This window comes from Leguminivora glycinivorella, chromosome 17 (assembly GCF_023078275.1).
Source record: "Leguminivora glycinivorella isolate SPB_JAAS2020 chromosome 17, LegGlyc_1.1, whole genome shotgun sequence".
NCBI lineage: Eukaryota > Metazoa > Arthropoda > Insecta > Lepidoptera > Tortricidae > Leguminivora > Leguminivora glycinivorella.
In genome coordinates, this window is record NC_062987.1 from 6,461,769 (window position 1) to 7,615,201 (window position 1,153,433).

A 1,153,433-nucleotide genomic window follows, 5' to 3' on the forward strand; every position below is an offset into this window, starting at 1 on the left:
GAACATTTATGAATTTTATGATTCAAAATCATCATTTTGAGGTCAATCAAATTCTACCAGCCAGCTTCGGACATATGAAATTACTTTGCACTCTTGTGAATAAAATGCAACTTTCTTATCTGTTTTGGAAGAATAAAGAGCGCCTTTAACAGGGTGTGGTGAAAAATATCCTGCCCTTTCCCACTGATTTTATTGCTGATTTGACTGTAACTCTATAATTTATTATGGGGATTCTGTAACTTAACCTGGCAACACCTAAAAAGCAGTGTCACTTTAAATTGACGTTGACATCATTACGTCAGTATATTACGTTCCGTTTCCTTATATCTATATAATCACATGAAGTGAATAAAAGTGTATATTATATTAATATATAAAAATAGATTAACTAAACGTTTATTAAAGCAAACTTACTTCGATATCATTTTTATAACTATAAATTTAAAATATTATAATAATTGTATTTGTCGTGCTTGACTTGTACTTGACATGTAAAGTCTAGTGAACGGAACGTTTTCTTAATCAAATTCAAAATAATGTATCCTCGCCTGACTACGAAAGCCAACATTTGGAATAAATAACTTTATCAATTCAAGGTCAGAACATTTTGTATTTTAATCAGTCAGTAGGCCCCCAACAGCCGCTCCGGTTATAGATAGTGTGGTCGTCATAATCTTAAAAATATAATTCACATAATGATGGCCTCTGCTATGCTGAAGCTGTTGAAATCAGAAGTAAGTTTTGTTTATCATATAGGCAGGTGTTTTCTTCATGTTTTAGCGAAAGGCTTTTTCTAGAGTCTAATCTACTGCATATCTGTTTAAAAAGTACTCATTCATTAAGGACCTTGACTTTGAACTTTACTGTTTTGCCTTGAAAACGCTGTAAAAATAACTCCTACCACGTCTTTAAGTCTTTATGTATATTTCATTAACTAGAAAACATGTTGTTTTGGTACATCTTCGCCCATATGTTTATTCTTTGTATCTTCTCTTAAATCAAATGAAGATAAAGGAAACCATGTGGTTGGTGCTTTCTGCAATACTATTTGGTTTCTCTTATTTATTTCAGCTTATTGGCATGGTTTTTATCACTTAAATGGTATTTTATACAATTTTTTACTTGATAAATTGCCATTAGGTACCTATCAAGATTTTTCATATTGAAAAGATCCCCGGGAGACCTGTTTTCAAAGTATTATACTCTCTGAAATTCCAAAAACCATTACTCTGACAAATTATGTAATAAGTACATAAAACTGAGAATGATTTATGACTCTTAAGAATATTCTTTATATATTTTCTTCCCACTTCCATCACTTGAGAGTAGCATGGTTGTGGAAAAACAAAGAGTTCTTAATACATCATTCACGCGATTTGGTATTTAAACTCGCTACATAATTCATAGTGGACGCCAGTGTTGTTTGTTGCTCATTTCAGTATTTGTCTCAAGAGTTTCATCATAGTCTGATTCTATATTCAATTTTATACAGAGGTGGCTTGGTGCTGTGATATAAATAATTTATCTACAGTTTAAAAAACAGCATAAGTTCCATTTTGAATTGTTCAATGTTTATTTCTGTTAGTGTGAAATTGATTTTCTTTGCAATATACTTTTACACATTTTGATGGGTATATTTAAAATGGAATACATGGTAAATACTTATACATACCTATATCCATTACACACACAATATTGGCCTGTCAGTTAACCCTTTATAGGGCACTGGTCTCAAAAAAGACCACCCTGTATGACTATCTTTTTGTATTTTACTTTATGGCTATTAGACTACAGGATGGCGATGAGGTTTGAACTCACTATTTTTTTGAGTCTTGCCCGTTAAAGGGTTAAATTAAAGGCAAAAGTGACAGTGCCTAATAACTAACAGGCTTTATAACATTTGGCAACCTGGTAATGTGTAGGCCCCTTATGAATATATTTAATCCAAAATAATTAGATTTTATATATTAATTTTGCACAAATCAACAAACATCTTGTTGTTTGGTGCAAAAATGAGGTAGCACTTGACTTACCTTTACCACCCTAGCTCCTCTACGAAATCTAGAGCTAAATGTTGTATGAATAATTATTATGGATGAAAAACAATAATTTATCTTAGGACACTTTATTTTTATAGGACTTATCTATGAAGATAACTCAAAGATGATAAATTATGTTGAGTCACCTGCCAAGTATTCAATATGAAGTGAAGATACAGGATATATCATATTATAATGTAAGGATAAAAAGTATATCAGTTCTTATATCCTGTATACCATATATTCAAAGTTAGAAGTCACTGCGGTAGTAAAAGTCACTGTATTGATTAGTGTACTAATTATCTATTTACATGCTAATTAAAACTAAACCCTTGCATACAATTTTCATTTGCATGTTAATGAATAAGTTTGGGTAGAAAAAACTTAGCTACATTAATAGTTACTATTATCATTATTTATATATGGAACTTTTACTTAGGATTAATGTATAATTATTAGCCAAATAAATATAATATTCTACATCCCTATTTATCATTAAATTTTGCTAAAAGTTCTACTAATATTGAAAACAATTTGATTATATGCGTCTTTCCACACAGAAAAGTCCTTATGCTTGAGGTGCAATAAGGTTATTTTCACCTAATAGTCTCCTTCTTCTTTAAATTCTGTTACCCTCTGCTGGGGTGTAGCCTACACCCCAACCCTAACACCACTCTCTGCTCTACAGACCGACACCAGGTTGATACTCAATATACCAACAAAAATCCTTATTATAATAAATAATAAAAATAAAAAAGCCTTTTATTTCTAGTTAGACAGTGAAATATTACAGAAATTGGAAAAATATATATCTTAACTATTAAAATAATGTCACACCAGAACCCTTTATGAGGTAAAGGCCACTTCCAGTTGCATCCATTTATTGCGGTCTTGAGCCACCCAGGTCCAGTTGACCCCGGCTATTTTGATGACGTCATCTCTCCATCGTCCCAGTGGGTGTCTTCTTTTTCTTTTTCCTACTGGTCCTCTCCAGTTTGTTACTCTAGAGGTCCATCTTTCGTCCGTGAGCCTAGCAATATGTCCAGCCCATCTCCACTTTTGTTTTCGGGCTTGGGTTAGAGCGTCTATGACATTTGTCCTTTCTCTTATTATTGAGCTCCTAATCTTTTGCATCTTACTGATCTTTAACATACTTCGCTCCATACCCCTTTGGCATGTTACTAGCATTCTTTTTGCTTTGGAAGAAAATTTCCAAGTTTGGCAAGCATATATTAAAGTTGGAAGTAAGCATGTGTCCATAACTCTCTTCTTGAGCCGGATAGGTAGGTTACTTTTTAATGTTTCCTTTAAACTCCAGAACTTGTTCCAAGCGTTTTTTACCTTTCTTTCCATCTCTAGCTCGTTTGCTTTCGCATTGAAATTTATTTGTTTCCCTAGGTAAACATAGTGATCTACGTATTCTATTTGTTCATCTTCTATGAATATTGGGGTTTCAAAACTATTTGTCATTATTTTTGTCTTTGTGAAATTCATTTCTAGCCCTACGTTTTTGCTCTCCACGTATAGTGTGTTGCACAAACAAAAATCCTTATTACACATATATTAAAAACTTTCCATATACTTTCAGTCTCAAGTTCTGCTTCGGAGAAACTATAGCAGCTCTGCTCCCACAACTAAGCTGTTCATTGATGGACAGTATGTGGACTCCAAGACCACCAACTGGATTGAGCTGACTAACCCGGCCACAAATGAAGTTATTGGAAGGTAATATATGCTTATTGATCATGAAACAGGAGGTTCCAGGACTAAAACCTAAAAACCATATCACCCACTCACACCCCATATGAGTGGGGCTATGTGTGGGGGCTCATATAACCTGGCAACCTTCAAATCAAGAGTGAACAGGCATCTTCTGGGCGAACTCACTTCATCCTAGGCCACGTCTTTGCCTTTGGTTAGTCTGTGGCCAAGAGTAAGCTCATTTGTAATAATAATAAAAAAAACCTGGTATTTGCTTGTGAAATTGAGTATAATGAGATGACTATTTATCACATACTGTTACACACTTATGTATCTAGGTTATCATTATCACAAAGTTTACTAAAGATATAATTTAATCACGGGTTTTCAAAGGGTTGGGCGGGCACAGTAAATTAATCTCTGTCATTTAATTAACCTTATCAGCATTTTGGCAAATCTGTTCAACAATATCGCTCAGTTTCATATCTTATAACTATGTGGATTGTTATCTGACATTTGCATAACAGTTTTATCATTTAGTAGGAAACTTAACAACATGTTTATTTTAGACTTTGGTTGTTTAATACCGTAGTTTCTAGATACTTGTTAATTTGCTTGTCAGAACTGTGTACATTATTAAAGTTCATACCGTGGCCGTGGTGGCAAATACGCCTAATAGCTCATATGAAGGCAAATAGTTACCAGAGCGTAACTAAATTAAGTACATTTATAATTTTATTAAATTCGCCTTTAAGATGAGTGTACGCAAACTAAGCACATATATATATATCGTCATTACTTTAAAAAAATCTCGTATCTCACGCTGTTCCTCAAAGTTAAAACGCAGTAAGTCTATATGCATTCCATACATACTTACTACAATTTTCTTTTCATTGACAGACGAAGATACAAGTTTTTTTAAAAGTAGTGAGGTACATGAGGGAACCGAAAGATTTGAATTACGCATTTCTGAGGGAAAATAAAGATAAAATGTTATATGACGTAAGCAAAATTCGCCAAAAAACATTTTTTTGTGTATTTTTTTCTTTTTTTTTTGATGTATTTTCACATAAAAAGTAAATGTTACTCGTAAAACTAGCAAATAAAAAAAAAGTTACATATTTTCTCTAAAAAAATACTTTTTTGCAATGAGTTAGTTATTTCTTTAATTACTTATTATTTCTCAGAACAAAATAGCGTTTTGTTCTGAGAAATAATAAGTGATTGTTATTTTTTTAAATGCTTATAACTCTGAAAGTAGGCGAAAACTTTATATAACATTTTTCTAATATGATGAGTTAATGGGGAATACGTTGTTAAAATTATTCGGTTTCCACATGTAACACCGTGTATAAGACATGTAGTATGAGATATTGATGCTACGAAAGATACGGCTCTATAAATTATGCAGCAGGTCTACTCGTAGTAAACTTAAGGATGCACATATTTCTTACATTTGACTCGTATGTATAACAATCAATGAATATCTTGTATAGAAGACCAATTCACAATGAGGAGGCACACTCAAAGGTTATGACAGATGGCGCCACCCTATTAGTCCATTGTCAGATGAAGAATTTCATACGTAAGATCGAGAATATCGGATCGGATAATGTGAAAACGCACTTAGGGACCATCCACACTCATGAGACCACAGATTTAGATATTCAGTAGATGAAGTAAATAGCACCATTTGTATGGGAACCAAGCGTGCCGACTTTTTAGCTGTCACTGAGACGTCACGGTCGGCATTTAGTGATGGGAAAACCTAAACGATTCAAAGACACCAATGCCCCCTCCGCCCCGCAACAATGCAGCCGTCTCTCTCCTACACATAGATTTTATATCTGTGGGCTCGCTCGCTCACTCCCCGCTCCCCTGCAAACTATCCCAAAAATCGAGTAGTATGACAAAAAGATTCAAAGAGGGAGGTCACGCTCACGTCACGCTATTAAGCAGTTTCATTCTGTCCACGCTTTTGGATACCTTCGCGTAATATTAATATCAAGTAAGTATTTTAAATATATTTGTTGACATTTTATAGAAACAAGAAAGATTGTTACCATTGAAACGCATAGTAAGAGACATAATCAATTCAGATAACCTAAAAATCGCAAATCGATTAACATGAATGGTATCGATTTTCTGACAGACGAATGATTTTCAACGGAGTGATTGAATAATTTTTGAATTAAATTTCAGAAATACATTTATTTAGTCGAAAAGCGGTTTTATCTTATACTTTTCCTATATGTTTACAGTATAGGTTAGGTACCTATACAGTATCAGTTTTAACTTTGTAAGCAAGCAGAATCATATTTAACTTTTTGTAGGCTATGGAAACAGCAAAGTCTCAAAAGAAAACCAGGGAAGACATTTTTGAAGCCAAAAGAAAAGCTAGCCGAATACGTCATGAAAAACCAGTTTTTCCTTCCCGTGGCTGCAATCCATTTTTCTTTTACGACCGGATCATGTGGGAAACTATAAGAAAGAGTGTTTTTAAACGTTATACTTATGTTGTAATATTTTCACCACACCAACTGATAAAAACTCTTGATTATTTGTAAACGGATAGCAAAAATTTCATTTTATCCACAAGAGTGCAAAGTATTTAAAAAAAAATGTAACTTGATGTCATAAGCTAGCTGGTAGAATTTACTAATATGTAAATGATAATTTTGAATCATACATATTGAATAAATTGATGGATTTTATTTAAGTAATTTGATATTTCATAGTGAGTAACAGTGAGTAATTCGATTCAATTCGTGTTGGTGTAGTGAAAAATAATTGTGTTTTACTCGGTGGCAAAGTTTGTTCAACCTTCGTGCCTTGAAACCCTCACAACGCTCAAGATTCCACTTCTCGAACCACCACTTCGCGGTTTAATATTGGAATGTTTCGCTTGCTCGAGTATCAATATTGGCACGTGCGGTTAAAAAACAACTTTGCTCCTTGTAAAACAAATACCTACGTAACTATTTTATTAAAATTAGAACACGAGTATATTTTTATTAATAACTACTAAATTGTGTTTTGTAATAGACAATATTGTTTATCATTCGTCTGTTCGATTATCGATTACAAACGATTATTGATATTTATTGTAGAACGAACAACACTAGTCGCTAAATTTGACGGACGAATGAGAAATGGGCTGTACTACGAAGTCGAAGCGATACGCGAGAGTATCGCTAGTCTCATATTCATCATCTCTTTAACACACATGGTCGATCAAACGCTTAAAGCAAACGCAGCAATGCAATGTAAACGCCGGTTTGTAACGTAATTCTATAGTTACTTAGGTACATCCTTGGACGCATAAATAAAAATACGGAAAAAATGATTAAAAATGAATTCACGCACAATATTATTTAAAAATTACTTACGTGTGATGGGAAATATGTTTTTGTTTTTGTGCGCTGGAAATATTTGGGCTGGTGCAGTTAATTTCGCACCTTTAGAATTGTACTGACCTAATGTTCATACAAGTTGTATGAACATTAGGTCGGTACAATTCTAAAGGTGCGTTATCATGCAATGAGGCATTTTGTATTTTTTTTCTTACGTGCGACTGCAACAGCTGACGTATGTGGACTGTCATTAGAAATGGCCATCTCAGTGGCTGCCACTGAGTTCGGACACGCGAAGTAGATACATTTGCTTCTTCTAGTGTATATTCATTTCTGTGCATGAGACGCATGTCTTGCGCGCCGCCCGAATGTTCCCATATGTCAAATTACAGTGTAGGCACAGTATAATAAAGAGTACTATCGTACAGTATGGCCACTCCTGCTCCCCGCTGAAAGTGCCGCCCACCCCCTCTCAGTTACCTCACAGTGACCGCCTGTCAAAAACACGAACAGTCGACCTGTCATATTTCACTCATACAAGCATAGTACGCGTTCACCTACACGGGCTAAGACTGTGTGCTAGGATTGCGCCTCTTTCAATATATTTGATCGCTAGTGTCCGAGGTGTGGTGTAGGTAGAAATCTCTATTTAGCTATATATTTATCTACTTTTATTGTTAATTTCAGAGTCCCAGAGACAACAAAGGAGGAATTAAACTCTGCATTGGAAGCAGCGAAGAACGCCTACAAATCATGGAGCCAAAGCACTATTATGACTCGCCAACAGCTTATGTTCAAGTATGTTTTATTCTCAAAATCAACCTTGAATTTTAAACTGTTAGGTGCAAAATTATACACAACCCTATATTATTTGCCAAGTTAAATTCTAAAATATATTTCTGAGAATTTCAGACAAACTAGGACGTCTGAATAGCTTACGGTGTTCCTAAATCAGGTCGATCTTATCAAATGCTATTTTGAATGAATTTATTATGGAGATTGTTTGGAATATTTTTTGTGAAATTGCTTTGCGAGGAAAAGGCAAACGTTGGGAAATATGAGTGATGTTTGAGCTTGAGAAATTCTCATATGAATCAGTTTTATGCCTAAGCAGTTGTAATTACTGCTTTACTAATTTTTATTTCTCACAAAAAACCAAATACAAAATGTAGTGCTGCCTAGTGCTTACTGAAGTACCTACTTCTGGAAACTGATGCATGGCTGTATAATAATAATCGCAGTGTCAGTTAAATAGGGAAAGTTAAATATTCACAGTGGCTATGTGACCGGTCTAATTTATGAGACTCGTAACGTACCCAAACTACGTGACACGTTTAGGGGCGGGACGGGCCGGTCGTCAAATACTACGCTTGGTCACAGAGGGGAGGGGGGGGGTCTAACTTCTTGTCACGTAACCTGTGGAAGATTGGCCGAGCCGTGGTTAGCAGAGGAACGTTTATATAAGCTGGTGATGATGAAGGTGATGGGATGAAAATCATTGTTTAAAGGCCGGAAAAAAAAGATAATAAACACACGTCATTAAACAAATATGTATTAAATTTGATATAGGCACACGAATAATATCTATTAACAACTTTCTGCAAAAATTGATCTAAAACTTCATTTATAAATACTACGTGAAAACTACAGGGGGTGGGGGGGGGGGTGTCTTGGCATATACTACGCTTGGTCACGCAGGGGGGAAGGGGGGCAAAAAACGGCACAAATATGGTCACGTAGTTTGGGTACGTTCCCTAATATCCTTTCCGATACAACTTCGCCCTACTTTAACCTTGTCACAGTTGTCACCTACAGCACAGATTAAGTATTAATAAGTTACTAACGTAACAGATCCTTCACTTACCCGTTAAACGACAAATACCTACGCTTTATTTAACTAATACTAATAAGTTACTACGTGAAATTCAGAAAAATATTAGGTACGTGCCACGCGACTACACAGGCGGGCGCGTGGCGCACCTCGGCCACTTGTTCATTCGAATGAACGGCTAGCGTGTAGTACTTAACGCGCGACCGCGAGCGAGTGACGTAGGCCTGCTTACAGGATATAAACTACATATTATTTATCGTTTAATTAATGTGACTGTGAACAGATTCGCTCGTCTCCTCCGCGAGAACCAGAGCAAATTGGCGGCGAAGATCACGGAGGAACAAGGCAAGACCACGGCTGACGCTGAGGGAGACGTGCTTCGCGGCATTCGTAAGTTCCATCTCATTTTCATCCCCTGATAGCATCTATTACCAGGGGCGGCGCACTCCGCGCTTCTATCGCCATGCTACAAGTACATGTCGGCGGCCGCGAGTTCGCGGCCCATTCAGTGGTGACGACCTTCGCGCGGCGAATGTCTGCTGCACGCGTGCGGTCCGTTTGTTAATGTAGGTTACAACTTCGACCACGGTATGCTGAACTTTTTTGCGAGGTATGAGTAGGTAAGAATTTAGAATGGCGGCATTTTGTGAACATCAAAGGAGTGAGCCTTCTGTACTTGTACAATTATATATTCTGTGCTATTACTACTTCTTTTTCTATAGCCTATAATGTATCCCACTGCTGGGCAAAGGCCTCCCCTGTTTTCCGGCACTCGTCACGGCTCTGTGCATACTCTCGCCAACCGCCATAAAATGAGTGTAGCCAGTGTAGGTCTTTCCGCCATCTGATTTTTGGTCTACCCCGGCCTCTGGTAATTTGTGGTTTCGGTCGCTATTTTGGCCCATCTCTCCGGATGCATCCGACAGACGTGTCCCGCCCAATCACACTATTACTAATATCCTGATTAATTCTAGTAAAACTCAGAACTGGATAAATCTGTCGATCGTATAGATAGAGTATAGACACCTATGATCCTGAGCATTAAAAAAAATGTGAGCGTGCACGGGAAAACGTCCCACTTTGTCGATCGCTATAAAGCCGCTTTGTCAGTTTGTTTATATAAAGATACATCTCGCCTTAATGGTAACCGACAAAGTGGGACGTTTTACTAAACACACTCACAAATAAAAATAATAAAAATCATTTATTGCAGACAAAAGTCTATCGGAGTTAGTCCTTATTACTAAAAACCGTAAAGCTAGGGTTAATAACTAATAACACTAAACTAACACTAAATAAAACCTAAAATTTAAAATAGCCTATGGCCCGCCACGTAAATTCTACAATATATGTTGTGAGAACTAACACGTGATTTACATTAAGTACCGAGCGACCTTGTATGGCTAGCGCAAGAGGCTAGGCGCATATAACTATGCAAACGATAGCACCTGAATAAGTGGAATGTTTGTTTTCAGAGTTGGTAGAGCACTGCTGCAGCATCACTAGCCTGCAGCTCGGCGACTGCATCCAGAACATCGCTAAGGACATGGACACGCACAGCTACAAGGTTCCACTTGGCGTCGTCGCTGGTAAGGCTTTTTTTCGGACCAATACTTTATTTATTTATAAATTCCTTAAAATTAACACTAACAGACAGGCTATATAAGCCCATCATACACCCATCTTAAAGGCCGGCAACGCACCTCCAACACCTCTGGTGTTTCGGGTGTCCATGGGCGGCGGTGATCGCTTACCATCAGGCGACCTGACTGCTCGTTTGCCTCCTATCCCATAAAAAAAACATGTTAATAGGAGGGTAGTTTTAGAGATTCATACAATAGGGTACACACTTATGGTCTTATGATTGATTAATAATCAGTAGCTAATGAAACTTGGAGTCGTATTAGCTTCCAGATATAGACTACTAATCGAAAGGAATTGCGATTCCGTGAGATGAATTACAATACAATAAAATACTTTTATTTCGGAGAAAAACCATAGTGTTCCAAACCAACCAAATTATTTTATTAAATATTTTTTGATTTGTTTTCTTAAGTAGTAACACTACTATTTATAAATTATAAACTGAAATAGATACCATACACTAAAGAAAAAGCGATCAAGCCCACTGGTGGCGAAGGCGGGAGCTGGAGACCCGGGTTCGATTCCCAGCTTCGATCTATAATAAATTATACACTTGGCCTCTGGATGCCATATGTACACTATCCCAGTGCCTCCAGAAAGCACAAACAGGAGATTCCAACACTAGAGACTATTGGAACTGTCTCGCACGCGACGCATCAGGGCGGCAGAATAGGCTAGTTTCCTATACTTAAAATATTTTATAAAGTGCATGAAATAAAGCACCACATAATTAGAAGAAAAATATGGACAGTAGTTATGTTTAAACATAATTTTTTACTTGTATTTAATAAGTCTAATCAAAAGATATATAAAAATTTTACCTTCCAATAAAATTATTATTATTTTGCCTGGTATATCCGAGGTCTTTATAGAGAGAGTACGTCGTAGACGTCGCATCGGACCGATAGATGGCGCCATCGTTCGTTGTAAGTCGCTCCGGCGTCACACCGCCGCGATGTTGGTAGTCCCGTTTTCCCCACCTGCAACATAAGGCTCCTCGCGCCCCGACCCGCCACCAGCCACCCTCATTGTTGAGGAGAAGTGCCGACGGTATATTAAGCCTACCAGGAAGGCATCACTCAGACCTCGGATATACCAGGCAAAATAATAATAATTTTATTGGAAGGTAAAATTTTTATATTATTTGTGCCGTTTGTATATCCGAGGTCTTTATAGAGACCTGTTTATTATCTCCTGGTGGCGAGTCAGCTGGCGCGCAAGCCTTTGGTAGCCCTATTGGCATAGCATAGAAGAATCAGTGAATCAGTTGTTGAACCGATTTGACAGATGTATCAGTCGAAATCGCCTTCGATCTGCGAATATCTCGGTGCCAGAAACGCCTAGAGAGATTTTCGTGATGATAGTCAGCGAATAGTTAGAGAAATGACATTATTATACATCGCAGATGTAGGCGAGGTTGACTTGAACAAGATACAAAAACTTTAGATACACTATTATTATTAACAGAGACGTTATTTTATCAGGTTATAAACCCAATTTCAGACACAAAGTGTGGAAATTAACTGTAAAAGTAGTGTAACTATCTGTACTGTAGCAGGGTAACGTAATTGATACTGCTTTTGTCAACCCTTCGTAAAAATTATCAAAATCAATATTAGCTTTGATATGACTATTTAAAGTCCAACGTCTTACGTCCATATCAAACACAGAAAAAGGTCATCACTCACGCGCCCAAGGGCTATTTGTTACAATACTGGTATTTTCGATCAGACTATTTCGCGTCAAGCGAGCGCGGTTGCAAGCGAGACTCCTGAACTCTGAACTCTTTTTAGTGAGGGCATTTGAGGATACTGATCGCTCGGTAAAACTAGCCTAGAAGATGAAAAGTACGAGCGCTGTCGATTGCTACTACACTGGACGGAGGTATCAGTCGATTTCTTCAAGTCAGTCATTGACTCTTAGGGTAATCCATTACCTAATCCAAAACCCGATGCGACGGATTTCTACTTCGTGCAATGAAGGTCGACAGCGTAGACTGAGAGGTGACGTCCGTGTCGCATCGCTGGTGGTTGCTGAACACGTCGTGGTAGCAGGTCAAGGGATGAATTAAAACACCGCCACACATGCGCGCTTTGAGAGCGTAGGCGGAGCGCAATAATGGCGGTGCACCGCACAAACGCTGGCGTTGCGCCCAGTGGGCGCTAGCGGGAACTAACGAGCGCGGATTGCGAGCGCAACGCGCGCGGGACGCGAGCGGAATGCGCGCGCATTCAGCGCGCTGATAGCGTAGCGTTAGCGAAGCGGAATGCGCTTTATGTGTGGCGGAGGCTTAATACGTACCGTTGTACGGCGTAATGCAGGGCTCTCGCAGACGAAGAGGTACGATGACGGCGAAGCAGAAGAAGGCGAGGTCACCGAAGGTCACTTGGCTCCCAGGGGGTGCATACTGACCTCGTACGACAGTCTGTTGGAGTCAGCAGTTACTGTCGTAGTTACTCGTAACAGAAGAGATGTAGTCCTGTCATCGTACAGCATAACATAACATACAACCGAACTGTGCATAGCATATAGTGCTATGCGAACCTTAATCCGGCTGTATGTCACTTCAGTCGCCAGCGCCACCGCCTGTTGAAGATTATTTTCCATCGGAAGAGCTTTACTTCGTACAATGTTACGATTATTGAAGGTCTTATCGGGCTGCAGATGCAAGCAAAACAGGAGCGATTGGCCTACAGCTATCGGCAGCTGTACGAGGTAATGCTGGAAACTGCAGCGGTGCAACCTTCCTCTGTAGACTACGAAAGTTGTGAAATTGATGAAATCAGGTTCTACGATCGAATCAAGCACTATTAATTCAGTATAGTCGAGCCAGATGATAACTACTGAAGTCCTCCTGAGTTCCTGGCCCCTTTCGCTTTGAGCTCGAATCTCAAGTTCACTAAGGCGAAGCGGGTTTATTTTTCCCAATTTGTTTATTAGAGGCTCGGCGAACAAGTTCATCTCTCGAATGGACAGGGGGCGCCACAAGCCTCCGGGAAATCTTCGTGTACTTGGAACCCCCGCGGCCAGATTACCGATCGGTTTTGGTGTCCGCCCGGTAAACAGACGCACGCTCAGGATGCAAGACGCTGGCTCGAATTCAGATCTGGACATTCTGAAAGAGATTTTTTTTTTTTTAAATTCCGCAAACCTTTACGATGTCTGACCTACACAATGAGCGATGTACAGGAACCACAGGGTCGTCTCGCGAGGCGCCTCTCCGATTAGATAGCTCGCGAACATCGTCAGGACACCCTCGCAGCAGTGCAGCTCCTCGTCCGGTTATTGACGTCTTACCTCGTTCAACTATGGGTGGCCAAGCCACGTTAGGACGTAGCATCTTTAGAATTTATCAAAATAGAGTGTAAATACTGTCAAAGTACTTCACGGGAAATGGAAAGAGAAGAGTGGATACCATAGTGTACGGGATGTCAGCTGATAGCGGCGCCCGGCGTCACATTGGAGGGTAGTATCAGCCTGGTCAGCAACAGAGTCTGCAACGATACCGTAGCAGACGGAACCTGGATAGTCGTGGTCGTGGCACCATTGTAGCGGAAGACAGTGTTCGCGGTGAGCGTGACATCAGGCGCGACGGCAGCCGCCGACGTCGGCGTGGCGGCCAGCGACACCAAGGGAGCACATCAGCAATCTTACCAGCTTGTCACTGCAGCAGACGGTGTTATGTTCGGCGGTGAGATTGAGGCGGCCGTCGTCAGCTCGAAAGGCGTCTTCGATGCCCCTGTCGCGTCACGCAGTATCGTGGTCGGTGGCCCTCTCGAGGTCGCCGCCGTCAGCGCGGGAGGCACCGGCGCCAGCGTGGCAGTCAGCTACATCGGTGAACAGCATCGACAGAGTTCGCGGCGTCTTCACGGCAAACGCGGCAGGAAAATTAGCGACGCCTTCGCGGCAGCCGCAGTATTGCGCTCGGTGGCGCGATGAAGGTCGCCGCGTCTGCAATCTTACCTCGTGCGATCGAGGCGACATCAAGGCGCCAGCATCAGCGTGGCGGCCGACGACACCGGTGGAAAACTTCAACTAGCTTGCGGCGTTGTCACGGCAGACGCAGCAGAAGGATTGCGACGCCTGTGCAGCGGTTAACAGTATTACGCTCCGCATCACCACTGAGGCGCCAGCATAAGCGTGGCGGCCAGCAATACTGGTGGACAGCTTCGGCAGGCTCGCGGCGTTGTCACGGCAGATGAACGCTCTACATCACCATCGAGGCGCCAGCATAAGCGTGGCGGCCAGCGATACTGGTGGACAGCTTCAGCAGGATCGCGGCGTTGTCACGGCAGATGAACGCTCTACATCACCATCGAGGCGCCAGCATAAGCGTGGCGGCCAGCGATACTGGTGGACAGCTTCAGCAGGATCGCGGCGTTGTCACGGCAGATGAGCGCGCTGCATCACCATCGAGGCGCCAGCATAAGCGTGGCGGCCAGCGATACTGGTGGCCAGCGATACTGGTGGTCAGCTTCAGCAGGATCGCGGCGTTGTCACGGCAGATGAGCTCGCTGCATCACCATCGAGGCGCCAGCATAAGCGTGGCGGCCAGCGATACTGGTGGACAGCTTCAGCGGGATCGCGGCGTTGTCACGGCAGACGAACGCTCTGCATCACCATCGAGGCGCCAGCATAAGCGTGGCGGCCAGCGATATTGGTGGACAGCTTCAGCAGGCTCGCGGCGTTGTCAAGGCAGACGCACGCTCTGCATCACCATGGAGGCGCCAGCATAAGCGTGGCGGCCAGCGATACTGGTGGACAGCTTCAGCAGGATCGCGGCGTTGTCACGGCAGACGAACGTCTGCATCACCATCGAGGCGTCAGCATAAGCGTGGCGGCCAGCGATATTGGTGGACAGCTTCAGCAGGCTCGCGGCGTTGTCATCTGCATCACATGGAGGCGCCAGCATAAGCGTGGCGGCCAGCGATACTGGTGGACAGCTTCAGCAGGATCGCGGCGTTGTCACGGCAGACGAACGCTCTGCATCACCATCGAGGCGCCAGCATAAGCGTGGCGGCCAGCGATATTGGTGGACAGCTTCAGCAGGCTCGCGGCGTAGGTGGCCGCGCTGGTAGCCTGCGTATTGACGACTGATCAGTGATCACTAACAGCGCGGCGCTCGCGTCGGGGCAGCAGCAGACATACTTACAGCGTCGTACGCGACGCCTATGCGGCGGCCACAACGTTGTTCGGCGGCACCGCAGAGGTCGTTAACGAGGAAGCAACTTCTACGCAACTTCGGCGGCGCCGATGTGGCGGACAACACTGCCGCGGTCAGTGGCGCTATCGCAGCGCTACCAGTAAGTTTCGGCGCCGACACGTGTCCGCCATCCTCCGCACCGAATCGGAAACTGTTCTTTCTAAAATAATATGAAGCTGCTCACCCATTCGTCGGAGAAATTCAAACCTCCTTGGAGCGCGGTATTCCTTCACCGCGCCCCCTGCCACCGCCACCGCCGCCGCCGCAGCCCGCAGGTCGCGCAGCCCGCGGTCGCGAAGCACGTGGTCCCCGGAGCACGTGGTCCCCGGCGGAGCAACTTACCTACGTTACCGCTTATATTCTCGCGCGAAACTTTTAATACGCGGATAACACTTCCTACTTTAGTCTCGGAAATGCGAATAGTTTAAAAAAGAAACTGATTAACGGTAACGATTTTTGCAGCATGGAACTTTCTTACAAAAAAGTGGGTAGAATCATAAAGCACCGCTCGTTCATTTCTATCGTGAGAACCCCGAAAGACGAATAATGATCGCTAGCGAGGCATAATATATCTCATTATTCAAGACGAACGAGCGTAAATTAAAAGGGAAGAAAGAATTGACGGATGAAATTGAAAATTTCATAATTCCGAAATGTTATTAAGCCACTTTTTAAATAAAAACACGAATAACTCTGGTTTGACCAGAAGTAACAAGGAAATAGAAACTAAAAGATTAATTTCGAGACAACATGCTGTAAAAATGTTCGAACGGAATACGCGACAACCGGTCACTTCGGCGTTCGACGAAACAATGTGGGTGGCTGGTGGCGGGTCGGGGCGCGAGGAGCCTTATGTTGCAGGTGGGGAAAACGGGACTACCAACATCGCGGCGGTGTGACGCCGGAGCGACTTACAACGAACGATGGCGCCATCTATCGGTCCGATGCGACGTCTACGACGTACTCTCTCTATAAAGACCTCGGATATACAAACGGCACAAATAATAAAGTAAACGAATGTGAATGTCTGTGAACGTGAAGTCACTCCTCAGTATTTCATAGTAATTCCATATTAGCATATCGTTTTGACAGTTCTTAAAAAGAAACCGATTTGACTAGTAGAAAACTAGCCTATCACTCAGAAACAATAATTGAGAATTATCATAACGGAAAATACAAAGTCACCATATTTGATTATTTTGGGTGAATTATATGCCCATTGTATTAATAATATCGTAATGTGTTGTCAGGTGTCGCCGCCTTCAACTTCCCCGTAATGATTCCACTGTGGATGTTCCCGGCCGCGCTGGTGACCGGCAACACCTGCCTCGTCAAGCCTTCGGAGCAGGACCCCGGGGCCACGCTCGCTATGATGGAGCTGCTGACCGAAGCTGGTGCACCGCCTGGTGTTGTCAATGTATGTTAATAATGCTACTTACCTATAGTCTGGCAGTTGGCCCTTTCAAATAATACATCAAAGATATAATTGAGATTTGATATTATAGTTGCCACTACGGAATTTGATTTAGATAGAAGAAACAAGTTCATCTATTTGTATGGCGGCCGAGCGTGTCCGATTTTGTATTGAAGTTGTTTCTTGCCTGTGATTTTAATTTTTTTTTGCGATTAAAGACGGACAACTCGGTGGATTTTACTGAGTTCATTTGACACGCTAAGTAGATACGCTTACTTGATCTATGCCTCTATGGTATATATATGACATGTGTGTTGGCCACTTATTATTTTTCGCTTCTGCTTCTTTTTTTGCATTTCTACTCTTTTTTGCTAGGCTGTAAATTAAATAATTCGAAGGTAGGAGCCACATGTCCATACCACATACCGTACGATTGCAAAAGATAATCGAAGTGAAATTTGTATCACATTTACTGCCATGTGTAAATGCAGTCACTTATATGTTTGTCTTCCTCAGGTTGTTCACGGCACGCATGACACAGTGAACTTCTTCTGCGACCACCCCGACATCAAGGCTGTCTCATTCGTGGGCGGAGATGGCGCCGGCAAGCACATCTACACCAGGGCTTCAGCCGCTGGTATGTAATATTATTGTATTCGGCTTGTCTATGACTCGCACTACACTGTAAACTTCTGCCACCCTGGGGCCCATTTCTCGAAGCTACAAGTTACAATTTACAACTGGTTGTCAATGTCTAATATGACAAGTTGGAAAGAGACTTCCGTTTGTAACTTAACTTACAGTTTTGAGAAATGGGCCCCTAGTATCAAGGCTGTCTCATTCGTGGATGGAGATGGTGCCAGCATCAAGGGCTTCAGCGGCTGGTATAATAGATAGATACAAATTTTTATTCAAATTCAGTCAAAGATCAGATCAATCTGAAGTTAAATTAATTATTTCTTCAGCAAATAGATCACATACAACTCTTCACGTCTACATAGTATTTACGTACAAGCAAAGAAAACAATTAAGTCTTCACGGCCCGTAGTAAAGGTTTTGTCTAAAAATAGCGAATGGATCCTCAAACTTTTAGTTGGTAACGCTATTTGCCGATTGCGCTATACGTTTCTATTATGAAAATATACTCTAGGTTTTGCCCAAAAATAGCGATTGGATCCTCAAACTTTTAGTTGGTAACGCTATTTGCCGATTGCGCTATACGTTTCTATTATGAAAATATACTCTAGGTTTTGCCCAAAAATAGCGATTGGATCCTCAAACTTTTAGTTGGTAGTGCTATTTGCCGATAGCGCTATACGTTTCTATTATGGAAATATACTCTGTCAAACAAGTATGTCACTCTAGCACCCTAAAGAAAAGGATGCGTATAGTTTTCTTTGTTCTTATTTACTGACAGACTTGTTTGACAGAGTATATAAGAGGATAATTGTTTGTGTACACTTGTACAGGCAAACGCGTGCAGAGCAACATGGGCGCCAAGAACCACGGCGTGATAATGCCGGACGCCAACAAAGAGCACACGCTCAACCAGCTCGCGGGCGCGGCCTTCGGCGCCGCCGGCCAGCGCTGCATGGCGCTCAGCACTGCCGTGTTCGTGGGTGAGTCACCTGTGTGGTTTTAGAAAAACTACTCGAATGTATGGTAACGGCGGCCGATAGCTCCCGTTTGCAGTGAGACGGCCTTACACAGCAATATCATCTGTCCATCACCATGCTGGGATATAACTCACTCGAGGTAAGACGCAGTTCGGCACTTCTCACTGCAATTTGTACCATCCTACGCGGTGACTCTGACTGTGTCGAGTTGACACCACAAGTAGTACGGCTGCTTGTCCCGATACCGTCTAAATTTGAGTTTCGGCCTCGAAACCGCTGTCTTCTGTCAGTGCCAAGTTCCCGAACAGTGTCGAGAAGGAACTCTCCTTTTGTTCGAGCATTACACAGCTTGAATTCACTCCTCGCATCAGCGCCTGAATGTGATGTGTTTGCTAGTAGATGGATGGTTGTACGTGATGAATGTCTGAGGTTCAGCGAGATGATGGATGTTCGTCCTTCTTCTGTGCCATATTAGTATTTATTGTATGTTAACTTTTTCCCGTTATGTATATATAGGGATAATATATGTATTTTCACAGTGCTTTGGTTTATCTGTAATGCTGTGTTAATTATTATGAATAAAAATAAAAATAAAATAAAATAAAAATAAAATCATTTGCAGTAGGTAGACATAGTAGCGGAGTGGAACGGGGAAGAGGTCTAAGTAAGGTGCGAGGCCAGTTGCAATGGGCCGACATTTTATACCATATTTTAGACAAAATAAACATAATTATTTGATATTTAGTATTGCGAAATGAATGCAAGATTGGAAAAATACTGCGATTTCAGCACCATTTTAATATAAAACATTTTTCAAAATTAATATACCTACGTAGTCATTCACATTATTAGACTAATATTGACCGACCGGGATATATACCGTGATTACCTTTTTGATTTTTGTAGTGCTCTCGATATCAATCACGGTTTAAATACGTCTAATGAAAACAACCGTGACTCATTCAAAACTCTCATTCACAATAAAAGCATCGTAATAAGCGTAATATACCTATGATGGATGCAAAAAGAAATAACTGGGAATATACTTCAACTAGCTCAGCAACTTGAATAGTCCGAGACTAGTGCACATTGATCAAAGACATATGTAACTCCGTATAGACGGATAAAGTTACCTACCTCAAAGCCATAGAGAAAAAGGTACGGTGGCCTAGATGGCGTTACACCTTTGGGGAACGCTCGACTAGATGGCGCTAATATATTTGACATTGTAACATATATCAAGCTAACAATATGGGCCAAATTGTCAAAACTGAGGTTTAAAAATTTTAAGCCTGTGTCGAGAGATGGCACACTGTGATTACACATTTTACTTTGACAGTAACTCTCTATAATACTCGATCCTCTTTGATATTGATTTAACACTGCCTTGTTTCAGGTGAGGCGAAGGAATGGATCCCCGACCTCGTGACGCGCGCGAAGGCGCTGAAAGTGAACGCTGGTCATGTCCCCGGCACCGACGTGGGGCCCGTGATCTCGCCGCGTGCTAAGGACAGGATCCACAGGCTGGTCGAGTCTGGTAAGTTTTCATTTGAGTCATCATCATCATAAGGCCTCTTACATCTTGACAGATGATTTAAGCAGTTTCTGAATGCGAGAGACAACGCCTCGCGTGACTATATAGACCTATTCGGGAGCGACATGCGCGTCCGCATTTCGTACACGTAAATTGAGGCCCCACCGCTGAGGAGAGAGTAACGCGACTGTGTCTTTTTGAACGCTTTACGGCTAAGTCTTGAAACCCTTCATTTGAGTAAACACTATTTAATAACCTAACCACAAAATGAAAATTATGAAAAACCCCCGACCGCTACATAGTAGACCGATTTTCATGAGACATGACTAAGAACACTCCCGACTTACTCAGCTTTCAGACAAAAAAACTAAATCCAAATCGGTTCATCCGTTCGGGAGCTACGATACCACAGACAGACACACACACAGACAGACAAACAGACAGACACGTCAAACTTATAACACCCAGTCGTTTTTGCGTCGGGGGTTAAAAAGAGCGCAGTGACTCAAAGCTAATACATTCTAATATTTTATCATTTTTTATTATACGTTTGTAAGCGCTGGTGGCCTAGCGGTAAGAGCGTGCTACTTTCAATCCGAAGTTCGCGGGCTCGAACCCTGGCTCGTACCAATGAGTTTTTCAGAACTTAGGTACATATGTACCAAATGTCATTTGATGTTTGCCAGTCGCTTTTGGTGAAAGAAAACATCGTGAGGAAACCGGACTAATCCCAATCCCTTCGGGTTGGAAGGTCAGATGGCAATCGCTTTCGTAAAACTAGTGGATACGCCAAATCTTGGATATACTTGTCAAAGCGTACCCCAGGCTCACATGAACCGTGGCGATCTACTCCCTTCAGTTGAAATCGGCTCCGTTCAGCTCAGCATTGCTAACGAGCAATAAGGCTGGAGGCTGACATAACTAGACGTCTCTTTTCGTGCGATAAGACTGATAAGATAATTGATCTTTGACAACCTTAAATTGTATTGCCATGCATTAAAAAGCGACAATTAACAAGGGAATTAATTAAGGCACAAGGAGGATTATTAATGTTAACTATTTTGCTAACAGGAGTGAAGGCCGGCGCCAAGCTCGTGCTCGATGGGCGCAACGTCAAGGTCCCCGGTTTCGAGAAGGGCAACTTCGTCGGCCCCACCATCCTCACCGACGTCACCCCAGCCATGGAGTGCTACAAGGAGGAAATCTTCGGCCCCGTCCTAGTCTGCCTATTCGTCGACACCCTCGACGAAGCCATCCAAATGATCAACAACAACCCCTACGGAAACGGAACGGCTGTCTTCACCACCAACGGAGCGACCGCCCGCAAGTTCTCCTCAGAAATTGATGTTGGCCAAGTCGGAGTCAATGTCCCCATCCCTGTCCCACTATCTATGTTCTCTTTCTCCGGCACTCGCGGCAGCTTCCTGGGAACCAACCACTTCTGCGGCAAACAGGGACTCGACTTCTACACCGAACTGAAGACAGTCGTTTCATACTGGAGACAGAGCGATGTGTCGCACACGAAAGCTGCCGTATCTATGCCTACTCAGCAGTAAATAAGTCTAAATTACTCACGTTTTTGAAGTATTTTGTTTCGGGGTTATTGCCTATTTAGTTTTTGTAATAAATTAGATGTAAGAAATCGTGCATTTACTGTTATCATTGTCTTCCATACTAGAATGAGTATGTATTTTATTAGCAAGGGTTCAGTAAGCAAATGGATTTGTATATATATGGTTTTTAAAGGTTATTATTTATAAGAGTACAAACAGTATAAGTAATAAATGTACCTTTTATATCAGTCATATTAGGACCACAGTCCGCCCTTTGTTGAACTCTTGTGTTGTTTTCACTTGTTATATTGGCACCTATTTTTTGCTCATTTATAAATATATATTTTTAATATTATCCTGTTTATTTTTTCTAGACCTGTATACTTGTCAGTGGAGAAAAACTACATTTCTGATTGATGGCAATCTTATTTTATAAATTGCACATTCAAATACATAAGTATCTAGTATGACAACAAATGTTTATCATGAATAAGGTAAGGTTCACCTTCACAACAATACCTACGTATCTTCGCGGCCTGATTCCATTTGAGTCATGGAACTAAAAAAGGAATCAAGTTCATGCGATCCTAATCAGCATTTCTATTTGGTAGGGTTAGTGTGTTAGTTTCCGTCCAGCGCTATTTTGCAAGGGATATAAAAAATGTAATTGTAAACCCTACTTTGCCGCTCATATCTTTAATGTATAAATCTAAACTGATACATGTACTATTACAGAAAAAATATATTTCACAATCATAATATTAATACTTACTTTTATAAATTACCTAGTACAGTGACACTAATAGTTCATTTATCAGTTTCATCACCCTTTTATAGAAACAAAGGACGATAGGCGCAAAATCTTAGCTTCGATAGCTTGGTACTATTGGCGCAAAATACTGATTAGGCTATGAAATAATCTTTATTCATTTGCGTTTATAGATCAGCCGAAAAATGTTCTTTACATTTAATCTTACGCTAACGTGCTACCCAAAAAAGGGATATTATGTAATCAAATTTTCCTGGTTCTTACTGTGGAGTGTGTTTGTCCACATTTTCACGTTATTTACAATTTTGCATTGATATATTATTTTTACTCAACATTTTTTATTGTGTCACCAAAATCCCCAATTTAGTTATTTATTTTTCAACTGGTCACCCCGTATACCCATGCGTATGCGTCACTTCGCGACACAAAGAAAACAACAACAACCGAAATTGATATTTTGAATTCAAATTGTTGAACCATCGGAAAGGAAATGCCGTGTTTATAGATTGTTGTGTAAATAAATGCATTGTTTAATAAAACTAATTGCAACAAGTCGTTCGAACTGTAAATCATGACACACCGGTTGTAAAAACATCCTCTTGCCACTTAGAGCTAGGTTTTCAAGGGACAAACACTCATCGCGATGTATCGCTTGTGTTTTATCGTGGGTCTTTTATTTGTGACCGATTGTGACGGATCGGCTCAACAATGTAGAAATGATAGAGGTGAACCAGTTGACTGGTAAGTATTTATATTATATGAAATCTATTCAACCTATCAGTAGTTTGATATATTCAAAGGTATAGGGCCTTTTAAATATTCCTACTAAATTTAAAATTAGATGTCTTTGTTTCACTTTAAAGACAGATAAAAAAATAATTATATCAAACTCTTACAATATTGTGCTCTGTATTAAATTTATAGAATGCAAGAGAATGTAGGTATATTAAGCATTTATGAATCAATTATTAGGTCCTAAATCCAAAGACACCTGATTTATAGTCTTGGACATTCAATTCTAATTTTGTGTAATGTTATTTTTGGTCAATACCTAAGAACTGAAAAAGCTCATATGTTAATGACTAGCATTAGATATTAATATAGATATTTATATTGTGTATTTCAATAATCAACGACTTGTATTTCTTTAGGTTTTACATCTACAAGCTACCGAAGGAGAAGAATCATTTAAATCCCCTGGTTCGGAAAGGGGTAGCGTACATGTACCTGACTCCTTCAAAACTGCGTCAAGGATGGATCATGTCTGACTTATCCATAGCTAATCCCAACTCCATGTTGGGCAGAACACTGCAACCCATGTACCAGGTTAGTCATCCTTACTTCCTATTAAAAAAAAACGCCTTACCTTACCAATGCCATTAGGAATTTAATAAGTAATTATTGCAAAAATAATACACCTAACTCGTAATTCCTATTGAATTCCAATATTGTGTAGATTTTTGACCTTGATTGCCAATATTACATATATTCCATTCCTTCGGTGTACTGTAACTAGTTAGGCAGGCAAGCATGGTTGAGCGATAAACGATAAAACATCAGGCCGTCCCTATTGCACTTGCAAATACTGTGAAAGGGATGACCTGATGTTATATCATTTATCGCACGACCATGCTATCGGTTCAGTTGTATGATCTTATTTATCAATGTAGGACATTCACTTATTGCATGCAATATCTAAGTTGTTGCAACTTGCAATATCAATCCATTCATTTATCCATACTAATATTATAAATGGGAAAGTGTGTGTGTCTGTTTGTTTGTCCGTCTTTCACGGCAAAACGGATCGACGAATTGACGTGATTTTTCAAGAGGAGATGTTTGAAGGGATGGAAAGTGACATAGGCTACTTTTTGTCTCTTTCTAACACGAGCTAAGCCGCGGGCAAAAGCTAGTAAGAAAGAAACAAAATAGATAGATAGAATACTCTTTATTGGCACACCTCGTCAGCAGAAAGATACAAAACAAGGTACTTGACTAACTTTAGAGATCTATAACAGGCAGTCTTATAGCTAAAAAGCTATCTCTACTTTCATACGCATATTTACAATAATGTATATTATGTGTCATCTACAATAACATTGTGGCTACTGCAGGCAAGGAATGGCAAAGCATGGCAAAAGATAAAATAAAATGGAAACGGCTGGAGGAGGCTTTTACCCAGAAGGGGTCTACAGAATACAATCAATAATAAAAACTAAATTAAAAGAAAAGAAAATCTTTCTGTAGAATAATAAAGCTTAAATAAATAAATAATAATAAATAACAATAACAGATTTATCAAAAGTGAACGACAGTATGGGGTTCTTCAAAAAAGGAGTGTACAAGTTTGTAACGGGTCGGCAACGCGCATGCACACCCCTTGAGTTGCAGACGTCCATAGGTTACGGGTGACCGCTTTCCATCAGGCGGACCGTATACCTGTTTGCCACCGACGTGGTATAAAAAAAAAGTAAAATGTCTTAATTTTTGTTACAGGCAAAGAATACAATGACCGTCTTGTACAACGACCAGCCACCAACTAATGATAATGCACCAGATATTCTGCAAAATGTAGCTGAAATGTATTCAAGACGTAAAAAAGGTAAATTATGAATTGGTATAAAAGGCTTTTATGCCCTAAACTACCTATTAAACATGTAAAATCGGGTAACTCACGTAAAATTGTCGAAGGTCGCTCGACATGTTTCGCTCCGTAACGAGGAGCATTTTCATTGAGCACGCGCGATGCCAATTCGACAATTATACGTGAGTTACCCGATTTTACATGTTTAATATGTCAGTGTCTTATGGTAGTTTTATTATTAAAATCCCTAAACTACCTGTTTAAAAATAACTTGTTTTTACGCCTGACCAAATAACATGTAAAATCCACATAAACAGGATATTTTATTTAAATACAAGTGTTTTATGAATCTATAAATATATAAATCTATAAATTGAATGGAATAAGGTCTGATTCCATTAACAAACCATCCTGCTGGTCGTTATATAACTTAATACCTACTGTTTTGATATATTTAATAACCTAACCACAAAATTTGATAAAACTCCCACTTAGTGGAGCGATTTCCATCCAACATTGCTAAGAACACTCCCGACTTATTCAGCTTTCAAACAAAAAATCTAAATCTGTTCACCAGCTACGATGCTACAGACAGGCACGTCGAACTTCTAACACTCCGTAGTTTTTGCGTCGCGGCTTAAAAAGGATATTGGACTCAAATTTTGTGTTATGTGCTGGCACTTCTATACGGGCCATATTTCACTATGGCTCCGTTTAGAAAGCTGACAACTATTAGTGTCCATCTCTTACTCACATGTTAGGCTACATATTGCAGTGAAAATATGGCCAATATAGAAGCCCCATTATTATTACAGCGTTTTCACATTATCCGATCCAATATCGGATGTAGGAAGGATGTCAAAGGCAAAAATCAAAGATGGCGGTTTTTAGTATAGTATATCGTTCCTACATTCGATATCGGATCAGATAATGTGAAAAGGCACTTACTGTCTTTAATCATAATAACTAAACCATAGGTCAAATGAAGTTCATGGAGCCTTCAGTAAAGAAGTACAAGAAGTTTAAGCTAGGCGACAAGTATTACGATGACTACGACTTGGCAGAGATGTGTAAGATGCACACAAAATTCCTGAAGAATAGGGTCGAGAAGGGCCATACGAAGGGCGTGATTATGGGGGACAAGTTTACCTCGCTGTGGCTGGTGCATTCTGTGCCGAGGTTCCCACCGATACCTGATGGTAAGTATCTTCTTCTTTACATCCTGGTGCCGTATAACTGCGCATAATTTAAGATTTAGTACTTTAATAAATTAAAAAAAAAAAAAGATATCTACGAGCGTTTCGTTTCGTGAACGTTTGTGTCACTTGGTTACGTACCCTGTTACCCTCTGCTGGGGTTTAGCGAATTATATTTCTCCATTTACTCCGGTGACCGGTCTTGGGCAGTTTGGGTAACCTCCCACCCCATCCCTAACACCCTGAGCTTTTGCTGATGTGAGTACCTATGCTGTCAATTTATTTAAAACAAAATGTAGGTTGTAAAAATATGACTCTAAGTTTCACAACTGAAGTTAATGGTACTACAGCGTCACGTGAGTCAAAACACTCAAAACTCAACATTTTGAGAATTGAGAACCAGACCAGAGTACTGCGCAATCCACATCTTTACATAAAAATATGTCCCCAAATCAGTTGATGTTATTGAAACAGTACTAAATTATAGTTCATAGAAAAGAATTCGCAACTGTGAGACCGTTGATTAATTTGATAGGTAGGTAGATACTTATCAAATGAGTTGAACATTGGTACCCACTGGACCCAGAGAGAGTTATCGAACATTTTCCCCCACAATCATATACATTTTGCGAAAAACGATGGATAATGTTGCCTATTTCATGTATTCGCTTCAGGTCGCGGCATGAACTTAACCAGCTACAGCTACCCACAAACCGGCATGAAATACGGACAGTCAATGCTCTGCATGTCCGTACAAACGGCCACAGTCAACCAGATCGCAACACAGCTGAAATACAACGAGCCGCTAGTCCTGTACAGTCAAATACCTACGGAATACGAGAATGAGCTGCCGACGTTGGTCGAAGTGGTGCATAATAAGACTGTTGATGCTTCTCCTTGGTAAGTTACCCAGATTTTCGTATTTTCTTGTACACACCAGTATTTGTAGAATGGGACACAAACAGAGAAAGGAATACATTACAGCTGAGTCATATAGCAACATCATAAAAATCATAAATGGCCTCTAACATCAATAATATGATGGGTTAAGCAGCGTCCACTAGCTTGCGGTACTTCCGCCAATAATCACTTTAGATTGGTTTGTCTTAAGGCATTAATTCCGACATTTTTAAAATGTAATATCTTGCGATGTTATGCTTGACGACCGGTCTGGCTCAGTCGGTAGTGACCCTGCCTGCTATTAGCCGCGGTCCTGGGTTCGAATCGCAACACAGTTGAAATATATAAAACGAGCCGCTAATGATACATGTACAGTTAAACCAAGTCAAAACTACGGAATACGGGAATGAGCTGCCAACGTTGGTCGAGGGGGTGCATAAGAAGAGGTGCATAACAAAGCAACACAGCTGAATTGCAACTAGCCGCTAGTGCTATACAGTCAAATACCCACGGAATAGGTACAAGAATGAACTGCTGACGTTGACGTTGGTCTATCACAATCTATATTTTGTTTTACGTGATGCATAATAAGACTGTCGATGATTCTCCTTGGTAAGTTGCCCAGATTTTCCAACCATACAGTATAATACAACAATATATCTGAAGTACAGCTTACCTGCAGCTTGTAAGTTTGTTTCGGATGCATGTATATTTTATATACTTAATACTTTCTGTTCATTATGGGTGTCTACATGCCACGTCGCGTTTCATATGAAAAGACGCTTTTATTAAACAATGGAAATTAAATTTAAAAGTTTAATAAGTTTTTTTGCAAAAAAATCATTTTTGGAATAAGCTTTTATCGCCGACTGTACCTTTCTTTTAACAGTCATCTGCTGCGTTCCGAAGCGTTTCTAAAAACCCCTTACTCAATGGGGATACGACGTTTCATAATAGAGTTCCTATGACCACCTTTCTGCTCCATCATAAGAGAAACTTGTAGAAGGCCGATTAAGGTGGTCATGTGATCCGGCGACCACCAAAACACATGACTAAAGAAGTCATGGAGTTAGCTAATGCACCTCGTGGATCGTGGATCAGGTAGACCTCCAACAACCTGGATGGCAGTTGTCAGAAAACATATGAAGAATGGAAACTTAAGACCAGAGACGACCCAGGACCGACCGGCCTGGCGACGCATGATTAGAAGGGCCGACCCCAAGTAAATGGGAAGGAGCCAGGCAGAAGAAGAGAGCGCGTATACCATACAGTCTATACAAAATATAGATTTTGTATTTGCTAGTGCTACTTTAATATGATCTCAAAACAGAAATTGTACCTACTCGTAATAGGTAACCTGATTTCATTTTCCTTGTTGAGTCATAGACGTCAAGGAGTAAACAACTAGAGGTATTTTATTTGTCAGTGCTCTATTTCAATGCTCGTGTCATTTGGAATGTTTGATATTTGTTGTTACGTTTGTTTTATGTCCTCGTATTGTTTGTTGGTTGGCACGTGTATTGAATAATATTTTTAAACGTTGATGAATTTTATTGTAAGTTCATACAACAAACAATAAAATGTCATTGTGCTAGTTACCGCTAGCGATATTATTTACCTAATGGTATACCGACACTGCACTATTTTTTTTATCTGGGAATATTTATGAATGCCAATAGAAGAAAACGGTCTTAGATATTTTATACATTTAGCTCCTTCCATTCGATTATTGAGGTTTCGATAAACTTGTTTCATGCCTTTGTTATGTATAGCCTAAGTCACCAAATGTTGGATCACAGTTCTTGTTCGTACCCGGACCGCCTACCTATTGCAGACCCCGTTTCAGTTTGCTATCGTCCGAAAAGGATGGCGATAGTTCGTCGTCAATATTTTAAAACCCCTGAAAAAACCAAATGATCCCTATAATAAATAGCCTAACTTACCTAAGTTGTGAGCAAACTTTTTTAATTGGGGACCAAAATAGGAAGGAATTTTTAGAGGTGGGCCAGATTTACACCAAAAATGCATTTTTACTACATTGCTAGCATAATCATACACTATTTTGAAGGACCGGTATGGCGGGCCGGATACAATCCTTTTGCGGGCCGGACATGCCCTGCGGGGCCCGTACGTACTTTGCCCACCACTTTTTTTTTGTTGAGGAGGGGGAAAATACATACATACAATCACGCCTGTATCCCATAAAGGGGTAGGCAGAGCACATGAACTACTAAGTTTCAGTGCCACTCTTGGCAAAAAGGGGTTGAAAGAAATCCAAATTGTGACATTGCAGTGACAGGTTGCCAGCCTCTCGCCTACGCCACAATTTAACCCATATCCCACAGTCGACATTTACGACACCCACGGGAAGAAAGGGGGTGGTGAAATTCTTAACCCGTCACCACACGGGGGAAAATGCATTACGCATACTACTCGGGTGCGGGGAAGGCCCCGAGTGGTTATGTGGGACTCCTTGTTAAGGGCTAATGAGACCCCAAGTCTACCCACTAAACAACCCCCTCATCTGCCGCCATTGTGCTGTAACAGTGGGCTGCAGGTACGCTCGCGCTTTACATCTACAGCACCACCAGCAGGGTTAGCACATGATTGCCGCGAGAGTATGTCGCCGCGAGATAGACTACCCGTCCTTATATCATTAATACTGTTAGAAGAAGACGTGCCATCTATCTCGCGGCGACATACTCCCGCGGCAATCATGTGTTAGGCCTACAGCACTAGTCCGCGTTGCAGAACACCACCTCTGGAGGCCCTTGATAGCGTCATGCACTAGTGGACCGTATCCAGTACCACAGTAATAATAAAGAGTACTATCGTACAGTATGGCCACTCCCGCTCCCCGTTAATAGTGCCGCCCATCCCCTCTCGGTTACCTCACAGTTACCGCCTGTCAAAAACGCGAACAGTCGACCTGACATATTTCACCCATACAAGCATAGTCCGCGTTCACCAACAGGAGCTTAGACTGCGTGCTAGGAACGCGCCTTTTTCATATATTTGATCGCCAGTGTCCGAGGTGAGCCAGTACGGTCAATCTATTAGGCCTGATTTAGACGGCGTGCGAACTCGCATGCGATTTTAGTTACATTGCGGGCTGTGGAGGTTAAATACATTCAGCACAGCCGTCAAATACCGCAATGTAGTAAAACTCGTATGCGAGTTCTCGTACCGTCTAAATGGGCCCTTAGGGGCCGCGTGTGCAATGGATGGCAGGCGTCCCCGTGCCTGTCATCCTGCGACCAACCTACGGAGGCAGGCGGCGGTCGTGTGCGACCCGTCTGCGTCGAGCACGCTTGTGGCGCCGTTGGTCGGCCATAGGGGCGATCTCCCTATCGCGTTCCGCCACTTCCTTCTACTGTATGCCCTCTTCGCAGAAGATTTGTATCTCACTTTGCTCACCACTGGCCTAACCTAATTAATTATTTCCTGCAGGTACCACATAGAGAGCTTCGAGACCCTAGCCGGACGCAAGTTCCTCTCGTTCGCGAAGAGCGCCATGTTCAACGACGACTTGTACAGTGGCTTGGTAGCTGAAGTGCTGCAGTCAGACCTGCTGGTGGAGTCCTGGACCAATGGCCCTGGCACCTTAGACTCGGAGTGTAATAGGAATTTCCAGTAAGTTTCAATCAAGTTACATAGTACTGAATTAGTAGTGAAATATTTTGAATTCCAGTTGTAATAACCTAACCACAAAATTGAAATTTTGGAAAAAAAACCCCGACATAGGATCGATTACCATGAAACATGGCTAAGAACACTCCCGAATTTAGCTTTCAACCAAAAAAAACTAAATCGGTTCATCCGTTCGGGAGCTACGATGCCCCAAACAGACACATACACAGACAGACACGTCAAAATTATAACACCCCGTCGTTTTTGCGTCGGGGATTAAAAACAACAAAAAGCAGAAATCTAAGATATTGTAAATCTCGCATTCACTAGGGGCGCACACTTGTGCGAGAACATCTTAATGTTCAGTTAAAAGTTCGCGAGTTAGAGTGCAAGGTGATACATTCTTCAACGCACTCTTATAGAAATAGAAAGGGTATGTACAAAAAAAGCGGTGGCAGCCTAGCGGTAAGAGCGTGCGACTTTCGATCCGGAGGTCGCGGGTTCGAACCCCGGCTCGTACCAATGAGTTTTTCGGAACTTATGTGCGAAATGTCATTTGATATTTGCCAGTCGCTTTTCGGTGCAGGAAAACATCCTGAGGAAACGGGACTGATTCCAATAAGGCTTAGTTACCCTTCGGGTTGGATGGTCAGATGGCAGTCGCTTTCGTAATAAAACTAGTGCCTACTCCAAATGTTGGGATTAGTTGCCAAAAGCGGACCCCAGGCTCCCATGAGCCGTGGCAAATGCCGGGACAACGTAAGGAGGATGATGATGTACAAATCAAATAATGAAAAGATAATTTATCTCATTTCAGAGTACGGAACATCGAGCGCCTAAAATTCCCACTAGCTCGTATGTCCTTCACGTCTCACCACGACCACTCCAAATGGACGGTCGCCGTCGCGCACAAAATGCACAACAGCCAAGACACCAAGGTGGCTGACTACTGGGTCTGTGTTGGAGACATCAACAGAGCGGTAAGTTAATTGCTAACTTGGAAACACTGCCTGTTGCCATACGTCAATGTTCACATATCACCATGAAAATTGAAGGATAGTCGCTGTTAATCAATCTAGTCGGCGGATGTCAGCCCTTTCTAAAGATTCGGCCACACATAAGGCGTTTTGATAGCGTAGCGTTAGCGGAGCGGAATGAGCGCTGAATTCGAGCGCATTCAGAGCGAACTTGTCTGAATACGGATTAACCATTTAGCTAATTGTTTTATTCCAAAATGTTGTTTTATTTCTTACGTGTCCATTCAATACTTATTAGAAGTTTACAGTTGCAAAATATAGGCTTAGAAATTACCATGTGCAGAATGCGCGCGGAATACGCTCGCAATCTGCTCCTTCCGGCGCCCCGCCATCATTGCGCTCCGCTAAGTGCGTTTTCACATTATCCGATCCGATATCGGATGTCGAACCGATATCTCATACATTACAGGCGCCATCTTTGATTTTTGCCTTTGAAATCCTCCCGACATCTGATATCGGATCGGATAATGTGAAAATGGACTAACGTTGCGCTCTCAAAACGCGCATGTGTGGCCGAGCTTTAAAAGTCGTGCACGTTTTTCGAACCACCCGCATTTGGTCATACTTAACCAGTCATTGTGAAAGTTTCAATCAGTGTAATTCAATATTTTAATTTGTAATTTTGCTCTTTTTCAGTTACCACAAGAATCTCGAGGCGGCGGGACCGTGTGTACATCGGGACCCATTTTATGGGGGAACTTCGCACATTTGATTGAGTCAGTCCAATCATGTTAATGTTAATGTAGGTAATTAGATTAATTAGTGAAATTATTTTCTCTTTGTCACGCAAAGATTAAGTCTCTAAGTGAAATGCATGCCTTTAAAGTTATCATTTATCATGTGTTGATGTCACAACATAGAGTACAAAAAATGTAAATTGTGAAATAATGTCCTTACTACACGAACTCGATTAAAATTGTCAATTTTCGTTTTCCAACTAAAGAATGACTAGATGAAGAGTCACTAGATGGGTTCATCTTAGCAAGGACGATATATACCGGGGCTGACATACTCGTAGTAATACAAAAAAGTGTACCCCTGAAATGGCCCGCAATTCATGGATAAAACTAGAAGGCGCAGTTTCGCAGCCTGGTAGTGGCAAAAATCATATTTTCATCAATATTTTTGCGGGTTTTTAATTAATTTTAAGAACAAGCGACATATTTATTTTAATACTAGATTTTGCCCGCGGCTTCGCTCGCATTAGAAAGAAACAAAAAGTAGCCTATGTCACTCCATCCCTTCAACTATCTCCACTTAAAAAATCACGTCAATTCGCCGCTCCGTTTTGCCGTGAAAGACGGACAAACAAACAGACACACACACTTTCCCATTTATAATATTAGTATGGATCATGATATCACTTCAATACACATTTTGAAAAAAATAAATTAGCAGGCCTCATCAATGTTGTATAGTAGTGGCGATGGCGCTAACAAATGGAGGTATGATTTTTAGTATGAAGATTGTCAATCCTTTATAAATCGTCCTTGATTTTAGTTAAATATAAATGGGACACTCGGCACTGAATGTTTTCAGGTTGTGATATATAACAGTGCACTAAATAGATATACAAAATAAAGTGATCCTCTATTGAAAGTCAGTTTCCGTACGAGATATAATACGTATACAAGGTGCTCGCGAGGAACCCATATAACTTTAACGGCATATTCTTGGTCACATTTTAAGACTAAAATGTCATATAAACTTTTCTAGATTTCGTCTAGTTTCAGAGTTATTGCCAATTAAAAAAAAAAAAACATTTCCGTATTGTTACTCAGAAAAGGTCTTCTTAACGGCGCTGATGCGCAGTTGTGGAGCATAGTCTCACAGTAGTCATTGATAGATGTCAAAATGAAACAAGAAAAACTTCCAAAAAATTTGGTTTTTAGAAAAATAAATTAAGGAACTCATTTTAATTGCTAACTTCATGGATAAAAATTACTTTATATGTGAAAATACGTCCAAAAAAGTATAAAAAAAAAAACAAAAAAATTTTTTTTGCGAAAATTTTTAAAATTCATATAACATTTTTTCTTTCTTTTGGCCTCAGAAACGCGTGGTTCAAGTTATGCGGGTTCCTCGCGAGCACCTTGTATATGTATAAATTGAGGATTCCTGTAGCAGTCTTTACAGCTAGAATGGGCTATTATTCTTTAGACATTACAATATTACATCGATTAGATAACCTACATACCGCGAAGGTAGCTTTTTGCGGAAGCCATGCTTTGCCATTCGAGTAGTTCGTTTCGATATTTATGTATACCTAAGTCAAGTATAGTTTTTCTTTTGTGTAATTATGTAAATAATAAGTAGTTCAAGTACTAGTACTCTTTTAACAAATCATTGTGTACGCATTCATACGCAATGATTTGTTGTCCATTTTATGATTAAAATCTCAAATAGGCTTTTTTAAGCTGTTTAGAGCATCTGTGATCAACGTTGTGACTTAGTAGGTATTAGTAAAGCCAAAGTTGAGAGAATTCAAACGTATTAGTTATTTTCTTTTCTGTCCTTCGGCCGGAAAGCGTCAAATTCTTGAGCGCTAAGCGAAGTTACCGCTTTCCGGCTCCGTTGAACGTAAAAATAATATACACACCTTGGCCAGTAAATGAGAAAGTCTCAGATCATATGTTTATTGACCTCTTCGGTTTACAATTAAGTGCACATGTGATCTAGGACTTTACTGATTTTTAATACACTGATTTAAACTTTCACGATTTTTACACATATTTAAAATTGCAAATCGGAGTAGACCATGGGGACAATGCCGTCCTTGAAACGTCGGAGGTTAGTGTTTAAAACATAGTAATACGCGATTAAGTCCCGTTTGACTATGTTTTAAACACTAACCAGTTTTAAAACAATTTGAAATAGGTTTGTACCTAATCTTATTTATTATTCATTTTCTTTGATGTACTTCAGTAGGTAAGGCCAATACGAATAAGTGTGTCATTAGAGGAAGTGTAACTGGCCTTCACATTGGACCTTTTTACTCATTGTTGCAGGTGTTTTTGCTAGTTCATACATTTGCTACTTGCTACCAGAGTAAAGTCTAAGAAAAAAACGTACCTCAAAGCCATAGAGAAAAAGGTACGGTGGCCTAGATAGCGTTACACCTTTGGGGAACGCTCGGCTAGATGGCGCTAATATTAATATTTGACATTTTAACACATATCAAGCTAACAATATGGGCCAAATTGTCAAAACTGAGGTTCAAAAGTTTTAAGCTTGTGCCTAAAGATGGCAGTCTTTGCACTGTGATTACTGATTACACGTTTTACTTTGACAGTAACTCTCTATAATACTCGATCCTCTTTGTTGCTACTCACTATTAGTGGTAAACGTGTGAACTCTCAATAAACACTGATTATTGGTTGAAACAGGCTAAATATAAAGGCCAGACCAAAGAGGATTGAGTATTATAGAGAGTTAACTGTCGAAGTAAAATGTGTAATCACAGTGCATAGACTGCCATCTCTTGACACAGGCTGAAAACTTTTGAACCTCAGTTTTGACAATTTGGCCCATATTCTTAGCTTGATATGTGTCAAAATGTCAAATATTAATATTAGCGCCATCTAGCTGAGCGTACCCCAAAGGTGTAATGCCATCTAGGCCACCGTACCTTTTTCTGTATGGTACTGAGGTACGTTTTTTTCTTAGACTTTATCTGTCTATACGGAGTTATATATGTCTTTGGCCAGACACATTTCCCCTTACGACATACTTACCCGTATTGATCTTATAGAAAACTGAAAAAAATGCTCAATGTGATTATTGTGAATCCCTTACGAGTCTTACGCAGTAGGTACTTAACAAACTGTTAATTATTAACCTTTTACACTTACACAGTACCTAAAGTCTATTGACGAATCGTTTACAACTTATGTATTTATAAATTAGTTGATAAGACTAACAGTTATTTTAAGGATAATAAAATGTTGTACAAGATATTAGGTTTTTATTTATTTATTTAAACTTTATTGCACAAATTATCAATAAAAAGTACAAATGGCGGACTTAACGCCTTAAGGCATTCTCTACCAGTCAACCATTGGGCAAAACAGAGATAGTTAGTTTGGTGCACAAGATTATAAAGCCAGTATGAGATTATAACGATTAAATACAAGTCGATACCTACTATTATAAAATAAATATACACAAATACAATAAGTAAACCTACATATATATTAGTATAATACATATATATGAATAAAATACACATATACATAAATAAATAAATGTACCTAGTGCGAGACATCAAGTAGACTTTAATCTCGAATGTTTGCAAATAAGTGCTTACGCAACTTGCTTTTAATATAAAAATATTTACCTTACAACTTGAATCCAAATAAACATTAAAAGTCTTACTAATAATTAAAAAAAAAGAACCGCCGCCTTTGGGGTTCTGGTGAAAACTACTTGCGAATGTTGGATTATGTAGAAATGTGTAGGTATTTTTAGGGTTCCGTAGCCAAAATGGCAAAAACGGAACCCTTATAGTTTCGTCATGTCCGTCTGTCCGTCTGTCCGTCTGTCCGTCTGTCCGTCTGTCACAGCCGATTTACTCGGAAACTATAAGTACTACAGTGATGAAATTTGATGGGAATATGTGTTGTATGAACCGCTACAAAATTATGACACTAAATAGTAAAAAAAAAGAATTGGGGGTGGGGCCCCCATACATGTAACTGAGGGATGAAAATTTTTTTTTTCGATGTACATACCCGTGTGGGGTATCAATGGAAAGGTCTTTTAAAATGATATAAAGTTTTCTAAAAAACATTTTTCTTAAAGTGAACGGTTTTTGAGATATCAGCTCTCAAAGTCGTAAAAAGTATGTCCCCCACCCTCTATTTTTATAACTACGGGGTATAAAATTCTAAAAAAAATAGAGGTGATGCATGCTAATTAACTCTTTCAACGATTTTTGGTTTGATCAAAGTATCTCTTATAGTTTTTGAGATAGGTTGATTTAACTGTAATTTTGGTTTGCTGCTACGGAACCCTTTGTGCGCGAGCCCGACTCGCACTTGGCCGGTTTTTTAAAACTGCTTTTAATACTTTAATTATTTGATGGCAACACAAATGAATATACGTATACCGTTACGGTTTGAGGAGTTTCCTCAATTCCTCATGAATCCGATTATAAGAAATCGAAGCTTGACAAAATTTGACTTGAAAACTCAATATTCTTAACAAACATAACTGAATAAATGTCACTGTTCTGAACTTAAATGCATGTTATTCTTATAAAAATACCATAGTTACTATAAGTGTGCTGTTTAGATTTAAGGAGTTCCGTTCTAATCTTCATCAGCAGTTCCACTGGACCAAATGTCACTGTTCTGGACGTAAGTGCATGCTGTTCTTATAAAAGTAGCAAAGTCACTATAAGTGTGCCGTTCAGATTTGAGGAGTTCGGTTCTGACCATCATCAGCAGTTCCACTGCACCAAATGTCACTGTTCTGGACATAAGTGCATGCTGTTCTTATACAAAAATACCAAAGTCACTATAAGCGTGCCGTTCAGATTTGAGGAGTTCCGTTTTGACCATCATTAGCAGTTACACTGCACCAAATGTCACTGTTCCGTACGTAAATGCATGCTGTTCCTTAAAAAACGCAAAAATCACCATATGTGTGCCTTTCAGATTTGAGGAGTTCCCTCGATTTCTCCAGGATCCCATCTCCAGAACTGGGTTCTGAGAAAAATGGGATCAATTGTATGCATATACATTCAATCAAAAAAAATTTTTCAAAATCGGTCCAGTAACGACGGAGATATCGAGGAACAAACATTAAAAAAAAACAGACGAATTGAGAACCACCTTCCGTTGAGATATTTGAGGCGGCGGTTAAAAATATCCTAATTTCGAATTATTTACTCCATAAAATACATAGAAAAACCGACAGAATGAGGGCAGCACCAGTCGAGCTAGCGAATAGTGCGATCATTAAAATGCATACCTATCGATAACATTTTATTGTTATAGATTGATTCCTCTATAAAGTTGAAATTTAAATATGCTCATGTTGCTGGACTATATGTAAATAGGTATACCGCAACATGGATTTTATATTGATTTTCTTGATCGGAAGTTTATTGGAGTGCTACGAAGGATACGTTATTAAAAAAGGTGACTTTGGTCAGCATTGTAGCGATGGAGATAATCCGGTCCCTTGGTAAGAAATAAATTAATTCATACTACAGTGGAGTTTATAAATATGTGTACATTTCTTCACCTTAACTCGTTGCAATACGGTGAAAAATTATGAACTCGACTGTACAACATATCCTACTAGCACGGCCAGTTTGGCAGTAGAAAACCGGTTTAATATAAACCGGAGTTTCGATGTGCCCCAAGTATTTTCTGTTCCTACCTAGAAGTTCCGTTTAAACGTGGTGTCGAACAAACCGCTGTATAGAAAATAGAGCAGTGGATTGAAAGAGTGTCTAGTCTCCTTTTAAAACTAGATCCTACTCATGAAAGTTGACACTTAAGGCACACCTCGGACACTGGCGATCAAATATATGAAAGAGGCGCGTTCCTAGGACACACAGTCTAAGCTCGTGTAGGTGAGCGCGTACCATGCTTGTATGAGTGAGATATGACAGGTCAACTGTACGCGTTTTTGACAGGCGGTAACCGAGAGGGGGTGGGCGGCGCGCACTTTCAGCAGGGAGCGGGAGTGGCCATACTGTACGATAGTACTCTTTATTATACTGTGCTTAAGGTCAAAACGGGTGTGTGGAAGTGTGTTTGGCCTTCACATTTGACCTGTTAAAACCAATGTGTTTATGGAGAGTTCAACCAGTAATCGTGAGTGGCAAGTAGCAAATATGAACTCGCAAAAACACCAGCCAGGCAATTATGCTCACGCGATAAATGATAAAACATCTGGCCGTCCCTATCGCACTATTTGTAAGTGCGATAGGGACGGCCCGATGTTTTATCATTTATCGCGCGACCATGATCGATTGCCCTACTGGGCACCACAAAGCGTAAACATAATTATGGATGTACAGTTGTACACGTACAGTCTGGCAAAGAAAGTAGAAATTAATAACCACATAATTAAAATTTTGAAACAACCCCCGACATACATAGTGGACCGATTTTCATGAAACATGGCTAAGAACACTCACGACTAACTCAACTTTCAAACAAAAAAAAAATAATCTAAATCGGGTCATCCGTTCGGGAGATACAATGCCACAGACATACACAGACAGACAGACGCGTCAAACTTATAACACCCCGTCGTTTTTGCGTCGGGGGTTAAAAACGACGGTGTTATCAATTTTGATTTCTCCTTTTCATTTTAGATTTCTATTTTCATTACATCTAAAGGCTTTCGTGTACTAGGTGGTATATATACAAGCCTCCAGCAGGCGTGGTCCATCCAAGCGGGCTGAACTTTAGCTTCTTAACGCCGGATACGGAGGGCCGCTGGATTCAGTCGCTGTACGACATCACTGAGGCCGATATGCTGAGTAAAACTTTGATGCCAGAATATAAGGTAAAATAGCTGGAATTTATATTAAAGCCAAGTATTAGGCACTGGTCCCACCGCGAGCTAGTAAACTGTGAGCTATCGGCTATAAAAACAAACAAAAGATAAACTCTCGCGTGCAAATAAAAGAGACACGGCGATATTGAAAGTTCACTGCTGGGCGAGTAACTATTAAACATCGTCGTGTCTCTTTTATTTACACCGGAGTGATTATCTTTTGTTCGTTTTTATAGCCGATAGATCATGGTCTAGCTCGCGGTGGGACCACGCATCTTTCTTCTGGACTGAAATGAAAGAGTGGCAGAGAAAGACCACCATACTCTAACGAACATGAACAATTGTGACGTTGTGGCCACCATGATGATTTAAATATTTAATTGTCTTTTACAGAAGCGATCGTCACACAAGGATCGCGGTAGCAGAGCCATGATTATATTCCAGGCACGTCACGGCGCCCCCGGGTCTTCGGCGCGAGGGGTCATTATAGCAGATGAAAAGGGCGGGTTTCTGATAACACATACTGTGCCCGGGTTCCCGCAGAGATTTAGTAAGTTTTTTATTATTATTGTCTTACTCCAAAGGCAAATACTCTAGAGAAAGTTTGCTCCACCAAGGACCACAACGAGCCTACGCAGTTCCTATCCTAACCAAAGCCAAGATGCGATCTCGACTAATCCGGTGGTTTAGATTGAATGTAGGTAAATAGGTATATTGTATTGATTAGTATGCGACGGCGGCACCGAAGATCAAACCATGGAGCATAATTATTATACAGGTGCCCACTTCGCGCATACTCGGGTATCCCGCTGGATGATCTGACGCCCAATGATGTGCAGTAGTTTCAAAACTTGGATGTTTTGCCTTATTTTTTTTTTATTTTGTTTATTTGTATAGGATTAAATAGATAAGTTTAGTAGACTATACTTGAACTTACCTATGTGCAGATACAAGCGGTTGTTATTTGTGTTCTATTTTTTGTCGTTAAAATCTTCGTTTCATTCCAGGTTCAGTCCCCTTGTTTCCATACCACGAGGCAGAAAGCGGACACCTAATATCTTGTGTGTCTCTGGATCTTGACGCTCTGAACAAGGTCGCCCGAGGAATAAAAGAAATCGCACCGAACATCACATACTCATACACGCCTGAAGCACTAACTCATCTTCTCCCAGAATGGGACTTCACCAGGCCTTTGCAGACTCTCTCTTCCTTCAGACTACGCCCATCCATATATTCTCTTATACGAGTGAACAGAACCAGAACGGGGGAGATCCCTCGGCTTCGTAACACATCGTTCTATTATAGTAGCAGTGGCCCTGTGGAAGCGGTGTTGGTGGCTAGGCCGTCGGGAGTGAAGAGTTGTATCTACTCTTCGTTTGCAGCGCGACAGCTAGTCATGTTAAATGTGTATGGAAGATCGCGAAGCACGTTTCTCACTACGACGTGCAGTAAGAGCTTTGGGTAAGTTTTTCTATTTCAAAAATTTTGCTAGTCTTAGTAGGCACTAATCGCTACTGCTTATATACGATCGACATGGCCAAGAGTAGACCTCTGGTTCAAGAGTTTTTAGTTTTTGGCCGTTTGACCTATTTTTTAACTGTGTAATTTCTTTGAGCTCTGGAATGGATTCATTTCATCTATGTAATTCTCATGATGACATAGCGAAAGAGGCTATAGGCATACAGTACCCGGCGATAATGACTGCACATCGGTTTTTCATCTTAATAGAGCATTGTCTCTTTCTTGCTTATGTGACGTTAATTGTCTGTTTCTAAAGACCGATGTGCATTTTTTTCGCCGGTTTCTGAATCGACCTTAACTTTTCGTTTTCTATATTCTAATAAAACATCTGACAACAGTTTTTCTTTATTCTCCAGCGTCCGCAACATTGACTTAATCTCCTTCAAATACGAAGGTACGGAAGGGCCCATATACTACGTGCCGACATCGAGTGCTGACAGTACATGGTTCGCTGTCAGCACGGCAGCCCACTGGCAGCAACGCGGCGAGGGCCCGCGGCAGTTCTGGGTGTGCACTAGCCTCCTTGACAAGGAGGATATCACGGGAGCTGGGGCGCTCTTGTTGTGCTTGCAGAATTATAATTTGTGGGTAGCGTTCGACAATTTGAAGGTCTCTGAGCCTTCTTGTGATTAGTTGTTAGACTTGTAGTACTTAAACGTAATACCAAGGATGATTTATAATGATTGACATCTTCATATGTACTAAGAATCGTAGGTACCTCCATTTATTAGCGCCACCTATGCACTATACTGATGAGGCCTACAATTTTTTTTTCAAAATGTGTATTGAAGTTATAATATATCATGACATGATATTAAAATAAGGAAGCATGTCATTTTGTTCTTATAAAAAAATAAAAACACTCAAAAATGTTGTATTCCAGGCTGCGAAACAGCGCCATCTAGTTTTAAGCCTAAAAGGCCCATACATTTCAGGGGTATACTTTTTTGTATGACTATGTCAGTCCTGGTATATATCGTCCTTGGTAATATACTGTGGAGTTTTTCTGTTTTTGGAACCTGGTAGGTACTCAGTCAACAAATGTTTGAAACTTTTGTTGGGTAAAAAGTGGGTAGCATACCTCAGCAATTCCCGTTAAGTTTGTACATTTGGATCACGTCTCCGATTTGGATAAAAATTGGTAGACTGATAGAGTCCATGATGCTCAGCAAGATCCACTAGGTTTCCCAAAATGTCCTAGGTTGATTGTATGAAACTTTCCTTTTTTGTTACCAAAAATGTATAGAAATCTGGTAACAAAAAAGGAAGGTTTCATACAAACTACACAGGACATTTTGGGAAACCTAGTGGATCTTGCTCTGCATCATGGACTCTATCAACCTACCAATTTTTATCAAAATCGGAGACGTGATCCAAATGTACAAACTAAACGGGAATTGCTCACCTACATGTTACAATTGTTACTCTGAGGTGTGGGTTCTATTCTATGTTTTAAATAAAAGTCCGTTTAATAGAAGTTTTTTTTAATATACAAACATTATTTACATTAACCATCAGCAGCACTAACGATTAGACGGCATGATTGAGTACAATTAAGGACAAAAACTTTATAATTTACAAGACTAAAGATTCCGTATTCTCATTCAATAGATTCATTTCACTGGATAACATAAAATAGTCTGCACTCATTCAAAACCAAAGTATACAAGCATAGCACAAAGCTCGAGCTATTTACAATTAAAAATTTATAAGACTGCTTTTATATAATCTTGTTCTATATTCTTTTTTTCTTTTAGCAATAAGGTGCTTTTTTACCATATCGCACATATCAAAATGTTCGTGATGGAGTAGACAAGTACCTATTGTTAATAAATGTTATGTATGATTGTATTCAGGGGCGTATCAGTGCATCAGGCACTTATGAGCAGCAAATCAGGTCTTTTCTTCAATTATATAATATAATTAATCGTCACTTAATTGAGCGGAAAATGTGGCCCGGAGCGCTAAATCCTTTAAATACGCCTCTGATAATATTACTTAATATAAAAGCGGTCTGTGCTATTTACACCATTCAGCATTTCGTGTATGACAGATTTTGTTCCGTCAGCATCGTAATAGTTTGAAGGGACTGACCACTCCATACATACAGTCTAAATGTAATCAGATTTCAAGTCGAAATACTATCAAAATTAAGTCAGTCCTTTCAGGCGAAAATTTGGCACTTTACATCTCTATCCCGTGCCTTCGATGTGGGATAACGAGGTCGTTGAATAAAATTAAAAACTAACGAAAGATACAATTAAAACGTAATATGACGCTTATAGTTAAGTGAGTATATAAACTGAAAGTAGATTATTGGAAAACATTTGATTTGGCACCTTCACCTCAATTTAATCAAGGGAAAACAGTTTTTAAGATAAAGTGTCTAAGTTTATCAATACCAAACGGTTGCCACGTATTTTTATATACGTCATTACTCATTTATTCATTTTAGAACATGCCGTTAGACTTAAAATTACGAATATAAATGAAATTATTCCTGTCCTTATCATAAATAACTTTATTGTTAATATTACGAGTATACCTTCAGTATGTAAAAAGATAGCTTTAGGTACAACTGAAAGTAAAGTAGGTAAGTAATGCCCATTAAGGTGAGATTAAAACGAATCCTCATCATACTCTGACATTCCTTGATAATTTAGCCCATAAGCACTTAGACAGATAAATAATAACAAAAAACGCCTTTGTCGGAAATATCGAAGAAGCCACATTTTTGCCTATCAGCCGTATCTGCAGCGCCTATCCTAACAATTTTTTGGCACCTAAAAGACTTTCGGCATGGCACAATGTCCTCAATTCGAAACGCAAAGAATTTTGTAAAACCTGCCTACTTACGACACGACTTGCACAAAAAGTGGCGACACTGTACTGTCAAACTAGGGTTGTAAAAAAAACGGTTTTTTTTCTGGAGTATGTTTTTTTTCTAAACTATGAAATCTCAAAATTTGCAAAGCAGTTAATACTTTTATACGGTTTTTTTGACTTAATGTTAACTATTAAACGAATTTAATCAAATAACTTTAATTTCTGGCCCCGTAGCCGAATGGCATTTCTCCGACGCCAAACGAAAGCGATACGCCGCTGGCTCTGTCGCGCCAATACGCAAGCGCGATAGAGATAGATATCTACTAGCGCTTCGTTTCGTGAGCGATTTCGTGAGCGATTGTGCCATTCGGCTAGCCACCCTGGTCTTATAAATGTAACATTTACGAAATCTGTAGTTGGTATTTACTGTTGGCAACACCACTGCCTCTCTACGCTGCACGCCGCATCGGGGATTCCCCAATAAACGTTTGTGTACTGAATGTTAACCCAATTAAAATGTATGTTATTGTTATTGAAACACGTTACAATTCACGAAAAACCGTTATTATAGAATTATTTGTTCATCTGGAAAAAAAAACATATTTAGAAAAAAAAACAATGGCGCTCGGTTTTTTTCATAATTCTGAAAAAAAAACATTTGTTTTTTTTTCTATTTGCAACCCTAGTCGTACCGTTACTGATTTGAGAGGGATGACTGTTGCCACTTGTCGGACTTGTAGTTAAGACCATTGGTATTGATAGACCAAGACAAACAAGATCTAATGCACCCGCAACGACGGCATCCTAGTGAACCACGAGTCGTGTTTCATCTTCAGGTAGTAGGTGTCTCTGGGCGCGGGGGTGGTGAGGGCCTCCTCCAGCAGCTTCAGCGCGGTGGTGGGGAGCACCTTGGCGCTGTACTCGGTGGCCTCGCCGGGCATGGTGACCGCGCAGGTGGTTGATGAGCTCACGTCCGAGCTCGGAGTGTCTGGCCGGCTGGAAAATATAAGAAAATATATACCAATTACATGCATATATGACTACTATGAGATATATTATATTGTAGAATAGAAGTGTCATGAAGGGTACATAATTATTATACCTACATTATAAACGATTATACTGAGCGCTATTTACGATGCGCTTGCTATCACATCACATGGCGGCCTTGCTGTTACATCTTACGTCTAGAAAATAAGTAATATTTACCTAGCCGGCTGGCTCGGAACAGTCAACTGCGCCGGCGGTGAGTATATCTCGGCAGCTGACAAGTCCGGCGCATGTAGAAGCACTACGTGGAGCGCCTGGGCCTTTAGTGCAGCCCTGAGGGCACGGGCGGCACCCCACACGCCCCAGCGGGCCGCGGCCGCGCCCGCGCCTCCGTCGTCGCCGCGCGAGAGGCTTTCGCAGTCCGTGTCTGATGTTAGGCCTGAAAGGATAGGAGATACCGGTTATCGATAAGTTTGGTTATAAGAAGTTATTAGGGATTTCTTTAAACGTACAAATATAGCCCCGACACCAAAAACGATTGAAAAAACACTAATCATTCAATCAGGAGGCACTAAGTAAGTGATTAAAGCTAGCAGAAAAATTTTGGTAAGTTAGTTTTGCTTTAAGGAAAAGCTAACATGTTTGGGGTTAATTTTGATTAAGCAAGCCTATAACGCGGCGCGAATGTTCGCGCGATGAGCACGTTCGTTCGCAGCCATGCTCTTAGGGCCCCCTCACATCTAGCGTCTCGCGACTCTCGCGAGCGTAGCGTCGGGCCAATTGTATGGAAAAAGAAGCCGCGTCAGGCTTTGCCATACAGGTAGCCCGACGCTATTACGCTCGCGAGACGTTAGATGTGGGGGGCCCCTTATAACACAGTTGTGCGCTTACCAATGTAGAACAAGCGGCCAGCGTGAGGGTGGTCGACCGCCGCGGCAGCGAGCAGCGGAGCGAATGTTCGCGCGACGCGCAATGCGCCCAGCACGTTCGTTCGCAGCGCGCTCTCCCAGCATGAAGCGCCGCCGCGCCCGCTGCTGCCCGCGGTGTTGATTACTGCCCAAATACCTAAAAAAAAAATTCAAATTTATTGCAGAAATGAAAAATACATTTTTTCTTATAATTAGTTGCAAAATCTCTATGCATTGCCGCGTGCTTAACCTTTTTCTCTTAATTTAAAGTGTTACATTATATCAGTTCTAGTTGAAATTTACACTAAACATATTATGTTAATTATTTACCCGAGCTGTTTCATTCTTCTTTTTATGAAACAACTCATATTTTGATAGATAAGAATATGTAGATACTTATGATAGCAAGAGTAAATACCTTTCACAAAAAAAAAATCTAAACATTATAGTTAAGATGGGCAAAGAAACTGAGGGGGTACCACTACGGTACTAAACAGTGTGTGCTTGGCCCGGTTAGCCTGCGGGTAAATACGTACCAACCTATTCAACAAAAGGTAAACAAAATTAAAGAATAATATTGAAAATAAAAGTGATGTATAAGCACTTAGATACAATAATTTGTGACAAAAAGGCTTTATATGTATAAATATAATAAATATTGAGGGGACCCCTTACACAAATCAAAATAAGCTAATCTTGTACTATGGGTGCTATTCATATTCATATTCATTTAATCCATTGTTATCATGTTCATCAGTACAATAAAGGTCTTACATAGGTCTTAGTAGGTACATGATACCCTGCTAGGGCATACAATATAGGATATGTTACTTATTCACTAACTTAATTAATATATATGATACATTTTAAAATGAGGTACATCAGAATTACAATGCATCGTTATATATCTAAACAAAATTTAAACATAAGATCAATTCGATTATAGTTATGTTAGTCGTAAACGTCAAAATAGTAACATAAATTTAATTTTTAAATACATTGTTATTAATTCAATTTAAATAGAACATTATTTTTACGTCATGTTATCTAAAGATTGATCCTCAATAAATTCGTCTATAGTGTAGTAACATTTCTCAATAAGTATACTTTTTAATTTATTTTTAAATACCCTAACATCACTAATTTGTTTAACAGTTTGGGGAATCTTGTTCATTATTTGGACACATCGATAGAAAGGACCGTTTTTGACTATTGCAAGTTTGCTAGGCGGTAATATAATTTGATTTTTCCTTCTACTTTCAGGTTTATACACTTCCGTTCCGTCAAATAAATATGGATGGGACTTGAAAAATACTGCTGTCTCCATAATATACATAGACGGTAGTGTTAGTATTTTAAGGTTTATAAAATGCTGTCGACAACTATTTGGAATTCGTGTATTAGTCAGAATGCGTACACACTTTTTTTGCATGAGAAAGAGTTGGTGAGCATCGGTGCTCGCACCCCACAGAATTACGCCGTAGTTTAGCCATGCGTGCGCGTACGCGTAATAAGCCGTCAAAGCAGATTCTAAATTTGTATTTATTTTTAGAACACTTAGGGCATATACAAATTTTGCCAGTTTTGATTTGATAATTTGGATGTGCGATTTCCAATTTATGCCAGAGTCTAATTTTATACCTAATAATTTAAACTCACTTACTTCTTCGATCGGGCTATCGTTAATGTCTAATTTAAGGTGCAACGGTTTTTTCTGACTTGGTTTGAATTGGATAACTTTTGTCTTTGTAAGATTTATGTCTAAGTTGTGTTCGTGTAGCCAGGCGGTAACCGTGCCAATGGTTTCTAGTAGGCGCATGTTGCATTCCGCACTATCCGAACAGCTTAATAGTATCGAAACGTCGTCTGCAAACATAACGCATTTAGTATTAATAATTTTAGGTAAGTCGTTTATGTAAGCTAAAAATAACAGGCATCCGATCACACTCCCTTGAGGTATGGAACATGAGGTAGGTCTCATTCGCGAAGTGATTGTATGCGTTTCTCCTGTAGTGTTATCGATATGTTCTAGCTGTACATATTGCTTGCGGTTTTCTAGATATGATTTGAACCATTCATGCGCGATTCCGCGTATTCCCATGCCGTATAATTTTTTCAGCAGGATTACGTGGGACACACGGTCGTAGGCTTTAGTCATATCTAGCATTAGTCCTACTCCGTACTTTTTATTATTTATGTAATTTAGAGTTTCATGCATGTAACTAAATATTGCATACACTGTGGAACGATTTGTTCTAAACCCGAATTGGTTACTATCGAGAATCGAGTATTTTTCGAAAAATTTATAAACACGGTTCGACATCACCTTTTCAAATATTTTAGACATGCATGGCAAAAGCGCTATAGGTCTGTACTGACACGGGTTTGTACTGTCACCTCCAGGTTTAAGGATTGGTATTATTTTTGCTATTTTAAGCATATCTGGAAAAACTCCTTCTCTAAGAGACTGGTTTATTAAAATTGTTAATGGTGTGATTAGTTCCAGTACACATATTTTTATAAGTTTCGTTGGGATCTCATCTATGCCGTAGCTATCTTTATTTTTCAATTGTTGTATTACGTTTTTAACTTCGCGTTCAGTCACTTGTGTAATAAATATGGAGTTAGTGGTAGGGGTGATAACTGAGCGGCCAGTCGGTGCGCTCGAGCCGGCGGCGGCGGCGGAACCAGTGCAGTCGGCCGGCGGTGACTCACCGACCGATGCGAAATATTCATTAAGCGTGTTTACAATATCGTGGGGCGATTCTAATACAGAATCTCCAATTTTTAGTAATATGTTTTTATGATGCGATGTATTTTTATTTGTTGTATTTTTAATTATACTCCACATTGTTTTGATTTTGTTTTTTGACCGGCGCATTATTTTAGTATAATTCAACTTTTTCGAAGTAATTATACATTTTTTAAGTATATTTTTATATTTCTTGTAATAGTTTCTTATCACTTCACTTTTACTGTGGTTAGTTAGAATTCTTAAGAGACGTTTATTTTTACATGCTCGACGGAGGCCATTTGTTAGCCAGGCTTTATTGTTATTTATGGGTTTTATTTTTATTTGTTTTATAGGAATATGGATTTCTAAATTTTCTTGCAGTTTGGTATGAAATTTGTTATAATTACTGTTTATATCACTATTAGGGGATAATATGTTATTCCATTCGATGTTTTTAATACCTAATCTAAAACTTTCCATATTATTACAGTTAAATAAACGCTGGTTAATGTAACGTAACTTTTTTCTGATATTGTTCTTTCCATTTGATATGTATAAATAACGCTTTTATGGTCCGAGAGTCCGTTTTCTGTAACTAATATTTCATAGTCTGACTTATTTGTAAAAATGAGGTCAATACAAGTAGAAGACATGCTATTTTCTCGAGTAGGTTTATTAACAATTTGATGTAGGTTACATTCAAACATTTCATTTAATAGCAACTGTGATGTTAATGAATCTATAAATATATTAATATTGAAATCTCCGCCAATAATCAGCCGCATTTTTTGCTCCTTTAATTTAATTTTTGACAAAATTTTAGTTAAAATATCAAAAAATACACATATATTTCTATTAGGTCTATATATATTTACTATCAATACATTATAATTTGGTATTTCTATTGCACATAATTCTGTCATATATTCTTGAGACAACTCCTTTATATCCGTCCTTTCACAATAGTCCAGTCCTTTTTTTGTCAGAATCGCTACACCGCCTCCGCGCCGCTCCTGTCGATAATACGCTGATGCAAACTCATAACCGCTTATTTCAATGAGGTCCCGTTGGTCCTGTGATATCCACGTCTCAGTTAGACATATAACTTGGAAATCGCTGTTGCAGACAAATGCTTCAAATATGTGTGACTTGTTTTTCAAGCTTTGTATGTTCTGGAATAATATTTTGATGTTTATGAGGTTATTATTTTCGAAAAAAAGTTGAATTGTTTTTATAGTTCTGTGTATGCAAATGCATGGAGTTTTGTCCTTGTAAATCAGCATTGTTTATACTTGAGGTAGATGACATGTTTATGTTTTGCAATTGCTGGTTGGAAGTTGAGGGTGTCTCCGAGTTCATGGTATTATCATTCGTAGGCTGCGCACACGTAGCCTGAGGAACGTATTCATGGCCGTTTATAACTAACTTATTTCCTCTTATCACGGCGTGTTTACCTAATTTTCGTGCGTTTAACATAGTTTCCTTTAAGTGCCTTCTTTCTTCGAGTGTTTTTTGATCCATATAGTTGAGAATAGATATGCCAGTATTTTTGAAATATTTTGAGTTTTGTAACAGATAATTTGATACCCTTCTGCTAATAAATTCTACAACAAGTGGGCGCCGGCGTCCTTTTTTCCAATCCTGTATATAACTTCAATGTATGGATCAACATTTACTCCGAGTAGGTCATATAAGATGTTTGAAACGCGGCTATATAAGTCGTAGGATGTCTCATTATAATGCTCTTCAACCCCGTAAAGCACAATTTTTTTGAAATTGTTGTCACTTTTGTTAATGGTTTCGGTGTCTGGCTTTCCGCACGAGGTCAAGGTCAAGCGCTCTTCTAATTTCTGTAATTGTAGTTTTAAGTCCTGGTTATTTGCTTCAAGTATACTGATTTGTTTGTTTATGTTGTCTATATTTATTCTGGTCGTGTCCTGCTCTGTTTTTATATCTGTTATTTTTTGTGTGAATTCCTTCTTGAAATCGTTAATCGCCCTGTTTATTTCTAACTTTATAGTATTTTTCAAACTCAAAATTAAGGTTTGATTGTTTTCCTGTAGCTTTTTGTTTAATAACTGGCTCAGACTATCCATGTTAACGGCAGTACTAAAGGAGACAGGATTTTGTTGGTCAATTGTGTTATTGTGGTGTGACTGTTCCGTATATTCTGTATCGCCCGATATATCGCCTTCGCCGTCCATTAAATCAATCGACATTACGGTGTCATTGATTGTAGTCGATAATTGCGATCCAACAGGTGTTTCGTCGCCGAGTCGTCTACGAGTTACATTTGCACACTCTGGACAGCGCCAATACTGTTTGATTAAATGGTTCCTTGCCATGAATTGTGCCGATGTGATGTTTAAACAGGTATAATGATAGCTATCTTTGCATGCGAAGCATTTTAGTAATTGTAATTGATCTATTTCTAGATAACAAATCTTGCAATTCATTGCCATTTTTGTAAGGGTAATCGAACAATTTATGCGTGAGCGGTATAGCTATATCGATTCTTCCTGCGCAAGACAGAGACAGTTAGATATACCGCTAATCTATCTGTTCAGCGGTACCGTAGTTATTTACGATACTGTCCATTGTCACTTTTATTTTTGATAAAAATGATATTTAAACTCGATGTATGTTTAGAACTTTTATATATTTCACTATTGCGTTGTATTTCCCGAGTCACTGTCACACTTATTATCAGTTTTGGTCACTGTTTACTATTATTTTAAATTAACACTCGGGAGCTGCGTTAAGCTCGTGCGCGTTCCGTTACACGTACGTTTTATGCTACTAGGCGACGACAAAGAGGATCGAGTATTATAGAGAGCTACTGTCGAACTTAGTTTTGGCCAAAGACCTATATAACTCTATCCTCTTTGGTTTTGACAATTTGGCCCATATTCTTAGCTATTTGTTCAGCACAGATATTTGTTCCTGAGTCATGGATGTTTTCTATGTATATACGAGTAAGTATTTATATATTATATATATCGTTGTCTGAGTACCCACAACACAAGCCTTCTTGAGCTTACCGTGGGCCTCAGTCAATCTGCGTAAGAATGTCCTATAATATTTATTTATTTAGCTGAGCGTACCCCAAAGGTGTGATGCCATCTAGGCCACCGTACCTTTTTCTGTATGGTACTGAGGTACGTTTTTTTCTTAGACTTTATCTTAGACGGAGTTATATATGTCTTTGGCAACGATAATATACATTCTTATATAGATAAATACATCTTTATATACATAGAAAACAAGAATAATTATTTCGAGAATAAATGTTTTTTTTTAACAGAGTAAAATAAGTTCATAACTTATCATATTTAAGTATTATCAAAGAGGATCGAGTATTGCGGAGTATAATATGTCTTTGGTATTATTTATGCAAGCAATCTAAGTTGCGCGCCATCTATCCGCCAGCTAATTATCTTGCTAGTCGACTGGAACGCTCGCTAGGGTAGCGATAACTTGCCGCGCAACTCCTACACCGGCCGCTGTCAATCACTTATCGCTGTGCGACGTCAACAGATGGCGTTACGTGTTCATGTCCATACGATTTCAATTTTGTAAGTAATGCAATTTGTTTATTTTTCTTAACTTTTTGTAGTTAATTGCAATCAGTATTTTATTTCAATGGTCTGTTCATTTAATTTTACTAAGATTTAATTAAATTTTTAGTTACAGTGTTGATAGTGAAGCTAATTTTCGCCCCATTTAAACAAGCACTGCTGGTGTAGTGGTATCATGCAAGATTCCCATTCTTGCGACCCGGGTTCGATTCCCGGGCAGTGCACTCTTTTTGTATTTTTGTTTTGTGTTTTTTTTACTACCTATCTCTACCTAATATCAAATATCTAATGTAAACTTGTTTTATTGACATAAACGAAAATAAAAACACAAAATTTGGCATAAAAATGTAATAAAATGGTTGAGAAACTGTGCATTTTTATCATTCTCATGGAATTTGTAGATAAATTACCAGATCATTGAACTGAATCATTCAATAACTTAAACCGCAGGTAATCGTGCGTTAGTTTTTCGTAACTTAATGCGGTGTTGCGCCACTTACGTTATGTATTATGTATTAAATTACTTACAGCTACCTAATTACGACTTATTTCGGAGTAGAGCCATTAAGTAGCTTTTAGGTACCTATTCAGAGAATGGATGGTTTATAAAAAGTAACTTACGTAAAGTCGTAAACATTATAATAAAAATATATTTTGTCTTCTAGTAGTGTCTACAAATATACTCTGTGTTTAGTAAAACATACCACTTTGTTGGTTACCATTAAGGCGAGATTTACTTGTATCTTTATATAAATAAACTGACAAAGCGGTTTTAAAGCAATCGACAATGTGGGACGTTTTCCCGTGCACACTCACAAATCTCAACAGTGTAAGATCTTTTTGGTGTTCGCTATTCTACTTACTTATGCCAAGGCAAGGCATGCAAAATAGAGGTTTTTATTTTTTAAGCTACAAACATGTAATGTCAATGTCACAATGTAGCAAAAGGTGTGAAAAGCCATGAAAAAAACGAGCAGTATAATTTTCATGGGAACGAACATAGTGTTAAAAGTGTCGTGACTTGTGCTTACTTGAGTGTCTAAAACCTTAGCGATGGTCGCGGTGCAGCTATCTACCTACTTTCCTGAGTAAGTAGATACATCCATACTTCCATACTAATACTATAAATGGGAAAGTGTGTGTGCCTGTTTGTTTGTCCGTCTTTCACGGCAAAACGGAGCGACGAATTGACGTGATTTTTTAAGTGGAGACAGTTGAAGGGATGGAGAGTGACATATACTACTTTTTGTCTCTTTCTAACGCGAGCGAAGCTGCGGGCAAAGCTAGTACAATATACATAGATACAGATGTATTGCGAAAAGATTTGCTTTCGTATTGTTACGGAAACGTACGAACGTGTCATGCTATTTCAGTCAGTCTCAGTACAAGATGCACTGACATTGACTGAACTAGCATCACAAGTACGAACTTTTCCGGAAAAATACGAAGGAAACCCTCTTCGCACTACATCTCTACATCTGCATTTTACCCCAATTGACTTTGATTGTCTTCAATACTCAAATTTATTATCAGTGTATTTTTTGGTGAACGGGTGTGACATATTGAACTAGGTCTGTTAGGTACCTATTCCATATAAATTTCACTGAACTGACTATGTTTTTCTTTAGGAAAATGGATGGTTCGGTGAGGCTGGTAAGTTCTCAAACACGTTATATACCTAGTCAAAATCAACTCAAATAGCGCGAAAGACGTATGGTGGATCATCTGGAGTTGAGGCCCCATGCTGACGGATGCTAAGCGGACCACGACTTATTCTTCTTGTTACTAAAGTAAGTAAGTAACCAATTCTTCTTATTAAGTTATTACCATGTTCTCGGGCGCGATGGCGATTGATCTTCAAAGAATCGAGGCCGCAGTAGCTTGCAACCAAGATTCTACTAGTAGAAACCATGAGTACTTCACAGCTAAAGTAACTAAGTTCTTACCATGTTCACCGGCCGGTAGATGCTGCGCCGTAGCTCTCGCGGCTTCCTCCAGCAAGTCTTCCCTGGCAACATCTAACTCCACAGTCGCTAGCCGCGGTGGAGGCTGGTCCTCAGGAGTAGATGCCACGTGCGCTTGCAGCCAGGACTCGGCTAGGCGGGCTCCGAGGCCTCCTTGCCGGCAGCCTGCGATCACGCGCCAGCCCCGGCCGCTGAGGTAAGTTGCGACCTGTAATAATAGGAACTATCAGGATGTCTATCCGGAACATCTAATGAAAACTATGGTTACCCTGTATTTTGGCAAATGGCATGGCATTCCCAAATGGCAAAACATGCGTAAAACAAACACAAAGTAGGAGATTTTGTAACCCTACTACACTACAAGTGGTATGAACTGTATGAAGGACAATTCGCACCTACTGATGTCTAAACTATTCGAATATCATGCAGTTTGCTAGTGCTTGATAAACTGGCATGGCATGAGTGAGAACAACGATAACTAAATGACATCGTTCACATATTGTTCTATGTCAGAGTGTACGTCAGAACAGGCTACTATAGACTCATACTTATATCAAATTTGGCACAATCAATGGCTGTCTTCTGTAGTATTTGACATAAAAAAAACAATATTTATAGATTTTGGGTATTAAAAGTGTATGATGACTACGTTTTTCCATTAAAAATGTGTGTAATTATTTATTTATTTTGATCACCGACAACGCTGTCAGCGATGTATGTGACGTCATCGAATTCGAACCTTACTGCATGTCAAAACAATCACTGACATATTGAACTTTATACCTTCATAGGTACTTAAAAAGTCAGAAAATTTTGTTTTCCAGTAGAATGACACACACACACAGATAATCTATATATTAACATGACTGTGTTGTTTTCGCCTGATTACGTAGTAAACTTTAAAAATATTTTTTGCTGTTTTTAAGTCATAATAAAATATGGTAATATTTTATTTCGGTTATTAATTGGACAGTACTTAATCATATAAGACGGACTTTAAAAAAGGGTCAAGTAGCCTATTGGCTTGTTGTCGCTACACAGTGAAGCAATAATTGCCTTTTAACACAACATTTAAGGAACACTTTCTACTAGAGCAGTTCTTGAACAGGCGTTACCAGCCTTGTAAATGTTACGAGCCTAATTTTAGTGCCTTTGTAGCACCTCGATGTCGTTATGATGTTGGAAGACATATAAAATATGAAGATTACCAATGACTAGTCTATAGGTAAAAGTCCTTATTACATCCTTATGTAGGCGCCGAGATTTGGTTTTATGTGCCAGCAACGCTTATAGTAGCCATTTTTTTTAAAGTTGTCCACCCCACTTTTTTACTGGATTTGGAATTTCAATTCTATAGGATTTGGAATTTCAATCCTAATAGGAGAAAAAATGTCATAAGGTTTTTTTCCCATTCCGTTACCATTTTTTCATACATTTTGTATGGCGGTAACGGAATAGAAGGTTTGAAAATGTATGGAAATTTTGGGACATTTTTTTTTCTTTTATCATGGGGGCTACAGGATCGAGAAAAGAATCGCGTAAAAAATAACCATGTTACAAAAAAGTGAGTTTTGAAAAAAATGCCTATTACCGCTTTTAACCCCATTTATATAATTGTAAATGAATATATTAGGTATTGTATATTGTAGACGATTAAAGTAGAAAACACAATTAAAGTAGACGGCATATTGATAGTGCTACGTACCTATGTATGAATTAAAAAAGCCAAAATAATATTCGCAATAAAACAAAGCCAATTCGATGAAGTATGGCAGATAAAATGTAAATAACTTTACTTTTGGAAATCCTTCTCTTGATTGGGTGACATTACATTATTATACCTATCTCGATGTGCCACTAGAATGTTCTGTAGCGTGCTTACACCATCGCTTCTCTCTTTTTACCTAACTAGCAGAAGTCTTTCCCATTTACCGATCTCTGATATTGCCGTAACAACGGTCGCCTTACAATTTCCTGCTCATTTCCTTAATTGAAATCCTTGCATAGCGACACGTATGGTCCGAACCACTTACCTAGGCTGAGCAGCATAATGAACGCTGCCTAGTTAAGTACTCATTTTGTTAAGTAAATGGTAGGTGATTAAATTTCTATTTCTGTCAGCAGTTAGTGGAAAAATTACGAAGAATATTATTTACTCAGCTTTCTTAACGATTATTTGAACAACTAGCCAAGAAGCTTGTGTGTAAAAGTATGTGTTCGTAAGAAAATAATTCGTATAATATTTATTTGTCTCCAATTCACATTCGTTCATTAAGTTAGCTAAAAAGCAACTTCCATGACAGACACATAGAAAGAAGAAGTACGTAATTACTTCACCAGATTCCAGATTATTTATTTATTCGTTAAGCTTATGCTTCACGCTTAAATTCCATCTGTTTTTTTACCTCTTTAAGTAACTGATATTTCCTGTTTCTTTCTTGGCATTGGTCTTTACCATATTATTCATATTATGCATATGGCACTTGACGTGTTTTTACTTTTTATTCAACGAGCATCCTAATTAGCAACACAGCAAACTGCGATCTTATTTAGCAGACATTATGTCGGCAAAACTATGCTATGGGAACAGGTAAATTATAATTATACAAGTTTATAAGTAACTGATGGTGATGTCTGTGAACTAGATTGTGAACTGGCATAGCAATGCAAATCCTTGCCAAAGACGCTTTTAGAAGAGTATAGAATGACTAAGTGAGTGAGAAAGATGAAAGAGAGTCACAGGACTCACCTGCGAACCCAGCGCGGTGTCCACACTAGTAACCACCACAGTCTTGGCGCTATCTGCCGATAACACCTCTCCCATATATGCGGTCTTTCTGCAACACGTACAGTAACAGCCCATCCACGATGACAACTAGTTGCAGCAGTGACATTATGTGAAGTGTCAGAGGACTCACCTGCAGTCCCAGCGCAGTGTCCACACTAGTAACCAGCACAGTCTTAGCGCTGTCAGCTGGCAGCGCCTCTCCCACGCGGACCTTCCGCAGCAAGTACCATAGCAGGGCGCCCACGAATGAACAGAGCGTCACTAACTGCCAAGTGTCAAGTGAACTTGTCACTCACCTGCAGTCCCAGCGCAGTGTCTACACTAGTAACCAGCACAGTCTTAGCGCTGTCAGCTGGCAGCACCTCTCCCACGCGAACCTTCCGCAGCAGGTACAAAAGCAGGGCGCCCACGATGGAGCAGAGCGCCGCCAGCTGCAGCCCCAGTGATAACCATGTCAGCGTGTCCATCGCTCACAGGGACATTATTCGTGTTACCTGGAACAAATGAATTAAAATTGTATAATCCAATCAAGAATCCAAGTTTTCCAAAAATTCCTGAATTAAATTCATGTCAGTTATTCTCTCTCTAATAGGTATTTCCCTAATGATCGTAAGTAAATAGGCTATCATTACAAGGCTTTTCCATAATAAACTTGTAAAGAGATTAAGTAGCACCTCCGACTCGATCTTCTTTTTCGGCGAACATAAAAGAAAAGTAGCAGGAAATTGATACAGTTCTAAAAACAGTCCTAATGAACTGTACTTTTCAACGCAAATTGTTATTAAGAAACACTACAATATCGGACTGTTGCATCTATAAATATACATTTTGTAGCCTGTTCTTCGGCAAGGGTATAATGACGAGTATTAATTGTCTGTCGGAAAACAAACAAAGCGGACGAACCTCCAGTTTTTACGAGAGTATAATTATTACATACGTGCGTTTAGGTGTGGGAACCTCCTACACAACATCTAAGTATACTGCGTTAATTATTAACAACTTGCTATTAATTTTGTTTTTATAACTGATCTTTTACATGATATATATATATATATATATATATATATATATATATATATACGGCCTTTAGGACACAAAATAAATGACCTGAGGCCATACCGCGCCAAAAGAAATATCGATATTATGTGTTTTTATACCTTTCGATGATTGACGCACTGGAAATGTGGTGTAGAAGACGAATGCTGCGAGTATCTTGGATACAGCACCGTACTAACGTTTCAATACTCGAAGAACTGAAGGTCAAATAATATTTTGGACATTTGACTCGACGATACATGCCACGGAGAGATTATTGTCCGGGTGTAGACCAAGAAAGAGGGTGTTTCCTAATGCGTTAGACGACGGATCGCATAAAAATTCCTACCAACTTAAACACATGTGACAAAGGAGCATCAGCCAGGAAAACTGGCGTAGAATCCTTCGTCCCTATTGGCATAATGAATGTTGAATACAGAAGTGACTACGTTTGCAGAATGTGTGCATCAGATACATTTTTAATTTAAGAAAATTTGACCACATCTCTCATTTCCGCGCCCAGCTCGAGTGGCTGCCCATCCGTCGCCGTAGAGACATGCATGTGGTTTCTCTCCTGTATAATGTTTTATTTCCCCCTTCTTCCCCTCCCTATCTTTCAGAACGATTTAAATACTTGGCTGACGGCAGTGGGCACCGGCTCCGTTCCAGTGTGAATCTCACTTTGAGTATCCCGCCCCACAAACATAGGGCCTATAATAAATCGTTTACAATCTACGCAGTTAAATTGTGGAACTCCTTGCCTTTATCTCTTCGACAGTGTCAGTCGGTCGCGTCGCTGAAGGCTAATCTAAAAAAGCTTTGGCTCTTTGATGAAGACTAAGGTATTAGATGTATGCGGTTTTGTAGTTGTCGTTTTTATTATGTAAATATATATTTAATTTATATATTATATATGTATATATTTATATTTTTTGCTAGTTGTATAGTTGTATATTATGTATTTATTCGTACATATATTGCATGTTAGTGTAAGTTATAATTTATTATTACCTAGAATCCGTTTCCTGCGCCGTTTGTACTGTAATTGTATGCCTACCATCTCCAATTCTCCCTCAATTGCTCAAAGGTTAACTGGAAGATATCCCTTAAAGGGATAAGTTCGCCTTTGTACTTGTAATAAGCTCTTTTAACTGTGTGTTGTATTATTTTCTGGTACAATAAAGTGTTTTACTACTACTACTACTACTACTTTTATGCAGGCCTGCACCTTGTCATTCATGGATTATCCTCTCGGGTCCCCTTAGTGTCGATGCGCCAAGTTTGTAAACCTCCGATCTAAATTCTAAACGATCGAATTGTTTGCATAAGAACCAGCACGGATGCGATTTAGTAAACAATGATTACAATGGAGCTGAAATCCGTTGTTGTTGTATTGTCTCAGCGCGTTCTCAAAACCTGCCGGTGTCTGGTCGCGTGTTATGGTCAACTATGTGCATATGGATAGTAAGACAGCTATTTGGTAGTAAGAATGAGTTGCAAAGAGAAATTTGGTCATTGAATTGATTAACCCTAATTGGTGTTATAGATCTGAACCTACCTACTCTGCAACATTCAGAAAAATTTCGCTGGAGGTCAGTTGTTCTGAGTGGGAGGATTCTTGTTTGGTCTCCCAAAAGAGTGACAAAGTCTTGACTGCGCACGGGCGCTACGAGAAGGTAAAGTGTCGTAGGGTAGCGAATTTGCCACAGATTAATAATAAGTTACCGTGTACTGAGAATTATTTACCATGAACAATGTGTTATTTAAACTGCTAACCCGTACCTCAACTAACCTAATTTTATGAAGCGGATTTAGCAGATACGTTTATTATTGATAGTGAAATATGCATTGCGTATTCAGTATTCACCAACTACAGATGTCATAGTATAAGTACGAGTATCATTAAAGGTCGTTTACACTTACACACGGTTTTTGCATTCATCGTTCAAAGGTAATGTCTACGCTGTCATTGTTTATCCAAGTCCTAATGGCTCGATTAAGGCAACAATGCCCGTGGCTACGTTCACTGCATTTGCATTTGAATATGGCTTTGATTCCACGATATGTGTTAGGACTGTTAGGTTCCTTGCTAACGTCTGTAATCTTGACGCAATCCAAGTCCAAAATAGAAGTTAGCATCAAAGAAATTTATTTTTATTTTATTTTATGACAACTCTTGCGGGCTTACAGGTGATCCCAAAACGCTCACAAGACAGTGCTTATTCTAAAACTTATGAATGTAGAAGCAAAATTAATAATCCATAGAAGAGATTATTAATTCAAAATGTTATCGGAATTAGAGCATCGACGGAAACGTGGAAAATAAATAAAAATAAACCTCATAAGAAATCAATTGCCGATTGAAAAAAATAGTGAAGACCGACTTCGCGTTAACGAGAAATTGCACCCGCATCTAGTCGTTTTGATGATTGGATAGAAATCGGTGTTACGATGCTTTTCTTTTCATGTTATAAAAACACATCGGCAGAGCAATAATTTCAATGTTATACCCAATTTACCACCGAAGTAGTGCGCAGCGATCTCTCTATATCAAGTATAACAACGTGGAAGTCATTAGGCGATGAAAGTCCTTTTCTACTTGATTGTCTTTTTAATGGACGCGATCGTAAGTTGAGATAAATCGAATAACATTATACCGTATAATGCATTTCCCGCGATGGTATAATAATGATTTGTACATGCATGTAGCATGCAATACGGGCATTGGACACGGTAGTATTGACTACGAAGATGGTTGGTTGTCTTTCCTGTACTTAATTATGTACATTTTAAGCACTTTCACAATACGTAGCGACGAAAAAAAAGAATGAATAAAATATGATTTCGCGTTTTTTTTGGTAGATATTATTTTTAAACCGGTTAATTATTTATTTATTTAAACTTTATTGCACACAAAAAAGTACAATTGGCGGACTTAATGCCTTTAGGCATTCTCTACCAGTCAACCATGGGGCGAAACAGAAATGCATCAAGCTGGGTGCAGTGAGAAACAAAAAAAAGGTTATCATCAGATTCATCATTCATCTCATCACCATCAGTATAATCAATTCATCACTATACCTCAATACCCCACCGCGTCTTTCTGTCTGTATGATCGAAATATCATCTCGAAAACTATTGCGGTTTTTTCCGAACAATATATTACATACATACATCGTCACTACTTTTAAAAAATCTCGTATCTTACGCTGCTCCCCAAAGTTGAAACGCAGTAAGTCTATATGCATTTCATACATACTTACTACAATTTTTTTTTCATTGACAGGCGAAGATACAAGTTTTTTTAAAAGTAGTGACGACATACATATAAACACGCCTGTATCCCATAAAAGGGTAGGCAGAGCACATGAACTACTAAGTTTCAGTGCCACTCTTGGCAAAAAGGGGTTGAAAGAATGTAGCCGGCTAGTCAGCGGAGAAATTAAACAAAGGTTCTTCAAGTAAACAATATAATATAAAAAACTAATATATACAATAAAATGGGTAATATCTGTCAGTACGCGAGTAGGTATTTACAAGTAAAAGATCGTCACTGGCCTCAACGTTCTTTCTGCTGGTCTTCGTCGAGCCGTATAACGTGGTCTGTCCGCGGGTGCCACTGCGCGAGTTGTACAGAAACCAGGCTGAAGATGTTCCAGCGCTGAGTAGTATACGCAGCAACGTTCAGCAAAGATCTTCTTAAATTTTAAAGCAGAAGAAAGGGCTGCAACAATCGTGCGTGCTTAGATCTGCAGTCGGAACCTAGCCCAAGGCTTATTCGCTTTCGCACAGTGACGTACAATAAGACTTGGATTAGGTTTCAACATTAAACGAATAAACTTAGAACTATTTACACATATTATACAACTATAAATACCTGCATAAGAGGCAGCCCAACACAAACACACTGTTTTTACAATATAAGTATTTCATAAGTTTTAAATATAATTAAATCAATAGCACTTGAAATGCATATTAGCCTTCCCCGGCAGAGAAAATTTTGTCCAACCTGCATGTTGCAGTCGCCGCGCGCACTGGCCGCTAAGAAGAAAAAGTACGGCCATATCGCGCGTCTTTTGTTTTGGTTGGACAAAATTTTCTCTGCCGGGGAAGGCTAATATGCATTTCAAGTGCTATCGATTTAATTATATTTAAAACTTATGAAATACTTATATTGTAAAAACAGTGTGTTTGTGTTGGGCTGCCTCTTATGCAGGTATTTATAGTTGTATAATATGTGTAAATAGTTCTAAGTTTATTCGTTTAATGTTGAAACCTAATCCAAGTCTTATTGTACGTCACTGTGCGAAAGCGAATAAGCCTTGGGCTAGGTTCCGACTGCAGATCTAAGCACGCACGATTGTTGCAGCCCTTTCTTCTGCTTTAAAATTTGTGACATTGCAGTGACAGGTTGCCAGTCTCTCGCCTACGCCACAAATTAACCCATATTCGACTTCTACGACTTATATGGTTTTTTTATATGTCTGATTCTTGAGTAATTTATTGGAGTACCCTCATCATTAGTATTATTATTGCCCATGGGCTGGGCGGGTCGCTAGTGATTAGGTACATATTTCTACTCTTCTAGATTTATGTATGAAATAAATATACATATTTTTCTTTGTACCTACCTATCAAAGTATAATTTCAATGCTAAAAATGTTAAAGGCCAAAACTTATCTACCGTGAAATATGCCTCGTAAACCCCAGTAAGTGCTTTAACACGCGACGTGTGAGTAAATCGCACCATTCGTTTTGTTTCTGCGACTCGAGCCAAACTTAACATATACTTATTGTAGACCTTATCTGGTCGCATTTAGGTTTACGAAAGGTTTCAATGTGTCGAGGATGGAACAGCTGTTTATTTGCTCATATCTGGTCGGAGACATACCGACTCGTAAATTACGACTAACGCTCCATGCGAGTTGCATTGCATGTTCAACTTGGTGTCGTATTTAGAAACGCTGACTTTGATACTGTCTAAAATCTATATTGGCAAGACGTAGCAAAGAGGATCGAGTATTATAGAGAGTTACTGTCAAAGTAAAATGTGTAATCACAGTGCATAGACTGCCATCTCTCGACACAGGCTTAAAACTTTTGAACCTCAGTTTTGACAATTTGGCCCATATTCTTAGCTTGATATCTATTAAAATGTCAAATATTAATATTAGCGCCATCTAGCCGAGCGTCCTCCAAAGGTGTATCGCCATCTAGGTCACCGTACCTTTTTCTGTATGGTTTTGAGGTACGTTTTTATCTTAGACTTTATCTGTCTATACGGAGTTACATATGTCTTTGGGCATAGTGTAGGGTTACTAGGAACTTATAATAAAGTTTATTTTACCTTTTTAAACCTGGCCAAATCGTCGAAAACACTAGGTATTAGGTAGGTATTGGTACAAATCGCGAAAATTTACGTGAAGTATTATTTATATTATAACTAGCTTTTGCCCGCGGCTTCGCTCGCGTTAGAAAGATACAAAAAGTAGCCTATGTCAAGTGCTCCATCCCTTCAACTATCTCCGCTTGAAAAATCACGTCAATTCGTCTCTCCGTTCTGCCGTGAAAGACGGACAAACAAACAGACACACACACTTTCCCATTTATAATATTAGTATGGATAAAGTATTCTAAAGGTTAAGTGATAACGTAGGGATCAAACGTCAGTCAGCGGCAACAATTTTGTATTAGTCCGAATTTTCCCTTTGCGTATGGCTTGCGGCTTGCGTATTCAGGTGGTCTAGCTGAAACGACAATCGTTGACGCTAGACGCCGATCGACACGCAGTCTGGCTCTGTCGCACCAATACGGAAATCGATAGACACCTAGAGCTACGATAAGGTTTATTATCGTAAGCGTTTGTGCACTTGGCTACGTATCCAGCACAGGTAGCATGGTCGCGCGATAGACGATAAAATATCAGACCGTCCCTATCGCACTATCAGAGATGTACAAAATGGTTTTAAAAAAGCATTTAAATACAAAATGCAAAATACTTTTCAGATTTACTATTTCAAATGCAAAATACCAAATAGTTTTGAGTTTTGTATTTCAAATGCTAAATGCAAAATAGGTATTTTCAAAATACTTTTTGAAAATAAAATACCTTTTGACCAAATCTCAGATATTTTTATTTATTTTCGGTATTAATAATCATGAGAAATAGAGTCACAATGCCGAACAAAAACGTCTAATAACATGGCACCTAATGAAAGTAATGAATGACATTTTGGTCATATTTATCAGTAGGCAATCAATAAATTATGTTATGTTATTTTATTTATTAATAACATAACAGAATTTATTGATCGCCTACTATTTTTAGGTATTATTATACCTATTATACCTACTCACTTAAATAATGTAAAAAAACTAGACTAACGAAAAGAGAGCCATGGCTCCAATTTGTTGATTGTGCATCTAGTTCTTATATTTCATACCTATATCACCTAAATGCTCTTTATTTATTTTCATTCTATAGCTTAGGATTTTTACAATAGGAATAATATTTAATTCAACACTTAAAAGTAGGTAGGTAATTAAATCAAAATCAGTCATTAGCACTCAGCACCAGCAGTCCAGCAAACAATAAATCCGTTAAATCGTCGGCGTCAGTTTCCATAGATAATATTCGTTTTCGTTTCACATTGACAGTGTCAAATTGACACTAGTCAGTCAGGCGCGCATGGCTAGCAGGCGCCTCTATCGGTCAAACTCGGCAATACAAGCGTCATTTGTTCACATTTTGTTTGACTGGTAATGTTGGCTAAACTTAATTTAATCATAAAGTATTTTGCATTTTGAAATGCATATTAAAAATGCAAAATATATCTCAAAAAGTATTTCAAATAAAATACAAAATGTTTTTTACTAAAAGGCATTTAAATGCAAAATACAAAATAGGTATTTTGCATTTTGTATTTGCATTTTAAATAGAATTATTTCAAATAAGTCGCATCTCTGCGCACTATTAGTAAGTGCGATAGGGACGGCCAGATGTTTTATCATTTATCGCGCTACCATAATTGCCTGCCTGGTCTACGTATGTAAAAATGCATCTCTTCGATACGAATTACAGTTTGAAATCGAATGACTAGAACGGTATTAGACCAGGCTCCAGAGGGATGTTCGTTTGTAAAAATAGCGCACCTCATTCTGACTTCTGATATACATATTAGGGTTTGCTCCCGGGAAATACCGGTACCGAAAGTACCGGGAATTCCCGGGATTTTTGGCCCAGCAAAGAACCGGGAAATCAACTTGAAAAATCCCGGTACTTTCGGTACTTTCGGGAAATACTTTTTAATTACATTTTTTGCTACAAAATGTATTTATTTCTGTTTATATTATTTAAACAGGCATAGGTACAGTAGCACACGCTTAATCACTATTTAATAGCGGGTGGCAGTGGTAGCCTGATAGCCGTAGCCACCACGATACCCTAGCTAGCCCCACTAGGCAGTTCAGTAGTCAAGTTTTGTATTATTGGTGAAGGTTTGTTATATTCATTTGTGTATTTATTTTTTCTCTCTCAATCTCATTTCTCATTTGACTCATTTCTCTGCATGTTATAAAACTGTGTTCGCGTATTTTTCGATAGACTCAAAAACTACTAAACGCATATTTATGCGTTTTTCACCTATGTATCAATAGAGTGATTCTTGAGGAATGTTTAAGGTTTTATTATTATAAATTGATTATTAAAACATGACTTTATGTGCTAAAAGTCGGTACTGCTTAAGAGCTTTAATCGAAATCCCTGCCCTTACGTACCGACCGACTTATAACAAAATAATGTATAGTGGAATTGTCGCTCTTATACATAAATGTAGGCCTAGAAAAAAAGTCGGCAATGAATTATGTCTAACTTTTAAGGATAACTGCTATAAAAATGCTTAACTGTTAAAAAATGTTTACATACAATGTGGTATTACGGTGTTCCACAGAAATTTCTAGAAAATGACTAATTTTCTCGAGAACGTTCCCTCTGACTAGCAAAAAATTAGTGCACCATATCATATGTTTTGTTTCCTTTAGTTTACATTCCTTGCTTCAAATTACGTGTTTGGGGAATTTTGTGAGGTTTTACTGCCGGTCTATAATGAATTATTATATTTTTCTAATAGTATTTGTCTTATTTCTTTTACTAAGGGATTAAACATCTCTCAGTAATGGCACATCGCTTAATCGGAACAATGTATTGCAACGGTAACCATTAATGCCTAATGCCTATGGTTGCCAGATAGTCGGATTTAGGCGGAATTTTTCACGATTTTTTGCTTGTTCTTCCGACTCCCGATTCATTATAATAAGAAAAGCAGATAAAATAATACGCCGAGCGAAGACGGTGCGGTTCGGTTATGGTAATATAAAAGATGTAAAATGACAAAAAATATGTTGTTTTATTTGAAAAAGCCAAAAAAATTGACCAGTCCCGAAAGTACCGAAAATCCCGGGAAATCCCGGTTCCATATTGCTTCGGTACCGAAAATCCCGGTTCTTTAAAACAGTACCGGTACTGCAATCCCTAATACATATAGATATTGTATAGATCCTGGACATCCTATAAACAGATGTTGCCAACCAGTTTTGTGGGCCCCCTCCCCGCACCCCGGCAATTAAAGATGGCATACACGGAGAAATAGTACATTACGATACTAGTGCGTAAAAAAGGAAGTTTTTTTTACGCACTTGTATTGTAATGCACTATTTCATCAAACCTCGTCTACATGTCAAATGATTAACGGGTTAGCTATATTTAACATAAAATTTTCTGCGATCGTGATGCAACTTAATAAACATCATTGTAGAGTCTGAATATGCCACTTTATTGTTTCTAAATTCGCCCCTTGAACTATGCAAATTGATGTTAGTAATAAAATTGTTTTACAACTTTTACGGCTCCCAGCATTTTCGGCTTGTACTTGTACTCGACTTAATCTAGCACGCGATTTCACATACATTGAAACTTAAATATTACCTCAAAATGTTGTAGGATAAACAGTGTAATTTATGTAATTATAACAAAGAAGGGGGCAAAATTCTTGTTTAACCACACAGGCCAATTTTAATACCCGAACAGGCAAAAGAATAATAATAATTACGTCAATTTATTACACATTTTTGATTCAAAATCATCAATTAAATGTCAATTCTACTTATATATATACATGCCAGATTTGGGCATCAAGTTAAATTTTATACGAAACAAGCTTTTGCCCGCGGCTTCGATCGCGTTAGAAAGAGACAAAAAGTAGCCTATGTCACTCTCCATCCCTTCAACTATCTCCACTTAAAAAATCACGTCAATTCGTCGCTCCGTTTTGCTGTAAAAGACGGACAAACAAACAGACACACACTTTCCCATTTATAATATTAGTATGGATGGATTTACTTTAAATAGGTAGTGCAAACCCTGCCCGATGTTTATTAAAAAAAAAAAAAAATTGGGGGACACCTTACACAGATCAACTTAGCCCCAAACTAAGCAAAGCTTGTACTATGGGTGCTAGGCGACGATATACATACTTAAATAGATAAATACATACTTATATACATAGAAAACATCCATGACTCAGGAACAAATATCTGTGCTCATCACACAAATAAATGCCCTTACCGGGATTCGAACCCAGGACCGCGGCTCAGCAGGCAGGGTCACTACCGACTGAGCCAGACCGGTCGTCTGATTAAGAAACAAAATAAAAAAAATCAAACAAACGAGAACAAAGCTGATAAGACTCGTTATCGTATTACATTATCGACTGTCATATAATCAGCGTCATCACGTTTAACCCTGATCTTGATACCACAATAAGATTCTCCCACGTTTTTGTGGACGTGCCGCGGCGTCATATAACGTAATGATAATAGGCCACGTAAGTGATAATTATCTTACGATCGTTCCCAACAAACAAAATATCCTTATAAAATCAATCTATAAGGGCTAAACACTCATAGTAGTTTTAAAATAGCATTCATTATGCCAGAGTTCCTTATAGCGGCTCATTATAAGAGAATTTGGCCTAATAGTACATTTACTCTTATAATTTGGCCATGTACACGTTAATAAGTCAAATTTATATGACTGCAATAAGGGTTTAAAAATATTTACTCTTATAGTAGCTCATTATAAGAGGATTTGGCCAATAGTACATTTACTCTTATAACTTGGCCATGTACACGTTAATAAGTCCAATTTATATGACTGCAATAAGGGTTTAAAAATATTTACTCTTATAGTAGCTCATTATAAGAGGATTTGGCCAATAGTACATTTACTCTTATAACTTGGCCATGTACACGTTAATAAGTCCAATTTATATGACTGCAATAAGGGTTTAAAAATATGTATTCTTATAGAAGCCATTTAAAATGCCTTTTCGCTGTATAATATTCAAAGCACGATAAAAGCTTTTGTTATGGCCAATTATTCTTATAAAAGTAATGCATAAGACAACTATGATGCTTTATGCCTCATAGGAGCATATTATAAAACGTCTATCCAGCAAACAAACTATAGCATTTTATAAAGTGTTTAAAAGAATTAAAGCAATACATTTTCTCTTATACAATAATTATAAAGGCATTATTCTTGAAAGTGTCGTATTAAAAGTTTTTATAAAACTTGATTCGTCATTTTGAAAATCCAGCGAATGTGAACAATCTGATCCCAACTTATCGATTAGTGGTTCCGTAGAGGATGCCATTATGGAATAATTATAAGAATATGCAGGCAAGCAGCAGTGACAGTAATACAGGTATATCGTTAAATGATGAATTGAGTTTGGATTTAGCTTAATAATTATATTTTTTGTTCTTATTTAAGGTCTCTGTAGCTCTGCGGTGAAAAATGTTAAGGTATATACAGCCGGGCCGCGGGGCAGATCTCGACTGGAGGGCAAATGTAACTGGTCCATTGTTTCCATGTTTTACAATGTTTACATTATTAAATAGAGTGTCCACCGGTTATACCAGACTAGCATGCACTCGGAGGTGGCCAATTATACATAACTGAGCGTATAAGAGACTATTACCAAGGCACTCAGTTTTTTTATCCATCAGTACCTACTAATATTAATTTTTAAGATTAACTTTATTAGAATAAGTTCCAAAAGTGTATTCCTTACTTTATGGACTTTGGTCTGAAATAAAAAAAAAACTTTTATTGCGGATTATCATTGTGAATGTTGGACGATCTGAATAAGTGAATACAATGTTCGGCTATTTTAAGAAGAAACCGATTTTATATGTAGTCCTTTTGGGACTAAGACAGATTAAAATTGAGGACAAATAAAGACAAACTCACTGTTTTTAAGATATTTATTTATGTGCAACGAAACCAAACCGATACAAGTAACTTTATAAGATTAATATTTTCAGTTCTATTGCTCACGATGTTGCTGTTTTAATGAGTCTACATACTTCAAAATATTAATATATTCTTCAGAGCGCCTACACGGTGGTAGAAATTGTAATTAACCTATCAGTATATTTCCAAAATAATAAGTAGTTTCCTTTATCGAGGTCTTCATCAAATTCACAAAAGATATATTGATTTTCGTTTTCTTGTTTTGAATTATCAGCGCCATCTTTGCTTGGTGTGATTTTCTTACAACCTAAACTATTTCCTGCGTCCTCTTCCATTTTGCATGTTTTTTGATCCACCACTCCGGGCTTATTTTTGGGTGTAAGTTATGATTGTGACTGATTTTCTCCATCAGAATATGTGCCGTTTTGTAGTTCATCTGTAATAAAAAAAAAATATTTGAAAATTTAGGCTAGGCTGTTTATAGTTATCGACACAAAGTCCATTGTGATGGCGGTACTGAAATCGTCTGTGGTTTTCAATAGCACTTACTTACTTAGAGGAGGAGAAGAGTTGTCAACTTCACGTCACTAAAAACGGCTGAATATGTATCTCATCCACAGATTCTGTAACAATAACCATAATAATAAATATCAAATAGAGTATTTGACTCAGCATTTACAATAAATCAATAGGAAGTAATAAAATAAGGCACCAGAAGATTAAATATTCCGAGGCACAAGTTTGTTTTAAATTAATTCTAGGTATAACTTCCTAATGAAATATTGAAAATATCAGTATTACCTGACATGCTGCGGACTACACGGTTTTATTTTGTTCTATGCCGGTTAATCGAACCAAACCTTTATCAAAGCGTTCCCCAAAATACCGGTTTAAAAAGAACGGTCTTTCGAACAAAAATGCAATTTCAAAGTTTTGCGCCAAGTACATGATAACTAGACAGCGGATTTCAGGTAGCGATTTAAATATTAATATGGATATGACTAGTGCAATTTTTTAAATACATGTCATGTGGTTTATAATCTATTATTATTACCTACATCGCACACCACAAACTTCACTGAATAATTAGATTAAATTAATGTTATTTTTTCAACAAACTACATTTAAAAAAAGTATTTTATTCTAAATAACGGACTTTCAATTTAAATATATATAAGAAGCGAATTATTTTCATTTTTATATTCTTTGAGCCATAATAGAAGTTTTTACTGTGCAATGCGCAGAAAAAATATTAAAGAAATAAGTATAAATAAATATTTTTTTTATTTTTATTTATTATCATTATAATTTTTGCCCAATATTCACAAAAGCATCCAAAAAGGGTTTTACTTTTATGTTCCCATACATTTTTTCGTGTGTAGAAAAAATAATAAATATTGTATGCGAGTCATATTCATAATTATTAATATTTAAATCGCTACCTGAAATCTGCTCTCTAACGATAACGTTATGAATTTTTAACTGGTATCCGTTACAAATATTTAACTAGATGGTAAGGTTCGGGATTTCACTAATTGTGAGAAGGAACCCTAAAGATATATAAAATGGCGAATCTTAAGTAACACCGGTGGCTATTATAAAGTTTTTGCTCTTATAGAGTATTTGTAAATGATGTGCTTACTGCTTTTACTCTTATAACAGCCTTGCTTAAGACATGTCAAAATTAATTAACCGCATTTTTAGTACAAAACCGTTGAAATACAAGGGCGCATTAATAATACAACACATTTTATATCACATTTCACCATGAAATTGGATTCCCACACAGTTTTCATAATAAATAAGCAAATAATTGTAATATGTAAAAGTTAACTTACCGTTTACTAACTTGCAAAATGGATGACTTGATGATGATGTACACATAAATCACTACGAAAAGCACAATAAACTTTTAAAACAGCATTCTGTTTCGCCGTTATGAGTTTTACTCCCTTATATCTGATGATCACAAAACGTGTACAAGAGTTATTGCCCTTATTAAAGCTTTGAATATGATTCTTACAAGTATAATTGCCTTTATTAAAGCTTTAAATATGATTCTTATTAGTACATTAGCCTTTTAAAAGCACTTTTCTTGCTATTATAAGGTTACCTTTCTTATTGCATGCCATAATAAAGCACGTACAAGATAAGAAAGCTAATAATATAGCAACTACAAGGGGGATATAAGGTTTTTGGCCTTATAAGGTGTGCCCAAATGCCCTCTTGTAAAGGGTTTACAAGGTTATTATAAGAGTACTATTTTTGGCATTATAAGCCACTATAAGACTAATTTTTGTTAGTTGGGTTATGGTTACGGGCCATTTAAACAGCTAAAATTTACTTTTCAGTACAGATGTTTTTTTACGCACTAGTGCGAGAAGTGGCCCCTACTTCCTGAAAATGGGGGGGTGGACGTATGTGTGGAGCGTTTCTCAATTTTCGAATTTAATGCAAGCGAAGCCGCGGGTAAAATTAAGCTAGTACGAAATATTTACAAAGAGATGGTTTTGCTCTTGCAACTCAATATTGTATTGAGCTATATTTTGCATAACTGCAGAAAAGTAGTTCTTCTTAATATTATTTTCATATATAGAAAAACTAGAATCACTTCAAACCCTCAAACTACTTGTTAGTAAAAAAGTCAGAAACAATTGCAAAAAAGATTATAAACAATTATTCAAAACATACAAAATTCTACCTGTGCCATTAAAACTTAAATATATGTTAGCTTTGAGGAACCATGGCAAGCAAGACCTTATTGAACAAGTCAATCATAGCCATAACACTACAGCCGTATCAGCCGGCAAATATGTAGTCCCTAGTCGGTAGAATTACTACGGTGACAGGACACTTAAAAAACGTATACCCTACTTCCTGTGTAATGTCACTTGGCAATAGTGACATTACACAGGAACCTCGAAAATGTTAACCCGCAACAAGTCGAACTTGTTAAATTCACAATGCAAATTTCTCTCAGTGTACCCTGTTAGTGCGTTTTCACATTATCCGATCCGATATCGGATGTCGGACCGATATCCCATACATAAGAGGCGCCATCTTGGATTTTTTCTATTGAAATCCTTCCGACATCCGATATCGGATCGGATAGTGTGAAAACGGACTTACGTAATCTTTGCATCTGCATAGCTATTTAAGAGAGCAATAAAGTAAGAAGTTCATCGTTCGCTGGGTAAAGTTAGTAAGGAAATGCTAATCTGCTATCCCAAGTAATTATTAATATTTGTGCAGATGAATTCAGTAACGTTGGGTATTAGCAAAGAGGATCGAGTATTATAGAGAGTTACTGTCAAAGTAAAATGTGTAATCACAGTGCATAGACTGCCATCTCTCGACACCAGCTTAAAACTTTTGAACCTCTTAGCTTGATTTGTGTTAAAATATCAAATATTATATAAAATGTCGTTATTGGCAACACATACTTTCTATTAGACAATACATTTAAGTACGAGTATAAGAACAATAATAAATATAATTAGTAACTATCGAACTAGGATTCTCTAAACAAGCCCACTGGCTATCAGTTTGCCGGACGGCAAAGGCCTGTAAGGTTAGAAGTGACAGCGCCGAATAACCTGAAAGGCCATTGCCGTCCAAATTAATAGTCAGTGGGTCCCTTAAGGCGTAGTTGCATTTACATCCTGAGGGCTTAAGCTAAGACATGACGGGTGCATTATGTTTGCGCAAGCGGTGTGTTGTACTTGTACACAAACAATACACGTCCAATTGTCCGTCTGGTAATCTGGTTCCGCTCCAAAGATTCCGTTCGACATTTGCAGACAGATACAATATCTTGAACACACTGGGCTGAAGTACCGACAGATTTATGTTTCTAAAAACTATACGGTCCGACACAGACTAATTCATTGTTATTCAGATTCTCAAATTTCGTTCCGATTGATTATGTTTTGAAGGAGGAAACAGTCGAGAGCGGAACCTCGATTTTAAAGTTTTTTTCGCTATATCTTTTAACTAATTTTTTTCGATAAATCTAGTTACTAACACTAGTATATTTAACTAAAATTTCCAAATTGAAAGGGGGCTCCTTTCCATTTTAGCATTTTCGCTCCTGTAGCGTCTTTAAGTGATTTCACAAACTGTTCTTTAAATACTCCTTTTTAAATCTGTTGCGCTAACCTAACCTAACCCACCACGGCGTATAAGCAGCAACATTTTGAAAATTCCGTCTCTGAATGGCTCATTCATAGCGATAATAAATAAACAATAGACAGTATTGTCCGTGATGACGCTGTTCATGACAATCATGACATAACTGTCGGCAGCGCGATCAATTACTGGTAGAAAGTGTCGCGGGTGGTCAGTGTGCTTTCAATCGATTGGGCTTGCTTATCTGTGACATCTGAGATTTGAGTGAGAGAAATTTCAGTGATCATGTTGCATGTAACTGCGTCGAAATATCGGGATCTCAATAAAAATCAAAAAGGTAATCACGGTCTATACCCTGGTCAATATAGGTCTAATCACGGTCTGATGAAACTAACCGTGAATCGTTTAACACTCTCAACGTACTACGGGCATAGCACACTAGTGTGATAAACCTTATAGCGTCCGTGCGTCCTTATTGAACTTACAAATAGTGCGAAAAGGGCGGCCTGACACGATATGACTCGATAAAGCCTATCACGGTTTTATCGAGTCATGTCAAAAAAATGACGCACATGTCGGAATGAATCTAATTTTGAGGTTATTAAGTCACACAGTTAATGATAATATCGTCACTACTTTTAAAAAAACTTGTATCTTCGTCTGTCAATGAAAAAAAAAAAATGTAGTAAGTATGTATGGAATGCATATAGACTTACTGCGTTTTAACTTTGAGGAGCAGCGTGAGATACGAGATTTTTTTAAAGTAGTGACGATATTGATAATACTCATTTGCCATACCAAGCCGACTAAGTTTATCAAACAATATGTATAGGTATGGTATCATGGATGTTTTCTATGTATATAAGTATGTATATTTATCGTCGCCTAGCACCCATTAGTACAAGCTTAGTTTGGGGCTACGTTGATTTGTGTAAGGTGTCCCCCAGTATTGAATAGTTAATCAATTTATTTATTTATATTCGTAGGCTATTCGTTCTCTACCTAATTGACATTTGTTCATAAGCAAATAGTATTTTCCGATGAGGTCTAACCGTCAAACATTATATTTATGCTTCATAAAAATATTACCTAGATACTATATTGCTGTATTCCGTTAGGAGCGATAGCCTAGGCCTAGGCTAGTACTTACTAATAGCTAGGCAAGCGTACACTGAACCTTACAAGTACGCCACGCACTCAAGACTGCCAATCAGGCAAATAACTAGGTACAGTATGCGTAGCCGAATGCACAAACGCTTACGAAACGCTCACGATAAATATATTTTTCCCCTCACTAGCTTGGAAACACGTGTTTTGCATGGTATTAAAGATACCAGCGGGTAAAAACGCATTTTATCCACTAGTGGGTAAAGTAATTTGTCCTTGAATAAAGTCAAATTAACTGCTTTAAAATTGATAAAAGTAGGTGAATCTAGTAATAAAGATGATTTACCACCTGTGGAACTATTGGAAGCAGTGATAAACGCATTTTTTGCGTTGTAGTTTCCTCGCTATAGTGAGGGGAAAAGTTTTGTGTTACACTCGGGTGCAAATGTATTTTACTTCTCGTGTGTTAAAAAACTCGCAAGTTCAGGATTCTATTTTCGAACCACTCGCTTCGCTCGTGGTTCAACTATAGAATCCTTTCACTTGCTCGCTTTTCAATTCCACACTCTTAAGGCTGCTTTCAAAAAAAACGTCAAAAGAATGTAAAATTGATAGTTTTAGTCGGTGAAATACTACACTTTCCGTTATCCAATAGATTTATTTAATTCAAGTTCCAGTTAGAGCATCTTATTATCTCGATTTTTATAAGACTGGATTTTTGAAAACTAACTCACTAAATTAATTATGAATTTTTCTCTAATGCACGTTTAGAAAAACGCACGTATAGAGCTGAATCAGTCGATCTTATTTGTAAAATTTGGACAATTTTGAATATTAAAACGGGTAAATTTATAATTCGTATATCCTGTACCACAATCATTTCAGACTAGATTTTTATTTTAAGTTTTTGAAAAAGAGTAAACTAGCCTAAGGCGAATTCAATTTTTTTCAGAAATTACCTAAAATTAAGTGACAATTTCTTTGAAAATCTACATCACATAGAAGTAAGTTTTGTACTAAATTAATCTGCAACGTTTACTTAAATTGCTGCTATGCCTTAGTGATTATAAATTGCTATTATTGATTTTTGCCAATTTTTTGAAAACGAGCCTTCACCGGTACAATTATTACCACTTTTGGACATTTTCTCATATTTTGTTGGACCAAGTAGAAAAAGTCCTATAATGTGATATATATTTATAAACTACTCGCAAAGCCCTTTAATTTGATACCACACACGGTATGATCGAGCGCTCGGTTGCGATTTCACTATTTTTAACACGAAAGCCCTCTTAAAATACAATTTTGCCCCCTTGTATAACAAATAACTATTTCGTAGCCATCTATCGTATTGGCGCGACAGAGCCAGACTACATTTCTGCGGCGTTTCGGTGGCGTTTCGCGTCGCAGAAATGCCATTCGGCTACGGGGCCTGGCTTTACTACAATCGTGACTAGAGTATGATGTTTCATCATAGTTTTCATCGTAATCACTGTTATTTAGTCGGTGGTTAATTCTATTTTAGGAAATACATATCCGTATTTAAAAATCCTTCGAAAACGTAAAAATGGAAACCAAATGATCTAATGACAAAATAAAATACCCGCGTAGAAAAATGACTTTTTTTAGCTCTTGGCCGGTTTTTTAAAAGTTGGGGACACCTTACACAGATCAACTTAGCCCCAAACTAAGCAAAGCTTGTACTGTATGGGTGCTAAGTGACGATATACATACTTAAATAGATAAATACATACTTATATACATAGAAAACATCCATGACTCAGGAACAAATATCTGTGCTCATCACACAAATATATGCCCTTACCGGGATTCGAACCCAGGACCGCGGCTTAGCAGGCGGAATCACTACCGACTGAGCCAGACCAGTCGTCACTTTGAAATACAGACATATTTACATACTACATACTCCTAGGTACAGTCAACCAATTTGAATCTTAGGCCGCTGTAGAACCTTTTCACAGTAAACGTTGAAGTGACTTTTTTGACAAATACAGCACGGTGTCAATAAGACAGGGTTCTAGAGTGGCCTAGGATTCAAATTGGTTGACCGTACTAAACTTGTCATTTGTCAAATCTACCAAATCTGTTCAAAAGTTATTTTAAACGTAAAAGTTTCTCAGACTTTTGTGTTATCACAACCACGTTATACGTTTTCTGTTCTGAGGATTTGTCTTTTTGGCTCCGAAACGCGGAATATCAACTTACATAAGCCCATCTAAACATACACCAGAACGATATCCGAAAGATGTACTAATTCAGTCAGTGATTACCTGGGCCATTTTTAGGGTTCCGTAGTCAACTAGGAACCCTTATAGTTTCGCCATGTCTGCCTGTCCGTCCATCCGTCCGTCCGTCCGTCCGTCCGTCCGTCCGTCCGTCCGTCCGTCCGTCCGTCCGTCCGTCCGTCCGTCCGTCCGTCCGTCCGCGGATAATCTCAGTAACCGTTAGCACTAGAAAGCTGAAATTTGGTACCAATATGTATATCAATCACGCCAACAAAGTGCAAAAATAAAAAATGGAAAAAAATGTTTTATTAGGGTACCCCCCCTACATGTAAAGTGGGGGCTGATTTTTTTTTCATACCAACCCCAACGTGTGATATATTGTTGGATAGGTATTTAAAAATGAATAAGGGTTTACTAAGATCGTTTTTTGATAATATTAATATTTTCGGAAATAATCGCTCCTAAAGGAAAAAAAAGTGCGTCCCCCCCCTCTAACTTTTGAACCATAAGTTTAAAAAATATGAAAAAAATCACAAAAGTAGAACTTTATAAAGATTTTCTAGGAAAATTGTTTTGAACTTGATCGGTTCAGTAGTTTTTGAGAAAAATACGGAAAACTACGGAACCCTACACTGAGCGTGGCCCGACACGTTCTTGGCCGGTTTTTTTCATACATTTTGTATGGCGGTAACAGAATAGAAGGTTTGAAAAATGTACAGAAATCTTGGGATTTTTTTTCTCTTCTATCAGGATCGAAAGTCCTGGCGATTATCGCGTAAAAATACCCATGTTACAAAAAAGTGGGGTGGAAAAACTTTGAAAAAAATGGCACATAATAATAAATATTTTACGGTAAGTTATGTAGGTGAGTTGTAAGTAAGAATTGGCCTGTCAGTCGCAAGTCGCAGTTATTCCTCGCGAATGCAGTGCGTAAGAAACTTCGCGTCGTGTGAGCATTATTAGGTGGGCAGTCGGGCGTAGCGCGGTAGGCACTTTATTATTACTCAATACGGCTGTGGCTGGTCCTATTGGTCGTTAAGTATGAGGATACGAATAGGGTAAGAGAGAAAAGCGTGCTGAAAATTTGAAAACTTCATGCTGACATATGGATAGTGGACTAAGAGCCCACAGCCGCCAGAACTTCCTCATTTTCTTAAGGACGAAATTTTGGGATAAGAATATATAGAGTTCGTATCGACGTTTAACGTCTGCATGTGATATTATATTACCTAGTTCGGCCCTTCGGCCATTATTTGCTTTTAAGGTTATTTTTAAAACACTAACCTTTCCTTAAATTCTCAAGGCTAATTTTTATGTAAGTGTTAGAAAAATAGAACGTTTTAAAATCAACTTTTTTGTTTTCCAGAAATAAATAACCCGTTCCCCATGGTTATTGCCCTCAGTTTCATTTAAATTCAGCTTGGCAATATTTTTATTGCGCCTTGCCCCTGCAAAAGATTTCATATCATGAATTGCGTAGATATTTGCTTGAAAATTGGCCGACCGTTAGTAACTTCGACCAACCCATAATCAACATGTCAGTTATTGATATTCCATGCACCCACACGACTAAACGCACGGTAACCATGTATCAAATGTTTCGCAACCACTCACTTACTAGTGTGTATGACAGCCGATCGGATTTCATACAGGCTTGTTAAGTTGTTACCAGCCCTTGCTAACAATAGAGGCAGAGTGATTTGGCAACTATAATTGTGCCAAATTTTGCAACTTTGGAAGTTTAATCTAAGCCATGGCGTGGTATTTTATTTAATCAATGTTATATTTCAACGAAAGAGTACCTAAACATTCTACTAATCTTCTCTTCCTGCACAGACTTTATTTAGAGTGTCCGGCGCAACTGCAAAATTAACTTTAGAATTTATATAACAACTAGGCACTAACCTTTTGGTGCTATTTTTATTTACCTATTCTTATTTTCACATGCATTTTTACAAATGTATCCCCTTATTCATAAACGTACTCTAAAGTTATCAAGCCGATAAAGTTTATTTTGTCCCTTTCCGACGTATTGGTGTGATAGAAATCTTTCATCAATCTTTAGGTATTCCTGCTAAGTCACGAATTTAGCAAGTCTATTAATTTCTAGTTAGCAACACCAGCAGTACCTAGGTCCTAACAACAACATTCCATATATCATTATGTGGTTACTGTCAGTTACCTACTTCGGGTTGCTTGTATCCCAAGGCGCAAAGTTAAATAATGACCTGTAATTATTAATTGAGATATGTCCGTCGAATGTAAATGAATGTATTGGTTGAGTAATAGTAGAACGTAATGATACGATGAAGTTTGAATCGGTTGTCGATCGAAACTACTTAGTGCTAATGAAATGTGCCTTTGGCAGTTTCTCTGTTACAACTTGTGTGAAAAGTTTGCTGTGAGTTCTTAACTAAGTGATTGTTTGTGACTACTTTCAATATTTCCTTTCTATTTTTTTTATATAATTTATGATTTTGATAATACACATGTGTCGTCGAAATAAGGTTTATTATTGGGTAGTGTATCTACTAAATTGTTATTTTTAGATAGCGCATCTCCAACAACTGTCTTACAGTTCGGCCAAATTTTATTGATATACATAGGTACACATGTTGCGTATTTATTAGGTTCATTACGCGCGTGAAAACGGGGCTTTTTAATATCAATAAATTTATAAGGAAGACAATAAGACGTTGCGTAGAATAATAAATATAAATATTATTTATCTGTTAATAGCTTGAATTGTTAATTCATACTGAGAGTAAGCATTAAAGTTCGGCTGATGATGTCGAAAACAACACCATTTTTTATCTGTCACTCTAGGGAGCTAACATGTAAGAGAAAATTTCAATGTTTTTATACGTTTAGGCTCCATGAAGCATCTTTAAAGGGCCGTATCAACCGTATGCCCCTCGCGTCCGGGAAAGGTACTGTAGATGAAGGTTTAACGCAAGTCATGGATTCAATTTGCGTACCTATCTGTCGTGCTTGTAATGTCTGGAAGTGGTGGACTAGGTACATGACTTGCATAGGCGGCCTAGATTAACCTAGCACCAGTTATTATAAAACTTTTATGTACCTAAAACAACTATACGAATAGAAAAAGATCAAATAAAATATTGAAATTGGTAAGAAATTTAAATTTATTTTATTTATATCTACCACCGGACTCGAATCTCAAATCCTTTTTTGCAAACTACCTATATTAAACAACGTTTAGGAACAATAGTTCTAATTATCATTTCAAATATTTCAATTCTATAAGATGGCCGGATAGGGGGTCGAGTTTGAAATCAACCTTTAGTGTCGTTGCGTCACATTAGATCACAAATCTTATAAAACGAATGTGATGTTACCTAACTCTAAACTTCTGGTCGTGTGGGTCAAATCACCACAAACTGTTGAAACTAAAACAAGTCTTAAGTGACCTGTGCAGAGGTCACATGTAGTTTTGTTTTGTAGAGTTTTTTATTGAAAACAGATAGGTATATAATTATTGAAATACAATCCACGATCAACAGTCGAAACATCGTCAAGTTTTAGAGATATTCGAAAACTAAGGAGGTTACTAGACCATGACATGACCTTTTTGTTTTTTCTCGTGCTGCTGATAATTTTATATACCGGCCAATATAAGTCTAGTGAAACTAACCGTGAATCATTTAAAACTATTAATTCAGTAGTTAGTTACATTTTTAAAAATATTCAAAAAATACCTATATTAATCTAGAAATCTCATAACCAGGCCTCGGATTATTTTTTGCATGGTAAGATGAAAGAAAACTATGGAGTCGATATTAAAACTAAACTTTAATTCATATTCATACTCACTAATTTTCTTAGTCCCGTAATACTTTTGTCCCTTGTGCAGGTTGACAGATCGAAAGTGTTAATTAATCTTACTGAATGTAATTAAAATTATTTATGTGGTGTGATTTGGGAAGCCTTTTGCTTGGTAAAGGGTTACATTTACCCTGTAACTATATCAAATTAGTTACTATTTTGTTTGGTTCAGACTACTTTGTTGCGGTAAACGTAATGCTAAGTACTAGTAACACATTTCTCATGATCGTATTTTAGATCTTTGTAAGGTTCTGTCCAGTATAAAATTGCAGAAACTTGCGGATCAGACATAATTGTTTACGTAATTATTGCACGCACCGATTGCAATAAATAATTAAGTGACACATCGCGTCGTGAATGATTGACATGACATTGACATGCAAATGATTTTTGATAAATCAGCTAGTACTTAGCATTACGTTTACCGCAACAAAGTAGTCTGAACCAAACAAAATAGTAACTAATTTGATATAGTTACAGGGTAAATGTAACCCTTTACCAAGCAAAAGGCTTCCCAAATCACACCACATAAATAATTTTAATTACATTCAGTAAGATTAATTTTCGATTAACATTTTCGATCTGTCAACCTGCACAAGGGACAAAAGTATTACGGGACTAAGAAAATTAGTGAGTATGAGTATGAATATGAATTAAAGTTTAGTTTTAATATCGACTCCATAGTTTTCTTTCATCTTACCATGCGAAAAATAATCCGAGGCCTGCTCATAACATTCGCAATTCATATTCAAAACTATTTAACATATATTTAGGAATTATATGAACACGGAAGCGCAACCCGACACCGCCAAGTCCGAGAGATTTGATCTAGCAATTACACTTATTATCTCCACATAGGTACTTTGCGTAACTCATTTGTAATGATGCTCATAATAAAGCGGACAATACCATTCTAAGTTACGTTACGTAATACGTTTAAGTTGCATTTTGACGTGCGTAACTCTTTCTAACAGTTCCTTTTCGCTTGTGAATGCAAACGTTGCAAGCAATTAGAGCTTCCTTGATTGTAAGGTTGCCGAGCGATAAATGAATGTACGATGCTTTAATGCCGCATTTTGTTCTGATACGTGTAAGCATGTTTGTAAAACATCAGTCACGCACTTAACAAGGATGAAAACGAAAAAAAAAATACAATTGAATTTATATATACTTCAGTCTATTATTTACTTCATTATCTGCCGAATCTATTCTTAAAATGTATGTGACAATCCTCCAAAAAAAGTAGCTTACTTGCGTCCTAATATCATACAACAAGTAATATTGCAAGCGCGACATATGGGGTGCCTCATTTATTTGCATAATAATTTCGTATCACGCACAACCTTAAATACCTTCGCACACAACAGGTGAAAAGTGCACGTCCATCCCCAGCTCATAAATATGTAAGCATATTTTCTTTGAAATTTGGTTGAAAAGCGGATAGATATTTATGATTAGAATCAATGTATGAACAGCAAACACTATTCTATTTGAGTGAGCGGCGGTCAATTATCCAATTGCACAATACCTGCGAGCGGTAGCCGTGAGGCGCGAAATTAATTAAACCAAAAGTAAATCGTTTTCGAGCAATGACTGTGTTTAACAACACAAATGTGTCGAAAACATGCATTTTGCTGTCAAACGTTCGCAGTCTTCGTGAATTGAATAATTGCATTAAGTTCGGATTGTAATTTACATAATTTACTAATCTGTGTAGTTTAACTAGGCCGCGGGTTAGAAATTCTTGGCTCTGTTTCTAAAATAAACCTTAACAGTAACAGTTCTGTCAAACAAAATTTATCGGAGAAAGCGCCCTTTAAATTGTCTTGGCGGTGCCTCTACCACGCAGACATGTATGCTATAAAATGTATGTAGGTAAAACTTTATCTGATTATTAAAGTGATTAAAAGATAATCAATTGATCATGCATTTTAGTTTTTATAGTCACACCCAAGCTAAGTTGACTTGGCAGCAATTTTGACAGCCTCGCCGGACCAAATGTTTTTTAATATTAAATATATAAGTTTTACCCTTTCACAGGCGTGGCGCTGTCAGAATCGGTTGCCAGCTGAGCTTTTTCTGACTAGACTCTTAGACTATGCTGTTGGTTATGACGCATCATTGCAACCCAAACAAACATAGCAGTTCGCAAGTGCTTGTGTCGTAACAGATTTTCTATTATGTTGGTTGTCGATACCGAGCCCAGTGGCTAAACGGCACACTTATACGAACCTTCGATGGCGCATACGCTGTTTTATAAGGGAGGAGATTAGGCGCGACTCACGGTGAAAGTCGCGAAAGTGAAGGACCCGCGACTCGGACTATTGATGGCACCCACTAACAGGTATGGGTTCTATGTCTCACACGGCTGCTCGTACGTGAGTACAGACACCGGCATAAATAAGTGATGATTTTTGTACCTTGTCGCTTTTAATCATTTAACTAACAACTTCGTATGACATTTCAAACAAGATGTTAATGGGACAAGGTACAGAAATCATCACTTATTTATGCCGGTGACTAGTAGGTACAGTACTAGTATTATATGATCTGTGGTACTTACCTACTTAATATTTCTTTAGAATTTACGTAGTATTTGCTACAAAACATTGTAGAATGCCATATTCAGTATTCATGAGAGATTTTTTTTTTAATTTAACGCTTCTTTTCGTAACAGTGTAAATGTATTTATTTAGGTATTTAAACTTTATTTCACAAACAAAGAAATATGTACAAATGGCGGACTTAATGCCAAAAGGCATTTAATCACCGGCAATTATTTACCACGTGAACATCTATCGAACTTTCATCATATTTTTAGATGCTATGTGAATACTTTTCCTTATTCTTGGGCACTAACTAATTCCAATAAGGTCTAGTTACCCTTCGGGTTGGAAGGTCAGAGATGGCAGTCGCTTTCGTAAAAACTAGTGCCTACGCCAAATCTGGGATTAGTTGTCAAAGCGCACCCCAGGCTCCCATGAGCCGTGGCAAATGCCGGGATAACGCAAGGTTAATATTTTTGGGCAGTATAGATTTGGTGCACACACAAACAATTTTAAATAAATACCTTACCATATTTATAATTTTTTGAAAATAACTGATGTTATGCTCGAAGGCCGCAATTTAACAAAAACCTTCACAAACCAATTTGTGAGGCATCCACGTATTAAATGATTATAGTGAATTGTACTGTGTACAGTCAGCATCAAAAGTAGCGAAATAATAACGATTCAGAAGTAACTGCCATTTTGTAACCGCTAAACGTAAAGATATGTGTGTGTCTATTCATAATAGAAATAAAATGTTAAATTTAAGCATTTCTGACCACAAACTGTACAGATTTATCTATATTTAAAAAAGTTATTCAGGATGTGTGGGTCTATCTCGCGGCAACATACTCTCGCTCGCGACAATCATGTGCTGGCCCTGCAGAAACTTTTGATTAGTGATGTGCAAGTTGCGGAAACTTTCCAAAAAAATCTTAAATTTCTTGAAAAATTCACGAAACTTTCATGAAAAATAAAGGGAATTTAAATTTATGAAATTTATTTATTTATTTAATCGTATGGCATACACAAAAAAACAGGCAGTTATATGAATGTCAGAGAATACACATTAAAATACAATTACAATTTAAACTAAATGTCAATATTCAGTCAGCTCAGCCACGCAATTGCATCGGGTGTAGAGTTTGCATTATCCGACGGATTTTTAATATTCGAATAATTCGGATAATACAATTTTTATTATTCGAATATTCGAATAATTCGGATAATTTCGGATAATTTATTAAATGGAACAAAATTAATGTTACACGTACGTATAAGCGTGGAATTGATAACTGCTGAGATAGATGAGCGCCATAATGCAAAATTTACCTACATTTTTATTTATTTTTTGCGTAAATCAGCAAACTGTAGAAATTAAAACACACCTAGCTCTCTATCTTTAGTTCTATGACTAGAATCTTGCAATCAGATAATAAGACAGTTAGTAGTAGTGATTAGTTAGGTGTTAGGTATAACGAGAAGTTTTTCTGACAACACCTTTACCTTGGAAATGGATGGTAGAGAGGATGGCTTGTGTAGAGTGGAACGTGAGACAACATCATTGGATATGATGATGGTTATAGGCGATACAGCGTTGTCATATTATCCGTTCCGATATCGGATATAGGAAGGATGTCAAAGGCAAAAATCAAAGATGGCGCCTTGAATGATTTCGAGAATGTATAGGAGTCGGTCCTTCGCTCGATCGGATCGGATACTCATCTTATCTTAAATCTGCGGGGCCCTTCCGGATACACTTCGACCCATCGGGATCTTTTGTGCAATTACCCCTTAGATCTTAAGATCCTTCAGCTATTCAGGAGCTTCTCGACCATCTCCACGTATCGGATGATGAGGCTCATGGGTAGCTCTCTGATGTCCTTTGGTACTAGGTAGCCTGCTCCAAAGTTCTTCATTCTTTGTCTGGCGTGGGCGTGACATTCACACATTAGATGTCTGACGGTCTCTTCCTCTTCGCCGCACATGCGACAATCTGTGTAGTCAGCGTGTCCCATCTTGGCCAACATTCCTTTGATCCCGTAATGGCCTGTGAACACCCCCGTTATAATTTGGAGTTGTCTTTTGCCTAGCTTTCCTAGCTTTTTGCTCCATCCAGATTCTACCCTCCGCATAAAGAGCTTTGAATGCTTCAGACCTACCAGGGCATCCCACTCTTTTAGGTGATTAGCCTTTGTATGGTCCTTCATAGCCGTTTTAATGGTTCCTTGTGACGTTGTCTTCAGACCTGGCCTTGGCAAGTTCATCAGCATTTTCATTGCCAATGAAGCCTTCGTGCCCCGGTATCCATACCAGTTGCATCTTGTTTTGCCTTCCAAGCTTGTTAAGAGCTTGGATGCCGTTTAATACCAGTCAAGAGTCACCTCTGGGCGATGTGAAGGCTTTGAGTGCCGCCTGACTGTCGCTGAGTATATAGATATTCTTTCCTTGGGTTTGTCTAACTATTTTCTTATGTACACAGGTAATTATTGCGTATGTCTCGGCTTAAAAGACAGTGGCATAATTGCCCATGCTGATACTACCACTGTAGTCACTAGTCATTTGCATAAATGCCTACGCCCATACCAGATGCCATCTTGGACCGGATCGGATACTTAATATAAAAAGTTGAAAACTCTTTTCGTAGGCTCTAAACAAAAGCGTCCTGGTTAGGGTCTTAGAACAGGAATAAGCAACTGAGCATAGGGAGTACCTATGGTTATTCAAAACAGAATAACCAAAAAAAGAGAAGACCAATTAGCCGAAGATACTTCCTATCCAGGTGTGGATCATTTTAGACCTTAGTTGCACAGTGGCTGGTACCAAAGTACCAATGGAAGGGGAGAGGCGATAAATAAGTATTGTACCACCAACATAAAATATACAAGACATAAAATTTAAAAAAATGAAGAAGGAGGAGGTACAAAGGCGAACTTATTTAAATATTCAAATCCAAAACGCCTCAAATTGCTCGGCAGCAATTTGATGGGTTTTAGTTTCCAAGCTGATCATAGATCGACTAAGATTTCAAAGTATAAGTAGTAATTAGACCGATTTTTGTGTATGAATGTAACTAAGGACTTAAAAGGAAAATGCCTTATATTTCTTAGTGAAGTGGAGGGAATTCTGGCGTACTAAATTGCCATGGAACTGATAACAGCTAAATTCGGAGTGAGGCGCTAAATTTCAATTTCAAAAAAACAAGGGACCAGGAAATCTAGGTATAAATCTCCCTTATTAAGTACGGTTTTACAGATAACTTCACGTTAGCTATTAGCAGTAATGAAAGTAGGTTGGGGTAACGTTTTCATATTAAAAAATAATACTTGAACGTTTTTCTGTTTTTTTAAATCATCCAATTAATCGAATATTTGATAAGAACTGAGTGCGTGGGGTGAGGCATTCTGCTTACTTCTTGTCCACGAATGCTTTCTTTGTTTTGTAAATATTAGTTTGATTTTGAAGATAAATAGGTGTTGACTTGTTAGCAATAACATTGTCCGTATTAAGAATTGATCGAAATTGGTTTCAGTGACGTCCATCTATTAAATATATTACTTATAAATAAAAAATAATGTTTATAGAAATTATCCGTTTATCCGGATAATTTCACTTGGATTATTCGAATATTTTCGGATAAAAATATTGGCGGATATTCGAATAATTCGGATATTCGAATATCCGGATTGCAAACCCTAATCGGGTGTTAGGCGCAGCAGGTCCTCTAGTGGTCCCGAATATGAGTGCAGAGGGCATCGCTGAATTATATGCTCCCTAGTTTGTACTTCTGAAAATTTCTGAAATGGAAAGTTTGCATCCATACAAAGTATGGAAAGTTTCCGAAGTTTCCTATGTGAAAATTTCAGAATTTTGGAAACTTTCCGTCGGCACATCAGTACTTTGATGCGTTGTTTCATCAGCTACAGTCACCGGCATAAATATGTGATGATTTCTATACCTTGTCAAGTTGTCACATTAACGTCTTGTTTGAAATGTCATACGAAATTGTCAAACGATTAAAAGCGACAAGGTACAAAAATCATCACTTATTTATGCCGGTGACTGTAGATCAGTGGCGTGGCGTGAAAATTTTCGTTGATAAAGCCAGAGGGGTTTCCGGGTTTTGTATGAACTTCTACAGATACTGGAGAATTTTGGGGAACCCGTAGGGAATCGAGGTTTATCGACGCCCCGCCACTGCTGTACATACTATTGATGCTGTGACTGAACTCTTTGGCAATAGAGGTGTGTGTTCCGATATTTGTCAGCACTTGACCGCTCCGATATATGAGATGGCGACTGCACCTATGCTATGCTGTATGATAATGCTGTTTACCGCCTGAGGCAGTCGCTAACTAATTTCAAACTATGTACCTACTATTTATGTGTAGGTAACCTTCATTGACGAGAATATTATACTTGTCTTATTTAGCAATAGGCTCTTGTTGTGTTTAATCTCTGAATTCCTCTTCCATCGCTAAGGGTCAGTCCAGATTTATCAATATCATCATCAATCAATTTTCATTGATACGTCTTTGATAAACAACTGATGTTAACAGACTCTTTAATTTCATAAATACGTAACATAAAACTCACACGTAATTTTTTTTATAAAAAATTATGTAAATTTTCGTAGACATAAAATGAACATATTTGAGTTTAGTAGAAAGTACGAAAGTAGATAATACTAAACGGTATTCTACTTCAAAATTGGCTCGGCTCATCAAGCCAATTTTGAAGTAGAAACCGTTCACGTTTTTGGGCTCCACAAAATGCAAAGCGTAGGTCGATCATCTACCTAATATGATTTTAAGATAAATCAATTCTGAATAATATTATCTTCTTTTTACGTAATGACTTTCACTATGCTTACTTCAAATGGGATCCATGGCATTAAAGACAGGCTAAGAGCATTCGAGAAAGTTAAAAGAAACGTATGCATCATAAACATAATGTTAGTGACAAGTTTTAGTGGGTTTGTGTTAAGCACAGAGAGTGAAATAAGGTACATTACTAATCGAAATTATAATTTTTGAGTAATGATTAAAATAAACAACATATTTTAAAATAATATGAACTCAAGTAATATGAAAATACTAGCTTTTTGCTGCGGCTTCGCCCGCGTACTAATCTAATCTTGTTTTCCCATACAAACTTTGGACCCCCATTTCACCCCCCATAGGAGGCGAGTTTTGAAAAATTATTTCTTAGTGCTCCTCTACACCTTGTAAGGAACCTAAATGCCAAATTTGGAATCTCTAGGACCAGCGGTTTCGGCTGTGCTTTGATATGTCAGTCAGTCAGTCAGTTTCTTCTTATATAGAGGTATATTTAGATTTAGATAATATAATTCTGTTCCTTTGCGGTGCAATAATTATGTATCTACACATTAATTAATTAGGTAGGATAAAATGTAGGTATCGTCATATTATAATGGCACTTACGAGTATGGCATTTAGCATATGGCAGACAAGTACTGAATAGTCAGAAGTTTGTCCATTATTTACTCAATTCAAAACTCAGTTATAAAGTGTTGCATTAGAGTTAGTAGGTAGTGTAGTACAAACGCACCGCTTAATATCTTTACCGGCCGTATGAAAGTGTTTGTTTTAGACTAACGTATTCTAAAGCCGAGTCCGCTGCAACGTGTATTTGTATTTTTCTAACACCTAATATGTTTTTCTAATATGAAAGGGGTGTGGCTAAAGCGTTTTTAGGGTTCCGTAGTCAACTAGGAACCCTTATAGTTTCGCCATGTCTGTCTGTCTGTCTGTCCGTCCGTCCGTCCGTCCGCGGATAATCTCAGTGACCGTTAGCACTAGAAAGCTGAAATTTGGTACCAATATGTATATCAAATTATCAATCACGCCGACAAAGTGGTAAAATAAAAAGTGGAAAAAAATGTTTTACCCCCCTACATGTAAAGTGGGGACTGATTTTTTTTTTCATTCCAACCCCAACGTGTGATATATTGTTGGATAGGTATTTAAAAATAAATAAAGGTTTACTAAAATCGTTTTTTGATAATATTAATATTTTCGGAAATAATCGCTCCTAAAGGAAAAAAAAAAGTGTCCCCCCTCCCCCCTCTAGCTTTTGAACCATATGTTTAAAAATATGAAAAAAAAATCACAAAAGTAGAACTTTATAAAAATTATAAATACTTTCTAGGAAAATTATTTTGAACTTGATAGGTTCAGTAGTTTTTGAGAAAAATACGGGAAACTACGGAACCCTACACTGAGCGTGGCCCGACATGCTCTTGGCCGGTTTTTTGTTAGCAAAAACACTTAAACATGTTTGCCGCGACAAATGGAAAACATGTTAGGTGTTTTTTTCCGGTTTCGGTTGTCAAACGATTAGTACGCGGTTGTAACGGCTCTGACCAAATAAACGATTTTAAAGTGTTTTAACGCGAGTTCAAGTGTGAAATAGCATTAATTCGATAAACAACACCGTAAATCACATATACGCTAAACAGTTTAGTGGAAATAGTGGATAAAAAAGTGAAATCAACTCTTAAATACAAAGCGGAGAGGTTATCTTGCACAATTATAACCCTGCCAAATTACGAAGTCCGTGTTCAGTGTTGCTAGCGAAACAAAACGTTCCATTCTACGATTAAATATGAATCCCTCCTTACAAGTACTGTTTGACAGTTTGAAAGTGGAGATGCAGAAACAAACTAACGTAATACACGACTCTGTAACTAAAACACTGAGCGACCGCATCGAGGAAAAGTTAGCGGTGATTACCGACGAGAATAAAGTTCTGAAATCGAAAATTGAGTCATTAGAAGGAAAAATCGTAGTATTAGAGAAAGAGAAAAAGAAAAATAATCTATTGTTATTTGGCTTAGAGGAAAAAGAAAGGGACCAAAGCGAACTAGTCGACATCGTCAAAGAAAAGATCAGAAACGATCTGAAAATTTCCCTGGAAAAATCCGAAATAAACAAATTATATCGCATCGGCAGAAAAGACGCAACTGACACAAAAGTCAGACCAGTGATAATATCATTTGTCAACGAATGGAAAAAGATAGAAATTTTAAGAAATAAAAAACGATTCCAAGACGTATATGTTACTGAGGACTACCCCAAGGCAATATTAGAAAAGCGGAAGGCACTCCAAGGGCAGTTGGATGAGGAAAGAAAGAAAGGAAACCTTGCATACATCAAATATGACCAGCTAATAATAAAGGAAGATAGAAACTCAAGGGAGAGCAGGAAGAGAGAACTCTCTTTCTCCCCATCCAATAATAACTCCCAGCCTAAGAAGCTACAAACCAATGCCACCGTATCTAACCAACCAAGTGACAGCCAAAGCTCAGCCTCCCCAGGGTGCAGTGGCAACCAACTGGACCGGAACAACAAACAATAGCAATTAAAAATAGTAACAAACACTTCAGGTCCCAATCCGGCTGGTCCCCGTGGGACGACAGACCACCACCCTCCAGCAAAGATCAAAACAGTTACCCCACACATAACATCAATCCCAACAGCCCGGGAACCCAACCACCACCAATCTCCAGTAGTGACTCGTAGACAAAAACAAACATTACACATCTGCACTCTAAATACCCGAACCTTAAGAACTGAAGAAAGCTTGCAAGAACTTGAATATGCCCTTTCCAACCTAAGATGGGACATACTAGGTATTAGCGAGATGAGAAGAGATGGTGAAGGCATCGAAGAACGCTGCAACTACATAATGTACCATAAAGGCACTGTTGGCTACCGTGGTGTCGGATTTCTAGTTAAAACAGAACATAAACACAAGATCCTCGACTTCGTAGGAATATCAAACCGCCTAGCCATACTATGCATGGAAATACCTGGCAACAAAAAAGTGCTGACCATAATTCAGGTGTACGCACCCACTCAGCAAGCAAAGGAGGATGCAATCGATGAATTCTACAATACCCTATCTGATGAAGTAAAAAAATATTCACATAACAATCTAATCGTAATGGGAGACTTCAATGCTCAGGTTGGCTGCAGGCAAGTCGGCGAAGAAAGAATTATGGGAAACTTTGGACATGGCAAGAGAAGTATCAATGGCCACAAATTAATAAACATTATGCAGGCAAACAATTTAACATTAATGAATTCAATGTTTAAGAAAAAACCTAAAAATAAGTGGACTTGGATCTCTCCAGACGGCAACACTAAAAACGAAATAGATTTTATCTTGTCAAACAATCCTAAACAGTTCAGTGACACGGAAATAATCCAAAACCTAAATTTCAATACTAACCACCGTATGGTGCGAAGCTGTATGAACCAAAGATCATTGAAAAACTCAAGATCACACTATGGCAACCAATTAACATGCTCCAACAATAATGCACAAGAAATCAAGCCAATTAACCTCATACCTCTAATCAAAATTGCCCAATCGAATGTAACACTAACTGAGAAATACAAGGAATTGGAAAAGAACCTAACACAACCAACAAGAACGGACGGCAATAGGTCAAAAATACCCAAGCTAAGCGAAACCACACTTCAACTCATAGAAGAAAGAAAAATTCTCATCTCTGAGAGAAAGACTGAAAACAGAAAGAACATAGCAAACCTCAGCAAAAGGATAAGAGAAAACATGAGAAAAGACAGAAAAGCAAAAAGACTAAAAACACTAGAAGAGCATATAATTAGAACAGGAGGTTCAAAGAAAGCCTTAAAAGAATTAAAGGAAAAAGGAAAAGAATGGATCCCCAACTTAAAGCGAGCCCAATCAAACTTCACCAATCGCACACAAATTATGAAACTAGCAACTGAGTACTACCAAACCTTATACTCAAACGAAAGCCCACCAACAGACATTCAACCATTGCCCTCGATATCACACGAAAAGGATACGCCTCCACCCATACTCCCTGAAGAGGTCAGGAAGGCAATAAATTCCCAAAAGCTGGACAAATCACCAGGTCCAGACAAAATACCCAACACAATAATTAGAGGAACAGCCGAGGAACTTAGCCAAATCCTAGCTGCGATATTTAACGAGATTTTAAGTACAGGGATGATTCCAGAGCAATGGGGAGAGTCTGACATTATCTTATTACATAAAAAGGGGGCCAAGGACGATATCAATAACTACCGGCCAATAAGCCTTATGTCCAACATCTACAAAGTGTTTGCAAAGGTGCTTTTAGAACGAATAGCAGGTACATTAGATCAATGCCAACCAGTGGAGCAGGCGGGATTCAGAAAAGACTAGCACAATCGACCATATCCACACAGTAAAACAGGTTATCCAAAAGTACAAAGAGTTCCGGAAACCTCTGTTTCTGGCGTTCATCGACTACTCCAAAGCATTTGACAGCTTAAGCCACACTTGCATATGGGAAAGTTTGAAGCAACAGGGAGTTCACGACACATACATAGACATTATCAAGAAAATATATGCTATTAGTAAAAGTAAAATCAGACTGGAATCAACCGGCGAAAAATTCCCGATCCAACGAGGCGTCAGGCAAGGCGATCCACTATCTCCGAAGCTTTTCTCCGCAGTCCTAGAACGTCTATTCTCCAAACTTGACTGGGATCTCCGAGGTCTGAACATAAATGGCACACTCCTGAACCACCTAAGGTTCGCCGACGACATAGTTCTGTTCGAAGAAGATCCAACAAAACTTGAATGCATGCTTAGAGACCTAGCAAATAGGAGTAAGGAAGTGGGCTTAGAACTCAACTCTGCCAAGACCAAGTTAATGACTAACTCGAACAAAACTGAAATTTCAGTCAATGGGCGCTTACTGGACTTTGTCGAAAACTATGTGTATCTAGGCCAAATAATTTCCTTCAATGACCAAATGGATAAAGAAATCGACAAAAGAATATCATCAGGATGGAACAAATACTGGTCTCTCAAAGAGATCATGAAGAGCAACCTGGGAATACGGATAAAAAGTAAAACCTTCAACACATGTGTCCTGCCATGTCTAACCTACGGCTGCGAAACCTGGTCCCTCACTGTAAAACAAAGAGACAAACTTGCGAAGTGCCAGAGAGCTATGGAGAGGAGTATGTTGGGTGTAAAACTGAAGGATAAATGCCGTAACATCGACATAAGGAAAAGAACCAAAGTTAGAGACATCCTCACACACATAGACATGCAAAAATGGAGGTGGGCCGGCCACACTGTAAGATGTAAGACCGAAAAATGGAGTCAAAAAGTCCTCATGTGGCACCCCAGAGATGGTTCAAGAGCTCAACGCCCACCACTCAAACGATGGGAGGACGAAATTATAACCACTGTAGGGCCTTTCTGGACTAGACTGGCCAGGCAGAGGAAATACTGGAAAGAGCTGGAGGAGGCCTATGCCAACAGGCACACTGAACTACGCGACTTCATCTAAACAAACAATCACAAACACCACGTTCAGAAGAAAAGGCTAAATAGATAGATAGATAGATAGATTCTAAAGCCGAGTCCGCTGCAACGTGTATTTGTATTTTTCTAACACCTAATATGTTTTTCCAATATGAAAGGGATTGTTTGTCCATTTTTTTAGGGTTCCGTAGTCAACTAGGAACCCTTATAGTTTCGCCATGTCTGTCTGTCTGTCTGTCCGTCCGTCCGTCCGTCCGCGGATAATCTCAGTGACCGTTAGCACTAGAAAGCTGAAATTTGGTACCAATATGTATATCAAATTATCAATCACGCCGACAAAGTGCAAAAATAAAAAATGGAAAAAATGTTTTATTAGGGTACCCCCCTACATGTAAAGTGGGGACTGATTTTTTTTTCATTCCAACCCCAACGTGTGATATATTGTTGGATAGGTATTTAAAAATAAATAAAGGTTTACTAAAATCGTTTTTTGATAATATTAATATTTTCGGAAATAATCGCTCCTAAAGGAAAAAAAAAGTGTCCCCCCCCCCCTCTAGCTTTTGAACCATATGTTTAAAAATATGAAAAAAAAATCACAAAAGTAGAACTTTATAAAACTTTCTAGGAAAATTGTTTTGAACTTGATAGGTTCAGTAGTTTTTGAGAAAAATACGGGAAACTACGGAACCCTACACTGAGCGTGGCCCGACATGCTCTTGGCCGGTTTTTTGTTAGCAAAAACACTTAAACATGTTTGCCGCGACAAATGGAAAACATGTTAGGTGTTAGAAAATCACAAAAACACGTTGCAGCGGACCCGGCTTTAAGCGGCCCAAACTCGTATCATAATCATAACAATACAATTTTGATTGACCTAAATACATAATCCTATCCCACATAGGTACATATGTATTGTTTACACTTTACATAGCATGCATGTAGGTAGGCAGAGGACAATGACCTTGGCGACAAAGGTGATCGTCCGCCGAAGTGGGCGTAGCGAAGAATGAAAGGAAATGAGAGCACAGGCGAGTGCTTCTAGTGTAATAAGCAACGTGTGAAAAGGCTTTGAAAACTTCAAAATCTTTTCAAGCCACTAGTAAGTGAGACTGAATTTTAATCAACGTCCATGTTCTTCGTAATTATTATGTCCATACATAAGTAATAACATAGATGTACACAAATACAGTAATAACTACATCTAACAATAATATTACATATAATACTAGCTGCCCGCCCCGGCTTCGCCCGTGGTACTTAAATGTATTATACATAAAACCTTCTTTAAAAATCAGTCTATCTATTTAAAAAAACCACATCAAAATCCGTTGCGTAGTTTTAAAGATCTAAGCATACATAGGGACAGATCAATTTTTCTAGATATCGCTGATAATATATAACGATAAATATTTAAAAATCAGATAAGTATGTAAAATAAAGTTTCTATTCTCTAATATTAAAAAACATAAAAATCTATAATGTTTTATTTTGTACTGGTATATCAAAGAAGGGGGGGGGGGGGGGGTCTCTAATGAAAATCTGAAAAAATCGAACGTAATTTATGATAAATACATCCATTTCAACACAAAACTTTCACGTTTCGTGATATTATCAATTCAACATCGAAAATATTACACGATACGACGATAATAAACGAAAAAATCTTTAAAAATACGTGATGACTACACACACAGTATGACTCATTTCACTTATCAATGGCAACACTTGATAACTTCTTCGTCTCATTAGAATATCAATCAGGCAGAGATATTCAGACAGGCGTCTCTGTAATAAATACCGTCTATTGAGGCATGTAGGATTGTAGGAGGCTGTTCTTTGATGCAGTAGGCGTCTATTGTTTGGCCGGATGTTGTCAACGATATCTTTGATATGGACAAGGTGTTCACACTAATAGCGAACTCGGGATCCAAAGAGCAGGATCAGGGCCGGATCTAGGGTAGAGCGAGTAGAGCGGCCGCTCCAGCCGGCACTGATGAGGATGCAACAACAAGATTTGGCTATGCGTGAAGCATGTTAACTTCACCTTTCTTCAAAGCAAGTTTTTTGCTTTTATTTAAGATTCAAAAATATTATTGCGGAAGATTAGTGCGGAATTTCGCTAGTACGTTGGGGTTAAACCCGTTAAACTCAGTCCCAGTATACCTAAATGTTTGTTTCTTGAAAATTATATTCACAGTCATAAATGACTTTTTGCATATTAACTTTGTCCTTTTAGAAAACATGAACATTGCTGCATAAATTATACATTGTATCTTTTTGTTTGCCTTAATACGCGCAATTTTCGAAACAAATATTAAAATTGAGCTCGAATAATAATTGATACGGAATCTGCTGATCATAGATATATTTGACATAGCTGCTAGACATAACATAGATACCTAGCTGAGTTAGCTTGGTCCTAAGCTAAAAGCCATAACAACGCTTGTCCATATATTTCGTTAGTCGATGACTACACACATTGTAAAGAATTACACCGAGTGTGAGATGATGTATGCGAGAACAGAGACATAATCATATAATAATGAGGAGAATGTAGGGCGTTGTACTGTACTGGGTGTTTTGGAGGTCAAAGTTAAGCTTCAAACGCAGTGTTTATGACTTGAGAAGTTAATTCATATAGCGTAATTTTTTTGAAAAAATAAATGGAGAGGAATATAGTAGTACTATTACTCCTAATTTCAAGTTGAATGTACGATGATGGGGTCTTACGATTTTATTACTATTGACTTTATTTTGAAACACCTAACAAGATATACTCTATTTATGCTGCAAGATGTGTGGGTTCATTCTTGCCTTGCCGGGAGCGTCTTTTTTTTAATTGAAGGCAACAGAAACGGTCTCAAGAAAAGGACAGGCATCAAACATCACCTTTTTGTATTTTTTTCTTGTCCATAATTTTTAGGTCTCTAAGATAATGGCCTCATGGCTTCGAGAATTTATTTCAAACTTGCATGGTACAAGATGGAAGGAGGATTTTAAGAAGTTCAACTTTCCTTTACTTCGGGCTTAGTATTGTAAAATGTCATCGATTTTATTTATTATTGATACCTGATTGGATTTTCTACGTATTTAACTATTGGTTCCATATCAAGAATTTATTAAGATATACTTTCTTAGTAACGCATATCCATGTTGTTTCAGATGCTCCCTTTATGTATCAGTTTCTGTTGAAAATGTTGAAATTCCAGCAAGTTGTTCACGCTTCCTGTTCTGAAACGTTACCTGTCAGGTTTAAGACGATACAGGAGTGGTCAATTCTCCATACAAACGCTCTCGACTATTTCCTCCCTGGGCGATGGTTTTTGAAGATAGAGCAATGATTTTTTTTCAAAACAGATTATTATTTTTATATGTGTCGGACCGTTTATTAATTTGTTTGATATTCTTATTTTTAAAGACAATAATGCCGATCAAAGATTTCCTTATTGTTTATGGCGCAGTTAGTTGGTTTAGTTAGTTACATATACTAGTTAACAAAACTAGTATATGTAACTAAAATTCCCAAATTGAAAGGGGGGCTCCTTTTCATCTTAGCATTTTCGCTCCTGTAGCGTCTTAAGCGTGTTAGTCCTCTACGAAATAGCACGGATAATACCAATTCTGGGAGCTCCTCAATTCAGTCTACACCGGTTTACTTAAGTCTACTTACACCATATATGACCCGATGAACTGGAGCAACTCCAGCAGGCCTTTCAGATTCTGTATCTTTAGTGCGTTTTTACATTATCCGATCCGATAATTCCGATATCGGATGTAGGACCCATATCCCATGCATTTAATATGCCTATTCACATGTATGGATTTAAACGTGTTCAGTTATGACCTGTAATAATATAGCAATGCGTTTATGTTCATAAATAATTGTGCAAATCTATGTTTGAAAAGGCACATTGCCTTATTATAGAAAATAGTGCTGTAAATTAATTTCAAATGCCATATAAGTTTCTACAATCAGAATGTGTGTCAAGCCTCGGAATGTATGGGAGCGGCGAACAAGCAGCTAATAACTAAACTTAGAGCCTATTTATACGGTATCAGAACTCGTATGCGACTTTAGATACATTACATTTTTGATTGTTTTTGATTTTGTGTGATTTGTGTCATATCTTGGACTAGTGATGTGCAAGTTGCGGAAACTTTCCAAAAAAATCTTAAATCTCTTGAAAAATTCACGAAACTTTCACGAAAATTAAAGGGAATTTAAATTTATGAAATGGAAAATTTCCATCCATACAATTGTCCATACAAAGTATGGAAAGTTTCCGAAGTTTTCCTATGTGAAAATTTCAGAATTTTGGAAGCTTTTCGTCAGCACATCAGTATCTTGGACAATGGCTATCAAATACATGAAAGAGGAGGTTCCTACGTACACAATCTAAGCTCGTGCAGGGGGCCGATTTTTGAGTCTCACTGTCACTAAAATACCGGTTGAAAACGGTGACTTGCCTATTATTTTCAGTGACAATTTTCTGAATTCGAACGCGTGAGACTCAATAATCGGGTCAACGCATACCATGCTTGTAGTGAAAGAAAAGTCGTGAAATGTATGGGGTGCAATACATTCCACGACTTTTGTCTTTCCTAACAGGGGGCCGATTTTTGAATCTCAGCGCGTTCGAATTCAGAAAATTGTCACTGAAAATAGTAGGCAATTCACCGTTTTCAACCGGTATTTTAGTGACAGTGAGATTCAAAAATCGGCCCCCAGATTATCGCATTCTTGAGAGGCGGTAACTGTGAGGTAGCCGGGAGCGGGTGAGCGGCACTTTCAGCGGGGAGCGAGAGTGGCCATACTGTACGATAGTACTCTTTATTATACTGTGATTGTGTCTTAAACAATCCGCAATAGCTAAAATCGTATGCGAGTTCGCTAGTCGTCTAAATGAGACCTTAGCGAGTTTATAAAGACGACATATCTCTAAAAACCGCTTTCCTAACGTCCTTATAAAGATTCACCTAAAGTTGATTTTCAAGTAAAAAGATATACAAATCGACAAAGCTATTTCAACTACATATTACATTTTGTCGATTTGTATAAGTGTCCGCGCACGAAACGCATGTATCTACGTAATAAATGTTAGAATAACTGCCATTTTTATTTCAGTGTCGGCCATTAGGCTACTATTTTATTTAAACATCGTGAAACAACAGCTAATGTCTTAAAACTGACGAATGTTGCGTAAAAACGGCCTGTTTAAACGGATATAATAAACAGAAGCGACCTACATAGTGTATGTAGCAAATAGCAATAATGTAATTAATTCTAATACATAGTTGTGGATTAAAGTAGTTTGTGGGAGCCCTAATTTAAGTAGAAACGCTTAGAATTAAATCTCAATATATTATATTTTTACATGAAAAGAAATACACAGCGATATTAAAACATTTCATATCTGTGTCATTGACACCTATCAATCAAAACATCACAGCGGCCAAAAACATATAAATATGTTGCACAAGAAGGTTAGCTAAAGCCGCCAAAAGTTCAAAAATATTGAAAATTAATTCACGAACTTTGATTTTCTTTTCAACATTGACCAATTGAGTAAGATAACTTCAAACAGACGAATAAAGTGTTACCCTTCAGTAAATATCTACATTTCATATTATTACTATTTCTGGCCCCGTAGCCGAATGACATTTCTACGACGCAAAACGAAAACGAAACGCCGCGAAAGGTAGTCTGGCTCTGTCGCGCCAATACGCAAGAGCGATAGAGATAGATATCTACGAGCGTTTCATTTCGTGAGCGTTTGTACCATTCGGCTACGCATCCTGAATATCAAACTCCATTTTTGGAGTTGGGTTCATCTGCGTTTGAAGTGACTACATTGAAACCCGACACTGGCAAAACTAATTTAGTATAAAAGCACTAATTGTCTAAGCTAATTACTATGATACAGTAATTGTTTACACCTTGATAGAGCGAACGAGCAAGCGATAGCAATTAGCTATAAAAACCTATCTTAAAAACAGAACAGCATACGTCACTGAATTCACTGATTAAAATCACAATTTTAATCACTATTACGAGTTCTCAAGGTTGAAATTAGCATGGAAAATAGTTTAAGATTTAAATCGTTGTATTTTTAGAAGCAATGATGTGCGATAGTTGGATTTACTGCCGGCCTAGCCGAAGTGAAAATCCTTGACGCTATGTGGCGATTGAAACGTAGTCTGGCTCGCTCCGTCGCATACTACAGAGGGCTCTGTCGCGCCAATACGCAAGAGCGATAGAGATAGATAGCTACGAAAGAGATATTATCGTGAGCGTTTGTGCATTCGACTACTCACCTGAAGATAGCACATCTCGGACACTGGCGATCAAATATATGAAAGAGGCGCGTTCCTAGCACAGTCTAAGCTCGTGTAGGTGAACGCGTACCATGCTTGTATGAGTGAAACATGACAAGTCGACTGTTCGCGTTTTTGACAGGCGGTAACTGTGGGGTAACCGAGAAGGGATGGGTGGCACTTTCAGCGGGGAGCGGGAGTGATGGCCATACTGTACGATAGTACTCTTTATAATAAAGGTAGCGATAGGGAGAGCTATAATAAATACCTATATATGTAATGAACTATTCATAAGAGCTTGTAATTAGGCCTACATGAATAAAGATATTTTTGAGTTTGAGTTTGATCCTTACGAAGCGTTAGCGATTGTGACGTTGGCTAGACACCCTGGAAATAATGAGATGGTAACAACCGTAAACGTATCGGCATCCAGGCGGTCGGGAATGGAGTTTAAAATAGGTAATTAGTCACTGTTATTTAGCGCTGGTAGCGATACTAAGCTCATCACGAATAGCATTTTGCCTTATAATTATTGCTTATTCCGCATATAAGACGTAATCACGCAAGTAGAGTAATTATTTCGAGAGCGGAAGATCTCTTATATCAGGAAAAAACGAGACCAAATGAACCAGCCAAGGGCTGACCGAGATTCTCGGCCGTGAATAAATTGTATGAAGTCTCGGCCGGCCGAGATTTTCGGCCGAGACTTCATACAATTTGTTCGCGGCCGAGAATCTCGGTCGGTCCTTAGAACCAGCTCATCGCCTGTTCAGCTTATTTAAAGTAGCTACGTCTATAAATTAATTTTCAGAACAATGCGAGCAGCTTAAATTAATTATACCTATAGTACCCATACCTTTACCTACAAGATCGAATTGAGATCGAACGTCGGGATATTATTTACTGAAGTGGGATAAAGTGCGAGAAAGTAGAGTACGCGCAAGCGTTTTTATGTGGAAGTCTAAGAAAATAAATACCTACCTATAATTATTATGTTTTTGAGCAGGTTTGCCAAACATAAATCATATGGCCCTTTGTAGCGGTTTCTCAGGCCCGTCCAACATATGGTGTGGACCTAAAAAGCCGTCACGAATAAATCTAGATCCAACTTAGTGAACTTACCCAACCGGTTTCCTATATGACCTCAAACAACTGCACTTAAGCGATAACGCGAGCCGAGCCTGGCTCGGCTCGTGATCCGGCGCGCCACGCGCCGTTTAAACAGCTACGCTCGGCGCGGCTCGGCTCGGCTCGGCAAAGTTCGCGCGATCCATCACTTGTCGGTTTTTTCGACACGGATCAAAGGCGCGCGCGCCATCTTCGGCTCGGCTCGTGTTAATACGCGCCGTCTAAACAGAATCTGTTTAGACGGCGCGTAACAGATCGTACAAAGCGCGCGACGACGGAAGTCGAGTTTTAAGTTTTTAACACGCTTTTATTAGGTCATCGTGTATGTAACTATGTAATGGAATCTACGGAGGCTAATTTAACCATCTTCCAAGGATCGTAGCGTAATGAAAATTGGCAGCTGTATGCAGTTCTGATGACAATACAATAATACGGTACTGTTGAACTGATCTGATGATGGAGCCGGAATATATGAACTGGAACTTCATGATGGAACATCGTATCATAGCTGTTTTTGGGTTTCTTAGAAAAGTCTTGTAATGAACTTTGACTAAGATTAGGTTTCAAAGTCTGATGATGGAGCCGGAAGATATGAACTGGAACTACATGATGGAACTAGGGTATGCAAAAACCGGTTAAGTTAAAAAACCGGTTAATAACCGAGACTTTTCCTTCAAAACCGGTTAACCGGTTATTAACCGGTTTTGAGGATTTTTAGTAAATGGCCGTACTACGCAATAATTACCATTACCTTTAAGAATTCTGATGTTGATGATATCGTAGCAGGTATTACTTGCACGATGAAGATCATTTTTATCCAGTTTTTGGAAATTTGGTAAATGCGGAAATTGCTAAAAAAGGCTTGTGTGGTTTGAATGTGATTCGTCGCGAAGGTCTATAGCTCCCAGAGCCCCTAGTAATACAAGCAATTGATGTAAGAAAACCAAGATCTCTATTTTACCTTTCTTTTAAAAAATATAGTTTGAAATATACGGTAGACTCCGGTTACAACGACGCTCAAGGGACCGCTGATATTACGTCGTACTAACCGGATGTCGTACAAAACAAATTTCATTTCTTTTAATTAAAAGTAATATCTACATCTCTATTACTAAAACATACCAATCAATAGGTTTATTTACAGGGTATTATTATCATCATAATATTAATACCTTATTTTATTGTGACTTGTTTAGTTAGAAAAGTCCTTTTTAATTTAATGCGTGCTTGCTCATCATTTGTAAGTAAAGCTACTTTATACGCAATCGATGTATTTTTCGATTGCGTATAAACTAGCCTTACTTACAAATTGGGTTCTATTTAGCTTATAAGATTAGACCCGAGGCGAACAAATTGTTAAAATTTCAAAAGCAATACTCCAAAAAGTTACGTGGCCACAATGTAATCTTGCTACTTGTTGTAGGCAAGACAGGGGGCCGTAAAACTAAAAACGTTGTCGCTCGTCGTTGCAACCGGACTTGACGGACGGATTCTGTGTAAAATTTGTCGTAAAAAGCGGCTGGTCGTTAAAATCGGAGTCGTAATAAACGGATGTACTTTCATACTATCACATACGAAAACCAAATAAATACCTGTGCTTATGTCGTTGTAAGAGGTTGGACGTTAGGTCTATGCGGAGTCGTAATATACTAACCGGACTCTATTGTATTGTATAAAATGTATAATTGAGTAGACTCGGGACTAATTTTTAGAATAAAATCATTACAGATAATAATGTTGTCAATGAAAAGTAATGAATAAATCTTTATTATTACAAAACATTAAATAATTACGTATTTTTGAACCTTTTAATGCCTAATTTTCCAAATTTTGAGAAATAAATACAGTTTCGGTTATTAACCGGTTAGAGACTATAAAAACCGGTTTTTAACAGAGGCCAAAAAGTCTCGGTTAACCGGTTTTTCGGTTAACCGGTTAACCGGTTTGCACACCCTAGATGGAACATCTTATCATAGCTGTTTTTGGGTTTCTTAGAAAAGTATTGTAATGAACTTTGACTACGATTAGGTTTCAAGGTCTGATGTTGGAGCCGGAAGATATGAACTGGAACTACATGATGGAACTTCTTATCATAGCTGTTTTTGGGTTTCTTAGAAAAGTCTTATAATGAACTTTGACCACGATTAGGTTTCAAGGTCTGATAATGAAGCCCGAAGATAGGCACTGGCATTCCATGATGGCATATCGTATCATAGTTCTGTTTGCGCTTGTGAGAAAGGCCACGTAATGAACTTCGAACGTTACGTTTTCAACGTTATAACAAACTTATTATTGACCGAAGCGAAGCGAGGCCTAAGCTAGGTTAGGGTTTTCTTGCGACCCTTATGACCGGAAAAAGGAAAGACCGAATCAGTATATCTAAACTAAGTCAGGTTAGGGTCTTTTTTGTGACCCTTAAATATGCAGCCCAGCCAGGCAATCATGGTCGCGCGATAAACGATAAAACATCGGGCATCGATAGGGACGGCCTGCTGTTTTATCATTTATCGCGCGACCATGATTGCCTAAATAAATATCAACGTAGTATTTAAAATAAGTTGGTTAAGGGTTTTCTTGTGACCCTTAAGAGCAAAAGTAAGAGGGGCTCGGCATAAAAGAAAGATTAACGTAATATTAAAAATAAGTTGGGTTAGGGTTTTCTTGTGACCCTTAAGAGTAAATAAAGGGGGGCTCGGCCCCCGAAAAAAAGAAAGATTAACGTAGTATATAAAAAAGGTGGGTGTGGGTTTTCTTGCGACCCTTAAGAGCGAAAATAAGGTGGGGAGGTGGCTTTATCAACGAAAAATTTCACGCCACGCTACTGCTAAGCATGTCGCGAAGGTCTACAGTTCCCAGAGCCACTATCAGTCTTTTAGTTGCTTAGCAAAATGTCGCGTCCACGTTCCATATCCAGGTTCAACCCAACGTAAATATACTAGAGTGCGACTGAGAAAATTCAACCCTTTGTCTCTATCCTCTTACAGAGTAAGATGAAATCCTTAAGTTCCGTAATGCATTAATCTTCAAATTAGCGCAGCACTGTGAAAGAAATTTCGCGCTCGCTACGCTCGCGATCGCGATTTTTTCCCTACATGCTAAAATTTCTTCCCAAACCTGCCGAAACTCAAATTCGCTCAACCAACCCACACAACCCTAATCGATTGCACAGGCCGGCACTGGCCGGCATTGACTCCTAGTGATTTCAAGTTGGGCATCTACCGTGCACAAGATGCAAGGCACTAACGCAGTGGTGTATTTAGGGTCCCTTACTTTTGCGGTTGGACAGGCTCATGTGGCCCTGAGTAGAGTAAAATTACTTAGTGCTCTCCAGATAGAAGAGCTAGATTGTTCTAAAGCTGACAGGTAAAACACCATGCAATACAGACACACTGGCGGAGATGGAGAGAATGTGGGCTCAATAAAATAGAAATTGAAATAAAAATTAAATGAATCAATGAAAAACTTTTTTGCGATAAGCTTGGTGGTATTAATACATCAGGTGGTATTAATTATTATTAAGTAGCAATACGTGTTAGCCACAAATGGCTTGCGAAATTCGCCTACTTGGAATAAATTTATGTTTAAATTTTAAAGATATTTCATTATTAACGACAAAAAAGTATAAAATAAATTTATAGTTTAAAAAACTCTAGAAAAACACGCTTTTATAAATGCACGTAAAAGCTAAAAATAAATTATGGATCGTTCAAGTTGTCTCTATTTCTGGGATGAAGAGTAAACTCTGTGCTTTTAATTATAATATTTGATTGTAAAAGCGTGGGGCGCTGTAACAGGAAAATCTTTTTGTATAACTTGCTGAGAAATCAAGTTAAACTATATTACGAGAAGCAGTTTACACAGATTGGCGCGCTAACTGGACTTGCAGCACGACTGCAGCGCCCCACGCTTTTACAATCAAATATTATAATTAAAAGCACATAGTTTACTCTTCATCCCAGAAATAGAGACAACTTGAACGATCCATAATTTATTTTTGGCTTTTACGTGCATTTATAAAAGCGTGTTTTTCTAGAGTTTTTTAAACTATAAATTTATTTATCGGCGTTTTCATGTGTTCGAATTATGGAGTGGATCAATGATATGATTCAAAGCTTTATTGAATTATATGAAGAGGAACCATCAATATGGAACCCAAAACATCTCGGTCACAAAAATCGCAACAATATTATAGGCTTTCGTTCGTATCTACACGGACGGCTCGGCTCGCGTAGGATCGTGCTACCTCGCGCCGTGTAAACGCACAGGCTCGCGTTCGTATTGAGCCGAGCCGCATCTACACGGACGGCTCGGCTCGCGTAAGATCGTGCTAACACGCGCCGTTTAAACGCACCTTAATACTTTGACATTTTAAGATTTACTTGAAATGGTGGATAAATAACCTTCCGTATCCTCCCCATTTTTTCGATAAAAAGAGGTTTACATTATGTATTTTTCCTGCGATTCCTGCATTTTTTGTAACTCTTAAATAATATTATCCTAAACTAGAACTTCTTATTGACCTATAAGAAAAAAATCATACATATAAGACATACCTTTCTGTCGATAGATATGTTTTTAAAACACCTAAAATTCGAATAAAAGACACTGTGCTAACGCGAGCCCGCTCAGTCTGCGCCGAGCGCTCGAAGACAACGGACCTGCGTTTGATCGTCCGGCGCACCTAGCTTTCGTAAGCAGCTCGATAGTTCCGAGAAGTGCCGTAAACTGCGACTAAACAAATCTTGATCCTTTTTACACCTTATGCAATTTTAGCATTCGACATGCTTTTCATATGATTTTGGATTTTAAGTTATACGTGAAGTTTGTTGAGAGTTTGAATTATTATTATATTTTGGGACCAGGATGAGGTTCTGGTTCTCATGATGATGGAGTCAGGCAGGAGATGTTCAACAGAACTGCTATTCTACTTATCATAACTCCACCATGTTTGGGCTCATTAGATTTGGGCTGATGAGCACCATCGATCTAGATGAGGTCCAAGGTCTCATGATGGAGTCAGGAGGTGGTCAACAGAACTGCTATTCTCCTCATCATAACCCCATCATGTTTGGGCTCATTAGATTTGGGCTGACGAGCACCATCGAACTAGATGAGGTCCAAGGTCTCATGACGGGGTCAGGAGGTGGCCAACAGAACTGCTATTCTCCTCATCATAACCCCATCATGTTCGGGCTCATTAGATTTGGGCTGACGAGCACCATCGAACTAGATGAGGTCCAAGGTCTCATGATGGAGTCAGGAGGTGGTCAACAGAACTGCTATTCTCCTCATCATAACCCCATCATGTTTGGGCTCATTAGATTTGGGCTGACGAGCACCACCGAACTAGATGAGGTCCAAGGTCTTATGACGGGGTCAGGAGGTGGCCAACAAAACTGCTATTCTCCTCATCATAACCCCATCATGTTCGGGCTCATTAGATTTGGGCTGACGAGCACCATCGAACTAGATGAGGTCCAAGGTCTCATGATGGAGTCAGGAGGTGGTCAACAGAACTGCTATTCTCCTCATCATAACCCCATCATGTTTGGGCTCATTAGATTTGGGCTGACGAGCACCATCGAACTAGATTAGGTCCAGGGTCTCATGATGGAGTCAGGAGGTGGCCAACAGAACTGCTAGTCTCCTCATCATAATCCCATCATGTTCGGGCTCATTAGATTTGGGCTGACGAGCACCATCGAACTAGACGAGGTCCAAGTTCTCATGATGGAGTCAGGAGGTGGTCAACAGAACTGCTATTCTCCTCATCATAACCCCATCATGTTTGGGCTCATTATAAATATGTGGAAGGTCGTTAATAATAATAAATGTTTTATTAGGGTACCCCTACATGTAAAGAGGGGGCAGATATTTTTTTTCATTTCAACCCCAACGTGTGATATATTGTTAGATAGGTATTTAAAAATGAATTAGGTTTTACTAAGATCGATTTTTGATAATTTTCATATTTTCGGAAATAATCGCTATAACTTTTGAACCATATGTTTAAAAATATGAAAAAATCACAAAAGTAGAACTTTACAAAGACTTTCTTTGAAAATTTGTTTTGAACTTTATAGGTTAGTTTTTGAGAAAAATACGGAAAACTACGGAACCCTACACTGAGCGTGGCCCGACACGCTTTTGGCCGGTTTTTAGGGTTCCGTAGTCAACTAGGAACCCTTATAGTTTCGCCATGTCTGTCTGTCCGTCCGTCCGTCCGTCCGTCCGTCCGCGGATAATCTCAGTAACCGTTAGCACTAGAAAGCTGAAATTTGGTACCAATATGTATATCAATCACGCCAACAAAGTGCAAAAATAAAAAGTGGAAAAAAATGTTTCGTTAGGGCACCCCCCCTACATGTAAAGTGGGGGCTGATATTTTTTTTCATTCCAACCCCAACGTGTGATATATCGTTGGATAGGTATTAAAAAATTAATAAGGGTTTACTAATATCGTTTTTTGATAATATTAATAGTTTCGGAAATAATCGCTCCTAAAGGAAAAAAAGTGCGTCCCCCCCTCTAACTTTTGAACCATATGTTTAAAAAATATGAAAAAAATCACAAAAGTAGAACTTTATGAATACTTTCTAGGAAAATTGTTTTGAACGGGATAGGTTCAGTAGTTTTTGAGAAAAATACGGAAAACTACGGAACCCTACACTGAGCGTGGCCCGACACGCTCTTGGCCGGTTTTTTATTTTATTTTAATACTTTTCTGTGCTATTCATACATAGCCACCCTAGGGGATTCAGTATTGACAGCTTCTTTTTTTTCTTTCTGCATATATTTGTTTCCGCTTTTAAGTTTATTGTAAATAAGACTGCTTGCACTTACATTGAGATTATAATTACATAATGCTATTAAATTAAATCTAATGAAGCGTTGTTTTATTTCCTAAATCTCAAAACCCTTTAAATCGAATATGTATAGTAATGACACAGTTTCGTTTTCTTTCAACCCCTTATTTGCCAAGAGTGGCACTGAAGCTTTAGTAGTTTCATGTGTTCTGCCTACCCCTTTATGGGATACAGGCGTGATTGTATGTATGTATGTATGTATAGTAATGAGCAAAAATTTTACCGCAGGCTTTCCAATCCGACGATGCTTGATCAGCTACTTTTAGAACGAACATGTACACCGTGTCCAATAAGTCCGAATACTCACATTTTACCTCAGTTCTAAAGATATAGGGATCACAGGCCATCAAATTCTTATTTAAACTGAAGAGTATATTCCTTTTAATAAAATACAAGCACAAAGTTCATGAAATTTCCGAAGTATCTAAGAAAAACAAAGAGGTAAAGTGCCAACAAAATACTTGCTCGGCACGCAGGTGACGAGTTATTTTTTATAAGCAGAATCTGTATGTGATAAAACAGACGCCACGTGTCCAAAATAAACTATTATGGGTACCGAGGATAGATAACGTTCCGGGCAACTAGAAAAATGTGCCTAGGTTCCAGAGCTCACCATCGGCCCAGGTGTGGGATGCAGTATGTAAGCGAGGTAAACTACCTTCAGTACTTACAGATAAAAGCGTTAAAATCAACGTTTTTTTCTTTAAAACCAAGGTTTTGGAGAAAAAATGCCTTAAAGTTAAAGAGGATGCTTGGGGATGAGTATCATGTGTCCCAACAAGACGCACCTCCAGCACATTCGGCAAATGGTATTCTAGCGTAGTTTCAGACTAATTTGGCAGTTTTTTATCCGAAACATGAGTGGCCTCCCAGGCCTCCAGGTTTAGGCGTATTAGACTACTTTGTATGGTCATACATGCTTTGAAGACTAAATTTTTATAAAATCATAAACCTAGATCATTTCAAAAAGATTATTGAGAGTATTTGGGATGAAATGTGAAGGAAACGGTGCGTGCCGCGTGTGATCCGTTTGAGAAGCGTTTGAGGCTGGTAAACAAGTTAATGCTGGAGTTATTCCAAAACATTTGTTGTGAATGTAGTAAATAAGAGTGCCATTCATAAAATATAATAATAATGTAGTAACTATTTGTTCATTTTGTTTTATTGGCTATTTGTGCTGTATTCAAACTTATTGGACACGGTGTACATATTTTGATTTTCACCCTTTAAAATGTTTCTAAGACGCAACGTTTTGCAAATTTGGTCACGTCATGCACAGTTAAACTGTGGAATGAATTGTCGCCAGCGGTATTTCCGGACCAATGCGACCATCAAACCTTCAAGAAAAGAGCGTACATCCATCTTAAAGGCCGGCAACGCACCTCCAACACTTCTGGTGCTTCTGGTGTCCATGGGCGGCAGTGATCGCTTACCATCAGGCAGCCTATCTGCTCGTTTGCCTCCTATCCCATAAAAAAACGTTTAATATTTTTTAAGAAAAAAAAAACCGCCGCCTTTCGGGTTGTGGTGAAAGCTACTTGCGAATGTTGGATTATGTAGAAATGTGTAGGTATTTTTTAAAACTGCTTTTAATGCTTTAATTATTTGATGGCAACACAAATCAATATACGTATAACGCTAAGGTTTGAGGAGTTTCTCAATTCCTCATGAATCCGATTATAAGAAATCGAAGCTTGACAAACTTTGACTTGAAAACTCAATAATTATGCTTAACAAACATAACTAAATAAATGTCACTGTTCTGAACTTAAATGCATGCTTTTCTTACAAAAATACCAAAGTCACTATGAGTGTGCCGTTCAGATTTGAGGAGTTCGGTTCTGACCATCATCAGCAGTTCCACTGCACCAAATGTCACTGTTCCGGACGTAAGTGCATGCTGTTCTTATAAAAATACCAAAGTCACTATAAGCGTGCCGTTCAGATTTGAAGAGTTTGGTTCTGAGTGTTCTGACCATCATCAGCAGTTCCACTGCACCAAATATCACTGTTCTGGACTGGACGTAAGTGCATGATGTTCTTATAAAAATACCAAAGTCACTATAAGTGTTCCGTTCAGATTTGAGAAGATCGGTTCTGATCTGACCATCATCAGCAGTTCCACTGCACCAAATGTCACTGTTCTGGACGAAAGTGCATGCTGTTCTTATAAAAATACCAAAGTCACTATAAGCGTGCCGTTCAGATTTGAGAAGTTCCGTTCTGGCCATCATCAGCAGTTCCACTGCACCAAATGTCACTGTTCCGTACCTAAATGCATGCTGTTCCTTTAAAAACACAAAAATCACCATACGTATGCCTTTCAGATTCGAGGAGTTCCTCGATTACTCCAGGATCCCATCATCAGAACTGGGTTCTGAGAAAAATGGGACCAATCTGTATTCATATACATTCAATATTTTTTTTAATCGGTCCAGTAACAACGGAGATATCGAGGAACAAACATAAAAAAATGAAAAAAATAAATAAACATACAGACGAATTGAGAACCTCGCCTCAAATCTCTCAGATTTGAGGCGACGGTTAAAAAGTGACACATCATGAGCAGTTCCAATGCACCAAATGTCACTGTTCTGGACGTAAGTGCATGCTGTTCTTATAAAAATATGAAAGTCACTATAACTGTGATAATTTCCGAAAATATTAATATTATCAAAAAACGATCTTAGTAAACCCTTATTCATTTTTAAATACCTATCCAAAAATATATCACACGTTGGGGTTGGAATGAAAAAAAAAAAAAACAGCCCCCACTTTACACTTTACACTAATAACACATTTTTTTCCATTTTTGCACTTTGTTGACGTGATTGATATACATATTGTTACTAAATTTCAGCTTTCTAGTGCTTACGGTTACTGAGATTATCCGCGGACGGACGGACGGACGGACGGACGGACGGACGGACGGACGGACGGACGGATGGACAGACAGACATGGCGAAACTATAAGAGTTCCTAGTTGACTACGGAACCCTAAAAAACAGAAATCACTATTAAACTATTCTCTAATTTCAAGTTCCTAACTAAAATTTTCCTAATAAAAAAAAACAAATTGATCCCGCTACAAACTTTCACCCCCTTTTTCCCTCTACTAGGGGTGTAAATTTTCATAATCGATTCTTATCTCTTCGAAATTTTGTTAATGCAATCTATACAAATTTCGACTTTCTAGCTTTCGTAGTTTCGGCTCAGCGGTGTTGGTTGTTGAATCAATCAATTAGGAAACCTGAATTTATATATGTACATGTAGACTAATACTATACTTTTACTACATTCATATACCTTATTTACTACTACCATACCATGAATATGAAATTAAATAAAGAGTCCCCATATAAAATTGAAAATTATGTTATTAGCAATTTAATTCAAAACTATCAAGATTATTCGTGTCTGCGTTGAAACGCGCGTTGAGTTGCCGGTGCTCGCGTACCGAGCGCCAACGCCATCTATCGATGGCCGTTTCGTGAAATTGATGAGCGCTCTAAGGAGTAAGGGGTCTTAATCACTCTCAATCTCATCATGTACTGACAGTCAACTGACCTTGGCAGTAAAAAAGGCGGTTAATTTGAAAAATATAGGGCTCACCGGCGAATTGTCTTCATAAAACGCGTGCTGCCTTCTTAAACCTTGAAGTTGGCGGAATCATCGACGACACTTAAAAAATTATTGAAAATGTAAGGGCGAAGGATTAATTCCCATAGAAAATTCGAATTTCGCGCCATTTTTAGTGCCAAGATTTGGTTGACCGTCTGTATTTCAGTCATTTCTGCTTCCATGTCGTCGGTGTAGCCCGTTTGTAGGTGCAAATTCGCCCGAATAAAGATTAATTTATAAAATCGTTCGGGCAATAACCAATTTCTATGTCTGGTATGTGTCCGTCCAAACAATGACAAATTTCTTTCATATTTCATGTTTTTTTTTTTGAAAAATAAGAGCCGAAACATTCGAGGTTTTTTTCTATAAATTTCTGAAAAAAACCAAAGGAAATGGAAAAAAACGGGAATTTTCCGGCTTTTTTCATCGCTAGCGACGATATACATACTTAAATAGATAAATACATACTTATATACATAGAAAACATCCATGACTCAGGAACAAATATATGTGCTTATCACACAAATAAATGCCCTTACCGGGATTCGAACCCAGGACCGCGGCTTAGCAAACAGGGTCACTACCGACTGAGCCAGACCGGTCGGTCGTTTGGTACGTATACCTTAAGACCCCTTACTCCTTAGAGCGCTCATCAATTTCACGAAACGGCCATCGATAGATGGCGTTGGCGCTCGGTACGCGAGCACCGGCAACTCAACGCGCGTTTCAACGCAGACACGAATAATCTTGATAGTTTTGAATTAAATTGCTAATAACATAATTTTCAATTTTATATGGGGACTCTTTATTTAATTTCATATTCATGGTATGGTAGTAGTAAATAAGGTATATGAATGTAGTAAAAGTATAGTATTAGTCTACATGTACATATATAAATTCAGGTTTCCTAATTGATTGATTCAACAACCAACACCGCTGAGCCGAAACTACGAAAGCTAGAAAGTCGAAATTTGTATAGATTGCATTAACAAAATTTCGAAGAGATAAGAATCGATTATGAAAATTTACACCCCTAGTAGAGGGAAAAAGGGGGTGAAAGTTTGTAGCGGGATCAATTTGTTTTTTTTTATTAGGAAAATTTTAGTTAGGAACTTGAAATTAGAGAATAGTTTAATAGTGATTTCTGTTTTTTAGGGTTCCGTAGTCAACTAGGAACTCTTATAGTTTCGCCATGTCTGTCTGTCCATCCGTCCGTCCGTCCGTCCGTCCGTCCGTCCGTCCGTCCGTCCGTCCGTCCGCGGATAATCTCAGTAACCGTAAGCACTAGAAAGCTGAAATTTAGTAACAATATGTATATCAATCACGTCAACAAAGTGCAAAAATGGAAAAAAATGTGTTATTAGTGTAAAGTGTAAAGTGGGGGCTGTTTTTTTTTTTTTTTTCATTCCAACCCCAACGTGTGATATATTTTTGGATAGGTATTTAAAAATGAATAAGGGTTTACTAAGATCGTTTTTTGATAATATTAATATTTTCGGAAATTATCACAGTTATAGTGACTTTCATATTTTTATAAGAACAGCATGCACTTACGTCCAGAACAGTGACATTTGGTGCATTGGAACTGCTCATGATGTGTCACTTTTTAACCGTCGCCTCAAATCTGAGAGATTTGAGGCGAGGTTCTCAATTCGTCTGTATGTTTATTTATTTTTTTCATTTTTTTATGTTTGTTCCTCGATATCTCCGTTGTTACTGGACCGATTAAAAAAAAAATATTGAATGTATATGAATACAGATTGGTCCCATTTTTCTCAGAACCCAGTTCTGATGATGGGATCCTGGAGTAATCGAGGGAACTCCTCGAATCTGAAAGGCATACGTATGGTGATTTTTGTGTTTTTAAAGGAACAGCATGCATTTAGGTACGGAACAGTGACATTTGGTGCAGTGGAACTGCTGATGATGGCCAGAACGGAACTTCTCAAATCTGAACGGCACGCTTATAGTGACTTTGGTATTTTTATAAGAACAGCATGCACTTTCGTCCAGAACAGTGACATTTGGTGCAGTGGAACTGCTGATGATGGTCAGATCAGAACCGATCTTCTCAAATCTGAACGGAACACTTATAGTGACTTTGGTATTTTTATAAGAACATCATGCACTTACGTCCAGTCCAGAACAGTGATATTTGGTGCAGTGGAACTGCTGATGATGGTCAGAACACTCAGAACCAAACTCTTCAAATCTGAACGGCACGCTTATAGTGACTTTGGTATTTTTATAAGAACAGCATGCACTTACGTCCGGAACAGTGACATTTGGTGCAGTGGAACTGCTGATGATGGTCAGAACCGAACTCCTCAAATCTGAACGGCACACTCATAGTGACTTTGGTATTTTTGTAAGAAAAGCATGCATTTAAGTTCAGAACAGTGACATTTATTTAGTTATGTTTGTTAAGCATAATTATTGAGTTTTCAAGTCAAAGTTTGTCAAGCTTCGATTTCTTATAATCGGATTCATGAGGAATTGAGAAACTCCTCAAACCTTAGCGTTATACGTATATTGATTTGTGTTGCCATCAAATAATTAAAGCATTAAAAGCAGTTTTAAAAAATACCTACACATTTCTACATAATCCAACATTCGCAAGTAGCTTTCACCACAACCCGAAAGGCGGCGGTTTTTTTTTTCTTAAAAAATATTAAACGTTTTTTTATGGGATAGGAGGCAAACGAGCAGATAGGCTGCCTGATGGTAAGCGATCACTGCCGCCCATGGACACCAGAAGCACCAGAAGTGTTGGAGGTGCGTTGCCGGCCTTTAAGATGGATGTACGCTCTTTTCTTGAAGGTTTGATGGTCGCATTGGTCCGGAAATACCGCTGGCGACAATTCATTCCACAGTTTAACTGTGCATGACGTGACCAAATTTGCAAAACGTTGCGTCTTAGAAACATTTTAAAGGGTGAAAATCAAAATATGTACACCGTGTCCAATAAGTTTGAATACAGCACAAATAGCCAATAAAACAAAATGAACAAATAGTTACTACATTATTATTATATTTTATGAATGGCACTCTTATTTACTACATTCACAACAAATGTTTTGGAATAACTCCAGCATTAACTTGTTTACCAGCCTCAAACGCTTCTCAAACGGATCACACGCGGCACGCACCGTTTCCTTCACATTTCATCCCAAATACTCTCAATAATCTTTTTGAAATGATCTAGGTTTATGATTTTATAAAAATTTAGTCTTCAAAGCATGTATGACCATACAAAGTAGTCTAATACGCCTAAACCTGGAGGCCTGGGAGGCCACTCATGTTTCGGATAAAAAACTGCCAAATTAGTCTGAAACTACGCTAGAATACCATTTGCCGAATGTGCTGGAGGTGCGTCTTGTTGGGACACATGATACTCATCCCCAAGCATCCTCTTTAACTTTAAGGCATTTTTTTCTCCAAAACCTTGGTTTTAAAGAAAAAAACGTTGATTTTAACGCTTTTATCTGTAAGTACTGAAGGTAGTTTACCTCGCTTACATACTGCATCCCACACCTGGGCCGATGGTGAGCTCTGGAACCTAGGCACATTTTTCTAGTTGCCCGGAACGTTATCTATCCTCGGTACCCATAATAGTTTATTTTGGACACGTGGCGTCTGTTTTATCACATACAGATTCTGCTTATAAAAAATAACTCGTCACCTGCGTGCCGAGCAAGTATTTTGTTGGCACTTTACCTCTTTGTTTTTCTTAGATACTTCGGAAATTTCATGAACTTTGTGCTTGTATTTTATTAAAAGGAATATACTCTTCAGTTTAAATAAGAATTTGATGGCCTGTGATCCCTATATCTTTAGAACTGAGGTAAAATGTGAGTATTCGGACTTATTGGACACGGTGTACATGTTCGTTCTAAAAGTAGCTGATCAAGCATCGTCGGATTGGAAAGCCTGCGGTAAAATTTTTGCTCATTACTATACATACATACATACATACAATCACGCCTGTATCCCATAAAGGGGTAGGCAGAACACATGAAACTACTAAAGCTTCAGTGCCACTCTTGGCAAATAAGGGGTTGAAAGAAAACGAAACTGTGTCATTACTATACATATTCGATTTAAAGGGTTTTGAGATTTAGGAAATAAAACAACGCTTCATTAGATTTAATTTAATAGCATTATGTAATTATAATCTCAATGTAAGTGCAAGCAGTCTTATTTACAATAAACTTAAAAGCGGAAACAAATATATGCAGAAAGAAAAAAAAGAAGCTGTCAATACTGAATCCCCTAGGGTGGCTATGTATGAATAGCACAGAAAAGTATTAAAATAAAATAAAAAACCGGCCAAGAGCGTGTCGGGCCACGCTCAGTGTAGGGTTCCGTAGTTTTCCGTATTTTTCTCAAAAACTACTGAACCTATCCCGTTCAAAACAATTTTCCTAGAAAGTATTCATAAAGTTCTACTTTTGTGATTTTTTTCATATTTTTTAAACATATGGTACAAAAGTTAGAGGGGGGGGACGCACTTTTTTTCCTTTAGGAGCGATTATTTCCGAAACTATTAATATTATCAAAAAACGATATTAGTAAACCCTTATTAATTTTTTAATACCTATCCAACGATATATCACACGTTGGGGTTGGAATGAAAAAAAATATCAGCCCCCACTTTACATGTAGGGGGGTGCCCTAACGAAACATTTTTTTCCACTTTTTATTTTTGCACTTTGTTGGCGTGATTGATATACATATTGGTACCAAATTTTAGCTTTCTAGTGCTAACGGTTACTGAGATTATCCGCGGACGGACGGACGGACGGACGGACGGACAGACAGACATGGCGAAACTATAAGGGTTCCTAGTTGACTACGGAACCCTAAAAACCGGCCAAAAGCGTGTCGGGCCACGCTCAGTGTAGGGTTCCGTAGTTTTCCGTATTTTTCTCAAAAACTAACCTATAAAGTTCAAAACAAATTTTCAAAGAAAGTCTTTGTAAAGTTCTACTTTTGTGATTTTTTCATATTTTTAAACATATGGTTCAAAAGTTATAGCGATTATTTCCGAAAATATGAAAATTATCAAAAATCGATCTTAGTAAAACCTAATTCATTTTTAAATACCTATCTAACAATATATCACACGTTGGGGTTGAAATGAAAAAAAATATCTGCCCCCTCTTTACATGTAGGGGTACCCTAATAAAACATTTATTATTATTAACGACCTTCCACATATTTATAATGAGCCCAAACATGATGGGGTTATGATGAGGAGAATAGCAGTTCTGTTGACCACCTCCTGACTCCATCATGAGAACTTGGACCTCGTCTAGTTCGATGGTGCTCGTCAGCCCAAATCTAATGAGCCCGAACATGATGGGATTATGATGAGGAGACTAGCAGTTCTGTTGGCCACCTCCTGACTCCATCATGAGACCCTGGACCTAATCTAGTTCGATGGTGCTCGTCAGCCCAAATCTAATGAGCCCAAACATGATGGGGTTATGATGAGGAGAATAGCAGTTCTGTTGACCACCTCCTGACTCCATCATGAGACCTTGGACCTCATCTAGTTCGATGGTGCTCGTCAGCCCAAATCTAATGAGCCCGAACATGATGGGGTTATGATGAGGAGAATAGCAGTTTTGTTGGCCACCTCCTGACCCCGTCATAAGACCTTGGACCTCATCTAGTTCGGTGGTGCTCGTCAGCCCAAATCTAATGAGCCCAAACATGATGGGGTTATGATGAGGAGAATAGCAGTTCTGTTGACCACCTCCTGACTCCATCATGAGACCTTGGACCTCATCTAGTTCGATGGTGCTCGTCAGCCCAAATCTAATGAGCCCGAACATGATGGGGTTATGATGAGGAGAATAGCAGTTCTGTTGGCCACCTCCTGACCCCGTCATGAGACCTTGGACCTCATCTAGTTCGATGGTGCTCGTCAGCCCAAATCTAATGAGCCCAAACATGATGGGGTTATGATGAGGAGAATAGCAGTTCTGTTGACCACCTCCTGACTCCATCATGAGACCTTGGATCTCATCTAGATCGATGGTGCTCATCAGCCCAAATCTAATGAGCCCAAACATGGTGGAGTTATGATAAGTAGAATAGCAGTTCTGTTGAACATCTCCTGCCTGACTCCATCATCATGAGAACCAGAACCTCATCCTGGTCCCAAAATATAATAATAATTCAAACTCTCAACAAACTTCACGTATAACTTAAAATCCAAAATCATATGAAAAGCATGTCGAATGCTAAAATTGCATAAGGTGTAAAAAGGATCAAGATTTGTTTAGTCGCAGTTTACGGCACTTCTCGGAACTATCGAGCTGCTTACGAAAGCTAGGTGCGCCGGACGATCAAACGCAGGTCCGTTGTCTTCGAGCGCTCGGCGCAGACTGAGCGGGCTCGCGTTAGCACAGTGTCTTTTATTCGAATTTTAGGTGTTTTAAAAACATATCTATCGACAGAAAGGTATGTCTTATATGTATGATTTTTTTCTTATAGGTCAATAAGAAGTTCTAGTTTAGGATAATATTATTTAAGAGTTACAAAAAATGCAGGAATCGCAGGAAAAATACATAATGTAAACCTCTTTTTATCGAAAAAATGGGGAGGATACGGAAGGTTATTTATCCACCATTTCAAGTAAATCTTAAAATGTCAAAGTATTAGCTAACTCGTACAGGATATAACAAATAGGATTGTGATCATTTATTACCCCAAATAACATTTTTAACAGCACAATCACGATTCTAAACGAGCTATCCCACTATGAAAATTGAAAACGTCTTCCGAAAAAACTGATTTTTCGGAAGTATAAAAAGACATATTTTAAAGTAGTACCAATTGACTTTCTAGCTTAAGATATGTACTTTTAGGAACATTATCATTTTTTTAATAATCATTTATAGTTTCTTTATAATTTTGAATGAAAAAGGTTCTATTTTGCAAAAAACGCTCGTCTTTAGGAATAAGGCCTCTTAAAATTTTGGAAAAAATCCCAACATAGTGGACCAATTTCCATTAAACATGGCTAAGAACTCCCGACTATTTCAGCTTTTAAACAAAAAACAACAAAATCAAAATCGTTTGATGTTCGGGAGCTACGATGCCACACACAGAGAGACACACAGACAGTCAAACAAACAGATAGAGACAGACACGTCAAACTTAGAACGCCGTCGTTTTTGCGTCGGGGGTTATACATATTGCCAATTTAAAGTTTTAACACAATAAATTTCAGATTTGTACTTGTCAATACACATTGATGTCATGCCGCATTATAGGTACTTAGGTACTTTATTGCGTCGCCGTTATGGTTGCCGCCCCTATATCTGACAAGTGAAGTGACATTGGCCTGTGCATTTACCACGATTGTGATGTTCATTTGATAATTACTTTAGCGCCACAGAAAATCGAGAAAAGCATGACTGTGTAAGATGATATGAAAGGAAACGAAAGCCAGTGAATGATGAGATTATGGGCGATTGAGAGGTATGGCAGAGATATGAAGTGCTAGGCTGACTCCAGAGGAATGGTATAAGGGCAAGCTACGGGTTGACATGTGAAAGTCACCTAAAAGGGGCCGCTTTTTAATTCAACATACATACATACATATAATCACTCCTGTATCCCATAAAGGGGTAGGCAGAACACATAAATACTAAGTTTCAGTGCCACTCTTGGCAAAAAGGGGTTGAAAGAAATCCAAATTGTGACATTACAGTGACAGGTTGCCAGCCTCTCGCCTACGCCACAATTTAACCCGTATCCCACAGTCTACTTCTACGACACCCCACGGGAAGAAAGGGGGTGGTGAAATTCTTAACCCGTCACCACACAGGTTTTTAATTCAAATTAGCCTGTTATTTAGTTATTCTCCAATAACACATTACCTATAACTAACACGAACTAGTCGGAAGTGGTGTAGACAATAGTGCATAGAATTTATCGAATGCATTGTATTTATACCATGTTGAGTTCACTGTGGGATGTTGAGAGTAATATTATGTCATGACATATTTATTTTCTTATTCTTTTAATGATTCTTTATCTACATTATTGTAATTCTTATTGTATTGCGTTTTACCTTTTCTAATGCATTCTGCAAAAATATCATGCAGCTTTTTATTCAAGTTGTTAACTACGCTTTAAACAGTCTATTTATATTATTACCACAGAATATATAATAGTACAAGTACAGAAGGCTCACTCCTTTGATGTTCACAAAATGCCGCCATTCTAAATTCTTACCTACATTAACAAACGGACCGCACGCGAGCAGCCAACATTGAATTTTATTGCGCCGCGCGAAGGTCGTCGCCAATGAATGGGCCGCGAACTCGCGGCCGCTGACATGTACTTGTAGCGCGGCGATAGACTCGCGGAGTGAGCCGCCCCTGTTATTACTAGCATTTGCCCGCTTCACTTGCGTTAAATTCGAAAATTACGGAACGCCTCATACAAACTTCCACCAACCATTTTAGGGAAGTGGGGGTTTAGAAAGAGACAAAAAGTAGCCTACGAGTATGTCACTGTCCATTCCTTCAATTATCTCCACTTAAAAATAACGTCAATGCGTCGCTCCGTTTTGCCGTGAATGACGGACAAACAACAAGCGCGGATCCAGCTTCGTGCCCAGGGGGGGGGGTCACGTGGTAAAGGCCCGGGGCTCCAGGGGGTGTCACGTGGTCTATTTGTATGGCCAACTTAGGACAGGGGGGGTCAACCCCCATGACCCCCCCCTGGATCCGCGCATGACAAACAAACAGACACTCCCACTTTCCCGTTTATAATAATTAGTATGGATTGTCTATAATAGTAAAAGTTAAAATGTAACAAATATTCTGCTATCTTGTTTTGGCAGCAGCACTGCTTTTTACAAGCTGGCAAACATTCAAAATAAATACAGTATCTATTAGAATTCTTGCAAGTTGTATCACTAGCGTTATGAGCTTCGGTGTGAAAGTTTTAAACTTGTTTTACCAGTTAGTAGAGATATGCAGTTATGTACTTAGAATGAAAGGCACTAACGATAGGAATATTGTTTATAAACAAATCTTCTCAGACTTAACCTTTTATTTCTGTGTAATAAGGATATTTATACGTTAAGTACCTACACGCTAACCGTTAATTCGAATGAACAAGTGGCCGAGGGGCGCGACGCGCCCGCCTGTGTAGTCGTGTGGCACGTACCTACTATTCTTCTGAGTAACTTCATCATCATCAGAAATTTAAGAGCTGGGCTCTTGTCGGTTAAGCAATCTCCAGCTATATCTTTCCTGGGCTTTTTCTTTGACAGCCTGATACGACACGACATTCACTTTCTCTTTCACTTGGTCCATGTATGCCCTCCTTGGCTTTCCTCTCTTTCTTCTTCCTTCTACTTTCCCTTCTATGATGATCTTGATGAATTCGTCGTGTCGTAACAGGTGTCCCAACATATTTCCTCTTCTGCATTCAACAGTTCTTAAAATACACCTCTTTTCTTTCACTCTGTTTAAGACTTCTTCGTTTGTTACTTTCTCTGTCCAACTTATTTTCTCCATCCGCCGCCAGCACCACATTTCAAAAGCTTCAAGGCGTTTTCTGTCTTGTTGCAGTAACTTAGTATAAGTGAAATAAAGCGTAGGTATTTGTCGTTTTGCGGGCAAGTGAAGGATCTGTTACGTTAGTAACTTATTATTAATAATCTGTAACATAAGGTTATGAATCAAGACAGAGTTTTACAGTTTAGAACAAAGCAGCAGCAGATGCAGTGAAAATCGTTTTTAGGGTTCCGTATTTTTTATTATTTGCTCTTGTGACTCAAAATTGCAAAGGTGATAAAAAGTAGATAAAGACACTGAAAATGAAAATGAAGGTGTTAATCTCATTAGTGGTTCAAGCGAAGGCACGGACACCTAAATATCTAATTTCCAGTACTTAACAGTACATATAATGTACCATAATCTACACTTATAAACAAAACCTTATTACAAAGACATAAGTCCTACAAATTGTCATTAAAGAGTGTTTCTGCCGGCCTAGCCGAAGTGACAATCGTTGCCGCTATATGTGTCGCTAGTTTCAAACTTGGGTAAATCCATTCTGCTATAAGGTTGAATATATAAAAAATGTAATATGATCTGAAAGATAATCAACCTTATAATAGAATGGACTTACCCACAGATGGATTTACCAAAGTTTGAAGTTAAGCGACACATAATAAAATCTGAAAGATAATCAACCTTACAGCAGAATGGATTTAGGTACCCAAGTTTGAAGTTATGCGACACAGTGGCAATCGAAACGCAGATCTGTCGCGCCACTAGAGAAGAGCACAGGGTGGCTAGCCGAATGGCACAATCGCTCACGAAACGCTCACGAAACGAAGCGCTAGTAGATATCTATCTCTATCGCGCTTGCGTATTGGCGCGACAGAGCCAGCGGCGTATCGCTTTCGTTTGGCGTCGGAGAAATGCCATTCGGCTACGGGGCCAGGGAAGTAGCTATTAATCTTACATAGCGTTAGCAACTGTGAAGTTGGCTAGGTACTTCGTAAGTAATAGTTTTTTCGTTTCACTGACTAAGAGGCCCGGTTCAACAACTCATTGAGGCCAGTGTTTTGTTTCGGTGTGGCCGTATTGTAACATTTGTAACACCGATTCGCCGGTAATGAATAGTACGAATAGCTTTTCCATTCACAGTTTTAATGTCCTACTCGGCAGTTTACTCCGTTTTTTTTTATACATTGCAAGCATTTTTTTATACCATGTCGGTGGCAAACAGGTATACGGTCCGCCTGATGGAAAGCGGTCACCGTGACCTATAGACGCCTGCAACTCAAGGGGTGGCACAGTCGCGTTGCCGACCCTTTAGAACAGGATGGTACCTATTATTTAAATGAAATGAAATGAAATGAAATATTTATTTTCCAAGTAGGCATATTATAAATTATAAAGGTAAGATGGTATTCCATAATACCATCCTTGCAATGTATTAAGTTTCTGAAAAGTTGAGATTTAAAGCAAGAGCGAATAGGCTAAATATTACTGAACTGGTGAGTTATCTTAGGTCTTGTCTTCACTTTCTATCAGGCATGGTGTGGCTTAAGCGAATCGCCGATCAGTTTTAATATGAAAAAAAAGTGAGAAATTCACAAAAGAAATTAAAAATAAATAAATTAATTGTTGAGGCGTGTAAAGAGCTTCCTTAACCTTAAAAGTATTGAATCCAAAGACAAAGTCTAAGAAAAAAACGTACATCAAAACCATATGGAAAAAGGTACCGTGACCTAGATGGCGATACACCTTTTAGAGGACACTTGGCTAGATGGTGCTAATATCGAGGGTTTACTGGTGAAACCCGATAAATCGAGATAATTTGTCCTTGAAATAACAACATTGTGGAATAACACATAGTTCGAATTTCAAAAACGAGTTTGTTCAACTTATTGGGTTTCACCAGTAAACCCTTAATATATGACATTTTAACACGTCAAGTTAAGAATATGGGCCAAATTGTCAAAACTGAGGTTCAAAAGTTTTTAACTTGTGTCGAGAGATGGTTGTCTGCACTGTGATTACACGTTTTACTTTGACAGTAACTCTCTATAATACTCGATCCTATTTGGTTGAATCTAAGGGCCCCAAAGAGCGGAGTGGGTGACGTGGGCCAAATAGAATGTACACGTGTTCAGCAAAAGTTTTTATACGGACAAAGAACGTGAGGTTAAAGAAGTCACTTAGATACCTACATGGAACTCGTTTGTGATATTATTCTTATATAATCAAAATGATATTTTATTAAGCATGCTAAATACTTCTATAGATAACTTAAAATAGAATAGAATAGAATATACTTTATTTAACATCAAATTGGACAAATACAAGATAGATACAACACAAACTCGATGCTAAATGGGATCCTACTCAGCATGTTGCCACGGCAAGCCGAGGCGCTGATTTTCAGTGGGACCCTGACTTAATAAACTAAGCTAAGAACTAAACTAAAACTAAAACTAAAACGAGTGACAGTACAAACATCAGGGAACAGTTAGGGGTTAACTTCTGGATGAGATTAACCCAGGACCGGGATAAGTGGCGTACACGAAGGGAGGCCTATATGCTCAGCAGTGGTCGATTAACGGATGAAATGATGACGATGATGATACTTATATAGAGGTATACCTAAAATCAATAGAAATTGTCAACAATGTAAACAAACCATTCTATAAAATATCAATATTCTAGCACAATTTTTAAATTTTAAAGGTTGAGGATCATAATGTGAGATTAATTGATTGAAATAACACATGGATTTAGCGAGTATCTGATGTTGGAATGGAAATTAAAGACATTTTGACTACAGGGTTTGTTTACATTGTTCACAAATTCTGTTGACGGCGACTTTACCTAGCCATTTTGTATGAAAAAGTTTGTATTTATTCATATTGTCATTAATGTTTTACTGAATAATGGTATCTACTAGCACATCATACTACGCTTCTCTATAATTGAGCTATATCAATGTGTTATAATATATATAACTAAAATTTCTACTAACTTTTACTTTAAGTACCCTCATAAACTAGTTGTAACTAACCTGCCGCGTAGAAATTGCGTGCGTTATATAAAACGCGTAAACAGTGGCAGAAAGAGTTGCATCAGTTGCGCAAGCGACTGTGCCTTACTTGGCTAAGCAGGCAGGGATGCGTTACCATTAGATGGATATCTCACATTCACTCGATACTCGAATTATAATTTAATGCTAAATAGTACGGGTCTCGCCAATGTTATCATCATTTGAGGAAAACACGAATTGTAATTTAAATCTAGGTACCTACGAAAAGTGTCACCAAAGTCATATGTAACTCCGTATAGACGTACCTCAGGACCATACAGAATTAAAATTTTGAAAAAACCCCCGACCGCGCCACAGTGGTCCGAATTTCATAAAACGTGGCTAAGAACACTCCCGACTAACTCAGCTTTCAAACAAAAAAAAACTAAATCTAAATCGGTTCATCCGTTCGGGAGCTACGATGCCACAGACAGAGACACACACATACACACACAGACAGACAGACAGACAGACAAACAGACAGACAAACTTATAACACCCCGTCGTTTTTGCGTCGGGGGTTAAAAAGGGACGATGGCCTAGATGGCGTTACACTTACACCTTTGGGGGACGCTCGGCTAGATGGCGCTAATATTGATATTTGACATTTTAACACATATCAAGCTAAGAATTATGGCCCAAATTGTCAAATTGTTATGGTTCAAAAGTTTCAAGCCTGTGTCAAGAGATAGCAGTCTATGCACTGTGATTACACATTTTACTTTGACAGTAACTCTTTTTTTTTTTTTTGTATGAATAGGTAGACGTTTGACCACGATCACACCTGATGGTGAGTGATGATGCGGTCTACATACCTATGAGATCACACTTACCTATGAGATACCTATTTACTCTTGCTTTAAAGAGACCTGGATTGTACTCATGTGGGAACACAGACTCAGGCAGGGCATTCCATTCCACTTCCACTCTCTATAATACTCGATCCTCTTTGGTGTCACGTAACTTTTAGTGCCTCTATGATTTGTCCGATATTTTTTCTTTTCAACGAGTTCAATAAGTAACAAAGAGTGGTCTTGTAGTATATTTTCCTGTATTTCGAAAAGTGCCTTTTAAATCAAATATTAGTCATAACAACAACAAAACGTTTGGAAATAATTTTAGAAAATAAATACTTTTAAATCGGGACCTAATCACATATAACTACATAATATTAAACAGACGTTTCAGGGACGGCGTTGTAGAGAAGACTACCCGTGGTCTCGGGGTAGTCTTCTCCGAATTAAACTCCTCCTCCGTTTATACCATAACTAGCTTTTGCCCGCGGCTTCGCTCGCGTTAGAAAGAGACAAAAAGTAACCTATGTCACTCTCCATCCCTTCAACTATCTCCACTTAAAAAATCACGTCAATTTGTAGCTCCGTTTTGCCGTAAAAGACGGACAAACGAACAGACACACGCACTTTCCCATTTATAATATTAGTATGGATTTTAGAACGTATTCTTTTCTAATTCTAGGAAATGTCAGCTAAAAGCTAGTTTTAAATTTGCTGTGACAAGTGTGTAAAATTGATTACACGTACAAAGGTCTTGTCGGCAAAAGGTGCAATATTAGGTCCAACATCGTGTGTGTAATAAATTTACGTCACTTACATTTGTGTCCATCCTGCACATCTACCATGGGTTTTATAACCACAAAATTAAAATTTTAAAAAAACCCCCGACCGCGACATAGTGGACTGATTTTTATGAAACATAGCTAAGAAGTCTAAGAACACTCCCGACTAACTCAGATTTCAAACAAAAAAAAACTAAATCGAAATCGGTTCATCCGTTCGGGAGCTACGATGCCACAGACAGACACACACACATACAGACAAACAGACAGACAGACAGACAAACAGACAAACAGACAGACAGACAGACACGTCAAATTTATAACAGCCCGTCGTTTTTGCGTCGGGGGTAAAAAATACTCCATGGTAAACGGACAAATGTATAACTGTTACTTTTGGTTGTAGTCGGCAAGTGACCGTTTTGTGCGCTGCAAATTCTCTCCATATAATTTTATTCGTTTTTTTAAGTATTTGTATTTTTTTTATAATTATTATTTATTAATTACGTTTTCGAGTCGAAACTACATGGTAGAGGCTCTGCTTTAGTGTTGATACAATTGAATATTTCCATAAAAACATGCCAATAAATATACCCTAGCTCATGACATATACCCAAGAGTAAAATGGACAAGAATATATATAATAAAAAAAATATATAATAAAAAAAGAGCGTGCACCTAACACTTCTGGTGTTTCGGGTGTCCATGGGCGGAAGTGATCGCTTACCATCAGGCGACCTGTCAGCTCGTTTGCCTCCTATCCCATAAAAAAAATCGGTTCACTGTCGTATGTATTTGAATACAACTCGCCATTTAATTAATTTAATTTATTTATTTTCTAACCTTCATATTAAGTATTAGGTATGCTTTGTTGTTTTTTTAGTAATACAAATTTTAGTCTAAAACAGTTTTTGTAAGATTCTCAATCGGGGATAGAACAATTTAAAGAATGATTTACTGTAACTTATGGCTAGCCAGCAAACTCAGAACGAATAATTATCTCACTGGTAATATTGGTTTTAGCACGGTGATTAACAAAGGTTGGTTAACTAGGACAGTGATGTCATTCGACCACAACAGAAGGCGCATTCCATACAATATTTATAAACTAGCGATCCCACATAACCGTCCAATGCTATTGTCTGTTATTGATTTTTCAAAAACAAACTCTACTCGTTGTTGTTCAATTAGTTCAGTCTAGTTAGTTATTATTTCAAATGCTGAAAATTTATGAACTCATTTATTTTTTTGATAACCTCAAATTGTTTTGTACTATAAAGTGTAATAAAGGAAATCAAAGGACTCCGCACAATAATGATCTGAACTAACGCAGCTGATCTTCCAAAGAGACAAAGTCCACTCCAACGTGGCTTTGGGATCATATAGATCTTCTACAAAGAACATGCGATTGCTGATTGCAGAACATAATCCGCAAAACCTCACATTTAGAAATCAATTATAATTTTTAACTTACTCAAGGATTTATACTTTGTTAAGGTATATGTGAACAAGTTTAGCTGTCTAGCCAAATCTTATGATTACCACTTACCAGTATAAAGCAAAATATAAACACGCAGATTTTCGCCTGCGGCGGTTGCTGGCACGCACGAGGTCAGGTTCATAATTTGCCATTTAAAAACAACTGGTGCCAACTTTCGTAACATAAGTTATGTTAACGTGCAGGTGGTTTGCAAGTCGCAATTCATACGAGTAAGATAAAATAAACGATTATCTATGATACTACGGATGATTGCGACTATACTCTGTTTTTTTAGAATTAGAAAAGCCGTGCGATGGACGTCGTGCGATTTTAGGAAGACAATTTAAAAGCTTTTTGATTTTTTCTTTTTGACATAACATGGACAACTTATTTCTATTTCTAGAGATGACTAAAATAATTGATGGAACTTAGGTGAAATCGACCGTTTTTACTCTAATTTTAAAGTAAACGTAATGTGGCAGGTCATAATGTATAAAATAAAATTGGATATTATTATGACTACATTACTATTGTAACGGCTTCAGAATGTTTGGAATCAGCTATTATATATTGTGTAAATAAACGCCTACACGCTTGAAAGTTCAATTATGACGACTCTGACCAATATACACGACGAAGTTCACTGAACTTACTGTTTTCTCCGGATAAATCCGTTAACGTACCTATCTGTAAGTATGACACAAACATTTCCTTTATTGGAGTTCGCCTTTTATGCGAAATGCCCAAATCGGCTCGAAAGTGGGTAATGGGGTGCGGTTTAGTGCAATAACATAAATAAAATGAAAAGTGGTCGATGACAATATACTTAATTTCTGTTTTGAAACATAATTTGGTAAAATTAGTTTCGCAGGGACGGGAGCGTATTCAATACTTTCTCTCAATTAAAGAAACATTAAAAAAAAATACAATTAACATAGTTCTTTAACACTTTCGCTACCAAGAACCCGACTGTCGGGTACACCGCTCGTAGAAGCGTAGCCGATTACATGGGTTTCCCCGTATGTAGCGAAAATGTCGTAGCGCCGCGTAGAGCCCGGTTTCGAAAGTGTTAATGAATCACTTAAAGATTTATCTAGGAAAGAACACCATCACGTCATAGTCTACAGCTAAGAGATGGACTTTTTGCATGTACCTACTGCTGCTTTTAGTAAAAGCATTTTAAGACTTGCTTTATGCATCGTCTTATAATGTTGACAAAGTGACATAACAGGTGGCTACCAAATATTGCACAATTCTTGCCCAAACATACATACTATCCAAACTTGAAGACTTGGTAAACCTGCTGAATATACAATTGTAATTTTAACAAAATACTTACTCGTACCATTGGTTCATCTTATAAATTGTGATTACTCTTTACAACGAGGAGATAAAAACGATTGCTCTGTGCTGTTCTTCCCACGGTTAACCAAGCATTCGTTATGACACATCATTTTGAAGTACCAAATTAACCAGTGTTATTTATGTTTCGAATAGTATCAGGACCTAAGTGTAGGCTCTCAAATATCTATAGGTAGTTCTTTGAGCAAAGGGTTGATCTTTGATTGAATGTTAAGGTAATATGTAACATGAAAAAAAAACCAAGGGAAATATGATAGAATATCAGTTTTAAAACACAGATTTAAAGAATAAAAAAACAAGAGACATATATGTAGAATAAGGACTATGCGAGAGTCCGTGTTCATGATGTTTCTTGGAGTCAAATGTTTGGCAAGCGATTGTACGAATAATCGAGCGGTTGTGTTAAAATTCCGCATACAGCATTAAAGTCCTAATGACTCTTTTTGTCGTAATTTGGCTATGGCGGGCAATAAAATAACTTCTCATTATGCTTGGGACTGTGTCTGTAGACTTGTTTAACACATATTGAAAATTAATTTTATAATACGACGGTTTTGTTTGCATTTAGCCCATTTGCTTGGTCAGTTTTTGGACGGTTTTATTTATAAATATACCTATGTAGATCTTGTTCTTATTTTGCCTCTTGTCTGATTTGAGAAATGAATTGTGAGTAATTTAATACATACATACAACATACATACAATCACGCCTGTATTCCATAAAGGGGTAGGCAGAGCACATAAAACTACGAAAGCTTCAGGGCCACTCTTGGCAAAGTAATTTAATATTACTCACAAAATATTTTTCTTAATGATCAGACGCCTTGCTACTTATTGTACCTAATCCGCATGAAAACTACTGTATGTGTATATGAATCATTTGTTTAACTTTCTTAAGTAGTGGTTTATTCATCCTACTTACCTACACATGTTCTGAACTTCTTGTGCTTTTTGTAACAGTGATGTAAGACAGACAAGTTTCATTTCAACTGTTTTAAAAGTCCTTAGTTGATCTACGCTGCTTCTTTTTATCTTGTGAAGGGATCATAACTTAACTAAATAATATTGTGTCAATTTCTTGCCACCTCCAACCCTCGAGGGGCTGCTATTAAACCGTAAAATGATACTTATATTAAACATTACAGCGATATGATCGCATTTGCGACGCCGGCGCCGCCCGTCTTCACGTTCCGCATAACTTCATTAGAAATTCTCTAGAAATCTGCTCACAACCGTGTCAACTAATATTAACATCGTGTTTAGGCTAATTAACAGAGAATTATTATGACACGGAAAGAAAAGATAATCGTTAATCGCGCTATAATTTAATGATCATAATTTTGCGTCGTAAAGTGATATAAATATTGCATTCGAGGCAAAAACGCCGATTATCGTTTTGTATTGTTAATTCTAAGTGATTAATGCAACGTGCCTAAGTACGCCTAGTACCTAAGCGTGAATATCTGATCTACATACATATTTAGCTTATGTATTTCAGGGAAATTAAACGTTACACAACTAAACGGCTGTAAGTGGCAGGTATCTGTATGGAATTTGTGTGGAATATGGTAAATCAAGCGGAGTAGACTAATATACAAGAAAATATAAACATCAGAGTTAGGTTCCTATATGTGTTCTTTTACAGCAAAAAGTGCCACTATCGCTTCACTTCTTACAGGACGATTTGACAGGAAATTCGTATAAAGATAATATTATTTTATGCAACAGGCGTTTAAAGGAGGTCAAAAAAGACGAGTGGCGTGGGTAACAATTTGAGGCGAAGCCGAAAATTATTATTAAGACACCACGAGTATTTTTTGACTCAGTTAAACACCGTTGCATACAATAGTTTTTCTACGACCATGCACTTAGTTTTTAATAGTTTTCTTGAGTAACTTTCGTGAAATTCACACTGTTTCCTGTATTTTGACGCAATGGTTTGCACAGCTCAGCTGCCCAAAGCCTTCCCGCGCACGAGCGCAGTATCGTTATAACAATGCGTTACCATGGTTACAGAGCCAAACAATGCGTTTTCAGTTTTTTCGATACTGCGCGCATGCGCGAAAAGCCGGCGGACGCTAAACAAATCATCTGTCTTTTGACCAAGTGGGACCTTTGACATATACATATAAAAGATGATGTTTGATTTGAAAGTTTTTTAGTCATTGTTGTTGCACTTCCTAGCACTAGCTACTGTAAAGATTAGAGTCAAAATCTAGTAGAGAAAATCGTTGTAATGAAACGGTATTTAGTAAGAATATCTTCATGCCAAGCGTTATATATACATATTTCACTTAATACCGAAATACCGATGAAGCTTGCACTCTACTGTGTTGTGTATTTCAAACACATGCAATCGGAACATAATACTATAATTATCAAATTATGATAATAGTGAGCTAACTGATTGTTGGTATAACTTTGGGATACCTTGCTTTAAACATATTGTAATCTTCTGCGTGTCGCAACGCATATTAGCAATACATATAAGAATGTCGTTATGGCAATCGATTTTAATAACGGTATTTCTTAGAAATGTTATGCTAATAATATACTTAAGAGTGTTATTTTCTCATACTGGGTTAAGCGAATATCTCTACAAGTCAAATTCTTGATTCCTATTTTAAATTGTGATACCTATGTAGCTTAGGTATGTAGATAATTATATCTAGAAAAATACGTAATATGTCTGGATAACTAGGGAACAAATCAAATGATTTTATTAATAAAGAGTAGTAGTCAGACTGTTATGTCTATATACATTATAAACAGAATTAAATATCATGTGCACTAAAGAAAAAAACTAATGTCCAAGTCAACCGATAGCCAAGTCGGGAACCGGGAATCAAACATGGGTATTTCTGTTTAGCTAACGCGGCTAGCGTCTTTACCACTAGACCACCAGACCGCCTTTCTGGGTAAATTATGGTGCCCTCACTGGCAGTATAAAGTTGACATGGTGTGACAGCGCGCCATCATGCCATCGCGTCGGATCGCATCGCATCGGATGCTTATATGACAGCCAGTGTGGGAGCACCATCAGGATTTTTATTAATTATTAATAGCCTACATGGTGTCCCACTGCTGGGCAAAGGCCTCCCCCATGGATCTCCATCCGTCACGGTCTTGAGCAATGAGCTCCGGCCAGTCGCTAAGATATGCGTCTAGGTCATCCCGCCATCTCCGCTTAGGTCTGCCAGATCCTCGCCCATCTTGCGGCACCCAGACCGTGGCAATTTTTGCCCACCTCTGTGGGTGCATGCGACAAACATGGCCGGCCATTTCAGCTATATTCATCAGGACTATAATTTATAATCTAATTTTTTATAACTGTCCAGTCTGCTTCGTGGTTTTAATGCTCAAGAAAAAGTCTTAAATAAATCAGTTAATAACGTTGGTTGGAACTGTTGGAAGGAAGTGTGGCTTGAGCCACCACGATCTTGGAGCCGTGCCATGCATTTAAACTCGCTTGTACGGGAAGTGTCTTTACGTATACGTTTAAAAGGACATCCATAGCTTATGCGAGATTTCTAAGTGCACGGAAGTTGCCTTTCTAAATTTTATGTCGAAGATAGTGGTTAGGAAATATTTTTGTGTGATGATGACATCATGTTGGCTGCATTCAAATAAAGAAAACAAGATACCGATTAGGGAATGCAGTAACCGACCAAATTTCATAACCGGTTATGGTTTCGGTTATGCTCGAAAAATAACCGATAACCGGTTATAACCGGTTACGGTTATTCCCAACAAAAAGTGGTAAATTTTCAATCAAATAATCGAAAATTACAATAATTGAAGGTAAAGTATTACATAATGTAAGAATAAGTCTGTGTTTCTTTAATAAAACCCTCAAATTAGTAAAAGTGATAATAAGACCTTTCACGTGATATGATATTCAATCAGAATCGTTCACAAGTAAGGGAAAAAATATGTTATATTTTCGTTACTAAAGTACACTAATGACAAAAATGATAGTCACAGGCAAAAAGGCGGTTTACTGACGATTCGCCAAAAACGTTTCCCAAAGTTTCACATCCCAAACTATTATTCCCAAATTATCATTTCCCAAATAAACGTTTGGCAAAACAACTTATCGCAAATTGACATTTAGCAAAACTGTTTTTGGCAAGTATTTGTTTCCCAAAATATTTACTTGGTCAAATTTCATTTTACCAAATATTATTTAGTCAAAGGTATTGTTAGGCAAAATTTCCATTTCCCAATATATTGTAATTAAATGGCGCACTAGAAATTTTTTTGTTGATTTTATACTTTGTGTCCAAGATTTGTGTGAAATAATGTGTATGTCGTACTTTTTTTCCTCCTGCTACAAATGTCAAGGATGACATTTTCACTTACATGTCCGGATACATTTTATTAAAAAGAAACCTTATGTTTTCAAGACCATTATGTTCTATTAATTTTTAATTACTTTAAAAAGCCATTTCCAGTTTGCTCACTGTCAACCTAACACGCTCCTCCTCGCTTCGCTCGTCGTCGCACCTAAACTGACCCTGTCGCACATGAGTTTTTTGTTACAATACTAATAAAATTATTACATTTCATTTATGCCTTGTAATATTTATTGTCAAACGTGGTTTTGCATGGTGTAATTTGTAGAAACATTTTTTGACAAAAAAATAGTTGACAAAATAATTTTGTCAAGTAATTAATTTGACAAAAATAAAGTTGAGCAAACTTTTCTTGTCCAACAGAAGCCTTGGGAATAAAACTGAAATTATCATTTGACAAGTTTTAGTTAAATTTGGCAAAAAAATCTTCGGTAAATTAAACTAATCCCGTAGAAATGAAAATGCAAATGCCTAAATATTTTCGAAATTTGCAATGTGAAATTTTGATCAAACATGTTTTTGGGATATAAGTTTTGCCATTAAAAACGTTTGCGAAATAAAGTTTTGTCTAAATAAAATTTGACTAAGTAAAATTGTGCCAAATGATAATTTGACCAAACAAATTCATTGCGAAACATACCTTTGCCAAACAATACTTTGGGAAATGAAACTATTGCGATACGATTATTGGGAAATGAAATTTGACGAAACGTTTTTTGGCGAAACGGCAGGACACCAGGCAGTATTTTCTAGTCAGTAAAAGATCAAATTCATCGAATTTCAAATATAAAACTATTACCGATAATAACCGTAACCGGTTATTTGAGTTTCATAATAACCGGTTATGAAAATTTGACAAATAACCGGTAATAACCGATTATTTCGGTTATGGTTTTTTGGTTATTACGGTTTGCATTCCCTAATCCCGATGCACCTAACATATTTGATGGACTGAATTCAGTCAAATTGAGTGTATGTTTCAGACTTGAAAGACGGTTTGGTGCATCGACCCTTATCAATCATAACTGCAAATAAACTGTGTACAAAAGTTTCATATCGATAATGACTATTTATTACGAAAGTAGGTCGAAATGGACTGCTATAATATGTAATTATTGTTTGGTAATTCATTTCCAAATTACATATGTACTAGTAAAAAAAAAAAACTGGTCTCTACAATCACCTGTGTAAAAAAGATGTGTAGGAAGAATAAAGATGATTCCGTGTCAGACTCGAACGCAACGGTACCGCGAGTATTAAAATGTGGGACAGCGCGATTAGACTGCCATGTTCTGTGTTATTGTCGCTTGAGCCTGGCGTACAACATTAGCGACGCGTCGAATCGCATTCAAATGTATGAGATTTCGATTCGAACCAGGGGGCCGATTTTTGAATCTCACGGCGTTCGAATTCAGAAAATTGTCACTGAAAATAGTAGGCAATTTCGGTGACAATTTTCTGAATTCGAACGCCGTGAGATTCAAAAATCGGCCCCCTGCTCGATTCCGCCTAAGTGGACGCCAGGCTTTACAATGCATTGATGACTGTGACTGGTTTACCAATGAGTTTTTCGGAACTTATGTGTGAAATGTCATTTGATGTTTGCCAGTCGCTTTTCGGTGAAGGAAAACATCGTGAGGAAACCGGACTAATTCCAATAAGGCCTTCGGGTTGGAATGTCAGATGGCAGTCGCTTTCGTAAAACTAGGGCCTACGCCAAAACTTGGGATTAGTTGTCAAAGCGGACCCCAGGCTCCCATGAGCCTTGGCAAATGCCGGGATAACGCAAGGAGGATGATGATGATGACTGTGACTGGTTCTTCAAGTCATCCAGACTAGTATTAAATTGCTCTTTAATTGCAAGGGATATTTTGAACTGTTGACATGGTTACAGCGGGTGTTTTTTTATTTTATTTCAGTGATAGTTAATAATTATTTAAAAACATTTCGCCCATTGTCACAATTCTTAACTCAACTATCTTAACTGATAGGAAAAAATCCGGATAGTAAATCTCTTGTAATAATTTCTCCAGCCTGATTTTACTATCTACGGGAGCCAAGGGTCAGTGTGACGGCTTACAAGGTTTCTTATATTTGTATTATTTTATAAAATGGTGGTAAATGACAAATATAACTATTAAATTTTCACGGAATTTTTGTTTGACTCTGGTTCCTCCAAAAATGCGACTCCTTTGAACGCGACGCAGTGTGAACACACGATGCCGTCCAATGATGTGTGTATCTAACGGTGCTGAGGTTACGCTTCCACGGCGACTTGGTACTTGGGACTGTCACCGAAGAATATGGATTTCATCGCTTCCTGTCTAGCCAGTCACAGAACGTTTGACGTAAGGCGTTTATGGGTGCTGCTACCTGTTATCAAAGACCTATATAACTCCATCTAGACGGATAAAGTCTAAGAAAAAAACGTACCTCAGTACCATATAGATAAAGCAGTGGTGACCTAGATGGCGTTACACCTTTGGGGTAGGCTCAGCTAGATGGCGCTAATATTAAAATTTGACATTTTAAAACATATCAAGCTCAGAATATGGGCCAAATTGTCAAAACTGAGGTTCAAAAGTTTTAAGCCTGTGTGGAGAGATGGCAGTCTATGCACTGTGATTACACATTTTGCTTTGACAGTAACGCTCTTTAATACTCGATCCTCTTTGCTGTTATATACAATTTAATATATTACACTTTTTGATCTGATGAAGACTTGCGTTTTGTTGTGACATTTTGAGCGATTAGTGCAATGATAATACTAATGTTGTAATAAATGAAACGTTATAGATAATTAGTATTTGTACTTTTCTACCTTCCTCTGTCCTCTTATTCATGAAAGGTAGGTGGTAGTAGGTGGAATGGTAGGTGTTAGTGGTGTTACATAAATTAAACGCAACCCATACTGGAACTTAATCAAGTAAACCAAGCCCTAACAGTATTGTGGAAGTAGGTCTGTACTACTTAGGGTCTTGGTATAAATTGCTGTCACCGCAAACATTAACTGTAGTCTTGATTATTTCCTGAATGCCGCAGGTTAGTTACTTGAAAGCTATTTACTTATGCGTTTAGCCGGTTTGCTGCCAGTTAATGGACTTTCTTTCCTTTTCAAGAAATCTTTTAATGGCAAGGATAAATATCGTCACATAACTCTGTTGTTATTGTGTATTGATATTCTCACATATTTTCTTCTTTACGAGTAAGAAATTGTTGGGTTGATGAGTAATCTGTATTTTGTCCTTGAATTATACAAGAAAAACATATCAGCCAATACTCGCATTTTTTTAATATTTAAATAGTGGGTCCAAAGAAATTGCACTATTTTAGACAGGTTCTAAATAAAATAAATACTTCACAATCAATACATGCATGTAATTTTTACGTTATTATGTATCTGTCATTTTTACGCTATTAGTTATATCTGCATGTTTCATAACCTACTTTGCTTGGATGATCTGATTTCAAGATTCCAATATTATTTCTTTCAAACATTAAAGAAAGTGTCCATTTCATACCAATATTTGCAGAAAAGGACACATTAACTGCAACGTAATGTCAACGTCAGGATGTGTAAAGAAAGAGAAAGCCATATAAAGCCAGATACATTTCTTTCAGGTATTTCGAGAATAGGGATTGAGTGATAGGTACAAAGTTAGAAAGGATTATTTCAGGTCACAACATACCGTTATTTAGCTTTACTGCAAGAGTAGTTGTCAAATGATACTTAAAAAATTTTATAAGGCTTGATTTGAATCATAAGCAAAATAAAATTACAGCGAAATAAGAATGAGGAAAATAATAATGAAATGTATGAGGGAAATATACTTTCGGGCAAACAAAACTTAGGTCAATTAATAAAATGGGAAGCGTTTTCTGGCTACTAATATTCAATATTACAATTTGCGAGTCTTTCGATAGGTAACCACATAAATATACGATGAGTATTGCCAAAGAGCCTAACGAAGATAAAAATCGTGAGGACTATATGCGTCATCGTCAATCGTCAATCGTTTCTTTATAGGTCTGGCTATCGTTTGGTTGAATACACAAGAGCGATATACAGGTAGGTAGTTAAAGTAAACTTTTAGATTTTAGATTTCCGAGGTAGGCTTTCTATTCATTTTCCTTATAGTAAGGTTATTGGATAGGTATAGCTTCGTGATAATTTCTCGCTTTTGTTATACATGTAGGTAGATTTAGTCACTTAGTTTTATCCGGCATCGCAAAATTTTAGAGCGCAAATACTGAGAGGGTCGATGGAATATCTAAAAACAAAAGACTGCCTTAATAGATCGTGCCACAGGCAATGAAGCGCGAAATCAACAAATGGCGCTTGAAAAGCCGTCAGCGGTACATGATGTAACTGAAATAACTGTAATGATCAAGTGATTTTATTTTATTACGTCACCTAATAGTGTTTAGGCTGGTTTATAATGTGCCAAACTCCGGTGCATCATGTTCAATTTATCGCTTGATGGGCGTGATTATTTTGATAGATAATTTCAACAAGACTCGAGTGTTTAAATTGTAACTGCATTTTTTGTAAAGATTGATATTGTGTTAAGATTATATTGGAGCATGGTTGCTATATTATAATTTACAAAACTCGAGTTTGTGATGATTGTAAAAACAACTGTTATTATTATAAGTGTATAAGCAATTAGTTGCCTACCTAAAATAAACTGTATCGAGAGAAATGGTTCCTTATTTTAAAAAGTGAATACCTACCTAACACGCAAATACAATTTGCTTATAATTTAATTGTTAATGCTCGGAACAAAATTAGAAGTCTATAATCCTAACATGCAATTTAATGCAACGCCCTAGAAACTTAAACATAACAGTGTGCTAATGTTGGCAACATAACTGCCATACCAAATGGGCCAGAAGGCAATATTCGTAACCATCATTACGAGTACAGCAGTTGCAGTAATTATATACACTTGCGTAGGCGCGTATGAGAAATCTCGAGATTTGATGCTAGATGCAAAAGGTTGAGAGATAATATAAGTATATGTATATATATTACTAGCTTTTACCCGCGGCTTCGCTCGCGTTAGAAAGATACAAAAGTAGCCTATATCACTCTACATCCTTTCAACTATCTCCACTTAAAAAAATCACGTCAATTCGTTGCTCCGTTTTGCCGTGAAAGACGGACAAACAAACAGACACACACACTTTCCCATTTATAATATTAGTATGGATTAATATGGATGACAGAAGTTGGATCCATAAAATACTGTCTAAACTGTTCTTGTATAATCTAAAGCCCAAAATCTACCTGGTGGAAAATCTTGCAAAGACAGAAGAATCCCAGAAGACCCCCGGTGTCATCTTTGGGCCGACCCCAAATCAGATGGGAAATGGTAAGGAGTAAGAAGAGTACGCTACGCTACCCTCTAAAAATAAAGTTCAGATTCATACTGCACGTTTCTTCTTTGCCGCCAAAATTGACAAAAAATTGGGCATTAACATTATTTTGGACATTTGGCAGCAAATACAATCTTATTAATGTCGCATGCTGCTGCAATACCTGGACTGGAACTAGTGCCTTGTTCATAATTAAGCCAAGAACATGTTCACTTCTCGTTCAAATGTGAGCTTCCTGGTGATCTTTTCTTTGGTTGAATTTTTTTACTGATAAGTATGGCTTTGTTACAACTTAGACAATTTTTTATTTCCTCTTTCAAAACATGGCTTAAATTCATTAGTTAACTGCCATGTAAGTTTAACTCTATCAATGAAATAAAATATCGTATCGCGTCAAAACATGCGCAGACGCCGTGCGAAAATCTCAAACAAATGCGATGCCAATGCAAATTTGCGGGAGAAAATGTGCGTTTACTATCATTGGCATACCTACGTGCAAGACGTGACACGAATTCAATGTATTTATTTAGGACATTATTATGTAGGTACTAGGTAGGTCTGTAGGTTTATTGTGTGTAATCTGGTATGTACATCATATAATTCCTATTGTAAGTTTACCTATCTAATTAATTGACCAAACAGTTTTTTTCGAGTTTCATTTCGAGTTTCAGTCGACTGTGGAGTTTGGATTCAATTGTGGTCTCCATGGGCTAGCAATAACAATATTAACAATCATCCTATTATCACGATTTCGGTTTCTTTCAACCATATTGTTAAGAGTGAATTGAAAATTGAGCAGGGGGCTGATTTTTTAATCTCGGCCATTTGATCGTGAAATTAGTTCAATAATATCTCCACTACTATCGAATTAAATTCTACTAACAAAATCGAAAACGAGTGGTCATTACCACTAGTTTTAAAATTACTAGCCGTCCTTTTTCAAAAATAGCATTACGTCGTTTTCCACAAACTTTCGAACGGCGAATTCGTGCGTTCGAAATTGAAAAATCGATCCCCAGTTTCATGAGCTCCGCCTACATTTTAAAAATACAGGCGTGATAACATAATGTATGTTATGTTATGCATTTATGTTTACGATAACATAATGTATGTTATGTAAAGCTCATGCGCCTTTGCGCGTTGCCATGTTTTTTGCTGAATCTTTTCATTACCTTAGACGGAGGTCATTACCTTCCTATTTCCTTTTTCAATTGTGTTTTTGCGTTATGATTTTTATTTGAAACCCGACATAATATTTTTTGAGAATACATTCTTAGGTCCTTTAATCGCAGCTGCGCCTCAGATAATGTTATATTTTATACCTACAGGGTTTTAGAAATCGGCTTGTCTTCTACCACAGTATATAGAAGAGTACTATCGTACAGTATGGCCACTCCTTACGCTCCCTGTTGGTGATAGTCAGCTGAAAGTGCCGACCACCCCCCAAAGGCGGCGGTTTTTTTTTCTCTGGTTATCTCACAGTTACCGCCTGTCAAAAACGCGAACAGTCGACCTGTCATATTTCACTCATACAAGCATAGTACGCGTTCACCTACACGAGCTTAGACTGTGTGCTAGGGACGTGCCTCTTTCATATGTTTGATCGCCAGTGTCCGAGGTGTGCTTCTACATAGATTAAGTGTGCGACTTTATCGATAAGTAATAGAGTGAAATATTAAGCTTTCTTAGAAATAGCTCGGAAATTATTTATATACAGGTAGCGTGTTTCTAGGTCTAATTAGATTAATTAACTAATTAGTATAGCCATTTAACAAGGTATAACGAGGCGGAAACCAACTAATATAAATCTATGTTAGTTGCGTGATCATATTTAACTATTTAGACATATTTATTGTACTTAGGTGGTTAATTAATATTCAGTATTTAAATGATACTAATTATTTGGAGTTGCAGATAAATAAAATAAAAGTGGCAAGAATATTATTCAACTTACATCTTTTTCAGTAATTGCTATAAATCGATATAAATAGGTAATATTCATATTTCATGAATAAAACATAAACCCAGCTTAAATAATAATATACCGTAAGCTATTTAAACGCAAACTTTTGAGGCCAACATTCCGTTGTGAAAACAGCTGATCAAATACTTAATTAGTAATCAAACATATACTTACACAAAAATAACAATCCAGCCGCACCTAAGCGGTAAAGGTATCCGATTTAAGAATAGTACGCACAATCCTTCAAAATCCAACCAGTTCAGCTTATAAATTCACAACACTGGCCACTATTCAAATTAAAAAAAAAACAATGTTTCGGTAACGGACGAATTTCAAATTTGAATATAAAAGCACCGAGTGCGCGCGCGCGTCCGAGCAAGCGCGAGTCTACTTTCGAACTGCGTCGAGATTTGCCGAAGCAACGGACGGCCGCTGCCTTGCAAGGAATGCTGCAGTGCAACCTGGAACCGCTTGTCCTCTTTATATCAGGAATGCTTGTCTTGAAATCTACCAGCCATACATGTTTATATGATCTACCTATAGATGAACTTATTCACATTTTTCTTCGTTGTTAAAGTACGTCACTGAAATAGTTATTTGTTATACAAGGGGGCAAAGTTGTATTTGTAAAGTTTGTAAGTAAAATACATTTGCACCCGAGTGTAACACAAAACTTTTCCCCTCACTATAGCGAGGAAACTACAACGCGAAAAATGCGTTTATCACTGCTTCCAGTAGTTCCACAGGTGGTAAATCATCTTTATTACTAGATTCACCTACTTTTATCAATTTTAAAGCAGTTAATTTGACTTTATTCAAGGTCAAATTACTTTACCCACTAGTGGATAAAATGCGTTTTTACCCGCTGGTATTAAAGGACAAAACACGTGTTTCCGAGATAGTGAGGGGAAAAGAAATTTTGAGTTTTGCAGAAGCGGTTTACATTCTGGTTACTGATGAATTGAAATCTAGCAGCTATGAAGGTATCAACATAGTAAGTTACATTTATGATACATTCAAGGATGAGTCAAACAAAAGACGGAAACAGATGGGCAGAGATTTTAGGATGCAAGTTGTAAATTACTGAGCGAGGCAGCAAAAGAATCAGCACCTGCCGCTTTACATTCAATAACTTCAATTTAATGCGTATGCATTGTTTTTTGTTGTGGTTTTGGTGCGAAATTGCTTTTGTTATGCGGTGGGTACTTAGGTGTTAACTACGTGCATGTAAGATGCGCGGATCCAGGGGGTCATGCCTAGGTTGGCCATACCTACAAATTGACCACATGACCAAAGTCCAAAGGCGTTTACTGCGTTTTGCCTACTCTTAAATACCTATCACAACACTGGCCACAAATGTTACCTAGTTCCTATATGTAAAATTGTAAATGATATTTGAGGCCACCGTTTTTAGGGTTCCGTACCTCAAAGAGAAAAAACGGAACCCTTATAGGATCACTCGTTCGTCTGTCTGTCCGTCTGTCACAGCCAATTTTTACTACTAGGTATTTACGGCATGGTAATTACCTTTTTCATGAAAACGGCAAATATAAAATGAATATTTAAAGCCGCGGACTGGATATATCAAAATGCATAAACTTGAATGCAGCTGTTTAGCAACGGACGGACGCTTACTACGTGGGGCCTCACCTTAGAGCATTTCTTAAATCTGTGGGCCTCACGCTAGTTGCTGCATCATCGACTCCTCTATTGAGGACGATGGGGGCCTTTCTAACCTTCTTTGCGACATTTGGCGGAAGCTTCCGCCGCTAACGACATGTGGGTGGGTCTTTTCGATGTCCTCGTTGAGGGCTGCGGCTGCGGCGAGCCATGTCTGGCCTGGCCCCGTAGCCAAATGACATTTCTGCGAAACGAAACGCCGCAGAAATGTAACTCATCCTCCTCCTCGCGATATCCCGGCATTTGCCACGGCTCATGGGAGCCTGGGGTCCGCTTCGACAACTAACCCCAAGATTTGGCGTGGGCACTAGTTTTATCAAAGCGACTGCCATCTGACATACGAGGGTAACTATAAAGGAATTAGTCCGGTTTCCTCACTCACATTTAAGTTCCGAAAAACTCATTGGTACAGCCGGGGTTCGAACCCTCGTCCTTCGAAAGTCTTACCGCTAGGCCACCAGCGCTTCCTTACTACAGAGTGTAACAAAAATGGTGGTGATCCGTTTAAGGGCGTACTCAGTATCGTATTCTTATCAGGAAAAGTAGAAGAAAATTTTTTTTTCGCTAAAAAAATTTTCACTTTTGTATGAGCCGGGCCGCGCGAATCGGTCGAATCTCCATACAAAGTAAAAAAAATTTTTTGCGAAAAAAATTTTTTATCCTACTTTTTCCTGATGAGAATACGATACTGAATACGTCCTTAAACGGATCACCACCATTTTTGTTACACCCTGTATTACACAATATAAATAAATAATCTATAAAATACTTAATTGGAGTGAAATTCCTCGAGCTTCTCCGATTACTATTAAGCACGCACGTATAATAAAAGAAGTTTACATTAATTATTTTTCAGTACAGATGGTGTTTTTTTTACGCACTAGTGCGAGAAGTGGTTCATTATATGCCAGGTCGAAACTTGGAGGCTCATCTGTACTGAAAAACGTCGTACGATACACGTGCAAAAAGGAAATTCGTAACTCGTGTCGATTTAAAACACTCCCTTCGGTCGTGTTTTAATTTATCGCCACTCGTTTCGAACTTCCTTTTTTACGCCCTTGTATCGTAATGTACTATTTAATCTCTTTAATATACGGCACGAGGTTGAATTGGTTAATCAATTCTACAATTAACATTCCTATTCTCAATCTGTAATACTTGTAAATAAATGATATAACATTATGTTAGAGCTACCGAGTTTCATAATCATAATTGAACAATCGATTCACCGGAAACAAGTAAATATCGTTATGAAGTTAGATTTTTTAAATCCCATATAAAAATATGAATTTTAAAAATTTTACCAGTAATAAATGCCGCAAATTAAGGAACTTACGCGAACTTAAGGAACTTTGTGCTCCATATTTTATTAGCCCTAAGGCCGTTTTCATATTATCCGATCCGATATCGGATGTCGAAAGAAATTCAATGGAAAAAATCCAAGGTGGAGCATGTAATGTATGGGTTATCGGTCCGACATCCGATATCGGATCGGATAATGTGAAAACGCACTAACGCATTCTGCAATGTCGTGTCAAAACCATAACAAATTGTTACATCTGAATTGGGTTCCTGTTCTCCAAATAACACATTCAAGTTTTCACTGGAAAAAATAAGAAAATAAAAAAAATTAAATGCTGACAGGTGCGCAGTAAGAGGAGGATATTCTGCGCAGGCGATGATTCATTTCGTACAGGTGCAAAAATAAGCGCCTTATCTGTTTGGTCATGCAAAATTTATTCACTTAGAAATATGTGAGTGTATTTAGTAAAACGTCCCACTTTGTCGGTTACCATTAAGGCGAGATTCACTTGGTATCTTCATATGAATAAACTGACAAAGCGGCTTTATAGAAATCGACAAAGTGGGACGTTTTCCCGAGCACACTCCCATTATGTAAGCATATTATTAATTACAAACCTGATGATTGTGATGAAGTAGCCGTATCATTTACTATTTTTTTGTATATGACTCTTTTTTATATTTTTTTAAAATTTCAATTTGTTTTCAAAACTGATATACTTACCTACTTACATAATTCCCAAATTAATAAAAAATATTTATGTTTTATGCTGCTGACTGTTTAATTTTCCAGTTATTTGGTTCACATTGCATTTTTTTGTCCGTAGAAAGAGTGGACACAGTTGATATCAACATCTTTTTTCGAAGCACCAGCACTTGAACTTGGATTTCAATTTAAACCTACCTTGAGTTTTGTTTTGTATTTTTATAAATTTTTAAAATTCTATGTACATTTATTTAACGACGCTACTACTTATTCCATATGTACGTACATAACAAAACTGTATTCACTAAAGCTATAACCTACACTCTAAGTCCAATGCTGTTCTTGACGTTAATTATGTCAACGACAGCTTACACCCATATTGCTTATGCTCTCCCTAAGCTAATATCCTAAATCCTAATTGTAGATGCTGTGCATATGAGTGATTAATTTGGAGACAAGATTACCTACGCAATTCCAGTGCGTGTAGCCAAGAACACAATCATTGACGGTTCGTGGCAAACGATACGCAACTGGATCTATCGCAATATTTTTTTTTATTTATTTATTTATTAAGGAATATTTAATAAGGAAGAGTAATAGAGAGATATGACTACGATAAGTTACGGCAGGTCAACGATTGTACTTTTGGCTACAAGCCGATCTGATCCATCAGTGTCCCTTTCGGGCAATTCTGACTCCGTTCGGCTCCCATCGGCATGACCGGTGAGGCTTACTGGGTAGTGACCTTGCCTGCTAAGCCGCGCTCCTAGGTTCAATTCCCGGACCGCGGCATAACAGGTATGGCATTACCCATTATTAAATATTATAAAGTTAACGAGTATAATTATTGACAGATTCCGTTTTGAAGATAAAGCATTTGTCTTTAATTAGTTTAAGGGACAATAGGGCAAACTACTCCAAACATAATTACTATTCCATTGAAACCTCTAATCCACTTTAAACTGACCTCTAAGATTTAGTTGGTTGAATGAGCTCATGAATTTGAATTGGTTGAATTATTAGGGATTGTGCAGTGAGTTAGACACTGATTCTATTTCACAAAGGCGTATTATTTTATGAATTGTTATCCTGGAGATTAAAGGCACCAATTTCAGTCGATGTAATTTTGCATAGGCTGCCGCTGATGGAACCCTAAAAACGTACTTTGGAACTTAAAATTGTTGAAAGAAACGTATGAGTAACTTTTGACCTAAATATATATTTTAGAACAATAATGGCATCTTTTCAGTGCATAAGAAATAAAAATGATTATTCACATATGTTTGGGTAATTCAAGTTGTATCGTCCTTGATCACGCAAAGGAAAAACAATCAAGCCACTTGAAGAACGATGCATGTTAAGTAATATTTACAGAAACTCGCGTTACCGTAACTGGCCATGTTTTAAAATCCGAAAGGCAGTTAACGAAGCATAAATATTACGATAGTTAAAAGGAGTATGTATGTAGGTACGAATTAATAAATAAATAACAATTCATTATTTATAATGAGTCGACCAACTCACATGGTTATTCGATACTAGCAATTAGTGAATATTATTTAATGTTAAGGCGAAATTATTACGTTAAGAATATAGTTTCTGCTATAGAACATACAAAATCATCTCCTTTTTCAAAGAGTTAGGGCGTCGGTTGCGGGAGAGGGGCTGCGATCCTCGTTCTGGGTCGTATCTGGTCCAACAGGTCTCCATTGCCGTCCAGCGGGGTAATGCAGCGGGAATAATGGGGACTTTTGAGCCTGGTACGGTCCAGGGAGGAATATTTTAGTTATAATAACGTTTACGACCTACTTGATTTGTATTGATGACCCTTTTGACATAAATTACATAATATAGCATACTTTGACGAAGCCTGCGCTGTGGATGCATTTTGTAAAGTGATGTGTAACATGTTTTTTATTTTTAATGATAATAAATGTATTCAAATCATCTCTATTACAGACGATTGTTGGATCATCGAGTAAAATCAGATGTTGTGAGGAGGTTAATGGAAACTTGTGCGATGACCCGATGACAGAAGGGTCCTAGACCTAGATATACCTTGTCAACGTCAGACGCAATCGCTTACACTTCGTAAGCGGGCATTTTCGCGAGAAAAATCACAAAAAAAATTAGTTTACTGCATAATAAGCTATCAATATTACACTTTAAACAACATTAATGAGTAAAAGAAAAAATTATGGTAGGCAAATTTTATGTTCTTCCTAATCACGAGCCCATTCGATTTAGGATAAAAACCGGCCAAGAGCGTGTCAGGCCACGCTCAGTGTAGGGTTCCGTAGTTTTCCGTATTTTTCTCAAAAACTACTGAACCTATCAAGTTCAAAACAATTTTCCTAGAAAGTCTTTATAAAGTTCTACTTTTGTGATTTTTTTTCATATTTTTTAAACATATGGTTCAAAAGTTAATATTTTTTTCCTTTATCAAAAATATTAATATTAGTAAAACCCTTATTCATTTTTAAATACCTATCCAACAATATATCACACGTTGGGGGTGGAATGAAAAAAAAATATCAGCCTCCACTTTACATGTAGGGGGGGGGGGGTACCCTAATAAAACATTTTTTCAATTTTTTATTTTTGCACTTTGTTGGCGTGATTGATATACATATTGGTACCAAATTTCAGCTGTCTAGTGCTAACGGTTACTGAGATTATCCGCGGACGGACGGACGGACGGACGGACGGACAGACGGACAGACAGACATGGCGAAACTATAAGGGTTCCTAGTTGACTACGGAACCCTAAAAATGGTCCCAAAATGTTCTATTGTTTTGCATACTTTCCACTTTGTAACCGCTGTACAAAGTGTTTGAAAAGGAGAAAAAAAAAACCTAACGAAGTGGAAAAAAAAGTTAAGGACGCTTTTTACCGCCTAGTAGGATAGAAAGGGCTCGTGATTCCGAGTAGGAAAAACATAAAATTTACCTATTTTGAAAAAGAGTTTTTGAATCTTTTTTCACGAAAATGCCCAAGCGTGTCGTAGCTAGCTCTCACTATTGCTCTTCTGTAGTGGCTAACTAAATAAAAATACTTACATTTCAATCTTTTGCAGTTTGCATTGCAGTTTTGCAAATAAACGTATTTTTATACTTACGTATTTTTTAACTCACATTTTATCTAATGATCGCGTGATAAGTGGACGTACCTCTTTCAATATAACTAGACATTACACGTATGTACAGTTATTTGCCATTACCAACCGTTCATAGATATATATTTTTAAACTTTAGAAAGTTTAGGCATACCGTTAGTACGTAATTGTACTTGTCAAAATAATATATAATTTGTTAAAGAACTCGAAAATATAAGTAAACATCTATTAATTATGTGTTAAGTGTACATTTAGCATAATTAGCAGTTTTAAAAGGAAATGTGTATGAGGAAACTGATACATTTCCACGCCGCGTGCACAAGAGGAAGTCATTAAAACTTTAACTGACGATAAGCTCAAATTAGATTTTACTTAGAGCGTGTTGTGTAACTTTGCATCTCCATAAGACTTCTGGAAAGTTCCTTACTCTCCAAACATACCGACCCTGATCGGTTTCGCCGACCAAATAAATCGCTCGTTAGGATGAACATGCGATGCGTACGGAATACGGATGCGTTCAGTGACGGCGACGCGTAAGCGTCTTCATACTAACCAAAGATATATGTAACTCCGTATAGACAGTATAGACAGATAAAGTCTAAGAAAAAAACTACGTTCCGTACTTTCCCGTATTTTTCTCAAAAAGTACTGAACTTAACACAAAACAATTTTCCTAGAAAGTCTTTATATAGTTCTACTTTTGTGATTTTTTTCATATTTTTTAAACATATGGTTCAAAAGTTAGAGGGGGACACTCTTTTTTTTCCTTTATTTAGGAGCGATTATTTCCGAAAATATTAATATTATCAAAAAACGATTTTAGTAAAACCCTATTCATTTTTAAATACCTATCCAACATAATATGATACGTCTGGGTTGGAATAAAAAAAAAATCCAGTCCCCCGTTTACGGGGTACCCTAACAAAACATTTTTTTCCACTTTTTAGGGTTCCGTAGTCAACTAGGAACCCTTATAGTTTCGCCATGTCTGTCTGTCCGTCCGTCCGTCCGTCCGTCCGTCCGTCCGTCCGCGGATAATCTCAGTAACCGTTAGCACTAGAAAGCTGAAATTTGGTACCAATATGTATATTAATCACGCCAACAAAGTGCAAAAATAAAAAATGGAAAAAAATGTTTTATTAGGGTACCCCCCCTACATGTAAAGTGGGGGCTGATATTTTTTTTCATTCCAACCCCAATGTGTGATATATTGTTGGATAGGTATTTAAAAATGAATAAGGGTTTCCTAAGATCGTTTTTTGATAATATTAATATTTTTGGAAATAATCGCTCCTAAAGGAAAAAAATTGTTTTGAACTTGATAGGTTCAGTAGTTTTTGAGAAAAATACGGAAAACTACGGAACCCTACACTGAGCGTGGCCCGACACGCTCTTGGCCGGTTTTTTATTTTAAGTACCACTTTGTCGGCGTGATTGATATACATATTGGTACCAAATTTCAGCTTTCTAGTGCTAACGGTCACTGACATTATCCGCGGACGGACGGACGGACGAACGGACGGACAGACAGACATGGCGAAACTATAAGGGTTCCTAGTTCCGTAGTTGACTACGGAACCCTAAAAACGTACCGCGGAACCATAGAGAAAAAGGTACGGTGGGCTAGATAGCGATACACTCGTTCGTATCGTTCGTCCAGTGGCGCCCCCATTACGGGCCTTGTGTTTTGTCATAATCAAATTGGTTTCAATTAAGTAAATAACTATTATTTTATTTTAAAATGCATCGGTGTGACAATATCAAGGGTGGATAAAAGTGGATAGAAAGAGCCCAGAATAGAAAAGAATGGCGCAAAATGAAGGAGGCCTAATACATCTCTAAGATTGAAAAAGGCAGGCAATAAGAAGAAGAAAGCAGAAAATTCCATTACCGCTATGACAGCTATGAGAAGACTAAATCAAACCTTTCTAAAATGTCTCACTCCTTACATACTGATGTGCCGACGGAAAGTTTCCAAAATTCTGAAATGTTCACATAGGAAAACTTCGGAAACTTTCCATACTTTTTTTCATGGCGTGAGCGCAACTTTCCATTTCATAAATTTAAATTCCCTTTATTTTTCGGGAAAGTTTCGTAAATTTTTCAAGAAATTTAAGATTTTTTTTTGGAAAGTTTCTGCAACTTGCACATCACTACTGCTACAGCTAATACTAAAACAAATGAGATGCGTGTGAGTCTGCGATCGATCACAGCGGACGCGCATCAGTAAACGCGTATAACTTCTGATGTTATGATGATTTGTAGCTGGCAATTTGCGTGTCAGTTCTAGATAGTGGTTCTATGTATAATTAAACTACACTTCATCGTCATAATCAGCGGGTTTTAGTCCACGCCTTGTTCTTTTTAAATCATCAGATCAGTCAGGCATTTAGTTTACCTTTGACTTTCATTTTAGCTGGACTGTCACGTCTCTCTACCAATTAATTATTTTGAGACATAGCGTCTTAAGGTCAAGTAAAAGACTTAAAAACATTACTAACAGGCTTGGAATGGAATTAATTGAGATTTATATAAAACTAGCTTTTGCCCGCGGCTTCGCTCGCGTTAGAAAGAGACAAAAAGTAGCTTATGTCACTGTCCATCCCTTCCACTATCTCCACTTAAAAGATCACGTCAATTCGTCGCTCCGTTTTGCCGTGAAAGACGGACAAACAAACGGACACACACGCTTTCCCATTTATAATATTAGTATGGATATTAGTATGGATGATAATGATAAATTTTCCTTTTGCATGATAGCAATAAACCAGTCCGTTACTAAACACATCTTTAAGGCCAGTTGCATCAACCACATTTGACAGACACTTCATCGTCAAGCAGCAGACGTCTATGGAACTTCCCATACAATAAAATTTAACGAACGCTTTAACGGTGACAGACGGTTTGATGCAACCGGCCCTTAGTCAAACACAATTAACCAGTAGGTATGCAAATGTATTCCCCGTATAAAAACGTAACGATGAAATAATTTCCGCCAACGTAATCCAATGCGAAATCAATTATATGCAACAATACGTTAAAATTGCATAAAACTATTAATAGTCATACTAGTTATGAAAAAAAAGCTGCACTTTTAGATGGAAGCAAGCCGCTTTGCATGGTAATAGTTGACGCCTTAGTAAACGATTTTTTCCGAGGATATCGAAATTTCATCCCTCAGGAAGCCGAGCGTAGCGAGGTGTTTTATGAAAATTAAAAAAATTCTATCTTTTTATTGTATCGTCCGATTTTGACAAAACGTATCTTAAATGAAAGCTATTGCTTTATGTAATTAAAAAAAATTTAAAAAAAATATTAATAATTTTTGTTTCAATTTTTTTTTAAATTACATAAAGCAATACCTTTCATTTGAGATACGTTTTGTCAAAATCGGACGATACAATAAAAAGATAGAACTTTTTTCATTTTCATAAAACACCTCGCTACGCTCGGTTTCCTAAGGAATGGAATTTCGATATCCTCGGAAAAAATCGTTTACTATGATGTCTACTATCACCATGCAAAGCGGCTTGCTTCCATCCAAAAGTGCAGCTTTTGGCCAAAAATTCTCCATAACAAGTATGACTATAACAAATGCTTGGAAACGTTCACAGACCAACCTCTGTGGAAACGTTTCACAAAGACCATTCGCACTGGTCACGTAGATTCTAGGTTTCATCTATTTTTTATTTTATTTTTTAGGTGTCAGTAAAAGGCGGTATTTTCTTTTTATATTGCGACCGAAATCCATTATAAATATTTTCTTCTTACTGTGATAACATGCGCGCAAACTCGCATGCGTGTTTTAGTTACATTGCGGACTGTTAAGGTTACATACAACAGAATACCAATCAAATACTGCAATAATACCTAACTAGCTTTTTTTTAACCCCCGACGCAAAAACGACGGGGTATTATAAGTTTGACGTGTCTGTCTGTCTTTTTTTTTTTATTATACTACGTCGGTGGCAAACAAGTATACGGCCCGCCTGATGTAAAGCGGTCACCGTAACCTATGGACGCCTGCAACTCAAACAGTGTCACATGCGCGTTGCCACCCCATTAGAAACTTGTACATTCCCTTTTGCTGTGTTAAGTACACAGCAAAAAGGAGTGCACAAGCTCCAAGGAGGGTTCGGGTTGCCGACGACTCAAAGGACAATAAACGGAACAAGTTAGTTCCGTAAGTCCTCCCGTCATCAGCACACCGCACCCCCGTTGAGCTCTGGCAGCCTTACTCACCGACAGGAACACAACACTATGAGTAGGGTCTAGTGCTATTTGGCTGTGGTCTTCTGTAAGGCGGAGGTACTACCCCAGTTGGGCTCTGCTCTAGATTCGAGCGAGACGATATCCGCTGTGCTGTGCCCTACCACACAAAGCGGAATATCATTCGCTATGCCCTACCTCCTGTAAAAAATAGCTGTCTGTGTGTGTGTCTGTCTGTGTCATCGTAATCGTAGCTCCCGAACGGATAAACCGATTTAGATTTCTTTTGTCGGAAAGCTGGATTAGTCGGGAGTGTTCTTAGCCATGTTTCATGAAAATCGGTCTACTATGTCGCAGTCGGGGGTTTTTTCAAAATTTTAATTACACTTATCGTCAGTTTTCCGTGATCATGATGCATGCAACTGCGTCGAAATATCGGGAGCTCGACAAAAATCAGGAAGGCAATCACGGTCAATATAAGTCTAACGTTTTACACCTTTACCAGTAGCGCAATACAACTGAAACAGAAATCATTACTAGTGGTACCTAACTAATTTAAATATGTATCGTCAATAAAACATAAATGGCTGTAATAAAATAATAAAATTTTGTTTGTAACGTTGTCTATGTTGACGATAAATATCAAACAAAAATGTACATATAAAAGTCTCTCAATATAAGTATCTTTCAAGGGTAAATCTAGTAAAAGTGCATATAGTTACATAATATTAAATGAATGTAAATTTTGTTTTTATCATGCAGAAACGTCTGCGAGCGATATTACATATTTTTAAATTAAAGGAAAATGTAAATTTGTCACAAAAACTAAGGCGAGACCACACTTTGCTCCAATTTGCCGAAACCGCGCGCCCACACCCAATCACTGTAATTTGGAAGCGTCATTGACTAACAAAAATGTATAGACATCTGGTTGTCGACTTTATAGAATTTTCCAATTTTAAGAATGTAATCAAATTGGATGTTTAGGTGCAGAAAATCGTTACACATATCAAATAAGCAAAATTTCATAAGTTTTTTTTTTTTGCCGAGACCAACGCCCGAACATATAACCCGGCAACCTTCAAATCAAGAGTGAACAGGCATCTTCTGGGCGAGCTCACTCCATCGTAGGCCACGTCTTTGCCTTTGGCTAGTCTGTGGTCAAGAGTAAGCCCATTTATAATAAAAAAAAAAAAAAAAAAAGAACACCCCGAACACACGAAAAAGCCTTAAAAGAATGACTTAAGGTTAAGTTAAGACTATTTTTTATTCTTCACTGAGTTTCAAATACAGTAAGGGCTCGATGTACCGAATGAAGTGATATGTGATTTGATATTCTCACGTCAAAAAAAAAAAGACATGAAATCCCAGTAATTTTTGAAGCACCTTTCGCACTTCAGGTATGTTCGTCTTGTCTTTTTTGGAATTTTGCTAGAGTAAAAAAAAGGTCTACAAATTTTGAATTTATTGATGTAATACTAAGTCCATATGCCTCACGTCAATGGCACTACTCATTAAATAAATGTTTCTCAACACTTGATTGTAGGTCCAGTAGGCCTAGCACATGATGGCCGCGGGAGTATGTCGCCGCGAGATAGACTACCCGTCCTTATGTCATTAATACAGTTAGAAGGAGACGTGGCATCTATCTCGCGGCGACATACTCCCGCGGCCATCATGTGCTAGGCCTACAGCACTCAACTTCTCAACTAGTACTTGTTTTACTCGATTTTTTACTGCCTACTTATTATTATTATGCCTATTATTATGGCCTGGATATCGACCGCGGTTTGAGAATTGACCTTTAACTTTGTAAGTAATACAAATGTAATTAATTAATTGTGCTATTACCTATGTACAATAGGTTTCGTACGAAATTAATTTAATTGTTACCCACTTTACCTAGTCGGTGGTCGGTGTCATATTGCGCGGATCCAGGGTGGGGGGGGGGTCATGATCCCCCCCTGGAGCCTAGGTTGGCCATACAAATAGACTACGTGACCCCCCCCCCTGGGGCCTGGGCCTTTACCATGTGACCCCCCCTGGGTGTGGACCGGACATGCTTTTGAACGGGGTGTTCTCGTTGTAACAATTTTATTTTATATTTTTATAGTTAAGTTTTATATTTAGGTTTAATTTTAGTTTTAATGTTATAGTTTTAAATCAATGTTATAGTTTTAATGGTTTCGTCATTTTTTACTTATTTCTACCTTGGTCAGACATCGGCAGGGCTAGCACACGATTAACCGCGACATAAACTACCTGTCCTTATTCATTAATACAATTACAAAAATACGTGTGATGTGGCGAGATACCGTCGCGCAAATCTTGTGCTAGTCTTCCTGGTTTTGTATAGTTTTTATGAAAATGACTTTACTGCAGTAAAAAACAATGATTAGAGAATTATTTGTATACCTACCTACAGGAATTACGTTCTTGAACATTCTTATTTTTCTTCGTCAACAAACGCAGTAGGTAAGGGATTCGTTAAATCGGTAGGTATGTATTATTAATACGCAACATTAGTTATTTGTTTTAAAAGGGGCCAAAGTACTTGTTTATCCGCACGTGCCAATATTGATACCCGAGTAAGCGAAAGATTCCAACGTTGAACCGCGAGCGTAGCGAGTGGTTCAAAAAGTGGAATCTTGAGCGTTGCGAGGGTTTCAAGGCACGAAGGTTAAACAAACTGCCACCGAGTGAAACACAATTTTTCACCACACCAACACGAACAAAATACTGACTATAAAACATCAAACTAAATCAAATTCAACATTTATGATTCAAAATCATCATTTGTAGGTAAAATCTACAAGCCAGCTTAAGTCATCAAGTTAAAATTTGTATGAAATTACATTGCACTCTTGTGGATCAAATGCAATTTTGCTATCTGTTTTCGAATAGCATAGAGAGCCTTTACCGGTTGGTGTGGTGAAAAATCCGTTTCCATAGTTGTATTTCTGGACAGTGGACCCAATCCACATATCACATGTCTACCTCACTACCTACACTTGCACACTTGTTAAATTTAATTACACCGTGAAATAGTTGATCTGACAACATCGAAGCATGAATGAAAGTAACTGCCCTCAGTGGCGGGTCAAGGTATACGTTGGGCCTTCAAAATTAGGCAGGGCGGAGCGATTAACATTCCATTGATAAGTTAGGTATGGGCCCAAGTCATATGTGATGTGTGTGGCGCTGGCGTTATTTTATAGACAGTTCAAGATCAAGTCTAACAAGCTTAAGATAATCGTTTGTTAGAGAGAGGCAAATTTTACAACCTATGTCTAACATATGATACAAGCCCGTTGGTACAGTCAGTTGTCAGGTCAGTCAGTTGGTACGTAGTTTAAAAAAAAACAACCAATTGGAACTCTAGGCCACTTGACTGTAGAACTATGTCATAGTGACGTTATAAATCAGATTGTAAGAAATCTCTTACTGCTTGTCATTTTGACATGGTTATAGAGTGGCCTAGGGCACACCTCGGACACTGGCGATCAAATATATTGAAAGAGGCGCATTCCTAGCACACAGTCTTAGCTTGTGTAGGTGAACGCGTACTATACATGTATGAGTGAAATATGACAGGTCGACTGTTCGTGTTTTTGACAGGCGGTAACTGTGAGGTAACCGAGAGGGGATGGGCGGCAGCGGCACCTTCAGCGGAGAGCGGAAGTGGCCATACTGTACGATAGTACTCTTTATTATACTGTGGTGGTTATACTTTATAGAGCGGCCTAGGGTTCCAATTGGTTGACTGTACATTAAAGAAGTGGAAAATGATTTCACATTGTCCGTTATGATTTCGGATGTGGCATGTGGAAAAGGTAGGTACTATTTAATTGTTTTTTTATACGATAATTACTAATTGTATTTGAAACAAAAGCATTACTTGTTTCGAAAAGAAGGTCTTTAACATTTTCTAACAGCTACCTATATTCTTCGTTGAAGGTCGTCAAAGGTAAAATAGATATTGTTTTCTTTTAACTACTTAATTGCTAATAGTGACACTGAAACTTCAGCACAGCGCTTATATTCTCCGCCTACCCCTTTTGGAAATACAAGCAAGACTTTATGTATGTTCTTTAAAGGTCATCTGACTTTCAGATAAACTTCATAATAGGGGGTATTGGGGTTAATTCGAGTCACATAAAAATCACCATTAGTATTTCCATCATATCAAGATTCCCCTTTCGAAATGACCCGAGCATTTCTGTGCTTCGAAATTACCCCAATGCACCGTATATTGTATTTAGCTCCTCTGTAATAATTGTGGCTAGTGGTTGGTAAGTACAGTAGGTGTAGTTCTCCGGTGGTTCTAGTTTATTAGTTCCGGCCATCAGCTACGGATGTCCGTCGGAACTTCGATCCTTCTGTTATCGTATCAATTTTAGAACTATTATCCTACAGTCATTTAGAACATGTTTCCTTCATAATTATTTAAATATAATAATTTGTTTTGTAGTGTTTTTGTATTCTGTTAAGACGATAGGTACAGGAGGGGTCAATTCTTCATACAAACGCTCTCGACTATTTTCTCCCTGCGGGCCGATTTTTGAGTCTCACGCGTTCGAATTCAGAAAATTGTCACTGAAAATAATATGCAAGTCACCGTTTTCAACCGGTATTTTAGTGACAAAATCCCGTATGCGAGATTCAAAAATCGCCCTCTTGGTTTTTGATGATTTCAACACAGAATAATTCTTATTAATAATTTTGATAATTCTTATTTTTAAAGACGCTAGAGCCCATCAAAAGTTTCCAAAAACGGTTAGGCCAAGTGATAATAGAACAAACGTTCTTAGGAATGTAGAGGGACACCCCCAAGAACGACTTTATTGATTGTGGCGCAAAAAAAGTTGTGGTATTTAAAATTGGTAACAACCGGCCAAAAAAACTAAACGGTCCGAAACAGATTATTTGTTATTCAGATTCTCAAATTTCGTTACGTTTAATTGAGTTTTGAAGGAGGAAACAGTCGAGAGCCGAACCTCGATTTTAAAGATTTGTTCGCAATATCTTTTATTTAACTGAGTTGTTCTGAATGGACAATTTTTTTGGATAAATGTAGAACAGTTATTAACACTAGTATATTCAACTGAAATTCCCAAATTGAAAGAGGTGGGCTCCTTTCCATTTTAGCATTTTCGCTCCTGTAGCGCCTTAACGTAGCACAAAAAGAACGCCGCAAAAATATCTGTCACCTCTTATTGCTTATTGCATGTCAGATATTGATGCAGCCTTCTTTTTGTACGATGTTATTAACATTTTCGTTACAGATTAGGTACTTATACCAATTTGAGAGATACAAGAGGTAGTATTGAGGGAACAAAAAACCCTTCGAGTCAATCTTCGTTTATTTTTGGGATGTACGATCTAAATTTAAGATCGCTATGGTTTGAGGTAGCACGTTCGCTATCGAATTTGTCAGTGTCACACTCGTGGTAAGGCTACAGGACACTGCAAAGGTAATTACGTTTGTATTGCAGTTTAAAATAGTTTTCGGTCCAGTCGAGAATCTTCAACTTCATACAATAGTGTTCAGTTCCGGTACAAGTTGGGAAAGTTGTGAAATATAAATAAGGAGGAAACTACTTGTAGCCCGGAGGAAACCATAAATAACCTGATATTGTGTGTTGTGTGCACAATTCTGGTTACTAGACGGCAAATATGTCGCTTCACAATAATTATGTATATTATTATACGACCTTTTGACGACCGGTCTGGCCTAGCGCGTAGTGACGGCCTGCTAAGCCGCGGTCCTGGGTTCGAATCCCGGTAAGGGCAACTATTTGTGTGATGAACACTGATATTTGTTCCTGAGTCATGGATGTTTTCTATGTGTATAAGTATTTGTATATTATACTATGTTTATATATAAATAAATATTATAGGACATTCTTACCCAGATAGTATATTTAGACAACGATATATATATATATATATATATATATATATATATATATATATATATATATATATATTATATATATATTTATATATATATATCGTTGTCTAAATACCCACAACACAAGCCTTCTTAAGCTTACCGCGAGATTCGTCTATCTGGGTAAGAATGTCCTATAATATTTATTTATATATAAACATATATACAATCACGCCTGTATCCCATAAAGGGGTAGACAGATCACATGAAACTACTCAAGTTTCAGTGTCACTCTTGGCAAATAAGGGGTTGAATGGAAACGAAATTGTGACATTGCAGTGACAGGTTGCCAGCCTCAATTAAACCCATATCCCACAGTCGACTATTACGACACCCACGGGAAGATAGGGGGTGGTGAAATTCTTAACCCGTCAGCACACTGGCATATATAAAAATATATTAGATATTCCAGTAACAAAACTACGGATTTAGATTACATACCTGGCATATAATGAACCACTTCTCGCACTAGTACGTAAAAAAACACCATATGTACTGAAAAAGTTATTTACGTTAAAATCCGAGAGTGCATACAATATTAGGTATTCATTCTACATGTTGTTCCTTTCTGACTCAGTCTTATTCTTGTATTTCCGCCATTCTGAGTGTAATGTTGAAATATTATTTTCAGTACAGATGGTGTTTTTTTTACGCACTAGTGCGAGAAGTGGTTCATTATATGCCAGGTTGAAACTTCGGAGGGCCATCTGTACTGAAAAACGTCGTACGATACACGTGCAAAAAGGAAATTCGTAACTCGTGTCGATTTAAAACACTCCCTTCGGTCGTGTTTTAATTTATCACCACTCGTTTCGAACTTTCTTTTTTTCGCACTTGTATCGTACTGTACTATTTCATATTTTAGCGGGATTAAGATAATTAGATCAAGAGAGACCGTAGGACAAATACTGGGGCAAAACTATTATTAGGTTCTTGTAGGAAATCCTCATATTGTTGCTCTTTGCTTTAACTTTTCTTTTATGTGATGTGGAATAAATAATAAGTAAGCCCGTTCTTATATCACCGTCATTAATTGTTAACGCATTAAGTTTAATACTTATGCAAATATTTTTATTACCATTTTGGCGTAATTATATTTTTAATTATTACTTTCATCCAAGACTTTAGAGAGATAAGAGATTATTAAGGCATTTATTAGGTAACTCTTGAGCAGTAATACGAATAAAATAATGTAATTGGTAATTTGCATTAGGCGTCGTAATTTCATGCAAAGTAGATTACACTTTAATCGTTAAATATATTTCATGCAAATATTTAACTAAGAGGTCGATCACATAGCAGGATTTATATTAAGTCAAAGAAAAAATTGTAGTCCCAGAACATTGATTTGACTAGTATCTCTCGAGTTCGACATACGATTAAAACTTCATTTTTAGGGTTCCGTAGTCAACTAGGAACCCTTATAGTTTCGCCATGTCTGTCTGTCCGTCCGTCCGTCCGTCCGTCCGTCCGTCCGCGGATAATCTCAGTAACCATAAGCACTAGAAAGCTGAAATTTGGTACCAATATGTATATCAATCACGCTAACAAAGTGCAAAAATAAAAAATGGAAAAAAATGTTTTATTAGGGTACCCCCCCTACATGTAAAGTGGGGGCTGATATTTTTTTTCATTCCAACCCCAACGTGTGATATATTGTTGGATAGGTATTTAAAAATGAATAAGGGTTTACTAAGATCGTTTTTTGATAATATTAATATTTTCGGAAATAATCGCTCCTAAAGGAAAAAAAAGTGCGTCCCCCCCCTCTAACTTTTGAACCATATGTTTAAAAAATATGAAAAATATCATAAAAGTAGAACTTTATAAAGAATTTCTAGGAAAATTGTTTTGAACTTGATAGGTTCAGTAGTTTTTGAGAAAAATACGAAAAACTACGGAACCCTACACTGAGCGTGGCCCGACACGCTCTTGGCCGGTTTTTATTTAATTTCTTTAAGTGATATATCTTAAATATGACAAATATGAATATAACAGAGATTTTTTTATTTGTTAGACATTATCTATCTAGTGTTCAAAACGTCGGGATGAATTGTAAATTCATTACACACGATATATTTAATCCGTTTCCATAGTTTTATTTAATAAGTAACTATCACGGTAACCGAAGACAATATCATTATCCATCTTTTATCTTTATGTATGCCGGCACTGTACTGAGAAATTAAAATATACCTAACAAAGTTAAACCGTAAAATAATAAATGTTCAAATGCGAACATAAATAGATATCCAAAGAAAACTAGGATTTATTGCTGATGTGTTTGTTGTTACCGATTTGGTTCGTTCTGTAACTGTACTGCCCCCGTTACACTGATGTCGTTTACCGAGCCACATGCAAGTCGCTCGCCCATAATTTGACAAATGAAGCATGACCCCCGGAGGCGGTCCATGGCACGGCGGATAGCGATTTTTCCCGATTCATTTTATTTTTCTGTTCTCGAGCCGAAATGCGTGAACTTTTTGTCGTTAAACCCGTGAACGTTGCCGGATTAGCCTCCTTCCGTTTCCTTCATCTAACGAGTGTATTTACATCACAGTTACTTATACATATAATATATAAGGTCCTAATTTATTAGTTGCAGATATTTTTAACACATGATACTTTACATTAAAATAATTGACTTTAAATATAAATTAAGAAATCTTTTCATGTAACTTTTTTGATTTCATTTTCCTAACAAAAAAATTAATTATAATTTCGTCTAAAAAAAATCATCATGTGCATTATCACATGTCACAATAACACTGTCTGTCATGTCAACAATTGTTTGTTGTAAATGTCGTAAAGGTTCGGCGGGAAAACTGCACATGTCATTGAAGTGGCCAGTTACAGTTAAGTGGTACGTAAAAGAGGTACTAGAATCTGTTCAATGAGTTTTCATTTAATAATCACATAAACAGTGTGTTTTTACGTAGCAAATTTGTTTTTCCGTTTTCTCCAAAAAAACATCGTAAAAGCTATAATGTTTCACGGTTTAATATACTCCAGAGACCGAGTACTATCAGCTGTAAAAATATCTGCATCTAATAAATTAGGACCTTATATGTAAGCCTTAGATATAACAGGGTACGTAGCCGAATGGCATAAGCCCTCACGAAACGAAACGCTCGTAGATATCTACCTCTATCGCGTTCTTGCGTATTGGCGCGACAGAACCAGCCAGACTACCTTTCGCGGTGTTTCGTTTTTGTTTCGCGTCGCAAATGCACTGCTTGAAATCGCCTGTTTCCAGCGTAACGATTAAAAAGTGAACGTCTTTCTTTCTCTGTCTGTCGTCTTGCTCTATTACGTTAAAATAATATGCGAACATCATATACAAATTCAAATCAATATAAAATACTTACTTCCGTTGGCGCTACAATCCTTTGCGGGTGTGGGCCTCCTCCACAATCTTCCTCCAGGTGTCACGATGTTTGGCGACCTTCTTCCAGTTTGTAAACTTTTTCATCTTCCTCAGGTCTTCATCTACACAATCTATACAGCATTTCTTCGGTCTGGCTCTCTGTCTTTTTTGTTGTGGCGCCCACCCTGTCATTATTTTTGGAGCCCTGTCGTCCGGCATCCTTTTAAGGTGGCCCGCCCACCTCAGGCGCTGCGACTTGCAGGACCGGACGATATAACATATTCCACTACAACAATAATTCGGATGTACCAATATGTTAATGCAATCTATAACGCTATTTCTATATCGCTATTTCTTTTCCATTAGGTCACACGCAATGACAATGCGTGGCTTTCCAAACTGTGTTCCTGGTAGTTTTTACCGTCCACGGCAGGGAAAGGCGATATTCATGCTAATGCCAGTGTCAATCAAGCATTTGTTATAATTCTGGTGTCCGAGTCACTTAACGTATGGTTTCATGGCTTTCTAATTGTTGGGTATATGTGCCGACAAGGTAATAGCGTAGTAATCCGCTAGGTAAGTGAATATTGTCTTGTCCGGGAGACTTGAGCCGTCGGAAGAACAGAACTTTTTTAGAAACTCACTACTACTATTTTCAAGGAGAATGGATATGGAGAATTATTATCAAAGTAAAAATTGTAGCCAGCCATAGTGCATTATTTATTCATCTCTCGTCATTAACACTTTTACAACCTGAGTTTCGACCATTTGCTAGGTACAAATAATCAGCAGTGTCGCATCAACCTATGGTGTCGCCACTCGCCATCTAAACATATTTTTTCCTTGATTTTCACTTACACTTGTGAGTGTACTACTAATGTTCTTTCATAGTAAGGTATTCAGTGTATAAATACGCCGGTAATAATAAAACCGTAGCCGTGTATAGATGGGCAAATAGAGAGGATGTAAATCTCCGTGAGCTCGACGTCGGCAAAATGTGGCTAAAATCCGTGCAGGACCAAGCAATATGGCGTGCTTTGTGTTGGAGACGATTCATTATAGTCATCGCACGTGCCACGTAATAACATTCCCTCAGCATTTTTCTCTAGATTGTGTAAAACAGAATTTCACAACATTCAATAACCTAACCACAAATATTGAAAAAACCCCGATCGGTTTCCATTAAGCATGGCTAAGAACTCTCTCGACTAATTAAGCTTTCAAACAAAAAAACTAAATCTTACTCGGTTCATCCATTCGGGAGCTAAGATGCCACAGAGACAGACAGTCAGACACGTCAAACTTATAACACCCCGTCGTCTTTGCGTCAGGGGTTAACAAATAAAAAGTTAGTTCTGCAATGTCTTCATACGATCCGGTTACATTAACTTACATATTTCAATACCTCCCGAACTCCCAAACGATATCATAAGGAGCTCATCCCGTTTGTAACGTAATCTATTGTCAAGGGATTTATCACGTTATATCAATGCAATCTAAACAAAGGGACTTGAAAGTTGCGTACACTTCCAAGAGGAAACGAACTTTATACTTGTATGTAAAGTATCAAATAATTTTGCCAGTGATCGTTGTATAATGGATCCCGTAAGCGTGTTTCAGCCGGTTTCAATAGAAGCATCAAAATGCATCTGTTATTATCTGGAAACAAAAGGTACGGAAAATAACTCGACCCCGGCGTATTATGCTTCCAATTTTATCTCTTATCCACGTGGATAAGACATCTGTCACTCTTACATAGACATACTTGCCAAAGCGGGACGGATCCTTTATCCACATAGATAAGTGATAAAATTGGAAGCATAATACGCCGGAGTCGAGTTTTTTGAGTAAAAGTTTTTTGGTGCTTACATTGTTTTTTACATTGATTTTACGTTCTAAAATCAATTTGCAAGGCATTCAATGCAATGAAATTACGTAGTAGTAGGTACTTTGGGCAACCTAAAATTCTTATGATTAAAATTATTATAAATAAACTAATATCTCTCAGGTTTAATAGCTTACTTACAATTTGTGCCATTGTTAAATTTATATGACGATTACGTCAATAACCAGTTACACACTTTACACAGGCAACATAATTATTATATTTCACATATACCTTTAAACAAGCATTATTAACATACATACATACATACTTACAATCACGCATGTTTCCCAGAGAGATAGGCAGAGATCACGGATTTCCATTTGCTACGATCCTGACCAACCACTTTCGCTTCACGTACTTTCATAACGTTCCTTCCTCATACATGCTCATCGGTTTCGAGTAGGTAGCTAAATAAGTAGTACTTATACTTCTGACCTGCCTCTTTTGCAATATTTTGCTTATCCCCGATTTGGTCGAGAAAATTCGCCTAGGTCTACCACTTCCAACTGACCCTTCCCAAGAGCATTATTGGTATGTTATAAAATATATTTAGAGTAATTATGTATTTTTATTTATGGCTGCTTTTTGGGGGGCAAACAATCCATCTAAGTCTATCTGGGTAAATGTGCATTTTTGTCTTTTTATGTTTTCCAAGGAAATCAAAACTATTCTTAAATTATTTGTTACCTATGAACTTTTGTTGCTTTGCTTTGTTATTTTCCTTTCCACACATACCAATATCGATGAAAATCGCGCTCTCAGATCCTCGGTCGGTGTCGGTGTCCGTCAATTTTCTTCCTTACTGGAGTGTGACGCGTCGCGATGCGTACACGCAGACCTCCGTTGTAAAAGGACGTAAGTCCCATACGTCCAAGAACATTTATAAGACCTTTTAATGTAGTGTATACTTTGTAGTAAGATTTGTACACGAACATCGCACAATGTCAAAAAGACGTGTGCTCCATACACGTAAGAACATTAATACAACGTTTTCTTTCTGGACACGGCGCTGAAGCAACATTGTTGTGGAAAACCAATTATATTGGCTATAAATCGATTTTGATGGATGGGAAAAACGGGTTTCGTATTTTTTGTTGGTGTTTTAATTTCCATGTGTAATAAGTGGGTGATTGCCACGAGGCCTTATTGAGAAATCGGTTTATAAAGGGTCTTAAATTACCTTAGAATCGTAATTGTTCCCACAATTTGCGTTCCTATTTCCGTTCTCATTGCTTTACGCAGATTTTTAATATGATAAGGTCTCAGTGGGTTGGTAATACAGAAATTTAACAATAAGTTACAGCAGGGTAAACCGCGATTGGGGGGCAATTGTAACTGATCCATTTTTCCATTATTACACTATGATGTTGAGTTCTACATGTATCTAAATACTGAACATACCTACCACATATAACCGGTGGACACTCTATTTAATAATGCAAACATTGTAAAACATGGAATAAATGTTACACAACCAGTTACATTTGCCCCCCAGTCGAGATTTGCCCCTTTGTACCTTAGTTAAATAATTATGGTTAACAGCTTGCAGCAGAAATAATGTAATGTTTTATTATTTGAAATTATAAATAGGTAAATTATATATTAGTTAGGTAACCTGAGTAGTTTGGTAAATCACAAATTTTATCCATCAATAGTATGTAGGTAGTAGGTACACTATGTTCTCAATATTATATTAGAACAAGTTGTAGTTAAACAACAACATGGCCCCATAAACCAATGAATGATGTTCTGCACGTTAATGGTCCCTTTAAATACCGATAACTTTTGTGATGCATTAATTCAATAACCATCAACAATTTCCCTATAACAGATAGGCCAACAAATCAGCGAAAATAGTGGTTGTACCGGTTGTACGCAAACTCGGCGATAAATGGATCAAGGGCCCGGCCTTCGGACGAAAGCAATTAGGTTACGAGAGCTTTTGATGATGATGTGATGTGGACATTTTGCAGTATGGTTGCAGCAATCACTGACTATAGGTACTGAATAGACATAATAAATAAATGGACATTTGAACAATCGTACACTAATCTAATTATTTCGCACCACAGCGAGTTCGCGGTCTCAATTAAGGCCTTCGGATGGAGGTAATTGAGGCTACGAGACCTTTTTTGTTTTTACATGTCGTGTTTGTATGTTACCTAGTTATTTGAAAAGTGAGACTAATCACAATAGATGTGATTTACTAAATTAATAAAAAAATACAAATGCAACAATAAGATCAAAATTGCGGCTAGGAGACAGAATAAAGGTATATTTATATGTGAAAAATAGAATCGAGTTAACTCTTCAGGACATTGTACGATTATAAAGTGCGATAATGTCACCGCAGTATCAATGCTGTTTTGTCAACTTTTTGAAAATACACAGAAAATATTCAGGTAACACTGTGGTCTAATTTGTTCAATTAATGGACAAAATTATCTTAAACCCCGGGTACGTTCGGTATATTTAATGTTAACGTGTGGTAGCTGGTATATATGATTGTTTATTGATTTTATTCAAAAATCGAATCATTTTTTTCAAACATATACTCTGTAGGTATTCGCAACTATGGGAAATAATCAAATTATTTTAACAGATATTTTGATTTGTGTTTTTTTAAGTAGTCACACTACTATAATATAAATTAAAAATTGAAATAAGATGTCATATATTAAAGAAAAAATGATTTGACATCTTATTTCGATATAGTCCGTATTTTTATGTATTCAAAAAAATGTAAACAAAATCTACTCTCAAAAGGCTCTATACACCGTGTTTCACTTAACACTAAAAACCTGAAAACAGTTTGTTCAGAATCGAGAGTAGAATCGATTGAGCTATATCTTGATGGGGGTAATATTTTTATTTAAATTAGTATTATTAATTATTTTTTACGTGCCCATTCTATTGTACTCGTAATACAACATTGTGTATATCGCATTGCTAAGAGGTTGTTTACCTTTTTTCAGTATTTAGGGGTATTAATACTGGCTGGTTACTTGGACGATTTATTTTTCCGCTACTAGTTTGACGTTGTTTGTCAGTTTAATCTTAATGTTTATCATAAGTCATAACAAATTGAACTCGTACCTAATTACAACCTTGTCATTTTGAATATTGAGTTTATTTGCTTACTGCGATTACCTGTCCAATTTGAAGTTTACTGTGACAAAGCTTTAAAGTGTTTTACAGTGACATCTTAGCTGTCTATTGGTAAACCTTATGTCGTTGCAGTAACGTACACAAATAAATAGTGTTATGGTTTATGATGGTAGTTAGCAATTACTTTATTGAGTGTAGAGCTAAAAGTCATAAACCAGTTGAGGGTAAATTAAAATTGATTAGGGAGGTACATACATAGGTACCCTAGGTTAAAACCGGAGGTTAAAAACAGGTCACTCAGAGATCCTCTTGGTTTTGCATTTGGTATTATTATTATAAGTACCCGAAAATTTACAAACTTATTTGTTTACATTTTTTTGTAATACCTACATAAAAGTACATTCAGATTATAGGTTTGTACAACCGTGGGCCCTAAATGTACAATAAAGTACCTACCTATCACTATTCTTCGTAAAATTAAATACAAATTAACTACATAATTATTATAATACGTCTTTAGCTCTCAGATAAGACGTGGTCACATAAACGTTAACTACTGTTTAATATTAGATGTAGGCATATTAAATTTCTTACTTTTAACCATAAAAGTATTTTGTAAACGTCTGTTTTTAGGGTTCCATATTGTATATCAATCACGCCAACAAAGTGCAAAAATAAAAAATGGAAAAAAATGTTTTATTAGGGTACCCCCTACATGTAAAGTGGGGGCTGATATTTTTTTTCATTCCAACCCCAATGTGTGATATATTATTGGATAGGTAGTTAAAAATGAATAAGGGTTTACTAAGATCGTTTTTTGATAATATTAATATTTTCGGAAATAATCGCTCCCAAAGGAAAAAAAAGTGCGTCCCCCCCCCCCCTCTCTAACTTTTGAACCATATGTTTAAAAAATATGAAAAAAATCACATAAGTAGAACTTTATAAAGACTTTCTAGGAAAATTATTTTGAACTTGATAGGTTCAGTAGTTTTTGAGAAAAATACGGAAAACTACGGAACCCTACACTGAGCGTGGTCCGACACGCTCTTGGCCGGTTTTTTTTTTATATTTAAATATTTTGGCCATATTGGAGTCACGTGCATATTCCCTATTGCCATACCTCGCTTGAACTAATAAGTCTACAAATTGTATTTTCTGTTAAATAAAAAAATAAAAAGAAAATTTGATATCAACATTTTATAACAAAAAATGTTTTTTTTTTCAAAGACAATAAAATCAAACTTTCTAGTTTATTTGTTTAGCTTCAAAACACAAACAGACAACGGAGGATTTGTGATAATAAATCCTAACAAACCTTCGGCATACAAGTTTATTTAGGTCTCCTCATTAGGTCTCGTCTCGTCCTTATCGGCGTTGAGGTAATGAGGTGACATGACGCCATTAGCTCAAACGATGTCGGGTAACTGTCGGGCCTTGTTGGGATTATGACGTCGTTAATCCACTATACATCTAGGTTCTCATTCTTAACAAAGTTAAAATTATAAATAGTTAAATAGTTATCGAAAAGCTTACAAATAGTTATTATCAATCTCAGAATCTGTAGGTACAGTCAACTAAATTGGAACCCTAGGCTACTGTAGAACTATGTCGTAGCGACGTTATAAATCAGAATGTAAGAAATCTCTAACTGCTTGACGTTTTGACATGGTTGTAGAGTGGCCTAAGTGCGTTTTCACATTATCCGATCCGATATCGGATGTCGGACCGACATCCCATACATTACAGGCGCCATCTTGGATTTTTTCCATTGAAATCCTTCCGACATCCGATATCGGATCAGATAATGTGAAAACGGCCTAAGGGTTGGAATTGGTTGACTGTGTACCTTCATACATAAAACTTCTCCGCTAGTGTGTGTTCTTTCATTCGTAACGTTACTAACGTTTCTAATGCATAGTCTGTTTTTAATTGATAACTTATATCACCTATATATTTGATAGTTTATCAGCAGTGTCAATTTTATGTCATACCTATCGGTAGGGTAAAAAATCTGAAAAGATCGAATCGATCCAACTATCTGTTCTTTTTTGGTGCAATAAAGAATATTTACTTTACTTCAACTTGAGTAAAGGAAGTATTTTATCGAATAACATGGATTGGTCTACACATGAGCATCGTAACACGTTTTATGTGCAAGAAATTCTCAATCGCTACGTTGCACGTTGATAAATCGAGATCTTGATAGAACCAGAATAAGAACATCCTTGTAACAAATGTAAGCTTTTATACATTGCTAAAAATGCTAAATAGTTGGAAAATGATGCAATGAATTCAACCGATCGATGAGAATCTGAATGTATCCAACATCAAGATTTTAACAAGGTGAGTGAAACCCAGGACGTGACGTCGAGATCGGTCATAATTCTACCAAAGAGCCATCTCTCAAACAGCCTCAATATTATTTTCTCTTCCGTGCTTGGAATAACATGTCAGTGATAAAACACGGACTTCCCGAAATCACTGGGTTTCAGCTCGCTCGTAAAATCGACACGGGTGGTTTAACGTTGATAAGTTCTCAAAAGGAAGTACCTATTGTCATGAAGTCACATGTTGTTGATGTTGGCAGTGTTCCACTCATATTGTGACGTTTGGCGCAGCAAACATGTGTATTTTATAAATCAGTAGAACAAATTTTAAGATCAGTAAATTATTGTTTTTTTTTTGTTATAAAATCCGCTTTACTGGTAGTTAGCTTTCCAAAAGTTGTCTTTGTTAAGCTAGCCATCTTTCTATCTGTTATGGCGCTCGGTTGAACAAGGAGGTACCCTTGCACCCACCAGAATTACTGCTACAGAGCTTGTAAGGTTCATAACATAGGTAAGAATACAAGTACTCGATACAGTACTTGCTTATATTATGCTACCCCGGAAAACATTCTAGCGTAGCTCATGATTGGCAGTCAGTTCTGCACAATAACACTCTGTAATCTTATCGCGATGAATAGCTTAAATATTTAAGTGATTGTATTTCTGATTATAACCAGCTCAAACACAAAGAAGGGGTAAAAGCTGCTTATATTCTATTTTCAAAATTTTCTCAACTTTATCTATTGGCGGCAGATGTACACAACTGAATCAGCCACCTTCGTCGGCAAAGCGGAAGCAATTTATGGCCACCCACTTATGATTCCCGCAGCGTCGCCTGCATCGGCCCGAATGGCTCCAACATCAACTCGGAATACTAAGTTTAAGGGATAAAAAAACAGGAAGGGATATCATGTTTAAGATAAATTGCGTTAACTTTAATCAGAGTACGTATTAGGTATTGACTTTTTGCAATAGGTCAATCTGGTATCATTATTATATTCAATTGAAATATTTTTAGTTTTGAACAACACTTGTCAAAAATTTTGCAGAGAGATTATTAAATAATACATAAACATTATAGTGTTATAAATATGGGTATATTTATAAGACATTTATAACACGTGTTATATTTGTGTTCAAATTTTAGACAAAATATGTTTTATTAGCACACTAAATATATAAAAACCTAGGTATAATAAGTGTAAAAAATTACATGAGATCGAATGTCCGTAAACACAGGGACATATTTTATAGTTTTACGGAATAGAAATTCAATATTTCCTTTTTTTCGTCTATTTCTTTTTGAGATATAGAGTTTTATTTAAACTATTTGAAGCCCTCATAGCTGTACAAGTATCTTATAAATAGTTAAATATAAATACTTATTTAAAATGTTGAATTAGTGTAATAACACAAAATACTATTATTACATTATATAAAAAATAAATAAATTAATTAAATAAATAAAAATACTATACTGCGTGGTAGCAGACGTAACGAAATAGTTAATTAAATATTTTGTAAACGCACCGGTTACGTAACAATTATTTAAATTAAAAGGAGATAAAATGATTTATAAATTTATATAAGTAGATATTTAAAGACTGTGTTAAGTATTGCCTATAAGTATTACTGTATTAAATTTGTACTTACCTGATGAATGCACAACATTGTGCATGAAAGCCGTTAATTTACCCTTGGTAATTAGATAAAGTAGCGTAAAGCTTCGTGGCATTGAACGTGTTATTAGTACGTAAGCGCTGTATATAAACACAAAGTTCGTAATGTATGTAGTTAAAGTTAAGCCTACACAAGCTTGCATGGATTGATATCAGCGCTATCTGACGGCGTACGGCTGTATTACGACGCGAGTTCAACAGCGCAGTTAAAATATCCAGCTAGTTACTTCTTAAACTAGCGCATGTTACAACATACTAGTTGAAATCTGTAATCTTATTTGGAATATAAGTTTGTTTAAAAGTACTTAAACTAAAGTTGGTCACAATTTGAAAGATATTTTGTAAATTGGACTGTACGGATGTTAAGGTGAGTGAGAATTTTGTTCAGAGTGGTGCCGCTAGATGCTCCACTGTGCGCTGGTGAAGTAAGATTCAATATGGCGGCGCCATTCGAGTCGGGCACAGGGCGGGGAGAACAGTCACCGAATCGACACTACAATACTTACGCGTATTTTCGTTGAAAGCGACGTCTTCTTGACTCGACGCGGGTGTTATTGCGAAATAATCTAGTGTTTCTGTGTTCGTTTATGCGGTTTGTGTTATTATTTGTGCTTAATAGTGTATTTGTGGTGAAAAACGTGAAAGGACTTTAGGGTAACAATGTCTAGCAGTTGACATGTTTATCTGTGCCGTCCGTGTGTGAAGATTTTCCCTTCGCGTGAGGAGGGACTTCGCGGTAGTGTGCGTGATTTGGATGTGTGTGTGCAGCGGCAGTGGAGTTGCAAGGATCCAATGATGGATTTCATTTTCATGGATGTATAGGTAAATATTGCACGTTAATTGTCTGTGTTTTTATATGTCACGGCCCACCGTTGGTTACGACACTTACGACTTACGAGCATTCAACTACTCGTTTTAGGCCGTGATAGTATGAGACGCTTTGTGTTAAACTGGCCTCTTTGTATATTGCAGCGCAGGTATTTTTGTGCAAAGATTTATCCTTAAATCATGCTTAATCTTTTTCTTTAACGTAAACGGATAACGTGTGCGCTTTAGTTGTGTTTCCTTACTGAGCGTAGTGATTGATGCTGATGAAACCTTGGAATAATTTTATCACTTATAGAGTTTTTATTAACCTTTTGTGTGAGACCACGTTGTTTAATATTATTTCAAATATTATCGTAGGAAAATCAGCATGCTCACCATGTTCCTAAGTAACTGTTATTAGTCTAATAAGAATGTTAACATGAAATGGTTAGTTGTTACGTTTATATACTTTCACATGGGTTTTATTTAATTAATTAATTCCTACATTAACACCACCATGCTGAGCGTTAATGATGAAAGTCATTCACACGCACGCACAAAGTCTTTCTTGTACCATTGAAACTTAATTCATTACATTCATGCGGAGCGGCGCGAGAATATGGTTCCCCTCGCTCCCAGTTTGCTGGTTATCAGCTAACAAAATGTTTGAAGCCGTCCCATTCGAACGACCCACTAATCTGTATATCTGCGTCCCTTTCTGCCTTGTATTGCGCGTTTTTCTTCTTTTGTCGCGTCATATGCTTGGTGTTGAGGTATGAGCATAGATCGCAATGTTCAGTCGTGGTTGCTTGTTGTTTGAGTTGCCGCGCGTACGCCGTACAGGTTCTGCCGCTTTAGTCCTAATACTCCTAATTGATCGGAGCCATCGGAGGTCCTTTGTCTAAGAGGTGGGATACATGGTAATAAGAGGGTATGTCGGGGTAACTGCGCATCTTTCGGCGCAGTCAGGCGGCGGGCCCGCCCGCGACGCACGTGGCGACCTATCCTTCTTCACTCTCACCAATTTCCCGCGAACCCTGTGTTTAACTTTGATTGAATGTGACTTGATAAATGGATACCCTTTAAAATTAATTATTATAGTAAGCTGCGCTTAGCGATCGTGTTCCGTGTTGACTGTATCACGGCACTGTGATCGGGTTAATTGAGTAACCCGGAGATAATTAGAATAGAGTGAACTGTCGTGTCGGATACAATTAAGGTAAATTATTATGGTATGCTTCTGTAAAGTTTTCTTTGTCTACCATCTGCGCTTCTTATTAGTTGTAGTTATTTTTTACAGTTTCTACGAATACATTTAAAATAATTACCTAACCCATTTATGTATATTGCAAATTCTGAATATCGTCATCATAAAATTCGTGATTTACCTTTCCACACGATATTTCAATATCCAACACAGGTTTTAAAATACATACCAAGAAAAATCGTAACTTAATATTTTTGTCCGCATTTACATTCGACTGAACCCCCTGTGCAAAACTGCGAATGCCCCCTACAATGTTATTGTAGCTTCTAAACTTCATTATGTAAATGCCGACTATAACGAGGTACATGAATAATTTCCCCCGATTATATTTCAGGACACGGTATTCGTTGATAGGCAAAGACGAGCGAATCGGGCGATTTAAACTTTTGTAAGAGCGTAGGTTTACGAGTACGAGCCGCGGAACTGGGTCAAATCCAAGTTCTAATACATATTCTGGCGAAATAACATTCATGAGGTCGTTCAATAGAATTGGAGTTTAATAAAAATTGGGATAAAAGCTTTACATATTTCGGTGCCTTGCCTGTCCTTTTTAAAAAGAGACAATTCAGTTTGGTCTACTACCATTGTTTAATTCGTTAATCAGTCGGTAGGTACATTTCTTTGTTGTAGGTTCCCTATTAGTTTCGGGCAAATCAGGGGAACGGCATTGTGTGACTTGGCCGTTGAAGGGTACACAAGGGTACAAAACCAGGTGCTCCATGACACCATTGCACCAGTCTGTCGCCAGAACCACTACCCTGCAACGGCCAAGTCACACAACATTAACTATAATAATAAAGAATTTGTAGTAAGGAACCTTAGACTTGGCACAACTTTGTCTAGATTTCATTACTTTTTAGAGATAAATAAGCTGCTCCATCGAGACTTGGCTAGTTTTTTACAGAATGTTTTTGGTGGGATGTTTGTTTACTTAATTATTTATATAAGTACATACAAGCTTTTGCTCGCATGAGCTCAAAATTTCGTCAGAAGCAGAACCGTGTTGTATTCTCAAAAAATCGTTCGTTCTTAATCTCTACATCTGCGCAAATTCCACCAAAAATCATTTGATAAAAATATATTCTGTTGCATTTTACAATTGACCCTTAACTTCTCTTTTATTGTACAATATTTCCATCAGAAAATGCTGTGACTAAACCGACATGAGTGAGAAAAATCCTTTAAGCTTTTTTAGCTTACAACGAGTGATCCCGCGATGTGTATCTATTTTTATTTGAAAAGTCCTGCCAGTGGAATGAATTTCCCATGAAAATATCCGTGCATTTACAAAGGGAATTGTTTGCGGGTGTGACTAGCTTTGAGACAAAGTGGCTGGTGTATGTTATCCGATTCAACAGAATCCGAATTTACCTCGTACCCACTGTTGAAAATTCGCTAAATATTTTACTGCGAGGAAAGTTTTTGGTTTTTAACACATAAAAAATATCTGAAGTATTATTACTATTGAAAGTTCTCTTCTTCTTCTTCTTTTTCTAACTTAAGAGCTGTGCTCTTGTCGGTGGAGCAATCTCCAACTCGTCCGGTCCTCTGCCAACTCCTTCACCTTCTGGTACGACACGACCTGAACGTTTTCTTTAATTTGGGTGAAATAGTTTCTCCTAGGTCTTCCTCTTTCCTTCCACTCCTCTTTCTTTCCTTCTACTTTTCCTTCTACGATGTTTTTGAGAAACAGGTCGTGTCGTAGCAGATGTCCAACTAGTACGCCTCTTCTGTTTTCTATTGTCTTTAATATATTTATTTTTTCTTTAATCCTATCTAGAACTCTAACATTTGATAATCATAATCATAATCATAATATTTTATTTATAAAACCAATTTACACGTCAACAATAAATAATTCGTAGTAATTAAATTAACTTCAATATAATATATGAATAATTATTAGAAACAAATTCCTTTAAGTTGTTCATTCCAAATTACAATGTTAGAGGTATTTTTACATGTGTTATGCCTTGTACGCTATAAACTCGTTATACTTAGCTATAAAATGACTGCTCAATAAGCCATTGCTTTAGGCGGAATTTAAAACTGCTCAAGCTTGGAGCATCGATAATGTTTTTAAACTTATTGTAGACGGTGGGACCCATGACATGAGTGAGTTTAGACGACTTGGGCAACTTTCGGCCTTTCGCGTTTCATACTTATGAGTTTAACATTCCAAATGTTTTGAATCACGATGACGCCAGGTTTGTTCTCATGTACAATATAAAGCCACACGCAGAATGACTATTGCTGGTAGTGTCAATATACCTAGCTTGATAAAAAGCGGCATCAGGATATTTTAAAGTTATAACTAACTTAACTAAGTTATAACTTATTTATAAGTTATAACTATTTATTTTGTGGCTACCCCAAAACTTCCCCATTAATCACTGCATTTTGCTTGAAGTACTTTGTTTACATACCAAAGCAAAGGTTTTCGCGAGTTTCAGCCCGTGACATTTACGCTATCGAGAAAAGTATTCAACACTCATTGGTTGCCCCAAAGTTTCCTGGAAAGCGTCTGGCGCAAAGTTTACCGAATCACCGCATTTTACTTCAAGTACTTTGTCTGCAGATCAAAGCAAAGGTTTCGCGAATTTCAGTTTAGTTTGATTAAATGAACCCTTACACGGTATCGACGAAATCGTGGACGAAATTGGCACCGACACTCCATTTTGTTACTAAGTTTCAACGTAAGCTCATATTTTTGGTTGCTTGTAGGTACCTATAGCTAGAAGAAATCAAGAGAATATTGTAAATAACCCTATATAATAGGTTTTATCGGTTAACAGGTCTATTTTAAATTAGTCTTTTTTAAATTTGTCTGTAAATTTTCCCGTCATAAATATCCAAAATATGTGTTACATTACTTTCAGCTTTTGCCCGAGGCTTCGCTCGCGTAAGAAAGAGACAAAAAGTAGCCTACTATGTCACTGTCCGTCCCAAGTATCTCCACTTAAAAAATCACGACAATTCGTCGCTCCGTTTTGCCGTGAAAGACGGACAAACAAACAGACACACACACTTTCTCCATTTATAATATTAAGTATGGATTATACTTATACTTAATTCTAATATAATTAAGCGATAATACAGAATAAAGCTTCACTGACATGAGTCATTTTCATGAACAGTTATTTAACAAGAAATGTCCACATGTGACTATTTCCCTGTATCAACAAGGGTGAATTATGACTTTATAAACGAGTTATATTCCTCCACACGATAAATTACAGCGCCGAGCCGTCTCACGTAATTTGCTTTGCCCACAAATGGTATGTCAATAACGTTTGTACAGCGATATTGTAGCCATGTGATCATTTTCCCCTTTATCACAGTATAATAAAGAGTACTATCGTACAGTATGGAAAGTGCCGCCCACCCCCTCTCGGTTATCTCACAGTTACCGCCTGTCAAAAACACTAACAGTCGACCTGTCATATTTCACTCATACAAGCATAGTACGCGTTCACCTACACGAGCTTAGACTGTGTGCTAGGAACGCGCCTCTTTCATATTTTTGATGGCCAGTGTCCGAGGCGTGCCTTTATTTATGGCTGTAAACTAAAATTAGCTTATGCTTATCTAATAAAAATCATTATAATCGTTATTTTATCGCCCAATGACGAAGCAGAATAGGTCTACACGACTTGTTGTCTCTATCACGAATCTTATTAAATGTGGGACTTGCTCTTATCAAATATACTTTTGCTTGCTCTTATCGACTACGATTAGACTTAAAATATGGGTTCACAATGGACAATCTTAAAAATATCACATGCCGCGAAAACGGGTAGTCGCATATAGTCACCATACAAATTAGTAGATGTAGGGTAGATTTTAGTTAACCCATAAAGTTTTCATTGTATAGCTTTCAAAAAAAAATAAAGAAGATTTGGAGTTGCATGGGTCTAGCAAGAAGTTTGGATTTTAATTCACTATTTATGACGTAAAAAAACTGTCTAAATGTCACATCTCGGTATGAAAGTTTTTGACTCATGTTAAATACTTAATTTCTACGAGCTCTTGAAGTAAACGAACTACAGAGTCTAAATAAGTTCCTCGCCAGCATAACAAATATCATAAAAAATATTTAAAAAGTATTAAACCTCCTATAAATATCATTAACCTACTATAAGAACTTAATAAACAATCGCAGCCTCAGAAATGTTATCTCTCCTAGGTATCGATATTATCGATAAGCTCCACTCGACGGCGCGAGCGCCGGTCACCCGACACCCCTCCCGATGTCGATTATTTACTTTGCGTGCTTCACAACCTGCCCCATAATAATCGATTAGAACTCGATAGTATCAACAGATTATTGTATGGTTATCGATGGAAGGAATAACTAAAGCTTTGCGTGAGAGCTACGGTCTTTAAAACTGTTTAGAGTTTGGATTACTTTTTGATCTTGTAAAGTTCAACGAAAGAAAACTAGTCGATTCGATTAATCAACCGAGATGTCATTTGAAATACCAATTGAATTAATAGAGATTATATTTTCAGTTGTTGGATATTTGAATAATTATAACATCCAATTCATAAATCAATGATGATTGAGTAATAATGACATTATCACAGATATGCATAGGCAATTGGTTCTAATTAAGTAATTAGATAATTAGTGGATAGTATATAGTAATTATAATTAACCTACTTACTTATTTAGAGATTTAGTAGTACTTACTTATTTAGCCATTTTAAAACCGGGTAAGTCAAGAAGGAGAAAAATTCTTCGTAGAAAACTGCAAAAATTAATGGTTTTCTACGAGGAAAAAAAATCCCATTTCGAAATAGTCGAAAAAAACATCCATATTTATTTATAAGACCAAATTTTTGTACTACCTATGTTTAACGAATAAAAATATTCTGATTCTGATTCTGATAACCGGGTAAGCAAAGAAGAAAAAATATTCCTCGTAGAAAGCTGCAAAAAATAAAGGTTTTCTACGAAGAAAAAAAATCCTATTTCATAACCCAGTTAGCTAAGAAGAATTATTTTTCCTCATACAAAACCAGTTATCAAACTTGGTTATCTACGAGGAACAAGGGTATCTGGCGCATTCTGTCGTTTTAAAGTATTATGTGGTTCCGCTCCGCAGAATAAACCAGATTTAGCGCACGTAAGTCTAATGACAAAAGTAAACCGACATGTGACGTCACTCTATTGTTTACGTACCAAGCGGGATCATAACAATTACATGCCTGTTTCATTAATTCGTCACTGCTCGACGCTCGATACGCGTGAACGGTGAATTGGCCTCGAAAATTGGCTTCATAACCTGTTAGGATAGAGAGCGATAATTTAATTTTACTCGTGAATGAAATCGGATCAAATTGTATTGATAATTGTTGTTGTGAATATTATAACATTAATTATGAATATTTAATACCTAGTACTTACGTGGAATGGCACTGAAATCATTATTGCCGCTTAGCAATCTGTTTCAATTTGTTTCATAATAGACTCGACTGTATAAGAGCTTTTACCTAGTGTAAGTTCAAGAATGCTTGTGTTAAGGGTACTCAACTACTCAGACGATAAATGTTATTGTAAAAATACTGTAAAGGTAGCAATATTTTAGTATCTTTATACTTTGTAGAAGACAACTTCGCGATATTTCAAGTTAAGATATTTAACTTGAACGAAATGCATTATATATTTCAGACTTTGAAATAAGTAGCTTTTTAAATCTTAAGAGCGTGTATATTTGTATAAAACTCACTTAATTAAATACAGCTTCAAATATGAATGCCTTTTAACTTGCCTCCTTAGTAATGAGGAAGAAGTTTTAAGCGTAATTTACAGATTAAAACCGACGGGTTTCTGAAGCTAGATTTACCTAACTTCCATTAGACTCGTAAAGTCGCGTTCAGTTACATCTACACACAAGCGAAAAACATATTAGGGTACCTACGACTGTAATATTATGAGCGTAAAGCGTGTTCAGATATTTTTGTTCGTGTATGTATAATTGTATAATGACTGTACTGATCGCAACTGCAGAACAGATATATTAGTATGTCTTATTTATATACCTTATACATAATTGACTGTATGCGTCAGAAAGTTGCCAAGTTACTTTTACATATTTTGTTAATACATATTAATCTTTCTTGTCCTGTATGCGGGCATATTGCCCATCTCCATCTATGGCGTCCATTTATTCTGGTATTTGTTCTGGTAGGTATATAAAAAGAGCTATGTACTATTACTAATATAAACTATTATTGTAATCTACCATCAACTCAAGTTTGTAGGCCCCAAAGGGGTAGGCAGAGCACATGAAACTGCTATTGCCAAACTTAAGGTTTAATTAGAAGTTGAAAGAAAACCATACTTACGTAAGAAAAAATACCTTGAAGGTTAGTGTAATGTAAAAGGTAATTTTCCCCTCACTAGCTCGGAAACACGTGTTTTGTCCTTTAATACCAGCGGGTAAAAACGCATTTTATCCACTAGTGGGTAAAGTAATTTGACCTTGAATAAAGTCAAATTAACTGCTTTAAAATTGATAAAGGTAGGTATTTTTTGCGTTGTAGTTTCCTCGCTATAGTGAGGAGAAAAGTTTTGTGTTACACTCGGGTGCAAATGTATTTTACTTCTCGTGTGTTAAAAAACTCGCAAATTCAGGATTCTATTCTCGAACCACTCGCTTCGCTCGTGGTTCAACTATAGAATCCTTTCACTTGCTCGTTTTTCAATTCCACACTCGGCGTTAAAATACAACTTTGCCCCCTTGTATAACAAATAACTATTATCCCGTAAGACACGACACAAACAATACAATAACAAGAACAACAGTATCAAAGAAAGTTAAATAAGCTCGAAACAGGAAATACTGACTGGCAGTTTGCCACGGCATGCCGTCGCCATTAAACAGTACCAACGTTTGTAATGCAATGATCGCAAACAAAACTTCAGAAAAACTTTAACTAAACCAGTGCTGAAATTGAAAAACAAGGTCAATAACATTTTTGGCAGATTTAGTAAGCATCCATAGTTGTTTTGGGTTTTCTCTTTCCGTCCATCAACATTTTTTTTTATCTCTAAAATTCTTTTGTCTCTGACTTTCATATATTAATATGTCCATACCACGCTATTATCAGTAGATTAGCGTGGAGCAAGTAGTAACTTCTCATCGTCCATACCAACTTGAATATAAGGAACTTGAATATAGGATTGACGACCGGTTTGGCCTAGTCGGTAGTGACCCTGCCTGCTACGCCGCGGTCCCGGGTTCGAATCCCGGTAAGGGCATTTATTTGTGTGATGAGCACAGATATTTGTTCCCGAGTCATGGATGTTTTCTATGTATAATTATAAGTATTTGTATATTATACTTATCGTTGTCTGAGTACCCATAACACAAGCCTTCTTGAGCTTACCGTGGGACTCAGTCAATCTGTGTAAGAATGTCCTATAATATTTATTAATTTAATTTATGTTCCTGCCTTTAAACATTCTGTACCTAATGTCCACATGGAAAGTTTTGATAAGGTTATGCACCCGCAAGAAGAAATGCGGGCTGAAGTTTTCTGCGAGTTAAGGTCACCTGCCGCATTGCAGTGATCTTAAGTGCTTGGCATTTTGATTGATTGGATTTTGACGACCGGTCTGGCGCAGTCGGTAGTGACCCTGCCTGCTACGCCACGGTCCCGGGTTCGAATCCCGGTAAGGGCATTTATTTGTCTGATGAGCACAGATATTTGTTCCTGAGTCATGGATGTTTTCTATGTATATAAGTATTTATATATTATATATATCGTTGTCTGAGTACCCACAACACAAGCCTTCTGGAGCTTTCCGTGAGCCTCAGTCAATCTGTGTAAGAATGTCCTATTATATTTATTTTTATTTAGTCAATGTTCACGATATTGGATAGGCATATTGCAGCCATGTACTTTTTTCTTTATGGGATAGGAGGCAAACGAGCAGACAGGTCGTTTGATGGTAAGCGATCACTTCCGCCCATGGACACCCGAAACACCAGAAGTGTTGGAGGTGCGTTGCCGGCCTTTAAGATGGGTGTACTAGACAAATAAGAGTTGAGCTCGTCTTTCTTGGTGACTGATGCGCATCTAACGCACTAGTTTTTGAATTTAATAAACACCAAACAAAGTAAGATTTTTCTTTAAAGTTATGTCAAAATCCTGAAAATACTGGAAATAACAAATCAGTCAGAATCAGATAATCAGCTTTAGAGATTCTCATGAAATAAGATTTGTTGAGGTTTATCCGCTAGGAATGGTTTAGCTTTTCTTGACTATATTATAATCGAATATAAACGTACAAGGCTAGAGTTACTTCTCTGTGTCATAATCTTTCTCTCTTCTGTAAGGTAAAACTCAGAATACATTGTCATGTCTAATCAAATTTTCGATCAATTTTCTCTAATAACAACTAACAAGCTTCATTCTAAAATAGCCGATGGTCATATGTCGATAATAAACACAAAAAGTTGAAATGTTATTGTTTACGTGAGACACCAACACACACAACCTAAGATCACAGACCCTCGTCAACCCGCAACCTATCTATCTTCCATTTTACACGGAGTCCAATGGACAATGTTGGGTTACTCATTGTGTTGAAAGGTCTGTCTGATAAACACATTATTTTCCACCAGATATTATTTCATGGTCAATAAATACATTAAATATCCAACCCACTATATATTAACTTGGCAAAGACTGTTATATGAAAAATATAGAATAGAATCTTATAACATAAAATTAATTTGAGTTATATTTCCGAGGTGATAATATAACCCGGCAACCTTCAAATCAAGAGTGAACAGGCATCTTCTGGGCGAGCTCACTCCATCGTAGGCCACGTCTTTGCCTTTGGCTAGTCTGTGGCCAAGAGTAAGCCCATTTATATAAAAAAAAGAGTTAATTTCTTATGTCATTCAATTGCGACCCAATATTGTCTTTCGATATTATAAGATGTCTGAATGATGCCATAAGGTTTGTATTAGGTAGGCTATAACATAAGGATACATTATTTATATAAACTAAATGAATCCAAAACCCCCTTTAGAGGTTATAATATGAATATGAATAGGAAAATAATTTATTTATTTATTTATTTATTTCAAAAAAAACTTATGACTATATTACATTTTTTTAAATAATGTATAATGTATGTTTGTGTTTTTAATAATTTACAAAATGAGTAAAAACTGTACGAGAATTTCAAACTCATAACTTCGAAGCCATCTTATAATCGGTTAAAAATAGCATCTTTAGTCTTTATGCCATGCACGTGTATGCACCGAGGAAGACGGTTCAGAAAAAAAATCATGAGTTGAAAGTAATACAGCATAACTGAGCGCCAGAGCGACGTAACTAACTTTTATTTTGCTTGCCATCAATCAGTAAAGCTATCCGAATTAGTAATACTTACCTATATGTAATTGAAAAAATATTTGCAACAAAAGTTTCGAAAAGTTGTGCAGTGCACTGAACAAATGAACTGAGAAAGCCATCAGCAAATGTAGAATATAGTATAAGTAGTAAAGTTGAACCGGAAGTGTTAAATAAATTAAATAATGTAGGCATTGCTTAGGCACTGGTCCCACCTCGAGCTTGTAAGCTATGAGATATCGGCTATAAAAACGAACAAAAGATAATCACTCTCTTGTAAATAAAAGAGACACGGCGATGTTTATTAGTTACTCGCCCAGCGGTGAGCTATCAAACTCGCTGTGTCTCTTTTATTTGCACGGGAGTGCTTATCTTTTGTTCGTTATTATTTATTTATTTTTATAGCCGATAGTTCATATAGCTTACTAGCTCGAGGTGGGACCAGTGCCTTAATCATAAAAGTTTAAATGGGTGTTAGTTATAAAAGATGAATCTTAAATAAAATAAGGTATATTGTACGATCGTGCGATCAATATGACTCTTAGTATCGTACCTTTGTCTTGTGTAAGCCCCTAAAAGCGGCATTGCCAAAGCTTTTGAAGTCTGCTGTCAGTGTAATATGACGCTGATAATGTATTAAATGGCAAGAGCATTAAGTTACATTCTGATAAGTCTATAACATATACACCTACATAGTTCGACAATCTCTTTATTGTTTTATGGACATTCACAACCCACGTTTATTACAATTGAAAAGTTCCATATCTAGTTGGACTTTACTCTCACAATCGCATTGACAAATTAATAGACATTAGTCAATGTTTGACGAGATACATCTTGGCTTTGACGACCATCCCGAAACCAGTTTGTTACGTACTCCCCATTTTTTTACCGATTATGTACGTTTGACTTACTTTTTTTGCTCATTGTAAAAGTTAGGACCACTTTCAATATAATAAATAAAATTTTCAGTAAAAAGTCAAACTTTGGGAACTATCTCTATCAAATTGCAATATCCACACATATATTAAAAAATAGTATCTTTGTATGAAATATGAATCATCTCCTATCCTCTTAAAACATCACACGTATCGCTGCAAATATTACATTAAGGTACAGCGGGGCAAATCTCGACGGGGGGGGGGGGGGGGCAATTGTAGCTGATCCATTTTTTCCATTATTACACTATGATGTTGAGTTCTACATGTATCCACTGAACACGCCTACCATATATAACCGGTGGACACTATTTAATAATGCAAACATTGTAAAACATGGAAAAAATGGATCAGTTACATTTGCCCAAGTCGAGATTTGCCCCGCTGTACCTTATATCAAAAATAAAGAACGAATTCGGTACCTGCACTATGCATTTCCAAACTGGAAAAGAATAAATATTTCATATGTATATGTTTCAGTATGAATAAATCTTTCATATGAACATCCCACCTAGTTACATTGTTTATCAATGGAATATAAAGCGAGTATCACACGCATTGGTGGTTTTCAATATTTTATGAAGCCGTAAATAAAATATGGTTTATATGAAAGGAATCTCCAAGATTGAGATCAATGTTATTTGATTTGAAATGTGATGTATGTTGTGAGACTTGTGAGTTGCGTTCGTAGCTTTGCGGATTTAAAAGTGGGCTGGGAAATTCAACAGAGAATTGAAAAAAGAAAGTACTTATGTTATTTTTCTCAAGTTAATGTTTATTTGTCTCCATTGTATTAATTGCATAGCCTGTATTTAGAAATACACTTACATCCATACTTCCATACTTATTATGAATGTGAAAGTGTGTGTGTGTCTGTTTGTTTGTCCGTCTTTCACGGCAAAACGGAGCCACAAATTGACGTGATTTTTTAAGTGGAGATAGTTGAAGGGATGGAGAGTGACATAGGCTACATTTTGTCTCTTTCTAACGCGAGCGAAGCTGTGGGCAAAAGCTAGTTCAGGTAAATGGAAAAGTGTGTGTGTGTCTGTTTGTTTGTCCGTCTTTTACGGCAAAACGGAGCCACAAATTGACGTGATTTTTTAAGTGGAGATAGTTGAAGAGATGGAGAGTGAGGAGAGTGAGTGAGAGTGAGGGAGAGTTTTTGTCTCTTTGTTTGTAACCCCCCACTTCCCTAATGGGGGGTGGAAGTTTGTATGGAGCATTCCGCAATTTTCGAACTCAACGCGAGCGAAGCCGCGGGCGAAAGCTAGTAGTACATAATTTTGAATATTACATGAGAAATGAGAGTACCAACGTAGAGGATTTAAACTAAATCACAGTATTTCCTAAATCCAAGTATTACTAGCTGGTATTTATAATACGTACCTCGCTCCAAATTGTTTTTGGGTTATCTAATTAACTGCACACTAGTAGAAACTTTCATTAAGTTCGCTGCGTAGGTGGTCTGGTTCACTTAGTATGCCGCACAATATGTGGTTGTCATAACACGTCCGAAAGGAATTCGACCACAGTCCTATTCAAAATTCACAATTTTATCTCATTTTGACATCGCATCTCTGACGTCCTTATACGTCGGTGGAAAACGAAACTATGCAATGCGAGCAGTGTAAAAGCAGCAGTTAGGCTGATCTCTTCTGCTCTCAAACGTACAATTTTCGAAGCAATTTATGACAAAAAGTTTTTGTCTTCTCAAAGCGCTGTGTTTGACATTCACAGATAGAAACGAGTATTTTAAATTATATAAATGTTATTCAACACTGCTTTAGGTTACTCTCAATATTTATGGATATAATATATTATTAGGTATTGTTTTTCAAGAAAACTGCGGATGACGTCATCATACGTATTAACAAGATAATTTGTTATATAACAACTAAACTTATGAATTGTCATCGACCTTCAAATCTTCAAGAAAAGAGCGTACACCCATCTTAAAGGCCAACGCACCTCCAACACCTCTGGTGTTTCGGCCATGGGCGGCGGTGATCGCTTACCATCAGGCGACCTGTCTGCTCGTTTGCCTCCTATCACATAAAAAAAAATATATATATTTATTCATCTAAAACCAGTGTTCCGGCTAACTTACCTAGCCTAACCTTAGACCTCTTATTGTTTCTCTGAAAGGGAAAAGTCTCGTCTTGACTCTCGAGAAAAACGCTCGAATATTAAAGATAGAAATAGTGAGGACGAGCAATTTTATCGCCAGCCTTTGCTTATTTTCCGGTTCATTGGGCACCTAAAGCCTAAGTACACTTCTTTGTATCAATTATGAAAGTTATTCCAATAAATTAGGACTATTATCGGATAAAACTGTCGATACAATTAGATACCTAAAATTTGGTGCTTCAATCTGTAGAAAAAGACGTATTACCTATTATATATTCTGTGATATTACTTTATATTTACATAGTGGAAGTTTTGAGACACGTTCAACTAGACAGCTCTGTTGTAAATGGTTTTTGCCAAAGAGCTATGGAGCGCAGCATATTAGGTGTAAAGTTAAGGGACAAAATTGCTTTACTTTTAGCTCAAAAAGCTACTCTGGGCTGGTTTAGTTAAGGTAATCTTGTCTTACTCCTTTTTGAAAGGTAAACAGGGATATTAATATACCTAATATTTTTAAATTTATTCCTACAGTATTAAAAACAATATTTTCTGGAAGTTCTAAAGTATTTGGGCCATTTTTTTTAAAGTTGTCTATCCCACTTTTTGTAACATGGGTATTTTTTCGCGATTAATACTCAGAATCGCGAGCTCTTTCGATCCTGATAGGAGAAAAAAAATGTCCGAAGAATTCCATACATTTTTTCGAACCTTATTCTATTCCGTTACCGCCATACAAAATGTATGAAAAACTGGTAACGGAATGGGAAAAGAACCTTGGGACACTTTTTTTCTCCTATTAGAATTGAAAGAGCTCGCGATTCTGAGTGGATACCACATAAAAATTTAAAATTCAAAAAAAAAAGTGGGGTGACATTTAGTAGATGAAAAAGCCTTTATGTTTAAGTAACGTGTGAGAATCGTGTAGGTTGAAAATTGAAATCAACAATAAACGCGCATGTTAGGTATGCGTGGCTTGTAAATAAATGCACTTGCATAATCAGTCTATAACGCAAGGGAAGTGCGTAATAACCGGCGGGGAATGGACGAGCATTCTGATTGGCTGTGCGATCGCACGCAAGTCTGCATCTTGTGTGATCCAATGTAATGTGACCTAATGGTGGTCCCACACTGGCTGTTATAAATGTTATATAACACTGTGTGACAAGGACAGCGTAATGTTAAAAAACCGCCCAAGAGTGTGGCCACGCTCTAGTGTAGGGTTCCGTAGGTTTCCGTATTTTTCTCGAAAACTACTAAACCTATCAAGTTCAAAACAATTTTCCTAGAAAGTGTTTATAAAGTTCTACTTTTATGATTTTTATCATATTTTTAAATAAATTTGAAAATATGGTTCAAAAGTTAGAAGGGGGGGGGGGGGCGGACTAGGGGGTTTTTTTTCTGGCTTGAAAAAAAAAAACATGAAAAAAAAAACCGTGAAAAAAAACAGTTTTTTTTTCTGGAGTATGTTTTTTTTCTACACACACACAACACACACACACGCCGCATTTTTTTGTATACCTTTAGCAGCGATTATTTGCGAAAATATTAATATTATCAAAAAACGATTGTAGTAAACCATTATTCATTTTTAAATACCTATCCAACAATATATCACACGTTGGGGTTGGAATGAAAAAAAAAAACAGTTCCCACTTTACATGTAGGGGGGGGGGGTACCCTAACAAAGCATTTTTTTCCACTTTTTATTTTACCACTTTGTCGGCGTGATTGATATACATATTGGTACCAAATTTCAGCTTTCTAGTGCTGACGGTCACTGAGATTATCCGCGGACGGACGGACGGACAGACAGACAGACATGGCGAAACTATAAGGGTTCCTAGTTGACTACGGAACCCTAAAAAAAGGTCCGTCAGTTATTCGGCGCCTTTGATTTTGTTGCTTTTATCTGAATTGTTGATATCGTTCGATGAATTGATACTTGATAGTAAGTGGACCCTTTAAGATCTGGATTAAAAAGAGGCATTTGAACTTTACCTATTTAACATGACCTAACAAGCTATACAATCTAACCGAGATTTCATAAAAAAAATAAAAATTTAATCTGTTTATTTCTAAGAAACATGCATTTATGAACTTAACTGCTAATCTTAAATTGAAAAGATTATTTGAGTTAAGGAGTCTAGGTACATATGAATTGTTATTTATTTTATTTATACATTATTAAGTTTTTCGTTTTTAATAAGTGTTTTTTCAGTCTATAACGAGCTTGGCTACAGGTTCGACTTTCTAATGAGTCTATCAATTCTTTTGGGAATCTATTCAGTATCCGCGGTAATGTGCATTTCCATACTCTTCGCCCGTACTCATTGTTAGTTTTTTTCGATCTCATCTCATATGTTGGAATGTTATCTAAGTCATCAGCTGTAGGTTGAGATTGCAATCATTTGCCTTCTAAATAAAGAGCAATCCATTCTCCACAGTGAAATAGCCATTTTTGTCGATTCAGTTTTTACCCCCGACGCTAAAACGACGGGGTGTTATAAGTTTAACGTGTCTGTCTGTGTATGTGTCTGTCTGTGGCATCGTAGCTCTCGAACGGATGAACCGATTTAGATTGTTTTTTTTTATTGAAAGCTGAGTTATTGAAAAACATGATTAGAACGGAGCAAGGGGTTTTGCTGTTACGAGATAATTTTCATTTGAAAAGACATCATCATCAAAAATTCGAATTCGGGTTTTATGTACGCCTCGTCACTGCTACAAAGTATAGATAAAAGGTAAAGTTTTATCTTAGTGTCCTCGCCTTCTCTCGGTAAGCGGTGGGAATGAGGTCCTTGCTCACATGCCGCTTCATAACATTTGCATTCATTTCCACTGACGGAGTTTCCATCTTTCCGCTAATTCCCGTCCTGTCTGTGACCTCCGTGAAGTTGACCGCCCCATATCGAGTGCCCGCAAATTACATATCTATATCGTTAGTTCATCGTTAGTTCACGTTAGTTCAGTATGTGAAATCGTTAGGATCCGATAACAACATCACTTTTTTTAAAAAACAAAATGGAGGGGGCCAACTTCACGCTACCGCCCCAAAACTGATTTTACGGTTTTTGTCAATTGGAATCGAAAGATAATCGTTAATAGACGTTAGTTCAGTATATAAAATCGTTAGGATCCGATTAGAAGTATTTTTTTTTAAAATGAAGTGGGGCGGCCAACTTCACGCTACCGCCCCAAATTCGATTTTACGATTTCTGTCAATTGAATTCGAAAGATAATCGTTAGTAGACGTTAGTTCAGTATATAAATCGTTAGGATCCGATTAGAAGTATTTTTTTTTTTTAAATGAAGTGGGGCGGCCAACTTCACGCTACCGCCCCAAACTCGATTTTACGATTTCTGTCAATTGAATTCGAAAGATAATCGTTAGTAGACGTTAGTTCAGTATATGAAATCGTTAGGATCCGATTAGAAGTATTTTTTTTTAAATGAAGTGGGGCGGCCAACTTCAGGCTACACCGCCCCAAACTCGATTTTACTATTTCTGTCAATTAGAATCGAAAGATGATCGTTAGTTGACGTTAGTTCAGTATATAAAATCGTTAGGATCCGATTAGAAGTTTTTTTTTTTTTAAATGAAGTGGGGCGGCCAACTTCAGGCTACACCGCCCCAAACTCGATTTTACTATTTCTGTCAATTAGAATCGAAAGATGATCGTTAGTTGACGTTAGTTCAGTATATAAAATCGTTAGGATCCTAAGTGCAACACCACTACGCATTATTCATTTAAATGGGGGAACCCAAAACATAGGTTGCAGCAGTAAACTGTTTTTATGGCTTCTATCGTGCAAAATCGATATGGATTTGTTAGTTCATCGTTAGTTCACGACGTTTAGTATGTGAAATCATTACGATCCAATAAAAACATAAATTTTTCACTCATAGAAGATTCGCCATTAAAAAATAAAACTTAAAAATTTTAAAAACTCAACTTATGGTCCTATATCGAAGGTCGAAAAAAATACTTGGGATCGGATTCTTACGATGCCACTGTGTGAATACGTTCAAAAGACGTTGCTCAATCAAGATACACAGGTCACTTGCGGGCACTCGTAGAAGATTCGCCATAAAAGCATAAAACTTGAAAATTTTGAAAACTCAAGTTATGGTCCTATGTCGAAGGCCGAAAAAAATACTTGGGATCGGATCCTTACGATGCCACTTTGTGAATACGTTCAAAAGACATTGCTTAATCATAATACATAGGTCATTGGCGGGCACTCGTAGAAGATTCACCATAAAAAAATAAAACTTAAAAAATTTAAGAACTCAACTTATGGTCCTATGTCGAAGGCCGAAAAAAATACTTGGGATCGGATCCTTACGATGCCACTTTGTGAATACCTTCAGAAGACGTTGCTCAATCATAATACACATGTCGTTTGCGGGCACTCGCTGAAGATTCGCCATAAAAAAATAAAACTTAAAAAATTGAAAAACTCAACTTATGGTCCTATGTCGAAGGCCGAAAAAAATACTTGGGATCGGATCCTTACGATGCCACTTTGTGAATACCTTTAGAAGACGTTGCTCAATCAAGATATTCAGGTCATTTGCGGGCACTCGCTGAAGATTCGCCATAAAAAAATAAAACTTAAAAAATTGAAAAACTCAACTTATGGTCCTATGTCGAAGGCCGAAAAAATACTTGGGATCGGATCCTTACGATGCCACTTTGTGAATACCTTCAGAAGACGTTGCTCAATCAAGATACTCAGGTCATTTGCGGGCACTCGTAGTAGATTCGCCATAAAAAAATACAACTTGAAAATTTTAAAAACTCAACTTATGGTCCTATGTCGAAGGCCGAAAAAATACTTGGGATCGGATCCTTACGATCCCACTTCGTGAATACCTTCAAAAGACGTTGCTGAATCAAGATACATAGGTCATTTGCGGGCACTCGCAGAAGATTCACCATAAAATAATAAAACTTGAAATTTTAAAAACTCAACTTATGGTCCTATGTCGAAGGCCGAAAAAAATACTTGGGATCGGATCCTTACGATGCCATTTTGTGAATACCTTCAGAAGACGTTGCTGAATCAAGACACATAGGTCATTTGCGGGCACTCGCAGGAGATTCACCATAAAATAATAAAACTTGAAATTTTAAAAACTCAACTTATGGTCCTATGTCGAAGGCCGAAAAAAATACTTGGGATCGGATCCTTACGATCCCACTTTGTGAATACCTTCAGAAGACGTTGCTGAATCAAGATACATAGGGCACTTGCGGGCACTCGCAGAAGATTCACCATAAAATAATAAAACATGAAATTTTTAAAAACTCAACTTATGGTCCTATGTCGAAGGCCGAAAAAAATACTTGGGATCGGATCCTTACGATTCCACTTTGTGAATACCTTCAGAAGACGTTGCTGAATCAAGATACATAGGTCATTTGCGGGCACTCGCAGAAGATTCACCATAAAATAATAAAACTTGAAATTTTTAAAAACTCAACTTATGGTCCTATGTCGAAGGCCGAAAAAAATACTTGGGATCGGATCCTTACGATGCCATTTTGTGAATACCTTCAGAAGACGTTGCTCAATCAAGATACTCAGGTCATTTGCGGGCACTCGTAGTAACTTCGCCATAAAAAAACACAACTTGAAAATTTAAAAAACTCAACTTATGGTCCTATGTCGAAGGCCGAAAAAAATACTTGGGATCGGATCCTTACGATGCCACTTTGTGACTACCTTCAGAAGACGTTGCTCAATCAAGATACTCAGGTCATTTGCGGGCACTCGTAGTAGCTTCGCCATAAAAAAATACAACTTGAAAATTTTAAAAACTCAACTTATGGTCCTATGTCGAAGGCCGAAAAAAATACTTGGGATCGGATCCTTACGATCCCACTTTGTGAATACCTTCAAAAGACGTTGCTGAATCAAGATACATAGGTCATTTGCGGGCACTCGCAGAAGATTCACCATAAAATAATAAAACTTGAAATTTTTAAAAACTCAACTTATGGTCCTATGTCGAAGGCCGAAAAAAATACTTGGGATCGGATCCTTACGATCCCACTTTGTGAATACCTTCAGAAGACGTTGCTGAATCAAGATACATAGGTCACTTGCGGGCACTCGCAGAAGATTCACCATAAAATAATAAAACATGAAATTTTTAAAAACTCAACTTATGGTCCTATGTCGAAGGCCGAAAAAAATACTTGGGATCGGATCCTTACGATTCCACTTTGTGAATACCTTCAGAAGACGTTGCTGAATCAAGATACATAGGTCATTTGCGGGCACTCGCAGAAGATTCACCATAAAATAATAAAATTTGAAATTTTTAAAAACTCAACTTATGCTCCTATGTCGAAGGCCGAAAAAAATACTTGGGATCGGATCCTTACGATGCCACTTTGTGAATACCTTTAGAAGACGTTGCTCAATCATAATACACATGTCGTTTGCGGGCACTCGCTGAAGATTCGCCAAAAAAAAATAAAACTTAAAAAATTGAAAAACTCAACATATGGTCCTATGTCGAAGGCCGAAAAAATACTTGGGATCGGATCCTTACGATGCCACTTTGTGAATACCTTCAGAAGACGTTGCTCAATCAAGATACTCAGGTCATTTGCGGGCAATCGTAGTAGCTTCGCCATAAAAAAATACAACTTGAAAATTTTAAAAACTCAACTTATGGTCCTATGTCGAAGGCCGAAAAAAATACTTGGGATCGGATCCTTACGCTGCCACTTTGTGATTACCTTCAGATGATATTACTTAATCATAACACCTAGGTTATTTGCGGGCACTCGTAGTAGATACACCATAAAAAAATACAACTTGAAAATTTTAAAAACTCAACTTATGGTCCTATGTCGAAGGCCGAAAAAAATACTTGAGATCGGATCCTTACGATCCCACTTTGTAAATACCTTCAGAAGACGTTGCTGAATCAAGATACATAGGTCATTTGCGGGCACTCGTAGTAGATTCGCCATAAAAAAATACAACTTGAAAATTTTATAAACTCAACTTATGGTCCTATGTCGAAGGCCGAAAAAATACTTGGGATCGGATCCTTACGATGCCACTTTGTGAATACCTTCAGAAGACGTTGCTCAATCAAGATACTCAGGTCATTTGCGGGCACTCGTAGTAGCTTCGCCATAAAAAAATACAACTTGAAAATTTTAAAAACTCAACTTATGGTCCTATGTCGAAGGCCGAAAAAAATACTTGGGATCGGATCCTTACGATCCCACTTTGTGAATACCTTCAAAAGACGTTGCTGAATCAAGATACATAGGTCATTTGCGGGCACTCGCAGAAGATTCACCATAAAATAATAAAACTTGAAATTTTTAAAAACTCAACTTATGGTCCTATGTCGAAGGCCGAAAAAAATACTTGGGATCGGATCCTTACGATGCCACTTTGTGAATACCTTTAGAAGACGTTGCTCAATCATAATACACATGTCGTTTGCGGGCACTCGCTGAAGATTCGACATAAAAAAATAAAACTTAAAAAATTGAAAAACTCAACTTATGGTCCTATGTCGAAGGCCGAAAAAAATACTTGGGATCGGATCCTTACGATGCCACTTTGTGAATACCTTCAGAAGACGTTGCTCAATCAAGATACATAGGTCATTTGCGGGCACTCGCAGAAGATTCACCATAAAATAATAAAACATGAAATTTTTAAAAACACAACTTATGGTCCTATGTCGAAGGCCGAAAAAAATACTTGGGATCGGATCCTTACGATTCCACTTTGTGAATACCTTCAGAAGACGTTGCTGAATCAAGATACATAGGTCATTTGCGGGCACTCGCAGAAGATTCACCATAAAATAATAAAACTTGAAATTTTTAAAAACTCAACTTATGGTCCTATGTCGAAGGCCGAAAAAATACTTGGGATCGGATCCTTACGATGCCATTTTGTGAATACCTTCAGAAGACGTTGCTCAATCAAGATACTCAGGTCATTTGCGGGCACTCGTAGTAGATTCGCCATAAAAAAATACAACTTAAAAATTTTAAAAACTCAACTTATGGTCCTATGTCGAAGGCCGAAAAAAATACTTGGGATCGGATCCTTACGATCCCACTTTGTGAATACCTTCAGAAGACGTTGCTGAATCAAGATACATAGGTCATTTGCGGGCACTCGCAGAAGATTCACCATAAAATAATAAAACATGAAATTTTTAAAAACACAACTTATGGTCCTATGTCGAAGGCCGAAAAAAATACTTGGGATCGGATCCTTACGATTCCACTTTGTGAATACCTTCAGAAGACGTTGCTGAATCAAGATACATAGGTCATTTGCGGGCACTCGCAGAAGATTCACCATAAAATAATAAAACTTGAAATTTTTAAAAACTCAACTTATGGTCCTATGTCGAAGGCCGAAAAAATACTTGGGATCGGATCCTTACGATGCCACTTTGTGAATACCTTTAGAAGACGTTGCTCAATCATAATACACATGTCGTTTGCGGGCACTCGCTGAAGATTCGCCATAAAAAAATAAAACTTAAAAAATTGAAAAACTCAACTTATGGTCCTATGTCGAAGGCCGAAAAAATACTTGGGATCGGATCCTTACGATGCCACTTTGTGAATACCTTCAGAAGACGTTGCTCAATCAAGATACTTAAGTCATTTGCGGGCACTCGTAGTAGCTTCGCCATAAAAAAAATACAACTTGAAAATTTTAAAAACTCAACTTATGGTCCTATGTCGAAGGCCGAAAAAAATACTTGGGATCGGATCCTTACGCTGCCACTTTGTGATTACCTTCAGAAGATATTACTTAATCATAATACCTAGGTTATTTGCGGGCACTCGTAGTAGATTCACCATAAAAAAATACAACTTGAAAATTTTATAAACTCAACTTATGGTCCTATGTCGAAGGCCGAAAAAATACTTGGGATCGGATCCTTACGATGCCACTTTGTGAATACCTTCAGAAGACGTTGCTCAATCAAGATACTCAGGTCATTTGCGGGCACTCGTAGTAGCTTCGCCATAAAAAAATACAACTTGAAAATTTTAAAAACTCAACTTATGGTCCTATGTCGAAGGCCGAAAAAAATTCTTGGGATCGGATCCTTACGATGCCACTTTGTGAATACCTTTAGAAGACGTTGCTCAATCATAATACACATGTCGTTTGCGGGCACTCGCTGAAGATTCGCCATAAAAAAATAAAACTTAAAAAATTGAAAAACTCAACTTATGGTCCTATTTCGAAGGCCGAAAAAATACTTGGGATCGGATCCTTACGATGCCACTTTGTGAATACCTTCAGAAGACGTTGCTCAATCAAGATACACAGGTCATTTGCGGGCACTCGTAGTAGATTCGCCATAAAAAAATACAACTTGAAAATTTTAAAAACTCAACTTATGGTCCTATGTCGAAGGCCGAAAAAAATACTTGGGATCGGATCCTTACGATCCCACTTTGTGAATGCCTTCAGAAGACGTATCTGAATCAAGATACATAGGTCATTTGCGGGCACTCGCAGAAGATTCACCATAAAATAATAAAACTTGAAATTTTTAAAAACTCAACTTATGGTCCTATGTCGAAGGCCGAAAAAAATACTTGGGATCGGATTCTTACGATGCCACTTTGTGAATACCTTTAGAAGACGTTGCTCAATCATAATACACATGTCGTTTGCGGGCACTCGCTGAAGATTCGACATAAAAAAATAAAACTTAAAAAATTTAAGAACTCAACTTATGGTCCTATGTCGAAGGCCGAAAAAAATACTTGGGATCGGATCCTTACGATGCCACTTTGTGAATACCTTCAGAAGACGTTGCTCAATCATAATACACATGTCGTTTGCGGGCACTCGCTGAAGATTCGCCATAAAAAAATAAAACTTAAAAAATTGAAAAACTCAACTTATGGTCCTATGTCGAAGGCCGAAAAAATACTTGGGATCGGATCCTTACGATGCCACTTTGTGAATACCTTCAGAAGACGTTGCTCAATCAAGATACTTAAGTCATTTGCGGGCACTCGTAGTAGCTTCGCCATAAAAAAAATACAACTTGAAAATTTTAAAAACTCAACTTATGGTCCTATGTCGAAGGCCGAAAAAAATACTTGGGATCGGATCCTTACGCTGCCACTTTGTGATTACCTTCAGAAGATATTACTTAATCATAATACCTAGGTTATTTGCGGGCACTCGTAGTAGATACACCATAAAAAAATACAACTTGAAAATTTTAAAAACTCAACTTATGGTCCTATGTCGAAGGCCGAAAAAAATACTTGAGATCGGATCCTTACGATCCCACTTTGTGAATACCTTCAGAAGACGTTGCTGAATCAAGATACATAGGTCATTTGCGGGCACTCGTAGTAGATTCACCATAAAAAAATACAACTTGAAAATTTTATAAACTCAACTTATGGTCCTATGTCGAAGGCCGAAAAAATACTTGGGATCGGATCCTTACGATGCCACTTTGTGAATACCTTCAGAAGACGTTGCTCAATCAAGATACTCAGGTCATTTGCGGGCACTCGTAGTAGCTTCGCCATAAAAAAATACAACTTGAAAATTTTAAAAACTCAACTTATGGTCCTATGTCGAAGGCCGAAAAAAATTCTTGGGATCGGATCCTTACGATGCCACTTTGTGAATACCTTTAGAAGACGTTGCTCAATCATAATACACATGTCGTTTGCGGGCACTCGCTGAAGATTCGCCATAAAAAAATAAAACTTAAAAAATTGAAAAACTCAACTTATGGTCCTATTTCGAAGGCCGAAAAAATACTTGGGATCGGATCCTTACGATGCCACTTTGTGAATACCTTCAGAAGACGTTGCTCAATCAAGATACACAGGTCATTTGCGGGCACTCGTAGTAGATTCGCCATAAAAAAATACAACTTGAAAATTTTAAAAACTCAACTTATGGTCCTATGTCGAAGGCCGAAAAAAATACTTGGGATCGGATCCTTACGATCCCACTTTGTGAATGCCTTCAGAAGACGTATCTGAATCAAGATACATAGGTCATTTGCGGGCACTCGCAGAAGATTCACCATAAAATAATAAAACTTGAAATTTTTAAAAACTCAACTTATGGTCCTATGTCGAAGGCCGAAAAAAATACTTGGGATCGGATTCTTACGATGCCACTTTGTGAATACCTTTAGAAGACGTTGCTCAATCATAATACACATGTCGTTTGCGGGCACTCGCTGAAGATTCGACATAAAAAAATAAAACTTAAAAAATTTAAGAACTCAACTTATGGTCCTATGTCGAAGGCCGAAAAAAATACTTGGGATCGGATCCTTACGATGCCACTTTGTGAATACCTTCAGAAGACGTTGCTCAATCATAATACACATGTCGTTTGCGGGCACTCGCTGAAGATTCGCCATAAAAAAATAAAACTTAAAAAATTGAAAAACTCAACTTATGGTCCTATGTCGAAGGCCGAAAAAAATACTTGGGATCGGATCCTTACGATGCCACTTTGTGAATACCTTTAGAAGACGTTGCTCAATCAAGATATTCAGGTCATTTGCGGGCACTCGCTGAAGATTCGCCATAAAAAAATAAAACTTAAAAAATTGAAAAACTCAACTTATGGTCCTATGTCGAAGGCCGAAAAAAATACTTGGGATCGGATCCTTACGATGCCACTTTGTGAATACCTTCAGAAGACGTTGCTCAATCAAGATACTCAGGTCATTTGCGGGCACTCGTAGTAGATTCGCCATAAAAAAATACAACTTGAAAATTTTAAAAACTTAACTTATGGTCCTATGTCGAAGGCCGAAAAAAATACTTGGGATCGGATCCTTACGATCCCACTTCGTGAATACCTTCAAAAGACGTTGCTGAATCAAGATACATAGGTCATTTGCGGGCACTCGCAGAAGATTCACCATAAAATAATAAAACTTGAAATTTTAAAAACTCAACTTATGGTCCTATGTCGAAGGCCGAAAAAAATACTTGGGATCGGATCCTTACGATGCCATTTTGTGAATACCTTCAGAAGACGTTGCTGAATCAAGACACATAGGTCATTTGCGGGCACTCGCAGGAGATTCACCATAAAATAATAAAACTTGAAATTTTAAAAACTCAACTTATGGTCCTATGTCGAAGGCCGAAAAAAATACTTGGGATCGGATCCTTACGATCCCACTTTGTGAATACCTTCAGAAGACGTTGCTGAATCAAGATACATAGGGCACTTGCGGGCACTCGCAGAAGATTCACCATAAAATAATAAAACATGAAATTTTTAAAAACTCAACTTATGGTCCTATGTCGAAGGCCGAAAAAAATACTTGGGATCGGATCCTTACGATTCCACTTTGTGAATACCTTCAGAAGACGTTGCTGAATCAAGATACATAGGTCATTTGCGGGCACTCGCAGAAGATTCACCATAAAATAATAAAACTTGAAATTTTTAAAAACTCAACTTATGGTCCTATGTCGAAGGCCGAAAAAAATACTTGGGATCGGATCCTTACGATGCCATTTTGTGAATACCTTCAGAAGACGTTGCTCAATCAAGATACTCAGGTCATTTGCGGGCACTCGTAGTAACTTCGCCATAAAAAAACACAACTTGAAAATTTAAAAAACTCAACTTATGGTCCTATGTCGAAGGCCGAAAAAAATACTTGGGATCGGATCCTTACGATGCCACTTTGTGACTACCTTCAGAAGACGTTGCTCAATCAAGATACTCAGGTCATTTGCGGGCACTCGTAGTAGCTTCGCCATAAAAAAATACAACTTGAAAATTTTAAAAACTCAACTTATGGTCCTATGTCGAAGGCCGAAAAAAATACTTGGGATCGGATCCTTACGATCCCACTTTGTGAATACCTTCAAAAGACGTTGCTGAATCAAGATACATAGGTCATTTGCGGGCACTCGCAGAAGATTCACCATAAAATAATAAAACTTGAAATTTTTAAAAACTCAACTTATGGTCCTATGTCGAAGGCCGAAAAAAATACTTGGGATCGGATCCTTACGATCCCACTTTGTGAATACCTTCAGAAGACGTTGCTGAATCAAGATACATAGGTCACTTGCGGGCACTCGCAGAAGATTCACCATAAAATAATAAAACATGAAATTTTTAAAAACTCAACTTATGGTCCTATGTCGAAGGCCGAAAAAAATACTTGGGATCGGATCCTTACGATTCCACTTTGTGAATACCTTCAGAAGACGTTGCTGAATCAAGATACATAGGTCATTTGCGGGCACTCGCAGAAGATTCACCATAAAATAATAAAATTTGAAATTTTTAAAAACTCAACTTATGCTCCTATGTCGAAGGCCGAAAAAAATACTTGGGATCGGATCCTTACGATGCCACTTTGTGAATACCTTTAGAAGACGTTGCTCAATCATAATACACATGTCGTTTGCGGGCACTCGCTGAAGATTCGCCATAAAAAAATAAAACTTAAAAAATTGAAAAACTCAACTTATGGTCCTATGTCGAAGGCCGAAAAAAATACTTGGGATCGGATCCTTACGATGCCACTTTGTGAATACCTTCAGAAGACGTTGCTCAATCATAATACACATGTCGTTTGCGGGCACTCGCTGAAGATTCGACATAAAAAAATAAAACTTAAAAAATTTAAGAACTCAACTTATGGTCCTATGTCGAAGGCCGAAAAAAATACTTGGGATCGGATCCTTACGATGCCACTTTGTGAATACCTTCAGAAGACGTTGCTCAATCATAATACACATGTCGTTTGCGGGCACTCGCTGAAGATTCGCCATAAAAAAATAAAACTTAAAAAATTGAAAAACTCAACTTATGGTCCTATGTCGAAGGCCGAAAAAAATACTTGGGATCGGATCCTTACGATGCCACTTTGTGAATACCTTTAGAAGACGTTGCTCAATCAAGATATTCAGGTCATTTGCGGGCACTCGCTGAAGATTCGCCATAAAAAAATAAAACTTAAAAAATTGAAAAACTCAACTTATGGTCCTATGTCGAAGGCCGAAAAAAATACTTGGGATCGGATCCTTACGATGCCACTTTGTGAATACCTTCAGAAGACGTTGCTCAATCAAGATACTCAGGTCATTTGCGGGCACTCGTAGTAGATTCGCCATAAAAAAATACAACTTGAAAATTTTAAAAACTTAACTTATGGTCCTATGTCGAAGGCCGAAAAAAATACTTGGGATCGGATCCTTACGATCCCACTTCGTGAATACCTTCAAAAGACGTTGCTGAATCAAGATACATAGGTCATTTGCGGGCACTCGCAGAAGATTCACCATAAAATAATAAAACTTGAAATTTTAAAAACTCAACTTATGGTCCTATGTCGAAGGCCGAAAAAATACTTGGGATCGGATCCTTACGATGCCATTTTGTGAATACCTTCAGAAGACGTTGCTGAATCAAGACACATAGGTCATTTGCGGGCACTCGCAGGAGATTCACCATAAAATAATAAAACTTGAAATTTTAAAAACTCAACTTATGGTCCTATGTCGAAGGCCGAAAAAAATACTTGGGATCGGATCCTTACGATCCCACTTTGTGAATACCTTCAGAAGACGTTGCTGAATCAAGATACATAGGGCACTTGCGGGCACTCGCAGAAGATTCACCATAAAATAATAAAACATGAAATTTTTAAAAACTCAACTTATGGTCCTATGTCGAAGGCCGAAAAAAATACTTGGGATCGGATCCTTACGATTCCACTTTGTGAATACCTTCAGAAGACGTTGCTGAATCAAGATACATAGGTCATTTGCGGGCACTCGCAGAAGATTCACCATAAAATAATAAAACTTGAAATTTTTAAAAACTCAACTTATGGTCCTATGTCGAAGGCCGAAAAAAATACTTGGGATCGGATCCTTACGATGCCATTTTGTGAATACCTTCAGAAGACGTTGCTCAATCAAGATACTCAGGTCATTTGCGGGCACTCGTAGTAACTTCGCCATAAAAAAACACAACTTGAAAATTTAAAAAACTCAACTTATGGTCCTATGTCGAAGGCCGAAAAAAATACTTGGGATCGGATCCTTACGATGCCACTTTGTGACTACCTTCAGAAGACGTTGCTCAATCAAGATACTCAGGTCATTTGCGGGCACTCGTAGTAGCTTCGCCATAAAAAAATACAACTTGAAAATTTTAAAAACTCAACTTATGGTCCTATGTCGAAGGCCGAAAAAATACTTGGGATCGGATCCTTACGATCCCACTTTGTGAATACCTTCAAAAGACGTTGCTGAATCAAGATACATAGGTCATTTGCGGGCACTCGCAGAAGATTCACCATAAAATAATAAAACTTGAAATTTTTAAAAACTCAACTTATGGTCCTATGTCGAAGGCCGAAAAAATACTTGGGATCGGATCCTTACGATCCCACTTTGTGAATACCTTCAGAAGACGTTGCTGAATCAAGATACATAGGTCACTTGCGGGCACTCGCAGAAGATTCACCATAAAATAATAAAACATGAAATTTTTAAAAACTCAACTTATGGTCCTATGTCGAAGGCCGAAAAAAATACTTGGGATCGGATCCTTACGATTCCACTTTGTGAATACCTTCAGAAGACGTTGCTGAATCAAGATACATAGGTCATTTGCGGGCACTCGCAGAAGATTCACCATAAAATAATAAAATTTGAAATTTTTAAAAACTCAACTTATGCTCCTATGTCGAAGGCCGAAAAAAATACTTGGGATCGGATCCTTACGATGCCACTTTGTGAATACCTTTAGAAGACGTTGCTCAATCATAATACACATGTCGTTTGCGGGCATTCGCTGAAGATTCGCCATAAAAAAATAAAACTTAAAAAATTGAAAAACTCAACTTATGGTCCTATGTCGAAGGCCGAAAAAATACTTGGGATCGGATCCTTACGATGCCACTTTGTGAATACCTTCAGAAGACGTTGCTCAATCAAGATACTCAGGTCATTTGCGGGCAATCGTAGTAGCTTCGCCATAAAAAAATACAACTTGAAAATTTTAAAAACTCAACTTATGGTCCTATGTCGAAGGCCGAAAAAAATACTTGGGATCGGATCCTTACGCTGCCACTTTGTGATTACCTTCAGATGATATTACTTAATCATAACACCTAGGTTATTTGCGGGCACTCGTAGTAGATACACCATAAAAAAATACAACTTGAAAATTTTAAAAACTCAACTTATGGTCCTATGTCGAAGGCCGAAAAAAATACTTGAGATCGGATCCTTACGATCCCACTTTGTGAATACCTTCAGAAGACGTTGCTGAATCAAGATACATAGGTCATTTGCGGGCACTCGTAGTAGATTCGCCATAAAAAAATACAACTTGAAAATTTTATAAACTCAACTTATGGTCCTATGTCGAAGGCCGAAAAAATACTTGGGATCGGATCCTTACGATGCCACTTTGTGAATACCTTCAGAAGACGTTGCTCAATCAAGATACTCAGGTCATTTGCGGGCACTCGTAGTAGCTTCGCCATAAAAAAATACAACTTGAAAATTTTAAAAACTCAACTTATGGTCCTATGTCGAAGGCCGAAAAAAATACTTGGGATCGGATCCTTACGATCCCACTTTGTGAATACCTTCAAAAGACGTTGCTGAATCAAGATACATAGGTCATTTGCGGGCACTCGCAGAAGATTCACCATAAAATAATAAAACTTGAAATTTTTAAAAACTCAACTTATGGTCCTATGTCGAAGGCCGAAAAAAATACTTGGGATCGGATCCTTACGATGCCACTTTGTGAATACCTTTAGAAGACGTTGCTCAATCATAATACACATGTCGTTTGCGGGCACTCGCTGAAGATTCGACATAAAAAAAATAAAACTTAAAAAATTGAAAAACTCAACTTATGGTCCTATGTCGAAGGCCGAAAAAAATACTTGGGATCGGATCCTTACGATGCCACTTTGTGAATACCTTCAGAAGACGTTGCTCAATCAAGATACATAGGTCATTTGCGGGCACTCGCAGAAGATTCACCATAAAATAATAAAACATGAAATTTTTAAAAACACAACTTATGGTCCTATGTCGAAGGCCGAAAAAAATACTTGGGATCGGATCCTTACGATTCCACTTTGTGAATACCTTCAGAAGACGTTGCTGAATCAAGATACATAGGTCATTTGCGGGCACTCGCAGAAGATTCACCATAAAATAATAAAACTTGAAATTTTTAAAAACTCAACTTATGGTCCTATGTCGAAGGCCGAAAAAATACTTGGGATCGGATCCTTACGATGCCATTTTGTGAATACCTTCAGAAGACGTTGCTCAATCAAGATACTCAGGTCATTTGCGGGCACTCGTAGTAGATTCGCCATAAAAAAATACAACTTAAAAATTTTAAAAACTCAACTTATGGTCCTATGTCGAAGGCCGAAAAAAATACTTGGGATCGGATCCTTACGATCCCACTTTGTGAATACCTTCAGAAGACGTTGCTGAATCAAGATACATAGGTCATTTGCGGGCACTCGCAGAAGATTCACCATAAAATAATAAAACATGAAATTTTTAAAAACACAACTTATGGTCCTATGTCGAAGGCCGAAAAAAATACTTGGGATCGGATCCTTACGATTCCACTTTGTGAATACCTTCAGAAGACGTTGCTGAATCAAGATACATAGGTCATTTGCGGGCACTCGCAGAAGATTCACCATAAAATAATAAAACTTGAAATTTTTAAAAACTCAACTTATGGTCCTATGTCGAAGGCCGAAAAAATACTTGGGATCGGATCCTTACGATGCCACTTTGTGAATACCTTTAGAAGACGTTGCTCAATCATAATACACATGTCGTTTGCGGGCACTCGCTGAAGATTCGCCATAAAAAAATAAAACTTAAAAAATTGAAAAACTCAACTTATGGTCCTATGTCGAAGGCCGAAAAAATACTTGGGATCGGATCCTTACGATGCCACTTTGTGAATACCTTCAGAAGACGTTGCTCAATCAAGATACTTAGGTCATTTGCGGGCACTCGTAGTAGCTTCGCCATAAAAAAAATACAACTTGAAAATTTTAAAAACTCAACTTATGGTCCTATGTCGAAGGCCGAAAAAAATACTTGGGATCGGATCCTTACGCTGCCACTTTGTGATTACCTTCAGAAGATATTACTTAATCATAATACCTAGGTTATTTGCGGGCACTCGTAGTAGATACACCATAAAAAAATACAACTTGAAAATTTTAAAAACTCAACTTATGGTCCTATGTCGAAGGCCGAAAAAAATACTTGAGATCGGATCCTTACGATCCCACTTTGTGAATACCTTCAGAAGACGTTGCTGAATCAAGATACATAGGTCATTTGCGGGCACTCGTAGTAGATTCACCATAAAAAAATACAACTTGAAAATTTTATAAACTCAACTTATGGTCCTATGTCGAAGGCCGAAAAAATACTTGGGATCGGATCCTTACGATGCCACTTTGTGAATACCTTCAGAAGACGTTGCTCAATCAAGATACTCAGGTCATTTGCGGGCACTCGTAGTAGCTTCGCCATAAAAAAATACAACTTGAAAATTTTAAAAACTCAACTTATGGTCCTATGTCGAAGGCCGAAAAAAATTCTTGGGATCGGATCCTTACGATGCCACTTTGTGAATACCTTTAGAAGACGTTGCTCAATCATAATACACATGTCGTTTGCGGGCACTCGCTGAAGATTCGCCATAAAAAAATAAAACTTAAAAAATTGAAAAACTCAACTTATGGTCCTATTTCGAAGGCCGAAAAAATACTTGGGATCGGATCCTTACGATGCCACTTTGTGAATACCTTCAGAAGACGTTGCTCAATCAAGATACACAGGTCATTTGCGGGCACTCGTAGTAGATTCGCCATAAAAAAATACAACTTGAAAATTTTAAAAACTCAACTTATGGTCCTATGTCGAAGGCCGAAAAAAATACTTGGGATCGGATCCTTACGATCCCACTTTGTGAATGCCTTCAGAAGACGTATCTGAATCAAGATACATAGGTCATTTGCGGGCACTCGCAGAAGATTCACCATAAAATAATAAAACTTGAAATTTTTAAAAACTCAACTTATGGTCCTATGTCGAAGGCCGAAAAAAATACTTGGGATCGGATTCTTACGATGCCACTTTGTGAATACCTTTAGAAGACGTTGCTCAATCATAATACACATGTCGTTTGCGGGCACTCGCTGAAGATTCGACATAAAAAAATAAAACTTAAAAAATTGAAAAACTCAACTTATGGTCCTATGTCGAAGGCCGAAAAAAATACTTGGGATCGGATCCTTACGATGCCACTTTGTGAATACCTTCAGAAGACGTTGCTCAATCAAGATACATAGGTCATTTGCGGGCACTCGCAGAAGATTCACCATAAAATAATAAAACATGAAATTTTTAAAAACACAACTTATGGTCCTATGTCGAAGGCCGAAAAAAATACTTGGGATCGGATCCTTACGATTCCACTTTGTGAATACCTTCAGAAGACGTTGCTGAATCAAGATACATAGGTCATTTGCGGGCACTCGCAGAAGATTCACCATAAAATAATAAAACTTGAAATTTTTAAAACTCAACTTATGGTCCTATGTCGAAGGCCGAAAAAATACTTGGGATCGGATCCTTACGATGCCATTTTGTGAATACCTTCAGAAGACGTTGCTCAATCAAGATACTCAGGTCATTTGCGGGCACTCGTAGTAGATTCGCCATAAAAAAATACAACTTAAAAATTTTAAAAACTCAACTTATGGTCCTATGTCGAAGGCCGAAAAAAATACTTGGGATCGGATCCTTACGATCCCACTTTGTGAATACCTTCAGAAGACGTTGCTGAATCAAGATACATAGGTCATTTGCGGGCACTCGCAGAAGATTCACCATAAAATAATAAAACATGAAATTTTTAAAAACACAACTTATGGTCCTATGTCGAAGGCCGAAAAAAATACTTGGGATCGGATCCTTACGATTCCACTTTGTGAATACCTTCAGAAGACGTTGCTGAATCAAGATACATAGGTCATTTGCGGGCACTCGCAGAAGATTCACCATAAAATAATAAAACTTGAAATTTTTAAAAACTCAACTTATGGTCCTATGTCGAAGGCCGAAAAAATACTTGGGATCGGATCCTTACGATGCCACTTTGTGAATACCTTTAGAAGACGTTGCTCAATCATAATACACATGTCGTTTGCGGGCACTCGCTGAAGATTCGCCATAAAAAAATAAAACTTAAAAAATTGAAAAACTCAACTTATGGTCCTATGTCGAAGGCCGAAAAAATACTTGGGATCGGATCCTTACGATGCCACTTTGTGAATACCTTCAGAAGACGTTGCTCAATCAAGATACTCAGGTCATTTGCGGGCACTCGTAGTAGCTTCGCCATAAAAAAAATACAACTTGAAAATTTTAAAAACTCAACTTATGGTCCTATGTCGAAGGCCGAAAAAATACTTGGGATCGGATCCTTACGCTGCCACTTTGTGATTACCTTCAGAAGATATTACTTAATCATAATACCTAGGTTATTTGCGGGCACTCGTAGTAGATACACCATAAAAAAATACAACTTGAAAATTTTAAAAACTCAACTTATGGTCCTATGTCGAAGGCCGAAAAAAATACTTGAGATCGGATCCTTACGATCCCACTTTGTGAATACCTTCAGAAGACGTTGCTGAATCAAGATACATAGGTCATTTGCGGGCACTCGTAGTAGATTCGTCATAAAAAAATACAACTTGAAAATTTTATAAACTCAACTTATGGTCCTATGTCGAAGGCCGAAAAAATACTTGGGATCTGATCCTTACGATGCCACTTTGTGAATACCTTCAGAAGACGTTGCTCAATCAAGATACTCAGGTCATTTGCGGGCACTCGTAGTAGCTTCGCCATAAAAAAATACAACTTGAAAATTTTAAAAACTCAACTTATGGTCCTATGTCGAAGGCCGAAAAAAATACTTGGGATCGGATCCTTACGATCCCACTTTGTGAATACCTTCAGAAGACGTTGCTGAATCAAGATACATAGGTCACTTGCGGGCACTCGCAGCAGATTCACCATAAAATAATAAAACATGAAATTTTTAAAAACTCAACTTATGGTCCTATGTCGAAGGCCGAAAAAAATACTTGGGATCGGATCCTTACGATTCCACTTTGTGAATACCTTTAGAAGACGTTGCTGAATCAAGATACATAGGTCATTTGCGGGCACTCGTAGAAGATTCACCATAAAATAATAAAACTTGAAATTTTTAAAAACTCAACTTATGGTCCTATGTCGAAGGCCGAAAAAATACTTGGGATCGGATCCTTACGATGCCATTTTGTGAATACCTTCAGAAGGCGTTGCTCAATCAAGATACATAGGTCATTTGCGGGCACTCGCAGAAGATTCACCATAAAATAATAAAACATGAAATTTTTAAAAACACAACTTATGGTCCTATGTCGAAGGCCGAAAAAAATACTTGGGATCGGATCCTTACGATTCCACTTTGTGAATACCTTCAGAAGACGTTGCTGAATCAAGATACATAGGTCATTTGCGGGCACTCGCAGAAGATTCACCATAAAATAATAAAACTTGAAATTTTTAAAAACTCAACTTATGGTCCTATGTCGAAGGCCGAAAAAATACTTGGGATCGGATCCTTACGATGCCACTTTGTGAATACCTTTAGAAGACGTTGCTGAATCATAATACACATGTCGTTTGCGGGCACTCGCTGAAGATTCGCCATAAAAAAATAAAACTTAAAAAATTGAAAAACTCAACTTATGGTCCTATGTCGAAGGCCGAAAAAAATACTTGGGATCGGATCCTTACGATGCCACTTTGTGAATACCTTTAGAAGACGTTGCTCAATCAAGATATTCAGGTCATTTGCGGGCACTCGCTGAAGATTCGCCATAAAAAAATAAAACTTAAAAAATTGAAAAACTCAACTTATGGTCCTATGTCGATGGCCGAAAAAAATACTTGGGATCGGATCCTTACGATGCCACTTTGTGAATACCTTCAGAAGACGTTGCTCAATCAAGATACTCAGGTCATTTGCGGGCACTCGTAGTAGCTTTGCCATAAAAAAATACAACTTGAAAATTTTAAAAACTCAACTTATGGTCCTATGTCGAAGGCCGAAAAAAATACTTGGGATCGGATCCTTACGCTGCCACTTTGTGATTACCTTCAGAAGATATTACTTAATCATAATACCTAGGTTATTTGCGGGCACTCGTAGTAGATACACCATAAAAAAATACAACTTGAAAATTTTAAAAACTCAACTTATGGTCCTATGTCGAAGGCCGAAAAAAATACTTGAGATCGGATCCTTACGATCCCACTTTGCGAATACCTTCAGAAGACGTTGCTGAATCAAGATACATAGGTCATTTGCGGGCACTGGTAGTAGATTCGCCATAAAAAAATACAACTTGAAAATTTTATAAACTCAACTTATGGTCCTATGTCGAAGGCCGAAAAAATACTTGGGATCGGATCCTTACGATGCCACTTTGTGAATACCTTCAGAAGACGTTGCTCAATCAAGATACACAGGTCATTTGCGGGCACTCGTAGTAGATTCGCCATAAAAAAATACAACTTGAAAATTTTAAAAACTCAACTTATGGTCCTATGTCGAAGGCCGAAAAAAATACTTGGGATCGGATCCTTACGATCCCACTTTGTGAATACCTTCAGAAGACGTTGCTCAATCAAGATACACAGGTCATTTGCGGGCACTCGTAGTAGATTCGCCATAAAAAAATACAACTTGAAAATTTTAAAAACTCAACTTATGGTCCTATGTCGAAGGCCGAAAAAAATACTTGGGATCGGATCCTTACGATCCCACTTTGTGAATACCTTCAGAAGACGTAGCTGAATCAAGATACATAGGTCATTTGCGGGCACTCGCAGAAGATTCACCATAAAATAATAAAACTTGAAATTTTTAAAAACTCAACTTATGGTCCTATGTCGAAGGCCGAAAAAAATACTTGGGATCGGATCCTTACGATGCCACTTTGTGAATACCTTTAGAAGACGTTGCTCAATCATAGTACACATGTCGTTTGCGGGCACTCGCTGAAGATTCGACATAAAAAAATAAAACTTAAAAAATTGAAAAACTCAACTTATGGTCCTATGTCGAAGGCCGAAAAAAATACTTGGGATCGGATCCTTACGATGCCACTTTGTGAATACCTTCAGAAGACGTTGCTCAATCAAGATACATAGGTCATTTGCGGGCACTCGCAGAAGATTCACCATAAAAAAATACAACTTGAAAATTTTAAAAACTCAACTTATGGTCCTATGTCGAAGGCCGAAAAAAATACTTGGGATCGGATCCTTACGATGCCACTTTGTGAATACCTTTAGAAGACGTTGCTCAATCATAATACACATGTCGTTTGCGGGCACTCGCTGAAGATTCACCATAAAATAATAAAACTTGAAATTTTTAAAAACTCAACTTATGGTCCTATGTCGAAGGCCGAAAAAAATAATTGGGATCGGATCCTTACGATGCCACTTTGTGAATACCTTCAGAAGCCGTTGCTTAATCAAGATACTCAGGTCATTTGCGGGCACTCGTAGTAGATTCGCCATAAAAAAATACAACTTAAAAATTTTAAAAACTCAACTTATGGTCCTATGTCGAAGGCCGAAAAAAATACTTGGGATCGGATCCTTACGATCCCACTTTGTGAATACCTTCAGAAGACGTTGCTGAATCAAGATACATAGGTCATTTGCGGGCACTCGCAGAAGATTCACCACAAAATAATAAAACATGAAATTTTTAAAAACACAACTTATGGTCCTATGTCGAAGGCCGAAAAAAATACTTGGGATCGGATCCTTACGATTCCACTTTGTGAATACCTTCAGAAGACGTTGCTGAATCAAGATACATAGGTCATTTGCGGGCACTCGCAGAAGATTCACCATAAAATAATAAAACTTGAAATTTTTAAAAACTCAACTTATGGTCCTATGTCGAAGGCCGAAAAAATAATTGGGATCGGATCCTTACGATGCCACTTTGTGAATACCTTTAGAAGACATTGCTCAATCATAATACACATGTCGTTTGCGGGCACTCGCTGAAGATTCGCCATAAAAAAATAAAACTTAAAAAATTGAAAAACTCAACTTATGGTCCTATGTCGAAGGCCGAAAAAAATACTTGAGATCGGATCCTTACGATCCCACTTTGTGAATACCTTCAGAAGACGTTGCTCAATCATAATGCACATGTCGTTTGCGGGCACTCGCTGAAGATTCGCCATAAAAAAATAAAACTAAAAAAATTGAAAAACTCAACTTATGGTCCTATGTCGAAGGCCGAAAAAAATACTTGGGATCGGATCCTTACGATGCCACTTTGTGAATACCTTCAGAAGACGTTGCTCAATCAAGATACTCAGGTCATTTGCGGGCACTCGTAGTAGCTTCGCCATCAAAAAATACAACTTGAAAATTTTAAAAACTCAACTTATGGTCCTATGTCGAAGGCCGAAAAAAATACTTGGGATCGGATCCTCACGCTGCCACTTTGTGAATACCTTCAGAAAATGTGGCTGAATCAATATACATAGGTCATTTGCGGGCACTCGCAGAAGATTCACCATAAAATAATAAAACTTGAAATTTTTAAAAACTCAACTTATGGTCCTATGTCGAAGGCCGAAAAAAATACTTGGGATCGGATCCTTACGCTGCCACTTTGTGATTACCTTCAGAAGATATTGATTAATCATAATACCTAGGTTATTTGCGGGCACTCGTAGTAGATTCGCCATAAAAAAATACAACTTGAAAATTTTAAAAACTCAACTTATGGTCCTATGTCGAAGGCCGAAAAAAATACTTGAGATCGGATCCTTACGATCCCACTTTGTGAATACCTTCAGAAGACGTTGTTGAATCAAGATACATAGGTCATTTGCGGGCACTCGTAGTAGATTCGCCATAAAAAAATACAACTTGAAAATTTTAAAAACTCAACTTATGGTCCTATGTCGAAGGCCGAAAAAAACACTTGGGATCGGATCCTTACGATGCCACTTTGTGAATACCTTCAGAAGACGTTGTTAAATCAAGATACACAGGTCATTTGCGGGCACTCGTAGTAGATTCGCCATAAAAAAATACAACTTGAAAATTTTAAAAACTCAACTTATGGTCCTATGTCGAAGGCCGAAAAAAATACTTGGGATCGGATCCTTACGATCCCACTTTGTGAATACCTTCAGAAGACGTTGCTGAATCAAGATACATAGGTCATTTGCGGGCACTCGTAGTAGATTCGCCATAAAAAATACAACTTCAAAATTTTATAAACTCAACTTATGGTCCTATGTCGAAGGCCGAAAATAATACTTGGGATTGGATCCTTACGATGCCACTTTGTGAATACCTTGAAAGAACGTTGCTCAATCAAGATACACAGGTCATTTGCGGGCACTCGTAGAAGATTCGCCATAAAAAAATAAAACTTAAAAATATAATAACTTAAATATAAGTTGAGTTTTTAAAATTTTCAAGTTGTATTTTTTTATGGCGAAGCTACTACGAGTGCCCGCAAATGACCTGAGTATCTTGATTGAGCAACGTCTTCTGAAGGTATTCACAAAATGGCATCGTAAGGATCCGATCCCAAGTATTTTTTTCGGCCTTCGACATAGGACCATAAGTTGAGTTTTTAAAAATTTCAAGTTTTATTATTTTATGGTGAATCTTCTGCGAGTGCCCGCAAATGACCTATGTATCTTGATTCAGCAACGTCTTCTGAAGGTATTCACAAAGTGGGATCGTAAGGATCCGATCCCAAGTATTTTTTTCGGCCTTCGACATAGGACCATAAGTTGAGTTTTTAACCCTTAGAGTCACTTTGTATATCATGTTATACAAAACAAATAAAAAAATAAATAGGGTACTGCGCCAATGTTAAAAGAGGAATGACTTTTGTAGTACAATTTATAAAGGTGGGTAGAATTTGCATTAAAATACCTTGACGTGTATTAGTGCTCGATAATAACACAATTGGACGAATTGTGCGACCATGAGAAAATCTTTGCGGAGTCATAAGGTAAATTAATACCTATGTTTAATTGCAAACCCAGGCAAAACTGCATTTTAATGGCCTCAATACAAAGAGCCCATCATTTTATGGGAATTTGCCTATTCGCGTAGGCTACAAAATGGAAATCAAGATTCCCGGTTTGTAGCCGGTTACGAACTGGGCCAGCGTGCTACCGTTTGGTTACTAAGTTTTCTAACTGGCTACAGAACGGGTATATAGAATTCCCTATTTGTAGCTGGTTACGTATTGGGCCCGAGTTAGGTACTGATCGGAATTTCTACAAAATAAAAGCTAAGACGGTGTAGATACGGACAGACGAACAGAGCGAACTATAAGGGTTCCTATAGTCAACCTAGTTGACTACGAAACCCTAAAAATTACTCAATGTCAGCATTATTTGAATAAATCATGTAGGTATTCATGACGGTAATAAATTCTCATTTTGTAACCATTTTTTTCCCGTTTGGAAGCTGGTTACCAACCATGGCTATAAGAATCGGTAATAATTTAGTCTCATTTTGTAACCAGTTTCAACACGGGATGCTTTTTCCCGTTTCGAAGCTGGTTACCAAACGTGGTTACAAATCGGTAACGGGAAAGTCCTAATTTGAAGCCAGTTACGAAGTGGGATTTTTTTCCAGTTTCCCGGTTACCAAGTTTTAGTCACGAAACGGTACTAAAGGACAAACTGTTCGTCATTCATTACAATCGCCACGGGAGGGGTGGATCTCACAGCTAAGCTGATAGCATTGTATAGTACCGAAATTAATTTCCATGCGTTATCAATAATTTGAGAAAAAATATTTAAGTACAACCTTAAATATTTTTTCTCAAATTATTGATATAGTTACGTGTATCAATAACGCATGGCTTCTGAGACGACGTCACTTATACACTGGCTAATATAAAGAAACAAAATGACCGCCTGAAAAAAATCCGTTATGAACGGTCAGGCAAGTAGAAAATGCACGAAATGTGATGTGCATTTGTGCTACGTGAAGACAAGAAACTGCTTTGTTACTTACCATCGCATTGCATAGGAAGTATAGTATTGCTTAGAATAGTATACATATACCCAGAATCGTTTTTTGTTGAGTTGTTGACAACGTATATTATTCTATACGTAGATTATTTAGGTATTTACAAGTTATAGATTTTTTTTTGTATTTTTTACACTTACTTTGTCACTATAATAAACATTGAGGTATATGTACTACGTACTAGAGGCGACGTTGCTAAGAGAATTTTTACACAACGCACTGCGGTCCACTGGACCGCAACGTTGTCAGTCCTTACCGGGTCCTTGCGGTGCAGTGACGTGCCGTAATGCATTTACTTTCCACGTGAATAATGCCTTCTTGTGTGTTTAAAAATTGTACTAATCACTCGAGGAAATCAAATAAAAGCCAAGGTGTGACATTTCATCGGTAAATTAAACAAAAAACTCGTCTATAATATTTTAAGATTGAATATTCTACAAACTCGCGAGCGGGCGCGACATTGCCGCCATTTTGGTGACGCAATCATAGACTATAAAAAGTTAACCGCGCAGATGTGCCATTTACACTGTTCCTACTACATATGTAATGTGTTTCATCTCTAATAGAGTTGCGAAATATAAATATTTCTATTTGGAAAATTAATAAGTAACTACTTACTATTTCATTAATTATGTTACTAAAATATAAAAAAAAAAAAATTTTTTAATATATATATTTATTATTATATATATTTATTATTTTTTTAATATATATATTTTGAACTATAGTTAATAGTTTTTGAGTAAAATTGTATTTTTAGCACGCTCACTTTTTGCAGTTTTCTTCGGCCTGGTCATGAAAAAATGGAACAATTTATACGCTTTGTCCAAAAAAATCGTGCTGAGGAAACTTGGTTACCAACTGACCACACATATATATGTTCATTGTGTATTTTAAAGAAGAAGATAAATACAGCACATTTATTTTGTATTAATTTGTATTGTTTAAGTTGTAAATAAATAAATAAGTTTGACTAGAATATCCGTATTTAACTATAATGTAAAATTCCCGTTAGGCAGAATATAATAATGTGTCACATCTGGTGGTAGACCTACTCTACGCGTAAATAACCGCTCCCCGCACCCCGCGCATTTGTCAGCATGTGCAGTGTTTTTGCTTGGCAACGTCGCCTCTAGTACGTAGTACATATACCTCAATGATAATAAATCTAAAAAAACATTTAAAAACTGCTTTACATTTAAAAAAAAATGTTGCGACTCTAAGGGTTAAAATTTTCAAGTTGTATTTTTTTATGGCGAATCTACTACGAGTGCCCGCAAATGACCTGTGTATCTTGATTGAGCAACGTCTTCTGAAGGTATTCACAAAGTGGCATCGTAAGGATCCGATCCCAAGTATTTTTTCGGCCTTCGACATAGGACCATAAGTTGAGTTTATAAAATTTTCAAGTTGTATTTTTTTATGGCGAATCTACTACGAGTGCCCGCAAATGACCTATGTATCTTGATTCAGCAACGTCTTCTGAAGGTATTCACAAAGTGGGATCGTAAGGATCCGATCTCAAGTATTTTTTTCGGCCTTCGACATAGGATCATAAGTTGAGTTTTTCAATTTTTTAAGTTTTATTTTTTTATGGCGAATCTTCAGCGAGTGCCCGCAAACGACATGTGTATTATGATTGAGCAATGTCTTCTAAAGGTATTCACAAAGTGGCATCGTAAGGATCCGATCCCAATTATTTTTTCGGCCTTCGACATAGGACCATAAGTTGAGTTTTTAAAAATTTCAAGTTTTATTATTTTATGGTGAATCTTCTGCGAGTGCCCGCAAATGACCTATGTATCTTGATTCAGCAACGTCTTCTGAAGGTATTCACAAAGTGGAATCGTAAGGATCCGATCCCAAGTATTTTTTCGGCCTTCGACATAGGACCATAAGTTGTGTTTTTAAAAATTTCATGTTTTATTATTTTGTGGTGAATCTTCTGCGAGTGCCCGCAAATGACCTATGTATCTTGATTCAGCAACGTCTTCTGAAGGTATTCACAAAGTGGGATCGTAAGGATCCGATCCCAAGTATTTTTTTCGGCCTTCGACATAGGACCATAAGTTGAGTTTTTAAAATTTTTAAGTTGTATTTTTTTATGGCGAATCTACTACGAGTGCCCGCAAATGACCTGAGTATCTTGATTAAGCAACGGCTTCTGAAGGTATTCACAAAGTGGCATCGTAAGGATCCGATCCCAATTATTTTTTTCGGCCTTCGACATAGGACCATAAGTTGAGTTTTTAAAAATTTCAAGTTTTATTATTTTATGGTGAATCTTCTGCGAGTGCCCGCAAATGACCTATGTATATTGATTCAGCCACATTTTCTGAAGGTATTCACAAAGTGGCAGCGTGAGGATCCGATCCCAAGTATTTTTTTCGGCCTTCGACATAGGACCATAAGTTGAGTTTTTAAAATTTTCAAGTTGTATTTTTTGATGGCGAAGCTACTACGAGTGCCCGCAAATGACCTGAGTATCTTGATTGAGCAACGTCTTCTGAAGGTATTCACAAAGTGGCATCGTAAGGATCCGATCCCAAGTATTTTTTTCGGCCTTCGACATAGGACCATAAGTTGAGTTTTTCAATTTTTTTAGTTTTATTTTTTTATGGCGAATCTTCAGCGAGTGCCCGCAAACGACATGTGCATTATGATTGAGCAACGTCTTCTGAAGGTATTCACAAAGTGGCATCGTAAGGATCCGATCCCAAGTATTTTTTTCGGCCTTCGACATAGGACCATAAGTTGAGTTCTTCAATTTTTTAAGTTATATTTTTTTATGGCGAATCTTCTATGAGTGCCCGCAAATGACCTGTGTATCTTGATTAAGCAACGTTCTTTCAAGGTATTCACAAAGTGGCATCGTAAGGATCCAATCCCAAGTATTATTTTCGGCCTTCGATATAGGACCATAAGTTGAGTTTTTTAAATTTTCAAGTTGTATGCTTTTATGGTGAATCTTCTACGAGTGCCCGTAAATTACCTGTGTATTATGATTGAACAACGTCTTTTGAACGTATTCACAAAGTGGGATCGTAAGGATCCGATCCCAAGTATTTTTTTCGGCCTTCGACATAGGACCATAAGTTGAGTTTTTAAAAATTTCAAGTTTTATTATTTTATGATGAATCTTCTGCGAGTGCCCGCAAATGACCTATGTATCTTGATTCAGCAACGTCTTCTGAAGGTATTGACAAAGTGGAATCGTAAGGATCCGATCCTAAGTATTTTTTTCGGCCTTCGACATAGGACCATAAGTTGAGTTTTTAAAAATTTCATGTTTTATTATTTTATGGTGAATCTTCTGCGAGTGCCCGCAAATGACCTATGTATCTTGATTCAGCAACGTCTTCTGAAGGTATTCACAAAGTGGCATCGTAAGGATCCGATCCCAAGTATTTTTGTCGGCCTTCGACATAGGACCATAAGTTGAGTTTTTAAAATTTTCAAGTTGTATTTTTTTATGGCGAATCTACTACGAGTGCCCGCAAATAACCTAGGTATTATGATTAAGCAATATCTTCAGAAGGTAATCACAAAGTGGCAGCGTAAGGATCCGATCCCAAGTATTTTTTTCGGCCTTCGACATAGGACCATAAGTTGAGTTTTTAAAATTTTCAAGTTGTATTTTTTATGGCGAAGCTACTACGAGTGCCCGCAAATGACCTGAGTATCTTGATTGAGCAACGTCTTCTGAAGGTATTCACAAAGTGGCATCGTAAGGATCCGATCCCAAGTATTTTTTCGGCCTTCGACATAGGACCATAAGTTGAGTTTTTCAATTTTTTAAGTTTTATTTTTTTATGGCGAATCTTCAGCGAGTGCCCGCAAACGACATGTGTATTATGATTGAGCAACGTCTTCTAAAGGTATTCACAAAGTGGCATCGTAAGGATCCGATCCCAAGTATTTTTTTCGGCCTTCGACATAGGACCGTAAGTTGAGTTTTTAAAAATTTCAAGTTTTATTATTTTATGGTGAATCTTCTGCGAGTGCCCGCAAATGACCTATTATATGTATCTTGATTCAGCAACGTCTTCTGAAGGTATTCACAAAGTGGGATCGTAAGGATCCGATCCCAAGTATTTTTTTCGGCCTTCGACATAGGACCATAAGTTGAGTTTTTAAAATTTTCAAGTTGTATTTTTTTATGGCGAATCTACTACGAGTGCCCACAAATGACCTGTGTATCTTGATTGAGCAACGTCTTCTGAAGGTATTCACAAAGTGGCATCGTAAGGATCCGATCCCAAGTATTTTTTCGGCCTTCGACATAGGACCATAAGTTGAGTTTATAAAATTTTCAAGTTGTATTTTTTTATGGCGAAGCTACTACGAGTGCCCGCAAATGACCTGAGTATCTTGATTGAGCAACGTCTTCTGAAGGTATTCACAAAGTGGCATCGTAAGGATCCGATCCCAAGTATTTTTTCGGCCTTCGACATAGGACCATAAGTTGAGTTTTTCAATTTTTTAAGTTTTATTTTTTTATGGCGAATCTTCAGCGAGTGCCCGCAAACGACATGTGTATTATGATTGAGCAACGTCTTCTAAAGGTATTCACAAAGTGGCATCGTAAGGATCCGATCCCAAGTATTTTTTTCGGCCTTCGACATAGGACCATAAGTTGAGTTTTTAAAAATTTCAAGTTTTATTATTTTATGGTGAATCTTCTGCGAGTGCCCGCAAATGACCTATGTATCTTGATTCAGCAACGTCTTCTGAAGGTATTCACAAAGTGGAATCGTTAGGATCCGATCCCAAGTATTTTTTTCGGCCTTCGACATAGGACCATAAGTTGAGTTTTTAAAAATTTCATGTTTTATTATTTTATGGTGAATCTTCTGCGAGTGCCCGCAAGTGACCTATGTATCTTGATTCAGCAACGTCTTCTGAAGGTATTCACAAAGTGGGATCGTAAGGATCCGATCCCAAGTATTTTTTTCGGCCTTCGACATAGGACCATAAGTTGAGTTTTTAAAAATTTCAAGTTTTATTATTTTATGGTGAATCTCCTGCGAGTGCCCGCAAATGACCTATGTATCTTGATTCAGCAACGTCTTCTGAAGGTATTCACAAAATGGCATCGTAAGGATCCGATCCCAAGTATTTTTTTCGGCCTTCGACATAGGACCATAAGTTGAGTTTTTAAAATTTCAAGTTTTATTATTTTATGGTGAATCTTCTGCGAGTGCCCGCAAATGACCTATGTATCTTGATTCAGCAACGTCTTTTGAAGGTATTCACGAAGTGGGATCGTAAGGATCCGATCCCAAGTATTTTTTCGGCCTTCGACATAGGACCATAAGTTGAGTTTTTAAAATTTTCAAGTTGTATTTTTTTATGGCGAATCTACTACGAGTGCCCGCAAATGACCTGAGTATCTTGATTGAGCAACGTCTTCTGAAGGTATTCACAAAGTGGCATCGTAAGGATCCGATCCCAAGTATTTTTTCGGCCATCGACATAGGACCATAAGTTGAGTTTTTCAATTTTTTAAGTTTTATTTTTTTATGGCGAATCTTCAGCGAGTGCCCGCAAATGACCTGAATATCTTGATTGAGCAACGTCTTCTAAAGGTATTCACAAAGTGGCATCGTAAGGATCCGATCCCAAGTATTTTTTCGGCCTTCGACATAGGACCATAAGTTGAGTTTTTCAATTTTTTAAGTTTTATTTTTTTATGGCGAATCTTCAGCGAGTGCCCGCAAACGACATGTGTATTATGATTGAGCAACGTCTTCTGAACGTATTCACAAAGTGGCATCGTAAGGATCCGATCCCAAGTATTTTTTTCGGCCTTCGACATAGGACCATAAGTTGAGTTTTTAAAAATTTCAAGTTTTATTATTTTATGGTGAATCTCCTGCGAGTGCCCGCAAATGACCTATGTATCTTGATTCAGCAACGTCTTCTGAAGGTATTCACAAAATGGCATCGTAAGGATCCGATCCCAAGTATTTTTTTCGGCCTTCGACATAGGACCATAAGTTGAGTTTTTAAAATTTCAAGTTTTATTATTTTATGGTGAATCTTCTGCGAGTGCCCGCAAATGACCTATGTATCTTGATTCAGCAACGTCTTTTGAAGGTATTCACGAAGTGGATCGTAAGGATCCGATCCCAAGTATTTTTTTCGGCCTTCGACATAGGACCATAAGTTGAGTTTTTAAAATTTTCAAGTTGTATTTTTTTATGGCGAATCTACTACGAGTGCCCGCAAATGACCTGAGTATCTTGATTGAGCAACGTCTTCTGAAGGTATTCACAAAGTGGCATCGTAAGGATCCGATCCCAAGTATTTTTTTCGGCCTTCGACATAGGACCATAAGTTGAGTTTTTCAATTTTTTAAGTTTTATTTTTTTATGGCGAATCTTTAGCGAGTGCCCGCAAATGACCTGAATATCTTGATTGAGCAACGTCTTCTAAAGGTATTCACAAAGTGGCATCGTAAGGATCCGATCCCAAGTATTTTTTTCGGCCTTCGACATAGGACCATAAGTTGAGTTTTTCAATTTTTTAAGTTTTATTTTTTTATGGCGAATCTTCAGCGAGTGCCCGCAAACGACATGTGTATTATGATTGAGCAACGTCTTCTGAAGGTATTCACAAAGTGGCATCGTAAGGATCCGATCCCAAGTATTTTTTTCGGCCTTCGACATAGGACCATAAGTTGAGTTCTTAATTTTTTAAGTTTTATTTTTTTATGGTGAATCTTCTACGAGTGCCCGCCAATGACCTATGTATTATGATTAAGCAATGTCTTTTGAACGTATTCACAAAGTGGCATCGTAAGGATCCGATCCCAAGTATTTTTTTCGGCCTTCGACATAGGACCATAACTTGAGTTTTCAAAATTTTCAAGTTTTATGCTTTTATGGCGAATCTTCTACGAGTGCCCGCAAGTGACCTGTGTATCTTGATTGAGCAACGTCTTTTGAACGTATTCACACAGTGGCATCGTAAGAATCCGATCCCAAGTATTTTTTTCGACCTTCGATATAGGACCATAAGTTGAGTTTTTAAAATTTTTAAGTTTTATTTTTTTATGGCGAATCTTCTATGAGTGAAAAATTTATGTTTTTATTGGATCGTAATGATTTCACATACTAAACGTCGTGAACTAACGATGAACTAACAAATCCATATCGATTTTGCACGATAGAAGCCATAAAAACAGTTTACTGCTGCAACCTATGTTTTGGGTTCCCCATTTAAATGAATAATGCGTAGTGGTGTTGCACTTAGGATCCTAACGATTTTATATACTGAACTAACGTCAACTAACGATCATCTTTCGATTCTAATTGACAGAAATAGTAAAATCGAGTTTGGGGCGGTGTAGCCTGAAGTTGGCCGCCCCACTTCATTTAAAAAAAAAAATACTTCTAATCGGATCCTAACGATTTTATATACTGAACTAACGTCAACTAACGATCATCTTTCGATTCTAATTGACAGAAATAGTAAAATCGAGTTTGGGGCGGTGTAGCCTGAAGTTGGCCGCCCCACTTCATTTAAAAAAAATACTTCTGTCTGTGCTCCATTAAAAGGCTTAACTTGGCAAATTTGTTCCTTACCAGTCTTACCACCCTTAAGGCGGCGTCTGATTAAATTAATATTATGTTGTGTTTTAGACAAATGCCGTAATAAAATGATTCACAAGAGCTGACTTTTTATCGGTGGTTGGTTTGAGCTCCCATTTGTTTTGAAAAAAAAAAAAAAATAATTAATTATGCCTTCGCCAGACAAAGAATGAAGGACTTTGAACCAGGTTATCTGCAACCAAACAAATTCACAACGTTGATCATCATCAACGTTTTCTATGTATAGTATTTGTATATAAGCCTTCTTGAGCTTACTGTGGGGCTCAGTCAATCTGTGTATGAATGTCCTATAATATTTATTTATTTAGATTGGAAATGTAGCCCATACTCACTCGTTTCATCTTAATCAAACTAGAGATTGCACTGGATCGGCGCATAAAATTGGATAAATGCAGACGCCAGTAAATGCCGATGCTCAGCTTAAGTCACCTTCCAGACTATTCGGAGAGTTAGTCCGGCAGTTTACGGGAGCTTAAGGTAGTTAACGGTAGCGTAGCTTGGAGTTGTCTGGCTTGTTCCGATTGGGAGTGCTCCTTTAGTACGCTCGATTAAAGGATTGTTCGAACTAGGGTTATCAAACGTCAGAAATACTCTTGAAACTAGGGTTGGAAGTTTGTAGAGTTGGGGTGGATTCAAATCTAAAGTCATATGTCAGCATCGAGACGCATTGTATTCATGTAACATATTTACGAGTAATCATTCCCGTGTATGACACACATTCACGAGTCGGAAAGCTGAAAGAATTCGATTTCTCATTAGGTCTATGAGATGATGCAACACATCATCAGAGGCAATTTGAACAAAATGGAGACAAACTTGAAAAGATTGAAGAAATGAGAAAGAAAGATGGCATGTAATTTTCAATCTTGCCGCTGAAATGTTGACAATTGGTTGACAACTATGATTTTACTGCCAATTTTCTTGTACCGGAAAACTTCATATCTTATTTCTTCTACGCAAGTGACCAAGTAGAGAACGCAGCGACGATATCATATAAAATAAAATGATCCCATCACGTTGTTGTATAAGTTCGAACAATGGATAAGTTGGGCACGGTTGACCAGTTTGATGCATTTAACCACGGCCGCCGGTATGATTATGTTCAACAGCAATTGATCACTTGTGTGGCTTCGCGGCTCGCGATTCGCATGATTTACCGTGGGCAGTAATCGGTTTACACAGCGGATGGGGGGTTGTCCGTTAGATTGCTTTTCAGCGATAAGACTGCCTGCAGCTATTTTCTAGTTGATTTAATTGTTTTAGTAAGGCTTGCATAACAACTATGTTTACAATGGAGACATTTACACACATACGGAAAAGGATTCTTTATTTCTTTTATAAGGTCATTCTTTGGGAATATGTCTGTGGTAGCACGGTTTTAAACCCTTGCCCTTAATTCCTCTATTTTTAACCCCCGACGCAAAAACGAAGGGTTGTTATAAGTTTGACGTGTCTGTCTATCTGTCCGTCTGTCTGTCTGTCTGTCTGTTTGTCTGTCTGTGTGTGTGTCTGTCTGTTGCATCGTAGCTCCCGAACGGATGAACCGATTTAGATTTAGTTTTTTTTGTCTGAAAGCTGAGTTAGTCGGAAGTGTTCTTAGCCATGTTTCATGAAAATCGGTCCACTATGTCGCGGTCGGGGGTTTTTTCAAAATTTTAATTTTGTGGTTAGTCTAAATTGTCACTTTCGTATGTGTTTATCTTCTAATAACCTAACCACAAAATTAAAATTTTGAAAAAACCCCCGACCGCGTCATAGTGGACCGATTTTCATGAAACATGGCTAAGAACACTCCCGACTAACTCAGCTTTCAGACAAAAAAAACTATATCAAAATCGGTTCATCCGTTCGGGAGCTACGATGCAACAGACAGACACACACACAGACAGACAGACAAACAGACATCAGACAGACAGACACGTCAAACTTATAACACCCCTTCGTTTTTGCGTCGGGGGTTTAAAACACTCTCTTCTAAAAGCTAGTGAAAACATAATTATGATTTTAACAGACTACCTACTTATACAAACCGATAAAAATTTTACATAGATAAGTGCTTATCTTATATAAGTCATCATCATCAACCTCCTTGCGTTATCCCAGCATTTGCCACGGCTCATGGGAGCCTGGGGTCCGCTTTGACGACTAATCCCAAGATTGGCGTAGGCACTAGTTTTTACGTAAGCGACTGCCATCTGACCTTTCAACCCGAAGGGTAACTAGACCTTATTAAAATTAGCCCGGTTTCCTCACGATGTTTTCCTTCACCGAAAAGCGACTGGCAAATATCAAATGACATTTCGCACATAAGTTCCGAGAAACTCATTGGTGCGAGCCCGGGTTCGAATCCGCGACCTCCGGAACGAAAGTTGCACGCACTTAATACCGCTAGGCTACCAGCGCTTCCTAAATCGTATATAAGTATTTAGTAATATACCTTAGTAATTACATCTCAATAGAAAACCCAGACTACGGCAAAAGTTTGATCAACGACCAAACTTGCTCAATGACACCTCATAAATTTTCAAGAACCTTCCAAATTTAAGTTAAACGGCTGTACGGCCATGAATAAAACGTGTCGAGGGTATCGTAGTAAGTTTTCGAGTTAACTTCTCATTAAGTGGGCTGGAATTTTATATGTGCTCACGTTTTCCCTTGTTCGCTTCATTGCGATTTAATACAGAAGGAACGTTATTAACAGTGCTTTTGTGTCGCTTAACTTCAAACTCGGGTAAATCCATTCTGCTATAAGGTTGATTCTTTTTCAGATTATATATATTTTTATACATAATCAACCTTAAAGTAGAATGGATTTACCCGAGTTTGAAGTTAAGCGACACTTTTGTGTTTTTCTGCTTTAGGTTTAATAAATATGCATATGGTTTGTGGAATTATTAATTTTAGTTGAGCAAAGAGCCCAGTTGTTTGTGTTACGATCGAGGGAATGTAAGAACAAAATACCTACACAACGCTGTTGTAATTTTTCATACATTTCCATGCTGTGTCTATCGCATAAAACAGTTAAGTGATTCACCCAAAATATTACTATTAGGTGGTTTTAATTGGCATATAATTAACCGGGCAACTAAAATATTAAATGGGAAGTTATGTCGGGCATACAATAATATAATTTGGCTGTGTTTTAATATTGTGGCGACAAAAAAAATACATGAGCCTCAAATATTAAGCATCATTATTATTGAAAAAACGGCAGCAAATTTCAAGCGACAAAAATATTGCCGAGGAACATTAAACAATACTTTGGCGACTAAAATAATAATTGGCACCTAGTATTGTAAAGCGTAAGATTTTTAATATTTGTAGTCATATAGATGTTAGCACCTAAATAATTATACTTAGCTCATCGTTTAAAGTAGTATTTAAATTGCGGTGGCAACTAAAAAAATTATTGGGAAGTAGGTTTTTTTAAAACACACATATAAAATCGTTTCTTTATGGAAGTCACCAGCAACACACTGAGGTGAGGCCATTTCGTGGCACTTCATTTTATATATCTCAAATCTATTTTCGAGCGAGTTGCAAGCGAAGAAACGCGTACCAAATCATTCTATAATGAGTACACAGCAAAAAGGAGTGTATTAGCTTCTAATGGGTCAGTAACGCGCATGTGACACCCCTTGAGTTGCAGGCGTCCATAGTTTACAGTGACCGCTTTCCATCAGGCCGATCGTATGATTGTTTGCCACCGACGTGCTACTCAAAAAAATTGCCATGATAATCGTATAGAGCAGAATTATTTTCTGCTAGCAAAAAGTGGGTTAGGGTTAGGTTATTTTTTTAGTAGAATATAAGTCCTACCAAATTTGCTAAGTATGGCATATTCTTAGGTACTTTGTATGAACAAAACAACGATATCAAAAAGGAAATGAAATACAGTCCCAGTCGCTATCAAAACAGAAATAGGAAGAAGATGGACAACTTTTTCCCGCCTTAATATTATGCAAACAAAAATCTACGGAAGTACTCTTAATTTAGAAGATGATTTTGCTCATGAACATTATGCCAGCATAAGATTCGATATTATAAAATCTGCGGAACGATTTATGCCAAAGCATATTCTGAGTAAGGTTTTCCTGCCAAAAAAAAAAATCTTTCAGAGTGATGTTAAGACTGCGTAAGGCCAGCCTTAGATTCGATAGAGTAAACATCATGAAAAGTTAAATTAATTGTATAGACGAAGTTGCCAGCACCCCCAAACGCCTAATTTCTTACCCATAAGTATAATATTTTGTCGACCGTTATATTTTATAAGATTTCTTTTTTTTATTAAAATGACAGCTCAGGTGATGAGTGCCGATGTATAAATTTTAAATGTACTTTTTATGTTAATTTGCTATATAAATATTTTAAAAGAACTGTATGTTTTATATTAATAGGCAGCCGTTTTCCTATTAAACTGTATCTCTTAAATTGTTTCCAATATAATAATTCAGTCGCCAAATAAATAGTTGGTACTCGCGTCTGAATAAACCGTAGCCGTAATGACATTAAAATGCTACCTCATATTGAAATATTTTGAGGCCCCATTTTAGTCGCCAAACTATTATTTTTGATACCCATTTCTATGGTTAATTAGTCGCCCGGTTAAATACGTGCCGTTTTAATTAGGGTCTATCGGGAACTTTGAAGTTATAAAAATAGGTGAAATTATAAGCAAAATTTTGTCCTTTAAACTACGAAGCTTATTTTGAAGATAAAATATTGGTTCGAGCTAGATTTGAACACTTGTAAAAGCGGGGCTATAAAAATCGCTGCCAAAATAGGTTGGTCTAACTAAGTATGTATATGTAGTTGTAGAGGATAAATGCTAGGATTCGAACCTAATTGAATATGGAGTACTAGCAAATCATAATAAATTAGTACTATTATGTACACCTGTGACAGGGCACTAATATTAAGGCATTCAATCCGTAAGGTATTAGTGCGAATACCACTTTACCCAAGACCGAATCTTTTATCCCCATGACATTAATATACGATGACGTATTATTGTAGAAATATTATGTTATTTATCTCAAAGATTCCAATTTCATCCAGAAGATCTATCTAGATCTACACCTAGATAAGAAGATATTCAACAAAGCATTCCCCTCAGAGTTAGGCCTATTTTACGAGAAGTAATTTATTTGTCTGCTACATTGTGTAAAGGTACGGTCAGATTAAGGACGAAATGAATTTATATGTCCTTTTAAGGTCAAGAAAGTGTAACCTTTGGTCTACTTTTAGGTCATTTATCGGTTAGTGAAAATGCGAATTATCGGATAGAATAATTCACCAAAGACATGAAAGGTATAAATTGCAAATTAATAATTGTTATTTTCATTATAACCATGTATTACTTATGATCATTTTCGACTGTTTATATTTATTTATTTATCTAAACTTTATTGATAAGAAGAAATGTGTCTGGCCTTCAGATTTGACTTTTTTTTCTCATTGTTAAGGGTGTGCGAGTTCACATTTTTGCTATTTGCTACTCATGATTAGTGATAAACGTATGAACTCTCAATAAACACTGATCGTTGGCTTAAACAGGCCAAATGTTAAGGCTAGACACTTTTTTCCTTACCGACTAAACCATCCAATATCATATACGTTCAGGAACGCAGTATCGTATGTCTAAAACGCGAATTAAACAGCCGGCTAAAAAACTACGTATTTTTTCCAGCAGAAAATCTTTTGATAAAGCAGACTACCATTTCCGAGCGTGAGAGTAAATCTCTCAAGCGCTAGTTTGTCACCCTGGCTGCCCAGAATCGTTACTCTTGTCCAACATTAACTGGGCAAATTTATTGCCACTTACCCCTCACGTGGAGAGATCGATTGACCGACTCCTGTTAGAATATAAAGTATCTCCATAGAAACATGAATTCATAACAGTTTTTTCTACCACTTTTTGCGCTGGTACCACGAGTTTTTCACGATTAATACTTTATTCACTCGATTTTAATGATTCACGGTCATTTTCATTAGACTTATAAATATTGACCGGGAGATAGGGCCTTATTATCACACTTGCGATTTGCGGGCGATTTGAAAGCGAACCGAACGCGCAGCGAGTTCGCCGCGAGTGCGTCACGATATCTATTGTAGCAGTGTTTGAATCTTCCGACGGTGCCATTATTGTTGTTGGACCATCTGCCCACATTCGTAGATTACTACTACAAATATCGACTTAAACTAAAGTGGATAGAAATAATTTTGCTGACGAATACAGCATGACGTTTCAACTCTAGACGCGGCGAACTCGCTGCGCGTTCGCTTCGCTTTTTCTAATCGCCCGCAAATCGTAAATGTGACATGGTCCATAGACCGTGATTAATGATTACCTTTTTAATTTTAGTGGAGTCGAGTAAGAGTCCGAAACATTTACCCCAAGATCAGTCAATTAGCAACAACAAAATCGTTCTGTACTCAGATTTCCTTAATTTCATTGTAAAACTCCGACATCTGTCCCCAGGGTCCCAATCAAAAGTTGCGACAACTGTACTCAGGGACTTTCCTGTACGAACGAGAATGCCGGAAAATGTCACAAAAGGGCACTTATTACAGTGCCACTAGATGTTAATTACACTGAACATCTGCAAACAAATCTAGAAATTTAGCTGCATTCAAGTTCCAGGTAGGAAGAAGGCTGTTGTTTACTAGATTATTATTGAACCTTCTGCTCTTCTGTTGTCATCATTTTTAAAGATTTGGCCTACATTATCTTAAAAGAGAGATAAAAATCCCTTACGTAATAGGGATGACGACTGCATAAAAAAATGGCATTTTGTTTAGTCCGTTACTTAGATTGTCCAAAAATACTTAGCAGATATTTTTCGCTTTATCTAATTAATGAAAAAACAAACAAACAGGGCATCAAAGTTCCGTAGTGGGGCTTGTGACGTCACGTTTATGTAAAAATTCTACCTAGTGACATCACCCGAAACTTCAAATCAACGCACTCGTAACCGTCGTCATTTTTCCATAACGAGAAAAAATATGTGTCCAAAAATTTTTGATAATCTGACGGACTTAAGTAGTTTTTCAGTACAGATGGTGCTTTTTTACGCACTAGTGCGAGAAGTGGTTCATTATATGCCAGGTCGAAACTTCGGAGGCTCATCTGTACTGAAAAACGTCGTACGATACACGTGCGAAAAGGAAATTCGTAACTCGTGTCGATTTAAAACACTCCCTTCGGTCGTGTTTTAATTTATCGCCACTCGTTTCGAACTTCCTTTTTTACGCACTTGTATCGTAATGTACTATTTTTAGTCGTCTCGCCTGTCGTATCATTCATTAGAATGCTGTGGGTGGCTGTAATGATAATTTACCAAAATTGTAATTTGACTAACAGTAGGTTGCTTTGTGTCTAAGTTTACTAAACGTTTCTTCTATGGTATGATAAATACTACTTAACGTCCATACATTTTTTCATTGGAAAGCAGCGACCCCTGAAAGAGTTTCCCTTGCTCCAATATTTAAGAACATTTTCTTGTTTAAGATATTTACAGAATGTGGTCTATCTTCAACCAGGAGCAAACATACTCGTCACAGTCACACGTAAAGCCCAACTGAGGATATCTAAGTGTAAGTAAGCATATAAACATACAGAATTTGTTAGGTAGCTTAGTTGTCGCGCTGTTGTTATTACTTGTATTTTACAGAATTATTACTAGGTATAAGTAGTGACGTGAAAATTTCGACTCGTATTAATTACGTGTCACTTGCGGAACCCCGAAACAACGGCAGATTTTTTTTTATTTATGAAATAGACAGCAAACGAGCAGACGAGCCGCCTGATGGTAAGCAGTCATCGCCGCCCATGGACATAAGCAATATCAGGGGAGCCACTTATGCGTTGCCGACCTTTGAGAACCCTAAATACCTGCTTCTTGAAGAACCCCATGTCATAGCGCAAGGGACGGAGTGTCTGTTTTTTGAGACGACGACATTTTCCTCTGAAATTGCGAGCTTTCTTTCTTGAGCAATCGTTTAGACGAAGTAAATAAACTGTTTTTGTACGACTTTGGTTCAGTTTGTATAACTTTTGTTTAGCCATGGAAAGTATGAAAAGCGAGTTCGCAACTTAAAAGCGCGTGCTTGAGTGTTTGCGGCTTCCCGCTTGTTCATGTTTACAGAAATAACTTATTTTTATAACCACATTTCTTTAGGAATTTATATGAATCTGTAATTAAAATGTTGTTTCATATTTTACGTGTAAAACGTTTGTTTGTTTGTGCTATATACACCATACCATACATATTGTGTATATGGATTAGACGCCCACCAGCTCTATGTTCGTATAGTTTATATAATTCGTGTTCTTTTCTTGTCCAACTTCCGCCTTTCTTAAATAGGTAGAATAGTATAATAGAAATACACTTCCTACTAGCGTATACAAATATGTATAATTATTATTGTGTGAGTCGTTATGGAACGCGTAGCATTTCTTTTTTTTTTCGCCACTTTCATGAAATGTGATATTTTTGAAAAGAAAAATGGTATTTCTACTCAGAATCACTAGCTTCTTCAATCGTAGTAGTTGAAAAAATTGTCCCATACGATTTTTTCTTATTTTGTTACCATTTTCCATACATGTTGTGTGGGGTAGCAAAAGAGGAAAGTAACAAAAATGTATGGAAATTCTGGGACACTTTTTGTCTCCCAGTGAGATTGAAAGTACTCGTGATTCTGAGTACAATTTACCTAAAATTCCCTAAAAAATGGCAAATATTTGCTATTTTGATAATAAAAAAAATGGCAAAAAAAAGAAATGCCTTAGCTAAGGCTACACAATGCGAGAACTGGCACGCGAGTTTCATTGCAATACGGTATATAAATAAAATAAAACAAAAATAAAAAAGCCTTTTATTCCGACTCATTAGCAATACGGTATATAAGTAACTAGGTAATGTTGAACTTTCGTGAGACATATTAAAATTCACGGAATTTTATGAGTGCACGGAGTCTTAGCTGCCGCGAGTTGTTGTGATTACCATCTTATTGATCTGTATTAATCGTGCTACAATGTATAAAAGTAATTATATATGTGTAATTAAATGACACGATACAATCTTTTTCTATTTGTGTCCGTCCGCACTGAAAATTTTATTGCTCCTTCGTTGTTTCAGTCATAGGTTCGTATTGTAATTGAGATCCATATTGTACTTTAATAATAGTATTTAATAACGATAAATACATTGGTTGCGCAATTAGTTATGTTTACCGATAGATATCTAATATTATTGTAAGTTTGGTACATACTTTATTACTTCTGCTGTGGCTTCTTATGATGGAATTCTTGTCTTGTAACTTGTCATATAAATATGTGTCACTTCCGCGCTTACATATGTACTTACTTGTCAGAACTTGCCATATATGTACATACATACATACATACATATAATCACGCCTGTATCCCATAAATAGGTAGGCAGAGCACATGAACTACTAAGTTTCAGTGCCACTTTGCAAAAGGGGTTGAAAGAAATCCAAATTGTGACATTGCAGTGACAGGTTGCCAGCCTCTCGCCTACGCCACAATTTAACCCATATCCCACAGTAGACTTCTACGACACCGACGGGAAGAAAGGGGGTGGTGAAATTCTTAACCCGTCACCACACGCCAACCATATCATTTTATTGCCATATAGGTATGGCAATAAAATGGTATCTTATACAGCTGTCCATATATGCCTTGCTCATATAATTTAGTAGGAGTCAGATTTAAATTAACGTAGGTAGCTAGGTAACAGTGGCGGCTGGTGAAAATTTCGACTAGGCAACACTGAGCACAAAAGAAACCTACCTTAACATTAGGTACTTTACTGGTAATCAATTTTAGGCAAGCCGGTGGGAATCGGCTTGTATGAACCAGCCGCTGCTGCTAGGTAGATATCAGTCTTAACTATATGTTCTGTAACACGGGGTTGGGTATCACCAAGAACGACCCCACGAGAGTGGCGATTTTTCTTTGAGGTGCAGGTGCAATAGATGCTGATAATGAAAATTACGCTTAAGCTTAAATTAGGTACATAGATATCGGAGAGCATTTAAATAACAGTTTTTCTACATAGCCCGTGTGTGACGGTTAAGAAATTAACTTTGTCGTGGGTGTCGTGTGGGATATGGGTTCAATTGTGGCTTAGGCGAGAAGCTGGCAACCTGTCACTGCAATGTCACAATTTCGTTTTCTTTGAACTCTCTAAGGCAGCGTTCCCACTTATGCGTCGCGTGTCTCGGGGCGCGCAAGGGGCGTCCGCGCCACGCCGCTTAAGTGTAATTCAAAAAACCGGCCAAGTGCGAGTCGGGCTCGCGCACAAAGGGTTCCGTAGCAGCAAATATAATAAACCAATAACTTAACCAAAATTACAGTTAAATCAACCTATCTCAAAAACTATACCCGTAGTTATAAAAATAGAGGGGGGGGGGGGACATACTTTTTACGACTTTGAGAGCTGATATCTCAAAAACCGTTCACTTTAAGAAAAATGTTTTTTAGAAAACTTTATATCATTTTAAAAGACCTTTCCATTGATACCCCACACGGGTATGTACATCGAAAAAAAAATTTTCATCCCTCAGTTACATGTATGGGGGCCCCACCCCCAATTCTTTTTTACTATTTAGTGTCATAATTTTGTAGCGGTTCATACAACACATATTCCCATCAAATTTCATCACTGTAGTACTTATAGTTTCCGAGTAAATCGGCTGTGACAGACGGACAGACGGACAGACGGACAGACGGACATGACGAAACTATAAGGGTTCCGTTTTTGCCATTTTGGCTACGGAACCCTAAAAACGTCTCCTCAGTACATTTTGTATAGGAAGGACGTAAGGCGCGCCGCCAAGCGGCGCGGCGCGCGCCCCGCCGCCGCCACGCCACCTGGGGCGCGTCTTACGTCTTTCCTATACAAAATGTACTGAGGAGACGTTTTTAGGGTTCCGTAGTCAACTAGGAACCCTTATAGTTTCGCCATGTCTGTCTGTCCGTCCGTCCGTCCGTCCGTCCGTCCGTCCGTCCGTCCGTCCGTCCGTCCGTCCGTCCGTCCGTCCGTCCGTCCGTCCGTCCGTCCGCGGATAATCTCAGTAACCGTAAGCACTAGAAAGCTGAAATTTGGTACCAATATGTATATCAATCACGCCAACAAAGTGCAAAAATAAAAAATGGAAAAAAATGTTTTATTAGGGTACCCCCCCTACATGTAAAGTGGGGGCTGATATTTTTTTTCATTCCAACCCCAATGTGTGATATATTGTTGGATAGGTATTTAAAAATGAATAAGGATTTACTAAGATCGTTTTTTGATAATATTAATATTTTCGGAAATAATCGCTCCTAAAGGAAAAAAAGTGCGTCCCCCCCCCCCCTCTAACTTTTGAACCATATGTTTAAAAAATATGAAAAAAATCATAAAAGTAGAACTTTATAAAGACTTTCTAGGAAAATTGTTTTGAACTTGATAGGTTCAGTAGTTTTTGAGAAAAATACGAAAAACTACGGAACCCTACACTGAGCGTGGCCCGACACGCTCTTGGCCGGTTTTTTGAATTACACTTAAGCGGCGTGGCGCGGACGCCCCTTGCGCGCCCCGAGACACGCGACGCATAAGTGGGAACGCTGCCTAAGTTCTGTTTTTTTTTAATTAGCCTCTTTTAGTAAGAAGAAGAAGAGTGTCCCACTGCTGGGCAAAGGCCTCCTCTCGTTTTTTCCACTCGATCCTGTTGTTTTTTTACACGTTTATAATGCCCCCTACATGTGTCCATTGAGAAACTGTAACAGAAGTATCAACCAGCAATTATCTACCACGTGGCGCGCTATATATATCCCGCCCTTGCCGGCCGCGGCATCAAGGATGAATTCCGATTCAATAATAAAACCATTTGCATACATTAGCGGAACTTTAGTGTCGTGCGGAGATGATTCTGTGACATTAAGCGGCGATTTCAATTATTGGTATGGATAAATAAGTACTTAAAGGGTATAGGGGCGACATAGAAGTCTTACAACAATATTTTAGGAGCACTAAAGGATTACATATCGTCGTCAAATATATTTATAAGGTATAAGTAAAACGATGTGCCAACGGCATATACATACTTCGATTCCGTAGCTCGCGGTACCATATGTGAGTGTGCACGGGAAAATGTCCCATTTGGTCGATTGCTTTAAGCCGCTTTGTCAGTTTATTCATAAATATAAAGATACGTAAGTAAATCTCGCCTTAATGGTAACCGACAAAGTGGGACGTTTTACTAAACACAATCACATATCGTCATCCATCCAATGGGCCTACGGCAAAACACGTACGACGTGTTGCCTCACTTGCCTCCACCGTATCGAGCCGCGTCGAATCGAGTCCTCAACTCCTCATACATCTTGAATGCGATTCGACGCGGCTCGATTCCACCTTAATGGACGCAGTCTCATAATAAGAAATGCAGAAAGTGAATTAACGAGGCTCGACTCGGTGAGCCTAAGTGCGTTTTCACATCATCCGATCCGATATCGGATGTCGGAAGGATTTTAATAGCAAACATCAAAGATGGCGGCTTAAATGTATGGGATATTTGGTGCTACATCCGAAATCGGATCGGATAATGTGAAAACGCACTAAGGACGCCATGCTTCAATAGTTAATACAGTAGCACAGATCCTGGAGGGAGCAACGTAATAGGCACATTGTACAAATGTACAGTAATGTAGATATTCATAAGTAAAATGAAACATAGGTACGCAAGAAGTGTCCTAGTCTACAGAAAGTACAGAACGTAGTTGTAAACTACTCCGAGACAGTTCGCTCGTATCTCTAACTCTGAGTTGATGTAACTCAAGATAGCGGAGTTTGTGCTGCCACCTGTTGCTAGTGTTCCGCTTATGTTGCTGCGCTTAATTAAATGAGGAGGTTTACAATTTTATCTGTAGAGCCCAACTTTGTGCTGTCTATAAGACTTGCGATGAAGTTCGTTGGTTATATGTTGGTTAAACTCGTACCTGATTCCAAAGGCAGAAATGAAGCAAACAAAAAAATGTACGTATAAAGTTTTATATTTATAAGAGGTACTTTGTTTTACTGTAATTTTAGACATCTAAAGCGAATCTACGAGTATGTACATAATTTTTGACGACCGGTCTGGCCTAGCGCGTAGTGATCCTGCCTGCTAAGCCGCGGTCCCGGGTTCGAATCCCGGTAAGGGCATTTATTTGTGTACACAGATATTTGTTCCTGAGTCACGGATGTTTTCTATGCATATAAGTATTTGTATATTATGTATATCGTTGCCTGAGAACCCACATCACAAGCCTTCATTGAGCTTACCGTTGGGACTCAGTCAGTCTGTGTAAGAATGTCCTATACTTAATATTTATTATTAATTATGTTTCGCAGCTTCATTCTTTGCGATTTATTGTTTACATATTGTAGTAGTGCCCCCACGCATTAGCCTTGCACGGTAGTTTAAAGTTTTTTTTTTAATACCGCCGGTAACTCGTTTGACCGTCGTGGATCCAGATCCAATTGTTCCCCACCCCGACACCCCACTCCGCCATTGCAGTCAGGTGGGTTGCCAGTACCCGTGGCTTCATTCTGTATTTCCGTGCTCAAGCCTTCGCACGTTTCTGTAGTCTGCTGCAAATAACTGAAGAAATGGAAAGAAGAAAACGAAGTTATGGATCTTCGGAGCATCGACCAGATAAAAAGCTGAGGCGTTGTATAATTTATTCCTCTTCTGAAGATGAAGACGAAATAAAGTCATTCCAAGAACCACGTGTTGATTCGTCGTCACGTGTTGAGACTACGCGCGACATTTTTTCGCCGCGAGTGCGGCAAAAAACTCCACCAGCCAACACACGTGGCAATGGTGCGTCGCGTGTGCGGCTTAATTCAACAAATAATGTTGCATCACCACCAAACAGGAGTTCAAGACCTCGCAGAAGAGTCTTATCGCCAATCGTCATCGTACGTCAGGAATCGTCACCAACATCATCGATAGCATCGTCGCCAGAACGTCCGGCTCTGGCGCAAGCAGCACCTGCTGAAACTGAGCCAAAGGATTCAGAAGAGCTTGATGAAGAAACTCTTCAGCTATTAGGAAATGCTCCTAAGGTAGACACTCCTCTTGGACCAGCGATTCATAAGGACATAGCCAGTCGATGGCAAGATATTCTGAGTAAAGGTCTACCAAAAGACCAAAAAGATAAGCTTTTAGAGGAGTATTTGGTTCCCAGCAACTGCGATTTTCTGCAGGCCCCGGCTCTCAACCCGGAAGCAAAAGTACCTTTAAATGAGGTCATGATACGTCGTGACGTGTCCTTAATGCATAAGCAAAGGCAAATTGGACTTGCATTGTCAGCTTTAGGTACTACGATGGAAATGGTCGTTTTAAACGAAACGTCTAAGACAAAGCTGCTTAAACCTTTAAGTGACGCATGCCGGATTTTGTGTGACAGCCATTACATGGAAACAAAAACACGAAGAAGTTTAATATTATCTTCGATAAACACCGACGAAACTTCACTTAAAGAAACTTTAAGTGAAGTTCCACGAGATAGCAATTTCCTATTTGGAGAGAACCTCAGTGAAAAAGTCAAGACCGCGAAGAATATTCAGAGGTCTGGTGAAGTTTTAAAACAGCCTCGGAAATTCTCTAAAAATAATTTTTTGGCGAAACTAAATAAAAACCGACCAAATTTCAAGTCGGTTCACCGCAAGACGGACAACAAGTGGAACAGCGCAGACGACGCCGACTCGAGACCGGCACAAGCGCCGCCAGCTCCTCGCCATCGCCAGACGTACACGTACAGCGCTTCGCGGAACCGGAGCTACCGCGAGTATCGCGAGCGCGACCAGCGCGACCGCTCTCCGCCGCCGCGCAGACCCTACCCTACTACCGGAGATGAACACACAGGTATCATACGCTGGTAGACTAAAATATTTTTACTCTAACTGGAAAAGCATAACAAATGATCCCACTATTTTGTCCTGGATTAATGGCTATAAAATACCATTCGTTGCAACTCCGTATCGTAGAGATAGTCCATGTGTTTAACCACAGTCAGAACAAGAACATATTGAATTTTCTAAATCAATTAAAACTTTGTTGAATATAGGTGCTATCTCAGAATGTGTTCATGAACTTGGCGAATTTGTATCCAGTATATTTTTAGTACCTAAGCCGAATGGCGAGAAACGATTTATCCTAAATTTAAAATGTTTAAATAAATTTATAAATACAAAACATTTCAAAATGGAAGATTACCGAACGGCATCCAAAATTATAACTAATGATTGTTACATGGCATCTATAGACCTAAAAGATGCATATTTTTTAGTACCCATGCACAACATATTGTACGAATTTAACTGTCTCGCGTTCGGTTTGTGTACAGCACCGTATGTTTTCACGAAATTAGTCAAACCAGTAATGGAGTCATTGAGATCACAACATTTCATCTCAGTTGTATACCTAGATGATATTTTTTGTGTGGGTAGGAGTTACTCTGAATGTAGTGATAATGTAAACACAACAAAAAGCCTTTTAGAAAACCTAGGTTTTATTATCAACACAAGTAAAAGCCGTTTGGCTCCAAAAACAAAATGTACGTTTTTAGGTTTTGATTTTGATTCCAAAAATATGAAAATGGTTCTTCCAGATCATAAAAAGATTAAGATTAAGAAAAAATTTCAATTTTCCTTCATTTACGCCTTTTTAGCCCTCAAATGTTTCGTTTCTCATAAACACGATAAAAAGGTTTTGTTAAGATCGGATAATATGACTACTATTTCATGTATAAACAGAATGGGTAGCATTTAGTACAGGCATCTGAATTCTATATCAAACGAAATTTGGAAATGGTGTGAACATCGTAAAATTACCTTATTTGCGTCTTACATAAATACAAAGTCTGACAATGAAGCTGACTCACTTTCACGGAAGAAATTCCATGATACGGAATGGGAGTTAAATAACGTTGCATTTAATAAAATTACACGTTATTTTGGTATTCCTGATATGTATTGACTTATTTTCCAGTCGTTGTAATGCCAAATGTTCCACATATGTTACATGGAAAAACGATCCAGATGCATATGCAGTGGATGCGTTTACAATATCATGGAAAGATACCTACTTTTATGCTTTTCCACCATTTTCATTACTTGTTAAAACTATGCAAAAAATCATAAGTGACAATGCTGAGGGCATTGTTGTTGTTTCATTTGGCCCACACAACCCTGGTTTCCAATATTCCAAAAGTTAATTATTTCAGATCCATTGATTTTTGAACCTGACATCAACTTGCTTGTTTCTCCTTTCAGAAACCATCACAATCTACACAAGACTCTAAAATTGGTAGCCGCGAGGCTTTCCGGAAAGTGCTACTGAATAAGACACTGTCACCACGATCTATTGAAATTACATATAATGAAATTATAATAATTATACATCTGCGTCAGTATCAGTTGTTATAGATTTTCTCACCGAAATATTCGATAAAGGGTAAATGTGCAAGTTGCGGAAACTTACCAAAAAAATCTAAAATTTCTTGAAAAATTCACGAAACTTTCACGAAAAATAATGGGAATATAAATTTATGAAATGGAAAGTTTCGGTCCATACAATTGTCCATACAAAGTATGGAAAGTTTCCGAAGTTTTCTTATGTGAAAATTTCAGAACTTTGGAAACTTTCCGTCGGCACATCAGTAATAAAGGGGCAAAATATGGTACAATCAACTCCTACAAGTCTGCATTGTCACTTATATTGGATAATAAACTTGATAATAATCAAATCAAACGCTTTATGAAAGGAGTTTTCAAATTGAGACCCAAAAACCCTAAGTATAACATAACATGGGACCCTAATATCCTTCTGTCGCATTTAGCAAGTAAAGGGCCTAATGCAGATCTCGATTTAAAAACTCTTTCCAAAAAGACTAACTTTGTTGGCTCTGGTTACTGCGCATCGTGTCCAAACGTTTTCCCTTATAAAACTGTGTAATATTAATATACAGTTTGGTAATCAAATTCTGATAAAGATACCAGATATTATTAAAACTTCCAATGTTAATAACTTACAACCAATTTTAAGATTGCCTTATTTTGATCCACGCCCAGATATTTGCCCTGCAAGATGTTTAGAGACCTATATAAATAAAACACAAACACTTCGTAATAATGACTATTTATTTTTAAGCACAAAGCACTAAGCAGCCGCATTCCAAAGTAACGTCACAAACACTTAGTTGTTGGATCAAAGACGCACTTAGTGAAAGCGGAATAGACACTTGTATCTTCAGTGCTCACAGCACAAGGCACGCAGCACCTTCCACCGCCAACAGACTTGGAGTCAACATTGACTTGATTCGCAAAACAGCTGGCTGGACTGATTCCTCCTCTGTGTTTGCAAGATTTTATAATAAAGAAATTGTCACCGATGCTAATCAATTCGCAGAATCGATTCTTTCTTCTGTGAGATAAATGTAACCTGAAATTAAAATAAATAGTAAATATTTGTACTTTTCTGATTATGCATTGTTTTGGGGATACCCCCATTTGCCAGAATTTCATTTGCCATAATTTTATTTGCCATCCTATTCAACAATCATAATATTGTTTCTCATAACATCTTATGCCATAATCATTGTTTACTATATTAATCTAGTGCCAGAAACTTTGTTTCCCATAAAGTCAGTTTCCATAATGTCATTTGTCAGAATCATCGAAATCCGTAATCACCACATTCCATACCATCATTTGTCATACAAATTAGCGTCCAGAAAAGTCAATTTCCATAATGTGCTTTGGCAGACTCGAAAACTACTATAATAGGTACTAGAAGGACTAGCTAGAGAATGAAACTGCTATCAGAAAGTAGGTTAGGTTAGGTTGGCAGTGTGACCCCCTGGAAAATGAAACTGCTATCAGAAAGTAGGTTAGGTTAGGTTAGAACTGTGAACCTCTGGAAAAGGAAACTGCTTGAAAAGTAGGTTAGGTTAGGTTAGAACTGTGACCCCCCGGAAAATGAAAATACTATCAGACAGTAGGTTAGGTTAGGTTAGAACTGCGACCCCCTGGAAAATGAAACTGCTATCAGAAAGTAGGTTAGGTTAGGTTAGAACTGTGACCCCCTGGAGAATGAAACTGCTGGAAAAGTAGGTTAGGTTAGGTTAGAACTGTGACCCCTGGAAAATGAAACTGCTATCAGAAAGTAGGTTAGGTTAGGTAATAATATGGGCAACAATTAATATGGCAATAATTGCTTATGGCGTTTGAATATTCTATGAAACCATATTATCGCACTTAATAATATGGCTAACAAATAGTATGGCATTGTATGATTATGGAAGGTAATATTCGGATAAACAACGAGTATGTCATATGATTTTTATGGTAAACAAATCATTCGGGCAAATGAAATTCAGGCAAGTTAGATTCGGGCAAATGAATATTATGTTAAATGACTGTCGGGCAAACAATAGACAACCATTGTTTTGAGTACATAAAGTTCAATAAACTTATGATTTGATATACTTGCCTTATTTCGAAACACCCTCTGCACATTTTATTTTTGCTCTGAACATCCTACAATATGTAAACAATAAATCGCAAAGAATGAAGCTGCGAAACATAATTAAAAATCAAGCGAACTTACCAAGTGAAGTTCGATGATAATTATGTGAGCAGCTTCATTCGACGCGATTTACACACACCCTCCCGTTATACATGAAAAATCAATTGTATACCCACCCCAATTTATATTAAAATGTGCAGTTATCGGTGCGTCAGCGTCACTTACCAATTGTGCGAAAATAACATTATCATTTATCCCGTGACCATGATTGCCTACCTGGTCACTTATTTAAAAAAACCGGCCAAGAGCGTGTCGGGCCACGCTCAGTGTAGGGTTCCGTAGTTTTCCGTATTTTTCTCAAAAACTACTGAACCTATCAAGTTCAAAACAATTTTCCTAGAAAGTCCTTATAAAGTTCTACTTTTGTGATTTTTTTCATATTTTTTAAACATATGGTTCAAAAGTTAGAGGGGGGACGCACTTTTTTTCCTTTAGGAGCGATTATTTCCGAAAATATTAATATTATCAAAAAACGATCTTAGTAAACCCTTATTCATTTTTAAATACCTATCCAACAATATATCACACGTTGGGGTTGGAATGAAAAAAAATATCAGCCCCCACTTTACATGTAGGGGGGGTACCCTAATAAAACATTTTTTTCCATTTTTTATTTTTGCACTTTGTTGGCGTGATTAATATACAAATTGGTATCAAATTTCAGCTTTCTAGTGCTAACGGTTACTGAGATTATCCGCGGACGGACGGACGGACGGACGGACGGACAGACAGACATGGCGAAACTATAAGGGTTCCCAGTTGACTACGGAACCCTAAAAAACATTCCCTATTGTCAAACATTTCATTGTTATGGTGTAGTCTAGTGGAAAACTTAAAAAAAAAAACTTATTTACGGCCACAGACTGCTTATTCATAGTAAAAATAAAGCGAAATTAACAGAGATAAAATAAAATTGTTGAAGCGAATAGATTTCACGTTTAAATAAAATTGCTTTTGTATTAAGCAAATAAGCTTATAAACCTCTCAGTCGGGGAAATAAAGTGAAAAGCGCTACAAAAATATTAGCCTACAATTTTCTGCAGAAAGTCTGCGCATAATTAATAAGAGTAATTTTAGAATTATGAGCCATTTACCGCCGGCGGCGAATGAAGTTTACTAGGGAAAACGTTAATTTCCCCACAGCAAGGAAACCGATACTTTGCCGTGTTTTGACATCATAATCGTTATTTGTAACTACCAAGTTTTATTACGTTAGTTGATATGGAGAACGTTAAAGAAAATGGTATTTGTTGTATGGAAAAACTGAACAGCGTCCCCAAACGGTTACTTACTAAAACAAAAAATAAAATTACTCACGTAAGTACATTCTCCGCGACGTTGTATCTATCAAACTCACTGTAGTGAGGCACATTAGGCAGCGTTCTCACTTAAGCGTCGCGTGTCTCGGGGCGCGCAACGGACGTACGCGCCACGCCGCCTGAATGTAATTCAAAAAACGTCTCCTCAGTACATTTTGTATACGTATAGGAAGGACGTAAGACGCGCCGCCAAGCGGCGCGGCGCGCGCCACGCCGCCGCCACGCCGCCTGGGGCGCGTCTTACGTCCTTCCTATAAAAAATGTACTGAGGAGACGTTTTTTGAATTACATTCAGGCGGCGTGGCGCGGACGTCCGTTCCGCACCTCAGCTCAGGACATGCGTCTCTTAGATGTGGCCGGTCCCTTAGAGCCTGTACTATTTCAGACTATGTAAATACGTCCCTTTGCTAGGTACATTCCTCTTATCTTGCGTGAGAGGACTCGGTCTATTATAGTCCCCAATCTAGCCCGTCCTAATGCGGATCGTGAACTTCACTTACACCTTAGAATTTGGATTTAAGTGTTTCACGTAGGTACCCGAAAATGTCAAAAAACTTCTACTTTATGTAACCAAATATAAATGGGCATTAATTTCGCACACAGGGAACGCTGCATATATATCTGACATGCTCTTATGGCTCTAGAAATAAGATTGTGTTATATATTTTTGCAGTCTTCGTTTTGTGCGATATTATTGCCGGTGGCTGTTACTGATATAGGAAAAACATTAATTTCCCCGCAGCAAGGAAATACTTAGCCTTATTTTGACATCATAATCGTTAGGAGAAGGGTCCTCGGTAGGAGGTCCTTGTACTGAGTTATGTGACTCATGATTAATGTTTCCGGTACGGTGACATGAGCTGGGCTAATTTTGTTTTTTTTTTTTTTTTTTTTTGCTCCGTGGACTGAGGTAGGACATAAAAACTTACGTTGTAACGTCATGGATCACTAAAGAGTAATAAATGCATAAATTGCATTTTATTTGATTAATTGTACCAGCCTACCTATAGCCAATTTTCCTATCGTTTACGCTGTGTATCGTAAATAGTATCGTTGTCTCTTTTTGTCACTCTTGAGAGTCTTGAGTCAGACAGCTTGCGCTTCGTTCTCTACGGTAGTCGATAGGTACCAGTGGCGGCTGGTGAAAATTTCTGCTAGGCAACACTGAGCAAAAAGAAACCTACCTTAACATTATTAGGTACTTTACTAGTAATCAATTTTAGGCAAGCCGGTGGGAATCGGCTTGTATGGACCAGCCGCTGCTGATAGGTACTAGGGTAAACTCGCCTTGGTGACGCGCCTAACTATTCCGAAAGACGATTTTTGGTTGTTCACCGAATTAGGCGTGTCACCAAATGAGGCGAGTTTACCCTATCTAAAAAGCTTCGCTTCAACGAATTTCTGCGGGCCGATATTTGAGTCTCACGCGTTCGAATTCAGAAAATTGTCACTGAAAATAATAAGCAAGTCACCGTTTTCAACGGGTATTGTAGTAACAAAATCCCGTATGCGTGATTCAAAAATCGCCCTCCTGGTTATAGATTCATTAGTAGCAATTTTATTGGTACAGTAGAGAGCACATACAAACATAAGAGTATTGTGTTGTGTCTTATTCGGACGGATATGACCGAGTGATTGACAACACTTTTATAAAAATATTTGTTGTCATATCATCGAAATCCACAAACTCCAATGGTTAAACAAACCATAAACAACAACAAAAATCATACTGCTCACAAACTCAAAGCCAATTCCTGGTTTAAAAATATTTTCCGATTTCCCGACTGCAACAGTGGTATTGAAAGCTCACTGTGCGGCGATAGCTGTCGGTATCGTACATTCTCACTGAAAAAGCGAGGTTCTATGAAATTCCCGGAAAACCAGAATAAAATGGTCTCCAAATACATAGCAACTTTTATTAGTCAGGGACCGCTTTTTAGTTGGTTTTGACTCGAAGAACGTTTGGATTGATACAAGAGGCTTTCCGATGTAGTTGTTAAATAAATACTCGACAGTCCCACATAACGGCTGCGAAGGGCACTCTGTTTGGAATGTGTTTACAAACTGGATTTTGTTTAGAAGTTTTCAGAGAATATAAGGGTGTCTTTAATTGATGTTCGTGTTGATGATGTTATTGAAAAGTACATACATAATTATAACATACATATAATCACGCCTGCATCCCATAAAGGGGTAGGCAGAGCACATGAACTACTAAATTTCAGAGCCACTCTTGGCAAAAAGGGGTTGAAAGAAATCCAAATGGTGACATTGCAGTGACAGGTTGCCAGCCTCTCGCCTACGCCACAATTTAACCCATATCCCACAGTGGACTTCTACGACACCCACGAGAAGAAAGGGGGTGGTGACATTCTTAACCCGTCACCACACGGGGGGTGTTGAAAAGTATGTCGTAAAGAACACAATTTTATTGCGCTTTGTGTTATTATCGATTCTTGTCGGTAGTTTTCCTCTTGCTGCGTCGAAGTTTCTTTTTCCAGGCAATGTATGTCCTATAGGCATCGTTAACCGCCTTAGCTCTAAAGCCTCCGCCACAAAAAGCGTTTTGATAGCGTAGCGTTACCGGAGCGCTTAACGCGCGCGCATTCCGCTCGCAATCCTCGTTAATTCTCGCCGGCGTCCGCTGGGTGCGACGACGCCAGCGTTCGTCCGGCGCTCCCCTATCATTGCGCTAACGCTCCGCCTATGCTCACAAAACGCGCATTTGTGCCGAGCTTTAAGTTAGTTACGCTACGAGCGCTGATGCGGGACACGCATGATCAGTGACATCGCTTGCATGGTCATTTTCTTAAGACACTTTTAAGGGGCTAAATGACTAGTTTGGAAGGGCAATGGTCTGTTAGTAATATTGCGCTGACACTTTTTACTTCTAATTGGACAGATTATTAGTATTATTACCATCTAGCGTCTGCCCAAATTGCAATGTAATGTGGCATATATATCTATTAAACAAATCGTATTTTAGCAATAATGATAAGATTATCGTCAATATCAGTTAAAACATTTATCTGCACGGTCAAGTTTTGCGTAATCACAGCCGCTGAGTAGCCTGTACCCAAGAGCGCAAACGTTGATGCACCGCGAATGGTACGCAACTGTCTACGTCGCAATAATAATATACTGAAGAGCGATTGGGAATATCATCTCTCTGATAACGATTCATTGTGGAGCGCGAAAAACTGTACTCTTGGCTCTTGGCTATAGGGTCAGTTATCTGGTTAGTCTAGTTAAATTGTGGTAACGAGTTAATGTTATGGGAGGCGCTCGGATGACACTAATTAACTCAACGAGGCAACGAGTTTGACACAATGGGTGGACCCATTCTGTGATTCACTACAACATATATTAAAAGTCCGACCAAACTAAGTTGGCAACGATTTTGATAGCCCCCCAAGGGTTAAGTAAAGGCTGGCGTCCAAGGGGAATCGAGCCGCGTTAAATCGAGTCACTATTTTTCGGTGTGGCATCACAAACGAGTCGAAGTGAGTCTAATTCAAGGAAGTCTGTGCTGAGATCGTGCTCGTACAGTTTATCAGTTTGTCGATAATAAATAGGTCGGAAGAAGAAGAAATGGCTACTACAACGAACAACGAAATTCACAAAATCGACCAAAATAATCGACTTAGAGAAAGCAGCAAGTATGCATTGTCAATTTGCATCAAATATGCATCCGGAATTTCTGGAAACTACTATTTATTCCCCAAATCCGTTGTCGGACAGTGTCGGTACGGTAAGGCAATTGCGGGAAGTGTACGAGTTCAAGGAAATGGCACAGTATAAACTCTTTTGGCAAACGTGTACGCCACGCGGTGAACACAAGCGCATCGTGTACGTACGCAACACATGCAAGCGGATTTGGATTAACGTGATGGGTACGAATAATATGTACTTATAATAATATTATTTGGATTTTCTGACTGATGTGGTATTGTTATACTAATACTTATAGGTGAGATAAGATGCTTTATTTAATAGTATTAGATAACAACATCTTATTTTGGAAGAAGTCGAGTAACATTTATACATTGTGTAGTACCTATTTTGTTCAACCACATGCTTTTGAACGCAGTAACTACTGTACTGTCGTCCTTATACTGTGGAAATGGGTGAGTATAGTGTCCTTGTCAGGGCTTAGCGAATCGGCTTATGTAAACGTGTTATACGGATGTTAGTGCGGGACAATTTGTAGTCGAGATTAGCTCGAGTTTGGGGTTTCCGAGGTAACGCTGCTTAATTGAAGAGTAAATTGTGGCATTCCGTGCCTAAAGGTCCTTGCCATCTGAAATCCTATAATAATATTCAATCATTTGAAATAAGTATGGTTATAAATAAGTTACAACAAGGAGCTGACCTGCAGAGAAATTTTTCGTATTCCTCGGAAAAAAATAAGAGGGCTGACAAAATTCCCGTCATAAGGTCACCCACGTACCACCTGGAGAAGCACAGTGGAAAAATAGGTGGCATCAGTTGGCCTCGGCTGGGCGGAGCTGGAGGAGGCGGCGCGGCGCTGGACCGCGAAGAATGGAAGTCCCTTCTGAGAGCCCTATGTCCCTGATGACGGATAACATCATCATCATCATAAATAAGGTCCTGAATTAAGATTACAGGAGATGAGAATAAGCAAATAGCGTAAGGAGTAAAGATGGACGGTGGATAGGTCGTGTAACAAGGAAATAAATCCGATAAAAAGAGGGGGCATACAATTATTTATTAACGAAAATATTTACGTTAGTTAAAGAATAAATACATATTTATAGACATAAAATTGAAAAAACTAGAAATTAATAAAAATAAATACCCTAGTATAAATAGAAAATACCATCTAGTAAAGTCGCCTTCGGCATGGTGCCCATTGCCCATTATGCTGGCAGGCGGCATTTGCTCGCTGTATTATTTTTTAAATTATAGAGACGAAGTGTGGTTTTATCAATATAAAGACGTTCGTGGACATTGCTCTGGACAGTCTGGACACAATAGAAAAATAATAAAAAACGTCTATTAAGCTTCTATAAAATGTTTATGTTCTTTAGGCTCACTTGCATCAACCATTTAACTCAGGGTTAGTGAGCTGACATCTGTCAAATTCCATATAAAATGGTGGGTTAACCCTCCATTTTCGTTGGTGCAAGTGGTCCTTAAACGCGTGTAGTCATTGGTCATTGTGTTTTTAACACTTCTTACACTAAGTATAGGTACTCGTAACAACCATTACGTCCGCGGAAGAGAATGCTTGAATTGCAAAAGTAATATTGTCTTCGGTTACCGCGATAGTTACTCATGAAATAAAACTATGGAAACGGATTAAATCGCGTATAATGAATTTAAAATACATACCGACGTTTCGAACTCTTTACAGCGTTCGTGGTCAACGGGTGACTGAGGAAAAATTAAAATGTGCAAAAGCTACCCACATACAAGAAATATTAACGAACCATGACCACAAATAATATAGATTTCTAAGGCAGGTTCACACACTATTAATAAAGCTAGTTATACAATATTCAAAAAATTTACCATTACTATGTTAAAAAAAAAATTAACCAATTAATCTACACAAAATTGATGATGTATTTTAAATTCATTATACGCGATTTAATCCGTTTCCATAGTTTTATTTCATGACAAAAGTAAATTTCGTATTCTTGACCAACGTAATTCTTATATTGATATAAACTGGGTTACCTTGACCTTAAAACTACTCATTGGATAATATTATCGCAACAACAATATACGTAGTACGCATCTCTATGACGGGGCATTCGCTACTTTGTGAATGAAACGACGCACACGCATTCTTGACTCACTCAGTTAGAAAAGATGGATATACCTATATCACGTGTTTTCGTTTTTGTGATTCATAATAATATGCACATATCTTTACACATTCCGTCAACGTGGTTTGTAATGTGAGTAGGTGGTACCTGCTACTGCTAGCCAGTTGTAATCTGTAGACACAGCTATTTAAATATGTTCGTGTATTTATATAAGCTTTTTTATATGTTTGGCGACATTGGCACATTACCTAACTCTATAAGTCTCACATATATCACCTTATCTAGTAATATTAATATAACATCCGTAAACCAAAAAAGAACAAATTTATTTCACCGAACATATAAATGCATGCCCTTATAAGAATTTGAAGCCACAGTTTTACTTTAACAAATAGTACATTACGACAATACAAGTGCGGACATTAGTGCGGAAAAAAGGAATTTCGAAATGAGTGGCGATAAATTAAAACACGACCAAATGGGAGTGTTTTAAATCGACACTAGTTACGATATCGTATGGTTTTCAGTACAGATAGCCCTCCGAAGTTTCGACCTGACATATAATGAACCACTTCTCGGACTAGTGCGTAAAAAAGCACCATCTGTAAGTACCTACTAAAAAAAAATATAATTATATATTGATTGTCGCCGATATATTTGGTTAGCGCGTTTCCAAAATGCATATTATTATTTATTGTTTATTTCCAACAATATTTGCATTTACATTTGCATATTTTTCTACAAGTGAACTACAACATTGATTGCCGCGGTCGCATAAAATATTCATATTTATTAAATCATTGTTCTACAAAAAACTACAGCATTTCATTCCCAACGAATCGTTTTATCTGATGAAAGTATCGCTCAGTTTTCAGAGATACCGTAAATCCGGTGAAATGTGATTATATTTTTAAGCTGGAATATTTGGATACAGGAATATAATAATTTAATTATTTGTAAATTATTATATTTAACATAACGTACCTAAATTTATCAATAGATAAAAGTTATTAATGAACATATTTTTATTTCACTGTGCGAATGGCATACGCCGTGTTTTGCGTGGGCGACGGTCGCGCGACCGTCGCCGTCGCGTCTCATACTTCCATATCGATAAGGTTTGATTTCGTATGCGTCGCATCGCCGTCGCGCGACCATCGCGCGACCGTCGCCCACGCAAGCCACGGCGTTAGTGCTTTATGAAAATATACATACCTAATAATAATATATCACGATGTTATTATCGATGAACTTTTAAATATATAATATCATGACTGCAGCTATGCTAAGATGGTATGTCAACAATAAAGAGTAGGTACCTATTATATTATTAAATATGTAACAAAGACCAATTTTATTTCATTACATAATTCATTGTCATACTAGTGCAAATTTGCGCCATTCTCTATTCAATATTTACGTAATAAAATAGGTATACGATCTCAGAGAAAACACATTGAAAGAGCGACGCACGGAAATTCTTGTCACGCGAGGTCATTTTGCTGGCCTAGACCGGCAATGTATTACATCGCTCGTTTTGAAACACGATCTTTCGCAGTTCTGTATATATGTATTTCCTGTCGTCTTTCCCTATTACGGTTAAGGAAGAAGAGTTGCCGGTCGAAGACATATACATAGATGAATAGTTAGTTTTGTGGTGTTTACATCTCCGGTGACACTTTGCTGGGACGTCAGTCTTCCGCGACCACGGCCAGTGCAACCTGGCCGAAACGTTGGGAAAAAAGGTAAAATAATGTTAATTAATCGCGTTCGACCTGTACGTGACGTAATATGTGTACAAAGCGCGAGAACTTAAAGTGTTATAGATGAATAGGTCTGAGAGGCGGGCAATATAGGCGGTAGGGAGGTATGGTATGTATAGTGCTTTTCTCAAGACTCAAACATGGTATGAAATAAATAAAAGTGTACTGAAAATAAAAACGTTGAATGGCTGTATATGTCCTAAATGGTGCGTCTTAGCGCAAAGATAATCAAATTTTCATTCCCCTTTTAATAGCATAAAAACAGAAATTAAAAAAAAAAGTATCAAAACGCACCAATAATAATATTACTATAGCGATAACAACTAAGTCAAAACACAGCTAAAAACAGCGGATGCACTTATAAATAAACATGCTGTATTCTGTAATTATATGTTTGCATTATATGTTTCAGTGCATATTTTAAATCATAATTTAAAATAAGCTATTTTAGTCAATAGCCCACTTTTCAATATTTTATTAATATTGAGGCATAGTTATTAAATTATATATATAGATTATAGTAATTAATATTATCGAGCCGTTTAACATTTATAATTTGACATTTTAATTATTGTACATTTATGTTATTACTTATGTATTTGTAGTAGTTAGATTATTATGTTTTTTTTTTTTTGTATTAAAGCTATTTAAGACATGCTGCTTAAGTAATTTTTTAAAAGTTGTATTAGATGTAGCATTCTTTATGGTATCCGGTAGCTTATTATATAAATTGGCACCTTCATAGAGTAAGCTATTTTTTCCGTAATTAGTGCGGGGGGTCCGGAGTATTAGGTTGTTAGCGTTCAAATATTGATTAGGCCCTGTACCAGTTGCAGTCGGCAGTCGGCACGTCTGGAAAGCCCCTTATAGTTATTTTTTAAATGGCTAAATACCTAGATATTATGTCACAAACATCTGTGACTGTAAATTAAATAAGAGGACTTCGCCAGCCTTGGCTCGCAAGATTTGTATGAAATTCCATTAACGACCTCTTGTCCTAGCCGCACCTGAAACGTCATACTCTGCGGCCAATTATAAGGATTAAGGATTATAACATCAATATTTTCATACTACGTTTGAGTAAAAAAAGCATATTTATAGAGGAAACTGGAAACTATACTCTTGTTGATTTTTAGATTGCGATTGATTTCTGCATTTGTAATTTGCGAATTGTAAAGTACCTAGTACGTACCACGATAAAAAGAAGAAAATCCATACGTTTATAATCTAAAAATAAATATTAACATTGAGTAAAAAATACGAGTTTAATTTCACCGTCATCAATGTCACTACACGATGACTCGTTGACAAATTAATCTGTAATTAATTACACTTGCCTAACAGGTATCGAATGGCTATTAAGCCGGATTCACACACTCGTCGAAAGCCATGTCGTCTCGGCATCGGAACGGCGAGAGACCGAGACGTTAAAGGGAAAATTAGATTCACGCGTTGTAACGAGCCCGACGCCAGACGGTTTTCACGAAATATAAACACACAACTTACTAAAATATTATTAAAACTTGAAAAATAAATTACAAGTGCAATGAGTATTCTGAAGTTTGTTAAATCCTCTTGTTATATTATAACAAAGACTTGGAATATATAATCAGTTGCTAAAAAAAAACTCGTCAATCTCCAGACAAAGTATTATTTACTCGTCAAATGTGTTCTAGTATTTTGTGAAATAGACGACTGCCAGACTGCCCGTTCTAACGCGTGGATGTAATTGCCCCTTACGAGAACTAAGGGTGTGTCACGTATACATTTGTTCTCAGCCAGTCTCGGAGTTGATGTGTGTATGTATGTGTTCAGCTGGCATTAGAAGTGATGATGCGAGGAACCAATTTGATTTGTGGACCGCATTGGAACCTTGTCGCTGTACGAGGTAGATTTACTCTGACATTCATTGCTTGTTCATGGAGCATTATATTTTATGGCAAGCTTGTATTACGATGTTTCTGAACAATTGTTTGATTGTGATGAATTTATACCTAATATAATCCTAATATAATTATTGAATTGTTGAATTAGTACCTGTTTTGTAAAATAGTTATTTGCTTTACTAAGGGGCAAAGTTGTTGTGGCCCGTATATTGATGCCCGAGCAAGCGAAAGGTGCAGGTGAGGTAAAAGTGGAATCTTGAACGTTGCGAGGGTTTCAAGGCACGAAGGTTAAACCAACTTTGTCATCGTACCGGCCAGCTTTTTACAACCAACTGTGGTGTGGTGGTGGTATTTAGCTTGCCGCAATTAGTGAAATTGTAAAGACCCCTAATTTTATGACATATAACAAACAAAGCATAATAAAATTCTAAACCATCTGTCTGTGTGTCATCTTTTCTGTCTGTAGCTGATGTCTATATCAATATCGTAAATACATTCAAGATAGATTTCCGCCTTAGGATATTGGAACACGGATTTCATTCTTTCCTGCGTTGTGCCCTTTGGGTGAAACCTAAACAAATATTGAAATCTATGAATAAACTATTCATTTTGTTTTATGAGGCTACTTTTGTATCTACTGGTCTCTTCGGATATATTCATGATGGAATCACAACTATATTTCGAGTAACAAAGCGGGACAAATCCCGACTGATATTTTTCCCAGTACTATACTATTGAGTTTCACATGTATATCCGCTGAACACGCATGCCGAATAATATAACCAGTGGTCACTCTAGTTAATGACGAAATTGTCCCGCTGTGCCTTATGAAAAATCGCTGGTAAATTATTATTTATTAATATTTATTTATTAACACACAAATAAACAGTTTACATTAGAACAGTGTCCCACAAAACAGTTTTCACGGTTTGACTGTGGGATCGAGCAGTCTCTACTCTCTTACATTATCACTATTATCATATGTATATAATCAACATATAACTATATTATCTATAATACTAATTATTATATGCAATCTTTAAGGTAACTACGTAGCTTTTTCGCAAACTTCACTTTACAATATATTTCAAGAAAACATGTGTTATTATTAAGAATTTTAGTTATTCAGAATCAGAATCAGAATTTTTATTGGTAAAAACAATTTTACATGTCAACATCTTAGAAAAGGTACATATTAATAAATATTTACAAAATTATATCGTTATTAATTATTATGTATCAGAAGGTACAGTGATTGCATTATTATTATTTTATTTATTTATATACCTACTATGTGTTATTGAGAATTATATTATATTTGCCTGTGATAGCTGTGCTATACTGAAATGTGCCAACTTATGTCAACCAAAAAAAGCAAAGTACGTACTGATTACTACTTTAGTTATGAAAATTTGATAATAATATTAATTTCATTTATAGGTAATACTCAAGAAAATGCAATAACACGACATATACGACAATAAAATGAACATTGTTCGACAATAAGTACTGAATAGATATACATTTCCTATTAAGTGTACTTAGTGTGAAATAAAATGGCACTAGAGCACATTTTTTAAATGTACATGCAGCTCGAATGGGCCGCATTTCATAAATTTTACATTTGGCACTACATATATGTAGCGGTGTGCAAATGAGCAGGAAAATGAATATTATTTAGTACAATAACCGGTTTGTTGAAGGATAAATTTTTTACTCGTTCTTTAAATCAAATTTGTAGCATCTAGCTTACTTATTTTAGGTTTTGGTTGTAATAATAATAACTATACAATTCAGCTTTAAAAACAAGTTATACTAAAACCACCTGTAATTTTGTAATTTGTGAAATTAAAGAAATGAATAAAGCAGTAAGGTGCATTAGGGAAATTCTGAAAGTCGTCTAATTTCGAAAGTCGCACAAAGATCACCATTATTTCCATCATATTAAGATTGCCCTTTCGGAATTACCACATCATTTCTGTCATTCGGAATTACCCTAATGCACCGTAAATAAGAGATTTATTATAATCTGATTTATAACGTCACTATGATAAAGTTCTACAGTGGCCTAAGGTTCCAATTGGCTGATTGTACTTAGAGTTTCTAGTTTGTGAATTGAAATGAACAAAATTTAACATTATTAATAGGAACTACAGAGTTCATATGCATGCACGGTCGGATTGTTCATACCTATCACTGTCAAAACTGTCGTTTTGGTTTGAAGATAGGTACATCACTGACACTGACATATCCATTTTCTCAAATATGCAATGAAATATTGTCTTTACGTTCCTTAAAATGGGCTGGGAAGTATCGCTTTTTGGGCGCAACCACTCGAGAGGACTGTAAAGGGATTTCATATTATTTTTTAGGCTGTCAAAAACTTTTTTTTTATAAAATATTGTCCTTTAGAGCATTTTTTTTATATTTCATTGTATGTTTGAAAAAGCACTATACATGCCTTGGCGTGAAAACGGATTCTCGTATCCCTATCCGGTATATACCCACTTGGCCGGAAATCCTCATTTTCCCGGCCTCTGATGTAATGTACTATTTCAGTCCCTATTCAATCTGAAACAAATTTTTGACGTACGTTATAAATGTTATAATGCGAATCAGGCAGTCGTAAGCTTCGGTAATCCGAATAATTATGATATCTCTTTTACAGATTATTTTATTTATTGCTTGTGTAAACCTAAACTAACGTTTATTATTCTTATTGTTACAGGTAAAACTGGTGTTCATATCATCCACAGACATCGGACACTAGCGCCACACCTCGGAAACTTGCGATCAAATATATCAAAGAAACGCGTTCCTACACACACAGTCTAAACTCGTGTAGGCTAAAGCGAACGAGTACCACGCTTGTGTGAGTGAAATAAGACAGGGTGACTGGTCGCGCTCCTGATAGGCGGTAACTGTAAGGTAACCAAACAGGGATTGGCAATACTGTGCGCCTACATTCACATAGCAGAAGAGAGTACGGACGATTCCTTTCTGACAAAACCACCAAAACCTACCTTAGTTAATGATTCTTATGTTAAACTAAACAACAATAGTATTAATATTTTCTAGCTGTAATACCTACGAGTTTTCGAACTACCGCATACCTGCATTTATTTTGGTCCTGACTACCCACTTGAACGTTTTGCACACTAGGGATATCATTTTGTCGACAAACAACACTCACAATATTCGGTTTTTATATAGGTCAAGGTTGAAGCTATTCAATTAAATATCAGGAAAAATGGCTACAGAAATTTCCCGTATAGCAATTTTGCTAACATGTTTCGGTCCTTTCGATTGATTGTTTGACGATATTGCTCTCTGCCGTCCATGGTTTCAGTTGCAAGACTTACAAGGCTATAGGGCAGATGCGGTAAATAGAATCCTGATTCCGATTACACTGACTAAAACAGTAGAAATTAAAAAGTGGCAACATCGTAGTGTCGTCCCGTTTTCTCACACATATTGATTTGAAAGGGATGACATTACAATGTTCCCACTTTTTAATTTATACTCTTTTTGGTCAGACTATAATTAACCACCACGATGAGAGGCATTCGTTGGAGGTGTTCCTTTTGGTTGGTCAGTTCGCTGTGTGTGTGTGTGGCTCTCCTGGGCCATGTGGTACTCATATTTCCTCACCGCACCGTTGAAGTATATCTATTCCGCTTTTTGATTGGCCATCTCCACACCTTATTCTGCAACATTTTGTTCAACAAATTTTCAGATTTGTTGCATCTGCTTGTAGAACAGTTTTTGGTTTAGTTTCCCAGATTCCACGCGCTTATCTCGGCAGGCGGCTAGGATGGCGCCCCATTTTGTTTCCTTATTTTTCCAGTATTTATTTTCTATCTTAGGCTAGGCTGTTTATAATATGGATATAAAAGTAAAATACAAAAACACATACAAAACAATATAAAAAAACATATAAACACATTATAAAAAACCTAACCTAGGGTGCCGCCAGCAGCGGGGCAGGGCCCAAGCTGCCGGTGGTTAGGGCTGCAGAGAGAGGAACCGTCGGACTATCCGCGCTGTGTCCAAGATCACCGCCTTCTGCATCTGGCCCTTGATCCAGCCACCTAGCGAGAGTCTCTTAAGATGTTGGTCGAGACTCTTCGCTATGAGACCGTTCGCTGAAACGACTATCGGAACAATGATCGTTGAATCAACATCCCACATGGCGGTTATCTCGTGAGCCAAGTCTAGGTACTTACTGGACTTGTCCTTCTCGGCTTTCACGAGATTCTCATCATGGGGGATGGTGATGTCAACGAGCACTGCCCGGCGTTGCAGTCGATCTATTATCACAATGTCAGGCTTATTGGCTACAATAGTCCTGTCAGTGATAATAGATCGATCCCAATAGAGCGTGGCACGACCATTTTCAAGAACTGGCGCAGGTAAGTACTTGTAGTACGGTACTTCGCGGTCCACAAGGCCGTATTGAAGAGCAAGTTGCTGGTGAATAATCCTGGCTACGAGATTATGTCTGTGCAAGTACTCGCCGTTAGCAAGATGAGAACAACCGGAAATGATATGCCTGAGTGACTCTCCGGGACGGCGGCATGCCCGACAAATGTCGACCGTACCGTCCTTCAGGATATATTTCCGGTAGTTGTTCGTCATCATAACTTCGTCCGCAATTGCACAGGCAAAACCCTCGGTTTCTCCGAAGAGGTCCCCGAATCGTAACCAGTTCACCGATGCGAGCAGGTCTACATCGGGTCCCGTGAGGGCCTTGTAGAACCGCCCGTGTAGCTGCTTGCTCTCCCATACCGCCTTGCGGTCCGCAGTACTTAGTACCACAGGTTTGCGCCAGTTCTCTTTCGCCAAGGAGAGCGGCGTGAGGTTTCCGTCAACTGCCACCACATCACGATGCATCCCACACTCGTTGTTAAGGAAGTAATTCCTGAGATTGTACACCTCACGGTTGTGGAGATCTTTGGCGTTTAGGAAGCCTCGACCTCCGCACTTCCGTGGGATGTACAATCTCATAACAGACGAGCGCGGGTGTAACATACGATGTGTGGTAAGCAGTGAACGGACCCTCTGATCCAGGGCGTCCAGCTCAGTCTGGGTCCACCGTAGTATGCCAAAGGAGTATGTGAGTAGAGGCATTACCCAGGCGTTAAAGGCGCGCACTTTGTTGCCTCCTGACAAAAGACTGTTAAGGACTTTTGTGAGCCGACTGAAAAAGCGCTCCTTCACCGACCGTCTAATGCCAACATCCTCAATACCCAACGACTGTGACATACCAAGGTACTTATAGGTTTCTGATTCAGAGATAGATCTGAACGACATCGTCTCATAAAGTTGAAAATGTTCTGAATTTACAACCTCCCCCCGCTGTACATGCATGACCGCACACTTATCGACACCAAACTCCATTCTGATGGCGGTACTGAAAACTTCTGTGGTTTTCAATAGCACCATCAGGTCTTGGGTGTTCGGTGCAAATAGTTTGAGATCGTCCATGTACAGAAGGTGAGAGATGACTTCACCCTCTCTCCGAAGCCGGCAACCTAGCCCAGAATCCTTCAGCAGCGTGCTGAGGGGATTCAGAGCTAGGCAGAACCATAATGGACTCAAACTGTCACCCTGGAATATTCCTCGCTCAATCCTTATGAAGTCCTGCGGGCCAGGGGGCCATCCCTGCCTCCTGGTTGACGAAGGACTGTGGTCCACTGCCTCATACATGCAGCCAGGAAGGATATTAAAGCTGCATCAAGTTTATACAGCTCCAATACCCTTCTCAGCCATGAATGAGGCACCGAATCATAGGCCTTCTTATAGTCAATCCAAGCGGCCGAGATGGCTCCCTTGTTCCGCCGAACTTGTTGGCAGATGGTCATGTCTATGAGGAGGAGCTCTTTAGTACCACGGGACCCAACCCTACATCCATTTTGAGCGGGAGCCAGAATGTTGTTAGCGACAATATGCGCGTTAATTTTTGCTCTCAAAATGGATGTAAGGAGCTTGTAAAGTGTAGGCAAGCACGTAATGGGTCTGTAGTTTTTTGCTTCCGTGGTACTACCGGACTTATAGAGCAGGAAAGTAACACCAGTTGTTAGGGAAGGTGGGAGAGAACCAAGATCGAGGGCTTGTTGAAATTGCGTTGCCAAACGCGAGTGCGAGCATCGAAACCATTTTAGCCAGAAGTTGTGCAATCCGTCCGGTCCAGGACTTTTCCAGTTCTGGGCCGTACGGGTAGCACAACTTACGTCGTCGGGGCTGATGGTGATAGCCCCCATAGGTTCGATGTTCTCGCACTCGCGTTCGACAACGGTCATCCACTCACTCTCCGTGTGTTCGACGGGCATCGACCAGATGCTACGCCAGAAATCAGACATGGCAGTAGCATCCGGCAGCCGCACGTCAGACACACGAGGGTCGGTTTCCTCCCACCTTCGGTATACTTTCCTTTGGTCGCTTTGAAAAAGACGATTCTGCTGGAATCGGTCCACACGCTTTCTGTAGCGGCGAATACGGCTTGCCCATGCATAGACTTTCTGCTTCAGGAAGTCGATGCGCTCTGTGACATTGGCCAAATAGTCGCGGGGCCTGATGTCCGTCCCCGCGAATGCCTGGTTCACAAAACGCATTACTCGAGGGCGATTATTACCCCCTCTGAAACAGATCAGCTTTGCAATGAGAGTCCTAAACGAGTTGATACGACGCTCGATCCGTACTTGCCATGCAGGGACACCTCCGGCGGTCCTAGTTGCACGGTCAGCGTCCGGAAACTTGACTCGAGCAACACGGCACGCCGCGATGGCTCCGCAGTACATGATCGAGTGTGTATCATCTAGATCTTTACTAGTCCGTATAAATGGCTCTAGTAAAGCGTTTAAGGCTCCCATTAACGCTAGATTGCGTCTATTCATAGACAGACGTGGTAATCGTGGCCTAGGATTGTTTGTGGAGCGATACTGCGTAATCGCCTCTTCCAAAGACCTCCTCAGTTTAGTTTCCCAGATTCCACGCGCTTATCTCGGCAGGCGGCTAGGATGGCGCCCCATTTTGTTTCCTTATTTTATTTTTATTGTTAGCCACCGGCGGAACATCTTTATGCAAATCATATTGCGGTAGCCAGTTAAACAGTAACTAGTCTGGTGGTTAATTAGACTTTTATTTTAAGGCTTTGTATAATTTGCTAAGCTGTGAGCTTTATTCGGTGGTTAACGGCGCACCAGAATTTTGTTTACTTGTTTACTTTTCGCCGCTCTGGCGTTTAATTAATGTTTTTCTTTATTAAATTGCTATTAGTTTGGATTAATTGTGTCGCTTAACTTCAAACTCTGGTAAATCCAGTCTGCTTTAACGTTGATTATGTATCTGAAATCTGAAAAACAATCACCTTATAGGAGGTTCTCTGTGCCTTATAGCAGAATGGATATAGTGAGTTTGAAGAAAAGCGACACAATTGTGGATTCAAAAAAATATTTATTCATGGTTTCTACAATCATAATATTTATCGTAATACGTTTAGGTTATTTTTGCATTTTCTTATAAATTGTTTAACCTATTAGCCAATAAGTGACCTATAGCGATAAAAGTTACTTAAGTATATCGATTTTTTACGGTTGCATGCATTTTCAAGATAATCTTATTGTAATAAAACGAAACTTGATTTCGCTAACACTTTGTTTAATTTATTTATCGTATGGCAATTAAGACTACAATACACTGTATATACACTATAGCTAGTTCATAATCTAAATTTACATTCCTCCAAGTAGGTAATGGCTGCGCTAGTTTAAATAATTATAATGGAAATGATACAGAAACGCAATCCGACGAAACGACAATAATTTTGACCTTGGCAGGCCATCTATAATTTATTTATCTTCAAAAACACTTTATATTCTGAAGGTAATATTTTATTTATTTTAAAACGTAGAGAGGCGAAATCTAGTTTACGTTTTTTCTGTAAATTCCAACCTAAGAGAGGTTCTATTTGATAATGTCATCAACTAGGCATTGCATGTCATTTTGTGACAGACTATATGAGCTGGCATTTCGCATAATTGGCCGATGGCCGGTGAGTATTGATTGAATGGGTGGAATAATTGCGCCGGGTCGAATAGCCGCGGTCGCGGTGTGATTCGAAATGCGGTGACCGAAGGGAAGGCCATGCATTACGTTTTGTGCTGTTGCAACCGCTTACAGTGCAGATGTCGGACTCTGATTTTAATTTCTGGTTCTGGTCGCGGTTCTTTGATGCTATCTAAAGAATAGATTAGACGCTATCGCTCGAGAAACGCTAGCGGCTAGAATGGATCCTTATGAATCCTTTATGTATGTACAACACAAAGTGAGGGACTAATATGAGAGTTATTTTAATTTAAAGCCTCTAGTCTAGCGTCTTTTGAGAGTCCGCATCTGGTCATCACTATGGAAAGCGGCTAAGTTATGCCTGTTGAGGGGCTATCCGGGTTGTGGATGCTTGAATATGAACTCCAAAGAATTGTTACTATGATTTTAATTATAAAAAAAAATACAAAAATGTAAAGAGCCGAGTCATGGCCGCGGTGGCTAGTAAGTAAGTCCATCCCGAAGATGGCTGCTCCCCGCAGTCACCTCACCCCGCGGTCGCCCTGTTGGAGTGGTACGCGACATGCCGGCGGACCTTGAAGTGTCGTCTTCAACTGTAGTGTCCACGGGTAAGGGGCAGATCTTGGTAAAGTCTCTGCGCAGCAATCCAGTGGCAGTTTGAATCTCTGCGACTCTGGTAACGCCGTCGCGCCCTGGGAAGACTCGTTGTATTCTCCCCAGGAGCCATTTTATTGGAGGTTGTTGCTTATCTTTGATAACGACGAGGGTCCCAATCTCTAGTTGCCCGTTCGTCGACTGCCTCCATTTAGTTCGGATCTGAAGCTCACTTATATATTCTAGTTGCCAACGTGCCCAGAAGTGCTGGCGAAGCTGTTGAATCTTCTGGTATCTGTCCACTAATCTGGTGCGTGAAGTAAGGTCTTCTTCTGGGATCGCCGTCATACTTCGCCCGATGATGAAGTGGCCAGGTGTGAGTGGCAATAAGTCATTTTGGTCCGAGCTAAGTGGGGTCAAGGGTCGGGAATTTAAAAGTGCCTCAATGTAAGTCAGTGTTGAATACAAATCCTCATAAACTAGATTAGCCGATCCTAGTACGCGGCGTAAATGATGTTTTATAGAGCGAACACCGGCTTCGTGTAATCCACCGAAGTGTGGCGCATGTGGAGGCAAAAAATGAAAATTTATTGATTCTGAGGTTATAGCGTCAGAAATGTGAGTAGCATTTTGTGCAATAAAAGATTTGAGCTCATTAGCAGCGCCTACAAAATTTGAGCCATTGTCGCAAAAAATATCTAAAGGTTTCCCTCTGCGAGCAATAAACCTCTTGAGAGCGGCAATAAAGTTAGCTGTGCTCAGGTCGCCCACCAGCTCGATATGTATGGCCTTGGTTTTGCAGCACACAAAGATACAAATGTAGGCCTTTATGAGACGACAACCACGCCCTCTGCGATTGGCCATCATTACAGGCCCCGCGTAGTCAACATTGACTTCTAAAAAAGGAGAGCCCGGTTGAAGTCTTTGTTTGGGTAGGTTGCCCATGATTGGAGTTACGGTACGACCACCAAAACGACGGCAAGTCACACATTGGTGTGAAATCGACCTCGCGATACCGCGCCCCCCAATAGGCCAATACCGTTCCCTGATTGAATAAAGCAAGTGCTGGGGACCGGCGTGCATGAGAGCTTTGTGTTGACATTCGAATAACAATTTAGTTATACGATGATTTTTGCTTAGTAGAATCGGATGAACCTTATCATATTCGTAATCCGAATTCGACAATCTGCCACCTACCCTAATTAAGTCAAGGTCGTTTGTGTCTATGTACGGGTTCAGTGACGAAATCGTAGATTTTTTAATGGAAGTTCCCGATTTTAACTTGTCATATTCTGTAGGAAACGATTCCTTTTGTGATATTAGTATTAACTTTTTTAGCGCATAGTCTAATTCCTCAGCGCTGAGTGGGCCGCTTCTCTTATCATTCTTAAAGCGCGCGTTATGAATGAATCGCGCCATGTAAGCAAAGATACGTTGCATGCGCTTCAAGTCTGAGAATTTACTGAAGGGAAACGGCTCATCAGTGCCAGAATTGACTACCAGGCATGTGTTTTGAGTTTTAACTTCTGGTAAGTTATTAGTATTTAATTTTAATTTTAGTTGAGGCCATGCGTGCTCTGGCTGTGATAAAAATTGTGGACCGTTCCACCATAACTTGTTGTGCACTATTTCGTTGGCTGTCAATCCACGTGAAATGTGGTCTGCGGGATTTTCGTTGGTTGGAACATGTCTCCAAGTATGGTTAGCACAAGTGGACTGTATCTCGGCAATTCTGTTACGAATAAATGTTTGCAACTTACTTGGATGCATGCTCAACCAACCTAGTACTATAGTTGAGTCAGACCACAGAAAGCAGCTGTCAAATTGTAGTCTCATGGAATTCAAAATTTTGTCCAGCAACCTAGAACCTTGTAGGGCTGCGCATAATTCCAATCGAGGGGTAGTTAGTGGTTTTAGTGGGGCTACTTTCCCCTTCGAGCACAGCAAGTTGACAGCTACTTCGTTGTTCTCGTTCACGGAGCGCACGTATGCGCAAGCGCCATAGGCTGCTTCAGACGCATCTACGAAAATATGTAGTTGTAAATTGACAGGACCGTGACAAATAGCGTGTCTGGGGACTTGTACTTCGTTAAGATTGTGCAACGTAAGTACAAATGCTTGCCAAACATCTCGTATCTCGTCAGGGACAGCTGTGTCCCACGACAACTGGTGCAACCACAACTTCTGCATCATGACCTTGGCTTCTAAAATAGTAGGTGCTACTAGACCCAAAGGGTCAAATATTTTAGAAATAGTTGACAAAATGTTTCGCTTAGTGACAGAGCCTTTCAGGTCTACATTGGTTGTGATGCACAAGTTATCGGATACGCTGTTCCATGTAATGCCTAAAACCTTGGAACTATGCTCAGGACATAGGTCCAGGTTTCCTTCGGCGCCATCAGTCTTGTCATTAGCTATATTTTGGAGCACGCTAGTATCGTTTGATCTCCATTTTCGAAGTGGAAAACAAGCACTATTCAAGGTTTCTGTAAGTTTTGTGTAGATCCTAGTGGCGCCCTCTGTTGAGGAGCACCCGGATATAAGGTCATCAACGTAAAAGTCCCTAGCTATAATTTCTTTAATAACGGGATCATCGCATTCAATCGATAATTGCCGCAAACAGCGGACGGCCAAGAAAGCCGCTGACGATGTACCATAAGTCACGGTATTTAATTGAAATGTTTTTATAGGCTGGGAGGGGTCGTCCCTCCACAATATTTGTTGCAGAGGCCGTTGTGATTCAACGACGTTGCACTGGCGATACATTTTTGCCACATCAGCAGTCAAAGCCACGTCATGTTGTCTAAAACGCATTAAAATTGAAAACAAATCATCTTGTATAGTAGGGCCTACTTTCTGCAAATCATTAAAGGAATAGCCAGATGACGACTTTGCTGAACAGTCAAAAACGACTCTTAACTTGCTAGTAATACTGTCGCTTTTCAACACGGCAAAATGTGGCGCAAAATAGGTAATTTGCGACCTATCGTAATGTGATTCACTCATGTGACCTAATTGTACATATTCATGAATAAACTTTGTGTACGATTGTTTTAAAATAGGATCTCTTTGTAATTTATTTTCTAAAGAAAGAAATCTTTGTTTTGCTAAACAGTAGCTATCACCTAATAGGCTAGGCGACTCCTTGAGTGGAATGGTAAGTAAAAATCGACCGTCAGGTAAACGTGTCGTGTTTTGTACAAAACTTTGTTCACATTCCATTTCTTCGACACTCAAGGAGGTAAAATCATTTTTTATAGAATCTAGTTCCCAAAAGCGCGCTAATTGTTTTTGTATAGTGCAGTTTTCCATGTTATTTTTATCTTGCAATTGTGCATTTGTAATAGTTTGTGCGTGTGCAAACCCGCATATGTCCGCCATGCCTGGTACTGAACCGCCTAGAACCCAACCAAATTTGGTTTCATGCAAAATTAAATTTGTATTATCTAATTCGATTTGTTCTGAGCCCAATAAACCCCAAAACACCTTGTTTCCTAGTAAAAGGTCAATATTTGATTTTTCGTAAAAAGTGGGATCTGCCAACGTGATGTTTTTGGGTATATTGAAGGCTTCAAAATCAATAGGTTCGCATGGCCAGGGCCTAGTTATTACAGGTATGACGGTACATTTTAGCTCCATGGAGTAATCATTGTATTTTGATTTTATGTTAACCGTACAAGTTTTATTTAAAATAGATTCATGTTCGTTTAGTCCTGTAATTGAAATAAAAACGTCTTTTGTTTCCAAATTCAACTGTTTGCACAACCTTTCAGTAATAAAATTAGAGGTACTACCACAATCAAGCATAATACGTACGGGATAAATATTAGAGTTTGCAGCTCGCACGTCAACTATAGCGGTCGTCAATACCCCTTCCGGCTCCTCGTCCTCGGCGCAAACAAGTCCGACCGGCGCAGACGCGCCGGCCGCGCCGCCCGCCCGGCCAGCAGGCGCGGGCGCGGCCGGCGCGGGCGCAGGGGGAGGGGCCGCGGCCGTCGCAGGCAGCGCGATGCCGCTGGTACTAGGTACCACGGTACTCGTACTAGGTACACTGTTATCGCTCGCAGACGGTTTAGTTGCATGCAAAATAGTGTTGTGTTTTTTCCTGCAAACTCTGCACGGGCTCAAACGACAGTTTTTAGTAGGATGCCCGTGACGTAAACAATTAAGGCACAATTTTAATCCTAGGGCCTTGTCCTCCCTATCTTGTGCACTCAAATCTAGAAACGCTTTGCAATTATAAATATTGTGAACGCACGAATTGCATACGGGACACGATTTAGTATTATTATTAACAGTATTCGTCTTAGTAGGCGAATCATAAGTGACCAAGGCTCGCGGCTTCTCTTGTCTAACATTTCTTTGCTCGATAGTTTCTAGTAAATCGGCTCGCATCCTAACAAATTTGACTAAGTCGTCAAATGTGTTAGAATCGCCCTCTAACGTTAATTTGTATTTTTCCCACTCAAATAATGTTTGGCTGTCGAGCTTGGTACACACGATATAAGTCAATAATGTGTCCCACTTATCAACTGGTTCTTGTAATATTTGTAAGGACTTTAGGTTTTTTATGAAAGTATCAATTAACCTGCGTAACTGAAAGGCTGTATCTTTTTGTACGGAAAATACGTTAAATAACGCTTTAACGTGATTAGAGATGAGTAAACGTTTGTTATTGTACCTGTCACACACAAGCTCCCATGCGATTTGATAATTCGAAGCACTAAATTCGATCGATTTAATAACTAGTAAAGCACTGCCTTCTAAGTAAGATCGTAGGTAATGAAACTTCGTAATATCGGATAAGCTAGTATCATTATGAATCATAGATTCATACATGTCACGAAACTCCAACCATTGACTGTACGTACCATCAAACTTACTTAGATTGATTTCAGGCAATTTTACCTTTGTGCGCTTCATATCCGTCACCTGCATATCGGCTGGTGGTGACTTAGTACTCCTGCCTGCAGGACCCTCCGCCTCGCTCAGCAGGAGCTGGGCGCGAGCGATGCTGCTGTAGTACGTTGCCTCGAAAGTATTCCGCTGGGAGTATTGCTCGGCAGCTTCTTCATGGGCACATTCGATCTGTAATTGCACGTCATGGAAGTCGTTAAACACTAATTCCAACCTCGAAATACGCAGCTCGAGCTCAAACCTTTGATGAGGAGTTAATTTTTCTGGTAATTCACTCAAATAGGTATTAAAATTAGTCAACTGAGCCTTACAGGTACCACGACGCTTAATATTTTCTTTTAGAATGGCTTCAGTCATTTTTTACGTTTAAAAACGACGGCAAGTCACACATTGGTGTGAAATCGACCTCGCGATACCGCGCCCCCCAATAGGCCAATACCGTTCCCTGATTGAATAAAGCAAGTGCTGGGGACCGGCGTGCATGAGAGCTTTGTGTTGACATTCGAATAACAATTTAGTTATACGATGATTTTTGCTTAGTAGAATCGGATGAACCTTATCATATTCGTAATCCGAATTCGACAATCTGCCACCTACCCTAATTAAGTCAAGGTCGTTTGTGTCTATGTACGGGTTCAGTGACGAAATCGTAGATTTTTTAATGGAAGTTCCCGATTTTAACTTGTCATATTCTGTAGGAAACGATTCCTTTTGTGATATTAGTATTAACTTTTTTAGCGCATAGTCTAATTCCTCAGCGCTGAGTGGGCCGCTTCTCTTATCATTCTTAAAGCGCGCGTTATGAATGAATCGCGCCATGTAAGCAAAGATACGTTGCATGCGCTTCAAGTCTGAGAATTTACTGAAGGGAAACGGCTCATCAGTGCCAGAATTGACTACCAGGCATGTGTTTTGAGTTTTAACTTCTGGTAAGTTATTAGTATTTAATTTTAATTTTAGTTGAGGCCATGCGTGCTCTGGCTGTGATAAAAATTCCTTACGCCAACGTTGCGTCAAACAGCATGTATAAAATTTACTAGTTAAACACAAACGCTCGAGTGATGCTTAGAAAGTGATAGGGCTCTTTCAGGGCCTCCCCATTCTAGAATATTTTGAGAGTCGTCATCAAGTCAGCGCTAGAGGAATTACTGGTGTCGCTGCTGCGTAGTTATTCTTTACGTCAATGATGGGTCGCGCATCAGTCATAGAATTGACTAGAGTTACAGGGTTTACAAACTTAGTTTTATATTCGCTTGAGCTACGTAAGCAGTTTGAATAATACAGGAGAGTGCATACATTGACTAGGAATTCGTGCTTTGAAATCTGCGATTGAATAGGTCTTTAGTGCATTAAGGGATTAGAGGGAAAGTCAATCCTGTCCAGCAGTGAATAAAGTTAACAAATTAACTACAACAACTATCAACAAATTATCATTGACCATTTGTATTTTCTTAATTTTTTCATTTGTATTTTTGTAATTCTTAGTCTTTGAGAGCAATCACTGTACGTGTACAATTGTTTTTATTAATAAATTGTTTGTATTTTGTATTTCGGCGGTTGCGTTATGAATTGATCGATAAAACACAACGTAGGCATCCTAGTGACGGATAGAGCTTTATACTGGAATACACTTCTACTTAAATGTATCTAATAATATGTCGTGAGATGCGAAAATAATTATCAGCGACATGGTAGATATAACATAGTATGTAGCCCTACAATGTGTACAGTTACATGAATTATTATTTTAAACCTCAGAGACAAGACAGTTACAACAATGATTTATAAATAAAAAAAATACTAAAAGCATTAATTATTCAATCATAAAATTAATAATGCCCAAAATACTAAACGACATTTCGGTGACAGCGGTATAAAAAACTGTTGATTGCTACGTTTTAAATCGGTCATACTCTTCGCTGTCCATTTAGTGTGGCACCTGCCAGTTGTCCAATTTTTCCCGGAATTGGAAAAATCCCGTCAAAAATTGGAAAAGAAATATGCTTTTGATGCAATCTGTCACTGAAAGAGGAGCTACAAATGAACGCGTGTGACACGTGTCTGCCTAATTCGACTCTGTACGTGTACGACATGTAAATTTGTTTTAATGCTTAATAAGGTATATTAAAAGGCGAAATTTAAGTGAAATCTACATGTAATATTCATAGAAATTGAGAACCGTTTTCCTAGTTTTCTGAAATACTTAGGTATTAAGGTCAGGGCGGGCAAGACTGGCATAGTTTATATGAAATAAAGTTTGAGTGGATAAAACTAGATAATTAATGTAGTCTGGCGTAATCCACATGGTCCTATGGGCTAACAAATATTATATTTTACAAAGCTGTTATAATATTTTGGTGGAATAAGGTAATTTTAAAATAAGTGATAAAAATCACATTTTTATAATATTTTGGTGGAATAAGGTAATCGGATAAAAATCACATTTTTTAAGGCTCGGCGGGTTGACCGTCCTACCGTGATGAGTACGGGAAGACCGTCTAGTGCTTGTTGTCGCGTAATTTCATATGAAACTAGGTTCCAAAATCATGTTCATTGTTATTTTACGTAATAACAGGGCAGAATATGCTAGATAATTAATAAAACAACATTGAAAATTTAAACATATAAGCATTTTTCTATTTATAAGGAAAGACCGGCCACATATGTCCCGTAGATGGGGTTCATAACCTTTCAGGTTTAGATATTGTATAATACTGAACGAACACCTGCGAATCCAATTTAGTCACGATATCACAGGCTCATATACGAGTATGTAAGTCCAATGTATAGGTATGCTAAAATTTAATAAAGCTATAAACTGAATTTACTACATTAGCAGTTCTCAAAAAGTTTGTACATAGCCACGTCAGCAAATTTTAATTGATCCTATTTCGTTACCAGCATTTAAGTAGTAATATAAGTCGACTTGCGTAAGATATTTATATTACAGGATAATTGTTTTAGTTAAGAAAATATAGATACTAGACATCCTTAATGACGAAATAAAACTTATTAAAATTTCAATTCATCAAAAAAATCTTGGTAACAGAATAGGACAAATTTAACTTTTTCCTTATTTTTTGAGAACTGCTGGCCTACTCATACATAATAGCATTGATAGCAGTCATACCAGACAGCTAATTTGACACCTTATTTTCTTGTATTAGTCCTTTGTCTCTTGACACAGTCCCAAAGGCCCTGACTGATAAAAATCTGCGACACAAACCAATTGTTTCAAACTTCTGGCACTTGAGCAGAATATCTCCTGATGAGACAGCCTACAAAATGACGGAATCTTGTCAGCTCGACGCGGAACCGACGTGAAATGCGTCGTGCCGGCGCGTAAGACTTATGGGGATCACGAAAGGTCGAGTCTCCATACAAACGTACCTACTCATCATTTTCGTACTGAATACTGATGTGCCGACGGAAAGTTTCCAAAATTCTGAAATTTTCACATAGGAAAACTACGGACACTTTCCATACTTTGTATATACAATTGTATGGATGCAAACTTTCCATTTCATAAATTTAAATTCCCTTTATTTTTCGTGAAAGTTTCGTGAATTTTTCAAGAAATTTAAGATTTTTTTGGAAAGTTTCCGCAACTTGCACATCATTAGTACTGAATATTGACATTACGGAAACTATTTTTGCATAGTTTCGGTGACCGCTTTCCATCAGGCGGACCGTACGCTTGATTGCCACCGACGTAGTATAAAATAAAAAATATAAGTTTGATATGTTTTAATCACAACTTTGTTGTCACCCGTTGACCACGAATGCTTTAAAGTGTTCGAAACGTCGGAATGAATTGTAAATTCATTATACGCGATATAATCCGTTTCCATAATTTTATTTCATGAGTAAGGTAACTATCGCGGTAACCGAAGACAATATTACATAACTTAACTTTTGTTTTTAACCCCCGACGCCAAAACGACGGGGTGTTATAAGATTGACGCGTCTGTTTGTCTGTGGCATCGTAGCTCCTGAACGGATCAGCCGATTTTGCTTTAGTTTTTTTTTTTTGTTTAAAAGCTGAATTAGTCGAGAGTGTTTTAGCCAGGTTTGATGGAAATCGGTCCACTTTGTCGGGGTTTTTTTTTAATTGAAACTTTGTGGTTAGGTTAGGGTTGAGCATTTATAAAGTATAAAACCAGTTTTTGGCCATTCATTTTTGCAATAATCAATAAAGTTATCTATTACCTAGGGAGGAAAATGGGGTCAACCTAGTGTTGTTAATAGACTAGCCTTGAGGACTTCTGAACCTTAAAGACTTGCAAACCTGGAAGGTTCAAGATTTGAAGGCTCAAGCGTTAAAGGTTTGAGCTCAAAAACGGTTCAGAACCTTAAAGAAGACTCAAGCTTTTTATGAGCTCTTAAGAGTAAGTCTTTAAGACTCAGGTTTCATAGAGAGCTCAAACCCCCAAATCTCGAAGACCTGGGTCAAGCGTTAAGAGCTCAAACAACGAGCGTTATATATAACGCTCGTTGTTTGAGCTCTTAACGCTTGACCCAGGTCTGCCTATAGGCAGAAAGTATTATTATGTATTTATTTTTAACCCTTAATTTGACGGTGTCCGGTGTGGTAGTTTTTAGGGATCCGTACACAAAGGGTAATAACGCGACTCTATTACTAAAATTCCGCTGTCCGTTTATCCAGTCACGTCACCAGGCTGTATCTCATGTATCTCAGGATACTAAAAAGTACGAAATCCTCAGTGGGCGAATCCGACTCGCACTTGGCCGGTTTTTACTTCTGTCGACCTCAGGCTTAAAAGCTTTTAAGAGTTAAATGCTACAAACCTTATAGACTTAAACCTTCAACGCTTAGGAGGCTGAGACTTGAGGCCTAAAGACTCGAGGTTTTTGTGCTCGTAAGCAACAACGCGAACTAATTAAGTTGAGGCTTATATAATCGAGGCTTTAAGGTTCGAGGCTTCAAGACTCGGAAGTCGGGACTCGAGTTTTGTAGTTTACGCCTCAAAGCTTAAATTCACAACACTAGGTCAACCTTTCTATGAAAATCCAATTTCGAGGCTGTCGTCCCCTTTCCTTTTATGAACTCAACGTAATTGTTCCGCCAGTTTGACATTCTGCCAACTGAACGTGCAGTTTATAAGTACTAGTATAATGCGAGTTCGTCAGCTGTAAGTGCTTGTCGTTTTACTCGAGGGACGGGCTTTCTAAGCTTTGTCGTGCCAGTATGCAAGATAAGGTAAGATTATTTTCGCTACGTGTACGCGTACTTTTAGGTTAAATTTAGTAGGCTGTTAAGCTACCTTTTTAGGGTTCCATAGTCAACTAGGAACCCTTATAGTTTCGCCATGTCTGTCCGTCCGTCCGTCCGCGGATAATTTCAGTGACCGTTAGCACTAGAAAGCTGAAATTTCATTTGAATCCTAACGTGGTAAATAAGGTGCCCTTTCCCCCCTCTAACTTTTGAACCATAAGTTTAAAAAATAGGAAAAAAACCACAACCCCTCTGACCCCTCCAACACCTCTGGTGTTTCGGGTGTCCATGGGCGGCGGTGATCGCTTACCATCAGGCGACCTGTCTGCTCGTTTGCCTCCTATCCCATAAAAAAAAAAGTAGAACTTTATAAAGACTTTCTAGAAAAATATTTTGAACTTGATAGTTTGAACAGTTTAAAAAAAAAATACGGGAAACTACGGAGCCCTACACTGAGCGTGGCCTGACACGCTCTTGGCCGGTTTTTAACGTTTTATAACCTACTTAATAATATACTTAGGTATGTTTTTTATTGTAGGTACTAGTGTTTAAAGAAATCTTATTTGTTAATAGAATACAGAGTACTTAGTCAATTAAAGTAAAACCCAACTAGTTAGCGTCACCAATTTCCACATGACACAATAGAATGTATTATTAAATTTATAAATAATATAGACCAAACATACTAATAAAAGCTAACTAAAATAATTGACGGTTGGATAAATAATTTCATCAAATTATAGATATTAAAGTTCAATTGGCTTTGATATCGAAGGTTTATTATTTCTGTATTAATATTTACCCAATAACGAACTAAAAGTTTCGCTTCGGGAACTACTGAAAGGGAAAAGTTATATAGCGCCCCTTTGTATCCGACCATATTCAATCAATTATTCGATATTGTAAATGTAGGTATATTATCTACTATATTCTAAACGAATATATCAGGCCATTGTCGAAACTTACAGCGACCATAGCACAGAATTAGATTTACATAGATAAAAGAAACAAGTTTATCTATTTGTATGGCGGCCGAGCGTGTCAGATTGTGTAACTATTGAAGTTGTTAGTTGCCTGTTATTTTAAATATTATGTCTCAGGCCCTTGAGTGTTCATAATTTTTGTGTTGTTGCAATGAAATATCACGTAAAGAGGCATCTTTAATGTTTTTGATGACTTTAACTTACAAAAATTGACGCCCAAAAGCTGCAAGCTGCGATTAAAGACGGACAACTCAGTGGATTTTACTGAGTTCATTTGACACGCTAAGTTAGATAGTTTGCTTGATCTGTGATAGTATGGGTATATATGACATCTGTGGACCATGCCAAGGATTATGAGTGTCATGACTAAAATAACAATAGTACCTACACTTTTATTAGGTATCCGTTTTTTTCCGCGCCATTTGGTACAATAAAATTATGAGGCATTGTCATTATGCATCGTACCGTATTGCTTGCTCTCAGAACAATATTAAATTTATAAAAAACTCACCACTATTCACAAAAATATAAGACATGGTCCGCGTAAGTGCGTTTTCGTGCGATGTCGGAAGGATTTCAATAGATAAAATCAAAGATGGCGGCTTAAATGTATGGGATATCGGTCCTACATCCGATATCGGATCGGATAATATGAAAACGTACTAGCGCGTGGCGTCGTCGATTAGACAACAGTATCACGACAGGTCAAGTAGGTCAACAGGTCAAATTCAGCACAATACAGTCGTGTATACGCTTCCGTACCCTCTGAATTTGACTGCAGACGAAGAAATCATTTTACTCTACCCCTATGAATATAGTCCGCCTACAGATCGGCTCATATTGTAGCTAAAACGCGGTGGAATACCCGAAATCGCTGACTACTAACATCAAGGGATATCGGGTCTCGAGCGCCGCAAAAGTGATTCTGTTTCGGCGAACCTTACAAGTGATTTCATTTTCGAAGGGACCTTAACAATTGGCGGAAATCGGAATTTCTTCGTACACTGGCTTTGTCCCCTAATCTTTAACCGTTGCGACAAGTCAAACGGGTCTAAGAATTACGATTTAGAAAGGAAATTTGCTTTTGTGTCAAACGTTACATTATTCTCTGCACTTCGGCGCGAGGAACTTGATAAGATTACGCGCTCGGACGAGCCGCTAAATCGAATAGTCGTGTGTGTTCTTTCATTTACATTTTATTCTTTTTGTATTGTTTCTTGTAAAGTATGGCCTGCAGGTTATGCGCAATTATTGAAACTGATTCTAATGGACATTTTAAATAAAATGTTGTCATAATCCAACCATGACGAAACATTTATCGTTGCAGCATTTTATTATTGAGCTTTGTTTTGATGATGATGATGATGATGATGTCCTCCCAGACGTATCCGTCGACGGCGACATCCTGGCTTTATTTTTTTTTATTATTTACTATTATTTATTTAAAAAAAGAGGGATTTGTTTAAGCTAAATCGTTGCGTGCATGAGCACGAGCGTGACTTGCAAATCCGAATTTGGTCTTGAAAGTCCGACAGCACGGAGCACAGTAGAGCTGACCAGAAGAGTTATAAGTATAGTTGTAGGAGGGCTTGGGACGAGATTTTCGGAGCTGACAAGGTCGGAGTTTTGTTTTATTACCTAAGTAAAAAACTGGGCGAACATACACAACCCTCTATCCGCCTCTCTACAAATAACATCGTTGTGTTTCCTCCTGCCCACTTTAGTTCCCTAAACTAATGTCCTTACCTGTACTATGTGACCACACTCCAATAGTACAATAAAATAAAATTACACTCCCTACTTGAGCCTGTAGCCAACAGTACAGTTGGCTCTCCGTAGTTATACATATCTCTCTATTGCTTTTCCGTAGTACGACAGATCCAGTTGCGTACTGCCATTGCCACGGAGCATTGTCGGTCGGACTCTTGGCTACAGGCCCTGTCCTATGTGACTACACTCCAAAAGGCCACTTACACTGACAAATGTGACGCGATCAATGGAGGACGGTAGAAAGCGAACACCGGATAGCTAAGCACTTTCGTTGGCTATTAAGGAATTCTTTAATTATTGTGAAAGTATTTGTTGCTTTGAAGAAAGTTTTGTAACTAAAAAAATATGTGGAAATAAACATATTAAAAAAAGTTATTGTTACTTAATAGTTATGTTATGCCACTGCTATTGCTATTGCTCCTTAATCGTAGCCCACTGACAGCTTTTTCGGTTCCGTAGGTACCCTAAAATAAAAACAGAACCATTATAGGATTACTCGTTGAGCTTGTCCGTCAGTCCGTTCGTCTATCACATGCCATTTTTTCGTATAAGATTCTTAATATTGATGCCAGTTGAAGCTGTTAACTGTTTAGTATACATAATATCTGTCCTTTATTTCAGCAATTCCCGTTTAGTTTGTACATTTGGATCACGTCTCCGATTTGGATAAAAATTGGTAGGCTGATAGAGTCCACGATGCTGAGCAGGATCCACTAGGTTTCCCAAAATGTCCTAGGTTGATTGTATGAAACTTTCCTTTTTTGTTACCGAAAATGTATAGAAATCTGGTAACAAAAAAGGAAGGTTTCATACAAACTACATAGGACATTTTGGGAAACCTAGCAGATCTTGCTCAGCATCATGGACTCTATCAGCCCACCAATTTTTATCCAAATCGGAGACGTGATCCAAATGTACAAACTTAACGGGAATTGCTGATTTATAAATGTAAATAATGGAAATCGATTATGTACATAATCTACCTACTTGCATAGTTACTTTACGTGCGCGTAAAATGTCGCAAAAAAGAGTAAAAACCTACAAGCCCCACCTCGTTCCTGGTTGGCACGGCATTTCTTTTTTACAAGCATGCTTCACCGCTCACAACGGCTATAAATGCCCCATCATGTATATTGCCGGCCGTCGATTGATTAAGCCCAAAACAAAAACAATATCGCATCGTATTGTCGCCGCAAAACGGCCAGTTGACATGTCGTTTAGGGGACGCTAGGCGGATATGACGTCATTACTGTCCTATAGCCGATCGCACCCCTGTCGATGCGAGTCACTTAGTACCGAGTTATATGTCCATCGAAGCCTTTCCGGTGAAATTGGGAGGTACTGCGAAGCGAAATTTTATGTTGAGGCAGCTGAGCTATCATGCTTGCAATTGTATCACTAATTATCAACGTGGATAAGACATCTGTCACTCTCACACTGACATTGCCAAAACGTGATAAATCCCGATTTATCACGTTTATCTATGTAGATAAGTGATAAAATTGGAAGCAAATTAGCCGGGCTGGTTTTATATATGACTAGCTTTTGCCCGCAGCTTCGCTCGCGTTAGAAAGAGATAAAAAGTAGCCTATGTCACTCTCCATCTCTTCAACTATCTCCACTTAAAAAATCACGTCAATTCGTTGCTCCGTTTTGCCGTGAAAGACGGACAAACAAACAGACACAAACACTTTCCCATTTATAATATTAGTATGGATCAGTGATCGAGTCAGACCGAACTAAGATGGCAACGATTTTGATAGCCCCGCATTTGTAAGGCTTAACGTCATAATTTGACGTTTATTATATCATAATGTATCATCCGGCGAAACTCTTAAAATCACTGCCTACTCTGCTTGGTACAACTCTGAGAAAAAAACAAAAGCCAGGTGTTGCGTCGTTGAAAATAAAAAATAAAGTAAAATCTGTCTTTTTTTTACCGGTTTATACTGCACAATAAAACGTTCATTCTAAAGCTAATAACAAGTGTTTTCCATGAGCGGAAACTAATTTAGACTATGCACCTGTTTTGTGGGGCAAGTGCAATAAATATCCTTTTCTAAACATGGTATGAAATATTGATGTTATGTGCCTTATAATTGGCAGCGAAGTATGACGTTGCAGGTGCGGCTAGGACGATTGATAGATAATGGAATTTCATACAAACCTTGCAGGCCAAGGCCGGCAAAGTCTTCTTTTTTAATTTCCAAACACAGATAATTGTGACATAACATCCAGGTATTTAGCCAATTAAAAAAAAACTATAAGGGGCTTTATAGATGTGCCGACTGCAACTGGTACGGGCCCTAGACAATATTTGATTTTGGGTGCGTTTTCATACAAAAAAAAATGTTTTCGTTTTTTTTTTAATTTTTTTTAACTTTTTGTTTTTTTATAAGCGTATACGGGGCATCAAAGGGGAACGAAAATTCGATTATTTTTGCGCTCCGACGCACCGTTTAGGAGATACAGCCATCCAAAGTTACTATTTTCAGTAGACTTTATTTATTTCATACCATTTTTGAGAAAAGCACTATACATACCTCGGCGGGAAATGGGGTCGCCGGCCGAAGACATATAGAACAGCCGGTTTGTGATTTACTAGACAAACAGTATAGTAAATCACAAACCGGCCTAAAAAACGCAAAACCGGCATTCCTGAGTACCTATCACGTATCAAATTACGTATTTCCAGTATTATAACCAGCCGGAATCGTGGAATTATTCACGGAACGTAGACCAGGATTCAGTAAATATGGTTTCCAATAATAAATAAGCCAATTGACGTCTTCCAAATTTGTGTCACACGCAATAATAGAGGCTTATGTGTGCCTGGGTACCTAGCCAACGCGACAATCGCTTACAATAATTTCGTTATCGTAAACACTCTCTATCGCTCTTCCGTGCTGGCGTAAAAGATGAAGCTAGCTACGCGACGCGCTTTCGATTCGATAGCATTAATCGTAAAGTAAGAGATTAAGACGTTGGCTAGGTACCCTGCTTGACATTCACGGCGCGTTTTCTGCCCACGGGCGGTATAAAATTCGTATCATCCTTCCAGTTTGTAAAATCGACTTTGTTTGATAAAGAATAAAACTCATATATCACAGCAAATTCCACGAGTAAATAGAAGGTTTTATTAAGGTTAAAATTACAGAACACTCTACTAGGTTTTATTTTTTGCGGGTTTTTCGGCCGTATATTGGGTTAATTCAATCAACTGGCGTATTTTAAAGCCGTAAAATTCAGGTGTTGACTAAATATCATATTGGAGAGTGCTGCGCCATATATTTGGGGCAATTAAGTTATTTTGGACTTGCCATTTTTTATTTGCTTCACATTTATTGATCGAAAGACAAAATTTTAACAGCGCAGAAGGCAGGCGGCCATAAAGGCATTGTTTTCTTTACCAATGAACCTTAAGGCTAAGCAAGAAGATGTGGTAATTAATTTACTTTTATGGAGTCCACTGGGATACCAAAGCTATAATATACATATATTACTTTTATATGCTTAACTATAACTTTAGCTATAAAGGCAATTAAGTACATGTAATTGCAAATAATAATTACTAAAGATAAGTTACTATCATAGTAACTTCCATATCCAGAACTTATCTTTAGTAATTATTATCCATATATTATCCATAATGGATAATATATGGACTAAGTTCAAGGCAGGTTTGCATGAATTTGTTTATATCGTGTATAAGTATTAAAATAAATAATATTGTCTTCGGTTACCGCTATAGTTACTCATGAAATAAAACTATGGAAACGGATTAAATCGCGTATAATGAATTTACAAACATATTCAGTATACGCAATTTAATCCGTTTCCATAGTTTTATTTCATGAATATAATATAAGTTAGACTTAAATTGAAAGAAAAAAAATGTAACTTTTAAAAACCACTAACTTTGCCTTCCACGTGACAGGATGGCTGATATTAACTTACAAAGACTAAGTATAAGCTACTATTTTCTAAGGTTTCCTATTGAGATGATCCTTTGAGAACTTTTATTCATATCTAGTGCGTTCTCAGCGCCCCAACAAAAGGAAAAGATTGCCAAGAGACGAGTCTCGCGATCAAAGCAAAAATGAGGGCGTATAATAAACCGTCATGAAATGCCAGAGGTGTGTTTGCGGCCTGTAATTTTGACACTTGATTTCTTTATTCAATACAGACCGTAATCAGAAAATTAAGTTCAAACTGCTCTTATGATGCTTTGCATATACGTCGTCCGCTGAGTTTTGAATGGTAAAAAAACTTTACAGACTTGAAAATCCTGCACTATTATAAATATAAATAATAAATAAATGAAAAGGGCACCTTACAGCAAAGCTTGTACTATGGGTGCTAAGCTACGATATACATATCTATACTTATATATGTCGCAGTAAGATAGATAAAGCCGTTATATAGTTATAACCCTAGGGATATAATTATATGTCGTAACATAGTTAAACGAAAGCAATTTATTGCTATCTTACTAGGAATATAACTATAATACGTTACTAGTTTAGTCAAATAATTATATGACTGGATTCAGTTTAGTGAAATGATTGTAGACAGGAGTGTGGCGGTGCGGCGGAGGTATAGTTATAACCCTAGGGATATAATTATATGCGTTAAACAAACAAACCACAGTGAAGAATTGTTTAGGGCAAGAATTTGTTAATTATTTCCAATTCAATGTGCTTATTCTCTCTAAACACACAGACGGATGGACAGAGTCGCGACATAAGGGTTCCTTTTGATTTTTTTTGGTATAGAACTATAAAGTACCGGGACTTCCGGTTCCAGTCCCACTTAGAGACGTATTATAATTATATCCCTAGATTAAGTTTAATCCAGTGATATAATTATATAACTAAACTAGTATCTACCGTATTATAATGATATTCCTAGTAAGATGGTTATGAATCGCTTTTGTTTAGCTATGTTACGGCATATAATTATATCCCTAGGGTTATAACTATACCTCTGCCGCACCGTCGCACTCCTACCTACAATCATTTCACTAGACTGAATCCAGTCATATAACTATATGACTAAACTAGTAACGTATTATATTTATATTCCTAGTAAGATAGCAATTAATCGCTTTCGTTTAACTATGTTACGACGTATAATTATATTCCTAGGGTTATAACTATATAACGGTTTTATCTATCTTACTGCGACATATACATAGAAAACATCCATGACTCGGGAACAAAATATTTATGCTCATCACACAAATAAATGCCCTTACCGGGATTCGAACCCAGAACCGCGGCTTTGCAGGCAGGGTCACTACCGACTGAGCCAGACCGGTCGTCATTTAAAGTGTTTGTTTGATCCAATCGTTGACTGGTAGAGAATGCCTTAAGGCATTCAGTCCGCTATTTGTACAATTTTGTGTCGTGCAATAATGAGTTAGTTCTTCAAATTTTGACTTATTTTATTTTAAGTTTTATTCAGTCAATAAGAAGGTTTCTTGAGATACTTACAAATCCTCTATTGTTACAAGTGTCCATGGGAGTCTCTAAATAGCATACCTACCATCAGGCCATCCGTTGCCCGTTTGTCACTTATAAATATAACTAGCTTTTACCCGCGGCTTCGCTCGAGTTAGAAAGAGACAAAAAGTAGCCTATGTCACTCTCCATCCCTTCAACTATCTCCACTTAAAAAATCACGTCAATTCGTCACTCCGTTTTGCCGTGAAAGACGGACAAACAAACAGACACACACACTTTCCCATTTATAATATTAGTATGGATTAGTATGGATTTAAAAAACGTAGAATTGAATGTTGTAGGGATATTTCACATGCTTGATGTTTTTAACGTAAAGCCGTTACACAAATTGTATTTGTTACTTTATAGGTTAATATTTTTAAATAAAATACTCTAGTGCCAAAATTAATCGATTGATTTACAATTCATAGAACATCATCATTTTTTAGGGCATTTTAAAATATTACAAATTAATGATATAATTCAAGGGCGGATCCGGCTTTGTACTCAGGTTGGTCACGTGGTCAATGTATAAATATTCCAGGCCAACCCAGACCCCAGGAGGGAGTAGGGGGGGGGGTCACGTGGGCATGAGCCCCCTGGATCCAAGCATGATAATATTATTTAATTTTTACAACTCAAAACTCTCTTACCTCCATTTAAAAGCTCAAGCACCGCCGTTGACAACCGCGTTGAAACATTTCTCGTCAGTAACCGTTATCGGCGTCAAATCGCCGATAACAACGATATATTTTATCGCCGTTCTACCGATATTTGTAATCGGATTCATTAATACGCGTCAATCCGGGATACCGGAATCATCTGACGCTCGGTAAACAATCATTTATTTATTTAAACTTTATTGCACAGTAAAAAAAAATTACAAAAGCGAACTTAATACCAGAAATCATTCTCTACCAGCTAACCTTTGGGCCAAACTGAGATCATTAAGAGCTTAATCTTGATCTTAAACAGTTTTGGTCTGACTTTGCCTTATGTCAAGAGGGAGATTATTCCAAAGACGAATCTCATGCATACTGAAAGAGTTGGACATTGATCCGGAGCGATGGAGAGGCACCGACAAAATTAGTTTCCGGGAGGAACGAAGCCCGGTTGTGTGGTAACAAACTAAAATAATAAGACTAGTTTAAAATTTTGCTATCAGAAACAGAGCCTCTAGCATTAAGTTTTTGACGTTTTAGACTAGAATACGTCACGTCAAGAGAAAATATATTTAGATTCAGTAGAGCGCAGAGCCAGGAGGATGATTGGCGATAAGAAGCTAACGGCTAAGCTACAGTCTTTGGCCCATCGGCAGAAAGTCGCCAGTCTGTCGGTGTTTTAACAGGTTGCACTTTGGAGAGTGTGCTCAAGAGTTACACGAGCTTATTCCACTGTCCCCATTCTACCATCGGACTCTTAACGCATGGCCGGTTTCCATCAATACTTGGTAGATATTCCGCAAATCCGCACGAAGCTCTTTGCTTCTTCTTTTCTTATGCGCACTGCCGTGGAATTCCTTGCCGGCGGTTATATTTCCGAGCTTATATGACCATCGAATCTAGGGTAAACAGGCATCTTCTGGGCGTGCTCACTCTATCATAGGCCACGTCTTTGCCTTTGGCTAGTCTGGCCAAGAGTAAGCCCATATGTATAATATATTTAAAAAAATTGGTTTCAATTGTGGTGGTACAAATTATTTATTCAGCAAATGTTCACCTTCTTCATACATTGAATGTCTGTTTCTGTGACGTTTACGCTATCATGGCACAGTAGAAGTTTCTGATACCACACGAATAAAGCGTGTGATTGGTTTATGCGATCAATGGAATGTAGATAAATTACACGACGCTGCGGAAAGTGCAAAGTAATTTTTCATACATTCTATGATCACATGCGTTTAACACTGCTTCTAGTGCTAACAGCGCGCTGAAGCAATAGTGTGCGAATATGAATAGGTATTTAAGACGATACGGTAGGGGTCAATTCTCCATATATACAAAAGCTCTCGACTATTTCCTCCCTGGTTTTTGAAGATAGAGCAATGATTTTTTCAACACAGATTTTTATTATTTTTATCTGTGTCGGAGCGTTTTGATTTTTTTGATATTCTGCTTTTTAAAGACTAGAGGCAATCAAAAATTTCCAAAAACGGCCTTTTTCATTGTGGCGCAAAAAAGTTGTGATACTCAAGATTGGTAACAATGAACCAAAAAAGCTAAACGGTCCGACATAGATTATTTCATTGTTATTCAGATTCTCAAATTTCGTTCCGATTGATTAAGTTTTGAAGGAGGAAAGAGTCGAGAGCGGAACCTCGATTTTAAAGATTTTTTTGAAATATCTTTTGACTGAGTTGTTCTTAATGGACATTTTTTAACACTTGTATATTTAACTAAAATTCCCAAGTTGAAAGGGGGGCTCCTTTCCATACGCTTTGATCTTTTGACACGGCGCTGATAGTCCCGCGGTTCCTCTCCCTTCAGTCCTGACCACCGGCAGTTTGGGCCTTGCGCTGTATAATTTTTTATTGTTTTTAATTTGTGTTATATTTTTTACTTTTATATTCATATCATAATTGACGTAGCCAAAGAAGAAACATGAATAAGTAGCATCCTTGCATTACTAACCGACTTGAATTAAGTAATAGTTCCAACAATGTTAATAATCGCCGGATTCATCAGTACACGTCAATCAGTAATAACATAACGAATGAACAGGCCGACAGTAAGGAAAATTATCGGTGACAATATAAACGGTAGCGATACCCACTCCTCGGCTTTCAATTAAGTAATTTACATAATTAAAAGTTTCAGACCGAAGAGATTTATAGTGGCCGCTCTTAAAGTTGTGATTTTTGGCATTGCAAAAGATATAATAGGGTGAGTGGTAAAATGCAGAAATGCTTTGTTATTGTTAGGAATACAGTCAACATAATTGATTCTTTATTAATTTACTAGCTTTTGCCCGCGGCTTCGCTCACATTAGAAAGAGACAAAAAGTAGCCTATGTCACTATCCATCCCTTTAACTATCTCCACTTAAAAAACCACGTCAATTCGTCGCTCGGTTTTGCCGTGAAAGAAGGACAAACAAACAGACACACACACTTTCCCATTTATAATATGTATTAGTATGGAAGTATGGATAGATCGTTTCTTTCACGACGACGTGATTCTTAATGCCATATACATATTTAGTAAAAGGTTAGATTTGACAAATGTGTTTGCCATTCTGAAGAACACGGTGGACATTTTAGACAGCTAGCTCTTAGCAAAATGCATTTCCTCTAAAACAAAACCATATGAAAACACTAATCGCGGCGCATAATGTACTATCACCTGCAAAAGTGCATGGCGAATTTATGAATGAATTCATTCATAATTTCTCCATGCAATTTTGCAGCTCACTGTACGATCATCTTCTTCGTACTTATATCTCGCTATTCTCCGAATCTTCTTTTAAATAAGAATCAAGCAGAGTTGAGTCTGAGATTTTTTATTTGAAAGTTCAGACATAGCAAACTCCAAAAAAATCCCGTGTATATTATAAATTAGATTATCCGGATCCGAATTTTCTCGGACATAAGTCAGTTAGCCGCACGGGCACGGGCTAATTCTCATCCAATTATCACTACGTAACAGGGTTACCTGGACAACGCTAAAATCCCTTATTTATCGTAAACGTATCTCTCCCTATCTTTCCTTTGCACCTGTAGTGTAGATAGAGTCAGACTGCGTTTCCAGCGCCACGTAGCGACGCGCACGGTGTCGCATAAGAATTCGCCGCTCTGTCGTGCGGCACATTGCTCAATACGCTTCTGACATCCGCACCTGAATGCGACTTGTTTGCGTGGAGATGGGCGAATGTGTGTTATGAATGTTTTAAGGTTTTGTGAGTCAATGGATGACAGGTTGTCTAGTATTTTTGTTTAATTTTTGTTTTGTTATAAAATTTGTATTTTGTGTACAGCGAAAATGTATATATTTTATTTCTCGGTGTATTGCTTGTCCGTGATGCCGTGTAAATATATTGTTATTAATAAATAAATAAATAAATTGTCAATTCGGCTAGGCCGGCGCCCGGCAGGTAGGCACAGTAAATCTGAATCCTAGGTCACTGTAGAACTTTTTCACAGTAAAAGTCAAATTGATTTCTATAGAAAATAAAACTCGGTGTCAATACGATAGGGTTCTAGAGTGACCTAGGATTCTAATTGGTTGACCGTACTTATACGTACTTATTAAGTACGTATAAGTACGTCGTATTGACACCGAGTTTTATTAATAAGTACTACTTATGTACATTTTTCAGTTTTCAGAGTTGCTGGGGATCGATTTTTTTCAGTTTTCAAAGAGTTGCTGAAAAAGGACGGACAATAATGTTTTTTTTTAGTAGAATTTTAAATCGTTTTATTATTGAATGCAAAATCGTAAAGGGCGGACAATACGAAAATATGAAATTATATGAATAAAGGATTCATAACATAACATTTGGTAAAAAAATAAACACTTACTTTTTATGCAATGTTATATTGTGAATACAATATAACATTGTAACGTTAAAATAAACACTTACATTCTTAATATTCAACTTAATAACAAAAGATACCCAGCTAGCAAAAGGTAGTATTTAGTATTAGGCAGTAACTCTTTATTGTAAAAAAACACATTAAAAGATAGCATACATTGAGATGTGAAGTACAAAGGCGAACTTATCCCTTTTAGGCATCTCTTCCAATTAACCTTTGAGTAAATGAGAGAAAAAACTTGAAGAGGGTAACAAATTCCGCAATTTGTACAACAAGTTACCATAAAGACAATGGGTAAATAATATATAAATAAAATAAATAAATACATAAAAGTCTCCAATAAAAAAAAACATAACTGCTAAAACACTTTTAGCAAGCACGCCTCAAATCGATAAACGCTAAAATTTATTTTACCAACATTAGTTCACCAGCAGACCGGCACTTGGCAGTTCTTATCGGAATTACCGTAATTGACGTGCAAGTGGCGCAAAAGTGAATCTGAGGTCTGAGGCTCGCTCGGCGGATCGATAGCCCCGCCCCGCGCCCTCGGCCCCCCGCGCAATCTCCGCGAAGGCGCGAAAATGTATTCTGAGCGCCTCAGTATGCTGATGACATTGTAAATCATCTCGCACACTATTAAAGGGCTATCGGGGTTTGATGCTCCATTTTGAAAGACGAAATAAATATGGATGGATTCTTTGACAGAATATGAAGGTACTTTAAATTTGTGTGGGGTAACTAAATGGGTAGGTAAGAATAGGAATGCATGGATTTTTTAAGACATAGTAAAATACTATATTGTTTATTTTGCTAAGAACAAAACGTTTCGCGATGTCTACCCGTGATTTTGTGATTCGAAATCGGGCCAAATCCAGTAAGTGTTTACGCAAAATTCATTAAATTTTCATCATGTCATTTTCATAGAAATAAATCCAGGGCATTTCATTAAATTTTCATCGCAGTGTACTTATATCAATAATCGTATTTTTTTTGGATTCCTCATGTTGGGTCACAAAATTTAAATTTTGTTTATTAGGTAGGTAAATAAAGGAATTATTGTACTATCTCTTTAGTGGGTAGTCAGTTAACCTCATTATTCTCAACTACGTATCCAACCTAGCAAAAAACTAAACAATAAACAGAAGCTCGGCGGCACTGACGCGACGCCGCCGCCGGCAGTTCGCTCCGGCCGGCCCGCAATAAAGGTCCAAACAATAACAGCTTGCTTATTCCTTTATTAGATTAACTCGGCAAAAGCCCGTCTCATCGTTTCATTATTTAGAAGTGCACAGAAATCATTATTGTACATTACTCTCCAGCTTTCGAGGCAACTATTTTTTTTTAGCACACCAACTGGTATAAGCTCTCTTGATACTTCGAAACGAATGACAATGTTGCATTTTATCGACAAGAGTGCAAAGCTTCAAACGAATTTTAACTTTATGCCCAAAGCATAATTGACGTCCCTTAGAGTCACTTTGTATATCATGCTATACAAAACAAATAAAAAAATAAAAAGGGTACTGCGCCAATGTTTAAAGAGGAATGACTTTTGTAGTACAATTTATAAAGGTGGGTAGAATTTGCATTAAAATACCTTGACGTGTATAAGTGCTCGATAATAACACAATTGGACGAATTGTGCGACCATGAGAAAATCTTTGCGGAGTCATAAGGTAAATTAACATAATTTAATAAAATTTCTTAGAATTCAACCAAAGAAAGCAGTGCCCTGCCCTTTATTGGAATGATAATAACCTATCTTTCAATGCAATATTTTTGTGTCGGATATATTGTAGCTACGTTTTATTCTCATATTTCCAACACGGTTTAGTATACTATACGTTGCCAACACTCCTGTGAATGAAGTCTGATTTGTTCCGTATGGCATACTATACGTTGCGACTACCACTCTAAATAACTTTAAAACTGTTTATAGTGTTATTATAGACTTATTAATACCTATGTTTAATTACAAATCCTGGAAAAACTGCATTTTAATGGCCTCAATACAAAAAGCCCATCATTTTATGGGAATTTGCCTATTCGCGTAGGCTACAAAATGGGAATCAAGATTCCCGGTTTGTAGCCGGTTACGAACTGGGCCAGCGTGGTACCGTTTGGTTACTAAGTTTTTTAACTGGCTACAGAACGGGAATATAGAATTCCCTATTTGTAGCTGGTTACGTATTGGGCCCGAGTTAGGTACTGATCGGAATTTCTACCAAATAAAAGCTAAGACGGTGTAGATACGGACAGACGAACAGAGCGAACTATAAGGGTTCCTATAGTCAACCTAGTTGACTACGAAACCCTAAAAAATTACACAATGTCAGCATTATTTGAATAAATCATGTAGGTATTCATGACGGTAAAAAAGTCTCATTTTGTAACCATTTTTTTCCCGTTTGGAAGCTGGTTACCAACCATGGCTATAAGAATCGGTAATGATTTAGGCTCATTTTGTAACCAGTTTCAACACGGGATGCTTTTTCCCGTTTCGAAGCTGGTTACCAAACGTGGTTACAAATCGGTAACGGGAAAGTCCTAATTTGAAGCCAGTTACGAAGTGGGATTTTTTTCCCGTTTCCCGGTTACCAAGTTTTAGTCACGAAACGGTACTAAAGGACAATCTGTTCGTCATTCATTACAATCGCCACGGGAGGGGTGGATCTCACAGCTAAGCTGATAGCATTGTATAATACCGAAATTAATTTCCATGCGTTATCAATAATTTGAGAAAAAATATTTAAGTACAACCTTAAATATTTTTTCTCAAATTATTGATATAGTTACGTGTATCAATAACGCATGGCTTCTGAGACGACGTCACTTATAAACTGGCTAATATAAAGAAACAAAATGACCGCCTGAAAAAATCCGTTATGAACGGTCAGGCAAGTAGAAAATGCACGAAATGTGATGTGCATTTGTGCTACGTGAAGACAAGAAACTGCTTTGTTACTTACCATCGCATTGCATAGGAAGTATAGTATTGCTTAGAATAGTATACATATACCCAGGATCGTTTTTTGTTGAGTTGTTGACAACGTATATTATTCTATACGTAGATTATTTAGGTATTTACAAGTTATAGATTTTTTTTGATTTTTTACACTTACTTTGTCACTATAATAAATCTAAAAAAACATTTAAAAACTGCTTTACATTAAAAAAAAATGTTGCGACTCTAAGGGTTAAATGATGATTTTTAAAGTATAAAAACAGTATGATGGATTTGATCTAGGTTGATGGTTTATACAATAAATTTTCCTTGTGTTGGTGTGGTGAAATATTTTGTGTTTCACTTGGTGGCAACATTTTGTTTAACCTACGTGACTTGAAACCATCGCAACGCTCAAGATTCCACATTCTGAACCACTACCTACCTACGCTCGATATCAATATTGACACATGCAGTTAAACAACAACTTTGCGCCCTTGTAAACAAACAACTACTTATTAATCGTGAAAATGTCGCCGCGTTAAATTTTAATCTCGAAACTAAAAGTAAAACTTGCTTCCGTTTTTTGCTCGCTGTAATCTTCTTTCATTTAAAGCTCGGCCACACATGCGCGTTTTGATAGCGTAGGCGGAGCGGTAGCGGAACGTTAGCGGAGCGCAACGATAGCGGTGCGCCGGACGAACGCTGTCGTTGCGCCCAGCGGACGCCAGCGGGAACTAACGAGCGCGGATTGCGTTGCGAGCGGAATGCGCGTGGATTGCGAGCGGAATGCGCGCGGAATGCGAGCGGAACGCCAGCGTTCCGCCGGCCGGCGCACCGCTATCATTGTGCTCAGCTAACGCTACGCTATCAAAACGCTTTATGTGTGGCGGAGGCTTTAACCTTTCGTTAAGTAATTTATGGTGTTATTTACAATACAGCAGCTACAATTATTATCGTCGTCGAGTGTTATTTTCGACGCATAACTTTGAATTAATTTTCGCTTGAGTAAAATTGAATCAGCTGTATTTAATTAAAGAGAGGCCGAATTCAAGCGGAGCGCAGTCCGATGCAATGTCCATATTTTGAGCAAATTACTGCTACCGTATAAACTTGCTACATGCCTAATGAATCTAATAATTCAAACGGACTTTGATATGCAAATAGTTGAGATGGTTTCAACAATATTAATTTGCAAATAAAATAAATATTGGAACAGTAAACCCATATTGTCAACCCTGAAACTTAGTTTATTAAAAAATAACTAAACTAGGTAACTAGGTGAGTTGTCAAAAGCGGACCCCAGGCACCCATGAGCCGGATGGAGGAGGATGATGAGTAGCCTTGAAATGATATGCAAGTAACAAAGTAAAAGGAAATAAAATCTCTTTGAATTTATTTATAGTTTCTGGCAAAAAAAGTAAGAATATTCATACCCATTTGTCCACAACCTCAACTAATGGGACAAATAGGAATATAGGTAACTAGCTTTTGCCCGTGGATTCGCTCGCGTTAGAAAGAGACAAAAAGTAGAAATGCTTTGTTATTGTTAAGAATACAGTCAACATAAATCTTCGCTCGCGTTAGATAGAAACAAAAAGTAGCCTATGTCACTATCCATCCCTTCAACTATCTCCACTTAAAAAATCACGTCAATTTGTCGCTCGGTTTTGCCATGAAAGACGGACAAACAAACAGACACGCACACTTTCCCATTTATAATATTAGTATGGTATTTACTGTGTATGAAATCTGTTTTGTAGGTACATATATGAAATACGTTTGAGATATCGTTTTGATTTATGTATACTAGGTACCTACTCTGCTACCCTTGCTTCCTCCATTCTATACCCTATTGTTATTATTATCCACAAATGAGTTGCAAACTGGATTAATTCTTATTTAATTGCTTTTATTATATTATATCAGTTTGAAATTTTTTAAACAACCGTTACACGACTGACAATATAATATTTGTTTTACAAGGGGGCAAAGTAGTTGTTTAACCGCACGTGCCAATATTGATACCCGAGCAAGCGAAAGATTCCAATATTGAACCGCGAGCGTAGCGAGTGGTTCAAAAAGTGTAATCTTGAGCGTTGCGAGGGTTTCAAAGCACGAAGGTTAAACAAACTTTGCCACCGAGTGAAACACAAAAATTTTCACCACACCAACACGAACAAAGTACTAAACTAACTATAAAACATCAAATTAAATCAAGTCCATGAATTTATTCAACATTTAGGATTCAAAATCATCATTTATAGGTAAATTCTACCAGCCAGCTTAAGACATCAAGTTAAATTTTGTATGAAATTACATACTTTGCACTCTTGTGGATAAAATGCAATTTTGCTATCTGTTTTCGAATAGCAAAGAAAACCTTTAACAGTTGGTGTGATGAAAAAAAGTTAAAGGCAACTGTGGTAAATAAACAAATATTAAACATCCGTGAAAAGGCCGGGGAAACATTTTAAACTTTTATTGGAATAGTTCGGGCATCGCGAGTCCGTATCCAAACTGGATATTGCTTTTTTATGGCCTACTGTTTTGTTCCGATCTGGACATCTTCATCTTATAATAGTACATTTCGATACAAGTGCAAAAAAAAGGAAGTTCGAAACGAGTGGCGATAAATTAAAACACGACCGAAGGGAGTGTTTTAAATCGACACGAGTTACGAATTTCCTTTTCGCACGTGCGAAACAAAACAAAACAGGAAGGTAACAAAAATGTATGGAAATTCTGGGACACTTTTTGTCTCCCAGTGAGATTGAAATACTCGTGATTCTGAGTACAATTGACCTAAAATTCCCTAAAAAAATAAAAATAAAACATTGGAAAAAAATAAGAAATGCTCAGGCCATATTTGCCGGCTGGTTAGTTGTGATGAGAAAGAGAAGAAATATCTAGAAACAGAATATTATTTGGGCTGGTCACGTCTGCCGCATGCATCCTCTTCCAACAGATGGGCTAATGTAGCTTCCAAGTGGATGCCACAAATAGAGCGCAGACGAGGCAGATCCAGAAGGAGATTGAGGGATGACCTAGACACCTTCCTCACTAACTTGCCGGAAGAGACACTAAGCCGGGAGTCATGGAGGTTAAGGGGAGAGGCCTTTGCCCAGCAGTGGGACACCAACACCATTATAGGCTAAATAAATAAAAAACGATACTCAGTTTTGAATCCTGTTTTGTGTACTATTTATATACTTGAAAATACATCAGATGAGGACGATAGGTTTTGCAAACTGAAATCTTTAAAACAATACATTATTTTGGCAACACAGTATTCAACTTGTTTTTTACCATTGTAATATGTAAGTAGTAGGATTCAGCAGAATTGTATCCGTGGCCTATAAAAATAAACAGCAAAACCAAAGAGATAAAAATTAACGATATCAAAAAAAAAATTAGTTTTAGTTAACAAGCAGAAAGCGCAGAAATGCTGACTGGTACAGTAAATTACTTGCGTCTAATGATCCTAAATTTGTAAGCACGTGGCACATGATAAGATACATCTTTTTTTGTACCTACCTAATGACTGCAGCGAGGCGCGTGGCAGGTATAATTTTTCCGTGTAGTCGACAAGGGCGTAAGGATGTTCAGATTTTGTTGGCAGATACACCCTTGTCGAATTAGTATGTAGTCTGTCTGTCCGACGCACAAAAACGGTCGTTCGTGTGTGGTGAACTCTTTGATATGATCGTGCGCACATGTTTATTGGCAGATGTTTGTTTTTAGAAGAATTATTTCGCGCGGAGCCCATTTATCTTTTTTTTTCATGCAAGCGCCTGTTAGCGTTATTTATTGCATTATTGCGTATGTTATGTTATGATTAGTCAATTCAGAGTTTTTAATCTTTACTTCTTTTACTTGTTCATTGCCGTGTTTTTATGATTTATTTTATTTCTCTTATTGCGAATAAATAATTGATTACATTTAACATATTATTGCACATAAGTAAGTAAATAAATATTCTTTATTGCACCACCAAGATAACAGATTTACAAATAACAGAATTACATTAAACATAAAGGTAGCAACATGCAGTTTTATCGCTCTAAGCGATCTCTACCAGACAACCTTAGGGTAGCAGGAAATTTAAGAATAGATATTTTGAAAATACAAGAAATAATTTAAGAAATAGGAAAATTACATAGACACTAAGCAGTACAGCTGGGCAGCTGTATATTACAATACATTTACAATTTAAATAATTTTGTATTTATACATACATCAAGAGTAAACATAAAATACCATAAATATATACATATAAGTATTAATAGGTACATACATAAATGCATTCACGCATACATATATACATAACATAATATTATTAGTTAATTTCACATAATATAAATAATTGACTATTATTATTTATCGTATAGCATTATACCTCTATTTACATGTCACTGCATTATAAGATATGGTTTCATCAATACTATGTTTAAAAGGAATAATTATATTATTTGAATAAAATTAAAATTAAAATATACCTACAGGTACCCTTGTAGAGAGCTCTTCGGTTCTCAACGTATAATGACGCACTACTCACAATATCTGTTCGACGTACTGCTGTATGTTAGACATAATATATCCCAATTTGCACGCATAGACTTTCCGGGCAAACAGCTTCGATCTACAGGCCGTCTGAGAACAGTCCCCCGTCGCATGGCACTTTCAAGAAAGAACCCTCGAGTCATCGGCCCTACTTACTATGAGCACTTACCCGCCGATCTGAGAAATGAGCCATGTGACGAAGCATTTAAGCGCAAATTGAGAAACCTTTTGTTAGATAACCCCATGTACTCTGTAAATGAGTACATGGATTTGAATTTTTAATGACCGATGATATAATTATACCTATATTTCTCTGTTATATAATATTTTCTTGCTTCGTGATAATTTCATGATATTGTAACTTAATTTTATTTAGCTTGGCATGTGTATTTTCTTTCTTTGTAAATGACGATCCTCATTTGGGAGACACAATTATTTTTATTTGGAATTTATTATGTAATTTTTGACGATCATGATGAGAAGATAAACATAATTTTGACATGTAGCAAATTTATAGTGTAATTTTTATCATGAAATAAAGAAATCTAATCTAATCTAATCATCTTTATTTTACAAATGCGTATTACCTTCTAATTTTAAGTGGCTATGCCATTTTCATTACCTTGGTATAAAATTATGCTCACTTTTTTATGAGGATACGGCGGCATTTAACAGAAATGCTATTCACGCTTTCGTAGCCACGGCATCAAGAACACCTTTGGTACCTCCAAACATCTGTCGTGGGGCAAATCGGAACACAAAAGGCTTTTTTCACCCTAATGACTATTGCAGCCTTTGATCGACGCTCAGTTAATGGAATATATTTCTCCAACCCAGCGGGTGTGGAATAATACTATCGAAATTGAAACTTCGTGTATAATTTAGTTTGTAACCGTAATATTTTTATGTCTTACTTATCTGGGTTTTCTTTTGTTTCAGGATGTGATCTTCATCATCGGGCCGTCAATGACGACAAAATTTATCTGACCCCATCGGACAATGCGGTCACAGGCATCAAAAACGTTGAAGAAGGGGGTTGTAAGCAAAACAGCTTTCAAGGCGCGCTCCAATACTAAACAAGTCAAGAAAAAACTTGTGATATCTAAGAAAGGAAAGAATTTGGCAAATAAAACCATATCGAGAAACGCTAAAAAGACATTAGAAGAATCTATCCATCAAAAAGATGAGGATGAATCTTCTAATTCAGAAAAAAGCGATAGCCCCGATTCTTCAAAAGCAGGAACATCAAAGACTGGTTCATCGCGTAGTGAGTCGCCTACCAAAAAGACCAGAAAGGATCCCAAGGAGAAAAAGGATTCGCCAAAAGGGGCAGCAAATATAAAGAAAATTTTAGCGAAAAAATGTCCCAAAAAACCCAAAGGACCTAAAGCTAAATCGGCAAAGGCAACGGAGGGAGACGACAATGATAATATCAAGTACAAAATTAATTCTTCTTTACCCAAGAAGCTAACATCTAAAGTTTCTAAAGCTAAAGTCCTTTTAAGGAAATCTAGTGCAATACAAAAAAAGAAAACTTCACCTGCAACTAAACTTGAGGGATCTGATAAAAATGATAAAAAGGACGAAATTCCCACTCAAGATAATAACACTAAAGAATGTGGCGATAACAATCAGGAGACGATTCCTGACTCAAAAAATGAAAGTGAAAAGCTCAATGAAAAACCAGACGAAAAAGAATATTCCAATAATAGTGGTTTAACAGTTACTTCTCCCAACTCTTCTGTATTGAACTCGACTGAAACATCACCTAAAGTTGAAATTGAAAGACCCCCTAAATTTTTCACATCAAGTCGACCACCACGAACGGTTGACATAGACGTAAAATATTGCAAAAACTCTAAAGGCAACCTTAGTGTTTCTGAAAGATTTCTGTCAATGAAGTGTGAAACAAAGACAGATGAAAACACTAAGGAAAAGAGCGTTTTAAATACTTTGGTATCGCCGGGTCCAGAAATTGATGTCTATACTTTTACCGAAAAAGTAGATTCTCCGAAAAGTATCTTGTCAGGGTTCCGTACTCCTGTAAATAAAAATGTAGGCCGAGTGCGTCCAATCGCTAGAGTTAAAGGCACTATTATTGACAAAAAAGAAGTGGAGAAAAAGAAATACTCGCCTCATCGCCCTATTGAAGAAGTTGTCAAACAGTTGAAAGCCAAGAAAGGTAATGAAGAACTAAATTCAGTTCAAAATGACGCTACATCAAGTCTATCGGTAACTGTAGTTGAGAGTACTGACAAAGAAATTGAAGAAAAACCAATAATCAGTAAGTCTTATAAAATGGTGGCACGTAAATCGAGTATTACAGGAAAACCATTCAGTCCAATCAAATTTCTTGACCATGAGCCTGTAATAAATAAGGGTGACAAAGAAAAACCTCCTAAAATATCCCCACCAACTAAGAAGGCCACTTCTAAATTGAAAAAATCTAACAAGAAAAGTAGCCTATCCGATGAAGATATAGATACATCTAAATTTTCTCTTAACACTAAATCATTCCATTATACATCATCAGATGAAAGCAATAGCGAATCAAATGATGATCATGACTCGAAAGAGTCTTCGGGCTCGGACTCACCTAAAAACAAGAAAAATAAAGCTAAGAAATATAAACGCATCACTGACGGAGCCAAAAAACATACTTCCAAGGAATTAAAAGAACTTTCGAAAGATTCGCTTATTGATCTAAAAGATGATTCTATTTTACTTGGAGGAGAAAAACCAAGTAAAAGGAGACTAAAACTACTATCTATGTGGTCGGGGCCTAAAAAGCACAGAATGGCTTCACTTAACGCCATTGCCAAAGTGCACTGTCTCTACGAAAATGAAAGCAGAACTCATATGGAGTTGGGTCTTATGAGAACAATTGATAGGCCTGTGTTACCTAGTACGTCAAAAGCCACAACAGTCAAGAGGAAAGATTCGAAACCAAAAGAGATGAACCAGACAGAGACTACATCTGAATCCGACTACGATAATAAGAAAGACAGTAATAAAAAGGAAGATAGTTCAGAAAGCTCAGATGATAACCCTCCAGTCCAACGATCTTTGCGAGGAGTGCCCGGAATAAGAAGCGCTGGAAAATATTGGGATCCCAAATCGTCAACCTCATCCAGCGAAGATAGTGAACTAGAATCTAAAAAGAAAACTGTCAATGTTGACAAAAAGAAAACTACTCCTAAAGCTTCGTCAAGTAAATCTGATACAGAAAAACCTCCGGCCAAAATGAAGAAAACTGCTGGGGTACCTGTAAAGAAGAAACGAAATCGAAACGAAGTCGTGATGGACCTAAAAGATATGGTTGTCCAAAAAAGAATGGCGAGTCTAAATGCCACCGCTATACTGGCAGCCAGTTACGAAAAACGATCACCTAAATCTAGCAAGGACGATACGACGTCCGATTCGTGTAGCGATGAGTCTTTTTCTCAGAAGCCAAAAAACGGGGTAAGTTCCGGCGTTAAGTCGGAAGCAAAAAACGAAGAACCTAAAAAGGAAAAAGACGATACAACAACCAAGGATAGGAAGCAAAAAGTCGAAGTGATTGTAAACCAAGATACTGACGTCACAATCACCGGAGTTTATTCGACACACCACCACGAAGGCTTTTGTACCGTTTCTGGGATGCAATATCGTATATCCTCAACCAGTCACACCCAGACAACGGCAACTGCAAATTGCGACAAGGTAAGCGAAATACAGAGTTAAAACTTTCACTAAACTGCCAACCCGCGGGGATAGTTGGTCTTGGCTTGCCAACAAAATGCAAATAAAGACCAACTATCGGCTAAAAGTCGGCGAATCGGAGCATGTAAATAAGGATAGCTCGCCCGCGGGCGCTTCGACTCTCATTAATACCCGGTAATGAAGTAAGTTCTATGTAAACACGCCTCGGGACCTCATCCCTATACACATTATCCATCATGGCTTACCTACCTAAAGATACGCAGGAAAGTAAACCTTTTGTGTATTCTGTAAACGATGAATTTTGAGTGGAAAGAAGTAATCAATTGAAGTGAGATTTACGCGTGAAAGGAGTAACCGTCTTTCTACCCTTGACGCAGATTATATCGTTCGACGCGTTAAACCTTATTAACGGAATGTTTACACTCAAGAGCGTCAGGGATCCTGATAAATATCAATTTAGCTTCTTAGTTAACTGCCGCTTTGCAATTAATTTTCAATCCGAGCGCTTTAATTAATCCTTCATTAGTGATAGGTACTTTTAGACGACCTAACGCGTGTAAATGAACTAATTGCCATGTCGAGTCAAGTCCCACGTACCTTTTTTTTCCTATTTCTTTACTACAACAACAATCGAGTCTAATTCTGTACACAAAACGAAAAAAAAAAAGCCGTGAATGAAGGCTAAAAATGTCAAACAAATGAAAGCAAAGCACAGCAAAATTGTTATAATAATTGTAATATACTATTATCCATTGGATTAACGAAAAGTGCTCGACGGAAACAATTGCCAAGCGGATGAAGTTGTGGAAAATAGCTGCTTAACAATCTTAACATTGACGCTTTTAGCCGCTCGGGGCAAAATACGGCGTTCCGTCTTAACTGCCACATTACACAACGATTTACGTTTTACTCCTACTTCCGTTTGCGGTGGGACGATGAGAAAATTCTTGAGGCACATAACATGCTTGGGAAGGAAAAAGTCAGTGTAACAATTCTGTTAACTGTTTACTCAACTGTTTGTAGAAAGATTGTTACTCTTATTTGTATGTGATGTAGGTATCTGCTTAGAGAACCTTTTTTAAACGTAGGTTCTTTTCAAATCATTTCCTATAAATAAAAATAAAAAGAGTAATCTGCGTTTTTATACCTGCTTTGATGTTACTTTGGTAAAATGAAAGATATAAAAGTTCATTTTGGATGTTACTTGAATTTTTGATGCATATATTTAGTGTTATCTCATCTCACAGGTCGAATGAAAAAGTTATTTTGTTTGTTTCATTTTAACATGCGGCGCGGAGCATAGCGGCATAATCATCCAAGGAAAATTTACTTTACAGACAAAATGTAAACGCAAAAGAACTCAATGTTTTTCGATTTTAAAGCAAACTAAATAAAATGTAATAATGTTCTCTTGTAATGTTGGCTTAAATTTTCGCTTGAGTTTACTTATTTGCTTCAGTTATTGAATTTGTATGGGTAGGACGCAACAGGTAATACATGGTTATGTTTAAAATGCTCTGCTGTAATAGCATGGTGGTTTTTTTTATGCCTTATCAACATACCTGTACCGTTATGACAAGCTTGTAAGTACTTGAGAGATAAAAAGATGACCATATAACATTAGAAGCTCGGCCACACATGCGCGTTTTGGTTTGAGAGCGTAGCGTTAGCGGAGCGGAAAGGATTAAACATTCCTTTTCAGCCTTTTAATGGTTTTGAAAATACCTTTCTGATGCAGTATTTTATTTCAGGAGGGCTGTTCCCGCGAAGATGGGGCCCGCTACACGCCCCTCTCAGCCCTGTCGTCCATGCAACCCCCGGCCGAGCACGTACACACTCATCCGCATCCAGGTAACATTCATTCTTTATTGCACAAAATACATACAACATACAATCGGCGACCTCATGCCGCGCATCATTTTAGCCCTAGGACGTCCGCTGCTGAACGTAGGCCTCCCCTTTGGACCTCCATGTATACCGGTTGGAACTTGAAAGCGACCTGCTTCTCGTGTCTTCCAGCGACATTTATAAGATCGTCTGTCCATCTTGTAGGTGGACGTCCTACGCTGCGCTTGCTAGTCCGTGGTCTTCACTCTCCATATTTGATTTAAGTATTTACCTTTAATTTTACTCGTAGATTCATTATTTATATAAACTATATAATACATCAGGCGGTCGAGCGCATCTCAGATTTCGTTCTGATGTGTACGCTAGTATTTGCCTGTAAAGCAAGTACGAATATGGGTAATCTGAATTCCGTCTGAACTCTGAAGATTCTGTACCTAATACTGATTCCTTCCTATGGCGACTCGAGGGATGCCATCAGTGCCTGGGAAGATTCGTGCAATCCTGCCGAGACGCCAGTTGAGTGGAGGCGTGAGATCTTCCTTTAGCAGGACAAGGTCGTCTGGTTTGAGGTCCCTACACCTGAGCTTCCACTTCGTGCGCTGCTGCAGTTCAGGGACGTATTCAGAGCTCCAGCGTTTCCAAAAATGTTGCCGCATCTGTTCGAGACGCTGGAATCTGTCGAGGCGATTTGTGTTGGAGTCTAGTAGGCACGGCGAAGGTAACGCGGTGAGTGGCCTACCTATCAAAAAGTGTCCCGGGGTGAGAGGAGCGAAATCTTGGGGTGATGAGCTCAAAGGACAAAGGGGACGGCTGTTAAGGATGGCTTCGATCTGACTGAATAAGGAAGATAGTTCTTCGAACGTTAGGTGGGCGTTGCCTAAAACCCTGTTCAAATGAAATTTAGCCGATTTAACACCGGCCTCCCACAGCCCACCGAAGTTAGGAGCGTATGCTGGAGAGAAGCGAAATTCAATGCCCTTATCGGCCGCAAAATCGACAATACCATCCGTATTAAGTTTTAGAAATTCGTTGATTTCTCTAGCGGTTGCAACGAAATTTCTACCATTGTCGCAGAAGATTTGTTTAGGTTTGCCGCGACGGGAAATAAACCTTTGGAGGCATAGAGTGAACGCGTCTTTTGAAAGTTGACTCACTGCTTCAAGATGGATGCACTTATAACGGAAGCAAATGAAAATACAAAGATATGCCTTGGTTATCCTGCATCCTCGGCCTTTACGATCTGTAATTAAGAATGGACCAGCAAAGTCAGTGCCAGTTGTGTAAAATGGGTAGTCGGGAGTAACTCTCTCAGCGGGTAGATTGCCCATTTTATTGGTAAGAGTCTTACCTCTAAAACGCCTACAAATGAAGCAAATGTGATAAGTACGCCTAGCTAAGTTTCTTCCGCCTATAGGCCATATACGATCCTTTATGGCACCTAGCAATAACTGTGGCGGAGCGTGAAATAATAGCTGATGCTCTTGTTGAAAGAGCAGCTTAGTAAAGTGGTGGTTCGCGTGCAAAATTATAGGGTGCTTTTTATCGAAGGTGTACACCGAAGCACCTGCCAAGCGGCCACCAACTCTAAGGATACCTTGAGTATCAAGGAAGGGATCGAGTGAGAGAATATTTGATCGTCGATTAAGGGTTTGTTTATTCTCTAATAGCTTTATGTCATTACCAAAAGACTCATTTTGAGAGAACTTGACTAGAGCGTCAAATGATTTGTTTAGTTCACTAACTTGGAGCGGACCGGATAGTTTGTTGTTAGGGTCTCGGCAATTGTTAATAAACCTGTAGACGAACGCTAAGGCTCTCTGCAATCGACGCAGTTTCGAAAAGTTGGAGAAGGGAATGAAAGGTTCCGTGATTGTGACGGTATTCACCTTCAATTCTGGCAGCTCTTGCGGATCCTGCTTGGGGGTGGAGTTCAGCGAAGGCCAGGATTCTTCGGAGCCTTGCAAGAAAGTAGGTCCTTGCCACCAAGCGGAGCAGCTGGCAATGCGGTTTGGTTCAACGCCGCGAGATAGCAGATCTGCTGGGTTTTCCAAAGTAGGAACGTGGCGCCAAGCAGTCACATCAGTTAGTTCTCCTATCTCGCTAACCCTGTTAGCCACAAATGTTTTTAATTTGTTTGAGCTTGTGTTTAGCCACGATAACACGACGCTTGAGTCAGTCCAATAGACATGACGCGATATTTGACAACGGAGGGCACCAGTCACTGAGACACTCAATTGAGCTGCAAGAAGGGCGCCGCATAATTCTAGACGCGGGATACTCACTGGTTTTATTGGAGCAACTCGGCTCTTAGCGCATAAAAGACGCACTAAGACTCGACCTTCAGCGTCTAGAGATCGCAGGTAAACAGCTGATCCATACGCCTTTTGAGAGGCGTCGCAGAAGACGTGCATTTCTACCGTTACATAGTTGTCAATCAATACTCTCCTAGGGATCGACAGCTCGGAGATGCTCTTGATATTGTTAGCAAACTTCTGCCAAGTATTTTGTATGTCTTGAGGAGCAGGATCATCCCAATTTAGCCCCAAGGACCACAAACTTTGAATGATAAGTTTGGGTATGATTGTGCAAGGAGAGACTAGACCAAGCGGGTCAAATATTTTAAACGTTGATGAAAGTATACTCCGCTTGGTTAGAGTTTCGACTGGGTTCATTTCAATGGAGAAACGTAGGATGTCCACTGATGGATCCCAGTTAAGACCAAGGGTGTCAGTGGAAGAACTGAGCATCAGATTGCCCTCGGTATTGTTGACTTCCGCAGCGAGTATAGAAGGTAGATTAGACCTATACTTTCTTAAAGGAAAACATCCTGCGGCTAAGCTTTGAGAGACAGACTTCTGAATAAAGCGAAGTTGCTCTTCATCATCATGTCCAGTCAAAAGATCATCGACGTAGAAGTCTTTCTGGATAATCGTTTTGACTAGAGGATCTTGACACTCTTCACCAATCTGCCAGATGCAACGAGTGCTGAGGAAGCTAGCGCTAGCGAACCCATACGTGACTGTATTAAGTCTTAGAGTCCGCAAAGGCTGAGACTCGTCATCACGCCATAGTATGAGCTGCAAATCGCGTTGAGACTCGTGAACCAAGACTTGGCGGTACATTTTCTCAATGTCTCCTGAAAGAACATAGCGATATTGCCGAAATCGAATTAGAATGTTGAAGAGTGAGTCTTGAATCGTAGCTCCCACCATCTGCAGGTCATTTACAGAGAGTCCAGAGGATGTGCGCGCAGACGCGTCAAAGACAACCCGCAATTTAGTAGACTCACTTTTCTCCTTGATGACAGGATGGTGGGGCAAAAAGAACGCATTGGGAGGCCTCGGAATGGTCGAAGGAGAAAGATGGCCAAGTTCCTCATATTCGTGAATGAACTTGGAATAACGTTCCTTGACTTCTGGCTGCTTCCTAAAACGACGTTCTAGGTGAAGAAATCGCTTCTTGGCTGCTGTGTATGAGTCACCCAAGCAGTCGGGCTCGTCCTTTAGGGAAGTTTGACAATAAAGCGCCCGTCATCTGAACGTTCGGTAGTAGCGATGAAACTTTGTTCGCACAAACGCTCTTGCTCGGTTAAAGCTTGTTTTTTATGAGGTAGGCTCTCTAATTCCCAAAATTTAGCGAGTTCGTCATGAAGATCGCTTGTGCGAGCAAGGTTGCAACGAATCGTGGAATTAGATTGAATGAATTGTTGGTTGGGTCCTACTACTATCCATCCTAATTTAGAGCTCCGTAATTTAGGATTGCCATCACCTAAAGATTGTTGTTGAGATCCTAATATGTCCCAAAAGAGGTCAGAACCTACGAGAATGTTGATTGGGGACGATTGGTTAAAGTTAGGATCTGCAAGTTCGAAGGGAGCTAGGTTGAGATGGCTGACGTCATAGCTGACCTTTGGTATAGGTTTCGTTATCTGTGGCAAGACTGTGCACGTCAAGATGGCACTGAAGGAACTTCGAAGAGACTGAATTTCTAGAATACAACGATCGACCTTGATACGAACTTCAATGTCACATACACCCTCTAGGTTCTGAGTAAGATTGTTAGGTGTAATAGACTTCAAGCCTAACCGTTGTTTGATGTCTTGAGTGATGAACGACGACTCACAGCCGTTGTCAAGAAAGCAACGCGCGGTAACTACCTTCTTTGTTGTCGGGTTTACCAAGTTGACCAAAGCTGTTGCAAGTAGACCCTTAGACGGGGTTGGCAGATTCAACTTTGAAAGGTTGACTTGAATAGCATCTTCACTAGGCCCAGTTTCTTGGTGCAAAAGTGTGTTGTGACGCTGCTTACATGAACGACAGCTGCCTGGCAACCTGCAGCGTCGAACATCATGCCCTAGTCTAAGACAGTTGTGACATAATTTTAGAGTATTTGCCTGAGCGAGTCTGTCCTCAGACGATTTGGCCTTGAAAGACGCACAGTCAAAAATACGATGTTCGCCGCCACAACTCACGCATTGAAGTGGCTTGGAACCTGAGGGTTCACTGGTTTGAGCCATGAAGGTTTTAACGCTAGGCAGACTAGGTTTAGGCCGCTGCGGTAAAACAGGCGCGTCCGATTGACGCTTAAATGACTTGTCCTGTTTATTCCGCTGAACGGTTTCAAGGACATCTGCACGACCTTTTAGGAAAGAATGGAAGTTATCCAGCGTAGGCATGTCCGCGAGAGAATTTTTGTGCTCTTCCCATTTTACACTAGTGGTGCTATCCAATTTTGACGTCATCATAAAAATGATCAAGGTGTCCCACTGGTCTACGGGCTGACCTAACGTCTTGAGAGCACGCAGGTTCTTGCAAACGTGGTCAACAATATACCTAAGACTCTTATCAGACTCGCGCGTGATAGGTTCCAAATTAAATAATGATTTTAAATGGTTGTTGACTAATTGGCGTTTGTTGTCATATCGTTCGCGTAACAATTTCCACGCCTCGGGATAATTTTGATCAGAGACCTCTAAATTACAAATCACTCGAGCTGCCTCTCCCTCTAAATAGGAATTTAAATAATAGAATTTATGTATGTTTTTAATTTTATCGTTGTTATGTATCAAAGAGTGAAAACTTTCCCGGAATTCCAGCCAGCGATAATAAGTCCCGTCAAAAGTGGGAATTTTAATAACGGGGAGACGAAAACCCATAAGATCCCGGTCAGTATTATGAAGATTGGTCGTAGTCGAGTCATATTCACTTTCGCGGTCGGGGTTATTTCGCTTAAAATTGTCTAAAATATCGCGGGCCGTGGCAATACAATGGTAGAAATCTTGTTCTATTAAATCCCGTTCGGTTAACTCTGTGTTTAATGTGGCTTCATTTAATACTTCGATATCATCTTGCAAAGCCTCAAAGTCCTTAAATAACGCTTCAAAATTACTTAATTTGCAAGTTAATTTGCCAATTTCCACTGACGAAATAGTACTGTCTAGTGGCAGTGTAGATAGGTAGTTCTTAAATTTAGTTAAACGTCCTTTAATCGAACTACGTTTCACCAATAATTCCCTTAACTCGCCCATAGTAACAAATTAGCAAATTAGTACGTGCAAAAAAAGTTGTTTACTTCTTATAAGTAATAGGCATACGCTCGGTCCTCGTTCTGCTGATGCTGCAGTTGGCTGTGGTAGGCGAAACTGGCCCTTAGTAGCAGGCGGCCGGCGACGACAGATGCACGCTGCGCGAGCGCTCGGGAATAGGGAAATGCTGGAATAGATTGTTGAAAATATATAAGTATATAGGAAGCGTTATGTACTTTAGTTTGTGCGAAAGGCAGGCTTAGTGAGTGACTTCGTAAAATTAACCTTTAAATCAGATATAGGTATAACGAAAAGCAACAAAATTAAATAATAAAGTGCAATCGTTTAAAGCAAATGAGATCTTAATTATCGTTTGTACGCGTATTTATTAGCAGTGTAGGCGCGCAGTGTTTATTATGTTCTATAACGGTAAAAGTTGACTTTGCGTGTTTAATACTAGAAATATTTGTTAAATAGTGAATTTGTATAAGTGAAAGTGATTAAAATGGATAGCTAAAGTGCTAGCAAATATAAATGAAGTGGCTAATTGATTGAAAGTAAATTTGATAGCCCAAAGCAAGTACAAAGAAGTAAGTTCTCGATTCTAGTCAGATCGAAGCGATAGTAAGAAGGAAGGAAAGAAATGGAACGGGCTCACTTTTTATCTAGGTGAACCAATGCTGCGGTGCTGGTAGCTCGTTGCTGGCCGGCTGGTCCCGGTGAGTCCAAGTTGTCCTTTCAAATAGTCCTTGTAGTCCTCCGAAGTTGAAAAAAGTGGATAAATAGCTCGTAGCTCGATCGTTCCTCGTATATCCAGGGTGAGCAGGGTGGTAGACTGCGCCTTTGTAGCCCGATTTGGTATTTTAGTGGTGAGCGCCCTTTGACCTTCTGCTCTCCTTTGTCCGAAGCAGTGAATATTCGTAGTTCTCGTCGTGTAAACGGTCGCCAAATTTGTCCAAGATGAGACAAACAAAAAGAAGTCGTGGTTTAAACTTGCAACTATTTAATTAAATCTATATAAAAAAGTACAAAATTTGTATGACACGCAAAGTTCCGTTATTCGCTCTCGTAGAGACAAGTAGGTATTGACACTCGTACGATGATGTGGAGTAATTTTGACACTTGGTCAGTGACGTCGCTCTACTCGTTCGGGAGTCGGCTTTATACGTTCCGTTTAGCGCGAACAATATCCAAATAAATATTTAGACATTTCCTTACTTTGGCAATGTTCATTTTACCAAACTTCAATTAATCAAAATGATTAATTGCCAACCAATATTATCCCAACAGAAAAAAAGCCAAATCTAACATTTGGTAAAACATTTCTTGGGCATTTTTTATTTTAACAAACCTTGTTTACTCAAACCGAGTAGTTGACAAAAATATAAATAAACCACATTTACTTTGACATTTTTTTTATATAACCAAATCTTAACGTATTCGAAATAAACCTACTTTTTTAGTAACATTTTGTGTGGGGGTCGCAGTTCTAACCTAACCTAAACCTACATTCTTAGCAAAGTTTTGCGTGGGGGTCGCAGTTCTAACCTAACCTAAACCTACTTTCTTAGCAACAGTTTTGTGTGGGGGTCGCAGTTCGAACCTAACCTAAACCTACATTATATTGTCTTCGGTTACCGCGATAGTTACTCATGAAATAAAACTATGGAAACGGATTAAATCGCGTATAATGAATTTAAAATACATCCCGACGTTTCGAACTCTTTACAGCGTTCGTGGTCAACGGGTGACTGAGGAAAAATTAAAATGTGCAAAAGCTACCCACTTACAAGAAATATTAACCCTCCCCTCCCCCTCCTATCCCTCTCTCCTCTACTGTTCGAAATTTAGGTATCACCATGGATCAGACGCTGTCTTGGGCTCCTCATATTGCTGAAGTGAGTAAAGGTATTTTTGGGTCCCTTCATTCTCTTCGTCGATTGCAGAATTTCCTCCCTTTCCATACCAAGTTGACTCTTGCACGATCTCTCTTGCTACCCCTTCTTGACTACGGTGACGTTGCATTAGTTGATCTCAACGAGGAATTGCTGGACAAGCTCGAGCGATTACAGAATGTTTGCATCCGGTACATATTTGGCCTCCGCAAATATGACCACATTTCTGATTTTCGCTCCCAGCTCGGGTGGTTGCCGATCCGCCGACGTAGAGATGTGCGTGTTCTGTCCTTACTTTACAACGTACTTTATAACCCCTGTTCTCCTTCTTACCTTACCGAGAGATTTAAGTATCTGGCTGAGGGCAGTGAACACCGTTTACGTTCAAGTGCGAACCTCACGCTTGCTATTCCTATGAATAATACACGTACGTACGCAAAATCATTCACGGTGCGCGCTGTGAAATTGTGGAATGAGGTGCCTCTGTCGCTCAAACGGTCTCAGTCTGTGACATCACTCAAGGTGAATCTGAAGAAACTTTGGCTTTCTGAACAAGTATGATAATGGTTGGGAATTATGTATGTATTGATATATTTATATATTGGTTAGGTACTTATTTTGTATTTTATTTATGTACTCTAGTATGTAATTTATTTAATAGTGTCATTTTGTATTTATGTAGTTTATATAATTGTTAGCAATATTTTGGATTACTTTTGACCTTTATTGTACTCCTGTAAGTTTGTCTATCTTACGTACTGGAACGATCCTCTCATCTTCTCCAAGGTTAGCTGGAAGAGATCCCTTATAGGGATAAGCTCGCCTTTGTATCTCTATTCCTACAAATTGTATATAAACTGTTGTACACAATAAAGTGATTACTACTACTACTACTACTATTAACGAACCATGACCACAAATAATATAGATTTCTAAGGCAGGTTCACACACTATTAATAAAGCCAGTTATACAATATTCTATGAATTTTACCATTACTCTGTTAAAAAAAAAAAATTAATTAATTAATCTACACAAAATTGACAAAGAAACAAACTGCAAATGTCCAACACCATACAACACAAATGCCTCACAGCCTTCGTCGTGCTTGTTCCATTATCAGATGTACTACTGGATCCCAAGCCGGTGGTAAAGTAAAGCCATCCTCTCTATTAAAGTTTGGATATTTCTTGATCTCAATGGCCTCTCGCAACATTCTGGGTATATATCGCTTCTCCTTAGCGAGAACCAGAGGCTTGTCAAACTTTATAGCATGATTGACTTTATCCATGACATGTTCAGAGACTGCAGACCTTTGCCGACGGTGCTTGACATCCGCTATGTGTTCCTTCACCCGTGTGGAAATGCTTCGTTTCGTCTGTCCCACATATGACAGCACATTCATTATACGCGATTTAATCCGTTTCCATAGTTTTATTTCTAAACCTACATTCTTAGCAAAGTTTTTCGTGGGGGTCGCAGTTCTAACCTAACCTAAATCTACTTTCTTAGCAACATTTTGTGTGGGGGTCGCAGTTTTAACCTAACCTAAACCTACTTTCTTAGCAACAGTTTTGTGTGGGGGTCGCAGTTCTTACCTAACCTAAACCTACTTTCTTCGCTACAGTTTTGTGTAGGGTTCGCAGTTCTAACCTAACCTAAACCTACTGTTTTAGCAACATTTTGTGTGGGGGTCGCAGTTCTTTCCTAACCTAAACCTACTTTATTTAGCAACAGTTTTGTGTGGGGGTCGCAGTTCGATCCTAACCTAAACCTACATTCATAGCAAAGTTTTGCGTGGGGGTCGCAGTTCTAACCTAACCTAAACCTACTTTCTTCGCAACAGTTTTGTGTGGGGGTCGCAGTTCTAACCTAACCTAAACCTACTTTCTTAGCAACAGTTTTGTGTGGGGGTCGCAGTTCCAACCTAACATAAACCTACTTTCTTAGCAAAGTTTTGTATGGGGGTCACAGTTCTAACCTAACCTAAACCTACTTTTTAGCAACATTTTGTGTGGGGGTCGCAGTTCCAACCTAACCTAAACCTACTTTTTTAGCAACATTTTGTGTGGACGCAGTTCCAACCTAACCTAAACCTACTTTTAGGTTTATGGGCTATGTTTAGGTTTTTAAAGATTATTTGACTCGTCATAATTATGGTATTTTCGTCAAAAGTGTTTGTGGGAAGCAAACGTGTAAGTAGTTGTTAAAATCTGTTTGGGAAATGAAATTCGGTAAATGAAAACAATCATGTTAAAACATTTGTCAAAAACTGGTTTTGCATAGTGTGTTTTTAAGGAAAAATTTTTTTACTAAACAAATTATTTGACTAAATAATTTTGTCCAGTAATTAATTTGACGAAAGTAAAGTTGAGCAAACTTTTCTAGTCAAAGTGAAACATTTGCGAAATTAACAGTTGGGGTTATAAAAGTTGCATTACAACAGTTTGGGAAATTATCATTTGACGGATTTTAACGTTGTCAAATGTTATTATGGGAAAGATTGAGTTGACAAACGTGTAGTTGGCAAAATTCGTTTTTCCTATGAGCTCTTTTAAACACAGTGCCTGTATTAAAAAAAAAACTCTAGGCTCTTGAACTCTAGGCACAATCTTCTAATCATTGAACTGCCTTCGCCCATATTAATATTATAAATGTCACAAAACGGAGCTGACGTGACAATTTGAAGGGATGGTGAGTGACATAGCACTTTTTGTCTCTAATCATTAAAGCTAGTAGGTATATAAATGTAACGACAATTGTTATACTACAATTGAGGAGTGTCTTTTCAAAAGGGCTTATTTCCTTTTTTTATTTTTTTTAAACTATGAATGCAGTTTTTCTTAGTATAGAAACTTACACCTCCGTGAAGTTGACCGCCCCATATCGAGTGCCCGCAAATTACATATCTATATCGTTAGTTCATCGTTAGTTCACGTTAGTTCAGTATGTGAAATCGTTAGGATCCGATAACAACATCACTTTTTTTAAAAAACAAAATGGAGGGGGCCAACTTCACGCTACCGCCCCAAAACTGATTTTACGGTTTTTGTCAATTGGAATCGAAAGATAATCGTTAATAGACGTTAGTTCAGTATATAAAATCGTTAGGATCCGATTAGAAGTATTTTTTTTTTTTAAATGAAGTGGGGCGGCCAACTTCACGCTACCGCCCCAAATTCGATTTTACGATTTCTGTCAATTGAATTCGAAAGATAATCGTTAGTAGACGTTAGTTCAGTATATAAAATCGTTAGGATCCGATTAGAAGTATTTTTTTTTTTTAAATGAAGTGGGGCGGCCAACTTCACGCTACCGCCCCAAACTCGATTTTACGATTTCTGTCAATTGAATTCGAAAGATAATCGTTAGTAGACGTTAGTTCAGTATATAAAATCGTTAGGATCCGATTAGAACTATTTTTTTTTTTTAATGAAGTGGGGCGGCCAACTTCAGGCTACACCGCCCCAAACTCGATTTTACTATTTCTTTTTTTATTTCCAATTAGAATCGAAAGATGATCGTTAGTTGACGTTAGTTCAGTATATAAAATCGTTAGGATCCTAAGTGCAACACCACTACGCATTATTCATTTTAATGGGGGAACCCAAAACATAGGTTGCAGCAGTAAACTGTTTTTATGGCTTCTATCGTGCAAAATCGATATGGATTCGTTAGTTCACGACGTTTAGTATGTGAAATCATTACGATCCAATAAAAACATAAATTTTTCACTCATAGAAGATTCGCCATAAAAAAATAAAACTTAAAAATTTTAAAAACTCAACTTATGGTCCTATATCGAAGGTCGAAAAAAATACTTGGGATCGGATTCTTACGATGCCACTGTGTGAATACGTTCAAAAGACGTTGCTCAATCAAGATACACAGGTCACTTGCGGGCACTCGTAGAAGATTCGCCATAAAAGCATAAAAACTTGAAAATTTTGAAAACTCAAGTTATGGTCCTATGTCGAAGGCCGAAAAAATACTTGGGATCGGATCCTTACGATGCCACTTTGTGAATACGTTCAAAAGACATTGCTCAATCATAATACATAGGTCATTGGCGGGCACTCGTAGAAGATTCACCATAAAAAAATAAAACTTAAAAAATTTAAGAACTCAACTTATGGTCCTATGTCGGAGGCCGAAAAAAATACTTGGGATCGGATCCTTACGATGCCACTTTGTGAATACCTTCAAAAGACGTTGCTCAATCAAGATACTCAGGTCATTTGCGGGCACTCGTAGTAGATTCGCCATAAAAAAATACAACTTGAAAATTTTAAAAACTCAACTTATGGTCCTATGTCGAAGGCCGAAAAAAATACTTGGGATCGGATCCTTACGATCCCACTTTGTGACTACCTTCAAAAGACGTTGCTGAATCAAGATACATAGGTCATTGGCGGGCACTCGCAGAAGATTCACCATAAAATAATGAAACTTGAAATTTTAAAAACTCAACTTATGGTCCTATGTCGAAGGCCGAAAAAAATACTTGGGATCGGATCCTTACGATGCCATTTTGTGAATACCTTCAGAAGACGTTGCTGAATCAAGATACATAGGTCATTTGCGGGCACTCGCAGAAGATTCACCATAAAATAATAAAACTTGAAATTTTTAAAAACTCAACTTATGGTCCTATGTCGAAAGCCGAAAAAAATACTTGGGATCGGATCCTTACGATCCCACTTTGTGAATACCTTCAGAAGACGTTGCTGAATCAAGATACTCAGGACATTTGCGGGCACTCGTAGTAGATTCGCCATAAAAAAATACAACTTGAAAATTTTTAAAACTCAACTTATGGTCCTATGTCGAAGGCCGAAAAAAATACTTGGGATCGGATCCTTACGATGCCACTTTGTGAATACCTTCAGAAGACGTTGCTCAATCATGATACATAGGTCATTTGCGGGCACTCGTAGTAGATTCGCCATAAACAAAAAACTTGAAAATTTTATAAACTCAACTTATGGTCCTATGTCGAAGGCCGAAAAAATACTTGGGATCGGATCCTTACGATGCCACTTTGTGAATACCTTCAGAAGACGTTGCTCAATCAAGATACATAGGTCATTTGCGGGCACTCGTAGTAGATTCGCCATAAAAAAATAAAACTTAAAAAATTGAAAAACTCAACTTATGGTCCTATGTCGAAGGCCGAAAAAAATACTTGGGATCGGATCCTTACGCTGCCACTTTGTGAATACCTTCAGAAGCCGTTGCTAAATCAAGATACTCAGGTCATTTGCGGGCACTCGTAGTAAATTCGCCATAAAAAAATACAACTTGAAATTTTTAAAAACTCAACTTATGGTCCTAAGTCGAAGGCCGAAAAAATTACTTGGGATCGGATCCTTACGATCCCACTTTGTGAATACCTTCAGAAGACGTTGCTAAATCAAGATACATAGGTCATTTGCGGGCACTCGCAGAAGATTCACCATAAAATAATAAAACATGAAATTATTAAAAACTCAACTTATGGTCCTATGTCGAAGGCCGAAAAAAATACTTGGGATAGGATCCTTACGATTCCACTTTGTGAATACCTTCAGAAGACGTTGCTGAATCAAGATACATAGGTCATTTGCGGGCACTCGCAGAAGATTCACCATAAAATAATAAAACTTGACATTTTTAAAAACTCAACTTATGGTCCTATGTCGAAGGCCGAAAAAAATACTTGGGATCGGATCCTTACGATGCCACTTTGTGAATACCTTCAGAAGACGTTGCTCAATCAAGATACTCAGGTCATTTGCGGGCACTCGTAGTAGCTTCGCCATCAAAAAATACAACTTGAAAATTTTAAAAACTCAACTTATGGTCCTATGTCGAAGGCCGAAAAAAATACTTGGGATCGGTTCCTTACGATCCCACTTTGTGAATACCTTCAGAAGACGTTGCTGAATCAAGATACATAGGTCATTTGCGGGCACTCGCAGAAGATTCACCACAAAAGCATACAACTTCAAAATTTAAAAAACTCAACTTATGGTCCTATATCGAAGGCCGAAAATAATACTTGGGATTGGATCCTTACGATGCCACTTTGTGAATACCTTGAAAAAACGTTGCTTAATCAAGATACACAGGTCATTTGCGGGCACTCGTAGAAGATTCGCCATAAAAAAATATAACTTAAAAATTTGAAGAACTCAACTTATGGTCCTATGTCGAAGGCCGAAAAAAATACTTGGGATCGGATCCTTACGATCCCACTTTGTGAATACCTTCAGAAGACGTTGCTCAATCATAATACACATGTCGTTTGCGGGCACTCGCTGAAGATTCGCCATAAAAAAATAAAACTTAAAAAATTTAAAAACTCAACTTATGGTCCTATGTCGAAGGCCGAAAAAAATACTTGGGATCGGATCCTTACGATGCCACTTTGTGAATACCTTCAGAAGACGTTGCTATATCAAGATACACAGGTCATTTGCGGGCACTCGTAGTAGATTCGCCATAAAAATACAACATGAAAATTTTAAAAACTCAACTTATGGTCCTATGTCGAAGGCCGAAAAAAATACTTGGGATCGGATCCTTACGATCCCACTTTGTGAATACCTTCAGAAGACGTTGCTGAATCAAGATACATAGGTCATTTGCGGGCACTCGTAGTAGATTCGCCATAAAAAATACAACTTGAAAATTTTATAAACTCAACTTATGGTCCTATGTCGAAGGCCGAAAAATACTTGGGATCGGATCCTTACGATGCCACTTTATGAATACCTTCAGAAGACGTTGCTCAATCATAATACACATTTCGTTTGCGGGCACTCGCTGAAGATTCGCCATAAAAAAATAAAAGTTAAAAAATTTAAAAACTCAACTTATGGTCCTATGTCGAAGGCCGAAAAAAATACTTGGGATCGGATCCTTACGATCCCACTTTGTGCATACCTTCAGAAGACGTTGCTGAATCAAGGTACATAGGTCACTTGCGGGCACTCGTAGTAGATTCGCCATAAAAAAATACAACTTGAAAATTTTAAAAACTCAACTTATGGTCCTATGTCGAAGGCCGAAAAAAATACTTGGGATCGGATCCTTACGATCCCACTTTGTGAATACCTTCAGAAGACGTTGCTGAATCAAGATACATAGGTCATTTGCGGGCACTCGCAGAAGATTCACCATAAAATAATAAAACATGAAATTTTTAAAAACTCAACTTATGGTCCTATGTCGAAGGCCGAAAAAATACTTGGGATAGGATCCATACGATTTCAATTTGTGAATGCCTTCAGAAGACGTTGCTGAATCAAGATACATAGGTCATTTGCGGGCACTCGCAGAAGATTCACCATAAAATAATAAAACTTGAAATTTTTAAAAACTCAACTTATGGTCCTATGTCGAAGGCCGAAAAAAATACTTGGGATCGGATCCTTACGATGCCATTTTGTGAATACCTTCAGAAGACGTTGCTGAATCAAGATACATAGGTCATTTGCGGGCACTCGCAGAAGATTCACCATAAAATAATAAAACTTGAAATTTTTAAAAATTCAACTTATGGTCCTATGTCGAAAGCCGAAAAAAATACTTGGGATCGGATCCTTACGATCCCACTTTGTGAATACCTTCAGAAGACGTTGCTGAATCAAGATACTCAGGTCATTTGCGGGCACTCGTAGTAGATTCGCCATAAAAAAATACAACTTGAAAATTTTAAAAACTCAACTTATGGTCCTATGTCGAAGGCCGAAAAAAATACTTGGGATCGGATCCTTACGATGCCACTTTGTGAATACCTTCAGAAGACGTTGCTCAATCATGATACATAGGTCATTTGCGGGCACTCGTAGTAGATTCGCCATAAAAAAAACTTGAAAATTTTATAAACTCAACTTATGGTCCTATGTCGAAGGCCGAAAAAATACTTGGGATCGGATCCTTACGATGCCACTTTGTGAATACCTTCAGAAGACGTTGCTCAATCAAGATACATAGGTCATTTGCGGGCACTCGTAGTAGATTCGCCATAAAAAAATAAAACTTAAAAAATTGAAAAACTCAACTTATGGTCCTATGTCGAAGGCCGAAAAAAATACTTGGGATCGGATCCTTACGCTGCCACTTTGTGAATACCTTCAGAAGACGTTGCTCAATCAAGATACTCAGGTCATTTGCGGGCACTCGTAGTAGATTCGCCATAAAAAAATACAACTTGAAATTTTTAAAAACTCAACTTATGGTCCTATGTCGAAGGCCGAAAAAAATACTTGGGATCGGATCCTTACGATCCCACTTTGTGAATACCTTCAGAAGACGTTGCTGAATCAAGATACATAGGTCATTTGCGGGCACTCGCAGAAGCTTCACCATAAAATAATAAAACATGAAATTATTAAAAACTTAACTTATGGTCCTATGTCGAAGGCCGAAAAAAATACTTGGGATAGGATCCTTACGATTCCACTTTGTGAATACCTTCAGAAGACGTTGCTGAATCAAGATACATAGGTCATTTGCGGGCACTCGCAGAAGATTCACCATAAAATAATAAAACTTGACATTTTTAAAAACTCAACTTATGGTCCTATGTCAAAGGCCGAAAAAAATACTTGGGATCGGATCCTTACGATGCCACTTTGTGAATACCTTCAGAAGACGTTGCTCAATCAAGATACTCAGGTCATTTGCGGGCACTCGTAGTAGCTTCGCCATCAAAAAATACAACTTGAAAATTTTAAAAACTCAACTTATGGTCCTATGTCGAAGGCCGAAAAAAATACTTGGGATCGGATCCTTACGATCCCACTTTGTGAATACCTTCAGAAGACGTTGCTGAATCAAGATACATAGGTCATTTGCGGGCACTCGCAGAAGATTCACCACAAAAGCATACAACTTCAAAATTTAAAAAACTCAACTTATGGTCCTATATCGAAGGCCGAAAATAATACTTGGGATTGGATCCTTACGATGCCACTTTGTGAATACCTTGAAAAAACGTTGCTTAATCAAGATACACAGGTCATTTGCGGGCACTCGTAGAAGATTCGCCATAAAAAAATATAACTTAAAAAATTGAAGAACTCAACTTATGGTCCTATGTCGAAGGCCGAAAAAAATACTTGGGATCGGATCCTTACGATCCCACTTTGTGACTACCTTCAAAAGACGTTGCTGAATCAAGATACATAGGTCATTGGCGGGCACTCGCAGAAGATTCACCATAAAATAATGAAACTTGAAATTTTAAAAACTCAACTTATGGTCCTATGTCGAAGGCCGAAAAAAATACTTGGGATCGGATCCTTACGATGCCATTTTGTGAATACCTTCAGAAGACGTTGCTGAATCAAGATACATAGGTCATTTGCGGGCACTCGCAGAAGATTCACCATAAAATAATAAAACTTGAAATTTTTAAAAACTCAACTTATGGTCCTATGTCGAAGGCCGAAAAAAATACTTGGGATCGGATCCTTACGATCCCACTTTGTGAATACCTTCAGAAGACGTTGCTGAATCAAGATACATAGGTCATTTGCGGTCACTCGTAGTAGATTCGCCATAAAAAATACAACTTGAAAATTTTATAAACTCAACTTATGGTCCTATGTCGAAGGCCGAAAAATACTTGGGATCGGATCCTTACGATGCCACTTTATGAATACCTTCAGAAGACGTTGCTCAATCATAATACACATTTCGTTTGCGGGCACTCGCTGAAGATTCGCCATAAAAAAATAAAAGTTAAAAAATTGAAAAACTCAACTTATGGTCCTATGTCGAAGGCCGAAAAAAATACTTGGGATCGGATCCTTACGATGCCACTTTGTGCATACCTTCAGAAGACGTTGCTGAATCAAGATACATAGGTCACTTGCGGGCACTCGTAGTAGATTCGCCATAAAAAAATACAACTTGAAAATTTTAAAAACTCAACTTATGGTCCTATGTCGAAGGCCGAAAAAAATACTTGAGATCGGATCCTTACGATCCCACTTTGTGAATACCTTCAGAAGACGTTGCTGAATCAAGATACATAGTTAGGTAATTTGCGGGCACTCGTAGTAGATTCGCCATAAAAAAAAAAACTTGAAAATTTTATAAACTCAACTTATGGTCCTATGTCGAAGGCCGAAAAAATACTTGGGATCGGATCCTTACGATGCCACTTTGTGAATACCTTCAGAAGACGTTGCTCAATCAAGATACATAGGTCATTTGCGGGCACTCGTAGTAGATTCGCCATAAAAAAATAAAACTTAAAAAATTGAAAAACTCAACTTATGGTCCTATGTCGAAGGCCGAAAAAAATACTTGGGATCGGATCCTTACGCTGCCACTTTGTGAATACCTTCAGAAGCCGTTGCTCAATCAAGATACTCAGGTCATTTGCGGGCACTCGTAGTAGATTCGCCATAAAAAAATACAACTTGAAATTTTTAAAAACTCAACTTATGGTCCTATGTCGAAGGCCGAAAAAATTACTTGGGATCGGATCCTTACGATCCCACTTTGTGAATACCTTCAGAAGACGTTGCTAAATCAAGATACATAGGTCATTTGCGGGCACTCGCAGAAGATTCACCATAAAATAATAAAACATGAAATTATTAAAAACTCAACTTATGGTCCTATGTCGAAGGCCGAAAAAATACTTGGGATAGGATCCTTACGATTCCACTTTGTGAATACCTTCAGAAGACGTTGCTGAATCAAGATACATAGGTCATTTGCGGGCACTCGCAGAAGATTCACCATAAAATAATAAAACTTGACATTTTTAAAAACTCAACTTATGGTCCTATGTCGAAGGCCGAAAAAAATACTTGGGATCGGATCCTTACGATGCCACTTTGTGAATACCTTCAGAAGACGTTGCTCAATCAAGATACTCAGGTCATTTGCGGGCACTCGTAGTAGCTTCGCCATCAAAAAATACAACTTGAAAATTTTAAAAACTCAACTTATGGTCCTATGTCGAAGGCCGAAAAAAATACTTGGGATCGGTTCCTTACGATCCCACTTTGTGAATACCTTCAGAAGACGTTGCTGAATCAAGATACATAGGTCATTTGCGGGCACTCGCAGAAGATTCACCACAAAAGCATACAACTTCAAAATTTAAAAAACTCAACTTATGGTCCTATATCGAAGGCCGAAAATAATACTTGGGATTGGATCCTTACGATGCCACTTTGTGAATACCTTGAAAAAACGTTGCTTAATCAAGATACACAGGTCATTTGCGGGCACTCGTAGAAGATTCGCCATAAAAAAATATAACTTAAAAAATTGAAGAACTCAACTTATGGTCCTATGTCGAAGGCCGAAAAAAATACTTGGGATCGGATCCTTACGATCCCACTTTGTGAATACCTTCAGAAGACGTTGCTCAATCATAATACACATGTCGTTTGCGGGCACTCGCTGAAGATTCGCCATAAAAAAATAAAACTTAAAAAATTTAAAAACTCAACTTATGGTCCTATGTCGAAGGCCGAAAAAAATACTTGGGATCGGATCCTTACGATGCCACTTTGTGAATACCTTCAGAAGACGTTGCTATATCAAGATACACAGGTCATTTGCGGGCACTCGTAGTAGATTCGCCATAAACATACAACATGAAAATTTTAAAAACTCAACTTATGGTCCTATGTCGAAGGCCGAAAAAATACTTGGGATCGGATCCTTACGATCCCACTTTGTGAATACCTTCAGAAGACGTTGCTGAATCAAGATACATAGGTCATTTGCGGGCACTCGTAGTAGATTCGCCATAAAAAATACAACTTGAAAATTTTATAAACTCAACTTATGGTCCTATGTCGAAGGCCGAAAAATACTTGGGATCGGATCCTTACGATGCCACTTTATGAATACCTTCAGAAGACGTTGCTCAATCATAATACACATTTCGTTTGCGGGCACTCGCTGAAGATTCGCCATAAAAAAATAAAAGTTAAAAAATTTAAAAACTCAACTTATGGTCCTATGTCGAAGGCCGAAAAAAACTTGGGATCGGATCCTTACGATCCCACTTTGTGCATACCTTCAGAAGACGTTGCTGAATCAAGGTACATAGGTCACTTGCGGGCACTCGTAGTAGATTCGCCATAAAAAAATACAACTTGAAAATTTTAAAAACTCAACTTATGGTCCTATGTCGAAGGCCGAAAAAAATACTTGGGATCGGATCCTTACGATCCCACTTTGTGAATACCTTCAGAAGACGTTGCTGAATCAAGATACATAGGTCATTTGCGGGCACTCGCAGAAGATTCACCATAAAATAATAAAACATGAAATTTTTAAAAACTCAACTTATGGTCCTATGTCGAAGGCCGAAAAAAATACTTGGGATAGGATCCATACGATTTCAATTTGTGAATGCCTTCAGAAGACGTTGCTGAATCAAGATACATAGGTCATTTGCGGGCACTCGCAGAAGATTCACCATAAAATAATAAAACTTGAAATTTTTAAAAACTCAACTTATGGTCCTATGTCGAAGGCCGAAAAAAATACTTGGGATCGGATCCTTACGATGCCATTTTGTGAATACCTTCAGAAGACGTTGCTGAATCAAGATACATAGGTCATTTGCGGGCACTCGCAGAAGATTCACCATAAAATAATAAAACTTGAAATTTTTAAAAATTCAACTTATGGTCCTATGTCGAAAGCCGAAAAAAATACTTGGGATCGGATCCTTACGATCCCACTTTGTGAATACCTTCAGAAGACGTTGCTGAATCAAGATACTCAGGTCATTTGCGGGCACTCGTAGTAGATTCGCCATAAAAAAATACAACTTGAAAATTTTAAAAACTCAACTTATGGTCCTATGTCGAAGGCCGAAAAAAATACTTGGGATCGGATCCTTACGATGCCACTTTGTGAATACCTTCAGAAGACGTTGCTCAATCATGATACATAGGTCATTTGCGGGCACTCGTAGTAGATTCGCCATAAAAAAAAACTTGAAAATTTTATAAACTCAACTTATGGTCCTATGTCGAAGGCCGAAAAAATACTTGGGATCGGATCCTTACGATGCCACTTTGTGAATACCTTCAGAAGACGTTGCTCAATCAAGATACATAGGTCATTTGCGGGCACTCGTAGTAGATTCGCCATAAAAAAATAAAACTTAAAAAATTGAAAAACTCAACTTATGGTCCTATGTCGAAGGCCGAAAAAAATACTTGGGATCGGATCCTTACGCTGCCACTTTGTGAATACCTTCAGAAGACGTTGCTCAATCAAGATACTCAGGTCATTTGCGGGCACTCGTAGTAGATTCGCCATAAAAAAATACAACTTGAAATTTTTAAAAACTCAACTTATGGTCCTATGTCGAAGGCCGAAAAAAATACTTGGGATCGGATCCTTACGATCCCACTTTGTGAATACCTTCAGAAGACGTTGCTGAATCAAGATACATAGGTCATTTGCGGGCACTCGCAGAAGCTTCACCATAAAATAATAAAACATGAAATTATTAAAAACTTAACTTATGGTCCTATGTCGAAGGCCGAAAAAAATACTTGGGATAGGATCCTTACGATTCCACTTTGTGAATACCTTCAGAAGACGTTGCTGAATCAAGATACATAGGTCATTTGCGGGCACTCGCAGAAGATTCACCATAAAATAATAAAACTTGACATTTTTAAAAACTCAACTTATGGTCCTATGTCAAAGGCCGAAAAAAATACTTGGGATCGGATCCTTACGATGCCACTTTGTGAATACCTTCAGAAGACGTTGCTCAATCAAGATACTCAGGTCATTTGCGGGCACTCGTAGTAGCTTCGCCATCAAAAAATACAACTTGAAAATTTTAAAAACTCAACTTATGGTCCTATGTCGAAGGCCGAAAAAAATACTTGGGATCGGATCCTTACGATTCCACTTTGTGAATACCTTCAGAAGACGTTGCTGAATCAAGATACATAGGTCATTTGCGGGCACTCGCAGAAGATTCACCACAAAAGCATACAACTTCAAAATTTAAAAAACTCAACTTATGGTCCTATATCGAAGGCCGAAAATAATACTTGGGATTGGATCCTTACGATGCCACTTTGTGAATACCTTGAAAAAACGTTGCTTAATCAAGATACACAGGTCATTTGCGGGCACTCGTAGAAGATTCGCCATAAAAAAATATAACTTAAAAAATTGAAGAACTCAACTTATGGTCCTATGTCGAAGGCCGAAAAAAATACTTGGGATCGGATCCTTACGATCCCACTTTGTGAATACCTTCAGAAGACGTTGCTCAATCATAATACACATGTCGTTTGCGGGCACTCGCTGAAGATTCGCCATAAAAAAATAAAACTTAAAAAATTGAGAAACTCAACTTATGGTCCTATGTCGAAGGCCGAAAAAAATACTTGGGATCGGATCCTTACGATGCCACTTTGTGAATACCTTCAGAAGACGTTGCTGAATCAAGATACATAGTTAGGTAATTTGCGGGCACTCGTAGTAGATTCGCCATAAAAAAAAAAACTTGAAAATTTTATAAACTCAACTTATGGTCCTATGTCGAAGGCCGAAAAAATACTTGGGATCGGATCCTTACGATGCCACTTTGTGAATACCTTCAGAAGACGTTGCTCAATCAAGATACATAGGTCATTTGCGGGCACTCGTAGTAGATTCGCCATAAAAAAATAAAACTTAAAAAATTGAAAAACTCAACTTATGGTCCTATGTCGAAGGCCGAAAAAAATACTTGGGATCGGATCCTTACGCTGCCACTTTGTGAATACCTTCAGAAGCCGTTGCTCAATCAAGATACTCAGGTCATTTGCGGGCACTCGTAGTAGATTCGCCATAAAAAAATACAACTTGAAATTTTTAAAAACTCAACTTATGGTCCTATGTCGAAGGCCGAAAAAATTACTTGGGATCGGATCCTTACGATCCCACTTTGTGAATACCTTCAGAAGACGTTGCTAAATCAAGATACATAGGTCATTTGCGGGCACTCGCAGAAGATTCACCATAAAATAATAAAACATGAAATTATTAAAAACTCAACTTATGGTCCTATGTCGAAGGCCGAAAAAAATACTTGGGATAGGATCCTTACGATTCCACTTTGTGAATACCTTCAGAAGACGTTGCTGAATCAAGATACATAGGTCATTTGCGGGCACTCGCAGAAGATTCACCATAAAATAATAAAACTTGACATTTTTAAAAACTCAACTTATGGTCCTATGTCGAAGGCCGAAAAAAATACTTGGGATCGGATCCTTACGATGCCACTTTGTGAATACCTTCAGAAGACGTTGCTCAATCAAGATACTCAGGTCATTTGCGGGCACTCGTAGTAGCTTCGCCATCAAAAAATACAACTTGAAAATTTTAAAAACTCAACTTATGGTCCTATGTCGAAGGCCGAAAAAAATACTTGGGATCGGTTCCTTACGATCCCACTTTGTGAATACCTTCAGAAGACGTTGCTGAATCAAGATACATAGGTCATTTGCGGGCACTCGCAGAAGATTCACCACAAAAGCATACAACTTCAAAATTTAAAAAACTCAACTTATGGTCCTATATCGAAGGCCGAAAATAATACTTGGGATTGGATCCTTACGATGCCACTTTGTGAATACCTTGAAAAAACGTTGCTTAATCAAGATACACAGGTCATTTGCGGGCACTCGTAGAAGATTCGCCATAAAAAAATATAACTTAAAAAATTGAAGAACTCAACTTATGGTCCTATGTCGAAGGCCGAAAAAATACTTGGGATCGGATCCTTACGATCCCACTTTGTGAATACCTTCAGAAGACGTTGCTCAATCATAATACACATGTCGTTTGCGGGCACTCGCTGAAGATTCGCCATAAAAAAATAAAACTTAAAAAATTTAAAAACTCAACTTATGGTCCTATGTCGAAGGCCGAAAAAAATACTTGGGATCGGATCCATACGATGCCACTTTGTGAATACCTTCAGAAGACGTTGCTATATCAAGATACACAGGTCATTTGCGGGCACTCGTAGTAGATTCGCCATAAACATACAACATGAAAATTTTAAAAACTCAACTTATGGTCCTATGTCGAAGGCCGAAAAAAATACTTGGGATCGGATCCTTACGATCCCACTTTGTGAATACCTTCAGAAGACGTTGCTGAATCAAGATACATAGGTCATTTGCGGGCACTCGTAGTAGATTCGCCATAAAAAATACAACTTGAAAATTTTATAAACTCAACTTATGGTCCTATGTCGAAGGCCGAAAAATACTTGGGATCGGATCCTTACGATGCCACTTTATGAATACCTTCAGAAGACGTTGCTCAATCATAATACACATTTCGTTTGCGGGCACTCGCTGAAGATTCGCCATAAAAAAATAAAAGTTAAAAAATTTAAAAACTCAACTTATGGTCCTATGTCGAAGGCCGAAAAAAATACTTGGGATCGGATCCTTACGATCCCACTTTGTGCATACCTTCAGAAGACGTTGCTGAATCAAGGTACATAGGTCACTTGCGGGCACTCGTAGTAGATTCGCCATAAAAAAATACAACTTGAAAATTTTAAAAACTCAACTTATGGTCCTATGTCGAAGGCCGAAAAAAATACTTGGGATCGGATCCTTACGATCCCACTTTGTGAATACCTTCAGAAGACGTTGCTGAATCAAGATACATAGGTCATTTGCGGGCACTCGCAGAAGATTCACCATAAAATAATAAAACATGAAATTTTTAAAAACTCAACTTATGGTCCTATGTCGAAGGCCGAAAAAAATACTTGGGATAGGATCCATACGATTTCAATTTGTGAATGCCTTCAGAAGACGTTGCTGAATCAAGATACATAGGTCATTTGCGGGCACTCGCAGAAGATTCACCATAAAATAATAAAACTTGAAATTTTTAAAAACTCAACTTATGGTCCTATGTCGAAGGCCGAAAAAAATACTTGGGATCGGATCCTTACGATGCCATTTTGTGAATACCTTCAGAAGACGTTGCTGAATCAAGATACATAGGTCATTTGCGGGCACTCGCAGAAGATTCACCATAAAATAATAAAACTTGAAATTTTTAAAAATTCAACTTATGGTCCTATGTCGAAAGCCGAAAAAAATACTTGGGATCGGATCCTTACGATCCCACTTTGTGAATACCTTCAGAAGACGTTGCTGAATCAAGATACTCAGGTCATTTGCGGGCACTCGTAGTAGATTCGCCATAAAAAAATACAACTTGAAAATTTTAAAAACTCAACTTATGGTCCTATGTCGAAGGCCGAAAAAAATACTTGGGATCGGATCCTTACGATGCCACTTTGTGAATACCTTCAGAAGACGTTGCTCAATCATGATACATAGGTCATTTGCGGGCACTCGTAGTAGATTCGCCATAAAAAAAAACTTGAAAATTTTATAAACTCAACTTATGGTCCTATGTCGAAGGCCGAAAAAATACTTGGGATCGGATCCTTACGATGCCACTTTGTGAATACCTTCAGAAGACGTTGCTCAATCAAGATACATAGGTCATTTGCGGGCACTCGTAGTAGATTCGCCATAAAAAAATAAAACTTAAAAAATTGAAAAACTCAACTTATGGTCCTATGTCGAAGGCCGAAAAAAATACTTGGGATCGGATCCTTACGCTGCCACTTTGTGAATACCTTCAGAAGACGTTGCTCAATCAAGATACTCAGGTCATTTGCGGGCACTCGTAGTAGATTCGCCATAAAAAAATACAACTTGAAATTTTTAAAAACTCAACTTATGGTCCTATGTCGAAGGCCGAAAAAAATACTTGGGATCGGATCCTTACGATCCCACTTTGTGAATACCTTCAGAAGACGTTGCTGAATCAAGATACATAGGTCATTTGCGGGCACTCGCAGAAGCTTCACCATAAAATAATAAAACATGAAATTATTAAAAACTTAACTTATGGTCCTATGTCGAAGGCCGAAAAAAATACTTGGGATAGGATCCTTACGATTCCACTTTGTGAATACCTTCAGAAGACGTTGCTGAATCAAGATACATAGGTCATTTGCGGGCACTCGCAGAAGATTCACCATAAAATAATAAAACTTGACATTTTTAAAAACTCAACTTATGGTCCTATGTCAAAGGCCGAAAAAAATACTTGGGATCGGATCCTTACGATGCCACTTTGTGAATACCTTCAGAAGACGTTGCTCAATCAAGATACTCAGGTCATTTGCGGGCACTCGTAGTAGCTTCGCCATCAAAAAATACAACTTGAAAATTTTAAAAACTCAACTTATGGTCCTATGTCGAAGGCCGAAAAAAATACTTGGGATCGGATCCTTACGATCCCACTTTGTGAATACCTTCAGAAGACGTTGCTGAATCAAGATACATAGGTCATTTGCGGGCACTCGCAGAAGATTCACCACAAAAGCATACAACTTCAAAATTTAAAAAACTCAACTTATGGTCCTATATCGAAGGCCGAAAATAATACTTGGGATTGGATCCTTACGATGCCACTTTGTGAATACCTTGAAAAAACGTTGCTTAATCAAGATACACAGGTCATTTGCGGGCACTCGTAGAAGATTCGCCATAAAAAAATATAACTTAAAAAATTGAAGAACTCAACTTATGGTCCTATGTCGAAGGCCGAAAAAAATACTTGGGATCGGATCCTTACGATCCCACTTTGTGAATACCTTCAGAAGACGTTGCTCAATCATAATACACATGTCGTTTGCGGGCACTCGCTGAAGATTCGCCAAAAAAAAATAAAACTTAAAAAATTGAGAAACTCAACTTATGGTCCTATGTCGAAGGCCGAAAAAAATACTTGGGATCGGATCCTTACGATGCCACTTTGTGAATACCTTCAGAAGACGTTGCTAAATCAAGATACACAGGTCATTTGCGGGCACTCGTAGTAGATTCGCCATAAAAATACAACTTGAAAATTTTAAAAACTCAACTTATGGTCCTATGTCGAAGGCCGAAAAAAATACTTGGGATCGGATCCTTACGATCCCACTTTGTGAATACCTTCAGAAGACGTTGCTGAATCAAGATACATAGGTCATTTGCGGTCACTCGTAGTAGATTCGCCATAAAAAATACAACTTGAAAATTTTATAAACTCAACTTATGGTCCTATGTCGAAGGCCGAAAAATACTTGGGATCGGATCCTTACGATGCCACTTTATGAATACCTTCAGAAGACGTTGCTCAATCATAATACACATTTCGTTTGCGGGCACTCGCTGAAGATTCGCCATAAAAAAATAAAAGTTAAAAAATTGAAAAACTCAACTTATGGTCCTATGTCGAAGGCCGAAAAAAATACTTGGGATCGGATCCTTACGATGCCACTTTGTGCATACCTTCAGAAGACGTTGCTGAATCAAGATACATAGGTCACTTGCGGGCACTCGTAGTAGATTCGCCATAAAAAAATACAACTTGAAAATTTTAAAAACTCAACTTATGGTCCTATGTCGAAGGCCGAAAAAAATACTTGGGATCGGATCCTTACGATCCCACTTTGTGAATACCTTCAGAAGACGTTGCTGAATCAAGATACATAGGTCATTTGCGGGCACTCGCAGAAGATTCACCATAAAATAATAAAACATGAAATTTTTAAAAACTCAACTTATGGTCCTATGTCGAAGGCCGAAAAAAATACTTGGGATAGGATCCTTACGATTCCACTTTGTGAATGCCTTCAAAAGACGTTGCTGAATCAAGATACATAGGTCATTTGCGGGCACTCGCAGAAGATTCACCATAAAATAATAAAACTTGAAATTTTTAAAAACTCAACTTATGGTCCTATGTCGAAGGCCGAAAAAAATACTTGGGATCGGATCCTTACGATGCCATTTTGTGAATACCTTCAGAAGACGTTGCTGAATCAAGATACATAGGTCATTTGCGGGCACTCGCAGAAGATTCACCATAAAATAATAAAACTTGAAATTTTTAAAAACTCAACTTATGGTCCTATGTCGAAAGCCGAAAAAAATACTTGGGATCGGATCCTTACGATCCCACTTTGTTAATACCTTCAGAAGACGTTGCTGAATCAAGATACTCAGATCATTTGCGGGCACTCGTAGTAGATTCGCCATAAAAAAATACAACTTGAAAATTTTAAAAACTCAACTTATGGTCCTATGTCGAAGGCCGAAAAAAATACTTGGGATCGGATCCTTACGATGCCACTTTGTGAATACCTTCAGAAGACGTTGCTCAATCACGATACATAGGTCATTTGCGGGCACTCGTAGCAGATTCGCCATAAAAAAAAAACCTGAAAATTTTATAAACTCAACTTATAGTCCTATGTCGAAGGCCGAAAAAATACTTGGGATCGGATCCTTACGATGCCACTTTGTGAATACCTTCAGAAGACGTTGCTCAATCAAGATACACAGGTCATTTGCGGGCACTCGTAGTAGATTCGCCATAAAAAAATAAAACTTAAAAAATTGAAAAACTCAACTTATGGTCCTATGTCGAAGGCCGAAAAAAATACTTGGGATAGGATCCTTACGATTCCACTTTGTGAATGCCTTCAGAAGACGTTGCTGAATCAAGATACATAGGTAATTTGCGGGCACTCGCAGAAGATTTACCATAAAATAATAAAACTTGAAATTTTTAAAAACTCAACTTATGGTCCTATGTCGATGGCCGAAAAAAATACTTGGGATCGGATCCTTACGATGCCACTTTGTGAATGCCTTCAGAAGACGTTGCTTAATCATAATACACAGGTAATTTGCGGGCACTCTTAGAAGATTCGCCATAAAATAATAAAACTTGAAATTTTTAAAAACTCAACTTATGGTCCTATGTCGAAGGCCGAAAAAAATACTTGGGATCGGATCCTTACGCTGCCACTTTGTGATTACCTTCAGAAGATATTGCTAAATCATAATACCTAGGTAATTTGCGGGCACTCGTAGTAGATTCGCCATAAAAAAATACAACTTGAAAATTTTAAAAACTCAACTTATGGTCCTATGTCGAAGGCCGAAAAAAATACTTGAGATCGGATCCTTACGATCCCACTTTGTGAATACCTTCAGAAGACGTTGCTGAATCAAGATACATAGTTAGGTAATTTGCGGGCACTCGTAGTAGATTCGCCATAAAAAAAAAAAACTTGAAAATTTTATAAACTCAACTTATGGTCCTATGTCGAAGGCCGAAAAAATACTTGGGATCGGATCCTTACGATGCCACTTTGTGAATACCTTCAGAAGACGTTGCTCAATCAAGATACATAGGTCATTTGCGGGCACTCGTAGTAGATTCGCCATAAAAAAATACAACTTGAAAATTTTAAAACTCAACTTATGGTCCTATGTCGAAGGCCGAAAAAAATACTTGGGATCGGATCCTTACGATCCCACTTTGTGAATACCTTCAGAAGACGTTGCTGAATCAAGATACATAGGTCGTTTGCGGGCACTCGTAACTAGTAGATTCGCCATAAAAAATACAACTTGAAAATTTTAAAAACTCAACTTATGGTCCTATGTCGAAGGCCGAAAAAAATACTTGGGATCGGATCCTTACGCTGCCACTTTGTGAATACCTTCAGAAGCCGTTGCTCAATCAAGATACTCAGGTCATTTGCGGGCACTCGTAGTAGATTCGCCATAAAAAAATACAACTTGAAATTTTTAAAAACTCAACTTATGGGTTTATGTCGAAGGCCGAAAAACATACTTGGGATCGGATCCTTACGATCCCACTTTGTGAATACCTTCAGAAGACGTTGCTGAATCAAGATACATAGGTCATTTGCGGGCACTCGTAGTAGATTCGCCATAAAAAAATACAACTTGAAAATTTTAAAAACTCAACTTATGGTCCTATGTCGAAGGCCGAAAAAAATACTTGGGATCGGATCCTTACGATGCCATTTTGTGAATACCTTCAGAAGACGTTGCTGAATCAAGATACATAGGTCATTTGCGGGCACTCGCAGAAGATTCACCATAAAATAATAAAACTTGAAATTTTTAAAAACTCAACTTATGGTCCTATGTCGAAGGCCGAAAAAAATACTTGGGATCGGATCCTTACGATGCCATTTTGTGAATACCTTCAGAAGACGTTGCTGAATCAAGATACATAGGTCATTTGCGGGCACTCGCAGAAGATTCACCATAAAATAATAAAACTTGAAATTTTTAAAAACTCAACTTATGGTCCTATGTCGAAAGCCGAAAAAAATACTTGGGATCGGATCCTTACGATCCCACTTTGTGAATACCTTCAGAAGACGTTGCTGAATCAAGATACTCAGGTCATTTGCGGGCACTCGTAGTAGCTTCGCCATAAAAAAATACAACTTGAAAATTTTAAAAACTCAACTTATGGTGTTATGTCGAAGGCCGAAAAAAATACTTGGGATCGGATCCTTACGATCCCACTTTGTGAATACCTTCAGAAGACGTTGCTGAATCAAGATACATAGGTCATTTGCGGGCACTCGCAGAAGATTCACCATAAAATAATAAAACTTGAAATTTTTAAAAACTCAACTTATGGTCCTATGTCGATGGCCGAAAAAAATACTTGGGATCGGATCCTTACGATGCCACTTTGTGAATGCCTTCAGAAGACGTTGCTTAATCATAATACACAGGTAATTTGCGGGCACTCTTAGAAGATTCGCCATAAAATAATAAAACTTGAAATTTTTAAAAACTCAACTTATGGTCCTATGTCGAAGGCCGAAAAAATACTTGGGATCGGATCCTTACGCTGCCACTTTGTGATTACCTTCAGAAGATATTGCTAAATCATAATACCTAGGTAATTTGCAGGCACTCGTAGTAGATTCGCCATAAAAAAATACAACTTGAAAATTTTAAAAACTCAACTTATGGTCCTATGTCGAAGACCGAAAAAAATACTTGAGATGGGATCCTTACGATCCCACTTTGTGAATACCTTCAGAAGACGTTGCTGAATCAAGATACATAGGTCATTTGCGGGCACTCGTAGTAGATTCGCCATAAAAAAATACAACTTGAAAATTTTAAAAACTCAACTTATGGTCCTATGTCGAAGGCCGAAAAAAATACTTGGGATCGGATCCTGACGATGCCACTTTGTGAATACCTTCAGAAGACATTGCTCAATCATAATACACATGTCGTTTGCGGGCACTCGCTGAAGATTCGCCATAAAAAAATAAAACTTAAAAAATTGAAAAACTAAACTTATGGTCCTATGTCGAAGGCCGAAAAAAATACTTGGGATCGGATCCTTACGCTGCCACTTTGTGAATACGTTCAAAAGACGTTGCTCAATCATAATACATAGGTCATTTGCGGGCACTCGTAGAACATTCACCATAAAAGCACACAACTTGAAAATTTAAAAAACTCAACTTATGGTCCTATATCGAAGGCCGAAAAAAATACTTGGGATCGGACGATGCCACTTTGTGAATACCTTGAAAAGACGTTGCTAAATCAAGATACACAGGTCATTTGCGGGCACTCGTAGAAGATTCGCCATAAATAAATAAAACTTAAAAAATTGAAGAACTCAACTTATGGTCCTATGTCGAAGGCCGAAAAAATACTTGAGATCGGATCCTTACGATGCCACTTTGTGAATACGTTCAAAAGACGTTGTTCAATCATAATACACAGGTTATTTGCGGGCACTCGTAAAAGATTCGCCATAAAATAATAAAACTTGAAAATTTTAAAAACTCAACTTATGGTCCTATGTCGAAGGCCGAAAAAAATACTTGGGATCGGATCCTTACGATACCACTTTGTGAATACGTTCAAAAGACGTTGCTCAATCATAATACACAGGTCATTTGCGGCCACTCGTAGAAATTTCACCATAAAGGCATACAACTTGAAAATTTAAAAAACTCAACTTACTCGTATGGTCCTATATCGAAGGCCGAAAATAATACTTGGGATTGGATACTTTGTGAATACCTTGAAAGAACGTTGCTCAATCAAGATACACAGGTCATTTGCGGGCACTCGTAGAAGATTCGCCATAAAAAAATAAAACTTAAAAAATTTAAGAACTCAACTTATGGTCCTATCAACTTTTGCTGATTAGCTTTTGCTTGAATTGTATGTCTTGCCTTTGTTTGCCTCGTGCACAAACTGTACTTGGTAGTAACAGTGGTAAGAGAAGACTATTACTGCACTGTCTGCCCGCAGCTCGGCCTGCGGCCTCGCGTGCTTGGGAGCCTCTCAGTGGGGTTCTAGGGAAGTTGGAGCTTAAACACGACCCAATAGTAAAAGTGTCTTGAAAAGCTTATGTCTTACCTGATTGAAGACAACAACATATTGTCCCTCAAGCAAAGTTCACCATACTATTACCAGATACAAGGACAGTTATATTCTACTGGGCGATCATACTGCAATGGCGAATCTACTACGAGTGCCCGCAAATGACCTGTGTGTCTTGATTTAGCAACGTCTTCTGAAGGTATTCACAAAGTGGCATCGTAAGGATCCGATCCCAAGTATTTTTTTCGGCCTTCGACATAGGACCATAAGTTGAGTTTTTAAAAATTTCAAGTTTTATTATTTCATGGTGAATCTTCTGCGAGTGCCCGCAAATGACCTATGTATCTTGATTTAGCAACGTCTTTTGAAGGTATTTACAAAGTGGGATCGTAAGGATCCGATCCCAAGTATTTTTTTCGGCCTTCGACATAGGACCATAAGTTGAGTTTTTAAAATTTTCAAGTTGTATTTTTTTATGGCGAAGCTACTACGAGTGCCCGCAAATGACCTGAGTATCTTGATTGAGCAACGTCTTCTGAAGGTATTCACAAAGTGGCATCGTAAGGATCCGATCCCAAGTATTTTTTTCGGCCTTCGACATAGGACCATAAGTTGAGTTTTTAAAAATTTCAAGTTTTATTATTTCATGGTGAATCTTCTGCGAGTGCCCGCAAATGACCTATGTATCTTGATTTAGCAACGTCTTTTGAAGGTATTTACAAAGTGGGATCGTAAGGATCCGATCCCAAGTATTTTTTTCGGCCTTCGACATAGGACCATAAGTTGAGTTTTTAAAATTTTCAAGTTGTATTTTTTTATGGCGAAGCTACTACGAGTGCCCGCAAATGACCTGAGTATCTTGATTGAGCAACGTCTTCTGAAGGTATTCACAAAGTGGCATCGTAAGGATCCGATCCCAAGTATTTTTTTCGGCCTTCGACATAGGACCATAAATTGAGTTTTTCAAAATTTCAAGTTTTATTATTTTATGGTGAATCTTCTGCGAGTGCCCGCAAATGACCTATGTATCATGATTCAGCAACGTCTTTTGAAGGTATTCACAAAGTGGCATCGTAAGGATCCGATCCCAAGTATTTTTTTCGGCCTTCGACATAGGACCATAAGTTGAGTTTTTAAAAATTTCAAGTTTTATTATTTTATGGGGAATCTTCTGGGAGTGCCCGTAAATGACCTATGTATCTTGATTCAGCAACGTCTTCTGAAGGTATTCACAAAGTGGGATCGTAAGGATCCGATCCCAAGTATTTTTTTCGGCCTTCGACATAGGACCATAAGTTGAGTTTTTAAAATTTTCAAGTTGTATTTTTTTATGGCGAATCTACTACGAGTGCCCACAAATGACCTGAGTATCTTGATTGAGCAACGTCTTCTGAAGGTATTCACAAAGTGGCATCGTAAGGATCCGATCCCAAGTATATTTTTCGGCCTTCGACATAGGACCATAAGTTGAGTTTTTAAAATTTCCAAGTTGTATTTTTTTATGGCGAAGCTACTACGAGTGCCCGCAAATGACCTGAGTATCTTGATTGAGCAACGTCTTCTGAAGGTATTCACAAAGTGGCATCGTAAGGATCCGATCCCAAGTATTTTTTTCGGCCTTCGACATAGGACCATAAGTTGAGTTTTTAAAATTTTCAAGTTGTATTTTTTTATGGCGAATCTACTACGAGTGCCCGCAAATGACCTATGTATCTTGATTTAGCAACGTCTTCTGAAGGTATTCACAAAGTGGCATCGTAAGGATCCGATCCCAAGTATTTTTTTCGGCCTTCGACATAGGACCATAAGTTGAGTTTTTAAATTTTTTAAGTTTTATTTTTTTATGGTGAATCTTCAGCGATTGCCCGCAAACGACATGTGTATTATGATTGAGCAACGTTTTCTGAAGGTATTCACAAAGTGGCATCGTAAGGATCCGATCCCAAGTATTTTTTTCGGCCTTCGACATAGGACCATAAGTTGAGTTTTTAAAAATTTCAAGTTTTATTATTTTATGGTGAATCTTCTGCGAGTGCCCGCAAATGACCTATGTATCTTGATTTAGCAACGTCTTTTGAAGGTATTCACAAAGTGGAATCGTAAGGATCCGATCCCAAGTATTTTTTTCGGCCTTCGACATAGGACCATAAGTTGAGTTTTTAAAATTTTCAAGTTGTATTTTTTTATGGCGAAGCTACTACGAGTGCCCGCAAATGACCTGAGTATCTTGATTGAGCAACGTCTTCTGAAGGTATTCACAAAGTGGCATCGTAAGGATCCGATCCCAAGTATTTTTTTCGGCCTTCGACATAGGACCATAAATTGAGTTTTTCAAAATTTCAAGTTTTATTATTTTATGGTGAATCTTCTGCGAGTGCCCGCAAATGACCTATGTATCTTGATTCAGAAACGTCTTTTGAAGGTATTCACAAAGTGGCATCGTAAGGATCCGATCCCAAGTATTTTTTTCGGCCTTCGACATAGGACCATAAGTTGAGTTTTTAAAAATTTCAAGTTTTATTATTTTATGGTGAATCTTCTGCGAGTGCCCGTAAATGACCTATGTATCATGATTCAGCAACGTTTTCTGAAGGTATTCACAAAGTGGGATCGTAAGGATCCGATCCCAAGTATTTTTTTCGGCCTTCGACATAGGACCATAAGTTGAGTTTTTAAAATTTTCAAGTTGTATTTTTTTATGGCGAATCTACTACGAGTGCCCACAAATGACCTGAGTATCTTGATTGAGCAACGTCTTCTGAAGGTATTCACAAAGTGGCATCGTAAGGATCCGATCCCAAGTATTTTTTTCGGCCTTCGACATAGGACCATAAGTTGAGCTTTTAAAATTTCCAAGTTGTATTTTTTTATGGCGTAGCTACTACGAGTGCCCGCAAATGACCTGAGTATCTTGATTGAGCAACGTCTTCTGAAGGTATTCACAAAGTGGCATCGTAAGGATCCGATCCCAAGTATTTTTTTCGGCCTTCGACATAGGACCATAAGTTGAGTTTTTAAAATTTTCAAGTTGTATTTTTTTATGGCGAATCTACTACGAGTGCCCGCAAATGACCTATGTATCTTGATTTAGCAACGTCTTCTGAAGGTATTCACAAAGTGGCATCGTAAGGATCCGATCCCAAGTATTTTTTTCGGCCTTCGACATAGGACCATAAGTTGAGTTTTTAAATTTTTTAAGTTTTATTTTTTTATGGTGAATCTTCAGCGATTGCCCGCAAACGACATGTGTATTATGATTGAGCAACGTTTTCTGAAGGTATTCACAAAGTGGCGTCGTAAGGATCCGATCCCAAGTATTTTTTTCGGCCTTCGACATAGGACCATAAGTTGAGTTTTTAAAAATTTCAAGTTTTATTATTTTATGGTGAATCTTCTGCGAGTGCCCGCAAATGACCTATGTATCTTGATTCAGCAACGTCTTTTGAAGGTATTCACAAAGTGGGATCGTAAGGATCCGATCCCAAGTATTTTTTTCGGCCTTCGACATAGGACCATAAGTTGAGTTTTAAAAATTTTCAAGTTGTATTTTTTTATGGCGAAGCTACTACGAGTGCCCACAAATGACCTGAGTATCTTGATTGAGCAACGTCTTTTGAAGGTATTCACAAAGTGGCATCGTATGGATCCGATCCCAAGTATTTTTTTCGGCCTTCGACATAGGACCATAAGTTGAGTTTTTAAAAATTTCAAGTTTTATTATTTTATGGTGAATCTTCTGCGAGTGCCCGCAAATGACCTATGTATCTTGATTCAGCAACGTCTTTTGAAGGTATTCACAAAGTGGCATCGTAAGGATCCGATCCCAAGTATTTTTTTCGGCCTTCGACATAGGACCATAAGTTGAGTTTTTAAAAATTTCAAGTTTTATTATTTTATGGTGAATCTTCTGCGAGTGCCCGTAAATGACCTATGTATCTTGATTCAGCAACGTCTTCTGAAGGTATTCACAAAGTGGGATCGTAAGGATCCGATCCCAAGTATTTTTTTCGGCCTTCGACATAGGACCATAAGTTGAGTTTTTAAAATTTTCAAGTTGTATTTTTTTATGGCGAATCTACTACGAGTGCCCACAAATGACCTGAGTATCTTGATTGAGCAACGTCTTCTGAAGGTATTCACAAAGTGGCATCGTAAGGATCCGATCCCAAGTATTTTTTTCGGCCTTCGACATAGGACCATAAGTTGAGTTTTTAAAATTTCCAAGTTGTATTTTTTTATGGCGTAGCTACTACGAGTGCCCGCAAATGACCTGAGTATCTTGATTGAACAACGTCTTCTGAAGGTATTCACAAAGTGGCATCGTAAGGATCCGATCCCAAGTATTTTTTTCGGCCTTCGACATAGGACCATAAGTTGAGTTTTTAAAATTTTCAAGTTGTATTTTTTTATGGCGAATCTACTACGAGTGCCCGCAAGTGACCTATGTATCTTGATTTAGCAACGTCTTCTGAAGGTATTCACAAAGTGGCATCGTAAGGATCCGATCCCAAGTATTTTTTTCGGCCTTCGACATAGGACCATAAGTTGAGTTTTTAAATTTTTTAAGTTTTATTTTTTTATGGTGAATCTTCAGCGATTGCCCGCAAACGACATGTGTATTATGATTGAGCAACGTTTTCTGAAGGTATTCACAAAGTGGCGTCGTAAGGATCCGATCCCAAGTATTTTTTTCGGCCTTCGACATAGGACCATAAGTTGAGTTTTTAAAAATTTCAAGTTTTATTATTTTATGGTGAATCTTCTGCGAGTGCCCGTAAATGACCTATGTATCTTGATTCAGCAACGTCTTTTGAAGTTATTCACAAAGTGGGATCGTAAGGATCCGATCCCAAGTATTTTTTTCGGCCTTCGACATAGGACCATAAGTTGAGTTTTAAAAATTTTCAAGTTGTATTTTTTTATGGCGAAGCTACTACGAGTGCCCACAAATGACCTGAGTATCTTGATTGAGCAACGTCTTCTGAAGGTATTCACAAAGTGGCATCGTATGGATCCGATCCCAAGTATTTTTTTCGGCCTTCGACATAGGACCATAAGTTGAGTTTTTAAAAATTTCAAGTTTTATTATTTTATGGTGAATCTTCTGCGAGTGCCCGCAAATGACCTATGTATCTTGATTCAGCAACGTCTTTTGAAGGTATTCACAAAGTGGCATCGTAAGGATCCGATCCCAAGTATTTTTTTCGGCCTTCGACATAGGACCATAAGTTGAGTTTTTAAAAATTTCAAGTTTTATTATTTTATGGTGAATCTTCTGCGAGTGCCCGCAAATGACCTATGTATCTTGATTTAGCAACGTCTTTTGAAGGTATTCACAAAGTGGGATCGTAAGGATCCGATCCCAAGTATTTTTTTCGGCCTTCGACATAGGACCATAAGTTGAGTTTTTAAAATTTTCAAGTTGTATTTTTTTATGGCGAAGCTACTACGAGTGCCCGCAAATGACCTGAGTATCTTGATTGAGCAACGTCTTCTGAAGGTATTCACAAAGTGGCATCGTAAGGATCCGATCCCAAGTATTTTTTTCGGCCTTCGACATAGGACCATAAATTGAGTTTTTAAAAATTTCAAGTTTTATTATTTTATGGTGAATCTTCTGCGAGTGCCCGCAAATGACCTATGTATCTTGATTCAGCAACGTCTTTTGAAGGTATTCACAAAGTGGCATCGTAAGGATCCGATCCCAAGTATTTTTTCGGCCTTCGACATAGGACCATAAGTTGAGTTTTTAAAAATTTCAAGTTTTATTATTTTATGGTGAATCTTCTGCGAGTGCCCGTAAATGACCTATGTATCTTGATTGAGCAACGTCTTCTGAAGGTATTCACAAAGTGGCATCGTAAGGATCCGATCCCAAGTATTTTTTTCGGCCTTCGACATAGGACCATAAGTTGAGTTTTTAAAATTTTCAAGTTGTATTTTTTTATGGCGAAGCTACTACGAGTGCCCGCAAATGACCTGAGTATCTTGATTGAGCAACGTCTTCTGAAGGTTTTCACAAAGTGGCATCGTAAGGATCCGATCCCAAGTATTTTTTTCGGCCTTCGACATAGGACCATAAGTTGAGTTTTTAAAAATTTCAAGTTTTATTATTTTATGGGGAATCTTCTGCGAGTGCCCGTAAATGACCTATGTATCTTGATTCAGCAACGTCTTCTGAAGGTATTCACAAAGTGGGATCGTAAGGATCCGATCCCAAGTATTTTTTTCGGCCTTCGACATAGGACCATAAGTTGAGTTTTTAAAATTTTCAAGTTGTATTTTTTTATGGCGAATCTACTACGAGTGCCCACAAATGACCTAAGTATCTTGATTGAGCAACGTCTTCTAAAGGTATTTACAAAGTGGCATCGTAAGGATCCGATCCCAAGTATTTTTTTCGGCCTTCGACATAGGACCATAAGTTGAGTTTTTAAAATTTCCAAGTTGTATTTTTTTATGGCGAAGCTACTACGAGTGCCCGCAAATGACCTGAGTATCTTGATTGAGCAACGTCTTTTGAAGGTATTCACAAAGTGGCATCGTAAGGATCCGATCCCAAGTATTTTTTTCGGCCTTCGACATAGGACCATAAGTTGAGTTTTTAAAATTTTCAAGTTGTATTTTTTTATGGCGAATCTACTACGAGCGCCCGCAAATGACCTATGTATCTTGATTTAGCAACGTCTTCTGAAGGTATTCACAAAGTGGCATCGTAAGGATCCGATCCCAAGTATTTTTTTCGGCCTTCGACATAGGACCATAAGTTGAGTTTTTAAATTTTTTAAGTTTTATTTTTTTATGGTGAATCTTCAGCGATTGCCCGCAAACGACATGTGTATTATGATTGAGCAACGTTTTCTGAAGGTATTCACAAAGTGGCATCGTAAGGATCCGATCCCAAGTATTTTTTCGGCCTTCGACATAGGACCATAAGTTGAGTTTTTAAAAATTTCAAGTTTTATTATTTTATGGTGAATCTTCTGCGAGTGCCCGCAAATGACCTATGTATCTTGATTCAGCAACGTCTTTTGAAGGTATTCACAAAGTGGGATCGTAAGGATCCGATCCCAAGTATTTTTTTCGGCCTTCGACATAGGACCATAAGTTGAGTTTTAAAAATTTTCAAGTTGTATTTTTTTATGGCGAAGCTACTACGAGTGCCCACAAATGACCTGAGTATCTTGATTGAGCAACGTCTTCTGAAGGTATTCACAAAGTGGCATCGTATGGATCCGATCCCAAGTATTTTTTCGGCCTTCGACATAGGACCATAAGTTGAGTTTTTAAAAATTTCAAGTTTTATTATTTTATGGTGAATCTTCTGCGAGTGCCCGCAAATGACCTATGTATCTTGATTCAGCAACGTTTTTTGAAGGTATTCACAAAGTGGGATCGTAAGGATCCGATCCCAAGTATTTTTTTCGGCCTTCGACATAGGACCATAAGTTGAGTTTTTAAAAATTTCAAGTTTTATTATTTTATGGTGAATCTTCTGCGAGTGCCCGCAAATGACCTATGTATCTTGATTTAGCAACGTCTTTTGAAGGTATTCACAAAGTGGGATCGTAAGGATCCGATCCCAAGTATTTTTTTCGGCCTTCGACATAGGACCATAAGTTGAGTTTTTAAAATTTTCAAGTTGTATTTTTTTATGGCGAAGCTACTACGAGTGCCCGCAAATGACCTGAGTATCTTGATTGAGCAACGTCTTTTGAAGGTATTCACAAAGTGGCATCGTAAGGATCCGATCCCAAGTATTTTTTTCGGCCTTCGACATAGGACCATAAATTGAGTTTTTCAAAATTTCAAGTTTTATTATTTTATGGTGAATCTTCTGCGAGTGCCCGCAAATGACCTATGTATCTTGATTCAGCAACGTCTTTTGAAGGTATTCACAAAGTGGCATCGTAAGGATCCGATCCCAAGTATTTTTTTCGGCCTTCGACATAGGACCATAAGTTGAGTTTTTAAAAATTTCAAGTTTTATTATTTTATGGTGAATCTTCTGCGAGTGCCCGTAAATGACCTATGTATCTTGATTCAGCAACGTCTTCTGAAGGTATTCACAAAGTGGGATCGTAAGGATCCGATCCCAAGTATTTTTTTCGGCCTTCGACATAGGACCATAAGTTGAGTTTTTAAAATTTTCAAGTTGTATTTTTTTATGGCGAATCTACTACGAGTGCCCACAAATGACCTGAGTACCTTGATTGAGCAACGTCTTCTGAAGGTATTCACAAAGTGGCATCGTAAGGATCCGATCCCAAGTATTTTTTCGGCCTTCGACATAGGACCATAAGTTGAGTTTTTAAAATTTCCAAGTTGTATTCAGGGATCGGATACCGGTATTTTTTTCGGAACGGTTCCGTACGTTGACCCGAGAACTTTACTTTAGCGTTTCTGGTTCCATTAACCGGTATTCTTTTTCGTTCAGTGAACGAACGTTTATGAGTGAGAACTGTTCCGAAGAACAGAATTAAATGATACGTTCTTTAAAGAACAGTTCGCGGGAACGGAATTAAATGATACGTTCTTTAAAGAACAGTTCGCAGGAACGAAATTATTTCGGTTTTTCAATTTCCAAGAATTTGAACGAACAGTGCAAGCGGTGTCGGCCACGGCCATCACTTTAGTAACTTTAGTTTGATTTGAGACTAGCGGTGAGTAAACGTGGCGTCGAACGAAACAAATACGTCGAAAACATTCTGCACCACAACCACAATGAAGTAAGTTTTTTTCTTTTAACTTAGTGCTTTCAATTTTACCGATTTTAAAATTTAAGTAATGTCACGACGCTTAAGTATTTATTTACAGGCAATCGTACAGTCCAAGGTCAAATAAGGACGGGACGCCGCTATTAGCAAGAGCGAGCGTCCTTATTTGACTTTGGTACGGTCATCTCAGGTGTGTGTGTGTGTGTGTGTGTGTGTGTGTGTGTGTGTGTGTGTGTGTGTGTGTGTGTGTGTGTGTGTGTGTGTGTGTGTGTGTGTGTGTGTGTGTGTGTGTGTGTGCGTGTGCGTGTGCGTGTGCGTGTGCGTGTGCGTGTGCGTGTGCGTGTGTACAATATACACTACTTTCCCATTAATTGTGTCGTTGGTACTGTAGATAGTCAATTACCATAGAAATTACATCAGCTACTATCAACAATGGACCTTTAGGGTCAGTTGCACCAAACCGTCTGTCACCGTTAAAGCATTCGTTAAATTTTATTGTATGGACAGTTCCATAGGCGTCTGCTGCGTGACGATGATGTGTGTGTCAAATGTGGTTGATGCAACGGGCCCTTAGTCTAAAAACGTCACAATAAAAGATGTGAAATGTGCAATTAGTCACAAAAATAAATTGTTTTTAGTATTCAACACTCCCGTGTCCCAGAACTCGAAGAATCCCAATTCATCCAATGTTCTTATACTGCTGCGAGTGAAAGGGGCACTAATGATGATATTTATGACTTGATCGATGCACAGAATGAGCCACTGAGTAAGTACTTACCTATACTAAACCTTCATAAACCTAAATACTGAAACTCTGCCCGGTGGTTCGGTGTTAGGGCTTGCAATTATCCGTCCAATTCGAAATCCGGATGATTCGACTCGATATTTGAAAATCCGGATATTCGGATAAAATGGATATTTCGAATATTTTTTATTTTATTTAATAAATCTCATAATTAGTAACATAATTATGTACTACGATACGAAAAACACGTCGTAGGAAATTGTTATTTTATAATCAGGCTTGAGCTGTTGTTCGTAACCTTAATGTTAGGTTAGGTTACTTAGTTATTTCATTCTTGCCTTTTTTAGGGTTCCGTAGTCAACTAGGAACCCTTATAGCTTCGCCATGTCTGTCTGTCCGTCCGTCCGTCCGTCCGTCCGTCCGTCCGTCCGTCCGTCCGTCCGTCCGCGGATAATCTCAGTAACCGTAAGCACTAGAAAGCTGAAATTTGGTAGCAATATGTATATCAATCACGCCAACAAAGTGAAAAAATAAAAAATGGAAAAAAATGTTTTATTAGGGTACCACCCCTACATGTAAAGTGGGGGCAGATTTTTTTTTTCATTCCAACCCCAACGTGTGATACATCGTTGGATAGGTATTTAAAAATGAATAAGGGTTTACTTAGATCGTTTTTTGATAATATTAATATTTTCGGAAATAATCGCTCTTAAAGGAAAAAAAAGTGCGTCCCCCCCCCCCTCTAACTTTTGAACCATATATTTAAAAAATATGAAAAAAATCACAAAAGTAGAACTTTATACACGTTAAACTTCCGTGAGACATATTCAAATAATTAATTGAGATACGGTTGTACTCACGTTATTATATCGCTATTGCTGCGACATGTTTCGGGCCAATCGGAGGCCCCTCTTCAGGCGTATAGGAGTTCACGCGACGGCTAGACTCCGCAAACTGAACGCGCCGCTCGCCGCTCCGCCCGCTGCGCGCGCGCTGATAGGACGGGGGAGGGGGGCGCAGAGCAGTCTGCTGCTGTAGTTGTTGTGTAGAGTTCTGGCAGCGCGATTGTGTCGACCGATGGAGGTAAGCACACTGCACTCACTGTGTCCACACGATTGTCAAAACACATTTTCTGCTTCACATTAGGTATAACCGGTTTCCATGCTGGTGGCAATATCCAGCCTCCGTCCCGATTGAAATTAGGGCGGCGTCCGATTTCAATGGCCTCGAGAACTTTGCGTGGTACAAAACATTTCTCCCGTACCAACAACCTTGCTCTATCGAAGCGTATAAAATGGGACGCGCCGGTATCGTACGCGTGCTCTGCCACTGCGGAATTCCTGGTGTCGATGTTCTTCACGCTTCGTATGTGTTCCGACAACCTCGTGGAGACATTCCTTCCAGTCTCGCCGACATACGCTCTACCGCAGTCACAAGGTATCTCGTATACCCCCGGGCTACCCAGTGGGTCCTTATCTTTAGGAGAGCGCAGCACCTGCCTTACCTTTGTGTGGGGGCGGAAAATTGTCCTCATGCTAAAGTAGAACTTTATAAAGACTTTCTAGGAAAATTGTTTTGAACTTGATAGGTTCAGTAGTTTTTGAGAAAAATACGGAAAACTACGGAACCCTACACTGAGCGTGGCCCGACACGCTCTTGGCCGGTTTTTATGAAATGACTTCAGTTGCCCATAAGATATATGATTTTATTTTTATGTAATTTTGACTAATATTTGATATTAATGAATTTTAATGCTAGAGACATAATCTGATTGCCATATGAGGCAAAACGTCATGTCGTGATCGTTTAGATCGAATATTACCTAAAAAAGGTATTACCTACCTACTCCTTGTTTAAATATCAGATTGCATTTACGAGGTTTTCATTGCCGATTTATTCAAATGCAAAAAGAACTATGACATATTACAAACACCATTTAGCTTTGTTAAATAACAAGGCTGAATGATCTTTCTCTCTAATAATTTTCACCTCTTATCTTTGATGACTTCGTGACTCCATTCCAGTTACACTTGGGACTCTCGGGTAGACGTTCTTAGCCAGTAGGCCTAGCATATGATGGCCGCGAGAGTATGTCGCCGCGAGATAGATGACACGTCTTTGTCTAATTGTATTAATGACATAAGGACGGGTAGTCTATCTCGCGGCGACATACTCTCGCGGCCATCACGTGCTAGGCCTGCAGAGGGCCTTACGTTACGTATACAGCGAAAAAGTTTTGGTGTTGCAACACTTGCAACCTATTTTGAAAGGATAAAATGTAAAAGCGTATCTGCTTAACTACTTCATCTTGTTCTGCAGTTCAATACTAAACAGGTCTTCCGCCGCGGGATACATAGAAGACTTCTTTTTGTCAGAAAATTTGAACAGTTTTAGTTCTGTTTGCAATTTATTTATTTATTTATAATGTATTCGGATGCTAACAATAATGAAAGTGCAGCGTTTGATACGGTACTCAGTGTCACTTGATTGATTGAGTTAAATTGATATACATTTACATGAGATTATCCACAAATATTCATGAAAAAAACCCTGCCTGCTAAGCCGCGGTCCCGGCGGATTCGAATCCCGGTAAGGGCATTTATTTGTGTGATGAGCATAGATATTTGTTCCTGAGTCTTGGATGTTTTCTGTGTATATAAGTATGTATTTATCTATATAAGTATGTATTCGTATCGTCGCCTAGCACCCATAGTACAAGCTTTGCTTAGTTTGGGGCTAGGTTGATCTATGTAAGATGTCCCCCAATATTTTTGTTTATTATTTATTTACTTATAGTCATACTTGTTATGGAGAATTTTTGGCCAAAAGCTGCACTTTTGGATGGAAGCAAGCCGCTTTGCATGGTGATAGTAGACATTATAGTAAACGATTTTTTCCGAGGATATCGAAATTTCATCTCTTAGGAAGCCGAGCGTAGCGAGTGTTTTTATGAAAATGAAAAAAATTCTATCTTTTTATTGTATCGTCCGATTTTGACAAAACGTATCTCAAATGAAAGGTATTAATTTGTGTAATTTAAAAAAAATACAAAGAAAAAAAATTTAAAAGAAAAGTAAGAAAAAAATAAAAAAAGTAAATTTCCGTCTCGCATTGAATAACTTCAAAGAATGACAGACAAAATGTACAATGTCGATATACAAGTTTTTTTTAATCGAAGACAGATAAATTTTTAGTTGAAAACTGAAGACCGCATCGAAATCAGATCAGCATTTTTTAAGATACAAGTTGCCAAAGTTGGGAAAGATCGCTTTATATGGCCACTTTGAAATTCCTTTGCCAGAAAGTCAGAAATAACATGTTTTTCTGACACAGAAAAATACATAGTAACAGTACACATCAAACTAAAATTAAAAATTCCGAGGATATTATAATTTCATCCCTTAGAACGACGAGCGTAGCGAAGTCAGTTACGAAAACCGAAAAAAAAATCTCATTTTTTTGTACGTCGTCCGATTTTGACAAAACATGTTTCATTTGAAAGGTATTACTTTATGTAACTTAAAAAAAATATTGAAAAAAATTGGAAAAAAATGTAAGATTTAAAAAAAAAAAAACCTTAATTTTCGTATCACACTGAATAACCGCAAAAAACGGTAGACACGGTGTATAATTTCGATATATGATTTTTTTAAATTAAAGACAAATAAATGCATGATTATAAACTAAAAACCGAATCGAAATCGAATCAGTAGTTTTTAAGATGCAAGTTGTCAAAGTTGGCTTAGTTTGTTTATATGGTCGCTTATAATAGTTATAATATAAATTCCTTAGCCAGAAAGTCAGAAACATTATATTTTTCTTACAGTTAAAAGTATGCATAGGTAATAGACATCATTATAAACATTTTTTTACAAGGATATAAAAATTTCATTCCTTAGAAACCCTTACAAAGACGATTCAATAAAAAAAACTGCCTTTTTTTCGTTTTTCGTAACAGACATCGCTACGCTCGGCTTTCCAAGGGATGAATTTTTTATATCCTCGTAAAAAATTGTTTATTATGATGTCTATTACCTATGCATACTTTTAACTGTGAGAAAAATATAATGTTTCTGACTTTCTGGCTAAGGAATTTATAAGCGACCATATAAACAAACTAAGCCAACTTTGACAAATTGCATCTTAAAAACTAATGATTCGATTTCGATTCGGTTTTTAGTTTATAATCATACATTTATTTGTCTTTAATTTAAAAAAATCATATATCGAAATTATACACCGTGTCTACCGTTTTTTGCGGTTATTCAGTGTGATACGAAAATTAAGGTTTTTTTTTAAATCTTACATTTTTTTTCAATTTTTTTCAATATTTTTTTTAAGTTACATAAAGTAATACCTTTCAAATGAAACATGTTTTGTCAAAATCGGACGACGTACAAAAAACTGAGATTTTTTTTTCGGTTTTCGTAACCGACCTTGCTACGCTCGTCGTTCTAAGGGATGAAATTATAATATCCTCGGAATTTTTAATTTTATTTTGATGTGTACTGTTACTATGTATTTTTCTGTGTCCGAAAAACATATTATTTCTGACTTTCTGGCAAAGGAATTTCAAAGTGGCCATATAAAGCGATCTTTCCCAACTTTGGCAACTTGTATCTTAAAAAATGCTGATCTGATTTCGATGCGGTCTTCAGTTTTCAACTAAAAATTTATCTGTCTTCGATTAAAAAAAAACTTGTATATCGACATTGTACATTTTGTCTGTCATTCTTTGAAGTTATTCAGTGCGAGACGGAAATTTACTTTTTTTATTTTTTTCTTACTTTTTTTTTAAATTTTTTGTATTTTTTTTTTTAATTACACAAATTAATACCTTTCATTTGAGATACGTTTTGTCAAAATCGGACGATACAATAAAAAGATAGAATTTTTTTCATTTTCATAAAACACCTCGCTACGCTCGGCTTCTTAAGGGATGAAATTTCGATATCCTCGGAAAAAATCGTTTACTATGATGTCTACTATCACCATGCAAAGCACTTGCTTCCATCCAAAAGTGCAGCTTTCTTTTCATAACTAGTATGACTATTATTAAATAAGGTAGTAGTGCCACTCAAGGAGTAATTTTTGATATAAATCGCTTTAATATCGTAAATGTGTTAATTTTACTTTAAAATTTGTTTTCCAAATGAGCTTCTTAAAAATTGCAATGGTATTTCTGTCATTCACAATATTCGAATTATTCGTTTTATCCGGATTTTAACGTGCAAATTATCCGAATTTCAAAATCAGCGGATATATCCGGATTACAATACAAGCCCTATTCGGTGTCACTCCTAAAGTAGGTACTTACAGGCGACCGTACCGACATATGTCAATTAGGGACGCAGTTATTTGTAAAAAAATGAGAAAGCCTTATACGGTCAACCGGGGTGGCTTTAAAACGCAGGGGTGACTTTGAAAATTTAGTTTTAAAGTCATACTGTAAGTAAATTCGCGATTTTCTATGGTAGATTTACAAGAATATTTATTGATCTATTATCTATCTACTAATTACATGAACAGTTTCAGTAAATAATGAATGATGTTAATTTTAAAGCCGTTCAAATACCATCAAAGTAACCCCAAATTTTCCTAAAGCCACCCCGGTTGACGTAGCTCTCCCGCTCTTACAATCCCGTACTTGTTGGACCTTGGTCGGTTTGGTCGTCTGTAGACAGTGTAGACACTAATACACTCGCCAACTACAGTTGTGTATTCCATGTAGATACACCAAGGGCCCAATTCTCAAAAGCTTGTAACTTATTGTAATAATTTTCTAGAAATGTAAGTACATTATGCAAAATAAATAAGATATTTTTATTGCAGATAAAAGCTTTGACATAGATGATGAAGATCTAGCCTTCAAAAAAATATATATAGAGAAAAAACTACCCCATATCCAAGCGATTCTGATGACCTTGAGTTGGATGTAAGTGCTTATAGTGTGAGAAAGCTGTATAAAATATAATCTGCACTAATTTGTATAAATATGTGTGTTACTTAATCTGTGTGAATTTGTAATAGTGATATGTTTTTAAATGTTTTTAAGGACCAAGATGCAGTCCTTGAGAGAGCACAACCCATGCAATCCATTTATAGTGAACCGGAACCGGACGCGATGTGCCCTTGTTCATGCAAGCGTAATATAGTTGCAGTCGTTATAAGAAAAAAGTTAGAACAAGTTCCCGAAGAGAATTTACGGGCTTGTTTAGAAGATCTCGAAAATAAAATAGAAAAATATTATTAAATGTGTATCAAGATTATGTGTACTCTATCATAATTATAGCTTCAGTGTAAAAGTCAATCATATTTTGGTACATTCGTTAGTGAAATATCGTTATAAAATAAGGGTTATTCCACTAGTCAGAGTTACCACTAAGTTGTTACCAGTGGTAACTACAATGTTATTTTCCCATAGGCAATTACTGGAAAGATTATATCATAAGATTCATAAGTTTTGTTTTATTTTATACACATGTAAAGCATGACCAGAAATATATGACTACGCGCCATGTAGCGGAATTTCATTAAAACTATTTTCTTCATAGTCATCATACTATACTGAACTGTCACTCCATACATCAGAATAACAGCGCACTCCTGCCTGACAATAGTTATTTATATTTCTGGTCAGGCTTTAGTTTCTTAACCATACTTACCATATCCAACGCGATCAATGTTATTTTCACCAAATCTAATGGCAACAGCTGAGACTGTTTCCTCACCTTTAATTGATTGGCCTCAATGGCCACTGCGTAAGAGTCGTTAGAGGTGCACATTGACTTGCCTAATATCAAGGACGATAGATACCGGGACTGACAAAGCCCATACAAAAGTTTACCTCTGAAATGTCCCATACATTTCCGAGCGATTATTTCCGAAAAAATTAACAATATCAAAAAATGTTAGTAGTAAACCCCTATTCATTTTTTAATACCTATCCAACAATAGGTATATCACACGTCAGGGTTGAAATGAAAAAAAAATCTCTCCCCACTTTACGTGTAGGGGGGCGGGCACCCTAATAATGTTCTCATGCAATGATTAGTTGGTTTCGATTTAGCTTAATATATTTTTTGTTCTTATTTATGGTGTCTGTATTTAGCTCTGCCGTGAAAAATATTTAAAGAAATAAGGAGGCCGTTTCATCATCGCCACCAGTACAAAACAAGGTCCCACGTAAGAAGAAAATAAACATCGACGACTTCGATACAGGCACAAGCTTCATGAATTTTAGGCTGTGTGGAAGTAGCAAGTCTTCAAACCTAGCTTATTAAATTGTCATTCTCTAAAACCATGCTTTAATTTTCTACAAATATTAACGCGAAACGAAACCCAGTACTCGCTGTCCCGATTATACATGACGTCGGCACATTATTGCCATATGAAAACGATTTGTAGCGACACTCTTCCAGGGTCAAATAAAAACTTGTCAGGCTTTAGTTACTAAAAAAATCCGGATTTAATCCGGAGTTCGGATTTTGCCCTAAAAATAATCCGAAAATCCGGATTTTATATTATTGCAATCCCTAGGTATAACCCAATCCTTTCAGAAAATATTTACTTTATCACAAAATTATTTTAAACTTTCTTTTTGACATCGAAAAGGCTTTAGTTTTTTACATACCGAATAACTTTATTTCGGTATCATGATTCCTTTTAAGATAATTACATTATGTATAAGGTAAGGAATAATATTTAGAATACCTAAAATATGACAAATTTGCATTCTATTCAAATCAGTACGAGTATACTTCACGGAGTCCAAAACTATACGCAAATCAGAAGTCCAAAACTAGAAAAATATAGATAGAGACTATAGAGAGCGATTGCGGGCGCCGGTCGGCTCGAGCGCGAGTACTTGCGCCGCCGGCGTACGCGTCTGTGTGCGTGCGCCACGCGCTCACACAACTTTACTATACAGGGCCTCTCTGTGGGTTCCGCCCCCGTCAACGCGACGGCGATAAAGACCTAAAAATCTGAATTCGTGCTTGCCTCCTGTATCGTCTTAATCCTTTAATGATTCCGTTAACGTGAAACTTTAAGTAGACAGGTTTTATGAAGACAATTGGCCGGTGAGCCCTACAATTTTAAAATTTGCCGCCCTTTATACATGGTGTATATTCTATGCTGTTTCTTCCTATCCTAATAGTTTCAATATCAAGCATACACTATCACTGCACGTTCGCTGTTTATACGCCGAAAGTTGCAACTCAAGTAAATGAAGTAAACAAAACAAACAACCTACCTTCACCTTCATTGCCGGCCGCGGCCGGCCGGCTAACCGAAACAGAAATATACATGAACTTCGTGTGAAAAAGAGACAGCGAAAGGCGGCTCGTGCGTCGGCGAAAACGTTCGGCTCTGGCGCTCGCTACAGTCGCTATACCTACTCCCGCGCGGCTCGGAACGAAATAATATTGGTTTTAGGAACGCTAAAATTCTGTTCGTTCATTTAAACGTTACTGTAAGGAACTGTTCTTTGAGGGAACGAAATAAGAACCGAAACCGAAATTATTTTGTTCCCACTGAACAAAATTTATAATGAACCGTTCGTTTAGGGAACGATATAAGAACCGTAACCGAAATTATTTTGTTCCCATTGAACAAAATTTATAGGTAACGGTTTAAGAACGATATCAAATGGTATTTGGGAACGGGTTCCGATCCCTGTCTTGATTCAGCAACGTCTTTTGAAGGTATTCACAAAGTGGCATCGTAAGGATCCGATCCCAAGTATTTTTTTCGGCCTTCGACATAGGACCATAAGTTGAGTTTTTAAAAATTTCAAGTTTTATTATTTTATGGTGAATCTTCTGCGAGTGCCCGCAAATGACCTATGTATCTTGATTTAGCAACGTCTTTTGAAGGTATTCACAAAGTGGGATCGTAAGGATCCGATCCCAAGTATTTTTTTCGGCCTTCGACATAGGACCATAAGTTGAGTTTTTAAAATTTTCAAGTTGTATTTTTTTATGGCGAAGCTACTACGAGTGCCCGCAAATGACCTGAGTATCTTGATTGAGCAACGTCTTCTGAAGGTATTCACAAAGTGGCATCGTAAGGATCCGATCCCAAGTATTTTTTTCGGCCTTCGACATAGGACCATAAATTGAGTTTTTAAAAATTTCAAGTTTTATTATTTTATGGTGAATCTTCTGCGAGTGCCCGCAAATGACCTATGTATCTTGATTCAGCAACGTCTTTTGAAGGTATTCACAAAGTGGCATCGTAAGGATCCGATCCCAAGTATTTTTTTCGGCCTTCGACATAGGACCATAAGTTGAGTTTTTAAAAATTTCAAGTTTTATTATTTTATGGTGAATCTTCTGCGAGTGCCCGTAAATGACCTATGTATCTTGATTGAGCAACGTCTTCTGAAGGTATTCACAAAGTGGCATCGTAAGGATCCGATCCCAAGTATTTTTTTCGGCCTTCGACATAGGACCATAAGTTGAGTTTTTAAAATTTTCAAGTTGTATTTTTTTATGGCGAAGCTACTACGAGTGCCCGCAAATGACCTGAGTATCTTGATTGAGCAACGTCTTCTGAAGGTATTCACAAAGTGGCATCGTAAGGATCCGATCCCAAGTATTTTTTTCGGCCTTCGACATAGGACCATAAGTTGAGTTTTTAAAAATTTCAAGTTTTATTATTTTATGGTGAATCTTCTGCGAGTGCCCGCAAATGACCTATGTATCTTGATTCAGCAACGTCTTTTGAAGGTATTCACAAAGTGGGATCGTAAGGATCCGATCCCAAGTATTTTTTTCGGCCTTCGACATAGGACCATAAGTTGAGTTTTAAAAATTTTCAAGTTGTATTTTTTTATGGCGAAGCTACTACGAGTGCCCACAAATGACCTGAGTATCTTGATTGAGCAACGTCTTCTGAAGGTATTCACAAAGTGGCATCGTATGGATCCGATCCCAAGTATTTTTTCGGCCTTCGACATAGGACCATAAGTTGAGTTTTTAAAAATTTCAAGTTTTATTATTTTATGGTGAATCTTCTGCGAGTGCCCGCAAATGACCTATGTATCTTGATTCAGCAACGTTTTTTGAAGGTATTCACAAAGTGGGATCGTAAGGATCCGATCCCAAGTATTTTTTTCGGCCTTCGACATAGGACCATAAGTTGAGTTTTTAAAAATTTCAAGTTTTATTATTTTATGGTGAATCTTCTGCGAGTGCCCGCAAATGACCTATGTATCTTGATTTAGCAACGTCTTTTGAAGGTATTCACAAAGTGGGATCGTAAGGATCCGATCCCAAGTATTTTTTTCGGCCTTCGACATAGGACCATAAGTTGAGTTTTTAAAATTTTCAAGTTGTATTTTTTTATGGCGAAGCTACTACGAGTGCCCGCAAATGACCTGAGTATCTTGATTGAGCAACGTCTTTTGAAGGTATTCACAAAGTGGCATCGTAAGGATCCGATCCCAAGTATTTTTTTCGGCCTTCGACATAGGACCATAAATTGAGTTTTTCAAAATTTCAAGTTTTATTATTTTATGGTGAATCTTCTGCGAGTGCCCGCAAATGACCTATGTATCTTGATTCAGCAACGTCTTTTGAAGGTATTCACAAAGTGGCATCGTAAGGATCCGATCCCAAGTATTTTTTTCGGCCTTCGACATAGGACCATAAGTTGAGTTTTTAAAAATTTCAAGTTTTATTATTTTATGGTGAATCTTCTGCGAGTGCCCGTAAATGACCTATGTATCTTGATTCAGCAACGTCTTCTGAAGGTATTCACAAAGTGGGATCGTAAGGATCCGATCCCAAGTATTTTTTTCGGCCTTCGACATAGGACCATAAGTTGAGTTTTTAAAATTTTCAAGTTGTATTTTTTTATGGCGAATCTACTACGAGTGCCCACAAATGACCTGAGTACCTTGATTGAGCAACGTCTTCTGAAGGTATTCACAAAGTGGCATCGTAAGGATCCGATCCCAAGTATTTTTTTCGGCCTTCGACATAGGACCATAAGTTGAGTTTTTAAAATTTCCAAGTTGTATTTTTTTATGGCGAAGCTACTACGAGTGCCCGCAAATGACCTGAGTATCTTGATTGAGCAACGTCTTCTGAAGGTATTCACAAAGTGGCATCGTAAGGTTCCGATCCCAAGTATTTTTTCGGCCTTCGACATAGGACCATAAGTTGAGTTTTTAAAATTTTCAAGTTGTATTTTTTTATGGCGAATCTACTACGAGTGCCCGCAAATGACCTATGTATCTTGATTTAGCAACGTCTTCTGAAGGTATTCACAAAGTGGCATCGTAAGGATCCGATCCCAAGTATTTTTTTCGGCCTTCGACATAGGACCATAAGTTGAGTTTTTAAATTTTTTAAGTTTTATTTTTTTATGGTGAATCTTCAGCGATTGCCCGCAAACGACATGTGTATTATGATTGAGCAACGTTTTCTGAAGGTATTCACAAAGTGGCATCGTAAGGATCCGATCCCAAGTATTTTTTTCGTCCTTCGACATAGGACCATAAGTTGAGTTTTTAAAATTTCCACGTTGTATTTTTTTATGGCGAAGCTACTACGAGTGCCCACAAATGACCTGAGTATCTTGATTGAGCAACGTCTTCTGAAGGTATTCACAAAGTGGCATCGTATGGATCCGATCCCAAGTATTTTTTTCGGCCTTCGACATAGGACCATAAGTTGAGTTTTTAAAAATTTCAAGTTTTATTATTTTATGGTGAATCTTCTGCGAGTGCCCGCAAATGACCTATGTATCTTGATTCAGCAACGTCTTTTGAAGGTATTCACAAAGTGGCATCGTAAGGATCCGATCCCAAGTATTTTTTTCGGCCTTCGACATAGGACCATAAATTGAGTTTTTCAAAATTTCAAGTTTTATTATTTTATGGTGAATCTTCTGCGAGTGCCCGCAAATGACCTATGTATCTTGATTCAGCAACGTCTTTTGAAGGTATTCACAAAGTGGCATCGTAAGGATCCGATCCCAAGTATTTTTTTCGGCCTTCGACATAGGACCATAAGTTGAGTTTTTAAAAATTTCAAGTTTTATTATTTTATGGTGAATCTTCTGCGAGTGCCCGTAAATGACCTATGTATCTTGATTCAGCAACGTCTTCTGAAGGTATTCACAAAGTGGGATCGTAAGGATCCGATCCCAAGTATTTTTTTCGGCCTTCGACATAGGACCATAAGTTGAGTTTTTAAAATTTTCAAGTTGTATTTTTTTATGGCGAATCTACTACGAGTGCCCACAAATGACCTGAGTACCTTGATTGAGCAACGTCTTCTGAAGGTATTCACAAAGTGGCATCGTAAGGATCCGATCCCAAGTATTTTTTTCGGCCTTCGACATAGGACCATAAGTTGAGTTTTTAAAATTTCCAAGTTGTATTTTTTTATGGCGAAGCTACTACGAGTGCCCGCAAATGACCTGAGTATCTTGATTGAGCAACGTCTTCTGAAGGTATTCACAAAGTGGCATCGTAAGGTTCCGATCCCAAGTATTTTTTTCGGCCTTCGACATAGGACCATAAGTTGAGTTTTTAAAATTTTCAAGTTGTATTTTTTTATGGCGAATCTACTACGAGTGCCCGCAAATGACCTATGTATCTTGATTTAGCAACGTCTTCTGAAGGTATTCACAAAGTGGCATCGTAAGGATCCGATCCCAAGTATTTTTTCGGCCTTCGACATAGGACCATAAGTTGAGTTTTTAAATTTTTTAAGTTTTATTTTTTTATGGTGAATCTTCAGCGATTGCCCGCAAACGACATGTGTATTATGATTGAGCAACGTTTTCTGAAGGTATTCACAAAGTGGCATCGTAAGGATCCGATCCCAAGTATTTTTTTCGTCCTTCGACATAGGACCATAAGTTGAGTTTTTAAAATTTCCACGTTGTATTTTTTTATGGCGAAGCTACTACGAGTGCCCACAAATGACCTGAGTATCTTGATTGAGCAACGTCTTCTGAAGGTATTCACAAAGTGGCATCGTATGGATCCGATCCCAAGTATTTTTTTCGGCCTTCGACATAGGACCATAAGTTGAGTTTTTAAAAATTTCAAGTTTTATTATTTTATGGTGAATCTTCTGCGAGTGCCCGCAAATGACCTATGTATCTTGATTCAGCAACGTCTTTTGAAGGTATTCACAAAGTGGCATCGTAAGGATCCGATCCCAAGTATTTTTTTCGGCCTTCGACATAGGACCATAAATTGAGTTTTTCAAAATTTCAAGTTTTATTATTTTATGATGAATCTTCTGCGAGTGCCCGCAAATGACCTATGTATCTTGATTCAGCAACGTCTTTTGAAGGTATTCACAAAGTGGGATCGTAAGGATCCGATCCCAAGTATTTTTTTCGGCCTTCGACATAGGATCATAAGTTGAGTTTTAAAAATTTTCAAGTTGTATTTTTTTATGGCGAAGCTACTACGAGTGCCCACAAATGACCTGAGTATCTTGATTGAGCAACGTCTTTTGAAGGTATTCACAAAGTGGCATCGTATGGATCCGATCCCAAGTATTTTTTTCGGCCTTCGACATAGGACCATAAGTTGAGTTTTTAAAAATTTCAAGTTTTATTATTTTATGGTGAATCTTCTGCGAGTGCCCGCAAATGACCTATGTATCTTGATTCAGCAACGTCTTTTGAAGGTATTCACAAAGTGGCATCGTAAGGATCCGATCCCAAGTATTTTTTTCGGCCTTCGACATAGGACCATAAGTTGAGTTTTTAAAAATTTCAAGTTTTATTATTTTATGGTGAATCTTCTGCGAGTGCCCGCAAATGACCTATGTATCTTGATTTAGCAACGTCTTTTGAAGGTATTCACAAAGTGGGATCGTAAGGATCCGATCCCAAGTATTTTTTTCGGCCTTCGACATAGGACCATAAGTTGAGTTTTTAAAATTTTCAAGTTGTATTTTTTTATGGCGAAGCTACTACGAGTGCCCGCAAATGACCTGAGTATAAGGTATTCACAAAGTGGCATCGTAAGGATCCGATCCCAAGTATTTTTTTCGGCCTTCGACATAGGACCATAAATTGAGTTTTTCAAAATTTCAAGTTTTATTATTTTATGGTGAATCTTCTGCGAGTGCCCGCAAATGACCTATGTATCTTGATTCAGCAACGTCTTTTGAAGGTATTCACAAAGTGGCATCGTAAGGATCCGATCCCAAGTATTTTTTTCGGCCTTCGACATAGGACCATAAGTTGAGTTTTAAAAAATTTCAAGTTTTATTATTTTATGGTGAATCTTCTGCGAGTGCCCGTAAATGACCTATGTATCTTGATTGAGCAACGTCTTCTGAAGGTATTCACAAAGTGGCATCGTAAGGATCCGATCCCAAGTATTTTTTTCGGCCTTCGACATAGGACCATAAGTTGAGTTTTTAAAATTTTCAAGTTGTATTTTTTTATGGCGAAACTACTACGAGTGCCCGCAAATGACCTATGTATCTTGATTTAACAACGTCTTCTGAAGGTATTCACAAAGTGGCATCGTAAGGATCCGATCCCAAGTATTTTTTTCGGCCTTCGACATAGGACCATAAGTTGAGTTTTTAAATTTTTTAAGTTTTATTTTTTTATGGTGAATCTTCAGCGATTGCCCGCAAACGACATGTGTATTATGATTGAGCAACGTCTTCTGAAGGTATTCACAAAGTGACATCGTAAGGATCCGATCCCAAGTATTTTTTTCGGCCTTCGACATAGGACCATAAGTTGAGTTTTTAAAAATTTCAAGTTTTATTATTTTATGGTGAATCTTCTGCGAGTGCCCGCAAATGACCTATGTATCTTGATTCAGCAACGTCTTTTGAAGGTATTCACAAAGTGGGATCGTAAGGATCCGATCCCAAGTATTTTTTTCGGCCTTCGACATAGGACCATAAGTTGAGTTTTTAAAATTTTCAAGTTGTATTTTTTATGGCGAATCTACTACGAGTGCCCACAAATGACCTGAGTATCTTGATTTAGCAACGTCTTCTGAAGGTATTCACAAAGTGGGATCGTAAGGATCCGATCCCAAGTATTTTTTTCGGCCTTCGACATAGGACCATAAGTTGAGTTTTTAAAATTTCCAAGTTGTATTTTTTTATGGCGAAGCTACTACGAGTGCCCGCAAATGACCTGAGTATCTTGATTGAGCAACGTCTTCTGAAGGTATTCACAAAGTGGCATCGTAAGGATCCGATCCCAAGTATTTTTTTCGGCCTTCGACATAGGACCATAAATTGAGTTTTTCAAAATTTCAAGTTTTATTATTTTATGGTGAATCTTCTGCGAGTGCCCGCAAATGACCTATGTATCTTGATTCAGCAACGTCTTTTGAAGGTATTCACAAAGTGGCATCGTAAGGATCCGATCCCAAGTATTTTTTTCGGCCTTCGACATAGGACCATAACTTGAGTTTTCAAAATTTTCAAGTTTTATGCTTTTATGGCGAATCTTCTACGAGTGCCCGCAAGTGACCTATGTATCTTGATTGAGCATTGTCTTCTGAAGGTATTCACAAAGTGGGCTCGTAAGGATCCGATCCTAAGTAATTTTTCGGCCTTCGACATAGGACCATAAGTTGAGTTTTTAAAATTTTTAAGTTTTATTTTTTTATGGCGAATCTTCTATGAGTGAAAAATTTATGTTTTTATTGGATCGTAATGATTTCACATACTAAACGTCGTGAACTAACGATGAACTAACGAATCCATATCGATTTTGCACGATAGAAGCCATAAAAACAGTTTACTGCTGCAACCTATGTTTTGGGTTCCCCCATTAAAATGAATAATGCGTAGTGGTGTTGCACTTAGGATCCTAACGATTTTATATACTGAACTAACGTCAACTAACGATCATCTTTCGATTCTAATTAGAAATAAAAAAAGAAATAGTAAAATCGAGTTTGGGGCGGTGTAGCCTGAAGTTGGCCGCCCCACTTCATTAAAAAAAAAATAGTTCTAATCGGATCCTAACGATTTTATATACTGAACTAACGTCTACTAACGATTATCTTTCGAATTCAATTGACAGAAATCGTAAAATCGAGTTTGGGGCGGTAGCGTGAAGTTGGCCGCCCCACTTCATTTAAAAAAAAAAAAATACTTCTAATCGGATCCTAACGATTTTATATACTGAACTAACGTCTACTAACGATTATCTTTCGAATTCAATTGACAGAAATCGTAAAATCGAATTTGGGGCGGTAGCGTGAAGTTGGCCGCCCCACTTCATTTAAAAAAAAAATACTTCTAATCGGATCCTAACGATTTTATATACTGAACTAACGTCTATTAACGATTATCTTTCGATTCCAATTGACAAAAACCGTAAAATCAGTTTTGGGGCGGTAGCGTGAAGTTGGCCCCCTCCATTTTGTTTTTTAAAAAAAGTGATGTTGTTATCGGATCCTAACGATTTCACATACTGAACTAACGTGAACTAACGATGAACTAACGATATAGATATGTAATTTGCGGGCACTCGATATGGGGCGGTCAACTTCACGGAGGTGAAAATTACGTGTTGTTTTGATATTAAAGCTCAAAAAGTCTCGCCTTGATCTTTAAAAAAAGGGTTACATCAAAGTTTAGAACAAATTTTGAAGAATGTGTAATTATTATTTATGTGGATAAACCAATGTATGTAGTACAACAACATTGATATTAACTACAATTACTACATTATCATAAATACCTTGCGTTTTCAAAGTGCCCTTTTGAAATTCAATTACTGCATTTGGTTACAAATTGTGCATTTGGTTACGTACCCGGAGATAAAAACAAGTTTAGGGTTTGTAAGGGTTAGTTTTGAATAGTTAATTTATGAATAATGCTAATAGTTGTTACAGATTGTTTTTAAATTTCATTTCATATAATTATCAACCATCATTACACTAACAGATAAACCAAATATGTGTCATAGATTACAAGTTGTAACTTACAACACAGGTCTATACCTACATCTATACATACAATGAAGGAAACGAACAAGCTAGACATGACTACGAAATCATTTACGTTATATCAAATTTGCCTGTATCTAGTCACTAGTGTATCTCTAAATACAAAATAATAATGTTATGACGCTAATATCGCTATATAATATGTAGTTGTAGTAGTAGAGAACGACTCCAAATACCGAGTAGCAGTGGCTAGAAGTTTCGGTTCTCCTTGTGAGAATATAATTATCAGCCTGGGGTTCAAACAACAGAATATTATTAATGTGGTCCAGTGCTACAAATAGATAGCTGAAAGTTGATCTCGTGTTTACACATCCGATATTCAATAAAAGTAGTAGCAAAATAAGCTTACCACCGAATCATTTCATTGCTTATTAATTGATAAAAACAGTTTTGGGCATAAGTATATGGGTTAGTCTTAAAGCATTAATGAATAATGTTAATAGTTGATACTTAATTTAAGTTGTAATTTGTATGTAAGATTGTAAACCTGCCATACGATAAATAAATAAATACAGATTGTTTTGTAAATAGATAGCTGGAAATGTGATATCGCGTTTACACATCCGCGCGCGGCGCGCGCGAACAGTTTACATAACTATGAGTGTTTATCATTTGGCTTTCCATTCACCTCGGTACGCGTGTAGTCGTGTTTCATGCGGTTTTAGTAAGGAATTAAAGGATAAACATAATACAACTATCAATAATAATGTTATCATGGTCCTTAATTTAGATAAAACGATTAAAAAAATACTGTACACATGATTTTTAAAGTCACACACGGGTCGAACGCGATAAAATAACAATGACACACATTTATCATTTTAACATGCGTGACTTTAAAAATTTGAGAAAACGCGAGAATTTAAAATGTTATACTGTATACATGAGTTTAGTTAACAGTTCTTTATTTTGCATAATACCATATAAATTTTACAATACATATATGGCCCCTGAAAAGGGTAAAGGGTATAAATAATGTCCCACGGGTAAATTTGAGTACAAAAATGCTTCATCGAATGGTACAGACATCGCGATGATAAGTGAGCTTATTTCCTCCCGTAAAACACAAAATGCTACATAGTAACATTGGTAACACGGCGACGCGCAGATGTGTGAACGCAGCATAAAGTCGAGGCCGCGCTGTCGAAACATTGACCTATAAACGGGGTGACGCAACGGCGATGATGGATCGCTCCAGCCGTTTGTCCAAGCTACCGGACAACTCTATTTCAAACGAATAGTAACAGATTTACATCGCGGCGGGCGGACTCCTGTTCTGATTTCCCATACAACCATTTCAGTCGCAAAATCTTCAAATCAGTAACTAACTGTCAAATGTGACATAACGCGTGGTAACGTCGTGCAAACAATGCGACCGTATTGATACAATAACAAAATGTAGTCGTCGTGTGCACTCGTTACGGTAACAAAATGTGTACGAATTTGTGGCTGTCAATGTCACTGTCAGAATGACTTTTAACGACACTTTATTAGTCGACGTTTGCACACATAACGGTAACAACATGTGGACGAATTTGTGGCTGTCATTGTCACTGTCAGAACGGTTTCTGACAGTGACATTGACAGAATTTGTACACACATGTGTAGGTCTGATTACCGAACTGCTCCTAAACCACTGTATCCGCAAATGACAATCTGAAATACGAAGGTTTCTCAAACTGTCTTGTGAAGTTGTGGACTGGTTGCTTTGAATCATTTAAATATGAGCGAATTAAATAATAATAAACGACGACGACCATTTAAGCACTCTTCGACATTTTATAGAAATGTGGGAAAGTTAAGAAAAGTGCAGAATGATAATACAAATAGATAAGCACTTTATAGTTACTTAATGTATTAAATATATAATTTTTAATTCTTACTGATAAAAATGAAGTGTAGTGTTGCTTTACACAATAAAAGTAGGAATCAAATGAAATAGAGTATTTACTGTGATATTAATAGAATTTCTGTTGCGCAATGATAGTTTTTTTTTCAGTACAGATGCTGCTTTTTCTAACGCAGTAGTGCGAGCAAATCAAGCAATGATTCATTTCTTGTCTGGTCGAAACTCTTAGCTTAGATTTAGGTACTGAAAATCGTCGTACGATACACGTGCGAAAAGGACATTCACAACTCGTGTAGTAAAACACTCCCTTCGTTCGTGTATTAATTTATCGCTACTCGTATCGATTTTCCTCTTTTCCGCACTCGTATCTACAAGTATTTTGTTTGGGTTACAAAAAAACACATTATTTACTCTACTACGTTTTATTTATGTCTCTTTAACATTACAAATTTGTAAACACTTATCTATACAAAAATCTTGACTTAAGAAGTAGGTACAGATCGCTGAAATTAATGTTGATAGTAATATTAATGACGACTACTTCAACAAGTATCAATTGTGAAATGCCGCAAAATACTAGTTGCTCTATAGAAGACCATAATAATATGATCCCCGATCCTTTACAACCCAGCAGCTCGGTACGCACGTTACAATTTTTTTTAATCTTCTTTAGTGAGGGCAACTGAGTACGACGGCATATTTAATTGTTTATAAAGTTTGAGGATACCTGGAAAAAAATAATACATGAAGCCATTTTGAAAATATAATAAATATTCACTGCTTTCGGTCACGCGTGTACGCTGCGACCATTTTGCGACCGTTGACGACCGTTTGGTGACCGTTTGGCGACTGTTTTTTACATGGAATATTAACGTCTTAATCCATATTTTAACAACTTTATTGGTTTTCTAGGCATTCTTTTTATTATTTCAGTATAGTATATGCACCGGAGCACTAAAACTTCACCAATCAATATACATAATACGCAAACACCGAGTAGTCAATAATATTATTACTGGTTAAACTGAGGTAAATTGATGGCGCGTTGATAAATTTAGACTTATTTTATGAAATCACTCGAGCAATTTAATTGGCCATGGTAATTAGCCCACATTATATTACAAATGCAAACAATATTTTATCTTTAACAAATTCTTACGCCATTACATTTTAATGTCAAATGATTTTATTTCTTTTTTACTTTGACGTCTCTGACAGTCGCCATTTGAAAAGAATGAAATGAACGAATGATTTTGGGAAAGTAGTCGCCAAACGGTAACAATGTGTGCACGCGTAGTGCACACTTCTGTCACTTCTGTGACCATTTGTGCCTGTTACCAATCGTCCCCATTTGAGTCGCCGCGACTAAACGTCGACCGTACTGCGACTAAGCATTGAGACCCGAAGACCTGTGTGTACACAAAATAGGAGGATTTGCGTAGGAACGGCGACCGATTATGGTTATATGGGTTTAAAATTGTTCGTTTGTTTCTTATGTCTTCTCTGTCTTCAAACTCTAACTGGGTCCATTTACACGGTGCGAGAACTCGAGGTTCAGTACGTTGCGGTTAGTGCTCAAATGTATTAATAATAATAATAAATGTTTTATTGCAGGCAAAAAAAAAACCCATACATGTCTTAAGAACTATCTATAAAACTATCTATAAACTAGCTAATATTAGTATTCCAAAATAATAATTCTATTATTATTTCCGATTCTCGTTCTGGTGAACAGATAGCCAATGCCTAAAAATATGACTATTTGGGTTCTCGCAGATTGTCTCTAAAATTTCGTTTTTGGAGTTCCTAATAGCTGTCCAAAATGAGGCAACTCTAGCTCTTAGGATCGCGAAAAAATCAGGTACTCTGGCCGTCGCAAACATGTCTGATGCACTGCAGTATCTAGGTTTTCTCATCAGGATACGATATGCATCATTATATTAAGATACATACCTAACCTTAACAGTCCGCAATGTAATCAAAGTCGTGTATTTACCTACGAGATCGCGCGCGAGAGGAGTGCAGAAGTAACGCAGGCTTTGGCAACAAATTTCATTTTTAATTCAAAATGAATATAAATTTTGAGACTTTATAATTGATATAAGCGTTAAATTCGAAAATTTTGGAATGCTCCATACAAACTTCCACCCTCCAATTTTAGGGAAGTCGGGGGTTATAAGAGACAAAAAGTAGCCTATGTCACTCTGCACCCCTTCAACTATCTCTACTTGAAAAATCAAGTCGATTCGTCGCTTCGTTTTGCCGTGAAAGACGGACAAACAAACAGACACACACACTTTCCCATTTATAATATTAGTAAGTATTAGTAAGTATAGTAAGTATGCATAGACAAACTTGTATTGTATACACAAGGGAGTTATAATCACACAAATTAACCTACAGTAAATACAATATGGGCAATTCCACGTAACTGTAATGTAAGTGACCACTTCATTGCATGTTTTTTTTATTTATGATGCAAATTGAAGTCTTAATTTATCTCTAGATAAGCCTACTTTTAATCCTTAGATATATTGATATTTAAATTAGCACCATGAATAAAAAAACATGCAAATAATTGGTCACTTACATTACTCTGTTACATGGAATTACCCTAAAGACTATTAATCAACTGAATTAAGTTTGGATAATTAGTTGGCAATGACTGTGAATTTTCAATAAACCGTAGATTAGATCCCAACCAAACTTAGAAAGGTCCAAATTTACAACACAATGCTCTTTCGCGGAGTTTCGTTTTAACAAAGTTATCCAATTTACCTCACCGTTTTCAGTTCAGGACTTTGAAAATCACCGGAAATCTTTCTTGTAAAATTTTATAACAAATGAAGATTTGATATTATTAAAATAAAATTTTTACCTCCCTTATTGGTTCATTTACTCGAGATATTTATCTTAGTTTATGCAGATAAAGAAAAACAACTATATTCTTCCAATCTAATGGATGAAATATTTTTCATCACATACAAATCTAGCTCTGCTAGGATCTGGGGATATCGATTATCCACAAAACATGACCAAAGTAACCTTTATCAAAACATTGGAAATAATGACTAACAAAATTTATTCGAGGTAGTAAAAGAATATAACTACTGATGATGATTGATAAAAAATATTCTTGTTTTTTCACGGGGCTAAAACTACATAATATAAATCCATACTAAATTGCATCTATTTTGGTTCAACAGTGGTCACAACAGTGTAAGTACGAAGATGTAAAAATATTAGTAGTACGAATATCAAGAATTGAAATATTAATTGAATGAAATCGCAAACAGGGTGGAATATGAAACGGGGCCGATAACGCTGATTCGGAATCTGGTCGGACGTAGCTTAGATAAGGGGCCGCTATTTAATAACGTCGGGCAGTTGGAACCGCGCCATCCCATCTCGGTGCAACTTACAGGCGAATAACTTGTTTAAGGCATTAAGAAAATTATACCGTAGTAGGTATAGGGTTGCAAAAAAACGGTTTTTTTTCTGGCATGAAAAAAAACCGTGAAAAAAAAACAGTTTTTTTTCTGGATCATGTTTTTTTTTCTAAAGTACGAAATCTCAAAATTTGCAAAGCAATTAATACTTTTATACGGTTTTTTAGACTTAATGTTAACTATTAAACACATTTAATCAAATAATTTTAATTTCTGGTCTTGTAAAAGTAACATTTACGAAATCTGTAGTTGGTAGTTATCACTATTTACTGTTGGCAACACCACCACCTCTCCGCGTTGCACGTCGCATCGGGGATTTCCCAATAAACGTTTGTATACTGAATGTTAATCGAATTAAAATGTACGTTATTATTATTGAAGCACGTTACAACTCACGAAAACCGTTATTGTCGAATTATTTGTTCATCTGAAAAAAAAAACCATATTTAGAAAAAAAACAAGGGTGCTCGGTTTTTTTTTCATGTTTTTTTTTCAAAATTCTGAAAAAAAAACATTTGGTTTTTTTTCTGTTTGCAACCCTAAGTCGGTATAAAACTGGCTAAACGCCGCGATTATAAACATTGAGAGTAAGTGCGTTTTCACATTATACGATCCGATATCGGATGTAGGACCGACATTCCATACATTACAGGCGCCACCTAGGATTATTTCCATTAAAATCCTTCCGACATCCGACATCGGATCGGATTATGTAAAAAGGGACTAAGGGACAAATTTTGTCCTTTAGTCCCTTTTCATATAATCCGATCCGATGTCGGATGTCGGAAGGATTTTAATGGAAATAATCCTAGGTGGAAATAATCAATAGCTGAAGCCATTTAATGGCTTCAGCCATTGATATTAGATACAAGCTTCAAGGTACATAAATATTATATCTAGTTCTTACGATATTAAGACACCAAGGGGCCTATTAAAACGGGATATAATATGAAACGAGGGTAATAATAATGGCTTTACGAATTAGTATGAAATCGAAACGACAGCAATAATACAGGTTGTCATTTAGTCTGCAATAATATGCGGGAATAAAATGTAGTCATAGGTACTGAACAACAAGTATATATACTTACATCATAAATTGCAGGCGGTTAAATAAGCATCCTGTATCGCCGCTGTGTCAATATGTTTCCTTGTAAAACATTAAGAGAGAAACATACAGAAACCTAAATATTTAAAGTAGCTTGGCTCTAATATTTATTAAATCATGTAGGTAATTTAAAATCGTAATTAGTTACCCTTTGTAGGTCGTATTTTACGTTTTATGAAGTTTATGATGACTGTTAAAGAAATGATTATAGCTAATTAAATAAAAACAAACGCTAAACATCTTATTTTACAACTTTACAAGATCGTTAAATTCATTAAACATAAATAATCCTTATTTACTCGAACATTACTAAGTTTTACCATAGAGGAATAAGTAAGGGAAGAGTTGTAACTGGTTATTTGTATAGGCATAGTTAAGTGACATCTAGCGACAATCACGCGTCAACTAGCGTAACTTATCAGTACTGCTGCTTGTCAATAGATGTCGCGACGCACGAAAAATTTAATGCTCACCAATTTTTAGCTAATATGTATTACAATAGTATTAATCAGTATTCTGTTTTCAATTCCTTCAGCTTGTAATATAAGTTGTAAACTGTTCTAATATTAAATTTTTGGCAGACGAGACACAGTTGCCACCTAGTATCGAGTAGTGGTACAACTGATAATTCACGCTATTTGACGCCTGATTGACGCGTGATTGTAGCTAGATGTCACTTAACTATGCCTATACAAATAACCCGCATTTACTGATGTATGGAGTTACAAATCTTCCGTTACTTATTCCTCTATGGTTTTACTAAACTACTGCACTTACATAAAGACGGAACGGAACATAGTCAATTGCACGGACGTATTGCTTTGAACACCAATATAAGGTCATTCTACTTCTTCATGACTATTTATTATTTAATTGTATAGGCAATAAATATATATTAATACATATATAATATCCTAGATTTGCAACCACTGCACAGCCTTGGGTGTTAAGTCCTATAGATCCACCGGACTACCCGAGTATGCGCGGAGTGGGCACCGCTTTATAATTTGCTCCGGAACCACTGAGTTGTGATTAAGAATATTTGCACAGTAGATTAAGTATTTATGTGGCAAAACCATCGAGGTTTATGGCCTTATAAAATTAAGCTCTCACCATAACATAACATAACAGAATAAGAAACTAATGGCTGAGCGTTCTAACTTCTAAAAAAGCATGCGAAAAATAAAAATAAAAATGTAGGTAAAATAAACGTAGAATGACCCATAACACCACCGTGAACCTGACAAACAGAGTATAATTATAACAAAGACAAAGGAACACGATGCAGACGTCACCGTCGCTCATGACTTGTGGCTATAAAAATACATCTTACTGCATTGCCGGTCTTGCTGCGGAGATCGGGAAATACTAATCTACTACGGTAATGTTATAGTTTTTATGCAGGAGGAAAAAACGGCTAGTTTTACATGCACCGTAGGCCAAATTTTTCTCTCTAGATGTTGAAAAACTTGTGTAAGTATTCGAAAAAAACATAGTTTATATTTACAATGTTCACAATGTTCACAACTATTCCAAATTTCAAGTGGATAGCATTAGTACTTCTCGAGATATTTAGTAATGTGGCAGACGGACAGAGTAGTACCATAAGGGTTCCTATTGTACCTTTTTGGTACGGAACCCTAAAAGATATTCCTAAAGGACTGAAGGTGCGTATTCACTATAAACATTTTGTATCAAAACATGGTTTCGTATTGAATACCATACAGTTTTGGGAAACAATGTTTAATAACTGTGTTTCGGAACAAACATGTTTATAGTGAATGCGCACCTGAGAAATGTAGGAAACTTCAGGCCTTGATATAAATGTCTTTTGCAAAGCTTATTAGTAATAATTCCTTGTAATTTAAATAAATTCTTACACTTTATGCAATAAAAGCTCCAATTTACTTGAGAACTATATTATTTTATTCCTAGTAATGTACTTTAATATTTAATTATACTCTCTAATATTTATCTAACGCCCTTTATGTTATTTAATGGCTCAGTTACTACCAAATGACATTGTTTATCACACGCACACTAAACCCATACATGATCCAATTTAATTAAGCGTAAGATAGGCTTATCAAGTAAATACGAACGTGCACCTGACACCAAACCGAAATCAAATCAGTGTGCGTAGCCGAATGCACAAACGCTCACGAAACGCTCACGATAATATCTCTTTCGTATTGCTATTTCTGTGGCGTTTCGGTGGCGTCTCGCACACAGGTTAACGCTCTTAGCGTATTTGCGTATTGGCGCGACAGAGCTAGACTGTATTTCTATTGCCATTCGGCTACGTCGGCTGATGCTCGCTCGAATTGGCCTACATGATAATGTCGGTTATAATTTCCAAGTGGAAGTGGCACTTTGGGGCAAGATTCTGCATCGACACGCTGGCCCAGTGCCAACGTTTCCGGATCCGACTTCAGGTTTATACACCGTGTGCCCAGTATACTAACAAGCTTTAACCTTAAACAACCGTCTGCACGTAGAACTGTACCTGCCTTGATAAACGCGCCCGCGACACAGACAGAGAGCGGGTGAGGCGGGTAACGGGCGGTAGCTTTTTTCGTAATTCATTGGTTTGCGTATACGCTCACACACAGCGGGCGTGCGCGGGTCGGGCGGGCGCGTGCATTACATGGCGTTTGTATTTATTTACAAAGTTTGTATCCTGTTTCGTGTGAAAATTTGTGTCCTGTTGTTCTGTTTGTTTGTATTTGTATCCGTGTGGTGACGGGTTAAGAATTTCACCACCCCCTTTCTTCCCGTTGGTGTCGTAGAAGGCGACTGTGGGATATGGGGTAAATTGTGGCGTAGGCGAGAGGCTGGCAACCTATCACTGAAATGTCACAGTTTAGTTTTCTTACAACCCCTTATTTGCCAAGAGTGGCACTGTAACAGTTTCATGTGCTCTGCCTACCCCTTTATGGGAAACAGGCGTGATCGTATGTTGTTGTATCCTGTTTGTATATTTTTGCACTCAATGTTCATGTAACTCTTCAAAGGCTGCTAAACGTGTTCCTACAAAATACAAATACTGGTTTTTCTAATTATAAAATAGGTATCATACAACAAAGAAAAAGCGATAAACCAAGTCCAACTATCGCGGCTGACGTGATTATCGTGAGTACCCGTTGAATAATCTCTGATCCTATTTATTTAAGTAATATTACTGCCAGTATTACTGTATGCCGTGCCGTGTGTGCGGACGAGGGATCCTCTCTCGAATTGGGCTATACAGCCACGAACGTAAAGTGTCGCAAGGATGCTGCTTGAATCATATGTTATAGATGCAAAGGCCTGTTTGAACTGCCAGTATTACTGAGATCGGATTGAAGAAAACATTAGAAAATGATGATAGATACAAATAAAGAGCACAATACTTAAATAACGTATACATAAGTATGTAATTACTCGTAATACTTTCAGTATCGAGTATGTGGTAAATGCTTTCGTCGGATTTTGGAGCTCATTACACCTACAGTGAGAAAATAAGAGGATAATATTGATAAATATTTTTTAAATAAACGGAATTCTTCTTTATTAATAAACGAACCAGTGGGTGTTTGAAAGAAATGTAAACACAATATATTCATGCTTTAAACACAAATATAAAAAGAAAGCAGTTTATTGTGCCCCGTTTTCGGTTTAATCATGTACAACATTTTAATGGCCACTATAATTATTTCTGCGTACATTTCGGCGGCGTTAACGTGTGTTCAAATGGCAAAATGTTACCTATAAAATAGATTTGTGTACCGCTCGGCCACCGGGGAAATTTACCCAAATATAGGCACAGAAAACTTCGAGGTTTAAATTTACAGGCCGCTCCGCTTTTATTTAATTTTCATCTCAGGATAATTTGAATTTGAGAGCAGAGCATTTAATTTTCATAGCTTAGCGGAATCCCATTTCAGTAATACTCGTTTATTAGTGACTAAGCGGCCGTGGCCTATTTGTTACCTTGCTGAGAAAACTCGTTGAACGTTTCTCAGATTGCTGTGTATTCCTAGTCCTATCCTGGCGTTCGAGTCCAACATTCAGGCCAACTTTTTTGACGTACAGCGAATGTGGCCAGCTAAAAGTTCAAAACAAACGATGCACGTCTCGGTTTACAGTGAGCGTAAGTCCGTTTTCACATTATCCGATCCAATATCGGAAGTCGTAAGGATTTCAATGGAAAAAATCCAAGATGGCGCCTATAATGTATGGGATATCGGTCCGACATCCGATATCGGATCGGATAATGTGAAAACGTACTAATAATTGCAACGATCCGGTGAATGATTCTTAAAATCATTACATTCATTACAAATTGAACATATTATATAATTATAGGTATTGAATTCGACGTCTTCTTCAGCAAAGTATTTTGCAGCATGGCTCTGCAGTAATCGTGACAGAACATTGCAAAAAAAATGCAACCTTGGTTTCCAACGGTATGATAAATCCAAGATAATTTCCATGTTCGTTATTTCTCGTTTATATTGCCAGAAGACGGAACGAGATTTTTTTGTGTGATTATGCTAAAAAGGAAATGAGGAAAATACTCTTGATTATAGCTGTTTGTTGGATAAAGCCTACCTTGTAGTCCACAATTTCACCATTATATTATCTTATTTTACTTTTGATTCAATTGCGAGCTGTAAATATTATAATTTAGATTTTTTCCTTTGGTTTAATAATTATCCGATTATATCATGTTTCTATGGTAAAACATTTTTTTATAAATGACTTTCAGTTGATAATTTTCTGAGAATTATATTCATTCAATAAACTTTTGTCAGTTTTTTTTTGCTAGCCTGTAATGGTGTCCCACTGCTGGGCAAAGGCCGCTCCCCTTGACCTCCATGACTCCCGGTTTAGTACCTTTTGTCAGTCATTATCAGCATTTATGTTCCTATTTTATCAAGTAGCCGTCGTGTATACACGTATGTAATTCTTTGATTGAAAAAAGGGCTCGTACGTATGTGATGGTTAAATAAAGTTCACAATTTGTTAGTGCTGTGCTAGAGTAGTAAAAAATCTAGGATATAATAGAGAAGATGCCTACATACTACAGATACAAAAATTCAGCCAAAGTCCCTAACCCTGCCCTAGTTGCTCCAGATACAAAGTGTGATTTATTTATTGGTAAAACACGTTTAAGTACATAATATTACCGTATAACCAATGCGTCTCGAAACTTAGACTGGCGGCAGGCGTACCACAAACGAACTGAAGTGCACGTAGTAACGCAGCTGTAGCTGTTGCACCCTCAGACGTTAGTAACTTATTAGTATGTAGGTAATCTGTGCCCTCAGCAGCGTGTAGACAGTCTTCTGGCGAACGTACGATGACATTACGCTGTGCCCTACCTCTCTTTTTGGGCGTAATTTAAAGACATACCCGGGCCATTTTTTTCAAAGTTGTCTATTCACTCTTTTGTAACATGGGTATTTTTTACGCGATTCATCTTTCGATCCTGATAGGAGAAAAACCGTCCATTCCGTTACCGCCATACAAAATGTATGAAAAAATGCTAACGGAATCGGGAAAAAACCTAGGGACACTTTTTTCTCCTATTAGGATTGAAAGAGCTCGCGATTTTGAGTGGAAACCACATAAAAATTTAAAAAATGGAGGGGAAAACTTTGACCCACCCGGGTCTGGTAGGTAACTAGGTACTGCATGTACAGGCAATAAGTAAAACAGTTTGTTTATCCGCAGTGACCGAGCTTGGAGGGCTGGCGCGCCGAGCTGCGGGCTGCAGCGCCTTCTCTGCGCCCTCACCGGCTGCTCATCACGAACCAGGTCAGTTTTCAGTAGCACACAGTCGAGTCGGGTGCTGATAGCTGCGGGACTCCATTTACCACTTTCCTCGTTTCGGACATTCATTGGCTCGTTTTTAACCCCCGACGTAAAAACGACGGGGTGTTATAAGTTTGACGTGTTTGTCTGTGTGTGTGTCTGTCTGTTTGTCTGTCTATCTGTGTGTGTTTTTGTCTGTGGCATCGTAGCTCCCGAACGGATAAACCGATTTAGATTTAGTTTTTTTTTGTTTGAAAGCTGAGTTAGCCGGGAGTGTTCTTAGCCACGTTTCATGAAAATCGGACCACTATGTCGCGGTCGGGGGTTTTTTCAAAATTTTAATTTTGTGGTTAGGTTATCGGCCTATTTTTAATGACGTCATCTTTGACATTTTCCTTTTAAATCTTTTCTACATCCGATCCGATACTTCGATCGGGTCGGAGTCGGATAGAGTGAAAACGCTCTCTAAAGAGTTCCATTTGTACCTTTTCGTCACGGAGCCTTAAACGCGCGCGAGCGATAAAAAAAAACCTTTTAGTTAATATGTTATTTTAATACAGATGTAGTATGAAAAGATTTGCCTTCGAATTGTTACGGAAACGTACGAACGTGTCATGCTATTTCAGTCAGTGTCAGTACAAGATGTACTGACATTGACTGAACTAACATGACAAATACGAACGTTTCCGAAGGAAACCCTTTTCGCACTGTATCTGTAATATTATTACAATAACAATCAAAACCATAACTATCTTATTAACGGCAAAAGCGACTTGTGAATTTAATAAATTCAAGTCCCGGTTCAAAATTAATTATCAAAACTCGTTACAGTGGGAAGTTAAACGCTGTAAAACATCTTCATCCAACTTCCGCACTATCCTACAATCCCATTTTATTAAATTTCGTAAGTGAATTAAAACTGAACAAGTAACTGGCACATTATTATGCGGAGTGATTTATTCAAACGGGTCGGCAAAAGAATTAATTACTTACAGAGTTGACGGCAATGTTTCAACTCAACAAAAGAAGAGCCTAAGCGCCTAGAATATCAAACAAATATACGCCCTTTAGCTTATGTAAAGTTGAGCATTATACTTGAGAAGCAGATAGACATAAGTCCATTAATTATTTCAAGCAATTATAATACTAAACCTTACAAGCTTATAGCGCAGAATAGCATAAATTATTCTCCGACTATGGCCACGATGGTTTTGTTGTACAAAACTAAAGAACTTCACAGCGAGTCGGGTCGTATTTTGGCAGTATACTCGTAAAACTAAACTTGAACTCTTCTTGTGACTGTTTCATAAAAGATTAATGAGTTAACTAGTTTTAAATGCAAGTAACCTACAGCTTTGGGTTCTTTGTCAATGAAAAAGCTGTTGGCTAAAGAAGTTATACTAATAGTCTAGATATAGTTTTCAGCTTAGAAAGAAAGAGAATATGACCAATTTTCTATTCGAACGTAGCTTCTATTTTTGTCTTTTTTAGCGAAACGCTTTGAGCGTCTCTAGATATTCACATATAGATTTATAGAATTTGACGTAGGTTCATTATACACGAAAAATATCTGAATACCTACGCACTCTAACATCTTTACGGTAAAGTTTTGTTTAGTAATAAATTTGTATGCACCATGTCCACTTCGATATATCCACCAACGAACGGCGACTGTACTTAATAGGTAAATTCTTCTTTATTTGTTTCATAACTAAACACAAGTATTCATAACAACAGGAAATATAAACATTACATGTTGCTTAACGGAGAGAGATCAAGGTGTATGACTTTGAAGAGCCTCAACATGTAAACATAGACAAAAACGGTCATGTGTTGCCATTACTTGAGTAATGTTTATGGTTTTTTCCAACGGTTTAGTCATGATGCGCAAGTGATGCATTGACTTATATGTTACTTCGTACGGACGTGGCAAACGGACCACGAACATAGCGCCACGTTAGGTAGACAAATTCACAAACGTTACGATAATATCGACGACCGGTCTGGCCTAGCGTGTAGTGATCCTGCCTGCTAAGCCGCGCTCCCGGGTTCGAATCTCGGTAAGGGCATTTATTTGTTCCTTATTCATGGACAGTTTCTATGTATATAAGTATTTGAATATTATATATATTGTTGTCTGAATACCCACAAGACAAGCCTTCTTCGGCTTACCGTGGGACTCAGTCAATCTGTGTAATAATGTCCTATAATATTTATTTATTTATTTCTATCGTTATCGAAGCTAGCTATTTATATCGCTCTTCCGTATTGGCGCGTCAAAGCCAGACTGCCTTTCGATTGGCGTCTAGCGTTAACGATTGTCATTTTGGCTAGGCCAGCTGTACAGCAACGAATGCAAGTTAGCATGCAGTAGATATATGCATGCGATCAATCGCGCACGTGATGCGAATTTACCAACCAATCGCATTGTACCGTTCCACCAAGGCTCATCAAACGAGAATGTTCAGTCAAAATTATATGAGTCGTCTTATCCTTACTTATGTTATTTAGTTTCTTAGTGTAGTCTAAATTGTACATAGTCCATTTACTTAGTGCCACCTAGTCCATCTTCTAGGCCTTACAGAAAACCAGCGTTGCGGAGTGTGCCATGTGGTGCATACCGTGACACCTAGCTGAGTAAGGACCATTTAGCGCAACTTATAATTTTTTGGTTTGTTTGGTTTTAGTTTTAGATAGTTATTGATATGTATTTTGTGCTAATAAATGCTTTTTCTTTCTTTCTTTCTTTCTTACTTTTGAAATCTTCTAAATACGAATATGGAACAGTAAGTAACCGCGAGAAGGAATAGTGCAGAAATCTTGGGCACACCTCGAACACTGGCGATCAAATATATGAAAGAAGCGTTCCTAGGACACACAGTCTAAGCTCGTGTAGGTGAACGCGTACGATGCTTGTATGAGTAAAATATGACAGGTCGACTGTTCGTGTTTTTGACAGGCGGTAACTGTGAGGTAACCGAGAGGGGGTGGGCGGCACTTTCAGCGGGGAGCAGGGGTGGGCATACTGTACGATAGTACTCTTTAGTATACTGTGGCTTGGGTATGGCCCTTGATTCCTTTGAATCAACTCGTAATTTAAACAAAATAGACTGATGTTGATGCAGCTTGTCCGTACGATAATATGCGAATAGTACATTGTCATTAGTACACACACAGACCAACCCCTATAGACATCCATTACAAGACGACTCGCGGTCGCCAGCCTTCCTAGTATTTGCACTGATATAAGCGCGGGCGCTCGCCGTGCCCGATCAGTATCGACCAAGTAACAGACCCGAAAGCAGCGCGTGTTTTTCGCACTAAAAAATTGGAAAAGGGTATTTTGATGCCTTAAAGATGTCCACCTGTAGTGTGAAATGGTGTGGAAAGGTAACAAGAAGCTCAAATTTAAAAACAGACGGCATTACATTCCACAAATAAGTCATATTTATAATTTATTCAGAGCTGGCATAGGACAGTCATACTTCTGTCCCTTTTCATCTGGCGCGACTGCCCGCCGTCCTTGAAACGGCCAATCACAGCGCGCTTAACACATTCCCCGCCCGCTCCTTGCACCCCAAACACTGGTGACTCGTATCGCGAACAAAATATACAAGATTGCCACTCTATAGGAGGTTCTCTGTGAGTACACACGACGCGATATGAACTACTAATAGCGATAGCTTGTGAGTGCTCGAGCACACATAAGCAGGCAGGCAAACACGGTCGCGTAATGAACGATATGCCAGGGCGTCCTTTTCACACTATTACATATTTGTAATTGCGATAGGGACGCACCGATGCGATAAACTTTATCCCACTACCCCCACCCGCTACGCCCGCTGATGTGTCTACATAATGACATTAATGACCAATGAGCACCGTACGTTTTACAACACACTTGCGAAGAAAAAAAGTGTGTTAAAAATTATTCTTTGGCTTATGCCGTGAAAAGCGTATCTTAATTCATGCTATGAAGATCGAAATAAACCCGCAATAAAGTTTTAATTTACTTTAATCCTATGCACCGCGGCGTGAAATGGGTAGTCAGACTAACAGACTTTGCTCTCGAAGCTGCTTTTTGCTCTCGAATCTCGATTTTATTTCCTATTTACTTACTTTTTACATTATTCTATCTCTCGTTAAATATTTGTATTGTGTAGAGGTAGGTATATATAACGTACAGTGGGCTGCAAAATTGCATGAATTCGTTCATAATTTCTATTATGATTGAATTCATTGATAAATTTGACATGCACTTTTGCAGCTGATAGTACACTAATACAGTAAAGTTATTAAATAAAATAAGTTATTTATTAAGTTTTTAAGTTGTTTAGTTATTTAATGTATTTAAATCTAAGAATGATTAGGGAAACAATACAATAATTAAACTATTGTTTTTAACCACTTTTACTTTTAACTATCTACCTACTATTAAGTATTTGATCAATAAAGAAAATTTAATAGGTAAGTACCTACTTAAACAATGAAATAGAATTACTTACTCTCCTCTAATATTCTAATCACTGTGAACAATATTTTATCTAATTTAATGCTAGGTACGAGAATGTTACATACATTTTACAGTGCAAGCTTATGTTTGCTTTAACACCTAAGTACGAAAATATTCTACTAGTTGGGCTTAAAATTCAAAACGTAAGGTATAGTCCCCATTTGCAAATAGCCTCAGAGGTTCCAAATAGACACAAATACTTGAAACTTTATCTTCTAAAACACATCCCCTCGAGCTCTCATTTGCAATAAAACCCTGAGGTCCTGAAAACAAGTCCAGACCTGTTTTCACTCGACACTAGGGATTGTAATTTCAGTGCGGCCGGATTCGATCGAACCGTATCCGGTTTTGATGTAGTTAAGGTAAGTATTGACACCATTGACATTGCAAACAAAAAATAATGAATACGAGATATTTTTGAGCTTAGTATCAAAAAATGTAGCGTTAAAACCTCAATCACACTGTAAAGTTCGAAAAATGACTTAGGTGTAAGGTCAGGTGGGGTAAGGGAAACATACTTCATTTTTTATATTTTACATCGAGCTCTAATCACTTTATTTAATGTCGTATATTCATCTTGACCGACACAAAGTATGCTTCTTTAAGTCTGCTTTCTAGGGCAAAATTAATTTTTAAACTAGCTTTATTGCATGTAGCTGGAAATTTATAAAATGTTTAGGCTGGTCCCGCCGTTTCCCTTTCCCGAGTTTTGGGGTAAGGGAAACACTTCTCTAAAATCTCAAAGTATTGGTGCTAGTGTGGATTATACCGGCAATGTAAATTAAAAAAAACATCATCAATCAAATGGAGACTTTGGTTCTTTGACATATAGTTTAAAATAGAAAATATTTACATAAATTGAAATTCGGGGTAAGGGGAACATATGGGCTTGAGACAGGGGTGGTTAACTAAAAATTATAATTGTTTTTAAAGATTTTTTTTACAATTTTTTTTCGAAAATTCAAATTTCAGTATTGCAAATTAAAAAACGACTATTAATTATTAGTAATTATTCGTATTTAAAATACTGAAGCTTGGATCAATACAAAATTTCTGTACTTATAGAATATGTGTCTCTGAAAATGTTCATGACCCCTGAAATCGGGAAAAGGAAACATATGTTCCACTTACCCCGGCTATGGTAGTTCCCGTTACCCCGGTATGTCATTTGTAGGTTGTGTTATGAATCACGTTGAATTTTCATATTTACAGCATAGTTTTCTCAAATTCAAATACGAGACATGAACATTAAACATATAAAGGAATATTTACAGATATCAAAAGTCTTCGGACATGACTTTTTACTACCCAAATCACTACACAAATAATACTCGCCCAACTCGTGGTCTTGTAGCACGACAACAGATTTTTTGTTTTTGTCAAGGACGCACACTCCTTAGAGCTAGCGCTATTTTTGTTTTTGTTTTGGAACTAAATCCTAGGTAGTACCTTACCGACCACCAAATGACCCAGCTACAGTCTATAAATTCAGAGTTACCAATCAGTGTTTCCCTTCCCCCATAGTCCCCCTTACCCCACCTGACCTTACCTTCTCGTATTTTTCCCCGGATCCAATGATCTTAATCGGATGCGGTGATTTTGTCTGAGTACGGTTATCTAGACCGGATCCGGTAGCATCCGGATTCAGCCGAATAACGGGATCCGCCGCAATCCCTAGCCCTACTCGGCACGCTAAAACTGAGACTTTACTGCAATTCTTGTTCCCGAGCGGACGCTGAATTAGCTGCTTGTAACATAAGATCTTGGAAATAAGTGGAACTTTGGACTAAGAGACAGTGGAGTTACTTAAATTTTTAAAGTTACTTTAGAATAGTTGAGAGTTTGCTATCTAGTTTTTAAAAGTGTGCGCTGTTTTCTCAAGAGGGTGATACGAGTATGAATAACCACGTAAAAGGAAGTAGTATTTTTGTATTAGCTTTCTGTAGCTACGATATATTACGATATAAAAGCACCTAAATATTAAACGAATGAAGAATGAATAAACAAATACCTATGTACGAGTATTATTGGAAAATTCTTACTCATATTGATTAAACTCCGCGGCAAGCTCAAGAAGTCTTATTTATATTGAAGTTATTCAAACAACAATAAATAAAGAATATTACAAGTACATACTCGAATACTTACACCTACATGAAAATACAGCCATTAAGTATTTATTTAGGAACACGTTCGTATTCGTGAGCAAAATATAAAATACCGAAATAAAAAACATTAAGGTGCATTAGGGTAATTCTGAAAGTCGTCTAATTTCGAAAGTTGCATAAAATTCACCATTATATCATTCCATCATATCAAGATTCCCCTTTCGAATTACCCGAGCATTTCTGTCATTCGAAATTACCCTAATGCACCTTACCGTATATTGCTTTCAATTATGCTGTAAATTTTCCATTAGCACCTCAAAATTCTATAATACGAGTACTAAAGTAGAATTCAACATACATACAATCACGCCTATATACCATAAAGGGGTAGGCAGAACACATGAAACTACTAAAGCTTCAGTGCCACACATGGCAAATAAAGGGTTGAAAGAAAACGAAACTGTGACATTGCAGTGACAGGTTGCCAACCTCTCGCCTACACCACAATTTAACCCATATCCCACAGTCGCCTTCTACGACACCTACGGGAAAAAAGGGCGTGGTGAAATTCTTAACTCGTCACCACACAGGTGTACCCTGTACTGTAGAATTCAAATAGATTCATTGTCTTCAAAAACTAGACGACTATCCATCTTAAAGTTAGAAAAACCGATATGCTATTAGCAATTTGTGTGAAAATAAGAGCAACCACGAACGTGGAGCGAATGGCGAGGTATCGAACAAGGCAATTCTAATTTACACTTGATATTATTAGGACATCTAAAGGATGTCATTCGGATATCGTGTATTTAGCTTGTGCTTGCCTTTGGCTGTATTGGCACGCGATTTGACACATTACGTTATAGACATAAAAAAGTATAGACGGAAGGTACTCGATCTTTTTTTTATGATATAGGCAGCAAACGAGCAGACGAGCCGCCCGATGGGAAGCAGTCATCGTCGCCTATGGACTTGAGCAACATCTGGGTGGCTAGCCGAATGGCACAATCGCTCACGAAACGCTCACGAAACGAAGCGCTAGTAGATATCTATCTCTATCGCGCTTGCGTATTGGCGCGACAGAGCCAGCAGCGTATCGCTTTCGTTTGGCGTCGGAGAAATGCCATTCGGCTACGGGGCCAGGGGAGCCACTTATGCATTGCCGACCTTTGAGAACCCTGAATACCTGCTTCTTGAATAACCCCATATCATAGCGCAAGGGAAATACCTCAGAAGGTAGCTCATTCCACAATTTGCACGTTCTGGACAAAAACGAGCGAGAGGCCCGTTTGTTCTTGGTTAGCCACGTGTCGAGTCGAGAAAGTGAGGATGAACTAAATGAACTTTGTTTCTTTGACGGGAGCCGGTGATAAAAGCGCCATCTTCAATCAATAGCGTGGTACCGCTTTGTCTCTCCAGTAACTCAATAATTAATATGAAAATTATATAAATATTAAATTGTTGAAATTATGACCCTCCCGCCGTAATCTGGGGGTTTCTACCATCAGACGCGTGATGCCTATGGACTATTTCACCACAGTGACATTGACACTTGACCACAGTATAATAAAGAGTACTATCGTACAGTATGGCCACTCCTGCTCCCCGCTGAAACCCCTCTCGGTTACCACACAGTTACCGCCTGTCAAAAACGCGAACAGTCGACCTGTCATATTTCACTCATACAAGCATAGTAGGTACGCGTTCGGTTCCCTTTGTTTTGGCATAATTTTACAATCAAGAATTGTTTTTGGCATAACCTATATTGGCATAATTCACCTTTCGCATAATCTGTTATGGCATAGTATAGTTACGCATAATTTATCTAGGCATATTTTTGTTTGTCCGAACATATTTCATACATAAAGGTTATTCGCCGAATGGTTTTTCTGCATAAATTATTTCTGCATAACATGGTTTAGTCGACATTTACCACGCAGAATTTTTATCATAGGTAATACTACTACTATATTAATGTTGCAGTTCTAACCTAACCTAACCGAAATTCTTGACAAAATGTTGTATTTGTTGAGGTCGCAGTTCGAGAATATTCTGATTTTAAGAAATATGCCAAATACAATTATGCGAATTAAGTTTATTCATAAAAACAATCGGCGTAAACAGAATTATGCGAACTTATTTTCGGACAAAGTAATATTCGTATTATTTTAGATTATGCCAAATAAGTTTTCTGCCAAATTAACATTCGGCGAAAATCGATTACGCGAAGTCTGTTATGCGAAAATCGTTTCGGACGATTAAAGTTATGCCAAATACAGGGAACACTACGCGTTCATCTACACGAGCTTAGACTGTGTGCTAGGAATGCGCCTCTTTCATATATTTGATCGCCAGTGTCCGAGGTCTGACTTGATAGACATAGGGAACCCCCTAGACATAAGGAACTCTGACATGCCCGATTTTAAATTTAAATTGTATAAATTCTGTTTAGAAAAATGTTTTTATAGAATAGATGAATATTTGGCATCTGTAAATGAATGAATAATAATAGGATTTTTATTTTACTTTTATAATCAAGGAATGTATAAGGATTTTAATAATAATATGAATTTCAATATATCAATATATGAATTAACGGTAATCAGAATTTTAATGTGAGTAATTGAATTAATGTCTGTTTTGGAGTTGTATAATTATATGTGTAGACTAAGCTTGTATAACATACTTTTGTATATAAATGTTTAGATTTAGTACCTACCTAGCTTATAAGAATATTTTGCATGCTTCTTCAAGCAAAATGTACGCACATTATTAATTCTGTCCACCTATGGTATAACACTGCATTTTAGCAAATAAAATATCTTTATCTTTATCTTTATCTATCTTTATCTAACTCTGTACTTATTTCAGGGTTGATAACTTGATATTATGTAACATTGTTACTCAGCGCCAATATTTCCTTGTTGAACAGGCAATGAACGGCGAATTGTGACTGTCGAGAGTGTCGAGCGACACTTGTCACTATTGTGAAATAGGCCACTGAATGATATCTTTTGGATATCGTTCTGGTGTCGGTAAACGTTTGAATCGGCCTGCAGGAGGCTTATTGTGGAGGCGCCGCGTGACTGGAATCACATTAGCGCCCTCTACCGTAATTAGGTGTGCGCTGGGCTTATTAACACGTTGTTTTTATATTTTTATTAAGTGTATTTTTAGGGTTACTTACCAAAAAGGCGTTTTACACTGTAGTTTGCGTTGGTGATAAACATTTTAAACAAGCTTATTGTCCGGTGGATTTTAGCTAAGCCACAGTATAATAAAGAGTCCTATCGTACAGTATGGCCACTCCCGCTCCCCGCTGAAAGTGCCGCCCACCTCCTCTCGGTTACCTCACAGTTACCGCCTGTCAAAAACACGAACAGTCGGCCTGTCATATTTCACTCATACAAGCATAGTACGCGCTCGCCTACACGAGCTTAGACTGTGTGCTAGGAACGCATCTCTTTCATATATTTGATCGCCAGTGTCCGAGGTGTGACTAAGCTAAGCTTTTAAGAGTAGATACTAGGAGATACTTTATTTGTATACTTATTTGTATAATTATGATAACAGTGATAAATACTATTCCTATCCCTTTCGCTGACTAAAACCACCTAAGTGCCTTTAACTACAGCAATTTTACGGGGATTGAGTGCACCCGAGTGGCTATTCAAACAGAGTTAATTATTTCCCTATACCGTATACGACATTTTGGTCAGTACCGTAGTTGGGTATACTCTTGGGTCGTCTAGTTCGTTTCTCGTCACGTTCCTAAATTTGACCGATTCTGCTTTCGTCAGCCATTCGTTATTCGTCACGATCGTCGATGGTCTTTTCAACTACGGTCAATTTCGTTGTTCATCTTTATCTTAATCCGTCTCGTTCTTCACTCGTCATAATCTTCTTTCGGCATGTTCGCTGTTAAATGGATGGTTTTCGTGTTTTTTCGCAGTCTTAGGTCGGTACCAACTTAGAATATGATCAAATACGAAATTACGAAAAACGATTGAGTCGAAATAAGAAAAAAGCCAACAACTCATTATGGTCAAAGACTATAATGACTGCAGACTAGGTTGACGAATGAAGAATGGCCGACGAAAGCAGAATCGGACAAATTTAAGAACGTGACGAAAAACGAACGAGTCGACCCAAGAGTATACCCGTAGTTGAATTTTATATTGACAACTTTTATAGCCATTTACACGAAAAACGCGATTTTCCTGCAATACATGGCGTAATTAATTTTTCAGTACAGATGGTGTTTTTTATACGCACTAGTGCGAGAAGTGGTTCATTATATGTCAGGTCAAAACTTCGGAGGCTCATCTGTACTGAAAAACGTCGTACGATACACGTGCGAAAAGGAAATTCGTAACTCGTGTCGATTTAAAACACTCCCTTCGGTCGTGTTTTAATTTATCGCCACTCGTTCCGAACTTCCTTTTTTACGCACTTGTATCGTAATGTACTATTGTAAGTTGCAATTTGCAATAAAAAGTTGACAGAATATTATTCTTGTATACGGTATATCTTCGGAAAAAATGAACGACGACGTGTGGCCGTAGCTTACACAATTATTTTATAAAAGATCAACCAAAATATTTGCGTCTTGTCGGTTAAATGCGTCTTTTGAAGAATATTCTAAACTGAACATTTTTGAACTCTTGCAACTCTCTACCGTCGTTCAAATGGTCACTAAACTTTGAATTTGTATAGCTATCATAGTTTTATTACAAACTAAATACGACGTAACATTAAGTAGGTACCTATCTACTTTGTATCAATCTTTTGCAGCTTATACACCATACCTAATGTACCTACTTATTTTCCACACGTGTTCGAATATTTTCTACTTTTAGGCTTTTAATTAAAAACTGTAGTTTGTGTACATTATTAAAATGCAAACTACTAAAATGTACTGAAATAAGGAAAATGTTATCTAGAATAGTAATAGCATTTCTGCAAACTCTAAGCGCCTTTGCAAAATTTCTCTCTAAAATTCTTTGCAAAACGAAGCTTAGCAAATTCCTCGAAATATAACTCTCTCTGGATTTATATTGAACTGGTGTAACTGTTTTGAGTCAAACACTGAGGCTACGTTCACACGGCGACTATTCGATTCGATATTTTCTCGTATACGGCAAAACCGTATCACCGTTCACACGGTTCTAAGACCATTCGGATTTTTCCCGTATGCAATACCACAAATTGTAAGGCGTCGCGGTAGACCTCGCCAGAGATGGCGCGACGAGCTTGACGCCTTTGACGAGGACTGGTGGGAGACTTCAGGGGATAGGGATGCGTGGAGGAATTTGAGGGAGGCCTTTGCCCAACAGTGGGACAATACGGGCTCTTAATAATAAGAAAAGAAATAAATAAAGGAAATAATAATAGTAATAATCGGCAATCCGTCCTCCGTCATGACCTTCACCAACGACGTCACCAACACAACGTATACGAGAAACCAGTGTGGCCGTGTGAACGAATCAACGTAAACATAAGCGCCACTGAGCATCGCATTCGATAAAGTCGTTGCGAGAATCTCGCATCTCCGTGGCAAGACCCTACGGTATACGGTAAAAAATATATCTCTAATATGGGATTTCCTCGCATGGACGTGTGATCGATTTACGGAGTTGTTATACAAATTTTACTTTCCCTACGATATTCGATAAAACCTCGTAAAAGGTAATACGGGAAATATTGCCCCATGTGAACGTAGCCTGATAGGGATTATCCTTAAAACAGCTCACAACTGGTCGATTGTAAAACTGGAAATACTTTCGATGTTATGTGTAAAATGTTTCCATAATGTATTCGAAAATATCAGATCATAAATGTATTCCGATTCGATTCTTAATACTTGATACAATAACCAATATCTGCTTAAAGTAAATCAATAGGTACATAGTTGTTAGACTTATATTGACCGGGATATAGACCGTGGCCTTCGTCAGTTTTCCGTGATCATGATGCATGCAACTCCGTGGAAATATCGGGAGCTCGACAAAAATCAAAAAGGTAATCACGGTCTATATCCCGTTCAATATAAGTCTAATGAAAATAACCGTGAATCATTCAAAACTCTCATAGTTATTGTGTATTTTTTTATAATTTCAGGAGTTTTGCAGGTTAGTTTAATAGTCGTATTGAGAATATAAAATACTCGTAATATATAGTATAATAAGTTTTGTATCGCTTATTTATTGCGTACAAACAAATGCTACCATAACTGTTCTTGGATTTATTCTAACTAGTTTTTTCAACTGTCTAATAGTAATATACAATTTTATACACTAACACGAATAATTGAATTCCTCTGAGGATTTCCGTTATCATATTGATTCTAGCCTCAGTTATTGAAGTAAGATAGAAAGATTAATTTATTTCCCGAGTCGAGTATTCGTCGCTATAGAGTTGCGGAGCCTTGAATTTTGCTCGGGACTCTCGGGAATGACCTAGATTGTGAATGGCAGATAATTTCGTGTTTAACATCCGTGGAATAGCAGTGTTCTTTTTATGACAGCTATTATTTGACTAAGCTGCTTCTTTTGATAGTAAATGCATCTACGTTTGTGTAAACTACGTGCAGATTAGCTTGAAAATGAAAGAATGGGTCATTGTAAGACACTTTTAAATAGCAGGGACGGGACGGCTCGCAAACTCGTATGCGATTATGAATCGCAATCGAGTTTTGATACTTTTGATCGTTAATGCGGAATTTGATCGGTCGGGTTAATTGGTGACCCGAACGATCAAATCTCGCGTTGCAATGAAACTCGCATTCGAGATGTCGTACTGTGTAAATCAGCTCTAAATGTGCCTAGAACTAGAACATTTTTAATTCAATTCTATATTATTGGAATATAGGCATAAAATTTTGGAACAGTTACTCAATATTCAATCCCAAAATCGCTTTATGAATGGAAAAGCATACGTTTGTTTCCCACTAAACAATGTTATTTTGTAGTAAAGTATCGTTTTATTACGCTTCGAGCGCGCTCGGCTTTCCGCGCACTCCAATAAATATTTGATATCAGCCGTGCACGGCAACCACAACTTTACTTTATCACGTGTGTTGGGTGCTTTATGCCTATAGCCGTTTAAACTTGGAGTTACTCACGCCTTTGTGAAATGATTGACGTTTGTGTGTAATAGAAATGTTGTGTTTGTAACATTTGTTTAAAGCGATGCTAATGTTATGAGTAGGTATTAATTCCTAATAGGTGTAATACTAATCAAATAAAAATGTCTCTGTTATGTTTCAGTAATAATTAATGAATCTTATTAAACACATACACGAATCTGAATAACAGAGGGGCGTATGCTGCCTTATATGAATTAAGGCTTTCATTTTAATTTAATCAATACAAGAAATTTTCCCAACAATTTTAACGCTCATTTAAATATTAACTTACGAAACGATGAAATTAAACTTGCGTCACATAAATTATTCCGATCACAATATTAAACTTACAGGATAATTCCTCGATAGCTTCCATTCCATTCTTCATAACCAACAAGTATGGCGGAATAACTACACTGTCTTCCAATGAATTGAATAATCGTACTCGTGAATAATACATGTCGTCGCAATAATTGATCTAATACAGGTAATAAGGCTGAAATGGGCTATTATCGTTATCTATATGTATAGGTGCGTGGATCCAGTGACCCTTGACCCGGTAAGGAACCCCCTAACCCCCCTCCCCAGCCCTTTTCTCCCCCTTCTCCTAACAGTATTTCTCGATTTACACAAAGCGGTGTAAACAAGACCCTTATGAATTATTTTACGGGCCGTAATGGTATTTTTACGAGTTCCTTGTTCTTTTTTTTTAAATTATGATACGAGGTGTATCAATGATTGAATTGCGATAAATAGATATTATTTAAAATTTACTATTTTTAGAGCAATAAAACTATAAATAATTTCAACGTCAGAAAATCCGCTCTGAAATTGAGCGAGAAGCTTCTTCATTAATACCTATTTTACTTTTATACGATGACTTAATAATATGGGTATAATTAAGTAGGGTGGATTGGGGTAATTTCGAAGCACAGAAATGCTCGGGTAATTTCGAAAGGGGAATTTTGATATGATGGAAATAATGGTGATTTTTATGTGACTTTCAAAATTATACGACTTTCGAAATTAACCCAATGCACCCGTATTTAGTTTTTAAATGAATTAATTTAGGTAACGTAGACATTTTCGACAATGTCCCCTGTCTGTCCAACTAGCTGTCCGAATTATAATGTAATTTCATTAATTAATGCGAAAGATATTGTATTACTTAATCGGCTGATTAGAAAATTAATGAAATGAGACAGAAAAGATAAACACTAAGCATTAACATAAATTTACGTAGAATAATAGAATATTGAGGTAAGAATTGCGTTTGACAATGTTGGCATTGACCCGGTTCGGCGGAGCGGGGCCTTGTCTCGGAAACAGAAGTCTTTTCAGTTCAGTTTTTAAAGTTAAATGGCTTCAGTCCATTGGGACTATTTCGCCAGTGTCAAGGTGATATGAGCTAATATTAGTAATTTTTGTACAGTAAGTACGACATTGTACGGTGACTTAGCACTTGTAAATTGATAGCTAGATTTTACAAGAGCACGTGGACTACCGGCCGTTTACGACAAAAAAGAGGCTAAACGCGTTTCGAGAACAATTCTTCATCAGCTTCTCACTACACCATTAGTTTACTGCATAATAAGCTGATCAATATTACACTTTAAACAACATTAATGAGTAAAAGAAAAATAAATTATTCACGACACGAAACCGCTAAGATGGCGTCCCAACCGGAAGTCCCAGAAGTCTTTTCGTTTGTTTACAAAGGCAAACTCCCGTCACTGAATGATTGACAGAATGGCAGCCTGTTTGAAAATGTTGAGACAGAACGAAGATCTTTATGGTTAAAAAAAATTTAACTGTTTATTTCAGACATTTTTATAGAATTTTACAAACAAAACTCTTAATCTATTGTTATTTAGGTTCTAATTGAGTTAGGTCTAATTGAGATCATGCATTACATTACAGTTTCAAAGTTAGTATTATAATATTATACTTACAGAACAAAACTGGTTAAAGAAGCACATGGAAAATAAGTCCGAGAAACCGAACAACGTATCTGTACCTCTATATCTTCGCATTGTGCAATAAAACCTCAATCCTGAAATGTGTGCTTTCAACGCATGACCATGAATATCCGCTAGTTTCCGGCATTTTTCTCTCGCACTGCAATAAGACTTTTTTTACTAGCCTCGTGTAGTGTCCCACTGCTAGGCAAAGGCCTCCCCTCGCTTCTTCCACTCAACCCTGTCTCGTGCGTAATCCTGCCAGCGTGGATAGAATTCGTCCCAGTCTTCCCGCCATAACAAGGCTTAAATAGAGATATAACCTAGATTTCCACATCACATTGCACTGCACACGTTGTAAACGTGGTCTTAATATTCTTAAATCTTTCCATTATTACATTATGGTAACTAACTGATGGTAGTGGTAGTATGACTTTAGAAAACATGTGTCTAAGAAAATAGGCCATAAAAGAAAGTCGTTTACTTTACGCTGTATTACCACAGTCGTAGGTATTTTCATTTCTGCTCACCCACTGATTACATTACGAGCTAGGGCGTATTTCCGGACGAGAACCCGCGGTAGGACCGTAGGCTTTCGTCGGAGACAAATTATTAAGGAAACGGCGTTCAGAATATGCCATAACGCGCCAGACGCTTATTCAACTCTTCATCGTAAAGGATTATTGGACGGAGTTATGGCTGGGGCCCCATTCGGCCCGTTCTCCAGATTAGACCCTAATAGAAAGCTTTGTTTTCTCTTTATTGCCAACGTGGTAAATGATTTTGTTGCGTCATTTTTGCTGTATTACTTATTAGACGTAGGTAGAGGTTTATTTTGAGTGCTCAATTTTGTGAATGAGTTAGGTACTTTGTTTCACTAAACGGATAATTTAATTTTATGCCGTAATTACTCAAAGTAAATCATACTCGCTCGTGAAATAACGTGTTTCTGTAAAATAACTTACATTATACTTACACAAGACAAGGTAATTGAAGAAACTCCAAGTTCATTAAGTATGCAAAGACAATAGAATTGTAAATTAACTTGATGAATAGGCTCGTTACGGAAAAATAATAAGATGGAGATGGGTATAGCTTCAAAAATATGAATCCACTAGCTTTTTCCCGCGGCTTCGCTCGCGTTAGTTAGAAAGAGACAAAACGTAGCCTATGACACTCTCCATTCCTTCAACTATCTCCACTTAAAAAATCACATCAATTCGTCGCTCCGTTTTTCCGTGAAAGACGGACAAACAAACAGACACACACTTTCCCATTTATAATATTAAGTATGGATGCTACGCTTGTAAATGACAGCGCGAACTTCTCTTGAAAATGATTAGCGTCTATCCTTTATACCAACTACGAGTAATGATCTGATACAAACATGGGACTATTTCGAATAGAACAACTTTAAGACCAACTGAACCATTCAGTTTGATATTGACGATCAACAAAATCCTTTCATCCAGGCAAAATAATACATAGGATCGATTCTCCGGAGTTATGTAAATTGTATTAAAAGAAGCTGTTCATAACCCCTAATATAAAGCTGCACGCTGGGATAAATGATAAAGTGCCGTTTGCAGCGCGATATAATCCCACTCGCGACGCGACAAATTAGTCCGGTCACACTGAGAGAGTAAACAAAATTTGTCGGCCTGTAATGGAGACCCCGACCGAGGCTGTGCAAGAAGCGTCTAGTTATTTTCACTTTGTTTAAAATTAGGTGCTGTAAAGTCTAAATGCTTTTGTGGTCCAAAACTAACTCGAATATTTTCGTGAACTATATTTGCATAAATGGAAGAAAGAACTCAGACTCAAAAGAAAATTAGCATTCATGCTTAAGAAGCTACGAGATGAAGTTGCATTTTAATATTTTTATGAGCATTAAATACTTAATGTAAAAAATATTATTTAAAATTAATTAATCGTTCTGAATAAATGATAGATATCATAATAGGTAACGAAGGATGGGTCAGGAAACAGATAATAAAAAATATACCAATTTGTTTACAGCATTTCATTCATATTACATTATTCCGCAAACCATTTTAAACTATAACAGAATAAGCAGTTTTTCCAGGTAGATCACTCAATTATTCAATCCTTCAGTTTTATTATAGTTTCACCATTCTTTTAATACTAGTAGGTACCTATAGCTGCTAAAAACTAAACAGAAATTCAACGCAGTACCTTAACTAGCCTCAGTCCTGTCATAGTGAAATAAGCACCCTAATGAGAAAATGGTGTTGCATTTGGAAAGCGTTGATGAAGTGTTTGCAACCCAATATAATCCGCTCTACGAATTAGAGCCGACGCGAACGGGGCAGCGTAAACAAAATTTGTTGGCCGGAAATGGATAACTACTCTACGGATGTCTCTGCTCTAGAAGTGATCAAGACTGTAATTTGTAGGTACTATTACAGTGTCCAAAGACAGTCAAGCTAATCTTGTCATTAAAAAAGGCGACAAGTTTGAAAAACGTTAGGCTCATCAGAAGCGCTGACGTTGGTTGAAACATTCACGAGCCTTCACTTAAAAAAATATTGAAAATACAGGCAAAGCCACGCGCTTTATAAAGACAATAGGCCGGTGAACCCTACATTTTTCTAATTTGCCGGCTTTTAATGACAAGATTTTCTTGTAGTCCAGTAGGTACGATCTCCTATAGAAACCATAATTGTGTCATACCTCTACGAAACAGCCAGAAATATCAGTACATGAATAAGTAATTTGAAAACCGAACAGTAATTTCGACCATTATTAGAATTGCAATTTTTACCGCTTTATATTTATTATGTAAAATGGTTACTTTGTTCGTACATAAATAACGTGACGAAATTAAAATAATCGTAATAGATCTCTACAATTTTCGTTTGAATTATTAAACACACAGTTTAGTTCGTGCAGAAACACGGACCAACACAAACACAAACACACATGTTTGGAACAAACACGAACAAAATACACTCGCAAAGAGCCGCAATGGATAGTTATTAATATTCATAGGATATGTTCTAAATTGATATGCGAAAAACTGGTACATATTTTTATTTACTTTGGTCTTTTGTTGAGAAAACAATTGGTTTGGTTTACTTTAAAGCACTACCTACACATCTATTTTTCAGTACAGATGGTGTTTCTTTTTACGCACTAGTGCGAGAAGTAGTTCGTTATATGCCAGGTCGAAACTTCAGAGGGTCATCTGTACTGAAAAACGTCGTACAATACACGTGCGAAAAGGAAATTCGTAACTCGTGTCGATTTAAAGCACTCCTTTCGGTCGTGTTTTAATTTATCGCCACTCGTTTCGAACTTCCTTTTTAACGCAGTTGTATCGTAATGTACTATTATATCGTATGTGGTATAAAAAATACCCGTGTCGTTTGTTTTGTTTAAATTTATTGTATTGCATAAAATACACCAATATAATTGTATTAACCGGCTTAATGTCACATGATTTAATCAGTCATAAGGCAAAACAGAGTTTAAGGTTCTATTTCTATGTGAGAGCTCGGACACTAATTGGTATTTCAATAATTAATATAATTGGTTCTTCAATAGTCCGTAAGGTAACTAAAATCGTAATGTATACTTACACTATACTTCTTGCGCCGCGCCGTGTATTATGGGCTCTTATCTAGAGAGTACAGAAAAACTTGTACAATGTAGTCAGAAAAACTTGATCATTTATCGGAAAGTTTATATTCAATGGAACCATCTACGGATAAAGAAATTTATTTAAGTACTAGGATTTTTTATACACGGTGTCTGCATTACCATTATGAAGTTCAGGATAGTACTTAAAAACTGCAATAACATTACTTTGGTAGCTCAAGAATAGGAATATTGAATTTAGTCATGCTTGGTAAACAAATAAACATCTCAAGTGTTAAGTTTACTACTTTTACTAGTTACTCTGTTCTTTTACGGTAGACTAACAAGTACTTAGAAACCATGCAAATGAGAAAAAAGTACACACCTAGTACAGGATTACCAATGGGGATATTCTAAAATATGTACACTTGTTGACATTGATTTTAACCTATTGTGACAGCGAAGGGTTTGCTGAAGTTTACTAAGTAGAATTAGGTACTCAAAAACTATCACTAAACAAAGATAATTACATAATAAACAAAACGTGACCACCAATCGCTCCATTACAAACGCATTTAGTATCCCACAGCCCCCCCGACCGCGATTCCCATAACTAGTGACGCGCGTTTCCGGGGTTATTATGCTTTTAGGATTCCGTAGCCACTCAACTTGGTTCTTTTACACCGTGGGCCTGAATGCCCCGAAAGATTTTAACAGTGTATTCCTGACCATATTTAGAGGATTTAATGTCATATAAACTTTTCTGAATATCGATATCGCCTAGTTTCAGAGTTATTACCAATTGAAAAAAAATATTATTGTTACTCAGTACAAAAGGTCTTTTTAACGGTGTTGATGCCATTATGGTGAATAGTCTCGCACTCATTGATATGCATCAAAAAATGAGAAATAATAAAAAAAAATGACCAAAAATTACAATAGTCATATATTATTTTTTGCTTGCTTTTACATCAACAATGCGTGGTTAAAATTTTTCGGGCCCACGGTGTATGAAAATCTCGAACAAACATTGGTGTTGTGAGATCTTACATGAAAAAAACTGAATTGAATTCAGGTGTTTTGATCGAATTGGTGTCGTTGTTACATCTCCTTTATTAAATTTTCTTTCGTGTTTTCTTTTTCTCGAATAGTTTTATTATTGGAGAAACAACAGAAGTATTTAGGTGACATGATATTATACCTAGGAGGTTACATTAGTAACAAAACTTGTGCGGTGGAGACTGGTGCCCAAACTAGGTAAGAAGCCAGTTTGTGATACACCTTTTACAGGATGTTTTTGTGAGGGAATAAATAGACAGCTCCGCATTTACCTTTTTGTAGAGGAAACTGCCTAAGAAACAGAAAAATCGCTGAGAAAAACGTGTGTTGAATTTCTTTGCTGGGCAGATGTGGTCTACGCGGCGTCTATTTAATATTATTGAGGGGTCAAACGTCAAATATGAGTGCTGCTTTTGTATAATATTAAGAAGAAAAAGTTTGCGGACTGTAAGAACATTAAAGATCTTGTAGAGGTCAGTAGTTGGATAAGTACGCTTTCCCGCTTAAACCACGCAACCGATTTTGATGAAATTTGGAACAGACAATCTTTAGACCCTGAGACAGAACATAGGCTACTTTTTATTTCGAAAAAAAGGGATGAAGGGGTTGAAAAAGAGGTTGAAAGTTTGTATGGGATTTCTTAATTTTAAATGACAAAACCATGAAACTCTATGTTTTAGCACTTGATAAGAAATCATTAAACATATATTTAAAGTCACATACAGGTCGAACGCGATTAATTAACATTATTTTTACCTTTAAAATAAACATGGTGGGAAATAAACATTAACTAAAAGCGGGTAGATTATATTTATTTGTCTACCCCGAACATTTATATAAATTAATATCGGGTAGTTTTGTGTTGTTTACATCTCCGGTGACATTTTGCTGGGACGTCAGTCTTCCGCGACCACGGCCAGTGCAACCTGGCCGAAACGTTGGGAAAAAAGGTAAAAATAATGTTAATTAATCGCGTTCGACCTGTATGTGACTTTAAATATAATGTGTACAAAGCGCGAGAACTTAAGGTGTTATACTTATCATTAAACATCTTGATAAGGGATAGGGATAGGGATAGCGATAGGGAAAGCGATAGGGATAGGGATAGCGATAGGGATAGCGATAGGGATAGCGATAGGGATAGCGATAGCGATAGCGATAGCGATAGCGATAGCGATACGGATACGGATACGGATAGAGATGGGTAGTGAGTAAATACTCAAGAGTAAATATCGAGTAAATACTCAGTATTTACTCAAAATACCCGTATTTACTCGTTTTTACTCAAATTGATGGGTATAAACTATTTCGCGTGCTGAAATGGAAATACAAATTAGAAATATTGGTGTATTTTGTTATCGACTACTAAGTTAAGTAATCAAATTTATATTAATTTTATTTTAAAGACGTGCTCTCCATACATGTAACTATTTTTCACAAAAATAAAATTCAGAAATTACCAGTGTGTTATACATCATCTGATAGGTCTTTAAAAATTAATTGAATGTTTCTAAAAAAGTTTTTTAATAATATGAACAGTTTTGGAATAAAACGATAATTAAGGCCGAAATAATGTTTATACCTTTATAACTTTCGAATTCGTTGTTGGAAAAATGTCCAGAAACCGTCAAATTATTGGCCATATAATACAAAACACAAAACTAGTACTTTAAACGTCACCAGCTGAGCCATTTTGAGTTTTCTTTAGAAAACCCTTAATAAAAGGTCGTAAGTGCCACATTAACAATCACTTCCGAACGTCATGCCGTTATCTAGAACATCAATTTCATTGAAGTCTCATACTTTTACTGTAAATACCTGCTTTCTTAAAACAAAACTGCTAACTAAACATTATCACTATTTTTTTCTCACAAAGATTACCTTTTTTCGACAAACTAAGACTCCCATAAGCTTCTAATAATATAAATCTCATTTAAACATGTCCACACAGTTAAAATAAACACGACTAAGTACTTAAATCTCATTTTTTAAATTATTTTTAGGTAACAGTTTATACTCACCCAAATGAGTAAATACGAGTATTTACTCGGTGCTTTGAGTAAATTACGGGTAAATACTCAGTATTTACTCACCCCTACCCATCTCTAGATACGGATAATATGGGTATCGTTAGCGGGATATAGATAATCGGTCGGCGGTCTCTTACAATCAATGTGCTCTAAGACGATCGTTGTTGATTTACAATAAATATAGTAACTATTAAAATAGTGGGCAGCTTATTTGAGAATTCCGTAGTAAGCCACTCAACAAGGAAGCTTTCGGTTCATCTGTAATGCATTGCCGGATCTTGAATCGAAACAAAGTTTCGATGCAATATCATCTCACTCACGCAAAATCTCACATCTCACGCGAAAAATCTGGAACTGTCTGGAAACTAAAAATCTGGAAAATAAATGGATTTTTTTGTAGCTATAATTATCATAAGCATTGATATGGAGGCAGGCCAACCGACACTTTCACATTTTTAACCGTTGTGTTCGCAATTATCTCAATCAATAGTGTCTTTAGGTCTGCCACCTCTTAAGCCTGGCGTCCACTTAGACGGAATCGGATCATACATTTGAATGCGATTCGACGTCACTAATGGACGCAGTTTGATAAGAAAAGCAGAAAGCGAAATAATGAGACTCGGAGAGCCTAGTGGATGCCAGCCTTTTCGGATTAAAGTACCACGATTTACTTATTTATTGATCAAAAACGATGACAAAATAATAACTACAGTAAAAACAGTTTTTCAATAATTATTATAATGCTTTAGAGCAATAAACATTCCCATGCCTACCAATTCGACACATCTCTCACATTACTAAACCGCATTTGTCCGCAATTGTCTCTTTCAGTGTCTGTATCCCTCTTTTCTTACTTAATTGGACTCCATTATTTATTTTTCCTTCCCTGTTTTCGTCTCGTCACTTTGAATGAGAAAATGAAATGCTTTTTTCGGTCTCTTCTTACATAGTTAGTGGGCATTATCTGGAACTTTCCGCTTTTCTGTGAAATGAGCTTGTTGATGTTATTCGTTTAGTAATTTGGAATTTAATTTTGGGCTTTCCTTCATTCATTTTTGTTTTGGGTTTCCTCGCTCGCACTAATAAATACGGAAGGTTTATGAAATATAATACTATAGAGACTAATACCATTTAATTAATGCTAGTACATAGAGCGATTTTACAAACAAAATACGTTTTGTAAAATGTATCTTTATTAATACATAATTATAGCAAAGTATATGAAAAGCGTATCGGATAGACAAGAAATATTGATACAGCCGCGTATATTCTTGCTTCAATCGGCCTTTGTAAGTAAACTTACAAGTTAATAAGAGTTTTGAATAATTCACGGTTAATTTCATTAGACTTAATATTGACCGTGATTACCTTTAATATCGGGAGCTCGACAAAAATCAAAAAGGTAATCACGGTTTATATCCCGGTCAATATAAGTCTTACAACTTAATGTTGCAGCTTTCAAATATGTATTGTAAACTCATAAATGTGATTTTATTTTAATGAGACCGTTCATCTTCAACTGATATAATTATCTATGACTACGTTTAGAGACACAAAACCTTATATGAATGCAGTGACAATAGGCTAGTTTCCTACTAGTCAAATCAGTTTCTTTTTAAGAACTGTCAAAACGATTTGCTAATATGGAATTACTATGAAATACTGAGGAGTGACGTCACGGTCAATTCGTTTACTTTATATCGTTCTCTTTGACTTATTAAATAGAAATTATGTTTAAACATAACTACTGTCCATATTTTTCTTCTAATTGTGTGGTGCTTTATTTCGTGCACTGCATAAGATGTTTTATTTTAAGTATAGGAAACTAGCTTATTGACATAACTATATTTAGATGAAGATTTTTAAAATAAAAAAAACTGTTAAATTTACAATATAGTACTTGAGGACTACTTATAGAAGAGGAAAAGAAAAAAAATCGTGAAATCCAATCATGTTTCTAGATTATCACTTAAAAGAATACGGTATCCAATTTACGTCGACAGTTCCTTCAAGACATTACCGATATGATTGTGTGATCGATTTATTAATTTTCTTACTGTGTATAATAGGCTTGTGCCGTTTCGTTCTTTGATCGGAGCGCTCCGATCTCGTTTAATCGCTCCCACGAACTAGTTCGCTCTTTTAGGTCTTTTGCTCATTTAGTTCAACCAGACCAGCGACCACTGCGATCGGAAAGATCAGAACGAATGGATCAATGAAACCGAATAATGTCAAAACGATACGAATAGTCCACAGATAGTAACATTCCGGGCCGAAAGGTTGTAAGTAACCGAAGTTTAATATGAAAACTTGACTTTTTTTTGTTGCTCTGCTAAGTAGCTCTCGCTCTCGGTCGGCGTAGTCACACATTCGTTCTCGATCCAAACCGCTCGCGCTCGCCGATCCTATACTGAACTAAATGAGCAAAGACCGATTCTCAGACCACGGAAAGATTCAGTTCATTTCGGTCATTGATGGGATTTTATTCCTAACAGGCCCCGTAGCCGAATGGCATTTCTCCGACGCCAAACGAAAGCGATACGCCGCTGGCTCTGTCGCGCCAATACGCAAGCGCGATAGAGATAGATATCTACTAGCGCTTCGTTTCGTGAGCGTTTCGTGAGCGATTGTGCCATTCGGCTAGCCACCCTGTTCATAGTTCGTGAACGACACAAGCCTAGTGTATAAGGGATAATTGTTGGGGTAGATTTTTTAGACCACCAATAATTTCATACTTACCGTATAATGTATTTATTCTTAAGTTTTTAGTGTGGTAAGTTATTACAGTAATAAAGTTACTATAATATCAGCTTGTACTCTGCCACCTTGCTGACGGCACCCTTTAACGATTTGTATTGTTTTTATATCAATATTGTAAAAGTATAAAATATAATTTTAATATACAATTTTATTGTTAGACACGTCCAAATGAAATCAAGACTATTCAATTCGACTTCAATAGTTTACGACTTACGACATGGCAAGGACGCTCCTGAACCGACCTCATTATATCAGGAAAAACGCGATGTAGGATATGAGCGTTCAACGTACAGCCTACCTTAAAGACAACTTTAATAAAAATCGGGAAATATAGGCGTAACTGTAGTTGCCATAAATCTTAATTGTGTAAAAATATATTATATTACTTAATATAAGATTCAAATAAGAAAGTAGGAACTTTTTAAGGTTTGTAAGTTTTTTTTAATAAACTGGTCCACCTAAAGAAACACTCTTAGAGCTATGAGAATCATGAGAAAGGTCGTAAAACAGAAACTTATTACCATAAATCGGCAACGTTGTCTGTAATGGAAATTGATTTGAGACTCAGTGAGAACACACCTGTACAAGGCTGTTGTAGGCCTACCACATGATTGCCGAGAGAGTATGTCGCCGCGAGATAGATCACACGTCTTCTTCTAACTGTATTAATGACATAAGGACGGGTAGTCTATCTCGCGGCGACATACTCCCGCGGCAGACATGTGCTAACCCTGCAGCAGCCATTTTGCAAGTAAAAACAGATTTTCTTACGTTTTATGTATATTTTATGGTTTTTGAAAATATAGTGAACATTAATATTGTAACAATTGAAAGTGGTTTGGCCGTATAATGCTCTAAAAATGTTGATTTACTGAACATATTCATTAAAATAAAACATTTGTTTATGATATATAAATTGTACGAATGACAACTCTTGGGAATAATGACAATCCTGTACAAATAACAAGTACATCAAATCTTCTATGTTTTTGTTGTTGAATAAACGATGACTGTTAAATTCACTCGGTGACATGTTTCGAGATTTTCGAGCCATTTGGAGATCCGTCATTCCTGTAGGCCTAGCACATGATGGCCGCGGGAGTATGTCGCCGCGAGATAGATGACACGTCTTTGTCTAATTGTATTAATGACATAAGGACAGGTAGTCTATCTCGCGGCGACATACTCCCGCGGCCATCATGTGCTAGGCCTGCTGTCATCAGGCAAATGACTCTAAACTCGAAATATATCGCCGCACGCGATGTATTAACGTGCATATGCATCCGTCCGTATATTTAAATACTTGAATGTGAATCACGAAAGTTTAACGTCTCTAATGATAATTATTCCATAATATCAAATCAATCGCTTAAATACTTAAACAAAACAATTAACTAGTTACTCATTACGATGAGTTGGGTGACGTGAAATCGATAATCCAGATTGATCCTTTAATGTCAAAGAAACAGCTTCTAAAAATATTTGAATTAATTAATTATTAATCTCAAACAAACAGCTTCTAAGAATATTTGGATTAATTTATTATTTTTGTCTAATCTCTATACCTTTGTTTTGTCTAAAGACAGGTTCATTACGAAGATTACTTTTTAAATCGGGAAAAAAATGTTGTAGAATTAATTAACTAATGAAGTTAAAGATAAATATCAAAAGGAGCAAAGGAGTTTTTTTGTCACGAAATGTAAAATTCAACATTCTAGAATAATTTAGGATTTTATCTGGCCCGCTACCAGTCCTCTAAAATAGTGTGGGATATGACCAGCACTGTAGTAAAAACGCATTTTTGGTGTAAATCTGATTCTCCTCTAAAATTCCTTCAAATTTTGGCCCCCAATGAAAAAAGTTTGCCCACCACTGCTTTAGTGAAATAGTTGTGATTTTACATGTAGTAGTATATAGATACTACAATAAATTGGTATCTATATCTTCATCATTATCATATCTTAGAACCCCCCATACTCAACCATACCTGTATAATGTTTATATATGCCTCAGTCGCGACATGAAATAAGTTTTTATGATATGTCAGTGGTAGAGAGACCCTCCATCATTTAGGACGACATTTAGTGGCACACGATATTTTTAAAGTCACTTAAGTATATGAGTGAAAAATATGGTAAAAGTTTTCGGTAGGTTTTTATTTCTGTTTCTGTTTTATAATGCTGCAACTATATTTAATTATTTCTCTACTGACGTAAATATTTGTCAGAATAATATAAATAAAATAAAATAAAAACAAATATTGGGGACACAATAAAAATAAAATAAAAATAAATAGATAAATACATTATACATAGAACGCGACGACGACGGTTTACTGACGATTCGCCAAAAAACGTTTTCCAAAGTTTCACATCCCAAACTATTATTCCCAAGTTATCATTTCCCAAATAAACGTTTGGCAAAACAACTTATCGCAAATTGACATTTAGCAAAACTTTTTTTGGCAAGTATTTGTTTCCCAAAATATTTACTTGGCCAAATTTCATTTCACCAAATATTATTTATAATTATTTTTAAAAACCGGGACTCAATCGCGTATAACTACATATTAAACTGACCTCCAACGTTTCAAGGACGGCGTTGTCCCCGTGGTCTCGGAGAAGACTGGCTTGAAATGACATCAACACCTTCTGACAGCAGCGCGAGTTTTTCGAACTACCCGCACTTGGTTTTGATTATCAACTTGAACTGTTTGCGCACTAGGGATGTTACTCTGTCGACATACAACACTGACGATATTCGATTTAACGACTGTCGATATTATTTTCGGCTTACACTTATTAATGACAGGATTCCATGTGGATGAGATCCTAAAACCTTCATCCCGATTGAAATTGCGATGTTTTTTGATTTCAATGGCTTCACGCACTTTTCTACTGTAGAAATGGCGTTCCGTGGAAAGGGCTTTAGGGTCATGTAGTTCGATCCAGTGGTTTGGCCCTGACTCTAACAAATGTTCAGCCACGGCAGACTTGTTGACCTGACGATTTTTCACAGCCGCGATGTGCTCCTTTACCCTTTCTTCTATGGTGCGCTTAGTTTCTCCAATGTAGGAGCTACCACAACTGCAATCAATTTTATAAACGCCAGGTGATTGAAACGGTATAACGTCCTTAGGTGATCTTAGGCTTCCTGCAACTTTGGCTCCGAGACCACGGGGACAACGCCGTCCTTGAAACGTTGGAGGTCAGTTTAATATGTAGTTATACGCGATTAAGTCCCGGTTTTTTTTAAATAATTATGTGTAATAATCGTGAAATATTATTTAGTCAAAGGTATTGTTAGGCAAAATTTCCATTTCCCAATATATTGTAATTAAATGGTGCACTAGAAATTTGTTTGTTGATTTTATACTTTGTGTCCAAGATTTGCGTGAAATGATGTGTATGTCGTACTTTTTTTCCTCCTGCTGAAAATGTCAAGGATGACATTTTCACTTACATGTTCGGATACATTTTCACTTACATGTTCGGATACATTTTATTAAACGAAACCTGATGGTTTCAAGACCATTAATTTTAAAAAGTCATTTCCGTTTTGCTCACTGTCAACCTAACACGCTCCTCCTCGCTTCGCTCGTCGTCGCACCTAAACTGACTCTGTCACACACGAGTTTTCTGTTACAGTACTAATAAAATTATTACATTTCATTTATGCCTTGTAATATTTATTGTCAAACGTGGTTTTGCATGGTGTAATTTGTAAAAACATTTTTTGACAAAAAAAGTAGCTGACAAAATATTTTTGTCCAGTAATAAATTTGACAAAAATAAATTGAGAAAACTTTTCTTGTCGAAGCACTTGGGAATAAAACTGAAATTATCATTTGACAGATTTTAAGTTAAATGCAAAAAAAATCTTCGGTAAATTAAATGCACCCCGCAGAAATGAAAATGCAAATGCCTAAATATTTTCGAAATTTGCGATGTGAAATTTTGACAAAACATGTTTTTGGGATATAAGTTTTGCCATTAAAAACGTTTGCGAAATAAATTTTTGTCTAAATAAAATTTGACTAAGTGAAATTGTGCCAAATGATAATTTGACCAAACAAATTCATTGCGAAACATACCTTTGCCAAACAATACTTTGGGAAATGAAACTCAATGCGATATGATTATTGGGAAATGAAATTTGACGAAACGTTTTTTGGCGAAACGGCAGGACACCGACGACGACACTTATTATATACTTACTTGTATAGATAAATACATACTTTATACATAGAAAACATCCATGACTCAGGAATAGGGTTTGAGATCCGGATATCCGGATATCCGTTGAATTTGAGATCCGGATCCGAGGTCTCATAGGATCCGGATAAAACGGATAATACGGATCCGTGAAATATGGGTATCTATCCACGCCAGAAAGAATTTTCGAATGAAATTGATCAACTATTTCCTGTATTTTGTCGCCTAAAATGTTTATTAACATTTATTTAATTCAAATACTCCAGAATATCAAGCTCGATTAGGTTTGGTATATTACGCCATGCGATGAATCCATAAAACTATATGTTAACAAACTAAATAAAATGAATAGTAAATCATTGTTTTTAAAACTGCTTTCGTTTCTAACTGGATGCATCCCGCAGGAATAACGATAAATTATTAATCTTCTACAAAGCAGAAACGATTGCCATGGATGTTTTTAAGCTTAATGATGAATTAGAGATCATGGAAGTAATTAATATAATTTTGTACGTAATTATTTTAATTATAAGCTGAATCCAGATCCAATTTTTTGTTGTATTTAATAAGATGGGAGGCAAACTAGCAGACAGGTCGCCTGATGGTAAGTGATTACTCCCGCCAATGGACACCCAAAACACCAGAAGGATTGGAGGTGCGCTGCCAGCCTTAGAGCTTCACTGAAAAGCGACTGGCAAATATCAAATGACATATTGCACATAAGTTCAGAAAAACAATTGAAAATGGTACATGATAACTAAATATGTGTAGCATATTTTACACGTCTAATACGTGTATGAGTAATGCAATAAAATTATATTTTTTCCTACATCTGCAATTTCGCATGGATGTATTTATTGGCTGTGGTTACGGATAGACGCCTCAGTAAAACGGAGGTATTAGTAAACAACAGTAAATTACCCTGCATTAGCTTATGTATGTTAAACAAAAATATTGGCCTACTGTTTAATGTTATATGCTGTACTGTACAATGGGAGTGATATTAAGGCCCCGCGCACACGGAGGCAACAGTTGCTCGGCGACTTTCGTATTTGTATGAAAAGTTGCGTCGCCTCGTGTGCGCACCTTCATACTAGCCCATAGACCGAGCGACGGAGACAAAACAGTTTTGTCTCCCGTCCGATTTACTCGGGTCAATCCATTCTGCTTTTTTTGTATAATCATCCTTAAAACCGAATCGATTTACGCGGGTTTGAAGTTAAACGACACAATTGTATGTTAAAAGTTCGTCTAAAAAGTTAATAAAGCAATAATAGACTATATTTATGTCGTTTTGTGAATTTAAATTATTTTATTTCGGTAACAGCAGCTTTGATTTGACGAAACCCCTGTAAAAAGTGACCTTTTCAACACGGATCCGTTTTATCCGAAATATCCGGATATCCGGATACGTCAAATCTTAAGATCCGAAATATCCGGATCCGAAAAATCGGCGGATCTTGCAAACCCTACTCAGGAACAAATATCTGTGCTCATCACACAAACGAATCCCCTTATCGGGATTCGAACCCAGGACCGCGGCTTAGCAGGCAGGGTCACTACTGACTGAGCCAGACCGGTCGTCATATTGAAATAAATATTTGCTTAACACTTATTTATTTATATTATTTATTTATAAAAAAATTACTACAGTTATATATATTTAATTAAAATAACTAATCCTATTCTACCTACCTAATTACCTGTTTAAAAACTATTTTTATTTTTGGGAAGCCTGTTATGTCCCACTGCTGAGCAAAGGTCTCCACCCACTTTTTCCAGTCTTCCCGCTCTTGGGCAGTCTCGGGGCAATTCTTAAGTCTTCTCGCCATCGCCGGCGGGGTCTGCCAGATTCTCGCTTTAGGCCGGGTTGCCCGGGTTGGCAACTTGGAGCCAACGTACAAAAACAAGTACAAGCCAAAGTACAAGCCTTCTTGAGCTTACCGTGGGGCTCAGTCAATCTGTGTAAGAATGTCTTATAATATATTTTATTTATTTATTTATATCAACACGAAGTTTTAGGTACGTCAAAGTAAATTTCACGAACAATATTTTACTATCGTTTATTCTGTCGACACGGCAGTCTAAGACGAAACAAACCAATAAATTTTCGCCGATAGGTGATAAATTGCAATCGCTGGGACTGAGAATGGCGGATAGATAGACGGACAGAAGGAAAATTAATAAGAAAGCCCCTTGAGGCCTGGAAATAATTCAATAAGTCACTGCTGAAAAGATAAAAGAAAATAATGTCGGGAGGTGTTCAAAACAGACTGGCATTTATTTCTGTTTCTAAAATATGACAATACTGCTATTTAAATAAGATCTTATTTTATATTTCGTCTAATTTTCGTAGAGCGCAAACACGGCGATTAGGTATATTTCTATGGCTGAATAATATATTTACCCAGTTGTTGTAGTGTTATGGTGCAAATTAGTAATGTTTTTACTTAGAACTAATTACCATAGTATCTATAAAGGTTTAGTTCTTCCTTTTTCTTATGGTTCGAAATAAATATAAACGGTTTAAATAGCACATGTGTCATTTTACTCGTACGTATGCTTACAAGCCAACACCAGTCGAATCGTAACGTAATTGAAGCTTTATTTTTATCTACTCTTATTCGAAATTTGGTTTATTGCCTTATCCGACGTCACTTGCCCGCCATCTGTATTATGTCGTCATGCCATTATGTCGTCAAACGAAATAAAAGTCACAAGTAGCCGAAAGTTGTCAGGAATCGACATAGTTACCTGAAAAACTGGTACAGAACTATGAATAAATAAACCGTCCCAAATGCCGGCGGCTTAAATATAAAAAGCGACGATCACTTGTAGGTGTCTCTCTTAGGGTTGCAAAAAAAACGGTTTTTTTTAGCTTGAAAAAAAAACATGAAAAAAAAACCAGTTTTTTTTCTGGAGTATGTTTTTTTTCTAAAGTACGAAATATCAAAATTTGCAAAGCAGTTAATACTTTTATACGGTTTTTTAGACTTAATGTTAACTATTAAACGAATTTAATCAAATAACTTTAATTTCTAGTCTTATAAAAGTAGCATTTACGAAATCTGTAGTTGGTAGTTATCACTTTACTGTTGGCAAGACCACCGCCTCTCCACGCTGCACGCCGCATCGGGGATTCCCCAATAAACGTTTGTATACTGAATGTTAATCGAATTAAAATGTACGTTATTGTTATTGAAGTACGTTACAACTCACGAAAAACCGTTATTGTCGAATTATTTGTTCATCATAAAAAAAAAAATATTTAGAAAAAAAAATGGTGCTCGGTTTTTTTTTCATGCAACCCTAGTCTTTCTATCTTTCTTCTATACTATATAGGTAGTGCGACAGAGACAACTAACTGCTTTTCAATTGCTACGGAGCGTCAACGATTTGCATGATGACTACGTACTGAGTACGTAGCTTTTACAGTGGTTCCCCTAAGCTTCTCATGCTCTTTGTGCCGTGGAATCTGTCCAACAATATGCGTGGTCGCGCGGCCAACTTCATTATTTCGCCACCGCGCATTTTTGGGCGCTTATTAATGATTTTGTAATTGGCCGTCTGTCGCTCGCATTCGTATTTACGTAGTCCATTAGCTGAGTTGTTTGGCATTTCATATGTACAATAAATATCGGGAAAATGCTTTAGGATATTATGGTTCTATTTTACAATATTAAAATTTAGAGATCATATATAATTTTCTATCTCTTTAGAAATTTAGATAAGCATGTTTGGTGATTATATATCCAGGAATCCGAGGGAAACCATTTTAGCTTCTACACTATTGTACACATAAACAAATTTCCTTACTGGCACCCACATGACAATCAACATCTCACCAACATTATTTACAAAGCCCCATAAACCATAAAACAGTACCCAACGTCGAACACACAGTGTCGTGTTGATATCCCGTTTGAAATATGGTTTAAGTTGGGTGCTCCCTAAGCAAACATAATCGATATGGGACGCTTCCTGCCCTCTGATCCCGACTTATAACTTGCCAAGAACAATGGGTAAGCCGCGGAACCGTTTGGGTAAATTTGTATTGATTGCGGGACAATTATAGCTAAACGATAGCTTTTAGAATGAAAAATAATCGTTTTAGCCATGTCCGTCTTTGAAGAAAATCGTATAGCTATAAGTTAAATTAAGTTATAGCTTATAACTTATAATGTGAATATGGTCAAGATCATAAGAAGCAGTTTGATAAGAAAATGAAACAGCTGAATGTTTTGGAGATTTTTGAGGCATTAGGTTTGTCCAAATTTGTCATTTTTCGGCTAATATCCTTGTTACATTGTGAGTTCATTATGTAAGTCTCACAGATCTCAGCTTGTATAGTATTTAGTAGGTAAAATAAAGGGAATATTAAATAAACCTCTTTTGAGTTTCTGCTGCTTTGACAGTTTCGGAATTCACAAGCATTCATTAAGTTGCGATAGCTTTATAGCCAACTAATTATTGTTAAAATGTCACATCAGATGGCGCTGGACTTGGGTTGTCGACAGATTTCATAGATTAAATAAGTTTTGTTCAATTTGACACAGTGACAATAATTGTCATTCTGGTTTTCAACTTGACATAAATTGTAAAAATGCCGTGTACATGTGCATACGTGAACTGCAAAAATCTATCCGGAGAAATTTTAGTGTTCCGATTCCCGGTTAACGAAGAAGATAGGTTGGCGTTATGGGTGGAAAATTCAGGTACCTACAGCTTCATAAAAAAAGATTAAGTTGGTAAGCAAATACTTAAATGGTTGAGCATGAAACCCGAAGCACTTCCTGTCTCGAGTCATTAGACGTGATACATTAGGGGCAGGTACCGGTGTTATTTTTAACATTTTATCAAGCGAGCGAGTGCTGAAGAACCATGTTTTTAAATTTGAATCACACGGCTAGGACGCCCAGCACTTCGATGTTTTAAGTTGAACTATAATATTAAATTAACATCTGAGGAAAGTTATATCCAGCAATAAGTTACGTTTCTTCTAATTCAAATAATTATAGTACACTTAATTCTGGAAATTTCATAATTTCAAACGGGTACAATGTTTAGTTTCAGTGTTTGTGTGGGTACACAAATGATTACGTGAATATCTAATAAGAAACTATTCCATAATTCAATAACTCAGTTTTTAGGGTTCCGTACCTCATAAAGGAAAAACGGAACCCTTATAGGATCACTCGTGCGTCTGTCTGTCCGTCTGTAACAGCTAATTTTCTCCAAAACTACTCAACCGATCAACTTGAAATTTTGGCACAGGTATGTTAACCTGTGAGCCAAAGATGGACATGTAATTTAAAAGTGAAAATTAAAAACTGAAGTTTTTTGAAGTATACGTACCTATTGTGTTACATATCAAATGAAAGAGCGTGAGCAGATACTAAGTTTCAAAAATATGTTTTTAAATAATTTTTTAACCATTCGAGTCCCAGCGACATCATATGATGTCAGTAAAATATAAGTAAATAGGTACATATAGATGCTTGGGACTCGAAGGGGAAGCCCTTCTTGTAGTGTACGGAACCCTTGCAACGCGAGTACAACTCGCACTTGGCCGTTTTTAGGGTTCCGTAGTCAACTAGGAACCCTTATAGTTTCGCCATGTCTGTCTGTCCGTCTGTCCGTCCGTCCGTCCGTCCGTCCGTCCGTCCGTCCGTCCGTCCGTCCGTCCGTCCGTCCGTCCGTCCGTCCGTCCATCCGTCCGTCCGCGGATAATCTCAGTAACCATTAGCACTAGAAAGCAGAAATTTGGTACTAATATGTATATCAATCACGCCAACAAAGTGCAAAAATAAAAAATGGAAAAAAATGTTTTATTAGGGTACGCCCCCCCCCTACACGTAAAGTGGGGGCTGTTATTTTTTTTCATTCCAACCCCAACGTGTGATATATCGTTGGATAGGTATTTAAAAATGAATAAGAGTTTACTAAGATCGTTTTTTAAAAATATTAATATTTTCGGAAATAATCGCTCCTAAAGGAAAAAAAAGTGCGTCCCCCCCCTCTAACTTTTGAACCATAAGTTAAAAAAATATGAAAAAAAAACCGGCCAAGAGCGTGTCGGGCCACGCTCAGTGTAGGGTTCCGTAGTTTTCCGTATTTTTCTGAAAAACTACTGAACCTATCAAGTTCAAAACAATTTTCCTAGAAAGTCTTTATAAAGTTCTACTTTTGTGATTTTTTCATATTTTTTAAACATATGGTTCAAAAGTTAGAGGGGGGGGACACACTTTTTTTTCCTTTAGGAGCGATTATTTCCGAAAATATAAATATTATCAAAAAACGATGTTAGCAAACCCTTATTAATTTTTAAATACCTATCCAACAATATATCACACGTTAGGGTTGGAATGAAAAAAAATTTCAGCCCCCACTTTACATGTAGGGGGAGTACCCTAATAAAACATTTTTTTCCATTTTTTATATTTGCACTTTGTCGGCGTGATTCATATACATATTGGTACCAAATTTCAGGTTTCTAGTGCTAACGGTTACTGAGATTATCCGCGGACGGACGGACGGACGGACGGACGGACAGACAGACATGGCGAAACTATAAGGGTTCCTAGTTGACTACGGAACCCTAAAAAATCACTAAAGTAGAACATTATAAAGACTTTCTAGGAAAATTGTTTTGAACTTGATAGGTTCATTAGTTTTTGAGAAAAATACGGAAAACTACGGAACCCTACACTGAGCGTGGCCCGACACGCTCTTGGCCGGTTTTTTTTAACATCTTAGGCACATTTAGACAAGATTCATTTATTTCATAATACAATTTTTTTTATACTACGTCGGTGGCAAACAAGCGTACGGTCCGCCTGATGGATGGAATTCATATTATGATCGTCAAGTATAGTACCTACGCTATGTTGTATGTGTTAAATCGTACAGTGACTTGCAAAATTGCATGGAAATATTATAAATTCGCCATCCACTTCTGCAGCTCACTGTGCATAGTTCTTAAAAGTAGGTAAATAATTACGATTCCATACCATTTCTAATAAATCTCCTGGAATGGATCGTCAAATTACAAAGGGTTTATTTATTGGATAGGGTTTCCTCAAACCTATTGGCAAAGCCGATTTCATGGCTTTCACCGACTAAAAATCGATGTCGCGAAAGCATCTATGAAGATGAACTAACGAGCGATTTTTGGTCGGCTAGAGCATATTTCGCGTCGATAGGTTTGGGGAGACCCTTACACATCAATTCACAATGACTACAGTGCTGGACAAAATGCTTCATACACCGGCATATAAAATAAACTTTCGATCATAAGTTACCTTACCTCTTTATACCTACATATATGTACAATTAATGACAAACAATTAATTTAAAAAGTAAAAAGTTACAAAGGTCATGGATTGACTGTGTCTCAAATACAGAGGCAAATTCCTATACCATTCTAAACAAACAATGAAGTGAATGTAATTTTTCAAATATAGTCTCATTAATAGATACCTCTATTACTGAGACTATATAAAAATACACTCTGTCTCACTAGTAGAGGTAAATGTGACTGTGCAGTCGAAAAAGCTTATCTCAGTTATAGAGGTCTTATTTGTCTCACTAATACAGGTAAAGTTGTGCACTTATAGTGACTTTGGTATTTTTATAAGAACAGCATGCACTTTCGTCCAGAACAGTGACATTTGGTGCAGTGGAACTGCTGATGATGGTTTGAACCGAACTCAAATCTGAACTGCACACTTAAAGTGACTTTGGTATTTTTATAAGAACAGCATGCACTTACGTCCAGAACAGTGACATTTGGTGCAGTGGAACTGCTGATGATGGTCAGAACCGAACTCCTCAAATCTAAACGGCACGCTTGTAGTTACTTTGGTATTTTTATAAGAACAGCATGCACTTACGTCCAGAATAGTGACATTTGGTGCAGTGGAACTGCTGATGATGGTTAGAACCGAACTCCTCAAATCTAAACGGCACGCTTGTAGTTACTTTGGTATTTTTATAAGAACAGCATGCACTTTCGTCCAGAACAGTGACATTTGGTGCAGTGGAACTGCTGATGATGGTTTGAACCGAACTCAAATCTGAACGGCACACTTATAGTGACTTTGGTATTTTTATAAAAATAGCATGCACTTTCGTCCAGAACAGTGACATTTGGTGCAATGGGACTGCTGATGATGGTCAGAATCGAACTCCTCAAATCTGAACGGCACGCTTATAGTGACTTTGGTATTTTTGTAAGAAAAGCATGCACTTACGTCCAGAACAGTGACATTTGGTGCAGTGGAACTGCTGATGATGGTCACAACCGAACTCCTCAAATCTGAACGGCACGCTTATAGTGACTTTTGGTATTTTTATAGGAACAGCATGCACTTACGTCCAGAATAGTGACATTTGGTGCAGTGGAACTGCTGATGATGGTCAGAACCGAACTCCTCAAATCTAAACGGCACGCTTGTAGTTACTTTGGTATTTTTATAAGAACAGCATGCACTTACGTCCAGAATAGTGACATTTGGTGCAGTGGAACTGCTGATGATGGTCAGAACAGAACTCCTCAAATCTGAACGGCACACTCATAGTGACTTTGGTATTTTTATAAGAACAGCATGCACTTTCGTCCAGAACAGTGACATTTGGTGCAGTGGAACTGCTGATGATGGTTTGAACCGAACTCAAATCTGAACGGCACACTTATAGTGACTTTGGTATTTTTATAAAAATAGCATGCACTTTCGTCCAGAACAGTGACATTTGGTGCAATGGGACTGCTGATGATGGTCAGAATCGAACTCCTCAAATCTGAACGGCACGCTTATAGTGACTTTTGGTATTTTTATAGGAACAGCATGCACTTACGTCCAGAATAGTGACATTTGGTGCAGTGGAACTGCTGATGATGGTCAGAACCGAACTCCTCAAATCTAAACGGCACGCTTGTAGTTACTTTGGTATTTTTATAAGAACAGCATGCACTTACGTCCAGAATAGTGACATTTGGTGCAGTGGAACTGCTGATGATGGTCAGAACCGAACTCCTAAAATCTGAACGGCACACTCATAGTGACTTTGGTATTTTTGTAAAAAAAGCATGCATTTAAGTTCAGAACAGTGACATTTATTTAGTTATGTTTGTTAAGCATATTGAGTTTTCAAGTAAAAGTTTGTCAAGCTTCAATTTCTTATAATCGGATTCATGAGGAATTGAGGAAACTCCTCAAACCTTAACGTTATACGTATATTCATTTGTGTTGCCATCTAATAATTACAGCATTCAAAGCAGTTTTAAAAAATACCTACACATTTCTACATAATCCAACATTTGCAAGTAGCTTTCACCAGAACCCGAAAGGCGACGGTTTTTTTTTCTTAAAAATTATTTTATCTCTATAACGCGAACGAAGCCGCGGGCATAAGCTTGTCTTATATATAATTATTTGATTATATATTATACAAGCTTATGCCCTTTGTCAGCGTGATTGATTTACATATTGGTACCAAATTTCAGCTTTCTAGTGTTAACGGTCACTAAGATTATCCGCGGACGGACGGACGGACGTACAGACAGACATGGCGAAACTATAAGCGTTCCTAGTTGACTACGGAACCTTAAAAAGTGTCTGTTAAATCCATACTAATATTATAAATGTGAAAGTGTTGTGTCTGATTGTTTGTCAGTCTTTCAAGGTGAAGGACTGACGAAACGACGAATTGACGTGATTTTTTAAGTAGGTAGATATAGCTGAAAAGATGCAGGAGAGTGACATACTTGACTATACTATTGTATGAGAGCTTATGTAGGTTAACATTATAATGCAGATGGTTTAGTTGTAGTCTAATTTGAATCTATTTGTATGTGTGTTTATGTGAGTATACATCCCATCAAAAACATAAATGCGTGTGTGCGTGTGTGTGTGTGTGTGTGTGTGTGTGTGTGTGTGTGTGTGTGTGTGTGTGTGTGCGTGTGCGTGTGCGTGTGCGTGTGCGTGTGCGTGTGCGTGTGCGTGTGCGTGTGCGTGTGCGTGTGCGTGTGCGTGTGCGTGTGCGTGTGCGTGTGCGTGTGCGTGTGCGTGTGCGTGTGCGTGTGCGTGTGCGTGTGCGTGTGTGTGTGTGTGTGTGTATGGAGTGCCTTGATGCGACCATGTTAAAAGTGTTACTCGCACCGATAGCATGGTCGCGCGATTAACGGTAAAACATTGTTATATCATTTTATTTTTATGATGTTATATCATTTTATTTTTATTTTTTATTAATCGCGTGAAAATGCTGCAAACGGAGACGGCAAAACTGCCGAATCTTGAAAAAATATTGTTGGTAATTAGAGATAAGAAAGTCTCTCCATAAGTTCCAACCATTCATTATTTATTCTTATTTATTGATCATATTTTTGTTTTTAGGAAATTCCGCCCTGCACTCCCTAACAAAAAAGGAATTGAGCCATAGATTTATATGTGCTGCTCATTTCCATCCTCTCCAAATAGCCAAAGGAAACGAGATGTGCCGCCTTCTTGGTCCACAATCTAAAGTCAAAAAGTTGTTGGGATAATGTTTATTGTGATTTACCCTGGACAATTCCTGACAATCTAAAATCAAAAAGTTGTTGGGATAATATTTATTGTGATTTACCCTGGACAATTCCTGACAATCTAAAATCAAAAAGTTGTTGGGATAATGTTTATTGTGATTCACCCTGGACAATTCCTGACAATCTAAAATCAAAAAGTTGTTGGGATAATGTTTATTGTGATTTACCCTGGACAATTCCTGACAATCTAAAATCAAAAAGTGGTTGGGATAATGTTTATTGTGATTTACCCTGGACAATTCCTGACAATCTAAAATCAAAAAGTGGTTGGGATAATGTTTATTGTGATTTACCCTGGACAATTCCAGACAATCTAAAGTCAAAAAGTTGTTGGGATAATGTTTATTGTGATTTACCCTGGACAATTCCAGACAATTTAAAATCAAAAAGTTGTTGGGATAATGTTTATTGTGATTTACCCTGGACAATTCCAGACAATCTAAAGTCAAAAAGTTGTTGGGATAATGTTTACTGTGATTTATCTTACAATACTCTTCTGAACAACTTTACAGCTCCAGAACACGCGACTCGCGAGGTTTTTGGAGGTTGGAGCCCGGGAAGACGGTTACTGGCTACATGCCCATCTCGCACCCAATACTGGTATTTTCTTGGATTCGACCTCCCTTATACTGGCGACTGGCTTGCGACTCGGAGTTTGGATGGGTATGCCCACAGATTCAAGAAAAATAATTTTTTGCTCTGAGTGTGTGCCATACATATGTATAAGTATGCTCTTGTGGCACAGACGTGGAACGTGGACCAACTGGGACATCATGGATTATCTTGTCAAAAAAGTGCAGGTTAATTTTTAGTCTTAGTTTCTATGGTAGCTATCTCTATCGTTCTTACGTATTGGCGCGACAGAGCCAGACAACCTTTCGCGGCGTTTCGTTTTCATTTCGCGTTACAGAAATGCCATTCGGCTACGGCACCTGTTATTTGTCATTTACAAGGTCGTGCAAAGTTCTTCAAAACCCTACATTAAATATGCCACGATAAGTCTATAGTTAATTTCCCAAATACGTATTGTGTTTTTGGATTTTAACGTACCTATGAAGGACATTACATTGTAAATTGTGATCAACTTATTTAGATAGTAGGAATGTACTATGTTAGCTACGCTTTATATAATTGTTCTGTTGTTGTCTGTTTCATTTTGGTGGTACAATAAAGTGTTTAATTCCATACTTATTTACTTAACAACCCAGGAACAAACATGTGAACCATAGACGTGTTTTTTCAAGCCGTCAAACTTTGTGTCAAAATGCAGGAGCAGTGTCGACTTCAAAGTTATTATAGTCTAGTTTCCTAACCGGAGCTACAGTCCGGTGTGGCAGAAATAAACTAATTCGTGTTGCTATAATGGTCAATTATCTTCTATTGATTAAAAAAGTAAAGATTACAATAAGTTTCATTTAGGTTCTTAATTTGTCAAATTGCAGTAGGTACAGTTTGTTGGCAGCAAACAAGTTTACTCTCCCAAATACTCCTAAATACAATATCGGTAGTGGCAATTGGCGACTTTGATAGTGTGGGCCAAATGAGTACCTATATAATTATTTTGTTCGCCCTGCCTCTGCAATTTAAGGAATTGAATCGCATTTTGATGTTTAAATATCATTTTCATCGGCGAGGCTATCAAAATCGTTGCTAACTTACCTTGGACTGACTCTACCAACGCAGTTAAGTCAACAGCCAGCAAGAGTAGAAATTGAAAAATGGCAACATCGGTGTCGTCCCGTTTTCTTACTACTGATTTGAAATGGACGACACTATGATGTCGCCACATTTTAATATAACTTTTTTTGCCAACGTTTAATATCCATGCATGTTTGGATGTGATTATTTCCTTCCTCAAACGTGACGTTAATTTTTGAAGAGAGAAGTCTACGAGTGGATAGGTAATAAATACAATAAAATAAAGGCCCTCATTTTCAACAAACAGCGAACACAAGCAACAAACACGAACGTGTGGAATGTGTTTGTTGTTGTTTGTCGGTTTTTTTTCATGAATGAAACTTGCACGTTATCTAAGCGTGGAGAGTGAGGACGACGGTAATAAAATTATAAGGTAAAGTAAATTAATTGAATAGTGCAAGATTTTTTGTAAGTATTCAAAAAAATGCAGGTATCAAAACGAAATAGGTGTTATGGAACATAATGAGGAGGCACACTGTTTATCCCGCCAGGCGGTGCCTGTGCAAGTGTCTAGGCATGTCACTGTCATTCATATGTGTAAGAGAGAAAAAACATAATATATCGTCTTATCGCTCTCTCGTATGGTACTATGGTGGTATGGTAGACAGAGACAGACATAGACTAAGGATTATTCTATTATTTTCGGACTAATAGGGTGGCGCTATCTGTCATAACCTTTGAGTGTGCCTCCTCATTGGCTAAACCTAAAGATTTTTGAAGATAGGCAAGTAATATTTATTTCTGATATAATACGTTATAACGATTACGCAAAGGTGGCTCTTATATTTCGTATTATTTATTTATTATCTTTTTTAAGTAACTGAAATAAAATGTAATAGCAGTTGAGGTGAAAATACGTGAATGCCTTTGCTCGTGTTGAATTGTAAGAAAAAAAAACACTAGTGACAAAGCTGTCAGTGATGTGGTGATACTTAGCTCTAAGTGACACTGACAATTGACATCGCTTTTTTTTCTAATTTCATATATTGAGCACACGCAAAGGCATTGGTCACCTCATCTGCTATTAAATTTCGCAAAGGTCATTTCGGTCATGTAATAAGATAATAAATAAATGATACGAAATAATAATAAAAGAGCCACCTTTTCGTGATCGTTATAAGGTGCTATCAGAAAAATATATTATTTGCCAATCTTCAAAAAAATTATCGGTAGTTAAATTTATAAACGTTAAAAAAAACAGCTCATTTAAGTAGAGCTCTGATAGTTTGTCCCTTGTCTTAGTGCGTTTTCACATTATCCGTTTCAATATTGGATGTCGGACCAATATCCCATATATTTACGCCGCCATCTTTGATTTTTTTTTCTTCGAAAACCTTCCTACATCCGATATCGGATCGGATAATGTAAAAACGCACTTACTCTCACCACTCAAACAATTCTAATTATATCGCTAACCTTTTTCTGTTTTCATACTTTTTAAAGACCACGATAAGAAACAGGTTATATACCTATAATATACTGATTGATTTAATTGCCATCTATCGACATTTTAATAATTACCACGACAGAGTTGTGCATTTATACAATTTACTGCCATCTATTGACACGGGGTTATAACTTTTAGCACGGTATGTAACCTAAAAATTTAGGTCAAACCCATGGCCTTAAACTGACATGTTTTAAGTCTCAATCAGAGTCGCCATCTAGGTGAGCGCACCCCAAAGGGTGTGGCGCCCTCTGGTTGAGCGTAGCTTTTAACCGGGGTACGTTTTTTTCTTAGACCTTGTACGTCTAGAAGCTATATAGGTCTTTGGTCATAGTGACGTTATAAACCAGAGTGTAAGAAATCTCTTACTGCTTGTCATTTTGACATGGTTGTAGAGTGGCCTAGGTGGAACCCTAGGTTAACTGTACATGGACAATTCTGCGAAGTTTGAAGCTTTCAGCTAAAATACTTTATATTATAGCAAAAATGATAAACATTACTCGTAGCTAACCCGTATGATGTTGTATCTCACACGTAAGAATATAAATCTGTTAAGAACAAAAACAATACGATATGGCTCATTGAATTCGCGCGAAACATCCATTTATTGGAATACAATAAATGCTTTTCACGAGAAAAAATTGATGATAAGTTAAATGCATTCGATGAATTCGTTTATAACAATAAAACTAGTAAGGCTTATTTTACTTAAGAGCGTTTTTTTTTGTTTGTCACTTTTTTTTCAGTGAATTTTAGGTCAGTTCTACTCAGAATCACTAGCACTTTCCATCCCAACGGGAGAAAAAAGTGTCCCAGAATTTCCTGAATTTTTGTTACTTTTCTCTTTGGGTAACTAAAGACACAAACCTTATGGAAAATGGTTACACAATACCTATAAGGATTGGAAAAACTGTGATTCTTAATAGAACATTAAATTTAAAATAGAGGACAGAAAAAAGATACGCTCTTTAAAGGAAGTTTCCCAATATCTAAAATGGAGATTATATGGGGATGAAAACCTGAATTATCGTGAAAGGTAGTTGGAACACATAGTTAAAAAGCTTTTTACCGAATTGGAAGTCCGTTAAGAAGTTATGCGGACTATTAGGAAGTTTGACGCGTGCGGAATTGGAAACCGAGGTTTACGGCTATGTGGATTACTTACTAGATTCTCATCTTAAAGTACTTAAAATATCAGATTTTTATGAAATTACGGAAAATGAGAGCTTGAAAGGAAATCATTGCATTCTGTATTCAAGTTTCCATATATATCTTATCTTATTTTCCTACTGTGCTAAGAGCAAGGCTACAAAATGTGAATTTATTTTTTCATAAATTTAATGGAAGGTACAACGGGCGATTTTGATGACAGATAATTTCTAATATTATAATATACACTGTTGCACATTATGAAATAGAGTATCCCCTGGTCACATATGGTACGCGAGTTTAGGAGGCACATATGATATGACAACACACAAGTTAATACATAGTTTATTAATACTTCGATTAGTTAAAATTACCCGCCAGTCAAAACGGCCCCTCTGTACCAAATACTTCTAGGAACAGATTTTATGCGCCATAATTTTTTTAAAATAACTCAATCCCTCCCTGCAAGTGATCCAAAGTTGGTGCCATACAACAAAATAATGCTGTAAATAAGCCCTTTCAAACGAGCAATGTTCCATGAGTATTCATGGGACAAAATGCCCTTTCTCCTTTAAAAAACCATGAGTAAGCGCATCGACAATCGAGTAACGTCTAAAACGTGAAGTAGAGGCTCTCGTATAATTCAAATATGCTAAGTTGATCATAACCCTCTCTCTGCCGGTAATAAAGAGCGAAACGTTGTAAAATTCCGTATTTTTCGCCTCTTTGTCACCGTGTTATTCAAACTTCGTAGTCGGGCTTGTTCCAAAATAATTAAATTTACTTCAAGCCTTTTCGCCTTGATTAAATTAGAATCGATGATGATGACGGATGAGTTGCGAGTGTTCTTAATTTAGAAAACATTTTTTTCTCATTAAAATTATATTTGGAAAATACCTTTTTTTATTTTTTTTTTAAATAGCCTATAGGGTGTCCCACTGCTGGGCAAAGGCCTCCCCCAAGAGTTCCAATCCTTATCCTTATGTTATACGTTACAAAATTCCAAAACTGAGGTTCAAGAGTTTTAATCCTGTGTCGAGAGATGACAGCCTTTGGACTAATATGACTACGCATTTTAATTATTAATTTAATTTGACAGTAGTCACATCTTACTCAAAAATATGTCCCATAGCATCTTAGTCCGGTGTAATAAGAGCGTAGTACTCGTGCAAATGAGACGATTTTTTCGATACATATTTTTGCACTTGACTATACTTTGTTAGCTACGCTATTAGATTAGATTAGATTTCTTTATTTCATGATAAAAATTACACTATCAATTTGCTACATTATGTTTATCTTCTCATCATGATCGTCAAAAAATACATAATAAATTCAAATAAAAATAATTATGTCTCCCAATAAGGATCGTCATTTACAAAGAAAGAAAATACACATGCCAAGCTAAATAAATTTAAGTTACAATATCATAAAATCATCACAAAGCAAGAAAATATTATAAAACAGAGAAAAATATCATAATGTCATCGGTCATTAAAAATTCAAATCCATGTACTCATTTCATGTTTTCATTTAGGGGGTTATCTAACAAAAGGTTTCTCAATTTGCGCTTAAATGCTTCGTCACATGGTTCATTTCTCAGATCATCGGCAGGTAAGTGCTCGTACTACTTGTATTCAACATGTATTATATTATACTCGTTGTTATGCTCCTTATTTAGTCACATCCGTCTTACTCATTCATTTGTATGCACCATCTGTCTCCATTTAACAGCTACCCTTAAGAGTGCTCCATTTTTATCCTCATGCTACGTAAATAAGAGAAGATAGCGACTTAAAATTTCCGTAGCCTCATAATGTGGATGCAGAGTTTTCAAGGAAACGTTGTCTACGCTGCGGTGATACTGAAAAGTAAATAGCCCTGTTTTAAATAGCTAATTGGGGCTTCCTTACTGGAGTAAAACATCTATTATGTCCCAGACGAAAGTAATTAGGCCCGTTCTGTAAATGGCTGTTGTCGCAAAAAGAGAACTAAGTGTTTTCCGGCTGTCAGCGATATGAAAGAGTTTAGAAATTTTAGAGGACAATTCAAACGCGTATTTGAAAACTGGTAAAGGCTTACTTGATAGCAAAATTTCATTTTATCCACAAGAGTGCAAAGTAAAAAAATAGTAAATATAAAAAAAATATATACTTGAAAGTTAGTATTTTATTAGTGTTGGTGTGGTGAAAAATTTCTTCATTCACTCGGTGGCAACCATCGTGCCTCGAAACCCTCACAATCAAAATTCCACACGTTCGCTATGCTCGCGGTTCAATATTGGCCTCTTTCGCTTGCTCGGGTATCCATAAGAAATAAAATCTACTTTCACGTTTCTGTTCTAGGTCAATTTTGTTTTCCTTTTTGCATAGGTACATTTTATAAGATACCTGAATAATAGTTATTATTTCATCAATCATAGGTGAAATCATTTCCACCTGGGGCATTAACAGTTAAATCCCTCACTACGCTCAAGATTTTATTTCAGAATCTCTCGTTGCGCTCCGGATTCATTTCATACTATTCTTCCTTCGCTGTAAACTCGCCGTAAATATGATATTTTCTTATTTTGCTCCCATGTGAAACAATTTACTTTTGTACAGTGCACTTACATCGATAACGCCTGATGAGTGGACGCGGCACACGTGCAATCATATACAGTCAGCAACAAAGCTATAAATACAGCCAAAGTGCCAAAATCATGTATACAAAACTTTATTACTGTGTCATCAAGGTGTGTATACATACTGTTTTGACGACCGGTCTGGCTCAGTCGGTAGTGACCCTGCCTGCTAAGCCGCGGTCCTGGGTTCGAATCCCGGGAAGGGCATTTATTTGTGTGATGAGCACAGATATTTGTTCCTGAGTCATGGATGTTTTCTATGTATATAAGTATGTATTTATCTATTTAAGTATGTATATCGTCGCTTAGCACCCATAGTACAAAGCTTTGCTTAGTTTGGGGCTAAGTTGATCTGTGTAAGGTGTACCCAATATATATTTTTTTACTTTTGGCACTTTGTATATATTCACAGCTTATGGTTCCTGACTGTACGTGTACATATCCACCGCCCGTTGTTTTACACAAACATTTGCTTTTATGTAAATTCCCCGCCATAGTTCGTTACCTCTGTTAAGATTTTAAATGTTCATTATGTTTGTTCTTTGCAGGTAAGCCAGATTTTATCATCGGCCGCACCCGCTCGCATTTAGTAAGTAATTTGTTACTGTTGTTTTGAATTGTGTAAGAATATCATGTGAGCGTTTAAAGCGAATGGAGCTCAACATTTGTATGTCATTATTTTTAGGGTGTTGAATGATGAAGTAACCAGCATATGGAAAGCACGCAAATACCTAAATATATATAAATATTAAATATTATAGGACATTCTTACACAGATTGGCTGAGGCCCACGGTAAGCTCAAGACGGCTTGTGTTGTGGGTACTCAGACAACGATATATATAATATATAAATACTTATATACATAGAAAACATCCATGACTCAGGAACTAATATCTGTGCTCATCACATAAATAAATGCCCTTACCGGGATTCGAACCCGGGACCGCGGCGCAGCAGGCAGGGTCACTAGGGCTTGCAATATCGGACGGTTTTCAATTCCGGAACTGGTTTTCGAGATTGGACTTCAATTCCGGAATTCCGGAACTAGTTCCGGAATTGAAAAATTTTTTTTGGTTTGGTTTTCTGGTGGATTTTCGATGAAATAATACAATTTTAAACTGAAATTTCTTATAAATCGACGTTTAAGACAATAACTGCGTACCTGAAAGGCATATAACACTGAAATTTTCATTTTAGTAATATTACAGGAAAGCCCATTTTGCGTCAAAATCGGTCTCGCAAGGTATTTCGAACTACAGTTAACAATACAAACGAGGTTTTAGTGCCAGTTTTCTGATAGTGGTCAACGTTAAAGTTATTTTTTTATCCATTGAGCATCGAAATAAAATAAAAGTAATAATTTACAAGAATTGCATAACGTCTTGTTCGCATTACTGTAATAAAAGAAATATTGAATTATCTTTATCAGACTCGAGTAGGGACAAAAGATATCCAAGCTAGCCCAAAAAGACAGATTTTATGATTTATTCCTAGGTACCTACATGTACCTACACCTTAATTTTTTGTAAAAAAAATAAATCATTCTTTTGCTTCTCAAATCTTTTGATTTTGTGGTATTAATGGTAAATAGACTGGTGGTAATAGACTAAGATAGAGTTTAGTAAAATATGCACACGTCTTTGTGAAAAGTATATAAAGTAACTACGACGTTATGCTTGTGAATTAATGTAATACCAAATACTACGATTTGCTTCTGAACTTAAGACTTTATGCCTAAAATATTCAGTCATCATCATCATCATATCAGCCCTTTATCGCCCACTGCTGAGCATAGGCCTCTCTTCTAGTACGCCACTTGTCCCGGTCCTGAGCTAGTCTCATCCAGTTGTGGCCCGCAATTTTCCGGATGTCGTCCACCCAACGAGCCAACGGATGCCAAGCGCTTCTTACATCTGTGAGCGGCCACCATTCTGTTAACATTTTAGTCCATCTGCCATCACTCTGCCTAGCAACATGTCCCGCCCAACTCCATTTTAGTTTGGTAATGACGAAACCCACGTCTAGCACCTTGGTGCGACGACGGATCTCGGAATTCCTCACCCGATCTTGAATCTTGATACCGAGCATGGCGCGCTCCATGGCTCTCTGTGCAACTCGAATCTTATGCACAGCCTTTTTAGTGAGCGTCCATGTTTCGGCACCGTAGGTCATGGTGGGCAGGACACATTGGTTAAAGAGGCGACTCTTCAGGCATTGTGGAATGTTAACAGGTTTGAGGATGTCCGCCAACTTGCTGAATGCCGCCCAACCCAGCTGGGTTCTCCTCGAGATCTCCTGCTCCTGGTGTGTTTTGTCAAAAGATAGAATATGTCCAAGATACACGTAATGCTTGACAGACTCTAGCTCTTCGTTCCCCACCATAATGGTTGAGACCGAATCACCAGAGATGTTCGTCATTACTTTAGTCTTGGACATATTCATCTTAAGACCTATCTTCAAATATTCAGTGCTATGTGAAAAGAAGTAAAATTTTGAGTTTATGCCGCTTCAATACCGATTAATTTAGATTATTACTGAAATTTAAGTTCGATCTAATAAATTGAGCATAAATAACGCCAATAAAATAATAATATTAATAATGTACCTAATGTTATTTATTTATGTTTAATTGTCCTTCAGTATTTGAGCATAACACTCAACTCCCGGCTAGTAATTTTAAATTATCACAGAACAAAACTTTCTACAACAAATATTTAATTATTTACTTTAAAATGATTATAAATTTCACTTATTAGCTAACACAATTGAGAGCAAAACCAGAAAGTGACAATGGTATAATATTAGCGGGTTAAAACTACACTATCTCGCTCTAACTAGCCCTGGATGCAACCCTTTGGTCATAAAATAGGCACTACCTGAATCCGAGGAGTGTCTAACTTAATGAATTTACATATCTTTTATAGACGCGGTGGTAGTTTTGTAAAATAACCAGGCTGATATTACACGTTTTCGTCCAAAAATATATCTTTTTTCAATTCCGGAATTTTCGAGATTATGTGTTTCAATTCCGGAACTGTAATATCGGAAAAATTGTCCGAAATTCCGGAATTTCGAGATTCCGGAATGCAAGCCCTAAGGGTCACCACTGACTGTGCCAGACCGGTCGTCAAATATGTAACATTTTTATTCCTTTCATATCAAAGGTAATCATAATGTAATATGTAAATAGTCATACATAAGTCAGCCTAATCGGACACATAAAATGTTAAATAGTATAAGTAATAGTCCAGTTCAGAGTAATTCAGGTAAAAAGTTAAAAAAATCGCGTGTTCTATGCTGGGTCATATTGTGTCCTTTTATTTACCTAAGCTATAATGTTAGCGGTAAGTACGTGCGACTTTCGTTCCGGAGGTCGCGCGTTCGAACCCGGCTCGCACTAATGAGTTTTTCGGAATTGACTTACGTGGGAAATGTCATTTGATATTTGCCAGTCGCTTTTCGGTGAAGGAAAACATCGTGAGGAAACCGGACTAATTCCAATAAGGTCTAGTTTACCCTTCGGGTTGGAAGGTCAGACGGCTGCAGTCGCTTTCGTAAAAACTAGTGCCTACGCCAAATCTTGGGATTAGTTGTCAAAGCGGGCCCCAGGCTCCCATGAGCCGTGGCAAATGCCGGGATAACGCAAGGAGGATGATGATGATGTAGTGCAAAAAGATTTTCCTTCGTATTTTTCCGGAAACGTTCGTATTTATCATGCTAGTTCAGACAGTGGTAGTGGTACTGAGACTGACTGAAATAGCATGACATCACGTTCGATGTATGTATGTTTCCTTTTTGCACTACATCTATATCTGAAATCGCGTACGAGTTCTATCTATCTATAGCAGCCTCTAAAGCGCCCGTCTTCGGACATAGGCCTCCTCTCCATTCCTCCACGCTTGTCGGTCCATTGCCATCCGCATCCAGTTATCGCCAGCTAGTTGGCAGATGTCGTCTCTCCATCTAAGGGGGGGCTTGCCGCGACCGCGGGTGTTAGCGGGCTTCCACACCATAGTTCGTCTCGCCCAGCGACTATGGTCCATCCTGGCAATGTGCCCAGCCCATCTCCACTTTCTGTGTCCAATTTCCTCCACCACGTCTTTAAGTTTTGTGACCTGCCTGATCCACTCGTTCCTTTTTCGGTGCATGAGTCGAGTTCTAATGCCGTGTAAATGCGCTCTAAATAATTAACAGGAATATCAAAGCTCCCGTTTCTACTAAATAGTTTTAGTCTCAAGACTTCACTACTTGGAATAACAGAGTTTCTCCAGCAGGATTAGTTTCCATGGTAACAACAATCGGATCCACTAACTTTGGCCACTGGGAAATTAATATCCCTTTCCTGCTTATAGTTGTTTATGATTGCTCAACTTAATCCTGTAGGAATTTAAGTGGCCCTACATAAATTAAGGGCAAACATATGTAGCTATACACAAACATGTAAGGAACAGCGGGGCCATTACGAGGAGGGGGGGGATTTGATTTTTTCCATGTTTTACAATTTTTGCATTATTACATAGTGTCCATATAGTGTGTGTAAGTAGGTCATATATGACTCGCTTGTCAAACATGAAAAAAAATCGATCAGTTGAAAATTGCCCCCCAGTCGTAATTCTCCCGCTGTACTTTATATTGTATGGTTTAAAATAAAAATAACTTCTTTTTATGGTTATTGTTTATTAATTTTGACAAAGGGGACATTATAACCCATTTATTTTCATGAACCACTTAAGTGATATTTGGTAAATTGTTCAGGAGATGATATTAAATTATAATGAATACTAGCTTAAATCTAAATAGGGCCTATTATTGAGGATTTTCCTATTTATCGCCGAAAATTGTATGGCCGAATATCACTTCCCAACTCACGTTTCGCCGAATTTTATTCCGCCGAATGTTCATTTCCCAAATTATCATATACATAGTTTTTTTTATTTGCCAACCTCACATTTGCCAACTTAACGTTTGGCCTTTAATATATAAATAGTTTTTTAAACAGTTACCTACTTACTTTTTTTACAAGAATATTGTTTAATTTTGTTTTTATTATATTAAAAAGTTTTTTTCCGGTTTACTTACGGTCAACCTAACACGCTCCTCCTCGCTTCACTCGTCGTCGCACCTAACTGGACTCTGTCATATATAATTATGCTGGCAACATAGTCCTTGAACAGAAAAGTGCTACTCTGCTGCCTCCTAACAGGGAAGAAAAGTACCCTTTCCGAATGGGTGATGTTAATAATTATTTGTAACTTGCCTAATGTTTCGTTGCGAAACGTTATTCGTCCAAAAGTTGTTTGACCAAGTGAAACATTTGACAAATTAGTCTGACAAACGTTTAGATGGATTATAATAATCTGTTTTTCAATAATTCTGCCAAATGAAAAGTTGCCATACAAAAAGTTGCTAAACGTTAGTTGGCAAATGAAATTCGGCCTAAAATATTTCTGCGAAAAGACAGAACACCATTCTTGAGTCATTGTACTGTACTGATATCGCCAGTTCTTCGGTCAAAAGTACGTCAAAGAGACGCCTCGCGATTTCTGTAAAAAAAATGGTTCGTTTATTTACCATTCTTTTTCAATAGATATAATGTCAAAAAAGGGCCGTACTGATAAAATAAAGAAGACCTTGATATGCCTTTCGTTACCACTTACAGGAAATTGACAAAAAGTCAAGTTCCGGTCGGACCCTTAATATTATATTGCATAGACGATAAAGCCATCAAGTCGTCCTACTTCGTTAGGTCACTACTTAAAATATCGCTTAAACTCACAATGTTTTAAAAAGGTTGTGTTGCAGAGCATTTAATGGACAGTGGTTCGTTTGTGAGGAAAATTGTTTGAATGGGATGCCGCTTTGTATTTAAACATGAAGGAAAAGTTAGGTCAAGCAAAGGATCTCTATCACTCGGTTCATCTATAAGCATCATTTTAGTTTTATTTCTTCTTTAAATCCTAATCTAGGTTCTTACAAAAACTGTTTCTGGTGATAACTAATATTAGTGGTACTAGTAGTTAGAAACAATTGCATATTCTTTTATGATTTCTTAGAAAGCAATAGAAGCAAGTCTTTGTTACATATAACATAAATAAATGTAGGTATTTCTTCATTCATATGACACAAAATAAAATATGTTATCTTTAACGCCTGGAACGACGTCATGATTTGCTACTGAAGTATTAACCTTCAATTTGTTAGTTACAGTTTAAATCGTCTGGTCATTAATCCCTCAAATGCCTAGTTCGATATCTGTTATCTCGAACTAGGCATTTGAGGGGATAATTAGGGATTAGAACTATGTAGTGCTGCAGTCTATTCAATGCCAATTCAATTATGACTACGTCGCGTAAATGTCAGGGTAGCTCTGAACAAGGTACGTATCCAAATGCACATAAATACGCTTACTATAATGGCGTTATCATAGCTAGCTATCTCTATTGCTCCTCCGTATTGAAGCAACAGAGCTAGACTTTCGATCGGCGTTTAGCGCCAACGATTGTCATTTCGCGGCTTGCCAGCCGGCAAGCCCTATTGGCCAAATTCGCTTGAATTGGGTCGATCATATTAACCCGAATCGACTTCTGGTTACAGGCATTGTAGCGATAATAGGCAGAAAATCGCTTAATCAGAGATCTTATCATAAATTATAGATAAGCTCGTCTAAAATGGAATATCATATATATAATTTTAACATTTTCACATTTCACGCATTTCACAATTTCACATGAACGTTTAAAACCACTGTTAAGAATAAACACATTACGCACAAAACAAGGACCTAGCGATTTTATCACACGTCAAGGCAAATTATCTCCGAAGCCGGGCCGTTGAGTGCTCGTAAAAGAGCCACTACATTTATATTAGGGCCATATCTGTGATCTCGGTCATGCAAAACGACCTACGAGAGCCGGCCCATCATAGGGATAAAAACCCTTGAGTTGAACCTTAATTCTGATGTTATCTGGGTGTCATAGACTACACAGGCATTATGAAACGTTTACAAAGAGCAAGTGGTGACCAGGCATAGGTATGCACAATTTTACTGGTGAAACACCACTTTTTGTGCAATGCATTTGAGTAGCATCTTACACAATTAAACCCATTACATAGTATAACAGCCCCTTTTTTTTACCCGTGGCACAGAATAATAGTACAAGTACAGAAGGCTCACTCCTTTGATGTTCACAAAATGCCGCCATTCTAAATCCTTACCCGACCGCACGCGAGCACCCGACATTTAATTCTAATGCGCCACGCGAAGGTCGTCACCTCTGAATGGGCCGCAAACTCGCGGCCGCCGGCATGTACTTGTAGCGCGGCGGTAGAATCGCGGAGTGAGCCGCTCCTGCCCAGGGGGAATCCGTTAATGGATCCCACTGGCCCGGGAGAGCCAAGTGGGTATGTCCGACTCCCACGGACTAAACCCCCTGGGGTGTTCCGACGCTCGCCTTGGGCGGGGTTTAGGGAACACGGTTGTAGACCACCGTTGCCCCGCCAGCGTGTATAACAGCCCAAGTTCAACCCTAAACCTCATTTTTTATAAATATTCTACAATTTACTTGTTGTAAACTGATGGATCAAGCGGTTGCGGTCCTTGCGTTTCCATCGTAAATTACTACGGGAGTTCATATGTGTAGTGACTTTGAGTTACATAGAATACTTCGTCTAGTAATCGAGGTCGTGTCTGTGCTGGATCTAATTTTTTTAAAACTGGATGAAGCTCAGCGGGTGGCATATTGCCAGTGTGGCGGCAGGTGGACCAAAATGTTAAGGGAAAGTTGGCCACAAAAGAAGTGCTTGACGTCCATTTGGCCCGTTGGGTGTACGACATTATAAAATATAAAAATATAAAATATAATAAATATTGGGGACACCTTACACAGACCAACTTAGCCCCAAACTAAGCATAGCTTGTACTATGGGTGCTAAGCGACGATATACATATTTAGATAGATAAAATACCTACTTATATACATAGAAAACATCCATGACTCAGGAACAAATATCTGTGCTCATTACACAAATAAATGTCCTTATCGGGATTCGAACCCGGGACCGCGGCGTAGCAGGCAGGGTCACTACCGACTGCGCCAGACGGGTCGTCAAAATAGCTCTGGATGAGATTTCCCCAGGACCTGGACAAGCGGCGTACTCGAATAGAGGTATATTATGCTAAACATCATCATTTGCCCGTGTGGTGTCGGGTTTAGAATTTCACCACCCCCTTTCTTCCCGTGGGTGTCGTAGAAGCCGACTGTGGGATATGGGTTAAAATTGTGGCGTAGGCGAGAGGCTGGCAACCTGTCACTGCAATGTCACAATTTTAGTTTTCTTTCAACCTATTTTTGCCAAGAGTGGCACTGAAATCTGAGTAGTTCATGTGCTCTGCCTACCCCTTTATGGGATACAGGCGTGATTGTATGTATGTATGTATGTATGTATCATCATTCTCCTTGCATCATAGGTGATTAGGGTCATCACTAATTATTTTCAGACAAAATGTTCTACCTACACCTGGGCAGGGGAAAAAGCAAATTTGTGCGTTTTATGACCTAAGGCAAGTTTTATGAAAGTCTGTAAATTGTACAATGAAGCCTCTTTTAACTTAACCCCATTTTTAGAGAAAGACTTCCGCATGTAATAAAATAAAAGTTACGATCTTTCATAAAACGGGCTACGATTTTTCTAGCAGCGAATATGTAGTACTAGCTTTTGCCTGCGGCTTCGCTCGCGTTAAATTCGAAAATAGCGAAATGCTCCATACAAACTTCCACTACACATTTTAGGAAACTAGGGGGTCCGACAGAAACAAAAAGTAGCCTATGTCACTCTCCATCCCTTCAACTATCTCCGTTTAAAAAATCACGTCAATTGGTCGCTCCGTTTTGCCGTGAAAGACGGACAAACAAACAGACACACACACTTTCTCATTTATAATATTAGTATGGATACGAGTATATCGTAAAACAATTTTAATTTTTCTGGTGAACATGTTAAAATCTTGAAGGTACGGCGTCGGACCAGGATCGGCAACTCGCATGTAGCGTCCATATGAGACTATGACTGCTTAGCATTAAGTGAATCGTATGCTCGTTTGCCACCGACGTATGTAAAAAATTGTACGACTTTATGGTGTGTAACCTCCGTAAGGTAGGTAGAAATACTAAGAGCAGTACTTAAACTTAAAGTACTATGTGCTTTGCCTACCCCTTATGGAAATCGTTGCGTAGTTATATGTATGTATGTACCTACAATGACCATACTCTTTAAAAGGCATATTGGTCATTACTCACTGATAAAAAAATCTCTTTCGAAATTCGGTTCCCATGCATAAAATTAAATACAGAAATATTGCAATCAAATTGAATATATTTGTTAATTGAATTGTTTATTTAATGAGATATCTAAATTGTATCAATGACATGATAATTAACAGTTCATTTGTGGCCGCGATTGCTCCGCATATTGGCCGCAGCATAATAAACAATAATATGTGACGTTATCTGGGTAAAGGGACCTTATAGGGAACTTGACTGAAGTTAAAATAAAATATTTTATACCGTGCACGAAATAAAGCATCAGATAATTATAAGAAAAACAGGGACAGAATTTATTTTTTAATCCTATTTATATTTTATGTCTGATGGATAAAGTAACTGAGTTGACCGTGACGTCACTCAATTCGATTTCATATAAATTCCATATTAGCAAGTCGTTCGAATTCGTTTTGACAGTTCTTAAAAAGAAGCTGATTTGACCAGGAGGCAAGTAGCCTATTGTCGATGGCGCTTACGTCCCGCGGAGTCGTATTTGTATACAGACATCGCTCATAACGCCGTAAGCGCCATCGACAATAAGGTTCCTTTACCCAGATAACGTCACATATCGTCACTACTTTTAAAAAATCTCGTATCTCACGCTGTTCCTCAAAGTTAAAACGCAGTAAGTCTATATGCATTCCATACATACTTACTACAATTTTCTTTTCATTGACAGACGAAGATACAAGTTTTTTTAAAAGTAGTGACGATATGTAGGTATGTGTGCTTAGTGTTTATAATTGAACCATTTGAGCTATTACCACATTTTGGGTATCAACATTTCTAATACACAATACACGGTGTAACATTGAGAAAACCGAAAGATTTTAACTACGCATTTTTGAGGGAAAAATAAAAGTAAAATGTTGTCACGTCAAGTAAATTTCGCCAAAAAAAATTTTTTTTAGATGTATTTTCACATAAAAAATAAATGTTATCCTGAAACTGAAACTGGCACTTAAAATAAAAATTTACAATTTTTAAATACATTTTTGCAATGAGTCAGTAGTTACTTTTTGGTATCTGTCAACGAGGATAGTTAGATTATGTCCGATAACGGCATCATCGCCATCAAAACAGTTTTTTGTTAATTCTATCTGAGAAATAATAAGTAAGTAATTGTTATTTTTTTAAATGCCTACAACTCTGAAAGTAGGCGAAATCCAGAAAAGTTTATATGACATTTTTCTCTTCTAATATGATGAGGACCGGAGCAAATGGAAAAGCACTGTAGAGGAGGCCAAGACCCACAAAGTGTTGTAGCGCCACGGAAGTTAGTAAGTAATATGATGACTGACGAGGAATACGCTGTTAAAATTATTCGGCTTCCTCATATTACACCGTGTAATAATTTATTCATAATCCTTGTACTATCATATCAATTTCATGCTCAAAATATTATATTCGAATTGTAATTTTATTTAAATGTAACCTACATAATATTTGTTATTGTAATACTGACTCTTAATTTTATAGATGTTACAAATATGTTTTGAATTGATGATACAATTTTGTTGACATGTAATATTTTAAGAATATTATAAATAAATTAGTGTGAATATAATTAGTATGATTTTGATCAAGTACTCAATCACAAATGTTTGTAAGATTATTTATTATTTGAATACATTAAATCAAAGGTTTAAATAAAATTGGAGAAAAGAAAACAACATGCTTTTTAAGTAGCTAAAATATGTAGTAATATATACCTACATATTTTAGTCTGACCAGAAATGTTATATGACTGTTGTTGAGAGGGCGCTGTTATTTTGATGTATTCTGTGACAGTACAGCACAGACCAACCCCTATAGACATCCATTACAAGACGACTCGCGGTCGCCAGCCTTCTTAGTATTTGCACTGATATAAGCGCGGGCGCTCGCCGTGCCCGATCAGTATCGACCAAGTAACAGACCCGAAAGCAGCGCGTGTTTTTCGCACTAAAAAATTGGAAAAGGGTATTTTGATGCCTTAAAGATGTCCACCTGTAGTGTGAAATGGTGTGGAAAGCTAACCAGAAGCTCAAATTTAAAAACAGACGGCATTACATTCCACAAATAAGACATATTTATAATTTATTCAGAGCCGGCATAGGTCAACTTACATTGGCCACTTACGCGTCAGTAGAGGGACAGTCATACTTCTGTCCCTTTTCATCTGGCGCGGCTGCCAGCCGTCCTTGAAACGGCCAATCACAGCGCGCTTAACACATTCCCCGCCCGCTCCTCGCACCCCAAACACTGGTGACTCGTATCGCGAACAAAATATACAAGATTGCCACTCTATAGGAGGTTCTCTTTGCAGTACAGTATAGTATGAAGAAAATAGTTCTAATGAAGTTCCGCAGCACGGCGCGATTGGCGCGTAGTCTTATATTTCTGGTGAGGCTTTACCAAATTCTAATATTAGCAAAATATTGCAATTGTTTAGATGTTAATTGCATATTTTTAATTCTATATTACATGTTAGTTAGATGTCATAGGTATGGAAATATCCAGGAAGGAATATGGGGATAAGGTTTGTATAGGCAAGCGGTTTTTCACTACCCTCTTAACAGAAAAAAGGATTTTTTTGCAATGTGTACTAACTCTACAAAACCTGTATAAGACTGGATCCCAAGGTTACAAAATTCTAACAAATGATTGTGTAAAACAAGCCATTTAAACTCTACAACGTAATAACATAAATCTTAACTACGCAGTAATATTGCGCGTCAACTTTCTCAATATTGCGCCTAATTCCCACAGACTTAGAAACCAGGAAGTCCAGGGGGCCGATTTTTGAGTCTCACGGCGTTCGAATTCAGAAAATTGTCACTGAAAATAATAGACAATTCACCGTTTTCAACCGGTATTTTAGTGACGGTGAGACTCAAAAATCGGCCCCCAGTCCACAAATATGAGTCTCGACGCTTTAGAATACGTCACTCGGTAAAAAAAAAGGTCAAACGTCATGGAAAGTTTCATTCTGTGTTCGTGTTCATTCTGTGTTCCCGAAATGGCTGCTTACTATATTCCAAAGCTATATTCATTTTCCTTAACATATTCGAACACCTCAAAAATGGTCTTAGAAAGGCAGGGAAACGCCTAAAAGGTCGTGTAATATGTTTGCGGAAGTCGCTTCTAGAAAATCCTTCCCGCGTTTTGTGGGCGCATGCGTCCGGCCGCCCCATCCCACCGCTGCGATTTGCGCGCCAGTCGGAACTGCGCGCCAGTCGCCGCCGCGTCGAATCAGGGTGCAAGCAGAACATGATCGCCGACCTGCCACCGCTGACCGAGCTCTACCCGCAACAGAGCGCAGCGGACGCACTCGCCTACGCTCATGGTACAATACTAACTTATTGTATTTCTTTGTATGATGACGTAGTAAGTGTCGTTTAGTAAACATGGTTGTGCAATGTTTTTCAAGTTTTGACCTTCATAGGTCATTTTGAAATATTGCAATCAAAATGTATCACACAAACGAAGAATGTTGTGGTATTTCGCAAGAGGGTGCTTTACGAGGCCGAAAGCTCATAAAGAGCGGAAGAGGCAGCGATCGCTCGCGACTTGTTGCGTTACCCTTTGCTCATTGTTTACATTGGAGGCTTCTCATTTGTTGCCGATGAACGCAACACATATGTGACGTTTTGAAACAAAGTGGGATATGGGTTTCATCCGTATGAAGATACATTATAATGCTTCTTTATTGATAGTATCTGCAATCTAATCGGTTGCATTAATTGCAGCCCAGATATTTCTTTTCTCGAATTATATAACAAAACACTTAAAATATGTACTTACACAATGTACTTTATAATTTAGGAAAGTACTTTTAGGTTTCGTTTATTAGTTTTACTGACATGAAGAAAGTGATAATTAGCTCTTCATATTGACATAAAACAGATAAAACTTTAGAGGTCATAATTCCCAACTTTTATAGAACCAATGCAATGCAAATCGCTAAAAAAATTTGTCTGTCTCATACATTTCGACTTTTATGAAGCCGCTCATTTCTATGGAACAGCCATATTTTTTTCGCGATTACGGCATTGGTCCCATATTAAAAGTTGTTCATTATGACCTCAAAAGTCACTGCTGTGCAAAGTTTGACCGGTCCTTTTTATTTCACCCTGTAGGTATGTGAAGGAATTAGCAACCAGGCAGGCAATTATGGTCGCGCGATAAGTGATAAAATAGCAGGCCGTTCCTATCGCATTATTTGTAAGTGCGATAGGGACGGCCTGATATTTTATCGTCTATCGCGCGACCATGCTTCCCGTGCAGTGCAGTAGTGGTACAGCTGTAGTGTTGCTACCGTCGCGTTGACGCGGGTGATGTCAATTCGCTTTATAAATTGTATTGATTTTAACACTATGTTGCCATGATTGTAGCACTGCTTCTTGAGGGACGTTCGCCGCCATACACTAAGAGAAAAAGCAACCAATTTTCATGTTCGTTCAACAAGTTTTTTGGTTAAAATAGCGCCTACGTGCTCTTTGGTTCAAACAACAAGTTAGATTTTGTTAAGTGTAACTATAGTACATTCTACAAGTTTCATTTTATTTGAATCAACAAGTCGATTTTATAAAAGCAACATGACTCATATTGTTTTAAACATAGTTTGGCTGATTCAATCAAATATCTTTTAACAAGTTTGACCTTGTTGTACGAACAAATTCGACTTGTATCATCAATATTGTGATTTTCCGTTTACTAAAATACTTTTGTTTCAAACGGATAAACCCGCAACAAGTCGAACTTGTTAAATTCACAATGCAAATTTCTCTCAGTGTACTATTGCCATGATTTGTACATTCAGTATGTCATTTACATATTTTATATTATCTAAATCTAAACAACTCACCTTGACAGGCGCTAGCTTCAAGGCCTGCAGCAGGACCTAATGTCACCTACACACCAGGCACTAAAGCGTTGAAAAATCATGAATTAACACTATACGGGAACGGATTATATCGCGACATATGAATCACATCCCCATTTCGAACCTTTTATAGCTTTCGTGGTCAACGGGTGACTAATTAATTAATTTATTTAAAAACATGTTTTTTGTTTTAAATTATAAATGGGCTTACTCTTGGCCACATACAAGTTTGACTGGAAGAGATCCCATTAAGGGATAAGTCCGCCTACATTGTATATTACTGACTCTGTAACTGTGTCTCTTTTGTTTCCTTTATGTACAATAAAGCTTATACATACATACATACACATACTAGACAAAGGCAAAAAGACGTGGCCTAAGATGGAGTGAGCTCGCCCAGAAGATGCCTGTTCACCCTTGATTTGGTTTTATGTTTAAATAGAAAAAAATAACAATCCTTTGTCAATTAAATACGTTTAAAGTTTATAAGATAACGCCGAAGCCACCTTCATGTCTAAGCGTTTATTGCGGTTGTCTATTGTTTGCCCGACAGTCATTTAACATAATATTCATTTGCCCGAATGATTTGTTTACCATAAAAATCATATGACATACTCGTTGTTTATCCGAATATTACCTTCCATAATCATACAATGCCATACTATTTGTTAGCCATATTATTAAGTGCAATAATATGGTTTCATAGAATATTCAAACGCCATAAGCAATTATTGCCATATTAATTGTTGCCCATATTATTACCTAACCTAACCTACTTTCTGATAGCAGTTTCATTTTCCAGGGGTCACAGTTCTAACCTAACCTAACCTACTTTTCCAGCAGTTTCATTCTCCAGGGGGTCACAGTTCTAACCTAACCTACTTTCTGATAGCAGTTTCATTTTCCAGGGGTCGCAGTTCTAACCTAACCTAACCTACTGTCTGATAGTATTTTCATTTTCCGGGGGGTCACAGTTCTAACCTAACCTAACCTACTTTTCAAGCAGTTTCCTTTTCCAGAGGTTCACAGTTCTAACCTAACCTACTTTCTGATAGCAGTTTCATTTTCCAGGGGGTCACAGTTCTAACCTAACCTAACCTACTTTCTGATAGCAGTTTCATTCTCTAGTCCTTCTAGTACCTATTATAGTAGTTTTCGATTCTGCCAAAACACATTATGGAAATTGACTTTTCTGGACGCTAATTTATATGACAAATGGTGGCATGGAATGTGGTAATTACGGATTTCGATGATTCTGACAAATGACATTATGGAAACTGACTTTATGGGAAACAAAGTTTCTGGCACTAGATTAATATAGTAAACAATGATTATGGCATAAGATGTTATGAGAAACAATATTATGATTGTTGAATAGGATGGCAAATAAAATTATGGCAAATGAAATTCTGGCAAATGGGGGTATCCCGTTTATTGCAGCTTGTTGATTCACAGTCTATTTATACCTACCGCCTAAGACGCCCACTCCTAAATGTATTAAAGCGAAACAAGATTATTTCAGATTAGAGCTTAGCTTCGGAATTATCTATCGTGTTATGTTTACCGCATATTTACATAATTGATAACCATTTTTTATTATTATTATGGACTGATCGGCGATTGACCCTAGTCACGCCTGATGGGAAGTGAAGACAGAGTCTAAGATGGAGCTCACCGATTCAGTAATAACCTATTCACTCTACGTTTAAAGAGACCGAGGTCGTATTTTGGTCGTAAACAAATGCATTCATTTTCTATTTCAATACGCTTAATTCCTTACCTACCTAACTGCAATGCATAAATAGATACATATACTATAATAATAAATATATACATAATGCATTATAAAAAGATTATATATTATTGTAATATAAGAAAAAACATACATTTTCAAAATGCAAAGTTTACAGCAACATAAGAACACACCCGAAAACTTGTACACAAGAGAAATTTAAGGTTTTATTTTTTTACCAAAATTCATGAATAGGATAATTTAGTCTCTACGTATATTTTTATGATTTCAAAATAGAACAGATTAGAATATTAATAGAAATGAAAGAGCGCTCTACAATTTAAACCAACAATAAATATTATCTTAGAACAGAAGTTATTACCTAATCCCACTGAAGTATTATATAGTCTCATGTACACATAAAACAATGTTCAATGTATGTAATACTAAAACTGAAATAAATTACACATATAAAAAAAAAATTACCAAGGTCTCCAGTGCCTGAGGCTGGAATCGAACCAAAGTACTCTGCAATCGCGGCAGAAGATGCCAGTATCCTCTTGGCCACCCAGGTCACAGACTTGTGGCGCCCTCTAATATAATCGTATAATAATACTCAATTTAACACTGAAAACGCAACTATTCGAAGGCGTTCAATCTTCACGCCTTCTTGCCTTCCCACTTACTGAACCGCTGATCGAATAAAGGCTAGCTTCGCTATTGTCCCTTTAATGCGAGAAAAAGATGGCTAAGGTCAGACAGGTTAAAGTGACCTCTAGCCGCCCGTGCAAAGATTTCTACGAACCAGACTGCTGCGTAGTGCCGAGCGCAATTTGAGAGGAAATTTACACATTTGCGTAGCTTTAGCCACTTTTCCAATTAAGATTTATCTGTTTGGTTTTTTATTTTGTAACCCCCGACGCAAAAACGACGGGGCGTTATAAGTTTGACGTGTCTGTCTGTCTGTCTGTCTGTCTGTTTGTGTGTGTGTCTGTGTGTGGCTCCCGTATCGGCATCGTAGCTCCCGAACGGATGAGCCGATTTAGATTTAGTTTTTTTTTTAAGCTGAATTATCGGGAGTGTTCTTAGCCATGTTTTATGAAAATCGGTCCACTACGTCGCGGTCGGGGTTTTTTTCAAAATTTTAACTTTTTGTTGTTTGAGTTGATAAAATTCGCTACAAATGGCTTAAAAAATTTGAAGTAAGTATAACATTTATGTTTAGATATACCTAAATGTTACTTACTTAATAAATGAAAAGTTTAAACAAATAATTGATTGAAAAAATCAAAGCATTATACGCGTAGCATAGACAAGTCATACAGTCAGTGCTTAAAGTCGGAATCGCAAACCAAATAAAAGCTACGCGAGCCGATAACTTCTCAGGAAATTGAAATGTTTCGTTGCAGATACATGCTTTCGAATAGTATTTAGTTTTCAAGCGCTCGTGTTGGCTTCAATATTTCTTTTTAGCTTGAATAGTTCTTTATGCTCGTGTTCCGAGAAATGCGGTTTTGAGGGGAATTTCTAGTATTTATGTTTTGAGATTTTGCTCCCTTGCCGTGTTATGTTTAATCTTGAAACCAATGAGTTTTTCATCGAAATATCGTCACTACTTTAAAAAAAACTTGTATCTTCGTCTGTCAATGAAAAGAAAATTGTAGTAAGTATGTATGGAATGCATATAAACTTACTGCGTTTTAACTTTGAGAAGCAGCGTAAGATACGAGATTTTTTTAAAGTAGTGACAATATAGATTTTTAGCACCATGATGAAATGGCAGCAGTTACGTTGCATTTGCAAATGACTGCAAAATTTTGGCATAGTTTTGGTATAATTTTAATCGTATACAAAAAGTAGTCAATGATTTCTATCTTTATTAAAATAAAACCATCAGTAATCAGTATCTTTATTGCTTCCATAGGTTACATGGTGTTACATTTTGTTTGTTCAGCTATGAAACCCTGTAGGGCACTGCAATATAAATTAAATACCTACTTAACTTGAAAATGAAAATGAAAAATGAAAATGAAAATGAAATATTTATTTTTCAAGTAGGCATATTACAATGCGCATATGAACGTCAAATAAAGCTACGCCGGCTCTAACCCTACGCCTCAGCCTCGAGAAGATTTCAGTCCCCCCTCAGTTGGGAGGGGGGTATCCACTATGGGACCGGCAAGAAACTCGGCGGGCAACTTCTTTTCAAAACATTACATCTTATAACTAACATGCATTAAATAACAAGATACAATTTAACATGCAAAAGTATTCATCAAAGAATATGAACAGACTAGGTACTCTATGGCAATTAATTTCAATAAATTATATTATTGCTTAATAATACGTCGTTCTTCTTCAGAGAACACATATCAAATTGTCACAGAAGAAAAAGATAATATGAATCTCAATATCATTAAATATGTAATTTACCTACACAACATAAAATATAAAATATTTGATGTGCTTTCTTATCTGAACTGTGTCCTCTATACATAATACAATTATTTTAATTGCTATTCGTTTTTTGTAGTTTCTGGTTCGGGCCATGCATGTTTGTCTGTCAAATAGTCCTCGACTCTGTAATAAGCCTTTAATATCAATGATTTTTTTAAGTAGTTCTTAAGAGCTGGGAGGGGTAATCTCAAAGCAGTGTCAGGTAACTTATTATAAAAATGAATGCATTGCCCAACAAATGACTTCTGTACTTTACGGACACGAAACTTCTTTATGGCAAGCTTATTAAAACTTATCTAAATACTACCATCATCTTTATTAACCATCACTTACGAAGTATTACAATTAAGTACAACAATTTTTTTTTTTTTTTTTTTTCAGTCGACATATAGCCAACATGCAAAGTGTTTACATTGTATATTACATTCCGTAACGGTACATCAGGTACATTCATATCATTAATAGCCTAGATCCTAATATATAAAACAATTTCATAGTCATTATAAATAAAATATTAACTTACACATGAATTATTGCACATTACAAATTAGAAATAAAATCAAATAGTTAAAAAATAAATAAATTATATATTACAATTTGAAATTTAAATAATCCTTAATACTATAAAAGCAGTGGTCTTGTAGCCATTTAGTCAGTGCTTTCTTAAATTCATTTCCATTCAACATTCTTAATTCAAGCGGAAGGTTATTAAACAACACTATACATATATTTAACCCAAATTTAAATGCATGAATTTTTCTTTTAACGAGATATTAATATATGTGATAGACAATGGTTTTCTGACTCTGGGAAAAATAATAAAAAATATTTAATACCGATTTTATTACTAAATCAGTGTTAGAAGTCAATTAGGCCAAAACTTATTTATATAAATATATCTTAATTGGTAAGTTTTATTTAAAAACAATTACTACTATTAATAAGGTACACTATTTGTGAAACCTTTATATAAAATGTTTAAACATAAACTAATTACTAACTCCGAAAAAATCAGCCTAAATCACATACTAAAAATCGCTATCGTCCTGTTTTTTCACACTTTTCCGCCATTTCATCTTCATCCTTAAATAATAAATCAATATATTATTTAATTTATTTAATTGTATATTAAATAATAATAAATAATGAATAATAATTAAGCAATAAATGTGATTTTGGATAGCTACATATCGAGCCACGGGCCATCAAATATATGATGCATATATACATCACCATGCATTTAAGGGTTAAGTTCAACAAATTAATAAGATACTTCTGTCAGTTTGAATACTTTGAATCGACCTGAGGTGAAGGTACTTGTGCTCGACGCTGCGCTAGTATTCGACATGGACACTTTATGTGTACATGTCGAATACGTGTGTAGTGTGTGTGTGTTAAGTGACAAGGTTTGAATCGAATATTCGTTGTTCAAATTTAACTTTTTATGACTTTGACATAAAGTGCAGGTATGTCGAATACTAGTGCAACGTCGAGCATTAGTACACCTTATAAAATAACTTTACACTGTTGGGTGTTGACTGACAAAGTCGTCAATTGACGCGTGCGGTTAGGTACAGCCCAATATCAGCGTGTGCTATATAGACATTAGACATTGCGTTTAAGGGGTTAAATGTTGCTCGTTGTTGATAGGAAAACCACATAAAAGCAAAGGTCAAACCGCGATTGAAACCTCGATTGAAATCCCAGCTGATGTGCACACTCGCTGTCCACACTAATGGGAAATACAGTGAGTTCTGTACCCATTATAAAGCCACAGCCAGAATTATTTGGGCAATAGGTACTGCTGGGTAATTCAGGTTTAGAAAATGTTTCGACACTAAAATAGAATGTCATATAAACTCTTGCCAAAAATATAAGCCGTCACAAATAACTTGGAATTTAAACTTAGGTATATTCGTTGTATAATTTTGATTTGTACCTTAATGTGTCGCGATAAAGAAAGTAACTTTTTCACTCCAAACTATTTAAAGTAAAGACAGTTCAGACTTTTGTCTACTCATTTCCAGTCACCGGTGTGAAAAAACCAAAGTCTAATAAGACTTGATACTTGATGTTGAACCACGAATAACAATGGGTATTATATAAGCAAAGATATATTAGATAACCACGAGATTGTCTTCTGTTGTCATTGGTATCGTCTATGATCAATATGTTTAGTCGAGCCGTGAAAGCACCGGGTCCACACCGATCTATGTACAACTGGACAATACTTCTCGGACCCGTAAGTTTATGCTCTCACTCTCACTGAGCATAAGCGTGAACGAGACAGACATGTAACAAACGTATATCTAGAAATATCCGATAAAAAACGAAGCGCTGGTGGCCTAGCGGTAAGAGCGTGCGACTTTCGATCCGAAGGTCGCGGGTTCGTACCAATGAGTTTTTCGACACTTATGTGCGAAATGTCATTTGATATTTGCCAGTCGCTTTTCGGTGAAGGAAAACATCGTGAAGAAACCGGACTAATTCCAATAAGGCCTAGTTACCCTTCGGGTTGGAAGGTCAGATGGCGGTCGCTTTCGCAAAACTAGTGCCTACGCCAAATCTTGGGATTAGTTGTCAAAGCGGACCCCAGGCTCCCATGAGCCGTGGCAAATGCCGGGATAACGCAAGGAGGATAATGACCCGATAAAAAACGAAATAAACCGCATGCAGTTAACAGCCATCGTCCATAACACAAGAGTAGCCAGGTACAAGTTACTACAAAATAACATCATTCAAATGCTAATTAACATTAAGTATCGATAGCCGCTCGATAAATCTCCTGTATTGATGTAATCGAATCGAATACATCAACAGAAGAAGCCACTTACACACGCCAAATAAAAGCTTCTTAGTTCGAGACGTATTAGTCATTAGATAATCTTTTACTGTTTCTGGGAGTGGATGTTCACGCAATCGGATGATAGTTTTGTCTGGTAGAAGCTTTTAGAAAGGATGCTTGGTTTCTTTTGCTCTGAAAATATAAGACGTTGTTATTTTAAAAAATGTGCAGTGACTGGTAATTGGTGGTTAAGTAAATTTCCTCGTATCTGAATTACCTGCAGAGTTATTAATTACTTGGAAGAAAGGCATAATTTAAATCTCGTACAATTAGCTACCTCTAAAGGGAATGTTGTTTTTTATCATACCAAAGAATAGGTATGTCATATTTTTAAAAGAAAAAATATGTCAAAAACAAATTAAATATTCTTAAAACGGCAACCTAGTAGCTTAGAAATCTATCTGATTTAACCAAATATTCACCATTTAGCCACTTTATGTAGCGATAAGGCATAAACGAGAAATTTTGTACGTCAAATTACTCGCATAAAAGGAATAACTAAGCAAAATATGCCTTTAATACTCAGTTTACCTAAATCTACCACATCATTTATGATAAGTACCTATTTACTGAGAATTTCGTTACCGTTATGTTACTCAAACACAAATAAATAATAAATTCTACCAAATGTGAGGTAATCTCACCTGCTTTGATTTATTTGAGTTTTATTTTGTTAATCAATATCTATAGGTCGATCATTTTTTGCAGTGTTTTATCTGGGGGCACGGCAGATGGATCTCACAACTTATTACGTCAGAAGAACTGAGTTATAAGATTTGGTTGTTTTACTAGTTTTTTTTTGTACTTTCATTCAGAATTGACCATAGAAGAATTATGTAACGTCTAACTAGCATGCCTATTTTTTTTACACCACGTCGGTGGTAAACAGGTATACAGCCCGCCTTATGGAAAGCGGTCACCGCAACCTATGGACGCCTGCAACTCAAGGGCTGTTTTTTATTTTTTAAACCAACTACCAAATAACAAAACCATGACTAAATTCAGTTAAAGGCGAATCATATCAACTGAGTGTTTTATACATTTTTCTTAGACTTCTGCTGCGTGGCCGCAAAAACTTCATACTTGAAGACGCGCTACATATCATTAAGAAGTCGCGCGCGACAACGCAACTCTTGCTAGTTGGTCAGATATAAATAACAAGACAACATTATATAAGTATCTAAAGTAAAACTCCATTGTCGTGAAATGTCAACGAGGCGATAAACTATTTCGCATCGGGTTATGAAAACAATAGCGCGGTGAAAGGAAGCGGCTATCATGATTAATTGTCGATTGTCGAACGTTCAACTACTTCAACTAGGATGTTAAGTAAAAGTAGACGTGCAACGCGGGCGCACGGGGAAATGCACGAAATATTACTTTCTTTGTTCAAGAAACGAGCGGATAAGATTTGATTTTCTTCCATTTTATGCACTGTAAAATACAGTTTTACGTTTTTTTATTACCCGTACTTATGAACGAATTTTTCGCGATAACAAAAACCTTCGTTCTGCACAGACCTGGATGATACACTGCTGCAGTTTGAAATATCCAAATAAATCATCTTTTACCCAAATATGCACAACTGTATATTTACTCTTCAAAGTAATTAAGTACATACATACACTTCCTTTTACGTAAATACATAATTTTATCGCCATCGCATTATTTTTCTTTTAAGCGCTGGTAGCCTAGCGTACTTACGTACGTACGTGCGACTTCCGTTCCGGAGATCGCGAGTTCGAACCCCGGCTCGCACCAATGAGTTTTTCGGAATTTATGTGCGAAATATCATTTGATATTTGCCAGTCGCTTTTCGGTGAAGGAAAACATCGTGAGGAAACCGAACTAATTCCAATAAGGTCTAGTTTACCCTTCGGGTTGGAAGGTCAGATGGCAGTCGCTTTCGTAAAAACTAGTGCCTACGCTAAATCTTGGGATTTGTTCTCAAAGCTGACCCAGGCTCCCATGAGCCATGGCAAATTTTATCGCCTTACTCACAATCAGTTTTAGTTTTCCTCATTGGTTAAATGTAATCAATGCGTATTTAAAATATTATTATAACCAGCTTCTGTCTGCGGCTTCGCTCGCGTTGAATTTTAGGGAAGTGTGGAGTTAGAAAGAGACAAAAAGTAGCCTATGTCACTTTCCATCCCTTCAATTATCTCTACTTAAAAAAATCACGTTAATTCGTCGCTCCGTTTTGCCGTGAAAGACGGACAAACAAACAGACACACACACTTTCCCGTTTATAATATTAGTATGGATTAGTATGGATGTTCATTAAAATGAAACTTAAACCACAAAAGTTGATAAGTTCTTGCATTAAACGCGGGCTGGCTAAACGAGATAATATTTACTACTACCAAAGACCTATATATATAACTTCGTAAAGACCGATAAAGTCTAAGAAAATAAACGTCGACGTCGCGCCGACGCGGTGTCAGGCTTTGCCATACAGTTGGCCTGCGATGCTGCGTCGCAGTCCCGAAATCTTATCATCTGTTCTTTGGCCTACCTCAGTCTGCTACGCTAGAAATTTTTCACAGCTCGCACGGCTTTTAGGGTCCCCCCATATCTAGAGCGTCTCGCGAGCGTAGCGTCGGGCCAACTGTATGGAAAAAGACGCCGCGTCGACGTCGCGCCGTCGCGGCGTCAGGCTTTGCCATACAGTTGGCCCGACGCTACGCTCGCGAGACGTTAGATGTGAGGGGACCCTTATACTTTAAGGGGTTTTACGAGAATGACAATTAGGTTTATAATTATAGTTTATTTGGTTGAATTCGTTAAAGAACTTGCGCTGGACTTCTTGATAGTTAGTTTATTTCGAATGAATGTTCAGACACTAATGGAAATATTTAGGTAAGTACACGTACGATGAGGATTTAGCTGTTTTTGTTGGTTGTACATCGACAACTAAACTCCCTGCAAGCTGTTTCATCTATTTAACATATTTTGACTAGTATATATTAGGTATTTACAAAATTGGAGATTTACAGCAAATCAAAAACTATTAACCGCTACATGTTCACCGAAAATCTTTGTAAAAGTAGGTATATAGGTAGGTAGGTAGTAGGTATTAGCAATCTTTGTAGTAGATAATCTCGAATTATCGTTTTTGATTACATTAATAATCCGAAACTATTCATGATCCAAATAAAGTTTTAACTAGTTGCGTGCCACTGACGTGGTGGAATAACTGTTTATTCTCTAAAATCACTAGCATAAAAAGAGATAAAACATTAACAACATTAATAGTGTGTTGCAGAACTCCATTACTGCAAGCTTATTGCGTGTATATTTTTATTCTGTTACTTGAACTTGGCTTGATACTGTATAATAAATAAATAGACAATAAGTCATCACAAAACTTATTCACAAACCGAATCAATTTCCGCAATAGCGTAATAAACATGTAAAATGAAATGAAATCACCAAGAACTTACATAAAACGTACATAAATGAAGATACATACATATTAAAACTCGATTCGACGATGCAGCGGAGGGCGGGCGTGACCGCCCGCCCTCCGTTACAGAGTACAATCAACAACACAGCTGTGAATACAGAAAACGTGCCAAAAACATGTAAACAAAACTTTATTGCCTGTACATAAAGGTATGTATACATATTTTGGCACTTTGTATTCACAGCTGTGTTGTTGACTGTACTGAGCTGAGCTACAAAGTACTGAGGTAGTTTATGTGACTACATAGTTTGGTTTATGCAAGTTATAGGCGAGTGGACTAGGTGATATTGAAATCTGGAGTCACAGTTTCGAGTTCCACCATGTTAAAAGTATGATTTGCTTAACATTCTCAATAATTTTAAAAAGGTAAGTATTTCAAAAATATTGTTTTTAATAATTTTTAGTAAAGTAATTTAAGAAAATAGGCAAAAAAATGACCATCATCCCCCATCCCCCCCCTATCTCCGAAACTACTAAGCGTAAAATTTTCAAAAAAAAATACACGAGATACTTTTTAATCTACAGATTATAGGAAAACCTATTAGAAATCTACAGTAAAGCGTAAGTCGGACTTAAAAGAAAAAAACTCAAATTACGAATTTCACTCACTGCCGCTGCAAGGAGTTACTAAATCTGTTGAAATTGTGTGAGCGCGTTTGAATATTACATACTTATGAACTCATTTCTGTTTCGTTTTGTTCAAAATATCGATTATTCGCAAAAATGACTTAAGTTCCTACTAAAAAAGAGGCGCTTAAGCCCTTCTTGTAGTGTACGGAACCCTTGCAACGCGAGTACAACTCGCACTTGGCCGGTTTTTTTAACTAAGCCTTAGAAATTTAGAATAACAATCTTAGTTACCAGTTACCGTAAATTACGGGAAAATCCTCCGAACGAATTTGCCGACGCACGCAGCGTCGAGTGCCATACAGTTGAAAAAACCGGCCAAGAGCGTGTCGGGCCACGCTCAGTGTAGGGTTCCGTAGTTTTTCGTATTTTTCTCAAAAACTACTGAACCTATCAAGTGATTTGGTGATTTTTTTCATATTTTTTAAACATATGGTTCAAAAGTTAGAGGGGGGGGGGACGCACTTTTTAATATTATCAAAAAATAATTTTAGTAAACCCTTATTCATTTTTAAATACCTATCCAACAATATATCACACGTTGGGGTTGGAATGAAAAAAAAATATCAGCCCCCACTTTGCATGTAGGGGGGGTACCCTAATAAAACATTTTTTCCCATTTTTTATTTTTGCACTTTGTTGGCGTGATTGATATACATATTGGTACCAAATTTCAGCTTTCTAGTGCTTACGGTTACTGAGATTAGCCGCGGACGGACGGACGGACGGACGGACGGACGGACGGACGGACGGACGGACAGACAGACATGGCGAAACTATAAGGGTTCCTAGTTGACTACGGAACCCTAAAAATCCAATGTAGTTTTCAGCGTCGGGCGAATTCTCTTAAATCAAGCTTTCGTTGCTTTTTTGACGACCGGTCTGGCTCAGTCGGTAGTGACCCTGCCTGCTAAGCCGCGGTCCTGGGTTCGAATCCCGGTAAGAGCATTTATTTGTGTGATAAGCACAGATATTTGTTCCTGAGTCATGGCTGTTTTCTATGTATAAATGTATGTATTTATCTATTTAAGTATGTATATCGTCGCTTAGCACCCATAGCTTTGCTTAGTTTGGGGCTAAGTTGGTCTGTGTAAGGTGTCCCCAATATTTTCGTCGTATAAGCGTCAAATTTCAGGCGCTAAACGAAGTTACCGCTTCCCGGCTCCGTCGATCAGAAAAATATTATGCACACCTTGGCGAAGTAAATAAGAAAGCCTCAGATCACATGTTTGTTGACCTCGGCTCCGCCTCGGTGATCGTGTAATCTGAGATATTTCTTACTTTACTAGCTAGGTGTGTAATATACTAGTTATTTCACCAATGAACTCAATTATACTCGGCCTGCTGCTTCTCTCAACTTCTCTCTGACGTAACGATGACGTCATCCCTTTGTTGTCCGCCGTTACGTACATGTATGATTGGGGATAAAGCCTGGAGCCTTTTTGATTGTATACGATATTTGCATGTTTATTTGATACTTTCTTTTGCTGTAGGTATGTTTTATGTGTTGCATAAAAATGTATTTCAACTTATTTTTGAAATGTGTAGGTATTTAATGTATATTTTCTTGTTTCAGGTAAGTTCAAAGCTACACGGCATGATAACCCTACGAATTCAATATACTTACAGGTAAAAACGACGAAAATATTTAGGTAATATAACTGTATTTTGATATTGACAACTTGCGTGACAGAGTGACGCTGATTATCATAAATCAATATACGTCATCTTATAAGGCATGTCCAACATTAATGCTAGTGGTGGCCATTGGAACTAATTTGACATCATACAAGTAAATATGGCACCAGTCATGGCCGTAGCGAATAAATATCATTATCCTACATAATTATATGATTGTTGTATTGTATAACATCTACCGCGGAATGAATAGGTATCGAGACAAACCTTATTGGTTTAACGATACTATGTAAACTAATTAGAGATTTATGTTTGTAATTACCTAAATAAATAAAATAAAATAAATAAATAATCTTCTAATTTGAATACTGTCTTCCATTGAAGACATGCAGTAACGTCGAAATGTCAGGGCATTTGGATAGTATAAGGCATAATTATAAGGCAGTGAATCCATTTACTCGTAATAGTTTCTCATGAATAAATATCGAGATAACTGAAACCCTATATACTTAAATCGATAATAATTACAATGATTAACAAATCATTTATTTTATTACAAATACAAGGCAGAGAAATACATGAAACATCACAAAAACAAAAAAAAAATGAAAACACCGACAATACCGACATTACATTGAAAAGTCCAATTAATGACCACAATTTAAACATATCCTAAAACACACTTAAGTACAATATTAAATACACCGTGTTTTTATTGAAATCCGTTAATTCGGCATATAGTTAGGTCCATTATAGGAAACCGCACAGTTAGTTTTTTTTAATTCTTAACTTTTTTCTGAAAAACACCATACACCTGCGACAGACGACATCACTTGCTGTTAAGAAACGGGCTTTGTAACGTGTGTTCGATACGCGATTGACATGTCATAGTTTTGACACTTACTAAGTGTGAGTTAATTGTAAAGCCCGTTTCTCAATCAGAAATTGAAGTAACATCTATTGATCAGCAAGTATTGATCATTTACATTTGTGCGGTGTTATGCTTCATATCAAGTAAAATAAAAATGTTTTCATCTAAAATTTCAACATGAACATAGACTCGTTTTTATTGCAGAAGTAACGTGAGGACCCTATAGACTTGGAAAGCCACATAAAAGTCATAAATCATTTAAGTTTATTTGATATGTCGACCAGCGTGTAATACGTAGACGGCATCGGTATGGCATTATTTACCTCATGAAAGCGATACGATACGCGTTGTGTAATGTTTGTATTGTTTACTCCAATATCAAAGAGAATCGAATATATAGAGGATTACTGTAAAAATAAATTGTGCGCAGATTGACAGTAGACACGGTAAAGTGCGCTTGACAGTAATCACAGTGCATAAACTTCCATTAAAACATTTGAACCTCAGTTTTGACAATTTGATCCATATTATTTAGCTGTACCACTTTCGACAGCCTCGCCGGTGAGAATGTTATTTTTAATTTAAACGTCAAATTTCGATCACATTATGACGTTTTCTTAACCCTTCCTCAGGCGGGGCTGTATAAAAATTGTTGCCAACTTACTCGTATGTTGGTCTGCAACATCATACAATGATCCCATAAAGGGGTAGGCAGAGCACATGAAACTGCTAAAGTCTCAGTGCCACTCTTGGCAATTAAGGGGTTGAAAGAAAACGAAAACGAAAAATTGTGACAATTGCAGTGACAGGTTGCCAGCCTCTCGCCTACGCCACAATTTCACCCAAATCCCACAGTCGACTTCTACGACACCCACGGGAAGAAAGGGGTGGTCAAATATTGTCAAATATTAAAATTCGCGCCATCTATAACCACCATCAACCGAAGGTGTGGAGCCATTTGACCGAGCATACCTACATTTTTCTTAATTTTTCAGACGTCCAATTTGTCTTCTACGGAGTTTCATATGTCTTTGCCTATATTAAATAACTTAAGACGATACAGGAGGGGTTAATTCTCCATACAAACGCTCTCGACTATTTCCTCCCTGGTTTGTGAAGATAGAGCAATGCTTTTTTCAACATAGATTATTATTATTTTTATCTGTGTCGTTTTGATTTTTTGATATTCCATTTTTTAAAGATGCTAGAGCCCATCAAAAATTTCCACAAACGGCCTTATTGATATAATTGTAATCCAAAAAAAGTTAACGGTCTGACACAGATTGTCAAATTTCGTTACGATTAAGTTTTGAAGGAGGAAACAGTCAAGAGCGGAACTTCGATTTTTCGCAATATCTTTTAACTAAGTTGTTCTGCATGGACATTTTTTTTGATAAATCTAGTATAATAGTATGTTTAACTAAAATTCATAAATTGAAGGGGCTCCTTTCCATTTTAGCATTTTTGTTCCTGTAGCGTCTTAATACGCCGCGCGACTTGTACGTATTCTATACATTATTCATGGAGTGTTTATTAACCGATCAACTCAAATAAGTAATTGATTATTAAAGACAATTTATTAATCGTTAAAGTGATGAATGCTTCCTTGACGCTTCGTTGAAATTGATAGTTTTTTCCGACATCCCGTCGAATACTTTACTGAAGTTTACAAAAACGAGGAAAATGGTAGGGAAAAATACGTTTTAAGAGATGATGAAGCACGAATTTATTTACAGGAAAATAAAATACTGATAAAAAAGTAAGAGAGGTTAGAAATAGCATTGATTAGCAATTTACCTACTAGACCTTTTTTTTTAAATGTCTGTCTTATTTTTTATCACTTAGCAGTTCATACGTATGGACTGCAATTGCATTTTTATAGGAATTGAGAACTGCACGCCGGCGCGGCGTTGCAGTTGCGTTGCAGTCCGTCAGTCACTGTCATTACAGCCATTGCTCTTAAGACGATGTGGTAGGGGTCGATTCTCCATACAAACGCTCTCGACTATTTCCTCCCTGGTTTTTGAAGATAGAGCAATGATTTTTTCAACACAGATTGTTATTATTTTTATCTGTGTCGGACCGTTTTGATTTTTTTGATATTCTGCTTTTTAAAGATTCTAGAGCCAATAAAAAAATTCCAAAAACGGCCTTTTTCATGTGGCGCAAAAAAAGGTGTGATACTCAAGATTGGTAACAATTAACCAAAAAAGCTAAACGGTCCAACATAGATTATTTCATTGTTATTCAGATTCTCAAATTTCGTTCCGATTGATTAAGTTTTGAAGGAGGAAAGAGTCGAAGGCGGAACCTCGATTTTAAAGATTTTTTTGAAATATCTTTTGACTGAGTTGTTCTTAATGGACAATTTTTTTTCGATCAATCTAGTTAATAACACTTATACATTTAACTAAAATTCCCAAGTTGAAAGGGGGGGCTCCTTTTCATTTTAGCATTTTCGCTACCGTATCCTCTTAAACATTTCATTTTAGTATAGTATAGTGTGTTAATATGTTATGTTGACTCCAAATACACCACCTAAAAGTATTTTTTGCCCCATGTATACCTGGCCCTTAATATCAACGTTGTTATTCAGAAATCAGAAACCTAATCTTTGTAACGGGAAAATATTTTCCTTGAATCAAAGTATCGAAGCGCTTGCGAGAATAAACATAGTAGTTTATTTTGGGATATCTTCTAAAAATAACATTTAACTGAGTCATTCAGTGATATTTTAGCGTTGAATCTGTGGGAAAGACACTATTAGGGAAACATTCATTTTTAAATGAAATATTCGCTTCTTCAAATAGATGTCCTATTTTTATTCATGGATATTATTAACCTTAGGGATAATTTTGTACTCAAATTATTGCATTTATATTAACCTGAACTAAGTACTTGTATTCTACCATTGTTTTTTTTTACCTTCTAAAAGTTCCTTCCAAGAAAAGTATAGGTCCAACCCGATTCATAATTAAATAAAATTGCTCCACCCTCCTCAGTTAATTATATGAAATACAGATCATAAATATGTTTGTAGTAATTGTAGGTAATTTTTTATATTTTTTATTGATGATCCTCGAATTGAGAGTACATTTCCAACTATCGGAAATATTATCCTAGGAATGAATAATTGATCATAAATTTAATGACGAAAACAATTTTCATTTATCGACGGTTATACCTTTTTTAAATATATCAACAATCAAGCTCATGTTTTTAAATGTTGCTTAACAGAGATTGAGGCATAATGTAAGGTTTTCTGGTGATTCTCGTCCCAGGCAATTTGTTACCCTCAATTACCAACCTTCATTCCTGCGTGGGCTTATGAAGTGCCGAAAAAGAGGGCATTTTCCGCCCTCGCTGGAAAAATGTTATAGAACGTGCGTAAAACATTTTCAAATGGGTACTTTATCTGAAAGAGGTTTCGGTGAAGTGCAATGGGGTTAAAAATTGCCGATTGCTTATTACGAATGGCGATGAGGGCCAAAAGTGTTGTCTTTTTGTTTTCGAGAATATTTTCTGTCCCTTCCTTGTTCTGTATGCTGATCTGGAAATTTGCGCTTTCTGTGATGAAATTTTAATTATTAACCACTTACCACTGTAATTTGTAGAATGTGTAGATTTTTTAACGTCCTTAATATCTAATAGATTAGTATGTATTTAATTTACACTACTAATCGAATATTTTGATTTAACTATAGGCACCTATTTTACATAGTTCGCTGCAAACTGCATTGACGTTATTACATAAAGCCACAAGCCTCTACAGGCCTTCGAGTTTTCCGTTTCTACCGGATCCAAGACTGAACAATAAAAACCAAATAAAACCAGTCTATGATTCTCGACAAACATCAGCGTAGCTTTCTAGGTCAATCTGAACGGTAATTTATTTGGAGAGAGCGAACGTGAACTCGATACAAGCAGTACGAAATCGACTGTTCATTTCCTAAAGCGCGTATTACAAAATTACACGATCGCAGAATGTAGCTTTCCATTTGAAAATAAAGTTGAGATTTGAGGAGCGTTATGTTTAGATGTGAGGTTGCGAAAGGAAGTAGTGGAAATACGGACGACAATTCTTTAGACGCGCCATTAGACGCCAACCCGACTATGAAGGAAATCACTTTTCACGTAACTCTGTTCCTAAACGAGCTACGCTATATTAGTGAGGTGGCGATGGCGTGGTCAGTTCCCAAAAGCACAACTCTGGTAATTTTCTGCTGCACTGGAAAATATATATTTTATACAATATTTATTTACCGAATGGTCTTTATTCAGATTAACATTGAATTTAATTGAAAATGAATCCGATATCGACTTAGCAACAAGTCTGAAAGAAAGTTCGAAAACATCGTGATAAATGTAGCTACGCTCAAGTACGCTAACAACAATCTATGGATTTGGTATAGCTAAAAGTTGACAGCGACAGCTGTGTGAGACTTTTTTTATGATTATTGACGTGTAAAAAATATGAATGGTTGTGTATTTATAAGCTTCAGGGGTCAACAATGCCAATGTAATTATATTAAAAGGTGTAACTTGCAAACTCCAACTTGACGTCAGCAGAACAGCACACGCGTTTGCCAATAATGTCACGGCATAAAACAAGACAATGTCCTGAGGAACATTTCTAGAAAGAGATAGCCTTTATTTATTTTTTAAGTATGTCTACTTGCTATGGATATTCCCTAATACACATTATACAGTAAGTGCGTTGATATGTTAACACAATGAAAAAATAACTATGATAAACTCTTGCCTGACTAGCTGGACTTGGATGGCTTATATTTTACACACAATTAAATGAACAGAAAAAAAGCAATATCTTGGGTTCTGAATACCTATTACTTACTGGGCCCGTTACCGGGAATATCCTGATAAATATTAGGCACATCACTAGTCGCTAGGGTTGCCAGACGTCGGTCGCGACTGGAATGGACTACATCCGGTCAGGGTAATGATATGCTTTTCATCTTATCCCCGGTTGCGTGATTATGCCCCCTTTATTTTGTTACTGCGAAGTGGCTGGGTAAATGTTTGATTTTACGAGTTACTTGTGAAATCCAGGTTTAAAATAAATGAAATAATCGCAGCCAAATATCAAAATAGGTGGTGTTATGTTTGTTAAAATGAAACCAGCCAGGGCTTAATTGAGTAAATAGTCAATTGGCCTAGTGTGGATAGCCCTATAATCAACCACTGGATGGGCATGCATGCCTAACAGCCATTTTAATTTTATATGATTAATTTTGTTGTTATTTATAATTTAATTATTTTAGTATTAATTAGTTTAATGTAATTTTAATTTCTAATTTAAATTTAAAAAATAAAATAATTTAATGTGTTTATTTGTTATTATGGACCAATAAGACTGAAATAAATGATTTCAATTTCAATTGAATAAATGTTTCATCAAATTAATACAAATAAATACTACCGGAATATATCGTATATTTATATTTAGTTGTACTCAAAATATTAAAATGTAGTTTAAGGCCAAAAACGCTTGACATGTTCTAATGTCAGTGAGCGCTCCTGTAGGGAATGATACATTTTTGTCGGGCGATGTTTTATAGGCGGGTCTTAATAATGACCCGTTTTAATATATAAATTTAACAAATCTGTACCTTAAACCTACCCACCGTACCCCACATAACTTGTAGATATTTCATATTTAGGTGTCCGTCCATGCCTTCGCTTGAACCACTAATGAAATTAACACCCTTATAATCGAGTGGATTCCTCGGCTAGTAACGCCATCTAGCACGCCAGTCAAGTAATTACTAGTATCGCCCGGTTGACAACGCTCGGCTGCTAGTTATTCTACATAGGTACCTATGCAGACGTAATTGAAAAACTTCAAAATAATAAAATGAAAAACTTAAAATTAAAATTGGTTCAGGTTTTTGCAAATATATGAATATATGTATAGGTATCAAGCCAATACGTAAATGTCATCTGAATACACTTCCTAAATCCACAGCAATATTTACGGATGCGAAAGCCTGTTCATTTGTTTCCATCCCTTCGCATGCAGCGGAACAACGGGACCGGGAAATCTAAGAATTTATAAAAATATTGATATAAGGCTTTATTTTCTAGCCATATATAATACATATACTTGCTGTATATCAATATTTTCTTCGATTTCTATCGTCGTATAAAACTTTCTAGTGTGATGTTATCTCTGAAGGCGAAGCGCCTTGACCAACTCTAAAGGCGAGCAATGTCTCTTACACCTCCTACATGAATCCTTTTCAGGACTACGATATAGGTATTGTAAGAACTATTATATCATAATATTCTCTTTATAGATTTTCCTGGCATGCGTAATAAACTACTGCATATAAACACTTAATATTTAATGAATTTAAAGGACCTTTTCTGACCATAAATCTCGAAGTTAATAACTGGAAAATAAACTCTTAATTTTTTATTCGTTGCTGTAAAAATTAAAAGCAACGTGTAATCATAATATATTTCTCGCTATTAATGTGATATAACCCGTGTAAATAAGCTATAAAAAAGTCGACATGCAAGAGTTACACGCCGTTCCGAACTAACACAGTGGAAAAAATATTTTTTGCGGGCAGCTATAAAACTAAAAGCTCGATAACTTGTTTTTTTTCATGAATTTTGAACATTTAACATTAACTTGTGCATGTCTTTCCAAATCATATTGTTGTAAATAATAAATACCTAGATCTATAATATCTATTTTTCATTTTTAATAAGTTTCACTTTTTTATAAATTGTCTCTATTTTGTCTAATTTAATGTTAATATTTTTAATTTCATTTATAACAACTTTGTCAACACAAGGTGGATTTAAAGATGGTATGGTGTTGACTTCTCATCGAAAATTTGAATTTTGCGCCGTATTCTACTGACAAAATGGAGAATGGTGGGGCTTTAATTGGAGACCTTATTCTAGATATTCCTACCAGGGTACGTATCCGAATGGCACAAACGCTCACGAAACGAAACACTCGTAGATATCTATCTCTATCGCTCTTGCGTATTGGCGTGACAGAGCCAGACTACCTTTCGCGGCGTTTCGTTTTCGTTTCGCGTCGCAGAAAAGCCATTCGGTTACGGGGCCTGATATCCTCCATCTCAATACATTTGGCGCAGAGCAAAATCCAGAGTTCGGCAGCTAATATCTTTATAATAATCTCAATTAGTTATGCATACAGCGTAATACGGCTACATAATCAGAGGCAATTAAACGGCACCACGGAGTAACAAGCCAATTCGAACTTATATTAAAATATCATTATGACGTCTAACTAAGAGATCCTTTAGTTAAAATATCTTGCAGTTCGCTCATGCTTGCGTATAGCTGTATTACCGCGACCGAATCGAAGGATAAGCAAATTACCACATTCGAGATATCGTTCTGATGTCATACATTCGTTTAATTGGTGTTTAGTATTGTAGTGAATATGGTACACCTCGTATAGTGGGTATTTACTTTGGCTTTAGCACGTCATTTGTACATATTACCTCAATGGTTAGATAGGTATAAGGCAGCGTTCCCACTTAAGCATCGCGTGTCTCGGGGCGCGCAACGGACGTCCGCGCCACGCCGCCTAAATGTAATTCAAAAAACGTCTCCTCAGTACATTTTGTATAGGAAGGACGTAAGACGCGCCGCCAAGCGGCGCGGCGCGCGCCACGCCGCCGCAACGCCGCCTGGGGCGCGTCCTTACGTCCTTCCTATACAAAATGTACTGAGGAGACGTTTTTTGAATTACATTCAGGCGGCGTGGCGCGGACGTCCGTTCCGCACCTCAGGACATGCGTCTCTTAGATGAGGCCGGTCCCTAAAGTGTGTTTGTTGTCTATGACCATATATCCGGATTTATTTTAACTATTCATACTACTAGTTACTTTTTAGGGTTCCATACTAAAAAGGTAGGTACAAAAGGAACCCTTATGGCGCCGCTCTGTCCGTCTGTCTGTCGGTCCATGGCCAAAATGAAATGGGCAAACTGTAAATGTCAAGTTACTAGGTCAAGTGGGGTATCATTAGAAAGAGCTCATTGTACATTTCAAAACAATTTTTTATATTTTTTTTGTTGGGAAAAAAAAATAATTTTGAAGGAAAATGTAAAAAAAAAATACCGTTGAAAGCTTTTTCTATTTATTGACTATTGTACACTTACATTCATACGTTACTTACAAAAATACAAGTCGCCCCATGCAACACTTCCCGATTTTCCCCTAGCATTGTGATTTTCCTTTCAGTTTACCAAAAATAACATACACTTTCTGTGACTTTTACGTTATCGAAAACTGTATTCTAAAATTCCATAACTCATGCTACCAGTCCAACTACTAACTCTGACGCCTTATTTGACGACGACCGAGCTTTGAAATCTACAAATAGAGCGTGAGAACAACCGATCTTGTTCTATTGCCCGATAACATCTTATACAGCACGCCTCCGCCTTACATGACCAAGTAAATCTAAACTTTAACAACATATAGTTGAGTATAATCCCTATAGATGGCGTTGGTCGTCACGTCTCAATTAACAAATGTAAACGGTTACGCTTACGCAAAGCTTTCTGTGATCTTCGGTTGTAGTACGGTAACTAATTATATGCCTTATTTATGTGCTATATCATCAGAGCTTGAAGTTTTAATAGCCAAAGAAACTAATATGAAAGCTATACTTGCTTATAAATATGTATGTGCGAATATGAGATATGGTGCGAAGACTGCGAAGCACTATTTGTCGAAATATCAATATAAGTATTTCGACGAATACACTAGCAAAGCAAAATACTTCGAATTGAATAAAAGCTATAATGGCTTATACATGTGTTTAAGTACATATCAAGCATCACAACAATTTCGAAGAAGCCGTCTAATTCAACGATCGCAAATTGCAATAAGTGTCAAAACAAAATACTGCGAAGTGAATGAAATAACGGAAAATCCGTAAATTAAAACAAACGGTTACAAAAGCCGATAATATGGTTACAGCTTTGAGCAAAAGCTTACAATCTCGCTGAAATAAATCGGATGACCAAACTAACCAAATGGTAATAATCACGCTTCGCGGATTCAGTAAAAGTTCTAGGGATAACCGATATCACAGGTGTTCTGACACGGGAATAAGCGTTGAGCGTCCCATGTTTGCGATGGCCATAATTTATTTTGCTTGCCCGATATGTAGGTAATCTGTTTTAGAATTCCGAGCAAAATCCAACGTTATTTCAGAGTTAATCTCAACTGTTCGCGTCAGCACATCGTGTGATGGTCACAATTTCATTCGCCAGTTTCGTCGACATGTTTTATCCCTGTTACTTTACTAAAGTTGGTAAAGGACGGCACTATCTTGGCATATGAATTGGTTTTCAGATTCGTGCGCGTTTTCAGTATCGGCAAACGATTTAACGTAATTAGGGCATGAAATTTGGAAGCTGCATGCATTTTGATGCATCGACATCGGTCGTTCTGGGGTAGGTAGTAATTAAAACAAGCCACATATGAGCATTAGTTACACCTGGGGCTCACCCCAAGGACTCGTAAATGTATTACTAGAAAATACCTTAACAGGGTACATATAATTTAATATTGTTTTGTAACGTAGACATAGTTTTGATTTTTACTGTAAAGTTAGGAGAAGTTTAGTAAATTTGTCAGATTATGGGAATATGTGGTTGTTCCAATGTAAACAATAAACTTATATCAGACACATAGGTACATATGTAGATATACGTATAGAATAGATAGAATACTCTTTATTGGCACACCTCAGCGAAAGATAAAATATACAGTAGAGACAAAACAAATGATGATCATAGAGGCAGACAACAGGCGGTCTTATAGCTAAAGAGCGATCTCTACCAGACAACCTTTGGCACATATATACCTAAATAAAACCAAGTTGGTCTTTATTCATATAATGCTAAGTCTAAATCCAGTAATACACCGTGTTTTTTTTGTTTTCCGTTAAATTCGATACGTCGTCGTTAGGTTCATTATCAGGAACCATTCTGTATATCTGTTGCTGTGTGTCTGATATAATAAATGAATTTATTAGTGTGAGAGACCCTTAAGAATTACATTCAAGTTGGTGTCAAGTGATTGACGGCACATGTCAAAACAAATAACATTAGGAATTGGTAAAGGCTGTCACACACGTGTTCAGTAATTATGTTAATTTTTTTAATAACTCGTTAACCGTAAAAGTTAAGACGCTTGTTTCTTAGAGTAATTAATTGTATCTGATCTAAAGAACCTTCCCTTAAAGTTAACGGAATTCAATAAAAACAGGGTGTATTATTTAGTTATCAATACTAATGCTTCACATAAACTCTCGTCAGAATAATTTCTCCAACTACGCCGTGAAACTTTGCTGTTAGCCTTATTGTACTGCTTTCCGAATATATTTACCTAATAGCAGTTTATTGGATACCTGCCTCGAGTTTCCCCTATTGTAGGCACTTTGTAAAACTTGACTTGAGTTTGAATCTGGAAAATGATGTGTCGTTATTTAAGACTTTATCAAACATTGAATCCACATTGGTCGAACAATATTAATAAGAAAACTTACATTATGTTAAAAGCTGTCATCCTTACCTATGTAAGTGTATTAGTCATGTTAGACTAAAAGTTTCGAAGCCTCCGGTCAAGTGTCTTATACATCGTGTTTTTTTTTTGTTTTCCGTTAAATTCGACACGCTATTTGTTAAATTCGAAAAAATAACATTAGGAAGTGGTAAGGGATGCCACACACGTGTTCAGTAATTAAATTAATTTTCTTAATAATTCGATAACCGTAGAGAAGAGACTAGTTTCTTAGAGAAATTGATTGTATTTGAACTAAAGAATCTTCCCTTAAAGTTAACGGAATTCAATAAAAACAGGGTGTATAGCTTGTCAATGAGCTTACATTTGAATAACTTATTGCGCAGATTTACATATTTAACTAGGTAGAAATTACGTCTATTCATCCCATCATAATTTGTGATCCCATTTATCAATGTAAGTACGTCAAAAAAATTTAAGGAATATTTAACATTAAACTTTCAAACTCACCCACCGGAAGCATTTCAACAAATCAAACTCATGCGCACTAAATGCATAATATGTTAGTATTTCGCCCAAAAGAGTTCCGTAAGCGTCTGCCAAATCACTTGGATAAGTTTAAGCTAAAGTTGTTGAAGTTATTTGGCCCGCAGCCTGAGCTTGGCTAACATAACTTCGGTCCTCATTGCCTACAACTGATAATAATGTGTGATCAAATCATAGAGGAATAACTAAGGAAAGAGTAGAAACTCCATTACTTCGTACATCAGTAATTTTGAGTTATTTGTAGTGACATCTAGCGTCAAACACGCGTCAAATAGCGTAAATTATCAGTACCAGTACTCGACATTAGGCGTCAAAAGTGTTGCGTCTGCCGAAAAATTAATATTAAAACAGTTTACAACTTATTACAAGCAGAAGGAATTGAAAACAGAATACTGATTAATAAATTGTAATATTAGCTAAAAAAATTTGAGCATTAGACTTTTCGTTCGTCGCGACATCTATTGACAAGACGTGTGATTGACGCGTGTTTGACGCTAGATGTCACTACAAATAACTCGAATTTAGTGATGTATGGGGATACGATTCTTTCCTTACTTTTTCCTCTATGGATCAAATTTAACTTACCCGACTAAGTTGGATAAACAAGTTGCAAGTATCTATGTGCTTAGTTTATTTAGCCTTACCTTTTTGTCTGTTAAGAGTTTAAGCAATTGCTGAAGGGCCAAAACGTACCGCACACTGCATGTTAATACGAATTATATATTTGCAAAGGTGCCCGATTGATATTCCGAAATAAAATACGCCGATTTTCGTTACGCCGACAACGATTCGCCGACGTCTGTTCAGGCCGAATAACGATTGGAAAATTCTCATTTCGCATAATATCCGTTCGTAAACGGAGTCGGTAGGCAGAAATTTGATACGCCGATTTACTTTTCGACGAATAATCATTTAGTAATTGTAAAAATTGGCCGACACAAAATTGGTCGAAACACAATAGGTCGAGTGATCATTTGGTATTTTTTTTTGGTGAGTTGGCTTGGAGCCTTGAACTTGCGTAAAAAGTTTTCTGCGGATTCAAAAATCTAGTTGTTAGATCGTTTGTAAGAGTAATTCACATTTATTTCATTTACTTATTTATATTAATCATCATGTTCTGATTCCAAGGATTAATTTTAGTAAATTATGTGTTTGAGCCGGAACTCAATTGTTTAAATAAAACAGTATAAAATATTACCAATTTATTTAATGGATTTTTAATTACAGATTTTTGTCTCGGACACGCGACAGAGAGAGATTTGATATTAGTAAAAAAAGGGACGCTGGTGCCGCGCACCGTGCTTTTATAGTGTCGCGACGGGGGAAACCGCGGCGCTTCAGTCTTCATTCCTATTGGTCCGGCAGATCGAGGCTCTGGCCGCTGCTCATTGGATCAGCGGGGTGACCGGAGGTTGGCTGCCCTGTCAGTGTTGTCAGTCAGGGCGTTAACATTATGTATTGTTTTCAATTCACCAATTTTTTTCAAGAACATAATGTTGCCAGTATATGTACTAGTAAATTATTACCGCAACGAAAACAATTTCACATTATACATTGTTTAAGAACATCCCCCCCCCCCCCCCCCCTTTCTTCCCGTGGGTGTCATAGAGGTCGACTGTGGGGTATGGGTTAAATTGTGGCGCTGTCACTGCAATGTCACAATCTGGATTTCTTTCAACCCCTCTTTGCCAAGAGTGACACTGAAACTTAGTAGTTCATGTGCTCTACCTACCCCTTTATGGGCTACAGGCGTGATTATATGTATGTATGAATGTAAGAAAAAAAAGTGTCTATTAAGTGCGCAATTTTTTTACAACAGCGATAAAAAGCGTTGTGTTGGAAAATATTTTAACAATGTATAACATGTGAAACGTTATTCGACTAAACATGGCCTAAACGAAAATATTACTTTGCTAAATGAAAAATGTCCAATAGTAGTTCGGATAATTTGCACAGAAGCGAACTGAACTGTGTGCGAACCAAGATTCTACGTAACGTTATTCGACCAAAAGTGACAGCGATAGTTTGATTATTCGGCTAAACGGCATTCGGCGAATCGTTGTCGGCGAATCAATAATCGGCTAAAAAATTGTCGGAGAATCATTAGGTAGCCATTTGCAAAGCTTACTGGTGTCGCGGTCGCGTCATTGTATGGTAATGACCATAGCGAAATCTGGCCACATAATAGTTTTGTCTGATCATATAGATAGACATGGAGAAAGTTTAGTGGGTGTAATGTTAAGAATTTATAAGAGTATAAGTAGAGATGAGTAATTAATAAAGACTGGATAGATTGCATTGCGATTAAGATAAGGCCTATGTGTGGGCATATTTAAATATATAGTATCAATACTGTATTTTACTCGACTTTGCAAACTTTGAAAACAAATATAACGTAAAGTTTTTTTTTACTTGAGCTGAGTTTCAAGAAGGAATTCTTTCTAAGTTTTTCTAAGCAAGTATGTTTCTACTAGAAAAGAGTAAAAAAGTGGTTTTGATTACGATTTATGAAATAATTATCGAATAACTAACTAGACATTTCAAAAGAAACGTAACGTAACCCTTAAGTGGGTGATAGACGTACGAGCAAGTACGCGTACTTAAAGATTTCAAACCGGTTGGATCGTCGACGATTATGCGCGGCGGTTTTGAAGTACGCGTACCTACTTACGGTGACACACAATCGAAAAAGGTCGTCGAGCCATACGTATGCGCGGCGGTTTTGAAGTACGCGTACCTACTTACGGTGACACACAATCGAAAAAGGTCGTCGAGCCATACGTATGCGCGGCGGTTTTGAAGTACGCGTACCTACTTACGGTGACACACAATCGAAAAAGGTCGTCGAGCCATAAGTATGCGCGGCGGTTTTGAAGTACGCGTACCTACTTACGGTGACACACAATCGAAAAAGGTCGTCGAGCCATACGTATGCGCGGCGGTTTTGAAGTACGCGTACCTACTTACGGTGACACACAATCGAAAAAGGTCGTCGAGCCATACGTATGCGCGGCGGTTTTGATGTACGCGTACCTACTTACGGTGACACACAATCGAAAAAGGTCGTCGAGCCATACGTAAGCGCGGCGGTTTTGAAGTACGCGTACCTACTTACGGTGACACACAATCGAAAAAGGTCGTCGAGCCATACGTAAGCTAAGCGTACTTGCTCGTACGTCTATCACCCACTTTACAATATCACTTGAATCTTTCTGTCTGTCACAATCAATTTTCTCCGAACCTACCACACCGATTAAGCTACGGTGTTAATTGTTGGTCCCTTCCATATAGTAAAACCGGCTTATAATTAGTAGTATCATTGACAGTAGTGGTTAAAGCTAATTGATTCAACAAATTGGCTATTGTCGCGCCTAAACGATTAATCGCGATGACGATCATTAGTCATTACCAGTGACAGCATGACAGATAACTTAGCCAACGTCACAATTAAACGTTTAAGCTTCGTAAAAAACGTCGTACGATACACGTGCGAAAAGGAAATTCGTACCTCGTGTCGATTTAAAACACCCCCTTCGGTCGTGTTTTAATTTATCGCCACTCGTTTCGAACTTCCTTTTTTACGCACTTTTATCGTAATGTACTATTTCAGTACAGATGGTGCTTTTTTTACGCACTAGTGCGAGAAGTAGTTCATTTCTTGTCAGGTCGAAACTTCGCAGGGCCATCTGTACTGAAAAACGTCGTACGATACACGTGCGAAAAGGAAATTCGGAACTCGTGTCGGTTTAAAACACTCCCACTCGTGTTTTAATTTATCGCCACTCGTTTCGAACTTCCTTTTTTCCGCACGTGTATCATAACATAATGTACTACTTCGTTTCTACATATTCATGGCTTATATTATGTAGTTACTACCATCCAAAACCAGAACATTAAACCATGCGAAATTTGAGATTTGGCCATCGCGCAGTGTAAATAATGTTAGGATAGTACTTTTTTAAATATTTCTTGTTAGATACTTTGATATCTGTCCTTTCTTGATCCGAAATTATACCGCTATGGTAGGTTAGGTATAATATTAATTGAAAATAAAAGATGACCAAATAACATCATTTACATATAGAGGTACCTATAATTCTAATATAAGTTTACATTAGTTGCGGGAATATGCAAGTTGCGGGAACTTTCCAAAAAAATCTTAAATTTCATGAAAAATTCACGAAAGTTTCACGAAAAATAAAGGGAATTTGAATTTATGAAATGGAAAGTTTCCATCCATACAATTGTCCATACAAAAAATGGAAAGTTTCCGAAGTTTTCCTATGTGAAAATTTCAGAATATTGGAAACTTTCCGTCGGCACATTAGTAGTTTACATTAATAAATATCAGCCTCTCATAGACTACAAAAGCTACTACTTTCACTTAAGCATGAATGATTTATTGCCAAAAACTTAACACATAGTGACACTAACTAACAAGTTACAATTGTAACAAAACGATCTGCAGTCAATGGCCGAAACAACTTTATAAGTCGTATTACCAAGCAATGAAGTACAAAATGCAGATTAATATTTATTGTAACGGGCATCGGTGCTTTTACTTCACTATTGACGATAACAAGTCAATGACAAATGGTTGCCAGGACAAAGCGGGCAAAAAGACTGATTCATAAACAGTTGCAGATCACTTGCTGACTAGACTACAGCAAAATTACTGTAGCAGTACTGCGGTGGGACATTACTGCCGGAAATGTCAGTTTTTATTGTTTATGGTATCACGTTACGCTACATACGTAAGTTATGTTACAAACTTCCAGGCACGATGATAATCTTCTCTGCGTTGCCCAAAGGTTGACTGATAGAGAATGCCTCATGGCATTAAGTTCGCCTTTTGTACATTAAGTTGTTCTTTTGTAACTGCAACAAATAACTGACAATAAAAGCGCGAACATTACCTATCCATACATATTTACTAAGTACGTAATACTCGTATTATATGTTAATGCGAAAGTGCGCCTCCTGTCAGTCTGTCTCTTATACCTTTTCGTGCTTAACCGTTGAACAAATTTCTAATACCTATTAGTGATCATACGCAAACGAAGTGGCGTGCGAAAGCAAGTAGTTAAAATAAAAGCCTAATGCGCGTGCCTATGATAAATAATGCTTCATTGGTCTACACGAGCTCTCGTGAATGGATATCTAATTAAAAAATAATGGATATATACCTGTAGGATAGTTCACGAGTAAAATATTAAATGCGAGTAACTCAATCTTTATAACTCCAAAGCGACAAAGCGACTTGACTCTATTGAATCGTCTACTATTGTGTTGAATTCTATAGATTTTCCACGATCAAATCGATAGCCTTTAGTCAGAACACGACGCAGAGCACTCGACAATTCTTTGCATAGCCCCTGCCATGAGTCTATGACTTTGGCGTCTGAGAATACATTCATTGTATGTCAGTGGCGGAGCGTCGATACAACTCGATTCCCAACGGGTTCCCTAAAGTTCTCTAGTATCTGTGGAAGTCCATACAAAACAGATGCCAAAAACCCCTCCGACTTTACCAACGAAAATTTTCACGCCCCGCCACTGTTGTATGTACAATATTTACCCCTCACTAGCTCGGAAACACGTGTTTTGTCCTAAAGGACCCTTAAAATACCAGCGGGTAAAAACACATTTTATCCACTAGTGGATAAAGTAAATTGACCTTGAATATAGGCAAATTTCCTGCTTTAAAATTGATATAAGTGGGTTAATTTAGTGATGAAGATGTTTTACCACCTGTGGAACTACTGGAAGCAGTCATAGACGCGTTTTTTTGCGTAAACGATATCTTGCTAGAACAAATAAACTATCTACATCTAGTATCATTACGTGAAGCGTTACATTCCGTACTAAAGCATCAAAACGTCAGTAGCGGCTCTAATGCGGAGTCTGTACAAGTGAATCTGCGTAAACTCTAAACAGTTAATAACCCGTCAGACGGAATTGATGTGAGAAATGAAATGCAGCCCCAGCGCCAATGGTGACACATTTATTGGGCTTTGTTTTAAAAATAACATAAGTACTGTTTTTTGCAATCCGCGTGCGACTTTCAATCCAGGCCTCGTATCCCGTATTAGCCGAATGGCATTTCTGCGACGCGAAACGCCACCGAAACCCCGCAGAAATGTAGTCCGGCTCTGTCGCGCCAATACGTAAGAGCGATAGAGATAGATAGCTACGAAAGAGATATTATCGTGAGCGATTCGTGTGCGTTTGTGCATTCGGCTACGCACACTGAGGTCGCGGGTTCGAACCCCGGCTCGTACCAATGAGTTTTTCAGTACATATGTGCGAAATGTCATTTGATATTTACCAGACGCTTTCCGGTGACCGAAAGCATCGTGAACCGTGAGGAAACCCTTCAAAGTTACTTATGATTCTTATGAATATGTATTATATTATAACATAATATTAATTTCAAACTCCCTTGCATTAAAATCTATAACATTGATTGAAGTTATTAAGGGTTAAAAGAGATAACTTTCGTTAGTTTAGTTAGAACCTTCTTATCTTATCGCTTTAACTTGATCTTGACTTGAATATCAACATAAGTATAATGATATCATTATAACGCGTTATTGATCACTTGCCCCTAGATGAATCATGAAGGTAAGCTCAACAATAATGCACTTTTAATTCTCACAAAAAAAGTAAATTTAGCTTAAGAACTTTATTAGCAACTTTCTTTCTTAATACTGAAAGGTGTATACTTTTCTGCACGCTGTATGTACAGTCACCGGCATAAACATGTAATGATTTCTATACCTTGTCACATTAAAATCTTGTTTAAAATGGCATACGAAATTGTGAATGACTTAAAGCCACAAGTACTGACTGTACGCGACTGAGCCCATTATTTTCATCAACTTTTTGAATAAGCGGCATTAAGTAGTCAACACAGCGACAACTTTTTGTATGGTTAGATAATTATTTTGATCTCCGGGATATAGGTATACAACATTTCAATTTGACAATCATGTCAAGTCGATTTGAATTGATAGGTTAGGTACTCTATGTGTTGAACGTTTTATGAAATTGCTGAGTTAAAACTTGATTACTGAAATAAATATCCGTACTTACACATATTTTGTACTCCTGTAAAAATATCACCCAGTACATATCCCCACGCGAGCAATAGATGCCCACTTTATCATGAGATGTATGTGTGGAGTAATCAATATAACGTGCAAGGTCTGGCGAGCCTTTGTGTTAAGCTCATGATAAGATAAGTTATCTGCCCACAGCTGTCTCGTATTGTGGCTATTATGCTGTCGATGGTTGCGAGATTTGTTAGCTCTCCGATATCTATTATGAGATATATTTACTCGTACAATGTCATCAAATCATTATTTACGGTTGACAGTTTTTTGATGTATTGATTTAATTTGATTATGTCCTCCCAAACGTATCCGTCGACGGTGACATCCTGGCAAGCTTAAAATTTTAAATTATTTACTATTATTTATGAAAAAAATGAGAGATTTTTTTAAACTAAATCGTTACGTGTATGAGCACGAGCGTGACTTGCAAATCCGAATTTTGTTTTGAAAGTCTGACAGCACGGAGCACAGTAGAGCTGACCAGGTATGTATCGTATCCTATTTCGAAAATTCAAAACGTGTTTCATTTAGCTGCCTGCCTGAGCTTGAAGAAACTTCTCAATTGGACAGTGTTATGGAATAAGCGATCAAGCGACAGTTAGTTGAAATCGAGAAAATGAGCTAGAAAGATTTGAAATTTGAATCAGTTGTTGTAAGTTCATTTATAAAGCAAAAAAGTTAATTTTGACATTGAACCTATAAAAGTGTTCATAATTTAAATTGATAAAAAAAATTACACCATACCTATTCAAGTTTCGAAGTTATTAACGTTTTTCCGCTTGATTCTTTATTGAACTAATACTGCGATGAGGTTAATTTATTTCGCCGTAGCGTACTATGAGACATATTTTGTCGCTTCATTCTTTAATGCAAATTGTTAGAGGTAAATTGAATACTGGAATAAAATAAAATTCCATATATTTGAGTAAATAGTGCTATTGTAAATAAATTAACAACAATGTTTTCCTCCACAATGATTAGGACTAATCCGTCTAACAATTTAGTTTTGTTCTGTAATCAACTTTTTTTAATAAATGTCAAAAAAATCAGCATATATGGCAAAATTGGCATTGTAACTAATAATAATTCATTAGTACTAGCCAGGATTACACACATAAGATATTATGATATAACAAAACCTCTTGATACTTAGTTCTCATTAAGCGAAATATCCTGCAATTTCAAATATGTAACAACGAATTAAACGACACCAATAGGGCGGTTAAATCGATATTGCGTTTATAAATCATCAAAACTTTAAACCAAAACGAATTAATAACATCTTTATGGCGTTTAACTCGATTTTGCGATTTAGAATATACGCTTATTATAATTTGTAAAAGTAAATTTGGCGTTAAATTCGTTTTTACGTAACGACTTAGTACACAGGGCCATACAAATTTTAACGTGTCGCTTGATTCTACCCCTTAAAATAAGGCTGTAAGCATGATTTTTCAACAAAGAAATAATCAATACTATAGATTATCACATTTATATCCGAACTGCATTCATAACTTTTTTTTCGAATTTTGGCGCTTAGTTCGCTATTCCATAACACCGTCCAATTATACATATATACATTAAAAGCCTATTCACATGACTCGCGGATTCACATTCTCTCATTCACTCCCATTTTACATACGACTTTAGTTACACTGTTGAGGTTAGACACTTTCAGTACATCAATCTAACACCGCAATGTACTGATACTCCTGTACCTCTAGTCACTGCGGTCTAGAAGTATTTGAGAACATGACATAGGTAACGTAAACGTTCCGGTGAAGCTCATTCGAATGGGACATTAACAGTTCTCCTAGCAAGACGTTTTAGAAACACAGTTTATTAGTTTAGGTGCATAATAATTAAATCCATACAATATATGATTTCGGAATAAGTATCGCCTTTAAACGCCTCACGTTCCAGCGTGGCCTGCGAAGCCCTAAATAAGCAATTATCGGCACTGTAAGGACTCGATTCCTTTTCCCTTGAGCTTTGCTAATTGGACGATAAATTATTCCCTAATTCTTTCTACATCCCGATTCAGTGCCGGTTACTTATTCGGTTTGCTTTGCTTTCGGTTTGAATATTTAAAGCCATCGTGATACGAGTATGATAAGATTGATAAGTATTAAGTAGGTACTTAAAAAAATTATAAAAAAACTATAACTCACTGATAGAATAGAATAGAATCAGTTTTATTCGTAGACACACAGACAATAACTCGTCGAATAAACACTCGAAAGCTCTTAATAAGCCTTCTTTATGCAGAACATGAACCGACTCAGAAAACAAATATAACTTTCAACGCGACTTCACGGCACTTTCTTAAGGCACCAGTCATGGAGGTGTAGTTGATTAGAGCAGACAGATAAATTGTCTTACCTACCTACGGAACATTCGCTTGAGGCAACATCTTAATATCCATCCTCTTTACTAAACCTAGCAATGTAATCTACACCTTGGGAAGTATGTGAATGAGCTTAGTTTCTAAGTACAACATCAAATTAGAAGAGATACGTGGTAATGATATATATGAGATGATCTGAACACTTTCTCTGCGAGGGCGTGGATATTGTTGCAAGGCGGGCTGACAGGCGGTGCTATTGTACTTGACAGAGGGATACGGTTGTGTAAACTGTATAATCAAAAGGCACACATCTATTTTGATATTTGATAATCTATTAAATAGACACATGGCAAACAAACAAGTAGGGTAATGGGTAACGCACATAATAATACACAGATACAAACATACAGAGTGTTACCATTACTACCACCCGGACCTTTATTAAAACCAATAATAATACAGTCATTTAGCAATCGTTTGCACATATCGGCAAATCACAGTTATTTAAATTAAATGAAAAGATAATTTTCCGAAATCCCAACATTCAATGTAACGCGTGCACTTCTTAATTTTCATTACTCACATCGTTCATGTTATCTGTCTTTACCCTCACTTGACAAGGTATGGGCTGGGGCTGGGTGCTTATGTGCTTTTCTGTGTGGTCATTTCGTTGCACTTTGTTTTTCTATCTATGTCATTCATAGATATCGTTTATTAATGATGAGTCCTCTTAGATATTTTTGCGTTAGTGATGCAAGGTGATTCTTTTTTCCAACACTTCTTTTTAATCCCCGACGCAAAAACGACGATCTGTCCGTCTGTCTGTATGTTATAAGTTGACGTGTCTGTCTGTCTGTCTGTCTGTCTGTCTGTCTGTCTGTCTGTGTGTGTGTCTGTCTGTGGCATCGTAGCTCCCGAACGGAAGCACCGATTTCGATTTAGTTTTTTTGTTTGAAAGCTGAGTTAGTCGGGAGTGTTCTTAGCCATGTTTCATGAAAATCGGTCCACTATGTCGCAGTCGGGGGTTTTTTTCAAATTTTTAATTTTGTGGTTAGGTTAGTGTATGTGGATTTTTTTTTTTTTTTTTATTATAAATGGGATTACTCTTGACCACAGACTAGCCAAAGGCAAAGACGTGGCCTACGATGGAGTGAGCTCGCCCAGAAGATGCCTGAATTAGTAATACCTACTAGTATACAATTTATCATAGCATATACATATAATTTTAATGTCCTCTCAAAACTCCACGCGCTATCTCTGTATTCCCTATCCATGGCAATTATACATGCGTACAGTAACCTAACCCAATTTACAGTCCGGACAGTAACCGTGTCAGTGGCGACGAAACACGGATTTGAGTAATTGTGACAAATAGTTTTGATAACAGCCGGCGTAGCCGAATGACAATAGGGATGACGACTACATAAAAAAATGGCATTCTGTTTAGTCCGTCAGTTAGGTCGTCCAAAAATACTGAACACATATTTTACGCTTTTTCTAATTAATACAAAAATAAATAAATAAATATTATAGGACATTCTTACACAGATTGACTGAGGCCCACGGTAAGCTCAAGAAGGCTTGTGTTGTGTGTTGTGAAAAATACAAAGATATAGAGCATCAAAGTTCCGGAGTGGGGGCTTGTGACGTCACTTCTAAGTAAAAATTGTAGGCACGTAGGCATGACGTCACACGAAACTTCAACGCACTGTACCGTCGTCATTTTTTGTTTACGAGAAAAAAGAAAAAATACGTGTCTAAAATTCTTTGATTATCTAACTGACGGACTAATTAGTTTTTTTAGTCGTCTCGCCTATCGTCGATGCCATGAGACGCCGACAGAAATGCGGTCTAGCTCTGTCGCGCCAATACACAAGAGCGATAGGGATAGATAGCTACGAAACAGACAATATCGTGAGCGTTTGTGCATTTGGCTACGTACCCAGGACAGATTGGCTTCCGCCAACGCAGTGTATGCCGGTGCATCCGGTTTGATGCGGTAACTAGACTCTAAACATGGCGCGTGCCTTTGTAAATCAAGGATAGAAATCAGTCATAATCTACCTTAGTTTGCTTTGGTAAGTCCATAGGCTACGGTGACTGCTTAGCATCAGAAGGCCGTAAGCTTGTTTGAGTTAACATTTTGAAAATCGGTTACACGTAAAGTTTCATAGCGCTTTTACATGATTTTTTTGATCAATTTCATTCATTACTCAATACAGCCTACAACATTCATCAGGAAAATTTTACAAGAAATGTTATTTATTTATTATTTGTGAAGCAGGCAGGCAGACAGGTTGTACTAACTGATAAAACCTGTATCCAGTTGTCAGCAGAGGTTTCAGGTGTTATGTACAATTGGCACTGTGCTTGTCTAACCTATTCTTGAATTCGTTGACACTTTGGGTCGATATTACATCCTCCGGGAGCTAGTTCCAAGCTTTTACCACTCTGTTACTAAAGAAATGTCTATGAAGATTGTTGTATGACCTGCGAGAAACCAGTTTATACTGATGACCTCTCGTGTTTTTGTTACGTTCTAGCATTTTATGAAAATCCCTTTGATGTTGGGTACATTATGACATCAAATATACACATCTTCAGTTACAGAACGTTACAGCCCAACTAGTACTAGCCGAAAAAGATTAAAACGAAATTTCATTCGAACGTTTCAAAAATGTACGGCCCATTTACAATATTCACGATACTACTCCGTTTAATTCCTTAGCCTTACGTAAGAAAACATCTATTGTTATTCAAAAGCAAGCAGTAAAAGTTGTAGCTTTTAATAATAAAGAGAAGGCTAAATTAAAAAGCACCCGCGCGTTGCGATTGCGCCGGCAAAGGAACGCGCTCATTTCACCTGATGTCTGTGTTTGTTCAGTCTTTTATTTTCAACCGGTCGAGCCTGCCAGCAATTGAACACTCATGCCGACGTGGATACGAGTATAAACAGCTATGGACATGGATAGTGGATAGACTATCACGGGAATTAAATGAGAAAGACGGTGGGTGAGAGTATTTATGTGCGATTGGTTAAAATAAATGTCAGTGGAGTATTAGACCGCGAATATAGCGCTTATGTGTTTTTGATTGAGGCTTATTTATTAGATGTTGCAATGCTAAAAGGACTAATGATATTTTACTATTTTTTTTATAGAATAATATACCTTCTTTGTCTCAACACGCCAGCGCCGTCATTCTTCTCTGTTAGAACAAGAATATTCAAAAGAAAAGTGGGACAACTATTTAATACCAAAACAAAACATCTAACTATAACTAATGTAAGGTACAGCGGGCCAAATCCCGACTCGGGGCAATTGTAACTGATCCATTTTTTCCACTACTTATCACACTGAGTTGTGTTCCACATGTATCCACTAAACACGCGTGCCATGTATTTGTATAACCGATGGACACTCTATTTAATAATGCAATCATGGAAACAAATTGGATCAGTTGCAATTGTCCCCCAGTGGAAATTATCACGCTGTACCATAAATAAAAACCGGCCAAGAGCGTGTCGGGCCACGCTCAGTGTAGGGTTCCGTAGTATTCCGTATTTTTCTCAAAAACTACTGAACCCATCAAGTTCAAAACAATTTTTCTAGAAAGTCTTTATAAAGTTCTACTTTTGTGATTTTTTTCATATTTTTTTTTCCCTTTAGGAGCGATTATTTCCGAAAATATTAATATTATCAAAAAACAATCTTTGTAAACCCTTATTCATTTTTAAAGACCTATCCAACAATATATCACACGTTGGGGTTGAAATGAAAAAAAATATCAGCCCCCACTTTACATGTAGGAGGGGTACCCTAATAAAACATTTTTTTTCCATTTTTTATTTTTGCACTTTGTTGGCGTAATTGATATACATATTGGTACCAAATTTCAGCTTTCTATTAGTGCTAACGGTTACTGAGATTATCCGCGGACGGACGGACGGACATGGACTATAAGGGTTCCTAGTTGACTAGAACCCTAAAAATACAGTTCAACAGACATCCCGAGTTCGCGACCACAGAGTAGCAAACTTTCAAACGATTCAAAACTTTATAGTTAACACAAAGTCACAAACATTGTCTTTATTTTAAGAAACCAATATAAGCTTCAACCCTTTTTCCTCGCAATTTTCTATACTCTCTACGACAACAAGAGTTAATTGTCCGACACTATGTTGTTTAGAAAACGTGCCGTATCCCGGGTTCGCGACCACAAAGTAGCAAACTTTCAAACGATTCAAAACTTTATAGTTAACACAAAGTCACAAACATTATCTTTATTTTAAGTCGATTTATTAATGAAAACCAATGTAGTATGCCAATTTCAATCTTGTCATTGTCAATGTGACAGAAGGGTGTCATGTAATCCACATTAGCGTGTCGAACACTGATACTTCTTATTCCAAGAAATAATATTATACATATAGAAAAACAAAAAAGGCAGTAAGTACTTAAATGTGATTTTCTGAAGCGTTCGTAATCTGTTTGAAATAAATGTCGTGTCATTTTCAGCGTAGCTTCTAAATTATGCTTTCTGAATTAATACAGATTCTGTTTTTTTTTTTTAAATAATAATTTAAGATAATTTTGTTTGAATTCAAAAAGGAACTAGGAACCATTTCGTCGCGTAAGTACCTATGTAACTATAAGTCATTATACTCATTACATTAAAGCTCCGGTGCACGGTGTACTGTTTTGTCTGTAGTCGCATTAAAACAATAGATAGGCAAAATAAGCTCGTTAGGTCGCTTCACCTACACATTTCACTCAGAATTTCATGATCTAGCAGATATTACGATCGCTCGCTGATATAGACGCTTGTAAAAAAACACTTTTCAGTACAGATGGTGTTTTTTTTACGCACTAGTGCGAGAAGTGGTTCATATATGCCAGGTCGAAACTTCGGAGGCTCATCTGTACTGAAAAACGTCGTACGATACACGTGCGAAAAGGAAATTCGTAACTCGTGTCGATTTACTTTTTTACGCAACTTGTATCGTAATGTACTAATCTATAGCAAAAGAAAGAAACAAACCACTCGTGGATACTCGCTAATTTGTTACTCGACTTGAATACAAAACAGGAGAAGTACCTCTTTGTATCTTCCAAACACAAGCTACATGATCGAGTGCCTTATACGATATGTAGTTCTTTTATTAATTAAAGGTCGTTTTTATAGTAAAAAACGTATTTAGCTAGCCAGACATGTACGCCGCGATTAATTGTTGGAATCGCTAGTTTTTTGAATGAACAAAAACTGGTATGAATGCTTCACTTATCTTGTTCTGGAATACAACAATGTTAACTCTTAATTTATAAGATTACTCGAGCATCCATTGGTAAAAAAGGGATACTTTACCATTTGCGTTTAAAAACTTAATTGCATAAGGGGTAGATTACTTGAGGACCATAAAGAGTTTACATATATACCTACAGGTTATTTTTTGTGATGGTTGTAGTGTAGGTAATGACGCATGAAAAACATTTATAGTATTTTATGCAACAGACGTTTAAAGGAGGTCAAAAAAGACGAGTGGCGTGGGTACGATTTGAGGTGAAGCTGAAAATTGTTATTAAGACGCCACGAGTATTTTTTGACTCAGTTAAACACCGTTGCATACAATACTTTCTCTACGACCATGCACTTAGTTTTTAATAGTTTTCTTGAATAACTTTCGTGAAATTCACACTAGGTATTTCCTGTATTTTGACGCAAAGGTTTGCACTGTCAGCTCAGCTGCCCAAAGCCTATACGCGCACGCGCGCGGTATCGTATTAACAATGCGTTGCCATGGTTACAAAGCTAAACAGTACGTTTTCAGTTTTGTCAATACTGCGCGCATGCGCGGAAAGCCGGCGGACGCTGGCTTTGGGGAATAGCGAATAACAGTCCGGGAGTAGAAAAAACAAATTTTCAGTTTTGTGACACAGTAGGTCGTAGGTATCCTTTGTACTATACTTTGTATAGCGAAGGTGTTAATTTACAAATTATAAACACAGACGAAAAACATACAAAATGTAGATACACCTGTGCTAAGGATCGATCCAGGGACTTCTGTCTTGTGACTCCGGTACAAACACCGCTTAGCCACTGAAACACATAGCTAGTTGACGTAAATAGGTAACCAGTTGATGCACCTCTGAACCCACAGCACCTTATCGTAATAGTGACGTCATAACAAACCATTCATATAATACACTTCTGAACTGTACAAAAGTACAAATCTTTGATTTATCATATAAACTAGTAAGAACTAAAACAATAACCTGAAAACTAAAATTAAACCTATATAACATGTTGTACAAAGTTGTTTTGCATGTTGATAAATTTAAATAAAGCTTATTAACTTTTTTACTGTAACAGGTACGGTTATTGTTACTCACTGTGTATTTTTCTCCTTTTTCAGGTAATATACTCGATACCGTTTCAGTACCTACGCCGAATTCTTGACACCTGAGGTACAGTATAATAAATCATAGAACAACTTTAGGTAGACACTTATCTTATCTTATCTTTAGGTAGACACTTACATTAAATTTAGATTTTTACTTAGCTATTCAAAAAAAAAATCTCAAGTACCAGTGATCGACGGTGTCCCAGTAGATGCCACTTTCATTCTTAAGTCATTATCTGTCAATTCAATCTCATGTCATTGTCTTAAGTCATCTTGCTTTAATATTAGCCGATCGGTATATCTCTACTTAATACTTAATGTTTAACTACATAACTTATGTAAAAGATTCACGACAAGGAATAATAAATACATTATAAGAATCGGAAACAAATACCTACATTGCAAAATTTGTCAAAGTACTGAGAAGTGTCATTGTAAATAAGTATAACTTTTTGAACGTTTCGAGGTTTATTCAGCGCGTAAAACTAAAAACGTCGCTCCAAGGTAAATCTGCATAACATTTGTAATAGCAAAGTGTAATCTATCAATAACATATTGTTTTACCAAATGTCTATGGTTAATGGCGTTTATAACAAAACCTTTCTCAATTTGAATCGGTGCAAAGTTAGCTTCGGATTGTCACTTGTGTGTTAAAAAACGTCATCCGGAACGTAAACACGAGTAGTTTATTTTGAAACGGAGCTCGAATTGGAACGAAATGCCGAGCCCGGTGGCTTTTCATTTAAGTAAAGCCTGCTTAGCAGTTAACGAAGCTACGAGTACTACAAACTCGGATATGTTGCAAAAATGCAGTCACAATTCACTTTCAAACTACATACACGTGTTTATGTCATTTGATTTTTATGTTTGTAATCTACAAATGCTCAAAAAAGTAGGTATATTCGTATTTCAAAACTTTCGTACTTTTAAATTGTTAAAAGAGTGTTGTATTTTTTCCTTTTAGTTAGGTATGTAAGTAGCAGATATTTTGTAGGTATTTGGCCGAATTTTGGGCTGTCTTTGGTCGATTATCTAGTATTCGCAAACTCTTAGAATTGTGTTAAAATACGTCCACCGAAACGTAAACAGGAGTAGTTTTATTTTGAAACAAAGCTGTATTCGGATTGGAACGAAATGCCAAGCCCGCCGCCACTGGCTTTTCATTTAACTATAGCCTGCTTAGCAGTTCACCAGGCTACTGGAAACTCGGCTATTTACAAAAAGGAACCAATCACAATCCAGTTTAAACCACACAAAACATGTATCTGTGTTTTGTAGGGAGATGTCTGTTCCATTAAGTTCGTCTAAAATATGTATATGTTATTTTTGAAAACTAACACGATTATAGCTCAATTCAAACTGGATGGGAAATGCAAATAGACATTAAGGTTTTAGTGTTCATTTTAAAATGTTGTTGTTGTTTGTTGTAGTCCTAAGGCATCCAGAGGTGCAAAGGACCTTCAAAAGCTCGCGCCACACCTTCTTATTTTAAAATTTACAAGTAAATATCTTTTAAGAAATCAAAATTTTATGACTTATTTAATTGGATAAGTAATGAGATGTTTAGTAAATCACTCCAAATGTTACAAAAATTACAAAGTATTTTTGCAACTTTACAAAAATTACAAAATAAACATGTCAAAACATCTTTAGCGCTGCGTTTAGGTTCTTTGTAGTCTTAGTAGTCAAACTTCCACCAAGTTAGTCTTACGTCGATTAGTTTCAGATAAACAAGATTAACCAAAGTAACACTCGGCATTGAGCGAAGCAGCTCAATTGAATTTTTCCAACTCTCCCTAATGCATTCCAGCACTCCCGGGAATCTCGGGGCTCCGTACTTCGCTTCCGGATCTTTTACAAGAATGCTGTGGTAGTTTTTTTATGTGTTTTTGTGGAAAACTTCTTTCAAAATCTGAAGTTTAACGCATAGTAAAGTTTATCAAACAATATGTTCCTACCTATCATTTATGAAATGGATTGAACCGTTGATCGTAGCGTTGGTTATGGTCACATTATTTTTTAAGTCTCACGATCACTCTCATTTGAGCGTATTTGAACTCATGCCCACTATAAATAAGTACTTAGGTCCCTATAAGGTACACTTGTCACTTGTGGCACGCGTGTTCTGTGGGCACACATGGAACTCTATTTATTAGTGTAAAAGATGAAAAAAAGGAGGACCAGCTTTACTGCCTGTAACATTTTGAATATTTTATCAATTAGGTAGTTTATATTAGCGTCATTATTGCCTTTTTGACGCACATTTTTGATTCTTACGAGTAAATACATATCATCATGGCTGAAACATTTAACACTGAAAACTTGATTGATTAATATTACATAAAGTGATCATGGTGTATCGCCTATTCCTGCTTACAGAGAGCGTCACTCAAATAACTTGATTCCATAACAAAAATGTCAAATTCAAAACTCGCTCGCTTTGATCGTTTCCCCGTTACAACGAATTTAAAAACACTAGTGAAACTTCACCAGCCAGTTTCCCAGTAAAATGTTGATTCTTTTAACGAGATAGGTTAACGCGTTAAAAGGATAATAGGGCGTAGTGTGAAGCTTGCGGGAATGTACATTATAGCCTCGAGCGAGTGCAGTTTTAACTTTATTTTACTTAATTAGAGGGAATTTGCGAATTTGTAGCAATCGGATGTAATGTTAATAATATGTGCTGAGTACAGGGTGCATTTGGGTAATTTCGAAACACAGAAATGCTCGGGTAATTTCGAAAGGGGAATCATGATATGATGGAAATATTGGTATTTTTTAAGTGGCTTTCGAAATTAGACGACTTTCGAAATTACCCTAATGCGGGTGCGCTTGTTTTTGTAGTTGAATTACATAATACTTCGTCTGTGTACAAACTTAGATCTACTACTACTTCTAGTTATGTATAAATGAATTAATCTCGAGGTCTAAACAATATTAAGCTTACTTAACATCGCCATCAGTAACTTTATAAAGTACCTAAAGCGTAAGTTTAATTTCAAGCATCCACTCATTATAATATTAGATTCCAGCGCAGAAAAAACAGATTCGTCAAATCAAATAAGTATCGTGTCAAATAATGTACCTACCTTAGTATCGAACCTGATACAGATGTAGTGCGAAAAGGTTTTCTTTCATATTGTTACGGAAACCATAGGATCCAGTATTATAGAGAGTTACTGTCGAAGTAAAATGTATAATCACAGTGAATAGACTGCCATCTCTCGACACAAGCTTAAAACTTTTAAACCTCAGTTTTGACAATTTGACCCATATTCTTAGCTTGATATGTGTTAAAATGTCAAATATTAATACAATGAATAAAGTTTTATTTCAGGCAACACGGTTGTATTGTACACACATATCAATAAAATTTAGAGTTTTTTTGCGTCCCCAAAGGTGTAACTTGTCATGCTATTTCAGTCAGTCTCGGTGCAAGTACTGAGATTGTCAGAACTAGCATGACAAATACGAACGGTTCCGGAGAAATACGAAGGAAAACCTTTTCGCGTTACATCTGTACCCATTATAAATATACCAATAGTGGTCCACGTGAGCACACGGAACGCATCGCCATTCATTCTGAGGCGGCGGATGGTTGTTCGTCACGTCACTCGACCCGGGGTCAGCTGGCACTTGCGTAAGTTTCCCACGTGTGTACCCATTGGAATCAATCATGTCCACAACTGGGGCACAACTTTCGTATTGCGCTTTTTAAGTCGTCTCTCATTTGTTTGTTTGTTTGAAATATGTGCCGAGAGTGTCTGAGGTTTTGTGAGAAGATGGACGATAGGCTTCCCAGAACTTGCATGTAAATTGTCTGAGGTTTTGTTTATTTATTACTTTTGTGATTTTTATTTTACATCTTCTAAATATATAAAAGAAGAAGCTGACTGACTGACTGACTGACATATCAACGCACAGCCGAAACCGCTGGTCCTAGAGATTTCAAATTTGGCACGTAGGTTCCTTATATAGTGTAAAGGAGCACTAAGAAAGGATTTTCCAAAATTCACCTCCTAAGGGGGTCAAATGGGGGTTCAAAGTTTGTATGGGGAAACAAGATTAGTTTGACTATTTTATACGAAACTTCACAGGAAGATTCCTTAAGACATATGACTGAATACGTGTTTCAGGTTTTTTGAAAATTTAACCCCTAAAAGGGTAAAAAGGGGGTGATAAAGTAAAAAAATCAATATGGGTATCGTTTTTATGGTTTATCGGGTAGCGACCCGATAAACCATAAAAACGATACCCATATTGATTTTTTAGATTTTAAAAACGTTGTATTTATCGTGATCAGCGGATCACGATAAATACAACGTTTTTAAAATCTAACGAGGCGGAAGTGAAATACCTTCTCCCCTGCTGTGGTGCAATGGGGTTTAAATATCAAAAAAATATATAAAAGAAGATATTGACTGACTGACTGACATATCAATGCACAGCCGAAACCGCTGGTCCTAGAGATGTCAAATTTGGCACGTAGGTTCCTCATATAGTGTAGAGGAGCACTAAGAATGGATTTTTCAAAATTCGCCTCCTAAGGGGGTCAAATGGGGGTTCAAAGTTTGTATGGGGTAACAATGTTAGTTTCACTGTTTTATTCGAAACTTCACAGGAGGGATCCTAAAAACATATGACTAAAGACGTGTTTCAGGTTTTTTGAAAATTTAACCTCTAAAAGGGTGAAAAGGGGGTGATAAAATCAAAAAACTAATATGGGTATCGTTTTTACGGTTTATTGGGTCGCTGATCACGATAAATACAACGTTTTTAAAATCTAACGAGGCGGAAATGAAATACCTTCTTCCCTGTTGTGGTGCAATGGGGTTAAAATATCAAAAAAAATATATAAAAGAAGAAACTGACTGACTGACTGACATATCAACGCACAGCCAAAACCGCTGGTCTTAGAGATTTCAAATTTGGCACATATGTTCCTTATATAGTGTAGAGGAGCACTAAGAAAGGATGTTTCAAGATTCTCCTCTTAAAAGGGTGAAATGGGGGTTCAAAGTTTGTATGGGGAAACAAGATTAGTTTGACTATTTTATTCGAAACTTCACAGGAGGATTTCTAAAGACTTATGACTAAATACATGTGTCAGGTTTTTTTGAAAATTTTACCCCTAAAGGGGTGCAAAGGGGGTAAAGTCAAAAACACAATATGGGTATCGTTTTTATGGTTTACCGGGTCGCTGATCACGATAAATACAACGATTTTAAAATCTAATGAGGTGGAAAAGAAATTTTCTCCCCTGTTGTTGTGCAATGGGGTTAAAATATCCAAAATAGCCATAAGTATAGGTTTAGTTTTTATCTTTACTTCTGGTTCAAGAGATTTCAAATCGACACGGAAGTTCCAGGAGAACTAAGAAAGGATTTTTCAAAGTTCACCTCCTATTAGCATGATAATTTGACAGGGGCAAGGACAGGGACAGGGACAGGGACAGGGACGGGACGGGACGGGACGGGACGGGACGGGACGGGATAGGGTTAGGGATAGGGATAGGGAAGGGATAGGGATAGGGATAGGGATAGGGATAGGGATAGGGATAGGGATAGGGATAGGGATAGGGATAGGGATAGGGATAGGGATAGGGATAGGGATAGGGATAGGGATAGGGATAGGGATAGGGATAGGGGACGGGGACGGGGACGGGGACGGGGATGGGACGGGGACGGGGACGGGGACAAGGATAGAGATAGGGACAGGGATAAGAATAGGGATTGGGGTCGGAATAATCGGTCGGCAATCGATATCTAGGCAGTGTAAAATGCAGGTGGCTCAGTGGGAAGGGATTAGTAAGTAGGCATCGGCGAGTATCCTGCATCTGTAGACTGTAATAACTATTACATTCAATGTGCTGTAAGAAGATCGTTGTTTGCTTGCCTTTTATATGTTTACGTTTGCAATAAGTATAAGCAAAATGGAAAAAATTGTAAGCGATAATGCAAGAAAGTACTTTTTACCCTACCGACCATAGCGTCGAGATACTGGCTATGTGGGTTGTATGAAGTTTCCCCAGTATAAATATTCATATAGGTAAAATACCTACATACATATTCGTACCTACTACCTACGCTGTGGTCGCTGTGTAACGATTCTACAATCATTGCAAGAATTTCTTTTAAAACAATAGTAATATGTGTAAGGTACAGTCGGCCAAAAAAGTGGTTTACCACTTTTCGATCAATAGAGTCGAAAAGTGGTAAACCACTTTCTTGGCTGACCGTACAGCAAATAGATCAGTTACAATGGCAGTCGAGAATTGCCCCGCTTTACCTTAATCGAAATAATCGCGGACAGATGTACCTACTTACAAAGAAACCTACGGATCCAAATGAAAATCTTATTTTTTGTAAACGTTTCAATAAGAATACTTTTATTACGCGGGCGAAGCCGCGGGTAAAAGCTAGTTACTAGTATAATACATATTATGTAATTATAGTTGTAATTAGTTTAATTATTCGGTGTATTGGCTTAAGCTGTGATGCCGTGTAAAATTATTTTGAAATAAATATAAATAAATAAATAAATAAATTTGTTTAAACAGTTACCGAAGTTGTGACAATAGTATCGACTTATATTTAATCATGATAATCTCATACTGGCTTTATAATTTTGTGCATCAAACTTAACTATCTCTAATTCCTTAAGGCGTTAAGTCCGCCATTTGTACTTGTTACTGTTAATTTGTGCAATAAAGTTTAAATAAATAATAAATATTTTATTATAACCAAATGGGTGACCGGTTGGCTCGATAACGCGCAAGATTTGCACTTTTTCTTTTCGTGTCACGGCTTTTTAACCCCCGACGCAAAAACGACGGGGTGTTATAAGTTTGACGTGTCTGTCTGTGTGTGTGTTTGTGTCTGTCTGTCTGTCTGTCTGTCTCTCTCTTTGTCTGTCTGTCTGTGTGTGTCATCGTAGCTTTTTGGATTTAGTTTTTTTGTCTGAAAGCTAAAAGTGAATGTCATGAAAATCGGTCTACTATGTCTAGTAGATTTTAATGTTATTATTCATACTTTTCTATTCTATGTATGGAAAGTCCCATTGGAAAATCCTAGAGAGATACTTTCATTTTGCATAAAAGTCGTTTTTTGTTTGCTTAAACAGCTTTGTTGCAAACGTCAAACTATTTTATTTTATCCAAACGAGGAACACCCTGCATTCGACGCGATAACGCGTTAACATTTTCACTTGTGTGTGTAAAACCTATTGGAACCAATCATGTCCAGAACTGGGGCGAAACTTTCATTTTGTGTTCGTTAAAGTTGAAATTCTCATTTGTTTACAGTTGCAAATTTTGTGGTGTAACACTGAAGTGAAATTTCAAACGCTTAGGTACTTATATTACGCTACAGGTATCGGTGAGTAGCATTTTGTCCAGAAGGGTGGCTGTTTTCCTCTTTCATAACGCGTAAGGTACATCGTAGCTTACTTAGATTTGACATATGTAACTACATAGTCCTAGTTCGAATTTTTTGTGTGACCATAAGTTTAATAACGCGAACGAAACGAACGAACGAAACAAACCGCAGAAATGTAGTCTGGCTGTGTCGCGCCAATACGCAAGAGCGATAGAGATAGATAGCTACGAAAGAGATGTTATCGTGAGCGTTTCGTGAGCGTTCGTGCATTCGACTACGCACACAGATTCAATTATTATTTATTTAGAAAAGTTATTCAGAATAATTTCGCCGCTCTTGCTTTCTCTCCTTCAAAACACCTTGCTGAAATTTACTACTCGTCGTTTTACACCAACAAGCTATCTAATCATCGTACTTTATGTTTGTTTGGCGAATTACCTGTAGAAAAGCTCATGCAGATTGGATTGTGTTTACGATTTCATTTTTATACTATTGAACTTGTCCTTTTTCAAGAATTACTTGGCTTTCCATGACAGAGTACGGATTGGTCTTATTAAATCGTCCAATAAAAAAACCGTGTTAGTGTAGGGTTCGATTTCATTTTTATACTATTTCAAAACAATTTTCCTAGAAATTATTTATAAAGTTCAACTTTTGTGATTTTTTTCAATTTTTTAAACATATGTCCTTTTTTCCTTTAATTACTATTATTATCGTTGGCCTTTTCATTTTCAAATACCTGATTGGGGTCGGAATGAAAAAAAATATCAGCCCCCACTTTACATGTAGTCAACTCCAACACTTTCAATATACAAACCAAATTTCGGTCTAACGGTTACTGATAACGATAAATCGCATCCAATGAAAAAATGGATCAAGGCTTTATTTGTCTCATATGGCCATTTTCAGAATTCGGGTCCCCCAATTGGAAAAGTTGTTAACAAAAATTAACTCGCTGTCAGTTTTATGACGACAATTAAGCATAAATCACATTCTGAATGTAGATTATCGCTTAAAGTTTATGTAATTAACACAAAAACAATATTTTTATTGAAATTTCATGCTTAATTATCGTCACAAAACTGACAGTGACTTAATTTTTCTTAACTAGGTAGTTACGCTAATTGGGGTCCCAAATTCTGAAAATGCCCATATAACAACACCACTCTGGCACCTAGATTTATTTACGAGATGAAAGTCGCAGTAAATCATGATAATATTTACCAAATTCACTGAAAATTACATTATAAATTTGACACTTTATTAAGACAAGGGTTCTCGCCTAACACCTTTTGTAAAGCCCAAATATTCTTTAAGAGTACAAAATAATATTTGTTTAGAAGCTTGTGTAGAGATATTAATAAACGAAGATTTTTACTAGAATCTGAAATTGTAAATAATCAGGTACCTTTTACGCGTTTTCTATTACAATAAAGCAACACAAAATTGTTTTACTTATACAGAGTGTAACAAAAATGGTGGTGATCCGTTTAAGGGCGTACTCAGTATCGTATTCTTATCAGGAAAAAGTGGAAGAAAATTTTTTTTTCGCTAAAAAAAATTTCACTTTTGTATGAGCCGGGCATAATCGGTCGAATCTCCATAAAAGATAAAAAAATTTTTTGCGAAAAAAAATTTTTATCCTACTTTTTCCTGATGAGAATACGATACTGAATACGCCCTTAAACGGATCACCACCATTTTTGTTACACCCTGTATAGGTTTGAATTTCCCTCAATAAATTTCAAATAAATAAACATACTATCAAAAGATATTAAATTCAGTCTTGCGGTTCATAACTGCCGTAGTGACCGTCCAAATACAATTCAAGCCAGTTCAATACAGATAAAAATAGATACTTAAAGACTTCTCACAAACAACGGATAACTAGGTAGTTTCAAAACGCTTCCATTACCAGTCAAGAACTGTCACTTTTTCCAGTCCACTCGTTACAAAATCCTCATAAATTGGTTATTTATCCGATCATTTGTCTACGGAGTCGGAGGGTACCTCACCAATGTCACAATACTCACAAACGCTTACGCTTCGTAGCTACAGCTCTCTCTGTTCTTCTATAGTGACGCGACAGAGCCAGACTGCATTTCGATCGTCACGTGGCGTAAACGATTGTCACTTCGGCTAAACCGACAGTTCACCCGCCTACCGGGTGGTTCGGAAAACGGACCTTATTCTCGTGAACGGAGGCCGCTCCAGGTTCCAACTAAAATACCTTTGTGCTCCAGTGGGACCCCTCGTCGGATACACGGAGGATTTTTATTACTCGTACTATTTCTTTGTCAGGTTTCATTTTAATGTAAACAGTAGACAAAGGGTTATACTTTTATTTGACCACGTTAAATTAAACTCAGTTGAAATGGACATATATTATTTTGGTTAAGGAAGACGAGCGGATTAAAACAGTATTTACCTACGTCATCGGCATATATACCTACCTACAACATAATTATGTTATTTCGTAAAGACGTAACATAAAATTAATTATATACTCATTAGGGCCACTTGCACCAACGAAAATGGAGCATCAAAACGAGAACGCTCATTTGAAATTATGACTGTCAAATCTTTTACTTTCATTACTTGACTACTGTAGACTCTTGGAGCCTAAATTTACCTAAATGTTTCCAGCTTACATCATGATTTACAAGCGATAATTCCAGATGTAGTTTGAATTGAACTTCGATCCTCCCAAGGCTACCCGCAGTTTCTAGGTATTAATAACTTCAATAAGTTCCTAAGCGGTGTGAATATGCAGTAGCGTAGCGAGCTACGTTCAACTAAGTTTGTTTTTAATTTCGCTGCAGTAGAAATCTACCAGATAAGTTTCTCAAAGAATCCTTTACAGACTAGAGTAAACAACTTTACAACATTTAATTGCTTGAAATCTTGTTTACAACTCATTTTATAAAATAAAATAAAAAATACCTATAATCACAATAAATTAATCTTCCATATTTCGCTGTTTCCTATTTTAAAAATGAAACCTACAATTGTATTAGGGTGAATCAACTTTTTCTTGCCTGTTATTGCCATGGTTACGGTCTCCTGAGTCACGCTGGTTTTATGCAAAAAAATGCTACTTAAACTATACAAACATGCATTTTTCTACTTTTAACAAGCCCTTTCCTTAATTTGCCACCTACAAATATAGTCTACGTGCATGATTGCATAATTTCAGTAGCATAATTTTGCATAAAACCAGCGTGACTCAGGGGACCGTAACCATGGCAATAACAGACAAGAAAAAGTTGATTCACCCTAAACAAACAGACAAACAAGCATGTATTGTCTTAGTCTTTTTATAAGTAGAACATCATTGTATGATGTGACAGACAGTTTTAAAATACTAGTAATCCTTGAGGTAGTCTCGTCGAATGACGCAAGAGGAGTTTTATGACCAAATCAACATGAGCTGCTTTTACTGAATACATTCTTAAAGGATTTAGGTATAACAACATAGCTTTGATATGTTATTTCATAGGTGTATTGGATAAATAGTATAGGTACGCTGTTATATACAAAATTACAAATATAAAAAAACATTTATTTCAGATCTTGAGCCCACATTAAAATACAACAAATAACACAAATTAAATTAAAATGAAATGTAAAATTAAGTTAAATTAGATGTAAAATTAAATTAAATTAGTGGTAAAATTAAAACAAAATAAATGAAAACTAAATTACAATGTCTACTGGAATAAATATGCTGAAATATGCATTGCATTATTTCAATATTCATTAATTTTTTTCATTATTCTACTTCTTATATTTCATAGAGGCACCTACCGTATATTCTGATTATATTAACTCCAATACCCAAAGGTTGTCTGGAAGAGATCGCTCTTAAGCTATAAGACCGCCTGTTGTTACCTCTGTTTAATTGTTTTTGTTTCTTGTGTATTACTTGTAAACTAATATGTAAGGCGTGCAATAAAGAGTAAGTACCTACTGTATTGTATTATTTAGGTATATATAAAATTTCATGCTGATATTCAGAGCCACTTCTTATAGTTACCTCCCCCACCGGCCACGATTTTACTGAATTCAATGATACCAAATATTAAGATGCTTGCAACAAAGACTAACTGTATAGGTATAAGTATGAATTTTCTGAGATGAACTTTTCGCTTTAGCCGTAATCTGTTAAACAAAGGCCTTTATGTCTATTGTTGACGGCGGCTAGCTCCCGTTTAAACGGCACGTGCTATAGTCTCAGTGTAGTTAGACAGCAACTATCATGATAGTAATAAGGTTCAAATCCATAAAAAGCCCTTTCGGAGATAACACGTTTTGTCATCTTCAAAAAAAGTTACCTGCATACTGCAAACTGTTTAATAAATTTGAACCTTATTGCTATCATGATAGTTGCTTTTTAACTACACTGAAACTATAGCACGTGCCAAAATTCATACTATATAAGACTTTTCGAACATTTTCTGGTCTAATTAGGTACTGTTTGCACAAATACCTACCTAAACGAAGCATGTGTGATGATGAAGCTCCTTGGCATCCTCCGTGACTAATCTAACAACAGTTTATCACCTTATAATTACATGACATGACTGCAAATCTGCATAATCAAAGGTATCAATAGAATCAGAACTAAAATGATGCATAACAGGAAATATTTAGGTCAAAACTTGTCTTGCAAAGGTCTTGCATTAACATCTTGACTCACCGCTAGTTATTTTGATTCCTTTAAATAGTCTTCTTTCTTTATCTCGTTAAATTTACTAGATTCATTTGAGCTTTAAATAGTACGTTTATGAATAAAACCGATAAAGTTCGTTTGTAGGTATCACACCAATGAAAGTACAGCTAAATAGATAAATTCTAAGCTGGATTTGTTCTTTACATAATATATAGGTACTTACTTCGCATGTGACGGCCTACCGCCGAATCGAATATTAAATAAATGTTTTTAGGGTTCCGTACCTCAAAAGGAAAAAACGGAACCCTTATAGGATCACTTTGTTGTCCGTCTGTCCGTCCGTCCGTCTGTCAAGACCCTTTTTCCCAGGAACGCGTGGAGGTATGAAGCTGAAATTTATATCAATTACTCAGGTCTACTGTCCCTTGAAGCTGTGAAAAAATCAAACTTCTAAGCCAACGCAATCAAAAGATACAGCCGTTTATGCCGCAAATTTTCGACACTTGCAAGGGAATCAAAACCTACAGGGTGCTTCCCGTGAACTCAGAATCTTGAAATTTGGTACGAAGCAACGTCTTATAGCATAGATAAAGGAAAAATTACGAAAACCATAAATTTTTAGTTACATCACATAATATATTTTTTTTTAATAATTTTAACCTTACTACCCATTTCCTCATAAACGCGTAGAGGTATTAAATTGAAATTCATACCAAATACTCAGGTCTATAATACCTTTAAGCTGTAACAAAATCAAACTTCTATGTCAACGCAATCAAAAGAAACAGCAATTTAAGCTGCATATTTTGAAACTCGCAAGTACTCGCAAGGGAATCAAAACCTAAAGGGTACTTCCAGTCGACCTAGAATCTTGAAATTTGGCATGAAGCAACGTTTTATAGCACACATAAAGGAAAAATTCCGAAAACCTTAGGTTTGTACGGAACCCTCGGTGCGCGAGTCCGACTCGCACTTGGCCGGTTTTTTCTGCTTAAACATACAGGCGGTAGGTAGGTAGGTAATCTGCTATTATTGCTTGCTGTTATCATTTTAATGATTTTTTTTAACGTTGGAGAAATGCTTTTACGCATGACACCCGGTCCGGGGGAACCAGGGGCGATGACGGACTAACCAGTCTAATGGCCGCTGTACACATGGGGCCAACGGTTGGGCCAACCTTTGGAGCACCCCCTTGGCCAAGCGTGTAGAGGGCTACTTGGCCGTATGTTGGCAGTTGGCGCTAGCGCTAGCCGGCCAACCGACTGGTGTCGGTTTTTTGTCCATAAGACTACTGTCTAAAACCACCAACGAATTCCGTCTCCGCCTTGAGTGGAGTGCCGCAAGGTATATAAATATAAGCATTCGATCACGTACATCATTTTAATACACAAGCAACCAGCTTCGAATAGGCCTCTAGGGCACTGAAAGCCTACTACTGCGAACTACGAAACGAAGTTCTCCATCGCACATATGCAGATACGTATTATTTAGTGCGATAGAGAGGCATTTCGTGGTTCCGATACGATACAGTAAATCCACAGAGCATGAATCACGAGATGCGGTAAATTGGCCATTGTTGCCGCTAACAAGATAATGCGTGTAAGCGCATCTGTAAATAATGTAAGCGAGGCTTTGCGAGTGCCTACTAAACACAACATTATTATAGCCCCATGTTCCTGAAGCAAACGGTTTGTTGAATATTTAGAATATCCATACTAATATTATAAATGGGAAAGTGTGTGTGTCTGTTTGTTTGTCCGTCTTTCACGGCAAAACGGAGAGACGAATTGACGTGATTTTATAAGTGGAAATAGTTTAAGGGATGGAGAGTGACATAGGCTACTTTTTGTCTCTTTCTAACGCGAGCGAAGCCGCAGGCAAACGCTAGTTTTTCAATAAAAGGTGAATTTGCTTGTGAAAATAATTCGTTCAATTCGAATACATAAGTAGGTACCAACCTTTTCCTCGTTTGTCTGATTTATTCACAAGGCCATTCGTAAAAGGATAACTCTTGTTACTTATGGATGAAAAAAACTAATAAGTAAGTAAGTATACCTGTCTTTCATCATGTCTTTTGAATAGGTACTCGTATGTTTAGCTGCATGTAAAGACTGCAAAATGACAGTTGTTAAAGTAGGCTAGATCGGTACTATTAGAAGTACGAATACGTCACTACTTTTAAAAAAACTTGTATCTTCGTCTGTCAATGAAAAGAGAATTGTATATGTATGGAATGCATATAGACTTACTGCGTTTTAACTTTGAGGAACAGAGTGAGATACGAGATTTTTTTAAAGTAGTGATTTATAACCATTGGTATAACAAGGAATATTATTGAATAAAACCTTTGACCAAATAACTAAATTACATGTCGTGGGATGAAACTAATCTAAATAAGTATCAATAAAGCAAAAATTAAACCAAATATGAAACCAGTATACAAAGAACCGCCTAAACTTTATTAAATTGGTTGTTCGCTAATTAGGCAAGTTTTCGTAAAATCTAATTAATATACCTACATAGTTACACCGACTGAATTTATAATGAAGACCTACTAAACCAGTAAATTTCCCGGAAATAATGCGAAGTTTATCTCGGCAGCAGCAGATATGTTTATGTATCTACATGGGTACTTCAAGCCAGAAAGAGAGTAAAAGAGACGACTTGGTACAAAAATGCTTGTTTTATTTAATTACTAGATTTTGCCCGCGGCTTCGCTCGTGTTACAAAGAGACCAACAGTAGCCTATGTCACTTTCCATCCCTTCAACTAACTCCTCTACTTAAGAAATCACGTCAATTTGTCGCTCCGTTTTGCCGTGAAAGACGGACAAACAAACAGACACACACACTTTCCCATTTATAATATTAGTATGGATAATTGTGATTCATTTAGTCAGTCACTTAAGTCAGGATCTTGCGCTAGAGACGACGAGAGTACCTAGCATAGATTATAACACAAAACAAATGCTTTAATCACCAAAATACTAGATCATTTATTACAAGTTAGAACTTTGTCAAATACTGATGATTGAGTATTGTGGAAAATTTGTTCAGTGTGTAATACAAATTTCGTTGAATGTAATATTTATTATGCGTGGAATGGCTGAACACAACAACAGTTCAGGTAACAGGTAACTGAAGTTAACGGAATCAAAATATAAGTTCTATGATTAGTTATTTATTTAATCTTTATTGCACAAAGAAAATACAATTGTACACAAGGCGGACTTAATGCTATAAGGCATTCTCTACCAGTCAACCTTCGGGCAAAACAGAGAAATTGTAGGCGGTGCAACATTAAATTATATTAAGAACAAAATACATAGTTAAGTTATTTGCACAATATATTTAAGCTAACCTATATGTAATATATAAAAGAATAAACATACTTACACACAGATTATAATATACATACATACAATATATTTAAATACATAAAAAATTTACATACATATACATACATATGACATCAGATGAAACTTACAAAAATGAAATACTAAGGATTTGTCATTCTACCAGCAAAGTACCAGAGTTATAACTAAACCTACTAAATATGTATTATGAAGGTGCTTCTTGCGGTATGCCTGTTTTGATTATCGTAAAATTCAAAAATAACAAATTTTAGCGTCAATTTCACACCTAGTAACTAGGTTTACCTGAAACTTACTTTTAAATAGTTATGGTATGTTAAAATAAAATAAAAATGAATTTGTAAAAGCTATATATTTGCTACTATAATAGTCCAGAACCAGCTTAGATATAATTAGAAATAAATAACTGCACGAAGCTACTACATATAAGGTACCTAAGATACTAAATATTAGGGCATTAGATACGAGAGGTAACAAATGAGATCCCATTTCGCTAAGTCCATTTTTCACACTAAACTGTTTACCTAGTATTTCGTTTATAGCTCTATTATAGCATGTTATTGTTCTACCAAATAAGCAGTGCCTCCCAAAATTAGCCTCGTATTTCCTAGCACTGAAAAGGAAACCTAATAAATTTGTTAACCCACATCGAACAAAATGCTTTTCCCGACGCTCGCAGCCGTCAAATAAAGGAATTTCCCAACAACGCTGATACCGCGTCGTTGGATATTACACGAATTCGATGGGGAGTACATTTTGCAAAGCCTGTTATCTGGGAATCTAGGTATGATCGCATTCGGTCGGGTTGCCGTGACAGATATCCCGGTGTTCCGGCATCTAACGCGCTTCGGAAAATCACAATATTTATACAGGTGACTGCTTAGTGCCGCCGGTCGGGTTGTCCTTTTTTCTGATCAAGTTTTGTTTAACACATTTTTATGCAGTTGTTCTTTCCTTCTTAAGATCGCAGAAAGAGAAACTTACAGGTGATTGAGTATTTTCATATCATTGATAGTGTATTGTTAATATTGTTTAGAAAATACCGTAATGCCACACTTACGACACGTGAATCTGATTCGTAAAAATAAAATTGATGGATCAGGATCATCGATTGTTGAGAAATAGATCGTATTTATCGTACTGTTTACGCTGAAAGGTTAAATTAAAGGGAACTAGTATGATTGTATAATCGTATTGTATGACCATATAATTCTTCGAACTAGTTATTAACTCATATACATGTAACCTAGATGTAAGGTGAGGTGTCAATCGGGTGTCTAACTGGCGTGAAGGCTAACAATCTTACAATTACAGTAGTGGTATGCAGGCAAAACTATCATTACCATTATTGGAAATGATTCATTCGATATTGATACAAAATGATTGAATAATGCTCATTTTCCTTATTAATAAAGTAATGCAACTATCGATTTAGATCCAATCTCTTAAAATATCAAAACAAGAAAATTTAATATTATATATGCAAATAAGTCACTGAAATCCTAAGTATTGTTGAGCTTTTATGGTCTGCGTGCATTTCAGATGGCCAACCAATTTCTAGATGGACTTCGATTCGGGATTTGTGTACTTTTTTTCCTTATAACATGAAATCTGTAGCACCGTCTCGTTTTATAATACTGTACCTAAGTTACAAAATATGTTGTAACAATTATAAGTCGGAAAGAGAGGCAAAAAGCTAACTCGTTTTTTCTATAGGTGCAGTACCTAGCGACGTTAATTAATTAAACTTGTTATTTTTCAGCGAACCAAAATAAGTGAATCATGAGATTTTTCCAATAGATTTAATTTATTATGGTCCATATTTAGTCGCAATTTTACTGTCAGAAAACATTGGTGTAATTAGTCATTTCATTTAGAGGTTCTAGTTAATTAGGTTAGGTGTTAAGACGCAACAGGTGGGCTCAACTCAATTCCACATACGAATGCTCACGACTATTTAGTATTCCCTTCCTGAGTTTTGAAGCTAGAAGAAATTGTTTTTTCAACACAGATTTTTTAATGCGTGTCGGTCGGTTGAGCTTTATGAAAAAAAAAACGCAGTTGCAAAAAAGATGTTGTTATAGCCTATAACAGATGTTATAAAAAATACACATAGGTACATACAAACTACAAAAGATGTTATAGGTATTCCAAGTTGGGGAAAGTTTCACGGAGAAGTTCTATGAAATTTCAATGCCAAAATATGAGAAGTTTCGGATTTTATAAATGGCAAATATCACAGATATTTGGAAACTTTCCGACGAGGTATATACGTTATCCTGCCTAATTATCCTAATCAGAAAGTCCTCAATTTGTTAAAAAAGTAATAGCTAAGAAGTAAAGGTGTTCTGTGTAAGTAATGTATAATAATATGTTTTTAACTTTCAAATTTTTCTTAATAAGTAATTAAGTATGTATATTGACTTCATTTGAAAATAAGACATTTTTTTTATTCGTCAAAAATTACTTTCTAAACAAATTTCAAACACAAATGGTAGCAAAACAAGTCAGGAATAGGTATAGTAAACACAGTATTCCTAGAAAAGTCTCAGCCACTAAGCCCACTAACTGCGCAGCGAATTCGCAATCTGACAAACATTTACGTGACTCATGTGGTTCTAGGATTCTACATTTTAAACATTTTTCAATGCGATAGATATATACCTAAGTGTCTTTAGATTCGTAGGTAAGCTTTAGGTAGTGAAAGGGTGTTGATTGTCAAACATAATTATGCTTAACTGCAAACGAGACTATTCAATTTCAAACAAATCGACTATTATCAACTATTAAATATCATAAGATCATAACAGACTAATACTAAGCAAGATCATATTTTACATGCAGTAGTTTTTAAGGAGGTGATCATTAAGTGTGCCTTAAATTTATACAAAATTTTCTTAAATTTCCATAAATTATGGACACCGCAACGGTCCAGGTTCATCAAAGTAAACAACGTCTGTAGCTGTGCGGTGTTTCTGTTTTTAACCCCCGACGCAAAAACGACGGGGTGTTATAAGTTTGACGTGTCTGTCTGTCTGTCTGTTTGTCTGTCTGTGTGTGTGTCTGTCTGTGGCATCGTAGCTCCCGAACGGATGAACCGATTTCGATTTAGTTTTTTTCATTTGAAAGCTGTGTTAGTCGGGAGTGTTCTTAGCCATCTTTCATGAAAATCGGTCCACTAGGTCGCGGTCGGGGGTTTTTTCAAAATTTTAATTTTGTGGTTAGGTTATTGTCTTTTGAGATAGAATGAAAGGGGTAAAGTCTAGGTTTAATTAAACGAAATATTATATTTGACGTTTTATTATTTTTTACATAGGCTGTAAGTCTGGGTTAGCACGTGATTGGCGTGAGAGTACCTATGTCACCGCGAGATGGACTACCCGTCCTTATGTCATTAATACAATTAGAAGAAGTCGTGTGATCGCGATGGATGTCGCGGCGACATAATCTCGCGGCAGTCATGTGCTAATCCTGCAGGCCTTCACTTCACATCTAGAAAATATTGCCGGTTATAAACATTTCACTCTGTATACAATTTAAGGGATTTGTGATTGCTCATAAAATAAAGTCACAGGCTGTGCCCAAAGAGTTTTCGTACAACTATTTTGTGTGTTTGTGCACCCTTGTCAAGTACTAATACCAGCTAATTACGGAGTTGGGAGGAAAAACTACCAAATTGAGGCACTTGTTAATGTTTGAAGTTTGGAAATCAGTAAATTAGTAGGCATAATTATGAATGTACAACATAATATATGTAGGTACCTGTACCTACATGTATTTAGTTTCACTGAATGCTTTATAGTATTTGTTCGTATTTGTCATGCTAGTTCAGTCAATGACAGTACATCTTGAACTGAGACTGACTGAAATAGCATGACACGTTCGTACGTTTCATTGTTTTTCCCAATTAAAGACAACCAATTATGAATACAATAATAAGTACTATAGTGCGTTAGTACGCGAACTTTGTCACAAGCTCACAAGCAATGGTAAGTACGTAGGAATGTATTAATTTAATACATGAGACATGTAACAATGTTTTATTATGTCCGTTTATTAATTACTAGCTTTTTGCCGCGGCTACGCTCGCGTTAGAAAGAGACAAAAAATAGCCTATGGCACTATCCTCATATAGGGTCATAAAAAGACAAAAAGTAGCCTATCTCATTCTTCATCCCTTCAAATATCTCCACTTAAAAAATCACGTCAATTCTTCGCTCCGTTTTGCCGTGAAAGACGGACAAACAAACAGACACACACACTTTCCCATTTATAATATTAGTATGGATAAACTTGTATAGGTTTTGTTTAATCTATTATACTTAACTATTTTCAAGTTGAAAACGTTGCTTGTTACGCCTTGGAGCCCCATAATATTGATGGTATAGGTAATAGGTAAGAATTTGAGCACTCCCATTCTTCCCGTGTTTATCGTAGAAGTCGACTGTGCGGTATGGGTGTTGGCGACAGGCTAGCCAACTGTCACAAGTGTCACAACATCACAATCTGGCAGGCAATCATGGTCGCGCGATAAATGATAAAACATTCGGCCATCCCTATCGCACTATTGGACGGCCTGATGGCCTGATGTTTTATCAATTATCGCGCGACCATGCTAGCCTGCCTGGTTTTTTTTTTAATGCCTTAATTGTTAACATTTTCTCTGAAACTTGAGCAGGTTCATGTGTTCTGCCTACCCATTTTGGGAACACAGGCGTCTAGGTACCTATTAGATATAAATACAAAGACATAAGCAACACATACCTTTACCTATATAAATTTACTATAGGTATGTACATATATTTTGTTATATATGTACCTACCATTATAATGAAATTGCATCAAACCATCAAATCTGAATCCTAACGCCATGTCTTTCGTGGGCGACGGTCGCGCGACCGTCACCGTCGGGTCTCATCGCATCGTCTACTTCCATATCGATAAGGTTTGATTTCGTATGCGTCGCATCGCCGTCGCGCGACCATCGCGCGACCGTCGCCCACGCAAGCCACGGCGTAAAATAACCGAATTTCCCTAATGTCCCATAGATAAATAAACGTTTCGTCAAAATTGTTGGTATAACTAATTATAATCTCAGTCTCAATATTTTAGAATTTTGTTGGAACGCACCGCAAAATACCTCAAAGCATTTCGAGAAATACCTGTTCCATTTTAGAACAAAATACCAAGCTTTTTACGACTTAAATTAGCAATTTGTACTCGGTTATCTTAATTCGGTTTAATCTGTTTTAATGTTACTATAAAATATTAATTACGTATAAACTTCGTGTATTGAGTTTAGATAACATCTGCCAGAATATTAAAAGCACAGTTTGCCGATGTTATACCACAGAGCACTTCTCGTATGGTAGGTATTTGGCCGAGCGCCCCATAATAATTTAGTATGAGAGGGTTATATTGCCCATTTCATTGTACATATTAGTTTTAGAACTTGTAGCGTCTAAATTTACGACCTGTGCGTGCGCCTATTCAGAGTATTAAGAATGTGGACTGTTTTATTTATTATATAGTTATGTAGGATGAAATTAAAATTTTCCAGCCATATGTACAGTCAGCATCAAAAGTAACGGACCCAAATGAAGCCTCAGAAGTAACTAGCTATAGCTAAGCAAAAAGGTATGTGTGCCTATACTTAGAAAAAAGTAATTGAACTTTGACCTGACCACGAACTGTACAGATGTACATATATTTCGAAAAGTTATTCAGGATATCTGTTACTTTAGGTGCGTTGTTTCATCCGCTACTATTTATGAACGCTGACTGTACTTACCAGTATAAAATAAAAGTGCCTATTTTGTGACCATGTTGACATTTTACTTTTTTGTTTCTTAAGCCGATATCTCTTTCAATTATAATTACGTAATATGAACTTTGTATTGCACGGGGCAAGGTTGTTATTGCAATTACGCGATTGTGCCACAAGAGGTTAGTGGCCAATATGTCAAGCCCATGCATGATTGATTTATTACAGGTTATTGTTAATTTGAAGATACGCAACTCTTGAAAAAGATAGGCCCTACCGACTTTTGATATAATAGCTAATTAAAATTATCTATTGCATTGCATAGCGTTGGCTTTCTTATTGTTTATTAAAATATCGGAAAATCGCCCATAAGTTTGAAAATGGAACCGTTATTGGAGCTTATTTATGAACCGAAGATATTCGTTCGCGGTCGACAGATTTACTATGTCGATGGTATACGGAAAATATCAGTTATAAAATAATGAGCGCGCGGTTTTGCGGACCTTATAATTACCGTAAATATTGATAGACATTCCGTGAAAGTGACTATCAAGTTACTAGCCAAGAAAAATGAAAACGAAACACAAAAGTTGATTTCACCTTCAGTTAAGTTCAGCATAAGCTTTTAATTTTTTTAGAAGTGGCGTTTCTGCAATGGTGCAAAGTGATCTGTGAAGACAAACGTATGGTATCGCCAAGTTTGCTTTAAAGAGTCGGGGATTGTGCTCATGCGGAAACACAGACAGGCAGAATTAAGATTAAGTTAACTACCCTGCAAATTATCCCACAAAATTTTTCAAACTTCTAGGAACCTCCAGTTTTAATGAATACTCGATGGCGGGTATTTTTTATCCTCAGTGGTCTCAGCGTTAGATTATCCGGCGCGGCTTTGTAACTGAGTGCTTTACTGGCAGCTACGGACGTAGGGCTGCCGCGACGGTGTCCAGGATATTAAACAATATAGTTTTTTTTTCCTCTTTGGTATAATACTAGTAGAAATTACCAGATGTACACGTACAGTCACCGGCAAATAAGTGAGAATTCATTTTGGCATTAAGTCTGCCATTTGTAATTTTTTTGTGTATATTTGTGCAATATAGTTTAAGTAAATAAATGGAACACAGTTAATTTTTGTTTTTGTTCTTATTATATTTTTAACCAAAAGAAATTGAACTCTATTTTCTATTTTATTAGCCCACTCATAATTTCTTTATAAATAACCACAAATCTAAGGAGTCATTGATTACAGTGATAACATTTTACTTTTTAACATTAATGTTTGTTGAAAAGAGATAAAATATAATAAGAGTTTGATCTTTACGTAGGGTAGACATAAATGGGTGAATGTCGAGGACATTTATACTAGGTAATTACTGTAAGTTCAGGGCAACAGTCAGAAAACACTCAACCCGAATAAATGGTCTGAAATTATTTTTATAGCTACGAAAAGCAGGCAAATGTACTTGAAACATTATCTAATTTTATTTTAATATTTCTGCGACAACCCTAGTATAAGCCACAGTGAGTGAATGCCCGATTGATGCCTCTTTGTGTACAATGAGGAACAAAAACATCCACATACAGACTTACGCCATCTGAATCAACTATTCTAATGACGAGATTCATATGCTTTTAGAATAACACTTTTTTTCCTAGCCTCTCGCTTCGTCCACTCTACCTGTGTAATCCTGCCAACAAGGATAGAATGCGTCCAAGTCATCCCGCCATCTCTTTTCGGTCTGCCTGAACCCCAGCCTGCACCCTCTACGGACTACGGTGTCTAGAATAATATAACGCTTTTTTTTTTATGGGATCACCGCCGACACCAGAAACACCAGAGATGTTGGAGGTGCGTTGCCGGCCTTTAAGATGGGTGTACGCTCTTTTCTTGAAGATTTGAAGGTCGTATCGGTCCGGAAATACCGCAGGCGACAATTCATTCCACAGTTTAGCTAAGTATACCTAGTAATATCAACTACACATTTAGGGCCTATTTACACGGTGTGAGAACTCGCATGCGAGTTTCATTACATTGCGGTTGATTGGTGTATTTAACTGTGTGTAGCCTCAACATTCATACATGAAGCTAAAATCATGTGCGATTTGCGCGCTGTTTAGGGTCGGCTGCACCAATCATAATATTTAAAACACTAGATTTACTTCCGTAATCAGTGTAATCACCTATAGCTTAAGTTTTTAAAAATATGTTCGCGCATCCCTAACATACAGTAAGTAATTTTGTTGCCTCTTTGTGCACAATGAGGAACAAAAACATCCCTCCACCTCGGCTGAGTCACGCACACTACCGACTCAACTATTCTAATGACAAGTTTCCTGCTTTTAGAATTACTCTTGTAGTAGGTACGGTGTAATCCTCTATTGCAAAGTATAATAAAGAGTACTATCGTACAGTATGGCCACTCCCGCTCCCCTCTGAAAGTGCCGTCCACCCCCTCTCGGCTACCTCACAGTTACCGCTTGTCAAAAACGCGAACAGTCGACCTGTCATATTTCACTCATACAAGCATAGCACGCGTTCACCTACACAAGCTTAGACTGAGTGCTAGGAACGCGTCTCTTTCATATATTTGATTGCCAGTGTCCGAGGTGTGATATTGGTCTTCGCTGCTTCTATTATACATTGTTACCTCTTTAATGCGCCACGATGAGAGAAAAACATCCCTGCCTCCCTGGCTGAGTCACGCACACCCATACCACTACCAACCATACCACTATAGGCCATGCGACTCAACTAGTGATTTGCAAGTTGCGGAAACTTTCCAAAACAATCTTAAATTTCTTGAAAAATACACGCAACTTTCACGAAAAATAAAGGGAATTTAAATTTATGAAATGGAAAATTTCCATCTATACAATTATCCATACGAAGTATGGAAAGTTTCCGAAGCTTTCCCATGTAAAAATTTCAGGATTTTGGAAACTTTCCGTCGGCACATCAGCCAGGCAAGTATGGTCGCGCGATAAATGATAAAACATCTGGCCATCCTTAATTGCACCATTCATAAGTGCGATAGGGACGGCCAGATGTTTTATCATTTATCGCGCGACCATCATGATTGCCTGCCTGGAGACTCAACTATTCTAATAACGAGTTTCCTATTTTTGATGTACTTTTGGCTACCGTAACTTTCCTCACCAGGCACAGATTTTGGTCTTTCCTTAAAAACTGCCATCGACAAAGCAACGTTAATGCATCAGTATTGCAGCGCGATTTTACTGCTGGCTGGTTTGGAAGTATCAAAATGTGGACAGCAACATAATTTATTAGGTACATCGTTTGCAGCAATAATGTCTCGCTGCCACACTTGGTTGCACTGTACATCATAATCACACTTTGTTTCAGACATTCAATTAAAAAGTTACCAAAAACCCGAGAAAAACAAAGAGGAATTCAAAAACTTAAAGCCATAACTTACTCTTTTAAAAAGCTTTAGTTGAATTTTTAGTGTCAACAAACACTGCCTTTCACCCGAACACTGGTATCAAAATAAAAGCTCGTAATAACAAGATAACGATGACAAATAAGATTTAAAAGCATGCAATGCAGAAAGTCCCGCGCTGGGCAGCCAATGTCACATTGCTTAGACAACTAGCTATCCTTGTCGCTCTTCTGTACTGGCGCGACAAAGTCAGACAGCGTTTCGATTGCCACGTAGCACCAACAATTGTCTCTTCGGCGAGGCCGGCTGGTATCTCAGTACAAATGGGATATGCACATTAAGCGGCATATCTATGCACTTTAGAGGTTTATCTCCAGGGAATAAAGTTCAGAAATGCATACATATTAAGGTTGGAACCAGTTTAACGGTCGCGGTACGGACCGTTAACTGCGAAATCGTTCGACAAGGAGCTAGGGTTACTGGACGCCGCCGAACCTTTATTTCCACTGTTCCAGTTTTGGGCCCATCACCTGCCGCATCCGGGCATGATTTTGCATCGGTTTCATTGGCAAACAATTTACTTACCATAAAGAAATCTCTGACAGAGGTCAGATCAAGGAGAATGGAAGAGGAACACAAGTAGTACCGACCCCGCGTAACGATTTAGTTTGTACTTTGTTGTAAATATTAGGTATGTTTTTTTTTTTACCGAAATCGTTTTACAAAGTGTGATATTATAAGGTTGTTCTATGGCTTCAAAATCTGTAGAGCTTTTCAATAAGCAAAGTTATATGGCTTAGTTTAATTGTTATATAATAGTCTTAAATTATTACTATAAAGATAATCACTCTCGATTTTAATTGACGTAGGTATTAAACGATGGCGTATGTACTGATAACGACTATCATACCATTCAAAAAGATAAAATAAAACAATTATGTCACTTCTTAGAATAGATAACACTGGGCATTACAGATTAATTGTAGGTACTTAATTTATTTATTTATTTATTTAATTTTAAGAAACAAACGGTCATATACAAAAATGTCTACATTAATACTGTCTACGCTAAAGACCTACAGTTTCCTTAATTAATTATAGATGTGCTAATTATAATATTACCTATATGTATATTAATATTAAAAATTTACAAATCAAGAACGGAGCAAACTATGACAGTTACACATGGTGTTGTAAAATGTAATACTTAATTGTAAGTAAGTATATGGAATCTAGTGGTTTACTTAATATTAATAATTAAATATAATTAATAATATAACTGTATAATTTATTATTCTCACTATCCTATTGTTATTCTGACATTGTTGTGTTTATTTTTATTCATATTACTTGACGATCCTTTTTTGGTGATCATTTCATATTCTGCAAATTTAACTTATTTTAATTATATTGATACCATTTTCTTTAACTTTTTTGACGGTCACAATATAGATTCTTATAAATTGACATAAATGTAATTTGTACTGTAATCATGTTGTGAAATAAATATATCTAATCTAATCTAATCTAATCTAATATATTTAAAAGGGTATATTAGATAAAATTAAATTCATTCTCAACAATCTCAGACAAGCAATTCAGGTAAGATTGTTAAATCAATAAAAAGTTAACCTAAAAGCTCTGAAGGTGTGTAAAGATTATGTTAATGAAACAGTAATTTGTGATAAGCATCAGTTAAATTAATACAAAAATATTTTGGAGAAAAAATATAAGATGATAACGGTACAGGTGCCAATTAATTTGTTTGGCGAGATAAAAAATACATTAGGACTTCTGAATTTCTGATGTTATCTCTTTGCGAAGTATGTAGAGTCGTTGTTTGGCCGAAATATTTACAAATAAGGCAGTGGGAAAGTTAAATTAAGTGTAAAGTTAATAACTTGTCGAAAAAAATAGAGGCTACACAACATATTATCGCGATTGGGGTAAAAGACGGTCACGTCACGGTACAAACGCGAGAAGGGTCATAATCTCTTATATTATAGTCGTTAAGAAAGATAATAGTCATAATATATTATTATCAATACAACCGATTTAGATTTAGTTTTTTTTGTCTTAAAGCTGAGTTAGTCGGGAGTGTTCTTAGCCATGTTTCATGAAAATCGGTTTACTATGTCGCGGTCGGGGTTTTTTCAAAATTTTAATTTTGTGGTTAGGTTATAGTAGCATAATTTTGCATAAAACCAGCGTGACTCGGGAGATAGTAACCATGGCAATAACAGGCAAGAAAAAGTTGATTCACCCTCATATAGGTAATATGTTATATGTTTGCAAAAGCTGGTACAAAACTTTAGTTTGATAACTAAGTATTGATTTTTTTCGCTATAAATTCTCGTATTAAAATGAGAAATATTTCTAGCGTTTCATAAAAACTTGACGACCTCTAATCCCAAAGCAAAGACGCAATTAGGTAACTACCAATAAGGTAAAGCAATAACGTAAATCTTTATTACCTATGTTTAGTCATTTATAACATAACCGGAAACCTAATCGTTATGCACTACCACTTGATCTCGGAACAAGGCTGTTATATTTCCGGATCCGGATATATCTCCGTTCCGGAATCGGTCCATCGGATTCCTCCGGCCAGTCCGGCCGTACGTCATACGTGTATTCTGATTGGCTACGAGATTGCTAGTCCAGTAAATTCGAGTAATATTGACTGATAATATTTCTGGTAATTTGATAGATTCTATTAATGATTAATTTCAAAAAAAAATACTAAACGAATGTTACCCGGTAATTGCAGGTCCATAATTGCATATTACGTCCTCGGTCTTCGTCCTGGAAGGCGATTTTTGAATCTCGCATACGGGATTTTGTCACTAAAATACCGGTTGAATACGGTGACTTGCCTATTATTTTTAGTGACAATTTTCTGAATTCGAAAGCGTGAGACTCAAAAATCGGCCCGCTGATCCCCATTGCTTCAATATTAGGGCGATAGAGAAGTACCTAAATTATATGCTCCAAAAACGCCAAAAATTGTAGCAATTCGGCAACGCTTCCTATTAGTCCTACCTACTTTCAGGTGATCTGATGTGATGCGTAAAGCTTTTCTCCTGAAGACTATGGGACTTAATCATGAATTTTACAAACCTACACAATCGACAAATATGTATTATATTCCACGATCAGCCCCCAAAGAGACCGCAGTCACACCTCGGACACTGGCGATCAAATATATGTCTAAGCTCGTGTAGGTGAACGCGTACTATGCTTGTATGAATAAAATATGACAGGTCGACTGTTCGCGTTTTTGACAGGCGGTAACTGTGAGGTAACCGAGAGGGGGTGGGTGTCACTTTCAGCGGGGAGCGGGAGTGGCCATACTGTACGATAGTACTCTTTATTATTTATACTGTACCGCAGTCCACGCTAAGGTCTTCCAAGCAATGGCGACTAGTCAACTCTAAGCACAAGCTAAGGACAACGTTGGCAACTTGGTCCCACATTCCCACTGCTCAAGACTGCATTTTCCACAGCCCTGACTAGCCGATGCTCAAATGAGGATTTTTCCCGCATACTTCGCTCGTCCATTCGAGATTTTTGTACCTACTTATTATCTATACAAATATATAAGGTGTTATCAAATTAGTCTCGGATATTTTTACGGCTGATAGTACCCGCTCCTGGAGTATATTTATGTATTTTGTTATGTTTTTATGGAGAATGTGCTATGTTAAAATACCCTGTTTATAATAGTATTTTATGCAATAGGCGTTTAAAGGAGGTCAAAAAAGACGAGTGGCATGGGTAACAATTTGAGGCGAAGCCGAAAATTGTTATTAAACGCCACGAGTATTTTTTGACTCAGTTAAACACCGTTGCATACAATACTTTTTCTACGACCATGCACTTAGTTTTTCATTGTTTTCTTGAATAATTTTCGTGAAATTCACACTGTTTCCTGTATTTTGACGCAAAGGTTTGCACTGTCAGCTCAGCTGCCCAAAGCCTTCCCGCGCACGCGCGCAGTATCGTTATAACAATGCGTTGCCATGGTTACAGAGCCAAACAATTCGTTTTCAGTTTTTTCGATACTGCGCGCATGCGCTGAAAGCCGTCGGACGCTGGCTTTGGGAATAGACTTTTATGTAGGGTTTTAAAGATGTATGCACGACCCTGTAAATGACGAATAACAGTTCGGGAGTAGAAAAAATAATTAAATGAGATCTCTCTAGACACTGCACACTGTTAAAGTGTCATGAGAGACAGTGTTAAACATCCTGACAGGCAATTACATTATAGGGGATGGTTATTTCGAAAATAATTTTTTTTTTGTTACAATTAGAGATGGGCCAAATACGGACTTTGCCGAATACGAATATTCGGCCGCACATTCGGTTCAGCTGTTACCGAACCGAACATTCGGCCGAATATTCGGTTCCACCATATTTTAAATCCTGGCTTAGAGTTAAAAACTCTTCAATGATTGGTAATGGGTACATTGGGTACTAACTAAGGCTCTTAATGTTCCTATAATTGAGTGCATAAGAAAATTTAGATTTTTGTTTCGTAAGCTATGTTATTTTTACTTTTTTACATAATTTACTGTAGGTACTTATACTGTAGGTATTTAACGCATTTATAACCCCCTTTGGTCCTTAGAATCCTGAAATGGGATGTCATTATCCCATGAATTACGAAACAACTTACGCTATTTATTTACTTTGTTTATTCGGTAAATATTCGGCAATGTAACCGAACTATTCGGCCGAATACGAACATTGAAAAACTTGCCGAATATGCCGAATACCGAATATTTACCGAATATTCGGCCCATCTCTAGTTACAATAAAATCATAAGAAAATTTTGTTTTAATTTCTAGTGAAAGTTAATTATTTTGATGTTAATTAACGTCCCTTAAAATATTCGTGACTAATATGGTAACATCCTATATACACCGTGTTTCACTTAACACTAAAAACCTGAAAACAGTTTGTTCAGAATCGAGAGTAGAATCGATTGAGCTATATCTTGATGGGGGTAATATTTTTATTTAAATTAGTATTATTAGTTATTTTTTACGTGCCCATTCTATTGTACTCGTAATACAACATTGTGTATATCGCATTGCTAGAGGTTGTTTACCTTTTTTCAATATTTAGGGGTATTAATACTGGCTGGTTACTTGGACGATTATTTTTTCCGCTACTAGTTTGACGTTGTTTGTCAGTTTAATCTTAATGTTTATCATAAGTCATAACAAATTGAACTCGTACCTAATTACAACCTTGTCATTTTGAATATTGAGTTTATTTGCTTACTGCGATTACCTGTCCAATTTGAAGTTTACTGTGACAAAGCTTTAAAGTGTTTTACAGTGACATCTTAGCTGTCTATTGGTAAACCTTATGTCGTTGCAGTAACGTACACAAATAAATAGTCTTATGGTTTATGATGGTAGTTAGCAATTATTTTATTGAGTGTAGAGCTAAAAGTCAAGTAGAGCTGTACAGAAAATTAAAAATTCAATTTAAAAAAAAGTAACGATCAGATTAAAAGATGAATACTCTAGATGAGTTTAAAAAAATAAAAATCAGTTGGGGTGTCTGAGGTTTTGAGTGATACCGGAAACACCGTGTAGATTATAGATTCTTATTATACTGGACGGCTGAACGATCAACTCACAGAGGCGATTAGAACGACAACTGATAACGGCTGACCTTAACCGCTTCACGCTATCTATCGCTATAATTATATCACCGAAGTCGACGACTGTGTTGATAGTAGTGGAGACCCACTTTGTGAGGCGCTAAGTTGAGATAAAATTAAATAAGATTGGATAAGTTTCGTCATTCTTTAGCGTTAAATGTAAAGTTATGTCTCTTATTTTATGCTACAGCCTCGTAATTCCCCGCGTACTTGTACACGCACAAATTAAATTCGAGTTTTGAATTCTTATAGAAATAAAGTTTTAAATTAAAAATCGGAAAAATTAACCTGGGACCAACAAGGATAGGTACGCCACACGTCCCGTTGACTTTTAAAGAAGACCATACTCGTACAATATGATAATGCTGTAAGCGGTCCAAGGACAGAGGTTACAATTTTCTCGGAGGGTTTCGAAAATATCATATATGCTAGAAAGTACCGTTAAGGCATCAGGGACTCGTTGTATACAAGTTTAGGACTAGAATAAATTAGAAATAATTTATTCGCAAACACACACAAAATAAAGCAAGAAGACACAAAAGCAGAAGTTGCCAGGAAATGGCATGAATTTTCTTGTACAATATTGCTTTAACCCTTGATAACCCCCCCCCCCCTCCCCTTCATGGGATACAGGCGTGATTGTATGTATGTATGTAATATTGCTTTAATGAATAACATTAAATAGTATTTTAAGTAGCTTTTTTTTGCTTCTTTCCTGTAGATTTCTATAAAACAATGTCTAAAAGATCTGCCGCTGTTGCTAGAAAAACATTGACACACCGTTTACGAAGCAAAATGTAGCACAAAAACGCAGCTCATAAATTACTTCATGACTTATACACTGTGGTAAGTTCCGGTGTGGTCGGCCCTTACTGTATTATCATTACCTTAATTAATGACTTCTTCAGTTTTTTAAACTACGTCGAAGGCAAACTTTTATTCAATAGGTACGTGTAAAAAATCAGTGATAGATGTAACCTTATCTCCGTAAGATTTTTCGCTTCCAAGTAGGTACCTACATTTTGAGCGGAATCTTTGTTATTATAACTTACATATTGACACATGACTATTAAAGCATATCATTACTCAGTGAATTTAATAATTTGTCTATGAAACTTATTTGCAGTAAAAGTTTGCAAATAATGTAATTCTTGTAAGCATTATGACATGACTTTAAAAAACTTTTTGAAAAGAAATTGCGTTGTAAAGACAAATTAGTAGAAAAGCGTTCGGTAACTTCGGTATATTGCATAAAAATCTGTGTAGGATGCCGATTCTTTTGTAAGAAATAATGTGTAACTAATTGAATATTCACGCGTTAGAGTATTCAGGGTGTTTCTCCGTATTAAGTCGTAAGATAACCGTTTGGGAAGCCCGAGCGTTAAGTTATTGTGTCACAACAATGACAATTTATCGACAACCGGGCGCCCTCCGAGCTCGTACAACTAAAAATAAACAAGCACGTCCTTACTACAAAACACATTATCAAAGAACACGGCGCTTTGCGGAAGACTGCTGCACTTAACCACTATTATGGATATTAAAGAGCCAGCTACTTTTTACTGTCATCTCTTTCACCCACGGGAAATTCAAGAGTGAGTGTAAAGGATGGAAGTATGTCGCCGAGATCAATGAATGCAAAAAGGTGTACTGACGTTGACAGGATGCTCGCGCGCAGCTGGCTGGAACTTTTGTGTTTTGTTCTTTTTCTCAGACAAAAAGGAGTTCGTTTCGCGCGGTTTCACTCGGATCAGCCCGTAAAGGGAACGCAAAATGTTAATGAAGCAAACGCGTCGATTTATAATGCCGTTAAATTATATGCGTCTGCAACTGCCGCCGTGCGCCCTGTTATTTGTGGTAATAACGATTGGAAATGACGATTAATCCTAATTAGCATTGTCTGTATGTACAGTTAGCTATATAATCTGAAATGAACTGTGTCAAAGTGGTTTTATAAACAGTATCATTAAAATGGCATTGAATTGTTTTATTTAGAGGAGATTTGTACTCGTATTTCTGAACCAAATATCTCGTGAAATTCCATGACTTATACTGTCGATTTGGTATTTATGGATAAATGGGGTTTTGCCGAGTGTAAAATGTAAATTGCGATAGTTTTAAATTAAGTTACCCAGCGCTAACCACGTAAGTATCTACAAGCAAACATAACAACCAGTTTTCATTCAAACAGCCTACCGAATGTCTATTTAATATTAAAATCGACCTTTAATTTTACGACCTCCCTCGTTATAACACTTATAGCCAATTAAAATCAATAAAGCGTAATCATCCCTCAAATTATCTCGTCTGACGACTCCGCCCCTCCTAGATCGTAGATAATGAACACATTAAGTGGCATCTCTTATGGCCTAGGGCGAGACATTCCACGCGCGATCTGACGACGGCAAAAAGATGGGATTCTTGTCTAAGGCACTTTAAGAGGAAGCTCATACAAAAATGTAGTTGTACATTTCGTTTTTACGCGTTTTAATCAAGAGCAAAATATATAAAAATCGTAATCGAAACTATATATATTCGCGAGGGCAGACAGTGGGCAAAATGCTAATCGTATGATACCTACTAGTAATGACATACCTATATGACATCCCAAAATTGATGCATAACTGCAGAGTTATTTATAAGTATTGAGAGGCAACGACCTATCATATTCGGAATCGTAAAGATCCTAAGTTTATACTTATATTATCCTAAGTAATATTTTGACGATACCTACATCATATCAAACCAATAGTTAGGTTAGGTAGGTTCTTAGATTGCTTCAGAATTTTTAAATACCCGAAAAGCAAACTGAGCAGAAAGCGGGCTCCGTCGACTCAGGGAACCAGGCAAAGATTTTCACGATAAAAGAAGATAGAAAGATCTGCCTTATATCGTAACTACTTTTAAAAAATCTCGTATTTCACGCTGTTCCTCAAAGTTAAAACGCAGTAAGTCTATATGCATTCCATACATACTTACTACAATTTTCTTTTCATTGACAGACGAGATACAAGTTTTTTTTTAAATAGTGTCGATATTACGTTCGGCCGCCGACGCCGACACAAAGTCTATTTAATTTAAATCTAAATTAACAGTTAGCTTTGTGACGTCCGCTAACCATCCGTTGAATTGAATTAATACCTACCTAAGTAATAAATCATTTAAATCGAATCCAAAACATTCAAACTACCAAAATCAATTCACTAAATTGTCACAGTATGAGTGTGAACTGTATTAAACGTTAAATTAATCCAATTTAATGGAGAATTCTTAGAATCTTTTGCGGAAACGCCCAATAGAAACAGCTGTTTGTGTAAGGGGTAAAACCCAGTCGTGCTCCTAAATAACAAAAGACTGCAATATATCCCGGATGATGCAATGATTGTGTCTTCTCTCATGTTGTCCTTGTAGTTTTGGAGTAACCTTGAACTCTTGGAAATGTTAAGACGATATGGTAGGGGTCAATTCTCCATACAAACGCTCTCGACTATTTTCTCCCTGGTTTTTGAAGATAGAGCAATGATTTTTTCAACACAGATTGTTATTATTTTTATCTGTGTCGGACCGTTTTGATTTTTTGATATTCTGCTTTTTAAAGATTCTAGAGCTAATAAAAAAATTCCAAAAACGGCCTTTTTCATTGTGGCGCAAAAAAAGGTGTGATACTCAAGATTGGTAACAATTAACCAAAAAAGCTAAACGGTCCGATATAGATTATTTTATTGTTATTCAGATTCTCAAATTTCGTTCCGATTGATTAAGTTTTGAAGGAGGAAAGAGTCGAGAGCGGAACCTCGATTTTAAAGATTTTTTTGAAATATCTTTTGACTGAGTTGTTCTGAATGGACAATTTTTTTTCGATAAATCTAGTTAATAAACACTTATATATTTAACTAAAATTCCCAAGTTGAAAGGGGGGCTCCTTTCCATTTTAGCATTTTCGCTACCGTATCCTCCTAATATTATTTTTTTGTCATTCGCAACACTCTTGTCGAGTAATGGTACTGATAATTTACGCTATTTGACGCGTGATTGACGCGTGTTAGATGTCACTACAAATAACTCGAATTTACTGATGTATGGTTACAACTCTTTCTTTATTACTTTTTCCTCTATGCTTGTATGGAGACTGTAAGCCGACTGCAACGTCTACGTGCAGTGCCCATACAAATTGATGCAGATTTTGGGTAGTTTATAGGTAGCAAACCGTATGTTAGTCTTACATAGTAGTTGGGAGGTCGGCCAAAAAACGCCCGTTTATGGTCGCCATAAACCCCCTGAGATTTCCCCGACATGACAGGATTAACGTCCTTTGTCAGGATTTTGCAGGAAATTTGGAATGAGTGGAGTTATTTGAGGTGTTATATAACACCTGTAGGCCCGCGAAATGTGTAGAGAAGACACCAACCTTATGTTAGCAATACAAATATTGGGTTGGTAAGAAAGTAATGAGCGATCGATTGAATTCCACATAAAATTTTTGAGAGAGTTCTAGAATCTTCTATGGTCGAAAGTATATAAAGGGCGAGTCGCACAGTTTCTCGTCAGTCATTCACTAGCTGTCGCCGAGCTAATATAAGGAAGAAAATGGACGAATTAAAAGTGCATGTAAGGCATTGCTTACTATATGAATTTCAGTCTGGCCATTCAGCCGCCGAAGCAGTGCGTAATATATGTCAGCGTGTTGCTCCTGAAGTTGTGTCTGAGGCCACGGCGAAACGATGGTTCCAGCGGTTTCGTAGTGGCGACTTTTCATTATCAGATCAACCTAAGTCTGGTCGACCGGTGAAGATTGATGTAGCCAAATTAAAAACCTTAATTGAAGGAGATCCGAGGCTAACGAGTCGTACTCTTGCTACCGAGTTAGGCTGCTCTCATGTCACCATAGAAACACATTTACACGAGTTGGGAAAAAACTACAAATACAGTGTTTGGATACCGCACGAACTTGATAGAGATCAACTAAACCGCCGTGCCGATATCTGCATACAACTTCTGTCTTTTCGCCGCACATTCAACTGGTTGGACCATCTTATCACTGGAGATGAAAAATGGGTCTTATATATAAATCACACACGCAAACGTCAGTGGCTAACTCCAAACGAAAAAGGAATAGAGGCACCAAAAACAGAGCCTCACCCGAAAAAAGTTATGCTGTCCGTTTGGTGGGATATTCATGGTATTATTCACTGGGAACTCCTACCAAGTGGAATGACTGTTACCGCATCAGTATACTGTAATCAGCTTGAAAATTTAAACCAAAAAATCTGTCAGAATCGTCCACAGCATGCTAAAGTTTTTTCTTACACGACAATGCTCGTCCACACATTGCAAAAGTGACTCGGCTAAAGCTATTGGAGCTAGGTTGGTAAGTGATACCTCATCCACCGTACTCTCCAGACGTGGCACCTACGGATTACGCATTGTTCAGATCGCTAAGCAATGCCTTGAATGAAAAAAAGTTCGATGATCAAGCCCATCTACGACAGTACATAGCTGAGTTTTTTGAATCTAAACCTAAGAACTTCTTCGCCGATGCTATTCATTCTTTACCAGAACGATGGAGACAAGTAGTAGATAACGAAGGCCGTTATATTTTTGATAAATGATTAAAATAATAAATTAAATAAAAATTACAATATTGGTTATGATTCGCTCATTACTTTCTTACCAACCCAATACATATTATATTATAATCATCAATATCGAGTAGGTACTAAACTACGATATCATATAAGGTACAGCGGAGCAAATCTCGACTGGCGGGCAATTGTAACTGATCCATTATTTCCATTATTACACTATGATGTTGAGTTCTACATGTATCCACTGAACAAGCCTACCATATATAACCGATGGACACTTTATCAAACATTGTAAAACATGGAAAAAATGGACCAGTTACATTTGCCCCCCAGTCGAGACTTGTCCCGCTGTACCTGGTAGCGAAAATATTTTATGTTAAATAAAACGACGGTATTTACTATTTAACGTGCTAATGAATCTTTTGCATTTGTTTCAGGTAAGAATAGTAAATGGGTCAAAAAGATTTAGTAAAAACGTCACTTCTGTGGACAATATTATAAAAGTTAACGACTCTGGTACATTCGTATCCCGTTTTTCGTATTTGAGTGTCAAGAACTAAAAAAATGTTTCCCGTCATTAGAATGTAGTCTAAAAATTAGCACTAGATTTTCTTAACTTTTGTAATGTCCACAGGAGAGATATAACCAATTACCCATACATTAAAATCTGTTTGACCCATAAACAAGAACAAATATTGCCGTACCTACTGTGGAGGCTTCTCCAGTTGATGAGCGTAGAGGTAAGTTCAGAAATGAAAGAGAGAGATTAGTTACAAAAAAATGCATAGGTAGTTAAGACGATACGGTAGGGGTCAATTCTCCATACAAACGCTCTCAACTATTTCCTCCCTGGTTTTTGAAGATAGAGCAATGATTTTTTCAACACAGATTGTTATTATTTTTATCTGTGTCGGACCGTTTTGATTTTTTTGATATTCTGCTTTTTAAAGGCTCTAGAGCCATTCAAAAATTTCATAAAACAGCCTTTTTCATTGTGGCGCAAAAAAAGGTGTGATACTCAAGATTGGTAACAATTAACCAAAAAAGCTAAACGGTCCGACATAGATTATTTCATTTTTATTCAGATTCTCAAATTTCGTTCCGATTGATTAAGTTTTGAAGGAGGAAAGAGTCGAGAGCGGAACCTCGATTTTAAAGATTTTTTTGAAATATCTTTTGACTGAGTTGTTCTTAATGGACAATTTTTTTTCGATAAATCTAGTTAATAACACTCGTATATTTAACTAAAATTCCCAAGTTGAAAGGGGGGCTCCTTTCCATTTTAGCATTTTCGCTACCGTATCCTCTTAAATTACGTAACTGGTGGATGGTGTTACAAAAAATAATTAATGGAAGGACGCTCCTAGACCTGGAACTTCTGGTAAAGTCCAGGAATGTATAAGCAATTAAGCATTGTCTAGAGGGCGCTGCTAAATACTATGAAAAAACTAGTTCTTTTGAAATTCCGCAACATGGCGCGTTGTAGTCATATATTTCTGATCAAGCTTTAGATACTATTTTATTATATACTGACCAAGTGAAGCAGTTAGACCGGTGTTCTGATAGGCTGTCCTAAGGAATATTTTTTTATTATTTCTCTAAAGGTGAATATTTTTAGGAAATATTAATTTAGTTTCATTAAATCGTAGCTGCAATTCCAATAGTCGGCTTGTCCTGAAATAGAAGCCGCCTGCGCCTCGTGATTTCTCTATAAGTCGTTATCAATGGTTCTTCGGATTTCAAAATAGCTTCGTAGAATTTAAGGATATGATTCAATACATCTTAATTCTCAATTGGTTCGTAGAACTTGGAAGAATATAGAAAGCTTCTTACTCAAATAATAGACTTTTGCCATTCGCAGTATTCGCATGAAGCTGGCACGTATCTTATATCACTTTAACCAGACCACACACATGAAAATAATAAGGATTGATAATACATACTTATTTTTAAATTAAAGGAAAAATTGAAAAATTCACACCTCTGGCAGGACTTAATCCTGCGACCGCCTTTATCGAAGCCGTCGCTGTGACCAACTCGGCCACGTAGGCCTGCTGGATGCGTGCGAATTTTTCCATGCATTTTCCCTCAATTAGAAATAAACATAAACTCGCGGTGCCCTTCACACGGCTCTGTAAAATTAAAAAATCATTCATGGGTAATTGTGTTCGATTTTATAATAAACTTCCGAATCATATTACTGACTTGTCAATTAATAAATTTAAGAATCATGTAAAGCGTGTACTCATTTCCAAAGCTTATTATACAACACAAGACTACATGAATGATAAAACAACGTGGGATTAATTGTTATTCGAAATGGTTTCTTATTTTTACGTTTATTATTATTATTATTGTTGATGAAATTAATATTGTATTTTTTTGGACATTGGATTTTTCCTAGAAATATTCTAGACATGTATTTTTATATATACATATACCTATTATATATTTTTTGTTTAACGATTATTTTTATATGAAATTGTATATTATAGACTCAATATTATTATGAACAATAATTTACAACAATAAATTGCTCTGATAATTAGGTTAGATTAAGATCATAATATATATGTAATGAACTATTCATAAGAGCTTGTAACTAGGCCTACATGAATAAAGATATTTTGAATTGAATTGAATTGAATTACCAAAGCCTTAGGGTGACGTATAGCGATATATCTACCTTTAAGAATGCATCTTAGTAGGCACTGGAGTCTCAATTTGCATTGAAAATTCGCCAGTAGCAATGTGCAAACCCATACTAAACTTGTTTTTTGTAAGAATAGACAAAATGAAATCATTGAAATCGAGAGTTTGTGGTGAGGTCACTACGTATTGGCACACGTATTACTAGGATTAGACACGTAAGTAATTCCGTATGCATAAAACCTCTGAAAGTTTATAGTACATTGTGCAACAAGGAGAGGAAGTTGAATATTATTAACGAGAGTAAGTTAATCGACGGTACAAGACATTTCATTATTCCCTTAGGAGAACGATTTTAGTATAACTCACGCTCCGCCTGCGTGAAATAGCACATTTAAAGTGCGGGTGTGATGAAAAATAAGTTATAGATTGGTTTGTAAAAGTTTCAAATAACAACTTTGAAGCTTGTAGTTTTGACGTAAGTGAATGTTAATGTAAGAGTAATGAGTAGGTATTACACCTAAGAATGCAATTTTAATGTACCTCTACCTACAGGCAATAAAGTTCTGTATACATATTTTTGGCAATTTGGCTTTATTCATAGCTTTGTTGCTGACTGTACTTGTGGAAGAGCAATAAGACTGTGGCTTATTCAACCCGATTCAGACGTGAGAGCTGGAAGTATCCGAGAAAATATCTTGACAACTTGCATAGTCAGCGTAATGCTGGAGAACCAACCTAGAATACCTCCGATGGATTTCGTATTTAGTATTAAAGCCCAATTGAAGAATCCGTCTCTAACCATTGGTATCTTTTTGACATCGGACAAACGCTAAATCTTTATAGTTGCAAGAAACTAACCATAGCTTATGCAGACAAATTCTAAGCGGCCGTTTCGACTGGAAACCATTTCAACTAATCGAAATATTTTTCCACGTTTTAAACTAGGTATTATCTAGATCTAGAGTGCCATAGTGTCCATTTTTTTTACGTTGGGGAAATGCATTAACGCATGCCACCCGGTCCGGGGGAATCAGGGGCGATGACGGACAAACCAGTTTAGGACTACCGTCTAAAACCACTAACGAATTCCGTCTCCGCCTTGGGTGGAGTGCCGCAGGGTCACTATATGCATTCAATCTGTGTAAGAATGTCCTATAATATTTATTTTATTTATTCGATCAAGTACAGTGCCCAATGGTCATATGTATATTCTAGCGGGTTTAGTACATTAATATGTAAAAAAAATGAAGAAAAAATGGCCTAAACTAGGCTCGTAAATATGGACTGGGCGCAGTCTATTAGCACGTTCATTTATGCGTGGCGACCTCGCTCCATCTAACAGTGAGCGATCTGTGTTGGAGGATGGCCAAACTGGGTCAACAGTTCAATACGTTTGCCGTCACGACACCAGCCGTCGGATTTGAAATTTAATAACATGATTCTCTGCTTGTATTTACTAAATTGAAACATATCTATATAAACTGTGTAAAAAGACGCATTAGTAGGTATAATACTTAATTCTAATTTTCTATGGTAATTGGTAAGTCAACAAAGTCATTGAAGAAGATCAAACTCGAATTACACGCATTTACAACGCTATTTTCTTATTATCTTTAATGTCGTACAGTCAACAACACAGCTGTACCTTTATGTACAGGCAATAAAGTTCTGTATACATATTTTTGGCACGTTGTATTTACTGCTGTGTTGTTGACTGTACCTTTTAATTCAAAACGTCACACAGACACATAAAGGGACGAAGATGATTTCAATCTTTCTGGAAATGAATTCTTCGAAAAAATCTTGTTTGACTGGCCTATGTGTTTATTTTCGTTTAAGTAGGTATTTATTGGCAAAACTATTGGTTTGAAGTTTATACTTATTTCTATATTATAATCTATATTGTAGGTATACCTAAGACCGTTCCTCACGTTGTTACATTTGATCGCGAATGTGGAACAAAGTTGAAGGACTTTCAAACGCCTTGTACCCCGGACACAATAACCATGGCCTTATTCGGGAAGCATATTTTTTTAAAGATTTCTTTTACACATCCTTAACTGCCGAGAACAGGAAGAATGCCATGAAGGTGTATCGCTTCTAATTGAATATTATTTATACGCGTATTTTTAAACAAAATTTAGTCTTTTATTTCTTGGGTTTTCATCACTTTCATTTCAAATTAAAGAATAGTCCCTTGATAGGAACTGAGCTAAGGATTTTGATGAATCAATGTTTGTCTAATTGATATTTTTCTTCATTTTTCAACTATAAAATATATATTTTAACAAACAAAATATATTTTGTTATTAATAGTTTAAATATATTTTAGTGCCGCCCACCACCCACTTCCAGAACTTTCTATTATAGTTTGTAATAAAGAACCTAACCTAATTGTAATATGAGAAATGTATTTTCGAAAGGGCTTATGGCGATCATAGATAAATAAGTTATTTGAAAACACACTCTCAAGTCCTCATATGTCAAATATAATAATATTAGTTCCTCTTATTTTACAACATAAAAGCGGTCACTAGTTTTCAGTACATGTATCGTACCTACATCATTAAATTCGACCGCAACGGATCTGGAACATAGTTGAAGGACTTTCAAGCGAAGACTGCTTACAGTGTCCGTGAGGCTATTTTTAGAAGGCTACGGTTTACCGTTATAATTCATATTTATACGTAATAAATATAAGATATATTATGTTGTGTAAAATCTTGAAGTCAGTTGTTGTAAATGGCAGAAACATAAAAACGGAAATATTTCACCGGCCGATTCGAACTTTAAAATACTTAAGTCAAAAATTCAATCGTATACCCGAGGCAAAACATAACGTATGTCTTCAAACAAAAATGTCACTTTTAACAGTAACATATCCGATATATCAAGAAATTCAAGAACATTTTTTTAAGAATTTGTATATTTTTTAATCGGACCATCATTATGTGTCTACTTTAGCGATACTGACCAACGCGCTACTATAAACTTAGGTACACAAGTATTTTGCTTACTGTAGGTACATTAAGTAGTTGAAATTGCATCAAAAATTTGCCTTTCAAAAAACACCTTCAATTAATTAAAAAATAATAGTTTTAAAGTTTTTTAATTTAAATTTGAAAACATCTTGCTAAACTTTTGAGTGACATTCGAATGAGACGACAACGTCGTAACAGAAACGTTGCTGCAGTCTTTCGACTACCACTTTCAACAAAAACTTTTTTCCATTCAACAACCATAAAGTAATTGATAAGGCCTCCGACAAAACTACCCTCGAAGCGATAAAACTAGAAATGCAATTAGCTTTACATTTTTCCCCGAACTGGAAAAACCCCCAACCATATTCACATGTGATCCATCCTTGTCGCTCCATTGGCTAACTTGGTTGGAGGAAGCAGGACAAAAGACGGGGTTTACCGGGTCACATGGTAATGAGTCGAGGTCGCTCCCTGACCTGGCACTATAAAAAATTAACGGCGCGTTAAAGTAACAAAGTGCTTCTATGTAGCAGTTAAGGAAGGTGGTATTTCATATAAGATATAGGTACAGATATTTTGTACAAAAAGTGTCCCAATGCTTGTCTCAATAGAATGTGGAGAAGTTGATGACGGTGATAACAATTTTTATGAATCCCGGTTGGGGGCGCTCTTCACTATCTTCATACAATTACTGCATGTCATTTTCCGGGACATTTTCACTATCGAATAACGTATTATTCTCGCACACAGAACTTTATTTATATAGAAGAAACAAGTTCATCTATTTGTATAGGGGCCGACTGTCAAATTTTGTACGTTTCTTGCCTGTAATGTCTCAGGCTCTTGATTGTTCATAATTTTTGTGTTGTTGCAATTGAATATCACGTAACGAGGCATTTTTTATGTTTTGATTGACTTCAACTTACAAAATTGACGCCCGAAAGCTGCAAGCTGCGATTAAAGACGGACAACTCAGTGGATTTCACTGAGTTCATTTGACACGCTAAGTAGATACGTTTGCTTGATCTATGGTATATATGACATCTGTGTTCTCGCATATAATATTAGGTTTCGTCTTCCCTTGGGTAAGTAGTTTTTTTGTTTAATGTTCTAGTTACTTAGTGGGTAAGGTCTGTTACGCATGCACTGTACTGTCTTTAGTACCCACTACCCACTCACTACTCTGCACGTGATAGCAAACGAGCGCCGCGTGATGTTTGCGACCGTTTCCATCACCACTGTTTCCTGAAATAAACTATAATTTATTAATTATAATTGAAGTGAAACTTGTAATGCCACCTCCAACTGACAGCGTTAAACGTTTAACGTTCAGTGTTTCCAACTCGAATTTTGAGAAAATGCCAAAAATATGTGAGGTCTGACGAAGTCGGTAGTGACCCTGCCTGCTACGCCGCGGTCCCGGGTTCGAATCCCGGTAAGGGCATTTATTTGTGTGATGAGCACAGATATTTGTTCCTGAATCACAGATGTTTTCTATGTATATAAGTATTTATACATATTATAATATATATCGTTGTCCGAGTACCCACAACACAAGCCTTCTTGAGCTTACCGTGGGGCTCAGTCAATTTGTGTAAGAATGAATGTCCTATAATATTTATTTATATTATAATATGCTAATTTTTGAAGTGAAAATCTTGAACTGACTGACTTTTGAAGGTTGACTGGTAGAGAATGCTGTCTGGCATTAAGTCCGCCTTTTGTACTATAAGTTTTTCTTTCTTTGTGTACAATAAAGATTAAATAAATAAATAAAATCTTGAACTTGTATTTCATGAGTGTATGCTTGTTTTTCAATAATTTGAGCAATTAGCAATGTAAAATATTTAAAACAAAACGCAAAAACGTGACAGTCACTTGACAGAATGTTTTTAAGGTTATATTACGAAGTTTCACTTCTTCCGCCGGGAAGGACTCCACGCACTATTTTTTATTTTTTATTTTGTACCAATCAACTAGCGGGAGAAACATTACACGCTTGAACACAAATGTAAACGTGGCACAGGTGCCGCAAGCAAGAGTTGGTACTTACTTGGTCACAACCATCTCGAGCTGCGTCAAATACTACACGTAAAGAGCGAGATCTGTTGGCCCACGTGCGCCGCTTGATGTTTCATGACCGTTTCCATCATCACAAACTATAATTCATTAATTGATGTTTTTATTTTCTATCGACAATCACGACACAAATGTTTCGATCACAACATCTCGAGCTGTTTGTAAAGAGCTCTATTAATATTTCGATCTGTTTGCTAATGGTCTCTATTAATATCTGGAAACCGTGATTTAATTTCGTTTGTGTATTTCTATTTTAGTGTAAATAATCGAGTTGTTATAAAATCAGCTGAAATGCATCTCCTATTATGTATCTATAAATCATAATTATATTTTTTTGTCTGAATCTTATTTTTTACAACACATAAACCTCGTTTTATCACTAATTACCTTCTTTCCTTTATCACTTACCTGCTTTCGGGTGTCCAAGGGCGCCGCGCCGGTGATTGGATACCACGCCACCCCTCTTCTCGTTGGCCTCTTAATCATAGAAAAACAAGTATAGTTTTCACTAGCTTTTGCCCGCGGCTTCGCTCGCGCTAGAAAGAGACAAAAAGTGCCTATGTCACTCTCTATCCCTTCAACTATCTCCACTTACAAAATCACGTCAATTCGTTGCTCCATTTTGCCGTGAAAGACGGACTAATAAACAGACACACACACTTTCCCATTTATAATATGTATTAAGTATGGATGACGACTACGCCATTTTCAATCTTATTTAAATCCCTACGTCCATGACACTAAGCAATAACAACACGAATATTTCCTATATTTAAGAAAATTTCACCATGTATGTAAAGACCTTGTCAAATGCAAAATTTTAGAATTACGTAACGCAAGCCTTTGTGCATAACCTCGGCTATTTCGCATGACATTGCTACGAGACAACTCCAAGGTTACCAAGGTTGCGACCTTTACACGCATGCGAAATTTTGGGCGCGGTGTCACTTCAGTCCATCTCTTAACAATGGTTGGAATTAAAGAATTTTCGAAATTACGGCATATTATCTTTGAACATTCGAAAACTAAAAATTGGGAGTTATAGTTATAGATGTATTTTGTGTTTAGAAATTTGGGTTAAGTGTTAATTATAACCATAATACTTTGTTACATTACTGATAAGCACCAAAAATACCTATAAATCATGCATTTTCTGTCAGCAAACCGCGAATTAAATTGAACGAAAAACATACTACGTGATTCTGTATCTGGAAAATTTAATTCATTAAACTGTTAAACTTTGCCTTTGTATTCTAAATTTCTAATAAAAGTCAGCAACACTATAGTTTCCAAGAATGGCATTTAAAGTTAGTTTAACCTTTTCGTAGTTACAAAGTCGTAGTTTGTGTTCAACCACAGATGCGCGAATAACAAATTGCATGAAACTTACGAAGGAACGCTTTTAATGTAAAATACTCTCGCAATGAGCTTTTTATGAAAAGAAAAATTACGGCTGCTTTGTTTTTAAGTAGGTAATGTAATTTAAGTACCTACTACTTTTATTTCTACGACAAAACAAATCCAAGAATAGTAGATTAAACACTAGATGTTTAATTGTTGGAAAGCAAAACCTAGGGTGCGCGGTAGTTTTCGGAGAACGCGAGATCTCAGATCAAAGCGAACTACTAGTAGTTTAAATCGTTAAAAACTGAATGGACCAAAGAAGGATCGAAATCCAAGTATAAATCTTAGAAGTTACTCAAGTTTGATAAGTTCATAATTAGCTGAAGGGGCTGGGACCAATGAATGTAACCTGTTATGTTTAGGTATCGCACGGTAATGAAAGGCCACATAAACACACGTGTCGCATCACCATGCAAATGATGACGTTCGTAGGTCAAGTGCATGTAAATGAACGTCATGGATGTCCTACTCGTGGCAGCAATGAGTCAGCAAACGTCACTCATTTTAACAAAGATATTTTCAACGACACCGCTGCAGTTGTACAGTTGTAGTTGACATCCGAAGTATCCGAACCGATCGTAACGGCTACTCATTCGATTGTTTGCCGTATGTAATCTCGCGCAGCAAGATCCAAATTTAAACTGGTTTTCCAATGGTTATTACGGCTCTTATGCGTGCTAAGGCGGCACACAACACATAAAACTGTCAGCGGCGTTTTTAAGAGTTCTTATCTCCACAGATTTTTACTTGTGTGTGTATTTTCACTCAATCATCGTTCGTCCCATTTGCCTGTTAAAATGCGAGGCGTATTATAAACGTTTTCGTTTTAAGTAGTTAGTCTTCCAGACTAGATATCTTAGAAGCTGGTCCGAGTAGAACAGTAACTACTCTCGTTTCTCCTTTAGCCAATTTATCAAGCCTCGCTCGGGTAATGTAACAAGCGGTGGGTTCCCATTGGCTACGGTCATTGAAGTGAACCAGCCAAACGAGAGCTCCAGATCTGTATAACATCATCATCTTCTATTTTAGCACCAAAATGGTTGACATATGTTGACAGATGGTTTAACCTTTTAGGCACCAGAGACCAAAGATATCGGAACCGCAGAATCCGAATACCAAAGACGGATTAATCCGTTACAGACCACAAAGTAACTCATCTCAGTTTGACACTTCCTTGTCGAGGCCGCTGACTGAGTGACAGTGTTTATGTTTGAGACAGCGTCGAAGAGGAAATCTGTGTCGGAAGTGAGGGCCAACTTTCGTGGCTGGATACTTAAGCAAATGCGGACCAAAATTTACGACCACATTCGTGGCAACTGAAATACGTCGTTTTCACGTCACCACCAGCAACTTCTGATGGATTTGAGTATACTAGGGTGTAGGTCTCAGTGGCGACGCGTGAAAATTTGTTGTAAAGCCGGAGGGGTTTTTGGGATCTGTTTTGTATGGACTTCTAAAGATACTGCAAAATTTAAGGGAACCCGTTGGGAATCGAGTTCTATCGACGCTACGCCACTGGACTGAGTCTTACAATAATGCTTTGCCATGGATTTCAATCATATAGTTAGAGCACTAAGCTAGACTAGTTGGCTTGAGCAACCAACTTGCCAAGTGATGGTAACGACACTTGATCAGAATACTTCGACTGGAAATCGACTAGCAATCGCTCTCTTAGAGGTCATAAGTTCGTGCCTAGGAAAATAGCTGCATATTAGATAAGGATGAATGTTTCTCTGTCACCAATTTGTTTTAGCCATTTGTCTGTCACTGGTGCGAATGGGCTTGTCTTTACGTTTATTTGATTTATTTTCTACTGATTCGTAATTATAGATGGAATTTTGATTCTTCAAATTTGAAGTGTTTAAAATTATAGGTGTCTGAAGTCTGAACGTGTATAAGCCGCAAAAGATGCTTAAATACTTTTGTAAGAATGAGAAGTTATTTTCATTACAGTGTCACCATACTGTCTTTGAGAAATTATCCCATTTCCGAAGTTATTTCCATATACTTATAATATTGTTGTATACCTATTGTAAATAGGTACGTTACCAACTTCATTATGTATGACAGTAAGTAATAAAGGTTATTTATTATATGTTATGTGTATAGGTAGGTTCATAACTTATTACACACGTAGCCCGCTGTTTCATCTCTTGTTGTCAAAATGGGCATAATAAAAAATTTATAACTTACCCCTACCCAGCATAAAGTGACTTTAAAATCCATGCGCAATTGACAAAGTAGTGACTAAGAGCCCTAGAAACATCGCTGCTTAGTCACCAGGCAATCCAGACATATTAGCGTTTCGATAAAGACTAATAAGTTTGTTTATTCAAAGTTCTGATGTTTTCAAAAGATGAAATTGCTTGTGTAATTCTTTAAATATTATGTAATACGTTGTATTTTCATATAACTATGTAAAGCGCACTTGAGGCGGGATGGGAATAAAAAAATGAGAATTACATTTTATGGTGTAATTGTATGATTGCAGCTTATGTTTTTATTTAGATTGCGTAACGCTGATCAAAATGCTGAAATTAATCTGTGGTGTTATCCATTGCATGTATCTTCTTTAAATAATATATTGCGTACAAATTTTTAACGTTGATGAAAACGATACATACGCTACAAATGTCCGTTTTTGGAAAATTTGGTTTATAAGAGAGAGTACCTACTAGAATTTTTAAATTTACATTATATAGCGAGAGCTAAGTAGGTGAAAAATGTTACATAATATTTTATATACGAGTATATTACGTATACGACGGTAAGAACTTATTTTAGAACCGTATTTTATAATTTTATATGTAGCTCGCCTATTCCTGTGTCGCGTTTTAAAGCAACAAGTTACAAGCAGCGAAGCAGGACCCTGTTTATTCTACGATGTAGCAGTAACTTTACGCACATACATGCTTGACACGGTTTCCAACTAGCGTGGGATTCAATGCGCGCAATTAAAAATAAAAGCAAGGAGCGCGTACGCATGCGGGCAGCTTAGGGCCCATTTACACGGTGCAACTTGCATGCGACTTTCATTAAGCTGCGTTTTCACTTGGTGTTCTGAACAGTTCTGAGTGAGCATTCGTTCGTTCGTGCACCGATAAAGGTATGGAAGTCAACTGTTTTCATCAACGGACGAATGGTCGCTCAGAACTGTTCAGAACACTAAGGGAAATCGCAGCTTTACTAGATTGACCCCTGTGTGATGAGAAAAAGAATGGTGGGATGAGAATTTCAACATCCTTTTCCTCTTATGTGTGTAGTAGAGGTTGTCTGTGAGACATCAGTTCAGTTGTGGTGTGTGCGATGGACTAAGTACTAAGTGATAGCGACCTGTGACTGCAATACTGGAAAGAGCTTCTGTCGCTGAAGCTATTTTTTAGTGTACCACTTACCATATTGCCATTTCGCTGTCCTATTAAAACTTTCTAAAAACTCTGGAAATCGAGAAACTGAAATTCGTTGATATTTTTAATTATTTTGTTTTTGCATTATCGGGGTTGATTTCATAATAGAAATCGTTTGTGTCATCCTACAAAATGTTCAGACATTTAAAAACACTCCGTCTTAACAGTACCTACAGTTGGGACTGATTTTATTTCGCGCTCCCTCAGATTTAAGACCTACATACATGTTTTTGATTACCTGTAAAATTGTATGAGTACATCCCTATATAGGGTCTCAATAAGTTGTACGGTCGCACGGTTAGGCGCACCTAATGAGAAAGTTTATTGAGCGTTTATTGCGTAGAGGCAATGCACAAGAGAGGGTTGCCATGCGTCATATTTAGCTGGATTATTGTTAATAATTACAGCTTGAAACACTTGGAGGCATTGGTAATTTTTTCTTTGCATATGACATTTATTTAATGTTTATAATTACAGCTTGGCAAAAAAAGAGTAGAAATAAGAAAAGGAGCAACTTCTTAGTGTCGTCTCTTTCAAATCAATGTATGTAAGAAAGCGGCACTCTATCTACTCTTTTGTTTTTGGCTGAAGGAAATTTGAAAAAAGAGTAAATTAATATTAAATAGCTTTGTTTTAGCATGTAGGTACCTATTGAGATAGAGTACAGTACGTACAACTTATGTCTAAAATTAATCCTGATAATGACTTCTAAAGTTGAAGTTCCGCAAACTTCATTTCCAATTGAACGTTTGCCGTTAGAAAAATAATAATCTGTTTATTTCTAAGAAACATACATGCATTTTTGAACTTAACTGCTAATCTTAAATTAAAAAGATTTTTTTGAGTTAAGGAGTATACGAGTAAGTACATAATTATGTGCTGTTCGTTTACTAAAAATATTAACAAAACTGATTGAATAAGCTTTATATGTTTATATTAATATATTTTTATACTTATAATTATGTTATAATTGAGAAAACCTAGTATTAGTGCTCTCCATCCACAATAATAGTACATTACGATACAGGTGCGTAAAAAAGGAAGTTCGAAACGAGTGGCGATAAATTAAAACACGACCGAAGGGAGTGTTTTAAATCGACACGAGTTACGAATTTCCTTTTCGCATGTGTATCGTACGACGTTTTTCAGTACAGATAAGCCTCCGAAGTTTCGACCTGGCATATAATGAACCACTTCTCGAACTAGTGCGTAAAAAAATGACCACCTGTACTGAAAATTAAAACTTCGATCGTCAATAAGTGGTATTTGGAGACAAACAAATGGCATCCCTACAGTACAGCGTCCCGCAGGTGCGCCGCTCCCCCGCGCCGCCCGCCGCTACGACGCAGCTTTCGTTCCGCGCTCCGTGCCGCCGCCGCTTCGCTTCGCCAGTCTACTGTCAACCGCGAAGCGAACGGTCGTCTCGCACGCTCGCTCAAAGCGCCGCGCCAACTGTAAACACGACGCACTAACCGTACGGCGCTTCCGTTCGCGACATAACCTGAATTCAGCCGCGCTCAGTGTCGTGTTGTACCATCTGTAACACGTGTGGATTGTGTGCAGAACTCCCTATACATGTAAATAAATGTCATAGTGTCACGTATATATACCGGTGTGGTGTCCGCGCTGATCGGCGCAAAGAAATTGTGGTATTGTGCGAAACGGGTTCCGTACGATGACCGAGCAGGAGCTACCGAATCTACATACCCAGCTACTGCCGGCCGGCTTTCTATGCGAACTGGGATGTCAGATGACGTAAATCGAGTACTACGGGTGTCGTATTACCATTTTAGCGTAACGTCGAACGTTTAAATATTCATTTGGTCAGTAGTAGGCTTAATTATGAGATAACTGTCGTAGATTCGCAGCGATAAATAGGGAGGCTCGCAGTTTACGATCGAACTATAATGCGCAGCTGCTAGTCATGCTTCATGGGTACTGCGAATGTGAATGCCTATTTTTCACGCGATTCAGGTCTACCTTAAAGGCGTCTTAAATATAGCTAAACAATTAAAATGTAAATTGCATTAATGAGGAACGATGAAAGTAGTACTTTAAAAATACTTATGTTCTGGTATTTACCACCTGGTATTTTTATATTTATATTTTTTGGTCTTGGAGTTTTGATAGCTCGGTATAACACTACTAAATATACATGCACGACACGTAAAACACTGCAAAAAATGTCAATAAGAAGATTGCGGGTTTTTCAGCAAATTGGATTATGGATGGATGGCATGAATGAAATTTCATCGATCGATATATTTTAGTAACTGCAGAAGCGTATTTAGAAACTAAAACCAATAGGTACTTAAACCTATACAATACATTCATTCATTCATTCATTGGAGAACAAAGCTCCTGGGCAAAGAAATCCTCGTGGAGGAATATTGCAGTAGAAGTAAAATAAATAAATAATAAATAAATATTGGGGATACCTTACACTTACACAGATCAACTTAGCCCCAAACTAAGCAAAGCTTGTACTATGGGTGTTAAGCGACGATATACATACTTAAATAGATAAATACATTCCTACTTATATACATAGAAAACATGACTCAGGAACAAATATCTGTGCTCATCACACAAAGAAATGCCCTTACCGGGATTCGAACCCAGGACCGCGGCTTAACAGGCAGGGTCACTACCGACTAATATTTTAAAATCTGGAGCTTGATTCTCCTGACAAAATTGGCTTAATTACCCTTACGACTTGAACACACAAATTTTCTAGCACACGATCATAGCATTCGAGAGAGGAAACTCCTGAGCCAATCCTCTTAGATCCCGTACCCGTCAAAATTATCAATTATGCCAATGGCTCAGTTCCCGAATAAAGGTAGGCAGTATAGCCTTACTTAGGTTATCTAACCAAAGGACTTCAGAGAGCAACCCATGAGCCTCATCGGACACATGGAGTTGTTCGAGAAGCAATAGCTGAAGGATTGTAGGGGGTAATTGCACAAAAGATCCCTATGGGTCCAAATGTATCCGTAAGGACCCCGCAGATATAAGATAAGATCCTTAAATACTTCAGCTTCCAACTAGGATTGTAGGAAAACTTATATCAGGTAAGAGTATATAGAATTCTTGGTCTAGAAAATCAATTTGTATGAAGAAAATGCGAAATTCCAAAGTAGGAATTGGACCCTTCGCGCCAAATTTTACAAATTTTGGCTAATAAGTATACTGACAACTGACTTGAAAACACCAATCGTCTAACTCATCAAAAGGAAGATCTTGAGCAAATGCTTTCGGAAGCACCGGCAACACTGTCAATTGATGCCATTGAGTCGCCCCAGTTACCAATAAAGGTGACATGACAGTGGCAAACCTGATTTGCAATATAATATAATATACTCGATTTGGACACAATACTGTTAATACAAATTCGAGACTCAGCTCATTAGCAAATCCTCTGGGAGTTCGAAGTGTCCGAACACCCCAGTTGCTTTTCGACTAAGATTGCAGGAAGCATTGCAATTTTGCAAAATATTGTAACCGACTTCCAAAGACAGCAGGGAACAGTATATAAATATATGAGTAACCTATGGTTAATCGAGAAATCAATTTATCTGACGAAAAAGGCGCCGAAGCAGATATCAAAGTTTGTTTTCTTTGTTTAGTGACAAGATCAGCTTATAAGAGTTTTGAATGATTCACGGTTATTTTCATTTAACTTATATTGACCGGAATATTATAGACCGTGATTACCTTTTTAATTTTTGTCGAGCTCCCGATATGTTGATGTGATCATGATGCATATAACTGCGTCGAAATATCGGGAGCTCGACATAAATCAAAAAGGTAATGACGGTCTATATCCCAGTCAATATAATAAGTTAAATGAAATTGGCTTATGTTTTAACATACTCAATTTGGACACAAACCGTCTAATACATATTCGAGACGAAGCTCCTAGGCAAATCCAGTGGGAGTCCGCGCCGTCAATGCTATCAATTAATGCCATCGTGCATCGAGGTGCCCTAGTTGCGGACAAAGACATGACCCACAACTTCACAGCCCGACAAGGATTGCAGGAAAGCATAGCAATTTTGCTAAATATTGTAACCGCAAATATAAGTAAGGGTGCTCATCCACACACCTTGCAACAACCTACATGGTCGCGCACCGTGCGGTTTCAGAGGAATTTCCTCCCGCGAATGCTCCGGCTGTGAACTACAGTATGGGGTTCTTCAAAAAAGGAGTTTACAAGTTTCTAATGGGTCGGCAACGCGCATGTGACACCCCTTGAGTTGCAGGCGTCCATAGGGTACGGTGACCGCTTTCCATCAGGCGGACCGTATACCTGTTTACCACCGACGTGGTATAAAAAAAAGTACAGATCGGTAAATCATTATAGGGTCAATATGGGGCAAGAGATGAGTCACGATTTTATGACAATTTATTCACGATGCAAGTTCTAGTAATAATGTATCTCTAAATAAGTGTTACTTTCCCGATATATGCATAGATGCTTTAATTTGCAGCTGTAGTTCAAATAAACGGTCAATGAAGTCGTGACTCACGTTACTTTTACGTGGATTCACCCTTGATCAGAAGAAAAAGCCACAGCAATCAAACTTTTCCAGTTCTTTGATTAGTGGCAAACTGAGCTGGCCATACTCGATTTGCACACCAATCGTCTAATACACATTCAAGAGCAAACCCTCTGGGAGTCCGCGCAGTCAATGCTATCAATTAAAGCCATCGAGGCGCCCCAGTTGCGGACAAAGACATGGCCCACTACTCCCGACCGGCTTGGATCGCAACTAATACCTATTTGCTTAAATTTTATGACATATAACCAATGAGAGATATTTTTACCAGCCTGGGCATAGCTGCTAAATAGGGACAAGAAGAACCGTAAAGAGAAATTCACATTACACCAGTTTAAAGTTCCAAAACAGAAACACTGAATGTGAGATAATTGAATTCAAATCGGGGAATAAATTGCGGTTCATTATTTACACTGAAAAACTTACCTATTTCTGTTATAATTAAGTCAATAAGAAACATGTTCAGCGCCAGTTTGCATGCTTTTTAATTTTCCTGAACACAGGAAAGCCCGTACAAATGTTATTTACCTTCCTTTGTAGAGGCAGAATTTTTTATCTTGCCAAATCAAAATTGCATTTGCTAAGCTTTGATATATGCGTGGCTATTAGTTGGCTACTTGGCTAGAGGGTTTGATACTTGTATTACTAGTTGCTGTTCTCTTATTATTCTATCGCAAACTTTACTCAGTGAGGTCGCCTTTTGTTCTCTAGGCGCGTACAGCATATTGTTTTTCATTAACCCGTGTGCGGTCTTACAGCTTGCCGCCTAACTTCACCTTTGTAGTCATAACTTTGCCCGCCAAATTCAAACTCGCTAGTTAATCTACGTAGCTCGCTTTAACTAAAACAACAAGTCTTATAATATGTTATAAGGCTTGGGAAATAAGGAGTTTGTGGGCAAAAATTATATAAACAAGCGAAGCCGTTTGGAAAGGAGACGATTTACGGGGCATGAAAGCACGACCACGGTATGCTGAACTTTTTTGCGAGGAATGACACCTCTTCAAGGTCACGAATTCACTATAGACACCTTGGGGAAAATTATATTTTGTGTATAACTTCTCAGGTTATCACTTCACCATTTTAATTTGCATAATCGTACCATGAACCAATGTTAAATAACAGAGTGTTGCATTAATTTACAAGAGTAATGTTGATTGCTCTAGCTTAAGCCATTAAATGCTTATATTGATGATATTAGCTACGCTAGCCTTGTCTGATGTCTGATTAGATCTACTAGCCGATTACTTTATACATAAAGTCAGCGCTGTACGCCTACGATATATTTTTAAATATGGCACCTACCTAGTTCCTAGTTTCTTTATCAGATTTGCAATTTTATGGTAGATTTTAGTCTTGCTGTGCTGGCTGTGCATGACAACTATGCTAACTCGTACCAATGTGTTTATTACAACTTATTTCCCTACGCGAAATATCCGATTACCTATGCGAAAGATGTTTGAAGTATCATTAGCGTTTTGGCAAATTTCAACTTATTAAGAAATTAAAATGGTGTGAGTCCAGTCCAAAAAGGTTTTCTACAACTTGATTGTCATGTTCATGCCATGTATGATCAATATGAGATGCTTTCTAAACTTTGTTTTTATGTTCCAAATACAAAACAGTCCTACTGACTCAATTTCTCCGACCGATCTGTCATTCAGTGGAACAATGGAAATTGGAACAAGAGTAGCGGAGAAATTCATATCTGAAATAAATGGATTTGAACTAGCCCAGTACGAAGGCTGTTAGATTCTCCGTTAGTACAACTACTGAACAATACACTGCATCTATTTCCTCTGTTTGAGTGCAATTAAATTTACTCTCTTTTTATCTAACGGGTAGCCCAATTGCCCTCCACTAGGGATCTCGGACACGATCAGGAAAACCTTACATAACCTATTTGCTTTCGCACTTCACGCTCTGCTGATCACCCTGAAAGCAACATTGTTTCATTTGTATCTGTTCTGCCGACTAATAGAGCAACAATGGAGCGCGGCTTACGTATGATTGTTGAAATTAGACGCAGAGCCTTGTGCAGAGTGAAAGGCATACTTTCTCCGCCCTGCGGCCCTCGATATCGACTGCTCTGCTAAATTTCACACAATCTACTAATATTTTATCAACTTCAAGACTTTCGCCCTTTTAAACTAGCCTGCTAACTTCGCCTTTATAGTTAACTAAGACTACTAAGAGTGAACCAAGACCACTGAACTTAGATTTTTTCAAGGTATAGTTAATAGGTACCTAAGTTTCTCTTTGACCTCGTAGTTGTTTTTATGTTGTACATGAGAAGGGAAAGTTTGCCATTTAAGTACAAGTTTGAGTAGTTTAACCACACTTTTATAAATTAACTTTTACCATATACCTGTCGATGAACCGTTCCTACAAAATGTTCATTGAAACATGTGAACAATCAACACGTATGTTGCCTTGCCTGAATCTAATGTAAAGTAATACGTTGTTTTTCTGGCAACAGTTTATAATAGGTACTGTTATTTACAATTGCATACCTGTAGGTAAAATATCGATTGCCATAACGGATATATACTCGATTCGCTCACGAATAACAAACTGTCCATCACAGAACCTATAAACTAGACACCGAACAGAGCAGTTCCGTTGCTGTAAACATGGCGCTCATCAGCACGAATTAGCCGCGGCCCGTTACTCGCCCAACATCCGAGCTTTTTTCAACGACACATGTAGGTCGGCAACTCGGCACGATCGCTTTGTTCGTCCACAGTACCATTGCCTAGTAATTTAATGCCATAATCTCGACTTTCTAATACGTTGGGGTTAAGGATGGGTCATTGTACAAAAGTACGGCTATTTATCATATTTGTCCGTTTCATTGTTATCTCGAAGTTGATAAAATGATATGATAATGAATTTCGCTTATTTTTGAATATCACTAATAAAGCATTTTCAGATTTTCTATTATTCTAACCTATTAGCATTTTCTCGGCCTAGCGCCAGGGTCCGCTTTCCTGCTCAATTTTCTCTACAAGATTTTTAACAAGAAAATTTCTGTTTGGAAATCAACCTAAAAGAGTAAAATAATCCCCTTTAAACTCAATTAATAAGTAAACTTGTATAAACAATTGATTTGTTATTCGCACGAACTTAAAGCTGACTTACAAGTGAGCTCACCTAAGTGGTTTGCGCAAGCAGTTATGTAAGCTGTTAGTTCTTGCGAAACCTCTGTGTGCTTTCGTGCTCGGATTACATAGGCGGCATCGACAAATTTGTAATATGTAATAAGTGCGTGATGTTTCGACATAATTACTATCAAAACATAATCAATTCGAAATAAATCTCTCGCATAAATGTCAAACTTCAACGTTTTATGAAATGCAAATGTTTATATTCAGCAAATACCTAAAGGACTAAGTTATGAATCACTTTAAAGACAGCTACAAAAGCTCTCAGAATATCTAAGAGCACGGTTTGGTCTGCAAATGAAATTTCAATAGTGTCTCGCTCGCCCAATGTTTATCAGACTTTGTGCGCGTCGCCACAACCAACGTTTTAACGTCGTGAATTCTAAATAACCACTATCATTGTTCAGGGGCGGGGCTTCACACACACCTACACGAATTTCCACTAGTCTCCCAAGCATTTTCCACAGCAAATTTGCTTTCCACGCCCGAATAAATCTCAAATTGGAATCTAAGCTACGAGAAATGGAACGTGATTAAATAAAACCTATCGAGCTATTGATACAGCTCTGTCACGATATGGTAATCGATATTGATAACTAATCCGCGATAAGACTATTTTCACTCGACAAGTTCTCAATAGGTAAATTTTTGTTTTACTCACTGATAAGAAGATCGGTTATGCGAATTTAACATAACATCTCGCGTGATCACGAGCATATTAAATTTCTATTGGAAGTGGCCATACTGAACCAACAATCCATCATAATATTATCTATTAGGTCGATGTTAGTCTAGTCGGGACGGAGCGGGCACAAATTGGGCCGACGCCAGCTCGCCTTGCCAAGTGCATCGGAGGGACCAGCCCTTACCAATGATTCATATTATCAGTTTAACCATTTAGGATTTCAAAACTGTATTTAATGCTCATTCGAACATTCAAACAGCGAGTTATTAAACTGAATTCATTTCTAATTCATGACCGTCGAAGTACGCTCGCTTGCCAAGAGCGTTGAAAAGTTATTGTGAATTTGCGTCTAACCAGATCAAATATTTCATGAACAAACCCGACTACGCTCTTAACTTACTGTATTCAAACTGTACTTGATATTTATTTCAATAGCATTATGCACTCGCTGCAACTGGGTATTCGCCAGAAAACATTGCCAAAATATTTGCCGCGTTTTCGCCATACCCGCCCGTACGAGCCGAACTTCCGAAGGGAGATAAGTGTACTGTTGACATTCCATCCAATAATTTAACGGTAATAAATGATAACATTCAAATGAACTTTAAAGCGCTTAATAAGTATCCTTGTAATTTATCGTTTAAACGTGTTACGTTATATTATGTCTTAATTTACTATCATGACCTGTACTGTAATTACTGTAATTATCGGTTTGAGTAATTAAAGAGGTAATGTTAATGTGCATGGTTTGGATGCGAGATATTTAAGCTCAGATAATCGTGCATACTGTGCAAATAAGTGCCAGTATCAAGCACACTTATGTTTAAATCATGTTCACAAATCATATTTGATTCTTGAGCGTGCCACTTGAAGGCAAATTGGAAGGGGAGATGTAGCTTATCTAATGCCTCGTTTCATTCATTTAAGTGAACATGGAAAATATGTGTGTGGGGTGGGAATATTGTTTATAGAAATGAAGAATTTTTCTCTCAAGTAAAGAAACTCGCACTCGGTATCCTCGATTCCACTAGAACATTTTAGACGGCCTCTCAACTCGACAGTGACAGCAGTATTAGCAAAGTATAGAGACAAAGCAAAGAATAAGGCAATATGGAGATAAGGACGGAGGATTGAGGACTATCCACGTCGAATGCTCTAAAGCCCTGTCTTTCAGCTTCGTATTACATGGAGATAAAGTCCTTACTAGTCCTAAACAAGTCATCTCGAATTTGTCGGAGTGTTCCGTTTATGAGATGGGATAAACACCGGCAGCGGCTGGTCCATACAAGCCGATTCCCACTGGCTTGCCTAAAATTGATTACTAGTAAAGTACCTTAATGTTAAGGTAGGTTTCTTTTTGCTCAGTGTTGCCTAGCAGTAATTTTCACCAGCCGCCACTGATAAACACACAATTAGTAAACAAGCCTTCAGCATGGTTGATATTTGAAGCGTCTGTATCTTCAAGCAAGGCCGGGGTTCCGCGTCAGGTAGCAGGTAAGCGGGGCTAATCAGCGCGGGGGGAAGGTGTTCCGTCTACACCAGCTGTCACGACAGCTGCCGCCGCGGCCGCACGTGCGCCCCGCCTATTATTAAACCATTTTTTATCAAGACGTAACGTATTTTAAGGCGAAAAGGATTCGTTACGTCATCGGGCCCTTTTACATATTCTTTATCTCGACCATCTTTGTTAAGACAAATTATAGGAAGCCATTAAAATATTCGATAGCAGCCGCTGAATATTAAACGAAGTTTTACGGTCAATCTTTAGAAAACTTTAGAATTGAAATTATTGTTAATGTTATGCAATTTCCATTACAAATAGTCATTCGTTTCAAACAAACTAGGTTGAAATTCTCAGTTATACCTTGACTAATCAGTAAATAATCATAAATTCTTATCACTTACATAAGATTCGCACGTCTCGAACGCAACTAATATTTTTTCTCTAAGGATTATTGGTTCGGAACCTCATTAATAATTTGGAAAAAATAAATATGAGGTATTTTCTAGAACTAATCACGAATTCTGAGCACACACGTTTAGCGCTTAATCGTTTTCTGGAAGCTATCAACAATTTACAGTTTTTGCAGTTTTATGGTTTGCTCCAGGCATTGTTCGGTAGCGTCGCAGTATGGCGGCCTTGAGCGCGGTAAACAAGTCACGTGTATGCAGTCGCAGCTGGGATCAAACGATACCTACCGATTACTGTCATTGAGTGTTTTCTGGAAACTATCAATATGTGGCTTTCCATGGCTGAAGGGTCTTTATGCTTCAAATGTAGTAGGTAAGGTCCATTCCGTCCGTACGCAATACCAACAGAGATTCTGATAAAATGGTTATTAACATAAAGAGTAAGGATCCTTTAGGAATGAAACGCCACTTGTTTAATGGTTCGTATTGTTTAGTGTTACGCGGAATTGGAAAAACAGTCACGTTTGTAGCAGACATATAGGAAGAAGCTAAGCTAAGACTTCAAGGACTGTATAAAAAATATAAAAATCTTGCCGGACGCCTACTTCTTATGACAATGTGACTAGGCACTGCAAATTTAATGGACGTACATTTCTGGGTCGATAAATAATGGCGCCTAATGCTAATGGCGGCAATAAGGACTATCTACCTAAGTATATCTACAATATACCTAGTCACTGGTGGCAAATTCGTTATTGTCATGACAGTTAAACTCTGGGTCTAATTCAAATTCAAATGCACATCGCGCTCCGCAAACGCGCGGCAATAGATAATAGGATTAGATAACCTCTCTCTTTCTCTCTCTTCACAACTTTTTTAAAGCTTTTCGTCTCCACGTGGAGTAAAGGCTTATCATATTTTCGGGACACTATCACCTGTTATATTTATTTACCTAGTGGTTCGGCAACGGCAACGACGCAGTATGGCGGCCTTGGGCGCGGGTGTATAAACAATGTCACGTGCATGCGCACAGGGATCAAACGAGCTGATTTTTCCGCAACGCTTATGCAGATAACGTGTGTTTTGATAAATTATACCTACTGAAGCGAATTTTTTTTTTTCAAACATATCACTTTTCAACAACAATGGTGGATAGCTCCATTAATGGATCGTCACTTGAAAAATAAATTCATTCAATTGGATAAAAATAAACAAACGAAAAACTTTTTTAAAAAGATCAAGTAAGGGTATTTTATTATTTTTCTTGTAAAATTTACTCTATAAATTAAATCAATGGTGAATATGATAATGAATGTGATGATGTTTTGTAAATCTTTCTTCTTTTCTTTACACATCCATCACCTGCATATATTAATAATATTAATAATTAATCTTAATATGTATTTACTAGAGGCATGTGCCCCGAGATAAAATAATGCTTAAAATAGCCAAATTAGCACAGATTCTGTTATATATAGCGAGAATTTGTATACATTAGCTGAATCCAAAATCCAAATAATACGTAGATGTGATTGATAAGATATGGGAGACTAAATCGGTTGGTTATAGAAACAGTCTTGCCGAAGTTTTGATGTAAACAAACCAGTCTCATGAATCATAGTTTCATCTCCGAAATTAAGAATGTGGTTCGGTGTGCCAATATAAACTCTTTATGTAAATAGGCGGAGAATTTATTACGATGAATGATGTAACTTTCTAAGTTTTAAATGGTACTTTATTGATGCAAGAAACTGATTGGATGATGTAAAAATGCCCTCAAGCATTAACCCTTAAATGCATGGTGATGTATATATGCATCATATATTTGATGGCCTATGACTCAATATGGACAATATGCAGCTAACCAACATCACATTTATAGCTTAATTATTATTCAGTATTTACTATTATTTAATAAATAATTAAATACATTAAATAATATAATTATTCACTATTTATTATTTAAGCATAAAGATGAAATGGCGGAAAAGTGTGAAAAAACAGGATGATGGCGATTTTTAGTATGTGATTTAGGCAGATTTTTTCGGAGTTAGTAATTAGTTTATGTTTAAACATTTTATCATGGGGGTTTCACAAATAGTGTACCTTTCTAATAGTAGTAAAACTTTACAAATAAAACTTACCAAATAATTATATATTTATATAAATAAGTTTAAGCCTATTTAACTTCTAACACTGATTTAGTATTAAAATCGGTACTAAATATTTTTTTTATTTTTCCAAGAGTCAGAAAACCATTGTCTATCACATATATTAATATCTCGTTAAAAGAAAAAATCATGCATTTAAGGGTTAAGTTTACTTTGCCTTCTTTACACTATGCTACCAACTACCAACCAAATTCACATGAGTAGAAATTTAAATCGTCAAGAAATCACATCACACTATTCATATTTGAAAACTTCATGAAAATCATGAATTTCGAACATGACAGAAAGTTTCTTAAAATTTTGTGATGAAAAATGTCTAAGTATATAATACTGTCCAAAATTGCCATTTTTTGACAAAACTTTGGCAGTGTTGTATACCTATCTGAACCCTGACCTCCATGTTGGATTGTCAATTTGAAACAAAGCCGCTATTCGTAGGTATTCTGTACTTTGTGTGTTGAGGTCATTCACATCAATATATTGTTAGGTAAGTACTTGTTTTGCTTGATAGCAACAGCAATTGCTGTTACGATTATGTATAGGAACAAAGAAAATAATTTTTTTTAATCACTTTTGATAGCCCTTATCAAGCAAATTAGACGAACGTCTTCGCTTCTTGACGAACCCTTTTTACGCGTATACAGACAAAATATGTGAAGGATGGTGAATGAAATTGAAAACATAACGTACCGAGATAAAGATCCCTATAAAAAAGTTGTAATTAGCAATTATTAGGATAACACGCTTTCTGAATACCCTAAATAGTCGAAACGGAGATCGTATTCGGCCCTGGCCCGTTGTCAAAACTTCGGCTTCATATGAAGTGTATTTTCTACACGACAGTATTACTTATTCTGTGGTTCAGCCTAGAAAAGAGCAAGCACAAAAGGCATCGCGAGCCCGAACCGCACAGCAATACCCCCTGACCCGTACCCGCAATGCGCTGACACTGCACCGCACCATATGCATAATTGCCGGCTATCTCAACACACGCTGTATAACTTTAAACTTCTATAAATATTTGTGGCGATCCATGTTTAAATGGTCCTTACCCATACTAATATTATAAATGGGAAAGTGTGTGTGTCCTTTTGTTTGTCCATCTTTCACGGAAAAACGGAGCGATGAATTGACGTGATTTTTTAAGTGAAGATAGTTGAAGGGATGGAAAGTGACATAGGCTACCTTTTGTCTCTTTCTAACCCCAGCACTTCCCTAAAATTGGGGGTGGTAGTTTGTATGGAGCATTCCGCAATTCTCGAATTTAACGCGAGCGAAGCCGCGGGTAAAAGCTAGTTATTGATAGTTTATCAGCAATCAAGTTAATTGACATTAAAACAAATACTTAAAGGAAATTCATCGCTCTTTATTATAGAAACACATTAAACTAAATATATCTAGTTAACCGACAAAGTGGCACATTTTGCATAAGCTTCTCACAACGCTCCAAAGGGATTCCACACGGCTTACAAAGTATTGTGAAAGCTGAAGCAATATTAATTTATGATTTTGCTGACCTTTTAGCGCAATAGGTCGAAACGTGTTAAGTATCGGATTGATCAAAAGACAGCCTAGAAATTCGCAAAAGATAATGAGATAATATATGTGGTGTTCTATCACAGAAAGGTTCTTAATGTTCTTAAGCTTCATAAATCATAATTAGGTTATTACCATCTCAAATTCAAACGGATTCTAGTAAAAAGGTCCTAATAGGGATGACGACTACATAAAAAAAAATGGCATTCTGTTTAGTCCGTCAGTTAAATCGTCCAAAAATACTGAACACATATTTTTCGCTTTTTCTAATTAATGAAAAAATATTAAGACATAGAGCATCAAAGTTCCGGAGTGGGGGCTTGTGACGTCACTTCTAAGTAAAAATTGTACCTAATAGGCGTGAGTGACGTCACGCGAAACTTCAACGCACTGTACCGTCGTCATTTTTCGTTCACGAGAAAAAAGAAAAAATACGTGTTAAAAATTGTTTGATAATCTAACTGATGGACTAATTAGTTTTTTTAGTCGTCTCGCCTATTACAAGAATGGCATAAGCAGTATAAGCACCCTTTAGCCATGGAAACCCACAAAATATTCGCACGTGTTTTTTAAAGATACCGGTGATTACATGTGTGAGATAAAGAGCCGTATTCAGAAACGTAAAAAGTATATCAACTGCGTCGCAATTGCATTTTATTATCTGATAATTAGCTACAGTTGATTTGGCTTATTTTTATTTTTAAGTACTTGTCGCTATGCCTACGTGAATATTTTTTTAATGTTTGTGTCTTAACACCACGGACACCACGGTGGACACTAAACGCCTATAGACGTAATCCCATTGTTCTTTCTGGGCATTTTCAGAGTTTGGGTCACCCCAATTAGCGTAAGACCTGAATTTAACTCCTTCCAGGACACTACTCCAGGCACAATGCGAGTAGAAGGGTATTTTCAGAATTTGGGACCCCCCAATTAGCTTAAGTTGTTAACAAAAATTAACTCGCTGTCAGTTTTGTGACGACAATTAAGCATAAAATCTTTCTAAAAATTTACTTTTTTCACATTCTGAATGTAGATTATAGCTTAAAGTTTATGTAATTAACACAAATACAATATTTTTATAGAAATTTTATGCTTAATTATTGTCACAAAACTGACAGTGAGTTAATTTTTGTTAACAACTTAAGCTTATTGGGGGGTGAGGGGGGTCCCAAATTTTGAAAATACCCTTCTACTCGTATTGTGCCTGGAGTAGTGTCCAGCAAGGAGTTAAATTCAGGTCTAGACTCAACTAAGACAGTTCAATTGCCATAAACCGTATAGTTAACTGACGTTCGAAGCATTTAATGCGATAACCACATCATGGTTGAAATCTTGTACCTTTTTAATTAATTATGTGGACGTTAAGCGCCAAAGGCCAGGAGCGGCCATGCGGTATAATTAACTATGATGGAGGGGTGCTGACTTGCAACGGATGTAGTCGCCCATTCGCTGCAGAAATTGGCTATAAGTGCAAACTTTAAATAGTGAAAAACTGTCTGTATTAACAAATACTGCTAAGAGAGTTATTCTCAATTGATTCCATATAAGCACGTCTCTTTTTTTCCTTTAACTCCAAAAAACAAAACCTAAAACAAACTTTATTTAAGATTTTTAACCGACTGTTAAGCTAAATATTGATATCATATTTTACGTTTCTGAACACGCCGTTTGAGTCGAAAGTTCTGAAGCTTTCGACTATTTTGACACCCGACTTACTTTTCAGGCTGACGCCGAACACCGCTGTGATAACTTGTGATGTGAGTGGATATTTTTATATGTGATTTACTAGTGCCCAGTACAAACCGAGTACAAAAAAAACGGATAGTATATACGGAATTACGGATATTTATTAGTGTTAAAATGAAGGAGGAGTGTAAATTGTGCAGTGTGAGCGGTTGGGTAGCGCCCGCACGGCCGACGGATTTTTCTATATCGAGTTTGATGCGGCCCCCGCAGGCTCACAGGGACAGAGCCGAGCCGAGACATGACGCGGTGTTGCTGTCAGCCTACCTGCTCAAACTAGGTGACTATCCCTTGCATACGCTTCACGAACGCGCGGTCGGTAAGTATCGTGCACACACTGCCTGTTACTGCCTAACCTAGCCTGTTTCAAACGCGTGACAGTCCTTTCCCGACTGGTGCGACATTTGACGAGGTCTGCAGCCGCTGTGCCAGTACGTCAAATACGCAAAAATCCCAATGCTACGTGCAGTAATCGATGCGTTCAAGTCGCTGCAGTCGTGTCGGGACAGTGACATAGTTGTAGTTGGTAATGGAATGTTATATTAACACTTCTGAATGTCCACTAAACACTAGTAAGTTAATATCTATCTAGATTTTCTTACATCGGTGTCTGGTTGTTTATCGCGTAAGACACTGCGTCGAACTAGAAATGTTCGTGCTACGTAGCAGTCATGTAGCACATAAATATAGAGTAGTAATTAGCAATGAACTAATCGTAGATAAATAGTAGACCGCATTGCACGGAAAAGTTGTACCGCCTGAAGTAAAATAAACGTAGTTAAGTTTCATTGCACAATCTTTTTAGGATTCCGTACCAAAAAGGTACAAAAGGAACCCTTATGGTGCGACTTTGTCCGTCTGTCACATTACTAAACATCTCGAAAACTACTTACTATCGATTTGAAATTTGGAATAGTTATGAACATTGTTACCCGCTATTTATATTCTTGGCACTCTTGATTAAACAAACTTCAGATTGTCATTTAGATAACGTTGGTTTGATTTCCTTTTTTGTTACCTATCATACTGATAAAACAAAAACCTAATTTTTACGTAATGAAAATACAGACCACAAAAAGCACGGACATATGTAAGACAAATAGCGCAATTTGCGTCATTGCTTCGCTCTTTAATACCTATATGTCCAGTAACAATACACTTGGGTACAATTATAGGTATTACATTCTTGTTCGAGTGCCATAAAAGTGTATACTATAGAGAAAATCATACACCTACATGAGTTCATGACACGTGTTTAAAACATGTTGAACCGCCCACGGTCACAGTAGGTACAATAAAAAAGGAAAGATTTTTCGACTGTATGATTTACCCACGTAGGCATTTCTTCTACGTAATGCTAAAATCCCTAATTGCAGTTCTTTGTTTGGATGTGTTTCATTTTGGGAAAGATAGGTATAAGTTTAATTATTACCTTTGTCCTGAAGTGTCTGTTTCACACAACAAAACATTTCGAAATTTTGAATTGAGAAAAATTTGACAGGCGAGGAAAGAAAACACGATGATAATTTAGACGAGATGATTGTATTGTTTTTTTAAGTTTACGTTTATATATGGAATATATAATAGTATGTATGGGGTGACAGTTCAGTATACTATGAATAATAGTACATTACATCAGATGCCGGGAAAATGAGGATTTCCGGCCAAGTGGGTATATACCGGATAGGGATACGAGGCCGGGAATCCGTTTTCACGCCGAGGCATGTATAGTGCTTTTCTCAAACATACAATGAAATAAAAATTCGAAAGTCGAAATTAAAAAAAAAAAGTTACTTTGCAGGCCTAGGCCTAAAAAATAATATGAAATCCCTTTACAGTCCTCTCGAGTTGTTGCGCCCAAAAAGCGATACTTCCCAGCCCATTTTAAGGAACGTAAAGACAATATTTCATTGCATGTTTGAGAAAAATAGTTTACGTTTGTTTGTAAATATGATACAAAAGTGTGGGAACGCAAAATTACCATTTTACTGACATCATTGAGAATATTTCCTTGAAAGCAGCTTTGGCTTAAAAATAGCTGTTGAAATAACGCACCATTATTTACCTAAGTTTTGCATAGTTAAATCAATGATAACTTGATAACAGTAGGTACCGAATTCACAGAACCATGTATGTTAAATAAACTGACAGAAATTAACCTATATTATATTGGCAAGGGTTTTAAATGAGCACAGTTTTATATGTACCAATATGCGGCGCATGAGTTGGCCTCGCGCAAATCCGTTATTGGATCCGCGGATCCTTATTATCTGCGTCTAGATTTATTCAGCCCTGAACTGGGCTTCTTTATGCCTAACAATTCAGATGGGAACATTCAAATTGGATGCTTTTGTTAATATGTATCTAGCCTACTTTCCTAAAATAAACTTCTATTTTCCTGAGATGTCCGGTAAAAATTTATATGAATCTATACTTTAAAACAAAGAGTTTCAAATTCAAAAACAAATGTGCTCTAACGTATGAAAACTATCTGATACAACAATAATTTGTCAAGTCATTGGTGTATGACATGGTAAGATCCATATTGTGTACCTACCCTGTACATTGTTGAAACACAAGCCTACATTGTGCGAAAAAGTTTTGCTCCAATAAAACACAATGTTAAACATACCTAATGGTTCCTAGGAAGTAATCGTAAAGTAAAATCCATAAACCTACGGACCAAATTGACAAGTAAGTGTGAACGAATGTTGCCACAGTTTGGCCAGTGTCGTTCTTATCGATATTAAAATTATGATTACATCGTGGATTTAAGGTGCACCCAGACGGGACAATGAAATTGGCAATTTGATCGGCTAATCAATATACCAACTTTTTCTGTGATTTCGACAGATCAAAAGGTCTGTAGACCGCTAATTAGAGATATTTTTTTTTATTTCGAAGCAGCAATAATATTATTCGAAAATTATATAGATATTTATGACATACTTGCCATAGCGTGACAGATAATTGATTATCGTCGGACATGGTATTTTATTTTTTACCTACAGGCTCGGAAACCTTTTTATGTTTTAAAAGTAGTGGGTAAAAATGCGTGGCATCCATCCACTACCTCAAAGATACATAGAACAAACCAAAATGTGTACCTCTTATTTGAAACCAATATACTTATTCTTGATTTAAACTTGTCTGTTGTATGTACTTTACAACTTGTCGATATATTGTTATCGACATATACCCTTCCCTATTTTAATTTTGCTGTTCCTGGTATCATTTTACCTGTCAGTCATTTGTCAATTTAGTCCGTAGGATTATGAATTTTACTTTAGATATACAATGTAAAGTGTCAGCGCTACACGACCTCAACGGCTGATTAATAATAACAGTACAATATCTCTTTGTCCACTATCCACTAGTGAGTGAATGAGTGAACCAGTGAGTGACGTCACGGGTTCTCCTGATGACTCATCTCGCGAGGGGAGCGGTAAATCAGTCTAGGGACTAGGGAGTGTGAAATGGCTCAACTATTGAATTGAGGGAGCAAGGGATGTTATTAATGCATGAATAACTTACATACTTCACCACTAATGTAAAATCATTAAGTATTTAATCCTCACTTAGACAAATTAGACATGAATTTTGCATTTTTGACGACTTACCTATATTTTTACTATTACCAGGTATTATGTCCTTTAAACTGTTAATAGGGGTTTTATTAGCAATGGTAATAGTGTTCAAAATTGTATGAACAGAAAGTTGTACAACTGGGAAGTACCGGGCGCGAGAATGTTCCGTATTGTTATCTCAACATCAATGAGCTTTGTCCGATTCTTTCGTTGATGGAATCTTAGAGTAAACGGTAAATGTTTGAGATTTAGTTTTATGACTTTTTAATTTTATACGCTTTTCCACTGGCTAAGGATTTAAATGTATTATAATGTGTGAAATTGGTAATCTAATATGTTTGTTGACATGCATTCACAAATTTTCTCTAGAAACTCGTCGTTTTACTGACATTGGTGGTATCTCATAATAAGTTAACCCTTAACTTAAGTGAGATGTAACCCTTAACTTATGTGGATTACTGGTGGTGGTGGTGGTGATGGTATAAGTGTAATAAGTCAGTACCTACCTACCTACCTACCTGTGTAGATTACTTATATCTTAGTGTTTCATGTTTTTATGGCTCAGTTAGAAGATCGAGTTTATTTATGTTTGGCAGGTGATCTTACTGCAAAGATGCGAAGCGACTTCAAGACTAGGTAAATTAATTCATAAAACTATACACACGGACTACCTATTGCATATAAATAATCAACAATACATCTCGTTCAATGAAACGTCTTCATGACACGCAAATGAATTCATTATAGGTATGACATTAGTGACAGTTGTTAACAATAATTAACTCGATGTCAGTTTTGTGACGACATTAAGATCTGTTCTAATTAGTCAATCAATATTTTTCATGTTCTAAATGTGGATTATTGCTTATAGTTTACGTAATTAACACAAGATAAATATTTTTATAGATTTTTGTTAACAACTTTCACCAATTTTGGGTTCCAATTTTTAAAAATGCCCAGGTGCCACAGCACACTACAATTCTTGAATCACCAAAGTGTTAAACATAAAGTACCTACGCAGGACGTAAGCACAGGAACGTCAGGAACGTTGTGTCGTAATACAGGCCTTCAAGGGCGTCGGTTGATAGCTATAAAAAGTTACGTAAAACAATAATCAGTGGAGCGCGGCCCTTCACACTCAACATGTTACTTAAAGGTCTTAAGCGCCATTACTTTTCATACTAACTCGTACGTTCTTCAGTCGTCTACTTTCCGATACTGCTAGTTAAAAAATAACGTCATAAACGACATAAAAAGAGGATAATGATAGGACGTTTTTCAGCCGAAGGATATCCTCCCCTCATTCGAAACGTAAATAAATGCACCGGCCGCTCCTGCATGTATTTATGATTGTAAAAATATATTTATGGAAGTGGAACATATGAGGTAACGCCTGATAGTTTAGTTTTGAACATGAATTAATAACGTTGATTTTGGTTTACAAGAATTCTTTATTTAACTTTCACCTTAATGAGTAAAAGGTTACTTATTTTTTCCGATCAGATATAACTGATGTTTGTTACCGCGTCTAAATAAACGGAACTTTCGCCATTATTTTCATATTGGATTCTTAATACCTATCTATGCTAATTTCAAACCTTCAACATTTTAATAAAATGAAAATGCAATAAATGTTTATTTAGACACAAAACAAAACGTACTTAGAACTAAATCACAACTTCCGCCAAACCAGAGTATGGTTTGTTAGCAGACAAAACGGCTGTGAAGTAGAAGCCTTCCAAAAGTACCCAAATATTAATTGTTTATTAATTATAATAATACATTATTACGTGTTTAAGAAAAAGTCTCCAACCAACAATCTCTATATTTTTGCGGTGTTCTCTTTGTGCTATGTTTTGGCCGATGACTGTACTTATTGGGAGAGTTCGAAACTTCCGGTCTGTCGTTTACTTGTCTCTGACTTAACCTAAAGGTCACGAGTGGGCTTTAACAAAGTTGGAGTTGCTGGAAAAACACTAGGAAAGCACTACATTGTGCGCGAAAGGTCAACTGATTTGGTTAGTTTACTCGTGCAATCCCATTTTAGCTCTTTCAGAACTACATGCATAATAAAGTTAGAGGTTTCTCTCGTGTGTGCAATTTACGTTCTAGACAAGGTTAGAACTAATGATGAAGTTGCTTGAAAACCTCAAAACAAACTCGTTTGTGCTCATTATTCACGCAAGAGTTCGAAAGTTTAAACCATACAAAACTTTATCACGGAAAATCGATTCTAATAAATTTTTGAAAAAACCCCCGACCGCGACATAGTGAACCGATTTTCATGAAACATGGCTAAGAACACTCCCGACTAACTCAGCTTTCAAACAAAAAAAATTAAATCTAAATCGGTTCACGGGAGCTGCGATGCCACAGACAGACACACACACAGACAGACAAACAGACACGTCAAACGTATAACACCCCGTCGTTTTTGCGTCGGGGGTTAAAAAGATTTTAAAGAAATCTCTTTCTCACTTGTTATCAGTTTAGGTACCAAAACGTACACGTACTTGGTACATGTTATACTATATGTACTTGTGACTCGTATGTGAATTTGCGTTAGTGTCAATAGAAGCGGTAGGTACTATCCAATCCGTGCTGGGTGCGTCTGCGCAGCCAACGTGCTAATAATCTTCAACACTCAGTAGCAAAGGAAACTCAACTGTCACTCGGACAAAAACACGATTCGTTGTCGTAGCGAAAGTGATTATCAGAGCGCCTTTTGCATATAAAGTACTGATTCATGACCCACTTGGCAGATAATTCATTTGAATCTTTCAAACCTGTAAGGTCTATCGCTTATAATGCAGTTAGGTCGTTTTAAATGCTAGCTAAATTATGTCACTACACATATGTCAGTGTCTAATAAAAGGATAAATTTCGATCTACTTACATTTAGACGGTTTGGCAAAATGAGCTTATGGTACAGGTATTTTATAGTCGGCCTAGTACGCTGTTCCCCTCATTTTGACAATTCGTGAACACTTGCTCTCCATGGGTACGAAGCGTAACCGTTAAGGTCGCTGCGCTTCTTTGTTTGACTCGTTCGCTTCGTCTACGGGGATGACTTCATTCTGCTTCGCCGGCTACGTAGGGCCCGGCCATAGACAAGCGAGATAGGGTAATATTTAAAAAAAACATGGCCTCTTCCGCTTAGAATTTCTGTACGCCAGGAGTAATGGAGAGAAAGGATTTTTTAATAGCTGTCTTTGGACGTCAGGATTTTATGAGGATATTTTTAATACCGTGAACTTATACGCGCAGAAGAAAGTAGAAGGATAGACAGAGTTTTGGTCGGTATGGGTACGTCAAGGAGTCTTCAAGTTCTATTCTAGTAACTAATGTTTTAAGGACAATAGTAATTTCCGTAACATTTACGCTAACAAGTACAGGTCGATTCACGAAAGCTGGCACGAATGAAATGAACGAAACTTTGATTGTGTGAGTGACACCTGTATTGGTATACAGTCGTAACTGTCAATTTTATTGGTTAATCTGTCACACACATGCATATTTTCATTCAAACATTCGTTCCATTCGTGCCAGCTCTTGTGAATTGACCTGTAACGTAGCACCTTTAGAATACGTTATATGGGCAACACAATTGCCAGCAATTCACATACCGTTGCCGCGTTTACTCTATAGTTATTTGGTGCGTATTGAACAAACGCGGCAATGGTGTTGCCCGTGTAGTTAACATCACCGTTAAACATCGAATCGAAACTCTTGGTACCTAAAGGCTCTGAAGTATACCACTTGTAATTATAACGAAATACGTAAAAAAAATAACATTTTCCGCCAGCGTTGCGGCCACTTCTTTATAACGTTCTACCGTTTTATAAATGTGAGCTTTTAACACTTATTTATTATGCTTGCCGTAATTATAATAAACATCAGCGCATTGCAGCTTAGGTTTCATTATTATTTGTATACTAAAGGTTAAGTACCTACTTTAATTCCTTGTTTAACTTGGAAAATATTTTCTGAAGAACTACAGTAATAAAGCAAAGTCTATAAAGTCAAGTTTATCAGGTTGCATAAGTAGCCACTATCATCTGCAAAGATAGTACTTAAATATAAGACCATTTTTTAATGACTCCTGTACATTCAATGGAGTATTAGTTATACTATAAGTAGGTATATAGACTGCAAATATAGTATAAGATTTTTACTTACCTTATATGTGAATGTGACCACTGGGTGACCACTCTATTTAAAATGTAAGTAAAAAAATTTAAAAATGGCAAAAAAACTAGTTGATATTACCCTCCAGTCAGCCCGCTCTATATCACAATGTAAAATCCTTTGATGATATCTGAAGTATTGCACTAATATTTCACTGTAGTTATTTTTTTAGCCTGTGACGTCAGCCGTAAGAAATATTTAAAATACTAACGGATTTCTAACATAATCCGATTCACCTGTGATTCCATCGCTCGATCTACTACCACTGTGTAGGTTCCATATCAAGTTTTTTTTTTTAGGTATTAAGGACAAGGACGCACTGTAATGCCTTCTTTTGAGTCATAACATGAAATGAAACGACGACGTTCGCATTTATATTTTATCTATTATGCTGTTTCAAGAAAAAATATACATGTATACCTAACATTTTTAACGACGACGACCGTACAAGGGAGGAATAAAAGATACGCCACCTACGGATCCCAAGCAAGATTTCACTAAAGATAAAGATAGTTTCAGAGTTTTTTAATGAAACATTATAATATTTAAAATTTTAAACAACGATTTTCGCGATTAAAAAAATCCACTAAATTAAAAAGCATGTAATAGGTAATTTATTAAACGATGCTGTTCAGCACTGATCCACTAGTAGTAGTTTGTTTGTTAATATATTGGAAGCTCTCAAACAACCACACTAGCGTAACTTTGTAAATGTTATGATTCTTTTATTTACCGAAAACAAAGGTCCTTTGATAGTCCTGAATTATTTATTGTATTGTCATCGGGGCGACCGCAACTGTATTACTCACATCACATCATAACTCATGAACTGCAGATATGATGGTTGCGGTTATCCACTTCATAGCGTGACAATAACATCGTCCGTCTCTTTCTATCAAGTGGAGTTAAAGGGTGACAGTTGTTTTTTTTTACGACTGTATTGTTATGGTTATTGTGATAAATCGCGTTTATATTATTTATTAATTTCCACGGTTATCCTTCCGTATGCCGCTGCTGTATGCGGTATTTAATCGAATTCGTCACAAGTTGTTTAAATACCTAAATAATTATACAAGTTTTAGGTTTTGTATTTATATCCAAAGTATCCGAACTGCTAATAATTCATTTTGATGTTCAAAGCAAGTTACAACAAAACCTCGAACAGTTGAATGCCGCATATTCTCCTTTGACAGAGACATTAATGTTATACTTTTTTTTCGTCCCTTTTTTTAATTTTATACCTACCTGCCACTGCCATATCGTATTTTGTACAAAATAGTTTAAATGAGCAAACTGTTCACAGCATACGATAACGAATGTTTGTCTTTTTCAGGTAAGCCGCTGTGCCCGTGCAATCTGTGTGACGCCATGCCTTATTCGCCTTACGGTAAGCCTTAACATTATTACGGGTTTTCATATAAAAGAGAGCAAAAAAAATTGTGTTTAAAAAAAAGTTGCTGAACAATTTGGCCGCGCCGAAACTGTGTTCAGTATTTTGGTTGCTTAAACTGTTCCGTTATCCGTTCGGCCAAAATACATATTTACTGGGACTCAATTTTATTTTATGGTTTTAAGCTAAACTGAAAGAGATGACAACGCAACTTTTGTACATATTTGTAGATAAATGCTTCACTAATAATTAGGTAATTCGTATGACTTGCATACATGGTTCATTGGTGTAAAACATGATGAAATGTTTTTTATTACATGCACTTAATAAAAGTAAATATTTATGAGATGGCGGAAAGACCAGTGGCCCGTTTCTCGAAAGGTACAAGCCTTGCATTACAAGTGTGTTTCCATGACAACCCATACGATTTGACAGTTCGCGCACTTGTAATACAAGGCTTGTACCTTTCGAGAAACGGGCCCCTGGACTCATTTTGTGGCGATTGGCGGGAGTATGCAAAGAGCCGTGACGAGTGGCAGAAAACAGGGGAGGCCTTTGCCCAGCAGTGGGAAACAATATTATAGGCTATTAAAAAAACTGTCTACACTGAGAGAAATTTGCATTGTGAATTTAACAAGTTCGACTTGTTGCGGTTTATCCGTTTGAATCAGCCAAACGTATGTTTAAAACAATATGTGTCAGGTTGTTTTTATAAAATCGACTTGTCGATTCAAATATATTGCCGATTCAAATGACAAGTAGCTTGTTGTTTGAACCAAAGAGCACGTAGGCACTATTTTAACCAAAAAACTTGTTGAACGAACATGAAAACTGGTTGTATTTTCTCTCAGTGTACGGCAAGTGGGACTATTCAGTTCCATATAGGAACCGTACCTTCCCTTTCGAGTTTTACATCACGAAGCCAATAGACTTGTAAATTGAGTGCAAACGAAGCACATTTCACATTCATTTCTCGGCATGCATACGAGTAATCGTATTAACCGTGTTTTCAGTATTGGTCCAATTGAATCTTCACTGCGGCAATGAAGGATCATTCAAATTGCTGGCCACACGACCAGTATATTTTAATCTTGAGATCCGTAAAAATTATACGATATTGGAGAATGTTTTTATACTGGTCGGTTTGAGATGTAGTCTCGCCTGCCGTGGTAATGATAACTGGTGGGAGACTGGGTCAACGGGTCGTCCCAACTCGCCCGCATACCGTTAGGGTTACTAAATTGTAGGGAATAGTGTGGGGTTCTTATTGATATTAGTTACGAGTGATACGGCGTTCAAAACGCCGACAGCTAATTTAATTATAGAACCTGTAGCATACCGATAAAACGGTTCTAAAAGTTACACTCATCTTAGTAAATTATTTGGGTAAATTGCGTAATAAAAGTTAACAAATGACTATCCGATCCGTAAGATTTATCGTATTTATTAATGTGATCCTAGAATTCAGGCACAACTTTTTTATAGAACCAGACTAAGTTAACAACACTTGGTACCACTAACTGCGCAAATATTATTACGTTAATTTTCTATGAAATTATGACTAGATTTAGACGATAACTGTTAGCTTTAAACCGACAACCCTGCTTGCAGCCGCGGCCGCGACATTTTCCCATACTATATTATTAATGACATAACATTTTAACCTTTATTTTACGAGATATGATCGGTTCTTCTATTGAATACGGAATAAACTAGGCTAGAACAGCCGTTGTTTGAATAAAATGGACATTCATTTAAAGGGAACGTAAACTGGCTTCAAAGTTAGGTACATGATTATATTCTGGATTCACAACTATGTGTATATTTTATTAAAATATATATAAAGGTGTTTCTTTGAGTCTTCTTTTCATATATGGTTTTAGATGACCTTTATTTTCAAAATACGGACATACCAACAACGTTTGATAAATGCTAAAATAAAACCATCATTTTAAAGCAACGTACCATACTATAGTTTGTGTACCTACCTACTCAACAAAAATAATTAAAACGCAAAATTGTCACCATTATTTAATTGAAACTGTATTAGCTAACTAGAGCCATGAATATAAAGGTGCCTCTAGATTAGAAATTCATTTTAGCGAATCATGTCGTCGTACCGCCAAAGAAATAGGTACGACTAGACAGTTTATTTTTAAAACTGGATCGTAATTTACAAATTCCGGTAGTTTTTTCTAGCGGATAAACTAGATGTAGGCTTACTGAATATTTACATTTATTTATTAACTACTTATATTAAGGCGCAGAGTGTCACAAAATATGTTATATTCGTACTGTACCTACCTAACGCCGCTTCAGTGTAATTCAAAAAACGCCTCCTCAGTAATTTTGGATCGCGCCCCAGGTTTCGATACAAAATGAAAGTTTTGTTCCTAATGGCGTGGCGCGGATCGCTTATTATTATTAAAGCTTTTTCGATGAAATTTTGTTCCTAATGCATCTTTTATTATTAAGCTTTTCCTAAAATTTTGCCCTAAAATTAAGTATTAAGAAAAATCAAAGGCGTTCAAATTTCAAAAGTCACAGAAGGCTACATTTATCATAATCTCATTTAAAATTGTATAATTGTGTAAAGTAAAATAATCATAGTCTACTCTTGTGATTAAACAATCAATGATATCCTTTCACGTTGCAAGCGCAGTGGACCCGCGGCCTTCAGAGGCAATGAGTGTCATGTTTCCACACATCTCAATCCGCCTGGCGAGGTATTCATTTACCATTCCCCCTCCTTCCTATTTATCATACAAATTAACATGGCTTATTTTTCCAGCAAGGATATGATTTACTTTCTATCTTTAGAAGAATAATAATTATATGTATGTAAGCTATAACTGAAATAGATGCCATACACTAAAGAAAAAGGGTTCAAGCCCACTGGTGGCGAAGCCGGGAATCGAACCTGGGTTTCCAGCTAACGCAGCTGACGTGATAAACCGCTACACCACCTCGACCGCCCGCGCCTCCAGTATAACAAGATGACACCAAAAAATTTAGCACACAACTTTAACTATGGTACATGGTAGACAACAGGCGGTCTTATCGCTAAAGAGCGATCTCTTCCAGACAAGCTTTAGGTAGCTCTTGGGCCCTTTGTCATGTTTTTCTTCAGCGAGAAAGTAGGGGTTTCCTTTAAATACCAAAAAAAAAAATTTAATGCTCCGAACTACAGTACGCTGCACTGTACGAGTGCAAATCGAAATGATGACATCCGGTTTTACTACGTTCCAAGTCACCCCAAATCTCGTTCCGTCGGGCCCGATATTAATTTACCAGTCAGTCTATCCCAATTATCTCCATTCCTAATAGGTCGTCAATTAAATTTCATCACTTAAGTCCGGGCTTTTCAACTCGTTTATATACCATCCGTGTTCTCATCTCTTATCGAGTAGGCACGACTACTCGACTTGGGTAAAACAGTGAAAAATTACCTAAAAGGTGAATAACAACAATGCTTGATTGGAGATCAAGGTTGGTCGGTGGGAACGGTTGAACTTTCGCTCGTGTTTGTAATGAAAATACACCCCAGGAATCATGCGCCGCTTGCCTCCCTGAAAGTACCCTAAAGCGGGCTGTTTGTCATTTGGTTTCATCAAATAATTAATAAGCTATAATGCGAATGTCGGCCCCTCTCGCCCGCATGTGCATTAATAACATTAACAGGCGTCTGGGCCGAGACGCGCCGGCAACAGATTCACACGGACAATTATACATGTAGCCGTGAAATGTGAGGGACTGTAATGTACTCATTAACGAATCTAGCAAAAAATAATAAAATACAAGGGTTTAGCAAAAAGGCTTGATGGATTACTAATAAAATATGCAACAATAATTGTCAAATAAATAGTCAGCTTATTTTATTTCTGTTATTCTTGATTGTAAGTATATTAAATGCACAATTGCACGATAAACGGCCAAGGTCGTTGAGGGGAATGAGGGGTAGCCGACACCTTAACCGCTCGCCTCAACGCGATCTATTTCTGTCGCGACACTTTCCCGATTGATGGTCGATATAATTAGACGAAGGAGTTTTTAAAGTGCGGTGTCTCGTCTTGGTCACAAACATGTATACACATTCATTCCTCATGGAAAGGTTTACGATTTTATTTGCTATCGCCACCCACAAAACTTTGTTTAGTTTTAAAGTGATCGAATAGTTAAATGTTTAGGTTAGAATCTGGGTAAGAGTAATCGTTTATTTTATTGCTCGAATGCCTGTGTAAAAAGTCTATTACAAATTTTACTACATCTGCTATATCGATAATAAAACGAAGCTGCGCCACAGCGAGCTTATCACAAATCTGAAAACTCGACTGATGAAACTTAAACATTCGGTGTTGCAAGGTCGAATTTTATTTCGCCATTAAACTTATTCGCTTCCTGATTGCGTGTTTCACAGACATTTATCTAGTATGTAAACAGGTCATAGGGATATGACCTATGATATTTCAAAAAAATTTTGCTTCTGTCATCTATTGAGGTGCCCAGCAATAGAGGTAAATATGTATGTATTTAAAATTGCAAACGGGACTTAATCGCGTATTTACTATGTTTTAAACACTATGTTTTAAACACTAACCTCCGACGTTTCAAGGACGGCATTGTCCCCGTGGTCTCGGATCACGCGGACAATGTGGCGGTTTAAATATGTGTAAAAATCGTGAAAGTTTGAATCAATATGTATGTAGTCTGTATTCATATTTTAATTACCTATAATACTAACACGTGCATGAGCTTTGAAACCGTTCAATTGCGAAAAAAACGTTACATGCGATATCTAATTCAGCCTTGTCTACGCTACAATAGTGATCTCAGCGGCGTTATCTCAACCCATCTTATCAATATCCGCGCTCAAGATAATGTAAATAAAGTTTACAATATGTAAATGGTGCTAATTTTGAGAAGGTCGCGCAAAGACCTCGCGAAAACGAAACTGACCTCGCATTTATCAATGTGATATGATGATATGCGCAGTAACTACTTCTTGATTTTTATTGCTATTCTGTCTTCGGTACTGACAGGATCCCATACTATGTGATAGTGATAGTGCATGTACCTTTTTGTTTTTATCGAGCTCCCGATTTATCGGCAAAAACACGCGTGATGGTTTAAATCTCGGTCAATATAAATCTACTGTAAATATCGGTGAATTATTCTAAAACTATCTGATAATCAGTGTGTTCTGTATACAAACATGTGGTAAAAACAGTTGGCAAGTAAGGATTTTTTAGTTACTTAATTTCTCCTGTTGCTGGGCTAAGTACAGTCGAGTTCATAAATATGTGTGCATTTCTTCACCTTAACTCATATTACTACTTTCTTCCTAATATTTCGCGCTTGAAGCACGCTTACTCCTGAAGCGTCTACAATATTGAATTATTGATCAAAATTAGAGATGGGCCGAATATGGACTTTGCCGAATACGAATATTTGGCCGAACATTCGGTTTAGCTCTTACCGAACCGAACATTCGGCCGAATATTCGGTTACGCCATAAGGTAACTGTCCCATATTACGGGAACTTAAGACGTTTCCTACTTTGAGTGAGGATTGTAAAAAAAATGTGAAGTTTCTAGTCGTGTTAATTATTTTATTTTAAGGATAAGTCTTCTACGATGGATTTAAGACACTATTTTGCATCGTAACTTCTAATTTATAGAAATTACCGTTGTTTTACTTAACCCTTAGTTTGCCCATTATTCCGGGATACAATTTTGGTATGGCTTCAATTCCGGGAGTCGTTGTACGTAATTACGGGATACCTTTAAAGTCCACGTTTTTGAAGCATAATGTAAAAAAACGAATTAAAAATATTGTTTACATAAATATATAAATGCACATATCGTTTTGATAGATGCTTATACAGAGTGTATTTTTTATAATTGGCAATGTTTTGATGGGTTGGGGTGGGATGGGAAATATAACTATTGTATGATATAATGAAAGGGTGTTATAAGTTTTACTGTCTGTCTAAGGCATCGCTTTCGAATGGATGAACCAATTTAGATTAGTTTTTTTCGTTTGAAAGCTGAATTAGTCGAGAGTGTTCTTAGCCATGTTTGATGAAAAACGCTTTACAATGTCGGGGTTTTTTTTTCAAAATTTAATTTCAATCCAGAAGCTATTGCCGGTTATAAAAATTTCACGGTACTCGTGAAAATTTCAGTTTTTTGGTACTGGTAATCACTGAGCTACACCGTATACATATATGGTGGTGATACGTTATTCAAGTATGTACATATAAATAAATAGTACTAAATAAATATATATTATAGGCCGTTCTTACACAGATTGACTGTCTGACTAATTTGTACTATTTTATATTTATATACGTCTATCCTATTATGTATTATCCTCATGTAAATTTTAGCTTTCTAGTAGTAATAATGATTGAGCTAAATCGTAGACGGACAGACTGACTGACGGACAAACCAATATACGGTATAAAGATTTTTAGCTAACTAAGGAAGTTTCAAAACATAATAGTCGGGTCTCCTAACCTTAACCGTAACCTTATTTTGTGTTTTTATATTTTAATATACTTTATATAGGCATACCGGAATAAGATACACTCATATAAAGTCGTGTACTTAATTACGGCAGTCAAAACGAAGGCTATATTAAAAGACAAACAAGATTTTTTTCTTAGTACATTGGAAGATTATATAACAATTATACTCAAAACATCGAAATAAGTAACCTTTGTGCTTTAATTTTGTAAAATAAAACAAATTTAATGTCGATGCCACACTCCAATATTTCGCACGTATTACTCAACGAGTATACATTTCGTACTCAATTATGAGACTAAAATCTAAGAAATATATGTACCGTAATTATGTCACTATAATCTGTAATCTTTACTCAATAAATTTACATCAAATATATAAATATACTTCACCGCAAATAGTAATAAAACATAAAAACATTGCGGACTGTGTTTCCGTTATTCCGGGATACTCCGGGATTTTAATTAAAATATGCTTTAAATTAATTTGAAAAGATGATATAAATGTCTTTTAATAACTATAAGACAATTATGATACAAATTTAATATAAATAAACTTACCCGCATCACAGTAAACCCTTAACGGCCCAGCCACGACATTGGTCTAAGCGCGATAGCGGTGAGCGGCGGTCATACGTGCGAATGAAAAGTCCCATCGCTGTGTCTCGCTCCAATGTATGGCCGCCGCTCACCGCTGTCGCGCTTAGACCAATGTCGTGGCTGAGCCGTAAGAAGTTCCGCTGCCGCGTTAAGCTCACCGTCAAACACGCCCATAGAAACCACTGCGTGGTTGCGACTTACGCGTTTGGAGGTACCTCACGGCTTCAAAAGATATGATAGATATTCGAAAATCGACTTTTTCGGTTCTATTTGATCTATAGTTAATAAAATACTGCCTTAAATTAATATTTTACTGATAGTTTCCTTAAAAGGAATTAGAGCCTCTCAAAGTTGGCCAAAACGGCTTAATTGGATTTGCCAGAAAGAAAGGCGTGGTATTCAAAACTGAGATCAATTATCCAAAAAAACGAAACGGTCCGACACAGATAATTTCCTTGTCATTCTGATTTCCAAATTTCGTAACGATTGGTTAAGTTTTGGAGGAGGAAACAGTCGAGAGCGGAACCTCGATTTTTGCAGTTTTTACGCGGGATTTCGCGCCTGAGCTGCAGTTGTCCCTATCGCACCAAATTTAGGGGCGGGGCTAAGTTTTTATATACGTACACTGAAATAAAGTGATGAGAAATATTCGACATCTAATGTCGATAATCTAGTGATGTGAAAAGTTATCGATATACTACGTCGAAATATCGACATACCGTGTTTGACGAACTTTTTAGTTAGAAATACGTACTATTATATGTTCATATTTAAAATTGGTGGTCTAAAAAAGACCAGTCTGCTCCGAGACCACGGGGACAATGCCGTCCTTGAAACGTCGGAGGTTAGTGTTTAAAACATAGTAAATACGCGATTAAGTCCCGTTTGCAATTTTAAATATGTGTAAAAATCGTGAAAGTTTGAATCTGTATTATATATTCTGTGGAAATACTAAGTCCATATTTTTATAAGTATATGTAGGTACGTAACAATTGCTTACAGGTACACTGAAAGAAATAATTAACTGAACTAATTCAGTTGTTTCAGAAATAATTGAACTCAAGTTATAGCGAAACAAATTTTAGTTAAATTTACATAACTAATTTTGTGGTGTAATACAATACTAGTCATGTTATTTTGTATTTGATGTGCAGTAATTTAATATTAGGCTGTTATTAACTTAATCAACTTAAACGAAGTAGTAGAGCTGCTGCAACAGAACTGTCTTTTTATAATTAACTTAAATGTATCCTTAATTATTATCAGTACGTTAGACTACGTTTTACCAAACTATGTATTGTTGTTCCAACAAAACTGTATATGTTTGCAGACTGTTAAAGTGTTTGATTGATTTTAACCAAATCTAATAGCATACTAATAATTTTACCTTACATAACTACCAGGTAACAATTTCATTCAAATATTAGACAAACAATTATGTTGTCTTTAATTTACTACTCTATTTATTAACAAAAAATAGTTTTGTAACAAATAAGTGATTTTACTTCTTTGTTGCTTACTTAAGCAAATGTACGAATTAAGGAAAACTATAGTTATAAAGTACGTAATGTTTAGTAAAACACTACAAAACTTTTGTTATCTGTAGCTCGAACGATTGTTTATAACATGAAACAGAATGACGCGACGCGCACAGCCGCACAGTAAACGGACCGGACCGAAGCAAACCTGTTCGTTCCCGTTTGTGTTTCCTCGAGACGAGAGTCTCAGCATTTCAGCACGCATCACAGTTTGTTCAGTCCGGTTGTTATTAATAAAATTCATGGTATTTGTGAAGAAAACCTTGGAGGCAAGGGCGGGTGCACAATATGAGTGAACTTGAGGAGGCGGCGGCGGCGGAGTCAGCCAGAACCTCCGAGTGTGATATGCCTCGTGTACTAGTACCACTACGATGGAGGAGTACCTAGCGTCGTGACTCCTCCCTATGTAAATATTTAGATGTTTAATGGTAAGTAACAACATTTAATAACAATAATGAATTGCATGATATGGGAGCTGTAGTTGTAGCGTAAGTAGATATCTACCAAACGTGCTTAATGCCCATAAGTAGGATTGAATACGCAATTAATTAGGTGGAAGTTTTCTTAATTCCTAAGTTTAATACGTAGGTTTACAGGGGGCAATTTACAGGTAGGTAAACACAGCAGGTAGGTTTGTAGGTCAGGAATTAATTCTACTACTAATTTCCAGTAACATAGTAAACGAGTGGTCAATACCATTACCTATATTCCTTTCACTGCGGCGTTTTCAGTTCACCTTGGTTATGGGGTTACAATTTTATTGTTATTCGTTGGAATAGTTGGAAAGTTCTATTGTATGTTCTATTATCCTTTATCAGTGAACGTTGGTATTCTGACATTTGTGTACGTTTTAATTTCAGAACACAGAAAACATATTGATATTTTGCAGTTATTATCAGAAGAGGAAATATAAGAAATTATTACAAGGCGAAACTGATTACCCAAACAGCCATGCTACAAAACATAATTAGTATAATTACGGACGCATTTTCCAAAAAAGTAAGTACCTATAGAATCTGTTCGGAAAGAGAAGAGTAGTGAAATGTATGGGGTTGGGGTCCAATACATTCCACGACTCTTCTCTTTCCGAACAGACTAACATCACCACATCCTTTGATTTCATATGTATCTTTTAATATTAACGATTGTTTTGTTTTTGTATTTAGAACCCTTTTTTACACGATAAAAGTTCAAAATGGTTTTGTAATATGTACAAAAATAAAACATTATTAAAAAGTATACGAGGACTGAGGAAGGTACATATTAAATTGAATGTTTCAGAACATTGTGAAGAAGTCCTGGACCTGGCAGCATTTATGGCGACCCATTTTTTGGTGACTACTTCGAACGTAGGCAAGAGTAAGAATTAAACCAGGTCTACTCTAAACTTCTCTGGTGGCCGTCTAAGCTGATTGTGCCGGAAGGATTTTTTTTATGCATGTGAAATGTGCTGCGCAAATAGAAGAGACCATCGCACGCAGAGCGGAATGACGGTGCGAAATGGAATTAACGTTGCCGCCGTCTAAATTGTAAGATATTCTATCAAAGCTCTAATAAACCTAACTGTAAATAATGTTCGTTACGAAATGCAGTTGATGCGTGATTTAAAATAAAATTTGTTCTTAATGCACTGGGTAGCTCTTGGTCTAAAGTAAAAGCGAAACATAAGCATAAGTTAGTATTTCCATTGTTTCTATTTTTTGATGATTACGAAATCAGAAAGTAAATAATGTTATAGTGTCATAATTTTATTATAATATTTCGGAAATACAGGAATTATTTGAATAAAACTGTACTTAGCATTTAAATGAAGAGTTTTACTATGCTACCTACCTAAAATTTGAATATTCGTATCAAGACGCTTTACGTTAATTATTTATGAAAATAATGGAATTTAATTATTTTTAATGTAAGTAACACCAATTCAAGTAAAACCCCGTCTTAATATGAATATTTATCAGAATTCAGTCAAATAATAAATATTATAAATATACTGTAATTCCACTATATTTTGTTAGTTAAACGTCGGATCAAATAGCTACCAGTCCATCCGGCAATTAACTTAGTACAAAAAGGGACGATATCAATGAATCCGTCCTTAAATTAATCAACGAGAGTATAGTAAAATCACATTGTATTGAAATGAATTGTAACAATACCTTCTAGTAGCATTACCTGATCACTTATTACGAATATTATCTAAGATTCAGTTTAGGACCTAAACGGAATTGCTACAGGACGGAGCTAAAAACTTAAACTGAATCGTAATAAGTGATCGGGTAAGGCTACTAAAAGGTGTTGTTACAATTCATTTCAATACAATGTGATTTTACTATACTCTCGTTGATTAATTTAAGGACGGATTCATTGATATCGTCCCTTTTTGTACTAAGTTAATTGCCGGATGGACTGGTAGCTATTTGATCCGACGTTTAACTAACAAAATATAGTGGAATTACCATTTTAATTATAGATTACTAAATTGGTCGAGCTACTTGTAGCTAAACAGTTTTGTTATTAGTTACCAGACTAAACTTTCTGATTAACAACCTAAGTATTGTAACACGTCAACAAATTAAATTAGTTACCAGTTGATGAACAGTTTGACTACTAATAAATAAATCAATTCAGAAAATAATTGAACAGTTTAATTACTAAGTAAATGTAGGATTATTTAATTATTACAAAACATTTTTGTGTTTGCAACCAACTAGATGTTATAGATTCGTAAGCAATTTGGTTGTGAAATAGTTAAATTATTTGTTCCATAGTAACAAAATGGCGCTTGTACTTTTGTTGCAAATCACAAAATGTTATAATTATTACTAGACTATTACCATTGTTATAAGTAGAACATACAATTTAAAACAGTAACATAAATAGTTAAGTTGTTCATAACTCAACACAAATAACAAAACACGGTTTGGTAATGGGTAACACGTAGTTCGCAAGTCACAATTTTTAGGTAAGCAGTAACCTAAAATTTGGTTACAGTTATGCAAACATTTCTTTCAGTGTATAGGTTTATTTTATATATGCATAACTTTTCTCGTCATTGGTTTACTAGTAACAATTATAAAGTTATGCTGTATTTTACGATAGATTCCACGACTATTAGGCAACTATTTGGTATTCGGTCTTTTCAGCCATTTTGCCGAAAATTTGGTATTCGGTCATCATTGTTTATTTATTACTATTCTGCCGAACACCAATTAGGTAAGTAGTTATATTAGTCATATTATATGTACTTATTTACACACAATAAAAACAGACATAATATTAATAATTTAAGTCATGTTTTAAAATATTTAAAAAAACGATGGGCCTTATTTAGTAATACATAGTTTGTTCAGGTTGGTACTAGTACCTGCCCTTTAATAAGGCCCAGTGCTTATATTTCTTCTAAGTTTTATCAATCATGCCGTTTTGTATATTTTCTTCGCAGACATAGAATCAAAAAATGCCCTAAATAGTTACTTCTCTAAATAAGACCCATCGCTCGCTTCTTAAGTTTTATAACTTTGTGTAAACATTGTGTTCATGAATTCAATCATCAATTTCTCTTCATTTTTGCTTTAGGCACCGTTTCAAGAAACTCCTCATCGCTGAAAATATGTAGCATGTTTATAACGACAGTCCTAACCAACGGCTTGTTTACCAAATTCAGTTTATTAGATGAAAGAAGGCTTTGTCCAACATACCTTACACGATTTACAATTTTACTGAATTCCTTTAGAATTACAAGATTATCAAACTTTACTTCAGATCTGTTCATTGATTCGTTAACTTGCTCCTCTTCCATTTTTTTAGATTTTCACACACAAATATCAGTTTGTTTTGAATTGAGTTATTTAGGTTGTTTGATTCGATTTAAAACATCAATTCAACGAACATTTTGACAAATGATCGCGTCATCCTGACATAAATTTTCGATGTTGCCGTACTTCTATTATAAATAATACACGAACGTGCAACTTCAGAATAAGGTTTGTCTTAATTTTATTTTAATTAATAAATATAAATAATACCTAATTAATTAAAGTAGTAACAAAATTACGTTCGATAATTTTATGATCAAAATCAAAGTACCTAACTTAATAATGCTAAAAAAAGTCTGATGCGTCTAAGGAACGTCGTATCCCATACATTTCAATAGTCCCTAGTGAATCCGCTAGATGTCGATATTGAGTCCTCTTAAACTGAAACAAGATGGCGCTAGTTGAACATGCTTTGCTTTACCTGTTTTCCAAAAGTGCCAATTCGATACTGTATTAAATTACTTTGCACTGTTGTGGATAAAATGCAACTTTGTCAACAGTTTTTGAAGTACTTATCAAGAGAGCCTTTACCAGTTGGTTTGATGAAAAAGTTTACCCACGATTTCGTTCGCATGGATTTTTCCTCGAATGCAGAACATGGCTTTGTTTAACCCTCAATTAATCAAATTTGGGAACCTTGTCGCCTAAATTTACTAAGTTTTATGCAATACTTACCTAGTGCTAGGTTTGTTTATTTAGTTTCATGGTTTCAAATCAAATTCAGCTAATTAGTCCTTTAAATAGCAAATTTGGTCCTTCGAGCCGGATACCTACCTACCTACTGGAAACAAATTTGAGGATTATTTATATAAGACTAGCTTTTTCCCGCGGCTTCGCTCGCGTTAGAAAGAGACAAAAAGTAGCCTATGTCACTCTCCATCCCTTCAACTATCTCCACTTAAAAAATCACGTCAATTCGTCGCTCCGTTTCGCCGTGAAAGACGGACAAACAAACAGACACACACACTTTCCCATTTATAATATTAGTATGGATTTACACAGTTCATCGTACCTAGATTTCTTAGTGCCACCTATTAAATACTATCATAACATGCACTGATGATGCCTACAATTTTTTTTAATGTGTATTGACGTGATATCATGATTTTAAAATAAAGAAATACATATGTCATTTGTTGGGAAAATACGATTTTGGTCACTTCCAGGCTGTGAATAGCGCCATCTAGTTTTAAATCTAAAAGGCCCACACATTGCCGGGGTATGCTTTTTTGTATGGGCTTTTTCAGTCCAGTACCTATTAAATCGTTCTTGCTGGAAACTGATATATTCCCCTCCAAATTTGCCTATAGGTACCTACATATAGCAGTTTCAGTCAGAAAACTATGTTCTGTTCTCCGTGAAGAAAATGTCACCTTCAACCACGCTGCATGCTTAAACGAGAGAAATAGACATTTGACTCATTTGTTTTACAGGGGGGCAATGTTGTTGTTTAACCGTACGTGCCAATATTGATAGTATATTTGATCAACCCGAGCAAGCGGGAGATATTCTAATATTGAACTGCGAGCGTAGAAAGCGGAATCTTGGGGGTTGCGAAGGTTTCAAAGCACATTTTTGATTTAAAGGTTCATTCGATCAATCAGCTTCGAACGTAAGTTAGATATTGTATGAAATTACTCTTGTGGATAAAATGTGACTTTCTCATCCGTTTGAAGAATCAAGAGCGGTTTGACTTCGCCAGTGTTTGTGGCACAGATCAACCCCTATAGACATCCATTACAAGACGACTCGCGGTCGCCAGCCTTCCTAGTATTTGCACTGATATAAGCGCGGGCGCTCGCCGTGCCCGATCAGTATCGACCAAGTAACAGACCCGAAAGCAGCGCGTGTTTTTCGCAGTAAAAAAATTGAAAAAGGGTATTTTGATGTCTTAAAGATGTCCACCTGTAGTGTGAAATGGTGTGGAAAGGTAACAAGAAGCTCAAATTTAAAAACAGACGTCATTACATTCCACATAAAAGTCATATTTATAATTTATTCAGAGCCGGCATAGGTCAACTTACATTGGCCACTTACGCGTCAGTAGAGGGACAGTCCCTTTCATCTGGCGCGACTGCCCGCCGTCCTTGAAACGGCCAATCACAGCGCGCTTAACACATTCCCCGCCCGCTCCTCGCACCCCTGGCACTGGTGACTCGTATCGCGAACAAAATATACAAGATTGCTACTCTATAGGAGGTTCTCTATGGTTTGTGGTGAAAAATACTTACTAAGGACCAGTTGCATCAACCACATTTGACAGACACATCATCGTCACGCAGCAGACGTCTATGGAACTTCCCATACGATAAAATTTAGCGAACGCTTTAACGGTGACAGACGGTTTGATGCAACCGGCCCTTAGTAGTACATACTCGTAGCTACTTAGTGGGTATACATACAGTACCTGCTGGCCAACGTCACAATCGCTTACGATTACGCTTCGTAAGCGTTTCGTAGCTATATCTCTCCCTATCGCTCTTCTGTAGTGGAGCGACAGAGCCAGACTGCGTTTCAATAGCCACGTAGCGTCAAAGATTGTCACTAGCTCACTAGGTCAGCTGAGCCTGTCTTCTCCACAGGGCTTGTGATACCTGTCTAAACTCATTTCCTTTCATGTCATTTCATTTCCTTTTCTCATTTTTTTGCTTATAGTGCTAGTATTTGTGGCGTCTACTTCTGGGGGTCTATCCAAGATGACAGTGGTTGATAGAAAGAAATCGCTAACCAAAACATAGATACTTGCTTACACTTTTCTTTACAACTCTCATCTCGAAACGTTCGTATTTGTCATCATGCTATGTATAAAACACATACATACAACATACATACGCCTGTATCCCATAAAGGGGTAGGCAGAACACATGAAACTACTAAAGCTACTATGTATAAAAAGTATAAAAAAACTTTTTTCGAATGCACAAACGCTCACGATAATATCTCTTTCGTAGCTATCTATCTCTATCGCTCTTGCGTATTAGCGCAACAGAGCCAGACTGTATTTCTGCGGCGTTTCGGTGGCGTTTCGCACTTACTTATGTATTGGCGATGTTCTCATCACCATACTATTCAATATACTCTGTGCTCATCACCTGCTGCCAAGTGAGCAAAGGTCTAATTAAACGACACTAAGTATAATTGTATTTTATGCAACTGGCGTTTAAGTGCATACAATACTTTTTCTACGACCATGCACTTACTTTTTAATAGTTTTCTAGAATAACTTTGGTGAAATTCGCATTATTTCCTGTATTTTGACGCGTCGGCCTCCCCTCTGTTCCTGCACTCACCCTGTCGCTCGCACTCCCCCGCGACGTCGCCAGCCCCCGGCGCCCCGGGCACCCACGCTATATCCATTAAAGGCTTCCTAACAATGCTTTAAGAGCTATATCGTATGCGTGGGTGCGCGGGGCGCCGGGCGGGGGCGGGCATCTCTTATGTAGGGTTTTAATTTTAACGATCTATGCACGACACTGTAAATGACGAATAACAACACGGGAGTAGAAAAATAATTTTAATTTAAAACTCTGGTTACTTTATGGGGAAAAAGCATGGGAGGAAATAAATACCTAATTGATTGCTTTTTAGTGTTTATTTAGCTTTTTTTTTGTTTTGAAATACATAAAAATATAATTTATAATAAAAACAAAATTTGAGTAACAAATATTTATTTTCCGCGGCAGTGACTATGTTATTGCAGTCTTTGAGATCTTTAATTAAGTAAATATTTAGTTATCAATACTAAATGCTTAGTATTGCAATGCGACTTTGAATATTACTTAATTATGTTGTCATATTATCGTTAGCATAGTCAACGCATGAAACATTGATTATTATGTAGATAGTTATTATAAAAATGTATAATGTACTCATAGGTATATTCTTAAAGTAGAAGGTTCGAGGGTTCGCTCCTTAGTACGCAGCAGCTGAAAATAAAAACATACAATCATCAAGTCGTCCTTGATAATAAAAGTCTGTGTTGAAAAAACCATTGATCTAGCTTCAAAAACCAGAGAGGAAACAGGCGAGAGCGTTTGTATGGAGAAATGAGGGGTATCGTAGCGTCTTAAGATCTCAGAAGTTTTTCTTCGTTAACCGTCGAATAGGCTTCTTTCATTGTCCTAACTTTTCAGACGGCCTTGAATTGAGTTACGATTAAGTATTTAAATGTAGCTTTTAGAAAACTTGAAGGCTTTTTTGCTTCGTTTAGAACTGCGAATCAAATAAGGTAGTACTCGAGGTCATATTACGTATGTATAGCGAATAATTTATGTAAATGTCTATGGTCTTTGGATTAAAATAAACGTTGTTCTTATATACAGAGTGGGGCCTGTAACAAAGGCGAAGAATTGAACTGTAGGCTATTTTCCTTATACTGATCAACATTTGTTCAGTGACTTTTAAAAATTATGAAGTTTTCATACAAAATAAATATTAGCTTCAATGTACGCCATTATTGTTGTCATTGACGTTGTCTGTCACACTTTAGACTTAACAGAATTCGCTTTCAAGGGTGATAAAAATCAAAATACAAGTTATTTTTAAAAGTCACCGAACAAATGTTTATCAGTATAAGGAGAATAGCCTAGAGTTCAATTCTTCGCCTTTGTTACAGGCCCCACTCTGTATACACCCAGCCGCAAAATTCCATGGCCATTGGCCACTACAAATTAATGAATTCATATTGTGTCCTTCTCTACATGCAGACTTCCAACTCGCCTTAGAATCAATTCAATAGTATGCCAATACTACATTTACACATATTGTTTTATTTTATCAATAGCTTATCAATATACCTATACCTATGCCTAAATAACCTAAATACATAATAATCTTCGTTATCGTTAATGAAACATCTAAACAATACATATTTTAAAAATAGATCTATCCAATATCCATTAATTGTTTATCTTTATATTAATCGGAAGTCTGTTTTTAGGTCAAATTGTTGCTTATTAATTGTACCTAAACCTACATAATGAACAATACCCATGTCCAATATAGCGCTTCATTGACCTTTATTCGACGAGTAGTTTGGCCCGAAATAGTCTGAAATCAAAACTTAATAATTTATTGATAATATATAATTACAGGTCATCTTACGTATGTACTATACAAATAATTGTTATTACAATTGGCTTATATAATTAATATTTCCTAGTCAGGAATTCATCGAGGCTATAGAACGATTGCTCAACAAGCCAAGTTTTGAGTTTGTTTTTGAAAATAGTCATAGTAGGTGTAGGTGCATCTGTAAATTACCGATGGTAAGTTGTTATATATGTATGTAGTTAAGAGGGCTTTCGTGTGAAAAACATTGAAATCGCAACCGAGCGCTTGATCATATCGTGTTTAGTATCAAATTAAAGGGCTTTGCGAGTAGTTTACAAATATATATCACATTATAGGACTTTTTCTACTTGGTCTAACAAAATATGAGAAAATGTTCAAAAGTGGTAATAATTGTACCGGTGAAGGCTCGTTTTCATAAAATTCTCAAAAATAAATAATAGCAATCTATTATCACTAAGGCATAACAGCAATTTAAGTAAACGTTGCAGATTAATTAAAAACAAAAAATATTTCGATGTGATGTAGATTCTCAAAGAAATTGCCACTTAATTTTAGGTAATTTCTGAAAAAAATTGATTTCGTCTTAGCCACGTTTACTCTTTATAAAAAAACTTTATAATAAAAATGTAGTCTGAGAAGTTTGTAGTACAGGGTATACGAATTATAAATTTACCTGTTTTAGTAATCAAAATTGTCCAAATTTTACAAATAAGATCGACTAATTCAGCTCTATACGTGAGTTTTTCTAAACGTGCATTGGAGAAAAATTCATAATTAATTTAGTGACTTAGTTTTCAAAAATCCAGTCTTATAAAAATCAAGATAATAAGATGCTCTAACTGAAATTTGAATTAAATAAATCTATTTGATAACGGAAAGTGTAGTATTTCACCGACTAAAACTATCAATTTTACATTATTTTGACGTATTTTTTGAAAGCAGCCTTAAACGTGTAGATATTGTAGATACCTACAGTATGTAATATTTATTTGCGGTTCTAATGCGTAGACCACAGATTAATAAATAGTTACTAGACACCTCATAAATGTCAATAGAATACGATACTGGAGATGTAATTTTGCCTCGTCGAGCACAATCGCCATTTATGGTCCTACACCACGCACTATGCTCATTGCATGAACCTTAAGATTTAAAAACTGCCCACAAAGATATATAGTACATTTTTGTTGTTATAACAAAGCCACAAAAAGGAAAGGGTTAGAATAGTTAGGTATTTATGTAAATTGGTAGCAAACTATTAGGCCTAATGCCCATTAACCTATGTTTGAGCAGAGTAATCAACGTAAGTGCAAGTAATCGATATTCAATTCCATCTTCGTTGATTAGCCCTACTTGTCGGTAACTTCCCGGAGTTGTGCATGCTTTCCCATGGAAAACTATTGTATCGCGGTGAAAACCTTATGCCTGTGACGGCTGTTAGATTTTTAATTACCGGGAGTAAATTAACTACTGTATAGGTGCTATGAAAGTTTATGTTAATAATGTCGTAAATGCCTATAAACCAAGTAGAAGCAATAAAATGGTACAGTTTGATTGATAAAACATATAATGCGCCCAAGCACTTAAAGCTCAGCCACACATGCGCGTTTTGAGAGCATAGGCGGAGCGTTAGTGCGTTTTCACATTATCCGATCCGATATCGGATGTCGGACCGATATCCCATACATTACAGGCGCCATCTTGGATTTTTTCCATTGAAATCCTTCCGACTTCCGATATCGGATCGGATAATGTGAAAACGGACTTAGCGGAGCGCAATGATAGTGGTGCGCCGGACGAACGCAGGCGTTGCGCCCAGCGGACGCCGGCGGGAACTAACGAGCACGGATTGCGAGCGGAATGCGCGCGGATTGCGAGCGGAACGCCAGGCATTCCGCCGGCGCACTGCTATCATTGCGCTCCGCTAACGCAACGCTATCAAAACGCTTTATGTGTGGCGGAGGCTTTACACCGGTACTTTAAGCGTTTTAAGGTAAATTTGTACGTGAACATAACTCAAGCACCCTAACTAAACATTAGACCAATAAATATTATCAATTTATAAAGGAAAGGGGCGCCGCGTTTACACCGTGTTAACCGCCGCGGTGGGCAGTAAACTTCACAACCACCATGTTTTATTGTTCATGTTCTCCCGCTTCATAAATACCTCCTACATTCGATGTTCTGACTAATAACAGAACTTAAACCCTATTGCAAGGAAATAGCGTCCACTGAAAACCAATACATCGGTACATTCAGTGCTGACGCTGACATTCCAATTCCAAGTTGACTCGAAAAACGCCTGAATGGTGACGTGTGACGTCACGCGCTTACACAGCTGCTCTCGGTTCGACGTATCTAATTCTCGGGTGCTTGATTTCTGTAGACAAATATTAGCCTACATACATGAACTTTAGTGCAATTAAATTTAATGGCTGTTAGTTAAAATAATAATATTGAAAAGGAGAATAAATATCACACGTACCTAAGTTCAAATCCACCCGTGTGGTGACGGGTTAAGAATTTCACCACCCCCTTTCTTCCCGTGGGTGTCGTAGAAGGCGACTGTGGGATATGGGGTAAATTGTGGCGTAGGCGAGAGGCTGGCAACCTGTCACTGCAATGTCACAGTTTCGTTTTCTTTCAACCCCTTATTTGCCAAGAGTAGCACTGTAACTTTAGCAGTTTCATGTGCCTACCCCTATTTGGGAAACAGGCGTGATTGTATGTATGTTGTATGTATGTAAGTTCAAATAATTTTCCATTCGATTTTTTTTCTCTATTCCATTTCTGCACATCCTTCTGAAACCTGCTGCGTCCATGGAACACACAAAAATAGTACCACTATGTGCCCGATGCGCATTTCGTAGAAGTACAGAAACGTACGCCTTATGTGCTCGAATTACTTGATTGATCCCTCTACCTAGATAACACAATTTTACAGCTATTTCAATTATCCATTCTATCCGTCTTACGTTTGACCAAACGTCGAATAAAACACGACACGGCGCGAACTATCAATAACCGGGCGTTGTTTAAAATGCGCGAGCCGTCAGGGATTTGGCACTTCGGCGCGAGCGCGGAATTCATTATGGTTTTATAGTCTTCTTGTTTTTGATGTATCGCTTTTGATTTTCGAGTTCGCGAAGAGGTTGTCGATTTATTTATTTCATTCAGGTTTTATAAGAAATGTTTTTAATTTAGTAAGATGTTTCTGCAGATGTAGCACACTAGCACAATAAGAGTTTTGAATGATTCACGGTTATTTTCATTAGACTTATATTGACCGGGATATAGACCGTCATTACCTTTTTGATTTTTGTCGAGCTCCCGATATTTCGACGCAGTTGCATGCATCATGACACTAGCACAGTATAATAAAGAGTACTATCGTACAGTATGGTCACTCCCGCTCCCCGCTGAAAGTGCCGCCCAACCCCTCTCGGTTACCTCACAGTTAGCGCATATCAAAAACGCGAACAGTCGACCTGTCATATCTCACTCATACAAGCATATAGTACGCGTTCACCTACACGAGCTTAGACTGTGTGCTAGGAACGCGCCTCTTTCGTACATTTGATCGCCAGTGTCCGAGGTGTGACACTAGTATGGATAGACTCTATACACTGTAATTTGACATTCGGAAATATTTCACACTTTCAATTAGGAACAAATAATACCTACCTACGTTCATCCTGAACCAAATCGCACAAAGCAACAAACCTACTTTATTTAATACCGCTAACTTTAGCTACCACCGCCCAAATGGGGGTGGAACGTGCCACGGAAAGGTCATACGAGCCGGCGAGCGTAGGCGTAGGAACATCTTGTTATTGCACTAAACTATACTAACTACATGTAGCAATAATATTCCTGCCCACGCCCTTCTCCCGAATTAAGGCTTCTCTCAGGAGTCTCAGGTTAATTCAAACAAAATACAAAACATTTATTCAGCAAACAGGCCATAGGGGCACTTTTACACGTCATATACAAAATAAACATTTAAAATTTAATTGAAATTACAATTGATAATATGTACTAATTTTAACTAATATATAACACTACTACAATCAATTAGAAATGTATAAGGTCAAATCGTCGTCGTCGAATTACAAGTATTACAACTGAAAACAAAAAAAGTCTAAAAATTACTTTAAAGGTGCAAATCACTCTCGATGTCACAACTTAAGATAACATGTATGGTAATATGTACTTAATATAATAATCCTTAGAGGTGTATAGGGTGTCCAAGAGTCTAAATCATTTAAAAAAAAAACGAAAACCCACAAAACAAACAATGTGTCCTATTGTAATACAAATCAGGATTAATATTACTAATTAATTTTAATAGCCCCTGTTAACTTAAACAGACCAGTCTTCACACGAATATGACGCGTATATCAGCCATCACCTCCCTCAACCTTCACTCGGGAAAGTGGCGACCCCTAAGGAAACTTCATCTGAAGGATGTCATTCGGATTCGTGCTTGCTTAGCTGGGAATGGCGCGGACGAGAAACGAGACGCACGATGACTGAATGAGCGTTTCCGGATATCGTCCTGTGTAGGAAAGTGTAATTTTGAATTGGCCTCTATTCAAAAATTTCAAAGCTAGACGGTTAGCGCGAACAACTCGCAAACGAACAGACCTAAACAGAATAGGTTTAGGTAACAATATATACTTTTGAAAATCAAGGTATTCATGGTACATCAATTTAGTTTATATTTATTTTGTGGTTTGTGTTTATGTAATGCGTAACATTGAAAGGACTTTTGAGTTAGGTACCTATCATATTTAATATTCACACCCTTTAGTTACGCATCTTAGTTCATATCTTGTGGATCGCCTTAGGCGAGTACCTACAATTTCTAGAGCAGACTTATTTTTCTCGTGCGTGACCAGATTTCGTGAACGTGGCGTGCCAACACAAATGAGAGGCTCCAAATCGTATGCGGTACATGAAAATAATATGTTTATAGACTTTATAGCATACTCGTAATCTGTTGAGAAGTAAAATTCTGTGAAATTCGCTTTAAGTTGCTATAAATATTTAATGGCCGAATGTGGGTATTTTATCATATACTGTTCTTTATTCAACGCCACGAAACGCCGACAATATTTTAAAGTTCAACTCGTTTGCTGAAATTTGTACATGAACACTAGAAAACATGAAAACCGTCTTTGCGATCTTTTAGCATACCAAAATAAATAATGAAGAAACAGTTAAGCGCGGCATGATGTCTCAAACATTGTACTGCCCGAGAGGTTAAAAAATACCCAAATTCCTTAAATGTCATAAATGTGAATTTTTTCTAATTACTAACTCCACATTTCACATTAGACAAACAACACGAATGAAACTGGGCTCGGATGGGTGTTCCATTTTGACAGTTCGCCTCCCGCCGGCCCGCTAACACCAATTTACAAGTGGAACGACGCCCCCGCGTCAACCGCCATCGAAAGCCCAAGGATCTTTCACCATCATTATAGTAATAATCGTCTGAAATACATACTTTCACCGCCATATTTGTACACAATGGAACACGGGTATGTTGCCGGTTTGGACAATAAATTGATACTTCTACATCCGGTTTGCGGCTTGATTTATACGTAAAGGACAACATTGCGGTTTTAAGGGAAGTAAAATATCAACTAGCTAATTCACAAAGTTAGGGAACAAATAAATTTATTTTAAAATAATCCAGCATACACAAACCCTTCAAGAGAGAGAGAGAGAGAGAGAGCCTGTAAAAACTAGCCTAGATCCTTTCCTGCCTACGCATTATGATGCTCCCAAACTGACTAACAGCCCAGCGCTGAGCAGCGCTGTCCCTGTCACACATTGTTATATAACATTTGTAACAGCCATTGTGGGAGCACCATTATACAACATAAACAAACACAGATTTCCAATCACTCCGAGCCCAAGATTGACATTTAAATGTTGCCAATATTGCCATCACATGGTGAAAGGCGTTTGCGGAACTCTAATTATGTTCTAACATTTCCCATGATGTTATTAAATGCTACCGCTATTACGCCTAATTACGTGTTCTAAACACAGTTAATTAATTAATGAATCAGTAATCGTAATCTTAATGTATTTTTTTTTATATTTTTATGCTTGTCAGCACGAAAATCATTAACGATTTTCTGATTCTTCAATTTTCTGATCACCGTGTGCTACTCGATTTCTCTGGAAAAAAGTTTTTCCCAGTGAAAGCAAATTACTATTTTAATATTTGTACTGTATCCTACGCAAACAGATTTGATTTTATCTGTAACCTAACGGGCTACACGATAATGGGTCCGAACGTTTGTTAAACTGATATAGTCCTGCGGCGCTGGCTATATTTTGGGCCCTAAGTTAAAAAAATATTAAAGTCGATTTTGTTTTCGTTTATAAATACATTGATAACATATAAATTTAACATTTCGTTTTGGGTCACATTCCTAGGGTGCTTTTTTAGTAATTTGGTAATTTGTGGTTATAATTTTTAATTTGACCTTTAACCTGGTAAAAAAAGTGCTATATTTTGTCGAGTAGGTGTAACGTTCGCTAATGTTCCTTTCCTTTAACCTAACGGGCTACACGATAATGGGTCCGAACGTTTGTTAAACTGATATTCTTGTTTTAATAGCTGATGGAATAAATTCCATGGAAAACACTCAGCATATGAGGTAGTAGTAGTAGTAGTAGTAGTAGTAAAACACTTTATTGTACCAGAAAATAATACAACACACAGGAAAAAGAGCTTATTATAAGTACAAAGGCGAACTTATCCCTTTAAGGGATCTCTTCCAGTTAACCTTTGAGCAATTGAGGAGAATTGGAGATGGTAGGCATACAGTACAAACGGCGCAGGAAACTGAAATTCTAGGTAATAATAAATTATAATTAATCACTTGCATGTTAATTTGGTTAAATATAACTTATATATTTTCTTTAAGAATATCATATACTTTTAAATGAGCAATTCTTGTATATTCATTTATTTACCAATTCTATATTCTATTCTATTTTTCTATATAATATAAAGCTACAACCCGACTGATCTATATAATATAAAGCTGCAACCCGACTGACATTTTTCCAAAAATAGCCAGGAGATTTTGCAGGTGGCAGTATTTGGTGTGGCTGTGGTAGTATAGAGGTTGATCTTGCGACCCCGGAAAAATCCGACCGTCGGTCTACCGGTTCCGGGTAAAAAAATGTTGAACGGTCTGGCCAAACGGCAGGAGATAGCCGGGGGGTGCTCGACCAAAATGTCATAGAGGACCCTGGGCAGTTTTTGACGCCGCCATTTTTTTTTTCAAAATGGCCGACTTTTTTTTGAAGATTTTTCAAGTTTGTCGTAGAGTGCTCAAATTTTTGTTGTAGAATCTCCAAGAGGCCTTGATTGGAATGAAATAAAAGAAATTGAAAAATACTACAAATGTGAGAAAACTGGCCACTTTTGTTTTGTATGGCAACTTTTAAACGGTAAGAGATAGCCGGGGCTGCTCGACCAAATGTCATACAGGGTTTTAAGTAGAAAAAAGTTTCATTAAAAAAATCAATATGGCTGACTTTTTTTTTGAAAAATTTCAAAATGGTCCTAGCGCGCTGAGATTTGTCACACGGGTGGACGGCCACCCGAAGATTAGCTTCGCTGAAATTTGTTATGTAGGGGTTCTCGGGGTTAGAAAATCGATCTAGCGTAGCCTTAGGTCCCGGAAAACGGCGAATTATGGAGTTTTAATGAGTTTTTCTTTCGCGTTAGTAAACGTTAAATATGGTCGTTAATTTCGCCCCGCGCACATCGGCTGCGCTTAGCTCAGTCGTACGAGGTCGGTCTAATGTTCGCAGACAGATTGCAGGTGTCAGGGTTTCGAATCCCGGCCAGAAATTAAGTTTTAATTTTTTGTTTTGTTTTTTTTTTTGTTCTTGTATTTATAAGTTTTTTTTTCTAAAGACGTGATATAAATATACATGACTATACAAATAGCAAATGACATAAATATATAATATATACATTAAATATATATTTACATAATAAAAGCTACAACTACAAAACTGAGGTTATTCGGTAATATATTTGATTAGAAAAGTCAACTATATTAAGGGTCGGTCATTAAAGCCTCCGCCACACATAAGCGTTTTGAGAGCGTGGCGTGAGCGGGGCGCGGTGCTGGCGTACGCTCTCACCGTAGTCTTAAATCGTTTGATACTTTTTATTTTATGGAAGTTTCATATTTTCTGTTGCCATGTTAGTCTGTAAAATGTATAGTCCTGCCGGCGTATTATGCTTCCAATTGTATCACTTATCCACGTGGATAAGACATCTGTCACACTCACACTGATATATTTGCCAAAATGAGACGGATACTTTATCCGCATAGGTAAGCATTATACGTACGTATTATTAAGCAATAATATAATTTATTGAAATTAATTTCCAAATACCTAATATTCTTTGCTTTTGCATAAATTGTATCCATGGATGTAATGTTTTGAAAAGAAGTTGCCCGCAGCTGAGGGGGGACTGAAATTTGGCCGTTTATATCAACGTGTGAAAGACCGGGCAGTCGCGGGTGGTCTTATGGTAATGATGTTAGCCGTGACTTAAATCCCGAGTTCGATTCCCGCCTTGGTAGCTTTTTCTTTAGTGTATGATATGTTATTGAGATTGCAGTGTAAATTAATTTATAAGTACTTCCTCGTCTCTTACTTTAGGGAAGATAGATGATTGAAATTTGCAAAACTGACTGAAATGCGTTTAATACAAAATGATGTTAATTTACTTAAGACATGATGGTAAAATGAAAACATCTTTGTTGATACAAATCAGTAGGTAATTTAAATATCAGGTTATATCATTCTTGATAAGATAATAATTTCACTTACGCGCAATAAGGAATGAATAATCTTTAATTTTCCCCTCAAGGTCGCTAGAGGATTTAATTTGGCATTCATATTTCCATATGTTTGTTTAGTACAGGTGTATTTTAAAGCCGCTGTGGCCTTGGCATCAGCAATTTAACGTTTTGATTATCAAACAATGGAGTCGAAATCTGCATAAAATACAAATTATTTAAAGGTTTCCTAAACGATTTTTTAGCTTAAATTTCGTTTGTAAATGAATATTAGTTATTCCGGATCTCAAAGGTTATCTGAAAAAAGTCGACCGCCTGTTGAACGCATCTGTTTTTTGCATACTTACAATTTAAGGAAGGGCAATATATAATACGATATAAGTGTGGAAAAGAGGGAATCATCACTGTCTCGTATCGCAGGTACAACGTTATAGGATGGCCCATATAAGGTACTATCAGCTGTAAAAGTTCATGGCGAATTTATCAATGAATTCATTCATAATTTCTCCTTGCACTTTTGCAGCTGATAGCACATATATTGCAATTTAAATGTTTGTACAGTTAGCAACACACCTATGAAATATGAATACAGATTAGGTACAGCCAAAGTGGCAAAAGTATGTATACACGACCTTAGTGTGCAAACAATAAATTCCTGTACATATATTTTTGGCACTTTGATATTCATAGGTGTGTTGCTAGCTGTAGGTATTTTGCAATTTAAATATTTGTAGGTAATGTACTATCAGCAACAAAGTGCATGGCGAATTTATCAATGAATTCATTAATAATTTCTCCATGCAATTTTGCAGCCGATAGTACCTATATTCAGAAACTGAATGTCGTGTTGGGTCAGTCTGAATGTCGGATACGAGTAGTATAATTAATTATTTCCAAATGTATTCATGACGGGTATTGTTCCGAACACGCATTGCCCGTGTGATCGTAAAATTTAAATTCCATTTGTATGGATACGTAACAAAAGCAGAAAATGCGAAATAATGTTGCACTTTGGAATAATTAAGGAATACCTAAGTAGGTGCTCGTAAATATGTACTTGTACATACAAGTGTCCTTTTCAAGTCAAGAATCTTTTTGTCATTCGTTGAGCAGTTTTAATTAAGTGTCAACAAAAACAACAACAATTCTCAATTTGACATAGGGATTGCAATCCAGTCCGACGAATCCGTAATCAGGCCGGATTTGGCACTTTTTAGGAGCTACCGGATCCGGCAGGATTGCAATCCGTAATCTTAGTAACTAAAAAATCCTAACTTCACCGTATCGCAAATATAAGAAACAGAAACTAACGTCGCTACCTCCCTCTACATCATATTGGCACAGTTTTTTGTGGAGCGACATAGCAATTTATTAGTGCGTGTCCAGAGGCAGACTAGAGACCAGTCTGTTAGTAGGGCGATGGGCGGGCCGCCGTCGCGACAAGTCGGGACTTTGCGACGGCTCTTTCGTCTCATTATTTATTTATAAATATATTTTATCGAATGCACGCTCGTTCTTGGTAATTGCGATTACCTAATAGATAGGTTTTAAAGCTTACTAAGGCATGAATAGTTTAAGAAATAATTAGCGACCATTGACGAGTTCTTTATTACATTTTTGTTATAATTGTTAACGTTTGTGTTTATTAAGAATAATGCACTTAGGGCCAGTTGCATCAACCACATTTGACAGACACATCATCGTCACGCAGCAGACGTCTATGGAACTTCCCATACAATAAAATTTAACAAACACTAACGGTGACAGACGGTTTGATGCAACCCACCCTTAATTGTACAGAAAGAATAAATAAATTTTAAGTGAGGGCAAATAAGGCAGCCACTCATGTTCTTAATAAAGACTTTTGACTAATTTGCATATCTGCAATTTACAGGATAGTCAAAATACGTTACATACGTGTTTGAACAATCGGTATAAATAAAAGTATAAGTAGTATATTTATTAATTTAGCAAAGAAAAAAGTTGGCATAATATTTTGAAGTGAAACTTCCAATGCGACTCCCAACTGACAGGCTCAGTGTTGCCAACTCGAATTATGAAAAACAACACATTACGAAACTTCACTTCTTCCGCCCGGCGAGGGACTCCGCGCAATATTTTTTTCTAAGTAAACAAACAAGTTGCAAATAAGCCCAAGTTTCCTCCTAAACTACACCGACGTATGTTACCCAACTTACCCATAAGTACATGGTAACACACGTCACACGCATCGTCAGTAGAATACAAATCGAAGTCTCTTCCAAGCTACGGAGATACGCGCTTTGTGATAACCGAATTATACACTACAACTACATACATAATACATGTGATCCCGATCGCTGATCTGTTCTAAATATTCTAATATATACGTTATTTCCTAATATAACGGCACTCTGCCAGTCCTAAGCCATTCCTAGAATTAAACGTTATCATAGCTCGAAATATCTCAGTCTCCGGGAATGTTTACAACGAATTTAAACGAAATCTCTCTAAAATCTCACATTCGCTCTGAATCAAATGCACGTTTCTGCAGTTGTGCAACTTGTTGTATTCCGTGGTGTATTATAAATTAATTCTTTTACTTACTGACCTAAATTTCTTTTGCCTCTCTACAAGCCTGATATTAGATGCAGATAATGAAAACTCAATTTTCGTGTTCTGCGGTAGGCCCTCTAAGACAAGTGTCTCTGATCTGGCCCCGTAGCCGAATGGCATTTCTCCGACGCGAAACGAAACGAAACGCCGCGGTAGTCTGGCTCTGTCGCGCCAATACGCAAGAGCGATAGAGATAGATATCTACGAGCGTTTCGTTTCGTGAGCGTCTGCGCCATTCGGCTACGTACCCTGAATAAGTAGGTATAGTTATGTGTACTCGCGAGTAGGTAGCATATCTTCATAGTGTGTACAAATACATATTTATTGTTCACATATTGCAAAGTATGGTTCCGTTTATAATTATATATCTGAAGGCACTAACAAGCTATTATCACGTTGAAGTGCGATGAATTAGTTGGTGATCGACGCTTGGCTAAATGGATTTTCCGCTAGTGACTCGGGAAAACTACTTTACATATTAATTTTCTTGCACACGTAGGTACCTACTAGATATAACTAGTATAGCTATTGCTACATCTGAGTTATTGATATTACCGTACTTATAGGAAATGCTAATCTAATTTTTACTTCTTCAATATCGATACCTTATCTGCTACTATATCAAATATACAATAGGCTAGTATCCTACTAGTCAAATCAGCTTCTTTTTAAGAACTGTCAAAACGATTTACTAATATGGAATTACTACGAAATACTGAGGAGTCACGTCACGGTCAATTCATTTACTTTATATCTTTCTTTTTGACTTATTAAGTAATGATGTTTAAACATAACTTCTGTCCATATAATTTTAGAACAAAACGGGACTTAATCGCGTAAACACTTACATTTACGTCGAAACGAAACGTCGGGCCTAATATAAATGTAAGTGTTTACGCGATTAAGTCCCGTTTTGTTCTAAAATTATGAGTGCAAATCGTGTTAGTCTAAATCAATATATTCTGTCCATATTTTTCTTTTAATTTACTTGGTGCTTTATTTCGTGCACTGCATACAATATTTTATTTTTACAGGAAACTAGCCTATACTGGCGTCCCGTTCCCGAGACTGTAAACCTTCCTGAAGATTCCTTCTTCCTCACCTTCCTCAAGAGCTTTTGATTTATCCTTCACATATAGAGGGGGGCGAGGGGGGTTTAAGTTACCTATTCACCAAATGTTTCGGTTGAAATTTTTGCCTGTACTTAAATACTTCGATCTCCGTAAAAGAGCTTAGAATACATTCTATCTCAAAGCTTCAAAGCCATCCGCGAATAACATTCAAGCATCTCCTTCGCTCAAACCGCTAAAATCTTCGCGCGCGTAGACACAGCTCTGAAATATTTATCATGGCATTTGAGGCCGGTTTAGGTAGGAACTGTAACCAACATATTGCCGCTTCAAACAAGATTATACGACCGGTTACATACATTACCGCTGTATCGGTAATATACACTAACTATTCACGAACTATACAATCCGGCTGCAAGTGCTGTAAATCACTGAAAAAATAATTAGTTTGTATGAGATTTTTAATGACACTACATGTATAAACACAAATATGTATATTTTACCGGTCTGTCGTTATTCATCATTCGCCTACCCTTCTCCCAGTCGTTTGGGGTCGGTTATTACAGTCCTATAATATATAGAATTTTTTTTCGAGTTTACGGTGCGCTAGCCTTTACATTTCTGATCACATTCGCTGGCCTAATTCTCCTCTTCACGTCGCCTATTCATCTCATCCGTGCCCAATCCGCTTTTTGTTTATCTTTATCTCTTTACCTACTTCTATATACGATGACTCATTAAATAACAGTTCTGATTTTAAATAATTATTGTCCTGTGTTTGCACGTAATGTTTGCCCATTACCTCTGTGAATACTCTTTTTACAACTGTTGACCAAACGGTTCCATTTTTTAAGCGTTTTTAAAAGAAATAACTCCGCTTGACAGCGTTGACATATCCGCTCCCATATGGCGTATATGTGAGAATTCTTTTTTTACATATGCATAATTTTTAATGCTTTTTAAGGTACATTTTACCTATTCATTTGTGCCCAATCCGCATTCCTTATCTCAATTGATCTACCTACTTTAATATGCGATGACTCACATAACAACAAGCGTTCTGATTTGAATAACCTTATCTCGTCATATCTAACGCGGTTTTAAAACGACGTTTTGATATGTTTTGTATTATTTGTATGTTTTCGGCATGGCCGTTACGAATTGGTGCCATTAATCTGTCTAATCTTTTTAGTTTTGGTTCCGCTGTTTCTTCTTTATGACGAAACGAGAGACATATTATGTAATCGCTTTAAAATTGTGGTTTTCCAAAAGGTCCTTTGTGTTTCTATTGCAAAAAGGACGGTTTTTTAAGGATTTAATTCCTTATTTTCAATGTCTTTGAAAAGCTCCCAAATCTGACAAACCTCTCAGTAAAACGTCACTACTTATACGCGCTAGAAACAAAATACCCATATTATATTTCACATTATACATTGGTAATAGATTAAAACAAATCATAAGCACAGGTTCTAGTAAAAACCAATTATTATTTCAACTACCTGATAACTGGAATTCTGCTCAAAGCGGAACTAGCGTTTTTAATCACACATAATAAAACAGGTATCCTCTGACGCTACTGCAATATCCTTCAATTACCACCCCATACCCCTATGCATACAACAGCGGTATTCAGATTTTAGAATGTTATTAAAGTTTGGATATTTGTGACATTATCTGGTTAAAGGGACCTTATTGTCGATGGCGCTTACGGCGTTATAAGCGATGTTCGTGTACAAATACGACGCTGCGGGTCGTCACATTTATCCATAGGTACTATTATTATAAATAGGAAAGTATATATGTCTGTTTGTTTGTCCGTCTTTCACGGCAAAACGATGCGATGAATTGTCGTGATTTTTAAAGTGGAGATAGTTGAAGGGATGGAGAGTGACATAGGCTACTTTTTGTCTCTTTCTAAGGCGAGCGAAGCCGCGGCCAAAAGCTAGTAATTTATAAAAAGTACTATACTAACTTGCTAATAAATACGGGGATAAACTAGAAACCTTAGCGAGAATGAGTATAATTGTTCTCCCGTTCGAACGTACGACCTTACCTTGCCATAAATAAGTGAGAATTCTATACATAATTTGAGACTTAATCTTCGTTGCTTTTGGAACTTTTTCACTTTCGTGGAGCTATAACTCGCACACGATTCGCGCAGTATATCGAATATCCATAGCCTTCATAGGTATTATAACAGGCAAAGCGCCAAATACATATATTGTAAACACACCACACCTTTGTTACCATAAAAATAATGGTACCTATGTGCCTTGCTGTTCATATAGCTTTGACAGTGTCTTTGTGTTTCAGGTTGCTATGATTCTCGTCCGTTTAAGAGTTTTACTTATTTTTTTTATCTGATCAATCAATCAATAAATAAAAAGCTGCCTCAAATTTTCAAAGGTTAACTAGAAGAGATCGCTTAAAGGGATGTTCGCCTTTGTGCTGAAACTTTTTATTTTATATGTGTTGTATTATTTTGTTGTACAATAAAGTCTTTACTTACTAATAAAAAAATGCGCTCACAGTGCATTAAATTGCTTGTACTGTAGCTATCAGGCGTCCCGCTTGCTCCAACAATTATCAATGCAACAAACTGTAAAATCCGAATACCCCACCGAGGGGCGAGCGCCCAAGGTCGGAGGGTGAGATCGGATTTGTGTTTTATTTATGCATCGGCTATTTAAACCCGCACCTATGGCTGAACTACGAATAGTGCGGTATAAATAGGACGGTGATTTGTCTATTCTAATCGTGTTAATGTGAGCGCGAAATGTCTTTGTGTCTATATTTAGTGTCTAGTTAGCTGTTTATTCACGTAATCATCTATTTAGTGGCAATTAATTCGGCTTTGGTACTTCTTGGTTGGTGGTCTTTCTATCATCTTCTTTATGTCCTCGGGTGCCACTGATTTTTGAGTCATTGGAATTTGGATTTATTTTAATTATTCAAAGAAATTTGATTAACGTAATCGGCCGGGAGTCGGCCGGCCGGCACTCCAATGGTTATGCCAGTGGGCTGTGGTCACGTTAGTCGCAGGACAGGCGGCCAATGTGTGCACAAATATTTGAGCTTTGTTATGAAGACGCTGATGCATGTTTAGATATATTTGAACACCTTTGGTCAATTGCGGTGATATACATAACTGATAGTGACTGTACCGTCTATGTATGGAATTGCAAAGGATTTTTTGATTTAATTTCTAAACTATTTAAAGAAATATCCATCTTCTTTAGCAATAACACTGTCTAATAAATGTCATCTGTATTGTCTCGATTCCTGCATGGTTATCATAAACCGATTTCATAATTCACCCGCTTTGTGGCTGCAACCTCACTTAGCGACCACCGGCACTAAACAAACTTTGCAAAAACCAAGGCTTTGCTTGAATGTAGGGCTGTTGTGTTAGCAATCCGGTAATAAAAGGGCCGAATCCGGCACCTTTTTGAGAGCTAACGGATTCGTTTAAAAATAAATCGGGCCTGGATCCGGGTAAATAACAAAAACACCCAAAGCACGTTATGCGTTTTACATCCTTCACAGCGAAAGATGGAAGGTTAGACAAAACAAATAAAACTAATGAAAACTAGTAGATGCAATAATAACAAATGACTTAGATTTTAAATTTTGTTTTGACAGTGAGATTGACGTTGTAATGTTACGCTTTTTATTGTCCAGTTTGTTTTGATTAAGGTATATTTCAGCAATTCCCGTCAACTTTGTACAATGCCACGTCATCAAATTTTAATTGATCCTATTTTGTTACCAACATTTAGTAATATAATTCGACTTTCGTAAGATATATACAGGATAATTGTTATAATTAAGAAAATATAGATACTAGAGAACCTTAATGACGAAATAAAACTTAATAAAATCTCAATTCATCAACAAAATCTTGGTAACAAAATAGGAATTAATAAAAACAAATTTAACTTTTCCCTTAATTTTTGTACAAACTTTTCGAGAACTGCTGATTTCATATCTTGTAAAAAAGCTATAAAATCATGTAATTTAGTTATCTATGATAGGTATTGTTATAGAAAACTGAATAGGATCCGACCGTGTCCGACCGAATTACAGTTAAAAATTCGCCCGGATCCGGCCGAATTGAAAATCAATCCGGTTTGCAATCCCTACTAGCCTGTGCTTCGGGACTGCGCCACCTTGTTTTTCCCCTTTTCCTCCCTTTTTTACGTTTTTTCCGGAAGCTCTTGTGCCGAAACAATGAATTTGTGTGGCGTGTTTATATTCGGCTCGTATTTCAGCATTTATGTTTAGTTTTACTTTTTCCGTGTTCGCTTTTAGTGTATTTTAAGCAGTGCTAGATTAGGGATTTAGGATGTTTAACGGTGTTTTAGCTTTTAGAGTTTATATGGTCATTTACCTACGCATTATATCCGATATATCGTTATTCGATTTCTTTCCGCCATTCTTCGGATCTGCGGGTCGATTTTTGAGTCTCACGCGTTCGAATTCAGAAAATTGTCACTGAAACTAATAAGCAAGTCACCGTTTTCAACCGGTATTTTAGTGACAAAATCCCGTTTGCGAGATTCAAAAATCGCCCTCCTAATGGGTAAATTACCATACAAATATGTAGTAGGTACCTACGGATCTTATTTTCATGGGTTCGGATCGGATTCAGATCGGACGTAGTGCGAAAGCGCTTTTAAGTACCTTTATTAGGCCTTTTCAGTAAATCATATGAATCATAAGAGACAATAAACCACACTTTTTGAAAAAAAAGGTAAAGATTTTTTATATTTCATGTTGACATAATATTTAGATATTAACAAATGAACGAAACGTACCTACAGAATGAGCGGCAAATTCCTACTTAATTCGAAACTTTTAAACCACAGAATTTCAAACAACCAACTCAAATACAGACAACATTAATGAGCAAACTCGCAGAATCCTAGACACATCCAGTTTGGAACCGAAATAATTTATAAACCCTCTTAATCACCTTGTCATAATTTCGACGCTCCAGTCCAAATTAATGCCGCCTCTGGCGCGCGCGAACGCGTGAATGGCTAGCGCTCCACGTGTAACCATGTTGTTCTTGCATTTATAAGGAGCCGTGCAATTCTTCAATGTAATAAAGACATATAATTGTCCATAAGTCCATGGCGCTTACGCTGTTCTAGAATGCTAATGCTAGTCGATACTTTTACGGGCTTATCTCACATGGTGTTGTATTTGCTAATGCAACCTTAATTCATTAGCGCAAAACTCAATTTCACATCACCTCAAGTCAATATTACTATTATATCTCTTTAGGTGGCGAGTCCCTAAAGTCAGATTTTAGTGGTTTTCGATAATTTATGTCGTCCCGTTTAGTTCTGTAGTGAAAGAGTGTCGATTTAGTCATTCGTAGTTTATGCTGCTAGCATGAATGATCTAATCGCATGAGGAAAACTGAATAATGCGTTTAAAACGTCTTGTTATAGAGAACTATTTCTATTATAATTTTCCTTGTACAGACATTGAATATAAATAACTGCTCAATACTTTTAATATTTCAAAATATAAATATAATATTATATTTCAACATTCTTTCTTCCATTCTTTATTGACAAACTTATTTGTTCGGCTATAATTACATATATTCCTTGCTCAAAGGTGTAAACTTGTGAACGGCTCTCGTCGACTATACAAGACCCAAGTACACCTGAACAGGGGGTAACGCACGCTTGCTGACAAAAAGCCGAGATAAAAACGACACGAACGCGAATCGCCGTGTCTAACTAATCTCGGGGCACTGACCCCGCTTGAGAATAGGCTTCCGTTGAACTCTGCCCTTTCAGTGTAGCCTTGGGAACTAGTAGTGTGATCTTGCTGATCTGTTTACCTGTAGTCGTACTGTGCTGGCATTTTGATAAGTTTAAGTAAGATTCGGGCTTCATTACTGCTCATTCTGGGTTCAAAATAATTGCTTTTCGGAATTTAAACATTTGCCGCGGCAATACAGTCGCCACACTGAGAGAAAATACAACCAGTTTTCATGTTCGTTCAACAAGTTTTTTGGTTAAAATAGCGCCTACGTGCTCTTTGGTTCAAACAACAAGCTACTTGTCATTTGAATCGGCAATATATTTGAATCAACAAGTCGATTTTATAAAAACAACCTGACACATATTGCTTTAAACATACTATATACATATTTGGCTGATTCAAACGGATAAACCGCAACAAGTCGAACTTGTTAAATTCACAATGCAAATTTCTCTCAGTGCAGAAACGTATAAGTGCTTCAATAATGTATTAGGAATAATGCTAGTACTTAACTAGAGATGGGTAACTACCCAGGTAAATACCCGACGGTGGGTATTTACCGGGTAAATACCCGATATTTACCTACCCGCGGGTAAATACGCGGGTATTTTCATTTTTCTTCCAAATTTGACGTTTTTAAATGGTGTTTGGGCTAAAATAGATTAATTTAGTCTTTGTAATTGTACACATAATGTTTAATCAAATTGGGAACGAATAGGTTCCTATGAGATAAAATGTGATTTTAGTGTATCACTCCAACTATAAAAATCGTGTAATATCATTCTCTGACATACGGAAATAATTTCAAATGCTTTTAGTATAAATTATAAGTTTGATAAATTAAAACTAAATAAAAATATGTGAATAAAAATATTTTAAAAATCTCTTTTTCAAGCTCATAACTCATACATAGTATGTTTTATGACAAAAATGCATATAAACTTTTTTGTAGGAAATTTTGTCTACTTTAGTTCGTACATACAATACTTTTCGATATTAATGATATTTTCCATGAAATATGAAAAAAATACATTTTACACCCCCTAACCCCACCATAACCCCCTCCAACCAGTACTAGGAAGTTTATCTTTATCGTATAAATACGATTAATTAATACAATCTAAAAAGCACACATAAAACATATTTTTTTAATTATTTAAAAAAAATATACATTAAAACTTCTGTAAACTTAATTGTATATTTGACTGAACAGTTTTGTTTTAAATTGTGTATAAAAATTACAACCACTAACTTAATATTTATCTCCATTTTAACACAAATCAGCATGTCCAACATGAAATGAATCTACCCGTCAATTTGGGTAGATACGGGTAAATACCGGGTAGATAGGTATTTACCGGGTAAATACCTGGGTGGGTAGATTGGGTATTTACCCACGACCCATCTCTATACTTAACTACTTATAGATAAACTAAACGGTATCTTTTGACACTGTCGTGATAATCGCGTTGAACAGCCACAGCGGCAGCAAGTAGCTAACATCAAACATTTTTTCACCACACCAACTGGTAAAGGCTTACTTTGCTATTCGAAAACAGATAGCAAAATTTCATTTTATCCACAAGAGTGCAAAATAGAGGTAATTTCATACAAATTTTAACTTGATATCTTAAGCTGGCTGGTAGAATTTGCTTATAAATGATGATTTTGAATCATAAATATTGGCACGTACGGTTAAACAACAACTTTGCCCCCTTGTAAAACAAATTACTATTGTCGCTGTCTCTTGCTCACTTAAAACTTTTTGTAAAACAGAAGTGTCTTTAGTGATATATTCTAAGCATAAGCACTGCAATAAGGACGAAGCGATGAAGGATACCTATGTAATACATATTTAATAAGCACAAGCATAAGGATGTTAAAATGATATCAGTTCGTCTGAAGCAAAAGCTCTACTACCTAACTGGAACAATGCCCTCTGCCCTTTGCCTTGATTACCACTGCCGCGTGAACGTAGAAGAAATAAAGCACATTTTCCGCTGTTCCCGAGTAAACAGGCTGTGACCTAATTGCCTTAGGACTTTGTTTTCTTAACCTGCACGGCTTTGTAATCTGCTGTAGGCTGCAGCTTTTTATCCTTATCCTTAGTGTCTTGTGGAGTTTTTATAAGGAAACAAGTTGTCGTAGGTGACTGTCTGATTTTTTTTTAAATAAATAATAAATTAATTAATTCATAAATATTGGGGGACACCTTAGTGCGTTTTCACATTATCCGATCCGATATCGGATGTCGGACCGATATCCCATATATTTACGCCGCCATCTTTGATTTTTTCCTTTGAAATCCTTCCGACTTCCGATATCGGATCGGATAATGTGAAAACGCACTTACACCGATCAACTTAGCCCCAAACTAAGCAAAGCTTGTACTATGGGTACTTGAATAGATAAATACATACTTATATACATAGAAAACATCCATGACTCAGGAACAAATATCTGTGTTCATCACACAAATTTATGCGTGGATACGTAAAATTTGTGTCAACCCTCCTAGGTCTCCCCTACCTACTGTTCGATTTATATATTAGTTGATAAATGGGTCTTATATACATATTTTTAAAATATTATATTTGTATTAGGTACCTATATTTACTAATCTCCTTACATCGGAAATTACCGTATCAACTCGATTTGTCCAATTCCTCCTAACACAAGTGTCAAACATACTTAAAGGAGGATTCGACACCTTAGGAAACCATGTTTGATAAATAAACGAATTTTGTTTTTTTTTATTATTTTAAATTTCGAGTCGTTTTAAGAGTGAAAATTCAACAAGTTTCCAAGAATCTAACTTAATTAATATCATAATACACCAATCAGAATATACGATAATAAACTACTTATCGCATTCATCAATTAATATGTAGGTAATGTATCGTGCGCTGGACATTCTCCACAACAACATTGACCTTCTAGGAAAGGCTTTGTTGATCTAATATTGTTGATTGTCCTCGCAAAAGAGTTGAAACCGGTTCTTTGAAACATTATGTTTGATGTTTTTGCTACTTCATTGTCTCATAAAAATTTAGAGATGTTTAAGATGAAAATCAATATAACGGGCAGATGAAACACACAAAAGTCCACGAAGTCGCCAAAATTCGTATTCCATTTTGGAATACGAGTAGGTTCAGTTCACATTCGACATTCATACCAAAACATATAAACATCAGTCGTAGTTTAATTTGTTCTTGTAAATTTAAAAAAGCGGCCAAGAGCGTGTCGGGCCACGCTCAGTGTAGGGTTCCGTAGTTTTTCGTATTTTTCTCAAAAACTACTGAAGCTACCAAGTTCAAAACAATTTTCCTAGAAAGTCTTTATAAAGTTCTACTTTTGTGATTTTTTTCATATTTTTTAAACATGTGGTTCAAAAGTTAGAGGGGGGGGGACGCACTTTTTTTTCCTTTAGGAGCGATTATTTCCGAAAATATTAATATTATCAAAACACGATCTTAGTAAACCCTTATTCATTTTTAAATACCTATCCAACAATATATCACACGTTGGGGTTGGAATGAAAAAAAATATCAGCCCCCACTTTACATGTAGGGGGGGTACCCTAATAAAACATTTTTTTCCATTTTTTATTTTTGCACTTTGTTGGCGTGATTGATATACATATTGGTACCAAATTTCAGTTTTCTAGTGCTTACGGTTACTGAGATTATCCGCGGACGGACGGACGGACGGACGGACAGACAGACATGGCGAAACTATAAGGGTTCCTAGTTGACTACGGAACCCTAAAAATGAAACATCTAGAAATCTGTATAAATTCTTATACTTAACTATTGATTGGAAGTAAACTTTTCTGTAAGATTTCTCTGTTTAGTTAGTGAAATATTCGCGCTAGAATGATTATGCCTGGGCCGTTGCCCCGCGGGTCACCGACCGCCGCTTGCCCCGAATGAAAAATACCGAATCTATACTTTGCGCCATTCAATGATGTTTACTCTTGAAAATTATTTTATGGCCTTTCGTTTCTATTAGATTAGCTTCGTTTATTTAGTACGCGGCTTCGTATGGCTGTATACTCTTTGCGTGTTCAGATTAAAACTTAGGTTATTTGAAGTTTATTTTTTTAACTTCCGTATTTTCTACAATTAGGTTAGGTGCTACGAGCTACGTAAACAGACACATATTTAAAAGTAAGAGATATAAACAGGACAAAAGAAAGGTGAAGGTAAAATATGATTCAGTTTCAAAATACCCGTTTCTAATTTTACAGTAACTTATTTTTGAATTTTAGGTTTATTCCATTATCCTTACAGATTTTTGAGTAGGTTACACAATTCCATACGGTATACGTATAATCCCATTTATGAGTAACTAGCTTTCGTCCACGGCTTTGCTCGCGTTAAATTCTAAAATTGCGGAACGATCCATACAAACTTCCACCTCCCATTATAGGGGAGTGGGGGTATAGGACTAGACAAAAAGTAGCCTATGTCACTTTCCATCCCTTCAACTATCTCCGCTTAAAAGATCACGTCAGTAGATCGCTCCATTTTGCCGTGAAAGACGGACAAACAAACAGACACACACACTTTCCCATTTATAATATTAGTATGGATAAATGAAATAACATGGCGTAATTACAAATGCTCTTTTTCAAGGTCTCGCATAAAAAAACCCTACGAAAACAAAACAAACCTGGCGCATACGAGATACTAGCGAGAGTACCGACTTTACAAATTTAACATGCAGTGTAATAGTTATTAGGCAGAAAGGTTTACGGTCTCGCTCCGGAGTCCGTGGGAACACTCGGACACCGTTACAAAAAAAAAAATTACTACCAACAAAAGCCGCCTACTACGATTGTGGCGGGGAAAGTAACTTACACAATCTCTTTTTCAGTTTTATAATGTTATCTTAATCTGAAACTTACTTTGTTTAGTTAGACTATGTTTTTTGGAAAGATGTAATTTGGTTAAATGGTCAAGTTGGACAATTCCCGAAACTGAGCCACGTTCGCGTACGAGTCGGTTAGCGTATCTAATTGACGTGAAGATATGCGTATCGATAGTGATTTTAAAAATCTGACACCTTTTTTCATAGCCTTTTATTTTTCTCCATTTAGAGTTAAAGTACTGACAATCTTCGTCGTTTTTCTTTAGCAATCTTTAGCTATAAAACCTGTATACAGATTTTGCAAAATCATCTTTCAACACTAGTTTGCGCTACGTAAGTAAAAACACCGTTAAATTGTGGGTGCTTTGTGCTTCAAGTCAATAAACTCCATGACATCTTCATTTGGATACATTTTTTCCCGCACACCGCAAAATACCACCCAACATTTTTGGGAGAAGGTTATTTTGTAAAAACTAAACATTTTTTTTTTCAGTATGCTACCTTTAATTGCATCAAAAATATTAAATATACATTTTTTATTTAGAAAACGAAGTTGCCCACGCTTTTCGCTTCCGCCAAAAGAAAAAAATATTAAAACTATACATTATTCGCACAGTAAATACGAAAAGCTTTATTAAAACTTTGCTGTCCTTGGTATATTTATTGTTAATTACAAATACAAGATGTTACTGTAGTAAAATCAGACTTTTATGATATATAAATGTCACAGTAAATAACATTATAAATCGCCTGGTGTCGCACACTCGCAATCAATTAATTCATTTACTTTATTAGATTTATTACGAACGATAATAATTTATGCTATATCAATGGTCTGATCTACCGTGCCCATAAATGCTTTGCAATAAAAAGTACGCCTAAGGCGGGAGAAACCGCGGTGGTCGAACAGCTACCGAAAATAAAATTATGTCCTAACTACCAAAAGGAATTTAAGGTAAATCCAACTTTAAGATAACTTGTTTAAAGCTCAAATGTTATCGGCCTGAAGTTTATATTTAGGACTTTGTGATTTGATTGGCGTTATTTAGTTTCGAAACAGGGAGATATTCAACTGTCAAACCTGATAGGCATTTCGATTGAAGATCGAGGACGGGCATCAATAAACATTGAGTTTGCCTTCAAAGTAAAACGTCATTTTAATTAATTAATGCCTGTTTTGTAACAAACTAATTTAAATAAAGATTGTTTAAAATATGAGACCTAATATTCTGTAAGTCATCCTTATTATAGTTATATTAGATTATAATATTTATAATTTATTTCTCGCTGGTTATGATAACCTTGAATTGAGATCCGGAAGAACATAAATGAATAGTTAATTGGATTATTTGAATACCAAGACGCTTGTGACAAACGAGTAAGTAGGAAGTCGTAGTTTACAGGAATGTTCCTACACGTATCGTCTACCTGTACAACATATACTGGGAAATATTAATGATTTAGCGGAAACTGGAAATAAACCTGTACAGCTTTTTTATTGTAATTACGGGAGAGGGATTTTATAATATTATCTTGTTTAAAACTAATGGATCAAAAACCTTATTCTCAGAGACGTCAGGATGCTTTTTATATGATTTTTCCTACCTTTACTAAAATATTTTTCTGTACAATTTTACAAGATCGCCGAACAAATCAGCTAATATATAATGCTAAGCAATTCCTCTAGCCCCGGAGCAAATAAAAATAGAGATCGGCTTTCACAAAGCCACATTAGGAACTTATTGAAATACCATAAATCAATATTCCTGCCACGAATCACTTAAATAGCTTAGACAAGTTGTTCGGTTCCGATAGCCCATCAGGCGCTCCTGTTTTTGCCGAGGTGTTAAGGTTATGTTCGGTTTCAGACAGGCATTACTGCTGCCGTATTGCACCTAGTGTTACTGCTGGCGCGGAGGCGCCAGTGATTTTGCGTAATACTGCTTCACAGCAGTGTCTGCAGATGTGTTACATTGCATTGCAGATGTATAAGGCAATAAAAGGCAATTCGAAATCGTAATTTTGTCAATATTATAGATTTTGACACTTAAAGCTTAGAATAAAGCTGTATTGTAGAGTGTCAAATATTACCGGCTAGATTTTGCTGCAAATATCAACGTCAACATACCTGCTCGTGCCAACCGGATTTTTGACAGTACATATACATACATACTTACTGAAATCGGCAGTAATGTCTCGTTGGCGCAGTCTGAATACAGACGATACTTTAAATAAATAAAAAACTCGTTGACGACATCGGACTTTCATTAGCGTTTTATTAATATTCTTAAAACGGATCGGTAAAATTACCCCCGCTAGATGGAGCTCTTTTTGCGGCAGGCTTAATTGCGATCTCGGTGTCGCTAATTGAACGGTTACCTCTACTTATCGAGTAATTCTAGAGGTCTTATGTTCACTGCCAATTTTGCAATAATCTGCCGTTTTGCTTTTTGTGGACAGGGTAGCCTGGTCTTGCTTGCCAAGCGCAGTAGAATCGAACGCCTGTGATAAACCAATATGAAACGCGCTTTTTGATTGAGTGTAGTTTTTACTATCTGAAGGTCCCACTATATTGGCCATCTTGCGATAAATGATCAGAAGCATATGGAATAGCAGAACGATTTCCTACTCAGTTCAAAAAGATAGTAACTTAGTGCTAAGTTGGTGATAGTATAGACATTTTGGATTGCAAGGCTGATGTTTGCTGAACAATTATGTGGTTTATTACGTTTGTTTGCTTTTTGTAACGCTTGCAGAATATTAATATGGCCTTGGACTAGTAACTTCCCATGGATAGACCGGGATAGTGGGAACTTGTAGCCTCTAAGATAAAAATAACCGAGAAGAATCGAGATCCGATAAGTTACGTGTTGAACAAACATTAGGTCCTACCTACATTACACTCTATCTACATTTTGTTTATTTGTTTGAATCAATTTGAATAAACTAGGTTTCAAATGAGCGATGAGCAAATTCTATTAATGTTAATGGTATTCGTTTAAGTCATTTTCTAACAGTCATTGTGTATTTTTGTATTTATCCAGTAGGTATCCTTCTTGAGCCTAATGTGAAATAATTAGTGGTGATAATGAACGTTCTTGTCTTACCTCCAAATACGGCCAACTACAAGTTTAAAGGGTTTTCAACCAATTTACTTTATTACTTGAAAAAATATAAATGTCAAACTCATAATCAACATACTGCCGGGGCAAATGTGAATAATTTTCTTATGATAGGTATGTATATAAATACGTTTTTTAGAACTGTGAAACCGTCGGACGTTAATGAGATATTAATAACAATACAACGTAAGTTAAATTAACATTAATAATTAAAAAGGAAAAAGGAAGTTAATAAAAACAAATTTAAAATCGCCTACACCTTTTAAGTAGTAAGTAAGTATCATTAGTTTACATTTTAATTAAAATAAAAACAACTTCGTACATGTGTTTCTCCTGAAAAAGAACCCGAGACCACTTTGTGTTTGGCAGTGATAAATGGCCTTTATTTCAAGTATTCTAAGGCTCTCTTTCCAGGTAACGAACGATCCCATACAATGACCCTGGGCTCCCGCTGTTTACATCGTGCCCGCCAAAACGCAAACGTACTACACAGGTTTATGACTGAAACGCAGTAAAATCACCATTACTGTATATAATGTGTTGGTCAGGGTATTCATAGAATCGTTTTCTACCTAAAGAATCGCTGATAAAGATTCCACTAAATTCAAGAACTGGATAAGGAGAGGAAATGGATGTAGAATGACCGTGCGTGATAGAAAAGTCAGGACTCTATACATATATGGTTCAGTCACCGGCATAAGTGATTATTTCTGTACCTTGTCATTTTAACGTCGTGTATGAAATGTCATACGAAATTGTCAAACAATTAAAAGCGACAAGGGTCGAGAAAAGTTGCTAAGATAGACACAACACAAATGACACAATGGTCCACGTTTACATGGTTACATGTTGCTTCCGATAGTTCCAATTTAAGCGGTACGAAATGTGTTGAAAATTTAATAATGAAATAACAGAAAATCAATCACCCGTTAACATGTTAACACTATGTCCATTATCATTTTCCTGCCTTAATTAAAAAGCAATACTTATTCATTTGGCAGATTAAAGCAAACCGCCGCATCGTTATTATAACACAATTTAAATCATGTCATCAACGCCATTCTTGAAACGGTCTGAATAAAAATTTTTAACGATACAAATTTTGCACACTCGTCCAACAATAAAGCAAAGTGTTACCGAAAATTAAATACATATGACGAGGTCAACGCGCTAGCTCCGCGAGATTAAAAGATCCCAGGGAGAGAACAACGGACACCGGTACGGGTTACGAGTTCGTCACTTGAACGAATAAAACTTTTAATAGGTATGTACCTACTTGGTTCATTCTGTATTTGACTGTCTGGTTGGTTTAAATGCGAGACAGCTTAGCTAATCGGAAACGCGAGCGGCTTCCAAAATGAAGATTGAGCGTTCAAACCACGGCTGTATCAAAGAGATTCCTTGAGATACGTGCAAAATATCTCTGGATAAACTGTATAATATATATATGCCAGTTCTTCCTCACCATAAGTTCTAGCCGTGGCGAAGGCAAAAAGTAGGAAAGTAATGATAATGACCGACTTCATTGAATCTCACAGCATGTAAATAACTGCATTTTAATCGCTGATTTTCAACTTACTTTTTAAAACCGGGATTCATTCTGAACACATGATTACATGACTTTTACGGACCTTCATTTGAATTAAAAGTGTTATTACTTACAAGAAACGAAGTAAGTAACAGTATAGTTTTTAGAGCAGCTATTCTGTTTAGCGGTCGCAAAACGAATATCTTAAATCATTCGTCATTTCATTTTGACTCTTTTCTCTCGAATATACAAGAGCTATAAACACCCATATAGCGATATTCCTATTATAGTTCGCTATATGCCTTCAGAATAACCCACTTGTGCTGTCTACGGTTACAATGGAACCGGTAAATAAATAAATAAATGCAAAAAGCGGTTCTGAAACCCCCCTCTATAGGCAGCTGCAACTCAAGGCGAACCGCCCGCTTCTTTAGGCCACGGTTTGCAACGCAAATTGTGATTTTTTTTTATTTATTTTACCACTAACAGAGATACTTATAGTGTCTGTAGAACCAGACAGACACCTGGCCAATAAAATCGAAGGAACATGATCGAAATAAAGAACAGATGGAGAAATTCTCCTTCATGTCACATTTCTCATCATTATCTCAACGTTGAAATAATGTGTGAGGTGTTTTTAATAAGTACTAATAACTTTTGTCGACATATTTGTATGTATCACATGAATACAAAAGCGTTTATTCAAAACATATCACAGTGACTCGAAGAAGTTTCTACGGTCTACGTCAATGATAAAAAAGTTTTTATTTTTATGGATTCTTGTTTACCTGTCTGTGTTAAAAAGCTAAATATTCAACTGTTTCATTGAATATTAGATTCGAAGTCCGGTCTACATTTGTTTTGCGTGGAAAGTCATTCGCAAAATTGCAAATTAAATCAGCAAGTAGTTTCCTAGCCTTACAAATTATTACTGATTATGACTATTTATGACACAGTTTAAAATGATCCAAAAGCAAGCAAAGAGCTGGATTTATGATACTCATACCTATATGTTACGAAAACCCAACGGACATTTTTATGGATTCTTGTTTACCTGTCTGTGTTAAAAAGCTAAATATTCAACTGTTTCATTGAATATTAGATTCGAAGTCCGGTCTACATTTGTTTTGCGTGGAAAGTCATTCGCAAAATTGCAAATTAAATCAGCAAGTAGTTTCCTAGCCTTACAAATTATTACTGATTATGACTATTTATGACACAGTTTAAAATGATCCAAAAGCAAGCAAAGAGCTGGATTTATGATACTCATACCTATATGTTACGAAAACCCAACGGACACGACAATAATTGACCAAAGTTATGCGACATTCGTGTGAACAAGTGGTTCAAGCGTAACTTCATAAATTATTACGGCAACATTCACGATAATTTCGTGAGTGTTTAATTAATGAAGTACCCTTAAAATTCAAACAACGAACGCTTTTAACGGCCCTTATTTCACCTGCTTTCTTTACCAAGCTCGTATCGTATCTTAAATGCTTCATGTAAAACAACCTTAATAAAATTACACACTGTTCATTATTTAGATGACGATTGCAGAAACATCTTGAGAGTCGATATCATTGAGAATGCACCTGCAATTATAAGCTATCTCTGTCTATCACACTCATCACGATATAAGCTATCTCTTTTACATATTTCGTATTTTATAGCGTGGATTGTTATCGCATCCAGACGCGAAGATCATTTTAATACTTAACGAATAAATAAGTGTAAGTCTTTTATCGTGATTGATTTAAATGATGTAGAAGATAATAGATGTAATACGGTATGTAAAAGATACGGTCCATGACATACTGCGTATTTATTAATCTAGCTACTGCTGAATATCACATAAAGTTATTGCGGATCTCAAAGTCACCACTAGGTATACTTTAGTTCGCTTGAATCGCTTGAGAATTCGACTTGAGCTTTCACAACCAATGACAATATATCCACCTGTAGCAATAATATATCACTTTATCGTTAAACATCTCACAAAATCTGTACAGGAGCTGGAGAGTTATGAAGCGAGTAAGTGGATTTATTATATATAAAGTTAAATTCAAGGAAGGAAAACGGATAAAATAATTGTCAGTTGAAACGTGGGACCGGCGACCAATTACCGATGCCCTTTTAACAATTTAAACCGAGATTAAGATGGTATTTCACGATATACGACCTTATATTGTCGGCAATCGATATCGATATCGACAAAGATTTCAAAAATAGGGATAGGGCAATTCATGTGATTTCGACTGAACATTGTCGTTTGATGCTCTTTGGTGGAACGCTATGACAACACGATTGGTTGATAGGTCCACATCACGTTTGCGATTGGTCGCATAGATTGTAGGTACGCTTGGCTCGCATTCGTGCCCATGCCCATGTATGGTGCCCGTGTGCCACGTTTTTACGAAGTAATATATAAGTCAATGGATATCTCTTATTAATATGCAAATGATAAATAGTGCAATGATTGCGAATTTGTTATTTATGGCGCGGATGTGTGAGTGGAATGTAAATTGTTGTCTTTGATATTGTTATAAATCTTGTGATTATTCTAGTTACAGTGCAGTAACATTTAAACGCGTTTAGTCACTTATTCCTGTGACTATATGTGGCTTACCATTATAAAAAGGACCTTTCGTTGTGTTAGAACCCGATTGTCCTGAAAAATCGTGATCAGTATAGAATAGAATGTTTTGTTCTGGGTTCCTGGGTTCGAATCCCGGAAAGGGCATTTATTAGTGTGATGAACACAGATATTTGTTCTTGAGTCATGGATGTTTTCTATGTATATTAATATGTATTTATCTATTTAAGTACGTATATCGTCGCTTAGCATCCATAGTTAAATACAAGCTTTGCTTAGTTTCGGGCTATGTTGATCTGTGTAAGGTGTCCCCAATATTTGTTTATTTATTTATTTGTTTTGTTACAGTCCAGACGATAAAACACCAGGCCGTCCCTATCGCACTATAATAAGTGCGATAGGGACGGCCAGATGTTTTATCATTTATCGTGCGACCATACTTGCCTGCCTGGTTGCATTCCTTCCTTCTAGACTCGTAGGTATTATTTTACTTAATCTTATTAATTTACAGCGATCAATATATCACATGATAAAATATATACCTAAACAATGAAACATTCTAATGAAACATTCTAATTACACCTTTGGGGTACGCTCAGCTAGATGGCGCTAATATTAATATTTGACATTTTAACACATGTCGCATTTTAACATATTGTGCCAATAGATGGCAGTCTATGCACTGTGATTACACATTTTACTCCGACAGTAACTCTCTATAATACTCGATCCTCTTTGATAGAAACTGAACTTTAGAAACAAATAAACCATTTTAACAATCAATTAGGGTTAGTGGATTCAAAGCCCGGGGAAAAATCCTAACGAGTTAGATAACAAACAGGATGCGAGTGGGAGTCCAAGCCGCCTCTACTTTCTCAGTACTGTGTAATACTGTAACGTGTTATAAGTTTGACGTGTCTGTCTGTCTGTGTGTCTGTCTATGGCATCGTATCTCCCAAACGGATGAACGGATTTAGATTTAGTTTTTTGGTTTGTAACGTGCCTACGAAGTGCAGTTGTTTGAAAGCTGAGTTAGTCTGTCTGTCTGTCATCGTATCTCCCGAACGGATGTGTTATTAGCCATGTTTCGTGAAAATCAGTCCACTAGGTTAGGTTATGTACCTACTTTAGGTATTTTGCAGGCTTAGATCGCCAACACGCGCAGACTATCATGAAAGCTTTGCTATGTGACAATTCTGACACACTAATGATTTCAACCCAAACTATAAGTACCTAACTACGACCGTTCTGACTCAGTCGGTAGTGACCCTGCCTGCTGAGCCGCGGTCCTGGGTTCGAATCCCGGTAAGGGCATTTATTTGTGTGATGAGCACAGATATTTGTTCCTGAGTCATGGATGTTTTCTATGTATATAAGTATGTATTTATCTATTTAAGTATGTATATCGTCGCTTAGCACCCATAGTACAAGCTTTGCTTAGTTTGGGGCTAAGTTGATCTGTGTAAGGTGTCCCCAATATTTATTTATTTATTATTATTATAACTATTGTTGGGAATATCTTTTATTTCACGGATCAGAATATCAAATAACGAAGAAATGTGTGCATATGTAAGTTTTAAACAACTTATTTGTAGTATAGAGCGTGTCATTCTTAAAGCTGTGTAAAATAAATGTTTGGTATTGTCAATTAAACTATAAAACATGGCATACCGTGTACACAACATGTACATATATTAACTTACTATCAATTGCATGTGTATTTTAATCGGACATTTATGACAATACAATAATCTTTATTGTATTGTTACATTACAAGCATTTGAATAATAATAACTAACATTATGCATGAGTGGTTACTGATTGCCTTCGTACTATCTGATGCATAATAAGCGAAGTACTAGTATTCTAATCTAATGGTGTAAGAAATATGTATAGTAAATAGATATAGTTCAAATATATATTTTATAGAACTAGCTTTTGCCCGTGAGTTCGCTCGCATTAAATTCTAAAATTGCGGAATACTCCATACAAACTTCCATCCCCCATTTTAGGGAAGTGAGGAGTTAGAAAGAGACAAAAAGTAGCCTATGTCACTCTCCAGCCTTTCAACTATCTCCACTTTAAAAAATCACTTCAAATTGTTGCTCTGTTTTGGCGTGAAAGACGGACAAACAAACAGACACACACACTTTCCCATTTATAATAGTATGGATATATACAGTTGAAATTAAAACTGTTATAGAGTCTGTTCGGTAATAGAAGAGTTATGAAATGTATAGGGTCCAATAGCTACCTACATTCCCCGACTTTTCTCTTTTCGAACATACTCTACTCGACTCTACCTGTCATTTGAAGCAGTGATGAATAAATAGAGCTTAGGTACTTACTAACGTTAGAAAAAAGAAACGGCGTTTATGCCTTAAACAATATCGACACCTACTTTCAGTAATCAAAAAGTTTTACTCAGAACACAGAATACTCGTAATAGTACAAGTACCAGAAGGCTCATTCCTTTGATATTCACAAAATGCCGCCATTCTAAATTCTTACCTACATTAACAAAGCGTGCAGCCGACATTGAATTCTATTGCGCTACGCGAAAGTCGTCACCAGTGAATGGGCCGTACTTGTAGCGCGGCGATTGAATCGCGGTGTGAGCCGCCCCTGCTTAGAAGACTTAGAAGAGGAAAAAGAACAATGGAAATTGGGAAGACTTTTATTGTCTATTTGTTGGGACAAATATATACGGGGGAAAAAAATCTGGTGTTTTTTTTTCATAGAAGAACCCTCTTATTTACAATTACTGCTCTTTATAAAACCCGTCATAGTTGATAGGTTTATGACTGTTATGAGTTACGAACTCGCTCTTAAAAAACCGGGTCATCAAACAACCGAAAACAGCTCGTTTCGAGCGGAAGTGGTTTTGACCGCAAACTTTTATCTAGTGCGGACTGAACACGGGCCCATAGATACAGAATATTTAGGATGATTTCCTGAAAGAAGACGTAATGTTATTTTTATAAGTTTTTCTACTCCCGTGTTGTTATTCGTCATTTACCGTGTCGTGCATAGATCGTTAAAACCCTACATAAAAGATGCCCGCCCCCGGCCGGCGCCCCGCGCACCCACGCATACGATATAGCTCTTACAGCATTGTTAGGTAGCCGTTAAGGGATATAGCGGGCCGCGGGGCGCCGGCCGGGGGCGGGCGGCGGCGCGGGGGAGTGCGAGCGACAGGGTGAGTGCAGAAACATTGCAGAGGACAAGTCAAAATACTTGTAGGAAACAGTGCGGATTTCACGAAAGTTATTCTAGAAAACTATTCAAAAGTAAGTGCATGGTCGTAGAAAAAGTATTGTATGCAACGGTGTTTAACTGAGTCAAAAAATACTCGTGGCGTCTTAATAACAATTTTCGGCTTCGCCTCAAATTGTTACCCACGCCACTCGTCTTTTTTGACCTCCTTTAAACGCCTGTTGCATAAAATACTATAATAATACTGCATTCAAAGATATTCTAAAACTTACTTGCTTCGTCTGGGAATCGAAACGTCAAAAATGAAAAAAAAAAAAAACACCTTTATTTTAATAATGTCTATCGAAATAATGGACAAAAAATAATCATTATTTTTGAAGTAACATACTATGAAAAAAAAGGAACCACGTAAAATGATCGGGTTGTATACATATACATCCTATGTACGATAATTAAATTACCAGCGCGCGAAAACGTTTCTCGAGTGACATTTATTAGGGTTATTGTATGAGACTTTTATCTAGTGCAACTAGGACTGAACTCAGCAGCGTAAGTGCGTTTTCACATTATCCGATCCGATATCGGATGTAGGACCGATATCCCAAACATTTAAGCCGCCATCTTTGATTTTTGCCTTTGAAATTTTTCCGACATCCGATATCGGATCGGAAATTGTGAAAACGCAGTAACGCCACACCACATCCGCTAAACAGTTGAAAGCAAGACGTCACTACATCAAATGTTTGAGGTTTTCAAACACTACTTGAGACAAATAAAACTTTTGTCGGGTCGGTAGGTATTAAGGTTATATTATATGAAACTTTTATCTACATAGTGCGGACAATATCTGAACTCAGTGCCGACAGTGGCGTATCGCATCCGCGCAACAGTTGAAAGCGTGACGTCACTACTTCAACAAAAGTTTGAGGTTTTCAAACACGGCTTGAGACGTACGTATAAAAGTTTTCTCGGGCGTAGGTATTAGGGTTATGTATCAAACTATTATATAGTGCGGACTATATAGGTATATAACTCAGCGCTGTATCGCCACCGCATCCGCGCAACAATTGAAAGTTGAAAGCGTGACGTCACTACTGAAACAAATGTTTGTGGACTTGTGAGGTTTTGAAACACGACTTTAAACAAAACTTCTTGCGGGTAGGTAAACATCAGACTGGTTTTATAATACCTACGATTTCCACATTTTTCTTCTGATACTGGTATACGTATACCTAATATTATTCATAGAAAGATTTATTAATGATACAATAGGACAGGATCGGTAGGTAACGTTACTTAATTTATGAGGAAAATGATCTCTCTTGTGAACTACACGATACACTGGAATTTAATATTTAAAAGAATCCTTGATTTAATTTATATTTAGATATCACTGCCGCACGATATTATCGCACTATGAAATAAGTTAAAATTAATTTTGATGTGCGAATAAAAAGTTACATAAAATAAACTTTAAAACTAGGTTTATATAAAAACGTATCGTAACCGACTGAAGTAAAGTTTAGAACAGAAGAAGTTCTTTATTTGAAATTGCAAAGATGCTCGAAGTTTTTAAAGCACGCAGTCAAAACGAAAATAGCTAAGTTTATATAAGTTTAAATGTGTTACTTGCACATAATGTAGACTACTTGCATCGTTAAACCAAAGCTACAACTAAAGTTTGAACTACAAGAATAACCTTTTCTGAGACTCCCGATTTCGTCTGAGCTGATCGTATTGTCGGAAAATTAGTATGCCGCGAAATACGTAAATTTATTATCAGTTTCTATATATTGCTCTGCATATTCGAGCAATAGAAAAGCACATAAAGAGAAGTCGGTTTTGCAGTGAGGACAGGGAGTGAGCACCACAAATCTTTATAACTTCTTCTTCTTCCTCGGTTCCTCATGGCTGAGGGTCGCGACCACATGAGGTCGTTATTTTGCGCACCAAAGCTCTCCATTGATCACAGTCTTCTGCAGTCCTAATAATAGGCGCCTGTGTCAATCCCCGGCAGGCCTTCGTAACGCTGTCCACCCAGCGGGTTGGTGGATGGCCACTCCCCCCTCCTCCATCCACCATGCCAACCATAATGCGTTTCTCAAGGTTTTCCGGCTCCCGTCTGGCCACGTGTCCAAAGTAATAAAGGATTCGCTGAAGGCAAATATGTATCAGACAAGCGGCAGTGAATTTTAAGTTCCACCAGAATCGACGCATTGGTGCATTGGAATACCTTAGTAAGATTAAAGTTGGTAGAAATACCTATATGTAACTATTCAAAGCGGATGGCAGCAAAAGCTGTCACACTGTATAAAATAGGTATGTTTGATCCAATATTTTTGGTTTAGTATCGAATGTTCCTCGGGCATAAAAATGATTTGCTGATACGGATGTACGGCGATTTAATCGTATCCGGTCGACTGACGCTGCCTTTATAGGTATACTTGACCTTTACTCGATTACCCAATAAATAGGACGAGAGCGGTTTATCAGTGCCGAAGTCATTAAGTGTTGTCGGTCTGTTTTAAAGAGTTTAAACTATATTATTATACACATGTTTTTATTTTAATGTTATTCGCCATATGATTTGAGATGAATGACGTGCTTGTCTTATTTGTCTTCTATATTTAATACTAGCTTTTGCCCGCGGCTCCGCTCGCGTTAGAAAGAGACAAAATGTAGCCTATGTCACTCTCCATCCCTTCAACTATCTCCACTTAAAAAATCACGATAATTCGTCGCTCCGTTTTGCCGTGAAAAACGGACAAACAAACAGACACGCACACTTTCCCATTTATAATATTAGTATGGATACAGATGTTTTTAATGTTATTACTATGCATATGATTTGAGATAAATGACGTGATCGTCTTATTCGTCTTCTTTATTTATTAAGTACCACAAAAACATCTACTTGCTTCTACCATCAGATCACACCTTTCCATTCGCATATTATTATTTTATCCCGGCTTATAATAAATATCTACTTAATATCATGTTGCTAAAACCCACTTAAAACAGGAAAGGAGAGATTCTCAATACAATACTCATAAAGATTCACGGTACTTTCCATAAAGATCTGTGAAATCTAACAAGCCGTTGAAAATTCTTGTCCCTTTTCGTGATATTTGCTAGAAAGGGGCTTTGCACACTTCGACCGATTCGCACGTCGTCGTTTCAAAATATGAGCGTGATGCGCGTATAACGTTTTCTCAAACTTCGAAACGACGTGCGAGCGAATCGAATCCAATGTGTATGCACAAAAGTTCATAAAACAGACCTGTAAATTCTCTTACGTTGTTCATGAAATTAAAGGGTTTGTCTGTTTGTCCTCAGGATACTACCAGCCGGCTGGACCGCTGATCAAAGAAACTGGTGGTGACACAGAACGCGCGCTGCCGCGGTACCACCCCCGCCACATTACCACGCCCCGCACCCACCGGTAAGTGTTTTCTAGTGCTAGTACTGTAGCCATACCCAATATACCATAGCCATGGCTTATACTCAGGGTAGTACTAGCCGGCTGGATTGCTGATCAAAGAAGCTGGTTGTGGTGACAGAGCAGCGCGAGCTGACACGGTACCAACCCCGCCACATTACCGCACCCACCGATAAGGTGATGGTGATCTCTAGAGTACTGTGTCCATGGCTACTCAGGTTAGTACCAGCGGGCTGGATTGCTGATCAAAGAAGCTGGTTGTGGTGACAGAGCAGCGCGAGCTGACATGGTACCAACCCCGCCACATTACCGCACCCACCGATAAGGTGATGGTGATCTCTAGAGTACTGTGTCCATGGCTACTCAGGTTAGTACCAGCGGGCTGGATTGCTGATCAAAGAAGCTGGTGGTGACATAGAGCACGCGCTAACGCGGTACTGTCACCGCGTCACGGACAAATTACCTTGCGGACCACGCCCCACGGTCCGCACCCACCGATAAGTGATCTTTAGAGTTCTGTGGCCATAAGTTCTCAGGATACTACCAGTCGGCTGGATTGCTAACCACCCCGCACCCATCGATAAGTTGGGTGGTATGTGATCTAGAGTCTAGATACACATCTCTAGACTCTAGAATACTACAGTATGTTGGCTACAGCCATGGCCCATGGGACTCAGGATAAATACTTTCGGCCGGCTGGACCTTTGTGGTACTGACCTGACACAGCGCGCATTCGAGATCTGACCCATGGGTGGCCGTGGCAAAATGGATGATATCAGCTAACGTAAACGCCATTGTACCTATAAATAGAATGTGTTAAGTTGCCTTTTAACCTATAATTAGAATGTGTTAAGTTGCCTAGAAATACTGGAACCTTTTAAGCAATTTAGCCGCATTAAGGTCCTCTTTGTTTAATAATTACGGTTAAAAAACATCACCATTACAAAGCTTAACACTCGCTCTTACAAGCCGCACTGATCAAAGCGGTGCCGTTATCTATTCCTTGTAGACGCGCTCTGAGGATAATCCCTGATAAGTTAAATGACTTGAAGTGTCGCTTGTGCCAGTGGTTTTATTAGTAAGAACTTGAGAAAAACACTGTGAAATAACTTCATTTTATTAAAACTTAGATAAAAAGTGACTGCTGCCAGATCCTTCTATGCTTTACTCGTAGTTCCATTTCTACTTTGCTGATATAGGTCTATATATCATTCCAACATAGGCAGAAGTATTCTCTTTTGTTTTACATTACCCAAAGACAACCAAAATAAACAAATCAGTATAGTTTTTTTACGCAGTTTTCATGTTCGCTCGTACTTGCAACTGTTGTACTTTGTCACAAGGAACTTTTTTGGAAAACTCCATATTCTAGAAATTCCTTAGGAAAACCTCGGTGGAGATTTATATATATAAACCCTTCTTAAACTATATTATAGCATTGGCAAAATGACAATATTAAAGCGACACTGAAGCGTTTCAGAATGCAGCAGCGTCCTTGAAATGTACTAGCGGTCATAAGTTTATCACACGTCATAACTAGTGACGTCACACGCCGCCTACATAAGCTCCGTGATGTGTGAGCACATCATTATACAGTGCTTGTTCAGTTCAGTCAAGCTTTTCATTGACGTCACCGTGTGCAATGTGCAATAACAATACGTAATGTGGACGAAAATTGTGCGGGTAGTGTGAAATTAAATATTACGCGTCAATGAATCTGTAAATTGTATTTGTTCGAATTTGATTCAATATTCCATTCATTCTATTCTAGTATAATTAGTATCAAAATACAAAGCTTCTAATAAAACAATCATTGATGTGTCTGAACACTGAAACTAAAACCAGTACAGTGGAAACTGGATAAGTGGAACCTGGGTAAGTGGAAAACCTCTTAAAGTGGACCCAAATTCTCGGTCCCAGTCCCTCAGGACCGAATTACCTCTATAAGAGGAATTTTGGGACCTCTATAAGCGGAATCCATTTTTTCGTAAATTTCTTATTTTTACCTCTGCAACTGGAAGCAGTCGTCTCTGAAACCTCTATGAGTGGAAAAGCTTGGCGTTATAAAATTTGTATTTTTAATAAACCACCACAAGGAGGGTAGTTTATTTCGTTAACATTATGGTTTGTGTTTAAACTATATATTTTGTATGAGATTACACATCGTTCAGTTTAGTTTTATCTGCGGTGCGGTACCGTGCTGTTGGATAAGCAATGCCTAAGCACACAATCAAGTATTTATCTCTTCGGGATAAATTAAAAAAAATCTGATTTTTTCATTAAAGTACAATCGGTATATTGATTTATTTAACCATACCTACTGGTTTCTCTTCCATAAATAAATATTAGGAGTGATTTTGTGTATAAGTTACTTCAAAACAAAGGAAAAATATTGTTTTGTATAACAGTATTGTAGGTTATTTACAGTATTGCTTTTTGAAGTCAGGATCACAAACCTATTTTTTGTTTATTTATATCTACATGCATATTAAATAAAATATAAATATTCATTTGACCTCTATAAGCGACATTACTAGCACCGACAACCTCTATAAGCGAGAGCCTCTGTAAGTGAGAAAACGTTTTATTTGAACCTGGTTAAGTAGAAAACTGGATTAATGGAAAACCTGGATAAGCGAAACTAAACAGCCGGTCCCTTCCGATTCCACTTATCCAGTTTCCACTGTATTTGGAAGTCTATAAAGTGATAGACTAATTAACTGAATTATTAGTTAACAATAAGTTAATGTAATGCGGAGTGATGAAAGCAATGTTATAAAACGAGTGGTAAATATGAAGGTGGATGGATACAATGGTAGTAGAAGGCCTAAGAAAAGATGGATGGAATGTGTGAACAATGATATGAGAGTGAAAGGTGTTAGTATGGACAAAGAGGATCGAGTATTATAGAGAGTTACTGTCGAAGTAAAATGTGTAATCACAGTGCATAGACTGCCATCTCTTGACACAGGCTTAAAACCTTTGAACCTCAGTTTTGACAATTTGGCCCATATTCTTAGGCAGCGTTCCCACTTAAGCGTCGCGTGTCTCGGGGCGCGCAACGGACGTCTCCGCCACGCCGCCTGAATCACCTGAATGTAATTCAAAAAACGTCTCTTCAGTACATTTTGTATTGGAATAACGACGTTATGTGACGTTTTTTGAATTACATTCAGGCGGCGTGGCGCGGACGTCCGTTCCGCACCTCAGGACATGCGTCTCTTAAGTGTGGCCGGTCCCTTAGATTGATATGTGTTAAAATGTCAAATATTAATATTAGCGCCATCTAGCTGAGGGTACCCCAAAGGTGTAATGCCATCTAGGCCACCGTACCTTTTTCTGTATGGTACTGAGGTACGTTTTTTAACCGCCGCCTCAAATCTCAAAGGAAGGGGTTCTCAATTCGTCTGGTTTTTTTTTTTATGTTTGTTCCTCGATATCTCCGTCGTTACTGGACCGATTTTGAAATTTTTTTTTTATTGATAGTATATGCATGCAGATTGGTCCCATTTTTCTCAGAACCCAGTTCTGATGATGGGATGGGATGGGATGGGGTCTATAGGAAGTTATATATGTCTTTGGTATGGAGATGACCGCTCTCTCTATCAGAGAGGAATGGAGGAGGAAAATCTGCTGCGCCGACCCCAAATAATGGGAACAGGGCAAGAGATTGATGAATGTTAACATAACTTATACATCGCTGTGTAAGTACTGTGAGTCAAAGTAATTATGATGTGAACATTGTCATACAAAATTACTAGTGTGATACAAAAATAAAATTTTATCTGAATTTATTGAAATACTCGGTAAAAAAAATGTAAGCGATATGATACGCTCAATAACGGGTCACATGTTATTCTGGCCTCAAAATACCATAAGCGTTTATCGAAATCGTTAAAACCATTATTGATAAAGCTATAACACATAAACAACAACTTTATAAGTACCTATACTAGCTTTTTATGATTATTGTTATTGAGATTATTTGAAACCAGTATTGAAATGTTTATTACTTTTAGGGATTTAATAAAAAGATAGTTAAGTAAAATAATAAGTTCACAACTTCGCCCTTTGACATGAGTGACATGACTTTGCCTGTCGCTTCACAGGTCAATAAAAGAAAAAGAATTCAAAGTATTCAAACATAGTTACAGGTGCAGGCCACGTGACTAAAATGAAAATGAATCTGTAACAATTTCTGACTAATTTCTCTTCTATTAGCTTAACTGTAAAGCAATGGATAACTAAAGAAATGTGTCAAAGTTAGTTTATACGTAAGAAAACGTTTGCCACTTTTTGTTTTCTACCTACTATTTTCCTCTCAGGCTGTAGGTACTTAAAAATTGCACCGTTTAGGCTATACAAATTGCCAACTAATGTTTATCTTTTCTTAGAAAATCGATAGTTTTATCGATAAATGGGACATCCCTAAGGGACCATCCACACTCATAAGACGCATGTCTTGCGGCGCGCAACGGACGACTCCGCCACGCCGCCTGAATGTAGAGGAGACGTTTTTTGAATTACATTCAGGCGGCGTGGCGGAGACGTCCGTTGCGCGCCGCGAGACACGCGACGCTTAAGTGGGGACGCTGCCTAAAACTGTCAAACTCAAAACGTCACCGAACTCATCCAAAGTGAAAATGGGTATAAATTGACGCCCTCCTTTATTATTGCAACTTACGGCAATTTAACACAACCTCACAAAATGAGACAAACCCATGCACCTGTTAACAAAGCGCTATTAATTTCGAAAATGAACATTACACACAAAGGTAATTAGCGGGACAAATGCCCAGAGCTCCCGATGGAGTCGAAACGAAACCCGCACAAATAGGCCCCATGGGCACGTCGGGGATTAAAATGTAGGGATTAAATTGTCGACGCGGAATGGTGACTGCAGACGCACTGTAATCGCCAACAACACAAACATTACCAGTATCACGAGTACCTACAGATGTGTAGTGCGAAAAGGTTTTCCTTCTTTCCGGAAACGTTCGTATTTATCGTGCTAGTTCAGACAGACAGTACTTTTTGTACTGACACTGGCTGAAATGAAATAGCATGACACGTGCGTACGTTTCCGTAAACATACGCAGGAAAAGCTTTTCGCACTTCATCTGTACGTGCAATAATTAGGCTACTTTCCGTTTAGTAAAATCAGCTTCTTTTTAAGAATTGACAAAACGAATTTTAACGATGCTCGATGGCATGTAGTGCTGTGTCACTTGTGTCAGCAAAAAGGCGAACGATCTTAATACTTTGGTCTTTGTAAGATAGATGGTACCGAGCGCGTATTCTATTTTTACTTTGTCTGCCTATGTCTTAGTTGTGTTGTAGCGTCAAACAAGGATGCGTTTTGGCGCCACCTCTTTTCATCCCTTACTTTGATGTAGTCGACTGTTTGACTGTTTTAAAACGTTAGCCGATGTAATCCGTTTTCTTCATCGCATTGAATACAGTGTCTTCAATCTGCAATAAACGACTGAGGGCTCATATGAAAATGTCTCTTGATTTTTCAAGTTTGTACAAGTCAAGATACTGTATGTAGGAATTATGACTGCTTTCAACAGTGTCGACGTAATAATGCTTATGTTATCGTATACAATTAATTGCCGATATCTATCTAATTAAATTGAACACTGTTAGTTGTTTATTTGAATTGCTAAACGGAATATAAGAGGAAATGTTGTAGTTACATTAAACGCAAAACTTGTGGTGTGTTGATAAAATAGGTACGTTATAATAATTTATGATTAAATAAGTAGGTAAATTAGTACAGGGAACAGAATACATTTTGTAATTAGGTAATACTTACATACCTACACTAGGCAAAGTCATGCATGTACTTATAAGTAGAGATGTATCTATTGTATATATATGTCGATAAAATGTGAGGCAAATTATGATTTACAAAAAAAATATCTGAGGTAAATCTTTTTCGTTACAGGTACTTCAGCAGTATGGGCCGTACTACCCATCAGCTGATCTCTGCTACCAATACTACCGGCCACCGGGGCGATATCATCTGCCGCCACCACAACCAGACGCACCGGTGAGCTTCATAGAATAAGTGGTAGATAAGATTTTCGGTCTGAGAAAAGTAGAAATCCGACATTCCCTGTTCTACTAGGAACTTAGGCAGCGTCCCCACTTAGGCGTCACGTGTCTCGCGGCGCGCAACGGACGTCTCCGCCACGCCGCCTGAACGTTTATTAAAAAAAATATTTAAAAAAAACGCTCCAGGCGGCGTGGCGCGAGCCGCGATGCCTGGCGGCGCGTCTTACGTCCTTCCTATACAAAATGTACTGAGGAGACGTTTTTTGAATTACATTCATGCGGCGTGGCGGAGACGTCCGTTGCGCGCCGCAAGACATGTTTCGCTGAATTGCGACTGAGGCAGTTTTATATGTTTGATATTTTGGGTTTCTTAACCTGTCTCATTAAAAAAATTACAATTAGTTTTACCATCTCCGTACCGTAAGTAAATAAATGTTTCTTTCTGTTCCAGATGGTGGGAGTCGGAAGCGACTCGTATCCCCCGCCACAGTACTACGGCCAGCCGCCGTGCTACCAGCACTCGCCGCAAAGGATACCATATGTCGGTCAGTAAACACCACTATCTATATGGATGCACCATATAGATAGCACACCTCAGACAGTGGCGATCAAATATATAAAAAGCGCGTTCCTACGCACACAGTCTAAGCTCGTGTAGGCGAACGCGCACCTTGCTTGTATGGGTGAGATATGCATGAAAGATCGACTGGTCGCGTTCTTGACAGGTGGTAAAATTTACATGTGAGGTATCCGAGAACGGGTGGGCGGCACTTTCAGCGGGAAGTAGTGAGTGGCCATACTACTCTTTACTCATTGTACTGATTGTAGTTGTACTCTTTATTGTGTAGTAGTAGTAGTAGTAGTAGTAGTGTCATTTACGAAAACGCGTGCCTTCGTTCGTATTATCATGGCATTCAAATTTATAGTTGACAAATTGACGCGCCATCGCATTAGACACGATATATGTAAATAAATTAGTTTTTCACTTTCCAAATTACGCAATGTTGTAGGTATTTTGGGATCCGTAGGTATGTATAGTTATTGAACTATCATGATAAAATACACTAATTGCAGGAATTTCAGTATGATGCCAAATATCCAAAGATATCCTATTTTGCATAAATTATTACACAGAGAGATAATAATGTCCTAAGAATTACACTAATTACCATAATTTCACCATACTCATCGATTATCGCACTATCAGATTGCAATTCAATAGATGAGTTAGTCACTAGCACTTGATCAATGTAGACAATGAGTCATGTGCATCCCTTATCTAAGTCCGGACATGTTTGAACTCATGCAAGTGACGTGTAATTTGATTATATTATAGCTGTTTTATTATTTGTGTCGTTTCATTCACTCGGCCTCAACGAATGGAAACGCAAATGGCTTAGGTAGATACTACCTATTATTTTTACAAGACATCGATCGTTCATTTGGGGATCTTCTTTTTGTCGCCTTAAATTTTAAGAATGTTTGTTAATATTGCATAAGATATTGTAATTGCGAGAGGAGAGAAGCTTTTACGCACATTTCAGAATTGTATAACTTTTCTCCCCCACTTTTAGGGTTCCGTATTTAAGTTGTAAGCTCTGCTGATTTAAATTAGCTCACGTAGGTAAATTCTTGGAATAGAATGTGTAGTCACAAATATGTACCTAATTAATATGACATTGTATTGCAGAATACCGCGGATGCCCGTGCCCAATCAACGCGTGTCCAAAAAACGTCCTTATTGGGCCCGCTACTGGTAAAGCCCCAACCGGTGGCGGCCCGGCAGACGTCCCACCTGCCCTCGCGCCGCCCGGGGGCGCCTTCCGAGCGAAGGTGCGGGCGTGCGCGCTGGACGCCGTGTCCGACACCCACGGCAGCGGAAAGGTGAGTCCCCGCCACCTTTAGAAGCTTCGCTGACGATTTTTCTTTACAAGCGGTTCGGGCTTCTCATTTATAATCACGTGTATTAATTTAACGTAATTATCTCTCTCAGGATCCGCCTCTAGAACCGGAGCCGCCGGCGGCGGCCGACGCTCCACACCCGTGTCCCGTGCCGGCCATAGGCGGCGCCTCGCCCAAGCGGGAGTTCGACGTGCGCGACGCGCTCCGCCTCCCTCGGGAGCTGCCCGGGCCCGAGCCGGGGCCGCCGTCGCCGGCGCGCGGCTCGGCGGGCGCGTGCGCGCCGCAGCCGCCCCCGCCGCGCCGCGCCGCGCGCGCCTCGGCAAGGCCATGGCGCGCCGCTCGCTCGCCGGCGACGACACCGGCCTGCTGCTCCAGCCGCCGCCCGCCTCCAACAGCGACGCCGACGACGACGTGCTCGCCATCTCCCCTCCTCTCTGCGTTCCCATCGATCTCTCCTCCTCCGATGAACGAACGACGCCTCTGGTCGATGTCAAGAAGGAAAACGAGGGCCCGACGTATTCCCCGCCTCGGAAGGCGGAAACCCTCGCTCTCCGGGAGCACAATATAGCCATGATCGAGGCGGCCGCGGCCCCCGACGCGCCCGAAGCGGTCAAGCGGAGATACTCCCGGCCGAAGCTGGAGATAGAGATGAAAGACGCGGAGCTGGAAGATCCTTGCCGGACGAACGGCATCGGCGAACATGTGAAGCTTCAGAAGCGCAGAAAGGTCTCGAGCGAGCAGACCGAGACGCGCGTCGAGACGGTCACGAAGGAGCCCAAGAGGAAGACGCAGAAGCCGAGGCGGTCGCCCAAAACGCCCGCGGCGGAGAGGAAATCTCTGAAAAGAAAGTCGGAGAAGTCCGCGGAGGAACCGGAGGCGAAGAAAGCCGTCGTGGAACAATCCACCGTCGGCGACGACCCGCGACTTAAGAACGTGGCGGCGCTCCCGGAAGATACTGTCGCCGTGAAACCCAAAACTAAAAGTGCCGTGCTGCTTGATAATTTGTTAAGGAAAAATAGTATTGATAGGTTGGACGCGAAAGGATACGGCTCCGATAAGGAGATCAATCCCGCTGAACTATTCTTTTCGCCGAGCGAAAATATCGCGCAAACAAAAAAGACATTAAACATTAATAATAATATTGTGGATACGAATGGTACCGTCAATGGCGTCAGGTCCACGGGATCGCCCGCAATAGAGAAAAAGTCGAGCAAGAAGGGGTGTAAAATAGAGAAAATCGATTCTACAATAACGCACAATATAAAATCAGTATTAAAACCCACCGAGAAACAGGATTACGAGGAGGAAGCTAAAGTGCCAACAAAGTGTGAAACTGAAAAGAATAGTACCGTGGTCTCTGGCGAAGTTACTGTAACAGAGGCCGTGAAAGACAAAAGTGAGATCATTAAAGACAAGAGTGATGTCAAGGACGATAGTGTCAGTGTTAGTAATAAAGTTCCCGAAGTGAAGAAAGTGGCGAAGAAGAAGGCGGACGCCGCTAAAGACGATAAGGAGGCCGAGAAGGAAGGCGACAAGGAAGAGCCCAAGGAGGTTCCGAAGCCCGTGAAGCGGTGCAAGCTGGTCGACAAGGCCGTGGGAGAAAAGGTAAGCCTTTGTTTCCCGTTCTTCTTCTCATAAGATTTGATCATTCGACTAATACCATGTAGATGTAGTGTAGGGACGCTCAGCCAGAACAAAAGGACATCTTTTAGTCCTATCCTTGAGTTCTTCTGCTCTTAGTATGTCTCTACCAAATGTATTATATCGCGGTGCCGCATAGAGGTGTCTATTGAGAGTGTTGTGCCCAGTAACTATCCCTGTCGACTAATACCACGGTGACCGACTGACCGTGCGTGTCAGGGGTTCCGCTTCTCCGCCTTAATCTAAAACTAACGGCTACAAGCTCGAATCTAGTTCGCCTTCTACATTTCACGCACGGTCTAGGTACTCGTACTGTCGTTTCTTATTTATGTCTTCTTCTCGTACCTATAGTTTAGTATGATTATAATACTTAATATGTTCACCGTTTTCAGGTGAAATTGTTCGCAAAGAAGGGCGTGATCAAGACCGACGAAGCGGCCCTGCTGGTGGAGGACGCGTGCGCGTCGCCGACGCCGAGCGCGGGCGCGGGCGCGGGCGCGACGCGCGCGCGGAGGCCGCGACGCCGGCGCTCGCTGGGGGCGCGCGCCGCCGCCGCGCCGCCGCGCCGCCGCCCGCGCCCGCGCCCGCGCCCCGCGCGCCGCCGCGCTGGAGCAACGGCTGGACGTGGGACGGCGAGGACCACATCTCTAAAGTCTACCTCAACGTGAGTATTGTATTACCTATCTAAATATATAAAAGAAGAAACTGACCGACTACCTGACTGACTTATCAACGCACAGCCGAAACCGCGGGTCCTAGAGATTCCAAACCTCCTAGGGGGGTGAAATGGGGGTCCAAAGTTTGTGTGGAAATGGGAAACCAAAATTAGTACGCGTTCGAAGCCGCGGAAAAAAGCTAGTGTTAGGATACCTATGCGTGCGATCTCTAGCGCATTCGCCGTACTATTGCGCCGCTTTTATTTAACTCCGATTTAATATTTAATGAACGGTGAGCAGATACCTCAACGGTGTTTTGATCAAAAACTATTGTAAAACTTTAAACTCTTTTCAAACAATCGCAAATGCGGATCCAGTTCAGTTTAGTTCCTAATGAATACTTGTCTAGACTAATGAGATGGATCACCACAAATCCCTTTGGTTTTTACAGAACGACAGCCGCCTAGACCGCACGGCGCGCTGCTGGTCGCGCATGACGCACGCGAGCGGCGACCGCGTGGCGCGCGGCGACTGCGTACTGCTGCGCGCCTCTTCAGCTCGAGCTCAGCCTTTCGTGGCGCGCGTGGCACGCCTGTGGGAGAACCCTGATGACGGTGAGTACAGCTGGCTACACCCCGCGACACAGCCGGCTACACCGCACGCGAGCTGACCGCGTGGTGGATGACGGTGAGTACAGCTGGCTACACCCCGCGAGTACATAGCCGGCTACACCGCACGCGAGCTGACCGCGTGGTGCGCGGCGACTTACGTACTGCTGCGTGCCTCTTCAGCCCGCGCTCACCCCTTCGTGGCGCGCGTGGCACGTCTGTGGGAGAACCCGGACGACGGTGAGTACGTACTTGCTGCACCCCGCTACAACTTCATTCCTCTGACGTCGGTGTAACAATCGTGCACATCGTGTAACCATCCCAATCTTCGATGAGTAGCAGCCACCGGCTAGAACAGGTTGACTATTCTGATTTCTGATCACATTCGACGCTTTTCTCGTGTTGATTTTCAATTGTCATCAACTTTCATTTGCCATCAGCAACAACGAATGTCATTCATTAGATGGATAACTTTACTGTTAGTAAAACCACCTGCATTTTGCCCCATTTTCTTTCATAGAAGATAAAAAGTATTTTGTATTAAAGTCTTCGCTTATTAAAAAGGAGAAAAAAAATGTCTTCTGCTCGATTCTTAAAGTGCTGTTTCCTTATATTACAGGTGAAATGATGGTGTCCCTCGTATGGTACTACCGGCCGGAGCACACGCACGGCGGCCGGCAGCCGGACGACGCGCCGGACGAAGTCTTCGCGTCCCGACACCGCGATGCCAACTCCGTCGCTTGTATTGAGGACAAGTGCTACGTGCTCACGTTCAACGAGTACTGTCGGTGAGTTACTGTGGTGTTGAGTGTCCGTATTATTACAGGACGGCAGCCGGACGGTAGCCGGAACTAGCGTCTCGCCTGAATCGAGGACAAATGTAACGTGCTCATATTTAAGGAGTTCTGTGGCTATTTTTTTAGGTTATCATTATTCTTCTAGCTTTGTCCCGTACTGTTGTGGTCCGCTTGATTTTTCTTTTTGCCTTTTACTGTTATCGATCCTGTACAGGTCTTTAGCGAACCGACAGACGCCGTCAGTCATTACGCCATCGCTGCCTTGGTTTGTCCCTATGCGAAGAAAAGTACCTTTGGTATCTAGATAATCTAACCTTACATTATCTTTTGTATAGGTAACTAGCTTTTGCCCACGGCTTCGCTCGCGTTAGAAAGAGACAAAAAGTAGCGTATGTCACTCTCCATCCCTTCAACTATCTCCACTAAAAATCACGTCAATTCGTCGCTCCGTTTTGCCGTGAAAGACGGACAAACAAACAGACACACACGCCTTCCCATTTATAATATTAGTATAGATAACTGACCTAGTTAACTGACGTCGTTCATTTGTCATTTCCAGGTACAGGAAGCGGCTAAAAGCCATCGAGGAGGGCGTGACGGTGGCGCCATCTATCGTGCCGCCGATGCCGGCGGCGGACATCACGCCGGCGGTGGCCACCAACGACTCCAAGCTGCCGCCCACAGTCTCCCCGGATCTGGTGCTGTTCTGCCGCAAGATCTACGACTTCCGCTCCAAGAAGATACAGGTCCCCAACAAGTGACCGCCAAACACCAAAGCTAATTTAGGACCGAGTAGACCCTAATACTAGTACAAAACGTTCCCGGTGCAAATATGTAGTAGTATCGCCTTTTCTATCATTACGCCGTTCCCCTCAGTTGCTATGTGATGTGATTTGGCGTAACGCTACTTATGTTCATTTCGTTTCGTTCAGGAAATCGAGTGATGCCTTTTATAATGTGTAAGTAGGTTGTAAGCGACGGTTTAATTGTGTAGTGATAGCGACGTATTTTCTTTTATTTGCTTAGAGTGCGCTGCGTCCTATTTATTATAATACCCGTAGGAGCTGAGTGTAAAATTTAATCTATTTTCTCGTAGTTGATTGGATTACGGCTAACGATAAGTTTCGATTAGGCTGGATGTAAAAGGCATTTATAATTACTTTTAATTACCTTATTGTTACATTGTTGTCAATGTAGAGTCTATATTAAATTATTATTTTTAGTTAAGCATATTATTTTAAATCAGTGCAAGGCCTGGGGCCCATTTCTCGAAAGGTACAAGTCTTGTATTACAAGTGTGTTTCCATGGAAACCCATACGATTTGACAGTTCGCGCACTTGTAATACAAGGCTTGTACCTTTCGAGAAACGGGCCCCTGGTCCGCCATCGGCCGAGGATCTCCCAGTTTTCTGTTTACGTTCCTTCACGTTCAAATCATTACCATTTTACAAATAAAATATATGTGTGATATAGTTTCAATCAATTATAATTATCTTTTATTATGTGAAATAAAATTATGATCAATTTTAATGTATGAACATTTGCAGATAAATGAAGCTTGTAGTACCTAACCACATTTTGTGAGGCATACATCGCACACTGGAGATTATTTTCAGCGGGTACAGACTCGGGTATCATTATAAATCTCAACGTCATGTTGTGTCGTAACTAAGGTCTATTATACATAGATTGTTTTTCGTAAGTAACTATGTCCTGAATAGTTGGAATTATTGTTCCCTCGGTGTGCGAAGTATTGCTACAGCGTGAATGTATCTTCACTTATGTATACAATTATATCAGGAGTAGTTTTTAACATATAATGTATTGAGTAGATATTTCTATTAAGTATATATGTGGAGTACTCTGCCTTGGAAGGAATTGATTTATATACTGCATTTCGGCTCTCTGTACGATTATCTTCGGTTTTCCCATTTCTTTACGAAGACTGAGCGAGGCGAGTGTCTCACGCCGTCAATTGAATCGAAATTCAAAAATGTTACAATTTCGTTTCGCGCAATTTTTTATCCAGTAAAAAACATAAAAATGAAAATAACAAATGGGAACATTGTAACATATTTTAAATGTAATTTTAGAGCGTTAGTGTATCAGTCGCTGTGTGGAAAGAGATATATGTGCGACTGTAATAGTGAAATCTCTGTATCATTAGAGACATAATTTTTAAGTAGCGCAGTACATAAAGTAAAAAAAAGTATATTTAACGTTATAACTCCCGCGTGGAAGTTCGTCAAAGGGCATTTATACGTTTGCAACTTCTGTAGGTACTTACTTCCTTCGCTATGAGTCTGGCCACTAAAAGTTATATCACAAAAAACAGCATACGGAAAAGTTACACAATTTTATGGTGTAACTTTTATGGGCCAGACTACTATCCTTGTCGTTTAAGTTGATGTTATTTTTTGTAAATACGCCTTTGTTATTCCTCGCAAAATTTATTATTCCACCGGCGGAGAAGAATATAATTCAAAATAAGATGATAATTGTTACATAACATCATCCTCCGCCGGTCTATTCCAAAGCATTAGTTCTATGTCTATTTTCTTTTTTTCATTGCTTCATGCCAAAAAATTAGCTGCAAACATAATTGTTCAGTAATACGATACCAATCTCCTCTACTTAGGTTACAAGAATGTTAACAGAGGCTGCGATTTCCCCACTGAACATTTCTTTTGGCGTACATTTCCTCAATGTCTTAGGCATGGCGGTGAATATACAAGAAAAATCTTGAGTCTGTCTAATTTACTTAAATTAGAAAGGCAGAAATAAAATGATAACGCTATGGAGTAGTATGTGATGAGTACTTAGTATGTTATGACAGAGAAAGTAGGTTCTTAAAAGAAACCTTCCGCTGGTACGCATAAGATTCGAAGTCGTTTAACCGCCATGTCCTTGTTACCAAAACGACTATTAGAAAGTATGCCATTCTTCTATAGTGTACGAATGGATTGAGCCTAAGCGAGTAGTTTTACTCAACCACGGAGCTAGAATATAGCGCGTAAGGTGCCAACTGAGAACAGACATCTGATACTTCACAGAAAGTCCTCCACAGTTCACTGTTTCCATTGAACTGTGGAGTACTTTACAATTATGTCCAATTTGGACGAAATTAAACAGTTTCACGGAACTAATGGGAAAGTAAAGAAATTTTAAAATCAAAATTTACCCCAGTTTACATATGCAGACTCTGATAACGTTATTGTCTTCTCATTATTCATTAATTAGAATAAATAAGTAAATTCCATAATAATTAACTACTATAAGTGAGAAATCTCCCTTGCTTGTAGAGAATTTGTTACCCGTTCTCAGAGTTGCATAGTCAATGATTTTTTTTAGAATTAGTTGTACTAATAAGAAAAAAATACCTTGTTTTTATTATTTAATTTATTTGTTTCAATGAAAATTATATAGGTATATTTTTATTATTGTAATCTACATAGTTATGTTGGCTGTAATTTAATATTGATGTAATTAATATATGTATTTTTATTTCAAGCTGTGTTTTTATTCTCATCTACGGATTGAACATCTAATGTTAACCCATAGGCAAGCCAGCTAACACGAACCATAAGCATCTCGGCGTGGAATGCATTCTAAATTCAACCTAGTCTGACAAAAACAAAAGAGTAGAAATTAAAAAGTGACAACATTGTAATGTAATCCCTTTCAAATCGATTACGTCTGAGCAAAGACATATATTTTTTGTCACATTTGACTGGTTCGAGTCCCGACTGAGGCAAGCGATTTTTCATAAATCCTTAAATGCAGAATTTATTGTTTTTAAAACAAAGGAAAGTTTGACACTCCATCCATGTGGCATTCGATTTTTCCACTCTGTATATAACTCCGCTCGCGATCCTCTTTGGTATGAGAAAACGGGACGACACTACGACTACGATGTTGCCACTTTTTAACTTCTACTATTTTTGATCTGACTGTACTGCTAATGGACTAAGGGTGCGCGCCCACGGGCGACAAAGTTGCTCGGCGACTTTCGTATTTGTATGAAAAGTTGCGTCGCTTCGTGTGCGCACTTTCATAGTAACCGACGGTCGCGACAAAAAAGTTGCTTCGAAAAGTTGCCCGTGTGCGCACCCTCTGAGTTCAGAGCCGCCAGACCTTCCTCATTTTCTCAAGGATTATTACCTGGTTCGGCCGGTCGGCCAGTTTTTTTGAAACACTAACTTTCCTTAAATTCTCAAGGCTATTTAGGAACATACTCTAATTACATTGTCCCAAAGTTTCATCCTTGAGAAAATGAGGAATGTCTGGCGGCTCTGGGCTCATGGGCTCTTAGTCCATAAGTACAGACTGAACTACAATATTAGAGCTAAAAAAGCATTTGGACCACAAAGTGAATAATTAAGACACTCATAACAGTAAATATCGATTATTTATTGAACAACGTCTAGAATAATACATACGAACAGCGGTATATTTGCTATTCGAGTTATAAATATAGGTACTTATACATTTTCCTAAAATGATGTTTGCATTTTCAGCAACTGAAATTTTGTCTAAGAAAAATAAATGTTTTCCATTTAGTATACAGTTGTTGTTGTAGTCCTAAGGCACCCCAGAGGTGCAAAGGGCCTTCACAAGCTCGCGCCACGCCTTCCTATCTTCAGCGACCCTCGTGGCCTCGCTCCAGCTCAAACCAGCCGCTCGTAGCTCATTTTCGACGGACCGCTTCCATGAGTGAACAGGGCGCCCGGGGCCACGGCTTGCATTCTGCGGTTTCCAGTCGAAAGCAATGCTCGCGTTATTTCTTTCCCCTCTCGCGTTATTTAGTAGGTATAGGTACAGTCATACAGTGGCACATCTTATTCATTACCAATCAAGTGTAATAATTATTGCTTCATTTAGGACGTGACCCACGAAAGTCAAATCGACATCTATTTCTCATCTAGAGCAATGAATTCACAACAAAAATGCAAAGACCTTCAAAACATTCCAGGTTACTATTTGTCTCAATCCCTCATAAATCCAAAGCATCAAAATTCCTTACATTAATACCGTTTTACAAATACAAGTTACAAATATGAAAATACTGTTCCTCCACGCATTTGTTCAAGGTCTTCAGAACTTAGCCAATATCATATTATAATACAAAAATGGTGTCAAGTTTTCCTGTAAGTATACATAAATATATTCTGCATTTCTAGCAGCCTAGCAGACCTAGTTACAAAGCAGCCAATGTTGTTATTTCTTGTATTTTTTTTATTTTATATTAAAGTTTTAATATGTGTAAGGCAGTTAACTTCCCAATTAAGCCTCCGCCACACATAAAGCGTTTTGATAGCGTAGCGGAATGCGCTCGCAATCCGCGCTCGTTAGTTCCCGCCGGCGTCCGCTGGGCGCAACGCCAGCTATCGTCCGGCGCACCGCTATCATTGCGCTCCGCTACCGCTCCGCCTACGCTCTCAAAACGCGCATGTGTGGCCTTGCTTTTATTGGCAATGAGGATAGTAAATATAACCATAACAATTATTATTTTTTCTACAAATAATAATTCTTCAAAACTTCCACAATCTACATTGCAGCTTCAGAAATCAAAAAAAATATTGTATATAGTGAGATGATTTTTTAGATGACAAAAAAGGAGTACCTAGGTAATAATAAGGGCACCACCGTCTACGTAAACCGTTTTGCATGTGACATTTAAGTGTAATCAAGAACGATTCATAAAAAAAAAACCATTTCTACTCTTTTTTGCCATTCTGTACAGTAGAAATATGTGAGTGTGCATGGCAAAACGTCCCACTTTGTTGATTGCTATAAAGCCGCTTTGTCAGTTTATTCATATAAAGATACAAGTAAATCTCGATTTAATGGTGACAGACAAAGTGGGACGTTTTACTAAACAGATTCACATATGTAAACTAATTTAAAGCAACTGAAGCAATGATAATTGATAGCCAATAATATCTTGTGGTACAATGTTCACTGACTTATGTTTAAATGTTTGCCTAAAAAAACAAATAAAGAAGTAAATAATTCTTCAAACCACTTTTCGCTATTATTCTCATTGGTTTACATAGGAAATGTGTAATCTGTCCAAAATTCCAAATATAGATCTTACTGTTTAGACATCGAATCCTATTTTTAGTGACACCTATGAATTACAATTATCTCAAATAATTTCAAGAATACGAATATAGTCTAATAGAACATTTTTACTATTTTTATTTAACTACCATTGTATACATTTTATTTTAGTTAAGTACGTGATGATTTTATAGCTAACCGCTGGACTTATAATCATTTTGGTGGCTAAAAATCAAAACATTTAAAAGTAATAATTAATAAAAAGGAATGTAAATCAAACATTGAAGGATTAAAAATAAATGACACAAGTATTTAGATATTCATTAATATCCTGACAAATATGGACAAAAAAACAATCATCATATTATAAATGTGAGTGTGCACGGGAAAACATCCCACCTTGTCGATTGCTATAAAGCCGCTTTGTCAGTTTGTTCATATAAAGATACAAGTAAATCTCGCCTAATGGTCACTGACAAAGTCGGACATTTTACTAAACACACTCATCACATATCTGGGTTTTAAAGGGACCTTATTGTCGACGGATCAAGGGATCACGGGATCACAGGGATCAAGAAAGAGAGGACATCCACTATCCAGGTGGCAGGATGACATTGTGGCTACTGCAGGCAAGGAATGGCAAAGCATGGCAAAAGATAAAATAAAATGGAAACGGCTGGAGGAGGCTTTTACCCAGAAGGGGTCTACAGAATACAATCTATAATAAAAACTAAATTAAAAGAAAAGAAAATCTTTCTGTAGAATAATAAAGCTTAAATAAATAAATTGTCGACGGCGCTTACGGTGTTATGAACGGTGTTCGTATACAAATACGACGCCGCGGGACGTAAGCGCCACCGACAATAAGGCCCCTTTACCCAGATAACGGCACATATTTGTGTTATAATTCCAAGAATTTACACAATTTTGATTATGGCCAACATAAAGATCTATTTTAGCTGTTTGTTACAAATACTTTTCTGTTACACAATCATATAACATGATAAGGTGGAACTATAAGAAATCTAAGATAACATAGTCCGACATCACTAACTGTGAAAACCCAGTTTTATTCATACAATATGATTCAGTACAGTAACATTCATATAAATTAAATATTAAACTAGACACATTAAGTAGTACAGTCTAATCCACATTTGTTTTAACCATTTAATAGGCCTTATTAAAATTCTAGATGTTACAACTGTATAAAGAAAATGTTTGTGATGTTCAAAGAGAAAAGCATATATAAATATAAAAATCTACAATGGACAAATTAATCAAGTCCTAGCAAAACTTGTGCTTGAGCAAAACTTTGACATCCGCTTAGTCTCGCAGCTAACCTAGCAATATGATTTAAACAAAATACATCTGACCTTACAAACTCAAGTACATTGAAATAATCATTCTACTAACATTGATAACCTATGGCATTCAACATGGTCAAATTACACCATAAAACATTATACAGAGTGAGAGTGCATCTAATATACCCCAAAAATAATAATAAAGTAAATTGCAGAATATTAATGAGTTTCCCAGTTAAAAGCAAAAGCTTTTAACATCACACACAATACACATTTATTACATGTAATAAAGTTTATGTATGGTATAACATCAATACTTCACTCTAAAACAACTATATTATAGCCATTTAGATGACACAGAGTTCTTCAGAAGTTACAGCAACTATTGGTCTTTCGGGCAGTCTTGTAGAAAGCTTTACTGTGGTAAGACAAGCTGTCAGATTTTGCAACAAGGTCATCTAATTTTTCACCCCTCTCTAACACTGCTTTTATTGTGTCATGTAAGATAATTTTAGTCTCATCTAAGTCCTCCTGGATTTTTGTGAGAGCATCAGCTTCTCTGGGATTCTGGTACTTGACCAAATATTGTGGCAACACTGGGAAGTCTACTGTGGTGTTGTTAGCTGTTGGCCAAGTGTTAGCAGGGACCCTTGCTGTGAACTCGTCCAATATTTTGGTAATCAATGTGTGTGCAACTCTGCTGGGGTACTCATGATCCGAAATGAGTATGCCTGCCAGGTTGTCTGCTCTCACATACACTTGCAGCATATACTCGCCTTCCTTTACTGACTGTCTGGCAGCTGGCTGTGTCCTCTCTACCATTGTTTTACTAACAAATGTCATGAATTCTTGTACTGAACTTTTTGGAAGTAGCTAAAACTTGATAAGTCGTAGGCATCTTTTAAAATTGTCGCACTGTTTACTCCTTTATACAGAACTAGAAGCCCGTACACTTTCACCATTTTGACGAGAGGAGCAAATTTGATCACTGGTGTCACTTGACGAATCAAATGGCGCGCTGCAATGAACAATCACGACAAGCATTAGAAAGACAAATTAAGTTAATGAAACCTAAATTAATGGACAATCCGAATCATGAAATCTTAATAACAATTAAATTAGTGTGTCCTTACATCAGAAAATTTATTTGGTTGTCGTAATCAAATCACTTTCTCTCCGTGTACATAGCAACCATTTAGTTTTTGCTATTTATTAATTAATTCCACATAATTCACGCAAAATTACAGAACAAGTGAGATCGCTTACGTCACTTGATTTACGTCATTCAGAAACCCATGTCAAATGTCAACACGAAACGAATTATAAATATTTCAGCGCGTTTAATAATGTCTTAAACAATTCTATCAACAAGACTAAAAAATCTACACTGGCAACCCAGACCGAAACGTCAAATTAAATTAGCCATAAATTTTGGTTGGACTGGACTGTTTACGTTCACTTGTTTCTGTTTAAACTTGATTAATTTAACTATTAGCTGTTTGAATTATTTGTTCAACACAGAAATAAAACCCAGAGCTAGTTTCACACATTGTAATAATGACGGAACCCACTGAAAAAGTGGAAAGCAATTCAGACGCACGGAGGAGAATACTTAACATAGCAGTTTCCACAGTACTTCTAGAATCAGGCTTCGATGCTGCTGATAAAATGTCACTAGAGACGCTTACAGAGATGTTACAATGTTGTAAGTGAATTGTATATATATCTGCAGGTATCCCAATAGAATAAACTACACAGAAAAAAAAATATCTGTACAATGTCCAATGTTTCAGTTTTCACTGAGGTGGGAAACTCTGCTAAAGGATATTGTGAGTTGTCGGGACGCGTTGAACCAGTTCTTGGAGATGTTTTCATGGCTCTCATCAACATGGGTAAATAAAAATTAATACATTCAAACTTTCTCATTAAGAAACTGAGCAATCATTTATAAAAAATAGATTTAATAATAAAAACATAAGTAAAATACTGTTCCGTTTTAGGTATTAGCCTACAAGGCTTAGAGCAATATGCAGCCAGACCTAACCGACATGTGATCCAGCCCCCACAACAAGCGCCTGCACCGAGGACACCCGCCATGCTGTCTGCTGGGTCCAAGGCCAAGCCGGCACCACACATACCATTTCATCTGCCACCTCTGCCTGATCCACATGCTTACATCAGGACACCTGTAAGATTCAAATCACATTGTTTCTACTAAGTGAAAAATATACTGTTAAAAATAGAAATATGGAGCACACATTGCAAGCCAAAGAATCAAAGTCTCTACAAATAGCACCAATTTCAATATTAAAATTTTAAATGGAAACTCGGTCGCTCAAGAAACACAAAGATAGTGTGAGAGGCACAGGTTAAGTTTAACCTTCGTCTGTTTCTGTCAAAAAATTGTCATAGAATATTAACTTTGACATACATTTTTACGTATCTTTCCCCTTGTCTTTGTGGGGGGTAGTGACTAGTGACGTGCTATTTCATGACTATTGAGCTAAATCGGATCAGTTCGACCCAAGGAACAATTTTGTGAAGCAACATCACCACAGGTAAAAGAGCAAAGTCGCTAGTCTTACTTATCATTCAGGTCACCAAAGAGAAATATCGTTAGGGGAAAATCAGCATAGTTTGAAAATTATAAGTACTAGCTTTATACTTCCAAAGACAATATTGTAGAGAATTTATGAAGAAAATATTTCTCCTAGACATCGTGATGGTAGCTTTAACGGTTTTCATGGAAATATTAAAAAACTGAAATCAGGGAAACAAAAGTGGGGGGAAAGAGGGGAATACATTGACACCTCGGCGTGTTTCTACTTCCATATTTTCTTATAAACCTATAAGCTATATACATGCCAAGTTTCATGCTTTCTGCCAGCAGGGACTGTACTCTCATACTAATTAGCCGTTTCCGCCCTGCACTAATGTTAGAATCCTTATCAAACACAGACGGAGAGAAAATTATATAAGAACTAATATTAAGAATCTTGTTTTATGGTTGTATTTACTATCAACAAGGCATACCAAATGGGGCGGCATATTTGTTAATAAAAAGGCCCCTAATAAAGATTAACACTATCGCAACCAACTAACCCGTCTGATGGGGTGAACTTTACTCAGATGCTGGAGAACCCAACAAGCACGCAGTTATAAATGTCAACCAGTTTCTAATGAAGTGCGCCATTTTTTGTCTGGTAGCAAAAGTGTTAAGGTATAAAAATTATAAGAATCTGATTTGGTATCAATATCAACATACTTTGTAATTTCAGACCCACAAACAACCAGTGACTGAATATGAAGCGATCAGAGAAAAAGCAGCGAGTCAAAAGAGGGACATTGAGAAGGCTCTCACCAAGTTCCTGGCCAAAACTAGTGAGACACACAACCTGTTCAACACGGAGGATAACACAGTGTTTCCATGTAAGTCAAACATTTACTTTTAATTTTTGCATAAGGTCAATTACGACTGGGGGACAATTTTCAAGAACTGTACATGTTTTGCATTATTAAATAGAGTGTCCACTGGTCATATAATGGCATGCGTTTCCCGTGGATACACATGGAGGAGCTCAAGTTAATGGTGCATTACCCAACCATAAAATTAAAATTTTGAAAAACCCCTGACCGCTACATATGCACCTTAGTTTATATATTCTTGTCATGTCATCTATGTGAAATAGTTATTTGTTATACAAGGGGGCAAAGTTGTATTTTAACGCCGAGTGTGGAATTGAAAAACGAGCAAGTGAAAGGATTCTATAGTTGAACCACGAGCGAAGCGAGTGGTTCTACAATAGAATCCTGAACTTGCGAGTTTTTTAACACACGAGAAGTAAAATATATTTGCACCCGTGTGTAACACAAAACTTTTCCCCTCACTATAGCGAGGAAACTACAACGCAAAAAATGCGTTTATCACTGCTTCCAGTAGTTCCACAGGTGGTAAATCATCTTTATTACTAGATTCACCTACTTTTATCAATTTTAAAGCAGTTAATTTGACTTTATTCAAGGTCAAATTACTTTACCCACTAGTGGATAAAATGCGTTTTTACCCGCTGGTATTAAAGGACAAAACACGTGTTTTCGAGCTAGTGAGGGGAAAATAATATTGGATCTCTGCACTGGAAATCAGTTCAAAAAGCACAAACATTTAATTTCCTTCCTGTATTTAATACCAATTGTATACCATACCTGGTTACAAAACTGATCATAGAATTACTGTGTTGGCTAGGCGTAGGCGTCTGTAGCACAAAAGTTTCAGGTTAGCTTAAAATTAAATATACAAAAATTGTTTATATACCTAGAGTATTTATATATTCCCAGTAATAGCATGCAAGCCAACATTCCCATCGTACCTGGCGTGCTTGCTGCCGACAGACCAGGTCTTCGACTTTGATGAGCTGGAGTATCATTTCCAAGTGGCTAACAGGACTGAAGATATGCCTGCTGAGAAGAAAGGTACCCACTTCTATTTCTTTATAATTAATTTACGAATCATATTCAACATAAGAGGAAATGGTTCAGCTGCATCTCTTCTCCATTGTAGATCTTATTTTCTTCCCTGGTTATTGTAATGAAATTTTTTTTAGATATAATTTGATGTATGTTAATTGTTAACCATTGCCCTGAAGTGCAAAAATCGAAATAAGTAAATTTGTGTGTGTGTGGATTGAGTGAGCACCTTCCGAAAATAAAAAAAAATATGCTGATCATTTAGTAAAAGTTCTAAAACAATTGTAAAACGAATCTCTGAATTTGTAAAAAGATAAATCAAAAGATACAGCCATTAACATGTGCTCACTCAGTTCTCACAAACTACCAACGAAAACAGTGAATATATTCATTTAACATATAATATTTATATACTAACATTTAGTAAAAAATAGGCCAACCTACCTCTATAAATATTAGATCACCTAGTGACGTATTAAATTTTTTACAAATAGTTTCTTATGCTCACTCAATCCACACACTTTTGAAAAGCCGAATTTTGATGAAAAACATAAGATTTAGACCGCTATTATATGTGTATAGTTTAGTAAAAGTGAAATGGGAATTTGTAAAATACAAAACGAACCACTAACGTGTCAGGTTTTTTTATAATAAATTTTTGTAAGTGCTCACTCAGTCCACACGTTTTGAGAAAGTTAAAAATGTAAATATCTTACGATTTGTAGCACCTAAGACACTCGAAAGTACTTCAACATTTAGTAAAAATTTTTACTAAATATCCACCATCTAATATTTTATATTCGTTGTCTGGTTTTAAAGATATTCAGACATAACTTTTCTCATACAAATGTATCAAGTAGGGTGACTACACTATGTCGGCTCCTGATTTTCCCCACCTTCCCATTGTCATATTGAGATTGGGGAGTTTCGTTCGTTCAATTTTGATAATATTAAACTAATACCATATTAATTATCCATCTGCAAACTGTTTTTAGGTTATGTTCTTGGAGTAGTGATGATGTGTATTGTGTAATTTTTATCGACGTCAGGATAATAACCATATCGACATGCATGCATTAAAAAGGACATGAATGATAATTGGTAAGAAAGAAAGAATATAATACTTCACTAGTAAGAAACCAGAACCTGGTAATCTAATCGCGCTAACAGATGAGCGTACCGGATTTGTAAGTGGGAGCGAGAAATAGTTATTCTTTTCTCGCTCCCACTTACAAATCCGGTGAACTATTATCAAAATTGAACGAAACTCCCCAATCAATATGACAATGGGAAGGTGGGGAAAATCAGGAGCCGACATAGTGTAGTCACCCTACTTGATACATTTGTATGAGAAAAGTTATGTCTGAATATCTTTAAAACCAGACAACGAATATAAAATATTAGATGGTGGATATTTAGTAAAAATTTTTACTAAATGTTGAAGTACTTTCGAGTGTCTTAGGTGCTACAAATCGTAAGATATTTACATTTTTAACTTTCTCAAAACGTGTGGACTGAGTGAGCACTTACAAAAATTTATTATAAAAAAACCTGACACGTTAGTGGTTCGTTTTGTATTTTACAAATTCCCATTTCACTTTTACTAAACTATACACATATAATAGAGGTCTAAATCTTATGTTTTTCATCAAAATTCGGCTTTTCAAAAGTGTGTGGATTGAGTGAGCATAAGAAACTATTTGTAAAAAATTTAATACGTCACTAGGTGATCTAATATTTATAGAGGTAGGTTGGCCTATTTTTTACTAAATGTTAGTATATAAATATTATATGTTAAATGAATATATTCACTGTTTTCGTTGGTAGTTTGTGAGAACTGAGTGAGCACATGTTAATGGCTGTATCTTTTGATTTATCTTTTTACAAATTCAGAGATTCGTTTTACAATTGTTTTAGAACTTTTACTAAATGATCAGCATATTTTTTTTTATTTTCGGAAGGTGCTCACTCAATCCACACACACACGTAAATTTTACTAAGATTTCTTTGTGACTTAATAGGTTTAGCATAAAACAATTATAGGTATGCTTTCTAATTCCTATGCTATTGATTGCAATCTCTTGTATGGGACTGCACTTGGGACTTGGCATATTTGTTCCTTGGTTGGCCATATTAGCATAGCATAGCTTGATGTACAGTATGTTTGATCAATATTTTAATATCCAAACAAGATCAGGACTGCTTTTGTATGGAAACGTGATTGCACCGATCTTACGTCTTAAGTCCTATGCTTATTGCTCTCATTCTCCTCTTCTAACTTAAGGAGCTGTGCTCTTGTCGTCGGAGCAATCTCCAACTCGTCTGGTCCTCTGCCAACTCCTTCACCTTCTGGTACGACCTTTTCTTTAATTTGGGTCAAATAGTTTCTCCTAGGTCTTCCTCTTCGTCTCTTTCCTTCTACGATGTTTTTGAGAAACAGGTCGTGTCGTAGCAGATGTCCAACTAGTATGCCTCTTCTGTTTTCTATTGTCCTTGATATATTTATTTTTCTTTAATCCTATCTAGAACTCTAACATTTGATATTTTTTCTGTACCTCTAATCCCTTCCATTCTCCAATCTCTCTATCTCCTTTCGACTTTCATCATTGTCCACGTTTCACAGGCGTATAAGGCGATGCTTATATGTTTATAAATAAATATAAATCCTATAATATGAGATTTATTACAGACCAATCGGACAACGAAGGAGACAATGGAGGTGATGACCCCAACAACTCGCAATCAGAGAATCAGGATAACCCGCCCCCCTCCAGCCCAGAGAGGAGTAAAACATGAGGACGGAATATTATTCCTTGTCTTATACATATTTGCAATTATGATGTTAGAAATAAATTACTAAGAAGCCTGCATGGATCAATCTCATTTAAACCGTGAACACAGTCAAAAATAACATTAACATTGGCTTAATTTGCCTCCTCTTGTCTTGACAGTGACTTTGCTTTGCAATTTTTACACAACCAAATCATATGGCTAAACCTTTGACCTCCAAAGACGGCTGCGGAGATGTGAATGCAATTATGCTGTTTCTCTACTTCAATTTATGATTCACAATTAGTTTCACCATCTAGTTATCCATCATCATAATCCATGTAAGTGCATCAAAATATCAGGAGTCAAAAATCTAGGTAATCAAGGTCTATATGTATATTATGTATAAGTCTAGTAATTTATGTGAATCAACTGCTGAAGCTTTATGTAGTAGTGCTACATCTTTCTATTATGTTGTGTAGCCATACAACATGTGGTAAAAGACTAGGGGCCCATTTCTTAAAACTGAAAGTTAAAAGTTACAAGCGGAGGGCATTTTCAGAAATTGGGAACCAAATTAGTGACAGTTAACAAAAATTAACTTGATGTCAGTTTTGTGACGACAATTAACACTTTCGAAACCGGGCTCTACGCGGCGCTACGACATTTTCGCTACATACGGGGAAACCCATGTAATCGGCTACGCTTCTACGAGCGGTGTGCCCGACAGTCGGGTTCTTGGTAGCGAGTGTTAAGAGTAAAAATTTTAAATTTTCATGTTCTAAATGTAAATTATTGCTTATAGTTTATGTAATTAACGCAAAAGCAATATTTTTATTGAAATTTTATGCTTATTTGTCATCACAAAATTGACATCATGTTAATTTTTGTTAACAACTTTCACTATGTAACTTGCAGCTTCGAGAAATGGGCCTTAGAGTACAGGAGGACAAGGAAAACAAAATAATTGGAAAAAAAACTTTTATTCTTACAATACATAAAATTACTTCATTGAGGCCGCATTGATAGTGGGCAGGGTCTTGATGCCATCTCTGTTGACCACAGTCACCTGGAAGTTGGGCAGGCTCACAAACAGCCTCTTGTGGACCTCTGCAACACACTTCTTCAGAACTTCATAAGCTTCTGCTTCAGTCATCTCTGAAATAGGGTTTGAAATCAGTTTTAATGCCACTATTTTTCTATAATAACTACATTTCTACAACTGAATAAATGAAAATTAACTCAAATGCATATTGTAGGTACCGCTTATGATTTCATTGGTTTAACACACAATCCCTTGCTGCTTGACATTGATGTGGCGTCAACCAGTTTGGCTGATTGTTGACTAAGTCAGTGTCAGTGCAAATTAATAGCATGAACACAGGAAAAATCATATATGGTATAAGGTGTAACAATGCCAATGAAAGTAGGAATGTGTTAAAATTTTACTTATTCCCGATCTTTTCCTTATATTACCTTCCTTATTTACCTGGTTTATGATAGCGGTCCATGATGCTGACACTGAGGAAGCCACCATAACCATGAGCAGCAAAGGGCACCTTTACACTGGATGCCAGGTAGTCCATGAAATATAGTTCTGGACCATTCTCCTTGTCATAACCTCCCATCAGCAGATTCACAAAGTATGGGGTCTGAAACAGTATCATGTGGTTTAATTCACTCAAATATTACCTAACTATGAAAATTTCTATATCAACACCCAAATCGCGATCCAAAAATCCCAAGTTGTGGGGTATTGTTGCTCCGAAACACTAAATAGAGAAGAGCTATAACTTACCCTGCTTCTGAGGTACTCAGCCAAGTTTCGGCGAGTGAAGTTGGCGGCGGCGGTGGGGCCGAGCTCGTAGCCATTGCGCATCTTATATAGTTGGATGTTCTTCCCGATATATTCGGCGAACTGAGTGGTGTCTCCCGAATCACCGATTACACCCATAACTAACTTATCAGATATTTTGTGAATCTTGTCTTCATCTAAAAAAACAATACACATTTATAATTATTTAATGCATAAGGTTTTATAGTAAACATAAGACAACAAAAACCGCAAACTCACCATCTTTCATGACCATAATACTGTGACTATTCGATTGATCAGCGGCTATCATAACGAAATCATTGCACTGTATGCCCATTAAACATTGTAAATTAATGTTCGACATTTTAATAAGTAAATTATAAGAAAATGTATCGAATTCTAAAAATTCTCAAACCGCTTGAGCTTGACAATAACCTATTTGAAGTAGATGAAAGTGTCAAATCATTTTAGCTTGTTCATCAGAAGTGCTGCCAGTATTTTATAAAAGTAAAAAAATAAGCGGTTTTCTCAGACACTCAAACTGACTAGATGCTCTTCCACAGATAAGACAGGGAATAGTGTGGTAACCATCCTTGAGGAGAAAGATTCAGAAAAAAATATCGTTGTAATGTTGGTGCTTTTGATATCCTCAAGGTTTTATACCACTCTGACAAATGTCATAATAAAATGTAATTTCAAAAATAGTCATAGTTTAGAGGTTATAATCTATTAATCTTGAAATAAAATACGTTTATTTAGTTGCTAAGATTAAGAATATGTTCCGAAAAGTAGCAATAGGAATGTCTGGTGGCGTAGACAGTGCAGTGGCTGCATTACTCCTTAAACGAGCAGGTAAGCCTTTGCAAATAAATACAAATTGTTGGGTTAAGTCTGAGTTACGCCTTTGCAATAATTTTCAATAAAACCCCCACTATTTCTATTTTTTCAGGTTTTCAAATCCAAGGAGTGTTTATGCGTAACTGGGACAACAATTACGAAGCTGGATTTTGCTCAGATGAAAGAGATTTTGAAGATGCGACCTTTGTATGTCGTAAGCTAGAAATTCCGTTGCATAGAGTGTATTTCATTAAGGAGTATTGGAATGAAGTGTTCACAGTGTTGCTAAAGGAGTATGAGACGGGACTGACCCCTAATCCTGATATTCTATGCAACAGATATATTAAATTTGATAGCTTTTTTGAACATTGCAGGAAAAATTTAGGTGTCGATGCTATTGCCACTGGTCACTATGCGAATACATCTTTTGGACCATTCTTAGAAAAATATAATGAAAATGAAGGTATATTTTACTCAGTTACAATATCATTTTTGCCTCCAATTGCTACTATAATATCATTTCACAAAGAAATGTATGCTTGTTTCTAGGTGTCAGATTATTACAACCAGCAGACAAATTTAAGGATCAAACCTTTTTTTTGTCACAAGTGAAGCAGTTTTCTTTACGGAAATGTATGTTCCCATTGGCCCCTTTACTAAAGACCGAAGTAAGGAAAATAGCCAAAGCAGAGGGACTACTGAATGTGGCCAATAAGAAAGATAGTACAGGAATTTGCTTCATTGGCAAAAGGAGATTTCAGGATTTCATCGAAGAAGTGAGTTCACAAATTAGGTTATCACTAAAATCATATACTTATAATTATATAAAATATTTCTTGCTAAGTCTATCTATTAAAAATAAATCCTTGCATTTCAATGCTCAATTTAAGAGAATATAGACGACCGGTCTGGCGCAGTCGGTAGTGACCCTGCCTGCTACGCCGCGGTCCCGGGTTCGAATCCCGGTAAGGGCATTTATTTGTGTGATGAGCACAGATATTTGTTCCTGAGTCATGGATGTTTTCTATGTATATAAGTATTTATATATTATATATATCGTTGTCTGAGTACCCACAACACAAGCCTTCTTGAGCTTACCGTGGGCCTCAGTCAATCTGTGTAAGAATGTCCTATAATATTTATTTATATTATTTATTTATTATTATTATTATATGCATTTATACAAGTTTCTTAAGCTCCATAATCCATAAAAATACCTATAATAAAATAAAAAGCCTTTTATTTCCTGTTATTTTCTACAATTAAATCTTAGCTGTTTGTTTTTAAAATACCTACTCAATGGTTATTTCTATGTATATTTTGTTAATTTTTGTCATTTAATTATTTAAAAAAATGTTTTTAATAGTTAAATGAAATGTACATGATAAATTACTCAAATATTAAAATTAATTTCCAGTACATTCAGAAAAGAGAAGGCCTGTTCATAGACATAGACACAGGACAAACTGTAGGAGAGCATGGCGGTCTTCACAAATGGACTGTCGGACAGAGATGCTGCCTTGCCAATTGGAAAGATGCCTATTTCATATTTAAAAAGGATTTAAAAACAAATAACATCTATGTTGTAAGTATTGTAGTCAAGGCAGTAGCTATATAGAGGGGGGCATTGTGGGGCAATGCCCTACCTTAAAACCCCATTGCCCTACCTCAAGAATCAACATCGCCTTTAACAATGTAGCACTACATTATTGCACAGTATTACACTCTATTGCTGATGCCCTACCTTAAATTAAATTCTGACTATGTCCCTGATTTTAGTGTCTATTTCTATAAGGCTGTATTTGGTACAATTATTCAGTACTAAAAACATCCTATACTTAATGTGGCTGACATAAGATTGTCAGTAGCAGAAATGGAAGGAATTTAAAAAAAAAACAGGACTATCCATAGAAAATTTAAATTTCGCGCCTTTTTCTGCTCACAAATTGGGTGTGTTTTTTTTAATGATTCAGGCTATTTGGATAACTATAACTAATAATTATCTTGTTATATTTTCAGGTCCCAGGAACTAAGCACCCAGCACTTTGGAATCATTTATGCATAACTGGATTACCACATTGGATACATAAAGAGCCTACAGAATTATCAGATGTTCTGAAATGTAATTTTAGGTTTCAGCATACTAAACCCTTGGTTAGCTGTAGAGTTGTGAAGAACTCAGAAGGATTGACGATTTTACTAGACAACAAGTTACGTGCACTTACGGAGGGTCAATTTGGCGTTCTCTACAAAGATGGTGAATGTCTTGGTAGTGCAAAAATTAAAGATATTTGCCACAATTTAATTTATTGATAATGATTTCTAAGTTATTAAATGTTTGTTTGTTACTGTGTGCTTATTTATTACTTCATCCTTGTATTCCTTGTTATGTATAGAAAAATGTTTGTTTGTTACTGTGTGCTTATTTATTACTACATCCTTGTTATGTATAGCCTCAGCGATTTACGTGCCTTTCACTGTCCTGATTTTCCTGCATAAAATGAGTTCATATCTTGACCGTAGTTGCGCTAAAAGTCATGAATAAGGATTGACGTCTTCTTCGCATGTGAGGGATTAGTGAGATCTGTGAGATGAGACTACTAAACAGATTGGCTGCTGAGCCCTACATTTTTCAAATTTGCCGCCTTTTTTAGTGCAAGATTTGGTTGACCTTCCATAAGTACTAGAAAAACGCGCGGCTGGCTGTCCTAATGCGTTGGGCGTAGTTTTATTATCTCTTAGCATGGCAACATTTTGACCCCAATGTCAGTGTCACTGTTACTGTCACACTTCGACTCTGTCACTCTGCAGCTGTGCAGCAAGAATGTCAAAATCAAAATAAGCAGAAAATGTTGGACAAGTAAAATAATCTAATTTCAACAAGTGCAAAATATAGAGTGGCGCATCTGAGTTTTAGAATGCGTATTAACTTATAAGAATGCCTATACCGCCCATGAATTACAGCGTGCCGCCGCCGCGGCTGAACATGCCTCCGCCGGCGGTACCTCCGCTGCCCGTGCCCCCACCGGCGGCGCCTCCGCATTCTGTCCCACCACCATCGGCACCTTTATTGTCTGTGCCTCCGCCGTCAGCACCTCTCGCAGCGCCGCCTCCGCTGTCTGTGCCACCACCGACGGGACCCCCGCTTGCCGTGCCACCACCGTCGGCGACTCCGCTTTCCGTGCCTCCACCGTCAATGCCGCCTTTAGGGCAGATGTCTATGCCTCCACCACAGCTTTTCCAACACCCGCCACCATATTCCAGACCCCCTTTACCTCCATTGGACAAGCCTCCACCATTAACAATCACTAACTTACCTCCACTAAACGTACCACCGCCATCGGTGACGGCGTTTCCTCCTCCTGCAGTGCCTCCGCCTTTCCCACCGCCTTCAGGGGCTGCATTCCCCTCTCCAGACTTTTCCAATCCACCTCCAACATTAAAGGATAAATTGGTCAACCCAAATGACTCAAAGTCAGTAAAACATGACACTCCCACAACATCCAAAGTCAGTGACAGTGTTTATTATGACTCCAAAAGTAGTTCTTCAACATCAAGATATGATTCACCTCTAAGACATAGAGGTAAAAGTCATGATAGAGAAGGAAGTCATCGCAAATCAAGTCCTACTCATGGTGGTTCAAACTACAGTCGAAGCAGGCACAGCCGGAGCCCTTCAAGACATAGTCACAGAGATGATTATAGGGAAAGAGACAGACATAGAGAGAGCAGCAGAGACAGAGATAGATACAGGGAAAGTAGTCATAGAGATAGAGAATTGGAAAAAGAAAGATATTATAGAGAAAAATATGAAAGGGAAAGGATGAAGTATGAGCATGAAAGACGTCACAGTCCATCTCACTATCGGGAAAGCAGTCACAGCAGGAGGTCACCTTCCAGGCACAGCCACCGTTCACCCAGTAGACACAGTCATCGGTCTCCTAGCAGATACAGTCATCGGTCCCCAAGCAGATATAGTCATAGGTCACCCAGCAGGCACAGCCACAGGTCTCCAAGTAGACATAGTCATCGGTCACCCAATAGGCATAGTCTTAGGTCGCCAAGTAGAGATTCACGATACAGGAGCCATGCTAGGGATTTGTCCCCACGCTCCCGCCATGAGTCCTTACCAAAGAAACCGCTTACTGACAGAGAGAAGATTCTTGAAGAATATAGGTAAGCTAATTTGCAATATATTTTACATTTTAGAGTGTTTTTATTTTATTAACAACTTAGCATAGAATTATCATGGTGGAAAACTGGATCTACTTAAATGTAATTTAATTATACTTTCTCTGTTGCTGAAATATTGCAGACAATAAAAGTAGTCTCATTTATTTACTGTAACCTTGTCAAATTTCAGTGGGAATCCAAATCTAAAACTATAGATGAATAAGGTTTGCTTTTCTGAAAATTAGACCATCGCATAAAAGAAAGAAGCTTTAAAAGCAATATGTATAATGACAATATAATTTATAATTTTTCAGGAGAAATTACTGTCATACTTCAGAAGATCTGATTGAAAAAATTGAGAAATGGTCTAAAGAAAAACAGGAAGAGGAAGAGGTAAACTATACATGCTTTTGTTGTCTAATTTGTATGTTTTTAGCTAAAGTGATTTTTTCCCTCAATCTTTAGGCAGACTTGACTGATAAGTAGTATAAGTACTGTTCCAAGCAGTTTATAGCACAGTCTATTAAGAAAAACATCTCATGATTTGGAGATTGGCAATCAGATGATTGCTAAAATAATGGTAATATTAAACATCTGGAATTGCCTGCACTGCATACAGGATTCTGTATGCGAGACTATCAAGTTCATTTCTCATTGGCCTTGTTGTAAGGCTGGTTTTAGTATCACGCGAACCGACCGCGCGGAGCGATCCGCACCGGACTAATATGTATTAAGTTCAGGGTTTTAGAGTAAAGCACGGACGGCAACATCTCTTCTTCTATTTCTCAGCATACGAGTATTTGTGTCCACTGCTGAACATATGCCTCTTTCGTGGACTTTCATTTCGTTCTATATGCGGCGGTTCTGTGCCAGGTCGGCCCTGCCGTCTTTTTGATGTCGTCCAACCATCATCTACTTCATAGAAATATGTCGTGCGGATCGCTCCGCGCGGTTGGTCCGCGTGACACTAAAACCAGCCTGTTTATATTTATTTCAGACCCCGCAAATGTGGTACAGAAGCTCCCCAGCAGAACTGTACTATATACCCACTGAAGGTGGTGTGAAACAAACACCAAAACTGGAGAAGATATGTGACACTTTCTTTACTAAAGTGATTGAAAGAGGGAGGAACGCTAGACCCGAAGTGGATGAGCTGCCTCCACTGAAGGCGCCAAAGGCAAAAATGTGCAAGCATAGATGTACGTAGATAATAGTTATTTGTTTTACAAGGGGGCAAAGTTGTTGTTTAACCGCACGTGCCAATATTGATACCCGAGTAAGTGAGAGAGTCCAAAATTGAACCGCGAGCGTAGCGAGTTTTTCACCACACCAATACAAACAAAATACTGACTATAAAACATCAAACTAAATCAAATCCATCAATTTATTCAATCTGATCCTTATGGAAGAACGCACATTGCTTTCGTATTGCGCGCGTGCAGTAAAAAATTCTTGACCCTTTAATCATTAAACTTTAATGATAACTCGTATGTGTTGCAGATAACTCGTATGTGTTGCCTGCCCATTTTTTTAAACTAACAGTTTCAGTTCTTAATTTTCTCATTAGCGTTTTATACATTTTTGTTTATACCTCTTCAGTGGATGAAAAGAGTTCATCGTCGTCATCGTCAGAGAGTGAAGAGAGTTTAGACGAAGACGGACTGCAGGGCTACACCGACCGGATCATGGTGGAGCTACAGAGGAAGCAGAGCCATCCAAGGAGGCTGCATCCAGAAATGTGGTATGTAGAGATTAGGTATACTCTGTCAAACAAGTCTGTCAGTAAATAAGAACAAAGAAAACTATATGCATCCTTTTCTTTAGGGTGCTAGAGAAAAGGATACCTATAGTTTTCTTTGTTCTTATTTACTGACAGACTTGTTTGACAGAATATATTTATAATTTGTTGGTGTTATTTTTTCATCAATAGTGCAATTCCCGAAAGGTTTGTAGTTTGTACATTTGGATCACGTCTCCGATTTTGATAAAAATTGGTAGGCTGATAGAGTCCGTGATGCCGAGCAAGATCCACTAGGTCTTCCAAAATGTCCTATGTAGTTTGTATGAAACCTTCCTTTTTAACACGCTTTTATTAGGTCGTCGTGTATGTAACTAACTATGTAATGGAATCTGCGGAGGCTAATTTAACCATCTTCCAAGGATCGTAGCGTAATGAAAATTGGCAGCTATATGTAGTTCCGATGACAATACAATAATATGGTACTGTTGAGCTGATCTGATGATGGAGTCGGAAGATATGAACTGGAACTACATGATGGAATATTGTATCATAGCCGTTTTTGGGTTTCTTAGAAAAGTCTTGTAATGAACTTTGACTACAATTAGGTTTCAAGGTCTGATGATGAAGCCGAAAGATATGAACTGGAACTACATGATGGAACATCGTATCATAGCTGTTTTTGGGTTTCTTAGAAAAGTCTTGTAATGAACTTTGACAACGATTAGGTTTCAAGGTCTGATGATGGAGCCGGAAGATATGAACTGGAACTACATGATGGAACATCGTATCATAGCTGTTTTTGGGCTTCTTAGGAAAGTCTTATAATGAACTTTGACTACAATTAGGTTTCAAGGTCTGATGATGGAGCCGGAAGATATGAGCTGGAACTACATGATGGAACATCGTGTCATAGCTGTTTTTGGGCTTCTTAGAAAAATCTTGTAATTAACTTTGACTACGATTAGGTTTCAAGGTCTGATGATGGAGCCGGAAGATATGAACTGGAACTACATGATGGAACATCGTATCATAGCTGTTTTTGGGCTTCTTAGAAAAGTCTTGTAATGAACTTTGACTACGATTAGGTTTCAAGGTCTGATGATGGAGCCGGAAGATATGAACTGGAACTACATGATGGAACATCGTATCATAGCTGTTTTTGGGCTTCTTAGAAAAGTCTTGTAATGAACTATGACTACGATTAGGTTTCAAGGCCTGATGATGGTGCCGGAAGATAAGAACAGAAAAAAGGGTGGGGGGGGGGCTCGAGGGAGGAAGCATGAAAGAAAGATCAACGTAGTATTTAAAAAAAGTTGGGTTAGCGTTTTCTTGTGACCTTTTAGAGCAAACAAAGGGGGCTCGGGGGCGAAGCCCCCGCAAGAAAGAAAGATAAACGTTGTATTTAAAATAAGTTGGGTTAAGGTTTTCTTGTGATCCTTAAGAGCAAAGAAAAGGGGGCTCGGGGGCGAAGCCCCCGCATGAAAGAAAGATCAACGTAGTATTTAAGATAAGTTGGGTTAGCGTTTTGTTGTGACCTTTAAGAGCAAACAAAGGGGGGCTCGGGGGGCGAAGCCCCCCGCATAAAAGAAAGATTAACGTACTATTTAAAATAAGTTGGGATAGCGTTTTCTTGTGACCTTTCAGAGCAAACAAAGGGGGGCTCGGGGGGCGAAGCCCACCGCATGAAAGAAAGATCAACGTAGTATTTAAGATAAGTTAGGTTAGCGTTTTCTTGTGACCTTTAAGAGCAAACAAAGGGGGGCTCGGGAGGCGAAGCCCCCCGCATAAAAGAAAGATTAACGTAGTATTTAAAATAAGTTGGGATAGCGTTTTCTTGTAACCTTTCAGAGCAAACAAAGGGGGGCTCGGGGGGCGAGGCCCCCCGCATAAAAGAAAGATCAACGTTGTATTTAAAATAAGTTGGGTTAAGTTTTCTTGTGATCCTTAAGAGTAAAGAAAAGGGGGCCTCGGGGGGCGAAGCCCCTCGCATGAAAGAAAGATCAACGAAGTATTTAGAATAAGTTGGGTTAGCGTTTTCTTGTGACCTTTAAGAGCAAACAAAGGGGGGTTCGGGGGGCGAAGCCCCCGCATGAAAGAAAGATCAACGTAGTATTTAAGATCAGTTGGGTTAGCGTTTTCTTGTGACCTTTAAGAGCAAACAAAGGGGGGCTCGGCGGCGAAGCCCCCCGCATAAAAGAAAGATTAACGTAGTATTTAAAATAAGTTGGGTTAGCGTTTTCTTGTGACATTTCAGAGCAAACAAAGGGGGGCTCCGGGGGCGAAGCCCCCACATAAAAGAAAGATCAACGTTGTATTTAAGATAAGTTGGGTTAGCGTTTTCTTGTGACCTTTAAGAGCAAACAAAGGGGGGCTCGGGGGGCGAAGCCCCCCGCATAAAAGAAAGATTAACGTAGTATTTCAAATAAGTTGGGTTAGCGTTTTCTTGTGACATTTCAGAGCAAACAAAGGGGGGCTCGGGGGGCGAATCCCCCTGCATGAAAGTAAGATCAACGTAGTATTTAAGATAAATTGGGTTAGCGTTTTCTTGCGACCTTTAAGAGCAAACAAAGGGGGCCCGGAGGGCAAAGCCCCCCGCATAAAAGAAAGATAAACGTTGTATTTAAAATAAGTTGAGTTAGGGTTTTCTTGTTACCCTTAAGAGTAACCAAAAGGGGGGCTCGGGGGGCGAAGCCCCCCGCATAAAATCAAGATTAACGCAGTATTTAAAATAAGTTGGGTTAGCGTTTTCTTGTGACCTTTAAGAGCAAACAAAGGGGGGCTCGGGGGGCGAAGCCCTCCGCATAAAAGAAAGATCAACGTTGTATTTAAAATAAGTTGGGTTAAGGTTTTCTTGTGATCCTTAAGAGTAAAGAAAAGGGGGCCTCAGGGGGCGAAGCCCCCCGCATGAAAGAAAGATCAACGTAGTATTTAGAATAAGTTGGGATAGCGTTTTCTTGTGACCTTTAAGAGCAAACAAAGGGGGGCTCGGGGGGCGAAGCCCCGCGCATAAAAGAAAGATCAACGTTGTATTTAAGATAAGTTGGGTTAGTGTTTTCTTGTGACCTTTAAGAGCAAACAAAGGGGGGCTCGGAGGGCGAAACCCCCCGCATAAAAGAAAGATTAACGTAGTATTTAAAATAAGTTGGGTAAGCGTTTTCTTGTGACCTTTCAGAGTAAACAAAGGGGGGCTCGGGGGGCGAAGCCCCCGCATAAAAGAAAGATCAACGTTGTATTTAAAATAAGTTGAGTTAGCGTTTTCTTGTGACCTTAAGAGCACACAAAGGGGGGCTCGGGGGGCGAAGCCCCCCGCATGAAAGAGAGATCAACGTAGTATTTAGAATAAATTGGTTTAGCGTTTTCTTGTGACCTTTAAGAGCAAACAAAGGGGGGCTCGGGGGGCGAAGCCCCCCGCATGAAAGAAAGATCAACGTAGTATTTAGAATAAGTTGGGTTAGCGTTTTCTTGTGACCTTTAAGAGCAAACAAAGGGGGGCTCGGGGGGCGAAGCCCCCGCATGAAAGAAAGATCAACGTAGTATTTAAGATCAGTTGGGTTAGCGTTTTCTTGTGAGCTTTAAGAGCAAACAAAGGGGCCTCGGGGGGCGAAGCCCCCCCGCATAAAAGAAAGATTAACGTAGTATTTAAAATAAGTTGGGTTAGCGTTTTCTTGTGACATTTCAGAGCAAACAAAGGGGGGCTCGGGGGGCGAAGCCCCCCGTATAAAAGAAAGATCAACGTTGTATTTAAAATAAGTTGGGTTAGCGTTTTCTTGTGACCTTTAAGAGCAAACAAAGGGGAGCTCGGGGGGCGAAGCCCCCCGCATGAAAGAAAGATCAACGTAGTATTTAGAATAAATTGGTTTAGCGTTTTCTTATGACATTTAAGAGCAAACAAAGGGGGGCTCGGAGGGCGAAGCCCCCCGCATAAAAGAAAGATTAACGTAGTATTTAAAATAAGTTGGGTAAGCGTTTTCTTGTGACCTTTCAGAGTAAACAAAGGGGGGCTCGGGGGGCGAAGCCCCCCGCATAAAAGAAAGATCAACGTTGTATTTAAAATAAGTTGGGTTAGCGTTTTCTTGTGACCCTTAAGAGCAAACAAAGGGGGGCTCGGGGGGCGAAGCCCCTCGCATGAAAGAAAGATCAACGTAGTATTTAGAATAAATTGGTTTAGCGTTTTCTTGTGACCTTTAAGAGCAAACAAAGTGTTGCTCGGAGGGCGAAGCCCCCCGCATGAAAGAAAGATCAACGTAGTATTTAAGATAAGTTGGGTTAGCGTTTTCTTGTGACCTTTAAGAGCAAACAAAGGGGGGCTCGGGGGCGAAGCCCCCGCATGAAAGAAAGATCAACGTAGTATTTAGAATAAGTTGAGTTAGCGTTTTCTTGTGACCTTTAAGAGCAAACAAAGGGGGCTCGGGGGGCGAAGCCCCCCGCATGAAAGAAAGATCAACGTAGTATTTAAGATCAGTTGGGTTAGCGTTTTCTTGTGACCTTTAAGAGCAAACAAAGGGGGGCTCGGGGGGCGAAGCCCCCCGCATGAAAGAAAGATCAACGTAGTATTTAAAATAAGTTGGGTTAGCGTTTTCTTGTGACCTTTAAGAGCAAACAAAGGGGGGCTCGGGGGGCCAAGCCCCCCGCATGAAAGAAAGATCAACGTAGTATTTAGAATAAATTGGTTTAGCGTTTACTTGTGACCTTTAAGAGCAAACAAAGGGGGGCTCGGGGGGCGAAGCCCCCCGCATAAAAGAAAGATTAACGTAGTATTTTAAATAAGGTGGGATAGCGTTTTCTTTTGACCTTTCAGAGCAAACAAAGGGGGGCTCGGGGGGTGAAGCCCCCCGCATAAAAGAAAGATCAACGTAGTATTTAAGATCAGTTGGGTTAGCGTTTTCTTGTGACCTTTAAGAGCAAACAAAGGGGGGCTCGGGGGGCGAAGCCCCCGCATGAAAGAAAGATCAACGTAGTATTTAAAATAAGTTGGGTTAGCGTTTTCTTGTGACCTTTAAGAGCAAACAAAGGGGGGCTCGGGGGGCGAAGCCCCCCGCATGAAAGAAAGATCAACGTAGTATTTAGAATAAATTGGTTTAGCGTTTTCTTGTGACCTTTAAGAGCAAACAAAGGGGGGCTCGGGGGGCGAAGCCCCCCGCATAAAAGAAAGATTAACGTAGTATTTTAAATAAGGTGGGATAGCGTTTTCTTTTGACCTTTCAGAGCAAACAAAGGGGGGCTCGGGGGGTGAAGCCCCCGCATAAAAGAAAGATCAACGTTGTTTTAACTATAAAACTCCCGTGAGACTCATACATATCAACGAACGTACGTCGATCAACGTTGTATTTAAAATAAGTTGGGTTAAGGTTTTCTTGTGATGCATAGGTCGCAGACGTGCCGCTCACGAGCGGAACCTGCCACCCTAAAGACAGCCAGCGGGCGAGGGATGCATGAGAGCGCCCCCGCCCAATACGCTGGCTCTCGAGTTGGAGAGTGCGACCCTTGTGTCCAGGAAGCGCTCCCACAGTGAGGACCGGTCCGCGGATGTACTTTACAGCTTCCCGGGACCCCGAACACAAAGCGGTGAGAGGACACCGTGGGGTTTAGTGGGTAGGGGGGACTCTTTACAGCCTCGAGCCCCACATAACCGACCGGTTCGCCCACCACCTCAGACCCGGCGGTATGCGTAAACGCATTCCCCACGAAAAAAAAAACAAATAAAAAGTTTTCTTGTGATCCTTAAGAGTAAAGAAAAGGGGGCCTCGGGGGGCGAAGCCCCCCGCATGAAAGAAAGATCAACGTAGTATTAAAGATCAGTTGGGTTAGCGTTTTCTTGTGACCTTTAAGAGCAAACAAAGGGGGGCTCGGGGGGCGAAGCCCCCCGCATAAAAGAAAGATTAACGTAGTATTTAAAATAAGTTGGGTTAGCGTTTTCTTGTGACCTTTAAGAGCAAACAAAGGGGGCTCGGGGGCGAAGCCCCCGCATAAAAGAAAGATTAACGTAGTATTTAAAATAAGTTGGGTTAGCGTTTTCTTGTGACCTTTCAGAGCAAACAAAGGGGACTCGGGGGCGAAGCCCCCGCATAAAAGAAAGATCAACGTTGTATTTAAAATAAGTTGGGTAATGGTTTTCCTGTGACCCTTAAGAGCAAATAAAGGGGTCTATCTTTTACGGATAACTTACTAGGTATAAACATTTTTATGATAATACCGTAATAAGAAGGTAGCCGCTGGTTATTATTAAGTAGCAATTAGCAATAAGTACACGTTAAGCCACAAATGGCATGTAAAATCCGCCTACTTGAAACAAATTTATGTATAAATGTTAAAAGTATTTCATTATTAATGACTAAAAAGTATAAAATAAATTAATAGTTTAAAAAACACTATAAAACACGCTTTTATAAATGCACGTAAAAGCCAAAAATAAATTATGGATCGTTCAAGTTGTCTCTATTTTTGAGCTGAAGTTTAAAAACTATGTGCTTTTAATTATAATATTTGATTGTAAAAGCGTGGGGCGCTGGAACAGGAAAGACTTTCTTGTAAACAAATACTAATCCGAACTTCCTGGCGAATGAAGTTGCATAAGAACATAACGTTTACATATGCCGCCTAAGGGTTACCAAAAAGAACCAAAGATATCTCGTCCACGAACAAGAACTCTGCATCCTGTCACTGTAGACACTTTCCCCTTTTGTACTTTGATTACCGGAAAAAAGCGGCGTTCTAAGTGTCGGTGACTGTCGACTCTCCTCGCTACTAGCGCATATTTTGTCTGAGTTCGACAAACTGGTACCTACTTTGAACACTGACTTTTAATTGATTTGACTGTTTAATGTAGAACCTACTAGTCATGCTGCAACTCCAGTTAGCGCGTCAATCTGTGTAACCTCCTTCCCGTAGCATAGCATAATTTGATTTATCAGCAAGTTATACAAAAAGTCTTTCCTGTTCCAGCGCCCCACGCTTTTACAATCAAATATTATAATTAAAAGCACATAGTTTTTAAACTTCAGCTCAAAAATAGAGACAACTTGAACGATCCATAATTTATTTTTGGCTTTTACGTGCATTTATAAAAGCGTGTTTTATAGTGTTTTTTAAACTATTAATTTTTTGTTACTAGATTTCTATACATTTTGTTTCATACAATCAACCTAGAACATTTTGGGAGACCTAGTGGATCATGCTCAGCATCATGGACTCTATCAGCTTACCAATTTTTATCCAAATCGGAGACGTGATCCAAATGTACAATACAAACTTATCGAGAATTTCTGAATAATACTAGGTATAAAATCAGAAGAATGATTATAACAAAAAGGTCTAAAAAACACTGGCGACTATTGTATTTAGTTTTACTTCAAACCTCCATTGAACAAATAATTTTGAAAGGTAACCATTTTGCTCACTCAGACCGAAACATCCATTCCTGAACACGTAGCCAAGATGCCTATCGTTTACGCTCCTTGGCGAACGAAACGTCGCACTCAGAGAAAAGATATACAGAGAGATCTACGTAACGCTACAGAGACAATTGGCATGTCGGCTAGGCACCTTTTAAAATATCAGTGTGCGCAGACAGATCTAATGAACGGGTGAAATGATTAAAAACACCTAAAGTATAAAATCACATTGAATTGAATATTCAATGTGAATTCAATTCAAGAATAAATGTGGAATGCTCCATAAAATCTTCCACATTCCATTTTAGGGAAGTCAGGGAAGTGAGGGGTTATATTAAGGAGACAAAAAGTAGTCTGTCTCTCCATCCTTCCACTTAAAAAATTACGTCAATTCGTCGCTGCGTTTTGCCGTCAAAGACGGACAAACAGACACACACACACGTTCCAATTTATAACATTAAGGGCCGGTTGCATCAAACCGTCTGTCACCGTTAAAGCGTTCCTTTTTCATTGTATGGGAAGTTCCATAGACGTCTGCTGCGTGACGATGATGTGTCTGTCGAATATGGTTGATGCAACTGGCCCTATTGTTCCAGATTTGTAAGAACCTACTTTTGGCACATGACAGCGTCCACAATACGTAAACTCGCGCAACCTAATGAAATTTTAAATAAAATCCTGTAATAATAAAAAAATTAAGTACTTAGAAAACAATAGTTCGCTTACTTTAAACATAATCTAACACATGTTACATTTTTGGTGATCTTGGTTAGTGAGTATTTTACGATATTAATTTATCACGCAAGATCTACTTATTATGTCATTTATCATTCATTTTTATTTTAAAACTAGTGCTGTGGCAGAGTCTGTTATTTCGATTCAAATGACATTTCAATAAGTTGATAGAAATCGTATATATGTTTAAGCGCCTCCTTGTACATGGGGCCTAATCGATTCAACCAAGTCGAAATTAATCGTTAGATTTGGCAAACGATACGTCTTAGCCACATCGCAACATATTTCAAAACAAATGTGTCAAAAATGTGAACTTACAAATCCGGGACAATAACTATGGCTTATATTGCAGGTTCAACAACACTGGCGAGATGAACGGCGGGCCGCTCTGCCGCTGCAGCGCGCGCGCGCGCCGCCACGGCATGCGCCACGGAGTTTACGCCGGCGAGAGTAGCTTCCCCAAGTGTGCGCCCAACCACAGCAACCTGGACAAGCTATACCATTACAGGCGAGTCTCAATCCTAGTGATGTTACTATCAGATTCTTAGTGTGTGTAACCACAGCAACCTGCACAAGCTGTGTCAAGCTGTAGGCGAGTCTCAACCCTATAGATGTTACGTGAATCAGGTTCTTAGACAACACGGAGATGTAGGCGAGACCAGCTTTGCTTCCCCAAGTGTGCACTGCACCCAACCATAGCAACCTGGATAAGCTGTGCCATTACAGGGGAGTCTCATTGTCAGTACTAGGCACTAAAGGTTCATATTAGCAAAGAGGATCGAGTATTATAGAGAGTTACTGTGAAGTAAAATGTGTAATCACAGTGCATAGACTGCCATCTCTTGACACAGGCTTAAAACTTTTGAACCTCAGTTTTGACAATTTGGCCCATATTCTTAGCTTGGTATGTGTTAAAATGTCAAATATTAATATTAGCGCCATCTAGCTGAGCGTACCCCGAAGGTGTAATGCCATCTAGGCCACCGTACCTTTTTCTGTATGGTACTGAGGTACGTTTTTTTCTTAGACTTTGTCTATACGGAGTTATATATGTCTTTGATATTAGACAACACGAGGTACGGCACGAGCTATATGCGTATGAGAGTACCTTAAGTCACAGTATAATAAAGGGTACTATCGTACAGTATGGCCACTCCCGCTCCCCGCTGAAAGTGCTGCCCACCCCCTCTCGGTTACCTCACAGTTACCGCCTGTCAAAAACGCGAACAGTCGACCTGTCATATTTCACTCATACAAGCATGCTACGCGTTCACCTACACGAGCTTAGAATGTGTGCTAGGAACGCGCCTCTTTCATATATTTGATCGCCAGTGTCCGAGGTGTGCTTAAGTGTAAAGTAGACGTTGGGTGCGATTGACAGGTTAGCATTTTGGCCCACAGGCCGGCCTTTAGCCTAGGACCGGTGTTTAGAGAGTCTATTGTCTACACAAAACAGCCGCGAACCAGTGTCTTAGCGTTTCCCCAAACTTATCGAAGCCGAATAGGCTCTATCCGACCGAAAATCGCTCGTTAGTATGAAGACGCTTACGTTTTGTCGTCGCTAAACGACGAATGTTTTTTTTTTCGGTGAAAGCCGATAGATTCGACAAAAGGTACGAAAGATCTAATTATAAAACATTGTTTCAAATATCATCCTTATTTGATGGTAAATAGTTGTAGTAACCTTAAGGCACTGGTCCCACCGCGGGCTAGTAAACTATGAGCTATCGGCTATATAAGCGAACAAAAGATTATCATTCCCGTGTAAATAAAAGAGACACGCCGATGTTTATAGTTATTCACCCAGCGGTGAGATATCAATATCGCCGTGTCTCTTTTATTTGCACGGGTGTGCTTAATATCTTTTGTTCGTTTTTATAGCCGATAGCTCATAGCATACTAGCTCGCGGTGGGACTAGTGCCTATGCGTTGTCATTTGCAAACACTACACACAACATTTTTTTTTTAATTCTGTGTGTAGTTACCAAGGATTATTTATATAGGATTTACATACGTCATACTAAGAATCGTACCTTGATTTTTTGGCGCCACCTATTAAATACTATCATAACTACACTGATGATGCCTACAATTTTTTTTTTTCAAAATCTGTATTGTCGTGATATCATGATTTTAAAATAAAGAAATATGTCATTTGTTCTTATAAAAAATAAAAACACGCAAAAATATTTGGTGAAAATATGAAATGCGAAACAGCGCCATCTAGTTTTAAGCCTAAAAGGCCCATACATTTCAGAGGTACGCTTTTTTGTATGGGCTTTGTCCAGTCCAGTATTAAATCGTTCTTGGTAGTTCATAATCATAATCATTTATTTCTGAGAATATGGTACAGTTTTTGTTAGTAAAATAGGTGTTAGAACAGCATATTCTGCCGGCATGCAACGGCGTAGAAATATTTACATGAAGTTGAAGGGGAAAATAATGTAACATAAAATTAACATAATCAATTAACTACCTAACATAACAGTTACTAATAATACATACATACATACATACAATCACGCCTGTATCCCACAAAGGGGTAGGCAGAACACATGAAACTACTACAGCTTCAGTGCCACTCTTGGTAAATAAGGGGTTGAAAGAAAACGAAACTGTGACATTGCAGTGACAGGTTGCCAGCCTCTCGCCTACGCCACAATTGACAACGTTTCAAAATTTTCAATGTCCCAATGTACGCTTGTAGATCACATAAGTAATTTTTTAAATTTTTTTTCCGTATTTTTAGTATAATTTTTTTTCTCTTTCTGCTCGAAGTAGTAATAAGAAGGGATTTTCTCATTAAAATAGCAGTTCTTGGAAAAATAAAAAAATACGTGTATCTTTTAGTATTGAGTTCTTTCAAACCAATCAATAAAAAGTAGTACTCAAAAATATGAAATGTTGTCAATTTAACCCTACTACTACTAGTACCTTTAGTTACTAATAATACTTGTTTCTAACAGGATAACCGTGTCCCCGCCAACCAACTTCCTCATCAAAGCGCCCACCATCATCGGCCACGACGAACACGAGTTCCTCTTCTCCGGGTTCTCGATGTTCTCACACTACAAGCTAGCCAAGTTACCCACCTGCAAAGTCATTAGGTTCAATATCGAGTACACGATATTGTATGTCGAGGAACCCGCGCCGCAGAACTTTACTGTGAGGGAACTGGATTTGTTTGGTGAGTTTATGCAAAATATGCAACTATAGACATTATAGAATGACACTCAGTGGCCCATTTCTCAAAATTTAAAGTTACAAACGGAAGACCGTTATTGATATATTTGTTCTATAGGTATTACACGCTTATGAAGCTAAGGTGACCACTTTATGTCAATGTAATAAAGATTAAATTTGAACAACGAATTATAAACTGAAATAGATACCACTCAAAATTTAAAGTTACAAACGGAAGACCGTTATTGATATATTTGTTCTATAGGTATTACACGCTTATGAAGCTAAGGTGACCACTTTATGTCAATGTAATAAAGATTAAATTTGAACAACGAATTATAAACTGAAATAGATACCACTCAAAATTTAAAGTTACAAACGGAAGACCGTTATTGATATATTTGTTCTATAGGTATTACACGCTTATGAAGCTAAGGTGACCACTTTATGTCAATGTAATAAAGATTAAATTTGAACAACGAATTATAAACTGAAATAGATACCACTCAAAATTTAAAGTTACAAACGGAAGACCGTTATTGATATATTTGTTCTATAGGTATTACACGCTTATGAAGCTAAGGTGACCACTTTATGTCAATGTAATAAAGATTAAATTTGAACAACGAATTATAAACTGAAATAGATACCACTCAAAATTTAAAGTTACAAACGGAAGACCGTTATTGATATATTTGTTCTATAGGTATTACACGCTTATGAAGCTAAGGTGACCACTTTATGTCAATGTAATAAAGATTAAATTTGAACAACGAATTATAAACTGAAATAGATACCACTCAAAATTTAAAGTTACAAACGGAAGACCGTTATTGATATATTTGTTCTATAGGTATTACACGCTTATGAAGCTAAGGTGACCACTTTATGTCAATGTAATAAAGATTAAATTTGAACAACGAATTATAAACTGAAATAGATACCACTCAAAATTTAAAGTTACAAACGGAAGACCGTTATTGATATATTTGTTCTATAGGTATTACACGCTTATGAAGCTAAGGTGACCACTTTATGTCAATGTAATAAAGATTAAATTTGAACAACGAATTATAAACTGAAATAGATACCACTCAAAATTTAAAGTTACAAACGGAAGACCGTTATTGATATATTTGTTCTATAGGTATTACACGCTTATGAAGCTAAGGTGACCACTTTATGTCAATGTAATAAAGATTAAATTTGAACAACGAATTATAAACTGAAATAGATACCACTCAAAATTTAAAGTTACAAACGGAAGACCGTTATTGATATATTTGTTCTATAGGTATTACACGCTTATGAAGCTAAGGTGACCACTTTATGTCAATGTAATAAAGATTAAATTTGAACAACGAATTATAAACTGAAATAGATACCACTCAAAATTTAAAGTTACAAACGGAAGACCGTTATTGATATATTTGTTCTATAGGTATTACACGCTTATGAAGCTAAGGTGACCACTTTAAAATGTCAAAGTAATAAAGGTTAAATTTGAACAACGAATTATAAACTGAAATAGATACCGTACACTAAAGAAAAAGCGATCAAGCCCACTGGTGGCGAAGCCGGGAATCGAACCCGGGTCTCCAGCTATCGCGGCTCCCTACATTGAACAACGAATACTTTATTATTACCTTGTCATTTTGACATAAAGTGCCCATGTCTAATACTAGTTCAGTGTCGAACACTAGTATGTTCACGTTACCTATAAATATCGAGTACACGATATTATATGCGGTTGTGGAGGAACCCGCGCCGCAGAACTTCACTGTAAGGCCTGATTTAGACGGCGTGCGAACTCGCATGCGACTTTAGTTACACTGCGGGCTGTTGAGGTTACATACAATTTTGCATAGCCATCAAATAAGCAATGTAATAAAACTCGTATGCGAGTTCTCGTACCGTCTAAATGGGCCCTTAGGCAGCTTTTTTCGGTGAGTTTATGCGGTTATGGACTTTAAGGACACTATACGGTGGTGAAGAAATCCACTTACAAAGGTTATTTTGGTTCAACACATGAGATATAATATGTATGCGCCAACAGCGGCTGGTCCATACAAGCCGATTCCCACCGGCTTGCCTGAAATTGATTACTAGTAAAGTGCCTAATGTTAAAGTAGGTTTCTTTTTGCTCAGTGTTGCCTAGCAGAAATTTTCACCAGCCGCCACGGGTATGCACTAACTTTAGTTCTGTGTTTTTATCCGACTACACCAACGCAAAAGGAGAACCCTCCTTAAAGTAAATAACCATTTACTTTATATTATTATCCTTAAAAACGGGGACAATTTAAAGAATATCGGGACCTTTTTGGCTGGTTTTGGTGTCATGCGAGCCGACCGCGCGGAGCGATCCGCACCGGACTAATATGTATCAAGTTCAGGGAGCGTTTTAGAGTAAGGCCCCATTTAGACGGTACGAGAACCCGCATACGAGTTTTATTACATTAAATAAATAATAATAAATAAATATTGGGGACACCTTACACAGATCAACTTAGCCCCAAACTAAGCAAAGCTTGTACTATGGGTGCTAAGCGACGATATACATACTTAAATAGATAAATACATATTTATATACATAGAAAACATCCATGACTCAGGAACAAATATCTGTGCTCATCACACAAATAAATGCCCTTACCGGGATTCGAACCCAGGACCGCGGCTCAGCAGGCAGGGTCACTACCGACTGAGCCAGACCAGTCGTCACATTGCGGTATTTGATGGCTGTGCAAAGATACCTAAAATCGCATGCGAGTTCGCACGCCGTCTAAGTGCCCATTTAGACGGTACGAGAACTCGCATACGAGTTTGATTAAATTGCGGTATTTGATGGCTGTGCAAAATTGTATGTAACCTCAACAGCCCGCAGTGTGATTAAAATCGCATGCGAGTTCGCACGCCGTCTAAATCAGGCCTAAAGCTCGGAACACACTACGCGGACGTCCGTCGTAAATCGACCGCGACCGCGACCGATCAGTGTGCACGGAACAAAACATCCAGCGAGCCAGATTTCGATCGGACGTCCATGCGCTCAAGGCCACGTCCACGTCCGTCGACCGATAGTTTGCACGGTTAAGTGTATATTCATTGTCCAGATCCCCGTCCGCGGTCGATTTACGACGGACGTCCGCGTAGTATGTTCCTAGCTTAAAGCGGACGCGTCCGCGCGGATGACAACATCAACTTTATACATAATAGTCGGTTCGCCTTACACTAAAACCAGCCTAATAGGTTTTTCACGTTTTTTACTACTATCTAATTATTTTGTTATGTACTAGCTTTTGCACGCGGCTTCACTCGCGTTAAATTCGAAAATTGCGGAATGCTCCACACAAACCTCCACCCCCCATTTGAGGGAAGTGGGGGGTTAGAAAGAGACAAAAAGTAGCCTATGTCACTCTCCATCCCTTCAACTATCTCCACTTAAAAAATCATGTCACTTCGTCGCTCCATTTTAAATAAATAAATAAATATTACAGGACATTCTTACACAGATTGAGGCCCACGGTAAGCTCAAGAAGGCTTGTGTTGTGGGTACTCAAACAACGATATATATAATATATAAATATCTATCGTTATCTATTCGCGGATTAGCAAAGGAAAGTTCTAGTTTACGATATAATATATAAATACTTATATACATAGAAAACATCCATGACTCAGGAACAAATATCTGTGCTTATCACACAAATAAATGCCCTTACCGGGATTTGTACTCGGGACCGCGGCGCAGCAGGCAGGGTCACTACTAGGGAATGCAATCCCGACTCGGGATTGAAAATTCGGGATCCCGCGGGATTAGAAATATCAATCCCGCGGGATCCCGGAATTTTCGGGATCCCGTCTAGTTTAAAAAAAAATATATTCGGATGACTGAAGAAGCCAATAACTGCTTGTTTGTAATAATTAGGTTAACTAAAATAACATATTATTATTTACTTGAAAGGAAATAAAAATCTTTATTCTTTAATCTTACTAACTAAATAATTATCAAGTTTTACGGAAATTAACATATGTAAATTAGGTAATCAATACAATAAGCATATTTCAAGATTTTGAAAATGACTCCTTAATAACAAAGGGTATTAATTGTGTCATCTGCTAAACGACATCTTATGTCCGTAGCAATACAGTACCCAGCTGCTGAGAATGCCCTCTCTGACTCTACACTGGTTGGCAACAGCGTGGCGAAGCAATTGTTCCTCCACACTCAAATAAATCCATTTCTTTTTTTATGGTAGACTCTAATTTGTCCAAGTTCGTGGATATACGTGTAAAAGGACTTTTGGACGCTCTTAGAGTTTCTTCTAATTCCTCTTGCAGCGATGTATTAGTTTGTGCAGCACGTAAATTTAAATCCTCTGCAATCACTGAAAGAGGCAAGTCATCTTCGATTAGTACTGCCGTATTAATATCTGCTTGGTTTGGTTCTTTACTGTATAATCGTGTGATTATATTTTTTATTTCTTTTCTTATGAGATATTTGCTTGGTAATTGAAGTCTCGTTGCCTTTCCATTGCTCGAAGTCCTCTTGATAATTGTTCGGATTTATTTATTTATTTAAACTTTATTGCACAAATTTACAAAAAAAGAGTACAAATATATCAAATTTCTTAAATATATCAGCACTGCAGTTGCTTTTGTGCGACGCTCGGAGATACGATTATTCATTGAAGAGACTTTTCTGAGAGAGGAGTTTTTAGGTCTTCTAGCTTTCGAACCATGAAACGCAATGTATGTTCTGCACTTACTAAATCAGTATCTCGACGGCACAATACCTCAACAGCCAATTTCACTGGCTGAAATGTATTTACCAAATCGATAAGGACAGCGTGTTCTTCATCCGTGAAAAAATAGTCTTAATTAGAACTGAGCAAGAGGTCAACTAAGGTCTTAGCTACACATTGCTTTACTCTATTGTATGTACTTATCATGTTGCATAGGCTAGATCAACGTGTCTTGCAGTCAAGAACCAGCTAAATTGTTTTGCCAAACTCTTGCTGAATATAATTCTGAAGCATATCATTCTTGGTAGGAGAATTCCTAAAAAGTTTGACGCATTTTCTTAGTTTCGATATAATCATTTGGTATTCTGTAGCCAGATCAACTTGTCTTAGAGGTAAGGAAAAGTATAAACCATCATAATTATCTGGATTGGACGTGTGTAGCATTGCTGGCCACTGCCGCCCAATCCCGTCAATCCCGAACGGGATCTCGTCAAATTATGCGTCGGGATTGATCCCGAATATTTACACGAGATCTCGCGAGATCGGGATCCCGCGGGATCGGGATTGCATTCCCTAGTCACTACCGACTGCGCCATACCGTCGTCCGGTCGTTTTGCCGTGAAAGACGGACAAACCACTTTCCCATTTATAATATTAGTATGGATTGCGGTGTAATTAATATACGTTTTTCAGAGGACTTCCTGTTCATGGAACTGCTTGAACTGGTGGATCTGGACCTGGGCAAAGCGACGGAAAACTCCTGCTCGCAGTTCCACTTCCTGCCGAGATTCGTACGGTTCCTGTCTGAGGGTGGATGCGAGGTACATAATATAATAAAAAATAAATATTGGGGACACCTTACACAGATCAACTTAGCCCCAAACTAAGCAAAGCTTGTACTATGGGTACCTTATATAAATAAATACATACTTATACATAGAAAACGTCCATGACTCAAACAAATGAATGCCCTTACCTGAATTCGAACCTAGGACCGCGGCTTAGCAGGCAGGGTCACTACCCACTGAGCGAGACCGGTCGTCAAACAATAATAATATAGGACATTCTTACACAGATTGATTGAGTCCCTAAGGTAAGCTCAAGAAAGGCTTGTGTTGCAGGTACTCAGACAACAATATATATTATATACAAATACTTACATACATAGAAAACATCCATGATTCAGGAACAAATGTGAGTGTGCACGGGAAAACGTCCCACTTTGTCGATTGCTATAAAGCCGCTTTGTCAGCTTATTCATAGAACGATACATGTAAATCTCGCCTTAATGGTAACCGACAAAGTGGGACGTTTTACTAAACACACTCACAAATATCTGAGCTCATCACACAAATAAATGCCCTTGCCGGGATTCGAACCCGGGACCGCGGCGTAGCAGGCAGGGTCACTACGCGCTAGGCCAGACCGGTCGTTTAAAGAGAATAGAATCATTTTTTTAGTTTCATCATTCCCGTGTTTGTCTATGTGTCTGTTGTCTGATGTGGAAGAATTGGCGTAGACCGTGCAATATTAAATTAAGGTACAGTCAACCAAATGGAACCCTAGGTCACTCTACAACCATGTCAAAATGACTAGCAGTAAGAGATTTCTTACAATCTGATTTATAAAGTCACTAAGACATAGTTCTACAGTGGTCTAGTGTTCCAACTGGTTCTGTACTAACAAACAAGCTGATCTGATTATGGATACACGTAAACTAAAATCCACAATTCTACGGACTAAATTGACAAATGACTGACAAGTAAAGTGTTACCAGGAACAGCAAAATAAAAATAGTGAAGCGTATATGTCGATAACAATACACCGTGTTTCACTTAACACTAAAAACCTGAAAACCGTTTGTTCAGAATCGATAGTAGAATCGATTGAGCTATATCTTGATGGGGGTAATATTTTTTTTTTTAGTTTGTATTATTAGTTATTTTTTACGTGCCCATTCTACAAATTCGTAATACAACATTGTGCATATTGCATTGCTAGAGGTTGTATACCTTTTTCAGTATTTAGGGGTATTCATACTGGCTGGTTATTTGGACGACTATTTTTTCCGCTACGAGTTTGACGTTGTTTGTCAGTTTAATTTTAATGTTTACCTCTAATAAGTCATAAGTCATAACAAATTGAACTCGTACTTAATTTAAATTTGCTTACTGAGATTACCTGTCCAATTTGAAGTTTGCTGTGACAAAACTCTAAAGTGTTTTACAGTGACATATGGTATACCTTATGTCGTTGCAGTAACGTACACAAATAAATAGTTTTAAGGTTTTTGATGGTAACTAGCAATTATTTTTTTGAGTGTAGAGTTAAAAGTCGAGTAGAGCTGCACAGAAATTTAAACATTCGATTTAAAAAATAAATAAACATCAGATTAAAAAATGGATACTCTAGATAAGTTTAAAAAAATAAAAATCAGTTGGGGTGTCTGAGGTTTTGAGTGATAACGGAAACACCGTGTATATCGACAAGTACATATAACAGACAAATTTAAATCAAGAATAAGTATATTAGTTTCAAATAAGAGGTACACATTTTGGTTTGTTCTATTTTAGAGGTAGTGGATGGATACCATGCCAATAGTTTTAAAACATAAAAAGCTTTCCGAGACTGCGTGTAAAAATAAAATACCATCTCCGACGATAATTTTACTAGTCTTTATTATTAATTCCCAGCCGGTGTATTAAATCATGTTTTCAATTTTATCACATATCTATGGATAAAGTATCCGTCATGCTATGGCAAGTATATCATAAATATCTATATAATTTTCATATAATATTATTGCTGCCACAGAACTTAATTTAGATAGAAGAAACAAATTCATATATTTGTATAGGGGCCGAGCGTGTCAAATTTTGTACTGAAGTTGATTCTTGCCTGTAATTTTAAATATGTCTCAGGCTCTTGATTGTTCATAATTTTTCTGTTGTTGCAATTGAATATCACGTAACGAGGCATTTTTTATGTTTTGGTTGACTTCAACTTACAAAAATTGACGCCCGAAAGCTGCAAGCTGCGAGTATAGACGGACAACTCAGTGGATTTCACTGAGTTCATTTGACACGCTAAGTAGATACGTTTGCTTGATCTACTGTGATTGCTGCTTTGAAATTAAAAAGAAATATCTCTAATCAGGGGTCTACACACCTTTTGATCTGTCAAAATCACTGAAAAAGTTGGTTGGTTAGCCGATCAAATTGCCAATTTGATTGTCCCGTCTGGGTGCACCTTAAATCTACGATGTAATAATAATTGTAATATCGATAAGAACGACACTAGCCAAACTGTGGCAACATTTGTTCACACTTACTTGTCAATTTGGTCCGTAGGATTATGGATTTTACTTTTTTTTTAGTGAGCATAGGAATGCTGTTTAAAAAACCTGTTCTAGGCTGCAGCGATTAATCTTGTACCTTTTGAATAATTTTAGGTCCTGTCAATGTGCGAGGTGCTAAAATACCTTCTAGACCAAAGCGGACTGCTGATTCCACCCAACGAGTTGGAAAATTTCCACAGCATGGACCATTACACCTGGCAGAAGTTTGTGGATAGAATTAAAGGTTTGTGAACTGTTTATTATTCCAGTTTTTGGATATGGTTTGCATCGGTTCTGTATGCGTAGCCGAATACACAAGCGCTCATGAAACGCTCACGATAATATGTCTTTCGTAGCTATCTATCTCCTTCGCTCTTGCGTATTGGCGCGACAGAGCCAGACTACATTTCTGCGGCGTTTCGCATCGCAGAAATGCCATTCGGCTACGGGGCCTGTTATAAAAATAAGAGTTGCCACCACTAACATTGACGACGCACATAAAATATCCTAACAAATAACACTAACCCTTTGACTGCCAAGAACGCCTAAGTCCGTTTTCACATTACACGATCCAATATCGGTTGTCGGAAGGATTTCAATGGAAATAATCCAAGATGGTGCCTGTAATGTATGGGATATCGGTCCTACATCCGATATTGGATCGGATGATGTGAAAACGCACTAAAGGCACAACACACCCGGACACTGGCGATCATATACACGGTGTTTCCGGTATCACTCAAAACCTCAGACACCCCAACTGATTTTTATTTTTTTAAACTCATCTAGAGTATTCATCTTTTAATCTGATCGTTACTTTTTTTTTATTGTATTTTTAATTTTCTGTACAGCTCTACTTGACTTTTAGCTCTACACTCAATAAAGTAATTGCTAACTACCATCATAAACCATAACACTATTTATTTGTGTACGTTACTGCAACGACATAAGGTTTACCAATAGACAGCTAAGATGTCACTGTAAAACACTTTAAAGCTTTGTCACAGTAAACTTCAAATTGGACAGGTAATCGCAGTAAGCAAATAAACTCAATATTCAAAATGACAAGGTTGTAATTAGGTACGAGTTCAATTTGTTATGACTTATGATAAACATTAAGATTAAACTGACAAACAACGTCAAACTAGTAGCGGAAAAAAAATCGTCCAAGTAACCAGCCAGTATTAATACCCCTAAATACTGAAAAAAGGTAAACAACCTCTTAGCAATGCGATATACACAATGTTGTATTACGAGTACAATAGAATGGGCACGTAAAAAATAATTAATAATACTAATTTAAATAAAAATATTACCCCCATCAAGATATAGCTCAATCGATTCTACTCTCGATTCTGAACAAACTGTTTTCAGGTTTTTAGTGTTAAGTGAAACACGGTGTATATGAAAGAGGCGCGTTCCTAGCACACAGTCTAAGCTCGTGTAGGTGAATGCGTGCTATGCTTGTATGAGTGAAATATGACAGGTCGACTGTTCGCGTTTTCGACAGGCGGTAACTGTGAGGTAACCGAGAGGTGGTGAGCGGCACTTTCAGCGGGGAGCGGAAGTGGCCATAGTGTACAATAGTACTCTATTATACTGTGCTAAAGGCGCCGTGTGCTGTTGTGCCCATCACGCCAGCAAAGCCTAAAGTTGCTACGGCGGACGCTGTCAAAGCGATTGTCCTGTTGATATAAGGTTTATTTTCGTTATTTACTAGTAGAGGTGTGTAGGCGACATTTTGACGCAAGAGGCAAAGCGTTCAAAAGGTTAAAACTCTGAATTTTGTTAAAATTACTATTTTATTATGTTTTCTTTTCACAGGAATGATAGTAACATACCCAGGGAAAAAGCCATGTTCCGTGAGGGTGGACCAACTAGATCGCAGTCCGCCAGTGGGTGCTAAGGATACCAAATCCAAGACTTTCTTCCCCGAGATCGTGCACTTTGGCATTCGACCTCCGCAACTCAGCTACGCCGGGAACCCTGAGTAAGTATAGTGTACTATAATCAACCAACTTTTTCAGTCAAAAAAAGACGCTACAATCAAAGTTTAATGGATGATAGTAAAAAGGCCCAGTAGACCGTACCACTACCAAACCATGACCGTGCTAGGAGCGTATCCGACAAAAAAATATTCTTTGTATGAAAACGTATGAGACCTTACCCACTAGGCCGTTCCGTCACCGGCCATGCACGATGCGGCAACCATTGTCGGCGAGAATATTGTAGACGGAGCGGACACGCGCCGTCAGGACACGGGACGGGCACGGTCGGTGACGGAACGGCCTAGTGGGCAAGGTCTCATACGTTTTCATACAAAGAATATTTTTTTGACGGATACGCTCCTAGCACGGCCATGGTATGGTACCGTGTAGTGGGCAAAATCCTTAAAGCTACGCTGGTAACCCCGTGTGAGAACTAGAATTTAAAATCTATGATCATGAATCTTTTCTCACATCTTATGTTTTTTCGAGATCTGTATACGGTAATTTTTATTAATTTCAAATCTAGGGAAGGTCTATTTTAGCGATCATTACTGGATCTGGTAGCTGCCCTCACCCAAACAGAAAATCTATTAGATTTGAAATGTAGTGATGTCATGAGTCTAATCCCATTCATTATCATCCCCCTTGCGTTACCCCGGCATTTGCCATGGCTCATGGGGCCGCTTTGAGACCTAATCCGAAATTTGGCGTAGGCACTAGTTTTACGAAAGCGTCTGCCATCTGACCTTCCAACCCGAAGGGTAACTAGGCCTTATTGGGATTAGCCCGGGTATGTAATGATTGGTATAACTTTTTTTGGTATAGTAACATTTGATATAACAACATTTGGTATATATTTAAAGGGTATAATCACTCATTTGACATAATTAACATTTGGTATAACCACATAATATCTACTTTTATTTTGTATAATCATTATTTCGTATAACACTTATTTATAATAACCGTTATATGGCATAACTATCTATTGATATACGACTAGTATCATATAACTAGCAAACAGTATAAAACATTTCATGAATTAATTTTATTCTTTTTTGAAGGGATCACAGTTCTAACCTAACCTACTTTTCTGATAGCAGTACATATGTTTAAGGGTCACAGTTCTAACCTAACCTAACCTATTTTTCTGGTGCATGATGGATCTAATTTATTGTATAATTTGTTTTTATTCTAACTGTGCTTTAGACAGAATTTGTGTTATACAATTTATTTATTATCGGAAATAAGCATTATACTCAATGTATGTTATAATAAATGTTATTCGAAAAAAATATCATTATATTAAATAAGAATTATACAATTTGTTAGTATATTATTTGTTGTTATATGATTCAATAATTATATCAAATGATCGTTATAACGACTAAAAATCTATAAAAAAAAGTTATATCGATCGATACGCACCCGATTAGCCCGGTTACCTCACGATGTTTTCCTTCACCGAAAAGCGACTGGCGAATATCAAATGGCACGTCGCACATAAGTTCCGAAAAACTCATTGGTACGAGCCGGGGTTCGAACCTGCGACCTCCGGATCGAAAGTCGCACGCTCTTACCGCTATATCATTAACTCCATTGATAATCTTTGTTAAACACTTACATTATTACAGGTACCAGAAAGCCTGGCGTTACTACGTCAAGTACCGCCACTTGATCGCAAACATGGCCAAGCCGTCGTTCAAAGAGCGACAGAAACTCGCCGCCAAAGAGGCTAAACTCCAAGAAATGAGAACACAGAGCAAAATGAAGAGAGATGTCACTGTGGCTATATCTTCAGAGGGATTTCATACTACTGGTCTCATGTGTGATATAGTACAGGTACGATCATATTACTGAACTATACTCAGTTCAGGCTTACTTGTTCAATCATGTACACAAACACTGCTGGAAAACATTATCTCAATTTTCTCTGGAATTACACATTAACCATCACTTAAAATGTTATTATACACTTAAATAAACTCACAAAGTATTGCAATCAATCAAAAAACCACTGAATAATATCATTTCTAAAACTATTTTCATCAATAATTGTAATTACGAACGGATGACATAAAAAACTCCTGACATTACGAAGTCTATGAGTCGCAATGTTGGGATGATAACTTATCGTTATGAACGATCGATTAATATCGATCGTTCATAACGATAAGTTATCACGTTAGAGTTTGTATAGCTTGGAAAAAATTCGTTGATATTAACTACAATAACTTATCAGATTTTTAACCGACTTCTTTACGTAGAAGCAGGAGGTTCTGTATTCAGTTTCGTATTTATGTTTTATGTACTTATGTTCACCCATGACTCCGAGAGCCATGATCCGATTTTAATCATGTTTCTGAAGAAAGCGAAAGTGAGACAAGTCTTTTTCACAGGATTATTGCAAATGTGACGAAAAAGAATTAAATTTTGGTTTTAACATAGATATTGTGTGACGTAAAATTTAAAATCCTCTGATGACGTCAACAGCGAAATTATCGTTAATACATCATTTTATCGACACTTCCAATCCCTAGTAATTGTCTTTGACCATATTTGACGTTTCGTTTGTTTACTATATTGGACAAGTAAGGCTGAACTGACTTTAGACATTATTGCCTACCGAAAAATCTTCTGTATTTGTTTCTGGTTGTAGATATCGAAGGATTAGTTAAATAATATTTGCCCTTTTTTTATAGGCAAAATAGTTAAACGAAATTGCACCTTTTGACCATCCTACTGTACAATATTTTATGCAAATAAATTGCTTACTTACTAGGATTTTGCCTAACCCAAGGTCGACAGAACCAACATGAACATTAATGCCAAATTACAGCTTTCCAGTAGGCCTAGCACATGATTGCCGCGAGAGTATGTCGCCGCGAGATAGGTCACACGTCATCTTCTAACTGTATAAATGACATAAGGACGGGTAGTCTATCTCCCCGCGACATACTCTCGCGGCAATCATGTGCTAACCCTGCCGAAAGACTGTCGTGACCTATTTTCAGAAAATACTCCCCATTTGAAATAAATAGATTTAAATAAATATTCTTAAATGTGTATCTTAACTTCAAAACTGGGCAAATCCATTTTGCTATAAGGTTGATTATCTTTCAGATCATATTATATTTTTTATATATTCAACTTTAAAGCAGAATGGATTTACCCAGGTTTGAAGTTAAGCGACACAAATGTACACTTATGCAATTTGCTGTTCAACTCGTTTCGGTATCTATTATACATCCAGTGTATGACACAGGCTATAAAAATGCCCCATTAAGTCCTACTTTTTTTGATTACTCTTTTATTTTTAGCACGCCATGCTGATCCCAGTATTAGTTCGTCACCTCCGCTTCCACAAATCGCTAGACAGTCTCGAAGAAAAAATGGGTTACGTGTTCAAACAACGAGCATTGCTCCAAACGGCACTAACCCACCCATCGTATAGGGAAAACTTCGGGACCAACCCTGACCATGCGAGGAATAGTCTCACTAACTGCGGTATAAGGCAGCCGGAGTATGGAGATAGGAGAATACATTATACTAGGAAGAAGGGTGAGTTCCATAATGTACCTTAACCATCGGACACCAAACCAACGGATAGAGAAAACTTCAGGATCAACCCTGATCATGCGAAGAAGGTCCCCTTTGGCAACTAATCCCAGGGTTCGGCGTAAAACGCTAACTTTTACGAAAGCGACTGCCATGTGAGCATTTCTTTTTTTTTTGCCACTTTTATGAAGTGTGATATTTTTGAAAAAAAAAATGCTATTTCTACTCAGAATTACTAGTAAGCTTTTTCAATCCTAGTAGTAAAAAAAATTGTCCCATACGATTTTTTCCTATTTTGTTACCATTTTCCGTACATGTTGTATGGGGTAACAAAAGAGGAAAGTAACAAAAATGGATGGAAATTCTGGGACACTTTTTTGTCTCCTAGTGAGATTGAAAGTACTCGTGATTCTGAGTACAATAACTGACCTAAAATTCCCTAAAACAATCAAAAATTTTTTATTGGCAAAAAAAAAAGAAATGCTCATTTGACCTTCCAACCCAGAGAGTGATGAAAAACTGCCGGATGACTGGGGTATATGAACCGAAACACATCAATAAATCAATCAATCAATATTTATTGCACCATGGTAAATATAGAAAAGATGTTAGGTAAACTAGAAAGATATAAAAAGCATCAGCGCTCGAAGTCGCCAGCAATATGCTGAGGTTAGACCATTTCGTGGCACCTTCTGCTTTTGTGTCCTTTTGTTTGTTTTCTTTTATTGTGTGTGTTTGCGAATGAATTATTTAAATATATTCTATTCTTTTCTAAATATTATCTTTTCCAGGTATCGTAACCCTGATCAACATAATGTCCCGATTCGGCAAACACAGCGAAACTGAATCAGAAATAAAACACAACGAGCGTCTGGAGTTCTTAGGCGACGCCGTCGTGGAATTCCTATCGTCAATACATCTCTTCAGGATGTTCCCTGGCTTGGCCGAAGGCGGTCTGGCTACTTATCGAGCGTCTATTGTGCAGAATCAGCACTTGGCCAAGTTAGCTAAGGTAAAGTATTTTAACTTATATCAAAGACATATGTAACTCCGTATAGACGGATAAAGTCTAAGAAAAATACGTACCTCAAAGCCCTAGAGAAGGTACGGTGGCCTAGATGGCGTTACACCTTTGGGGAACGCTCGGCTAGATGGCGCTAATATTAATATTTGACATTTTAACACATATCAAGCTAACAATATGGGCCAAATTGTCAAAACTGTGGTTCAAAAGTTTGAAGCTTGTTTCTAGAGATGGCAGTCTATGCACTGTGATTACACATTTTACTTTGACAGTAACTCTCTATAATACTCGATCCTCTTTGCTTATATTAATACAATGAGGAAAGCGAGTGTTCTTATCTATCGTTATCAGGATGTTTCCTGGCTTGGCTGAATGATCTGGCTACTTATCGAGCGTCTATTGTACAGATTCAGCATTTAGCGAAGCTGGCTAAGGCAAGGAAACCAATATTATCTGCTGTCTATTGGCGTCTCGAGAATGTTCACGTTCTATATCGAGGGTTTACTGGTGAAACCCGATGAGTCGAGCAAACTGGTTTTTGAAAGTCGGACTATGTGCAATTTCCACAATGTTCTTATGTCAAGGACAAATTATTTCGATTTATTGGGTTTCACCAGTAAACGGAATAAACCCTCGATATGGGGAATTTGCAAGAACAATCCTCTTCGATTATTAATGGAAAACGTTCTCTAGAAAGGCACAGAAGTCTAGGTGCAGGTTTTAAAAACGGACATTTGCTGGCTGGAGATTTTGGATTATGATCCACTTCTTATTTTTTACTTGCTTCTCTTTCTCAGGCCGGTCACACAGTTTTAAAATTCATAATCTGAAATAATTACAATCTTATGAAATAAGATCGAGGGCACGGTTGCATACAGTTTCGCTACTGCCCACAGACACTCTTGTTTTTAAGATTATGAATTTTCGGATTGATCTGACAGAGTTGATGTTAACGTGCTTTATGATTTTTTTTAAGATTATGAATTTGACTGAGTGTGACCGGCTTTACGTATCATTAAGTTTATAATTGGTTCTCGTTCAGAATATTGAGCTGGAGCAGTTTATGCTGTACGCGCATGGCTCGGACCTGTGTCGGGACGTGGTGATGCGGCACGCGATGGCCAACTGCTTTGAGGCGCTCATGGGCGCGCTCTTTCTCGATGGAGCGTTACAGGTGAGACAGAAATACAATTTAGCGTTAATCATACTGACTATAGTACTTCTGACTCGTTTTCGCTCACAAAATAAAGAAATCTCTCTTAAACTTATGAGCAATATTCACAAAATTAAAAGTCATAATTGACAACGTTTCAAAATTTTCAATGTCCCTAAATCGAAAACGATTTCGAGACATACGCTTGTAGATCACATAAACAATTTTTTTAATTATTTTTCCGTATTTTTAGTATAAAAAATCTTAAAAATATTTTAAAGGGGAAGTGACGTCAAATAGCTGATTTAGAGCTGCCACTATAACAAAAAAATCTTCCAGTTGGGATGTCACTTGAGTTTGACAGTGACACTTATCACAGTTCGTAGCAAAGATATTAAAAATTTCATGGCTTGGTCTATGGTTCGTAGTCATTCACTATAGGTTGACAGTGACACATGACTGTCAGACATACCGGACTGTTTGAGCTGACAGTTAAAACTATTTTTTTTAGAAATTAGGTGTGTGGTGTGTTTTCTTAGGTGTATGAAACAACACATGTGACGTCACGAAGCTGTGTCTTGACGTTTGTAACTTACGCTCTTTCTGCTCGAAGTAGTAATAAGAAGTGATTTTCTCATTAAAATAGCAGTTTTTGGAAAAATAAAAAAATACGTGTATCTTTTAGTATTGAGTTCTTTCAAAGTAAAACAATAAAATGTAGTACTCAAAAATATGAAATGTTGTCAATTGAAACGTCTTAAAACAAATTGGTTAAAATATTTTTTTTTAAATATTCACGATTTTTAAAGAAAATACTACCTACAGATAAATAAATAAATAAATATGAGTCCCACGGTAAGCTCAAGAAGGCTTGTGTTATGGGTACTCAGACAACGATATATATATAATATACAAATACAAATACTAAATATTTATATACATAGAAAACATCCATGACTCAGGAACTGTCTGAATCTTACCGGGATTCGAACCCGGGAGATGTAGTGCGAAAAGCTTTTCCTTCGTATTTATATTGAGACTGACTGAAATCATGATACGTTCGTACGTTCCCGTAAAATGCCTGTTCCATATATTATTTTTAGTAAAACTATGATTTTAATTTGGGAAAACTGTTCTATTAATACTACGCGCAAAATGGTCTTCACAAAATTGTCATCAATGTCATCATGACAATTAACGCGCAGGCGCAAGATGGCGCCGATTGTCACCAACGACAAATGGACGCGTTCAGGCTGTGTTGTTAAGGCCGTGTTGCACGTTTATGCGTCCGTGGCACACAAATGGTCTCGCCGGAAGATCAGCGCTGACCCTGTGGTTAGCATTACGCTGAGGCGGGACCATTTCGTGGTAAACAATTCTATCAATGTGTTTTCTTTTTCTTTGTTTTTTAATTATTATTTTTTCTTTTAACTTTTGAATGTGCTTGTATTGTTTTATATGTGTATGTTGTTTATGACGAATAAATGATTGGATTTGGATTTGGATTTAAAAATACGAAGGAAAATCTTTTCGCACTACATCTGTGTATATATTTTTAAGTAAAGTTTTAATTTTTACGTGTTAGGTCGCGGACCGCGTATTCTCCCTAGCACTGTGGTACAACGAGGCAGAATTATTAGAAGTGTGGAACAAAGAACGCGCTCACCCGCTACAGGAACAAGAGCCCCTCGGTGACCGCAAGTACATCAAGGACTTCAAGTTTCTGCAAAAGCTCACAGAATTTGAGGACTCCATAGGTAAGATTTACTCATCAGTCCAAGATTCTCTCTAGTTGTTGTACAATAAGTTAGAGTAATATTATTAATAGTTTGGAACAAAAAATCCGCTCATCCGCTACAAGAACCGCTCGGTGTCCCAAAGTACATCAAGGACTTCAAGTTTCCTCAAAATCTTACAGAGTTTGAAGACTCTATAGGTAAGGTATTCTCCAGGCCATATTCAACCTTCACTCTAGTTTACAGTTCAACGAGTCATATCATAGTTATCAAAAGTTTGGAACAAGAATGAGCTCCATTAATGAACTATCATAAACATGTACACAGTAAACATGTATGCAAGACCATGTTCTTTCCCCCTTATTCATAAACTTTCACTAAAGTTATAAAGCCGATAAATTTCGTTTGTTCTTTTCCGACGTATTGGTGTGATAGAAAGGGACAAACGAACTTTATCGGCTGGATAACTATAGTGAACGTTTATGAATAAGGGGGTTTGTCTTTAACGCAGGTGTCCAGTTCAATCACATCCGCCTCCTCGCCCGCTCGTTCACCGACCGCTCCGTCGGCTTCACACACCTCACGCTCGGCTCCAACCAGCGGCTCGAGTTCCTGGGCGACACCGTGCTGCAGCTCGTCGTGTCCGACCGCCTCTACCGACACTTCCCCGACCACCACGAGGGCCACTTGTCTGTGAGTCTGTGACACAAGTGTGCATGTCTCCACAACCCTCAGCTCCCGACACCGTGCTGCAGCTCGTCGTGTCCGACCGCCTCTACCGACACTTCCCCGACCACCACGAGGGCCACTTGTCTGTGAGTCTGTGACACAAGTGTGCATGTCTCCACAACCCTCAGCTCCCGACACCGTGCTGCAGCTCGTCGTGTCCGACCGCCTCTACCGACACTTCCCCGACCACCACGAGGGCCACTTGTCTGTGAGTCTGTGACACAAGTGTGCATGTCTCCACAACCCTCAGCTCCCGACACCGTGCTGCAGCTCGTCGTGTCCGACCGCCTCTACCGACACTTCCCCGACCACCACGAGGGCCACTTGTCTGTGAGTCTGTGACACAAGTGTGCATGTCTCCACAACCCTCAGCTCCCGACACCGTGCTGCAGCTCGTCGTGTCCGACCGCCTCTGCCGACACTTCCCCGACCACCACGAGGGCCACTTGTCTGTGAGTCTGTAACACCTCTTCACGTTTTATAGCCAGACTAAATAAGCCGAATGAATGGCAATCGTCGACGCCAGACGTCGACAGAAATGCAGTCTAGCTCTGTCACGCCAATACACAACAGCGATAGAGGTCCACACAGGTCAGAGGTAAAACTTGCACCGTTAATTATTCCCTTTATGGCAAATTAATATATTTTTTTTTTTTAGTTGCTGCGTTCGTCGCTAGTAAACAACCGCACGCAAGCCATGGTGTGCGACGACCTCAACATGTCTGAGTACGCCATCTACAACAACCCGAAAGCCAAGCCCACAACTAAGAAACACAAGGCTGATCTACTTGAAGCTTTCCTTGGAGCACTGTATATTGATAAAGTGAGTAAAAAGTCATGTTTTACAAGAATAAGTTTGACATTTTAACTTAGATTTCTGTTTTGATATGAACAACTAGCTAAGCCCGCGGCTTCGCTCGCGTTAAATTCGAAAATTGCGGAATGTTCCATACAAACTTCACCCCCCATTCCAGGGAAATGGGGGGTTAGTAGCCTACAACTATACATCCATGAAATAAAACTATGGGAATCATGAGTAACTATCGCGGTAACCGAAGACAATATTATGTATATCCACTTAAAAAAATCACGTCAATTCGTTTTGGCGTGAAAGATGGACAAACAAATAGACACTTTCCTATTTATAATATTAAGTATGGATTATCAAATTAATTATCTCTATTCAATATTTTTCACGGAAATTATTATGTGGAATCTGATAATGGTACAAGACATGGGCAAACAATACCACGAAAATGTTCTCTTTGAGCATCGATATGTTACGTATACTCTGTAGGCCTAGCACATGATGGCCGCGAGAGTATGTCGCCGCGAGATAGACTACCCGTCCTTATGTCATTAGTACAGTTAGAAGAAGACGTGTTATCTATCTCGCGGCGACATACTCTCGCGGCCATCATGTGCTAGGCCTACAGCTTTATGTATATGCGAGCCCTTTGAGCGACAAATGTTTAGTATCTATGCTTATTGCCGCTGCCAAGAAAAAAATGTGCCACTGCGCGTTCCCTGCAAGCGCGCGGCCCCAGACGGCCCCTGTGTATATTTACATACATACACAATCACGCCTGTATCCCGTAAAGGGGTAGGCAGAGCACATGAACTACTCAAGTTTCAGAGAGAGTGACAACTCTTGGGAAAAAGGGTTGAAAGAAATTGTGACATAGCAGTGACAGGCTGCCAGCCTACGCCGCAATTTAACCCATATCCCACAGTCGACTTCTACGACAAAATGAAAATGAAATATTTATTTTTCAAGTAGGCATATTACAATGCGCATATGAACGTCAAATAAAGACACCCACGGTAAGAAAAGGGGTGGTGAGATTCTTAACCCGTGTGGCGACACGATTTAATTTAACATAACGTATATATTCGCCAGAACCTGGACTACTGCCAAGCGTTCTGCAACGCTTGCCTCTTCCCGCGTCTGCAGGAGTTCATCCTGAACCAAGACTGGAACGATCCCAAGAGCAAACTGCAGCAGTGCTGCCTCACGCTGCGGTCTATGGAGGGCGGCGAACCAGATATACCGCTATACAAGTAATTATTACCCTTATTCCATTTTGTACATACATACATACAATCACGCCTGTTTCCCAGAGGGGTAGGAAGAGATCACGGATTTCCATTTACTACGATCCTGACAAACCACTTTTGCTTCACACACTTTCATAACGTTTCTCATACACGCTCGCCGGTTTCAAGTACTTTTGACCTGGCCTTTTGTAATATTTATTTATTTATTATTCAAATAAGTTACACAGCATAACAGTAAAACCAAGGCACTGTGAAACTAAAAACCAAAAACAATAGTTATAGCGCATAAATAGTAAAAAAGACGAGTAAAAAAAAACAATATTCTATTTAAAGATAAGATAAAGATAAGCGCAAGTGTAAGCGCGTACGTACAGTCAACCAAGTAGAACCCTAGGCTACTCTACAATCATGTCAAAATGACAAGCAGTAAGAGGTTTCTTACAATCATTTACAACGTCACTGTGACATAGTTCTACAGTGGCCTAGGGTTCCAATTGGTTGACTGTACCTGGCAAAAAAAGAGTAGAAAATAATAGGGGCGCCACTGTCTATGTTAACCGCTTTGCATGTGGCAACTATTTTGACACTTCTGTACGAGAAAAGTACGAGTAAGTGTTGCACAGTGTGGGGTCAGACCTCATTTTTGACCATGGTCTTTTTATTGTAAAAACCGGTAGCCTAGACCAAAACAATGCTACGACTAAAACTCCTGAATGTCAAATATGACTAGTTTACGAGAAATTATTTTTTGAAATTTAGGGCAAATGTACCCGAAAATTGACTAAAACTCAAAATATCCTGAGAATGGTATCGATTATCAAAAAACACTTTTTAGAGAACTTATAGAACTACCAATATACTATCGTATGGAATAATCAGCACGGTCCTAACATCATTCATATCGGTATTAGAACCAAATTAGTCATTTTCTATTTTGATTTTTTTTCTCGAAAGTTCCCGTATATTTGCATTTCTTTTATTTTTTTACTGAAAGGTGATTAGCTTCCCTATATGCTATAATTTTTGAATAAAGCAATTCCATAGGATCTAGAAATTATGGTGTGTTTAAACGTCCCATATAAAATCCCCATAGAGTAATTAAGCACACCATAATTTCTAGATCCTATGGAATTGCTTAATGCAAAAATTATAGCATATAGGGAAGCTTTCAGTAAAAAAATAAAAGAAATGCTAATATACAGGAACTCTCGAACTATATTTGACATTCGGGAGTTTTAGTCGTAGCATTGTTTTGGTCTAGGCTACCGGTTTTTACAATAAAAAGACCATGGTCAAAAATGAGGTCTGATCCCACACTGTGTGTTGCTATGATAAAAAAAAGTTCCATTTTACCTATTTTCTGCCATTAGGCCTAGCACATGATGGCCGCGGGAGTATGTTGCCGCGAGATAGATGTCACGTCTTTGTCTAATTGTATTAATGACATAAGGACAGGTAGTCTATCTCGCGGCGTCATACTCTCGCGGCCATCATGTGCTAGGCCTGCTGTAATGCCTAAAACATAATACAAGTAGTTTCAAAATAGTGTCTTATACGAGCGTATAAGCTCGTTTTTAGAATCTTATATTTTCCCAGACACGCGTGGCCTATTTAGTGCGTTATCGCGTTAGTAAACTCAAGCCGTACGAATTGATATAGGCGTCGAGCGGTTTTGAGGCATCATTGCCGAAACTAGCGTATACGCGTAAAAAGCGACCGTAATATAATCTGAAATCGCCCTGTAAGCTCAGAAACAAAATCAATGACTCCTTATTCATGTCTTTCTTCAATATTTTAATTTCCATAAACGTTTTCAATGTCTGACAATATCTATAGACGCGGGAAGCGCTGGTGGCCTAAGAGCGTGCGACTTTCAATCCGGAGGTCGCGGGTTCGAACCCCGGCTCGTACCAATGAGTTTTTCGGAACTTATGTGCGAAATGTCATTTGATATTTGCCAGTCGCTTTTTGGTGAAGGAAAACATCGTGAGGGAACCGGACTAATCCCAATAAGGCTTAGTTCTCCTTCGGGTTGGAAGGTCAGATGGCAGTCACTTTCGTATAAACTAGTGATTACGCTAAATCCTGGGATTAGTTGTCAAAGCGGACCCCAGGCTCCCATGAGCCATATCGAATGCCGGGATAACTCAAGGAGGATGATAAGTGTTTGACAATATCTCGTTTATGTTACAGAGTCATCGAGTGCCTCGGACCAACCAACACTCGCGTATACACAGTGGGTGTGTATTTCCGCGGCGCCCGACTAGCGGCGGCGCGCGGTCACTCCATACAAGAGGCTGAAATGAACGCGGCTGAACAAGCGCTTGCTCAAGCCCATGGTAAGTTCAACTATCAGTTTATTTGTTTTTATCATGCAAAAACTTTTCCGAGTGATACATATTTTTAAATTTAAGGAAAAATGGAAAAATTTAATCGCACCATCGGTCGCAGGTTCGTGTCCTGCCGGAGGTGAGGAATTTTACATTTTTTCTTTAATTAAAAAATATCAATATCATATAGGAGATGCAAGCACAAATTGGTCGCCCTTACGGCGCGGCCACGACATTGGTCTAAGCGCGACAGCGGTGAGTGGCAGCCATACGTGCGAATGAAAACTCCCATCGCTGTGTCTCGCTCCAATGTATGGCCGCCGCTCAACGCTGTCGCGCTTAAACCAATGTAGTGGCCGGGCCGTTAGAGGCACCTAGCCTTCAGAGATAACATACACTAGAGAAATTTCGACGGGTACCTCGGCGGTCGGGGTGGTGTAGCGGTTTAGCACGTCAGACGCGATAGCTACCCGACCCGGATACCCGGACCGGGATAGACCCGGGTTCGATTCCCGGCTACACCACCAGTGCTCTTAATCACTATTTCTTTAGTGTATGGTATTCTATTTCAGTTTATAATATCAATTTATTTATTCTTTCAAGCTAATTGTAATGTACTGACATTATTTATTAGATATAATTCTTCGTTGCACATTTCAAACGCTTCTTTTACCCTGAGTTTCGGGCTTATTGATATCTCTTATACATATGTATTTACAGAAATGTCAATAAAATTAGGCAATCGATCGGTAGGCTACTTGACCTTTTTTTAAAGTCTGTCTTATATAATTAAGTATTGTCTACAGCAAAAATAGTATTTTATGCAACAGGCGTTTAAAGGAGGTTAAAAAAGACGAGTGGCGGGGGTAACAATTTGAGGCGAAGCATTATTTTATTTTTTGGCTTATTAAGACGCCACGAGTATTTTTTGACTCAGTTAAACACCGTTGCATACAATAATTTTTCTACGACCATGCACTTACTTTTGAACAGTTTTCTAGAATAACTTTCGTGAAATTCGCACTGTTTCCTATAAGTATTTTGACTTGTCCTCTGCCAGAGATGTACAAAATGGTTTTAAAAAAGCATTTAAATACAAAATGCAAAATACTTTTCAGATTTACTATTTCAAATGCAAAATACCAAATAGTTTTGAGTTTTGTATTTCAAATGCTAAATGCAAAATAGGTATTTTCAAAATACTTTTTGAAAATAAAATACCTTTTGACCAAATCTCAGATATTTTTATTTATTTTCGGTATTAATAATCATGAGAAATAGAGTCACAATGCCGAACAAAAACGTCTAATAACATGGCACCTAATGAAAGTAATGAATGACATTTTGGTCATATTTATCAGTAGGCAATCAATAAATTATGTTATGTTATTTTATTTATTAATAACAGAATTTATTGATCGCCTACTATTTTTAGGTATTATTATACCTATTATACCTACTCACTTATAGTATTTTATGCAACAGGCGTTTAAAGGAGGTCAAAAAAGACGAGTGGCGTGGGTAACAATTTGAGGCGAAGCCGAAAATTGTTATTAAGACGCCACGAGTATTTTTTGACTCAGTTAAACACCGTTGCATACAATACTTTTTCTACGACCATGCACATACTTTTGAATAGTTTTCTAGAATAACTTTCGTGAAATTCGCACTGTTTCCTACAAGTATTTTGACTTGTCCTCTGCAATGTTTCTGCACTCACCCTGTCGCTCGCACTCCCCCGCGCCGCCGCCCGCCCCCGGCCGGCGCCCCGCGGCCCGCTATATCCCTTAACGGCTACCTAACAATGCTGTAAGAGCTATATCGTATGCGTGGGTGCGCGGGGCGCCGGCCGGGGGCGGGCATCTGCCATGTAGGGTTTTAACAATCTATGCACGACACGGTAAATGACGAATAACAACACGGGAGTAGAAAAAATAATGTAAAAAAACTAGACTAACGAAAAGAGAGCCATGGCTCCAATTTGTTGATTGTGCATCTAGTTCTTATATTTCATACCTATATCACCTAAATGCTCTTTATTTGTTTTCAACCTATAGCTTAGGATTTTTACAATAGGAATAATAACTGAACACTTAAAAGTAGGTAGGTAATTAAATCAAAATCAGTCATTAGCACTCAGCACCAGCAGTCCAGCAAACAATAAATCCGTTAAATCGTCGGCGTCAGTTTCCATAGATAATATTCGTTTTCGTTTGACATTGACAGTGTCAAATTGACACTAGTCAGTCAGGCGCGCATGGCTAGCAGGCGCCTCTATCGGTCAAATTCGGCAATACAAGCGTCATTTGTTCACATTTTGTTTGACTGGTAATGTTGGCTAAACTTAATTTAATCATAAAGTATTTTGCATTTTGAAATGCATATTAAAAATGCAAAATACATCTCAAAAAGTATTTCAAATAAAATACAAAATGTTTTTTACTAAAAGGTATTTAAATGCAAAATACAAAATAGGTATTTTGCATTTTGTATTTGCATTTTAAATAGAATTATTTCAAATAAATCGCATCTCTGTCCTCTGCAATGTTTCTGCACTCACCCTGTCGCTCGCACTCCCCCGCGCCGCCGCCCGCCCCCGGCCGGCGCCCCGCGGCCCGTTATATCCCTTAAAACAATGCTTTAAGAGCTATATCGTATGCGTGGGCGCCGGGCGGGGGCGGGCACCTGCCATGTAGGGTTTTAACGATCTATGCACGACACGGTAAATGACGAATAACAACACGGGAGTAGAAAGACATTTTTAAAGTATACTTTTACGTAATCAGCCGAAAACAACACAATCCTCTTAATCTATAGATTATCTGTGTATCAGCCCCTCTAGCACAAATTGCCTTGTCGCGTGCGTCCATACTTGAAGTCGCGCTTGATATATGGACTCGCGCGCGACAAGGCAAGTTGTGCTAAAGGGGCTTGTCATTTTATTCGAAAACAACTTTTTCTGACCTTTTAAGTATGAAGGCATAAAGTTGTCAGTGATTGTTTTGACATGCATTAAGGTTCGAATTCGATGACGTCACTACATTGCTGACAGCGTTTTCGGTGGCCAAAATAAATAAAAAATGACACATATTTTTAATCGAAAATTCGTAGTCATCATACGCTTTTAATACCCAAAATCCATAAACATTGTTATTTTATGTCAAATACTACAGAAGACAAACATTTATTGGGCCAAATTCGATATGAGTCTAGATATAAGATAGATATAAGAATTTTAAATACCAAAATATTGTTATTTTTTGCAAACATTATTAATTACTTCTCAGGTCTCGGCTTTGACAAAATGGTTGAAAGGCAAGGTTTCATATAAATTTTTTGGTGTTTTCTCATTCGAAAGGTACCGACACTTCTTCACTTTTTTATAATGGTCACCAGAAAAGTGGTACCCTTTGTGTGAGAACGTCACAAGTCTTCATTAAATGTTGTCCCAGCTCGATATCCTCTTCTATTTCAACATTTTTGGCTGGTCTGGCTTTAAATCAGGAGTTATCTTGGATTCGGATTATTTAATTTTGAAGAATGCATTATTTTTCTTTCACTATAGTTTAAATTACAAAGAAATTTCGCGCAATAGTATTTGTGGAATGTCACTTCACTGTAGATCACAGATATCTGGCAGACCCTGGATTGTTAACTGTCTATACACTAATTTTACAGAAAAATATTACATGATAATCTTTATTTTCAGAGCTCTTTCCTCAACTGGATCATCAGAAGAGAGTGATAGCGAAGAGCATGAAACGAAAGAAGAGATCGGACAGCCCACAAGAGACCGCGTCCCACAAGCGTAAGAAACTCGAAGATCGCGTACCGAAAGCCTATCGACTCGACAAAAAATCCGAGTCGGAATCTGAAGACAGCAGCGCTCCCTCTCTATCTGAAGACGAGGAAAAGAGCGAACCGAAATCGGATGACGACTCTGGACTCGATAGCGACACGGAGTCGATAAGTCAGGATAAATTGGAGAACGTGCAAGTTAGCAGCTTAGTTAGTGACATGGAGAAAATAAAAGAGGATCTGATTAGGAGGAATGAGTATGATAAGCTTAAGGAGAAGTGTAGGCAGTCGGATTCGGATGAAGAGTGAAACTTTAGGTAGGAAAAAATATTATAATTTGCCCTAAAGGGTTGAAAATTTGTGGATGAAAGTTACACATAGCATGATTTTTGTAACACGAATAAATCATCATCTGTATAATACGCAACCATGATAATTTGCACTTAGAAAAGCCAATAATCGTTCAGTATTCGATGATTGAATGAATCTGTGTAGCCGTCACCTACTTGAGTTTTAAGGCCGGACAGACGGACTGCGATGCAATTGTAACGTTGGTGTGCAGTTTCCAAGTTGCCTTACTTATAATCACAGGCGAGTTTTGAACTGATACGCAAACAGATTTGCACTATAATCGTTTGGAGAATATCACCTATGATTTTTATTTAGCCAAAATCGAATTTTAAATAGTCAGTGAACTTACGGATGATACTTTTTTATGGTTGTGTATAACCGTGGTAAAGACTGAGAAAGGAAGCTAACCATTGTTTAAGCACTTGACAGTTCTAAAAGAATTAGCTGCTTCTACTTTTTGGGCCAATTCTAAACTATAGCTTAAGGTATTATTTGTTATGTAATAAGGAAAGTTTAAGTTTGACGTAATTCTCTAGATGCAATAAATTGACCAACGCTAATCATAATGTATTATAGAATTGTGAATCATCATTTTTATTATTGACATAGAGTGAAATCATAAATGAACTAAGTAATTTTCAATATTTACTTAAGATACCAAGTGAAAACTAATATGTAAAACGAAATAAAAAATGATTAAATAAATAAGTATTTTTTTACATTTGCTCATATTTGTGAAGCTTTCAACTATGCCTGTTATTATGTGGACGAAATTTTCTCGCATCTTCATTATAATTATTTGTTAGTGTATGTTATCCCTTTAATCGGTAGCGGCAAAACACTTGCCATCATACCAGGGGCGGCTCACTCCGCGATTCCATCGCCGCGCTACAAGTACATGCTAGCGGCCGCGAGTTCGCGGCCTAATCAGGGGTGGCGCGCATTCTCATGGAACGCACGTTCGCACATTCTAATTGTTACTTTACGTCGCGAGTTTTTTTAAGTTTCATATGCGATGTCCGCGTGTGGAATGGCTAATAAAGCTTAGTTAAATAGACATCATGAATAAAATAGCACAATCTTACATAGATCTACTATTGATCGAGTCGCACGGAAAAGTTCAATAAGGCTTGTGATGTTGGGACTTAAACAAAAATATATAAATACTGTATGTATACCTAAAAAGTACCCAAGACATGAATATAATAGTATAACATTTTATCCAAATATTAATTCGTTTTAATCTATAGGCAACCCTATCGTCCAACGCTGCGCACGTGCTGCTCGTTTCTTTGTTAGAATTTTGTAGGCATTTAAAAAAGCGGCATTTCGTGAACATCAAAGCAGTGGGCCTTCTGTACTTGTACTATTATATATTCTGTGATCATACTTAAAACTCATCACTACAATAAGAATTACAGTTCAAAATCGAATGAGTAGAACTAACGTCAAACGTTTCCGGAATAATACGAAGGAAACCCTTTTGGCACTACATCTGTACCTTTTTGATTGAGGCCTATTGAGTACGTTGAGGCCTATTGAGCCTATTGAGTACTTTTCGACTCTCATAAAACTTGCACAAACGCTCACGATAATATCTCTTTCGTAGCTATCTATCTCTATCGCTCTTGCGTATTGGCGCAACAGAGCCAGACTACCTTTCTGCGGCGTTTCGTTTTCGTTTCACGTCGCAGAAATGCCATTCGGCTATGGGGCCAGAACTAAAACAAGTTACCCGATATCGCGTAAGTGGGTGTCAAGAATTTAGTGATTTTGGCAGATAATAAAACGACAACATGGCGAGAATTATTGTATTGAGTTTAGGATAAAATGACACAGTTCTTAAGTTTAGGATAAAACAACACAGCATAGCGTAAACGCGAGCGAGCCTTTGAGCCTGTTCGCGCGTAACGTGAGCCACTGCTTCTGATTGGGCACGTACATTTCTGCTGGCATCAGCTGCTCTGGGGCTTCGGTATCTGCAAGGAAATATGATTTAAAAATAAAATGCATCTTGTCAGAACTGATGAACAGTCCAGTTGGAAATTTATACTATTCATACTAATATTATAAATGCGAAAGTGTGTGTGTCCGTCTTTCACGGCAAAACGGAGCGACGGATTAATGTTATTTTTTAAGACTACAGGAGCGAAAATGCTAAAATGGAGAGGAGCCCCCCTTTCAATTTGGGAATTCTAGTTTAATATACTAGTGTTATTAACTAGATTTATCGAAAAAAATGTCCACTAAGAACAACTCAGTTAAAAGATATTGCGAAAACATCTTTAAAATCGAGGTTCCGCTCTCTACTGTTTCCTCCTTCAAAACTTAATCAATCGGAACGAAATTGAGAATCTGAACACAGAAATAATCTGTGTCGGACCGTTTAGTTTTTTTGCTAATTGTTACCAATCTTGAGTATCACACCTTTTTCTGCGCCATAATGAAAAAGGCCGTTTTTGGAAATGTTTGATTGCCTCTAGCGTCTTTAAAAATAAAAAAATCAAAACGGTCCGACACCGATAAAAATAATAATAATCTGTGTTGAAAAAATCATTGCCCTATTTTCAAAAACCAGGGAGGAAATAGTCGGGGGTGTTTGTATGAAGAATTGACCCCTCCTGTATCGTCTTAAGTGGAGATAGTGGAAGGGATGAAGTGTGACGTAGGCTACTTTAGCACCTATGGATTATTCTACGTAAGTAGGTACTTGGGCTTACCGTCTTTCCGTCGTCTTGCGGACTGCATGGTGGAGTCCTGCATTGAGATGAGATCGCCAGGCGCATGCAGTAGCAGGCGTCCCACACCTTCACACCTCCTATAACGATTAAATTACAAGTAATTCTACCGGCCCAGCCTCGACATTGGTCTAAGCGCGACAGCGGTGAGCGGCAGCCATACGTGCGAATGAAAAGGCCCATCGCTGTGTCTCGCTCCAATGTATGGCCGCCGCTCACCGTTGTCGCGCTTAGACCAATGTCGTGGCTGGGCCGTACGGTCTATATTACCTTTACTCGTAGCAATGCAGTACAATCTTGAAAGTTGATTACTTCTAATAGTCAGTTTTTAACCCCCGACCACAGAATATATAATAGTACAAGTACAGAAGGCCCACTACTTTGATGTTCACGAAATGCCGCCTACAAAATTCTAACAAAGAAACGAGCCGCACGTGCGCAGCGTCGGACGATAGGGTTGCTTATGGATTAAAACCAATTAGTACTCAGATAAAATGTTATACTATTATATTCCAGTCTTGGGTACATTCTAGGTATATAAATAAATAAATAAAAATAAAAAAGCCTCTTTATTTCCTTAATTATTTTACATGCAACATTCACTTATTTCTTTTATAATTTTAATAGTTAAACATGATTATATCTATTGCTATTTATATCATCAACTTCTAAATAATTTCATTTTACATCATGTCATCATCATAATATAGTTAGTGATATTATATTGTAAGATTATTCTATAATTATTATTATTATTATTTCTTATTATTTTAATTATTATTATTATTGATTGAATATTATATTTATTAATTTAATTTAATGTTTAAAATTAAGGACCTCTTATCGAGTAAAGGCCTCCTCCAAATTTGACCATGTCTCTCGGTCCCTCGCTATTTTTGTCCAGTCTTCGCCTGCAACTTTGCAAAGCTCTTCGCTCCATCGTTGTCTCGGTCTCCCTCTACCTCTTTCACTGATAGGTCCCGACCAAGTCGTTAGTTTCCTTGTCCATTTTGTCTCGTTCATGCGAATTATATGGCCAGCCCACTTCCATTTGAGCTTTTTACAATGAGCTAAAGCATCTATCACGTTTGTCTTTTTTCTAATTTCAGTATTCCTTATCCTATTTTGTAGTTTTAGGTTGAGTGTACTGCGTTCCATGGCTCTTTGGCATACTTGGATTCTATTTTTTGTGTCATTGTCATAAATCCACGTTTGGCAGCCGTAAGTAAGACATGGAAGTAGGCAGGTATCTAGGACTTTTTTCTTAAGAGGGGGTCGTACGAAATCCTCGAAAAATGCATTCGGCGTTTAACAAATGCTGCTCACATTTCTCAATAAAATGAAATAAAATAAATGTAGTTATTATCTTAAAGAGTGTGTCTACAACTTTTGACTATTCAGAATCTCTAATTATTAAAGGTATAATAAATAAACACACGCAAAGTTGACCTAAAATGAGAAAAACGTATGTCGCCGTTTAGTAAACTTTGTTAAAAAAATTCAATACTTTAGTTATAACATTAAGTGATTCTAAAAGCCAGATAAATGGACTAGAAGTTTTGAGGTTTTTTATATTTTTCCTCTCAAAGGCAACAAAGAAATTTTACCTTAAATTTAAACTATCGTAAAATTTCCATACATTCGCCATTGCTGTCAGAATTCTCCTTTCGTTTAGATGCCGTGAGCGGCTCATCGGAGGCAGACGTGTCGCCGGTCGCTCCGCGTTGACAATTAAATTTGACAAATATTTTGACAGAAAATGGTGTACGTACACGAAAAACCATACCAGTGTAAAACTGTGCTCAAAATAAATAGGGTAAATCAAATATGTCAGGTGGAGATCCAATCTCATTTAAAATTTAAAGGTGCATGGCTTGTGCATAAAAAATAAATAAAAATATATCACATTATTAAAGAAAATAACGAACACAACCGAATGAGTATAAATGATTTCATTCTAGTTCGGTTAAATTGAAAAAAGTTTCATGTTTTGTTTTACTCATTGGAATACATTTTCATTACGCTGGTATTAACAGTACGTCATTTTAAAAATATATATGACAGTACCTACGTCAAATTTTGTCAACCAAACTTCACAGGTTGTATGTAAACAATTACAATTTAATTTATTCATACATATTCAGATACGTATTAATCGATTCTTATTTAGAATAGAAAAAAGGGGAATGCGAGCGGGTATAGGTATAGTGCTTCTGGTTCAAATTTAATTGTGTATATAAAAAAATGACTCAATTTCATTAAAGATTTACTTAGTGCATACAGCGAACACGTAACCGTAAGTTGAAAACAATAATAATTATAAATCACCTAAATACATCGTTGTTTACAAAGCGCTTGTTTTGAATGGCACTTCTCCACTCAACTACTTAGACCAAATGTTCATGGAACACCAGCTGGTGACCAGCATAAATGACTATGAACAGCCGTGCAAAAATATCTGATTTTCTATAGGGGGCTATAAGTATATGACGACATGTTCCCGGCAAAAATTTGTGATGCTCCGTGACCGGCAAAAACATCGTCTCTCTTTCTAGCGTCTCGCGAGCGTATAGCGTCGGGCCAACTGTATGGAAAAAGACGCCGCGTCAGCGCGGCCATACAGTTGGCCCGACGCTACGATCGCAAGACGGTAGATGTGGGAGGGTCCTTATCCGCATACATATCTGATCGGGTCGCTTAAAAATATTTGATTCTTTATAAAAACCTAAATTACACTCTCACCCGCATAAATATCTATCCATTGTTAAAGCAAATATATATCTTACGGGCTAGAAATCATTAATATGTAATTAAAGTGCAATAATAAACCCTACCTGGTTGCCTTACAGCCGTAAATTGTATGAGGTGATTTGACAGTTCACAAAAACGGTATAGACTTGTGTCATTGGATATGTCTGTCTCATCTGTTCTTAAATTATTACAAGTAAACTTATTGCAAATCTAGTATCAGAAGCCTTTATAGGTACAAGCTCTTATTCAACTTGCCTTGTTAGTTATGTTAGTTTGAGTCAAAACGTAGAAGCTAAATTTGACCCACTTTCCGGTTTCCAATTGAGCTGAAATTTTGCACACATATGTAAATCAAGTGACAATGCAATATTATGGTATCATGGAGCTAATCTGATGATGGAGCAGAAAGGTGATCATAGGAACTCTGTTATGAAACGTCGTATCCCCATTGAGTCAGGGGTTTTTAGAAATGTCTCGGAGAGCAATAAATATTTTTTTTGCAAACAAAAACATTATAAATTGGGAGGTGTAATTTTTTATTATCTCTTACATAGCATTTAGAAGAAAAACCGACCAAGAGCGCGTCAGTGTAGGGTTCCGTAGTTTCCGACATTTTACATAATGACAATTTGATAAATACCGTAATTTGGGGTGAAAAGGGTTCCGGGGGTATATAATGTTATTATATTTCTTGACATATTCCTTCTATTTTCCGCAATCAAAGTAGGAAAATAATATATTATGTTTTTTTATTATTATTATTATTTGTATTTAGGACAACAGCCGTAAATATTCAACTTACATAGGTATTTTTACATAGGCTTAGGCCAATAACAGTTATCTGTTGAGTGAAAAGTATTATACACAATATATTACTAAAAAAAAAATGTGTGAATATTTAAAATTACAGTGAAAATGTGCAAGCCACACATTTTTATTTACAGTTTCATTTCTGTCAAAGTTGACGTTCAAATTTATTGGATTTTTACTCATTTTAATCGTTCATTATCCTTTTGAATGTGTATACACTTCTAAAGTTTATGTATAAATAACAGAAAATCATAAGACATATTTTCATTTTTATAATGGTTTTCATGAAGAAAGCGATGCAACTGTGTTGGGGAATTTTTACGGGATGAATAAATATCCGCGGCCTGAGGGGTGAATGGGATCAGGAATGGGGGGAATCGGGTCGCAAAGGGGGTGAATAGGTTTACGAAGGGGCTGATTAGGGTCGGAAGAGGGGTGAATTGGGATGTGTGGTCAATGCTTGTCACATTGTATAAAATATATATAACTTACTTAAAGTGGTATTTTTATGAATGACCTCTCTGTATATGGACGCAATTTATACGTCAATGTATTGCTTCGTAGTTAGACTAGATACAAGAAATTAACACTTAGAAATGTTAATCACACTTCTGTCTACCTCCACGTTTCTACTTAAGTCCGCAAAAATCACCCATGGTTGCTATAATATAGACGGATTACTTTAAAATAAAAATCATAAGTATGAAACTATACAACTAGGGAAGAAATAAAATTATTTTATTGAATCATTTTTGATTTGTTCTTTTTCAAGTTTATATAAATAATAAATTTTCAATTCGCTCAAAGGTTGGAAGAGATCCCTTATAGGGATAAGTTCGCCTTTGTACATCATAACTTTACTGTATTTTTATGTCCTAACTTGTCTTATGTACAATAAAGTGTTCACATACATACATACATATATTGAAATAGATATCATACACGAAAGAAAAAACGACAAGGCCCACGGTGGCTGAGCCGGGAATCGAACCCGGGTCTTCAGCTTACGCAGCTAACGTTATTACCACTAGGCCACCAGGCCAGGTTAAAAAAACCGGCCAAATGAGAATCTATTTTCGCACAATTGTTAAACTAAATTATTTTTACTAGCTACCTCCAAAATACCAAATAAAATTGGGCTACATAGTACATCGTTTTCTGAAGATTTTGGGTTCATGGGGTCGGAACGGGTATACATACCTAACGTAATTTATGGTGAATAGGGCCAAAACCGACTTTTGAACGTCGATAGCAATTTTTTTATATCGTCGTTGAGATTGCCAATTCCGTTATGTGCATTTTTTCGATTTTTCGTTTTTTGCAGATTTGCCTTTAAAATTGTATTCCACGTCTAATGCAAAAACCAGCATACGCAAATTCTCCTTGGATCATGTTTTAACTAAACACATTTGTGATTTTAGCCCCAAAAATAAATACACATGTACTTCCAAGCACATATTGGTTTTGGTAACCAAGTAAAAAAAACGAAATTGATAATTACTACTGCACATGTGTGGATTCAGTATGGATTGTTGCTTAGTGTGCTTATGAGTTTCGGTCATATATCTTGATTTTTCAATTTTTTTTTCTGGTATTCAAAGCTAAATATTTTAACCGTAAAGTATAACTTATTGTGTTTAATATTGTAAAGTACCTTTTTGTCGTCGATTATTCGGCAAGTTTTTCACATTTTCTAACACAGTAAGAGGGTAGCAATTATACTCCATTCTAACGTTCTTGATACTGATATGAATTATGATAACTTCATATCTGACATATTTTAACACAGACACACACTCAGTAGTAATCGTTTATTGGTGTAGTTGGGCATCATCTACAGTGTAGTATATCCTGCGTAAGAGTAGCACCAACCCTGGTAAGAAAAACGAGGGTGTTGTAAAAGGCGACTAAGTTCACAAACGAAGCAGCTAATAGCTATAGGGGAGATAAGCCACTTGTCTTCGAGAAGGAAAACTACAAACTCAAGCCCGGGATGGAATCCCCGTTAGGCGCGAGTAAGGTCCAAGCTGAAATATGTGGTAAACTCCTCGGCCTCCGACGGCCAGTTTCCAAGAGGGTGGTGCAGGTGCGGGGAATCACAGCGATTTCCTTGACTCCTCAGTCCCTGGTGGTGTGTCTGCCGAGGTGTGCGATAGGGCTGCGTTTTGGCTCCTACCGTGTACCGTGTGTGTCTTTGCTGCTTTGGTATTCATCTGCATACAAGAGCCGATAGAAAGTTTAAAGTTGTGGAACACATCACTCCTCAAATCACAGAAGAAACGCATAAACTTTTAATTGACAGCCTTAATGCCAATACTTTATGCCGATGACGCAGCCTTTGTTGCTACCTCTGTGAGCTTCAGCTAATGATGGGTCCAATCTCTAAGGCAGAAATTCCACTCGATGACACGCTATTGGAGACAGCCTTACGACAATAACCGACAATATTTCGCTCTAGGCAGAGGTTGATATTTGCATCGGTAAGGCAGCTACCACTTTTGGAAAGCTTAGTGCTCGAGTATGGCAAAACAGACTAAGACCAAGGTGTTAGTCTTTCAGGCTTGTGTATAGACCATACTCTTGTACGAAGCCGAGACGTATGCCGAAGTCAAACGCCGTGGCATCTCCTTCTATAAGCGATGCCTGCGTAAGATGTTGGGCATATCATCACAGGTCGTCAAACCAGAGAGTTCTAGAAATCGCTGCCCAGTCTGACCATGCTTCTCAAACAGAGGCAACTGCGTTGATGGATATATGCATAGTATGGAACCTCATGGAACCCTCTCGTTTACCACGCCGTGTTCTTCTGGGCATAGTAGCGAATGCCAAAAAATATGTTGGGAGGTCATTGCTTCGCTTCAAAGACTGTGCCAAGAGGTACTATCAGCTGCAAAAGTGCACGGAGAAGTTAGGAATGAATTCATTGATAAATTCATCATGCACTTTTGCAACTGATAGGACATGGCTGCCTTTAAGATCGGCTACCGAAACTAGGACACGCTTGCTAAGAAACGGAGGGAGTGGCGCAAGTGCATTGAAGATGGTCGCAAGTTCGTCCATGGACCTGGTTTGCGGCACTTGCAGACAAAAGGGAAACAAGGTAACGTAGCAAACCGTCTCAATTGGTTGCAAGCTTCCCTTGTCAGCTATGTGACAAAGTATGTCGCTATCGCATAGGTTGTCGCTATAATTATGTTGAATTTAGTCAGAACGAGTTTTAAGTTCTTTTTTTTAATTTCGTTTTTTTTCAACCCCTTTATGCCAAGAGTGGCACTGAAACTTGAGTAGTTCATGTGCTCTGCCTACCCCTTTATGGGATACGGGCGTGATTGTATGTATGTATGTACGTAAATATATATTATTAGTAATTGACAAGGAAGGTCTTCTGTTTTGTCAGATACTGACATTTTCCTTTGGATAATATCATTTATTTCTGATACAAGTGATTGTTATATCATGTTGTTTTGTTTTTATTACCCTAAACGCACATAACTTACTCTGATAAACCTCAAATGAACAGTATTTATGATTCCTATGTGCATGACTTACACATATGTATTTAGTAAGCTCAAAACCAATACCTATATGTGCACAAAATTAAGAAAAACGAGTATATCTTAATTTGTGATTTATTATTTCCCATGTTTTTTCACACAACATATTTCTTGCTATTTTTGACACATTTTGGATACAAATTGAAATGATGTTTGTACCTACTTCTCTAGTAAATCGATTTTTTGTCTCTCCTGAAAAGTAGCTAAAATGCACATAGCGGAATTGGCAATCTCACCGACGATATGTGCCATGCTAATTTTTTACACAAAAAATCTTCCGGCAGTGTGAACTTCGGTTTGTCTTTGAAAATATGTCGTTTTATTTAGTAATTTTCGCTCACCCTAACGTTGGAGTGAATAGGGTCGGGAAGGGGGTGAATAGGGAAAAGGGTTGACTCTTTCGGATTGCGAACAAAATATGACCTGTCACGAGCAAATTATATTTATTTTAACAAAAAATAAGGATTTAATATGTTATGAGTGGTTGAGTGGTCGGTAATGAAATCTACATATATTATGATAACCCTTAGATAACCAACCTTTATAGTTAGATGGTGCTCTGACGCGGTGAATAAGTAAGTATGGTCGTGGGCAGTGCGGATGTCAAAATATAAGCATAGTTTGTTGCTATTTTTCATGTCTAAATAAACTTCTAAACTAACGTAGTGGGTATTAAAGTAAAAGGTTCACAGTGAATATTAGGTTGCCAGAAATGTGTTCAGCTATACCATTGTATTGAATTTTGTATCATAAAGTCAAACTAGGTATTTACTACTAATGATTTACTCTGTGGGGTGTCTTTGATCACTTGCATGGGGTAACATTGACCATAATGACACATAGTTAATTATTGTCTGATTTTGTTACGGTACTTGTTGAGGCTGATAATTTGATCGCTTCTTGTGATAAATATTGAAATAATTGCAAATAAAGTTGGATGTCAGTTTATGTTTGATCACATCGTTTTTTTTCTGCGTACATTATTTTATTTATTTATTCCTTATTGCACATAAAAAAATAAGTACAAATGGTGGACATAATACCTTAAGGCATTCTCTACCAGTCAACCACTGGGTTAAAAAGAAACATTTCATACGTGCAGGCATCGTGACAGAAAACAATAATCCTGATATCACTTATTTTGTTACCTTTTTAGATTTTTAGCAGGAAAAGACTAAAAAAGTTGATGGTCCCATTTTTTCTTCCTTAGTTACGTTACGTTGACCAATTTTGGAATTTATACTTCTCTAACTCCTACATTTAATGGGTAAAAATACCCATTAAATGTAGAAGCTAGAGAAGTTTAAATTCCCAAATTGGTCAATGTAACCCTAGTTTACGGTAGACACCGTCAACCTATTCTAATAATTCTCTTTTTATTTGAAAGAAAATTCGTTACGATAATATGCATATAAAATATGCAATCTAAGATAAAAAATACTTTTCATATAGTTACAAACTTAGTTCAGATTTTTTTTGTACAACTTTTAAAAATTGTTCTACCTATCAAGTTCAAAATAATTTTCCTAGAAAGTCTTTTTTCTACTCCCGAACTACATATTATTCGTCATTTACAGGGTCGTGCATAGATCTTTAAAACCCTACATAAAAGTCTATTCCCCAAAGCCAGTGTCCGCCGGCTTTCCGCGCATGCGCGCAGTATCGAAAAAATTGAAAACGCATTGTTTGGCTCTGTAACCATGGCAACGCCTTATAACGATACGGCGCGCGTGCGCGGGAAGGCTTTGGGCAGCTGAGCTGACAGTGCAAACCTTTGCGTCAAAATACAGGAAACAGTGTGAATTTCACGAAAGTTATTCAAGAAACCTATTAAAAACTAAGTGCATGGTCGTAAAAAAAGTATTGTATGCAACGGTGTTTAACTGAGTCAAAAAATACTCGTGGCGTCTTAATAACAATTTTCGGCTTCGCCTCAAATTGTTACCCACGCCACTCGTCTTTTTTGATCTCCTTTAAACGCCTGTTGCATAAAATACTATTTAAAGTTCTGCTTTTGAGATTTTTTCATATTTGAGAAAACAGCCCTTATGGCCTGAAATACGGCATACGGCAGTGATATTGACATTGACATATGCTTTTTCGTATTTTGATGGTATTTTGACTGCACTGTATTTTTTGCCATGCTAATTTGAACCTTATCTCTGAGCGATGTTTTTTAATTTTCAGTTACATCACAGATGTGTATGACATGACATCTAGGTATTTAGCCATTTAAAAGAAACTACAAGGGGCTTTACAGACGTAGCGACTGCAACTGGTACAGGGCCCAAGCCATAATTTAAAATTATATTGTGATTTTTATATGTATTTGTGGTTTATTTAATACTAAGTATGAGTTTCAACATTTTCAACTCAAGGAACTGAAATTAAGAGAAGGGACTCGGAAATTGGGTAAGATCAAGAGTCTGATGCAGATGGCGATGGCAGTATTGGATAAGATAAGATATGCGTCGATATTCCCTGTCTTTCTTTGTGTCTCTGACATGACTGCTGCTAGCTGTACTCTATTCATTAGGTTTTTATTTTATACACATACTTTATTTTTGTATCAAAATAAATGATAAATTGATAAAAAACCTAACGACCAAAAAGAATAAAAGTACCTATCTGTTAGTCTTTAATACACCCCGCATATACGTAATGCACAGCACAGGCCTCCGAAGACCGGCAGGGCAATCATGGTCGCGCGATAAATGGTATAACATAGGGCCGTCCCTATCGCACTTACAAATAGTGTGATAGGGCTGATGTTTTATCATTTATCACGCGACCATAATAATTGTCTGCCTGGAGGTATCGGCCTTTAGCCCTTCACACACGTCTTTGAATAATGTTTGCGGGGATAGGCAGGCTGACGATTTTTAATCTAAGTATAGAAAAGTAACGCAAAATGTAGTGCAAAGTAATTTGAAATACACCTAGATAAACAATCAATTGAATAAGGAACGTTATCTACATATTTAGGTAAATTAAATTCACATGAGACATGAACAGAGAAGGAAAGCTAGATGATGCGTATTTTTTCTCTGTCTTCTTGTATGCTACCTTTTTTACAGTTTTAATTTCTCAAAGGAGGTCAGTAGTTGACTACAAACTCAAAATAACACTCTTGAAAAAAATTAAGGGTCACTGACCTTTCACAGTAAATTGAGGTAGTGTGAGTGAAGGGTGTTTGTGTGTGTAATGGGGTAATTTGACAGATTCTGAAAATTCTCCCTGCTCTACCCCCTCTTAAGTGTCATTGGTAGGTTTGATTTTAGAATGTCTTTGTTGTTCCAATATTTATTCCAGGTAATATTGATACGTCGTTTGACTTCATCTTGGCGTCTGCACTTAGCAAAGGATACTTGTTGACCTAGATATATATAATTTTTCACGTATTCTAGACATGTATTGTTCACTTTTATGGGTCTCTCAAAAGTGTTGGTCATAATCTTAGTTTTGGTAGAGTTCAGTTCCAGTCCAATTTCTCGGCTTACGTTATATAGCTCGTTAATCATTTCTTCTAATTGAGTGTTCGATTCTGAAAAAAGGACAATATCATCCGCAAAGCGAAGGTTACTTAAAAAGTCTCCGTTGATTCTGATACCTTTTCGTTCCCAATTTAAGTTTTTCATGATACTTTGGAGCACTGCAATGAAAATCTTCGGCGAAATTGGATCGCCCTGTCGAACACCTCTACAGATTTTGATTTCAGGCCCTTTCTTCTCTAGTTTTACGCGGCTTTTGCTTTTGCTGTATATATTCTTTATTAATTCGATAGTTTCCCATGGTACGTCACATTCGTGTAGGGCTCTCCATATGCTGTTATGAGTAATGGAATCAAAGGCTTTCGCGTAATCTATAAAAGCTATGTAGAGTCCTCTTTTGTGCTCTACATATTTTTCTATTATTAGGTTTAGTGCATGTATGTGATCTGTGGTAGAGAAGCCCTTCCTGAAGCCAGCTTGTTCTGGAGGTTGGTACTTTTCAATATATTTTGACAGCCGCTCTTCTATACATGAAGCAAATAACTTGTAAATATTCGGTTGTAAGCTAATCGGTCGGTAATTGCCTATTTCTGCCGGATTTCCTTTCTTAAAAAGAAGAATAATATCTGATTCTGCCCATTCATCCGGTATTTCTCGTTCGTCTAGTATTTTATTGAATAGTGTAGTTATAAGTGGTGCAAGTAGAGTTTTGCCGACTTTTAAGGCTTCATTTGGGATATTGTCCGGTCCGCAACTTTTGTCTGTTTTTAATCTGTCTATTTTTTTACAAATGTCCAAATCTGAGAATCTATCAAGGGTAATAGACTTATCTATCGTAGGCAGTGTGTCTTCGTTTGAGTTTCGCGATGAATAGAGGTCTCTATAAAACGAAGTAGCCTTCTCTATTATGCCAGTTCTACTCCATGTTTTGTGATTTGCAGAGCCTTCTTTTAAACAGGGGATCCACTGTTTAGTAGTTTCCAAAGTTTTCAGGCCCTTTTTCAGGCCTCTTGAAGTTTTCAGAAAATTTTCAACTACTGATATCTTGTGTTTTTCTCGTTCGCTTTTTATCTGTTTATGTATGTTTTTATAAAGAAAAGAGCGCTCTTTCTTTTCTTCATCTGAAAGGTGTTTCTTCTTTGTTAGTTCTGTTCTTCGTGAAATAAGTGATTTTATATGGTCTGAGATAGTATAACGTTTTGAACTTGACTCGCTTTTTATTGAGTTCAAACTGTCTGATATTAGTGTTTTAATTGTTTTATAGAGAGAGCTGACATTTTCAGTTACTTGTTCGCCTATAGACATGATGTTTGTATTCAAATTTATTAAATATTCTTCTATTCCACTGTTTGTATTTAACTTGGACTTGATGTTATTTTTGTATGTGACTCTACTTTTACAATTGTTTATTATATTTAATGTGGTTCTTATCATTCTGTGGTCGCTGGGGAAAGCTAGTCTGCTTATAACTTCAATGTTCGTGATTTTTTCTTTACAATTTGAGAGCACATAATCTATCTGACTTTTTCTGTGTTTCGGTGAGAGCCATGTCCACATATTTTTCGGATTCTTTTTAAATAAGCTGTTGCATATAACTAGTTTATTTTCCCAGCAAAACTGAAGTAGCTTTTCTCCTCGTTTATCTCGATTTCCGTAGCAGTATTTTCCTAATATCCTTTCTTCGCCGACCAATTGCTGACCAACTCGGGCGTTAAAATCTCCCAGGATTATTTTTGTATTTTTATATTTGTTGCAGGCGTGCCCCAGTTGGTCATAAAATATGTTTATTTCATGGTCTGGTGCATCTGATGTTGGCGCGTATACTTGTATTAAGGTCACATGTGTATTTGAAAAATTGAGATTTAGAATACACATACGTTCAGATATTCCAATAAAGCTATGAATATTGTGTTTCCATTTATTTTTTATAAGGAATCCGACGCCATATTGGCCTTGGGTTTGGCCGAAGTGGCAAAATATATGTTCGTCGTCTTCTATAATATTATAGCCATTCCTTCTTATTTCTGAAAGGCCAATGATGTCGTATTTTAAGTCCAATATGGCATTTTTAAAATCTATAAGCCGTTCGTCCGATAGCAAGGATCTAGCATTGTATGTGCAGACATACATTGGCTGGTGTGGAGGGTTTTGGTCGTTTGTCCCCACGGTGACCGGCCGGGTTGGGGAACATTGTAGAGTGATCGCCTTATTTCCAGTGGTTGTGTTTTCATTTGACTTCCAGTTTAGTTTACCCTCGGTGCGGAGAGGAATTTTTTTTATCTTGTTTTTGTGTTTTTAATTGTTTGCAGGAGGAGGTGGGGGTGGAGAAGGCCTTTATCTTTCATAATTCTTCATTTCTTGTTACATAAGACATCATTGTATTTTGTGTTTTATATTTTTTGTTTGTCCGTTCATTGCTCTGTTGTGCCGGTGCAGCATATGAAGCTGAATTTGATGGAGGAGAGATAGGTAGTTGTCTTTTGTTCGTGCTTGGCTCTTTTTTTTCTTTTACTATTAATTTATCATATTTAATAAAAGCTGTGTTGCCTTTTGCAATTTCATCCTTTTGTTTTTGTTTTAATTCCTCGCGTATTTTTATTACTTTAGGTGGGAATTCTCTTCAGGTATATGTTGCTTCCCTCTAATTTTTTCTTATTTTTAAGAATTTTTATTTTTTTACCCAATGTACTGAGCGTGACGGAGATAGGTCGTGGTCGGTCTCCCTTTTTGCCCACTCTCCTGACGGCCTGCACCTCTAGTTCTGAAGTAGGTATGTTCATGCTGGAGTTTATTATGGTAACTATTGTATCCTGAAGTTGAAAATATGATTTTTCAGTTTCCTCGACTCCAAAAAACATGATATTTCTTGCTACATTATTTCTTTCTAGGTTGTCTAATCTTTTTTCCTGGTCTTCTAGTTGCGATCTAATATTTCCCATATCTGAGTGAAATTCCTCTAATTTTGTATCAATATGTGCTTTTATATTTTTCTCCATCTTATCCATTGCATTAAATACCTTTACTCGTAGCAATGCAGTACAATCTTGAAAGTTGATTACTTCTAATAGTCAGTTTTTAACCCCCGACCACAGAATATATAATAGTACAAGTACAGAAGGCCCACTACTTTGATGTTCACGAAATGCCGCCTACAAAATTCTAACAAAGAAACGAGCCGCACGTGCGCAGCGTCGGACGATAGGGTTGCTTATGGATTAAAACCAATTAGTACTCAGATAAAATGTTATACTATTATATTCCAGTCTTGGGTACATTCTAGGTATATATACAGTATTTATATATTTTTGTTTAAGTCCCGACATCACAAGACTTATTGAACTTTTACGTGGGACTTAATCAATATTAGATGTGTAAGATTGTCCTATTTTATTCATGATGTCTATTTAACTAAGCATTATTAGCCATTTACACGCGGACAATGCGGACATCGCCTATAAAACTTAAAAAAACTCGCGACCGCCAGTATGTACTTGTAGTGCGGCGATAGAATCGCGGAGTGAGCCGCCCCTGCCCCGACGCAAAAACGTTATACGTTTGACGTGTCTGTCTGTGGCATCGTAGCTCCCGAACGGATGAACCGATTTACATCAAGTTCTCTTTTGTTTGAAAGCTGAATTAGTCGGGAGTGTTCTTAGCCGTGTTTGATGGAAATCGGTCCACTATGTCAGGATTTTTTTCAAAATTTAATTTTTGTGGATAGGTTATAAATTTTCTTAGAAGCATTACGGAATATAGGCAATATGCAGCCAGAATGCAGAACATACAGTGAGTACGCAGTACACCCTATTGTAATTTATACTTACTTTGTCTTAAACAGTGTTTCGAAAAGTTTTCTCTGTGACATTGATGCATCAAGGCCGTTTGTTTACAGATGGCCTACCTCGAACCTTGCTTGAGGTGTTACTTCCCCGTCACACTTACGCGCGAATTCACAAGTGCAACATGTCGAACCAGCACGGTTAGCACATGACTGCCGCGGGAGTATGTCGCCGCGAGATAGACTACCCGTCCTTATGTCATTAATACAGTTAGAACAAGACGTGTGATCTATCTCGCGGCGACATACTCTCGCGGCAATCATGTGGTAGGCCTACAGGTTCGCAGTAGGCCTCAATGTGGAAGTTTTACGTAATACCCTCTATTCAACTAGGGAACAAATCAAAACGAAGGGGTGTTATAAGTTTGACGTGTCTGTCTGTGTGTATGTCTGTCTGTTTGTCTGTCTGTCTGTCTGTTTGTCTGTCTGTCTGTGTGTGTGTCTGTCTGTGGCATCGTAGCTCTCGAACGGATGAACCGATTTTGATTTCGTTTTTTTTTGTCTGAAAGCTGAGTTAGTCGGGAGTGTTCTTAGCCATGTTTCATGAAAATCGGTCCAGTAGGTCGCGGTCGGGGGTTTTTTCAAAATTTTTATTTTGTGGTTAGGTTATATTAAATATTTTTTGATTTGTTCTTTTTTCAAGTAGTCACACTACTATATATAAATTATAAATTGAAATAGATATCGACGGTGGAGTACCATGAACTCCCAACTACTTAGGTTTTCATACTTAGGAGTTCATGGCACTTCGCCATCGATATCATACACGAAAGAAAAAACGACAAGGCCAACTGGTGGCCGAGCCGGGAATCGAACCCGGGTCTTCAGCTTACGCGGCTAACGTCTTCACCACTAGACCACCCGCCCGCCCTTATCAGAGATAACATACACTAGAGAAATTTCGTCGGGTACCACGGCGGGCGGGTGGTCTAGTGGTGAAGACGTTAGCCGCGTAAGCTTAAGACCCGGGTTTGATTCCCGGCTCGGCCACCAGTGGGCCTTGTCGTTTTTCTTCCGTGTACGATATCTATTTCAATTTATAATACCCTCCATTGGCGGAAACTTGTTATTTACTTACCTTAACACTTCATTCTGCAACATCTGTTTTCTAGCGGCTGCAGAGAGGTGCTTGCACTCCGTCAACCAGTTGCGGACTTCGTTGAAATCCGCTAGAAGCTGCGATGCCGCGTCTTTGCTGCGAAGGTGCGATAACAAAGTTAAACAGATAACATACATATGAAATACTAGCCCGCGGCTTTGCTCGCGTTAGAAAGAGACAAAAAGTAGCCTATGTCACTCTCCATCCCTTCATCTTCACTTAAAAAATCACGTCAATTCGTCGCTCCGTTTTGCCGTGAAAGACGGACAAACAAACAGACACAGACACTTTCCCATTTATAATATTAGTATAGATTCAGATGACAAGTAAAACTTATCCATTAAAAATATGTTGATATGACTTATACAATAATATGGCTTTGATGTAGTATGATGGTAGTAATCAGTGATTTTTGGCTGTAGCGTCTCGAATATGCAATTTATTGGAGACCTCCTCTTTCGTTCCTTCAACAACAAACTACTCATTGAAACAAAATTATAATTACCTAAACTTGACTTTGGCCATGTAAATGTGATGCAGCCATGATTCGCCCATTATTCGCAGAATCATGTTCAACGTTGTAATGTCTTCCGTCGCTTTAACCACCGGTAACATCATTTTATCTGGAAAACAAAACAAATTGGTCTACATATTTGTAATTTTTCGTAAATCAACTACCTGAAATCAGATCCGATATATTAGTTTGAGGCAAATACGGGACTAGTATTTGAAAAATCGGCCGTGCGAGTCGGACTCGCCCACCGAGGGTTCCGAACAAACTTTCAATAGTTGAATCATTAAAAAAAAGTCGCACCATAAGGGTTCCTTTTGTACCTTTTTGGTACGGAACCCCATTAACTAATAAGTGTGGCCACCTACAAATATTTTTTATGGGAGAGTTTTATTTTCAGGTAGGCCCTTAGTATAGTCCAGGCCACAAACATCTTTACAAAAATACTATACACGTCTCTCAGAGAATGACAGCAAGGTCACGTATACAAGTATTTGGCATGTTTTTAGTGGCTGGTGTACCCTGTAGTATCTTCTCCTTTAACCTAGCGTTTTCCCCACTGACCTATCATTTCGCTTACGCTTAAAGACTGCTGAAGTGTGCAAAAGAGAAGCTTTCACGTATATGATCATCCTATGAGTGCAAAAGAGGCAGACTACAAATGAAAAAACGTGACCATTTTTGATGACAGGCAGCGGCCGCTAGCGGCCTACTCAATTTAAGTTAACGGATTAATCGTACTTTTCAGTACAAAAAGTTGTATTATGAGGATACAGTGAGTGATTTCCGTTTGGATTAAACAGTTAGAAATAGTTATTTGTTATACAAGGGGGCAAAGTTGTATTTTAACGCCGAGTGTGGAATTGAAAAACGAGCAAGTGAAAGGATTCTATAGTTGAACCACGAGCGAAGCGAGTGGTTCGAGAATAGAATCCTGAACTTGCGAGTTTTTTAACACACGAGAAGTAAAATACATTTGCACCCGAGTGTAACACAAAACTTTTCCCCTCACTACAGCGAGGAAACTACAACGCAAAAAATGCGTTTATCACTGCTTCCAGTAGTTCCACAGGTAGTAAATCATCCTTATTACTAGATTTACCTACTTTTATCAATTTTAAAGCAGTTAATTTGACTTTATTCAAGGTCAAATTACTTTACCCACTAGTGGATAAAATGCGTTTTTACCCGCTGGTATTAAAGGACAAAACACGTGTTTCCGAGCTAGTGAGGGGAAAAGCAAATTATTCACGTTATAATATATAATTTCTGATTTTAATATTCCCAATGACACTTGACATTGGTCCAGTTTTGGTCTCACTTTTGATATTCTACAGTTGTTCTTTGTCATCCTACTTCTATGGTTTTCCCGGCCTAGCGCTTTGCCCGGTCTTCGACATCCTTAGGCCTGATTTAGGCGACGTGCGAACTCGCATGCGATTTTAGTTACAGTGCGGGCTGTTGAGGTTACACACAATTTTGCACAGCCATCAAATACCGCAATGTAATAAAAGTCGTATGCGAGTTCTTGTACCGTCTAAATGGGCCCATAGGCGTGAGATTGTTCTCTTGCATGTCCGCTCCCACGACGTCCAGCCAGCGCTTCTTAGGCTTACCGTAGTATACTAGCTTATATTTGTTTAGTAAGGCCAAATATTAGTTACCTCAGCAATTCCCGTTAAGTTTGTACATTTGGATCACGTCTCCGATTTAGATAAAAATTGGTAGGCTGATAGAGTCCATGATGCTGAGCAAGATCCACTAGGTTTCCCAAAATGTCCTAGGTTGATTGTATGAAACTTTCCTTTTTTGTTACAGAAAATGTATAGAAATCTGGTAACAAAAAAGGAAGGTTTCATACAAACTACATAGGACATTTTGGGAAACCTAGTGGATCTTGCTCAGCATCATGGACTCTATCAGCCTACCAATTTTTATCAAAATCGGAGACGTGATCCAAATGTACAAACTTAACGGGAATTGCTCACCTAATAATTCATAAACGTAGATTGAGCGCTCGGCTGTAGGCGGGTGTGAGACGCGTCGCCATTCAGCGTTGCTCGGGAAGATCATAGTGAGGTGCGCCATGCTCGTTGTCGCACAGACTGATGCTAATACTGAAGTTATTTCTTCCGTTGCTTCCTGGAATAAGAGAGATATTTTCGTCTTCTGTTACCGCGAGAGTTACTCATGAAATAAAAGCGTGGAAACGGATTATATCGGGTATAATGAATTTTACAATATATCACGACGTTTCGAACACTTGACCACAAACGCTGTAACATTTGTTATATCAAAGAGGTCAATTTATTTAGGCCCCGCGCACACGGAGGCAACAGTTGCTCGGCGACTTTCGTATTTGTATGAAAAGTTGCGTCGCCTCGTGTGCGCACCTTCATACTAGCCCATAGACCGAGCGACGGAGACAAAACAGTTTTGTCTCCCGTCTGTGGGGGCCCTAAAAATTATTCAATATACATATGTATAAGGTGTACCTTACTGGTGACTGTAGTCACCGGCATAAATATGTGATGATTTCTATACCTTGTCACATTAATATCTTGTTTGAAATGTCATACGAAATTGTCAAACGATTAAAAGCGACAAGGTACAGAAATCATTACTTATTTATGCCGGTGACTGTACTTGGCCTAATCTGGGACTACTGCGTTTCTTACCTTTAGTTTTTGTGTGTTGACTTTGACTTCCGAAACTAATTTTTCTCTCATTTTTGCACAAACATTTTCATGCACTCCAATTTTACCTGGAATTTAAAAAAAACATAGAACCTAAGTATCCACTTCGGGAATCGGGAGTAACCACTGAAGTATCCACAACAACCTTTATCGACCTAAAATTTCACTAGACATACGTAGAAAACTCACATTACAAGTCAACAAACCAAATCGAGTTGTCGTAAATTTTAGATGGATATTATTTCAATGGTATCAATGGTTGCTGAGCTTGACACGTAATGGATCGAGTGATATGAGGTCAACCGGGTCTTTTGAAGATATCTTCCAAACGGAACATATTATTATAGCCGTTTACCTACATTAATTGACGACCGGTCTGGCCTAGCGCGTAGACCCCTGCCTGCTAAGCCGCGGTCCCGGGTTCGAATCCCGTTAAGGGCATTTATTTGTGTGATGAGCACAGATATTTGTTCCTGAGTCATGGATGTTTTCTATGTATATAAGTATGTATTTATCTATATACGTGAGTATATCGTCGCCTAGCACCCATAGTACAAGCTTTGCTTAGTTTGGGGTTGGGTTGATCTGTGTAAGGTGTCCCCCAATATTTATTTATTTATTTAATTAAGACTATTGCAATAGTTGAAAAATGTTTCGTTTTATTTTTTTATTTTATTGGTATTCAGGATAACAACAGCCGTAAATATAACTGAGACATAATAGAAGCATAATATTATAAAAGTATAATATTGCTTAATAGAAGGAAGGATAGAAGTTAGAACTATTAACTTTTCTTAACTTCTTAATTTTTTCAGGTACGAATCGTAGTTCTTGTAGTCTTCAAGTCTTTTAACGATTAACTTTTTAGCTAATAGGTTAATATTCTTATTAACCAATAACAGTCATCCATTAAATTACATTTTGTAAGAATTAAATTAACTAAACAAAAAAAGTTATATAAACAATCAAAATGCGCAATACACACAAATGCTCGAACCTCTAAAGCACATACAGGTTGTTAAATAAGTATTTTTATAATTACGTAATTTAAGGCTTCAATAGCTATCTACTTAATTCTAATTCATTGGTAAAAACAAATACGTAAAAACTAGTGTCTACGCCAAATCTTGGGATATTAGTTGTCAAAGCGGACCCGCAGGCTCCCATGAGCCGTGGCAAATGCCGGGATAACGCAAGGAGGATGATGACTAGTATAAATACTCATAAGTATTTACTCATAAGTCAGACACCGACAAAACGAACGCGAGGAATTTACGAAAGTACCCACCAGACCATGGCTAATAAATAGATAGATATCTTCAAAATAAATATTTGTTGCCCTACTCGCATGGTGTATACGACTTACCCGACTCAATAGTAGCGGTATGATCAGCGAACCGTAGATTGACCAGCTGTTCCATGCACACATGCATGTCTTTCTGCGTTATCCTAAAGAAGTCGTCCATTTGCCATTGGTTGGCGAGGCGTCGCGTTTCGGCAAGGCACCATAGGCGGTATGTATGGATAGAGTGATCTAAAAACAAGGTATTTATTGTAACAAACAGAAATGTACATACATACAATCACGCCTGTTTCCCAAAGGGGTAGGCAGAGATCACAGATTTCCATTTACTACGATCCTGACAAATCACTTTCGCTTCACACACTTTCATAACGTTTCTCATACACGCTCGTCGGTTTCGAGTACTTCTGACCTGGCCTTTTTGCAATATTTCCCCGATTTGAACAAGAAAAGTTCGCCTAGGTCTTCCACTTCCAACTGACCCTTTCCACTCTATACCTTCATCTTATTTTTCATATACTTTCTTCGTTACTCTCCTCTCATCCATCCTCTCTACATGCCCGAACCACCTTAACATACCCATCTCAATCTTTGTTACCACAGCTACATCCACTCCACACTTCTCTCTTATCACGCTATTTCTGATCCTATCACTCAACTTCACACCAGCCATGCTTCTTAACGCTCTCATTTCCACGGCATTCACTTGACTTTGAAACAGAAATGTCTCTAATCCGATTGCCGTTTCAGAAGTTTACAATTCTTACGGTAGACGTCGCTACTGTCGTGAAATATTAGCTGTGTTGGCGTCTTAGCTCAGTCTTGGTTAACCACGCAACACAAAAAAAATCCACTTGTAATTTTCCTGGATACACTTTATAATTTTATGAAATTAATAATGCATGTTAATAATGCGCAACTTTCCGCACCATGGTTACCAAATCTAAAATTATGTGACACGCCATCTGGTTTATAAAGCGTCAAACCTTAATGCTATGCCTATTTCAATTGTCGCCCTGTCGTGACACTTTGCCGTTCATTGCCTGTTCAACAAGGTAATATTGACACTGAGTAACAATCAACTTATTATAATTTTATGTTAAAAGGGCTGAGCCTTGTTACAAGCGCTACCTGGATACTATAGACGATTCTTCTACGAGTCTTTAAGTTAAAAGGTTAAACGGTTAAAAGGTTAACAGGTTAAGAAAATAAAAGTTTAAAAAATTAGAATATTAAAAAGTGAAAAATAAAAAAACTAAAAAGGTAAAAAAAGACTGACTGTGACTAAGGAGCTTCCTTCTACATATAAGGAAGGATAGAAGTTTAACAGAACTAAACTCTTAACTTTTTTCAGCTAGCGCTACCTGGATACTCCAAGTCCTACGAGTCTTCAAGTTAAGTTAGAAGGTGAAAGATAAAAGGTTCAAAAGTGAAAAGGTTAAAAGGTTATAAAGTTAAAAGGTTAAAAGGTTATAAAGTTAAAAGGTTAAAAGGTTCAAAAGTGAAAAGGTTAAAAGGTTATAAAGTTAAAAGGTTATAAAGTTAAAAGGTTAAAAGGTTATAAAGTTAAAAGGTTAAAAGGTTATAAAGTTAAAAGGTTAAAAGGTTATAAAGTTAAAAGGTTAAAAGGTTCAAAAGTGAAAAGGTTAAAAGGTTCAAAAGTGAAAAGGTTAAAAGGTTAAAGTTAAAAGGTTAAAAGGTTCAAAAGTGAAAAGGTTAAAAGGTTAAAAGGTTATAAAGTGAAAAGGTTAAAAGGTTCAAAAGTGAAAAGGTTAAAAGGTTATAAAGTTAAAAGGTTAAAAGGTTATAAAGTTAAAAGGTTAAAAGTTAAAAGGTTAAAAAGTTAAAAGGTTAAAAGGTTCAAAAGTGAAAAGGTTATAAAGTTAAAAGGTTAAAAGGTTATAAAGTTAAAAGGTTCAAAAGTGAAAAGGTTAAAAGGTTATAAAGTTAAAGGTTAAAAGGGTAACTCTACTAAATAAAGGTTATGAAAATGAAAAGGTTTAAAAGTGAAAAGGTTAAAAAGTGAAACGGTTAAAAAAGTGAACAGGTTAACCTTTGTTAAAAATTTAAAAGGTTAAAAAGTTAGAAGGTTTTAATGTTAAAAGGGTAAAAAGGTTAAAAAGTGAAAAGCTTCAAAAGGTGTTAAAAGGTTAAATGGATAAAAAGGTTGGTTATTTTTTATTTTTAGATACTCTACGATTCTTCTACGAGTCTTCAAGTTAAAAAGTTAATGGGTTAAAAAGTCAAAAGTAATAAATTTTGTTCAACCTCGTGCTTGCGAACGCAGTAGGTACCTTTCGCGCGTCGCAGCTGCCAGAAAGTAAAGCCTGACAAGATTTTATTTGACCCTGAAAGAGTGTCGCTATAAACCGCTTTCATATGGCAATAATGTGCGGACGTCATAATGCAACATAATGCGTCATAATGTAATGGGGACAGCGTGTGCTGGTTTCGCGTTAATATTGGTAGAAAAATAATGGTTTTAGAGAATCAAAGTTTAATAAGCACGGTTTAAATACTCGCTACTAGTTTCCGCACAGCCTAAAATCCATAAATCATGTGCTTTTATCGAAGTCGTCGATGTTTATTTTCTTTTTGCGTGGGACCTTGTTTTGTACTGGTGTCAATGATGTAACGGCCTCCATATATCTTTAAATATTTTTCACGGCAGAGAGAAGACACCTTAAATAAGAACAAAAAATATATTAAGCTAAATCGAAACCAAATAATCAGTACTGGAGAACCGCACTATAAACTGTCAGTACCGGACATGTCATCAACCGATTTCGGAACATTGTTATCGAAATACAGTTAAATTCTTCATCCTTTTTTTATTGTAAGTAATTTATCACGTTAAGTATAATTATGTTCACTTTTCAAAATATTATTTTGGGGATATCGTCGCTTATCAAGATGAATAGTGGCACAACTCAAAATGAAATGCTACTGCACTTTATATTCTAACTCTTACCGGTAAGATTAAAATTCAAATGGCATTTCATTTTGAGTTGTGCCACTATACGATGACTTTCGACGACGGGTGTCAAATGGTAATTCTTGCCAGTAAAAGAAATTAGTTCAGCTGGAAATCTGCAACGTGGCGAGGGTCAAATAAAAACTTGTCAGGCTATACCTACTGAGTCGTCCCTTATACTGTGATTATACTTACCAAGTCTATGTAAAATGGGTATTTGCTCCACAAGCGGCAGGTCCTCGAGCGGCGCGCCCAGTATGTAGTCCCACGTCACTTCGCACTGGTTATTCAGAGTGACGAGATCCTGCAGCATAAGGGCGAACTTGGCTCCTGATGCTGTCACCTGAAAGCCATAGCACAGTATAAATGTCTCCTGTGCGAGAAAGAGAGGAGGTAGGGCATAGCGAATGATATTCCGCTTTGTGTGGTAGGGCACAGCACAGCGGATATCATCTCGCTCGAATCTAGAGCAGAGCCCAACTGGGGAAGTACCTGCCCCTTACAGAAGACCGCAGCCAAATAGCACTAGACCCTACTCATAGTGTTGTGTTCCTGCCGGTGAGTAAGGCTGCCAGAGCTCAACGAGGGTGCGGTGTGCTGGTGACGGAAGGACCTACATACGGAACTAATTTGTTCCGTCTATTGTCCTTTGAGTCGTCGGCAACCCGAAGCCGCCTTAGAACTTGTACACTCCTTTTTGCTAGGTGTATTTAACACAGCGAAAGGGAATGTACAAGTTTCTAATGGGGTGGCAACGCGCATGTGACACTGTTTGAGTTGCAGGCGTCCATAGGTTACGGTGACCGCTTTACATCAGGCGGGCCATATGCTTGCTTGCCACCGACGTAGTATAAAAAAAAAGAGATCGTGGCATTTGCTAGAAAGGGACAATGTCACAAAGATGTGGTGACCGTGCCAGTGAGACAACGAAATTATGTAAGCAGCTACACAGGCAATATTATGGCCACGGGCAAGTTGCCAAAATATGTACACACTATCATAATGTGCGAGTAAGGATCACTTGCACCAACGAAAATGGAGGGTTAACTCACCATTTTATATGGAATTTTACAGTTGACAGCCCACTAACCTTGAGTTAAGTGGTTCGTACGAGTATATATCACATTTTCGTGCATTGCGTGAAAAACTTAAAGTTGATCGTAAGGAATTTATACACTACTAGCTTTCGCTCGCGTTAGAAAGAGACAAAAAGTAGCCTATGCTACTCTCCATTCCTTCAACTATCTCCACTTAAAAAATCACGTCAACTAGTCGCTCCGTTATGTCGTAAAAGACAGACAAACAAACAGACACACACACTTTCTCATTTATAATATTAGTATGGATTTATTGTATTTCAAATAGGTTTTACTTACTTCCGTTACATTGATGGAGAGATCTGGATACTGTTTTAGAGATGTCACAGTCAAATCTGTCGTTAAGGTGGCACTGAAATGTAAACATTAAAGTTTAGTATTAGTATTAGTATTGAATCTTATGACTAACATAGATTTAAAATTAATCAATTAACTAATATTTATGGATTTATGTGGTATGAAATAAACAATTAATATCTTATTTATTTTATATAAACATAACGTACTTAAAGTGTTTGTCCCACGAAGTGGTAGTCACATGGCACCCTAAGGCGTCAGCGAGTATCCTTAACGCTGCCAATACTAATTCGGGAGTATCTGAAAATATAATTAATACATCAACCTTTTCTCTACGATGGCGAATCAGGTGCCCATCTACCAAGTCACCACCTTCCTCAATAACTTGTGCTTACAATGTTATGGCAGGTGTCCGGATTTCTTTGCAAGCCCAGCATTTTTTCCACCGAAACTTAAACCATAGATCAGAATTCTATCCACAATAACAATAGCTTCCAACGCCTGTCGAAACCGGTTCACAGGTATACTCTATTCAAACTGTGAATGGGTTCCAGCAGGCGTTCTACATGACATCAAATATCTCCTGTACTACGTGTTGTACCTATATCCCCACGCACGCCTTATAAATGACCGGGCTCTCGAAACACCCGAGAGTTTTTAAAACGGAGAAACAAATAATATAATAATGGCGTTTCTTTCGCTACAGATCGATTAGTAGCTTGGATCTTGAATTCTTAGTTAACAATTAGATTTTAGACATACTTACTGGTAGATTTAAATGTAGCGAAAAGCCATTCCCGTAGATTCTGACTCGTATTTGGGGACCTGTAAAGTAAACAGTACGCAATATAACATAACACGTGTTTGTAACTAGGGATTGCAAGCCGGTCCGGCGGATCCGGTAATCCGGCCGGATCCGGTGCTTTTTTCATGCCACCGGATCCGGTGAAATTTGCCGGATCCGGTACCGGATTGGGGTCGAAATTCGGCCGGATCCGGCCGGATTGGGAATCAGACCGGATTGCAATCCCTATTTGTAACACACACAAGTACATGTGGGTCATAAGTACATACATTTTTGGTTATCTATACCCAAACAACAAAACATTTCCTATGGATATTTAGGATACTGAAATCTTCGGGGTGGGGCCTGTTTGCACATCTAAAAATCGAGCAATAGTAGGGTAGGTAGTCCTTAGCTTAGGCTACAGAAGAGTGTTTTTATATCTCACTAGTGCTTAGGTTCTTAGCATTGATAGCACCTAAGCTCTTGAACGCCCACTGCCGAAGTGTCAAACTATCAGTAGACTTTTGGGGCATTGATAATTGTTATTTCGAGTTGAATAAACAAAAGGAGGGCGATTGCGTTTCGAATGTCGTCCACCCAATGAACCAACAGATGTCAATGTGCTAAGACTTAAGACAAGATGCAAATTTCTTACATTTCGTATAGGTGCAGCAATTAAGTACCTAAGACACTGACCAAAAGCGATGCGAAGCGATGAGCTATGAGCTATCGGTTATAGAAACGAACAAAAGATAGTAGCTCCCTTGTAAATAAACGAGAGAGCGAGCGATTTATAGTTCATCTCTCAGCTACGAACTATAACTTTCTCGTTCTATCATCACGTCTCTTTTATTTACACGTGAGCCACTATTTTTTGTTCGTGTCTATAGCCATAAATTAAATATAACAAGATCATACCATCCCATACATTAAAATGCGACCGCCTAAGACCGCGCTTACACTCCACCACGCATAGATGGCGCTACAAAAAAATGTCTTGTAGCTTTCGATTATACTTGTAGATGGCGTTAAGTGTCACTTTTGACATAGATTTACAGCTCGGAATTGACACTTAATCTATCTTAATCGGTGGCAACAAGGCATTTTTGTGGCGCCATCTATGTGTGGTGGAGTGTAAGCGCGTTCGTAGGTGGTCGCATTTTAATGTATGGGATGGAATGATCTTGTTATATTTAATTTATGCTATAGCCGATAGATCATAGTTTATTACTCGCTTTTGGAGGGACTAATGATCAATATAATGATTGCAAGTTGATTATAGTATGAATTTTCTGAGATGAACTTTACGGTTTTGCCCTAATCTGTTAAACAATAGTTAATTGTTATACAAGGGGGCAAAGTTGTATTTTAACGCCGAGTGTGGAATTGAAAAACGAGCAAGTGAAAGGGTTCTATAGTTGAACCACGAGCGAAGCGAGTGGTTCGAGAATAGAATCCTGAACTTGCGAGTTTTTTAACACACGAAAAGTAAAATACATTTGCACCCGAGTGTAACACAAAACTTTTCCCCTCACTATTAGCGAGGAAACTACAACCCAAAAAATGCGTTTATCACTGCTTCCAGTAGTTCCACAGGTGGTAAATCATCTTTATTACTAGATTCACCTACTTTTATCAATTTTAAAACTTTATTCAAGGTCAAATTACTTTACCCACTAGTGGATGAAATGCGTTTTTACCCGCTGGTATTAAAGGACAAAACACGTGTTTGACACGAGTGAGGGGAAAAGGCCTTTGTTTCTATTATTCGCGGCGGTTAGCTCCCGTTTCCACAGCACGTGCTAAAGTCTCAGTGTAGTTAAAAAGAAACTATCATGATAGCAATAAGGTTCAAATTTATTAAACAGTTTGCAGTGTGCAGGTAACTTTTTTTGGAGATGACAAAACGTGTTATCTCCGAAAGGGCTTTTTATGGATTTGAACCTTATTGCTATCATGATACTTGCTTTTTAACTACACTGAGACTATAGCACGTGCCGTTTAAACGGGAGCTAACCGCCGCGAATAATAGAAACAAAGGCCTTTGTTTAACAGATTAGGGCAAAACCGAAAAGTTCATCTCAGAAAATTCATACTTTACCTCGTAGCTAAGGGGAATGATGACCACCACAGCACTATATGTTCTAGGCAACTACCGACGTCACCCCATAATATATTTTGATAGTACTCGGTCACTTTTTTTGCTGCCTTTTTACTTGCTTGCACGCGACCTGAAATAATAAATTTAATATAGATACATTCCAATTTTATTTGCAGTAATCATTGAATGGTGTCAAAACTTGTAATCTTAAATTTAACTCTATACACACAGCAAAGAGGTCAAGTAGTTTCGAGCCCTAATGTGGTAAGAGGCTAGAAAATATAATATTGTATTTTTTTTACAGGTACATCTAGGTTATAGCGTGATATAATACAAATAATAAAGCTACTTTAATCATGTAATACGTTTACACGAAACTGCTGCACCGTACCATAAAATTATTTTAGAATAAAAAAATTCAGTACACTGTGTGAACTAGCGAGACAAAGACGAACGTTTCCGGAAAAATACGAAGGAAAAGCTTTCCGCACTACATCTGTATGTGCTCCTTTAAGAAGAATTACCTGATTTAAATTTCTTAATTCCGTTATTTCCGAGTAACGTGGGGGCCATATTTGCAACCGTATCTAAAAGTATCTCTATGTAAATTTCTTCGCTCTGAAGAATACTATTTACATTTTCTGGAAATAATAAACAAATGTTAGAATATATAATATTTAGTAACTATAGCCTAGGTTACATGCTTACCTTTAAAGAACTATAATAGCTTTAACATACTTAGGTACATCTCTCTGTCTAACTTCTTTAGGTTTATTTTTGTCCTTTTTTATTATTATTACATATTATAAATGGGCTTACTCTTGATCACAGACTAGCCAAAGGCGAAGACGTGGCCTACGATGGATTGAACTCGCCCAGAAGATGCCTGTCAGGTTCACTTTTATCTTTAAATATTAATTTGTAAGTAGGTAAAAAACTGACTATAGGACAAATTCCTACAGGTTCTAGAGGTGGTCAAAGAAAACTCACCATCAGAATTAAAAATATTCTCCAAAACACACTGGTTAGTCAACAACGACGTATACGCAATCTCACAATCAGAGTTCTGAGACAGAACCTCCGTGATCATCTTATTTTGCTCGTTCTTTAATTCTATTAGGCTCTGGGCATGCTTCATTTTGGATTTCTTGTGCTCTATGAAGGCTTCACGACGTTTGTCCACGGTCATGTCTCGAGACATGGAGGATGTTGGTGGGGTGATGTGTTTCGTTAGGGTACTGAAAGCGATAAGGAAAGATTGTCATAAAAAGGAAAGGCACTATCATATGAAACTTGGTTTGGCTGGATGTGGCGATCAATGCCGGGCGTTTATTTTACAAGTTCAAAGAACTTACAAGTGAAGTTTTGATAAACACACCTCGGACAATGGCGATCAAATGTATGAAAGAGGAGCGTTCCTACGCACTTAGTCTAAGCTCGTGTAGGTGAACGCGTACCATGCTTGTACGAGTGAGATATGACATTTTTTTTTTTATATGAGTTTTGGGAGATTAGAGCTTTGCTCTATCATATCCACAATATTTTTGACGCCGGGATGTCCCGAAGGGACATCCCTGGGGAATCGGGCCATCCCGGGGAGAGATATGACAGGTTGACTGGTCGCGTTTTTGACAGGCGGCAAGTCGGCAACTGAGGTAACCGAGAGCGAATGGCCAGCACTCTCGGGGAGCGGGAGTGACCATACTGTACGATAGCACTCTTTATTATACTGTGATCTTGGTCAGATATTCGGCTCAGCTGGTGTGACGCTTGCTCCATGCTGTCATACACATTTATGATTAAGTATGAATGCATTTTCAGGGACATTCTCGAAAACTTGTTTGGATTGAAGGAAGATGTAACATGTTCAATCAATCAATCAATCAATCAAATTTTTATTTGCTGATAAAACATAATACAATGCATGCAAACATAGTTGTAACGAACATTACATCACTGGTGTCAAAATAATAATTAAAATAGAAATAGATTACAATTAGAATAAAAGAAAACAAAATTATAAATTATAAAAAGGGAATACGATTAAAAGTAAAATAATAATAATAATTTAAAAGTCAGGTACTAAGAATAATTGCATATTGAGAAACTAAGAATGTCAAGATAGAAGAGATACAAAGATAATGTGATGTAGATGACCGGAGTGTATAATTATGTGTCGATTTTTTATTTTATTTTTCATTCTAAATGTTTAATCTAATGCTCTAGCAAAGTACTCTTTGATGGAATAATATGGCTTACTTGTAAAATATTGTCAAGTTTTCTTTGAAACGTTCTAAGATCTGGGCATTCTTTAATATCTTTATCCAACTTATTATAAACTCTTACAGCGGTGTTGTTTAAACTCTTGTCAAAATACCTAAAATTACTCTTAATTACTAACATGTCATCCTTATTTCTAAAATTACTGCGTACATTTTGTCTGGCTATTTTAAAAAGGTGTTTGTTTTTAAAGACATATAGGCATATAGAGTAAAGGTAAAGGGAGACAACTGTTAAGATGTTATGCTCTATAAATATACACCTATGCGTTTCTGGTATACCGGAACATCCTTCTAGGAACCATTCATTCATCATCAATCATTTCATTTTCTGCTTCCTTTATCTATCCATCTTTCTTTGATAATTAGTCTACTTAGAGAGCTTTATTTACGCTTGTAACTAAATTCATAAAACGAAACGGGGAATAGTATGTAGGTGTGCAACAAGGAAAAGGGACAAAATGGCTTAGACTTTATAAAATTAAAATAGGTGCCTTACTGATATATCTCCAAGCTCTCCGCTGTGCTAGCGCCGGAGTCGTTATCGGAATCATCTTCAGGTTTGTACATCTTGACCAGACAGTTGATCAGGCGGTGGCAATCGATCTCGACGCGACTTTTTGCTAGTACCTACAAAAAAAGTTATGAAAACTTCAAAAAAACTTTTATTATATGCCAGGTCGAAACTTCGGAGGCTCATCTGTACTGAAAAACGTCGTACGATACACGTGCGAAAAGGAAATTCGTAACTCGTGTCGATTTAGAACACTCCCTTCGGTCGTGTTTTAATTTATCGCCACTCGTTTCGAACTTCCTTTTTTACGCACTCGTATCGTAATGTACTATTCTGTGACCATTTTTTGTATCTGAGGCTCAAAGTCATTACAAGGCGAAAAAAAATCATTTGAAGCTCTGAAAAATCATATCTAGGTCAAATGATTGATCCGTAGGGTGGGTAGTGGGCAAAGTGACTTCCAATCCAGAGTGTAGGGACCGGCAAATTTTAAGAGGATAATAATTTAAGAAGATACCCATTAGTAGGTAGGTAGGTAGTAGTAAATGCAGATTTGAACTACATACAATCACGCCTGTATTCCATAAAGGGGTCGGCAGAGCACATGAACTACTCAAGTTTCAGTGCCCCACTTGGCAAAAAGGGGTTGAAAGAAAACGAAATTTGGACATTGCAGTGACAGGTTGCCACTCTTGCCCGCCTCTCGCCTACTACTACTACTTTCAAACTAATTTAGGAACAGAAATTGATCTCGAAATTTTTCTATATATTGTAAACTCACTTGAACAATTTTCGTGAGCGTAATGGCCTTGGTTTCGCTAACTGTGTTCGGATACGTGTTGCTGCAAATGCTGAATCTCGATGCGAACTTTTTGTAGCTCAGACCTATCATTTGGTTGTATATGGCGACTAAACTGGAACATAAATAATGGACAAAATAGTTAGTCGCAGCTTGGAATTTTGACACTAGCGCAACCAAGAACCCGGCTGGTGGGCACTCGTGAAAGTCGTGAACTTTGCTCAGATGCCCGAGAACCCGCTGGGCGTTCCTCACATTACTGGAGACTGGAGATCCATGCCAGATGCAGATTGTTGACTCCCGTTTAAAAAATATCTACGCAGTAGTGGTTACTTATCTACGAAGCTGACTGACCTCACACTACATAATGTTGCCTGAACAACAGACACATAATTGTCAAATTGAAGAAAAAAATGGCAACCAGCGGAAGTTACTCCTGTAGTTTTGTAAATTGGTAGAATTAGACCATTATGAACCTCACAGTATGGTGCTTGCACGGCAGACAGTAAATAAAGTCACTACTTTGAAAGAATGTCGTATCTCACAGTGCTACTCATTCTACTCAAGTAAAAACGCAGTAGGGTATTTTCGCGAGAACAATCACCAAAAATAAAATTCTAAGGTAGGTAAATTTTATGTTTTTCCTACTCAGAATCACGAGCCCTTTTGATCTAGGACAGAAAACAAGAGACAAAAAAATGGTCCCAAAATTTTCTATTATTTCCAGTGATCGGAACTATGGGAGCAAAACTTTAACAAAACTTACTAAGTGGACATTTTAGAGTACTTACAGCCATGAAAATATTAATATCCTTGTAGTAATGTATTAGAAATCTTGGATTCAGATATAAAATCAAACTTAACATTGATCTGAAAATAATAATCTTGGTTTCATTTTAAATTTATGTCAGCTCTAAGGTTTTGTTAAAGTTTTGTTCCCATAGTTCCGATCACTGATTATTTCACATACTTTCCACTTTGTAACCGCTGCACAAAGTGTTTGAAAAATGGTAACGAAGTGGAAAAATTAAATTTGAGACGATTTTTTTTACTTAGTAGGATCGAAAGGGCTCGTGATTCTGAGTAGGAAAACATTAAATTTACCTACCTATTCTGAGAAAAAAAAAAGTATCGAATATTTTTTCGCGAAAATGCCCAGTAGGTACCTAAGTCTATATGCATTCCATAAATAGGTACTTATATATACTTAAGTACTACATTTTTCTTTTCATTGACGGAAAAAGACAAGTTTTTCAAAGTAGTGACGATATGTTAACATTGTTAACTTACCACCAAAGAGGATAGAGTATTAAAGAGAGTTACTGTGAAAGTAAAATGTGTAATCACAGTGCATAGACTGCCATCTCTCGACACAGGCTTAAAACTTTTGAACCTCAGTTTTGACAATTTGGCCCATATCTTAGCTTGATATGTTTTAAAATGACCAATATTAATATTAGCGCCATCTAGCCGAGCGTACCCCAAAGGTGTATCGCCATCTAGCTCACCGCTCACCGTACCTTTTTCTGTATGGTTTTGGGGTATGTTTTTTTCTTAGACTTTATCTGTCTATACGAAGTTATATAGGTCTTTGCTTACCACAAACTGGATTCAATCATCTTCCTCGAGTCATCCCTATGCAAGCACGTACTCAGTATAGTAACAATAAGTCCATGCGTCGCCTGCATCATTATGAATCGCACACTGCACAACTTATCGAACACGTGATCATGCTTGCTTAGCAAAAGCGGGTTCTCTTTCTTCATGCGAGCGAGTTTGGGGTTCAACTTGTAGAAGGATTTTACGATTTTCGAGAGGTATTCTATGATTTGATCTAGTACCTGAAAATTATAGAATAAGAAATAGGTAAATAATTTCAGGTAAAAGGAACCTGATATGCACTGAGTAATCTAGAACCCTGTCGTATTGACATCGTGCTTTATTTGCTATAGAAGTTAGTTTGAATTTTACTGTGAAAGGATTCTACAGTGGCCTAGGATTCAGATTGGTTGACATACCTAAAGAAAACACAGTTTGTCATAGACAAGTTTTATACAAACCAAATAAAGTAGATATTTAAAATAGCATTGTGCTGCAGAGGTGACTGTGCGTGAATAGAATAGAACTATGTCGTCTTAAAAAGTAGTGACGAGTAAGTAGATACTGTAACTAACTGAACACTTTTTATATTGGGACACGGTTGATTCTAAACTAACCTAACAAAATTAAAATTTTGAAAAAAACCCCGACGTAGTGGACCGATTTTCATGGAACATGGCTAAGAACACTCCCGACTAATTCAGCTTTCAGACAAAAAAACGAAATCTAAATCGGTTCATCCGTTCGGGAGCTACGATGCCACAGACAGACACACACACAAACAGGCAGACATACACGTCAAACTTATAACATCCCGTCGTTTTTGCCTCGGGAGTTAAAAAACAGTTATCAAAACAGAGATAAATTAAATGAGTACTTGCCTGTATATTAACCAGCCCGGTAATATAACTTCTGTTCGACAGCGAATGCGGAGTGCTGCTACCTTTAGGGCCCTTCCATTTGTTATCCGCGTCTATAATAACCTTCGTCATAGCATAACACACCGTCATCATTTCTCTACAGTGGTGAAACAATTCTTCTTCTTCACTCGTCTCTTCGCTTATCCATTTCTTATTAACATTAGTTTTTGCCATTTTGAAATAAGTACAATTACTTTTGTGTGATTTTTTGTGTTATTTCATTTTAACAGCAGTTTTAAATTTCGTAAACAAAAGGTATTTCTGCCGTAGCATGTTACCTCTTGAAGAGCATTTGGGGTACTGTTTACTGCAGGGGTCGGTAGCGTAATCGATGCTTGGAGACATCGGTACCAGCCTCCGTTCCGTGGACGGCGCCTAAGCCCTTGTACGACAACTTTGGAATTGTTCGACATTGTAACACCGACCTTGGGTTATGCTTCGCGAATTGCAATTATGTTTGAAAAGCCACGTTTACACTGAACACAAAAAATTGTGGGCTTTCAGCGAGGAATATAAAGTGATGTTTTAAATTGCCGTTTCACCGCGCTCTATGTTTAAACATGTTTAAAAGCGTTTTCTCTTTGTTGTGACAGTTTAATTGATCACAGAACAAATGTTGATAATGGATAGGCGTTAGAGACTTTTCCCCTCACTAGCTCGGAAACACGTGTTTTGTCCTTTAATACCAGCGGGTAAAAACGCATTTTATCCACTAGTGGATAAAGTAATTTGACCTTGAATAGAGGCAAATTTTCTGCTTTAAAATTGATTAGTCGGTTAATCTAATGATGAAGATGTTTTACCACCTGTGGAACTACTGGAAGTTCTGTGACTGGAAGTAGTGATAAACGAGTTTTTTGCGTTGTACTTTCCTCGCTATAGTGAGGGGAAAAGTTTTGTGTTACACTCGGGTGCAAATGTATTTTACTTCTCGTGTATTGAAAAACTTGCTCGTTTTTCAAATCCACACTCGGCGTTAAAATAGAACTTTGCACTCTTGTATAACAAATAACTATTTTTGTACACCTCAATGGTTATTACCTCTTGTAACGTTTAAAAAATGTCATACTTAGGTATTTGTGCAAAGTCGCAAAACTTCTAATATTCGAACTCATGTGCCCTCTGCACTATAATAACTCTCGGCAAAGATAAGAGAAGTCAAGGTTTACCACACAAGGTAGCTTCCAAAACGCTTTACGTAATCTCCTTTGCTTCAAACATCCATAACTTTGGTTTACGACAAGCAATCGCAATAAAAAGACTACAATTTCATGTAAGTATAATTTTATTTATAACCCTCATGAACATAAAATAGAAGTTGATTGTATGACAGTAACAAAATAATCTTAAAATCTTGAACGAATCTAGTTTTTAAGGAAGAAGTTATATCACAGAAAATAATAAGTAATTAAACGTACATTATTTTATAAGTAAAAATAATAACTAATATTGTCATTTGAACATCGATATTTTCAATTTTTTTTTTTTTTTTTTTTTTTTTCTATCATGGCTTTTACTCCTTGCTATTTTGAGCCAGGTGGATTCTGCCAATGTCGTGGTGACTTTTGACTTTTTTTTTTTTTTTTTTTTTTTTTTTTTTTTAACGAGAGTGTTCGGTGATTTTGATTTAATTTTTGGAAGGATAGGTCGGGAACCTAGAACGAAAAATAAAACACAATGTTATGGACGACACAGACAAAAACAAAACATATTACATGACACATATGACACTGTACCAACATTAGTGAAAAAGAGCGGGAAGCGGATGACAGTTTGTTAAAGCAAGCAACATAGCGGATGAAATAGAGGAAGAAAAAACATAGAAATATATATAGATACAATTTTTAACAATGACTAAGGCTGAAGTTTACAGTTTTATGTTATGTACTTGTATATATTTAATAAGAATTGCCGTTAAGGGAGGGTCCATAAGAGCGAGAAGTGTATAGAAGTTAACAGGTCGCGGAATAGTAATAGGTAAAACGTCATACAAAGAGTAATTGAATCTCGAACAAGAAAAGAAAATGTGATCCACCGTGCCTTCGTCTAACCCACATTCGCACAATGAAGTATCCCGGACATGTATCTTAGCAAGGAACACAGGCGTACAAACTGGTCCTAGGCGCAACCGACATATTGTTGAGGTGACCCATTTAGGCTGGGTACGAAATTTGAAAAACCATGGCTTACGAGTAATCTTTTGTTGAATGCGCCCATAATGTTTTCCTACTACCAGTCTGGAAGAATTCCAACGGTTTTGCCATGTGGTGACTAAATCAGTTTGAGCATTGCAAAGAAGGTCAGAACTATATATACTGTTGCAGCCTGGTGAACCTAACTCAATAGCTTTCTTTGCCCATGAGTCTGCAGATTCATTACCCTCAATACCACAATGGCTGGGGATCCATGCAAGAATAATTTTTAATCCCTTTGTGTCACATTTTCTTAACAAAGCCTTTATTTGCAGAATCAATGGGTACTTTGTCTTCATTTTGAACTGATTGCCCATAATAGCCTGCAGACAACTCCTACTATCAGAGAAAATGATCACTTTTTTAATATTATGGGAGTCAGCATATGCTACAGCCTCCAAGATAGCAACGGCTTCACCAGTAAATATCGATGACTGTGGAGGGCACTTGAACATCAAGACAATGTTATATTTGGGAATCACTACTGCTGATCCAACACAGTTTGCGGAATCTATTTTGGAAGCGTCAGTAAACACTGGTAAGTAACCTGGCCATTTTCTTAACAGCTTGTTGAATTTACTCTCCGCTCCTGGGTCATCCTTGTGTATTCCCAAATCCAAAATGATATGAGGGGAGAAAATTAAAGTTTCAAATTTAGATTCATAAATGGGGTTTGTTCCTGAGCTGTACATTATAAAAGGGTTTAAATTATTTATTTTGGAAAAACTTATTATGATGTTAGGGAATGGCTTATGCATCCAATATGGGTTTTCAGTGACCGTTAAAGCAAGAGACCGCAAGCGAGGGATCAGCAGATGATTGGAGTTGGAAAGAGCTCTTATGAGGAACCTATCGGCAAGATACTGCCTACGTAGTGCAAGTGGGGGCTCGACACATTCCACCTGCATGGCGTTCTTTGCAGTTGACTTCATAGCACCAAGTATGATTCTTAGGCATTTAGCCTGTATAAGATCTAACTTTTCCAGGGGTTTCTTATTACATGGTTCTAGAATGAATGAACCGTAGTCCATGTGGCTGCGTATTATAGCGTTGTAGAGCAGTTTTTGACAATAAGGATGGGAACCCCACCAAACTCCTGATAGTGCTCGCAAAACATTCACCCCTTTCTCACATTTGTCACTTATATGTTTAAGGTGTGGTTCTCCTGACATTTTGCGGTCCAAGATGATGCCTAGGAATTTGGTGGACTCATAATTGGGAATGACTTCGTCACCATAACGGATATCCACAATGGGCATTGCCCTTCTGCGACTGAAGGTCACTACACAGCTCTTGGAAGGTGATAAAGACAGGCCATGCTCTTCCAGCCAATCTTTTAAGTAGCTAAGGCCCATATTCAGTCTTGAAGAAGATGTCTCTACAGATTTTGCCGACGCATAAAGAACAAGGTCATCTGCATATTGAAGAATTTCACAAAACGGTAACACAGACTGCTCCAAATCATATGTGTAAATGCTGTAGAGTAAGGGGCTGAGAACCGATCCTTGAGGGAGGCCCTGCCACAGTGTACGTGGAGGGAGATAAGAGTTGCCACTACGTATCTTGATGGACCTTCCTATGAATAAGTTGGAGACAAATTGTACCACCTTCACGGGAATGCTCAGGTGTAGCATTTTTGCTCTGAGCACCGGAAGGTGGACATTGTCATAAGCAGCCGAGATGTCAAGGAAACATCCTACTAGCTGCTCATTATTGGAAAGTGCCAGTCTAATATCCGTAGTAAGAATATTTAAGCTGTCCATGGTGCTCCTACCCTTACGGAATCCAAATTGGGTGTTAGCCAACAATCCTCTGCTCTCAACATACCATTCTAGCCTATTTTTAACCAGATGCTCAAGAATCTTGCCCATAGTTGCAGAGAGTGCAATAGGCCGGTACGAGCTGGCCTCTTCTGGGTTTTTAGCAGGTTTCAATAATGGGATGATAATTTGAGTCTTCCAATCTTCCGGGATCTCACCTGTATCAAACACCTGATTCAAAATACCCAGAAAGTGTTCTTGTGATTGTGAGCTTAATTTTGTCAAAAAGCTGTATGGGATACCATCTTCACCTGGCGAGGTGTTGCGCAGTCCTTCCAATGCCAGCTTGAGCTCTACATATGAAAACGGTTCATCAAGGCTACTTGTCGAAGGGGGAATCGGAGGAATAATGACACAGGACAATTCTGGAACAGTTGACGGAGCCAGTCTGTCAGCAAAGTCTGGTAGCCACAGTGAGCTGTCAGCCGAGGATACAGCATCTGATCTAAAGGATCCTCTGAACCGCTTTATACTTCTCCAAAGCAGGGATGGAGGAGTTCTAGGGGACAAACTCTCACAGAATCCCTTCCAGCCCCTTTTCTTTGTTTTAGATAGGAGGCGTTTGGTGCGTGATGATATTTTTTTAAAAATGATGAAGTCCATGATGTCACCAGATGTATTAAACCTCCGCTCTGCATCATCTCTTTCCTTTACCGCTTTCGTACAGTCAGCATTCCACCATGGTGGAGAAGGGATTTTATCCCTTCTGGGTTTCTTCTGAGGGATATACATGTCCGCTGCTTCCAAAAGTAAGTTTTTGAATTTTGAATATTTTTCTGAAATGCTATTTAAGTTTGAATATTCTTTAATCTTTCCTTCGACAAATAGAGAAAATTTCGGCCAGTCCGCTGACTGTAACTTATATTTCAGAAGCGGTTCAGGGGCCGGAGATGGGAGAACGGATGAAGGCTTAGAAATAATAATGGGAAAGTGATCGCTGCCAAAGGACTGACGAAGTACGGTCCAAGATAATAACGACGCCAAATTAGGGGAGCAGGCGGTCAAGTCCGGGACGGATTGCGGATTTTGACCTGGATATACTCGATGAGTGGGAGAGCCGTCATTTATTACGCAAACGTTGAGGTCATCGAAAACCTCCAGCAGAGATAACGAAAACCTGTCCGAATGGTATGATCCCCAAGAAACATTGTGCGAGTTAAAATCACCTAAAACTATATGAGGAGGCGGGATAGAGGTTAGGATAGAAGACAATTCCGGGATAAGATCGAGGTCAGGATGAGGTATATAGATAGAGACGAAACTAATGCCCATGACCTTAGCGGCAACGACATTAATTCCATCCCCATGAGGTGGAAGAGGAATTTGACAGAAGGGATAACATTGCTTAATCATCAACGCACACCCAGCGCGCCCGTCATTACGGTCCTCCCGAAGACATGAGAACCCCGGTACCCTAAAAAGAGCCCCAGGACGTAACCACGTCTCCGAGATGGCCGCAACGGACACCGCATGATCATTGATCATCTGAGTAAGTTCAGGTTTCTTTGGAATGATACTCCGACTATTCCATTGTAAAAAATTGACCTGGTGACCTATTGTTGTGAAAGGTAAGTCGCTCTGCAAGTGTGACCATTAAAGGCGCAACGTCGTCCGGTAGTATGTCGCTCCATTTCGCGATGATATTTGTAAGGAACTTCAAGCACAGCTCCATTAGGTCCTCCTGAGGGGTGACTCTATTGTAAGCACCATTCAGGGCCTGGCCATTGGGAAGCTGTGGTGGGGGAGTTCGAACAATATTATTGTGAGCCTCTCTGTCATAACCCGGGGAAAGGGAGACCCTCGGCCGGGGAGCCCGATATACTGTCTTACGGTAAGAAGTTGTAGACGGAGGTGTTGGCATAAATACATTAGGATGGCTGGGTGACTCAGACGACCTAGAGGAGTGTGGAACCTGTTCGAACATGACTCTTGCCACGTCTGAATATGGCCGACGAACTGTTGAGAACTGAGCAGCTGCCTCTGCATAAGAAATACTTTGTTCGGACATAGCAAGTTTGATAGCTTTCTGCCGACCAAACTCGTTGCATGTTTTGTCTGTAGCATAATGTCTGCCCGAGCAAAATAAACATCTCACATGTTCCGGAGCAACTTTACATCCATCACCAGGGTGTTTTTGTGAACACTTGTAGCACCTAGCATCAGACCGGCACTGTGCTTGGATATGGCCAAACCTGAGGCACTTCCTACACTGGATGATCGGAAGCTGATACACTTCCACAACTAATGAGGTGTAGTACGCGAAGATCTTAGATGGCAAGCTTTGCCCCTCAAAAGTTACCACTACCGATTGGGTTGGCACCCAGGATGGGGAGCCATCATCTTTTAACACCTTCCGTTGAAGTCGACGAGCTTTAAGGATCTTCCCTTTACCTTCTCTGAGTGCTGTCCCCTCGACCAATTCCTCCATGGACCAATCTGAAGGAACTCCTCGTACCACTCCCATTCGAGATACATGATATGAAGGGATATCAGCGGTAAACTTATTTTTACTTAGAAGCGGGTGTTTCAAGAAGTTATTTGCATCCGCAGCTGTGGAGAAAGTGACTGCTACTCTGTTGCGACCTACCGATTTAATGCCACCGTCCCTTTGGATGTTATTAACGTTTGCCTGAGTTAGTAAGAGGCCTACATTTATGGGTTTTAGAGTGGCACTGGAACCAGGGGCGGCCTCTCTAGAAACATGCACAATAAACGGCCCATCATCGTCGGCGCCATACTCTCGTGATTTGCTGTCTAGACTGGGGTGTTTGTATAAATGTGAGTTAGATTCATTTACTGTACTTTTGTTTATTTCAGCTGACTCTATTTGATTGTTCGCGTTAGACTCTACCACATTACTATTACCGGGCACCTCAACTGCTACATTTGTATTAACCTCCTGCTTTTCGGGCTCTGCCGGACAAATTACTATTTTTTTCGGGGAAGGCTCCAGCTTGGTTGGTGATAAATCAAAGTTACGCTTGCGTGTGGCATTCTCCCAGCTCATATCATTATCACCACCCTCGTCTGGAGGCTTCTCCTTCTCGTTTCCGTCCATCTATACTAACCTATGGCTTTATTATATTAATAAACCACCACCTGATTAGTAAATAGGGAAAGTTGTTTAATTTACGGGAATATAACCTAAAAACGAACCACTCCTCGCGCTTCTCAATTGAAAAGTCTATTTTCAATTTAACTGCAGGTAGCATAGTGTTAACATGGTTGGGCTCAATAAAAAGTCAGCAAATTAATATAGCACCTTATTTTTGACTTGCGGTGATATCATGACTAAACAAGCAAGGAATATTCTTGTGTCCTTCCAAAACCTAAAATTGGAAAATTGCATCACCCACTCATTTCGTCCGCACGGTTGTACGAAGAGGTTTTTTTTTCAGAGCGAAAAGGATTCAGAAAAAAGTTGCCATTTTGTAGAAGACTGTTCCTAAAACTACAACATACCGTTCCCACCATTTTTTTTTTTATTTACTCATTCAAAACTATTAAAAGCGAAACACCTACCTACTCGTTACTACCATATACCACCACCCATACGAATTGCTTACGATATGTGTTAGTTAAACCACTTTACCAGTTTTCCTTGGAAAAACTTGGGGATTTATGTAATTAAAAAAGTACGAAGAGAAAGGGGTCGGTCGTGCGGCTAACACATAAATCAGGCGAGACGTTTTTATGGTGTCATTTAGGGCGCGTCGGTGACTCGAATAGCTTCTTGTCACGATATAAGGCAAAGAAGCAAGCAAGGTTCCAGAATATTATTTCATTGGTGACATTGCCAATTTGTAACATGTCACAGAAAGCCAAAATATAGGTCACCTATCTTTCCTTTTTTCTGTTTCGATGTTTATAAAGTATTAATTTAGTTAATTTAAACAGTTCAGTGTAGTCATGTCAGGAGATGTCTTCAAAACAAATTGAATTTAGTCTAAGGCATACGCAATGTAGTATTACTTCCGTAAAACTTCCCTTTAAAAAGACAACACGATTTCAGATCTCAGAATAAATAATAGATAGGTTGACATTAGTGGGTGACGGATATTTATAAATAGACGAGGTTAACATATCACGGTATTATATATTTTGCGAAATAAAGTTGTAGAAAATTTAATTAGCTTTCATTTAAGACCAAAAGAGGGCCAGTTAGTCAAATAATCAAATTTATAACCTAAAAAATAAGATTATAATAGCATAAATCTAGTATAACTAGATCAGAAATGAGTGGTGGAGGGTGATGGCCAAACGGGATAGTTTACGTGATATATATTTCAAGAGACGTAACAAAGAAGGCGTTATTATTATTTGGGGACTGTTCAAGTATTACGTAAGCACTATAACAATAATAGGCATTATACGTAAGCACTATAATTATAGGGGCCGAGGAGGTGATTGCTCTGCTTATAGGGTTTTGGTGATGATTTAGAGCTTTCATTACTTTTTTGCTGACAAGGGAAATGGGGGGAGGGTATATATTTGTAATAAATTAGCATAAGTAACTCTTGAATGGCCCCTTGTCCTTGACGTAGTCCCATTTTTTACTTCCTTCTATACTATGAGAAATACTACTATGTATTCTACGTCAGACTTATATTGACTGGGATATAGACCGTGATTAACTTTTTTATTTTTGTCGTGCTCCCGATATTTCTAAAAATGAAGAAGGCGGGTGCAGGTATAAATCCGGTCGCATTCACACACGATGGTCTGTCCAAACACACTACACTTACAATGTCACTACGTTTGTTCAATTCTGACTTCACTTACTCAAACAAATCACTGGATTCCATACATTTGATAGTTTGAAGTCATCAAGTATGTTGTGGCGCGTTCCGTCGACATTACCATAGGACTAAGCAACTTGACCGTCGCAATCCTAAGCCATGAGGAACAGAGGAAGAAGAAAAGTGTCATTATTTTTGACTGCAGCAATGTGTTCTTTAATTCTGCAGGCAGTGCGCTTGGTCGGCCGTATCATAACTCTTAATGTATTCAACATGTTTGACGTATGTTGTCTGGACAGTCAGTGGCCTTTTTCACCGCAGTGATATTAACACCTTGACACGCCCAAATCTGTACTAATTTCTAGTGTTGATTTTTAGATGAATAGTGTTTGAGTGCTATTAAAAAATGACCATTTCAAACACAAATTCTAGTGTTGCAAAATATCACTCGTACTCGGCCACTGCAATAGTCGAGCCACATTGGTGTTGGTGTTCACCACTTCACACCAATGAAGGTTTTCTTAATCGTTTTTTCGTCAGGCGGCGATACTGATGTGCCAGGTCTTTCTCACATCAAAATTCAGAATCCAGCAATAATAGTAAATCGCCACTCATTTTATTTAGTTCCACTGTTTCAGTGGCCGAGTATGACTGATATTTTGTGACGCTTGTGTTTGTGGTAATTTTTAAGAGCACTCACACACTATACAATCCATCCATCCAGCCATCTAAAATTTAATACCATAGGCAATACACAGATATTAAAAAAAAACACACACACTTTAAGATACCTGACTGTCTAGACAACATACGAAACATAATATTAAAATATCTGGGCAACCGAGCGAATTCTGTTTCGTATCCTTGACATGTGTCGCCATCTAGTTCAAAAATGAATAGTACCTACATCGAGCGAAAGAATTCTCAGCCTTAACAACACAACTACTCCACACGAGATGGCGCGCATTTCGCCACAAAAACTCAAATAGTGTATTTTTCTATTCGTTTTAGCCTTGACCTGTGTCGCCATCTAGTGTTTGCAATAAATAGTACTTACATCGACCGAAAGAATTCTGTCTTAACAGTACAACTACTGCACACGAGATGGCGCGCGAAGAAAACGCATGAAAACTCGAAAATTCGCGTTTTCCGGGACCTAAGGATAAGTTAGACCGATTTTTCACCCCCAAAAACCCCCACATAACAAATTTCTGCGAAATCGTTAGAGCGGTTTCCGAGATCGTCAGTGTAAATAAATATATATATAAATAAATAAATAAATAAATAAATAAATATACAAGAATTGCTCGTTTAAAAGTATAAGATACATTGTTCTACACAAAGGAAGATCTTTTTTTGCTTGCAGGTGATGAATATCGTATTGGTGGGGCATTAACGTTGAGTTTTAATACTTTTAGATGTCAGAGAAATAGATTGACTAACATTGTAAAGTGATATGAAATCATTAAACATAATTTTACCAATACCATTTGTGAGTGTGTTTAGTAACTAAAACGTCCCACTATGAATAAACTCACAAAGCGGCTTTATAGCAATCGACAAAGTGGGACGTTTTCACGTGCACACTCACATTTGAAGTTTTTAGCTAGATTAGATAAGACATAATTCTGCATAACTAAGAAAAGTATGTATGGACAAGTTTCTTCACATTAAGCAGCTAATTTTAGTAATAGTTATAAAATAAGAACTAGTAATTCGATAACAGAGGTAAATGTATAGTCACAACAATATTGAGGCACAAATTAAAGATTCAAGTCAATTTTTCACCAAACTATGCTTGGCTCATGCACTAATAAGGTCCTTTTTATCTGAAATCATGACAAGTCTTTATTATAAATCAAGCAAAAAATAAATGAAGTGCAAACACACATTGCCCTTACAGATGGTCAAAGGCGCCTGAGGATAACATACACCAGAGAATTTTCGACGTACCACGGCCGTCGGGGTGGTGTAAAGTAAGCTGACGACCCGGGTCTGATTCTCAGCTCCGCCACCAATTGACACCATTGTCTATTTCAGTTTTTAATCATAAAACCAAAATGGAAGGCCATAAATATAAGTTGTGAAAACTATAGCAAAGACTCACTTATGTCAGTGTTTATAATGAGGTACCGTTATGATAAATCGAAATACACATTAGCCATAGCCCCATTAAATAACTACAACAAGATTTCAACTAAACTTATGTGTTAACATTGAATTAATCACAATTCCCGTCTAGTCCCGTCTACACTATTTCTACAATAACTTTTTACACAAAGTCAATTTGTACAATTAAGCTTTCTTCATTTTTTAAATAAAATGTGTGGATGGATGGCAGAGCGTTCTCGTTTATTTCAGGCACCTATAAGCGTGTTAACGAAATAACACAAAATTTTTTTAGAAAACAGTATATCTCTCCCCATATATTTGCCCGGGCCATATTTCCAGCATTTCCTTCAAGGCTAGGTCCAGGCCCGGGCTTTAGTGACCGTGAAGCACATTAAATTTTAAATGCTTTATAAAGTGTCCAGGAGCCCTAGGAGTCTAAATATGGGCCAGCTTTCTGCTGATGTTATTGGTGCATATTAGGAAATATAATATCTCATTGGTGCACTCACTCAATGAAGTCAATTTAATGTAGTGTGTGTGGTTAGAACTATTTTATCGAAAATCATTTGAAAGAAAAAGAGACGTGTACAGGCCACAAACAATATTACTTTACATAACTTGAGATTGAACCTCAAAAACCTACATTGACATTTGAGGTGAAAAGATTCATAGAAAAAAAAACATTTTGTTAAACTATTCCCTATAACAAAGCTTAAAGTTAAATTAACACCAAACTTAACAATATGTTAAACATTGCTTACAGTAAAACACTTAAGATGAAGTGTCTTCATTCAGTTTTCTTATGATTTTATTTGAAGCCCCCTACAAACAGGAACACAAAGATTCTATTAAAATACTTTCTGAATATGCGGAATAGTTGATTGCCTAAAAATACATTTTCAGTCATTTCTTAAAAAGACCATGGCATAAGAAATTGGAATGGAAATGTTTTTGTAATAAAAATCCTAACCAAATTTTAGTCATATTCAGGTATTTTATTTTTTAAACGGTTTTCTTTAAAATTAAAGTTAAAAAGAAGACTTACATAACATCTGCACCTTGAAAACTGAACAGCAACACCAATGCCCGAAGAGGACACAACAAATGAGCACTTCACTTCCTATTTAAAGCGTCAATCAGGCATATCTATACTAGTCACAGGCACTACAGGTTTCATCGCTTCATTCTTCTTTTGATTCTTATGATTTTTACTCTCTTTAACTTTCTTTGTGTCTTCGTCTCGGTAAGGTTCTTGAGTGACCGGAGGCTCGGTGGGGACCACGTTGGAGCCCCGGTTGATGTTGTTGTTGTAGGCGATGTTGGCGTACTCTTGGAGGAGCGGAAACACGGACAGGAGGAACTGGCAGAAGTCTTTTCTGATGCCGAACCACCCTGGAAAGGAAGAATTCATGTATTGAAACAACAAAGATACTAATAATAAAAATGTAATTTCAAAAAAAATCTTTGATTTGACATTTTATTTCCTTACATTCCGATGCACAAAGGGTTTTTTTTTCTTCATGGCTTTTACTCCTCGCTAGTTTAAGCAAGGTGAATTCTGCCAATGTCGAGGTGAAGATTTTTGACTTATAAACGAGAGTTAAAATACCTAAGGATAAGGGTTAAAAGACCTCAAAGTCTTAATACTAATAAATTCAAGGATTTTGTACATTCCTCTTTCTCATAATAATACAATCTTGACAACCTAATCCCAAAAAATTGGTGCAAGCCATTTTCTTCTGAACATCTAAATTAGAAGGTGTAAATAGTATATTTGGAATTACTAGCGTTGGTGGCCTAGCGGTAAGAGCGTGCGACTTTCAATCCGGAGGTCGCGGGTTCGAACCCTGGGTTGTACCAATGAAATCTCGGAATTGATGTGCGAAATGTCATTTGATATTTGCCGGTCGCTTTTCGGTGAAGGAAAACATCGTGAGGAAACCGGACTAATTGCAATAAGGCCTAGTTACCCTTTGGGTTGGAAGGTCAGATAGCAGCCGCTTACGTAAAACTAGTGCCTACGCCAAATCTTGGGATTAGTTGTCACATCGGACCCCAGGCTCCCATGAGCTGCGGCAAATGTCGGGATAACCCAAGGAGGATGATGACTCAGCTACTTGGGTAAATGACTTATAAAGTTTTGATAAACCTAATTGTCATGAGCCTGGCTTCAAATTAAATCTTATGAACTTTCATAGATAACCGCTTAGAGCGTGCGCACTTGCGCAGACAGAGAGCGGTCTGCGTTCTGTCAGAGTTCCGCGTTCTGGTGACCGTTGACCGCTCGAGAGTTCCATCGCACACAGGCGGCGTTCAAAGTCTCGCGTTCTGGTTTCGTTTGTGTCTTTGTACATGCAACATGTCACTGGAAAGTTAGTTTTCCTATTAAATTCTCCTTACAGATGAACAGCGATTCGATATTTTTATTCGCATGTCGATGACTAGTTTAATTAATTCAGAAAAATAAAGGCTGGCTGTATTTTTAGGGCATTGTAATTATTTATTAAGGATAAAATAAACATAACAGCATTTCGTCGTGTACTATCCGTAGATTCGACCTCAGAAATCCTTCCTTTTCCTAACAAATTCATTATTTTTTCTGTGTTTGCAACCTCGGTCATCCCCGCGTTCCGGCGTTCTCTGTCTCGGCGGGAAAAGAACGCTAGAACGCGGCGTTTCGCTTTGACCGCCGCGGGCAGACTGCCCGCTGTGTGCGATGCTGCTACATACTCGGTACATTCTAAAGGACGCGGAACTCTGAACGCGGAACGCAGAACTCCAGACCGCTCTCTGTCTGCGCACGCTCTTAGATATTGAGAGTATTATTACAATAGATCAAAGCACATAGATACTTACATTTGTTACCACCCTTCGAGCTGAAGGACATGACGATCAGTGTAGCAAAACCCACAAAGAGCGGGCTAGCGACCACCGTGTACGACAGCTGCATACCATCGTCCAATTTGTTAGTCAGTAACACCTGTCAAACACATTTCAAAATTAAGCTTTTAACTTGATTGTTGATGTCTTGCGTGACAGATTATTTGATAATTTTCATTTATACCCATACCTATATTCGGTCCCCCCCCTGGAGCCTAGGTTGGCCATACAAATAGACTACGTGACCCCCCCCCCTGGGGCCTGGGCCTTTACCACGACCCCCCCCCCTGGGCACAAAGCTGGATCCGCGCTTGGATAGAGCCGACATTCTAGCGCGGAAAGGCACGGAACTGAAGGTGGCAGAACCGGAGCCCATTCTACCTCTATTTATGCATAGCTACGAAACATGTTGCGTCAGAACACGAAGGTAATCATCAACAACACTGATTTAACATAGGGACTTGGCAAACACCCAGTCATTGGCAAAAGGGTCTGCTAGGCTTTCTGGTAGTGTTGAGTTCGCAAGAATACAGTACCGTCAAAAATTTTAGTTCACTCCTTGTTTTCAGTACAATTGACTGCTTTAGAGAGATAGTTTTTTGTAGTTCAGACGTCAAATTTTGTTTCGTAAACAATTTATATTTTTTTAACATCTGTTTCCCTCTAATCTTATAGGCTAAATAAATATTTGGCCTATATTATCTGGCTAAAACTGTGTTTCGTGTAAAGATGTGTCTCAATTAGTGGCAAAGGCAAGGCCATAAATATAACTAGCATTTTGCCGTCATGTTTATTAGATTTTAGTGAAAGAAAGGTACGTGAATTGTGTCTAACTAGTAAAACAAATCTCCACAAAACAATAAATATAAGTTGAAAACATATTTCGACTACCAAACCGAAGATAATTATCGTACAAAAGTACTCATTTGTACCGAAATCAAAGGGTGAACTCAAACTTTTGACCGGTACTGTAGTACTGGCAACAAATCACGCAAAGCGCAAAAAGACAATCAAGCAATTTTATGACTCGAGTTGCGGAAACCAAGCCCGAGAAAGGCTGGTTTTAGTGTCACGTGGACAGTCCGCGCCACTCTAAAACGCTCCCTGAACTTACGCTGTCATCCGCGTGACATTAAAACCAGCCTCAGCACATATACGGTGACAAATTTCATTCCAACAAGATATGAATCTGTGATTAGGAATAAATAAACATCATAAATAAAATTAGATGCATAAAGTATAGACATACCAGGAACACCAGGATCGGTATAACAGTGAAAGTGTACGCCAGCGCGGCGTGGAAGCTGCTGCGGCGTTGCTGCACATTGGCCTCCGCCGTGCGAAGCAGCATGCCCGCGAAAATTATGCTGTACAGCACCCCTGCACAATAAAAGTATTATTTACTAGCTTTTGTCCGCGGCTTGACTCGCGTTAATTTTTAAAATTGCAGAATGCGCCATACAAACTTCCACCCCCCCCCCCATTTTAGGAAAGTGGGGGGTTAGAAAGAGACAAAAAGTAGCCTATGTCACTCTCCATCCCTTCAACTATCTCCACTTAAAAAATCACGTCAATTCGTTGCCCCCTTTTTGCCGAAAAAGACAGACAAACAAAGACACACACACTTTCCCATTTATAATATGAGTATGAATATATAGGCCAGGCCAGATTAAGAGTAGAGCCACTCTAGACGTAGGCGCCAAATGGTAGGAGGGGCTCCAAGAAGCAACATGGTCATAAAAATCAGATGGAATTTTTTTTGAGTGAAGTTTTTTAAACAGGGGCACTAAAATTTTATCTCGCTCTACCCTGACTGATAGATCCGGCTGGTACTGTTTATAGACCACCAATATTAGAGGTAACAGGGCACAGAGGGCATAATAAATGAAATTATGTGAACTTACATGTAGAAAATTCTAAAAGTTGCGTCTTCAAGCAGTTTGTTTTATTATATCACATGGTGACCCTACATAATTATATTGTCCTGAAAGTACTGACATATAGTCTAAGCACTATATTCCGTAAATTCATATCTATGATAAGATTTATATAATTTGCGAGTAAATTAAAAATAAACATACACTCACCAACAAGGCTCAGGCACATCAGAATCCAGAGCGGCACAAACACAACTTCCCAGGACCAGTTGATGAACTCGTCTAGTTTCAGCGCCAGGAAAATAAACTGCAGAATGTTGACAGCACAAAACAACTCCAACTGAAATTTAAATGTTGAAGCATAATGTATGCAACTTACTTAAAGGTTTTATTCAACTAAGAAACAGGTAAATGTGAGGAACAGGCGATAATTAGTGGGCTGTAATAAACTTTTCATGATATTTTGCTTTGCCTAGTTCAATTTACAGTCATTTCTAACTTTCAATAGCCTCGTCCTGCCCACCACAATCATTTTGGCCTATTGAAATCCAATTATTTAGAAAATAGATAGATTTTCCTTGTTTTAAGTAAAAACTACCAATAGAAGATGGACCTGGCTAATAACTTGAGCAAAGGCAGCATCCCTTTGGCGTGCCTTTTCCATTAAATCAATGTATTAAGAGGGTAACTATGCATTGGGGAAATAGATAACTGCATCCTAATTTAATAATACTTAAAATATACAAACCTCATAACTGCGGTCATGTCGTACACACCATATGCAAATGGCAATGGATACTATACTTATAAAAATTATGGGTATGAAGACTAGTATCCACACATGGCGTTTCAGTGACAGTTGATCGCAGACAAGTAGTTCAAACATGAGAAGGATCAGGTGGATGGCAAGACTGATCAGCATGGCCTTGTAGTGAATGTACGCCTCTCCTTCTAATCTAGAATTTATAATTAAGTTATTAAAGAAAGTAGTGAATGGCAATTCTCAAAAATAGTGTTTATGTAAAATATTGTTTCTTTACTATTGTCACATATGTGAGTGGCACTGCAGCCTTAAGCTTAGTTTTAAAATTGTTATTGTGCATAAAATAAATACCTGAAGTGAGGGTACTGCCACCAAACGTAAGTGCCAACTGTTGCACCAAGCACTACGAGGAATTTCCAAACCCATATCGGGGTAAATACGGCCCAATACGACCATGTTATAGCGCCGTCAAGTTTCAAAGCTAACAACGCCGTAAATACCAACAAACAACTGTGTACCACGAATTTGCTGGAATGAAAACATTAAAATAAACAATTACCACTGTCACAGTGGATTATCTAAAAGACCAAAATATTATTTACTTACCTAGGATTAAAATCCTGAAAAAGCGTTTGTAAATTCATTTCTGTACACATTCGTCCGGCTATAATTCTCTAACATGTCTTCCACTGCACGAACTGTATGTTTTCATGAAAAATATCGACAATCGCTGCTTGCTTTGCTCCACTGATCCACTATTCCATTCTACTTTTTTGACTTTTCCTCTCACTCTCTCTTGGGTTCACCTTGGATCAGAGGATGTTATCGCAAATCTAGTTATCTTTTTTTATCTCTATTGTTCTAATGCAGTAGCACATTGAAACGACAGAGTTAGAGATACTTACTGACAATGTCAACATTATTCAGTGGGCATTAATTTCATTATTTACAATATTTGATGATAGAAGTTTTAAAGTCCCTACTACAATGGTAACCTCATTAACACTAGAACTGGAACTATTTAAGTCATAGTTTTAAGCGCTTTGATTTGATGATAGACCCCTAGAACTGGAACTATTTAAGTCATAGTTTTAAGCGCTTAAGAAATAAATACTCAATGATTGATAGTGACAGCCACCCTTGTTGTAACTTTTGACTTGAATTTGACAGATAATTTTGATTTTGCAAATGCGAAGCGACCGGAGTTGTGACTGACTTGCTGGTTGAGGGAAATTAACTTGGAAAGCGATAAATACCTATTAAGGGTTTAACATTTACGGTATATCGTCTGTATTCTCTCATTACTTGTAGAAACAATGGCATCTCCGTCACCGAAATCTCCTGAACAAAGCGAGAAGAACAAACAATATGACCGGCAACTTCGTCTGTGGGGAGACCATGGGCAAGCAGCTCTGGAAAAAGGACATATTTGTTTGATTAATGCTACTGCTCTTGGCACCGAAGTCTTAAAGTCAATAGTCCTTCCCGGCGTTGGGGCTGTTACTATTGTTGACGATTCTACTGTGAGTGAAGAGGACATTGGAAGTAACTTTTTCTTAGAAACCTCAAGCAAAGGATTGAATAGAGGATCTGAAACATTACGTCTTATCTTAGAATTGAATCCCGCTGTTCAAGGCCATGCAGTTCAAGAATCAACTCATCAATTATTGCAAGCAAACCCTGACTTCTTCAAGTCTTTTACTGTAGTAGTTGGTACGGCTCTGGAAGAGAAGACTATTAAAGAATTGTCACAACATTTATGGGATATTAATGTACCTTTTATTTTGGCGCGGTCAGTAGGCTTCTTAGGCTCATTTAGGATTCAAACAAAAGAACATGCTATCATTGAAACTCACCCAGACAATGAACAACCTGACCTTCGCCTAGACATTCCTTTTCCTGCTCTCTCTGAGTACCTGGACAGCATAGATATTGAAGCAGTGGACTTAAAGGACCATGGACACATTCCATGGATAGTTATTCTCCACAAAGCTGTGATGACTTGGCAAAAAGCACAGAATGACACTAGATGGCCTATGAGTCGCAAAGAAAAGAATGAAGTAAAGGAAGTGGTCATGGGGTTTATCAGAAAGGATGAAAATGGAATTCCCATTAGAGAGGAGAACTTTGAAGAGGCACTTAGAGCTATCAACACTGCTTTGCATCCTACATTTTTACCAGTCCAAATTCAAGATCTGTTGTACTGCAGTAATGCTACCAACTTGACAAAGGAGAGTTCACCTTTCTGGATAATGTGCTCTGCACTTAGAGCCTTCATTGAGGCTGAAGGAAAAGGCAAGCTTCCTCTGAAAGGTGTTCTACCTGATATGACGGCTTCTACTGAACATTATGTTAAACTACAAAATATATATAGAACACAAGCTGCTTTTGAAGCAGAAGCAGTGTACAGAAAGGTTCAACAAATTGTAAATCAATTACATTGCGAATGCATCAGTGAAGCTGATGTAAAACTGTTCTGCAGGCATTCACGTAATCTGCACCTAATTGCAGGCTCAAATATTGCTAATGAATATCAGATGACGGCTCCCGTGTCTTCGTACATAGCCAGGCATTTAGAAGAGCCTGATGTAATGATGGTGCACTACATTCTACTGAGGGCTGCAGAGATGTTTTGCTCAGAGCACTGCAGAGCTCCAGGAGAATTGGAGCCTGAAGGTGATATTGCAAGTTTAAAGACATGTGTATCAAAACTGCTTACAGATGTATCATGTTCTCCGTTTCCCAAAGATGATCATGTCCATGAAATGTGTCGCTATGGTGGAGCCGAAATACACAGTGTGTCCGCTTTTATAGGAGGCTGTGTGGCCCAGGAGGCTATCAAGATTATTACGAAACAATACAAACCAGTCAATAACACATTCATTTATGATGGAGCTTCTACAAGTACCGCTACATTTACTTTTTGAACAGGCCAATAAAGAGATTAAAATAATGAAATTTGTTTTTCTGACTAATTTATTATATTACACCTCCTACCGCCCTAAATCGATCTGGCGTCGTTCAGTTCAGCAGGAGCTCAGGGTGCTAGGCATGGGGTGGGAGGAGGTTGCCCAAATTGCCCAAGACCGGAGTAAATGGAGAAATATGATTCGAGCCCTACACCCCAGCAGAGGGTAACAGGATGTAAAGAAGAAGATTATACCTCCTAGTAGTTTTTTAGAGATGTCTAGTAGAGAAGTTTTATAGGATTAGTAAGAGGAAACATGAATAAATACCAATAAACCATAATTCTTCAAAGTTGTGTATTGGAGATTTAACCATTCATTTTAAACCTTTATATGCAAGATATAAAAGAAGACAGATAAAACATTTTATTAACAATTTTTACTCATAAATTATAAACTTATCACATGACGATAAAATTATTGAAACAAACTATACATTTGGCTAAATCCACTGGCAGACTTCATAGCAGATTACATAATATATAGTCAGATTATTTATAGCAGCAGGGTTTCACTTTATCATAGCTATGCCCGAGGTGCAGCCTCCAGAAATATAACACAACATTGAACATCCCATTGGTTACCTACAATTTTCACCTTAACCATAGCTTCAACCGCAATGCGTCCACACCGTTGAGGTAATATCTAAATAAACGCTTGTCACGCACAAACCCTAAGTTCTCGTATAGTATGAGAGCAGGTTTGTTTGTAATTTCCGTTTCTAAGACTACTTCATCTGCATTATCATTAATCATTGCCTGAAACAAAAAATATTATTAATTGATATCAAGATAGATAATAATTCATCTACTTCTAAGAGTTACACATTTCTAACAAGTAATAATCAAATAAGTATGTGAATAATTGTATTCATAACAATGCCCAGGCCTTTACATATAAATTAGCATATAGTAGCTGCTAAAGTTTTAAGAATATAGTGGTAGTAAACATCTAATTATCAAATTGACTTTTACCTAAAGTGCATAACTGAACCTAGAAGAATTGTATTCTTTCTGATGTCATGTAGGTATAATAATAATTGCAATTTTTAGTTAATCTGCTCATTTTATATGAAATTGTATATTATAGACTCAATATTATTATGAACAATAAATTGCTCTGATAATTAGGTTAGATTAAGATCATAATATATATGTAATGAACTATTCATAAGAGCTTGTAATTAGGCCTACATGAATAAAGATATTTTGAATTTAATTGAATTGCATACCAAAAAAGCAAAAAATAATAAACCTTTGAATTCAGAAAGGTAGTCGGTACCAGACCTGTTCGTCGCCTTGCTATTGCCTGTTTGCCCCAGGGTAATTCCGAATGACAGAAATGCTCTGGAAATTCCGAAACCCCAATCTTGATATTATGGCAATAATGGTGATTTTTATGCGACTTTCTCCAGAATTACCCTAATGCACCTTATAATTATTAAGTAAAAAAATATTGTAAAGAATATGTTCAGTAAATGGCATTGATCCAATTGATTTAAGTAACAAGACCACCCAATCATATGCAACAAATTGAATACAAGTCTTTCAGAATTACAATGGGAATCCAATCAGAATTGTTATCATACCTGTATTGCTTTTCGTACCAGTCTCGAACCAATTTTCTTATTCCTGTATTTTTCATCCACGGCTAACATAGCAATGTATCCTCTCTTCACCACATTCCGATGCATGTCTAGCTTACATACAATGGCACCAATACATTTCCCATCATGTGTGGCTAAGAAACAGAGCTTAGGCCAGTTATGAATAAAATATCTATAGGTGTAGATTGAGTAGGGTTCAGATAAATCTTTCTGTATGACTCTCATGATTTCAGGCATTTGTAGTTCGGACTCGTATGATATGATGTCGATCTCTCCTTGCGACGATTGACCTTGCTGATAGCATGTGTTTTCAAGGTTCCCCAGGGTCGCTCCTAGGGCGCTTCTGCCCGCGTCCGATTGAGGCCCACACGACTCCCTGCCGTCCCCATTGCTATCGTTTGATTTTATACTATTTACATCTCGCACTTCTTCGACCGCATTGGCCTTGTCGACCGCCTTGTCTTCTTTAGAGTGATCACTTGTACCATTTGTTAGGTTGCTATTTATGTTGTTAACATGTAAAGTACTAGCTAACGCCGCACTTAAATTCTCTTCGTTCACTATTCTTACCTCGTCAGTCGTTTTAGAAGGTGAGTTATCTTTGGCGGTTTTATTTTTGTTTTTCGTGCTCGTCGCTTTTAGACTACTCTTGACGTTTTGCACGTTATCGTCAGCGAGTTGATTCATATTGACGTGTTCTACGATATTTACACATTCACACGATTTACAGCGTCGAAGAAGTTCCCAAAAGTTGAAGTGATTATACAAATATATTTTTCTTGCCAAAATTGCAGAAGAGTATCACCGACATCTTGGTAACTATCACTCCAATAATATAGACCAACTGACAGTACCAAGACTGTATAAATATTTGAATACAACTTTATCAAGAAAAGTATTCGAATTTAAATAAAAAATTCTAAAATATTTATTGAAAATATCTGAAATTTATAACAAATCCTAGTTGAGCCCTTCACACATTGCAAAAGACAGTGTTGTCACCCTCAAAGATATTATACTTTTTTTTTTATTTCAGTCCAAAAACCATTTGAACTACAAGTAAAACCGCTAAAAGTACGAAAGAAATGTCACAAATCGTTTTGTTCTTCGTATTTTTTAAAAACACCGTAATGTAGAAAGTCACAAAAGCGAAATATAAGTGATCAAAGATTTATTTTATCTTACACCTTACCTTAATAATAACAATTAAATCAAAGATATTCTACATACCTACTCCAAAAAAGGCTTACTCATAGTTGGCGTTCAAACTCCTGGAATGGGATATATGCGAAATAATTTTATTGCGATTACTTACTGCACGACGGTTGAACCGACATGCGACAGGAATAGAGTTGTAGGTCCTAGGTTCGAATCCCGGTAAGAGCATATTTGTGTGATGAGCACAGATATTTGTTCCTAAGTCATGGGTGTTTTCTTTGTTAATATATAAATAAGTATGTATTTATCTATTTAAGTATGTATATCGTCGCTTAGCAAGTTAGCACCCATATTGATCTGTGTAAGGTGTCCCCAATATTTATTTATTTATTAATTCTATAAATACTTTGTGCCTGAAGTATTTGTAGGGCAATTGAACGTTGTATCATTAGGAGAAACCCTTCAGGCGCATATATTATTATTCTGTAGACGATAGGTATTTGGAGATTAGTATTACACTACGTAGTAGCCATGTTTTGTGTAAAACTATTAGGCAAGGCTTCGAGGTGTCCTTTTATCTCGTTTTTTGGTCTTCGCCGGCCTGGCTGCGATAGTACGGTAACGATTCAGTTGCTACTTTGGCCTGCCGATCCGGGTATTATATAATACATGGGAAATTAATCAGTGCTGCACGACACAAAAAACAAAACCGATTTTCTGTATAACTTATCTGCATCAAACTCAAATTTATATGAAGAGAGCTCCGGACCTCCGTTTCCAGTGCCATACCGTTCTCTTTTTTCTCGACACTCATAAATTGACCGAGCACGATAGAATCCCTATGGTTGTGCTGAAGGTGTGTGCTCTTTCGATACCAAGGCCTCTTTATCAGCTTCCTAAGGCCTTCATAAAGAAAGAGTACCTTGCACATTCAAGGACATTTAGAAATAAATCCTTCAATGGAAGCCAACATTAATAAAAAAGATTTTTTGCCATCAACGGATAATTATTAGAGTAATCAGTGTTGTTTACTATCACGTGTTCATTTACATGTGTCATTTAACTTAACTTACAGTTTATAAATAAAAGTATACGTAGTACACCTATATTGATCAATGAAATGAAATGAAATGAAATATTTATTTTCCAAGTAGGCATATTACAATGCGCTTATGAACGTCAAATAAAACTACGCCGCGCCGGCTCTAACCCTACGCCTCAGCCTCGAGAAGATTTCAGTCCCCCCTCAGTTGGAGGAGGGTATCCACTATGGGACCGGCAAGAAACTCGGCGGGCCACTTCTTTTCAAAACATTACATCTTATAATTAACATGCATTAAAAAAAACAAGATACAATTTAATAAGCAAAAGTATTCATAAAAAAAAATATTAACACAAGAAATTATACAAAGTACAAAGCTATTATGATTATTAATAAGAGATGTTAGAGATGTATAGAGTCTCTAAGTGTCAAAGTACATCTAAAAAAATTATACATGAAGAAAAAAAAACGAATCAAATTTTCAAGAAATATTTTTACTACGTAGTAGCCAGTTTTAAGGAGTTGGTGAGGATTGTCTTAATATTCCGCTATTTTATAGGAGGCAGATTTTTTTTTTTTATTTCGAGCGCTTGATTGTTTCACTCGAAAAGATAGGGAATATCGTCCCATTGACTTCGTAGAATATCGTCACTACTTTTAAAAAATCTCGTATCTCATGCTTCTCCTCAAAGTTAAAACGCAGTAAGTCTATATGCATTCCATACATACTTACTACAATTTTCTTTTCATTGACAGACGAAGATACAAGTTTTTAGGGTTTTTTAAAAGTATAGTGACGATATATAGGTACCTATTCTAATGGAGGTAGAATTGATGGAAATACACGGAATCGGTTGAGTAATATGCTAGTTTCCTATACTTAGATTAGATTTTTAAAATTAAATGGCCTCAGTCCCATTGGTGGGACTATTTTGCCAGTGTCAAGGTGGTATAAACTTATTGTATTCGATTTTGGTACGGTAAGTACGACGTTGTTCGGTAGTTGGCACTTGTAAATTGATAGCCAGATTTTACAAGGGCACGTGGACTATCGGCCGTCGATGACAAAAAAGGGGGCTAAACGCGTTTCGAGATTAATTCTTCATCAGCTTCTCACTATAACATTAGTTTACTGCATAATAAGCTATCGATATTACACTTTAAACAACGTTAATGAGCAAAAGAAGGAGAAATGACACGACACGATACCACTAAGATGGCACCCGAAACCGGAAGTCCTTTCCTATACTTAAAAGAAAATATTTTACGCAGTGCACGAAATAAAGCACCACATAATAAAAAGAAAAATATGGACAGTAGTTATGTTTAATCATGATTTCTATTTAATAAGTCAAAGAGAAAGATATAGATAAATGAATTGACCGTGACGTCACTCCTCAGTATTTCGTAGTAATTCCATATTAGCAAATCGTTTTGACAGTTCTTAAAAAGAAGCTGATTTGACTAGTAGGAAACTAGCCTATTTAGTTAACTAATTTCCTGATAGATGGCGCTATACGCAATAATGCTTAGTAGGTACTTGTACGCCTACGCCCAATCATGGGATTAGTTGTAAAACTTGTAAAAGCGGACCCCCAGGATCCCACGAGTCGTGACAAATGCCGGGATAACGCAAAGAGGATGACGAGGCACCTGACTAAGCCAATTAAGTCTAATTTAGACTTTAAAAGTTACATGAGAATTGAAAGTTTGTAGCTTTGTACAGAACGACCATTTTATCGTTTTTCGACAGAGAGAGACTAGAAGAGGATGGAAGAGTCTTGAGTTTCTAAACGTCTCATTAACTTCCATGAAGCTACCTCTCGGTAAGAAAACTTCATGAAGTAGTAGGAAGTAAGAATAATCCTATTTATGAACCGAGAGTACCGAGACTGAGAGAGAAATCAAGTGGTTACGATCCCAAAGTAAAGAAAGATGAAGAATTAGATTACTGTCATAAATTTGATGCTATAAAGTAAATTAGATAGGTATGTATGTAACCTACGTAGTACATTTGCGTGCATACCTACCTACCCGAAAAGGTAGGTAGGACACGCGCTGTCGTGCTGACGTCACGCAAAGGAATATGGCGGGCGGCTGAAAGCGCGCGCGTGCCGCAGGTTGCTCGGCGGCTGCTCGCCGTGTGTTCAGCGTCCGACCGAGTTCAGTACCCGGTTGACAGCCGGTGAGGCGGCGGCGTCACGCGCTATTCAAACTGTTCCAAACGCGCGCGCCGCCTCTTGCGCGATTTATAATCTATCTAAATCAATTTTGCACAACACTAAACTGTATTTAAAATCTATTGAATGTGAGAGAGGACTCGTACGGTCCCGAAGCCAATTCCATGGAACATCGAACCGTTACAATATCTTTTATACGATTTACTTTACCAATGAATAACAACAATACCGTGCGTAATCACGTTACAGCAATGATCAAATACCTACGTGTAATGCAATTTACTGAATGACGTTAAGTAAATACGATCGGCTAGTGAGAGCTTTACTTCTGCTATGATCGGCAGCGAGGCTTGGAGCTGGCGAACCAACAAAAGTGTTTTATAGTATTAAATGAATTAAAGTACTAGATTATGCCACATTTTTTTGGATTTGTAGTGAGGTGTTGAGACTATAGAGTTAAAAAATCAGCAATGGCGGACCGTGAACGTCCTGCTAAAACCCCTATTAGGGTGGGATTTTATGACATAGAAAGGACTATTGGCAAGGGTAATTTTGCCGTGGTCAAATTAGCACGACATCGAATAACGAAGACTGAGGTGAGTACCTAAACATCACGCTGATCTAGATTTTATCTCTTATCTATTGTCCGACGAATTACTCTTTATTATTGTATTCAACCATTAATTTCACCGTAAAATACCCATCTAGTTAATAGAATGCATCACATATTCCATGTAAACATCGAAGCTACACATCTGTAACATACCTATCTGGTATCATGCTAGATTTACCCACTCATTAAAGGCATTTCCGGCTGAAAACGTCAATGATTTTAATACCTATTCATATCGCATCTGCAAGTTACATAGGTCATCAAATTAATGAAGACTTGAGGGTAGATCCCCTTTTTAAAGAACATCAATAATTAAGCTGATATTTAGAACTAAAATTAATTATTCACGTAACACTTGCCTAGAATAACAAAAGTTGTATCTTAAATTACGCTTCATGCAGTATCTTTAAGACGATACGGGAGGGGTCAATTCTCCATACAAACGCTCTCGACTATTTCCTCCCTGGGGGCCGATTTTTGAGTCTCACGGCGTTCGAATTCAGAAAATTGTCACTGAAAATAATAGGCAATTCACCGTTTTCAACCGGTATTTTAGTGACAGTGAGACTCAAAAATCGGCCCCCTGGTTATTGACTATAAAGCAAAGATTTTTTCAACACAGATTATTATAATTTTTATCTGTGTCGGTCCGTTTTGATTTTTTTGATATTCTTATTTTTAAAGACGCTAGAGCCCATCGAAAATTTCCAAAAATGGCTTTATTGATTACTAGCGACCCGCCCCGGCTTCGCACGGGTACTATACCTACATGTAAACCTTCCTCTAGAATCACTCTATCTATTAAAAAAAAACGCATTAAAATCCGTTGCGTAGTTTTAAAGATTTAAGCATACATAGGGACATAGGGACAGAGAAAGCGACTTTGTTTTATACTATGTAGTGATGATGTAGTGATGATGGCGCAAAAAAGGTGTGGTATTCAAAATTGGTATATATGGTATGGTATTCATAATTAGCCAAAAAAACTAATCGGTCCGACACAGATCATTTCATTGTTATTCAGTTTCTGAAATTTCGTTACGATTGATTAAGTTTTGAAGGAGGAAACAGTCGAGAGCGGAACCTCGATTTTAAAGATTTTTTTCGCAATATCTTTTAACTTAACTGAGTTGTTCTGTAGGGACAATTTTTTTTTCGATAAATCTAGTTAATAACACTACTATATTTAACTAAAATTCCCAAATTGAAAGGGAGGCTCCTTTCAATTTTAGCATTTTCGCTCCTGTAGCCTCTTAACTAAAATAAATAGAACAGCAGACAGAATTCTTGTTTACCACAATCGCCTCAACGTGGTTTTGACACTGTTGACTGACACCAAAGTTGTGGTTTCACAAATAATATTTATAATTTGTGGTAAGTAACCTATGTAACCTAACCCACAGAAATTATATATATATATTTTTTAAATAAACAAGTTCGACCTTTCGATCGCGTCTAATTTCAATAATATCACCATCTCTATTACTAGCCGTTTAAATTCTATTAAACAGAAAACAAGGAATCAATACCAGAAGATTCTCAATTTAGCGCTCGAAATTTCTAAAATAAAATTTCTTCGTTGCATAACAGATTTTCGAGTGACGAAATCGCGCACTCGAAATTTCAAAAATCCACCCTCTTCCTACTTTCTAAACGTGTCCCTCGTTTCAGTGGTTGCACTTGACTTGAGTTCAGAAAAACAAACGACAGTACATACAAATTATATCCATATCGTTATTTACCCAACTAAATAAATACACAACGGGCACTTGTTTTTATCAATACTTGAGTGAACCTTGTTTGAGACCTACGAGCTACGCAATGAAGAAATCAATGTGGGTCATTCATTAAATATAACACTTGACTGTAACTACCTATCAACCTACTGTTATTTCATATGCGTATGGAAAGTTACTTACTATTGTGTGGGATACATATTTGTAGGCATATCTTTCCTTTTGGACGCTGGATAACAAGGAATGTTTTTTTTAGTATTATAGTCATCTATATATACTCGCAAGTCGCACTATAAAACTTAGGTATAGGTATCATTGTAGGGGTTTAACAGATGTTTTCGTTTATCCATTTGCATATCACCTTTCCATTTATTTGTTTCTTCCATCCTACCTATTTTGTGGCTGCTACTTCCTTAGTAATTTACGAATTACACACTTTCTTCCTTCATCTGATTTTATCTGTTCACTTATCAAAATCTTGTCATTGTTAACAACTTTAACAAGGCAACAATTGACAAGCGAATGACACAATCCTGGTTTCCACTTTCAAAACACGCAAATCTACGCAATTTCCCACTTCCGACTTTATAAACCGGGTTTATGCAATATAATTGAAGAGGCAATTTGATTGGCGTTGTGTTATGTTGCACTTTTTCGCCAGACTGCTCATTGGTTTATTACTATTATTAGCCATTTCCTTTCTGTTGTCCCCGCTAAATTACCTAATGTATCTCGAGCTTGGAAAGACCGATTCACTTGACAGATAAAACCAAAATTAGTTGTGATATCTGTGAGATTTATGAGGACCTCAATCCTCAATTTTCAAACTGACCAAAACTACGATGAAAATGTTTTTAGTCATGATGTAATGTCAGTCAGGCTGAAAGAACTTCCGAAACACGAGAGACAGCGCTATATTATTATACCTCTAAGGCTTTTGAAGAGCCACCTTATGTTCTTCTGAGACTGCATGACTATGATGACATGCCGTGTTCAGGCCATTTCGTAACAATTTCTTCTTTGTACGTTTTTATTACATATATAAATCAATACCTCATTGTATTGAATAAAAATGTTTAGGTATATTGTATTAACAAATATTTATATAAGAAAGTAGTCATATGTACTCATGTTAAAAAATAAATGACTTGCCCTTATAAATATTAAATTAGAGGTACATATGTATCGATCGTTGTAGGAAATACCTACAATGTATCTGCTTTATTGGTTTCCGTCTATGATTATAGATAATCAGTGAGTACGAAATACGGACATAACCAAACTAAATCTTTAATTCGTCGGCTGTAAATGGTTACCTTGCTGGCATTTCCTCATCTAATATTACACTAGACCTCAGTAATGCGGATTTATAAATAACTTATACGTAGTTTGAGCGGCTAAGTAAATACACTGTAGGAACTTTATTAATCAACGTATGCAAATAAACATATTCTGCTGACTTCCGACCGTTTCGACTTCTTCCTTATCCTCCTAAGGCCCAAGGTCCTTCCTATAGTAATAATTAAGTTGGTCATTCAGACCCAGCTTCTTCAACGACTGTATAGTCATAGCGTACCACGGTCCTACCAGTAGGACTTATTATAAATGCCATAATTTTGATTTAAAATTTCGTGCCAATCTAAACTGACGTATACGATTTTCTAGAGGGGTATTTGAGTTTGAATGTGAACACACTCATAAGCTTAAAAAATAAAAACAAAGTGTCAAACTGACAAGTTACAGACGGCGACATGGGTATTCCGTGAAGGAGAGGTTAGTAAATCCAATTTTATTCATGTAATCTTGAGTAATTTTTTACTAATTTTTAAATTATCTTCTTTTTTTTATTAGTTATTTTACGGAGTTAAGTAATAATTTCTTTGATTTTGCTTATATTTTACGAAATACGGGATGTAAAAATATTAAGTCCTATGAGTAGTAACCTCGGGTTTATACAAATACATAATTTAATAATAATTTTTGTGATGGTTGCAAAAACTGACACATATTGCTTTTATTGTTGTAGGATTAAATGACAGAGAAACATAATTCGCTCTTAGGGATTCAGAAATAGAAACTGAAGATGAAGAAACAGAATTTTGCGACATAAAACTCATAGAAACAAATTTTGTACAAACAAGAACCCGGTATGATTCCTCTAGTTCCTATGTCGATATTTCTCTGTCAGAACTAGTTTCAAAGCCTTACCACGGCAGAACCCGATATTTTACCGTGCAGCTTCTGGACGTCGTCGAGGAGCGCCTACAAGAGGACGATCTCAGGCTCGCAGTGGAGTAACGTTCGTTCAAGACTGATTAAAAGTGATTAGTGCATTATATTATTTAAATAAGACTATTATTTTATTGTATTCATTCAATAAAACTAAAAAAGAAACAAATCTTTAAGTGATTTTTTTTATTTTCTTAATATAAATTACGTTTTTTTATAAGCCCATGGTCCTTCCTGTAGGACTTTTTTAATTAAAATCAAATTATCCGAAAAGGCATCATAAACTGATAATAAATATGCCCCAAAGCTGTTGGTGGCATACAAGTTTTAAAAAATGTGTTCCTAATGTTTGGGCCTGAACGAGTATAAAACAAAAGTACTACTGGTAGTACCGTGGTTCGCAATGACTAGGGGCCGAATTTCGTCTTGGGCCTTAGGAGGTTAAACGAATCGTATTTGTATTCAAAGATTTTATCTGTAATCCATCCTGAGAGAAAGATACAAATCTTATGATAAGGTAGGTAATGTTGCTGTCGTGTCGTACGTCCTACTCGATTAAATACAGAAGCTTCTTCGATACGAAAAATCAAACAGTTGCAAAACAAGTTGAGATAAAACAATATTGTCAATATTGTTGACCTTAAGATCCGCTTCGTTCGCCAGGGATCAAGAGAAGCGTCGTGAGACTTGTTAGTTTTATCGTGTAAGATTAATTCCAAAATCCCGGGGTGGTCGGTGAAGTCACGTTTTGTTGTTCTCTATTCTTCAATAACGCGATTCGTTAATGGGTCCTTGATGATTGTCTGATAACACTTATTTAAGTCCTTTACATATTGGATCTGGAACAGACCATATGGAGAATATGTAGACGGATTCGTTCGAGTCGACGGACTTTCACGGATTAGCAAAAGTAATGTTCTAGATTTTGAATTAAACTAATTTTAATTAATCTTTTTTCGGAAAGGAGGCCCAGGCTGGAATTGTCATACACTGACCCTTAATGACAATAATGACCTATTGGAACTCACTATCGAAAATTGGTCAAGATTATAATATAGAACATTCCTAAAAATGGCAAATAGGCTACATGTTTTTCTGCCCAAGGCTTTCTTAAGAAGTAGCTTATTGTCCAAGTATACTCGTATTCCCACATATACGCTTCAACTGAGTGCAATCACATAAAATGTAAGATTGCCTTTGTGTGAACAATCCTTATTAGTTACTGGCAAAGCCGCTGAGCGATGTATGAGAGATATCAAATGTAAACCGTGAGATTCTGTCATTAGCGGTACATTTCGAAACATGAGAAAGAGCTATCACTTGTTAAATTGGCCTTATTATGTTGCCGTAGAGCGTAAACAACGCAGTTGTTAAATTTAACGACACTTAAGAATCTTACGATGGCAGTTTCTAATTAGGTGACGCAGATACTTATCCTTGGTTGCTTCTGTTTTGATCATCCGGGAAGTAAATAGAAGCTGGCGGCGCGGCGTGATAAAGATGTCTAGTTAATGTTTTAATAGCCTCGACGTACCTGGTTAAGAGCTTGGGCGTAATCTGTACCGCGCCGTAGCTCAAAGTGGGTCGTTGGCCGCTCGGCGCCGTCCTCGTGGATGACTCATTTGATGCGTTTTAGTGTAGATCTTATACACCGACTCGGTTTTTGGTCTCAATTTGAGATGCATCGAACACACTCCGAACACGTATCGTGACGGCAACATTTGATGGACGTGAAGGTGCGAGGGTGACGCATCATTAGGACGGAGCCACCGTGTTGAATGAATGCACCGAAATAACAGAACGGACGCCCTCGGCCTTCGGCTCCCGTGTGCGCGCCGGCGATGGAACGAGCTAAGAGTAAACACAAAAATCCGGTTCAAGTCTACGGTTTAAAATGTTTCGTATCTTCAACTCGTTATTTAGGAATGTTTTACTTAGCAATGACCGTGAAGCCGATACAAACAAGACTTTCTTTTTAATCTTTATGCGTTTCTGGTATAACATGTAAATAAATTATTTAGCTCTATACTTGGAACAGTTGTCCGTGAACGTGTACCTACGTGAATAGATCTCTATCAATAAAATGCGAATTGTGTTAACTTTAACGGTCGAGCAGAACGTACAGAAAAAGATCTCACCTTTCGGCTAAGCCTAACCATCGTACGTAACTACGTAAGTATCACGAATGGTCGATGAGTGTTTGCCAAATGTTCTGCAGAATATAACCAATCATTCGGTATGCCGACGGGAGCGCTGCCGCGTCCACAAATACTCGACACCGACCTTGCGTGGTGCGGGATGCACGCTCAACATTGTTTTTATTATTTTACGTTTTTCTCAACGAAACGCCATCGCTATCAAGGTGATGGCCACTTGGCTAGCCATCCCAATGAGGCGTAATAGACGCCAAATAAATTTAGACAGGCTGGAACACACAGTGAGCTCTTTGTTTTTCATAAGCATCTAAAACAATAAAGGAACAATGCTAAACTAACTCACAGCGTAGGTAGGGATCTCATAAATCTCGTAATCTGTCATCAATTTTTGTTGGTTTTTCTAGTGCTTTGTGTTCTAGTGATTTACTCTCTACCTTCCTGTCCCACGAGAAATAATTACCTAATCACTAAACTTGACAATAGTTTTATGGTTCTTAAAGCATGCTAAGCGCGTTTGTAGTGCTAAGATGTTATGCTGTTTTTTCGCTATTAAGTTGTTCTATACGTATGTATACCCATCTGAACTGTGAGAATTTCACATGCGATGTTTTAAGATTTCGCGTTACAGATAAATGGCTGATTGTTAAATATTTTACTTAGCCGCTGCTTGTTCTAAATTAGAGTCTAATCATAGTAAGAATTTAGCTTTTGATACGCTAGAATTCATCGTTTCAGCAAGAAACTAATGATTTTGCTTTCTCTAGCATTCGCGTATAGTGGCAAACTCTCACCGAAGATTTCGTCTGTGAGATTTCCCATTTGCTCCAATAAATTCTGTTCCACACGCAGACGACACTGATTATCCGTCTAATGTTTTGATGTAATCACACGCAAACACTACGAGTAATAAAAGTAAAAAAAAGCCCTTGGCGTAAGTAGGTATAATTAAAAAGAAAGGATAATTGCCTCACGCTTGACCGTACTGAGAAAAAATGCTTCGTGACGAAACCTGTATCAAACAACATGATAATGAGCAAAGCTGTCATCGATAAATTAACCGATTTCGAAATGATCACTTATCTCAACAATAATTAATAACAACGCGTGGTTCATTGAGCGCCAACTTTTTCATCACTGGAAATTGTGTACTCCTACATTGTCTGTCATTACATAAAACGGTAGCAATCAGTGCGTTAAAAAACTCGTCAGCTAATTGCGTTAATATTCACAAGAAAGTAGCTCCGGCCGGACGGCTAGGTACCCAAGCCTAACCATTTCATTGATCGAGGAATGTCCGAAGTGATTTGTGTTGTGAGTCGCATGCTGGGGTGCGTGATGAGAGTATTTGGCCAGGAAATCTTTTCGTATGGCACGCGCTTCGTTTACATTGAGCCGCTTGAAAAATGTGCGCTTGACGCAAATGCGTTATCTATTTTAGAGTTCTGCGTCAGTGGCCTGGTGTTATCTGCTCTGCAGTCTGGCGGTCACCCTCGTAGGCGTCTTCCCGTCCTAGTCCGGAATCGCACCAAATATAGCCACAAGAATCACAAACTGAACGATGTTGCTATGGCTGTATCAACATCGACGCTAGCAAATATCTCTTAGGCCTACTAAATTTGGCATTAGGTACGAGTATACGGATTTTCATCCTGGAATTATTTTTATTCTTGGTGATCGGCTCATCTGATTGACATGCTACTTATTTATTTGTTTGTTGATCTAATTTAAGACTTCAATGTTATTACGAGATTGTTTTGAATTCTTTCTTCGTTGCGACTATTCATTTCGCGAAATGATTCACGATGGAATTCTGATTATCTAGCCAAAATTGTCTCAAAAATAGACTATTGTGACGTACCTATGTAAAAAAATTGGCCTAGTCTCTGACGTGTGCTGGAACTTATCCATGTTTTTTGTGAATGTCCAATGTAAACATGCAGGTGGTTTGTTTCGCTCGCTTGATAGACAGTGTTGTACAAGCGTAGTGAGAAACGACGCCTTTAGTCCTATCGAAGTCGTAGGCTGTCCCATAATATTTTATGGATTTGGCGCCCCGAATTTAAAAAAAAAAACGGTTTTGCCGCCTCTATGAGCCTGCCGCCCCGGGCCATGGCCCGGTTGGCCTTATAGGGTAAATATGTCTCTGGACCTGTGCTGTCACTACTATGGTCTTCTAATTTCCGTAACCTTAATAAAATAGGTACATGTCGTGATGTCGTCAATAACTAGGATGCGTACGTTTATCAGGAGATAATTCGTGATAGCTCGGAGACACGCGTGCCTGTTTGCTTTCAACTTTATCAGTGGCTGTGACGTCAATCCCTCATATTGACCTGACGTTTGCTTTATAACTATTAAAATGGATCTTCTTGTTTCGAGACACGTGAAGCAAGGACATTCTTTAAGTACTTATGGTTAGTTTTTAAAGTAGAAGGTATGTAATTATACAAACCAGCGGAAGAGATTTTGACCGTATTTATGAATCTGATTAAGGAACGGCTTAAAGTTTGTAATAGCTTCCAGTTTAATTTTAGATTATGGTTTAAAGTTGATCTCCTCCGCTTAGAAATGGTTTGGTAGGTATGTACCTATGAATAGGTGTGGCTGCGCTATACGTAATAAGTTCGATTAGACTACCTACTCTACCTAGTTTGATTTTCTATCTGTTTTTTATTTAATTGTGTAATCATTATGCAATGTCACTATGCGACAACTGGATTACACGTTTGCATTTGTAAAGTTTAATAAAATATAAATAGTTATTAGTTTTACAAGGGGGTAAAGTTAGTTTAGTGTGGTGTGGTGATATGATAATATTATATAGGTACCTCATAGAACTTGACAAACTTCTTAATGATTTAAGCCATTTACCCTTCCGTACAAATTTGTGTTAGAGGCCATTTACCATAATGGTTAAAGATATATTTTTTGTATCGGTAGGTTACATGCATAGTTGTTAAAAGTCATTCAGCTCCTGACTCGTGCGTCACTAGTTTTAAAGGTGAATCGCACACACAAGTAAAGGGGTCATTACACTTATCTATTTATTCTTAATTAGTCCATGATCCATGTTTATTCTGTCCCTGTCTCCGTATTAAGAATTACGCAACATGTTGTAAACTACGTATTTTCCTTAGGTTTATTTACAATTTAATCACAGTCATCACAGAGTACATGTACTTATGATACAAACTAGCAAATTTATCTCTACATATTGCACAATAAAGATGGATTGTCGTTTTAGTTACAGTCGTCTTTGTCTGTTAACACTGTCATTATGTCATTAACAATGTCTTTATTAGCATTGTCGATCTCTTTGGAATTATACGAAGAAAGTTCCAGTAATGCTTTATTTTATCTTTCTTAATCTTAGTTGTTTCTGTATCTATTCTATATTACGAGTATGTTTACCAAGCGATAGGGACAAATTCTCTCGTTATTTGTAGGTTAGGCTATTAATATTTTAAGTAGCAGACGAGATCAATATGATTCATGTAAATTGGTTCTACGTTCTACATATAGATTTAAATCAAATTAATAGTTAATTAACTTAGCTGATACTGAACCCAAATAAAGCGATGTTTAAAATAAATGTGTCATAACTATGAATACAGTAAGGTAGGTATTATAAGTCCTGCTTAGAAAAGTTTTACATATTGAAAAATGTCCCCTATAAAAGTGGATTGCGCGAGGGGTGCCGACGAGAAACTAAGGCTCTCACTCACGTAACATTTGTGCTATGCGTATACGGGGTAGATATTATACTCTTTCAGCAAGTCTTTGTCGACGTGTATGGGGAAAGCGTGTTTATATGTATGTATTTGTACCGCGCGCTCAAGCCAAACTTACCCTTTCCAACGTTGACATTAAGGCGCTTCCTGCATAATAGAAATGCATTAGAGTATCCTTACTGACAATCGACAAACTAAAACGTTATACGCTGTGACAGCCACAAGATCAGTTCTTTGTACAGTACTTAAGGATACGTGACAAACACGTAGTTTGGTTGGACAATGAAAGAGCAAGGCTATCTTCAAGAGCAATAAAAATTGTTAGTCCAGTTATGTATCGTTACGTTGACGTATCCAAATTATGTTCAAGATGTAATTACGCTATGTAAACAATAATGAGTTTTTCCATTAAGACAAATGAATACTATTAGGCCTATTAGGAATAGAAGCACCATGTTTATCAGTAATCGACAGTTTCAAATTATACCGACGACAGGAAAACGCCATCATAAACAAATGACTACGCAAGCGGCAGCTTAAAAGGCCAGCAGGATTGAAACATGAAATCTATGGCGAGAAACTGAAAATAAGGGTCGGAATTGTAAGGATCTGTAATTTAGTAGAGCAAGGGGGATGTATAGTCGTCTTGCTCGCCCATGAGCGGAGTGCTTGGGCATATTGATCGTAGTCTGGACTTGTTGATCTCTCCTCGCACGGTCCCTCGGTTGACTAGTAGGGTTGCCATTGGAGCATTATCCTGTATTTATTAATATTGAATCACATTGTAATGATAATATGATGACCCTCAGAAATAGGAATACGTCACAAAGATGATGAAAGGATAAAAGATCTTATAATGTTCGTGTCGCTCTAAGCGTTACAATCACTGGAATTGATTCAGCGCTCTAGGATATACCGCAAAATATTATACAGGGTGTTTGGTCCATCGTTGGCCAAATTAAAATGGCGGATAGGTGGGGTTGTTCCCTATCTCACCACGCTTTTCAAAATTTTTTTTGACCGACGTGCATTTTTTTTTTCATTTTTTTGTTGTTTTGAAAAGAAAATCAGGACCAACTCGTTTAAAATTAAATTTTAATAAAAAATAAGTGCTAGAGACATGCAATTGTTATTGCATCGTGATGTGCAACGTTGCACTGCTTTATTAAAGTGAAAATTTCGGACATCTAACGCTTAGTTTATTTTTTATTGGCCCTTGAAGGTTTTACAGCATGTAAAAATTTTGCCATAGCTCAACTTTGATTTGCAATGAAAAAAAAATAAAAAAGATTACGTTCTTAAAATTCTTTTACTAAATTGTGTGTTTTATCCTCTTTCTAATGATGTAAAATAATTCCGGAAAACCTTTCATAAACTTGATTTATCCGCGGTTATTGTAACGGACGCGACAGGCAAGTCATCATTGCCCAAACATTGACGCCTCTTTTTTGAAATCCCGTAAGTAACAAGCGGGTTTGTTTTCTCGATGACCGATGAGGTTTGCAGGTTATTAAGATTTAAAACTTATCTAACTTATCTTACGTTAATCTGGCCTTGGAGTTGAAGGTCAACTTTCACATTTCAGCGTGAATCGTATCTTATGATAAGGAAGTGTTTTTAAAAACAACACGTGCAAAGCCGGTAAAGACTGCTATCTCCCTCTTACACAGCACAATACGTGCAGTTGTCTCTCTCTTTCATGGGTTAGACGTCAAACTGATCTACCAAAGGCCAGCAGTAGGGCTAGATAAGACTAGACTCTACTTAGGTAGTGGGATCAGATCAGATCTCCTGACCTAGCTCCGTTGAACTTTTACATCTGGGGACGGGCGAAGGAACTTGTTTACAAAACGGAGGTGGAATCGCGGGAAGATTTGTCTCAACGAATATTGGCGGCCTTCGAGGTGATCAAAGCAGAAGTTCGATTGCGAATAACAACAGTGGAAATAAGAAAAAGGCAGGCATGCATGCATTCGCAACGGAGGTCGCCAGTTTGAACAAAATTTGTAAAAATAACACGTGTAATAAAAATTAAAAAAGAAAATGGTATTTTTTTTAACCTGCATGTCGATACTTTTCTGATGCTTCCATACAAGAACCGGGGAAAAAATTATTTCAGGAAAGGTTCAGGATTAATGTACCATAAGATGGTTAAATCAGGTCTCAAGTCTAATCTGATGTCACTACCTAAGTAAAGTGTAGTCTTCTTATCTTCCCTACTGCTGGCCTTTGGTAGAGCAGTTTGACGTCTAACTCATGAAAGAGAGAGACAACTGCACTTATTGTGCTGTGTAAGAGGGAGATAGCGTCTTTACCGGCTTTGCACGTGTTGTTTTCAAAAACACTTCCTTATCTTATCACCCTGAAATGTGAAAGTTGACCTTCAACTCCAAGGCCAAATTAACGTAAGATAAGCTTTAAATCTTAATAACCTGCAAACCTCATCGGTCATCGAGAAAATAAACCCGCTTGTTACTTACGGGATTTCAAAAAAGAGGCGTCAATGTTTGGGCAATGATGATTTGCCTGTCGCGTCCGTTACAATAACCGCGGATAAATCAAGTTTATGAAAGGTTTTCCGGGATTATTTTACATCATTAAAAAGAGGATAAAACACACAATTTAGTAAAAGAATTTTAAGAACGTAATTTTTTTTATTTTTTTTTTCATTGCAAATCAAAGTTGACCTTTGGCAAAATTTTTACGTGCTGTAAAACCTTCGAGGGCCAATAAAAAATAAACTAAGCGTTAGATGTCCGAAATTTTCACTTTAATAAAGCAGTGCAACGTTGCACATCACGATGCAATAACAATTGCATGTCTCTAGCACTTATTTTTTATTAAAATTTAATTTTAAACGAGTTGGTACTGATTTTCTTTTCAAAACAACAAATAAATTAAAAAAAAAATGCACGTCGGTCAAAAATTTTTTTTAAAAACGTGGTGAGATAGGGAACGACCCCACCTATCTGTCATTTTAATTTGGCCAACGATGGACCAAACACCCTGTATTATTGTCGCCTAGGGTGGAAAATTCCCTTGAGGATATTTAAAAAAGTAAACTTTTGGTTAGTTTAAATATATAATCTTAAGGGACCTATTCAACTAGGACCAATAAACTCAGTATACCTATACTGAGTTTATTGCATTTGGATTGTATTCTTTTCAATAATGCATGCATGTAAGGTACACTCACACAACTTAAGGGTCATATGATTATTTTCAATGCATGATTGAAAAGTATGTATGTGTACTGCTGAGTTTAGTTTTTGTTTTTCATGATCCTATCCTAAACTTGATAACGATATTATACTTTGCCTTATAATAGGATTTAGATTATATTATGACGTTACTTACTTGACGTCTGTACCTGCATAATCTGGGTAGGCGCGTGAACTCTTCCGAGAGATCGGAAAGCGCCTCAGGGAGAAAAAAAAGATCCCCGTTCTGAGTCATGGCTTGTCCAACAGGTCTCCATCGCCATACAGCGGGGTAACGCTGCTAGCGTGATGGGGACCTTTGGACCCGGCATGGCCCAGAACGGGTTCCTTTAGGTATCCTTCCTACCTTTTTTTTTATATATATATGTAGTAATAATAAAAAAAAAAATCTGGGTATTTACTTATCTCGTATCTGTGATAAATGATAATTATCGTGTATTTTGCCTTCCTTAGATTTGTTGTTTGATTACAATTGACGCATGCTATTATAATTAGGTATAATAATATGTAATACATCGATAATATACAGTCTTTGCTAATAACATTTTTATCGATATCTATGAGTAAGTAATAGAATTATATTTGATGTCAATATGTTAGCATTCATATGTCCAGATAAGTTTATACAGGGTGATTTTGTAAGTATGTAGTAGCCTAACTTTGCATAGTGACTTTTGAGGTAAAAAAAATGAACAATTTTATTTATGGGACAAATCCAATGCTGAAATCACATATCAAAAAAAATTGGCGGTTTCGTTTCATACATTTCGACTGACGTCATGAAACTCGTATCTATGGAACAGCCAATGTCTGTTTCGCGATTTCAGCATTGGTTCCATAGTTAAATTTGTTCATTATGACCTGAAAATTCACTATGCAAAGTTTGGCTAGTTTATATGTATATTATACAATAACTGATTTTCGTTCTAATAGTTATAGATAAAATATTTGCACTATTCGCAGTTGCCTTCATTTGTTTGTGTATAAAGAATATCCTGCGTATTTAACTTATACATATTTATTTAATCACTCGTTATACATAAGTAAGAAACTCCAACTTTGAGCATTAAAACTACCCAATAACCTACCTTCAATAAGCGTTTCACTTAGTTTAAACAGGTTAGAGAACTCATTTCATTTGGGGATAAATTCACACGCGTAAATTCGATTTTCCTTTAGAAGACATTCCAATTTACAAAACACGACACCAATTTAGTATATCATCGGTCCATCACGCTCGTACTTATAAAGCGTGAACGACTGAACGTGACGAACTGAGCGCATTGGTAAGATTGGTATTGAAACGGCGTGATTATCGTATTTTACAAACCTAAATATGCTTAGAGGAAGCCACGTCGGCGTCGCCTCGTATCAAGGAAGATTATATTCATGGGATAAGGAAAACTGTGGCTTGACTTGTGTCAATCAGATGATTAACAGACAAAAGTTTTTTTCTACTTGTCGACTGTAATCTGTCAATTAGGACACCACAGACTAAACTATAAGTGCTAACTTTTCAGTGTTGGATACTCTATGGCAGTTCCGACTCAATTATTTTTTGACACAAATATAAATAACACCTTTGGTCTAGTTTGAACCATATTTGCGCCTCCAGACCTTGACCTGTGACATGAGGATGAGCAAGGGCGCGATCCAAACCACCATCATGAACCCGCCGTGCATTATCGACTCTCCGAGCGAGTGCGGGTTGCGCGGCGGCAGGCTGATGCACATGGTGCACTGGTTCCACTTGCGCGCCGGCACCACCGTGCGGCTCGGCGCGCGCGCCGGCCCACTTAACAGCGACAAGCAATTTCGCAACATTACCACTATTTTACGACAAACAGCTAAACAGTACAAGACCAATTATAATAAGCTCATTATAGTTGACTTTAGTTAACTGTAATAATTTCAAAAATAGAACTTCATACAATTTCTATACTAATTTGCGATACCTGGCAAATTTTCCTGCATCTGAAACACATTTTTTTTCTCTGTCGCGTTATCGGCCAATCAGAGACGGTTATTACAAACAATTGGTTGCTAGGTAATTCGATGTTGATACAACGGTGAACGACACTATTAACATTAATTTTAACTTGCATGAATGATGATATTTCCGTCCATTGATGATTAAGATGATGACTCGTAGAAAAAGTATTGTATACAATAGTGATATAATTAAGCTTTTCACTCTCGTACCGTACTATTAGGCCACTCAGCAAGCTTCGTGGCCTAAACATGGTACTCGACTGAAAAGCTTTGTATTATATCACGAATATCACGATTGTATAAAATACTATTGTTGCAGCGACACTCTCTTGTCTTTTACCGATAACGATATTCACTATATTTGACCGTTTCTACAAAATTTGTTATACAAATATACATTTTTGGAAAATTTTGTTAGAGTTTTAAGTGTTTTAAATAGGTACTTAGAACTTTCCTCTGGTTTGTGTTTAAGTAGCCTTAATGTAGATATAACAAATTTATTTTTAAAATAATTTGATATATGACTAGGGAACTAAGGGAGAGTAAATAAACCCTATTTTCTTTTCATATAAATTTGACATCAATGAGTGCATTGCCACATCTTGACATTGAAAATGGTATGCATAGTTAGCTTGGCCAGACTCTAGAGAGTTATATGATATCATCAACTTTGTAGATACCAATAGTATTATGTAAGTATCTATGTGTATGTAAATGTGTCGTTGGTACTTAGCGTTGCATTCATATGGTCATATAAATTATCACTTTGATGTGATCACATTTCTAGTCATACTGTTACCGTGCCATGTTATCACTTCTCATTAGGACTATAGTGTGAATACCATAAACATATAATATACATACATATACCGTAAAACGAGGTGGCTTTCAAACGCAGGGGCGACTTTGAAACTTTTAGTTTTAAAGTCATAATACTGTAAATTAATTCGAGATTTTCTATGGTCGATTGACAGGAAAATTTATTGATCTAACAAGTTACACGAACATATTCAGTAAATTGAATAATGTTCATTTTAAGGTCGTTCAAATACCATCAAAGTAACCCCAAATTTTTCTAAAGCCACCCCGGGTTGACCGTACGTACAGGGGCGTATTCACCCAAGGGCTAATCGGGCCATGGCCCTGGGCGGCAGGCTCATGTTTGGGCGGCAAAACCGTTTTTTTTTAAATTAAATACGTAGTGCCTTAAGCCTCCGCCACACATAAAGCGTTTTGATAGCTTAGCGTCAGCGGAGCGCAATGCTAGCAGTGCGCCGGCGGAACGCTGGCGTTCCGCTCGCAATCCGTGCTCGTTAGTTCGTCCGGCGCACCGCTATCGTCGTTGCGCTCCGCTGACGCTCCGCTATCGCTCCGCCTACGCTATCAAAACGCGCATGTGTGGCCGAGCTTATGGGGTGGCTAACTATACTTACCAGATTTAATTATGTTGAAAACTTGACTTTTTTTATAAAACTATGTTACTTACTTTTATGACAAGTCCAGTAGTTCCGTTTTTAGTTTGTTTATTGCTACCTAATTTCTAGTAGCATGCTACGTCGTAGCATAGCTACGCTTTCGCATAGCTACGAGTGCAATGCTGAGTCAACCTAATTGAACCTCTAATAGGTAAATCCGGCCAAAAGCGTGTCAGGCCACGCTCAGTGTAGGGTTCCGTAGTTTCCAGTATTTTTTTCAAAAACTGTTCAACCTATCAAGTTCAAAATGATTTTCCTATAAAGTCTTTATAAAGTTTACTTTTGTGATTTTTTTTCATATTATTTTTACACACATTTTTTTAAACTTTAAGAGCGATTATTTTACAAAATATGAACATTTTAAAAAATGACTTTAAACCCGTATTCATTTTTAAATACCTATCCAACAATATATCACACGTTAGGGTTGAAATGAAAAAAAAAAAGAACACTCCCCACTTTACGTATAGGGGGGTACCCTAATAAAACATTTTTTTCGACTTTTTTAATTACCACTTTGTCGGCGTAAATGATATACATATTGGTAGTATTGGTACCATATTTCAGCTTTCTATTGCTAACTTCTTAAGCTAAGTCTTATATAGAGTCTTTTTCTGAGTGTGGAGACTGTGGAGTTGCGAGTCGTCATGGTCAACTCATTTATTTCATACACCGTGTTTTTTTTGTTTTCCGTTAAATTCGACACGCAGTTAGGTTCATCATCAGGACCCACTCTGTATGTCTGTATATCGCTTTTTATTAAATTCGAAAAAAAAAAAATTTTTTTTTCGTTTCCATACATAATAAATGAATTAATTAGTGTGAGAGGATCTTAATCATAACATCAAAGTCATTGTCAAGTGTTTGACGGCACATGTCAAAACAAATAATATTAGCAAGTGGTAAGGGATGCCACACACGTGTTCAGTAAATTTTTTTTTGAATAATTCGATAACCGTAAGAGTTAAGAGGCTAGTTTCTTAGAGAAATTGATTGTATTTTAACTAAATAATCTTCCCTTTAAGTTAACCGAATTCAATAAAAACAGGGTGTATATTTTTATCCGACTTATAAAATATAAATAAGATTTAAAAATAACTGCTCTCCACGTTTTTCTTATAATAGTTATAATTATCTGATGCTTTATGCGTGCATGTTTATAAAATAATTTACTAAAAGGAAGGTAAGTTTTCTAAAATTGCTAATAATAGCTCTTCAATACAAAACGTTGGGTTGGTTATTAATTTAAAAAGCTTGCTATTTATGGAATAAAAGCGTTTTTCTATGAAAATAGTATTGCGGTATCGTCTCTCTGATATATATGATATCTTAGAATTGAAAATAATTGTCTTCTGCATTTACGAACATAATGAAATTAATAATATACCTACTGCATAACGGACTTAGAAATAAAACAATAATGTAGATAAGGATTACGTATTTTTAATAGACCAATAAAAATTGTACCTAATCTGTAATGGATGGGAACTATTAAAACAATACTTAAATCATTAGTATATTAACTGTCAGTAAATTAAGTGAAGGCTACATGCAATGTAATTAGTTTCACAACGCAATGCAAAATTTTAGCTAATAAATTACTTGTAGGATACAGACGAGGCCAGCGAAACGATTATTTTTTTTAAAGTAACCTAATAGGTTGTTTATTCTTACGACCTTCATAATATTCTGCTTAGGACTAGCAATGCACGGTCGAGAAGTTTCCAAAGTTGCAGAACATTCCTCATGAGAATTTTCGGTAACTTCTGAGAATGTTCTCGAGAACGAGAATTTATCAGAATACTTAGTAACTTCGTAGTTTATACCATAATTTCGTCGAACTCAGCAAGTCAAGACGTAGTCCTGTGGTAGTGCGCTGGCTTCGTATGCCGATGTTCTCAGGTTCGATCCTGACAGCTATCTTTTTGTTTTTATTTTGTTTGTTTTTTTTTGTATATACATATATTGGCATGACCAAAAACAGGCATCAAGAAATAATAGTTCGGTACTTACCTAATTTAAAAAAGTCAGGACTAAAACTGTGAAGTCTGAAAGTCGAAATGTTCCCTGAAGTATAGTGAGAATTTAAGCAACTTATAGTGAGAATTTAGGTAACTTATCACTTATCAACAAAATAGCTAACTGTAATAGACAATATTATACCTATGATAACATATAGTTTTATATTATGCCCATTTAAACATTATTTCAAGCATATTCTCTTGTTTAATTAATAAATTGCATGTTGCGGGAATGTTCGGCGAACATTCTCAAGAATGTTTCCGCTTTTTGGGAATGTTCTGCAATTTTTTTTTTTTTAATACTACGTCGGTGGCAAACAAGTATACGGCCCGCCTGATGTAAAGCGGTCACCGTAACCTATGGACGCCTGCAACTCAAACAGTGTCACATGCGCGTTGCCACCCCATTAGAAACTTGTACATTCCCTTTTGCTGTGGTAAGTACACAGCAAAAAGGAGTGTACAAGTTCCAAGGAGGGTTCGGGTTGCCGACGACTCAAAGGACAATAAACGGAACAAGTTAGTTCCGTAAGTCCTCCCGTCATCAGCACACCGCACCCTCGTTGAGCTCTGGCAGCCTTACTCACCGACAGGAACACAACACTATGAGTAGGGTCTAGTGCTATTTGGCTGCGGTCTTCTGTAAGGCGGAGGTACTACCCCAGTTGGGCTCTGCTCTAGATTCGAGCGAGACGATATCCGCTGTGCTGTGCCCTACCACACAAAGCGGAATATCATTCGCTATGCCCTACCTCCTACTAGATGATGCAATTTCTACATTACTACTTAGGACATACAACTAGAGTGGAGTAGCCTTTTTAGTTTTTTTAGTTTGAAAGCTGAATTAATCGGGACTCGGGAGTGTTCATAGCCATGTTTGATGAAAATCGGTCCACTATATCCGGGGTTTTTTCAATTTTTTTTTAATTTGACGCACTTTGAGATATTCCTACTAATTTTGTTTACAAAAGTTCCTTCCTATGCCGTAAACACGCATATGTTTCAGCTCTAGATTGACATATTTCCCTATCTACATTCTCCTTGTATTACTCACTTAAATCATTACAATCATGTTTTCGAAATGCTGTCTAATTATTTATGCACGTGTTTATAAACATAAATCGAAGAATAATGCTCATAACATGTAATTATATCTCCAGATATTAGTTACGGATCATACGGATGTAATTCCAAATGAGCAGAAGCCAAGTCCTTATTTATCAGATGTTTGACTTTCAGGAACTTTTTTTTATACTACGTCGGTGGCAAACAAGCATACGGTTCGCTTGATGGAAAGCGGTCACTTTTATTTTGACTCCGCATTAATATTCAGAAAGAGGAACATTGAATGTTGTGTGCCATGCCTAAAAGGTCCTTGTGCTTGATCTGCAATGAGGATCGTTTTCTGTTTTAATTTCAAATGAAAACGTCCCTATTGCACTTAAAATATAAGGATCCTTTTGTGATGCAAAACCACAAATAAATAAGTAATTTTGAGGCGTGTCGGGTCACCAAGGTCATCGGCACGAGGTCATTGACGGGCCCAAAGCATAATTAAAATATGATTTACCTGCGATGTACTTTTATGCACAATCATGTAATCAAACTATCAAAGTAATCAAGCTATTACACGCTTATCAAACAATTGTTTCCGCTCATGTGAATAACCACCTGTACAAACTAAACGGAACAGAGTGAATACTCAAACTACGAATTATGTAATCAAGTCAGTTCTTACGGCAAAAACACGTCAATTACATTTCTATTATACGAATCATTATCGTATCGATCATTATACGAATAGTAATAAGCTGAAATGTAAATTTTAACTGTGTGAAATTTATATAAATGAGAGAAATAAACTAAATTATTATTCGCGCCATTCAAAGCCAGTAATAATTTCGTAGGAGACTAATATAACGATAAAATAAACGAAGAACGTCTGTTTACTGTGTTTTATTAATAAACTAAATTTACAGTACCATAATCAGGAGTTCATATTGCAAAATTGGTCATATTAGCGTGCGCCTTGTTTGGATTTAAATATTAAGCTATATGGTGTGTATTTAATTTTAATATGCAGTCTGAGTTACCTACAAGGAAAATGATACAATCACGTGAAGACATAAAGTGCCCTCTTGCAAGACCCTTAGTGAACTTGCTCGTCAGGCACCGGTTTTAAGATCAGGTGCCGAAATCAATTATTTAAAATATTAAATAACATATTCTTGAGACATGTTTGAGTAGGTATAACCAATGATCATGAACTTACTGAAGTGTTTTAATGAGGTGAGTCAGTTTAGAAGTGCAATTCCCCAATACAATTAAGTATAATTTAGGTAGGTATAAATAAATCAGTCGATGGAGTCAGTCGTGACTTTTGCTAAAATCCATGATAGTCAAATTTTGATTAAACATCAAGTAAAAAATCAATGAGCGTAATCAGGATAATAGCGAACGAGGAAAATGTTCCTTGTCATGTGAATTACCTTACCATCAACTAATTTAGCCCTATTGATTCGTACTTCATATTACGTCAGTCGACCACAAACCAAGTGATTTGCGTCTTTAATTTTGAATAGTATAACGGTACTTTACTATTTTCTGTGCGAAAAGAGGGGAGTCGTAGAACGTAATAGCCGTAATAGGCTTCTCGCACAGACTCTGGGTATGGTTTTAATCGTAGTTTGTATGACATTGAAGACTTTACACACTCTGACTAATGCCTTAACGCAATGAAATCCGTTCATGAGGTGCACGCTGCACGTCATGTGCCAGTCACTAAAGTGACCGTCGAGGTCATATCAAAACCACAAATTGTTAAATCATAATCTACCTCGGGATCCTCCTCGTGTGGTGACGGGTTAAGAATTTCACCACCCCTTTCTTCCCGTGGGTGTTTTAGAAGTCGACTGTGGGATATGGGTTAAATTGTGGCGTAGGCGAGAGGCTGGCAATTTGTCACAGCAATGTCACAATTTGGATTTCTTTCAACCCCTTTTTGCCGAGAGTGGCACTGAAACTTAGTAGTTCATGTGCTCTGCCTACCCCTTTATGGGGTACAGGCGTGATTATATGTATGTATGTATGTATAATCTACCTCTAAGTATGTATAAGTTACATACTGACCAGTATCAGCCGAAATATATTTACAACTTAATTTTTGACAAAAATTTAAGTATTATACGAAAGTAGGTTCCGATTAGTTCAGTAAGTCGCCCTCTAACTCTAAAAGGTCTAAAAGGTTTGAACTCTTAAAAGGTTTGTCGTGGTCACTTTTATCGGCTTTAGATCGCGGAGCGCCTATTGAATATCGTACCTAATGGTACCCCACATTTGTCGTTAGAAGATTAACGACATACCACATAAGGCAGGTCCTTATAGTCCATTTTATGGTTTACTGACGATTCGCCAAAAAACGTTTCCCAAAGTTTCACATCCCAAACTATTATTCCCAAATTATCATTTCCCAAATAAACGTTTGGCAAAACAACTTATCGCAAATTGACATTTAGCAAAACTTTTTTTGGCAAGTATTTGTTTCCCAAAATATTTACTTGGTCAAATTTCATTTTACCAAATATTATTTAGTCAAAGGTATTGTTAGGCAAAATTTCCATTTCCCAATATATTGTAATTAAATGGCGCACTAGAAATTTGTTTGTTGATTTTATACTTTGTGTCCAAGATTTGTGTGAAATAATGTGTATGTCGTACTTTTTTCCTCCTGCTGCAAATGTCAAGGATGACATTTTCACTTACATGTCCGGATACATTTTATTAAAAAGAAACCTTATGTTTTCAAGACCATTATGTTCTATTAATTTTTAATTACTTTAAAAAGCCATTTCCCGTTTGCTCACTGTCAACCTAACACGCTCCTCCTCGCTTCGCTCGTCGTCGCACCTAAACTGCCCCTGTCGCACACGAGTTTTCTGTTACAATACTAATAAAATTATTACATTACATTTATGCCTTGTAATATTTATTGTCAAACGTGGTTTTGCATGGTATAATTTGTAGAAACATTTTTGACAACAAAATAGTTGACAAAATAATTTTGTCCAGTAATTAATTTGACAAAAATAAAGTTGAGCAAACTTTTCTTGTCCAACTGAAGCCTTGGGAATAAAACTGAAATTATCATTTGACAATTTTAAGTTAAATTTGGCCATAAAATCTTCGGTAAATTAAATTAATCCCGTAGAAATGAAAATGCAAATGCCTAAATATTTTCGAAATTTGCGATGTGAAATTTTGACCAAACATGTTTTTGGGATATAAGTTTTGGCATTAAAAACGTTTGCGAAATAAAGTTTTGTCTAAATAAAATTTGATTAAGTAAAATTGTGCCAAATGATAATTTGACCAAACAAATTCATTGCGAAACATACCTTTGCCAAACAATACTTTGGGAAATGAAACTATTGCGATATGATTATTGGGAAATGAAATTTGACGAAACGTTTTTTGGCGAAACGGCAGGACACCCCATTTTATACTTCATGCTGCGTCATCATTAAACTTTGAACGTAAACATTTTAAACGAGCCTAAAAGCGGTCAATAATCTGTAAATATTTTAAGGGGTGTAGGTTACATGCTGACGTGCCGTTTGTCGGCCATAGAATACACACAATCTATTGGGGTAGTAATTTGTTTATGAAATATGTCCCTACATCATTGACTAGGTACATTCTACATTAAGGACCATGATGACAAGACATTGGGAGAATGAATTAGATTGCAACTATATGGCATTTTATAAAACGTTCACATTCCTCCAAAAACGTGCTTCGAAAAGTCCGGAAATAAGTATTGCCACCCACATAAATCAAAATAGAGTAGCCTTGCGAACTGTAGGAGAATAACAGTGTTCTGTGCACAGATGCGTGGAGACTAGTCGCGTTAATCAGGGCCAATGTCAGAGTAGTTGGAGTAACGTGCATAACTCGGTCTGTCTCTCGTGAATCTCGTGATGTGTCCGTGTCCGTTTGCATTTTGATAAACCGCAACTGATGGATTAATCTGCGGACAAGTCATAGGGAATTTTAACATTAGATGAGAGTTGATTATGGGGAAGTCCATTATTTTTTCTGATTTCAACTGTACGTAAAGTTTGTAGCAATGAGATGATGTAACTGCATTGGCTGATTTTAATCTGACTGTTGAATTGTTGAATTATTTTTACCGAATCTTCAGCGATTATTCAATTGTTTCCTCCTTTTCTCTTCCACATTTGTCTGATGTCTTAAATCCCTATTTAGCGCCAATGCTACTATTGTTTAATCTATCTTCAGAAGCTGCCTAACAGCACAAAGCTTCCCGACAAGCCTTATAAAGCTGAAATCTTAAAGGAGCACTCGCTTTTCCGATTTAATATTAAATCTCCACGTTTAGCTCTACTTAAGGCGAGTAGTGATCAGTGTTCTTGACATCCTATCCGTAGCCGAAGCCTAGGTACGCAAAATGAATATACTTAATGTTTGAGAGCGGGGAATTAACTTTTTTTAAGTTTTGAAACGGACAGGTAATTACCTAATCAACCGCAATCTATTTTCTTGAAAGGGCGGGAATATTATTTGAGATAGTCTTTTTTTTTTTTTATACTACGTCGGTGGCAAACAAGCATACGGCCCGCCTGATGTAAAGCGGTCACCGTAACCTATGGACGCCTGCAACTCAAACAGTGTCACATGCGCGTTGCCACCCCATTAGAAACTTGTACACTCCCTTTTGCTGTGTTAAGTACACAGCAAAAAGGAGTGTACAAGCTCCTAGGAGGGTTCGGGTTGCCGACGACTCAAAGGACAATAGACGGAACAAGTTAGTTCCGTAAGTCCTCCCGTCATCAGCACACCGCACCCTCGCTGAGCTCTTTACTGGCCAATATAATATGTGTATTAAGTTTCTATTCGACGAAGCCGAGAATCGGCAATTCGTTTAGCGCAGCGGCCTGAAATATGACTGATTTGGTCTGCTTTTGAATTTGATACCTTATTCTAAAATGTTTAAACGTATATTCTATAATCTTAATAAATCTAGAATATGTATTCAGATAGTTTCAGGGCGAGTTAATAAAAATAATAATAAAGGAACCATCAATATTAAATCCCATTCTTTATAAGTACCTCATAAAAACCTACCCCTCACCTGTCCCTCATAAAAAAAAACTTATGAAGGTTGTCGTTCGGTAAGAGCGTGCGACTTTCAATCCGGAGGTCGCGGGTTCGAGACCCGGCTCGTACTAATGAGTTTTTTGGAATGTGCGAAAATGTCATTTGATATTTTCCAGCCGCTTTTCGGTGAAGGAAAACATCGTGAGGAAACCGGACTAATTCCAATAAGGCCTAGTTACCCTTTGGGTTGGAAGGTCAGATGGCAGTCGCTTTCGTAAAACTAGTGTCTACGCCAAATCTTGGGATTAGTTGTCAACAGCGTACCCTATGAGCTGTGGCAAATGCCGGGATAATGCAAGGAGGAGGATGATGAAGGTTTTCGTTCCCTACCATATTAACAAAGTATGAATTCTACGCGTGAACAAGCCCAAAGGCAAGACAAAATTTCCACGTCACTTTACCGCTCAGTTTACTTATTTTCACCCTTTTCCGACCCATTAGGGGAGCCCGAGCTGGGATCGGGGAATCGGTCGGCAGGCAATCACGTCAATTGCTCCAATCGCACGCCGTGACGCGAGCTTGACGTCATCGCCTCTTTGTCTGCCCGTCGGACGAATCAACTAATGTTCCGTTGTGGACGTAAAAAGTAGGAATAAAACCGAAGGAGCAAAGAGCGATATTGATTTTTTTATCTAACCGTTCACTGCTTATTTACAATATACATTGCACTATAATTATACATTGCACCATAATTCCTACCTATTGCTTTTGTCTATATAGCTCTACCAATGATGTCAGTTTGTGTGTTTTCAAATTGAAACTGGCTAAAAAAATTAGGTACGATGGTCGGTCATTATGCTCAATATGCATAAAAGGATCAATAAAGTAGGAATAGAAGGTGTTATAATTAATATTTAAGTTTGACGTGTCTGTCTGTCTGTTTGTGTGTGTGAGTCTGTCTGTGGCATCGTAGCTCCCGAACGGATGAACCGATTTAGATTTGTTTTTTTTGTCTGAAAGTTGAATTAGTCGGGAGTGTTCTTAGCTATGTTTCATGAAAATCGGTCCACTACGTCGGGGGTTTTTTCAAAATTTCAATTTTGTGGTATTGTATTGCGGTATCTGTTTGAAATTAACACAAATTCATTAGAAATCGTAGCCTTTTTAGGGTTCCGTAGTCAACTAGGAACCCTTATAGTTTCGCTCCGTCCGTCCGTCCGTCCGTCCGCGGATAATCTCAGTAACCGTTAGCACTAGAAAGCTGAAATTTGGTACTAATATGTATATCAATCACGCCAACAAAGTGCAAAAATAAAAAATGGAAAAAAATGTTTTATTAGGGTACCCCCCCTACATGTGAAGTGGGGGCTGATATTTTTTTTCATTCCAACCCCAACGTGTGTTATATTGTTGGATAGGTATTTAAAAATGAATAAGGGTTTACTAAGATCGTTTTATGATAATATTAATATTTTCGGAAATAATCGCTCCTAAAGGAAAAAAAAGTGCGTCCCCCCCTCTAACTTTTGAACCATGTTAAAAAAATATGAAAAAAATCACAAAAGTAGAACATTATAAGAACTTTCTAGGAAAATTCTGTTTTGAACTTGATAGGTTCAGCAGTTTTTGAGAAAAGTACGGAAAACTACGGAACCCTACACTGAGCGTGGCCCGACACGCTCTTGGCCGGTTTTTTATTTATCCCCTCCTAAAGATTTCTAAAAGTGTCAACATGTCTGTGTTTGCGGAGCTCTCGTATTTATTAAAGATGTAGTCCATTAAAAAGTTGTCGAACTCGATTTGGGAGAAATTAATTGGATTGGTCGCGTGAATGCAATCCGAAACAAAGCGATACAGAATAAATTACCGTGTTAATTAGTCTAACCACCTAATCGATAGTTGATTAATGAATACTTAAACAGCTTATGTTTACTGCTTATGTGTATAATTTAGGAAACTGTTGTAGGTAGCAATGTAACAAAGAGAATTTTCACTCATTACAATGGTCTTGGTATTTTTATCTCCACGTATGTTGAAAAAAAAAAAAGGTAATATTCAAGACGCTCATACATATATGCACAAGCCTCTATAGTCTGTTGTCAAGGCGTGTACTCAGATATTTTTAAGTAGGTACCTCTGCAGCTCCGATGTATGAATTTTGATTTCCATTCAATTTTAGAAAGGTTGAATACAGTTAATTTCAATACAAAAACAAATAGAAACTAGCGTCTTAACTCTTACTCTTATTGAATTATTAAATTTATAAAAAAAATATACTGTTTATTTTGTCATGTGCTCTTTGTTAATGAGCCTAATTATTTGTCGAATTAAAAAAAAAACACGGTGTACATACGATACGATATCGACTACGCCATGACCGTGAAAAGCACTCTGCCTGTGAAGCCGAAAATGTGTTGCCAATGTATTGACGTACACAACTACACTATAACCATAATCGAATATATTACTTATTTGTTATACAAGGGTGCAAAAAGTTTTTCAACACACGAGAAGTAAAATACATTTTCCCCTCACTAGCTCGGAAACACGTGTTTTGTCCTTTAATACCAGCGGGTAAAAACGCATTTTATCCACTAGTGGGCAAAGTAATTTGACCTTGAATAAAGTCAAATTAACTGCTTTAAAATTGATAAAAGTAGGTGAATCTAGTAATAAAGATGATTTACCACCTGCGGAACTACTGGAAGCAGTGATAAATGCATTTTTTGGGTTGTAGTTTCCTCGCTATAGTGAGGGGAAAAGTTTTGTGTTACACTCGGGTGCAAATGTATTTTACTTCTCGTGTGTGGAAAAAACTCGCAAGTTCAGGATTCTATTAGTCGAACCACGAGCTTCGCTCGTGGTTCAACTATAGAATCTTTCACTTGCTCGTTTTTCAATTCCACACTCGGCGTTAAAATACAACTTTGCCCCCTTGTATAACAAATAACTATTGTACCCGTGTGTAACACAAAACTTTTCCCCTCACTATAGCGAGGAAAGTACAACGCAAAAAATGCGTTTATCACTGCTTCCAGTAGTTCCACAGGTGGTAAATCATCTTCATCACTAGATTCACCTACTTTTATTAATTTTAAAGCAGAAAATTTGACTTATTCAAGGTCAAATTACTTTATCCACTAGTGGATAAAATGCGTTTTTACCCGCTGGTATTAAAGGATAAAACACGTGTTTCCGGAGCTAGTGAGGGGAAAAAATATTTACAAATACTGACTCACTATATTTTAAATTTAACTTTAGCATCCTTTTTTAATTAATGCACGTGATAATGATAACAAAAGACGTATAAATTACTTACTTAATAATTGTGCATTATCAAACTGAATTGTGTACCTATTTGTGTTATCACTGACGTAAGCATCTGTTTGTTTCAGGTAGCAATTAAGATAATAGATAAATCGCAGTTAGATGCCAGCAATCTTCAGAAGGTCTACCGAGAAGTGGACATCATGAAGAGGCTCGACCATCCTCATATTATTAAGCTTTATCAGGTAAGCAGCTATCATAACATTTATAACATACACATGAACTAGGTACTTATAGGTAGATATTTGTATTATTCTTTGAAAAAAATATATTCCTACCAATCCTATAATACAACCAAGGATTAGTAGTATTTATTATATATTACGAAAGTACATTAGTATATATTACCAATATTTTAGTTTAGCTCTTAGCTTAGTTTATTTAGTCCGGGACCCACTGAACATCAGCGCTTCGGCATGCCGTGGCAATATGCTGAGTAGGCTCCCAATTTAACATCTAGATTGTGTTGTATTTATCTTTGTTATATTTGTCCAAACTGATGTTAAATAAAAAATATTATATTCTATTTTATTTTATGATTTATATAGGATTTACATACTTCATACTAAAAATCGTACCTCGATTTTTAAGCGCCACACTACACTGATGATGCCTACTTTTTTTTTTCAAAATATGTATTAGAAATATGTCATTGATTTTTATAAAAAATAAAAACACGCAAAAATATTTGGGGGAAATATGATTTTGGCCACTTTTAGGCTCCGAAACAGCGCCATCTAGATTTAGAGGTACGCTTAGTACATTTCAGGGGTACGCTTTTTTGTATGGGCTTTGTCAGTCCAGTATTAAATCGTTCATGCTACAACTTTATTGACATACATACATACAATCACGCCTGTATCCCATAAAGAGGTAGGCAGAACACATGAAACTACTAAAGCTTCTTTAAACTTTATTGACTATGCTGTACTTAAATGATTTGTGAACAGAGAATGTTATATAGGTTTCAATACAGCTTCAATAGGTACCTCACAATAAATTAATAACATTTCATTTGCAATATGCGACTGCTTTATTGTTGTGTCCCCCAGCGCCTTTATTCAGGTTAAATTCAGAAAGGAATTTTCTTCCCCCATATCCATGGACGTTGCAATATATGAGTATTTAGTCTGTTTATATAAACAAGAAGTAGATTACAAGTCATCGTACTGTAAACAGTGCAAATACTTCAGTAACGTTATAGCGGGACAATATTCAGGTCACCGCAGGTTCACAGGGAGGTCATCCGTTCGCAAAAACCGAGTCCCGTTAGTCGGCGGAACAGATACGTACGAATTAGGCGTCTTAGCCGCTTGATGGGCCGTTCACCGCTCGTTACTGCAGTTGACGTTCCTAATAATGCTATTGTTTACTCGACACAGCGAAACGTTAAAGTTAAAACCAGTGTATAAGTGCGTAGAATTCTTTTAGGTACAGAGGTTGAGCGATAGTGGTCGAGTCATATACAAAAATGTTACATTCCCATTGTTTATCGACCGATCAGTGTAACATGATCTCCAATTCTTACCAACTATGCGTAATTGAATATCGTACTTATACTGGTACTCTAAGTGCCATTGGAACGATACACGCATGTACATTGTACAGTTACCATTACTGACGCGTGACCAGTAGCTTCTTGTTACGTATGCAGCCACGCCTGACGGACTAGTTGCCCATCCAGTGTCATTGGAGATATCGCGGACACCTCATATTTTAAGTACATATTAACATATTGCAAATTGGAAGACCTCATATGTTATGCAGGATAGAATTTTTGATGGTATATAAATTATAAGACAATTTTATATCGGGACAATTTCGACTGTGGGCGGATGCAACTAATCCATTTTTTTCTATGTCTTACAATGTTTGCATTATTAATTAAAGTGTCCACATATATGGCAATCGCACGCGTGTTCAGTGGATACATGTGGAACTCAACTTAATATGTAGTGTAATAATGGAAAAAATGGATCACTTACAATTGTCCCCCAGTCGGGATTTGCCCCGCTGTGCCTTATATCTTATTTATCTTTTTAGCTGCTTTACATAGCAGCTCTTAGGCTTAAAATAGGATCTTTGACAAAATAAGAATTAACTTCATAAAAACGCTGGATTTGTAAACTACCATCCTTAATTCACCGAATGGATCGTTTTTAACCGACTTCAAAAAAGCAGGAGGTTCTCAATTCGACTGAATGTTTTTTTTTTTGTATGTATGTTCCTCGATATCTCCGAGAATTGTGGACCGATTTTCAAATTTTTTTTTTTGACCGAACGGGTATAACCCCGAGATGGTCCCATTGGCACCAAGTCAGGGTCTGATGATGGGATCCTGGAGAAATCGAGGGAACTCTTCAAATGTTATAGGCACATGTAACAACAAAAAAAAAAAAAAAAACATTCAGTCGAATTGAGAACCCCCTCCTTTTTTGAAGTCGGTTAAAAATACACTAAAAACATTAGTTTTTAGTGTATTTTTCAAAGGTAAACCAGTATTTACGCCTGATGGTAATAATTTTATGTGGCTGAGCTGATGATGGAAGGTCAACTCCTCAATGTTTAGGAGTTAAAGGATAATTCTTTCACTAGTGTACATGTATTCGGACTGATACATATAATATCAATAGGAACCACTAAAAATCAACAAATAAATAAACTTTTTTAACAAAAAATAAAACCGCCTTCAAAAATAAGCGCGTTACAAAACACGGAGAAACTAAAAAGCAAAAAATAATAAACCTTTGAATTCAGATTTCTTATCGTATTGCAATAATCTAAACATCCAAATTATAAACAAATCAATTATTTTTGGAGTCCGTGCCAGCCTGCGTATGGTTGGGTGGGGCAAACAGGCAATAGCAAGGCGACGAACAGCAGTGCAACAGAACTGCAAAAATAATTGATTTATTTATAATTTGGATGTTTAGATTATTGCAATACGATAAGAAATCTGAATTCAAAGGTTTATTATTTTTTGCTTTTTAGTTTCTCCGTGTTTTGTAACGCGCTTATTTTTGAAGGCGGTTTTATTTTTAAGCTTTCAAGAGGAAAGCGTAAGTTACTAGACAGATACTCAAATTACTATACAGGAGTACCACGAAGTACCACGCCACAATGACACCGGAGGGTCCGGAGGTAGGGAAGCTCAAGAGAAACTTAAATTAGACTTATATTGACCGGGATATAGACCGTGATTACCTTTTTGATTTTTGTCGAGCTCCCGATATTTCGACGCAGTTGCATGCATCATGATCACGGAAAACTGACGAAGGTCTATATCCCGGTCAATATAAGTCTAATGAAAATAACCGTGAATCATTCAGAAACTTAAATTGTTCAGTAAATTGTTCACCGTTTTAGAGTAATAAACAAATTAATTTTTTTTTACTCTCCTTTTTTAGTGAAAAAATCCTATGAACAACACTATCGTATATTTCTTGTGGTAAAGTTGTCCACTGCAAAGAAGTTCCATCCTGCGCAAACAATGCATAATCAGGGTTTCTGACGACGTCAGCCAATTTGCCGTACGGGGCTTTTCAAAAACACCGAGTAGGAAAGTCTAGTATTTTTTGCACCGTCATTTGGCACTTGGTGTAGTGCCAAGTGGCAACCGCTCGTTTCACTGCTGCTTTCCATCACTCGGCCGTGGCTTAATAAATCTTGTGCCTTGTCCCTTTAAGCTTGCATTATGTAATGAATTTCTTAATTAAGACGAAATACGGTGCACTTTAGAGATATGAGTGCGATAATTTTGTTTTATAATATGATATTTTCAGAATGATTTAAATTCGAGCAATTGAGTCGTATTGTACGTGCCTACGTGGGGTGGGACTTCATTGAAATGACAATATGACATACATATTGTCCACCCCGTTAGTATTGTGTCCGCCTGATATTTTAATAGTACATACATTACGATACAAGTGCGGAAAAGATAAAGTTCGAAATGAGTGGCGATAAATTAAAAAAAACTCACTTCGATCGGGTTTTAAATGAAACCAGTTGCGAATTTCCTCTTCACACGTTTACGACGTGTTTCAGTACGGCCCTTTGAATTTTCCACACAGGCACATAAAGTACTACTTCTCGCATTAGTCTGGTAAAGTAGCACCGTGTGTACCTACGGAAAAAATGTTTTTTTTTTTATTTCTTACCTGACGTCGTCTGAATTTTTAAAGGTGACATTGTAAAATAGAGGGTAGAAATGGTTCATGACCTGTTTGTTTTATTTTCCCCGTCAAAAATAAATTTGTATAAAGTGAAGTTGATATTTGCAATTAATGTCATTATCATATAGGTAAAAGTATCTATATGATAATGATCGACAAATATAAGTACTCATATACGAACGAAAATAAAATAATTATGGTTTTGCTAAAGCGATAATATATATATAACTCCATCATCATATACCGGTTGGAAGCGACCTGCATCCAGCGTCTTCCAGCCACCTTTAAGGTCATCTGTCCATCTTGTAGGTGGACGACCTACACTGCGCTTGCTAATAATGGTAGTGAGTTGTCATTGTGATGTCATTACGATCTGAAAATTCCATACAAAAAAGAGTGACAGGTATACATGCAGATAGTCTCATAATAGCTCATATCATTCACGCAACAGGTGTGGATCAATTAAACACTTTTATTGGAGTGCATCCAATTAATTCGGAACACGCAATCGATCAATAACTCATTAGTTTCGAACGCAAAGTATTGTATTGATAGAATTCCTACAAAATTGGTTACGTTTCTAGTACCAGTCGTTTATCATTGTCATACTGTTTTATTAGCTTTTAAGTTATTTACGTTTACATTATGCAATTATTTATACACGGTGAAATAAAAAGGACCATTTGCATAGTGACTTTTGAGGTCCTAATGAACAACTTTTACTATGGAACTGTTTTATACATTCCGACTGTCATAATGTTGCAGATTTCTATGGAACACCCCAAATTATTTTCGGGAGTTTAGCATTCGTCCCATGATAGAAGTTAGTCATTATGACCTCAAAATTCACTATGCAAAGTTTGAACGGTCCTTTTTATTTCACCCTGTATAGTAGAGTTTTTAAAGTATTAAAAGTTTCTTTTAATGCTCTTTTGGCGTGCGATTCCGCATGTTTTGTAATAATAATAAAAATTAGCCTATAATATGGAAATATTGCTTTTTAGATCTAGATAAATTAGATAGTGCACATACATATATGTAGGTAATAAAATAATAAAATTTATAATCTGAAAACTATCGATGATCAGATTCTGGTGATTCTTTATACTTGTGCTGCCAAATACTAGTGTCATGTTTGCGAATCTAATGATAGCCGACAAATTATAAAATTTACATCTCCATCTCCTTGGGCTTCTATACGTAAAGCAATTCTAATCAGCAGCATAATTTGACAGTTTGCTGATGATATCACGTCATACACCATTTATAATGTCGTTGATGTCACGCACAACAAGACTGACTGCGCTGTGCGAAAACTTGGCAGTAAAAATGTGCATACGTAAAATGCTCCCGATGGTAAATCCCTGTATTATAATATTTCTACAGAAGGACGAGCGATAGGTAAGGATAGGTTCGTTAGGTTGCTTCAGAAGCGACAAGAGCAAAGTGTCTAGAAATACGGGAGCCAACGGGGTCCCGTCGACTAACGGAAAGAAAAATCACATTCATGCTTCACATAATGCCTAGGAATTTCATGATATCGCATATCATATTACGATCGCCAACAAATATACGAATGCGCTTGAAAATTGATAGAAAACCTAGCGTGTTCCGTTCCATATCAACAATCCTTTCAGCTCCAATTTGCTTCCTAGAAATTGTATTTCCGGCGCACTGCGTGATATTTTCATGTTAATGTTTTTTATGTTTTTTGGCAGCACGGATAGATATAATTATAATCCTCATTACTGAATAGGAATCGATTCGAGATGATTTATCGGATCGATTAGGATCTGCGATTGTCGTTCGGCGCACTCGGTGGGTTAATTAACTCTGGGCTGGAGTCACGCGGTCGCCGCGTGGAAGGAAACAAGTAAACATCCTCCAATAACGAATTTTTGTTTTGCGGATAATTGGTGGACATATCGAGTCATCTAAATACTTGTTCTTTCCACATGTTCTAAAAATCTCCACTGAGTTACGAAACGGTACATATGTAAGTCAACAGAAAATTGAGTACATCATATTTAGGTATCTGGAGGAAGGATAGGTATCATACCTAAATGGGTACGCAAAGACCTCTCCATGGACATAAAAATGTATAGGTACATATAATCTTCGCTTTCTCTATCGCACTTGTATATTGAGCTCCCAGTTTCGTTGCAAACACAATTTAATTTTAGAATCGTTTAATTAAACGGATAAAATACTGCGTTTATACAGCGATAGGAATCAACCATTTAGTCGTGTTTCAGCTGATTAAAAATAAATAGATGAAACACATTTAGTTTGGTAGAAATCATTAGTATGGAACTATGGATGGACCATAATACAGTTTGAAACGTATTCAAAGCTAAATGAGGATTAGAAATAAACAGTAAACATTGCAGAAATATTTGTTTTATAGAAATAAAACCTCTTAATTTCATACGTCCACAGTAAACAGGAAGCTTGCATAAAAGTTAAGAGTTGCTAGTTGCTAAATAAAACCTAAGTCGTAAGTCGTTTTAAAAGTTTGTTTACGAGTACACGTACAGTGCAATGCAAGTAGCTATTTAATGAATATTGATCTTCGATTTATTGTGACATGCCGCCCGACGTTCCTCCCAGTGGTAGAAACAATGAACGTTTGCATGATGTGATTCTGGGCGTTTGAATGGGCCCGCCGAGGTTCCCCGTGTACAAACATTTCTGACACCTTGAATAGCAATCGACAAACAATTGGAACGTCCTTCCTTACCGGGAAAGGAAGTCTTTCCGTCCGCTGTAGCTACTTGTGAACAATCAAAATATCCTTGAAAGGATTAATTGCTGTTTATCTTTGTTTTGTTAGTTTAACAAGTTAATTCCGACAAAATTAAGGAAGGCAACAATAACAATCTTGGTCACTTGCAAGGGCCGTGCTTTGTTTCTCAAAATGATCGTACGAAATTTAACTTCTCAGTTCTCTAACTAAAATGGTTCTATTTAAAGTAAAAAACTATACTTCTGCCCGTAAAGTAGTCTGCGCTGAATAATGATGATGCTTAATAAATCATTTTTGAAAACACAAATTTATTGAGGCTAATTAAAAACAAATAATACTTGGCTTACTTGACTAATTCGTTTGACATAGATACCAGAAATAGACCGCGTCGCACTCGCTTATCCGAGAACAATATCAGCTAAATAAGATTAATCCCTTCCGTTCCGATCTAATTTTCACAGAACCCGGACGGATTCTAACATTTCCAAGAATTGGTTTTATCACAGAATAAATAAAATAATACACTTCCTATAAAACCGTACTTTAGTAACAGTTTAGGGACGAATCGCGGTGTCCAATTTGGCAGAAACCCTTAATTTGGCAGAAAATACATGGTCGTGAGTTCAAGCTTTCTCGGTGTTCACTGCTCAATAGTTCTAATGATTCTGATTCGGAAAAAATACAAAAAGAGGGTCAATGGCCATGTTCGTCAGGTTGAAAATTGTTCAGTTCAGGGCAATGCATCATCCACTATCCCTTTCGACTCTGTAGGTTTACTACTTAGCTTAAATTGTGCCGTGCCAACCCTAATAATTGCTAAGTAGCAAGCCGATCGAAGTCGATATTACCCAGTGCCCGACCACCGGTCTTGTATAACATTTTAAGCGTTTTTGATTGGCTTTGTCACCAATTGCGGGGGATGATACAACAGTATTCGTCTGCTCGTTGTTATATTTGATTAAGCTATAATTACATACCTAGTGTCTGTAATGAAGAATGACGCAAAACAGTTGAAACACTGGTTAAGTACAATTGTGTCTTTACAATATTCGGTATTTGTTTTTTTTTATGTTACGTTAAGTGCAAAGTCCATTATGAACGAAAAGTTTATCTTTTGTAAAATTTGCCTGTTTTGTAATTAGTTGAGAATTAAATCGTTCAATTTTATTTTTCGTTGAATTGGACACGTCGTAAGGTTCATTATCAGGAATCTGAAAGTTACAAGTTACAAGCGGAAGTCTCTTTCCAACTTGTTATATTAGACATTGACAACCACTTGTAAATTGTAAGTATTGTAACTTGTAGCTTCGAGAAATGGCGAACTGTCAAACCGTACGGGTTGTCATGGAAACACACTTGTAATACAAGGCTTGTACCTTTCGAGAAACGGGCCAACGGTATATCACTTTTAGTTAAATTCGAAACAGTATTTTTTCTTCGTTTCCATACATAATAAATAAATTAATAATTTCTGCAGATTGATACGTAATGTCTTTATTAAGAAATTTAAGCATAAATAAGTGTATAAAAACATACGAAATATATTCATTATTTTGAGAGAGAAATCAACTATTCATGTACTCATGTTTGATTCAAGTTCGCAGTCAGTTGGTCCATTTGTGTGCGTAGTTATTCCAAGGAAAACGGAAAATTTTGAGTCAGAGTTGCGCGTTTCAGTAAGGCTACTAAGGCTATATATTCACTGGGATCCTTTTAAATTACCTGCATTCAGAAAAATATACACACACAAAAATGTTTATAAATATAAAAGAAAAACTAAGACACGATATTTCAGCCGAGTTTGTTTACATATTTTATACATTTGTATTAGGTACGAGTATACTTACGGGAACAAAATACCTGAACACAACTCTAGTAGGTGTCATGAGCATAAAGTTGGTGTTTTCGCGTGCGTAAAGCGTGTTAAAAATATTTTTGTTCGCGATGTAAATGAAATCATTAACCGGGCAACTAAAATATTAAACGGGAAATTATGTCGGGCATACAATAATATAATTTGGCTGTGTTTTAATATTGTGGCGACAAAAAAATATATGAGCCTCAAATATCAAGCATCATTATTATTGAAAAAACGGCAGCAAAATTCAAGCGACAAAAATATTGCCGAGGAACATTAAACAATACTTTGGCGACTAAAATAATAATTGGCACCTAGTATTGTAAAGCGTAAGATTTTTAATATTTGGAGTCATATAGATGTTAGCACCTAAATATTTATACTTAGCTCATCGTTTAAAGTAGTATTTAAATTGCGGAGGCAACTAAAAAAATTATTGGGAAGTAGGTTTTCTTAAAACAGATATAAAATCGTTTCTTTATGGAAACGATGGTATCATCGAAAGATCAGCGCTGGAAGTCACCAGCAACACGCTGAGGTGAGGCCATTTCGTGGCACTTCATTCCTTTCTGTCTTGTTGTTATTATGTGTATTTTGTCTTGCCTGTGGTCACGAATAAATGTTTATTCTATTCAAACATCGTATTTGCGACCCGTAAACCACGGGTAGTATTTAAATATCTCACATCTAATATTTTCGAGCGAGTTGCAAGCGAGGGAACACGTACCAAATCATTTTATAATAAGTAAACAGCAAAAAGATCGTATGCTTGTTTGCCACCGACGTGGTATTAAAAAAAATGCCATGATAATCGTATAGTATAATATTACAAGAGCAGAATTATTTTCTGCTAGCAAAAAGTGGGTTAGGGTTAAGTTATTTTTTTAGTAGAATATAAGTCCTACCAGATTGGCTAAGTATAAAGTATGGCATAATTCTTAGGTACTTTGTATGCACAAAACAACGATAGCAAAAAGGAAATGAAATACAGTCCCAGAGGCATGCATCCCCAAGACACATGACTCGCTATCAAAACAGAAATAGGAAGAAGATGGACAACTTTTTACCGCCTAAATATTATGCAAACAAAAATCTACGGAAGTACTCTTAATTTAGAAGATTATTTTGCTCATTAACATTATGCCAGCATAAGATTCGATATTATAAAATCTGCGGAACGATTTATGCCAAAGCATATTCTGAGTAAGGTTTTCCTGCCAAAAAAATTAATATTTCAGAGTGATGTTAAGACTGCGTATGGCCAGCCTTAGATTGGATAGAGTAAACGTCATGAAAAGTTAAATTAATTGTATAGACGGCTTGGGATCCAGTAGTACATCTGATAATGGAACAAGCACGACGAAGGCTGTGAGGCATTTGTGTTGTATGGTGTTGGACATTTGCAGTTTGTTTCTTTGTCAATTTTGTGTAGATTAATTGGTTAATTTTTTTTTTTTAACAGAGTAATGGTAAAAATTTTTTGAATATTGTATAACTAGCTTTATTAATAGTGTGTGAACCTGCCTTAGAAATCTAGATTATTTGTGGTCATGGTTCGTTAATATTTCTTGTAAGTGGGTAGCTTTTGCACATTTTAATTTTTCCTCAGTCACCCGTTGACCACGAACGCTGTAAAGAGTTCGAAACGTCGCGATGTATTTTAAATTCATTATACGCGATTTAATCCGTTTCCATAGTTTTATTTCATGTATAGACGAAGTTGCCAGCACTCCCAAACACCTAGTTTCTTACCCATAAGTATAATATTTTGTCGACCGTTATATTTTATAAGAATCCTTTTTTTTATTAAAATGACAGCTCAGGTGATGAGTGCCGATGTATAAATTTTAAATGTACTTTTTATGTTAATTTGCTTTATAAATATTTTAAAAGAACTGTATATTTTATATTAATAGACAGCCGTTTTCCTATTAAACTGTATCTCTTAAATTGTTTCCAATATAATAATTCAGTTGCCAAATAAATAGTTGGTACTCGCGTCTGAATAAACCGTAGCCGTAATGACATTAAAATGCTACCTCATATTTAAATATTTTGAGGCCCCATTTTAGTCGCCAAACTATTATTTTTGATACCCATTTCTATGGTTATTTAGTCGCCCGGTTAAATACGTGCCAAATCAAATGTAGGTATATGGAAAATGCTATACAGGTACAGAAGCTGGTGGAATCTTGGATCTACATTCTACATTATTCATACAAACTTTTATTTTGTTGTCATATTTTTCCCGTCACATTATATTAAATCTGATACAATAAGACCATAGCTGGGCATGTTAACTTCGTTAATCGTTAAAAAAAAAGTTAACTTCGTTAATCGTTACCTTGAAGTCAAATTTATATCAGTAACGCTCACGTATTATTTTATTGTATTATGTTACCAATTCAGCGATAGGTCAAAAGTCAAAACGAAATTTATCAAATTTGTTTATTAAAACGTTTATATTTACTTGTAATTTATATGAATATACTGACAAAGTGGCTTCTAGAACAAAGTTTTTTCAAATATTATCGTTTTGATAATGTGGTCATAAATTATGCTCCAATTAGCGGCCCTACATACCTAGCACTGCAATGTTGGTAAAAAGCGAAGCAAAGAGAACAATACTAGAATATAATTTCGTATTTTTAACGATCGACATGTCAGTACCGTTTGTTTTTCTCCGTCACATTATATTAAATCTGATGTATAAAATAAGATGGAATGGATTCTTATATTCTTCCTCTTTTGTTACCTGCATTCGGAATGCAATGGAAATCTACACATACTGTTGTACATATCACTTACTTATACCTACACAATTTTGTTTACATCTGCCAGAAAAATAGAAATCGTTTCAGCTATAGCTGTCTCATCGATTGGTTTCACCACGGCAAGTCATTATTTGTATACGAAACAGGAAGTAATGCCAATAAAAATACGGAATCTATTTTTTTTTAAGTATAGTATTTTTTTAACGCATACCATGACTTATTCGATAAATTACAATGTTGAAATAAAGGACATCAATCGCTTGAATACGTATCTAGTATTCAAATTATGTGAAACGGTATTCTAATGAAACTGGCTAATGATGTAAGGTGAGGCAAGTTTAGGAGGGTCGCGCCCGTGAACTAGCCGCGGCCGCCGTAAAAATGTAAACCGACTAAAAATACCTCACCATGACTCACTGGTGCTGTCTAGCATAACATCTTTCAAAACAAACGTGAACTGTAACGCGACCTTTATGAATAATGCTTTTCGCTTTGTTTAAGGTATGTGTATGTAAACATTGTACATCTACCGGTCTAATGCCTTCACTGAACCTTGTTATTGTTAATCAAAATTAGAAAAAAGGATTTTTTCCCGGTTTCTACTCACTAGATACCTCCAATCCTCCTCCTCTGGAATTCCATATTGTGTTTATGGCCGGCCTGCTGTAATATTTTGCTTTTGATAAAAATCGTTTTCGTTGACTAATCGATTGATTTTGGAGTTCTTGTTGCTCCGATCATATATATTTTAATCTTAGGTTTATCAGTTTTAAGTCTCAAAAGCTGATATGTTTTCTAACTTTTCATTTTCCATACACATTTTTTATTTTCCATACACATTTACATTTTTTATTTTTGTAAATTGTAAGAATCGTTTTCAATAGACGACCTGCCTTTAAACCCGTATCAGCTCTGCGGCTTGCGAGATTTACACTAGCAATTCCTATTGCCGCGATATCTGCAAAATTGACGTTCACTTTACAGCTAAAAGGTTCCTGAGGCGTAACATCTAAAACGTAGACGCCCTTGAACGGATTCGCAATATAATGTTGAACGTGTTGATCCTGTGTTTTTTAAAGAATATTGCTCGGATTTTTACTATTATCTAGTTACCAGGAATTATATGATTGGAACCGTCTTCGTACTTAAGTACCTAGTGGAAAATAAAGGTTTTTATTAGTATTAATTACCTAATATGGTCTTCGGTTACCGCGATAGTTACTCATGAAATAAAACTATAGAAACGGATTAAATCGCGTATAAAGAATTTAAAATACATCCCGACGTTTCGAACTCTCGAAGACTCTCGAAGACTCTCGTCGGGATATATTTTAAATTCACTATACGCGATTTAATCCGTTTCCATAGTTTTATTTCATTAATTACCTAGTTCATTTTAGACGTTATTATAAGTAGGGATTGAACACCGGTAGATGAGATTAAATAGTAGTCCGCTGGAACTGCGTTTATATTCGTTACCCTTTGTCGATTTTCTCTTGGGCTCGTATGGGCAAAAAATAGCAAAAAAATCGCACTATTTGTAAGTGCGATAGCTGGGACGGCCCGATGTTTTATCTAGTGTTTCATTTATCGCGCGATCATGATTGCCCTGCAGGTCATTTTTTATTTATTTTTCGATGACGATTTGGTATGTTATGTACCTGATAATGATTTTCTGTTTTTCTTGCCAACAGGTCATGGAGACGAAAAACATGATCTACATAGTATCAGAATACGCCAGCAAAGGAGAGATCTTTGGTAAGTAGGTATGCCAAGAACAATAGACTTAAATATATGTTTCTTTATTCACATTTTTCGTCGGGTTCCAACCACGGGCTTTTGATTGATGACATGTATTAGCAGCGATGGCTTTGTGTTGTTTGATGGCCGATTTATCACGTGTTTGGAAATACTGAACAGGATTCATTAATTACCTGTCGCCTGCAACGATACCTTCGTCCGATAGCTATAATACAAATGTATTCAAAACGAACATAGTTTATATTACTGTTATGGTCGGGAATAAAGGGAAACCCGTTTTAATGGTGTTACGCAATGAGCGTTTAATAATATTACCTATTAAAGACTAACCCCCTTATTCATAAACATACTCAAAAGTTATCAAGCCGATAAAGTTCGTTTGTCCTTTTCTACCACACCTAATATACGCCGGAAAGGGACAAACGAACTTTATCGGCTTGATAACTTTAGAGTACGTTTATGAATAAGGGTGTTAGCAGGCAATTTCTATTCCTGTCGCGGTGCAGGCGTAACCTATATAATGTATAACACGCGGAACAGAAGGAATACTTCTGGTAAAATCGTATTCCTTAATTTAATCCATTTTAGGTCTATGGTTCGAATTTCGAATTCTCCACTCCCGAAAAACGATAAGGACGATTTCACGATGGACAGGAAGAGTAAGCTATAACTGAAAATACACCTGCGTACAAAGGTACAGTACAACCTAAGAGTAGCTATCCAAGTAAGGTATCTTATTTTTCCTGAACTATGTGCGTCATAGTGTAGGAAGAAACTAAATTAGACAAGGGCCAGATGGAATGCGACTGACATTACCTTCACTCGAATTCCTCGCCTTTAACGTCATCTGGAGAAGCTACCGCGGACGTAAACGGTTACGACATGACAGGACGTCACTTTATGCTTATTTTATTGACTTTATTGTACCGTAAAGAACCGTAGTTATTGTATTATCGGCAGAAACCTTAGTTTTTTTTTCTTGAATACTCGAGGCGCTCATTGCGTACTTTAGAACTCTACGCACGTATTTAAATAATATTGAAAGTCCCCAATCTCGATACCCAATTTCCTTTCTATCAAATAAGTTGTAAAGGTGCCTCGTTCCCAATTGTGTTCAGTGGGTTCAAACACAAAGTGCTTATTAGGGACTTGTCAAACAGAACGCTTTTAATTTAAATTTCCAACTTGCAATACCTGTTTGGATAATTTGATACTCGTGATGACGTGGACATCTTTTTTTTTTATTATTTATTTATTAAAATAAATGTATACAGCTTATACAAGTACAGTGTCCCACAAAACAGTTTCCACGGTTTGACTGTTGGATCGTGCAGTCTCTACTCTCTTATATTATAAAATAATCTATAGTATTAAATACTTGGGTATGATAAACTATTTCTATACACAATTTATGAGGTAACTACGCAGCTTTTTACCAAATTTAACTTTGTTGGCTTCCTGTCTGATGTCAGTGGGCAGGCTGTTGAGTATGTAGGGAAGGCGTTTGTGAAGACATCTATCGCCGTAGTAGTTAGTGTCCCTCGGCACAACAAACTTGCCCGCAGACACCGACCTGGTTCCTCAAACATCGTTAGAGTGTAACTGGGTATGCTCTCGACTGCCACGGTTGTTGTAAAAAATTAAATATTTATGCTTATGGCTCACCGGAAGAATATTACATATTTTGAACAAATTTCTGTAGTCTTTTTTATTTTTATCTCTAGTATATAATAGTATATTTAGTAAGGCTACGTCTTCTCAGAAAATATAATCGGTACTTTCCGGTCCCTTACTGGCTATTAACGGTAGGTACCAGGATACCATTAATGAATATGTGAAAAATAATGCTTTACTAACGGAATTGGGTAGAGAACGAAATCTAAAGCATCGATCATTTTATTTCATTGTTTTCTAACTTTCTATACACTTGCGTGCTCAGAACCGAACTAAATTAAACCATTCCCTCCATAAATCCGGACGCCCAAAAGCGTAACCTCGAAATCGATTAAGGGCGCTCCGCGATCGTGGCTTCGACCGTGACGTCAGACGCCTGGGCGTGACGTCACCACCGTGGGGCGCGCAAGGGTTAGGGGCGGGGGAAGTAATTTCGCAGACAGCTGACTACATTCTCCCAAAAAACGAAACGCCATTTGTGGAATAAAATGTTGACGTATTGGCAATAGATTGGAATGGTGTTGGTAGGTACCTACACGCACGACGTTGATCAGAAAAGGGTTTGAATGAGACTTAGTCAGCAAAATACAGGCTCTGAGAATGAATCACAACCACAACATAATTGACCAAAGAGCAAGCCGAATGTTTTTTATTAACAATTACTTATTACGATACGATTGTGAATGATGTTTCCATCTGATCATTATCAAATATTTTTTTCCTTTCAGTAAATCCGTTTATTTTTGGTTTTGCGTTATTAACCACAGAATAATCATAATCCACTGAGGTCTAATTTTGGTTTCAGTATCCGTTTGTGTTGCTGTTTATTGACTTAAGTACAAGTAGCAAAACCAGTATTTATGAAATCATATAGTCCATAGTTCCATACTTAGTTACTTATTACTTACTAATATTATAAATGAGAAAGTGTGTGTGTCTGTTTGTTTGTCCGTCTTTCACGGCAAAACGGAACGACGAATTGAAATGATTTTTAAGTGGAGATAGTTGAAGGGATGGAGAGTGACATAGGCAATTTTTTGTCTCTTTCTAACCGCTCACTTCTCGAAAATGGGGGTTGAAAGATTGTATGGAGCATTCCGTAGTTTTCGACTAACGCGAGCAAAGCCGCGGGCAAAAGCTAGTTTCTTATAAAACAGAACATGAGCGTAATTGAATTTTAGTTGCTTATACTTTAGTTACCGTGAAATCACTTTGCTCAAAATTCCCTTATCAATATTCTTAGCTGATTGTTTAAACGCTATAGAATCAGCCTATTCCATTGATTGAAGCGATTTTTAGGGTTCCGTAGTCAACTAGGAACCCTTATAGTTTCGCCATGTCTGTCTGTCCGTCCGTCCGTCCGTCCGCGGATAATCTCAGTAACCGTTAGCACTAGAAAGCTGAAATTTGGTACCAATAAAATGGAAAAAAATGTTTTATTAGGGTACCCCCTATATGTAAAGTAGGGGCTGATATTTTTTTTTATTCCAACCCCAACGTGTGATATATTGTTGGATAGGTATTTAAAAATGAATAAGGGTTTACTCAGATCGTTTTTTGATAATATTAATATTTTCGGAAATAATCGCTCCTAAAGGAAAAAAAAGTGCGTCCCCCCCCCTCTAACTTTTGAACCATATGGTTAAAAAATATAAAAGAAATCACAAAAGTAGAACTTTATAAAGACTTTCTAGGAAAATTGTTTTGAACTTGATAGGTTCAGTAGTTTTTGAGAAAAATACGGAAAACTACGGAACCCTACACTGAGCGTGGCCCGACACGCTCTTGGCCGGTTTTTTAGGGTTCCGTAGCCAAAATGGCAAAAACGGAACCCTTATAGTTTCGTCATGTCCGTCTGTCCGTCTGTCCGTCTGTCCGTCTGTCACAGCCGATTTACTCGGAAACTATAAGTACTACAGTGATGAAATTTGATGGGAATATGTGTTGTATGAACCGCTACAAAATTATGACACTAAATAGTAAAAAAAAGAATTGGGGGTGGGGCCCCCCATACATGTAACTGAGGGATGAAAATTAGTTATTATGCCACGAAGCATCAATTTAAAAACAATTTCTATTCGATATCATCAATCAGGACTTCAGGACAATAATATGTTACTCTTTGAAGGCTGCGAAAATATGGGACGCCCTCTTATGTCTTTACAAATAAGATCGTATCAGATAATTTTGCTCCCTTTGTTGTATAGGTACTATACAGGGTGTATTTTGATAGCGGGTCAGTAAGGGCAGCTACGCGAAAATGGTCTAAGGAGACCTTCCCTAGATTTCAAATTGACGAAAAATGGCATTTACTGATTTTGGAAAAAATATACAGGGCAGGGAAAAAGGGCATTTTTGACAAACTTTTTTTTTGACGCCAACCGATTCCATTCCTATCTAGGATCAAAAGCTTCTATGGACCCAAAAAAAATTTAGGCTAGAAAAGTTACAAATCGCGAAAAACTTTTTCCATACAATTTGTATGATTTTTTTTTCACATAGTGTATTTCTGCTGCCAATCGATTCCATTCCTATTCAGTATCGATAGTTTCTTTGCGCTCAACTTGCGGTAATGTACTAATAAAGAGCCACAACATGAAGAAAACGTTTTCCACTTTTTCCTATACTAAATTATTATTATTATTTGTCTGTCTTTTCCATATCTCGGGACCATGGGGTCCCGGACCTTTGGGAGGCATGCGTGGGGCCGAAGCCAACAGCACAGAGGCCCTTTTAGACATTTTAACTAAAGGCAAGGATACACGTGGCGGATACTTATTATTTGGAGCCTGTCGTGTACCACTGCTGGGCAAAGGCCTCCAAGGAGATAGTAAAATGGATGGAAAATGTATCCATTGATTATCCTAAGCAAATATTGATAGTGAATAGGAATGGAATCGATTGGCATCAAAAAACACCAATTTCACAAACTATAGCTATTAGTAGGTAAATTTAATATAAAATTATCAATGTTATTTATGGTTGACATTTATTAGATTTTATTCTGTTTTTAGTATAATTACTTTAGTTTTATTATTTCAGTTTGTCATTATTGAATGTTGTAATTTAGTTTTTGTATTTTTATTTTTGACTTGTGTTGTTTTGACATTGAATTGTAATTAATATCAGTCCTTTTTCGCCCACTGCTGAGCATTTAGAGAAATGCTCAGCAGTGGGCTAAACTAGAAGAGTCTAGTACACCACTTTTCCCGGCCCTAGTCTCACCCGCAATTTTCAGGATTTTCTCCATAATCTTCAAAATAAAATTCTAAACAATAACGACAAGAGGGAAGTGTTACACTTAAATTTCCACCGAAGTAATATCAATTAAACACTCAATAGTCAATCCTAACGAACGCCGGTGGTCCTGCTGTTTACGTCCATGAATGGACCACACTATAATCGCACCTGCATGGCTGATGTCATTCGGTCTCGAAATTAGCAAATAAGCGTGCGTTTCCGGGCACTCTTGTTACAACCCATAACATACAATATTTACCATGTGGTCTTATAACAAAAGCGTTGGCTTCCGTAGTGAAAAACTGCTGTTGGATGCGACATAATGTTTTGAAAAAAAAATATTTTAAAAAGTTCGTTATAAAATATTAGATCAGCGGCTGACGCTCGCACCATTACATTTAATAAGTTTAAAATAAAATATGAGGAAACACCTTGATTAAAATAAAACTTCATTACTAAGAGGGCCGCGTCCCTGGGTCGAAATAACTTAGTTTATCAAGTTTACGGTATGCAAAGTATCTGATACTGAAACGAGTATATTTATGTGAATATTATGTATAATTATAGGGTCTCAACTCTCAATATAGTTTGACTCTTGGCCACTTTAATATAGTCAAGAGGAGTTATAAAACTTATAAACATCGCTAAGATATTAAGGTAATTTTTGTGACCTGGGACCCGTTTCTCGAAAGCTACAAGCCTTGTATTACAAATGTGCGAACTGTCAAACCTTTCGAGAAACGGGCCACTGGGGTCCATTTCTCAAAACTGAAAGTTACAAGTTACAAGCGGAAGACTCTTTCCAACTTGTCATATTAGACATTGACAACCGCTTGTAAATTGTAACTTGTAGCTTCGAGAAATGGGCCCCTGACCTCAGACTACACTGCTTATAAGTAATAACATTTGTTCGTCGTACGTCCGTAAATATTGTACTCTCGTCATTACGAGAACAAATATTATTTTAAATCACGGAGAACCTGTTACATTTACATAACAATACGCCATTTATATTTGAAATATCTTCCTACAAAACTAGAAAGAAACCTGGACCAAATTTAATCAAGTATATTTCCTTACAGACTACATCGCTCGCTACGGGCGGATGGCTGAGCAGGCGGCGCGGCGGAAATTCTGGCAGATCCTGTCCGCGGTGGAATACTGCCACGAGAGGCGGATAGTACATCGAGATCTCAAGGTTTGTGTCTACAAAACCGCCTGCAGGTATTCGTTTTCGCCGGACGCCGGACCGTGTTACACGACTTTAGTTTTTAACCCCCCACGCAAAAACGACGGGGTGTTATAAGTTTGACGTGTCTGCCTGTCTGTGTATGTGTCTGTCTGTGGCATCGTAGCTCCCGAACGGATGAACCGTTTTAGATTTAGGTTTATTTTGTTTGAAAGCTGAATTAGTCGGGAGTGTTCTTATCATATAATCAGAGAAGCATGAAACAACAATATCCTACTTGTTGTGTAAAAGATCATTCAGTTTTCAAGTTTTTTCGTTATGTTTTTGGGAGGCGCGAAACTTGATGGTTGAGAACCGTTGGCTTAGTTTAATCTTGTGCTCGTAAAATTTTATGCTCAATACAGGTCACAAAAATCCGGACCCTGTCTTATCTAAGTATTTTACGAGATAGGTACATGTACAGTCAACCAATTGGAACCCTAGGCCATTCTACAACCATCATGTCAAAATGACAAGCAGTAAGAGATTTCTTACAATCTGATTTATAACGTCACTATGTCATATTTCTACAGTGGCCTAGGGTTCCAATTGTTTGACTGTACATACTTTATTCGTGAAAAAATGTTGGAGTCTGACGAGTCTGTTTAGTTAATCGTTTGAATCAGGCGTTACTTTGCGGAAATCCGTGATAAATTGATAATTAAAATCTAGAACATTTTGATTCTGTTTACGTTCATATAAATACTTAAACATACATATGTACAGTGGGCCAAGAAAGTGGTCTGCCAGTTTTGACAAAAGTTTCTGTGAGCTCTAACGATCGCTAAGGTTCACTAACACATGGCATGACGTAAGTATCATAAATAGACAGAGCAATTGTCACTGACATATTATTATTGCAATGGGAAATCGACCTTGTTGTCTCATGACGTTCAAACGAACCTCAACCGTAGGGTGGTAAACCACATTTTTGGACTGTACCTACGTACTATTGTCATTAAAGTTTAATTGACTAATGGCAGGTTACATAACTTTCCATTCTAATTAAATTATAGACGGTCATGTGTAAAATTCAACAAGCTATTTAATACCAAAATTGATGAAAATGAGCGATCAAAAACTGATTTCAGCGACCACCAGCTCCAACAAGCAGCAGACCGGATTAATTTAATTACCCACTATAAAAGCTGCACAGTATTTCATAAGCTGTTATTTTGGAATTGTTTGAGGCTGCATTTTATTATCCTCCATTTTCGAGCAAAATATCTGCGCTTTGTATACAGACAAACATTGGCTTATTAGCCTGCTTTTTATTCAGCAATAAACTACATTATGCGGTCGCTGTGCTTGTTATTATTATATAACAAAGGAGCTAGTCAAATTATTGATTTAATAGTACATTACGATACGATACAAGTGCGAATAAAATTAAGCGAATTTCCTTTTCACACGTGTATCGTACGACGTTTTTCAGTAGGTACAGATGGCCTTCCGAAGTTTCGACCTGACAAGACCAACATCTGTAGGTACTGAAATAGTATAATACGATACAAGTGCAGAAAAAAGATCTTCCTCTTTTTCGCACTTGTTGCTACTGTAAGGAATGTAATTGAAAACGTCATAAATTTAATAGACATTTTACATTATTGATGATAATATCCATTTTCTGACCTAATGTGGACACAAAATATCACATATTACATTCGCATTCAATCAATTTCTGCACGTCCGAAAAACTCGCTACACCAAGTTTGTTGAATGAGAAAACTTTTTCCATCTAGGCGGAGAACCTGCTATTGGATGCGAATATGAACATCAAGATCGCAGACTTCGGGTTCAGTAACTACTACGCGACAGGAGAGCTGCTGGCCACGTGGTGTGGCTCCCCGCCATACGCTGCGCCGGAGGTGTTTGAAGGCAAACGGTACACCGGGCCGGAGATCGACATATGGGTACGATATTACAATTTCTATTTATATCTACTATGCCTTCAAATGAAGGCCGATGTTGATTTAAAAATCTGATAAGGCTTTCATCTTGTTTTGATACGACGATGGGTTCGTTATTGATATAAGAGATTGTGTCCATAACAAATTCAGATCAACACATTTTGAAACGGTGACTGTATGGTGTATTCGTTATACATATACATACAGCCGCGGTAAGGTACGGATCCATAGTATCAAAACAAGATAAACATGTTAACCAATTGTTAGAACATAATCGGCAGCATGATGGCGTTTTTGTCTTACGTTCTTAAAACAATATCGTCTTGCTGAAACATCTTTATAGTTTTTAGACTGTCGTAGGTCGTAGGTATTTAGTAGTGACGGGCGTTAACGTCACTTGTCACTTTTTTAATGCCCTCTGAACGAAAGGTAAATAGTTTGCTTTGACTTTATTTTGTTTGCAAAGGCACTCTTGAATGATAAGTGATATTGTTGATAATTAATGCGTCACTTTTATAAGAGATAATGGCTTGTGTCATTCACGAACTACAAACATTTATGTGAAGTAAGCATGTTTACTTGGTTAGCCGTATCCAGTCAGTAAAACAATGACTGTGACGAAAATTGCTATTAACTTTCGAAATGCATTGCCGAGTTCGTACCGTTGCAAAAGAAATTTTATGTTATACGTTACACATTTTATGTTATACCTTATAGTCGTAAAAGCGTACAGAAATATGTTGCCAAATGAGACGAATTTGCAATCATGAAGTCGATTGTATTAGTTATTTGTAATACATACTATTATAGCCACCTTGAACGCATCGTATGCTGTGGTAACTGGTAATCCTTATGATTTTACATTCTCAATTATTGTTTTTACATTTATATAACTCTATTCCTCGACGTAGCATATATTATTTTTAAGAGGGATATGTTAGTGGAATATTTTTTATGTGCAATATGTTTTTAATTGTGTGTGATGCGTTTTGGATAAAATAAAGTGGCGAGTACGTCTTGAAAAACTTGGAAAACGTACCCCTCTAACGAAGTAATATTAGGTCAAACTGCGCCAAACTATCAATGGCTGAAACAGATGATCGAACACAGCGAAAGTCCAATAGTTGGTAAGATTAGTAGTTAGGGCCTAGAAAAAATAACAATCATACATCGATAAGCGCCAAATGATATGACAGATGTTACGGAAAGTCGCGCGCATATTTATTCCATTTCCGCACCGGTTCGTTTCGCATTTTCTTGTCATCTTAGATTGACTGATTGATTTGCCCATCATGACTTTGTCCTGATGAATTGATAATCTTGATCAGAGCCGGAAAGAATGAGCTGCTGATGATTTTTCCAGTCACCATCAAATACTCTCTCTTAATAGATTCTTATTTACCAAGACGTTACAGTGCGTGTTCCGATATTTGTGAGAGCTTAGGCAGCTCCGATACATCGGATGGCGTCCGTCCATGATCATTTCACTCACTCAGGGACGGACACCATCAGATGTATCGAAGCTGCTTCAGAGGTTTTTGCAATTAATTATGACGATGTGTAATAATGTGTATTTTGCAGAGCCTGGGAGTGGTGCTGTATGTGTTGGTGTGCGGCGCGCTACCATTCGACGGGTCCACGCTTCAGTCGCTGCGGGACCGGGTGCTGTCCGGCCGGTTTAGGATACCTTATTTTATGAGTCAAGGTAAGTTATTTTTCCCACTTATTTATTTATCGTATGGCATATATCGTTTCTCTACTTTTAAATGTTTAAAAAGTCAGACTGCAGATACTCGATTGCAGTCGTCGACAAGGTCTTAAGATCTGCCAATTCTCCGCTAAATTTGGTGATGGGGCACTCAAAGACAATGTGGTGTATTGTCTGATCCGGGTCGCCATATTGGCATTCCGATGACTCGCGCCACCCCCATTTACACCACAGCGACGCGCAGTTACCGACGCCTGTCCTAATCCGATTTAACCGACACCAAAGTCGTCGAGGTTCCTCAAATCCCACTGGCCGGATCCCAGCTTGTAGCTCAAAAAGGTCTGTAGGCATAGACCTCGAGTCCCATTCTGCTGTCCACGCCTGTAATGTGTTAGTTTGTGGGTCGAGCAAATGGAATTTTCTCAAACATGCAATGAAATATTGTCTTTACGTTCCTTAAAATGGGCTGGGAAGTATCGCTTTTTGGGCGCAACAACTCGAGAGGACTGTAAAGGGATTTCATATTATTTTTTAGGCCTAGGCCTGCAAAGTAACTTTTATTTATAAAATATTGTCCTTTAGAGCATTTTTTTAAAATTTCATTGTATGTTTGAGAAAAGCACTATACATGCCTCGGCGTGAAAACGGATTCCCGGCCTCGTATCCCTATCCGGCCTCGCTCGCACGCTAGCTCGGCCGTATATACCCACTTGGCCGGAAATCCTCATTTTCCCGGCCTCTGATGTAATGTACTATTTAATGCTGGGGGTTTGCGAGATTTAAGCCTGAGGGTCTTGAGCGCGTTGAGGTCCTCGTGAATAGGCAAGCATGTGTTCGTGCGGATCTTCGAGATTTCTCGATCGAGGCACTTTTCGCGTCGGATGCTTGGCGGTAGGATATGGCTGAGTGCCGGCAGCCAGTGCGTGGGCGTTGGTTTAAGGCAGCCGCTAATAAGCCGCATCGTGTGCTTCAGCTGGGTATCGACTGTGGAGGTGTGGGTGCTATTTAACCACGCTGGTGAGCAGTATTCGGCTGAGGAGTATACAAGGGCAAGCGCTGTCGTTCGGAGCGTAGCTGCATTAGCGCCCCAGGTGGTCCCAGTTAGCTTTTGAACGATGCTGTTACGGGTCTTCAGTTTTGCGGCTAGGTTATTTAAATGCTCCTTAAAGTTGAGACCTCTATCCAAGGTGACTCCAAGATATTTAGGAAAGAAGTTGTGGCGGAGAGATTTGCCTCTAAATTTTACTCTTACCCACTTATTATTCTGAAGCAGGGGTATTTTTATGTCTAAGGGCTATATTGCTGAACGCACCCACAGGCCGGACCGTAGATTGGAACGCTTAGCAGGCCGGGGTTTGGAGAGCCCGTTGTAGTTACTGTCAATCAGGTTAGACTGTTCGGCAGGAAAAGAGAAGTGGAATGTATGGAGCCCTATATCAATCAATAAAAAAATACAAAACAACCCAATTACTTTAGATAGGTACGTGTCCAAATAGGAGAATTCCTTACGGGGTTGAGCTGCCATATTGATTTTATTTAGAATCCTGCCTAAGTAGTGCGTTAGTAAAAGATTTCGCAAAGGTCAGCCCGATGGTCACGTCTTCATCAAGTTTGCCCATTTTCTTTCTAATTAGGGAGATTTCGTCGGCAAACTTTGGATGGTTCTCTCGGGTAATGACTTTTCCGAATAATGCCACTTAGCGAAAATATGGGCTCCATTACCTAGGTACTTATTGCGAAACGAAAATCTATGTTCATAATGTTTCTTTTAGTATTTATTTTTTATTAAAATATATATAATATTTAACTTTGATGATAGAAAATGGTGGATACCTTGATAGAAAAAAAAAGTTTCGAATGACATTTTCTTAAATGGATGACCCATTTAAGAAAATGTCAGTCTTGGCTTATGCACCCAAAACTTACGTAATTAAATTTATTATTTGATAAGTAGCCTGTTTCAATGAAACTACGAAACTTTCAACTATATGACGCAACGAAGTTACGGAATTCCACTTTATCGTTATATCGTGAAAACTAAATAAATATAAGAAGACAAATCCCATTAGAAGACAAATCCCATTAAAACCTAAAGCCATAGTTTTCATTTTTATCCGATGCCATGGTCAACAAGCTTTGAGCTTCTCAAAACAATTTTCCCCCTGTATTTATTAGTAATTTATAGTTTAGGGACATTTACAGTAACCTATTTCATAAGTTTTGGAATTACTATCAAGTCACGAACGATGTTCTGAAAATCTTGGACACAACGCTGTAACTTGCTTGTCTCTGCTAATATATCGTCACTTGTTCCGCACCAAAATGGTACAAAAGGAGGGTTCCTTTATGCTGGGTATTTATGATGCGATGCGACCCTGTCTGTCACATTACTCATACATGCGCGTACTAAATATCTCAAGATTCTCAAGAAGTACTTATGCTATATCGGTTTGAAATTTAGAATAGTATTTTTTTTGTATACGGCTCTGTAGTGGTACCTGTGAAGACGGCATTTAAATAGACTACTCGGTCTACAATCTAATGCTACTAAGTATACATATGTGAAGATTTAGCTTTGAATGAATTGTGTTCAGTTCTTTAAATTCAGAGTAAGAAAATAACAAGATCCAGATTGAACTCTAACGGAATTTTCTAGAAACCAAAGAAGATAGTATTATAATAAGGTATATAATAAATAACTTTCAGATTATTCAGATCTTTCAGATTTTAAAGAAAGTCAGTACTTTTAGAGACGTCAAAAACCATTATGGCGTAGGTATATTTATTAAATGGAGTAATGGTGTTAGTGGTAATGCGAAAAGATTAACCGTAATTAGTTGTTCTTAATGAATCGCACGCAATGTGGCTAGTGTTCATTTAAGCACTTATATGATAAAAAAATAATGAAATCGATAAGCATAGAGGTGTTTGCGTCAGAGCCGCTGCTCAATCATGCATCCCGTGGCCGGCCCGGCCCTGGCCGTGTTGCTATTGGTAACTGAATCCTGACGTGTTGAATCCATGTGAACTACAATTATAGTGTATATTGATTAGTATTAAGACTAATAAGTATTTAATGAAACCACGGTTATACTCACATTATTATATCGCTACTGCTGCGACATTTTTCGGGCTAATTTTGGAGGCCCCTGTTCAGGCATATAGGATAGGAGTTCACGCGGCGGCTAAACTCCGAGCACGCGTGGTTTCATTAAATATTTGAATACCTATGTCTCGCAAAAGTTTAACATCTATAAGTCTAATAAATATTGGGAATAAGAGCAAACTCTGCTAATGGTTCCTTGGACTCTTCTACTGGTTTGTTTTAGTAAATGATTGTAATTACACTTCTGAATTTCTGTTTAGTACTTCATTGCTGGTGAGTTTACTACTTTTTTGACCCTTAAAAACAAGGGAACGCTCACATATTTTTCCTCTGAGGCGAATCCCCATCATGCTGTGACAATAACGGGCCTCCGGCCTCTGTTCTCGCGCACAAAACGCGGAACACAAAAACTGTAGGTACATTTGCTGTACGTGTACATTCATTGTGTATAATTATTTTCTTTCAAGGGTTATCTTACTTATTAGGTCACACATTATCGATAGCAAGTAAAAAAAAACTGAGATACGTAATACGAGCAGTCGCTGTGTTGACGCAAATTAAGATAAGTAAGTCTTCTGGACTGGATGCGGATGGCAATGGACCGACAAGCGTGGAGGAATGGAGAGGAGGCCTATGTCCGAAGACGGGCACTTTAGAGGCTGCTATAGATAGATAGATAGAAGTCTTCTTCCGAATTATCGTAAGCACCTACCTAGTCTACCTACGTACCTTATCGATGACGGGGGTGCCAGAAATAGTCCGGGCGAGGAGTCCCGAGTGTCGATACTCCCGGTCCCGCTTGACGCGCGAAACTTTAATGACTTTATATAAACATGCCTTATCCTAAAATAAAAGCTAGCTATCAACAGGAAAATAAATTCGCACTTCATTGCGGCATTTATCTTCATTCACTAAGAATGTTTTTGAAATAAATATCTAGTAGTGCTCTCCTATTGAAAATACTGGCAATTTTTTTGAAATATCTAGTAGTGCTCTCCTATTGACAATACTGGCAATTTTATTGGCTGTATTTTAGAATTTAATCTTTTTAATTCCTTCGACACAATTTGTTGTGTTACTTTTAAGGTGTTTAACATTACCGCAGAAGTTGCTTAAATACCTAAATGTAGCGTATTTTGTTCAGAATATAGGCCATAGGTACCTACTACAATCATCGGCATAAATAAGTGATGGGCAAAAGTAGCTACTACCCAATTTCGTACTTAACAGTCCGACATTCCCATGTTCACTAAAGGGTTTAATCTGGAATGCCTTTTACAAGCACGAAATGTTTCTAACGAAGGATTACCACCGCTTATGTTTCTAGGACGCTTACGGATTGAGGTCGCTTGAAGGAGAGAGGAGGCTCTCAAAGGCGCACAGACTCGCTTGCCCCTGAACTCTTTAACGTTACTTTTATATAATGTATTGTTTATATAATGTATTGACCGCCAAGGACACAATAACGTTGCCGCTACTGAGCACCCCTATTTATGAATAATTCAAGACGGCTAATGTTGGGTTCGTGCTTGGAAAATTTAGTCTTTACAAGTTCCGATAATTTTCGCGCCCTAAGGACGAATCGGATATTTCTTCTCCAAAGTGGATAATGCTCACCCAGATGCCCTAAAACTTTGTCGGGAATTCTAAACTGAGCTATAAAACCTGTGTTATGTGTTGAGTGGTTTTAGTTTAACTCGCTACTCGAAAATCGTTGGTCTGTGTAGAGTGCTTTATCGCATAACTATTTGCAACTGGCGTATAACATGCAAGCTTTGAAGTTATATTCATCATATTGGAAATACAAAGTAATTTTATTTAAACCTAGACCTACTCGTAATTAAACAAAATAGCTTGACAGCATTTGTTTAATTAATCTTCGTTTTTTGTGGATTTAGCTATGTTTACGTTAATTAATACTGTTTAAAAATCGGTGGAAAAAATAAAGTAATTCTGTTTTCCCCTCACTAGCTCGGAAACACGTGTTTTGTCCTTTAATACCAGCGGGTAAAAACGCATTTTATCCACTAGTGGGTAAAGTAATTTCACCTTGAATAAAGTCAAATTAACTGCTTTAAAATTGATAAAACTAGGTGAATCTAGTAATAAAGATGATTTACCACCTGTGGAACTACTGGAAGCAGTGAAAAACGCATTTTTTGCATTGTAGTTTCCTCGCTATAGTGAGGGGAAAAGTTTTGTGTTACACTCGGGGTGCAAATGTATTTTACTTCTCGTGTGTTAAAAAACTCGTAAGTTCAGGATTCTATTCTCGAACCACTCGCTTCGCTCGTGGTTCAACTATAGAATCCTTTCACTTGCTCGTTTTTCAATTCCACACTCGGCGTTAAAATACAACTTTGCCCCCTTGTATAACAAATAACTATTATTTCTGGAGTAACTAATTAGTCTTGGGAATCGGCACGTTTTTTGCGTGCGTCACAAAGTTTTAAATAAACAATATCCACCTAAGGAATTTCGATTAGACCTAAATGGCGACGAGTCGTAAATTCCATGTTAAAAATACATTTCAGTATATATGTTTTATTTTAGTGTTTTCGCGTGGTCCGCAGGCCCGCAACACGCACGCAACCCGTAGACAAAATGTCTCACTTACTTACATGTTAATATAGAAATCTTTGCGTGCCGCCCGGTTAACGCCTGAAAGTACATTCTCATGTGCGTATAATTAACTGTTTCTGCACATGCTCATATATGTTAACAATTTCCTTTCGTTGTGCGAAACAGGCGTACAACGTCCATTACGTAAGAGATTAGTAGGTTTAATTTGTAGGTAAGCAAACATGCGTAACCAATACGTATCAAGTTTCCGTCTCTGGTTTTACAATAACTTGCTTCATTGTTTCTTTGCACGTATTTCCATTTGCGTTAGCTTAGCACCGTAAAACCCATAAAGAGAGTCACGTCGCGTCGCGAAAGTCTTAGAGAGCACGCCTAAAAAATAAAACCTAAAAGCAGATACCTGAAACGAGCCAAGTTATCTAAACAGGCACGGGCGTATTGAGCACGGAATGTCGTCACACCGGAGGACATCATGAAAAATGTATTTTCTTTCAGAGTTGATCGCTCGGGAGGCGTTGACGTCACGCATTCTCGCCTCGTGAATTTTCAAACCGTCGAGCGTTTCGAATGTTTGCGAATGTCGTTAACGAGGGCATGCTTCGTGACAGCTGATGTACAATGTGATGAAAATTTGTTACCTATATATTCAATTTAAATCTCTCTAAATAAAGCCTCCAATTAAAACCTCACTATCGGTATAAAAGCTATTTGAAATGTCTTCTTTATTTTCTATTCAGATTTACTTATACACAGATGCTTTGTTACATTTTCCCTATTAACTTTGTAAAAAGGTTCTTCGAAGGTCTTTCTGAAGGATTGTAAGACTGTTATTAATATTCGAGGAACACGAGGTTCTTATTTGGAGAGGAAGTCATCATAGCACATATTTAGGGGCGTACCTAATGACAGCGAAGTACCTGAAGCCCATTATTTGCAATGAGTCATCAATATTTGTTTGAAATTCGCAACTTCACTGAACATTTACGCGTGTATTTATTTAGGCACAAAGGTGAACCACCATCTGTATAAGTAGAGGATAAATTTCGAGACGTGGACGGTAATTTAAATTTTTGTACATATTAAACCGGCCATCTGGTTGACTTTGTGAGGCGAATTCAATTTTGAGTCTTGATTAAATCCGTTGGTTTTGCTGTCGTGTCAGTTTAAATTCAAATTTTAGGGAATTTGAATTTCACCGTAGACACTGTTTCGTAGACAGTAGTAGACGCTACGCTAGCTAAGAGAATATCTATAAATACATAGTCGACGAGCACTTTTTGTAGTACGCTTTCCTATAAAGTGCATAGATAGCGACTGTGCAAATAAATGCTTTTGAAGATATAAGCCTCACCTGTATGTCGTGATATTTAGACTGCCAAAATAAACATGTTTATTCTCTATTTAACAACCTTTATTAGCGCGTAGTACGGTAGTACCAAGCGCGGATCCAGCTTCGTGCCCAGGGGGGGTCATGTGGTAAAGGTCCGGGGCCCCAGGGGGGGGGGTCACGTGGTCTATTTGTATGGCCAACTTAGGCTCCAGGGGGGGGTCATGACCCCCATGACCCCCCCCTGGATCCGCACATGCGTAGTACCTAACATAGTCTAGCTTGCACACATACGAGTTTTTCATTATACTTTTAAAACATGACTGTAATAAAGGTCTTACGTAAATAGCTTAACCGATACGTATCGGTAGGCCGCCACCAATTACGCCAGTAATGGTATTATAAGTAGGTAAAGCATACAACAATGTGTCGAACAATAAGTGCCTTACGTCAAACAAGAAAGTAGCTACACGTTAATCTTAGTAGCCTTTAGCCTTACTAGTGCATAGGTTGATTTAAAAATAGAGTAAATAAATGAAAAAAGATTTTAATACAATAATTTGATTTGTTCCATAAATCGATAGATGGCAGCACCATCTCTCTCGCTATATCCTAATCCTGCAAAAGGATTCATATAGGAGGTGCAAGTACAAATTGCTCGCCCTTAGAGTTGGTCAAAGGCGCCTAGCCTTCAGAGATAACGTACACTGGAGCGACGGGTACATCATCGGTCGGTCGGGGTGGTGTAGCGGTTTATCACGGCAGCCGCGTTAGCTGGAGACTCGGGTTCGATTCCCGATACCTATAATGTTTCGTCTTTAGCTCTCCCTTCTAGAGGCTTTCTAACAATGTTCAATTCACAGACACATTGTCTTCTAAATTACCTAGCGTTTTTTGCTGGCGTACTTCATTTTGTTTACGTCTGATAAGTGACTTTGGCTTTCTAAAGTCAAGAAACCATAATGAACATGTATTAACGAGTTCATCGTCAAAGGACACGTGACATCAACGTCAGTGGTTGTACCGAGTTTGGCACAAAATGAAGATATACCATCATTAGCATGTCTGTAATGCGTCAGTTCTCGTGTATAGCATGTTTAACATGCATGTACTAGTGAGTAAACAATGCCGTGGAATCTTTTTTATTACCAGTCTAGCGATTTACCATATTGTCTCGCCTAATGGCAAAAAGTGACGATGAAGGTAAAGTCTGCAAAGACATAGCGTCTGTTAGTAATAGCCTTCGATTGTTTTTCTAATCGAATACCTACATCCGATTGCAGCGAATTCCATTCCTTAGCAATTAATCTCCCAAGGATCAGCATGCCGACGTCCAGGCGCCTTGCCCATCCGATCCGACTTTCTATACTTACTATTAAATAACACCCGCACATTTTTTCCGCTATTGCGTCAATGGTCAAGCACAGCACGCGATATTTGCGTCCAAACGATTATTAATAGCATCGACTGGCGAATTCCACTACTCATCGACTTTATTTTAGAAGTAAAGGAAGGTAAATAAAATAGTACGAAATTATTCCCGGTTGATTCCCGGCTTGTTTTGTTTTCGTTAAGTGCAGGATTTAGACGCGATCTAAATCTAGAGTGCGAAAACTGTTTGGCGAATATTTTAATCGAATTCGTCACTGCCGATCCAATCTATGTTTTGTTAAGGCTAAGTAAAGAGCGAGTGCGATTAAATTATTTACATTAGATTATTTTTGTGGCGGTTTATTTATTTCTCAGCGAACGTCATTCACTGAGAGCAGATGAAAGCAATTAATTTCCGATTGGATGACGCATGATCGGAATGAATGGACATAACACTAACGTATTAAAAGTAGACGGGTTTTAATTAAGGCTGCTTTCAAAAAAAACGTCAAAAGAATGTAAAATTGATAGTTTTAGTCGGTGAAATACTACACTTTCCGTTATCCAATAGATTTATTTAATTCAAGTTCCAGTTAGAGCATCTTATTATCTTGATTTTTATAAGACTGGATTTTTGAAAACTAACTCACTAAATTAATTATGAATTTTTCTCTAATGCACGTTTAGAAAAACGCACGTATAGAGCTGAATCAGTCGATCTTATTTGTAAAATTTGGACAATTTTGAATATTAAAACGGGTAAATTTATAATTCGTATATCCTGTACCACAATCATTTCAGACTAGATTTTTATTTTAAGTTTTTGAAAAAGAGTAAACTAGCCTAAGGCGAATTCAATTTTTTCAGAAATTACCTAAAATTAAGTGACAATTTCTTTGTAAATCTACATCACATCGAAGTAAGTTTTGTACTAAATTAATCTGCAACGTTTACTTAAATTGCTGTTATGCCTTAGTGATTATAAATTGCTATTATTGATTTTTGCCAATTTTTTGAAAACGAGCCTTCACCGGTACAATTATTACCACTTTTGGACATTTTCTCATATTTTGTTAGATCAAGTAGAAAAAGTCCTATAATGTGATATATATTTATAAACTACTCGCAAAGCCCTTTAATTTGATACCACACATGGTATGATCAAGCGCTCGGTTGCGATTTCACTATTTTTAACACGAAAGCCCTCTTAAAGCGGAATGCATCTTCAAATCGCCCGACATAGTTTAAACTGAGTAGGTAGTCAATTAAGATTACAATAATTGGTTTAAGAAACATATTAAAAAATACTTAACAATATTGGTACAAAATTGAGCATCAACGTGTTAAGTGCATTTGCAATAGGTACTTACTAAGTTGAAATACTAAATAAAGACAATGTGGTAATAAGTAATACCTGCGCAAGTGTCACGCCTAGGTTCTTAACTTCTTACAGGCGTCGTGCGTCACTCGCAGATCGAATGCGTACTTTTTGTGCTGCCGTCAAACCTCACCTTGCGCGGTAATAATTCCATTATCAAGTTCATTCAGTTAGCATTAGGAACTAAATATAGTTCGAGTGCGTGTTAAGAACTTTTACTACACTCTTCCTTACCAACTTATGTATCTGTAACTTGTATTCCGCTTTAGAATGAGTCTACTATGGAGTAGTTTTGGTACTTATCAGGGTCAAATTCCCCCCTAATTTCGGGCTCGCGTTGTGCATTTTTATCCTGTATATTTAGCCCATTTAACTAGACCCCCTCCATTAAATTTTGTGTATCTACTTGCTTAGCCTACTTATGATCTTTCGTCTAACGGCTGCCTAAATAAATAATATAAGTAGCTTAATTGGATGTAAGTAGAATATAAACCGTTAAGTTTTTTAACCCCCGACGCAAAAACGACGGGGTGACGTGTTGAATAAGTTTGACGTGTCTGTCTGTCTGTGTGTGTGTCTGTCTGTGGCATCGCAGCTCCCGAACGGATGAACCGATTTAGATTTAGTTCTTTTTGTTTGAAAGCTGAGTTAGTCGGGAGTGTCCTTAGCCATGTTTCATGAAAATCCGTCTACTATGTCGCGGTCGGGTCGGGGGTTGTTTCAAAATTTTAATTTTGTTGTCACGTTTAAAATGAATTGAAAGTATATGATTGAAAGTCGTGCGTCAGCTATTGATTAAATAGGTAGGTAAATACCGGATTTATTCAGATACACAATTCTCATGATGGTTATAAATATAACACTTTAAATTCTCGCGCTTTGTACAAAAATAAATAGATGCCTACCCTATACCTAGTTAAGGAACCCACCACTACGATACTGAACCCTAACAATCTGCAACATTGTATGAAATTACGTAAAGTTCTAGTTAATTTTTGCTAAAAAAGACTTACTTCAAAAGATTTACAAGAGAAAAAGAGATTTATTCCTTCGGAGTTCAAAACGAACTAATTAAGAACTACGCCGATAATTGGGAAGCCTATATTGTTGAACCACTTATCTTAATTTTAACATCTTTGTAGTCTACACGTTGCACACTCACGCTTCCCATCGAATTAGGACCGTCTGTTCCAGTGTCATGAACATCGCATGACGTCAATGTATAGCGGCCCCTGACCTTTCCATGCTTTCTATCACCTTGACTGCTACACCAATTGCTTACCGAGCGTTGGTTTCTATCGAACTACTGTTAAGAAATCTTCATATATTGTTATCAACAAATGGAGACCAACTTTAATCTGGTTTCTCCTGAAGTTATGCATTTTGTAAGCAATAAGAATTCCAAACTGCCGTGTTACCTCGCAACCACCATGACGTAAAACTAGTACTACTTTTAGAACCTCCTAATCATATGTACAGTAGAGTTTCAGCTCATTATTTATTAGGAACCCCTTCTATTTCCACCGAGCTATATGGCGGGTAGCGATGCGGGATAACGAATGTAACTCCTAATATCACGGATGACTTGTTCATTGGGTCTAGGAGTTATACTGAGTACTTAGTTACGAAACTTAGATTGAAAGTAGATGTTAACTCAATATTTGTGATTAAGTTTCCGAGGTGACCTACATGACGTACAGAAGTAGATAATATAGCGAAGTATAATTAAAGTATTTTAACATCCATAGATAAATATTATTTTCATCTAATTAAATGTGAATGAACTGTGTAGGACGTCCGAAAGGCGGATTTTAAAGGACTTATTAAAGACATTGAATAAATGGCCATAATTAAAGCGACGTAGATATTTTAGTTCACATATTTTTAAAAGAATGAATTAAAAGGTACGCTCAAAGGTACTTGTGAAGAGGTGAGGTTACTAGACTAGATACCTTTTACGAATTACTTAAGTTAAGCATACCTATTCAAATTCATTTTAATTTTAGAGAATAATAGTAAATCCTAAAGTATTTGCGAATGGTAAATGTACTTACATCAAGAACCCAATGTAAAGCTTCTTATTCTATTTATAAATTATAATGAAATCCTACGCACGGGGAACAAGTTGATTTTCATTAAATTGGAATAAGTCTGCCGATAGAATAAAGCAATTTTGTAAAGTATTTTTCACCACACCAACTGGTAAAGGCTTTCTTTGCTATTCGAAAACAGATAGCAAAATTGCACCCACAAGGGGGCAAAGTAATTTGATACAAATTTTAACTCGATGTCTTAATCTGGCTGCTAGATTTTACCTATAAATGATGATTTTGAATCATAAATATTGAATAAATTGATGGATTTGATTTAGTTTGATGTTTTATAGTCAGTATTTTATTCGTGTTGATGTGGTGAAAAAATTCGTGTTTCACTCGGTGGCAAAGTTTGTTTAACCTTCGTGCCTTGATACCCTCGCAAGTCTCGCAACGCTCAAGATTCCACTTTTTGAACCACTCGCTACGCTCGCGGTTCAATATTGGAATCTTTCGCTTGCTCAGGTATCAATATTGGCACGTGCGGTTAAACAACTACTTTGCCCCCTTGTAAACAAATAACTATTATTTAAAGTACTAACGACCCTAATGTAACTTACAAGTTACATAAGTAAGAAATAAATGCGCAGTAAGTGAGGTTGAATGCTCGTTCGCAGCAGATTGCCGACATTTGATTAACCTTTTTTATTTTCTTTCCAGACTGCGAATCGTTAATCCGCAAGATGCTAGTCCTTGAGCCAACGAAGCGGTATACGATCGAGCAGATCAAGAAGCACCGGTGGATGGCAGCGGAGCCCTACACCGCGCCCGCGGCGGCGCCGGATCCGGCGCGGAGCCCTGCCCACGTACCCTCGGACCCTAACGAGCAGGTGCTCAGGCTTATGCAGAGCTTGGGGATCGACCCTGTTAAGACCAAAGAGGTAAGCTTAAATAGACCTAACATATTTATCTTAGGAGCAAAGTCACGCTCAAGAGCGCTGGTGAATAGCGTCGGTGCTCTTTTACAGGGTCCAACTTGCCACGTATAATAACAAGCGATTAACTGATTATGTATAGCTTCGAGATCGACCCTGTTAAGACCAAAAAGGCAGACTTAACGATCAAAACTCGTCTGATTAAAACGACGACCGAATACATACCGACCGTTACAAATTTAAAGTTACTTACTTATGTCAAATACACTGATACACATCTGTAATTCTGTACCTAATTCAATTTAGTAGGTAGGTATCAACTTGTTTACGCTTCGCAATGCATTCAATCGATTGTCTATATGAAATACTGTTATTGCTGCTTTATTGACTTTACGTATACGTAATACAGGTGGAAGTCTATGTATTCCAAGTTGACCTAGTCTCAAGTTTTTAAAAACACTCGTAGTGTCAGGTTCTCTGACTGTTACGATTGTTCCTTTCTAATAATGATTTCTAGGTGACACGGTATTTGCGCGACATGAACCCTAGCGAGGTCAGTGACGTTTACGGCGGCGGCTTAGTGCCAACTGCAGATGACGTTCGGAGCTCAACTTAACCTCTTGTTTTTCCGAACAAAGAGACGGAGAAATCACTCTCGTAGGTCTATAGGTTTTTGAAACTTGTAAAGAAGAAATGTTTATTTGTTATTATTGTTCGTCTTAGGGCACCCCGGAAGTACATAAAGGTCTCCACAATATCTCTCCACGCCTTTATGTCTTGGCTTCGTGACAAATGTATGAAATCGCATTAAACACGTATATAAAACAAATTATAAACAGGGAACTTCTAATGCACCTTCCAACTGACAGTGTTTAACGCTGTTAAATGTTTAACGATCGTTGCCAACTCGAATTTTGATGTTTACCTATTTTCATTTTTACATTACGAAGTTTCACTTCTTCTGCGCGGAGACTCCACGCACTATTTTTTAACCCCCGACGCAAAAACGACGGGGTGTTATAAGTTTGACGTGTCTGTCTGTCTGTCTGTGGCATCATAGCTCCCGAACGGATGAACGGATGTTTTTTTTTGTTTGAAAGCTGAATTAGTCAGGAGTGTTCTTAGCCATGTTTCATGAAAATTGGTCCACTATGTCGGGGATTTTTTCTAAATTTTAATTTTTGTGGTTAGATTTTTGATTGTGAACAATAATTTTCCAGAGCCTTCGCTCGAACAGTTACGACCACCACGCAGCGATCTACCTTCTTCTGTTGGAGCGGCTGCGAGCGAGAGCCGCCGGTGGCTCGGTCAGCCAGGACCGGAGGCCGTCGCGGCGGCCGTCCTCCGTGGCGGACCAAGCGCTGGTCAGGGAGTTGCATGACGCTAGGAGGGAGCAGCAGAATAGGTAACGACCTACTCCCTTATTTAGAAACGTTCACTAAAGTTATCAAGCCCATAAAGTTCCTTTGTCCCTTTCTATCACACCAATACAAACGGGACAAACGAACTTTATCGTCGTGATAACTTTAGTGAACGTTTTTGAATAAGGTTTAAATCTTTGTAGCTATACAAATAAGCGCTCGCCAAAGAGCCTTTTACAAATGTGGTGCGAAATGTTTTTCGTGTGTGAAATGTGTTTGTGTGTCGTGCTATTTCAGTCAGTCTCAGTACAAGAAGCATTAACGTTGACCGAACTAACACGACAAATACATATATATGTAGGTTTCCGAGATAATACGATGGCTATTAATATGCACTACATATGTATATTTTTATGAGTCCTGTATACATTATACACCTTATATGACTATAGGTGTGTATGCCACCCTTTTTCTCCAACGTGAAGAAAAAGGACGGTAAGTTGTCTATGGTCATATTTATATGATTTTTTTTTATTTATTATAAACGACACACCAACAGTACATAAACAATTCAAAGAATATAATGTGACAATAGAGGACACCCATAATATTTATGCACCAATAACAGGCGTGCAGCAACATTCAAACAGTTCGAGGCTTTTACACTACTACCTAGCTAAAATATATTACAAACTATAATTAAGTATACCTAATGATTACAATTTAGCAAGTGAGTTACATGCAGTTAAAAAAGAAAAAAAAACTACTAATTTACTTCAAGAATTATAGCCGTTTCTCGAGTATTCGGCATTTTAAACTTTGTATAGAATCACTAAATATATCTATTTCGAAGTATATGATAGTGTAATATCAGCCTTACTGAGTTTTGTTATGTTGTTAAAAAAAAGTTACTTTTTTGAAGGAACAAACTCTGGGGAGCCAGCTTTGTCACTAGAAAGATGGCAAATTTAAGAAATGCAGGCGCAAAGGGTAATGCAGCATAACTTTCGTGACTTTTTCTACTAACGAAGCAGGCTTGCCAGAGTATAGTTGTAATTTATCAATAATTGATCCTACTTTTCCGTGAATTGACATCACACCACACAGAAAACCTACTTATAATTACTCTTCCACTACCCAAATAACCAAATTATGTCACTTAATACTATAGAATATTTAGTTATGACTAGGGATTCTGCGTACATTAACTTAACAATCAGACTACTTATAGAGTACCTACTACCTACTTAATATCATCATTCCTGCATCTAAGTACATACATATTCAAATTTGACCTTATAATAGTCACATAATGATAGCACCAAGTAATCCTCGATATACCTGTCTTTGACAGGAAAGTATAGACTGCAAAGTTGTATGTCATGTAATTATTTTTGTTTTTTTTTTTGTTTAAAGTGCCTGAACTGTCCCCGCTGTGTAAAGGTCCTCCTCTTCCTTTCCACGCCTCACTCCTGTCTTGGTGGCGTCGACCTCCAACCTTCGTACTGAGCTATGAGAGGCAGCATTTTTTGGTTGGGAATTTCGGATGTCTCCCTTATAAGTTCGTGTTTTGAACGACTTGAGGTTAGGATGAACTTCAACTAACATAATTGTAAATAAACGCTTATTTTTAAATTTTAGAATTATTGAAAACATGATGTTAAAGTCGTTAATTTGCTCGCTTACAGAATATTCCACGCTGGCGATCCTCAGTCGCGAGAGTTTAGCAGAGCGCCCCCGGTGATATCCGCCGCATCAGGCGACTCGTCCTCCGAAACCCAACGCCTGCTGTCTCTAGCGGGCGTCAACATGACTGAACAAAGACTGCTCCAACGAAACTCCGACCCCTCGGATACGCACCGGAGCTTTCTAGTCGGCAACCTCGACGTAGGCTCAAGTCGGAGTCATGAAACGGAATCCACGAGGCTTCTTTCCATGAGAAACAATGACGTCTCTCAATCCGCGCAGAGGCTAGGTGCCAAGTTAAACGACGGCGTCCCGACACACCGGCTGCTGGCTTCCACTTACGAACAACAGCAGAACATCTTGAAACAATCCAGTGAGGATTGCCGGAGACTCCTCCAACAATCGACCACGGTCGGATCCGACACCGGCAAGAACACTGCCGACGGCACTAGGCTATTAACGTCTTCTAGTTTTGATTCAAAATGCGCGATAGACGGCGGAAGAAGTTCGTCGGCGACAGACCACAATCTAATAGCAAATTTCTTACAAAATTCTGCGTCCGCAACTAATTTTAGTGTAGAAACTATGAAACTGCCTAGTTCGACGACGTTTACTATGTGTTCCGAAGCAGCAAAACTTATGAATACCTTACAACAATCTCCTTTACCTCTCAAAGGAACCGTGAATTTAAGTACTAGTCCAATACCGACGCAGCTGGCGGAAGCTAAACTTGGCATTTTAGAGCAACCGAAGCCTCTCGAATCGAGCAGGCTCGTCTCACAAGCCCAACAACAAGATCTCAGTCGCTTGCAATCCAGCACTCCGCCGTTTAAAGACTACATGAATCACCATCTCCCAGCCTACTCGTATTTACAAAGTACAGTATTGCCTCCTATATCTAGCTCCGATGGAAACGCCACGACGTCCACGGCAACCAGTGACCTGATTCCAAATACTCTGTACAGGCCGGATAGCAAGTTTTCATTGAATAGGTACACTACAACGCAAACGTACTCTGGTCCAAATCTTCAGAGCAACTCGACAGATGCGACAAAATTTCAACAACAGTATTCATCGTCGACGGATGAGGGCTGTGAAACGGATATGGAAGACGTCGCGAGCGTGCCCAGCGGAGTCCAGAACCGTCTTAGCTCCTACGCTAGTTCGAGCTCGAGCAGCGGCGTCGTAACGTTCTTCAATAATAAAAGCCTCAGCCAAAACCTCAGCTGTGATTCATCCCAAAGCAATTTCTCTACGTTCGAAAGCCTCGACTATCAGCTTTCAGACTGTTCTAGCGAACTAGCAAGTAGTCTTCCCAGTTGTACGTCAAACGAGGATAAGCTCGCGTACGAGAACAGCTCCCTCGTAAATACTAGTCCGATGCACCCCTGCGTATATATTTCTTCTTATAATAGTAAAACTCCGGGTATCGGTTCCATAGCTCGGCATAACCCGTTGAACTATCAATCCGCTAATAAGAATAACACACGGGCGATGACTCGAAGCCCGGTCGACTTCAGAGAAGGACGACGAGCGAGCGACGGGTTGGTCGCACAACAAGTGGCGCAGGCCAACGAGCAGCAAGTCAACACCTTAGCGTTCAACAGCCAACGATTAAATGAGAATTGCAAAGCTAAAGGCGTTCTAGAGCTCCATCTGGTCCAAAAGGAGGCGCAGAAGTTAAAAACGCAGTATCAATCATCTCTTCCGGCGGAGGAAATGACGCAGAGGCAAATACAGCACAATCAATTCGCGGCGTCCTTCAGCCCTCACTACTTAGACACGAAAAATCCGACACCTAAAAGAATCAGTCTCCCCGAAACGTTCAACTACTCTAGCACCTCGCCGCCGATGCCGGCCAGCCCCAAGACGGTCGCCGCGCTGCAGGAGCCCGCCGAGCCGCACGCCGCCGCGCCGCAGGCCAAGCCGCCGCTGCAGCAGCAGCTCATGCAGCACCGCCTCTTCCAGCAGAAGCGGCAGCTGCTGCAGAAGCAGATGGCGCCGCCCAACGTGGCCGCGCACGACATCGGCGCGCTGCACTCGCTGCAGGTCGGCCTCAGCCGGCGCCAGATGCTGCGCCAGCAGAGCTACAAGATCGCCCAGCAGCAGCAGATCCTCCCGCCGCTGCCCCTCACGGAGACCGAGAACCGCGACCTGCTCGCCTTCCAGGCGATAGTCGAGGGGCCGAACCGGTCGCCGAAGCGCAAGGAGGACGAGGACCTCGCGAAGTTCGCGTACCAGGGATCGATGGAGATCAGCATAATGAACAAAGATAGACTGGGGAACGAGACGTGGTCGAACTTGCCGTCGAGCTTGCAGAGCGCGTGTCAGATCTCGGAGCGACGGGAGCCGCGGACGGGCGGGGAGGAAGGCGGGGACGCGGCGCTGTGGCCGGCGCCGCCCGCGCCCGCGCCCGCGCTCGCGCACGCGCAGTGGAGCGGCGGCGCGCTGTTCCAGCCGCAGCCCTGCTTCCAGGTATTCCAACAGATCAACTAGCTAGATCTCCGTAGAGTAGTATTGCACGACTGTCGAGCCGCGGCGACCGTCGCGTCGCCGTCTACGTCTGCACGGTAGCGCTGAACACGTTTTGTAGCATAATAATTATAGTGATGAAATCTAGCGTGATTGTTGCCGGTGTGAAATCGTGGATGCATGATTTGACGTAATCGCGCGGTACTTATGATATTTCTGACGAGTGCATGACAATAATTAGTGCGTACGACTTTGTTGTGTGGCCGTTGCGGCGGTCGCCGGTTGTCGATGATCGATCGACGGCTGAAAAATTAATAGATCGTAGATGTAGTTAAAGTGTCAATATTAAGATAGTTACTTTATGCACTCGATTTAAAAATTATAGTTTTAATATTGAAAGCTGTAAATTTTGTACTCAGATGCACTAAATCTAACTGAAATTTTCATTCCTTCTTGAGACGGAGACGATATTTCATCACATTAACTATTATTCCATTTACTTGCCAAGTATTTATTATAAAAGTTGCATTTCACGTGTATATTTACGAACATCACAATGAGAGAGTCCTTTGTTTATACTATTTATTATTTAATATTCTTCCATGATTATTATTTAGAATAAGTATATATTTATAATATTTATGGAAATTTTAAGTTAAACTTTGTTTCCTCTGTGAAAGTTTGTATATACATTATGTGATTATTTGCAGATAACTATCATAGTTACGTATGTAAGATGTGACAGCTTTACTTAGAGAAAGTTTTATTTAAATAAATGTAATGATTTTCAGAGTTATTGTTTTATTTTGTCACCGTTATTACTTAGCTAGTTTTTTGAGTACCTACATTGCATGCAAGTAAGCATCAGTAGCAAACATAGTTGGTAATTAATTATCATTAGTCATTTGTTTGTGATGCACCACTCATTCAATTTTCAAATTGAATACAAGCCTTTTTTTAAGATTATTAATTTTAAGACTGTTGCCGGCCTAAAAGTGTAAAAATCTGTCAATATAGTTGCCACATGCAAATTGATTTACATAGAGGGCCCCCCCTATTATTTTCTACTTTTTTGCCAGGCTGTATATGTACCGATTCTTTCGAAAGCACGGCATGAATTCAAGAATCAAAATACTTCAAGAGGTAGGTTCAATATTCACGTGATGGTATAAATTTGCAGTCTAACTGGCAGGGCCATAGTCTGCCGCCCACCGCGGGAATGTTACCACTCAGCGAGAGCCCCATACTCGAGCTAACGGAGCAGATGGAGTCAATTTAAATGTTATTTTAAGTTAATTTTATATAGCCTTGTAAGGCCTAAGGCATAGTGCAATAGAATACGTTTTTAAAAGCAAGTCAACCCTTAACCTGCCTCTCCAAAGATGTACTCCGTGGATGTGTTTCATAACCACCAATTAGCTTAGTTTAACCCGTTTTCACCAGTGCTATGCTACGCAGACCAATCAGGTAATATTATTGGTGGATATCAAATAGATCCACGTAGCAGATCTTTGGCCGAAAGGCATCCTTAATATCTACTGCGACGAACTTAACTAAGTTGCAAGAAACAAGTAAATTGTGCTGAAGATTTTACCTACTTAAAACGAGTAACATAAGTACAAGACTCATATATCAGAATATGATATTAAAATAAAGAAATATGTATTCTTTATTTTAATATCATGATATCACTTCAATACACATTTTAAAAAAAAAAAAAATTTTAGGCATCATCAGTATAGTTCTTTATGATAGTATTTAATAGGTGCTAACAAATGGAGGTACGATTCTTATAGTAAAATCCTATATAAATCATCCTTGATAGAACGCACTTTTTGCAATAGTTTGCCAACCGTCCGCATTATGAAAATCTTAAATATTGGAGTTCAATTTTAGCCAGAAAGTATTAATTCGTGAATAGCTATGCTTTTTATACTTAGCGCTTGAATCATACGAGTACCTAATGCCTAATCATGTCTTAGGAAAAAGTCTAGGAGCATAGGTTTTAATATGATAAGTTTACGCAACTAAGCAACTATCATCATTCCGAATTTTGTATAAATTGTAGGTTACCTTAGTAAAAAACGGAATCGAGACGAACCGCGGTTATAATTATATTGGTATAAAATAAGAGACAATCATTTTTTGTTTCACCACATGAACGAAATAAAATTTATTTTCAATGTTATATTAACTATTCTTTATGTAATAGTACATTACATCAGAGGCCGGGGAAATGAGGATTTCCGGCCAAGTGGGTATATACGGTCGAGCGAGCGTGCGAGCGAGGCCGGATAGGGATACGAGGCCGGGAATCCGTTTTCACGCCGAGGCATGTATAGTGCTTTTCTCAAACATACAATGAAATAAATAAAAAATGCTCTAAAGGACAATATTTTATAAAAAAAAGTTACTTTGCAGGCCTAGGCCTGAAAAATAATATGAAATCCCTTTACAGTCCTCTCGAGTTGTTGCGCCCAAAAAGCGATACTTCCCAGCCCATTTCAAGGAACGTAAAGACAATATTTCATTGCATGTTTGAGAAAAATAATATTAAATATGAATAAATGAATAAAAAAGGGCTGTGTAGTATATGTATATATGATAGGTACCTCTTGACGTGTAACCGTATATGACTGAATGTTTTTTTTTTTTTATTATTTTTTTGATAGGTACTCTCGTGGACCGATTTTCAAAATTTTTTTTTTGATCGAACCGGTATAACCCCGAGATGGTCCCATTGGCACCAAGTCAGGGTCTAGGAACCACTAAAAATCAACTGAGCTGATGATGGAAGGTCAACTCCTCAATGGTTAGGAGTTAAAGGATAATTCTTTCACTACTGTACATGTATTCGGACTGATACATATAATAACACTAGGAACCACTAAAAATCAACTGAGCTGATGATGGAAGGTCAACTCCTCAATGGTTAGGAGTTTAAGGATAATTCTTTCACTACTGTACATGTATTCGGACTGATACATATAATATCACTAGGAACCACTAAAAATCAACTGAGCTGATGATGGAAGGTCAACTCCTCAATGGTTAGGAGTTAAAGGATAATTCTTTCACTACTGTACATGTATTCGGACTGATACATATAATATCACTAGGAACCACTAAAAATCAACAAATAAATAAACTTTTTAACAAAAAATAAAACCGCCTTCAAAAATAAGCGCGTTACAAAACACGGAGAAACTAAAAAGCCAAAAATAATAAACCTTTCAATTCAGATTTCTTATCGTATTGCAAAAACATCCAAATTATAAACAAATCAATTATTTTTGGAGTCGGTACCAGCCTGTGTATGGTTGGGTGGGGCAAACAGGCAATAGCAAGGCGACGAACAGGTCTGGTACCGACTACAAAAATAATTGATTTGTTTATAATTTGGATGTTTAGCTTATTGCAATACGATAAGAAATCTGAATTGAAAGGTTTATTATTTTTGGCTTTTTAGTTTCTCCGTGTTTTGTAACGCGCTTATTTTTGAAGGCGGTTTTATTTTCTACCTAATGACTAAGCTTAGTCCGATATAAGAGCATTCATCCTTATTGCGCTTGCTCAAGCCGTAATACTTAAGTCACAATAAGTTCTGAGCTCTAAGTAGGTACTTAACTCGTTGGTATCTGCGATACGAGCCGTTGCGTTGTGCTAGAACCGATGACAGTATAGTTTAGAAGTGCTTGTTTGGTTTATCTAAAGGTTTGAAGGAAGAACGCCTCGCCTTATGCAGGGAAAATAGCCACTGAAGCCATCGCGATAAAAACATTTGGGTACCAAATTCTTTTAAAAGAGGTTTGATTGCCCTTATCAGACAAGACTGTTATTCTGTGCTGACAAAGAAATTGTAATTAACGTGCTATAATAATCGGCGGTCATTTGATTGATGAATTGTTATAAATATAATATTGTGTAATAGTGATAAACAAAGCGACAATATCGAAATAGGTTAAATTGTTACATAACTTTTTTATGAACTACCTAATTGCTGCTTAATATGGAAACTATAGGTGATTTGGGATAATTCTGTAAGTTTTATCCATTTTGAATTCTGAAAACGAATGCTGACTTAATGATACTAAACTAGGTATAATCTCATGTATTTAGATGAAAATTTCGCTGAAAGGAAAAATATTCACTTACTTTAACGTAGATATTAGACTTACGGAGTTATCAGATCGGAAAAATCCCAAAACACCGAAATTGATACAATGATGTCACTTGGAAGCCCCATCAAGATATAAAAATAGCACCTATTTAATTATTCAGTGCAGGCAGTTTTTCTTTCTCTATCGCAAAAGAGTTCCTCGATTTAGTTATTAGATTTGACAATATGCAATCTTTGTGTCCAGTATGCAATGCTTTGAGTAACTTAGATAGCACTATTGCAAAGTACCCGATCAGATAATCATTAAAAATGTATTCAATTCAAAGTAAAAGTTACAGAGCCAAGGTTCCAAGTGAATATCATTCATCAATGACGAGTTTCCTAATATATATAAACTACCTCTGTTACAATCTTTTGAAAAAAAGACTGAATTCAGTGTCAATTCAGACCAAGCGTTAAATCAAGCCACAAGGACGTGGCTAGGTTTTTTGGGAAATGTTAGGTGCTGCAAGTCATGCGTAGGTGATTCACATTAAATAGGGATTTTGCAGCGATTTGACATCTAGCAATGATGCACCATATTGAACAAACATGTAGGTACGTATACTATACTCTCTCGCTCTTAACCGATATCGATAGTAACCGAAAAGTGAAGCTAGGAACATACTACGTCCATCGTACGCTAGCCGTCCGTCGTAAAACGACCGCAACCGCGACCTATTGTTTTCAGTCCGTGCGCTCAAGGCCACGTCCGCGTGTGACCGATACTTGTCTTGCAATTCACGATCCGCGTACTCGTTTGTTCAGTGTGACTGTCTTCAATACATAATTTTGTTCCTGGCAAAATATGAACCGTGCCACACATCCAGTCCAATATAATGAACCTAGGTTAATGAAGCAGTCTCAAAATAATAAACAGTTTATAACGACTATACTATATACATTTGGAACCAGGAACGAATGTGTATTTAATTATTAGTAACTTTTTTATATTATCCAACTACTTAATTATAAGCTTAAAGTGAAGTAGACATATCACCGCGCCATGTTGTAGTGGCAATGTAATTTTACAGCACATGATGGATGTGTTAGATAAAAATACGTAAGTAATTATTATGATTGCAGGGAAGCCACTGATAAACAATATTACCTCTATATCTGCAGATTGGAACAATGTTACCAGTTTTATACGAAAATATTCCATGTTTCATAAAACCAATTTTCAATGCTGCTATAAGTAGAATAGAGTACCTCAGGTGCCGTCGTTCCCTTTATCAAGGGTTAGTTCTTATGTTAGTAAATCTATCATAAGATCTTTTAGATAATCATAGTTACATCACCATTGGCAGATAATGTTGGCACTTTTACTGTAATGTTAAGTATTTAATTAATATCTAAGTTAACATAAATTTGCATCGTTAAAGATCTCGTCAAATTGTTTCTAAAAACAATTAAAATATCAAATATACTTAAACATTTCTAGTACCAAATTTATATAAGTTAATTAATACGAAGCTTTATTAAACCGTAACAATAACTAACATACGTAAGGGATATTGCATTTATAATATAGTAGGCTTCGATAAGTAATTAATTTAGATAATTTGTAGACTTAGGTGTTTGGAGGCTTTTACACGAATAGAGATATAAGATCATTGTATTATACCTATTCCGTCATTATCGAAAGAACTTCATGTTAATCGCAATTAAAAGTGTACCTAATAGATAAGTAGTTGATTTTATACGTGTAAAAGGAAACGTAGACTGTAGAGACGGCAATAAAATGTATTCGACATGCAGCTTCGAGGCAGCTTTACGTAATGTAACGATTACCCTACACTAGACGCGGTCTTTTAAGTTATTTGTAGTAATTGATTTTGGTTGTGATACCTATTATGGCTGATTGGTAATCAATGTATAGAACAGTCATTACACTACATAATTTGAATATGTTTCGTTTTCTTCATTACCTATAACCTTGAACAATTTTTCTAGACCAATCCCTTTCCTAAACCATGAAATTACGTAGTAGGTACTCACTGTGTATCTAACTATTTAAATTGTCTTCACACACAGTATAATAAAGAGTAGGTAGTGAGTACGATGGTACAGTCCAGTATGGCCACTCCCGCTCCCCGCTGAAGGTGCCGCCCACCCCCTCTCGGTTACCTCACAGTTACCGCCTGTCAAAAATGCCAACAGTCGACCTTTTCATATCTCACTCATACACGCATGGTATGCGTTTACCTACACGAGCTTGGAATGTGTGCTAGGAACGCGCCGCTTTCACATAATATGTGTGTATCAAATATTATTTGATCGCCAGTGTCCGAGATGAGGTTACGGTGTTTTAAATAAATTAAAACAGTTATTATTAATACGATAAAGCTTTAACGACTGTTGTTATTATTTATTTCATAACAAACCAAGTGGCGCTAAGAACGCCATCTAGTGACTCCGCTGACAACGTACCTATTACAATTCTTGTGAGTTTATCGCTCTCAGTTGAACTCCCCCACCACGTAGCTCTGAAGTATTACATAAATAATAAAATTGATGTAGAACCGACATACGGGAGATAACGAGTCAGTTCGACTTGAAACTAACATATAATAACGAATTCTTCGTGTCACTTTGCTCTATGGGGTGCGTAGCCGAATGGCACAAACGCTCACGAAACGCTAGTAGATATCTATCTCTATCGCTCTTGCGTATTGGCGCGACAGAGCCAGATTACCTTTCGCGGCGTTTCGTTTTCGTTTCGCGTCTGAGAAATGCCATCCGGCTACGGGGCCAGTGTGCGTAGCCGTAGCCGAATGCACAAACGCTCACGAAACGCTCACGATAGTATCTCTTTCGTAGCTATCTATCTCTATCGCTCTTGCGTATTAGCGCGACAGAGCCAGACTACCTTTCTGCGGCGTTTCGATTTCGTTTCGCGTCGCAAAAATGCCATTCGGCTACGGGGCCTGAGCTCTCTAAACGTTTGCGTTTCAAATCGGGCGTTATCACTTATAAAGGTCGACTGTGTAATCGATAAGCCAATCAGTAATTTTTTTGGTTATAAACTTTCAAGACATTTTAAATATTTGCCAATTGCTTCGGAGACATGACTTTACGTAAAATCACTGACTTGATAAAACATTCAGACAAATTCTCCTATTCTTTCGAAGTAACACCAGATGTAACAGTTGAAGAAATAAACAACCTGAAGGTGGAACCAGTGTTTTTCTCGGTGACATGGCACGCCAAAAACCACAAGTGCGAAGACTTGGATATAGCACCTTTAAGGATGGCTAAATTGTTAAGAAGCAAACAACATAATGTGCTATTGCACTTGACTTGTGATATGTTGAAAAAGGATTACTTGGACCAAGTTCTGATTTTACTACAAGAGCAAAATATTTGTAACTTGCTTGTTATGCTGGGAGGTAAGTGGATTATTGTTGTATTCCATCTTACCAAATCATTACAGTGCAAATTTAATACAAGACAAGATGATGTTTTGTCTGTCTAAATGCGAACGATTTCTACTTTAGGTAGGTACAGTAACAATGTAACGGACTAATAAATAATAATTTACTTATTTCAGAAAAATATGACGCCGCCACTTCGGATTTCAAAAGTGCCCGAGATTTAGTAATGTATATAAAGGCTAGTACAGGAAATTATTTTTGTATAGGAGTAGCCGGATCCCCCGACCAAACCGGAGAGAAACTACTAAACCTCAAAGAAAAAATTGACAATGGAGCAGATTTCATACTCACACAAGCGTTTTTCGAAAAAGAAGTTTTTAATAACTTTGCAAAAAGTTGCAAAGAAATCGGGATTAGAACCCCCATAATACCAGGCGTATTCCTGTTCCAAAATTTAAAACAGCTAAACGGCTTCATAGATCTTTGCAAAGTAAAAGTTTCCCAAGATTTACTGGATCAAGTAAAAGTCAAAGAAGAATCAAATATAGATGGACTACAAATTGTGAAGAAGTTAATTCAAGACTTGATTGCTGTTAACGAGTTAAAACATTTCCATTTCTTTACTTTGAATAAGTTAGATATTGTATCCAATTTCGTGAAGGAAATTTAGAAATATTTGTAGGTACAAATATCTACCATCTGTCTATAAATACTATAACTTGTTACCTACTTGCGTCTGGTTTGATAACACTATTCTCATTAGTAAATAAATTAAAATAACCGGTAGATCACAGAGTAGTAATAGAACAGAGGGAGTCTCACTGAAGACCGGCTGTGATCCAACAATGGCGGACGTTTTTTTTTAATTTTATTTGATGGCTTGTTGGCGACCTTTCAAGCCAGCAATGGCAGACGGTTTGCGATGTGCAAACACGATTTAAAATCAAAATAATTATAATTCAGGTCAAAAGAAAATCAATTCTTCACTTAATTTATCAAAAATTAATTATTTTACTTGAAACTTAGAAATATCTTGTTTTTAACAAATAATAATGACTCAGTGCGCCGTGTGCAAACACTATTTAAAAAAAATACTGGTCACACTCTTGTTTTGCAGTTTGTTAGTTTACGATTATGAACATTAATTAATATTGTGATTTTACGCATAATAACGTGATAAAGTATTAATTTACGCATGAAAAGTTGCTCCGTATTTTTTTTTCTTTCGATTGTTGTCATTTTTACACAATTTGACAACGTATGTAGGCATATTTTCTTAATTTTCTGGAGATGTTTTCGCCACGGGCGCCTCGATCCGACTGACGGGAGATTAGTGGATGAGGTCATAGACAAAGCTATCAATGTGGATGATGGAATCACAGGTTTTTCTTCGGAGTTATCCGTCCATAGAATTGTAGGTTCATGCGGTAGATGTACGAATTATTTTAATCTTAAAAGTAAGTACCTACCTGCCTCACTTTTAGTAATTTGTCACTTTTTTATTTGGAATAAAATGGGCTTTAATAATATTTAAAGAGTATATTTTTACTTATCTACAGTGGAAGTGGAACACGAAGGAGTCAAGGAGTCTGAAGGAGTAGAAATTGGCGCCATGATTTAAAGTCAAGCCTTTTCCGGCACTAAAGAAAAAGCGGCAAATTATTATAAAAAAAATATGCACATGTTTTTTTTTGACAAACTTGTTTACATAAGCGCGCAGACCAACCCTGGTAAAAAAAATACATTCGCAGTATTTCCGCCTGAGCATATTTTTTAACAAATAATATTTTTCACCAGCAAAATATACAGTTTGACCAAAAAGAGTAGAAATTAAAAAGTGGCAACATTGTAGTGTCATTCCTTTCAAATCAATATGTTTGAGGAAACGGGACGACACTACGATGTTGCCATTTTTTAATTTCTACTCTTTTTAGTCAGACTGTAGTTCGGATCCATCTGAACCGACGTATTAAAAGATGACTCAAACGTAACAGCAGTCGATATGGCTCAGCTGTCAAAATTGTCAATGTCCATCTGTCATGTCGTCAAGTTTTGAGGTTATGCGATATTGCTAAACAGGATAAGGAAGATTATTGCGAAAACTAAAATAAATTGGTAGACTAACTGAAAATACCAGAACTTCTTAATCAAATACGTAAGTTTTCAATATATTTATTGCTTGATTATAGATATCGAAAGGGGCTTTTAAAATGGTACTCGTACGTTCTTAGCAGTAAAATATCGTTATAAAAAGCATTTTTACTTTCTATTTTAGGTTTATATCCAATCGTGAAAGATGTCTTTTCCCGATAAAGAACAAAGAAAGACTTGTTGGGACTCCAGGGATCGTTACTGGGAGTGTTTAGATAAGCAGAATATAAAAGACAGTTCCTATAAACCTAAAGAATGTTCGGAGTTAAGAAAGCTATTCGAAAAGTCGTGCCCTACGCAGTGGGTCTCACACTTTGATAGGAAACGGGACTTTAATGTGTTTAAAGAGAAAATGCAGAAGGAAGGATATGAACCTATAAAAGACCAATAAAGATTAATGTTTAATTGTTGAGCTTTTATTGTAAATATTAGATTTTGAATAGTAAATTATTTTTAGTTGCAATTGGCTTTTAATTTACCTTCCTTGTCACATACCTTGTTCGGGATTTAAAACATACACAGGGAAGTAACGGGAAGTTATACCATGTTTTGTCTAAAATTAAATACTGAACACTATCTGTTATTGTAAACCGTTTCCAACCTTCATTTCAGGCAATGAAAAATTGAATGGTATAATGGAGGACTTATTACAGAAGTTGCTTGAGGCAAAAACACTTACTAATGCATTGATACAGGCAAGTATTTATGTTATTTTAATATTGTTATAAGACTAGTATAACAATGTGAGTGAGATACAAGCAAATGATGCTGTAATGACTAACTACATTTTGTGGTTTATGAATTTGTAAATATTGCTACATATTTTTCACAGCACTGACATGTTTCTATTATGACAGGACCCCTAACTATTCAGTTTTGTCAGGGGACTTCTCTTCTGACCCTAAAGGCGGTTCCACACTTTTGGAACTGTGTGTTACTGCAGGCCATGTACTCTATGTTTAAACAATATTATTTATGATTTCAGGAAGTGTTTATATCGGCAAAGAAACTTCAGTCAGTAGAACAGAACAGTGAATCATGGGATAAAGTAACACAAGTTCTTTGGTATCAACTGCAATCAGGGCTACTCAAGTTAGATGACCAGTTACTGTGTTCAACATGTTTCTACACTATCATTCCATTGACTGGAAAAGAGGAGTTCTATCTAAAGGGATTATTACAAGGAATAGACCATGAATTAAACCAGAGAGAAAATGATGTGATTATAAATCCAAAGACAACATGGGCAGTGTCTTTGATGTATGGAATGTCTCAATCCAACTTTCTGACTAAATCCAGAAAGGCAAATACAACATTAGAGCTTCTTCTGAATTCTACTATTGATTTGCTCATTCAGATGGCATATGATTACTCTAGAAACACTTTTATTGTTTTTAAAACAATAAGTTCCCTCAAGAAAGTATGTGGGACACAATTTCAAGATTGCATATTTACACAAAATAATCAAGTGAGATTATTAAACCTTGTGAACCATAATTGGGAAAACCCGATCACAGGAGTAAGGGATCTAAATAAAACCATCTTCCAGACACTGATATCTCTAATGGACTTTACAACATACCAAAATGTTGTTAAAGAAATTAATACATTTTATTGGAATAAAGCTAAGTATTTAATGCTTGCAGAAATGATAGGACGATGTAAAGGGAATATCTTAAATCTTTTAAAAGAAACTGATTGGCTAACTGGCTTATCCAACAGCTTAGAAAAACCAGGATTGGTTTCAGCAGGGACTGATATGTATTTTGCAATTTTGAAGAACTTGGCCTCTGCAGATGACTGGATCCAAATGTTTTTGCCAACTATTGACAGTATTTTAAATGGAAGAAATACAAAACCAGTTGAACATTTTAACAACTACTGGTGTTTACAAACCTTTAAGAAGTTTCCGGCTTTGGTAAATCAGTTTGAAGTTATATTTGAAAATACTGAAGAACTAGAAAGAAAACTCTATAACAGCTTGTCTATTTTTAAACAAGCAAATAAACTTGGTCTTGTTCATAAAAATTGGAATTCAGTAAAACATTGGAATTTACTAGAATCAATGGTGTTGCAAGGCATAGAACATAGCAATGTGGATATAAGGATGGCTGCATTTGATATTATTTGCGAATTTCAAGGCAAAACTATACCTAGTCAAATAGAATTTGAACTTATATTAAATTATGTGAAAAATAATATAAACTCTGACTGTACAGTGCTCAGACTTGGCATGTTGAAGTGCCTTAAAAACTTCTTGATGCAGAATCATGCTGCTTTCACCACACACTGCAAGAATAAGGAGCCTGTGGACTTGCAAGATCTGCTACAATTCTTGATATCCTTGCAGGAACTTGTTGTTTCTAATTTAATTGTAAAAGGCAACTATCAAAGAAAGATTACATCTGTAAAGGTGTGCAGTATTGTGTGGGAGTGCTTGATTGACATACCAAAAAATAAGAAGAATCAAACAAGACACAGTGACACAACATTGTATAAAATGTTACTTGATGATGGGAAATGGCTGCTGTCAGATGATGCATTTGTTAAAAAGTTAATAAGCTTCCTGCAGGATCCGTCAGATGATATAAGAGAAAATGTAGTGCATTTACTTTTAAATTATTACTCGCCTGCCTTCAAGAAGACAGACTTATTAATAAATCATGTCATAGTCGAAGCATTGAAAAGTATTAGGGGCAAGTTTTTCTATGAAATCAGTTGTGGGCAGAGCATGTTCAAATTAATTGTAAGTATTCTGCTAAAAGAAAAACTTGACCAAGCTACTTTTAAAACTGTGGAAGATGTTTTTACTTTTGCATTTAACGAGCTGACTAATGAAAACGAGTTGCACAGGGATATTTTAGAATCAATTGAAAACGGAAAACAGTTACACTCCTTCATGGATATAATGCTAGTTGTATTAGATGTTTGTGATCAGAAGTCTTACAACATTAAGATATCTGATGACGAAATAATGAGGCTTCTTAAAACATTGGACACTATATCAAATCACTTTGCCTGGGAGGAAAACTCATCAAGTTCGGACTTTTCTAAAATGAATGATATGGTGGAGCAGATCATCAATAAATCGGGGCACACGGCAAAGGACGACAAAGATGACACGAAGATATCTGGCATTCATCAAATGGTTCTGAACTGTATTTGGCTAAATGTAAAGGTATGTAAACACTAAACACATCTTGGCCAACTTTGTTATTGAAAAATATTTCCTGCCCGTGTTTGAAGATAAGCAATTAACTGCAAGGTTCAAAGTGGTTGGAATGGAACTTTGTTTTGTGATGTCCTTTACATGCGGTTTAAAATGGTTAAGGTAGAGCGGGGCAAATCTCGACTGGGGGGCAAATATAACTGGTCCATTTTTTCCATGTTTTACAAAGTTTGCATTATCAAGTAGAGTGTCCACCGGTTGTATATGGTAGGCGTGTTCAGAGGATACATGTAGAACTCAATATCATAGTGTAATAATGGAAAAAATGTATTAGTTACAATTGCCCCCCCAGACCCCCCAGTCGAGATTTGTCCCGCTGTACCTTACCATAATTTTTTACTAAAATATTTTTACAGGCATGCTGTGATTTGGCGTCGCTTATGATCCGGCACTGTGACCAAGTACATCATATAGAAAAGTTCCTTCTCATAATAACTCGCGTGTTGGAAAGTTCACGACATAAAGGAGCTATTGAAGCCGCGGGCGCTGCACTTGGTAAATTTTAATCTATTTTATCTAGAACAAGTAACAGTAAAAAATAGTTGTCCAAACAATCGGCAATCGTTGTTTGTTCTTGCGATTATGAGGCGATTTTTCCTTCTTGGCGATTGGACGGTAGCCATAACAATACCCGCCAAGACGAACAAAATCGAGGCGGCATCAAAAATTAAACAATTCTCAAAATCTCAGTGATATTCTGATTTTTAAACCCCCGACGACGACGACGACGGGCTGTTATAAGTTTGACGTGTCTGTCTGTGGCATCATAGATTTAGATTTAGTTTTTTTTTTGTCTAAAAGCTGAGTTAGTTTACATACATAGTTAATTCGGCAATATGCAACGTATGTAAACTTTATTGCACTGGAATAGGGTTTAGAATTATGGCCTGTCTCCTCTACACCGGTGCAACGCCTCATAAAACCTTATCATTGCAATAACAGCTGTAATTTGGACATTACTATTTAACTACATAATTGCTTTAATTATTTATGTGACACTTTTTTGTATACATCTATTACCTATAGTCCCTATATACCCTGCTTAGAATGAATATTTTTTAACTGTTAATTTCTGTCTACTTAAGTTTTGACATGTATATCTAAAAGTGCCCCTGTGGCTATTTGCTAATAATTATAAATGATTTGTATTTTTTTTAGGTCAAGCTATTCAGTATTTGACATCCCTACCAGATGAAGTGGACATTTCTAGGATTCCCCATGTACTGCTCAAAAACAAGCTTAAGGAGTTGATAACGGAAGCCAGTAAAATGGCGTCTATAACCAGGCGAGGTGCTGGGTTGTCGATTATGGTCCACAGAATTGTATCCAGTGACATGAAAAAGGGAAAGGTGAAGCCATAAAAAAAACTGAAGTTGATACAAGCGGCACGTAAGTTTAGCGCTGAGTGAAATGTGGAGGGGATAACTGCGCATAGGAACGTATACCCTTCGCCCCTGTAATCCCCTGAGATACCTGTTTTTGACTTCTGCACAATAACGGTCAGCGCTAAACTTACTGTGCCGCTTCTTGTAACTATTTATCTATGTGAGATAATGAAATTGTCCGAGTTAAGATCCATTGGTATAACGTAAAAAATGCTTAGTTTTGAAAATGACTATTAAGATCTTTTGGACCAGACAACCTTCATACCATATGCCACACCTCGGACACTGGCAATCAAATCGCTGGCGTTCCTAGCACACAGTCTAAGCTCGTCTAACTAACAGTACTGTACTGCTTTGGCTTTAAGGCATCTTTTCTAGTTAGTTTAATGTGCTTCTAGTTTAGAAGATATTAGCAAAAAGAAATTATATCAATTTTTTGTTGTTTGTTACAGCCTCTATTCCATTACTTTATGAACATGATATTGGAAACCTGCAGTCATTCAGAAGATATACCTGAAAAACTACATGGGAATACCGATATTGAAAACGAGAAGGATTTGCCAAAAGCTATTTACATACACTTCCTGACGAGAATTGTTGTAGATAGCAGTATAGCTTCTGATGTTATGTACTACTCTCCACAATTGGCCAAACTTGCGTTTGATAATCTGACAAGTCCCCATTGGCAGATAAGGTAAATCATGTGTATATATTACAACTCTTATCATACCTACTAAGATATTTTAGTCTAATATTAAAATTTGTATGTTTTTCATTAATATTTTAGTCCTGAAGTATGGTAGTATCTTAATATAAACTTTATTGATCAATATGTGCGGAAAATGGCCATGGCAAACATGCCCCAATCAAGTCTGAGTTGAATGTTTGGCGCGTCAGGAAAATGCCTAGCGACGATGCCTGGACCTATTGTTTTCTATGGTGCTCAAATATTTATCCATGTTTGTTTCATTTCAGAAATGCTGCTCTCCAACTCTATGGTGCTTTAGTTCCAAAGCTAATAGGCCAGAAAAAAGCATCTGGCACAGGAGATGAGACCATAGCTACAGTAGCATGTGATGAAATACGCACGCATTCTCCGAAATTATGGATATATATTAACCATCAACTCGGAAACATCAGTACATCTGATAAAGTTCTTTCACATTCCAATTTAGTACCTATATTGAATATGTTGGCAAATAGTGCTATGAGGTACAATTTCTCCTCTGACACGACAGAGGAAATGTCATCCCATTCAACATTATTACAAAGCTTGATTTGCCTATTAGATAGCCCTATCTATACTGTAAGACGTCTCACTGCCAAATCTATATTTAACATTTTTTCTTTTGATGTAATTTATGAAGCTTTCATGGAACATGGACTAGTATCAGAAAACTTTATGCATGGCATGCTCATATTGTTGGCACATTGCTATAAACATTATAATGACAAAGAGACTCAGTTCCAACTGATAAAGCAGTCCATTCAGAACAAACTTTACAAAGGCACACATTCCTATTTGTGTAAGGAAATGTATGAAGATATTTTTAAGTTGAATGTGAGTGTTGATATCCTATTGGACACAATGACAGAACTAGATGCCAATGTTTATGCACCTGGGGTTCACTCTTGGGCAAATGCGCGAGTTAGAAAATGTATTAAAAATATTGATTGGTCTGAAATGTCACAAGTGATAGACATAATTACAAATAGAAATAGATTTGAGAACTATTGTAGAGATCTTCTAGAGAAAATAAAATGTGAGAATGAAGAAATTCCTAAAGATGTTTTAAAAAATATTGCAGAATTATTATTAACATGTAACAATAAATTTTGCAGTAGTGAACTGTGGAAAATTCTCTATAAGATATCTCAGTTAGTTGAAATAAATTGTTTTACTGAATCTTTACTACAAGCAATACAAACAAATGGACACACATATAAATTGCGGTACTTACTGCCATTCACTGTAAGGATTTTGTTACATAAAAATGATGAGAAAGGTGTTGTATATTTGTCAAGAGAAGTTTTGAAATTATGTGACCCTGAGTCTGTTGATGTAGAAATGAGATACATTGCAGCATTAACAAATAATGAGTTCTCAAATGCATTCCATAGATTATCAGATGCTGTAAAAGTAATCACAATAGAGTCAGCCATTATTCTTTTACAAGATGAAGATGAGGATGTAAGGCTATTGAGCACCATTTTTTATAAAAATGTTACCCTATCAAAAATTTTACCTCATCCATACATATGTCTACAAAAAATATTGGAGCCTAAACTTTTGAATAGTGTTTTATCGGATCCACAAAGAGGAATAAACATGATTAGTGAAGATTTGACAGCACTTCTAACTAAAACTAATAATGCAAATGCAAGTGATAGCTACAATCCGTTTGCTAATGATTCTAAGAATATTTATTTAGAAGTAGAGATTTTGCAGCAACTAGTGAACAATTTGAATGTATCTCAATAATTAATGATTGGTACTAAATAAATGATTTTCATAGGTTTGAATTTTTATTCTCTTATTAAAATAAATTAAAATAATACACTCACAATTATAACCACATAGAATCATTCATGATGGGAGCAGTTCTGCGCTGTGCAGCCATGTCGTCGATTTGTATGGAGACAATGTGTCGGCCGGGCACCATGACTAGTCCTAGAACTCTGGGCTCTTCTGTTTCACCATCATTGCCTTTCAGGTACTCTGAACATGCCCCTGGAATTTTAGAAACTAACTTTAATGACCATAATTCTTATAGGCACTTTAGAAACAAGAAATTTTTTTTATTATACATCTATCTATCTTGTTATGTTAACACAAATGTGGTTTTTAAATTACAATTGAAATCATAACTATTTACCTAAAATTACATTGGCATCCCGATCTGTACAGAGAAAAACTCCGATGAGGACTCTTCCATCCGTCATTTCAATTCTGAAGTTCATGTTTAACCATTTTCTAAGTTTGGATTTACCATCTTCAGAATCGTCCTGAAATAACGAAATGGGCGAGTTTAAAACTAAAACTGGTAATATTCTCTAAAAACTACACACCGGTATTCTTGTTTTTGAAAATATGGTCCTCATTGAGAAATCGTGCAGGATTTGAGAAATATTTACCCTCAAACATTCTGGTATTTGTCCGGCAGTAGTTGTTTGACTCATGTTATGGTATTACGAGTGAAATATTTTGTGGAAGTGAGTTCCTCAGTACAAAATTGAAATAGTTATATAACTATATAGTGTTTAATGTTTATATTCTATTAAATTTGTGAAAGAAATTGTATTTACTTCACTGTCTGACTAAATTTAAAATGAATGACATGACATTGACAGTTCCATGCTATGCTTATTTATTGTTTCAGATAATATTATTGTCGCTGTTATGGGGTCGAATACAAAAAGCTGCTCGTTTTTTTTCCAAGTGCGTGGTACACAGCAATGATTTTAAATATGGCTCAAACGACTCAAATGACAGTTAATTATAATGTTGCCATAACGAATATATTTACCTTAAGTTGATTATTTTTCTTACTTTCTACATCTCTTTAATGTAATCACGTTGTCAATCACGTTTTACATCTGAAATCTACATTCAACTACATTGTCATTTTATCCAAGGTAATAATTTAACTAATGAGTATCACTAGTATCAGTTTTCGATTAGCTACTGGCTACAATAAGTTTATACAAATGTTGAAAGATTAGTGATTTTTAAAATGTAGTTAATGGCAACCGGAAAAAAATAACCTATAATAATATCTTGTCAAAGCCAAACATTATTTTATTTTAAGTGTTTTAAGTACGAAGTAATACGTCTAACAATGGAAACATTGGAAACAGTTGACAATTTTAAGTCGCAATTTAAATATTATAAATCAAACAAACCAAAGCCGTCCCTTAGTAAAGTATTATCTCTAGCCGATATCAGTAATCAAACCGACAAGGTACGTAACATTCTAAATAATTTTAAGCAACAACAGAATATACTGTATATCCGTTCTTTCGTGGAAGAAATCTTTAACTTGCTTTTTGTTATTGTTTTCAGGTGACTAAAGTCAATCCCGACAATGTCGGTGATGACGGCAGAACAGACCTGATAGGTTTAAGGAATATTAAAGAATGGGAATTATACGCATTTCATGATCACCCTGGACTATTCCTATTAAAAAATCCGTTCACTGCCGCAGGACAAAGGTATTGGATCAGAAAGTGTTTGGAGAAATACCCTAGAAAGCCAAATAAGTTGAATATTGATATTGAAGTGTTGTTACCAGATTGGTGGGCGGAGTGTTTTGATAATGGAGCATGCAATAGACAGCTTCAGAAAAAATTGAGATGGACTACTTTGGGATATCACCACAACTGGGACACAAAAGTAAAATGTTAATATTCTTTCTATGTGCTTTGCTTTATTTTGTTTGTATGACTACAATGCTTCAACATTATTCTAATCAATCCCAAGAGTTGTTAGGACTAGTCAATTTGAGCCATCACTTATGGCTTTGTTGTCCAAGCCCCAATGGTTTATGCATAGTTCTGCCATGAAAAACACATACAATTTTGATCATGGCTAAAAAAACATTACATGGCTAATAGAAACAATGGGATAATTTAGGCATTATACTGTCTATCTTTTGGCTACCTATGGCGCTCAAACATGGTCACTAACAGAAGCTCTAAAGTCCAAACTCAAGGTTTGCCAGCGAGCGATGGAGCGCAGTATACTGGGTGTTCGCAGAACTGATCGAATCAGAAACACGGAACTGCGCTCCAGAACTCGAGTTGCAGATGTAGGTGTCAAGACCGCTACGCTTAAGTGGAACTGGGCTGGACATGTCTGCCGCATGCACCCTGATCGGTGGGCCAAAATGGTTACCGAGTGGGACTCACGGAACACCGTGGAGGGTGCAGGCCGGGGTTCAGGCAGACCGAAAAAGAGATGGCGGGACGACTTGAACGCATTTTATCCAAGCTGGCAAAATTACGCACATGACAGGGTTGAGTGGAAGAAGCGAGGGGAGGCCTTTGCCCAGCAGTGGGACACTACAGTAGGCTAATAAAAAAAAAAAAAACTCTATCTTTTGACAAGTATTATAGTATGTTATTCAAATTTCAGGTATTTAATTGTTTTTCTATCAATTTCAGATATACACAGATGAGAACAAATCTTTATTTCCTGAGGAGCTGGCCGAGTTGTCAGATGTAATGGCTCAGTATCTTGGCTACACAGGCTTCAAGGCTGAGGCGGCTATTGTCAATTATTATCATATGGACTCTACGCTGTCTGCTCATACTGACCATTCAGAGGTCAATCTAGAAGCTCCACTGTTTTCATTTAGGTTTGTATTAAAAATTATCAATTCCTATTCAATATATTCCTATAACTTTGTTTTAACTTCTATACTCCTTGACAAGCTCATTGTCCTACAAATTTTAATGAGTGGGAGAGAAGAGAGTTCTTCAGTGGCTTGAAAACAATTGGTTAAACAATAAAACAATATAAAGTAGCCAGAACAAACCTGTAAATTATTATACAACTGCTTCACTGGCAACTTCTAGCTTGCCATTTTATACAGGGTGGTCTAAACCTTGATGTCAAGAATCTTTTTTTAGATTCCTCACATCATGGGCTATCAGAATATACCCCATGTATATTAGCCGATTTTTTGTAGTTTTCAAGTTACAAATGTTTGATTTTTTTTTCCTTAAAAATATTTTTTCAAAAAGACTGTTGAGTTTTTTTACTAGTTTCTTTTTGCATAATCATATCATCATTACAAACAGAGCATTTACTGAAAAAAAAAAAAAAAACAGGGTCCACACTTTGATGCAAGTTGGAAAAAATACCAATTTCAAAGTTTTACGTTTAAAACTTTTTTACTTTTATTTTGCTTTTAAGAAGGCTTTGTAAAATTCGTAATTCGAAAACTACAAAAAATCGGCCAATATACATGGGGTATATTCTGATAGCCCATGATGTGAGGAATAAAAATTTTTTTTTTGACGTCTAGGTTTGAACCACGCTGTATAATAATCTCCTATATTTGGTAGATTTGAGTCTCAGTTTTAGGAATAACAATCATTTGTTGCAATGGTCAATTTAAATAATTTTTTTATCATTTAATTATATTTACACATGATTTCCTCCTACAGTTTTGGTCAATCTGCAATCTTTCTCATCGGTGGTAAAGACAAATCTGTAGAGCCAGCTGCCATACTACTCAACAGTGGAGATGTCATGATAATGTCAAAGGAGGCAAGGCTCTGCTACCACGCAGTTCCAAAGATTCTACCCGCCCAGAGATCACCCTGGGCTGACCTAGAAGACCTAAATAAAATCAGTTACAGTGAAGCTACTTTCAAGTACATATCTGACAAAAAACAATTGATATTTGATATGAACAAAAACATTGACGAAGAAGTATGGAGACCCTTCAAAGATTACATACAAGAATCACGAATCAATATGAATGTACGGCAAGTGCTAAATGAAAGACAGAGCAGTTTAACAGATTATCAGTTTAATGATACATGAAATAAAGTATTTAATTATATTTTATGTCTTCATTTCAAAAATTTCGAAAAACAAACAATTTGATATGAGATGCCTAGGCTGGAGGTGGGAATTTCTTTCATCTTGGTTGCATGGTGATAACTGAAAAGGAAAGAGAGACATTGATACTAATATTAGTTTTACTATACTAAAAACACACTTAAATTATCGGAAGAAAAGGCGCGAAATTTATGTTCTACATGTGGAATCGGGAAGTCGACACTTGGAGCCTACATTTTTAAATTAGCCACATTTTTCTACACAACAATTCGGTAGTGCCACGGTACCGGTACCTAAGGGACCATCCACACTCATAAGACGCATGTCTTGCGGCGCGCAATGGAGGTCTCCGCCACGCCGCCTGAATGTAATTCAAAAAACGTCCCCTCAGTACATTTTGTACAGGAAGGACGTAAGACGCGCCACCTATACAAAATGTACTGAGGAGACGTTTTTTGAATTACATTCAGGCGGCGTGGCGGAGATGTCCGTTGCGCGCCTCAGGACATGCGTCTCTTAAGTGTGGACGGTCCCTAAAAGTAACCGTCTATGTAAACCGTTTCGCATGTGGCAACTACTGAGTCACTTGTATGAGAAAAGTACCTAAGTGTTGCTATGATATTGTTTTTGTCAAGCTGTAATTCCGTAAGCCGTAATTGCGAAAATCACTCTCACCTCTTCTTCTTCTTCTTCTTCCTCCTACCCTTATCCCACGTTATGTGGGGTCGGTACAACACGTCTTCCTCTTCCATTCTCCTCTATCTTTCGTCATCTCAACACTCACATCTTTCTTCCTCATATCCTCTTTCACACAATCCATCCAGCGTTGTTTGGGTTTATTACCCCTCCCTCTCCATCCATCAACCTTCATCTCCATGAACTGCTTTTATCAGAAACATTCTAAAATTAGGTAATATTCGGAATGATGCATGTCATGAATGATGGCGATGGCGGTCGATTTAAAAATCCCTAATTGTCGTTTCCCGAGTCGACGGAACCCAGCCTAGTTTTATTAACTATCTATCTAGTGTTTTTATAAGTGGCTACCGTCAAAATTTTACACAGGATACACATTATGTCGGGGCGGATTTTACAATTTATTTTTAGATACACTTTGCTGAGTAAAGCTGCCGTTGACAAACATGCAGATGTAAGGAAACTATTTTATGACTTAATAAGTGCTTGGTATTTTGTAGATACTAAACGAGAAAAAGAAAACTTGCCGTGGAGTCCTATTCAGTTTTTTTAACCCCCGCGCAAAAACGACGGTGTTATAAGTTTGACGTGTATGTCTGTCTGTCTGTGCGTGCCTGTCTGTGGCATCGTAGCTCCCGAACGGATGAACCGATTTGGATTTACTTTTTTTTGTCTGAAAGCTGAGTAAGTCGGGAGTGTTCTTAGCCATGTTTCATGAAAATCGGTCTACTAGTCGCGGTCGGGGTTTTTTCAAAATTTTAATTTTGTGGTTAGGTTAGGTTATTACCATTGTGATGCGGCTACTACCTTGAGGATCGCTCAAATTAAATGAAGTTTCGCGTGATATGCGCGCCTATAAGCAGTGTGACAGTTTAAATATCGATTTCAAAACCAAAACAAATTCATACATTCGAATTTGTCTTCCTTGTCAGGTTCCGTAACTATAGTGAAACGGAATATATCCTTTAATCGTCTCGCAAGCACCACTCAAGCTTTGTTAGGTATTCGAGTGTTTCATGTTCGTTCGACCGCGTGCGTTCGGTTTGCTATAAACCTACCCTACAAGGTACAACCTACTGGCTCGAAGTTCTATGTATAGTACAACACAGGACGGTGACTATTCAAAGACGCAGCTGCTTATTATATGTATAGGTACCGAAGGCATTGGGGTAACTTCGAAAGCGAGATAATTTGGAAAATATCTAAACTACTCTAGCAACAGTAGGTAAACTTATCTAGGTTCTGTGGTGGCGCAGAAGTTTAGGTATAAGGTAAGTTGAGACACTTTTGGTTTTAAAAATATTACAAAATTAGATAGGTACCCGACTTTCGAAGTTCAAATGCGTCTTGAGTATACCTTGGTAATAGGTATATCGATGGGCGCTAGGGCTGAAGGTTCTTTATTGGTCGCTTCCATTTAAGTACAGAAGAACGCTACATGAATTAGTCACGGATCACGGTAAGTAGGTTTACTAGGTACCTACCTTTTTTGCAGTGTGGTAATGCTGTTACGCAACATAACCCAGGCTTAAGGTGGGACTCACTCACCTACCGGATCCTTCTATAATTGTGAAAGATGGAAAGGACCCAATCGCGTGATTGCAAACATTCTACCAAGAAACCTATGAGGCACCTAAGTAAAGTAAACGAACCTTTTCCATCAGGCTGTGCTCGGAGACACTCCTTGCTCTCGTGCCGCACATCACACAACCCCCAGAAACACTTCACATAGCTGTCAGCGTAGCATTCGTAATCGTCCTGAGCCTGGAACAACCCAAGCCGTCGCTCTATCGGCTTGTAGCAATTGCTGCACTTGAATATCCGGCTGCTTAGATGCATTATGGTTTTGACAAGAATTTTGATGCCAAATAAAGTCACTAATACATGACTTTGATAAATTATATTTTTGGATTTACGTGTGACATATTTCAATGCAAAGTCAATGAAATAATTTGACTTTTCCCATGACATTTTACAATACGAAGTACAGAATTATTCAGAATGACTTATTGTAAAAAAAGTTCCTATGTAAATTCCAACCAAAATTATGAATTAGGTATAGGGCACCAAAACGTAGTGATGCAATGCTCTTTGTAGTACTTTGTAGGGCACGAGGCACGATGTAACAATCGTTTAGTAAAATTCCAACTTTATTTAACTTGTAGGCAGGTAGGTACACTACGTATAATCATAGCTGGGCACCGTTAATCAAATAGTTAACTTCGTTAATCGCTAATCCGTTACTAAAAAAGTTAACTTCGTTAATCGTTAAAGCGATACATTCCGACAAATTTAACGTAAGTTAAAGTTAATCGTTAATCCGTTAACACGTGAATACAAATGAACTTTTCTTTAAATATTTAGTTGCATCAGTATCACTATAACGTATTATATTTCTGTAAACGGCCGAAGTACAGCTAGCCTATTGAACTCTAGGCTGCACGTGGAAGGCAGTGATCGCCTGAGCTACTGCCAAGAGCTGTGTCAGGACTCAGGAGAGATGCTGGCGGTGACGGGACTGTTGTGGCACTTTGGGCGGTAGAGGCTAGGGAAGCGAATGTAGTCGTAAATAGGGCTCGAATTTGCTGCCCTATCACTACAACAGTCGCCATGGTAAAGCTTAGGATTCACCGAATCAAAGTTAGTAAAAGCAAATCCACGTGAAGAATACTTTTTTAGGTAATATTTCGGACTTTTAGCAATCGACATCGGTAAAACCTAGGATTTACCGGCAAATCATAGGATTTGCCGTACTTCGGGCTTTAATAGTAGCGTTCAGAACGTGTTTTTCGCAGCGCAGATGGCGCCTGTGCCCTACTAGATTAACGATTAACGGACTCGGAGAAATTTAACGGAAGTTAACGAGTCTGTTAACATTTTTTCAAGTTAACTTAAAAGTTAATCCGTTAATCAAAATGTTAACTTCGTTAATTAACGAGTTAATGCCCAGCTATGCGTATAATGTATCTATGAATAAGTAGGTACCTAATTTCACATTAAGCTATAAATCTGCTATCGCCTTAGAACTGCCTCACTCATAGAAAACAAGCTAAAAAGCTTAAAACGAGAATGTGAATAATCACCTCGAGCGTATTGCAGAGCCAAATGGTATTTCCATTGAGCAAATGGTAGTCGCGGCGCTTTGTTGGCAGGCATTACCTCTGGATTGAAAGGGCTGGATTCGATATCGTACGGAGCAGTCGCCGTGAATAGAATACCTGCGCGATACAAAGAACTGCGATGTTGGCACTGCCATATCTGTGTTGGCACGAGTCCGCGTTAGCGATTGGTGAATGAAGAGTGCGTTACGGAATGTTGGTACCTATTATAGTTATTAGTTATTAAAAATGCGAATAGAAAAGCTTGTAAATAAGTTTTCACCACACCAACTGGTAAAGGCTTACTTTGCTATTCGAAAACAGATATTAGCAAAATTGCATTTTATCCCCAAGATTGCAAGTGATTATATACAAATTTTAACTTGATTTCTTAAGTTGGTTTGTAGGTAGAACATACTTATAAATGATGAGTTTGAATCATAAATATTGAATAAATTGATGGATTGATTCAATTTGATGTTTTATTTTATAGTCAGTAGCAAGGTATTTTGTTCATATGTTGATGTGGTGAAAATTTTTGTGTTTCACTCGGTGGTAAATTTTGTTTAACCTTCGTGCCTTAATTGAAACCCTCGCAACGCTCAAGATTCCACTTTTCGAACCAATCGCTACGCTCGCGGTTTAATATTGGAATCTTGCGCTTGCTCGGGTATCAATAATATCAATATTGGCACATGCGGTTAAACAACAACTTTGCCTCCTTGTAAAACAAATAACTATTATTTTTTCAATTCCTCAGTTCTAAAATAGTTATTTGTTATACAAGGGGGCAAAGTTGTATTTTAACGCCGAGTGTGGAATTGAAAAACGAGCAAGTGAAAGGATTCTATAGTTGAACCACGAGCGAAGCGAGTGGTTCGAGAATAGAATCCTGAACTTGCGAGTTTTTTAACACACGAGAAGTAAAATACATTTGCACCCGAGTATAACACAAAACTTTTCCCCTCACTATAGCGAGGAAACTACAACGCAAAAGATGCGTTTATCACTGCTTCCAGTAGTTCCACAGGTGGTAAATCATCTTTATTACTAGATTCACCTACTTTAACCAATTTTAAAGCAGTTAATTTGACTTTATTCAAGGTCAAATTACTTTACCCACTAGTGGATAAAATGCGTTTTTACCCGTTGCTATTAAAGGACAAAACACGTGTTTCCGAGCTAGTGAGGGGAAAAATACTTAATCTTTTGCCATCCAGATATTCCAGTCGCGCACAGAAAAAAATGCGCTATTTTCCATTGAAAAACATTGTCAAAAATGTCAATTTCAAGTTATGATCTTATGATTCAAGTGTTGAAAATGAAAAACACATTATTTTGATTCGGTGAAAAATATAAACAGACTTCTATGGAGAACTGTGAATTTTACTTACTGTGAAATTGATTGAAAAATATTTGGCGGCATATGAAACTTTGTCTACAATGAAAACCAACAAAAATTGTGAAAATGGCGGACGAGAGGAAAAATTTAAGGTAAGATAGAGACAATTTTCAAGACGGTTTTTAAAAAATCTGTTATTCTAGCAGATAAATCAGTGGCTGCTGATATGATAACTGACCTGTTAAAGAAACCATCTAAAGCCTGCCAGATGCTGACAGTTATATTTACTTACGCCATAATCGCCATATAATCTACCGATTGTCGATGGACAAGGGTGATAACGAATTTTCGATTTCGAAGGCAGGCATCATAAGCTTCACGATGTACAGAAATTGAGTGAGTCGTACTGTCCGCTCGGCATTGAACACGACAAATTTGCGTGTCGTTCTGTTTTGTGACAAACTAAGCCAGTAGTACATCTCGGACACTGGCGATGAAATATATGAAAGAGGCGCGTTCCTAGCACACATTCTAAGTTCGTGTAGGTGAACGCGTAACATGCTTGTATGAGTGAGATATGACAGGTCGATTGTTCGCATTTTTGACAGGCGGTAACTGTCAGGTAACCGAGAGGGGGTGGGCGGCACTTTCAGCGGGGAGCGGGAGGGCCATACTGTACGATAGTACTCTTTATTATACTGTGCCAGTAGTGTCGTTACTCTACCTATACTGTCGAATGTAGTTGCCTCTTGCTTGAGGCTAAACTAAAAAAAAATGGGCATTTGAATGTTATGAGCAAATACACTGCTACAATATTTTATTCAGGTTTTTTTTCAAACCCAATTTTTGTCATAGTCAACAAAAATGTGGAATGTTATATTCGATACCTATGTCCCTAGTTATTAACCGACTTCAAAAAAGGAGGAGGTTCTCAATTCGACTGAATGTTTTTTATTTTTTTTTATTTTTTTTATTTTTTTGTATGTATGTTCCTCGATATCTCCGAGAATTGTAGACCGATTTTCAAAATTTTTTTTTTGATCGAACGGGTATAACCCCGAGATGGTCCCATTGGCACCAAGTCAGGGTCTGATGATGGGATCCTGGAGAAATCGAGGGAACTCTTCAAATGTTATAGGCACATGTAATGTTTTTAGTGTATTTTTCAAAGGTAAACCAGTATTTACGCCTGATGGTAATAATTTTATGTGGCTGAGCTGATGATGGAAGGTCAACTCCTCAATGGTTAGGAGTTAAAGGATAATTCTTTCACTAGTGTACATGTATTCGGACTGATACATATAATATCAATAGGAACCACTAAAAATCAACAAATAAATAAACTTTTTTAACAAAAAATAAAACCGCCTTCAAAAATAAGCGCGTTACAAAACACGGAGAAACTAAAAAGCAAAAAATAATAAACCTTTGAATTCAGATTTCTTATCGTATTGCAATAATCTAAACATCCAAATTATAAACAAATCAATTATTTTTGGAGTCGGTGCCAGCCTGCGTATGGTTGGGTGGGGCAAACAGGCAATAGCAAGGCGACGAACAAGTCTGGTACCGACTGCAAAAATAATTGATTTGCTTATAATTTGGATGTTTAGATTATTGCAATACGATAAGAAATCTGAATTCAAAGGTTTATTATTTTTTGCTTTTTAGTTTCTCCGTGTTTTTTTTACTTGACGGAACATTTTACTCGTAGATTTCAGCGTTTAACCCGGTAGTAGTAAATAAAGCAAGCTTAAAATCCACATGAATTTTTTAATTCAATGATATATCTGGGATTTATTACGTACATTTTAATAAAGTTCAGGTGTAAATGTATTAATTTATAATTTCGATGAAAAGAGCAATATGACGACGTTATAATAAAACCTTTCGAATAAAGTTTAAGCTGTCTACCCTCAGTTATTAATGGCAGAGGTAATTTTCAATAAGAAGTCTTCTCACTAATGATTAGATATTTAAATTAAGCTTAAACAAATGTCAAAGCGAACCGAATGCATACCTTAGCGGCCCGCAACGACCTTACATACCGCGCGGGTATCAAAAGACTTTTAAGTAGGTATGTATGATCATTGACACGTCACCTTTGTATGTAAAATGAGCGCAGTGACATTTGGCGGGACGGCAAAAAGCTCGCTCTGGCGTCTCCGCTCTTTATTGACATTAAATGGCCGATATAAATTCCGTTGGCGGATTACGAAATTTATTGGCTTCAAAATTAAAGGAGACCGATTTCAATGCTGACGGCTGACAGCCTTCGTTTATGGGTGAACGGAGAGGACGGTTGAAAAAACCCTCCACTAAATCCCTCATTGAAAAACTTATCGTTTTAATGGAGTGTTTTTGCGAGCTAGTGCGTGTGCTAGCCCTTGATAGCGGCGTGAACGCACGATAGTGAGGTCGGCGATCTAAAACAGCCTGCTGTTTTTATATGATTCTGTAATCCCCTGAAAATAACTTCAACAATAACAAAATTAAAATTTTGAAAAAACCCCCGACCGCGACATAGTAGACCGATTTTCATGAAATATGGCTAAGAACACTCTCGACTAACTCGGCTTTCAGACAAAAAATTAAATGTAAATCGGTTCATCCGTTTGGGAGCTACGATGCTACAGACAGACACACACACAGACAGACAGACAAACAGACAGACACACAGACAGACAGACACGTCAAGCTTATAACACCCCGTCGTTTTTGCGTCGGGGGTTAAAAACAGAAATTGTTATATAATATTAGGTTTTTTTTTCTGTCAAGGCTCTTACTAACGCGATTGTGATGTGATGGGGCCAATACTCGTTACCTGAGAGCCAGGATGGAATAAATAGTCTTTATAATGATACCGAGTGTGTTCATGTGTTGGCCAAATTTTGATTGCCAACCTAATCGAATTTTAAGAATATGATATAACGTTCTGTTCGCAAATTCGCAATAATATTAAGTATATTTAGGTACGATTTTTTAAAAACCTGAATATGTCTTACCTATAAACTGTGCACCTAACCGAACCCATCATTCATTATAGTAATTTTTTTTTGGCATCATTACGCAATCGAGACCACTGAAATATTTGTCGATATGTCCACCACTGGGCAGCAACATTGTGGAATCAGCGGATGGCTTAGCATTTAAAAATGAAGATAAATCTGAGATAAGTGAACGGACAAGGTTGTCACTTCGCTAGGGAAGCTTACAATGCAAAGATACATTTTCCATTGAAAAACTACCAACAAATTAACTTTGAACCTTAACTCTCGTGGCAAAAGAATAAAAGTTATCTTTTATATCCTTGACTCCTGTTAAGGTATAAGTAATACGTCGATTGACTTGCATGAGCGTCGTGTGTTTTTGTCCACTTTTAAAATAAAGCTACTCACTGATGGCCTCTTAATAAGGAGTGGGGTGCAGACACTTATCATTAATGGCGAGATTAAAAGCATTGTCAACGGGGCGCAAAAAACGGCCGTTTCTTTAAAGAAATCACGAGAAATTTCTGATTAAAGTCCGGTGGAACGAAACTATAATCGAAGCCTGTGGGAGGCAATCGTTAGCTACAATAGTGCGGATGAAATACAAGGCACTTCTGAACAGCTCCTGTGCTCTCTAAGATGTGGCGCAAGTACCTACGGCGATCGTAAGTGTTTTTCTCACAGCTTTACGGCTTGATGTCCTTTTAGGCTTAGGGCGAGAAACCAAACTTATACAAATAAACACAAACAGAACTTAGAGCAAAGCGCGTAAAAAATCACGCTTATCTTATGTATGAGATAAACTTTTCATCTCTTTTTTTTTACAAGTGCCCCTGGGCCTGTTGACACGACTTAAGTATTTTTTCTCTAAATCCATCTCGAATAAATGAATTCTGTCTGTTTTTTTATCTGATTACGTATATTTTACAGACGTCTGACCTCTGTTTCTGTAGAAAGTCGACGTCATGCAGCATATTCTTTAATAAAATTTTTTTAGATTCTGAAATTGCGAGTGTTACTGATATTAGTGATATTATAATTGTAACAATGACCGGTTAGAAATTTCACCAAATCCTTTCCTTCTGTGGGTGTCGTGGAACTCGACTGTGGGATATGGGTTTAATTGTGATGTAGGCGAGAGGCTGGCAACCTGTCATGCAATGTCACAATTTATTTCAACTTTTTTTATATTAAAGGAAAAAATGGACAAATTTACGCTTCCGGCGGGACTTGAACCCGCATCATTTGCAATCCGTGCAAGGCTCTTAATATAAAAATGTTTAGAATCGTTAGCAGACGTTTCTACTTGTTAAAAATAAATTTATTTCAACTTCTTTCTTTCTAAAAGTGGCACTAAAACTTGAGCAGTTTCATGCGCTACACCTTATGGGAATTCAGACGAGTATATCTATGTATCTAGGCTTTATCTAGAGAGAGACAAAACCTAGGCTTGTAGTCTATGACAGTAAAATATACATACAAAATAATAATATACACCTACTTGCATCTACATTACATCTAGAATCTCTTACACCGTGCAACATGTAAGTAGGTACCTACACACATACACACACACAGGTACTAGCCCGGATGCATAATTATGTTTTCGTCTAGTCAGACCATTTTTTGAGGTTCTCCTTTTTATACAAAAATAATGTCTTAGTTCAAAAATCATTAATGTTTAATACTATTATACCTACCAATCTAGTGCATTTTTTATGGCAGTATTGTACAATAACTAAATCTAAATACAAGAAATATCACTGATACTGCAAGGACGAAAATGACGATTTTTATTTTATCTTTTATGGGTGGGTATTATAATACTAATATCACTGATGTAAGGCGGCCCAAGGAAAGTAACTAAGTTCTGCTAATAAACTAAAAACAAATCTTAAAGCCCCTTCTGCAGTACTGCTATAGGAGAGGAGACCGTAATTAAGACAAAAACATTTTAAAGTTCTTTTTTTTAACAATATAAGTCACATCAGATGCAACTTTATTTTACAATCAAAATAAACTATATTAATAGAGTAGATACTTTTACAATTCTCACTACTGGGTCGTGATATAGCTACATGTGTAAACTTTATTAGAATAAACAAAATATTTCTTTACTAGACGAACTCTTCTGCATCGGGGATAGTACCTATACACCGTGTTGTTTTTTGTTTTTCGTTAAATTCGACACGTCGTTAGGTTCATTATCAGTAACCATTCTGTATAATATCACTTTTAGTTACATTCGCAAAAAAAAAAAATACATCGTTTTCATATATAATAAATGAATTTATTAGTGTGAAAGACCCTTAAGAATTACATTCAAGTTGGTGTCAAGTGATTGACGGCACATGTCAAAACAAATAACATTAGGAATTGGTAAAGGCTGTCACACACGTGTTCAGTAATTATCTTAATTTTTTAATAACTCGTTAACCGTAAAAGTTAAGACGCTTGTTTCTTAGAGAAATTAATTGTATCTGATCTAAAGAACCTTCCCTTAAAGTTAACGGAATTCAATAAAAACAGGGTGTACATTACTACTTACAATCTTACATGCAATTTTGTATGTACTCGGTAGTTAATGTACCTAGTCATCCTGGGTAGGTCCCTTGGAGTGACCATTTCAGAGAACGTTGCGATCGTTATGGAGATAATTGAGAGGCTTTTGTCGAGTAGCTACTCTACAGCTGTATGTAAACACGGTAAACTACACAAACGGATTAGAGGTAGGTAAACAAACATGTCTTCTAGGAGATTTGGACTGATTTGTCGGTTAAACTGTAGAACTTATTTGAGTCGAAATAATCGAGTACAGTCACCACATCTATTCTGTTTGTGGTTTGCGGGAAATATTATGTACTGTATTTGGTATATTATGTTATGATATTATATATTAGGTAAGTACCTACGCACCGTCAACTGGGGTGACTTTAGAAAAATTTGGGGCTACTTTGATAGTATTTGAACGGCCTTAAAATTGGCATTACTCATTATTTACTGAAACTGTTCATATAACTAGTTAGATCAATAAATATTCTTGTAAATCTACCATATATATAATTGCAAATTTATGCCTTTAAAACTAAATTTTCAAAGTCGCCCCTGCGTTTTAAGGCCACCCGCTTGACCGTAGCTGAAACATGGATTGAACTAAAAGAACATATATTTCTATGGTCATGCAGTTGATTCTGTTAACCAGGTACTTCCCAACTTAAAAAGTTGTACATAGGCAACCTATAAAAAGGAGAAGCCTATGCTAGTGGGCCATCAAAATCTAGAATGATGATGATGAATCAAAAGAAATCAACAACCATGGCGAATTTATCAATGAAAAGGAGAAGCCTTATGCTAGTGTCCGTCCGTCCGCCATCAAAAACCGTCTAGAATGATGATGATGAATCAAAACGAAATCAACAATAAAAAATGACGGCAGTGTCACTGGTGTGTTATTTCAACCCCAACGTGTGATATATTGTTGGATAGGTATTTAAAAATCAATAAGGGTTTACTAAGATCGTTTTTTGATAATATTAATATTTTCTGAAATAATCGCTCCTAAAGCCCCCCCCTCTAACTTTTGAACCATATGTTTAAAAAATATGAAAAAAATCACAAAAGCATGGACTTTCTAGAAAATTGTTTCAATTGATATTCATTTTTATTTCTCCATGAGCGTGGCCCGACACGCTCTTGCAGCTCCATGCAATTCTATCTGTGCTCACTGTACCTATCCATACTAATATTATAAATCGGAAAGTGTGTGTGTCTGTTTGTTTGTCCGTCTTTCACGGCAAAACGGAGCAACGAATTGACGTGATTTTTTAAGTGTTTTTGTCTCTTTCTAACGCGAGCGAAGCTGCGGGAAAAAGCTAGTATACTTATAAATTACAAGGCTGATATTTATCTTACAGAAGGTACGAGTACCAATAGTCATCCTGTTCTAACAGAACAGGATGAGTTTTATTTTATTTTATTTTATTTTCTTTATTGGGGAAAAAAACAGATACAGACCAATAATATTTACAGACAAGTTATAAAATCTTACTTATAGCCTACATCCTAACACAATTCCCACTAGGAGGTACGGCAGTAGTTTTAGGGACAGCATTGTGATCGGAACTAATTAACAAACTTATACTAAGACTTAAACTTAACCTTATAAAGCGACATAGATTGTTACCAACAGAAAAAGATTAAGAAACAGATTAAGAAGTTAGTTACACAATATTATTGAATATTTTGGAGGCTTAGAACTATAATAATGAGCTTACTAAACGCTTAAATCGTATTTTAGTGTTATTGAAAATGTCAACCGAGACCAGGCATTTGTTGTAGTTATCACACATCCTACGAAGCGGAGCTCGCACCCCAGCGTTAGTGGAAGTCATTGGAACCGCGAATAGGGACTGGTTTCGTGTCCTGTGGTTAGAAGCGCGAAAACTAATAGCTTCTAATAGCTCCGCACAGTTATAATGCCCTGTACATATATTGTACAGCACTGCAGCATCTTGGGCGTTACGTCTGCTTGCGAGCGTCTTCATATTGTACCTATCCAGAAGATTTACATAAGACAATGTTGTACGTTCCAGTCTGTAGTGAAGGGCCCTAAGGAAACGCTTCTGTACCGCTTCTACCGCATTTATGTAGACGGCGTAATGTGGGTTCCATACCTCTGATGCATACTCGAGGTACGGGCGCACAAGAGCATTATACAGCAGTAGGTATGACGAACATTTTTTTAAAGGTTTAGCAGATCTAAGAATAAACCCTAACATTTGAAAAGCTTTGGCTGTTATTTTGTCTATATGATGATCAAAAGTTAACTTCTCATCAAATGTCACCCCAAGATCCTTCACTAGCGAAACTCTTTGAACTGTTTGCCCTCCTATAACATAATATCTAGATAAGACTTTATTTTTATTTTTTGTGAATGTGATTTGAACACACTTGTCATGCGCAAGAAATAGTTTATTATCTAGGCAATACTGATTACAAAATACAAAAATACAAAATACAAAATCATTTATTCAGCAAATAGGCCACGGGGGCACTTTTACATGTCAACATTACAGAGTATTCATTAAAGTTAAACAAATGAAATTAATAGAAATATTAACTAAAAATATTAATCATAAGCAAAGTAGCTATACACTGATATAGAATTAGAGATGTATAAAGTCTCTAAATGTCATATTATTACTAACTATAATCAATACATAAAGAAAGTGCAAACAGATACAAAGAACCGTTGTAAAAGACTCAAGTAAAAATATTATACTTAATCAAATAATCCATGTGATCCCTAAGTCCTCTTGTACGAGAGTGCAGTCCTGCTGATTTTTGACCGTTTTATAGATTTTAAGGTCGTCTGCAAACATCGCGAATTTACAATGACTAAAACAGTTTCCAATGTCATTGATAAATATAGAATATAGAAGTGGTCCTAAAATTGATCCTTGAATCACCCCTGACGCTACATGCGATTCATAGCCATTAATGACAATTTTTTGGGTACGATTGTCTAAGTAAGAAATGAACTATCTCAATAGATTCCCTTTTATGCCATTAAAAGCTAATTTGCGTAAGAGTACAGGTGGTCCACTTTATCAAAAGCTTTTCGGAAGTCCGTGCACACAACATCCACCTGACTACGTTTGTCCATAGCTGAGAACAAATAGTTTGAGTATACAAGCAGATTGGTAGATGTTGACTTATTTTTCATGAAACCGTGCTGTTGGGGTATGATTCTATTTTTCAAAAGCGGATAAATTGTATCGTGAATAAGTGACTCTAATAGTTTCGATATACAGGATTGTATCGATATCGGACGGTAATTGTTAACCTGGGCTTTAGACCCAGATTTATGTATGGGGGTGACGAGAGACATCTTCCAGTATTCGGGGTAAGTACCCTCATGAAGACATTTATTAAATAATATTTTAAGTGGGGTTACTATAGCGGGTGAAGTATGTTTCAAAAAATGTGGGCTAATTCTATCGGGGCCAGGCCCCTTATTAGTGTCCAGACGACGGAGTTTGCGTTTAATATCAATGGCACTTATAGATATGTCAGAAATGATATCGGCTGATTCGGAGCATGGCCAGAGATCTAAATCGCGTCTATCACAGGTGGATTTGGGCTCGAATACAGAACCAAAGAATTTTGAAAATAGTTCACTTACGTCCTTAGGTGTGTTTGCAACACTATTTCAAGAAACATAGTTTGGGGGTAGTTCGATTTTGTATTTTTTAGCGATGATATATAAGCCCAAAAGGATTTTATATTTGATCTCATAGCATTCTCGGTATTTTCTGTGTACTTGCGGAAACAGTTTGTCATAAACGATTTGCAACGGGAGCGTAACAGTGAGAATTCACTATAATCTCTAAGGGATTTATAAGTTTTCCATTTCAGCCATACCTTCTCCTTTCTTTTTAAAGTTTTTATAAGACATTGCGAAAACCACTTAGGGTAGGTTCCGTTATTTGTTTTGCATAGAGGGACATTGTCATCTATTATTTTATATATAAAATTGTAAAATTTCGTTACAGCCTCATTTGTGTCTAAGCAATTTAGTTCTTGTGGCCAGTCAATCTTATTTATTTCGTTAATAATATCAGTGTAATTAGCTTTGTAGAAATTATATTTAGGCGTATCAATGAACGTTGATACTGCATAATCGACAAGAACCTTGCGACGTGCTGATTGAGGTACAAGTGACTGCGTTGGGCAATAAAATACCTTCAGTTTAACGAGGATAGGATTCCACATAATTATTTTTAAAATCGGGATTTATTCGCGTACATATTATACTGACCTCCAACGTTTCAGGATTCCACAGATAGTGATATCTTCAACCCTGTACTACTTATACACCGTGTTTTTATTGTTTTTCGTTAAATTCGACACGCAGTTGGGTTCATCACCAGGAACCACCCTGTATATCGCTTTTCGTTAAATTCAAAAAAATTTTTCCTTTCATACATAATAAATGAGTTAATTAGTATGAGAGGACCTTAATTATAACATTAATCATTTTGCTATTGTTGAGATTTTGAGAATAAATGTAACATTAAAGTCAGTGTCAAGTGTCTGTCAACGTGTCAACATAAGGAAGTGGTAAGGGATGCCACACACGTGTTCAGTAATTAAATTATTTTTTTAATAATTCGTTAACCGTAAGAGTTAGGACGCTAGTTTCTTAGAGAAATTAATTGTATTTGACCTAAAGAACCTTCCCTTAAAGTTAACGGATTTCAATAAAACAGGGTGTAGAGTTAAAGTTACACGTAAGTTTATATTCGAAACTTGTATGTTTAAAGAGCTCTGTGTACTTTATTAGCATTCTTGTCGGGTGTTAGGAAAGTGTTGCTACAATAACGGGTTAATTAAGAAAGTTGGGCGCGCGGTTTTGCGGCTCCGGCGATTGATCCATTCACTATTGCCTTTAATAGGCAAGGAATATTATACCTATTTTAGCTTGTGAGTAGCGATAAACCCATATATTCAAAAGATTGGGTTTATCAGTAGGTAGGTACCTATAACCACAGTATAATAAAGAGTACTATCGTACAGTATGGCCACTCCCGCTCCTCGCTGAAAGTGCCGTCCACCCCCTCTCGGTTACCTCACAGTTACCGCCTGTCAAAAACGCGAACAGTCGGCCTGTCATATCTCACTCATACAAGCATGGTACGTTCACACAGGGCTTAGAATGTGTGCTACGAACGCGCCTCTTTCATATAAGTATTTAATCGCCAGTGTCCGAGATGTGCTAGACTAGAACTATGATCTATGACTTTTATAAAAAATGTAGGTAAATTAATTTCTTTAGTTCGTGTTATCTACCTATCTAGGTACTTCAGTTTATAATTCAATTATTTTGGCATAAAGGTGTTGTTTTACCTACTGAGCTAAACGACTATACTACGCACACAAAATTAAGTAACAAATCAACCATACACTGGTGCCGGTTGCATTTATGTTTATGTTATTTTAATGTTTCTCAAATGAACTCCCTTAGACTTGACTCCACAGTCAAACTTATAACTTAGTTTTGTGGAGCACTCCATTGTTACCTTTTATTATAATAATTAAATAAATAAATAAATAAATAACCGAACTCCCGACTGCCCTAGGCTCCTTCGTCTCCGCTACAACTTGACAGCCTTCGGACAGACATTTCCCAGAGTACTCCCGAACGCATCCCGACATTGGCAACAATTCCAGACTCGATCAGAGCAATAACACGACGCGGTTGTTTGTGCGTCGACCACAATACAAGGCATGTTTGTTTACACACACCCTTATTGGTCTCAAAGCAAAATTAATGCAGGCAACGCTGACTGCGGCCGGGATCAATCGCCTAGACAGCCTTAATTGAATCAGCACCTATACGTACGTATAAATAGATTGCACATCTCAGAACGGCATTGGAGCACTACGTACTGTAGATATTCGGTGAGCGAAGATAGATCTAGGATTAGTCTGTATGTGTAATGTTACGATCATAGGTTAGTACAGTCACCTACAATCAATGTTACTCAAGATCGCAATAATATCTGACACGAACTTATTTGTAAAGCTATAACAACGTCTCACATCACATATTGTTGCTCGCTTCGAAGATTAACAATTTATTGGAGGTAAATGTATGGAAACTAACACTGAGTTTGACCCATGTTTTTTGTAGTAACAATCATAATACCTAATAGAAAAAAATACTAGGTGCGAACCGGTATATTCCCGAAAAGACGATTGTAGAAATTGTATCTGATTTTTGTGTACCCAACATATGTGCTAATTTGCCAGGTATTTGTTTGTATTCAATTACCTACCTCACTTTTTTTGACAAAAGTTTTTTTTTTAATTTATTGAGACAAAAAAACCTTAAAATTTAAAGTTACAAGTTATCGCCAAACTGTATAACAGTTTGTTGGCGGTGTGCTCTTGTACATGTATCTATTATATTTAAAGTAGATCTACTAGACCTTCATTTATATAACAGATCGCGAACGGTATTAAATCACCGTCCACAATTAAACCGGGTTCAGAGGAAAAACGATTACTTGGCCGAGCCGCCGGACCGCGCCAACTGGGACACTAATTCACTTTACACCTAACCCTCTTTACGGCACAATTTTGCTTCCACTGCCGTTCTGCTAAGCAAACTCATCTGCACTACTGTACCCAGAGAGCATTGTAAAGCAAACTTGAATGTATCCGTCGATTCAGAATTACGAACAGTCGGCAGATTGATTACTCAATTGTAGATCGACAGTGCCGTTTCAATTTCCCGTTCAAATTTCGTTGAGTGACGTCATCTGTCGTAATTAGGACGGAATCCATCGATCATTCTAATGACGCCAGGCACTGGAATTGGAAAATTAATTTTCCCCTCACGCTCGGAAACACGTGTTTTGTCCTTTAATACCAGCGGGTAAAAACGCATTTTATCCACTAGTGGGTAAAGTAATTTGACCTTGAATAAAGTCAAATTAACTGCTTTAAAATTGATAAAAGTAGGTGAATCTAGTAATAATGATGATTTACCACCTGTGGAACTACTGGAAGCAGTGATAAACGCATTTTTTGCGTTGTAGTTTCCTCGCTATAGTGAGGGGAAAAGTTTCGTGTTACACTCGGGTGCAAATGTATTTTACTTCTCGTGTGTTAAAAAACTCGCAAGTTCAGCTATAGAATCCTTTCACTTGCTCGTTTTTCAATTCCACACTCGGCGTTAAAATACAACTTTGCCCCCTTGTATAACAAATCACTATTATAGATTAAAATCGTAAGTATGTAGAAGGTACCTAGGTAGTTTAAATACACTATTTAAAACAATGTAAGAAAAAAATCAATTATCCCTGTTTGGTGGTTACGCTGAAAAATAAGAGGTGAGATTTCATTACTTTTCCCCTCACTAGCTCGGAAACACGTGTTTTATCATTTAATAACAGCGGGAAAAATCGCATTTTATCCACTAGTGGATAAAGTAATTTGACCTTGAACGTAGTCAAATTTTCTGCTCTAAAATTGATAAAAGTGGGTGAATCTAGTGAAGAAGATGATTTTCCCCTCACTAGCTCGGAAACACGTGTTTTGTCCTTCAATACCAGCGGGTAAAAACGCATTTTATCCACTAGTGGATAAAGTAATTTGACCTTGAATATAGCCAAATTTTCTGCTTTAAAATTGATAAAAGTGGGTTAATCTAGTGATGAAGATGTTTTACCACCTGTGGAACTACTGGAAGCAGTGATAAACGCATTTTTTGCGTTGTAGTTTCCTCGCTATAGTGAGGGGAAAAGTTTTGTGTTACACTCGCAAATGTATTATACTTCTCGTGAGTTCAGGATTCTATTCTCGAACCACTCGCTTCGCTCGTGGTTCAACTATAGAATCCTTTCACTTGCTCGTTTTTCAATTCCACACTCGGCGTTAAAATACAACTTTGCACCCTTGTATAACAAATAACTATTACTGGAAGTAGTGATAAATGCGTTTTTTGCGTTTTACTTTCCTCGGTTGAGTAGTAAAGTTTTGTGTTACACACGGGTACAAATGTATTTTACTTCTCGTGTGTTGAACAACTCGCCAAGTTCAGGATTCTATTCTCGAACCACACGCTTCACTCGTGGTTCAACTATAGAATCCTTTCGCTTGCTCGTTTTTCAATTCCACACTCGGCTTTAAAATACAACTTTGCACCCTTGTACAACAAATAACTATCTTATATTGCCATCACAATTAATAGAGTAGACCAGGTACGTACCTATGAGAACTTATTTATGGGTATTCCATAAGTATTCCAATATCTGCTTGACTGCCGATAGTGCCGATCCCGTCTTTTCGATCTGTTACGATAGTACAAAATTGGACCGCAAAACATTGGTTGGGTGTAATTTGGCTAATCTAACTCTGCAATATAACACGGCATAATTGAGTATGAATAATTATGTTAAATATACAAGAAACATCCCTCTATTTTAGCATACATGATTAAATATATGTACCCAATGTTCTTACTATTGTAAGTGTATACTTCTAAAATTTAAATTTCGGTAGGTTATAATATACTTAATTACGTATACAAGCACAAAAAGTTCGAACTCCCTGAAAAAATATCTTCACTGTTTTTTTGGCCTAGTAAATCGGCTTCTGTTATCTAATCTAAGTGATGGATATGAGTATGTACATAACAAAATAAAATTGAAGAAGTAGAGGTCTACTTACAGTCCATACTATTTAGTGGAGCTACGGATTCATTCGTTATCACAGTGTCACGCGCCTATGCTCTTGTGTGTATTTCATATGTGATATGTAGGCGCGTGTGCCAACCACTCCGACAGTTGTAGGTTGCTTCTTTTTTTGGCGTGCCATGTGAAATTTGCTGTAAAACACGCGGGCGCATAGAATTCTCAATGTGCAAGTGCTCAGGCAATTCTAGGCTTAGCAATTATGGCTAGATTTTTATCGGTCGCCGCTACAGCACCACTTATTCCGTATAAAGTTTAATTGGATCCAATTTTTTTAGTCGTTCTGCTGTACCTTTACCTTAAAATAAAACTTATTTGCGAAGTCTAGGTACTCTGAAATTTATTACCAGTACCGTTAGAATATATTACCGAAAATGTGATTTATTATACCAAATACCTATCCTCTGGATTAAATCGGAACAACAAATTGAAACTCTGAAGTCCTCTTCTAATCAATGACTAGTATATGCCATTTACTGTAAGTTTTTTGTTATTTTACATATTACATTGTTTAATATACTCACACTACACACATTTAACACATACATCACACACAAAAATATGCCGATTAATACACATACATTTTCCAAGCAACAATCCGTAAACTGCAGCTGCTTCAGAATTGCCCATCTGAAAATCATCCACTTATTAAAACCTTTTCAAAATGACAGACATCAATTTATTATCATCTGATATAGACACTGCTATCAGTGTCGGTAATTCTGTGGCAGTAGATAGTCCGGAAAGTTGCAAAAAACTGTTCGATGGTTCGAACCATCAGCTTAAGATATTAACACAAAACATAAGAAGTCTTAATCACAACTTTGATGAACTGTTGGTCCTTTTAAAACGTGTTGATATGGAATTTGATGTGATTGTTTTAACCGAATGTTGGCTTGATGATGGTAAAGGAGTACCCCTCATACCCAATTATACAGTTACCTCTACACAGCGTAACTTTAACCAAAACGATGGCGTAGTTGTCTATGCTAAATCTGAACTACCGTTTAAATTTACTGAACCTGAAGAAATAAAGGATGCAAACTGCCTAGTTACAACTCTTGGTACGGATTTCGCCATTATATCTATGTATCGGCCTCCTTCATTTAGACGACCAGATAATTTTATCTATACCTTAGACACATTACTACACAAACTTAAGCGATACAAGAATATTGTCCTTGTAGGTGATATTAATATAAACATAGCTGAAAACAACCAAGACACCTTTTCATCTGACTATTTAGATATGTTGGCTTCCCATGGACTATTATCATCCCATAAACTTCCGACTAGAGGTAACAACTGTCTGGACCACTGTATGGTAAGGACTAAACTTCCTACTATGACAGTGGTATGCGACACTACAATTACTGACCACTGTCCTGTTATGCTGGTATTCTCTAAAGTCGAAACACAAAGGCGTGAACCACTTCAAGTTTATAAAAAAGTGGATTACAGCTCGGTTATAGCGGAGTTAAACCAAGTAGATTGGGACTCTGTAATTCGAGGACCGGATGTAAATTTTGCTACGAACTTGTTTCTGTATTTGGTTAATAGGGCCCTAAAAAAACACACAAAAATAATAAAATTAACGCATAGAAAACGAAACATAAAGCCTTGGATTACACCAGGTATTATACGATGTCTACGACACCGAGATAAACTCCATCAAAACTTAAAACGTGACCCCAACAACAATATACTTAAAATATCTTACAAGCGCTACAGAAATACTTGCAACCGTATGCTCAACGAGCTTAAACGAGCACATCAGAGATCGATGATTAAAAAACACCAAAATAATCTTAAAAAACAATGGTCGATTGTAAAACAAATCTGTAACTTTCATGATACTACTGACAACGAAAAACCTCTTCTGACATTAAAATCTTCTCCTCAAGAGTCTGTAGATCATATAAACACATATTTTATCAACGTTGGTAAACAATTGGCAGACAATATCATCAAAGACACAAATATTTCTGAGGCTGATAGGGTAAAAAATGTCAAATCGGATGTAACCCCATTGCTTTCTATGACTTTATTACCGACAGACGAACAAGAAGTAAGGGCCACCGTTCTATCACTTAAAACTAGTTATTCATCAGGCTGGGATGGAATTTCTTCTTCGTTCTTAAAACTCGCTGTGGACGTGCTCGCATTTCCTATCACTAAGATTTGTAACCTCTGCATTAGTAAGGGCAAATTTCCAGGTGCTCTAAAAAATCTGTGGTGATCCCTATTTATAAATCTGGAGACAAAAATTGTATTTCTAATTATCGGCCAATATCTCTATTACCTACTCTAGCCAAGGTCATAGAAAAAATTGTGAATAAAAGGCTAAAATCTTTTTTGGAAAAAAACTCCCTTCTCAGTTCCAATCAACACGGTTTTAGGGAGCATAAATCGACCAATGACGCAGTATCGCAACTAACTAATTTCCTCATTGATAAACTTGACAAAAGCAAAAAAACTTTAGGTATATTCCTCGATTTAAAAAAGGCTTTTGATACAGTTTCTGTCCCAATATTGATAAAAAAGCTAGAGAATATAGGAATTAGAGGATTACCTTTGCTGCTGCTTGAGGACTACCTTACGAATAGGAAACAGGCGGTTAGAGTAGGAAACTACCACAGCGAGGAACAGAACATTAATTACGGAGTCCCGCAAGGCAGTGTCCTTGGGCCAACTCTTTTTCTAGCCTATATAGATGATCTTTGTAGAATGGTACTCAAAAACGCTCAAGTGGTTACGTTTGCTGATGACACTGTACTTCTCTTCCATGGGCATTCCTGGTCTGATGTTAATAACATTGCTCAAGAGGGTTTTAGTAAGGTCACAGAATGGTTAAGCACTAATTTATTAACATTAAACCTAACTAAAACAAGGTTCATTAATTTTAGTCTAAGAAATAAAAACAGACCACTAGAAGGCACTATTGCAATTAAAGCTCACTCAAGTCAAAATTGCGCTAATTGTGACTGCCCCTTAATCACTGAAACACCATCCATTAGGTATCTCGGAGTTCAGGTGGATAGACATCTTAACTGGCAGGAACACATTAGTAGTCTTACGGGAAGAGTGCGTAAACTAACCTACATTTTTAAAACATTGCGACATGTATGTGATACGAAACTACTATTCTCCATCTACTACGCGCTGTGCCAATCAATTACAAGCTACTGTATAAATATTTGGGGTGGTGCGCCCAAAACGACACTACTAAAACTGGAGAGAGCTCAAAGACTTGTACTTAAAGTTATGACATTTAAAAATTATCGTTATTCAACGAGGAGCCTCTACAACGAAACTCCTTTTCTAACTGTCAGACAGCTTTTTATTAAGCAATTGATTCTTACACAACACAAAATTCTACCTAACTGTCCTGAATCAAAACGCAGAAATGATATTGTATACTCCATTCCAAAGCATAGCACTAAGTTTGTAAAACGATTCGCTGTAATTCTCGGCCCAACAATCTACAACAAAATCAGTAAGACCACATCCCTAAGAACACTCACATCATATTCCTGTAAATCTAAATTACAAGAATACCTAAAATTACTGAACTACGAAACCACTGAACAATTAATAAAATGAGTAATTGGCATGCACAAACACACACACAAACACCCACACATACACCCCGCCCCCCTTCCTCACACATACACACACACACACACACACACACACACACACACACACACACACACACACACACACACACACACACACACACACACACACACACACACACACACACACACACACACACACACACACACACACACACACACACACAGACAACTTATTCACACCTAAACACATGAACACACACGATCCTATTAGTAAGGAAACATTAGGTTAACACAATACATGCGCATAATTAGTTTAAGTCTCAGGTATTATTATATTATATACCTAATAGTTAGGTTAAGTACTTTAAGTATAATGTTTATAACACATAAATCTCATAACAACTACTACATTAAAAGTTACCAAGTAGTTACTAATAACTAAAATCACAAAAAGATGCAATTAAGTGAATTCAAGAATAATCTGTTTAGTTTGCATATACTACATGTTTACACTTATTGCAACTAGCATCGGAATGCGGCTCGTTTTTGTCAAGCGACACACGTGTACCGGCAGTATTTAATTTAACTGGTAAAAACAGATGTTAAGAAGCACATAATTATGTTGTTTATTGTCAAGACATTAAGTACATTTTAAAATGTGGATAGCGAATCCTGTTTCCTCCGTGATACAGTTTAATACTAGTACGGGGAACAGATGTAGCTTACTACACTGTTATTTAAATTACTGTAGGTAGGTATTTATTTACCTTCTGTTTACAAAGCATTTTAATATTGCACCTTATTAATCTTATTATAGCAAATCAGGGGCTGTGATCGAGCGGCTCATAAATGTATGTATAACCTCGTCCTGCCCAATGTGCTTAATTTAGGACATATTATATTTTTGGAGTCACGCACACTGGGTATGCAGGGGCAAAACGAGGATATACCTATTATGTTTCTGTAATTATAATCATAATATAATACTACTAAATACATAGCTAATAAACTATATCTATAAGATAAGTAACTTTAAGGTTACCTAAACTAGCCTTAATAGTAAACATATACCTAGTGTAATTGTTTGTAAGCAATTATGTATCCTTGATTTTGAATAAATAAATTTTATTATTATTTATTATTATTATTATAACTTATTTGTACAAGAAGAATTTCTTAGTCCGCCATGAAAGAATTATTAGTCTACATTCCGTAGCTCTAAATTGACGGGAGTTATATAAGCGAATTCGATTTCGTCGGGTACCTCTTTGAGAATAGATCACTAATTTTCTTCAGGTAAGTTTCGTCTTTAAGAAAAGGTAAGAACCTAAGAACCCATTACTATAAAGTGTAATTTAAATCAAAGGAGACAAATTGTCTTTTACGGATATAAATACCAAGGCATTTCATTTAAAGTCTAGGTATTAATTAATATTCTTTAGTTTAGTTACCGGGTCTAGTTACATTGTTTAGTTTTCGACTAATTAAATAGTATTTAGTAGCTCGTTAAAATTTCCACATACTTACGGTGGCACGATATCATACAATAAAAGTTTCCAAGACATAAGGTGTTGCGTGCAACCGCTGTAAACCCATAAACCCATTACAAAAGAATTTCCTCGCAGTTATGACAGTTTGGAGAAGTTCCGCGAAGTCAGGTCACGTTGCGTTACGAGATATTTAGCGAGGCAACTAGCTAACTGCCAAGAAACTTACGCGCGACACTCAAGTTACTCCCACGTAATCAACTTACCAAAATGAAATTAATCGAATTATTAAGCATGAACGCATTATGATTAAACATGTATAGAATCCACGTAATGGCGCCTGACGGCCGTGCGTATGCGATTAGGAGGGTTTCCCTCTGGGAATTGTGATTCCGGCTGCTAATGTGTTCCGGAGTTTTCGTTCAACATCTCTGACTTCATAATCCGTTCCGAAATTTCTACACAGTTTCGGCACTTCGTCAACGCCGAGAGGATAGACCGTTTGCCTCGTTACTATGTATTTGCAGTACATAATATATTCGTGGAGGCTAATTCTTAGCTCGGTATATGTAAGTCGGTTAGCTACACGAACCTCTGGAACTGTCTATGTGCATATGAATATGGAAAGCCGCGGTTGTCGCTCGGGCCTTAATATGCATGAACTGCTAACTTATTAATTCTCTACACAACTATGGTGTAGGCATGGGAATTCGCTTATGCCGCCGCCACTTTATAGTAAGTAATAGTAACATTTTGTGGTGTAACAGGCAAATGCACTTTTATTCCGTGCTTTATGTGACCGCATCTGCATTGCAGGCGACTGTGTCGGTGTTTTGTATCGCAGTCTTTACTTACTGGCATTTGTCATTTGAATAAAATAAAACCTACTTTGTTCGATGTATTTTCTGCAGATTGTTTGTGGCAACATTATGGAGACTGAAAAATTGCAGAGGAAATGGATTCCTTTGAATAAACAGAGTTATATCTTTTGAAAATTTGCATGTAAGTAGATGTCATCAAACAAGAACTGAAATAATAACAAAGAAAAATATTTAGAGTAAGTTTTATAAATGTAGTAGTCGAGTCAAATGGTATATAATAGTCGGTATATCACTACAGTAAAATATTCAGCTTAGAATCTCTATGAAAATATTTAAAATTTGAAGATACCTATCTTCTCGCTTCGCAGTGTTCTCAATCTCTGAATTTTTTCCATTTCTTATGCCGACAATTTCAAAAAGATCTGTCAGATCTGAGCGCTGTAACAAAGTTTAAATGAAATCTCGGGCCCATGTCTGCGTAATTACAAACAACGTCGTCAGGTCGCCGTCAGCGCCGCCGAGCGTGTAATGGACTTTTCAAGTATTCCTAACGTGAAAACTTTCGCTTCAGCCGACTTAAACGCCTCCGACAATGTGCTTAATGATGTTTTTAACTACTTCACTTCATTCCTTCACTATTGCAGGTTAAATTAATTATTCAGCTGTCACTCCGGGTGCACTTTAAGTGGACTCTGTGAGTACTTAAACAGAATAGTTTAGGTCATTGGATGGTAGCGGTGTTTATCGGCGTAGTGGTGGATAAAGGACGTTAGGTGCATTAGTGGCCGGTCGTTGTTCTAAGTTAAGTAGTCTGTTTTACGCTACGGGGGTATTATTGTAGCCTCTTTCCTCCTGATAGAGCTACATTAACGGAAGTGTAGCGGAAATTAACATCGTACAGACACTTCAGGTTTGAGATATTTTGTAGTGATAGCGAACAATAAGGTTTTTTCTTGATATCTTGTGGCATCTTGAGCATATTTTTTTAGTATTTTTATGGATAGGTAAGGTAAGTACTACGTAGTTAGGTATATATATTTATGTAGTAGTGTTGAAATTTTCGGAAGCTTTATCCTCACACCTCACTACGAGTTTGACATTGAGATATTCGATAAAGAATTCGGTAAGTAGGTAACTCAAACATAATGCAACCCTGCTTGCGTTACTGTTTCTACTGTTTCTAGGTAGGTAACTAATAATTATATATATTTCACGTATTTGCTAGAGAATATTTTCAAACTCGTGGTAAGGGTACCATTGGAGAAGTTGTTTAGGAGCAGTATTGATCGATCGATTCTAATATTTCTAATGTAAAGTAAAGATTTCGCTGTAATAAGGTGCCTTTTTTGATATAGGCAGCAGACGAGCCGCCTTATGGGAAGCAGTCATCGCCGCCCATGGACAAAAGCAACATCAGGGGAGCCACTTATGCGTTGCCGACCTTTGAGAACCCTAAATACCTGCTTCTTGAAGAACTCCATGTCGTAGCGCAAGGGAAACACTTCAGAAGGTAGCTCATTCCACAACTTACCACACGTTCTGGGCAATGCCTACCAAGAAATTGTCACTATGAAGAAATTATAACTAAAAATCTGACATTTCTAAAACGACGATACACCTATAACGTTCTTCCAATCCCAGTAAACAACTCTGCGGTAAAATGTTTAGGTTTTAGGTACAAAGAAATGATCAATATTAAAATTTCCACAATTTCCGCCACAGACACTTCACGATTGCGATCACGTTTTCAGAATCGAGCAGCAGTTTCGCAGGCCCATTCAAATGTACACCGACTTCTCAACGATATCCAAAAGACGTCATTCAGTTAATCGTGCGTCTCGGCCGCGTCAATATAGCTACGAGGATCATCATTGGCTACTGTATCCTTGACGAATGGGTTTTGCAACGTTATATCAGGCGCGGTGGAGACGACGAAATGTGGCTGGAAAACCTGAAGCATACGAGGCATAAGGACATTTGTGTCGGTGATAACAGGCTACTAGCCTTGCAGGGAAGCATGGTCGCGTGATAAACGATACAAAATAATGTCAGGCCGTCCTTTCCGCCACTATTTGTAAGTGCGCTGTGCGATAGGGACGCACCGATGCGGTAAAGTTTATCGAACTCTAGTGCTACGCCCGCTGGTCTGATGCAACAAGAAGTATCGTGCAGCGATAGGCTTCTATAGCCATAAGATACGCACAAGTACGAAATGCAGGATATCTGAATGGCATCCTTCAGATGTTCTAACAATCTCAGTGTAAGTAAGAATTGGCCCGTCACAACCGCGCAGCAGTCTCGTGCTTTCGTTACAATTATGGCAAGGGTGCAGGCGCCTTCGAATGAATCGCGATGATTGCACAAAGCTACGGGAGCCCCTCTCATTTCGTTATCGCTGCATTGTCCGCTCCTTTGTATAACGTTCTTAATAACAGACAAATGATGGAATGCAATTTGCGACTGCGCTCACTGACGGTGTAATAATAGTTACGAACTGGGAAGTGTCTTGTAACTTAGATTTTTGGTGTTCGGCACGGAATAAAAGATTTAGGGATTTGGTATTCTACATTGTCGTTCAAAGGGTATCCGAACACTTTCGCTTCTGTCACTGGATGGCGAACCACCTAAAAATAATAGGTACTTTTTCTTGCAAATAAGTGACCTCGTTTATAGTGTACCTATTCCGAGTATTTTAGAGGTTTATTCTATCATCGACGCATATAGCACAGCAGCTGTAGTACTACACGTATATAAAATAAAAAAGGCGAATACTAACTAACCTCGAGCTAATTCGAAACATTTTTTTAAATTAACATTTGGAAAGAGACAGTATAATGTAAGTCTGAAACTATAATAAAATCAAAGGGTCCCTTATAATTAGGTTTGGCTTGCTCCTCTAACAGAGGTATTTCTGTGAAAAAATGCCACCTCAGTCTATAGCTTTAAAAGTTGCTCACTTGTCCGGTGAGAGGGTCGATTTTCGAACTTCGGCTTCGGCTTGAATTTTTTTTTTGGATTTCGTGAATTTCGTTCAATGATATAAATGACAAGAGTTGATGTTAAAATTTGAGGTACCAATAGAATTGAAATCGAGTGACGAGTGATCATGCGCTTAACTAATTCTTGGTGTTTAAATATTGTAAATACTCACTTAGATTATCAGGCAAAGTTATATGCCTTAACAATATTGCTTAAGTATTAAGAAATCTGTTAAAAGCTATCGTTAGTTTATTTTTTAGGTAGGTACTTACTTAAATAAACTTACATAAACCTAAAAGCGCTTCAGAATAAAAATATACAAATTGTGTGGAGTAAATAAATATTTTGTAGTTTCACTTGCTTATTACCTAAACTTGTAATAGATAGAAGCCCGAGGCACACACAATACACACGTGTTTAATATTTCTGTTCTCATTATAACAAAGCGAATGTGCAAACGGATTCTGCGCTAATTTTTTGCAGCGCCGCCGCGGGCGAGAGCTTTGCAGCACATAATTTTTTAAATCTCTTTTAATTAGGTGTAGTGTACTTAAAATATTTACTAGAGTAGCTTCAGAGGATACGAGACGATCGATTCTCTGTACAATCATGGGCACCTTTTCCTCACTGGATTGGCATTATGGCTTGTACCTACTATAGTTATTTGTTTTACAAGGGGGCAAAGTAGTTGTTTAACCGCACGTGCCAATATTGATACCTGAGCAAGCGAAAGATTCCAATATTGAACCGCGAGCGTAGCGAGTGGTTCAAAAAGTGGAATCTTGAGCGTTGCGAGAGTATCAAGGCACGAAGGTTAAACAAACTTTGCCACCGAGTGAAACACAACATTTTTCACCACAACAACACGAACAAAATACTGACTATAAAACATCAAACTAAATCAAATCCATCAATTTATTCAATATTTATGATTCAAAATCATCATTTATAGGTAAAATTTAGTAGCCAGATTAAGACATCGAGTTAAAATTTGTATGAAATTACTTTGCAACCCTTGTGGATAAAATGCAATTTTGCTATCTGTTTTCGAATAGCAAAGAAAGCCTTTACCAGTTGGTGTGGTGAAATAGTACATTACTACAGAGGCCGGGACAAAGGGGGTTGCGAGCGAAGCGAGGCCGGATAGGTCTGAGGCGGGCAACCCCATTTCCCGCCGAGGTATGTATAGTGCTTTTCTCAAACATGGTATGAAATAAATAAAGCCGGCCTTGGCCTGCAAGGTTTGTATGAAATTCCATTATCTATCAATCGTCCTAGCCGCACCTGCAACGTCATACTTCGCTGCACAAGACACATAACATCAATATTTCATACCATGTTTGAGAAAAATATTTTAAGTAATTCGATGTCTTTTAATCAACATAATGAAAGCCCCCTACCCTGAATACCCTGTTTGATTTTATTATTTTATTTTAAATGATTATGATAATCCATCTTGCGCTCCAAAACCAAAGTACACATCTGCCGCATGCCAAACGACCTGTGGGCCAAGAAAAGTACTGAATGGACACCAAACAAAGTGCGGCCTGACGGCAAACCGCGAAGTAGATGGCGGCACGATCTTGACGTCTTTCGAAAAGATTGGCCAAACATTGCCTTAAACCGAAATGTGTGGAAGAGAGGGAGGCGTTTGCCCAGCAGTGGGACACATTAGGCTAATAAATAAATAAATAAATAATTTTATTAGAGGAATTCTAGTAAAACGTATGAAATCAGTCGCTCGATTCTATTTTTTCAAGTACCCTATAAATAACCTAACCACAAAATTAAAATGTTGAAAAAACCCCTGACCGCGACATAATGGACCGATTTTCATAAAACATGGCTAAGAACACTTCCGACTAACTCAGCTTTCAGACAAAAAAAACTAAATCTAAATTGGTTCATCCGTTCGGGTTGTACGATGCCACAGACAGACACACACACAAAGACAGACAGACAGACAGACACGTCAAACTTATAACACCCCGTCGTTTTTGCGTCAGGGGTTACAAAATAAAAGGTACGATAGGGGATTACAAAATGTTAATATCCTAGGAGGAAAATGAAGTCAACCTTAGTATGGTGAATCGATCGTTTCCTTTCCGGTTTTCCTCCCACGCGTGAGCACCACTTCAAGCGCGTCGAGAGAATTCTTTACAAGTTTACTTACTACCTAAGTACCTACGGGTTCGCAGTTAGACAATTTACTCCTTAAAGGGTTGCTAATTAATTTTCTGTATTTAATTAGCACTGCTTGTTTGATGTATCTGAGCAACATTTTGTGTTAATTAAACGATAATTAACATTTTGTTTTCTTTCGCGTATGCTCTAACGTGGTTTATGCCATTTATTTAACGTAATTGTTTTATATACGTAAGTTTGGTTATACACATCGTGTTCTAGGAAAATGTAATTAACAGGTTATTTGACGACCGGTCTGGCTCAGTTGGTAGTGACCCTGCCTGCTAAGCCGCGGTCCTGGGTTCGGATCCCGGTAAGGGCATTTATTTGTGTGATGATCACAGATATTTGTTCCTGGATGTTTTCTATGTATACTTATAAGTATGTATTTATCTATTTAAGTAAGTATATCGTCGCTTAGCACCCATAGTACAAGCTTTACTTAGTTTGGGGCTAATTTGAACTGTGTAAGGTGTCCCCAATATTTATTTATTTATTAAGCACTAATTGATCGGGCGTAGCACCTCTCGTAGCACGTTTTTCAATGGTGTGAAAAATGGTGGCCTACAGACAAAGAGGTTATAGAATACTAGCTTTTGCCCGCGGCTTCGCTCGCGTTAAAAAGAGACAAAAAGTAGCATATGTCACTCTTCATCCCTTAAACTATCTCCACTTAAAAAAATCACGTCAACTCGTCGTTCCGTTTGGCCGTGAAAGACGGACAAACGGACACACACACTTTCCCATTTATAATATTAGTATGGATTGATACTATACCTTAAGTATAACACTAATAAATTATATCATTGACAAATATTACCATTATACATAGTAGCCAATAGGATATAATAGGGGATGTGGCATAAATGTTTCTATTTGTACTACATAGGTGGAAAACAAGCAACGGCCGTCGTACCCTACGGAGGTGTTTCGAAGAACCCCATATCCTATTTGGGCACCTAAAGATTGTCTGACAACTTTTTAGCCCAGTGGTGGGCAAAGTATTTCATTTCATTTATTTTTAGCATACATAAGCATTACAGTGTTAACCAAAGCGCTTATATACTAACCTTAACACTAAAAATAAGTAGGTACATTATATATGTATGTACGGCCCGCGGGCCAAGTCCGGCCCGCGAAAGGATTGTACATCCGGCCCGCCACCGATCTTTCAAAATAGTGTGTAATACGGCCAGCACTGTAGTAATGAAGATGATGACACGTAGAAAAAGTATTGTATACAATAGTGATATAATTAAGCTTTTCACTCTCGTACCGTACTATTAGGCCACTCAGCAAAGCTTCGTGGCCTAAACATGGTACTCGACTGAAAAGCTTTGTATTATATCACGATTGTATAAAATACTATTATGGTGTAAATCTGGCACGCCGCTATAAAATCCTTCTTATTTTGGCCCCCAATGAAAAAAGTTTGCCCACCGCTGTTTTAGCGGATTATTGATTCGCAGACAACGATTGCCGTATGTCATTTACTAACTCCTTTTACCAAGGAATAATATGATTCTTCCCATCGTTATTCAGCCAGAGAAGCTGTCGGCGAACTGTTGTCTCGGAAAATTAATAGGGCACCACCTTAACTATTCTCGGACTAATGAACATTTGATTTTTCTATAACAATGTTAATATAGTGAAATCTTATACTTTTAAACGAGCAATTCTTGTATATTTATTTATTTATTTATTTAAAGTACATATATAAGCCCGATGTTGTAAAATAAACGAACGTCGCGATGAGCTTCATTTCCTGCTCATATCCGGCCGCTTGTCGTGATTTATTTTATAATTTTTCGTGTTGAAACGAAACACGTACGGTAATGTGTTTTTTCAGAAGATCGAATGTTTTCTAGGTAAACTTGAATTATTTGTTTGGCACTTGAAGATTGATAATATTGTATTTATATTATGTTTCATTTACTGTTTTCCCCTTTTTCTAAGGACTGTCGCTCCGATTTTTACCGGTTCCGTTCATGAACAAACACAAATTCAGGCAAATTCCTTGAATATTTATACCGATATAATAATCCTTTGATTTTTTCGTGGTCAGAAAACGCCTTTTATCATACTTGTTCCGTCATACCTTTTTTGCATAGTCTTTTATGCCACAGTTCATGGAAGGTCGGAGTCCACTTAGCAACTAGTCCCAGGAATTAGCGTACCTAAATAGTATATTAGGTATTTACGATAACGACTACCATTTTACCAACGAGACCTTCTGACCCAGTAATCACCCATCGCTGGATCTAAAATGAACTACACATTTTGGCGGTGACAATTCTATGAATTTTGATAAAAGCCGAACGCTCGTTAAGGAGCCCTGGTTCAGTACAAAATAGAGAAGTTCGATACAATGGCCTACCATTGTATCGAACTTCTCTATTTTGTACTGAATCCCATCTGAATGAACTGTATGATCCCTAGATCATTAAGTTTGTGTTAAGATTTCGTGGGAGAGTCGGGTTGTCGCTCGTTCCTGGCTGTGTAATTGAGTGATTTTGTTGGTTCGGGGAACGGAATTGTCAAGCAAGTGCAAAATTTAACAAGATGAAATAGTTATTTGTTATACAAGAGAGCAAAGTTGTATTTTAACCGAGTTTGGAATTGCAACACGAACTAGCGAATGGATTCTATGTAGGGTTGAACTACGAGCTAGCGAATGGATTCTATGGTTGAACCACGAGCGAAGCGAGTGGTTCGAAAATAGAATCCTGAGCGAAGCGAGTAGTTCAAAAATAGAATCCTGAGCGTAGAGAGTGTTGCAATACCCACGAGGTAAAATAACTTTGCATCCCGTGTGTAACACATAACTTTTCACCTCACTAAAGCGAGGAAACACGCAATAAAAACAACTGGAACATAATTGCACAGAAATAAGTCAATTTGCGTTTATTACAACTTCCACGATGCACCGACCGACACCACAAAAGTTTCAAATTAAGAATCAAGAAGTTCTATTTGGGTGCGTTCCGTTTCACGCGTTTTGAGATTGCAATGTTACTTAAGGTGCGTTCTGAATAAGTACAATGAAAGAGTCAAATATACAATTTCCTGTATGATTTCAAGTGTTTTATGGTAAAATCATGTTATAAAATTGTTTGATTTTAATGTTTTTAGTTGGATATAATTCGATATGAAATTATTTTTACGTTCGCATCACATGATTTAAGCACAGGGAGATTAAGACAATTTAAGCACAGGGAGAAAATTGTCATGTCTGGAACATGCCTTTAGAAGAAATTATAATTAAAAAAGTAACTAATGACAAGTTCGGATTTCAAATATTCTTTGCACTCTTGTGGATAAAATGCGATTTTGCTATCAGTTTTTAAAGAATAAAAAAGTTCTTTCCGAGCTAGTGAGGTGAAAATATAATTTACCACGACTAAATTTATAAACCGTAATAATCCTAGTAGTCACAAGTACTGGGTGTATTACTGTAATAAACTTAATTCTAAGAATACTAGTTACACCCTTACCAGGGTGTTATGTAATGTGTTCCTTTAACATAATTGTAAAAATATGACGTTTTTAGGGTTCCGTACCAAAAAGGTACAACAGGAACCCTTATGGTGCGACTCTGCCCGTCTGTCTGTCCGTCTGTCACATTCCTAAATATCTCGAGGACTACTAATGCTATCAACTTGAAATTTGGAATAGTTGTGAACATTGTAAACCTCTACAAATAGAAAGTATAATTTTTTTTAATATATTAATTTTAATTGTAGAAAATGGCCAAAATGAAAGGGGGGCAAACTGTAAATTTCAAGTTACTAGGTCAAGTGGGGTATCGTTGGAAAGAGCTCAAATTGAACGTAAATAAGCTATTTTTTATAATTTTTTTGTTGTGGAAAAAAAAAAAGAATTTTGAAGGAAAATGTAAAAAAAAATACCGTTCCCCCTTATCTCCGAAGTTTACCAACGAAAAATTATGAAAATTTTAGTAAACATTGGTTTTATGCTATATATTACAGGAAAAATATAATCGTGTTTGTATTTTGAATACTTTTTTTTAATTCACAAAAAACTTTTCAGATTTTGACTTTCAATTTACCACCCTTGCGGATGTATATCGTACTTCAAATTAATACGAGGTGTTACGTAAACCATCTTCTGTCCAATAAAAAACTGTTTAAATCGGTTAACATTATAAAAAATTATCCCTGAAAAACCAGGTCGCGCAAATTAGTTAGCAAATTGACCGGGAGATGGCGCTATACACTATAATACTCATTAGTACATATACTTTTGTCTTCTAGTCAAGTCATTAGAGTTATATGAAAATATGAGATTATTTTTACTAGGTAGTTTGAAAGAAAGTTTGTACGGAACCCTCGGTGGGCGAGTCCGACTCGCACTTGGCCGGTTTTTTTAGATACCTATCTACTATTTGTGTAAATAAATAAGTAATAGTTTCATATTGTGACCCAGCACCAGTACCTATCATTTTGATTTAAAGCAACAATGGTTACATCTATATCGATAATGGACTGGGAATTGACTAAGCTCCACGGTAAGCTCAAGAAGACTTGTGTTTTGGATACTCAGACAACGTACATTTAATATTTGTATTGTATCTGTGCCATCACACAAACAAATTGCGTTACCGGCATTACAAAGGACCATCGATTTTGCAGGCAGGTTCACTATCCACTCGTCAACAAATCCTGTAGGAGTGGTGTTATAAAAAGTAAATAAACTAAACAGACGAAGGTTTCATATTCGATCACCAACTCCTTACCTATTCCACATTGTCAGCCGCATCGACTCCGCCGATTACAAATCTCATCAGTAATTCGTGTGTACCCGGAGCCACTACTCTCTTTAATGAGCGGGCCTGCTATTTAATCATCGTAAAAGGCCCATAAATCCTAATTACACGGCTTATTATTTCGAGACGGCCTCAAGAAGTGACGCGCCGGCAGGACAATACGGTCCTAGTAAAATATTGGTTCGCAACTCCTCTGTCGCCCCGGGCAGCACGATTGTTCAGATTTATTCTAACCTTTTAGGGTAACAATAAGCTTTAAATATTATGACTGAAGTTTTAAAAGTGATTAAATTTACTAGAAGTTGCTTTACAACATGTAACTAACTTTAACTCGAACCCAATCATTTTTAGGTCATAGCGAGGGTTTACTGGTGAGTGAGTTGAGCATACTGGTTTTCGAAATTCGAACTATGTGCAATTTCAACAATGTTGTTATTTCAAGGACAAATTATCTCGATTTATCGGGTTTCACCAGTAAACCCTCGATGGTCATACTGAACAACTTTTACTTAAGACCAACTCAGAAATCTTGAATCTTGAAAAAAAAAGTATGTTTCATAAATTTTATTGTTTGTATAGTTTGGTTAAAATAGTAAGTAAGCATCTCTCAGAGTCTCAGAGTTCAGTAAATCTAACAAAAATCACAATCATTAGCCCGGAACTATTTCTCTCCAACAAAAACTACCGGACAAAATTTGTACCCAAACATCTTAAATAAACCGTATATCACAAAACGCCCAATTCTAGCGAAAATATCAGCAAAACGCACGTATCGAAAAAAGCTCGGTCCGAAGAAACCGCACTGATTGCACAAAGGCCTCCCGCGGGACAGCATTATCGGCACGTCCCGCTCTTCGTTAGCCGCGGTGACGTGGCCCGTAGACTGCCCCCAGTGGATGTAGCAATACTAGCAAGAAGCTTGTACGAAAAAAACTTGATCAGAAGAAACCAGTGATGAAAGAGCAAAATAAATTAAAAACATATTAAACAACTCAGTAGAGATTTTTATGCCCACCGTGGATGTAGCAATATGAAGCTTGTACAAAAAAAACATTATCAGAAGAAACCAGTGATGAAAGAGCAAAATAAATTAGAAACATATTAAACATGTCAGTAGAGATTTGTATCCGCCAAAACACTATAAGTTAAATTTTAAAATGAATTATCCTTTATAAACCGTAGATAACTTCATATCAATGCAGCAATATGAAACTAGGTACATATAAGGAAAGGAGCTTGGTCTAAAGAAACCACGCTGATTACACAATGGCCTACCGCGGGACATTAGAGAACATCAAACAACAAACACGAAGGGATACTTAGCCGTTTGACTGTTTTCTTTGGTGGGATCACTGTCGGTTCGCTGGGGATGCCGAGTTTGTACTCGGTGGTGTTTGGCATGTAATGTGTTTGGTGTGACAAACACGAAGCATGTGAAGCCGCCATTAAAAAGTATATACATACATACATACATACATACAATCACGCCTGTATCCCATAAAGGGGTAGGCAGAACACATGAAACTACTAAAGCTTCAGTGCCACTCTTGGCAAATAAGGGGTTGAAAGAAAACGAAACTGTGACATTGCAGTGACAGGTTGCCAGCCTCTCGCCTACGCCACAATTTAACCCATATCCCATAGTCGCCTTCTACGACACCCACGGGAAGAAAGGGGGTGGTGAAATTCTTAACCCGTCACCACACAGGTAAGTAAATATTCGTGAAAGTATATATTATAAAAGTTATAAGTATATATAAAAAGTATATATTCGTGACAAAATATATAAATATGAAGCTTTTCTGCTCGTTGTTACATTATAGTGGTCACTGTGCTTTATTTAAAGATAAGTGATCTGTTCCCGAGGCGTTACCCCAAACGTGACCCCTACGCGCTGATTTTTTTACAGACATACCTAGAATGATTTTGGCATTCGGTGTAGTGCCGGATTGTCGATAGATTTCATAGCTCTATAGGACATACCATACCTACGTCTACAGTTTGGCTGTGTATACCATATGATATTGACGGTATACTCTTGGGTCGACACGTTCGTTTTTCGTCATGTTCCTAAATTTGTTCCATTCTGCTTTCGTCAGCCATTCTTTATTCGTCACGATCGTTGATGGTCTTTCTCAACTATAGTCGTTTTCGTTGTTCATCTTTATCTTAATTCGTCTCGTTCTGTACTCGTCATAATCTTCTTTCGGCATGTTCGCTGTTAAATCTATGTTCTTCGTGTTTTTTCGTAGTTTTAGGACGGTACCAACTGAGAATATGACCAAATACGAAATGACGAAAAACGATTGAGTCGAAATAAGAAAATGGCCAACAACTCATTACTTATGGTCAACGACGATAATGACTGCAGACTAAGTTGACGAATGAAGAATGGCTGACGAAAGCAGAATCGGACAAATTTAGAAACGCGACGAAAAACGAACGAGACGACCAAAGAGTATACCATATTGACTTATTTGCATTCCTTTTAGTAAGTTGCAGTCATTTTGTTGACCTTGGTTGATCAGCTAAATGATCATACTACATCTCCTTCAAATGTATAGGTATGTACAATAATCCTTTAAGTCATTCTAGAATTAGCAGTTAGACCGCACAAACGAATTATACTGATATGTAATTCATTGTTTAGTCCCATTTCTTTCCTATTTTTTCACATCCTTATTACATTTATGTAAACTTAAACTTTATACCTAATCGCATGTTTGTCTCTCAGAGCAAAATTGTATGTACTAACTTTCAGTCGAAACTGTTTTGGATAATGTGTTAACATATCTTTGTAGACTATAAGAAATTATGTAAGCTGTTTGTTTCCCTAATCAATAAAAAAAAACGAGACATTTTTAACAGCTTTTTGGCAAAAAATAATGCCTAGAGCTAGTACTGCAAATTTTATCACAGAGAATGTTCTAGCACATAAATAGAAATATTTTTGAATACATCCATATAAGACCTGGAACGAAGCGTGTAAGTTCCCACCCTCGAAAAGTTCGTAAGTGAAGTAAAGACTTTCCGAATGAAGTTAGTAAATCAGTAAGTCTGCCGGACGGGTGCAGGCACAGATTTCTAAAGTAAGGACAAGGCACTTCATATAATTTAGAGGGAACATTCTCGTTCGGGGGAACGCGCGAGATTGGTCGCATAGACTTCATTCCTGGCTCGCATTCGATGCCAGATACAAAGTGATCTTACTCGCTATGCTGGTACCAATTTTGGTGCCCGTATGCCTCGTCTTTCCTAAGTAATATACAAGTCAATGGGTGCAGGGGTTTCCCGCCCGTCAATTAGACACATAGGAGATTTATACGCCAATCTATCTTGCTACACTACAGCGCCGGCGGAAATTGTTTCTCAAGCGATCGCTTTGCTCGGTATAGTTTTCTTTAGAACTGTGAAACGGCAAAAAGTTTGATGTTGATAGTCCTTAATTGCCATACATGTCCGAGGGCCTTATTGGACATTGTCACTTTTATTACTTATAGATTTTATTGTCTTAATTCTTAGCTCTTGGTTTGGTTTTCTACTAAATTTGGATTGCTAATGTAAAATTTAGATGGAAGCTCAACACGATAAGTCAGTTCTTTCATTACGAATAAGGGTCCTGTCACTTTTCGCACTGGCATTGGTCACCAAATGCCGATGACAGGTTGAGTAGAGAAAACTAGAGAGGTCTGCCCAGCAGTGGGACGCTAAAATTGGGAAGAAAAAAGTTCTACTTAATAGTTAAAAAGTTCTTATAGTTACGCAGTTGTTTGATTTAGGTGCTAACCTATACATCTCTTTATTTATAAAGGTACATCTTTTGACTTGTAGGTAAATTATATCCTTACTGAAACATCACTGTAATATAATGGTACCTAAATATAAGGTTAAGAGTTATTAAGCAATTTTAGTCTTACACTCTAGCTTACAATGGCTGTGTAATAACATCTACTCTTTATGAGCCAGTGTAGTAAAAAGTTACTTTATGTACCTAGTTACTTACCATGTTTTTAGTGAGGTAATACACTGTAAAAGTGAAGTAAAAAGTTTTTATTTTACACACTTTTTTATGTAAGTATCTGGTTTTAAAACTAAGTGACATTTAAACTAAGTGCTAGTCAATTTTTGTTAGAATGTCTCAAAATATTTTTTTATTTATTCTATTTTTAGAAGGAACGATAGCTTTAGTAGTTACTAACATTATTAGCAATTAAAGTGAAATAATAGGTAATGTTTATTACTTATTTATTTATTTTCTTTATTGGAGAAACAAACAAGAATAAATGTACATAAAACATAACATTCGAGTGGGTATAGGTAAATCATAATATTAGGTAATTACTAACTCGCTTAATATAGCACCACAGCGAGCTAAAAAGCCGCGTATTAATTACCGTTCGTAGCTATAATTCGTAACTATGCGTCATTATAACATGCGTGCAAAACGTACTAAAATAAAAAAATAAAAAAAATAAATATTGGGGGACACCTTACACAGATCAACCTAGCCCCAAACTAAGCAAAGCTTGTACTATGGGTGCTAGGTGACGATATACATACTTATATAGATAAATACATAATTATATACATAGAAAACATCCATGACTCAGGAACATATATAACATAGAAATATCTGTGCTCATCACACAAATAAATGCCCTTGCCGGGATTCGAACCCGAGACCGCGGCTCAGCAGGCAGGGTCACTACCAACTACGCCAGACCGGTCGTCGTATTATAAATCTACATAATAAGGGCCTATTTACACGGCGCGAACTCGATACGACTTTAATTACATTGCGGACTGTTGAGGTTAGATAGAGGTGAGGTTTCAGCACGCCAATCGAACACTGCACAGCAATGTCACATCTCGGACTCGCACTGGCGATTAAATATATGAAAGAGGCGCGTTCCTAGCACACATTCTAAGCTCGTGTAGGTGAACGCGTACCATGCTTGTATTATGAGTGAGATATGACAGGTCGACTGTTCGCGTTATTGATAGGCGGTAACTGTAACTGTGTGGGGTGGGCGGCACTTTCAGCGGGGATCGGAAGTGGTCATACTGTACGATAGTACTCTTTATTATACTGTGGCAATGTACTGAAACTCGTATACGAGTTCTCGCACCGTGTGAACAGGCCCTAAGCCCATAACGTAGGTACGAATTTAATGTGATGACAAATTAAAACAATTTAGGCGCATTACAAAAGAGATTGAGTTAATGGAGAAGTTTCGGGGCTACGTGTCGTGAATGAATAAGTTAACATCTGTGTTTACTTTTGGGACGATTGAATCACAAATGAAAAGAAACGATCTCAGCCTCTACCATATGTTTCAAAATTTTTAATGTTCAAAAGACGGTATATTATTGGGTCGACACGTTCGGTTTTCGTCACGTTTCTATTAAATTCGTCCGACTCTGCTTTCGTCAGCCATTCTTTATTCGTCACGATCGTCGATGGTGTATCTCAACTACGGTCAATTTCGTTGTTCATCTTTATCTTAATTCGTCTCGTTCTTTAATCATAATCTTCTTTCGGCAAGTTCTCTCTTAAATCTATGTTTTTCGTGTTTTTTCGTAGTCATAGGTCGGTCTCAACTTAGAATATGACTAGATACGAAATGACGAAAAACGATTGAGTCGAAATAAGAAAAACCGGCCAAGAGCGTGTCGGGCCACGCTCAGTGTAGGGTTCCGTAGTTTTTCGTATTTTTCTCAAAAACTACTGAACCTATCAAGTTAAAACAATTTTCCTAGAAAGTCTTTACAAAGTTCTACGTTGGTGATTTTTTTCATATTTTTTAAACATATGGTTCAAAAGTTAGAGGGGGGGGGACGCACTTTTTTTTCCTTTAGGAGCGATTATTTCCGAAAATATGAATATTAGCAAAAAACGATCTTAGTAAACCCTTATTCATTTTTAAATACCTATCCAACAATATATCACACGTTGGGGTTGGAATGAAAAAAAATATCAGCCCCCACTTTACATGTAGGGGGGGGGGGTACCCTAATAAAACATTTTTTTCCATTTTTTATTTTCGCACTTTGTCGGCGTGATTGATATACATATTGGTACCAAATTTCAGCTTTCTAGTGCTTACGGTTACTGAGATTATCCGCGGACGGACGGACGGACGGACGGACGGACGGACGGACGGACGGACGGACGGACAGACAGACAGGGTCTGTCTGTCCGTCCTAGGGTTCCTAGTTGACTACGGAACCCTAAAAAGGCCAACAACTCATTAAATATGGTCAAATACGATAATGACTGCAGACTCAGTTGACGAATGAAGAATGGCTGACGAAAACAGAATCGGACTAGGAACGTGACATAAGACGAACTTATAGACCCAAGAGTATACCGGAAGAACGTTCCTCGATACGTCACAGAAAATGCACGTTTGTGTCATTTTGAGCCGCTGTTTGAGAAGTACCTGCTGTTACCAATTTAACTTTTTGACATTTTAAAATATATTATTCTATTCGGAATTTTTTCAAGAGTCACAAAACTCTATAAGTACGTATATAAGAAGAAAATACTATAAGTATTTTCACTAGTGCGAGAAGTGGTTCACTTCTTGTCAGGACGAAACTGTTCTTCGAAGGGCCAAAACGTCGTACGATTGTGCGAAAAGGAAATTCGTAACTCCTCTCAGTCGTCTCGAACTTCCTTTTTTTCGCACTTGTATCGTAATGTGCTATTTTGATTACAGTTACCCCGACGCTGTTTTCTATCTCGAAGATTTTGCCATCGAGTCACGTATTGTAAAACGTCATAAATTTATGGTAGAGGCTGTAGAGGCGAGGCGAGCAATCATTGAGATGCGCAATAGCTATTTGAATTTTAAACTAAGTCAAATCTACCTTTTTTAAAGGCAATCTCGATGGATCCCGTTCCCGTTACTTGAACCCATTGCCCAATTTAAATGTCGTATACTAGATACTACGCTGCTGAAGAAATCAAGCAGTGATTTCTTCAGCTTGCGGTGAAATATTATTATATATTTTATAAATACTTTAATGGGTGAATATACTCAAGCGAGAAGATTTTTTACAATCAGCAGTTCGATATTTACCTAAAAATTAGACACGATTTTTTAAAATCTAGTATTAGGTATCTATGTGTATTTTGTTGTAGTGGAAATTAAATCGATAAAAATTGTGTTTACATATCTCTCTATGGAATCCAAACGAAGGGCTTTAAAAACCGTTTTCTTCATAGATACTAAGGAAGTTCCTCAGACTTGGAATTCAAACCCCAGAATACTGAGTCTCAACTTTTTTACATTAGTATCAAAAAAGATTGGCCACTTGCCTACGCCACCTACGCACCATGATGACGTTACTAACTAAGCTCCAACGAGGTGTGCTAGGGCGTCTAAGAACCATAACCTTTTTATTAACGCCAATAAAGTGGGATTCATTAGATTTTTTATTTTCCGCGTAGTAAACCCCCGTGCACGCTCCGGGTTCATACTTCATTCAGATCGTAAAAGCGATGGAATTGCTCGAATTTATTCACGAACGTGGTCTGTGCCCGCCCTGGCCGTTGCTGACCTGCACGGCGGCCTAGTCGGATGAAAAAGAATGCCAGTTCGATCTAATGCCGTTTCAATGCTACTCCAATTTCTTTGCTTCTATCGATTTTCGCAAGATCATTTTATATTGTATGCAAAAAATGCCGACTATCTATACTTCCATACTAATATTATAAATGGGAAAGTGTGTGTGTTTGTTTGTGCGTCTTTCACGGCAAAACGGAGCGACAAATTGACGTAATTTTTTAAGTGGAGATAGTTGAAGGGATGAAGAATGAGATAGGCTACTTTTTGTCTCTTTATAACTCCCCACTTCCCTAAAATAGGTGGTGGAGGTGTGGAAGTTTGTATACAGCGTTCCGAAATTTTGGAATGTAACGCAAGCGAAGCCGCGGGCACAAGCTAGTTAACTATATTTTTCTATCGTATTAGGTATTAGCTAGCAGGCTTTGGTTCACCAACAGGGAAGAGCGATAGAGATAGCTAGCTGCAATAACGATATGATTGTGACATTGGATAGGTAGGTAGTACCTACCTACATAGAGGAGAGGTTTCTCATTCAGAAATGAAACCTTTGTAGCATCATCGTCATTCACTGGTCAATCCGCGATTTAAAAATTGGAACAGTATAAGAACGTCAAGGAAAACAGACACTTCAAGCTAATATTACATTGATATAGAAGCAGCGATTTCAATTACTTCAGTATAAGAAAACGGTTGTTACTTTTTGGCAGCTCCTAAAATATAAAGTAGCAGTATTGATTCAAAGCGTTGTTTAAATGTTTGGATGCTCTCCACTGATAGGCCGACTCTCTTACAGTACCTACCTAAGGTACCCTTGTCTTAAACAACAAGTTTTCGAATGTTTATACCTAATACTAGGGGATCTTGTTCTGGAGGTTTTGATCTGAGAACTCCCTGTAAGATTAGTTATTATTTCTTTATAGGATTAAATTAAATTATACCGGTCTGGCCTCCGCGTAGTGACCCTGCCTGCTACGCCGTGGTCCCGGGTTCGAATCCCGGTAAGGGCATTTATTAGTGTGATGAGCACAGATATTTGTTTCTGAGTCATGGATGTTTTCTAAGTATCTATATATTATATACAGAGTGGGGCCTGTAACAAAAGCAAAAAATTAAACTGTAAGCTATTCTCCTTATACTGATCAACATTTGTTCAGCGACTTTTAAAAAAAACTTGTATTTTGATTTTTATTACCATTGAAAGTTTTTTCTAAGAGGTAATGTATTGCAATTTTGTTAAGTCTAAAGTATGACAGACAACGTCAATGACAACAATAATGGCGTACATTGAAGCTAATATTTATTTTGTATGAAAAATAAAAAAATTAAAGACTTCATAATTTTTAAAAGTCGCTGAACAAATGTTGGTCAGTTTAAGGAGTATAGCCCACAGTTTAATTTTTTGCTTTTGTTACAGGCCCCACCCTGTATATCGTTGTCCGAGTACCTGCAACACAAGCTTTCTTGAGCTTACCATGGGACTCAGTCAATCTGTGTAAGAATGACATTTATTTTATATTTATATTTTTATTTTTTTGCGTTTAGTCAGGTAACAAATGTAAATTCATATTTGTAAGTAGGTATATTATGTAGATATAATCAGGATTAGTATCGAAGCAGTTCGGTATTCAGGTCGCATCGCATCGCGCTCGCGCGCCATTGCGTCTGATCTAATCGGATGTCCCTATCAACAAGCCAATATCTTATAATCGAACCGTATTACTTCAAGATCATGTTTAGTAGACTATTAATAATATAAGATTGTAATCTCAGGTAACCAAAATAACATAAATAAAAACACTTTTCCTCTACAGATTAGGCAGAACATAAAACTGCTTAAGTTTCAGTGCCATTATTAGCAATTAAAGGGTTGAAAGACAACGAAATTGTGATATTGCAGTGACAGGTTGCCATGTAACCACAGTGGAACCCATATCCCATAGTCGACTTCTACGACACACACGGGAGGGTAGGGGTTGTAAAATTACACAGAAATAAAATAATCGATATATTTATTTACATGACAGGATCAAACACCTATAGACAGCAAAACAAGGTGAAAAAAATAGAAGTTTTGGCGATTTTATCAGCTTAGGGATTGCTCTTCTCGGATTATGCGACGTTCTTGCCAATGTCACTTCTTCCTGTTCGCAATTCTGGACAATCTGAATTCTACGCAATTAGTATTTCACCTCATTCGCTATTGTGCACAGTTATTACTTGTGGACAGTGGCGATTCTTCCTGTTCGCAATTCTGCACAATCTAAGTTCCACACAATAGGTATTTCGCCTCATTCGCTACTGTGCACAGCCATTATTTGTGTACAGAATAGTTTCTTCCTATTCTCAATTCTACGCAATCCGAATTCGACGCAATAGGTATTTCACCTCATTCGTTATTGTGCACAGTCATTATTTGTATACAGTATAGTTTCTTCCTATTCGCAATTCTACACAATTCGATTTCCACACAATAGGTATTTCGCCTCATGCGATATTGTGCACAGTCATTATTTATGTACAGTATACTTTCTTCCTATTCGCAACTCTACGCAATCTGAATTCAACCCAATAGTATTTCAACTCATTCGATTTTATGCACAGTCATAACTTGTGTACAATCTTGTTTTGCATTATCTCAGCTTCCTTAATCCCCGCAAATACGCACATATAGAAACGCAGAAAGTGCCTTCCGCGGCGCACTAGAGTAGGCAAAGCTCCAAATAGCATTATTAATATTAACTACCGTTATACACATTCAGCAAAAATAACATTTAGGTGTCAGATGGCGTTGTTACAGGCACTGTATTCAATTTTGACACCCAATTTCAATATAAATTAAATCTAACCAGTCACCATATCAATATCTTGTAAACAAAATGTTAAAATCGAACCTTTGCTGACTATAGGTATAGGCCAATATTTGCTAAATAAATACTACTACTATTTACTAAGTATTTTTCGGGAAACGTTCATATTTGTCATGCTATAATAGTTCACATTGTGACATTTCATGAAGTAGAACTGCTGATAATAGATTATAACGAAACTCCTCCGCGACGTATAGCTCATGTTAGGAGATTTCTGCGTTTCTATGTGTACGTGTTTGCGGGGACTGACGAAGCTGAGATTGTGCATAAAATCGAATAAGGTGAAATACTATTGAGTCGAATTCAGATTGTGTAGAATTGCGAATAGGAAGAAAGTATACTGTACACAAATAATTACTGTGCACAATAGCGCAAATACCTGAATTCGAATTGTGTAGAATTGCGAATAAGAAGAAACTATAATACAAATAATGATTGTGTGGAATTCGAATTGTGTAGAATTGCGAATAGGAAGAAACTATACTGTATACAAATAATGGCTGTGCACAGTAGCGAATGAGGCGAAATACCTATTGTGTGGAACTTAGATTGTGCAGAATTGCGAACAGGAAGAATCGCTATTGTACACAAATAATGACTGCACATAATAGCGCATGAGGTCAAAAACTACTGTATGCAATTCAGAATGTGCAGAATTGCGAACAGGAAGAATCGCCACTGTCCACAAGTAATAACTGTGCACAATAGCGAATGAGGTGAAATACTAATTGCGTAAAATTCAGATTGTCCAGAATTACGAACAGGAAGAAGTGACATTGGCAAGAACGTCGCATAATTCCTCTTCTCTTGTGAAACCTTTTAGTAACTGAAATTTATACACTTTCAAAAATAAGTTCCGTATTTATTTTCAATTGTATTGGTCCGTATTGGATAACTAGGTCGGCGAGGAGAAAATATTTATGGAGATATTCTCAAAATTAATTTACAGTTTGACACTCCCTGTGTGGGGCGCAGGCATAATAATGTACCCTATTATTTTAAAATAAAAACAATTTTGGTAAAAAATATAGTTATTACTCATAATATAATAAAATTCATTTATTCGCAAAGGAAAATTAATAGTAAGCAAAAACATATAAAAGCAAAAGGTGAAATGGTCTAATCTCAGCATATTGGTGGCGACTACATTTGTTAATACATTATGAAAATACTAAAGAATACTTAGGTGATGTGTGTTTTTGTTTCCAAAACCTAGTTCAATAATATTTAAAAAGAATGTATTTCGTATTCCAGCCTTACCCCTAAGTACGGTTTTATTTGCGAGACTTTATTGAGGGACAAATTCAAGAGAGCGGTCTCACAGCATTCAGGCCCGGCTTTGCTTACGATTTGCGACTTTTCCCTACAATGGACTCTGATTTATCGTCCGTCGATGTTTACATCGTTCCTTTTTCACCAAATGCGACGCCTACGGCGAAAGGTTGGTGCCAGGCCAGTGGAGGTAGAATGACAGTAACTTGACTGACGGAAACTACGTTAGCATGTTGATCTTCAATAACGTGGTACATATAATAGTTATTTGTTTTACAAGGGAGCAAAGTAGTTGTTTAACCGCACGTGCCTATTTTGATACCTGAGCAAGCGAAAAATTACAATATTATATTCAAAAAGTGGAATCTTGAGCGTTGCGAGGGTATCAAGGCACGAAGGTACGAAAGCATAAGGCAAAACCTTCAACACAACGGCGGCGTTGGGACCAGTAGTGTATCTTGATCTATATCAGATTAAAATTTTTTTTATTAAGCAGAAACGTCTGCTAACGATTCTAAACATTTTTATATTAACGACGTCATAGTAACTAGACGTCACCCCAAGACGTGTGTACAAAAAGGAAAGGCATGGAAAGATTTGCGAGGTCCGGCGTGGCTTCCGTAGCTCAATTGGTAAGAGCATTGCACGGATTGCAAAAATGGTGCGGGTTCAAGTCCCGCCGGAAGCGTAAATTTTTCCATTTTTTCCTATATCAGATTATTCATATTAAATCCATTGCTTTTGATAACACACACTTTTTGAACGAAAACAAACACGAAAATACTGGATATAAATTAAATGCAATGTTCAAAGAAAGATATAATTTAACAATTTTTAGGGTTCCGTACCAAAAAGGTACAACAGGAACCCTTATGGTGCGACTCTGTCCGTCTGTCTGTCCGTCTGTCACATTGTTAAATATCTCGATAACTACTTATGCTATCGATATGAAATTTGGAATAGTTATAAACATTGTGAACCTCTACAAGTTGAAAGTATTTTTTTTATATTAATTAATATAAATGATAGAAAATTGCCAAAATGAAAGGGGGCAAAACTAAAAATTTCAAGTAACTAGGTCAAGTGGGGTATCGTTAGAAAGAGCTCAAATTGTACATATCAAAACTATTTTTTATAATTATTTGGTTGTGGAAAAAAAATGTTTTTTGAAGGAAAATGTAAAAAAATACCGTTCCCCCCCCTTATCTCCGAAGTTTACCAACATAAATTTATGAAATTTTCACCAAACATGGACACACATCACATTCATATAATGAATATTACAGGAAAAATAAATCCGTAGACGTATCTTGAAAACTTTTTTCTTTATTTATAAAAAACCTTTCAGATTCACATTTTCAATTTCAACACCCTTGCGGGTGTTTATTGTACCTGTATTTTTTAACAAAATAACAATGAAATTACCTGCTTTCAAATAGAGGCAAAATGGTTAAAATCGGTTCACGCAATAAACAATTATTCCATAAAAATCATCTTCCATACTAGCTCGCGCGCATTAGTTTACTCAATTTGCTGATAGATGCCCATATAACCATAATCGGTCGTCGTTCCTACGCAAATCCTCCTATTTTGTGTACACACAGGTCTTCGGGTCTCAATGATTAGTCGCAGTACGGTCGACGTTTAGTCGCGGCGACCCAAATGGGGACGATTGGTAACAGGCACAAATGGTCACAGAAGTGACAGAAGTGTGCAGTACGCGTGCACAAATTGTTACCGTTTGGTGACTACTTTCCCAAAATTATTCGTTCATTTCATTCTTTTCAAATGGCGACTGTCAGAGACGTCAAAGTAAAAAAGAAATAAAATCATTTGACATTAAAATGTAATGGCGTAAGAATTTGTTAAAGATAAATATTGTTTGCATTTGTAATATAATGTGGGCTAATTACCATGGCCAATTAAATTGCTCGAGTGATTTCATAAAATAAGTCTAAATTTATCAACGCGCCATCAATTTACCTCAGTTTAACCAGTAATAATATTATTGACTACTCGGTGTTTGCGTGTTATGTATATTGATTGGTGAAGTTTTAGTGCTCCGGTGCATATACTATACTGAAATAATAAAAATAATGCCTAGAAAACCAATAAAGTTGTTAAAATATGGATTAAGACGGTAATATTCCATGTAAAAAACAGTCGCCAAACGGTCACCAAACTGTCGACAAACGGTCGCAAAATGGTCGCAGCGTACACGCGTGACCGAAAGCAGTGAATATTTATTATATTTTCAAAATGGCTTCATGTATTAATTTTTTCCAGGTATCCTCAAACTTTATAAACAATTAAATATGCCGTCGTACTCAGTTGCCCTCACTAAAGAAGATTAAAAAAAAAATTGTAACGTGCGTACCGAGCTGCTGGGTTCTAAAGGATTGGGGATCATATTATTATGGTCTTCTATAGAGCAACTAGTATTTTGCGGCATTTCACAATTGACACTTGTTGAAGTAGTCGTCATTAATATTACTATCAACATTAATTTCAGCGATCTGTACTTCTTTTGTCAAGATTTTTGTATAGATAAGTGTCTACAAATTTGTAATGTTAAAGAGACATAAATAAAACGTAGTAGAGTAAATAATGTGTTTTTTTTGTAACCCAAACAAAATACTTGTAGATACGAGTGCGGAAAAGAGGAAAATCGATACGAGTAGCGATAAATTAATACACGAACGAAGGGAGTGTTTTAAATTTTAAATCGACACGAGTTGTGATTGTCCTTTTCGCACGTGTATCGTACGACGATTTTCAGTACCTAAATCTAAGCTAAGAGTTTCGACCAGACAAGAAATGAATCATTGCTTGATTTGCTCGCACTACTGCGTTAAAAAAAGCAGCATCTGTACTGAAAAAAACTATCATTGCGCAACAGAAATTCTATTAATATCACAGTAAATACTCTATTTCATTTGATTCCTACTTTTATTGTGTAAAGCAACACTACACTTCATTTTTATCAATAAGAATTAAAAATTATATTTAATATATTTAATATATTAAGTAACTATAAAGTGAAGAGTGCTTAAATGGTCGTCGTCTATTTGTATTATCATTCTTTGCACTTTCATTTGCGGATACAGTGGTTTAGGAGCAGTTCGGTAATCAGACCTACACATGTGTGTACAAATTCTGTCAATGTCACTGTCAGAAACCGTTCTGACAACAATGACAGCCACAAATTCGTCCACATGTTGTTACCGTTATGTGTGCAAACGTCGACTAATAAAGTGTCGTTAAAAGTCATTCTGACAGTGACATTGACAGCCACAAATTCGTACACATTTTGTTACCGTAACGAGTGCACACGACGACTACATTTTGTTATTGTATCAATACGGTTGCATTGTTTGCACGACGTTACCACGCGTTATGTCACATTTGACAGTTAGTTACTGATTTGAAGATTTTGCGACTGAAATGGTTGTATGGGTGTCGTTGTACGTTGAACGCTCATTTCCTACATCGCGTTTTTCCTGATATAATGAGGTCGGTTCAGGAGCGTCCGTGCGACATGTCGTAAATCGTAAACTATTGAAGTCGACTAGTCTTGATTTTATTTGGACGTTGTCTAACAATAAAATTGTATATTAAAATATTACTTGTTATGTGGGAAATTGAGTCTTGAGGGATTTAGTAAAATCTGTAGAGTTCTATGAATAACATTTTGATGATTCAACTATTGAAAGTTTGTACGGAACCCTCGGTGAGCGAGTCCGACTCGCACTTGACCGGTTTTTTTTTACTTATTATTCATTCATTCATTCATTTTGATCATCGAAGCCTCTGTTATACTCTTCGTTGCTAGGCAACGGTGGGCGCCTCGCGCTGGCACGCGGTTAAGCGCGAATCGAGAACATATTGTCAGATTGTAAATTATAACGATTTATCTGAGTTAAATTTACGAAATAAATGCAAAACACACTGAAATAATTGTAAAACATAAATAAAACATTTGCATTTGTCATATCATATAATATTTTTTATAGCTTAATAGTCAAATTTTGGTTGAGCAACAAAAATCCTTGGCTGATTGAAACATCCTTTGCCTGAACTATTGTACGGATCGTATTAATTTTTAAAACTAAATCCATTACTCCCTTGGGAATAAAATAGTAGATTATTCTTCAGTACACGTAGACACAATGAGACCTTTAAACAAATGTGATGAAAATTAATTTTTGTTTCACTATTTTTCAATAAATGCTTTTGGGTAGTATGAAATCCCTAGTTGATCGTATCAAAAATTAGAATCAATATGCGATAAAATTATCTAGGTGGTGATTTAGATGGATGCAAAGTTTGACAGGTCGAATAATTTCCTCAATCTCTGCACATCTAGGAATTCTCGTGCGAAGCTGAATACCCGAACGTGTACGTGACATGTTGTTTCTAGCCTAAGCAGCTGTGCCTTGTCGGTATAATAATTTTACATGTTCGTTAATAATCCGCGGTCATCATATTTGAAGGAAGACTACTGTGTCAATCTACTGTGGCTAGAACGGAAAATGCGCTCCGTCACTTATTATAGCAACACTACACCTACAGGCTGGCACGGTCTTTATACAAGAATTACGGGACTTAACAGATTTATGATCTACATTTATGGCTCCTTTACAATTCAACGCCTCAATGCATTACGTCAATAACAAATATGTACTTACCATAGTAAACAGTCGCAATCCCCTTACTGATTTATATTTTCAACGTCGCGGACAAGCGTAACAAACACTTGAACTCAAAGCGAAAACATTGCGAGCGAAAAGCGTCAAAATCCTTCAAAAGGAATACAAATGGCATATGTTTTCTTGAATAATTTAGTGAAGACGTCGCTTTATTCGACGTGAGCAAATCTTTGCATTATAAAGTGAAGCGAAAGCGAGACATTTGGGCGGACTCGAAGCCATCTGGCGGGTACGTTCGAGTTAACAAGTTACATTCATACATATTAACTCGCAGCCGCTGTTACTCCATATTCATGTGCAAGGAAGCGCTTCCGAATTCCACTCTCACAGACACGTTAAATATTATACGAGAACGCTTTTATGAAACTTTTAATCACCTTTATGTGACACGCATCACAATTAATTCCCAAATCATGTCAATGTTCCCGAACAATGATAGGCGATGTTAAGTGAAATCTTCTGACACCTTGTTTTAGTTTTTGTCGGCTTCGATTGTAAGAGCACGATCGACTTTATTAATATTTAATTCCTTTGTCCGACAACGGTATGTTCCTTCATCTGAAATTCATATCGAATATTTTCGTGTAAAAACTCTGAACTATCCCATAACTTGTTATATAGACTGTTTTGTTAAAGTTTTAGGAACTCGAGAAATACTTGCCCGAGAATTTATGTTATTACTAAAGTTTTGGACAATACAAACTTCCATAAAGCATTTCATGCTTAAGTTGAGAGTACGAGAAGATTCCATATCATTAACTACTAGAATATGTCTTCAGCTCTAAATAGATATCAGATGGTGCCAGTCTTTGAAATCGTAAAATGAGCGAGCACGTGATAGCATTAAAATGGCCAAACTTAAATCGTTATAGGTAGTTAAGTGTCAGTAGTTATTTTATGGTGAAACTTATATATTGAAGGTAATACCAATCATTTAATTACACTTGGTACATATTACGCGAGTGAATAATTACGAAAAGTAGATTTTCATACATATTTCCCCATCAAAATGCGTTGCAGTTGATAGGGGCGTTTTTTTTCGCCATCTTACCCTCTCGAGCAGGCCGATGAGATCTTTAGCCCGCCCCATCTCATCACGGTAACGACGCGGAGCACATTCAGACAACTATCAAATAGATGGCAACGTCTGCAACAAAATACTTTAACCACATTTCCTGGTTGAGCTCACAATCTGTGCAAGAAATCTGTCACCAAATTCCTTATTTCAGGATTGTACGTTCCGTTCAACTGGGCTTTGCGTCTCGTTTCTTTACAAATCCTTAGATAACAGGCCGGTGTCGCGCTCTCAGGCGCTAGACGACCATAAAAGTCTGGACCGAGTAAAGGTTTGCGGGAAATTCTTTACAGAATTGACGAGCAATTTGCCCCGGTGGTTTATGTGTGGATGGGGAGAGTTGTTGCCACTGATTTCGTATGCATTTATTTAGGGTAAGTGCTTCGACTGCTTTCGAATATAAGTGGCTAATAAAATTGCTACTTAAAAGGTTTCGTTCCGTTACGACATATAACGGAACTTTTTTCTGATACGTAAAATACAGCACCATTTAATTTATTTATTACAAATGAAATCAGTTGGCAACACTCCCAACAACAAACCACTTATAAATTCCACGAACCATTAAATTAATTTGATATTTGATTAAATATTCCCTATGTTAATTATTCTACTTCTCGCTTTATATTTATCTTTATTCTCCCACTCGATACATCGCTACTAATATATAAATTAACTACATCTATCTCCCTTATTTATTCCACCTCTCGACTCATACTTATCTTTATTCTCCACCGTTCGATACATCATTACTAATTGCCAAATACATATTCGATTATAAAAATTTACGTATCCTCCCCTTCTCTAAAACAAATACTAAAATACTAGAAATTATAATAATATTTAGAATAAATAAAATTTTGAAAAAATACTTAAGGATAACTTCAGAACACTGTGTAAATAATGACTATTAAATGAATGTGTGGTTTTACTCTTTTTTCAAGTTGGTTTGTTGGTTGCTTTTATATTGATTCACTTACCATTAGTACACTTACACCCCTTAAGTGAATCATTATTAAGCACCCCTTAATTCTAACTTTATTTCATGCTTCCAGAATCCTTAAGTTTTCTTTCAATACACATTCCTGTATTATTTTTACCAGCTTAAGACGATACGATACCCCTCATTTCTCCATACAAACGCTCTCGCCTGTTTCCTCTCTGGTTTTTGAAGCTAGATCAATGGTTTTTTCAACACAGGTTTTTATTATCAATATCTGTGTCGGACCGTTTTGCTTTTTTTGATATTTTTGTTTTAAAAGGAATTAGAGCCTCTCAAAGTTGGCAAAAACGGCTTAATTGAATTTGCCAGAAAGAAAGGAGTGGTATTCAAAACTGAGACCAATTATCCAAAAAAACGAAACGGTCCGACACAGATAATTTCCTTGTCATTCTGATTTCCAAATTTCGTAACGATTGGTTAAGTTTTGGAGGAGGAAACAGTCGAGAGCGGAACCTCGATTTTTGCGGGTTTTACGCGGGATTTCGCGCCTGAGCTGCAGTTGTCCCTATCGCACCAAATTTAGGGGCGGGGCTAAGTTTTTAAATACGTACACTAATATAAAGTGATGGGTAATACTCGACATCTAATGTCGATAATATAGTGATGTGAAAAGTTATCGATATACTACGTCGAAATATCGACATACATAGATAAATTTTACAAATAGTGAACAAGTGAAGATGCTCTAACTGAAACAATTACTTTTCATATTAATAATGTTTACCATAACACACAGAGCACAATCTCATCGGTAAATATTGTCAATTTTACTTTATTTCGACGTGCTTTTATCATAGTGCTCTTGAATAATACGATTTGTATTTGTAAAGAATATATATCCTAGATACATACTATCAATTGTGTCGCTTAGTTTCAAACTTGGGTACTTAAATCCATTCTGCTTTAAGATTGAATATATAAAAAATATATATTAAACCTTATAGCAGAATGGATTTATCCAGGTTTGAAGTTAAGCGACACAATTACGCTTAATTCGGTATGTAAGAAATACCTTAATTTTTGTTAACTTACTGATGGGCCTTATTTCATACATGCAGCAATTTGGGTCCATGTGCACCTACTTAATGCACAATTGCACATGGACCCAAATTTTTGACCCATTTACACTTATCTAATTATAAAATGTACATAACATTTCGAGACTTTTAGCCGGGCCTTATTTGTATGTAGATTACAGATGCCCTTAGTTGGTAGATGAAATGAGTGTTGTCTACGTTTTAATTCTATGGTAACAGAAATGCTGATATCTAAGAGTATCAATAAGTTCTAAATAATAAAAATATCAAAAGTATCTATACGTTTAAGTATACCGATACCTAGGTTTAAATTTAGCTGGCAAATTAGTTAAGCATTTTTATGGTTGGTCTTGTTCTGTGCTAAGCCTTGTATTTCTAATGCTAGATAGGTAATATGTATAGTATATATTTTTCTAGGGCTGTAGGTATACATTGTATACCTACAGCCCTAGAAAATTATATATATATTCATATTCATATATTTATTGATAAAGTCAATTACAAGTCAAGAATAAGGTACATATAATGGTTTACACTTGTATGTAAATATAAGTCACAAAATACATCACTAAAACAGTTTACAATTATATCTATTTATAAACAGAAAATACAATGTCATTTTTTATCAATATCCAATAACACATACAATTAATTGAAAACAATATAAAATTATACATTTTTTTTATTATACATATATTATCACTATAAAATCAATTCACATTTCATTTCAAGACCGTGGATCAATGACACTATCGAAAAATTCATCTATGGTGTAGCAAGCTAATTCCAGTAATATTTTTTTGATTTTATTGGAAAATACGATATCGCTCGGGGCAGCTCTTATCTCGGCAGGCAACGAGTTGTACAGTCTGACCCCCAACACGCCAACGGATTTTTTGGCTTTTGCAGTGGTGTGGGCCGGGACCAGAAGAAGCATTGCACCGCGTGTGCTTCTACCCGACTGCTGTTCACGTGTTTTATACGAGCTGATATTTTTCTTACGTACTTGCACGCTTCTAATATGTAAACGCTAGGCAATGTTAGTATTTTGTACTTAATGAATAGGGCATGTGCCGGGTGGTCGAAAGGTTTCCCCGCGATTATTCGTATAGCTCGCTTTTGGAGTTTGAACACTCGTTCGCGATCCGCAGCCGTCCCCCAAAGATCAACACCATATATCATTGTCGAGTGAAAATACCCGTTGTACGCTTTTAGTATATTGTCATTCGAAAGCGTCGGGGCTAATCTGGACAATGCAAAAGCCGCTGAAGATAACCTATCACACACCAGGTCTATGTGGGCTGACCATGTTAGACCAGAGTCAAATATGAAACCCAAGTATTTTGTTTGGTCAACTTGCGGTAATGGGGTGTCATTTAGGTATATTTCTAAGTTAGTGTGGCAGTTTCGAAGTTGGAAATTAATTAAACACGTTTTCTCCACGTTTAAGAGCATACCGTTGGCGCGGAACCATTGTGATATTTGCGTCATAACATTGGTCAGCTTCAGTGTTAGTGTTTCGGTATCCTCAGCGTTGACTATTATGCAAGTATCATCCGCGTAGGTCACGTACTCGGCATCAGGGCAGGCAGCCGTGATGTCGTTCACAAGCAATAAAAATAAATAATTCCCAATCGTTGATCCTTGGGGCACGGCGCACTCTCCTGTGGCTTCTAGACTGGATTTGGAATTAAGGACGTGGGTGCGCTGTACTCGGTTTCTTAGAGATGCATATGTAGCTTTCCATCTGAAAAAAGGTCCTTATGCTGCATATGCAATAAGATTTTGTTTGGCAGATTTTTTGTTAGAATTCTGCTAAAAAGTTCTAATTACGTACACTCTTGGAACATAATCTGGTATCTGGTAAGTATAATAGGTACCAAATTGTCCTAGTTAAATTTTCCTACGCTGTCATTTCTGTCAAACATGTGCAAAAAATAATGAATAAGATTCACATAAACTTTTGGTAGGTAGATACTGTCAACCGATTATGTAGAATCCTAGGCCACTCTAGAACCCTGTCGTATTGACACTGTGCTTTATTTGCTATAGAAGTCAGTTTTACTTTTACTGTGAAGTCTGTGAAAGAGGTCTACAGTGGCCTATGACATAGGATTCAGATTGGTTGACTGTTACGTACCTACTCCTATAATATGGCTTCTCTTTGGTTTTAGCTTTTTACATACCGAATAACTTTATTTCGCTAACATGATTTCTTTTAAGATAATCACATTATGTATAAGATAAGGAACTGTTTTTACAATACTTAAAACATTACAAATTTGCATTTTAGTCAAATCAGTACACTTAGTATACTTCACGGAGTCCAAAACATTACGCATCAGAAGTCCGAAACTAGAGAAATATAGAGAGCGCTCGAGCGCGAGTAGCTACTTGCGCCGGCGGCGGACGCGGCTGTGTGTGTGCGCCGCGCGCACGCACACAGGGCCTCTCTGTGGGTTCCACTCCACCCCCGTCAGCGCGACGGCGATAAAGACTTAAAAATCTCAAATTTGAATTCGTGCTTCGGTATCGTATCCACTTAAAGTGAATCCCTTTTTCTGTTGAGCCTTTCAGGAATCGCAAAATTGTCTTAGCATTATTCAAATCATTTAAATTTGGCGAATTTTGATGCCTCGAACAATAACCCACTTGAAAACTAATGTCTGGTCGCGTTTTATTCGAAAGATATAACAATGACCCTATCATCTCTCGGTAAAGCTCATGAGACTTAGTATCAACCTTTACTGACGGATGCTGTTCTATCAGAATTGTTGGACATTTACATTCTTTGGCATTGTTTAGGTTAAATTTCTTAATGATTTTCTCACTGTATGTTTTCTGAAAGATTTTAATCCCATTTTCATCTTGCTTAATGTCCAAACCAATGTAATTGGTGACTTCATCTAAGACTCTTAGTTCAAAAGCCTTTCTAATTCTTTCTATTATGTACACTAGATCTTCTTCTTTCTCTCCAAGAACTAATCCATCATCGACATATACTGCAAGAATAATCTTCCTTTCACCCTCCATAACAAAAATGCATTGATCAAGTTTCATCTGCTTGAACCCCATCTTTATTAAGAACTCTGTAAACTTAATATTCCACATTAGTGGAGCTTGTTTCAGACCGTATAAGCTCTTGTTTAGTTTGCATACTTTGCCTTCTTTGTTGCTATAGCCTTTGGGTACCTTCATATATATACATTCTTTCAAGTCTCCATGTAAAAAGGCTGTCTTCACATCAAACTGTTTTATTTTTAACCCTTTTGCCGCTGCAATAGATAGTAAGATTCTTAAAGACGTACTATTAACTACCGGACTGTACGTCTCGTCATAATCTATTTTGTACTTTTGTTGAAAGCCTCTTGCAACTAGTCTGGCTTTATATCTGCCATCAGACTTTACTGTAAAAATCCACTTGCTAGTAACTAATTTTCTTCCTTTTGCTTCCTGTTCATCCACAAATGACCACGTCTTATTTTCTTCAAGTGATTTAATTTCTTCTTTTATTGCCTTTTTCCATTTATCCTTTTCTTTTGATTCTATTGCCTCCTCGTAAGTTAACATTGAAGCTTCAGTATCATAATTCATTAAATAATCTTTATATCTATCAGGTAATCTGCGGTCTCTAGCAGGTTGAACTCTTCTATTTTGATTAACATCACTATCAATATTTTGATTTTCAATACTTCCAACTCGATTTTCAACTTCTTCGTTATCAAAAAATTCTTCATTCCCATCATAAAATACTTCATTATTTTCTTCTTCTTCAATTGTTTCTATTTCATTTGTTTCATTGTCTTTTGTTTTATCTTCATTTGTTTCGCCTTCATTTATTTCACCTTCATTTGTTTCGCCTTCATTTATTTCACCTTCATTTGTTTCTCCATCATTTATTTCGCCTTCATTTGTTTCGCTTTCATTTGTTTCATCTTCTTTTGTTTCACCTTCTTTTGTTTCATCTTCTTTTGTTTCATCTTCTTTTGTTTCATCTTCTTTTGTTTCATCTTTTGTTTCATCTTCTTTTGTTTCATCTTCACTTGTTTCGCTTCCTAATCTTCTTAAATGAATAACACCTTCTCGAACATTCTCTGCATTTCTACTTCTTACTTTTCTTTTTAACATATCACCTTCTCGACTCTTCTCTATATTACTACTTCCTCCAACTCTTCTTGATGTACCTCCTTCTCGACCCTCCTCTCCATTGCTACTTGTTTCAATTCTTCTTAATGTATCTCCTTCTCGACCTTCATTACTGTTGACTCTTCTGACCTGATTTTCTTCCTGCCTGTTTATTTGATCTTCATTTTGTGTTGTGCCTTCTCTAACTGTCTCTTCAGTTTCTTCGTCGATTGTCCAAAGACCTCTAATACTTTCATCATTTTCTTCATTTGTATATATACCTTGCTCATCTTCATTTATTCTTACATCCTTCGCTCTTACAATTGTTTTTGTTTCATCCACCCATATTTTGTAACCATTCCTGATATAGCCAATCAGGATTCCCTTTTTGCATCTGACATCTAGCTTTCGTACACCAGAGTTTATTTTATAATAAGTTGTTGAACCAAAACGTCTTACATGTGATACATCAGGTTTGATGCCAAACCACATCTCTGCTGGAGTTTTGTCTTTGCCTTCGGTAGGACTTCTATTGATTAAGAAACTTGCAGTTATAAGAACTTCACCCCATAGATAATTTGGAACTCGACCATCGAATATTAATGCTCTCGTTCGTTCTAACAAGGTTCTATTTAATCGCTCTGCTTTTCCATTTAATTGAGGAGTGTAGGGTATTGTTAGATCCATAATTATGCCCTTAGAGCTGCACCAAGACATTAGGTTATTGTTCGAGTATTCTTTTCCGTTGTCGCATCTGATTTTCTTAACTTTTGTATTGAAATGGTTCTCCGCTAAAGTCACAAACTGTTTTATTTTATCAAAGGCTTCACTTTTAAAAGTAATTATACTCCAATTGCTAATTCGAGTCCAAAAAATCTACTACGATGTTGCCACTGCAATAAAATGTTTGTAAAATAGTATAATCCTTTTTTTATAAAAACACACGCCAAAATAAATTATTTATTATTTATTTCAATCCTTTGATTTATATATTTAAATCTTTGAATCTTTGAATCTTTGAATCTTTGAATAGTCTTTTATTATTTACATAAATACTAGGACGCTCGATTTTTTTCTTTTTTTCCGTGATTTTTAGTTGTAAAGTTGGTATTGCGCTTGTATCACTTCAGGTATCAATAACATTTGGTGCTAATATATTTTGCGGTATAGAACAAACTATTGATGATATAGATATTGTACCAATTTTTAGGGTTCCGTAGTCAACTAGGAACCCTTATAGTTTCGCCATGTCTGTCTGTCCGTCCGTCCGTCCGTCCGTCCGTCCGCGGATAATCTCAGTAACCGTTAGCACTAGAAAGCTGAAATTTGGTACCAATATGTATATCAATCACGCCAACAAAGTGCAAAAATAAAAAATGGAAAAAAATGTTTTATTAGGGTACCCCCCCTACATGTAAAGTGGGGACTGATATTTTTTTTCATTCCAACCCCAACATGTGATATATTGTTGGATAGGTATTTAAAAATGAATAAGGGTTTACTAACATCGTTTTTTGATAATATTAATATTTTCGGAAATAATCGCTCCTAAAGGAAAAAAAAGTGCGTCCCCCCCCTCTAACTTTTTACTGGGGACGCTATTGCTATGTCTTGTATGGGAACCCTGCATTTTATGATTAAGCACTGAGACTTGGCACAGTTGTTCATTGGGTAGCCCTGAGTTGATAAAGATCGGGAGGCATCGAGAGCCCCCCTTAATTTAGGAGGGAGGAGGGGGAGAAGGCTGGCGCCTCCGCGCTTCCTTTGAAACCATATTTCTCTAAAACTATACAAAATAGGGCATGCGATATATCATTTTCGGATAAATGAAGGACGAGGAATTCATTTTCGGAACAAAAAAAATGTATTTTAGAACAGAAATACAAAATAAAATGGGAAAATCTAAAAACGAGATTTTTCTTTATACATATTATTGCACATTTTATGAAAACTGTAATGGTTTTTTTTTAATAAAAAATATTATTAAATAGCTACATTTATCTAGTTTTAGAAAATGTATAATTTGTTATAGAAATATATTATAGGACGAGTGATAAAAAATAATTTACATCGCCCGATAGGGTGATTTGAATGCTCATTTCAATAAGTTTTGTCAATGATTTCAGGTATAATCACTATTTTTAACACACGAAAGCCGTAATCATTGTAGTTTATGGCTATTTTAGTGAATAATGTACTTAAAATAAAAAAAATACAAAAATAAAAAAAAATTAAAATGTGATAACTTTTTTATAACATTATCCTATTTTGTTCTTTCTATACAATATATATCTAAAAGCAATAAATATGAATGAAAAGCCACATTTATGTAGTTTATAAAAATATATAGTTTGTTACATAAATATATTACGAAACGCGAGATAAAAAATAATGAAAGTGACGTGGCAGGGCGATCTTGATGTACGGTACGGGTCAGGTAAAGGTACTCAAAGCTCTCAAAAAGTGTAGTTATTTAGGGTACTTTAAATTAAACAACATACTCCTATATAGTCTGAATTTAACTATTTATATCACATGAAATGATCGATTGATATGATAGGTCATATATACATCTGATCCTAATACATCTTGTGAAATAGTAGTTACGTATCTATATGATTTGCATAATTTATGGATAATTCTTACTTGACATATTTATTATTCCAGATCTGCGTCCTGTACTTTGGTTAACGAGTGCCGAAAATAGTTATTAACCAAAAAAGACCGCCAAATTAACAGCATTTCACCGACAAAAGCTGCCTTACACCATTTTTGCAGTTATAGGTATATCTAGGTGTCAATGTATGAGATCAACTAACCCAATTCAAAATTTGCCATTATTTGCTACTTGTGGCTGGACGAAAGTCTGTAACAATTGGGATTTGGGAGCCTACTTGCCCGCAACGTTGCCTGTTGCTGCAGAAACATGCCTCGAAATTGTCGGATGCAGGTGTAAAAAACAGTGCCGCGTAAGGTGCAACCGTAAAAAAAGACTTTTTAAATTAAATGTTCGGAGCTGATGTGCTTATGCAGTGGATGTTGTGATATATACATAATTAAATTCAGACTATTCATGTTGTTTTTTTTTAATAACTCAAAATAGCTACACTTTTTGAGAGCCTTGAGTACTAGCCCCGATACACATGTTTTCGTCTAGTCAGACCATTTTTTGAGGTTCTCCTTTGTACAAAAGCAATGTCTTAGTTCAAAAATCATTAATGTTTAATGCTAATATGAATCTAGTTTATTTTTTATGGCACTATTGCGCAATAACTAACTATCATTGATACTGAAAGGAAGAATATGACGATTTTTATTTTATCTTTTATGGATGGGTAAAACCGATTTAAGTAAGGGGGCCCAAAGGAAGTAACTAAGTTCTGCTAGTAAACTAAAAAATCTTCTAGCCTATGCATGCAGAACTGCATTAGGAGAGGACAACGTGATTGACATTTTTTTTTTACAATATAAGTCACATGCAATTTTATTTTACAATCAAAATAAACTATAGGTATTATAGGACTTTTACAATTTTCTGTACTGGGTCGTGATATACCTACATGTGTAAACGTTATTAGAATAAGTATATTTCTGTATTACTAGACGAACTCCACTGCATAGCGGGTATATAGTACCTTTACCTCACCTCATCGAATAATGCAAGCTGACCCGTACATTAAAATTTTCATTTTCATTATTTTTTATCTCTCGTTTCGTAATATATTTATATAACAAACTATATATTTTTATAAACTGCATAAATGTGGCTTTTTATTGATATTTATTGCTTTTAGATATATATTGTGGAGACAGAACAAAATAGGATAATGTTAAAAAAAATTATCACATTTTTAATATTATTTTTAATTTTTGTATTTTTTTTTATTTTAAGTACATTAATCACTAAAATAGCCATAAACTACAATGATTACGGCTTTCGTGTGTTAAAAATAGTGATTATACCTGAAATCATTAACAAAACTTATTGAAATGAGCATTCAAATACCCTATTGGGCGATGTAAATTATTTTTTATCACTCGTCCTATAACATATTTCTATAACAAATTATACATTTTCTAAAACTAGATAAGTGTAGCTATTAAATAATATTTTTTATTTTAAAATAACTATTACGGTTTTTATAAAAAGTGCAATAATATGTATAAAAAAAAATCTCGTTTTAAGATTTTCCCATTTTTTTTTGTATTTTTGTTCTAAAGTACATTTTTTTTGTTCCAAAAATGAATTCCTCGTCCTTAATTTATCCGGAAAAGATATATCGCATGCCCTATTTTGTATAGTTTTAGAGAAATATGGTTTCAAAGGAAGCGCGGCGGCGCCAGCCTTCCCCCCCTCTTCCCTCCTAAATTAAGGGGGGCTCTCGATGCCTCCCGATCTTTATCTACTCAGGGCCACCCAAGGAACAACCTGTGCCAAGTCTCAGTGCTTAATCATAAAATGCAGGGTGTTGTGCAATAGCGTCCCAGCTATTTGAACCATATGTTTAAAAAATATGAAAAAAATCACAAAAGTAGAACTTTATAAAGACTTTCTAGGAAAATTGTTTTGAACTTGATAGGTTCAGTAGTTTTTGAGAAAAATACGGAAAACTACGGAACCCTACACTGAGCGTGGCCCGACACGCTCTTGGCCGGTTTTTATACATATATTTTACAATTAGGTAATCAGCGAAATAGTGTATAGTGGGCTTTATGGTTGCCACGGCCGCCATTGTTTTGGAAGCGGCCATGACACCATGGTCTGTCAAACTATATTTGAATTTATTATTATGTATGATACACAGATATACAGACTACATCTCTGATATATGATAGACAGACGTTAATATACAAGTAGCGCTTTATTGACAACCGACACTTATGAACCTTTTAGATAAAAAATGGCACATGTAATGATCTATTGTTTTACCTTAAAGAGAGTATTTGCAAGTATGTAAGTAAGTTTGAGTAATGTTCTTCAATTTATGGTTCCAAATCTCCTGAGGAGTCTCAGAGATACATTGGGCACTCGTTCAATACGCTAAGGAAATACCTTTCGTGAGCCCCTGACTTCGCCACGCACCATTCTGAGAGCCAGTTCAGGTGCTACCTTTCAGCAATAACATTCTAATATTGGTAATGGGTTGTTAGACTCTAATGACTAATTTAATAAACATTGGCAAAAATTGCAGCTGACTGAGACAGGGCATCTTTAGTGCATACATTTGTCTGGTTTAAGTTTTATTATTATTAGCAACGTGAATGAAGGTGATGTTGATTGTCACAAATACACGTAATATAATGCGAATTACCAACATTTATCATTAGTGGCGACCGGTGGAACTAATTTGACGTATGAGAATTAAAACAAAAAAACTAAAACGAATTTTCTTCACAATTTTATCATCAAGTATTCTTGGATTTCTTACGTGCCAAATAAAGAATGTAGAAGGTTGGCGAAACCTGAAAAGTATTTTGACAGTGACATAAGTGACATTGACAGCTGTGACATTGACGTATCTGTCGTAGTTTTTTTGGACTCGAATTAGCAATTGGAGTATAAGTAGACAACACAAAAATGTGTAAAGTCATCCAAAAAAGTAATAAAATATTTTTTATTATCCCAAGTGGGAATTTCTATCGGACCGCAAATGTCCATATGGATAATTTCTAAAGGAAATTTTGCTTTAATTCTATTATTTTTGAAAGGTTTTCTAGTCATTTTTGCTTTAATGCATATTTCACAAAAGTTTTCTTTATGTTCCCCCCCAATTTTGATACCGTTCACCAGTTTAGCTAGACGCGGCACATCCGATACGTGACCTAGCCGACGATGCCAAATATCGGCGTTCTCAGAAAGCAAAACCTCGCGAACAGTGTTAGCAGAAAATTCTGTTTCATAAAGACCGTTTCTAGTTTTATATCCCGTAAGAATAATGCGATTATATTTCTTTACAGTTACCTTGTTTCCAACGAAGAGTACAGAAGCTGCATGATCAGTGATTGAACTTACAGATATCAGGTTTCTAGAAATTGCAGGAACATGTAGTACATCTTCCAGTTCAAAACCATTTGTTTTTACTGTACCTATGGCTTGTGCGACGAGGTTCTCTGCATTAGCACATCTTATTTCTACATTTACATTTTCTGTGGAGTTAATGACATCATTATTATAGAACATGTGAGAGGATGCACCCGAATCAATAATGGCTCTAATACTAGTTGTATGCTTCAGTTGTTCACTCACCAGACTAAAAGTGCGACAAAATTTTTCAATGTGTCCCTTCCTGTTACATTTCCTACATACCTTTGTAGAAAAACATTCACTGGAAGTGTGGCCACTTTTATTGCATATTGTGCATTTTTTATTATTACAGAATCTCGCAATATGCCCTCGTTGGTTACAATTAAAACAAATTCTTTCATTGCTTTTCATTGCTTCCTCTGTTTGGTGATTTATATCTGAATTGACTACAATTGAATAATTATTATCAACAAGCTTAAGTTCTTTTTGAATTCGTTCGATCAAAGTATGTATGGTTTGGTCAGACTTCGGAGTTACCTCCCATACAGTCCTGAAGTAATTTAATGTTGAAGGTAAAATGGTCAAAATCTTTTGTATAAGCATGTCATCATTTATTTTATTTGCGGTAGATTCTAGTTCAAAACACATATTTTGCAATTTGCTAATATCTTGAAGTATATCTCCAGTAAATTTGTAGTTACAAAATTCTATAACTCCCTATGATGTCAATATACATGTGGCAAGGCCTTGACGGAACAGGACTTATCAATAACAGAACTTTACTGTGCGTAAAATTATTTTATATTCGGAATTTAATGAATACCGTTCACCGATTTGACTTTTGGCTCTTTCAAAAATTACGAGCTTTGTTTAACAGCGAAGTCCAGTTCAAGGAGTGGTTTACAGTTGTTGTAGACGGCAGAAGTTTTGTTGTTTAAGTGGGCTGTAATTTTAGTGGACGGCCAGTTGGACGCGTGGAGGTGCTTTTACCGAGAGAGGGCTGGGGCTGACGCAAGTCACGAGCAGCGCATGATCAGACTGAAAGGGATGTTACGCCAACCAAACATAACAGAGTTAGTAAACTGAATTTTCTAACAAATGTGTATGTAGTAGGGGTATCATAACTTTGCAGCTTACCTATCGACTGCATCTGTAATAGGTATACAGTCACGGCGGTCTTTTTAGGGTTCCGTACCTCAAAGAGGAAAAACGGAACCCTTATAGGATCACTCGCGTGTCTGTCTGTCCCTCTGTCACAGCCGATTTCTCCGAAAGTACTGGACCGATTTACTTGAAATTTGGCACACATATGTAAACCTGTGGCCCAAAGACGGATATGTAATTTAATTAAATTTAATCACAGGGGCCACTTTTGGGGGGTAACATTGAAAATTAAAAATCAAAGTTATTAAAACTATATTGTGTTACATATCAAATGAAAGAGCATTTTATAAGCATTTGAAGTATATTTTTTTTATTTTTTTTAGTTTGGTAATTTAGAAGTAATTTAAGAAAATACGCAAAAAATGACCATTCCCCCCCCTTATCTCCGAAATTACTTAGCGTAAAATTTTCAAAAAAATACACGAGATAGCCCTCTACCTGTAGATTACAGGAAAACCTATTAGAAATCTACAGTCAAGCGTAAGTCGGACTTAAGAGAAAAAAACTCAGATTACGAATTTCACTCACTGCCGCTGCAAGTAGTTACTAAACGTCTTAAAATGTTGTAATCGCGTTGGACAGGTATAAAGAAATTAATTTCTGTTTCGTTTGTTACAGAAATTGTAAAAAAAAAAAATCGTTTTCCAAAATGACTTAAGTTCCTACTAAAAAGGAGGCGCTTAAGACCGTTTAGAACTTCACTGACCATAATATTGCCCACATAGGTCCAAAAAAAGGTGTATATATACGAAAACAAAAAAATTGTGCCATTGACAACCAAAATCAGAAGTCCATTTTGCTCTATCTCTTATCGTTTCCGAAATATACGCGAAATCTAAGTACGAAATTTAGTGTACGTTGCTATCACATTTCGTCAGGCGCTCATGACCTGTTTGTATGGAAATGTCGAAATCCGACTCGCACTTGACCAATTTTCATAGAAAGTTGTGTTTTATTATAGTTTTGAAGGAAGTTTCTTGTTTTTAACCACCAACGCAAAAACGACGGAGTGTTTTATAATAATTTAAGGTTTGACGCTTGACATGTCTGTCTGTGGCACCATAGCTCCCGAACGAATCAATCGATTTTGACTTAGTTTTTAATGTTTAAGGTGAATTCGTCGACAGTTTTTTTTGTACCACGTAGGTGGGAAACAGGCATACGGTCTGCCTGATGGAAAGCGGTCACTGTAACCTATGGACGCCTGCCACTAAAGGAGTGGCACATGTGCGTTGCCGACTCATTAGAAACTTGTACAAATCTGTACTTAGAAGGGGCCTGGGTGCCGACGACTCAAAGGACAATCTATTGTCCTAATTAGTTCCGTAGGTCCTCCCTCGTTGAGCTCTGGCTCATCTGGCTGCCTTACTCACCGGCAGGAACACAACAATGAGTAAGGTCTAGTCCTATTTGACCGCAGTCTTTTGTAAAGCGGAGGTACCTATCAGCCGCAAAAGTGGATGGCGAACTCTAAACAAAATTGGCGTGCACGTTAAACGAACGCAACGTAGCTTCCAAGAAACCTTGTTGGTTTTTTTCCAGCTCACTAGATGGCGTTGAAAACGAAATTGACGCAAAAAGTAATTTATCTTAATTTTAGAGCCCACTACCTACTACCTACCTACCATTCGAACTGTTCGTTCAATTTTATATTTATTTTTACTTTTTGTAGTTTTTGGTATTTTTTCGTTGGAAAGTAATTACTAATTATTCTTAACATCTGCCATCATTTTACATCACCAACCATTCAGAATTTAAAATAATTCCAAAACACAAATTTCCATAGTCGCCGGCTAGGATTCGAACTGGGAACCTCCTGCATAGCTATCCATGCATCGAACCTCCACACCAAATGACCAATTGAAAAAGCCTACGAAATTAGTCCCTGGTTGTGTCAACATCAACAAATACGAACTTTGTCCGCAACAGCACGATGCTCGACTTGCTATGAGTGGAAGAGAGAGGGCAAATAAGAACAATTCTATGCAATGAAGTAAAACTTAAGTTACAGCATGATGATAATTTAATTTAATTATAATTCAAATTAATTCAAATAATATTTTTTATAACTATAAGTTTTTCGATACATTTCATTACTTTTTGTATTAAGAAAAAAAACTTGTAAGGGTACTGACGGTAGATAGACATTTCCGTCTTATTCGAGTCTTTACTAATTACCTACCTTACAATTCACGTATAACTCATTCAGTTCATTTCTGTGTCTGGGTATCCTGTTCTTTGCTTTCTTTGTGCCTTTTTTAGGGTTCCGTAGTCAACTAGGAACCCTTATAGTTTCGCCATGTCTGTCTGTCCGTCCGTCCGTCCGTCCGTCCGTCCGCGGATAATCTCAGTAACCGTTAGCACTAGAAAGCTGAAATTTGGTACCAATATGTATATCAATCACGCCAACAAAGTGCAAAAATAAAAAATGGAAAAAAATGTTTTATTAGGGTACTCCCCCTACATGTAAAGTGGGGGCTGATTTTTAGGGTTCCGTAGTCAACTAGGAACCCTTATAGTTTCGCCATGTCTGTCTGTCCGTCCGTCCGTCCGTCCGTCCGTCCGCGGATAATCTCAGTAACCGTTAGCACTAGAAAGCTGAAATTTGGTACCAATATGTATATCAATCACGCCAACAAAGTGCAAAAATAAAAAATGGAAAAAAATGTTTTATTAGGGTACTCCCCCTACATGTAAAGTGGGGGCTGATTTTTTTTTTCATTCCAACCCCAACGTGTGATATATTGTTGGATAGATATTTAAAAATGAATAAGGGTTTACTATGATCGTTTTTTGATAATATTAATAGTTTTGGAAATAATCGCTCCTAAAGGAAAAAAAAGTGCGTCCCCCCCCCTCTAACTTTTGAACCATATGTTTAAAAAATATGAAAAAAATCACAAAAGTAGAACTTTATAAAGACTTTCTAGGAAAATTGTTTTAAACTTGATAGGTTCAGTAGTTTTTGAGAAAAATACGGAAAACTACGGAACCCTACACTGAGCGTGGCCCGACACGCTCTTGGCCGGTTTTTCTATCTTAGTGCAACCGTGCAACTGAAATACTGCGCAAGGCGCAACTTTAAAATAATGGCATGTAGGTACTATACAATTGATTTAAGAGCTAAAATTAAATGAATTTAGTATCGTAGCGTCTAAATAATGTTAACATAAATAGTTACCTTGCCTAAGACTTAAAATAAGTGTAAAGCACGCGAAGCCTTCTCTAAGGACGAATATGCCGCGGGCAGCTGATATACGAATCCGATCTACACTGCCTTTCATAAGCGTTTCGTATAGCAAGCTCTTCTTATCACTGCTTAGTGTCGCGACAGGTCCGGACTGCGTTTCGACCGCTGTAGCGTCAACGATTGACGTCTGGTCGGGTCTTAGCCCGCTATATCTTGTATCCCGCGCCAGCGCCCGAGAGTGCAGGCCGTTAAGTCGCTGTTACAACAGATTTGCAGCTTTCAGCCGCGCGGCGGGGACAGCGAGCGCCCAACAATGGGAATAAATATTTGCGAACCAGTTGACCTGAATGCTCGGCCTATGTCCGAACAAAAGCTAAGTAGTCGTGAAGATATTACGGATTATATTGATATATATGGCTGCTTCTCATGAATTAACGGGTTTAGCAATGCTAGCCCGGAATAGTTAAATGCATTTTCATAATGACACAGCGAAGCGGTTGAGGTACATTCCGACAAGATTTTATCCCTTTCAAATCCTTCCATGTGGTAGGAAGGTATTTAGTAAATGGAATAAGAATACCAGCGACATCGTTGTTTTAGTGACCGGCCACATCAGAGCGTCGCGTGTCTCGGGGCGCGGACGTCCGTTGCGCGCCCCGAGACACGCGACGCTCTGATGTGGCCGGTACCTTAGGATGATGATCTGTTATTTAACAAAAAATGTGTCAACCAAAAGTCACTTTGCAATCAATAGAATAAACTGTCAAATCAATAGAGTGCAATAGTAATTTTATATATTCTATTGCAAAGTTAATGTGGATCAACATAATTATTATTGCTTATCAATGTCCCGGCGTATCATGCTTCCAATTTTATCATCCACGTGGATAAGACATCTGTCACTCTCACACTGACATATTTGCCAAAGCGTGACGAATACTATCCACGTAAATAAGTGTTAAAATTGGAAGCATGATACGCCGGCTGTTGATGATGCCAAGAGGGTTTATCTTTATGATTTAATACCTATAAATTATACACTGTATTGATGAAAATGTGTACCTATTATTAATTATTGGGTATTACATATAATATGTAATTACGTACTTGTTAAGCTCCTATTTATTGCATAAGTGTAATAGTAACTATAAATTTAATAGTTCAGCACAGTCAGATCACAATACAATAACTACTGATATTATAAACTAAACAAACCAACGATTAAGTTATTGCTGATAACAAATTGATCAGTCGCATTTTCTCTCGCATTTCAAAATTAGCATTCGTTTTCCACCGATTTCCGAGTGTTCGGAATTCAAAGATCTGCCCTGCCAGCTGCCGACCTAGACTAATAATGACAATCGTTGACGCTAAACGCCTATCGAAACGCAGTCTGGCTTCGTCGCTCCAATGCGGAATAGCGATAGAGATAGATAGCTACGAAATCAATATCGTGAGCGTTTGTGCATTTGGTTACGTGCCCTGTGGTCGAGTATAATTTTATTGTTGGGCGAAGCTCCCGCTGTCCGACATCTGCGGGTAATGCACAGCAAGATCCTTAATTGCGACGGAAATGAACATCACACTGGCTACTACGTACCACTAGATGGAGTATTTATTGGACGATGTAATTTTATCCCTCGCCTGGTAACGGTTACACATAAGTGAAGAGTTTGCTAGATGGACATTGTATTTTTATTGGACGATGTAATAGTTTCGGTATCGCTAGACGTCACCCCGACCAAAAGGAAAGGCATGGAAAGATAACGGTTCCACATTGGTAAGAGCATTGCACGGATTGCAAGAGTTTCCCGCCGGAAGCGTAACATTTTTTCCTTTATATGGACATTGGACAATCTGGACAATGTTGATATTGTGAAGGCCTTTATCCAGCAGTATGCATCGGATATTATTATAATCTACTAGCTGCTTTTAATATTAATCAACCCTCGATTTTACAAATTAGTAATTACTGTAATCATGACATTCTTGCGTGCTGATCGTAAAGTCAGGTGTAGGTAAAAAAATGCGTGTAGTGTTGTAATTTTTTTAAAACCAGTACAGTACCGGAAAATTACCCTCAAGTGTTTGGGAATATGGTAAAGAACATAACACGGATTCCAGTGGTAGTAATCTATACCATCATAATGAACACCCGCAAAAGAAAACGACGCAAGGTAGCACAAGCACAGTCGGAACAAAAGTAAATATAAGAGACATAAAAACTGGTCAAAATGTCACCCCGCGGTGCCGTTCAGATCCGGTGTAGAAGAACGACTTTAGCGAAACTTTTGTAGTTGGTTGACGTTACTTTTTCCAGAAAGAGAAACGTCGGTTCCCAGAAGTATCGCGATGTTTTCTTTAGGAAAGTGGTATATTTTCCTTGATTTCCTAGTTAACCCTTCATATGGTGATGACAAAAATATTGTGCATAATTCTTGGCCTGTTGATTTAATAATACTGTTATTTCTTTACATGTGTTATGTCTGTACATAACCCAAGATGTATGTCGCGGTCAGTATCGTTGAATTTCCAAGCTATTAAATTAACCTACATCTCTATTTAACGAATAACGCTGTTTTATGTATTTCAGTTTCAATCATCATTTGCCTGGTTACGTGTAGTTGTGTTAAAATATCCCCTGTCATATAAACTTACGCACTAACAGACGTATCCGTAAACTACGTTCAAAGTTTTTCGTTTTTTACGCTTTTTCTTTGAAATAAGAATTTGTTTGTTCTATTTTACTAAACACACAAAAGTATGTCACTTAAGCATTAACCAGCATTACTTCATGACAGGCAATTATGAAAAGCACGGCGGACAACGAAACAAACAATAATTACGGGACAGAGTAATTTTTCGTTTAAAAATAGCGGGAATTCCCAGTAAGCACCTAATCCTGTGGACAATGATTCTCGGGCCGGCCCGGGACCTCCTAAGAGTTTTTTCTCATAACTCAAAATGAGATCATAACGTCACGAATCTCGGGAGGCCTTAAAGAATAACAAAAGAAAAAAGCTCAAATTACGTGGCCGAGTAATTTTCGGGGCGAGCTACGCTGAATGGTTCCTAGGGGACCCTCAGTCGGGGACCCTTCGCGATTATGTTGCGGTTTTATAAGCTTGTTATGTTTTATGACCGAAATATAATGTTTACGGATACGGGCTTTCAGTCTCGTCGGAACGGGCGGTATTTGCAAGTAGATGGGCTGCAGTGTTGCCAGACGCTCAACTGAATAAACTATGAATTAAAATCTAACATTATGTCAGTATTTGGATGGTTTTTTTTGTGTTTCTCATAAAAAAAATTGTTTTTTATATAGATTGTTGTGTTTTTCAGCTATAATACGTTCAGTAGTAGTGATTATTGTAGCTTAATTTCAAAACAAACTTCAATTTGACGAAATAATGCCCTTTTCTTTTATTGCGAATTGTTCGACGACGTCAAACTTTTTCAAGACTGTGTTATGATACTTAACCCACTTTTGCTAATTGTTTAAAAATATCTATGAGTCTTAAATAAACATGTTAAAGCACATAAATTGTTATTGTAAAATACTCTACCTATGCATATTTTTAACTTTATAAGTGTTAAGTAACATATCAGTCATGGTCACTTATGTTATTAGGTATAAATAATAAAATAATAATAAATATTATAGGACATTCTTACACAGATTGACTGAGACCCACGGTAAGCTCAAGAAGGCTTGTGTTGTGGGTACTTAGGCAACGATATATATAATATATAAATACTTATATACATAGAAAACATCCATGACTCAGGAACAAATATCTGTGCTCATCACACAAATAAATGCCCTTACCGGGATTCGAACCCGGGACCGCGGCGTAGCAGGCAGGGTCACTACCGACTGCGCCAGACCGGTCGTCATGTAGGAATCAATACATTATTTATTAATCAAAACTTTTAATGATTTTTCTACTCCCGAACTGTTATCCGTCATTTACAGGATTGTGCGTATCGAAAAAACTGAAAACGCATTGTTTGGTTCTGTAATCATGGCAACGCATTGCATTAACGATACTGCGTGCGTGCGCGGGAAGGCTTTGGGCAGCTGAGCTGACAGTGCAAACCTTTGCAATACAGGAAACAGTGTGAATTTCGCGAGAATTATTTAAAAAAACTATTAAAAACTAAGTGCATGGTCGTTGTAAAAGTATTGTATGCAATGGTGTTTAACTGACTCCAAAATACTCGTGGAAAGTACGCCACTCATATTTCTTGACCTCCTTTAAACGCCTGTTGAATAAAATACTATAAATTAACTATTAGAGTAATGATCATTTCTAGACACATATTTAAATTATCTGTGCTTTTTCAACAAAAAATCGTTACAAAAACCAAATAATCATCTTTTAAAAAAACAAACTACTTATCTAAAATATACAACAAAATATTTTTTTACGCTAAGAAATAGACTAAGTCATTTAAATTATGAATAACTCATGACTTGTACAAGAACAAAACATAAAATATCTTTAACAAAATAATAAACTACCATTCAGTAAGTATTCAAAAATCAAACAATATTTTTATGCATACATTAATACGTCTTAATGTAATTAGTAATTATAAAAAAATAGTAGCTTATATTAGATTTTTATATAAACACGTACTTGTAAAAAATGTTTGCAAATTATAATAACGAATATGTATATTCATGACTTAAAATGTTCAATTTCGTACTGAATTTACTATTCATGTGCAAAAATATACTAATGGACTAAGTCATAACTTATTCAAACATAAATTAATATGAACAGTTATATTTTACAATATAGTGTCATGGTACTTACACCAAAAACGAACAATTTATGACCCGAATATAATTTAACAATAATGACTTATGTTTTATAACACGGGTCGTAGCATAAAACAACGAATAAAATATCATTTTGCAATAATCATTCAAGTCTCATAGTGGGTAACTATGTCATTTTTTGCATTTTGCAAGAATGAGTCAAGTGTAAAAAAATCGTTGAGTCAACCCTCATAACACATTATTGTAATTTAAATATGTCTTCTGCCAATTACTATAATAAGTTAAGGTTCTTGACACATTAATGCAAAACAGGCAATTAACACACGATATAGGATTTGTGTTAACCTATTTTTTTACTTTTGGGATAGTAAAAATTTTCAAAATGAAAAGGTCATTTTTGCAAATAGAAGTTTAAAAATCCAGCTATAACATGGCATTAAAATCTCATTTTTTTAGTTTTTGTGGGTTGACACATTATTGCTTATCACCATCCATTTGTCATCAATTAATGTGGAGGGTCTATAATTATAGCTAAGATGCCAATAGTCTGTACCGTAATGAACGAAACTAATAACCTCCATCTAACATTATTCCATATTAATCAGTACCTACGATAGACTTTAGCGACATTACTTGTCGAGTGCCTACTACAAAATGGCTAGTGGATATCGGTCGGTATTTGTACTGTACTTATATTACGTTTTTGATTCGTGTCATTCACTATCCCATAGTCGTTTGTATTGGGTCTTTTGTTCAAATGTTTTATGATCCTTTGATTTCCAAGATACGCTCTATCCACAATTCAAAAAATATATATTACGATTGGTGGCGGAAAATCTGTACAAATTCAGAAATATTTGTATATATGGCAACCCTGATGGCTAGTGGAACCTGGGGGTAGCCCGGCGGGGATGAAAATTGACCATAAAGATACTTCACTCTTGATGAATATTACTCAACCTTTTTGTACTCTGAAATAACAGGGGCTGTATTTAAAAGGTAAGTATGTACCTGGCTTTGAATTCAAATATAGTAATATGTATTTCATTTCAAGGTCGGAATGGTTTATTGTTTCTGAATACAATATTTTGGTTTAAGATGCTTTATTCTCACTAAGAATTTACAATTCGCTTACATGAGAACTTAAAACTATACAAATACATTTATTTTGTGTGAAGTTAACGAAATAACTATAAACATAGAGGGTATTTTTAAAAATACAATACCTATATTATGTATTCGTAGCTGTGTTGTTATAATTTATATATGTACGGTATATTTAGGTTTATTTTAATTCAAGTATTAAGATTATTTGACGTTTTCTATCACTCACTGCATCACCTACTCAAATCAGTTGTTTTTTGTGTCTTGTCTCCATACCCAAAGGTTGTCTGGATCGCTCTTTATAAGACCGCCTGTTGTCTACCTTAGTTAATTAAAGTTATGTGATGTAATCTTGTTATATTGGTGAACAATAAAGAATATTTGTATTGTATTGTATTGTATTGTATGTACCTAGGTAACAAAACAATGATACAATCACGTTTCATAATTGAAAATTGCTAATTTTAAGTACATACTCGTAGTTAAATAAAGAAAATGCTAATATAAATGATCACGTGACTTTAGATTTGAATAAAATTATGTACCGAGTAAATTATAGGAGCCAAACGAGCAGACGGATCGTCTGATTGTGATTGTATTGTAAGCTATTACCGCCGCCCAATGGACCCAAGGTTTTGGAACTTGGACGTGGGTGCCTAGCCTTTTTCTTTTGTCGTTTATCTATTTATACGATTTAAGCAACCAACATAACTGTTGGCTAGGCTTTGAGTTAACTTACCGTTGAATTAAAATATCTATTTATCACACAATTGGCTTCGTGCGTGACAGTGAGGCGCTGATTGTCACAAATACACATCATCATGGGCTACTCCAAAATTAATGCCAGTGGCGGACTGTTATGTCACTTATTATTGATTATGGAAAAGCCCACAAAATGAGCGCAGCACCCGTCATGCATGTAGCGAATAAGATCACACGTTTTGTTTACATCCATTATCAAAATTTTATAAGAAACTTGCTCCGCGCATAACTTAGGGCCATATCACACTTGCGATTTGCGGGCGATTAGAAAGCGAAGTGAACGCGCAACGAGTTCGCCGCAAGTGCGCAGCGAGTTCGCCGCGAGTGCGTAGCGAATTCGCCGCGTCTAGAGTCGAGACGTCATGCTGTATTCGTCAGCAAAATTATTTTTTATCCACTTTAGTTTAAGTCGATATTTGTAGTAGTTTATTATCTACGAATGTGGGCAGATGGACAAGCAACAATAATGGCACCGTCGGAAGATTCAAACACTGTTGCCATGGATATCGCGGCGAACTCGCTGCACACCCGCGGCGAACTCGCTGCGCGTTCGCTTCGCTTTCAAATCGCCCGCAAATCGCAAGTGTGATAAGGCTCGTAAACTGTTAGGGAACAAAGTGCAACACATTGTTGTACCGCCCCATCCCGGGATTGCCTTAACTAATGTAGCACTTTAGCGGGGGTGTTTAGAATTTTACACTAGCCATTACCCCATTACGCTGGGCGACTCCCTAGATTTATCTAGTCTTAAAATGTTACTTCACTCCGCTGCAGGGTGAGTGTTCTTATAGAAGACGAGTCAGTTGCTCACGAGAACCAGAGGTATGCGAAAAAATGTTCTGAGCAAATTTTATTGTTCTATCATCATGATATGTCGTGCTGCCATTGGACTACTTAGTATTAAGCCACCAAAGACGATGATACCGGCACCACACAATAAAATCACTGCAACAATCATCTGCTAAGATGTTGTGCCCAATGATGATCATCATGATGTGAAGAGAAGATGTGCATTGGCCGGACATCCTGTTGAAGTGGACATAAGCAAAGCGTCTAGAGTATATATTCCAATGAACTTTGGGTCAGGTTGTTTCATTGACACTTGACAAATTACAATTCGCTTGACGCCACCAATGACATGGCAATGTTATCATTACTTGTACCGCAGTCGTATTGCATTTATCTGTTGAAAAGTCTGTGGGTGGCCGTTGTCGTTTGACACAGGAGGGAGGGGGATGAAATTTGGTGGAGGAAAACATCGTGAGGAAACCGGGATAATTCCCAATAAGGCCTAGTTACCCTTCGGGTTGGAAGGTCAGAAGGCAGTCGCTTTCAAAAAACTAGTACCTACGCCAAATCTTGGGATTAGTTGTCAAAGTGGACCCCAAACTCCCAAGAGCCGTGGCAAATGCCGGGATAACGCAAGGAGGGTGATGATGAAGTAGATACAAATTAAAATTAAGTTTATGCGGCGATAGAGACAGGTTGCAAAGTGTAACCCTACTGCAACTTGAATGTACAGTTCTGCGCCGACGGCAATTTTGCCAAGTTAGTATGCAGCCGGCGTGAAGTTCTCCTACAAGCTGTCAGCTTTCAACCACTGGTTTTTCGTAGGGCCAAAGAGGATAGAGTATTAAAGAGAGTTACTGTCAAAGTAAAATGTGTAATCACAGTGCATAGACTGCCATCTCTCGACACAGGCTTAAAACTTTTAACCTCAGTTTTGACAATTTGACCCATATTCTTAGCTTGATATGTTTTGTGTGCCAAAGGTGTATCGCCATCTAGCTCACCGTACCCTTTCTGTATGGTTTTGGGGTACGTTTTTTTCTTAGACTTTATCTGTCTATACGAAGTCTTTGGTAGAGCCAATATGCGCTCAGTACCTAAACCAGCCATTGGAATAACTCCCTGCTCGGGGTCAATCAGGCGAAGAGCTTTTTAGAATTAAAAGTGTACCGTTTGTGGAAACCCTGTGCAACTGTGTCGATCTCAATAATATGTATACATCTTTACACTGTATTTTACTGTGATAAGACAATAAGTGGATATATATTTCCGAGGAGGTAGGTACTAGTTACTAGTAAATTTGTATTTATAGGGAATAGTCGTGGAAACATCGTGTTGTAGAAAATCGAGTTTGTAACCTTTTTCCCATTTGCGGGTATTTGCAGTTCGTAGAATTAATCAGGTAATATTGGCAGAGCAGAAAAAAAATCGTTCTTATTTGTCAACGTATTTATTGTCTCGGATTTGTAAGAACCTCTTTTTGACACATGACAGCGCCCACAAAACGTAAACTCGCGCAACCTAATGAAATTTTAAATAAAATCCTGTAATAATATTAAAAAAAATCAAGTACTTAAAAACAATATTTCGCTTACTTTAAACATAATCCAACACATATTACATTTTTGCGGATCTTCGTTAGTGAGTATTTTACGATATTAATTTATCGCGCAGGATTTACTTATTATGTCATTTATCATTCATTTTTATTTTTAAACTAGTGCTGTGGCAGAGTCTGTCATTTCGATTCAAATGACATTTCAGTAAGTTGATAGAAATCGTATATTTGTTTGCGCCTCCTTGTACATAGGGCCTAACCGATTAAACCAATTCGAAATTAATCGTTAGATTTGGCAAACGATACGTCTTAGCCACATCGCAATATACTTCAAAACAAATGTGTCAAAAATGTGAACTTACAAATCCGGGACAATAGTCAATTGGTTATTTTGTGTAGGTACATTAAAAGAAAAGCTCAGAATTAAACCAAAAGTGGAAATATTCACATTATTCACTATATCACAGCACAACCCATTGGTATTGCCTATTATTAGGAATCGTAACTACATACATAAATTGAAAGTATTGAAACTTCCTACAAACATATCTCGCTTAAAATAAATGAATAAAGCTCCACTTTTTCTCCATGTGTGGACCCAAAAAATGTGTGAAACGAATAGATTCCTAAAAAAATTCAAACGTGGAAAACTATGTTACGCAGTTACAAAGCGTTAGCTCGGCCGGTTGTCGTGTTCGTGTACCCACTGCTTGCGCGATGGCGGACTAAATGGGGAACCAATGTCGCCAGGGTGAGTAGGATGATGGGATGAGGATGCGATGAAATGATATGCATGAATGGGAAAAAGATATTATACCTATTCCTAATATTGAATAAATCCAAAACATCCATGATTAAAAAAACTTAAATAAGAAATCTTAAAAATAAACTTATGTATTTGCAATCATAATAGTGTGCGTTTTATAATGACAGCTTAATCTTTTGTTTCTTCTGTGTTCGGTAAGCTATCGTAATAATACCCAGCTACGCTGCAACGAAGCGGTGCGAAGCGGTACAAACCGGTATTGGGGTGCAAACCGAACTAACTAAGTTTTACCGCTTTTATCCTTCGACGTAACGCATTTTCGACGCTGTAGCATTTTCGTGCAAATATTTGAGGATTTTGTGCTGAAGTTGTTTTAAACTATCTGTTGCTGGGATAATACTCGAAACTTTATCATAAATGTGAATATACCCAGAATATGTAGGTTCTATGATTATCAATTTTTTATGCTTGCTAGGTACGTCTACACAGCTAAGGTAAAAGTACCAGTGATTAAATAAATTCCAATGCACAATAGTCACATTTTTTTGACAATGGCTTAAGTTTATCTACCTACTGGGACATTGTCGAGCACTGGTAACTTTACCTCATGTGAGTACCTAACTATAAAAATTATTAGTGACTGAAAATATACAATGTGTCATCATCCTTTTGCCCTTATCCCAATCACTTGGGGTCGGCGCACCATGTCTTCCTCTTGCATACATCTCTTTAACCCGTTATCTCATCCTTGCTTTCGTCATATCATGTCTCCACCTCTTCCTCGGTTTTTCTCTCCCTTTTCCTCTATTACATAGTACTATATAAATAGTATTCAGCACCTTTCTAATAATTTCTTCAGTGAAAGTTTCAAACTAAGTGCTAACGTTGAGAAAGCACGAAGTTCTGTCGATGCTACCAAAAGTTACAGAGAGGCTGCCCTAGATAGCGAAGAAAAATCTGCTGTTTTTGAGTGTTCTTTGTAACGGCTACCTTCGCAAACTTTGGCTAAAAGGCATGTCTTCCAGATGAACTACCTTGAGACTGATTTCTGGGTGCGTTAGCAAGATGAAAATAGTTAGCAGCAAATTATACCTACTGTAATTAGTCTATCGTTACTCCATAATTATTAGTGTGACAAAACCAAGGTGTTGCGTTCGCGTGTAAGCGTTTGGCGTCATGGCATAATATTATAGTTACTATAGTTAGGTACTATTTTGGTAATTGATCTATTCGCGGATTAGCAAAGTAATTTTCTAGATTTTGATTATCATGGATTTCCGCAAAGTAACGTCTGATTCTGAAGACACTTAGTAATTTTTACCTCTATTGTTTTTTTGTCTTTCTGTTTATATTTAAGAAGTTCTATTTTAATTGATACCTAAGCCTGAACCATCTCCTCCATGGGACAGGCATCTGCCTAGTGCGGAGGTCAGTTTAATTGTATACTTGACTGTATTTTCTTGGAAATAAACAATTTTCTTTTATTCAATCGATTTAAATAGTACATTTACTTGCGGAAAAGAGGGCATTAGTGTCAAAAATTAGTGCCAATAAATTAAAACACGACCAATGATGGGTGTAGGTACGTTAGCTGTTTTTAACGATACGATTGTATAGGTCATATTATGAGACCAGGTAGCTTCATGATCTATTTAACCGTGGTTATTGTAATATGTGACATGCCATTGAACATAAGAATTATTGTATAACTTTTATCACTTTCTCGATTCGATTAAAGACCCGTATGTCGCTCAAGTCTTGTTCACATGTTCGCTACTTGTTCACAGGTTCATTATCTCGTAATACACTCCGTTTCATTGTCACTCATCGAGTGTCCCCGACGGCTTGGACACGAGTCCCCGTGTCCGCTGTCAACAGACGAGACACACATTGGTCTCGTTACTAATGCTTCGCGTAGACACGTAGACAGTGTTACGCTGCCCGGAAAAACAGACTCTACGGCGAAACATGAAAAAAGAAAAACAGTTCTATAGTAAAGTTTTTGCGTGTAAAAACGGACGATAAGGACTCAGATTTTCGGTACGCTTCAACGGTAGGACCTCAGTCAGACTGAGGGTCAGGAAGGAGAAGTCTATGATAGGTAGATTGTGTATAATGTCTTTCATGAAAATTAACCAATTACGATCGTACAAATTAAATAAGGAATCTTAATAATAGCTTGATAACTATAGAATTATAGGTGTGACCGTGGTTATGGCTATAAAAAACTGCCAACCTAGATTGGCCTATATGTATACATATGTGATTGCGTGGCGCTGTGATTAACAACAGCTGACAATCCCAATCAATCCGACAAGTAGTTTGCCCGGCGAACGTTGCATGATTAACGAATCCTTATACAATGTTTGTTGACACGTTTAGTGCCTGATAGTTGTGCTAAGTGATGATGATAATTGAACATTGAGTGAATTGATGCATCGACATTGTATAGTGGTCAGGTGCGAAAAATGTTTGCATGATCGTCAACTTGTTCATCTCAAGTCGATAATAAATACTCAGAAAATTGTCGCGTGAGGACGGGTTGTAATTACTTACTAAATAAATATGTTGAATATTCATACATATCATCGATTCTGCATGTATGCAAAATGATATCTAAAAGAGCATTGGGTATGTTACGTATGGCTAACCGACTTAGGATAAGCCAAGTTGGTATTAATGGATAGTAATGGGTATAATAATAATATTACCACCGTAGTTCTATGATGTAGGTAATATAATCTAACTAACAAAGACCTAATCGTTTTAGCAAGCAGCATCAATGTTTTATGGGAATGTCAAACTTGCCATTCATACGAGACTTCTGGCGCCTGGCCAGTGAGCTTCCTCGATATTCTATTAAAACTTTGCTCGATAGCTCGTTAAATTTAGAATTTGTCAATTTCGTTCTCAATAGTTTCGACGAATCCATTAAAGTGTCCACACAGCGAGAGTGCTGACATCGCAAGCAATAAGTTGGACATGCAATGAGACAGTGTCCTGCGAGTTACCGATAGTTGGACATTAAACTGAACTGCATGTTAGCGCTCTGTCACGTTAGCTGACTGTTGGTAAGCGAGCTTATAGAAGGGAAATATTACAGATAGTTTATCCTAAGCATTATATACTTAGATATGCGGCTGCGCGTCAAACTATAAGTTCAAAATAGAGAAGCGGCGACGCAGCGGGCCAACGGCGCGGCTGTGTTTTGTTTTGACTCTTCGTACCTGAAATAACATAAACATATGGAATTTGGACAATGAAATAAGATTCTTAAAGCTAACCAGATCAAATTCATGAATACAGTTCAGTTAGTTATCATGATAAAACATCGAAAGATCGGGATATTTGTCACTGATTTATTGATTAGGTAGTGATTACTTAAGTAGCGTCCAGGCCCTTAGCTGAAAGCCATTTCTGCGACGCGAAACGCCACCGATACGCCCCAAAAATGTAGTCTGGCTCTGTCGCGCCAATATGCAAGAGCGGTAGAGATAGATACACTGAGAGAAATTTGCATTGTGAATTTAACAAGTTCGACTTGTTGCGGTTTATGCGTTTGAATCAGCCAAACGTATGTTTAAAACAACATGTGTCAGGTTGTTTTTATAAAATCGACTTGTTGATTCAAATATATTGCGGATTCAAATGACAAGTAGCTTGTTGTTTGAACCAAAGAGCACGTAGGCGCTATTTTAACCAAAAAACTTGTTGAACGAACATGAAAACTGGTTGTATTTTCTCTCAGTGTAGTTACGTAAGAGATCTTATCGTGAGCGTTTGTGCATTCGGCTACGCACACAGTGTGACTACTAACATAAGATCATTTTTCATTCAGCAATAATTTTCACAGTAGGAATTTCACACGATGTGACCTATCTGTTGACTAGTGCTACCTGTTCTGTGTACTTGTCAAGGGGTTGCAACCTTGCAGTGAGGAATGCAAGCTCGCCACAAGTACGGACCGCCTTATGATACGTTTGGCTACCGTCGAGACACTCGTTTGCAACTTGCAACTGCTGCTACCTATTTTGTTTATCCATCCATACTAATATTATAAATGGGAAAGTGTGTGTGTCTGTTTGTTTGTCCGTCTTTAACGGCAAAACGGAGCGACGAATTGACGTTATTTTTTAAGTGGAGATAGTTGAAGGGATGGAGAGTGACATAGGCTACTTTTTGTCTCTTTCTAACGCGAGCGAAGCCGCGGGCACAAGCTAGTAAGGTGTACTCGGGTACTTTCGAACGTCAAAAACCGACGGTAAATTTCGAAAAGGGACCCTTATTACTATGGAATCAAGGGTGATTATCATTTGAATTTCGGAATTTACCGACGGTTTTTGACGTTCGGAATTACCCGAGTACACCTTATTTAATATATTATGATATAACAAATATCTTTCAGTTAAGTATGCAATTTTTAGATAACGCAAACAGAAACTTTGTTAATAAGTATAATATCAATGAAATATTGTTAAATACGTCCTTGGCATGATTAATTCGAACATCGCCGGTCACGATGGCGCCATACGCTATCAGCTAGGGTACCCAGCCAGCTTCTAGGTCTTCCCATCTCTCTATAGTTAGTGGCGCGACTGAGCTAAACTGCGTTTCGTTCGCAACGCAGCTTCAACAACTGTCAGTGGCTAGGCCAGGGTATTCTCGCAAACATGCCATGCCAATCGTTACGATTCGTACTATTCGTAGAGAACGACCCGCCATTGTCTGGCACGGAGGGTAAATGATTGACGTGATGGCTTATAGGTAGAAATACATTATCTGAATTAATTCTAATCAACTGTGACAGTCCTCCTATCAATCTGATAAATGAAAATAAAATTGTCATACTACCTAACAAAAATAAGCTATTTTTTCAAAGCGGTCCAAAATGGTTTATTATTTTTAAAGTAACGATAGCGTCCCATTTAGTCCACTGTAACTAGAGTGGACCGTAATTTAAACGAAAGTAAACATACTCGTGCCGTGCCCCGTGGTGCAGCATCGTCCACACGGGCCATAAACTGCCAGAATAATGCTTTTTGCCGTAAAACAATTGCAACGACTATGAATTTTGTAGTTCTCTAAAGTAACATTAAAGTAACATTTGGAATTGGTTTTGTTCATAATTTAACTTTTTGAGAAGCAGAAACTTAAAAGAAAAAATAAAACCGCCTTCAAAAATAAGCGCGTTACAAAACACGGAGAAACTAAAAAGCAAAAAATAATAAACCTTTGAATTCAGATTTCTTATCGTATTGCAATAATCTAAACATTCAAATTCTAAACAAATCAATTATTTTTGCAGTCGGTACCAGACCTGTTCGTCGCCTGTTTGCCCCACCCAACCATACGCAGGCTGGCACCGACTCCAAAAATAATTGATTTGTTTATAATTTGGATGTTTAGATTATTGCAATACGATAAGAAATCTGAATTCAAAGGTTTATTATTTTTTGCTTTTTAGTTTCTCCGTGTTTTGTAACGCGCTTATTTTTGAAGGCGGTTTTATTTTTTGTTAAAAAACTTTATTTATTTGTTGATTTTTAGTGGTTCCTATTGATATTATATGTATCAGTCCGAATACATGTACACTAGTGAAAGAATTATCCTTTAACTCCTAACCATTGAGGAGTTGACCTTCCATCATCAGCTCAGCCACATAAAATTATTACCATCAGGCGTAAATACTGGTTTACCTTTGAAAAATACACTAAAAACATTACATGTGCCTATAACATTTGAAGAGTTCCCTCGATTTCTCCAGGATCCCATCATCAGACCCTGACTTGGTGCCAATGGGACCATCTCGGGGTTATACCCGTTCGATCAAAAAAAAAATTTTTAAAATCGGTCCACAATTCTCGGAGATATCGAGGAACATACATACAAAAAAAAAAAAAAACATTCAGTCGAATTGAGAACCTCCTCCTTTTTTGAAGTCGGTTAAAAAAACAGTGCGTGGAGTCCCTCCGCGCGGAAGAAGTGAAACTTAGGTACTAACATAACCTCGAAAACATTTTGTCAAGTGACCATCACGTTTTTGCGTTTAGTTACGTCCATCTTTTTACTGTTTTATAGTTATTTGTTATACAAGGGAGCAAAGTTGTATTTTAACCGAGTGTGGAATTGCAACACGAACTAGCGAAAGGATTCTAGGGTTGAACTATGAGCTAGCGAATGGATTCTATGGTTGAACCACGAGCGAAGCGAGAATAACTTTTCACCACACTGAAGCGAGGAAACACGCAATAAAAACAACTAGAACATAATTGCACAGAAATACTTAAGTCAATTTGCGTTTATTACAATTTCCACGATGCACCGACCGACACCACAAAAGTTTCAAATTAAGAATCAAGAAGAAAAATCTATTTGGGTGCGTTCCGTTTCACGCTTTTTGAGATTGCAATGTTACTTGAGGTCTTGAGGTGCGTTCTGAATAAGTACAATGGAAGAGTCAAAAATACAATTTCTTGTACGATTTTCAAGTGTTTTATGGTAAAATCATGTTATAAAATTGTTTGAATTTAATGTTTTTAGTCGGATACAATTCGATATGAAATTATTTTTACGTTCGCATCACATGATTTGTTAAGACAATTTAAGCACAGGGAGAAAATTGTCCTGTCTGGGACATGCCTTTACAAGAAATTGTATTTAAAAAAGTAACTAATGACACGTTCGGATTTCAAATATTCTTTGCACTCTTGGGGATAAAATGCGATTTTGCTATCTGTTTTTAAAGAATAAAAAAGTCCTTTCCGAGCTAGTGAGGTGAAAAGTATTTTACATTTCTATTTGCTCAAATTATTGAAGAAACACACATAAACTCTTTTTGCACTCGATCTGTTTTATAATTAGTAATGGTGGAATGGTGGTGGTGGTGTTTTATAAATATAAAACACACATTCCAACCAACCATTCCACCATTCAAAACCATTCTGGCCATTCTGTTCTGTCACTGACTGAGTGAATAAGTGAATGAATGGAATGAGTGAGTCGCGTTGAGACAGAATGTTACGCGCTGACAAAATGATTCGCGCTGAGTAAGCGGCATTCCACGCAAAGTAATAATGATTGAGTGTTACGCACTGTCAGTTGGTAGTCGAATTAGAAGTTTCATTTCAAAAAGTGGAAAACTACTGTCATGTGTGGTGAGGTCAGTTGAGTCTTCCGAAGTTCTCTTTTTTCTTCTGATGAAAGTTTAAATCACGAATAAAGTTTAGTCACTGTGTCACCGTTTGGGGGTGCTGTTCACTTTCTCCAGACAATGAATGTCATTTTCGTGAGGTTCACACTATCGAGTAACGTATTAAAAACTCATGGTGACCTCTCAGGCCTCAGGTAAACAGCTCGTATTCGTAAAATTCTATAGAAACGTTTTTAATTAAAACTGCCTACGTACTTAATAAAGTGTTTCCATTTCCACAAGGTTAATTACGTACTCGTAGCGTCACTGTTTAAAATACGATGAAAATCGGCACAGGATTTTCCTGCTATATATATATGTATAAAACTTTTCAACAAACCAGTTGATAGATAATTCTAACTTTTTCAGTGAAAATTTTACAAAAGTAGAACATTCGTTGTGAGTGGAGTCAAACGGTGAGCGTACAGTGCATAGTTATTAATTTAGCTGAATCAATAGAAAGATAAATCACTGTTTAAGAATATGATAATAATAATGTTAACATGCAGATAGACAGGTATATTTTTACGACAAAGAATCATCTGACCATAACTAGGCCATATTGGAATTGGTTCGGTTTCCTCACGATTTTTTTCTTCGCCGAAAAGCGACTGGCAAATATCAAATGACATTTCGCACCTAAGTTTCGAAAAACTCATTGGTACGAACCGGGGTTCAAACCCGCGACCTCCGGATAACAGTGGCACGCTCTTACCACTAGACCACCAGCGCTTCCCTAAGCCTGCATCCACCATATTTAATACATTTGTTTCGATTGCAGTGTAACATTGCCCAGGTCCTCTTCCCAGTGTCGTCGGACGACATCCGAAACGGGTCAAGAGGTCGCATTCAGTTGCAGCGCAGTAATTCGCTGAACTTGCACTGCCGGAATATTCGTCGCCATTATTGAAACCATTTCAAGCCCCGAGATCTGCCCGTTGGGACGTTTGATATCTCTGTGTTTAACATCGAGTGAGTTCGTCATAAATAATGTAGGTACGCACTACGCACAATTTCATGTGTTACTCTTTTTAACGCAAAAATGGCAGGGTGTATATAATAGGCTGTGGCGTCGTAGCTCCCGAACGGATGAACCGATTTAGGGCCAGTTGCATCAATCACATTTGACAGACACATCATCGTCACGCAGCAGACGTCTGTGGAACTTCCCATACAATAAAATTTAACGAACGCTTTAACGGTGACAGACGGTTTGATGCAACCGGCCCTTAGATTTAAACTATTTTTTAACCAGCGACGCAAAAACGACGGGGGGACGGGGGTGAGTTTGACGTGTCTGTCTGTCTGTCTGTATGTTTGTTTGTCTGTCTGTCTGTGTGTGTCTGTCTTAGGCATCGTAGCTCCCGAACGGATGAACCGATTTCGATTTAGTTTTTTTTTTTAATACTACGTCGGTGGCAAACAAGTATACGGCCCGCCTGATGTAAAGCGGTCACCGTAACCTATGGACGCCTGCAACTCAAACAGTGTCACATGCGCGTTGCCACCCCATTAGAAACTTGTACATTCCCTTTTGCTGTGTTAAGTACAGTAGTGTGTGTTTTTTGTTTGAAAGCTGAGTTAGTCGGGAGTGTTCTTAGCCATGTTTCATAAAAATCGGTCCACTAATGTCGTTTTTCAAAAATTTTAATTTTGTGCTTAGGTCAGTTTGAAACCTGAATTAGTCGGGAGTGTTCTTAGCTATGTTTGATGGCAATCGGTCCACTATATTGGAGTTTTTTTTAATTTGACTCTTTAACTATTTTTCTTCTTTATTGCTTTATCCCGATATTTCTCGTCTAGGCAGCTAATTTTGAGAATTGGCGTAGTCACTACTTAGTTTTTACGAAAGCGACCTTTCTACCCAGAGAGTATGCTAGTCTGTATTGGGATTAGTCTGGTTTCCTCGCGATGGTTTTGGTAACTCGTTGGTGAGACTTCATTTTTATCACACCAATACTCGTACGTCGGAAAGAGACAAACGAACTTTATCGGCTTGATAACTTTAGTGAATGTGTGTATGTGTATGTTTTGTGATACTGATGATACTACTAAGTTAGGATTTAAATCTTTATTTATTTATTTATTTATTCAAAAGTGAAATATATAATAGTTATTTAAACTGGGCCAGCGAATTTCTACAATTTTTTTCTGTACATATGCTTATGTGTCAAAGTTGTATTTTTAACGCCGTTATTTGTTATAGTGTTGAATTGAAAAACGAGCAAGTGAAAGGATTCTATAGTTGAACCACGAGCGAAGCGAGCGGTTCGAGAATAGAATCCTGAACTTAGTGAGTTTTTCAACACACGAGAAGTAATATACATTTCGTCACTACTTTTAAAAAAACTTGTATCTTCGTCTGTCAATGAAAAGAAAATTGTAGTAAGTATGTATGGAATGCATAACGACTTACTGCGTTTTAACTTTGAGGAGAAGCATGAGATACGAGATTTTTTCAAAGTAGTGCCGATTTGCACCCGTGTGTAACACATAACTTTTCCCCTCACTATAGCGAGGAATCTACAACGCAAAAAATGCGTTTATCACTGCTTCCAGTAGTTCCACAGGTGGTAAATCATTTGTATTACTAGATTCACCTACTTTTATCAATTTTAAAGCAGTTAATTTGACTTTATTCAAGGTCAAATTACTTTACCCACTAGTGGATAAAATGCGTTTTTACCCGCTGGTATTAAAGGACAAAACGCGTGTTTCCGAGCTAGTGAGGGGAAAAAATTTAACTTTATCTTAAAAATAAAATACAAACTAGTAGCTATAGGTATTTTTGCAAACTAAAAATATATTGGGATCACCATAAACTTCTATAATGTAGGTAGATTATATGCACTCTTTTGTTTGCCACGCGTGCAGTAGAGGCCGTAAATACGTAGACGCATTCACATTTTTTCCGCAAAAATAATAAAATATATACACAGCATGCATATTTATGACGCACTTCAGTGTGTCTAACGTACAAAAATACAATAAAGTACGCATACGAAATAAGACTAATGCATACTACTCACTGCCATACTGTTTGCAAGTGTGGTAAATGTATGAAGATTTATGTCCCCTCTTATTCACGAAACCTCCCCTCCTATACGGGACATTATTTCGTCAATGTTATTTTCTCAATTTCCATATTATATCTTCATGTGACGTAGGCGGTGCAGAACCCTTACGGTTTTATTCAAATTGGCTAATCTAATGATGTTTCGTTGAGGCATAAATTGTTCGATACACAAATATGTGCCAGTTTTCGTTTAATTTAATTTTTATTGTTCACTTGACGATTTTTTTTATACAAAACACTAACTAGCTGTAACTAACTGTACAGCTGAGGACTTATTGGGCATTTTCGCGAGAACAGTCACCAAAATTTTTTTTCTAAGGTAGGTAAATTTTATGTTTTTCCTGCTCAGAATCACGAGCCCTTTCCATCTAGGACAAAAAACAAGAGACTAGGACAAAAAAATGGTCCCAAAATTTTCTATTATTTCACATTATTTCCACTTTCCATCAGGTGCGACTAACCTGGCCAGTTTATAATTAAAAAAAAAACTTTGTAACCGCTGTACAAAGTGTTTGAAAAATGGTAACGAAGTGGAAAAATTAAATTTGGGACGATTTTTTTTACCTAAATAGTAGGATAGAAAGGGCTCGTGATTCAGAGTAGGAAAACATTAAATTTACTTATTTTGAAAAAAAAAATGGTTTTGAATCTTTTTTCGTGAAGATGCCCAATTGTAACATAACCGTATAAAAAAATGATAGTTTTGCATGTAGAAAAAAAAGTATATGTATGTATGTATTCGGTGAGGGTCGAATCTAGCACAATGGCTCTAGTATATAAGTAGTGTTAAGTTTAAATATAAGTTATTGCGCTTTCATTACATTGGCCGACCACCCACACGATCGGTGTTTACTGACAATATAACCACATAATTAAAATTTTGAAAAAAACCCCGACCGCGACATAGTAGACCGATTTTCATGAAACATGGCTAAGAACACTCCCGACTAACTCAGCTTTCAGACAAAAAAACTAAATCTAAATCGGTTCATCCGTTCGGGAGCTACGATGCCACAGACAGACAGACAGAGACACGTGAAACTTATAACACCCTGTCGTTTTTGCGTCGGGGGTTAAAAACTAACTAGCTATACTTACAACTGAGGACTTATTATAATTGTAACTTAACCGTATAAAAATATATAGTTTGCATGTAGAAAAAAAAGTTATTATTTTCGGTGGGTGATAACTTGATAAGTAAAACGTGGTCGAATCTAGCATAATGGCTGGGTTTATGCGTGTAAGGACTATAAGGAAATATGGCGATGTATAAAAATGTCTACTTTGAAAACATAAATTTGTCTGAGTATTAGAAAGCCAATACTTCAAAACGTTTAAATATTTTTCAGTCAGAATATAAAAATGACTACTATCAAAGTATAAAAATGTCTACATTCACAGTATGTAAATGTCTTATATAAAAAATGACTAGGTATATAAATTCTAATGAACACAAGTTAAATTATAATCTATTGAAAATATTTCAACTTGTGCTGTCTTAAAGTAGTCACACTACTATGTATATAAATTAAAACCGAAATAAATTACATATATGAAAGAAAAAGTGACCAAGTCCTCTGGTGCCTGAGGCTGGAATCGAACCAGCGTACCCTCCTATCGCGGGAGATGCCTCTTAATCCGCTCGGCCACCCAGGTCACAGCTGTCGAGGTCGAAATTATCTCTCATATGAGTAATCTATACAAGGACTCAACAAGCCTCAGGCACCAGAGGACTTGGTCACTTTTTCTTTCATATATGTAATTTATTTCGGTTTTAAGGTATATAAATGTCTACTTCTTTACTTAAGCTGTTCATAATATAGTTACTTGTCTATAAATAAAATTAACCCTTTAAGAGGGTCCTACGTTATAGCAAATACGATACATTTAGTGCATATAATAATATTGACCACATTTTTCATTTAACAACCGTCTGAAAAACAAAAAATAAGGGACGAAAGCCAGACAATGTGGACATTTTTATATTTTGTCATAAATATACACTGACAATAATTATTATTCAAGTAGACATTAGTATACTTCGACATAATTCCATATAGTCTATTGATGCTACATGTTTATATTTCGTCTAATATACACGTGGACATTTTTATACTATGTCAAAATTATATAGGGACGAAATTATACAAGTAGACATTTTTATACATATTTCCTTATAGTCCTTACACGCATAAACCAATGGCTGTAGTATATTAAGTAGTGTTAAGTTTAAATAGAAGTTATTGCGCTTTTATTACATCGGCCGACCACCCACACGATCGGTGTTTACTGACTATAAAAACTGTCAGTGTTTATTAATTATGATTCCTTATAGACTTTGTAAAAATTACCGTATCAAATTTTAATTCGCACCAAATTGAATATGATATCATTATGACTGATATCTAACGAAAATAACCGTGAATCATTCTAAACTCATATTGATTATGATATCATTTTAAATCCATACTTTAACATTACAAGTAAATGGGCAAAGTGTGTGCTGTTTGTTTGTCCGTCTTTCACGGCAAAACAGAGCGACGAACTGACGTGACTTTCTAAGTGGAGTTAGTTAAAGGGATGGAGAGTGACATAGGCTACTTTTTGCCTCTTTCTAACTCCCCCCCCCACTTCCCTAAAATAGGAAGTAGCAGTTTGTATGGAGCATTCCGCAATTTTCGAATTTAAAGCGAGCGAAGCCGCAGGCAAAAGCTAATTATAAGTAAATGGGAAAGTGTGTGTGCTGTTTGTTTGTCCGTCTTTCACGGCAAAACGGAGCGACGAATTGACATGATCTTTTAAGTGGAGATAGTTGAAGGGTTGGAGATTGACATATACTACTTTTTGTTTCTTTCTAACCCCCTACTTCGAATTTAACGCGAGCGAAGCCTTGGACAAAAGCTAGTTTATAAAGACCATCATCATTGGCCACGACATCTTAGCAGATGATTGTTGCAGTGATTTTATTGTGTGGTGCCGGTACATCGTCTTTGGTGGCTTAGTAGTCCGATGGCATAGATTTAGAATTATTAAACTAGATTGTGGAGTTAGGTCAAAAAGTGTGTCCACATGAGAGGTAATTGTTTGGGCTGGTGTCCCTCTCGCACTTACTGACAATGTCAACATTATTCAGTGACGTCATCACTGTCATAAATTGGGGATACCAGTCAATTTTCAAAGTTACTATCAAATCTACTAATACCCAATTGAAGGTATTTTTTAATTATACAAATCTTTGATTTATTGGCATCAAAATAATTATAATATAATTATTTTCCAATTTTATAAAATATATCGAAACCCTAGTTTGAATATAACACTAAAATAATATAAGAAGTTATAAAGTCAGGTAATATACAGATAAAAATACTACTACTATGGGAACCTCATTAACACTGGCAACACGTGCGAGAGGGACACCAGCCCAAACAATGCCCTCTCATGTGGACCGTTTTCGCTAGTCTGATACGATCGACTTTCTGTTTCACTAATAAGGTTCAATTTCGTATGGCAAAAAATGTGATTGAGCTGTCCCCTGTAAAGGTCTTTGTCCGATGGCAGCCCGACACCTTTTGCCACATCTGTCACAGGTGAAACGCGAGTCTAGAGGAGGAGAAGCTCTGGAACGGAGCCTTTTATGCTTAAGGTTGTCGAGCCATAAAAGCGTGTATAAAGACCATTCAAGGAATATTTGCATATGTTTCAGTATTGGCTAAAAGCGGCTACTGTTTCAAACCAGTAACCGGGATAAACCACTCGAGCACGGAAATGGGATATAGAGCAAATGATATTTGATATTCATCATCTTGCAATGCGAAAATCAATGTTATCGCTTGCTGGAGTGTGCAGGAACTGGGGCTTGAAATGTAAACTTACCTTCTTGCAAATTGTGAACTGCCATGATTAAAATGGTTATTAATTTATTTATCGGAGAATGTTTGCGAAAGCGTTGATGATGGTAAGTCACTGCTGAAATTTAATGTTGATGCAATGAGAAAAGAGGCAGATAATTACCCCAAGCGTTTTATAGTATTTTATGCAACAGGCGTTTAAAGGGTGTCAAAAAAGACGAGTGGCGTGGATAACAATTTGAGGCGAAGCCGAAAATTGTTATTAAGACGCCACGAGTATGTTTTGACTCAGTTAAACACCGTTGCATACAATACTTTTTCTACGACATGCACTTAGTTTTTAATAGTTTTCTTGAATAACTTTCTTGCAAAGTCGTGGAATGTATTGGGCCCCATACATTTCACGACTCTTCTCTGTCCGAACAGACTCTAGTGAACAATCAGTGTGGTGAATCTAATCATGTTTTTTTTTTTTTAATACTACGTCGGTGGCAAACAAGTATACGGTCCGCCTGATGTAAAGCGGTCACCGTAACCTATGGACGCCTGCAACTCAAACAGTGTCACATGCGCGTTGCCACCCCATTAGAAACTTGTACACTCCCTTTTGCTGTGTTAAGTACACAGCAAAAAGGAGTGTACAAGTTCCAAGGAGGGTTCGGGTTGCCGACGACTCAAAGGACAATAGACGGAACAAGTTAGTTCCGTAAGTCCTCCCGTCATCAGCACACCGCACCCTCGTTGAGCTCTGGCAGCCTTACTCACCGGCAGGAACACAACACTATGAGTAGGGTCTAGTGCTATTTGGCTGCGGTCTTCTGTAAGGCGGAGGTACTTCCCCAGTTGGGCTCTGCTCTAGAATCGAGCGAGACGATATCCGCTGTGCTGTGCCCTACCACACAAAGCGGAATATCATTCGCTATGCCCTACCTCCTACTAAAATGTTCACATATATTAGCATCAATATCACACAGGATTCCTAGCTTTCATCTATAGCGATGTTTGCGAACTCAGCTGGAATGTTTAATAAAACCGGCTTTAAAACATCACCGTGGCACAGTTCTAGTTCTCGAATGCATTTCCTGGCGTATCGTGAGGTCAATAAGCGTGAGGGTTGGACCCCTCGCGATTGTCAACCCCTACATGGGGTTAAGAGGTGATTGCTGTCGATAGGAAAAGTAATAAACTGCGTTCTTTACTATTCGTTTACAGTTGAATGAAATAGTTTGACAGTTCGTGATGGCAAATAGAAGGACGACGGATGTTTGTGTTGCACTACACAAGTGACATTATTTGTTCAAATATTATATTTATATAAGTAAATACTATGTAAAAAGTTGGGTAAACTAATTGTCTCTAAATCAAAGAGACTTATTGCTGCAGAAAGTTCCCGTAAATTATCGAACTACATAGCGGATTAAATTTTTGAAAAAACCCCCGACTGCGACATAGAAGACCGATTTTTTCATGAAACATGGCTAAGAACACTCCCGACTAACTCAGCTTTCAGACAAAAAAATCTAAATCGGTTCATCCATTTGGGAGGTACGATGCCACATACAAACACACACACACACACACACACACACACACACACACACAGACAGACGTCGTTTTTGCGTTGGGGGTTAAAAAAAAAACACCAACTAAGTGAGAAAATGTTGTGTTTTACTGCTTATTTTTCTACAACTGCAACAACGTATGAAAATTGCCTATGCCAGCCCTGGTTTACGGTCCTAATGCTTGAATGTTTCTAGTTCACATGAACTATAAAGTTTAGTATGTCTCACATATGTAGCTGTAGTGAATGTGCATCAAATTTAGCCGTCAACCTGAGTTATAGCCGGGCATGAAATGGGGCGAGTGATGAACTGGCTTCGTGTGGTGAACTACTTTAGAACGTTACATTATAGTATATTATATTAAAGTCATCAAAAATGATTCTAAATGGTACATCAATGCGACCTTTTGTCATCAAGAAATATAAATATTTACGTAGGTATTCCGTGTCCAAAAATCTCATATCACACATATTGGCATGAAATAAAATGTACTGATTGTACTGTAGATACAACTACAACTAATTTAATCTAGGGTATTTGACACTTTTGGTGCAATAAAGAATATTTACTTACTTACTTACTTTTTAGACTCATTTAAATACTACATACTTATAATTTCATGTTGGAATTCAGTTGATTACGTACTAATACAACAAACCACTTTATTTGATGTTATTAATTATTAAGCAGTAGGCATCAATGTAAATGATTGATTCTTCTTTCTACGTATCTCAAAGTTTTCTTGTAGAAGTTTTGAGGTCTGCTCGCAATTTATAATTTTCTATTTTTGGTTTATACGCTTGTTTTAGAAATGGAATGTGCTCTTTCGTAATTTAGCTACCTATACTACTTACATATAGTGCACGAAATTTTCCATTGTTTATGGTTGCACTAACGAACCACTGCCAGCCTTAATGTATGTAAATTCGTCCATTCTAATTTCCTGAAAATGTGCACCACATCCATACCACCATACTTTGTGCGTGTACGCTCACGATAAACTCTTTCGTAGCTATCTATCTCTATCGCTCGTGCGTATTGGCGCGACAGAGCCCGACTACATTTCTGCGGCGTTTCAGTGGCGTTTCGGATCGCAGAAATGCCATTCGGCTACGGGGCTTTTCACACATTGACGGCATAAACGCAATGTCATTTGAGCTGCAAACTACATACGAGTCACGCATGCCTACATTCCAGTTAATACTCCAAGGTTACTTTCTAAACCTCTTATCTTCCTACAACATTATTTACTAAAGTGAAACGTATTGTCTAGAGAGCTACAAAGTTAATTTTCCAAGTGCTAAATAAAGTAAAACACGAGCTTTATTTGAGTTGTCGACAATATAACGATTCTGCGAAAGTCTACTTATCCAGTATATTGTGGATGTGGAATTGTGGACCCAAAGGAGAAATGGCTTCTGTCAATTCACCTGTAAATACTAATTGGGCTATTTTTTTCTCAGTTGTCCACCCCACTTTTTTTGTAACATGGGTATTTTTTACGCGATTCATACAGAATCGCGAGGTTTTTCGATCCTGATAGGAGAAAAAAAATGTCCCAAAATTACCATACATTTTTCAAACCTTCCATTCCGTTACCTCCATACAAAATGTATGAAAAAATGGTAACGGAATGGGAAAAAACCTTTAGACACTGTTTTCTCCTACTAAGATTAAAAGAGCTCGCGATTCTGAGTTAAAATGAAACCAGATCAAAATTTCCAAATCCAAAAAAAGTGGGGTGGACAACTTTGAAAAAAAAATGGCCCAATTATACTTCTCCAGTACCGAGTGTTCATATCGAGCTGGAGTATTCTACGGAAATAGGTAGTTCAATTTCAAAATCACCATGGAGGAAATATTGTTGAATTGAATATGTTTATAAATCGCAACAAACATAATATATATTTTAAAGAATAGAGTCATATCAGATTTATATATGTTTTAATAGTCACTGTCATTATTAAACTGTTATGTTACGATCTTGTGACTGGATTGCCACATAGTAGGTATAGGTAGGTACCTACGCTACGAAATGAAGTAAGTTCTGATATGTGTGATTTTTATTCTGTCGGAGGTTACTAACCGACATGTTTTTCGATATTTTTAGATTAATCGGACATTTATGTCAAAAATATTTTTATTACTTATAAAAAATATCGTTTCTAAAAATAAATGAGATGCATTTTTCATTGGAAGCGAAACAGTAAAATATACGAGTACCTATATCTGTCTATTTTGGCACACTATAGCTGCAACTAAACACTACAATATATCTAAATGTGACGTAAAAAGTAGCCAATCAGGCGCCCGTGGATCTTTCCGACATTAAGCCGGGAACAGTTCCCAAAAGCACCCGTGTCCAGGCCAGTTAATTGTAGAACACAGGCAATAAATCTCAGTCTAGCGTCGGCCGTGAAATATTAACCGCGCGAGGGTTTTGACGCTGCAGTCGACACTAGATAAATAATAAAACCTTACTAGAAGCACTCTTACGCTTGACTTTGGAGTTACGAAGAAATTTATGTTACGAAGAAATGAAGAAATTATAACTCTATCGAAAAATATAGTTCGATAGAGTTCAAGATTTATAGATAAAACATGATTTTTATCCTAATTCTGATCTGAATCCTGGCAGGCAAGCATGGTGCCGTAGCCGAATGGCATTTCTGCGTCGCCAAACGAAAACGAAACGCCGCGAAAGGTAGTCTGGCTCTGTCGCGCCAATACGCAAGAGCGATAGAGATAGATATCTACGAGCGTTGCGTTTCGTGAGCGTTTGTGCCATTCGGCTACGTACCCTGGTATGTCTACAAAAACGAATCCAAATCCTCAGTAGAAATAAAACATAACTACCGCCTTTTTAACCGCCTTCCAAATCTCAAGGGAAGGGGTTCTCAATTCGTCTGTATATTTTTTTGTTTTTTTTTTTTTTTTTTTTTTTTTTTTTAATGTTTGTTCCTCGATATCTCCGTCGTTACTGGACCGATTTTGAAATTTTTTTTTGATTGAATGTATATGCATACAGATTGGTCCCATTTTTCTCAGAACCCAGTTCTGATGATGGGATCCTGGAGAAATCGAGGGAACTCCTCAAATCTGAAAGGCATATATATGGTGATTTTTGTGTTTTTAAAGGAACAGCATACATTTACGTACGGAACAGTGACATTTGGTGCAGTAGAACTCCTGATGATGGTCAGAATGGAACTCCACAAATCTGAACGGCACACTTATAGTGACTTTGGTATTTTTATAAGAACAGCATGCACTTACGTCCAGAACAGTGACATTTGGTGCAGTGGAACTGCTGATGATGGTCAGAACGGAACTCCTCAAATCTGAACGGCACACTTATAGTGACTTTGGTATTTTTATAAGAACAGCATGCACTTACGTCCAGAACAGTGACATTTGGTGCAGTGGAACTGCTGATGAAGAGTGAGCCGCCCCTGGTTAGAGTTCCGTTCTGATAATCATTCTCATCTGTAAGTACTTCAGAATCATCCAAATTTCAAAATTGGTTCAGAAATGACGGAGATATCGAATAACAAACATTAAAAAATATACAGACGAATTGATAACATAATCCAACATTTGAAAGTATTTATCACCAGAACCCCAAAGGAAGGCGGCTTTTTTTTCTAAAAAAATATTTGTTCTGCTTATGATGGAATTTATTAATATCATCAATCCGCACCTAATCCAAATTACAAAAAGACCGAGTCTAAATTATTTTCAAAATCAATAATCCTACTCTTATGATTCAGAATTCATAAGTGTTAGTTGTAAACTGTTACATTTTGGAGTGAACTACTAGTTCATTCATAATATTAATACTAGTTCATTAATTTTCCCCCATAATTTTATATGGCCAGGATGACGTAAATATAAAATAAAACATCAGAAATGTCAGAAATTGCAACGTGTCCCTTCTCCTATAGGTACAGTCAACCAATTGGAACCCTAGGCCGCTCTACAACCATGTCAAAATAACAAGCAGTAAGAGATTTCTTACAATCTGACTTATAACGTCACTATGACATAGTTCTACAGTGGCCTAGGTTTCCAATTGGTTGACTGTACTATACCGTATTGTAATCATAATATTGTGTCGTCTAGTTGTGTTTCAGGCCTTTGTCATTTCTAGACATAGACGCTCTGTAATCTCAAATTATGACTTGCTATGCAAACTGGCCGTGACGCGGCCGGTTTAACATCAATCAAGGCATTAGGTTAATCTCATTTGTCCATGCTAAGGCTACATTATTGTCCAAAACCCCCCTATTGTACCACGATACATGGACGAAATACGTAACAATGTATGTAAAATACGAGCTCATTCAGTAAAGTAAATGGACCGTGCCTAGTCAGTAAGCTAGCCGGCAAACCGATAGACTGAACTATTTGATGAAAATTTTACTTCTAAGAATTACGTTCACGATCTTAGCACTAAAAAATCTGCTACCTGCAGTTACCGATGTGAAAAAATAGTACAAACAAATAATTAATACATATTAAACTAACAAAAAAATAAAACTAAACTATGAACCCAGGACGATATAATACGAGATAGACAAAACCCATACAAAATAGGGTACCCCTGAAATGTATGGGCCTTTTAGGATTAAAACTAGATGACGCTGTTTCGCAGCCTGGAAGTGGCCAAAGTCATATTTTCCCCAAATATTTTTGCGTGTTTTTATTTTTTATAAGAACAAATGACATGTTCCTTTATTTGAAAAAAATAATAATATAGGCGTCATCAGTAGTTATGATAGTATTTAATAGGTGGCGTTAAAAATTCGAGGTACGATTCATAATATGAAGATTGAAAATCCTATATAAATTATCCTTGCTATGCAAGAACTAATAAATTAAACTATAACTAAACTAAATCTACCTATAAATAATGTATAATGAATACATTCTTAAAAACATGAAAGTATTTTCCAGATTTTTCTACCCTGTGCCAGCTCTTCAACTATTTGATACGATACGACCCCTAGGTTCACGTTGTTCATGTACTGGACTTTCGTCTACTTCTTTTGCGTCCTTTCCCCTCCAGAATATGGTGTCGTGTCGATCAAATGTCCAATCATTTTTCCTCGTCTATTTTCGATCGTTTCCAAGACAGATAGTCTTTCATTCGCTCTTCGTAACACGTACTCATTCGTAATATTATGTCCAACTAATGCCTTCCATTCTTCCATACGCACTAAGCGTTTCGCTTCAATATTTCTTTTGCGAACCGCCAAAGAGTGGAATGCCCTGCCTGAGTCTGTGTTTCCGCATGAGTACAATCCAGGTCTCTTTAAAGCAAGAGTAAATAGGTATCTCATAGGTAAGCGTGCTTCACCTTAGACCGCATCATCACTTACCATCAAGTTCAAGTGTGATCGTGGTCAAACGTCTACCTATTCAAACTTAAATAAAAACCACATTTAAAATGCATCCATTCTCTTCCTGTCTGTAAGGGTAAGTATATTAAATGAAAACTGTAACGAATTCCGCGGAGAGGAAAATAATTCGTCTGCCTGATCCAAGGAACCAATTTCGGTCGGGCATAGTACGAATACTCGGAGTACACAAGCAAAGTAAGATTGAAGTTTAAATTTTCAAACATCCTCCAGAGAAGTGTTTTGGATGTAGCTAGAAAGTCAAAGAGAGCGAAATGAAGTTTCTGATTGGTCCATCCTTCCATTTTCATCTTCAAACTAAAAAATTAAGAACTAACAGAGTGGCAATGCGACGGCTACAAAGGACATAACTAACCAGCAGGACTAACACGTGATTGGCGCAATAGTATCTCGCCGCGACATAGACCACGCATAAGAAAAGTGTTCCACAAAACAGTTTACACGGTTTGGTTTTCTATTTTTTTTTATACCACGTCGGTGGCAAACAGGTATACGGTCCGCCTGATGGAAAGCGGACCGTATACCTAATAGAATTACTATACTAGCTAATTTTACTGTATTAATAAAAAAAAAAAACGGGTCAGTCATGTGCTAGCCCTTCTGTACCTATTGATTTGGAGTAGTACGTTAACTAGAGCAATAACCTAACCAAATTAAAAATTTTGAAAATAACCCCCGCCATAATACCGATTTTCATGAAACATAACTAAGAACACTCCCGACTAACTCAGCTTTCAAACAAAAAAAACTAAATCTAAATCGGTTCATCCGTTCGGAAGCTACGATGCCACAGACAGACAAACATACACAGACGGACAGACAGACACACACGTCAAACTTATGACACCCCGTCGTTTTTGCGTCGGTCGTCAAATGTTTGGAGATAGGGTCTTTACTTTTTACGACCGGTACACATCACGTACTCGTCTACACTAAAATGCCAGTTTTCTCCAGTATCAATGTTACCACAAATTGTTAAACTCTACAATTGTCGGCACTCGGCACACAAGCCTTTCATGCTAACCACATTTAATATGCCAGTTTGAAGTATGCGGTTTTAAATGTAGCCTTCATTTTGGAAAATGTGATCTGTGGTCGTACTCATTTCTGTTTGTAATATATTTTTCGAAATCAGTAATTGAATGTATGTACAGTATGTTAAGGGAAAATAATTTGGTAAAATTAAAATAAACTTACTAAGTTAAAATTAGGTTTGGCAGATGCTTATTAAACAACGATGGCTTGAGTTAATTTTAGAGGTTAGTTTAGGGCCACCTGCACCACCCGCTTAACCTTAGGTTAGTGGGCTGTCAAATTCCATATAAAATGGTGGGTTAACCTCGGGTTAATCCTCCATTTTCGGTGGTGCAAGTGATCCTTACCAAAGTGGACACTGAAATCCTTGTGAATGTTAAGGCATCAAAGCTCTAATAAGAACAGAAAACGAAACTTTGAAAATAAAAACTTCAAAACGACAACCTTTTAAAATAAAACTTGAAAAATATTTCAAGTTAGCCCCATTAACTGATATATTTAAAATAGCAGTAGGTTATAGGCGTTAGGTTCGGTTTAATTTACATCTGCCTCTGGCCGACGCCGTGATATACGAGGCTCGACCATTATGGACGTGTAAGCCTACAACGGACAGTACAATATTTTTAATGCTAACTGCTTGTCGAATATTAAGTTTATTATCGAGCAAAACATTGATCATAATATCATAGAAGACTAGGTGCAAAAAAATACAAAACCGGCCAAGAGCGTGTCGGGCCACGCTTAGTGTAGGGTTCCGTAGTTTTCCGTATTTTTCTCAAAAACTAACTAAACCTATCAAGTTGAAAACAATTTTCCTAGAAAGTCTTTATAAAGTTCTACTTTTGTGATTTTTTCATATTTTTTAAACATATGGTTCAAAAGTTAGAGGGGGGGGACTCACTTTTTTTTCCTTTAGGAGCGATTATTACCGAATTTTTTTTTGAGTGTCCCACTGCTGGGCAAAGGCCTCTCCCCTGGCTCTCCGTGATTCCCGATTCTCCGTTTCCACTTGGTGGCTAATGGCTATGTTGGCCCACCTATCCGGATGCATCTGATAGACGTGGCCGGCCCAGTCCCATTTAAGCCTGGCGGTTTTTTTGCCAACATCAGCAATGCGAGTTTTGGAGCGCATAATAAAACCGAACATATTAATATACCTATCCAACAATATATCATACGTTGGGTACATAATGAAAAAAAAATCAGTCCCCACTTAACATGTAGGGAGGGGGGGGGGGGGGTACCCTAACAAAACATTTTTTTTTCACTTTTTTACCACTTTGTCGGCGTGATTGGTACCAAATTTCAGCTTTAGTGCTAACGGTCACTGATATTATCCGACAGACAGACATGGCGAAACTATAAGGGTTCCTACGGAACCCTAAACGATAATCATAATTTAAAAAAAATGTGTCCAAGAATCTTACACGAATCACCATAATTATCTACATTATTGAATTATTATCTCCACATGGATCTCTCGTTAAGCGACATCGTTACGAGGGAAGGAGACAATAATTTTTCGTACAACTCCGTTTTCCTACCTTGATATTTTCCGTTTACATTAGTTATTGAATTAAAGACGACCGGTCTGGCTCAGTCGGTAGTGACCCTGCCTGCTGAGCCGCGGTCCTGGGTTCGAAACCCGGTAAGGACATTTATTTGTGTAATGAGCACAGGATATTTTGTTCCTGAGTCATGGATGTTTTCTATGTATATAAGTATGTATTTATCTATTTAAGTATGTATATCGTCGCTTAGCACCCATAGTATGCTCAAATTGATCTGTGTAAGGTGTCCCCAATATTTATTTTATTTTATTTTATTTATTTTCACATAAAATCAAATAGGCACGATAATTATGTCAAAAAAAAATTCAACGCGGTTAATATGCAGCCAGAGAAGAAACAAATTTTTTTTTTAAATCTGTTTTTTAATTTATATGGAGCCTTGGTCCATCGGACTATGCCGGCTCCGTTAGGCCACTTCATATTATTAACAATAACTATACAAACTCATTATAAAAAACAGGTCAAAACAAAAGTAGAAAAAAAAAACAACCGAATTTGTATATTTATCTATAAAAGAAACTATACACAAATTCGGCAGCCTTTGACAGGGGTTCCGCGAGAATTGATTGGAACACCCCTATGTCGGTCATCGTGTATCCCTGGACCTCAAAGAGCTGAATTCTCTTCGCTCGAGTCCGGACACACTCCATGAGGAAGTGATGCACATCCTCCACAGTTCCACAAACTTCGCAGTTGGGCGAATCGATTTTCCTCATCAGATGTGCAAACTTATTTAATGGAATGTGTCCGGACCGAAGTCTGTGTGCCCGAACAATATCAAGTCGCTTCAATAAGCCAACTTCCCACCAGGGGATTCGAGGAGGCTCACACTGTATGGTTCTGTACCAGATGCCCTTCTCTTGGGACTTTACATTAAAATATTTCTTCCAGTAATCATACAGTTTTCCCCTGTACCGAGCGACCACCTCTGAGGCGTCAGGGAGAATATCAAACATAATTCCCTCAGAAGCAGCCGTCGCAGCCAAGCGGTCAGCCTTCTCGTTCCCCTTCAACCCGATGTGCGATGGGATCCATTGTATTTTCAAACATATTCGAGAATTTTGTAATATTATAATTTGTTCCAAAATTTTGTATGCTAGCGGGAGACCCTGATAGTCGCCAGAGGCACACCGAGATAAATGTTGGATGGAACTTTTGCTGTCTGTGAGGACAACTACTCTAGGATAATTTAGATTTTCGATATGTACTAAGGCTTGATAAATCGCACCAAGTTCCGCGGTCATTATAGACACTCCAGCCGAGATTTTGAATTGCATCTTTGTGGTACACAGGAGAAGAAAATGAAAACTATGTTTCTGAGAAAAAGCGATTTTACGTTCCTCCACATTCTTAATATTTTAATTAAAACATAATGTAATGCTATCTCTCTTTGGTACACTTTTCGGTCACAGTGCACCAAGAATTATTTATATAGGTTTTACATGCTTCATACCAAGAATCGCACTTCGATTTTTTAGCGCCACCTATTAAATACTATCATAACTACACTGATTATGCCTATATTTTTTTTAAACTGTGTATTGACGTGATATCATGATTTTAAAATAAAGAAATATGTCATTTGTTCTTATAAAGCATAAAAACACACAAAAATATCTGGTAAACATATGATTTTGGCCACTTCCAGGCTGCGAACAGCGCCATCTAGTTTTAAGCCTAAAAGGCGCATACTTTTCAAGGTTACGCTTTTTTGTATGTGTCAGCCCAGTATTAAATCGTTCTTGCAGTGCACTGTCCGTTTTGTGTGTCGGTCCATGTCAGCCATACGTTCGGTTTTTACACCAGCGGTGATGGATGACACTGACTTTGACCTGAATCGATCGCTAACGCCTACTTTGTGAAAGATTCCAACCTTTTTTCCGCAAGTCAGATGGAAAATTAACGGCCTTTTTTCGACGAGTCGCCTTAATTTGGTACTCATTCTGCTAATAGGTATATACTTGACTAGTATATTTAGTAATTGAACGACGGTTGGTTTTCTAAGCAAGTTCTTTGTTAGGACCTAAACCTAAACCTTAGTGGACACCTAAATATTTTAACACGTTCACTGCGGTAAGTGGGGGGGGGGGGGGGTCTAAATACCTCTTATGAAGTACGGTTAGTTACGAGTTACGTTAATTGGCGCAGCGAAGGTGTTAAGGCATATTAGTACCTATTAGGCCTTCTTATTCTGCCTTGCGTTATCCTGACATTTTGTAACTTACAAGAGCCTGAGATCCGCTTTGGTAACTAATCCGAGGATTGTTTGTAGTTGGGCGTTTTCCAAAAAAATCTCGAATATCGAATATCACCAGATCTGGACGTGTTTGGGCTCATTCTTGTCAGAATAAAAATGTGTCCCAAATTTTCCATACAAAATTCGAGTTTCCAATACGTCACGCACGTAGTAAATTCATACTAAAATCGTGACGTAAAGGAAAAAAATTAAACACATTTTTTTATCGTCAGTGATTCTGAGAAGAATGAGCCCAGACACGTCCAGATCTGGTGAAATTCGATATTCGAGATTTATTTTGGATAACGCCCAGTTGTAGTAGCATTTAACCGAAAATTATCAAATCATAAAAGTTATAATATATATATCAAGAATATTACAGAAAGCTTTCACGTAGATACTCGTGAAAATAAATTCTATTGCCCGACTTCAACTGATTTTTCTAACGATAAAAAATAATCGCTACCTTCACTTTAGTAATAACTCGAATGCTTTCTAATCCGAAACTATTCAGTAATGGCTAATGTCGTTAAAATTTTATGAGTGCCACTTATAGTAATGCGATATTTATGACGTAAAAGAAAAGGGCCCAAGTTTATTGTTTCATGGTTGAAACCATGAATAAACTGGCCAATTTATTTGGCCCATAAACTAACTTGAACGCACTGCGGTCGCCGCGAGTTTGACGTGTGTACAATGTACCTTTTTACACAATTTTATTTAAAAAGCAGATAACTAAAAATTGCAGTTATTATTGGGGGTTATTAACTATCAATAGTGCCATTGTAGGTGGCATGCCTGCTAAAAATACACAGTTGTATGAAACAGGTCAAAGGTCGCTAAAATTTATGACTATCTTTGATCTCCGATGGTCTCATGGCTCTGCAAGGGAGAGCATGTCAGATATGCGGCCTTCGTTTTCGTGGCGTGACAACTGTGAGAGTGAGAGGGCTATAAGCTTTTAAGTATTCTTTACAATCAGTACAAATACGAAGTATCTTTGAAACGGAATATCACACACATTTTTCTTAGCATCAACTGCAGCGCAGCGTTAGGTTTCGAAAGAGTAAGTAAATGTTGTGCCAATTTAAACTTCGGCGACATAGTATGGTATTAGTTACCGTACATTACTGACCGTGACTACTTGACTAGTAGTTACCACAAACTTGCCATTTATGCGACTTGCACTCGATACGGGAACTATAAACTTATTATCAAAGCGGTAAGCACCAAAGTATAGTGCAGCTGCGGACGATCTAACTTCACAACTTCATTAAGACGCTAGCGCTTCCAGAGTTAGAATTCTGAAACATTAAACATAAACTATCTAACGTGTGACTACTATCTCTGTTTCGTTCGGTCGAATGGCGATGAAAAGGATGTGACTGTTTGAAACTGTAGGTTTCTATAGTCTTGTACCTAGTTATGAAAGTTGGTTTCTCAGACACGGTTGAGCACCATCCGATGTTCGTCTTGTCAGTTCGCTCGGGATTAGCCTCGTCTGCTTCGTCTGGCTATTTTATATCGCCCTTATAGCTTAGCAAGTTTGTTTCCGTGTTAATCCCAACTTCAATATTAGTTTCTAACCCTATTTATACATAAAAAAGTTACCAAACTGATTAGTTAAAAAGTGTTTTCTCCCTTTTTCACAAATGCATAAGTGAATATGACAGATAGTGAAAAACGATTTTTAGCTAATTCAGGTTTATAAAGCGTTTATGACTAATGCCATAAGACTGTTACTGTACCATTATTATTATTTAACCATGCTAAATGTGACGTTTTTAGGTGCTAAGGTCTTATATTATTATTTGCGGGCTTAGGTTCACAATTTTGTAAATAAATATTACCCACACTGTAATTTCGTTCAGGTCCTACCGACGTACTCATGAAACATTTCTGAACAAAGGAATTAAAAGAATTTTCAGGCAAACAAAAGAGCTTTCCGTTATCTCCCTTTAATGAATACCTCTTCGACGAATTCTTTTCGCATAGTTCTGATAAAGAGGAGCTTCGAAACTTCAAATTAAGATTCTTGGAGTTCCGCGCGGGGGAATAAGATTAATGAAGGATGGCACCTGAGGGTCGTCGCTAACGATAGCGCTGGGTCAGAGGGGAAATAACTGTTAAAAATAATAAGTGGAAAAATGCTCCCGATATTCTTATACGGCTCGATCTATTTGATGAGGATGTTGACTTATGTAACCAAGCGAGGGTGAATATTTTCGCTTATTAACAATGACACATTTATTTGCGTTAACACAATTTACAACAAATAAATATTGGGGGACACCTTATACATAAATCAACCTAGCCCCAAACTAAGCAAAGCTTGTACTATGGGTGCTAGGCGACGATATACATACTTATATAGAGAAATACATACAACATCCATGACCTACTATATACCTAGAAGCAACCCTGAAACGCAAAAAATAAATATGTTCCCACACTTTGGATGAGTTTGACCTTGACACTTTCTATGGGAGATCTATGGTTTTTTTCAATTATGAGTTTATGGGTTAGTTCTGTAGTAAAAGTTGCTCAAGTATGACCCCGTAATTGACTGTAGGTGAATAAATAAACATAATATTGCAGTGAATAGGATATTGTTTCAAAATGAAATAGAAACATTTCATTATACGAAAATGCTGCGACTGCACCAAAACGTGACACTTTCGAGTCCATTCAGCCACTATTCAGACGCATTAGAGCGTTAATAAGACAATATGCATGTGTCGCAAACAATGGGAATAATAACAGGGCGCATAATAGCGAATGAGAAAATAGCTCGTTGACTGCCACAGTCTGAATCACAATGCGACAGACAACAATGGCCTAGGACCTACATTCGGCCTAGACTACTGGATAAATGAAACAAAACAAAACACCTTTGGAAAATTAAACGAAAATGGCGAATGGGAGTTTTTAAAAAAGGCGAGAGATTGATGTGCTCTCTCATATCTGCCGGCGTACAAAGTTAGGGATTGCGGATATCAGAAAAGTTTTTGGCAGTCTGATGTTTTGTGCAGATAGGCACACTTAAATATGTATATCGATTTCATACAAAATTATAATTCATATATGTATTACCAAAGACATATGTAACTCCGTATAGACGGATAAAGTCTAAGAAAAAAACGTACCTCAAAGCCCTAGAGAAAAAGGTACGGTGGCCTAGATGGCGTTACACCTTTGGGGAACGCTCGGCTAGATGGCGCTAATATTAATATTTGACATTTTAACACATATCAAGCTATCAAATGGGCCAAATTGTGAAAACTGAGGTTCAAAAGTTTTAAGCTAGAGATGGCAATCTATGCACTGTGATTACACGTTTTACTTTGACAGTAACTCTCTATAATACTCGATCCTCTTTCGTATTGCAAATATTCGGCGAGCTGTAGAAATTAAGGACAGTACATTCATTGTCAGTCTAAGGATAACATGCTTTAGAAAATTGAAATGACTTGATATATTAAATACTTACTCGACTAGCGAGTACTGTGAGTAGGTTGAAATAATAAACCTGGCACTAAAGTATCTAAAAGATTTATGTTCCAAGTGTCTTAACTCAAGCCAAGCCTTTTTCATACACTTAGCCACTAAAAGTCAACAAGAGTGGTGGACAAAGTAAAGATAGGAGTGCAGAGTCACGTAGTTTATATGCAGCCCGATGCTGCACTAAAACTGGGCTGCGACGAATTTTTATTACATTGTGCTTGTCAACCGTGAACTTTATGGTCGCAATTATTGTTGGTACAGCGGCGATTTATGCGATCACCTCGATGGCGTTTTGTGGGGTAGTGTTACACGGCTGCGGTCCATTGGTGGAGCTGGATAAATGGGCCGTATATTTACAAACACCGACTCGATGCCATATTTTTAAATTCGAATTTTAGCTAGAATGTTTTAGGTAGGCCGATAATGCCGATAGGTGAGCGATAAGGGCATTGAGAATGAATCTACATTCAAGTACTTCGTTTGAATATAATCACAAAATTAAAATTTTGAAAAAACCCCCGACCGCCACATAGTAGATAAAAAGCTAAACTCAGCTTTCCAAATCTTATGAGGAAATGGGTAGTAAGGTTAAAATTATTTAAAAAAAATATATTATGTGATGTAACTAAAAATTTATGGTTTTCGTAATTTTTCCTTTATCTATGCTATAAGACGTTGCTTCGTACCAAATTTCAAGATTCTGAGTTCACGGGAAGCACCCTGTAGGTTTTGATTCCCTTGCAAGTGTCGAAAATTTGCGGCATAAACGGCTGTATCTTTTGATTGCGTTGGCTTAGAAGTTTGATTTTTTCACTGCTTCAAGGGACAGTAGACCTGAGTAATTGATATAAATTTCAGCTTCATACCTCCACGCGTTCCTGAGAAAAAGGGTCTTGACAGACGGACGGACGGACGGACAGACGGACAACAAAGTGATCCTATAAGAGTTCCGTTTTTTCCTTTTGAGGTACGGAACCCTAAAAACTAAATTCAAATCGGTTCATCCGTTCGGGAGCTACGATGACACACACAGACAGACAGACAGACACGTCAAACTTATAACTCCCCGTCGTTTTTGCGGTTTGTACCGCAGGCTAGTGTGTCTAGGTCGAAAATGTTTTTATTCTATCTTACAACTTAGACAATCTAATTCTATATTATTGCTTATTTTTTAGTAGCTTTTCAAGAATGAAGTCCAATAAGTTACATGAGGTATTCTGGGGAAAGCTATGTTTAGGAACAATGTTTTTAAAGAAGAGTCACTATAAGTATTATAAACATTACCAGCCACTGATTGTTTCGGTAATGCTAACAAGAAAACCAATCCAGAATCAGTAGAATCTCCACGATTCCACGGAGAATTGATATTATTATTTTGTTTGTTGTTAATAACTTACACGACAACTAATAAGCACGCCTTCCATCGTATACCTACTTATACCTACCTCCTAATATTCGTCATGTTGCTAAGCAAAACGCCACATGAAGAAGAGTTATCTACGTCCAAAACAAGAAATACCCAAGACGAGGCGCTCGCACCATCTCATTTCCCGAGAAAAACAAGACAATGCTTTTAAGCGATTCGCCTAATGCTAGAGGGTCCACCGCCCGTATATTAACATTTCGTATACTAAAAGACGTTTTCCTTACGAAACTTTTAAGATATTTTCATAAACATGAACCAACGCTAAGTAAGAGTAATTTAATTTATGAAATAAGTAAAATGTTGTGACATTCAATTTCGAATAAAAGTTTTAATACGCAATTACACTTTTCAGTAATTGAGGAGTATTTGTTCGAGTTTTTCGCAATGTGATCGTGTATTTTTACTCTAGTTAGTTACTTACACTTTGTGAATAGATTTTGCTATTGATAATTACATTTGTTAAACTACGTCTGTAGGGTGTTATATATGACATTCTCGTTCCAATAAATAATGTTCTACTTGCCACCATCATCACCTGTGATAAATTGAGATTAAAGGGGTTATTAATAGCCAGTGTCGACTACTGGGAATTACAGTTAAATTATAATATTAATGATATCTTTTTCATTCGGACAAAATATGTAGGACCTTTGAAAAATTTTTCACTCAACCAAATATTGCTGTTTTAAGCGTAAGGACACTGACAGGTTTAGTCAAAGATACGAGGAAATTTCGTCCTTATCGTAAACGACAATGTGGTGACCTTTTTCATTGATTGGCGACCATACATAAAACTAGATTATGAAATAACGAGATAATATATAGTGTATTTTCTTCGGATAGCGATAATCATTTCGTTAGGGTTCGAAACGTCGGGATGTATTTATTTCATGAACAAGATGCATTTAAGTATCCAGCGTGGTAGTATCCCGTCGAACATTGATTACTACGCAATCAAGGGAACTTCTCAATTTTATTGATAATTTGCATGTTTATGGACATTCTTGTAGGCGCTATGTAAATTCGCGCGTCTGCCCTCATGATTTATACTGTAACGAACCACATGAATCACTAGATATCGTGACTGCACGTAATTGCATTGCCAGTTGAATTAATTTCTTCAGTTAGTATTTTATGATACAGTTTTTGTAATTGATTCCGTGGCGATATCAATAAGTTTGAGCATTTACGGGTGCCATTTATTTGCTATATTCAATAATGACACGTATTTTACGTACACTTTATTTTAATAATTAAAATTCTTGGTATTGGTAGTTGTTTCATTCGGCGGGCGTTTTTATTCCATAGCCCAGTATTTTAGTTAGTCCATAGCTTTCATCCGATATCCAAATTTCTCTGTATGCGTCCCATAACACGGGAAAGGTAAACATCCGCTCGGTGTACCCGTGACATTTAATTAAAGTGTAATAAAAAGAGACTGCGTGTTGTCTTTAGCTCCGTGTACGACTCCCAAAGGTCTGGAATATCATTATTCTGTGATGGAAAAGAAAAATAAATTTTGTGCCGGTATAACTTTAAAGCATGCGTCAAAATGCTAAAATTATCAGTTAATTAATTATGATTTAATTACAGTACAAAAGGCCTTCTAGTTGTAAAACTTGACTGCTCACGTCACTTCTCGCCAAAAGCAATTACATGCCCAATAAAATAGGTACAGGTCTATAAACAATGAAATTATAGTTGAGCAGACTTTAACATAATTTTAAAGTTTTGAAGTAAATATAATTTAAATGTAATTATTTTACGTACGGTTTTCTTTTGATGAAGTATACCTATCCTTCAAAATTCACAACGCAACGTAAGTAACACAAACGCAACTCGGCATTCGGCCCGATTCGAGCTTTATTATATGTCAAATATCGGATACTATATACGATCTTAATAGATAAGTCAATGTTAAAAACGGCTTTTTATTTGAAGAAACGTCACTCTTGACACTAACAGATCGGCATAATATTCCAGTGTCATCTTATAAGCATTGTGCGAATACGGCAGTTCGTCGCTTCCAGTCGCACCAAAAAAGCAAAGCCGTGTTCCATTATAATAAAATGTAATAGGTAGGTGAGGAAAGGTTACTTTGACAGAGGATACTAAACCCAGAGGAAAAGTAATTCTATCCTGGATTATGACTTTATCCCGAAATGAACCATTAAAAATAAGGTTCCAGCGGTCGTTTTGCTCGGACTTTGATATTTGGCGGGCTATTAAATGTTTATTGCTATCTTAATTAGCAGTGTCGTAATACACCTACATGGGTGAAGTGGGGAGCCGTGGTTATAGGTATGTTCAATAGGTTACTTGCCTCCTAGTCAAATCAGCTTCTTTTTAAGAACTGTCAAAACGAATACCAACGTGTTGCTAATATGGAATTAATATGACATCGAATTGAGTGACGTCACGGTCAACTCAGTTACTTTATATATTTCTACCTGACTTATTAAATAGAAATTCAATTTAAAAATAACTTCCATCTACGTTTTTCTTATTTATCTGATGCGTTATTTCGTGCATGGTATAAAACATTCTATTTTAAGTATAGTCAAGTTCCCTATTGTGACATGTATAAATTAAGTACAGTTTTTTTTTTAATTTAGGTACCTACATTTCGCCAGACTAATAAATGTATGTTTATAGTACACTGTTAATCGGTTTCATTATTGAAGTTATCGTCTAAATTAGGGTAGCTACTATGTAGTTACGGGACGTGTCAAGAAGAGGACAGTTTTTGAAAACCATTGTTGGGCTGTTATCAATCTGGCGTTAACATGGAATTAAAAGAAAGCCTAAATATCGCTATCGATTTTTTACTTTGATCACCCCAAAAAGTTTAACAAAACTAAACTCTTAGTCCTTGCATAAAAGCTTATGTTATTTTCGCTTAGGTTTACCTATTGTTAACATTATCATATTAATCATCGTTTTATCTGTTATCGAAGAGACGTGAGAAATATATCTGGTGATAAAAGATGCGTGCATGATTTAACTGTTTTGCAACGATATTTACTTAGTTATTGTCAAAACAGGTTCAATTTTAGTATAAGTATGTTTGTAACGTAGATTTTTGTGTCGATAATAAGTGACTGATGTTTCAAATGGTGACCAAAAGTGACAGAACGCCTATAGTGGACGAAATGGAAACTGAACATGGAGATACGGATAGCACAGTCCATAGAGATTCAGTTCCAGTTTCAAACAATCACGAAGAATTAGGAACTTCATCTATCTCCGCATCTTTTCACATGCCATGGAAATTTGTGCGGTCGTGTGCGAACACAATGGTGTATACTCTGATCGGCGGCAGTTCCTTTGTGACTTTGTGGTTTGGGATGAAATCTCCGAGCGAAATGACAATTTTTCAGTGGCATATTGTGCTTTGTGTGACTGGGGTGAGTTCATAACCTAAGTTCAGTATATACGAATACATATTTGTATTACTTTACCGTTACTAGTTTAAGTACATGGTGTTGTTGGATAATCGAAGCGCCATACAATAAATTATTTTACTAGGTGCTAAAGAGACTTTCAAGTTATCTCTTGTGTAGGATGCCAATAGAAACATGATCGATTTGAAACAATCGGTTTTGTAATAATCCATGAAGACGCTAAACATTTTAATGACATCTTTTAGATGTCCTAACGACATAGAGTAAGTTTGAATCCTGGATGCCAGCCAACGTCACAATCGCTTACGCTTCGTAAGCGTACTCTCCCTATCGCTCTCCTGTAGTGGCGCTAAAGAGCCAGATTACCTTTGGATCGTCACGTAGCGCCAACGATTGTCACTCCGGGCCGGGCAGACAAGCATAAACGAGCGAATGCACAATAGGCATTTGAATGATGATCCTTTAGATGTCCTAATCACATTGAGTGAAAATCTCGATCTGTCACATTTTCCAATACCTAGGTCATTGACCAAGTGAGCCCATTCGACCCGAGTCTCGTAATCATTGTCGTGCTCGCCACCGCAGCGAGTTCGCGGAATGTGTTTGACTATGCGTTGATTAGTTTCTACCCGCAACCACATAACTGTACATAACGGAGACACGTGAAGTCGTACAGCAGATTAGTTTCTATGTAGACAGATAGCTTTGAGCAGTATTTTTATGCCGTTTTAGGAGTCTTTATTGGACCGCCTAAAAAGCATAGCCTATCTCTCTATGATCTCGATTATAATATTAATTGATAACTTTTCTTTCACGTCAGTAGGTCGATTTGAACGTAAACTGGAATAGGCGCGAGATTATGTCGCCGAGACTAGACTAGACTATCCGATCTACAACGAAGTCATATCTAATTAATGATTAATATTTAACATGTTATTAAACGTGTTAAATATGGGTGTGTAATGATTGGTATAACTTTTTTTGGTATAGTAACATTTGATATAACAACATTTGGTATATATCTAGAGGGTATAATCACTCATTTGTCATAATTAACATTTGGTATAACCACAAAATATCTACTTTTATTTCTACTTTTGTATAATCATTATTTCGTATAACACTTATTTGTAATAACCGTGGTATGGTATAACTATCTATTGATATACGACTAGTATAATATAACTAGGAAACAGTATAAAACATTTCATGAATTAATTTTATTATTTTTTGAAGGGATCACAGTTCTAACCTAACCTACTTTTCTGATAGCAAGTACGTATGTTTAAGGGTCACAGTTCTAACCTAACCTAACCTGTTTGTCTGGTAACAGCGCGTTGTGTGTAAGGGTCACAGTTCTAACCTAATCTACTTTTCTGGTAAATGATGGATCTAATTTATTGTGCAATTCTAACTGGGCTTTAGAAATAATTTGTGTTATACAATTTATTTATTATAGGAAATAAGCATTATATTCAAAGTATGTTATAATAAATGTTATTCGAAAAAATGATCATTATATTAAATAAGAATTATACAATTTGTCAGTATATTATTTGTTGTTATACGATTCAATAATTATATCAAATAATCGTTATAACGACTAAAAATATATCAAAAATAGTTATACCGATCGATACGCACCCGTTAAATATTAATGCAAATTGGCCTGGCCCCTACAAATATAGCTGCATACATAATAAATGTACTTACTCGTATGGTTAATTTAATACAAAATATAGGTTCTTCTATTTACTTAGTACTTGTAATATTATAAGTCTCAAATATTTATCTGTATACACCTCGCTATTTCGTCTGATTTCAGTACCAACTTCTCATGCCATACGCGATGATCTGTCTCCAAAGTGATAGTTGGGCGTCAGCATTATCATTTACACACCGCCGCCGCGCGCATTGGATAATGCAGCTGGTGGGGTCGATACTGGCCTTCGTAGGGTCAGTCCTCATGATGTCTCGCAAGACTGTCAACTTTAATACGCTGCATGGAAGGTTCGGTAAGTTATAGTAGCGCTGGAACGCGGCTTAACAGATTTCAGTACCAAACTTCTCATGCCATACGCGATGATCTCTCTACAAAGTGACAGTTGGGCGTCAGTGTTATCATTCACACATCGCCGCCGCACGCATTGGATAATGCAGCTGCTGGGGTCGATACTGGCCTTCGTCGGGTCAGTCCTCATGATGTCTAGAAAGACTGTTAACTTTATATACACTCTGCATGGAAAGTTTGGTAAGGTTCTGTAACTTGTGTCTTGTGTAAAATTACAATAGATTTCAGTACCAGATTCTCATGCCATACGCGATGATCTCTCTACAAAGTGACAATTGGGCGTCAGCATTATCATGCACACACTGCTGCCGCGCCCATTGGTTTGGTAAAAGCCAAAGTTTAGCTTAGCAACTAGTGATGTAATACGAGGCATTGCTCCTGGGATACTGGCCGTATACATTATAAATATTATTGGTATTTATTATCATAATCATCATCATTGACCTTAAAGTCTATTGCAAACGGTTTATGGTGTACATTCGAGAGGCACCTTTTTTAGTGACCGATGCGAGAGAGCGTTTTTAGTATTACTAGTATTAGACCGATGCGAGACCGACATAGTCTACCGCAGGACTGACAAGAGAAGTTTGCGGAAATCGGCGCTGAAACACCTTGGCGTCGCTTCAATCTGGTATTTAATAGAATAGAATAGAATATTTATTTGTATTAATTGTACATCGTCACATTCATCTTTCATACACTATTATATATACTTATGTACTTATTACACAGTTTAAAACACCTGTTTCTTTATCAAAGAATGCAATCTTTTTGTTGCAATCTACATGTAATTTATTATACACGCATCATAATGATGATACTTTAATTAATTATCAATTATCTTTACAAATTGTCTTCTACAATCTGTGTGATAACATGCAATTATTGTTCCCACTAGGGTAATTGTCCTAGTTTTCGTCCGCTTGAAAAAAATTGAATAAATCTTGCTGCACAAAAATGGAATTTTTGCATCTTGCTGCACAAATTACCACATTTGCGAGAAAGAGACGAAACGTACATCCCTATTACATTTTCACACTTCACCACACCAGGCCCCGTAGCCGAATGGCATTTCTACGACACGAAACGAAAACGAAACGCCGCGAAAGGTAGTCTGGCTCTGTCGCGCCAATACGAGCGTTTCGTTTCGTGAGCGTTTGTGTCATTCGGCTACGCACCCAGGCCTACGTCACTCGCTCGCGGTCGTGCGTTAAGCACCTACACGCTAGCCGTTCATTCGAAGGAACAAGTGGTCATGTAGGACCCATACATTACAGGCGCCATCTTGGATTTTTGAATTTTTTCCATTGAAATCCTACCGACATCCGATATCGGATCGGATAATGTGAAAAACGGACTAAGGTCGAACGTCCTGCTGCAAGGCTTGGCCATAGTTACGCCGTGGCTTGCGTGGGCGACGGTCGCGCGATAGTCGCGCGACGGCGATGCGACGCATACGAAATCAAACCTTACGTCGTATAATTCATAAATACGATTATTAAGGGAATTCCGGATTCATTAGCAGTATTTTACTGGCATGATGTAGTTAAATACTTAATTATTTGGTTTAAAAGGGGGAACGATATTATTTAACCGCTCAGCATTTCAAAATATTCAAACATGCTAGATTCCAATATAGAACCGCGAGCCTAGCCACAAAATTTGCCACCGATTGAAACAAAATAATATGTTACACCACACGCACCAAACCCAAAATGAGGAAAATATTGTAAACAAAATACAATTTAGACATTATTTTACCAAGATCATCATTTAAAACATAATTTTACCTGACAGAATATATAGCAAATTAAGACGATACGGTTTAAAAAAAAAAAAAGACGATACGGTAGGGGTCAATTCTCCATACAAACGCTCTCGACTATTTCCTCCCTGGTTTTTGAAGATCGAGCAATGATTTTTTCAACACAGATTGTTATTATTTTTATCTGTGTCGGACCGTTTTGATTTTTTTTATATTCTGCTTTTTAAAGACTCTAGAGCCAATCAAAAATATCCAAAAAACGGCCTTTTTCATTGTGGCGCAAAAAAAGGTGTGATACTCAAGATTGGTAACAATTAACCAAAAAAGCTAAAACGGTCCGACATAGATTATTTCATTGTTATTCAGATTCTCAAATTTCGTTCCGATTGATTAAGTTTTGAAGGAGGAAAGAGTCGAGAGCGGAACCTCGATTTGCATGCATATTTGGCGGCTTAAATTTATGGGATATCGGTCCTACATCCGATATCGGATCGGATAGTGTTGAAACGCACTAACTCAGCTTTCAAACAAAAAAAAACTAAATTTAAATAGGTTCATCCGTTCGGGAGCTACGATGCCACAGACAGACACACACACAGACAGACAGACAGACACGTCAAACTTATAGTACCCCGTCGTTTTTGCGTCGGGGGTTAAAAATTACAAACAAATGATATAATGATACCTACTGAAAATGTAAAAAAAAACCGGCCAAGAGCGTGTCGGGCCACGCTCAGTGTAGGGTTCCGTAGTTTTCCGTATTTTTCTCAAAAACTACTAAACCTATCAAGTTCAAAATAATTTTCCTAGAAAGTCTTTATAAAGTTCTACTTTTGTGATTTTTTTCATATTTTTTAAACATATGGTTCAAAAGTTAGAGGGGGGGGGGGGGGGGGACGCACTTTTTTTTCCTTTAGGAGCGATTATTTCCGAAAATATTAATATTATCAAAAAACGATCTTAGTAAACCCTTATTATTTTTTAAATACCTATCCAACAATATATCACACGTTGGGGTTGGAATGAAAAAATATATCAGCCCCCACTTTACATGTAGAGGGGGTACCCTAATAAAACATTTTTTTCCATTTTTTATTTTTGCACTTTGTTGGCGTGATTGATATACATATTGGTACCAAATTTCAGCTTTATAGTGCTAACGGTTACTGAGATTATCCGCGGACGGACGGACGGACGGACGGACAGACAGACATGGCGAAACTATAAGGGTTCCTAGTTGACTACGGAACCCTAAAAACTTATAAGATACCAACCACGTATCCGCACCCAAATATTAATACCTAGTTAAATTGTATTCCAGCTTTGGCTGCCCTACTCTTCACCGTCGTGAGCCTAGCCAACGGACTCTTCTCACTTTACGCCAGCCAACTGCGCCGCTACATGCCTCCCAGACTTGCCATACTCTCGCACACACTAATTGGCACTTTGGCCTTCTTACTCTCTTCAGTTTGTCTTGTTTACGGATATCTGAAACACTCCTTCACGGATTGGGCATCGCGGGAGTTTGCTTACGTCCTTATAATCATAACTTGTAGCTATACTTTTTTAATATGTTTCTCACCGATATGTAAGATTTGTAGGAAACTTTTTGAAGTGGTTAAGGATAAGATGTTTTAATCAGTGTATAATTTGTCTACAATGCACAATGTGTACGTGACCGTAGACATTATGGGTTTTTCTTTATCTAAAATAGTTGTTTACGTCATTGTGATAATAATGGCATATTGCTAGATTAATGATCTCAAAATTACATGATATATATAGATTATACGTATTGATTATGATAAGGGCGTAGAAAGTAATAAATATACAGAAATATTAGATAAGATTATTAATACATTTGTTTTACAGTTAGTTATGCTTGTTAGATTTTTACAATGTTGTAACATTAGGTTTAGGTATACTTTTGTATATACATATATAAACAAACTAGCTTTTGCCCGCGGCTTCGCTCGCGTTAGAAAGAGACAAAAAGTATCCTATGTCACTCTCCATCCCTTCAACTATCTCCACTTAAAAAATCACGTCAATTCGTCGCTCCGTTTTGCCGTGAAAGACGGACAAACAAACAGAGACACACACTTTCCCATTTATAATATTAGTATGAGACATCTATGCTTTTAAATTTTGTCCCATTCAAATGTGTAAATTGTATCCACGCAATATATTTGTCATATTAATATTAAACGGCAGGCGCGCCGTGGTACGCAAAATAGAGTCCAGGCCCCGTAGCCGAATGGCATTTCTGCGAAGCGAAACGCCACCGACACGCCGCAGAAATGTAGTCTGGCTCTGTCGCGCCAATACGCAAGAGCGATAGAGATAGATAGCTACGAAACAGATATTATCGTGAGCGTTTCGTGAGCGTTTGTGCATTCGTCTACACACAGGAGTCTCGGTCAAAGGTCTACTACTGCGAACATTGTCGCATTTATCAATAGATATGGCCGTATATCTCTAACATTTAGCATTGGCAACAATACTCTATTCCAGAATGTGTATATCGGGGCCCATTACTCTTCCCAAGAGTTTCCTTTATACGTACAGATGCCATAAAGATAGGTGGAAGCATCTACGGTCGTTATCCGAGATCGGTTACCTGTGCCCCAATCGAGTTTGTAAACGATGTGTCTCTGTATTTTATCCAGATGTAACTTAGTTTTATTTGATAATTTGTTTGTTTTCGTTTTGAACCCTTGAAAGAATAAGTGAAAACGCGTGTTAGATAATCGTGATAAATCAATAAGGTAGGTACAGCGGGCCAAATCTGGACTGGGGGGCAAATGTAACTAGTCCATTTTTTCCATGTTTTACAATGTTTACATTAATAAATAGAGTGTCCACCGGTTATATATGGTAGGCGTGTTCAGTAGATACATGTATAACTCAACATCATAGTGTAATAATGGAAAAAATGGATCAGTAACAATTGCCCCCTAGTCGAGATTTGCCCCGCTGTACCTTACGGCAAATATTTAGACGTTGGGAAAGGCTCTCTTGATAAAAAACGAATTAATAAGAAATAATAAGAAACGAATTATACACGTATATATTATGTGCAAAGTCTAATTCATAATTATGTTTATTAAGAGGATACGGTAGCGAAAATAAAATGCTAAAATGGAAAGGAGCCCCCCTTTCAACTTGGGAATTTTAGTTAAATATACAAGTGTTATTAACTAGATTTATGGAAAAAAATTGTCCATTAAGAACAACTTAGTCAAAAGATATTTCAAAAAAGTCTTTAAAATCGAGGTTCCGCTCTCGACTCTTTCCTCCTTCAAAACTTAATCAATCGGAACGAAATTTGAGAATCTGAATAACAATGAAATAATCTATGTCGGACCGTTTTAGCTTTTTTGGTTAATTGTTACCAATCTTGAGTATCACACCTTTTTTTGCGCCACAATGAAAAAGGCCGTTTTTTGGATATTTTTGATTGGCTCTAGAGTCTTTAAAAAGCAGAATATAAAAAAAATCAAAACGGTCCGACACAGATAAAAATAATAACAATCTGTGTTGAAAAAATCATTGCTCGATCTTCAAAAACCAGGGAGGAAATAGTCGAGAGCGTTTGTATGGAGAATTGACCCCTACCGTATCGTCTTTTTTTTTTTTTAAACCGTATCGTCTTAATTTGCTATATATTCTGTCAGGTAAAATTATGTTTTAAATGATGATCTTGGTAAAATAATGTCTAAATTGTATTTTGTTTACAATATTTTCCTCATTTTGGGTTTGGTGCGTGTGGTGTAACATATTATTTTGTTTCAATCGGTGGCAAATTTTGTGGCTAGGCTCGCGGTTCTATATTGGAATCTAGCATGTTTGAATATTTTGAAATGCTGAGCGGTTAAATAATATCGTTCCCCCTTTTAAACCAAATAATTAAGTATTTTAACTACATCATGCCAGTAAAATACTGCTAATGAATCCGGAATTCCCTTAATAATCGTATTTATGAATTATGATTCAGATTTTTATAACTGTACGATATTAAGATAAACATACAATAATGTTTATAGCACCGGAATTGATAACCGTCCGGTACCTATTATGTAGTTATAGGTATTAGGTACTTTGCAATTGCGACATACTTTTTTCTTGCAGGAAACCTTGCTTAGAAAGACACCTAGCTGTGATGTACGTCGCGACGAGATACTGTCGCGCTAACGCCGTGTCTTGCGTGGGCGACGGTCGCGCGTCTCATACTTCCATATCGATAAGTTTTGATTTCGTATGCGTCGCATCGCCGTCGCGCGACCGTCGCCCACGCAAGCCACGACGTAAGGTTTGATTTCGTATGCGTCGCATCGCCGTCGCGCGACTATCGCGCGACCGTCGCCCACGCAAGCCACGGCGTAACTATGGCCAAGCCTTGCAGCAGGACGTTCGACCTTAGTCCGTTTTTCACATTATCCGATCCGATATCGGATGTCGGTAGGATTTCAATGGAAAAAATTCAAAAATCCAAGATGGCGCCTGTAATGTATGGGTCCTACATCCGATATCGGATCGGATAATGTGGAAACGCACTTACACTGAATGCAATATACACGTGATTAATTGTAAATTAACAGCTCGATTCAAACAATTGTTTTAAGACTGATTGATTAATCCACAGCTCTACACCGATTAAATACTGACCTGTTAAAGTTGTCGTTTTCAGCTGATGAAAGCATAGGTATGTGACGTCCTCATGACAATGTATGACTGATAGCCAGCTGGTAACCATAACATTCATATAATTTTCATAAAAATATTGAGTATTGGTATTGGAAGAGAAACCGGTACCACGGTACTGATTGAAGGTCGAGTATAATAGCTATATCTGTCTCTTTTTAGTTTGGTATGCTTCATAAGAGTGTTCAGGATAACAAAATGATATTTTTCCTTTAAACCTTTGGTTTATATTTTTTCTATTGGGTAACTATTGGCACAGTATAATAAAGAGAAACCACGTGGTGAGAGATCTATTGGTGAAATGCCATTTTTGACAATGACAGATCTTATCATATCGTTATGATATATTTAATCTTTGTGTTATCAGTGAAGCGAATCCGGGCCCGTAGACAGCATGCAAATGGTCGATTGACGCATTATTATGATCTGTTAGCGTGCCATAGTTATCATTATCTTTCGCTCTTCCGTATATATAAGACTTGCGTTTTGGCCACCGAGCGTTAGCAATTGGCCACAGGACGGATAAGTTACTCGTACTCATGGTATGATATCGCCTAGCCTTAACCCGTATGACATCATTCTAGTAATTTTAGTGTGAGTAACCTAATTTGGGCACGGCCATAAAATACCTGAATCATAAGTTGATCGGAGTCGGAACAAAATTTCACAATTTGACTTTAAGACAAAGCAGGAAAGAATTGTTAAATCTATTTTACATCTTAAAATCCTCTAAGCATCCAACATAACTTTAAGGTGTCAGTACACAATTAAAACAAATATATACATGAGGATTCAATAATTTATTTTGTTTTCTAATATAAAGTCACAAATAGCCCCACGCATAACGTAACTCCAAAGTAACCAGTATATTGTATTTATTAAATAAAATAAAAAATATGAAAAGTGCCTTACATAGTTGAGATTCAAGTTGCTTATTAGTTAGTAAATAACCCACGTCCTTTCTTAAAGAACGATATAAAAGGGTTGATGACGATGATAGCAGTATAGGTGGCAACGAAGACGATCATTGCCGTGGTGAAGTCATCAGAGGCCCAGGTCCTGAACATGTTCTTGTCCAAGCCGTAGCACAGGGTGATGGAAGCAGCGGAGAAGCCGACAATGCCGAAGCAGATGTGGGTGAGCTTGGATAAATTTGGCGACAGTCGGAGACCTCTGAGCTCGTTGGCGTAGAGTGACGCGAGTCCGTTTACCAGTGCTACTGACGTGAATACCATGGAAACCAGGGCTGCAAAGAATAAAAAAAGTTTTATTTCATGTGCTAAACTGATTGTGGCAGTAATAACAAATAAAAAGCAGATTTAAACTGAAATAGATACCAAACACCTAAATGAAAGCGGCGGAGCCGAGAATCAAAACGTGCTTACCCCGACCGTATGGTATGAACCCGTCGAAAATTCTCTGCTGTACCTATTATGTAATCCCTGAAGGCTAGGCGCCTTTGAATTTGAAGTACTTAACTGATAGCTTTTATATTTCATCTACCTATACTCTAGTAAATTTCGTATCATTCACATTCCATTCGTCAGTACCAGATGTTTTCTGTGCTCTTAAAGATAATTAACTGTCCATTGTAAGTAGCAAAAACACACCAAATTGTCCGTGCATAGTATTCCAATGTACAGTCTTGTCAAGGATCTTGATAAAGCAACCGGCCAAAGCCAGGCTGGAGCCAAGAATCTGCAGGATCCAGTGAGCACGACGCCGGTGCACCAGCGTCAGTCGCGACGACCAGCTGTTGTGGGGGCTCAGGCTAAGGATGGCTTGGGTCATCAACAGGTGATACTGGAAAAAATGATAATAAAGTTTAAAAAAAAAAACGTTTCACGAATCAAACATATGGGGTTGGGGTGCCACAGTATTACAATATATTATTATTGTTAAATATTGCTTTGCGATAAAATATGTTAAAAATGTAACTCACCCCAAGGACGCACAAAGTGATGTGTCGCGGCGTAGCACCAATTGGAAGACCATTACGCATCGTGAAAAGCAACATTACTCCCACTGTCATCCCTATGAGAATATGAGCAATTTGATTCAACGACGATTGAAAGATATTCAGCTTGTAATCATCTTTAGATGTCGATAAAAATTGGGGAGCTTGGTTGCTTTTGTCTGCCCCATTATATACTATTTCAGGGTCGCCATCAATGGGTGGATCAGTTGCGTTTGGCGGCATTTTGACCAACAGTCATCGAATTGGCAAAAAGAACGACTACTTTGAAAGATAAGAATAGTGCTTTTATATAATATCCCCTTATCATCGCACCGATACGATGATGTATCAACCGATTAGGGCCGATATGACCTAAACTAATCTTTAAGAGAAGAAAACCGACTTCTCTTAAGTGTGTGAAATGTTATTTAAATAATTTATAACCCAAGTGCATGTCATATTAAGTCATTTTAATTATTTAACAGTTCCATTTACTGATAACTCGTAATAAGCTCGTTTAAATTAATCCAGTTGAATCTTCAGCCTGGATTCCTTGCCAATGACAGTTTAGGTATCTAATCTGTAGTAAAAATTACTTTGCAGGGTATTAACGAAATGAAAAGATCTGAATTGATAAGTATTTTATTTGGTCTATCAATATGATTTTGAGTGTACATACACTGATTACATTACTTACATAAATAAATATAATATGGGAGAAATTGGCTGAGATTCGACATTTCTATTAATTATTTTTAAATAATCCTCTGCTCTTACTAAAGAAGGTGATAAACGGGTTGAGGATGATAATGAATGTTAAAGCGCCAACAAAACTGATCATTGCCGTGGTAAAGTTACTGGAGGCCCAGTTTCTGAAACTGTTCTTGTCGAAGCCATAGCAGAGGGAGATGGATGCAGCGGCGAAAGCGACGATGCCGAAGCAGATGTGCGTGAGTTTGGAGAGGTTAGGTGGCAGGCGGAACTTTCTGAGCTCGTACGCGTAGAGCGACGTCAGGCCATTTACCAGTGATACTGTTGTAAACACTATGGACACCAATGCTGCAAAAAAACAACGTTAAGTAAATTTGTCATGGTATTTACAAATTTGGTCCAGGATTCTTATAATTTCATTAAAAAATAGCGTATTATGCAGATAAAGGTAAGATAAGGGAATTGTAAAATACTCTTACAGTATCGGCCATCAACTTCGATTCCAATCCTTGGCCTAACTCTTTGTCTTAAATGGGTATTTCTCCAATCGTTTCAACCACTCTGACATGGAATAATTGACTTCGGTGGCAACATTTTTAATGTGAATCCCAGAGCTACATGAAATTTTGTCAATTTGAGTAGAACTTCCGGATTTCTACCAGAAGGAGATTTCTATATGAACGGGATTCGGGTAATAATGCTGCCAACGAAGTCAAAGCGCGTGAAGCGCTCAGAGAAATGCCCAAATAATCTTGTTCAATATAAAAGAAAACATACCAAACTGTCCATGCAAAGTATTCCAATGCACACTCTTGTCCAGGATCTTGATGAAGCAACCGGCCAGAGCTAGTCCAGAGCCGAGAAGCTGCAGGATCCAGTGTGCGCGCCTCTTGTCCACGTATTTGAGCCTTGAAGACCAGCCATTGTGGGGACTGAGGCTGAGAATCGCTTCGGCCATTAAAAGTTGGTACTGTAAGGAACGAATGGAGCTGAATTTCACAAATAAAATAAAATAAATGAATATTATAGGACCTTTTTATTTTTACACAGATTGATGAAGCCCTCGGTATGCTCCAGAAGGCTTGTGTTATGGGTACTCCGACAACGATACATATCTGATATCATTTATAAGCATTTAAACATGTAGAAAATATCCATGACTTACGAAGAAATGTCTGTTTTTATAACACAAATACTTAATTGCTATTTACCGGGATTCAAACACAGATAGAACATCAGCTCAGTAAGTCTACCTACTAGTAGAAGGTAGGTCACTAACCACTAGGCCAGACCAGTTGTCAAAGTTTTATGACTTGGTAGTATCTATGTATAGGTAATGTAATGTGTATCTCATTTCACTGAGTATTCCAATCAAATCTTATAATTTCTATAATTTAACAAAATACATCTAACTTTTAACTTCTGATAATTTCGAACAAAAAATTTAAAAGTGGAAAATGTCATCTAATAAGAAGAAGTTTAACACTCTTAGATGTCGCTATTCTACATTCAAGTCTCACCCAAGGCAGACATTTTCCACTTTTAAATTTACATCTAACTTATTCTACATGGCTCTTGTGGTTGGAATTCCTTAATAAGTTAATGTTGTTTAATAAAATGTGGATTTCTTAAGATTTATACAAACGAAAAACATTTAAATTCAAATCTTTTGGCGTTTCCATATGAAATAAATATTTTCATTAATATTTAATATCACTTTAAGAATTGTATTTAATCAATATATATTATATTACATTGTATTCTGGCAATTCAACAGTGCTTTAATACTATCTAACCACTATCTAAAGTCACATACACACACTACACTTTGTTGCTGTATAAAGACTTACCCCCAAAACACAAAGAATAATATGTTGCGGTGTCGCACCGACTGGAAGACCATTGCGAAGCGCAAACAGTAAGCTCACTCCAGCTGTGACTCCAATAAAAATGTGTGACAGCAGATTCAAAGTCGACTGTATAATATTCAGTGTATAGTTTTCCTGAGAAGCTGCTACTGCAGGCTGGGAATCAGCTGGTTTCCCAAGCTCGGTTCCATTATAAACTTTCTCAGGGTCTTGTTGAAATGGTATATCAATTACGTTTGGAGGCATTTTGAGATTAAAATTTGAAACCGACCGACGTGATTAAGTAGCAAGAACTGCAACCGGAGAAGTAATGAGGAGCTTTTATATAAAAATTGCTGACTATCAATCGACATGGCTGATGGGAAAAGATTGCAATGCTACGTTTAATTGTTAATTTCCTTAATTTAGATAATTAAAGGAATAGATAAGATATCAAATACCTAAACTCACTCTGCATTCGGGCAGGTGCACGCGATTATCAATTTCGTTGAATATCTCTACTAGGCATGTAATGAAATTATTTAGGGTACTCCAAACACCAAGTTTATAGTATTTTATGCAACAGGCGTTTAAAGGAGGTCAAAAAAGACGAGTGACGTGGGTAACAATTTGAGGCGGAGCCATTTATTAAGCCACGAGTATTTTTTGACTCAGTTAAACACCGTTGCATACAATATTTTTTCTACGACCATGCACTTAGTTTTTAATAGTTTTCTTGAATAAATTTCGTGACATTCACACGATATCCTGTATTTTGACGCAAAGGTTTGCACTGTCAGCTCAGCTGCCCAAAGCCTTACCGCGCAGCGCGCACGCGCGCAGTAACGTTATAACAATGCGTTGCCATGGTTACAAAGCCAAACAATGCGTTTTCAGTTTTTTCGATACTGTGCGCATGCGCGGAAAGCCGGCGGACGCTGGCTTTGGGCAATAGACTTTTATGTAGGGTTTTAAAGATCTATGCACGACCCTTGAAATGACGAATAACATGAAATTGAATGAAAAATTGAAATGATTAATAATCACACGTAGGCATGGCATGTATGCTTTTAACGCGACAACGCTGCACCGAAATTCTAGAGATTTTACGATAGGTATACATAGCGTATCAGCTAGCTTTGAACAAACTGTTTCACGCCACTATCAGTGTTGGAGTGGCATCGGCGCTTTCAAAGATGTTGAAGTACCTACAGGATATTAGAAAGCTCTTATGCTGTAAAATGAGATGGAAAAGTACGTCTTGTGTGTGTGCTGAAAACGTGGACATGGAATAATATTAGTGTCTAAAAATAGGCTAATTTAAACGTTATTATTATTAACGAAGCAATGACATGGGGTTCTTCAAGAAGTATGAGGGGAAGTGGCTCCCCTGATGTTTCTTATGTCTATGAGCGGCAATGACTGCTTGCCATCAGGCGGCTCGTCTGCTCGTTTGCTACCTATACCATAAAAAAGCAAGATAGAGAGCGGAGTCTTTAATATTAATTCTTGAATTTACTCTGTAAATAACAAACACGGATCCCTCATTTCTACAGCGTGTGTATTCCATACGGGCATTCGTCTTAATAACGATTACTATCGGACCCAAGGAGCCTAACTACATGTTTTCTTTTTGAACAGACGAGATTTTTTTTCATACATAATAATTCAGCACGCAATTAATGTATTACGTCCACATCAATTAGGGTACCTACCTAATTGTCACTACGACAGGACGTTTATGTCATGTGAAATTAAGTTGGACGGCGTACATTGCCGCTTGGTTAGATTTAAAAAAAATAATTACTCTTAATTAATAACACTTTTTAACAAAATAAATATCCTATACGATGCGTTTGATCAGATAGTATAACTGGACACATTATTCGCCCGTATGGAATCCACACGCGGTATAGAATACTGTGCAGCGTGCTAAGCATGACAGATGATAGGGTAATTGATTTTACTTGTCTATTAATATCTAACATAATTACGGATAATACAAGAAATGTGCATGCTTGTTGTGTGCGCGTACGCGTGGCTAAGTTGTAGTTTCTTAAATTCTGCATTTTTGTATTTTAAAACGATGATATAATTCTATTATAGAGGTATTACCTCGCTTGACAATTTAGTGGATACATAGTCAGTCAGGTACTCTTGATCATAATAGTACAACAATATTATACAAGTGCGGAAAAAAGGAAAATTGAACGAGTTCCGCCTGAGGACAGAAAAAAATGTATAACTACCTAAGGGACCGGCCACATCTAAGAGACGCATGTCCTGAGGTGCGGAACGGACGTCCGCGCCACGCCGCCTGAATGTAATTCAAAAAAACGTTCTCCTCAGTACATTTTGTATAGGAAGGACATAAGACGCGCCGCCAAGCGGCGCGGCGCGCGCCACGCCGCCGCCTGTAATGTACTGAGGAGACGTTTTTTTGAATTACATTCAGGCGGCGTGGCGCGGACGTCCGTTCCGCACCTCAGGACATGCGTCTCTTAGATGTGGCCGGTCCCTTAGGTAGTTATACATTTTTTTTCTGTCCTCAGGCGGAACTCGTTCAATTTTCCTTTTTTCCGCACTTGTATAATATTGTTGTACTATTATGATCAAGAGTACCTGACTGACTATGTATCCACTAAATTGTCAAGCGAGGTAATACCTCTATAATAGAATTATATCATCGTTTTAAAATACAAAAATGCAGAATTTAAGAAACTACAACTTAGCCACGCGTACGCGCACACAACAAGCATGCACATTTCTTGTATTATCCGTAATTATGTTAGATATTAATAGACAAGTAAAATCAATTACCCTATCATCTGTCATGCTTAGCACGCTGCACAGTATTCTATACCGCGTGTGGATTCCATACGGGCGAATAATGTGTCCAGTTATACTATCTGATCAAACGCATCGTATAGGATATTTATTTTGTTAAAAAGTGTTATTAATTAAGAGTAATTATTTTTTTTAAATCTAACCAAGCGGCAATGTACGCCGTCCAACTTAATTTCACATGACATAAACGTCCTGTCGTAGTGACAATTAGGTAGGTACCCTAATTGATGTGGACGTAATACATTGCGTGCTGAATTATTATGTATGAAAAAAAATCTCGTCTGTTCAAAAAGAAAACATGTAGTTAGGCTCCTTGGGTCCGATAGTAATCGTTATTAAGACGAATGCCCGTATGGAATACACACGCTGTAGAAATGAGGGATCCGTGTTTGTTATTTACAGAGTAAATTCAAGAATTAATATTAAAGACTCCGCTCTCTATCTTGCTTTTTTATGGTATAGGTAGCAAACGAGCAGACGAGCCGCCTGATGGCAAGCAGTCATTGCCGCTCATGGACATAAGAAACATCAGGGGAGCCACTTCCCCTCACCCTCATACTTCTTGAAGAACCCCATGTCATTGCTTCGTTAATAATAATAACGTTTAAATTAGCCTATTTTTAGACACTAATATTATTCCATGTCCACGTTTTCAGCACACACACAAGACGTACTTTTCCATCTCATTTTACAGCATAAGAGCTTTCTAATATCCTGTAGGTACTTCAACATCTTTGAAAGCGCCGATGCCACTCCAACACTGATAGTGGCGTGAAACAGTTTGTTCAAAGCTAGCTGATACGCTATGTATACCTATCGTAAAATCTCTAGAATTTCGGTGCAGCGTTGTCGCGTTAAAAGCATACATGCCTTGCCTACGTGTGATTATTAATCATTTCAATTTTTCATTCAATTTCATGTTATTCGTCATTTCAAGGGTCGTGCATAGATCTTTAAAACCCTACATAAAAGTCTATTCCCCAAAGCCAGCGTCCGCCGGCTTTCCGCGCATGCGCACAGTATCGAAAAAACTGAAAACGCATTGTTTGGCTTTGTAACCATGGCAACGCATTGTTATAACGATACTGCGCGCGTGCGCTCGTCAGTACATTACAGGCGGCGGCGTGGCGCGCGCCGCGCCGCTTGGCGGCGCGTCTTATGTCCTTCCTATACAAAATGTACTGAGGAGACGTTTTTTTGAATTACATTCAGGCGGCGTGGCGCGGACGTCCGTTGCGCGCCCCGAGACACGCGACGCTTAAGTGGGAACGCTGCCTAATATTGTGGACAACTCTAGGTGTCTTATCCAGTTTTGAGATTATTTATACTTGTCAAATAATAATGACTTAAAAGGGACTAGACTATTAAAGATAATTGAATAAGATTTAATTTAATACCTTTCATGAACAGTTTTAAATGGCTCCACATTTATTATAGTGCTTAAAATGAAATGTTCGAGGCAATCTTAGAAACAAACGAGTATGAAATCAATAACTTGCATCGGGGCTATCTATATTGGAGTCCAAATGAGAATAAACACTTATTTAGCTCTGCGTGGATCTATAAATAATCCGATGCGCCAAAGCGGACGTTTCGACAAATTGCGGACTATTCCACTGGGGACTCGGAATAAAAAATTAAAATTTTGAAAAAACCCCGACCGCGACATATTGGACCGATTTTAATAAAACATGGCTAAGAACACTCCCGACTCACTGAGCTTTCCGACAAAAATAAATAAATCTAAATCAGTTCATCCGTTCGGGAGCTACGATGCCACAGACAGACACACACATACACAGACAGACAGACAGACAGAGACAGACAGACAAACAGACAGACAGACAAACAGACAGACAGACAGACAGACAGACACGTCAAACTTATAACACCCCGTCGTTTTTGCGTCGGGGTTAAAAACGGGTGTTTAGTTATGTAGGTACCGTAGTACTTAGACCTAGTGGATAGTGGCCTTGTCTGCTAACCAGTCTGGAGTTCGAATCCCGGTAAGGGCATTTATTTGTGCGGTGAACACATATTTATTCATGAGTCATGGCTATTTCTATGTACAGTAATACGAGTACCTATGTATTTATCTATTTATGTTTGTACGAGTATATCGTCGCCTAGTAAATGGGTACTTAGTTTGGAGCTGAGTTCTGTGTTTATTAAAGTTGCGAATAAAAAATACCATAAATACTGAATTACTGATGTACAATTTTAAAACAATTGCTGATATTCCATGTAGCACCCCTTCATTGTTAAGAATGGTACTAAAACTTGAGCAGTGGCATGTGCTCGGCCTACCCCCTTTGAGAACACAGGTGTGTAATGTAGCACCCAGTTGAAGTTTACTTAGGTACCATTTATTTATTACGTATGACGATTTTCAACAGATTTTGACTCCCTCTAATAATTTGCTTTTGTTTCGAATTATCGCACTTATATTTATAGTTATTATAGGTATATAGGTAACTATTTTATCAGCACTCGCATGACACGCGTTATGCGAAATACGATTATCTTAATCTTGGGTATTTTTGTGATCTTACATAAGAGCAATCAATACTTCCTTCCCCGTGTAAAGAAAAATAATAGTAGACTCCCCTCTCCCCCTCCCTATACAAATCTCAGTAGTAGCCGCTAATAACAATTTAGTTCGGAAACAAATATTTTATACCACGAGTAACTTTGACACGAGACACTAACACGAGTTTTTGACTGACGGAATTAAGAGGATACGGTAGCGAAAATGCTAAAATGGAAAGGAGCCCCCCTTTCAACTTGGGAATTTTAGTTAAATATACAAGTGTTATTAACTAGATTTATCGAAAAAAATTATCCATTAAGAACAACTCAGTCAAAATATATTTCAAAAAAATCTTTAAAATCGAGGTTCCACTCTCGACTCTTTCCTCATTCAAAACTTAATAAATCGGAACGAAATTTGAGAATCTGAATAACAATGAAATAATCTATGTCGAACTGTTTAGCTTTTTTGGTTAATTGTTACCAATCTTGAGTATTTTTTGCGCCACAATGAAAAAGGCCTTTTTTGGAAATTTTTGATTGGCTCCATCAAAACGGTCCGACACAGATAAAAATAATAACAGTCTGTGTTGAAAAAATCATTGCTCTATCTTCAAAAACCAGGGAGGAAATAGTCGAGAGCGTTTGTATGGAGAATAGACCCCTACCGTATCGTCAAATTAATCGAAAATGACCACCGCTCCGAAACAGTCACTCACTAAAAAAAATTGTATGGTGCGAACATTTGCTAGACCTTAATAAAGGTACCATAAAGTCCCTAAAATAAAAAAAAATATCAGACCTTCTTATATCAAATAGTACTTACCAATACCTTAAGATCATACTCTCGGAACATAATAATACAAAATTATGCACATGTCAACATTTAGACGAGGTTTGTTTTGTCCTTATACTTAACGATACAGTCCTTAGAATCAATAAAACCGCCTTCAAAAAAAAGCGCGTTACAAAACACGTAGAAACTAAAAAGCAAAAAATAATAAACCTTTGAATTCAGATTTCTTATCGTATTGCAATAATCTAAACATCCAAATTATAAACAAATCAATTATTTTTGTAGTCGGTGCCAGACCTGTTCGTCGCTTTGCTATATTGCCTGTTTGGCCCCACCCAACCATACTCAGGCTGGCCCCGACTCCAAAAATAATTGATTTGTTTATAATTTGGATGTTTAGATTATTGCAATACGATAAGAAATCTGAATTCAAAGGTTTATTATTTTTTGCTTTTTAGTTTCTACGTGTTTTGTAACGCGCTTTTTTTTTTAAGGCGGTTTTATTTTTTGTTAAAAAGTTTATTTATTTGTTGATTTTTAGTGGTTCCTATTGATATTATATGTATCAATCCGAATATATGTACAGTAGTGAAAGAATTATCCTTTAACTCCTAACCATTGAGGAGTTGACCTTCCATCATCAGCTCAGCCACATAAAATTATTACCATCAGGCGTAAATACTGGTGTACCTTTGAAAAATACATTAAAAACATTACATGTGCCTATAACATTTGAAGAGTTCCCTCGATTTCTCCAAGATCCCATCATCAGACCCCGACTTGGTGCCAATGGGACCATCTCGGGGTTATACCCGTTCGATCAAAAAAAAATTTTGAAAATCGGTCCACAATTCTCGGAGATATCGAGTAACATACATACAAAAAAAAATAAAAAAAAATAAAAAAAAATTCAGTCGAATTGAGAACCTCCTCCTTTTTTGAAGTCGGTTAAAAATATGTTGAATCGTAAAAAAAAAATTACTTACTTAATTTTATTTTCCGTGACGTCTGTCGTCGGATCAGCGCTGGAAGTCGCCAGCAACGTGCTGAGTTAAGACCATTTCGTGGCGCTTTCTCATTTTTATGTCTTCTTGTTTGTATATTTTTTGTAACTATATAAAAAACCTAACCTTCCGTGTGGTGCCGGGTTTAGAATTTCACCACCCCTTTTCTTCCCGTGGGTGTCGTAGAAGGCGACTGTGGGATATGGGTTAAAATTGTGGCGTAGGCGAGAGGCTGGCAACCTGTCACTGCAATGTCACAATTTTTGTTTTCTTTCAACCTCTTTTTGCCAAGAGTGGCACTGAAACTTGAGTAGTTCATGTGCTCTGCCTACCCCTTTATGGGATACAGGCGTTATTGTATGTATGTATGTCTGTATGTATAAAAAAACCTAATCACAAAATTAAAACTTTGAAAAAAACCCCGTTGTTGTGGACCGATTTTCATGAAACATGGCTAAGAACACTCCCGACTAATAGGGATGACGACTACATAAAAAAATTGCATTCTGTTTAGTCCATCAATTCGATCGTCCAAAAATACTGAACACATATTTTTCGCTTTTTCTAATTAATGAAAAAATACAAAGATATAAAGCATCAAAGTTCCGGAGTGGAGGCTTGTGACGTCACTTCTAAGTAAAAATTGTACCTAGGCGTGACGTCACCGGAAACTTCAACGCACTGTACCGTCGTCATTTTTCGTTTACAAAGAAAAGAAAAAATACGTGTCTAAAATTCATTGATAATCTAACTGACGGACTAATTAGTTTTTTTTTAGTCGTCTCGCCTATTCAGCTTTCAAACGAAATCTAAACCGATTCATCCGTTCGGGAGCTACGATGCCACAGACACACACACAGACAGACAGACAAGTCAAACTTATAACGCCCCGTCGTTTTTGCGTTGGGGGTTAATAAATTCTACTCTATTATATTCTAAAATGGTATTAAATAGGTATTGGGATCGAACAGCGCTGTCGCGGCTCAAAATGGATCAAACCAAATTCGATTTGCGCTCGCGCTGCACACGAATATCAATTAACGTGTCGCATCGTGATCTACGCATTACTATAACCCACACTTATTGATCTAGGGCCACGCTTCACTTGCTCTCCCTGTGTGAGGTGAACTTGATGTATAGAATTTAGACCCGGTTTCAGCCCATAATAGTTTTGAACTTTAGAATGAAAATCGTGTGTATAGTAGTAAATATCCCAAATATCAATATAAAATAATAAATATTGTGTATGATACTATGAATTTAATTTATGATACAGTCAGAAAATAAAATAGTATATTACGATACAAGTGCGTCAAAAAGGAAGTTCGAAACGAGTGGCGATAAATTAAAACACAACCGAAGGGAGTAGTACTACGCACTAGTGTGAGAAGTGGTTCATTATATGCCAGGTCGAAACTTCGGAGTGCTATCTGTACTGAAAAACGTCGTACGATACACGTGCGAAAAGGAAATTCGTAACTCGTGTCGATTTAAAACACGACCGAAGGGATTCGATATCTCCGTCATTTCTGAACCTATGGTAAAAAGGCACATTTTTTTTAAATGTTGGATGATTCTGAATTTCGTACTTTACAGATGAGAATTTCTCAGAACGGAACTCTAACCTTTGGGGTTTCGTTGGATCACTCTGTCATATAGTTTGTTATTCGATATCTATTTCTGCACCAATTTTGAAATTTGGATGATTCTGAAGTTCTTACAGATGAGAATGATTCTCAGAACGGAACTCTAACCTGGGGCGGCTCACTCTTCATCAGCAGTTCCACTGCACCAAATGTCACTGTTCTGGACGTAAGTGTATGCTGTTCTTATAAAAAAACCAAAGTCACTATAAGTGTGCCGTTCAGATTTGAGGAGTTCCATTCTGACCATCATCAGGAGTTCCACTGCACCAAATGTCACTGTTCCGTAGGTATATGCATGCTGTTCCTTTAAAAACACAAAAATCACCATATGTATGCCTTTCAGATTTGAGGAGTTCCCTCGATTTCTCCAGGATCCCATCATCAGAACTGGGTTCTGAGAAAAATGGGACCAATTTGTATGCATATACATTCAATCAAAAACAAAATTTAAAATCGGTCCAGTAACGACGGAGATATCAAGGAACAAACATTAAAAAAAAAAAAACCCTTCCCTTGAGATTTGGAAGGCGGTTAAAAATAGGAAATCAAACTCGGTTACATTCAATACACTAAACTTTTTTCAAATGTTAAAAAGCGTGACAAAATTATTTTGATCATTTTTGTAGTTCATGAAAATATTGATTCTGGAGAAAATATTCAACCCAAGATATAATCTTCAGTATATCTACAAAAAATAGAAATATACGTATAATAAACCTACAAAAACTTAAATAATCAACGGATTTAATTTTATTATATTCTCCAGTACCTACTTTTAGTATGTTCAGTTGGATCGGAGAGTGACACAGGTTACTTTTTGTCTCTTTCTGACCTCCCACTTCCTTAAAATAGGGGTTGGAAGTGTGTATAAAGCATTCCGCAATTTTGGAATTTAAAGCGAGCGACGCTGTGGGCAAAAGCTAGTATTATATAATGCCACTGTCTATTCCACCTGCGCGTAAAACGCGGACAAAGCAAACGTTCCATCGCCATACGTGCTACGTGTCCAAACCAAGGTCCAATAACCCGGCGCCGGTCAGCACAATTTAGGGGTCCCATTTGGACCTTCGCTAATGGAATTAAATCCAATTAGATTTTAGGGTTACGAGGTGAAGTTTGCTGGCTGTAAACAAATGGCTCTTCGTTACGGCTCACACCTGCTGTTTGGACTGTTTGTTCAGAAATTAATTGCTGTCTGCTTCGTGGAAAGTATTTTCGGTGAGTTAAGTTAGCAAGTTGTTTCAGAGAATTAGATTAATTTTAGTATCGGAACAATGAGACAGCGAAACTTTGCGTAGCGTAATTCACGGGAATATACATATAAGTTACATGTATGCATGTATACCAGTGGCGTGGCGTGAAAATTTTCGTTGGTAAAGGGGTTTTCGGGATCTGTTTTGTATGGACTTCTACAGGCACTGGAGAATTTTAGGAAACCCGTAGGGATTCGAGTTGCATAGATGCTACGCCACTGATGTATACATATAAGGAAGGTAACTGGAGTGGGGTGATATTAGTAGAATTATAATCTGGAATATTAAGTAACCAACAAAGAGTGTCGAGTATTATAGAGAGTTACTGTCGAAGTAAAATGTGTAATCACAGTGCATAGACTGCCATCTTTTGACACAGGCTTAGAACTTCTGAACCTCAGTTTTGACAAGTTGGACCATATTCTTAGCTTGATATGTGCAAAGAGGATAGAGTATTAAAGAGAGTTACTGTCAAAGTAAAATGTGTAATCACAGTGCATAGACTGCCATCTCTCGACACAGGCTTAAAACTTTTGAACCTCAGTTTTGACAATTTCGCCCATATTCTTAGCTTGATATGTTTTAAAATAGGCTTGTGCCGTTTCGTTCGTTGATCGGAGCGCTCCGATCTCGTTCAATCGCTCCCACGAACTAGTTCGCTCTTTTAGGTCTTTTGCTCATTTAGTTCAGCCAGACCAGCGACCACTGCGGTCGGAAAGATCAGAATGGATGGGATCGAATAGTATCAAAATGATACGAATAGTCCACAGATAGTAACATTTCGGGCCGAAAGGTTGTAAGTAACCGAAGTTCAATATGAAAACTTGACTTTTTTTGTTGCTCTGCTAAGTAGTTCTCGCTCTCGGTCGGCACAGTCACACACTCGTTCTCGATCCACACCGTTCGCGCTCGCCGATCCTATACTGAACTAAATGAGCAAAGACCGATTCTCAGAGCACGGAAAGATTCAGTTAATTTCGGCCATTGATGGGATTTTATTCCTAACAGTTCATAGTTCGTGAACGACACAAGCCTATTTTAAAATGACAAATATTAATATTAGCGCCATCTAGCTGAGCGTACCCCAAAGGTGTAATGCCATCTAGGCTACCGTACCTTTTTCTGTATGGTACTGAGGTGCGGTTTTTTCTTAGACTTTATCTGTCTATACGGAGTTATATAATTATGTCTTTGGTAACCAATTAGGTACCGACCTAAATAATAACTTTATTTACGATGTCTACATTATTTACGATAACAATGGAGAAAAACTACAATCACTCTCCTTCATAAAAAAGGAGATAAAGGTGAAATAAACAACTATAGACCAATTAGCTTAATGAGTAATCTTTACAAGATATTTTCAAAACTAATTTTGGGACGAATGACGAAAACCTTGGAAGAAAACCAACCAAGAGAGCAAGCGGGATTCCGTAAAAATTTCTCAACAATTTCACAACAATCATATACTAGTAATTAAACAAATAACAGAAAAATGTCAGGAATACCGATTGAAATACTACATAGCATTTGTCGACTATAATAAGGCATTCGACTCTTTAAAACATACGGAAATATGGAAAACAGTCAAAGAACAAGGAATTTCACAAAAATATATTAGAATAATAGAAGAAATGTACTCTAACAATACAGCAAAAATTAAACTGGAACGTTTAGGTGAAGAATTTCCATTAAGAAAGGGTGTCCGCCAAGGTGACCCGTTATCCCCAAAAATATTTATTGCCGTTCTTGAGAGTATTTTTAGAAGAATGAACTGGGATAACTACGGACTCAATATTCTAGGAAGAAAACTAAATCACTTAAGGTTCGCGGACGATCTTATATTAGTATCAGATAACCCAACAGACCTGAAATGTATGCTAGAAGAATTAGACAGACAGAGCAAATAGTTGGCCTATCTATGAACATGACAAAAACAAAACTAATGACGAACAGTAATAAGGAACAAATAGATGTTAACGGAAGGGTAATAGAGTATGTCAGTGAATACGTATACCTAGGACAAATAATATCACCGGAAGACCAGATGGACAAAGAGCTTCAGAGGAGAACCACAAATGCCTGGAAAAAGTTTTGGTCATTGAAAGACGTAGACGTCCTGAAAGCAAAAGAAATACCTACAGAACAAAGATTTAAAGTTTACAAAAGCTGTATTATACCAGTATTATCATATGCCTGTCAAACATGGGGACTTACCAAACAACAGGGACAAAAACTAAATGTTTGCCAGAACAACATGGAAAGATAAATTTTAGACATAAAGCTAAGAGATAGGGTGAAAATAAGTACCATAAGAGCAAAAGCCAAGACCAAGGCCCTAACAGAAGTGATTAAGCAACAGAAATGGAGATGGGCTGGCCACATAATGAGAGAGGGCAGAGACAAGTGGACTCGAGAGCTTGTAGAGTGGTGCCCTAGGTACAGCACAAGAAAAAGCGGGCCTCAAAAATGTAGATGGTCCGGGGACCTGAGAGGGACGGGTGGAAGGGCGTGGATGACTGTGGCAAGAGACAGGAACCAGTGGAGGACTTTGGAGGAGGCCTTCGTCAAAGGACGAGTTGGAGTTGCCGATGTAAATGAGTAAAAAAATGTAGTTAAATGAAACTTCAATAATAAAGGCTATTTTTATTTTTATATTTATTTTATTTTATTTTATTTTACGATGTCTACATTAGTTAAAACTTGGCAACTTTTTATTAAAAACCCTATGCTCCGTGGAAACTTTAAGCCACCGAAGTCAGGATAGATAAACATTAACTTACTAGGTACAAACCGAATAAAATCAATCGAAATCCATCTCACGAGCATTTCAGTTCAAACAGTGTTCCAGCATGTTTGATTTACTGCTACGCTTCTCAAACTGCTGCCGGTATCAAAGGGAATTTGCGTATTTTTCTGACTCACAAACATTTCCAACAAATTCTGAATGAAGCGTGTTCGTAAAACTCGGCCGGTACCTGCGAATATTTCAATAGTGTCCTGTGATGCTATCAATCGGCGCAGAAGGACTATAAACATGAAAGTTTGACAAGCACCGTTTCAGATTTCTACTTGCGAGGTATTCGATAAAATTCATGAAAGTTCGCACGAGCATTTTCTCAAGTTTCTATGTTTCTTGGTACGTGTGGTTTTCGATCAAAGTTCTCCAGCACTTCGCTGAGTTCCTCGTTTACTATTTTAGTCGTGTTAAACTTCAGTGTTATCCAAATGAAGCGTCGATCTGGTTAAACTTTTATTTTGAAAAAAACTTAGATTTTTGTTCGAAATTCTGTTACTTTGAGAGTTCTTGTATGCGATCGACCGTACCAATAATGTTTTAAAGTAGTTGTCGAATCTAGAATACATAGGTACACTACACCATAGTACGAAGTTATAGCATCTCTGACATTGGACACTAAACGGGATAGATGACATGACATCAGTATTGCATCTAAACTTATGGGAGCCGTTGATGTTGATCTTTATGTGATAAAGAACGAACCGTTTTCATTGCTCTTCAATACCTATTATTTTTATTAGTTCACCATCTGGTAATATATATTGAAATTCCAGAACTGTCGAAAAATTCAATAAGTTAGACATTTGTTAAGGCAACGGGGATGGTTTTCATTTGCCAGCTCCCCTAGGCAGTTAAGTTTACATTAAATTTGTCCAAGCGCGAAATTGATCTTTTAGTGAGGGGCGCCTTTAGCGAAAATCTAAATTGCTTTGCATCACTATTGACGTCCATTTTTAAACTAAATACTTTATATTTGTATATATTCTACTACTAGTTCACTCAATCTTACATCAAAAATGCAAGCTAATTTTCTAAACATTACTTAAGTAGGTACCTAGTTATATTAGTATGTTAAAGCTTAGTGTTAATTCAGGATTCAGGATTCAGGAGCAAGGATTATTGATATAGAAAAATAAAGAAAGTTACGAATGTTATGATTATGATGTTCTGGTACAGGTGACAACAATAATTGAAGAAATAGACCTAAAAATCTGTTTAAAGGAATGCAGTGCAGTTGACTGCGCAACTTTCCAATTTAAATCTGACTGACAGTTCCTCTCAGGATGCCAACTCGCCTCGACTGTCATCAATGTCATCACAACCAGCCAGGAATCACCATTTAACAGCTGTTCGGGCCATACAACATATCGCAGTCAAATATACTCAAACATAGACAATTTTCATACTTGACATTCCATCATACGCAGTTGTCATGCTGCGACATACTTATTACATGCTTATTACCTGTTATGTTAAAAAATTGCGGGTCACAACTGGATGACGCTAGCCCAGGTCCGGGAGAAGTGACGTACTGGAAGAGAGGCCTATGCTCAGCAGTGGGTGGTGATGGATGATGGATGATGTTAAAAAAAGGAAAATAAAGCAATAGTAGGAAGCACAATTACCATGATTCATATTACCACTACTTACGAGTTCACCAGAATAAGCCCTTGAATTTAATCAGAAAGTAAATTCATTTCAAAGCTAAACATTTACAATTGAAGGCTAAGATATATTTCAGGTAAGTACGTTGTTATCTTAAGGTTTCTAACTTGAAAATCCCGAAAGGGGATAACAGGTAGGTGAAGGGCAGGATTCAGGAACACGGAAGTAAAAATATGGAAGTGGGAAAACATGGGAGGCCTACAACAATATTTTTTTACTGATTTAAGTTCGTTGGTAACTCAAACTGGCTGTAATAGTACAATGCACCTCTTTTTAGGGGGTATAGTGGTTGTGATCATCATTGTGTATCACAATGAGTGATTATCTTGGTACCTAGTTAATGGTATTTTTTTTTAAAGTAAAAACTTTCATTATTCCACAGTGTTCTGGATCATTATAGGTCTCCAAAAGGTTACAGGACCGAGTTCTGCTGTAGGTGTGAATATTTCAATTTGTCCTTTGCTTGATGAATAGTACATTATCTTTTAATTAACCTCCGTATAAATATATTCTCCATAATTGTTTTTAATAATATTTAAAAAATATGTTCACACCCGAGCAAACGAGTAAGTAAAACCGTATCCACACGCACTATATCCACGTAACTTCCCCTCAAATCTTGAGTAGTAGGGGAACGTAATCAAGGATTAATTTTCTACTTGGATTATTTTCAATCCACCGCCGTGTGTGAGCTTTAGATGTATCTTCAATTTAAACGGATCCCCTACTTCACAATTTGAGGCGAGGTGTTACGGGCTCGGAGTATTCTATTGATGAGCGGGTGCTTTTCTATGGAGGTAGATGCGGAGGGAAGATCGAAATTTAAAATACAGAGAAGTTATTTAGAGGATGTACTTATGTTTCCGGCATTTCTGCCATTAGAGACTGTGCCTAATGTAAATTAGGTAAGCCACATCGGCATACAAACTGTGAAGAAAAGAGGATACTTATTTATGTTAGGGCACACAATGTACACTGTACCACAGAATACATAATATATATATTAGTATAAGACTGTAGTACATAAATTAAACAACTACAGGTTACCACGTCATACACTAGGGATGATGAAGTCCGGTTTGATTAAATATTTTCAAATGAGCTTCCCATAGAAATGTAGTCCCTGCTTTCTTAGCTGGATATTAAAATTCTATAGCAAACCATGTAATGATATTCACTATGATTCGTCGCAATAAAACTAAAGTAACTTCATTGCTCTTAGCTTCCACTCAGTTGTAAATTTCAGCAGTCTAATGAAATAATATTAGATTTCAGCATTCGCTGAATATTGCTGAAAATGTAAAATTTATGTGCACCCTCAACAGTGTCTTGAATGAAGGCTCCTCCATTTTACGGCTCGCGTGGAAAGATTTATAGGTGGCGTTAAAATAAAATACAATTTCATCCCGCCATGGGTCTGAGCGGAGGTATCAGAAAAACCCATGTACAGTCTACTACAAAAGAATCTTAAGGGGGTTCCCTGCGCCAATGACCTTCGATTTGAATCCACTGATGTATTGATAGTTTCTAAAAGGCTATCATATTAACAGCATCATCTTTAAACAAAATTGTATCTCACAATTACTTCACAGCTTATTGTTTCTGTGATATTTGGCATCAAAGTTGAAAAATTTTAGAGTCAAAAACTGGTTTATTGGTCATAAATTTTGTTTTACTTACTCTAAAATTAAAATATCTCTTGAAGTTTTAGAAAAGTCAAAGGTGAATTCAAACATGTCGATTTCATGTAGGTATGTAACACCCTTCACTAAAATCAAATTTCGGTAAAAGTGTTGTTTTTAGACCATGTTTAAAAAATGCATAAAAAATACTTAAGCTTTTTTTCAAAATATGGCTCTTAAATTAATATGGCTTAATTAATAATTATTTATTTCATAAATCACTGAATGAGATAAAACGACGAATGAGATAAAAGATTGAAGAACCGTTGGTCGTTGGTCTTATAATCCTATCTGTAGTTTACATTTAGGAGTTTCGACTCAAAACTTGTCAAAAATCGATGAAAACCGTGTGGATTGTGGACCCCCTTTTTAAATATCTAGCAAAAGTCCCATTACTCAAACTTGAATAGAAAGGAAGTATCTACTTGAAATAGAGGCAGGAGCTTTAATAACGTTAATTTGTATGTAATTAAATAATTTTGAGCATTTTAAAAAATAATGACGGTGGTGCTAAATAAAAAAAATACTCGATTTTAGTATTGATAAATACTGTATAGCACTTTTGAAATTTCGCACACATAAATTTTGTTGCTATCCCTTTATTTTAGTTGGGTTTCAAATTTAACATTTTATCTCCTCCCTTAGAATAATCTAGTAGACTGTACCAACCTTATGTTTTCCATAAATAAGGGGATATATTCAAAGGCATATATTATGACGATGACGCTTATTACATCTGTAAGCGAGTTCTAGATCTGTATATTAAAATTGTGATGTACGTATCATAATAATATTATACAGCGTGTGTATTCCATACGGGCAAATATCTTAGTAACGATTAGTATCGGACCTAAGGAGCTTAGAACTACGTGGTTTTTTTTTGAAAAGATGAGATTTTTTTTTCAGCACGCAATGTATTACGTCCACATCAATTAGCATACCTGTCTTATCGTCATTACGAAATTACGTTTATGTCATGTCAAATTAAGTTGGACGGCGTACATTGCCGCTTGGTCAGAGATTTTTAACGAAATGATTATCTAGTAGCTATGTATATTCCAATTGCCTATACGCTAAAACTTATATTTTATAATTTAATTGCAAATTATATGATTTGCAAGAATCTTTCGACAGTATCTCCCTAACGAAATGATTATCCTCCTTTATTGATTTCGATTATTTATGTTGGTCTTGTTTACTATGACCTCAGAAAATGTTAAAATGACGTGTAACTCCTGTTAAATAAATGATTGATTGATTGATTGACATTATTCGCACGTATGGATACTCAACATTATTCGCACGTATGGACTCAACACGCCGTATGTAGCTGGCTCATATTGCTGACAAAGGTTATTACACAATATTCGATAAGACGCGCGTAATTGGATTATTGATTGAACCTTGTTATATACTCGAACGTGTATAAATTAAGGCAGGTTGTAATTTTTATAACAGACAAGATTTAAGATGATTCTGTACTCTAAAAATCGCTATACATTTTTGATATATTTCCATACATTTTTGGACACTAAGCGCGCGGCGTGGAGGTATATGATATTTGATGTTTTCCTATTTTTTACATGGCCAGCCCATTGTGCTTATAAAATATTGCCTGTAATAATAATTACAACCTGTTTAATATTTATCTGAGTAGGTAAAATGACGATTTTTTACTACTTCTCAAAGATTCTTAAGGAAATTTTCATTATTTAGCGCAAGTTATTTAACTAACAAGCATGATCTTACCGAGAGTTTCGAAAATCATTCAGATTTCAAAACACATACATAGTACCTAATTATATTTTCCTTGATATGACGCAGCCTCTGAGCTAATACAACTTATTCACGCCTGAATAAAAATCAGTTCTAGAAAGAGCTATTTTGTTTAAGCTTAGCTACGGCTACGCAAATAAATGACTTTGTGCTAAGTACAAAAGTGCATCGTAGCTGAAAATGCAGATAGCCGCCGTGCAGACAAAAATACACTCAGCTTTCTTCAAAAGGTACTTTTTTAGTAGGAAATACTAGTCGCTTACGTCATTTGGTGAGGAGTAAAGAATAAACGTTTAATAAATACAATTACACACGCCATCGACTTAATTGCAGGGGTTTGTTAATTATTTTCCCGTCCTTTTGGTGGACTCGTTGTAACGAATTGCATTGCATCGACTAAAAGAGTAACACTTACTGGATTCTAATAATTTTCATGGTGTCTGCATTTTATGTCGCGATGCTTATGTGCCCACCGGACAAAAGCGAACCCCAGGCTCCTGTGAGCCGTGGTAAAAGGGATAAGGCAAGGAGGATGATGATGTTTATGCGCCCACCAAAGAGGATCGAGCATACGACTGATCGATGAACTCCAGTCACAAATATGTATGTATGTTTATCTGTCTTCTGAACAGAATGTTCTTTTGAATGTAATTAAAGCATAGGTTCCGTTGTCGATGTCGTAAAGTAAAAAAAAATGAGGCACTAATACTTATAGAGAATTCTTAATATTTTCCATTTGCCTAAGCGTATTATAGAGAACTTATGATATGGATGAAGAAAAATAAAAATAAAATTCAATTGATCGAATTTCTGAGCTAAAATCTGATTAATCTTATAGGCTGCATTTCATTAAGCCGCGCATACATTGACCGACCAAAGGGAGCGCATTGCCGGCGGACATCCGAAAAGTATTTCCGGCTGTCTGATGCAGCTAGCGTTAAGCTAGGAAGCCTTTTATACTATTCTGTGACATTTTGAAACAGACAAATCTATGTAGAAATAATATGGCAAGTAGATGGGGTAGTAAATAATGTTAAAGCCTGACCAGAAATATATGACTAATGTCAAGAGGGCGCTGTTATTCTGATGTATGCGGTGGCAGTTCAGTATAGTATGAAGAAAATAGTTCTAATAAAAATCCGCAACATGGCGCGTAGTCACTCTGAAACTTTAGATTCTTTTATATTCAGATATTATTTGTAAAACGTTCTAAATTAAATTGTATCTCATCTACTAAAATATTACATTTCATAGTCCAAGTAAATTCAATATTTAAACAAAACAATATAAAATGATGAAATCAAAAACTGAAACAATCCAAGCAAAAGTCACAATGTGGCCGTCGGTGAAAAGACAATTTTGCTCATGCTTGTCAAGACCATATTCCAATTGTAGTTTTGGTGCGTTTTCTGTGGGCCGGTGTGTATGGCACGTGGACGATGTTTACTTTGACAGAGGAACGGTTGAGGGAACCTATGATTGCCATGATGAATCCTTCTTTAGAACAGGATTCCTGCTCCGTCCTCACATTCGAAGGTTCTAAATACCTATACATCATCTTTGAAGCATGGAAATGTATATGAATATGTATCGTACGTTTTTCAATGCTTATGGCCCTTTATTTTCGACTTAACAAGAAATGCACTATTTTGCGAACTAGTGCGGGAAAATGTCTCCATAATGATTTACTGAACAATGTCTATTTCGTGCATATTATTATAATCGACGACCGGTCTGGCTCAGTCGGTAGTGACCCTGCCTGCTATGCCGCGGTCCTGGGTTCGAATTCCGGTAAGGGCATTTATTTGTGTGATGAGCACAGATATTTGTTCTTGAGTCATGGATGTTTTCTATGTATATAAGTATGTATTTATCTATCTAAGTATGTAAATCGTCGCTTAGCATCCATAGTCCAAGCTTTGTTTAGTTTGAGGCTAAGTTGATCTGTGTAAGGTGTCCCCAATATTTATTTATAATTTATTTATATTTTTTCTTATATGTGTACGTATTTTTCGACCAAATGTGATAGAGATATTTTAATACTAATTTATTTTTAAATATAAATCTGATAAATCATCTACTAGTGACACTGCTGGTAATTAAATATAATACCTAATATTATGTCATGTCTTAACTTTACCTAACCTATAATATGACGAAATGCAATGTAGGCAATATAAATTTACCGAAGCTGAGTTGCCCTCTCGATGACCTCTCGATATCTCGAACCAGTGATGGGAACAACCAATTGATTTGACCTCTCCAAGCTTCTGTAGGCAAGGCATTGCATATACAGATTTCTGACTTAGTGACAGGAAATCAAACAATGCCAAGGAACAGAGCGTGTTACGAAGTGTTATAGAAAATAAAACCAACAAGCAGAAGAGACTCTACAAGATTTTTGCTATCACGTCGCCAAATTTGGTTCCTGGAAACCAAAGGGCATATGTATCATTATACAGTTTATTAGACTTCTTTTTTTTGTATTTGTACTTTTATATATTATTATGTGTAGTTTTTAGTTGAATATCGACATTTAGAGACCTTATACATCTCTAATCATTGTAGTAGCGTAATACTTTAGTTAGAACTTAGAATTAGTACCTATTATCAATTGTAATTTCAGTTCAACTTGTATATTGACGTGTAAAAGTGCCCCTGTGGCCTATTTGCTGAATAAATGAAATTAACCGAAAGACTTTCTTTAACCACGCATTTTTGATGTAAAAACAAACAAAAAAAAATTGTATTAAGTATGAGTTGAAATTTTTGGACAATTTTTTTTTCCAACTTTTGAATGTATTTACACATAAGAAGTAAATGTTATTCATAAAATTGGTACTTAAAATGAGTATTAACTTTTTTTTTCTAAAAACTCATTTTTAAAAGGTTATTCTCACTTTTTGACATCTATCAAGAAGGATAGTGAGACTTATGTGAGACTATTCTCCATAATGGTATCAACGCTGTTTAAAAGGCCTTTTTTACTGAGTAACAATAACATTTTTTTTTTCAATTGGTAATAACTCTGGAACTAGGCGATATCCAGAAAAAAAATATATGACATTAATTTATAGTCTCTAAATGTGATCTGGAATAAACTGGTACAAATCTTCCGGGTTATTCAGGCCTACGGTGTATCTGTATACCTAATTGAAGTTACGTGAGGGACAGTCGAGTTCATAAATATGTGTTCACCTTACTTCACCTTAATTCTATGCAATAAGGTGAAAAAATGTACACATATTTATGAACTCGACTGTACATTGACAATCGAATCAGCATCATGGCTATCATGAGCGAGTATAAGTATTATGCGTATGGAACAGAGATCTGATAGTGACACGTGGGTCAATATGGGAAAATATAATGTGGAAAGCGTCTTTTCTTTAAATAAGAAATTCTGTGAACTCAAGAAAATATAATGTAAACTATAAGCGTCTTTGAACAACACATAGGTACAAATCGTAGTAAATACATTTTTCAAAGCTTTCTGACGCTCCTGGGTACTAGTATACACAGTCAATATCGGCGCCCGTCTCGCAGGCGGTAGATTTAAATTGCAAATGGAGTCCTTGAAACATTGAATTTGGGATGGAGTTTCAAAACCCCTTCAAATTTCGGTATATTGTCGTTATGGTTTGAAATGATGCGTATGTAGGTATTTATTATTTATTTTCTGCTTCATTACGTTTACAGTAACTTGTGAAACTCGTCATTTTATCCTGATTGGCAGAAATAAGTCAGCAGTTCTCGAAAAGTTTGTACAAAAATTAAGGAAAAAGTTAAATTTGTTTTTTTTATTCCTTTTTTGTTACCAAGATTTATTTCATGAATTGAGATTTTAGTAAGTTTTATTTGGTCATTAAGGTTCTCTAGTATCTATATTTTCTTAATTATAACAATTATCCTGTATATATGTTGGTAACAAATCGTATCAATTAAAATTTGCTGACGTGGCTATGTACAAACTTTTTGAGAACTGCTGATATAATAAAGTTTACAGTTTTATTGTTTGAAACTGAAAGTGCACTTAATCGCGTAACACTTAAGTTTATTTTTAAATCAAAGGAGAAATTACACCTCCGGCAGGACCCGAACCTGCGACCTACTGCTTTACCGGAGCATTCGACTATGACTATGATTAATATATTTACGGAAACTTTAATTTAAAAATATGTAGTATCTCTCGCAGGCGTTTCTGCATGATAGAAAATAACTTACCCACATTTAAGTATATTTAACTCAATGTTCCCCGTACGCCAAGTCCCGTTTCAGTTTAAAACTATGCGTAAAAATCTTGTTCGAATGAAACTGTCCTTGTAAAAATCCCTGATCATCACTAATGACGTATGGTAAAGGATTAAGATTATATGTATCAGTCAATGATGATAACCGCACGGATGTCCTTACAAATCAATCATCATTTACTAACAGTAATTGTGCATGATTTTGATAATGATAATAATGAATATGAGTTGCATATTTGGTGAATAATAATAACCTATTAATAAGCGTTGTTTTCTCACGTTATCAAAAAATATATGCGCACATACCTACTCGTAAATAATATGTATCTACTTACGAATTTAAGGAAAAATATTAGAAGCTAAATTAGGGCTAAACGATTTGTATGACGTTTATTAAAATTGTTATAGAACATCAACCTCAAACACTTTTCAAATAGAGGATTTTGTTTTACCACGTTCTACATTTGTCTCAAAGCCAGGCAAAATAAAATTACGACGGATAAAATTGCGACGGACTCTAGCAGCTGAGCTCTGGTCAGACTTAAACTTCAAAATTAATTTCAAACTTATATCGAAAAATGTTTTTCCCATGTCGTTCGAGTCAGGTTCAGAAATATAGCGCTGAACGCTGTGCTAAAGTCATTCACGAATGTTTATTTTAAATTGATATCGAAAACGTATTGATCTAGCGCGATAGTTGCACTTTATCAAAGATGTGTGTGTATGAGCGGGATAGAACGATGGTACTAAATTGGTGTTCTTGTAAAATTTTCAGAATAAAGGTTTATGCTCCTTAGAAGTGAATCACAGAAGTAGAGTGCAAACCCACCGGGGACGAAGCGCCGATTAGATGGCAAGGCGAACTACTCTGACGATCTAACCTAACAGAGGCGACAACTCGATTCCCAGGAGCATGACTTTAAGATCGGTAAGAATTTTGTATTAATTGTATTATAATATGCTCATAAGAAAGGACCGGATGCCCGGGTGGGACGTGACGACCGTTCTGGCGCAGTTGGTAGTGACTCTGCCTGCTACGCCGCGGTCCCGGGTTCGAATCCCGGTAAGGGCATTTATTTGTGTGATGAGCACTGATATTTGTTCCTGAGTCATGGATGTTTCCTATGTATATAAGTATTTATATATTATATATATCGTTGCCTGAGTACCCACAACACAAGCCTTCTTGAGCTTACCGTGGGCCTCAGTCAATCTGTGTAAGAATGTCCAATAATATTTATTTATTTATTTCTGATGGAGATGAGGGTAAAATAGGGCACACAGCAAACGACCATTCACTGTGCACAAGTGAACACCGTATCTGCAACTTCCAACCGGAATATCTCTCCTCAAAGACGGAGCAAGGTCGCTTTCAGAGAATATTGTTGGATGATATGGCCAAATCCCACATTTCTTAAAATAATAGCGGCGCGGCGTGCAATGATCCTAGTTCGACAATTCGTTCGCACACAAGATCGGTCACCCCGTCATGTCCCCTATTCCATCGTGCACCACATTCCTCTAATCAAATTAATATCTATCAAAAAATAATTAAAATGAAGTTAAATTGCGTTCTCGTTGTGGTGTCGTGGTTTAGGAGTGATATAAGCGTGATAGGTATTTATCAATGGTCAAGATACAAAAATCGAATTTAATTCTAAACGGCTGTGATAATCTCAGTACATTACGTGCAATATTTGCGTCACATTACGGATATATTATATATATATCTTTCTGCTTGTCTAGACAGATTGATAATTGATAATACGTATCATTTCGTAGTATGGAATTTTGGCGTCGTATGATCTATGCATGGTATTGGTATGCATGGTATGTATGGTATGGTATTCTTATGGTTTTGACGAAACAATTACAGTAGATATTCTAAACTGTACAATTGTACATATAATACTTGTTGAGTTTAATTGCTTGTGTACCTAGTAGAGAATGCGAAGTGTATGGCAAGTTGCGCTTTAGTTCTCAGTGTATTTACCTATACGAGTATATGTATACAGATACATGGTTCACATAATAGTTGTTGTGGTCTCCCATGTTTCTCCCACACTGGCTGTTATGAATTTTATATAACAAATCATGGTGTGACAGGGCGCGATGGCGCGATGGCGCGCAGTGACGCTGTCCCTGTCACAGTGTTATATAACATTTATAACAGCCCAGGGTGGGAGTACCATTAGTCTTCAACTGTGGGTTCCTCCAGAAACATCCTGCCTTGCACAAACTGTCACCTGCGGTATTTCCGGACCGATATGACCTCCAAGAAAACAGCGCGCTCTCTGTTTATAGGCCGTCAAAGCACCTCTATAACCCACCTATCTAGCCATAACCTAGCTATCTGCAGAGATACCTAGCTCTAGTGCCGTAGCCGAATGGCATTTCTCGCGAAACGAAAACGAAACGCCGCGAAAGGTATTCTGGCTCTGTCGCGCCAATACGCAAGGGCGTTAGAGATAGATATCTACGAGCGTTTCGTTTCGTGAGCGTTTCGAGAGCGTTTGTGCCATTCGGCTACGTACCCTGGGCTGCGGTAATCCTTTCTACATATGTAATTTTACAACAACTACAAAAAAACATTTTACATATCAAAATACTAACATAGGATTGCAAGCGCTATTCGATAAAAGTTAATCCTAATATAAGTAAAACATTTACATACAAATGTAATCCTACAACCAACCACAAGCATCAAAATAAGAGAAACAAGAAAACTTACAGAAATACACGTGTATTATCTAGTGTTTACTTGGCTCGCGTGTCATTCGCTATCGCTGCACTTCTAAATATCAGTAGAAATTTTTCGAACGCTCGTATCTTTATTCATTGCGTTTTTGAACTTAGACTCTATAGTTTGTTACTGGAGGTTGGCTAAGGAGTGAGATGAAGTGAGATATGAGGTTGGGAACGTAATGCTTGTATCGGAAAGAATTCAAGCAAGCATTCCCACTCAAGTGATATCGCGCCATCTATCCGTATAGCGAACCGGTTGTAAACCCGTATCGATTTGTCGCTGGCGTACTTGGGAATTGGATTTTTTTGCAAATTCCGATATTAAATATATCGATGGAGCAGGTAATTTGCAGTTTTGACGTTACAGCCTGTATTGTAATAAAAAAATGCATTACAAATACTTATGTAAAATAATAAGATACCTACATACATATATGAAGTAACTAGCCAACCACTTTATCGTTTTTGTCAAAAATATATTGAAAACGTACTGAGGAACATCGGCCTGTAGTAAAGCGTACATTCGTTGACACTCTGTGGCGGACGGTAATAGGTTCGCAACTCTGTAAAGATAATACTGAGGTACGCTACGGAACGGAACCGTCCTGGTGCCGTAGCCGAATGGCATTTCTGCGACGCGAAACGAAAACGAAACGCCGCGAAAGTAAGTCTGGCTCTGTCGCGTCAATACACAAGAGCGATAGAGATAGATATCTACGAGCGTTTCGTTTCGTGAGCGTTTAGGCCATTCGGCTACGCACCTACAGGCCCTGGTCTAAACATGGGTTCACACGATGAAAACAAAAAAAAAAGTCAATTTAGGGCCTAAATTTTGTGCTAGTTTAATGAACTTAAAATCATACACAATCATTTAATAAGAATATTATGTTAAAACTTAAATACCTAGGTAGCAACACATTTGCAAACTTCACACCTTTTTAGCGCAGAAAAAAGAAAAAAAAAACGCCAATTCACAATTTTCATTCCGTATAAATACAATTAACCTCTTTGCCTTCTATTTCGGCGCCAGTCCGAAACTGTCACTAAATAAACGATCGAAAATTCCTTCACAATTCGTCCATTTAGCGCCAGTGTGTTTCGCTAACGAGTGCACTCGCTGAATTTCGAGTTGAACTGCGAACATGCATTCGATGCATTTCCACGTACGAAGCCATCAGTATTAACGTTTCGAATGCAAGGCGCGTCACATTTCATTTGTGATTTACTATTGTTTATGTGTAGTTCTGCAGGCGTAGCACACTAGTTCGATAGACTTAATCGCATACGTGCCTTCCTATCGCACTTACAAATAGTGCAAAAAGGACGGCCTGATGTTATATCGGGGTGTGTAATGATTGGTATAACTTTTTTTGGTATAATAACATTTGATATAACAACATTTCGTATATATTTAAAGGATATAATCACTCATTAACATTAGGTAAAACCACAAAATATCTACTTTTATTTTGTATAATCATTATTTCGTATAACACTTATTTATAATAACCGTTATATGGTATATCTATCTATTGATATACGACTAGTATAATATAACTAGCAAACAGTATAAAACATTTCATGAATTAATTTTATTCTTTTTTGAAGGGGTCACAGTTCTAACCTTACCTAATCTACTTTTCTGATAGCAGTACATATGTTGAAGGGTCTAACCTAACCTAACCTAACCTATTTTTCTGGTAGCAGCGCGTTGTGTGGAGGGGTCACAGTTCTAACCTAATCTACTTTTCTGGTAAATGATGGATCTAATTTATTGTGCAATTGTTTTTTATTTTAACTGTGCTTTAGAAAGAATTTGTGTTATACAATTTATTTATTATCGGAAATAAGCATTATACCTACTCAAAGTATGTTATAATAAATGTTATTCGAAAAAATAATCATTATATTAAATAAGAATTATACAATTTGTTAGTATATTATTAAATAATATACTAACAAATTGTATAATTGTATAATTATGTATTGTTATTAAATAAGAATTATACAATTTGTTAGTATATTATTAAATAATATACTAACAAATTGTATAATTCTTATTTAATATAATGATTATTAAATTTGGATGTTTTAAGATCATTAATGCAATAAAATGAAAATGACGATTTTGTAGATCCGACAGTGTTACTTGGGACCGTCGATTTGTTGTTATATAATTCAATAATTATATCAAATGATCGTTATAACGACTAAAAATATATCAAAAAAAGTTATATCGATCGATACGCACACGTTATATCGTGTATATCGTGACCATGCTTGCCTGCCTGAAGAGGGATTCTGCTGAAACCAGCCTGATTATAAGTTGTAGGAGGTTCAATCCCTTTGTTCTGTATGCGCAGGACATAATAGCTACACAGAGGTTTTATGGTAAAGGATAGATTTGTTTTGGCATTGACCAGAGTACAACTCCGACTCAGATAAATAAGACCTAATCGTATTCTCATAGCCGGTTCATCATTAACTACGTCTTGATGTTATTCTTATCAATCGATCAGGAGCTATGTAGATATACAACGAGGTTGTGTATTGTATAGTTACTCATTATTAGACACAATGTGCTACAAAAACTAGTGTTTTGAGTACGTATTTGATTGATTTGTACTTTTCTCTTATATTTGGTAACCAAATGGTAACCAAAAATACAAACGTCTATCTACACATATGGCTTACGAATTAGTTTACAAATATAATGCTCAAATACTGCAAAACTACTGCATAGAATGTTGGAAATTGTCTTAAATCGTCAATTGCCTGCAACAATATACACCCAACCCCGAGCAGAACCGATGTAGCACCAATTAAATATCGCTTTATTGGTCTGTGTTAAGTAACTTTTAAAAATACTGTGTCGTCTTATCTCTGTTCTATTAAGCACGTACAGATACCGCTTTTATATTATCAACGATGCAGAAAATTCTAAGAGGCATTGGCTTTCTGCCATAACACTTAGAGTTCTGCATGTAATTCAGATAAGTTAACTGTTTGAGTGGGGGATATTTTTCAGTTGTTTACTGCAAACACAATTATTCATTATACAAATGGAGTAGTTACATAGATTAGAGAATATTTTATTTAGCAGTTGACGTTAGTATGTTGGTATATTTGTTTCGAGTCACAGGTTGTTCATAAGTTAATAAAGTTACAGATCCTTCACTTGCCCGCAATACGACAAATACCTACGCTTTAGTTAACTAATACTAATAAGTTACTATGTAAAACTCAAAAGAATAGTAGGTACGTGCCACGCGACTACACAAGTATACAGGCAGGCGCGTGGGGCCTCTCGGCCACTTGTTACCTCGAGGCAACTGCTAGCGGGTAGGTATAAATAAAAAAAAATTACCTACCTTATTATACCTACCTTACTATACCTACTTAACACCTTAACCTTATTATACCTACTTAACGCGTGGCGAGTGTTCTACCGTAGTGTACGTACGGTCAACCAATTTGAGTTCTAGGCCACTCTATCGTGCACACTAAACCGTGCTTGGCAAATATGCCATAGAAGTTCAGTTACATGTCAGAACCCAAAGTCATGTTTCCCACTACTACATGTCTTTTTAGTCAATAAATATTTCTATTTCTACTGTTACTGTGAAAAGTTTCTACATATTCAAATTGGTTGACCGTACCACTATGCTACACGGTTCAATAGTAGATTTTAGAGAATAAGATATAATACGTAATCGTATTTTCTCTTGTTTGATACATTTGACTTCATAAGGACGAATTTAATGAAGATCACTCTCTTAAACTCTTAGTCAATGAAAGTGCTCTTTAATGCGTATTTAGACAGCACTGATTATGAAAAAAATAAAATTTCTCACTTGAGTGTGACAAGATGCTCCCAGGCGAGGTAGGCAGAGCACATGAAACTGTAAATTTCGGTGCCACTCTTGGCAATTAAGGGTTGTAAGTAAACTAAATTGCCAACTCATCGCCCACACCACAATAGAACCTATATCCTACAGTCGACTTTTACGACACCCAATTCTTAACCCTGCAGAACACGGGACAATTTTTTTTTATGATTTGCTGACGCACGTTGAAATCTTCTCACGTGTCCTGAATTAAGTACTTCTGTATATGATTTACAGCGTGTGTATTCCATACGGGTGAGTATCTTAATAACGATTCGTATCGGACCTAAGGAGCCTAACTACATGTGTTTTTTAATAGATGAAAATTTTTTTTTCATACATAATAATTCAGCACGCAGTGTATTATGTCCACATCAATTAGGGTACCTACCTAAACGTCATTACGACATGACGTTTATGTCATGTCGAATTAAGTTGGACGGCGTACGTTGCTGCTTGGTCAGATTAAAAATTAATACCCTTAATTAATAACACTTTAACAAAATGATTATCCTATACGATTCGTATGATCAGATACTATAGCTGGATAAATTATTCGCCCGTATGAAATCCACACCTGTATATGCGCTTTACAAATGAATTGTAAATCCTGTTACAAAACCTGTTACAATTTTGTAGACTTCATGAACATATTTTCCCGGGAATATTACCTAGATTAGCAACCTGGCCGTAACAAATGAAGGAGTTAGCATAACCTGTAGGTATATCTCGACATCAACGTGACCCAATAGTTTTAATGAAAGTCAACTCGGGACCGGCAAATCGATTAGTTCGATCTATTCGATAGGATCAGTATGTTATGTACCTAGTTAGCTATGATTGTTGATATCCGCAGACTGCCTCCGATAGAGGGCACTATTCCCCAGTAAAATGTAAGTTCGCCTTTGTGCCCCATGGTCAAAGTTATTTATTACTTTTCGGTCTATGTTATATATTTGTAATGTGAAATAATGTGTTTTATTACTACATATGTTCCTAGCTACTACTATTATGAGGCCTGCATTTATTTACGAACACTAATTGAAGTTACTACACATTCTGGCGGTCTCATATGAAGCGGACATGATAATTTAAATGTTTATGTACTAACATAAGTTAAGTAATCTAGGGCGGAAATTAGTTTATGTGTTTAAAAACGCAGTGAATTTAAGTTTATTTTACAAAACTTAAAAAAAAAGTTTTTTCATCTATTTCGTCTGTTTATAATCTTAGTATAATCATTTTATAATCATTTGAACTGGTAGATGAAATTTAGACAAGCTTGCTGTGGGTACACATATCTTATTCAATTTGAAAACTGTAAGACGGTGGGTAGACAATTCTTTTTTCAAAACCTCCATTCCGTAGACCTTCGGGGATACCTCGGCTGCTTTATCTAGTGGAGTTAAATCTGCCTAAATATCGGATCCCGTTACCGGTAGTCGAGATTAATGATACCGACGTCATTGTTTGAAATGCAAGAAAAATCATCTATAAAATCTACACCGTCCATCAATGACATGAGTCAGAGTTGAGTGGCTATTGTTTGACTTTTATACTCGATGACGTTTTATACTTAAAGCGAATATTTAAGATTAAAAGATAGCGGTTTAATGATCGTGTGAAAAACCGTTATAATGATAAATGGTGCGGATTAAAGGTGACATTGAATTAAACTTTATGGGTACACATTTACAATAATAAACAAAATTACTAGTACTTATACTTAAGGCTTTCCAATAAGGTAATAAGCTTTATTAATTCGCTTAGCGCCACTTGCACCAATGAAAATGGAGGGTTAACCCACCATATTATATGGAATTTGACAGATGACAGCCCACTAACCCTGAGTTAAGTGGTTGGTGCAAGTGGACCTAATTGTCTTATATAAAATAACCCTGATTGTTTAATTATTAGTTGTTGTTAGGTGTTGTTAGGTGTTCAATCAAAATAACAATGAAAATGATGTGGTTTAAAAATTCTGTTAACAAGATTATGGACGAAGTCAGCAAAACTGTAAAAATATACAGTTTCAAAAAAGTTGATTAATTAAATACGAGTAGAATTTTTGTAGAACCCACTATCCAATTAAAAGTTCTATGTTACTTGAAAAAACACGCTTTTCGGCGAAGGAAAGGAAATCGGACTAATTCCTATAAGACCTATGTCACTACATACGTATGTCGCCGCCACATGTACTAACTAGTCCTAATGTCATCAATTAGAAAAAAAAAACTTGTGATCATTGTAATGGCGAGATTCGCGACTATCACTTGCCAGCCTTGTAACTGATAGCTTTAATAGATATAAGTAATTACAAAAAAATACGCCAAATATAAAGAGTCCACATATCCAGACGAGCTCAGCCACGCGGAAGAGCATCTTTGATCTCGCTCTCTAATCAATCGGCATCGATAACTTGTTCCCGACAATCGAGCCGAGTCGATATTGACCACAGATCATCTCGTATGGATTGCGCACCTGGTGGCTACAACAAAAATTTAGTTTTAGACAGCTTCAAACACAATACAACGGGAAGCTCATGCTCTGGTTACCTAGCCATTGTCACAATCGCTTACACTTCCTTCGTCAACGATTGTCACTTCTTAGGCTGGATGGATCTATAAAGTGCATCAAGTGATCATCGATCGACTATAACAGAAAACACTATGTCGTAAGCTATGGCTTAGATTCGGAATAACTAAGATGGAAGTCATCATTTCTCATCAGGTATTATAACTAATTTTTACTGTTGTGGCTCAGCAATGATTCAAAATGATCTCTGAGCTTGCCGTGAGCCGTGCTCATTCCTGTAAGTTATTGGCTTATATAGCCAAACTTTGATTTACATAGGGCAATCTAACGGACTGTGATTAGTCCTTGGAATATCTTCGAAAACTGCTGTGTAGTTTCGTTTAAAACTGAATTAATTTTAAATATTATTTACGCGATAAAAAGGACTGATACCCTTTTTCTTTTCTAAATCAAAGTTTGGCTTGTGTGAATAATGCCTGTTATCCGACGTGATCTTTACAGTTGTAACTCGGAGCTTTTCATCAGGGGCGGCTCACTTCGTGCTTCTTTCAAACATTGCGCGGTCGCGTGGTCGCGGCGCATAAAGTTAGACGACCTTCCCGCTGCGCAATAATAGAACTCAATGTCGCATGCAGTTCGTTGACAGGTATTTGGCAGTGAGTCTCCTGTACTTGTACTTTTGTATATTCTGTGCTTACATGCCCCATCTATTTTGTAGGTAAGTGGTCTGCGAAACCCACCTACGCCGCTTGTCTTGGCCCATTAATGAAGGGTTGTTATTTAGCTGCTTTGATGCTCCCACGTACCTAAGATAATAAATTGTATTCTTGTTAATACTAATTGTGCTTTGTTTATGGGGTATCTATGTCAAACGCTGTAATTAAATGGAATTGGTTTGTTTTGAAGTTTATTTGGGAGATATATTTTATACATATAATGCAATGAAGGGCTTTGGAAACGTATACATACGTAGTGTATAAAGTAAGCACCGCTCGATGAGAACAATGATCTGCTGTTATGAATTGTGGATATATGTCTTTGTGGAGCATTTATTTAGTGATGATCGTGCTGGAAAAAAAATTATAAGTAAGTACCTACATAATGGAGGACAATACAAGAAAGAAACACCAACAATATTAACATTAATTATGTAAACTATAGGTAACTTTTTATCTTGGAAAATTATTTATTTATCCCATCCTCGTCGCCAATGTTGTATCCGGAATTAAAACTATTTAATTTTATAGAAATAATTTATTGGATCTACACAAAATGCAAGGGCTGACCAAGCAGAAGAGAGCGTTCCGATTCACACATACTACAATTTATCGTATGGCATTTATACGTCTTACTGGATTTCAATTAAATAATGATTTCCTTAAGTATTAAATCTTAAACTAGAGATTGATGAATGTATTGGAAAATCATTGTATTATTAATGTTTGATCCATTAACTTTTGCTTTCAATTCAATGTGAAGACTGCCTCAGGATTGAACTAATATAATTTACAAACGCGACTGATCTGTCGAGAGCCCTTTAGGTTCCTATCAACTAGCTTAGGGCGACTTAGGCCTTCGAATACAGGTTCCATAAAACAATTGATAATTGGTAAGAAAAAATAAAGCTTACAGAATATTAAATTATGGAATATTCTTAGCATGGAAGTTCTTTATTAATATCGTAATACTCCGGGTCATTATTTCTCATCCTCCGATCCCAACTCAATACATTATCACGTCGATAAGTTCACGAATCGTGACCATTACTGCCATAATCGAGACTCGTACAAGTCGAATGGCTAACAGGGGGACCATTTACATTGATACAATACCGTCGAAATTATAAAATATCGCTTTCTGTACGCCTTGGGACTATCGGGCGTACAAATTAACAATAAATATTCATGCGGCGATTACGCACTCAATCGATATTTTATCGATGCCACCGTCTATGGCGCGATCGGGATTTTTCGCATCTTGCTTGTAATTAATCTGTTGTTTTTTTTGTGTCCAGTACAATGGTTTATTGTAAGCAATTTGTAGCGCGATATTAACAACCTATTTGACGGTTATGGTTATTTTTCGCTCGCTTTTAGTGATTGAATAATTTAGATGTAGGTAGGTACTTATTAGATTGATTGACACCATTACCCGATCCAAGGGACGATTTGATCCTGAATGTCTAGATGACTATCATTTTTGCTTATCTTATTATACCTAGTATCTTTTAAAGAATGTAGATTTTTTGAAGTCCGATTTCACGGAATGCGGTTTTGCAAAATTAAAGATACAAGTAAAAGATTGACTTGATATGCAGGTGCATTTAACATGAGTCTACAATATTCACATTGACCAAATAGGTAATAACTATTATACGCCATTTTCAATAAATGAAATCCTTTATTGGATGCTAATGAAGGTTTTTCGAGTAGGATGAAAGCAATATCCAATAAAATAAACAAGTGAAATTGACTCCAGCGAGCGTAGCAACACTAGTTGGATAAACTTTATAGCATCATGCATCCTTATCATACTTACAAATAGTGCGAAAAAGACAGCTTGACCCTATATCGTTTGTCAGGCGACCATGCTTGCCTGCCAGTTTCAAAATGCGTTATATTAAAGCACGTAGGCAATGAACAATTAAGGTTTTCGGAGTAACACAAAATGTATATGTAAGTGATATTGCCTCCGATTCCTGTAAAATTCGATACATTAAAACACGTTAAAGTAATAAATCACAAAGGCAAACGAGAATTTACATACCTATTTCTACATACATATATGGATGCTGATAAGCAACAATGTGTCAACCCACACGCCAACCATTTTGAGAAAATGGCGTCTAAAGATTTTTTCCTATTTTTTTTGTGTTTCTCTTTAAAAAAATAGTTTTTATTTAGATTGTTGTGTTTTTCAGCTATAATATGTTGACTAGTAGTGATTATTGTAGCTTAATTACAAAACAAACTTCAATTTGACGAAATAATGCCCTTTTCTTTTATTGCGAATTGTTCGATGACGTTAAATTTTTTCAAGACTGTTTTATGATACTTAACTCACTTTTGCTAATTGTTTAAAAATATCTATGAGACTTAAATAAACATGTTAAAGCACATGACTTGTTGTTGTGAAATACTCAACCTATGCACAAAGTTAACTTTATACTTAAGTGTTAAGTAACATATCAGTCATGGTTATGTTATTAGGTATGTAGGAATCAAAACATTATTTGTTAATCAAACCTTGTAATGTTTTTTTCTACTCCCAAACTGTTATTCGACATTTACAGGGTCGTGCATAGATCTTTAAAACCCTTCATAAAAGTCTATTCCCCAAAGCCAGCGTCCGCTGGCTTTCCGCGCGTGCGCTCAGTATCGAAAAATCTGAAAACACATTGTTTGGTTCTGTAACCATGGAAACGCATTGTTATAACGATACTGCGTGCGTGCGCGGGAAGGCTTTGGGCAGCTGAGCTGACAGTGCAAGCCTTTGCATCAAAATACAGGATACAAGAAAACTATTAAAAACGAAGTGCATGGTAGTTGTAAAAGTATTGTATTGTATGCAATGGTGTTTAACTGACTCAAAAATACTCGTGGCGTCTTAATAACAAATTTCGGCTTTGCCTCAAATTGTTACCCACGCCACTCATCTTTTTGACCTCCTTTTAACGCCTATTGCATAAAATACTATAAATTAACTATTAGAGTAATGATCAACAGACATAGACAGATATTTAAATTATCTGTGCTTTTTCAACAAAGAATCGGTACAAAAACTAAATAATCATCTTTTATCTAAAAAATAAATAAACTACTTATCAAAAATATTAATCAAAATATTTTTTTACGCTAAGAAATGGACTAAGTCATTTAAGTCATGAATAACTCATGACTTGTACAAAAACAAAAAATAAAATATCTTTTAACAAAATAATAAACGACCATTTAGTAAGTATTAATCAAAACCTATGACTTTTTGACATTTTATGTTCATGGTGAATGTTACAGAATATGTACGAAAATATTAGTAAAAGTGCGTTTTGGCTTGGAGTGCTGTTCAATATTTCCATACATTTTCCGCAACCCTCACCGTGACAGTAAAATATCAAAAAGTCATGGTAACCGTCCTGGTAGCCACATAAAGGCACATAATCTATTTAGTAGCTTATATTAGTTTTTTATATAAACACGTATACCAAAAATGTATGCAAATTATAATAACGGATATGTACATTCATGACTTAAAATGTTAAATTTCGTACTGAATTACCATTAATGTGCAAAAATATACTAACGGATTGAGTCATAACTTATTCAAACATAATTTAATATGATCAGTTATGTTTTACAATATAGTGTCATGGTACTTACACCAAAAAACGAACAATTTATGACCCTAATATAATTTAACAATAATGACTTATGTTTTATAACACGAGTCGTAGCATAAAACAACGAATAAAATATCATTTTGCAATAATCATTCAAGTCTTATGAGACATAGTGGGTAACTATGACATTTTTTGCGTTTTGCAGGAATGAGTCAAGTGTAAAACATTATTTAAAATCGTTTTAATTATAGAAATAACATTATTTTTGAATGTGAATGAATACATGTAAATTATTGTATTTGGCATTTAAAATGAATACATGACAAAAAAAGACAGAAATAAGCTATTTTACTATATGTTTTCGGAAAACTGACCTCAAAACGTATTCCGTAAAAAAAGTATGATTACACCTTATAAATACCGCATTTTTGTCACCAGTAGTATTTAACACTTGAAAACCGCAATAATGAATATATTTTTGCTGATAATTTGTTTAATTACTTATTATAAACACTATTTTTAGGAACACCTACCTTTAGGTACACCGCTTGTGCTAAAACAGAACTAGCGGAATGTGATTTTCGCAATAATGAGTCAACCCTCATAACACATTATTGTAATTTAAATATGTCTTCTGCCAATTACTATAATAAGTTAAGGTTCTTGACACATTAATGCAAAACAGGCAACACACGATAAAGGATTTGTGTTAACCTATTTTTTTACTTTTGGGATTGTGAAAATTTTCAAAACGAAAAGATCATTTTTGCAAATTGAAGTATAAAAATCCAGCTTTAACATGGCATTAAAATCTCATTTTTTTAGTTTTTGTGGGTTGACACATTATTGCTTATCACCATCCATATTATGTATGTATAGACAGAATGTTCGAAGTAAATTAATTTTGCCGGATAAAGGTTGGCAGTTCGTAAAAGGGCACATCAGTCAGTCGGCTATCCGCTAAATCTAGACGCAGTGCCCTAGCTAGATTGCCTAGATTGATCTTTCTAGAGAAGATAGAATACCTCCTGGAAATACGGCAGCCATAACGAGTGTTTGTTTAGTTCGGTTAACATTCGAATGTTGTAAATCAAGTGAATAGTAGTTTGTTGTACCCTCCTAAGCTCCAGATAAGATTGTTTTGTTTTTGAACACAATAAAAGTTCAAAATCGATTTTGGAATATATACATTTTATTCTCAGTAAACTTGTGTGTGTGTGTGTACTTGTGCCGGGGCAGTCAAATAAACCTCTTTGCAAAATAAAGTTTATAGTATTTTATGCAACAGGCGTTTAAAGGAGGTCAAAAAAGACGAGAGGCTTGGGTAATAATTTAGAGGAAGCCGAAAATTCTTATTAAGACGCCACGAGTATTTTTTGACTCAGTTAAACACCGTTGCATACAATAGTTTTTCGACGACCTTGCACTTAGTTTTTAATAGTTTTCTTGAACAACTTTCGTGAAATTCACACTGTTTCTTGTATTTTGACGCAAAGTTTTGCACTGTCAGCTCAGCTGCCCAAAGCCTTCCCGCGCACGCGCGCAGTATCGTTATAACATTGCGATGCCAAGGTTACAGAGCCAAACAATGCGTTTTCAGTTTTTTCGATACTGCGCGCATACGCGGAAAGCCAGCGGACGCTGGCTTTGGGGAATAGACTTTTATGTAGGGTTTTAAAGATCTACTACACGACCCTGTAAATGACGAATAACAGATCGGGAGTAGAAAAATATTTACAGCATTTACGTATATATTTTTAGAACGTTGAATTGATAAAATAAGTCTTGAATTAAATATTAAAATTGTCAGATGTTTGTTATAATAATATTATGTACCTAGGTACTTACTTGAGTTATACCTGTTAGTGAAATGAGTTGATGTGATTTCATAACTTAAGCATTTGGCACTGGAATTGGACGTAAGTATAATATTATCTTATTCCAATTTAGATTAAAAAAACCCGGCCAAGTGCGAGTTGTACTAGCGTTGTAAGGGTTCTGTACACTACAAGAAGGGCTTAAGCGCCTCCTTTTTAGTAGGAACTTAAGTCATTTTTGCGAATAATGGTCATCTTTTGCCTATTTTCTTAAATAACTTGAAAATTACCTTACTAAAAATTATAAAAATAATATTTTTGAAATACTTATAAAAACCTCTTTCATTTGATATGTAACACAATATAGTTCTAGAAACTTTGATTTTTAATTTTCACTTTTACCCCCTAAAAGTGGCCCCTATAATTAAAGTTACTTTATTTAAATTACATGTCCGTTTTTGGGTCACAGGTTTACATATGCGTGCCAAATTTCAAAATAATCGGTTCAGTAGTTTCGGAGAAAATTGGCTGTGACAGACGGACAGACAGACGCACGGGTGATCCTATAGGGGTTCCGTTTTTCATTTTTGAGGTACGGAACCCTAAAAATATGTATTTTCAGTTCGAGAGCTAACGCAAGTTGGAGAACACTTCGGCATTATTATAGGCAGCTGTTGTCAACCATATTTGAAATTCATAACAGAGCGCTTCTTCAAGTTTTTTCTACTCGAGTTTAATATTGTTAGGCAGGACATGAGTCGACGACCCCTGACCGGAGAAAGACCGTCCACGGAGCCACTCGTGTCGTCGACGCTTAGTTAAGGGATCATTGTGTGCCAGAGATTGATGATGGACTAATCGCTGCGTGATAGACGCCGGCACCTTAATGAGTGCCTAGTTGTTGGATTAAGAGGATGAGACGATAGATTCTCTGCACAAACGTCTCCATTTCCCTTCCTCGGTATTGACATTATGGTAAAGAATTGCAATGGAATCGCATGTATTTTACTGAGCTGTCATACGTTGCGCGTTGGGGAATTTCCAATTTAATGTAGGAGCATTTAAAATTGTTTATGAATTTGTATGACTAGCTCCTGGTTTCAAAATAGGTACTTAGGTAATCAAAAAATGGAAAAAATCGAACCCTTTGATTTTGACATTTTTGATTGATTTGATTGGAGGAAAATGGGGACTACGCTTGTATGAGAATCGGTTTCGGACGGTCGTCTCTTTTTTCTTCTTAAATTTAATGCTGTGAAATATGTGTGTGGCGTGAGTTTAGTATAGGTTACTCACATAATTTCATAGCCGTATTTACATTCATACAAACATAAAATCATGTGAGCAACCTATGCTAGACTGACGCCTGTATTTCCAAAAGGGGTAGGCAGAGCACATGAAACTGCCCATGTTTCAGTACCACTCTTACTAAGGTCACTTGTATCACCGAAAATGGAGGGTTAAGCCGAGATTAACCCACCATTTTATATGGAATTTGACAGTTGACAGCCCACTAACCTTGAGTTAGGCGGGTGGTGCAGTGCAAGTGGCCTTTAGGGTAAGAAATTTAAATACTTTTTAAATAGTGATATTACAGTGACAGGTCGCTAGCTTATCGCCCACACCACAATTAAACCCATATCCCACAGTCGACTTCTACAATACCCACGGGAGGAAAGGGGTGACATTCTTAACCCCTCACTACACGGGCCCAGAATTTATTGCACTTTAAATTCTTAAAGGCGACTATTATTCTGGAAAGAGTGAAAAAGCAAACTTGTCAAAAAACTAGAAATGCGTGAGGTTCGAACAAAACTTTTGAACCTAAGTTTCTAGGTATTTCCAATAATTAATAAACGTTGTAATAAAACTTTCTTGAAAGAGATCTATCAATCAAACTTAATAATCAAGACTGGATTTAGTTTATTGAAGATTCTTAAAGTTTCATCCAATATCAGTATGTAACGATTTATTCCTTAAGGAATTATTTAAGCGAATTGTATATTATAAAGACTGGAAAAATGTCGATTTATCAATTCACCGATTTTCATCACGAGTGTTCGACTTTGATTTAGATATTTTTCAATAAAAAATTGCGCAGATGAAAACTCCATCTTGAGCTTAATAAATAAAAAACGACCGTCGTAAAATATTCAACGATTTTAAGAAGGGTTTCTAAGTTTTTTAAAGGTCCCAACTTTTTAAGCTAGCAACTTGCAAAATATTCTTATCTACAACAACGATTATGAACATGAAATTCAGATTAAGATTTATGTAAGATAGTACCTACATGTAGGAAGTAAAGGGCCGTCAGTTTTTTTGGAGATGCCTACCAATTAACCTACTTCTAGACATCAAAACGTAAAGTCCGTGATGGCAGTTATGTAGTTATCCATGCTCTAATCGATCCTGTGTGTCCATGCTCTAATCGATCTACGGGCAAAGAGCGAAATTATATAACGCGCGACTGGAGTCGGATCATTTTTTAATACCGTTTGATGACAAAAGTATATTACATTTATTAGAATTTCGGCTACTTTTATATTATTATTTCTCAACCGGTTATTGGTTTCTCAACGGTCCTAGGTTTCCTTAGAACTGGAAGTATCGTTGATTCCTAGGAATACTTAAAATAGGGTATTAAAATGAAGTAGACTTTAAATATCCCACCAAAGAGGTCCCTTATAATATTTTAACAAAACAGCCTACCTTACAGTGGCGGCTGGTGAAACTTTCTGCTAGGCAACACTGAGCAAAAAGAGACCTACGTTAACATTAGGTACTTTCCTAGTACCTAATCAATTTTAGGCAAGCCGGTGGGAATCGGCTTGTATGGACCAGTCCGCTGCTGCTGCCTTATTTACATACCCTATTTTAAACTGCGAGGCGTCACAAGTAATGTCCTTAGAATAAATTTGTTAACCCGTAGAAATATCTCATTCGAGTGTTCTGTAAATATTTCCATCGTTTTACATTGTCCTGCGCGTCACATTCAAGCCTAAAGACACAAACGAGTCCTACAGGGCGTTCTAAAGGGATTAAGAAACATTTAAATTGGTCCCGAGCAAACATTGTACATGTCATAACAAGATTCTCCGGGACAGCCAACTTTGCAACCACACGTGGACAGAAATATTTTTAAAAATTACGCAATTGTACCTCTGTGGTAATTTTGTTTGATCTTCCTTTAAAAGGGTTTCACGTATTTTAAGGGCGTCACAACAATCGTTATAATTACACATTAAAAAAAATTAAGTAGGTACTTTCCAGGTGCGTGAGGCTTGTGTTGTGGGTACTCAGGCAACGATATATATAATATATAAATACTTATATACATAGAAAACATCCATGACTCAGGAAAAAATATCTGTGCTCATCACACAAATAAATGCCCTTACCGGGATTTGAACCCGGGACCGCGGCGCAGCAGGCAGGGTCACTACCGACTGCGCCAGACCGGTCGTCACTGAGTATTTAACGAAATAATTTTCAATAAATAATTTTAGGTAATATAACCACTGATAAAAATGTTTAAGCCAACACGATATATTTGAACTGATTTTGGTCTAAAAATATTTTTTTCTATAAATTAACCGAATACAAAATGAAAATAATAACTTTCAGTTCCGGTTTCAAATTGCCACAATACAAGTTACTTCGTTCAGTTTATTCAACGAGTGGAACAGCAAAGGAAATGTTAAAAATGTTAAAATATATTCCCGCAAAGTTGTTGAAAATAGCAACTTGGAAAAAATCGAGCAATATAAATTTACAAATACTGCAAAGCAGACTGAGGAGGTCATATAGATTGAAAATTACGGTTTTTCGCTCCCACGGTCGGGTGGTCTACCCGCCGCCCGCGTGGCCCCGCGAATTCTTACGTGATTTGTGATTTCACCCGACCAAAAAATTGATGGTAATGTTTTCAAGAAAGAATGTTAGTGTGTTTATTTCTTTTCCCCTCACTAGCTCGGAAACACGTGTTTTGTCCTTTAATACCAGCGGGTAAAAACGCATTTTATCCACTAGTGGGTAAAGTAATTTGACTTTGAATAAAGTCAAATTAACTGCTATAAAATTGATAAAAGTAGGTGAATCTATTAATAAAGATGATTTACCACCTGTGGAACTACTGGAAGCAGTGATAAACTCATTTTTTGCGTTCTAGTTTCCTCGCTATAGTGAGGGGAAAAGTTTTGTGTTACACTCGGGAGCAAATGTATTTTACTTCTCGTGTGTTAAAAAACTCGCAAGTTCAGGATTCTATTCTCGAACCACTCGCTTCGCTCGTGGTTCAACTATAGAATCAGCTCGTTTTCAATTCCACACTCGGCGTTAAAATATAACTTTGCCCCCTTGTATAACAAATAACTATTGTCACGTTCTGTGGCACTTACAGCTCGATTTATTTTGACATTATCAGGTAAATACAAATTGCGGCGCCAACGGTTAACCAATGTTTCTTTTTATTTATTAATTTCTCTTTTGATATGACAGGTTATTTTATTTACATCTTCATTATTTATGAAAACAAATCTAGAATACTACATTTTAAATTTAATTAAGTATGCAAATACTGAAACACATTCAACTTATCAGCAAATCCATCAACTCCAATTTACCTAAGCACATATCATCCTTTTTAAATTGTAGAAAAGTGTTGGCGACAAAAATATATTCAAATAAGAACCTGAACGTGCATTCGTAAAATAGTCCTATGTCAGAGTTTTGAATGATTTACGGTTATTTTCATTAGACTTATATTGACCGGGATATAGACCGTGATTACCTTTTTGATCCTATTTTTAGTCCTATGTCAGCTATAGCTAATGTGCGTTTAGTATTAAAACTGAAATCGAAGAAATATCTACAAGTAAAACAGTAAGTACTCAATCTACATAAAATGAAAATGGAGTAATTTGGCCAGTTGTAAGAGTCCTTTACTTAGCCGTCATCGTACAGAACGGCCTATGTCGGGTGCTTCAGTACTAAGCACCGTCCTTTTGACCACAGAAGTAGTAACAGAGCAGTCGGTCTCAACAGTGGGTGGCCTCGGTAATCGCTGTTATTACCGCACCCTGCCATAGAATAATTCAACAGCGAGTTCATTCTGGATGCTCGAGTGCTTACGAAGCGGAGCTGTCTGAAACGACTCACAGATGCTGAGAGTAGCATCGTCGATTGTGAGTCTATGGAGAATTGCACTACGGTGTTTGGTTAATTGTTAGGTTTAGAAGTTTAGCTTCGAATGTTGGTAGTAGGTACCACTGCTCGATAGTGTAACACATGCAGATGCACATATGACAGAGGGGTGTCATCAGCTATTCGGCATTAGTTTGGGCACTGGTACTTTTATTTTATCTAATACTAGCTTTTTTCCGCGGCTTCGCTCGCGTTAGAAAGAGACAAAATTAGCCTATGTCACTCTCCATCTCTTCAACTATCTCCACCTAAAAAATCACGTCGATTCGTCGCTCCGTTTTGCCGTGAAAGACGGACAAATAAACAGACACACACACTTTCCCATTTATAATATTAGTATGGATATTAAGTAAGTTAAAAGATACGTACAGACGTATAAAGTGTATAATAGAGCCACGACTAGAAGATAAAAAAATACTGATGCTTGAATAATTGTGTTCTCTATATGTCTTTGATAAAACTCAGTTGGGCTTTTGAACTGTTTGCATTCTAGTATTACTACCTACAAGCCCTACAACCCTGTGGTGACCTTGTGCTTTTTGTTAGCGTGTTCTGAAGTTTCCTTAGAATATTCAGACTGTAGATGTACGTCAAAAGCACTCCTCGGACAATGGCGATCAAATATATGAAAGAGGCACGTTCCTACGCACACAGTCTAAGCTCGTGTACGTAAACGCGTATCATGCTTGAGTGAGATATGACAGGTCGCGTTTTTGACAGGCAGTAACTGTGAGGTAACCGAGATCGGGTGGGCGGCCCTTTCAGCGGGGAGCGGGAGTGGCCATACTGGTGTCAAAATTATGGCTTTTTGTACGAAACAGATAGTGTTAGTCAAACGTCAGTCCTTACAATATCTTAGGCCAAAGAGTAAGCCCCTAAAGTAACGTTCAAGTTCAGAGCTCCCTCTGCATGTTGTACTGCTGTGTGACCTGCGGGCGCGCGTGTCGGTACCACTTGTATGATTGTCGACCCGCGGGACCAATTGTTGTTTTACTTATTCCAATAAACTATGTCTGCGTATGCAAATTATGCACTACTGCTGCGTGAATAAAAATTGAGGGGTTATTCCAAAAGCGTAAAAGTCTACTTTAAATTGTGGTAATTACGAGTTCTGGTGGTTTAGCACAACTTTATGCTAGAAGGCCTGATGTGGGAAACAGGAATTTGCCATCGGTAGTAAACAAGCATAATAATAATTATACTTAGCCGCTAACGGGATACAATTGCTACGAGTACTACATCACACCGATGACATCGGTGTATTATGTTATAGCTTAAAAATCTCACTTCTCGTTTATGGCTTTGATTGATACAAAAGGGAAGGTACTAAGCAACATTTTCATATGAACCGCCCTAATTCTTTTAGTTACAAATACAATTTCAAATTCTCAAAAGCCTTTTCACGAGAATAGAAATATATAAGTACTTATTTCTTCAAAATAACTTCTAACCCTGGAGGCACTCTTAGTGCACGAAATCAATTGGCATACTTTTACTTACAATGTTGCAAATCCGCAATCCCACATACAAGTAGAACCTTTTACTGGTAGTCAGTTGCCGTGACTAGTTCCCTCAAGAGGATCCCTCAGGATAAGAACGGTAATGATTTTCGAATGCAGTGTACTTTCTGATATCAATAGCAACATGCTTATTACTCAGCTCGATCTAGGGCAAGTACAGTTGAGTACAGAATTTAAAAGAATGTATTGTATAGTCTGCTGCAGTAAAAATTATAACCTGCATATAGGTACTATCTTCGGTTAAACGCACTGAGTCTTGAATTATAATTTTACTCACGTAAAATAAAAAACTGCTACGATCCAGGGCGGTTGTTCATGCGAATGGTATTGGTAACTGGTAATTAAAATGAGTATTTAATGATAGAATTACTTTTTTCTGAAAGTAAGTACATTTTTTGAAACAGATATTTCTATTTTAACTAATAAGTGACATTCATTCTGATTTATATTTCATTAGGACACTTTGTTCGGTTCTCGTTTGTTTCTTTTCTTTTTAGTTAATATTTTAATGGCACGTATTTAACCGGGCGACTAAATAACCATAGAAATGGGTATCAAAAATAATAGTTAGGCGACTAAAATGGGGCCTAAAATTATTTCAATATGAGGTAGCATTTTAATGTCATTACGGCTACGGTTTATTCAGACGCGAGTACCAACTATTTATTTGGCAACTGAATTATTATATTAGAAACAATTTAGGAGATACAGTTTAATCGGAAAACGGCTATCTATTAATATAAAATATACAGTTCTTTTAAAATATTTATATAGCAAATTAACATAAAAAGTACATTTAAAATTTATACATCGGCACTCATCACCTGAGCTGTCATTTTAATAAAAAAAAAGAATTCTTATAAAATAAAATGGTCGACAAAATATTATACTTATGGGTAAGAAATTAGGTGTTTGGGAGTGTTGGCAACTTCGACTCTATACAATGAATTTAACTTTTCATGACGTTTACTCTATTGAATCTAAGGCCGGTCTTACGCAGTCTTGTAACATCACTCTGAAAGATTCATTTTTTTGGCAGGAAAACCTTACTCAGAATATGCCTTTTCATAAATCGTTCCGCAGATTTTATAATATCGAATGTTATGCTGGCATAATGTTAATGAGCAAAATAATCTTCTAAATTAAGAGTGTTACCATTTTTGTTTGCATAATATTTAGGCAGTAAAAAGTTGTCCAACTTCTTCCTACTTCTGTTTTGATAATGAGTCTTGTGTGTTGGGGATGCAAGATACCTAACACTCCTCCTCGCTTCGCTCGTCGTCGTACCTAACGGTGCCTCTGGGACTGTATTTCATTTCCTTTTTGCTATAGTTGTTTTGTTCATACAAAGTACCTAATATTATGAACTAGCAAATTTGGTAGGACTTATATTCTACAAAAAAAATAATCTAACCCAAACCCACTTTTCTGCTAGCAGGAAATAATTCTTTTTCTTAAATACCACGTCGGTGGTAAACAAGCATACGATCGGCCTGATGGAAAGTGGTCACCGTAACCTATGGACGCCTGCAACTCAAGGGGTATCATATGCGCGTTACCGACCCATTAGAAGGTTATACACTCCTTTTTGCTGTGTACTTATTATAAAATGATATGGTACGCGTTCCCTTATAGAGATATTTAAATACTACTCGTGGTTTACGGGTCGCAAATACGATGTTTGAATAGAATAGAATAAACATATATTCGTGAACACAGGCAAGACAAAACACACATATAATAACAACAAGACAGAAAGGAATGAAGTGCCACGAAATGGCCTCACCTCAGCGTGTTGCTGGTGACTTCCAGCGCTGATCTTCCGATGAGACCATCGGTACGTATAGCTACCATCAACCCGTTTTCATAAAAAAAAAAGATTTTATGTGTTTTTAAAAAAACATACTTCCCATTAATTTTTTTAGTTGCCTCCGCAATTTAAATACTACTTTAAACGATAAGCTAAGTATAATTATTTAGGTGCTAACATCTATATGACTACAAATATTAAAAAATCTTACGCTTTACAATACTAGGTGCCAATTATTATTTTAGTCGCCAAAGTATTGTTTAATGTTCCTCGGAAATATTTTTGTCGCTTGAAATTTGCTGCCGTTTTTTCAATAATCATTATTATTAATATTTGAGGCTCATATATTTTTTTTGTCGCCACAATATTAAAACACAGCCAAATTATATTATTGTATGCCCGACTTAACTTCCCGTTTAATATTTTAGTTGCCCGGTTAATTATATGCCTATTTTAATTACCTATACGATTTTGACTCTTGGAGACCCTATACATCTCTAAGGATATCGTCGTGATATTTAGAGTCATTTGCATCTCTAAAGTAATTTTAGACTTCTGTTTTTTTGTATTTGTACTTTTCTATAATATTATGTGTAGTTTTTAGTTGAAATTCGACATTTAGAGACCTTATATATCTCTTATCCTTGTAGTAGCGTTATACTTTAGTTAGAACTTAGAATTAGTATTATCAATTGTAATTTCAGTTCAACTTTAAATGTGTTATATATATATGACGTGTAAAAGTGCCCCTGTGGCCTATTTGCTGAATAAATGATTTGTAATTTGTAAGATGAAAACTTTTCAAATTATACCTACCCAGCTACTTTATATCATACCTGAGTTTGTAGTTTGTAGGCGACAAATTTAAACTTTAATCCTGTATTAAATTATTTCTATCTTAACTTAAATACATATTCTTACATCATAAAATTCATAAATAATAAGATTCTAAGAAAGCGTAAAGTAGTTTATTATTGAAGCTTTAACTTTAGGTAACTGTTGAAGTTCTTACCTTGGAAGAAGTTATTATAAACTGATATCCTATTTATGTTTTGTAGTTGTTAGGTGATAAAATCTTTATATCAATACAGGGCAGACAATTATTAACGGCTCATTATATAGCCACACTAAAGATAATGGCGATCAAATGCCATGAAAGACGCGCGTACCTACGCACACAGTCTAAGCTCGTGCAGGTAAACGCGTACAATGCTTGTATTAGTGAGATATGACAGGTCCTTGGTCTCGTTTTTGACAGGCGGTAACTGTAAGGTAACCGAGAGCTGGTGGGCGGCACTTTCAGCGGGGAGCGGGAGTGGCCATACTGTACAATAGTAGGTACATTTCTATTATAGTGCGCTTTAAAACGTTTATAAATTAGTGGGTTATAAGGTTATTCAAGTCAACTGTACTTAGAACTCAGTGGAAGCGCACTCTGGGAGCCAATCTCAATGCAATTTGTTTGCGAGTGGATGCGAGCGCGGACCCCGATAAGGTCTGCTTGGAAAGGGTTGATTTCTTTATCTAGTCGCGTATTTACAATGCTGTCAGTATACTGGGTATATTGCCGTGGCAACGTCCTATCACAAAAAATATCGCAGAACATGTCTTTCATTGTATTGAAATATTTAACATACGTACAATCACGCCTGTATCCCTTTATGGGTAAAGGGATAGGCAGAGCACATGAAACTACTTAAATTTCAGTGCCACTCTTGGCAAATAAGGGGTTGAAAGAAAACGAAATTGTGACAAAGCAGTGGCAGGTTGCCAGCCTCTCCCCTACGCCATAATTTTAACCTACCTATATCCCACAGTCGACATCTAAGACACCCACGGGAAGAAAGAACAACGCCAACAAACGAATCCTTACTAGAACCAAAATACATTTGCAACTTATTACTTATATGTACTTGGATTTTCAGTTGGCCTCCGAACCTTTACCTTTTGTCGATTTGCTTTCCGTTATAAAATATGTAATTGTATTATTACTACCATTGTTAGTGTTATACTCTGTTTATAGCTGAAAAATATGTACCTTGTACAATTTAAGTGGATAATTATTTAAAATGGAAAGACGTTTCAATTTATGTCATAAAAACATTAATTTTTCTTATAGGGATAATATTTATTCACTGAACATAACACACTTTAAAAAATAGGTAATTAATTTTTTTTTGTTGTGTATATTTACATGTATTGTTTAATTTGATTGTAAAATAAACATGTTTATTATGTAAAAACATAGATATCTGTTATCATTACGTATATTTTTTATCAAATATAAAACAATGTAGGATTCCGTAGATCTTCATTAAAATAAATTAATCTAAAATTATTCTAAAATTAAACTTAAAATAAAAATTTAACTAAATAAATCTAAAATTAAACTAATATAAATCTAAAAACGGCCCCTGTGGCATAGTACCGAAGACGCTGGCATCAGTATTTCTTCGCTGGATTGTCAAGCTAATACGCTGAGCGAGGAAGCTGCCAGCTCTTCGGTCTCCGGTGGCGTCTCTTAGTCTCTTCGACAGGTCTTTGAAGAGACTTAGAGCGCCAGGGCTCCCCACCGGGCCAAGGGTCTCGACGCCGAATGGGATAAAAATATATTCGGCGCCGAGGCCGCTGTACTTTCTTATAGGTTATTTTATGGTGAATTGTACATATATGTAGAAACAGAAACCTCATTTCTCCCCATAATAAATTGCGAAGGAACTCCTGGTACGATGTTTACAGAGCTATTTATATCATAACCTTTTTAATATTTCGCGAGTTACGTTACGCGGTACCGCGGAAGTGAAATCAGGGCTCCAACATTTCAGCGGAATTTATAATTACATTCACCAAATACTAGGGTTCTTTGGTATACATTTTTAATGAGTTACCACGGGTGTAGGATAAAACTTTTCTTCTTAGGAATTCAGATCTTAGGCCCATACAAATACGGGGCATTTTTGCAGGAAAATTAAGTAGAGAACTCGAATTAAGAACAAGAATTAATTAGGGAGACTTCCATTAAAAAGTTTCGAAATGTCGCCGCCTGGCAATGGCGATATAAACAAAGATGGCAATAATAAGATTTTTTTTATATGTAAATTAATCTGTGTTATTATGAAACTTACTATGTACATATTTGGAATATTAGCAAAGAGCTCCGGTTTAAACTTTCACGAATATTCAGGGAGTTCTATGATTCATGAACAAATATCCGTGTTCGATATTATAGGGTATTCTTACACAGATTGACCGAGTCCCACGGTAAGGTCAAGAAGGCTTGTGTTGTGGGTACTCAGATAACGATATACACATATAATATACAAATATTTATGTATGTACATAGAAAACATCCATGACAGGAACAAATATCTGTGCTCATCACACAAATAAATGCTCTTACCGGTAAGTACATCATCATCCTCCTTCCGTTATCCCGGCATTTGCCACGGCTCATGGGAGTCTGGGGTCCGCTTTGACAACTAATCCCAAGATTTGTCGTAGGCACTAGTTTTTACGAAAGCGCCTGCCATCTGACCTTCCAACCCGAAGGGTAAACAAGACCTTATTGGAATTAGTCCGGTTTCCTCACGATGTTTTCCTTCACCGAAAAGCGACTAGCAAATATCAAATGACATTTCGTACATGAATTCCGAAAAACTCATTGGTGCGAGCCGGGGTTCGGGGAAGTTGCACGTACTTACCACTGTCCGTGTACGTATGTAAATATGTACCTACCATTATACGCACATATAGTTTATCCAGATCACTTTAAATATATGCGACTGGTCCCCTTACCCGTACTTAATTGTTAATTAGCAAAGTTGTCCTTTAAAATACGGATTGACCTAAACCGGCAACCTTACACCAACAAAATAGAAGTTACATTCGTCTGGCCCGTGACTGTGATAAAGTGAACGATAACTACTTGCATTTATCGAGTCCGTAATGCAATATTTGCAGTTTCCATTAATTTAACTGGACAATTATCTCGATAATTATTTGCGTTTAATCGATTATCGTCGGTACTATTTACTCATCGGTTTACGAACGGCTATTAATGCTTAATCCATTGAAATGGCTTTAAGATAATTTCCCAGATGGCAGTCAGATTGCAATGAGATAAGCTGGTTACGGCTCTTTTCTCCTACTCGCACAGTCTGTATTTAAAGCGCGACAGAAAGGGACCGATCACTTCGAGGTAATTTCGACTTAGTTTGCCTTACACTCAACTAGTATCTACGGTGTGTAAGATAGAGATAGTTGTTGTCCTTTCAAGTAGTTTGAGGTTTCAATGGTGGCCATAATGCCTCGATGCCTAGGCTGCCTAATGGAACTATTAACACATCGTCCTGCGCATTACCTGGCGATATTGAACGGTCCTGATTTGATTAATGTAAGATTATGGTTTGTAAGGATTAGTGTGATTTAATTAAATCCTGGCACCTATTAAAATAAAATAATAAAATAAATATTGGGGGACACCTTACACAGATCAACTTAGCCCCAAACTAAGCAAAGCTTGTACTATGGGGGTGCTAAGCGACGATATACATACTTAAATAGATAAATACATACTTATATATATAGAAAACATCCATGACTCAGGAACAAATATCTGTGCTCATCACAAAATAAATGCCCTTACCGGGATTTGAACCTGGGACCGCGGCTCAGCAGGCAGGGTCACTACCGACTGAGCCAGACTGGTCATCAAATTCGGTCGTATTAAAATGTAATCTATCGTGTGTTTCTGACAAATTAGGACTGCATTTTAGGAATTTGTTTGTGACCTCGTATCTGCACACATATGAAACAAGAATCGGAAATCGAAATAAATGTAGGAAAGGTAAAAATATATTAGATTAACTGTTTAAAGTAGGCCATGTTATTCAGTAAAACCAAAGACATATGTAACTCCATATAGACAGCTTACAGTCTAAGAAAAAAAACGTACCTCCATAGTAATAAGGGTCCCTTTTCGGAATTTACCGACGTTTTTGACGTTCGGAATTACCCGAGTACACCTTATATAGAAAAAGGTACGGTAGCCTAGATGGCGTTACACCTTTGGGGACGCTCGGCTAGATGGCGCTAATATTAATATTTGAGATTTTAACACATATCAAGCTAAGAAATATAGACCAAATTGTCAAAACTGAGGTTCAAAAGTTTTAAGCCTGTGTCGAGAGATGGCAGTCTATGCATTGTGATTACACATTTTACTATGACAGTAACTCTCTATAATACTCGATCCTCTTTGGTAAAACAAATGAGAATCCGATTCTGTGAAAAACTACGTAAATCCCAAAATAATTCAAGCATTTCATTTATTTCGATATTATTAAATATTTCCAAGTAATCTCGAAATAAATTGTGATAGCATTACATAAAATTCATTCATAGTATTTTATTAAAACTGAAGTACAAAATTGAATGAAGATATTGTAACAGTAATTTAAAATTAATACAGTAGCCATGCACATCTAAAACTACAGTCAGCTACAATCACATACAGAACTTTATTACCTGACATTGTGTATCTCAAAAAAAAACACGACATTGCTCTCTAAAAAAAAAACAGACAAAAGACGAATCAGACAATTATGACTACGCGCCATGTTGCGAAAACTCATTGGAACTATTTTATTCATACTATACTGAACTGTCACAACATACATCAGAATAAATGCGCCCTCTTGACAATAGTCTTTTTTTTTAGAGAGCAATGTCGTTTGATTGTACTGTGAGTTTTAGATGTGCATGGCTACTGTATGAATTTTAAATTACTGTTACAATATCTTCATTCAATTTTGTACTTCAGTTTTTACTTCACAGAACAGACTGAAAGCAAATTAAAAACAGCTTAGTGTATTTTGATTAATCTCATTCCCAGAAAAGCAAAAATGTTTACTCAACGTATACTCGGAGCAAATACAAATATGATGTTTGTCAAGCTGTAATTTTCGTATCTTATTTCTGCGCCCCAACTCGGAAAGTACGACTTACGAGTAACTCAAAGTGAGTGAAACGACGTTTTATTAAGTTTATATCTGGCAGTATGAGCGATATCAAGGTCTATCAACATTTAAATACGACACATTTTAGGTACCAAGATTATTTTTTCTCTTTTTGGTTTAAGTACCATAAACATACAGTGTGTGCTTATGATACCTACATGAATTCATTAACGAAACGAAAACCATACAAGTATGTGGTATGTGGCTTTGCCCAACAGAGCATGGGCATTATGTATAATGCCCGGGCAAAATTCAGCTATTCGGTGTGGTATTTATTACTTTGTCCAACAGAGGATGGGCATTATGTATAATGCCCGGGCAAAATTCATCTATTCGATGTGTTACTATTACTTTGCCCAACAGAGAATGGGCATTATGTATAATGTCCGGGCAATTTAATTATTTGAATAGTTATTATCAAACTGCCCACTCACAATGGGCATTATTCATAATGCCCGGGCATTATGTATAGTGCCCGATTTATCACTTGGTTCATAACATATATACTTTATAGGTATATTATAAGATAGTGTCTGATATTTGTACCTACTGTACCTATATATAAAAATAAGTTCTTAATGAGGGTAATACAATTAAAACAATATAATATATATTATAATGAACACAAGTTAAATTATAATCTATTGAAAATATTTCAACTTGTGCTGTCTTAAAGTAGTCACACTACTATGTATATAAATTAAAACCGAAATAAATTACACATATGAAAGAAAAAGTGACCAAGTCCTCTGGTGCCTGAGGCTGGAATCGAATCAGCGTACCCTCCAATCGCGGGAGATGCCTCTTAATCCGCTCGGCCACCCAGGTCACAGCTGTCGAGGGCAAGAAATTATCTCTCATATGAGTAATCTATACAAGGACTGGACGTAGCGCGCTACTGTCCATCCCTAGGGTAGAACGGTATGAGAGATAATTTCGACCCGACAGCTGTGACATGGTTCACACGAGCATTAAGAGGCATCTCCCGCGATTGGAGGCGATCCCCTCAGGCACCAGAGGACTTGGTCACTTTTTCTTTCATATGTGTAATTTATTTCGGTTTTAATATAATATATATGTAGCACGCGTTTTACACTCCTAACCGAAATCTCAAAACTTATTTGGTAACATTTATTTATGCTATAAATACTACCTACTAATACTAACCAAGTACTGTTGTCAATTCTACTTATTCAATTCAAAAATTTTATTTCAGGTAAAACCCATAGTAAAAGAATACAATTAAATACAATAAAAGCAACAGAATTTAAACATTAAAAATCGTCAATAAAAATAAAAAATTAAAAAAATTAAAAATAAAATAAAAATAAAATTCAAAACATTAAATTAAAGTCAAAAGTGATGTGGATGCTATGGTTGTAGCTTTTAATCAATTAGTTCTTTTCATTTTTGACTTCCATGCTCCACTTAAATCCATTACTGTTAAGGGGCCTTCATACCCCTGGATTACTGACACAGTCAGGCTCATGATGCGTTTGAGAGATAGTGCAGCGGCTGATTACCACAGGGATCAAACTGAGAGCAAAAAAAAGTATTATAAGGACCTGAAGTCACTTGTAAACAAAGCTTTATTTACTGAAAAACAAGCATATATAAATCAAAATATAAATAATAAAATTCACAATTCTAAATTACTCTGGAAATCCCTTAAATCAACTATTTTACCAAATAAAAACATAGAATTACCATCTTGCTTTAATGACCCCACCATCATAAATAAACACTTTTTGGCTTTACCGGATAATCCTGTATTACCCATATCTGTATTGACACATTTTGAGTACCATAGGTATTGTGACTCAATTTTTGAATTAGAGTCTATCACCTCAGAAAATATGTTAAAGATTATTAAGAGTTTAAAGTCAAATGCGGAGGGGTCAGATGGGATAACTTTAAATATGCTACTTATGACACTGCCACATACTACTGATTTAATAACAAAAATAATTAATACCTCCATAATGACTTCCACATTTCCCAGTGCCTGGAAGATGGCCGTCGTGCAGCCGCTGCCTAAAACGGCTAACCCATCAGAACCTAGAGACCTTAGACCAATTAGCATATTACCCTGTATTTCCAAAATATTGGAAAAGGCTGTGTGTTTTCAGCTCACAAAGTATCTTGAGAGCAACAATATTCTACCGGATGTGCAGTCGGGTTTCAGAAAGGGTCGAAGTACAACCACAGCTTTACTGAATGTCACTGATGATATATTGTGCTCTCAAGATAAGGGAATGTGTACTCTGTTAGTCCTACTTGACTTTTCCAGGGCTTTCGACTGTTTGAATATAGACCTACTACTGTCAAAGTTAAGTTTTTATGGTTTTGGGAACAAAACTGTAAGATGGTTTGAAAGTTACCTTAGTAAGCGCAACCAATTCGTGAAAATTAACTGTAACGGCTCCACCTTAACCTCTGACCCAATTAGCTTAACCAGGGGCGTTCCCCAGGGCTCGATCCTCGGGCCAATTTTATTTATCTTGTACTCCGCTGACATCGGATCTTGCATCACTCATTGTAAGTACCACATTTATGCAGATGATGTTCAGGTTTATATCTCATGTAAGCCATCAGATATTGATGATGCCATTTTCAAACTTAATACTGATCTCAGTAACATAGCCTCTTGGGCATCAGATAACTGCCTGCTGCTAAATCCAAACAAGACGAAGTATCTAGTCTTTGGAAGCAAATACCAGTTGGCTCATATCACACCTTCCATAACAGTCACACTGCTGGGAGAGCCCATAGAACAAGTTTATGAAACCAGGAATTTGGGCCTTATAATGGATAATAGTCTTCGCTTTGAGAAACATATCGCTGATGTAGTCAGGAATTGCTTTTATAAACTCAGAGTTCTATATAAGATTAGACCATTCATTAATGAAACACTGCGTATTAGGTTAGTAGAGTCACTTGTATTGTCGAAATTAAATTACATGGATGTTGTATTTGGACCACGTCTCCTTTATAAAACCAAGCGACTTATACAGCGTGTCCAAAACGCTTGTGCCCGTTTTTGTTTTTCTATACCACTGCGGGCCCATGTGTCACCTTTCCTTAATCAGCACTACATGCTGAAAATGCACCACCGCCGTAAGCTTCACCTTGCCTCTTTACTCTTTGGAGTGATAAAGTATCAGTCTCCCATATATCTATACGAGAAGCTGTCCATACGCAGGCCACGAGGGGGCCGGCGGTCTGAGACTCGACTTCTTACTCCTAGGCACGCATCGGCAGCCTTCCGGGGCAGTTATTCCTATTCAGCGAGCCGTTGCTGGAATAATATACCTCCTCCGATCAGGAACCTGCAAAGCATTCATAGTTTCAAGTTAACTTTAAAAAAATCCATGCTTGAACACCAAATGAACGAGGAATGCCTACGACTCGAGACGAGCTTCATTTAAAACACTCCACACGCTGCGTTACTTACCATAGTTTTTGTCCCAGTTAGCAAACGCCCTTTCACATAAAATTATTCAAGTGTAGTCCCAATAAATGTTGTCTTTGTTAATATTTTTCGACTTTTCTGCCATAAAAGATTGCTATGCGTGAACTGCGGCCATATTTGTTATTTTTGCTTCTTCAGCTGACAGCTATACGTCATTGGTGTGTTGCTACAGATGCTGTTAGCTGTTGACGTTAAATTATGGTCGCGTTCACACTTAAAAATGTTTGTCATTGTTTTGTTCCCTTTATTTTAATGTATAATTTATAAACTCTGGAAATATTGTCTTATTTTAAATTGTGTACTTTTTTTGCAACTTTTTATCCTGTTTGTGATGTGTGTGTGCTTTCCGTGTTTTCACTCGCAATGGCCCCGACGGAAGATCAGCGTTGGCCCTCCCAGGCTAACACCATGCTGAGTCGGGACCATTTCGTGGCAATTATTATGTATGTACCTATATTTTTGTGTTGTGTAAATAATTTCTGTTTTCACTTGTCACGAATAAATGATTTCTATTCTATTCTATTCTATTCTAAAAAACATAAAAATTAAAATTATTCAATCTATTCCGATATTTACATTAAATTATACACCACGCCTCTAGAACCCATATGCAAGGAATTCCAGTGTCTCCAGAATGTACCGGCAGGATACCCAGAGATCAGCTGAAGCACGCTGTTGGGACTATCACGTACCCGGTGCATGAGAGACGCGGTACGCTTGCTGATTATAGCCCCGAAAGAATCTACTGCAACCTCCGCAAACATTCCTGAGGCACTACAGTACCGTGGCAGTCCCATCAGCATGCGGAAACCATTATTGTATTGGCATGACTTATGTAAGTAAAAAAAAAAGTCGGTACCGATGTCATCATTTTACTTTGTTCCGTACCTCTCTCTGTACAGAGGTACAGAGGATCAGAGGTTCCGTGTTAAGTTGTCTGGGTAGACAAACCATTTAATTAGGTTCATAGGTAAAACAAAATTCAAACTGTGTTCAAACCAACCTAGTCAACCAACTTGCAATCAAACGCACTTTTGATCGGCAACTTTAAAACTATCGGCATCGAAAACCGATACATTAGCGCGGCGGGAGGCGTGTCGTCGCGATGTTATCGGGCGCAGTAATTACACCCCATCCACTAAATTTTCACAAACGCGCGCTATCAGATCGTCGCCGGGTGTATGTTAATAGCACGTATCCCGAATGCCGGCAGCTCGTAATCTTTTTTCCGGGCAAATTTATACGGCCTGTATATGAGCGGTTTTAATTGCGTTCGATGGATTGCTTTGCTTTTAGCCTGTGTTTATCACTTCGATGTTGGCAGAAATAGTTACAATTACCAAGGATTATTTATATAGATTTACATACTTCATACTCATACTAAGTAAGAATCGTACCTCGATTTTTTAGCGCCACCTAAATAAACTATCATAAACTGATGATGCCTATAAATTTTTTTTCAAAATTTGTAGTGATATCATGATTGTAAAATAAAGAAATATGTCATTTGTTATGTCGCAAACATATTTGGAGAAAATTGTAGCGTATGAACATTGTTTCTGAATATTGTTATTGAAATAGTGAAAAGTTATTTGTATCGCATTTTCTCTAGTACGTATTGATGATTACTGTATTCAGGTGCATCAAGGTTTCCTGGTAAATAATGCGGTTTCGTATTTTGTTCGGATTTTGCACAGATATAGTACTTTGTGCTATAGTATAATAGGCTTATAGGCTTTTGCTTTATTACAATACTTATACATTAAATAATAGGTATATCCACTAGTCATGAAATTGTTTCACAGTTTCGTTTTCTTTCAACCTCTTATTTGCCAATAGTGGCACTGAAACCTGAGTAGTTTCATGTGCTCTGCCTACCCCTTCATGGGACACAGGCGTGATTGTATGTATGTATGTATGTATGAAATTGTTTGTAGGTACAACAATACATATTATATGCCTACAATTAGTACAGGCATTGGTAATTGCAATCAGATTATAAACAGACTACATAATTATGTAATTCAATACATAATTAATATTACTTAGTGTTAGATAATAATCTGAGTTAGGAAGCATTCCGCTAATCCGCGTCCATCCCTCGGCAGGTTAGAGAACAAAGGGTATTAAATATTTGGTACGTTAATTGCGAGATCAAAGGGCGATGACCGCCAGCCAACTCTGCCTCTCTTTGATGATACCTGCCTTAGATCCTCGGAATCCAAGGATTTTGTGTCCAATATAGCCGAAAGCCGAAATAGGAAAAAATGTTCCTTTATGTTTACCGTCCTATCCACTTATACCTATATTTATGACTGCTTACTAACCCCCGACGCAAAAACGAAGGGGTGTTATAAGTTTGACATATCAGTCTGTCTGTTTGTCCGTCTGTCTGTCTATCTGTCTGTGTGTCTGTGTGTGTGTCTGTTTTTTTTGTTTGAAAGCTGAGTTAGTCGGGAGTGTTCTTAGCCATGTTTCATGCAAAATGGGTCCACTGTGACGGGGGTTTTTTCAAAGTTTAATTTTATTTCCATCTGTCGTTTTTATTGTGGTTAATTGTAGTATGGACGATAGGCTGTCAACATATTTACTGCAATATCATAATTTCATTTAATTTCATATCCTTGACTGTTAAAAGTGGCATTGGTACTTGAGCGTGTTATGTGCTGTGATTACACTTTTTGGAAATACAGGCGCATTGTTTATGAATGAATATTATGTGTGTATGTAAAGGGACACGAGATAAGAAGTCGCTGAAAACGCATCGGCTTACTATGTAAGTATTACAGAAAAAAAAAAATATCTTCAGTCAATTTTGGTTTAATACTGTTGCTTTAGGCCACTTTGTACACGGTCAATTTTCACAGTTGTTTATTTCTATTTGTGATGTGAATTTCCCGAAACTGCTAGCCACTACGCCAAATGGAAATGCCTCTGTTTACCTAAACGGGCCGCGGCTATGCGTGAACGCAACGAAATCACACCCGCAATTACATGCATATTCGTAAATTCCAGCTTTCAACGTTTTAATTAAGCCGTGGTTAATTTAACTGTCCGAAAAGATCTCCAGGATTTTGTTTGTCTTTCGGAAGCTCCTCGGCCACTTGTTGCCTTCCCACGCCGCGATCTGCATACATTTGCAGGCTCTTTTCATCCTCGCATTTAGCATAAAACATGGCAAACACCGAGTCATTATGCAGTCGGATTTCGAGGTACAGCGCGTATTTGTTCCACTATTATCAAAATATCACGAATTCTGCGCATTCGAGTTCGTCCGAGTGTCCTTCGCTAAGCGTTTGTTTGAGGTGGAAATTGTTCGTCGCAAGCAAATTAAATTGCTATAACTTTATAAATTACATTTTATTAAGGTGCGCCAGAACTCTGTTAATGTCTGTAACGGTGGCTGCTGGCTGTGAGTTTGGTACCTATTTGATTAATTATGAACTGGCAAGAATATTAATTTTTTGCTTAGCAATTTTTTCCTCGGATTGCGATGTCGTTCGTTGATCACAAATGTACCTAAATACTGTAAGAGAGTCGGCCTATCAGTGGAGAGCATCCAAACATTTAAACAACGCTTTAAATCAATATTTTTTTATATTTTAGGAGCTAAGTACAACCGTTCACTCTCAATCGCTGCTTCTATATGAATGCCCCATTGAAGTGTCTGTTTTCCTTGACGTTCTTATACTGTTCCAATTTTAAATCAGGGACTGCCAGTCAGCGACCATGACTGCTGTAAAAGGTTTCATTCTGAATGCGAAACCTCTTACATATCCCTCCCCCTTATGTTAGAAGCAGCCATTGTTCACAATACTACACCCTATCCTATCCTATTCTACCCTAACTACCGGTTGGCCCTACCTAAGCCAGGCCCCCCTACACACAAAAAAAAATCTCCTAACACCCAATAGTGACAGCCTCATTCAAGGTAGCCAACATCTAACGCTCTTTGCGTGGTTGCCTAGTCCACGGTTGAGACCGCCATAATTTGGATAGTTGGACTATAGCCAAGGTCCTCGCAAATTAATCAGATATGGACTATGGTTAGGAAAACCAATGGCAAAAACCTAACCCCTGCCCATCGACTAAACCCTTTTATTTTGAACTTTCTGACAGCTAATTGTCTGTGGCCATGACTAGATGACATTGACATGACAGCTGTTAGCAAATTCACCTAACTTCAAGTAAAAAAACAAGGCAAAACGTTTATTTCACATGAAAAAACATAATAAATTTTGAAGTTGCCGATTCTTGTTGGCGGTGGCGTTGAAGTGGGGGCTTCTCATGGCCGCCAATCTTCCCGCCGCGCCGGTTGCGAAGTGAAGCGGAGCCCGAACGGCTCATGAAGATTGCTACAGCTGTAGTGTGCTGCACGTTGGTGATGACGACGAAGTGGGGGTTGCATATGACCGCCAGCCATCCCGCCACACCGTGAACAGCTGGATCAACTGGTCATCTAGTCGGCCTTGTCTTGATACATGTAAAAGAAATGTGTATGAACGTTGTTCTTTGTAGTCAGGAGATTATAAGGGTGTTGTGACGTATTACTCTATAACTTCAAACAATTATATCTATTTATTAAATATTTACAGTTTGGGGTGTGTTTTATTCCACAGTTTACATATTTTCATATAACTTAACCTTATTGGTAGCTATAGGAAAACATTATGGAATAAATAAGCCTATCAAATAGTTTTTATTCTAATATAAACATTGCATAAATAATATGTATAGTATTCTACATGTTATATATTGCGCCAAAATAATTAGTTCTATGTGGTTATTTACAAATAATTATCCTTTTTAACATTAGGGATAGGCAAATGTCATTTTCTGTCACAAGTCGTTTTTCCTTTGAAATAATGTACATTTTAGTTCACTAATCACAATTATTCCCTAAGTTCTACAATATAATGTATAATTAAAAGATTGAAACTAAATTTACATTGCCTATCTAATGTAACCTACATATCTAGGAAGATTTACTGCATATGTGGATGATTAAGTATATAGGTATGATGGAGCTGATGTTCACGCAATTTGCGTTGACGCCCATGGTCACCGAAGAGGAGTCGTTGAGTTTCTTGAATAACACAATCTTGAGCGCCCGTTGCTCTGTTGAATGTCTCGCATTCCATTTTTACGTCAATTCTGCACAGCTATATTTTAACTACGGAATGGGTGATAATGAGTATTAGATAATAAGAAATATATCACCCGGAATAGCTCTTCGTATTGGCGACGATGGTCACTTTGTTTTCCTTCTTCTTAAAGCGCGTTTGGCTTATCGCTTGGCATGCGCTTCCTCGCGCTATGAGGTCGGGGTTCGTTGTCTGAAAACTCTGAAACCGAAACTAGGGGAAACTTTCAGACGTTAGTGCCTCCACCATGTAAGAGAGTCGGCCTATCAGTGGAGAGCATCCAAACATTTAAACAACGCTTTAAATCAATATTTTTTTATATTTTAGGAGCTAAGTACAACCGTTCACTCTCAATCGCTGCTTCTATATGAATGCCCCATTGAAGTGTCTGTTTTCCTTGACGTTCTTATACTGTTCCAATTTTAAATCAGGGACTGCCAGTCAGCGACCATGACTGCTGTAAAAGGTTTCATTCTGAATGCGAAACCTCTTACAATACACACTTAAATAAATTTGGGTTGAATCTACTTAACATTTCCTTTGATATCCTACTTACGCCAATGGCACGAGAGGCATAATTAAGCTGCTAAGATTTTAATAAAACACTTAATAAAATCCTCTTCCAAATAATGTTGCTTTTTCCTGTTTTCCTAAGTAGGTTTGAAGATTGCAAATTAATGTCATTACGAAGATTTCCTTATGCCTGAAATTGCGTGGCGTGTCGGGGATACTGCTTGTTTATAAATTATAATATTTATTATCTAAGTGTGGTCTTCAATACTTGTTATAAGAGTAATTCTCTGAAGTATTATACAATTATACAAATAAAATGAAGTGCTAGATATTTAAAAACTGGCAAAGAAAAATCATTTTCTTGGTTCCGGTATATTCGCTGATAGTCTAGCCAGGTGGCCAATCGTTCGCGGTACGACAGCAAAACTCTACGGCCTGGCCACGGACTTGGTCTAAGCGGTGAGCGGGGCGGCGCGCGGCGCGGTAGGGAAGCGCGGAGCGGGAAGCATGCCACGTACTTCGCAGTCGCGGCAGCGGCATCGAGCGGAGGGGAGGGGACGGATTCAAAATGGTGTTATCCAAAATTGCTCGTCAGTTTCTCAAAAGCAGCACATATTTCAGGCAGAATATTTTAAATCCGAGAGGAGTACACGAAACTAACAGACGTACCTACACATGGCGAATTTACAATTTTGTATGACGAACACAGAAAGTATCCGGAGAAATTTTACGAGTACACCAGAATGAGCATCGAACCCTTCGATTACATATCTCAATACTAAAACAACTATAAAATTCTCAGTATCAAATATTTAAAATAACTAAAAACACTACTCTCTGTATATAATAATTAATGGCACTTACTAGTATGAAAAACAGCCTTTTGGTAACGTCAAAATCACATTCAAAAATGTATACCTAATCATAAGTTACCTATCTAATATTTCCGGGATAAGCGCTTCCGAGTCCATTTCGCGAGCGAATCGTCTAATATTTTTTGGTCGGAAGCGAACCGCCCGATACGTGCCGCTAATATCGCTGGTCGCGCCGCTGTAAGTCGTGGCGTCGTCCACTAGCTCGGTACGTTTGTTTCCCCCGCGCGTCGCACCGCGCGCCGCTGCCGCCCGCCGCTCGACAAAATTCGCGCGCGTTGTCGCCAGCGGCGGCGGTTCGTGGCATCCTAAATGCGTTTTTAGGCTTTTGTTTCCCCCGCTCACCGCTCGCCGCTGCCGCTGCCGCAATTCGCGCGTGTCCGTGGCCAGGCCGTTGCCTTGCTATCACATTGTTATAAAGTGTAACATGAAGGCAGATATCGTTTCGTTGTCGTAGCACAAACTATTTTTAACTTGGCTAGGCCCTCTGACTGAACGTTTTTGAAATGTGGAAATGGACGTGGAGAAGAAAGGAAGGGATAAGCTGGAAAGAGAGAAAAACCAATGAACAAGTATTGGAGCAAATCGGGGAGAAGAGATTTCTGCTATTGCTAACAACAGTTGGAAATAGAACGGGAAACATGTTGGGGCACCTGATGCGGCACGATACTTACATAAAATCAATAATCGAAGGGCGAATAGAAAAAAGGAGAGGCAGGGGAAGACCGAGACGTGCATTTTTAGACCAACTTAAAGAGAAGGCCAACGTAGTGACGTATCAGGATCTCAAAGAAGCGGCAAAGAAAAGAACGGAATGGCGTTTACTCCACAGACAAGAGCCTGGCTCTTAAATAACATTGATGATGAGGGCCTCTGAATTAATTAGTTGTCAAAGCGGACCCCAGGCTCCCATGAGCCGTGGCAAAATGCCAGGATAACGCAAGGAGGATGATGATGATGAGGACCTCTGAATAGCCTGACTTGTAGTTTCGTAGGTAAGCTTCTGTAACAACACTCCTGAAGCTGATTTATTACACACCTCTCACGCGCGACGTTTATTGCGCCAAGTCTCGATGTACGTAAACAAACTAACAGATTCGCCAAAACAGGTGCTACGATGACTAAAATAGGTTTTATCCGTTATAAGATTGCGCTGCTTAACACTTTGATCTTTCGCGAAAAATGTGTTATGGATTGGCATGTGACAGAATGACACAAAAAGAACATAACGTTTTTTGATTAAAGATTTGAGATTTATGAGAAAGAATAACTGATACATTGTACACTAATATACTTATTTACGATAATTTTTGAACGGAATTCTTACTGTCTATTATGTACTGCTAGTGTAAATTCGGGACATTGAAACGTATAAATGCAAAAGCACTTAAAGTCCAATACGTCATTCACATCCAGGTATGAAAAAAAAATCGTTTTGTCAACAAAACGAAAATGTGTACTTACTTATTTTTTTTCCTAAAGTAAGTAAGTTTCATAAATGTTCTAAAAGTTAAACGTCACAATTTGATAGAAGTCTGATCTGACGTTGAAAATAATCTTCGTGTAATTCAGTGCTTTCAAAATAATTGTCAACTTGGTCACACTCTAGAACTGCCGCCGCATTGTACACAGCGTATCCATAGACAAAAAAAATGTAGCGATCATATCCATTCGTACCAAAATTTGACATAAGCGATCGACGGTAAAAAAGGACATTTAAAGCATGTACCGTTTCGCTCAGTGTGAAAAACTAGAAAACCTATTGTACTAAGATAAAGTTGATTTTAGATTTAGATTTTTTTTCAATTAAGGAGTTTTGGTTGTATTGAAATCAATATGCTATCATTATCCACAGTTGATTTTGAAATGATGCGACTTGACAGTTATACAACGGTTCGAATAAGTATTAAAACTCGATGACTGTAAATTTTGTTTCCAATATTTATTCATTGAACCGCATGTTCTTGTAACCCGTGGTTTTACTTCAGCGAAAAACATATGTTTCGAACATTGTCCTGTGTTACGTGCAGGTAATTGTAGAACATTTGTAAGAGCTACATGTTTTTAAGGCTGATGACAAAATGTTGGATTGTTCAGCTATATTTTAGTATGGAGAATTGAATTAATAATTGGCTTATACTCCCGTTTTAAATAATAGTTTATGAAATTACTTGGGCAAGTGCTAAATTCATTTTATAAGAGTTTATCTAAATAAGCAAATGTATATTTACAGAAAATAAAAATAAAATATTTGGGCATTTTCAGAAATTGGGACCCAAAATTAGTGACAGTTGTTAACAAAAATTAACTCGATGTCAGGTTTGTGACGACAAATAAGAATAAAATTTGTCTAAGAACCAACTTTTTTCATGTCTTAAATGTAGATTATTGATATTAGTTTATGTAATTGACACAAAAGCAATATTTTTTTATTAAAATTTTGTGCTTAATTGTCGTCACAAAACTGACATCGAGTTAATTTTTGTTAACAACTTTCACTAATTTTTGGCCCCAATTTTTGAAAATGCCCATTTATGATGATAGCTTTTATTTGTGTACAATTACTGAAAAAACTAAGCTGTTCTAATTTTAGTTCAAATTGTTTGTATGTCCTTTGTGAGGTGAAAATAAATGAAATTTATTTTATTATTATAATTAATTAGTTACAGTACAGTATTGTCAACAACAAAAAATAACTACTGTTTAACCCTTAAATTGTTTTTGTCCGTTTTAAATGACGTCCTATAAAGTCTAGGCTAACTCAGATTCCTAGGCACTCTGGCCCAGGTGGCGTGATCCACACGGTCTGGCGTCTAATCCTTTTCATTTTTACGCACTTTTGCATCGCTTTCGCTTATCAAAATTTGAAAAAATACTCAGTTTAAAAATTACAACCGTGAGGTCTTTTTGCGCTTGTGACAAATGTCGTTGTTATGTAAGTATTTTAGTAGTTTATGCGTATTTTTCACTCAATTTTATTGAAATAAGTAATTAAGTTACTATTTAGTGTCATTTTTGTGAATAAATGACAAACATTTCATTATTATTTTTGAAGTTATAATATATGTCACTTCAAAGTGACACTGCCAGTTAGTACTAAATATTGTGTTTTTTCTATTTGTCACTTGTAACGGACATTGCCAACTTTTCTAAACGAATATTTTTTTGTGTATTGTTAACATTAGTTGCATATTTTTTACAATAATATGGCTGAGCAACGTTTGAGGTCAAAGAGGATAATAGCTCTTCTACCATCTCTAGTTTCTAAAGACTCCGATTTAGAATCAGACAACGAAGAAAAAATGAGAATCTTAGCTAGAGAGTTTTTTTTAGAGACGACTGCATCAGTAAATCTTCTTCTCCTAAAAGTGTAGGTACCTGTTTATTTTTGCCTGGATTATATTTTTATTTTATTTATTAGGAAAACTCACAGATAAAGTAACTATAAGGCTTATAACATAGAAACAACGAGCCAATAACAAATTTCCACAGATAGAAACTGGGCAAAGTACATGCGTGCAAAATTACAGAAAATTGTGTAATTTATTTAAAGTTTATGTAATATATATCTATATATGAGTTCAAACAATGATTGAGAGCAAACAATAAAATAAAGGAAAAAAGCAGTAACCTGTTTATAGTGTTATTTGAGAGTTAACAGTGGGTGATGTCTTGGGTCATTAGTTTGCGTACTGATGTAAAACTGTCACAGATCAGATCGATGGGGTCATGATCAAATCAAATTTGATTGAAATATTTAGTGACTCTTATAATAAAGGAGTTTTTTCTGAAATTAGTATTAGCGGCGAGGATATAAAACATTCGTTTAGTGCGAGACGCAAAGACGGAGGGGACTACGAAGTGGGAACTTCAAGCTTGACAGCAGATCCGGACAGTCAACATAGTTTTGAGCATTTTTCATAACGTAGATTACGTTAGAGATATTGCGCCGGACATAAAGAGGTAGCACGTGAAGTTTCGGACAATGTTGAGAGTAACTTATTAAGTTTACGTTTTATTTTTCTATGTTAGCAATGTGCATGTGTAGTTGGCAATGTCCGTCCAAAGTGACGTCTTTATGTTAAGCAGTAGTTGGCAATGTCATTTATAAGTGACGCTTAAAAAAAACCATTTTTTTTCACATATTTTTCCCTTAATCTACCCTAACTAAACCCAAAACACCAAGTTTCATTATAAAAATCCTGCGCGGTAATAGAGTGGCAATTTAAGGGTTAAAAACTGTTACAGTTAAAAAATAACTACTAAAAAATAACTGCTGTTTTAGACTAGCATAGTTCATCGCGCGCATCGTACCTATATGATCCTTTCGGCATTGTGGTGCTCCCACACTGGCTGTTATAAATGTTATAAAACATTGTGTGACAAGGACAGCGTCACACAATGTTATACCAACAAGTGGGCCTTTTTTAAAGGAACGTAATCTGATATAGTTGGGAATTTTCATAATTTGGGACACCCCAATTAGTGAAAGTTGTTAACAAAAATTAACTCACTGTCAGTTTCGTGACGATAATTAAGCATGAAATTTCTATAAAAATATTGATTTTGTGTTAATAACATAAACTTTAAGCAATAATCTACCTTCAGAATGTGAAAAAAGTAAATTTTTAGACAGATTTTATGCTTAACTGTCGTCATAAAACTGACAGCGAGTTAATTTTTGTTAACATCTTTCGCTAATTGGGGTGTCCCAAATTCTGAAAATGCCCAGTTATTTAACTTCTGTGACTTAACCATGCCCTTAATTTAATTAATAATTAAACATTTTGACTTTATAAAAATTCTAACAAATATTTTATTGCCAGCAATGTACAGCACACACACTTGTCAAGTGAGGGCAATGACAGCTCATAAGTACGAGCGATGTGAGTAATGACAAAGACATATTGTATATGACTCCATATAGACAGATAAAGCCTAAGAAAAAATCCTACCTCAGTTCAGTACCATACAGGAAAAGGTACGGTGGCCTAGATGGCATTACACCTTTGGGGTACACTCAGCTAGATGGCGCTAATATTTAATATTTGGCATTTTAAGACATGTCAAGCTAAGAATATGGGCCAAATTGTCAAAACTGAGGTTCAAAAGTTTTAAGCCTAGAGATGGCAGTCTATGCACTGTGATTTCACATTTTACTTCGACAGTAAGTAACTCTCTATAATACTCGATCCTCTTTGGTAATGACAATTAAGAAGTGCACGCGTTACATTGAATGTTGGGATTTCGGTAAATTATTTTTTCAGTTATTTAAATAACTATGATTTGTGTCGTTTAACTTCAAAACTGGGTCCATTCTATAAGGTTGCTATAAGGTTGATTATCTTTCAGATCATATTAATTTTTATATATTCAACCTTGAAGCAGAATGGATTTACCCAGGTTTAAAGTTAAGCGATTCATTTGCTGATATCCCTACAATCCCCTACAATCGCCTACAATCTTCTCTGCTTTGCCCAAAGGTTGACTGGTAGAGAATGCCTCATGGCATTAAGCACGCCTTTTGTACATTGTTCTTTTGTGTTCTTTCCTTACTAACCTACCCTTCCCGTTAACGGTGGTACTGGTATTGGAGGTAACGACGAGCATTCCAGCTTCGAGGTTCCAGCCACGTGCTTTTCTCTATGCCGGTCCTGAGTTGCAGCACCACATTTCGGACACTGGCGATCAAATATATGAAAGAGGCGCGTTCCTAGCACACAGTCTAAGCTCGTGTAGGTGAACGCGTACTATGCTTGTATGAGTGTAATATAACAGGTCGACTGTTCGCGTTTTTGACAGGCGGTAACTGTGAGGTAACCGAGAGGGGGTGGGTGGCACTTTCAGCGGGGAGCGGGAGTGGCCATACCGTACGATAGTACTCTTTATTATACTGTGCCTGCACTCCACAGACTTGTAGTAGGTTACATTGTTATATTTCTGATAACCACAGAGGATCGAGTATTATATACAGTTACTGTCAAAGTAAAACGTGTAATCACAGTGCATAGACTGCCATCTCTCGATACAGGCTTAAAACTTTTGACACTCAGTTTTGATAATTTAGCCCATATTTTTAGCTGGATATTTGTTAAAATGACAAATATTAATATTTTCTCAAACATGGTATGAAATATTGATGTTATGTGCCTTATAATTGGCAGCGAAGTATGACGTCTATATGTCTTCGGCCGGCAACCCCCTTTGTCCCGGCCTCTGTAGTAATGTACTATAGCGCCATCTAACCGAGCGTCCCCTAAAGGTGTAACGCCATCTAGGCCACCGTACCTTTTTTTTTTTATGTTTTTGAGGTTCTTTTTTTGTTATACTTTATCTGTCTATACGGAAATACATATGTCTTTGCTGATAACGAATGAATAAATAACTAACAGAAAGTGAAATTAATTAGCCGTTAACATTCTATCAATTTTTCTTTTACTCATCAAACCAAATACTTTGCTGAAGACAGTGACAGAACAATTACGCTCAGCCTACAGTAATCTTGTTAGATTGTATCTCTGGACATTAGCCATAGCAACGCTTCACGCAGATCGAATTATGCCCATTAGCTTACACTGTTTGATTAATCAAGATACGATATTCGTAATAACGGCGATGACGCAACATTCAACTGCTCATTAAGGATTAACCCCTATTGTTGTACCTAATTATCTCCAACTGTTCTAGAACCCCCAAACGCAGCCCTTTCTCACATACATGTAAAACATCAAAAGAATGATTCTCTGATACAGTATGGTCACTCTCTATCAAATGCTTTGCAAAATTGGATCTCTCTGGATGGTTGTGCCTGTATGATGCCATATGCTCCTTATACCTAGTAGTGAAATTGCGGCCCGTTTGGCCCACGTACACTTTGTTACAAACATCACAGCTCAACTTATAAACCCCAGATTTTTTCCCTTTCTCGATCCTATCTTTGCCGTTACAAAGCTTGGAGCGCAAAGTGTTATTTGTCCTAAAGGCCACAGGAATGCCGTTTGACTTCAAAATCTTATAAATGTCCTCTGACACTTTGCCAACATAAGTAATGCTCGCTTGACACCTCTTAACCGGTTCAGAACGACGTGCCGCATACAACATATTGTTAACCATAACCATTCGCTTCTTTCTGATGATGCCATCAACGATTGATTTATCATAACCGTTCGAAACTGCCAAGTGGTAAATATTGTCCAATTCGGCTCGATAGTGTTCTTCAGAAAGAGGCACAGACAACATCCTATGCACATAACAGTGAAAAGCGGCCAACCTATGCTGCCAAGGGTGTGTAGAAGAAGCTGGTATAACTGTATCAGTATGTGTAGGCTTGCGGTAAATTTGAAATTGATGGCTATTATTAACTCTAGTAATGGTCAAATCTAGAAAATTCAATGACTTGTCTTGCTCTAGTTCCTTCTTAAACTTGATTTTTGGATGTTTACTATTAAGCCCAGTAACAAATTCATCCAGCAGGTCCATACTCCCCGTCCAACAAATAATCAAATCATCTACGTATCTGAAGTAATACAATATATTATCATTCCCTGCAATATGCTGGTTCTCAAAGTGGTCCATAAAGATATCCGCCATTAAAGGACTCAGTGGAGAACCCATGGCTAAACCATCACTTTGCAAATAATACTGTCCCCCGAATCTAAAATAATTATGTTTCATACATATAGCAGTTAGATCTATCAACTCATCTACCTCCCCTGGATGTAAACGTTGCTTTTCAAAAAGGTCCCTTAGAATATCCAAAGTCTCCCCATACGGCACATTCGTAAACAAACTATCTACATCCAACGAAAGCAAGACAGCATTATCTGGAATAATAATATCTTTGATCTTTTCTATTAACTGCAAACTATTCCTCAAACAAAACTTCGGCCGGAACTGAGACTTTTCTCTAATAATGTGATTCAACCTCTTAGCTAGATTATAAGTTGGTGCACCCAAATATGAGACCACTGGACGAACTGGAATGTTATCCTTATGAATCTTAGGTAGCCCATAAAGAATAGGAGCTCGTGGATTCATTGGCACAACCATGCTCTTCTGATGTTCAGTTTCAAAAACAAACATAGAGTTTTAATTGCCTGTCTCAGATCTTTCTGGAATCCTGGAGTTGGGTCTCTCTGCAAACTCGAAAAGCCATCACCTTGAATCAGATCAAGAACTTTCTGATTATAACTTCCTTTCTCCATAATAACAATGCAATTTCCTTTGTCTGCTTTCGAAACTACCAAATCATTTTCTCGCACTTTCTGTTGAATAGTTCTCAGTGCCAAACCATCAGAACTAAATCCACCACCCTGTGCCGGAACAGTACTCTTAATAACATTGGCCACCATGGTCTTGGTATCTAAATCACCACGGCCCCGCACTATCGCTACCTCTGAATCCACAGCCAAATTCTCTAACGTCCCCTGAGTTATTTTTGGCTGGAAATTATATTTCAACCCTTTTCCTAAAAGCTCTACTTCATTCTCCGAAAACTCCACATCAGTTAAATTTTTCACACGAGGATGGAAGTCATGGTGAGGTGTTGGTTCCGTTTCCCTCCCCTCAAAAACGAACTCGAACTCGACTCCGTTAACCTACGCAATTTGTTTAGCTGAGTAGTATACATCTCATGTGCAAGTTCAGAAGCAAAGTATCTCGCCTTTTGGTCTAGGATATCAAACTCGAGATTATGCAACTTAAATGAGAGTTCAGAATACAACACTTTAAGATGCAGTTTCAAATTATCTCTAACCGAAAACCAATGGCGAGATTCTTCGTTCAACCAAATTCTCTGAGCCCTACTAACAGCCAACTTAGCAGCCCTCGAATTGCTACTACAACGCAACTGGATGTAATTAGGCACAACGTTCAAACGCTTGCACTGTTGATTAAACCACACATTCTGGACAGCTGCACGATGTTGTTTGGTTAGTTTGACATAAAGTCGTGCCTGTTCGGCCACGCTAGCCGTTTTCAAATAATCGATGGAATCAGGCGTTACTTTGCGGAAATCCATGTTAATCGTAAACTAGAACTTTCCTTTGCTAATCCGCGAATAGATAACGTGCAAGTCAATCAGTGCTAACCTGTTATAATTACTTGCGTATTTTTTACATGCAATTAATTTTCCCACCCTCCCACCGCAAAAATAAAAATAAATACGCAAATAAATATAACAACCCACCACCAAATATACAAAACTCGACACGTGTTTCGCCTCTCTACGAGGCATCCTCAGGAGCTGATGTTGACGGTCCGAAGTCCCGCAACTGACTGATCGTCCCCAGAATGGTCGGCCATATTTATACTTTGTCCACCCCCTACCAAGCAAGTTAGATGGAAAAATTCGTAATAACGGCGATGACGCAACATTCAACTGCTCATTAAGGATTAACCCCCTATTGTTGTACCTAATTATCTCCAACTGTTCTAGAACCCCCAAACGCAGCCCTTTCTCACATACATGTAAAACATCAAAAGAATGATTCTCTGATACAGTATGGTCACTCTCTATCAAATGCTTTGCAAAATTGGATCTCTCTGGATGGTTGTGCCTGTATGATGCCATATGCTCCTTATACCTAGTAGTGAAATTGCGGCCCGTTTGGCCCACGTACACTTTGTTACAAACATCACAGCTCAACTTATAAACCCCAGATTTTTTCCCTTTCTCGATCCTATCTTTGCCGTTACAAAGCTTGGAGCGCAAAGTGTTATTTGTCCTAAAGGCCACAGGAATGCCGTTTGACTTCAAAATCTTATAAATGTCCTCTGACACTTTGCCAACATAAGTAATGCTCGCTTGACACCTCTTAACCGGTTCAGAACGACGTGCCGCATACAACATATTGTTAACCATAACCATTCGCTTCTTTCTGATGATGCCATCAACGATTGATTTATCATAACCGTTCGAAACTGCCAAGTGGTAAATATTGTCCAATTCGGCTCGATAGTGTTCTTCAGAAAGAGGCACAGACAACATCCTATGCACATAACAGTGAAAAGCGGCCAACCTATGCTGCCAAGGGTGTGTAGAAGAAGCTGGTATAACTGTATCAGTATGTGTAGGCTTGCGGTAAATTTGAAATTGATGGCTATTATTAACTCTAGTAATGGTCAAATCTAGAAAATTCAATGACTTGTCTTGCTCTAGTTCCTTCTTAAACTTGATTTTTGGATGTTTACTATTAAGCCCAGTAACAAATTCATCCAGCAGGTCCATACTCCCCGTCCAACAAATAATCAAATCATCTACGTATCTGAAGTAATACAATATATTATCATTCCCTGCAATATGCTGGTTCTCAAAGTGGTCCATAAAGATATCCGCCATTAAAGGACTCAGTGGAGAACCCATGGCTAAACCATCACTTTGCAAATAATACTGTCCCCCGAATCTAAAATAATTATGTTTCATACATATAGCAGTTAGATCTATCAACTCATCTACCTCCCCTGGATGTAAACGTTGCTTTTCAAAAAGGTCCCTTAGAATATCCAAAGTCTCCCCATACGGCACATTCGTAAACAAACTATCTACATCCAACGAAAGCAAGACAGCATTATCTGGAATAATAATATCTTTGATCTTTTCTATTAACTGCAAACTATTCCTCAAACAAAACTTCGGCCGGAACTGAGACTTTTCTCTAATAATGTGATTCAACCTCTTAGCTAGATTATAAGTTGGTGCACCCAAATATGAGACCACTGGACGAACTGGAATGTTATCCTTATGAATCTTAGGTAGCCCATAAAGAATAGGAGCTCGTGGATTCATTGGCACAACCATGCTCTTCTGATGTTCAGTTTCAAAAACAAACATAGAGTTTTTAATTGCCTGTCTCAGATCTTTCTGGAATCCTGGAGTTGGGTCTCTCTGCAAACTCGAAAAGCCATCACCTTGAATCAGATCAAGAACTTAAAAGAGAGAGGTTAGAGATAATTTGAAACTGCATCTTAAAGTGTTGTATTCTGAACTCTCATTTAAGTTGCATAATCTCGAGTTTGATATCCTAGACCAAAAGGCGAGATACTTTGCTTCTGAACTTGCACATGAGATGTATACTACTCAGCTAAACAAATTGCGTAGGTTAACGGAGTCGAGTTCGAGTTCGTTTTTGAGGGGAGGGAAACGGAACCAACACCTCACCATGACTTCCATCCTCGTGTGAAAAATTTAACTGATGTGGAGTTTTCGGAGAATGAAGTAGAGCTTTTAGGAAAAGGGTTGAAATATAATTTCCAGCCAAAAATAACTCAGGGGACGTTAGAGAATTTGGCTGTGGATTCAGAGGTAGCGATAGTGCGGGGCCGTGGTGATTTAGATACCAAGACCATGGTGGCCAATGTTATTAAGAGTACTGTTCCGGCACAGGGTGGTGGATTTAGTTCTGATGGTTTGGCACTGAGAACTATTCAACAGAAAGTGCGAGAAAATGATTTGGTAGTTTCGAAAGCAGACAAAGGAAATTGCATTGTTATTATGGAGAAAGGAAGTTATAATCAGAAAGTTCTTGATCTGATTCAAGGTGATGGCTTTTCGAGTTTGCAGAGAGACCCAACTCCAGGATTCCAGAAAGATCTGAGACAGGCAATTAAAAACTCTATGTTTGTTTTTGAAACTGAACATCAGAAGAGCATGGTTGTGCCAATGAATCCACGAGCTCCTATTCTTTATGGGCTACCTAAGATTCATAAGGATAACATTCCAGTTCGTCCAGTGGTCTCATATTTGGGTGCACCAACTTATAATCTAGCTAAGAGGTTGAATCACATTATTAGAGAAAAGTCTCAGTTCCGGCCGAAGTTTTGTTTGAGGAATAGTTTGCAGTTAATAGAAAAGATCAAAGATATTATTATTCCAGATAATGCTGTCTTGCTTTCGTTGGATGTAGATAGTTTGTTTACGAATGTGCCGTATGGGGAGACTTTGGATATTCTAAGGGACCTTTTTGAAAAGCAACGTTTACATCCAGGGGAGGTAGATGAGTTGATAGATCTAACTGCTATATGTATGAAACATAATTATTTTAGATTCGGGGACAGTATTATTTGCAAAGTGATGGTTTAGCCATGGGTTCTCCACTGAGTCCTTTAATGGCGGATATCTTTATGGACCACTTTGAGAACCAGCATATTGCAGGGAATGATAATATATTGTATTACTTCAGATACGTAGATGATTTGATTATTTGTTGGACGGGGAGTATGGACCTGCTGGATGAATTTGTTACTGGGCTTAATAGTAAACATCCAAAAATCAAGTTTAAGAAGGAACTAGAGCAAGACAAGTCATTGAATTTTCTAGATTTGACCATTACTAGAGTTAATAATAGCCATCAATTTCAAATTTACCGCAAGCCTACACATACTGATACAGTTATACCAGCTTCTTCTACACACCCTTGGCAGCATAGGTTGGCCGCTTTTCACTGTTATGTGCATAGGATGTTGTCTGTGCCTCTTTCTGAAGAACACTATCGAGCCGAATTGGACAATATTTACCACTTGGCAGTTTCGAACGGTTATGATAAATCAATCGTTGATGGCATCATCAGAAAGAAGCGAATGGTTATGGTTAACAATATGTTGTATGCGGCACGTCGTTCTGAACCGGTTAAGAGGTGTCAAGCGAGCATTACTTATGTTGGCAAAGTGTCAGAGGACATTTATAAGATTTTGAAGTCAAACGGCATTCCTGTGGCCTTTAGGACAAATAACACTTTGCGCTCCAAGCTTTGTAACGGCAAAGATAGGATCGAGAAAGGGAAAAAATCTGGGGTTTATAAGTTGAGCTGTGATGTTTGTAACAAAGTGTACGTGGGCCAAACGGGCCGCAATTTCACTACTAGGTATAAGGAGCATATGGCATCATACAGGCACAACCATCCAGAGAGATCCAATTTTGCAAAGCATTTGATAGAGAGTGACCATACTGTATCAGAGAATCATTCTTTTGATGTTTTACATGTATGTGAGAAAGGGCTGCGTTTGGGGGTTCTAGAACAGTTGGAGATAATTAGGTACAACAATAGGGGGTTAATCCTTAATGAGCAGTTGAATGTTGCGTCATCGCCGTTATTACGAATTTTTATCAAGATACGATTGCAGCTAGCAAGGCCGTGTCGAGTCTTACATAAAGATTTTATTGAAGTGAAACTTCAGTTCAGTTCAGTTTTTAAAATTAAATGGCTTCAGTCCATTGGGTCCGAAGTGAAACTTCTAATGGCCGCTGTACACATATGGCCAACGGTTCCACCAACCCTTTGTGAAACCCCTTGGCCAAGATAAGAACCGCTGTTTACACATTGGCGAACCAATCACTTGGCATTGGCTCTTCATGAATGATGGACGTGGAATGGAAAAGGCTAGGAAATTCTAGGTCTTTTACGTTGTCAGCAAAATTTGATTAAAAAATAATAACCTCGTAGTAAAATTAAATTATTTGATATATTAACAATTTTTTTAATATTCTGATAAGAACATTTATCTTTTTTAGGAAATACATTAAACATTTGCAAGGTTATTATATTTCCTAAAATCTACACTATTATTGGCATAGATAAATTTATTATTTTCGTAAATATTTCACTACTGTCCTCTCTGACGGCTGACGACCAACTGAATGAAGCGCCAACGTGTAAACGCAGTTGGCCATTGGCGCCAAGATCCTTTGATGTGTGGACAAAAAACCGACACCAATCGGTTGGCCGGCAAGCGCAAGCGCCAACTGCCAACTTACGGCCAAGTAGCCCTCTACACGCTTGGCCAAGGGGGTTGGTGAAACCGTTGGCCATATGTGTACATGGGCCATAATGCGACTTCCAACTGACAGCGCGTAACACTCAGTCATTGTTACTTTGCGTGAAATGCCGCTCACTCAGCGCGTAACATTCTGTCTCAACGCGACTCACTCATTCCATTCATTCACTTATTCACTCAGTCAGTGACAGAACAGAATGCCTAAAATGGTTTTGAATGGTGGGATTGTTGGTTGGAATGTGTGTTTTATATTTAGATCGAGTGCAAAATGAGTTTATGTATGTTTGTTTTTTCAATAATTTGAGCAAATAGCAAGGTAAATGCTCATATGTATATACCTATTTAAAAAAAAATACATATTGCACATTACCGGCCTATAAACTGGGCTTTAGGGATAAACACCTTAATCCTTGGGACATTTTTTTTTAAATTTGATCACTGATAGTCATCATACGAAGAAAAAAAAAACAATTTAAGCCCGGATACCTGTACAGAACCGTTACATATCTCAAAACTATACCATTCTACCCACGCGGATTCAAAGCAATCTTGTAAACAGAGCTAGAAGTTAATACCCTCCTCACGTAGTGTAAAACCAGTTAAAATGACTCGCAAACGGGATCTATTCTGCTTAGCAAATTACATCGCATCCATTGCAGGCAAGTCAACGGCGCTCAGGGCAATGCAGTTATGACGTCATTAGCACGTTATGTGACGTCATAATTCTCCGCTACCTTCCGCCTGTCGCTATTACGGCGATGAATGGTGCATGTGGTCCAAATGGGCGGTTGAGTTGGGGAGTGAATTTTTGCTGATGCAGTTTACGCGGTCAATTATGCAAGTTTGTAACGTAATGTGTGGAAGTTCTGCTGCGAATTTGAAGAATTTAGTTTGATGAAGCGTCGTTTACTTAAAATGTGGGCCCGTGAATGTTTCCATTGTGCATTGGCAGTAGGTACATAAAAATAGTTAAATCGATTTTAATAATTATTATGACTTTAGTTATACACGCTGTTTATGTCATCTGCAATATGTGGCAAGTATATAGGCATTTTGAGCAATTTTGATGGGACCGAGCTTGAAATCGTAAAAAATTCATCGTAAAAAGTCATTTTGGCTCCTTGACCTTGTTGGTAGAGTAAGAGTTTTTTTTTTGGGAATTTAGGTATTGGTTCCATAGGTAGTATTGTAAGTTGGTATGCCCTATATGTTCACATCGTAAATTGCAGGTAAAAAATAAACACTGTATACTCAATGAAAAAATACCTAAATGGATTAAAATTGGAATTTCATTCAAATTGTTTTCTTTTGTCACTCAATGCAGAACCAGAACCTGCAAGTATTTTCTTACACGACGTGCTTATAGTTTCTCGAAAAAAACGGAATTTTAATTAAATTCCAATTATAATTTAATTCCTTTATTGTGTTCAGATGGACACGTTCCCATACAATTTCAATAGGTACGTAATTAGCAAATTCCAAGATCCCTAGATGGTGTAATTAGGATCGTAGCACTTTATTTGTCTTACTATAAACGAGGCGTCAAGAAAAATGTATCGCGAAGACAATAAGTAATTAAGTAAAGTAGTAAAAAGCAACTAACTAGAATGAAGGATATAGTTGCCGAAGCATAAAAAGTTTGCACTTATTGCAATTTGTGTTTCAACTTATCAAGTGAGATAGCCATGTTGAGGAAGGGTTCTGTGGCTGCCGATATTCATTATGAAGCTTCATGTTGCTTTGCTCAATGCTCACTATGCCTACCTAGAAGACAATTCTCGGTCAGAAATGTCAACATTTAATTATATTTTCTATGTACGTCTACATACATAGTTTTGTTTAGCAGTTACAGAATGGTAGTTACTTCTGAAACATTATTTGATCTGCCATTTTTGATGCTGACTGTACTATGAAACTATGGGCAAACCTAATTTTGTGTCTCAATAATGTTCTCCGGTTTGTAAAAGAACAGTTCTCGAACGTCACTTGTTCAACGTTCAACTGTAGACTTTCGTTGGTCAACACCATACAAGAGCGGAACCTTAAAAATCGTTCATACGAAGTACCACCATAACGCGCGGCTGCCGGACACTAATGAGAATAGTTGCTCCGCGCCCAGACAATGGATTCATAAATCGCATGATCGTATCGCCCTGCAAAACTGCTAAAATAGTACCGGCGACGACATTTATATGTGTATTTATTCCCATTGTAATTTATGCGCTTACTGCACTACCAAAATGGGATAGTTTAACTTCGGATCTTATTGGCTGCGTGCGCGTTCATGGTTCGCTGGGCAATTTTGTTACTTTTGCTATGTGGGCTTGTAAAGCAAGGGACATAACGGTTTGCTGGCGTTTAGCTAATCGTTAATGCTTGTAAGCTGTAAGGATACTACTAACTTAAATTACTATACTAAATTAATCGCAATATTTTACAGAGATTTTGAATTATCTTAATATCGTGGTAATGTGGTTTCAAATTATGCACACGTTGATTTAGAAGATGTAATCAAGAATAAAAATCGGTTTATTCTTGATTACATCTCCTGCTATTCGCTCCTGTTATTCGTATAAATGTATGCATTTATACGAATAATAAATAAGGTTATTTTTAATTATTCGTATAAATTCATACATTACATACCTACTGCATGCATTTTCACTATTTAGGTCGTAAACAAGAAGTCCTAAATAGAAAAGTCTTCCACTGGACACGCTGTCGAGCTTTTGAAAAAAGTTATTTAACAAATGGATATCCCAAACTTTGCCTCAGAGACGCTACATATATTTGCGTGTTAATAATTAATACCCACGCCATTAGAAGCCAATTAGAAAAGTTGTAATAGCAATAACTCTCACTGAAAGTATCCCAGACACGTTTAAAATTATAGTCAAAGCCCATTAATTTAAATGCTATCATTTTATTTATAAATAAACAGACATAAAAATTTAAAGTACCTACTTTCAGTGCGGAGAATATTATATTTGTTATTTGTAGTACCATTCCATTTGGGAATAAACATTGTAATATACTTCTAATTTCGTGCTCACGAAAGGGCTCGAAAACAAGTGTTTCTCAAATAAACAGTATTCGAGAGACAAGTTTCCTTTTATTTATTTTGAGCAAGTAGTCCCGCATGTTCCATTCCATTCATAATATTATTTGTTATGAGATTCACTTGAGTGGAATTAAGGCTCTCCACTCGACGAATTTCTTCGTGCCCTCTTCAAAACCTTTACGTACGTAGGCAACTTCACAATCGCTTACGCTTCCTAAGCGTATTGTATAGCTCTCCTTATCGCCCTTTTGCAGTGGTGTGACAGAGCCAGATTGCGCTTCGACACTTTCGATTGCCACGTATCGCCAAAGAGCGTCACTTCGGCCAGAAGGAAACGTTTTTACGGATAAGCACGGTACAGAAACAATATTTTCCCCTCACTAACTCGGAAATACGTGTTTTGTCCTTTAATACTACCGGGTAAAAACGCATTTTATCCACTAGTGGGTAAAGTAATTTGACCTTGAATAAAGTCAAATTAACTGCTTTAAAATTGATAAAAGTAGGTGAATCTAGTAATAAAAATGATTTAAGTTACCACCTGTGGAACTACTGGAAGCACTGATAGACGCATCTTTTGCGTTGTAGTTTCCTCGCTATAGTGAGGGGAAAAGTTTTGTGTTACACTCGGGTGCAAATGTATTTTACTTCTCGTGTGTTAAAAAACTCGCAAGTTCAGGATTCTATTCTCGAACTTCAACTATAGAATCCTTTCACTTGCTCGTTTTTCAATTCCACACTCGGTGTTAAAATACTACTGATGTGTAACGCCGTGGCTTGCGTGGGCGACGGTCGCGTGATGGTCGCGCGACGGCGATGCGACGCATACCAAATCAAACCTTATCGATATGGAAACCAAATATAAAACAAACCTTATCAACACCTTCTGACAGCCGCGCGAGTTTTTCGAACTACCCGCACTTGGTTTTGATTATCAACTTGAACTGTTTGCGCACTAGGGATGTTACTCTGTCGACATACAACACTGACGATATTCGATTTAACGACTGTCGATATTAATGTCATTTCAAGCCAGTCTTCTCCGAGACCACGGGGACAACGCCGTCCTTGAAACGTTGGAGGTCAGTTTAATATGTAGTTATACGCGATTAAGTCCCGGTTTTTAAAAATAATTAAGTTTCTCTTTCGTAGCTATCTATCTCTCTAACGACCGGTCTGGCGCTAGCTAGCTAACGACCGGTCTGGCGCAGTCGGTAGTGACCCTGCCTGCTACGCCGCGGTCCCGGGTTCGAATCCCGGTAAGGGCATTTATTTGTGCGATGTGCACAGATATTTGTTCCAGAGTCATGGATGTTTTCTATGTATATAAGTATTTATATATTATGTATATCGTTGTCTGAGTACCCACAACACAAGCCTTCTTGAGATTACCGTGGGCCTCAGTCAATCTGTGTAAGAATGTCCTATAATATTTATTTATTTATTTATATCCCTCTTGCGTATTAGCGCGACAGAGACAGACTACATTTCTGCGGTATTTCGGTTGCGTTTTGCGTCGCAGAAATGCCATTCGGCTACGGGGCCTGTACACGTGTAGGTACACACTGGATGCGCGTGCACATAGACGTACGCGTTGCATTAGAAGTGAAACTTCCAACTGACAGCATCAAACGTGCTCAGTGTTGCAAACTCGAATTTTGAAATACCCCTTCCTATTTTAATTTCCACATTACGAAGTTTCGCTTCGTCCGCGCGAAGGGACTCTATACGCACTATATTAATTTGTAACATACAAATATTTATGACTTATGAAACATGTCACAAAGTTTGCGTAACGTGTGTGCCCAGCGGGTCGATTTTTGAGTCTTACGCGTTCGAATTCAGAAAATTGTCACTGAAAATAATAAGCAAGTCACCGTTTTCAACCGGTATTTTAGTAATAAAATCCCGTATGTGAGATTCAAAAATCGCCCTCCAGGTCTAACATTTTAGTGCAAGTTGTTAAAGGACGAAATAATGGCCTAAGGTCCAATAAAGTATTTTATATTAATAATAAAAAAAACCAGAAGTACGTGTGAGACGAAATGATGTATATTGTCCAAGAAGAGATATTACTTTTGTAACCATGGTAACCATTGATAAATTAATGTTGCTAGTCTTATGCGTAGGTATCCAAACTACATTCTGCAACACAAGTACATAATGGACCTAGTAAAACAGTGCCGAGTGCTGTTTGGTACGAGTAAAATAATAGGTAAGTATCTAGTTGATTGCCTCAACGCGCCAAGGTGTAAATCGATCATGCTCATGTGTATAGTAGTACAACACGAGTATGTCTCTCTATATTGGCGTAACAGAGCCAGCCGGCGTAGCCGAATGGCAATCGTCGACGCCAGACGCTGACAGAAATGCAGTCTTTCTCTGTTGCGCCAATATGCAAGAGCGATAGAGACAGATAGCTACACTGAGAGAAATTTGCATTGTGAATAAACAAGTTCGACTTGTTGCGGTTTATCCGTTTGAATCAGCCTAACGTATGTTTAAAACAATATGTGTCAGGTTGTTTTTATAAAATCGACTTGTTGATTCAAATATATTGCCGATTCAAATGACAAGTAGCTTGTTGTTTGAACCAAAGAGCACGTAGGTGGTATTTTAACCAAAAAACTTGTTGAACGAACATGAAAACTGGTTGTATTTTCTATCAGTGTACAGTAGCGGTACACATTTGCATACTTATTTCATAATTTGAAAAAAAGGCTATTGCTATGTCGATTAAATTTACAATATAATTAGGTGCGTATGAAAAAGACAATTTGAGCTACTTAAGGTACATTTTTAAAACAACTCGTATGCCCGAGTTATGCAGGGTAGCCCTGTGGGCCCCAAATAGTAAAATAATGATGTGGTCTAATTTTCATACCAACGACTTCTGAGATTGAAAAAACAATCCATCTACCTATATTATATTGTTAGTTGGATTCGCTATTTTGTGTTTTTATAATAAGAAGTTCAATATTATTGTAGACTGTAGACGGTGAGTAGGGGTACAGGGTAGAACAGTAGCAGGAGAAAAACACTGGTGTACGAAATGAAAGTAACAACAAGTGCTTCAACGTGCTCGCGAGGAGGGTGACGTCACCGGCTCGAAGACCACTTTGTGGACTGTAGATCCATAGGCCACTGGTTCAGATCCGGTTCGAAGGACCACTTTGTAGACTGTAGACGGTGAGTTTGTAGTAACATACACGATTGGTGTGTGTAAAGTCTCTAATCCGCATCAGGCTCTCGTGTCTGCCCACGGGCCACGTGCAGTGGGTCCTAAGACTAGTAAGTAATAAAATTAATATTTGTAATCATGATACAATAGTTATTTCTTGATAAAAAAATGTAAAAATTTTAGACTTATTGTTTCCGGTATAGTCAGTAGGCGTTTGTGCATTTGGCTACGTACCCAGTTGCGTTTCATTTTGCCCAGTTGCCTTTAGCTTTTTCAGCTGAATTCGCAATACTAACTGGCGACTGAAGTCATATTGCTATCTCTTTCATGCTAATGGAGATCCAGTGGGATAGAAAGGGAAACGTCACTTGGTATTGCGGCAAGTATAGTGTATCATCAGCAACAAATCGTCCACCGGCTAAATGTGCGCGTGCGACGTTGTTATAAATTTGCTACGCGTTATAGTACTTGATACCAAAACGACACAAGTTTCATCGGCCATTTATGCATATACGACTTATTGAAAAAGCACAAGTTCTAATGGGGCGACGGCAGATCGATATTTTGTTTTGTTTGGTCACTTTGGTCAGTATAAATTGTTATTGGGTCAGTTATAGCAATGTGTTACCACCCTAATTACAGTTGTCGTTATGCCATATGGCGTCATATAAAGGATTGGGGTGTACGATTCATTTAGGGCTAGATGACACTATTAGTTCAGCAGACCCACAGTCTAAACTGTACCTATTCAAGTTTTCAATGTGTTAGTAAAGATACTAAGGTTGCTTTACATAATAGTGCACTACCTCAGCAAACTTCAAAATCCACCAATCAAATTAATATTGATGTTATGAAAGAAAAAAAAACTATTCGGAATACCCTCATTGCTGGAAGAAATAGTTTAATAGTTATTTGTTATACAAGGGGGCAAAGTTGTATTTTAACGCCGAGTGTGGAATTGAAAAAGGGAGCAAGTGAAAGGAGTCTATAATTGAACCACGAGTGAAGCGAGTGGTTCCAGAATAGAATCCTGAACTTAGCGAGTATTTCAATACACGAGAAGTAAAATACATTTGTACCCGTGTGTAACACAAAACTTTTCCCCTCACTATAGCGAGAAAACTACAACGGAAAAAATGCGTTTATCACTGCTTCCAGTAGTTCCACAGGTGGTAAATCATCTTCATTACTAGATTCACCTACTTTTATCAGTTTTAAAGAAGTTAATTTGACTATATTCAAGGTCAAATTACTAGTGGATAAAATGCGTTTTTACCTGCTGGTATTAAAGGATAAAACACGTGTTTCCGAGCTAGTGAGGGGAAAATAAATTAACTATCGCCTTGAATACTACAAAGCAATGTCCAATTGTCCATGTATCAAGTGGTGAATGCCTATTCTATTTTAAAAATCTGGCCTAGTTTTCAGCCACTTATTACCTTCAGTACCTACTAAAATAAACATTCAGGCAAGATTGGTTCCACTAATATTATAATTCATATTATTCTGATGAGAACTAGTGCCCATAAAACAGGGCTGGCGTCTCTCGGGAATAATAAATTTAATACGCTTCCAAACCTCATAGTAAATTTACCGTTCATCCCAATTTTAATCAAAATATGAAGCCTAAGCTTCATGCAAAATTAATTATACACGTTGGAAAAGAATTTACTAGATTTATAGGTAATTTCTTATGAGATAGATAAGTAAAGAAATATTCCGTACAAATGTTATTTGATTATAGAACCTAAAAGATAATCTAAAAGAAGACAAGTACAATACAGCTACTTTTATTTAGAACTAGCTTTTGCCCGTGGTTTCGCTCACGATAAATTCGAAAATTGAAGCATGAGAAATAACTAATTGATTTAATGTTTTATATTTAATTTTTTGATGTAACGATAGAGTGTTTAATATTTTCATGATGAATAATGTATTTATAATCAAGTTTAGATTATTAAGCAATTATAGCTTAAATAAAAAAAAAAATCGAAAATTGTGGAATGCTCTACCATACAAACTTCCACCACTCATTTTAGGGAACTGAGGGGTTAGAAAGAGACAAAAAGTAGCCTATGTCACTTTCCAACCCTTCAACTATCTCCTCATAAAAAAAAAATCACGTCAATTCGTCGCTCCGTTTTGCCGTGAAAGACGGACAAACAAACAGACACGCACACGATCCTCGTTTCATATATCGATCGCTATTCACGAGAACGCGCTCGTTGGCGGACCAAATTTGTCAAATGGCGGGTAAGATTTGACAAAATTTGCGCGTCAATAAATTTTACCCGACACGTATAGTATGACAGTTGGTTGACTATCATCTTGCAGAAACTTTTTTCGCATATATTTGATTTGCGTAATAGTTCTTGGCAGAAATACCTTACGCAGAATATGCTTTGCCATAAATCATTTCGCAGATTTTTATAATACCGAATCGTACGTTGGCATAATGCTGATGAGCATAATAGTCTTCTAGTCAAATAGTTGTCCCTTTCTATCCTTGGCTATAAATACATAACTTCATCGCTCTTCAATCTACTTTAAAATTATTAAGTTTATTTTTGTTTGTTTTATATTGCCAGGGGTGGCTCACTCCGCGATTCTATCGCCGCGCTACAAGTACATGTCAGCGGCCGCGAGTTCGCGGCCCATTCATTGGCGACGACCTAATGTTGGCTGCTCGCGTTGCCCGTTTGTTATAAGGTAAGAATTATAAATGGCGGCATTTTGTGAACATCAAACCTTCTGTTTCTATTATATATTCTGTGGTATTGCCATAATTATGTAATAATCTAAATAAACCGTTTCCCTTCCTTCTGCATCAGTTGCGCACAAAATAACAGTTTCCCAAAATTATCGCTATATTACTTTGACTTACGAAAGGTTCAGGGATCCTAAACCTTTCTTTATTCCATCCACATTACTCAACGGTAATAACCGTTACTATAATGCGATATAGGGATCTAATTCGAGACGCTCGCGTGCCACGGGCACGTTAATCTGCCGCAAGAAAAGATTTCAAAAGTAAGGATAATACAATTCCTATAATTTCGACAACATTCTCGTTTAATGTACATTGATAGAACGCTGAAAGGCTGATTGATTGTTTGAGTTCACTTCACGAGAGTGATTTCTCGCATAAACTGCATGCTTGGTACTCATTTTTGTACTAAGCTGGCACCGATTTGGTATCAGTATGCCACGTCCCTGCAAAGTAATATATAAGTGAATAGTCGTGCGACGTAATGACGCGCCATTGCCGCACTGGGATACACACTGATCCACACACTTTATAATCGCATATGTTCTGTTCTTATTACTCTTTAGTTCGAGTAGGATAGTTAGATAAAGACGACATAATAACAGCGTGGTAGTTTTATTTTCAAGGCGCGAACATCGCTGCGTGATACACACGAATCGCAGTTGGGATCATATCATTAAGTTTCTTTTGTTGATAGGGTTAGTAATGTTGTTTTACCTGTGGTGTGAGGAAAGGAAGGAAATTAAGAGGTGGAAATATTATTAGTGAAATATATAGTTTTTAAGTACCCAACTGAAAAAAGGCCTACACTGTTTATCGAAAATCTCCAGAAATTACACATACTACAAACTTGTAAGCATATAATGATGCCTGACTGACCTGGCCCCGTAGCCGAATGGCATTTCTCCGACGCCAAACGAAAGCGATACGCCGCTGGCTCTGTCGCGCCAATACGCAAGCGCGATAGATATCTACTAGCGCTTCGTTTCGTGAGCGTTTCGTGAGCGATTGTGCCATTCGGCTAGCCACCCTGAACTCTGACCTGACTACATAACTTTACGCTTATCTAAGTTACAAGCAACATTGTTTTAGTCATATACTCATCATATTATCATCGTATGAAGTCGTGTCTGGAGTCTCTAGGTATAGCTACAAAACTATTGCACATAAGTAGATAATACCTACCTTCGCAATCCCCTTTCACTTAATCCCCTGAGTCTGTCACACTTAATGTTACAAATCGGCTAGTCACATAATGTATTTAGTCTCACATGCCACGTAATCGACAATGCCAGTGTCTCTGCCTACTCGGTGCCAGAGATCCGGGCATAAATCCTCCAAGTAAAGACAAATTACTCGACCTTTTTTCCTTTTGAGTCCCGTAGGATAAGGGGTACCTACAAATCCCTCCAATCGTCCCGTTTAATGGAATGATTTTATTACTAATCTTTGTATGTATGGGAGCGATTACCTTCGATACTCGCTCTTTGTATTTTAATCTATCTTGGATTTATATGATTGCTTGAAAAGGTTTTCTATCTCTGGGACTCTTCAGAGATTACTGAGACTGTAGTCGTTCATGTATGTGGAGATATTGTGCTAAAAACATGTGTCCATTTTATGTTAACTTAGGGTTAAAATTACGTTTTATTTAAATACCTAGTACAAATAAGGCAAAGACATAATAGTTATTTGTTATACAAGGGTGCAAAGTTGTATTTTAACGCCGAGTGTGGAATTGAAAAACGAGCAAGTGAAAGGATTCTATAGTTGAACCACGAGCGAAGCGAGTGGTTCGAGAATAGAATCCTGAACTTGCGAGTTTTTTAACACACGAGAAGTAAAATACATTTGCTCCCGAGTGTAACACAAAACTTTTCCCCTCACTATAGCGAGGAAACTACAACGCAAAAAATGCGTTTATCACTGCTGCCAGTTGTTCCACAGGTGGTAAATCGTCTTTATTACTAGATTCACCTACTTTTATCAATTTTAAAGCAGTTAATTTGACTTTATTCAAGGTCAAATTACTTTACCCACTAGTGGATAAAATGCGTTTTTACCAGCTGGTATTAAAGGACAAACCACGTGTTTCCGAGCTAGTGAGGGGAAAACATATATAACTGCGTGTATTACAAACAGGTAAAGTATAAGAAAGAAATAGTGCGTGCAGTCCCTCCGAGCGAAAGAAGTAAAACTTCGTAATGTGTTGTTTTTCATAATTCGAGTTGGCAACACTGTCCGTTGGAAGTCCCATAAGAAGTTTCACTTCAAAAATACAAAAAGTTATACATATTTGGCAATTTTGACACGTACTGATCAAGAATATGGGCCAAATTGTCAAATCTGGGGTTCATAAGTTTTAAAACAACTTCAAAAGATGGCAGTGCACTACACATTTTATTTGACAGTAATTTTTTGTAAACCACTCAATCCTCTTTGGTAAAAGGTTTATTTAGTTCATTACTTTCCTACTTTTGTAAAAAATCTTTTCTAACTTATTAAGTAGAAACATAACTTTCATAATACTTTCGAAATAACTTTTTCTTAATTTTGACGTAAAACTCAAGGTAGGTAGTTAAGAACAAACCCTTCATAAGTTTAAAATTATGAGGAACTCATGAGTATAATAAATATTCGTTGCTAAACGTTACGTTTACGGCAACGTTGGGAATATTAATAACTTGCAAGACTTGGAGGTCATTAAGTTTAAATGTATGGGATATGCTTTAAGTTTCATTTACGGTTATGTACTTAACTTAAAAGTTACTTATAAATTGAAATTCATATGGGGATAAAAAACTTACCTACCAAGACATAGGTGTAATAGATATAAAAAAATATTTGTTCCAAACCTCTATTTACCGAGTAATTTTTTTTAAAGTCTGTCCTCCTCCTGAATTTAGTCCCCGCCAATAGTACGGGCGGCTGAATTTAATTTGTCTGTTTTTTTTATCCATAGTACTAATTATTTTATTTCTGATTTAATTATGTACATGTAAAAAAATACCGCCCCAAATGGGGGGCCCTTATCTCTGTAGTTTACCAACGAAAAATTATGAAAATTTTACGAAACATTGGTTTTGTCCTATTATGTACAAGTTCTAAAACTAAAACAAAATTGAGAGATATGCCATAAGAAGTAGGTACTTAACCAACAATTTTTTTTTCATGTCTCTGATTCTACAATACAAAACCCATGTTAATACACAGGGTAAGGTCTTGTAAGTAGGTCAACGAAACCAACTGAAAAGAGACTTCGATTTAAAACACGTTTGCGCAAGACTTGTAATAAGAGAGCAGCGATATCGTTCGATCTCCGAAGATCACCGATTAGAGGTTCGCATGTCTGCCAAGGACGTGGTCTAGATACTCTGTATACGGGGGTAGCTGTGATGAGTTGGCAACACAACTGGGCCTGTAGCCACAGTAGTACAATTAGACTTATATTGACCGGGATATAGACCGTGATTACCTTTTTGATTTTTGTCGAGCTCCCGATATTTCGACGCAGTTGCATGCATCATGATCACGGAAAACTGACGAAGGCGGGTGGATGTTAAAGTTGTATAGACAGCGCGCGATCTACCCTCCTTCGCGCGCGTCGGCTGCGTTCACTTTCAGCGTTACCACTGGTCGCGTTCACACTCGATGGTCTGTCCAAACACACTACACTCACAGTGTCACTACGTTTGTAAAGGTAATCACGGTCTATATCCCGGTCAATATAAGTCTAATGAAAATAACCGTGAATCATTCAAAACTCTTACAGTAGTACAATTGTTGGTGGACCTTAACTATAGTCCTATTTTTAATTAGCCGGAATTATTGTAAACAAAGGTGTGGCCGGTGCTACAAAAAATTTGCAACATTCGAGGTATTAAAATTGCCGATATTTTACTACTTTATTAAAAATCTTTACATATTCCATTACACAAACAATGAATCTGTTTAAACGAAAATAAATTTCAACACAAAACGTTTTGGTATATTTATTGAAATTAAAAAGCCGTTTTTGTCGGACAATTTGTTTATTGCACTAGTATCACTATGGAAATGTACCTGGGTGGCTAGCCGAATGGCACAATCGCTCACGAAACGCTCACGAAACGAAGCGCTAGTAGATATCTATCTCTATCGCGCTTGCGTATTGGCGCGACAGACCAAGTAGCGGGCCGCTAAACATTATTTTTCAGCAACTTTCGTGACTACCTGGTAGTGAATTTTAATGGCTAATTAAAACCGTCTTCAAATACGATGGTGCATAATGAGGTGGTTATAAATTTAATTATTGGTTTTGCAAGTATCTAATATGACAGAACTTCGTCAATTTTGGACCGATTTTTATTTTGACTTGCATGTGATCATAACATAATATAACACTCATCGTGTTCGGTCGATTCACGATTCTATGTGTGTAATAGAGTGATTGTTAATAACTGGTTAAAAGTTATTTGTTTTTCTGTCGGCCCTTACTTTGAGAACCCCTGACTTGAGCTGCACGTGCTACTTTGACATTGACAGCAGTTTGTTTACGTTTATTCCGTTCAATTCGTAATGGGACTATAGTTACGTATATATATATGTCTATCTATCCCTCGTACGTATGAGTGCGACACGACAGAACCAATTGCATAACGTCCGCTACGGAGCGTCATCGATTGTACTCTTGGCTATGAGCCCTGAAGCGTTGTTTGTTTTTTGTAGGTTTTGTATCAGTTAACTTGTTAATAATAATTTTATAATCATTATTATCTAACCAGAACGCAGACGGCACCGACAGACCAAAGTCAGGTCAATGTCAGACGGTCTAAGACTTGTCAGCGCAATCGTCGCTCCAAAAAACCCTTTTTTTCCTTCTCCTTTTAAAAATCTTAATTTTCTGCTTATTACGGCCGGTGACACACTGGTCAGACTGTTACCAGCTCCTCTAGCAAATATTTCCTTATTTTTAAATTAAAGGAATAATGAAAAAATTCGCACCTCTGGCAGGACTCGAACCTGCGACCTTTGGCCTTGCCGGGGCCATCGCGCTTCCAACTGCGCCACGGAGGCCTGCTGGATGTGTGCGAATTTATCCATGCCTTCCCTCAATTCTCAACCGCCTTAGGGTGGCGTTATAGCAAACATCTACCTGTAAGAATAGATCTTGCTCATAGTTGAAGTCGCGCTTGATGTATGGATTCGCGCGCGACAAGGCAAGTTGTGCTAATGGGTCAGCTAGCCGCTGGGTTGTCACGAGTTTCTCAAAAGATTCAAATATAGTGAACTTAAACACTTCCTTACTACTTATAATGTCTCGTTTGTATGTATGAAGCATGTATTATATTTGCGCTTAATATAATTTCCGAGCGAGAGTCTACTCGTATCGCTCAATAACGTTAAAATCGAGTGCAAATGCACTTAGGTTAATTCAATCAGGGCAGGTGAGGCACTTGCAGTGTCTAGTGTGGACACACCTGGCTGCTTCCAGAAAATATGTTTTGATAAGATTTACTTAGAATGCATCTTAATATTCTTAATATTGGTGAGTGACGGAACCAAGTCCGAATATGTGGAGAACCATGTCGATAATCTAACATGATAAGAAAGTAACAGTGACAGAATTATGCGACATGGAAGAATGCATATTACGCGTCATCATCCTCCTTGCGTTAGCCTGGAGTCCGCTTTGACAACCAATCTCAAGATTTGGCGTAGGCACTAGTTTTACGAAAGCGACTGGCATCTGATCTTCCAACCCGAAGGGTAACTAGGCCTTATTGGAATTAGTCAGGTTTTCTCACAATGTTTTACTTCACCGGAGAACGCTCGCACGCTCTTACCGCTAGGCCACCAGCGCTTTTGCAATGCATATTACGCGTAGGTATACCTACGTTAATATTTTTATCTATGTATCATATGCATAATACCATTCATATTGTTTTGTCAAGTGTCAAATTGTTTGTACTTAATTGACATCCATACTATACCTACTATACTATATAAGTACTATATATTATACTTACTATATCCATACTAATATTATAAATGGGAAAGTGTGTGTCTGTTTGTTTGTCCGTCTTTCACGGCAAAACAGAGGGACGAATTGACTTGTTTTTTTAAGTGGAGATAGTTGAAGGGATGGAGAGTGACATAGGCTACTTTTTGTCTCTTTCTAACGCGAGCGAAGCCGCGGGCAGAAAGCTAGTATTTTAAAAATAATTCTGTGAAACTGTTTGCCAATTGCTTCATATTTATTGTAAAAATATATTTTGATTTGTAATCCATTGAAATTACAGTAACCGCATAAGGTATTTTCAATTGAGATAGGCTAAAAGGTCGAGTGGGTTTTAGATTGTTCAAAGGTTCGCGTTAAGATAAGAGGTTTCCCCGAAAAGGTATTGGCAGGAAATTAAAAAAAAAAACATATAATTATGCTGCCTCTTGTAAGTACATTACGATACAAGTGCGTAAAAAAGGAAGTTCGAAACGAGTGGCGATAAATTAAAACACGACCGAAGGGAGTGTTTTAAATCGACACGAGTTACGAATTTCTTTTTCGCACGTGTATCGTACGACGTTTTTCAGTACAGATGGCCCTCCAAACTTTGGACCTGACATATAATGAACCACTTCTCGCACTAGTGCGTAAAAAAACACCATCTGTACTGAAAACAATATTTTGTAATGCAATGTTTGTACCTATTCATGAAAAAATCTTAAGTATGTTTTCTATATACATACATACATACATACAATCACGCCTGTATCCCATGAAGGGGTAGGCAGAGCACCTGAAACTACTCGTTTCAGTGCCACTCTTGGCAAATAAGGGGTTGACAGAAGACGAAACTGTGACATTGAAGTGACAGGTTGCCAGCCTCTCGCCTACGCCACAATTTAACCCATATCCCACAGTTGACTATACCTTCCACCTACCATACCTATATACCTATATACCTTCTATATACCTTCTTTAAATCCATCGAGTATTAAATAAAAAAAAAGGTTTAGCCATTTCTTCTTCTTCTTCTAACTTAAGAGCTGTGCTCTTGTCGGTGGAGCAATCTCCAACTCGTCCGGTCCTCTGTCAACTCGTTCACCTACTGGTACGGCACGACCTGAACCTTTTATTTAATTTGGATGAAATAGTTTCTCCTAGGTCTTCCTCTTCCCCTCTTTCCTTCTACGATGTTTTTGAGAAACAGTCGGCCTACCATGCTTCCAATTTTATCACTTATCCACGTGGATAAGACATCTGTCACTCTCACACTGACATACTTGCTAAAGCGTGACAGACGTCTTATCCACGTGGATAAGTGATAAAATTAGAAGCATGATACGCCGGCTGGTCGTGTCGTAGCAGATGTCCAACTAGTAGGCCTCTCCTGTTTTTTGTTGTCTTTAATATATTTCTTTTTTCTTTAATTCTATCTAGAACTCTAACATTTGCCATTTAATGAATATTATTATAAATCGAATTGCAGTCATCTTTCTAGATCGACAACTGACAATGCGGTTACCTTAAAGTTATTGAATTTACAATTAATATCGTGTATTACATTCATATACATTGGCAATAAATTCCTTCCCTGATTCATAATTAGGTCGCGTGTCACATGTAAGCTCTTTGTGTACGAAGATTGATATTAATAAAATATCACAGGCAGCAAGTTAATTGCAACCAACCAAAGGCTTCAATTCATTATAAAATTGTTAAATATTAAACCGTTTTCACTACACAGAAAACATTTTTGGATACTAATTTAAATATTAAATTACTATCACGAAAATTTTACAGATATTTATATACTTGGAAACTTGGTAATTGTTCAACTGCTTACTTCAAAAGATACGGGGTGCTCTGAATTTATGACAGCTAAATTACTATACTTGGGATACTTAGTACAAAATGGTGTCCCAAGTATTTTTATCCCCTTCGTTTTTACTTTGCCGCCGCGTGTTGAAATCTGTTTTCTTTTACGAGTTTTACGGTTTTCCCTCTGTACATACATCTATTGAACTATTATGGGGAGCAGTTTAATTATATAATCAGTAAATAAATAGTTGAAGATGATTCTGGATGAAAAATATTGTTGCATTTTATAAAAATATTCACTTTAAGAAAACTAGTGGTCAAGTTTGTTCAGGGACAAAACATTAACACCTTTGTCCCGTGATGATATCGCCAATTTTGAGGTCCTTTCTATAAATTATTAACATTCATATTTTAACTTGCACGTTTTTAGTACTTAGTACTCGTAGTGATGACAGTGGATATGCTATACATTATATCTAGTAGGTACAGTCACCGGCATAAATAATTGATGATTTCTGTACCTTGTCGTATTAACGTCTTGTTTGAAATGTCATACGGAATTGTAAAACGATTAAAAGCGACAAGGTACAGATATCATCACTTCTTTATGCCGATGACTGTACCTGTTTACCTGCAAATAGTTCTAGTATGCTGGGTTGTATTCTAAACACTGCACACTAAAGGTACACTACACACACTTGAATCATAAGTACCTGTAAGTAACTCTGTAACTGTAAGACTGAATGTGTGACTTCTTGTAAGTCTTGTGCTTATTCCTTTGTACACATATTTTTCAAGTTTCTTGGCACCTCGGAAGGAATTTAACTTGGTACACGCGGGAATGCAGATGTTAATGAAATTATTTCTGGGAAAGCAAGATCTGAGACGGGTGCGTTGCCCTAAGAGCAATTTACATTTTGAATACTAATGACGGCGCGACAACGTGCACTATAGAATAATATTAAGAATATACAGTAATTACTGATGTCAATTATGCCGTTTAAATAAACAAAATATTCAGGAGGCTGTCGGAGATTTATGGTGCTTAATGATGCTGCTGCACTGCGTATGACTTTAGGTATAAAAATAATAGAAGTTAATCAGTGTACCAGTATGATTTTAATTATAAAAACCAGTACAATAATATGTTATACAAAAATAACCGCAAAAATATTTAACATCATGTTATTCGTAGAGCTATAAAGAAATGTATACGAAAATGCATATAGCGGCCTTAAAAGAGTAGCATAAAATTACTTGTATTATTGCAGGTGACTACGAGTAGGTAAGTAGAATCAAATATGTTGACTGCCTCACCGGATGAAATAATTGCCTACCTACTAATACCTACCTACTAATAAAAGTATTAGACCCTGTTCACACGCCTTAGGTATATTATCTTTTTAGTCTTACAGTCTGGTACATAAAATAAGTCTTTCCTCAGTCTTCTAAAACAAATGCTGTCATAATAAAAGGCGCCAAATTCACATTTGAAATGTTATCTAGAGCGTTACAAAAACGAGATAGCAATGGTCCGACGGGCGGGCGATAAGGCTTTTATTAAATTCGCTCGCATCGTCTGACTAATGTCGTCCAGCTGACGCGATCCGAGTCCAACAGACGGTACTCCAGTCTGTGAGGACTTTTTGATGTTATAAAAATATTTCAGACCAAAGTCCATACAGTGAGGAACACTTTAAAATACTTATTCTAATTAAGTTAGTCTTAAAAATTAACATGTATTACTGGATAACAAGTTGATAGCCACTTACACACTCAGTTATAGTCCAGTGTATGAGGAGCTGACTATCCCAGCGGTCAGCTAAGATGGCCGGAAGGCTGTTTCGGCTGCCACGCAGGCGGCGCAAAGATGGAGGGGTATTAAACTTGTTTTTTTTTCTGGTCGAAAAGTTACAAGCAGTGGCTAAGTCTCTTGGCGTAAATTACTCTTGGTAGGTATAATCATTTCTAAAAATAAAAGGTTAATTATTCCGAAAACTTCAAACAAATGACGCCTAATATTGTCTTAGGTACCTTTGGTCATAAGTAATAGGTGATATTGCATTCTATACCTACCTACGTTCTGTGATTGTGACAATAAGCTTTTTAATGAAATCAATAAACACTAGTGTCAATGATAAATCATTATTAATTAACAAAATACGCATATGAAATGTATGGTATCTTACGAGTTTTTGTGAAAAATGTAGATTTAAATGTAATAAAAGTTTATGTTGATAAAAATATTGTCACGTAAGATGACTTTGTTGATTGGTTTTCTTTTACCGCACCCAACCTGATTTTCATACGCTTTACTAAATATTTTTAACGCTATCATTTTTAATTTCAGGGATATTTTGGTTGGCACGTGCTGCGCTCTGGTTAAAGTTTTGTTAGTACGAGATTGACCCAGTGTTTGTTTTGGAAATTGTTTGAAAATAATTTTCACAATTTGTGTATTTTCGGGGCTATTAAATTTGTAACGATCTCAAGCAAAAGGTACTACGATGTCGTCGACTAGGTGTACAGTCAACCAATTCAAGCCAAGGAACCCTAGGCCACTGTAGAACTATGTCATAGTGACGTTAGTAATCAGCTTGTAAGAGATCTCATTAAATAATTACTCATAGGCACGATAAAATTATTGCCATAAAATAACTTCAGTAATCATTGTTTTTTGTTGTCCATAAATTATTAAAATAATAACATTAAAGCAACCCGTCCACGGTTTTATTACGGCATCAAACAATTTACAACTTTTAATTTAAATCAAATGTTCTCGCTTAATGAAGTACTTAATCACTTAAAATAGCAGTTAAAGTAAATTGAAGCAGTAAAAACGGTTAAGTCGTATATTCCCTATAGGAAGGTAGCGAAACGTTTGTTCTTGTTCACATTCATTAAGAACGTTGGGCCATTCTGGCGATCGAGGTGACATTCTGACCTGTGTGACCTGGCCTGCACAGATTATACTGGAAATTTATTGATTCTAAAGAAGTTTTGTTTTTCTATTCTGAGTAACAAAGTAACTCTGAGATATCCGGCATTCTGTAACATTTAGGATGTTTAATTGAGAAAATGTTTGCTGATTCATAAAAAAATCTCCATGGAAGTTATCGATGCGATTTGAATACTCATGTTACCGACTTCTCAGATTTTTAAAGTGCAAACGAATCAATAATTATTTCTTTCTTTCTTTATTTATTCAAACATAATTTATACAGTATAACAGAATAGACCAAATCACTGTACAATTCAGACTTATATACTAGTAGGTACACAAGACAACACTTTACAAATACAGTTTTATAAAACAGCACTGCCGTCCATCATCTCGCAATACCTCAGACATAATGTCATTAGCAATTTTTTTACCAGGTCAGTAGAAAACAAGCATGTGGTCTCCTTAGCAGTAAGCAGTCACGAGTTACGATGTCACAAGTTAAGAGATCACAGGCGATAAAGTTATCATACTTTTTTTGTACTGAATGAATACACTAAGAGAAATTTGCATTGTGAATTTAACAAGTTCGACTTGTTGCGGTTTATCCGTTTGAATCAGCCAAATGTATGTTTAAAACAATATGTGTCAGGTTGTTTTTATAAAATCGACTTGTTGATTCAAATATATTGCCGATTCAAATGACAAGTAGCTTGTTGTTTGAACCAAAGAGCACGTAGGCGCTATTTTAACCAAAAAACTTGTTGAACGAACATGAAAACTGGTTGTATTTTCTCTCAGTGTAATGTCAAAATATTGTACATTTCGTTTCTGAATAGGAGTCTTGTCGAATCCGCGAAATTCATTAATTTAAACATTCATGCGCAATTATTGGACTCTTCAATAAAACTCTCTTTCAATTTGTTGCTTTATTTACGTTCGGTGCATCGCTTGTTAAGGCCCGTTCTGACGTTAAAGTGTTCGTGTAAAAGTTTTCAGGTGTTTTAATGGGTTTAACATGAATGTTTTCCACTATTCTATGGAGGGTTTTATTAATTTTATTGCTGAAGCGTAATCGGATGAAGGTTTTTATTTGTTATACTTACGTAAAAATATTTTTATTGATTGTTTTGTATTGGTATTATTATCTTATTATCCCATCAAAAACATTAACTCATTCGTTGCTTTGTAGAGTGCGGGCCAGTACCAACCCCATCCTGGCCACTATAGCCTGCCGATATGACTCACCTATAGCGCGGCATTTTGAGTGTGTCATGACCGCCACTAGGTGAGTGTTTTATTGTTGTATTATTGTGTCTACTTTTTGTTTATGTTATACTAACAGGTAGTTTTTAAAATATCCAATAATGTATAAGTACTAACCATTATGGGCCCTTTGTTGTCTGATATAATAAATAAATTAAATTAAATTAAATTTATGTGAAATGATAGCAAAGTTTAATATTATGACATATGCCTTGGTCGTTGACTTAAATAAAAAGTGAGATTTAATTGGTGCCAAGTTCAATCGAATGGTAAGTCCTAAAATTTACTTATAACAACATAAAAATATCGTTTCTTCTTATAACTTAGGATAATATAAGTATTGTAGCCTAAGATCTGAGTTGGCTAGTTCTCATATACCTACGAATTATTAGGTTCGATGACTAGTTTCTGCTAGCAAGCCAATTTTCGGAATAATAAAATAAGAACTGACAAGTAACAGGATTAGAACTTGCGGAGGCTATCATATTATTCGTATACGAGCCTCACCTCGGGCGCTCTGATAATGTGAATCTGATACAGACTGCACATTAAATGCTTTCAACTGTGCAAATGCCGATCGGCCCTTAAGTTAAGCAAATATCGGTTCCCGGCCGCGAAATCTATGTTTATCGACGGGCCCTGGTGTAATGGCAGTAATTAATTGAACTAATTACGTCCAACGGGACGATTACTTACGGCGATTTAAAAGCAATCCAACATCGCTAACAAAATTAAGCTACTCGGCAAAGTTTTTTGTTTATTTTGAGCTAGAACTTGAGCCTAAACTGTGAATTTTGACGGTTTAGAATACGTTAATTAATAGCAATGAATAAATTACATTTATTCTATTGAGGAAATGAACAGCGCCTCCAAAAGGCTACAATATTAGAACCAAAAAATTATATAATTTTTTCGTGACAATAAGATGTGCGAGATTGTGGACTAAAAGGGATAACTAGGGAGAGGAACTAAAACGGCTTCTTGGAAAATATATTGACAACTAATTCAAAGAAAAACAGAAACAAATTATTTGTTACATGAATGTGTCAATAAAGAACCATAAACAAAAGTAGAAATATGTAAAACCACTTTAACGCTATCATGTATTATTTTTAAATCAAAGGAAAAAATGGAAAAATGGAAAAATTCACACCTCCGGCAGGACTCGAACCTGTGACCTCTGGCTTTGCTATTTAATATTTTTCCTTTAATTTAAAAATCACTTGAAGACGTTTCTGCATCATAAGAAACAGATTTAGCATTATGTATTCAAAAAATCTTGGTAGTGGTTTAAACTGCTGTGGCCTACTTTTTACGACGCGGAAAACGTTGGCACTAAATACCTGGATTGCAATAAAGTTTCAAGAATGATTTATAGGTTGCGGAAACGGAAAATTATGAGTGTAACAAATTATAGGTAAATAATGGTCGTTATAAAGAACAAGAAAGGTACATAGGGGATTTAAAAAAGTAAGACGTTTAAAATTATGTTAATTTCAAAATGTTGTCTACCAAGATGTTGGTATATCCTACTACCTACCAAGAACCTTTAAAATTATGTTAATACTGAGTCAAAATGTTGTATAACTAAAAAAAGCATTACTGGGAAAACTAGGTATTGTATATTGTAATAAAATGTTGGTATATCCTGACTAAATCCCGATTACACAAGAAAATGTATTTTTATATGATCCGGGGGGCGATTCCGAATCGAGCGCGTCATCGAGTCGGAAACTTTTAATAGATCTGACTTGACGTCAATTTGTTGCTGGAGATCCGATGTTTAGAACGATTCGGATCGATATTAAACCGATCTAATTATTTTATTGTTATTATAACAAAATGGGTAGATCTGTTGCAAGCAAAGGTTTGAATAAACATCATAGACATTATATATTTTTAGTTTAAAAGTACAATTTTATATTATTCCAATATGTCTGCTTGAAATTGGAATGAAATTAAACAGTAAGGCCGAGAGTCACATATTGAATGATTTTTTATATTATTCTTGACTGCCACAGTAAAATTTAATAATTAATTATCGATTCTGAATACCTACTCTAAATGTCTTAATAATGCGTGATAAGGGATCTGTGTATACTGTACCTAACTCCAATTACTTTTACTTTTGCGTAAAAGCCTTCTACCTCGTTCGTTTTTCCAACACAGTTTTTGGACGTTGACATGTACCTACGTATAAATCATCATTACATATCCGCCTAGGATACTTTCCCTAAACCTTACTAAAAATTGCTCAGGTAATACAGTCAAAATTACAGAGAGAACAATCTCACACCTATAAGGATGACGAAGACCGGGCGAAGTGGAAAATACAGCAGGAAAGCGGATCCTGGCGCTTGACCGGGAAAACGCTAGGTTGAAGAAGAAGAATAAACTCAAAATTACACTGTACAGTGTAATAAGCGGCCACTTCGTCTCCCGTAGAAAGCTCGTTATCCAACAAACTTCTGCAAATAACTTGCGATATCGGCTCGCGATATCTATACGTAGATGCTCAATGCACGACTCTACTGCTATAATGTCCCATAACATCAATATCAATACTGATACCAATCGAAATATCAACAATTAACTGAAACTCTCGAATGTGTACTTGATGTACCTATTGAGGCAGTAGAAAAAAAAAATCGGCAGGAAAAGACACAAATCCGAAGTATTCGATTAGGCCGTATACATATGTATAGAAAGAATGACCATTAAAAATTCTAAATGTATACTTTTTATTTAAATCAAAAATATTTAATTTTTTTATGCATTTATCATTGGCCCACCCTCTGCTATAAATACTATAATTCCAGTAAACAATTGTTAATAACTATTTTCATTATTTCATTCATTCATGTAATTAAAGTAAACATTTAAACTGCCTTCATACTTGGAATCATTTAGCAAATTGATTGAGTTTTACAACTCCATCAATTTATATTTCGAACCCTTAATAACCAGAGGTTAGTTAGACTTTAAAATGGACAATGGTGACGTAGATTGCCCATTTAGCTGTAATTATTAAGTCATAAATTGTTTGTTAATTGCATGAAATAATAGTCTAGATAACGGTAGTAAATAGTTATTTAGATGGCATTACTGAACTGGATTACTGGACGCTAAATTTAGAATTGAGAATTCCTATTTATTTCGTTATTAATAGGAATAAAGCACGGAAAATTTTATGTCAAACAATAATTTAATACGAGAAAAATGGTTTCTGTTTTAACAGTTTTCATCTTTCTCTCAGCTTTTCTTTGTTATAATGTCAACAAAATAATTTGCCGTCTCAACAATTTAGAGAAAATTGACTTCTGCGACTTACGTAAATATTTAACAAAATGTATTTCTCTTGAAATCTTTTGGACTACAATAGACCATTATTAGTCTTGGTTTGATTATTTCAATTCTTTATTGTTCTGTGAAACATTTTGAGAAATTATTTAATACTTAAATAACTTGCCTATGCATTAAAAGTGAATTAATGATTTTTAAATCTGGTAATAAGTGTCCTGAAGAGGTTCCTCCAGTGTTGCTTAATGGAGTACCATTAAAAAGAGTGTATGTATTTAAGTACCTTGGCCATGTATTATGTGATGATATGTGTGACGATGAGGATATAAAGAGGGAGCGGAGGGCGCTGGCGACCAGGGCGAACATGCTGGCACATAGGTTCGGGCGATGCACAGTGCCTGTCAAGATAACTTTGTTTAAAGCTTTTTGCACATCACTATACACATGTGCACTATGGGCCAGCTGTACGCAGAGGGCGCTGGGTGACCTCCGCGTCCAGTATAACAATGCGTTCAGGGCGCTGTTGCGGCTGCCGCGCTGGTGTAGTGCATCGGGAATGTTCGCGCATGCGCGCGTAATGGTTTCCAGGCCATGCTGCGCGCGCGGTGCGCGGCATCTTTGTGCCGCCTGCGTGGCAGCCGGAACAGCCTTCTGGCCGTCTTAGCTGATCGCTGGGATAGTCAGCTCCTCATACACTGGACTAGAATGCACTCGGTGGTGGCCACCTACACATATAACTGAGTGTATGTGGCTGTTACCAAGGCACTTTAATTAGAATTAGAATAAGTTTTTAAAAATGTATTTTGCTCACTGTATGGACTTTGGTCTGAAATAAAGATATTTTATTTTATTTTTATTTTATTTTATTTTATTTTATTTTATTTTATTTTATTTTATTTTATTTTATTTTATTTTATTTTATTTTATTTTATTTTATTTTATTTTATTTTATTTTATTTTATTTTATTTTATTTTATTTTATTTTATTTTATTTTATTTTATTTATTTGCGAGTATCTAACGAATAAAGATTGCTATACAAGTGAAAGTAAAAAGAAAAGGTTCCCGAAAACATATTCTGTGGTCCATCTTTTGTCCTTAGCTCGGAATAAATGTTGCGGTATTTTCTGCTTTATACTACTATAATATATGTTGGGAGGTTTTATTGTAATACGAGTTTATTCGCAGACGATGTTATTGTAAAGAACAAAAAATTGAGGCTACGGCTTAAGGCTATGATGTTGGGAAGGAAAATGATATGGTTTAAATGACAAGCGATTACTAACTTTGTATTTCACCTTAAACCTAGCATAAAAGGCATACATATTCTGCTGAGAGTGAGATGAGAATTTTTTTGAAATTATTTAAGTTTTCATTTTAAATATTTTTTCGCTCTAATAGGTACCTGTCTACCAATTTATTTGAAGTGCCTATTCTTAGCAGTTTTTAAGTTTGTTCGCATTATAAAATACTTTCTTGATGTTCGGGTTTTTTATCGAGTATGAAAGTTAAAAAACGTGTCAACGATTAAGCGTCCAGGGGGGCTACCATGAAGTGCGCCTAAAGCCGTTCAGTTTAGGTTGAGAGAGAGGGACGGAGCTATGGAACTGCTATAGCTTCGTCCCTTTCTCTCAACCTAAACTTAACGGCTTTAGCACTTCATGGTCTGAACTCAACTACTTAAGGTACCTACGCATATTTGCCATCAAAGTATACAAAAATATTTCTTTAGATATTTATATCGATTTGGAAAAGTCTACACTTCATCTAGTTTAATATATAGGAATAATATACTTTCCTTTAAAATCGATTTATTACTTTTCTTAACTATTTTCTAATATTTTCCTGAACCTTCAAGATAAGTCTTCCGCCTCTCCCTTCCGTCTTTATTTTCAAATTTGCATTCCGAACGAGCCGCGGAGCGCTGTCCTGGGAAGTTTTCCCTGCGGACACTGTCTGAATATGGACTATGCTTCACATATTAAGTCAAAAAATGTATTGCGAGTAAAAAATAATCTGTATTTTGATTTGAAGATGCTCAAAATCTACTTTTTTGTAGTTCATAGAGTTTTTTTACATGGCAGCATCGAATAAAGATAAAGAAAATGACTTAGGAGCATGCCATTTTTAATCAAAACGCTTGTCTTATTCAATTAAAACGCAAAACGGTTTGATTATTTATCGGGCGTCAATAAAAAGCTATTTGTATAATTGCTTCAATATGAAATCAATCTTACAGACAACCAACAATGAGGCGCCTTTTGAATAAAAACGTCAGAAATATTCGCTTTGAAAAAGTAATCATGTAAAAAATATATAAGCCGGTATTTACACTATAATAATGCATGCCGGTACAAAAGCACATGCATAAAGTACTCGCCCACATTCCTTTTTCGGATTTAAATATGAAACGCCGCAGTTCACATTTGTTCGCTAAATATTCGCACGAAACCGCGAGACGTAAAAACAGCCGGACTAGCCGAAGTTCTATCGATGACGCTACGTAGCAATCGAAACGCAGTCTGGCTCTGTCGCGCTACTACAGAAGAGCGAAAGGGCTAGCTACGATACGCTTCCGAAGCGTAAGCGACTGTGACTTTGGCTAGTTAGACAGAATAGAGCGTTTCGTTTTGCAGCATTGTGGTTCGTTCCAGTTTCACTGTAAACTTAAAATCTGTTTACTGAATATGAGCCAAGCGCCAACAAAGCTTGAAAGCAAAGCTTCTCCCAACACCATTTGGCACCGTACCCACTTAGCTACCTTTGATCTCGTCTGAGCAGCTTTATTGTGCAATGATACAAAGATGCTATATTTCAAATATAACGGAATAATTCTATTTCTAAAATCGCACATGGTAGTTAAAATGACTGTACGGTTCTTTCTTTAATTTTCACTCATGATGTTACTAATCTTGCATTACCTACATTAACAACGTAAACCATAGTATTTCTACTTTCTTGTTTCGCCGTAAAGTAAGCTGAGGGACAGCTATTTTACGTCTATCCATCGTTGCGGAGCTCATGTCGCCCGCTGTAATGTGAAATTAGTTGCGGGTAGTTTTGCATTTAGACCGAGCGAGCGCGACGTTATCTCGAGCTCGCTGCGCCACAAAAAGGTCCGCAAAAATCCATGAACATTTTTCGGCACCAACCCCTTCAGAAGCTCTATTATAAGAGAGATCTATTCACCCTCCTTTGTTAAAATGACGACGTTAGCTAGGAAATAGGAGCATTTTTTCAACGCAAGTTACAATTTAAAGCGGAAAATCTTTAAAGCAAAATGTGGTGTACTTTTTTCTAATGAATGTATCGCGTTTTAAGCCCTCACCCGGAGTCGTATCAAAATAAAACGCCTTACGCTTTAGCACATTTCAGCGGAGTTCTCTGCAGGTAGTCTAACTTCAAAGCGGCTTACAAGCGGACGCCCCTAGATAACATTCGCTAATTCACTTTGATGTCGCCCCTGCCCCTCCCCTCGCTAACTCGTAACGAGAAAACACGTCTTAAAAGTTTAAACCCAATGCGAGGTAAAATATTATTAAACGTTCCAAACAATTTTCTATAATTAATTTTGCTTTCGTTAGAAAATGTTTTCGGTGTTTTCCCGTAACTTTCCTGACGGATAGAACACCCTGAGCTTTTTCGACGGAAAACTGTTGAAAGAGAATTTAGAGTAAGAAAGTTTTTTTAACGATGCTCGGGAACGTTTGATGGTCTCTCTTTAATAACTGGCATGATACTTGCTGCATTCTAAATAAAATATAACCTCATTTTTTCATCTTTTTAACCTTTTTTTTTTGTCAAGCAAAAATTTCAGCGAGCAATACTAAATATGTTTAAACTACAGGAAAAAATTAAATTCACACCTCCGCCGGTCGGTTTATTTTTCTTTTCACAGTACTTATAGATAAGTTAAATTGACATTTTATTGGACTTATCGATTGATATAAAAATACCTTAGTAAAGAAGAATAAGCATTATTTATTTTAATAAAAAATTACCTACTCGGATACAGAAATAATACAATACAATAAAGAATTCTTTTCAAAATGGAATATTTGCCCTACGTTAAGCGGAATTTCCTTGAAAAGCTATATAAAACAACATTAAGATTATTATGATGACTGTTTCTGGGTGAATCCTCGTAAAAGTAACGTGAGTCACGAATTCATTGATTGTTTATTTGAACTATAACTGCAAATGAAAGGGTCTATGCATAAATATCGGGATTATCATTTGAACTTGCATCGTGAATAAATGGAACATGTCATAAAATCGTGACTCATGTTACTCTTGCCGCGGATTGACCCTTACTTAAACAAATAACTATTTCCCCTCACTAGCTCGGAAACACGTGTTTTGTCCTTTAATATCAGCGGGTAAAAACGCATTTTATCCACTAGTGGGTAAAGTAATTTGACCTTGAATAAAGTCAAATTAACTGCTTTAAAATTGATAAAAGTAGGTGAATCTAGTAATTAAGATGATTTACCACCTGTGGAACTACTGGAAGCAGTGATAAACGCATTTTTTTTGCGTTGTAGTTTCCTCGCTATAGTGAGGGAAAAGTTTTGTGTTAACACTTCGTGTGCAAAAACTCGCAAGTATTTTACTTCAACTATAGAATCCTTTCACTCGTGTGTTAAAAACAACTTTGCCCCCTTGTATAAGTTCAGGATTCTATTCTCGAACCACTCTCTTCGCTCGTAGTTCAACTATAGAATCCTTCCACTTGCTCGTTTTTCAATTCCACACTCGGCGTTAAAATACAACTTTGCCCCTTTGCATAACAAATAACTATAAACTTATATTGACCGGGATATAGACCGTGATTACCTTTTTGATTTTTGTCGAGCTCCCGATATTTCGACGCAGTTGCATGCATCATGATCACGGAAAACTGCGACCGCAACTGCAACAGCGTCAAAATATCGGGAGCTCGACAAAAATCAAAAAGGTAATCACGGTCTACATCCCGGTCAATATAAGTCTAATGAAAATAACCGTGAATCATTCAAAAATCTTAAATACTTAATGCTACACCAGAATTTGGTCAAAGTTGGCCGAGTGGGCAGTTAATACTTATTAAGCTTTCAGGCATATTGCTTTGTGTGGGTTACAACATCCTTTCATAACGTAGATTGAAAACGATACAAAGCCACCGCAAGAACGCTTTGTGGTTCATATTTTTACTTTCGTCCTTTTGCGTGAACTCAGAAAACTTTGTTTCCGGTTAAGCGGGCAAAAAGAATATTTTGAAATAATATTTTAATATGCGTTTTTATTATACCATGCTATGAATTGCCATGATACTGTTACTAGGGACCTACAGACAAATTTAATACTTCTTTTAAAAATAAGACATCAATAAAAAGAAATATAAACATGCATTGCAAAAGTGATAACAGATGGACATGCAAGGCAGATACGATATCGATGCCCTTTAGAACTCGTACTGCAATAATTGTGCTAATAATTTAAATATCGAGATAAAAACTCGGAGATAATCGAACACCAAAACACATGTTCAGACTCTGTTACAAGTAATTACCGCGGAATACCTCTGCACGCAAGTTAAAGGCCTCTGTATGCAAATACAAGGTGCGCGACGCGCGACTGTGTCGCCAGGTATTCGCATTGTCTAGCATCCTAGTTACGACTCAATTATCTTCAGAAAGTAAGGAACACCAATTAACATCCTTTTATACTGTCTCTACTTCTCCTGGCTGCAAAACGAGTTTTGTTAGGCTGGGTGCACACTGATTGTTTATTACGATAGAAATCATGCGGAAATGATCGCTGGTAAAAATATATACTTCTTCAGCATATTAATCAGTCGCTAAATAGTTGAAATTAAAATATTTGACTCGAATTATTTAATACACGACATCAACTGCATATGGCGGCGCCTTTAGAATTTATAATACATATATGTATGGAGAGGGAAGTAGTACGATTTTACCATTAGCAGCAATAACAGAAACCTTTATTGTATATAAAAATATTTCTACAACTCGATGTCAAAGCTGTGCAAACTCAGAAAATATTTATTATTGTGCAGAAGAACACTGAGTAATTATGGAATCGCTAGGAAACAGGAGGTCAGCAGGAATAATTCCTTTGATGAAATTACAGCCCTGATAAAACTACCTTCATCCATTAATTTAAATCACAAAAGCAATTAACATGCCAACATTCGTGCGATATGCCCAACAGCTCATATACATTCGCTAGACTCCCCTAACCTAACCTGTCTACATAATTAGTCCTTAGCTACACTTTGCATTAATTACCTGCATTCGCCTTGACATAACATTTGCCCTCGTACGAAGCTATACTTAGGACATGCAAGCTCGCACGTATGCACTCAGCTTTATAATAAACACTACATCGCTTTATTTGCAGTTGTTCAACATAAATGTCCGCGGCATTGGGACCTATTCCGGGAAATAAAGATTGAGTTTCCTTTGAGCAGCGTATGTTAAAAGTGTATATAAAATTTTTGTATTGTAAAGGAGTGATGCACGTTCATTTGCAAGTGTCCGCGGCTAGATTACATTTTGACATGCCTTAACAAACAGAAACCAGTCGAACGGGAGTCGGATCGATTTACTTTATTAATTTAAAGATTATGCTGCAACGATTGGTTTATTCTAGGAATGAGCGATGATAGGGTATCAATTGGCTTTAATAAGGCTATCTGTTGCAGCTGCGAATACTTTGGTAGTGCGCTGCAATGGTAATGATATTGATTAAAACATACTTAACGGCGAAGCAAATTAAATAGATAATATGAGTACCATTTCGAGACTTGGGTTACATTATATTGTAAAAAACCACACATAAAATAGAAAAAGATAAAAATTGCGATATGTATATTCAACTTGTTTTATAACAAAAGCCTAGAACATATTCTGGAATAACACATTTTACATTAGATTATTCTATTGTGTTCATTCTATGTATCACCTACGTTTGACGGTTTTTCAGTGTTTATCAATATTTAAGCACGTACAGTACTTTTTTTTTAATTCCTAACAGGCGTCCTATTATAATGCGTTTTTGACAGTTGTGCCAGGAAGAAGAGGTGTTGCTGATGTAGTCTGAATACGAATCAGACATTGATTGGTTTTGATAACGTTGCCGCTGTCGGGATTCAATCATTTTAGTTTAATAATCTCAGTTTAATCATCATTACAGTCGTATCTTAGGGATCAATACCGTGTACCAGTAATTGACAACAGTAAAATTGACTTTGAAATGTCCAATTAAAATAAATGAGCTTTTGTACGCTACTTGTAATATTTCTCTTCTATCCCGTTGACTTTAAGCAGTTATTTAATGAACAAACTTTCAAACCACCAACTTTAAATTCCGAAGATTAAAGTCGCCGCCAAAATACAAGTACTGACTCCAAGCGAAACTTAGTGGCTGCAAAGAAAACATTCCACTACTAAAATTCTCTCAAACGTATCTGACAAAATTGTTACTTTGCAGAATCAACCTTAAACATTGCACAGTAAGATCTAACTTCAAACCGTAGTTAGTAAATATGAGATGTAGAAAATAAACACGATTTCTACATTCGCATTCTATGCATGTACCTACCTACGTACTTAATAAACTTCTGTATAAGAATATACAACATTATTAGGAGCAATGACCGAGTAAAATGAAAAAGGGTAAAGTACCTTAAACTGATGAATTCTACATAATTTGATATGGCAGTAAAATACGTTTATAGCCGAGTTTTAGCTGTTGTTTTATTAAACCGATAAAAATAGTTCTTTAGTCAAATTTTCACCAACAATTACTATTGATTTAATTCTATTACGTTCCTTAGACCTAACTTGCGGTGTGGACAACTGTACATCCAGGACGTTTATCTGCTATAGTAAAAAAGTATATGGATTAGTTAGGTATTTATAATCGTACAACCAAGTTTCTGTTATGCAAAAAATATTTGAAAAACTTTATTCAATTACGCAGCCGTCAATTTCCCAAGTTATTCGCATAAACACACGCACTGCGCGTGCGACTTTATATTTAAGAGAGCATTGTCAATGGCAGGTGGGATTCAATAACCCCATTGTGCCATTACAGGTAATCGCAGTGCGTTTTATACGAGGTGACGGCGCGGAGTGTCGAATTTATTGCCGCTGCTTATCTTAACCTAATAATGTAGCTTTGGCTGCCGACTGTTCGGAATGTAGTGAATATCGGGATCGTGTTTGTGTTCTTGTTGCAAAGTATTTTGTTGCTAGAGAAAATATTTTGGATAACGTTTGTTTGCTTAGGGGCTTTTTTAAAGATTTTCGTGCAAATAAATAAATAAATAAATATTATAGAACATTCTTACATAGATTGACTGAGTCCCACGGTAAGCTCAAGAAGGCTTGTGTTGCAGGTAGAGATGGGTAGGGGTGAGTAAATACTGAGTATTTACCCGTAATTTACTCAAAGCACCGAGTAAATTCTCGTATTTACTCATTTGGGTGAGTAGAAACTATTACCTAAAAATAATTTATAAAATGAGATTTAAGTACTTAGTCGTGTTTATTTTAACTCTGTGGACATGTTTAAATGATATTTATATTCTTAGAAGCTTATGGGAGTCTTAGTTTGTCGAAAAAGAGGTAATCATTGTGAGAAAAAAATAGTGATAATGTTTAGTTAGCAGTTCTGTTTTAAAAAAGCAGGTATTTACAGTAAAAGTATGACACTTAAATTAAATTGATGTTCTAGATAACGGCATGACGTTCGGAAGTGATTGTTAATGTGGCACTTACGACCTTTTATTAAGGATTTTCTAAAGAAAACTCAAAAATGGCTCAGCTGATGGCGTTTAAAGTACTAGTTTTGTGTTTTGTATTATATGGGCAATAATTTGACGGTTTCTGATATTTTTCCAACAACGAATTCGAAAGTTATAAAGGTATAAACATTATTTCGGCCTTAATTATCGTTTTATTCCAAAACTGTTCATATTATTAAAAAACTTTTTTAGAAACATTCAATTAATTTTTAAAGACCTATCAGATGATGTATATAATATACACACTGGTAATTTCTGAATTTTATTTTTGTGAAAAATAGTTACATGTATGGAGAGCACGTCTTTAAAATGAAGTTCATATAAATTTGATTACTTAACTTAGTAGCCGATAACAAAATACACCAATATTTCTAATTTGTATTTCCATTTCAGCACGCTAAATAGTTTATACCCACCAGTTTGAGTAAAAACGAGTAAATACGGGTAATTTGAGTAAATACTGAGTATTTACTCGATATTTACTCTTGAGTATTTACTCACTACCCATCTCTAGTTGCAGGTACTCAGACAACGATATATGTGATATACAAATACTAATATACATAGAAAACATCCGTGACTCAGGAAAAAATATCTGTGCTCATCACACAAATAAATACCCTTACTGGGATTTGAACCCAAATGACAATAAAAACACAAAATAGTGAAACAACTGAAAGTAATCGAAACAACTTTTTTTCACGAATTCGTTAGATACCTAAGGGTCACTTGCACCACCGGAAATGGAGGGTTAACCCATCATTTTATTTGACAGTTGACAGCCTACTACTTGAGTTAGTGATGCAAGTGGCCCTAATTATTTCAAAAAAAGTTTTTGACACTTTTTTACCGAATTTATCAAGTACTTAAACAGTTTAATTGTCAATGAAAAATGTCTTATAAAAATCCATTTTTTAAGTAAAAAACAAACTTCGACGGGTCTTTAATTTTGAAGTGCCACTCATGAACGTTTGGCGTTAAGCCCCAAAAAGAGGAGTTCACTTCAAAGGAAATTCATCATCGATTTACCGTAAATATTTTGTGATACCCGATTTTAGATAAGCGAATCATGATGTTAAACCGTTAGCTTTTATATTTCTTGGGACGGTACGGTATTTTAAGACACTGTTGCTCATTTTACATCGTTTCTTATATTTTGCAACAAAGCTTATGCTTTGCTATAAATGCCGACTAGTTGGCGCTTGGGGGTCCGATTAGTCGGCCGACTAGTCGGCTAGTCGACCAGAAAATTATTTTCGACAAATTTACCAGAAGGATAATCGTCGTTCCCGACTTGTCGGTGCATTCCTAGTTTCTATATATTATACATATAAATAGTAAGTACCTAGATATTATTAGTCCGCCATAACCAGAATCTTATAACTTTTCAAAATATTCCTACGTAAAAAGTCATTTTATCTTATTCTTATTTGCGTTCACAATATTCAATACGACGTGGGTAAATTCGTTCACACATTTCAACCGGCATTCGGAAAAGCAATAATTCCCTTAACAAGTCTACCGTTTACCCTTAAAAGTTCGGCATGACCGCTGCGAAATTCAACCAGGTGTAGCGGCCACGTCGCTGTTGCGGTCTCAGACATCGGTTCAAGGCAAAGGAAACTGCAGTATTTTTATGTTGTTGAATGTCCTAAGGCGCATAGGTGCACAGGGCCCCCACAAGATCCTTCCACGCCTTTCTAACTTGAGCCACCTCCTTGGCCTCGTTTCAGGTCAGTCCATATTCCCTCAGCTCGTTCTCGCCTCCAGGTGTGTACGGGGCGTTTGCGGGCTCGCTTCCCAGTATTTTTATATTAAAGGAAAAAAATACGCGTCCAACGGGACTTGAATCCGCACCTTCTGCAACTATGTATTAGCGTGTTCCTAACTATTCTGATATGTCAAACCATTTCTATGTATCCATTAGTTTTACTAAAAATCTTAAAAACCCCTAGCCGCTTTCCTCCCTAATAAAAAGAAAAATATTATGTACAAATTTTTGGTCCCTACAACGTTCTATTGAAAGTACCAAACACGCTCAAGTAACTGCATTAAATTAGGACCTTTCAAACAAGATATGTCTGATCAGTATACATTCATGGGACACCGCCCATAGCAAATTGCCCATTCTCCTTTAGCATCCCGAGGTATCTTACCACCATCTCTAAATACATAGGTATCAGCCATAGGGCTGATTTAAATATGGCGTTTAATTCTGTAGTTCTCGTTCTTTTAAAGCATCTGTCGTTTGAGTATCAGTATTGGCATTGACTTTTAGAACGCCATCAAATGGGCTGACTCTGGCTGGCTTTGACGTTTATACTGATAAAAAATTATCTCTAAAAGGTGACTAATACATATCAGTAAAGTTAGAGCTTGTATCTTGCACCACCCGTCCTCTCCCTTGCGGTCCAGTTTACAGTAGTCCTTTGTTTGGAAGCATCGCCCGCGGGCTGTCATCAACCGTTAAACGCTGCCCGACGACGAAAAACGAGCCCGTAGCTTTGTTAATTTCATGGCGGTTTGCATTTGTCCTTGGGCGAGACCCTGTTACAAATATATTTACCGCTTCGGAGCGCAAATGGTGGCTGCATATTTAGAAACTTCTACTATGAGTTCTTGACCTTTTAGAATACGTCACTCGAAAATAAGGACCCATTTACATGGTGCAAGTTTTATTATACACGGTGTAACATGAGAGAACCGAAAGATTTTAACTACGCATTTCTGAGGGCGAAATAACGATAAAGTGTTATTATATGACTTCAAGCTGGGCAAAAAATTTTTTTTGTGTAATTTTTATTAATTTTTTTTTGGATGTATTTTCACATAAAAAGTAAATGTTATTAGTAAAAGTGACACTTAAAATAAAAATTTTCATTTTTTTATAAGAAAATACTTTTATGCAATTAGTTACTAGTAATTTTTTGACATTTATCAACGAGGATAGTTAGATTACGTCACAGAATATATTATAATAGTACAAGTACAGAAGGCTCACTCCTTTGATGTTCACAAAATGCCGCCATTCTAAATTCTTACCTACATTAACAAACGGAACGCACGCGAGCACCCGACATTGAATTCTAATGCGTCGCGCGAAGGTCGTCACCACTGAGTGGGCCGCGAACTCGCGGCCGCCGGCATGTAGGTACTTGTAGCGCGGCGATAGAATCGCGGAGTGAGCTGCCCCTGATTATGTCCGATAACGGCATTATCGCCATCAAAATAGCTTTTGTTCTGAGAAATAATAAGTTATTGTTATTTTTTTTAATTTTTTAACTCTCAAAGTAGGCGAAATCCAGAAAAGTTTATATGACATTTTACTGTTCTAATATGATGAGGAATACGCCGTTAAAATTATTCGGTTTCCTCATGTTACACGTGTAGGTATTTAGGTATTTGAATGGACTGGTATGTTGCGCTATCTAGTAACATCGGTATTCTACATACAATCACGCTGTATCCGATAGAGGGGTAGACAGAGCACATGCAACTACTCAATTTTCAGTGCAAATAAGGCGTTGAATATGGGTTGAATGAAAACGAAATTGTGACATTGCAGTGACAGGTTGCCAGCCTCTCGCCTACGCCACATGTATTCTAATATGTAATTAACACATGGTAGGGGCTCTGGATACATCTCTGGCCAGTTACGTGTTAGTTTAAAACACATTATTGTTTTAAAGTTAGTAAACGTACAGTCTTAGTAAAACGAGTTAATTACGTAGATACTAAATATTTGTTTAGTGTGGTATGCAATGTTATTTGTCTTTGAAATTATAGTTGAAATTCAACGAGTTATTTGCAAACTAATTTTGGGCTTCAGTGGAAATTAAACGGGCATCAATTACGGTTTTCTATTAAATGTTTATTTTGTTTGAAAATTCTAACTTAAAACTATTATTAGGTACTTACTGATATTAGATAATTGATTGAAAGCGGAGTTTACTTACGAAATAATAATTCATAGGTCGATTTTTCAGCTCAAAGCTTATTAAACCAATGAATTAATGATTCGGCAATAATTTGGTATAATTGATACTATCGACATCATCATCACAAATAATCTAAAAACGATTTATTTATTAAAGTTCTTTAAGGCAGCGTCCCCACTTAGGCGTCGCGTGTCTCGCGGCGCGCAACGGACGTCTCCGTCTCCGCTACGCCGCCGCCACGCCGCCTGGAGCGCGTCTTACGTCCTTCCTATACAAAATGTACTGAGGAGACGTTTTTTTAATTACATTCAGGCGGCGTGACGGAGACGTCCGTTGCGCGCCGCAAGACTTGCGTCTTATGAGTGTGGATGGTCCCTAAGAGGCTTTACGAGCTTTAACCCCTTTAAAGTGTCTTAGAATTGATTTTCAATAAATATACATTTAAAACAGTTTATCGATTTCAAATCCTAGAACTTGCACACATCTAAAAGAAGGTATGCATACTGTATAGTAAGGGCCCATTTACACCGTGTTAGAATTAGCATGCTAGTTTCATTACACTGCGTTTATTCGAAAAAAAAAACTTTTCGAACGTTTTAAGTATATTCCCAAAAGATAAAAAAGAAAAACATCAGAAGCAAGTCTGAAAAATTAGATAAATAGAAGCATCCCTCAGCATTTAAAAATTCAAAGCAAATTGGCAGCCGTCGGAAGCTAATGGTGTACGAGCACTATTGGCAAATTGGGCGAATTGTGTGGATTTTTCCGCTCAAGTGGCGGAAAACAGTGAGACTAACAATAATTTAGGCGTACACTTGAGACCCATTAGAAGATTGCAATGCTCCCTTTAAGCTAGGGTTACCGGTGCGGGTAAAGGGATACTAGATTTTTTGGAAGTTTTGAAGATCTTTTACTAAACTAATTTTGAATCTTATTGCATATTCAATGATACAATTTAACCAAATATTGCATCAATGAATAAGTAAGTACATATTTAAGATTTTTTTTTACAAAATAATAAGTAGAAACTGGAAACTGCTCAATGGAAAATGCATCAAGAAACGACCCAAGGTGTTTATTTAATAAAAAAATATTCTTTTTAACTTTCACTTTGTGATATTTTTCAGGAAAGACGTGGACTACTATAAAATGTGCATAAAACGATGTGAAACAAATTGTACGTACTTATGTGTTGTTTTACCTGTATATCGCACTGACTACTAATGTACTATCTACCTCTATATCATCTTTATCTGTATCATCAGGGTTTGTTCCACTCCACATTCTCCACAATCACCATAAAAGTAGCAAACATTATGAGAGCCACATCGCGGGTCAAATCCCAATTCGCCTCAGTTTCCTTACTAGCACTGACTTACATATCACTTCAAAAGGACGCGGCATACAAGCGCCAAAAATTGTGCCAACCAGGGTCAGTCAATAATACCGATGTGTAATAATACGAGCCAAACTTGTAATCTATGCGGAAAAACGCGCGCGTGATTCTAACTCACCAACCATTCGCTTTACAGCGTTCCACAAGGTTGGTTCCTAGGTTCGAATCCCGGTAAAGGCATTAATTATGTGATGAGCAGATAGTTGTTCCTGAGTTATGGATGTTTTCTATGTATACATATTAGTATTTGTATATTATGTATATCGTTGTCTGAGAACCCACAAGACAAACTATCTTGAGATTAACGTGGGACTCAGTTCATTTGTGTCAAAATGTCCTATATTTTTTTTGAATGGCCTTATCCTTATTCTTGAAATCTTTCCATACTGGTTAATTAAATAACGGGGCCAACCCTGGCAAATCAGAGATCGTACTTTATTACTCGCTTCATTAAGCAAAAAGTATGCTGATGTTACGACCCAGGAAAACAACCGATTAATTAGTTTAAGTAATTGTAAGTATTGCCCGCCGTTATTTTTCCTCTTTGGCAAATAAATCCTTTTAGTGCTCAGAGTGAATTATGAAAAGTAATGTTTTCGGTGGAGGCACTCTAGAATATTGTAGAGCTTTTGCATTAAATTGTAGATGAAAGGGTTTAAAGTGCAGCCTGAAAAAACTTTATTTTTATGCAATGACTTTGGTGACGTTTTTTTATATTGTACTATATCTATTTGACAAGTTTTGTTACCTCGGGTCGACAGTAGCTAATAACCTTTCTCTGGATGTAGAAATCGACGTTCGAATCGGAAAAGCCGCGACGATGTTTGGGAAGTTGAGTACAAGAGTATGGCAAAATAAACACCTGACAAGGAAAACCAAGACAATAGTCTATCAAACCTGCATCCTGAGCATACTCTTGTACGGGGCTGAGACTTGGACATCGTACGCCAAGCACGAGCGTCGACTCAACGCATTCCACATGCGCTGCAACCGGAACATTTTGGGCATACATTGGAAAGACAAGGTCACGAACGAGAGGGTGCTTGAGATTGCTCAGCTGCCCAGCCTCTTTGCGCTGCTAAAGCAGAGACGCTTGCGCTGGCTGGGGCATGTGCATCGAATGCAACCTACTCGTTTGCCACGGCGTGTCATGCTTGGTGTCGTAGCTGATGCCAAAAGAAGCGTTGGTCGGCCAATGTTACGATATAAAGATTGCACTAAACGTGCCATGCACGCCTTCAACATCCCGGCCCACACATGGGAAGAGCTTGCCGAGGACAGGGACAAATGGCGCAAACTGGTGTTCGACGGACGTAAAATCCACGACAATGCTTGGTTTGCAACACTCGCAAGTAAGCGCGCCAAGCGTCATCAGCGCGATACGTGTTCGCCAAGTGCACACTTCACCTGCCCGAGTTGTGGTCGTGTTTGTCGCTCCCGTATTGGCTTACATAGCCATGAAAAACGCTGTCGCCCCACTTGACACTGCTTGTATAGTCTGTTATAGACTTTGAGGCCAATGATGATGATGATGATGTTAATAGTACATTACGATACAAGTGCGAAAAAAAGGAAGTCCGAAACGAAAATTAAAACAAAACCGAATTTTAAATCGCCACGAGATAGGAATTTCCTTTTCGCACGTGTATCGTACGACGTTTTTCAGTAGAGATGGCCATCCGAAGTTTCGACCTAACATATAATGAACCACTTCTCGCACTAGTGCGTAAAAAACAACATCTGTATTGAAAATATAGTTTTTCAGTACAGATGTTGTTTTTATTACGCACTAGTGCGAGAAAGTGGTTCATTATATACCAGGTCGAAACTTCGGAGGCTCATCTGTACTGAAAAACGTCGTACGATACACGTGCGAAAAGGAAATTCGTTCCTTTTTTACGCACTTGTATCGTAATGTACTATTGCGTGTTGTAAGAAGGTTTGGTTACTCAAGCTTGTATACTATGGTAATGTAGGTAAAGGTAAATAATTATTGTTATATTTAAAATATCATGCATTTTATAGGGTAAGATGAATAATTAAATTTCATAATTTTGTGATTAAATGAAAATCGCAAGTACTCGACTTAAAGTTTTGAGACATCTCTTCATACATTTATGATGTTGGTGCTATTTTTAAATTATATTGGCAAAGAAAAAAAAACTGCATTAGAAAGCGCCTAAGAAACTCTAACGTAATGACCGCAGAACAGACGTGACTTCTACTAAATTCCAAAACGAAAAAGTGTAATCGTGTTATCTGTCCAAAAACTTTTAACGACGGTTCGCCTGAAACACGGAGCAGTCAGCTCTAACGCTGTTTGAGATGTTAGGGGTTTATACTATATACTACAATTGAAGTGCCTAGTCCCGCACTTCTGAAGTCGGAAACTTTGTCTACCTAATGGTTAAACCGTCGTATTGCAAAACGACCATGTGTTGTAATAACCATGTATTATTATGTATTAACACTAGAATAAGTCTTCATCACTATCACTATCACTACTCACTACATAGTATAAAACAAAGTCGCTTTCTCTGTCCCTATGTCCCTATGTATGCTTAAATCTTTAAAACTACGCAACGGATTTTGATGCGGTTTTTTTTAATAGATAGAGTGATTCTAGAGGAAGGTTTATATGTAGGTAAAGTACCCGTGCGAAGCCGGGGCGGGTCGCTAGTCACTACATAGTATAAAACAAAGTCGCTTTCTCTGTCCCTATGTATGCTTAAATCTTTAAAACTACGGAACGGATTTTGATGCGGTTTTTTTTAATAGATAGAGTGATTCTAGAGAAAGGTTTATATGTAGGTAAAGTATCCGTGCGAAGCCGGGGCGGGTCGCTAGTTTAATATAATTTAAGGTACTAACTTTGAAAATGAGTGCTTCATTTCGCCGTTAAACGTAAGTTTGGCGAAAAAACTAGAAACTGTATAACTGTAATCTTTGTTTTCAATCAATAAAAAAAAGGCTAGCCGTAATGTAATACGGTAGATTATAATCTACCTGCGACAGGTACCATCACCATCCACCACCATCACGTCTGTATTAAAAAAAAATGTCAGAGCACAATGATAGTGTTCAGTGCCTCAGCAGATAAGGGGTTGAAGGAAAATTGTGATAGGGTGCAGGTTACTAGTCCATTGCCTATACCCCAATTTTTGATTGGATTTTTGGATTTTTGGATTTTGGAGCTGAACAGATTGGTATGTTATATTATTTTTAGTTGTATTTATACTTGTAGTTATTACCAAATCTTGACGTGTAAAATGGCTTTACATATAAATGAGTATGAGTATGAATATGAGTATTATCATAGCAGTGGCTTACATATTACATCACGGATTAAAGGTTATATTGGTTTTTAACACTTCCATTGGCTAGGTACGAGTACTAGTTAAAGTTTTTTTCTTACTTTTCAATGCTATTATTTATTTATTGCATGGTAAAAGAGCTAATGTAGCGATAAAGAAAGAAAACTTTTATAAAACGGTTTATTTCGGATAACAACAATATTTAAAATAAAAAACTTAATTATATACAATACAAAACTTAATAATAACTATACAAAACTAAAATATAACTAATTGAACTAAATACTAAACTTATAATAAATAAAAATAATACTAACAGTTAAATAATAAGCAAGTACTAAAAAAACACTTGTGGTTCACATTATATTCCTTAATTTAAATATTTAAGCGATGATAATAATTATGAAAAGGTAACGTGCTCGCGAACAAACATAATCCAATCCACTTTGTTGCGTAAGTTCTGCGTACTTCTTACGTAGATATGAACATAAGTTTCACAAAGCCGGTCCCTTCCATAATAGGTACAAGTCTGTAAGCCTGACACAAGTCGCTCTCAAGTTCTAAGAATACGTCCAAAACGAAGTCAACGATTTCACGCTACAACTAATTTCTCTCTCACACTGGCTTTTAACGCACATTTGTACGTAAGAAATTTCGCTTTAAATACTCATTCCGTTAACAAAATGTAAACAGAAACTCAAGGCCGAAGGCGAAAACGGAGGAAACGCGGCCCGTTTGTGTTCCTCCACTGATATAATTGAAATTTTGTTCAACGCCACTGCTCTGCTATCTGTCCCATTATTTATTTTACAATGAAGATTCTCTAATTAGATGTTTTTGTGCCTTTTATCCTTTGTTGCGTAATGCTCGGAAGCGACACTTAAGCCATTTGGGGATGGTAGCAATTTCCTTTGGCTTAATTTGTGGCATGTCTGCAGCGGCAATTATTTATTTATAATACTTCGAGTAACCTTAGCTTTCTGAAAGCCATGTTAAATACTAGATGGTACACTCATAGCACACAGATACTTAGATCAGATATTGATATTATGCCGTCTTTATGCGGATTTCATGCTTTAAAGCCTTATCTACCAGTCAACCCAGAAGTTCAAGAACGTGATAGTGGGTGTGTTGGTGGGTGGGATTTTGGGTAAGGGGACGCCTTTTACTAAGTACCTACTCACGAAAATCCTCCGTTATGGATACAGTGCATCTTTCGCGCCTCTAGATAAGTAGTAAAATGATTCATTTTTATTAATATCAAAGAATAGCAGTACCTATAAATTCTATGTTAGCTTATATCAGAAAGCTCATCATAAAACTAGGTTCTCTTCTTTTATGAAACATAATAATGTTAGGTCTTATATGTCTGCGGAAGAGTACCAATTTTCCTTTAATATTAAACCTTTATATTGTAGGTACAATGGCAACATTATACCCGCAACAATAATAAATACACAGGTAGATATTAGGAAAACAATTTTCTTGAAAGTAAGGAAACCGGTTTTCTATTTTTCACACACCTAAGTATTCTGTGACAAAAAAATGTGTAATGCACGTCTCGTATATTATTCTGGTTGCTTTTATTTTCAAATAATGTTTGTTAAGTAAATTTCAGGAAAAAACGGAGAGTGACTTTAATCATTTTAATAATTTCACTTAGGTTCAATTTCTTATTTATAGGGTTTTATTTTATAGGTGGATTTAGTTTAGTTATAGTTTAATATTAGTTCATAGTGTAGTTTTATTTGTATTAGTTTAATATGTACTTTTAACCTGAAATAAATTTATCATTTCATCACATACTTCGTAGTTTTGGAAAATATTTAGTAATTTTCCTCCTAGTCTACAAAAACCTTTGACGAAAATAATAATCTCCGATCAGCTTACTTCGTCAACGGATCCGTTCTGTCTTTATTTAGATTCTCAAATTTCGTTCAGATTGATTAAGTTTTGAAGGAGGAAAGAGTCGAGAGCGGAACCTCGATTTTAAAGATTTTTTTGAAATATCTTTTGACTGAGTTGTTATTAATGGACAATTTTTTTTCGATAAATCTAGTTAATAACACTTGTATATTTAACTAAAATTCCCAATTTGAAAGGGGGGCTCCTTTCCATTTTAGCATTTTCGCTACCGTATCCTCTTAAGAAATATTGGCTCTCTTCAAGTTCAGCCCACTACGGTATCTCTTATCAAATTTAATCAAACCGAACAGAACTTCAATATTGGACAATGCTGTTGACTATGTTAATTTACACTTGCCGATGCCGTATCGTTTTAAGGCTCTCACAGACTACGCTGATACGATATTATGTTATCTGAGAATTAAAACTTAATCATTTGACAAACACTCGCCGATTTCGTAAGTATACTTTCGCACTTAATTATGTTAACTGAAAAAGCTTGTTTTTTTGGGGGGTATTGTTTTTAGAAAGACTAGCTTTTGCCCGCGGCTTCGCTCGCGTTAGAAAGAGTAAAAAAGTAGCCTATGTCACTCTCCATCCTTTCAACTATCTCCACTTAAAAAATCACGTCAGTAAGTCGCTCCGTTTTGCCGTGAAAGACGGACAAAGAAACAGACACACACACACTTTCCCATTTATAATATTAAATAGTAGGGTATAGAGTGTTACAAATATTTTGCTGCAGATAAAATCACCGACTTTCGATATATATCGACGCCTACAGATAATTTACGATATAATATGGATTATCTGCGCTGAGATGTGTTAGTTCATTTATTGTTAGACTCTTTTTCCAGTGGCTTCACCCGCGTACTAATCTAATCTTGTTTTCCCATACAAACTTTAGACCCCCATTTCACTCCCTTTAGGAGGTGAATTTTGAAAAATCCTTTCTTAGTGCTCCTCTACACCTTATAAGGAACCTACTTATGTGCCAAATTTGGAATCTCTGGGACCAGCGGTTTCGGCTGTGCGTTGATATTATGTCAGTCAGTCAGTCAGTTTCTTCTTTTAAGTATATATTTAGATATGCGGTCAGATACAGATATCTTACCGTTTCCGTGTAGTGTGTGACACGCTTTAGGGGCTCAACAAAAACGTTTTGAGTCGGGTAGCGGGCCATGCTGAAAGTTTCACTGACAAGGGTCGCCAATGATCTCAAGTGCTTTTAATTTCTGACGAAGCGCTTATTCATTGTTTCATTGTGTAAATAATTCAGACCTATTCACTTGTCCACAAAGAGAATTTATTAGGCATTGTAGACTGCTACTTGATTGTTAATTAATGTTGCTGAAATAATCATTTCACTGAAATAATTTGTCAGTTAAAATACATTAAGTAGTCTTGGTCTCTAATATAAATGAAGCATTGTTTACATAGACTTTGTTTAGTGATTTCAAGACACAAGTTAATGACAACTGAAAATACTTAAGTATATTTTCAATTAATTTGTTTGTTGACTTAGTATTTCGTGGTGCGGGATTGGTCCGCTTTTAAAATGAGCTCGTTAAACCCATAGGTAATAGAAGTTATTAATTCAAATAAACACACTAAATTATATTGATATATTCGTAGTCATCAAGTTAGGTACATATTGAAATTTCTAAATATGGATTCTAGTTATAGTATCCAATTAATTAGGTACCTATGCGTTATTCAAATACAAATTGCAAATTCTATAGTATTTCATTATTTAATCTCTAAGTTAAGAGCGTATTGCACGCAACGTAATGTCAAAATTGCTCAATTTCCTGCCCTAAGTTTCAACTTCGTTTAACGCCTTAATGAAAACTAACTTTGCAAAACTTCACCTTTTCGCTTCAAACAAAATAATTCGTTCACAAATTGTCTTCAAACAATTTCATGACAAAGACGAACCTTCAGTCTAAGAGTACCTAGTGACATGGAAATATGTTAATAATAATTTTCATGGGGAATTAGTTAATAGAGTAACTAAACACATTTAAATTCAAATCTTAATGACAGTTTTTTGTTTTTCGTTTTTCTCTCAATTTTTTATGTTTTTTTTTTAATACTACGTCGGTGGCAAACAAGTATACGGTCCGCCTGATGTAAAGCGGTCACCGTAACCTATGGACGCCTGCAACTCAAACAGTGTCACATGCACGTTGCCACCCCATTAGAAACTTGTACACTCCCTTTTGCTGTGCTAAGTACACAGCAAAAAGGAGTGTACAAGATCCAAGGTGGGTTCGGGTTGCCGACGACTCAAAGGACAATAGACGGAACAAGTTAGTTCCGTAAGTCCTCCCGTCATCAGCACACCGCACCCTCGTTGAGCTCTGGCAGCCTTACTCACCGGTAGGAACACAACACTATGAGTAGGGTCTAGTGCTATTTGGCTGCGGTCTTCTGTAAGGCGGAGGTACTTCCCCAGTTGGGCTCTGCTCTAGATTCGAGCGAGACGATATCCGCTGTGCTGTGCTCTACCACACAAAGCGGAATATCATTCGCTATGCCCTACCTCCTACTAATAGAATGTAAGAATGTATTTAAAAAAACCTTTTTCTGTTTGTAACTTGTCCATTGTTTGGGTATCTTCAAACTTTTAACCAGCAAAATATGTAACATTTCATATCTTAAATAAAAAGTACTACATTCATATTACAAAGTTATTCAATATTCATCATTATTTGTGTTGTGAATGTAAAATTTTAGCATTTTATTTAGTGACCTACAAATTCATATTTTTTAAGCCCGTCATACTAGTACAAGGTGTTTTAATTAGAACTTTAGTTCCAGCTTTAAAAACTAAGTGAAGAGGATAGGAATAAATAGTAAAAGTTTATCCCGGTTGATCCCGACTTGCCCCGGAATACTTAAACCCCGCTGTTATTCAAACTCAGTTTTAAGTAAAGGACTTTTTTAACATCACCGTATGAGAACGAGTATTCTCATACATATTTTAATCAGTTTTGTTTTTCATAAACGTAAATTAAACAAAAATAAGACTTGACTACGATATACCTTTTAAGTAATTGTCAGATAGTTTAATAATATTAAGCTTCTGTACCATTATTTGAAGCCTATTTAATATATTGAGAGACAGCGATACTGCTTGTAGATTTCGGTTCACTACAAAAAATTCTTAGAATTCTTTAATTCTTGGAATTTTTTGTAAGTTTAATCAAAAATATCGTTTTAGAAAACGGTTTTACCGTTCGTTTACTATTATAAATTAAATGTTTTAGAAGCTGAGCACCTGATCGATTCACTTTGAGCGCAGCGTGTCGCGTAAGTAAGCGATTTTTTATTTCTTTTTCAGTTATTTTTTTCAGTGAATCGATTCGTCTTAAGCACGGAACAGGTCAAGAAAGTAAAAATTGAAAAATGATCTCCTTGTCCTCTTTGAGACTAAAACAGTCCTAATTAAAGTCGTAATTGACGCGATTAGTGTTTGTTTTGCCTTGCGGCCGAAGATGAGCCTGTGCTGTGACCTGATAATTTCCGTGCGTGCCCATTGTGGTAGGTACTGTGCTGCGGGATAAAATTCCTTTACAATCTCTTTAAATAGATCGATATTCTGTAACGGAATTCAGAAATAGATCAAAAGTCGAAAGTTAAAACCTATAGCTGCCGGACTTGGCAAGGGCGTCAATAAATATTTATTGATTCTAAGTATCATGTTGGCTTTTATATCCGATCCCTGTGTGCCTTAAAATCGACTTGCCGCTCTAAAGAAAGGTAACTAACAAACCTATATAGGTTTGTTAGTTACCTTTCTTCAAGATAAGTACTTGATGTGGTTTCAAAATGATTTTAATACTCATATAAAGATGGACCGTCAAAACAATTTTAAAGCTATGCCGAATAAGCCCATGACCCATGGGGTTTGATGAGTGTCTCAAAATTTTGTTTGGACCTCAGATCTCGGAACTACAGATCTAGGTACCTTAACCTCAATATCATATTCTTCATTACAAAACCAGAAGGCTACGTCATGCCATATAATGGAATGATTATATATCTTTATGCTTCCAACGAAAATCACGGGTCTTAGCCGCATACATACGTATCCTTAAGGAGAAAAATATTTGATTGTAACATCTTGCGCTTTCATAAGCTGGTTACCCAAAACAAAAAGGCATTTATATACGAAGAAAATTCTATCATCAGCATTGGCTTAACATGTGTACAAATTACAAATAAAACGCTTCGCACATGTGCGTCTAGCCGCCTAGGCGTTGTTAGCCTATGCCAATCCTTGGCTTAACAGAAAGTACATACATATTGGGTAAATAACTAACAAAAAATATTAGGGAACTGGGAGAGAACTCTCCAGACAAAAAGTCTAAGGTTAAGTTGTAGCCTGTTAACCAAGGCAATTAAAAGTTGAACTATTGTAGTACCACTACTACCAATTGCACAGGAGGTACTTTGTTTAGGACTGTATTCATACATGGATTCAATGACCTTAATACGTATACTCATAATGTATAACGAATGACTAAGTTATACTTTTACAAAGCCTCAATAGTCTTGTTACTTGATATACTTACACTTCCTTCCTGGATGATAGATTCGTTTACCAAAAGAGTATCTTATGCTTAGGAGTTTTCAATGATGAAAAATTCACAAGTGTGCTTATCCTCAATATATGATAATAAGACTTTTTAGAATGATTAGATTTTTTTTTTTAGCACTTACCAAACGTGCCCAGATTATTATTTCCGTTAATAAAATTGGAACCACGTTACACATGGGTTCAGTATGGGAGCCCAAGAGGCCAAGAATATTTCCGGCATACTAGAATGCTCGGGAAAATTACTAAAATTAGATTTCATAAAACGAATTAAGTACATTACGAAAGAACCATGGTTGTCGGAACATTAGTCATACCATGGGTATTAAGGTTTTCAATAGCTGCGCACATTAGTGTTATACACTTTTAAAGTTGTAGCCGATTGAGCGAAATTTTTCTTCGCTACCAAATTTTGCCATGTCATAGCCATAAGGCAGCAATCATAATATTCACTGTCTATTATGTAATGCTGTAATTGCCGGAAATAAATAGTGACTATTTGGATAAGGCATTAATGAATGGATCAGTTCCTTAACTGTTTTCTATAATATCATATGTAATAATATCATGTCATGCAAATCAATATATCAATATAATGTACCTATGTCATGTCGATTATTCTATGATACTGAAAAGAGATAAACGAGTTGTGAGGAATTTGACACACAATCCAAAACTTAAGTTTTTCGCTTATACCCTAAAAGTACCTAATGATACTGCAATAACCCTACTTACTGGCAATTGCAGAGTCGGGGTCAAAACATTAAAAACATACTAAGTGTATTAAATTGAATATTATAATGAAATAAACGTAAACATAAGTCATGACCTGACCTTGTTAGGGGGATGAAATAAAAAAGTAACATGTTTTTCATAATTTATTTTAATATCATTATGGGTATATACATAATAGGTATATACATAAAATTTAAAAATGTTTCAAACTTTCCTTACCGACGAATAATAAGTTACAATAGAAAAATAGGTCACTGTGCACTTATCCATTCAGTCACTGCAGCTGCTGTCAGCTGCAATTCACATTCCTCCATATAGGTACACAAGGTATCTGATGTGTGAAGTGCACTTGAAGTTGTTATTTCCATTGGCGATTCAATTAATCACATTGGCGTTTCTTGACCACCAGGCGAATACAGACACGTCTCAATATATTAAATAGGCTTCAAATAACGGTACAGAAGCTTAATAGCAGCGTTTTACCTTACAATAAAACGCATATTAAGCGAAATACCTTATTTGAAGCCTATATTTTTAACTACGCCTGTGGCTACAACACTCAGTTGCAATAAACCAAGGCACATTTATTTTTCCATTTGAGGGTATTTGTTGTTCGCTGCTAGTAAACAACATTTTTAGACTATTCAGTTTCGAAGATACGTCTTTATTTCATTTCACATTTGAATTCATAAATGATGCAACCGTTTGGTAAGTGGTATATTGCAACTTCGGTTAAATTAATATTTTGAGAACCAATGATGAAACATCGTTGCCGTCCCTACGGCACGGGTCGCCTGGTGGAAGGGGAAACCTGAATCGTAAAACTGGAGTTGCAAGTTGTTTACAGGTGTTCAGCTGTAGGTACCTGCTGTGAACCGCTACGCATCTACAAGCAGTATCGCTGTCTCTCAATATATTAAATAGGCTTCAAATAAGGTATTTCGCTTAATATGCGTTTTATTGTAAGGTAAAACGCTGCTATTAATTAGAATATTTTGAAAATGTTTTTAAAAAGTTATTTCAAGAGTATGCGAAGTCAAACGAAATGATATTATACTCGTTCCTATTTTCAATGTCTGAAGCACAATTATGGCATGAATGATTTTGTTTAAAATTATTATGAGTCTATTGTGTCCCACTGCTGATCAAAGGCCTCCCTCCCTCTCGTTTCTATTCTTCTCTTCCAGGTCTTCAGCTACAACTTGCCAGTTTGACAAAAAGGAGTCCAAGTTACCCCACAATCACCGGCGAGGTCTGCCGGATCCTCGGTTTGACTCATGGCCCTCATGGGGCTGCCACTCTGTGGAATGTGTCCCACGTCCTTTGCTTAAAATTAAATACAAAAAATAATGTACTAATACAGCATATCCAGGTCCAGTCATGTAACTCTAATTGCGAACGTTGTATTGGAATGGAAAATTCATGCAATTTTAGTCCGAAACTATGTCGTCGCGTTCAAAACATTTGACGCAAGCTCCAAATCAACTAGCTAATAACAACAGACAATACAAACACGAATTTCAAAAGCATAACTAGAATTACAAATCGAGAATCATCTTGTCGCAGTCTTTCCTTCACTTTAGAACAAGGTGTGAAAAGGACAAAGCTAGTGTTCTGAATTTGGCAGTCTGTAAAATCACTGCCAAGCCTCCTGGAAATCCAACGCGTGTTTTGGCATGTGCGCGACTCTCGTTAGCGTACTTACTGAGGTCCAATTATGAACTACTCTGCATGCACTAAAAACCATCAATTAAATTCGACGCTGGAGAAATTCGTGACGAATTATTCTGCTAGTAGATTTCCAGAGGTGATTATTTTTTGGGTTTCGTCACAACTTTGCTTGGAAGCAAAGAAGAAAAAAACTTATCAATGTGTAGCGACAATCATCAAAAGTACAACTTGATTATCTAAATATGACATGTATGCTGTCTATCATTTGTCACCATATCTGTCACGTTCTAACAAGTATGTAAGTGCGAAAGTGACGCATGATATGACAAATGACAAAATCACGACCATGATACGGCCACAGGTGCCAGGGCTAGCAGATGATTGGCGTCACAGGTCTTTTTCTTATTGTATTAACTAGCTTTTACCCGCGGCTTCGCCCGCGTAATAAAAGTATTCTTATTGAAACGTTTACAAAAAATAAGATTTTCATTTGGATCCGTAGGTTTCTTTGTAGGTACATCTGTCCGCGATTATTTCGATTAAAGTAAAGCGGGGCAATTCTCGACTGGGGGGCCATTGTAACTGATCTATTTGCTGTACGGTCCGGTTTTGGCTGACTGTACCTTACACATATTACTATTGTTTTTAAAGAAATTCTTGCAATGATTGTAGAATTGTTACACAGCGACCACAGAGTAGGTAGTAGGTACGAATATGTATGTATTTTAGCTATATACATATTTATACTGGGGAAACTTCATACGACCCACATAGCCAGTATCTCGACGCTATGGTCGGTAGGGTAAAAAGTAGTTCCTTGCATTATCGCTTACAATTTTTTCCATTTTGCTTATACTTATTGCAAACGTAAACATATAAAAGGCAAGCAAAACAACGATCTTCTTACAGCACATTGAATGTAATAGTTATTACGGATGCAGGATACTCGCCGATGCCTACTTACTAATCCCTTCCCACTGAGCCACCTGCATTTTACACTACCTAGATATCGATTACCGACCGTTTATTCCGACCCCAATACCTATTCTTATCCCCGTTCCTCCCCTATCCCTATCCCCGTCCCCGTCCCCTATTTTTATCCCTATTTCTATCCCTTTCCCTATTTCTATCCCTATCCCTATCCCTATTTCTATCCCTTTCCCTATTTCTATCCCTATCCCTATCCCTATCCCTATCCCTATCCCTATCCCTATCCCTATCCCTATCCCTATCCCTATCCCTATCCCTATCCCTATCCCTATCCCTATCCCTATCCCTATCCCTATCCCTATCCCTATCCCTATCCCTATCCCTATCCCTATCCCTATCCCTATCCCTATCCCTATCCCGATCCCTATCCCGATCCCGATCCCGATCCCGATCCCGATCCCTATCCCTATCCCTATCCCTATCCCTATACCTATCCCTATCCCTATCCCTATCCCTATCCCTATCCCTAACCCTATCCCGTTCCTGTCCCTGTCCCTGTCCCTGTCCCTGACCCAGTCCCTGTCCCTGTCCCTGTCCCTGTCCCTGCCCCTGTCCCTGTCCCTGTCCCTGGCCCTGTCCCTGTCCTTGCCCCTGTCAAATTATCATGCTAGGAGGTGAACTTTGAAAAATCCTTTCTTAGTGCTCCTCTAAGGAACTTCCGTGTCAATTTGAAATCTCTTGAACCAGAAGTAAAGATAAAAACTAAAGCTATACTTATGGCTATTTTGGATATTTTAACCCCATTGCACAACAACAGGGGAGAAAATTTCTTTTCCACCTCATTAGATTTTAAAATCGTTGTATTTATCGTGATCAGCGACCCAATAAACCATAAAAACGATACCCATATTGTGTTTTTGACTTTACCCCCTTTGCACCCCTTTAGGGGTCAAATTTTCAAAAAACCTGAAACATGTATTTAGTCATATGTCTTTAGGAATCCTCCTGTGAAGTTTCGAATAAAATAGTCAAACTAATCTTGTTTCCCCATACAAACTTTGAACCCCCATTTCACCCTTTTAAGAGGAGAATTTTGAAAAATCCTTTCTTAGTGCTCCTTTACGCCATATAAGGAACCTATGTGCCAAATTTGAAATCTCTAGGACCAGCGGTTTCGGCTGTGTGTTGATATGTCAATCAGTCAGTCAATATCTTCTTTTATATATTTATTTTTTTATATTTTTATTTTTTTTTATATATTTATTTTTTTATTTTTATTTATTTAGCTTTAGTAGTTTCATGTGCTCTGCCTACCCCTTTATGGGATACAGGCGTGATTGTATGTATGTGTATATATTTAAACCCCATTGCACCACAACAGGGGAGAAGGTATTTCACTTCCGCCTCGTTAGATTTTAAAAACGTCGTATTTATCGTGATCAGTGACCCGATAAACCATAAAAACGATACCAATATTGATTTTTTGACTTTATCACCCCCTTTTCACCCTTTTAGGGGTTAAATTTTCAAAAAACCTGAAACACGTATTCAGTCATATGTCTTAAGGAATCTTCCTGTGAAGTTTCGAATAAAATAGTCAAACTAATCTTGTTTCCCCATACAAACTTTGAACCCCCATTTGACCCCCTTAGGAGGTGAATTTTGGAAAATCCTTTCTTAGTGCTCCTCTACACTATATAAGGAACCTACGTGCCAAATTTGAAATCTCTAGGTCCAGCGGTTTCGGCTGTGCGTTGATATGTCAGTCAGTCAGTCAGTCAGTCAGTCAGTCAGTCAGTCAGTCAGTCAGCTTCTTCTTTTATATATTTAGATGACAACAGGACGGGTAGTTTACTTCGCTACAAAATTTCGCGCCAATTATGAGCTTGCTTCATATAACCCCGAAAGTGCTATTTCATAGCAATTAAAACTTTAGCAAAGTTTAAAAAATTGTTAATTGATAAGTAGACAACGTATCTGACATGCGCGGATCCAGGGGGGGGGGGAGTCATGGGGGTCATGACCCCCCTGGAGCCTAAGGTGGTCATACAAATAGACCACGTGACCCCCCCTGGGGCCCCGGGCCTTTACCACGTGACCCCCCCTGGGCACGAAGCTGGATCCGCGCTTGGTATCTGAGAGAATAAATAGCTACTATACTATGTCTAAGATAATGAGTGCTTTACCCGTCATATTATAAAGTTACACTTAATTACAGAACACACGGGCGGGGTTTTGCATCGCTGTTTAATAGCAGCAAAAATAATATTTGTACAAGTGAACTTTTTATTCAAGTATCGATAAGGTATACGTTATTTTTTATATAAGTATTTGAAACATATCGATAGGTACCAATCTCGTCCTAAAGTACAAAATTTTACTGTACCATCAAATGTCACTTTCAGTGGCAGTTTTACAGTCTGACCAAAAAGAGTAGAAATTAAAAAGTGGCAACATCGTAGTGTCGTCCCGTTTCCTCACACATATTTATTTAAAAAGGGATGACACTACAACGTAGCCACTTTTTAATTTCTGCTCTTTTTGGTCAGACTGTAGGGGAGACACCCACGGGAAGAAAGAACAACGCCAACAAACGAATCCTTACTAGAACCAAAATACATTTGCAACTTATTACTTAATATGTACTTGGACTTTCACTTGGCCTCCGAACCTTTACCTTTTGTCGATTTGCTTTCCGTTATAAAATATGCAATTGTACAAATAAAATTTACTTTTAACATATTTTTTTTTGTTCAATTTGTTTTTGCCTTGATCTCTCTAACATCCCTTCTTTTGGCCTCAGAAACGCGAGGTTTTAATCTTTCTGGTTCTGGTTCCTCATATCATATACATAACACCGTGTAGATATTATTAAGAGTCTTTTTGTAGTCTTTTCAAAGTAGCAACTAACCTGTGCAACTAACACTCAAAGTATTGGGACACTTCTTTACAAACATATGTTTCGTATGTTTCGCACATTACATGTATTGGGTTGGCACAAAAGTAATGACACACTCTACAAAACTCTATACATTTCCTTTCTCAAGTTAATTGTTTTCGATAATATTCTAGTATGTTGTAGAACATTCAAGGTACTTCTAATGTGAGGGTATATAAAGCCGCCCTCGTGATTGGTTTAGTTAGATTGAAATAAAATGGACGAGCGACAAGTTCGAACACTTTACTTATACGAGTACCTGTTAGGCCACAGTGCGCGGGCTGCGGCTGACAATATCAACACTGCATTGGGCGCTGGAAGTACAAGCCATGCCACGGTGTCCAGATGGTTTGACCGTTTTAAATCAGGAGACAGGAGCCTTGAAAGTCAGTCACGCTCAGGGCGACCACCTGCATTCAATGATGACGATTTACGCCGCGAACTACAGTCGAATCCTGATGCTACTACTCGTGAATTAAGGAAGCACTTAACTGCAGTCACCACGCTGTGGAATACCATCTGCATGAGCTTGGGTATCGAAAAGTTTTGGCTCGATGGGTACCGCACATCCTTACCGACGCCAGTCGTGCAGTCCGTGTCGCCATCTGTCAAACACTTTTGCTGCGACCCCGACGTAAAGAGTTTTTGACTATCTGGTTACAGGAAATGAATCATGGATTAATTATGAGAACGATACACGTCGTGCTTTTTGGCTGCCTCGAGAAGAAACGCCACCAACTCAACCGAAGCTGAGTCAAAAGAACCGCTTAAAAGTTTTGCTTTGTTGTTTCTGGGACTCGCAAGGCATGCTGTTTCATGAACTATTACACAATGAAACTGTAAACGCTAACAAATAGTCAAGACAGCTCACCGAACTATCTTCTGCTATCAAGAAAAAACGATGAAGACGAGCCACTGTAATTTTACTACATGATAACGCTCGACCTCATGTCGCATCTACCGTTCGCTAACAGCTGCAGAACTTGGGCTGGGAGACGATACCCCACCCACCTTATTCTCCAGACCTCGCACCATCAGACTTTCATTTGTTTAGAGCCCTGAAACGACATTTGCGGGGTAAACAATTCAATGATTTCCATGATGTACAGGTGGAGTTGAACAACTTTTTCGAGGCACAGCCATCAGAGTTCTGGGCGAAAGGCATCCAAACTTTGCCGGATCGTTGGCAAGAAGTCATAGATGCTAATGGTGATTACATCATCGACTAAGCTTTTTGTATTGTAATAATAATAAAAAATATAAATCGTAAACCAAGTGTCTCATTACTTTTGTGCCAACCCAATACATACACGCGTGCATAACGTCTTCAGCACGTGTTGAGGCTTAGGTAAGTTAGAACCAAGTACATGGATGATGTACTCGGTTTTGATTAGAAGGGTTAGTACGAGGATATAATGCTGCATTATTTACACATTTCTGAGCGCTTGTTAAGCTCGCGTTGACAAGTTCCTTTGGATATGCGGTAGTTATTGTTAGAAGATGTTACTATATTAATGCTGAGAATATACACACATTGTGCATGTTATATTGAATTAGGCTTTGTAAATTAATAGTTATTTATAGTGCTCTAGTATCATGTTATTATTTATACCTAATAATTTACTGTAAATTAATAATAAATATACACTATGTAGGTTACAACCTGTATTTTCATATGGGTTTTCCTGTTACTTTGGTTCAAATGAGCGGCATGTTTACGTTACATTTAGGGTGACCTATAAATGCGATCAAACGATTAAACTGTTTATGATCCATCAAGTACCGGTTACATCATATCAAAATCGAGAGCCCACTTTACAAACGAAGCCTTCAACAAAGGCCCGCTCAAAGCGTATTTGCAAACCAAGTATTCGCACCGGCACAAGGCTGGTCAGACAGTGGGATCGATTATTTGCCGATACAGGGGACAATCAACACAAATTTGCATGTGAGCCTTATTGAATTGAGACAAGCGACCGTCACGAGCGGGCATGATGGGGTGCCAGGATTCGGAAATGTGCTGGAAGTGGCTTTTGTCAACCTTCGTAACGTAACATTATTCAAACGTAAAACTACATACCTAAAGGGTTAGCACATACGAGCTTATCTCGCTGCAAAATAGACTAACCGTCCATTTTTAGTTGATAAAAATAAGAAAAAAACGTCTGGGTGCGTAGCCGAATGGCACAAATGCTCACGAAACGCTCACGAAACGAAGCGCTAATAGATATCTATCCCTATCGCTCTTGCGTATTGGCGCGACAGAGCCGGACTACGTTTCGTTTTCGTTTGGCGTCGGAGAAATGCCATTTGGCTACGGGGCCTGATCAGCTTACGCCGTGGCTTGCGTGGGCGACAGTCGCGCGACTGCGATGCGACGCATACGAAATCAAACCTTATCGATATGGAAGTAGACGATGCGATGAGACGCGACGGCGACGGTCGCGCGACCGTCGCCCACGCAAGACACGGCGTTACTGTCACGCCAAAGGGAGAGCTCGCTAAAGATACTTTCACAACGTCTGCCATAACACCTGTAGTTTCAGAAATTAATAAATAAATAAGTAGGTATCTACTTACTTTAGTTGTTAAGCGTTTTAATAAAAAAAATGCACACTACACTGTGAATCTGCTTTTGCATAAAAGAGAAGCGAATTTTGTAAGGCATTTTAAGTCCTGAAGATTATAAGGTAAACTTCCTATATCAGTGGTCTAAGTATATTATAGTGGTGTAAGTTATTATTATCTAGAATAACTGACTTAGTTGTTCCTCATACCTTCGTCGATTTACATAGAATATTCCCTTTAATACTGACACAGCTAGTAGCTTTATATCTTAAGACTCCAATTTGCAATTCAATAATATAGCAAGTAGGTAAGAGAAATATAGAGGTTTAAAATAGATCTGCCGCCATTTGAATTTAAAGTACGTAATTATGTATTATTAATTATTGTGATTATAATAAACCTCCAGTACTTAATTTACAAATGAATGATGTGGAGATATTTATATCGCCATGGCTACATATATTTCTGCACGGGAAGCATGGTCGCGCGATAGACGATAAAATATCAGGCCGTCCCTATCGCACTTACAAATAGTGCGATAGGGACGGCCTGCTATTTTATCACTTATCGCGCGACCATAATTGCCTGCCTGGATACGTCAAAATAATCGTCAAAGATCTAGGCGATATAGGACACTATGGACAGGGTACTTAGCCAAAGTCACAACGTACCTAGTGATAAGTTAGCTGGCTCTGACGCGCTAATACAGAAAAGCGATAGAGAGGGCCAGCCGCGATAATGATATGAGCTTGAGCGATTGTGATGTTGGTTAGGCATCAGCCATGGCTTATGGTTAAAGATGCCGTCCAAGCGGGCAATTATGGTCGCGCGATAAATGATAAAATATCTGGCCGTCCCTATCGCACTTACTAATAGTGCGATAGGGACGGCCTGATAAAATATCGTCTATCGCGCGACCATGCTACCCGTGCAGGCGTATAAGCATGGTCGCGCGATAAATGATAAAACATCAGGCCGTCCCTATCGCACTATTTGTAAGTGCTTGCCAGATTAAGACAGCAGTACCGACCTGTATCTGAAGCAATCGCAGACCGACAAATTAAAGTGAAAAATCCAGGCGGACACTACCATTTTCAAATTTGCTGCAGTAATACAACACTGCTGCGGTTGTACTGTGAATGTCTTGTCTCCCTATAGGTTTATGCCAATTTTTATACAACTATAACTTACACTATTTATTTTATCATAAAAATCAAATGCATATAGGTATTATGCATTGCTATTCAAGTCTGAAATAAAAATAAATTAGGATGGTCTTTACCTGAAGTATTCGAACCATGCTTATAAGATGTGAGTAAGATGTCACTGATATATGATACCAAAGAGGATCAAGTATTACAGAGAGTTACTGCCGAAGTAAAATGTGTAATCACAGTGCATAGACTGTCATCTCTTGACACAGGCTTAGAACTTTTGAACCTCAGTTTTGACAATTTGGCCCATATTCTTAGCTTGATATGTGTCAAAATGTCAAATATTAATATTAGCGCCATCTAGCTGAGCGTACCCCAAAGGTGTAATGCCATCTAGGCCACCGTACCTTTTTCTGTATGGTACTGAGGTACGTTTTTTTCTTAGACTTTATCTGTCTATACGGAGTTATATATGTCTTTGATGATACGTTTCATCATGCATAAACTTTATTTTTGGCACTGACTCATATCGCACTTCAATGTAATATTTGACAAAAGTTAAAGTTTGAACCAGGCCGTAAGTTGCACGGCTAACTTTTAGCCTTAAGTGGCATAATTCAATTTTAAAATCGAGCCTTAAAGCACCGAGGTACAAATTGGCATCACAATAAATTTTACTACAGTAAAATAAAAGCAGTAGCGTTTATAGCACTCAAGAGGAATGGGTACTAAAGTTTTGTATCAGAGTTTGACAGCAAGACCTTATAGTTCTTTGCTGTTTTATCGTCGAACGCATCGTTTGGTTTAATTAAAATACTTGAAGAAGTTTACTTTATTTTAGAAATTCCAGTCATTTATTGTATGTAGTTACCAAAGTTGCCATAAGCAATTAAAATTATACTGTCCTACTAAATGGTGGCTAAAGTAGGATAATGGCAAAGCTGGTTCTGTTGGGAGAAGGTGTCCCGTCATTTTGTCCCCTCAAACCTGTCGTGAATTCTTGCCTAGGTAGATATCTTTAGTTTTTCTTACTCCAATTACAATAGAAAAACAATAACACTCTTGTTTCGTCTTTTGCCTTACTAACATGATGCATTGACAAATAGAACAATGTAATGGTATTCTTATTTCCATATACATTTTAGTGAGTGTTTACGCTTTTTACTCACTACTCAACTTAATAGTTTCTCACTTGTTAAACAAAATTCCCGAGTGACGTCTCGGTAGTAACATTCCATTTTATTTGCTTTGGTAAAAGCGAGTCTGGCAGTTGTGATCAAAATGTAAATTGTATGAGCTCACTCGTTCGTATCTCTCCTTATAAAATATTTTTGTCATAATAATATGTTACCTTGAGGTGCTTTTTATGTACATTTTTTGTACAATATGTTGTATCTAGTCCTCTCTTCATTCCACCTGTCATAAAGGAGCATATGAGATTTTTTATCACACAATACGACGTATTTTTGTGAGGTTGGAAAATATTTTCGTCCATAACGGGTGCTTTTAGTGAACACATTAGGAAGTTCTAACAAAAATAATATTACAAAATGTTTACTACTTACTTACGATTAGGTACCTACTTACATATTATTTACACACGGCAAATGCTACTTCATTTTATGATTTTCAAAAGAATCCTAGGTATATTCATGTTGGATATTATGTTATCATAGTGATTGTGGATTTAAGGAAGATATATAAATCGTGCGATTAAGAGAGTCATTTCCATAATAGCAAACCTATGTCTTAACTTTCAGCACAGATTCTTTGACAATATTGAATAGATTACAGACTTCATATGGACGCAATCTTGCAGCAGAATATGAGATTTGTTTCCAAACTGGAACAAAATTATATTAGAGTTGGGCCGAGTTTACTTTGGCATGTCTCCAGGCATTTAGTTAGACCGACATAGTTTCGAGGCGCTTTTCCTTCGTTCTGATTTGGATACCTTTTATGAGATTTATGAACTTAATTTCTGAGCACTGTCCCATTTCTGGTTGAAATAAGCAGTATGTTATTAACATACAAGTACTATTAACAAGATTTATTTATTATTAGGACAAACAAAGAATATTACGCGTATGGCACCGCAGCAATGTTTGAGAAAGTACTTTTTCTAATCATTGCGCGAAGCATAGCAGTATATCATCGTCCTTCCGTTATCCCGGCATTTGCCATGGCTCATGGGAGCCTGAAGTCCGCTGTGACAACAAATCCCACGATTTGGCATAGGCATTAGTGCCTACGCCAGCGACTGCCATCTGACCTTCTAACCCAAAGGCCTTAATTAGGCCTTATTGGAATTAGTCCGGTTTCTTTACGATGTTTTCCTTCACCGAAAAGCGACTGGCAAATATCAAATGACATTTCGCACATATGTCCGAAAAAGTTGTTGGTACGAGCCGAGGTTCGAACCCGCGACCTCCGGATTGAAAGTCGCACGCTCTTACCGCTAGGCCACCAGCGCATACATAGCAGTATATAACAGGCTTTAATATTCTGTGTATCATATTTCACCATCTCACTAACTTTTGGTCAGAGATTTGATGAGAAATCCATATGTATCAAATATTCAGCTGCATATTCAATATTCATTGCGTGTCGGACTTAAGCGCACTCGGACTTCGAACATGAACAGAGGTTGCGACTGTTACCCGGAAATCTATTAGGAAGCCATCAGATCAGATCTCCAAACCCGAGAGGAAACGACAAAATTATGAGTGGCTTGCAAACTTATTGAAATTTTCGAAACAGTATTTCGACCCATTAATTACTTTTTTTTTCTTTAGCTTTTCTATAAAATGTCCTAATTATGCAACTTCTCTGGTATTTACCCTTGAGTGTTAAATAAGATTCAGGAATGTAACATAGGTAATTAGGTACTTATATAAACTTTGTCTTAATAAAAATTGTATTTCATGTAAATAGTATTACGGCCGATGTGGTTACGATACAAACGTTTAGCTTTCGCAACACTTTCACTACCAAGAACCCGACTGTCGGGCACACCGCTCGTAGAAGCGTAGCCGATTACATGGGTTTCCCCGTATGTAGCGAAAATGTCGTAGCGCCGCGTAGAGCCCGGTTTCGAAAGTGTTAACGCAGTAATCTTCTGCAGGACTGCAGACGGCCTCGCCTAAGTGACCATCATATATGCCAGGAGCGAACCCTTAGATTTTTCGGTCACATCATGAGATCACCAATGTATAATATGGAGAAGTGTATCATCTTGGGGCGAATGAATGGTAAACGCGCTTGGGGTGGGGCTCGTAAGAGATGGTCTGACTGTGTGAAGAAGTCGACTGGCGGCAGCCTATATCGTGCAGTCCACATGGCTTATGCCCGCGTTCAATGGAGATACGCTACTTGTGGTCGCGATCCGCAGCATTGAGGGAACGAGGAAGAAAAAGAGAAGTGATCATCATTGTAGCTAGTTGGCAAATGAAAGCCATACTGGCTCAGTCGCGCCAGAAGAGCGACAGGAAGAGGTACCTACTCGTAAATAGACAGTAGCCACGAAACACTAAACTTAAGGTGCTGTAACACGGGCAACACAATTGATATTTTCCTACTAGTCAAATCAGCTTCTTTTTATGAACTGTCAAAACGATTTGCTAATATGGAATTACTATGAAATACTGAGGAGTGACGTCATGGTCAATTCATTTACTTTATACTTTTCTCTTTGACTTATTAAATAGAAATTATGTTTAAAAATAACTACTGTCGTACCTACTGTCCATATTTTTCATCTAATTATTTGGTCCTTTATTTCGTGCACTACATTAACTATTTTTAACCCCCGACGCAAAAACGACGGGGTGTTATAAGTTTGACGTGTCTGTCTGTGTGTGTGTCTGTCTGTCTATCTGTCTGGGTGTGTGTGTCTGTCTGTGGCATCGTAGCTCCCGAACGGACGAACCGATTTGGATTTAGTTTTTTTTTGTCTGAAAGCTGAGTAAGTCGGGAGTGTTCCTAGCCATGTTTCATGAAAATCGGTCTACTATGTCGCGGTCGGGGGTTTTTTCAAAATTTTAATTTTGTGGTTAGGTTATATTTTTAACCCCCGACGCAAAAACGAAGGGGTGTTATAAGTTTGACGTGTCTGTCTGTCTGTGTGTGTGTGTCTGTCTGTGGCATCGTAGCTCCCGAACGGATGAACCGATTTCGATTTAGTTTTTTTTTATTTGAAAGCTGTGTTAGTCGGGAGTGTTCTTAGCCATGTTTCATGAAAATCGGTCCACTAGGTCGCGGTCGGGGGTTTTTTCAAAATTTTAATTTTAAGTATAGGAAACTAGCCTATTGGCAGCAATTCACGTAGGTACAATTGCCGCGTTTGCTCCATAGTTAGTTGGTGATAGCACCAACGCGCCAACGGTATGTGAATTGCTGGAAATTGTGTTTCCCGTATAACAGCACCGTGCAAAGCGTTAGTGATTGTGACGTTGGCTAGGTACAAGTACCCACCCAGGTTAACTGCTTAGTTTCACAAGGGCTAAAACCCACGTAGTATTCCTGCGCAGTGCTCAGCTTGCTTCGCGTAGATTGGCATTAAAAATGTAAATACAATACGGAGGCCAAGGTAATGTTTTAGTCCTATAATGTTACGGCCTTACGACTTCTCCTTTCTATGGTAATATTTTTTTATGATCGTCCCTCGTAAAGTTTCGATGAATTATGCCTTAGCTTAAAATAGGCATGCTTGTGTTCGATGTTTTAGGGGAAAGATGCTTTTTGACTTTAAATATAAGGGGGATCTTACTAGGACTACTCCAATGTTAACCCTTAATTTGGCAAAGTCCGGTGGGACGGACAGGTGATAAAAAAAGAATATTTCGCTTTTTAGGTAGAATTTTATTTAATTTAACATATGGAAAGAGACTATTTTATGATACATGCTTTGTATAAAAATACTATTTGACCACTGTCAACACTCGTTTGACAGTTACTCGTCAAGATGGCACCGCATCAGAAGTCAACTGTTTTTACAAAATATTTATGCGTTTTTCTTTTGGTTTTTGTAAGAACAGGGTATTTCTGTTGTATAAATAATAAAATATATTACATAATAGTTGCAAGTGGTTATGTTTTCAATATATTTCTCAATTTCTAATACTCATAATCATCATCTAAACAAGTTGTCCGCCGCACCGGACAGTGCCAAATATATACTAAATACGATTTGTCCGCCGTGGCGGACTATGCCAATGTTGCGGTGACACGTGTTGTAACAAATTATTATATTGTTTTGTTTATTATTTTGATTTTCTTGTTTTGGTGGCCTGCTTTCATGCTTAGATTTTTTATTTAATCCAACAGCGTGTGGTGCTGGACCAAGCAGTTAAAATTTTGGCACTTTTAGAATAGAATAGAATAGAATAGAATAGAAATCGTTTATTCGTGGTAAATTACGGTAAATCGGTAATTCGTGGTATTTTTAGGTATACGTAGTGCGCGGATATTGTGAATGTTACATGTCGCGCGAGGGGCAATAAACATTAAAGAAAACCAGGTAGATCAAAATTTATAATTTCTTTGTCTGCCCCGAACATTGATATAATTAATTTCGGGTAGTTTTGTGTTGTTTACATCTTCGACGACATTTTGCTGGGACATCACTGTCACATCAGTCTGTCGTGATCACGGCCTGTGTAACCTGGCCAAAAAGTTGGAAAAAAGTTAAAATAATGATATTGACTATAAATATGTGTCAGTTTGATTTTCATACAAAATTATTATATTTGTTAATTTTAAAAATAAATATATGTTAAGAAATACTTGTTTATTTTAAATGACCGTATGTTTGGCAGTGTCCGCCTCAGCGGACATATTAATTTATCCCAATATTTGGCAGAGTCCGCTGTGGCGGACATATTTTTTTTCCAAAACTAATAAATCTAGATTTTTTTAAATATTTTTCGGACGCTTTAAAAACACCTGTTATTCAATATATTAAGTAAAATCGGAAAATTTATGTCACCAGAGTCTCTGCCAAATTAAGGGTTAAAACAAAGGCGTTAAATAAAATATTTTGTCATCATTTTTGTTGCTGGTGTACCTAAGTACATACAAAGTAAATACGAGTATCTAAAAGAAATATTAAGGTTGAATACTAAAAACGTTTGTATTCCAATTTTATAGATTTATCATGAAAGTGCCTGGTTACCTACATATTAGAGTACCTACTTATTGTTACACAAATTCATTTGAAATTACATTCCGAGATTTTTGGTTGAAGTAATTAATAATGAAAAAAGAAAAGTTTAATAAGTAACGAATATGAAACAAATCCATAGTTAAATCTTATCCCATTCGACTCTGTACCGGCGTTCCTGATGTCAATTTTATTTTAATTTGGAGAGTATCCCGATTGCAAATGTATGCAGATTATTTGCGTGGGCCGCCCGACAGCAATCAAATTAAGCGGTAGCAAAAAGACCAACAGCGTGTTAAAAACGTTCTCTATTTTATTAGTAGCTGTTTTATTTCTCGCTAAATTATTATTCATCATCCTACTTGCGTTATCCCGGCATGGGGGCTACAGCTCATGGGGGCCTGGGGTCCGCTTTGACAACTAATCCCAAGATTTGGCGTAGGCACTTTAAGAAAGCGACTGCCATCTAACTTCCAACCCGAAGGGAAAACTAGACCTTATTGGAATTAGTCCGGTTTCCTCACGATGTTTTCCTTCACCGAAAAGCGACTGGCAAATATCAAATGACATTTCGCAATAAATTCCGAAAAACTCATTGGTGCGAGCCGGGGTTCGAACCCGCGACCTCCGGAACGAAAGTCGCACGTACTTACCGCTAGGCTACCAGCGCTTATTCGCTATATTATTATTGTAGCTTGATATTGCATCTACTTAAGTATAGACAAAGACATATGTAACTTCGTATAGACAGATAAAGTCTAAGAAAAAAACGTACCTCAAAACCATACAGAAAAAGGTACGGTGACCTAGATGGCGATACACCTTTGGGGGACGCTCGGCTAGATGGTGCTCATATTAATATTTGACATTTTAAGACATATCAAGCTAAGAATATGGGCCAAATTGTCAAAACTGAGGTTCAAAAGTTTTAAGTTTGTGTCGAGAGATGGCAGTCTATGCACTGTGATTACACATTTTACTTTGACAGTAACTCTCTATAATACTCGATCCTCTTTGATATAGAGCAATATTTAGATACCTATACTGAAACTCTTATGGAATGTTGAATTAAAAATTGTTAGTGATATTGGAAATACTTATGAAAGAGATGAAATATATATCCTGTTGATGGGTAGATAGGTGTTCTCATAAAAATTGTAACATTTACATAGGTACTGCTGTAAAGACATTTTTGATTAGATTAGATTTAAAAATATTAAGCTAAATATAAAATTTTCGGGAACAAATAGCCATACCTATTTATTATACCTAATGTGTTAACATTTACATAAGAAGAAGTAAGGTCATAAATCGTCGCTGCGCGTGCAAATTTCGCTATGTGTTTTTAACCTACTTTACAGGAGACACAAAAAACTGTTTATTTCGGCAATTATTTAACATAAATAAATCAATATTTTTATGGCATAAGTATTTTCACTTTTGCATACATTAAGAAATTACTTGAAATTATATTTTAGTTATTATAAGGTTAAAAAAATATTTTTTCATAAATATGTTACATAGCGATTATAATTTGAGTCGTAAATAATCGGTATGTGTCTTACAATCACATAACTAGATTTTATTCTTAAGGAACAAAATACAATTTGTGCACTTTATCGTCACATAGTTATTTAATCATATGATTTGAATTAACTATGTTGTTGTTTATTTGTAATTTATCAATTCATTTTCGAATAAATTATTTCAGAAAAACCACAATTTAATACTATAAGCTTAATACACAATACTATAATAAAAAACTCGATTTAATTAATATATTACTTTACTACCAATACATTACAACTATAATAATATATTTATTCCATTAATTTATATGAATGGAGGTTATTTCAGTTACAAAGTTGCTCAATGTGGTATTATGTAAACATTTACGCATTGAATAAGTTTTCATTATGCATGTTTAACTTGAAAAAAACCGGATAATCCTAGTCTGGCTCGAACACCGAAGGTTACGTGTACATTTTACTATTTTTTTCTCACAACTATATATTAATAATCATGTACTGATGTATGGTGTAATACGATTTATTTTCCAAATTTTATAGTTTAGGTCAACCGGAAGTACCCTATTAATTTTGACTTCCTTGAGAGTGTAGATTTTTTTTTCAACTCAATTAACCTATGTTGTATTTACTTAGAAATAAGGTTTTTTTACAGCTTCAAGGAACGGTACAGTACACTTGAGTATAGGGTTTTTCCGAAATAAAGAATATTGACAAATAGATAAACGGATAGACAAGAAAGTACATAATTGTATAAGGGTTCCATTTTTCCCTTTTGATCCGAAAAAGATAAAAAATCTTTGTCATTCAAAACTTTATGTGATTTCCCAATTCAGCTTTTTTTCATTTATTAAACATTTCATTTTCATTAATTTATTGTAAAATGTTTCCAGAAAGGATAGGTAGATCTTATCACACAAAATTTCATACAAAACGATGTCTTGCCACTTCAAGGCAATGATAAATCACTTGCTATTTTTTTGAGTTACTTAGCATAAATTTATCTTATTTCGATAGTTTGTAATATACGTTTACACACACTGAACCCTACACGAAATTTGTCAGTATACTAAACACTATAAATTTCTGACAGTTAATCTTAAAAATCAATTTGAAATGATTTATTTTTTACTAATATTAAAAAATAACTATTCGGTCAGAGTGAGTACTTTCAGACATAGTCTCAATAAAAAGGGAAACTACACTCTGTCTCATTTATAGAGGACGATACGACGACAGTCTTGACGACAAACCCAGCTGCCATACACCATTTAAACAAGTTTTAAAAGATTTTTATAAGAAAAGCCTGCTATGTGACGCAAAACACACGATCTGGAAACATTCACGATTTCTACAAATAGTACTAAATTATCGCTATGTATGAGATTGTACAAATCGGGCACAAACATCTAACACATCTTATTATACAATATTTAGAAAAATATAGCTATGTGTCATAATTCACATAGCAGGCGCAATTCCAAAACTGCTGTTATAAGAAGATAATGTAGTTATGTGATTTATTGCAGTTAGCGATTATAGGAAGAACATTCAATGTATGGGCGTCACATACCTACTTTTGATAAAACCTGTAATACTGAAATGAGCTCGACGCTGTTTTTGGAGCATATGTATCTAGAAATAAGGTTTAAAATGGCATTGAAAACGAAAAATCGTTAAAAATCACATAGCGAATTTTGCACGCGCAGCGACGAAATATTTTACTATACGATTTTTGCATGAGAGAAATTGAGTCATATTTACAAAGGAACACAATACATATTATACCGTGTTATTTTCACTAGAAGCTATTTTAGTTGAAACATATATAGTACTTACATAGATACATTAAGTAGAAGGGATTAAGCTACGTATTATCCAGAAAGTGCATACTTACATTACAGTGGATGGAGCGCTAAATATTGGTACCTATACAAATATTATCTAACTAGAACCACGGCTAAAAGCTTCTCTTACAAAACAACACAGAATACGAAGAAAAGTAAAGATTAACATTACGACATATATATGGTATATAACTTACGTATAGAGTATATATGTACGGAAAGAGAAGATTTGCAAAATATTATGGGGTCTTCTTAGACACTTTCTTTAACTCTTCTATTTCCACACCGAGTGTAAAGATAAACGTTAAACTAATAACAATTAGAAATACAGACAACTTAATCACTTTAATCAGTTTAAGAGGATAGCAACGGCGTCGAGCTGACTTTATTTACATGCCCAATTTGAGTAAAGGAAGTAATATTTTAAATTGGATTATGGGACTTAGCGGCACATTTCGTGAACAACCTAATACCGGGTACAGCGACACTCAAAACAAACGAAAGTCTGATAAATGTTGCTATTAATCTTCGCGCGGCCTTGCGAGAACGACACAATTAATATAAAAATCTGGATTTAGGTCAGAATTTGCTGAGGTGGTGAGTAGGGTAAGTTATGCGAACGATTTTGAAGAGAAGTAGATAAATAAGAATAGAGGCTAACTTTATACATTAGTTTTAGTACCAAAACTATGATTTTTTTCATAGCAAAGACATATGTAACTCCGTATAGACAGATAAAGTCTAAGAAAAAAACGTACCTCAAAACCATACAGAAAAACGTAGGGTGACCTAGATGGCGATACACCTTTGGGGGACGCTCGGCTAGATGGCGCTAATATTAATACTTGTCATTTTAACACATATCAAGCTAAGAATATGGGCCAAATTGTCAAAACTGAGGTTCAAAAGTTTTAAGCTTGTGTCGAGGGATGGCAGTCTATGCACCGTGATTACACATTTTACTTTGACAGTAACTCTGTATCAAAGCTCTGTATATTACTCGATCCTCTTTGTTTCATAGTCAACATCATCGAGTAGTGATGTCATCAGGATACTGATACTTCACACTAGATGTCATAATTGTGGCAACGTTTTAAACATGTAACTCTCAACAACTTACAAATAGAATGAAATGAAAAATAGTGTTCCGGTTTATACGCTAATCTCATTCGCTGAAAATTGTTAGGTATCAGACTTTTGTTTGTCGCGACATCTAGTAAGTACTGATGATAATATTACTGTTTGGCGTTAGATGTTTGAAGAGTGGAGGGAACTGAAATACATATCTAGTGGACAGTCTATTGTTTATTACTCTACAGCGATATTAAAGGTACTATCAGCTGCAAAAGTAGATGGTGAATTTATCAATGAATTCATTCATAATTTCTCCATGCACTGTTGCAGCTGACAGTAGGTACATCAAGATTAGCAAGTCTCTTAGGCATTATTATAAAATGCAAAGTGCTACTGGTTTCCTTCTTAAAATCACAGATTATGATTATTATGAACCAGTTCGTCACATACTGTCTCACGTTGGCTTTTATAATTGTTACGTATTTATATAGTCTCCTGCAAAAATATTATGATTAACAACGAAGGACGCAAAATATCTGAAACGATCCTATGTGTAGGGCCATCATATCAGCGTCTCATATATTTTTACGACCTTCGTAGAGTAACATATTATTGCAGGTGACTGGTTGATGTTGGAGGTGAGGTTAGATCAAATATTTTTTGAGGATTTTGTGCCATTTTCTGGATGACAATAAGAAATAGGAATATTATACCTACTACAATACTTAACTATGTAGTTTTAAAATGGGCTTATTGCTGCTATACAGGGTGTAAAAAAATGGTGGTGATCCGTTTAAGGGCGTATTCAGTATCGTATTCTCATCAGGAAAAAGTAGGATAAAAATATTTTTTAGCAAAAAATTTTTTATCTTTGTATGGAGATTCGACCGATTCGCGCGGCCCGGCTCATACAAAAGTGAAAATTTTTTTAGCGAAAAAAAAATTTTCTATTTTTTCCTGATAAGAATACGATACTGAGTACGCCCTTAAACGGATCACCACCATTTTTGTTACACTCTGTATATAATGTATGAAAGCCGTAAGGATAGATAGTATGATAAGTAGAATTCTAAAAACCGACATAGATATTAATAATGTTAAATGTTATAAACCCAGAATATTTATAGTGACACTAGCGACCGTATTAGTTAAAGTGACAAAAATGATGTTTGACCTAGTTGTATATTAGGTACCTACTAGCGCACATCCCATAAATTACACGAACATATAAAAATAAATAAAAACACAACAAAAAGAGGAAGCAAGAATCACAAATTCTAGTAGGTAACAAAAACACGCATTCAAATTAACCGCAAAACGGATGCTCGTTAGGTAAGGAAACAAAAAACAAAAGCATCACGGACAGGTGAGGGAAACGCGGGACTGGATATTATAATCATATTTCAGAGGGTTCTGTGTACAGTCAGCAGCAATAGTAGCTGAACTCGCGTCAGAAGTGTCTGGGTGGCTAGCCGAATAGCATTTCTCCGACGCCAAACGAAAGCGATACGCCGCTGGCTCTGTCGCGCCAATACGCAAGCGCGATAGAGATAGATATCTACTAGCGCTTCGTTTCGTGAGCGTTTCGTGAGCGATTGTGCCGTTCGGCTAGCCACCCTGGGTGAAATGAAAATAAATAATAAATAATCAAGGCGCAATAAATCCCTTTCAGGGTGGCTAGCCGAATGGCACAAACGCTCATGAAACGCTCACGAAACGAAGCGCTAGTAGATATCTATCTCTATCGCGCTTGCGTATTGGCGCGACAGAGCCAGCGGCGTATCGCTTTCGTTTGGCGTCGGAGAAATGCCATTCGGCTACGGGGCCTGATCTGCTAACACGGATAACTTTTCTATGGAGATAAATGTGTATAGCAATTAAAATAATTGTATTATGTCTAGAGGACACACGTCAAATATTTTATATTTTATGTTGTGTAAATTACATATTTAATGACATTGAGATTCATATTATCTTTTTCTTTTGTGACAATTTGATATGTTTTCTCTGAAGAAGAACGACGTATTATTAAGCAATAATATAAATTATTGAAATTAATTTCCATAGAGTACCTAGTCTGTTCATATTCTTTAATGAATACTTTTGCATGTTAAATTGTATCTTGTTATTTAATGCATGTTAATGTAATGTAATGTTTTGAAAAGAAATTGCCCGCCGAGTTTCTTGCCGGTCCCATAGTGGATACCCCCCTCCCAACTGAGGGGGGACTGAAATCTTCTCGAGGCTGAGGCGTAGGGTTAGAGCCGGCGTAGCTTTATTTGACGTTCATATGCGCATTGTAATATGCCTACTTGAAAAATAAATATTTCATTTTCATTTTTAACCCCCGACGCAAAAACGACGGGGTGTTATAAGTTTGATATGTCTGTCTGTCTGTCTGTCTGTCTGTCTGTCTGTCTGTCTGTCTGTCTGTCTGTCTGTCTGTCTGTCTGTCTGTCTGTCTGTCTGTCTGTCTGTCTGTCTGTCTGTCCGTTTGTCTGTCTGTGTGTGTGTCTGTCTGTGGCATCGTAGCTCCCGAACGGATGAACCGATTTCGATTTAGTTTTTTTCATTTGAAAGCTGTGTTAGTCGGGAGTGTTCTTAGCCATGTTTCATGAAAATCGAATCGGTCCACTAGGTCGCGGTCGGGGGTTTTTTCAAAATTTTAATTTTACACGGGTAAAGCATATAGCAACTTTAGCAAATACAGTGGAAATCCTGCGGACTTATTCACCCTGCATAATGACGAAATCCAATGGATCTAGAAGCTTAGAATACCTTTATAAACGACTGAACAATTTTATTAAGCCATACGAATAAATAAATAAATATAGTAAAAAATCATAGAACATGTCAAGGTAACTATATAAAATACTTAGCTTGCACGATTTTTGGGTTTGTTCCAATAATTATGTTGCTTAGCTCCGCAAATTGATGCAGGTGGCTAAATAAATACCAGATATACTTATCCTTTTTTTGTTGACCTGTTACAGAATAAGAGCAACTTTTAACGTTTGATATGATACTTTTGTTGCTGACTGTACTGTTAGCAACCCTGTGCAATTCGACCTGACTGCCGCTTTCATATCATTTTGGGTTAATCATGATTTTAATTTCACCTCGTTTGTAACCTTATTATGGAGGGTAGATTTTACAGCAAATCAGGTGAGAATAAGCGGGATTTACGGGAGGAATGATATTAAACCAACTTCAAACTGGAATTATTCGACTTCTGGAGGTTGATTTCAAATACATTACGAGTAAAATTGCTTAATTTACTGTTATTAACTCACATTATTGCTCAAAGTATATTCTCGAGTAAAGATGATACCTTCTTTCTATAAAAGGAACATAAATTTGAGAAATACCTTGCAAATAATGTAGTAGTTTTATAGCTGTTCTTTAAAAGTAGTGGAACATAAGACAAGTATTCTTATACATATAAAAAAGTGTTTTCACTTTATGCATACCCATATTAAAAGACTTTAGGTCCTTTATATTTGGGCCCACTTACATACTTTCGTATCATCCCGTCGTGTCATCAGAATTCGAGCCCAAACACAATCTTCCCCCGATAAGGTCAGAATATCAGTCGTTCGCTCTAAATGCAAATATTACCGCACCCCGGAGAGGTGTTATGGCCTCGGTTTTGAGGTAAAAAGGACGAAAACAGCGCTAAATGGCAAGAAAGCGCTTTTTATGCTGACGGAATTGGGTAGTTAAAGATAAAGAATGGATAGACCGGGAAGATGGCCGCGTACCTTCACTATACCTACCTAATGTTTTGTTTATCCGGAATTCAATACAAAATAAAAGGAATTACAAACACGAGTGTTTGGTTTCAAAATTGATGGATCTCATAATGATTTTTTTTGCTGAAAAACATTTTATCCTTTATGGAAATTAGCTTCTCTAGATTGGGTACGTATTTGACCTCTTACCACCGCATCTGCTTACATAATTTTAGATGACTGTCACTCATGTCATGTGTGTTATTTTGGGTCGACATACATTATATGTTTAAAAATCAGGTATTCTAGAAATTCACATGTCCAGTTACTTCCTTCGAACAATTTATGAAATGAATCCCCACTCATCTTCCGCGGGAACGCACAAACTCATCGCGACTAAATGAAAGCGGAAAGTTCGCCTAACTAGTCTCAGTTAGGGCTTAATAATTTATACTTAGTTCCGCATTTTAGTGGGCTTCGAGCTTCGTTGACGTACTGCTTCGGAAATATTAAAGTTAGAACGCATATAGGTATGAAGAATATTACTAATAGGTACTAGTAGATAAATACTCAAGTACTTAACATATAAATATGCATGTTCATGGATTTACATAAAATCTTCATTGGTAAAGTGATTTAATGAAATATAGCTATTTGAAATGTAATATACGTTAAACATTACTTGATTGGTTCGGGAATCTCAGTTTGAAAATTTCTCTTTTGTTTGAAAAATCGGCACAGTTCGAATACGGGGTTTTACTATTTGACACGGAGGTACAAAGTGGTGTCAATTACAATTGAACATTTTCTTTATAAGTACCTACACATTACCAAAACCTTTCATTATTTATAAATAGTTTGAACGTCAGAAAGAAGCATCCAATGGAACAATAGTTTTAAGCAAACACGGATCGAACCCCGGCTCACAATAATGCCAACTATGTATTACATAATATAAACTCTATAGAGTTTTACAGTAGTGGATTTTTTTAAAAACGTAAATATATAATAAAGTTAGCAGTGAATAAAATTTTAGGTAAATAAAGAGTTATTTATTGTGATTCCGGTGCCTGAATTGCATGAACATTTAAAACCTATCGTTTTAAATTCCTCTAAAGTTTTCGATTGAAAAATTTTCTCCACAAATTCAATTTTGCACGCACTGAGCGCTTCAGTGTAATTTATCACGAATCCGCACGAACACAAAACATACGTGGCATTCCTTATACAAAGGGTCCTTAGGTTTCAAGTTTGTAAGGTGCTTTCCATCTGAAGGCCTAATTGAAAATCTGTTACTATGGCCCTTATTACACCATGCGTTCTGGAAATCATGAAAAAACCTAGAAGTAGTATCTACAATAAAAAAAAACACGCAGCATGTTTTAACATAAATATCTATAAAGTAATAAAAAAGTAGGTACTGAAGTTAGTTATTAAAGGAAAAAATTAAAGCAAGAGTGGCTGTAGAAGGCTATTTAGACTAAAAATATAAGAGGCTGGAAAAGTGAAAACCATAGAATATGCCTACTTGACCTGTTTGAAAATATTTTGATATTTTATGGATATATAACAACAATAAGTTTGCACATGCACATGAAATATAAGGGACCTTTAAACAAGGAAAAGCACATATAGCAACTTCAAACTAAACACGGGAATGTCGTCTATTTTCTAAGCCATTGTGCTCTTGATAGAAGAAACTTCGAAACTGCACGGACAAGTTAAATATTGAAGTTGACAAACAAGACAAGTCTGTAGGGCGTAGTTCCAATTTGACGGGTTTGCCTCAAAAGTTACAAGTTTTAATAAGCCACATAAATGAAGCTAGTAATTGGTATTGTTCTTGTTTAGTTGCAAGATTTATGCTTCAGCTTAATATAGAACAACATAGGTACAATTTCCGCAGAGACGATTTCCGATAATAAGTGACGTAGAATTATGTACTGACTTAAAATAACAAGTACGAGTATGTGAGGGTCGTAATTCTTCCATCTATAGTTATACCAAGAACGATATAATAAAGCGATAATCCATACAGAAAAGCGTACCCCTGACATTTATGGTCTTTTTCGGCTTAAAAATAGATGGAGCTGTTTCGCAGCCTGGATGTGGCCAAAATGATATTTTCCTCAAATATTTTTGCATGTTTTTATTTTTATAAGAATAAATGTCATGCTTCTTTATTTTAATATCATGATATCTATTTAATAAGTGGCGCTAAAAAAATGAGGTACGATTCTTAGTATGAAGATTGTAAATCCTATATAAATCATCCAAATCATCGAGAGATGCCGCGAATGGAACAAGCCTCTGGTTCTGTACTTTATTGACTATGCAAAGGCATTTGACTGCGTTAGGTGGAAAAATATATGCTCAATATGCTTAATGTGCTGGCTGAGATGGGTGTTCCTGCCCATTTAGCGCATCTCATAGAAAACCTATATGCCGAAAGTACTGCCAGAGTTCGCATTGAGAATAAGTTGTCAGACCAATTCGAGCTGGAAAGAGGAGTTAGACAAGGCTGTATATTGTCTCCCAAACTCTTCAATATCTACGGCGAGTATATTATTGTACGCAAGTCCATCGAGAACTGGGATGGCGGCGTATCGATTGACTGAAAGACAATATGCAACCTGCGCTATGCTGATGACACAACGCTCTTGGCTTCCGATGAGGAGAAGATGAGTCGTCTATTTATGCGAATAGAAGCTGAAAGCATCAAATTAGGACTTCACGTCGACCATGCTAAAACCAAGCTGATGTTTGTATACAGGAAAGACCCACCTCCGCGAAGCCTTGAACTAAAAGATCTCAATTGTATCACCTTTACCTACCTCGGCAATGGTAGCTGTGACGCGGATATATCCGGAGGATTCAGATAGCAAAGGGTGCCATGGCTCGGCTTGATAAGATCTGGAAGGACCGTTCTATACTGCAACAGACCAAGGTTAGACTGGTGCGTTCCCTGGTGTTCCCGGTCTTTATGTATGGTTCGGAAACATGGACCGTCCGAGCAAATTTAAATAAACGTATCGATGCGTTTGAGATGTGGTGCTGGCGCCGGCTTTTACGGATTCCATGGACGGCAATGCGTACTAACCAATCCATTCTTGAGGAGCAACGCATAAGACGCCGGCTGTCAACAATACGCCAGGACCATACTCTTAGATATTTCGGTCACATTTCACGTCGCCCGCCAGATAGCCTGGAGAGAATAATTATGACGGGCAAAGTTGAAGGCACGAGACCTCAGGCACGGGAGGTGCCTATTAGATGGTGTGCTCAAATTACTGCATCCCATGCGATTAAAACTGCACGAGGCCATGCGATTGGCGAGGAACAGACGCCTATGGAGGGACCTAGTCTTCAACAGAATGACATGATGTCACGATCCTCAGCATTGAGGAAACGACTAAAGAAGATAAATCTTCCTTGGTCGTACTATAAAATTGGCTGTTTTGATATCTTGTCTCAAACTATGATGAACTACTTGACCCTATTATTTTACCGATTTTGTTGACTACTTGAACAGAACTGCTATATTATTCATTTTAATTCAAACTATCGCATAGGTATTCAATAAAAAATATTACTAAGTAAGTAGACTTCTAGAAACTCATTTTTGTGTGTGTTTTCTCACAATGTTGCGCACAAATGATGTTTCACACAAGAATTTACATATAAATATTGAATGATGTTGTTTTAGTTGGCTACAGTAGTGGCAATCGTTATAGAATCAATCATAAACGTTAAACTTTCGTGATATTGAAATAATTAAATCTAAGGATGTAACGTTAATATCTCTCGATTGGCGACATGTTTCGAGTCACATTGGAGACCCATCGTCGTTCATGAGTCCGTGCACGTTATACGAAATGTTTACTGAGATTTAATGTAAGTATTTATAATATTAAACTATTTTACATTTCGAAATTAAATTGGTTAAAACGGAATTACAGTTTAATTAATAAATGCTCTCTGTTTCATGCGGATAATTAGAAAATAAATACGGCAGACTTCATGACTAATACTAACACTGTTTGTGCATAAATGCTTTTAACTGTTAAATTATTAATATTCATTAACACAAATTAGTCTTTACATTTGCTCAAATTTAATACCACTCAGTATATTTTAATCGTTTCGTCAATTTTCAAAATAAAATTACTTGGTTATATGCACATAACAGCAGAGTGACGCAGATAACTAGATTTAGATAGAAATAACAAGTTTATCTATTTGTATAGAGGCCGAGCGTGTCAGATTTTGTACTGAAGTTGTTACTTGCCTTTGATTTTGAATATGTCTCAAGCCCTTGAGTGTTCATATTTTTTGTGTTGTTGCAATTAAATATAAGTATGTAACGTAATGAGGCATTTTAAAATGTTTTTGTTGACTTCAAATTACAAAAATTGACGCCCGAAAGCTGCAAGCTCCGATTAAAGACAACTCAGTGGATTTTACTGAGTTCATTTGACACGCTAAGTAGATACGTATGCTTGATCTGTCTATGGTATATACTATATATGTATGACATCTGTGGAGTGACGCTTGTATTCCCAAAATGTCATGCACATAAAATTGCTCAAGATTCAGTGCTACTTTTAGCAATGAAAAGGTTGAAAGAAACCAAAATTGTGACATGGCAGTACCATCTTGGTCATCCCATCGTCCACACCACAATTGGAATTTGTAACATGTTTGAAAACATGTTCCAATAACTTTACAGATAAATCAAATGAAATGTAATGTTAGGGCATATAAGAAAACACTAGTTTTGAACACTATTTGTAACGATTTATTGATATTTAAACAGAGATGATCTACAATACGACAATCAACGCGAATGACAGATTGCGACCGGTTTAACGTATACATGCATACATATTAGGTACGTATAGACAACAAGCTCACGGTTCTTCGCATATACTTTAATACCTCCCCTCGAAGAAGTGAGCGAATCTGATTATTTACATACATATCATACCGAGATTACGCAAGCATTCATGATGTTTCATAGCAGTCAAACCCTTCGTTAACACATCTGCTGGCATATCCTCTGTACACAAATACTTCAGACAAATAACACCTTTTTCGCACATATCTCGAATAAAGTGGTGCCTTACGTCAATATGTTTGGTGCGGGGGTGAAAATTTCTTGTATGAGCAAGCTTTAACGCCCCCTGGTTATCATTAAACAATGTCACAACCTTGCATTCCATCCCCACGTTCCTCAATACATCCTGCAAATACATAGCCTCTTTGGTGGCTTCGGAAAGTGCCATATATTCGGCCTCAGTGCTCGAGAGAGCGATAGTCTTTTGCTTACGTGCTTCCCAACTCACTGGCGCACCAGCCAAAATGAAAGCAAACCCAGAGTAAGATTTACGATCTATCGCATTTGAGCCCCAATCAGCATCAACCACACCAAATAGCGGTAAATCAGTTCTCTCATACACCAAACCATACTCAAACGTGCCTTTCAGATATCTTAACACCCGCTTTGCTGCCTTCCAGTGCTGAACATCATAATTAGTATTGAACTGACTCAGGTAATTGACAGCGTAAGCAATATCGGGCCTTGTCGATACAGCTAAATACATCAGCGCACCTATTAAGCATTGATAAGGATATTGCTTCATAATTTCATTATTCACACTTTCAGGCTTCTTCAATTTTACAAGACTATCAATAGGTGTCATAGCAGGCTTACAATCTTGCATACCAAATCGATCTAAAACCTTTTGCAAGTACATCTTTTGGCACAGATACACCCTATTTTCATCATCTCGATCAAATTCAATACCTAAACAAGTACTAATCTTGCCTAAATCTTTAATATCAAAAGCGGTTTTTAATTGCATTTTCACACACTTCAACCATTCGTCATCATTCGTGGCTAATATCATATCGTCAACATAAACGGCAATCAGCATTATTTGTTCATCTCTTTGTGAGACAAACAAACATGGATCTTGAGGCATTTCTTCAAAACCTAAAGACTTTAATTGACTTACCAATTCTTTATGCCACTGAAGACCTGATTGACGCAAACCATACAAAGACTTTCTTAACAAGCACACAGTATCATCACATTCACTCATCTGTTTCTTCCACATCTTAGCTACTTCTATAATTTTCTTATCTTGAATTACTTTCTGGCTTGCTCCAATCTTTTTCTTTGTCAGTATCTTGTTCAATACATCATGTATGTGATCAGGCATTTCCATGTAGACATCTTCGTCTAATTTGCCATTCAAGTATGCTGTCACGACGTCCATTTGATGGATTTATAGTCCTAGTTCCGCTGACAAAGCAGCGACTAATCGTATTGAAGAAGATCTTACAACTGGGGATGATATTTCATGGAAATCCTCCCCTGGTCGTTGAGAGCAGCCCTTAGCAACAAGGCGTACTTTCTTCCCTGTAGTTTTACTAGCGAATACCAGTCGGTTGCCAATAACTCTTCGATCATTTGGGCGTGGTACTATATCCCACGTTTCATTTTTGATTTGTGCTAAATATTCATCTTCTAATGCGTTTCTCCAATCAATTGCATCACTCGTCATTTCCGCTTCTTCCCAGGATATTGGCTCAATTATTGCAGTTCCTGCTAACATTTGTGTGATCTCTTCTTCATCTTCTGAATCATCTTCTGTCGTGTGTTTGTTATACTCATTCGGAGTTCTTTCCATACGTCTACGTCTTGATCTTCCTTTTCCTCTTTTTGCTGGTTCTATAAGCCTTTCCCATGATACAGTCGAACTTCTTTTTCTGGAGAGCATCCCATTACTTTTCTCATTTTCAGTATCTATATTTTGATGTATATTCTTAAGCGATTTTCTCACTCTAGATTCATCTCTCCGTATTCTAATATATGGTCTTTTCTCCTCTTGTTCTTCTCTCTCTTTTACTTGTTCTTTTTCTAAATCGATTGTCATCTTCTTGTCTTCCTCTTCATTCTCCAGAATTTCTTTATATTCATGGTCAAATGCAGTTTCCTTCATGAAACTAACATCCCTAGTTACAACAATCCGCTTATTCCTGGGATTATGTACTCTGTAGGCTTTAGATTGATTATCGTATCCCATAAATATGCCAACTTCCGAATTATTATCGAATTTACCTTTTTGTGTCCCTTTCTCTTTATAATAAACCTTTGCACCAAACACATTCATATACATTACTGTAGGCTTTTTGCCTTTCCATGCAGTATAAGGTATTTCACCTTTTAGTGCAGCAGTGGGACATCGGTTTCTTATATAATTGGCGGTATTCACAGCTTCAGCCCAAAAACTTGGTGGACTTCCAGCTTGACGCATCATACAACGAGCCATCTCAATCAGCGTTCTATTTTTTCTCTCTGACACGCCATTTTGCTGTGGTGTGTGTGGCACCGTTAGTCTTCTTTTGATTCCTTCCTTTTTCAGAAAATCATCGAATTCTTTATTCACGTACTCTTTTCCATTATCAGATTGCAAATTCTTTATTTTCTTTCCAGTCAACTTCTCTACGTATGATTTATATTCTTTAAATACTCCGAAGACGTCAGATTTGTTTGCAATGAAGTATACTTCGCACCAACGAGATTTGTCGTCAATAAATGTGACGAAGTATCTCTTCTGTCCAAATGATGGATGTCTCATTGGACCGCACACATCTGTGTGTATTATCTCCAGTAAATCTGTTGTGCGATCTTCACTTCCTTTCGGGAATGGTTTACATGTCAGTTTCTGACTTATGCATATCTCACATTCTGACAATTTTTCACTGTCGTCAAATGTTAAACCGTGTACTAAATCATTCTTAGCCATAGCTTTTAAGTCACGTTCATTAATCGCCTAATCGCTTATGCCACATATCAATCGGCTTCTTCAGCACTTCCGCATTATAAACGTTCTCTTGTCCCATTCTGACGTGATACAAATTCCCTACACGGTCGGCCTTCATATGAATCTTCTGGTTTTCATCAATCACAATAGCATCATCTTTTCGAAAATGCACTTCAAATCCATGATCAGTCATCTTTGCCACTGACAAAAGGCTTGTACGTAAATCTGGCACGTAGAACACTTTCTGAATGTCTACTAGGCGTTCTTCACTGCCTGTGTTAACTGGGATTCTAACTTTGCCCACCCCAGTTATTTGCGTACTTTCATTATTTGCCAGATTTAGTTCATTTTCCAGTCGCGTAAATCCTTGCATTAGGTGTTTGTCGTTGCACATATGCCCTGTGCACCCACTGTCGATACACCAAGTCGGATTTATCTGTTCACCCAACATCGCCTCTTCGGTTGTACTCAGCATTGTCGTATATCTCTCTCGATCATCACATCGCCCTGCCTGCTGCTGTGCACTTTGTTTCGCCTTATTAGACAATTTAGTTTTACATTCTCTGGCTATATGCCCTCGGCGTCCACAACGATAACAATTTGCTTTATTTTTGTCGTTGCTTGCGAAGTGTTCATGCACGATATTCTTCTGAAAGTTTTTCTTAGGAGCACGCTTGACGAACATAGCTCCCTGATCAGGTACAGCTGCGCCTTTTCTACCTTCATGGTCTTCCAAAATCTTTACTTTAAGTACTTCAGTAGATGGCAGATCGTCACGCGATTCCATTGCAGTACGAAACATAGCAAATGAATCTGGTAGGCTATACAAAAGCAATATCGCTAACAATTCGTCAATCACCACTAACCCAATTTCCTTGAGTTTCTTGACCGCATCAAAAAAATCGGCAATGTGTTTACGCAAGTCGTCGCCTTCTTGCATACGCGTCAACACAAGCTTCTTTAACAACGAGGCTTTTCGCGCAGGTCCACTGGATTGATACAGTGATTTTAACTTTTCCCATATCGCATTGGAGGTTTCCAAACCGTCTAACGCTGCTAATTCACTTGGACTGACGGCTAATAAAATATCAGATTCCGCCTTTCCGTCCATTTTAATCCATTCTTCATACTTAGAATCCGTTTTTGCCGGTTTCGCGATAGTACCTGATACGTATCCCCACAAGTCATTTTTCTTCAAAATTGCTCTCATGTGTATCTTCCACGTATCATAATTATCTGCAGTTAATGGGTCAATCTTTATTGTAGCAGCCATAGCGTTTTTTCAACACTATTTTTTCACTTAAAAACAATATCAAAAAAGTACGGCGAAATGAATGTAAACAACAAGCGAGTCCACTTTTTCTACATAACAAGCGGCGGCGGCGGCGGCCGGCGACATTCCGCCACGATTAGTCTATATCGAGTTGTTTACTTCACACATATTTCACTTTAATTATGTCCAAAACTCACAGAATCAATTGTTTGTAGTTGTCTGAGCCCAAAACCTGTTAGGGCATATAAGAAAACACTAGTTTTGAACACTATTTGTAACGATTTATTGATATTTAAACAGAGATGATCTACAATACGACAATCAACGCGAATGACAGATTGCGACCGGTTTAACGTATACATGCATACATATTAGGTACGTATAGACAACAAGCTCACGGTTCTTCGCATATACTTTAATATGTAACTTAAACTTAAATACAATACGAAGAAGTAATACATACTCGTATATGAAGAAACAGTTACTTAACAGAATAATAATTTCTCTCCTTTAAAAAGGACGACGTAATTGTGTGGTTCTGTTGTGTCGTACCAACCTACCTAGCCTAGCCAATCCTAAATATAGTAATTAATAGAGAGCGGATCCGAAGTAGCGATTTAAATATTAACATGGATATGACTAGTGCATTTTAAATACATGTCATTTGTGGTAAGGGTCATTAAGGTCTTACAATCTATTATTATTATTGAATATTTGCATTGACTTCGTTTATGAGGAAGAACCAATAAACAACCTCGAAATAAATGAATGGTTCTGTAAGCATTGTGGAAGCGAATTATTTTATTTTTCTTTTCTTTGTGTCGTAATAAAAGTTGTTATTGTGCAATGTGCAGAAGAAATATTAAAGAAGAACTTAAACAATAAATAAATAATTAAAAAAATTAACAAACAGTTTATTTATTTATTTATTATCATAATAATTTTTGCCTATATACAAAAGCATCCAAAAGGGTTTTACTTTTATTTCCGATACATTTTTGTGTAAGTATAATAAAATAATTAATTATGCCAGTCATATCCATATTAATATTTAAATCGCTACTTGGAATCCGCTCTCTAGTAGATGGAATTAATGAGTAGTAGCGAGTTTTCAGCAGTGGGACGACCCAATAAGCATGTTGAACTAATAATATTTATGAGACATAGACGTTTTTGCACTTTACTGTGCCTACCTAGCCTAGTACCTATTTCAACACTGGAAAGCTGATAATAATTCTAATATTAACACTTAGTGTATCAATGGAAGTTTAACTATTCATTCGGCACACATGGCGGTAAATTACAATTTGTGACCGGGCGTATACTTTCACGACAGATTTATTATTCGCATACACGTCCTATTTATGTCACAGCTCATAAATATGTCGTTAGATTGAGTTAATGTTATGCTTTGAATTAATTTCTAAGTAATGATTGTATCTTGGATCAGTCATGGTTGTTAAATACATTTCATGGTGACAGTACGCATTAGCTATCACTACATATTTTCGGTAGGTACGTTGCCTAATCTAAATATCGATGCAAGTACTTAGGTGCAGTATCGGTCAGTACCTAATATATATTAACTCAGATGCTTAAATGTTTCTACTACTGTAGAATTAAAAAAAATATGTTTTACACTTCTTTTAATAAGAGTTAGTATATTGAAGATAGTTTTATTTTATCAAAAAACTGAACCTGGTAATATAATTGAGAGTTAGAGGTAGCTACCTAATAGTCCTGTTAATGGAACTGATGGTTGATACCTACATTATTTTACCCTACTATGTTTATTTTCTAGATATAACTTTGAATCAGTGACGCTTAAATATTGGTTAGATGGAAAAATATTGGTTTTATGTAATGGTTTTTTCATGAAAGCATCAAAATCAGAAAATTGTAAGTGTTTCTATGGAATAAATATTGTATAATAATGCACCAGTTAGTACGCCTGCAAAAACTTAGGTACCTAAATACCAAAAAAATAAAATCTAGTCAAAGAAATATATTGAGAGTAAAATTTTGGTGTAAAATGTTAAATAAGTAGAAGTACGCAACACCAAGCAAGAATATTGCATTAATTATACTTTATCAGAGATTCACGTTAATATTAATTTCGCATTAACCAAGGAAAATCCCGTAGTAGGTGTATTTCTAATAAACGTCAAACACAATGTAGATAAAAAAAAAACATTTATTTATGTACCAAAAATAGCAGTTATAAACAGGCCATAAACTATATTAACACAAAATAGGCTTCACCATGTCCGTGCCTGAACTAGGGAGATCCTGTATCTCAGGCAGAAAAAATAACTTACAAACTAAAACAGGGAAATTATTTGATATCATATGTATGTATTCAACTAAAAAAATAATAATAATTACATTACAGATTTATAAATAGAGTAGGTTACCTACTTAAAACTATCATAATTCTAAAATTACAGCAAAAAAAGATGGTAAGCCATATGTAATACTTACATAGATACATCGTTAGTCAGTTAATAATGATTGCTAAGAAGCTCTTTTCGTCTGGATTAAATTCATCTGTTAGAATGTGAATAAGAAAATGCTCCCAAAGATTCGGAGGAAATTAACTTGAGTGAGCATTTGAATTTTTCATCAAACCGACCTAATTAACTTCATAATTAAACTTGGGAACCTTCTCGAGCTTTATTCCTCTATAGAGAATACGTTTTGTGAATGTCCTGTAGCCAAGTGTACTATCATTGACGCTGCGTATCGTAGTTATCTTTCTTATCTCAGTTATCTCCCTATCTACCTACTAGACTACTTGTCTGGCCTAGTGTATAGTGATCCACTTTTTTTTTAAATTAAGTGTCGTGTTAAAGTTGAATGGCCCTCGCTAGGAATACGGGCTACCATTCACCTTGACGCTGTGGTAAATTACTCTTTAGGTGTTATTGAATTTTTTTAGACTATTGATAATTTTGTGAACAATTCTGTTGATGATTCTTATATAATGACGCTTGATATTTCATATAGAATAGAATAGAATGCATGTATTCGTTAACACACACACACACACACACACATAAAATAAACGGTACAAATAAGAAGACATGAACAAGGAGGTGCTACGAAATGGCTGGCTGGTGCTGAATGGCTATGTAATGGTTTATGGGTTGACTTTCAAAAAATCACAGGTGATTTCATGGTGGTTACGACTACCGGTGAATTTTGGGCATTCTTTTAAAAGGATACCCTTCTACTTAGCCAATTATACCGGGTTCAAGGGAATTTAACGCTGAACACGGCGAGGGGGACTATGTTACGTATCGTTGTCTGAGTACACAAGACATGCCTTTATGAACTTACCGTGGGGCTCAGTCAATCTGTGTAAGAACGTCATCATCATCATCATCATCAGCCTATCGCAGTCCACTGCTGGACATTAGACCTTCCCAATTTCACGCCACTGTTTCCGATCTTCGGCTGCTCGCATCCAGCTTCTGCCAGCCATTCTGCATCAATCGTCGCTCCACCTTGCCTGAGGGCGTCCTAGACTACGCTTGCAGAGCGCGGTCTCAACTCAAGATCTCCTATAATATTTATTGTCAGAGTCAGCGCGTATCGGTCGCCACGGAGTGTCAACGATTGTTTTGTTGGCTAGAGCCCCGTATAGTTACATTTAAAAATATCTTTAATTTGATTTCGTTTCGCTTTTGAGTTTGAAATTGCTTTGAAGTGTTAAGATTGTTTCAGGGAAATCCTGAAAGCCGTGATTATATTATTATTAAGATTCGAATTTTGATTATAAGATTCGAGTTTTTATTTGAATTAATATAGGAATCGTAAAACCCTTCGTATAAGTTGAAAAAATCTGCACACTAAAAAAATATTGTTGTGAAATAAACCGTAAAACTTGCTGATGTTATCAGATATCTATGACAGGAGCTATCAAAAACACATTCATGTCCAAGTATTGCATAACTAGAGTCAGACCATGCTGCTGGCAGAGATTTTGATAGCCCAGACTGTGCAAATATTAACAAAACCAACGTCAGAATTTTACACAAAAGTTTGTCATAAGAATAATACTTGCTCAGTTTATGCTATCAAAAGCGTTGCCAAATTAGCTTGGTCAGGGTACGTAGCCGAATGGCACAAACGCTCACGAAACGCTCACGAAACTAAAGGCTCGTAGATATCTATCTCTATCGCTCTTGCGTATTGGCGCGACGAAGCCAGACTACCTTTCGCGGCGTTTCGTTTTCGTTTCGCGTCGGAGAAATGCCATTCGGCTACGGGGCCTGACCATAAGTATAGTCATGCAAGTATGTCAGTTACAGATAACGTATTTAAGTATATATTTATTGTCTCGTCTATGGTGTGAAGGTTAATGCATCCTGTGTACTAAGTTACTAGGAGAATTTTCTTTTCAATTTAAAATTTCAATTCCATCCTGAAATAAAATGAATCGGATTCCTTTAACATCTTGTAACAATTCCACTCAAACCCGCGATATCACAAATTCTTGTTAGAGATAAATGCAGGAATAGGCAGGAAAAGACCCCTCAAAATAGGCATTGTTAAATCTTTTTGAAGTCCCGACTTTCTGCCATTATGTACAATATAAGTAAAGAAGTTAAATGAAGCGGAAAAGTTGACCGACCAAGATCACCTCATCGGCCTAAGGGAGCACTTAAAACATAATTTCGGCGGCCCTTTTCCATTGAATGCGACATAACATAGTAGGTAGATTTTAAGATTTGGGGTTGGATAAGAGTAACATTTATTTTAGGGTTGGTATCTCTGCAAACAATTTAATACCATAGTTCTAAGTTTCAGATATATAGTCCTAATATAGGTAGGTAGGCACTAGGCAGTTAGGAATTTTAAGATAGTTATGAAAGCTTTGTAGGTTAGGTCAGTTATTAAATTCTGTTATTTTTGTTTCCTTTTGTGTAATAGTAGTAGAATCAGCAGGGTTAGCACATGATTGCCGCGAGAGAATGTCGCTGCGAGATAGACAAGTTTAGTGTCTTAATGTCATTAAATTACAGTTAGAAGAAGACATGTCAAAATGATTCAAATAAATCATTCTTGTTTAGATTACTTACCTACTAGTTTTAAGGAAATCATGTGCTAGGCCTACAGGCCCCGTAGCAATGGCATTTGTTTTACTTAAACGAAAGCGATACGCCAACTGGCTCTGTCGCGCCAATACGCAAGCGCGATAAAGATTTTTAGATATCTACTTTTAATTTTTTTTAATTTTTTAATGTCAGCATTATCTGAGCGATTGTGCCATTCGGCTAGCCACCCTGATATCGTTAAAATACATTTTATTTTTCATAGCCACTATTACAATTAGCTGTTATTACACATGCAAACACCACAGGCGATATAACCATCCACTAATTGGCCCCAGGAAATAGGTCATGTAAGGAGTGTGCATAGGGTTGTAAATAGAAAAAAAACCAAATGTTTTTTTTTCAGAATTATGAAAAAAAACATGAAAAAAAACCGAACACCATGGTTTTTTTTCTAAATATGGTTTTTTTTTCAGATGAACAAATAATACGACAATAACGGTTTTTCGTGAGTAGTAACGTGTTTCAATAACAATAACGTACATTTTAATTCAATTAATTAACATTCAGTATACAAACGTTTATTGGGAATCCCTGATGCTGCGTGTAGCGTGGAGAGGCGGTGGTGTTGCCAACAGTAAATAGTGATAACTACCAACTACAGATTTCGTAAATGTTACTTTTATAAGACCAGAAATGAAAGTTATTTGATTAAATTCGTTTAATAGTTAACATTAAGTCTAAAAAACCGTATAAAAGTATTAACTACTTTGCAAATTTTGAGATTTCGTACTTTAGAAAAAAAACATACTCCAGAAAAAAAACTGTTTTTTTTTCACGGTTTTTTTTCATGTTTTTTTTCAAGCCAGAAAAAAAACCGTTTTTTTGCAACCCTAAGTGTGCATGTTGATAGTCGCTTAATGTGTCAAACTATGTTGACAAGGGTTGCAGAGGTCAAAGCGATTTATGAGCACCTTAACCGGTCTAGCCGAAATGACAATCGTGGACGCTATCGCGATTGAAACGCAATCTGACTCTGTCGCGCCAGGCCCCGGGGCCGATTTGTGAATCTCAGCCATTCGATTTCGTGAAATTCGTTCAATAATATCTACACTACTAGCGGTTTAAAATCTACTAACAGAATCGAAAACGAGTGGTCATTACCACTAGTTTTAAAATTACTAGCCGTCCTTTTTCAAAAATAGCATTACGTCGTTTTCCACAGACTTTCGAACGGCGAATTCCTGCGTTCGAAATTCAAAAATCGATTCCCCCGTAGCCGAATGGCATTTCTGCGACGCGAAACGCCACCGAAACGACACGCCATAGTAATGTAGTCTGGCTCTGTCGCGCCATTCGGCGCCATACGCAAGATGGATACATAGCTCACGATAATATCTGATTTCGTATTAGCTATATCTAGAGGTAATAAGCATTAGCATCTATAACAGATGATTCAAGCAGCATCCTTGTGACACTTACGTTCGTGGCTGTATAGCCCAATTCGAGAGAGGATCCCTCGTATCTAGAGCTACGAAATCAGAAATTATCGTGAGCGATAGTGAGAACTAGCTACGATGTGCCCACGAAGTATATGCAATTGTGACGTTGTATAGTACCCTGGAAACTTTAGGCTAGGTATTAACTATGCATTAGCCCTAGAATCGGGAGTTTAACTGCGCTTTGTTGAAACGTGTCCCCTGGGACGTGTCGACTGGGAAACTTCATCTTTTAGCATGTAGTACAGCCTGAAAGCTCTAGCTGCATTGAAACGGAGTGTTTTATTATCCACAGATATGCACTTGTGTGAACTTTATTCTCTGTATTTATTTTCATTCTTAGGCTAGGTATTTTACAATATGTAAGTATACAAAAATAAAATATAAAAATACAAAACAATATAAAAACATTTAAACATATTATAAAAAACCTAACCTAGGGTGCCGCCAGCAGCGGGGCAGGGCCCAGGCTGCCGGTGGTTAGGGCTGCAGAGAGAGGAACCGTCGGACTATCCGCGCTGTGTCCAAGATCACCGCCTTCTGCATCTGACCCTTGATCCAGCCACCTAGCGAGTCTCTCGAGATCTTAGTCGAGACTCTTCGCTATGAGACCGTTCGCTGAAACGACTATCGGAACAATGAATCCTCCACCAGTTTGATCAATTTGAAAACAACATCATAGAATAATCCAGTATAAGGATAGCCAATCACTAGTTTTCTTCATTTGTTTATTAATTATTGTTATTTATTTACAGCATATTTATCTTACTGGAAAAGAAAAGTGTCTTGAGTTTGACCTAAATCGAGATCCAATTTTTTCCAATGTCATTGTAATATTAACACAGTACCTACTAGGTAAACACGGAGGCGTCAAAATCGGCACGGATGTGTATCCATATGAAAACTTGATGTTAACACTTATTTAAACGCCCATGTTCATGTTCATACCTTTTGTTATTTTTTGACCAACACATTTCACTGACCCGTAATAGTATTTTTCTACTCGTCGACTTTAATCTGTCAATTAGGACACCACACAGACTAAACTATATGTGCTGACTTTTCAGTGTTAGATAGTCTTTGACACTTAGTCAACTATAATATTTCATTACAGTTCACTTTTAGTTAACTGTAGTAATTTCAAAAATAGAACTTCATGCAAGTTCTTTACTAATTTGCGATACCTGGGCAAATTTTTCTGCATCTGAAACACGTTTTTTTATCTATAGCGTTATCGACCAATCAGAGACGGGTATTACAAACAATTGGTTGCCAGGTAATTTGATGTTGATACAACGGTGAACGACGCTATTAACATTTATAATTTTAACTTGAATGATGATACTTTTCGTCAATTGATGATGAAGATGATGACTCATAGAAAAAGTATTGTATGCAATAGTGATATAATCAAGCTTTTCACTCTCGTACCGTACTATTAGGCCACTCAGCAAGCTTGGTGGCCTAAAAATGGTACTCGACTGAAAAGCTTTGTATTATATCACGATTGTATAAAATAGTATTTACTTCGTCGCAATACGATTTACGAATGGTCAATTCCGTGACTCCTATAGTGGGTCCTCTTACATTGTTCTTGCTGGGTACCTAATAGTCAACGTCACAAACGCTTACGATTCGTAAGCGTATCTTTAGCTCTCCCTATCGTTCTGATGTGGTGGTGCGACAGAGCCAGACTGCGTTTCGAATCCCAAATAGCGTCAACGATTGTCACTTCCGCTTGTCTGGCGCTGGAATCGACTTCGGTAAAGAATTTATTGCGACGGCGACACTCCCCTGCCCTGAGGGAGTGTCTGCGTCCACCTTAACTAGCAGGACAATGCTTGGCAGCGACTCCCTGGTCACATTACCTTTAATTTAGAACTGAATTAGACTGAGGCAACAGTGATTCCAGTTTATTCTTTAGGACTCTATAGGTTGGTGGTTTTAATAATGGTACAAGTAACAACCAATGTTAAAGAATTCAGTCACAATATGTAATGTATGTCACACTATTTTGCATTAGCTAACAGCTACCTATGACAGCTCCTTCATATACCTACTTATTTAGATTTTATTCTTGTCTGAATAGTCGCTAAAATATGTTAGAAAAGTAACTGTAAGCTTTAAGTATAACATTATTATTATAGTCAAAGTTCTAAGTCAACTGTCGTTAAAAAGTATCTTTACGGAAAGGATACATCACGCCGGGATATATTGAGCCAAGGCCTATAACTAAGCCAAAAGAAGATTAAAGTGAAAAGTTTGTCAGCATTAGGAGGTCATCTTTCCATAATTTATCAGACACCGAATTACAAAATTTCAAATCCGACCAAGCAGCTTCAATTTGTAACTGACTGTAGCAGAAAGTTCTCGGCACGACTCCTCCTTCTAGTTTCATACAAATTGATATTTACGGTAATAGCACGAGTTTTTCCACGAGAAGGCAAAGTTAGAGGATAACAGGCTCAGTTGGGTACGGACCGGAATCCAAATGAGCAAAAACGTTGAGCTAAAGATGTGAAAAACGGATCCACAATTTTCCGCGGCCGGAATTATTCAAGATCAATTTAATGTTTTACGAGTGAGCTTCTTGTTGTGGGCTTATTAAAGAACCAAGAGCCGGCTCGCCGTGAAAATTGTGTTTGCCTTGAACATTCATGTAAATGTAGCGGAGCAGCAAATAAAGTCTACAGTTTTGAAGAGAGAGAGATTGAGTTCATTATGTCTATTGACAGTCGCGCGACGAGTTCCGAATAATTTTTTCTCTGCTCTATTAATAACTACCTATAAATAGCAAACCTTGAAGTATTTTCTCTAGAATGACGATGTTATTAATATTTTACCAGTCTACCTATACTAAATCTTGGACCACCACAGTTATAATTCAACTACAACCTAAGAACCGATTTGCAACGTCGGCACGTAAATATAAAGCCAGCAGTCGGTACAGTCGACTTAATAAATTATGCGGCCGACCGCAGCGCCGGGGAGGACGCCTGTCGAATCCAACGGGAACCAATTAGTCCTGGAGAATATTTATTTCCGGTTTTCTCTAACAAGTGGGCACCCGAATACACACTCGAGACTCGTGACTTGACTCCTTTATATGGGATAGTGTGGTTAAGCCTTATCGATAGTGTTGCTATTAATTAGGTGTGAAGACAAATGATTGTATTCCGTTTCGGGATAAATTGAAACAACTATAGAATGTTTTCTTTGGTTACCGCGATAGTTATATACTTACCTACTCAAGCAATAAAATCATGGAATCCCACAATATCTTACTAAGACTAAACTTAAAAGCTAGCTAATGTCTAAAATAGGCCCTTGAGGCATTGTACCAAGGATACTGGCGACATTTCCTCGCTGTATCGCAATGCTGATACGTTGTGCGAGGAAGTCGCCAGCTCTTCGGTCACCAGTTACCTCAATTAATTATATCGCGTAGGCAGGTAATTCCGACTAATCGAAATATTTTCCATGTTTTACATTAATTTAATATGAGTCCACTGAACACGTTCGCTATATGTGAATGAATATGGCACTCTAGTTAATACTGTAATGATCGATTGAAAAAAAAATTTAAAATCGGTCCATGATTCTCGGAGATATCGAGTAACATAAAAAAAAACATTCAGTCGAATTGAGAACCTCCTCCTTTTTTTGAATCGGTTAAAAAAATAGAAACAATTTTTTATGGAAAGTCTACTTTTTCAGACAGACGCGTGTGTCCATCTATACATCAATATGTTATTTCTGTAAGTCAAGAGAGTATTAATGATGCTGTCAAGCAGTCTTAATGTGCATGCTCAGCTATCTTGATTAATAGAATACCATGAAATTCATCTTCATTTAGTACAAATCAATGATATGACAAGCGTTTGTGATTTAACAAATTACATGTTGGTTTACATTTTCCTCAGTTAAAAGGGCGTATTATGACATGTTATGCAACTTATGTAACAATTTGTAAAACGAAGAAAGTAATTTCAATATTATCACGTTGTCTTTATACTTTTTGTATGTACCTGTATAAAATTTCGGTGGAAGAGTTTCAAATTCTCTTAATCGTGTGTCCATCTAATAATTATAGAATTATGCAATGACATCGTTATGTTGTAAACAGAATGACTAAACCTCAATAATTATAAAGTCAGTCACAAAGGCTCCCTACTTTTTTCTTTACTTTACTGCTCATAATTACTAAGTGTAATCTCAGTTTCTGAACATTTCTTTGCCTTCCAACTTTACATTCGCCTTAAGGTATTTCCCCATTACTATACAGTTTGTAATTATGCAGTACAGTATAATTGTCTAACAGTAAAATTTAAATTTAGTGCGACTATAAAACTGGATACTTATTACTGTAGAATGCTTAATAGTTTATAGTAAAACGGTTGTTTTAAGGTGTTTTGATGTACGCAGTCGGAATAATTAGAAATAAAGATTCTAAATACACTCCTATAATAAATTAACGATAAACCTATTGGAGTAATAGGTATGAAATTAGGCAAATTGTTATGGCCGAATGTTTTTAAGCTATAGACGATGTAACGATATGAGACCGAGTAACTTTAACAGCGTATTCTTTATATACCTACCTACATAAATTTAAAGAGTAAAATGTCATATAAACGTTAGTACTAAGATATCGCCTAGTTTCAAAGTTAATACCATTTAGAAATAAACAAATCTTATTATTTCTTATGGCAACATGCCTTTTTGATGGCTATAATATGCCATTATGGGACATAATAATAACTTTCATTAGGTATTGATAGATATCAAAAATTGAAAAGTAACACTTTGAAAGAAGTACTTAGGTTTTATTTTAAATTATTGCGCCCCCTAGACCCATAAAAATAACCTAAGTGCCAAATTTGGAATCTTTAGTACCAGCGGTTTGGGCTGTGCGTTGATTTAAGTCAGTCAGTCAGTCACTCAGGACTTTGCCGTTTACAAATATAGATTATTCACGAATAACATTTCATGAAATACATATAAAAAATGTCACTTCAGATGCAGAAAAATATAGTTATCCTATAACCTATCATATCGCTGAAATCTTAAGATAATTGTTCGTATTGGGCCGTGATGCTCTAATAATTATCGAAAAATGTACAGCTGTCGTAGTCGAATGACAATCGTCGACGCCAGACGCCGACAGAAATGCAGTCTGGCTCGGTCGCACCAATACGCAAGAGCTATAGAGTTAGATAGCTGTGAAACAGATATTATAGTGAGCGTTTGTGCATTTTGCTACGTCCCCAGTCCGTATTATTGTCCCCCGTAATGGCTTGCCCACAACGCAATTGGATTGTAATCGTCGCGCCATCACTTTTGCGGCGTGTCTGGGTACATAGCCAATGTCGTAATCGTTTTCATTTCGTATTTTCGTATTACTCTTCTGTATTGGAGCGACAGAGCCAGACTGCGTTTCAGGACCGACAGACCGGCAGGTACAGAAACTGCCGTCCAAGAAAACTAGTGGCTGGGTTTTTATTGTCCTACATAAACTCATATTGTCCTACATATAGCATCCTCTTTGCGTTATCCCGGCATTTGCCACGGCTCATGGGAGCCTGGGGTCCGCTTTGACAACTAATCCCAAGATTTGGCGTAGACACTAGTTTTTTACGAAAGCGACTGCCATCTGACCTTTCAACCCGAAGGGTAACTAGGCCTTATTGGAATTAGTCCGGTTTCCTCACGATGTTTTCCTTCACCGAAAAGCGACTGGCAAATATCATAAACTCATTGGTACGAGCCGGGGTTCGAACCCGCGACCGGATTGAAAGTCGCACGCTCTTACCGCTAAGCCACCAGCGCTTCACCTAAATACATAATTACTAAATATGATTACATAATTGTCCTACATATGTAAAATTGTTTATATCTCATCTACATTAAGCTCATACAGTACATTCAAGCCGACTGACTGGATAATGAGTTTACTTTGTGACGGCACTATAATGAAGCCAATTGCACGCTCCGTACCTCAGGTTGGTAAATATCTGTTCACAACGTGGTGTATTATAGAGAAACAACGTGGTGTATTATAGAGAAATACGTGGTGTATTGCAGAGATGCTAGGCGTAGGTACATTTATAAAACAATTGACGAATGTCCCCCCACTAGGTTATGGAGCTTCCTGAAGTCCCTCGGGGTAGGCAAAGCTCCGAATGATTTTGCGAATGTCCCAGACCTTGACAATATTAATCTGCACTTTAGCTCGTCGCCCGTTAATCTTAACCCTGCTACAAAAGAAAAATCTTTAGCTCTTCTAGCTAACTCCCGGCACCCAAACTGTACTACCTTTGAGCTTGGTAATATCTCACCCGAAGAAACACATGCTATTCTCAAGTCACTTAAAACGAAAGCCGTTGGGGAGGATAATCTTAGTTTAGATATGATTATGCTCGTAGCAGACTTTATCTCCCCCATCATATCTCATATTATTAATTTTTCCTTTTCGTCCGGTATGTTTCCTTCTATCTGGAAACTCGCGAGTGTAATTCCTCTCCCAAAAGTCTCCAACCCTTCTTCTATCTCCGAATTTCGTCCTATCTCTATTCTGCCTATTGTCTCCAAGGTTATTGAACACTTTGTTAATCGACGCCTTACTTCACATCTCAACCAAAATAACCTTTTTAATCCACTTCAGTCGGGTTTCCGCCCCGGGCATAGCACAGTCACAGCATTGGTTAAGGTCACTGACGATATTCGTTATAATATTGAAAATAAAAAGGTCACTATCTTGGTTCTTTTGGACTTTAGTAGTGCCTTTAATACGGTGGACTTCGATATACTTCTTGCGTTTCTTAATAATCTTAATTTTTCCCCTATATCTCTGTCCTGGTTCCGTAGTTACCTTTTTGGGAGGCGGCAGCGAGTCCGGATTGATGACAAGGTCTCCGAATGGACTGAACTTTTGGCCGGTGTCCCCCAGGGAGGTGTACTGTCACCATTACTATTTTCCATTTTTATTGATAGCATTACTAAGCGTTTGAAATCCTCGTATCACCTTTATGCGGACGATTTACAAATATATTCAGCGTCCAACCTTGACGACGTCAGTTCTCTAGTAGGCCAAATTAACTCTGACTTGGAAGCAATAAGTGAATGGGCATCATCGTTTGGGCTGAAAGTTAACACCGCAAAGTCGCAAGCAATAATCATTGGTAGTCCTTACTCCATCTCCAAACTGCCTCACCAGGTTCTACCAGATATATTATATTGTTCGAGGGAACTCCGATTCCGTTCTCTTCCACTGTCAAAAACCTCGGTATTGTTATGGACCAAACGCTTTCATGGGACCCTCAAGTCTCCGAAATAAGTCGTTAGATTTTTGCCTCTCTACATTCCCTCAAGCGTCTGCAGAACTTCCTCCCGCATCAGACTAAGGTTATGTTGGCTCAGTCTCTTTTACTTCCTCTTCTCGATTATGCCGATATCTATTTCTTTTCTCGATCTAAGACAGGAACTGCTTGACAAACTTGAACGCCTCCAGAACGTGTGCATAAGATTTATATTCGGGCTAAAGAAATTCGACCATGTTTCCCTCTTTCGCAGTCAACTCAAGTGGCTTCCCATCCGCCGTCGCATATTCTTTCTCTCCTATTTAATGTTCTGTTTAATCCTTCGTCTCCTCTTTATCTTTCACAAAAGGACGCGGATGGTAGTGGCCATCGTCTACGTTCTAGTTCTAATCTTGCACTGGCAACACCTCATCATAAATCCCGTGCGTATAGTAAATCTTTTGCAGTGCGAGCGGTTCAACTTTGGAATGAGTTGCTTCCGTCCTTAAGGAAATCGCAGTCCGTTGCCTCGCTCAAGGGGCAGTTAAAAAAGCTGTGGCTATTGGAACATGGATGACTTGTTTGTAACTAGTTATAGATACTATATATAAATATATATTTATTTACTATATATATTGTTATATATTCTTTATATTTGATGTACCTTTTATTCCAATTTTATTTTATTATTTTTTGTTTTAGTCTCTTTTATATTTTTATGGGCTTTCCTATAAACTGTTGTACTAAGTGCTATATTTGTCTACCATTCTTCATCACATTTCACCTACTCAAAGGTTAGCTGGAAGAAATCCCTTAAAGGGATAAGTTCGCCTTTGTACTGTCTATCCTGTGTCATATTTGTGTTTTGTGTTTTGTACAATAAAGAGTTTATACATACATACATACAACAAATTGCAAATACTCAGTAATATCTAACCTGTTTAATTGCTAGTATTTAGGTCTTCATGTTCTTGTGTAGATAAGACATAGAGAGGGAACGTAGGGCGCTCTGGCGGTCCGATGCAACATACTGGTAAGGAGATTTGCACGTTATAGACAACAGACAAAAATAACTTTATTTAGAGCGTATTTTCAAGTCTTTTATGTGCAGCCTCTGGACTAGTTATTCGCAGAAGACCATCAGTTCCCTGCGCGTGCTGTATAAATGGTTTCAGGATGTTGGGCCTGTCTCGGTTCTGCAGTGCATCAGGTGTGTTCGCACAAGCTCGCACGGATGACTAACTATGTCATCATAATACGCAAAAGAACTGCCTCGTTGCTTTGTAGAGTGCGCCGAGTGCGGTCCAGTACCAACCCCATCATGGCTACTGTAGCCAGCCGATATGACTCGCCTATAGCGCGGCATTTTGAGTATCTCATAACCGCCACTAGGTAAGTGTTTTATTAATGTAATACAAATACAAATACAAATAATTTAATAATAAAAACATAATTGTACAGTGAATGTCCTGTAAGTACCTATTGTTGTGTTGCTTAAATAGTTTTTAAATTTTCAATAATGTATAAGTACTAATGACATACTTTAGCATACATAAAAATATCTATCTATTTGTAGAATGTGTTAGAATTGGCCTGATATTCTTCCAACAGTCAAAAGGTAAATCCTTTTCAAATCTCTGTAATATCACTGATATCATATTATGTCCTTCTTTTATAAACGTAAATGTTCTATAAAAAATTGTTTTCCTCTCCCCGACTAAATATTAAATAACCAATACGAGAAGTAACACCGATATTGACATAAAGTAACTCCAAGGTATTTATCTTGCAAACTGCACGAGCACATATTGGTTCAACAATCGCAAAAGGCTGTCGCTAGTCGCTATTCAAGAGTAGGTCACGCCTAGACTTCATACGACGAGTAACGAACGACACTGTTGCTTTTGAAATAAAGATCGAAATAAGACTGTGTTAGCAAGACGCGTGCCCGTGATACTATGATTGATCACTGTTAGCACAGCACACACGGTATTAAAAAGTGAATTGTGACGATCAGCGAACACAAAATGGGGAGATAAAACAGTGAGTAAACAAGTGGTAAAAGGCTGTCGGGCCATCGATCTTCTGTGTGTGCGTAGAGTACATTCGTGTTATCTGTGGCACTGTACCATTCATCATATTGATCGCTTTGAGGTTCTATATGTATACAACAGTCCAGTAACAGAACCTATCTTAGAGTTCCAAATGAATCGTTACGTACGTTGAGTAAAAAATTACTTACGTACAAATATTGCATTATGTTATTTATGATACAAGTGAAAATATCAAAAACACATACACGTTTGTACAAAGTTTTACAGTAAGTATGGTTTTCAAAAATTTTGACATTTACATACGTAATGTGCTAATTATGGCTCTAGTGCGCTGATTATATGTATCTACTGTAAATTATGTGACTAATATGTAAGCAACCATCAGTTTGCCAGTTCAATATAATTTTAATGCTTTTAGGTGATAAAAAAAAACATTCTTTAGAAATAGGATAAAAAATGTTAATTAAAGTGACTACTCTCACATGGCTTAGGTATCTAAACCTTATAATTATACAAGTTAACTCTCTATTATGATACGGTAACATTCACATTCAATTTCCATTTTCGATAAAGGTATCTTGTATTTGCGAACAACCTATTATGTTAACTGGGTTTGTAAAAGAGCGAAGTGGAGAAGAATATAAACAGCTATTTTGTTGCCCCTCTTTGGCTTTAACCTAATTTAACTTTGGCTATTGAAGGCTCATTTCGTGTTAACGAAGTTAACGCGGGGGTGGCAATCACGTTCGTTGTTCCGTCTGTGATGACGGTGTAACCGCTGTTCTTTTAGGTAGGAAAAACTTGAGTGAGTCTTGGAAAATTCTTGAACATGTTATATACGAGGTGCTAATTTTGTTTTCTAATTGAAAATGAATCGAGACAAGCGGCTTCATATATCTTAAATACAATATCTTAAAGTACAGATGTAGTGCGAAAAGCTTTTCTTCTACCTTCGTATATTTCGGGAAACGTTCGTATTAGTCATGCTAGTTCAGACAGTGTCAGTACGCTTGTACTGAGACCAACTGGTATAGCATGACACGTTCGCACGTTTCCGTAAAAAACGAAGGAAATAAATAAATAAAATGAATAAATATTATAGGACATTCTTACACAGATTGACTGAGCCCCACGGTAAGCTCAAGAAGGCTTAGACAACGATATATATAATATATATAAATACTTATATACATAGAAAACATCCATGACTCAGGAACAAATATCTGTGCTCATCACACAAATAAATGCCCTTACCGGGATTCGAACCTGGGACCGCGGCGCAGCAGGCAGGGTCACTACCGACTGCGCCAGACCGGTCGTCAAATTCTTTTGGTACTACATCTGTAGGTATATAAATATGCCTACTACAATTACCAAAACTATTACATTTGTTTCCTGACAAACAAAAATTTTATTCACCAAATACGAAAACGAAATGCATAAGTAATTAGTTCCTCACAGTTACCGTGGGTTAAAAATTTAACCACCCCTTTCCCAACGTGGGTTTCGTAGAAGTCTACCATGTGTTCAATTTTATTGAGGTGTGGGTGATGGACTAGCAATCACTGCAATATCGTATTGGATATATCTGCCGTCCTATCACTAAAACCCATCTAACCCACAAATGATAGTTTTGAGATATGGGCAAAAAACATAAAAACCCATATCTCTAGGAAATGTGTCGATTTAGTCCATATTTCTTTTATTCTTAAATTAAAACTAAATTCACGCTAACATTATTTAAAATCAATTTAATTAAATATTGTTTAATTTATTAGAAATTCGCCATTTTGTGTTTAAGTTATGCAAATAATTCCTAAAATATATATGATTTTACTGTTAAAACACGGTTAAGTATACTTTAGCCGTTTTTTAGGATTGAATAATACATAAAACATGGCTTAATAACGGCAAAGTAAATTTACGTGTTTATAGTAATCGTAACTGAGCATTGCATAATAATCTAAAAACATAGCTTAATAACCGCAAAGACACTAAACAATTTTATACTATCGTATATGCTCTAAAAAAATGCTGTAACCGTTTTTAAGCTATGCAATGACTACTAACATCGAAATAATTTGTATGCATTCCTAATCTAAAAGCCCGCTTTATGACAAACCAGCGACGATTACTAGGTTTTAGCATTGTTATTCTTTTTAAAAGGAGTTTATCATTTTAGCAATGTCCCGTTTACCTGCAGTACCTGCACTAAGTTTCAAGAGCAATTCAATTTGTTAAATGAATAAAAGACAACTGTATGATATTCTAACCATTTATTTGCATGCATAAAAAACCTCGTTATAAGTTATGTTACAAATTAACATATTTAAACTTAATATAATATTCTAACATTAGTGAAAACTAACATAACATTAATATGAAACAATAAAATTCGCTTTTTACATTGCAACAAATCAATTTGCTATACCGACACGGCGAAAGGTGTCGCTCTTGGATATCCAAAGTTATTCGTATTATTACTATAATACACTATTAAAATAATGTTTTTATTACCGAGTTATATAAGGTTAAAAACGGTTGACATTGGCAGTTCTTACAAAAAGAAACACGGATTTCATTTATTATTCGCCAAGCAAGTGAAAATAGCAATCTTTATTTATTTTATACTTCAAAAATTCAAAATACATTTAGGATTGTTTGACATAATAATTTTCTCTCTTTCCGCTTGATTCCGTTCTTCTTAAAATTTATTTTTCTTTTTTTGTGCGTTTGGTTTTCGACAGTTGTATTATTAATATTAATATTACGAGTGTAGTGCTCTATATCGAAGGTGGTTCTACATCGATAAATGGTTATATGTACTTATGTGTAGGTTAGTCCTCCTTTTCTGTATGTAAAACTTCTGGATTTGAAGGGTCTGAATGAATTGGTACAGCAGAATACTTATATATCATACATCTTTTTTTTTTCTTTAAACTAGAATCATAGAGATCTTTGTTAACAATTTCTGGTAAAATCAGGTGCATCATTGCTTAAAATTGTATTAACTAGGTTAAATTTAAGTCTGTTTCTCTGTTGTTTGTATGAATTGGAGCGGATAAATCAAGATAAAGCTTCATTTTGGATGATACATATGTTGTCATTTTACAATTTTTACATGCTAGGTATAGAGTTCTTCTTCTTTCGAGTCATCACTTGTAATTTCAATGCGTCTGCGACAGAATAGTCAAAAACCTTCTTTCCTTATATCAAGATGAGAAGCATTTTACGAATGATTAAAGATGTTTACTACGTTGTTCGATTTTGTTACAACGAAGGATAAACCCAAATTCGATGATCGTCAGCAACGGTTTTAGCTTGGACCAGTAAAAGGGAGTTTTAAAATTGATGTATTTTCGTCAGCATTGAAAATTAAAGCAGAAACGTTCGACGTGGCTAAGTTAGGCAAAGAATTCTGAGGTATCAATCTCAAAAATTCTTGAAACAATACACAACGATAGAATGTTCCTTGGTAAAGATCGAGTTGAGCAATCCCCTTCTGTTCTACATTTATTAAACTTACTGCTGGTGTGATGACTTGTGGTCGGTTTTTCGGTATTTCGTTTTATTCGCAGATCTCTGTTATCGTTTGTATCCTGAAGTTCGTAACAAGCCTAAAAGAAATAACATTAATTAATTTGATTTTTGACTGCATTATTAAATCAACTTGACGGTAATATAATGTTGCGCAAGTAATCCATACCTACATAGGTACTAAAACATTGTAAGGTAAATAAATGCTTACAAAATGTATGTGGCTATGGCAATGCCTACATAGCAATAGGATGGTACAATGTAATTTCTTGACTTTTTTGTTTACGCTTTATTTGTACACAACTGGGCTCTTGATCGAATAACTTATGAGTTAGGTATTTACTTGTCGCGGAAAACGTGTGATAATACGTTAGCAAAACGCAAGTTGTGCTTGAAAAAAACCTTAAAAAAAAGATATTTAACACTTACCTGGTCTTCGGTTTCTTAACATTTTAAGAAGAAAATGATCATTCACCGGTCACTACAGCCTTCGCACAACCTTCTGCGCGCGAGCCGCTCGGCCGACTGTCGGACTGGCGCAATAACTTTGGAAGGTATACTTTTACAACTAGCGGGGTTTTAGCTAGGGCTTGTGATATACGTGTTACACGCGGAACCGTAGCTACGTAGCCTTAGCACCGGTGGTACTAAGATCCCGTACTACACGGTCACGTCAAAGATACGTATCCGTTTCTGGATTCGGCTACGTTCCCGCGAATCTCGGCTTCGGCTCCTCTCCGCTCGGTTGTTGAAAGAGAGCTTGTAAGTGTCGAACGGACCCTTCGCATTATGTGTTATACTCGTGGTCTTTGCATTGATTTGATTCCAGATGTTTTTTTAAGTAATTACATATTGGTATTATTCTGTTCTCTAATAACCAGACATTATGAGTTTGTACAAAAAAAACCAGAGGTGGTATTGGTGGGATTTTTGAATCTCACCGGTGCCTTGTTTTGTATGCAGCCGATGACTATTTAGTACGAAATAAGCCACCCGATGAGAATCAAAAATCGCACCTCAGGTAGGTACTAGGTACCTACTTGGCGATGTCGATGAATATGAAAGTCCATCCAAATAAATATATTAATATCTCTAATTAATATTTACTCCCTAGTAAGAAATGCTACAGGTAGACCAATGCAACAATTTAAAAGTATTTTAAGTGAAATAATAATATACACTGTTATTCATAAATATTATTACTGGCTGGACAACCGTCTTTCGTCGGTGAAAATACTAAGAAATAGTTGCACGTGCAGATAAAGATAACAAACAATAGTTTGCGGGCCATTGATAATAATTACCTTCAAGTAGCTTTGGGATTTACCTGTTAAGTACAACCATGTGTTCATATTGTTTGTGAAGTTAAGTGAAAGCAAAAATAACAAACTATTTGACTACTTCGGATACTACCAACTATAAGACGCTGACTGTACATGTTAGATTATTTTAAAAAAGTGGATTAATTATAGTCTGTGTCATGTGAATGAAAATTAGAATTTTACCTATTTTTTTATATGTTGATTATACGCGAATTATTTTAATTACACATCTTTTACAATTTGTACTGGTCTATTATTTTTGCCTCCAACATAATATTTGCATCTTATTATTTTGATCACTCTTAAAACTTTATTTAAAATGCAAAAATATGGAAACTGAAATTAAAAACTCGCCCCTTGCATTACATTCGGGGGTCTTAGTGACACGCATAAAATCTACACTAAACGTCACGGTCACGACTGGATCCGATCTACGTATAAATAAGATACGTATCTCCGTGTACACGTAGCTACGTATCTTAATTACACGTAGCCGAATCACACGGAGCAAACGGAGCGGATCTCCGTTGCCGAGTAACACGGCAACGGAGATTCGGCTACGGGTACACGAAACACGGTCACGACCAGGCCCCGTAGTTTTAGCGTACCTTTGCTGGTTTGTCCTGTTTCAGTGTGGCATTATGAATATTTTTTAGTAATAAATTCACCGTAAAGCGCAGTAACTAGGTTTTAGTGATGTATTTGTAACCGAAATTACAATGAAAGTCTTTAAATATACGGTTAAAGGACTTTAGTCGTGTTTAAGCGTAGTATTTTATTTAAAAAAGTGAATGTTATAAAATGTAATAACGCAATTAAACGGCTTTAATGGGAATTTATGAAGCTTATGTCAAGTAACGTTGTTATAGTTATGTATCGTGTGATAAAACTATGAAGATAAACAACTGCTAAGCGCTTTAATATAAGTTATAGAAGACAAATGTGGGTTTGCGGTTTTATACTATTGAAAAGGGTTATAAAATAGTGCACTTAGCGAGGTATGTCGACTCTGTATCTCGGTAACTAAAAATGATAAAAATATGATTCCAAGACCAGTCGATGGGGAATTCTTTCCTATTTAAGAATATTTATCCAAATGAAAACTGGTAATATGCAGCTTAGAGGGGTTCTAGTGATAGGACGGCAGATATATATTTCGCTGAAGTTTCATGTGCTCTGCGTACCCCTGTTGGGGATAGAAGCGTGAGTTTATGTATTTTTATGTGGTTGATGGTTTGTGTTTTCTATATTTAAGGGTTTGAGGATTAATTTTCCCAAAGACAATAAAAAATTATCATTAAATAGTGTACCTATATCATTATTTAAGACACTACTATACTTGTATCTGCCCGAAGAAGTCCACACTTATCGAATACATCGAAGGTATTTAAACTAAACTCAAAGAGGGTTTAACGGGTGGAGACACGCTACTTGTGGTCGCGATCCTCAGCATTGAGGGAACGAGGAAGAAGAAGAACGGGTGTAGCACACAAGTTGGATAAACTTTATCGCATCGTGCGGGACTATCGCACTTATAAATAGTGCAAAAACGATGGCCTGACGTCATATTGTCTATCACGCGACCGCGCTTGCCTGCCAGATTTCTCTGCAAGTAGATTAAAGAATAATAAAATCAGTATTTATATTATCACATCGCATTAGCACTCAATTCAGTCGAAAGACTCTTTCAAAATGAGATGGCAAGTAATTTTGTGAAACCCGGATCAAATATAAATTATTCATTGGCGACGAAATGCCTGAAGCCTCGTATTCATTTCATTTCTGAATCTGAAATTCCACTTTTCTTTCGCCTTTTTCTGTATCAAACCTACCTTCAATAAATTTTAAATAAGATCTCCGGATTAGAACGCGGGGGAGTTACTACGTAATGCAGCTTCGCGATTTGATGTAACTGTGTTTTCGTAAATAAAAAGCTTAGTGTCCATTTAATATTGTTGACACTTTTGGAGAGCAGGGGGCCGATTTTTGAGTCTCACTGTCACTAAAATACCGGTTGAAAACGGTGAATTGCCTATTATTTTCAGTGACAATTTTCTGAATTCGAACGCCGTGAGACTCAAAAATCGGCCCCCTGTGGTCAAGCGTTCATTCGATAGAAATGTCGTTTTTTCTGATACCAAAAGTACACCATTTAATTTTGGTATAGAACATTTGGTTTGAGTCCTTGATGTAGGTAAATATATAATTAAACTACGATATGTTTCTGCAGTCTTGTAACCGGCTATTACATAAGTGCTACAGGTATCAAAAGTAAAGCTCTTGCAGATCTACAGCTAACTAGACTTCATAAGATCAGCGAAAAACGTAATGGAAATTGCTTAGAATTTGACAGTCACAGAACATTCGCTTATCCAAAGATTTTTGGTAATATGAATCTGATTTTTAATTTGTTACCCTGTGTATTGTCACCAAAAAAGGTGCTTCTCGAATGTTACACCATAAACCGTCTGCAATAGACGTTAAGGCCAATGATGACGATGAATCCGTCAATATTATGTATGTCCAAATGATTTATAATGTGTCCTATTTAGGTAAAGTACTTACTTACAAATAACTTTTTTCATATCATAAATCTTGTCACCAGGCCTAAAAGCAGTACGTACCTATCTTCTAATAACCACGCTAATACCCAAGAGCATGCATACATTTTAAACTAGAGCAAACTTGTCCCGTAAGGGTTATCGCCTATCGTTACTAATAGCCAGCCATCGGCTCGCTTTCAAACTAAACTCGTTCATGGGATCTCAAAATATTACGGTCTATAACGTGCTTCGATAAGATAAAGCTGTGAGAAATGTCAATTACTGTTTCGAATTGGTTTTAACGGGCCTCGGGCTATTTGGATAGGATATAAATGATATGGTACACATTACGCACGTTACGCATATTACGAAGTTTTAGTTATAAAGTAAATTGGGTCTGAAGTTCTGTATCAGATTTGTAAGGCACATAAAACTGATTTTAAGTCTCACGGTAGCGTGAAATCGTTTTATGTCATTTATTTATAATACATATTATGAATACAAGCCCGAAGCCCGTGTGGTGTGGTGACGGGTTAAGTTTCACCACCCCCTTTCTTGCCGTAGGTGTCGTAGATGGCGACTGCGGGATATGGGTTATATTGTGGCGTAGGCGAGAGGCTGGCAACCTGTCACTGCAATGTCACAATTTCGTTTTCTTTCAATCCCTTATTTGGGGATACCCCCATTTGCCAGAATTTCATTTGCCATAATTTTATTTGCCATCCTATTCAACAATCATAATATTGTTTCTCATAACATCTTATGCCATAATCATTGTTTACTATATTAATCTAGTGCCAGAAACTTTGTTTCCCATAAAGTCAGTTTCCATAATGTCATTTGTCAGAATCATCGAAATCCGTAATTACCACATTCCATACCATCATTTGTCATACAAATTAGCGTCCAGAAAAGTCAATTTCCATAATGTGCTTTGGCAGAATCGAAAACTACTATAATAGGTACTAGAAGGACTAGAGAATGAAACTGCTATCAGAAAGTAGGTTAGGTTAGGTTAGAACTGTGACCCCTGGAAAATGAAACTGCTATCAGAAAGTAGGTTAGGTTAGGTTAGAACTGTGAACCTCTGGAAAAGGAAACTGCTTGAAAAGTAGGTTAGGTTAGGTTAGAACTGTGACCCCCGGAAAATGAAAATACTATCAGACAGTAGGTTAGGTTAGGTTAGAACTGCGACCCCTGGAAAATGAAACTGCTATCAGAAAGTAGGTTAGGTTAGGTTAGAACTGTGACCCCCTGGAGAATGAAACTGCTGGAAAAGTAGGTTAGGTTAGAACTGTGACCCCTGGAAAATGAAACTGCTATCAGAAAGTAGGTTAGGTTAGGTAATAATATGGGCAACAATTAATATGGTAATAATTGCTTATGGCGTTTGAATATTCTATGAAACCATATTATTGCACTTAATAATATGGCTAACAAATAGTATGGCATTGTATGATTATGGAAGGTAATATTCGGATAAACAACGAGTATGTCATATGATTTTTATGGTAAACAAATCATTCGGGCAAATGAAATTCAGGCAAGTTAGATTCGGGCAAATGAATATTATGTTAAATGACTGTCGGGCAAACAATAGACAACCCCTTATTTGCCTTGAGTAACTGAAACATGAGTAATTTCATGTGCTCTGCCTACCCCTTCATGGGATACAAACGTGATTGTGTGTATGTATGTAATATGAATACAAAAGTATTTCTCCATGTCTGACTTTGTTAGGTATTCACAACTTAACCACTTAGTCCACAAAGAGAGGATAATAGTACAGAGATAGTTATCTATCTCTGTACTATTTTCCTCTGGCTCTGGCAGGGCTTATGCTCTGAAGCAGGAAATAAGAAAGATTTTGCTTACATAATAAGTTATACTTTACAAAGTTAAAAAAAGTGTGGTAGCCTTCGGAGTAGAATAAATATGTGACTATTTACAGGGAAAGTTCAGTTCTACTGAATATTTAAAAATAATTTACAATTAATATTTGTATGTAAATTTTCATATACACAAACATTCGAATATTTGATCTATTTAACCAAATGTGTAAAAATTATTGTATTGTTATGATGAGTACTAATCGCTTTATTTTATATAATATTACTTATATTACCTACCTCATACTATTTCCACACATTATTCCATTTTCCTGGAAAATATAAGCAACATTTGGAGCTGGAAAATAGGACTGCCAGACATAAGTCTATGTATTACATAGACTCGTTCAAAACCTAATTTAATGATTTCTACCAAAGACATATAACTCCGTATAGACAGATAAAGTCTAACAAAAAAACGTAGGTACCTCAGAACCATAAAGAAAAAGGTACGGTTGCCTAGATGGCGTTACACCTTTGGGGGACGCTCGGCTAGATGGCGCTAATATTAATATTTGACATTTTAACACATATGTAGGTACCTACTAATTGTCTGTGCAGTTGAGCGGAGTGATGCATTTGCACCACGCATAAACTTCTTACAAGTTTCTGTGGCGCATCTTAGTTCTTAAGATTTTTGTAATTTTCTTTATGATATAAAAAAAAAATCAAGCTAAGAATATGGGCTAAATTATCAAATCTGAGGGTCAGAAGTTTTAAGCCTGTATCGAGGATATGGAAGTCTATGCACTGTGATTACATATTTTACTTTGACAGTAACTCTCTATTATACTCGATCCTCTTTGTTACACTACTTAAACCGTCTTACCAAATAGTACTGCTGAAAATGGAAACCATTTATTTTCTATCGGAAATTGGACCTGTAATTAGACCGCCATATATTGTGTTTGGCATTTTGGTGCGGTTTAATTAACAATCCTAGCAACAACCGAATTAGTCAGGTGTGACGTAAATACGTGGACACAAAACTCGCTCTGTTCAATATCAACGGCCAAACGACTGCAGGCCTAACCTGGGTGACAATATTTGGCGTTTCCCAGTCCCAGCATTCATAAGAGCCTGGAGTCCACTTTGACAACTAATCCCAAGATTTGGAGGCACGAGTTACGAAAGCGAGTGCCATGTGACCTTCCAACCCGAAGGGTAACTAGGCCTTATTAGTTATTAGTCCGGTTATCTCACGATGTTTTCCTTCACTGAACAGCGATTAGCAAATATCAAATTACATATCGCACATAAGTTCCGAAAAACTCATTGGCACGAGCCGGGGTTTGAACCCGCGACCTCCGGTTTGAAAATCGCATGCTCTTACCGCTAGGCTTTACGTAGCGTAAGCGTATTTTTAACCGACTTCAAAAAAGGAGGAGGTTCTCAATTCGACTGAATGTTTTTTTTTTTTTTTTTTTTTTTTGTATGTTCCTCGATATCTCCGAGAATTGTGGACCGATTTTCAAATTTTTTTTTTTGATCGAACGGGTATAACCCCGAGATGGTCCCATTGGCACCAAGTCAGGGTCTGATGATGGGATCCTGGAGAAATCGAGGGAACTCTTCAAATGTTATAGGCACATGTAATGTTTTCAGTGTATTTTTCAAAGGTAAACCAGTATTTACGCCTGATAGTAATAATTTTATGTGGCTGAGCTGATGATGGAAGGTCAACTCCTCAATGGTTAGGAGTTAAAGGATAATTCTTTCACTAGTGTACATGTATTCGGACTGATACATATAATATCAATAGGAACCACTAAAAATCAACAAATAAATAAACTTTTTTAACAAAAAATAAAACCGCCTTCAAAAATAAGCGCGTTACAAAACATGGAGAAACTAAAAAGCAAAAAATAATAAACCTTTGAATTCAGATTTCTTATCGTATTGCAATAATCTAAACATCCAAATTATAAACAAATCAATTATTTTTGGAGTCGGTGCCAGCCTGCGTATGGTTGGGTGGGGCAAACAGGCAATAGCAAGGCGACGAACAGGTCTGGTACCGACTGCAAAAATAATTGATTTGTTTATAATTTGGATGTTTAGATTATTGCAATACGATAAGAAATCTGAATTCAAAGGTTTATTATTTTTTGCTTTTTAGTTTCTCCATGTTTTGTAACGCGCTTATTTTTGAAGGCGGTTTTATTGTAATATTTCTCTATCATTCTTCCGTTTTAAACTGAGACAGTTGCGGTTATGTTGCTACGTAACGGAGGGTCAACTATTATCACTTCAACCGGCCTAGCTGAAATGACAATCATTGGCGCTAGACGCCGATAGAAACGCAGTCTGGCTCTGTCGGGCATTAGCCGAAGAAGAAGATAACAATACAATACAATACAATACTCTTTATTGCACACCTCACATAGTTAACGTGAGATAACGGAAGAACGATAGAGATAGCTAATTACGGTAACGATTATTATCATTAACGCTTGTGCATTTGTAACCTGTAATTAGACCGCCATATATTGTGTTTGGCATTTTGGTGCGGTTTAATTAACAATCCTAGCAACAACCGAATTAGTCAGGTGTGACGTAAATACGTGGACACAAAACTCGCTCTGTTCAATATCAACGGCCAAACGACTGCAGGCCTAACCTGGGTGACAATATTTGGCGTTTCCCAGTCCCAGCATTCATAAGAGCCTGGAGTCCACTTTGACAACTAATCCCAAGATTTGGAGGCACGAGTTACGAAAGCGAGTGCCATGTGACCTTCCAACCCGAAGGGTAACTAGGCCTTATTAGTTATTAGTCCGGTTATCTCACGATGTTTTCCTTCACTGAACAGCGATTAGCAAATATCAAATTACATATCGCACATAAGTTCCGAAAAACTCATTGGCACGAGCCGGGGTTTGAACCCGCGACCTCCGGTTTGAAAATCGCATGCTCTTACCGCTAGGCTTTACGTAGCGTAAGCGTATTTTTAACCGACTTCAAAAAAGGAGGAGGTTCTCAATTCGACTGAATGTTTTTTTTTTTTTTTTTTGTATGTATGTTCCTCGATATCTCCGAGAATTGTGGACCGATTTTCAAATTTTTTTTTTTTGATCGAACGGGTATAACCCCGAGATGGTCCCATTGGCACCAAGTCAGGGTCTGATGATGGGATCCTGGAGAAATCGAGGGAACTCTTCAAATGTTATAGGCACATGTAATGTTTTCAGTGTATTTTTCAAAGGTAAACCAGTATTTACGCCTGATAGTAATAATTTTATGTGGCTGAGCTGATGATGGAAGGTCAACTCCTCAATGGTTAGGAGTTAAAGGATAATTCTTTCACTAGTGTACATGTATTCGGACTGATACATATAATATCAATAGGAACCACTAAAAATCAACAAATAAATAAACTTTTTAACAAAAAATAAAACCGCCTTCAAAAATAAGCGCGTTACAAAACATGGAGAAACTAAAAAGCAAAAAATAATAAACCTTTGAATTCAGATTTCTTATCGTATTGCAATAATCTAAACATCCAAATTATAAACAAATCAATTATTTTTGGAGTCGGTGCCAGCCTGCGTATGGTTGGGTGGGGCAAACAGGCAATAGCAAGGCGACGAACAGGTCTGGTACCGACTGCAAAAATAATTGATTTGTTTATAATTTGGATGTTTAGATTATTGCAATACGATAAGAAATCTGAATTCAAAGGTTTATTATTTTTTGCTTTTTAGTTTCTCCATGTTTTGTAACGCGCTTATTTTTGAAGGCGGTTTTATTGTAATATTTCTCTATCATTCTTCCGTTTTAAACTGAGACAGTTGCGGTTATGTTGCTACGTAACGGAGGGTCAACTATTATCACTTCAACCGGCCTAGCTGAAATGACAATCATTGGCGCTAGACGCCGATAGAAACGCAGTCTGGCTCTGTCGGGCATTAGCCGAAGAAGAAGATAACAATACAATACAATACAATACAATACTCTTTATTGCACACCTCACATAGTTAACGTGAGATAACGGAAGAACGATAGAGATAGCTAATTACGGTAACGATTATTATCATTAACGCTTGTGCATTTGACTACGTACCCTGCTAGGCCAACTGTTTTTTATGACATAGGCAGCAAACGAGCAGACGAGCCGCCTGATAGAAAGCATCAGTCATCGTCGCTCATGGACATAAGCAACATCAGGGGAGCCACTTATCCGTTGCCGACCTTTGAGAACTCTAAGTACCTAAATGTTTTGCAATATCAGTGGCCGCGGTTTATTATTTATGTTGGTCATTTCTACCGCTACGCCGCCGCGCCGTAGCGCGTAGCGAACGTTTTCCAGTTTGTAAACAGTTCTGCGGAAATATCTGTAGATTTATGAAAACCTAGTACATAATGAATAGTACATTACGGTAAAACGAAGTTCGAAAAGAGTAAAAATCGTCACGAGTTACGAATTTCCTTTTCGCACGTGTATCGTACATTGATTTTTGAAACAAACGTAAATCTTACCAATTTATTTATAGAACAAGGTTTAAATTCAAAATGGGAAAACTAACTATGGATGGCCTTACAAGGATATTTATGCAGTCATCAAAACATCAATCATAAGCAGCAGCTCACAATCACATAAAAATAAAGCTTTGTAACTATCAATGAAACAATATTACGTCTGAATAAATGTTTTAATTCAATGAAACGCAATCAGTATTCATTAACAAATGCCGATAACAATAATCCTTCCCACAAAATAGAACCCCAATTAATTTATTAGCTAAAACAGAGCAGAATAATTTCTGCTATTATCAACTTGAACTAGCATCATTAACAATTAGCCTGACATGTCATACAAGGTTGAAATATATTACTGCTTCTGATTAATGATGGTCGCCGTGTAGCGAAACCGGTGATATCTTAACATGACAAGGTTGACATGGCTATAATTTACTTGGGCACGAACTGAAAAAATGTTTGCGTGGAAATGTTTTTCTATGGTATTTCGGGTGATTAGAAATGGGTTGGTGGTATGCTGTATTTTTGATTAGTGTTGGTTTGTGTTACCACTATGCTTGTGTTGTAATTGTAACGTAACACATATATATACTAGTAAAACGGTACGTCGAAAATAAGCTACTAGTGGCCGGTTTGAGCTGGAGCGAGGCCACAAGGGTCGCTGATGGTAGGAAGGCGTGGCGCGAGATCGTGAAGGCCCTTAGCACCTCTGGGACTACAACAAAAACAACTAGTTTAGTACCTAGTCTATAAATTGACTTTAGCTAATACCTGTGCTGGTAATACGTATGTAAGACAATAAGGTCTAGTGTGTGCTAGTTAGGTATATATAAGTGTCCAAAAAGTCAGAAAGGTTGTAGAAAAAAAACACAATATGCGCTGGATAATTTCTCATAAAAGAAATTCCTTTCTGTAAACTTAAGAGAAGTCTTCGATTTTTTTAACTTTCCGGCGGCAAAAAGAAAGGAAAGATAGGTATAAAAAATGACAAGTGATTTATAAAATAGAAATAAAATTATTACTCATTTATTCAACGTTCTGATTTTTACTATATGCTCAACGAAAAGCACCTTTGTTAAAACATTTTATATGTAAAAAAAAAAAAATACTTTGTCACATTAACTTAACATCGTGTAGGTATTCCCATTTCCCGAGTGATATTATAATTTCCCAAAGCCCACTTACGTTCGTATACGTTTACGTTACGTTGTTGTCCATTCGTCACACGTATCGTCTCAGTATCGTCGTCACGTAGTTCGCGAGAAAACTTTTATTACTTTTACTTGCCAGTTAGACCGCAGAAGACTTCTAGACGCTGACTAAATCTTTGTCCGAAGATTCATATTATATTGTTTTCTAATTAGTCAGCTAAGCTTCTATTAGTTATTCCAACGTAAAATAAAATTAACCAACTTAATTAAGCAACTCAAATTAATTAAAATTAACACTAAAATAAAATTACAATATTCGGGACTTTATTTCAAAACAACTCTTTCGTTTGTAAACATTTGAAAGTACATATTCAGTATTATTACCTAGTATCCAAACACCAAGTTTTACATAGATGTGGGGCTAGGACGGTTGATGTAAAATTGTCCTCAAATATTTATTCTTTAATTCAATTTGATTTCTTAAAAACAAGAACTTGACCACACTGAAAATTTTAACTTTTGCTCATCTAGTTTAGTTTTGTTTCAAATATTTCGCACAGCATCTAAGTCTATATGCAAGTAAATATGTGAAATGAACGACTGAAGCAGTTTCATATCTAGGTTGCGATGACCGAGCAAATAGAATAACGCTGGCACGGAGTTCCTAACAGTATTAGTGCGACCCTAGGCTAGCAATGCAAATCTCAGCTCTCATGCTCGTTTTGTATTGTTGTGACATGCTTTTCAAGTTGTCGTTAAGAGTGGAGTGCTTGTTCAAACTGTAGTATGGATACACTTATTGTCCATTAGTGTTTACAGTGCCACAGTAACGTGTTGACTTATTCTGTGAGCATTTCTGTTCGCGCTTGCTTTTAGCTCATATCAAATGAATTGGATAATCGCGCTATTAGGTTTAGTTTTACATTCATTACATTAGGGCTCAAAAGTAACAAGGAAACTAATCAATATTTAACATTACTCCCTCATCTTTAAAATTTGCTAAACTTTTTTAAGATATATTTTCGCTTTTTTCATAGCGGCGCTTGGTTAAGGGGCCTACTGACTATTATTTTAGGGTGAAGACACATATATCAGCATCGAATCGCATTTAGCTGGATGATTTTAGACACACTATACGCATCGGAAGTTAAAGTATGCTGTTACATGTGTTCAGGTGCTAAAGGGAGCTAACGCACGTTTTTAAAGCTGAAGTATCATATAGCATGCATTTCATCCGCTAAAGCATGCGATCGCATGCTATTGAATTGAATCGCTTGAATGTGCTAAAATATGGAAATTGTTGTCGTCCTAAAATTAGTCCTTTGCAAGGACACTGGTTAAATAAGCAATATCAAAATTGCGTATTTTGCAAATATTTCTTGCCCTGCATTTTCCTTCCTTTGATGATCACTATATATTGGTGAAGCCATGTCATAAAGGCAAGGATATTTTTGCACTAGCATAATCAATTTATCCTCGTTCATTTTCGCAAGTAAGTAATTCTAAGAACAAATTAAATTATTTTCATAGAAAATATTTTAACTTGTATTTTTTTTAAGCATAACACTACTATTATGTTATAAACATTAAATAAATGTCATATACAAAGAAAAAGTGACCAAGGCCTCCAGTGTTCCGAGCTGGAATCGAACCAGCGTACTCCGCTTACCGGGCGAATGCCTCAGGCAGGAACACTGGAGGCCTTGGTCCACTTTTTCTTTGTATTATATGACATTTATTTAATGTTTAAGTAAGTAATTATTGCAATGTAAACAAACTAGTGCACTTTGCTAGATGGACACGTAGTGATAATGACGCGGTCGTCCGCCCGCACTCTGTGAATATCATGCTTAAGCAGCCTTGCTCATTCGCATCCCTCCCTTAAGCAGCCGTTATCAATCGCAAGTGTCATGACTCACGCGTAATCATCTTTTCTCATCCGCAAGCATCTAACCTCATGTCATAAGCAGCCGTTCTCATGCTTTATCTTGAATAAGCATTCTTCAGCATGAGAAGTTAGTGGATAGTTACACTTAGGTATACGCATTTAATGCTGAAGCTGAATCGATGCGGAAGGGTGAATTGATGCGGACGCATCTCCATACAATATTGCGTTTTTGTACTACAAAATGCGATTCGATGCTGATATATGTGTCTTCACCCTTACTGGACGATATCGCATTTTCGAAGTGAAAAGTGACAGCGCCAAATTATTGACAGGCTGTTATGCCTGTTATCGTCAAACGCAGTGATATCATTGGGCCCGTTTATATGCAATAAAATAGAAAAAAAAGGTGTAATTATTTAGTAAAAGTGACAAATTATTGGTTTTTGCGATTAAATATATCGCAGCCAAAGTAATTTGCTATTCATTATCATCTACAGAAACATCGAAGCTTGTTTAACGTAAGAGCTCATTGTATTGTAGAAAAGACTCGGATTGAAATAGAATACCAACGCACGGGTTGTCTTCCGCTGAACAATGATAGAACACGAAGATTGCATGTCTCCCCTAAGCCCCTGGGATATATCCTTTAATTACTGTGCAAAACTAATTACCGCATCGGATATTGCCGGGATCCATGCCGACCGATGAAAACACTTTACAAGATAACTTGGCTCATTGAAGATTTATGTATACTTTATTGATAAACTTCTGAGAAGGGTTCTGTAGCTTTTCCGCGGGATCAAGTTTCCAGGAAGCTCATTACCCCGTTGCGGTTAATTTGATTTTTTATGTTGCAAGTTTAGTTATTCTTTTATGTGTTGTATAAGTATCTTCAATGTCTGTAAGCATCTTATACTGGGAATGTAATCCTGTTGTGGGGCTTAATTTGTGGATCTAACTAGTTGACAAGAGTTTGAAATGTTAGTTAGAATATTTTACTCCTATGTCAATCAGATGTAAGCGAAATTAGAGAAGCAGAATTCAGGGAAGCATGGTGGTCTTTAGTGTCGGAGACCATGCCCAACTTTTGGTCGTCCCGCTTGAACAGTAAGATAATTACCAACGTAACGTAATGCGGTTTGTTCTAAAAGTTCTGACTGTAATGTAAGTAATTCACACAAAAGTAAAATAAATACGTTAGTTACGATTCAGATTAAATAAGTGATTTTTCAGTCTAGAAAGAACTAAGTACTTAAGTTTAAAAAGTGTATGTCGATTTTGTGTAACCCGTCCAAAGTGACGGTGACGGACGGAATATCGGTGTGTGACGTAAAATATCTAGATTTATTCATTAATCAATTTTGTTTTATGTACGAGTTATTTCTGGTTAAACATAAGCTCCAGTACTTTCACAAAACAATTAAAACAAAATTATGTTAAATTGCTCACAAAAAGCTTTTACAACAGTTTTCTATTTGTTATTCAGTCCAATTTCTACGAAGTCGACATGCACAGTTGAAATTGTCACGTTAACCGTACAATCGCATTGTTGAAATCGATTGGCGTGTTGCTATGAGCAAATATTGTCATTGACATAATGACGAAACCGCGAGCCAACGGGGATGGGCGAGCGTGCAGCCTGCCGATTGCAGGGGTGACATTCTAGTCACTATTTTAGTACAGTCAAGCGAAAAAACTTACAACATCCAGCGTAAAATAATTCTCCAGCTAAATCAGTTTTTTATTAACCTATATTTAGTGTGCTGCTGTAAGACAAAGTCGTTCTTTACCTTTTCCCCATCCAACCCTGACATTTGTACATTCCGTGCATGAAATGCCTCCAAATTTTATCGCCATCTATTTTTCGGTCTGCTTGAACCCGACACTTGCACACCACTTACAGCTAGTGTTCCATAGCTGCATATCTCCCACTTGGTCCATGGTAATTACTAGGTAAAGCCTGACCAGACAAATATGACTATACGCGCTATGTTGCGGAATTTCATTAGGACTCACAGAACACCCACTATTTTCTTCATACTAAGTAAAATGAACTGTCATCTTATACATCATTAGGCAGGCAATATTGGTCGCGCGATAAATGATAAAATAGCAGGCCTTCTCTATCGCACTATTTGTAAGTGATATAGGGACGGCCCGATGTTTTAACATCTATCGCGCGATCATGATTGCTCTACAGAATAGCAGCGCCCTCCTGATAATAGTCATATATATTTCTGGCCAGGCGTTAGGTACATAGTTGATAATATTGGGTTGGTAAGAAAGTAATGAGCGATTGAATTCCACATAAAATTTTTGAGAGAGTTCTAGAATCTTCTATGGTCGAAAGTATATAAAGGGCAAGTCGCACAGTTTCTCGTCAGTCATTCACTAGCTGTCGCCGAGCTAATATAAGGAAGAAAATGGACGAATTAAAAGTGCATGTAAGGCATTGCTTACTACATGAATTTCAGTCTGGCCATTCAGCCGCCGAAGCAGTGCGTAATATATGTCAGCGTGTTGCTCCTGAAGTTGTGTCTGAGGCCACGGCGAAGCGATGGTTCCAGCGGTTTCGTAGTGGCGACTTTTCATTATCAGATCAACCTAAGTCTGGTCGACCGGTGAAGATTGATGTAGCCAAATTAAAAACCTTAATTGAAGGAGATCCGAGGCTAACGAGTCGTACTCTTGCTACCGAGTTAGGCTGCTCTCATGTCACCATAGAAACACATTTACACGAGTTGGGAAAAAACTTCAAATACAGTGTTTGGATACCGCACGAACTTGATAGAGATAAACTAAGCCGCCGTGCCGATATCTGCATACAACTTCTGTCTTTTCGCCGCACATTCAACTGGTTGGACCATCTTATCACTGGAGATGAAAAATGGGTCTTATATATAAATCACACACGCAAACGTCAGTGGCTAGCTCCAAACGAAAAAGGAATAGAGGCACCAAAAACAGAGCCTCACCCGAAAAAAGTTATGCTGTCCGTTTGGTGGGATATTCATGGTATTATTCACTGGGAACTCCTACCAAGTGGAATGACTGTTACCGCATCAGTATACTGTAATCAGCTTGAAAATTTAAACCAAAAAATCTGTCAGAATCGTCCACAGCATGCTAAAGTTTTTTTCTTACACGACAATGCTCGCCCACACATTGCAAAAGTGACTCGGCTAAAGCTATTGGAGCTAGGTTGGAAAGTGATACCTCATCCACCGTACTCTCCAGACTTGGCACCTACGGATTACGCATTGTTCAGATCGCTAAGCAATGCCTTGAATGAAAAAAAGTTCAATGTTGAAGCCCATCTACGACAGTACATAGCTGAGTTTTTTTAATCTAAACCTAAGAACTTCTTCGTCGATGCTATTCATTCTTTACCAGAACAATGGAGACAAGTAGTAGATAACGAAGGCCGTTATATTTTTGATAAATGATTAAAATAATAAATTAAATAAAAATTACAATATTGGTTATGATTCGCTCATTACTTTCTTACCAACCCAATATTAAGCTCATGTTACACTGGCTTGGATTTTATTTGGACTCGCCCGCTCCAACGAAAGCGGCAGTATGGCCAGCGCGAATCGGTTTATGTCGTTTGTAATACTCTTAAAGCAGTTATAGTAATGACGAGCTGATGCGATGAGGCTTTGCTTTGCATATGAGAGTCATTTTGAGCCGACGCGTCGGTGTAATTCAGAAATTGTGCGCCATGTGATGCAATCTGATTGGTCGTCCGAAATATTTTGTGCATTGCAACAGTACTCAGACATAAACAGATAGTGTTATAAAAATTAAACATCGTGCATATACTTCATGTTTACTAAGGTGATGTTTACAAATTTTAATGAATGTACCTAAGTATACGTTTGATCTACCTACTTTCAATCCAAGAACTTGCGTCAATTAGTAAAACAAAATACGCAACATGAGAAAAAGTACCGTAGTACCTACATGTCTTATACTTTTAAACGAGCAATTCTAGTATATTTATTTATTTATTTTTTTTGCACAAAGGCTGAGTTTGGCGGTGCAGAGAGGAAACGCTGCGAGTGTCCTGGCGACCATGCCAGAGGGTGGTGAATTAGGGGAAGTATTTTATATTTAGTTTTAATTTTAGGTTAAGTTTTAATTGTATTTATGATGTCTGAGGTATTTTAGTTGTATTTTTTGTATGTGTTTTTGTTAATAAATGTGTTTTTATTTATATATACCGACGATCTCGGAAACCGCTCTAACGATTTCGCTGAAATTTGTTATTTGGGGGTTTTCGGGGGTGAAAAATCGATCTAGCGTAGCCTTAGATCCCGGAAAACGCGAATTTTTGAGTTTTCATGAGTTTTTCTTTCGCGTTTGTAAACGTAAAATATGGTAGTTAATTTCGCCGCGCGCGCATCGATTCCGCTTAGCTCAGTCGTACGAGGTCGGTCTAATGTACGCAGATAGATCGTAGGTGTCAGGGTTTCGAATCCCGGCCAGCAATAAAGTTTTTGTTTTTGTCTTTTTTTTTGTTTTTGTATTTATAAGAGTTTTTTTTAAGACGTGATATATTAAAATAGAACCGAGCGAAGCTCGGTCGCGCAGATATTGTAGTCTTATTTACGTCGTTATTAACGTCTGCGAGCGGTATGTATATGTAGTAGAGTTTTTTATTTAATATTAACTAGGCGTTCTACATGATTTTCACAAATCAAGAATGATCGAAGTGTTCGATTGAACACTGTCTATACAAAGTCCGACTAACACTTGAAAACTTTTTGATCGGTGCAATCAGCTCACACAATGCCTAATAGGGAGGGTGGCAAGGGCGGCAACTTACCGAATTGTTATTTTGAGGCGTTCATTCGGAAAAACAATTGCCATTACAGTTCGCAAATTGAAGAGACAAAATTAAAGGTTTAAAGGTTCACGGTGAGCAGTCAAACCGTCTGAAGATAGACGTCGAGTACGCAAGAATACTTGATTAATGTAGGTTCAATTGTATCTTGTTTGTTACAGCTATTAAAATAAACACACCAAAACATTATCTTTTTAAGTAGGTGAAAATTGTGTCCTGTATGTGTGTGCAACATTGGGATTGTGACAAATATATTAGAACCGTTATCCTTTCAAACCACCGATTTAGATTCTTTTTTTTATACCACGTCGGTGGCAAACAGGTATACGGTCCGCCTGCTGAAAAGCGGTCATCGTAACCTATGGACGCCTGCAACTCAAGGGGTGTCACATGCGCGTAGCCGACCCATTAGAAAGTTTCAACAAGACGAGAGTATTTTACTTGAATCGCAGCTACGAGAGTCACATTTTCATACAACTGAAAGCGAATATGCATCGCTATGTTTACTCATTATGGACGTTAGTAAAAGGGTGCAATATGCATCGACAACCAGTTGTCATTATAAGAAAATCATTGCATAAACTGGATTCACTAAAAAACCTCAATAAAAAATGCTTAGGTACCCTGGAGACGGCGTTTTAACCTTTTAAATATCCCGCAATATCCGCTAAAAATTGTGGCAGCACGTCCAACGGTTCCAATCCGTATAATAAAGTAATCGTCGCGGAGGGCTCTCCTCTGAGGTGCCAGTTAACGCCTCCAGGAGGGTTAAGTGAGGATAATTTCCCTTTGCGTGCCTACTCCTAATGATGGGGGGTTCTCTGAGGGGTTTAGCTTTGCGTGACGGATAGATACTCGTACTTCTGTTTTATTTTTAATTTCTTCGTAAGTGTATGTAGTTTTAATGAGTTGTGAATAGATGGATTGTTAAAACTTGATTAAATTTGATGATCATCATCAGGTAAGAATTTTTCACCGCAGGTTTGGGTGAAAGTAGTTAAGTTAATGTTGTTAGACCAAACCGTGCCTGATTTGGAGCTACCGGTACTAAATTATTATCAGGCAAATTCTAACTTAATACACTGATTTCATTAAGACAATCTGAAGAATGGCTTTCGGTTCGGACTTATAAATGTCATACATTTTAGTCCTGCTTGCAAGTAGCCGATGTATTCGCGCGGGTGAGACTCACGATGACTGAATGGAATATTTCGGATGTCGTTTTGATGATGGTGTACGTTTGAATTTCCCTAGGAGAAAGTACCTAGCAGGTTATCATGATTTCTATAGAAAACGTAGTGCTAGAATCTCGGGTCCAGTCTAACTTGTTTTTATAATGTTTACATACCATATCCATATGTGAGGTATACCTTCTTATCCAGTAGAGTGTTTCAAGTTTATTGTTATCTAATTTTTTAAAGATTTTAATAATAATTTCTAAAATAATAATTTGTTATCTCAGGCGGATCTTACCTACGCTATCTATGTAAATGCTGCCGCTTTGGTTGTTATAACTTTTTCCATACCTATTACATAACCTTGTAACAATATAAAGTCGTAAATTGTAAACGCGTAAAGTTAGAAATAACCAATTTGTTTGAACAATAAGCGACTAATAAATCCTTGCTAACCTGAGTTGGGAACTCAAATAGGCAAGTTCGTTTATTACCCCGGCTAAACACCATTAGGGAATGTCCACATTCAGCCCGTGCGAGATATTCGCTTTAATTAAAACTTGGCCGAGTCCAGTTTGAAGACTTTTACAATACTGGAAGGGACTGGTTATGTAATCGGTGACATTTTTGTCATGTAAAATCGCGATTTTCTTTAAATTTCAAAAAATGTAAAGATGAAGATAAAAGACATTTATTCGTGACAATCACAGCCACATAGGTATGTACAGTAGTACATGCACAGACTAGAAAAGAAAAAATAAACAGAGAACAGAGCATTAAGTGCGCATCACGAATGGACCCAACTCAGGATTAAAATGTGTAAATTGATAATCTATGTAGTGGTGTGTATTGTCTCCGATGAAATATAATCGAGCTGAGCCTTCGACTATTTGAAGAGGGCAAATACCAATCTGTAGAATACGAGTAAAATTTATCTATTTTATTAAATTCTTTACTAAAATAAGAAAAGTCAAGGTGGTCGCCAATGTGTGAACACTGGGAAATCAGAATCATCGATTTGTGATACTTACTTAAGTTGTTACGGAGGTAATAAATATTATTACTGTATGTTTTTTTCATTGTGACTATGTTAAAGAAAACAATTTATTACAAACTAGCTTTTGCCCGCGACTTCGCTCACGTTAGCAAGAGACAAAAAGTAGCCTAGCTACCTATATTACTCTCCTCCCTTCAACTATCTTCACTAAAAAAATCACGTCATTTCGTCGCTCCGTTTTGCCGTGCAAGACGGACAAACAAACAGACACACACTTTCCCATTTATAATATTAGTATGGATTAAATAAAACGTCTCTTCCAACATCTGTACATCTTCGTGGCCCGTGTCCAGTGGCTCAACAGTTTGTCTTACAACGGGAGTCATTAAACTTCGAGTACCTTCGATTACGTAATTGTTCCCGATCGATTCGAATAATTGCCCGCGAGCTTCCCGTTTTGAGATGAGCTTTGATGGAAATATGGAGAGTTTAGTGTAACAAGTTTTGTTTAATCACGATCAAATTTTATAGGAATGTTTAGTCGGAATAATTATGTTAATAGGGTCTAGTTACCCTTCTGGTTGGAAGGTCAGATGGTAGTCGCTTTCATAAAACTAGCCTACGACAAATATTGGGATTAGACCAGGCTCCCATGAGCCGTGGTAAATGCCGGGATAACGCAAGGAAGATCATGATTTAGTATTATATGTATAGTTTTATTTATTGTAAAGAAGTACTGATGGTAAGCAATTTAATGTCACCTGTGAACAGTTCACAACACCAGTGTATGGAAGTGCTTTGCCAGCCAGTATAAGGGGAGTTAGGTAAGCTCTTTTCTTGCATGTCTTAAGATAATATCTTACTGATCGGTAGGTGCCAATACCTATACAGGTGTATGTGCACAGCAAACTCTACTACATGACACAGCACAACGCGTGTTTTAAATAAACACATTGTTACAAAGTCGATCATTTGGTTCTGGGGCCCATTTCTCGAAGCTGCAAGTTACAATTTACAAGCGGTAGTCAATGTCTAATATGACGAGTTGGAAAGAGGCTTCCGCTTGTAACTTTCAGTTTTGAGAAATGGGCTCCTGCTTTAAGTAGTGTACCTACTGTGGCATGCGCGGATCCAGGGGTGGGGGGGGGGTCATGGGGGTCATGACTTGATGGATGATGGAGCCTAGGCTGGCCATACAAATAGACCACGTGACCCCCCCCCGGGGGGCCTGGGCCTTTACCACGTGACCCCCCCCCCTGGGCACGAAGCTGGATCCGCGCTTGCACTGTGAAAAACACTGAAAAATTTAATACCTGTGTTTTTTATCCTGCTCTTTTGTAGCACTCCGTCAATCAGCTAAGATAACATATTACACACATATTTAGGAAAATGATTCGATAGAAATCAATCTACTTCTTGTTACTCGGAATTTCTTATATGCCAATTATCATAATAAGTCCGAAAGTACCTACGCTCTTCATCCGAATATGTTGGGTTTTTTTCCTTTTCGCGATATCAATTTGATTTATTAAAAATAATTACATTACATGCCGTATAAAAATAAGTCCTTCATTAGGAAACTAGGTAACCATTACAATAATCACAAATGAAACGCGGCGCGGCTAACTAGAAAATTGCCACCACCCGGACCAGGCAATTTATTATTTTTGACGGACGGCAGAATTATTTCGGGAATGGAATACAATATTATCCCTAGCTGTGGCCAATGATATATAATATAATTATATGTAGTATGTTAGGTTTTATTTGTACAAAAGCAGCACAAGAAATTCCTCCGTACGAGTATTTATTTCTATAACTACGAAGATACATATCATGTTTGATAAATTTTCGCATTAGACAATTTATTTATACAATCCATACTAATATTATAAATGGGAAAGTGTGTGTGTCTGTTTGTTTGTTTGTCTTTCACGGCAAAACGGAGCAACGAATTGTCGTGATTTTTTAAGTGGAGATAGTTGAAGGGATGGAGAGTGACATAGGCTACTTTTTGTCTCTTTCTAACGCGAGCGAAGCCGCGGGCAAAAGCTAGTTTTTCATAATTTAATTTTCGCACATAGTTACACAAGAGTGCGCTGCGCGTGCACTTGAATTTAGTGTAGGTATGTTAGATTTGATGTAACAGTGATTTTTCACAAGGTCGCTAACTAATATGGTTCAGTGATCCAAACAGAATGTTGGCCTCCGAAACGATAGCGTGCCACCTGTTCCAAGCCTGCGCATTTTCCTTACTTACTGACGCGCGAAATCAAAGCGTTGACAGTGGAATGCCTATTGACAACATGCGCGAAGGAGTGGCTCTGACCGTCCCAAACACGCTTGTCTTATGGACATGCCACACATTAATGCGGTATCAGCACCATTAGAAAATTCATCCCCAAAGTGATGGCAGTCATCCTCCTCCTTGCGTTATCCCGGCATTCGCCACGGCTCATGAGAACCTGGGGTCCTCTTTGACAACAAATCCTAATATTTGGCGTAGACACTAATTTTACGAAAGCGATTGTTATCCGGGTATGTAACCGAATTTTTTGCTCACGAAACGCTCACGAAACGAAACGCTTGTAGATATCTATCTCTATCGCTCTTGCGTATTGGCGTGACAGAGCCAGACTACCTTTCGCGGCGTTTCGTTTTCATTTCGCGTCGCAGGAAAGCCATTCGGCTACGGCACCTGACCTTCTAACCCGAAGGATAACAGAACTAGGCCTTATTGGAATTATAGTCCGGTTTCCTCACGAAGTTTTCCTTCAACAAAAAGCGACTGGCATATATTAAATGACAGTTCCGAAAAACTGATTGGTAATACGAGCAGGGGTTCGACCCCCGGATCGAAAGTCGCACGCTCTTACCGCTAGGCCACCAGCGCTTTTTTGCACCCCAAAGTGAGGACAGTATCTTTATTTATAATATCTTTGGCCGAGCCAGTCTGATATTACGTGGGAAATTGGAATTTTCTTTCCCCCCTAGTGTCCCGGACCGGAAAACGCACGTCATTCGGCCGTTCCGGCGCCGGCCGGCTGACTATGAAATACAAGCATTTACTAATAGAATCCTTATAAGGAATATCACTCTCGCATGTATTCTAAATTCCCATAACAATAGGTTGCCTGGTTGTCTGTTTTAAATCACCATGCATGGTGACCTCTGTTTCCCTTATTGTGTGGTAGGGCTTTCCTCGCCACTTAGATTCGTCGATTCGTCTCGTCGTCGATTCGATTCTTTTGCACCCCAAAGTGAGGACAGTATCTTTATTTATAATATCTTTGGCCGAGCCAGTCTGACATTACGTGGGAAATCGGAATTTTCTTTCCCCCCTAGTGTCCCGGACCGGAAAACGCACGTCATTGGGCCGTTCCGGCGCGGACCGGGACCGTAACTTCGTGCTAACTAATACATTTCTTTAGTAGCGTGATTCACGAAATTTTTGGAAGAACTTTACTTATCTCAGGAAAACCCTCATTAGTACAATTAATTGTGAAAATATGGATTCCTAATTGCCTGCAGGTAATATTAGTCACGTGAATTATAGCTTTTAGAATTATGATCAAAATAATTGAATATGAAATACTGAATAATTTACGAAAATAAAGTATTGTATTTTAGGCACTGGTCCCACCGCGAGCTAGTAAGCTACGAGCTATCGGCTATAAAAACGAACAAAAGATAAGCACCCGCGTGCAAATAAAAGAGACACAGCGATATTGATAGCTCAACGCTGGGCGAGTAACTATAAACATCGCCGTGTCTCTTTTATTTACAAGGGAGTGATTATCTTTTGTTCGTTTTTATAGCCGGTAGCTCATAGCTTACTAGCTCGCGGTGGGACCAGTGCCTAATGAGAGTTTTTTTTCAGAGTAAGTACTCCCAAGTTGAAACATTGTGAATTAGTTTTAAGACACACAACATGATGTTGCTTAGTTACCTACTTCTGCCAATGTCTTATGTAAAAATTACTACTTACTCCTAAATTATTAAAATATGTGCACAATATTATTTTACCAAACCAGCCCACTTTTTTGAAGGAGGAAAACCTACACTGTGTCAGTCATGATCTAACTATCTGATATTAATGACAAGTAAACTAGCGTAGGTTATCTTAATCTCTTTTAGGTAAGTAATTGAATTACTAATCAATTATTATTAAACTTTTAGTACCACGAGTCACGTGTAGGTTATAGCGCACGGTTCAAAACTAAACTACCATAGCATAAATTATAAATAAATCGTTTAACTTACCAATAGTGCCAATTACTAGCATAATTACACATTATTTCATTATAATCGCACGATTAAAGTCACTACCGTAAGGCACCCTCGGGTTAAAATAGATAAGCAAGATAATTATCTAAAATAATTTGCATCACGTGAGGGCTCCAACTTTCCCCCGTGCGGCGCAAGTCGTTATAATTGTTGAATAAACTGCTAAACGAGCGTTAGCTCCTCCAATCTGTATGAGCCGAGCCTCTACTATGAGTGCAAAAACGACGGCGGTGTCTGTCTGTCTGTGTTTATGCCTGTCTGTGGCATTGTAGCTCATGAACGGATGGACCTATTTAGACTTAGGGAGCCTTTTTGGTTTGAAAGCTGAATTAGTCGGGAGTGTTCTTATAGCCATGTTTGATCGTTTTAGAATACTACTTCATAATCATCATCATCAGTAGTAGTAACTTTCTATTGTACAGTGAAATTGCATGGAGAAATTATGAACGAATTAATTGAAAAATTCTTCATGCTCTTTTGCAGCTCACTGTACAAAAACATGTATTAAAAAAACATACAATTATAAGTGAAATATAAAGGCAAACCCTACCCCTACCCTTATAAGGCGACTAGGTCATTAGATTGTCTTGATTTGTATACTGACATTACTGACGCCGTGGCTTGCGTGGGCGACGGTCGCGCGATGGTCGCGCGACGGCGATGCGACGCATACGAAATCAAACCTTATCGATATGGAAGTATGAGACGCGACGGCGACGGTCGCGCGACCGTCGCCCGCGCAAGACACGGCGTGACTCACAACAATAATAAATATCCTACCAAACATTGCAAAATTGAATTATATAATGTAAACTTATAGCTTGTGTTAAATTGTATACTTCACTTCTCTATACTATTCTATCTTCTATTCTTCCACTCTGTAACTTTCATCTCTCCTTCTTATCACTCACGCCGAAGCTGTAACTGGCCCCAGGCGTGGCCAAACAGCAAATATCATGTCAAAAAAAAAAAACTTATAAGGCGAACCCTATCCCTATAAGGGATCTTTTCGAGCTAACCTTTCAGTGATGAGGTTACATATAATTTTAAGATATATCATAAGGATACATTGTAACGACCATGTTGTGACAATAAATCATTTATCTATCTATCTATTTATCTATCTAAAAAGTTAAAAGAGTGTAACAAATACTGTAATTTGTGTAATAATGCAAAAGCAATGGTGAAAATACGTTAAAGATAACCTTATCATTTTTAACCTCCCCTGAGTAATAGAACCGAGTGTAGGTACCTACTTTTCTAAGTGAGACAATACTGATTACTAGATTGCATAAACGTCACTAGAAATGTGTGTAACTAGGTCTTGTAAGAATCCATTTGTAAGCGGTCATTTTTTTTTTTTTATGAAATAGGCAGCAAACGAGCAGACGAGCCGCCTGATGGTAAGCAGTCATCGCCGCCCATGGACATAAGCAACATCATGGGAGCCACTTATGCGTTGCCGACCTTTGAGAACCCTAAATACCTGCTTCTTGAAGAACCCCATGTCATAGCGCAAAGGAAACACCTCAGAAGGAAGCTCATTCCACAACTTGCACGTTCTGGGCAAAAACGAGCGGGAGGCCCGTTTGTTCTTGGTTTGCCACGTGTCGAGAAAGTGAGGATGAACTTTGTTTCTTTGGCGGGAGCTGCGGTGATAAAAGCGCGACGGTGGCACCAAGTCAAAGAGTTCACCAGAACATTCCCCGTTGTACAAACGGTAGAACAAGCACAGAGAGCCAACATCTCTCCGAAGGCTAAGAGGATCTAAACCGGCTGTGAGATTCATTCAGTCATTAGTCCATACAATCAATGTGTTATCAGTGACGCTATCGAGTATCGTATTAAAAACTCATAGTAGCCACTGCTAAACAAGCGTTAACCCTCCTCCTATCGCGATGTATGAGCAGGCTTTATACGCCGGTTGGGTCGTAACAAACGTAAGGCGGCGCTCACAAACTGACTATGAAATACAAGCATTTACTAATAGAATCCTTATAAGGAATATCACTCTCGCATGTATTCTAAATTCCCATAACAATAGGTTGCCTGGTTGTCTGTTTTAAATCACCATGCATGGTGACCTCTGTTTCCCTTATTGTGTGGTAGGGCTTTCCTCGCCACTTAGATTCGTCGATTCGTCTCGTGATACCCGTACCATAATACAATGATGGAGATTCAGTGTGCGTAGCCGAATGCACAAAACGCTCACGAAACGCTTACGATAATATCTCTTTCATAGCTATCTATCTCTATCGCTCGTGCATATTGGCGCGACAGAGCCAGAATACCTTTCGCGGCGATTCGTTTTCGTTTCGCGTCGCAGAAATGCCATTCGGCTACGGCACCTGATGGAATGATGTGTCGGTTACGCACTTTGCGCCGTGACTTGCGTGGACGGCGGTCCAGCGACGGCTATGCGACGCGGCGCGACGACATCAAACCTTCGATCTCTATGGAAGTGTCTTAAGTAGGCGACGTCGATGAACTATGGATGATAAGCGATGCGATGCGATGACGGCGGTCGCGCGATCATCGTCCACATCGAGTCTCGTTTACACAGCTCGTTTATGCAGTAGTTATACTCATAGTACAAGCTTTGCTTAGTTTGGGGCTAAGTTGATCTGTGTAAGATGTACCCAATATTTATTTATTTAGTTGTAAATGTGCTTACTAATTGATCATTTAGTTTTCTTCATCGTGCACCAAAGCAGGTCTCATGGCCTTTAGTCTCTATGATCACTAAGCTCCAAAAACCAAATCAAGTAATGAAATACTTAATATTGCTACCTTTCAAAAGAATGGATCATGTCTCTAAGGACTAAGGAAATATGAAAATTAATAATTTATGCTGGATTGTTTAAATTCGATTACCCTTGGTGCCTATTCAATTTACTTTTGACATAAACCCACAGACAAACCGTATAAACCAAACACCAATTTTATCGATAAATCACTTCACTGCACTTTTTATTCATTAATAAGCCAACAGAGTCGGTGTGAACGGTGCCTTAGGGAGCCACCATCCATATTTCACTCGTTCGACGGGTGTGTAAGCATTCGCGACGCCACGTGGCCATCCAATGGATTAATGGCCTTATATTATATTTTGCTAACGTCAAAATATTGGGAGCGCGTAGTGGACTAATGATGTATTAACAAGGTTACTGTACGTTATCTATAGAGGGGACTAAAACTAATACCTATTAAAAAAACAGGGTTTTTTTTACATACTATACTTATACGTATACCGATTCCACGCCGACAAGTGAGAAAGCGGTCTTACTTTTAAGCAAATGCTACACGAAGGCGTCCTCCAGTCTATTTCCTCCGAACTTCGTGCCTATACGTTCCACGCCGACAAGTGAGAAAGCGGTCTTACTTTTAAGCAAATGCTACACGAAGGCGTCCTCCAGTCTATTTCCTCCGAACTTCGTGCCTATACGTACTTTTAAAATTTGCCCTTTTCTACTAATGAAATGGCTTTCCAAAGCTTGGCTTTTGTAAAATAGGAGAAAAAAAAACAAAAAAATATGTAATTGGACGCAAATTGTACATAGGTGTTGGGTACTTACCTATTCCTAAACCTACAAACAGAAGCTATACTCTGTGTTTTTAGGCGTTCAAAATAATGTAAACAAATAATTTGAACCAAATACAAAAACCAAGCTTATCTGTCACTGAGAAACCTTTCTGTAACCTTCTTATTTGGTCGTGTAATGTTAAAATTTACCCTCAACTGGCATAGGGAGCTTTGTGAGGGTAGACTTTGTTTACATTTATTTAAATTAAGTACCTAATGATACAGACTATAGTATAACTTTATAAAACACATGGCCGAAACAATATCCGAACGTTGGAGCCGTTCCTTAACCACAATATAGGCTGGCATCGTGATGCACGCATCAATATTGCTGTACCTAACGCCGTGTCACTTGCGTGGGTGACGGTCGCGCGATGGCCGCGCAACGGCGATGCGACGCATACGAAATCAAACCTTATCGATATGGAAGTATGAGACGCAACGGCGACGGCCACGCAAGACACGGCGTAATACGCGCGACCAGCAGGCACACGCCAACGCTTCAAGGCCATCACCCGATGACTCGGTTTTTACGACGGTGCCGCCCTTCCACGTTTAAACTAAAATCAATATTTTATATTCATATTCATATTCATCTTTATTTGTATTAAGCATACATTGTCACTATACATAATTATACATTTACATATATCACCATTATAGCTCTTATTATACTTAGAAAATAAAATCAATTAATTACATAAAATATCAAGAAACTATCAATAATGTTTTTTTTGTAATATATAGATATATTATATAAGTTTCCGTGCAAATTGATATATTATATAAGTTTCTGTGTGTGTAGGACCAATCCAATTAATAAAAGTTATTCGTACTCGCCAAAAAAAAAAATGGAATAAGTCATGTGACGTCTGTTCAAAATTGCACAAAGTCGGGTGTTACAAATCATACCTTAATAAAGGCGACACTTAACGAGTGCGAAATATTAATTTTAATTTATTCAGCCTGTAAACTCCGGCCACGGCAGTTAATTAAGTAAGCGGAAGAAAGCTCATTAATTTTTGGCCGGATGCGGCAAAATTCACATCCGCGTTAAATACACAACCCGGCAAAAGGCGCACTTTACCGTTTCGAGTGTTTTTAGTTAAAATTTAATTTCAGACACTGTCTTTTTGTTGCTCTTTTAGAATTTTAGATTATCTAGGTGGGTTGCTAATCATGAATTCATGTGTTCGTGTAAGTGAGAATAATTCATTTATGTAAAGTACCTTTTAACTTTGAAACGTATGATTTTATTTACATTTGTCTTCATTTTTAACCCCCGACGCAAAAACGACGGGGTGTTATAAGTTTGACGTGTCTGTCTGTGTGTGTGTCTGTCTGTGGTATCGTAGCTCCCGAACGGATGAACCGATTTAGATTTAGTTTTTTTTGTCTGAAAGCTGAGTTAGTCAGGAGTGTTCTTAGCCATGTTTCATGAAAATCGGTCTACTATGTCGCGATCGGGGTTTTTTTTTCAAAATTTTAATTTTGTGGTTAAGTTTGTTGCTCTTTTGGAATTTTAGATTATCTAGGTGGGTTGCTAATCATGAATTCATGTGTTCGTGTAAGTGAGAATAATTCATTTATGTAAAGTACCTTTTAACTTTGAAACGTATGATTTTATTTACATTTGTCTTCATTTTTAACCCCCGACGCAAAAACGACGGGGTGTTATAAGTTTGACGTGTCTGTCTGTTTGTCTGTCTGTGTGTGTGTCTGTCTGTGGTATCGTAGCTCCCGAACGGATGAACCGATTTAGATTTAGTTTTTTTTTGTCTGAAAGCTGAGTTAGTCAAGAGTGTTCTTAGCCATGTTTCATGAAAATCGGTCTACTATGTCGCGATCGGGGGTTTTTTTCAAAATTTTAATTTTGTGGTTAAGTTTGTTGCTCTTTTGGAATTTTAGATTATCTAGGTGGGTTGCTAATCATGAATTCATGTGTTCGTGTAAGTGAGAATAATTCATTTAGGTAAGTACATTTTAACTTTGAAACGTATGATTTTATTTACGTTTGTCTTCATTTTAATAGCAGCCTCTAAGGTTTCAGTATCTCGTCTCTAGTGTTTTTACGACTAAAGAAAGCATTATCAATTAACAAAAATATTGTAAGGTACAGCGGGGCAAATCTCGACTGGGGGGCAACTGTAACTAATCCATTTTTTTCCATTATTACACTATGATGTTTGAGTTCTACAGGTATCCACTGAACACGCTTACCATATAATTATAACCGGTGGACATTCTATTTAATAATGCAAACATTGTATATCATGAAAAAATGGACCAGTTACATTTGCCCCGCTGTACCTTAATATGAAGTACGTCTATATCTAGAGCACTAGCACAGTATAGTTAATAAAGAGTACTATCGTACAGTATGGCCACTCCCTCTCCCCGCTGAAAGTGCCGCCCACCCCCTCTCGGTTACCTCACAGTTACCGCCTGTCAAAAACGTGAACAGTCGACCTGTCATATCTCACTCTTACAAGCAGGGTACGCGTTCACCTACACGAGCTTAGAATATGTGCTAGGAACGCGTCTCTTTCATATATTTGATCGCCAGTGTCCGAGATACGGCATATACTCGTACATGGCGCGCGAACTCGCATGCGATTTTTGGTACATTTCTGGCTGTTCACATAACATCTGTGATTTTAGTTACATTGCGGACTATAGAGGTGACATACATTACAGCACACCGATCAAATACCGCAATTTATTCAAACTGGCATACGAGATCTCGCACCGTGTAAATGGGCCCTAATTCAGCCGGCTGATCAGATGCCTCATTGTGATCGAGATCTCGTAACGTCTAAATCAGGCCTTATTCTATCAATCTTTGTAACACAGTACCTACCTATCTTCACGATGCATGTCACTAACAAATCATATTTCACAACAAATGCTCGAACACATAAATCACTCCAAGACAAAGAAGCACAAATTAAATCACAACAGGCGGGCTATTACGGTCCATTTTATCACGCGTCAACGTGGGATAAATGATAAATTTATCGTAATTTTATACAATTTTGATTGATTTGACATCTTATCACTTATCCACGTGACAGCTGATAAAACATTGACTTTCATACCATGGTCGATGGATAATATGTCATTTGTCCAAATTTTTCCTTAGACTAAGTGGATAAGTGGAATGATAAGTGATATAATCTGATAAATTATATCGTTTTATATCACTTATCCTCGTTTTATCCAGTTTGACAGCGTCACACAAGAATTGTTGTATAAATGATATATAGTCGAATTTTGACGCTTAATCTGTCATTATTTTATCCTACTACTCATTGATCGACGATAAAATTTACCGGAAGTAATAAGGTTGAAAATCACTTATTTTTTTGTGTTAATCAACTGTCAATAGATAGGATCTAAATAATATATTTACGCTTTTTGGCCACCAACGTGCACGTTCTACCAAAAAGACTACCTTGTTTCCCCAATCATGTAAATTTAAGTTTCATTCATGGGTCTCTCGGTATTCACTTAATTAAAATTCTACTTGGGCAAACTACAAAATGATAGTATGAAAAGTTACGGTTGTATTCGTTTATTTATGTTTTAAATATAAATATAAAATGACACAGAGGCAGTATCTTCAAACATCGTTGTCCCGCAGACGACACAAGCCTCAGGCGTGATGATGTAGATCCGGGAACTAGACGAGGCGAATGGGCTGGTGCTCTTTGTCTCCGCATTTCTTGATCGACTTCTTGTAATCATGTGATAATAAATATAGATAGGTGTACACCTTTTGCCGGTGCCGGTGTGCAATTCATTCACAACACAAGTTGAGTTCACTGTTTCGC

The 1,153,433-nt window shown here is 37.3% G+C and overlaps 26 protein-coding genes and 1 non-coding gene across 38 annotated transcripts; 16 read left to right on the forward strand and 11 right to left on the reverse strand.

Moving 5' to 3' along the window:
- Positions 1-577: 577 nt before the first annotated feature.
- LOC125235407 (probable methylmalonate-semialdehyde dehydrogenase [acylating], mitochondrial) lies at positions 578-22,243 on the forward strand. The gene is made up of 10 exons (XM_048141955.1): positions 578-734; positions 3,628-3,764; positions 7,781-7,891; positions 9,208-9,314; positions 10,400-10,513; positions 17,022-17,188; positions 17,702-17,822; positions 18,655-18,804; positions 20,198-20,338; positions 21,407-22,243. Exons 1-10 carry the CDS (start codon positions 696-698, stop codon positions 21,889-21,891), a joined length of 1,572 nt encoding a protein of 523 aa, XP_047997912.1. The 5' UTR covers positions 578-695; the 3' UTR covers positions 21,892-22,243.
- Positions 22,244-23,089: 846 nt separating this feature from the next.
- LOC125235110 (deoxyribonuclease-2-alpha-like) lies at positions 23,090-33,021 on the forward strand. Its single transcript, XM_048141544.1, has 8 exons — positions 23,090-23,398; positions 23,809-23,983; positions 25,154-25,259; positions 26,219-26,440; positions 27,112-27,337; positions 30,788-30,970; positions 31,785-31,947; positions 32,641-33,021. Exons 1-8 carry the CDS (start codon positions 23,301-23,303, stop codon positions 32,737-32,739), a joined length of 1,272 nt encoding a protein of 423 aa, XP_047997501.1. The 5' UTR covers positions 23,090-23,300; the 3' UTR covers positions 32,740-33,021.
- Positions 33,022-38,025: 5,004 nt separating this feature from the next.
- Positions 38,026-41,686, forward strand: LOC125235111 (deoxyribonuclease-2-alpha-like). Its single transcript, XM_048141545.1, has 5 exons — positions 38,026-38,193; positions 39,378-39,531; positions 39,916-40,072; positions 40,530-40,983; positions 41,400-41,686. Exons 1-5 carry the CDS (start codon positions 38,078-38,080, stop codon positions 41,674-41,676), a joined length of 1,158 nt encoding a protein of 385 aa, XP_047997502.1. The 5' UTR covers positions 38,026-38,077; the 3' UTR covers positions 41,677-41,686.
- A 2,562-nt stretch (positions 41,687-44,248) lies between these two features.
- On the reverse strand, positions 44,249-140,421 carry LOC125235112. Its single transcript, XM_048141546.1, has 6 exons — positions 140,216-140,421; positions 57,128-57,325; positions 54,026-54,251; positions 45,751-45,924; positions 45,079-45,298; positions 44,249-44,865 (listed from the first exon to the last, which is right to left on the reverse strand). Exons 2-6 carry the CDS (start codon positions 57,296-57,298, stop codon positions 44,649-44,651), a joined length of 1,008 nt encoding a protein of 335 aa, XP_047997503.1. The 5' UTR covers positions 57,299-57,325; positions 140,216-140,421; the 3' UTR covers positions 44,249-44,648.
- Positions 52,233-52,303, forward strand: Trnag-ccc. Its single transcript has one exon. It is a non-coding gene; the product is annotated as a tRNA-Gly (tRNA).
- A 29,418-nt stretch (positions 140,422-169,839) lies between the features above and the next one.
- Positions 169,840-600,954, forward strand: LOC125235359 (nucleolar protein dao-5-like). 2 transcript variants are annotated; one of them, XM_048141902.1, is made up of 9 exons: positions 169,840-170,201; positions 288,207-290,969; positions 292,721-292,820; positions 363,083-363,166; positions 592,656-592,761; positions 598,709-598,813; positions 599,270-599,363; positions 600,509-600,702; positions 600,812-600,954. In XM_048141902.1, exons 2-9 carry the CDS (start codon positions 288,267-288,269, stop codon positions 600,822-600,824), a joined length of 3,399 nt encoding a protein of 1,132 aa, XP_047997859.1. In that variant the 5' UTR covers positions 169,840-170,201; positions 288,207-288,266; the 3' UTR covers positions 600,825-600,954. The 2 variants fall into 2 exon arrangements, with proteins under 2 accessions (XP_047997859.1, XP_047997860.1); XM_048141903.1 differs by lacking the exons at positions 592,656-592,761; positions 598,709-598,813; positions 599,270-599,363; positions 600,509-600,702; positions 600,812-600,954 and adding an exon at positions 528,942-529,083.
- On the reverse strand, positions 256,638-262,102 carry LOC125235362. Of its 7 annotated transcripts, XM_048141908.1 has the most exons (3): positions 262,049-262,094; positions 261,729-261,908; positions 256,638-257,226 (listed from the first exon to the last, which is right to left on the reverse strand). In XM_048141908.1, the coding sequence occupies exon 3, from the start codon at positions 257,166-257,168 to the stop codon at positions 256,707-256,709; it is 462 nt and encodes a 153-aa protein (XP_047997865.1). In that variant the 5' UTR covers positions 257,169-257,226; positions 261,729-261,908; positions 262,049-262,094; the 3' UTR covers positions 256,638-256,706. The 7 variants fall into 5 exon arrangements, with proteins under 7 accessions (XP_047997865.1, XP_047997866.1, XP_047997868.1 ...); XM_048141909.1 differs by having other exon boundaries at positions 261,753-262,102; XM_048141907.1 differs by having other exon boundaries at positions 261,729-262,102.
- On the forward strand, positions 600,904-607,469 carry LOC125235361 (nucleolar protein dao-5-like). Its single transcript, XM_048141904.1, has 6 exons — positions 600,904-602,325; positions 602,754-602,832; positions 602,943-603,025; positions 603,469-603,631; positions 604,245-604,413; positions 604,982-607,469. The coding sequence occupies exons 1-6, from the start codon at positions 601,048-601,050 to the stop codon at positions 605,181-605,183; spliced, it is 1,974 nt and encodes a 657-aa protein (XP_047997861.1). The 5' UTR covers positions 600,904-601,047; the 3' UTR covers positions 605,184-607,469.
- A 1,654-nt stretch (positions 607,470-609,123) lies between these two features.
- Positions 609,124-613,065, reverse strand: LOC125235458 (synaptobrevin homolog YKT6). The gene is given in 3 exon segments (XM_048142028.1): positions 609,124-612,653; positions 612,656-612,811; positions 612,927-613,065. Coding segments are annotated over 2 exon segments (594 nt in total). The 5' UTR covers positions 612,756-612,811; positions 612,927-613,065; the 3' UTR covers positions 609,124-612,159.
- Positions 613,066-613,229: 164 nt separating this feature from the next.
- LOC125235418 (transcription initiation factor TFIID subunit 8) lies at positions 613,230-619,125 on the forward strand. The gene is made up of 6 exons (XM_048141976.1): positions 613,230-613,498; positions 613,587-613,685; positions 613,794-613,981; positions 615,072-615,222; positions 616,129-616,263; positions 618,947-619,125. The coding sequence occupies exons 1-6, from the start codon at positions 613,351-613,353 to the stop codon at positions 619,051-619,053; spliced, it is 828 nt and encodes a 275-aa protein (XP_047997933.1). The 5' UTR covers positions 613,230-613,350; the 3' UTR covers positions 619,054-619,125.
- An 868-nt stretch (positions 619,126-619,993) lies between these two features.
- On the reverse strand, positions 619,994-621,296 carry LOC125235413 (proteasome subunit beta type-2). The gene is made up of 4 exons (XM_048141970.1): positions 621,101-621,296; positions 620,825-621,018; positions 620,516-620,678; positions 619,994-620,184 (listed from the first exon to the last, which is right to left on the reverse strand). The coding sequence occupies exons 1-4, from the start codon at positions 621,204-621,206 to the stop codon at positions 620,030-620,032; spliced, it is 618 nt and encodes a 205-aa protein (XP_047997927.1). The 5' UTR covers positions 621,207-621,296; the 3' UTR covers positions 619,994-620,029.
- A 257-nt stretch (positions 621,297-621,553) lies between these two features.
- Positions 621,554-624,027, forward strand: LOC125235443 (mitochondrial tRNA-specific 2-thiouridylase 1). The gene is made up of 5 exons (XM_048142010.1): positions 621,554-621,694; positions 621,792-622,142; positions 622,229-622,455; positions 623,097-623,264; positions 623,699-624,027. Exons 1-5 carry the CDS (start codon positions 621,619-621,621, stop codon positions 623,990-623,992), a joined length of 1,116 nt encoding a protein of 371 aa, XP_047997967.1. The 5' UTR covers positions 621,554-621,618; the 3' UTR covers positions 623,993-624,027.
- Positions 624,028-624,501: 474 nt separating this feature from the next.
- On the forward strand, positions 624,502-666,409 carry LOC125235324 (ribonuclease 3). The gene is made up of 19 exons (XM_048141861.1): positions 624,502-625,855; positions 626,167-626,245; positions 626,850-627,051; positions 627,452-627,593; positions 636,072-636,227; positions 638,686-638,906; positions 644,338-644,465; positions 647,096-647,225; positions 648,806-648,971; positions 650,604-650,811; positions 652,290-652,530; positions 653,319-653,539; positions 654,594-654,725; positions 656,290-656,461; positions 656,952-657,133; positions 657,828-657,992; positions 659,070-659,230; positions 661,421-661,566; positions 665,267-666,409. The coding sequence occupies exons 1-19, from the start codon at positions 624,618-624,620 to the stop codon at positions 665,662-665,664; spliced, it is 4,488 nt and encodes a 1,495-aa protein (XP_047997818.1). The 5' UTR covers positions 624,502-624,617; the 3' UTR covers positions 665,665-666,409.
- Positions 666,410-667,505: 1,096 nt separating this feature from the next.
- Positions 667,506-702,468, reverse strand: LOC125235137. Its single transcript, XM_048141581.1, has 18 exons — positions 701,826-702,468; positions 700,945-701,186; positions 699,328-699,460; positions 698,532-698,662; positions 696,744-696,991; positions 696,278-696,394; positions 695,754-695,883; positions 693,632-693,690; positions 693,075-693,165; positions 692,848-692,920; positions 691,667-691,814; positions 688,561-688,728; positions 687,177-687,262; positions 686,487-686,640; positions 684,493-684,610; positions 683,967-684,083; positions 668,427-668,524; positions 667,506-667,685 (listed from the first exon to the last, which is right to left on the reverse strand). The coding sequence occupies exons 1-18, from the start codon at positions 702,036-702,038 to the stop codon at positions 667,555-667,557; spliced, it is 2,457 nt and encodes an 818-aa protein (XP_047997538.1). The 5' UTR covers positions 702,039-702,468; the 3' UTR covers positions 667,506-667,554.
- A 10,174-nt stretch (positions 702,469-712,642) lies between these two features.
- On the reverse strand, positions 712,643-719,050 carry LOC125235139 (transmembrane protein 185A). Of its 2 annotated transcripts, XR_007178052.1 has the most exons (8): positions 718,854-719,050; positions 718,599-718,775; positions 718,233-718,440; positions 717,695-717,824; positions 716,857-716,987; positions 715,584-715,707; positions 713,773-714,119; positions 712,643-713,549 (listed from the first exon to the last, which is right to left on the reverse strand). XR_007178052.1 is itself a non-coding variant. In XM_048141582.1 (7 exons), exons 1-7 carry the CDS (start codon positions 718,901-718,903, stop codon positions 713,860-713,862), a joined length of 1,080 nt encoding a protein of 359 aa, XP_047997539.1. In that variant the 5' UTR covers positions 718,904-719,050; the 3' UTR covers positions 712,643-713,859. The 2 variants fall into 2 exon arrangements, 1 of the variants encoding a protein (XP_047997539.1); XM_048141582.1 differs by having other exon boundaries at positions 712,643-714,119.
- A 321-nt stretch (positions 719,051-719,371) lies between these two features.
- Positions 719,372-721,196, forward strand: LOC125235253 (nedd8-activating enzyme E1 regulatory subunit). Its single transcript, XM_048141748.1, has one exon. The coding sequence runs from the start codon at positions 719,564-719,566 to the stop codon at positions 721,172-721,174; it is 1,611 nt and encodes a 536-aa protein (XP_047997705.1). The 5' UTR covers positions 719,372-719,563; the 3' UTR covers positions 721,175-721,196.
- Positions 721,197-721,495: 299 nt separating this feature from the next.
- Positions 721,496-723,812, reverse strand: LOC125235271 (N-alpha-acetyltransferase 30). The gene is made up of 2 exons (XM_048141775.1): positions 722,802-723,812; positions 721,496-721,971 (listed from the first exon to the last, which is right to left on the reverse strand). Exons 1-2 carry the CDS (start codon positions 723,504-723,506, stop codon positions 721,807-721,809), a joined length of 870 nt encoding a protein of 289 aa, XP_047997732.1. The 5' UTR covers positions 723,507-723,812; the 3' UTR covers positions 721,496-721,806.
- Positions 723,813-727,126: 3,314 nt separating this feature from the next.
- LOC125235223 (serine/threonine-protein kinase SIK2) lies at positions 727,127-797,935 on the forward strand. 3 transcript variants are annotated; one of them, XM_048141707.1, is made up of 9 exons: positions 727,127-727,795; positions 755,886-756,002; positions 769,065-769,128; positions 775,128-775,243; positions 777,016-777,186; positions 778,765-778,888; positions 791,410-791,630; positions 792,845-793,029; positions 794,674-797,935. In XM_048141707.1, the coding sequence occupies exons 1-9, from the start codon at positions 727,670-727,672 to the stop codon at positions 797,165-797,167; spliced, it is 3,618 nt and encodes a 1,205-aa protein (XP_047997664.1). In that variant the 5' UTR covers positions 727,127-727,669; the 3' UTR covers positions 797,168-797,935. The 3 variants fall into 3 exon arrangements, with proteins under 3 accessions (XP_047997664.1, XP_047997665.1, XP_047997666.1); XM_048141708.1 differs by lacking the exon at positions 727,127-727,795 and having other exon boundaries at positions 755,935-756,002; positions 769,065-769,136; XM_048141709.1 differs by lacking the exons at positions 727,127-727,795; positions 755,886-756,002 and having other exon boundaries at positions 769,076-769,132.
- A 6,309-nt stretch (positions 797,936-804,244) lies between these two features.
- Positions 804,245-806,208, forward strand: LOC125235397 (methylenetetrahydrofolate reductase). The gene is made up of 3 exons (XM_048141946.1): positions 804,245-804,694; positions 804,856-805,466; positions 806,111-806,208. Exons 1-2 carry the CDS (start codon positions 804,373-804,375, stop codon positions 805,347-805,349), a joined length of 816 nt encoding a protein of 271 aa, XP_047997903.1. The 5' UTR covers positions 804,245-804,372; the 3' UTR covers positions 805,350-805,466; positions 806,111-806,208.
- Positions 806,209-806,684: 476 nt separating this feature from the next.
- LOC125235495 (cytochrome c oxidase assembly factor 6 homolog) lies at positions 806,685-813,961 on the forward strand. Of its 2 annotated transcripts, XM_048142067.1 has the most exons (7): positions 806,685-806,834; positions 807,443-807,525; positions 807,816-810,008; positions 810,416-810,554; positions 811,218-811,408; positions 811,897-812,138; positions 812,420-813,961. In XM_048142067.1, the coding sequence occupies exons 2-7, from the start codon at positions 807,466-807,468 to the stop codon at positions 813,924-813,926; spliced, it is 4,332 nt and encodes a 1,443-aa protein (XP_047998024.1). In that variant the 5' UTR covers positions 806,685-806,834; positions 807,443-807,465; the 3' UTR covers positions 813,927-813,961. The 2 variants fall into 2 exon arrangements, with proteins under 2 accessions (XP_047998024.1, XP_047998025.1); XM_048142068.1 differs by lacking the exons at positions 807,443-807,525; positions 807,816-810,008; positions 810,416-810,554; ... (1 more) ...; positions 811,897-812,138; positions 812,420-813,961 and adding an exon at positions 806,955-807,293 and having other exon boundaries at positions 806,689-806,834.
- On the reverse strand, positions 813,958-814,772 carry LOC125235496 (N-alpha-acetyltransferase 38, NatC auxiliary subunit). Its single transcript, XM_048142069.1, has 3 exons — positions 814,580-814,772; positions 814,321-814,450; positions 813,958-814,175 (listed from the first exon to the last, which is right to left on the reverse strand). The coding sequence occupies exons 1-3, from the start codon at positions 814,622-814,624 to the stop codon at positions 814,012-814,014; spliced, it is 339 nt and encodes a 112-aa protein (XP_047998026.1). The 5' UTR covers positions 814,625-814,772; the 3' UTR covers positions 813,958-814,011.
- Positions 814,773-815,232: 460 nt separating this feature from the next.
- On the forward strand, positions 815,233-818,016 carry LOC125235344 (nucleic acid dioxygenase ALKBH1). The gene is made up of 4 exons (XM_048141885.1): positions 815,233-815,406; positions 815,508-815,837; positions 816,608-816,801; positions 817,616-818,016. The coding sequence occupies exons 1-4, from the start codon at positions 815,284-815,286 to the stop codon at positions 817,995-817,997; spliced, it is 1,029 nt and encodes a 342-aa protein (XP_047997842.1). The 5' UTR covers positions 815,233-815,283; the 3' UTR covers positions 817,998-818,016.
- On the reverse strand, positions 817,982-820,697 carry LOC125235345. The gene is made up of 2 exons (XM_048141886.1): positions 820,364-820,697; positions 817,982-818,117 (listed from the first exon to the last, which is right to left on the reverse strand). Exons 1-2 carry the CDS (start codon positions 820,680-820,682, stop codon positions 818,095-818,097), a joined length of 342 nt encoding a protein of 113 aa, XP_047997843.1. The 5' UTR covers positions 820,683-820,697; the 3' UTR covers positions 817,982-818,094.
- A 110,359-nt stretch (positions 820,698-931,056) lies between these two features.
- Positions 931,057-936,797, forward strand: LOC125235586. Its single transcript, XM_048142183.1, has 3 exons — positions 931,057-931,326; positions 933,149-933,338; positions 936,481-936,797. The coding sequence occupies exons 1-3, from the start codon at positions 931,072-931,074 to the stop codon at positions 936,795-936,797; spliced, it is 762 nt and encodes a 253-aa protein (XP_047998140.1). The 5' UTR covers positions 931,057-931,071.
- Positions 936,798-940,644: 3,847 nt separating this feature from the next.
- Positions 940,645-942,100, reverse strand: LOC125235435. The gene is made up of 3 exons (XM_048142001.1): positions 941,806-942,100; positions 941,474-941,666; positions 940,645-941,109 (listed from the first exon to the last, which is right to left on the reverse strand). Exons 1-3 carry the CDS (start codon positions 942,061-942,063, stop codon positions 940,799-940,801), a joined length of 762 nt encoding a protein of 253 aa, XP_047997958.1. The 5' UTR covers positions 942,064-942,100; the 3' UTR covers positions 940,645-940,798.
- Positions 942,101-942,449: 349 nt separating this feature from the next.
- Positions 942,450-944,678, reverse strand: LOC125235450. Its single transcript, XM_048142020.1, has 3 exons — positions 944,382-944,678; positions 943,309-943,501; positions 942,450-942,879 (listed from the first exon to the last, which is right to left on the reverse strand). The coding sequence occupies exons 1-3, from the start codon at positions 944,643-944,645 to the stop codon at positions 942,566-942,568; spliced, it is 771 nt and encodes a 256-aa protein (XP_047997977.1). The 5' UTR covers positions 944,646-944,678; the 3' UTR covers positions 942,450-942,565.
- A 100,164-nt stretch (positions 944,679-1,044,842) lies between these two features.
- Positions 1,044,843-1,045,427, forward strand: LOC125235549. Its single transcript, XM_048142146.1, has 2 exons — positions 1,044,843-1,045,149; positions 1,045,188-1,045,427. Exons 1-2 carry the CDS (start codon positions 1,044,891-1,044,893, stop codon positions 1,045,322-1,045,324), a joined length of 396 nt encoding a protein of 131 aa, XP_047998103.1. The 5' UTR covers positions 1,044,843-1,044,890; the 3' UTR covers positions 1,045,325-1,045,427.
- The last annotated feature ends 108,006 nt before the right edge of the window (positions 1,045,428-1,153,433 follow it).

What these genes read in the sequence shown, in the direction of transcription:
- LOC125235112 (XM_048141546.1), bottom strand. Translation starts at nt 57,298, where the DNA reads ATGGACACGCTGACATGGTTATCACTGGGGCTGCAGCTGGCGGCGCTC. An exon ending in ACACTGCGCTGGGACTGCAG is followed by an intron (nt 54,252 to 57,127) that starts GTGAGTGACAAG and finishes CTATTATTACAG; the next exon opens with GTCGCAACTTACCTCAGCGG. An exon ending in TGGCCGCTTGTTCTACATTG is followed by an intron (nt 45,299 to 45,750) that starts GTAAGCGCACAA and finishes CTATCCTTTCAG; the next exon opens with GCCTAACATCAGACACGGAC.
- LOC125235137 (XM_048141581.1), bottom strand. Translation starts at nt 702,038, where the DNA reads ATGGCAAAAACTAATGTTAATAAGAAATGGATAAGCGAAGAGACGAGT. An exon ending in GAATATTTTTAATTCTGATG is followed by an intron (nt 696,395 to 696,743) that starts GTGAGTTTTCTT and finishes TATTATTTCCAG; the next exon opens with AAAATGTAAATAGTATTCTT. An exon ending in TCTCCATCAATGTAACGGAA is followed by an intron (nt 691,815 to 692,847) that starts GTAAGTAAAACC and finishes TATGGCTTTCAG; the next exon opens with GTGACAGCATCAGGAGCCAA.
- LOC125235139 (XM_048141582.1), bottom strand. Translation starts at nt 718,903, where the DNA reads ATGTGTACAGAAATGAATTTACAAACGCTTTTTCAGGATTTTAATCCT. An exon ending in TTTCAGGATTTTAATCCTAG is followed by an intron (nt 718,776 to 718,853) that starts GTAAGTAAATAA and finishes TTTTCATTCCAG; the next exon opens with CAAATTCGTGGTACACAGTT. An exon ending in GATGTGCCTGAGCCTTGTTG is followed by an intron (nt 716,988 to 717,694) that starts GTGAGTGTATGT and finishes TTTATTGTGCAG; the next exon opens with GGGTGCTGTACAGCATAATT.
- LOC125235435 (XM_048142001.1), bottom strand. Translation starts at nt 942,063, where the DNA reads ATGCCGCCAAACGCAACTGATCCACCCATTGATGGCGACCCTGAAATA. An exon ending in TCACTTTGTGCGTCCTTGGG is followed by an intron (nt 941,667 to 941,805) that starts GTGAGTTACATT and finishes CATTTTTTCCAG; the next exon opens with TATCACCTGTTGATGACCCA. An exon ending in TACTATGCACGGACAATTTG is followed by an intron (nt 941,110 to 941,473) that starts GTGTGTTTTTGC and finishes TATTCTTTGCAG; the next exon opens with CCCTGGTTTCCATGGTATTC.
- LOC125235324 (XM_048141861.1), top strand. Translation starts at nt 624,618, where the DNA reads ATGCCTATACCGCCCATGAATTACAGCGTGCCGCCGCCGCGGCTGAAC. An exon ending in ACTTGGCCAAGTTAGCTAAG is followed by an intron (nt 653,540 to 654,593) that starts GTAAAGTATTTT and finishes GTTCTCGTTCAG; the next exon opens with AATATTGAGCTGGAGCAGTT. An exon ending in GAGCACTGTATATTGATAAA is followed by an intron (nt 657,993 to 659,069) that starts GTGAGTAAAAAG and finishes TATATTCGCCAG; the next exon opens with AACCTGGACTACTGCCAAGC.
- LOC125235253 (XM_048141748.1), top strand. Translation starts at nt 719,564, where the DNA reads ATGGCATCTCCGTCACCGAAATCTCCTGAACAAAGCGAGAAGAACAAA.
- LOC125235450 (XM_048142020.1), bottom strand. Translation starts at nt 944,645, where the DNA reads ATGCCTCCAAACGTAATTGATATACCATTTCAACAAGACCCTGAGAAA. An exon ending in TTATTCTTTGTGTTTTGGGG is followed by an intron (nt 943,502 to 944,381) that starts GTAAGTCTTTAT and finishes CGTTCCTTACAG; the next exon opens with TACCAACTTTTAATGGCCGA. An exon ending in TACTTTGCATGGACAGTTTG is followed by an intron (nt 942,880 to 943,308) that starts GTATGTTTTCTT and finishes GTTTTTTTGCAG; the next exon opens with CATTGGTGTCCATAGTGTTT.
- LOC125235495 (XM_048142067.1), top strand. Translation starts at nt 807,466, where the DNA reads ATGGAGGACTTATTACAGAAGTTGCTTGAGGCAAAAACACTTACTAAT. An exon ending in TTACTAATGCATTGATACAG is followed by an intron (nt 807,526 to 807,815) that starts GCAAGTATTTAT and finishes TTATGATTTCAG; the next exon opens with GAAGTGTTTATATCGGCAAA. An exon ending in GTGACATGAAAAAGGGAAAG is followed by an intron (nt 811,409 to 811,896) that starts GTGAAGCCATAA and finishes TGTTTGTTACAG; the next exon opens with CCTCTATTCCATTACTTTAT.
- LOC125235443 (XM_048142010.1), top strand. Translation starts at nt 621,619, where the DNA reads ATGTTCCGAAAAGTAGCAATAGGAATGTCTGGTGGCGTAGACAGTGCA. An exon ending in ATTACTCCTTAAACGAGCAG is followed by an intron (nt 621,695 to 621,791) that starts GTAAGCCTTTGC and finishes CTATTTTTTCAG; the next exon opens with GTTTTCAAATCCAAGGAGTG. An exon ending in AAACAAATAACATCTATGTT is followed by an intron (nt 623,265 to 623,698) that starts GTAAGTATTGTA and finishes TTATATTTTCAG; the next exon opens with GTCCCAGGAACTAAGCACCC.
- LOC125235549 (XM_048142146.1), top strand. Translation starts at nt 1,044,891, where the DNA reads ATGTGTGACGATGAGGATATAAAGAGGGAGCGGAGGGCGCTGGCGACC. An exon ending in TGCATCGGGAATGTTCGCGC is followed by an intron (nt 1,045,150 to 1,045,187) that starts ATGCGCGCGTAA and finishes TGCTGCGCGCGC; the next exon opens with GGTGCGCGGCATCTTTGTGC.
- LOC125235397 (XM_048141946.1), top strand. Translation starts at nt 804,373, where the DNA reads ATGACTTTACGTAAAATCACTGACTTGATAAAACATTCAGACAAATTC. An exon ending in CTTGCTTGTTATGCTGGGAG is followed by an intron (nt 804,695 to 804,855) that starts GTAAGTGGATTA and finishes TACTTATTTCAG; the next exon opens with AAAAATATGACGCCGCCACT.
- LOC125235344 (XM_048141885.1), top strand. Translation starts at nt 815,284, where the DNA reads ATGGAAACATTGGAAACAGTTGACAATTTTAAGTCGCAATTTAAATAT. An exon ending in ACCACAACTGGGACACAAAA is followed by an intron (nt 815,838 to 816,607) that starts GTAAAATGTTAA and finishes TATCAATTTCAG; the next exon opens with ATATACACAGATGAGAACAA. An exon ending in GCTCCACTGTTTTCATTTAG is followed by an intron (nt 816,802 to 817,615) that starts GTTTGTATTAAA and finishes TTCCTCCTACAG; the next exon opens with TTTTGGTCAATCTGCAATCT.
- LOC125235361 (XM_048141904.1), top strand. Translation starts at nt 601,048, where the DNA reads ATGGCGCGCCGCTCGCTCGCCGGCGACGACACCGGCCTGCTGCTCCAG. An exon ending in ACAAGGCCGTGGGAGAAAAG is followed by an intron (nt 602,326 to 602,753) that starts GTAAGCCTTTGT and finishes CACCGTTTTCAG; the next exon opens with GTGAAATTGTTCGCAAAGAA. An exon ending in GGACGCGTGCGCGTCGCCGA is followed by an intron (nt 602,833 to 602,942) that starts CGCCGAGCGCGG and finishes CGCCCGCGCCCG; the next exon opens with CGCCCGCGCCCCGCGCGCCG.
- LOC125235110 (XM_048141544.1), top strand. Translation starts at nt 23,301, where the DNA reads ATGTATCGCTTGTGTTTTATCGTGGGTCTTTTATTTGTGACCGATTGT. An exon ending in GTATTCAAGACGTAAAAAAG is followed by an intron (nt 25,260 to 26,218) that starts GTAAATTATGAA and finishes ACTAAACCATAG; the next exon opens with GTCAAATGAAGTTCATGGAG. An exon ending in GAGTGTAATAGGAATTTCCA is followed by an intron (nt 30,971 to 31,784) that starts GTAAGTTTCAAT and finishes ATCTCATTTCAG; the next exon opens with AGTACGGAACATCGAGCGCC.
- LOC125235271 (XM_048141775.1), bottom strand. Translation starts at nt 723,506, where the DNA reads ATGAATCAACTCGCTGACGATAACGTGCAAAACGTCAAGAGTAGTCTA. An exon ending in TGGTACGAAAAGCAATACAG is followed by an intron (nt 721,972 to 722,801) that starts GTATGATAACAA and finishes TTTTTGTTTCAG; the next exon opens with GCAATGATTAATGATAATGC.
- LOC125235359 (XM_048141902.1), top strand. Translation starts at nt 288,267, where the DNA reads ATGCGGTCACAGGCATCAAAAACGTTGAAGAAGGGGGTTGTAAGCAAA. An exon ending in CAACTGCAAATTGCGACAAG is followed by an intron (nt 290,970 to 292,720) that starts GTAAGCGAAATA and finishes ATTTTATTTCAG; the next exon opens with GAGGGCTGTTCCCGCGAAGA. An exon ending in GGCTGCTCATCACGAACCAG is followed by an intron (nt 363,167 to 592,655) that starts GTCAGTTTTCAG and finishes GTTTGTCCTCAG; the next exon opens with GATACTACCAGCCGGCTGGA.
- LOC125235418 (XM_048141976.1), top strand. Translation starts at nt 613,351, where the DNA reads ATGACGGAACCCACTGAAAAAGTGGAAAGCAATTCAGACGCACGGAGG. An exon ending in CATGGCTCTCATCAACATGG is followed by an intron (nt 613,686 to 613,793) that starts GTAAATAAAAAT and finishes GTTCCGTTTTAG; the next exon opens with GTATTAGCCTACAAGGCTTA. An exon ending in ATGCTTACATCAGGACACCT is followed by an intron (nt 613,982 to 615,071) that starts GTAAGATTCAAA and finishes TTGTAATTTCAG; the next exon opens with ACCCACAAACAACCAGTGAC.
- LOC125235362 (XM_048141905.1), bottom strand. Translation starts at nt 258,656, where the DNA reads ATGAGACTACAATTTGACAGCTGCTTTCTGTGGTCTGACTCAACTATA.
- LOC125235496 (XM_048142069.1), bottom strand. Translation starts at nt 814,624, where the DNA reads ATGAGTCAAACAACTACTGCCGGACAAATACCAGAATGTTTGAGG. An exon ending in AAATACCAGAATGTTTGAGG is followed by an intron (nt 814,451 to 814,579) that starts GTAAATATTTCT and finishes TCGTTATTTCAG; the next exon opens with GACGATTCTGAAGATGGTAA. An exon ending in GGATGCCAATGTAATTTTAG is followed by an intron (nt 814,176 to 814,320) that starts GTAAATAGTTAT and finishes CTAAAATTCCAG; the next exon opens with GGGCATGTTCAGAGTACCTG.
- LOC125235407 (XM_048141955.1), top strand. Translation starts at nt 696, where the DNA reads ATGATGGCCTCTGCTATGCTGAAGCTGTTGAAATCAGAA. An exon ending in CACCGCCTGGTGTTGTCAAT is followed by an intron (nt 17,189 to 17,701) that starts GTATGTTAATAA and finishes TGTCTTCCTCAG; the next exon opens with GTTGTTCACGGCACGCATGA. An exon ending in CACCAGGGCTTCAGCCGCTG is followed by an intron (nt 17,823 to 18,654) that starts GTATGTAATATT and finishes ACACTTGTACAG; the next exon opens with GCAAACGCGTGCAGAGCAAC.
- LOC125235223 (XM_048141707.1), top strand. Translation starts at nt 727,670, where the DNA reads ATGGCGGACCGTGAACGTCCTGCTAAAACCCCTATTAGGGTGGGATTT. An exon ending in ACCTTATTTTATGAGTCAAG is followed by an intron (nt 778,889 to 791,409) that starts GTAAGTTATTTT and finishes TTTTCTTTCCAG; the next exon opens with ACTGCGAATCGTTAATCCGC. An exon ending in AGGAGGGAGCAGCAGAATAG is followed by an intron (nt 793,030 to 794,673) that starts GTAACGACCTAC and finishes GCTCGCTTACAG; the next exon opens with AATATTCCACGCTGGCGATC.
- LOC125235413 (XM_048141970.1), bottom strand. Translation starts at nt 621,206, where the DNA reads ATGTCGAACATTAATTTACAATGTTTAATGGGCATACAGTGCAATGAT. An exon ending in TATTATGGTCATGAAAGATG is followed by an intron (nt 621,019 to 621,100) that starts GTGAGTTTGCGG and finishes TTGTTTTTTTAG; the next exon opens with ATGAAGACAAGATTCACAAA. An exon ending in CTGAGTACCTCAGAAGCAGG is followed by an intron (nt 620,679 to 620,824) that starts GTAAGTTATAGC and finishes ATACTGTTTCAG; the next exon opens with ACCCCATACTTTGTGAATCT.
- LOC125235345 (XM_048141886.1), bottom strand. Translation starts at nt 820,682, where the DNA reads ATGTCATGGGAAAAGTCAAATTATTTCATTGACTTTGCATTGAAATAT. An exon ending in AGCACAGCCTGATGGAAAAG is followed by an intron (nt 818,118 to 820,363) that starts GTTCGTTTACTT and finishes TTTCCTTTTCAG; the next exon opens with TTATCACCATGCAACCAAGA.
- LOC125235111 (XM_048141545.1), top strand. Translation starts at nt 38,078, where the DNA reads ATGGATTTTATATTGATTTTCTTGATCGGAAGTTTATTGGAGTGCTAC. An exon ending in CGGGTTCCCGCAGAGATTTA is followed by an intron (nt 40,073 to 40,529) that starts GTAAGTTTTTTA and finishes GTTTCATTCCAG; the next exon opens with GTTCAGTCCCCTTGTTTCCA. An exon ending in ACGTGCAGTAAGAGCTTTGG is followed by an intron (nt 40,984 to 41,399) that starts GTAAGTTTTTCT and finishes TTTATTCTCCAG; the next exon opens with CGTCCGCAACATTGACTTAA.
- LOC125235586 (XM_048142183.1), top strand. Translation starts at nt 931,072, where the DNA reads ATGGAAACTGAACATGGAGATACGGATAGCACAGTCCATAGAGATTCA. An exon ending in TTGTGCTTTGTGTGACTGGG is followed by an intron (nt 931,327 to 933,148) that starts GTGAGTTCATAA and finishes GTCTGATTTCAG; the next exon opens with TACCAACTTCTCATGCCATA. An exon ending in TACGCTGCATGGAAGGTTCG is followed by an intron (nt 933,339 to 936,480) that starts GTAAGTTATAGT and finishes ATTGTATTCCAG; the next exon opens with CTTTGGCTGCCCTACTCTTC.